General features: G+C 37.6%; 24 protein-coding genes, 10 long non-coding RNA genes and 4 other non-coding genes across 108 annotated transcripts; 13 read left to right on the plus strand and 25 right to left on the minus strand.

Moving 5' to 3' along the window:
- Positions 1-1478: 1478 nt before the first annotated feature.
- Positions 1479-16744, minus strand: LOC110839042 (E3 ubiquitin-protein ligase siah2). Of its 3 annotated transcripts, none has more exons than XM_087340744.1 (2): positions 16616-16744; positions 1479-3138 (listed from the first exon to the last, which is right to left on the minus strand). In XM_087340744.1, exon 2 carries the CDS (start codon positions 3125-3127, stop codon positions 2348-2350), a length of 780 nt encoding a protein of 259 aa, XP_087196870.1. In that variant the 5' UTR covers positions 3128-3138; positions 16616-16744; the 3' UTR covers positions 1479-2347. The 3 variants fall into 3 exon arrangements, with proteins under 3 accessions (XP_087196870.1, XP_087196871.1, XP_087196869.1); XM_087340745.1 differs by lacking the exon at positions 16616-16744 and adding an exon at positions 7336-7530; XM_087340743.1 differs by lacking the exon at positions 16616-16744 and adding an exon at positions 5203-5354.
- A 2421-nt stretch (positions 16745-19165) lies between these two features.
- On the minus strand, positions 19166-174360 carry S6kII (Ribosomal protein S6 kinase II). Of its 9 annotated transcripts, none has more exons than XR_015532667.1 (19): positions 174205-174237; positions 167122-167165; positions 95381-95422; positions 53054-53218; positions 51897-51978; positions 50665-50825; positions 49653-49759; positions 47855-48032; positions 46843-47008; positions 46141-46302; positions 44896-45026; positions 44143-44268; positions 43249-43338; positions 42609-42767; positions 41611-41849; positions 24741-24858; positions 23027-23164; positions 22099-22524; positions 19166-20028 (listed from the first exon to the last, which is right to left on the minus strand). XR_015532667.1 is itself a non-coding variant. In XM_022082506.2 (18 exons), the coding sequence occupies exons 1-18, from the start codon at positions 174233-174235 to the stop codon at positions 22393-22395; spliced, it is 2271 nt and encodes a 756-aa protein (XP_021938198.1). In that variant the 5' UTR covers positions 174236-174354; the 3' UTR covers positions 19166-22392. The 9 variants fall into 9 exon arrangements, 7 of the variants coding, with proteins under 7 accessions (XP_021938198.1, XP_021938219.1, XP_087196864.1 ...); XR_015532666.1 differs by having other exon boundaries at positions 19166-21969; XM_022082506.2 differs by having other exon boundaries at positions 19166-22524; positions 174205-174354.
- LOC147871198 (uncharacterized) lies at positions 73987-74894 on the plus strand. Its single transcript, XR_015532668.1, has 2 exons — positions 73987-74079; positions 74170-74894. It is a non-coding gene; the product is annotated as an uncharacterized LOC147871198 (long non-coding RNA).
- On the plus strand, positions 119848-121631 carry LOC110838929 (uncharacterized). The gene is made up of 2 exons (XR_002546284.2): positions 119848-119980; positions 121407-121631. It is a non-coding gene; the product is annotated as an uncharacterized LOC110838929 (long non-coding RNA).
- Positions 174361-174625: 265 nt separating the features above from the next.
- PSMG1 (Proteasome assembly chaperone 1) lies at positions 174626-179338 on the plus strand. Of its 2 annotated transcripts, XM_022082580.2 has the most exons (5): positions 174626-174808; positions 175129-175208; positions 176739-176932; positions 178300-178495; positions 179039-179338. In XM_022082580.2, exons 1-5 carry the CDS (start codon positions 174702-174704, stop codon positions 179236-179238), a joined length of 777 nt encoding a protein of 258 aa, XP_021938272.1. In that variant the 5' UTR covers positions 174626-174701; the 3' UTR covers positions 179239-179338. The 2 variants fall into 2 exon arrangements, with proteins under 2 accessions (XP_021938272.1, XP_021938278.1); XM_022082586.2 differs by lacking the exon at positions 175129-175208 and having other exon boundaries at positions 174649-174808.
- LOC110838907 (organic cation transporter protein) lies at positions 176981-200537 on the minus strand. Of its 4 annotated transcripts, XM_087340740.1 has the most exons (11): positions 200286-200537; positions 189422-189533; positions 186588-186783; positions 185972-186075; positions 184818-184975; positions 183952-184120; positions 183020-183253; positions 182312-182526; positions 182008-182198; positions 180835-181083; positions 176981-179278 (listed from the first exon to the last, which is right to left on the minus strand). In XM_087340740.1, exons 1-10 carry the CDS (start codon positions 200326-200328, stop codon positions 180865-180867), a joined length of 1641 nt encoding a protein of 546 aa, XP_087196866.1. In that variant the 5' UTR covers positions 200329-200537; the 3' UTR covers positions 176981-179278; positions 180835-180864. The 4 variants fall into 4 exon arrangements, with proteins under 4 accessions (XP_087196866.1, XP_021938258.1, XP_087196867.1 ...); XM_022082566.2 differs by lacking the exon at positions 176981-179278 and having other exon boundaries at positions 180106-181083; positions 200286-200536; XM_087340741.1 differs by lacking the exons at positions 176981-179278; positions 189422-189533; positions 200286-200537 and adding an exon at positions 187162-187461 and having other exon boundaries at positions 180106-181083.
- A 1120-nt stretch (positions 200538-201657) lies between these two features.
- Positions 201658-205280, plus strand: Non3 (Ribosome production factor 2-like protein Non3). Of its 2 annotated transcripts, none has more exons than XM_022082761.2 (6): positions 201658-201803; positions 202673-202805; positions 203012-203171; positions 203412-203691; positions 204650-204794; positions 204941-205280. In XM_022082761.2, exons 1-6 carry the CDS (start codon positions 201781-201783, stop codon positions 205124-205126), a joined length of 927 nt encoding a protein of 308 aa, XP_021938453.1. In that variant the 5' UTR covers positions 201658-201780; the 3' UTR covers positions 205127-205280. The 2 variants fall into 2 exon arrangements, with proteins under 2 accessions (XP_021938453.1, XP_021938444.1); XM_022082752.1 differs by lacking the exon at positions 201658-201803 and adding an exon at positions 202195-202286.
- An 884-nt stretch (positions 205281-206164) lies between these two features.
- LOC110838996 (8-oxo-dGDP phosphatase NUDT18) lies at positions 206165-219266 on the minus strand. 3 transcript variants are annotated; one of them, XM_087340307.1, is made up of 8 exons: positions 218978-219266; positions 218350-218432; positions 217071-217261; positions 213437-213557; positions 211705-211936; positions 210673-210778; positions 210287-210528; positions 206165-207077 (listed from the first exon to the last, which is right to left on the minus strand). In XM_087340307.1, the coding sequence occupies exons 3-8, from the start codon at positions 217149-217151 to the stop codon at positions 207056-207058; spliced, it is 804 nt and encodes a 267-aa protein (XP_087196433.1). In that variant the 5' UTR covers positions 217152-217261; positions 218350-218432; positions 218978-219266; the 3' UTR covers positions 206165-207055. The 3 variants fall into 3 exon arrangements, with proteins under 3 accessions (XP_087196433.1, XP_087196432.1, XP_021938432.1); XM_087340306.1 differs by lacking the exon at positions 218350-218432 and having other exon boundaries at positions 218978-219261; XM_022082740.2 differs by lacking the exon at positions 218350-218432 and having other exon boundaries at positions 206165-210528; positions 218978-219260.
- A 142-nt stretch (positions 219267-219408) lies between these two features.
- On the plus strand, positions 219409-224185 carry LOC110838973 (proteasomal ATPase-associated factor 1). 3 transcript variants are annotated; one of them, XM_022082705.2, is made up of 8 exons: positions 219409-219644; positions 219804-219962; positions 220492-220532; positions 220642-220832; positions 221135-221230; positions 222120-222325; positions 222925-223064; positions 223651-224185. In XM_022082705.2, exons 2-8 carry the CDS (start codon positions 219895-219897, stop codon positions 224151-224153), a joined length of 1245 nt encoding a protein of 414 aa, XP_021938397.1. In that variant the 5' UTR covers positions 219409-219644; positions 219804-219894; the 3' UTR covers positions 224154-224185. The 3 variants fall into 3 exon arrangements, with proteins under 3 accessions (XP_021938397.1, XP_021938389.1, XP_087196426.1); XM_022082697.2 differs by having other exon boundaries at positions 219819-219962; XM_087340300.1 differs by having other exon boundaries at positions 219409-219962.
- Positions 224186-224556: 371 nt separating this feature from the next.
- Positions 224557-233362, minus strand: LOC110838987 (trophoblast glycoprotein). Of its 2 annotated transcripts, none has more exons than XM_022082725.2 (3): positions 233235-233362; positions 227971-228206; positions 224557-227698 (listed from the first exon to the last, which is right to left on the minus strand). In XM_022082725.2, exons 2-3 carry the CDS (start codon positions 228199-228201, stop codon positions 226721-226723), a joined length of 1209 nt encoding a protein of 402 aa, XP_021938417.1. In that variant the 5' UTR covers positions 228202-228206; positions 233235-233362; the 3' UTR covers positions 224557-226720. The 2 variants fall into 2 exon arrangements, with proteins under 2 accessions (XP_021938417.1, XP_021938408.1); XM_022082716.2 differs by lacking the exon at positions 233235-233362 and adding an exon at positions 233077-233216.
- Positions 233363-233494: 132 nt separating this feature from the next.
- On the plus strand, positions 233495-259910 carry LOC110839014 (uncharacterized). Its single transcript, XR_015532550.1, has 3 exons — positions 233495-233618; positions 239454-239688; positions 255098-259910. It is a non-coding gene; the product is annotated as an uncharacterized LOC110839014 (long non-coding RNA).
- LOC110838962 (kinesin-like protein KIF20B) lies at positions 236129-266119 on the minus strand. Of its 4 annotated transcripts, XM_087340292.1 has the most exons (28): positions 265975-266117; positions 264217-264450; positions 262062-262132; positions 260330-260484; positions 260032-260225; positions 259723-259798; positions 258470-258694; positions 256911-257094; positions 256497-256625; positions 255884-256064; positions 254434-254539; positions 252841-252905; positions 251599-251738; positions 251188-251329; positions 250129-250296; positions 249534-249644; positions 248793-248903; positions 247147-247269; positions 246614-246802; positions 245425-245479; positions 244731-244875; positions 243443-243605; positions 242339-242506; positions 241612-241680; positions 239443-239621; positions 238249-238280; positions 237585-237685; positions 236129-236324 (listed from the first exon to the last, which is right to left on the minus strand). In XM_087340292.1, exons 2-28 carry the CDS (start codon positions 264430-264432, stop codon positions 236265-236267), a joined length of 3558 nt encoding a protein of 1185 aa, XP_087196418.1. In that variant the 5' UTR covers positions 264433-264450; positions 265975-266117; the 3' UTR covers positions 236129-236264. The 4 variants fall into 4 exon arrangements, with proteins under 4 accessions (XP_087196418.1, XP_087196420.1, XP_087196421.1 ...); XM_087340294.1 differs by lacking the exon at positions 242339-242506 and having other exon boundaries at positions 265975-266119; XM_087340295.1 differs by lacking the exons at positions 264217-264450; positions 265975-266117 and adding an exon at positions 263875-263941.
- A 1259-nt stretch (positions 266120-267378) lies between these two features.
- Positions 267379-283228, minus strand: LOC110838522 (lipid transferase CIDEA). 12 transcript variants are annotated; one of them, XR_015532548.1, is made up of 7 exons: positions 281051-281511; positions 279884-280021; positions 279613-279778; positions 279081-279257; positions 276878-277055; positions 275431-275490; positions 267379-270459 (listed from the first exon to the last, which is right to left on the minus strand). XR_015532548.1 is itself a non-coding variant. In XM_087340314.1 (5 exons), the coding sequence occupies exons 2-5, from the start codon at positions 280002-280004 to the stop codon at positions 276950-276952; spliced, it is 570 nt and encodes a 189-aa protein (XP_087196440.1). In that variant the 5' UTR covers positions 280005-280021; positions 283099-283228; the 3' UTR covers positions 267379-276949. The 12 variants fall into 12 exon arrangements, 7 of the variants coding, with proteins under 7 accessions (XP_087196440.1, XP_021937517.1, XP_021937527.1 ...); XR_015532549.1 differs by lacking the exon at positions 275431-275490; XR_015532546.1 differs by having other exon boundaries at positions 267379-275490.
- An 873-nt stretch (positions 283229-284101) lies between these two features.
- LOC110838203 (D-beta-hydroxybutyrate dehydrogenase, mitochondrial) lies at positions 284102-299452 on the minus strand. 2 transcript variants are annotated; one of them, XM_022081189.2, is made up of 7 exons: positions 299094-299451; positions 293474-293557; positions 291082-291256; positions 289350-289502; positions 287998-288165; positions 287387-287529; positions 284102-286617 (listed from the first exon to the last, which is right to left on the minus strand). In XM_022081189.2, the coding sequence occupies exons 1-7, from the start codon at positions 299286-299288 to the stop codon at positions 286462-286464; spliced, it is 1074 nt and encodes a 357-aa protein (XP_021936881.1). In that variant the 5' UTR covers positions 299289-299451; the 3' UTR covers positions 284102-286461. The 2 variants fall into 2 exon arrangements, with proteins under 2 accessions (XP_021936881.1, XP_087196431.1); XM_087340305.1 differs by lacking the exon at positions 293474-293557 and having other exon boundaries at positions 299094-299452.
- A 103-nt stretch (positions 299453-299555) lies between these two features.
- On the plus strand, positions 299556-302551 carry LOC147871199 (uncharacterized). The gene is made up of 2 exons (XR_015532552.1): positions 299556-301069; positions 301394-302551. It is a non-coding gene; the product is annotated as an uncharacterized LOC147871199 (long non-coding RNA).
- LOC110838177 (kelch-like protein 5) lies at positions 301647-319452 on the minus strand. 6 transcript variants are annotated; one of them, XM_022081127.2, is made up of 13 exons: positions 319308-319452; positions 318651-318721; positions 314319-314491; positions 313041-313202; positions 312364-312560; positions 311643-311759; positions 310678-310773; positions 309750-309939; positions 308492-308716; positions 307865-308027; positions 307385-307597; positions 306173-306344; positions 301647-304591 (listed from the first exon to the last, which is right to left on the minus strand). In XM_022081127.2, exons 2-13 carry the CDS (start codon positions 318707-318709, stop codon positions 304526-304528), a joined length of 1833 nt encoding a protein of 610 aa, XP_021936819.1. In that variant the 5' UTR covers positions 318710-318721; positions 319308-319452; the 3' UTR covers positions 301647-304525. The 6 variants fall into 6 exon arrangements, with proteins under 6 accessions (XP_021936819.1, XP_021936837.1, XP_021936829.1 ...); XM_022081145.2 differs by having other exon boundaries at positions 319345-319449; XM_022081137.2 differs by lacking the exon at positions 319308-319452 and adding an exon at positions 319021-319271.
- On the minus strand, positions 314931-315012 carry TRNAL-AAG (transfer RNA leucine (anticodon AAG)). Its single transcript has one exon. It is a non-coding gene; the product is annotated as a tRNA-Leu (tRNA).
- Positions 315977-316048, minus strand: TRNAK-CUU (transfer RNA lysine (anticodon CUU)). Its single transcript has one exon. It is a non-coding gene; the product is annotated as a tRNA-Lys (tRNA).
- Positions 316652-316723, plus strand: TRNAE-UUC (transfer RNA glutamic acid (anticodon UUC)). The gene has a single exon. It is a non-coding gene; the product is annotated as a tRNA-Glu (tRNA).
- A 1314-nt stretch (positions 319453-320766) lies between the features above and the next one.
- Positions 320767-329648, minus strand: LOC147871200 (cell division cycle protein 20 homolog). The gene is made up of 2 exons (XM_087340316.1): positions 328678-329648; positions 320767-326479 (listed from the first exon to the last, which is right to left on the minus strand). Exons 1-2 carry the CDS (start codon positions 328702-328704, stop codon positions 326186-326188), a joined length of 321 nt encoding a protein of 106 aa, XP_087196442.1. The 5' UTR covers positions 328705-329648; the 3' UTR covers positions 320767-326185.
- Positions 329649-330176: 528 nt separating this feature from the next.
- On the minus strand, positions 330177-360100 carry LOC110839034 (apoptotic protease-activating factor 1). 3 transcript variants are annotated; one of them, XM_087340290.1, is made up of 21 exons: positions 359964-360100; positions 358706-358888; positions 358260-358490; positions 356251-356388; positions 355181-355510; positions 354131-354242; positions 352358-352475; positions 351463-351604; positions 350874-351050; positions 349298-349537; positions 348111-348298; positions 346042-346159; positions 344179-344365; positions 343125-343309; positions 341901-342111; positions 340849-341185; positions 339462-339675; positions 337475-337735; positions 334374-334505; positions 332037-332315; positions 330177-331191 (listed from the first exon to the last, which is right to left on the minus strand). In XM_087340290.1, the coding sequence occupies exons 2-21, from the start codon at positions 358841-358843 to the stop codon at positions 330715-330717; spliced, it is 4215 nt and encodes a 1404-aa protein (XP_087196416.1). In that variant the 5' UTR covers positions 358844-358888; positions 359964-360100; the 3' UTR covers positions 330177-330714. The 3 variants fall into 3 exon arrangements, 2 of the variants coding, with proteins under 2 accessions (XP_087196416.1, XP_087196417.1); XR_015532541.1 differs by having other exon boundaries at positions 331051-331191; positions 332037-332167; XM_087340291.1 differs by lacking the exon at positions 330177-331191 and adding an exon at positions 333284-333342 and having other exon boundaries at positions 332166-332315.
- Positions 360101-361360: 1260 nt separating this feature from the next.
- LOC110838234 (putative methylthioribulose-1-phosphate dehydratase) lies at positions 361361-366076 on the minus strand. 2 transcript variants are annotated; one of them, XM_022081267.2, is made up of 6 exons: positions 365826-366076; positions 365176-365270; positions 363710-363870; positions 362624-362730; positions 362194-362396; positions 361361-361637 (listed from the first exon to the last, which is right to left on the minus strand). In XM_022081267.2, exons 1-6 carry the CDS (start codon positions 365847-365849, stop codon positions 361505-361507), a joined length of 723 nt encoding a protein of 240 aa, XP_021936959.1. In that variant the 5' UTR covers positions 365850-366076; the 3' UTR covers positions 361361-361504. The 2 variants fall into 2 exon arrangements, with proteins under 2 accessions (XP_021936959.1, XP_087196438.1); XM_087340312.1 differs by lacking the exons at positions 365176-365270; positions 365826-366076 and adding an exon at positions 363915-364086 and having other exon boundaries at positions 363710-363800.
- A 587-nt stretch (positions 366077-366663) lies between these two features.
- LOC110838246 (DNA damage-regulated autophagy modulator protein 2) lies at positions 366664-372821 on the plus strand. Of its 4 annotated transcripts, none has more exons than XM_022081305.2 (6): positions 366664-366776; positions 368882-368959; positions 370201-370322; positions 370665-370894; positions 371866-372001; positions 372497-372821. In XM_022081305.2, the coding sequence occupies exons 2-6, from the start codon at positions 368889-368891 to the stop codon at positions 372685-372687; spliced, it is 750 nt and encodes a 249-aa protein (XP_021936997.1). In that variant the 5' UTR covers positions 366664-366776; positions 368882-368888; the 3' UTR covers positions 372688-372821. The 4 variants fall into 4 exon arrangements, with proteins under 4 accessions (XP_021936997.1, XP_021936977.2, XP_021936987.1 ...); XM_022081285.2 differs by lacking the exon at positions 366664-366776 and adding an exon at positions 368085-368178; XM_022081295.2 differs by lacking the exon at positions 366664-366776 and adding an exon at positions 368598-368729.
- Positions 372822-374173: 1352 nt separating this feature from the next.
- Positions 374174-386205, plus strand: LOC147871201 (DNA damage-regulated autophagy modulator protein 2-like). Of its 3 annotated transcripts, none has more exons than XM_087340311.1 (7): positions 374174-374590; positions 375366-375444; positions 375840-375961; positions 376672-376898; positions 377891-378029; positions 378829-378980; positions 380112-386205. In XM_087340311.1, the coding sequence occupies exons 2-7, from the start codon at positions 375374-375376 to the stop codon at positions 380235-380237; spliced, it is 837 nt and encodes a 278-aa protein (XP_087196437.1). In that variant the 5' UTR covers positions 374174-374590; positions 375366-375373; the 3' UTR covers positions 380238-386205. The 3 variants fall into 3 exon arrangements, with proteins under 3 accessions (XP_087196437.1, XP_087196436.1, XP_087196435.1); XM_087340310.1 differs by having other exon boundaries at positions 374174-374376; XM_087340309.1 differs by lacking the exon at positions 374174-374590 and adding an exon at positions 374604-374858.
- Positions 380308-517205, minus strand: LOC110838274 (uncharacterized). Its single transcript, XR_015532551.1, has 2 exons — positions 516629-517205; positions 380308-380370 (listed from the first exon to the last, which is right to left on the minus strand). It is a non-coding gene; the product is annotated as an uncharacterized LOC110838274 (long non-coding RNA).
- On the minus strand, positions 387837-387908 carry TRNAD-GUC (transfer RNA aspartic acid (anticodon GUC)). Its single transcript has one exon. It is a non-coding gene; the product is annotated as a tRNA-Asp (tRNA).
- On the minus strand, positions 406507-427284 carry LOC147871202 (nuclear RNA export factor 1-like). Of its 5 annotated transcripts, none has more exons than XR_015532543.1 (3): positions 425770-427284; positions 419323-419485; positions 406507-407950 (listed from the first exon to the last, which is right to left on the minus strand). XR_015532543.1 is itself a non-coding variant. In XM_087340303.1 (3 exons), exon 1 carries the CDS (start codon positions 409614-409616, stop codon positions 408390-408392), a length of 1227 nt encoding a protein of 408 aa, XP_087196429.1. In that variant the 5' UTR covers positions 409617-411842; the 3' UTR covers positions 406507-406899; positions 407868-407950; positions 408129-408389. The 5 variants fall into 5 exon arrangements, 3 of the variants coding, with proteins under 3 accessions (XP_087196429.1, XP_087196428.1, XP_087196427.1); XR_015532542.1 differs by lacking the exons at positions 419323-419485; positions 425770-427284 and adding exons at positions 408129-408302; positions 414429-415619; XM_087340303.1 differs by lacking the exons at positions 419323-419485; positions 425770-427284 and adding an exon at positions 408129-411842 and having other exon boundaries at positions 406507-406899; positions 407868-407950.
- On the plus strand, positions 416623-419326 carry LOC147871203 (nuclear RNA export factor 1-like). The gene is made up of 2 exons (XM_087340304.1): positions 416623-418470; positions 418649-419326. The coding sequence occupies exon 1, from the start codon at positions 416983-416985 to the stop codon at positions 418207-418209; it is 1227 nt and encodes a 408-aa protein (XP_087196430.1). The 5' UTR covers positions 416623-416982; the 3' UTR covers positions 418210-418470; positions 418649-419326.
- Positions 517206-520846: 3641 nt separating the features above from the next.
- On the minus strand, positions 520847-553972 carry LOC147871204 (uncharacterized). Its single transcript, XR_015532592.1, has 3 exons — positions 552746-553972; positions 522428-522546; positions 520847-521961 (listed from the first exon to the last, which is right to left on the minus strand). It is a non-coding gene; the product is annotated as an uncharacterized LOC147871204 (long non-coding RNA).
- Positions 547621-552721, minus strand: Ktl (BTB/POZ domain-containing protein Ktl). Its single transcript, XM_022080556.2, has one exon. It carries the CDS (start codon positions 551105-551107, stop codon positions 550343-550345), a length of 765 nt encoding a protein of 254 aa, XP_021936248.1. The 5' UTR covers positions 551108-552721; the 3' UTR covers positions 547621-550342.
- A 1066-nt stretch (positions 553973-555038) lies between the features above and the next one.
- On the minus strand, positions 555039-561893 carry LOC110837892 (F-box only protein 6). Of its 3 annotated transcripts, none has more exons than XM_022080516.2 (5): positions 561746-561893; positions 560111-560458; positions 558624-558855; positions 557577-557709; positions 555039-555880 (listed from the first exon to the last, which is right to left on the minus strand). In XM_022080516.2, exons 2-5 carry the CDS (start codon positions 560448-560450, stop codon positions 555680-555682), a joined length of 906 nt encoding a protein of 301 aa, XP_021936208.1. In that variant the 5' UTR covers positions 560451-560458; positions 561746-561893; the 3' UTR covers positions 555039-555679. The 3 variants fall into 3 exon arrangements, with proteins under 3 accessions (XP_021936208.1, XP_021936227.1, XP_021936218.1); XM_022080535.2 differs by lacking the exon at positions 561746-561893 and adding an exon at positions 561117-561451; XM_022080526.2 differs by lacking the exon at positions 561746-561893 and adding an exon at positions 561084-561451.
- Positions 561894-563390: 1497 nt separating this feature from the next.
- Liprin-alpha (PTPRF interacting protein alpha) lies at positions 563391-797462 on the minus strand. Of its 16 annotated transcripts, none has more exons than XM_087340499.1 (25): positions 796872-797462; positions 625060-625161; positions 618015-618179; positions 613904-613978; positions 611997-612137; positions 610327-610404; positions 605626-605793; positions 604378-604497; positions 603832-603969; positions 602338-602494; positions 601567-601688; positions 601353-601465; positions 600752-600887; positions 599393-599589; positions 597473-597665; positions 592555-592644; positions 582155-582315; positions 580566-580613; positions 575427-575583; positions 574414-574577; positions 573102-573296; positions 572403-572666; positions 571158-571314; positions 569838-569954; positions 563391-569523 (listed from the first exon to the last, which is right to left on the minus strand). In XM_087340499.1, the coding sequence occupies exons 1-25, from the start codon at positions 797118-797120 to the stop codon at positions 569437-569439; spliced, it is 3594 nt and encodes a 1197-aa protein (XP_087196625.1). In that variant the 5' UTR covers positions 797121-797462; the 3' UTR covers positions 563391-569436. The 16 variants fall into 16 exon arrangements, with proteins under 16 accessions (XP_087196625.1, XP_021936447.1, XP_021936470.2 ...); XM_022080755.2 differs by having other exon boundaries at positions 575427-575631; positions 599393-599610; XM_022080778.2 differs by lacking the exon at positions 796872-797462 and adding an exon at positions 719360-719489 and having other exon boundaries at positions 575427-575631; positions 599393-599610.
- Positions 724322-737419, minus strand: LOC110838067 (uncharacterized). Its single transcript, XR_002545955.2, has 3 exons — positions 737259-737419; positions 737033-737111; positions 724322-724568 (listed from the first exon to the last, which is right to left on the minus strand). It is a non-coding gene; the product is annotated as an uncharacterized LOC110838067 (long non-coding RNA).
- Positions 797463-797654: 192 nt separating the features above from the next.
- fsd (transmembrane protein fates-shifted) lies at positions 797655-809196 on the plus strand. Of its 2 annotated transcripts, none has more exons than XM_022080797.2 (7): positions 797655-797867; positions 798315-798404; positions 798866-798970; positions 800927-801131; positions 801341-801539; positions 802914-803066; positions 803458-809196. In XM_022080797.2, exons 1-7 carry the CDS (start codon positions 797798-797800, stop codon positions 803731-803733), a joined length of 1098 nt encoding a protein of 365 aa, XP_021936489.1. In that variant the 5' UTR covers positions 797655-797797; the 3' UTR covers positions 803734-809196. The 2 variants fall into 2 exon arrangements, with proteins under 2 accessions (XP_021936489.1, XP_021936497.1); XM_022080805.2 differs by having other exon boundaries at positions 800930-801131.
- On the minus strand, positions 798028-803564 carry LOC147871205 (uncharacterized). The gene is made up of 2 exons (XR_015532591.1): positions 803423-803564; positions 798028-800425 (listed from the first exon to the last, which is right to left on the minus strand). It is a non-coding gene; the product is annotated as an uncharacterized LOC147871205 (long non-coding RNA).
- Positions 809197-853190: 43994 nt separating the features above from the next.
- Positions 853191-947811, plus strand: Dh31 (diuretic hormone class 2). The gene is made up of 4 exons (XM_022080832.2): positions 853191-853308; positions 931370-931488; positions 933851-933961; positions 947309-947811. Exons 2-4 carry the CDS (start codon positions 931391-931393, stop codon positions 947445-947447), a joined length of 348 nt encoding a protein of 115 aa, XP_021936524.1. The 5' UTR covers positions 853191-853308; positions 931370-931390; the 3' UTR covers positions 947448-947811.
- Positions 922117-926635, minus strand: LOC110838050 (uncharacterized). Its single transcript, XR_015532594.1, has 3 exons — positions 926560-926635; positions 924490-924639; positions 922117-922205 (listed from the first exon to the last, which is right to left on the minus strand). It is a non-coding gene; the product is annotated as an uncharacterized LOC110838050 (long non-coding RNA).
- LOC147871206 (uncharacterized) lies at positions 928461-933956 on the minus strand. The gene is made up of 3 exons (XR_015532593.1): positions 933824-933956; positions 933231-933388; positions 928461-931621 (listed from the first exon to the last, which is right to left on the minus strand). It is a non-coding gene; the product is annotated as an uncharacterized LOC147871206 (long non-coding RNA).
- Positions 947812-969958: the final 22147 nt, after the last annotated feature.

Below are 969958 nucleotides of genomic sequence, written 5' to 3' on the forward strand. Positions count from 1 at the left end.
TCTATAATCTGCAAAAATACCTAAATTAAACGCCCTGGATTTTTATTTATGTGGCTGTTTAAAAGAGTTGAATACGTTACTGCAGTTAATGACGGAGCAGAACTACAATTTGATTCGCAACACACTTGAAATGTCTGAGCACGCGTAACAACCCTTAATGAGAAGCAGGGCGCTTTTTAGATGCACAAAGACAACACATTGAGCATTTCTTGTAATCTTTTGTTGTCAGAACAGTATTTTGTAAAGTCTGGAATCAGCGACTTGGAAAACACTTTCCTGTTGACAGATTCAAACTTTCTCCTCGTTTCAAAATAAATGGGCCACTTCTGCCTTTGCTCAGAGAACACGGACATAAATCGGTGAAATGTATTTACGAAAAACTATAAATTAATGGGGCTGAAAGAGTCTAATACAACGTACAAAAATTATTCACGACTATTAATACAACAGAAGCAATTGCAATACAAATATAAATTAATCTAGATAGCTTCACCTCCTCCAAATCAGTGTACTTCAGACTTCTGGCAATGCGGAGAACACATATTCACAATTCGATACGTACAGCCAAGGCATTATAAAAATTAATTGAATTTCATACAGACTATACAGTATATGTAGGCTATATATAAAGAGAAAGTGACATATAGAATAATTTTATACTTATCAAACTCTAATTGTTCCTTATTTATATTTAATTCTTCCTTTTTTAGAGTGAGTGCAATTTATTTATTTCAGAGTTTTGCATCAACAATAAAATTTATACAACTTTCAAACCCCAACGAAATAATTTTATCTCACAGAAATTAATTAAACACTTAAGTAACCAAGTTACTTGCCATTATTGTAAATACACCTACCTGCATGCTTTTTGCAAGCTGTCCAATACGAAGCGACGTCTTTCTTAAGGCGAAGAACAACGGAGCTTCAATATACAAGTTCTTTGTGAAACTGTAAGCAGAATCATTATGGACAATCTACGTTCAAAAGACAGGAGGATCCGAAAGAGAGGCTCAAAAGTAGAGCTCTTTCGCTAAGTTCACGTACTCCCCTCTGACCCTCATCCAGAATGCTGAGAAAGTCTTGACGATGAACAGAGTGAATGGCCATATCTGTCATCATTTCTGGAAGTTTATCTTCTTCCGTTTCTTTAAGGCATTGTTGAAGACAAGTGAATAGGCCTTTCATCCACAGATAGCCTACTTTTGGATCTTGACAAGGTGGAAATAAATGGTTCAAAACACTGCTGTAACTTACATGTTCTTCCACAACTATTTTCTTTGATCAAAGCAAACACTTTATTTATTTAAGATCATAGAACATAAATTATCCAACTGTCGCTGCCAACCCACTGTATTAGTTCTTCTCGTATCCATTGGTCTTGTCAGTTGCACTGAAAACTGAGCTTGTTGAGTCATGGAAAACTTAAGGTTCTGACGGCAGTGAATATGAAGACTACCTTCTTCTTGGATGTTGCGCTGTGTAGTCTGATAGACGATTACAGAAATTTCAGTGGCGCTCGTCTTCATGAACAACACGACTGGAAGCGTATCAATGACAATTTGTTTCGCTGTTATGTACCATTGTGCAAGTAAATATTAAAAAAGAACTCCCAATCCACAGTTTTCGAAGCTCTCTATCCTAACATTCATTGTAATGTAGATGACAAAAGTGAAGGAACTCACACCCAAGGATTTAAGAATATTAAGAAATATCTAGCGGTTTCACTCTTCGGAGTACAAACGCGGGCTCTGAACATAAAGAAGACAAGCTTGAACTGTTCTAGATTAGAGAGAAAAAGATTCTATTCACTCTGAATTTTAATTGCTACAAGTTTACATCACTTTTGATCACACACATAAATATAAAATTACGCTCACACTCACAATTACCTCCCAAATTCAATAAAATTTAATTTCCGTATGCATGACACGCTGGAAAATGCTGTAGCTTTCTGCTGACATATCAAATTCAGAGTCATCAAGGCGGAATATAATACCAAGCAATTTACACATTCACGTCCTAAGAACGTTAAAATAACCATTACATTCATCTACAATCAGATATTTATGATAATATTTTTTGTATACTGGACTTACATTAGACTAAAAATACTTGACCTCATCCTTCAGCCATATGTCTTTTTAAATTACAAATAACCTTTTTCATTTTGCACATATTCATAAAATATTATTTTCAGCAAACTTAATAATACGATTCAACGTTAAAACAAAAGAAGATTTTTACATACACTTTCACACAATTAATATAATCTCCTTTGGAACAGCAAGCTTTAGTGTTAAATAAGTTGTTAAAGATTTGTTAGTTTAAGAATATACAAAATGTTGCCTCACACACATATTTTAACACTGAGCTGGTAGTTAAGTCTTGTTCCATTCATAAACCGTCTGACAATAGTACTGTAGTCTAAAGTAACACAACTGTCCATCTCGTGAAAAACTTCTGAAAACGAATCAGTCTCTTTTATAGCAATATTTTTAAATTTTACCGTTTGCCTGTTCCCATCTTTTGATAACTTAAAAACATACGTGAATTTAGAAGCGTTTTCCATTGGCCCAATGTATTTCAGAGCTCCTAAGAACTTACTGTTCTCAAAGGAATACTCACAGTGCCAAACAAAAATCTCGCCAACAGATGACACCAGCGTAGTTTCTAAGAAGCTCTCCGAGAAGTCGCTGGCTGTGGTACGACTGGAGTCCTCATGCCACACGCTCGTTCCGTGTGCGGTTTCTGCATGTCTTAGAATGTTACTGAGCATGCCCTTCCAGAGGCACAATCTGTTGATGGGACAGTCGAAGATGCGAAAATTGCAGTTCACCTCATGACGGACCATATCCATCAATAAGAGTGCCTCGGCGCAACCGGAGTTCTTGCATGGGTAAAGGATCTTCTGGCACATTTTCTCGGCTAGCAGATTGCGTACTTCTGTCTTCTTCAGTCGACAAACTGGGCAGGGATCAAAGCCCAGTTGCAGGTAGCATTTGTTACAGATGTTGTGGCCCGACATGCACTGCACAATGGGGGGTTTCATGATTTCGCGACAAACGCGACATTCCAGCATCTTGATCAGCTCTTCTGCCAAGTCGGATGTGCAGAACGCTCCTGCCATTGTCTTTTGACCTGCGAGAAAATGAAACAGAATTGGTAGTCTCAGTTAATTCAGCAAACGATAACCGCACAGAGTTTCGTTTAAAATAAAATTTACAGTTTTTAATAAATGCTTGAATTTCTCTACAAACAGATGCGTCTACAACTGTAACACAATGAACAAAGTCTTAATCAATACTGCACTGATATTAAATACAAATTTTGTTATGGAAATTAACATTTACAGCTCTGAAAATAGTAGCCTTCCTGAGAGTATTTATTATAATACATGTCATTACATTTATTTCGGCACCCCGCTCCTTCAGTTTTCTGCAGTGTGTCTGAAATAACAGTCACTGAGAAAACAAACATCGAGAAAATTCACACGTTAATAAATCACCACGTCCTTTAATCTACTCTTTGAGTGGATACGAGAACCATATGCACTACCCGATTTAGCATTCAATATGTCGACATTTCGCCCAAAAATTTATCTGTTCAGTGTTTCCGGATGTACAGCGAATATTTTCCTAATATTTAAAAATAGAATCTGTTAAATGCTACATATAACAATCATTAAATATCATGCGATGTTAAATGGGTTTTGTGCCATAGATTAAATAGTCTACGATCGAATACTTATCAGAAATGAAGGATGATGTTTAATTCTTTTGCATGCAAGTTCTTCGCAGGATTGTTTATCATATTACGGAGAACATTATTTCGTATTTCCAATAAACCACGACTTGACAGAATTCGGGATCCTTCAGTCTGATATTCAAAAAGCACTGGTTTTGTCCTCAAGGTAAATCAACCATGCGGTGCCAAGTTTAAGAATAAGTTTAACAGGTATTCATGACGTGGTCCTTAATTACGCACAAAGATACGGTGACCTCCTTTCCTCTAATAAGGTAAGTGGTGGAGGTCAGCGATTTTCCCGGCTCGAAATATCACTGGCAAGTCTGTATTTTGTTAGAGCATCATTCTGTTAGGTTATTTAGCTGAATTCTGACTGAATCTTTATTTACTAAAAATAACACTAACATAAACCTTGAATTTTTTATGCAGGCTACGGATATTATTTAAAGTAAATGTCAGTGTATTATAAGTTTTTGTATTTTAATGCAATAAAGTGTAAAACAACTTTTACCTTCCTACCATAATCTGAGGACGAATGTGTACTCTATGTGTTAGACGGGACATATTTTGGCCCACTAGTATCCATTTACCAAAATAAAAAAATAAAGCATGCCTCCAATCTATCAGAAGACATCTGTATAGTTGGCCTATAAGTGTGGTACACGTTTTTGTTCAATAAGAAAATAAATACGTTTATCCAGTGGCATCATACAGTTCAATCCCAGTACACTGCAGTCCTGTAGACGTCAAAATAATCCAATGGGGCAAGGTAAGTATACAAGCAAATATTTAACCCACCTATTACTGACGCATAAGGTAAAAGACCTACAAAAATTTGTTAATATTATATTTCAGCCAAAGTGTGCACACAAGGGCAGTGCCCTATCGCAATAACTTGATGTAAACTGTGACTCATTTATTTCATAAATCACTGAAAATGAAAACAACAAAAATCATTTGTTTTATAAGCCGCATTACCGTAAATATACTAGAATGGTAAGAATTTTATACAAAAATGAAGACTTGACTTGCTATGACACTGTAATACATTTCGTGTCTGACAGTTTTGACATAAACTTGGTTACTTTTACTCTAAGAAGAGCGCTATTATAGACAACAGAATAGTACGTTGCAGTGTATAATTCAAGTCTATAAGCAATTTAAAACAGTTTAAAACATAAGAAATCTTCCAGGACCTTTTACAACATGCTATAAAATACTGTACATTTTAACTTGTATGAACGTTAATCTTGATTCCAAATCAGAAATGCAAGTTTCTAAAAATCGTTTCGTTTGAGTTTATAATTTAAGTTTAAACACTGTTTTTAATTGATTTCATTTCAATATTCAGTATTCTAAATGCAAACAAAGTAAGTATTAAACTATTTATTATATAAATCTGTAACATTTTAAAGTAATACTGTACAAAATAACTCTGTACTTGCGCAAAGTACTTACCCTTTAAAAAAATCTGATAATATGTCACCGACTCACTCCTCGAACTGAGAGTTCTTACTGAACCGCCTGTCTCCTTTGGTAGATTAAAGTGGGAGGGGCATGGGCAGTTTACTTTCATCTTTCGCCAATACAGAAGAATATGACTTGTGACGTAAGAAATATTAGGTTTTTACTTTTCTCGTAAGCGTGTATATCCTGGATAAAATGTAACAATTGCATCCGATAAAATAATATACAAAATGTTGATTTAAAAACAAATTTGAACAGGATTTCATTCCATAAAATATTATGAAATGAGTCTAATGGACCGTGAATTTTAAGACTACGAAAAACATTGAGTGAAGGCAAATAGAATGCCAAAGCAGACACTGGGCCGAAGACAGCCCAAAAACAGCGAAATTACGTCCAAATTTGCAGAGCACGTGAAGATGAATAAAAAGTCCGAGAGCGAGATGAATTGCACTGTAAAAGCTATTCAACGTCAACTTCACTTACACTTCAGGCCCACTGACACTAAAATTGCTCAAGTAATATAAAGATACTATTGTTTTTTATTCATATTGAAAAGGCTATTCTCGGTCAAGAATTACTCAAGTACTGGAGAAATATAACCTTAAGGTTTCTGTGTTTATCGTCCTAAAATCGTTTAGACAAAGGCATTCGAAATAAGAAAACAGACCAGCATAAATCATGCCAAGAGCAATGCGTTACTGAAACTTTAATTACACACAGTAGGTGAGAACAGTTTACACTAGCGTATTAAAAATATTCCACAGGTTGATATAAAAAATAAACAAGGAAAAAGTTAGTAAAGGACGAGAGAAAGAAATAATGGTGGTTATTTCGGTTCAGAGTTTCAATTATTAAGACGTGCAAAACTTTAAATCACCAATTAAATAATAAATTATAAAGACGTGAGATACTTGTTTACTATTTATTTTTGATTGTGATTTCTTTTCCATTTTAACCTGTTAATATAAATGCCTCATCCAGCTTATATAATTATGTACTGGCACCCGTTCTATTCCAATACCGCCTAGATATGCTGTGTAACCTCAACGTTTTCAGCTCACCTCTTGGGTATCACACACATTTTATGTACCACACAGTCAGTGCAGTAAATACAAGGCATTATAAAATTGTGATTCTGTTATATGGTAATTTATAACCGAACAATTTTGGTATATTATTTTATGACTTATCATTAGAATTCTTTCATACATCATAATATATTTATTAGCTCATATATGGATACTACTTACATTCTACAAACCTTCCAAGATGTGAAAAATGTTTTTGTAATTTTATTATCTGTCATGAAAATATTAGATGGCATTATTCCATGGTGTAGGTTAGGGCAATTAATGGTGCTGCAAAGGCCTTGTGTCTAGATGGTGTTGACTAAAATTAAGCCTTGATAGCTAGAATGTCACACGTTTTATTGGGTTAGATTTGATGTTAATACTGTCCAAGCATCTGCCTGGTAAGACAATAAAATTCATTCAAGATGCTGGCCTCGGGAATTGAACCACAGAATGGTAATCACGCATAATAGTAAAAGGAGTATTTTATTTTTCTCTTCATATTTTAGACAGTTAATGTCATCAAATAAGAACAAATCAGGTAAAAACACGTACTGATGAAGTTATCTACAAAATTCAGCCTGTAAAATATAATCGGAGTATGGTCGGTACAATAGCCGCTCTAGTTGTAGCCTCCAGGGAACTTAAAACTACGTAACAAATATAGTTGCAAATAAATCTGTGATTTTTGAGTGGTGGGTGAGCCGAGTAAACAGTTTTCTAGCAACTCTCATTTTAAAAAAGCTCAAAATAACGTTACTTTTTAACCAGTCTTCAATGTGTGGTGCTACTAGCGGTGGCTGTAGTCTTCAATAAAAATGGCGAATTTGCACAACAAAGTTACTTTAGATAGGTTATTCAATTCACTTGTGCTCGACGCGGGATCCACCTTGACTTGCTTGTGATTTCTCCATGGTCATGTTCAATGCTACAATAAAAAATAACGTTGCCAGAATACATAACCTGCCCCGACCGCGCTAAACAAAACCAGACTGCGATCAATATAAACCGATACGAATTACTACACTCAACAAACAATTGTAAAACGTACCTTTCCAACCCAGCACACCGGTTGCAGAGGACAAACAAAGCCGTTCTGTTGTTTTTTATAAAGTGAAGCCTCTGTTTATTCTGGATTAGGTAAGGAAACGTAACGAGAGTTCAAGGCGGCTTCCTGCTGTGTAGCCATCATCACAAAATCAAATTACCGAACATTCATTTAGGATGAACCGTAAAAGCTGTATTCTTCCACACGTCAGCAACACATTTAGCACTGAGGATGCTATTTTAGTGTGCGACCTGACATACACGTGTGTAGTAGTACTGCAATTGTTTGATAGATGTCTCTATGTGTTTCGATACTGTGTGATAAAGATTTAGATTCTATGACAATATTTGATACCAGTCCATTTTTAATAAATTTTATTGGATCTCTCAGTTTCTACTAGTAGTACAGAGATTGACACTTCTATTGGACTGGGGATTGGGAAATTTGGATTTCACATATTCAAAACTGTACAATTCTTTCTTAAAAAATCTTTCAATCGGTTTCTGCCCCCGAAAATTTGTAGCGCATTCTAATTTACAAGATCTATAAAATTTATTTCAAAATTCATAAAAATATCAATTACTTTCTGCTCCCAAAAATTCCTATCACCGTCTAAATGAAAGATTAAGCGTTCTTTAAATGATATGGGAAACATATGAAATTCTATAAAAATTATATATCGAATTATCTATTACCTCTCTCAGTACCAGTTGCAGCAATTTATTTATTTATTTATTTATAAAAATTATTATAATTACGTGAAGGAAAAATTATGTTCTATCTGCTTAGAATTTAAAGCATTAGACAACTTCATAAACATAAAAGGGCAATTATTGTTGTAATAATTGTAAAAATAAGATAAACTGTGAAAAATTGGAATTTAAATGTCGAAAATATTATGCACGAGTGAACCGTAGCAGACATTTAAAAAGCCATTTACATTCGGAGAGAAATCTACAAAAGTATAGGCAAATTATTTCAAATAATTTTTAAACCATAAAACGAGGTCTCCCTTCTTTTAATAAACTTGTGATAATGATCGCGAAGTGAAATTAAGGCATTTGAAACTTAGAATTAAACATAATTTAAAGGGATTTGCATACACCTCCATATTTAAGATTTTAGACAAGATCTTGGTCACGGCGTCTGTATTACTTTTAGTATTTCTTCGAAGTGTATTTCCTTCAAAGAATTTGTTACGGTTATATAAAACGATATTTGCTTATGTGTAATCCATAACCAAATATACTATTCTAAATTTCAATGCCTAAAAGGATTCTGCGGCAGTTACATATGTTAAGAAACACTGGTCTAGACCACTACTCGAATCTATCCTGTATATCCATTTATTACCATTACCCCAGCCATTGTTTTAGTCTACTACGCTAAACATCTGAAGTTAGCATATTCATATGTTACTGTCTCTCTTTCACGCCTTTTGGAGCATTTCAGTTATCTTAGCAAATAATTCGGTGTTCTTATATCTTGATGGTACACTACTACAAAGCTCTCATGGTCAAACAGGGACAATTTTTAAGCCTATTTGATTTGACACATCTGCATTATTTGTGTTCATTTGTCCAAATATAAATGTCTGTTATCTCTGTACACCATTCTAGCACGATCTGCATGCCACTAATTCATGTTGTTAGATTGAGTATCTCAGTTATGCACTTGTGTTGTTGATACGGCCTTTTAGCATGATCTCCTCGATATGGTCAACTTTACTGAAATCAAATTCGTGTACACTTGAATTAACACTAAAAACTAATTTTATAAATGATTTCTGGTAAACACATTTTCATCGGTGCAGAGTGGCTAATAAGATTAGTTAAGTTAATAATTAATTGAGTTGGCGACTTATCTACAATGTTTCAGTGTAAAATTTTGTCTCTATCTCAAAATCGTTTGAGATATTTCAATTTTCGTGATGTGTTGCATACGCATACTGAAGTTTTGTCAGGATTACTGTTGTAAATAGACTACTAGAAAGACCAAGATGAAGATGGGAGGACAAAATTAAGATGGAACTTAGGATGACTGGTTCTGAGGGTAATAGGGAGACGGAGTTTCAGTATTACATCCAACAACGAAATTTAGCATTAGCTTTGTTGACTTTCGGATTATATTAGGAAAAAGTTAATTAATTGTAACACAGGAATGTCATTCGGTCCTAATTATAAAAGAGGCAATCGCAGTCAATTTTTCAACTAGTGAAGTTCCCTCGGGTTAAAATTAAATGTTGCTATGCAATCACTTTGTAGAACGTAACTATTTGTTTATATCTGCACCACTACAGTAGTAAACATGAAATAATATAAACTTCAAAATCCTCTGCCCGCAGTATTGGCGGGCAAGAGCCAGAACTTCGCTTACAGCTGGGGACCCGGAACGGAAAACCGCAAAGCTTCTCTGACACGTCTAAGAAACATGGCTACTACATTAATGTATAAATTCTTTTAGAGAGAAAAAATACACTTTAGTCATGTGGAAAGTTAGTGCCCGTTCTTATGTATGATCTCTGACGCTACTCGGCGAATTCCGATTAAGGGTATATTTATATAGGAAAGTAAAGATAACGACACGAGCCCTTGCCGATTTTTCAGAAAATATTATTCAACGTTTTTCAATGGAACTGTTTATATTGACTCCGAGCTCGTCCGTTCCACGAACGAGTCTCGCCCAACTTACGTCTCCAACGATATTTTTCCTAAACAGTTCCATTGAAAAACGTTGAATAATATTTTCTGAAAAATCGGCAAGGGCTCGTGTCGTTATCTTTACGTTCCTATATAAATAGACACTAATTTGGTACCAGATGTCTAAACTAAAGGTTTTCGGCAAATTGATTAATGGTGCAAACCGATAAAAGTAACCACTACTTTACGCGAAATTCAAAATAATCAGTTTTAAACACAAAATTAAATATTTAAAATTCATTTGATTTAAATTATATTCAATACATACGATTGGTTTGAACAACATACGCTTAGATTTGACAAATAAGTATGGTAACGATGAACTATCTTAATTACTACAGACAATCACAATTAGACAAGTATCTTGGGACTTGATAAAGCTAACAGACAGGTTTACATAAAGACATGATGAATTATTTACGTGTTCGTTTTTCGCATCGGCCACGTGCAAAAAGCGCTGCGTCCCATTGACGAGGAACGTGAAATTGTGACGAACTGCCCGGGATTCTGCAAAGGTTGGAAAACAACTCTCCCGTTTTCAAGCCCACACGCCTCACCTACGCTGAACGTGAGGTCCCAAGTGTTAACATTCCCACAACGAAGCGGGTTTCTCTTTCAGTAATAAACTGAATTCCGTTGCTACGACCTTTGAGGGCTGGAACATTTTCACGTTGACAACATCTGTGTAGAAAGTTAATGCAAATCCGAAATGCCGTTAATTTTATTTTCGGTGGAAGAAGGCCGATTTCCGTTGTGGGTAGAATTGTGTTTATTAGATTTCATCCGCCACGTTGAATAAGAGATTAAGGGGGGAAAAATCGAAAAAAGAACATGAAATCTCGTTTAAATTCTAGCGGAATACGAGACGTTTCAAATTTTGCCGCAATGTCAGACATGTTTGGTAGAAAGGATTCATACGAGAACCCGGAAAATCATTGCCAGTGAGACTAAAACAGAACATTCATCTAAAAATGAAGTACAGAAGAAAGAGGATTAATCCATTTGTAGATGCGCGTCGAAATTCTGTGGAGGAGGAGATGGCTGTCTTCTGGATTGTTGCGCTGTGTAGTCTGACGATGGAAGCAGCAAGAACCTCTGAAACGTCAGAAAACTTCTACCAGACTACACGGTGCAACCCAGAAGACAGCCACCTTTATACTCGCAGCCGCGATAACCTCAAATCTCACTGCCGTATAGGTGTCTATTTATGCAGACCTATGGCTTCGCAACCGTCTGTATCCTTTGAGAACTAAACTGAGAACTTTCTAGCAATTGCGAAGAATTAAACTTATTAATTTAATATATCGAAAGGAAGTACATAGATGGCTGCTGATAAACCAACAGATACAAAATCTGTCATCGTCAAACACGTGTTTTCACACGTTCAATAATTTACGCAAGCCTGATTATCTCCGTTGAATGGCTCGTAAGTGCAGTGCTAGGGTTTAAATAAAATGTTACGATAAGGATCCGCATGTCGACCTTTATGTAAAAGTGACCCGACACACTATTTTTGACTCAAAACAAAAGAATTTGTACAGTAGAGGTTAAACTTAGCAGTACTTCAGTGAAATAACGCAACAGCATGAAGATGAAGAAATGGCGTGTCTAGCGATTTTACAGACTAACATTTGAAGAATAATAACTTTAATTATAAGACCTGACACCTTTCCATGTAGTTAGTGAAAAACACCTGGCACGGAAGTTACGTTTCGACGACGGAAAATGTGTTAAAACTAACTGCATGGAACAGAATCGTTGTTCAGAAACTGATTGCTGGTCAAGATATTACCTACATTTTGTGAATCGCAAGAGATTATTGTCATGCTCATAAGAGCACTGCAATAGGCCCTGTCCTGAGGGAGCGAAACGCAACCCTCAACTTCTCAATCTATCTTGAAGATTAATTTTCATTTTATCATCCCTTGTACGACTAGTGTCTTCATACCAAATTTTAAATTTGTAGCCCTATCGGTTCATTAGTTGCCGCTGTCAATCTGAAAGGTAAATTAACAGTTTTGCATAACTGTCATGCTGTTTGTTGTTTTACAGTCTACAAATACAAATTCTGCAGCTAATAAATTCAGAACCCAATATCAAGTGGCGCTAGCATCGTTGCCATCTCAACTGTTCGTCCATCCAGAATATTGTTATTAGTAATTATGCACAATTAATAAGTATTAAAAATTTCGTAAAAATCGGCAAATTTGTTCAAAATTTGGGGAGAAAACACACATACTATACACAGACAGCATTATAAAATAATAACACCTTCTTTATCGCCTTAAGAATACAGCTTAAAAAGCGCTTAGCAGCATAAAGTCTCCGGATTTTTCCGAAGAGAGACGAAGTATGTATCAAACTGTATTATAATGTCGACTTAATATGAATTTTTTTATTTTCCTGATCTAATGAAGGGACCATACAAAACACGTCAAACTAAATGCTTTCAAAATAATTAGGCCTATAGACCTGTAAATCAATTTCAGCATCATGATTTAGGGCTTATTCGCTTCCAAACTCCGGCTAATATAAAATCTGCTGCCTTTTATACAACGGTTTAAACTGGTATAGAAGGGAATCACTATGAATTCATATGTCACCGGATATCACTGCAGAATGCAAAATGTTTTATAGAATCTAGAAGAGGAATTTTAATAAGATTCGTCGCAGGGCACACGATTGTTCAATCAACTACGGTTTTCTTGATTTATTGAAAATAAAAGCGAAGTAAAGACTTAAGGTTCCTTCTGTTTATGTGTTCAGTAAAATCCATTCAGTGGCAAATCTCGTTGAAAGCTTTAGTGACACCGAGAAAACTCCGTTTCATCCTAAATATAACGTTCCCGTAAAATTTGCCGATCGAACAAGATCGGAGTTCAGCATTTCTTATCTGGCTTACAGGGCTTGAATCAACCTTCCAATGTATAATTATTTAATTTACAAGGCATATTACTCAATGTTGAGGGCAATAACATATATAAACTAACATAAAATTTACAATTCCATAATGAGGGTCAAACTTACACTAAGTAATAACATTCGACACGGAATGCTAAATAAGTTCTAGAACATTGCATTCAGATATAAACATTCGTCACGTGTGTCTTGCCCCAGACTGTTCTAGCTGTCTTCATCACAAAGTACGTTAATCTTCGCAGAAGAAGAACTAAACACCATACAAGAGCATTACATGATAAGTAATTACACGAAAACACCGTGCAAACCTTTTATAAAACCGGGATATAAATCAGGCAAGTATTATAAGATGACTAAAAAGTCGGGAAAATCTACTAATATTTTATAAACTAACAAGTTAAGGGACATTTGAACATATGTTGTAGGCTGCATAATGCATTTATCGATCGGTTTGTAACACAGAGTCAAGGCCCCGTGAATGTATGTTGTTTTATATCTTAATTGCATCATGCTTGTGTTTCAATACAATACTTTTATTTTCCGTCGTTTACACAAGCTTATTGTTAAAATCATATAAAATTTCACATAAAATTGTTACATTTTAAAATTGACGACATGTTTCGATATACAATCTTATCATCGTCAGGTCTATCAAAATTAAAATTAAAATCTGGTGTATCTGTTGCTCTGCTTATATTGTTTTTTGTTTTTACTCGTTTTTATTACATCTCCAGGCTTCTTCGATTTTATTTTTGGAGACGCGCCTGGGTGCCTATATCGGGTTGTGTATGAGGTGCGTGTCCGTTGTTATTGAATGGCAGACAGTCCTTGTCTGCCATTCAATAACAACGGACACGCACCTCATACACAACCCGATATAGGCACCCAGGCGCGTCTCCAAAAATAAAATCGAAGAAGCCTGGAGATGTAATAAAAACGAGTAAAAACAAAAACAATATAAGCAGAGCAACAGATACACCAGATTTTAATTTTAAAGACTGTCTGCCATTCAATAACAACGGACACGCACCTCATACACAACCCGATATAGGCACCCAGGCGCGTCTCCAAAAATAAAATCGAAGAAGCCTGGAGATGTAATAAAAACGAGTAAAAACAAAAACAATATAAGCAGAGCAACAGATACACCAGATTTTAATTTTAAAGACTGTCTGCCATTCAATAACAACGGACACGCACCTCATACACAACCCGATATAGGCACCCAGGCGCGTCTCCAAAAATAAAATCGAAGAAGCCTGGAGATGTAATAAAAACGAGTAAAAACAAAAACAATATAAGCAGAGCAACAGATACACCAGATTTTAATTTTAAAGACTGTCTGCCATTCAATAACAACGGACACGCACCTCATACACAACCCGATATAGGCACCCAGGCGCGTCTCCAAAAATAAAATCGAAGAAGCCTGGAGATGTAATAAAAACGAGTAAAAACAAAAACAATATAAGCAGAGCAACAGATACACCAGATTTTAATTTTAAAGACTGTCTGCCATTCAATAACAACGGACACGCACCTCATACACAACCCGATATAGGCACCCAGGCGCGTCTCCAAAAATAAAATCGAAGAAGCCTGGAGATGTAATAAAAACGAGTAAAAACAAAAACAATATAAGCAGAGCAACAGATACACCAGATTTTAATTTTAAAGACTGTCTGCCATTCAATAACAACGGACACGCACCTCATACACAACCCGATATAGGCACCCAGGCGCGTCTCCAAAAATAAAATCGAAGAAGCCTGGAGATGTAATAAAAACGAGTAAAAACAAAAACAATATAAGCAGAGCAACAGATACACCAGATTTTAATTTTAATTTTGATAGACCTGACGATGATAAGATTGTATATCGAAACATGTCGTCAATTTTAAAATGTAACAATTTTATGTGAAATTTTATATGATTTTAACAATAAGCTTGTGTAAACGACGGAAAATAAAAGTATTGTATGTTGTTTTGTCAACAAGCAGTTTCCGATAAACTGGATCAGTAGAGAATGTTTAAAACGTATATTTATATACTTCAGTAAAGCCTGTGGAAAGTATACACAGAAGCATTATACTGCAATTCGCTCATTAGTTTTGTTCATAAAAAGATAAGTAGTCAATAAATACAAAGCGTTAAAGAAATAATTTTATGACAATTTTACATTGCCTGAAGTCTATTAGTGATTTAAGAAACTGATAAATCAATATAATATAAATAGATTTAACTTCGCGGTTTACTTACTGTACATATGTTTTACATAAATACTACGGCAAGAAAGTCGTTTATTAACCCTTTGAAGCCGAATCTCGTCTAAACAGTTCTTAAAAATTCAGTCCGAACAGCGAAGAAAATACCACAATTCACATTATGACGGGTAGATGTGAAAATGGATCTTAGAAATATCATATAACGGTGCGCTATGAATCAACCTCGCTAGGGACAGAGACCAATGTCGGCGTCTGGTAAACAAGGTAATGAACTTTTTGGTACTGTGAAAGGTAGGAAATTTCTTCATTAGCTGAGCAACTGCTTGCTTCTCAAGAACGATTCTCCTCCAGTGACTTAAGTAGATCCTTTTATGTAACAGGGGCTTTAAAGTATGAAATTAAATTGTACGAACACAGTGGAGCCTCTGTTGGCAATAACATGAACGTGTAACTCGATTCTATTATCGTTAAGGCTCATGAGTTGATGCATCAACGCCTTAATGTAAAACCTATAAATAAATAAGACAGAAAACTGACAACGCTGCGTTAAACTAAATCCCTCCTCTCCGCCACAAGATTCCATACAAGGAAAAACAACACCACTTGTACGGCGTGGTCGAGACTGTAATATACCGCACAAACATCGAATTAGAGCTTGCTACCCCAGTACCAAGTCTTGATAAATGGCTGTACAGTGTTCCAAGGAGTTTAATGGCAAAGGTTATCCTACTACAGCCTTCCTACGTACAGGCCTATATTAAATTACAGGCATGTCCAACAATACTTGGTTAATTAACGAGTATTTAACGAAGCGTTATTTTCTTACTGTTGGACAACCTAACTGGGCTCCTTTTTCAGTAAGAAATGAGAACACTTATGGACTACAAGTAAACGAGAGAGACGGATAAATTCACTTTGGCTTATTGAAAACATTGCGGAACGTTGTACGAAAATCTGGACTCCAATACCTTGATTTTGTCAGGGTTATGTCATGGATGACGCAAGGATAGTATCACAAGAAAAAAATTATCCTAGTTCGTGTTCTTCACTAAACAGCATCCAAGTGGCCGTCACAGTGACTACTGACTGCTCTTCAACTTTACATTTTATCTTATTTCAATCTATAGGAGTATGTATGTACGTATATATTTTTTTAATGCAAAACCGTTGTTCATAGCTGCTCGAAATGTCCACGCTATGTCCAAAACCGGGGAAAAGAACTTCAAATTATTAAGCGTTTGTACTTATCAGACAGAGAACATGTAAATATTGTCTTTTTACGTCATTATTTAAGTGGGCACGTTTATGATGAAGATCTAGCCCAGCTCAAGTGAAACAGAGGCTAAAATACCACAGAAGCGACAGTAAATACACACAATTACAACCATATTTACAACACAAGAAAATCTATAGGCCTCAGGTAGGCTACTTTATACTTACCAGAACAAAGAGAATTACGTTGTTTCCTACAATCCTTCGTGGTCGTATAGGTTATGTACCAACGCCTTACGGTCGGTGACACTTCAAGGACACTGGTTGATAACTATCCCCACCTTATTTCAATATGGCTATGTTTATTCTTCCAGCACAGCCTTGTAGATTGCTTCCTTGCCTGTTAGTACACCTTCCTTTCTGTCCATTACTTAAAGACGTAACAGTTCCGTCGTCGACTCCCCAGCCCTTCAATTTAGCTTGTGCCCAGAAACAACGTTGTCTTGTGGGCTACGTAATTTAAGAACGGGTAAAAAGCACAGTAAAAAGTCAACGGGGAAAACAAAGCTACTGCACTTCACTGGTTTTTTTGTGGTGCTGCCTGTGCCACTGTATAAACCGAGGTAGCCTTAGAAACCAAGCAACCATTTAACACTATGTTGGGCAGAATTCATAAAGCCTGCTTTTCTATTGCACATACTTCCAAGCATACAAAATTTATAATCTAACTCTTGCACAGATTGTGATGGAATCAAATTTTGGTTGAATTTAAATCTTTTACTGCTTGTACTTGTAAATATTATTGTTGTTCCTGGGCAGAACGTATTACATACACACTGAGCAACAGAAATCAAGTGCTTTAAATTTGCCAAGTAAAAAACCAAAAGTCATGTAAGCTTACGACTGGCGCCAGAATTGCGGTTATTTGTTATCACCACGTATTTGTCCACATGTGGCATTTCACTGCCCGTTTCACATTAACTACAATTATTTATACCACAAAAAAAGACAATATATCTCCCTAATTTGAAGTAGGATGTAAATTAATATTAATGTTTTTTACAAGCTACGTCAGTAGGATACTGGATACTGGGAACGACCCGTTCTTCAAGTGCCTGAGCACTGCGGGTCCCAACTTTTCGTTGGCTTGATCTATAGACATTCGGTAGTGCTCCTTGGACGAGGGATCGGCCCGTCGCAAGGCCTCTACCTGTACACAGGACAACACATAACAACATTCATGGCTTCAGTGGGATTCGAACCCACGGTCCCTGCGACCAAGCGGCACAAGGCCCACGCCTCAGACCCCGTGTTAGTAAGATTGACAGCAAAATGAAAGTGAACACGAAATTTTACTTGGCTGTCTGAATCTTGTGGTAGTATAACAGCCTGGCATTGATGTATTGACCCAAAAAAGTTCAAATAAACACATTTCTCCCTATAATGCACATCCTGTATTAACACAAATACTCATATAAAATGTACAACTGTATATTATGCAGCTATACGAGGTGCGATCGGAAAGTTTCAAGACTGCGCGTATAAAAACCCGTACACTTATCTCAGGTATTAAATTCATCCATCACTCTCGAAGTAGTTCCCCTGGGAGTGAACACAACGATCCCAGCGCCGCTGCCAAGCCTGGAAGCATCCCTGGAAATCTTTCTTTGTCAGCCTGTCAATCACCATCTGCGATTCTGCCTGAATCTCTTCTATCGTCTCAAATCTCCTTCCCTTTAGCTGAATTTTCATCTTTGGGAAGAGGAAGAAGTCACACGGAGCTAAATCCGGCGAATAAGGAGGGTGCGGGATGACGGTCATGGTGTTTGAGGCCAAAAACTGCCGAACTTTGAGGGCGGTGTGCGCTGGCGCGTTGTCATGATGCGTCGCATGTGGAGTTCTTCCTTTAGAATCAGCTGACAGGTCCCATAGCCTATCCCAACAATGTCGCACAAGTCGTTGATGGTACGACGTCGATCTTCGTAACATTTTCGGGCGTTGTGCTCGAAGATGGTCGTCCAGAACGCTCGTCATCATCGACAGAGGTTCGGCCATTTTTAAAACGTGAATGCCACACAAAAGTTTGTGCACGACCCATTGCGGACTCCCCAAATGCTTGCTTTAGCATTTCATAGGTTTCCGTAGCCGTTTTGGCGAGTCTTTGGCAAAATTTGATGCACACGCCATTCCGAAATCGCAGGAGGGTCGGTGTAATGCACTACCAAAACGCCCGTAACTAAGAAACAAATGCTAATTCGATGATGCCGGCTGGCACACTGATTCACTATGAATGTAGGCCGCACCCCCTAGCGGCAGAAGCTCGTACTACATCCGGTTCGCCCGCTATTGACACAGTCTTGAAACTTTCCGATCGCACCTCGTATGTATCAAAATGTCAGTGTGCATTGTCACTGGAATTCTGATTTAAATGTTTCATGTTAAAATCTGACTAGAAAGACATTTTATTTGCAAGTAAACATACTTTAGAAGCATTTTCTTTCTAAAACATATATTAGTTATTAAAACTATGAATCAGTATGTTAGCCCCTGAAAGGGCTGTTTTCAAGAAATGGCATCTTTACTACGATGTAAAAGAGGAACTGAGCTTCAACCATTGATTTTATTCATCTTGGTATAGTTTTTTCCCCTCTAGTATTCCCGTAATTCCTAGGTTTCTATCAACTCAGTATTGATTTGGTTGAAGCAACAAAATTTAATTGCGAGCCACTAATATGCATCATGGGTCACCCAACAGCGAAACAAATAAGCCAGCCAAAGTTGTCAAACAAAATGTTCCATAAAAATATTTATTTCCAGTATCTGCATTATTATACGATTTGTATACATATTCTCACAACTAAGTAAAGAAAATCATTACATGTCTATAGAGGAAAGATTGGCATTGTACAGTAATCTAAAAACTAGCAACATTCGTACAGAACTACAAGGATAATACAAGATGCTTACGCATGGCCACGTGCACAGAATGTCTGAAATCACTATAGAGCGCAACACAGAGTTACGTGGTTCACGTTTTTCGGGGAGAAGAAAAAGTATTTCAGAAATGCAATCTTCTGGGTATACAGAACTGACAAGTCATTTGGGAGTGTAAGGATTCTCAAATACATTTTTCTTGAACATTTATTTGCACAAGTTCGTTTCATCACTATATAAACACTTGCAGAAATTTTGTTAAATTGTACACAACAGCAAGAACCAAGACGTCATGGTTAAAACAGACTCAGTTCACATTCAGACACTAACAAACCATAATAGAAGCAATTTATGGAATTTAAAACTTACCAATATTAGTAAAATAACCAGGTTCCGTAAGTGACGGGAATTTCTTGACAGCTGAGGAAGGAGGACAGAATAGTCTGATATATGGTAGAGAGAAATTCTGTTGTCGCATCGCTGTTGTTTTTGTTTCTGTACTTTAGTGCTGTAGTGTTCTAGTGTCACATGACACTATTTTACATGCTGTTCTACCGCTGATAATGACATGTCACATATTAATTATTATTTCATCGATGAATCGCCCTGATGACGGAGGCAGTATGACCTTTGAAACGTTGGTAAACATCGACCAGACTACGCAGTTGTAACAACCCAGAAGACAGAAATCTTCAAACCTTCACTACCTTGAAAATAAAACGTCTGGTCAATACGAATTGTTCATTGTACACGTAGATGAAGAAAATGAGTATCACAAATGATTCTAAGATGTAATTTTCACAAGTACGATCCTGAGATGCTACAAATACCATCGGGCATAATACTTTTTCAAGTATAATTCCTGTTAACATAAAAGTCTTTGGTACAGAGAAGATAACGAATTCTGTGTTGAAATTCTGCAGTGACTCCGTATATGACATTCTGAAAAGCCCAAAATTACTAAAATTATACATCGAAGACACCCTCGGAAGATAATTTATATATTTTATTTTATTCTTGCTGTGTGTTTTAAATTTATAGTTCCCTCACTTTTCAAAAGATTCTGTAAATTCCTCATTTTGAAAGAGGGCTGCATGATTAATAGTTTCGAAATAATTAATACCAAAAACATCCTTCTGTTCTAAGAACAGTATGTCTGCTCATGTATCTATTTATTAATTTATTTTGTACAACTGCTTCTGGAAATGCTTGTATTTGTACATTCTCTCCATAGAAGTCCTAAAAACATAATGACTTACAAATACTAACTTCAAATAACTGAGAATTCTATATTCACAATACTTTGTACAACCGTCACATGACCTTTAACCAGTTCTCTTCTACTTTCATCACATTACACGTCCAAATGTAACAAGCGAAACACAAATTATCAGATGCCCAAATAAACAGTGTAAGTTAAAATCTGCATTTCACAGTGAGGTCAAAGAGCGGCAGATTGACCCCACGGATGTTCGTTACTTCGTCTAGAATTGCCTACGCTCCAGTTACAAGCGCGAACACGTTCCGCGCAAGCGACATTCTGACGCTCATCATTTGGACATCCGCTTATCTTATAACAAAACGCGTGCTTTTAATTATCAAGAAGCAGACTTTGACTTCAAATAAAATACACAAAATACAGGTGTACACAATTTTATGCTGCACGATCAATTATGCAAGTTGAACTAGTATATTTATTTATTTATTTTAATATTCTTTAAGTAATTCTTATTATTAATATGCATGTCATGCACTGTATTTTTTTAACTAGAAATTGTGACCTAAGGGTGTTTTAGCGGCATGGCTAGGTTCATCGAGGCCTTCGATCAATGTTTATTTATCGTATACGAGCCAACAGAAACAAAATTTTACAAACCTATTTCAGTTCTTCGACTGGAAAAACAATGCTCCTGAAGACATTAAATACGAAACATATAACCTCATCATTTCACTCTTCACTTTAAGAAAGAATATTAAAAATTCCTCTAATTTCTGTCACAGGTATGATAAAAGAGATGGAAGCACTTCTGTTTAGAACTCACAAATATACGCACTCAAAGGATGCAAATAATTAAATCACATAATTCTGCTTCACTTAACTGCGTGATGTAACCGCAGCCCCACTTAATGGTACCTGCACCTTGTCGTGGTGGTGGGGCCTGAGTACCTCAGTGACCCGAAGAGCTACTGGTAGGGCCTCCCTAGGGAGAGGTCAGACTAAAAGACAGGTACCCTGGTCCTCCAGGTTGGGGGTTGGTCGCAAGGCTAACAACCTCGCACCGTAACAAGGAAGATGTTTCGAAACCTCAATCAAAGCCTCGGACAGACGGACCTAACGGAGGACCGAATGGAAGAGGAGAATTGAGGAGTCCATGGACCGAATACGGACCAGAGAGCCATAGAAGAAGAAGAAGATGTAACAGCAGGAAATTTCTTCATGCATCCCATGATGTGAACATAAGAATCCTTCAGTATTAAAAAAATCCATTCCCAAAATGATCCGTATCCTCTACTGAGAAACTGCGCCCGTCTTTACGCCACTGTTGTACCACATCAAACACTGACATGAAGTAAGTCTGAAGAGTAGACGATCGACAACACGGGTGATTTCATTCCAACATTTTAATCCGACAAATCCTGCACAAATTCTGTACAAGGATTAGAGAAAAAACATTAATAAGTTGTTTAAAAATATTGACTCCTCAGCAAATGTTCGCTAAGCAAAGACGTAATAGTCAAGATAACTTGAGAGAGAAATGCACGTAATTCTTTCTTACCTGTTCAATTCTTCTTCTTCTCACTAGCTTCATACCTCTTCTTCCAGAATGGCTGTTAAAGACTGCATTTACTTGTACGTTCTTATTACAGCCAAAATGAAAAAAAAAAGACCACTGGAATAAATGACTTATAAATCAGTACATGATCACTTAAATTTGAAGTAATCGCAAGTTTTAAGTCTAGTTTGCTCGAGCACTCACGCACGCACATCATAAAGCCGCAACGGACTTCACTCCATCTCTTGACGCAGAGTCAATCACACGGTTACGCATCCAACTGACAGGAAGATCACTTCATACTTCCGTAGAAGATTTGGGTCGCGATTTCCTCCATCGTCGTCGTGCAAGTTCCGAGGTGAACACAGGCATCAGATGTGGTGGCCGCGGACTCTGGCTCATGGCACGGTACGTGGCCGCCATTGCACCCTGGATAGACGAAGCAGAGAACAGTCTGTAATAAGTTTTCGCACACTGACGTAATGTGAATAGTGGCCAAGTAATACTATAACCTCATTAAAATTAGCAAAATGAACTTAGAACCAATTAAAAGGCAATAATGATCTTTCTGTTCACAGACTAACAAGCTGTGACCTGCAAGATTTGAGGTTTTCACAGCGGTGATATGAAGACTTCTGTCTTCTGGGTTGTTGCGCCCTGATGACGGAGGCAGTATGACCTCTGAAACGTTGGTAAACATCGACCAGACTACACAGCGCAACAACCCAGAAGACAGAAATCTTCAATGTATTTGTTAGTCAGGATATGACAAAATTAATTTTTCAACTTGTGCACAAATGTGTACGTAGCTGCCATTATAACATTTTTATTGCAACCCCTAGCACCGCGTTTCTTCGTAAGCAAACTACACTCGCCCTACAACTGTATTTCTCTACGTAACAACAGTTTCCACATAAATAACCTAGCATACCTTGATAACGCTAGCTTCTTGCAGAGGCAGGCGATGTGTGGGCAGCATGTTTCTGTGCTGTATCCAACTGTGCTGGAGGACCTGACTAGCTGTGGGTCGTCGGTTTGGATCTAGGTGTAGCATCTTTTGTACCAGATCCTGTTAAAATTATTCACAGACCATGCACATTACCTCCAGTTCTCTGCATTTACTTTGCTATAAAGTGAAGTAAAAAAGAAGGCGCTTGGGGGGAGAGGTGGTATAGCTCCTATTCATTCTTAACCTCGGCACTAGATGGGGGTGAGTGGTCAGCCCTTTATCACCGGGAAAAGACCCCGGTACCCATTGGATAGGAGGCTGGGTGAGCCCCAGAGCCGGTCTGGACGCAGAGAATAGAGGAAAAATTCTCTGCCCCTGTTGGGGATACAATCCCAGTCGTTCGGTCTGTAGCCAGTCACTGTACTGCATTTACTTTGCTATGGTTATTGAAACTAAGACTGCAATGTACTACTGTCATCTCGTAATTGATAGAATATCAAACTCGAAGCACTACCGTTTATAATTTCCTTGGCCTGTATCCAATAAGAAACACAAAAGACATAGAATTCTGAGTCAGAAGACAAGGAGAACAAGATTTTCAAGGGAAATTAAGGAAATAAGTCGCCATGTTTGTTACGGTTCATGCTGGGTCAAATAGTGGGATTTTCTGTTCATGCAAATCCTTTAGGTTATGTTCTGACAGAAAGAATCCAACAGTTCAGATATTTTGTTTCGTAATGTCCTTATTTATATCGATAATATAAAATACGTTTATCTGCCCAGTTGAAGACTTCCTCCATTTCTCCATCTGTGATCTGGTTGCTGCCAGTCAACAGTAATGGAACAAATCTCGAGACATAAACCCGCATAGTGATAAATATTATTCCATAAAACCCAAAATTCCCTAACAACATTACCATAGCAATGGTTACAACAACAAACACATTCATAAATATTATCACATACTGGATACTGAGAACGACCCGTTCTTCAAGTGCCTGAGCACTGCGGGTCCCAACTTTTCATTTACTCGATCTATAAACTCCTTCGATGAGGGATCAGCCCGTCGCAAGGCCCAAAATCCCTTAACAGCAGATATCTATACTGTTTAATTTTTGATCACATCCTTTAATTTTAGGAAGTTAAATGATGAATAAAAAACATTCATGACCTTTTTTTTGCAATGCACGAAGTTTCACATGCAAGGAAAGAATTTCGTGAATAAATACCTATGGAAGACTGGTAACATAAGTTTCAGTCAACAGAAATATATGTTCAGAAACAATTTGATTATTTCTGTGAAGAAAAACCCTGGCGAAAAATGTTTTTTTAAATACTACTAGTATACTGCAGAAAAAATAAATACCATACTCGGCAGACATCTCACAAAACTTTGGAAACCCTGTCATTGTGAATACCAATAAAAGAAACTGTGACAAATGTTGAAGGAAGGTACGTGACATGCAAAGCTGTTTCAATGTTAATAAAGTCTTCTCGGGCTATCAGCCGTGTTAGATGGTGATCAATCGCCGACGTTTCGAGGACCATCTCTGTCCTCGAAACGTCGGCGATTGATCACCAACTAACACGGCTGATAGCCGAGAAGACTTTATAATGAAAGCCACAGTGAAAGCTTCACATCATATACCTGTTTCAATGTATATACAATTCACATATCAAGTCACAATGCACTTACCTTAGCTTCTGTAGACACTGAAACCCAATTTCCAGACTCAAGATCAATTCTGCCTTCACTAATCCTTTGAAGGATCTCACCAGGAGAGTCAGACGCCCCATTGGCAAACGGTGTTTGTCTGGAATGATAAAAGAACAACCCAACTGTCCAATTTTCACTTCAGATATCAAGATCTACCCCTGACTACAACACGCAGGCCTACAGTTCTCTTAGCGGAAAACAAATACAATTAAAAACACTCTTGCTTACTTTAATTGTTGTGTGTGATTTTCATACACACAAGGACGACAATCTATGACGATGAATGCAAAATGGTGGGGTAAATAAGTTTCTTATTGTTTCTCGCTTTATTCAACGAGGTCTTGCCAACAGCATAAATTGGACGTCATTCAATGGTGGATCATTCTGGATGATTTATGAGAAGTGGTCATTACTTTTAAGGCACAATCACGCAAGTTTTGAGGAAATAAGACAAATTTCAACATTCTCATTCAGAATAGACATATGAACATAAGTAGAAGGTGGGACCACCAAAATACAAAAGATGAGTGTTAAACACTCAACTGTTAAGTTCGCCAAAATGCTTATGGTTACAAATTGTGAGAGATGATGAAGGATGTGAACATTGCATATTTTAACACACAGTCCAGTAAGGAAAATAAAAAAGAACTCTCAATAATGGTAGCTGGTGACTCAACTGGGATTCGAATCAGTTTCCTTTTGAATACGATACAGAGGTACTATCAACTACAATGTGTCGTTCCACACCAAAGATGTCTCACAGATGGAATTACATCTGACGTGTAGCATTAAATAAATGCTAAATTTCGTGATTGAAATCCCAAATGGGTTTGGGTATTATGACGTGGGATTCAGTACGAAACACATTACATTAAAAGAAATAACCCCTACCCCAAATCATCTTAGGAAGTTTCGCAGTAGATAAAGAAACAAATGTGACCAAGTCTATCGCCCGCGGTGCTAAAACTTCCCATGCACTCTTTCTTCGTATTAGAAAAGATAGTGGTTCAAACCTTAGTCGGAAAACGACCAGCACAAAGCTTTGCTTTCGATTCTCCCTCGGTCCCTACACGTAGATTATGCAAAAGTGATTAAAACAGACCATGACAGCTTCCTCCGCCATCCAATCAGCCAGGACCAGTTGATAGTCTTTAAACAAATGCCGACATTTCATGGCCACTTTGCTACATTCAATGTGCTACAGGAAACAACAGTATTAACAACCAATCAGAACTTACACATCTCATTTAATTATGACACACGTGATTCAGTATCGGTCTCAACGCCATTAACGCCTGAAACTTTTTTATTTTCCAGTGTAACTAAAAAGCTACATATACAGAGTGTTTCACAATCGATGTGAAATACATCGGGGACTGATTCGGGACATAATTTCGAGCAAAAAAAGCTAATAGGACAATGATCGTATTTACAATCGTTGCTGGGTTATGGCGGTTTCAAGGCACACGCAGGGAAAATTAAACGACAGTAATATTCAGATGAAGTCAGTGCTACATTTTATGAGACACGTCTTGCAACTGTTCAAAACGTCCGCTACGGTTTCATTGCACAGTCTAGTTCGTTCAAAACAAGAGTTCACTGCCCACCGAATCATCTGGGGTGTTCTCGTATGAAATTAACAGCATCCACAATCGGAGACAGGAGTTTACTTCCTATACGTACTTTGGTCCTTTAGGTCATCGCCTTTATTGTATCTTCTTTCAGCTCGATCGGTGCCTGTACATTTAGACCAAGTTACGATTTCTTGAATCAACCACGAAAATCGTTTGATTGGTCGTCGACGTCCTACATCTTGGCAGCCGAAATCTCCGCTTGATTAATTTTTATGGTGTCTAATAAAATACACGACCTACAGAATCAAGAACGAGATGAAGACTCCACTCTCCTTGCGTTCTACAAATTATCCTAAACAAACCTTTACAAATCTTGCTTTCATTGTAGCGCTCTGTTGTTTATCGATGTTTAGATGTGCAAAAAAGCAATGGTGAAACAACGTAATTTAATATAAGCGATTTTCGGTGGCAATTTTAGAAGTACCAACATTACGGCAAATAAAAGTCCTTCTCACGTCTTACATATTATTAAAAAGTATTCAATTTTTCAATGACAACTTCAGTTCTGAAAATATTCGTGCAGGAACGAAGCCATTTTCTAACTTACAAATGTGTCTTACACTTACGCGTATTCAAAGAACGCAAGTGTATGTATGTATGCCTACTTTGAGATCGAGGATACTTTATTAACATACTGTGTATAGTCGAAGCAGGTGAAAAACACATTATCCTTTGACATTCACATGGTGACATGTTTAACACTGTCATTTTATAACAAGATAAGGGTACGTTTCGTGACTATATGGTCTCAAGGGATATATAAAACAAACAGGAAGTAATTCATAATGTGTGCCATCAGGGCGGGTGTCATCGCATGGTGCTCGAGTCAATGTTCTAGTAAAACAGGGAGCCTGAACCATTACATGACTCTGTCAGGGAAGGTTAAAAATTTTATATCTGTACTACCGATATGATCCCATAAATTTTCAATAACGTTAACCCATGATTAAACAAATTACATGAAATATTTACCTGTGTTGTCAGAGAAAACATTATTCTCACTTTTCCTTCCTTCCTTCGGCCGTGTCTATCCACAGTGGTCACCAATAGGTCACACAGGCCCACGATATAAAACACATAGCGTCCTACTTTGTATCTATAAAATATATCACTACGCAGCGCCACCGGTGGCAAATGATTACATAATAAGATGTGTTACGACACATTTCGTTTTAAAACCCGACGATAATAATGAAATAATAATTCAGTGGCTATTTTTTGCAGTTCTCTAACTTCCACAAGGCAGATAAGAGGTTAATATTCCCTCTTACTCTACATGGTGGTTCAAAAGTTCCTGTACACACACACACGCACTAGGTGAAACACGTGACTTCTGATTCACTCTGTTTTATCAAGCTCAATAAAGAAGCATTTTGGTGATGGATTTAACACAAACGCAATTACAAGTACTGAAGGAGTTAGTTAAATGTGTGCATTATAACGAATTCTTCTAGGGCTATCAGCCATTAATTAAATCATCTGACACGGCAGACAGCCTGAAAAGAATTCATTACACTTGGTCGCCGTGAAAGCTTCAGATCACACATGTGCAGTATAATAAATAACAAAGTTCATTATGTCAGCGAAGTTTATATTAACAAAAACACGGGCCAAACACGGTACTTATGCAAGTTTCCAGCAGAAACGATATATTATACATTTATTTTACGTTAATTACATCCATTTCATTTCATATCATGAAACTTTAATGAGTAACATTCTGCACGAAACACAGTCACAAAACGTAGTACAATTATTTTGACTTTACACGAATTTTCAACAAGAAGCGGGAAAAATCTTTTCGAGTTCATCTCAACTTCTTTTCAACAGGACAAGTTACCGATTGTGTATAAATGACTATAAAGAAATACCTCATTTCGCTTTCCTTTTCTGAAGTCAACACACGATGATACATGGACGGACGGACGGACGGACGGACGGACAGAATACATTCATAGACAGTCATACTTCATATGACATATCGAAGAGATGCGCCCGCTGTGACATGCTTAAGTTATATCACAGTGAATGCAGTGTGTGTGTGTGTGTGTGTGTACAATGCTGCAGTCCATTTATATCTGTCATGCGAAGGAGATTTTGCGGACAACGGCTTCTTTCAGTTTTTTGGAGAGAACACTTTATGAATGAAAACAGTAGGTGACCCAGACCGGTTTTTCTCAATGAACTCTCTGTCTCTCTCGCCCGGGTGAGGGGAAATAACGCCACAACGGCTGCACGCTATGCGGGGCGCTGTGAATGGATCGAGAGGAGCGAGAGGAAAGGGGGTGTGGGCAGGAATCGAGCCCCGGTCCTGGCCGTAGCTCCACCTCTCTCCTATGTACACCGCAGTACACTTCCACCCCTCAAACCCCACCTTCACACCCCTACCAAATCTATCCACTGTAAGAGCGCATGACTTCAGAGGCAAGTTTCTATGACCAGTCACTGACGTCAACATCGAGAGGGTAATCGAACATGACCTACTACTTCAAACCACTTCACAAAGGTCCATATTAACGAGCAATATAAAAAATATACATATTACGAAACTAAAATATCTTCTCGTATCAGATAACAACAAAGCGAGACACTGCTTTAGCCTCAAAGCATAAAAATAAACAGGAGCTGGTATCATCACGTCACATGCTTCTCAACTACAGAGTTGTGCGATACTCAAGAGATCGATTATTTAAATCCTTCCGTGCTATATTTAATTTAGCATTAATGCCTCTTGCGTACGCATAGTGGAAGTGACCTAACTAGTTTGTTTTAGGCGAAATGACAAAATCAGATAACTTTAAGTTCCAAAGGAAAGAAAGCGAAGTTGGGATAGAGACGTAGGCCTACATTTTCACCAACATCCGTTACAATAAACTGAAGTGGCAGGAGCTTCTAAGAGAAATATTTCGTTCACAGCACAAGAAGTATGCTATTAACTGTCGGAATTATTTAACTGCTGTAATAGATAGTAAATACACAGTGAAATGAAATGAAGACATTGAACTTCGAAGTCACAGTTACCATTCAGGGCAGAATCTTCGATACTGCAGTGCCCCATTGAACATGAAGACATCGTAAACACGCCCTTGAAAAGACATTACTGAGATGAGTTTTGTTCATGCGTGACACCTGCGAGCCACAAATGAACATGCAGTGTAACATAAATCGAGCGAGAATGAGTTCAAAACGTCTACATCCCACATGATGACAATTAAAAGACGCTAGGTGGCTGGACGTGAGTTCCAGCTTCGTATCCGAGAAGTCCCAGGTTCAATACGCTGCAAGGAGACTGGTTTCTCATTAGTCCCTCAGGGCAAATGTTTTACATCCTTACCTATTCAACATTTATAATCACCCCTTATTCGATATAAAGCATAATTGTCTGAGAAAGCTTAGTTGAAAAACGTAGCTTTCGTCCTGAGTGGTTCTTCGGTCGACATCCGGACCAGGTTCTCGTTGAATAAAAGTATTGCTACATCCACCATGAATTAGGTACTGACGAGCAGCTGAACAATTATTAACGGTAAACAGGGGAATATGGGAGTGGTTGTTGCTTATTTCATGTGGGCTTATTATCGCCATAATCGCCAGCAAACCATGTTTATCCGGAATCAAAGGCAAGTGTTCCGAAGCACACACCAGAACGGATGTATATAGTCGGACACATTCTAGATTTCAGCACAACCCGAAGGTGTGCCAGCATCGAAAACAGGCGCGCGGACCGCTTTACTGGGCGTGGTTGCGAACACAAAAATCATGCCCCAACTTCCAAACTTTCCCTGACTGAGCTATCCTGGATCATCAAACGACACGTGGTTTTCTGAAGCGGTCACCCATTAAGTTAGTGACCACGCCCAATGTTACTTTACCAACGTAATCGGACGAGATCCGACGTTTTAAGCATAATTACATCTGTGATCCACTGACAGCGAAATCTATTGCACTCTTCCCATGCACAGTGACTCAGATTCATCTACCCCGGCTGCAGGGCCGATCACTCATACATAAGCTTTTCACGGTGTTGACCTTTCCAACGCAACAGAGCGCTAAAACACAATATGCGTATTTCCTTCCATCATACCCTGCATTAATTTCAACTTGTGGGCGCGCATGTGTGTATGTGTACGTATGCACAAGCGTTATTCTTCACAGACAAATGTTACATTACATTTTGGCAATAAATGTAGCGCTGCAACGACTCGTCCTAGGTTAAAATTCCCAACATTTGAGTTTGGAAACACGTGATTTGCAGCAACTCTCCCCTCTTTACGTTTTACCGTATTTCCTGGAGGAATTATACAAAACATTGAAATAATTCTGAACAAGCTGCTTCCGGACCAAGAGTCAAGCTTCAAAATGGGAATTAGAAGTAAGCCCAGGTATTAGACACCACACCCCGACCGTCAGTTCAACATGAATGATCGACAGCAATATGTAAGGTTACATGATACGTTCTTTTTGCAGATGCTAGTGGGATATAATCACTCCTTCACTGTCGTGGTTGACAGCGCTTCATCAGCGCTGTTTTATTCAGTTTCAATTTACGAATATGTGGCGCGTAACTAACTCTATGAAAAAGATAAAAATATACGTGAATGTCAAAAGGTTAACAGCTTGCTTCCAATTCTTAGAACCAAATAGGAAAGAAGACACAGGCAGAAAGAAAGGGAAGGGAGAGACGTGGATACGTGACTACTTTTCAAAGAGCTGGCCGCTTGCTTCCAGTTCTTCGGAGCAACTGGATACTGCGCATGCCCTACGTTCTAATGTTTAAAATACGAGATAAATATCGTGATGCAGTAACTGCATTTTCAAACAAAAAGCTTTCGTTAAAATCTACACCCACGCAATAGAATTATAGTGTGAAATATAAATATCGATGGTTTCCGTCGATGCCACCTTATCAATCGAGTTTATTTGTCACACTTTCTCTCGCATCGACCTTACCGATCCGGGCGAACTAGGGCTGAGCTCAGCCAGGACGTGACTGAAGGTGCCCTGCATATATACACAGCTACCGCGGCCCGGGTTCGAGCTACGTGCCGGGCGATGACGTCACTGCCTTGCGGCACTGGGTTAATTCCTCCGAGACTCACCCTACCTTTTCTCGCTGACCCATTCCACCACTGACCACAGGAATGGGTCAATATTAGCAAATCCCCTGAGACGTAACTCAAAGAAACGCGGTACATGAAGACAACAGAGGTAACTTTGCAGATTATACCATCTGCTTTAACTTTCATATCGATGAATGTCGCTCATACAGAGTACATTTAAATAAAATTGTCCTGGATCATTCCTACTCAATACATTCGAATTGCCTTCCATCTAGAGAACACTCGGTTATGAGTTACCTCCCAAATTAATAGGTTGTAAGAAATTCATTGTAATATACACCTTTTCGTATGCACGCACACACACACCTTCTATTTGGAACTCCGTCATCCTCTCAACAATTAGTTTATGATAAACAAATAAATCAGTACAGCAGAGAGACAAAAATCAATGTTACAAGTTGCGTTAATGTAAATTTAGTTTTTAAAGCTATTCTGAACAAAAAGTGAAACAAAAGAATTCTACGAAGCGGAGACCAAGAATTAGGAGTTGGGCATTTTAAGATATAGTAATTATAGCAGAGTATAAAGAAATTACTAAAACGTAATCAAGTGAAGAGTGAATGAACAACACCCGGATTTTTGACGGTAGACACACTTATAAACGCAAGAATAATACGCAGGTCACTATAGAAACATTTTGAATACCTACATAAAGACAATGCTAGCGAGGTCCGATTACACGTTTTCCACTCTGTTTCACACTAAAAAACGTTCCTAGATACCATCTATTTACATTATTCATTTGGGGATTCGAACTGAGTATCTACCGAAAAATTCTGAGCTGATCGCTCGAGAAATCTGACAAAGATATAAGCAGGCAGGGCACTCGCTTTGCGAAACCCAACAAACTCACTCCAAAGATTAATCCTTGAAACTGCATTACCATGGATGGCTTTACTAAAATAGCTCCATCGCCAACGCCTTGTTCATACGCAGCACTTAAAATTAAGAATTCACAAGTACAAATGCTTTAGAACAGTTAATTTCATCATTCTACAGTTTGAATAAGAGCCCTCGAGTTTCAAATGCAAATCCACGCAGCCAGAGAGTTAGTTCCGACTCGCTTCGCGCCGCCGCCATATTTTCTTTATTCCAGTCAACGCCAAAATTACACTTGTCCCAGAAATTTTATACACAAGACTACACTCACTACATAATTATATAACTCTGTTAGTACATACGGCCACATAACGCAAAGAATATTATTCGTACGACGGGTATAAGCCAATGACGTATCGATTTTAGAACTATTTACAAACAAACGAAACAACAGATGATCATCCGCTATACAACGGGCTGTAGTAAGCACAATAATAAATCATTAGGTTCCATAAACGGTAAAGAATTTCATGACCATTCACGCGAATTTCAGTTTCTCAGAAAATGTTCTGTTACATGAAGACATTAAAAATGCTACAATGGTACAAATATGTATTTATTTATTATTTATTTATTTTATTTAGTGTTCTGTCTGACGACAGGTCCATATGAACAGGATCCTTCCATCCTTTTCTCGGACTGGGACCTGTTCATATACGTTCTTAGCAGATGATCCAGAAGTGGTTTGCCATTGCCTTCTTCTGTGTGTGAATGGAGTAATTGTTGGGATGCCACGGAGAAACCGGGGAAGCCCCCGGAGGAAATCTCCGTGTTGCCTAGACCACGGCCTTGCCCAACACAAGTTATAAATTCGGGCACCGCCGGGAATCGAACCCGAGACCCCAGGATTACAAGGCCAGCGTTCTAACCGCTAGACCACCGTGGCACAAATATGTATATAGGAAAATAAATTATCAACAATAAGATGGCTTTCTTCTGGGTGGTCCTTGCCACCTCCATCATCAGGGCGATCACTGCCTGATGATGGAGGCAGCACGGGCTTCTGAAACGTCGGTAAAACTTCTAAGACACTACACGACGCAACAGCCCAGAAGATCCATCATCAGAGCGATCAATGCCTGATGATGGAGGCAGCACGGACCTCTGAAACGTCGGTAAAACTTCCAAGAGACTACACGACGCAACAGCCCAGAAGACAGCCATCTTAAGACTCACCGCCGTGAAAACCTCAAATTCTGAATGTTGTGCAGTGAAGTCTGGTAAATACTACCGCTTACCGCTTACCGCCTCCGTCATCATGGTGACTTATTAATAACCTTGATAATAACGGCGGTCAACAACTCCGATACGTTGATTAATATCCACCAGAGTACACGGAGCACAATTTTAAAAAAAACAGCCACCTTCATTCTCTATGCCTTGAGAACATGAAATCTCACAAAATATTAACAAACCAAGTGATCAAAAATATACTAAATTTGGTTTGTGGTATTGCGGAGTTTTGACGCCGAGTATTCTTGTGGATGGTTATTAAAGTTTCGAAGGAACCTAATTCCTCTATTTTCAGCATAGACTACGTCATAACTCTGAAGATCACAATCCGAATGAGATCCCTCTGTCTACCGCCTACTGTCCACAGAGAGTTGGCGAGGCAATTGTAGTAAGGGAACAGATGGCTTTGAGCATCGTCACCATTTCTGTACAACGCCAGCTTTTGCTTGAGCTGTATAGCTCAGATGCTCGTTCCGCCGCACAAACGCTTACTCAATTGTTTTAGCATGTGTAAAAGTAGAACTGCCTCGCCATCTCTCAATCACCAGGTCACAACAAATATACAGAGAAGAACGCAAGATGTACACATCATAGCATCCTACGACTGGCAGGTACTGAACTTGAAAATTGGGGGATGGGCTAAGGGGGTAAAAGAGGAATTAAATAAATTAGGGTTGGGGTATATTTGGCAGAATCCGCAAGGAAGAAGTGTGGGCAGGACGTGGGAAATTTTAAAGGAAAGGTGCAACGCCATAGAACGACAGAACGTTTTTGATAAAATTAGAGAAAAGAGATCTCTGGCGTTGTACGGGGAGATGAAATCAGGGTGGGGTAGACAGGGCTACATTGGTTGCTGTACGAGGGTGGAGAGAGAGGGATGGGCATGGTTCAGAGCGGGTATTTGGAAGCTGAGAGGGATGAGGGGGGGCATGGATGGGAAAATATGCCCTTTATGTGGGGCGACAGAAAGCGAGATTCACATACTATTAAAGTGTACGGAAACCGGGAGGTGGAGGGAACAGCTCCTGAGGAACAAGTGGTTCACCGTTGGCGAAGAGTTGGCCTTCAAGAAAATTTTAAGCACTACGAATGACACGGAGGTCAGGGATGTAGGGAAATTTCTGTACAAAGTAAGATGTAAAAGACAGGTCAAAATTAGGAATTTAGAACTGCCACTGGGGTAAAAGGCACGAGAACAATACGGAAGAGTTATGTAAATAGTATTAGGGATTAAGGAATAGTCATGTAGAGTAGCATTAGTGAATAGTTGTAGTAAGCAGTAGTGCTAATAGTGCTACGTATGTAAGGACTGTGGCCGTGAAAACCTGGTGTTAGGCGGCCACAGATCTCTGTATATAGTCTAAACCAAATATATAATATTATATTATATTAAAAAAAAAAAACATCATAGCATCCTTTCTGATCAATTTTTTAACTACTGTCTTTTATTCAATGTACTTACGCACGGAACGCCTGAACATATTTGTTTAGACTACACGCAACACAGACGTGTCGGAGAAGTTGCCGCGGCAGTAGGTAAACACGTGCACCGTAACAAGACAACGAGACCTAAGTGCGTTAGAATGTAAACAGCAAGTCACAAAAACAAAACTTTTGGCAGTGTAACAGTTTTTTTCAAGCTACAATTTGCACGGGTGTATTTTTAAGTGTTTTTCCCACACTGTCTCCAGCTTTCATCAGTCCAAGGCACAATTTTTTCTCCCATTCCTTGTTGACGTAAATGGTTCAGAGGAAACAAAGATACACTATTATTCAAGGAAATGCTATATTACTTATCAAAAGGTCTATAAATACGTTTTTCACATTTCCCACAACCACTTTAGTTTTTAGTCCAGCATTTTATTCGTCTTGGCCATCTTTGCTGGTTGTCTCCCATGCTAGAATAGCAGTTCAAAAGTCTTGATCGTGATCAATCTGTTTCATGACATGTTCAAAGCCACCTTTTCCCCCCTTAACATTTACTGGGCGCATGACACGCTTATTCGTATGATAGGTTGGATGTTATGTCTGGGACAAAATGAAGCCTGAAGCCTGTGATGAAGCCATCAATATCTGATAACTTCTCCTGGTCTTTGAGACCTGTATTCAAATATGTTCTACTGTGAAATGCGGAAAAAATACTTTCTGGGCCCAAGGAGCAGCTTTACCGCAGGAATGTGCTAACACCCCGTTCTTTTTGTTGAATTTTGGCCATCACTATCGGAAAGTTTCAAGACTGTGTCAATAGAGGGCGAACCGGATGTAGTACGAGCTTCTGCCGCTAGGGGGTGCGGCCTACATTCATAGTGAATCAGTGTGCCAGCCGGCATCATCGAATTAGCATTTGTTTCTTAGTTACGGGCGTTTTGGTAGTGCATTACACCGACCCTCCTGCGATTTCGGAATGGCGTGTGCATCAAATTTTGCCAAAGACTCGCCAAAACGGCTACGGAAACCTATGAAATGCTAAAGCAAGCATTTGGGGAGTCCGCAATGGGTCGTGCACAAACTTTTGTGTGACATTCACGTTTTAAAAATGGCCGAACCTCTGTCGATGATGACGAGCGTTCTGGACGACCATCTTCGAGCACAACGCCCGAAAATGTTACGAAGATTCGGCAGGCCATTCACGAAGATCGACGTCGTACCATCAACGACTTGTGCTACATTGTTGGGATAGGCTATGGGACCTGTCAGCTGATTCTAAAGGAAGAACTCCACATGCGACGCATCATGACAACGCGCCAGCGCACACCGCCCTCAAAGTTCGGCAGGTTTTGGCCTCAAACACCATGGCCGTCATCCCGCACCCTCCTTATTCGCCGTGTGACTTCTTCCTCTTCCCAAAGATGAAAATTCAGCTAAAGAGAAGGAGATTTGAGACGATAGAAGAGATTCAGGCAGAATCGCAGATGGTGCTTGACAGGCTGACAAAGAAAGATTTCCAGGGATGCTTCCAGGCTTGGCAGCGGCGCTGGGATCGTTGTGTTCACTCCCAGGGGAACTACTTCGAGGGTGATGGATGAATTTAATACCTGAGATAAGTGTATGGGTTTTTATAGGCGCAGTCTTGAAACTTTCCGATCGCACCTCGTATACGTCCCACTTCGTTAGTGTAGAATTCATTTTTTAATAAATCCCAAGTTCTTGCCACAGGGTCCTCTGACAGGAAGGTATTGAAAGATTTTGTTGAATTTCCCATCAGGAGCTAATGTTGCATGGAATCTGATACCACTGAGGTTTCTGTTTTGGTCAGGACAGCTGTCGGAAGTAACATTAAGCTCCTTGGCAGTTTCACGTACGTGATTAGAAATGCAATTCAGTAATAAGGAACACATTTCGTTTGTTTCTGTCTTAGCTTCCTTTTATGATACAATTACAAAAATGTATATTCTCCAAACAAATAAGCCCAGGGCTGAAGAAGAAGAATAATAAAAAAGAAAAATATCTTGTGGGAGCGGTAGATTTTGCTGTTTCTAACAATACTAGATCAAGACTCTTTCAAAAAGTACACACCTTCAGTTATTAAAATGGCACAGGTCAGTTCAAATGCTGCCACGTAGAACATGTAGGCCTACTCAAGAAACGCCGGATTCGAGACTCGTTCACGATAGAATCTTTCCTGTTTTCTTTTGTTTCTCAGAATGAATGTGGGGAAAATCTTGATATAAGCCGCGATCGCTTCCTCTCCTATTCGTTCACTTCAGCGTAAACGAGAAGTTGTAAAAAGAATATATGTGAATTATCTAAATCCACAGAACAGAGTCCTTCTTGAGAAGCCAAAAATCAAGCAATTTCCCGTCCTCTATGGAAGCTAAAGGTTCATTACCGTGTCCACAAGAGCTCGCCACTGGCCCCTATCCTGAGCTAGATAAATGCAGTCCACAACCCCTAAGCCTGTCCTAATTTATAATCGTCTGCTGGTTCAATGACGTCCATGTTCCAATTGACTTCCTGTAATCTCAATAGATTTAACTTTATGTAATTAAGTCTCTTCATTACGCTTTCAATTAACCTGACATTCCAAGCTCCAAATCTCATGTCCGTTTTTTGTAACTCAGTTCGTCCCAGAGAATATGTCAAAGTCCGCCCAAATCCCAAGCTGGAAGACTATTACTTTTCCGATGCCCCCGACTGCTTGTTCGATATTTTCACACACCCTCCATATCTGGAAGCCTTTTCCACCCGCAACGCGAGGATGCGCCATGTGGTGGCAAACTCTCTTAGCTGACAAACTTCGAAAACACGCGCTTCCAAACACTGTCACATCCGAAATGAACCACACCTTTCCACTATAAATACAGGTCACCGCCGAGACCTTAGGGAGTTACTGCGCTGAGATTAGGAACAACTTTCTGAACTGTTTATTACTGGGAAGGAAACGTTAGGATGGTCACGTACTGTTCAGAGGCAGACGGAGAATTACAGAAACGGTATTCAAGTCGTGCAACATGAGAAATGTGAAGGAGGTTCCTAGAAACGAAAAACCACGTGCTTCAAGGAAGATCATTTGTATACTGCGTTGTAGCTTTGGCATTAGGAAAACGGGAATTCTATTACATTCTGGAAACGGACTAATATAACAGCGCTGATGTTCGCATCACTAAGACAGGAGTTCTTGTTCTTTATCTTCAGCCACGAACAACAAAGGCAAAATGAAAGAAAAACAATACAGAGTGAAGCAAACAAGGGCAAAAGGGAATAACGGCAGAAAGACAGAAATAAAGAATATTTCTAGAGAAATCTCCATTTAGGTCAAGACGACGCACACTACTATAAAACACACTTGAAAATTAAATACTAACCTAACTACACTGAACGTGAAAACAATATAAAATTTAAATTACAAGCTACGTCTTCTGTTTGCACCATAACATAATGCACAGTGTGAAAAATTCTGAACAACAGCGGAAGGTTATATAGTCCAAGCTATTCAAAAGCGTCGTTAAACAAACTACAAATATAACACGGGAGGCCATATGAAATGTGCGTCTCGAATGATGCCGAAAGATTCCGAAAACTGTCGACCTCAGAATACGACCAACCACCTGGCTTAGCCCCACAATATCAAGCAATTAACCTGACAGTTTGGCTTGTATTTTTGAGGTAGCCGGTTCGAACCTTCACCGGTCACAGAGTACAAAGTGGTCTCTCTCTTTCACATTTCCTGACTAAATTTTTAAGCATTTCTCATCTCCCCGTGCTACATGCTCAGCCTCTGTTGTAGTGATGCTACATCAACTGCCACAGCAAACACAATACTTTAAAGACAGCGTCATACATAAAAATCCAGCAGGTTTAAGTTACGTAATCTTACGGGCCATAGCTCGAAAACGAAGCGGCCACGGATATTTGAACAGGCATTTATTCTTGTTTTTGTGCACAAAACACACAACTATACTAGACCCGTACACTTCGTAAACGCACTGTATAGCGCTGAGATGAACTGTAAAAACACGTATTTCTCCTACGAAACTTTGGTAAAAACGTATCGTCTCCAAAGCGCGGCCCCTGTGGACATGGCAGAGCTGTAATATCAAGATTAAACTCTTAATTCTTCTACCCTTTCCATCACTCATGTTGTCTGAGATGGCAATTCTGCCTCCTTCACCAAACAATGACACTGGGTCAAGGCGGGATTAAAGAATACAAAAAATAAAATATAACGCACACAACTAAGTAACCTACTTCCACTGATATTAGTGCACTCAACTATAATTTAAAGTACAATATCTTATACTTGTATAAAATGAAATGTCCTTTCATCTTGAGGCACACAAAGCCCTGATGACAGGCCAAGTGCGAGTATTTCTCTGTTCGGAACGAAATGGCTGTCCGCTCAAAGAAACGTGCACGTCAACACACAGCTGCTACAGAGGACAGCGAACGCACTGTGTCCAGGACTCTAAAATGCCACGCGTGATACGTGCCCCGAACACATCGTAGTCCTTCATTTGACAGTCCTAACAATGTTTGTGAAGAGCACGAATTATGAAACTACTCGATATGCTGATTTATCTTTGATCATGATACTTTTATCCCAAAGCAGACTGATCCCCGCGTACAAATGTCCATGCATTTTGGTAGGCCTTGCAGCCAAACCCACGGTGCGATATCAAAACTGTTTCCAAGAAATTCTATTTCTGTTATTAAATACGTGGAAATAGGAATGCACTGGTATTCATAACAACATTTGTAAATTTAATTTATTTTAGTTCATTTTGGGGGAAACTTTATGTTACAGTCTAAATAAATATTGCGCATTTTTTTAAGTGCTTTTACGTGTTGATTTTGATGATATAAGAGTTTTACTACATGTGAGTTTCTTTCGTTTTATTTTATTTTAAGGTCCGTATTACTTAACCCTTTCACAGTTATGGACCAAAAACATTTAGCATAGGTTACCTATGGAAAATTTCTGCAACTAATAATGGTACCTGCACCTTGTCGTGGTGGTGGGGCTTGAGTACCTCAGTGTCCGTAGCATAGCTACTGGTAGGGCCACCCTAGCCTGATTGGTCGAGGGGGGAGAGGTCAGACTAAGACAGGTACCCTGGTCCTCCAGGTTGGGGGTTGGTCGCAAGGCTAACAACCTTGCACCATAAAAAAGAAGATGTTTCGAAACCTTGATCAAAGTCTCGGACAGACGGACCTAACAGAGGACCGAATGGAAGAGGAGAATTGAGGAGGCCATGGACTGAATATGGACCGGAGAGCCATAGAAGAAGAAGAAAAGAATACCGGATGATGTAATATTTATTTTGGTGGTGGTCAAATGGAATTTTGTAATTGAAAATTATTAATATTATATTAAACAACATTATCTCGTCTCTGGATGATGTGGCGAGTGTGACAGATCTCAAAACACAAGATAATGTCTCTGCACACTGCACACTTTCTGTAGGACACCCTCGCTATTTCACATTATACATCAGCTACTTCTGTAGTTTTTCTTTCTCTGTGGGAGGGATGTGAGTGGCAAAATATCTTTCTTTTAAAGACAGGGCAGGTGATGCTGAATTCTTACTACAAAATGTACAGAGCATTGCACACGGTACTCTTTGATCGAGTTCCGGGTATTCCCAGTCTGAATTCTAGATGTGACTTTCTACCCTGGATTCAGGGGTATCCAGATTATGAGGTTGAAGAGTTTTTGAGGCACCTTTTGGTCTTACACATCACTGGATATACTTGCATACCTGATCAACCAAAATAATACTTCTCACGTGCTGATTATATTCGTGAGTAACGTCTGGTTTGAAAATCTGCAGCTTAATCTTTGAACCGTTTCCCAGTGCGGATGAAGGAGAGGGAGGGGGGACTGTCTCTCCCTGACCTAGCGCCTCTGCCTCTCTGTCTCTCTAGTGCCTCAGATCACTTCCAAATCATCCCTTATCTCTGATTGGGCAACTCCCCCTTCCTCTCACCCTATAAAACACATCCAGCATTGCCACTTCAGCCCTGAAGATGGAGACAGTTATCTTTCTCAGGAACATTATCCACCTACGAGTCTAAACAGTGGTGACACAGAAGAGCAACATTACCCTTCCTTTTGCAGTAATTACTTAAAGTCTCGCTGATTTCAAGATTACCGTACAAATATTATAATAGTACGCACCAACAATCAGTCATCAAGTTGTGGAAAATGACGACAGAAATCACGGACAATTAAAAACGTCCCACTAAGCAATTGCGCCGCTCCCCGATTATACCGCGGGGTTTCAGGGGGGGCGGGTTTTGACCCGTGTTATGAGACAAACGCGCTATAACCGATACCCACAAAATTTTTCCAATTCATCAATTCTACTCCAAACAGACTGGAAGTAAGACTTACGTTATATCCGGGGAGCGGTGTACTTCAACCTCGAAACTGTTTTCAGCCATGCGTTTCTAATAAGCTGTAAAAACATTCCCATTTAACACTTACAACACTACTTCCTAAGAATACTTCATCTACCGCAAATAAAAACACGAAACTTTACTTACCCTGCCAACATGGTGTAGAGGAGAATACCCAGAGACCAGATGTCACAGGCCGCATCATAACCTTGTCGCTTCAACACTTCTGGTGCTACGAAATTGGCCGTGTAACATGGGGTCATAAGAAGACCATTCTCTGCCCTTAGCTGCTTGGCAAACCCAAAGTCACAAATGCGTAGCGCCTCCGGATTCCCCGCTTCTGTCGCATACAGGATATTTGATGGTTTCAGATCCCGATGGACAACCTAGGAAAAGGTTTAAGACGTGTTATATCCATGCAAAATTCAAACATTACTACTTAAATTTTAAAAACGCAGAAATTAAGAGTGAAGATTTCTGTCCGGCCTATACAACTGAAGTTTAATTCTACTGAGGTCTTTTATAAGCTCAGGTATGAGGACTTTGTTCGTGAGCTCTGTGAGGCTAAAACTATCCTTGTAACCAATTAAACAAAAAACACAAAAAACTGTAACTTCCTCCGCTATTGTCAGTGACGCTACCTCCACTAGCACAGACGTCTCATGAAAGACAGACCGGCAAGCGGGGACTGACAGAGGAGAACAGTTGCTGGTACAGTTTAGCTCATGAGACTTCCTCCGTTTCGGCCAAACTGTGTATCTGTCTCCACAGTATTAACCCTTGCCCCTTAAATTACGCCCGCTCTGAAGCACAGCTCTAACTTTCAGCAGAAACACGAAACTTCGTGTCTGTTCACGGCCACAAAGACTTCATAATAGAACTGATACATAGTTAACAACGAATATTTCTGTCTTCTGGGTTGTTGCGCTGTGTAGTCTGGTTGATGTTAACCAATGTTTCAGAGGTCATACTGCCTCCATCATCAGGGCGATGAAACGTTGGTTAACATCAACCAGACTACACAGCGCAACAACCCAGAAGACAGATATCTTCATACTCACAGCTGTGAAAACCTCAGATCATACGTAGCCTATAAATGCTTACTGCATGACACATCTTTTCAACGAAAGATAAAGAGAGCTCACCCCATGTTGGTGCAGGTACTGGACAGTAGAAACAACAACTTGCATGACCGCACTGGCTTCCCTTTCAGAGAAGAACTTGTGTCTAAGTATCCTGTCAAGCAATTCACCGCCCCTCATCAGCTCCATCACCAGATAAACTGATTTGTCATCCTCGTACACCTGTGAAACAAGTCATACATGCAGTGACCTACGCCGGTTGCAGCAGAAACAAATTCCAAGAAGCTGATAATTGCTCAGCTGGTCAAGAAATTTCCTGTTTCTTGTGCTGGATGTGTGTTTCAAGCAGCTTCAGTGTTGTTATTTTTAACTGCGTGTGAAATTTCTCAACATTTCCAGGAATATTTATAAGATTTGTATCACCACCGTGTTCTACTTTTAAACTCACTAAAAAAAATTATACCAGGTCTGTACGTATGTTCATAATCGTCTACTGAATATCACACGCTGTAAGCTATCAGCTAATACCAAACATAATTTTTTAAGTATACTGTGTGTTATTATTTTAAATTCTACACACAGCATTTCAAAATACTGCATTGAAAGTGTTACCACTCCTCCTCAAAAGCACGAACTTGAAGTCATTTTCTAATTTCTTTCTTAATTAATTTTGTCACCATATTCGAACCGTTGCCAAACTTACGTCTCGTAGTGTGACAATGTTGGGATGGTAACCCCATCGCAGTAGGATTTCTACTTCCTCTTGACAATCTCGTTTTGATTTGTCAATTATCTGAAATGGAGAGATAAATAATTTAAGAACCTTATAATAATAAGAAGCTGCCCTAATATAATTATAGCTTTCATTACTTTCTATTAAAAAGCACACAGTAAAACAAACATCTGTTTCAGGCAAGCACACATGCACACATGTATGTGAGGCAAACAATATAAATATATTCTCCGCATTTTCAAAATGTTTTCGAAAACTCGACAAAATCAATGGCTGTCTCTGAAGAATGTGAAGGATATTTGGGAACTACGCTCCAAAATTATCTTAAGAACAAAATGGTCCTGGGAAGAGCAACAAATTTCTGCCATACAGATTAAGAAATGTAGCAGGTAGCGGATTTTGAAACTGTTTACTTTACAACTCCAAATCGTATTCAACTAAAGCAATCCAAATATATTAAAGAAGCTTCTTTGCGTAATTTTAACTCTTTGTCATAACCAACACAGTAATATTATATTCCTGCTGCTACAATGTACTAAAATATAAAGATCAATTATTTAAAGCAATTCATCTCAAAATATCGGGATATTGTGAATTTAAATCAGGTAAGACACAATGTTGTTATATAAACTCGGAATATAAAAGTAACTAGGACAGAATTAAACACTGATGCAAATTATTAGTAGCAACAGCAACAATAATAATATTATTTTCTTTCGGCTTATGCCATTTTTGCTAGCTGTGCTAGCTCTCCCCTTAATTACTTCAGATAACTGAGTAAACACTGTATCTTAAACTGAAATTCTCTTATCAACTACTAACTTTAACACATACATAAATATGACAAATGCTATGTAAACCGACCTTAACTGCATACTCGGCACGCGTTGCTCTGTGAATGCACAATTTGCACACAGAATAACTCCCCTCACCAATCGTGTTCTTTATTTCATACTCATCTGTTACCAAATTAGGTTTCACATACATCATCTGTAACCACAAAACAAAATAGTAAGTATCTATCAGTTACAAACCATCAACTATTCATTAATAAACACTGAGCTATACAAGATGCAATTCCTTAAAGGATGCCACCGAGCTCATTTTAATATGAAGTGTATAAATAAACATTTTAATATTTCAGATTTTTGTAACTAAGAAACAAATATTGATGAAAGACTCTCAGGTAACAAGCCACCCTAGAGTCTTTCATCGACTTTGGTTGCCGCAAAAGCTTCGATTTATACATAAGAAATAAATACTTTAGCATGTAATGATCGATATACCGCAGAAATTTTCATTAGCCACAGAGATAACAATGTTATAAAAGCATACTTATGCAAATGCATAACAAAGTTTACTTAGAATATAAAATAAGTAAACAAACAACTATTAACACTACTGTCATGTGTGCATATGGCAATAGTGTCTTGTTATAGTGTTAATAGTTGTTTGTTTACTTATTTTATATTCTAATACACTACATGGTATACAAAGTTTTAAAAAAAGTTTACTTACATGATATTACGACTATAATCTTTAAGCATATGTAACCTAACAGACCCAACTTATGCAACAACATATGTGAAAGTACAAACAAACAGGGAAATAATTCACCTTAGCTAGAGGATCTGTTTGTCTCTCTGTAGGTTGGTTATTTGTCTGTTCTTCTAGAAGGCAAGGTGCAATAAAACTGAATCCTCTAAATAATTCATGAGCGTTGGCACTAGGTGGGACACCAGGAGAGTCTGTAAAAAGAAGAGGGCACATTCAGACAAAAAAGTCAAACCCTGAAATCCTTTAACCCATTTAATGGCATATTTATGTACACTAGAACAATTATTTTACACCTTACGTTTACATTTTCAACGATAGCTGATATGCACGATGAAATTACACTAGATTAAATCAGAAAAAAGCCTGTTACCTATCAGTTCTGAACCATATCTTCCCACGACTCATTTTACAAGACTAGAAAGATGTGATCCATACCAAAATAGACAGTTTCCGCATGCGTACTACGCACATTTGCATTATGAACACTCCTACCAGATACAGAAATAGATCACATACAAACAATACTATGCGAGCATTACCACACATGTAAATGTAGCAACAGATCACAGACAACATAAAAGCATAAGTGTACGTTTTCAAAAAAAGGTTTACTCATGCTTGCTCGTCTACATATCCCATTAAATGCAAATTATACTGGATAAAATTACATCCAATTTATGCACATTCCACCTCTACCATCATCACTAACCTGCATGAACATCCACGACTAACGTCGTTTTCTTTTTTCGCTACTAATTTATATGTTCGTCAAAAACTGACTGTTAAGTGAACAGCAGAGTTTCGAGTGGAGGGCCTTGTCTTTGTCTCCATACATTTTACAAACTACTCAATAAATGTAATGTATATGTAGCCTATGATGTACGCTGAAATGTCTCTAAAATTGTTTATTTTAAAGAGAAAGTATTCATACAAAAAAACATCACCTCACTGCAATAACTTTCATTTTGAACTTTACCAATTATGTGTTCCTGATAACACAATGTGAGTTAGCTCTGTGACAATAAATTGGACTCGTGTACAAGCGGTCATGGGGTCAAATCCTTATCAAGCAAAAATTCTTCTACTGTTTCATGCAGACACCATCTTGCATTACAAATTACAAATAATCAATGTACCAATTTTGTGTATTTCTCAAAGATCTATTACCATGTATGAGAGTACGGCCCTATATTGCTGTTTATTCACAGAACCAAATTAAATCCATAAAAACATTCTGCATACAAAATGCCAGTTACTGAATGTTAATACTGAGCTGTAAAGATTTGTCTACTGTATTCTACTCACCTTTCGGTGTTTTAGATGTGAACTCCTTGTCAAAATAAAAGGCATCATCAGCTCGACTCACAGCAGGCTTGAATGGTGGATAAATTTCCTTTCTCATAAGCTTATCCCAGTCTATAGTTGCAAAGAAGGAATGTGATTTAATCTCTTCAACACCATCTGGACCTGAAACAGGACCAGTATGTTATTGAGGTCTGGAAAGAAAAAGAAAAATTTCTACACTTCAGCGAACTAACAGAAGTATAAAGTATCAAATTATCACATAATTTAGAATGTGGTAAATTTGTGCCTTTCTTTAACTGTACCCAATCAATGCATTAGGCAGAATGTGAAGTTCAATGGTAAATGTGCCATTAAAATGTGGTTATTGTTTCAGCAATTCTGACAGAGGCAACACAAAGCCAGATTTAGACGTGCTAAGCTAAGTTAAGTTTCAGAGGCTGCATAACAAATTAAAACAATGTTAATACAAACATTACAAAAAAAACACCAATTGCTTAAACTTGCTATGAGCACTGACAAAGATGAAATTCAAAAACTAACAACTGAAGTAGCAATAACCGACAATGGTACTCTTTAAGTTGTGTAATTTCTTAAAGAGCAACTAAAGGCTTTAAAGAAATATCATTAAAATAAAAATGTAATGTGGCATCCTAAACTGTCACTTATTTAGTTTGTCAATCCAGCACTGAGCAACACATTTACCTGCACCCAGTCTGTTGGCTGGATTTCTCTTGAACAGTGCACGTAGTAAAGCTTGCGCCTCTGGAGATAAGAACTGAGGCATCCCAAGCTTTGCCTTCAGGATCTGTGTCATGGTCTCCTTCCGGTTTGGCCCTTGAAATGGCAGAGTTCCTGTCAGCATCTCATACTGAACATAAGACACAATAATAACAATATTAGGCCAAATAAGCAAAGCATTAATCACGTTAACACTTAAGTTTACTGAATAAAAAGATAGAAATATTTCTCCTATGTTATCTGAAATGTAGTGTTTGGAAATAGTATCAAACATGCTTACTTAAATACAACATGCAATTTTTCTCCACAATTTGTGGTTTTAAAATCAGTGGGTATATCATATTTGAAATTGTAGGTATGAGTTTGACATCACGTCATCACCAAAATCGTTATTTCAGAATTTTACATGGCAATAACAGAACATAAATTAGGAAAGGGTCATTTTTTAGCAAGAAGTACATAGATAGTTTTGTAACAGCAACGAAGGCCATCAACACCCACCATGTGTATTATGCTCTCATTTCAAACATGGTACTTCATTTACATGAAAGATCATTGCCTCACCCGAAGAAATGTGGCATGAATAAATCAAAAAGAAAAATGCTGATATCTGTTGTTAGAATCAACTTTTTTAAAAAAAAAACTTTAGCCCAAGCAAATAACAAAACAAAGGAAACCCAAGAAATCCTTGCTGATGTCAACATTTCACACATACAATATTTTCGACACACCAGTGTTTACAAACAGTAATTTCATGAAAAATCATTAGAGCAGAAACTGAAACTACGTAAAAATAATTGGCCTGAACAAAACACAAAACGCTTTTCTTGTTATGGATATCTCAAAACTGACATACATATTATTGTGTTGCTTTAAAATGTTTACAATGTAGTACGATATGGAAATTTAAAAAAAGAAAATAATTTTACAGACATGCAGAAACAATGCAAATGGAGAATTAATAAAACAAACACACCATGAGTACACCCAATGACCACCAGTCTGCAGCAAAGGAATGTCCCTTTCTGTTAACAACTTCAGGGGCCATGTACTCGACTGTACCACAAAAAGAGTACGCTTTCTGGTCATCCAGTGGCAGTTTGCTTAATCCAAAGTCCGTCAATGATATGTGGCCATCGGCATCCAGAAGAATGCTACAAGAAATGCAAACAGCCATTTCTTAATAACTGACATAAGGAACGTGTCATAGAAATTATCTCCATATTTAATTTGAACATTCATCAATTCAGGGATGTAATCAATAAATATACAAACATGGGGTGTATTTTTCATGCTTATTATGTTTCTATTCATATGTGCAGAATCTTTAAGAACAAGACACTCCATTTTAGTTCACCTACAGTCTTTAACCTGTGTTATGAGACATCAAAGTTGGGGATTTGACATCATGTTTGTTGCATCGACCTGGTCCTTCTGTGTACAAAAATATTACCTTGCTGAAAGTTTTGTTCACACTCAGTGAAATGCTTATAGACAATTTTACAGCAGGTGCACATCATACACATCTACAATTATGAAATTGGTCCCAAAAATTTGAATGTATGAGTGGCTGGAAGGAAAGTGTATAAGGAGTAAGTCTGCACGCAAGAAAATGCATTCATGTTCAAGAGATTCTTGCATTTCCTATATTTCCATCACAATTCTTGTCCTTGGATTTTCACGGCTGCAGTTTAATATATTAACTTCAGTTTTCAGGGATAAGACACATCAGTGATGTGAGTTTTATGTCATGTTGTACCCTAGTCCAATTAAGTCCATCAATTGTCTTCAAGTAGTTTTATGAATAGTGATAGCGAATCTAACTATCACACGTAACTGATTCCTCCAGTAGCAAACATGAAATAACTGACTAAAAATAATTCACAACAGTGCTTACTGACATTCATCCCACTGCAAAGGTAATGACCACACATCAGTTACTGTGCATTACTCACTCCGTTTGGAAGTTAAAAGCTACAATTTATTTCCTGACATCTCACATAATTTTATGTCATGTTATGTCATGTCATATGTCAAATATAGTGCTCAACATTGTGTAGATATTACTTCTTAACATTACCAAGTGTAAATGTTCTATTTTAAATGGCAACCATATTTAAAGGGATGAGAGGGAGACCACGGAAACGATGGATAGATAACGTGGAGGAGGATTTGAGGACGATGGGAGTGAGGGGATGGAGAAGAATTGTGAATGATAGGACAGAATGGAAAAAACTCGCCAAACAAGCCAAGACCAACACAGGGTTATAACGCTACAAGAAGAAGAGAACCATATTTAAAGAAGTAATACCACGTGGAAGTCAGAGTCAGACTTGTCGAATAGCTCTTTCGAATTTCATACTGCCCATGAGTTGTGTTAGTCATTAGTACACAATGAGCAAAGACAAAATAAAGTACAGCTGTCACATACAATATAGAATTAATCTCTAAATTAAACAATTATGTAATGCTGTTCATACAAGCGTGACTAAAATGTACTTTCATAATTAAATTATTACAATCCCTTTTTACATTACAATTTCTTTGTTTTGGAATTTTCCATCATCAGATGAATGGGCTGTAATTATCAAACCAATGTTTTGAAGGATAGACTTTCAGGTGTCAAACAGGGAGAGGGCACCACCTATTCTGGTGGATCCAATAGACTGAGTTACAGTCAATATGTGGACACTTGTCTAACACATCTAGAAAGGCCCTTTTTTAAAATCACAATACAACAGACAGAAAAAGCTAATCTGATAATATTAACTCACTTTTCTGGTTTAAGGTCTCGGTAGATAATTCCTAAACTGTGAATGTGATCTAGTGCCAGAACCAGCTCTGCCAGGTAGAATTTCACATCTTCTTCTGTGAACATTACCTGAGAGAACATTTAAAATAACATTTTATTAAACCCACTTAATTCACTAAGAACAACCATTAAGGTTGACAAAATCCATATTGCAGAATCTTTATTGAAAAGTTTATGGTTATGCACTGGTTAACAAATTTCCTGTTTTGTGGAATTAGAAAGGGCACTTCCATATTCACATAATTCAAAAATGAAGCTAACATCATCACATCCTATTTGCATAAGATACATTTTAATATTACCATCTTATTTGCATCCATGTCTCCAAAGCAACTTTTGGTGAGAATTTGCTACTAAAATTTTGAATGTCCTTATTATCTCCCTGCACATGCTAAATGCACCACATATCTCATCCTTCTGATATAACAACCAAAATAATATTAGGTGGTAAAGATTAATTATGAATCTCCTCAATTTAACTTTCACCGCTTCCCTGTTAGCCCTTTCTTATTAGGGTCAGATCAAAATGTCACCTGAAATGTTGTTTGTTTACACAGTCCAACAATAATGATTGTACACAAAACCAGGATGTTCGGTTTCAAAACGCAGTGGCCAAGCCACTAGTATTACATCAATACTAAATAGGGCAGAATTTTACCAGGTATAATAATTTCAAGGTCAAGCAAATTCTCTAATCAGGTTGACAGTACAAGATTGTTTTTGCTCTCCTCTATCTCAATTATAAGTTTTTCTGCACAGATAAAATAAGACACTTGTTAATGCTGTCATGAACATACTCACCTATCATATAAATTGTTTTATAGGGATTTATAAAGAATTCTGTGCTTTGGAATATCCCTAGGATTTTAACAACCAGTTTTGCCACACACAGATCCTAAACAAAGGTGGAGGAATATGAGATATATGAAAGTCTATATTTGGTCACGATATATAACATAACACTGTATGCACACCTCCTGCGATAGTCTGGAGAACAGATCACCCCCTCTGAGGAAGTCCAATATCAGGTAGAGTTTGCCCTCTGTTTGGAACGCATAATGTAACCTGACAATGAACGGGTGTTGAACATCTACCAGAATATTACGTTCCGTCTTCGTCCTCATGCGGTCTCGCACTGTAACAATACCAGAGACAGAGGCATAAGGACTACTAAACATATAATCCAAAGGAAATATTACTACTTACATCTTCAATATCAATTACTAGCAAATTAAAATAAATAATGTAAGATTTGAGGTTTTCACAGCGGTGAGTATGAAGATTTCTGTCTTCTGGGTTGTTGCGCTGTGTAGTCTGGTTGAAGTTCACCAACGTTTCAGACGCCATACTGCCTCTGTCTTCAGGGCGATAAGTTTTCACAGTGGTGAGTATGAAGATTTCTGTATTCTGGGTTGTTGCGCTGTGTAGTCTGGTCGATGTTTACCAACGTTTCAGAGGTCATACTGCCTCCGTCATCAGGGTGATGAGGTTTTCACAGCGGTGAGTTTGAAGATTTCTGTCTTCAGGGTTGTTGCGCTGTGTAGTCTGGTCGATGTTTACCAACGTTTCAGAGGTCATACTGCCCCCGTCATCAGGGCGAGTCATCGACCAGACTACACAGCGCAACAACCCAGAAGACAGAAATCTTAAAATAAACAAAATTGAGAAAAATCTCAATTCTTACTTTACTGTGTTTCTGAAACCTCATCTGTCAAATTCATCATACATTTGCTTTTGGAGGGGGCGGCGAATTATTTTATTTGTCAGGTTCGCATTTCATTCATTTACTTTGTTTGTCAGAATTAAATAAGTTTAAAATTAAAAAAGGTGCAACTATAAAGAGCAAATCACAGTGGTCACTTGGTCTGGGGCATTCTCCTTCATCACTTGGATACTGGGTTTGAATCCCACTCAAGGCATAGATGTTTGGCCTATCTCTGTGTTGTGCTGTCCTGTGTAGATAGAGGCCTTGCCACAAGCTGATAACCCAACCAGGAACTTAAAATTTTTCTAAACAGCTTTAAAAACCTCCCACATGTGAAGTGGCCAATGCCCTTCATGTACGAGAATTAATCTACAATGATAAAACTGGGCTGCAAGTCCACTCATAATTTGAGCTAAGCCGCTTCTCTGCTAATAAATAACAAGACACGTTTACACTCTCTGGCTTATACAAGTACACCATAAAAATTATAATCATGAATACCTTTGAGTGTTGCCTTCTTCAGAACTTTCATGGCGTAAAGAGTACCACTGTCCTTACCCACAACCTTTCTGACAAGGAACACCTGTGAAATGGAGGAAAACGTACATTTTTATATTATGATATTCCCTTTCCAATAAGGAAAATTATCAGTTTTTAGCTATAACCAATAAAATCACAGTTCCATGCAAAATTTACTTCTCATATTAATTTATGTATTATGACAATTCAGCATATTTGTATAAATGATCTGTCGCGACATCCACATATCTTAAGATTTAAATTTTACATCAGCTGAAAGCAATTAAGTCTTCTCAGGCGATCAAATAAGTGAGAATGGAGTTAATATCCGATGATTTTTGAAACTGTCTCAGCTACGATCATCAACCTTGACGATGGAGGTAGACAGGTAGTATAAAATTGTAGTACACTTCTTATCACTTGTATATAAGCAAAATATGAAATGCAATAAAGTCATCTTGAGCAATTAGCCATGCAAAAACACATATATTCCTTTAAAGTTCAGTGGTAACATTTAATTACAAGAGCAAATTATCCACAGAGCGACTATTTCATTCTTTCAGCCCAAAATGCTGATGCAGCTGAAGGATGGACAATTACTCTTGCTGGTGGAATGGATTGGTTCATTTCAAAGTGACCATAGACAGCAACAGGACAGATTGACAAATTCAACACCTCCATTATTATTATTTTTATCCGTGGTGTAACAGTCCTCTGAGAACCAAAGCCGGCTAGCTGGCTGCTGGCCTCACGTTCACATGCCTAAGCAGAGGTGAACGATCATCCAACCAGATATAGGGTGACGTGTGGTCAGCACGACGAACCCCCAGCCATTGCTAGCTTTCCTGACCGGATTACGCTACCCATTGTAGCTCCCCAATTTCCTCACGATGCTGGGTTGGCACCGGTCCCATACACCGGTCGAAAGCTCATGAGAAATTTCTTTCCCCGAGACTCGAACCAGAGCACATTCCGTATCGCCAGTCCAAAGCATGATGCCTCAGGCCATGCGGCTACAGCGCGGGACCCATTATTAATTTAATTTAAGTAATTTGTGAAAACACAGAATAACAAAATTTAAGAAGTCTATTACAGTTCTACAACATAACGAACTTACAACTGCTCTAACGTGAACTTGCCTTGCCGAAGGAGCCCTGACCGAGCACCTTAAGAAGTTCAAACTGCCCTGGATCAGCCTTTTCATGGCCTTCCTTGGTCACCTCCTTCAGTTCATACTCGTGGGTTTCATTGCAGTCACTTTGGTCCTTGTTATTCTGTTGATTTTGGTGTTGGTGGTGGTGATTCTGAAACAACAACAACATGCAATCAGAAATTGTACTGTGCTGCATGTCACAATGAATTAATCTATTAATCAGCTTTCTTCATTTATTACTGGTTATGTAATATTTTTCTAATTGTTATGAAATATGGTTTCACTGCCCTTTCAGTGAAATCGTTACCATATTTGTTATAAAATTTAGCGACAAAGAATTCTTCTGTAATGAAAGACCATGAGCAGAGTTAATTTTTGTTAACTGATTTTTAATTAATATCCACCAAAACAAAAAAAAATCCTAGATGCAATATTGTACATGCGTATATATTATTAATATTATTTCTGTGAAGTAAATAAATGATGCAAATACGAAATTCATACTTTTGCTGTACATTTCTGTAATGCAATCAAAAATTACAATGATAAAGCATAAACTTAGAAATCCTATATTTTACATGGGAGTAACAACTAAGCCTTATGTTTTTAAACACTATTTAGGAGACTTAATTCCAAGGGGTGCTATGAAGGCCAACAACATAAAAAGTTAATTTTCAATTTAATTAATTTAACAACGCTACTAACAGCCAACAAACTTATCAGTATATTTATTATATAAAGCATACGTTAAAAGTGACATAGAAAAGTTGCATTTTTTATTATTATTTTTATCATCACTGTTACAATCGTCACCAACATCATTACTGCTGCATGTAATAGTCACAGAATGTGAAAAATGCAAACACCCAACGCAGTTCACAGATGAAGCAGCTCAAATACCTGTGTATCTACAACATCTCTGCCACTTTAAAAATTGGCCATTAGAAAGAAATGCTTGCCTGTGAAGTGCACAGCCAATAAAGCACGGTGACTACCTACAACTGCCATCACGGGAAACTGCTAAGCGCACGTAAATTTCCGTATATCATCGTGAAACTCGTTATCATAATCTTCCCGGTTTCCGAGGATCTCCAAGCTCATACAACATTGTTTGCTGATGACTTCTGGGATAATATTCCCAACACTGAAAGCAGCCCTAGGGAATCTGGGTAAAATCATTGCAGAGAGAGAAAATATAAAAAAAAGACTTACGTCTCTACTGGCCATGAGATTGATGACATGACAAATATACGTCAGTTTAATGCAGACTGGAGCAAACTGTCTCTTAGCTTTTCATTCTATGTGCTCCCAATTTCACTAATCTCTAAGCAAAACTCAATGTTGTTAGACATAACAAATCTCAACAGAAATACAAAAGCATCCCAACTGAACTATGCTAAATTCTTGTCCTTGGGGTTTTCCAGCTGGCACCGAATGGAAAACATCGGCTTTCACGGACAACTGGTCTCAAATATTGAAGGTTATTCAGCGTTTCAACGAACATTGTAGAAGCCATCTGCAAGGTGAATAAGTTGGTTGGTATGTAACCCTCTGAAACTCAGTGGTACTACCTGCTTCAACATAATTAACCAGTTGTTCTTAGAAAATGGAGATGTGTTCTCTTTGAGTTATACAATCGACTTTACAAAGAGTATCCTACACTATAGAGTGAGTGAGTGGGATATCTATATACTTTCTAAGAAACTGCGCTCTGGCGGCAGCAGCTTCTCTAGTGGCAAAGATAGTCCCATATACTGTAATAAATGTTCAAGTTCGGAGTCCGTTTTCGTTATTCTGAACATGAAAACAACTTCCCTGATGACGTTCTGGAGAGTTTTCCACACCGTGAATATCATCTGCTGTAAATTTGGTTGAACTTGGCAACAAAATAGACTTGTAACAACGAGAGGTACATGCACGTTATGATTTCCTCTTTCACAGAAATGACTGCATTCTAGACAATTCCACTGGATGCACATGATCTTATCGTGGATGTATGGTCGTAATTGCAACCAAAGGACAGCCATGCAATGAGAACTATACGAAGTTCAGCTGTGACAACTGCTGACATCTGCACATAACCATGCAACTCGGTGAGGTCTTGGCATGTCGAGTTCACGTCTCACCCCTTCTTTTACGAAGGCACTTCGGTACGAAAAATGCCTCGAATCCACCATTACCAACGCATACTTGGTCAATGGAAACCCGGAAATATGGCTGCGGTAGTAACAGACGTAGAGAAAACAAAATGCCGCTATCAACAGCAACAAAAGAAGAATGTTGCTGGAAACACACTGAGATTAATCAGAGCCAGTGTAAGCAAGAGACACCTAGGGAAAGATACGGTGAATGTGGCCATAGATGATCAGTTCATCTACTTTTGAATTCTAATCGATGTACCTGCAATTAGAAGTCTGTTAAGGTGCTAGATACCCCTAAATGACGTATGTCTATGATTGTCACCATTTCCCATTATTGTTACGTTCTGATTTACCGTCGGGTCACCGCTGTCATTTTTTCGCCAGATTGAGAATTTAATCAAAGTTTCGTACTTCTAAAATAGGAAGCCCTGCTTTTACTTCAAACTTGACTTTACGGCAGTTTATAAAAGTCTTGTTACCAGAGTCTAACTTAGGAAAGAGTTTCTTAACCTTGTTAGGAAAGAACTTCGTGTAACTGTAAAGGCTATTTAGTGCCTGTTATGTAATATGGCAAATGACACATCGCATACACTACAGTTCTTATGTAGGGCCTGACTTATTAATTTTATAGATTATAACAAAATTTTCAATGCCAGCAAACTTTTTCTACATATGTTTGCGAAAAACATTGGGGAGTCTTCATTTTGCCAGGCTTTATACCTTCTCAGTCTAATTTTTATACTTACTGAAGTTATAATTTTTAAGTTTCGCTGGGACAACCATTCAAAACACGACTCCTTACAAATGTTAATGCAAGTGAAAAGGCGAAGGGGTAATACTGCGTTAATATGCATGTCTGCCACATTTCATTATTAGTCGTTCAGCTTTCATAAGAAGCCCAACTACACTCATAAGGGGAAATCTTATTCTAATCCAAATGTAAATAATGTCTGCAGCATTTATGTTCCCTAATGCACTCCATTCGTAGCCGCGCGGTCTGAGGCATCATGCTTCGGACCGGCGATACGGAATGCGCGCTGGTTCGAGTCTCGGGGGAGGAGAAATTTTCTGAGCTTTCGACCAGTGTATGGGACTGGTGCCAACCCAGCATCTTGAGGAAATTGGGGAGCTACAATGGGTAGCGTAATCCGGTCAGGAAAGCTAGCAATGGCTGGGGGTTCGTCGTGCTGACCACACGTCACCCTATATCTGGTTGGATGATCGTTCACCTCTGCTTAGGCATGTGAACGTGAGGCCAACAGTCAAGCTAGTCGGTTTTGGCTCTCTGGAGCTGTTACGCCACGGATTTAATTTATTTATTTTAATGAACTTGATTCACAGAAAATATCCTGAAGATGACTGGTTTTATTCAGTTCATCCAGGCAAATATCGGGAGGTCGTTATCTTCCACAACCAATCCACTGAGCTTCATTCGATACTACATAAACTCAGCAGCTTACAAAATACTTAAAACAATCAAACATCAATGTTCCGTCACATTTAATTCCTAGTACTTGGGAACTAATCTATATTTTCTTACAGACAGATGAAACTTGTTTCCTATTCTATTTGTCGTGTCACTGAATTGACAGTCACGTGATATCTGAGATGTCTCAAAGGAAGGGATCAGTGAGAAAAGTATATAGAGGAGGAGGAGATAACAAGGGCGAGGGAAAAGAGACAAAAATGCAAGTATTAACTGACTATTGAATGAATGTCAGGAAGAACGGAGCAGAGGAAGAATATACTCAGAACAGAATTATCTTATAAATCCCACACGGAAGAACACGATTGCGCAACCGAATATGCGATCGTGTCGTAAATCAAATGAAATTTTACTAAAGGTTATAAGTTACGAAGAACTGTCACGGCTTTCACACTAAAAAGAGTAGCAGAAAGATAAATGGAGCTGAATTCATATTCGTGTTACGTTACAGTGACCAGATCCACCTTACGTGTCTACAAGCGCATTTGGGGCTGACAGCTGGCTGTGAAAACCACTGATCTGATTCAACTAATCTGAATGTCTGCTACAGCGACAGTCTGCTGATGTTTCGTCCATTGTTTGTTGTACTTAAATGTCAACACGGATCTGAATATTGCTCCACTACATGGAATAATAAACGGATGTGCTAAAAACCGTATTCTTTTTAGCCTACTTTTCTCATATGATATGATATCATTGTATTACGTGTCCCTCCCCAATAACTTCTGTATAAGCAGACGGGTTTTTACAAAGCAGGATGTTAACATCATACCATTGGCGACTAGCGTACCGTTGAACTTACCACGCCAAGATTTTCAAATATGGCACGATAATACAAACCTTTCTAATGCTGCTATTAATCTAGTTTGATGGGGGAAACTTACGAAAAATTGAATCTGATCATGTGAAAGCTTGTATGAAGATGATCATAATAAACACGTCTATGAATTCTGTCAGAAAAATCGGTCCGCTGTTTAAACGTCAGTAATCATATGAACAAGACAAAGTAGCCACATACGAAGGTAATGTCTCGTCATTTGTCTGGAAAGAGTAAGTAGAACCACCGAAAACACAAGGACAATCGATCTTCGAGATTTAAACTCGAAATATCGAGAATATGGCAACCGTTTCTATAAAAATGTCAGGTGTCCAAATTCTGCGTACTTTTCTTTAAAGCCAACTTATACACACTCAGTATTTCCAATCTCATGACAGCACAATGTGCAATACAAACTTACTGGAAACGCGCCAACGCGTTAGAAGTTTTGTCGTGCTAAAACTTTTATTAAATCTCATATTCGATAACAGTTTAAAAAGTCTGCGATAGAAACACATTTATAATTTAAAACAATAAAAGTATTCGTCTTTACGGATGTTTCTATAATGTTATAACATTACCCAGAAACTAAAACTGACAACAGCGTCACCTGGGACCTGCTAACTTTCGTTGGTAGTTCGGAGTAGAACGAGGTGAATGGCTTCTCGATCTGTCGGTACGATTAACCGCAGGGTGTATCGATTCTGAAAGAACGTAATCAAAGCTTGTTGGCTCGCAGCGGGACAAAGTGGCACGTCCCACCGAGGAACGGAGTGGAGTGTTGCTTGTATTTCGCACAGTTCTCATTGCATTACTGGACAGAACTTACATTGTAAATCCTGGGGTATATAAAAGCAAATCAGATTACAGATCTTGCAGACAAGAACGGATGTGCCATTTCATTCAAACCCAACTGGATTTGCCGCGGCCTGCTGTTTAATCGTGATTACTGAAAATTACATATTGGTGAGAACAAACAGGGCCTTCTGCGAAAAACCCATACATGGACATGAAATTTCCTGCTTAATCAAATCTGAAGGTTCTTTATAGCGTGCACAAAAGCCCTTCATTAGACCCCGTTAAGAACCAATTTAAGCCACTCTACAGCATCATATCCTATTTCTCTAAGATCAATTTTAATACGATCCTCAAAACAGCGCCTACGTGCCCCATGCGACCTTTTCCTTAGAGGCTTCCAGATCGGTATTTTGTGTACAGATCTCAATTTGTACATTCGTGTCTTGCTTATTCCTTCCATCTTGTTTTAATGACTGAAAGCTGTTTTGTGAGACACGCCCAAAGTCCCCACGTATGACGAACGATGAACCAACTTCCTGCCCTCTGACAGTACACAATACAAACAGGTCCGTGATATCACAGTTCCAGGGAATCCCCTACTTCACAGCAAGCGAGAATCGTAATGCTAACCCTCTTACGGAAACTGTTACGACATACGTATTCAAGAATAGAGCGATAGCTTAAGCCTTGTTCGAAAATCCTTGAATACAATGCGCTGGCGAAACGAGGTCATTTCCAAAAAAAAAAACGAATGTTCATGGAAAAATCTGAATCTTATCCCTTCGAGGAATAACAATGCGTAGTCATTCAAACATCTGGGAATGACAGAAATTAATCAGAAATTACATTCATGCGGGAACTATAAACAGATTGAATTCGGTGAAAGCTTTTTACCATTAAATCCGTAATATCACGTCTTCTTGTCTTATCTAATAATCTGAAGATGGCGCATGTAATACTACAATTTTGCCTGCAGATTTGTATTGGCGGGAAACGTTTCTTACAATTGTGGAATAACACATCGAGGTGTTTAACTCTCCTGCTTCGTATTCGAGAAGTCCCGGATTCGAATCTCAATCCGGAGACAGGTTATTAAGACTGAGACGTTTCGTGGTATTCCTCAGTTCCTCCGGGTGCCAGGGTAACACCTTAAATTAGACCATGACAACTTCATTTCATGTCCTCTCGCTTTCATCAATCATTAACCGTCCAATCATCAGACGCTATACATCCTGGGCTACTAACACAGTCGTTAAACGAAAATAAATACGAGGTGCGATCGGAAAGTTTCCAGACTGTGTCAATAGAGTGCGAACCGGATGTAGTACGAGCTTCTGCCTTTAGGGGGTGCGGCCTACATTCATAGTGAATCAGTGTGCCAGCCGGCATCATCGAATTAGCATTTGTTTCTTAGTTACGGGCGTTTTAGTAGTGCATTACACCGACCCTCCTGCGATTTCGGAATGGCGGATTTTCATGAACAAATCAAATTTTGCCAAAGACTCGACAAAACGGCTACGGAAACCTATGAAATGCTAAAGCAAGCATTTGGGGAGTCCGCAATGGGTCGTGCACAAACTTTTGTGTGGCATTCACGTTTTAAAAATGGCCGAACCTCTGTCGATGATGACGAGCGTTCTGGACGACCATCTTCGAGCACAACGCCCGAAAATGTTACGAAGATTCGGCAGGCCATTCACGAAGATCGACGTCGTACCATCAACGACTTGTGCGACATTGTTGGGATAGGCTATGGGACCTGTCAGCTGATTCTAAAGGAAGAACTCCACATGCGACGCATCATGACAACGCGCCAGCGCACACCTCCCTCAAAGTTCGGCAGTTTTTGGCCTCGAACACCATGGCCGTCATCCCGCACCCTCCTTATTCGCCGGATTTAGCTCCGTGTGACTTCTTCCTCTTCCCAAAGATGAAAATTCAGCTAAAGGGAAGGAGATTTGAGACGATAGAAGAGATTCAGGCAGAATCGCAGATGGTGCTTGACAGGCTGACAAAGAAAGATTTCCAGGGATGCTTCCAGGCTTGGCAGCGGCGCTGGGATCGTTGTGTTCACTCCCAGGGGAACTACTTCGAGGGTGATGGATGAATTTAATACCTGAGATAAGCGTACGGGTTTTTTAGGCGCAGTCTAGAAACTTTCCGATCGCACCTCGTATAGACTGCAGGGTACTGAAGAAAATATCTGTCCCCAAGAGAGAGGAAGTATTAATAACAGTATGCTGGGAAGAAGAGCAGAACAAAGAGTTTCATTGTTAGTATTCTTCACTGAGTAATGTAATCAACAATGAGGCGACGGGGCTTGCAGCACGCATGATACGCAAACCGGAAGGAAAATTCCACTTGGGAGATGATTTATCTAACAGTTTAATTAATGACGCGTTCACTATCTAGACGATATTTGCATCGGATGAAAGGATGACAGCGAGTAATAAATTACAAAGGGTGTGAAAGGGTGAAAAGATGCGGTGGTTGCCTAATACGAGCTGCGACCGCGGCACTTGCCTGGAGGGGCTGAGGAAAACCACGAAAACCCAATCAGGATTGTCGGTATCATTGCCAAGATCTGAACCTGGGACCTCCCGAATACAAAAAAAAGAGATGTAACCACTCAAATACGACGTTCGGTTCTTGGGAGATACAAGCATAGGTAGTATGATAATATTAAAATGGATCTTGAAGAAATGCGGCGTGATATAGAGTCGATTCGTCTGCCCTCATTACAGGTCCACACAATGTCGAACCTTCAGCAAATGCTTTCCAGCTGAGAGACTATCAGCTTCTCAAAAAGGTAAAAATGTTCTCAGTTACACTACACATGCTCAGACACTTCGCCGTCTTGTTCCATCTTCCCGTACCCTCTTTCAGCGACGTAGTTTAAGCTCACAATTACATTGCTTTCACTGCATTCTACCCTCAACTGAAAAACGGATGCTTAGAAGAGCAAACGGTTGCAACACCGGATGGGGGATGCAAGCCGATGACGCATTCCGGACTCCGCTCCTTATTACATAAGCCTTGTGCAGAAGGGACGCTAATTGTCGCGGATCTGACAGAGGTCTTACGAACGTCGGCATGAGTGGGTGTGTAGGTGACGATCATAATTGCGTCACGTGATGCGTAAACGGTCATTTTAAAGCATATATAATTTGGAACATATCTTTAAGTGTATTACTGCACGAGGTTCTGAGTTAAAAACATATGTAACTTCTTGAATCATACATAGCTTCTCGTCCTAGTTGATTTTATCGTCACAGTAACATTTTGAAAAGATTAACACTCGTTCTAAAATTTGCTACAACCCGGGCCCAATATTCTCCATAGCAGCTTTTTCGCAAAAAAAAAAAAAAAAAGAGAGAGAGAGAGAGAGAGAGAGAGAGAGAGAGAGAAGAAGAAGAAGAAGAGGTACGGTCTTCCCTTAAGATGAGAAGCATTGTGTCACACCCACACACAAAACAAGTAAAATTATCAACTCGACTCTTACTTTGGCCATTATCCACCGTCTTGGTTCCTTGTTTAAAACAAAAAGCAACAACAAATAACTGAGACGGTGGAAAATTCCCACAGTAGGATTTGAGCTTTTCACGGTGGTAGCAAGGACCTCTGAAACGTCGGCAAACTTCTACCAGACCACACGGCGCAACAACCCAGAAGACAGCCATCTTCAATGCCCACAGTAATAGTGGAGTCGATTGCAAACACGTTTTATGTTTATTTTAACCTGTTCACAGACAGGTCCAAAAAGATAAAACATCTGCGCTGTAGGATAACAAGCAATCCCTAAAGAAAAAAAAAATCATCTCCAAATTTCATCCTAACAGTGAGATTACGAGAACGAAATTTAGCCGTCACATTTGAATTATCGACAAGTTCCTACTAGTTGTAGACGCAAAACACTCGGCTACCAGCAGCCAAAGAATGCCCCGGTCTAGTCCGGACTGGGTCACCAGACAGCTAAAACTGAAAGAATATAAAGACATGGAAATTTACAATACTTATTCAATTCTTTTATTAAAGTGTTTGCCAACAGTGGGGAGTCAATGACAGGCAAACACACACACACAATAATTTAGAACTGATGCACGAATGTTGAGTATTTAATACTGCATTTCCACATGACCTGACTTCTAGACCATGAATCACCATTACAGGGACACCACACGATCACAGAGACTTTGAGCTCATTGCTATATTTTTCCATTCTAAAATTAGCCCACATGAGCTGTTCTTTGTGCGAGTTTGACTAATTTTTCCTACTTGTCGTTATAGCAAATGCGACAGAATCATTGAAAAAAGCAATGTCCGGCTCAACTTTTATTCTGAAATGTTACAACCAGACAACTACCGTACATAAAATACTTGTTCATTTATGAGAGCTGAAGGAATGCATGTCTTTCCACACCTGTAATGGATTTAATCATAATGTAGGCCTACTTCAAGTTTAAAAATTATTCGTTTTTGAATTAACTCTCGTAGAGTGAATGTTTTTTGAAGGGAATCTCCCTTCTGCTCCAACTACCACCTGTTGATCAGTAATAATTTACAGCTCTCGTTTTAATGTCATTGTCTCGCTACTCAACGAGCGTAAAAGATTCACACATTTGTTCACGAATTACCCCCCCCCAAATTAAAGCAGATAAACCAATACAATGGGCTTTACAGGTAAGAAAGAAAATATTTACAGGACCATAAAACGCATTGGGAGTGCAGCTATTAATATGTGCTGCAAGTCGCCAGTGGGCTGAACGCCGAACGTGACAACAAAAAAATGCCTGCCAGCTGCGTGGGTGTATTCACGTACCACTTTCTTCTGTCGCTGAAATTCCTACTCGATTTCTTCTTTGCGATCGCTATAGCACTGCGGTAAACCGTCTTTGACTATCATCAAGAAGGTCTCTTATAATAGGAATCGTAGTTCCTCCGCCGATGTTACACTTTATCTTCTAGTGCTGAGCCAATTCCATACAGCTAGAGCCCTTAAGAAGCTCTTGGTTTCAACTGGTGAATATCTCCCCATCGAAACCGGAAAGTTCATTACCGTATTCACACAAGCCCACCATTGGTCACATCCTGAACCGAACGAAATCGGGTCATACTCTTCCACCAAACTCCTCTAAGATTAATTTTAGTACTATAACTCCGTCTATGTGTAGGTCTTCCAAGTTGTCATTGAAGTCTTCCGCCCAAAAGTTTTGTAAATTTCTCATTTCTTAACTGTGTACTGATGATTTCCTCTGGGACTTGGTGGTGGTAGCAGCTGAAGGATACACAGTTCCTTTAAACGAGGATTTAGACGCTGACAGCTTTGCGCAGTTGCTACAGAGTTCAGCCCTCTCTCTCTTTCTCTCTGGACAGCTCGTAAATGAACGACAAAGGTTTCATTTATGGTGTGCGGTTTATGGGTATTATTACAAAACTGTTTCGAAACCAGTTGAAATTCTGAAATTACTAACATCTGTTGTACATATTTCCCTACACGAAAAAAAAAATGCATTCGTATAGCTTATAAAAATAACTCCACAACATTTGCCTTGTAATTTACTCTGTTACTTCTCTTTTCCAAGAAGGGCTTCAGACAATAATAATTATTATTATTATTCTAATATCGGCAATAGGTCAATACTGATCATTCATAGTCGCAGTACATACTGGACTTTACAATGACGCAGATAATCCACTGCGTCCATACACGTGCTAGCTAAAACTGGATTCTAAGATATCATTCCGGATACCAAAACACGAAGACCAAACAAAGTAGTATTGTACATTACTGAATTATTTCGCAAAGCCAATGAATTACACTTCTGAATAAAGCTTTCTGTTCTCTAGTTTCAGTGACCTAGAATGATAACCACAAGAAAGAGATATGTAGCCAGACATATCACACCAAAGGTTCAGTATGTCAGAAACCTAAGGCCAAGATAAGGTAAGCTGTCCCTGTGACTAAGTATCACGTGAGGAAGGAGTATGTCGGGATGGAGATAAAGCTCCACGCATCCTTAACTTCTGGGTAAAAATAAAAATAGCAGCGTTTTCAACACGACACTACAATATTACCATGAGAAAGACCGAACTATATCTTCTGAACACTGAAAAATGTAAAGTTAAAATCGGCTAAGACCGTCTGGTAGGGAAATGAAAGATTCTACAAACCTCTGATGCCAATTTAGAAACAACAAGGTACACAGAATGCCACGCCGACCTCCATGGAAAGACGGCGGAGGTTACTGTCTTGAGGTTTCGTCCGTCACAAACCACACATTCACATCCGTCTTCTTGTGCAATGTTCCCTAAAGTGGGCGCCTAGCCCACTTTGGGGTACGACGAAGAACCTTTACGGGGAGGGGGGAAGCCCTAACGGTCTAATTATGATGCACACACACTGACAAGACAAAATGCCCACACGCAATTGTAAATAATTTAACAGAAAATGTACCTCTTAAAATACCAATTTTGTTTAATTTCGTTGGTAGGCCTAATTATATGTTTTGATAATCACATTTGAGTAATTTCAAAGGCTGGGACCTCAAATGGGTCAAGGGAACCTCAGACGAAGGGTGTGGAAACCACTGCTCTATTGCACTTGGCAGATCGGACTACATTACAGGGATCTCAGCAGTTTTAAAATACATTTTATAATATTCTGGAAGCCAACAACCACTGCAAAATGCATATACCTTGCAATGTAGGCTTGCATCTTCTGAACGTCTTAGAAACGTCGTATTTAAAACTAATATTTCTTTTCGTCCACGAGTTTTTATTTACAAAATTATTAAAACAGTTTAACGTTGGTATTAGAATCTGAACTAAGATCTGTCAAACGAGTTTACTAATGGACCGAATCGATCATATGGCACCCAAGTTGAACTTTATTTGTTTACGTAAAAACAATTCGCTTGCAAAAAGAGGGAAGGCCCACATCACTCAACATACAGACTGCGCCCATCTGATTAAGATGGAGGACTAGAACCTTTGGGGAATCTGTAATACACGCTGAATAACTATGTGCAAAAAACTGCACATTCTGAAGTTTAGTTGACGTTCTAACCTCGAATGCGACTGAATGACAGTGCATTAGTAGGTCCATAATGAAAAAAAAAGTAAAAATCTTGAAATGGCATTCCCATTTCGTGTCAATTCAATCTAAGACGTTTCATTTCAAACAAAAGGAATATTAAGTTTCACCGAACGTCGGCATGACACAGACCAGTGTTACCAGTGCTCACATATGCACAGACGCTACAAACCGAAAAGATGCCATTTTATGTTTGTTAGCATCTAGTCACAAAGAACGTAAGAATTAATTTAACCACTGCTTAAACAACCTCAAAGTACATAATCATTGGCCTACATAACATATATTATTACGATTATTAACAATAATCATTGTTTTTATTGTTTATTTACTTGCTGTGCTGAGTGCATCTTATTTTGTGGTTTTAATTTATAAGTTTTCTGCTTTTTTATTGTTTAATGTTTTATTTAGTATTATTAATTGAATTATATTACTTAGGTATCGTATTTTGCCCATTCACTTGTGAAATATTATTCAATAAATGAATTCAATTATCACTATTATTATTAATATGGTACATTTATATATTTAGTTTCATTTGTTTGTTTGTTCTTGTATTTGTAATGTTTTACTTTTATTATTATTGAAATGAATTTAATTATTTATTATATCTTATCCTGTACTCTGGTTTAGTGCTTGGCTGTTGTCGGGCACTTAAATAAATAAATTGAATTGAATTATTATTACCTATCACGATTTTAGAAGAGTCAAGAGCTCTTAATTTTATACCATTCTCAATTTATAATCATGCTACAAAACTAAAGTTGTTAAAGTCAAAAACGCTTCTTTCCCGAAAAATTATCCAATTCGGTTCATTTTTACATGAACAGTTATTCGAGCCTCATCAATTAAACCTTGACATCGAAACCAACATTCGTTACGTATGGTAGCTGCATTACACTTACGCAGGTCTGTACGTTTCAAAAGTACAGCACAGAACAAAACTGTACTATCAAGTGAAAAGCTGCTTTAACTTCATTCTATTAATACTAACAAAATTTGCACAACAGGATCTGCCAACTGCGGTTCTGGATGAGGTAATTATTGGTGAGCTTTTGGATCTGTCGCCAAGAACACAACAGCAACATGCAAATTTATACGAATGCGTCACTCTAAAATCGTCAGCAGTGACATCAGTAGCCGAGATGAGATTTCAAAAAGCGTTCGTAATATTATTTACGTGGCCTTCCAATCCAACGTCTTCACTTTCATTCCACCGTCAACAGGACAAGCGGGAGAAGCTATTTCTCCCTCCAGAAATAAATTTCTCTCACACCTCTCCCATGATTATCTATTTGTTCCTGCCCTTCCCCAATCCTCCTAAGTCTCTCTCTCTCCAGTCCTGTTCGAATTTTCTATACTCGACTGTATAAGGTACAGTAAATAGAACCACTGTTTTGTAATGATTACTACGAAAAAATTTCCCTTATAAGCAGTATCACACGCTTTCCAAAAAAAACGAATATCTGTCGAAACATGGGTTTCAACATACTTAATCTACTCTTTACAATAACAGCGTACGTACTATGCACACGAAATTTATACTGATAATAGACAGTATTGTTAATGCCTGAATATCGCCGCTAGACAGTCTCTTCTACTCTGCTTGTGTGAGTGTACGGGGAACAGCAGCACGAGGTGCTGCATTAAAAAGTATTAGACGCAGAGAGCAAATTAAAGAATGTATTTCCACTTTTCCTTCCAAGTTCTGGCATTTAATTCCACATTTATGCATATCTCATAGGAAACAATTTATGCTATGGTCGTGTCTATTATATTTAGTGGTTAGTACGAAGATTTTAAGTTGCGTTTCTGGAGCAAGGTTTCCATACAAAAAGACGTAATAAATAACTCACCGGTTTCTTGCGTTTGGTAGAAAGTTGAAGAGCTCTTACAATTTTATGGACCCATGAACAATTTTTCTCATCCTTCATGATTCGTACACAGAAACATAATTCGCAATGAAGCTAATTTTCACTCTTGCAGACCGGACTATGAGAGCGGCACTGTTCAACAGAGAATAATAGAAATTCTATCGTCGCACCAGCCAAACGCTTGCAACCCACACAGTTACACGACAGCAGTAGCTCCACTTAGAACTAACGTCTAACTCATACTGGGAGTCTTTCCTACGCGATAAGATTTCTCCTTGCTACACATAACTGTACGATTAATTGACGACCAAGTAAAACAGCACACAACATTCACACTACACACTTGACTGCCTTGTGCCGTACGTACTTGTTTATCTTTCTTTGTGTCTTCGGCATTTCCACGACGTCATAGATTTGACTCGGTGACGGCTTGAGGCCGCTCGTTAACATTCTCTTGCCAACAGCAGCAGTAGGTGGGAGACTACTGCTGGTCGCAGTATCAAAGGGGCAGAAAGCTATGCTATACCTCCTCTCAGAACAACGAACTACTCTCATTCCTTGGAGCTTATCTTGTCAATTGTGGTCGTAAAATCTAATTCAAGACCTGAAACTCGTTACAAAACAGCTTCTGTGGATTGTTCGCCAGCCATATGGGGAAAAACACATGGTTATTTACCCGTCAGATCAAGTACTTTATAATTTCACCCATTAATTTACTTATTTCGTAAAATAATCGTGGAATGAAACTATTTTTGCCAATTAAATAAACCGAAATACAAATATTCAGAAACGAAATTGAACAAAGTAAAATGTAATCGTCTATACAAATGGATCGTAGTTAACAATAACTGTTTAGGATACTATTTTAAACCGGTCTGTACGTCGGCAAGAGGTTAAAATCTTGGTAACCAAAGAAAATAAGCAATCCATGAATAGCACACAATATCAGAGGGGATAATTATTTTGTTTAAAAACAAGATGAGATGTGTGACCCCTGTTCAATGTTACCGCCCCTACTGAAGTAGCGCACACTGAACTCAATACATCATACCTACATTTTATTACGAACAGAATATATTATTTTAGAACTGAAGACCTACTTATGTACTGTATCAAAGTAGTTCAAAGTTGAGAAAATAATTTCTCAGATCGTACCGAAAACTGAGACTAACATCTGCGGTAAACATGCTTGCCAGAAATTAACAATAAAATAGAAAATAAAAACTGCCAACCACCAATGTAGAACAAATTATTAAATATACAGTAAATAAACTGTTCTCTGCGCGAGCACACACAAAGTTGTGGATCCAAATTGTATTTTATGCCACGCTGTCCTATACAGTTTTTCGATCGGCCGATTCTGATCGAATCAGTAAAGTAGATTTCAGCTTTGTGCAATGCACAGCTGAACGAGCCAAAATTAAATTTGATCGAAAACTTCCAGCGACCTCCCACCACAAGCCGAAAACAAATTTAATCTCAATCCGTGTATTAGTTACGGCTTTATAACAAGGGAGCGAACCGATATAACATTTTCTGTGGGTTGTGAACCTTTTGTAAATGGCGCGCACGAATATTTCAAATAAACAACAGACCTTCAGCAGAGAACTGTATTTTATAACATGTTCTGACTTACTTGCGTAATGAACAGTGTTTTTTTGATAAAATTTTAATGTTCCGTTTCTGCCTGATGTAACGTGCAAGTTGGATGACAAGATGCAAACTTAAAGTAGCTTAACAACTTTTAATGTAACCCCCCCCCCCCTTAAAACCAAATTTAAAACGAAATCCGTTTACTCGTTTCGAAGATACTCGTAAAATATGCAATCTACTTACTTCGTGCAAATAACGATAAAGTCTAATTAGCAGCCGGTAGAGAAAGTTGATACTAAATGCCTGGGTTTTGTTCTACGTATATTTTTCCACCATTCAACAGAACCGTTTTCACGTTCACGCTAAATTCCCTTACATTCAACGAACTTGAAAAGGCATGCAATATACAGATTGACAACACGACATTCATCATTGTCTATGAGCCTCGAAATATAAATCAAGCAAAGTCCTTGTGCTTAATTAAGCACGAAATTAATCCCATCGATTTATATCGAAGTTGAAAAAAGTAGCAGCGCAATTATCATACCTGCCTTTTGATAAGAATTCTCGGGGAAGAAAAGTATCAATTTCAGGGACCAAAAAATGTCAAAATCCAATCACTCGGAGCCAAAATATTTCCTGCTGACTGGACAGTATAATAAAATCTGAGGGGCAAACTAGTTTCCTGGAGTTCACTTGATATATTGATTACGTGAACGTATTTCAACGCTCGTTTGTTATGTAGGATTTGAGGTTTTCACGACGATGAGTCTGAAGATTTCTGTCTTCTGGGTTGTTGCACCGTGTAGTCTGGTAGATGTCCACCAACATTTCAGAGGTCATACTGCATCCGTAATCAGGGCGATGATAGAGGAGAGATAATATTAGAATGTATCTGGGTGTGACAACAGATACGGTATAGTGTCTGGTGACGTGACGTTGTGCACGGTTTCGCGTTCCAAGAAAAAGGGGATACTTAAATTGTCGTCGGAGTATCTATCAGCTTCTCAAAAACAAGCAGCTCCACCGAGATAACGCAAAATCGCTTCTAGAACATGGTTGGCATGATACGAACAAAACAAAGAACAAGATTGTTTTATGACGCCTCACGTACGAACATACGGAATACCGATAAGACTTCTGCTACGTCACGGATGGCAGATAATCTTAAATGTTACAGTAGTTATTAAAATTTAAAGTATATTAAAGTAGTAAGTAACTGGTGAGGCCTCCGACTATTTTGTGACATTAAACATGCAGAGTCCTTGTTCATTATGCACCATGACTTTGTGTTCCTCTTGTATATTAGGGTCCTTATGCAACAGGGCATGTGATTCACGCAAAGTTGGGCACAAAGAAAATGCAGCCATATTCCCACGAAACTGCTGTGATATTCTTTTGTTTGTGCCGACAGTTATCACCGTCAAGCGAGACGCAAAATACCTCAAGGTCTAAAATAGATAAGATTTTCTACAAATAAAATTACTATCTGCTCCGATGTGTAAACATCAAATGCAAGAAATAATAAATAAACAAACATTCATAAAAGTGCGAAACTGTCATATTTTTCGGTAAATCAGTTGACCGGTTTACTATTTGTTATGCCAAATACGTTATGGAACGTATTTTACTAAATATTTTTACGTGTGGTTTCATATGAGTGTAAATCTTCGCACGCCATTATAAGGAAATACAAGTATGCAAGAAATTGTATGTCAAGCACGAAATATTAGTTTTTTCCGGAAAATCCTGGATGTCATATCCCAATGCATAGACAAACTTCACATCGCAAAACCAACGACTCCAAAATTTGATGCACACAGCTGATTTGGTAACTTACTGTAGAACCCAGGTTCCACCATCTCCTCATTTGCCAGACCCTCATAAATTCACAATCTAAATGCCACTTCATAGAAAAATTTCGCAGACCGAACAATAGGGCTAAGCCCCAACGACTATTCAGTTTGCACAAAAGCACGAGTCGCCACTGCCAAGTGGCACAGTTTCAAGGAATTCCACACGAAACAAAATTTTCGATGTGCTGAGCTGATCTGAACAACATAAATATTTTGGCAGCACAACAAAAATGTTCACAAGATTAACTCTACAGAGCAGGGCGTAGATCAGCTGGTCAAGAGAGAACCTTTTATAGAATACGAAGGTCCATTATCGCGTTCACAAGTACCAGCCATTGCACCCTAAATTTAATCCACGAACGCCCTATTTCTTTAGGATCAAATTTAATATAATATTAGTACAATATCATGTATATATATATATATATATATATATATATATATATATATATACAGGTTGATTCAAAAGGTTGGGGCCAAACTGAAGGAGCGTATAGAGGGACTCAGAGAGATCAACTTTCGAATAGGAACCCATGTCCTCCGAAGTTATCCTGAGTCAGTCGAGGCCACTGAAGGTAGGGAAGTCTGATAACATACCGCTGAAATAATCGCACTTTTCTATTCTCCTACTAGCTTAATTTTGAATCACAAGTATCCCGGGCGTTGGATAGGGAAAGGAGGGCCGGTTGAACGGCCAGCCCGCTCCCCAGACTTGACACCTCTCGATTACTACTTTTTGGGGGCATGTCAAGATCCTCGTTTACGAGACACCGGTGGACGACCCAGAACAACTTTTGGCCTGAATACTTGCTGCATCAGACGTGGTCCGTGAGACTCCTGGGGTATTTGAAAGAGTGCGCCAGAGTTTCGTTTCGCCGATGCAATGCCTCCATTGAATGTGGAGGACGCCACTTTGAACACCTGTTGTAAATTTGGTTTGTAAGATTGCTAATGTAATCCTTGTACACTAATAAAAAAACAAAATTAAGCTGGTAGGAAAATAGAAAAGTACGATTATTTCAGCGTTATGTTATCAGACTTCCCTACCTTCAGTGGCCTCGACTGACTCAGGATAACTTCGGAGGACATGGATTCCTATTCGAAAGTTGTTCTCTCTGAGTCCCTCTATGCCCTCCTTCAGTTTGGCCCTAACCTTTTGAATCATCCTGTATATATCCATCTGTGCCTAGGTCTCCCAAGTTACTCTCTCCTTTACATTTTCCAATTAGAATCTTGTATGAAGTTAACATCTCTTCCATGATCCGCCTGCTTCCTCTTTCATTTGACCCATTCGATGCTCTGTGAAGAGTACAAATTATCGATATCTTTTAATATGCCTTGCGTTCCAGCCCTACATTACTTATATCTTACACCAGAGCGCATTTTGCCTTGGAACTTTCTCCCTTCCGGGTTTAAAGCTGAACGCCACTGACTGGTTGTAAAGCACCACTAACCTCCTCGGTGACAGATCGTTTGTTTGTTTGTTTATTTACTTAAAGTTTATTTAACACTTTTTCACAAGTCAGACTAGGTAGCGTCGAATGAGTGGATGAACTTTAAAGGGCATGGAAGGAAGAGATCGTGCCGTCATTTAAGGTACTATCCCGGCATTTGCCTGGAGGGATTAAGTAAAACCACGAAAACCCTCAGGCAGGACAGCGGTCTCCGAGTTGAGATATAAACTCAGGACCTCCCAAATAGGAAGGAGTGCTAATAACTCGACAATTCTTGATAGCAATTCGGCATGATCTGCTGAGGGGCAAACCTTTTGGGTTACTAAACTGGAATGTATATAGTATCGCCAAAGCTTAAAATTCTGTTTGGTGGGGATTTCTCAAAACTTAACAAACACACACAAAATATGGGAGTTCCCTTAAACATACGGGGCTCCCATTTCACCCCACGCTACCAAGGCAAGTGATAAAATTAAGAAGGGTAATGCTTAGCATACAAAGGAAGGGCAACAAATGGTCTCGTAACAAATTCTCAAAGAAACGAGGCTTAACTGAGTTGTAGGATACGAATTTGTGGTACTCTTTGCACCTCTCCTGTATTTTACAGTATTTAATTCTCGTTTTGCTGTCCCTTTAATGTTATCGCACGTTTACGACCAACATAAGGCGCCCAACTGTTTTAATTCATGTAAAATAAATAGTTTTAAGAATATAAGTAGCAATTCGACCAGGCGCAGAGCCGGATATACAAGCTTTGGCAAGAGTGCTAAAAAGCCAGTTTTAAGAATAAATAATTGTAATATTATCCAAAAGTAAACATGAGATTCTAGCTGTATTACAGGGATGTGAGGTCTTTATACACATATTTCATCCGTATTATCTAATGCATTTATTTCTTTAAATTCAGAATCAGATTCCCTTATTTCAGTTAGCAAGTCTCGCTCTGAATACAACCCACCTGTTGTGTTGACAGAGATGTCATTTGTTTAGTAAGGATTTCCTGCGACTGACACGAGGCTCATTCACAGAGACACAATGACTGTTGGAACACAGCATCTGGTTATCCAACGGCACTGCGTAAACGAGTTCCTGCTACATGAGCCCTTGTAAAGGGAAATTGCTTCTCGTGACACGTTTTCTCACACACAATCTGCCTCTCGCACCGATGACATACAAAATATAACTTCACCGTCTGTGCTTTCCTATCCACCGCTTTAACAAAATACGCCTAACTTAACAAAAATAACTTCAACACTGAAAATTATCCGTCCTCAGATTATTATCAACTGCGAATTCCTCATACAATACGTTATTACTGGCTTTATGTTGATGAAAGGCGTGCAGTGAAATGATAGATGCCTTAACAGGGGTACGTCAGAAACAGTTTCCGTTGCTGGAATGACCCGGTGCAATATATCTGCGCGTGCAACAGTCGGTCTGTCGTTAACTAAAGTTGTAAGTACCATCTGTCCCTCCCTCACCTACAATTCAAAATTTCAGCGTTCCATTGCGCAAATTCCGGTATACCAGGAAACATATTAATTACTGTATAAACATTTAAACAGCTGTGAATGTAAACTGTAGCACCTGCTCTGAACAGAACACTACAAAAAGCCTTTGAACAGAAAACACCTCAAATATGCGGAACTTGTGCAATAAATGATATATGTCTCTCAGCCACATCAATAAGAAAACATAAATTAAGTCATAAGTAAGTACTTTAAAATGTACAAGTTGCCTGCATAGAACCAAATTAAAAATGCATTTGCATAAAAGTCCATTTCGTTTTCTATGGGACGTATAAAAATATGCCGTCTCGCCGTATATACGTCGCTACCTTACTGAGAGAGACGCTGTTTGAAGAAGGCGGACATGACATATGCCGATAATGCAGCTAAAGGTAACGTAGCAGGCACATAGGTGTGGCTGGTCATTTTATTGTATCTCGGCTTTCTGAAACTAAACTTCAATTTCCGTTTTCTTGCGAAAGGGAACTGTGGAGGGCGACGTTTCCGGCGCTATCGATCAGTTCGCCAGTACAACAGGTTGCAGAATTCTGGTGCAGCCTTCGCCCACACTCACAGGCTACAGGCACAGTCCGCACCAACACGGATGGAGTTCTTTACCCTCTGGCCTGTGCGATGAACACTTTATCGGCCCGCCCACACCTGATTATCGAGGTTTTCCCACAAAACAATACAACCTGCAAGGACCAGAATCACTGTTGCAACAGTGACAGCCGAGATATTTTCCAGTCTTGTGCAAAAGCAGACTTTTTTATGTGAAAGCAAATAAGTTGAACGGAATCGTTTCTGGTGGCGGAACCTCGATGGAGTATTCCTCACCAAAGTTCTTAAAAGCAAAATTTGTTGTTCATCTATTCCGGATTCTGTCTTCGGGTACCTACAATTTTAACAAGTGACTACTATGTTTTGATGTACATCATCACTTTAAATTCTGTCCGTCCGCTAGATATATTTCTCTTGCTAATGAAGTCGGTAAACATATCGACATCTTCAACACATATGTATTTCTATCGCTAACATTTTTCACTCTTTTCAGGATGTGTTACTACTGTATATTTGGGCACTGTTATCGCCTCAACATTATATTTTGCTGCATTACCTGTGTTACTTGTAACTTTCTCAGTGTTTGCCCTTTGTTCTCAAGCTCGTTAATAAATTACGTGAATAAATTTTATTGTCGATACTGCAATTATTATTATTATTGTCATCACTATTATTACCATTGCCTTCATGAACAAATTTAAATATATTCAGTGCGAATGGAAAGTGGGCGTTAACAGACTTTCGCGCATTCATTTTTTCAGGCGCTTATAAGGAATTCGTTCAGTTAAGTATTCTGTAAATAACTGTGTTTAACAACGATGTTACAAATAACTTACGAAGCCCCAGAAAGACGTATTCATTTCATGAACAGATATAGAATTGTGAAAAAAATATTTTTCTCAGTATTAACTTCGTAGACACTTTTACTAATACGAATAAGACACTAAGTACCTTGTCAGAAAAAATGTAAATATGGTTTTTCCTAGAAGATATCTTTAGATCCACAATTACGCCAGGCAGGAAAAGACTCAACAGTTTTACATCTAAGAAACGATGGGTAGGGCACAATACAGAAAAAGCAGATATGGAAAGAAACACGTCTTAGACTTCTGGGATGCACAACTCAGTCAGTAGCAGCCAGAACGTGCACTGTAAAGCTGCCGGTAGCAGAACTGTTTCCAGGGATCGAATAGATATGAAGACCTTGAAGCACCCTCCAAAAGGCATGGGATAGAAATGAAGCAAACACACAGAGTTCTAGATACACTGGGAATAAAGCAGTCCTTGTTTTAGCCCATCGATAAAAGTTTGGAACGCTGCAAAAAATTATTTGCATAAAAACTGTAATTTGTTTGGCAATTTCTGAGAAATAATGTACACACTACAACAGAAAAGTTTCGGATGTGATTTTTGTAAGGCCGACTTCCGCTGAATTCAATCAACAGGCTGACTGCCACGACTGGAACATTCTACAACATACAGGCATCGTACACATTTCTGACAGCTGCACTACAGTGAGTAACGGCTTTCTCTGGAATTAAACGTAGCAGATATGACTCCTGTATAAATGTCTTCAATTTCGCAGAATTCAAAGGGCCGTCGTCTATAAGGTAGAGAGTCTGAAGTTTATTCCACTCCAAAGGCACTCAAATCCAATCATAATACTGACAGAAACAGGGCAGCAGACCTTATGTTTAATCGCGTGTGGTCAACGAACTCCGTACTAATAAACATTCATCCCGTTGTTGGCAACAATCAACAACGTAACTGAAGTGAATATCAATCATCATCTATTTAGCGCTGGCCGCTAGGTGGTAGGACAGGATACACCAACATTTCGACATAACTTTATTTGCTAAAGTACTAATCCTCATCAACTTGTGGCCAGTCCAGTGTCCAAAAGCACAGGCTGTACCAACAGTACGAAAACATACATTGAATGAATGAAACAAATACATATTAATAATTAAACCATTACATAAACAGCATTGGCACTTAGTGAATTATCGAATCTAGTGTAGGTGTTCAAAATGACCGCCGTTTAGCTTCGTGGAACAGTTAACAGTGGCCAGCAAGTGACAAGCAGACAAGTGTATCAGATGTAATCTAGGATTTGAGACTTTCGCGGCGAGTACAATCAATAAAATCTTCTCGGACCATCAGGCGAGAAGATTTTATTGAAGATGTAATCTATTGGGACATCCTGCATTTATTAACAAAAAGCTAAATATTTTGGTAAGGTAACAAATTATGGAAGAGTAACAACCGAAAAACGTAAATAAACTTACTACTCGTGGTTTAAAATGTACCAATAATTTCGAATAATAACTTTCTTCTTATTTAGTGAAGTAATCGGATATGGGTTGGACCAATAAGCGACAGGGTAGGAATTTTTCTTACTCGATAAAGACCACATCGGGGCAGGAGTTTCATTAACCTTTCTACAAAGAGTACCGGTCACTTTTTCGTATTTGTTTCGAATATTGGACACGTTTCGCTTATTTTTTATCCTGAATACAGTAAGTACTTCTTTAAAACGTCCGAACGATCGAGACGTTTTGAACAGCGACATCAGGAAGTCGTTTAAACCTGGGTGTTTCCACTCGATTCTTCTTGCCAGAGGAACGCAGGTGCATAACAAAGGCACGATAAACATAAATATAACAAAGGTATGAAAGAAGCAGCCTTTCCCGGGCGAAAAGTAAAGAACAAATAATATTCTCTTTGAAGCAAATTTGCCCATTATCATCAAAGTGTATCTCATAACATTCGTTAGGACTTCCCTTTAACCAATCACATTCAGGTAGGCACCACGCCATTCAAAATGTTCGCTAGAACGTTATATGCTACTCTTCGTATCACTGAATGGAAGCGGAACGTGTATATAAACGTATCCAGAGAGCACGTGCAAGCCATTTCCTATCGCCCCGAGGAAGCTGAAACTATAAATGGAAATACGCGAGAGAAGTTCCAACGTTCATGTTACGTACCACACCAGAAATGCGGCAGAACTTCGGACCGAAAAACACAACTAAACGCAGTGTTAATATACGTGGATGTGTAACACGGAATGTTTCAGAAAATCACGACGGATGAATATAACGGAACAGAGATGTTCTACAAATTCCCAAACTGTATTCTAGGAGGAATTCTCAGGGGTCCATCAAATGTGTTTCTACAATGGCGAATTTCGTTATAAACCTTAACCCAAAACGAAAGTTTCTGTTAACTAGCTCCACTGAACAAAGTCTATCCTGAGACGTAGACGGTCTTCAGCTTGAAAATGCCCTTTCACCAACGGAACTCGACGATTCACTGTCGTGTCCACGCCCTTTGTTTCAGATCGATTTTAATGACATCCTCCAACTTATTTCTTCCACATCAGTCCAATAAAGCTACAATCTGGATCATATGGTTCGGAATCGCCCTGATAACGGAGGCAGTATGACCTCTGAAACGTTGGTAAACATCGACCAGACTACACAGCGCAACAACCCAGAAGACAGAAATCTTCATACTCACCGCTGTGAAAACCTCATCGCCCTGATGACGGTGGCAGTATGACCTCTGAAACGTTGGTAAACATCGACCAGACTACACAGCGCAACAACCCAGAAGACAGAAATCTTCATACTCACCGCTGTGAAAACCTCATCGCCCTGATGACGGTGGCAGTATGACCTCTGAAACGTTGGTAAACATCGACCAGACTACACAGCGCAACAACACAGAAGACAGAAATCTTCATACTCACCGCTCTGAAAACCTCATCGCCCTGATGACGGTGGCAGTATGACCTCTGAAACGTTTGTAAACATCGACCAGACTACACAGCGCAACAACCCAGAAGACAGAAATCTTCATACTCACCGCTGTGAAAACCTCATCGCCCTGATGACGGAGGCAGTATGACCTCTGAAACGTTTGTAAACATCGACCAGACTACACAGCGCAACAACCCAGAAGACAGAAATCTTCATACTCACCGCTGTGAAAACCTCATCGCCCTGATGATGGAGGCAGTATGACCTCTGAAACGTTGGTAAACATCGACCAGACTACACAGCGCAACAACCCAGAAGACAGAAATCTTTAACATTAACAGAATCGACACCGTTTCCAAAAACATCTAAACTGTTGGATGAATGGTGTTGATTATGGGCTCTCGTTTTAAGACACGGCAGTTTGTTATTCTAACTGAGACGAGAGACCTTAAAACGTAGTCGATTCAATTGTTTAAAAAATGTGTCCCGTCACTATTCTGAGGTTAAAGGCCAGATACAATCTTCAGTCGCTTTGCCCCGGTACACATCATATAGAATGATACGTGGTCCTCGGAGTCGGTGTGAACGTGGTCATGAAAGGGAGAGTCCCAGCGCCTGTCGTAAATCGGACCATGGTCGTCCAACCCGTAGTCAGTATCTTTAATGTAATGGCAATACTACCTTCATCCTATCTTCATTCTTTTCCTTTAACCTTTTCGCGTATTAATTTTCTCCATTTTGCTACGTACAGTCATTACTAAAAGCTTTTAGACGTCTGTAAGCGCAAGGAAACAAATTACAAACATTAGACTGACTCTCATATAACACATATACCTGTACTAGACGTAATTTTTTCTGAAAGAGAAAAAATTAAGGTCCCTTATGATTCCATTAAAATACTTTTAACTTTATGATAATTCTTATCATGTTTATAGCAGGATTAGTTGTTCAGCCAAGCCTCCAGTCCATATTCTCACTGCACTTCGCGATGTCAATAGCTAAATGCTGCCTTTCTGTAAGAGCTAACTCTACCACATCCAGTACGCGGTGTTTTTCAAGATACGCAAAGAAGAAAAATGGGAGAAAACGAAATGTTTATACACGTAATCCAAGATCCTGCCTTAGTTATTGGTCTTGATGCGTGTGGCAATAAGAAATATCATTCTCTATGAATTTCCGTAACTGGGAGTGGTAAACTAGGTAAATTCAATTTGTCTCTCGCGCCGAGCGAATTAATGTAACGTGAAGATATAATGGATGCTGTTGAATCAAACTCCTTTATTAAAGACCCCTGCAGGCTTGATAGAGACTAGTTTTACTGACTGAAAATCGATACATTTACAGTGAAGGTAGCGTCTAAAATGTCTACGTTTCCGCTGAAATTAACACCACACTAATTAAATGTATGCATGTATTAGCTAAACCACTTTTGCTACTGGTTTAGTATAACTTGTTAGTTAAATCGGTTTTAAATCGCTTTTATCAGCACAGTACGAGACTTGCACTCCAATTATAATATTCTTCTCAGTGCGGAAAATACTACTTTGTTTTAAACCAACATAAATACGAGGTAAAGATAACAATAACAATACATCTTGTGACTTTCATAGTACGTAAAACTGAAGAGCCAGCTTGGATTACCTTCGTGACTTCAGATGAACGTTCTCGAACACAATTTTAAGGAATTTCTATGGACTTCTACAACGTGACTGTTTTAAAAACGAAAAATTTCCTTAATATTCATAAACTAACTCACATTCTATTATATATTTTAACTAAATTCCACAATATCCAATTATTGCCAGAATGCAGCTACACAATACAATAAAAACTAAAGACTGTTGGTTTGTGACCCGCTAAATTTTACAACTAAAAGGTGGAATACCACTTCATACAAGTGTACTAACGCTCGAAACTTCGTTGCTATGGTAATCCACAGAAGCCTTCGCCAGTCTCATAGCAAAAACTTCCCGACATCAGGACGACGTTAACTTTCAGATGAGTGAATGTAAAACCCCGCAAATGCTTCCGTTCACTAAAAAGTTCTATCGCCGAAAAACACAAAATTATATACACATACTCGAGCTTGACACGCAGAATAAACTCGTGTGTCGGAAAATCAATGACATAACAGAAAATCTCGAAAATACAGAACGTGCTTCAGTCTACACTATTTTTCTGTAATTTCAGCAACATATTCATATTACGTGTGGTACGAAAATTAAAATCAATACACCAGAGACCACTCTTTTCTCTATTTGTGTCCAGTTTGTTGAATATGGATTTGGTTTACTGATTTCTCGGGCATATCAAGGCATACATAAAACCCACGCGCGCACATCCATGCACATGCCCGACGTTCGAAAATGTCACATAAACTAATATGCTGTGATATATACACATATGTGTGTCAAAGAATGAAACAAAACTTAAGTCCACAAGAGAGTCAAAGTAAACTTCGGACCGACAACAGGGATTTAATATGGCGAGCGAAATGAAAGAACAACGTGGAGTTAGAACAGTCGGCTGATCGAATAGCCAGCAGACATGGCGGTTACGTCAGAAGGGCGACATGATGGTTATCGAGAACTTATACGGCTTCACATTCTATGACGGCAGACTATTTTAATTACATTCAATTACACCAGAGGTTCCCAACGGATTTAAAAGTCCAGATACGTGAGAATAAAATGTATTTTCGCGACGCAAGGTAAATAAATTTAAGATTTGAGGTTTTCACAGTGGTGAGTAAAAAGATTTCTGGCGATCGCCCTGATGACGGAGGCAGTATGACCTCCGAAACGTTGGCAAACATCTACCATATTACACGGCGCAACAACCCAGAAGACAGAAATCTTCAAATAAATTTAACTTCGTCAGTTTTCTCAGCACATTTTAAAACTTTATAGAAACACGCTACCAGAAAGGAAATAAATAAAACAGTCCTGTGACATTCCTGTGAATATCAGAACATGCTTTCCCCAATCTGAAACATAAGAAGCGAACGTTATATTATATTTCTGTCTGTCAATTAGCCATTGAAGCACGCAGCTCTTTTAAACAAGATTACTTCGGTTCCTAATTCACCAAAAACTTCGTGTTTTCACTAAAAAGACAAATCGGTTAATACCCTTGATGTTTATTCTGACAGAAATACAAATCCCACATATACACTCTGTCAGCAAAATATATAGTTGCTAAATATGAAAGAAGGTACCTCAAACAGTTAAATGAAAGGCAGGCCTACAAATTCTTTGATACCTCCTTAAGATATTCTGGGGAAAAGGCCTACAGGAAACACATTTCTCAGTAACCATCAATTTTTCTTTTCATGGCACTTCCCGCTTTCGTAACATCAAACTATGCCGCACATCAACAAAGTTCAGACCAGAGGTTCTCAAACTGTGGTACCGGTGCCCCTTGGGGTACCATACACAGCATTAACTAAGTGTGGGCTTTGAATAATCCTGTATCACAAATCGTTTTAAAATAAACTGAGACTGTAGGCTTTCAGAAAAGATAATATACTTCCAAAGATGTGAAGGCCCCTCTAATTTTCATTGTTTCTAAGTTTCATTTACATCCGGTACCAGACTTTTAACTTCATCGCGGTTATCAGGCACAGAAAGTCTGAGAACCCGTTTCAGACGACTGAACCTAACACACAATGAGAATATCACAAACTTAAGGTAAATGTTACAACTGCGAGAAGTAAAATGATAATGAATTTTACATCCAAGCATTAACATGGAGATCAGAGACCAGCATCACGCTCCGTCCAGTCTACTCTCCGAGACACAATACAAGATGCGATTAAATAAAAGTATCCAGAGCTTCAATCATAACCATAGACTTGTTATAAGTTGTGCGCGCGATGTTCTTGTCATCATACGGACAGACCATGACCTCTACCACCCACATCGTTTATATGTGCTTAAAAAGATTATCTACAAAACGGTTTCATTAAGAGCTTCAAAGTACATAAAATACAAACAGCGGACTATAAATCTTTCGTACATGATTTTATCATGGAGATAAACAGTGATGACAAAAGGTGGTGGCTTAACTTTAATGCCTACGTCATAAATGATATGATGTAAGTACAAAAATCCGATTAGATAAAAGAATTTAATATAATTAAGATTCCAGGTACGCTGTCGCTACTCACAATGAGAAAAAAACTAACAGCATGATTGCTTGGAATAAAGACGTTTCGCGACATACGTTATATTAATAATTTTCTTGACATTCAAAAAGATACCATATCTTATTGTGTTAAAAAGAAATATACAAATATAAGACATTACTAATCATGTACATATTAAGCCTTCGGAAATGTAAATGCGCCATCAACATTTTTTAAGCATTCTCCAGCATGTTTTTAATAAACACAAAATCCCTTAAAAAACAAAAATATCACATACACATAGCACACTTTTCACTTGAATGCATGTCACATGAAAGAGCCACTGCCATTACTACTACAACAAACCTAAAATGCATTTAAACATCAAGGTATACAAGTTAGCAGCAAACACACTGACTAGCCCATTAATACAGTCTAAACACACAAAATAACGCTTTTCAGACACTGGATGAAAATGCAGACGACAGCAAATTAACCTTCAATACCTCTGAAATGAGTCTATATAATTCAGGTCCATGCCTGTTAAATTCCAAGAACACTAATACTGACAAGCAAATTTAATCAATTAACAGCTTGATGGCAGCAGTAGCTGTATGGTCTAAAGAATACCAACCATAAGGGTGAAAGCAAAGTAATCCCTGTCTCAACGCATCCCACGAAGAAGGAATAATACAGATAATCCGTTTACTACTTACAATTATCATCTCATTTACGCCCAAGTTTTTCAAACTAATTCTTTCAGATTTCTCATCTCCCCGTGTGTGCCACATGCCTCGCCTATCTAATTCGCCTTAATTTTATCACCCCCAACAATATTTAAAGACTACAAATTATACCCAACTTCAGGATGTAACAATAAATGCTTAACTCATCAAGCCTCGTACACAAATGAAAATCCACAGGTTAACCGACAAATTCGTATGCCATTTAATAAAATGCTTTCCAATTCATATATACGAATTGATTAAACACAATGAACATACACGGATGTGGAAGGACAGGAGAGTGGCGAGAAATATGAAGAAAATCCTCAGAACAGGACAATCGGTGCAACGGACTAGATTTGAACTCAGTGCTTCTCGAATACATTCTTAGTGTTACAACTGCACTAACCTGTTAGGATAAATTTTAAATAAACAAGAATATTCCAAAAATTAGAACAGTAATAATTGAGGCATCTTAAAACGCGTTATCTTCCACTACCGGCTGTAGCAAAAATTGGGTAGTGAGAGACAAATTTACGCCCTATAGTTAAGGGAAGGATACAAATGAAATTGTGTTCAAATGCAAGTAAAACACATACACACACAGAGAAAACAAACAGCCTAACAGCGTTGACAACAAATAGCTACCGTAACATACGATTTGAAGCTTTCGCGGTGAAGTAATTCGATAAAGTCTTCTAGGGCGATGACCAGCGTCAAATGGTTAAAAGACGAAACCGACGTTTCAGGGACCATCTCTGTCCCCATCACCAGGGTTCTGATGTAACTGGATGTTAAAATTAAAATCATCTAATAATTTTTGGTGTAGAATCCTATACCAAATTTGATCAAAAACCTTTCAGTAGTTTCGGAAGCTGAGACACTTCTTGGTTACAAAGCATAAAATGAGGCTGTAAGTCAACAAACGGGTAGGCGTAACAACATAATTTGGAACAGGAAGGACAGTACTTTGACGTCATCATTTTGCAAAAGCCCTCTAAAAAGAACGCACGTCTGCAACGTTTATAAATATCTCCGTATTTGTGTGTCCATACATCATGGTGCCGGTTAATTTTAAGTACGGTCCAAGTCTCCTTTGGGGGGTTAAAGTTAATTATACAATTTGGTTTGCATTCGAGAAGTACTAACACTTGTCTGTCCCATACTCTAGTCTCATTCTCATCACGTGGGCTTGCCTCTAAAACTTTAAAATTCAAGAAGCGTCTTGTGGCCAATTTTTCTAAGCGTTGTCCAAAAATCAATTTATACTTCATCCATTACCGCGTTCAACAAGCAACAACTACGAAGGATAAATGTATTAGCCCTTTAACGCCAGCTTTCTTTCCATTAAAAGATCAACTGGTTAACGCTGTTTAAGGAAATAATCACTGTTTACAGTGAGAATCATACGAAACACATAATACAAAATACATAATTAATGACTGTTAAAGTAGGTGGTACACATGGTTACCTCTGGGAGTTGAAGGATTGATTAATCATAATCGCGCACCAATTTTGACTTCGGGGCATTTGCTGTATAAACGCAGCAAAATATTTTTTGTATGGTACAGACGATCACAGTTAATAAGGTAGTTCTGGATATAAAATTTAAGGTAATTTTACACTTGTCCACATACCAGTCTTTAAATGTTAAACGCTTCGAACAGAAAAGTCTCTGTCAAGAATGAGCGTGATATTTTGACAATTTTCTAAAAATGCTGCACAAGAGAAATTTTCAAAAGACGATCGTGGAATAACGAAAGAGGGGGAGATTCAAACCATTAAAGAAGAAATAATGAAAGCAAGAATCGAGCGAAGAAAACGCCACGGAACGAATGACGAAAGAACAGAAACAGAATGAAAAAATCCTGAGATACGAAAATATAAATAAACAAATAAATAAACAAAAATTGCAACGTATGTATGCGGGTATGTTGCACACACGACATAGTCGTACGTGTTGCCTACTTCCAGGAAAAGTCTGTAACTGGTGCGTAACCGACCGATCCAGAAGCTTTAAATTTAAACACTGATTAAAATTCCTAATTAAAAATTGAATATAAACTGAGAGACGTAAATTTTAATTAAATTAAACTCTTGCAATGCTGCTATTGTCAGACCTACCCAAGCACATAAAATAGGTTCTGTGCAGTGTCACCCTTAACCTGCAGCGTGGCTATAAATATACAAAATACATTAAAACAACATAACAGTTTAATGCTCCATCCCAGAGAAATTCGCAACCGCTCACAAGATCTCATCATGTATCATTCGATGTTATTTACACTTCGCAGAAGACATCGTCGAATAAAACCATGAAATAGAAACATCATTCAAGAACAACTTCTAACGTGTACAAGAGAAAATTACTGCAACTCTCCCGTGAAAATGTCTTTCGTCATAAGAATACCAAGGTCAGCATGCTCATTTACTAGGCTACTGATAAGGAGCAAACTAACTTTAAATGTCTGAATCAGAAATCATTTTATTCGTTTAGAGGAATCTGCCCCATTATCGATGATTTGTTTTGTTTGTCTTTTTGTGATACGGAGAACTTTTTTTGTATGATTTGAATTTATTTCAGGTCAAGGTGCATACTCACCACATAGAAAAATGTCACACAGAAGTTCCAAATCAAAGATATCTAAACTATAAGGTCTCTAGCCAAATCTATAAGGTTCGATATGATGATAATACATATATCAGGGACTACATATTTTGCCGATACGAACCAAAAGTAAAATTCCTCAACAGCACTTAATGTAGACCACCATCACCACCACTCCTACGTCCAACCAATATTCATGGAAGTGAAACTTTAGGACGGACACGTAATAAATCCACATTATGCGTTCATTTATTCACTTAGTATATATAAACACAAAATAAGAAACGTGAATTAAAACTGAAGATCAGAAATAGGCAGTGATCAGTAGCAGTTCATTGTACTTGCATAATTTTTACATGGGGCATGGATTCTCCTATTTCTTTCACCTACAAAAAATCCTCTGAATTCCGTCACACGCAGATTTTACTGTAGTTCCTTTCAGGACTTATTTCCTTTTGGTATCATAAAGAAAGTGAATTTCAAGAAGCTGGTACCAACAGCAAACCAATGGTTATGTATGCAATGTCGCCTATTTTCTGGGATAGACGTACGTAACGGTACAACAATACAGAGCATACAGTTGAAGTGAATATAATATCAATCGCTTCCATAAATATGCAAATCCGTTGTAGCAGATATGTGTAGCAATTTCAACTTTATCGTCAGCACATTCGGTATGCTGATTTGTAAAGCGACATCTCTCAAATGAAGATCTGTTCTGCGTCACAATTACAGCAGAATATGCCATGCTGGTTGAACAGAGCTCTCTCTGTGAGACACAGTTTGGCTGTCATTCATACTGAAATACAGCATGCAGAGTTTCACAAATAGTTAATGGTGTTTAGGAATTAAAGCCAGTTCACAAGAAGCTTCGGTAAGACTTCATTAAGGTTAATTTCTTTCATTGCTTTATCCGTACTGATGCGAGGACACGTTAACAATTAAGAGACTACATGTATTCACAATCTCAGATAATATTACTTTCCAACATCTGAAAGTAATCAAAGAGAAACTTCAAATCTCGCGTCGTTGGCCTATTGACACAAATAGGTTTACGCGTGTATTTTGTAACATAAATCATGTCTACCTACAATGTTTAACAAAATTATATTATTACAAGAAAAAAATTATCATGCTAGATTTCAGTTCATAAACAAAAACTGCCTCTGAAACCTTGTCGCCTGAATATAGCTAATTTCCCAGGAGAAACATGTCGCCTACTAGTTACCATAATGGCAGATATTACTAAAAGAAATATCGAAGAACTACGAACCCTGGTGAAAGTCTAATCTTTCAGTACAGAAACAGATGTTGCCTGACCGCTTCGTATATTGCTCGGTTATTACGTTAGACATATCAAATATCATATGCAATCCCCCCAAGACACGCGCGGGTCTCGAAAAACAAGCCAAAGCTGGAATGTGAACTCCAGCTTTGGATTTCACTAGGCTCAGGGTTTGACACGATGTAAGAACAATTAATTTGCTCCTCTGGTACGCTTATTCAGGTTATGATTCCATTATAATGGTAAGCAAATTGTTTCATGAAAAGGTGGAGATGTTAGGATGGACAGAGGTGGAACTGTCCCTGCATTTCAGCACAACGCTGAGAATGCGAATAGGTTAGTGGTGACCAATTAGTACTTTCCTTGGGCTGGGCTGGTCTACTTCCAAGTGGTCACGGATCACAGAGCCTACTATCAATTAATTGCACTGACTGAACATGCTTTATTGATATACCAAAAACCATAAAATAAATTATTAATAATTCATTCGTATACGATATCTTGAATTATAATTGTTCTCGAGGGGACATGACATGCATTGAACCGAATCTGGAGTGGGCGCCATTCGACTCCCTAATGCCTAGATGTAGATATAATAAATTAAAACAGTGAGTATGTGTACTCGCCGATCATGGTTCCCCACTCGTCACGTCCAAGCAGACGAGCAGGTTAATCCGGCCTTTCGGATATCAAATTAATTTCAAGAAACTGGCACTAAACACAATAACGAACTCAATGGCGCTGGGTCCTTCTTGAGAAATTAATAATGTACTCGGCTACTCGAGAAAATTCATGGCGTTTTAAGGAACCCGTCGGTTCCTGAGCCAGATGAATTCAATCCACACTCTCCAATCGTATTTATCAATAATCCATTTTAATATTATCCTCCCATCTACGCCTAGATCGTCTTCTGAATGGTCTCTTTCCACCACGTTTCCAAAAAAGAAATTGTACACATTTCCGATATTCCCCAATCGCGCTACGTTCCCCGCCCATCTCATCCTGTTCAAGATATTTGGTGAATAGCACAAATTATTACCAAACGTAAAATTCGAATAATTTGAAATAATTTCCCAGTAGGTACCATATGAAATGAACGAATGGGGCTTGATGTTTTACTTAATACCTCAACCACATTTTCCGAATTCGGAATATCCTGTCTGGATTAACGGTTAATAATGCACTTTTTCTGTAGTTCGGTTCAGACGTTTCAGCACACGACCGGGTCCCAAATAAAAAAATAGCTGCACACCCCTGGTCTTACGGAACTAGCTGCCCGTCCCTGTGGCATGATGCGTGCGTGATCAACTGCACTCGCGTCGCACGACACTGGACCTGCGATAATCGATACACGAATCGTGAGGGTACGTACCTCGCATCAGGAACTACTAGAAAGGAATAAAATGGCGTGGGACGATTGCTGTCCGCCCATACTACTCGAAATCAGGGACAAGATGAAATGGACAGGTATTTGTTATGCTTTTCACTCCGATGGCAAGAAGATATTTACATACAAAATGTTAGTGGGAGACAGTGGGATATTAAAAAGGCTCAGGGGTGAGGACGAGATTCATCAGGCTTGGGATAAGGTCCAGTGAAGGGCTGCTGTGAATACATCAACGAATTTTCAGGTTGCGTAAAGCGCGAGAATGTATTTGGCAACGAGCTCTCAGGAAGTATTCGGCTTAATGATGTTGCTACTGGTTTGATACTAATCAGAAACTCAAAAGAGTCCTAACTGCATATAGAATTTAAAAGAGCAAATCATGTGTGTAAGAAATGTATTACTTCTGTCTACACTTGTTACAAAACAGAGGGTCGAAGCATGAAATCCTCATAGATGTTCTTTCTTCTCGCATATCGATAATCGCAAGGCCTCAGAAGAAAACGAACGTCTGTAAGCTAATTCCACTGCTCGTATTAGTAACTGCCATTGGACAGCGTGGTGCTGTGGTAGCTCCTTTGAATTTACCTCGGGGAAACGCTCGTTTCGAATGTCGATACGAGCCACCATTACATAGAATCTGTAGTTCTTCCCGGGTCCTTGTATGTAAATGTCGGGATGGTGACTTGCGGTAAGACACGATCGCTTACAACTCCATCCATTCCATTTAGCGTACATAAACATCCTCTCAGCTAATTCGGTCTTAAAATAATCGCTGGTGTTTAAGCATGTAAATGATCCAATAATATATTCAGTCATTACTCTTATTTATACTCTTAATATGAAATTTACCCATAAGCATAACATGTCACCTTATGAATTCAACGTGTGTAGGTACAGTAGTTTGTAATCGTCATAAAAGCGATTAATAAGGTCTGTCTCGCAGTTGTCTTCAGCTGTGAGGATCCTCAGAAGTCTGATGTTACACCAAACGGACGTTGTTTAAGGTAGAGATTTGTAGGTATGTCGCACGAGCGAAATCCTGCGGCTTTTAAATAAAGACAGAATTCCGTGAATATGAAAAACCGAACACAAAGAAAGCCTGTATGGGGAGGGGGGGACTTGAGGTCATCGCCCTAATGATGGAAGCAGCAAGGACCTCTGAAACGCCGGTAAACTTCTACCAGACTTTGCGGTGCAACAACCCAGAAGACAGCCATCTTCGGACTCACCGCCATGAACCCCGATGGCCAGGTGGACCCTAGAGTGCAGAGTATGGATGTGGTGGTAACACCTTTCGAGACGGCTCATACATACTTGAAACCGCACTCGACGAAGAGTCCTTCATAAGTACTTCTGAAGAATCATTTACGCAGCAAATGCTAACACGAAATACGTCTCAGTGGTCGTAGTATTTTACAAAGGGGAAATGGGCGTCACTCAACACTTCTCAGCAGGAGTGTAATGAATTGCGCGTTGCAGAGTCCACGATGGGAACATTTAATTTAGACGCACAGCAAGACAAGGAAACAGCAGCACGCTACTCCGTTCGGCGTACTGACTGAAGACGAAGGCATAATTGCCACACATCGCATGACTAGACAAGAAGCTGGGTGCTGCATTTAAAGTGTAGAAGCAAACGAGGAAACTACGTAAACAAAAAACAAATACTGCTATAGAAAAGAACACTGAAACAAAGAGAATTAGGTTCGTCCTCCTCCATTCATCATGTCACCTCATCCGTCATGTGCAGACGTCAACAATTCTTCAATTTGGCCTACAGACTAAAATATTATTCCATCCCTAAATTACACATCACAGGAGAAATAATGTAGTCGACAACCTGGTTAAAAGAAACATGGTAAGCCTATAAACGTTACAAAACAATCAATGATTTTCAGGTTCAAAAGTGTTGAATATATAAAACTTCTCTGATTAAGTCGTTTTAGTTAAAATTCCAACGCGGTCACGAGGTCAGCAACATACATCATGGCGGACGATGGCACGGCGATGAAAGATACTGTCAGATACAAATATCTCTTAAAATTGAAACATTATATTACCTTCAAATATATGAACATTTTTCATCAATAATATCTGAAAATTCAACGCTTTGAGGAATATCAGATCTTCATTTACGTCGTGTTTTTCAAGAATGCATCTACAGAGCAAACTGAAAATACTTTACACCCCATAAATCATTCTACCCCGTAAAATTAAACTTACAGGTCATGACATATTAATTCTGATCAAGTCATGGATACAATGTGTGAACAGTGGGTATGAATAGAAAAATCTGATAAGCAAATTTTTCTCATCGAAAGCAGGCTTAGTTTACGGTTCAAGGGAACTCGAGCAGACACAGAGATCGCTGAGATACGAGTCGCTGGATACGCTTGTCAAACATCCTTCGAGTACTGCCACGTGTGGAATGATTAACAATGCTCTCAGTAGCTCAGACTACATGTGACTCGAGGGTTGCATTCCTGCGAATCTCAGATTATACAGAAAACATGTAAAACTAAACGGGAATAGTCAATATGAGACGACTCGGATGAAGTAAATGAGGGTAGAGGTGATCGAGGAGCCTCTTCAAGTATCAGAGGCTCTGCAGTCGAGGCGGAAGGCACGGATGAAACGGAAACTGAAGTAATCCTGATGATACTGAAATAAAACCGCGGATATGCGAAAACACAGACAGCGATATAACGAGAGTAGGATGGAAAGATTAATAAAGAATAAAATGGATTACGAATGGTAGGAAGAGGCCATGGCCAACTTTAACGTACTACACCAGCATTCTGCTTAATCTATTAATATTTTGTTACGGTAATTCTGTAGAATTAAAACAGCGTGGCTGTCAAGCAAAAACCATATTTGCCTTTTAGTTTTATGACAGTAACTTAAGAACTTAAGAATAATTAAATCAGCTCACGTTAAATTGTCTACGAATATTTGGTATTAAGTATTTTTACATGCGTTTCAGAGGTCCTTACTGCCTCCAACCAGTGCGATAAGTTGCCCTGATGATGGAGGAAGCAAGGACCTATGAAACGCTGGTAAACTTCTACCAGACTACACGGCGCAACAACCCAGAAGACAGCCATCTTCAGACTCACCGCCATGAAAATCTCAAATCCTACAAGTATTTTTACATGTTAATTACATGCCGACCGTGAAAAATCATGTTATCGGCTAATTTAAAGAACTTCGAATTTTCAGTAAAGGAAATTCTACACAATCTAGACAGCAGTGAATCACTAACTCGTACAATAAAATATTAATTATTTTTCCAAGCCTCGCAATAATCATTTAAAGGGACGTCTGGGCACCAAATCTACTTGTTACGCCTACATCGTTTTTACCATTCTCCGTTCCCACAATTTTTTTCCGAGAACCAGAATTTTTTACTAACGTAATTCCATGAGTCAATATTAACACCGATCGGTAAAACATCCGTTTAGGTTCATGACCAGTGGAACTCAGGCGTTTTTAATATCTTCTGCACACAGTGAAAACACGAGAATGGAGATGGACGAAGGCAAATTCAACGAGTGGGAGGACATATTTACACGTGGATCCAAATCCTCGTATGAAAAGTATGTCTCAACTTCAAACAAAAAGAGTAAAAAATAACCATAGCTCTCATATTCAGTTCATCAATGCAAACTATACAGAGTACTTGGTATGGTAATTTATACATTGGACATGCTTTATAATTTTATTCTTGTCTCTCCAAGCGTGAAAGCATCTTAAATCCGTTTCCTGACAAGTCACATCAACATTTTAAACAACAATGAATGTCTCTAACATTTCTCTCGCCCATGCAAAGGGTTCCACCAGACAAGCTAAAAGAGATTTTAAACGCATAATCGTTTGATCACATCATCGTAAACGTGGTCATTAAACAAGTAGACGGGTCGCCATTCACAACCAAACGTTCAATGCCTTGCCTACGTCACGGTATATTTGCCGATATATATGAATTCATTACGTCTTATTAATGGATTCATTTGAACAAAGCTGGATTCAAACATCAGAGCTCACGTGCAAGAAAGTGTGACGCGGCTAGTTAGCACTGAAAGACGATATACAATTATGTCGGAAACAAACTTTGTTAAATTGGCGTCTAGGTTTGTATAAGTTTCAAACTGCATTGCTAACAGAAAGTGACGAATAAGGTAGTTATAAAGGGACAATAAAACAACGAGGCAAGTATACTAATATTATTAATTTATTTTGCTTGATCAATATTAAAAGAATTTTAATTGCAAGCTACAATGCGTTTCTGGACTAAATAAACTCCCAAATATATGATAATTATACATCGAAATGAAGTGTTTAAGAGAGGAGCTACAGAATCAGATGAGGTAAACATTTTGTGCCCTGTACATGTTTTTGAGGGGTGTAACATTCTGAAAAATCCGGACATAGACAAATATTTGAATAGGAAATCACAAAGAAAAGGTACGCTGTTTGACTAAAAACAACTTCGGTCTCTGCATCAATGAAAAGCGTTTCAAAGCTGCGATGCATTCCAGTTCATAACTAACTTACTGTTTCTTAAATTAATAATTATTCATAATAATCACTCAATTCCCGATGTTACTGTCTCTCGATACACATTACTAATAAGCGAAACATCATATCCCTCGGGGGAGGGGAGGCCGCAGTGAACTGCCAGAAGAATCATCTAAACAAATCTTTAATCTGCAGGCCTACGACACATGAGAGCTCACAGCTGGTGTGTTCAAATAGAGAATTTCGGAGAATATATTTACTTCTTTATTTGCGGAATATAGCATTTTAATTAAAAAACCGTTTCATGAAGACAGAATTCAGCCTGTACAACAAACGAATCATTTCCCCACTTTGTTTAGAGACTACGAAAACCACAACGCAATGTTCCACGCCACTTCACTTTACCTGAACGACGTACGTTTTGAATGGCTACTAGCAATCACATTGCGTTTTGCTTCGGTAGTACATGAGAACTAAAAATTAATTTTCTAAAGTCCATAAAGGCTATTCCTGGCGATAAGTTATTAGACGCATCAATTTAGAGAAATCTATTTAATTCCCTGGGCACTCTTACTTTATTAAGCTCAAAGACCATACTTTACCAACAGAAAACGTCTATAATTCATCATACGACTCCCCATTTCAATCTCATTACATTTACTGCCACATGAAAGCACACCGTCTCTCTTCGGCGGTGAAAAGGACACACGCTTTGCGTGTATCGGATGCAGAAACATCCACGGCAAACTGTTCGTTCGATAATTATCGATAATTTAACATCTGACTTTAATACAGATAACGGTGATATTAATTAAAAATTTGTACACGAAATTATTAAACATAGTTTACAACAACTCGTGACCCTTCAACAGCAGATAAAACTCGAGCACTGAAATAAATTTAATTTAATTCGCGTTCGACATCAACGTCGGTAAACTTCTACCAGACTACGCGGCACAACAGCCCAGATGACAGCCATCTTCAGACAACCTCAAATCTTACATATGATAACAGATCTTCGAAAAATATTATCATTTGCAATTGTTTATCTGTATGGTGTAAAATATGGCCACTGATGAACCAACGGAGCTGGCCACGTGAAATGTGATATGGACACTGATCATGAACATTCCACAACTTCTGTAAGAAATACTTTTATATGGCAATGAAAAACATTGCGACTGCGCGGATGTTATGTCGGTACTTAAGTAACAAGTTCTTGCCAAAGAAATAAGGAATACTGACATTAATCATAATGACTGCAATATTTTTAAACATCAATCCTGACTCGGCTACAATACGAACACATGACAGTCTGCGCAAGAGTCCAGGATAACAGCATTGCCGAGTTAAACTGGAAGAGACAGGACTTAAGAACACGAGACTTCTGAACTTACGACTGATAAGTTTGACTACCAAAGCCAAATGAAATTGGCAGGATCATTTAGAATGACAAGGAGCAAAACTCTGTGTACTCCTGCTCGGGGAGTATTCTTCCATCTTGCTGTAGGCCTAGAAACTGTCAGGTTTTGAAAGCCTTTCACAATTATATGCAGCACACGTCAGTGGAGAATATGCCAAAACTGTCTGAATTAAATTACTGATGGAAATTTCTAAAGCTGCGGCGACAATAATACGACAGGTCTGAAACGTAATGCGTGAAAACAGATTTTCTAATTTCGTAATGTAGTTCTTTTATATAGAATGTAATGTCAAAACCTCCAATAAACACAACGCCCACATGCAGAAGACGAGAATGAAAGATAGAACGTCATATTCTGCTGGTCACTAACACAGCGATTAGAGTGTAAAATACTAAATGTGCCCCGTTTTGAAACAAACTCAAGATGCAAATGCAAATGCTTCACAATTTATGACAGGATTTTGATCCTGGCATGGTAATCATTATTATGTGTCCCCTTTTTAAAGTGAATAAAGCTGACAATCGCCATACTGGCCAAAATATTCAACGCCTTTTACGAAAGACGTCCAGAAGAGACTGCAACTGGACCCTACGCTAACCTAACCAGCCTATTACTCTAAGATTAATTATAATATAATCCTATCTACGCCTAGATTTTACAAGCTTTCCGACTAAAAATGTATATGCGGTTCTTAAATATCACGTGTATGCTACATGCTCGCCAATCTAATTATCTTTGAGCAGAGTATAAATTATCGAACTCATTATGCAATTTTATCAAACTTTCTGTTCCTTCCTCCCGCTTAAGCCCAAACATTCTCCTCAACACCCTGTTCTCAGACACCCTTAATCTGTGTTGTAACCATGGAGTGAAAAACAAAAATTTACCCCCGATTGGTCTAAACAACATTTTTGAACATTATACTCTTTGTATCCTTAGGCTGCCAAACATTCTGAACTAAATGGTAGCAAGCTGATTGAATCTCTTCTTAGTAACGTGGCGTAATTCTGAGTTCTTGCTTTCGTCCAATAATCTCCTTTACTTCATAAAAGCAAAATTATCGCCACAATGAGTAAACCACAAACAGCATTCATAATCATTAACAATCAAATATTTTGCCGTGCCTCCAACATGTTATGGCCTACATGATTTAAGTTTTAACATTATTTTATAATGAGGGTGTAATACGATCCCGAAGATGGGCGGATGCGCCAGCGAACAACCCATGAACCGCTCTCAAACTTTCCTCATTTCCCCCCAAAGTACAAGAATAATTAACACTTAAATTAACTCACCTCATTAGGGTCATCCACTACCATCTCTTCTGTGCTAACAGCCTGCAAATAAAGAAAGACGTTAGCTTAGTCGGAGGGTAAACTTTCGTCAGTGCAATTGGTAAAAGTTAATTAATTATACAGAGTGTTTCATAAGCTTTATCCACTCTTGTGGAGAAATTCTACACGGTTTTTTTTTAATTCCGCGTGCAGTGAGAATACAGTGAGGACTATGGTCACGTGACGCTGGAGAAAAATCAGAAGCTTGTTTGACTATGGTAGGAAGGTCGCAGCTTTTAGACAGAAACGTACAAGAACCATGTCTGCGCAACGCAAAGGAAATGTCGATATTTATATCTCCATGCATGTGACAGAAAACTTATGAAACATCCTGTATTTGTTGGAGTGGCAGGGTGGTAGTGCTCATTGAAACTGTTACACATTCAATGTTATTAAATGTCGAGATCAAAGGGCGAGTAGGGGGGTGTCTGGAAGACAAAGTACTGAGGTCGAAAAGAACAATAAGAACAAAAAAATTATAAACCAACCAATAACTTTTTGAGATTGGTTATATGCTTACAGGTTCAAACCGAATTTTGAATAGGTGGAAGAATTGCTTTTGCCAGCTACTGAATGCAGGCACACGTGAGGTTAACGATGCTACACTGATGTATACGACTGAGCCATTTGCAACTACACTAGCTATTTAGATGTTGAGGCTAAGATTCAAAAGTTGAAGATACAAACCGCCAGATATCCATCAAATTCAAACACAAAGGATTCAATCAGGATGAACATTATTGACTGAGATCCAACACAAACTTACTAATTCGATTTAGAATAAGAAGGAATCTATTATTATACTTATTTATAATAAGCAGATAAAACGGATGTAGTAATTATCGAGGAATATCAGTTATCAACTACATACAAAACTCTGCCATTCATTCTTCTGTCAAGGTTAACTCTGCACGTCGAATCATTACTGGGGACCATCAGGTGGTTTTCATTGTATTCGATCAACAACTCAAGATATGATGCATTCAGCAGATACTAGAGAAGAACGGTATTACAATGAAGTTGTATATCCGATAATTATAACTTCAACAAAGCCTATGATTCAGTTATGAGGGCGGTATTAAACAATATTCTTAATGCACTTAGTACACCTATTAAACTAGCTAAGCTAATTAAAATGTGTTGAAACATTACAAATGAAAACACGCGACACCCTATTAGACGTTAGAAAGTTTGTCTAGAAGTAAATTTAGACAGATGTAAGTACGCGTTCATGTCTTGTCACCAGAAGAGATCACGTGGGGCAGAAAATTTAAATAAAGATATTTTTCTTCAGATTAGTCACCGTTCCCGAGATACGACGTCCTGTCAGACTTAGTCATCACTGCCACTGTCCAAATCTGGTAACTGCGCTTCAACTATTTGTATTTACACGAACACTCAGCGCGGAGTCCCAACACACAATCATATCAAGCGCCACTGGAAACGGTGGCGAATCTGTAAAGAACGTATTTGCATTTTCTTATTCAAATTTTATCTCCAACAACTTCAGGATAGTTGAATCACTCTGTATAATAAAGCTTTTGCATATCCAATGAGGTGATAAATGCGTTCGATCAATAAACTACAAGACAATCCAACTGTAGCGTATAAACTCAGGTAATGAGATGACAAGTACGAATTTTTCGAAACGCATATTTTGAAATTCCTACACCACTATACAGTTCACACATCGAAGTGAGTGTCATTTGGTACGCAGGTTCACAGAAATAAATTTTCACAATATGATATTTTTGCTTATGTGACAACAAAAAAGTTCGAGACTTCTATTCAGGAAGTACGTGATTCGACACTCGACCGCGTCATCGAATATCCCGACAGCTTTGATGGTTGTCCTCAGCAAATTCAGGCGACTAATATCGTAAAACAAGCCATGCCCGCCTCTTCAAAAAATCTTCAACATTCTTCATAACCATACTTCGAAGTTATTCGACACTACACAATACCTTCATTACACAGATCAGTATCAATCACTCATATAGACTATGGCTGTCTTCTGACTGTTCATTTAAAGGCGCCTTTTCAATTGCCTAGGTAATGTGACGTCGAATGGCAAGGCTATTAGTAAACTACAAATCAAAGAGCATATTTAAGTGGTCATACTGTCCTGGCATTTAAATGGAATTTGATTTTCCCAGACCTCAAAACCTGTTTTCATAACATGTCACTCATTCGTATACAGAAATCTCTCGGAAAATACTGCATACACAGAACACAGAACAATACGGCCTCCTACTCGCGTAACGTGCAAATATGAGCATTCAACGTAACTACGCCTCCGGTAAACCAAATTTCCTTCCTTTCAATGCCTTTCGGGTGATTCCAATATCAGAATGAGCAGCTGTTAGATCCCACCTATACTGGAAACATTACCAATTTCAGACAAAGTTATCCGTATGTGCTGTTTGAAAATGCCAGCGACGTTTGAAAAACACAATCTACTACAGGAGGCGGGAAATTGTTTTTTCACTTGTGGGTCATATGGGACTATGTTTAAGTAACCACAGACAGGTCAGCCTCGCAAGAAAAATGCTATAACCTACATATTTTGCCGAGACACAAAAAGGCATACGAATTTCAGTATTAATAATTAATTCGGACAGAATATCCTAACTCCAAGAGTTCTGAAGGTATTAAAACTCGTGTCAAAATAAACCTCTAATGGGCCCCACTGGGCTTTCTTATACACGGTTGTAGGTGCAGTGTGTTAGATGAAACAGTAAATATGTACCGACATTGGGGACCCTAAAACTAAAAAAAAAATATACATGCATACCTCGTTTTATTGCGCTTCGCAGATATTGCGGTTTTTTTTTTTTTTTTTTTTTTTTTTTTTTTTTTTTTTTTTTACCAATTGAAGGTTTGTGGCAACCCTGCGTCGAGCAAGTCTATCGGCGCCATTTTTCCAACAGCATGTGCTCACTTCGTGTCTCTGTGTCACACTTTGGTAATTCTCGCAATGTTCTCGCATTGTTTTTTAGACATAATGCTGTTGCACACTTAATAGACTACAGTATAGTGAAACATAACTTTTATATGCACTGCGAAACTAAAACATTCGTGTCTCGCTTTATTGCTGAGGTCTGAAACCGAACCCGCAATATCTCCGAGGTATGCCTATTGGTTTTGTATTTTCTGCCATTGCAATGCCCCCTCCTCTCTTCTGACGGGAAATAAAAAGTGATCTAATAAATAGCGGCATTATTAATAACAGCTAAATATGGACTGTCCATGAGTAGCAGTTTGATCACCCCCAGCCTACGAACACGTTTAAGCCTCGCGAGCTGTTTTCGTAACTTCACTGACGTATACTGAATCGATTATATGTCCACCCACCCTGTGTCTCACCATGCTAATGCTGTATAAGCGGTCTCGTAAGACCAGAGGACAAAATTTATTTCTTGAATCCTGTTTATGCTGGGCAAACTGAATGCATTTATAGTATGAGATTTCATGTACTCGCCCTGATGATGAAGGCAGAAGGGCACATCTGAAACGTCGGAAAACATCTAACACTATACGGCGCAACATAGCAACGAATCTCCATTTAATAGTCCTTATTTTTATCTCTGCGTTCAAAGTCGTGTGTACATAGACTAACAGAGGCTGGCGAAATGGTATAGGAGTGAGGCAGCTGGTAAACGTATTTACTTGATAATTTAAATGTTATGGATTAGAGAAGCAATATTCTAACTGCAATGCAATAATAGACCGCATCGATTTACACATATATACAAATTCCTTTTAATTACGAATATTCAGTGGTCTCAAATTATACCGCTGAGTAACAGTATTAAATTTGTGCCAGATCCCATTCAATTTACACTGAGACCAGACCTATTATTTTTCCTCCCGAGGCAAAAACCATTTAAAGCTCAATGCTATCTACATGTACCACCTGTTCTAACAACGAGTAACTCTGCATTTTGCCAACACAGCGTACTGATGGGATTCGTTTGATTCTCAGTATGAAGAACTATTATTTCCTTAAACAGCATTAACCAACTGAACATTGTAATTGATAAGTGTTGTGGTTTCTTTTCAGTAGGAACAGAATCTTTAAACGATATTTAGATGAACTTCGGCTTCAATGGGTTAAGAATTTCTCAAAGAAATATCAGTTACTGAAAAAAATGAAATGGCGGGCTGCCATGAATTTTCCTAACGCAATAATCATTTCTTGATCATCCTCAATAACAGACCATTTCACTTACACTTCATTTTAGAATTCCATGTCCTCCCACACGCGCCACTGTTTCTCAAAACCCAATCTGACAGAAGAGTCCCCCCTCTAAAATATACGATACGTTTGCTAACATAGTTACATGCAACTGTCACTTCCAGGTTCCCAGCAGAACTGCATGACTCACCGCCAAGCGCTACAAGACTTTTTCGATACAAGCCAAGTATCGCTCCACAAAAACAATAAAATAAACTCGCCTTTATTTTGAGGGTGCTGAAAAAGATGTCCCGGTCCACACTCACACTCAATATAATGCTCGTATTTAAATAGGTTGAAATTCAATGCTGACGATGTCAAATGCCGGTCTCTTGTAAAGGGCGTCCCAATTATTTCTGCAGTCTGTGTTCCATCCCAGCCTCCATTTCGTTTACTTTTCTTCAGTAAACACAGCACTTTTCTTTCTGCAGGTATCCTGTCCAGAAGTGAGCGAGTCTCTCTCGGTTGCTACGAGGATATCGTGCCACCCCGAGTGTACTAAGACTGCACTTTTCGCAATTTTAAAACGAACTGTTGCCCTTGTGTTCGATCACCCTGCCAACTTTCAGCCAGAAACGCCGACGTAATCTCAATAAACACCAACACTAATATTTTCATGTTTAATCATAAATTACACATATTAAGAATCATGTTTCGTGTGCCTGTAGTTCCCCTGACCCCCATTTCCCAAGTGCTTAATTTGGCATCTCGGCGATGCCGTTTGCAAGGATTTTCAAGAACGTAACCCCCGCGAACGGTGATGATATGCTGTACTACAGTTCCAAGAACTTTATCCTGTTACCAAAAGCAGAATCGGAAAGGGATGAATGACGCTGGAAGCTACAAGTTCTGAACTCAGGAGCATCATAAACTGATACCAGTTCTGAGGAGAGGCAATTTAGAAACCACATCGTACGTCAGATCGGTAGTAGCCCACACTTCCTGCTTACAATAGACGAAGGATAGTCCGACATAAGTCTTTCCCAAAAGTCTATCATACAAACGGCCATGAATTCAGTCAGCACGACTGTGAAGAGCCGCGTGTTACTTACCATTAAATAATAATGTTCACAGCTCCAGCTTCGGTGGAATTCGCAATTATAAATTACATTTTAATTCCTCTACAATCAGTTCTAAAGCACCAGAGAAAAGATGTAATATATCCTTACAATTCCTCTTCTGGAATTTCTGTGACTAATTATTTTGGTGCGAGAACTTTAGAATCACCACGAAGACAAAACTGATGAACAATTAAATAAAAAGGGCCGCTCGTCACTGCCATTGGTATAATTACACTGACGATGATAGAGAACTCAATTAGAGCCCTCTGTCATGGCATGTCATTGCAATGGAAGACGGGAAGCATAGCAATTAATTGTAATGAAATTTGCCACTTTAATTTAAAGTTACAAATTGGCATCATCGACCTTCAGTTACGTGGGTATAACCACTATCGAATTAAAATGAAGATTCTGCATAAAATTGGGATAAACTGACAGAATTCAAAAGATACACCGAGCAGGCTTAGCTCCATACCGCGAGACAATACACCAGGTAAGCTTAGGTCCTTGGAGAATTGTGGCTGAAATGAAGATATGAAACACAGATCCTTGGGCCTATCGCAAGATATCTCTTACCACAGAGTCCTTATGCCTGTGCGTGCATGGGTGTCTAACTACACGGAGTAAAATCCCCTTCTCCAGAAGCTGTTAACAGTTCTGTTGGTTAAGAGGCTTGTAGGCTTTTATGGAAATCGAAAGCTCATTATCGTTTTCACAACAGTCGATCTCTCGCTTATTCCTGACCGATTTAAGCACCAGTATATGCCTGTAACAGATTTGATATTCAAGCCGGTGAAAGGTAGATGCAACCTTCTGGATTGGACACCGTGTAGCTGTTCCACTAACGTTTCGGACAAATCTGCTGATTCCATCTTCCGGGAGACGAAAATCAGACAATGTTTTCAATAAAAATGATAATATTTTTATTTGATCTATGTGTTTGTCTCCCAAATACCCACCCTCACTAAATGTTCAATGCTTAATCTGATGATCTTAATTATATTAGTATATTGTGGCCATTATATGCACTCCATGTGCATGGTAAGAGGCAGTTCGGAAAAAAAATATTTACCTGATCATCTAAGAAGCAAATGGAATAAAAAAGCAACATTATAATAGTGCTAAATATGCACTGAAAACACACACTCTAGCACCTAAAACGTGTTACAAAAATAAAATCACGAAATACGATCATTTATTTATACACATACAGGACATGTTCCCCCAAGATACTGAAATATCATATTGTGTATTTCTAAACAGAATAGAAAATCTAGAAACGCTAAACACAGTGTTGTGTCATAAAGTTAATTTCGAACAAGAATATACTTTTAAGTGTGAGACTGTTTCAATTTTAAACGATAAAATGTACTGAAACTTAATTTCTTCATAACGAAAGTTGGTCTGCTGCTTGAGTTATGTCCGACTGATACCAGTAGTGTTTTAGCACAGGAACAAGTTCTATATTAATTTTATTGGTACAAGGAGTGGGAACACTTTCCTTGAGGTGAAGCGATCAGAAAGTGAAACTGACAAGTCATTTGAATCTAGGGTCAATGTTAAGAAGACTAGTTTAATCTTCAAAACTCCATCACGCCTTCTTATTTTGCACACGAAGGCCGCGATTTTCACACGGATGTCATGACGGGTGGATAAAACGCCACACCATAGTAAAAACAGCAAAAGAGCAGCATAAGATTAAAATCTACGTTGCAAGTAGCTTTTATATCGTAAAAATTGTTCTACTCATTTCGCTAATAACCACAGTCGTGCGTGCGTTGTGATGTAATTATTACGTCTATAGTGCTCACGCATAGCTCCCTAGTGGGACCACAGCAAAATCATGAAATACATAATACATGAGCTGAAAGAAATATACGCTCATCATACGAACGCATCTCGTGAAACAGAAACATAAGTATCTGGTGCTAGGGTTTCACACTAACAAGTCTTCTCAAAGTATACATGTGGTTATATAAGAAGCACTTACAAGGCAATCATCTAGCTGCACGAATATATTAAATTGCTGGTTCAACATGACGCTTGACAGGCGTGAGAAATGTCGCTAAATTTTTGCACCTACTAAAACTGATAAAAATGTTCTTCAGCGAACAGCCGCGTCATAACCGCTGCTTCGAATTGACGTGGATGATAGCCCAAGAAGCTTTCGACGGGTTGAATATATACAGGCATACCTCAGATATATTGCGGGTTCGGTTCCAGACCACCGCAATAAAGCGAGTCACACGATTTTTTTGGTTTCGCAGTGCATATAAAAGTTATGTTTACACTATACTATAGTCTATTAAGTGTGCAATAGCATTATGTCTAAAAAAACAATGCGAGAATTACCAAAATGTGACGCAGAGACACGAAGTGAGCACATGCTGTTGGAAATATGGCGCCGATAGACTTGCTCGTCGCAGGGTTGCCACAAACCTTCAATTGGTAAAAAAACGCAATATCTGCGAAGCGCAATAAAACGAGGTATGCATGTATATATTTTTTTAGTTTTAGGGTCCCCAATGTCGGTACATATTTACTGTTTCATCTAACACACTGCACCTACAACCGTGTATAAGAAAGCCCAGTGGGGCCCATTAGAGGTTTATTTTGACACGAGTTTTAATACCTTCAGAACTCTTGGAGTTAGGATATTCTGTCCGAATTAATTATTAATACTGAAATTCGTATGCCTTTTTGTGTCTCGGCAAAATATGTAGGTTATAGCATTTTTCTTGCGAGGCTGACCTGTCTGTGGTTACTTAAACATAGTCCCATATGACCCACAAGTGAAAACACAATTTCCCGCCTCCTGTAGTAGATTGTGTTTTTCAAACGTCGCTGGCATTTTCAAACAGCACATACGGATAACTTTGTCTGAAATTGGTAATGTTTCCAGTATAGGTGGGATCTAACAGCTGCTCATTCTGATATTGGAATCACCCGAAAGGCATTGAAAGGAAGGAAATTTGGTATTTCTAAAGCCAACACATTGTACAGTGAGGCAAATGAGAGAATAATTCAAACTAATAAATTCTTGAGGCCAATAAAATGGCATATTACTAGAAATTTGCCTACTTAAAAACAAGCAACAAAATAAAAATAAGGCAAACATTTTATGCTAAGCCCACAATCCTATTACTTAAATAGTTTTAAGTCTTTCTGTTATTCTTTTCTTTTGTTTTCGTTCCCATGTTCTTGAGGATGAGAGATGTGGATAAAGAGCAATGGGATTTTTTTTCGTTTTTCGTGTGGAAGAAGCAAACACAAAAAGCCATTATTTAACATTCAACATGTAAATTCATATAAGGACACTAGCATACATGGCATTACACACATTCAATATATATATATATATATATATATATATATACACATACATACACTACACTCGCACAACCACATATTCCTCTGGTACATTGACCATACGCTTCTAATTCTTCTTCTGTTTTGTTACTCCTCGTTCTTGACAGTTTAAATGAACACGAATTCCATGACGTATTTTAATAAAGATTTCGTAGGAATGGTTCATATCCCGTGCATGCTACATGTACCGTCCATCTAACCTTAATTTGTTTGATCCCCAAAAATATTTTATGAAGAATTTTAAGCTCCCCAGTAGAAAAACAGAAAGCAAATTTAGAATGTTATAAACTAAAGCTCTCCGGCTGCTCGCCATTGAGGGAGATGAGGTATAGCTCCAACTCATTCCTGACCTCGGCACCAGATGGGGGAGGGGAGTGGTCAGCGTCACGCCCCGATCGCGCTGTACCCCGGGAAACGATTTCCGGTACCCACTGGGCAGGAGGTTTGGGGGAGGGGGGGGGGGGGGGGGCCGGACGCGGAGCAGGTCTGAACGCAGAGGGCAGAAGAAAAACAAACTTCCCTTGCCGGGATCGAACCCGGGCCGGAAACTGTCTGAGCTAACCCTCGACTTCACATGTTTGTAGTCAATACAAAATTCACTAAAGCAGATAATAGACACGTTTCGCTTTAGAAACAGCTAATACGGGTAGCAACTGGCAAGTCTCATGCTTGGGAATTAATAAACATTCATGAGATTAAAGTAATGCAGTCTGTACACATCAGAGTCCAACACAATTATGATTCGTATTCCAGATGTACCGAGTTTGATACTCGGCCCGCACAGGAAATACACGAAATGGTGTTTGTGGTGTTCTTGTTCAACACGACCAGGAAAATGGAAGGATAGCTTAAAATATGACAAAACAGTTTCTACGACCTTAGCCATCGTATCATTCGACATTAAAAACCTGATAAAGTATGATGGTTACATAAACCAGGAATCGATTTAGTCACGACACAAACACTTTATCATAATACAGCAACGGCAGGTTTACTACAAATCTTTCAATCTCAAAATTGTTTTAAAAACGCATCTGATGCAATCAATTGCAATTCTAAAGACACGGTGTTTTCGTTTTACCAGAAGATCATAAACGCCACTCGAATTAGACGGGATCCACTTTGGAAACAATACAAAATCGACACGAACACATGATAATCAAAACATAACACCGCATTTCCCCTCTCCGAGTGGAAAGAAAATACACGCGTAGTATAGAACACAGCCCAACAGCCGCTTATTATCTTCTGAACAAAGTATATAAAATAGCGACAAAGAAATTTTCTTTAAAAACTCTGTTAACTTATTACACGCCGTCTTGCACGGCGGAACTCTGGGCCAATCCTTACCCACAGCTATTTATGCTAATGTAGAAGACGTCCCCTTTATAAAATGCACTTAAAACTTGTCCAATCCTTAGTTTACTACCGTTTTAAATGGTAGCAGACAATAAAAATGTGGCTTCCTTGATACTACTTACTACACATACTCTTTTATTTCACCCCCGCTGCTTAGAATAAATCTTCCTTGTGTACTGTTTACACGTTGTAACTGCAGACTGTTACAGATGAGCTGCCTACAGACTCGTACCATCGTAATACGAATCCTCGTTATGGAAAATTCCACCTCAAATACAAATATAAACAGATTTACAAGATAGTTGCTTCCCGAATATAGAAACCTGCTAGTGTGAAGAAATCAAACAACCTGTGTCATTTCCTTTCTTAGAGATTTCTAGTCTTTATACTTATGTTTTAAGTTTACAATTCAGCAAAGAAACGCATTGTAGTTTGCGTTGGCGCTGTGGGCCCGAACGTAATCGAGTATCACGAAGATCAGTTTTCTTATTGTTTCTTGCAATTATAAATAAACACGTCACAGAATGAAGTTACTGCTGTTGTTACATATTATTCTCTGCATACTGATTAAGTTTACATTAAATTTGTAATTCTGTAACTGTGTTTGTAAACAGTTATTTCATGCTTGTTTTATGGCTATGCTCATGACCAAATTTCATACGCCTGGATCCAATACTTCATTTGTTGTGGCTGCCAAAACGAAGGTTACAAAATGCCTCGCACAACAACAAAATTATTTTTGATAATACAAAAACTTGCCTTGACCGAACTTGTGTATTTGTCTATGATCTACTGCCACACACAATTTCAGTTTACTGCAGCGCTAGTCACTCCAACCTCTCAAACAAGCAAGCACGTGAGCCCTTTTGTTATCAAAGTTTATTAAACTCCGTCAACTTGTTCAAAAGTTGAAAGAGGGAGACAAGCAAGTGATCACACAAATTCACATTCTTTCCTTCTTTCTTTCGTTCTTTAGGAAATGAAAGTAGGCTAAAAACTGTAAATTATTTTCTAAGCTGATTAAGTTTAATGTTCAAAAGTTTGAGATTGTGAACAATTTAGGACTTTTAAAAAATTAAGTGGCAATATGGTAACACGAACAGTGTTTTAAAACATATAAACATAACATTAAAGAATACATATAAAAATATATGTCTTACCATAACACTGATAGCGCTGTGGTAACTGAACGCGAGGACTAACACGATATTGAATCGCTTCCATACACCCCCGAATAAGACCACGTATTTATACCAATAATTTACAAAGGAAGAACTCTCATTACATTCTTCTTCCACAATACTGACCATATTTATATATACAAAGACTTAGGTCATATATTGTTATCAGTGTTCGCTTAAGCAGGCCTAAGTACGGTTCTCTGTCGCTGTTAAAAACATAAAATATTCGACTGTGATATATTTAAGGCACTGTGAAAAATTCTACTGCAGAGACTGGTAACAGTTCCACAAAAACTCAAAACAGCATCGCCTGTCTGGAATCTCGTTACCAAACGCAGAGCAAATACGCCAACCAACACCCGCATCCAAGAAACGTCTATCCCGATCCAAACAAGTTACGAAATGTATTCAAAACTTAACAGTTTGATCTTTGCCGATGGCGCCGGTAATGTCAGAGGTCAATGACATTCTCGTGGCCGTAGTCAGCCTATATGAATCGTTGATGCTTATGACACCACCGGAAATTCCGCCACGTGGTTGCGGGGATGGCTGACTATTTCAAGCGTGCAGATTCCCCAGCCAACTGATTTAAATTAAATTCAGAGCACAGGAAAAGCAAATGTGTTCATGTAAAGTACCTACTCTTTCTGCTAGATTCTAACTAGCACTGGAATGTTGAGGGAAATTTGAAATTTAAATGTTCATGAAAACGTGTTCTCGATCTGTTGTTACTTGCGTGGAGACGGACGGACAGAGATACATGCGAGGCCATTATGTGTAATTTGCTATTTATATTTGCGAATGCCACTAAGAATGCGTTTCATCCGTTCACCTGAGTTAAAGCGGTGTGAACATTACAATATTGTGTAACATGTAATTCTCTGTGTGTAGAGTTTTGCCTTTTCGAAACAACGTATAAGCACGCTTCTCTGCCAATTAGTTTGCTTAAAGTATAGAAGCTACTCTTTGTCAATTAATGTGGCCGCTACATTATTACGTAATCATCCTATAAGAACAGCATGCACTAAAAATCAACACTCAAGAAACTGAAAATGTTTGAAAAAATCCACAAGATAATAATGGTATTAAAAAAGAATTACGGAGTGCAGGAAATTTCATAATGGGAACTTGTTCAAGCTCTGGTCCTCTCAAGGCTACATTTGACGTCACAAAATCACGGAAGTCTTTATGGACTGTGCATGTAAAATTCATGAATCATTAGCGAAGTGAGTCAACAAAGCAAAGTCCTTAATGACAGTCGTTTGACGACTCAAATTCTCTGCCTTTGACAGAACTTGAAGGTTCATTACGTTTCCACAAGATTATCCTGAGCGAATGAATTAATAAACAAAAATTAGTTAGGAGGAAGCAAGTTCGAAAACTAATGACAGACAGCTCTTATCATAATTTTATAGAAACAGGCTGTGAAGATGTCGGCTGGATTGAGGCAGCTCAGTCGGGCTGTTTGCTATTCTGATGGCGACTGAACTTCGCCATGAAATTAACGTCACTATAACCCACAAGACAGCCAACTTTGCATAATTTAAGCTTTGTAATTTCTAGTCTTCACTAAAAATTATGAGGGTGTTTAGTTCTAGTAGTACGAAACGGTCGAGACAAATAGGAGGAGTAAACAAGAAATTATTATAACCTTTAGGTGGAAACTCTGAAAGGAGGCAGGTTAGGAGGGTGCGGACTGGATTAAAATGGCTTGGGATAGTAACGACAGGACGGCTTTTATGAAAATATAATGAACCAACTGGTTCCATAAAGGAGGCGAATTTCACAAACACAGAAGCTATATCTGTAGTAACTTTATCGAAAATGTGAGTTTAAATTTTTTAGCAAGTTCGGTTCAATTTAAAATAAGTGCCCATAAAAAGATAATACCAAGCCCTATTCTTTTAGAATCTGTCGACCTACATTTCTGTTGATATTATCGCGTTCTCTCACAGACCTTAATTCGCATTCCACTTGTGTTACTGGTTACTTCAATTATTCAACTCGACAGCAACATTAACAGGTCCCTGCCCCTTCTCGTCGACTCTTTTACTAGCAAGTAAAAATCATCTCAATCATGTAACACATAGGCGTATATTGTTACGCGAACCTTAACTGTTATTTCTATGACCAAGCACGTATTTTGTGCGCAGCTATGAACGTGAAAAAATATTAATATCAAATTAAATGTCTAAGAGTTTCAGGATATTAATTTTGAAACACACAAGGCAAAAGTTTGAGGAGTTCATAATCCCCTGTACTCCTACTGCACACGGTCTAGGATTAATGGAACACTTCACAACTACTTTCGCTGTGTAGAAAACAAACAAACTTTCAAATTAGACACAACTTGTAAGCGAAGATCGGAAACCTAGTGCTTAGCACTAACGCTCGTATTCTGGAGGTATCCGGTTCAAATCTCGGTCCTGATATCAAATAACCGGAGGTTCTGCGTGGCTTTACTAAACTCATCCAATTATACGCGGTAGAACTTTAAATTAGGCCACGACTGCTTCCATCACATTCTTTCCACTTCATCCTTAATTTAACATCTCATCGTGCGACTCCATTTTGGCTAACCTTAGCTACTGACCGCGCCATTAAATGAAGTATAAATAAATTGCCGTTGCGTCTATTTCAACTAATCCACTAATATTTGCCCTACATAGTCTACTGAAACCCTGTTCATTCAGAGAATTGTATATTTACTTATTTATTTATGGTCTGTTTAATGACGCTATCAGTAGCTCAGAACACAGGCCTATAGTTAAGGATGACATGATAATTAATGAATGGTGAACTGAAAAGGATGTAGAAGGAAGCTGTCGTTGCCTACTTTAAGAGCTATATCGCAGTTTTCCTGGAAGAAGGGGTGGAAAGACGAACTTGTCAGTCAGGATACAAGATCTCAGAGACTAAATCTGGACCTGAGACTTCCCGAATACGAAAGAATGCTAACCACTCGGGTGAGACGTTCGGTACCGAACTAATGGTTAAGTACATATCTGCATGTTACAATTAACCCTAATATACAGTAGGAAATTAGTTATCGCTATATAAAACTGTGGTGTAAGTTCAGTCCGGTTATCCGTTGTAGACTCGATGAATGTATACGACGGAAGGTGGCCACGCTTTATGTCACACCAAAGGCGAATTAAATCACCGTTGTAAGATTTGAGGTTTTCACAGCGGTGAGTATGAAGATTCCGATGAATCGCCCTGATGACGGAGGCAGTATGACCTCTGAAACGTTGGTTAACATCGACCAGTCTACACAGCGCAACAACCCAGAAGACAGAAATCTTCATACTCACCGTTATTTTCCCACCACGATTACCTATAATGCGATACGAAATCTAATTGCGGTACTTCGATAAATAAAGCTCGACTGCACGTAATAACGACTAAAATATCTTTAATTACATTCCCTAAGCTGTAAATGCGAAAATTATCGTAGGGAAAGAGAAACGAGTTTTTAACTTGTTCCCTACCGGAAACAAGCGAATTATTCAAGAGCATTAGACATAATATCGAACTCTGGAGAGGGAGGAAAGAAATTCAGTTTTCAATAGCTTTGAATTCCAAAACAAGGAGAAATGTCTCGAGTGTAGCGATTTATCTCAAGAACGAACACTGGGCGAAATCATGTTTTTTTCTCATTTACATTCTGCTATACAACACCGAGACATCGTGCCCAGTAGAACTCCGTACATTAATAAATCTATATTACATTCCAGAAGCCCCTCTTCGTTGTTTTAAAACAAACGACGTCGCTAGAGCACGACATAAAACACAATACCGAGGCCACGCGGCAACAATTTCATATACGACATAATAGGCCCATACCAGCGTTTCCCGGTGGTACGAAAGATGATCTCGCGGCAAAAGAAGTTATTAAAAATTGTTCCAGAGTCTTATCTGCTGTCAGATAATAAAACTGAACAACGTGATTAATAATTATAAAGCTCACAAGTTTCTGTACAATTTATAGCTTGTATGGTTTGAGGTTTTCACGGCGGTGAGTCTGAAGATGGCTGTCTTCTGGGTTGTTGCGCCGTGTAGTCTAGTAGAAGTTTGCCAACGTTTCAATGGTCCTTGCTGCCTCCATCATCAGGGTGATAAGTACGGGTTCCTCATCGCTCTGATGATGGAGGCAGCAAGGACCATTGAAACGTTGGCAAACTTCTACCAGACTACACGGCGCAACAACCCAGAAGACAGCCATCTTCAGACTCACCGCCGTGAAAACCTCAAATCCTACAATATCGTTTTAACCGAAACATAGCAGTTAATGCACTTCAAGAAACAAACGCTGGATTATTCTTAATAATTTTATTCTGGATACAAAAACTAAAAAGTGACTCACACGTCTTTTGAATTTACCGCCGTGGCGCTGCTAGATTTTAGAACTGTAAATACGAAACATCGTTCTATACGTTATACTGAATACGGTCGCCCACAATAGATCGCTTAATACATTACAGCCTACGGTACATAGCCTAATAAGAATCACGAGACAGGGTACGAAAAAATAGCCTATACAAGTGTCAAGCAAGATACACTAGTACTGATAACGGAGGCAGTATGACCCCTGAAACGTTGGTAAGCTTCTACCATATTACACGGCGCAACAACCCAGAAGACAAAAATCTTCAGTTCAGAAATCTCTGCGCAAGGACAGACAATAAACTGGATCCACCAACATTCATAATGTTCAGACTCTTTCCATGCTGTGACGAGTTGAAAAGATGAGCCTGTAGAAGCTCAAATCTAGGAACAGATATGTGACGTAGCGTGACGTCAGTCACTATCAAAGTAGCCTGGCTAATTAGCATCGTTGTGAATTCCTCAGTGAGTCCCTTTTGGGCATTCTGCCATGAATATGTACGGGAAGTGAAGGTAAATCTATAATATATGAATTCTTAACGTAAAGTGGAAGATAGCGGTCAGCTTAAAGCTTCGACCGCTTTACTCCCGGGAAAAGCCGAGTAAAGGTGACACGCCATGGAGGCGCCTGGGTGAAGAGAATTTACAGCTCATAACTCAATCTTCAACTTGGCACGAAATGGGGTAAGTAGTCACTGTCACGCTCCGGCCACGCTTTGTCCCCAAGAAAGGGTCCCCACATGGGACCCGATGGATCTGGTGCTGCGTGTGCCCCGAAGACGGTCTGAACGCAGAGGATAGATGGAAAACCATTTGTCATTGCCAAGGATGGAATCCCGACCGTCCGGCCCTTAGTGAGACACGCTGACTGACCAAGAACGGCTCTTGATTTGAACGTGGTGATGAGAAAAATCCCTGCTCGTGTCGCGAGAATGCAGTAATTCATCGTAATGCCCTGACTACAAGACAATATTTCTTATAAGGAGTAGAAAATTCAGTCGCATAATAATTAACTTTCATTGAAATGTTAGAACGCTCGATTTTTCGCTGTGGTATCCGAAAACGGGGATCGCCTTTTATTCGAGATATCCTACAATGCGGCACATACGTTAATAAGATAATCATTCAGTTTAATCAGTGCCTGCTGCATGAATCTTAAAATTTCGTTTGATGTAGTACAAGCTTTATAGGCAAATTCTATACATTTCAATAGCAGAATATGTCAGTGGTATTTTTGTCATCTGACAAAGCAGGAACTCAGTAGCAACTGAACACGTTTAGTATGACGGCTGTGGGGTGAGAAGCGAGGGACAGAAAAAAACATTTGCCACGGGGCGCTATAAACAGTGTTCGTTGTTATTTGCCACAACCCTAAGGCTAAACATTGCCGTGGTAAACCCGCTATTGTATTATTTACATTTATGAAAATGTGTTTTACCGCAATTCGCACAAGCATGGTTTAACTTAAAATTCTTACCATATATAAACTATTATAATTAATTTGACAAAGTAATTCGATCAAAATTACAGCACAACCTACAAAAATAGAAGACTTCAAAATTACCTCATAAATGCAGTGCGCCGATTATATAACACTAATTGAGTTCAATTCAATTATTTAATTTACCGTGCTGCATCAACAACCAAACGACGAATTACAGATACGTCACAATAAAATGCCAGTAAACAAAAAGTCAAAAACCATAATTATTTTAAAACATGATTAAGTTTAACCAAATGGTTACTAAATATCCATCTTTGTTGACGGAATTTGCGACTCATAAACATCTAGTACTGGGACAACTTTTACCTGAAAATCCAACAGAAACAAATAAAAATCTCTAAAATTTTGAGTAGGAATGCGAAAGCCAAGTGATTCAAGTAAGGACAACATTTAAAACCATTACAAACATTAACACGAAAAAGCACGCTTGCCGCCGCCGCCAACAATAACAATAACAACAACAATAATAATAATAACAACAACAGGTGCTAACACAAATAAATAAAACTGCTGAAAATAATGAGGAAGCTCGAAAAATGCTTAGAAACAAAATATACATAGAATATCAAACGGATACGCAGACAAGCACACGAAAAAAAAATTACCAACCTAAATATTTTCCACAACTGCGTTAGATGTACGCAGAAATTAAGCCCAGCCTACCACAGATCGCAATGGTCTGATACTGTTTGTATAGTATGGATGAGGCAATAGGCTTTAAGTACACGTAAATCATAATTAAAGGAAAGATGTCATTCGTGAGCAAACTAACCGTTATATCCAATTACTGGCAAGCCCGACCACAACATACACCTTGCCACGGACACAATACGACCAGCATCTTTCCACTTAACCTCCTCAAGAGGACCATTTGCTTGAACAAGTACGTGTGTACCCGACTCTGTCCAACTGCCTCTTCAAGACTACACGTCTTCATCAATAGCATTCCAATACATCGTCCACTTACAAATCTCACGATACCTTATATATACAGTAGCCGTAACTAAACTGTACGATCTACGTCCGTTACAAGTTACAAGTTACAAGCAAAGGGATCAGGGAGGGGTGAGGGGTTTCAGACAAGCAAACGCACGCTGTCCAAACTATGACATTATTTCCCAGCGGCAGTGCTTTGTAGCTCGCTGTCTCCTAGTAATGTTTTTGGTTCGCACAGTATATGTATTTAGGCGAAGCGCACGGGTTGGTCCCAACTACTGCACAGTAATCAGTGACGCTTCTCTGTCGTCTCACTCCGAAACTCATAGGTTATACAGCATCAATTCTTCGGCTGTTCGATACGTTTTTGATTGCAGAGATTACAGACTATGCAGCTTTGAATGGTGTGATCACTAGAAATGGTAAAATTATGAATGATATAGAGAAATACGGTATGAGCCGGGATAGCTCAGTCAGTATAGTGACTAGCTACGGGCTGGACGACCGGGGTTCGATCCCCGACGGGAGCAGAGGATTTTTCCTCTAGCCTCTGCGTCCAGACCGGCTCTGGGGCCCACCCAGCCTCCTCTACAATGGGTACCGGGGTCCTTTCCCGGGAGTAAAGCTGGCCGGGGCGTGATGTTGACCACTCACCCCCATCTAGTGCCGAGGTCAAGGAAGAGAGGAGCTATACCTCCACTCACCCCAAACGCGTACATGGCGTATAGTGGGACAAACTTTACTTTTTTAGAGAAATACGGTAGGCGTATTATAAGGTCCTATCCAAGTATATTCCCGGAGAAACACGGAAAAGACCATCGGCATATGTTTGAACAGGAGGCTGGTTAAATCCCATACACGATCTGTATGCCTTGGCAAAGATAAAAATCCTACCTCCTCCGGGAATCGAACACCGCTTGCCTAGCCCTTAGCCAGCCACATACATTATATAATTCTTTCTATAATCAGATACGTGATATTCCATGCTCACAAATTTTGTATTTGGAATGAGTAAGGTACAATATGCAAGAGTTCTTGACAGTGTTAGGGGAGTTAACGAAAAGATCAAATCTGATTTAGTTTCAGAACAAATGAATAAATGGTAGGCAAGCCATGAAGATAAAATTCCCTTAACGCGTTTGGCATTCAGTCCACTTCTCCTAATCACAACAGAAACAATTTCCCCATCACCCTTCTCACAGGCTTTATCGCATGAAACTTCGATTTTACAACTTTCAAAACATGATGAGATTTTAACACCTTTCACTGTCACATTTTAATATGATATTTAAAAACGGAGCAGGCTAATTAGCATAAGTGACTACAACAATTATGACAAATTTAAAAAGATGAAGGGCCACTATGCTGGCTGAAGACTACCAAACATCGCGGTGAAATTCTGACCAAATCGTTTAAAATCTGCTCACAACTTGGTAAGCAGAAACATCACTGGATTCATTGTTTAACACTGCAATATGTCAATCATGTACTATATGGTGCAGCCTTGTGCGTTTAATTACCTTTCAAACTCCAATGCCTGTATCAAACCAACCGACGGCGAAATTACTCTCCACTCTTTAACGAAAACATTGCGTCATTTACGAGTACAAAAAAACATTTTATCGTGTACGTGCATATACATACGTCAGAAATATCTGTTACAGCAAATCACAAATGAAATATGGATGTAATATTTTACGGAATAGTAGTAAAAAGGTTTCAGAAGGTGTAGGAATGTTGACTGCAACTTATATGTCACATGTATGTGTGTAAGTCCCCCGATATTCCTCAATGTCACATTGGACCGGGGATTCTTCCCCCAGCATTAGAAGGCCGTGCGTGAACCTAATCACTCAGCTCTGTCTAGAGTCTACTTTAATAATGTGTCGAGCTTCACCTCCACTCCCCTATACATCTTAATGCCATAATGCTTAAACCTTACACTCGGCAATTAGCACATCACACGTGGAAATAACACGTCCGGTAACTTAATTTTTTCTCCTCCCACACACAGGACGCTTAATCCCACACAAATCCCAGGATGTCCTAACCTTACCTTAAAAGTTAATTCATGTCCAAGAAGACCCAGCTACAGGTGGCACGTGAATCTGGGTCAGAGCGCCCACCTCCCCCGTCTGAACACCCTCCCACGCGCTAGCAAGCGAGGTCGATCGATCAGACGCCATGCAACGCGGTGGCTTTGCCTCAACGCGATCAAACACGATGTGTCAGACGAACGAACAAATCCGTCGTTCCCAGCATGTTGTAAGGAACATGGGGGGGAAATATTCAACGTTGATTTGTTTACACACTGGCAACGTTGTACGGTGATGAGCACACGTGAAAAGCGAAAAAATTAACTACACGAATAAAATTCCTTGAAAACCAATAATCTATCAGCTAGTAAAAAAAATAGCCATTTTATAGAATCCGAATATTCGTTACCTTGTTCAAAAGCATCCACCAATAAACCTTACCCTAATCCAGATAAATTCCGTCCACCTCAGATCATACTCATTTAGGACTCGTGTTTAATATTTTATACTCGACTACGCATACGTCCCCAACCGGTCCCTTGTGCTCACATTTTGTACACATTTTTTATCTCCCATGCGAGCTACGTGCCCCCGTCCATATTATCTGGCTGGATCGTCCTAATAACATTTGGCGAATATTTCACATTATCAGACTCCTCGTTATACAAATTTCTCCGTCCTCGCTTTACATCAACTCTCTTAGGTCTATATAATCTCAGCACCCTAAATCTACGTTTCATCTTCATGAAAGAGACCAAATTTCACTCCCATAGAAACAATGGGCAAAATTATAGGGTTTTTTTGAGAACACGAAATTTTGTTCAATTTTCAGATTCTAATAAGAGTGGATGCAAATATTTAGGCATACATTCCTACAACACAAGATTAGAAATGGATGTTACGTTTTACAGCCAAAATATCGGGCATAATAATGTTAATCCAAATAAAATTCATATTCGGACTTTCAAAAAGTAAATTAAACGTTATATTAGAAAACAGTGCAGCTTCAGACATACACTTCATCACATAAAGAGTGTGGCTCGCACTCAAAGACCCATGTTTAACACCCGAGACATAATTCTACTGCGCCAACGTATCGTAAACTACGACTCCACTTGTAACAAGAATTAATTTCTTGGATGGATAATTATACTATACCTTATTGCTATAACCCCAAACAATTGGCTCTGTATACACTAGAGAAACAAACTGACAAATCTATGATGTTTCTCCTTTGTTTCCTCTTCTAAAATAACGATAACATTTTAAATATTAATATGATACGTGTACTGAATAGTTTACCGGCGCCTTCTATAAAACAGGACGTGAAAATTAGAATTCAAACTGAGCAAAGCAATTCTACATCAATTACCCGTCTAGTACCTAACAGGCCCACAGCCTAATACAACTCTATAGAACTGAAACCCCCACACAGAAGTCGGAAGTCAATGGCTTTGAATGACATTCATGAGTACTGCTCCTTTCTCACGATTGGTGAATCTGTTTACAAATAATCCACTTTTCTGCTCAAAGAGATTCTGCTGTAGTCATGAGTAGCGCCCACCGAAAATCAAACCCATAATTAGTTAAAACAAGCCGTAAGAGACACGAAAGAAAACACGAAAACCTACTTTGCAGCTACTCATATCAAGTAACGACTTTAACTTCCACTGTCTTCTGTGACGCTGGCAAGAAGATAATATATCAATGTTTCCTGATTCCGGGAAACAGTTCAAGCTGCAATACATCCATCAGATACAATGCACTTCCTCGTACACGCCAATGGTGGACTCGTTAACTAGAAGATGACCACAGAATACGAACATCGACCGTACAGCTCGAGGCCATACTTTCCACCGAAACTTTGGTAACCACCCACTGGCGGCGTCACAACCCAGAAAACAAAATCCCCGAGTCTGGAACAATAATTTACTTATGACGAGAAACAAATACGTCGTTTTGAATTAACTCAAAGGAACAAACGGTTCTGACCAATAATTTTAACGTGTATTTTCTGCGGTTCAATGCCTCGCTCATGATAGATAATTTGATGGATAAAGTAAACACGTTGAAATTAATTCAGGGAGAAGAATAATCCAACCGATAATGAGACTCCCCATCATGGCAGGTGCTTGGTGCTTCCTACAGAACCATGGCCCGCACGCCACTTTCACTGTACGTACTTTCTCTGTCCAAACAAACAAGATCATGGATTGAAAAATAAATACAGTACATATTTATTGTATCTTAGCATAACCTTTCAAATAACTATTGTCTTAAACGCGTTCTGTCGTTGTTACTGTTGGTATTCCTACTGTGGTTAACGAATACCACCCGGGTCACATATTTTAACACTGCCTGCAACTATAAATGTAACAGAATGTAATGACCATTATGATCTGTTTTGTCTGCTATTATTACTGTTAGACCTATATATTACAGAATATCTTATTATTGTAAACAGATTCTGTTTACGTTACATTTGTAGGGCATAAAAATAAAGGTTCGCATCAACAGCATGTTTCTACCTGCCCTCTAAAGCAGTGGTGTTCAACCTTTTTTGTTCGCGTACCCCCAGATATAATTTATCTTCAACTTTGTACCCCCAAAGTTGTTGGTGTATAATTCAAGTTATACATAGTATATAATCTACATCTAAAACAAATTAAATAAATGACATTACTGATTATTCAGTGTTTATCATAAAATAATATATATATTTTTAAATTTCGCGTACCCCAGGTTGAATACCACTGCTCTAAACAATATTTCACGCCTAATTTGTAGGTATGTTCATGGTCCAACTCCATACAATATTTCGATGACTGGCAACAATGGTTCATTAGTTATAGTTGTTAAACTAAAAGTCAAAGATAATTTTCGAATGGCTGCCGTGCTGTTAAAAAGTTTACCATGACAAAAGATGCGAATTCTTTCAATGTGGGCCTACCGACTTTATTTCAGAGCCCTATATTATTAACTTGCGCTAGAATTCACAGCATTCTACATGTTATTGTCGATTATAGAAAATTAAAATAATGATCATAGTGGTCGCGATGTAGAAGACGCGAGTTCGAATCTCGCTCAAATCATGCGTGTTTGTCTTCGTCTTTCTGTACAGTGCTGTCCTGTATCCACAACCTATTTATCTAAATCAATTTTAATTACATCCTTTCGTCTACACAACGGTCTCCTGAAAAAAATTTCGAAGGTACTCCTACCAAAATCGTTCTTTTTTTTCGCCTGTCTTATCCTTAACATACTCAAAAAATATGTGAAGAGGGTAATGAAATATATCCAAATTTAAAACAGCTATAACCAGGGTTCTAGAAACACTAACTTAATCTGCAAGGAGATATGTAACAAAGTCCACCAGCACATATATTTTATACTGAGGGTAAAAATGTACTCACATTTTGTCTCCATTAAATCGTCTGTGGCGAGTGGGCAAGCCGTGGGTGAAACGGAAACCACAAGATTTTCATGCAACGGAAATTCGATAATAAAGCATGAATGTTCTAAAGGACAGGAAACGACACTGGAAAAATTAAAAGCCCTTCCGGATAATGACGAAAATCAGGAATTGATTAAACTTTTAATTATGAAATAAAAATGCAGATAAAAAATTATATATTCCTTCACAAGCTTTATTAATATAGCCTGCACCTTATTTCAGGGTCCCGCGTTGGCCGAAATCATACCACGGAGCACTTCGTGTGGCTTTTGTAATGGCAAGTTCCTATTTCCTCTGGAAATCAGTTCACTGAAGTTATATCTGCATCGAGATGTGCCGAAGCGCCTTGTCATATCCTCAGTCGTCTGACCTGGCACTTCGACGGAATCGGAGTGGAGAAATCAAGTTTAGTTTTATTTCATAGGATTCAAGAGTCACACGGCGATAAGTCCGAAGATGGCTGTCTTCTGGGTTGTTGCGCCGTGAAGTCTGGCAGAAAGCAGGGGCCTGGAACGTTGGTAAACTTCTACCAGACTACAAAGCTCTACTACCCAGAAGATACACATTTCTTCAATAAAAATTGTCAGTGGAACCACGGTTCCGGATAATTTGACGTAAATACGTCTTTATGGAAAGGAAGTTTATATATTGACATTATTCTAAATATTTCTTTTATACCCGCTTTACAACTGAGTAAAGTTTGACTAAGACTTTGCTTATTTAACTTGAATTAGTTACGCTTAAGATGGGTCTGTGGTGGATGAATGTAATGTAAAGTAATGTAATGTAACGTTTCCTAGGTAACAACAATGCTGAGTAAACAGATGACGTTTCCTAGGTAACAACAATGCCGAGTAAACACGACGTTTCATAGGTAACCATCTTACACTTTTTCGTTCCACTTTTTTGCCGAATGACACTTCCTTATAGACGCATTTACGTCAAAACATGTCTTCATAACGATAAAACATAAAAACCGGAGGAAATTTCCAAAATGAGTCGGAACCACACTGGCAACGGAACGAGTTCATCGGCTGGGTATGATCTTTTTTCTATTAATGTTCGACTACGTGTTTACTCAACTTTTTTAACGTAGTCGTAATGGATAGTTGGTATAAAACTGGTGGGTTACAACGTAGGCGTAAACGCAGTCTGATAAAGAAAGAGCAATAAACTTAAATACGCAGGGTGTATATACTTCGCTAATTAATCGAGCGAGAGGCAAACGACACAGAAATAACGGAGTAAAGTTCGCTGCTAGGAAAAGCAGACCCCCTCCACTAACCCGACGGATCCAGGAACAAGATCTTGTTCCCGATTTTGGCCAGGCCATCAGCTGTAAGCACACATTCCTTTCCTCAGTCAGAAGTAAACAGCTGAATAGAAAACAAGGATTCTTTCGTGACACTTTTGACAAATAACCCCGACTGTGTCCAAATTGGAAAAAATTCTTAGCATTCAGGTCAGGCAAATTACAGTATTTTCTCGATTTTAAGACGCAATCGAATGTAAGACGCAATCCGATTTCAGAAATTTTAAAATGCGAAAAAGAGCTTCTTCAAATCGAGGAAATACGGTAAAAAATACCCCTTTTTACGACATTAAGACCCATTTAAGAATCGGTGATTACCAGTGGTAAGATAAATACTGACAATTTCATATACTGGTTGAAAGAGAGTTTATACCAAACGTACGAAACACGCTCCACTTCAGTTTTCAGAAGATACAAAGAATGAAATTCATATACAGTAGTTTGAGATATTCGAGGCAGGCCTAAAAAATAATTTAAACTGCCACATTTCTAATAACCAGTTGAAGTTTCACTTTTGTGCATTAAACACGATATATTGCATACTAAAAGGATGAAATTAGTTCACGGTGTGTAGTAATGATGAAGGATGCTGACGGCTATGAACGAGGCCTGATGTTTTACCTTCGCGCTAAATACTCATCACTCACCAGCTCCTTCACTCTAAAACCAATTACAGCGAAGAACCCTAATTGGAACGATCCAATAAAGACAAGAGAGTGAGTGAGAATTAGGCCGCTGGAAACAACTCGATTCACGACCTTAACTAAACTGAAGATCGTAACTAGTGTTTAAGAATTTCGACACGTTTCTTTAAACCTACAAAAAATTAAGTAACTTACTTAGGTCTTAGGTATTTTATAACGCAGTTCCAAATACAATTACGTAACGTTGAATTGTGCGATGACAATCATTAACTGTGATAGGTAAGGTACAAAAAATATAACAGGGCATCAGGTAACCCGGCCGGGATTTTACAAAGTACGTCTCAATTATAAATCTACTGAGCTGCCAGTGTACTAGCCTATAATGGCGAAGTCAGAAGACACGAACATGATATTAATGATATGATAAAGTGCGTAGGAATTTGGCAAAATACACGGGTCCTTGCCCATCAAAACACGAATGTGAAACTAAGATTGCATGTATTTTCAGACACTGGTATTGACCGACGGAAGATAAAGTCCTCGATTGACCAGTCTTTAACCTGCCATTCATCAATCCGGGGGCTACACGAACTCTGACTAGCTTCCGATAAAATTCCATCACCCCACGTCAATCTCCCAATACGACCAATTCCCTCAACCAATTCGCTAGTTCAATGAAGTTCACAGCGCCAACATGATATAGTAATTACATGGTACATTCAGATGTTAAGAAGGGGAATATTTAAAGGGTAGCGTTTTCATACCGCCATACATTTCGAGTACCTTGTAATAAATTTGTAATATTATACCAGTAATCCAATATATACCGAAATAAATACTTAAATTACAGCGTTAATTACCTACACCCATCATGTACAACGACATATCTAGTATCTACTAATAAGATTCATTCGTGTGACAAGATAATACAAATATGACACGTCCAAAGAAAATTGAGTTGACATGGTAACACTTTTGGATAATCATTTTAATGTGGTGTCGAATGTCACATACACACAAACAAACACACACACATCTACTGCACTACTTTGCATATCGTAATATTCAGTTATAATTTAAGTTGCCTTTTTCTGCTTTTTAATTTCTTGTTATGCAGCCCCGCAGAACAACTGTTATATTTTACTTGAAAACATTAGTCTTTATTCCATATTACAACGGGTGTTCGAACTGATGACCTTCCCGGGTTATATGACGGAAATAAAAAAGAAAGTTCGAAACACGGTGACTACTGAATGCAATATAACGCTGAAATTGATATGCCGAATAATTACATGTTACAACTCCGATATTCTTATATTAGATGTTTCCTCGTGTTAATTAACCACATATTCTTTCAACTGGGAAAGTAGGTACGAATCTGGAAGCATGCGGTCGTGTAGTACATTAGGGTACCATCCAGCAACTGTAACTTACTCGGTGCTGAGTCGACGGCTGTATTATACGGCTCTAACACAATGATAAGTAAATTCTATTTAAGTACTAAACTTTCTCAACATATAATCAGATTTACAAACGGAATTTAATACCACTGTCGTCTTACGCTGAGGATGGATGGCAACGTAAAACGGAGTCACCACAGCTGAAACACGGCGTGCGACAAAGAGCAGCGAAGAGAAGGCTGTACATTGTCCCCAAAGACTTGCACTGTGCTCCATAAAATATATCTCCTAAACCTCAACACCAGTACTAGGATGGTGCAGCCCATAAATAATGCTTCAGTTTGCATCGAAACTGCCAATCCCGCTACGTTACTGCTCTCAATCTGCTTATAATTTATCTTCCAACCTTTATCATGACCAAATACGTGGAATTAGCTATCGTAACCAGCGACCATTAGAAATGAGTTGCAAATAAGCAGATAATGCTGATACGCACAAACACACAAAATTCGAATATCGTCGAGTTAAATTTAAATTATTTTAATAATGCCAGATGTAAGTCTGGTTGCAGTTATTAGGCCTAGTAATTGGCCGAATCGCTCGGAAGCCATATGCAGCTATCCTATATATGCGCATATACAAACACATATCGAAAAACACTCTCGACCTTGAATTAACCACGAGCCGAAAGGTGTACTGAAACTGAATACAAATATTTTTCAAATGCATTCTTTGCTATTTTGCACACTCACTGGCCTCGATGTGATTTATTGCACGTACAAATGTATTTCTCCTAAGTAACAGTACTGCATAAATATTGCATAGACGTAAATGTTACCTTTCCCTTTCAGATAAACATTCACAATATCTAAAAATGTTTCAGATTTTATTCAGGTATATATTTTATTTCGTGCACGAATCTTCTGTTACAAGAGTCTCTTATTTAAGAAAACAAAATTCTAATTCAGGTAGGGGCTGTAAAAATTCCTCACGTAAATATACATGTATATGTATCATGCTGACGTAAATAAAAATTAAATTCTCTTGCAAACTTATAGGGAAGTTCAGTGTTTTCGGAGAAGAAAACTTCGGCACGCGAAAATCACAGAAGTTCACGTCATGCAGTTGTGCAAACAACACATAAAAAGTAACATATATTTACAAGAATAGTTGTTTGCGGCTGTCAGTTACGACTGGTATTAAGGGTTTCGTGTTTTTACGACTCGTTCTCATTCCAACGTCAAATATTTGAAGTGAAAACATAAATACCATAACACAGAAGCCCTACTGGACGCTATGAATGAGTGGTACAGAAAGAAACGAAGAGAAAATTAAGATACGTTAGCCTGTCTCGTTACCGCAACGCAGAACAAAATCACAAAACAGAGGTGTCCGATAACACTTTCGGAAATATAACAAGTCAAAATGTTTATAAACAATTGGAACAGACCAGAGATATAAAATGTAATTTTACCACTTCTGTGAGGGTCTTAGATTTGGTCTCTCACAATAACAGGACATGGATTAAAGCGTGCTGAGAACAGATTGAAGTGGATAATAAGACGGATGAAGCAAAAGCGAAAGGTCGAGTTTGATCATTTTTACTTTTCACGAAATATTATTAGAGGGACCTAATCACGCAAGACAGAAAAGAGCGGGTCATGTGCCACACACAGAAGAGAGGAGCCAAATAAACAGAATTTCAGTTTGTATGCCTGTAGGGGGGAGAGAGAGAGAGAGCGAGAGAGCGCTACTTTAGAGACCTAGACTCAGATGGGAGGATATCATTCAAATGGATCTTAACAAAACGTGTCTTACAGAAACAGGATATGAGGGCGTGGACTGGATGCATCTGACTCAAAAAAGGAACCCAGTAAAGCGTAATTGTGAACAGGACAATGGATCTTCGGGGTTCCATAAAATGTGGGGAATTTCTTTAGCAGCTGTGCGGATATTAGCTTCACAAGGACTCTGTTCCATGGACTTCATATCTACACATGCACAGAACTAAAATATACCATTAACAGCTCATATTTCTGTTCAACAATGACGTAAACAAACAATATAAACAAAGAACAAGTAATTAAGAAACACAGTCCGTATATCTGTGATCACTACAGGTACAGAGTAGAGAAGGAATTTTTCAGTCATAACATCGAGATCGACTCTAATGCTCACTCGATCTCCTGTTTAATGAGAATCCGGGGCTCTGTCCACAAGAGCGTCATCCACCTGCATCTAGTACAGAGGTTAAGAATGCGTGAGCCTATACTGCAACTCCATAAGCCATCGTGGTGCGGTGCGCATAATAACACATCTTACTTCCTACCTACTCAAGAGACAACACAATATTTTCTTAAATTAGCCCCAAGTTTACGTGAAACTTGCATTTCGATCATGCAGACTAATGTCTACCAATGTGATTTTCCAACAACGCAGGTTTTAATCAAGGCTACGTGACGTAATGGTTCAAGAGCAATTATATATTAGAATATTTCGGGTTATATTACCTCGTGTTATATTTTAAACTTTTGATATGAGAATGCCAAATAAACAGTCAGTTACGGTTAGAATTTATGGGGTGAGATTAGTAAACATTATTATTTGATAATTATTCCATTGGGTGATCGAAAAGTCACTCAACCCATGTTAAAATATTTATTGGTGGTGGACTTTATTAATAAAAATAAAATATTTCTGTGATTATACAAGAGCCCACGCAGGATGTGTCATCAGGAATGGGTTGCGAGAATTTTCAATCATCTTGTAATTTCTGTTTCTTATGTATATTTTGTAATAAGGTCTACATAAGCTTTTCAGTGCAGATTTAGGAACATGAGCTGAGAGGGATAATGTAAGAGTAAGGATAATTTCAGGAACTATAAGAGAACAGACGCAAAATGAATTTTGCTATTACAAAGCCTGAACCCCGAAATATTCCATCGTGATGTTACGGGTAGCTGTAAACATCAAAAAGCGAGTTTCAGCCAAGATCATTAAGAAGAGTGCTACTGAAGAACTTAATTAAAGACTTTCCTTCTCAGTCTTCTTGAAGCAAAGCCCTCGGTTTACACTCTAAAATTTCGCGCGCAAAACTCTGACGTATCGTCCCTTTCAATCTCTAGAACTCCAGATTAATTAACTAAACAAACACCTAAAAATAGTCTCTTATACATTCTATTTCTGGAACGATCTATGTAAACAGAATAGAAGCACACACGGGCGTTTTGTTTCAAGTTGCACGTAATTCCAGTTTCTTTATTCTGCGGATTGCGTCCCATATCCACTTGTGGACGACCAGGCTTTTACAGTGAGTCGACTGGGTATCGATAATTCGGAGATTCAGCCGCGTACCGCAACTGACCATAACAGCAGAACTTGGACGTTAAATACCGTCTTAGTACAAAGGCAAGCCACTGATCATTGTTTCGAGATAATTGCATCCACACTAAAAAACTTATTTTTCTGCCATTCAAAATGCTAGTATATCTATTGATTTTCTGCGTCTGTAATGTACACCAATCACACACAGTAAACTCACGAAAATTAATTTGTGTTATGTAATATTTATATAATTAAAAATTGACAGTGGAACCACGGTTCCGGAGAATTTGACGTAAATACGTCTATACGGAAAGGAAGTTTATATATTGGCTTTATTCTAAATATTTCCTTTATACATGCTTTACAATTGAGTAAAGTTTGATTAAGACTTTGCTTATTTAACTTGAATTAGTTACGCTTAAGATGGGTCTGTGGTAGATGAATGTAATGTAAAGTAATGTAATGTAATGTAATGAAATGTATTTTATTTAGTGTTCTGTCTGACGACAGGTCCATATGAACAGGATCCTTCCATCCTTTTCTCGGACTGGGACCTGTTCATATACGTTCTTGGCGGATGACCCAGAAGTGGTTTGCCATTGCCTTCTTCTGTGTGAGTGTGAATGGAGTAATTGTTGGGATGCCACAGAGAAACCGGGGAAACCCCGGAGGAAAACTCCGTGTTGCCTAGACCACGGCCTTGCCCAACACAAGTTATAAATTCGGGCACCGCCGGGAATGAAATGTAATGTAACGTTTCCTAGGTAACAACATTGCCGAGTAAACAGACGACATTTCTTGCGATTTCTGTATTCCCTCCTACGTTCAGCACTAGTTTCTGGTATTTCTTTGTGAACTTTAGGTTCATTATTTAATATTATTTGCTTCTTGCGATTCCTACATTCCCTTGTATGTTCAGCATTAGTTTTTGGGGTTTTTTTTGGGGGGGAACTTTAGGTTCATTACTTAATACTTCTATTTTTTTACGTTTTCTGTACTGTCTCATATATTCTGCGTTATGGAGTCTTTTAGCTTCGATGTCATCCATCTTGTACATAGTATGACGCAACAAATTAACGCAACAATAGATTTCTTAATAATTCTTATATAAGATAAGTACCTGTGATATTGTAAAACGTTTTTAACAGCACAAAATTATCTACTCTACGACGCACTTCTTCTACAAGCGATTCACAGCTCAGATCTTTCCGCAATAACGAAAGCGGATTGTTGACGGCAGTTATGAAACACAACAATGCCGAGTAAACAGATGACGTTTCCTAGGTAACATAACAATGCATGCAAGCTGAACATTGTTGTCAGTTCATATTTACAAATTGTTGATATTTCCTAGGTAACCATCTTACACATTTTCCTTGCACTTTTTCCTTATACTTTTTCGTGGAATGACACTGACCCTTCCATATAGACGTATTTACGTCAAAAATTATTATACGTTGTACAAAATTAACAAAAGTCTGCGTAAACATTCCCGGCAGTAACTGTCGTTGCACCAACAACACTTCGACTTAAGCCAGGTAAATGTATGTCCTACCGTAACACTGTAAACGCTTTCATAAAAAGTTTGAAGCGAAATACATGTGTATACCGAGATATTCAATCAGGCCACATGTCTTATTGCATCGATTAACAAATTATTCTAACAAATAAAAAAATATATCTTACAAATTCCCGCAGAAGCCAAGTAACTTACACGTTTGTGATAAAGAATAATTAATATTTAACTTCACAATTACTCAAGAAAGAGAAACTTTCCCTCTCGAAAGTTTAGGCTATTGAAATAATTTCCGAAACCAACACTGTAAACGTTACGAGAAAGCTCAAATTTATCTAATTCCCACATCAACAATTTTCCATTGATTCTGGTTCAAAATAAGTTTCTTCTGCAAAGGTTTTTAAGGACGAAAACTTAACAAATGCCACTAAAAATTAACTTCCATAGCAAATATAAATTAACGATATAAATAATGATCTACAGATAAGAATATTCCTCTGCTCTTTGAAAGAACTAGGTTTGCACCATGTAAAGCCGACAGCAAAATAGCACAATAGGCGGAAGTTATATCAATTTAACTGCAAAAGCTATGGCTAAACTTAGAAGTGCCCTACTTTATACTTCGCACAGTCAAATTCACAATAAAAAGGCGAGCCAAAATTTAAACGTAAGGCTAGGATTAAACCACTTTGAACGAATCAATAAACACGGGCAAGAAATGAGACGGCGGCTCCATGGACGAATAATAACGACGCATATAGTACTTCATGTTGACAGAGACTTCTCAATTGCCTGATGGTTAGAGTCACGCACAGAGAAAACAATTCAATTGGGTCTGTGTGGGAGTTGTGAAATTCATAGCTGGGCGAATTCTTTCATTAAGATGGAAGTCCGTCTGCACTTCAAGTTTTACGACTATTGCCTCAATGTTTATTAAAATCAACTATATGTTTCGACCTCAATAGGTCATCTTCAGGTGGTTCTCTTTAAGTGTTCGAAACAAATAGATGGCTGACAATTTGTAAACATATCTCAAAAAGATAACATTCGCATGGTCCCGTGCGATTGTTTTAAAGTTTTCGTTATAAATACGTACTTGGACGCATAATAAGTTTGACCTAGAGTAGAAATAATGTTATTTTCAGGGTTAAAGGCATATGCTAACATATAAGGGAGAAGATAAATTATGGCTACTTCATACGATGTTAGTTAAAACATTAAAAATATCAGAATGCACAAGATGTCTGAGTTAAAAGCTCTTTAGGTGGAGGTAAAATGGAACTTTCTTGTTGCACCCTGAAAGATAACCCATTAAGGTCGAAATATGAAGTCGATTTTAATAAACACTGAGACGACAACCACAGAAATTGTATGTAGATGGACTGTTAACCTAAAGATCAGCACATAACAGGATGCATCCCTTAAAATTGAATTATTTTATATTCTCCTTTCATTGTTATACCATGAACGTCTTACAAAAAATAAACAAATCTCCGTGCCCCACAAAAATAAATCCGTTCCACTGATCCCGTACTTATAAATATATTTAGGGGAACCTCGACTTCAGTTTCTGTGCTAGTCAGGGCCTTTCATGAACAAGATGAAGCCTGGGAATCCACAGTATGAAAGTAAATCCTCCACCAATACAGTTTATTTTATTTCCACCAATTTATTGGACAAAATCGGATTTGTTGCAGTACAATGTGAAGAGAAGGAACTACTATTTTTCCGTAGGTCTACACACAAGAATAGAAAGACTACAATGGACTAGAAGACGTTTCTTAAACTCGGGTCAACATATACGCTGAAAAATATAAAATATTTATTTCGTCAGAATCTTCAAGTTTGTCCGAAACATCTTCCATGTTTATATTGTTTAAGCGAGACAAACGTGTTACAGATTATCTCATTCATGATTATTTATTTAATTAGTGTTTTGTCACCAAATATAAAAAATAAAGTGGGATATCATAGTTGCAATGCGCCTCATTAACGACATCTAGGAGATACTCAGTCCGAATCGAGATCTAAAATTGGCTCATCTGTTCCACGTTTCTTTCAGCGCTACGTGTATAAAATTCTAAGCCAGCAAGCTACATCAAGAAACGGACGACACTATCACTTTCTTTCATTCATAACTTTCCCAATCCACCGTAACGCGCCAACAGTTGATACAGTGCCGCAACATAGACAAATAACAAATGCGTGTTTAAATGGCTGGGTAATCACGGTTTCAAGTCAAAATCGCACCTCGGGCATTTATAAGAATATAAACACATGCAGTCTCAAAACCTATAACATGCAGTGCTCTGGCGTGTTAAATAGCCCGCCACCAGTCAAATCTTCCAGAATTTAAACTTTAAATTAGCTGTAGTGCCAACCAATGCAATGCATAATTACATGCAAAATTAATAACAGTTGCAAAGAAGTAAGCCATACACTTCAACGCCGTGAGGTATAGGCAACATCTCCAGCATAACAACAGTGCGGGACAGTGCATACAGACAGGCGATTTATACATGAAAAGATTAACTCAGCACAAAAGACGGATTTTACTTTTATAATTTATGGTCATGCAATGCGTTAGGTTGCCTGCGGTATAATATAAACGTACGCTATAAAGGTTTCAAATAAACTCATTTTGCATTATAAGAAAAATTAATTTCGGCGGCCAACTTCTATACAGATCCCATTATATCACCTCTACAAAGTCCAGAAAGAGCAGCTTCTGTGACAAGGATGGACTGGCCAACTCCCCTTTATGCGTTCATTTTGTGCGCAAAGAACACGTACCTCGTACATTAAGATTACGGGAAAATCAAAGCACAGGCACATAAACCTCTTAGGAGCTGTTCTGACGACGACAAAGACGTTCAAATGCCGTTTTATTTTACAGAATTTGATCAGATTACGCCTACTACAAACAACTAGCGTTTCTATTTGTATACCTAGAGTCCCAGATTTAATTGCGAGGCACCTGGAGAAGATACTCGATGTTCGAAGACGGAGGCCGTCATTTCTTACGCAGTCACGTCTTATGCGTATATGGACTACGGAAAATAACGTCGAATACCTTACGTTTGCATTTCAGACTGTACTTCGCTTGGCCACTTACCCAGTTTCATTTTTTGGTAAAAGTAATTTCGGGGGCCGTAAAATTCCACTTTTTCCAATTGATGTGTCAGATACAAATTCCTGGAGTGATGAATTTCGTTATGGTGTATCTAACGCCATGTAGCACAATCGTTCGTATGAATCAAATAGTCGCTGAGATAACCAAGACACTTGTCACAGTTTATGAAACCAGAATGTTTATTAGTGTTCGCAAGAGCTGTCATTAACCCGCATTCTAAAGTACATTAATCCCATTAACACATTCATAACCCATTTATCGTTTATCCACTTTGGTATTATCTTCCCATTTTCCGCCTTGTTTTCTAAAGTAGCCAGTATCGTTCTCATTTTTCAGGTACTTGGAACAATAAACCAAGAAACTTTGAAACATATAAACAAATTAGTTATTCAGAAAAATATTTTTTAATTTCCACCTCTCGTGGTCACCTGACAAAAATTGGAACTGTTCAGTCGAAACATCTCACAAAAACAGGCTAATGCTGAAAAGTTTATATTAGTAATTAAAACATTCCTTAAATAGGATGTAGAAATATGACAATTTCATAATACATTTTGACAAAAATCGCATACTACTTAAGACACTTATCTTACTACCTTACTTCTCTACAGAAACGGTTTGCTTTTCAGTACATCTTACTCAAACGAGCACACGTTTCCTCGAGTTCAATAGAATAAAATATCTTCATACAGATCTCGAATTATTCTTGCATCGCTACATTACGCTTATTCCAGATGCAATTCATCGACGATAAATTTTCAGTTTTACCGGTGCGCTGATCGATCTTTTCCTTAATTTAAACACATGTTCCAGTTGACTGCTGCCCTAGAAACGCGGCATCAGCACCCGTCTTACGCCTTTGAATATCTCCATCCACTTGTAATCTTTCAAGACTGGCTCAATAGCGACCGCCAAACAAAAGTTCCTTCCGTGCATTACACTAGCTTTCACACTCTTTGACGAGACACATGGTTACTTTCAGCTGATGTAACATATCAGCTTGTCACAATATAATTACCTAAAAATTACGAAAACCAAGTAGATGGAAATCAGAGAAGGTTCATGTGTTTACATCTGCCACCTACTTCAGAGCAGACAACATGATTTTTTGAGGTAAATTACAAATTTGTTCCTACTGTTTCCTAGCATAAGCTAATTAATTACCGAGTGTAAAATCTGACCTCAATTTAATAACTGTTTGATTAGAACGATTCCACTACGTAAGCATTGTAAATAAGGTAGGTCCGCAAATAAACACTGACTTAATTATCTTCATTTATGCTACAGTAGTATTACATATTAACTAACGCACATCCCAACAGAGAAGGTGTGACAGCCTGTTCTGAGTTCAATTCCCGACAGGCTACCTGAGATGGATACGAACTGGACTTCAGATTGTAAATCCAGTTGTATGCTATGCGAGCTGGCGATTGTGACGTGTTGTTGACAATGGTCAGAAACGAAAATAGCTTGTGGGAAGTAATTGTTTTCTTTTTGAGGTCCGGTTCTCTCGCGTCGGCAAGTATCAAGGGGACTTCGGCTTATGGCACGGTCTGGAGCAGACGTGTAGCTCGTGTGTTATAATATAATAAGGTTTAGACATTGTAAGATAGTTGCATCATTCCACACGCAAGTTCCTATCACACGTATGTTCCTTGAGTAATAGATCTCATGCGCCTACCACAACAACAACAACAACAACAACATGAAGCATCCTATAACAAACTGTGCCGAACCCACCTCAGCTAGTCGAGATAAAAGTGCAAAAACGGGTGGGCGGTTACAAAGGTAATACAAATGACGCAAAACAGAAGTTCTGACAATATAATTTCAGGTACTCTAGAAGCCATGTAGGTCAGTTGTCATGGAACGTCGGTCTGAGGAGGTAGGACTCCCCTCGTTGGCGAATGACGGCGCTTCGGGCTTGTTTGTTGTAACATGCAAAAACTGACAAACAAAAGCCGTAGACTGGTCCACCCAATAAGATAATTAAAAAAATTAGACAGTTCACGTTGTACTCAGAAGTAATTACTTAATATCTTCCAAATTCGTTCACTGCAATTTTATTTTCGCTTACAGTACCTAAATGCCCTTTATGTTCACTTATTTGAGACAGAAATATACTGTTATGAAACTAACCGCATGACAGATATCACGCTGAACACAGTCAGAAATTATTTATTTCGTTAAATACTCAGCTCCATGCGCATTTCTACAGAAAATAAATCGGTTAGCTAAGAGAGTCACCGCCTTTCATGGAACCCGAAGGCTCGACAAACGACACACCTCTGGGCCTAGCCTGAGGCAAATCCAATTCGTAGCCTAACAGCATATTTCTTTAAAATCAGTTTTAACATTATCCTTCATCTGTGAATAGACCATCAAAGAGCCATATTTCTTTCACGACGAAAATTGTATAAAATTATTTTAAAGATTTAAATCGCAGAGAGACCTAACATATTTATGTCATATACTTATATATATATACACGCACACACACATCTTTCATGCATACAATTTTAATCAATAGGTTATATTTAAATTTTATGTAAAATATGGTTTATACCGAATCGAAAAAATAAACAAATTCGTCGGAATAACAATATCGATTTATTCCAAACAAGTTCAAAAGTTCCAAGAATAAAAATTACAACCACGAGGATGGACGAACACGAACCCTTCCATACGCGTTCCATTCCAAAACTCTGTGCGAAGAACGCACAATAATGGAAACTCAAAAACGTAAGCGCGTCTGCTAATGTTTCTTCTGCAGTCGTCTCTAAATCAAGCAATATAACCTGTGCTCTAACCCACTGAACCTATAGCTCGTCTAAACAAAATTAAAAATGCAATTCTTAGCCTCAATTAAAACACAACACGCCGCCATTATAAAGAACAGTTGCTCAATGTTGTTTACTGTGCATAGGAAACACATACACTAAGAGTTCATGATTGTTTAAAAGGTGGTACATATAATTACCACTGGTTTTGAAGTGCTCACATGCGACCTGTACTAGTTTTTCAGTCTTCCCCTAACCACATCTCTGCCATTTAAATGTATCACCGCCCTAATATTACATCGCCATTTGTCAGTGAAAAATGTGCATGCTGCCAACAGCCATTGGAAACTGAATCGTCTTGTTCGATAAGAAGGTTAGACCTCTCTCACCCAGTATCAAAGGGATAATTACATACGACAAACAATCTGAGCAGTTACATTTCATATGTCAAAACAATTTACGCAACAGAGCGTCAGGACGCCTGTAAAGTACGTGTTTATACGGCCTACCTCACTTACGTGTCGAAGAAGTTGCCGCATGATCAAGGGGCTTGAAACTGTAATCAAGACACGAAGTGTTTCAAAATCAGTTGAACACGAATTAAAGGCTGGTTTGTTGTCTGACAACGCTACATGAACTAAGAGATTATACAGACCTGTGTGGGAAGAATGTACGATTATGTCCTGTGAAAATGATAGGAAGGAAGCGATTCTACTGTTCCAGTATCCCTCTGTCAACACTGACGAAAAATGGTTCGGCAGAGGAATTAATCAAGTAGCTCCCTAACATTACAGAAAGACGTCAGCGCCGAGACGTTCTCCGTGGTAAATGACTGGGCGTATTGCAGTATGGCGAAATTACTGACACAGAAAATTAAACAAAGTTTCTTATTGCCCGATCGCGTAACATTTTCGCATTTACTCATCTTTCAAGCCTACGCCATCATTTGGAAGATTGTGTGTGCTACAGGAAATTTTAACATTAGTTTATAATGATTCATTCAATATACCAACAAACCTGTATTCCACATCAATTACAAATTATTAATTGATGTGTAATGAAAGTATGTTGATTACTGAATGAATACTTGTGTTATAAACTGGACGGTGTCAAGAGGCACAATATTATAGAAAACTTTATTTAACGAGTGGTATTATTTTCAGCCAACTTCAGGTTCTCAGTCACAACTAACAACCATTCTATTATCAGGTAATTATACTATAATCACAAGTTACTTTCTTTAACAAAATAGAAGCGTTCAGAAATATATACAACCATCTCCAACCCCCGCCATACGTATCAGTCTATAAACACGAATATTAATACTGAAAATCTAAGACCTCTGACATACACATTATTTACAAATGATTTGTAACAAAAACAACTAAAATTGCTACAACTACAACAATCACTGCGGTAGAAATGTTAATTGTGTTATTAAAAATCACTGCTTGAATTACGGAATTGCCAACAGTCTAATACACTGTCATAAAAGCAGTTGAAGATGTCAGCCTTTTGGGATATTGCGCTGTGTAGCCTCGCAGAATTTGACCGACGTTTCAGAGGTGCCTACTTCCTCCACCATCTAGGCGATGGGTAAGTCGATAGCGAAAAAGTAGGATCAGGCCGGCCCAGATCGAAACCAGGCCGGAACAATTGATGAGGGCGGACAGAGCAACGGAGTCAACGGGGGAGGGAAGAGGGGCGGAAGACTGGCCAGGAGGGGAGGGTGAAAAGAGTGACAAACACAGAAACATGGGAGTGGACAGGAAATGAAATATGTGGAATGGGTTTCCACCTGGTCCGGTATGGTCCTAGTTTTTCACCCGCATTCTCGAGCTTTCGGCTTACTCATCGCCCTGATGATAGGAGCAGTAAGCACCTCTGAAACGTCGGTAAACTTCTACCAGACTACAAGGCGCAACAACCCAGAAGACAGCCATATTCATACTCACCGCCGTGAAAACCTCAAATCCTACAACAGACCGGATGGTAACTAAGAAAAATTAAAGCAGTCCTCGTGGCATAAGTCAAGCATTAAACGTTAGCTGATAACGAAGAGATGCTGACGACATGCTTATCGCCAAGGGAGGATTCAATAGCTATCTTAAATCGTGGCGTTCTTTCTTATCAACATGAACGTGCTGCGGCATTATTTTAATAGTCCACGACTACACCTTCCTCATTAATTTAAAGTAATCAATATTTATATTCAAACAATATATAAATGATTTTCTAAAGACAGGCGATTCACGAAGTCCACGTCAGGCATTTGCCTGTCCTACAACCGACCTTTCTACTTCGGTACCGTAGTCCCAAACGACATACCAAGTTTCATTACCTTAATTAAACAGCGCATAAGATTGCAGTTCTGTATATTTAAATCAGTGGTTTTTATACACAAGAGACGGGAAGATAGATTCTGAACTGTATAATAGCAACTATTTCGCGAATTTAAAAAGCAATTAATATCTTCGCGAAAGTAATTTTACAATCGTTAATTTCCGAGCTCTACAACTGAATGCCTAAGGAATAAGGTCGTACAATATAGGAAGCAGGGGAGGAGATTAAAAGTATACATTACAATGTTTCTACGTATTTTCAGATAGACGAACACTTGAAAAAATCAAAATAAATTAAACGGTACTCAGCAAACGGGACGAATTGCTGCACAAAATCGTCTATGGTGAAATCGACTGTGTCGAAGGTATTTCAGGACGCTATCTCCCAAACGCAGCGACAGAGCTTGAATTTCCTATAGTTTCACGTCTCGTTTACTATTCGAACAGAGAACAAACCACATCTGATGCAAGACCTCTCTGACTTACGGAGGCACCCGACTGCCGAGAACAGGGAGTGGTACCTCCAAGGACGAAACATACAGTTCACGTGGAGTCTAATGCGTGTTGACTTTCCTTGAGCTTGTTTGTATAAGAATCCATTTCAGAAGAGATTTACACCTTACAATGAAAGATACTACTGAAACCTAACCATTACCTTGTGCTGTTCAGCTTAAGCTTAGTTGGTGTACCTGGAATTGTGGATATGTAGACACGTCAAATTATTAGTAACACAGTAGTAACTACGTCATCTTCCTGCAATTCCGTACGCAGAGTATCAAACAGCAAATATATCGTTTTAAACGCGTCTATCTTCTTACAAATTCACAGTACATTGCAGAAAACGTCAAAAAAGCACGAAAATGTATGAGTAATTAAGTGAAAATGTTTTTGGAGTGGGAACCTTCAACCTCTACAACTTTCTACAAAGCGTTACTGCACCAGTATTTCTGGAAGGAAGGGTGACCGGTGCAACTGTTTAAAATCGATGTAATCCCAGACACTACGGCTTCAAGAGAAACCGATCAAGCACCCCCCACCTCCACCCCCCAAGCAAGACGGATCACCTCGCCAGTGTGAACTTCAGCACACGAACATCATACAACCACTTTCCACAAAAATTTCAATGCATGCTACCGTTGTGGGCGATTATAAACCTTGTCTATTCAAAGCCTGCAACTGCTGAAGAATTACTAGGACGACGAAAAAACATACGTTAAATTTCATGTTTCACCCATCGATTATACCAAACAAGTTAGAATTCTCAAAATGAAAACACCTTTATGTACAAAAAAATAGCCGTGTGTGCTTTTACATCTACATGGGGCGATCCCCAGTAATTTCGTTTGGATGAAGATAAACATTTTCCGGTCAAAGTGACCACGTGGTCCGGGGGAGGGAGGGGGGGACTGGTCTCTCGAACGCTGGTTTCGAATCCCGCTCAAGGCATGGATGTTTGTCCCCGTCTTTGTGTTGTGCTGTCCTGTGTAGGTACAGGCATTCCGACGGGCTGAACCTCCGTTCAAGGACTCCTACCAAAAAGCTTCCTTCAAAAGTCCTTCAAAGACTGTACCACTACAAAGTACATATAGATACAATTTTGTGTGCAGTTGATAATTACCACAGTCATTTATTCCTTACGCTGCTCTGGAAAGTCTTCCTTGTACCAAACTGAAATGGTACTTTTGAGTCCTGTGTTGTCTCTTAAGTCTACCTCCATGTACAAAGAGAATTTTGGACAATATACAAACTGAGTTCTTTATTTTCATTTAGAAACAATGTCTAACCAGATGTGTTACTGAAGATGAGTTAACGATGGAAAGTGTGGCCACTAAACGGCATGAAAACGTCATAGCCCAACGTCAAACACTAACAAAGCACGCGTGTTAAGAAAATAAGTGGAGTGAATTGATCTCAAATTGAACACTGGTCACTTATTGACAGATCCTCGCTACCTTACGTAAGCTGTAAGACATCAAATATTTCACATCCAGGTCTTTAATATATTTACAGTACATTATGCATGCTAATTGCAGATTCTCTGCAGTGAATTCAGCTATATGTTAATGACAATTTCAAGGCCCTTTACCCTCAAATGGATGTTAGCACGTGGTTTTACGAGTTCAACCGTGTGGTCACACTCCGAACGCAGTAGAACGATAATCACTGTGATCTTTAACAGGGTGTTTAGAACAAGGAATGGGAGATTAACAGTAATATAACACGCATGACACAATTAAATGCATACAAAACGTATACATAATAACATACTGAGATAATATATTCAAAATGTATTCTCATATCTCACTGGAACACCACGAACATTCCTCAAGCAATGGTTCAGAAACAACCTGACTCCGACATTGTTAGGAAGGACAAATGGGCACTACCAATCGGAATAGTGTTACAGTTAAGTCCTCTCGTTCGTTCAACTCGCTAAAACCAAAGCCCACCACTGGACATGATACTGAGTCAATAACAAACACTTTTCATCGTCACAGTCGTTTCCCCAAGATCAGTGTAAATGTTATCTATCCTCCCAACGTTTTTCGGTCAAGTTTCACTATCACAATTCTGTACGCAATCCTTGTTTTCCCCATCTCGACGTCATACCATATCCGTCTTAACATCCTAGACCACTACCCTAACAATACCAGATGATGCATGGAAATAAGTTCGTGGTTTTACCAACATCACTTCGTCACAATGTATGATGCAACTAAATTAAACAAATTTCTTGAAAATCTAACAGTTTCTCATCTAGTCAAGAAATGTACGTCTTGTATGGAACCAGTTTTCACAACAACCTGGTCAAACGTTTTCATTAAGATCAATTTTAATATTATCCTCTCATCTACGCATAGGTTTCCGAGCTGTTTCTTCTCTTCAGGCTTTGCAAACATTTGATACACTTTTATCATCTCCCCCAGGTATGCTACAGGCTCGAGCACTTCATCCTACTTGACGTGTTAAAACATCACTGAAGAGAACAAATAACGAAGCTCTTCAGTATGCTATATTCTACAACTTCCTGTCACTTGCTCTTACGTTCAAATATTCACTTCTGCATGAAGTTCTCTGGAGAAATGAACCGTTCGTATTTTCCATTTAGTCATCAGGTCTGTATGCGGAACGTTTGCAGCCACGATGCAATGAGCAAATACAACCAACGAAAATGCTTCTTCGGCCATTTCCTTGCAACGAAAGTGGCCTTGCTACTGGTTTGAACATTTCGAAATAATGTCGAGTGACTCAAAAGTCATGTACATGAATGATAAGTAAAGAATTAAGGAACTAGACAACAAAAATTACCATTCTCGAAACTGCTTTGGTGGAGGAGTTTAGTGAAACATATTTATGACCTTCGTGCCTTATTATTTGTCTCAAAAGTTCAAAAGACTTTCCTGAAGCTGCGATAATACCAGGACTGAAGTTTTTTGTCTTCTGGGTTGTTGCGCTGTGTAGACTGGTCGATGTTAACCAACGTTTCAGAGGTCATACTGCCTCCATCATCAGGGCGATGAGTATGAAGATTTCTGTCTTCTGGGTTGTTGCGCCGTGTAGTCTGGTCGATGTTTACCAACGTTTCAGAGGTCATACTGCCTCCGTCATCAGGGCGACGAGTATGAAGATTTCTGTCTTCTGTGTTGTTGCGCTGTGTAGTCTGGTCGATGTTCACCAACGTTTCAGAGGTCATACTGCCTCCGTCATCAGGGCGATGAGGTTTTCACAGCGGTGAGTTTGAAGATTTCTGTCTTCTGGGTTGTTGCGCTGTATAGTCTGGTCGATGTTAACCAACGTTTCAGAGGTCACACTGCCTCCGTCATCAGGGCGATGATTCATCAGATCCAAACGGCATAGGCCTACTGTAGTAGGGGAGAATCTGTGCACTCAGCATCCATTACAAGTAACAAGCAAGGTAATCAGAGGGGCGGGAGGGGTAGCAGATAAGAAATCACAAACTGCCCATAAGTAAAGTAAAGTAAAGTTTGTCCCACTATACGCCATGTAGGCGTTTGGGGTGAGAGGAGGTATAGCTCCTCTCTTCCTTGACCTCGGCACTAGATGGGGGTGAGTGGTCAGCATCACGCCCCGGCCGGCTTTACCCCCGGGAAAGGACCCCGGTACCCATTGTAGAGGAGGCTGGGTGGGCCCCAGAGCCGGTCTGGACGCAGAGGCTAGAGGAAAAATCCTGCCCCCATCGGGGATCGAACCCCGGTCGTCCAGCCCGTAGCTAGTCACTATACTGACTGAGCTATACTGCCCATACTAAATACTATTTCCCAGCGCACAGAAACGCCCAGACCACTGTACTTTCATGTTAGTGTTATTAATAAGAAACTTGGACATCATTTCAAATTCACTACCTGTTCGGTAAAGCTTTACAGACTTGCCACTAGACAGAATAATTCGTGACCATCTTCTCATTATTGGGAACTGCACGTAAGCGAGCAACACTTCGATTCCGTCACGTAGGCACTATGAACTTAATTCGGGTACACGGACTGAATATCAGTGCATGCTATCCCAAGGATTATCTTAATCTCACCGAGTTTCTTCAAATGTTGAAACTGCGCAACAACTGCTTCCTGTCTAATCCCATGCCCACACGCAATCAATGAAACTGATACGCCTGCAACATCGTTAATAAATATTAACAGCGACGCGCCAGCCTCTCTTCAAACGGAGGTCGAGTTTTGGTGGGACACATCTATAACAAAATTTCGTATATAAACACTTACCGAAGCTAAGTCATTCATCATATTTATTCTGAAGCAACTGATTGCAAAGCAACCAATTTAATGCATTAACGGTAACTATGCTAATTGTAAGACAGACAGTCAGTACAAGGGCATTCGGTAATACGGATGACAATGACAAAAAAGCAAATAAAACTTAAAAATAAAAGTTTCATCATGGTAATGGAGTTTTCGGGAAAAAAGACAAACAGCCCAATGGGAACAGCTGCTATTTTCTAATTGTCTTTGTTCTCCACATACGAAGAATATCAATCCGCATTCCTTCGGTTACAAAAAGTTCAGCTGACATGGCTTACCCACAAACAAGGACGCGGGCAGAAAATCCATCGCAACACATTTATCATTCTAATTCACTGTCGCGTTAAAGTGGCATGTTTACAAACAGAGCAATTTCCGTCGAGTCACATTTGTATATTATATGGTTTCCATGCTTCAGCGAAAACGTCACCAATGTAAAACAAATACAGGATGAAGGTCTACCATTTACAACGCAAACCAACAGTTCGTCGAGATTCGAACTGAGTGCAGCAAAGTCTAGTGTTACCGCTTCACTAATACGCTGGTTTAATAAAAGAAAAATTCGAAACTGTTAGACAAAAGAGAAGCTGTGGCCCACTTGAAATCTGGTGGCTCGCTCGTGTTGGCAGTCGATATATAACGTAAGCTGTTTCGTACAACAGCATGACAGATTCTTAGCTCGGGGCAACAAAACACTTTAACTGGCAACATCAACACACAACCAGCAAGAACAGGGGCCATTTTTCACTTCGCCCGTCAGACACTAGCACATTAAACTATTCGTACACATTAGTGGCAAGTGCAACTGATGTCCATTCAACAAATACTGTAAAATCAAGTACATACTCAGCTGCTAGTTCCTTCATTTCTTCGTCAGTGACTCACCTCACTCACAACAACGAAGGTTCACACGCGTATGAACCTTGGCCTCTCACACTATGGAAATAAAGAGTGCGTCTGAGAAATGGACTAACCCGAATATTTCACGAGGAAATTGTACCCTGATGAGTTACACGTTCGTACTCTTCAACAAATATTATTCGATTATACATCAACGACGATTTGATAAGCGGATCAAGTTAGCACAAACAGCAGAGATAAAAAATGCAGAGGGACCACAATACGCAATTAATCGCTTTTTCTACTTACCCGTAGACTATAGAAATGTGATCATATAAGAATCACGAGTCTTACAAATAACAGAAGCTGTAAAACGAACATAATAATGTTCACTCATTTATACAACGAGAAAAAAGTCAAGCGAAAAAATTCCTACGTGCTAAAGGAACGAGGAATTCATGTTTTCTTTGACATAGTACGTACATTTTAAAGGTCAGAAAGACAGCAGGGGGGCTACATTACTGAATACCGAGTCAGTCAAAACATAAACTTCAGTGGTCACAAGGAAAACACGCGAAGCATGTCGAAGGATAGCGAAAACTTAAAAAGCTTGCTGGAGTCTTCTAGAGGAGCACTTCCTTGTCGTAGTTAAGTTTCGTCGGTATTAATACTGAACACACCATTATTCGATCTGTCTATTCACTCATTCCGTGCGCTACGAGTGTAGAAATTTCCATTTATGCAAAATTAAGCGACTGAAGCAGTGGCCTATTTAATTTGTTGCGGTAACTACATGAGGCAACAAGCTCCAATGCTCATGCTCTTTCTTTAAAATACGTTAAGTCGCTCAGCTGATGAAGGAACAGAATGAATACAAAATGGCCCGCCAAACCCCAAAGCTTAAAACATACGAGGTGCGAATGTAAATAAGTTCTTGTAACTATTCGCTCGTTAGACGTTACGGTCACCAAATCTGTCTATCACCTCTCTTAGTCTCAAAATCCTTTGTAAGTTTTGTTGAATTAATGGAACTCTTTGGTAAAAATTAGTCAATTAGGACTTAACTTCGCCTGAATGCAAAACCTGTCCAAAAAGAAACCAGGGTCGAATGAACGTCTGCTTGTGAATAATTTCTTACGATCTGCGAATACAGAGCGAATACAATGTACAATTATTCCCAAGAAACGGAAACTGTTAAAAATATGAAAGGAAAAACTAGACTTCAACGGAAAACAGTCTATTTCGATACGATGACTTCCGGGTTATCAGCCGTGTCGACACGGCTGACAACGCTGTGAAAGCTTCAAATTTTGCAGTCCACTTAGATGTTTAAAATGTTTTGGCTTCAGTATTTCATGTTTTCTAATACTGTATTTCCTTTAATATGAAAATTAACATTATTCTAAAACAAAATGGAAACTAATTAAGTCCTACCACGGACAAAATACGTGCAGGAAACCTTAACGAATTACTATAAGCAACAAAGCGACGGAAGCAAGGGAAAGGACCGGAGAAATGGAAAAGAAACAAAACGATATTAAAACGTGTCTGCTAAGTAACCGTGTAGGACGCATATGTTTTACGAATTTCCAACTTATTTGGATCATAAACACGCGGGACTTGTAAAGTGCAGTCTGTGGACGTCAGACAGTACGCAACCTGAAGTATGAGTGAGCAATGTTAAATATAACTTCCTTTAGGCACATATTCAAAGACAAAGATATTTGAATTTATCAACAAACTTTGGACATTTATGTGGAATGACCAACTAAAAATTGTTTTGACATTTGTCATTACATATTTCATTGTAATTTTATGTTCTTCCTGCACATTCTTTAAAAAAACAGCTTCTCCTTGATCTCAACCCTAGTGTAGCGAAGTAAGGAATAAAATTTACAACTTATATCTTATATACTTCTACGAGATCCGCAAAATCAGTTACGACTGTCCTACTGCAGCATATTTCAGACTTCCACAACTTCTGCTTCAGAGCACTCCCTGTGTTCGGGTCAGACGTCACAACCTAGGCTGTGTAGGACATCGTCACACGTTGATACGCTAAACAGGCCTACTAACAGACGTTTCAGAGGCGCTTATCGCTTCAATCATCAGAGCAATTGAGGCAGTAAGCTCCTCTGTAACATCCATGTAACGTCCCAGAAGACGGCCACCTTCATGATCGTCGCCATGAGAACCTAAAATGGCAGACTGAAACACAACGCAGTTGACAAAGAGAAGAGAATGCAAATCTCCCGAACACAAAATTTCAGCTGTAATCACCAGAGCGTAATGGCAGTAAGGCTCCACGCATTAATATAGCCACTAAATTGAGATAAACGGCCATCTCGCTGTAATTTAAACGTACGGAATGAGATCCAGTTTCTGTCTGATTAGGGAACTCGTTTGGCTCCAAAGTCGTTTTGGGCATGGTATTAACAGAAAGTAACACACTCTGCCAGGAACCAGCACGTCTATTCGGTATCCTGTCACAGAAATTACATTATTATCAACGAGATTATGCAAGTCAACAGTACGAGGAAATGGAAGCTGAAGTACCGCAATAGGAAATAACTCTGTGGTCACGTACAAGAGCAAAATGTAAAAATGTTTAGCAAAAACTAAACTCACAAAGCACAATACTCAGAAAGCAAAAGTTATGAGCAACTGGCCAAGTGGTATGCTTTCAATATTTTTAATTTTTCCAATTTTTGTTTAAACAAATTGATCTAATTAAGCCCTTTCAGTTTAAAATAATCAGCAAGGGGGCGATGTTTTACTTAAACCGAAAATACAAAAACAACTTTAAAATACAACATTCAAGTTCTACAGATGTTGGTTCATTCTTACGACAGAAATAAGCAGATTCAAATTTTAACTCTCACAAGAGTCAGGTTCAAATATCATCGTATTACGTTCCGAAAAGAAATAAATAAGGTCCTGGCTTTACAAAACTGTGTACTCATAGCCCATATTCGTTTCCGAATTCGTCTTCTAACTACCAGCACTATTGCAGACCTGTAGATGTGACAGCAGACATTAAACACGTAACATTTCCATTATGTAGTTACTTACCCACTGACGCTAGAGGGATAAAGTGATTCGAACAACCCAGCGACATACACAGAATCGCAATGGTAGATGAAGATGGTAAAACTGCCTTATAAACTTGGGCAGTCTTACACTTACGCTCACTCTTACAACAAGCCCGGCCACACACACACGTACGCACCACAGTACATTAACAATATATGAGACAGATGGCTTGGACAGTCCATAAACAGCCACTGTTTCCGTCAATGCTCAACCAGTAATGTCTGGGGCAAGCACTTCGGACACTGACGTAGTGACGCTATCAGGTCGTTCGTAGGCTGTTACCGATGACCAAACATACAAAAGTTATCAAAACAGTCACATAACCTCACTGACGATAACAGCCGGATATGGAATCATGCACAAAGCCTTCAAGTGAAGAACAAGTAACGACGTATGATAAATTATACAATACAATGTCACAAAATTTTATCTTGAAGAGTGGTGTATAGATACAGCTGTATGGCAGCAGAGGCCTGTACATATCTTATTTAGGCTTCACACATGTTCCCATGTGACTATTTGTCACTTGTACTGACGTAGCTCCACTTGACCGACACAAGTCCACTGTATAGGCAGCACTAATAACAGTTACACTGATAGTGGCTATCAGCAACCGTCAACCTAATGATGGTGGCAGAAAACACCTCTGAAACGTCGGTAAACTTCTACCAGATTACAGCGCAACGTCTTTCAAGACGCGCAAACCTGAAATTCCCACCTGAAGATCAATTTGTCACCATCCCAGCGGCAAAACTTCGTAATATTCCTGTACAAATGGAAAATGGATCAGATCCTACCATAACGCACGACTAGTATACAGTTTCCAATGTGTTTAGCCGTGTTGAAAACTTCCAATATCATACGGCGCATTATACTATAAAATCCTATGTACAGCACTGTGTCGAAATTATCTGGCTGCTGAATAGCGTCTTCCCTTAGTGTGACAGACAAGTGCCTTATACACTCCACTCTTCTATCACGCAACGAAAATGTTAGTCGCTTTAACAAAGCAGAACATGACAAACAACATGGATAGGATTTCAAAGTTTACGGTATGTAAATTACAGTTTGTCCTGCGCTTAGTGGAAAGTTTAAACTTCATGTTTAAGTAACACTGTAGTATATAATACAAGCATCTTCAATATGACTGGAACGTTTAAATGCCGGCATGATATATTTTGCCCGCAGCTGTCAGCAACAGTCTGAAATGTCACCTAAGTAAGTCTTCGGTCAGGGATTTTTAACCCGCGGCCCCTGTAAATTTATAAGGGGGATTCCTGAGAAATTTTGTTCAAATATACCAATTTCAACAAAATTTAAATTCTGAATCACCTTGTTTGGTTCATGGAAAACATTTTGCAACTTATATCATCATGATAACGCCAGTATCGAGTCTTACATTCAATTTTACTAATAAAAATTTGGTTTGCATTTATCATCTACATTTTCCAGTTTGATCTCAATAACACAAGTTGCAGATCATAATTTACGAACCTCCTCATTATGCAATTTTCTCCATCGTCCTCCCAAGTCCGAGGCCCTGTGTAACATATCGTGGAAGAAATGTCAGCCCCCGTCCAAATGCTTGGCCACCCCTCACATAGTCTGCTCGCAACTGCTTGCTTATTCAGTATATTCTCAACTACACCCCTACCCGGAGGCCTTCCCAACCGTCCGAGGCCCCTGACGGCGCGCCACGCTGTGGTGACAAGGGCACAGTCCACAAGACCTCAACAGCCAAGCATGAGGAAACTGCTACAAGCATTCCACACACTATTTCCTTAAGATAATTTTAATATTATCCTCCCGCATGTGTCTTCCGAGTAATCCATTCCCTTTAGGCCTTCCAATCAAAATTCTGCAAACATTCGTCATTTTTCTCGTGCGTGCTACAAACCTCGCCCATCAAATTAACCTTTATTGAACTATACTAATTACAGGGCTCTTCATTGTGGAATCTTCTGCAGCCTCCTGCCATTACACCCTTCTTACGTCAAAATATTCTCCTCGGCACCCTGTTTTAAACTGCAAGGGGCGGGGATGGATGACCAGATTTTCATGTGTTTTCTTGTGAAGACAGAGGCCCAGTAAGCAGATTCTCCGTCCAGTCTAAACAGACTAAATCCATGAGAACCACACAATAATTCAGTTAAATTATTCATGGTGTGTGTGTGTTGTATCCACATAATATGACAATGACACAATTTTCGAGCTTGCCAACAACATTTAACACTCAAGTGCTTGGTGTCATGACGAACACATAAATCAAAGAAGCATGCAATACAAGAACGGAAAATGTACAGAGAAGAAAATTTAAAAAGTACACAGGCAAAGCATGTCAACAATAACAACATTGCTATAAGCACATTTTTCAAAACGTAAATTAGATTTGTCTTGGAGGAAGCCGTCGATATTACTGAAAACTTGACGTTATCAGCATCTACATATCACATAACTAACTAACTAGATGGCTTACCGAACCCGAAGGTTCATCACCGAATTAACCAAAGCCCTCCACCGGACCCTGTCCTGGGCCAACAAAATCCAGTTTCCTTCAACTCCTATCTCGGATAGATCCCGCCTGAGATTATCCTCCCATCTACGTCTAGGTCTCCCCAGCGGTCTCTTCCCTTCAGGTTTCCCAACCAGTACCCGGTGCACACCTCTTGTCCCATCCATGCGCGCTACATGTCCCGCCCATCTCACTCTTCTCGACTTAATCACCCTCACAATACTGGGGGAGCAGTACAGATTTTTAAGCTCGTCATTGTGCAGTTTTCTCCACGCCCCATCGTCTTCCCTCTTAGGCCCAAATATCCTCCTCAACACCCGATTCTCAAACACCTGCAATCTGTGTTCCTCCCTCTGAGTGAGAGACCATGTTTCGCACCCATACAAAACAACAGGCAAGATTATTGTTTTGTATACTTTAATTTTCAGGTTCTTAGAAATCAGACGGGAAGACAAAATATTTTGGACTGAGAAGTAGCAAGCATTTCCGGAATTTAGTCTCCTCCTAACTTCCTCACAAGTATCATTTTGATTTGTTATTGTTGTTCCCAAATATTTGAACTTTGTAACCCTTTCAAAGGATTTATTAGCTACCCTAAGATAATTTTGCCCGCCTGTCTTCTGATGACGAGATACTAACATGTACTTAGTTTTTTCTGAATTTACTTCCAGCCCCACTTGTCTACCAGCCTCTAGTAAAACTTCTGCGTTCCTCTTTATTGTATTTATATCGTCCCCCAATAAATTAACATCATCAGCATATGCCAATAGCTGATGTGTCCCGTTCAATTGCAAACCCTCCTGCCTACCTTGGACCTTCCTGATGGCGTATTCTAGCGCAAAGTTAAAGAGCAAGGGAGACAAAGCATCTCCTTGTTTTAGACCGTTCTTGATGAGGAATGTCTCAGATACATATTTACCTACTCGAATTTTGCTGCAGGTTTCATTTAAGCACATTTTTATTAGACCCACTAGCTTCTTTGGTATACCAAATTCAATAAGAATATTATATAGCACTTCTCTCTTCACAGAGTCATAGGCTTTTTTGAAATCTATAAATAACTGATGTACAGTCCCACCGAACTCCCATTTTTTCTCTAGTATCTGACGAATGCAAAAGATCTGATCAATCGTTGATCTGTTTCGTCTGAACCCACACTGATGATCCCCAATAGTTTCATTCGCATATGGGGTTAATCTTGCCAAAAGAATGTTGGATAGAATTTTGTATGAGGTTGATAGCAGCGATATTCCTCGGTAATTACCACACTCAGTCTTGTCCCCCTTCTTATAAATAGGAATAATTATGGATTCCTTCCATTGATGTGGCATCTCTTCCTTATCCCAAATTAACTGAATAAGCTTATGGATCCTCATATGCAACCCTTTGCCACCTGCTTTAATTAATTCGGCCGGAATCTGATCAATTCCTGGAGATTTATAACTTTTCAACTTCCCAATGGCTAGTTCCACTTCATCTAAGCTAGGTTCTGGCACCAACAGTTCAGCTGTATGCATTTTAATCTGTCTAATATCACCAGTATTATGAACATTTAAGAGCTCGCTAAAGAAATTTTTCCACCTATTCACAATTTTTATTGGATCTGCAAGCAAATTGCCACTATCATCCTTTACCAAATTAGTCTGGGGTTGATATCCTTTCTTAAAGTTATTAATGCCTCTGTACAGGTCTCTGATGTTTTTTTCCTTATTATTTGTCTCAAGTTCAGCAATTTTGCCCTTCAGGTATTCCCTTTTCTTAGTCCTAAAGGTTCTACTAGCCTCACGTCTCACGTTACATAGATTATCCGCATTTGTTTTGTTTGGGTTCTGCAACCATTGAAATTTTGTTTGCTTCCTTCGATCTATTAATTTTGAACATTCTTCATCAAACCACGGTTTATTTTGCTTTCTCCTGTAGTATCCTAGTTTCTCTTTTGCTGAAATTTTGATGCAGTTTCTGACATTTTCCCACTCCCTGTTGATGTCCACACTTTCATTATCCTCATTTGTCTCTAAAATTTGAAACCTATTCGAAATTTCAACTTGATATTGTTCCTTTGCCTCTCCCTCACTTAATTTTTTCAAATCAAATCTTTCTGTGTCAAAATTTTGTTTAGTTCGTCTACTTACTGAAAGCCGCTCCCTCACTTTTGCTACCACCAGATAATGATCAGTGTCGCAATCTGCTCCTCTGAATGATCTCACATCAATTACATTTGTCTGCCTTCTCTTATCTACTAAAACATGATCTATTTGATTGTGTGTTCTGCCATCTGGGGAAGTCCAAGTGTATTTATGAACATCACGGTGTGGAAATTTTGTACTTTTTACAATTAAATCTTTTGACGTAGCGAAGGTCACTGCTCTGACGCCATTATCATTACTAAGTGCATGGAGACTCTCGCTGCCTATTGTGGGTTTGAAGACATCCTCCCTCCCAATTTTTGCATTGAAATCTCCTAGCAGAATTTTCATGTGATACTTGCCAAATGTATCAAATACTGATTCCAATTCTTCATAAAAGCTATCCTTGATATCATCGCTTTTGTCTTCAGTTGGGGCATGAACATTAAGGACAATGATGTCGCACCAACGTCCTTCCAAAATTACGTAAGACAACCTGTCACTAACAAATTCTACTCTCTTAACTGCTGCCCTAATTCTGCTATGAACAAAAAAACCCGTCCCTAGCTGATGATTGTCATTCCCCTTTCCATAGAAAAATGTAAAATTGTCCACTGGGATCGTGCCCTCCCCCTCCCATCGCACTTCCTGCACTGCCACTAAGTCTAACTTATAATTCCCTAATTCCCTACACACTGATTTCAGTGCCCCAGCCCTATAGAGGCTCCTAATGTTCCAGGTACCAAATCTCATGTCCTTTTTCAATTGCCGTGGTCGTGCCAAAGAGTCCGTCCTGATCCGAGGCTTGGTTGATTTTTTCGTAACACATATTTTTTTTAAAGGTGAAAGGTTGTTAGCCCTACACCCAACCCCCAACCTGGAGGACCAGGGTATCACTCTTAGTCTAGCGCATCTCCTTAGACCTGTCCGGCTTGGGTGACCCTACCATGAGCCGAAGCTCAGGCCGGCATAGCCCTAAGGGTCATTTGAGCACGCAAGCCTCCTCACCCGGCAGATTGCCTTCGACAAGGTGGTGATACCTTCGAGAAGGATCTACATATCACATAATATCCTTAAATATCTTTCCACCTCACTCGATTCTGTGTAACTTCGCCAATCAAACCGGCATTGTTAAGTAACGTGCAGCTGGTAAGATTCCTTATGAAACATCAGACAGCGTTACGCTACCGACTGTTCAGAAAACATCAGCGTCCAACACATCTTATGATTACTATCAGTTTTTTTATTTGTAAAATAAACACGGAGGAGGTATTTGAGTGAAGATTTCTGTCTTCTGGGTTGTTGCGCTGTGTAGTCTGGTCCATACTACACAGCGCAATAACCCAGAAGACAGAAATCTTCATACTCATCGCCCTGATGACGGAGGCAGTATGACCTCTGAAACGTTGGTTAACATCGACCAGACTACACAGCGCAACAACCCAGAAGACAGAAATCTTCATACTCACCGCTGTGAAAACCTCAAATCTTACGAGGTATTTGAGTGTTAGCCGGTTCTCCAACGATTATCTACTGTACTGATTTTATGATGTTGAGCTGTTATAAACACGTCAGAGTAGCGAACGTGTAAAATTCCTCTTGTTTTAATATATTGTATGATGGAGACTCTGTCAATTACATATGTGGTAATTTTGTGCAACTCTGATCTTCGCGTAGAAAATGCGGATTACCATTATTTCTAAGGCTGTCAGAACTGCTACACTGCGCATTATGTTCTTGTTAAGCTGCCTTTTGTAAATGACTCAAAACCATTTCAGACAAATTTCCTTAATTATTAGAAAATAATACAACTGTATTTACATTTACACTCGGGTTTGGCGCCGTTATTCTATCGTGATTAGTTTCCTACTTACAGAAACCGTCCCCACCGGGACTTGAACCGAGGACACTTCACAAACAGTGTACTATCCAATCAGATTACTGGAACTGCCAGATGGGACATATTTAAATGCTTCCAACTATATGAAGTCAAATATTAACTTGCCATCTGGAGCCTAAATGATGTCTAGCATAGTTTGCCAGTTAGAACGAGAAAGGCAGTTTCCAATTTACATCAGTTGTGTGAAAGTTTGTATAAGCACAAATAAAGTTGTACTTCCACTGTGGTCTTACTTATTCCGGAAATTCGTCACGTATGAAATATCCTTGAAGTATTCACAATAACTGCAATGGGACTGTACAATTGCGACACAAATCCAACAAAAGATGTTTCATAGTTCTTTGTAAAAAAAAAACAGGTACCTTATTTCGAGTAGTTATTCTCGAACGAGAGAAATTATAACGTAAATATAAACATGGAAAAGGGAGAAATAAACCCAAGAATAGTCTCAGAGCAGCTGGCAGCCAGACGAACCGACCGAGGAGGAAATCCCGCGACGTTAAAGAGAAGTTCAGTGCAACAAACAAAAAATTTTCTCGCGTCACACGTCCATTTACAGACATCGTCTTCTTGCATTGCCGGATTTGGCCATTTACAAAAAAAAAAAATTAGAGCAGATTAAATTCGTGTAATTCTTGCTACCATTCTGTTCACAATCTTTAATCTTCTCAACTCCTCTACACCAAATCTTAAAGATTTAAATCATAATTTTAACTGACGTTTTGTATGAGACCGAAACTTGGTCTCTTACCCTGAGGAAAAGGCACAAAAATATTTGGACACAAATACAAGACCCGACGATCCAAATCAAAACCTAGGCACAGAATAATTGTAACAAAGGACATGAGTAGGTTAACTTAAAAAAATGAATATGTTAGTATAAACATGCAATTTAGAATATTATAAAAGGAGAGGGGAGTTTTGTGATACACAGGGCACGTACTACGAAGTATTGTTACAACAGTAAGGCCTAGTTGAGCTGGATACGCGACTACGACGGGGGACACGTGGAATGCACACAAAATTTTTGTGGAGGAACGTCTTGTGAACTGTCCACTTGGAAGATTGATTCAAGTTACTGGTTAACATTACATCCAGAGGTATTTCCTGTTTCACAAACATTTGTTCTTTACAGCAAAATTTAAATCATGTTACCGCCTATTTTAAGGTCCAAGAACTTAGAATCCTAACCAGTCAGTACATTTATGAATTACATCAATTTGTAATTAATTTACTTACGGCGGAAATTACATTTTTAATTTTTTGAATACTGTAAAAACACTTCGACGATGTGGCGATAACTGGCGATATCTACCACGATTTTTCTAAAAGTTTCACCAGTGTTATAGCATGTAATGACACCTCCTCGGCTGTAGGCATTCCATCTACCTAAACCAGGGAATGAAAAAACGCCCGACACCGTCACCTAATAAAAATGTGCTTAAGCCAGTACCGGATATAGGAGTTAAGTCTCTCTTCTTCTTTAAACTGACGCAGCATACAAGAGCTCACATTTAGTTCCTTCAATGCAATGTTCTACGAACCATTAGTGTCTACGGAGCTCGAGGGATGTCAAACATATGAATCTCTAAGAATCTGAAATAAAATCTTTTTGTGTCCCTGATAGCTCGTATTTGTAGACGAACGTTTCGCATTATCACTTCCACACTTTGAATTGCAGAGCGCTGCAAACATTTCTGAGGACATAATAAGTGGCCCAAGCTCTTATGAATTCCTTGTATAACTGAAAAATATTAAGATCGCGTCTGTCTAAGTGCTCCATTTCATAAATTAAATAACGTAATGTCGGATTTAATCGTGGTTCGTATCGCTAGAGGACTCTTGTGAAAACAATCATGAAATCTCTTTCACAACTTAGTGACTATAAGCTTTTCAAGAACTCTGCACCATAAAGTTTGTTATTGATCGAACATAACACCTAATATACACTGAAGCTAATTTTTTTGCAAAAGCTTCATCGTACAAAAACTGACTATGATGTAAAACAAATTGCATTAAAATACAATTCTTAACGTATAAAGCATTTTAATATGTCTGTGTTTAACGAAATACAAGAAAAATGGATGCTCTAAAAAACAGGATATATGTCACGGAAATTATACCATACGCTTAATTTTCATTACAAAGTGCGAAAAGTAATCTACAAACAATAAAGGAGATTTAAAATTTTCACGGCAGCGAGAATGAAGATGAATGTCTTCTGGGTTGTTACGCCATTTAGTCTCGTAGTCGACGGTGACTTATTCATCGCCCTGATGATAGAGGCAGCAAACGCCTTTGAAACGTCAGTAAACTTATGCCAGATTACACCTAGCAACAATCTAGAAAACTGTAATCATACATACAACTAGATTTCTGTGTAATCTAACCTTACTCAAACAGCAGAACTAACGCGAAGAATTACAAATATATACGCTTAAAGAGCTCACTGTGCGTAAAGCAAATTGTATATTTAATGTTATATGAAGAACCAGGTCACGTGTTCTTTTCTGCCCTATTTTTCACAGCCCTGCTTCCTCGCCTGCCTGTGAGCAGTCGGGAAATCTAATCACCGTGAACCGTTACTCAGCTATACATATATATAGTCAACGGCAAGAGAGACTCGTGGGGCCTGCCCATGGCTTAACACTAATTCATCACCACCTGTTACATTAATCCCAAGTCACATAAAACACGGCTCTTTGTGCAAAAACACCAGAAACTATAACAAATTAAATCTGCAAGAAAACGGGTTCTGCACCAACTCCGACTGCTCTCTTGTACATTCCAATGGTAACATTTTCACTAGTCACAGAACTGATGCGCAAAACTTTATGGCCCATCATGTATAATGCATTTCATCCTGTGAAACTCTCAACATGTGTTATACAAAATTTAGGTTAAGGTCATCTAGCACTGACACAATTTCCCTCCCTCGATTAAACAGGAAAGACAATTTAGATATCAAAATTGATAGTACAGCAAAAAATTATTTTCTGAAACAACTTTTTCTGCAACTTGCATGAAAAACGACGTGAAAACCGAGTTTATGTTTCAATACACAATTATACGTTCGATTACAGCCTTTAAATAACTCAAGAATCGATCTATGAACGACAATGTAAAAGTTTGCTATGTGCAGTCAATCAAAGTGCGCCTTATGAAATGTAATGCTGCAATTTTGTGAGCTAGAAATGAATGAGTGAACGAACTATCGTTGATGATTGGCTGAAGGAACCAAGGAAAACGACAGCTGACACAGTACGTCTACTTGAAATCCGACAGCCAAGTCCTTTCCGGTTAGCATCACTGTGCTAACTACAAACAGGCATGTGTTAACTGGTGTAGTGACTTACGCGGTCCTGCGTTTTGATTGTTACAGTCATTACAGTTATGAGAATTCCCGCATTTAGACTGCATGTAGGCAACTCACATATCAGAATGATACCAATCCACATCCACTACACGTTTTCCGATCACTTCACAAGACCCCCTTGACTGGAAAAACGTTAAAAGGTGTGTGAGCCCAGAACTTCATCCGGTCCGATCTATTTCTTTTGCCGTATTTATCTTTATTTTGTAACGTATCAACCCCCCTTATCTTCTGCGAATGATGTAGAGACAGGGAAATTAATCTTTTGACAAAGACGTATCGACATTTTATTAACCACTGCCAAAGGTTAAATGGCAAACGTTTTGTCTTCTTATGCAACAACAGAGTTTCTGAATGCCTGTCTCTTATGCCCTCAGAAAGGTTTTAAAGTTCTCAGTACTGATAACAGACGAAGAGTGCTGCAACCATTAAGTACGTTTTAGAAGTATGTCTAATATGGGTGGTGAAAACTATTAAATGAAAGGGGCGGGAAAGCAACAAGGGAAAAAGGAGGGCGGGACGCAGAGCTACGAGAGATTTGACGAAAGGGGGAAAGAGGACAAGAATACAAAATAAATCACTGATATTAATATTTTCCTTTTGTTATTTCAATACGAGAAGAGTTCATTTACAAATACGAATACCCATTGGATAGGAGGCTGGGTGGACCCCAGAGCCGGTCTGGACGCAGAGGCTAGAGGAAAAATCCTCTGTCCCCGTCGGGGATCGAACCCCGGTCGCCCAGTCCGTAGCCAGAACAAGGCTTCGGAGTATTATTGCACTATATTCATACCGAGTTTCAAAAACATGAGTCAAGGGAGGAATTAACATTCATTACCTACGTCATAAGACATATTTTAAGAGAAAATACGATTAGTGTCTCTTGAATACAAAATGTTTACGAATGTACAGACTTACCACTCGTGTAAAACTAAACTGGTCATTTCGAAATATCTCTGATTACGTCACTCTTCGTTGTTTAATTAAATACAAATATAACAATAACTGCAAAGGAACGCAATGAATCTCACGAACGTAATTTAAAATGTCCATAAAAAGACCTTTCCATCAAGGTCCGCTGCTAGGGACGGTAGTGTAATAAAACTGGTACTCCTTGTGGGATCTCGTTTTCATGGACATCAGAGTGATCTTCTGGGCTGTCGAGCAATAGTTGAGGTCGTTCAACTTTTTTTTATTATTATTATTTCTAAATCCCAGAATTCACGCTTATTCATGCGTTTGAATTGTGGTTTAAATCGACACAATCCCGCAACTGGAGACAAAATTAACTGGGAGGCCATGTTGGCATTTTAAAAATGTGACAGCGCAAATCATGAAACGTAGTTCCTTAAAGACACAAACGTGCTTTGAAATATGAACGATTCTGATGCATTGTCAGACTACGAATGGAAAAGTTAATGTCTGACAGTAATAGTTTGAGTGTCGTCATGTGAGCACGTGGTTTTTATTAGAATAGAGTTCGACTAAGAAATCTCGTTGTTTCATAGTTTAGATACATGATGTCACCAAACGAAGGTTTTATATGAAGAACAGAATTTCTAGTTTAGATACTGACATTCTGTCGTTACGCGCATGGCCGTCCAACTCTTCAACTCGAGAGAACATTCACGGGTGGCCGCAGAAGACATTAAATGGAAAAGTAGCCTTGTCGGGGTTGACAAAACGCAAATACACTACACGAAGCTTCAGGGTGATTTGTTATGGCACGGTTTTTCACCGACATTTAACTCCTGATTAATTTTCCACCCACGCCTTACTTCTGGATCAGTTGGTGAAAAAATGCAATCCGAACCTATGTCCTAGCCGCGCTTCATTCTGAGAAAACAGGTTACATTTTTGGGTTGTGAGATTTGAAATGGGTACATCCCGAATGGCACAGCCACGCTGAGATGCTATGCAGAACTGCGGTATGATTAATTCCTGACGACCTGAAACATTTCGCCATTATTCAGCTAACTGCATTCCCTTACACACTTCGCTGAGAACGTTGTTCGTTGTGTGGTACTTCATCAATATTCATCTTCTGACATGTAACGCCGTTTCTAGGCAGACACCAACGTTTAATAGGAGCATACTGACTCCATCGAAAGAAATGAAAAGTCTTACAGTGTATTCCAGAATTCGGCCTTCAATGAGGAAACACTACGTTTCTCCGAAATGTTATCTACGTACAAGTCCACACAACGTTACTTCTAAGAAGGCCAACGCCATCTTCACCGCCGTAAGAACATAATATTCCTTATTTAACATGTAACTTGCATATCAAATTAAATTATCTCAATTTAAGAAATGAATAAGCTGCCTCGGGCATCGTATTCTATTCATATTTAGAGTACATTGTAACATATAAGTACTGAATCTGGTCGAAATGGCATCCTACATTTGCGATATGCAAACGAGCTTCTTTAGAAAAGCACGTGTTGCTTTCCGTATGCTTTCGTGGTTGAATCGTACTACAGCAGCATTGTCCATTATGTCATCTCGAGTCTGCGATTTCTCCTTCTTCACGAAGCACTTTATGTATCCCCACAAGTATGGATGAGGGTCTGTCGAGACGCCGACAACGGTGACCAGACATGCGGACCTCCACGACCAACCAGATCAACGATTTCCAAAGCATCGATTCAAGCGCCGTGTGACTTGCAGACCGAAATCACATGGAACACCATCGTAATGCAGCCTCGTATTTCTTTTGAGTTTTCTCTCTTTACATCCATTAAAAAGAGGTGACAGCTGAGCTTTCGACCCACACTGATTTGAAATGTTTCATTTAAAATAAGCTGAAGAATAACCACCCGAAATTTGGTGGGCGTTTCGTGGGACAACCCGTACAGTGCATTCAGTGGCGTTACTCGGTGAGGAAAAGACGACAGGGGCTCGAATCCCGGAAGAGGCAGAAATTTGATCTTCGCCACTATGAACACATCGGCCCTGGACCCGATCACACGCCGATAGGATGGTAATCGGGAAGTCCTTCACATGAATTCAAGTGACCGAAGATGCGTGAAGATGACCACTCACCTACATCAAATCCCAATTTCTACAATTATAAGTTCTGATCGCCACGCCTCCAATAAGCCTTCACGGCATGGTGCTCAGATGCAGACGTAACTTTGACTTGATCTTTATTCCAAAGAATGACCGGGTAACAGAAACTATCAGACTCAGCTACATTTATAATTAATGCTCTTAAACGGTAAATCTTGAATGCGAGTTTTAAATGACACTCGATGCACTAATGTCAATAAAAACGTGAATAATGTTTTGTCAGACTGAACTGACATAAAAAAGCGATTACTTTCGAGATGTGAACAATGAACGAGCCATGCGTACAATTGCACACAGATGGATGTAGTGCCGAAACTAAAGAAATAAATAGAATTACATCATGTCCGGTACGGAAGTAAAAAACCACAAATTTCCGGGCGTTTAAACGCAATGCGGCCCTACGTAGTGACCAAGAATAGAGAACTATACGGGTTTAACACACTATGTAATACATACCATTGTGTCACACTGGTCGTGAAATGGAATTACTTACTTTCTGCAGAGAAAATAAACACAAAATCACTGTCAGGGTTAGTTGGACGTTTGCAAGACGTAGTAAAAACAAGTACATTCAGACCACAACGTTGATTGAACATGGCGGTACAGTAGTTAACAATTTAACTTCTTTTCGGAACTTTGCGATTTACACACTCGGTCGAAGTCCAGCTTACCGGTTTCCATTCTGTTACTTCCGGCAAGTCCTAGAACGAAGATGGCTGTCTTCTGGGTTGTTGCGATCGCCTTGATGATGGAGGCAGCAAGGACCTCTGAAACGTCGGTAAACGTATACCAGACTCGGCTACATTTATAATTAATGCTCTTAAATCCTACCAAGTTATAGAATACTGTATTAAAATAAGCCACGACCGAATTTTACAACTTCCTTACAATTCATAATTCGAAATCATTTTCCCGTTCAAGTCTGTAAAATCTCTGCTGTACCCAGACAGTAGTAAAATAAAGCAACAATAAATACCAGCAACTGCTAGATCGAAATCCTCAATAGCCTCTGTAAAAAAGTAAAGTAAAGTTTGTCCCACTATACGCCATGTAGGCGTTTGGGGTGAGTGGAGGTATAGCTCCTCTCTTCCTTGACCTCGGCACTAGATGGGGGTGAGTGGTCAGCATCACGCCCCGGCCGGCTTTACCCCCGGGAAAGGACCCCGGTACCCATTGTAAAGGCTGGATGGGCCCCAGAGCCGGTCTGGACGCAGAGGCTAGAGGAAAAATCCTCTGCCCCCGTCGGGGATCGAACCCCGGTCGTCCAACCCGTAGCTAGTCACTATACTGACTGAGCTATCCCGGCTCACCAATAGCCTCTGTGAAAAGTAAATTAACACTGATTCTGCCTTTAGGAACCGCAGAATAGATAAAAATGCATATTAAGGAGCTTCGTAAATTATAAGTTACAGATAATATTAGCGAGATGAAATGAATAAGAAACAGGGAGCGGGGATGAAGCATGCATGGGACAGATCACAAAAACATTCAGAATTTTGATAGGAAAAAACTGAAGAGAAGATAGTATTCGAAGACACTAATCGCACAGAGAAGGATAACAATAGAATGGGTGTGAAAAAATACGGTAAATAATGTTCAAAATACATTCATCTGGTTCAGGCGAGAAGCCAATGGCAGGCTAGTGTGAAAATCGTAATCCAATTTCTTATTCCATAAAAGTAGCGGATTTCTCGGCAAGCTCGGCGATTATTAAGTTTAAGGAGGATTCTGCTTAATGAAGTTTGCGGAAAATTTTCCAGAATGTCACACAAAAGAGAGAACAAAAGATGGAAATTAAAGAAAAACAACTTTTGAAAATTTTGAACAAATAAAAATTAGGCCTACTGAACTTGATTAAGTAAATCACGAATCTTCCGAGCCTTGTACTTTCAGGAAGCTAAGCCTATATCCGAGAAAACGACACCGGAGGAGGTCAAGGCTGTTGGCAGACGACCTAAAAAGTTAAATCATTTAGTCCCGAGTAAATTTTGAGTGTGTACAGATGATGTGGTTGGTATGTTAAATGCGGTAATGGCATAGGTCAGCTCAATACTGTTAAATGTAAAATGAGTCACGATCAGCATGCCTCTCTACCTCACTTGAAGTCAGTTAACTCCACACCAGTGCACATACGGTACATGTAAAACCTTTATGCTAAAATGCGCCTCGTAACGAATGCTTGTTCCATCTGTTTTATTCAACGAATATTTCAATAAAAATATGCGGCCTACTCTGTATCGATGTACACATGTATGTGTTTTCTTATAACCTCTAAATACGGACGCTCATCCAGCGTAGAGAACACTATATTTTACTTCAAAGGCGCCGTTTGTGAACTAACAATCGACTGTAATGCAGTTACGTTGCTTCTGTAAAATAGTAGTCGTTTCAACAAGCTGTTCTTTAGTAACAATCAAAATACGTACGCCTTGTTCCCTCTCAAAAAAGTTCCTCTCGAGAAACACTTAACAGATTTTCACTGAATTTGATCCTGGGTAATTTTATCGAAATTTGAAGATTTCTGTCTTCTGGGTTGTTGCGATCGTCCTGATGATGGAGGCAGTATGACCTCTGAAACGTTGGTAAACATCGACCAGACTACACAGCGCAACAACCCAGAAGACAGAAATCTTCATACTCACAGCTGTGAAAACCTCAAATCTTGCATTTATCGAAATTTGTCGGCATGTTATAATCTTATTTAGAATCATGCAACAGTAAGAAATTAAATCAATATCAGCACGTGTCTGCACACGGAAGTTACTGGGTGGGGAAATCCGGGCAGAGGCGCTCACACACAGTTGATAGGGTTCGGATACCTCGTCACTACCGTGAGCCGCATGGCTATTCATCTTTGTCGAGGGTCGAAGAATGTAACAGCTGTGTCGTAGGCAGTAAGCAAAGATGTATTGCTTTAACTCAAAAGAGCGTTGCTGGTATTCGTTTAAAAACAGCTAATGGTTGTGTTCTTCACACAAATAAGTTGTAGATAATATCTCAGCAACCCTCTCACGTACTAATTTTTAGACAAGGAAATAACTTAATGATTTGATGAAGTAAAGTTCAAAATATAATGTAAAATGTGTCTAAAAAACCATACGTCCCATTATTTCCCTTCATTTTATTGTTCTTCAACATTAAATCATGTTATTACCATCTTTGAAAATGTACACTGTTCAAATTGTTTTAAAAAAATCTATAGTTCTGTAAGAAGTACACCGGTGACATCAGATTGTATTAAATAAGGAATCCTACAAAAAGTGAGACACTTTTAATTTGAAAAATTTCCATAAAAATTACCGAAGTCCTCAGTAAGATTAATATTAGTCCAAATATAACAAATTGTAGTGGAGTCTGAATTTATAGGTACAAAACAATATGTAAGACAGACATGTTAGCGGCTTCAAAAAGTGCTACTAATTCGGAATAACCTACTAATGTTTAACAAATATTCAAACTACTTAGAAAAACCGCAAATGCAGCATCCCTCATCATACCAAGCACACTACCTAACGCCACAGCTTCCACAAGCACTGGATCCATTCTTCTCCCTTCCTATCCTCTGAAAACACCCCGCTGCTAAAATGCGTTCGGCGTTCTCATATGAAAGTGGGTGTGTGGCACTGAATTCCTCCATTCCTGAAGAACCATCAGAATCTTACATAGATTGTCATCATCATCAAAGGAAGCTCTTTCGGATAAAAATATTTGAACAACCAGGGATATTCACCACGCATGCAGGAGTTCGTTTATAGTGATCGTTACTGTTGCCAAATTTGGAACCCGTCGACAAAATTCAGCAGGAATTCCCAATATTAAATTTTATAAAAATCCGTGCAATCATCTTCTAGTTATAACACGTGGAAAGACGAAAAGACATACATGGCGAAGCAACTCAGCTAGGGAAACGGAAAAGCGTCTAAAATATTACTACAAAAATATAAAAATGCGATGAAACAGAGCGTCTACGTGTACTTTGGGAATTTCGGTTTGCAAGGAAGTGATAACGCCTACGAATAAGTATCATATAATAAGCTACTTCATTTTCTTCAAGTGAGAATAAATACATCTATCAGGCCGGTGATAAGATTAGACGCCTGTCGGCGCGCTGAAGTGCGTTATCCGCAATCATTATAGACCTGAGCGGCCAGCACGATCTCACTTCAACTTGCACACTTCTTCTTAAAGTGCCTATCCGTTCCGGATGTTGGCGATCGGCATAGCGATTTGAGCTTTACTGGCTGCTACTTGAAACAGCCCTCCAGTGGACACCGAGAACCAAGTTTTTAGGTTCTGAAGCCAGGAGATTCTTGGCCTGCCAGGTCCCCTCTTTCCGAATACTTTCCCCTGGATTATCAGCTGAAGCAGCCCGTATCTATCACTACTTCTCATGATATGACCGAACTGGAAAACGAACCTCAGACGCCCTTGGGGTCCACATGGAACGCAAACAAAGAAAAAATACAATTCTAATATAAATTATTTTAAACTGATCTTTCATACTGTGGCGCCGTACATGTTTTCAGGCCACCCTGAAGCCGGGAAGCACGTCTCGACCTCAGGTACCAAGAAAATCCTCAGAACGGCCGATTCCCCAGCGAAATTCAAAACGCTTACCTCCCGTAAAAAGTCGAGTCAGCACTGCGTTAACTTATAACCTTAATTAGTATCTTGGTGACAGTAAGAATGTGCGTATTTTTTCAGTATTAATACACAAACTAACCAACTCACTCACTCCACGCACCAGATTCCTCCTTAAGAGATTCCCCGTTCTGCATGGAACCCAAAGGTTTCTATCCCGAGCCAGATAAATCCAACCTCCAGCGCTATTTCACTGTGATCATTTTTAATATTATCCCCATTTACGCCTCGAGCTCCCGAGTGGTCTCTTTCTTTCTGGCATCCCAGCCAAGAATTTGTACGCATTTATTATCTCCCACATGCTAAATGTCTCGTCCATCTCATCCTCTTTGATCATTCTGCTTTTTCTTGTGAAAAGTACAAATTATAAAGCTTCTCATGAGGTTATGCAATGTTCTGCAGCTTCCTGTCCCTTCAATGTACTTAGGTCCGAATATTCTCCTACGGCACGAATGTACACACTGTACAGTTGACCTCACATTACAATATCTACAGGAAGCGACTTTTTTCTTCCCTTTCGTCTCTTTTACTTGGCGAACGTGAAAGAATAAGTGTAGACCTTAAAAATAAAGAGGTGCAGGATTGAATATACAATCCTCAAACCATTAAACAGATTTTATCATTTGTAAACACTAATTCTACTTAACATCAAATATTAACAAAGCCTGAAAAGTATACGATGTCACATTGGAGAAAAAGACAACAAAATATCGTAAACATTTCGCCAAATTAAATGTTACCAAGCAACAAAAGGCCTGTAACTACCGTAAAATCATCAACTTCTGGCACTCGAAGCTCCCCACACGTATCTAACTCCACAAGGTACTCAAGAACACTGCTCAAGGTCAACATGTCCACTTACTTTCGGGAAGACCATGGACAATATCCGCAAGGTCGACCATTTTAAATGAACTGTAATACGTAAATTTCAGCATACACCTACAGTGCAAAACACACTGGCCCATTAGATACAGAACATCATCAATTAATAGTTCAAAATCAATTTATCTAAAGTAATTATCAGGCTTACTATTTGTACTGCTTATTACGAGAGCAGAGAATAGTTGCGGAAGTAACTGAAATAAAAGCAGTACTTTCCTGCTTAATCAAGGTGAAGTTCGACACGGCCTCCACTACTACTGACCTTAAAAACACCATCCTACGAAGAAAAAAACACAGGGCCCCAAACGTGGACAGATTCTTTACTAGAACAGTGGCGTTCTCTTGTGATCACGATAATTAATATTCGGGTTAAATAAAAGACAGGAATTTCTCAACTAGCTGAGTAACTACTGGTTTCTTTAGAAAGATGCTGCTCCACCAGAGTTGTTTGCACAGAAACACTGTCCCTGTCAATAAAATCTTCTCGGCCAATCAGCCGCGTTAACTGGTTACCGTAGTAAACCGACGTTTCGGGAACTAACTCTGTCCCCATCTTCATGGTTCTGAAGTGACTGGATACGCGGCTGATTGCCCGATAAGATTTTATTCATTGTACTCGCCGCGAAAGTCTCAAATCCTACTGTCCGTGTTTTATCATCATGCCATCGCCATCAAGGGGATGTCAGATTAAATTCCACGTATTCTTGGTGCGCTAGATGGACGTGGTCAGCTTCACGGAACCACAGCTACCACATCGTGCCCAGTCACTTTCCTAAATAAGCTACCTTTACTCGCAGTATACTACTCAGACAGTACGACAATCCTAGAGAATTTTCCAAGTAAAGCTTCTCATACAGAAAGTCATGCTGAAATGTCTGCCACCGAAATTCGATGTTGGTCTGTTAGCATCCCTTCTTCGTACACGAAAATGCCAGGATTAATTACTGCCCCGTATATCTACTATGTTCGTCTGTTTTCATGAATTGTTACAGTCCCTCTAAGAAAACGCTGGGATGAACTTTAAAACAGGCCACGACTGCTTGCTTCTACGTCCTTTTCAATGGAACATTAGAATTAATGCATATTCCTTATGAATTAGAGAAGTGTTAATACATAAAATATGAAGAATTTTTCTTCATCTGTAATACGATAAATGTAGCCCAATTAAACTAAAATAAACTTCTTGTCAACCTTTCATACCTTTATTGAAATCCATGACGTGATTTTTACGTGCCTAGTAACGCTATGAACGTCCATCCGCCAAATTGTTTACAGACACTTTGATTTTAACTTCAGAGCCTTATTTAACTTCGAGTAGTCGGAGAAAACTTATGAACCAGAAATTTACATTATCTAAGCATTGCCATGTGCAACTTTTAATTCGTCCTAAGGCTCATATTGCTCAATGACTACACACATATATTAGGTTACCTCACCAAATATTTTAACCTGAGGGGGGAAAATCAATAAACATGAGAAAAATTCATAAAATACTTAACACAATACGTTAAACCGGAGTATCCTGTTCAGAAATACGTATATTCCGTGACGCACAATAAATTGTCCAGTAAACATTTAAAATTCTAATTTCGGCTGTGTTACACGTTTTCAGTGGTATGCATGTCATTAACATTAACAGGCACGTCATATCTCACCACGCATGCACGCACGCTTAATACAGCAGGTATGATTGTAATACTACTGTGTTACATACCACATTTATTTCAAGATTCTATTTACTGTTAAGAGCATGAAGATGGCCTAATCAGGGTGAACTATGCAGCTCATAAAAAGAGCTGATAATGTCAAAAAACAACCATATTTTGTGTGGTAGAAATATAATTATTTAAACACTTCCGAATATTTTACGTAACAAGTGGGGAAAAGTCACCAAATTACACGCTTCAAGGCCACAAAAGAACTTCACCGTCACATAATTTACTGCGCGAATCTTAGTCAACAGTACAGAGTTGCTAGCTTTGCTACGCTGCGAAGTGCGAGCTATCTTCACTCGCCTGGGCTCCATGTTCGTGTTGCAACGTTGTATGATTTTGCTGTGATATTTAAGTAGGCAATTTGGTGACGGCCAACGGCCCGGCACTAAAAGTACAGAAATCATCATCACGTCCGCTCAATATTCAGCAACTCAGATATATGACCTCTAAGGCCCTCTCGCTAGAATCAGTGCCAAGCCACTGACTGAGGCAAGCAAATTAAAATTGTTCCATTCACAAAAATGGAGAAGAGGCTCATATTACTGCCCATGATTGTAAGCAAAATCACAGTTACGTATTTCGTTATTTGTTTCCTTTGGCTCCTTTCTTTTGCTGTTTCGGCTGTGTAAAGCAAGGGTCGTATACAGTATACTTTTTACTTCCGGACGGACGGGTTTGTTCCAAACAGACAACTAAACGGAGAGCCATGAGGAAAAATTCTGCAGTTTAAAAACTGCTAAATAGCTATCAAATATTCGCACTGACTAAACATACCTTATAAATATACCAAAATATAGGATGATTCAGAAGTCTAGTATGATACCCAAGGATGTTGTTGTGGAGATCATTTGGAGCAGGAAATATAAATAAACCGATAAAAAATCTGACAAGTCTCACCCACATGGAAAGAAAAGTATTAAAAAGACTTATTCTGAAGTGAGGATTGGCAAATGATACAAACTGCAACAATTTCATTTTTTCTTTAAATTGCAAACAAAGAAACTGACTGGAATATTGAGTCACAACTAACCGATGCATTTTATAACAAATGACAATAATAAAATCGACATCAAGGATAAAAAGTAGTAACTCTCAAACGGTGATAAATCTGGAAGAAAAAAATGTTACTTACATTTTCTGCTCCAAACTATCTTCCCAGCAACCTCCTTAAGTATTGTATCAGAGCTCTGATTCACCCTGTACATAATCGGACTGTTCATAAACAATTTGGACACGATAGTCTCTACTCTTATCGGCATTTTTGAGGTGATAAGATACGCATTAAACCGAATCTGGAGTGTACCCACCAGACGTTCTCGTACCCGATTGCAAGTATAGTAAATTCAAATGCCAAAAACGCGTGTATGTTTATTAGGGAATCCGAAACTCGAATTTTCGCAAAAAAAAAAATACAGGCTATACTTTTATTTATTTTATTTCCTTTCAATTGCAGTGCTTTTTAAACTATTTATAAGACGATAAAAGGAACGTATTAGCATTATTACAATAATATTAAAATTAGTTACGTTTATACTAGCACAAATATTATAAAATTGGTAATTAATCACTTTCTTGTTAATAACATAAAAATAAATAACGCAGTATGAATAATAGTATCTGAGTATCACAGCTATTGGCCGGAATTTTTCGCGGGCCACCTCCGGCCAGAGGACCATAGTTTCCTACCTCCTGGTGCACACGTTCACACTTCATTTGAACTATTACGCGAACCATTCACACACTAGATTTTCCACGTACATGTCACGAAAATACAAAATGTAAAAATATGTAATCCTGTCAAAAGAAAAGTCACACTTTTTCACAGGCAGCAAAGTAAAACTACGTCTTAAATGGAAAACGACTTCAAGACTACAATTAATTACATTCACTTATTTTACTAAACAGATGAAAAAATACATAATTCTCGTGTGGTACGAACATCAAAAAGCAAGGAAAAATCACTTAATATCTAGATAATCCAATAATAGTACTTTATCAGAAATGCATTACCCAGTCAAGGTACAACACTCCAAGAGTACTTTATCAGAAGCAAATAATAAAGTCGAAATCGAACACTTCCAAATTACAAACCAGACAAGAAACACGAGCAATGCCACATTAATGAACAGACATGGTACATGCGGGTCAGTGCCAGTATACTTGCTGCATCCTACATGGAGAATTAATTACCTGCATTTGATATAAATTGGAAAAGCAGACTATTAACTACTCATGAAAAGAGAAGGAACACAAAATTTGCAATTTAAAGCAACCAACGCAAATACCACTGTGAAAAATTCCAAGTATTTAACATGCATGCTGACGTGTTAAAAATCACACGATTAGCAATAAGAATATGTTCACAGAAGTGTTTGCCCATAACTCCTCTGATATATCTACTGTAGTGAACAGCAAATGGAGGTTTGAAGTAGGGACCATTCTCCAAGAGTTCCTATAGTTGTGAAAAACTATGCCTAAGGATAGTTCAAAATGCTCTTATGTTAGTAGAATATCAATCAACCACAGTCACCTTAAAATGTGTCAAACACAACTACAAAACACAAGATAAAAGTGGAACTACAACACAAAGAATGGCAAAAAATGAGGGAAACTCCAACTTTAAAAATTGGGTAATCTCACAACCATTCATCGTCTCAGTTTTACACCAACAAATACTTCTTGCATGAAAAACTAATAAATTTAAAACAATGATGGCGTGCTTGCAAAAAAAATCAAAATTACAGAACTGTATCAGTTTTAAAGAGTTGCCCTCATAGTTCCATCCTATTTATTTTTACCTACAGAGTAAATCCTTAGTCCAGATATGGACCTGGACACTCCATTTGCTGCAAAAACAAGGAAGAAACAAGTACTTTAGATTACAAAATCAAATCCCCCAAATCTCTAAAATTATATGAAAACACGCATTGCTAAAACATAACACAAGAAAAACTGTCTGTGATCAGGATCAACATTACTGATGTGACAACCACGTATCTGACACAGCCTTCTGCAATCAACTACTATGGATGTAAGATCTCCCCTAACAAACATTCTGTATCAGCTGCAGATGAACTATACATAATATGATACAATTAAGATCAAAATGATACATTTCCCTTTAAAAATATGCCTTCGTAACCATTAACACTGCATAGCTTTGCTAAAATATAACACAGGAATGATGTATGTATCACAATTTCTCATAAGAATCATTATAACGGATCTTTCGTAAGAAAATTAATAAGATTTTTGTATGCTACTTCGTGTCAGTGTATCTTTGAACATAATTTGTAAAATTCCTCTCGACATACTTCATTAATGAGTGTATTCTACAGGTAATTTGAAACAGAAAATTAAAAACGTCCCATAAATAACGAACAGATTCATCGCCATTATCCAGTTCTGGCTCTACTGTAACGGGTTTATTCTAGAGCTGGACATGATCTGATAGTTTCCGGAGGCGGTGGTTTGGCGCGCGTTCAATGGGTGATCGCCAATTACTATCAATTGCATGCAATGGGCAGTTCAGTGCAAACACTAGTACTGCGCAATCATTATCGCCTGGTGTTGTAATGTTAATTTCGGCCAACAAACTGAAAGTGCGGGGATTCTAAACTCACAACTGGCTTTTTAATATTATCCCCATTACAGAAAATCTAACGTGCGAAAGAAAATAGTTTATTCAGCAAACGCGTTGTAGCCGAAAACAATATTTAATAAACTTCGTTAAAATCAGAAGTTGGCCATTCTTGAAGACAACTGTACACCTATTCTGATTTAAAAAAATACTCTCAGAACATTTTTTTCCTAATTATTAAGTAAGCCTATAGGTAAATTAAATTAGCTATTCACAAAGTAGAGCGGAATGAGTGAAAAGGAACATAATTATTTCCCTCAGAAATGTACGCTTCCTCAACAGTTGCGTCTTTTTCAGATGGTTCAGGAATTTCTTTCGCTCGGTGATTAATTGAAAAGATTATTTCATCTGGAATGGACTTCACCGTAAGCAGTGGCACACAGCAATCATAAAGATCGGCCTGCAGAGTCCTCTACGCTTTTTATGGTATATTTTAAGACGATCTAAAAGAGTTTATGTTCCTCTAGTACTTAGACATATGCCACCGCAGAGAGAGGATCCCATCCGATAAACTCTCCCAAGGTGAAAAAATATACAGAGTATATCTTTTCAAGTTTAGAAGAACGACTTATAGAAAATATCTTAATAAATTATTGCTAACGTCCGTCACGATTATGCTTCAATAGTTATAACCGTTGCCATAGTAATGCTGTTAAGAGATTCTCAGCCTTATGATTTGCATTAGTGACAATAAAACAGTACTTATTATGCCCAGCTAACAAATGTCATGGTTCCTTCCCCATTCTGGTGCGTGTAGTGCGGAAGTTTACTGGTTTCGTTTGACTTCGAGACAGGAAAATTGTCGTAAATGGGGAGCAAGTAAGGATATTCCAAGAGACTGCAGTTGCCTATTTCAATGTCCTATCCTTCAAGAGACGAAAATCTCACAAAGACCTTAGTCAGGATAGCTCCTGGGTTCGTGACCCAAAGACCCTAAACCTAAACATGACAGAAGAAAAACGCGAAAACGAAGGTCTTGTTCGGTGAGGTGGCTGCAGTAACAAATACCACGGCTCCGAAAAATCTGTCCTGGATTCGAGTCCCGCTGAAGGTGGTTTATGTAGCTCAGAAACTAAGCGTGATAGAAGAAAGGCGCTGATACCAATGTTGTTTATTTCGGCGAGGGAATTATGGAAACAAAGTGCAGAGCCCAAAAGTTGTTCTGGGTTCGAGTTCTAACAAAGATGTTTCTGTAACTCGGAAACTAAACATGACAGAAGAACGGCGCCAGGACCGAAGCTGTTTATTTCGGCGGTGAGATTACAAGAAATGAAAATGCGTCCTTGATTCGACCTCTGGCGAATATGGTTTCTGTAGCTTGGTACAAGCACTTGTCGAATGTCCTCGTAGTTACACTGTGGGCACTCTGCTAGTTAAAGTAATAATAAGTAATAGCCAACTTTGTTCTTCTGGATTGCGACGCCGTGCAGACTAGCGTGTAGGTATCTACGTTTCGGATAAACATACTATCTTCACCTTAATTAGCCCTGAAGATGGAGTCGGTATGTTTCTCATAAGTATTGGTACTCGCCCATAAGTCCACACGGCGTCATCACTTTGAAGAACAACATCGACATTTCAACATCGATCTTCCGTAAACGTGTGGTGTGGAATAGTGAGAAATCATATTTAATCGTTGGGCCTTTAACAACTGCGTCTCACAGACGTGTTCTGGAGAAGGAAATTCAACTTAATTTAGAAAATGTTCCTCTCCAAACAAGAACTGTAGAACGCCCCCACATATCGGCCGGTCAAGAAAGGTGTGGAAAGGACAAAGGCCAAAATGAACTTGTCTCACGGGTTTGTACGCAGTCACAGGTGCATCATCATTATTCTTATTTTATAACTGGTATGAGGCGAGACTGTCTCTCTGTGGAACAAGCCTCTGACGGGCCTGTTGTCCATCCCCTAAATAATAAGCCACACCGGCAAGCCGAAAGCAAGACAACAAGTGTCTGAGCGCATAAATTAAACCACTTTTGAAACAAGAAATTAAATATATACGTATAAAAACATTAATGCATGCAAATGCATGACAACGCCCAGCAGTATATAACCTATTTTGCTGTAAACATTCAAGTTTGCTATAATTCGCTTAATACAGTTGATAATAATTTCGTGTAAACACTGAAGTTTGTAATATAACAAACAAACGAAGACGGCAGTCTTCTGGGATGTTACGCCACGTAGTCTGGTGGACACTGATCAACGTTTCAGAGGTACTTACTGCCTGATGATGGAGGCAGTAAGCACCTCTTAATCGTCAATCAATATCTACCAGAGAGACTACACGCGCAACATCCCAGAAGACTGCCGTCTTCACACTCGTCCCTGCAAGAACCTGAAATCTTACCAATTCAAATCAAAATAGAATTACAAATACTTCACTGCACCAATGCTTACTTCAATAACGGTGATGAATCAAACTGTAGTTTACAAGACATCTTTTACTTCAGATCACCCATAGATACACTCCTACAGTCTGACCATAATGTGGTGGGGTATTCTGTACATTTAGAAGGGTCTACATATGTTTAAGCTAACACAATTACAATTTCCAAATGTTCATTTTACCGCTGTGTCGATCATTTCTAATTAAGTTTTACTTAAATCTTCAAATACACTTCTTACAATTTTAATTTATAAAAAATTGTATCAAATGGTGATTTAACTTAAAAATAACTGCAACATAGTCATGCCCTGAACATATTTATCTTATATCGGACTATAACTTTCTTAAGCGGCCCATCCACGTACGAGTCCGGCTCGGCTCGGGTTCCATTGAGTCAAACTCGTTTGTGGGTGGGGTGTCACGAGCCGAGTCTGCTATGCATGTGTGGTGAAATATATCCGAGTCCGGCTCACGAGTCAAGCTCGCCAAGCCAGACTCGTACGTGGATGGGCCGCTTTACACATCTTTAAATCAACAGAAAACTGATATGTAATGCAACACACCGAATTAAAACAAGTAAACTGAATGAATATACACTAAAAACTTACATATGTTCCAAGTTCCATAAACAATAATCTATGATGCTAAAAGTTAAGACTAAGAAAATTGTATGGTTGCATGCTATTACAGAATTTACTGCAAATAAAGTGAACTAATTTTGTAATTCATTAAGTATTACACAATTGGAGAGAGTGTTTGCTCCATTCACAATTTAAACAGATTTCTCAATAGTAGCTCATACACAAAAACATACAAATCATGAAACTTGTAAAATGTGTACATATGAAATGTTCTTAATGTAGTGTAATTTTAATGAAGGACAAAAAAATAGTTTATTTCTAACTAAAACATTTAACTAATGGGCCGATTTCAAGATCAATACACTTCCCTCATCAGAATTAATCAAAATCCACAGTAGCTGTCAAGTGGAAATATGGTCACGTGGATGGATGTAGCATCCCTAAATTCTGACTTCATCTCACACACTGCATACACACCAAAACACTAAATAATTCAAGCTCTTCATAAACTAACATGACATTATAAAGCATTTTCTGATGCACAAATACTGAACACAAATCCCTGAAATTTTTCTCAAAAACAAATCCAAAAACTCACATCTGACAACATTACTATCATATTACCTTCCTAACAAGGGGAAATAACAAAGTATATTTTCTCTTCTCATGATTTTTCACTGTGTCTCACTATGATTTGCTTTCACCATTAACTTCACAAGAAAAGGCAATGTCTGGCAGGAAGCAATGAAAGCTGACAACAGTATACATGGAGTCCTTAAATTCTGCAAATAGCTTCTAACAGAATCTGGAAGTTATTGTAAAGATACAAACAACAGTGACTGTTATTCAAAAATATGCAAGTTAATTTCAATAAATTAAAAAATCAGGTCACTCACAAACAAGTGCAGACATTCACATCCCCAGACTAATCAGATTTTGGGAGTAATGTCTTCTGAATAGAAAAAATCACTTAGTGAAATCATGTCATAAAATAAATCAAAGGAAGAGTAAAAAAAATTCAGAAAGATTTTCTAGTAATGGTTATCAACTGAGATTTGAGGTTCTCTTAGTAGTGAAGACATCAGTTGTGGTCTTTTGGTTTAAGAAGTCCTGAAATCTAGTAGGTGATATTCAATGTCCTCTGAAATGCTGATAACAACCTAGCATCACAATCACCACATAGTAATTAAGGGCCTTGAGAAAAAACTCTTAAAGAAGGGCAGGACTGTTCTGGTCTCTTGAAATTCAACTTTAGGTGGTTCTCCTTGTTAAGACCAATTTGTTAAAAATAAAATCAGTATCAGCAATTAAAATAACATATAACAGCATCCAAATAAAAATACATGCCATCCACACAACCACGCTGGCATGCAAAAAACTGTGCACATAAAGTCTCTCCATCCTTCATGTAAAAGCTCCATGAAAAATGTCTCAGATATGCACATTTTCAATCTTTGTTTCAAAAAGAGAAAAAAAGGTATCCTCTCATACCCAACATGGCATATAATATAACCTAATAAAGTATTATACATGAAATGAGCAGTCTACTACAATCTGTCTCGAAATTAATGGAACAAATCACTGGCATAAAGGCTCCAAAGCCATTCTTAATGTTACAGTAAAACAGATATTGTGAGCATTCAATCTGCAATTGGCCACCTTAATTAATTACCACTACCAATATCAATAGATAATGTATAAACATAAGTTTGATGTTTGAAATTATTTTTCCACTTCCAATGTAATGGGGAGAGCAGCCTACACTAGGATCAATATACAGAATAAAAAATGCATTTTCTATTATTCCTCTTGTCATAATTGTTTAAATATGGTACACAATCAATAAAAACTGTAACAATGTCACAATGCAACAAAGTTATTCCCTACATTCTAACTTTAATTTGAAGACTAAGTAACAAAAACAAAACTAAAATCCCAATGCACCTTTTAACTGTGACGCAATCTGAGGAATTAGTACTTAAAATAATGGTGTTTACTGTCAATATGCAGTCTAAGAAACATGACCAAGTTCATGTTAATGTAGTAATAGTAATACTTTCTTCTTGTAATCCACGTGACCATGTTACATTTCCTACATAATATGGACCCACTCCATATTTATTACGATCAAAAAATAAACTATGCAAAGCCTGTTATATGATCATCATTAATAAATATACAGTGTAAATACAAGAATGAGAAAATTTCCTTTCTCTTTAAAAAGTTGCATCTTTAGCATTCCTACACACATTTAAAATTTAGTTTTTTATGTTACAAAACTTCTTTACAAAACTGTGGTAAAATCAGACAAGACAGCCTCTTTGATCTGAACAAGCTTTAATTACAGGAAACAAATTATTTAAAATTAAGATTATATAAGGTTACCAGGACATAATTCACTAACTGTAACTATAAAAAAACAGTTCCTAATGTTCAAAATAACAAAATAATCTTACTTGATCACAGGTAATTACATAAATTCATCCGGATATGTACAAACTCATACTTTGTGGGGTTTGTAAGTAATGACATCTTCAGGTCAATTAACTTCTAAATACTTCAAAATAAAACTATAACACTATAAAATTTTACAATGTCATGTTTCAAAAATAGACAGAAAACTCCAAGTAAAATTAATAGACGTATTTGCCACATGCAAAACAGTTTTCTGATAGAATGCAGAACTGTCACATAAATTAATATGAAACTGTAATGGGAAACATGTTTATATTCATGGCATTTTAATACAGCCATTACAAACCAAGCAAATATCGTTAACAAATTATGGAAAAGTAACAAATGCGTACTAGAAAACTACGTGATGAATTTCAGGGACATGTACTGAGATATGATGTTGAAGTACTTTGTGATAAACGACACAGCAAAAAACAATATGCCGAAAAGAACATTCCAAATGGGTTATCTACAAAGACACAAGAAACCCTAACGCCTTCTTTTACAATGTTGTATAATACCAGGTTTTCTGTCAGTTAAGTATATGTATGGAATGTTGAGACACATAACCTAACCCGCAATACCTGTTATGACTTAAAAGCAACTCATACTATCCAATTCGTAATTCCATGTTCGATGAACGACAATTACAACCACTCCACGACTAACTATTGCCAACGAACAACTAGCATAAAAAACATTCACCACATCACAACTACCACTGTCACTTAATCAAAAAACTTTATCGTGTACACTGTATTAAAGATAACTTCAGGTTATTTTTATAATAAAAATAATTCGTCGACTTCTGGACTTACCTCTTCTTCTCTGACCTGAACACGTTGCCATGGATCTGCCAAAATAGCCAGAGGCATATCTATAATCAGCAATCACTTGATCAAAATACGCTTCTCAAACAACACACAGCACAAACACATCCGTTCAAACCGGATATTAGGTTCAATATGGCGTTAGACACGGAGTAGCGAATCAAAAAGCAGATAATGTAGTACCCGACATCTACCGGCGATTATATAAATTAACTCTATTGATGGAAACATACGAAAATAAAACTAAATAAACTTTACTTCAGTATGAACTATGAAGAAAAATCTTCCACAATTACAAAACTGAAATCGCATCGTTATAACATGTTACTACTTTGCTACTACAATCACAGACATAATTTCCTAAGGATTACTCAAAAGAACGTCGCTCAGTCATGCAATTTTGACGCAATTATTGGCAACCCTGGTTTATTTAGTGATGGCGATTGCATGAGTGCGTGTGAATTTGAACAGTAACGAAAATAATAATGGCAACGTTTTTTGGGGAAGTTGTAGAACGGTCTTCACGGGCTTTCTGGGGAGATGAGTCTGATAGCGAAGATGATGTACATTCAGAATCTCATAAAAATTACAGGTGAATGTGACACGTTATTATTACATATTCGACTAACTACAGTAGTTCTGAAACTCACGTCTGTAAATAAAAATAAAGTATCATTGTTTACTTGCGTTCTTTTAACTCTGAAGAACACCTCTAGCAGAATTTTACCAATCACAGTGCTCTGTGTTACTCGTGCCCGTTCAACTCTGCCACCGATAGTAGAAATTGTAAAATATATTGAAGTCTTTGGTTTTCTTAAGTACTGCCATTTCTGCACTTTCCTGCTGTGTTAAATATTTTGCAGCATTTGAAATTGGATAATATGAACTTAATTGGGTAATGTTCTTTTCTAGAAACCTTGAAGTGTCAAGTTCTGCCATTATACCATCTACAATAAAATTATTTTTGGTGGTTCATGGACCACTAACAGAAGGTAATATCGAGACTTAATACAACCTGAAACATAATCCTTGTATACAGTAATGTGTATTATCATTACCTGTAAACCTAGAGGCAGGTTTCAACATTAAAAAGTTTAAACTATTATGAAACTGTGTTATTTACCTTTTCATGCAGAGATTTAACTTTTGCATATTTGCAAATATAACTTAATGGAACACTAATATAGTCTGCACATTTCATAATCAAGTTATTGATATTACATCATGACCATGTGAATTTTTTTTGACGTAAATACGTCTATGTTTTAGGGTCAGTGTCATTCGGCAAAAATGTAACGAAAAAGGGAAACGAAAATTTGTAACTTCATTGTTATGATACCTAGGAAACGTCAAACTTCATTGTTATGTTACCTTGGAAACATCATGTGTTTATCAACAAATAAACAACAATGGTTACCTACATAGTTAACTTACATTACCTTACCTTACCTTACATTACATTACATTACATTACCTTACCTTACATTACCTTACCTTACCTTACCTTACATTACATTACATTACCTTACCTTACATTACATTTCCTTGGTGTATATACGTGCACAGATACGTCATAAGACTACATTACATTACCTTACATTACATTACCTTACATTACATTATATTACCTTACCTTACCTTACCTTACCTTACCTTACATTAGTTTACATTACATTCATCTATCACAGACCCATCTGAAGCCTTACTAATTCAAGTTAAATAAGCAATGTCTTAATCAAACTTCACTCAATTGTAAAGCAGGTATAAAGGAAATTTTTAGAATAAAGCCAATATATAAACTTCCTTTCTGTATAGACGTATTTACGTCAAATTCTCCGGAACCGTGGTTCCACTGACAACTTTTTGTTTGAGAGAATTTATTATACTTTCATTTACATTCATCTAACTGCCTGAGTTGTGACACAGCCAGATAGATGACAGTCCAACATCAAGGTGTACTTGACACATTTCATTCAACTAGGTCCGCTGACAAGTTTCACTTGACACACAATTTCAGTATAATTTGCTTGTATGTGAAAATTCCTGCCACCTGTCAGTGCTCTTATGAACTGTTTGAAGTTTTCTATTGAGGGAGTTATCAAGTGTAAATTATCTGCAAAATTAATTTTGAGCTGACTGCCTCAATTCACACTCAAAAAATATTACTCGGCTGGAAAGCGTGAAGTAATATATACAGAATTAAAATTCTATATAGCAGTGATACAAAGTGTGGGGTACAGCCCAACTATGATTAAACACCTATCTAAATTATTTGGCTTATTTTTATGAGTATTTCCTGGCCTGTACTTATATTATAGTTCAGAGTGGTAGTGTTTTTATAATATTCTTGACTGATATCAGTGGACAATACTACAATTGATACCAACTACTACAGTTGAATAGTTACGTGTATCTAAGAACTATAGCCCGAAGTCAATATCTGAATCATGATTGTCTTTAAGTTTTCTTAGTCCTTTTCCAAGCGTTCTGGTACATGTATTTATATGTAATAATTTTAACAGGTTTTATTGAAGCGTGCTTTGTTGATAAGGGAGTACCCATAGTTGAAATTAAAGAAACTGGAACAGAAGACAATGAACAACTCAGAAGAAGAAAAATTAAATCATCTGTTATATATCACTTGGCCAGCGATATTTTGCTGTGTATCTGCAGTCCGCATTTAGACATAGCTCAGTCATTTGATTTCACTGAAAAGGTGTGTATGTTATTGTTAAAGTTATAGTACCTGGATTAAAATGAAATCTGGTATTATGTTTATTTTATTTATAAACTAAACTCACAGTAGTATATTTTGCTATCATTGACAATATAATAATGTTTAAAATTCCAGTACATAAAACAAGTGAAGATAAAATTTCAGGTTCTTATTGTAGCAAGTAAGAAGATGGCTGTGTATGATTTGAGGTTTTCACAGCAGTGAGTATGAAGATGGCTGTTTTCTAGGTTGTTGCACTTTTACTCTGTTAGAAGTTTACTGATATTCCAGAGGTATTTGCTGCCTCCATCATTAGGGCAACTACTCAGAAGACAGACATCTTTAAAATTCAAGATGTTCCATTTTGATTTCTCTTTTTAGAATAAATAGGTAATTTTTATGCTTCATAGTAAATTACCAGCTTCAAAAATAAGTAAGTGAAACATTAAACTGTCAATCATGAACTTTGTAGTTCTGTACTGTCAGATGTTCATTTTAATTATTAAAGAAACACCCATTGTTGTGTCATTTTGTTTTACATTTTATAATAGAAACTTCTGTCACATTTTACGTGTATATAAATGTGTGTGAGTGATTTTGTTGAGTTTGGTCACCACGAAAGCTTCAAATCATATAATTCCAAACAGACTTAATAAAGTAAAGCTATCCAGCTGTGTCATTTAGGCGCTTCGAGGAGGTGTGGTATAGCTCTTACTCATTCCCAGCATCAGCACTAGATGGAGGGAGTGGTCAGTGTCACGCCCTGGCCACACTTTACCCCAGTACCCATTGGATAGGTGGCTGGGTGGATGCAGAGGAATTGAACCCATCATCCAGTCCATAGTCAACCACTAACTGACTGAGCTACCCCGGCTCCCCCAGAGACTTATACTAAGTGTATTCTAGAGGGTTCTAGCAGTGGTAGACATGTAACATAAATTTGCACTATGTGAACCAAATTTACATAATATAAGAGAACAAGACTACTGACTTATTCCAGCTACAGTAATTTAAATTGTGCAGTTATTGTATACTTTGGTATATTATCAACTTTGGGCACAGGAGGGAGGAGTACAGTTATGTCACTTAGAGGACAGTTTTAATGTATAGACATAATATCTGCCATCACTGACATATGCATTTATGTTCTACATTAGATTTTCACATGAGTCACATTTTAGAAGTGAAGCATAAGCACATAAGCATTTGAAGATTGCCATCTTCTGGGTTAGTGCGCTGTGTAGTCTTGTGGACATCGACCAGACTACACAGCACAACCCAGAAGACAGCAATCTTCAGACTCACTGCTGTGAAAACCTCAAATCTTACACATAATCATTTATTCATTTATTTATTAATGTTCCCAGATATCTCCTTGGATGAAGAATGCTGAGCAAGTGATTATATTGACGTGCAGTCATATTTCTGGGTACCACATTACAAGATACCAAAATGACCCTCCAGATATCTTCATGAAGGCACTAAGAACAAATAACTTCATTTATCCAGTACTGAGTGACCGTCTGGAACAACCTAACACTGTGAAGGGAATACCAGCTGCAGGTAACAGATCTACTATTACTTAATTCAGTTTGCAATTAATGGAATTTACAGATATTAATTTGACATATTCTTATGCCTTACATTATTATATGACCTCACTTCTGCCTTAAAAAATTCTTGCAGAAAAAAACATAGTATTCAGTGTTATGTATATTGCAAAAACAAACCTATTTTTAGCTCATTAACTGAATATTTAAGTGTATGTTAATTAATCGTTTTATGAAATACTGCAATCTTTGAAAAATGGAAAGATAGTGGGCAGGGTTGAAAACAAAACCATCACTTAATAAAAATTCATTGCATACCAAGGGAGAAATATAATACTTTTATGTGTTATCTGAAAATCTAACTTAATACTGTAAAACAAGGAGTTAGTGTAATGAATTGCATTATATTTGGTAAGTCTGTGGTTAATTTTGCCTTGGTGTTGGTTTTACTGACTGGCTTTTATGTGTTTAAAGACAGGCAGATGTGTGCATGTAGATCAGTTGATCAGTGTGTTATATATGTTATTTACCAACAGTCTTATTGCCTTCGTTTCAGTACTGACATGGTGTCAGACATTCAAGATTCCAGCAGTTCTGTATATTTGTTACGCAAGGAACTATGAAGTAGATTCAGATTCAGTGAAACTGTTCGTTCACCTTTTTTCCAAGTTGCCTTTCAAGCTACTGAAGGAAAAACCGAATTTCACGAACAAGTTATGTGGAGGTTCTGAAATTTCTTCAACCTTGTATCTGTGACTGTCATTAAATATGCCTTCTTTGCATGAAGTGTTGTTTCCTGAAATATGTTCAAATATATATTCATTACTTGCTTATTAAACATAATTTCTGTAAATGATATGATTTTAGAAACTGTTATTCATTTCCTTCCTTTCATTGTTATTGTTGTTGCTGTGATGGTGTAAGACTATGTCTGTGTGGAACCAGGCCTCTAAGGCAATGTCCTACGTGAGCGATAAGAAGCGAGCTATACGAGCTGCATAAGCAGCATGGGGTGTCATATGACATAAGGGAATCGCTTGTTGTGTCCTACGTGAGAGACTGCAATAGAAGCACACGGTCTTTCTGCGCATGCACCTTCCCTGTACTGCACAGTCAGAGCTTATCTGCGCATGCGCCTTACTGGCCAGCGCAGCGACCTGCGCGAAAATATCAAAATATTTGATCTCGGAATCCGACCGCTTTACTCTCTTGACTGATTAGCTGTAACCTAGGACAGCGCCATACAAACAGCCAGTTTGATATTTCAGCTTCACCCACGCAAATCGCACCGCTCGCATTTAATCGCTCACGTAGGACACCGGGTAACAGGCCCTTTGTCCATCCCCCACATGATATATGAGTGAATGTGAAGCAGTCTTAGAATGAATATTACAATTTTTTATAGAAACGTAGTGCTGCAAGCCAATAGTCGTTTTCAAATTAGGAACATTAATTTGCTGCTGATTGTGGATGTACTTCCTGTACTCCACATTATGGTAATATAAAAGAATACATTAAGGTTACTTCATCATAGCTATAATGCCTGAAATGTTAAAAGTGGAAGGAGACTCAGTCCTGTAAGATCATGTAAATCTTGTCTATTATAAATAAAATAATCTGATCTGAAACGTTTGCCTGTTTATTCAACATTTTCTTCAGCCTTCAATAAAAAAGTTCATTCACACTTTATCCTTTCTTAACTGCTCATTATGTATTTTAGTTTTGCAGATTTTCTCTGAATTTCATCTGTTAATAATAATGACGACTTTGCCATACACAAAAGTAGTTTTAACAGTTTTGTCAAAATAATCAAGTACAGTATATTCTGCCTCCACATACTTTTCCTTATTTTCTTATTAAACTTTATTATTTTGGAATAGGGAATTTACATACTCATGCTACAGGGCTGCAAGATGGATTGTAGCTTTTAGTGGTTTAACGGTAGTGGTATACTACTGACACATAACTAATGGGAACCATGCATAAGCCACAATGCATGGCCAATAATGGTTAACATATTCTAGAATTCAAAGTGGAGTGGAAATTCTTTCTATGTAAGATATATCCTTGTGAAGACAGGTGAAATGCAGCACTTAACAGAAACTCAGAATTCTCACATAGATAAGGATTAAATGGTCATTCAAATAATTATAATTGTTTTATTCTAGATTCAAGATCCAATCCTTTTAATCAGAATTAAATGATACTTTATGAAGAATTTAAGAGGACACTGCATGTCTGTACACATCTGGACAACTGCTACAAATATTCTAGTTCTCAATCTACATTTTTAACATCTTCCTATTTTATGTCTGCCAACTAGAACAAGCTTTCATACCATCACACACAAACCTTAACACATCTGGAAATTCGTGTATACACTTAGTCCAAATATGATAATGGTAGGTCATATTTCTGCCCTCTAGATCTCTTCTTACAGCAAGCATTTAAAGCCGTATCTCCCTGTCCAAATTTCTCTCCATCCTCCAGAGTTTGAGGCATAGGCTGGTTAAGAGTCTCAGGAAGTAGAAGGGCAAGCAATCCTGATATCACAGCAATGGCACCGAATATAATTGAAGGAAGTCTCTTGTCAAAGGAATCCTAGAACAGAGCAGCACTCTATACATAGCACATAAATGTAATCTTGTTTTAGATCGTGTTCAATAGGTACATCCTAAAGGACCATTAAGATGTCATAAAATCATAATTATATTTCTACCACATTTCACTGTAGCTGAAAGCTTTAACTTGTAAATGCTACTACACTCCATTGCACTGCACATCTTAATACATAAAATTCCTTTCTATACCATAATCAACTATTAATGATAATAAGCATTATAATATTTTAGTTTTCCTTAAGCACTTGCAGAAAATTTAATAACATTGCGTTATCTCATATTTCCATCATACATTTTTATCTACAATAAAAATAAGAATAATAGATAAAATAATATAAAAATCAGTTTTATTTTTATTTTCTTAGAAAGAAAGCTTAAGTGAACTGAGCAGATTCATTCAACATTTATTATGGTAAAGGAAATGCTGCCTTTGTACCTAAGCACCATTCCATGAAGACATGGGAGCTTTGGGGGCAAAGCAGACTGAGATGATGTAGACATATGCAAAAATATGGGGAACATTACATCCCAAACATGGCAACAATTTAAAATCAGAAAGGAAGACACAAGTTGTGAAGCTGTGAGATAGTTATAAACAATTATGGGGAAAATGTAGCTTAATATTGAAACACCTACAGATGTAATAATTTCAGTTTTTGCCTACACTTCGGCTATTATGACATAATTTATTAAAATTGTAATACTGCTTCTGCTGTTTACTGATTTAAGATTTTGACCTTCTGGGTTGTTGATCTGTGAAATTTTGTGATTTTTTGCAAGCATTTTGGAACACCACAATCTAAAGTCACACAGCTGTGAAAATCCCAGTCAAAACAAAGTAAATGAAACTTGTAAAACAAGACTAGTCCAAACGTGGCTTTATAGTAATTAATTGATAACTTACCAATAATGTGATCAAGGGAGTGAGAGCGCCACTCAGACGAGCACCCATACTTCCAATACCCAGAGCTGTATTTCGCACCACTGTAGGGAAGAGCTCGGCAGTGTAGTTGTAGACTATAGCAAAAGATCCAGCAACAAAAAATTTTCCAAGCATCACAACAGTAGTTGCTGAAATACTGCCAGCTTGTGTATCTGAAAAGAGAATCAAACATACTGATATTTTAAACAGCAGCAAATAACTATTCATTTACATAGTTTAACACATTAATAAAGATGTAATTAAAAGTAATCATATTTAGGTTTACCTTGAGGTATGTAGACTGCTATTATGCAGGATAAACCTCCCAGCAATAAGAGCACACTGAGAAGACTACGTCGTCCCAAACGATCCATTAGCAGAACAATCATTATGTAGCTGGGATACTCGACTAATCCAACAATAAAAAGAACGAGATAGGGGTTGCCAAACAACTTCCCAGTGTTGAGAGAAAGTCCATAATAAACCAAACTATTGGCAAACCTATTGAGAAATGATTATACTGATATGAGAGGAAACAAGTATAAATTTAAATATAAAATACATTTATATATGAAAATAAATTATTGAGCCATTATAATGTAGTGAAATTCAAAAAATTTTCAAACCCACTAGCTCCATTATCCAGTCCCTGTTACAGGCTGCCACAAATTCTGTAATGTACTTGGTGAAACTTTGTATTATATACTATAGTTTTATCCATGCTTTATAAAAATCCTCTAGAAGATGTCGTATGTTTCTAAATTCTATAACAACACTTTATGAAGTTTGCATAGCTTAAAACATGTTTGGTTTGCTCTCATGTGATCTGCAGAACAAATTTTGATATAAATTATCTGAGGCCTTTGCAGTTTCCCTCAGTTCCTGCAAGGTAATAATGCTTTATAATTCACATTCATAAAAACTCACCTTTTCCATAAGCTTTACAGTGAAAGTATAGAACAACTACAATTTATTTAATTACACAAAAACACACCAGTTAAGAACAATGTTGAAAGTTCTACTGCGTAGATTAGGTGTTTTAACCAAATCAGCAAGGCTTGCTCTATCATTTTCATGAACAGCAGTCTTTGCTTTTCCTTTAGAAACAAAGTATGCAACATCCAGTTCCTCTGTACAACCATTCTGCTTCATAGCTTTTTCCACTATGGCTACAGCCTTATGAAATTGTCCTTGTGCCCAAAGCCAGCGTGGCGATTCATCTACAGTCCTACAAAAGAAACACTCATTATGTTGAAGATTTCTGTCTTCTGGGTTGTTGCGCTGCGTAGTCTGGTCGATGTTTACCAACGTTTCAGAGGTCATACTGCCTCCATCATCAGGGCAATTCATCGCAGTATGACCTCTGAAACGTTGGTTAACATCGACCAGACTACGCAGCGCAACAACCCGGAAGACAGAAATCTTCATAATCACCGCTGAGGAAACCTCAAATCTTACACTCATTATGTTCATAAACAGATCAATGCACAAAAATAATGGACAATTAAAGAATCAATAAAAAATTTCCATGAGTTGGATATAAGTAACAATTTGTGTTTTTATAAAGAGAAATTTCTATAATTTCCTATATTAATATACATAATATTAATTAAATACTTGAATATTTTAGATATGTATACAACACAATCAGGTACATTATATATTCATAATTATAGCACTTATTAAGATTGCTGCACCATTTACTTTACTGCATACTGAGACTATGAGACAAGTTAACCTGAATGACTTTAACCACTATTAAGTGTGATAGAGACAATTAATTATATTCAATTCTACTGCATGAAGCATGGCAGAGATATAAATATATCATTATCATCTGATAATTATTTTACCCTATATGCATATCACATACAAAGACATCCACTGGTTAAAAAAAGTTATATAAACTATATTAAAAGGACTTACCACCAGTGTCCAATTAGTAGCAAACTGTGGAGTCCATATATAACCTGTAGCACAACCCGATCTTTGATAAAGAAGCCCCAAAAGGCGACAAGCATTAGACCTGTTGCAAAAAATGCTTGGAACAAGACTCCAATAACTGTTCTCTTTGAAGGACCTACAATCTCCATTGCTGAAAAATGAAAAAGGGAAAAGCTGATTTTCTTGGTTAATTAAGAAAAAAGGCTGATAATAGCAATTCCAGAATGTCAATAGGAAACTATTAACAAACTTATAGTATTGTAATGTGTATAATATATTGTCATTTATTCACAATAATATATAATAGCAGGAGTGATATATAACATATCGTAAATAATCAAAAAACAATTTTTAATTTGAAATTAATTTTGTTCTGCACTCTTTAAACTTTGACATTTTTGAAAAGATACCAGTTTATTCATTAAGGAAACAAAATTCTGTTATGAGCTAACAAAAATATTGGGACATATATGTAAATTAAAAAATATCCCTTGATTCCCAGGGTCACTTGCTCTTATTTGGAGATGTAGGTTCTCCAAGGCATCTTCCAGAACAAACCAGTATCATCTAAGTAGGATTTGATGTTTTCACAGTGGTGAGTCCAAATATGGCTTTCTCATTGTTCTGATGATGGAGACAGTAAAGACCACTGAAACGCTGGTAAACTTCTACCAGATACACAGCCATCTCCAGTATCATCTACATTGAACACCTACTTTGTTTTATCATTAATTCAGAATGTGTCCTACTTTTAAAATTGCATTAAAATAAATTCTGTTAGACGGGAACTACTTGTAATATCCATTTCTATGCCCAAATAATAAGATATTATAATGTGTAATACTTACAAAGCACAAACCCAGTAATGTAGGCCCCAGCAGAACCAAAAATTCCGTACAAGAATCTTATTACCAGGAAGCTGTAATACTCTGGAACAAAAGCAACTCCCACACCAAGAACCAGCTGCAAGACTGCCGAAATATACAGAATAATCTTTCGACCATATCTAGTAAGAAAGCAGAAATGCATTCAGTTCATTATGTGACTCATTAATATTCCAATTAGCAGATGTTGCACCGCCTTGTAGAACCATCCTGTAGTAACAGAGCACTGTGTCTTAACTAACACAATGTTCCTCTTTACTGAGTGTGAATATCTGACTTAAGTTCCTAGTTCACCAATGTTCTAGATTAGTACTTACTATATTTAACAGTGTTCTCTCAACTGCCTAGTTTATGTGGCACAGATGAGAAAAATGTAAATCTTGAAGACAGAAGAATATGGAAGTGGCCATGCCTGTTTTAAAGAAGCTATCCCAGCATTTGTCTGGAGCGACAGAAAAAAAACGATGGAACAGCTCTTCAGGCAGAATAGCTGGCCTTCAGAGCCTAGAATCAAACCTGGACTTCCAAAATATGAAGCATGAGTACTAATCATTACACTTACGTTCAGATCCAAATATCCTCATCAGAATTTCTGAGCTGTATCAAGATCTCTAATGAAGGTGGATGAAACAGAGAACAACCCAAAGAAATTTTACAGTCTCCTCAAACGTGTTACAGGAATGAAAATGCTGTATGTCAAATAATGTCATGCAATCAAACACTGTACCTACAAATATTGAAAAAAATCAATATTTAATTAAATCAAAATTTCCCATTAAAATCACTGTTCTTAGCATGTTAATGGACCAGCTCTATCATAATCCAACAAGTGTTTCATTTATAAGTCCTTGTTATGGCACACCAAATACTGGATAACAATTAAATAAAAACATTTCTATATTTAAACAGAATAAAATTATATCATCGCCCTGATGATGCAGGCAGCAAGGACCCCTGAAACGTCGGTAAACTTCTATCAGACTGCCAACAAAAAGCTACAAAACGTATTATAATATGAATGTGAAAACTGGGATTTTTCCTTACTTGTTTAAACCTAGGAACTAGAGATATGTAGTTACCATTTCCAACCCAGCAATTGTTATTGGTTGACGACATACTTGTCTGCCATGCTGCCTAACACAACAGCTCCTGTGAATACACCCAACATGTAGGCAGTCTGGGCCACAGCGCCCATCCATCGTCTGTCACACACCAGATCCCACTGCATGAGAAAAAATATATTTCTCCTGGAAAATCATTTCAACACATAGAAATTTGAGATTCACACAGTACAGAAGATATCCACAGTGGTCTTCTTGGTTGTGATGCTGTGCGGACTTGTGGATGGGTACTAACATTTTGGAGAAACATGTATACAATTGTTTTTAGTAGTCAGTGATAAAAAATGTGCTGTATGAACAAGAAATCTGTTTCAGACCACTGACTAAGTTGATTTGGGCTTCACACAAATTAAGCTTTATATTTGACCAATGGAAACCAAAATGAAATTCACACAATCACTTCTGGTGTAAACTGCCAACACCAAACTACACTGAAATTCAATCAGAAATTTTGGATATGAAATATGTGGATGGATGGATAGACAGACATTAACTTGTAAGTATCTTCATTTTATCCAAAAAAAAAAGACAATGGCTGTTCCAAGGAACACTGAATATGACATATAAATGGTTATCATTAATCCACAACTTTCAGGGATATCTTATCACGTACCTCAATAGCTCTTGAAGACTGATAGTACGTGTTGTCATAAATCCATTTATTACATTTGACAGATATATTCATGATGGGATCCATTAAGTGACATGAGTCCAATACACCATCCTTGGTATTTGGGATTGCAGCCAACACCTCTTTTGAGTTCCAGAATGACACTGTCCCATTCTCATCAAGACCTGGGACCGCACATCTGTCAGATGAGATTAATATTCATACAGCAGGCCTATACATAAAGCATGTTTCTTATTATCCTCCTATATACATCTAGGTCTTCCAAACGTTCTCATCTCTTCAGACTATCCAAACAAAATTTTGAATATATTTCTTGTCTCCCCTTTTAACTACATGCTCTACTCTTCTCATCATCCTTGATTTGGCAACCTTTATAATATTTTGATAAACAGCATGATTATACAACTCAGTGATCTCTTTATTTGCACAAGAATTCGGTAACTTTAAATTAGTCCAATATGCTACAAACCTAACCAGACAGATTCACAATGTCGCCATGTTTGTAACTGTTAAAGCATAAAAATACTTAGCATGGAATATGTAGCGTGTTTATTACCTTTCTTCGTGCAACATATTACGTGCCAAAATCAAATTATTTATTAGTTACCATCAAACGAAGATAAATATAGCATTTGCGCTGCCGCCATGTTATCTTACTTTCTAAAGCAGTGCTGAACGAAAGATTGATATTCTTCAAAGCTTATAACATTTTAGGATCCCACATTAAAGTAACGCTCAAGTCAAAATTACAAATTTTTTCCAGAGATTTAAAGATAGGCCTACTCATTTTAGTGGCTAGACAATCGACACGCTGGAACCTCATCACGTGTCAGCTTCTAACCTTTACAAAAGTGAGTAGAACAATTAATTGTAGCCGTCTCGAGTGAAAAATGGAAGCCTGATTTTAAAATGTGAGTAAACCAATCATAAAGAGCCACATTCCGGACATGCGTCCAGAGACTTGCTACAGCGAGGACCTGCAGACTTGCACAACATTGCCACACTAGCTAAATATAACACAGCAACACAGCCTGCCAGTAATAGTCATTAATAAAATAAACCATGTTTCATTGCTAATGTATTATCTAACCATGAACGTCTAATTAATTCTTAGTTTATTTAATGATTTTAAATTGCCTAAGTTATGTAACGTCGTAAGGTAGAATAATTTGTGAATAACACAGAATTCCTCATTATTTAATATCGTAAATCGCTAATTTTCTAGACTGGATAACACAGTACCCATACTGGACAATAACAAGGACATTCAGAAAAATAAAAATAGGCAAGTTGTCCCAAAGAATGATAAACGAAAAGGAATGTGGCAGGTTCCATACGATACACAAAATTATCATTAAGAGGAAATCCAAACTTTTGTTATCATCATTTCAGGCAATACTGGCTGTTCCTTGTTGGCTTAGGCCTACGTAAACTACTTCTTTCCTTTAGCTAATCAAATACTAGCTAAAATAATTTAAGTAAAATGATACAATTTAGTGATTCTAGGTATATTTCATTATTTATACCCCTCGTGTCTAACAGCCGAGACATTTCTATCATTAATGCGACTGTCTACGACTTTCACGATAGGGATCGATTCTTGCCAAACGTTAGAATGTTCTCTTCGTAACCTGGCGTTTACCTAGCCTCATGGTCACTGGGTATCAGGAGCTCATTCTTAGAGGTTAGAGTTGTCAGAGCATGAAGTTTAAAATACAATGTTATCCCTATTGTACGTTAAGAACCACGCCACGAAGGTGTACGTGGAAGTTGAGGTAAGGCTCCACTCCGGCACTAGGTGAACGTCACGCCTTGTCCGCTTCACCCCCAAACAAAACACGGTACAAAATGTATAGATGGGGGGAGGGGTCCCCAGAGCCGGCCTATACACGGTATCTAAGAGAACTTCCATATACAGAGTAGCATTTTCGCCAAGTTTTAACATCACTCACATCATAAACTTAAATACAATAACCAGAGCCCAGAATACTTCTGAAGTACATTTATATAACTCACAAACCTACAATCATGTCTCAAAACAAAAATCTGCTCAAGAATCACGGTATGATGGTAAAGATGGCTACTGATAAATCTTAAACAAAAATAATTATTATAAAAATTAGGTTAATTATGATGAGACCAGATAGATCAATTACTAGTTCTTACTCAGTTCAGAAACTGTTGCTGTCTTGTGCATTCTCTGAATCAAAAAAAAATCAGATAAAGAAATAAGAAATAGTTCTGTCTCGGAATATTTGAACTCAGCTTGCGTATATTTGTGTGTTTGAAAATAAAGTTCGCAGATCTCATCTGCATATCTGAATGGGTGTGTGTTGTTATTTGCTTCCGCTTGTATGTGCCTGGGTATCATTACAATAACAATTTATTTTAAACATTTTAATATTCTAATTTAGGGGTCCGCAGTGGCCGCGCGGTCGCAGGGACCGTGGGTTCGAATCCCACTCAAGCCATGGATGTTTTTCTGTGTTGTGCTGTCCTGTGTACATGTAGAGGCCTTGCGACAGGCCTATCCCTCGTCCAAGGGGTCCTACCGAATGTCCATAGATCAAGCCAACTGAAAAGTTGGGGACCCGGAAAATGTACAAACATTGTTAAACCGGAACAAGAAGAAGAATATTCTAATTTATTTTAAAGAGTTCGAAATTCGACTTTGATTTAATATAATGCACGGCGTGAATATGTGCAGGTTTCCAGAACGTACCCTAGCGTTCGGACAGTTGTTTATAATATCATGTAAAATGTGGGTGGGGGGGGGGGTTCCTTGTACGTGCATTTAACATCGCAGAGTTTATTACCTGTGATCTGGAACAGCCGCCACGGTAACGAGGGTGAGCATATGGAGCCCTGCGGTGAGGGCTGCAAGCATATGTAGTAGTGACTGTCGAAACTGGTATGTCCCGAAATCACCTGCAACAATTTCCGGCACATAACAATTTGTTAATGTGTTTAAACCCAAGTTTAAGCTTAACAGACATCCGATGCTAATTCATACGTTTGCTTCAGATGAAACATTTATTGCAATATGTGGGCAGTGTCCAACCAAATGTTCAACTATCTACTATAAAAATTTGTAATTCCCCGTTGTCGTCAACCAATTTGTCGTCAAAGAATGACGTCATCAACAATGTCAACTATAAACTAACTCGGCATTGTTGTGGAACACAACAATGCCGAGTTTAGTGTCTTACTTAAGATTTTAAAACGCAACCAACCCCCTCGAAGGAGGGGTTGGTCAAGTGTTTTAACCCTCCATTCGGGGGGTTTAATTTAGTTTCTTACACAAGATTTTAAAACGCAACCAATCCCCCCCCCCCCCGAAGGGGTTGGTTGCTTTTTAAAAACTTGATCAGCCCCTCCGAGGAGCTCCGAAAGGAGCGTTCTGCCCTAGTTCTTAATAAATTTCATCACAACTAATAGAAACTATTGTAATTGATCGTTTGAAAATGACGTCAACCAGCTCAATTACAAACTGCAATCATCCCCACCCCGACAATACATTTATTCTAACTGTAACAGATGATTAGAGAAAGTTGTTAAGTTTCTATACACGTTTGTTGTTCATTACCAAAAGCGAACTGATGTTGCTACTTAAAAGAACAGTACTTCGCCGCCAAATTATAAGCTCCTATGGCAGAATTATTACAGAGCCTACGGATTGGGGCATACATCAAAATTGTATGCAAAAACAGAGGTGTAATGGTTAATATACTGCCTCTTGTAAACACGATAATGAGCGGGGAATTTCCTGGCCAGCTGAATGTTTTTAGGGCTTCGTACAGCATCTCACCCAGGGCTCGTCTCCACGGAATTAGTTATATATGGGAAACCAAAATAACTAAAGTGGATTTTCATTGCAAGAGAAGTTGTAGTCAACGAGGACATACAGAAGGTCTTCATTAGATAAGCCCGCTTCTATAATCATACTTAGTAATATTTTAATGCGAAACTTCGAGTGTATTCTAATTACACCGATTAAACAAAAACATTAGAGATAAGTTTTGAATTACATCATTATTAATCTTAATTATTTCATGTAGAATTGCTAAGCTTGTGATCCCTAGCTTAGTCTCCGGGTTATCAGTCTGGCCTTATGAGAAAAATAAGCAGGCAACTATTAAGGGGCCTTGAACTGTGTGGGTTCGTGTGTGTGTCTGTTGTCGTTGTTATGGTCTTAAAACAGTTACAAATCTTAGTGTTTTGGTTGGTCCACTGATAATCCTAGGTGTCTCACTCGTTTCCAGTAATTTCTCTGCATGGAAATGTCTCCAGATTTGTATTTTGGTTCTGACTTGTATCAGTTTTCTGGGAAAGTCTAAAACGATCAACATCAAATAAATGTTTGGCTTCAATGTGAGATTTCAGGTTCTCACGGCGACGAATGTGAAGACTGCTGTTTTCTAGGATGTTGCGCCATATAGTTTGGTAGATACTGACCGACGCTTTAGAGGAACTTACTGCCTCCATCATCATTGTTATCACCCTGATGATGGGTGCAACATACTCCTTTGAAACGTCGGACACTATCAACCAGAGTACAGTATGCATGGCGCAACATCCCATAATAAATGTGTTCAATGATGGCTTATCATTTCCTTATACAGAGTGTGGAAAGCTATTCATGGAATTATATTTCCTAGAAATACATGATTTTTGTCCTCAAAGGCGGAGGTATCCGTCGGTCCAGTGTCATACTCGAAGCAGTTAACAACGTAGGACACAATGTGAAGAGAAAGTCATTTTGCGACCACAGGCCATGAACCATCGTGTTTTGGAATTCCCAAGGACGATGTGACCGCAATTTCTACGTCAGCATAATGCAAGGAAGTGGTCACCGAAGTTTACACAGTTTTTGCGTGGTCAGGATATAAGACACCTCACAAAGAGGGAGAAGTATGAGCAGCGAAATGAAGGATCAAAAAGTAAAACGTTGTAAAATTACGCAATGCAACATTTCTGAACAATTACAGTAATTACGAATCGTTTAATTTTCTGGTTCGTGATATTAGTACTGTTAGGTTAAAGGAAACAGGGATTTTAAATAAACTGAGAATTTTTGAAATCAAGTGGTATACTAGATACACTTTCACATTAATTGCTGCCTAAATACTTTACTAAGCACATACATCTGTAACTTTTACCTTGTCTTTTTTTATTTCACAAAAACTCAGAGTAAATACCCAAAGCTATTTCTTGTGGCCTAGATAAACTTCGTTCACTGCTGGAAAGTGGTTTCACGGTTGAATGGGTCTGAAATGATTAACCTAAATCTGTCGACCTGGAAAAACGGCGTGGCTTTGTTCACATTCATGCAATCGAAGTACAAGAATAAAAAGAATGTTTACGCTATTATTGAGGACTGTCAACGTATCTGGGACACTGTCCTTATCAAATTGCAAATCTACATACAAGTACTTAGGAAAGCAAGGGAATACCTTGGATTTGCGATCGTATATGGGTTTCGTTCCGATCACTTACACGCTTGAAAGAAGGGAAATTGGAATTTTTTTGACTAAGCAAATTAACTGCATGGTAACGAGCTTGAATTCGCAACTCTAAAGTATCTGAATTAAAATCTAGAGTCTTAAGTCATGATTTTACTTAAAATCGTCATACGGACGCCTACAAAGGATTTATAAAACGTGGAGCACAGAAAGCTATAAATTACACCGCTTTTGGCTACAACAACGGCAAATTTTTACAAAATACGACTATAAGTAAGTATTTTTATACAAGCAGGGTAAAACTTCAGAACGTTTAGATGTTATGCATGTGGTTGTAATGAAGGATCTGTGCACTATATAAAAATATACTTTTAAGCATGCCGTCATCCTCTTGCCGTTTGATTTTTATTAGCAGAATCCCGAGCACCCCAATACTATTATCACAGAATTCATACAGCATTCTTCACCAAGTCCCATGAAAATAAGGCCAAATTGGTTATCGGGTGATATTGGTTGGCGGCTGTGCCATCACGACCAATCCATTCACATGTATAATTATTTTGATTATTTAGTAACGCGGAAACAAAATGTGAAATACTTAAGAATATATTGTACGTGCTAGCACAGGTTTTACGCTCGTAGTTTTAAAGATATTACAGAAAGTTTATATTTACAATATCCCATTAACTGTAATTAACTCCATGAATCAGACAACTGGAACTTTTATAAAACAACATACGTATTAAAGCCACGGTCCACAGAGGATGAAAAAATGCAATTATCATCAATTTCTCTGCCCTCCCTTATCATTTTCAACAATAACATTCAATAAATCTCGCATAGAAAGTGTGAGGAATTTACTGGAAGTAAGAAACCAGCGGATCTCGTAAAACTAACAGCTTCATAATTTCTATCGTAAGATCTTAGTGTTCTGTTTGTACCTTCGTGTCTCGCTGTAAGGCAACAGGGAATGTTGTTGCAGTTGTCTTTTAAAAAGGTCAATGCTAATTACGAGCCATTTTCAGGGCTTCCAGCGTTTTGCAGCCTTGGACGATAGCCAGCAGAGGTTTTCCGTTACCTCATCAGAGCTAACAATTTGCCGTAACTACAGATACGAGGTGCGATCGGAAAGTTTCTAGACTGCGCCTATAAAAACCCGTACACTTATCTCAGGTATTAAATTCATCCATCACCCTCGAAGTAGTTCCCCTGGGAGTGAACACAACGATCCCAGCGCCGCTGCCAAGCCTGGAAGCATCCCTGGAAATCTTTCTTTATCAGCCTGTCAAGCACCATCTGCGATTCTGCCTGAATCTCTTCTATCGTCTCAAATCTCCTTCCCTTTAGCTGAATTTTCATCTTTGGGAAGAGGAAGAAGTCACACGGAGCTTAGAAAGGAAGATGGGGTCGGTTCTTGCAAGATCTTTGAGCTCCTGACAAACGAGAAGTCGATTCTGCTTCTGGTCCTCAGACAGGATGCGTCGCATGTGGAGTTCTTCCTTTAGAATCAGCTGACAGGTCCCATAGCCTATTCCAACAATGTCGCACAAGTCGTTGATGGTAGGACGTCGATCTTCGTGAATGGCCTGCCGAATCTTCGTAACATTTTCGGGCGTTGTGCTCGAAGATGGTCGTCCAGAACGCTCGTCATCATCGACAGAGGTTCGGCCATTTTTAAAACGTGAATGCCACACAAGAGTTTGTGCACGACCCATTGCGGACTCCCCAAATGCTTGCTTTAGCATTTCATAGGTTTCCGTAGCCGTTTTGGCGAGTCTTTGGCAAAATTTGATGCACACGCCATTCCGAAATCGCAGGAGGGTCGGTGTAATGCACTACCAAAACGCCCGTAACTAAGAAACAAATGCTAATTCGATGATGCCGACTGGCACACTGATTCACTATTAATGTTGGCCGCACCCCCTAAAGGCAGAAGCTCGTACTACATCCGGTTCGTCCGCTATTGACACAGTCTTGAAACTTTCCGATCGCACCTCGTACATTCCCTGCGCGAGTGGAGCGTCGAGTTAGACCAAAGTTGGGTCGAGACAATTATATTGAATAAACGGAAATTGAAAGTCTGATAATACGGCTCTAGAACTTTGAACAAGCACAACGTCAAAACGCAGAAATAAAGAAAACAGTAATTCGATAACAGAAAAGTCCTCTGCCGTCGATTCTGACATTTTAACAACATAATTTTAACGATTTTACGCGATTTAAAATATTCCACCAGGGGATTATTTTATCTGCTGTCCAACCATAACATTACAAACGTTAATGTCATATGTTGGTTATTATTATTTGCAATAAAAATGTGAATTGACATACGTGCGATCTAACAAACCTGATGATTAGTTTTAGTCCAAATATCTAGTCAATGTCAACAAACATTCGGAAATAGTATAAAGAATATGACAAATTGACGGTAATAAAGCACGATATTTGTAAGTCAAGGCATGATTGAGTCCACGGCACCATGAAAACCCAATAACTAGTTAACTTGTTAATCTGTTAATATTTAAGGCTAATATTTGCAGTTCACAAATCACATTCAGAACTCTTTGAGTAGACTTCGATAATTCTCATATTTCTCTGTTTTATTATAGACTCGAAAACCAGAGTGTGTTGGAAGCAAAGCGAGATATTCCTGATCATTAGAGCGCTGATGATGGAGGCAGCAAGGACCCCTGATACGTCCGTAAACTTATACTAGAATATACGGCGCTACAACCCAGAAGATAGTCATCGTTCATTAATTATTTAAATTGATAAACTGTCATGTTCGCTCCCAGAGAATGAGCATATTTAAATTGATTCATATTACTCAGAAGAGCGACTCTAACGAAACCAGAATTTGTGACAAGCAGCGTGCGTGTGTGTTTTTACCACAAAAACCACAAACTGAGGAACTCCATAATTCCTACTATCATTTAAGACTGTTGTGATTATTAAATTAAAAGGGATTAGTTAAACGGGGCATTAGCATGAATGGATAAGTGAGAAATGCACATAACATAATAGTTAATAAATTGGGAGACATTATCTCAAGTGATAAAATTTAATGTTAATGTTAGTAAAACTAATGTTATTTCATTTACTAGGAAAACAAACACGTTTTGTTTTGAGTACCAGCTTTGTGGATCCCACATTAATCGTACGGATACTATTAAAGATTTGGGAATCATCCTTGATTCTAAACTTCATTTTCACCACCATGTTGAATTTGTATCTTCTCAAGCCTTGGAGTTATTGGGTCTTATTCGTGCTATAACTTTTTCTTTTTCAACTTTGGACAGTCTTTATATGTTATATTTTAGTCTAGTAAAATCTAAGCTTGAATATGCCTCAGTTGCATGGAATTCTTTAACTTCTGCTGACACTTGTAAGCTTGAACGCCTACAGAGCAAGTTCTTATCCTTGTGTTACAATCGTTTCCTTCTTCATGCCCGTTATCACTACGCCAATGCCTTAGAAATCCTACATTTTCACACTCCTGGCACTAGGAGGAGTCATCTAGACGCCCTATTTCTTATTAACGTATACGCCGGATATAAGTTCTGTCCCTCCTTACTCGAGACTGTTGGTGTGCGTGTCCCATTTCGTAATTTTAGAGATTTCTCACTTTTTACTGTTGGCCCTGAATGCAAAAGTTGTCCATCTGCTAGAGGCGCATCAGCTGCGAATAATCTTTGCAATGATTTTGACATCTTTAGTAACCATTTGCCTACTCTTAGGCATATCCTAAAGTAGACGGTATTGCTTCATTTACAAATAATCATGTAATTTTTTTGCTTTGTTTTAATTATTAACCTGTCTGTTGCTAGGAACTTTATTATTATTATTATACGATTATTGTATTTACTTTGTTTTTTGTGCTGTATCTGTAATTGGCCGTCTGGCTATTGATGCAGCACTCTAATAAAAAGAATTGAATTGAATAACATCAACAAAGATAGACGGTCTATTTAGGAATACGTAGACAAGATTCAACTGCATCAAAAACAAAAAATAGGGTTCAATATTTGGCTCTTGTGAAACCAGTGATAAAGTTTCCAGTTCTATTACAGCACGGAAAGTCTTTACAAAAATATTAACTTTCACCTTTCAATGAAAAATGGACTTCCTATTTTAACTAGATTGAAATTTAATGACTTTGCCTTCGTGTTAGTACCTTATTTACACCGAATGTAGCAGAAACGAATCGTAGCGATCTTAATTCCGCAGAAGAGAAACGACAGTGGATACTTGGTTTTAACATAGAGCGCAAAACATAAAACAGAACTTTTGCTCTATCATTGTCTACACTCTGAATTCGAAACTTTTCAAGGCGATGTCCATGACATACATCTGTCGATTCTATTAAAATTTAACTTGCTTTCTAGTTATAGTCTTCGAATCACATTAAAAATAACTACTGTTAATTCTAATCGGACGGGTGTATCAAACGAGAAATGACATTGCCACTTACAATTGAGGATGTAACATTCTCAAGTTCTTACAAAGCGTTCCACACGATCTTCATACAACCTGCCTGTTGTTTCATGCCATGTAGAATAATAACAAGTAGGCGACAGAAGTATGCTACGCCCCGCAGACGTAAATGGCTCTAAACGTCACAGCTTGCATGAAAAGAATAGGTTATGTGTGACAGAGAACATGTATCTTATCAACAAAGCAATAACTTCCGAGTACTCCAGCATTCTGCATTGTAAATAAACTAAAGCTTTAGGATAATAACTGGTCCCAGTGTCCCACAACTCGTGTGCCGCCACAAGATTTTAGGCGTGCCTCGATTTTTTTTATAATAAATAGTATTTTGTTGACGTTCTTATTTAACATTAAAATTAAAAGGGCCTTATAATGACCAAGAATATTTTAAATGTTAAGTTAAAAGTGCTAAATCTCCTAAGAATATGCAAAATGCATTTAACAAGTGCAGTACGCATGAGGAAGTCAAGAATTTCAATTCAATCCAGTTCTCTATTATTAGTTTGCTGTATCGACAGCCTGATGGCCAATTACAGATACAGCACAGAGATGAGCAGACGAACACAATAATTTCGTAAGTAATTTTAATGGAAACATCCTCAAGGACAATGACCACTCAGAAGATTTAGACGTAAATGGACAGGATAATACTGAAATGACTGTAGAAGAAAACCATGTGAGGTTGTTGAGTGAAATCATGAGGCTCATGACAGATTCCAGTGGTGGGTTGCCGTGAACATGGTATTGACCTTCGAATTCCAGAAAAGGCGGGGAAGTTATTGGCCAGTTTAGTAACTATCGGCTTCTCAAGGATAACTTCTCTTCCTGGGGTTACTTAAACAGATGTATAAATGACACTCCATATTTACGTGTTATGAAACTGTGTCCGTGACGATAAGGGCAGCATTTTTCGCCCTTATCTCCGTCACGTGTAACGTAGTTGTAGGTCAGCGAGAGTAGATGATTACGTCGAGTGTCTTATCAGAAACATCGATTTTCCAGAGGATGCGATATGCGTTTATCCCTGATTAAGAGGAATTTTATTTGCTAGCTGATTTTGTCCTGGGCCTGAGCCTCTGGTAGGCACGTCACGTTCTCCTGAATGAAGTTGACAAGTTCTGCATTATGACGACTAGTGAATCTGGAGCAACATCCCGGATGCACTGCACTGCACGTAACAGCACTGCATTATTTAATGACATTGTTTTGTTGCAAAGTTAATGAAGTAAAATCATAAACCCATCGTTCTACGTGAAGAGGATGTACTTGTTCATTATAATCCAATTTTATCTCATTTTGTCGAATGCAACAGACGATAAATGAATGGCCTATTAGGACTGACTAGACATTCAATAATTTCAGTCACGAATTGTGTTAACTGTGCCAGAAGATTATTGGATGTAATTTCTTATGAGTAACAAAGACAGATCTTGTGAAACTACAGAAATTTGTTCTGTATTTTGTTTTATAAATATGGCCAATAATAAATCCCGTTCTTGCATTGTTGTGGATGCTGTTTCTTTATGTATTTATGAGCAGTGATCTGCCACGTGCTTGGAGCTGACTAGCTGGAATAAAATTCAAGCTTAGAGATTGCCTTAAAAAAATTAAATATGCTGAGTAGTGATTATATATGGTATTGTAGGTGTAAATTTCATTAAAGCGTCGTTCTGTAATCTGAGAACCTAAACCTCAATTTCGGAGTATTCGTCCTTTAGACAAGTCGCGTTTACCACGGCTACATAGTCTCTCTGTTCACTGAACAGTTTAAAATATTCATGACAAACAGTACCAAAACACCAGCAGGCCTAAACTGAATCACTTCGCTTTATTCTTGCCTATTTACTTTTAACGTGTTAGTACAAGTTTCCTTCACTCTGATACTGAATTGAGTCTTCATATTTTTGGACTCGTGCTTCAAACAAGGCGAATGAAATTCTTTTGTAGTTTATTGGATTGCTTCAGAACATGCACAAAGTCTGAGACAGGCATGGCCCAACAATCATGGAAAGTCGTGAATAACTAAAAATAACACATAGATTCTCCAAGCCGTGCGTAAACGCCAACGTGTGTATCTATTGCATCACGCCATTCAGATTATTCCTAAGAAAACTTCAACATCACAAAACACATTTAGAATAAAATTACTTTAACCAATGTTCGGGAAATCCCTCTATTGGGCCCCATCGTCATCAGAACATGTTCTGATGACGATGGAGTAAAGGCAGTTTTCAGTTTATTTTTATTCTTTCTTATGTATTATTTTATGCATTTTCCTGTAATATGCATTCCTCTAAACAGAAAATTTTAACAAAATATATATTTATGTCCGCATCTACCAGACTACACGGCGCTGTAACCCAGAAAACTTGCACCTTCGGACTCAGAGCCTCACCTCAAATCTTACTCAGTAAAATGAGTTCATTTTAATGCTAAGGAGGTATTTTACTTATACTGCTGAATCCTGCATCAATGCCAGAAGTTCTTAGATCAAAGGCAAAGGCGGCGAGAGAGAGAGAGAGAGAGAGAGAGAGAGAGAGAGAGAGAGAGAGAGAGAGAGCGCTCTGATAGCCGTAACTGACGAAACCTTACGTCAACAGACACATTATTTTAAGTAATGTCTGATATCTTTATGCAAAGCTACTTCAACTTCTTGCTGTGTACAAACGAATAAAAGACGTGACATTCATTAGCTGCTGGTCTACTGGTGCCCGTACGGCGTGCCTGGCCGAACAAGTGAATGGAGCTTAATTTTGTTTACTTTACAGGATTGACTCAGTTCTTACCGAATTGAATCGTACCACGAAAATATGAGTGTACTCCGAACATATCAGCTTTCTATACCCCCAAAATTTGCGCCGAGATTATCAATCTAATGCAGCGTAAAAATGATGTATAACCATGAAGGCCTAATATTATTGTTCCAACACTGAAAAACAGAACTGAAGTACTGTTCTGAACCAGTTCAGTCCATATCAGATATTTTCAATCTGTAGGCTATCCTCCCATCTCCTGCTCGGCCATCAAAGTGGGCAGTTTCCCAAGCGGTATCGCCATCAACATAGGCAACGTACTTTGAACCCCAGGCCTAGCCACCTGCTCAAACCCACTTCATCTCTGTCAGGAAGGATTCACATCGACGCAATTGGCAACAACCAGAAGGCGACACATGTTGCTTGTAGAAATATCATGAAATACAATGTGAAGCATTGAAACGAAACGACAGCCAAATCGTTTTTTAAAATCGTCGCTCAGTGACAGGCGACACGTATCGAAAGCAACTTCTCCATTTTTCGCCGCGGAGCGATACATATCGTCTATCGCTATAGAGAAATTGTTTGTGGTACCTCATTGCACCATCCAACGGACCATCTTGTGTGCAGCGCTTTATTATAGACAGTAATAATGCTACTGACGAACAAATAACTATAAATTTCGTTCAAAATATAGAATATGTACTATTTATTGATTGTTTAATTTATCGATATTTTCACAGAACTACAAATTTCATTGCCTTTGTGTCAATGTACAGGCGATATATCGCCTATCGCTTGTTACTATTTATTACTTCGGTGTAAATCCTGCCATAGATGTACAATACAATTACTACAATATCTCTACATTGCTTACTGTATGAACATTTTATACACAGGCGACAATATGGTACGACACTGTCTCTGAAAAATTTGCAGCATAAGACATTCTTGTTGTAATTAAGAATACTGACCAATATGACTCATAAGTTGCTCCAAATCTGAGTCGGCGTTCATGCTGGAGTTCAGGTTTCCTTGCCGAATCACACAAAATTTTATATCATGCGAATTACAATTACAGAAGTACACACAAATATCCAGAAACCATTTAAAGTCCTTTCGGTTTTAAGAGTCCGACTGACAGCGGGCTCTGTTCGTATGCTTCCTCTCCAACAGCATGCCAACCAGCGACGCGCACTAAATGCATTGACGTCTCTACAGAACTCTATATTAACGTCGTCGGTTTTATAAAGTTCACTGCGCAGGCGTCAGTGTGCCGCACTCTCCTGTACAACAGCATGAAAGAAAGAGTAAAAGTACGCGGCCCGAAAAACGAAATTGGTCTCGACTCACACTACAATGATCGCAGTTTAACCCGTAGAATTCGTGAAAGGCCCAAATTGTAGAATATTCTCCCTAAAATCCGATTATGAAACTAATGATTTTTTTATATTCTGCGAATCATTACCAATACATACTACTGGTTTGATTTCTAATAGGGACAGGCCGTACAGCATAAACCCTAAATAGTTCGTGATGATAAATCATTTCGAAAGTGAAAATTAAACTGGATGGTCAAAATGGTGTCAGTGGTTTAGTAGTACTCTAATGTGTATTTATGTGTATATGCATGTTTATGTATGTGTATATATATATATATATATATATATATATATATATATATATATATATATATATATATATGAAGAGAATGATTTGCAGCAAGAAAGATGCCACAGAAATTGAAGACTGCTCTGGATGAGACAGTTAAAATTGTCAAATTTATAAACACTCATCCTTTAAATTCTCACACTTTTAATGCCCTTTGTCGAAAGATGAGTAATGCACACGAATAACTGCTAATATGTTTCTTGTGTTCACTGGTTCTCAAGCAAAAAATATTTATTCCCTTGTTTATGTTGTGGGATGAAACACGAATACTTCTCAGTGATGTTACAATTCAAAGAAGCGTGTGTGTGTGAATGACCTAAATTTGATCACACAAGAAGAGTTGAAATTTAACTCTTTTTAAATTTGAATATAGAGCGGAACCTGCGCGACGCCAGGAGCGTTTGCTATTGTCACCCTGCTTTATAGACATACAGACGTGCTCGGCTGGAAACCATAAAAAGGCAAGAATTGACGTTTCAGGATTTCTCATTACGCTACTAACAGACGAACGCAGGATGTTGTGCAGGTCATTGATCATCATGTATGTCATCTGTGATTCATTCTTTGACGTGCACAAATCGCCAGCGTTCAGATACCTCACTACAGTTGTAACAGTCTCTTTTGTCACAGGAATTCACTGAAAATAAAAGGGAAATGTTTACACTACAATGTTTGCATCACTGCAATTACACGTGTGAATCTTCTGCTTCAGTTGTTTTGTTGTTTTCTTAGTGTGGAGTGTAGGGTGTATATAAATAAATAAATAAATAAATCTAGAGCTGTGTGGAGCTTGAAAACATGCCTGTTATGCAAAGGATTGTGTTAGTAACGTTAAAATAATGTCTGCCTTTGTTGTATTTTAGAGAATAATTACGTGAAGAGGACATCCTGAAATCAAAATCTCATTGCTCTTGGTTGGATGATTTAAGAAGGGCTGCGTCGGGTTCATGTTGATTCCTCCCACTACTGCCAGTGAATGACTGCGTGTCTTGCACGTTACGATTTATTTCTTACATAGCTCACATATGTTACAAACGCAGTTCTCTTCAGATGTGTGGTTATGTTTTGTTCTACATTCTTTGTGGTAGAAACCAATCGCGTGGTTATGTTCTTAATATGAGTCTAGATCCTGTTAATTATCGAATAAGAATAGTAGAATTCCTGTATCTTCATTGCTATTTCTCGGAATATGACTTTCAGGTTCCTTATTTCTAGCATGGCTGTGACATGGCACTGATATCTGCCTTTCCTATGCTTTCTGAATGTCTTTCCAGTAGTTTCCAGGATGGGGTCTTCCTCAAGACGTAATTGTCATTTTTCAATAGTTCTGATACAAGATATTTTGGATTACAGAAATTGGCCAAGAACCACTTGCACCGCTTTATATGATTATAAGCTAAAATGAAAGTATTACTATATAAATCAGTTACCACTGTTACAAACAGCCTTTTGCCTGTGATAGAGTATTGCTCTGTCTCATTCTCAGTGAACCTGAGTACAAACATAATATTTATTATTTTTTAAAAATTTCTTTATTTGGCAATGATGTGTAGACCATCTCTACCTTGATGTATATTGAGTAGCCACCACTGATCTTGAAATGTAACCAATACAACAATTTTTTAATGGCTCAGAATTGGTGTATAAAGATGGTTATGTACATATATTTATTTTTCTATTTCCTTTTCAGGAAACCAACAACTCATAGGTCAAAAAGAGCCCTCCTGGCCAGGGAACCAAAATTGGTGGAGAATACCAAAAATGCATTGTTTATTAAAGGTAGAAAGACCAGTGGGATGGTAGTAAACTGTATGAAAGACTTGGTAAGGATTCAGGATATTTGAATTTACTCCGCATTTAAAATGTGCTTCAGATCTTACTAACAATCAAATCTGTATTTGTATTGTTTTTGGTCTTTTACACAAATCATTCATTCTAGTGTTGCATCTCAAACCAAGAAAATATAAGATTTTTTCCTTTCTTATACTTATCTTTAGAAAATTATTAATGCATTACTGTCATTTTTCAGTATGATATAAAGAAGCCACATGGAAAGATACTTAATAGACAAAATGACATCTTGCCATTTGAAAATATTACACCTGTTGAAGAATTCTCAAGAAAACATGATGCTTCTATGTTTATGTTTGCATCCCACAACAAGAAGAGGCCACACAATCTCATATTGGGTGAGCCTTAATTGGGAGGAAATAACCTTTAAAATGTATACAGATCTTGACATAACAGACTGTTGTTGTTTTATACGTGCTGCTTTCTTAGCATTTTCAATAAGAATGTTTTAAGTATTTCTATAGTTTTTCCATCATTCTTGACAGGTAACTTACTAATTTAAAAATGACATAATTAAATGCTTGCCAAACTCAGTCTTTACTCCATGAAGAGTAGTAATATTTGAATTCTTGTTGCAGGCCGTATGTACGATAGCCACATCTTGGATATGGTTGAATTCGGTATTGAACGTTACAGAGGATTAAAGGAATTTAAAACTCAGAAGGTATCCTTGGGAATTAAGCCATGTCTGTTATTTGCTGGAGAATTATTTGAGCATAATCATGAGTACAGACGAATAAAGAACTTGTTGGTTGACATGTTCCAAAGGGAGAAAATTCAAGCAGTGAGACTCCAGGGCCTAGAACATGCTCTTCTATTCACTGCAGCAGAAGACCAGATATATTTACGCAGCTACAGGTATGACATTTCCCCTTTACATGGCCACCATCACCAGATGGGCCAACCTTCTGTATTACTAATATGTAGCATTCCGCGTTGTTTATCCCTGTAATATATAACTCCCAAGCATCTATCAAGGTGTTCACTTTGAGCTGATCCATGGAATTAAAGCCCCTTACTACACCGAGTAATTATTACTACGTATGAGGCAGTCAAAGTTCATTGGAAGGCCTTATGAGAAACTGACCATTGTACATTCATGCAACACCTACATATCATGGGCCTGTTGGAAAGAGCAAGTGCAGGAAATGTGGTTAGGATCAGTGCCTCTCCTTAACCTTGAGCCTACCAGCACATGGCATGGTGAGATTGAAATTATTGGTTTGAGAGACCGAGGAATAAACTACTTGATCCCTACCTAGCCTGCTGACATTCCCAGATGAGCTTTGACATTACCATTGATGTCTTAAGGGCCCACAAAACTGCCAGACTATATGAGCCTGCCTGTAGACCCCTTGCCTACCAAAACATTCCTTTGTGCAACTAGTGTACTGGCTTGGGTATGAAGATAATTCTTGACTATCCTCCAAGGTAATGGAACATATCAAAGAGCAATATAGGCTCTAAATATCTTAATTACCAAACTGATAATGGCCTCTAGGCCCTCTTCTAACAGAGCCAGGAAGACAACGCTGGGTGGACAGTTTTACATAGAAATTCAATATAAGATTTAAACAAAGTCTGTTTATTCATTCTTGAGTTTCATGCATAGGGATGGAGTAATTTTGTGTCTGAAGTTTATTAGGAATATGAACCACTATGTCAACTGATGGAAGATAAAGTAAAGAACTGACTAATGTTGTATATTGAATCTGGGAATAAGAGGAAATGAACTATTCGTGAGCAGATGCAAACACATATATGACAGTGTTTTAAACTAAGTAGTTGTGATTCTTAATTAAAGTATGCATTGCAGAATACAGCTGAAGAAATCTGGAAGCAGAATTCCTAGAACAGAACTTGAAGAAATTGGTCCATCAATTGACTTCAAAGTGAGAAGAACAAAGATTTCATCTGATGACTTGTTCAAACTTGCTTGTAAGAGACCCAAGGAACTGAAGGCAAGTATATTTAAAACAGGAAGGATTTATGTACTTATATTGTCACTATAACTATAATTTTGTTACACAAAGAGAACATAACAACAGGTAATGCAAATATAGATGAACAAAGACTATATTATGATGTGATTTTTTTTCTGTAACAGGTGAAGAAGGTCAAGAATATTTCAAAGGACACATTTGGAACTCAACATGGACGAATTCATATTCCAAAACAAAATATTAAGAGATTACAAACCCGAAAAATGAAAGGCTTGAAGAAAACAGTCCTTGAAAAGGAAGAGCAAAGGAAACAGAGGTCTGTTGATGCCAAAACTGACATCCAGACCTGAATATATAATGAATTATTCTCTTTCTTCTACATACACACAAAATATTTAGAGCAGTACAGAATTTCTAATCACACTGGTATTATTGGTGACAGGAATTACTAGTACAAAATTAATGTCTTTTCTAATAAAATATGGAAATACTAAAACATCAAAATGCTCAGTACTTTAACCTTATGAAATCATTAATTTAAGTGTACTTTCCACCAGTATCCCTAATAAAAGAAATCGGTGTTTCCCCCATAATAATATAATTGGATCATCACTTGCTTGTGATGTTTAGTACATGGTTTTAATGCTTTAAAATGGCTGCTAACATATAGATACACATAACGAACAAAAACATATATTGAACAACGTCCTGGAATGAAACTCGTTCGTAAACCGAGAGTTGCCTGTATTGTCGAGGGCATTAACTAATGTAAAGGTAAGTGAATTGCCGCGCCATCTATTGGGAAGTTATTAATTAATGGGCGCGCTAACATTTTCTGACCCGTTTACCTCCTTGAGTATCCTGTAACCCGGATAGAAGCACCGAAAACTCAAATCTAGGTGACCTGCTTCGCCCTCTATTGGCAAAGACACGGAACCAATGTAAAGATAAGTGAACTGCCACGCCATATACTATTAGTCCTTTGAAGTCAAACCTCATCTAGAAAACACTATATGGGGGGAAAAAATTGCTTGAAAATGTTGTTTAAGGAAATAATCTCTGGTTACACTGAGGATTATACAAACAGGATGTGTGCATGCAAGCTTAATCCAACTTGCTCAGAATATGATCAAGTAGCAGGCTGTTTGAACACAATATTGAACCTTTTGATACCATAAAAAGCAAGGAATTTCTTGACCAGGATCATGTACTGAAGAATTCTACTCCATTAAGACAAGCCCCCTTTAAATAACATAAAGCTTCAACTTTTAACCCACATGCACTTACTACAGATCCATTATCAAACACCCTTAAAACTACTTTGTAGCTAAGTATCGTGTTGTATGTTAACCAGGCAGGAATCTTTTCCACCACCCACAACTTGTGCAAATCTTTAACAATGCTTTTATTTTATACAGTTAATGCAAGTAATATAGTGACATTTCAACCACGTATGGTTATACTCAGGCTACAGCCAAACCTTAATTAGAAACTACTTCACCTGTTTGCTATGTAGCATATATATATGTTATAAAAATATACACATCAATTCAAGAAGATACAATACAAATAATAAATTCAGTAGTAATACTGTTGCAAGTGACATCACATTAAGTTGATACAATACACATGATTTTTAAAATTATTAAACTTTTGAGTATTAAACCTTAAAACAAAGTATTTCCAACCCATTTGAATGTAGCAATGACGTCATATAGGTACTAAGCTTAAAGTAATTCTGTTGCAAATTTCATGCCTCAAGTCATGGTTTATGTCTGTGGACATATTAAAAATAAAATCAATTCACTACCTTACATAAGAGTTACAAACAGAATGCATTTTAAACCTTATATAATCTAAACTATTCAACCATAAAAAAATTATATAAAAGACACATTTATACTGTAATTTTGATGGAGAATTTAAAGTCTTTTAAATAAACATCTTGATATCAGTAGTCCATGTATGTTACAAAAAGTATGTTAACATATGAAAGGGTAAGGTGAAGTGCAGACAGGCAGGTGCATAACCTGGAATTGAATAGTGGAGACAGAATGTGGTATTTACTGACACCTCTGTGTTCTTGACTTCTTTTGACTTTTCTTCTTTGTAAGTTTAGTAATAATACATTAACAACAGGGCAAGTAAATTCATATGCTATTAAAACTATTGTATCAAATTTCTCATGCATAAAACACATAGATAAAATCCTCTTAGACTATTAGCCACGTAAATTCAGAGCAGAAGTTCAACACTTCAGACATTCTCTGTCACTGTCATCAGGGATGAAGGAGACAGTTTCTGAAACAATATATTTTTGCTTTAAATTGACATGGCTGATCACTCTGGATGATTTTATCACCTTCAGTCACCATGAAAACTTCAAGTCTTAAATGGTCATGGAAAGTGAACAGTACATTACTGAAGCTTATGAAAAGGAAATAATTATATAAGAGTAGGGTATACCTTACAATTTAAACACACTGCAGTATCACAGAGATAAAAATGTATTACAAATAGTAATATAATCTCATAACCAGATCCTTATTTAGTACATGTATAAAATATTCTAGTGCTGAATTAAGGACTGTACAACCATGGTGTTACTTAGTTATCACCACATTAACATTTATAATACTTTTTATTGCACTACTTTTGGGGAGCATTATATTTTTTCATAAACAATTTTTTAATGATCATTTTACTAAATTTCTTAACAACAGTTCATACGTTTCTCATTAAATTCTCTACTTTTTTGATAAGTTAAACGAGTTAATTGAAGTCAGGCATTGAAGCAAAGCAATAGCTTTGACTAGTTTAAATGGTATGAAAATATAAGAAAGTTTCTACTTCTTCTCAATGCAAAATTTAATCAAAATTCTATCACAGGGACAGCCACTGAAACTAAATCAGAAATGGAAGGACAGAAGACATTTTAACACTGATTTCTATTCCACTTACAAAACAAATGAACCCTTATATATAAAGAAAATGCAATGAAAACCTGAACTGTGAACCAGTTTTATTATTTCAATGCCATTACCATTTCTACTCCAACCTGCATAATCATGTCTTTGACATTGAAGGAAATGAAAAACTGTAATTTTTCAAAATGTAAAAATCAATGCCATATTAGTAACTCCCAAATATTAACAAAACTGAGCACATAAATTAAAATTAAATGTAATTTCCCAAAATGACAATTCAAAGTTATATTCTATACACTTCATAAGATTCTGTTTCATCTACCTACTGATAACTCAAGGCAAGAATCAGCATCAAAATTGAACTACACTAATAAAACTCAATATCAAAAGAACTTAAAACTTTGGCAGGATACTGGTAGTATAAAATATTTCTATGCAACTTCATTGAAATCATGTGATTTTTACAGATGTTAATTATAAATACTGACCACACAAAAGTAATGTTTTGAATCCCCAATTCTCAAAAGACACCCACAATTATCTCCTAATATTATTTTAAGAAACACTGAAAATTAAATCAGTGCATATTAATATACTTACCATCAATATAATAATATTATTAGCCTGTACAAGTCCTTGCTTACACAAACATCACCTCAGTACATTATGGAACAGAGTCCTGATATTACGATCTATGTATGTCCTGTGCCTCGCAGAAATTATAATACTGCCCCTTCATTGTGAGTTACAAAACAGGCTTTAGGGAATGTCTATAGCAAAATAATCTAAAATACAGTAAGTTGAGACCAACTCACATAATGCACTTACACAGTTACAGTATTTTATAGCAGCTTCTAAAATATAAGTGGAGTTTGTGACAAAGTTCAAGAAATGTGGTAGTCATAACCAAGGCAAGCTTTTCAGTAGGTATGCATCAACAGGGATTCCAAATGATGTCATAAGCTGAATTGAAATTTATCATTAATGAGACACATGGAAACATTCAGAAATATTAAGCTTGTTGCAAACACAAACTATTAAAAAAAATTTCAGAGGCCACAGACTGCTCATCCCTGACCTACTCAGATAACCATTTGTAATTAAATATTATCTGTAGTAAATATAGAAAAACTGTAATGAATGATGCTACCATTATACAAATTATTAAAATTTGTTTCAACACAATAAGACTGGTTGTTGCTGCAAAGCTGCCAGTAATTCCTACAACACGTTTGCACTATATTTTTATAACCTGACATGTACTCGACTCTCAATACAAAAATAATGCCAAATTAGTATTTTGAGAAATCATTCCACTAAAATAACTTAAATTATACAAGTTTGATAGCTTTTGTTATATAGAACCAAGAAACCATCAGAAAGATAATCTACATATTGTCCCCTGCTCCTGCCACCCCCCCTTTTAGTATTAATAATGTGGAGTAGAAACAGGGGCATTACACAAGTAAATATGGTGACAAATGGATGTTAATTATAGATTGAGTCTACACATTATACAACTATGGCAGTTCATAATAATAGGCTTAATGTATCAACTGCAGGAATTGACATAATAGGGAAAACATTGCCAGCAGTATGACAAAATGAAGCAAGGAAGAAGATACTGTACTCACCCAGGGCAATGAGTAACACAGCACTACGTAGTATTATGTAAGGTCAAGAGTAAAATCTACATTGTCCCCCCAGTGTACACAGCATCAGCCAACTTTGCTGTCTCATTATAACTTGGAACCAAATAGTACACCTTAGTTGAACTACATGAAGTTCCTATTTTATTACAGGGACTGCATTGTCAATGATCTTACATGATGTAACTCTCTTCCAGAAATAAGGAGTTGGGGTAGCTCAGTCAGTACAGTGACTGACTAGTACTGGACAACTGGGGTTTGATCCCTGACGGGGCAGAGGATTTTTCAACTAGTCTCTGCATCCAGACCAGTTCTGGGGCCCACCCAGCCTCCTATCCAATGGGTACTGGGGTCCTTTCCCAGGGCATGATAATGACCACTCATTCGTATCCAGTGTCGAGGTTAAGAATGATTAGGAGCTATACTTCCTCTCCTGCCAAGAACTTACATGGTATATGGTGGGACAGCTTTGTTTATGTTACTTTTACTGTTCCAGAAATACAGAACCAGATAACCTGTGTACAAATAAAGTGGCAACAGTAACGAAAATTATTGCTGCAGAAATATGCCGATATTATACAGGCACACGTTTTGAGGTATGCCATAATACCCATGTAAATTTTTCAAGAGACTGACAACCTGCCATTTTAATATATTTTAATTGTAAATATGTTAATACCATTTATAGACACAAATGAATGTAAAAAACGTGTTATAGTCAAGAAAATGTTTCGTGTCATAGTTTTTTTTAAGTACTGTTTAAAATCTGGGTATAACATTTTGCTGTGCACAGCATGTTTGATGCATGGCATGTAGAACACATATGCTGGCAAAACAATTCATGCAGCCTGCAGATGATATGAAATGGATACTGTGCTAAACAATGAGAGCTCTTCCTAGTGTCTTGGTACCTTCCACAGCGTATTTTATTTACCGAATCACATGCAGAGGCACAGCCATATTTTTGGGTAGCCTTTTAAGTAAGTCATCTCCCAGTTGCTTGGACACCTCCAGCCAAGTGTATTTGTCAATGATACCAACTTCTTCCAGAGCTTTCCGAAATGAGACAAGGACAGTAAGGCACAAACCATCATTTAATGCCTCAGGCTTTCCACAATGTTCTACTGCCAAAATTCCATGAGGTTTATGAGCTGGTAGGTCTGCACCAAATATTTCCTTTAAAAAAAATGTGACATGAGATTCCATGCAATTGCGAAAAAGGTATAATATGCAATGTAATCATTAGAATTCCCATTCTTACTCATCAAGAAGACATTCAATACATAAATGCCTGCTATATGCTTAATTAACGAAACTTACTGTCATGAACTTATTTAGTGTTGAATGAACATTTCTAGTTGGATTGATCTCACATACTGGTAAGTGAACTTCCGTCTTTTCAGATAGAAGAATGTGAACACGATTACTAGAAAAGAGAACAGTTACATATGATTAAATTCATATTATTATTATTATAAGCACTTAACTAAAATATATAATGAAGAAAAACAGAACCACTTAAAACCTGCAGCTTTCTACAGTTAATAATAATTTTTGTGAGAAAAATGTTAATTATAAAACAGAAACAATATGAACATAATTATTTTATTGCTGGATACACAGTCATGTGGGTATTTAAAATTCACAGCCAGCACACTTAAATTTTACAACATATTCTGAATATGTAAGACTTGAGGTTCTCACAGCGGTGAGTATGAAGATTTCCGTCTTCTGGGTTGTTGCGCTGTGTAGTCTGGTCGATGTTAACCAACGTTTCAGAGGTCATACTGCCTCCGTCATCAGGGCCCTGATGACGGAGGCAGTATGACCTCTGAAACGTTGGTTAACATCGACCAGACTACACAGCGCAACAACCCAGAAGACGGAAATCTTCATATTCTGAATATTTTAAGGTGGCAGGCAAAATAAAGCCCTTGGGAACAGAGAGGTTCAATGTATAAAGTATTACTGAACTACATTTACAACAAGGAATTAACAAATGTATATTACAGCTACATACTGAACAATGATGGTTTATGAATTCCTGCCTTTTTGGATATGTTTCTTTTTTCTTTTCAAGATACAACAGTAATTTCCACTAGATTACAAATACTACACTTTTATAAAACTGGGCAACAAAGAACTCGCTACAGTTGCTCTCCTCTAATAGACACCATTTTAATTTTTAAAATTTAACAGAAAGTGCTTTCAATGAGCTTCCTGAAAACACAAAAGTGTTAACTCACTGAATTAATCTGTACATGGAACCTGACTTGTAACAAAAACTCCAATGTTTAATTGTGGGTAAAGATAAACATAAGTAATTTTAAGATAACAACATGTCATTCATACTTGCTTCTCTTCCTGATGCAGATAACAAGCCGGAGCAGTAGTTTGCGGTGTGGTGTTACTGCTGGCAACACACATCCATGCCAACACTCATCTTTTCTTGCATGATAGCTTCTGGCTTGTTCTATTATTGAAAGAATATCATTGGCACGGAGGTTCAGTTCACCAAGATCTTTTATCCATTTAGCCTGGAGAGATTCTGAGTCAGCATCCTTTGGTGTTTTCAAGCATCCACCTATAAAATAATTCAAACAAAAGTGATACACTTAATTAACTATTGCAAAGATACTTAACCATATTAGAAGTCTGCATAGTACAGTCAGTACAGTGACTGGTTACAGACTGGATGACCAAGGTTAAATCCCCACCCAGCCTCCTATCCAATGGGTACCGGGGTCCTTTCCCGGGGGTAAAGTGTGGCTGGGATGTGATGCTGATCACTCAACCCCATCTAGCGCTGAGGTCAAGAATGAATATGAGCTATACCTCCTCTCCCCCCAAGCGCCTACATGGCGTATAGTGGGACAGCTTTACTTTACTTTACTTTACTTTATAGTTCAAAATATGTCTCCGTTTTCGAGGACAAGCTAATTAGGTGTCCAAACAGCAGTATGAGTAATAACCATCATAAAAATCTATGGAGAATTTTGACCTCTACAGCCCTTTGTTGCTTGAATTACATGAAGACCAAAAACTGAGGAAAACAACATAAAAACTAGATCTGTTTAATCACATCAGCATGCCCAGAAACAATTAGATGTAGGTGAGGAGGATGGTCTAAAAGTGAACAAATCATAAAATAAACTGCCTATTCACTGCAATCTTTTACCTAGAATTTTTTTAATAAAAACAGTTTATAAAGGATGTATCAAATTTCTCCTATACCAAAGTTTTAAAATGATGAGCCTGAGAGCATAGTTCACATACCTTTTCCAATCTGATCCCATATTTTTGTTTATTCTTTAAAATATTGGAAAATAGATGAGTTAGAGTGGCATGTACTTTTTAACACAGTGTACCATAGCTTCAGAATGATGAAACCTTTTTTTGTGTAATATAATATGTTGGCTTCCTTCCTGGGAACAGCAATTAAAAGAAAGGCACAAGTGGTCAAGTCTCCACAGCTGGTTGAAATAAAGCAAGATCTTGTTAGACTTCTTTGTCAGAGCACCGATAAACACTGCTTGTTAATTAAGTAGTCAACTGTTAAAGTAGCCTAATACAGTACGTTCACTGACAAAGTTGAAGACAACAGTCATTTTCTGGCTCCCAGCTGTAACTGTACAGCTCACCACCAAGCATTAAAAGGTTTCCCTGATACAAAGTATTGTTCAATAAAAACAATATAATCAACTCACCTATTTTGTAGGAGTTTGATATTCAGTTTGAAGACGTTTATAGCAAGTTTGAAAATGTTCCTGTCTTGGGTTTTCTTGGTCAGAGTTATTCGCTCTGAAGGTGGCAATGCCAGGTATGCCAAAATGTTGAAACACCTTCAATGTGGCTTACACCAAAATGCTAAAGATGTATACTTCAAAATGTTTCCATACTATAAAAGTTTCTGTTACTTTTAGAATCTCTCACTTTAATTAGCAGTATGTCTAATACATGTTTACCAAATATTTAAATATCCTTCAACTTCAAATGCAATCAATATAAAACCAAATATTCAAGCAAAACATTGGTGATGTGACCCATGTTGACTTGTACGTTTACAATCTAAAGTAAAATGTACCTGTTACATTTCCTGTTATGACAAAACGATACCAAGCACCACCTGCACATTCCACCATAAGGAGAGTTGTGGGCTCCATCTCGATCCCCGTCTCCTCTAACACTTCTCTCTTCACTCCTTCCTAAGCAGCAGCAAAATAGATGCATGTAATACAGTGCAAATTTAGTTGCCAAAATACCTGAGACTAACGCTGTTGGTTCATACAAAGCATGAACATACAGCATTAAACAAACCTATAAGAAAAGAGGAACTCCATGGAGCAGAGCCCTTCTTGAGAAACTGATACTACGCCCAACTATACAATAAAATCTCTGTCTTTAATGTAACCTGAATGTTCATTACTCCATTCATAAAAGCCCACCACTGGTCCTTATCCTGGGCCAAATTAATCCAATAAACACACCCCATCCACTCCTAATATCCATTTAATATTTTCTTCCATCTATGACCAGGCTTGCCAACCAAAACTCTGTATTCACTCATCTCCATCCTGCATTCTCCATGCCCTGCCCAACTCATCCTTCTTCATGTGATCACCCTAATATTTGATAAAGCATACAAATTATTAAATGCCATATAATGCAACTTATGAAGTATGTTATCATTTCATCCCTTATAGTTTCAGATATTCTATCAGCATCCTGTTCTCAAACACCCTTAGTCTGTGTTCTTTTCTGAATGCGAAAGAACAAATTTCCCACACATACAAACACAGCAGGTAAAAACTGTAGTTCCATATATTTTAATCCTCACATTTTTTGATAAAGTTTCTTAACTGCATGTTAGCAAGCATTTTCTGAATTTAATCTGCTTACACATGAAGTCAATGGATGAATAAATTTATATTCATTTATTTGTAGTGGTTCATCCCTGTCCATATGACATACATTTTATTTAAATAAGATAATATACATTTTCATAATCACTTAAATTTGTTACATGTGACATAGTTATGAAATGCCAACATTTGTGTAGTTCAGTTGAATAGAACAAAATTTATCTACATTCCGTATATTCTTCGCAAGGCCCAAACCAAGGATGTAGAACATGTCATAGCACAAATACAATACTTGTTTATAATATAAATTACATAGATATGGTAATGTACAGTCACCTTCTTTTTTTATGTTTAACTTTTGAACATTTAAATTGTTCTGGAAAAACTTATATTGCCATCATTTGATTGCAAAGATTTCTTAAGGGAACACTAATGCAGTCTGAACAGATTTAAAGTAGTTGTTATTTCATCATAACCACGTAAATCTTTTGATTGAGAGAATTTATTATACTTTCATTCACTGTTGTGGGTATAAGATATATGTTTTGAAAGGTTTTAGGGTAGAAACTGCTAGCAGCTTTTGTAAAACACAGTAATAAACCTTCAGGTTTAATACACAGCTTCTCAAAATGGACCCTGTTCCAAGGAGCTGGTTACACTAACCCCATTACAGAACTACTCTTTGATCACCACCAATACTGATGATATTTGAATACTTTTATTTAGTAATGTATTAAAGTACCATATGGTGTGCAAAATATTGTAGTTCAAATCTTAAGGGTTAAAGAAAAGACAAAATTCTGGAGTATGTATCTGAACTTAACCCCTGTAAGAGTACCATTCTATATACCGGGTCTTCAATTTATGCGGCAGCGGTCGTGACTTGCATTGCGTAGTCGGCCGAAGCACTGTTGATGTCGGCGAGAGTCGTGCCCGTTCTTCCGGTGGGTGACCGGCGTATCAGTTTCAGTGCCGCTAGTAACAGCGAACTACAAATATTTCTCGTCACTGATACATGTTATTACATTAATTGTTCTTACCTTAAATCACAAAAGATGTTCAAAGTGACTTCCTTGTGCTTGCAGGCAACTTCACATATCTCGTTAACATGTTTCGAAATACTCGACGAAGCTCTTCTTGGGAAATTGCCGAAATAATTGTCGAATATTTTCTTTAATTGCTTCTGCATGCGACTTTTACCTGTGGGGCATACTGAAGAAAAAAGTGTATGTAAACAATCCGCACACTGCAGAAGTAATTAAAGAAAATATTCGACAATTGATTTCGGCAATTTCCCAAGAAGAGCTTCGTCGAGTATTTCGAAACATGTTAACGAGATGTGAAGTTGCCTGCAAGCACAAGGAAGTCACTTTGTACATCTTTTGTGGTTTAAGGTAAAAACAATTAATGTAATAACATGCATCAGTGACGAGAAATATTTGTAGTTCGCTGTTACTAGCGGCACTGAAACTGATTCGCCGGTCTCCCACCGGAAGAACGGGCACGACTCCCGCTGACATCAACAGTGCGTCGGCCGACTACGCAATGCAAGTCACGACCGCTGCCGCATAAATTGAAGACCCGGTAGTATTAATCTTTACTAGAATCTCAATTTTGGAGCAAATACATATGAATTCTTGCTTAAAAAATCTGTCACGCTCATTCACTTGTTCCAGTATAACTTTATCAGTTTTCTCATCAGCTGTTATTCCATTCTTCACACTCTTTTGCCATATCCAAATTACTAACACATCCTCAAGGGCTTCAAGTTTTATATCCTTCAAAAAGTGCACACTTTTACATGATTTGTTCTTCCATTTATTTTCTCATTAAAAGTATCTCTGACACAGCACTAACTGATGGATGTGTTTACCCAAAAAAATGGAAGAAATACTTGGAAATATTTTGTTGGTTTGCAGCAGAATATTCTTCTTTGTAAATACACACATCTTACCTTAACAACACTTAACACAGCCCTTCCGTGTCACACAAATACAATTGATTGTGATTATAGACACATGTATCTGACTGTACTTTAACTTGGTTCCTCTACTACCAATCTGCAATTATATTCGAAGTATGTTTCCATATCAAATGTTAGTTATTCGAATGAAATGAGCAGAAAACACCTTCATTATGGAAGAGCCCACTAGCCATGTTAAATAAAAAAGAAGAAACTGTTCAGAACTTCGTAGAACAGTTTCAAAATCATTCTCTGGAAAGATTTTTCTTTCAAAATAATGCTTTAAAACGTACTTTCAATGTCCTAATAATTTACACTAGTTACTGACAGAATATACAATTTGACCATGGAATTGATATTCCAAGAAGGGCTTGAGCAGATACTTCCAAAAAAAGAATCTCTCGTTTTCTTAACCTGATCTAAAAATAAAATGTATTTTACATCCAGCCACAATGGTGATCCAATGCAACAACTTGACACGAAAGTGATCCATAGTACCCACCTCCAAACACACAAATTTGAATTACATATAATATAGTTAAGTGATAAAATCATTCTTATGCATGTATGTAGCTTGAATGGGGATAACGATAAATATGAAAATCTCCTTGAAACTGACTACCCTAAATAATAATAAGGAATATTATACAAACAGGTGGTTAAACAGATTTAAACAATTTATGATGGTGTCGAATTGTGACTGCAGACCTTAAATAGAAGGAGTGCTGCTGAACCTTAATTTTTATTAACTATGAGTTACTGATTAAATAAACATTATCACAGCACAAAATATATAATTTCCATCAGTTCCATTCTTTTTTGCTAAAAAACGTAAGACTCTAAAAATATTGATATACATTTCAAGTACTAAGATTAATTACTTTGTAACATACCAGTAAGTTTTCACCAGGCTCAACATGACCAGCAGGTAGATACCACTTCCCAGCACATGAACTTTTGGCCTCCTGCATCATTAACACCTCTCCATCACTATTAATAAGAGCTCCTACAACAATGTAGCTCACAGTATGCCTTAATATGGGTCTGTAGTCTGGAGATGCTGAGGGTACAATGCCTTTTGCAGCTGTAACACACAGTTAGTGATGATGTGGACAGGATCCAGCTGGCTCAGGACAGTTAAAAGTGATGAGCTCTTGTAATACAAATTCCATAAAAAGTAGGGAATTTCTTGAATAGCTACGTGACTAAGAATCAAGCTCTGTGAAGTTAGTTAACAAAAATTAATATCATTTATAAATAGCTCTATAGTTCATCTGTTGGAGGTAGATACCATGTGTGTATCACAGGGGTAAGGGAACAAGATCAATTAAGGTTTATATGTATCCAGAATCAGAAACCTAGTTGCAACAAACAATCTGTGCTGAGAACTGAAGGTTCTCCACACACAAAACTGTGAATGAAGGTATTTTTACATACAGGTCAGAGTCTAGCTACAACAGACAAGGTACGCCTATACTAAGAACTGATATCTCTGTCACTTAGGGCTAGACATCCTATCCCAAGTCTGGCTACAACACAACCTGTACTAGTGTTAAAGTCACACATCAATAGCTAATTCTCACTTTAATAAACTTTCAGCAATCTTGGATATCTTTTTGTTGCCTACAGTACTATCTGCCATAAGGAAATGTACACTTTCATAAATTTTAATTTCAATAATTACAATTATTAAATGAATACACAGCTGTATGAAGACTGAGGAAAAGTGTACCAGAAAGGGCTGTTGGTCCTGAATGCAGGCATGTACCATCTGTCAACCTCTCACGGTAGCCTCCAGAGGCCACACACCATGGAGAAACCCCCAGCAATTGCTGCCCCCATGGGCCTCCTTTTCCATGCCTTGCCCACTAGGCTTCGACATTCCTGTGTTTCCACCATAATGGTTGGAACAATGTTAACGAGATCTCATTGTTGGATTGCACGTCCAACAATCACATAAGACTGCATTTTTTGCAACCACTACCTCAAATCAAGTTGTCATAATGTAATCCAAAAATGACTTTAGATACCACTATAGCCATTGATATCACTGTTGCATTTGGTCGCTCTGCTGATGTCATTGCCTGCAATGAGCTGTGAAGAACACCTTTGGAATTTCAGTATACTTCGAACTTTCTAATCATGTAATTTTCTACAATTGGTAATACTAACATGACAGATGCAAAAAGGCGTAAAGCGGAAGATACCATTCCCCATAATCGTCTGCACACCAAGGACTCTAATAATGTCATCATCTGCAATGAAGATCATTCCAATGACATCTGTCTATATGTATGTTATAAGTCAAGAAAGACTAGTTGGATTTTCATTACGTTTGTTATGCACATTAATCTAAAATCATAATTTTTAATTACTTAAAATTGGTAATACCAATAGCACATATGTGTATATTTGTGAGGTGGTACAATTACCCTAATATATAATATTCTACAGAGTTATCAGCGATTCTGAGGAATGTACCATCTGCATCTTCTCTACAGTATAAAGATGTAAGCGATACACTCTTCTGAACCGCTCGTAACTACCTGTATGACTTCAGGGTATTACAACCCATAACATCACAGTTATATCATCAGACGTTGAAGTACCTCCCCCTATTAATTTGTTGATCTCGACAGGAGCATCCGATATTAAGTGACTCATAATTTTCTATTATGATCGGACTTGTACGTCATAAAACCCACTAAAACTACATCATAATGTATTTTAGTTATGCTTGCATACGCTAATCTGTTCTATTCATATGATTGAACTGTGACTTCAGCACAACTTTAAATACCTGTTGCCTCATTTTGTTCTTCAAGGGTGAAGTCACACAGGTCTTGGCAGTCTTCTTGAGCTTGGCCATCCAACAGCCTTCTGATATTTTCTTCGACACCATCCATTTTATTAACAAGTCATGCAAAAATACCAAGAATATGCATCAGATGCTTTGAAGCCTAAACTCCACGTCAATGAAACGCCCATCACTCCTCCAAATGTTATGCGCATAACTGTACGATCACAGAATACAACATCATCAACAAAATATACCTGGAACTCTTCACACAGCTACTCGAATATGGCTGAGTATTTCACAGATAAATGAAACAATTGAAGATGGAAAAGGCGTGTAAGAGGATTGCTAATGCCCGCTAACTCCCGTTCCTCATTAGGTTTATTTCATAATACTGTTCTTGTTTCTTCAAACAATACAATAGAAATTACTCTATGCAGAGATAACGGTTTAGTGCGACATATTGGTGTTTATAACACAAATTTCGTTAAATGTCAGAGTTATAGATGAGGTATAAGTTCTTTCTGTAAAAACTAAGTGGGGTGGGTGAACATTTATTGTAACAGCACGTTCTTCAGCGAATTTCATCATAGATTATACTGTGTCTATAAGTACGCATATGCGTTTCAATGAGGGAAGGGTGTTGACAGCTAGTGATATCTATCAGGAGGTAATTGGCAGTTCGTATGTATAGGTGCAATTCAATGTGAAATGAACACAGATGAGCTGTTTCTAAACAAGTAGTTTATGTCTCTTCAAGGTCCATGTAGTGTTTAAGATACCAAAACCCTCAGCTGTCTTTTTTAATTATAATTAATATTTAAATTAGATTACGTATCTCCAGACAGTGCGCCAAGTAGTCAACCGTGGAATTAAATCTGATCAGAAAGCAGAACAGGAAGGATACTTACCTGTTCCTCATGCCTGGTGGTAATCGTATCCCCACACCGGTTATTTCGATTCAGTGTGATTGGGATGAAATACTTAGGTAAGTTGATTTTATTTTTTACAGCTACGGTGGTTGAAATAATATGAAGCTCTTGACAAAAGTAAATGAAATTGATCATGTTGACTCACTGCTTGAACAATGGTTGCAATTATAATTTTATGAATTCCAGTTTAGTCACTTACCAAAAGTAACATACTGTTCTGTTCTAACCTGTCACACAACTTACTTAAGATAATTGGCCACAGCATTTAAAAGGAACTTTGAATGTTTCATTTAGTATAGAAGTAAAAAATTTTAATTGTATATTTATATGGTGAATCTGGATTTCTATAGAACTTCACCTTAATAAAACCACAGAATATATTCGTTGTTCTTTTTCTGCTGGTTTACAGAAATGCAGTTTAACATTTATAATATTCATTGTTGAGTATAGTAACAATATAGGAAGGAGTTAACCAGTCATTTGCCTGACATCCTCTGAATTTAAAAAATCTGTTGAAGTGTCAGTTTTACAAAGATTGATACATATTGTGTGAAACCTAATTGCCTTTTGTGAATTTATTTACAGGCAGGTGAACACAGAAGTGTGGATTGCCTGTAAATTAAGAGGTAATTATTGTTGGAATTTTGCAGCATAATCTATTGGGTGTTTAGTACAGCAGGATGTGCTGCATGTTACTCTTAAGCATAGTTCTGTAACAAAGATTCTTTCTTTTAGGTCAGGCCAGTTTTCAAGGAAATATATACAGCCGTGGCCTTTCCAATGAGGGTATTCCTCAAGTCACGACAACAAATGGCTTTACAGTTTGTGGAATTTCACGAAATACAATCCAAGTGAAGCATGAATCTGGGAACATCTGTATTTTTGTTGCCCCTTGTAGTGTTTTCACTGGAATACATTTAAAAAGTGTAGGTAGTAGTGTTTGCTAAACAGATTTATTATAAAAAAATGTGATAACACCTTTCTTTAGTTCAAAATTTGGTCATTAAGTTAGTAGAATTATTCAGAGAACAGTCAGTGTGCCCTAAGCATGGTGCCAGGAAGGCAGATAAGGAACATTTAGGCAACACCTAACATGCATTATTAATCTCAACACTGGATGTTTGTTTATTGACTTGCATGTATTTGCTGTTAAATATTTAAACAATTGAGCATTATATCCCAGTTACAATTCTGTGAGGAAGAAATTTTAATTTATTTTCATTTACAGGTCATATCATTGGATGCTACATCTGGGGGTTTGTGTGTGTCGGTATGCACTGAAAATAAACTCCAAGTCTGGGACACTAGACAAGGTCTTTTGAGGGTAAATTTGAATTTCCATTCACATTAAGTATAGACTTACTGTAGCACAGAAAGGCAAAACATCGGTTTTGAATTTTACCCTTACTCATTGCCCTGATGATGGAAGTAGCAAGTACCTCTGAAATGTCGATAAACTTCTACCAGACAACATGGCTCTATAACCTAGAAGGCAGCCATCTTTCATCAGTTTTGAAATATGTAAAAAGAATATTATCTGTAAAGCTTTCACATACTGTCAAGTATGAATGTACAGCATATTATATGTCTTGCATAAAGAATATTTGCCAGCTGAGGTCAATATAATTACTTTTGTAAAATAAATGCTTTGCTTACTAACCTCCCATGTGCAGCAATCCAAAAGTTGAGGTATGAAAGGCAATATGTCTACACACCATGACAAGTAGGAAAGTGGAGGTAAAGCTCCACATATTCTTAACCTTGGCACTGCATGGAAGCAAGTGTTCAGCTTTGTGCTGTACCCACTAGGACCCATCAGATAGGTTGGGTGGTCCCACAGCTAGTCTAGATGTGGTGGCAAGAAAAAATTGTGCTTAGCAGGAAAAATTCCCATCATCAACCTATAGCTAGCAGCTTATTGAGCTATGAATACATACTATGTTTAGCCCTTTCTGTGTGGTTAGGTGTTATTTTATCAACAATTGTTAGACTTAGGACAAGAGGATAAAATTCCACCTGCAGAGACTTTTAATCAATTATCATGAGTGGATAATATTTTAGCCATGTGATATTATTAAACAAGACCCCTATTTTGACACAGATTGCTTTTTAATAATGTTTACATATAAACTGTACAACATTATTTCACCAGATGTGATCAGTGTACAAAACACTCTATGTACTATATTTTGGTGACGCACTATACCTTACAGCGTACCCTGGAGGGCCATGTGGGTGATGTATACAAGTGTCGCTTCTTCCCATCTGGAATAGTGGTGCTGTCTGGTGGTGCAGATATGCAACTGAAAATCTGGTCAGCTGAAACTGGACAGTGCCCAGTGACACTGCGTGGCCATACAGCAGCTGTAACAGACATGTGTATCATCGACAAAGGTCGTAACATTATTTCAGTCTCCAAGTAAGAAGCACTTTGGTAAATTAATTGCAAGTTTTGTAAAAATATACAATTAAACTTCTGTAAACCCTTGCTAGTTATGGTTATTGCTTTCAATGAAATTCCACATCAGGCCAAAGTATATTCAGCAAGATTAGTGTGAGAAAGATATTAACATGTTGACTCCCAAGTGATTTTGCCAGGCATGACTATGACCCACCGGTCATCCTTAACCTACACTGGTAAAAGAAAATCATAAACTGTATGAACCCTGGGTCAATCCAGTGGCTCTCACAAATTTCATGCATTTTTCCTGTTCTGGTTGTGATGTTACAAACAGCTTATTTCATTTCATGGAGACTGAGCATCGAACAAATGATAGTCTTGTGACCCAGTGGTGTGTCTCATAGTACTAAAGTCTGTTATCAGGTGACCTGCATGGGAGCCAATATGTTAATATATGTGCACAGCATATATATTAGCATAATTTTTTTATGTATTTTTTATCATTTCCTAATTTTGAGGTTTATCATACATTTTTACTGTAAAGTTAAACGTTAATGGAAGCTTTTCACAGGGTGGCAGATAAAGACTCAAATACCAACCTATAATTGTGCTTTCAGAGATGGTACGGCCAAACTGTGGAGCTGTGGTGAGGCTTGTTGCCTAGCAACCCTTGTACAGTTGGGTACAACAATCAACAGCTGCTGCTTGGGTGTGGCGAATAATAAAATGCAATTTGCAGTACCAGCAGAACCTCCAAGTATGTGACTTGGCATGCCTGACAGTACATTGGCATTTCTGACTACTCATACATTATTTGGAGTGTTGTATGCATGACAATAAAAGCCCTTTCTTGTTGTATCTAACAATGCCATATCAATAGCAGAGCTTAATTAGCATCAGATGAAAAATACCAGGGTTGCTCTGAAGTGTAAGTTGGAAAGTACCGTATATTTTGAATGATGCACTCAAATTTTAGAGGAAAAAACAATTGTATTATAAGATGCAGATTTTAGGCAGCATTTTCCAGGGAAAAAGGTGTCTTGTAATTTAGAAAATACAGTATATACGAGGAAGCGGTTATGACATTCTTTAAATTCTTATTCTAGATTTGACTGGAAGAAACATCATATACGATACCCAACTTAGATCCAATCATCATGGGACTGATAAAAAAACAGTATTCACCACTTTGTTGGTGAATTTATGAAACCTTACAAAGTAAATTTTCTTTTCCTGTAAAAAAAAATTCTATGTCTGAGTAGAATACTTCTAATCATGCTGACAAGGCACAAACAATGCAGAAGTTTTCTGGTCACTCAAGTTCATTTTTGTTTCCTTTGCAGGTGAGCATGAAGTGGGTACAGCAAATAAGATCTTGCTTCTAGGTTGTGAGGATGGCACAGTGCACTGTTTGGCAGTGCACAGCCGACAGACTCTGTTTTCCAAGTTGCATTCCTCTGCGGTGAACTGTGTTACAGTACTGTCAGTTGATCACTTTGTGGTTGGATGTCAGGATGGCCAGATCCTGCTTTATACTTTTGAGCAACCTGCAGAACCAGTTTACTGTTGGTATGAATCCAACAGTGCAGCACTTTGTCTTCTGTCATTTAAAGAAGATGGATTCTTTGTTGGGAAAGCTGATGGTAGTTGTGTTTATCACCAGCTTCCAGCCAGAAACAGCAGTGAAACTTGCTATCATGTTAGAGTACAGCTGACAGGACCTGACTGTGATCCGGTTTATGATATTTCCTTTGATGGCACTTATGTATATACATCTTGCAGGGATGCTGCTGTAAGGAAGTATGATGTGCTGAAGATTGTACCAAACCTAGACTCTTTTGTTTAAAACAGTTAATAAAGCACTGTATTTTGTTCCAATTTAGGATTTGTTATAATTTTGATGATTCTTGCATTTTATGTTACAACACCTATGAATAGTCTTGGGAAGTTCAATTTCTGAAAACAAGAAGTTATCTTCATTATAGTGGGGTTGGTATCTGATAAATTACTGCTGCTAAATACATATTGAAGGTTGTCTGCATAAGGTAAATTACAACTTAAAACTTTAATACAAACTAATTATCATAGCTCTTCTATCAATGTGGTATTATAGGAGACAATATGAATAATGTACAGGGCTCTTTATGAGCTATAAATAAGGCAAGAAGTGAAGATACTTGTTCTAACCTTTTCTGTGGTTTGAATCTCTAAACAGAATCTTGGGTCCATGTTAGAAGTAACAACCAACACAAAGTGATATTCCTATTTATTTAAGGCTTCTCTGATGAACAACATAACACTAAAGTTAGGACAAACCTTGCACGGGGAAAACTTTACAATGCCATTGGATTCAGATCATACAAACTAAACCTCTAAAACAGGGTAAGATCATATATCGAGCACTGCTAAATAGGAATTTCACAGCATCCATTTATATCTCTAAAGCATTTTGTCCCATGGACCTGGATTTAGCTATAATACTAAAAGTGTATTTGCTGTGTTTGTAGGAGGTATTAATACAATTTTTTAAACCTCTCAAATGTGTTTTAATTCTCACCACCACTTCACTGTGGAGGTACAAGGGAAAAATCCAAATTAACAGCAGTCCCCCCCCCCCCCCCCCCCCTTTCAGATTTATATTCCTCTTCTATGGTCCTAATTCTGTCTCAGTTTTATATTTTCTTCCCAGTTTGACTAGTCATTAGCAGACAGTGGGGTTCTCTGGGTCTCTTACGGATGCACTGTTGTAATTGATTAATAGTACTTTAATTATGTGGATGCTGTATACTAATCAAGTTATTCTTCATTCTGTGTATGCACTATCTCAGTACTGCCAGAATCTGAGTCAGATACAATCTTCAAAAACTTAATATATAATTAAATAATGACTTGGTCGAAAGTTACTCGTCTCAGAATTCAGTACAACTACGTTTTTAAGGGGAACTGATGGCTCACAAAGGGAAACAACTTATTCTAGTTATCAGAATTATAAGGAAACAGCCATAAAAATATGTTTATAAATCTTAGAAATTCCAGTTTAGAACCACCAGATTATATGGTACATGGATAATGATTATAACTCTTCATAACCAATGTCAGGGTCTGTAATAAATTATTCATTTGCTTATGTATGTATGTTAATAAAATATGAGACAACCTTATACTTAATAATTTTACTGGCTAGTTCATATGCACATTGTAAATTATCTGGAACTATTATGGAAAAGATAACTGTTGATAGGCATCTTAAAAATTACAAATTGATGAGACATGACCCATCTCAAGGTATTCAAAATTTAATCATCCATTTAATTAGAACTGCAGCAATGCAGGTCTCTGAGTCAACATCTCAAACAGGTCCTAATTATTCAAAAACTTGCCAGCCCAAGTAAAATCCATTATAGCGAATGAAGAATGCCTATAAATCTATGTTCAGACTCATGCTTAGCATTGGTAGGTAGTGAATATTAATTTTTAGCTATTAACATTATCAATTAATTTACCTTGTTTCTAGATTATAAAACAACCTCTCTTTATTTTCTTCTTCCATCAAGGTTTAAGCTCATCAGACCTGTTCCAAGATTATATAAACAGTTCAAACCATTTGAGTTGTGATCTTCTAAATCCCACTTTCCTTGAGAACTGTACTTGAAAACTTCTTGATAGTATACAGTCTTGCATCTGGTAAACATGAATTCCTTATATCCTTGCTTCACTCTCTGTCTCCTTTCAATCCATGTATACAACTCCATTTTTATTTAGATGTTATATTAAGAAAAACGTTTTTTCTTATACTTACAAACATTGTGCATACAGAATAATTTGTAAATTTTGTTACCCATGTATCAGAATCTCAGCATTATTAAGTTTATTATTAAACAATCGACTGTGTGTCACAGCAGCGGACCATGAATCACACTAACCTAAGCAGTTCAAACAAAACAATATATGAGTAGACTGAGAAATAATAAGCACCTCAGTCACCCACATACACACTAGTAGTTTCCTGTTTTGACTTTTACAGATGTTTTACTTATTGCTACTTCTGAAATGAGTACATGTTCTCCTACTAAACACATTCCACTACTATTGCCATTTGCAACTTCAGGTTCAGAAAATAACTCAAGAATACTTGATTGGATCCATGACCACTCTGATTTGCTGCATTACATTTTGACATTCTTTCAAGTCTCAACCACACAATCAACAGCACTGTACCACCTACCATACCTGTTTTAACTACTCATCAAGAGTCTCAACTGAAGGTCACGTTCAACTATAGTACCAATTATTCTTCTCATATCTTTCAATGTAAGATTTAAATGTTAATATCTTAAATATCACATGAACATGACCTCTCGAAAACATAATTGGTCTTTCATAAAATTAATTTCTTTTATCATCTTCATCTTCTTAAACATCCATCTCTGGGTCATCTTGTTTACCAATGGTAGTATACTGTACTTTACGAGAAACTGTGTCTAGTATTGGAGTGAGACGATATTTTATTTGCACTCTGTTCATGTATATAACTGCAGCTAGAAGGGCAAATAAGATGACTGTAAGAACTCCAAGAACAATAGCTGTTGCTTTATGTTGCATATCTGATCCAGCTGCAACTGTTTTCTTTGGAGCACACTGTATTTGACGCAGATCCATAATTGGCTCTCCACCGTTACTTTCAGGAAGACCGCGGTGGCAACGTAGCATTTCCTTGTTTCGTACCTGAACATGTGTTTTTTGTAACCATGCATACAAATCAGCAATATTACAGTCACAAATGAAATGATTGCCACTTAAGTCAATGACAAAGGTCCTATTTTGTGCAGGGAATGAGTCTAATATGTCTAAATCTTCAGTGCTAAAGCCAGACATCCTGTTTCTTTCCAAATCAAGAAACCGAAGATGCTTCAAACAAGTAATATTGAAATTCAAACTTCTCAAAAGATTATCTCCAAGATGTAGATCCATAAGCTTTGGGAGATCACAGAAGACTTGTGGGTCTCGGAAACGTGTAATTTCATTTTGCTCCAGATGAAGTTTAGTCAGCTGCGTAAGATTGCTATTTACAAAGATATCATGTAAGTCAGTTGCTAGATCATCTGGGGTATTATCAGCAAAAGCATCTGTAAGATGTAATTCCATGAGATTGATAAAACTAGAAAATACTCTTGGATGGTGGTGGTTGGAGCCATCAGCTGAAGAGATTGAAAGATCATTGTGGTTTAGAAGAAGACGCTGCACATTTCCAACTCTGTGATATGATTTCCCTCGAATTTCACGTATCTTGTTGTTTGACATGTCAACTACCCGAAGCTGACTGTAATTGTTAAAAGTCCCAAATACATTCCATGGAAGCTCAGGGATGTTGTTCCCACTGAATATCAGAACCTGAAACAAATGAATTTGTGAAGTTCTAGAAGTTCTGACATTCATTGTTGTGATGCAATTTAGAAAGGTTCCAGTCCTCTCACAGAATACAAACAAAATGTTTTCAGTGGGGGTTATATTTTATTTAAACGTTATGGTTGACCTATAAATCTTTGTAAAGTTTGGCTGTGTTTTTTTTAACTGATTTTTAAACTCTATCCACAAAGTGAAATCCTGTTGTGGATAAGAATAGTAATTTAAAAGCTACATGAGCTGAGCTGTTTACTACAGACCTGTGTTTGAGGAGGTATATGCTGGAGGACCGATGTATCGTTGAATCCAGTATCTGTACAATTGACAATGTATTGTTCATTCTTTCCATCATATTCTCCCTTTTGACATGAGCATTTTCCTCCAAACTCAGGACCACAATCCCCAAAGGCTAGGGAAAGTTCTAATGACAACAGTAATACACAGGAAAACAACAAGTTTTTTACATATTCCATCTTGACAAGAAGAACCATTTCTCCTGAAAAATAATTAAAAAGAAACTTTGCTATAATTTGTGGTTTTCAAGAGGATATCATCTGCTACAATGCACTCAATCTGTACATTCTGAGTACCTTTGATCATACTTGTTGGGAAGAATTCATTACCAGGAAACATAAAACAGTAACTACTTTTACAGTCCCAATATGAAATTGTTGAACTCACAGGAAACTGTCACAGAATAACAGGTTTCACAAAACAGTCTGGAACTCACCACAACAGAGGGATTAAGTTAGGCCAAATTCCTGAATGACTGGAGAATATAAAAGCAGTTTTAAAATATATGATTATTTCAACTTAAATTATGAAAACAGAAGTACTTCATTGTAACATAGGCCAGCATAGCATAAAAACATTTGTTCACTCAACAAAATTCATTTTGTGTTTTAATGCTTGATGCAATATATCAATCAGTATGATAGCAACCTTCCAAATGAAAGCAAGAATTCCTTCACAAGTTGTATTCTAAATAAAAGCAACTTCAGTTATATATTATACGCTTATAGTTATGCTATGAAATGTCATTATTTTCATAGTATTATCTGTGATAGATTATTCAAATATACTAACTCCACTCAGCAGAGTCCTTGAGAAGCTAACAGTATTTCTGCTACCCAAAAAATTCCTGGCTTTTGTGGAACCTGAAGGTTCATATTCACAAGAGCCTGTCACTGGTCCTTATCCTCAGACACATGATTTTGGTCCACATCCTCACACAATATTTCCTTAAGATCCATTTTAAAAATATTCTCCAATTTATGCCCATGTCTTCTGGTTGGTTGCCTCTGTTCAGGCTTCCCAATCAAAATTTTGAAAACATTTCTGATCTCTTCTATAATACTACATATCCCACCCACCTCATCCTGATTTGATCATCCCAATATTTGATGAAGAGTAAAAATTGTGCAGTTTTCTCCAGTCTCATGCCACTTCCTCCTTATAAGGTTCAATTATTCCCCTAGCTCCCTGCTCTTAGACACCCTAAATCTGTTTTTTCTGCTTACATGTGAGAGATTAGTTTTCACACCCACACCAAATAAAGGTAAGATTTCATTTTCACACCTTTTGAAAACAGAGGAAGATAAGATTCTGAACTGCAAACATTTCACACATTTAATCTGCATACAATTTCTTCTTGAATATAATTTTAATCTGTTATTGTCAATCCAAAATATTTTACCTTTCCACATTATCAAAGGATTTATTGGCTACCTTCATATAATTATTTAAATCTGCATTTTCTTTGTATTATCTGTCCCAGTTCACAGGATGCCATGGTCATATATCATTTTCCCTTCCTGTAGATTCTCGTCTACTGCTTCTTGGAACAGACTGACTGTTCGGTTATTTGGAGAAGATGCTTGAACTACAGGTAGCCCTCGATTTACGTCGGGAATGCGTTCCTGGACGAACCGGCGTAAATTGAAACTCTTTTATAATGTAAATCAATGGGAAGTCAATGACATGTGTTCCCAGCACCCAAACATTGACGAGTAATATAATGACATTACATTTAAAGCTCTGAAATAACGTAAATAAAATAAAGGGAATTTAAAAAATATATTTTATACACTTGCAATCGGCAATTCGTTGGTCCCCGCGATTGACGTAAGACGCCGACCTATAGAAAATTGCGTAGTAAAATTAACCCCGGTACCTCCGCAGAGATTAAATCAGTCCTTTGAAAGTTTAAAGCGCCAGGAATGAAACTGCATAAGAGCAAACTCGCATATCCAAAAGTTTGCATTTCACAAAAAGATTTTACCGATTCATCGATCTCATTGGAGCAAATTCGCGTTAACGAAAAAGGTAATTGCAGAGATTACTGTATTTATAATTTTTATTCAAAATCAGCGATGTAAGAATTACGATTTAGTATAAAAATCAGTACGAGATACATTGTAAAACGTTATAAATAATTGTATTTTTTTTTCACTTTTTGACTTGCTGATTTCAAAATCGGCGTTATTCTGAATCGGCGCAAATCGAGGGCTACCTCTACATTGATTAATGCTGAATATATATATACACATTTGGAAGGAGAATGTTATAGCTTATTTCAAGGCATTTCACCAACATGCTCATGGAAAGTGATGAAACGTATCAGCAATCAAAAATTCGTCCTTGTAATTCTGGTTTTCAAATAAATTCAAAGCCCTCCCATTTCTACACACAATGTGTAGGATGGAGTCTGTGGGCCATTTGCTTGGTGGGTGAGGTCTATGACAGCAGTAGGTCATCACTGGTGACTCACAGTATGTGACTCATTTTCTGTATGTGCTTCAAATCATGTATGCTCTCATCCCAATTTCCTTAAGTTTATATTTAGTACAATTCTAAAATTGTTAAGGGCTTCATCTCTGTCTGAAATGGCACTTGAACAGTCTGTGATTAAAGATATTTTATTTCCAGCATACCAACTGATACAAGGCTTTAGCTGCTGCTGTTGATACTGCTAGTATATATTTACTATTATTAGTGTTAATAATACTACAAAACTACAGTTACTACTATCCCACTAAAAAGAGCTGTTATCATTACTGCTATTACCAATCCTAGTAGCTGAGATAACTGTCAGTATAGAGACTAGGCTACAAGATGGATGACCTTGGTTCAATTCCTGGAGAGGTAGTATGTCTTCACACATAAAAACCAACTCTGGGACCTAATGGGTACCAGTTTTCCCCCCTTAGGGATAAAGTGGCCATAGTGTGAAATAACATTCACCACCTTCTAGTACAGACACACACGTCTGCTTAGCGCGGTGCTTAGTTAAGCAACAAACACATCGTTATTACCATTACTACTGTTATTGTTTCGTCAGAATGCTTGAAACAGCCTAGTTGTATCTCTGACACTTAAATGATTTCGCTAAGACGTGAGACCAGTAATAGGAAGAAATAACTGCCTTATTTTTGCTACAAACTATCCCTTATCACCACACTGTCGATGTGAATTGCAAGTGTGGAGTTCACAGAATTCCAAGCTCTAGACCTGAAATGAAGTGATTGGTCAGATCGCTTTCGTCCCCTGGAATAATCGTCAGTAACCACTTTTCATGAGACTTCGTAGACCCAAAAAGCCGACATTCTAAAATACAACTCAAAATACAGCGCAATATAAATTTTAAAGCGTCAAATGACCTTTATTATCCTCTGTTCAAGTAGCAAATATGACTTCATCGTTTCCCTGGCGTGGAAATAAGAAATACGTACAAAAATTTATTGAGCACAACTTTTGGAAGTTGGCTACTTAGAAAATAAAAAAGGAACTAGGATAATAATGGACTACGAAAATGGGTTTTGAAAAATAGGCTGTATCAAGCTGGCTAAAAACAACTCAAATGGTGATATTTTCGAACGAGTCAGACCTTGTCATTCCCTACCCATGAATTTGTATTATCACCAGAAATAGAATTTTTCAAAGTAACTCGCACATATTATAGTTGAAAGAGAATTATCGTTCTTGATGTATGACTAGCTGAGCGAATATTTATTAACTTCTCAATTTTTCAAAACAGTGGGGCCGATTATACAAAGACTGTATGCATCAAATAATATTTCTCCGGATAACCTGTAGCGAAGGAGGGATGATATGATGGATTTATCCATCATAGATTTGTGACGGTATTCCGATGTGACAAAAGGGGACGGACACACATTTTTAGTTTTTCAACTAAACGCATAAACTAGGAAGCAGGAACTGAAAAAAATTAGGAATTTGGATTGTTTATTCTTATTCCAACTGCCGTTATTCTCCAATATTATATACGTATTTAGTTTGTTCCTGTCTCTCATGAAAAGAAGGGTGCCATTAGCCGCATCTCACAGCAAGACGCAATCCGTGTGGAAAACACTAACAGAATTCGGGAATTACAGTTGTCACTAACTTATATTTGAACCGATTGTCAGGTATATGCGTTTTGCAGTATTAGATTTCACTATGTGGCCCATAGGTAAGTGCATCAGCTAATCTATGGATGAACGGGGTATGAAAATTTGGTGCCCATTACGTAATTCTATGTGTATACTCATTATTTAAACCAGAGGGTCACTTTTGAGACCCTATGTTCCGGACTGGATAATATCACAAAACCAATTGTGTAATTATTTTCATCAGGATACCCAGAGGTTGGAAAAATCTAGGCCTAACCATGGTCGAAAACCTTTCGACCATGGGTCTAACATTGGGAACCTGATTCGACGTGAAGTTTATTCAGGAGGGACCTAAGGACGACCTACTTCTGGTCGTGAAATGTCAATCACATCTCAAGGGCACACAAAATAATACAGAATGGCCAAATATCAAAGAAACAATGGATTTTTTCTAAAAACGTTTTACAATCAAGTATCTCTAAATATAACTTATGACTGACACTGCTGTTGCTGCAACTCTGTTCTTTAAAATATATGCCCATAACAAATAATCACAAGAACAAAAAGTTTAATTTCTTAGTAATAGTTCAACTGGATGAGTAACATTTAAATACAACTCCCCAAATCATGTTTTACAGGTAGTTAACCTATTATGATGCCTACACACGATTACGTAAACAGAGTGAGGAAACCTGTTTGCTTCTATTGTTCTGAAGAACTCAGAACGGAACAAAATAGAATAAAATTAGTATCTTACAATTTGTGTTCATCTGTATATTATTTTTTACGTGTGAGCAATTTGTACACTTAAATATGAAATATTTCCCTGCCTGAATAGCTACTGTCAGGTGATCGTGTAGTGTTCTGCAAACAGGGCATATAGTTCAGCGTTTCAATTCATTAGCACGTATAAAGCAGTTTCGTAACCTAAGTAGCCTACATAATACAAAATGTATAAGTATTCCATACACTCACCAATGAAGACAAACTTTTACTTTCGGCACAGTAACTCCAGTTTGGACGTGCCTGTCACTCCTTTAAACACCGAAGAGATTCTGAACGTCTTACAGTAGTTCTGATGTTACCTTGACAACCTTCTAGACTTACAATATTAAAGGATAAAAAATCACTACCGTTTTCTTACTGCTTTGTGCAGTTCCTTGAACCATATAGACGAGTTTGTTTTGGGTCCGATTCGAAAAGACGACCATAACACCTGCAATTCTCAACAGCAGCTGTCCTGCTTCACCAAATATTTTCTCGTAACCTGCGTGGAGAGTAGGACGAACGATTGGTACGAAATGTTGAGCAACAAATTCCTACACACCACTTGCACTTCTGTCACATCGCCTACAAAAGAGAAACAACAGTAAATCGTTTCGTAAAGTTAAATATTTAAGTGTTATTATAAGCGACCTAGACTCTTATGCTTGCCATTTGTTCATAAAGAAGAGAACTGTTGCTATATTAATAAAAGTCCTGTACTTTGTTACCTGATCGCTTGCTATTCACTACTCGTAAGTACAATGTTTGCTGAGGACGAGACTGGGACATGTGACGTTAGAAAGGCTGTTTGTCTGGCACAATTCAAAGCAATAAATATTCTCGTATTTTACAATATCGAACGCTGAGACCTGCCATGAAAATTTTAAAATTAAATTAGATTAATTTTTTTGGTACTGAATTTGATCATTAACGGCCGAATTTATGTACTCACTAACACAAAGTTGCAGTGTTATAGAATGGAGAGACGTGCTCCAAATTTCCAAACACTTCTTTTGCAATACCATATTGGGCTTGATATTCGTTAAATGCACAGGAAGACCTATTATTGTTATTGCTGCAAAGCTCATCACACTGTAATAGTATTACATAAGCAAGTTTGCCTTTCATCACCAAAACTACATAAGATTGATAAAATCTGACCATCTACACCTATAGGTGTTGACTGGAATCAGTCTGATATTACCCTCCTCTATTTTAAATGAAGCTCCAACCAAACTCAGAAATCTGTATAAAAAATTGTACACAATAAAATATACATCTCATTGTGATCTTATAATGGAAGCATTTTTTGATGATGAAATAAAATACTTCATTGTTTTTAGTGGTAAAAGTATGGAATACTTGCACCTTTTCCCCTCTGTCCCAAAAGAAAGATCTTTTAGTAAAAATTGGATAACATACAGGTAAATAATGGCAAAGAATTTGATTAACTCTAAGTTTATTTGTGCAAATAAATTAGGAAACACAACTCCTTTGACATAAAACTGCAATCCTATATTACAGTATCATATTTTAGATATTTTTCTAGAAAAGCTCAGCACAAAAAGAAAAAGACAAACAAAACTCAATATGTCATGGCTGGTAGCCGAAGAGAACTTTATTTTAATGCTGTTTGGAAATTTTTAATGGACCTCATGACTACTATGCAGTGCCACAATACAAAACCAGCAAACAGCAACATACTTCAGTCACATATTTGTTTCTTATTTTAAAGGAACCAGTCATTTCAACAATATAAAAGAAATGCATATCACATAAACGACAACCCTGATCCATAATACTGAGAGCACAGCAGTGTTTACCTTTACAAAAAAGTATCACCACAGAACATCAAGGCCAAAAAGTCAGAGGTCAAAAACTTTTGCATATTACTTCTTCATGAAACTATTTCTGGAACTGATTTGGCTATGCCTTCCCTTCAAATGCAATCAGAGATGATTTACAGGTGCTTCCCAAACCTGGGTAAATTACCCAAAAAGGGGCAAAAGTGGTTTTTCTTTGGGTAACGACACACCACGGAATACAAATTAAAATTTACCGTAAAGTGTAGAAGTACTCCGAAGAAAGCGACCAGTCATTGTGCACTGATACCCTAAAACAATCTAACAAGTATTTATTTGCTATTTAATAAATACGCCATATGCTTGTTATTAGATTCAATCATTTTTGCCGTGATCACCCACTTAACAAAACTATCTTTGCGTTTCAAGGAATACTTTCCTGAACTAGAAAGGTCTGAATATCAGTGGATTGTAAACCCATTTCTGTGTGACTTGACTGAAATCCCTGATAGTGTTAATGGTTTTGCAGAGCAAATGATGGAGCTTAGGTCAAGCAGTGCAAAATGTTATTTGAAGAAAAAAAGGGCCATTTGGAGTCGTTCTGGTTAACAATTCACGATGAATATCCTGTGGTTGCTCGGGCGGCTGTGATGCAATTATTGCAGTCTCCGAGGACCTACATATGTGAAGTAGGATTTTCCACTCTTGCCTGCATAAAGAGCACAAAACGAAACTGTTTGCTGAACCCCGAATATGATGTGTTCTGTCTTCAATTGCTCCCAATTTTGCGGAACTAGTAAATAAGATGGAACAGTGGCATTGTACTCATTAGCTGGGACCTGGGTGATGAATAATGGTGAATAATTATCAATTTTTTTGTGGCTGCTAAAATGTTTAAAATAAAGACATTGCATCAAACATATTGTGTGCTTCCTATTTTTTACCGATCTCTCTTCACTTGTCATATGTTTTCTGTGCAGTTAGTGTAAAAAGGACTTTCTGATAAGTGGTTTTGGGTAATGAGGGAAAAAGTTTGGGAAGCAGTGATTTACAGCATTTATAATTTCATTGCTGAGTATGTCTGCAAGATATGCACGCACATGTGACAAGTCTTTAGAAACTTTGTAAAATAAAGAGAAAAACACCTGTTAACTCACCCAGTATCTTGATGAGTCTCTGGATACTTCGGAAAGTCGTCCTACAACTGCAGCATCTTGAGAATGCAATTTTGGTGGTGCAACATGAGCCAAACAGAGCATCTGCCACTTCATTCTCTCACATCAAGCATTCACAAACAATGTTACGAACACAACACAACAGGAACCAACTACGAGGTTCAACATTGCCTGTATAATGAGTCCTTTACTGGCACTTGTACTGAGTAAACATTATAAATATACAAAGGAGTGTCATTAGCAACCTACTTTATTAATCTGAATCTTAGGACCGAATACCATAAGTAGTGAGACATTCAATTTTATTTTAAAAAACAATAAAATATTTTACAACTGTGAATACAATAAAATTGGAATATATAAAAAATACTGTCAAGGGATAAATAAAAATAATTCAACAGCAACTCTTCTCCCAGCTGGATCAAACGCGACGACTTCTCAGTAATCTTCTTGGTGACAAAGAACGTGGAATTTCTTCTGTCTGTTGAAAAAGCAAATCCAAGTATAACTTGCTACATTGGAGTACATTAAGAATTAAGAAAAATACTCAAGAGTTTGAGACAACTTTATATACATTGCGGTATTTTTAAGATGCAGAATTTCACAAAAGATTGCCTATGCAATTACCTTGTAAAAACAGATAGTGCCACAGGTAACAGGAATGGGTACATTAGAACAATGAAGAGCAATACAATATAGTCTTCCAGAATTAAACCACATGTCCTAAACTTTGGGCAACAGGGACAAAATAGCTGTGAAAGTTACGATGACTTCCATGTAACAAGTTACGGATCTTGTAAGGACTAACAAAATGAATCCTCCAAAAAAATATATCACAAATTAAAAAAGTACACGCCACTTTTCCATTAATACATTTCCCTGCTTCATTTTTAGGAGATCCTGGGAAAGATATTGGGCTTGGAGACCAAAAATTTTGACTGGGGTAATTTGTGGTTAGGGCAGTACCTTAAGTAAAATATGCTATAACTACTTTCTTAATAATTAGAAAGAAATTATAATTCATTATTCACAGTCTTATAGTCCAACAATAACATATGAAGTTAAAAATATTTTTAAAAACCTGAAAATCAATCAATCCACCCATGAAACTATTAAGTCTCTTATTCTAGCATAATTTGTTTTATATAGGTAAATAACCTAAATATAATGAACAAATGTATAAACAGAGAAAGAAATGTTTTTGATCCATATCCAATGTATTGAATTTCTGACAGACACACAAATAACAGGGGCCATCATTTAGGCCAGTGTTCTGCAACTGGTGTATTGCCACAAGGTTTCTAGTGTGCCAAAAACTTTTACAAGAAAATTCATTCATATGTTATAGTTAGAAAAAGGCAGTAACTTATCTTTCATAATTAGAATTCATGTTATACACACTGGTTCATCAACAGTTTTATGCCTGCATTCTTATAGGGTACATGTTTGTAAGGAGATACATGTTTATGGCTATGTACAGTTTTGTGAGGTGACAATTAGTGGTTTGGTGTCATGTGTCTGACAAATTAGGATGTGCTGCAGGTGAAAAATGGTTGTGGAACATTGGTTTAGACTGATTTACTGAATTATAAAATCAAGTGTCTACAAGCAGGCATGCACATACCTCTTTTTCACAAGAACACTTATTTGGATGTTATTTGAGACATATGAACTGGATTCTTCCCTGAACTACGACTTTTTGTTCAAAGCATTCCACAGCATCAATTCATTTTTTACTTACTTCAACTGGTGTAAACTCTGATGTTTCATCCAGATTACACGAGAACAGATTCTTGCGCCGACTCCTGGACTTAGAACTATTGCTGCAACCTTGTTTCTTGCCTAATGACAACACAGAAGTTAAATTACAAACTTAACAAATGACTATTTGTGGAGGTAGTAGCATATTTTCTACAAAATGCAAAGAAATAAAAGGAGAACAATTTTAAATTAGTATTTACGGATCAGAAAATACTGAAACTGAGTTTGGTTCGACAAGGATAATGAATTCAATGATGTTAAATTTCAGGAAACAATAAGGAACAAAATTAAACAAACATACAAGTAATACATATTTTGGCAAACTATTTTTGTCAAATTCTTTTTCTACATCAGTTTCTGCTTATTGAAGATACTTCTACATTAGTATTTACCCTACAATCCAGATAGCAAGGAATTTTCCAAGTACAGGTACCCATTTAAGTCATGTTCTGTTCAGACAAGTTTTATATCATAGTGCAAGAGTATACACAATTAGTGCCCCTCTTTGCTGATGTAAAATACTGCAAAAGCACAAGAAATGGCGAGAATGTCTCTTGTTCCTTACAACCAAATTTACTTCTGTGCAGCAATAAACAGAACATATATTAGTTACCAAGAAATAATTAGCAGGTATTTATACATACCTACACTATCAGACTGTATTCTTGAAGTAGGTCTGTAACAAAAATTACATTTTAGTATTTATTGCAATTTAATACAGAATAAGTTTTAATAATGTGCTTATTTATCCAAAAAGAGTCAAACATGAAAATTTCATCTTAACTGACACTGATGAAATTACATAAGAAGAGTATTTTCCACAGGCAACTTTTGTTTCAAATTAATGGCCATGTTAATCATCACAACTGTTTAACCTGTAGAGCAGAACAACTACATGAAGTATTGGAGTATAAAATTCTGCAAGCTTTCCATATATTAAAAAAAGGACTTGTAACATATTTAGATATTTTTATGTGGTATGTACTTTACTATCTAAATTATGTTTGCAGTAAAATGAATATCAACCTTATGCAGCCATTTTATATTACAAACAGCAAGCCCTTGTAAGCCAAATACAGGTTCCCAGTACATTATTAAGCTCTGGAGTGGCTCTTGTCCTTAAGTTTTCGCAGCCTGAATTCAATGACTCAATAGCACAACACCTAGCTTGCATTCAAGGGGTACCTGGTTTGTTTCTTGACTAGGGGACCATCTTTTGTTTTCATTGTTCTCCCCAGTCCCTTTAGACAAATACAGGAAAGTACTTACCTCTGTAACTGATACTGGATTGTCATGTACTATCATGAACAACAACAATTTTATGAGAAGCGTATCAGCAGCTGACTTTTATGTGTGTTGATGAAAACCAAACAAGTGATATTAACATCTTCAAAATATTACATGCAACATGTGAAACAGTTACTTAATAATAAATTATGTCAGTGAAAATATTTACACTGTGGCAATCCCTTAAAATTGTTTAATTCAGCAAATAGTGTGACTTGAAAATAAAGTGTAGTGTTCAAACACCAGAAATTCATCATGGACCAGTTCTTGGGAGGCATAATACAACCCCATCTTTCTTCCCCAAATTATGTGGTATCAGTTTCAACATATGCAGCATGTATGGTACTACAGAGTTTCGCACATCTTGATCTTGTGGTACTTAAGTGAGTGGGTGTGTTCGATAATAAGAATACAATGTATAGTGCATATAGTGATTGTACTGCCAAAATTACCTTTGATCTGATATGAAAATGTACATTACACATAAATTCAGGTTATTAAAAGACTACAAAAGCATGGATGCTGGAGCTGAAAGTAACGAGCGCTCTTACTTCTTTTCCAGGCTGGCAAGATTAGGATGAGAATTTTCATCAACAGCCTTCTTGCGGGTCTGATTAGATCGCTGTCTGCGGCTGACTTGTGAGTGACAAGGAACTGCAGCTTGCATCTCACTGTTTTGTGTCACATCTTGGTATTCACTCTTATTGGATATTTCTTCTAGTTTATGCAACTGCAACAATTACAAACCACTTCAGTCACATCCATAGCATATGTGGATTTTAAATGCTACATACAAGGTATGGATGCATTCATAATTTACTTATTTCATACTCGGAAGCAACATTCAGGACTTTTCATTGAACATATGACAATCACACTGCAATTAACAAGGAGTTTTAAATTTTCATATCATAAGTACACTGGATCCATGATAATTTACTTCTGGGGCATGAACTGTTATGGTTGTTTTATTCTTTGCTTGTTGTTTGCTGATTTAATTTTCCTGCAGTCCTTTTTTAGGGTGCCAGAATCAAGAAACGTACATTTTACTCAGAGATCCAGTTACATATTAAAATAGTGGAAATTCCACCATTATCTCACAATGCCAAATTAATGAAGATAAGAATTTAAGACAGCAGGCATAATTTTTAGCTTAAGTAATTGAAATATATTTCCAATCAATCAACCGCTATGTTCTTATTTGCTATTGTTAATTTAGAGATAGTTTTATCCTATAGCTAAATATAATTTCCATATTAACATGACTAATAATTTCTACTACATTTCTTTGTACACTCAAGTCTTTACTGTTAGATGGTAACTGAAGAGTAACATCAGCCAGAAAACCAACAAAAGTTTATAAAATGCTACCTCTAAAGAGACCCAGATGTTCTAACAATGTAAAATCAATTCATTAGATTTATAATATATATTATTACATAAATTTACAGCCGAATCAGATGAGGAGAATGTTCTGCATCATTGCAGTAGCACTTCAATCACAATCAACCTGCTAATACAACTCCGGACCTCCCAAATATGAAATGATATATAAGAGTACCATAACGTTTGGTTGCATTTGAAATAAACAAAGCTAAAATAATATACCATTCATACATGTTGCTCTGAAGCCTTACATGCTGACAATGAATAAGTCTTCAACCTATGTGGCCCATATACTAGTCATGTCATTATGTATTATTTAATAATCTGTGAAGGCCCCTAAAACATGAGTCAACCCTTAACTACTCATCATCATCTATCCATCCATCTACTCCAACACTGCATAATGTCTATATGCATGAATACGAGGTGCGATCGGAAAGTTTCAAGACTGCGCGTATAAAAACCCGTACACTTATCTCAGGTATTAAATTCATCCATCACCCTCGAAGTAGTTCCCCTGGGAGTGAACACAACGATCCCAGCGCCGCTGCCAAGCCTGGAAATCTTTGTCAGCCTGTCAAGCACCATCTGCGATTCTGCCTGAATCTCTTCTATCGTCTCAAATCTCCTTCCCTTTAGCTGAATTTTCATCTTTGGGAAGAGGAAGAAGTCACATGGAGCTAAGGAGGGTGCGGGATGACGGCCATGGTGTTTGAGGCCAAAAACTGCAGAACTTTGAGGGCGGTGTGCGCTGGCGCGTTGTCATGATGCAGCAGCCAGTTGTGGTTGCGCCACTTTGACAGCCGCTTCCGTCCTTTAGAATCAGCTGACAGGTCCCATAGCCTATCCCAACAATGTCGCACAAGTCGTTGATGGTATGACGTCGATCTTTGTGAATGGCCTGCCGAATCTTCGTAACATTTTCGGGCGTTGTGCTCGAAGATGGTCGTCCAGAATGCTCGTCATCATCGACAGAGGTTCGGCCATTTTTAAAATGTGAATGCCACACAAAAGTTTGTGCACGACCCATTGCGGACTCCCCAAATGCTTGCTTTAGCATTTCATAGGTTTCCGTAGCCGTTTTGGCGAGTCTTTGGCAAAATTTGATGCACACGCCATTCCGAAATCGCAGGAGGGTCGGTGTAATGCACTACCAAAACGCCCGTAACTAAGAAACAAATGCTAATTCGATGATGCCGGCTGGCACACTGATTCACTATGAATGTAGGCCGCACCCCCTAGCGGCAGAAGCTCGTACTACATCCGGTTCGCCCTCTATTGACACAGTCTTGAAACTTTCCGATCGCACCTCGTATGTAGTCTCATTTACTTACCTTAACATAACAAGTTTTCAACTCCAGATCCCTCTCAGTCAAATAATCTTTTAGCTTCCGTATTTTCTCCTAGGGATGGGAATAAAGTACAAGTAAAATTACATTGTAAGAAATACAGTAACATGTTTTCAAATATTAAAATACTTCAAACTCTACACAGTGCTTATCTTCATACACCCTAAATAAACTTCAATCAGCGCCAATAATATACGACTTGTTCAGGAAATGACAAACATGAACTGATGATGGCTAGACAGCAAAAGAACTACTTTATAACAAAGATATAAAAAGCAGAAAATTTGTACCATTATCAACACATGGGGATTTTTAAACCTGGAAGTTCCAGAACTGAAGTTTTATAATGGTTAAACCCATAGTGATATGGACAATATTTCTGTGGATTGTGTCATCAAACACTCAATGCACAAACCAAGAATATCAGAAGTAATTGACCAAGAAATATGATGCACCAAATAGGGAGGGAAGAATATTTCTTATGATAAAACATGCTACAAGAAATAATTTTAAGATGACTACATGATGGACTAGACATGTAACTCAGATGGGGAAGATCACAAATGCATACAGAACGTAACAGAAGAACTCTTTTCAGAAAAGTCCACTAGGAAGACAGGAGATGAGAGGTAGACGGAACTGGCTCAGGATTGTCAGGAGTGAGTTTCTATACCTGACCCTTCCAGTTCTATACCAAGTTAGTTACACCCACCTCATATTGACTTTTATTGGGAGTGGGTGTATTCTTAAGGAACATCTGCTGGTAGCATTGAACATCGTGCTTGCATCTCTCTGTTTCTTCCTTTTCCTTCTTTAACATGTTTTCATATGTCTTTAGTAAATGATCTCTGTTTTCCTTGAAATGGTCCAGTTCAGTTTCCTGAGAAACAAGGAATTTAAATGCAGAGGAAAAGCAACTCATGATTAATTTATGCAGATGTGTGCCTCATAAACACCATGCCACTTAAAAGTCTTATTCTCAAGTAAAAGTAAGTTCTTGCTGCACATTTATTAGTGCTATAAACATGCATAAAAAAACGAACTGAAAAACATTACAACCATTCCACCATCTGATTTACTATATTATTGCTCCATTGTGCATCAAATGAAGTTGCAACAATCCAGGCTAATGTAACTCAAAATAGGCTGCAAATGGAATTTAGCAATTAACTTAAATCTAACATAAATACAATGTAATTAATTTAGAAAAAAATGCACATCAGCCAGTAATTTTTTTCTCAGGGAGACTGTCAAGGAAAATAGCATTTAAAATGCTACTTTATTTTTAGGGACAGTGAACAGGTCTGACAATAAATAACCTGTATTCCTTACTAATTTCACTTTAGATCAATCTAATTTTCAGAGACATTTTATTATTTCAGTACCATCTCAGAAAATTTTGCAAGTTATATGTTCCATTTTCAAACAGAGAACAATGTCTGCAAGGAACATTAACCATTTCTCTATTGAACCAGGAAGACATTAGGCATATTACACTGCATAAGTCCTTTATACTTTACTTCAATTTGTTTCTCTTGAAATGTTTATATCAACTTCCACCAATAACAGGTCAACATAAATAAGAGGTGAAAATATGAGTAAAACAAGAGTATGAGAATGAAAATTTTGCAGCTGTAAACATCTGTATCTGCAAAACTTAGTTTTCATTTGTTTTTTTCATGGAAACATGTTCCTTATACATTACATTGTAAAATAATACTTATTATGGCAGACACATCATTATAGGCAACAATCACAATAGCACATTTTCATTGTCCTTCATTTTAAAAAACAATTGGCATATCTGTATCCATACCTTAATGTCAAGGGACCGCTTAAGAGATTCGTTTTCATTTTCAAGTTGTTTATATTTTAATGACTTGCTCTCCAATTCCTCCTTCAGTGATCTTACAAATTCTGCATTGTCCATGCATGTCTGCAGTTGTACTTTTAATTTTGTGATTTCCTTCTGCGATAATCTGTAATGATAAAATGTTAAAAAGTTTTCAAACTTCAAAACTAAATACTTATAACATAAAATCACTAGAATCTTGGTACACTCACCCAGCAATTACACTACACTCTACAAAATACTGGCTGTGAGAAATTCACATTTTACTAATGTCGTGACGTCAGCTGAAAAGCAGTAGTAGCTAAATAGCATAAAATACTATATTTATTTTACCTTCTATGTCAAGCTCTTGGGAAGCAAGTAACTAGAATGTAAGAGAAACAAATTTCTTCTAACAAGTTTCAACTATCTAGAGAAAGATGTAAGTTGGACTACAAGTATAAATGTTCAAGCTACAACATTTTGAAAGTTTCAGTTAGTATGGTCGATACAATTTATCTGTAATAAATTATATGAGCAATATACATAATTCCATTTCTTCAAGTAAGACTATACACACAACCTCAGGGTGATGAAAAGATTAGAGGCCTATTTAATGCTTTGAAGCTAAAGCTCACGTAAATAATATTTAATGATTCAGTCCATACCTCAAAGAAAACTTGCATTACAAAGATCAAATGGTTAATGCTATTTAAGGATATTGGCATGTTACACTCTATGCCATCCAATCTTTTCAGTTTGGCAGTAATATCACAAGCACCTCACAATGATCTAGTCAGCTCATGGCATCCAAAGGTTAAATGTTAGAGAAGTCACACCAGTCAATGCAGCAATGACAAGTGCAGAGATGTTACATCACTGGGGACGGTCACTGCAGATTGCCAATGTGTACAGGTAGCACCTTAGTTATATGGTAGAAAACTAGGTAGATATTTTCAGCAAGCCTTTCAGTTTTAGACTGTGGTGTTCTGGGTTACAATATATGAAGTCTTGTAGATGGTTACCAACAATTTCCAAACGAACCAATCACTTGCATCTTCCAGTACAATTTTACAAATGTCAAGATGGAGGCAACAGGTTCCTCCAAGTAACCACCTACATGACACGCACACACGTACATATTTTCAGAAACCGATCTCCCAATTTTTCATGCTGGTTCAGTTGCAACTGCATGGCTATAACCTGAAGTAACGTAAATAAAATATGTATATCGCATTCATATCAGATTACTATACATCTCTATGCAACTTACGAAGTACTTTCTTCTAATTTTTTACGATATTCCTCTGCAGAATTCTGAGCACTTATAGTTTCTTTTATTGAATTCTCTTCAGCCTTTTCAAGAGCATCGAGCTTGTTCTCCAAACTGTCTTTTATGAAATGTAGATCTTGAATTTCTGAAAGAGAACAGAAAAATCCATGTACCACAAGATGCTTTATTAGTCTTGTTCACAAACAGACTGGAATTTACAAACTGCACATTAAACAGATTAGTAACAAGTTCAGTTTAAACATCAGATAAGCCACAGGCACACTTGATAAATTAAAATTTAAATAAATTTGTTAGATTATATGCTATATTTTTTTAAAAATACAGACTGCCATGAGTACTGCTGCAAAGTGATCAGTTGTTAGAGGCAGGCATAAAGCTACATGGGTGTGCAATGTTAATGGGATGTAGGATACATATACACACATCTAATGAGATTCTGAAGGACAGATGAACAAAAAGGAAGGTTCATTTTAAGTCCAGTAGCAGCACATACATGGAAGAAATGATAAAAATATGAAAACCTAATTAAAAATAAACTTGGCTGGAATTAATATCAGGAACCTTATAAACACTAAACACATGTAATGCCATAACTTCACAGAAAATTCCAACCAAATAAATGTCCAGACAAGTACTACAAATCAGAGTGGCAACAATAGTATTTCATACTAACTTTTCTGGTGGATTTGTACCAGTTCCTGTGTCTGCAGAACTTTATCTTCAGATTCCTAAAAGATAAACAAACAATGTAATTGAAACCAGAAAGTCTGAGAAGTTTACAGAATTAACATTTTATTAAGAACAGTACAAAAGGTTTAATATAAGCATTCAATGCACTGTAAAATTCCAGCACAGCATATCACATCAATTCAGTTTTTCATAGCCATTCATTTCAAAATGCCAATAACTTGTTAGATATACTGGGAACGACCCATTCTTCAAGTGCCTGAGCACTGCGGGTCCCAACTTTTCGTTGGCTTGATCTATAGACATTCGGTAGGACTCCTTGGACAAGGGATCGGCCTGTCGCAAGGCCTCTACCTGTGCACAGGACAGCACAACACAGAAAAATGCAGACAAACATCCATGGCTTGAGTGGGATTCAAACCCACGGTCCCAGCAACCAAGCGGCACAAGGCCCACGCTTCAGATTGCGCGGCCACTGCGGACCCCATTTGTTAGATATTAAAAGAGAAAGCTAAAAGCTTTTGATTCTCATTCTTCTAAATTTGTGTCATACTTAACAGTACATGTCTTTAAATAATGTCCTCTAAGCTGCAACTGTGATTCTTTTCTGAATGTAATTTCTACTTGCAGATCCTGATTATATTAAATTTTCACAATATAACACAAGCATAAAATTTGTAACTGCTCACATGTAAATAATAATCTTTAATTCCCAATGTTCATGTCTTAACTTCATACAAAATTATGCATGTCTTGTTTCAATAAATCATTATCACAATAAAACCTAAAGCAATATATATATATATATAACTTTCTACAATAAAAAAATTTGCATATTTTTGGAATATTTAACCACTGAAAATTTCAGGACCCTATATTAAGAAGCAATTGTGTTGCATACACCTTACAAGTTCAGATGGCCACATGTCTGCTTTACTGATAATAGGAAATTACAGTTACAAACATAACAGGCTCTACTGGCATGATACTCTGCCAAGCTTCATAAAAAACAGATCTGGGATGATACCATGTATATGATACCATAAACTTACTCTTCCCTCGCAAAGTGGGGAAAATAGGCAAAAAATTAGACATTCTTAAAAAGTATACAATACTGAAGTTCCTCTGCAATAGTATTTCTTGTTCAATTCATTATAAGCTCTTTATATCAGTACCTTTAATTTATTTTCCAATTCTTGAAGATTATGTTCATTCTTATTGTTGTTTTCCTCTTGTTTTTTCAGTACATCTGCCATAAATAATTTTAATGATTTATTGTCCTTTAATAATGTTTTCAGTTCTTTGTCTTGTTCTTCATTTTTCAATGTCATGGTTTTCATGTCACCATCATACTTCTCTTGCAGCTGAAATAAACAGAACTGAATATGGTTTTCAACACCTTATCATATAAACAGTGCTATATGTCACTACTACCTTCAACAGTAATGACTGGCTGTGGAAAACTTTGTCTCTCAACTTGCTTTAAACATGTGGAATTTAGAAAGGTACCTGAAGTCTTTCTTTTTTTAAGTATATGATGCACTTTACACCACGAAAATAACTTAACTTCTTTACAGTTCCTGTTTAACTGATACATTCCTTCAATTATTAATCTTTGTTAGGAGCCTCAACCAGATTCTTGTGCATTCAGTTGATCCTTTCCAGGTCTAAACAACTCAGTTACAGTTGTCTGTACTTATAGACTAACCTCTTTTAGTTGCTTTTCCAGAATTTCAATGCACTCGTCCTTCTCGTCTAGGCTATGCAACTGCTTGTCCAATATGTGCTGTTTATCACTCAAAGCATCCAAACTGCGTCCAAGTTCACTTTCCTATATAAAATAAACGTGTCAAATATGATGTTGAGTATGGTCTTCTAGAGGAACATATCACCTGCATCTAATAACACATATAATGACTGACATCTACTTAAAAACAATCACATGCTTTATTCTATAAAACATTTATTCTAAACAAGATGCTTGCTGAACACATGAGACTTCTAATGCTTTAATTTGTATCACAAAGGAATAGTTTTAAACCCCCCACACTATGGGTCTGCTGGGATTAAAACTTCAGTGGTGTGCTAAAGTAGTGCATGGATACCTGGACATCATGAAAACCATAACCCACAGTCAATGAAGGTTAAGATAAGAATATGTACATTGAGGGTCCTATCAGATGAATTTGATGACCAGGGCTACTATACCCTTCCCCTTTGCCTGAAATTGGAGACAGGCATCCTCCACAATGCCAACATCTTTCTTAACCAACTAAGGCTGGGGGCCACACAACCATACAAAGTACGTCTGTTGTAACGCACATTGTGACGTCCGTCATAGAATTAGGAAGGGGCATATAGGGTACAACACATGAAGCAACGCGTGCTTCGTGTGTTGTACCCTATATGCCCCTTCCTAATTCTATGACGGACGTCACAATGTACGTTACAAGGGACGTACTTTGTACGGTCGTGTGGACCCAGCCTAAGAGGTAATGTCAGAAGAAAATTCTGCTGTAACTCAAAATGTGTTTACATTATCATACGCATATATGTTCTATCACTAGTGGGAAAACATCTTTCTTACAGACATTATAACAATGTAAAATAAAAATTGCACAACATTTATGAAAATAAATTATAATTCCATGTTTTCTATCATTTGTAGGAATAGAACCTGGCCTATAATGAATTATTCTCAGGCTACCAGCTGTGTAAGGTGGTTTAATGGAGAAAACATTGTTTTGAGAACCATCTTTGTTCTTGTCCCCAGGGTACTGTACTATTTGCTATCCAGTTATATCAGTCTTTGGCAAAGAAATAATGGTGGCATCTTACGGTACAGTATGGACTCAAATAGTAAGCTCTTAACACAATTTCAAATGATTTCATGTACATTTAATAAAATACAACAGAAAATAAGTTAATGGATATAAAGGAAATAAAAAGTAAAGTAAAGCTGTCCCACTATATGCCATGTAGGCGCTTGGGGGGAGTGGAGGTATAGCTCCTACTCATTCTTGACCTCAGCACTAGATGAGGGTGAGTGGTCAGCATCACGCCCCGGCCGGCTTTACCCCCGGGAAAGGACCCCGGTACCCATTTTATAGGAGGCTGGGTGGGCCCCAGAGCCGGTCTGGACGCAGAGGCTAGAGAAAAAATCCTCTGCCCCCGTCAGGGATTGAACCCCAGTCGCCCAGTCCGTAGCCAGTCACTATACTGACTGAGCTATCCCGGCTCATATAAAGGGAATAACAACATAATTTTTTAATCTGAAATTCAGAACTTTACAAAAGCTGAGATAATGACTGCTATATCAGATAAAAGAAGCAATGATCCTCACCCACGTCTTACCTTCTCTGCAAGCTTTAGATCAAGGGCATCTCTTTCCTTTTCTGTTGCTTCCAAGTCATCTTCAAGCTGCTTACAGTCTGCCTTTGCATCCTCCAGAATATCTTCCAATTCCTGAAAGCATAAATGAATAAATAAAACAAGAAATTTCTATGAATGGTTAAATTTATTGGCACACTTACATGCAACACAGAAATATTTTGTAAGCAGGTGTCAGCCAAGAATTCTGTCCACATTATTCATTAGGATGTGAATATTTTCTCTAGCCATATAGCATAGTCTGTACACACTGCCACTATGAAAGGTTGATGGAAATAGCTATATGAAAAAGATAAGACAGAAAAATGAATGAATAAAGGTAAAAGTAGTAGTAAAGTTGTTCCTGATACTTAACCAAGCACCACATTAAGCAGACACATGGGGAGTGTAAGTATAACTCCACAAATCTTTAACCCTGACACTAGATGGAAGTGAGTGCCAAGCTTCACAGATCAGTCACTTTACATCTGAGACAAAAACTTTGGTACCCACTGTATAGGAGGCTGGGTGGGCCACAGAGGTGGTCTGTAGAAGAGAGAAATCCAACAAGTCATCCAGCCTGTAGCCTAGTCACCATACCAACACAGCCATTCCAGCTCCAGAAAAAAATTGCATTTAAAAATGAAGTACAGGAAGGAGAATAAAGACAGGTTTATATTGATACACAGGATTCAGAGGGTCAACTAATTTTCAGCCACAATTTACCTTAATTCTGCCCTGTTTTTCGAAGAGCTCTTCCTTCATTTTTGACAACTGACTTTCAAACTCACTGATTAGAACACTTCCATCCCCATCCTTACAAGCAGCTTGGGCAGCCTGGAACATATAAATTAATGCTCCTGCCATGTCATACACAAAAAGGTATGTTGTAAATGGGGTTTCTGAGGTCTTGCTCAATCTCCTTTCGTAAATTCTGAGTAGTACTTTAAAACTGGCAAACATTGCTTCAGCCATACTTAAAAATAGCATGTACATCTCATAATTCTGGCAGAAAAAGTGAGAACCCCAATTGCACATACTAAAAATTTTTTACCTCATTGCTGTAGTTATCAATCCTAGTCATGCATGCTACATTACAGATAATCTTGGATTATCAACGAACAAATTATTAAATAGAATATTCCTCCAAGAATATAAAAATATAGTGAAAATGTAAGTATTTATAAGAACAAGGGCTCAGAAAAAGTGACAAGAATACCAATAACTATCTACATCATAAATATAAAGTTTAACACTTTCAATAAATTTTTAAGCACAACTGTTTGTAATGATTTATTATGTAATTAATTATAAAAGTTACCTCCTTAAGTCTCTCTGCATACTTCAGAGATGACTTGCAATGTGATAATTCAAACATCAACTTGGAGTTTTTTTCTGAGAGTTCATGGCATTCCTTGTGAGATGCCTTAAGCAATTCATTTGCTACATGATGTTTCTCTGTCAAGCATGTCACTTCTGTGTCAGCATCCTGTAAATAATAAATGAAACTGACCAATACAGCAGATTCATCAATCAACACAAGACAGATATAACCCCAGCATGCACTTTGTTCATGAACTGAATTCAAAATATATATATATATATATATATTTAGACATGCAAAATTTGGGGGGAAATGTGTGGTAGTAATGCAGTATTTTGACATTTTAACTTCTATCAGTTCTAAGCATAGATCCATATCATTCTATTAATTATGCATTTTAGTAAATAATACTTGACACTCAATATAGGGTATATACAGTACACCAGAAGATAGCAACATGCTGAAACATGTAGTGTTAATGACATATTTACATATGTGAAATATATAATTTGAGTTGACAGTACTCTAACATTTGTTATTCACTATCTACACAATCGGATGCAACCATTTATGACTACCAAGAAAAGCAGATTGGTTAAAAGACACTAGCAGTCTTGAGAGAATACAGAAAATACACTAATCTGATGTAATTAAATAATTCACACCAGCCCTAACATAAGGATTAAGCTAGGGTCTTCTATAAGCAGAAACAATACCTTAACCAATGACATTATGACAGGATTCTGTAATTCCTCCAACATTGTTAAGCTAAATATGTTCTTTCTTGATGTATTAATTTTTATAGGAAGTAATTAAAAGTAGGGTCCAGTGACAGGTTCTTGTGAGTACAGCATTGAAGCTTCAGATTCCATGAGTGGCAGAAATTTTTTCACCAACTAAATGACTATAAGCTCAAAAAGGATTCTGCTACATTAAGTTATTTACTAAATCAGACCAGATAGAAAAAGGTGTAGCTGCTAATGCAGATAATCATTTGATTCTTCTTACTTAATTTAGATGAAGATAATTGACAATGAAATAAGATCATTAACATACCTGCAATATACAGTCCACATCTTCGGAGGAATCAGCACAATGTCTTTTTCTTGTTTGCTGCTGTTCATAGTATTCCTCCAATTTGCGCAATCTCCAGTCACCCATTTGCTCATACCGTTGTTGTGTGTTTTCCAGTTGAGACCTGATAATTATATAGTTGCATATTGTAACATTCATAAAAAAATCTGGTGAGAAAAATTCTATTTTATGACAGCCATAAACTGAATCCAACTCATGAATGATGAAACATCATTTCAAAGAAGTCATCCCACCACCCAAGGAAAAGATGACATCTTACAGCAGTTTGCTGGGCAACAAGTCTATTGTCAGTCATTATTCTGAGTTATCCCATCTTGCATGATGTTCAAGTACCTGATGAAAGCAACATTAACTGCAATTTATGGTACTCACTCCCACTCTGCTTGTGCTTCAACCATCATATTGGAGAAGTAATCACACAGCTCTCGTCTCACTTCAGTTTCTAAGGCCAGTTTCTCAGAACGCTCCAATGCCAATTGTTTTTTGAGTTCACCAACTTTATTTATAAGGGTCTGCAATACAACATTTTAATATGGTTAGCAAGTAAAGCTGCATCTACACAAAACAAAAAGCATCAAATAAATTTCACAAACCAAAATCAGTTTGATGAGGGACTACATTCTATTTATGATTGTCTGCATTCCCTGCTCTGGAACCAGGATTTATATCTAACACAATTATTTTGTGACGAGTAACATGTTCCATATTTTGCCCATGAAGTCAAGTGACACTACTAGTTGCAAATTCATAAACCCACCTAGAAGAGTATAGCTTACCTCTGTCACAAGAAAAGAGATATTTGCACAAGAACAGAAATTAATGTTATGCACTTAATTTGATTTCTTACTTTGTATTCATCTTGTTGATAGTTTAAAATCTTTTTGCACAGATGATAAAACAGAGGGGAAGTACCATCCCACTTTTATTACACATTAGACTTGTTATACAGTATGAGCACAAAATAACTTTCAAAATGACACAGAAAACAAATGCAGCATACTTAAAACTCCATACCTACACCAGTCAATAGCAAAACTATCAAGTTTTGTACACACCTCACAAAGACTTTATATGTGCTCCATGAGTCACATGGCTGATGTCAAAATGATAACCCAACACATCCCAAACTTTGTTCACTGTCCCTAGTGATGGAAGCTATGGCAGTTGTAATTTGAATTTCTTGTACCAGGCATAAATGGATACTTAGATGGGTGGTTCCATGTCACAGATTTAAGGCATGTAAAAGAACCTTATGAGCATGATTCAAGATGTTTCATCAATAAAATTCCAGCGGCCATTTCTCATCCAAGTCTCCTGATTTACTGCTAGACGGCAGCCAAATCAGGTTTGAGTATAAACTGTGTAGTTACTATTCTCACTAACACCGGAACGTCCATCGGATGTTGCCGAACATGGAAATATAATATATTGTGAACTTGACTGCATGACTTAAACTGCTATTAAGAACTAAAAAGTGAAATAAATGTTTCCAGCTAGGCATGACCATGACTTCTGAGGTGATCTTTATGAGCCAGTCACATGTCAAGTAATTTGCCCATAGTTATACATTTTAAGTTACAGAAATTTGTTCTGTATTACATTACAATTTCTTACCTCAATTTGACTGTGCAATTGTTGATAATCTCTATTGCTTGTTAGCGATGAAGCAGTCGTATCTCCTATAAAGAAAACAATGACAACCAAAAAGAAAAGCTCATATACTGCACTGAACTGATTGTTATTGGGAATGAGGAACTACAGTAAATCTTCACCATAATTTCAAGATTTCTATAGTTAACAATTAACTATACTATTACAGAACAATGGGTATAATAGACCAAATGTTCATACCCAGCCTGGGTTAAAACCATACAGGAATTACAGTTTACAAGACTTGTAGCATGATCCACGTTAACTTACAGCAGAAAAACTTGAAGTGTATGAGATGAAAGCAGAATCACAACAGCAGAATTGAGAACAGCAAATACACTTGTTTGAACTATAATATGAATGTGGAAATAATAAAGGAATTAAATACACCAACCATGAAACGCACAGAAAGTCATGGGATCTAAGATATCGAAGACTGATGATGGTATAGCTTACCTGCAATGAGGATTGTAGTCAAGGACATTATAGCATGAATTTTACGCAGGCAAGTTTTACAACAAGTTGTTTTACAGTACAGATAAAACAGATTTAAGAGAACTAAATTTCTCACCGTGGTGAAGATGTCAATGTTGGTATTCTTGGTTGTAACACTGTGTGGACTTCTAGGTAGATGCCATTTCAGAAAAACATGCTGTCTCTATCTTTAGGTCTGAAGATTTGTATAAGTTCCCTGGTACTATACATCAGTGTTCATTACAAAACAGGCCTACTATGGACCTTAACCAATAAAACCCAGTTTACACTAATATATTTCCTTTATATTAATTTTATCTTCCTATACAATATAACCATTTTTATAACAAAAAATAAATACAAAAATTTCATAAGCCTATTAAAGATGGAAGACTGGTTCAGGAAAATGTAGCTGCAGTTGAATACAAAGAGTCTAACCACAGTGGCAGCTGGTATCCAGGGCAAGAACTGATCGCAGAACTTTGAGGATAAGAAGCGTGAGTGCTAACCACTCAACTGCAATATACAATATGTCACAACAATGCACATAAAACTGATTTTAATCGTAAGACAACTTAATCCTGAAGAAACAATAATGGATATAACAGCCATATTACATTCCTGCAAATAAAGTATTTGATATATGATTAAACAAGTTCCTAGATATGTTATACATTCACTAATTTTATTATACTATCTCATTTTAGATAATGAAAATTTGAGGTCAGTTTACTTCAGTGTATTGATACTTAACCACATCTCTTCTCAAAACTGTCAATTTCAATTATGGACAGTTTCATCTGTAATTCCTAACCTAACAAGTACCTGTTCCTTTGTAATGACAAATTAGAAGTTCTCATGCCAACAAATTGCACTTTTGGTTCTATTTTGAGAAATATTGAGTATAAATGTTTCTCCAATACGTTGCAAATATTTACATCTATTTAAATCAGTCCACGAAGCTATTATTTAAAGGCATCATAACACATAATCATTAATGGGAGGGAAGAAAACCACACAATTTAGCAGTAACTAAATTTCCTTTCCTACTGCAAGTCAGATTTTCTTATACTGAATGCATACCTTCACAGGTGAAGTTTGATGAAAGAGTTGAGTTCTTAGAGACATACTGTGAGAAACGTGATGATCTGGGAAGGCGTTTCTTATGTCTGACTGGCAGAATAGATATCTACAAAGAAATCAAGCAAAACTTCATTAATAAACCATCAATTCTTATAGGATCAGAATAGTTTTATAGCGATACAAAGTCCATGAAGAGACTAGTAACACAGTGAATTGAATTCCTATTGCTATGCAGTAAAATCAGGAGATACAGACTGAAACAAATTAATTTCTTAAAATATTTTTTAAATGTAAACTCTTATTACATAATTATACCTAGGTGGTTTAACATGAAGGATTGGAATAAAACTGTGGATCAAAACAGTGCTGATTACTGATTTTACCACAGATGGAAAATTAAAATCACCAGACTGTTATATACCTACAAAGCTCAGTACCTTACACACAACACTCATGTATCTCTCATCATACAGATGATGACACTGTATAGTGTATTTGGGCCTAGCCGAGAAAATTTTGTTATAATTTGAGGTGACAACTGTCAGTGATAGTTTCCACTATCTCCAGAGTTATCTGAAAATTATGAGCACATCATTAAAGACCTCCCACATAACAATAACATAAGAAGGAAAATAGATATACATTTTCCGGTACCCTTTTACAGGTCCCAACTTTCTGTTGGCTTGATCTATGGACATTCAGTAGGACTCCTTGGACGAGGGATCAGCCCGTCGCAAGGCCTCTACCTGTGCCCAGGACAGCACAATACAGAAAAATGCGAATGTGAACACGAACAAACATCCATGGCTTGAGTGGGATTCAAACCCACGGTCCCAGCGACCAAGCAGCATGAGGCTCACGCCTCAGACCTCGCGGCCACTGCAGACCCCGGAAAATGGCTATTAAACCTAAATTTCCCATTTTCATCAAACCAAACATCATAGACCAGACCTACTTCATATTTGAAAGGTTTAAGGTTCAAATCTTGGCTCCTGAGGTTTTCTTCTGCTCCTCCATGCAAATGCTGAGGCAGAATCTTAAATAAGGATACAGGCGTTTCCATCCATATCCCTTTCAATACATTATTAACTAATCATATCACCTGACACTACACAGCCTGAGCTATTGATAGCATTATTAAAACCTTAAATAACTAAAACCATTTGTATCAAAAATAAGTGCCAAACCACATATCTATGGCTCTTCTAAACTAAATCACATCATCTACAGCACCTTCATATCCTACCGCTTTACATTTAACTGTGCTATTTGTAAATAACTTTGAATTTGGGAATGTAGAGATTCAGCTTCCATTGAATTGTATTCACACACATAATTTTTTTCCAGCAGTTGGTAAAATTTTCTCACTTCTATAGAGAATCTTGAACACTAAATATTACTGAAGCACATATGATACACAATCACACAGAGGTATGACAAATATATTTACCTGTTTTGCTATAGCTGAAAACATTAAAACACTGAAAGTTTCGTCATGTAAAACTGGAGTAGGGTTCACATTCACAATCATTGCCAGAGACTCCTTCCCATTCAACGCCCTTTGAAAGAGTCTTGTGAGCTTCGAATCTCTAAATGGAATCAACTTCTTGACTTTGTACATCTGATTATCCCTGCAAACAAATAATTATTTCCCTACAGGATCACACACAAATGTTAATTATATGGAAAATGTTTAACAAAGAAAAAGCAAGCAGACATCAAACATGCTCTGAAATATTCACCAAATAACTGCCATCATATCTCAGTCATTTTGAATGTTCTTACTCTATTTCTACAGACACAAACACAGAAAGTAAAGCAGGAACTGTCCCAACAAAATTACACCTTATAATGTAGTGGCAAGTACTGGCAACTGAATTCTTTGACATCACATGACATTACACTCAAATTGTTCAACTTCAGAGCCATTGTTTGCAAGGCAGAAACAGCCTTGTCCACAATGTTTCTGCAATGCAATATATATATATATGTTGCAGCAGAAGAAGAGAACTAGTTTCTTGACAGATTTCTGGAACTTGCTCTATGTGAAGAAGCAACATTACCTAATTGTCATCAGACATCTTCCAAGAACAAGTAGAGAAGTGTTTATATTCTGAGATTCCCTCAATCGTTCACCAACATTCTGGGTGTGTTTGGCACGCTCAGAACCAGCAAGATCACAAAATGAAAACCTGAAACCAAAATTGGAAAACAGAAAATCCACGTGTGCAATTTGTAACACTGAAATCAGTTATTTGTAAACAAATACTTTGCTGTTAGCAAATTTTACACTTTACTTTCCAAAATAAAATTCAAAGAGAAAGCATCTAAGGGCCATGTTTATAGACTTTCTTTTATTGCTTCTGTGAATAGAACACACCCCTAAAGTGGTGTTATATATTTCAAAAACATCCAAGAAGCCATTGATGCTCAACATTTATATCACTATTTATTCTTATGTTGAAAGTTGTACTTACATGCTCACTCGAACAAATTTTGGGTGTTCACTTCTGACATGCTGTAGAAGTTTCAGAGTGAAAATGCAGTGAGACCTACTTGACACACTGTTCAAGCCTGTTGGAGCAAATTTCAAATTATGTTGTCCATACAACATAACCTGGTAAGCTTCATCACCAGAATTAACACAGATATGTCGCAACCCTGTAAACAGTTTTTTCTTTAACACGTATTACACAAAAATAAAGAATTAAATCAAACACTTACAGAAGACATTTTGTTTTGGTCATAAATCTAATACTGCTGTTTCCACCATCTGCCAGTAGGGCACAAAATAACACATGATACGGTACTCTGTATTCAAAATGATCATTTTTGTATGTTCATTTTTACAATGCTGTGCTGAAATTTATTTCCCTTACTCACTTTCACTTCTATCTTTATGAAACAACACCTACAAATAAGTTTATTTTATATTCAGAAACCTTCTGAGGTGCACATAAAAAATCTTGTGATTTAAGCGAGGTAGATTCATCTTCAGAGGTTGACTGATATGCTTTAAACAAATTAATGTAGATTTGATGTAAATTGAAAATTAATGTCTTCTGGGATACTGCACCATGCAGTCTGGTAAAAAGTGATCAATGTTTCAGAAGTGTTTACTGGCTCCATCATCAGAGTGATAATGATTGAGGCAGTAAGTACCCCTAAAATATTAGTCACTTGCTACAAGACTACACAGAACAACATCCAAGAAGACAGTCATCTTAAAACTTCCAACCATAATAACATGTAATCTCATTTGGTGTGAACTGTATCGTTTGATCTTCTGTCTGTATTTATATATTTATTTATTGAAGACATAGCATCTTCCCCTAACAAAAACACAAACAGCTAGAAGATCAAATAATATAATATACATTACTTACATTAATCAGTGTAAAAGAATAACACCACTCATAGCCACAGTAGAGGAACCTACACCACTTAAAAACCATCACGATATTTTATTCAATTTTCATGATTGCACTATCAAAGTGATCTCACAAATGGACATGAAGAAAACGGATTATGGCAGCTTAGATTAGATTCCTGAGATTTATAAAAGAAATAAACATAAGAGACAATCTTCCATGGAAATATTATAAAAATCAAGACAGAGTTTCTTTGCATATGTATATGGAGAACAGAAATACACAGAATAGGTCTAGACAACTGAAAATAAAGATATAGGTGACAGACATCAGCGGCACCAACTTCTATGCACATCAGAGGAGGAGACGGGAAAAATGTTCTCACAACCACACAAAGCATATCATGAAAGGTGGCACGCTCCTTTATGGCTCTGACATGTATTTTTAACAAAGAACCGGATGGCTTAACATGAGATCGTAGATAACTTCATAGAGGAACAACCCCAAAACAAAATGATCCATAAACAAACAGAATTGTTCAGCAACTTCCTATAAATATTTATACACATACAAACACAAAAAGAAAATAAATATTAACTACATACATATGTATTCTATATAATTACCACAACATAACTCCTTTAGTCATTTAAGGACATCTTTACCTTTAATATAAACTTGGCCTTTTTTATCTTCACCTAATACTAAGTTTTGTCTCTTTTGTTTCTTCAGTTCCATTGGTTCTAACAAGTCATATACATTTTCATTATACACTTCAGCAAAAGAAACCCAAATTGAGAAAACAACTTCTTCAGATTCTATAGCTACAAGTGAAGACTCGCTTAGTTGTGTTTGCATATCACGGAATATGTTTGAGACAAAGTCAGGACCTGGAAGAGAAAAAGCCATATAAACTGCACTGCCATTAAAATCAAATATGGTGCATACTGGCACAGATTTACAAGAACATATTGCAGATACATGAGTCCCAGGGTAATGAACAATCAAACAGTCGAAGTTTAACAAATAATGGGTTGAGGTATTTCACACTTTAATTTTGTTTGCTTTCTTATTATGCATGGATATACAAAACAATAGTTTTGCTGGTTATCTTGTATGGTTGTGAAACATGGTCTCTTACTTTGAAGGAAAAACGTAGATTACAAGGGTTTGAAAACAGGGTGCTCAGGAGGATATTTGGACCTAGGAGGGATGAAATAAGTAAGGAATTCAGAATACTTCATAACGAGGAGCTGCGTGAATTGTATGGGTCACCTAGCATAGTGAGGATAATGAAATCTAGGAGGCTCCGTGGGCTGGGCATGTAGCACACTTGGGGGGGTTTGCATACAGGATTATGGTATGGAATCCTTCTGGAAAATGACCACTGGGCAGACCAAGAAGGAGATGGGAGGATAACATCAAGATGGAGCTTACAGAGGGGGGCTGTGGGGATAAATGGACAGAGTTGGCTCAGGATCGTGGTCAGTGGCGGGCTTTGGTGTTCTCGGTGTTGAACCTGCAGGTTCTGCTACCAGGGAGTTAGTCAGTTCTTATTATGCATCTTTATGCATACATCAATAACTTTTCCAAACCAACAGAACTACACATTTGTTACAACTCTACACATTAGAACTATATCACATTATTTATACAGGTTCTACAAAATATGAAAATGAGTAAACATTTGGATGGCTGCATACTACTGTGTACTCAACAAAACTACACATTTGAAGCAAAGGCCAATCCACAGCAGAAATACAGGTTTACAAGTTAGACTGGATGTTGATCTAAAATTACCTCTTTAGGCAGGAGTTAAACCTTCTAAAGTAAAACTCATATAAAATAAATCTAAATGAAGTCTAATAAAAATAATACAATAGCCAGGATTTAATTGCCTAGAAAACTTGGTACATACATTGCCTGTCAATAGCGGTGGATGTGAAGTCTGATCGCCTGTCTACGCTTGTTTCAGAGATCTGGGAATTGAATACCTAAAGAGAGAAATATAACATATAGATCTCTACAAAATCTTTAGCATAACTACAAATATGAAATGTAACAAAAGTTGTTTAAGGAATAAAGAATCCTTTAATTTAAAACCAATTACCAGTATTTCTTTAATATTCTCCTTACAAAGAAGTAACTCCCTTTTAAGAAAGTTGAAATTTTACTTTAATTCCTTTAACTTATACAATGAACTTTTAACTATTCTCCTTCCACTTACATTGTACTTATCTTGTGACCAAGCCATTATCTGTTGTTTGTATGAAATTTCTTGGCTCACTGACTTGTCATCAAGTTCCACAACTCTGCTAACCATATCTGGTTTGAACCTACAGCTGTGACTTTCCTTTCCACGAATGCTGTTAAACAGGACATTAATTGCCCGTGGAATAATACCAGGTTCTTGAGAAGTTCCTACAAACAGAATTCAATAAGTATTCTTACATCATCTTAGAAAATCTAAATTTGAATACAGGCTTATATACAATTCATGGCAATGAAAAAATAACACAACTTACCCTGAACAGTGTAAGTTTTTCCAGCACTGCTTGTTCCATATGCAAAAAGGAGGCAATTTTGTCCATTGACAAAGTCCTTTACCAAATCATGAACACACTCAGTGTATACTTTTTCCTGACTTGTATTACCCATGAATATTTTGGTAAATTTGAATCTGAGAAAATAATAACAACAACAACAACACTGATAAAAAAACAGTAGTCAAAGCCCGAGCAACATCCCAGGTTCTGATAACAGCACAAAAACAGAGGACGAAAAGAATAAAAATAACTATTAATTTAATCATGAAAGGCAATGGTTTCAAACACAGTACTTTGAATACAGAACCATGAAAAATAAATGGTTATGTGCTTAATTGTAACATCTGGTCATTTACAGCATAAATGAAACTTCATTATTCAATTAAAATCAATGGTGTTCAGTATAACAGAAACATTAAACATCCTTGTTGTGTGTGCATGCACATGCATCATGTGATGTGTGGGTTTAGAGGCATGCCAGCTTCTAAGGCTATTTGCAGCTGTATAGAATTCAATTTCAAGTTCCTGAGTTCATAACATGTGGTAAAATTAAAATATACATGCCAAACTGTAGAGGGTTTAACAGTGACAAGAATTACATCAAAACAATTAATAAAGAAATGTATGCTAAAATGTGATAAATGTTATGCAAGGTTATAAAAGCGCCTGCCACCGAGATCCTGAAAATGAGGGGTAAAAAGGTACAAATGGCACTAGGGTTACTGTAGTCCAACAGCAGCAATGAGGAATGGCAACAATCTGTTCAGTATTGTGTTTCACTTCCCCAAAGTTCTGAGTTATTCAAATAAACTCTTTATTTGAAAAAATACCCACAGAAAGAAGTCCTGTAGGTCAAAGGCCACATCTAACAGTGTGCTCACCAAACAATTCTTGCATCAAAGCAGTTGTTGATTGCACTAATGTTTCTTCAACAGTGTGGAGTGTTAGCGTCTCAATATTGTCCGATACCAGATGTTCCGTCACAAACACTTCCTGCATACCAAAACCTTTTTACCAGTCACGTACTGCTGCCTTATTCAGCACATCCTTGTTAAGATATGCAATAATAAATACTTCACCAACAGCAGCAGACAATTGTGATAAAAAGTAAGTTTTGAGAATGAACACACATTCTAGTCATTAATACACCATGTTCGCACTTGCAAAGCTTTTTTTTGTGCAACTGACTTGAATGTCATAGGGAAGGTTGGGACAGACTATTAAAAGGGGATGAATTTGGTTATGATTGATGGTGTGTGCTGTAATCCAATTCATATAGTTTCCACTAAAACAATGTATTTTTAATCTTTACTGTTGGTCTTTCTGTTCTGTTTCATTTCCTTATCAGAATCTGATCAGTGAGAGAATTGCATAGTTTCAAACAGTAAATTCCAAATTTATGTAAAATATAATAATCCAACATGTAAAATATATTTTGAGATTTCTCTTCACATTCTAATTTTAGAAGAGAATTCTTAAGACAAGACATTGTTGTTAATTATACAAACAACTTTAAATTAAAACTACACAAACTGTGAATTGTTAACATTGTTTATTTAGGTAATACAAATAACAAAATGCAGTTTAGCTCATGGGCTAATGTGCTGGACTTCAGATCAGAGACTGGTCAAGCCAGAAATGCATTAGTTATCACTGCCATAAGAAAATAAAGGTAAATATAAATTGCTTACACCTTGAATACCATACTTACTCATGAACCATGGGATCTTTCAGAGATCTTACTAACAAAGTATGGGAACCCTTAACTTCAAATGATCGATCCTAAAAGAATGCAAGAAGTCATCATAAGATACATGAAAACAATGCAGTTATCATAAATTTAACTACAGACAAAAGTATCCATCACACAATTATATTAATACATTTAATATGTGTACACAAATATGGAAATTTCTAAGCAATGTTGTGATTAAAAGTTTATTAATATTGAAATTGTTACAGTAACTACAGTGCCATGAGAATGAAAGATGGATGGAACTGCTTAAAGATTCTGTGTAATGGCAAGAACAATCATTTGGCTTAGCACAATATCCAATGGCTGACTTTAACATCCAGACTTTAATTTTGGGACCCTATTATCAGAGATTAAAATGAGTCTTGATCTTATTCCTTTTACAATAAATACTTTATATACCGTAATTATCCAGTTAAATAAAGAGTATCAATATTCTACAGAGCTCCACTTTCATTCACACAGTACAATATGGAATAATGCAGTCATATAAAACCATGTTTGCATGAAGGAACTTTAACCCTACAAATGCCAGTAGAAGTATATGCATTTGTACAGTATCTGAAATTTTTCAACTCTCATTTACAATTTTCATTACATATCCTTTGTACACCACATTCATAAACCATGTTATTTATTTACTCCTCTTTTCATCCTTATGGCCTCATTACAAAACTGACTCAACAGTTTCTTCTAGTATGCTCAACTCTAGCAGCAGTCTGTAAGAGTGTACAGACATATTCATCCATCTATCCATCCAATGGCTCTGTTCTAGTTCAAACTTCATAAATCTGAAATATGTTTTGCTTTAATAAACAGAGCACAACCAACTACCTAACACCAACAGCAGAATCCCAAGGTGCAACACTACTAATATCAAAGCTTGCCATTGGACACAATTCTAAGCCAGTTTCAGGCCATTCAGTTCTCATGACCAATCCACATGCCACATGGACATTTTTGGAGGCTTCCTATGCACTTTCATTTCTATTCAATTACACTCAAGGTCTCAAATTTATCACAAGTCCAGGTCCTACATGGTAATATGGCATGCTATCTACATAACAGGGCAGGAGAAGCTGATTATTGGCTGCCCATTTTCTCCTTATAGTATAGTATAGTTCAAAGTAGTCTCAAAGTGCTGACAAGCTTCTGTGCAAGTCTCACATTTTGAAAAAATGTTTCTAGAAATAGTATAGTTGTCTTGAAATAAGAGAAATTCCATGCCATTACATTTTAGTGCCTCATATATGAAACTCACAAATACTTAAATCAGATGTGCAGACAGGACACAATTTTTGACTCATTTGTTCACCAAAAACTTCAACTAATGCTTATTACCTCTGTGGGGCACAGCAATGCCCTGCATGACATGCCCATGTTTTTTCATCTTCAGTCAATAGCTCAAAAAAGGTAGTCAGATTTAATCTTACAAAAATATTCTAAATTTATTGTTTTGAAGGAAAAGAAAAAAAGCCCTAATATTATTCAAGCTCTAACTGCACACCAATTTAAAACTTTCCAATTATGCAGAGGCATACTGTCCTCAAAACAGCTGTAAATTCATGTAATCTAGCAAAGGATTTATGGTTAATTCTCGAGGAAGAAGCAGATAGCCTGTAAGACACAGATAAACTGGAATCCCTATAATACATGTAAGTGTATTTATATTTATAATAAGTAATAAATGTATGACCTGTTCTAGGAAAGCACGTACTTTAAGACAAAACAAGCAGAAAGTAAAATTTAACAAGACAAACTCAAGACTCACTTTCTTATATACAAGTCACTTGTAAAGATTTTCACAGTGTTGTAAGTATCACACATGAAAGTTGCTGAGCAAACTGATTTGTAATAAGATTCTGTAAGGAAGAAGAGTATGCGAGCAAGTCAGTGCAGCAGATCATAAAATAATAATACAAGCAAACTGGTAAAACATGTCAACAGATTCACAGGAAGTTCACAATAAAACAAACTACCAACATAGATGATACACTTCATTACCTTATCTAATACAACACAAAATAGACTATACAGAAGCTGAAAATCAGCATATATAAAAATATTTATAAATACGAATATATTGTCACACAAAACAGAGGTCTCAACTTGCCTGAGGTGGAGCCAAAATCGGTGCAGTATCATTCTTTGTTGGCTTTATTCTGAGATACACTTTCACCTTTGCATTTTTTGAAACAGTATGTTCTTCTACTTCATCTCCAAAAAGAGACAGTAAATTTGTCCGTTTAACTTCAAATAATCTTTTTCCTAGATATATACTGGGGTCTCTTGGATTAAGGTATGAAACATTGCTTGAGGTATCTTCCATTGTACACTCTGAAATATACTAAAAAAATTGCACATACATAAAATCAACTATGTTACTGAACAAACAAATAAATACACAACAACTTGCATAAACTTTTTTAAACTGGTGCATGTCTCAAGAAAACTCCAAAATACTGAACATTCACTTTTTAATAGTCTTGACATAGGCCATCTCAATTAATCAAATGGCTTGATGTTTCTATCTCTAAATAAAACATCCTGAATTATTTCAAGACATTTTTAAAATAAGTAAAATATAAATACTTCAAATAAAAGTATAAGGAAGAATCATGAACAAGTAAAAACTGAGAAAATCAGAGAAGCAGATGGCTCACTGCACAACTCAAGTTTCCTTCTTGAATAAAAAAGTGTATATGTTACAAGAATTTTTCATCATATACAATTTCTGACCAAAACAACCTAAATGATACATACAGACAATTTGTTTCAAGGAGAACAAAATGGGCATTTCATTAAAAGTAGGAGGATTAATCAACTGAGATCATGGTATGATGGGAATGATGTATTTTATACTTCATATTGTCATATTAAACTCTTTTTAGACTGGTTTACAATAAATAAAATTCATCCATTACCTCCTATACACAGTGCCAACATGTATGAAATGGTCTGATGTAACAATTAAATACTCTTCCACGTACATTATCTAAATAGTAGCCTTCCATGTAAATGTTAATGTAATACAAATTCTAAATGAAAAATATGCATGTCTGCTGCAACTTAAAGCTAAAATATGTAATTTTAATTTCCCAAATCTGGAATGTAATTAAATTCTGTTCTATTCCAGCTGTTTCTGAAAGGCAAAACAAGTAATTTTAACACCTAACAAGTACAGCTAAAGCTGCCAAGCTCACGCAATTTTGCAATTCTCTTTCAACTTATGGGCCTCTTAATAAGCAGAACTGTCAGCAGTAGACTTAAGATGAAAGGTAATTTCTACAGTAAACTCAAAAGTGAATTACTGTTCTAGAGGGCAGTAGTCCCTCATCCAATGTTCACAATTGATCCAAATCTTTTATTAGCTGACTTCATACACCAACTCTAGGACTGTCAAAATATAACTAATTAAACTACTCATCAGGTTACCCTCCTACACAAAGATTCGTCCACGCGTCACAGTAAAGCTAATTTACAATTTTTACCGTTTCTCTATTCCGACAGGAAAGTCTCATATAATAATTAATAACATTTATGTATTGCTTCATACACCAGTAATAGATGTACACTTAAATTCAATTCTTTATTAGTGTGCTGTATCAATAATAATAATTTATATACATTCCATGGACCCATAAGACAGTCAGATGACAATAGGATGTGGAAAAAGTCATAATAATAATACAATACATACTATTATATAAATTTCACATAATACAAAACAAAGGGTTCACCTAAAGAAATGATTAGCTACAAATAGATGTACCCGTTACACACAGAAGAAAATTTATCACTTATTTGTAAACAACATAAATTCATTGACAGAGTAAAAGGAGTGTGTAATGAAATATCTTTTTAATACTACCTTAAATTGCTCCTTGTTATTTACAAAACACGTTACATTCCACAAATGCGTACCACGACAATATCAGACCGTTTCAACGGAAGCTTTGAATTCTGTAATCTAATTGGTTTCCTTACACGAGCCAATCATCATAGCATTTATCAACCAATAGCTGTATTCAACCAATGGCATACATTTCTCCAAATAGCATCATTGATTGTGTGCAGTTAAGAAGACTGAAACCATACTTATCTTTCGATTTTAACTCCATGGGTATTGTACTGTCACCTATGCATAGTAGCAAACACAAGTCACGTATTTCGTTAGCGGTAACCCAGTCGGTAAGAAGGTTATCTACGCTTCAACATCCAACTTTTTCCAGTTACTTCTTCAAATCCCATCAAAGAGTAATCGAATATAATGAATCAGGTTGAAATTAATTTTTAGGTAAATCATTTTCAAGTAAATCTGTTTGTTTCGATTTCCAGGTCTATGTCTTTACTTGGATCCTCCTCTTCGACAGGCCTCAGAGTCCAGACACATTTATTGTGATGCTCATAGACAAGTCTGTCTGTAAGAGGATAACCTGGCGAGTTTATTAATCATATTTAAATAACAGCAAAGTCAGTTTAAAGTCTGCCAATCAGGGCTTTCCTTGGATCCCTCCCTTAATGTTTCACAATATGATAATACCCTTTCAAAATTAAGCATCATACACCCTTACATATATGTACATTGTTTCTGTTTTTAAAGAGAATTCTAAATGTTAAATTAGGAACTACTACTGTCTGGAACAGTAACTCACTTATGAGTTTACTTTGAAAATTACCTTTTGTTTCATGTCTACTGCTGACAGTTCTGATCACTTAGAGGTCCATAAGTTGCAAGAGAAGAGCAAAATTATTTACTTTAAAACATCTGGTGAAAAGTAAAAATTATGAAGCTTCCAGAAGGCCAGTGGTTTGTTGACTAATAAAACACTTCTGGCTGATAAACTCTGGACTGCAATGTCAATTATCGTAACACTGCTAAGTTCAAAACTCACTAATAGGTGCAGAGGCACTGAAGATTTGAACTCAAAATCAAAGAAGCCACACAATACTTTGTAGAAAATATGCTTACATAAATTCATAAGTTAAAAAATGAATGCTTTTCGTTATTGAATTGGACACATGTTTAACCTGTAATGCACAGGGGATATGGGCTAAGAAGTATCTGGGCTTGATTACCATGTTCAGCTTGATCATTATACTAGTATTTACTAACTTATATTAATAATAATTACCTCACTAAATGTCCTCAAGCACAACACTTGAAATATTTAACAGATTATAAAAATATATGAATATACATCACCAAAACATTCTGACTGAACTAACTTTTAAAAGTACCTCCACTTCAGATGTTTGAAATAAAGCTACAAGGTAAGGCCCTGAAATACTTTATTACAGCCTGGTTTTGACATATTCTTGCAAGTTATAATTTCAGTCCAAATTAAAAATATTTTATTCATCTTAAAAGACTTCATCAGGACGTGAATTAAACACTTAACAGCACAAAGATAATTTCTATAATACATTTAAAATGGCATTTGTATGTGATATAATAATATAGGAATACTCAGAACACATAAGATTATAATCATAATGCAAATCTTGTTGGAATGCAGAATAGTACCAACTTACTAGAATAACTGCATTAAAGTTATGTCAACAAAGACTTTTTAAGTAATCTTTCTGAATTCTCTGCCCATAGTAAGTGGAACTTGTTCTTATACTAAAATAGTATGAATATAAATACACTGGCACTGACAGTCTAGCCAACATATATTAAAACGTATGACTCACTCATGCCCAGAAAATGTGCTGCAATTTAATTTGTACAACCATACTCCTTGCTACAACAATAAAATGTGAATGTCCACAGAATGTGTTTTCTTATTTTAACATCATCACACATTTGAAATGTAAAAACTTTCATCAAAAGACTGCATGTATGCTTAGAATATCATTCCCAGCTTTCCAGCATTTCAAACATATCATTTAAAATTGAAAAGGATAATGTGAATATATCTTGACAATGTCAGCAGTAAATTTTGTACAGGCCCAAATTTACTGTAAACCTTATCTAAGAAAACAAAGGTTCTCTATTATGAACATTAGTTGTTTAAAATTAAACAATCTTTGTAATCTGCACTGTGTTAATAAAATAAATTACAGTAATATACAATGTTGAAAATGAATAACTTACCAAACAAAAACATTTTATTTATAGTTCAGTATAAAATGCATTTAGAAAACTGCAGAACATGAGCACTTTCAATTTGATACTTTCCAAAGAATACATCTATCCCTCGATTTACAATTTTTTATGTCAAATTACGTAAATAAAAACATAATTTTTGCTTAAAAAAAGAACCAATCTTCATCCGAGGACTAAGCACCTGCTTAGTAAGTAACAAATTCAGAGGAATATTAAGTCCTGATGTTTAATGGGGGCAGGGGAATTATCCTCCAGTTTCTGCATCCAGCCTGGCTCTGGGATCCACCTAGCCTTCTATCCAATGGGTACTGGGGTCCTCTCCCAGGGGAAAAGCGTGGCCGGGGTGTGACACTGACCACTCATCCCTATCTAGTACCCTGTAAAATCATGTCTAATAACAAAATAAGGAACTGATGGAGGAACATCCAATTTCTTCTAACATACACCAAACTGTATTGGAGAGTAAAATTTTGTAACTTTAAAACCTTTGACTCTGGTCAGATATGAAGTATAAAAAACAATCCCCCCTTTTTCCTTCTTGTATAAATATATCACTTCCCTACAGTTCACATAACAAGTGAGTTCTACATCAGGGTGCATTAAGAGTATCAAGAGAATTTCACAGAGTGATACTGAACCAACACATTTATCTAAAATTAGTAGTATGAAGAAGTTTTTAATATTGTCCTTTAGCTTAAAAACGTGTGGAACATGAAATGTAACTCTGATACTACCTATCAACATCAACCATAAAAATTCCATTAATAACATGTGTCTTACAAATTTGCAGCAAATATCAGTTTAACGTGATTGAAAGAACTTCACTGAGGAGTTTTAAGTGTGTAAACACACAGAATTATAATACTAATGTGTACCTAACTAGTTAATTCAGAATGTGTGAAATTTCTTCAGAAAAATATTATGCAGCTCAATGGTTCCCAACCTCTTCTGATTCAAGGATTTGTATATTAGAAGTGGGTTTTATGATTGGTTCAGTCTATCTCACAAAGCAACATTTACAAACATAATTATTGCCAGCAAGCCTAAACATAATTATTTACAACATAATAACTAAAATACCTATACGGTATTAAAGTCAAATAGATGCCATAAGTGCCCATAGTAAAAATTCACAATTCAGAAGTATGAACAAGGACAGAAACTATAAAAAAATTAAAAGGTTTTAAATGAGTTAATTTTCCAACACATAACAATGCTAACTACAATTTGCAAACTGGAATAAAATAAACCATCAACAATGGTTGCTAGTTTGTGGATTACCACTTGAAACAATGATGTTAGTGAATTTTCGTGTCCATAACTTCAGTTAACCGTAGACTCCTTAAAACCATGGAATATGTTTTAAGACACAAAGGTATCAGACAATGATCCATACAATACTTTCAAACAAATCAAAACAATGGTTAAGTTAGCTTATACTCATGTAAACATCTGTGGATGAAAATGTCACCTCCCAACATTTTTGTATTAAAATTGTTTGCTGCATATGAGAGAGATTAACACTGTAATTATCATAAAACCTTGCTCTAAACTCCTATTCAGAACCTCACTCCTCACCCAGTCCTGTCCTTGCTACAAAGAAAATCTTTGACGCTGACCCTGCTTTTCAGTGCTGGCACCATATGGAAGTGGGCTGTGCTGCCAATGCTTCAGATGAACATACTGCTCCACCATCAGGGCTAAAGTGAGGAGTATTCAACAACCAAAAGCTAACTAAGGGTAGAGTCTTGTAGGAAGCACAAAATGACCCGTCCTCTTAAACCATTCTTGCATATGAAACACATAACTGGAACTGCATAACAGTACATCAAACTATATAACTGGGGATGTGAGTATGCTGATGGGTTTTGGCGTCTTGACTGAAGGCCTTGCTTGATGTGTTCATACTAAGGGATGTTGCTACTGGTGGGAGATATGAGGAGTGTTGTGCAAAGGGGGATGGCTTAGGGAAAGGAGATGGACTGGCCAATCAGAGGCACTGAGATTATGATGAGGGAGATAAAGCCATGTCTGAGCCATGGCGCCAGAAGGTAGAGTGGCAGAAGAAAATAAAAGAGAAAAAGTGTCCCTTTTAGGGGACAAAAAAAGAGGATACAGACAAGTGATGTGGAATGCGGCAGCTTCCCACTTCCATCCTTACTGCTTCCCAACCACACTGGTGTCTCACTCCCACTCATCCATACCCTCCTTTCTGGTTCCCAAAAGGGCTGCTTCTCCTCTCACCTGTGTAAATTCAAATATGTGTATTACATGGGAATTATGTAATCTTGGGTGAATAATACTGCTTTCATGTTATTATGTTTTGGTATAAGGGAATAAATGAGACAGTCTTTGTATGGATCACAGAAAATTTTAAGTCAGCTGACCTTTCAATCTGCTCACAGGACACAGTTAAAGCATAAGATATACAGACCAGATCAGATTCAATTTCTCTTAAATGTGGTCCTAGTTCTTCAGAACAGAAGAGGTACAATACATATCTATGGGAATACACTAATATGTGTTAAAATTTCAGTACAGTACCATATAACAAACAATCACACATAATTATACCAGTAGCAATCAATTATACATGGAGAACTGGCATATACACAGCACAGCAGTCCAGTGAACTTAACAGAATATAATAATACAATGCAGTATGATAAAATACTGAGCTTTTTGTATTAAACCTGCAAATGGTAAGTACTAGCAACCTATGCGAATATGTTTACATACATCCATACGATGGTTGTCAGTATACATAAAATTAGATTTTTTTAAACTTAATTATTCCCTCCACTGATATGGCACTACAATTATCTCTCATTTCTGTTTATTAATTTTTTGTTACACATAAGAAAACCATACATACATCAAACACACTTATAAACACTACATATAGTTTTTTTTTTCAGGACACATCTCTTACTTTGTTTCACAATTTCTTATAAGCTTCAAAAAGGTTAAAAAGTGTTTCCTTGTCAATGCAAAAGTATTTAGAGATGACATGAGTTTTGGTGAAATTTGAGCAATTAATTGTGTTATAATTCCCACAGCCGATCAGTCTTGCAATAATCATTGTCCAGGGCTTTTGTAGATTGAATCCACATTAACACTGGCCATTTATGGATTGTAGCATATAATGTCATTGGCTTCAGAAAATGTAAGCCTATGCCATTTTACAATTAAATTTTACATTAGCCACTTAGTATTAACAATAAAAATGCACTCTCAGACTTGACTTCAAGCAAAAAATAAAATTACCTGACAGTTTTGCAAAATAAACAAAAAAAAAAGCCTGCAAATCCCACATATTTAAAATTACATACATCCTGTCCAGGCACCAACTTTTCCAAATCTGGATAAATGAGTGAGGAGGGGAGTGCAAGGTGGGAAAATGAATTCCATATCTGGGTTGAGGCTTATTATGAACATAAAGAACAAAGGTGTAACCACTGTGTTGCTGCAATAAATGCAAAACATTTGACAAATGTTCACTTTTATTAGTTTTCCTCAATGAGTTAATTTAATGGTGGTCTGTTCATATTAAACATTTCATAAATGTTTACAGTTTTTTATTAATCTAACTAAACTGCATCAAACAAGTACACCTCTTAAATATGCATTTATATACTATACAGTATTTTCTTATCTTCCGAACTACTGGATTCAGATTTAATTATTGATGGGAAAGTGTGCTTTATTGATTGTGTTCTTCAGTTTCTTACGCAGTTTAGAGTTGTTACAGAAGTTGCAAACTTCAAAGGTAGATTATCAACTATTATTATTATTAAGTGTTCTGTCTTACGACAGGTCCATTGCTCTGCCCAAAAAGAGCTCTCCAGTTGTCCCTATTCTCGGCTTCTCGCTTTAATTCCTGGAACGTCATCTTCTTTCCTTGTTTAAGGACATTTTAAAAAATGCAGTTTAACTGTCTTGACTTGAGTTCAGTGGTTTCAATTTATTTCTTCATAACAATGTCACTGACAAGACAAATTTTCATTTTAATAACTGAACAGGGTTAGAACTGTAATCAAAAAATGAAAGTACTGAGAAAAATAAAACTAGTTTAATTTTATAGTTACAAACTTAAAATAAAAATAATTTAAGCCCATAAATGTTATGATAAAGAAAAAAGACAAATATCTGAAGATAAAAATAAGTAAATGGGACCATTTTAATTGTAGTAGTGGCAGCCTACAGAACTTTTCCACAGTTTGTTACACACTGACAATAGAGTATCTTCCATATTAAAGTATATAATGCAATTTTATAGACCATATACCTCACTAACATTACTAGTCAATGGTAATTTCAATAAATAACATAGATTTCTTTGACGTATCTATAGAAGTGTTGTCTTTCCCATTAAAAATATGTTGTTGTTTTTTGGTTAATAGTCCCAAGATATGACTTAAAAAATAATTTAACAAATCACTTCAGTTAAACCAAACACTTATGGAAAATGGTATTATATACATGGAAATATGGATGGATGGGGATTATAGAAATAAAGAGTTAACTGTATGATAATAAAACCATACAGAGTACTGGTGAAGCTTCATGCTCGATAAAATTATAATCTAGTTCAATCCAGTCCACATCCTCAGAACCAATTTCCCTAAGATACATTTTAATACTACTATCTCCTGAACAGATCTTACAACAGCACTTAATTAATCCAAATTATGTCTCTTAACTTGAAAAATGTAATGTATTTATGTAACAATGTCAACCCCCTGAGCAAGAATAGATCAATTCATTTACTTTACCAAGTATTTTTCCAAATTCATAACAAAAATGAAAACTGTTTTCACTTCCTATCGAGACACTCTGAGGAATTACATTCTCCTACTTGTGTCATAATATGCTTCTAGCTTCACATATTTAATATGTATGTCAATATTACAGCTATTGCATATTGCATGAAATCAAGCCTAAGTGCATAGTTTGTTTTTATTAAATTTGTTTGATGATATTCACTGCTCTAATGAAACCATGCTGTATAGGCAGGTTGTCATTTGATTCAGAATATAACAATGTCACTTGCTATTGCAGCTTTCAGTACACCACTATCAAATTGGTCTTGTTTCATATAAAGATTTATTCAAGCATCTGCATTTATAAAACATTTGGTATTAGGCAAACCTGTTCTTAAAATACTTTCCTTTCCAAAATTTCAACTGCACAATCAGACTTGCTCTTCGCAGTCTGAGAAATCATTAATGCTTTACATTTTATAAAACTGTAAGACTAATGGTTGCACATATTTATATTCACTCCCATGGTAGATCAATGCATTTTTTACATCATAACCACAACAAAATCTGTCTAACGTTTATAAGCTACTCCTTGGAAACACCGAGTATACTTTGAAGTACACTACTGTTTAAACTAAACCTTCCAGTGACAGAAAATCTCTCCTTGCAAAATACTCTACCATTTAACAAACAGTAATTTCTGCCAATACCATACATGTCCAGGCTACAACAAAATGTAGTAGTATAAGAAACTGTAATCAGATAACTACATAGCTACAGTATGAGGTCCCATCTATCTATAAATCTTTATCATGACTTTCTTTCAATCAGAAACAATTTTCAATGTACTCATTCTTTAAAGTCGCACTATTTACAGCAATGCAAACTAAACTTGGTTAACAATATTAATACAAATACATTTACTATAATGTTCTGCATGTATTCATTATTGGTGAATGTGTTGTATTAAAAAGTTCATAGTGACAGCTATGTGACCACTGAAGTATATGCTTGCTCTTATCTTAAACTTCTGAATGCCCTACATATACACAAAACTGAAAACCTTCTTCTCAAAATATTTTTCATGCAAATAACACAGCTTGCATTCTTTTCTCTAATACTGGTACATCAAAAAACTACTGCATACTGTTTAAACTAATTTTCAGACTATGGTCTTCTGGGCTGTGGCACTGTGAACTCTTGTATGCAGTACTTTTACCCTGAAGATGGAGGCATTATGTTCCCCCCCAAAAATTAATAACCACTAACAAGGCTGCAAAGTGTCAGCCCAGAAGGTCACATCGTCTTGGATCTGAAATAACTTAAACTAACTTCTATCTAAATAATGACTTATCCATTACAAAGATCAACTGGTTAACACTATTTCAGGGAATAGTTGCTGTTTACTCTAATAATCATATGAAACATGGTGGGAAAGATGCAAAGTTAGTGACTGTTAAAGCATATGGTGCAAATAGTTACCACTGAGCTTTAAAGTGTTTAGTGATAGGATTATTAGTCAATAAAAAATAGGCAAGGATGTACAAAAAAGTAACCATGTCTTAATTTAAGGTATTATCTCAGCACCTGCCTGGAGGGACTACGGAAAGCCATAGAAATCTCAGTGAGAATAGCTGGTCTCTGGGACCTCATGAATGCAAAGCAGATGTGCTAATCACATGACTGAAATGTTCAGACTTTACACTCTAACATGCAAGATTAAACATTACTTCAATAAACATTGTACTTGAATAAATAGGCTCCAAGCACAGTTCAGAATGAGACAATGGACTGGAATACAAGCACTTTATTAAATAATTATTTGTTAAACATTAGTATATCTATGGTAGGTCAAAGAGACCCACTCAAATTTGCTTCATTTTCTATACTTTTGGTTCATGTTCCCTGTTGTCTGTTTCATATTCTTCATATTTTTATATTCTTCAAATGAAACATTTAACATTTATTCTGTTATATAATGCAGCAAGAAATTAAACATGCCATTTCACCAAGGGTGGCAAATAAATTTTAAAGTATCATGAAGATTTTTCAAGTGGCTTAACCAACACCTATACACTGAAATAAACTCTGGAGAAAATTTAATCTACAAAGGATAATTTACTTTTCTTTGGTTCTTTAGCTGGAATCTGGACCCAGAGGAACACCATATTCACTACAGCATACATAAAACTGGTGAAATTAGGCCCAGTGATATTCAGAAAAATGTTATTCTTGGAGGAAATATTTTCTACATTCCATATAAAAGATTCACTAACAATCTAAGAATACAGTTTCACTAATAGTAAAAAAATAAACGTCTTCTAATAGGGATTAAATTTCTAACTGCAATTACAGTACCACAAGCATTTAAAAGGGCACAGAAAACAGCGGGTCTCATAGCTGTCATAAGTACTATTACACAAAAATAAGAAACTTCATTACCCTGCTTTACCTTAGTACAGTAGTTCCCAACCTTTTTAGGCCACTTTTCTCCAAGCATGGTATGTGTAATCTGTAAATATTAAGCGTGCTCTACAATTATCAGAAAACTAATCCCATTATTTGTTTTCTGTAACATTTAATGTATGTGGAGTACATTTACTACAGGTTTAGAACCCCTGTCTTTGTCCACCCAGGGCTGCTCAGGTATCGTATCACTATTGGAGGTTAGGTATACCACAAAAATGCAAGTCACTTGACAAACAGATGCATCATGCCTAAAAATACTGTTGCAACTAATTACAGTTCCTTATTCAGAATATTTATGTTTTGTTTTACTTAACATTAAAGGTGGCAGTGAGAAGTTGGTTGCACGGAAATGTATTGGTAAAAGCAGATTAACAGTATAGTGATACAAAATAATGTACACAGCAGAAATAAATGAAGAAAATACAGAGGGTCTGCACTCTAACACTACTTCAAACACTAGCAAAAATGTTTAATATTAAATAATTACAAACCAACTCTAAATTCCAACTATGTTCTTTTTATTTTAGTATGTACTCTGAACTATAGTTTATCATAGTAGCAAACAATAAGATAAACCAGTATTTCAGATTGCATTAATTTAATGTTTTGAGACTGATATGTGACAATGTTGGACAAAATACAATACAGATTTTTGGATTCTCCCATTAATACTTGTACTATATATGATGAACAGCTTTCTAATTGGTTAGCCACCATCTGAAATAATTAACCTACTATTAGTGGCTTCTGAGTCATAGAAATACATGCTAACACATAAATCACATCACTGTGTCATGATTATTCTAGAACAAAGTAGCATGAAAGCAACAGAGGTATGGAAAATCTGAACAGTATCTGATGATTAAAAAGAAAGTTGCCATTTTCCTGACTGGAAACTATAAGTGCTATGAGTAAATTTAAAAATGTATGTATACATTTATTGAAAATTGTTTTGCGGGTATGTACATTCCTCTTGCAGAAGCAATATTGGTGTTACATTTCTTAATAACATTAAAAATACTAATTTAAAACCAATGCACAAAGATTTTATATGTAAAAACTTGAAGAATCCACTGGATATAATCTACACAATGCAAAACCATACATTAATCATAACACTTCATTATATTATACTGGAAACTCTGTACATGCACTGTATGAAATCCAACACAGCCTCCTTTTTACAGTAATGCAATGACTTTAATGGAATTAAAAGAGTACTTTTATGAGCAATTTATAATATCTGGTGAAATAATTTTGGAGCAAACTCTTGTTAATGCACATGTATTGATTGTTTTACATTCATATGTTAATTCTTTGAAAAACCTGATGATATCACTAGTTTTTACCTGCTTCCACAGGAAAAGGGTAGTTTCAAGTTTCTACCATTTGATACAGATTAATTCAAACATGTATAAAAAGTAACTCACCCAACTGTGGGCTAGGAAAGTCCCCATTCATACCTCAGAATACCTGTCCACTTTTACTTTCATATGCTCCTTCTATTTGGAGGCATGGTATATTTTGAGCAACTCCATGGCTTCCTGAGCCTGTCGCTTTTCTGTCAAGAATCTTCCACTAGCTTCCTTCAGCTGCTCTAGGAAGGTTCTGCTGGAACAGGCAACAGTCGAGTCTTAGCCTGTACCACACTTACAGATGAGCTGCTTGCAATTGCAGACAATGAGTTCTACTGACTGGAACTATAGCATCATCCATGTATCTAAAGCCCTGAAAATGAGAATGAAGATGCACCTCATTTCTACCCATGTAGAAGTGCAAACTTAAGTTTTCATTACAACAAAAACATATTTCATTTGTCATGTAATGATAATGGTGAAAAGATTTCACATTATCTGAAAATAGTTTGAGTCAAGGTTTATATACCTCAACTTACAACTTTCTCCAATGATATGCTCATAATAGGTTACAGATGTGTGTGCATGCATACACGTTCAACATTTATCAAGTCTTTCACGGCCTTATCAGTATCTGGCTCCATTCAAATAGGCTGGAGAATACAGCATCACTGCTAAGTAAACTGCCATGGCATGTGTACAAGGCGGCATGGATTTAGACTGCACATATCAAAATGGGCAATTTTTTACCATCTTACACCACATATCAATGGCTGAAATTTTGTGTATAATAATTAATAGATGGGCCCTGGAAATAAGCAAAATTTAAGATGAGATTTTGACCTGATAAACCTGACCATTTCCTTCTGAGTAATGTTGAGAATGTACTAAATGTCTTCAAATTATTTTTTCTGATAAAGTCACTTTTCACATAAATGGTACATTAATTCATCATATGTGAAAGATTTGGAGATCATGCAATTCCATGTTGTACTGGAAAAAAATGCTACAGTTGAAAAGGTAATGTCTGGCAGGGATTAATGAATAGTTGCATTATTGGACCTTATCGGTCTGCCAGAAAATAATTACCATTCAGGTTTCAAAAGATGCACTGGAATTCTGTCATTCCACAAACTGAGGGCACAAAAAGTTAAAATGGAATGTCAATTTATTTTCACCATGGCAATCTGCCACATTTAAGAACACACTTTCATGAAGTCTTATATGCAGAATAGTTAGACCACAGGAACTAAAAGAGTTTCTGATATGAAACAGACTTCTTTCCTGGCAGTACATTATTAATGCTATCTATTTAGTAAAGATTTGTGATTTAGAGTACTTACAGGAAAAATATGTGCAAGCATTGCAACTGTTACTCTGAACATGTTCAGCCAAGTACATATGAAAAATGTCTATCACCTTGATTTTTGCGAAAACTTAATCAAACTCGTGTGTAAGGTATGTTATTTGTTATACCTACAGCTGTGAAATAATTTTGTAAAATTTATGTACAGGTTTACAGACTTTGTTTTGATGTATCTCATAATCACTGGTTTGCCTGCTAGCACCATGGCAAAGTACATTATACCAGTACACACAAGTCTGAAGGGGGTCAGTTTAAAATGATTATGATTCTAGAGAACTGTTTACCTTGGATGACTAATATTGGATCAATACATGATTTATTAGAAGACAGTGATGGTAGTGTTACATCAAATCAATACAAGAAGTGAAGCCGGGGCTAAAGTGATTAATTTCACTGTTTGTAGTCCTAGTTTAAATTATGTTGTCTCACATCAGTGCAGATTCTAAATAATGTTACTGCTTTTGACCAACATTACTGAATGTGCTGGTTTAGTGGTTAGCACTTCTGCTTCATACTTGCAGGGTCTGGGATCGAAAAGTTGGCCGAGACTGGCTATCTTGACTGAGGTTTTTTGTGGTTTTCTTAGTTATTCCAGGCAAAAGCTTAGGTAGTATCTTAAAATACACCACAACCGCTTGCATAACAATGTTTCCCAGTTTTAATCACCTAACATTTTGCTGCAAGATTAATGAAAATGATTGAAGAGAATATCAAAGGCATTTGGAGTAAAATTATGCAATACAAACAACAACTGCTCATACACTCTGAGTACAGACTTCATCAAATCATATGCTAAGCATGAGCCTTGACTGAGCTCTAAACTTGCGATTATGATTATGGTCACTTGTATTTAACTGATTATGAGTATTGACACAGAAGAGAACAGCAAATGTAAGCCTTCTTTATACTTACTTATCTGGCATGATGTCTGCTAAACTTTCAGGGTCCATGTCACTCAGTAATTCCAGGTCTTTTCCTCCAAGCATTGATATATGAGTAAGATCACCTTGTAACCGTTCTACCAAACCACCTAAATCCCTTTTGGTATGTGTCCCACTAGAATCCGGTTCATCTACTATTATCTGATACCTAAAAGCATATAAGTAAAGTAAAGTAAAGCTGTCCCACTATATGCCATGTAGGCGCTTGGGGGGAGTGGAGGTATAGCTCCTACTCTTTCTTGACCTTGGCACTAGATGAGGGTAAGTGGTCCAAAAATATTACATTTATTCTTTGATTTTAAGGAATGAATGTTCTAATTCTTCAACTGAAAAATTCTTAAAGTACAAATGTAACAGAATGTTTAAATAATCAGCACAGTATCTATTTAGAAATATCCATACTAGATGGAAGTGAATGAACAATACTCTGGTCATTTTACATATGAAGAAAGGCTCTCAAGTACTCACTGGATCATTTACTTTCAAGAATAGTTTATTCTAACCTGGGCAATTTTCCTGGAGGTAACCATTTCTGATCATTAATTAGAATCATAAGAGTGGTGTTTCTTTCCATGGTACTAAAATACTCATCATCATCAACTTCTGTGCCATCTTGTTCTAAGACAATCTTCACAGGAATATCCCTTGGAAGGTCCATTTTATTACGAGCTAGAAAAAGCACAGAAACTTTGACATTTACCATAAATTCACATTTTTGAACAAGACTGTCATGATTAACAAAGCTGTATATTATTAATACTGCAAACAACTTACCACGAATAATAAGATCCTGTAATGTAGCTGCCACAACACCTTTCCTCTTTTCTCGTGTTAAGTCAACAACTTTGAAAGGTACTCCATTTCCAGTTGGAGAACTGTCAGTATTTAGTTCCATCTATGTTTAGCTCAATCCTGTGTCAACCCAAAATAATTAGTTAATAAGAAACTGGTTACAGCCACATTTTATTGTTGTATCAAATTGTGTAAAAAAAATATTCATTCTTAATCCTTCTGGTACCAGTTAACAGCATATTTTGCTGGATGAATACAACCTTTATCTTTTGGAATAACTGTTGCATGGTACTCCTTATGGATAGACTGAGAAAATGCACAAAAATCATATTTATTTAACGTCTTCACTGGAAAATTACACTGGTCATTATTTACATTTAAAAGAAAAGGTAAGGCAAACTGAAGACACATGGAGGAACAAACATAAATCTATTTGCATTCTTAACCTTGGAATTAGATCACCTTCATACTCCACCCACTTCACCACAGAGGAAAGAGCTCCACGGCAAGTATGGACAGTAACAAAAGGAACAATCAACATGCAAGGAATTCAACCGGCATTAACAAGTGAAAGGAAAGGATACTGCCACCTCACTACTGGCTAGAGATAAGGTGTTCATGTGGAAAATGACCAGTTTGGATTCAACCTTAGCTAATACGGGAGCTTTACTGTGAATGGATAACCTTACAGTAGTGACTGATTAGCGAATTAATATAATTCATATATTAAAATTAGTATAAAAGTAACCCTGTGACTCAGTATCACTACTTCAAGGCATTTCTGGTATGTGAAAGAAAACCTCCAAAACGTTAAATTACAAATACAACCAATTGTAGTAGAATATATGCCCAGAAAGCAAATACATAAGTTCTTCACCAGCATGGGTTATGATTTTTGTTCACTTGAAACAAATATCAAATCACAAATTCGAGTTAAAAAAAGTACATGACCATTAGGAAATGTGTAAGGTTATGTTGCTTCGGCAAAATAAGATCTGAGCAAAATAGTTCCTTTCCACTAGGAGTGTCCCTTCCAACACATGCTAACATGTACTAGGCTTTGTGATTCAGGCATAATGTTACAGTAACAGGCTAAAAGCTGCATAACACAGAACTGACTTTACCTTGAGCACTTGAAACTGATTTTACCTTGACACACCTGCAACGCCCAAGTGCCCAGTACTTAACAAGATTCACAGACAATATGCACCGAGACGGGTCGTCACTATCCAAAGCAGACAATCGGTCTGAATTCTAGGGTACCTGCTACAGACTAAACATCTTTGAGGCAGGTCACAGACGGCCTGGGTCATTACCCTCATACGCCTCGTATAATCAATACTTGCTTCGGTGGCGACGACCTTACAACCCACACAATTTGCCAACTCCACCCTATATTCCTGTCAGTTATCCATTCCTATGTCGGTATTCAGTAAATATACTTTCATATACTTTGCAAAAGTATACAGAATTGGTTACACCAACGCACGTAGATTTGTGTTTATACAAAAGTGACATAAAATTCTTTCACGTTATACTCATGTGATATTTATGGTCAATATCGACACAACAGATCGCCCAAGCATATGGTAGGTTTGTTTTGGAAACAAAGCAATAGAACCTACTTACAAGTTATATAAAATGCACCTTTATCCAATTTACATTCCAAAAATTAACACAGAGTTGCAAACTTAATGAAGGCACAGAAATTTACCTACAGGGAACTTTAAAGGTGTTACAAATCTCCAGCTCAATTGCAGATACATAAAACACGAATTTAAACAGTTTTCATAATTTAATGCTCAAACTGTGGTATGGAACAACATAGCTGCTGACGGAGAACATATTATGTTCTCAATATAGCAGCGCTCAGTACCGTGGGCACTACGAGTACTTATAGACATAAAATTCCTTCATCTGGTGACCCATTCATTTAATTCGTTCACTTCCTTTCTTTAACTAGAGCAGAGCGCTCCTTTCGGAGCTCCTCGGGGGAAGGGGTTGGGGTTGGGGGGGGGGGGTTGGTCAAGTATGTAAAACGCAACCAACTAAACTAAACTACCCCCCCCCCCGAATGGAGGGTTGGTTGTGTCTTAAAAATTTACGTAACACACTAAATTAACCCCGCTGTCTCTATCTGATATTTTACTTCTTTACGTCGCTGTTCAGAGGCCAACTATTCTTGGTCAGTCAACTTTCTACGACCAATCCCCCCCTTGCACATCTTCGTCTGTTTTTCTACGTGTCGTTAATATGGTCTCGTGTAACAATGTAAGTCTTCTTTCGCTTATCCTTAATTGTTAAATAGATCTGATGTTTTAGTTCTTTACGTCGCTATTCAGAGGCCAACTGTTCTTGGTCAGTCAACTTTCTACGTCTAATCCCACCCTTGCAAAACTTCGTCTGTTTTTCTGCGTGTGGTGTTCATATGGTCTCGTCTATCATTGTAAGTCTTCTTTCGCTCTTCCCACCCTTGCAAATCTTCGTCTTAAAATCGCTCATAATAGTTTTCGTAATTTACTTTCGGAGAGTATCGGGGGGGGGGGGGGGGGGTGAAGTTTATAAAACGCAACCAACCTTGTATAAGAAACTAAACTAACCCCCCCCCCGAATGGAGGGTTAAAACAATTGACCAACCCCCCCTTCGGAAGGGTTAGTTTAGTGTCTCATTGAAGTGTTTTAACACTTGAGTAAGAAACTAAACTACCCCCCCCCCGCCCCCCGAATGGTGATTAAAATACTTGACAATCGGGATGGAGGTTGGTCAATTTTTTAAAACGCAACCAAGGGGGTTGGTCAATTGTTCATAAAGCAACCCCCCCCCCTCGAAGGTGGAGGTTGCTTGCCTTTGCTGCTATTAGCAGTCTTTCTTGGTTCTTCATTACTAATTTACTTTTATATTTTATACTTTCTTTTTCAGCGTCTTGTTTTTTTTCTCCTCTGTTCTTACCGAATAAGTTTTTCTACGTGTGTCGTTAATATGGTATTGTAAGTCTTTTTTCGCCCTTCTTTATTTCTTAAATAGGTCTGATGTAGAAGTTCTTTACGTCGCTGTTCAGAGGCCAACTGTTCTTGGTCAGTAAACGTTCTACATCCAGCCCCACCCGTGCAAATCTTCGTCTTAAAATCGATCATAATAGTTTTCGTAATCGTAATATATCGAGTATATACGAGTAGTATTATTAGTATCACTTTACCTTGTTGCAGTTGTTGGATATGGTACTTCAAATAGTTGATAACTTCTTTTTTCACTTTTCTGATGTTTTAGGCCAAATGTCAGTCAATTTTTAATAATGCGACGTGCTGCTTCTGGAGCAGTGATAATGCGACTGGCTTGGTAGTAAAGCGTTATTTGTTTACTCGGCATTGTTGATGACGTCATTTCTTGAAGACAATGACTAATCACAAATTTTTATAGTTGATACAATCAATGTGTATGTTCACATTTCATGTTGTCATGGCAACGGCTATGAAGATGACTGCTTTCTGAGTTGTTGCAAGTTGTTGCACCATGTAGTCTAGTAGATGCTTACCGATATTACAAATCCATTGATTAGTGTTATTCTTATTATTTTGGTACCTCATGCAGATGCCTCTATAACAGCCTATAATACATTCATGTATAAGGGCATCCATACCTGCACATTGTAATGATGAGAAGTAGATCCCTCCATAACAGCCCAATATAATGGTCTCCACACTAGACCATTATAATGTCTACACTATAAAGGCTTCCATAATAGTCCCTTGCAATTGTAAAAAAGAGGCCTTCATAACTGCCCATTATAATGGCTACATAGAAGCCTCCATAACAGCCCATTATGACTGCTATGTATATAGAAGCCTCCATACAAGCCAATTCCATGCTAGCCTAGTGTTACAGAAACAAGAACTCCGTAACAGTGTAACATGGTGTGTATTGTGGTATGGTGTAGTGCATCTTGTGTGGTTTGGCAAGTTATGTGGCATGGTTTGGTGTGTTTATGTCATGCAATGTGTTGCCACGTGTATGATGTCTTTTACAGTGTGTGGCATAGCATGTGGTATGACACTGTTTGGTGTGTGTACGTGATGTGGTATCTGATGATTGTGAATTATGTATTGTGGTGTGTGGTGTGGCATGTGGGATGAAGTGCCATGGCACAGTGTGGTGTGGTCACTTCACTCACTGGTAGCAGAGGGAAATGGAAAAGACATGAAGAAGCAATTAAAATATTTTAATTCATTGTGTCTTACTCCTGATGCTGATTTGTGCATAATTCCAATTGGCTGGTTTTTTACAGGTATTCTTAGCTTTGGCCTTTTAAATCATGCAGTTTGCCATTCAATGGAGAACAGAAGAGTTTAATAGCCTGTGTGTCATTATGCAGTGTTAATTTCTCCAGTACAATTTAAGAAACAGAACAGTAGGGACAAAATAATCTATTATAATGTATAACATTTTGTGTTCTATTATTACCCTGACAAACAATATTTAATTGATGGCATAAACATCTGAAAGTTTATATCCACTGCCTGAACTGAATCCATCACCACCAGAAAATCAACATTCTTTGACTATTTACAGTGCATTTAAACCTGTGTTTCAAAGTTAAGAAACATGGTATTAGGCCCAGAGTATATTTTTTGATTTTCTTTTTATCAGAAAAAGCAGTGACTGTTTTCTTATTTTATCAGTGACCAACAGATATTTTTAAAAGGTTAAGTGTGTTCCTTGAGGGTAAATGCCAAAAGTCTGAGCTACATGTAGATTATTTTTTTAATCTTCAAGTGTTAAGAAGTTATTTAAATTGTGTGGGCTGGCTGTAATACAGACTTAACTGAAATGGCTGAATATGAAATTTTGGGCAAGATTGCTGCATCATAATGTATGACTCAAGCCCTATATGCCTCTGAAACATACATGAAGTAATATGAATTTCCTTCTGATATACAAATTGAATATGGGAAGCATTATTTATTTAAATTAATCAGCTTCTTGTGCATGCTCCTTCATGTAAAGGCATGTATTATACATAAACCATTACATTTTTCCTTACTGTGATTCAATGTGGCATTTGGAATTTACAATCTAGTTAATTTATTTGTAATATGTGGGTTATTCCATCTTCCTCTGAATGGACAGACTTATCAGTTTTAATTATAAATTTTTTGTTTCCTGTAACTGTTAAAAACGTCAGCCAGTTATAAGCTAATCAGTGTAAATCTACGAGTTTATTTAGATGTAATTGCTTAACATCTCACTGACTGTCCATTTTATTGTAACAGTTGAATCTGTATTTGTTATACACCCCAGTCTTTATATTCAAATTTATAAAGATGCCTTGTATATTAATATTTAATTATTCCATTACTATTCTTGTCTATATAGTAATCAATTCATAGCCTTTTTTAGTGGCTTCAGCTACACAAGATTTGTGTCAAAGCATAAAATTTTAAAATCCCCTGTAAATTTAAAATCTATCCAGTATGCCTAGTAGGCATACTTGTAAGTGATACTTCATTCACATATTGAGTTAAGTTCTCTATACAAAAGACTATCCATCTAACTGTAGGTTACTTGTGTATTATGGAGCGCACTTAACCTCTTGCTTAACAGTCCAATATATAATGAATTCAGACAATGGATTCCATAGTCATACTCAACAAACTATATTTTGCTTTGACTATTTTAATTATCAGTGTTAATTTTATACCAAAATGCTGCATAAACTATTATTATTATTACTACTACTACTACTATTACTATTATTTGACCACTAGAAGACTATCAACACCAAGAAAATATAATTTTCATGAACACAATTGGCATATCCTCTCAGAAGCATCAGTGACCCTCTTATCTTTTGCCAGTCACAATTTCATTCAAGAGCATAGCTAGAACTTGAAGTTCAGAAGCTTTTTCAGACACAATCCAAATTTTATAGAATATCATCAGTGCCCGACATTTTAAAAGTGAATTATCTACAAGGGACTTGGAAGGATCCCTTGTATGTATTATCCAAGGCACACATGAAATTTAATAAATACTAGTTCTCTCTTGATATATCTGGAGAACTGTTCAGAATGACGATTCCTCTTATGCACGTATGTCTGAAGCATTTTCATGTAAGTGGAAAAGAACTGTGGCATACAAGAGAAAATTCTGACTTAGAGAGGCAAAATAAAATAAAGCCATTGTCTTTCTTCCTCCCATCCTATTTATGATATCCCTACTCTTCATTTTTCCTCCTGCATTTACATATACATTTTCAGTATTTAAAGAAGCAATCTCCTCCTTTTCCGGGCATATTTCTGCAGTATACAGCAGTCTGTCTAACACTTTACATTATATTTTAATTTCTACATAAGGTGGTATTTAAGTATGTCATGACCATTGATAAACTAAAACTGCATAACTGAATACATAATATAGGTAATGAAAATAGCTGTGCTAATTTTTAAATAAATAAAGGACCATGTGCACTTCTACTTTTCTCCGTAACAAATCAAATTGCGTTGCTGAAATGGAGATACCATTGTTTTGGATATAGAAGCACTAACATTTTTCTGAAAGTGTTTCATGTATATATAATATCATATACAGAGCGAGGAAAGTGATCAGCCACAAATGCCTGCAGTTTCTCAGAACGGGTGACTGATGTGTACCGAGACAGTGGAAATGTGCGGCACACAGCGTCAGTCAAAGAGCGAAGTACAGGTGTCAAATCAGTTTCCTAGAAAAAACAAGCATTGGTTTGCATAAACAGTACACACAAAACATTTTTATATTATACACCTACATAACATAAATGTTACAAAATGTGTTTTAAAAAGAATGCTATAGCAAGTAATGGAAATATTAATTTATAATTTTCCTATACCAAAAGTAAAATGTCACTGAAAAATGTGGTTACTTGACCACTTAGTTAGTATTCCTGCATCTTATTCCGGATACCTTTGGTGTACACCTCAGCACAGAGAATAGCTATCCTGACAAAAGTTTTCCATGTTTTACCTCTGCTCCTTCAGGAAAATGCCAGGATTTTATCTTAAATTAAATCATGACTGCTCCTTCCACATCCTCTCCAGCCATTTTTCACTAGTCATCTTATCATTTGACACTGATCTGACCCACTGAAATTTTCCTTAGATAAACCAATAATAAATAAAATAGTAAGGTGTAAACCTCAAATAGCTTCTGAGATATCATCAACAGTATTTTTGTTGCAGAGTCTACATCATGCTTTCAACCACTATCTGAGAAGTGTCACTTACAGACAGACATTTCAAACAGCCAAAATAAAAATAAATGGCACCTTAGAGCCAACTGTCAACTTTTGTTGTTTAATAGTATCTTTTTCTTTTCTGATTATTCTCTCAGATTTCTCACGGTTACTCAATCCTAATTACCAAACTGCAGTTTGATTTAAATGCCCCGTTTGTCAAGGAAGGTGTTTATAAAAAGCTTATTGCAGTTTTCTGATGGCAGGTATATCAACATACTTCTCCTTTTGTGTATGTTTGTAAACTTCGAACTGACTGTTCAAAATAATCCTCTCCATACTCAGCTCGTGCTTCATAGCTCATTGATTTCCACATATCCCTAGCTTGTGCCAGCAATACTTCATCTGTAAACCATGTATTTCCTAAAAAGAAAAAAACTGTGCTTTTAAATATGTAAATAACATTAAAGGTAATAAGAAGTTATTACCAGAAAAATACTGTATGGAGTATTTTAATTGAAACCGGCAAAAAATAAAAGAACTGTTACCACTACAGTGACCACTAAAATTCAAAGGAAAACACATGTATGTTAGTAATGTGCACCGGCACCATGACGGAAAGAATACAGGTAAAGAGGAGACAAGGCCTCCAAACATATTAACGTCAGCATTAGCTGGAGGTAAGTATGCAGTGTCAAGCTATGACCACTTTACCTCTGGGGAAACATCCCCAGAATCTATTGTACAAGAGGCTGGGTGAGTCCCAGAGGCAATATGGATATGGTGGCAAAAAAAACAACTCCTGCTTCTGCCAATCATTTTAATGACTGTGCCACTTTGGCTCTTTCATGTTGTATTCATATACATAAATTATATAAATGTTTTTCTCACCGGTGGTATAGTCACCAGGTTCAACTACAATGACATCCACTCCCCAACGTCGCATTTCCAGTCGGAGGCAATCACTGAAAGCTTCCACTCCAAACTTCACTGTACAGTATGGAGAACGGAGAGGTGATGCAATACGGCCAAGAATACTTACAATATTTATTATGCGACCTATAAAAGGAATTAACAACAATAATAAAATTGGCAATAAGCTGGGTCATGATAATACTCTGTAGCATTGATGAAACATAAGCTTGAAATGTACCTTCAATTCATGTATTTTAATCACTGGATAAATATACATAGTATCAGGGATTCCAAAATTAGATAAATGTCAATTTAACATATCACGTGGGTATTGAAGCTGTCCCCTAAAACCCCACTGCATTTTAATTTAAAAATGTAAGTGTTTGATGTATATAGCAACCAAAAATTTAGAGAAGACTGTGGAAGGAAATTAACTGGTTCCAGTGGTGGTCTTTGCACTACATTAATGAACCTTTGGGTTCCTTAGCAAGCAGGGTTTTTTTTGTGAGGTATGATGTTTCACAGCAGTGAAGGTTGTAATCTTGCTGGGTTATGACACTATGTACTCTCATAGGCTGTCATCACCATTTTGGGTTGCTCCCATATTCAGCATACCATACGTCATTAAGTTAGTTTAGATTCCTCGGATATACTGAAATATCAGCCATTATGATTAAGAGTCTGATACACCTCACATTACACAATCTGTTACCTTTGTCGAGAGGAATGAGAGGGAAACTATCTGTGATGACAAAGCCAGTCTCATACCTGAGACTCTTTACCTAAACCACCAGTTTGCAGTTTATTTGTATTTTTCAGGGTCTCTAAACTACTGGAGACACTGCCATACCAGCATAGATTATGCACAATACTTTGTGGAAACTGAAAATTGTATGAATTTTTATGGTTTTCATAGTAACAAAATTTCCCTATTTACTGCGCACAATTCAATGGTGATATCTGTCAGTACCTCCTTGCCTTCATTATTGGAACTATAATTACAGAAAAATATGTAAGACAAAACATTTTAATGGAAATTGCATAACTGTTTCTATATACTGGGAACAACCCATTCTTCAAGTGCCTCAGCAACTTTTTCGTTGGCTTGATCTATAGACATTTGGTAGGAATCCTTGGACGAGGGATCAGCCCGTTGCAAGGCCTCTACCTATACACAGGACAGCACAACACAGAAAAACGCGGACAAACATCCATGGCTTGAGTGGGATTCGAACCCACGGTCCCAGCGACCAAGCTGCACAAGGCCCACGCCTCAGACTGCGCGGCCACTGTGGACCCCCTGTTTTTATATATTTAACATTACTAACCTTTGGTTCTGCGAACAAGTGGTAAGAAAACTTGAGTGATCCTGATTACACTGAGGAGGTTCACGTCTGTAGACTGTTTGTATACATCAAATGGTACCCATTCAACCTCACCAAAGGAGGCCCATGTTGCACTGTTCACTACAGCCCAAAGACCTGTGGAATATGAAGAAACATTAATATTAATATATATTCATATATTTAGTAATGTTCTTGAAATGATATATTCTGTAAAAGTTATTAATTTGTTTCCCAATATACTTACCACCCCAATAGAAACACCTAATAACAGACATTACATAAGAAAATAGATAATAATACACACAATCATGTCCACTGAAATTTCTCTCAAAATTGCACATTACTTTTATTAAAAGATAAAATGAAGAATAGATGTATCATATTTGCATGTTTTTTCTAGGATTACAATTGCAGTAATGCAATACATTTATTAATACTTTGTAATATTTCATTGCATCCTTACATTATGAAACAGAAAATGCAGTGCTTGAAGTGTGGTGGAAGTGCCTTGCCATCCAGTAACTATACATCATTTTTTACATAAAATCATATCATAAGTTAGTATAAAAGCATTAATTTTTTTAAAATTTCTCGAGACATTTCTTTTCTACCCTTCTTTATTTGATTCTTTTTCCCTTTTTTTTCTAACATTATTTCCATTTTATACAGGCTGATGGTCTACCATTCTCTGTTTCCATCAAAAGTCCTTTGATTATTAAACAAAGTGCTCTGGGTCAAGTGGATGTATCTATGATTTGTATAGCATGTGATTCAGGTATGTAAATTTCTCCCTGTCTTATAAGGGTGGAAACTTGTGCTGGATGAGAACACACTCCTTGCATGTGGAATCCACTTTGCACAGATATTCTACTTTACCAGGTGTTTCTTAACCTTTTGAAGCTGAAGCTTGTCTAAATTGTATTTAAGAATTCAATTTGTTCCACAAAGAAAATACAACACTTCACCATTACAAAAATCAATGCTGTTCAAGGAAATAATCTCTATTTACACTGAGAATCATGCAAAATAAATACAAAATGGAGAATTATTGATTGCTGAAATTGGTTAGACATATAGTTACCACTGAGCTATAGATACAAACACATTTGATGGTAAGACTTCTATTTCAGCTGCAATCACTATACATGAAATACATGCTCCAAGTGTGTCATATCAGAGTCAGTTTTTATAGCCTCACTGAAGGGACAGAAGAGGCTTATGCTGTATCTTTCTGCCTGGTATTAATGGCCTTTGTCCTCCAAACATTTTCAATAATTCATGAATCCGTAGCCCTTTATTCAACAGGCAATGATATTAATGTGTCATTTTTCACAACAACTTGATCACTGTCATCAAATCTGAAAATGAAACTCATGTTTTCTGTCTACCACTCAATACCAGCAACTGTCTACCTACTACATATAGCCGATGCTAACAAAACACCTGCAGAAAGTTCACTCGCACAAACCATTACACTGTGCCACTGGCATCCATGAAACTTTCGAAATTACCCCATATTCTGCTAACAGTAGACACCTTTCCTGTAATGACCAGGGGTTACAAACAACTATTTTCATATGTACTATACAAATGAAGAAACTCAACATTTAAAACACTATGTATTCCTACAACCTTACACTCTTCTAATTTTCCTCCACTTCAAACATTGCAGTAATTTGGTTCTCTGTTTCATTGTCATTCCTTTCCAATTTACCAGATGTTCCATGAGGCAAGTTCTCCTTCACATAAGCTGCAGCTGCTAATATCTGTTTCTCTGATGTCACATCTAACTGCAAAATATGCAGACGTCCTGAAGAGTCCTTCTTCAGCTTTTTTGCACTTTCACTTCCTCTATCCTTGTCTTGGAAGCCAGCAAACACTGTGAATCCCTAGAACAAAGGGTAAACCTGCAAACTATAGCCATTAATCTACTGCAAACTAATTTTACAGAAGCAATAGATTGCAGTTTGAACCAACAGAATTTGTATTTCATGTTTTCATACAAATTTAAGGTGAAAATAAGTGTAGAAGACAGAATAAATCAGAGCTGGAAGTGGGTATCTTAGCTCATTTGCAGAACAGAAATGTTGAGTCCCTGATATAAAATGTAATATGAGTGACATGTTAATCAGTGGAAGGTTCTCAATAAAATATGTTTGGAAATTACAACCTAATTTAATGTTTTACATTTTCTTCCCATTCAAGAACTGGATGGACAGTTTCCTAAAACAGCAGAGAATAAAAAAAATTCAAATAATCACTGAGACTTATCTATTATATAACCCAAATTCAGTAAAAATATATGAATTGGAATAGCTCAGTTAGTAAAGTAACTGCTTACAAGTTGGACAACTGCAGTTCAATTCCTGGCAGACAATGTACAGAGTGTCTCTGGACCTCTTCCAGTCTTCTATCCAATGGGTTGTTTTCCAGGAGTAAGATCCTTTCCATAATTTTAATAACCTTTAACATACAGCAATTACACTGGATGCAAGGGAAATCAGAGTTCTGCATGACAGTGATAGGTGGGATTATTTATTCTATGCAAGATCTCATCTTTTTTTTCAGAGGTCTGAAACTTTACAAATTTGCTATTACTTTTTTTTGGGAAGATAACTAAATTTTCTGTGTAATATCACGCATTTGACAGCATTTACAAAGACATTAGCCCTTCTGTCCTTTAAATGGCACAATTTACGCTCCACCAAACTTATTTAAATGGCTAAAACTACTTGGAAAAGGCCAATGTGTCTAAGCTGTAATATTCCCATTTAGTCACTGATTTATTGTACTTTAAATCATGCTTTTGTATCTGAACAATGCAGGTTAGATTAACTGTTAAGATAATAGTGTCATTAGTAGACATGAGAAGAACTGCTTAAGAGGGCTGTATAAACAATTTGCACTCTGCTTAACAAACTAGTCAACCATTTCATCATTATCAACATTAATTAAAAGGATTGTTTTCATATGCCTTTTTTACTTCCAAAGGTTTGTTTCACTACTATTAGTAATTCTTTTAATACATATTTATTTTTCTGCATTAATAGCATGCAAAGGATTGGGGGGGGGGGGGGGGGGGGGGAAAGTTAAATCAAAACTGAATAAATTCAGGAATAAAACTTAAATATGAAATTGTTGAACCACTCTGTTCATCTAAACTAAGATTGTGACAGCATAATATGGCAATTCAAAACTATATATTCCAGTTCCTAGCATTATAAATCACGCCATCTTTCATCCTAAAAAGTCCATCTTCCTGAGATTTACTTATTAGTATCCTCCCATCTCCTTTTTGGTCTTTTAAGGAGACACTTCTCAAGAGGTCTGTTTCTCAAACCTGATACCTGACACCCTTGAAATGTCCATGGATTGGGTTATACACAATACAAACAATATTCCACATCAACAGTAATGTGTTTCCTGGGGTAACAAAGTTATGACCCCTAGAGCAGTGGTATTCAACCTGAGGTACGCATACCCCAGGGGTACGCGAAGACATCTTAGGGGGTACGTGAAATTTAAAAAAAATTATATTATTTTATGATAAACACTGAATAATCAGTAATGTAATTTATTTAATTTATTTCAGATGTAGATTATATACTATGTATAACTTGAATTATACACCAACAACTTTGGGGGTACAAAGTTGAAGAGAAATTATATCTGGGGGTACGTGAACAAAAAAGCTTGAATACCATGCCCTAGAGAAAATGGGTACTGTTATTGACAAAACTGCTACAAATTTTAGTGAAGTATTCATGAAATAAATTTAACATGTATTATAAGGCAAAATCAAGGCATACTTGCAATTTTGAGATGTACAATGAAGTAAATTTCTCATATGCAGAAAATATTGATTTAAAGTTGTTAGATGTAGATAAACTACCAAAAGTGTATTAATGGGAGACTGATGATTCTACTACTCACAGTTATTTGGAAATGAAATCAGGGTGAAGAAAATGTTGGAAAATCAGAAACTCATCCACAAACTAGCAAAGTTAAGAAATATAACACAACCTAATCTTATCTTATCTTACCTAAGACCGAAACCAACATAATATACTCAATTTATTGGTTACACGACCATATGACAAACTTACCAAATCATCCAACTGGCGAGCAGTCGTATACCCTATTCTTGAGGTACAATCAGTTATTAGGATAGTTTTACCAGCTGCAGTTACCTGTATGTTCAAGAAAAAATATTCTTACCTTCAATATAACAAAACAGCCAGGAATTTAAAGCACTGAATTTGATGTGGTTTTCAGAGCTTCATACATAAAGATAATAAGACATATTTTTATTGAAAAATTAATAACTTACTTTAGGTTGTATGGTTTTTCATAATTAATAAGATTGTTAGGTTAAATTCCTTTCAATACATGGGATATACAATGTTTTAGGCTTATTTTCAGTAAACAGGAAGCTACAAAGTTTAACGGAAAAAGGCATGGGATACAAGATTCTTACAGAATGGTACAGTAATAAAAAAGGTACATTTCATGTGGAAAGCTTTTGCACTACTGAAGTGGAAATATTAACAGAAAAATATTTTAACTAGATTATAACCTCAAAATTATGTTAAGCAGCTTCAAATGCAAACAACAAAGAAAACGAAAACATCAGTTTCGAAAGCATTTCTTTTAATAAATTATATAATTAAACTGTGATTATATTATGAAACTATGTAATGGTAACAAGCAGTAAGTTGACACTGACAATATTCTTTTAAAAATACAAGAATTTTAAAAAACGTGTTACAAAGTTAGGAAAACGACAGGTACTAAGTTTCAGCAACAGTTTTTATACCTAGAACTGTTTTGGGTATATTTCAGAGAGATAGTACTGATTTGTAATTTAAGTATAATAAACTTCTAGAGCATTAGCCGTCATTTAAATTTTAATTAAAACACCGTTTTGAACACTGGACTTTGTATACATCCTGAGGTAAAACCTAATCTATTGGACTCATTTGACAGAGTTAGAATTAAAATTATGATTATGGATATGTTTAGAGTTCCATCAAATATTTTAATTATATATCAGAAGTTGGAACATGTGGCGCTAGTGGCAGTATTACTGATTCACTACTGCATATAGTGAAAATACTCCGAATTCAGTTGTCAGACAAATCAACTGTTACCAGGGACTATGCCTCCTCAATCTGTCTATATCTGTGGAAATGACATTCATAGGTGGCAGAAGAAACCCTGAAGATTCAAAGGTCACCACATTCTGCAAAAGTTAGATTCCCCGAGAAGTTGTATTTCCAACATCCTATCACGGAGTTATCTAGGAAAATATATGGTTTACATGGCGCATAGTGGGGCAGCTTTAACTTTTCCAATGGAAATGCATTCAAATCATCACAGATGCAAGACTCCCGTGTAGGTAGGCCTATGTGCAGAATGTACCTAATGAATGCGTCTGAATAAACTATCGGACGGCCGGGAAAGCACAATGAATCTGAAAAACGAAACAACGTTATTTTAGGTAACTGTAACACATCTTCCTAAGCTTTTATGTCGTTAAAATAGGTTGTATACATCATGCTACAGATTGATATTTGAGGAGTGCCTCTAATTCTGGATGCTTATTTTAAAGAAACAAGAAACATCAGTCCAGAGGCATGACCCATCCACTTCGCATACGTAACAGCTACAGATTCTAGTATACAATAGTCCAACAGCAACTGATCTCAAATAATATCATTCTATTCATTAATTACAATGATATTTGGATAATAATCATCGTCAATTATTTAAATTAGGATACGAGCATCTTCTTTATGCTGCCAGGTACAGCGTTACAATATCCAAGCAAGTTTTGCTATTTTGTTCTGAGTTCCGAAATAAAATAAAGCAGACGATGTGAAATTATGGTTAAAATATTACTTATAATTTATCTCCACTGCTGGATGCATGAGATGTAAACTGTTACTTGAAGATGATACTATGGGCACACGATTATATTGTTATTAAAAACTGAATTTCTGTTCTTTACCTGTGCCTAGCGAAATCGACAATTTCTCTTACACGTCATCGAAGCAGATCGGTTTGTACGAAGAAAAAAACCTATTTTTCCGAGTCCAAGGAAGTACTAGATAAGGGGTGAAACACAAAGTGCCGATAATATATTGGCTGGTAGGGCCTGTGGTATGACGCATTGGTGAACTGATTTACTGGGAAGAGAGAAGTCTTATAGAAAAACCCATTCCAGTTTTAATTTGTCCACTGAAAATCCCACATGGGTTGTTCTAGAACTGAACCGGGGTTTCCGAGGTAAGAAGCTAACGTCTAACCGTCAGAACTAAAACACGACCAAACAACATATTCCGATAAATGTCATAAATTTGTTTGACAGTAGCTCGAAGAAAACATCGAAAATGGGACGGAATAAATTCATCATCTGATTAGATGCTATAAGTTGCCATAACGGATTCACTATTAAAAAGGTGTAAGTGAAGCTGTCACACTGTACGCTATAAAGGCGCTTGGGCGCAGAGGTGATGAACCTCGTGCTCATTCTTAACCTCCGCACTAGATAACGGGTGAGTTGTAAGCGTCACGCTCCGGCCGCACTCTATCCCTAAGAAGGGACCCCGGTACCCATTGGACAGGAGGCTGGGTAGGCCCCAGAGTCGGTCTGGACGCAGAGGCTAGAGGAAAAATGTTCTATCCCGGCCGGGGATCGAACCCCGGTCGTCCAGTTCGTAGTACTGACTGAGATACTCCTAACGGATCCACTGTTACATGCCCACAGTTCACCAATAACACACGAAACTAATAAACTTAAATGTAATATAAGATATAGAAGTGCATACACATTTTGATGAATACGCAATAAAAATTATATTTGAAGTCTAAAGGTGACGCGATTCGCAATGAATTTTATATTTTGTGATAAAACACGGCTGTTTATTTCTCATTAACCTAACCTAACCTAACCTAACCGGTGTACGCAACAGGCACTTCCTAATACAAAAGGCTGTCATCTGTTCAAATATCGTCAGGTCACCGATCTCTATGAAAACGTCACGGTTGAATAGTTTGTACTGTGAAAAGATTCATATCTGTAAACAATGGCAATTGACTTGAATGTATTCACCTGTGTTTATTTAGAATCAAACATGGGCCCTATATGTTTGTCAGTCTATACGACTTCATGCTATTAATAGGGAAATATGCCAGTAGTCGCGATAATTTGGCAACTCAAACGGACTCGGCTTGCGAAAACTAAAATTAGTGTCCCCTAACTTTATTCCGTGTGTTCAGAGTTAACTTTTTGTAGTGTTTGAAGTGTGGTCCTTAAATTAGAACGCGAATGTGGTGCTTTTTTGTTTATGGGAGGGATAGCTCAGTCGGTGGAGTAAATGGGTACGTGTTAAGACGAACAGGATTCTATTTCCCAGAAGGGACGGGAGTCTTTCTCTTAGCCACCATGTTTCACAAAGTCATTTTCTCAGTTTCCCTGTTACATCTATTACGCCCAATCTTTCCTCTCAAAACTTTACCGTCCGCCACGCCTATCTGTTTTTCCTCAATGTCAGAGACAACGTTTCATATTAAAGAAAAACAAGAGGCAACAAAACAGTTTTAAAAGCAAAAATACTGTACCTAGCTTTCAGGAACAAGGCTAAAATGGTTTTAATTAAGTTTAATATTAGGGTCGTTTACGAAAACTATCCAGCCACTTATTTCCTATAATTTTTCCAAAGAAATATTAAACATTAATAAAGTCTGCTCGGGCTATCAGCCGTGTTAGATGGTTATTAATCGCCATCAATCAAATATTAAACAGTTCACAGCCGCGGATTAATAGCTGCAACTCTTGTTTTTGTACTAGAGACCCTCCCAATTAAATCGCGATCTGTTAAATTGAATGACGCTTTCCGTAACTTGTGTCAAACAGTCAAGTGCTACGATAATATAGCTTATTAAAACAGTCCACGATCATTTCTTTACATGTCTTTCCCACCATCTTCTTCCTTAAGTTGTTTAAGCCAGCATCAAAATTATACTCCATTCTAGAATTTACCTCAACTAAAACTTCTCAGTTAATATTAATACATTTAAAGAATAGTGGTTATGCTTTCTTGTGTAAATATTCTTGCGGTAATAATGTACTTGACTATAAATTAGTCATAATCACGTCATTTATATTTTTATTAGAAACAAGTATCGTATTTGTACTATGACATTTTCTACGTCCTTGACTTGGATCTATGAAGGATCTACGGAATGTAAATAAATTCTGTTCTATTAAATAAAAACAGCGGTTTCCTTTTATGTCCATTATGAGAGTTCAGGCAGGCTAGCGTACCGATCTTGTATTCGGGTCATATCCGTATTGGGCTACAGGCTACTCTTGTTTTTTGTGAAAATCTGGATAGTTTGTAAGTTCTTACAATTCATAATCAACTCCCCATTCGTGACCATTTACCTGTCCACCACATTCGAGACCATGCCTGTGGTGTTACGGAAAAAGATGTCATGTAAATAATTTGTCAAAATGAGATTCGTCAGCCTACACCGCGAAATTACCATGAAATAGATAAAATGAAAACCAAGTCACGAAAGCCCAATACTTTCCATTCAATCATATAAGGAAATACCGAGTTAAATGCAATACTACATTAACAACCAAGATCGTCTGCTCTTCTCACAAAAATTATGTTTAGGGGTTTAGCCCTTTTGTCTTTTAACATATATATAAAACCACCGTAACTGAAACATGGTTATTAAGTACAAAGCGCCAGACTACACGGTACTACAACCCAGAAGACAGTCATCACAATTTATAATCTCATATCTTACACGGTTAAGTAACCTCAATCATCCATGGGATTGTCGTCTGTATCCCGGACACCTGACTCGGGGTTCCTCGTCTTTTCCTACAGATTGATGAGAGTACAGTTGCTTAAAATAGGTCAGACCTACTGTCATATTACCTTACATCTACTCTGTTCATGAATCATGATCACAATATAGCCGCCTTAATAAGGAAAGTACAAAAGTATGAAAATAAATCTATGAGAGCAAAGCAGATTATTTAAAGTCCACAAGACACTGTGCCTAAGGACAACAATATTTTAAGTTTGACCTACAACACGCAAAAAGAAGAGCGTTCTATACCCTGGAAATTCTTTCACTGGTTGGAAATTCCAAAGACAAACAGCAGAGTATATTAATTACGGTTCATTAATATTAATCGCATACCGCCCGTTTTAACATGTTTTTATTGCTGCAAAAAATATGTGGAAATGAAGAGATTGGCGCAAGATAGGCGAAAATGGAGGACCACATCAAACCAGTCGAAAGACTGATGACAAAAAAAACAAATAACAAAAAACAATTTTAGTGAAATATATTTTATAAACAAGTACAGCGCATATTCAGAATCATAGTGACTGTCTTCGGGCTGGACGACAGAGGGTCGATTCCTGGTAGACAATTTTTGTCAGATTCTCCAGAACAGCTTTGGGGTCCGCCCAGCCTTCTGGGGAGGCATAGGGGCCTCAGCGTGAGGCTAACCATTCACAGCTATTTATTGTCGAGATCTAAAATACGTGGAGCCTTATCTCTACGCACCCTATAAGGCTTCATGACGTTCTGTTAACTAAACTTTGATCTACCACTACCACTGTCATCACCGCCATCACCACAATCACTACTGTCACTCACAACTACGAAAATATCCACATATTTGAAGATGTTTACCTTGAGGTTATGATAGAAGAAGACTGCACCGAGACTGGATATGACGAACCAGAGGAAAAGTGTAAACGTTGAGATTTGGGAGATGTAAAGAGTGTTGAGGATTGTTGAAAGAATAACTGCGGCAGCATGGGAAAATATGACGGGAAGAAGACATCGATCAAACAGATCCCAAGGCAATTCTTCGTTCTTCCCCATCACTTCGTTAAAATTTCGGTGTTATTTTCTTCCTTCTCCAACACTACAGCCAGTCGTAACCGCGACCCTAAAGCTACTCAACACACCCAAACCAGGCAACTCGCCAAATTCTCAAACGTAGCTCCCAGAGCCAAAAGCACCCACCCAGCTGCCGCTACACTATTTCCACCTCCACTGTTTCGGAAGTGTAGTCACGGATTACCAACATCTTAGAGGGGGAGGGGCTGATCTTGCAGCCAGAGACACCTAGTTACGTGGTACCTAAAACATCGGTTTGTTTTTCGTTTTTTAAAAATATATTTGCAATACGCTATTTGGTTTGTTTCGCCCTTATGTCCGTCTGCTCTAGTGCCGGAATTACGCATATGTGACAGCTCTTCCATCCCTACATAAATTGCACTTGTCTATTAGCGATTGTACATTAATTATGGCCAACACTAAATATGGATTGGGCTTGCAGAGGTCATCATGCTATTATTTCTATTCCGCAAAAAAATTACCTCAACAGAAGCTTCATATTTATCAAACATCAATTTCAGTGTCCCACATTAGATTATGCTGCTATTGTATCCACTTGGAAAGTGCTAGGTAGCCTTCATGTTTGTTTATTGATAAACTAAAATTAAAAGTTGAAGGTGTGGCATGGTATTCTTGCAATTTTCATGAAAATTGGTTATTTGGTAGGACACACACACACACACACACACAAACATAACATCATCAGTCTCTTTTTGCTTTTAAAGGAAAGTAGAAGGCTATATATTGGTATCATGTGAAGAAATTATCATCTGCAAACAACTATACCAAGTCTTCAAACAATTTTACATGATAAGATAAATAAAGGCAAATATGAAACAAATAAAAAAAACAGGGACTATTAGGACACGAAGTATCATCAAAGGGTTCAAATACTGGCAGAGCCATGTAACTTATGTTTCATCAAAACCAGAAGTAATGAACACATAAGATACATATGTCAGGGCCAACCAGAGATGTCCACCACAGCAGAGCATAGACTTGAAAGACAACACAACATTGATTTCAGTAGCACATCTATCTTGGATAAGACCATGTGACAAGAAAGGTTACTAAGACAGAGGCTTCATTCTCAGTCAGTCCTCAAGTGTTCAAGCAACGCAGAGAAACACCAATCCAGAAGCAAGGTCAAGCCAAGATAGCACCTGATTCTGCCCACCAGTCCGCTACTGACCCACTGACTCCCACTCAGCTTTGAACATGGGCACTGGGCAGGCATATGTGTGGGATGGTCTGGAAACAGAGTTACATCATAACCCTGATGACGGAAACAGAGATGGTCCCTAAAATGTCAGTAAGTCATAACCATAAGACAAGGCTGATAACCCAAGAAGACTATTAATGTTAATCAATATGAAAGCTTCTGATTAGTATTTTTTCCTTCTTCCCCACCATAACATCCAGACTCAGTCTTGGACCAACCCACTATTGAATCCAGTGAGTACCAAGCACCTTGTCGTGGTGGTGGGGCTTGAGTACCTCAGTGACCCCAAGAGCTACTGGTAGGGCCTCCCTAGGGAGAGGTCAGACTAAAACAGGTACCCTGGTCCTCCAGGTTGGGGGTTGGTCGCAAGGCTAACAACCTTGCACCGTAAAAAGGAAGATGTTTTGAAACCTCGATCAAAGCTTCTGACAGACGGACCTAACAGAGGACCGAATGGAAGAGGAGAATTGAGGAGGCCATGGACCGCATACAGACCAGAGAGTCATAGAAGAAGAAGAGTACCAAGCTTCCTTCCTCAGAGGTAAAGAACCAGGGCATGAATCTCACCATTCAAATCCTTCTAATGCTAAGGTCAGGAACAGGTGGTGCTATACCTTCATTCCTTCATACATTTTCCTGGCTTGGTATTTAGTTAACCATCAGGGGCAACCTTCCATTTCACCTTAAAAAACTTATTAAGACCACAAGTGCACATAAAAGTAGCAGAATAACTTCATCAACAAGATAAAATAAATCAAACTATAACCCATAATTTGTCCTGAACTGTGAGATTTGAGGTCAACATGGCAGCAAATATGAAGACTGTTTTGCCATGTAGTCTGATAGAGATTTACTGATATTTCAGAGGTTCCTGCTGCCTCCAGCATCATCTATACAGTGCAACAACCCAGAAAACAACCATCTTCTTGTTCAGAATGCTTTGAAACAATTTAATGAGATAGCTAATCTGCTACTACATGGGAATGGCTTCATATCCTCAAGAGTTACAGATAACCACTGAGGCTTTTATAAATTGTACACAAATAACTATGCAGAGTGTATCACAGGTCAATTAATTTAAACATCTCTCATACTTTTAAGTATGTAATTCTGATTGCTCAAGTTAAATTTTTCTTTATTTCTTAAGGCGGATATAAAATATTACAGTTTGCACACATTAAAACAAATATAACATCATAAATGAGATGTTTTTACTGAATCAAAATGCATTCAGCAGTCTACTAAGATAAGTAGTTCAATATATCAAGTGCTTTCAAGAATGGTACATTCCTACTGTTACTGTCTAAAGACAATATGAAGTTCATAACAAGCCTGATTCATAGGCAAAATGAAAAGTCAGAAAGCTACTATACGAGTCTGACTTAGTGAGCTTTTCCAGATAGTATTATCCTTTTTGGCATTTAAATAAGATTGTATAGTCATGTAGTGTGCCTTTATAAGTGAGACACTACAGTTAATCACATGCTAACCACAATATAGTGTATATTGTATGTTACATGATAAAGCAAAGTATAAACAATAGTAGTTTCACATGTGAATGTCTGATGTCGGAATGTCTACATATATATAAGTGTTATCTATTCTATTATTCTATAAGCAGACATATACTGTATATTAGAAGGCTAAAATTTCTGGAAGTAAACATAATTCAGAATATATACTGAATTGTGTCTTTAAATTTGAACATTAATTGGGGTGCGTATACATATTATTAGATAAATTTAAAATTACAGAATACTTTGTATTTGAGCACATAATGGCAGTTTCTCTAATCTTGATATAGGTATCAGCTCCACACCAATACAAGGGACACTCTTTTCGATTATTAATGTTTTCTTTGAAACCAACATTTATACTTTTGCTGAAACAAATAACATATAAAAATATAAAAGTTTGTATCATTTCCACCATTTTGAATCTATGCCTATCTTTATTTTATTGTTTTTTTAACTTTCTCATTTCCAGATGGAAAAATATTTAATGTTTAGTGAACTTTTAACACCTACAGGATATATTATAAAAATGTTTACAAAAACATTATTGATCGAGTACAGCACTATAATATACAAAATGCAATATAAATAGTCATGTTAACACTGTATTTCAACAACATAGATCTAAAATTAGCTGGAGAATGAAAATGAAAAAAAAACACATTTATAATGTTATTGCATCATTAATTACCATACTTACACATGGATATCCATACACATTCATCAACCATTATGCAAAATACAGAAAAATGAAAGTTATTTGAAACCCACCATATTTAAACCATCAACAGTGCAAGTACATTAATTAATTTTAAGCTTTCATAGCAATTCATTATTAATGCTTACCTGCTTTTTGGTGGGATGAGGAAGGGAGATAAAGCCACATCCAGGCCAACAGGAAAAAGTGGCCATACACTACTGGCTTCGACATGGCTACATCTCTCCATCTCATCCCATGGCTCTGAGTTGCCAATTCCCATAAGTTTATCCATCTCCTGTCTCCATATACATCAACTAATTCCTGATAATCCTCACTGCAGCCCTGACACTAGAGGCACTATGTCCTCTGAAACATTATCAATATTCTTTGGGCATGCATATTGCTTTATTTCCTTAATATCTTGTGCAGACAATGCTATTTTATGATCAATGTGCTTACCAAGAGTATACATATATCAATTCAATTCTAAAGGGTTCTGATGACGGTAGTTTACACTTAAAATTATTCATTGTCAGGACTTTACCATTGTTTTTTTTTAAAAACCAATGATAGAGACTAGCTCCATCTAAAGGACCCAAAAGAGTAGGTACCTCTTGCCTGAAGATGGAGACAGAACGAGCCTCCGAAACGTCATGGGCATTTAAAGAAAAGATAATGGAAAAAGTCCTGACAATTAAAGTATATATCAAATTTAAAAACTGTTCTTAAACATTTGATTAAAGATTTGAACAGTATCATCATACCTTTGAAGTACAATTTCTCTGAAAATTAAATTAAGAATTACTTATTTACATAAAACGTTTAACTGTAACCATTTTCACATATCTCTTTTAGTTTAGTAGCAAGATGATAATTAATAGTACCATTGGAAAGAGCTCTCCAAGCCACCAAAAGTCAGTATACAGCACGATGATAATTACAGGCTTCACTATGTGTACATATAAGCAAAAGTATTTTAACAAAGATCATAATTTGACATCAGTTCATGTTTGCTTGTTCAGGCAACTGTTGTCCTACTTAATGGAATGTTTCAAAATATGGTACTGAAAGTAATACTGTGCTTGGTATCTTAAATTACAGAGAAGAGTAGCTGCCTGAATAATGGTGCATGAATTTATGCAAAATCTGCTTATTCACGGCTGTTTGTCTAAAAATGAAAGAATAAATGTGTAATCATATGCAACAGTTTAGTACTAAATGTAGATGGTTTCACTATTAAATAATATTCAAAAGAACCGCAGTCCTTCACTTATTTTCACAAAGAGTTTGGAAACCACTAGAATGGTTACAAATTTTGACTGTACTAAACATTTACATGTAATTTGGTAATGAACCAACCAATTTAAAAAATCCAAAAGATGGTTGACATGACACAATCAGTGCACATCAGATTTACATAACCTTCAATAAGCAGAATTAAATACTGTAGATGCTGACCACTCCCCCTTATCTAGTGCCAGGGTTAAGAATGAATAGAAGCTATACCTCCTCTCTGCCCCAAGTGCCTATATGGCGTGTTGCAAGATAGCATTTTTTAAAGAAGACGATAGAGTTAATATACACACTATCTGTGTGTATGCTATCAGTATTTAATAATATTTCAAATAAAACAAGCAATAAAGATCCTGCTAATCAAACTTATGTTCCCAATGGAAGAAGGGTATAAAACACAGTAACTTTTTAGTTATCTTGATATAGTATGAGCATACAGTAATGTGAGTTTAAAACCTACTATGTCTGCATCACTCATCTTGAACTGAGATCAAGGCAGTGGATTCTTGATGACAACAATACATGCTCCAGCTCTTCCAGTATTAAGTGGAGCAACCTGAAGAAATAAGCACATAATAAAAAGTCACCCTCTTCTCAGTGATATTCTACTTTCAAAGAAAAGCTTAAAGCTGCAAGCACATAGTCTAAATCTGGGTATTCCTTACTCTACATTATATGGCATATGATCGTGCCTACATGTATGCAGTATCCTGTATAATATCACATTACACAGTACAAATTCTACTTTTTAACATTTTCCCATCCGTTAAATATTTATTGACAAGAACATGTTCTAAATCTTAGGTTAGGGGTGTGCAATCTGGTAACATTTTAGGTTAAACCTAGTTTTGAAGAAAACTACACTCAGTCTGAAATAAAATATGGGTAATATGCAAGATTTATACCCTTTTTTGCACACAGCAATGATATTTAGTTTCGTAATATTTGAGGTTATCACAGCGGAGAGTATGAAGATTTCTGTCTTCTGGGTTGTTGCGCTGTGTAGTCTGGTAGACGTTTCAGAGGTCATACTGCCTCCGTCATCTGGGCGATGACGGAGGCAGTATGACCTGAAACGTTGGTAAACATCTACCAGACTATACACCGCAACAACCCAGAAGACAGAAATCTTCATATTTAGTTTCCATATAACACAACTGTCATTTGCATAAGAACAGTGACGCTGGTATAGTTTGGGTGTTTTAACATGTAGTGTATAACCTATTAAGAAAAAAATTCTTTTTACCACTAAGTTTTGTTCAATCTTACTCTTTATGTTTGTTACCTGTCTTCTTTATTTCTTACACTGTTTTAAGTATTATATAGGGAAGAAGGAATGTATACATTCTGTTTATCCTTATACATTATGTGTGTAATCAGTGCCTTTTGTTCAGAAGTGCACACAGACTACGTGCTGATGGTAGCAACATTAAGGGTGATTTACTGACTTTCTGCATCATTGCAACTATCCTGACCACACAAGTTGCTGTGTGGCTTGTATTGGATGTAGTTACCACTATTCAAAGACAAGACAATGGAGAAATAAAAAGAATAAGAATATATACCTCCTTCATGAAAAATCTGAATATCAAGTATGACTGCCAAGAAACTTTATGATTTCTTCACACAATGAGGTTAAACTGTACCAGTATTATCCTACAATTTCACGAGGTTACCATATCACATTTTTGCCATGTTTTGTGTTTCTTCTACATGACCGTTCAGTTCTCCGAGTCCAAACAGTCTACGCAATAAGTTTTAAATTAATTTCAGTTTCTGTTCTTTCTTCACATACAAAACAAAGCTCTCAGCTATACAAAACAAGGGGTAATATTATAATTTTTATACATTTTAAATTTTAGATTTTTGGTAGGAAAAGAGATGAATGAAGAGGATAATAAAATTTGTGTCCTGAATTTATTCTGATGCTAATTTTCCCATATAAATTACTTTTACTTGGAACTACTGTTCTCAGATATTTTCATTTTGGCACAGGTAGTTTAAAACGATTATTTTCTTTGTTAGGGAAGCCTGTCACTGCTCTAAAAGTGTTGTAAATTATACTCATTACTGACAAGAAAAGCACAGAGCCAAGATTCACATTAAAAAGTATTTACTAAAGACAACTGTAACTCACTTGTTGCCATTCATTGTTTTGAGTGTCATATGCTTCAACCAATTTTAGATAGTGTTGACCATCATAACCTCCGACAGCAATCAAGCGATCCCCAAGCAGGCATACACCAATGGCATCCCTTCCTATACTCATAGAGGCAACTTGTGTCCATGTGTCTGTCTTTGGATCATATCTGTGAAAACCAAACATCATTTTACAGAATATGTTTACAGCAAGAACATTTGATCATAATAATTAATGGCACTTATTAAAGATTGTTTTCAGACATAAAAGAAATTAAATCATACATACACCAGCTGTAAACTTACTGACAGTTGAACAGAAAGAATATAGTGCACAAATACAAAATGTACTCAAGACTGCCATCATTTATGGATGTTTCCACCAAAGTGAGTCATCTTATTACAAAGCCTCATCCACACTCTTTTGCATAACTTTTCTCCCTCCAACTAGTCCTATTTCTCTTGTATCCACTCCTTCCACATTCTCTCATATTCTTGAGAGGAGTAGACCTAGGTGGAGGAGGAAGTAGGATATGAGGTTTTCACGGTGGTGAAATCTTCTTACATATCTCTGGATCCAAGTCCAAATTTCTGGTCCATATGGCAAATCAAGAAATACCATAATAGACTTTACATTCTATAAAAAGTCAATTGAATAAAAATTTACTTGGATATTATCCATCGTCTAGTAAATATAAAACGTAAAACGACGTTTCGGAGATGGGACTCTATCTCCGTCTTCAGGTTCCTACACAGTTGGGCCCACTAGATAGAGCTAATCCCTATATCCGGAGATAGGGATTAGCTCTATCTAGTGGGCCCAACTGTGTAGGAACCTGAAGACGGAGATAGAGTCCCATCTCTGAAACGTCGTTTTACGTTTTATATTTACTAGACGATGGATAATATCCAAGTAAATTTTTATTCAATTGACTCTTCACCATCGTCAAGAAGTTTTAGAGTCTATAAAAAGTGGGGAATAAATTGACTGGATGAGTGATTATTAACTTCTCAAGAAGATCTCTAGTTCATTAGTGTTTTATTATTTACAGGAAGCCACCATGGGGTAGGGCAGGAGGAGGAACAAGTCAGTATGGTCAGTATTATGTGAGACCAACTCATGGCCAGTACAACAGTAAAATAGACATTCATATTGTATAAACTGAGATTCCATTTTTAACTCAGACACAATGGCTAGTTATTGACTAACCTTTCAACAGTGTCAAAACGTGGTGCTGAAGGATTTGAAGCTGATGCATCATGGCCTCCTAATGCATACAAATAACCATTGACCACTCCAACACCTACACCACCTCTCCGACTAGCCATCGGTGCACACGATAGCCATTTGTTTGTGTGAGGATCATAACACTCCACAGTTCTAAGACATGAACTACCATCACGTCCACCTACTGCATACAACCTATAAAACAAGTGAAACACATGCAAAGTTTCCTGCAGAAGAATATTTTCTATAATATATTCAATTTTCAAAGTGGGGTCAAATCTTGCAATTGTTAGTGCTGTGCATCTTAATCATTGGACAGACATTACAGATGGGTCTTTAAAGTGTTATATGCTTAGCAAACCTCATCAGGTCAGACCTCACAAATATAACAGCAATGTGTGTGGTGCCCTACAATGAACAAAGCAGTAATTTTAAATACTTTGAAGACACAACTTGACTTACTTGGTATTGAGTACAGCTACACCTACAGTTGATCGCTGAGTAGACATGGGTGCTACGTAGCTCCACTGTCGAGCCTGGGGATCCCAACGTTCAACAGTGTTTAAATAACTCCAACCATCATGGCCACCTACAGCATACAGAGGGCCTTCTAATATACCAACACCTGCAAAATAAAAAATTAAACTCTAACACACAACATTTCAACTCGCTGCAGACAGGGTTCTTGTCGTGCAGTACATCATCCAAATGGGTAAGAAGAAATATACTTAAAGAATGGAAAGGAGTGAGTGAAAAAGAGCAGTACATCATCTGTAAGGTGAAGAAGGAATTAAAATAAAGAACAGAAATGAGCAAGTGTGAAAAGCTGGCTCTCATCTCTAAAAGTATGAAGAAGTTCATTTAACATGATTTACTTCCTTGATGTTGGGCAAGGACAATTGGTAATGTGATCCCACATGAGAGAGACTTTATCAGCTGCGAAGGTAAGTAAATGTGTGAGATAAAAAATTTCTGCAACAGTCTGAAAAAAATTAGTAAGTGCACTTGTTGTGTAAGGTAGAACCTGAATCAATGCTGTATTGTCACTACTGTTCTATACAACAACTTGAAGATGTAAGCAGTAATTACCTAGACCATGTCTGTGTGTAGACATTGGTGGAAGAGTGGTCCATGTCTTGCTTTTGATATCATAGCATTCCACAGTATTGAGAGTTTTAAGACCATCCCGTCCTCCTACAACATAGAGGCGTCCATCAACCACGGCTACGCCAAACTGTAAACGACGTCCACTCATGCTGGCCACATGATTCCATGTATTAGCTCTTAGGTCATACTTCTCAATACTCGTTGCACCTGAAAGAATAACAGAATTCTTTATTCCTCTTACTACTACTATTTTCTGCAAGCAAAATGTGATTCTGAATAACATTTATTATTAAATGTACAAATTAAGACCATGCACCTTGTTTACTAGACACGCTCAAAAATACACTTGTTTAAAAAAAGGTGATAAATAATTCTTCAAAAGTTGAGCCATGATATGCAAGATATGTGAAGAGCATTTATATTTAGGTTATTTTTCAGCAAATGATGCTAAAAGTTCATTGAAAATTGAAAAATGTGATTAGGCTTGAACTTCAGACCTAAGTTCTTGAAGAACTCAATCTAAATGATACATCCAATTAAAACAAACAAATAAAGCTCACATTATTTGTTTACATTTAGAATTACTTAAATATATAAAACATCAATTATTTTGACAGCCTTCAACCATAAAGATATGAGAGGAAGGGCAGTTAGTTCATCATTCAGCAAACTGAAAAAACATATTATGTTATGACAGCGAAACCACAAGACAAAGTTACAAAGAAAAATTTAAAAATGTGCCAACACCAAATACTCCATATATTCACTGTACAAAACCAATTTAATTCTTTCAACCTAAATAATTACTAGTTGTAAAGTAGCAATAAAAAACCTGACTATAAAGTGAGAATATGAACATAATAACAAATATATAAGTGAGTGTCATGACTAGAGATGAGAACTCCTGTTCCTTATTTGGAAATTCTTAGGTTTAATTTTTGCATACAGGCCAGCTGTTCTCATTGATGATTAAAAATGTATTGTCCATTCAGCACAGCATATACACAGTAAATCATTACATCATTAAACCCTAGAGTTAAAGTCTGACCCATAGTCCTGGGAAGAGGGCGTGGGGAGAGGGGAGGGAGAGAGAGAACACACATACACAAACAGCATTTCTGCAGAGACATATATTATACCTGATCTAGGAGACAATATATGCTTAGCAATGCATATGAATTAATGCACAAATTAAAGCACTCCATGCTTGAAAAACCTGAGACTTATTATGTTAACCTACCTTTGTTTGCATCCATTCCCCCAACAGCATATAAGTCCCCCACTGTGGACTTCCTTGGACGAGTGCGAGGTGACTGGAGCATTGGACGGCGTTCAGGGAGCAAATGATACTTCAAGGCTTCCATAATAAGGTCTTGACAAACACGGTCCTCTCGAAATAGAGGGTTTGTTTCTATGTAATCAGCAATAAACTGGGCCAAGAAAAACAGATTAATCAAACGACTTATTAATATGTATACAAAAATAGAGCATGAAAATTTCAGGAGTATCTAGGAAAATCTAATTACTTTCAAACACCAAACTTCAAAAACTTACTTCTTGTTAACAAATTAAATATCAAGCATCATAATTCTCAAAATAAACATACTTTGTATTCCATGCTGACAAATATAAGATTCAAAACCAGATATAAGGCATCAACAACCATTAACTGAATAAAAATGTCACAACCCATATCATAAGAATAGTGGTTCCCAAACTAGATGGCACATACCAAAGTGGTGAGAGATATGTCATCTTTCTACAAAAACCCAGGAATCCCTAATGGAACTTCACTGTGTTACATCACATACATTAATCTTGAAGTTTTGCACCTTCTTTATTTTTGAATTTGTATCCAAAACAAATAGGTGAAACTCTCAAAACCAACCACTGATGTTTTATTTATTCCTTTCTGGCAAAATATACCCGTGTGAGAAACTTTTCCAGCAATGACAGAAATTACATCAAAGTACTGTAATTGCTGTCAGCTTGAAAGTGGCTTATGAGTTACTGTATCAATTACCCAACCTAGGAAGTCACCTAGTTTCAAATATTCAGGCCCACCTTTCCCACTGGGCGAGTACTGATGTCTTAATTATTTTTTAACATTGAATGTGTAAAATATTTTTGTATTTTAATTGTGGATTTGGGAACCAATGTTATCTTACCGACGGCATAAGAAGAGGAAGCTTGACTAGACTGAGCAGTCGGCTAACATCCTTTTTTCTAGAAGCAACATCACTTTTCACCCACACCATTAAAGCCTGAGAAAAACACATTATGTTACATTGCAATCAGGCAGTAAAAAACAGTCACATCTGAAATACGATTTTGTTACATAGTCTCCAAGAAAAACTGGTAATTCCTTTAAATGTTATACTTAAGTAGAAAGGAAAGAAATGATATTTCAACATATATCTATTTACACAACAAAAATGTAGTCATGTTGCATAAGAATGTGGTAAAAATGGCTCTACCAACAACATAATAACAACATAACTGATTATAAAAGCAATGAGTGCACATTAATTACAAATGTGATAGAAGAAAGATGATAAAAACAGTGCAAGAGTTAGTGATGTGACTGTGAACAAAATCATGAGGCTTTGTTAGAATTACAATGTGCAGCAAATATGAATGAAATTCATAATATGTAAAAGGTTGTTTACAATACAAGAATATGTATCAAGATCAGAAAGAACACTGGTGAACTACTCAGTGATGCAGAAAATTTGGAGAAACTGTGTTCAATGAAAATTAGATTTTATAATAGGTGTACCATATCAAGTACGTAAACACTGTGGTGCATTGGCATTTCCAGCTGAAAATAATGGTATGGAGAGTATGTGTCTGTCTAGTATCATTTTCAGCACGTCTTATATCACAAAGGTAAGTCAAACTTATTGCGTTTATGGAGTGATACATGAAAAATTGAGAAAATCTTGAAACACCTGGTACAGTCATGCAATTCTTGTTGAGAGCAGGAAACTGACAGTTGTCAACAACTTTGTCAGCAGACACACTGTACTTCAGTAAGTATTGTAATTATCTCATCACTTCTTCACTAATGTCAGAGAGTCTTTTTTCTTACCAAAACTTTACTTGCATAACATCAAACTCTCTTTTGACTTACATGAAATATTTCCTCTTCTGAAGGCACATTGAGATCATCAGATGCCAAAAGCTTGGCAACTTCATCTGCTGGTAACATGAGGAACTCTTGGTTTGGAATAACCTCCATAAAATGTTCCTGAGAGATGAAATTAAAATAAATAACATATTTAAAAAGATTCAATAGCGGGCAGATAAATATATAAAATTGCATTTTTTGTGTTTTATCTTTCCTGCTACAAGTAACACGAGGGTACCATATAAAATAATGTACATGCAGTACATGACTGGAAAGAGTCATATTTCAACTGCAGTAAAATGCATGAAGTTAAAACATAAACTCATTGCAGGATTTAAGGTTCTCATGACAGTGACTCTGAAGATTGTTGTCTTCTGGGTTGTTGCACCATGTAGCCTGGGAGATGTTTGCCGATGTTTCAGACGTCCTTGCTGCTTCCATCATCAGGGCAGCATGGACCTCTAAAATGTCAGTAAACTTCTACCAGACTACATGGCGCAACCCAGAAAACAGCCATTTACAGACTCACTGCTGTGAAAACCTCAAATCCTATACAGAAAAATAATATTTAAGGGCTTTTACTTTATTTAATTGCTGTTATTACTTGTGTTTGCCAAAAAAGAATGATGTAACCCAAAATCAGCACCTTTTCAATCCAGTATTATTGTAACCCAAATATCTTACACTCAAAACTTGAAAGAGAATATTTAGCAACAGTCCTTACAGTTGTAAAATTATGTGCAACTTTGAGCAGATCCATACAGCCTTGAGTGTCAGCAAAAAGCCGTATACCAATACAATTTGAAGGATGGAGTTGCTTCATAAGGAATGAACAACACGCATCCACAACTGCAGTGAGCTGAAGAAGGCAGGCAGTACTCAAGAGAGTTTCCACTGTATCCTCTCGCAGCTCAATGCGACCTGTATGAAGATACAGCACACAAGTCATCATTACTTTCTATATGTATCATTTTTGCAAATGTATTTATGTTTGTTAAATAATGAAATTATCAACCCGTACAAAACATAAACAATGATATAAGAAATAGGAAACATTGAGCCCTTTCAGAATAGCCATTTCAAATGTTAATTTTTTTGTGTCTACCACCGTTAAAATTACAATATGAAGTGGCTGTGTGGGCTCTTGTATAGTCACAGCAGTAATGTATATTTAATAATCTAATCAAAACTATTGAATTGCAACTATCAATAAATATTTGAACATGGGCTTCATGATTTTTTGATCACACCATATTAGCATTTTCACTTACTGTCAAGAGCTAAACTTTAATCCCACCTACGCAGACTGAAGTCTGTTGAATAGGGTAATAGGTTTTATGCATTCTACCATGAAATCCTTATAATATCATATTTGATGACAGTAAGCACACAAATTTATACCAGTATAACAATAATGGACAAGCATCCAAAGTGCATCCCCATCCACATCTTGGAGAACCACCTCACTTTGTGTTGCTTCACGAAGATCGCTTGTGAACATAGCAGCAAAATATTCTGAACCAGCACTTAGGACAAGACGATGTGCAGGAATATGACGAGAACCTGTAAATATGGTATCCAAAGATTAGTAATAGGTAGGATAAGGGATTTTTATGAGTCAGCTTTTATACTAACAGTTATAAATAATCAGAAATAAATTCTCAAGGTGTTAAACATCTAACACAGATATTTGAAGAAACTAAAGACATTTTCTTCACCAACACACTTGGTAATTAATTTTGATTAAACAAATTAAAGACATTTTAATGAGCAATAAGTAGCTAAAGAGATGATAAAGATCATTGAAGATAACCGAGTATTTACTGCTGAAATGAGCCCTAGTAGAACTAAAGAAAAATATAATGACTGCAGGCATGTTATTAACCTTTACATCATGCATCGTTGATCATGCAAAGCCCACCTGGCTGTATGTCACAGCAGCTTATAGCTAAACTGTTAATCCTGGAGTCAAGTCTGCCAGCAGCCCTATAGTACATGGATTTATATCCTCTATTTCCATAAGACAAAGGTTAGTACATATATTGATACAGAATGACAGTAAAAGGCAATATAAGATAATGAGAAAATTATGAAAAACATAATATACATACTAACATTTTCATATGCGCTGTTGATTGATTCTTAAGCTATTCACTGTTGTTGTAACTGCAGGGATTATACAGCACCAAATAACAGTGAAAGATGGTAAACATTTAGGAGATAATTGTGGCATATTTTAAGATACTATCCCAGTTAACACTGAGCCTATGCCTTACTACTTAGGACTAGCTTCTCTGTAAATAAATAAAAGTTACCAAAACCATGAAAGCCACTTCTGAAAACATACTATTTTTGTATGTAAACCCACACATACATTAAAACTCTGAAAGTTAAATTGTTTATTACCATAAAACGTTCTTTACATAAAGAGAAAGTAAAATATAAATAGCATAGAGATGGCTGTCCTCTGGGTTGTAGCATCATGTAGTCTAATCATCACCATGACTTATGAACTGGACAGTCACAGACTCATGTTATTGCAAAATACTACACTACCTTGACACTGTTTACATTTATATGTAATTCTGTTTCAAGTTGGTAATTCTTGCCTTACTTTCTTCACTTCTAAAAGTCAAGGGTTATTAGATGTTACCTGCATAATGAACAATAAGGATATACCTGCAATTAAAGTAACGTCTGTAAGTTGATTATTGACCAAATATGCTTCCATTCTGTTAAGACTGGTCTCAGCATGATGTAGTGAACAGAAACATTCATCATGGCCTGCAAGACTTGTTAAACTGTATTCACTTCCTCCATTCCTGGAAGTGGCCATTCCATGATCAGAGTGACTGCAATTTCATACCATCAGAAAGTCATTTAATATACAGAGTTTAAAAAAAACACAACACAGAATCAGAGGATGAGAATTGTTCTTAAACACATGTACTTCAAGCAATATAAATTAAACTGTAGTCAAAAATTGTTCTAATGCTATTACATATTCAACCACATGCACAGCACAATACTGAGAAACAAAAATTCTACAATAACACATCAAAATAAAATTATAAATTCAATTTCAATATCCTACCGAATGTTCTTAATAAAGTAGTTAAACTAATTTCATTGTAAAATCATGTGTGCTTCCATAAAAAATCTAAAGTATTTTCCACAAAACTAATAAAAAAAACATGCAGTTTCTACCTTGCAACCAAACTATTATTACTTTATTTTCCACTGCTGTAATTTCACTGACACAAATATAATAATAATAATAAAAAAAAAAGCTGGCAGCGGTGGGATTCGAACCCACGCCTCCGAAGAGACTGGTGCCTTAAACCAGCGCCTTAGACCGCTCGGCCACGCTACCACATCACACTGGCGTTCACGAGTACTACATTAACTTAGCCTCGGGTACTATGGTATTACAACGCATTGATATTCGTGGTAGTAAATCTACTTCCTCCATGATTCTCACATGCCGAAGAAATGAGTTTATTATCACTAACACTATGAAATCGCCATTTGTGTGGCGATGAATTTGACAATTTCCGCAAGATACTGCCTTGAATTTTTCTAAATAAGGTGTTAAATTACAAATTCTGGCGACTTTTCTCTTCCTTAAATAACACTATAATCTGGTTCGTCAAGTTATACAACTGCTCATGTCCTCTCGTCTTCACCGCATCAGTGAATATTCTTCAGAACAGAGGGAAATGCTTTCGTTTCTGTCACAAGTAATACTCATTCATACACTTTCATACAATAAAATCACGAAGATATACCTCCTAACTGCAATCGTACTGCCACAGATAACTTGAGAGCACCATAACCTCACGCTACTCAATCTGGCAACTGCCTTTATCTTTTAGAGTAGAGGACTGAAAAGGGGCATTCTGCTGTGGATGATAACAAGACATCCCAATGCTGCCGGAGCCTGCCTGTTTCTGATTAAGCCTCGCTGCTGATTATACGAAGGAAAGGCTAACACAGCACTATTATAGCATGCTATCTAAGCAAAACAAACTGAAATTGAAAGGGGATAAATGCTACGTACATTATAACAGACTCCGCACCAAAACAAAACAGGTAGCCAAACAACCATCACGAATTAATGGAACCTTCCGCACTACCAGAATCCGTGATTTAGCCAAAGTAATCAGATTCGGGCATAGTTTCTTAAAACTGAAGTGAACGATAAAATATTGCATTATACAAATTTGCCACGATACAAAAATGAAAATAAAGTTTTGATGGCACCAAATTAAACACGGGCCGAAACACCAAAGCAAATTTCACATAAACAAGCAACAATACACACCGGAAAATAAACTTTCCGGTACCGGGAATCAAACCCGAGCCTCCTGGGTAAGAGCCAGGTATCCTAAACACTAGACCATACCGGATTGTGAGTACCCTTTTCACATGATATGTACTCTTTCGATTCCAGTACCTTAGAGATATACAATAAGACTGAAGACAGAACTTCAGCTTAACGCGGGATTCGAATCAAAGTTGAACATGTATCAAACATTCACAAAGTTTTTACTTTGTAAGAGGGGCGAAAGTCGCAATAATCTGTACTGTATCTGTCCATTTCATTCTATTCCGAAGCCCCCTTCTTCATTATCCAAAAATCACCAACTTCTAAAACACAAGTCAGACTCCACGTGGATTCCAACAATTTGCAAAAGTAATTTTGCATACGGGAGCGCGAACAAAAATAAACACACGCACGCACACTCCTTTGTTTGCGGGACGAAAAGATTATTTGCAATCTTCTATCAATAAGACATGCGTTGTTAGTACCTTGGTTTGTTGCTTAGTGATCATTTCCTATTAACGGTTTTTGGGCCTTCTGAGATAATATACACGATTATGCATGTAGTACTTTGCACTGTCTCATAATTCTTTACTAATTATTTAATACTTCATGTTGTGCAAACAAAATATTATCAGGGTTTCTCAAAAAATGGTAAACCATGAATTAAATTCCCTCCTTTATCTCATCCCATGTGGTCTAGTGGCTAGGATACCTGGCTTTCACCCAGGAGGCCCGGGTTCGATTCCCGGCATGGGAATTTTTTTTCTTTGGTTGAAGAAAACAAATCAATACAGAGCTTCTATTCAATATCCGAAACGTCCTAATTCTCAGAATCTTGTGCACAAATACTGAAACATCACAATGCAGAATCTTAACTTCAAATGTTACTTCAGACCACATTTTATAATTATGGAACACAAAAATATTTATTTGCCATTTTTAACTAAGAACAAAATAAGGATTTAGAAAGTAATGTTTTTGTAAAATTGTTACACCTTTAATATTCGACATTTAACAATAAAGCCAAATCTATTTCTACTTCCCTCCTAACTTCAGTGTAGTGGCAGCATTTAACTTGAAGATGGTAGGGATCATTTCTACTGATCCTTGCTATATGTAATAGGTAAATGGTGTCCCTTAATTGTTTACTAAAACAGTATTCTTTTGCAATTGGTCTAAAATATTTAAAATGTTTGCATTGAATCAGCAATTTCCACTGACCATTCAGCAACTCAGCTGGCGTCTTCTTACTTCCCTTTTGCAACAAGCTGAGGGTGGCAAGTGTATGACTTATTTGACAGAATAGTTTACTATCTGATTACCTAAATCAGTGATTATTACTTAAGTTTTGCATAAATTCAAAGAGATGGTAAGTGGTCAGCTGGCCACGCTTTAGCCCCAGGAAAAAGAGACCCCAGTACCCACTGGATAGGAGGCTGGGTGGGTCACAGAGCCAGTCTAGGCACAAAGGCTACAGGAAAAATCTTCTACCCCTGTCAGGGATAAAACCTTGGCCATCTAGTTTGTAGTCAGTCACTATATTGACTGAGCTTAAAGAAAAGAATTTATTTACATCCCAAAGAACCATCATAGGACCATGCCAAGGATGCAGAACATGTCATAGCAAGAATACCTGGTTCTTGATACAAATATAAATTACAAAGACATGACAGTCATTTACAGTCAACTACACTATTACCACAAAGAAAAAAATTATATGAGAAAGCATACCCACTATTGTTTAAATGTATTTATAACAGCTGAGAATTCTTGGTTGAGGTAAATTCTTCTGGAGCAGAAGGAGTGATATAGGAGATATTCTTTCAGTGCTGGCTTCAACTTCTTGTATTGTGAGTCAGACTTTTGTAGTGGGAGGGAGATTATTAAATAGCTTAATTCCAGTATAGTACACTCCTTTTTTTAATTTTACTGAGGTAAGCATTTGGCATATGAAGGTTATATCTGTATCTTGAATTTATATTGTGGATATCTGAGTTTGCTTGACATTTTTTCTATGTTGTCTACTATAAATAATAATGATAGCAAGAACTTGCTGGCTAGTGGAAGAATATTACATTTCTCAAACAGTACCCTACATAAGGCTCTTCTTTTAGTAGTTGCCATTATTTTAATGATTTTATTTTGAATGTAAGATACTTTTTTGCTGTATGCTGAGTTTCCTCAGAAAACAATTCCATGTGAATTTGACACATTCAAATGGAAGTCAGCAAACTGGACTAATTTCAAAGTTTCTGTTATCATGAATGATGTGACAGTCCTCATAACAAAACGTGCTGAGCTTACTTTACGGATAATATATTGAATATATGTTTTCTAGTGCAAGTTATTGTCCATTTGTAGGCCAACAAATTTAGTTGTTTCTACTTCTTCAATTGCTTTATCTACATACCCCATACTTAGATTATCGATTTTTGTTGGCGATACAAAATTTCAAGACATTTGTTTTGTCAAAATGTAATGTAAATTTATTGTTCAAACTTGCAGACATCATTCGTGTAAATATGGAAACAGTCAATTTATAGATGTGAAATAATAGTATTAGTATCATCTACAAAAATTATGGGTTTATACTGAGAGTTAATGGTACCGTAAGCTGTGTCATGCGATTAAGTGCTCTAGTGTAAGTGTACCTCAAGAAATGAAAAGAAGAAAAATCGCTTTACCTATCAGGCTGTTCCTCAGGACTATGATTATCTCTTCTCTCTCGGCTAGGACTGGCCATTGTTCAAAAGACCTGCAAGACACCAAGTTTAATCTTATTTGGTTGATTTCCTCTCTATTAAGTAGTTCAAATACTTCATTTACAGTAATTTTACAAATACCTTACAATCATTAAATAGAACATAATATAATTTATTAACATTCCATAGATCCTTCACAGGCCTCAGCCAAAGATGTAGAACAGGTCATTAACATATGTTAAACAAGAAACAGAAGTGGAACTGCCATTTTGTTAATAAGACATAAAATTGACAGATTAGCTACAATTATTCCAACAGTTCAAGGCAACTTTCACAAGACCCTACCATTTACCTTTCTTTCAAGTGACAGAGGTTAACAATATGTTCTTCCAATATTATTCTAACCTCTGTAAATTTGACAAGGTTTTCAAATTTTACAGCCATAGAATTATAAAAGTTCTTCAGCGAGCACGAAACTTTTACATGATAACAAATTTAATACTTATTATCATTTTTATTTAATGGCATATTCTGAGCAACGCACTTCACAAAAATCTGTCAATGTCATTGAACTCGTATTATAAAACAATTAGTGCAATCGCTTCAGTAATAAATAATACATTCTTTCACAAAACGTACCCCCAATCGCTGCAGGTACCTATATTCTGAAAATTACATTTGTATTGTTGAGAACGAATTTTCCAGGTTGTTGATAAAAATTTCCAAAAATTCAAATTTATATTTGCGCCACGGCTTTCTTGATACATCGAAATTGCTTGCCGTCAAAGACCAGCTATAGAATAGTCACGGCTAAATGGAAGCTGTGTTATGTAGACAGATTTATGTTCGAACTAAACAATATATATTGTGTACAAACAACTACTTCAAACTCGTAAAACGTCTGCTTTAATTAAGTTTTAAACAATGTCAATCCCAATATATTTTATTCTCATGGTTCGACATGCCACCTTGTAGCAACGGTTAGCAATACCTAAATTATATGCCTACTAATCCTACATAGATAGCACTACATGTCTGTCACTAATTGCTCATGCGCAATCATACGAGGGCATTTGATTCGGAGCACATTTATATTTGCAAATGTGTTTGTAAATCTATAACAGAACTATACTTTTTGTATAACTTTTTACCTATATAAACATTCGGCTGTCATAGATCGGTTTGTAAGTTGTTGTCGTCTCACAATAGAAGCCTGGGTTTCCATCCAGAGCAGTCCATGTGGATGCATGATGGATAAATTGGCACTGTGATAGATTGAAGACAGAAAAACAAATGTGGATCATGCAAAACCTGCCTACTCTCTACCTACTCTGATAAAGACTCATTTATCATTATGATTGAGATAAAGACTAGTTGCCGGCAAAACAATCACTTTGTTCTCAGCATTGTTTTCTCAACAAAACACTGAGTTGCTCACTCTAAGCATACTAATCAAACTCATATAATTAAATAATTTATTTCAGGGTTTCTCAGTCTGTGCTCTGCCAATGTGTGTTGTGCCTTTCACATACATTTTTGTAAAACTATCATTCTGCATTATGAAAAAAATAGTTTGCCTGTCACATATGTTAAATGTTTACATAATTTTAATTGAATAGTTAATAAACATACCACCATATTTGCTGAAAAAACTGGTTTGGAAGGGTGCTCTCTTTGGAGCACACTAAAATTCCAAAAGTTTTCTTTATGCCACCTCACAAGTGATGTCAAAGGTGCAACCATGCAACAATGTGATCCAAGGTAATTGTTGTAACAGTGTGATTAAGTACGCAACAGACATGGCTGGTAGCAAGAACCTCTGAAATACTGATGAACTTCTACCAGCCATCTTCCTACAAGCAATGCCTCACGAAGTCTGGAGAGAGCCTGTTTCAAACTCACTCTACAAAATACATTGAAAAGCAGTTCTACACAAAATAAATAATAATAATACTGACAATATCAGTGAAATTCTTAACACACCTGACAGAGAAGATAAATCTTAACTTCCATACTTCAAACATTAACAGAAAAAAGAACATTTGTCAGTGGAATTGAGTTATGTAGTTTCCGAACCACTGAAAATTAACAGAAGGCATACATGGACAAACTTTAATTACACCAAGCTTACAATATTTGGTTCTTGGAAATGTGAATTCAAGCAGTCTTAAAAACAAAATCATTACCATTGTAATGTGTGTGTGTATACCCTATAGTTAACTGAATTACCCAAATTGTGCCAATTCTGTTGATATTTTAACACAGCATAAATGGTAAATAAGGAAATGTTCATGACTTCATCTACATTAAAGTATAATACCTTTCCACCAAAAAATGATCTTTGGACCAATTTCTATTATTAATGATCTATGAAACAGTGATGTTCATTATTACATTTGAATGCAAGATAATGTTAGTCTTATAGCATTCTATTTATTTTTATACTACAAGAACTGCCATATTACAGTTCCGACTTTGATAAGTTCAGAATTAGTCAACTTATACTTCTGCGAGCATAGATCTTATTCAGTCATGCTTAAAATCTACATCAAAGAGAGAATACAACAACACTCAACATAAAAAGAGGTGGGAAGTAAATTGTTACAATACATACAAAGTTAAGCAGAGTGTGTTAAGTCATATTTGTACAATGCCTACAGTACAATAAATAAAACAGGGATGAGGTAGGGCATAGAGTGAAAACTCATTGGTAGTAATACTCAGTTCTGATCAGAAGACTCCAAGAGACTTAGTAATAATATTAAAAATTATCTTAATGATATAGGATGTGAGAGTGTGGACTGAATTTAACTGGCTCTGAACGGTCCAGTGGCGGGATTGTGTGAACACATAATGAACTTTCATATTTCATAAAAGGTAGGTAATTTTCACACTGGCTGAATGACTATCAGCTTTTCATGGACCATGTTCCATATAGTTAATACAAACTACATAAATTCTTCCTACTTCAAAAATTATCATTCAGATGTTCCTCTAATAAATAACTCACCTTTTGTTAAAATTCTTCCAGGTTTCTTTAAGAAGCGACTACTTATAATTTGTTCTGTACAACTAAAATGTATATTTTTCAGCTGCTGGCTTATACACAGACATTAAGAAAATTGTTTTTTCAGTAGGTACTTCATCACTCCTACCACATTTTCAAAGAAAAGAAATTCTCAACCTTTCCACATTATAACAATTTTTGATCACAAGGAAAGCTGAGCTACAGCCTAAATTGATTCCCATAGTTTTTCTATATCATTTTGCTAGAATTGCAGAACAGCTTTGAAGAAAAATGTACAAGTCAGTGTACATAAAAATTAATAAGGAAAGTTTAATGAATTCTTCTCAGACTACCAGCCTTGTAAGTTGGTTTAATGGAGAAAAAACCTTACACTGTTGGAAGCCCAAGAAGAATTCATTATTCTTAGTTGCCGTGAAAGCTTCAGTCATACACGGAAGGTATCGTCTCAAAATGTGGGCAACTGCTAACCAAGAGTAATTAACCAGTAAGGCACAGGCTGATCCATAACAATGGTTCATTCATTATACCAATATTATGTCAGACATTATCCATTGTCTGATATGTATGTGGTATACAGTAGGGCCCCACTTTTCGGCGATCAGCTAATACAGCACTTTTCAATTGCTCCATTTTAGAGTACACATATTGTCAAAATACATTCCTTGCAACTTTCAATTTCACTGGCCTTGATGGTCATCATTATTGCAGATACAAAACTATTACAATAGAGCAAACAGTTATATAGATAGCAAAACAAAATTGTCACCAACATTTTCTTTGTATTTTGTTAAGTATTCAACATATAAAATATTTCAAGCAACAGCTGCTTATCTTTTTTTAAAACATCCATGTTTCAAGTCATGTACATTTTAAGCTGTTCTTAGAAGGCCAACGAAGTTTGGGTTCAGTTTCCTGCAAATCAGGGGTTTGGACCACATAAGCGAATATTAAATTGTGTCCATACAACTAGTAGATGATTTGCTTAAAGTTATGCTTTTATTTTACACACTAGAGGTAAATCCTCAGTGAACTGTGTGAAAGTTAGAAGAGACAGTAACAACAAAACCCCCATTTAAGGTTTACCTAGGGAACAACCATTTTGTACCTTAAATCAAAAAAGCTTAAATGGGAGTTGTATCAAAATGAAACAATGACGACTCCTTTGATTACAAATTGGGGTAATACTTTAATCGAGAAACACTAAACCGGGGAAAACAATGTATTACATAGCTGGGTTTGAGGTTTCCAGTGGTGAGTCTGAAGGCAGCTGTCTTCTGGGTTGTAGCACTGTGTAGTCTGGAAGAAGTTCACCAACAGTTCAGAGTTCCCTGCTGCCTCCATCATCATAGTGAACTCATCACCCTGATGATGAAACATTGGTGAACTTCTGCCAGACTACACAGTACTACAACCCAGAAGACAGCCATCAATGTATTTCACATTAAATGGAGCTGTGCCTGGGATCATAAGAAATGAATGCTAAATGCGGGAAAATATTAGAATCAAGAAACCTGAAATCAGGAAGTTACTTTAACTACTAAACATTAATATTGCGTTGATTTTATACATTCTTGCAATAATACTTACTCCACTATTGTGAAGGATATAAAAACTTGAAATTCAGGAGTACCTTTATTGAAGAAAAAATACCATTAAAAAGAGATCATTAACTACTGTCTCGACCCTGTCAAGTTTTGTGAAAGCACAAAACAGCATCACATCCAATTTTACAAAAATTTAATGTATGGAGAGACTCATATACACAATTAATGTAAATGATTTTAATTGGCAGAAAGGCAATTCTTATGAGGATACTGAAGCTATTAAATTGAGAAAACTCTTGAATCTCTGCTGCCTCCTATGAACACAGTAAACAGCATACCAGTCTCTACCAAGCAAATGTGAGCATGAATCTTGTAAATGAATTTAATTGTATCACCAAAATGGGTTTAAATTTTAAAAACATTACAGTACCAGCAAACACGTTTTTATTAAACAAGCCCTGATTATCTGTGATTTTAATGAGTCTCAGTACCAAGTTTGAACAAATATAATGCAGACTGTAACACACATACTCAACTTAGTTGTAAACAAGTGCATATACAATTAATTTGAATTATCAAAATGAATAACAAACTTCTCTGATTATTGTCCTCCAGGAAAGTGGTATCTGCCTTTCCCTAACAGAGATGTAGTGATTTCATAGTTTCTGAATGTCACCATATAAAGTATGAATATTACTAATACAATTTTCCATGAATATGAATGTATTAATACATCATAAAAGTGACCACTGTGAACAGGTGGGTGAAAACTGAATGCCATAAATAAAAAAATACTGTTGCAATAATTATCAAACTAAGGAAGTGGAATTGCTATATGTAAATCTTAAATGGACAGTCATTACCAATGTATTTAAACCATGTAGTAAATTAATAAAATTGAAGCCAAATACAGGGTCATTAAAACAAATGTACACTTCACCAAAACCACAAGCAATCCTGTATAACACTCCACATAAGTATGCTTCTTGAACATTTATGTAAGTTACTAGACAGTTCACAACGGTGACAAATTCCATCATCGAATTCCCTTAAACATGCTCTGAGAAGCCTTAAGGCCTATACGCAATAGGGCACAAAGTTGCTTGATGTGCCTCGACAAGTCGCAGTGTGTTCCGCAACAAATATCATGTGCCGATACATGTGCCCGGTTATCGGTTGAGAGGCGGCAACACGAAGGAACATCAAAGGACGTCTCGAGTGTTGCAATAGCTTGCGTGCAGTGTGGACGTGTCGCAGGACCAGCAATGAATGTACAGTGGTCGAACGATCGTGTTTTAAAATTGATTGAATTATACCATGGAAATCAATGTCTATGGAACTGGCAACATGCTGATTATAAAAATCGGAATAAAAAAACAGCTTCGCGAAAGAAATGGGAACACCACGAAACATCATCGAAGCGAAAATGCACAACATTCGCTCACAGTTTATGCGCGAAAGAAAGAAGATTCAAAATTCTATGAAGAGTGGTGCATCAGCTGATGAAGTGTATGTTCCAGCTTGGTTTGCCTACCTGCATTTTTTTTTTTTTAATAATGTGGACCCTGGCGATTCATCAGACACTTTAAGCCAACACAGCCAATGTTCAGGTGGAATAAATATAAATAAATAAATGTATACATCAGATGAAACCTGCAGCAAAATTCGAGTAGGTAAATATGTATCTGAGACATTCCTCATCAAGAACGGTCTAAAACAAGGAGATGCTTTGTCTCCCTTGCTCTTTAACTTTGCGCTAGAATATGCTATCAGGAAGGTCCAAGATAGGCAGGAGGGTTTGCAATTGAATGGGACACATCAGCTATTGGCATATGCTGATGATGTTAATTTATTGGGGGACGATATGAATACAATAAAGAGGAACGCAGAAGTTTTACTAGAGGCTGGTAGACAGGTGGGGCTGGAAGTAAATTCAGAAAAAACTAAGTACATGTTAGTATCTCGTCATCAGAAGACAGTTGGGCAAAATTATCTTAGGGTGGCTAATAATTCCTTTGAAAGGGTTACAAAGTTCAAATATTTGGGAACAACAATAACAAATCAAAATGATACTCGTGAGGAAGTTAGGAGAAGACTAAATTCCGGAAATGCTTGCTACTTCTCAGTTCAAAATATTTTGTCTTCCCGTCTGATTTCTAAGAACCTGAAAATTAAAGTATACAAAACAATAATCTTGCCTGTTGTTTTGTATGGGTGCGAAACATGGTCTCTCACTCAGAGGGAGGAACACAGATTGCAGGTGTTTGAGAACAGGGTGTTGAGGAGGATATTTGGGCCTAAGAGGGAAGACGATGGGGTGTGGAGAAAACTGCACAATGATGAGCTTAAAAATCTGTACTGCTACACCAGTATTGTCAGGGTGATTAAGTCGAGAAGAAAGAGATGGGCTGGGCATGTAGCGTGCATGGATGGGACAAGAGGTGTGCACCGGGTACTGTTTGGGAAACCTGAAGGGAAGAGACCGCTGGGGAGACCTAGACGTAGATGGGAGGATAATCTCAGGTGGGATCTATGGGAGATAGGAGTTGAAGGAAACTGGATTTTGTTGGCCCAGGACAGGGTCCGGTGGAGGGCTTTGGTAAATTCGGTGATGAACCTTCGGGTTCGGTAAGCCATCTAGTTAGTTAGTTAGTTATACATCAGAGATGTATAGGTATCCCCAGAAGCCAAAATCTAAAGATTATGGCTAATCTTGTCTCTGGTTCCACTGAATCTCGAAATTTTGTGATAGTCTTCGCAATTGAACTCCCAACCATTTGCAACAGTACCTCGAAATCAGTTGTCGTTATTCTGGTGAAGTTGCAAAATGATTCGTCTGACATCTGTAGGTTTGAAAGTACACAACGTGTATCCCTTTCTTCTAAAAAGGTTCTTACCCACACTCTTTTTTTGCGCTTCGATTTCTTTTCAGCTAAATGCACAGGTCAACAGCACCTCATCTTCCGACATCTTAACATACAATGTGGACAGATGTATCGGTGTTTCCTGTCGCTGCGACATGTCCCCTGATACAAGTCGCTCAACTTGTATCGCAACATGTGCCCTAGTGCGTACAGGCCTTTAGAGTCTCTTATCTCTTTCTTCTTCTTGGCAGGATCAGGAGCAAAACATTTCCACAATCTTAAAGTTTCATCTACACCAGCAGACAACACTGTGCTTCCATCTGGAGACATAGCCAGTTGCAAGACCCGTGCTGTGTGTCCAGTTAATTCAGCAACCTGAAATTAATTTAAGACTTGATTTAATTAACTTAATCAATGCTCTAATTTTATTGATAAAATTATGCAATGACTGGTTCTCCAGCTTCGGGGTTTGGCATGGGGCCAATAAACTCTTGCAGTAGCCGCACGTCTGAGGCATCATGCTTTGGACCGGCGATACAGAATGCCAAAGACTCGCCAAAACGGCTACGGAAACCTATGAAATGCTAAAGCAAGCATTTGGGGAGTCCGCAATGGGTCGTGCACAAACTTTTGTGTGGCATTCACGTTTTAAAAATGGCCGAACCTCTGTCGATGATGACGAGCGTTCTGGACGACCATCTTCGAGCACAACGCCCGAAAATGTTATGAAGATTCGGCAGGCCATTCACGAAGATGGACGTCGTACCATCAACGACTTGTGCGACATTGTTGGGATAGGCTATGGGACCTGTCAGCTGATTCTAAAGGAAGAACTCCACATGCGACGCATCGCAGCCAAGTTTGTGCCAAGGCTCCTGTCTGAGCACCAGAAGCAGAATCGACTTCTCGTTTGTCAGGAGCTCAAAGATCTTGCAAGAACCGACCCCAACTTCCTTTCTAAGGTTATCACAGGTGATGAAAACTGGGTTTACGGGTACGATCCGGAAACGAAGCAGCAATCTTCACAATGGAAGAGCCCATCGTCACCACGACCGAAGAAGGCAAGACAGGTCAAGAGCAATGTGAAGTCAATGCTGATCTGTTTTTTCGACCAGGAGGGGATCGTCCATAGGGAGTTTCTTCCTGCAGGTCAGACGGTCAATGCTGAATTTTACTGTGGGGTCCTGAGGCGGTTGCGTGTAGATGTGAGACGGAAGCGGCCGGCAAAGTGGCGCAACCACAACTGGCTGCTGCATCATGAAAACGCGCCAGCGCACACCGCCCTCAAAGTTCGGCAGTTTTTGGCCTCAAACACCATGGCCGTCATCCCGCACCCTCCTTATTCGCCGGATTTAGCTCCGTGTGACTTCTTCCTCTTCCCAAAGATGAAAATTCAGCTAAAGGGAAGGAGATTTGAGACGATAGAAGAGATTCAGGCAGAATCGCAGATGGTGCTTGACAGGCTGACAAAGAAAGATTTCCGGGGATGCTTCCAGGCTTGGCAGCGGCGCTGGGATCATTGTGTTCACTCCCAGGGAAACTACTTCGAGGGTGATGGATGAATTTAATACCTGAGATAAGTGTACGGGTTTTTATAGGCGCAGTCTTTAAACTTTCCGATCGCACCTCGTACTCTGACTGCAAAAACATGCAAGGTGAACCAGATTCAACACATTGCTTGAGTGGTGCCCATTATACTTTAAGTCATTTACACAGGGTTTGTGCATACAATATAATGAAAACTGCATTGCACAAATGTTCACTATGTGGATAAAATCACCAGATTATTGCCTAGGGTTTCTTGAAATAAACTGTACTGAAATGCTGATTTATTATAGTAATATTATAAATAAATATATCCACTAAAAAGCACCATAAGTGGCAGCTCTTCACCATGGGTTTCCTTCAAATAAGTTGCATGAAATAATGAAACTCCTTCAATCTTGTGTAAATGCCCTTAATTGACACATAGAGATTAATCAATATAAACCCTGACTTTCAAAATATTCTCTTCAACCAGAAATATAAGGCCTTGAATTATAACCTAATATCAATGGATTAAAATAAGCAACATAACTGCAGTGTATAATGTCACCTTTCAGAAAAAGACTGCCAAAAGGCTGGAACACCTTCAACATTTGATACGATTTATTCCCAAAAACCAAAATCATGCTATTACTCAGAATAAAATAATGTTCATTCATAGATAAGGCTTTGGTCTTGCTTCCATCATATTTATGAACCAATTACAAGCATTAGCTGTCTGCTTTATTACTACATAGGTAATTGAGATGAGGGAAGAAAAATTTACCAGCTTCTCCCTGCTCTAAGTCAATTGTTTTCAAACTTCTCTTTGAGGCAACCATGAAGTGTTATAGTCAAAACAAATCACTTGTGCTTGGCACATGAAAGAGGCCTGTGTTCCACTCTAAACCTAAAGTTTGAGTCTTGATTGTTGGGCTTTCAGACCTTGTCCATTGACCCATTTAGGGGCTTAATCATTACAAACATCTGCTGATAAAACATCTGAATTTGATTTCTTACAAGATACATAAATACCAACACCAACTTACAATAGTCATCCACAATCTCAGGAGCATCAAGAATTCGGTCTGGAGTTTTTGGTATATATCGAGTTGAACCTTTTACTGAAGGTCATGCCGTGGAATACACAACTTCCAAAGGATTCAAAAATCCCTGCATTGAACATACATAAAAGAGTTTATAGTACAATGGCATGAAAAAATTGCCAAGCAGAATTCAATATTAGAACTATTTATAAGCTTAACAAATTGATTACAAACAATACATAAAAAAAATATTCAAACAGTTGTGTGTGCTCCAAAATGTAAAATGGGCACAGCATAAATCATTTTTATTTTGGTCACACATATTGACAGAATATCAAGACAAATTGATTTCTTGGAAAAAATACATCTAATAAAATATTTAGAAACAGTTTTAAAATCAGATTATAAATTGTAGTTATAGCAGAACTTCTCAAGTGATTTACAAGATGCCTATTAATTTTCAGAACACACTGTTCAAATAACAGCTACTTTTAAAACACAGGAGTTGAACATTTATATTACAGGGTGAACAAAACTTTTTAAATAGAAGCTACATTATACTTTTGGTTACTCTCCACATGCAGCTCTAAAATATTTCAATGTGAAGACATTATTAGATTAAGTTGTTTAATTTTAACTTGTAGGTGCTAAATTCCTGTTAATGAATGCAGAAGTTCTCTGGCTAACAAAAAACTGATTTAAAAATAAATACTGATAAAACTAAATACATGAGCAATCTAGCCCTATAAAACAAGCAACAAATCACCTGAAAATGTTTCAGAATTGAAGTATCTGTAACCAACACACAGATATGAGATTCCTAACATAAATAAGAAAAGAATGCATTGTGAAAATGTTATGTGTTATTTGCAGTGTAAAACATGTTACTTTGGGTTTTACTGTATGTGCTGATCTTCCACACTGTAACACTAATTCTCTTAGTTGGCAAGTAGTAACATTAACAATCGTTGTGTTGAGGCAATCAACTAAGAAATACCTGTTGTACCACAATGAAACAGAAATATATTACAATATATTTTATTCCAGAAGGAATATATATATATATATACATACATCCACATATATACACATATATAGAGTCCCGCACCATAGCCAAGCGGTCTGAGGCATCATGCTTCGGACCGGCGATACGGAATGCACGATGGTTCGAGTCTCGGGGGAAGAGAAATTTTCTCATGAGCTTTCGACCAGTGTATGGGACCGGTGCCAACCCAGCATCGTGAGGAAATTGGGGAGCTACAATGGGTAGCGTAATCCGGTCAGGAAAGCTAGCAATGACCACACGTCACCCTATATCTGGTTGGATGATCGTTCACCTCTGCTTAGGCATGTGAACGTGAGGCCGGCAGTCAGTCAAGCTAGTCGGCTTTGGCTCTCTGGAGCTGTTATGCAACAGGATTTAATTTTTAATTTTATATATATAGTATTTTCCCCTAATTTTTAATGGGTGTTACTCTAGTAGCAGAAATAAAATGCTGCTGTCCATCAACAAATGCAATTATATTTTTTGTATTTAATGAATCATCCTACACACATAGTTTTGTAACATATACTACTATGTATTCTTTAAACTATACATTATACAGTAATCAAATAATAAAATATATATGAATATCATTGGAATGCCTCAATGGAAATAAGAAAGACTATAAATTATTGTTTTTTAAAAATTATTTACTGACAATACATTCATTAGGAGCTTAAAAGATACTAAATTAAGTCCCAGAGAGAGAGAGAGAGAGAGAGAGAGAGAGAGAGAGAGAGAGAGAGAGAGAGAGAGAGAAATACACGTGTACAGTCTACATAATAAAATTCTGTTGAGAAATGTTTCTCTATATGACACACTTTAAATCAGATTTCTATTAAAACAGCACATAGAATATAAAAAAATATGGGGACAGAATAACACAATAATAACACTCTTAAACTCTGACATACATTCACACACATGAACACATGTGCACAGATATATAATGTATGAGTAAGCTGTTTCAAAATCCAACATATTTAATAGCAGCATCATTGCAATATCTTCATGAGATAGACAATTCCACTTGCATCCACTGTAGTAAATGCAGCAAAGTTGCTGGAAGCTGAAACTTTCTTAACTTCTGGTCCTAAAAGCTTCACACAACCTAGCAATAATGTCTCTTCTTGTCCTCTTTTTCCTAACCAATCACCTGCCAAGTATCCAGTTCTTGCACATCCATTAAAACTATCATCAACAGGCCTGAGTGGTAACTTTGGAGAATCACCACTCTGTTTCCTCCTTCGCTGACCACTACTTATCTTTCGTCGCTGTCCACAGGATATCATAGTCAACCGGCCAACATCCCACCATCCAATTTGATCACCTACGCTCAGTAATATTATAGGTGGAGGTGATACAAGACTAGACCCTGCAGCTGAGGCAGGAGGTGAAAACAGCAAATTTTGAACCCCAGTCTTGTGAAGTTTCAAAGTATCCAGAATTACTTTAGTTTGGACATCCCATATCTAGAACCATAAAACATACAACTAAATCAACACAGTCACATGTGAATACAATTGAAAACCAACTAGTAAGAAATCAGTTGCCAATATTCTTGATAGGAATATGGCAATATAACAATAAGCAGAATTTTTTTCTCACTGTTGCTACCGTTGGTTAACAGATACAAAAGCTAATAAATTTTAATATTAAATGGTTAAAGATAGTATGCTTCTTGCATTTGATTTCTTCTACACCTATTTTTTCTTAATCCATTCTTGTGTCTGCTAAAAAACAGTATTTGCTAATGATGATCTTTGTTAAAATATACTTTTATCTTTCCTTGCTGAACGGTTCTGTTAGTCAATGTTAATAAGATTTGGGACACAAACACTGTGCATGGAAAATTTATCTTAGATTATATTTTCATTAGAACTGTAGAATGAATTACATTTAATATTAAGAAAGTTTAATCAGATTTCAAGCTGAATATGACTTCATAACTACGTGCTTCATCACATAGTACACTATGGCCCTTCTCCCCTAAAACATAGATTCTGTAATTGCCCTAACACTACATAGTCCAATAGTAAGATACCAGCTAGAACTCCTGAATTAACATCACTAACCACCACTGTATGATTTTCTTTCTGTTCTGTCTCGCACAGGTCTTAAACAAAAATGGTATACCCTGTTTAAATAATAACAAACAGAGGCTACTATTTCATGTTATTAAAGTATGAATAAAAACTAGATGAATATGCAAATAATACTTCCAGAAGTTTGTAACTTTTACCTATTTGTTGCCTTCTTAACTACGAACAAAAAATACTTTCTTCAGCCAGTATTAAGTACATGTAAGTATACTTACAACAATGTTGCCAGTATCTTGACCCAAGGCTAGTAAACATGCATCATGTGACAATTTACAGCTACGAAGAGAGTCTCGAAGTTGGTAATTATAATTGCCTTGGACTTTCACATATGGTTCATCTGGCAACACTGTAAAACGTATCAAAAGAAAACTTCCACTGGCACCACAGAGAACGAGCAAATCCTCATTTGATGACAAATCTGCCATGGTGACATGAACATCAGTATAGCGCCCCACAAGGACATCGATTAGACGTCCTGTCAGAATGTCCCATATCTAAAATTGAACACAGGGACATTACGGCTATGTTATATTTCCCATAAGTAATTTCATGTGTTCAGTGAATAGTACCTGTATATATTCTACAAAATTTAAATGTGAACCAAAATACAGGTGAATCCTGGTATAGAAAGTGAGATCATGAAGAATTCATGACATGATATGGCAACAGTATTAGAACTGCATTCTCTCATTTTTCTTGTTGAGCAGCATGGATTAAGCAAATTTTGGGGACAAGCCTGTATGTATATATCATGCAACACATACAGTTTATAACAAGCAAGGAATGTTTGCATTGTTGCCTTCTTTTCCTCAGGTATTAAATTATGGGACTGTTTTGCATAGTAACTGATGAATGTTGGACCATGCAACTATATGATATAGCAGCTTAGTGTCAGTCACTGAAATTCAATTTGTTTTGTGACTGCTGTAACTGGAGCAGTGTTTTGTTTGGTGAAAATATAGGTTAGAAAAGAGAATAAATATTTATAATAAAACTGTGGGGAAAAAATGTAAACTAGGCATTTTCTACCATTTTATCAGTCATTTACAATTACATTTCATTTTGATCACCATCTAATACGTTATACAAGATAAAATTACCTAGCGTGTTTCAGATAAGTTCTGCCATCCTCAGGGTCATGTGTATGTGTTAGCTATTAAAAATTTTACATTTGGTATGCAAAATAGGTTACAATAAAACATGAATAAAGTGTGATTAAAATTATTACTGCTACTTCCCTGTATGGGATTCATAAGTCTCACAGACAAAGATGACATTCAAAATCTTGTATTATAGTCATCTTATTTTATGGAAGTGTGTATTCTGTTGATTTCTTATATTTGTAATCTGGTCTGTAAACATAACACAGTGAAGTTATCTGTAATTGCAACATATTGTTTTCCTATTATATTTAACATTACTGATATGCTATTTAGATTCTGTCTCTCTGTAGGTTACATACATGAATTTCGCTGAGGAATTTATCCAAAAGGACAAGGTTTGGTGAGCCTCAAAACTAGCCTGAAAAGAGAGAAAACCCCTGCCTGTGTCATAAATAAGAATCATCTCCCCCACAACCAGTCACTTTATGGACTTAGTTATCCTGGCACCACATACTAACTGAGTAACTAAACTAACCCCATAAAGCAGTCCTTGAGGACTGTGCTTCTTTGATGTAGACTAAAGCTGTGTTTCACAATAATGTAATGGAGACAATTGACTAAAGTTGATTGTCACAGCATATTGGTTAAATTTGCTACCAAGCTGTATGTAAAACGATTCTTCTGAAGAAGTCTGATACTCATCATAACAAAATAACTGGCTTCTGCCAAGACATCTACTACCTCGGATGAACCAGGTTCCCCAATTGGTTATCTATAACTGTAACTCGACAGGATATGTGAACATACCACATTCAAAGTGTTCCTTTTTGCCATGTGAGGACATCATACCAGAATTTTACTATTGTGTAACTAACAGAATTGGAAAACTATTATGACAGAATGGTAAATCCAATGCGTAAATCTAATAAGAAATGTTTACATGACAGCTAGTTTGCTGATCTGAAACAAATGTGCCGAATGTTGTAATGAACATATTGATTTTTCTCACTGCATAGTTACAATATTGAGAACAATGTATTTTCAAACAAGAGGGCCAATCATCAAGAGTAATTTATCCCCTGTTTTGGATTCTGACATTGCTGTGTTCATATTCTGATGACACACAGAACTTATTTTATGTAACAATTCAAACACAAGTATCATTTAATTAACTGAGCTAAACAGACCAACTTATAAACATTTATGGAAAACTTCTTAAGGGGTAAAAGTAACTTTATGGACCAGATAATCATACTCACAGAATTTCAAATTAAACATTTTTAATTGGATGGGCCTACATTAATGTTTACTGGCACAGTTTAACAAAATACATGCATGTCCAGCTGGATGTGTATTGCAGTAGCATACCACTGAACCATTAAACTCTGCCCAGCAACCATGTAGTATAGGGATTTAAATCCCTGCAGCCAAATGTGATCTATCACATACCTTAACGCTCCCATCCTGTGCACAGGACAGCAACTTTTGACCCATGCTCATGATAAAGCACTGGACCACTACATCAGTCTGTCCAGCACATGTTATTACTAAGCCCATTGTATTAGGTTTTCCTCTCCATATCTGAAAGCAATAGGAATTCATTTAATGAAACAATAACTTACCTTTGCAGTCTCCCATCTTAGTTCTTGATTAAATAAGGATACACTTGACATATGTCTAGAATACTCAAAGATCACAGTGAATAAGGTTATGGAATAAAATATTATGTTGGAATTTCCATAATAATGTCCATTCTACCTGCTGTGGTTATTTCTTCTACCAATTCCTCTAAATAATTTTTATGGAACAATGTTTCTTCTGGACACGTACATGCAGTAGGCATGATATGATCACACTACAAAGAATACCTTACCAAATACCACTTTCCTGTCCTCATAAACTCACAATATGGTGTGTTGTGGACACTTCTGCCAACTGCTTCCATATACAGTACTTTTATTTTCCGTCGTTACACAAGCTTATTGTTAAAATCATATAAAATTTCACATAAAATTGTTACATTTTAAAATTGACGACATGTTTCGATATACAATTCTATCATCGTCAGGTCTATCAAAATTAAAATTAAAATCTGGTGTATCTGTTGCTCTGCTTATATTGCTTATGTTTTATCCGTTTTTATTACATCTCCAGGCTTCTTTCATTTAATTTTGGAGACGCGTCTGGGTGCCTATATCGGGTTTTGATAGACCTGACGATGATAGAATTGTATATCGAAACATGTCGTCAATTTTAAAATGTAACAATTTTATGTGAAATTTTATATGATTTTAACAATAAGCTTGTGTAACGACGGAAAATAAAAGTACTGTATTGAGGAACACAAGCATGATGCAATTAAGATATAAGCTGCTTCCATATGTTTTATGTAGTCCAATACTGCATTTGGTGCTCATATTTAGAAAGAAATACTGTCACATTGTCCATGCCGACTTTATATTTTGTAGTTTTTTTCAGGAAAACATGATCTTTCCTGTATTCTGGAATGACAGTAACCTTCCACTAATTTGTTAATCTTAAAATCAAGAAGCATACTTTTCCTGAACAACACAATTAATTCTTCTTGTAGTAATCACATTTGGTCCTATTAACTTACTTTCCAATTGCAGAGATGAATAATATTAATCTGTATAATATATATGATGTCCCAAGGGTGGTATTGCAGAACCCTTCCTAAGCAGATAACATAAACCTTTCATAACTTCCATTTTCTTTCAAGAGATCTGTAGCACTTTAGGTCTCTGGCTTCCTATTATGTGCTTGGAGACTGTACATATACTTACTGAGGCTGAGGTAAAACAAATATTTTATCACACTATACCAGTATCTGGCCTTATCAAATGATCTTTGTTCTTTGCATAAGCCTGACCACTGCTGTAGGTGAAATGTAGATTTCAAAAGAGCAGGAGAAAATCAAGCTCAAAAACATAGATAAATAACATTCTGCATACACAAGTTTACAAGTAACAGTCTGTAATATCAGGAAAATATGAAGTCCAATGTTTATTACAAATCCAAAAATTGGGCTATCTTCAAAATATCATGACTCAAGTCTTTGCCAACCTAAACAAATTGGTACTAAATTTTTCATAAAACAAACCACATAAAATTTGCTACTAAAACAAGACATATCCTAGTTTAAATACAGGTTTTGACAATAAATTAATTCAGGAAGTAGAAGTGAACAAATTCCTTGGCTTACAAATTGACAATATCTTATATTGGAAGAAATACATCAAATATATTATTCCTGAACTAAGCTCTTCATGCTTCACCATGAGGGCAGCTGTGTCACTCATGAAAACAGGTACTTTCAAATTAGTTTACTTCACTTAATCTTCTGGGGAAATTCAACAGACAGTAATAACGTATATTATATCCAAAAGAAAATAATTATAATAATGACAGGTTATAAAAGCAGAGTGTCTTGTAGAAAATTACTTCAGAAATGTACTATACTTCCACTTACTATCATTTGTGGTAGAAAACTTGGTCAGATTTAAAAGAAACAAAGATGTACACAATTTAAACACAGGACATAAATATGACCTTCATATGGCAAAAATTAACCTCACCAGATATCAAAAAGGAGTATAATATACAGGTATCAAGTTATTTAATAATCTTCGACCCTGAATTAAAAGTTTAAATCACGTTATAAAAGTATTCAAACCTGCATTAAAAGATTACCTCTTAACTCTGTTGACAATTCTTACGCTTTAGGTATGCCTATATCTGAAATAAGTTCTGTACTTGTATTATGACATGTTCTATATCCTTTGGTTTAATCCAAAGGAGGATCTGTGGAATGTAAGTAAACTCTAACTCCAACTCCATTATTACACATAGAAAGGCATTGATATCCATAACAGAATGTTCTCTCCACTGCAATATTCTTGGTTCCTCTATGGACAGACTACTTCTGTGTGCATATTTTATTCACTTGCAAAATAAAATTAAATGTAGTAAATTACTAACATAAGAAAGGTGAAAGTATTTTATAAGCCTACTTTCACAATCAACATTTATTAGCAGGACAAGCAGGAATGGTTCACAGTCCAGTATGTCAATATTGTACCCAGAACTTTTCCAAGAAGTAATTTTGGACACATTTTCTTTGCCACAATTTCTTAATCATCCAATCTTACTTCCACAACCATGCAGTCCAAATGGAAGTACATACTTTTTAAATCTAACTTCCGATAGGAATACATCATACCAAATACTGCTATATATCTTTTACGCCTTACGGCTGTGTAAGCTATCATTTAACGTACATACAATATGGACAAAGTAGTTTCCTGTATGTTAGCAACATCTAGTGTAGTCCGCAGCTTGTATCTATAATTTGTTGATGTTCAGGACTGATGAAGGAGAGAATATGTTTCTCAAAAAAGTTCAGATCATCATCAATCATCACTGCCATGAAAATCTTGAATATCACATCTGCAAATTGTTAGTTTGCATGTTCACTGTAACATTATTTTACTTTGTTTTGACAACATTAAAACAGTTGTAACAATAGATACCTTTAAACTGCTGTCTTCACCTCCAGCTATGACAGTGAGACTATTGGTACTACTACAACTATTACTGCTGACTTGAAGGTAATGCACAGCACCACTTAATTTAATTATGACAGATGTGGATTTGCTCTTGATTTCAAACATCTTTACTGATCCATCACAGCAGCCATACAGCAGAAACTGACCACAATCAGAAAGCTTACATGATTTGACCTTCCCTTTTTCAGGGTCAGTTTCAGTCACAATACTTCTTCCTTGTAGCAACTGAAAAAGTAAAGAATATATCAGCAGTATGGTAAGAAACTGCAAGATATCTGAGAGATGGACCTGAAGAATACGGCAAAACAATAAATACAATAAATTTTAATATTAAAGGCAAATGTTCTTCATGTTTCAGAGACATATCTGAAATATCCATAAATTGAAATCAGAATAAATATGTAGTAAACTAAGTCACAGCACACATAGATAAAACTCTTTCTATCAAACATTTGCACATTTTGCTACTTCAATTCTGTAAATGACTTATGTTTTTGGTTTCATAAATTTCATGTAAGATCACATCACAATCAAAATGCCTCTTTTTTATTTCCAATTGCATCATTGTCAATATCTTTTGCATTAGACCTCTTAATTTCTACATTATTTTCCACAGTCATAACATCATCACATATATTAAATTAAAGGAGCAACATTAAAATATGCTACAGAAAATGTCATGTTTACAATATTTTAAGAGTGAGAACAGTTTAAACTAGGTATGTGGCATTACATTTCTTTGGTCAGAACATCTGGTATAAAAAGTACGACCCATATGGAGGTACGAGGTGTGATCGGAAAGTTTCAAGACTGTGTCAATAGAGGGCAAACCGGATGTAGTATGAGCTTCTGCCGCTAGGGGGTGCGGCCTACATTCATAGTGAATCAGTGTGCCAGCCGGCATCATCGAATTAGCATTTGTTTCTTAGTTACGGGCGTTTTGGTAGTGCATTACACCGACCCTCCTGCGATTTCGGAATGGCGTGTGCATCAAATTTTGCCAAAGACTCGCCAAAACGGCTACGGAAACCTATGAAATGCTAAAGCAAGCATTTGGGGAGTCTGCAATGGGTCGTGCACAAACTTTTGTGTGGCATTCACGTTTTAAAAATGGCCGAACCTCTGTCAATGATGACGAGCATTCTGGACGACCATCTTCGAGCACAACGCCCGAAAATGTTATGAAGATTCGGCAGGCCATTCAAGTAGATCGACGTCGTACCATCAACGACTTGTGCGACATTGTTGGGATAGGCTATGGGACCTGATAGCTGATTCTAAAGGAAGAACTCCACATGCGACGCATCGCAGCCAAGTTTGTGCCAAGGCTCCTGTCTGAGCACCAGAAGCAGAATTGACTTCTCGTTTGTCAGGAGCTCAAAGATCTTGCCGGATCGCCGGATTTAGCTCCGTGTGACTTCTTCCTCTTCCCAAAGATGAAAATTCAGCTAAAGGGAAGGAGATTTGAGACGATAGAAGATATTCAGGCAGAATCGCAGATGGTGCTTGACAGGCTGACAAAGAAAGATTTCCAGAGATGCTTCCAGGCTTGGCAGCGGCGCTGGGATCGTTGTGTTCACTCCCTGGGGAACTACTTCGAGGGTGATGGATGAATTTAATACCTGAGATAAGTGTACAGGTTTTTATAGGCACAGTCTAGAAACTTTCCGATCGCACCTCGTAAGTATGGTACCTAAGATTTGAGGTTTTTGTGGCAGTGAGTCTGAAGATGGCTGTCTTCTGGGTTGCTGCTTTGCCCTGAGCATGGAGGCAGCAAGGACCTCTGAAACGTCAGTAAACTTCTACCAGACTACATTGTGCAACAACCCCGAAGACAACCATCTTCATCTTAAGTACCGTATCTTCTGCCAAAGTCTTCATTATCACCGACTCCTATCCGAAGTGTTCTTCACTTTTTACCTATTCCATGTAATAATATTCAGAACTATACCTGCACTTTATTGTTATTATCTGGAGCTGCTAGGAGATGTATACATGGATCTGAGGAATTTCTGTCCCAGAGTACATCAAAGTTTTGCTGCAGTTTAGATTTTTGTTCTGTTTCTGTTAGTTCAATAAGCCATATTTTTATTGTATTGTCATCTAAACCAGAGAGAAACAGCTGGCAGTTGCCTACACAGAATGTGTCCAAACACCTAACCTGCCTGCAGAGAGAGACAAAGAAAGACAATACTGTATAAAGAATGTTTTGATGTTGGTACCAGGGACTTCCATAAGAATAATTCTTCCAAAACAAAACCAAAAAAACTCAGAAACTGGACATCTACTCACACAAAAAACTAGACAAGTTTTAAAAATGTGTTCCAAGTTAATGTAAACAAGGTCATACTCACATCAATTTGTGGTCATGGTTAGGTCAAGGTTAAGACAATATGAACCCAAGCGTTTGATGAATAGAGGCCTTCGAAATTTTCAGGGTCATTTTAAGGTCACTTTATGCTTATTTCTGCCGAACTGTAGATCTCTGAATGGACACACTCATGTGAAGTTGAGGTCATGAGAATATCGCTCAAGGGTTTGCCGAGTGGGGGTCTTTAAAATTTTTAAGGTCATTTTTTGTCATGCATATTTCTGCTGAACTGTAGGTCACTAAATGGCCGTGTTTTACCTTATGCCAATTAGCATTCTGAAAAACCATTATTCAATAACAAATCTAATATGAACTCAATTCTCTAATGTAGCATCCTGTTGGTGTTTAATATAATTCTGTTCTATGTTCAGTTACTTTTCACACAATTTCTAGCAACTACTGCACTATATTACTGAAGTAGCTACTGGTGTCACCTTTGAACATGTTTTGATTGTCAATTAATGTCATGTTCAGACCTACACTAACTTGCACATGCAACCACTTTCCAAAGGACAGATATTACCTGTTGACTTTATATGGCAATACCAAAAATTGTAAAAGAATAAAAAGATAAAATAATACAACACTGACACACTGAAAACCGTCTAAAATATTCATGAAACTACTGTACAGCTAGCTGGGAGGAGTGGTACTGCTTTGATGTCCTGTGATTGTGATGTGCTGCTGATGCTGTCCTTGAGCCAGGTCTGAGGTTAGCTAAACCTGGGGGCCCAAGAGATAGACTTTCTGTCCTGTCTCCCCCTTTTATCTAATGAAAGCAGAATCCAGCTACTAAAATGTAATTTTATTAATTTATAATTCAGAAGATAACAAATTCAAAAACAATTATATAGATTATGTGAATAAAATTAATCATGGCCATGCTCAGTGATGGGCTTTAGTATCAATGACGTTGAATCATACAGTTATGCTACCACAATATTTAAAGTATGGGAAGATAACTCACCCATTATGATTCTGATAGTCCTTTACCAGTGTGCCTTCTTCAACACTCCAGATACTGATGCTGCAATCAGAAGCTCCCACAATGATGAACTGAAGGTCCTGAGACATAGCGGCACATGTATAACTTGTACATGTAGAATGTCCAAATTCCTGATATTTGATATTGTCCATTGTTACAGATTGTTCTAATGTAGAGAGAGCTTTTCTATTCCTTTGAGTCAGATCAGGTGAGCTGTTCTTACATAAAACTTGAGCATTAATAATTGAGTCCGGCTCAGTTCCACTTTCCCACTTCAAAAGGCCAACAGAATTATTTGTTACCACAGCTATTTCATTATCTGTAATAAAACACACACATAATATTTTTACAGAATATGGGGATGGAAATTACCTTCATTTCCACTAGTACAAAAATAAAATAAAAAATTAAATGCATTCATACTCCCTTGACCTTGTTTTTGTATTCTCTAGATGATTATTCACTGTAGATTGGAGTGAGACTTAGTGTGTTTGAACTGCAACACCAACCTGACCTAAGTACCAGCTACTTATGACAGTGAATCTGAAAGGATGTGGAAGGAAATGATGAAAAGGAATGAGGCAGCTGTCAAAATGTTGGTTTTACATGGCCATCTGACATGGCTGATTGCCTGTGAAGACTTCACTGAATTCAGTAATTCAAAAGCTATAGGTTACAACTTCTTTACCATGTCCACAACAGCTTGCCACTGATCTCTATCCTGAATCAGATGAATCCAATCCACATACTCCCACCCTATTTCTAGAAAATCAATTTAATATTATCTACCTATCTATGCCTAGGTTTTCCAAGGGGGCTTTTCCCTTTACCATTTCTAACTAAAACCCTGCAAGCTACATGTCCTATTCACCCTCCTTCATTTGATTACCATAATAATATTTGATGAAGGGTACAAATTATGAGACTAATACAAAGAAGTGCCTGAACTTTCAGTACTCAAAGCAACACATAACCAAGATATAATGCTAACCATTCAAACATGATAGCTTTTAATATCCAGACTGCATATTTACCTGCAATACTCAAAAGAGCAATGATACAACCACAAGTTTTGAAACTTGTTACAGGAAGACCAGTATTATTGTCATAAGCATAAACGAACTCATCGTCACCACCAAATAATATCAATGAGCAATCATCAGAAAATATGCAGCTATTTGCAAATCTTCCTGGAGAAGGAACTTGAAATGTCAGTCTTACAATTCCAGTCTCACAGTACCAAACCTGAAAAAAGAATTAACACACATAACAAAAATTTAATAAACATAATCACACCTAACCAGAACCAACCAACCAACCAATGAACCACAAAATTCAGAAGAACAGATTATCTGAATTAATAAGCTCTGTTGGTTTTATTATACAATTCGAACAAGCTACAGCTTAACCAAATATCATACAAAATGCAATCTGAAGAAGTTAAAGATTAGCCAAGCAACATAAAAATAATTTAAAATCACTTTCAAAGTAGTGAGATTTAGGGAAATAACTGCTGTTTACTCTGATAATTATATAAAATACATTACACTCCATGGGCAAAATACAGAGTTACAGACTGGTATGGCAGGAAGTAACCAACTCAGGGCTGATGTCTGTCTGCATGTTTCTACTCGAGAACTGCTGGATAGATCCTGAAGAAATTTGATACATGCCATTAGATGCTACCCCAAACTCATATCTTTAAATTCCTCACCATGTACCATGTTACAGACTGTACATACCCATTCCTGTTAAGGCATGACTTCGCCCTGGATTTGGGACACAAGATATGAGAATGCGCAGTTTCTTGCACAATTCATTACTTGACTTTTAAAAGTTTAACTGAAATATATTTCTGTCAGCCAAACCAATTTACTGGAACTTACAAATGGAATCAGAACACTGGTTAATACTTTTCTCCTTACTGGATCATTCGCTATTGTGCTACTGTACTGTCACAATCTTTCTAACATCTGGTGATTTTATTGATATCAGTAGTTTTCATTTAGCTCAAAAACAAATCACTGTTTAAAAACTGGTATAAGACAAACTTGTAAATCACAGGACACATTAAAACCATAAAATTATTTGAAACACTTTTCATGTTGTATATTTAACAATAAACAAGGAAATGTATGCAGGTAGATAAACTTTGCAATACTAAATTTGCACCTGTTGTAGAAAGAACATCAAGATCAATGAGTATGCAAAATAACAAAGAACATACTATAATTTAGACATGCTATGAAGAAGAATACCTTAACACAGCCATCACTAGAACATGACACCACCTCATCACCAGCACTGGAGAATGTGGCATACAGTACGGCACTCTGATGACCACTGAATGTTAAGTAACTTCTGTCACCACCAGTATCACTGCAAAACATATTACTCCAACTGTCCTGCCTTATACGAGGAGATGGAGTCTTCAGAGCACAACCTGTAATGAAAATGACAATTGTTATTATTATTACAGCATTTTAAAACAGAGCAGCTGTAGCTACAAAAAGATATACAAACATTTACTCACTATAGTACTAAAATTTATTTTCCGCAGTTCCTCAAAGCAAATAACAGAATATACTTACCTATTTATAATAAGACAACTTTTTATTTTTAGTTTCATTATAAAAACATTTGGTTCCTTTGCACTTGTAAATGAAGAAAGAGACAAACTAGATGAGCAGTGAAGACAATTTCTCAACTGATATATTCACAGTGAATGACTAACATGCTTTATGTTGAGACAATGTCAAACTGTTTTATTCATTTTACTTTTTATAACTTCTGTTTTCAAAACATAATGAAGAAAATTTCTGTAAAAACACACACCCTCATCCAACATTGGGATACAGTCCTCATTCATCCTCATAATTTTAAACAGTTTCACGGCTTCAAGATATATCGTAAGATCAATGTTTTGGTCTGAGCTCAGAATTCACAAGCTTTGCAAGGTTAGCATTCAAGTTTGGCTGAAGCTTTATATACTGACCTGACACACTTATAGCCTGGTATAAAATATTTTAAATTGTACAAAATACTGATCAAACCAATTGTAAAATACAGTTATGAGGCAAGGGCATAGAGTACAGAGATAAAAGAACAGAAATTCAAACTTATGAAGACTAAATGTTTGATATACTTTAGACAAAAATTAAATATTTAGTGAATTCTTCTCAGGCTACCAGCCATGTAAGGCGGCAGAATTGAGAAAACACCAACGTTTCAAGAACCAGCTTCATCCTCGTCCTCAGGTTACTTCAGTACTCTGAGAACATTCAGTATGTTAATTTTGATGTCAGAACATACCATGCTCATCAAATTCTTCTTGATCTTTGTTCTTACATATTGCACCATCCAGTTTCCACAATTTTACAGTAGCATCTTCAGAGCAAGACAAAAATAGTGTTCCATCTGGAGACAGCTCCAGGCGCAGGATTCTTTGTCTATGGCCTGGGAAAGTGTAGAGGATATGAGCAAATTCCCTATCCCACAGCTATAAAACAGGAAGAAGCAAGCAACATAAGAGGGGAAACTAATCATTTTTGGGTTACATCAAATGGACATTTCAATTATTGTACATGGAGAAACAAACACAATATTTTCTGTCACAAATTATGTAGAAAACTTTTGTTAGAACTAATCAATTACTGCCTACATAACTGTACTTAATATATGGGTCAGTTATGTACACAAACAGACAAACAAGACATGCAGCAGCTTCAGAAACTCAGGTACAGGAGCGATGTATCAAATCTGATGGTATTTAGAATCCCTTACAAACAGTTGCCTTCAAAATGCTGTCCTTCAGAAGTTCAACACTTCAGCCAGTGTCAATACAGATGTGTGAAACATTTCTGAGATACCATGTGTGACTTTCTGAAATGTGATCTTCAATGCTACCTGAACCCCTGCTGCATCCTTGAAGGCAAAGCCCTATCATTTACAAGAGATAATTACAAATTGTAAGAGAAACATAGATGAAGAGGTATAATGCATGGCAAACTCTCACTGCTTAAGCAATGATCCATATGCCAGTGCATTGTTATGCTGAAGCATTCACTTTCTGATCACCCACATTTAAAGTCTTCAAATTAATTGCCTCCTGTGGATGGATGAAGCACCACCATGCCCTTTTAAGGGTTAAGGACAGAGGAGGAAGAGGTGAATGGTTCAGCACCTACTTGTTGACCACAGCACCTCATAAATAAACTCATAGTGCATAATACCCCACCAGTTGAAAATAACTTTTAACACACTTTCCCCTTCAAATAATCCTACTCAAACATGTGGTTTTTGATTAATTATATGTAAATAATTATTTTTACCTTTACGATCATGAGGGAAACATCGGGTTTAATTTCCTTTTGGAGAAAGTCCAAGTCATTATCTGCTGCACTGATGGGCTCATCACTGATTCCATGCGATCATTACATAGTTCCTATTTTAGTATTCTTGGTAAATGTGTTGACAGATGCAATGCATCTTCAGATCCTAACTCAGTATAAGTGGCAACTACTAAGATTCTAATTTACTCTGCAATTGTCCCTACTGTCTGAGAAGAGACTGCACAACATCCTACACCTGTCTGACATGGACACTATGCAATACTGCATGCCACCTGCTGTACAGGTCATCTGTGAATGATTCAAAACTATCATATGTGACATAAGTCAAGCACCTTGGCCTTGGACAATGTTCACAGTAAACCACCTAAACAATCAATGACATGCCAATTATTTCCAGCTTCTGTCAAAATCTCATGTTCAACCCACTGTTCAAGTTGACCTATTTCCCCACTTTTAAACCTTCCACGCACTAAACTCATCTTTGGGGCTTATCATGCCCACTAGTCTGAACATCCATAGTGTGTATGGGTTGTGCCTGTCTACAATACTGATGCATTTGCTTCAGTCCTTGAACTTTTTGAAATTATCATGTAAATAATAAGAGTGTAGAAGATACATTTCATGAAAACAGCCTACTTGGGTACCAGGCATAAAAGGGAAGACATTACAATAAATGAGAAAAATACTGTGTAATGCTGGGAAATAGACTTTTTTCAGGGCAGGGTTCAATGGTGTACTTTATACTTTTATGTAACCATTGTAATACATCTGAAGAAGAAAAAAGCAACTGTAAAGAATATACAGTATTCTCAGTGTAGCTTACATTTATTGTACCATTGCCATTAGAAGCCAAGATTTTGTTCTTTGCTGTGAAACAAGCTGCAAACACTTCTTCCTTCAATGACAGAGTGTATGGTTGTGATATATTATCTTGATCATGCCTGTAACCAGAAAGACAGTAGCATTTATTTATCACTTTCTCTAAATAACTGTACTACTTATAAATGAGAGGATGACTGGAAATGGTGGATTGGAAAGAAGTGATAATAGTTTGTTTTAAGGTAACACCCCAGCATCTGCCTGGAGAGACTGATGGACCACTGGGGGACTGAAGTTAGAAAAGCTGTACCCTCCAAAATTGTGCCAATGAAATATATCCATCACATGATGTCCTTTGGCATGACAAGGAAACCCATTTTCATTTTCTTCCACCCATCTACATTGATCCTTTGAGATGATATGCATATTGCATGTTGATGGATCGCCAGAGACGGTCTAATGCCTTGGCCTCCACGTTCACCAGACATAACACCATTGGATTTTTTCCTGTAGGGTTATGTCAAGAGCAACGTGCTCCGAACACCAGTTAACGGACTTCATGACCTGAAGACCTGTATCAGGAATGTGATCTCGGTTATTCCAGCAGATATGCTCCACAGAACATGGCAAGAGCTCAAATATCATCTGGACGTTCTCTGTGCTACCAAGGGAGCCCACATCGAGGTCTACTGAGGTCAATAAAAACCTTCCAGAGTTTCACTGTAATCTGCTGCAAACTGCATGTGGCAAGCTCAACTTGTTTGCGCGCCACAATTTTTCAAAACCCCGAAGGGACTTTGTGGACACACTGTACATCTCTGTGTTGCCCTTGGTGGACTAGAGGTTAGCATGCTCGCCACTGGACCCAAGGTTTGCTGGTTCAAAACCAGCAAAGGTCGATGGACTTTTAAGGATGATAAAAATCCGTAGCACAACTTCCTTCAGAGGGGAAGTAAAGCTGGCGGTCCTATGTCATAGATTTACGGCATGTAAAAGAACCTTACGAGCATGAACGAGATGTTTCGTAAGCAAAATTCAGCGGAAATTTCTCACCCAAGTCTCTCCTGATTCACTACTAGATGGCTCTAGCAGAAAAATCAGGATTGAGTAGAAATGTGCAGAGGCAGTGGGCTTGTCACTCACTACTCATAAATACACACTTCAAAAACACAGAAATCTCCCACATGGAAGAAGGTCAAGGCTCAACTTCGGGCTGTTGCACCATAGAAGAAAGAATACATCTCTGTGAAGTTCCTAACTTGACAAAGAATGAAACAGGAAGAGGGCATGGGTTGACTTTCTCAACATTATTTATCATTCTGAAAAACAAAGACAAAAATAACAATAACAATTTGTTATATGTGTGTTCCAATCATTGTGTTTAGAACCAGCCTGTTAACAGAGCATATGTATATAAAAGTTGGTTTGACTGTATTTCTTTATACACAATTTCTATTTTGTAAGTTCAGTACAATTCAGTGCATTTATTCTCACACATGTATGCAGGCTTAGCAAATTATGGATGGAATGTGAGTAGCACTTGTAGGCATGCATAAATAGTGGCAGAACATTTGCTTATAATGGACAGTTCAAAGAAGTGGTCAGCTCAAGCACAACCTAAATGGCCAAGTTGACAGAACCATGCAGCAGAAGAAGAATTAAATTACTATTCCACGCAAGACAGATTCTTGCTGTTACTTTTAAGTTTCCACCTTGAATACTGAAAAGCATGGTTATCCATGAAAGAAAGCTACAAGACAACAAGATAAAATGTATTTTCTTTTGAATATTGCTCATTACTTAATCTGATCTAAGAAGCCATCTCACAAATAAAATCAGTGCCATTTTTGTCACTATCAAAACAAGCATCTAAAAACCCAGACTTCAAGAACTGTCTAAAAATGTACAGCAACAGATATGTTATGAAGTTGACCAAAGTTGTAATGGAACAATACAGATGGCTGGCAAGAGTTTTCATTGGTAACATTTGATATATATCTGGCAGAAGGCAGCAAAAAGGTCCACCACTCTTATTCTACATACAGAATCAAATAACAATCACACATAACTTACAAGAATTCCAGATAAAGTTTATTAGGCCTTTCCTTAGCTATCTTCAATGCTTTCTTGTAAACGTGACTATTTCTATGTTCCTGCAATCCACACTGAAAAATATCTGTATTTTGATACTTGTGTAAATCTAAGCCACGTGACTGTACAAACTGTTCAAAGTCTTGTAGCACCGATGTGAGATGTTCATCCTGGAAAGATAGCATCTTTATCTATTAAATTTGTTACCAGTTTTTCCCAGCTACCAAATATGACACTGTCTCATCCAGTTCTTTGATTTGTAACTTAAAATACAAATGAAAAGGGAAACTGACATGCTTTAATTATCCAAGTTCCTCCAATAGTAAAACAAGAGCCGAGAGGGTTTATAATGATCCAAGCTGTGCAATAAACAATCATACTGTCGACTATATAGGGATTTTAATGCTGTTATTATAATCATCACTTTCCAATTTACATTTGCATAACTTTATTAAAACATCAAATTAAATACAATCGCACTGTCAACTGTAAATGATGACAGTCTGAGACATCAGGATGAGATGTGTTGTTTTCCTATTTCCATTAAAGGGTGTGACAACTTAATATATTTCACTAAAATAATGAACACTTAAAATAAGCATGATATGCCTCCATGATAAGAGAAATAATTCAATAAAAATAGCCAAGTGGCTGAGGTAGAGAAATGGTGCTGCACAGTGGCAGAGATAAGCATGACAGAATAGCTTTAGGTGGCAATAAGAGAACTATACAGACTTTTAGACTTAAATCATTGAAGATTTTGTATCTACAAATGATCTAGTGATCAGGTAAGGAACAACAAATAACAATAACTTTGTTAAATCTGACAAGAGATCTAAAATACTTCAAGTATAAAAAGTAATCAAGTACACAACTGAAATAATAATATTAATTGCTTACATGGATATGAAATACATTTAAGTGCAAAACAAAGTATGTCCCTTCAATTTATATTTCACAGAATTTATTACAAACTTTTCTCAACTTACTGCCAGCAGGCAACAATTTTTTATAGTGGCCAGGATCATCACTGTGTAATATCAGTTGGACTACATTTTTCAGTCCCAAACTTTAGGGACAAACACAAGCAACCCTAGATGAAAATATCTGTATTGTGATAAATACTTCCCCAATATACCTCACAAAGATCAAACTATTTCTCTACTTACATCTCCAACAATGAATGCACTGTACTTCTTGAAATCCACTAAAATATCTCCTGGACCTGTAACTTTCAATTTAGCACCAATAAACTCAAGATCCAGGTACAGCTTTGGAAATTCAGACCACATCTGAGCTTCATGCAAATGGTAGCCAATGTAAGAGTAGATGTAGTTGTCATTTGGAAGATTTGAAAAGTTTACACCAGAAATAGATCTGTAAGACTCCAGAAGTTTCTTATGCAGGTCCTAAAATAAGCAAAAACATCATATAATTGCAACATACAATCACATACCCACAAACGCACAGGTAGAATAGAAGAAATTTAATGAACAAATTAAAATTATTGTTCTCTGGCCATAATACATCTGTAATTAATTAGTTTTATGGAAATATTATCTACCTTCTTAATAACAAACTGATTTTAAATTATACTGCTTCGACTGATTTAATTACTGATTGTTGAATGATAGCTATGAAAATAATTATCAATAGTAAAAAGGAAATTGGAGAAAAAGCATGAAAGTCCATGTTTAAATAAGCATTTATATTTATTTGCAAATGTTGATATGGAGCTTGTTCACAAACACAGCTACAACTTTTATATGCAACTTCTATTTTTGTATTATTATCATTCTTATGTCCCACTACACACCATGTAGGCACTTGTTAATCTCGACACTAGATAGGGGCAGGTAGTCAGTATCATGCTCTGGTAGCCCTCAGGAAAGGACCCCGGTACACATTGGACAGGAGGCTGGGTGAGTCCCAGAGCCAGTCTGAATGCAGAGGTAAGAGGAAAAACCCTTTGTCCATGTTGGGGATCAAACCCTGGCTGTCCAGTCTATAATCAGTCACTATACTGACTCAGCTACCCCAGATCCCCTTTCTATCAATGAAGATTATTAATTATAAACACGTCTGTAGTGTATCATCCCAGTGAATTATGTTGATTCTGTGTGTGAAAGTGATGGGTAGGAATAAACAAGGTCACAGTTCTAACACCACAATTATTGTTCAGGTAAAGGAACTAAAAATATGTAGGTACCATAATTTCTTCCTAGTAAGTCTCATTTCATATATGATGGAAGAACAGACACTGAGGGGAGGGGTAACAGTTACTCAAGAATAGTTCTCTGGTAATTTTCACTCTATACATGTGGCAACATTTTCATGCACGTGTACACTTCATGCTATCATGAAGAGTAACAAGTTTCCTACGCTCATAACTTGTACACCTGCAAGTTTCACACAATTAACCAAAGGGGAGTGATGATACCACTTTATTTGTGTAGGCATTGCAAAATGTTTCTGTAGTCTTAAGTAAATGCCTGGAATTATAGGGTAGCATGCAGAATTTAAATCCAGTAAGCAATATGTAAATAAATAAAAAAAGTAAAACCACATTATATATACAGTAAAGTTATATTTTTTTCCTTAAAATCCTTCTGCTTATTAAGGTGTGGAGCTGAATCCTACCTTCAATGTGTCTATTCCTCATATTCACGGCTATTCAGTTCAAACAGCAATTCAAATTCAGAGATTTAAGAATACACATGTAAAAGTGCCAGTGTAATTACAAACCTTCTTTTCTTCATCTGACAGCTCACGCTTTAGGTAGTATAAAAGTAAGTCATGGATCCCATATACATAACTATTCAACAACTCATTCCATTTGGACACTGCAAGCGATTTCTTAATAAACTCACTCATTATATCTTCTACTTCATATTTATTTCGTGACCAAAGAGTTCCCAGCACCTGCAATAAGTAAATTTATAAAATGAACAAACATAAATAAATCCATATTTATGGATCACTAATTTGTGTTTTAAGAGTTGGGAAAAAATGTATACTGTATTCAAAACAACCAAAATTCAAATTGATTTAATTATTATAATGCAATTTAAATTGTAGTTAATAAATAAGCTACAATACTGTAACAAGAGGCAGCAGCAATTATTCATACATATTTTAACTCTTAATGACAAGAAATGCAGTAGAACATAGTAAGAAAATCTGTATGGTCTCTGTCACACCTGATATACTTAAATATAAAATGGTTTTGAATCACTGGAAAAAAGTTCAAAATTCAGTCCTACAAGCAAAGCCTGAAAATTACATGTTAATGACAATAAACAAATGTATATACATTAAAGAATAATGACTTAACCTCTGGTTTGATATTCACATCCTCAACAAAGAGAGCAAAGTCCTGATAGTAGCATTTCATTTCTTCTGGCAAGTTTTCTATACAAAGTCCAATTGCACCTGCTATGCCATTCTCTTGAGAAACACTACTTTTATTTAAATTTCTGGAACAGAAAATTACACAAACATGAAGATTTGAAATTGCTATAAAATTAAACTTTTATTTTCAACACAACTTCAAAGGATTCTAATGGTGGTATGTTACATCTATCAGGAATTCAACATTTTTTTGCATTAAAAATCCATAGCACAACTTCCATCGGAGGGGAAGTAAAGCCAGCGATCCCAAACCGTAGATTTACGGCATGTAAAAGAACCTTATGAGCATCAATAAGATGTTTTGTAAGGAAAATTCAGCGGCCATTTCTCACCCAAGTCTCTCCTGATTCACTGCTAGATGGCTCTGGCAGTCAAATCAGGATTGAATAGAAACTGTGCAGAGGTAGTAAGCTGGCCACTCACTACTCACAAATGCACACTTCAAAGATCAATAGACCTCTGAAAGGAGGTAGCGAAGACCCACAACTGGGTTGTAGAGCCAAGGAATAAGAAGAAGAATAAATTATGTGATATGATTTTGGGAACCCACTTTAGTCAAAATAATATAAATGTTGACAGCTTGATCTCTCTTAATACACACTTGGGAATTTAACTGCATTTTACTGTCACCTAACAAAGAAACTGAAAATTAAATAACAAATGTGTACAAACATTATACAACATACAGTAATACTAAGAAGCACAACTGTACACACACATCCTTCAACATGACATAATAAATACGCTGAAAAGTAATTCACATGCATTTTGGAGTTATTAACTAGAATTAGATTAATGAATATAAAGGTTTAACATACCCATAATCACGCCTCACTAGCTTATCAAGGTAATAATCCCATCGTCCAGAATTGCGCAGAACATCATCTCTATTTTCTGCTAATTGTGCTCCAATTAATGCAATCACCATGGGAACCCCTAAAATATTAACATATTTTTATAGAAGATAAGCAATTAAACTGGTTAATGACTATACGGAATTGCAGAAGTATTATACTTCTTACCATAACTGAAATCTCTTGTCATCAGTGTGAGTTTTCATTTAGTATAGTTAATAAGAATATTACAACACATACAGACAAGAAAATGGAGCACAAAAGACAATAAAAGTACAGAGAATGGACTTACCATACTGTTAACACTGTACTACTGTTTATATACATCAATATAGCACCTTTCAATATTAAACTACCGGGTCTTCAATTTATGCGGTAACGGCCATGCTTGCATTGCATTGCGTGCTCGGCCGGGTGCACTGTTGGTGTGGGAGAGAGATAGCGCGTTTTTCCCGTGAGTCACAGGCAAATCAGTTTCAGTGCCACTAGTAACAGCAAACTACGAATATTTCTCGTCACTAATACATGTTATTACATTAATTTTTCTTACCTTAAATCACAAAAGATGTTCAAAGTGACTTCCTTGTGCTTGCAGGCAAGCTTCACATCTCGTTAACATATTTCTAAATACTTGACGAAGCTCTTCTTGGGATATTGCCGAAATGAATTGTCGTTTCCTGTTCTTCTTTTTATCCAAAATTGATCCCGTACTACGAAATTTTTTTACTAAGCTCTCTATCATGGGCTTGCTAGGAACACTTTCACCAGGAAAATGTCTGTAATATTTACGGCGGCATCTTCCGCAGGATGAATATTTGGGATATGTTTCAACTAAGAACACACGTTGCTTAATACTATACACCATATTATCAACGTCAATCCGCGACGAGAGACGCAATGAAACTGATTTGCCTGTGACTCACGGGAAGAACACGCTCTCTCTCTCCCACACCAACAGTGCACCCGGCCGAGCACGCAATGCAAGCATGGCCGTTACTGCATAAATTGAAGACCCGGTACATACTAAGTTTTCACCTGGCAAGAGAAGAAGTGTAATATTAATCAATGTCCTGTCTTTGAATTTTTTAAACTGCAACAATTTCACTTCTGCTATTCAATAATTTCATATCAAACAATTCTTAATTGCATACTGTTAATATTATACAGAGCAGGCTGCTATATTACAGAACTGTCAGCAGCATTTCAATACTTATGTCATATACTAAAGAAGGCATATTATTCAAGAACTGTCTGTAATGATTTACAATGTTACAGTAACATTTTTATATAATTTTAATAACATTCTCATATAAATTTTAAGAGCCTGTTCTCCGTAGGCAGAGCGTCTAGTATCATACTTTCAAAAGAATTTCTGTGCCTTGCTCACTTTCTCACATAAGTTATCTTACCATGATTTATTTGAGCATTGTCTTATGAAATATTAAAAGATTTTTAAGACTCTTTACTTACTCATTTCCTTCTTAAGTATGATAAATGTTATCGACAATATGTCTGTCACCAATGCTTTCCCCTAATCCTTTTTAACATGTCATATTACACAGATGGCTGTCTTCTTTTAGGTTAATGCACCATGTAGTCTGGCAGAACTTCACTGATGCTTCAGAGGCAGCAAGCACCTCTAAAAAGTTTAACTTCTACCTGACTACAATGTGCAACAACCCAGAAGACAACAATCTTCATACTCACCATTGTCAGACCCTGAAATCATAATATTACCTTTACATAACCGATGAATGTTCTTGGCTTGGGAAGGCAGCTGAGACACTTCAACTCCAACACATTTTGCTATTAAACACAATGACTCGTGCTCCATAAAGCCCTCACTAATCTGTGAAGGAAGTAAAGTTTCCCTTACTACCTATTTATAAGAGTCTCAGCCCACAGAAAATGCTTTCCTTCATCCTTTAAAGCATGGGCATTTAAACATCAGGCTGTAGGATACGGTGTATATAAATTTTCCTCAAGCAAGGGTACAAATTACATGAATTTTGAACTGACACAATGTCCATGCTTTTTATTAAATTTACATAAAATAAAAATATGAGTTCCCTCTAAACTCTGCTATAAATACACATTCTATGTTACTTCACAAATTATTCATTGTATGGTAAGCCTTGAAACACCATCCATGCACCGGGCAACATCAAATTCTTAACACTATATAGTCTCTCTCCTTTGTCATGCTTGCCACAGAAAACTCAACCTTCTCCGCTTGAATTCCTTTCTGTAGGTGTTCTTGTAGGAGAATGCCAGTCTGTAGACCCTTAGGCTGCTGTCATTAACATGACAACTTGGCATGGAATACTCAAAACAAACCTTCAATTATATCTATCCCAAATTTTAAATGGTCAATGTTGTGCCCTATATTTTTACTATATGACATGGGAATATCGAACTGTGACATTGACCAGGTTCATATACCACTTATTCACATTTTTCTACTCCACTAGGTACATACGCAGCAGCTATTTTTGTGTGTTACTAATCCTGACACACAAATGTGGTTCAAAATCTTATTTCCTTGACACCTTAAATTTTATCAAAATAAAATAGCCGGTGACAACAAATTTTAACCTTCACATACAGACTACTGGCTACTGAAGTGATTCCAAATTCAATTTGCTTGATAAAATTTATTACTGGTTAAGAAAAATAAATTACATCAGAACCAACCAAATAATTTAGAAGTCAAATGAGGTAATAGCATTTCATGTGTGACATACAGCAGTTGTTTCTTTATCAAAATGCATAAAGACATCTCAATACCTTAACCAGATCATGTCTTCCTTCAACATTATTCATGACCTTCCTATCTTTTGTTGTCACTAAGATCTTGCATCCTATATCAAATGCTGCAATGACTTCAGGAGAAGAAACATCATCAAGTACAAGAAGTCCTTCACGTAGAGAATGACTTGTAAAATATCGCCGTAAACTTTCCCTTGCTCCATTAATACTTGTACTTGACTGAACCTGGCTCTCTAAATCAACCTCAGGATGGTGACTTAATTTCTCCATCAGATCTGTCATATGGCACACAAGGTCAGCTGAACTGTTTGAACTGATATCACCGACACCAATCCAGTAGACAGCACCCTGAAACATATTCACCATACACACCTGCATCAAGAACACACAAAAAGAACCAAATATCAGAACAGGGATAGCAACACCAAATACAGTTCAGTTAAAAAACAAAATTTGGAACAAAAGAGTTGTAACAAGAAGCATACAATGCATTAAACAATTGCCAAGCAACAAAACAGTGGTGGACAGATCACCTTTTGGACTATAAAGACAGGTTACAGTCACTCAGCAACAAGATGCAAATACAGGGAAGGAGAATAATGGGAGAAAAAAATTTCTATACATAACATGAATAGGGAGAAATTAAGTCATCAGTACTGTGGCATAAAATATGCCTACTGTACCACATCCTGTGATGACAGATGCATATGGAATACTGGTGAGGTAAAACTAATGCATTGGAAAACCTGACACAGTGCCACTCGGAGATTTCAGGTTCTCACAGTGGTGGGTACAAAAATTGCTGTTTCTAGGTTGTTGTGCCATGTAGTCTAGAAGAAGTGTACCAACATTTCAAATGTGCCTGCAGCTTCCACCACTGGGTGGATGATGATGGAAGCAGCAAGCCCTCTGAAAAGTCAGTAAGTCAGCACAACCACCCATAAGAAAGCCATCTTCAGTGCCATTATGTACAACACAAATCTGACATGGACTACCCTGGGCCTAAGTGATAAACAGCATCCAACCACACACCCTATGTAAAAATAATTAATATAGATATTATGACTTGAGTGATTTGTACTTCTTACTTTAAATTTCTCAATAATAAGCTGTTTGTTATCAAGTGCTGCAGCAGCAAGACATGATTTTCCTGAACCTGTCATCCCATGAAGTACAACATAACGCCCCCTCTTGAGAGACTGCAAATGCTGCCGCACTTCTTTTATCTGTCAATAAAAATATACACATTTACATATTTTACATTACAGGATTCAAAGGATTTTTATTTTCAAAAGCAGGAAGCTGAAGCTTGTAAAAATTACTTCTGAGAAAGAATGAACCCTAGTCATGTAGGTTGCCAACATCCTATAAAAAATGCAACACACTGACAGACATGAACCAGACCATAAGGTGTTCTTCACTCATGCTAGGATGTGAAGAACACACAATAATCTTGAGACAACAAACTGAACAGGAACACACAAACACTGAAGACCACCATGGAAGAACTCTAACTATAATACATAAAAAGAAAGAATTCAGTATGCAAAGATTTTCAGTAAACTTCACAAAATAAGAGTCTCAAACAGAATGTCTATTAGAACATTTCTTTGGCTCTGGCATTTTGGAGATTGGAATCTATTTCTGTCTTCAGGTAAAACCCACTCTGTTGGGCCCAATCGATAGAGCTAGTCCCTATCTTCGAAACGTCGTGTTTTATTAAATCTGGGACAATGGATAATGTCCAGAAAGTAGTTTGCTTCATATTACAAAATGTTAGACTGGCCATCAGACTCGGACAGATTCTTTGGATGATTTGTTAATACAGTTATATATGAGACACAAAAAAGTGACATTTTCCTACAAAATTACTGACTTACTAAACAGAGTGTCAGAAAGATGTGCAGTATTGAGGTCCAATCATTTCCCCCACACAAGGGCACACTACTCATGAAATACCACTGTCTGTGAATATAACACCAAAGTATTAGTTCATAATTACTATTAGAAAAGACTGTACTGTGTATCCCGAAACTTGTTTAGTATTATTCTACATATACACTGCAAACGTAAACGCAATGTTCTCACAAAGAATATCAATAAAATAAAATACCATGCAATATAGATTAATTCACATCATACTTACTACTTGCAACCTAATCCTGTGGTGGAAGCAAAACACAGAAACAAAATTGTTTCAGACACTTTAAAAGCTTGACACAGTTCACATAAACAACAGACTCTTGGCAGAGGTCTGTATCATCATTTGAGTCTCTAACAAAATATGTACCTGCTATGCCAAGTTTCTACAGCAACACTAGAAGTAAAGTATGCTGTAGAACTTTTCCAACCAAGTTCTGACTTTACTTATCTTATTCTGTTTTACTTCTGCATTTAATTAAAATCAACAACCCTGTTTGGCTATGTAGGAGAGTATCTCATCCACTGATGTTCTCTCTGAGATTCTTAAATTTGTAATTTTTACTGCCTTATTTACTACAGAATGCAAACCATGAGAAGGCTGCTAGAAAGTAGGAATAGGAGGAGAGAGAGAGAAGGGGGATAAACAGTAGCACATGTATATTCCAACTGTAACCACACATTTATAAGTAAAAAATTATATAACAAACTTCATGGAGCAGAGTACTTCTCAGTCAAGAAATTCCCTGCCTTTTATGTAACCAGAAGGTTCATTAACAGATTCACTGGAGCCTATCATGAGCTAAATAAATTCAATTCATAATCTCACACCGTATTTCTTAAAGTGTCATCTTAATATCTACACTTAGGTCTTCCATTTGGTTTCTACCCTTCATATTTTATAAACCAAAATGTTGTATTCATTTATATCTTTCCCATACATGTTAAACACAACACCTACCCAATTCCCTTTGTAAAACTGAAACTTCATTTTTTTCTTCATTCGCATTGTCCTGCATTTGCAGGGTCTGCATTTTTACCTCTCTTGGAGGTTTATGATTGATCTCAAAATTGAAACTTCATTGTACTACATTAATATCACATGCACAAGCCATAACATCTGCTACTGTATATAACAATCCTATTAACTTACCAGTTTATGTACAATATACTTCACCTTTTCAATTCTCTCAACATTATGTGGAGGTGACTGGGGCAAACCTCCTAACAGCAAAGTGTCAAAGAAACTTTTCTCTTCAATTTGGTATGACTGTGGACTGTCTGCCTCTAACTGTTGACTGAGCCATGGGTAGGAAACCTTAAGAGCTTCAACAAAGTGTTCAAATGCTTCGATATTCTTCTTAGGTAAAAGGTCCAATAAGTGGCGTGCTTTATCTTTACGAGTTTTCTGAAAGTGAAGTGCCCATTTTCAAAACATGGTAAAATCATTAAAATCTTTATATCTGAAATATTTCCTCTATCTTAATCTCATTCTTGGCTATTCAAATGCTGTCACTTAAAAAAAAGCCAATATTTACATAAATGTAAGCATGCATGTATGTACTTTTCCACAGAAGTGTAAAATACCAAGCATGTTTAAACACATGGTATTTTTAGATTTACCTCTCCTTTTACACGTTCCATTTCATCCTCAGAAAGGACGCCTTTAGAAATAAGATAATCAAAAATGTAGTCCACATCTACATCTTGCACAATCTTCTCTCGCAAGGTCTGTAGTTTCATTCTCCTTACAGTGTCCATCTTTGTGTCTGTTGCTCAAAAGATAATGAATTTGCTATGTAAAATCTGAAACACATACAATTCAGTATCAGCTTTGCTCTGTCAAAATGTGGAAACAGTAGAAAATGGAACAGATATTCAGCACAGAATGATAACTCTTTCATAAAAAAATTAAACTTCTTCAACTGTTATAGCCTGTTCTGAATCAGGATTAATTCTCTACCTTTACAGGAAAACAAAGACATAATAAAAATGGCAAAACAAAAGTGCCAGTTCAATCAAGTCTAGACTTGCATCAAAGTCTGGAAGGAGCAAATGACATTACAGTATGACACATAAAATATATAACTCCTGGTCACATGGCAGTACCCGTTTGAAAACTGTAACATTGCTAGGATATCAAATGGCACAAAAATTATATAAAAATTAAAGGTCCGTACTTTTTGAAATTCAAGGTCTTATGTCAACGTTTGTGACCCTTACACCAATCTACATCACACCTCAGTATATAACATTTCACTGGAACCAGCATTTCATTGATTTTTAAATGAGCTCAAAATGAACTCTCTAGCTCAAACAGGGCCAGAATTGGGGGAAATTTTTTACAAGCTGCATTATGACAAAAATTAATTTTTAAAAAATTAATAAAATTTTTAAAATTTTTGAAATGCCTACTAAAGAAAACTACACGTAGAAATCTAATTCTGGCATTTTTACTCAACAGAAACAGAGTGTACAAGTTTATTAAATTTAACTGATATCCGAACTGTACTGGTTTGTTAATTTGACACGGAATGACCCAAGTTTCAAAATTAAACACTGTACTCTGAAAATGGAGGTGAAACATTCCCCGAAAAATTAATAACCTCTAACATTATACGGTGTCAAAACCCAGAAGACAATTGACATTCTTCACCGTAAGAATCTTAAATCTCAGATGAAATTACATATTTAGTATATCCATAAAATACACACAACAATATAAGCACGGGTCATTTCTACTCCGAAATCGAATCTGTCGATGAACTTCCAATCTAAAAGAAAACATATGAGTCATGCTGGAACCTGAGTATAACCTCTCAATGCCAAACACACAGTCAAACATCTTCAGTGTCGTAACGTTAGCGGCTACTGTACTTACTTTTTTGTAAAGCTGTTTAAAATTGTAATGCAGCGCCTACATTATGAAATGTAAACATACGTATCTCGCACGTTCTGCAGCAAGTGATTACTATCGCGCTTCACTAACCCACTCCATAGCCTAAGACACAGAACACTACTTACCGGAAATCCCCCACCTCCTTAGTATCCACATTAGGAAGTTTTCCATTAAATAAAACACCATGCTCGACAGCTCCGATAATTTACTCTCCTTAGTGAATCTGTGGAAGAAGATGACAAATAAGTCAAGGTTGATGCGTTATTTCATAACGATGCTTCTTCCTTTCCAGGGTTTGTGTACTGATTCCCCGTTCCGAAGCAAATACTTCGATCCATTGAGCCTTTTATGTATTTTTCTTTCATGTCTTTTCTTTTTCAGTAATTTAATTCTCACCTGGCGGCCTAAAGAGGGCTGCGTACGTATATTTTGGTGGCAGGCTTCCACCTTGCAGCGTCCAAACCTGCACGATTTTATATTAGCGGGCATTGATTTCTCTACATCTAGGAGCGCCATCTGCCCGGTGTTTTCTGTCAGGGTTTCCTCCCTTACAACAGTTGCCCTCTCTATGGCTAAGGAGCCAGTTCTGCACTTTGGAGTGCTTTCAGCTTCCCCCTCTTATCCTACAGGCCCCGATGGGCTTAAGTGGCACTATGATCTCAATGGGCCCAAAGGGACTAAATGGCCTGAAATGTTGATTAGGTTGGGTTAAGTTGAGTTCGGTTACGTTAGGTTAGTGGGTTGAAAAAGGTTGGGTTAGATTTTTTGTTCCCAAGGCCCGGATGGGCCTAAATAGCCAAAATGGCAAAGGCGGCCTCATAGCCCACAGGGCCTAAATGGACCGAAATGGCTATAATCTCTATTCAGTTACAAAATTCATGGGACCAGAACATGATGGTTCCATAACAAGTGACTTTAACATGATATATTCACATTGTGAACAAGATGTAAAAACTAGTCATATACACAAACTTACACAACTGCAAGGAAGCAATTAGCTTTCTCATTTTTTAACCCACATCAAGAGTACAATGTCATGCACCAAAAATAACTCTATACCCTTAACTTTGAAAAAAACTACTGAAATATTGAAGGAAAGGCCATGAGTTCAAGCATTACACCATGAAGATGTATGGGGCATGGAAGTAAAAATACACACATTTTTAACCTTCTTCACTAGTTCAAAAGGGAAATGAAAATCTAAAAATTACTACAAGAAATTATAAGTACAAGGACACCAAGAAAGTTTTCATAAAAAAATTGCAGAATAAAAACCATTAATTGCTTTAAATTAAAACTGTTACACACAAAGGAATGACAGGATTTCATTCATAGGAAAAAGCATTACTTCACACAAGGGTCAAGGATTACACTGAATGTAAAATGAAATGTATCTTTATTTAATCAAATTGTGATTAGAAGAGTTTAGAATGGTCTACTTTCCATAAAATATACTTTATATATTCATTGTTAATTCTGCATATTCATCCACACTTTTAATGTTAATGCAGCCAGAATACATCTTATCTTCCATTATTCAGCAAGGCATCTTCTTTCTGAATTTTCAGTTCATATTGTTCTGGTGTCTCTTGTGGATTCAAGCCATAAAGCTTCAATTTTACTGCTACATCAAACAAGTAATCATAACACTCAGTCCTGTAAGGAAACAAATACACCAGAAATACTTTGGGCATAAACACATGTTCTTCAATTCTTGTGTGTCTATACCCACAATTTTGCAGTTCTAAACAAGAATTAAACACGAATTCAAATTGCTAATTTTTTTATATATTCTTTCAAATCCTTGTTTATGTTTTCAATGTCAAATCATTCTTGATTACAAGTACAAGCTGAAGACTATTTAATTTGAAGCTTACTCGTTCTTCAGTTATTGGTGATGGCTGGACCATCATTATATGGGACCATAACCAGAAAAATGTAAAAGATACTTATTATTTCTTTTCTTATTACATACTCTAACAACACTGTAGCAGAATATGTAGAAGTAAGAAAAAATTATTTTCACCTTCAGAATGGACTTTGGGGTAAGACTTTGATAAACTTGCATAAATAAAATCTGAAGCTGTATGTACTGACATTAAAATGCATAGTAAATATGTAATACATGTAATAATGATAACTAGCTGTCTCAAATGAAACATGGATTGTAGGTTTATGTTAAATATACTGCAGGACTATGATGTAACCTTACATGGTCTTGGCCTGTTGCCAAGTGTCACCCCAGACATATACACCGTGCCGTCGGACAAGAACAGCTGTTGTCTGTGGGTATTCTTCTAATACTTCAGACATCCTATCTTTCAGATCTGCTTCCAATGGGGTATTTTCAATTATAGGAACCACAAGTTCTTCATCATAATTGTAGTTTCGGCCAAGTTTCTGATTGCGTATTCCCTTCAAAACATAGCAAGTCAAAGTTACTGACAGTGTACAATCACAGAAATACGGACTTCGCATAGTTGCCATGGAATTATTTTACAATCTGCTGAAAAAGAAATGGCCCTTATAAAAGTTTCATAGCAGTATTTTTCAAAATCCATCATTACACATGGTCTGCCAAGACATCCTAGCTATCCATTTTCATTGGCAAGACATCTAAAACACTTAATCTCCCAACATACCTTTATCATCTCCAAATGGGTAACTTTGAATTCCTTCCCAGGATACAGCAATGTTGCCATGACAGCTGCTTTGGAATGAGTGTGAATTACTGCACCAGCTTTACGGGCTGTAAGAAAAGTGAGACCTAGCATGTGAACAGAATTTATGAGATAATCTACAACTGCTGTTACTGTTTTGAATTTAGGTACAGGATTCGATATTCAAAATTTTTAACTTAGAATAGCAAAAACAGATATAGCAAACTACAAGTTAGTCTAGTGGGAGTACTGGAAGTCAGAAAGAACATATGTGGCACAGAACCAGCATATAATTAATCATATATTCTCTTGTGAAAATGAAAATGATATAATGATAATTTAGGGGCAAGCTTATTCACACATAAAAAAATCATATCAGAAGTTAATAGGCACGATATCATCTAAGGGTGGTGAAAATCTGACCTCGAATTTTGTTTCTTATAAAATGATGGAGATTTATGATTTTTTCTTTCTTTCTGAATAGTCATTTCATATTTCCTACCTCCACAGTACACAGAGTACCTTGAGAAGGCTACCTGATAGGAAACAGGTAAGATGATTTATTGTCATGCTGTGATTAGAATTCTGGGTAAAATTTTATCATATATAACATTAAAAGGTTGGTGATGAGATATTACTATTCTGAATAAGCATGCTCAACTGAGGGTAAAAGTGTTGATACAAAGGTCAGAATCTAGTTTGAAAATATTGTGATTTTATAATTTTAGGTGATCAACAAAGTCTAAAGAAACAATTCTACACATTATAACATTATAACATGCCATTGCTATAAATGTTTGAACTGCATACAACTAGTGTTCAACAATAATTGCTTCATTTTCATCTGAAGAACCATCTAAGAAATACTAAACAAAACTTTAAACGAGCTGCTCTTCTCAGTGCTGACATCCGTATAGTTTCAGTGATGGGCACACAATATTAATTTGTTCCAAATCAGTGGTTTAGATTGTGGACGCCTGTTAAAATAGAGCCTGTTACAGGTTTTCTTACTTATTTTCATAGAAAAACTATGATGACATACATAAATGGATTACTATTATTTCCTACCTTTGTAAGCACACATAAACAGTGGTGTGCACTGACTCTTCTTCAACTGCTTCTCTGGTGGAGGCAGTTCCAAATCCTGTCCCTCAATGTCCTGTACAAACAGATCTTCTGGTAATATGCGCTCCTTCTGAACACCAGATGGAGCAATATAAATTTTGTCTCTGCCAAAGGATATATATTATCAAACAGAATGCATTAAAATTACCAAACATAGTTTTGATGAAGATGATATCAGTCCTTGAAGTTCTATCATAGGCCACCTGTACTTCCATTTCATCATGTCATATGGAATAATTTTCTGGGGAAATTCAACGGACAGTAAAAACCTATTTTACATTCAAAAGAGGATCATTAGAATAATGGCAAGCACTAAAAGAAGAGCCTCTTGTAGGGAATTATTTAAGAAGTTTAATATTCTTCCACTACCTAGTGAATTCTTGCTCTCACTATTATCATTTGTAGTGCATAACATGGAAAATTTTCAAACAAATTCAGATATCTACAATATAAGAACAACATACAGATACAATCTTCATGTGCCAAATTCTAACCTCAGTAAATATAAAAAAGGAGTTTACTATAATGGAATTAAGTTATTCAATAATCTTCCACCTACTATCAAAAGTTTAAATCATGATATAAAAATATTTAACCCAGCATTAAAAGAGTATCTTCTATCTCACTCCTTCTACTCAGTAGAAGAATTTACATCACCCAAAAAGTCTCAACTATTATAAATACATGTAAGTAATAATGGAGATGGTTTCTCATCATAATTATTTTGCTGTAATATTGTAGTTCCAAAAATATGTAAATAGCTGAAGATTTCTGTCTTCTGGGTTGTTGTGATGTGTAGTCTGGTCGATGTTAACCAACGTTTCAGAGGTCATACTGCCTCCGTCATCAGTATGACCTCTGAAACGTTGGTTAACATCGACCAGACTACACATCGCAACAACCCAGAAGACAAAAATCTTCATACTCACCTCTGTGAAAACCTCAAATCTTACATGTAAATAGCTGTTATAACTAGGTATTTATATTTCTACTAGAAATAAGTATTGTATTTATGCTATGTATCTTTGGCTTATGCCTATAAAGGATCTATCAAATGTAAATAAATTCAGTTCCTTTCTTTCTGAGCACCAAACTATGAAGATGTATGTGGACTGGAGGTATAGCTCCATGCATTACCATCACTAGATGGAACAGAGTGGCTAGTTTCACATCCTGATCACCTTACACCTGGGATAACCCCCAATATCCACTAGTTATAAGCTTGTGTTGGCCCCCAAGCCAGTCTGAAAAGAAAAGTCTCTGCCTCAGTTAGGAATTAACCCCTGATCATCTACCCTTCAGCTCAGCCACCTGAACTACTCCAGCTTCCCATCGCTAACTCTTAACTTTACAAACGTAATAAATCAGCCAATGCTTAAAAGTTGGAAAAAAATATTTGCACAACTTACTCAGATTTTATGCTTATTCCTCCACCTGTTCCTGTTACCCATCCAAGATTATAGAAAAGACGACATAACTCAGGAATCAAATTCCTTGGATGTTCCTGAAAATACATAAATTACTTAACATGTCGATAAACATTTCATGATCAGCCATTTCTATATTATAGGACAGCAAATACCCTTGATCAATCTCCAAGCTACAGGGCCATGCCTAATGTGAAACTTGGCTTCTCTACCTGTGAAAGTAAGACTGCAGATGTCAGAAATTCTGAAAATGTTTGCAACCACAAGAAAGAAATGACAAAACTGAGAACAATATGGGAAATTTCAAAATATTGTTACAGCAAATAAATCATAAATAATGAGATGAGTGAGACATGCGGCACGTATGAAGTAAGGAATGCAAATATGACTTAAGACAGAAAGTCTGAAAGGAAGAAACCACCCGGAGGATCCGAACATTCAAACGGGGAAGGTACTAAAGTGAAAAATATACATGGTTATGACGGTGTGCCCTCGATTCTTAAAAAAGAAATTATTCTACTACGCTATTGTACCAAGTACTGTAGAATTATTTGCACCTGGTGAAAATATATACCATACAAATACCTCTGTGCAATTTAGGTTACTTTCAACCAACTATTTATTTCTTTTACCTCTGATTTTAATGACGCAGCCATAATATCTTGCAAGCGCAGTGTTAAAAATACAAGATAGTTTAATCACGTTTCTACTTATCAAAAAAAATAATTACATGCAATAGGTGCTACATCTACAATATTTTCGTGGTCATCTGTGTTTCCGTGTGTCCATCACGTGCAGATAAGCAAAATGGTGACAACTAATCGCTCGTTCTTCGGTGAGATCAGTGCACAGAAAATGGCCGTCCATTGTACTGGATATGTGGAACGGAGCATAAAAGTGAGGCCACAGAAGATGTAGCGGAGATGCACAATACTATTTGTAATTCATATTAATGCATCTATTGTCATCATTTGCGCAAAGGGTCAAATTGCTGAAGATAAATGAACTTAATTTATGCATTTTATCAGCACTTATTTCACAGCCACTTATTTCTGTGAACTGAAATTATCAATTTACAAAATGTTGATTAGTATTAAAAATATATTAAAATTGGCCGTCAATCACAATATAAGATAATTAAAAAATTAAAATATCATTTTTCGTTCCGTATCGAGTACTCGATTTACATGTGGAACATTTACGACATGTAAATCAGTAATTCAGTTAAAAAGTTTATAACATAACACCTGATGACGGCTCTATGATAGCCGAAACATGTCGTAAATATTCCACATGTAAATCGAGTACTCGATACGGAACGAAAAATGATATTTTAATTTTTTAATTATCTTATATTGTGATTGACGGCCAATTTTAATATATTTTTAATACTATTTAAATCAATCACAATATGACGCACCTACAATATCTTAAAAATGTTGATTATCTGTACACTGTCATCCTGAAGACGATATTATTTGTGATAATACTCCTTAAAACCAGTGAACTGGAATACAAGATTGAAAGGTGCAATCCATATCAGACAGAGTATACAGAGAGTATACGTCTTGGTTCTATAGAACGTAAGCTAAATACACTATATTCTGTTCTTATTCACACACACACACACAAACTGAAGAGCTTTGCAATCTAATTCATGTAGTTCCTAATAGCCTACCACATATCGCCAACTATCATTATCACTAAGAACATCAACGTAAATTCTAAATGTTAATTTTTCTTCTGCTCTAACGTTTTATTTGTTTATCAGAAACTGAATATCGAAGCAATAATATAGTTTCAAATAGAGGGCCTTGATTTGTGTTTATGAATTGCAAACTGTTCAATGCATTGAGCATATACAATGTATGTCGAGATTTCTCTTAATCCTTTATTCTTAAGAAAAGTACTCATAAAACAAAAAGTTGTTTATTGAAACAAATAAATTTCAACTGAAATTTTGCAAATCGTGCACTGTAGATAACAGGCCTACAAATAACGACATGGCAAATTACGGCGGCGTAACGGGCTACAAAATCGCAGCACCTGACGATTGTGATAACAACAAACAATGACATCCAATTTAGCTCGTGGACTACGGAACTTGTGCGAAAATGATCATAGGATGAATTCCTGGTCCACACAATTTTTTTATTACTTTATGTTTGTCATTATTAAATTCAGTATTACTTATTTTCCTTTTGGGAAGAACTCATTGCTTATGTGTAAAGGAAACATTGATTTATATTGTCACTAAATTTCAGCCATCTTGAGTAAATATATTCTGAGAAAAAAAATGTGGGGCATTATTTAATGAGCGACCCTCGTATTTAATGTTTACAAGTAAGTCATAATTTATCTATTGTATATAATGGGTGGATTTATTTTTAACTTATCTCTACTTTATGCGAACCCTTTGTTTGTGTTTTGTGACATTTATTTAATAGTATGACTTGTATTTGTATAACATGTATTGTATTATTATGACTTATTCTAAATCTTATTGTCATCTGATTAACTTATGGATCCATGGAATGTAATAAAGATGTATGTATGTAAATACACATTCTGTCTACGTTACATTTGTTAGACACGACCTCAAAGATTCGCACCATCGTTTTCTCTCTATGGATTTCTCAACAATATTTCATTCAGAATTTGTAGTTATGTTTAAGACCTGTCACCATACAACATTTAAACTCCAAGTTACTGCCATAAAACGGAAAGCTAACTAGGCCTATAGATTTCATACAGCTTCACGTTATTACTTACATTTTAAAAAAATCTTAAATGATCATGTAGCGCCATTGCCAATCTTATCTCACAAGTTTGTGCATGCACCATGTTGTTGCCAACTGTAGGAAATTCAAATATACGAGGTTGTAGTGGCCTTCAAATGCATGCCGTTCATATATTTAATGAAAATCCGTCCAACGTTCTCGAGTTGAAACAAATTCGATCTTCGCACGCAAGCACACCGAACAGGTAGGTGTTGTGGCAAAGCTCTGCAACTGTATTAATGAGCTAGACATACCCGGTTCGAATTACGACCTGGTTACCAGCTACCTTTTTTTATAAGTTTAATTTGTTTTTCCAGGCAAATTCTGGGATCATGCCTTAAACCAAGTCACGGTCATCTCCTTTTAAGTCCTTACCCACCCACCATTCAGCGATTTGCCGTGAAACCTCAATTGTTGAAACAGAATCGTAAAGTAAGCATATACCATGCATACCTGTGTGCAAAACGTAACTTAAACTTTGACTATTACGTCGTCACCGCTCAGAATTTCATACGATGTTTCTTTGTTAACAGAGCAAAGAAATATAATCGTCTTCTGCGAGTACAATCGTAGGTTCCTTATTGGAGCTTACTGCTTCTTAGTGCTTTAGCGTTATCTGAGTTATTACAATTCGCACAAAACCTAGATAAGCAGCGTAGAATTAGTTTTATTTGTCTGTTGTGGATGGCAAGAACCCATACTGTTCTTGAACGCAACTCGTGTATTTGTAATACCATTCAAGAATGTTAAACTACGGTCAGATTTATTAAAGCTGTGATCTGAATTTCTGGAAATGATTGTTTTGCCAGCTCTTAGTTTCACAGATAAGGTGCTTTGGTTTGTGGAGCGTTTATTTTGTGTAAGCAAGGGCCAATCGACAATAAATATTTTATTTAATTTGTTCACAGAAAGGACATGGCGTTTACATGGATATACTTGCTTCCCGTAATGGTGTTTATAATAGTGCCTGTTTCATTTCTAACCACGTAAGTAATAAACTTTCTTATTAACACACGAAAATCGTGGTGATTTTTAACACGAATATAAAAGCCTTAAATATCGTAGCTTACAGCAGGCGTTATCCTGAGGTTTTTCGTAGTTTTACTTACTTTAACCAGATAAATGTGATGATGGCACCCTTACATGACGAGGCTCAATTCCTGCTCTGTCACGTAGGCCTGATTGTTGTGATAAACTGACTGCATACTCATTACGTTTTACCGATAACAACCGATAATCCTCACAGCTGGTCGTAACAAGGCTGACTGAACGTCATGACATTAATTTGACCACGGTGTCACTGCAAGAATTGGAAGAATTCTTAGCGTTAAGAAAGGAAGAAAAATGCTTACGCGAAGGCGTAGTTTTCAGATGTGTTTTGCAATATTATGTTCATAATTAATGGAGAGCAATGGATAGCTAATAATACAGTTGTGGGTGACGCATGCCAAATATCTTACGATTTTGTGTATACTTTCTGTCTTATGTGGCAGTTTCTACTCGTCACCTAAAATTAATAGGCTGGCCAAATCAAGAATGCTCGGACGGGGCATGTAGCATGATGGAGATGACAAATTCATACAAAAACTTTGATCGGAAAAGCATAACGGAAGATACCACGTGGGAGTCATATGTTAGATAAGGGACGATTCTAAACTGACGTATGTTGTGAATGTTTACGGTTATTTGTGATTATTCTTGGAACGGCTAAATTTATTCAATGTTGGTCAGCCACATCAGACGTACTCAGTTGGCTCTTCGCCTACGTTTCTTAATTTACACATAAAGACAGTACAACACAGTCCCTATAAACCTAGTCCTTTCCGCTCGCATAGCTCATTTATCGCCCTGATGACGGAGGCAGCACGACCTCCGAAACGTTGGTGCAATCTTCAGACTCACAGACGTGAAAACCTCAACTCCTATAAAGTCTGTAGCGCTTGAGACAATGCAGTTATCAGTAAATCAATCAATGCGTGATATTAACACATGCTTGATACTTATCTTTTTCAATGTTTCTTAGAAACAGAAAACTGCGTAATTGTTGACTAATATTAATGTTAATGTCACTTATATTTCCTGTCGATTCGATCCTACTCATAATATTGTTGTGAATCTCCTCATTACGTAAATGAAGACGCTACTGGAGCAATTCCGTTCCGACTGCAATCTGTTAGCCGTAGCGAATCGCAATAGCACAACGAATTATTTTTTTTACTGTCAACAGGTACACAATAGCAGTTCTAAACGAACACGTGGATCCTGCATTTCCGTACATAAGCGACACGGGAAGTTACTCACCTGAGAGCTGCATATTTGGGCAACTTGTTAACATTGCAGCTTTCATAAGTGAGTATAAAAGCTACGACGTGGTTTATACGAAAATTCAAGAGTCTACATATGATGACTTCTGAAAGAAACAAGCGCTTAGACATGCGTACAGACGTGGTTTTACCAAGAATGAGAAGGTTTTCGTAACAATTTTTGTGCTAGTCTTACTTTAGTTCGTTCGATATCATCATAATCAAACTCTACAAACTTTACACATAGGACTGTAAAGGCGTATTATTTGGAATAATATTGTCGGACCGTGTACCTTTCATAAAACTGAGAACATAGGATAATATTTTTCCCCACTTCGAAAGTGTGCGCTGTTTTTAAACAACTATGTTTTATATTTTCCTCTTTTAGTTGCGATTTGTGTCTATATAAAATACCTGGAAGTAAAGAATTTCCAACAAACGATTACATCCAAGGGCGGGATAAGTCACAGATTTAACAAGGTGACTTCAGCCTTCGGTCTTCTTTCTTGTATCGGCATGGACATTGTTGCCAACTTCCAGGAATCAAATGTTATTGTAGTCCACTTGCTGGGAGCCATTTTATGCTTTGGAGCTGGAACCATTTACTTCAGCTTACAGGTACATTCATTAGACATCTTTAGTTTAAATTACTTATCTGTGTTAGGTCGTTACTGGTATCTTCTGAACAGAGAAGCAATCTCAAAAAATAAAGGTGACAGGGCGGTATTGCACACAGTTCCAGGTTGAAAGAAACAAACATGACGTCGTTCTATTGTTACTTAATGACAGCTTTGCGTTTTTGAATGCACAATTAAACTACAAAATCCCACAAAAATAACAAATTATACAAATTAGGGAATTGTATTATTGTATTATTGTATGCTAATTTTTATACCACATAATTTTCCTACATTTATATAGGGGCATGCTCTGTAAAACTAGATTATAAGCAAAGAGTTCACAACCACCCTCACCCTTAGACTACACCTCCTATATCTGACATCTTTATCTTTAAAAGAAATGTCAGGGCGACTCCCAGCGTTCAGAAAATATCGGAGTACCGCCCTGGATCGATTACAGTCCTTATGAATATAAAACACGAGACGCATTTCGCAACAACACCCAAGTTTCCCCTTGTCCATTTCACCCTCAGTTGTATGCATAACCGTAACTCGTAACTAAATGTATGCTTTTAATGAAATTACTTATGCGTATAATACGAAATTGTAGCTCGTCAGAATGAATGGCTGTGGTCTGATATCGACAGTGTAAACTTGATCAATGTCTTCGACAGTACAGTAATATGATAATTGTAATGTCTGGTCGTGATCGTTCAGTGATTTTCTAGCATTTGGGTCGAAAATTGATGTCGGTCTTCTGGGTTGTGACGTCGTGTCGACTAGTAGGTCGGCACCAAAGTTTCGATGGAATATGTCTCCATCTTCAAGGACCTAAACGTTGGTAGCTCCGACATGTTAAAACGGCGTCACAACCCAGAAGACCACCATCGATTCTTCATTGTCATGAGGAAATCAAATCTCGTTTGGGTTACACATGTTTAATCACATCTAATAATACGTTCTTGTTAGTTATGGATTTCTTACAAAGTTCCCGGCCTAACCTCGAAACGCCTGTTGCTGACACGTGCGATTCTGGTTGGGATTTGTATTTTGACGACGATTTCAACAGTAGTAACAGCAACTCTGGCCTTATCGGAATATCGCGGTAAGTAGATGTTTGCTGCATTATCTCTCCTACCTATAAGCATAATAGAAACAGCAATGGCGGCACATTTGAATGAGGGTTGAATATCGTCGTGTTACAATTTCTAATTTTATATTTCTTAAAAGTGCAGTGCACCTTTACTATTCGCGGTGAAAGCCCTTGCGAACGACATAACTGCGATGCGCGAATTTAAGACCATATGGGAAAAATGGCGTCTCTCTACAGACAAATGTATTTACTCCTAGGTTCTACATGTGTATAGATATCGGCAAACTACATGGCCTGTGAGCGACCGTTACGAGCGGCTCTTGAAGGTCGCGGCAGAAGTCTTGGTTATTATATGCTGAAAATATTTATTCTTAGTTATGTCAGATGCGTTTCGAATGACTAATATAATCGCTATAAATTTCTTAGAATGTGACGTCACTCAGACGCCGAACTATTTGCCCAACTCTATATAGGACTGACTGTGGAAAAAATATATTGTTTTCACAGGTTCAACCAATAACCCACAAAAGTGGAATCCTGAAGATGGAGGTTGGGAATTGCATCTTGTGAGCACAATTTCCGAGTGGATCCTCGTCATCACGTATTGCATCCTCATCCTTTCTTTCGTGCCCGAGTTCTACGACCTGGAGTTTGAGGCTCCTGTTATCACATTTAAAAATAAACGAACATTCACATGAACAAACACAATACAGTGGAACTTCGAACACAATCCGTTCCAGGAGACGGTTCGACTTTCAAGTTGTTCGACTTTCGAGTTAAATTTCCCCATAAGATAATGTAAATTGAATTAATCCGTTCCAGACCCCAAAATTTACCCAAAATAAAACATTTTAAGTGCCTATTTCAAAAGATCATATTGGTAAATAATGATAAAACAAGTATATTTAATTTCAATAATTGAATGTTTTTATTTATAATAGTATGTACATAAAAATATTGTATAATAATCAATCAATAATAATAGTAGGAGGGATATTACTGTTCACTGGAAGGTGAATTACTCTTCTTTCGTCTGGAATCCACTAGTTGAGAGTTGTGGTTCATTAACATTACCACCACTTGATTTTTCTTCGGAGAGAAATCTGTCTAATGTCATTTGTTTTTGTCTATTTTTTAAAAAAATTCTGAAATGTTGCATTACATTGTCATTAAACAGGTTGAAACTCCTGTTCACAACTGCGATATTGGGGTGCCACTTCTCTTCAGACACACTATCACCAGCCAACTGTTTTTCATTGATCCAAACCATTAAAAGTTTTTCCACTTCTTCCACTGGTAAGGGTTTTTACCCCTTTCGCCACATTAGCCGCTTTAATGACTTCCTTGTTCTTCAGTATGGTCGATATGGTCGACTTAGCTATGCCATATTGAGCAGCCAGGTCCGATAAACGTGTACCACTTTCTCACTTAGTGATAAGTTCCTTTTTCATCTCTATCGTAGAAATTACGATTTTCCTCTTAGGCTTTTCATCTCTAGTAACTTTCTTTGGTGCCATTATGAATGGGTATTATTAAAGATAATCACTTTTTCTTAGTCTAAAATAACTGCTGAAATAAAAACTATTTCTCCCAATAATAGTTCTAAACAACTCTTAATTAACATTTATAGTAAATCATCGTTTCTCCTTTTAGTCTCTTTTTATTGGGTGATTTAAACTGGCCCGTGCATTTGTGTTTATATAGGCGACTACACGTTACACCATGGCACCCCACAAGTACATGTTTCATATAAAACTTAATCCTAACTACGATACATGAACTCCTTCAAACACAAAAGGACGGAACCAACGGCAATATTTAATTATTGCTGCTGTATCCCATTATTGCAGTTGATTCGCTACTTGAAATCGGCACGGCCGTAATTTCAGCTGTTATGTAGCTGGATTTGTCACAAATACTTCCTGTGTCCCGAAATGTTGTTACCAGTCGGAGTACTGTTGTTTCATTCGGCATTTCCTTGTCAGGATATGCATTGCTACATGAACATTTCCACATTATATGTATATATTGGTGATGATAATAATAATATATTAGATACATTTCACAACACAACTATCCTGTATGATCTTATTTAGTGAGAATTTAATTTTAGTTTGTGCAAGTCCTGTATAACCCATATTCCACATACTTTGCGAAATTCCTCACGGTAAAAACTCTTGGTACAACAAAAGAGCAAACTAATCAACTTGCGCTATTTGGAAGTAGGCATGTTTCGTCTTTTGCTTCAATGTGTTGTTCGTTTTCTGGTAGCTTTTCTGTTTTCAGTGACAAGTGATCACAGGTAAATGTCGGAGTACTGTCCAATGGAAAGCGTTTCAACTGTCAGCAGGCAGTATTATGTTCCCGGGATGATGTTATAAATATATGTAAGTTGTCATATATGTAACTTTTTTGTGTCCATTTCACATTAATAAAATGAAAGAAACGGCAGAATATGTAACTGAGCTAAGTGATGTAATCTGTTGAGGTACAACACCATATATGTACAATGTTGATCAACATAACCTTGTTTTTCAATTAATCACAGTGTTCGTAAGTTACTCCATGAATATGGAAACAATTCTGTTGATTCAAAAGATGGTAACTTGTTACTTTTATTACAGCTGTCGTTATAATGCCATTGAGTAACCAATCAAGTTTAGAGATATTGAAACTATTTGCCTGTGTGTTATGCAGTCCTACACAACCTCCTATGCTGTCTCCAGTGGGTTAAAGCACTTGGTATGGACATGTACTGCAGCTGAGATGCATGCTGTGCATTGATTAACTGTGAGCCATTTGCTGGTGTGATTGTATACAGCCTTTGTAAAGTCATTGTAATGGAGTACAGTCATGTTCAAAAATGAAGGTATGGAATAAGGCATAAGTTGAAGGAGCAAATAAATAAATAAAGGAACACCTGCTGACATGTTCTACATCCTTTGGTTGAGTCCTAAGAAGTATCTATGGAATGTAAATAAACTCTACTCTACTCTACTCTACTCCTGCTGTAGTACAAAATAAAGACTAATGTTTTCAAGTAATTGCATAGATTGGTTGTTTTGCAGGACTGTGTAACATGAACAATTAAAAGGCAATGACGTTCACTCTGTGCAAATGTTTAACATATTCTTTCATTTCCCTGTACGTCTCTCTTCCAGCTAATACATCAGTTTGAAAACTTGGACTAGTGAGCTTGTTCACATCTGAAACACATCTGTCCTCAATAATATGACCTAGCAGGGTATATTATGATCTTTCAGTCCAGCTTTGATTTTATCTCACTTAGGCCTATATAAATTTCCAGCATTTAATGTTTACATAATTTGCAGGGCAACTGTATTTGTTTTTATTGTACACATTCTTGTACTTTCAGAAAACATCATGGTTTATGAAAGAGTGTATTTACTGCCTGTTGCCATATTTGTGATCTTTCCATGCACATTTTTAGGGACGTAAGTAGGATTTCATAAAATATTAATGTATTGAACTCATAAGAAATTCTTGATTTAAATCAATAAAATGCATACTCGCTGAAACCATGCAAATTTTCTAGTATCAGTTATAGAAACTGTTTAATAAGTTCACTTTTCTTGTCAAAAGATCTCTTTGAGGCCTCCTGTCAGGAACAAAGATTTTAATTTTCATTTCATTCTGTAATAAATGTTATATTAAAAACATTTTTAAATAACTTCTTTGGTGGCATTTGTTAAAAATTTGCAAGGTCTGTGAAAAATTCCTTTTATATATATGTTGATTTTTGTGACCTGTGCTTGGTGTTATAAATTGTTCACTCTTTTCTTCTGGAAGTATTTACTTTGTAATTACATTTATAATGTTATATTTGCAGATACATAGCTGCAGTATTGTTGGGTCATGTTGAACCTGATTTTCCTTATATAAGCGATGCAGCCACTCATTCACCAGAAAGTTGTGTCTTTGGTCAACTGATGAATGGTGGGACAATCTTATGTGAGTTCTTAGTGTTAATAATTCCATGTACCTGAAATGTAATTGATTGAATTGTTGGCTTCCAGTATATGGAGATTAATAGAAAACATGATTGTATTGGTATTTTCTCCATTATACATCTTTGTTTCTTTCATTCCTTTTCCTCTCTTCCACATCTTGTACCTCATCCTCCATCTTGCATTAACACTGATGAAATTTAAACTGATGCTGTATTACTGTGGAATGTCCATTACATATTAAATGCATGGTAATGTTGGGACAAACTCAGAGTAAAAATGTATAATGTTTCAAGCAAATTGTTATTTAAAGTTTATATTTTCCAGTGTAATGTGCTTTAGAAGTGTAAGAAGAAAATTAAGCAGGATTTCTTTCTCTGTCCTTACAATGAAATTACCCTAGTATAGGGGTGACCGATTTTCAGGACATTGGTTATATTAGAAAAATTTTATATCTGAAAGCTAGATTTTATTGTACCAATCCTATGAAGATCTGTGCAGTTTCTTATTTATGAATGCTTAACTTGCTCATCATATTATTTCAAATTTATCATGAGGAATGCAGCCAGTTTGCAGGTTTTAGAAGCTTGTCCCTATCGGAGGAGGAGAAAGAAAAATTATATTATTTTCTTATGTTATTTGGATATAATTAATTTTCTCATTTTCTTTTAATTTTTAAGGCTGAGTTTGAATTTTGAATGTTTTTTTTTTCAGTGGTCATGGTGATCTACATACGTTACAGACAAATAGATGAATATTATAGGAGCTATGCATTGCCATCAGCTGTTGTTAAACATAATAAAATTGCATTATGGATTGGATATTTGTCCTGTTTTGGACTCAGTCTCGTTGCAAACTTCCAAGAAACAAATGTTATTATTGTTCACCTCACTGGTGCCTTTCTTTGTTTTGGACTTGGGACTGTATATATCTGGTTCCAAGTAAGTATGCCCATTGTATTTATTTGTGTTCTTTGTGTACGGTGCTTAAAACTCATGACTGTTTAGGAGGCTGTCTTTGTCCATATTTCAAATACTAAATTATAGACAGATTTAATTTTGATTTTGTATCAGTCAAAAATACAAAAAGCTTAATTTAAACTTTACCAGTTTTCTCAGAAACTGGGCATTGCACAAAAGATCTGTATAAGACAAAGTGTAGCTTTCAGTGAGGTCTACAGATTTTGCTTAAAACATTTTTTAATATGGTGAATGTTTAACAAAATAGAGAGAAAAATAATTTATGACTCTGGGTTCCTGTCAGAAATCAAATTCCAGTAACCCAACCCATAACCATATACTATACTGACTGAACTATCCCAGCTCACATTTAATGTCATATACTAGTTTTTTGTGCAGCGCCTAAACCATTTCAAATAAAAGTTATTAAACTAAATATCTTAAAAATTACTAATTCTGTTTACTTTCTTTGAGAACTTTATGGAATAATAAGAATATACCATTATGATCCATACCACTTAATTTTACTACAGCTTTAATCAAAACTTGGTTAATATGCAATAAAAGATAAAGTCCACAAGTAATTCTTATGTACAGATAATTAAGACAAATTTAGGTATTATTTAATATTGTAGGTACATCATGAAATGGCAACATTTGTGTTTTTAAACACTTACTGTTGTAGATAAATTTCACAAACATGTTCACATGATTCCACTGTGACTCAACTTTTCTCTGCAATTGATTTTAGGTTAAATAAGTAGTATACTGTTTACAACCACATTTCTGACTGATTTTTGATTATTCAGTTTGATACCTTATCTGTTTGAGGCCATAAATGATGGTAATGTTTATAGGCAGCACAATTATATATATATAAAAATATATATAAAACTGTCTTGGCAGTAGCCTTATATATTATTAGTATGCCTTTACATCTTCATGTGTTTCTCATGGGTACTTCTCTTTTTTAGGCAGTATGTTCATATTACTTACATCCATTAGCAAATAGCATAGCTATGGCTCATGCACGAGTTGTACTGGCAATGGTTTGCACTATTTTCTTCATTCTTCTCAGCATAACAGGCGTTATTTCACACCTTCAGTTCCATGGTATGTAATAGAATAGTTGTTGAAGGATTCTTTGTAATGGATGCATGATCTAATATCAATGAAAACTTATCTGTTTTCAGCTGGATTTATTGGAAACTGAAATGTCAGCTTTCGGTGCTTGTTTTGTCAGTGATTTTCTTGGCAAATGTTTCAGTCTTGCACCAGTATCCTCAGGCTTTCCTTCAGTCAATGTGTGGCATCTTTTTATTTACTGTCAGATACTGACACCATAGTTTTGAATTTATTAAACAAATAATGGATGAAAAACCTTGTAGGGATATCAACATCAGTGGATTTTTGTTGATATTGTCTGTGACACACGAGTTGAATTGCTTTTTTACGTACCTGTTGTAGATGAGAATGCATTGTTTTACCATATATTTACAAACCATCTTGAGCACTAACCTGCATTCAGCTTAGACATGTGAGTCACTGATAACAGAGTAACCAGAAAGTCCACATTTTAAAAGGTCTGTGCTGGACAGCAGCATTGTATCTTCAGCAACCCTGTAATAATGAACCTTCAAGGTGTTTCAGGAATCCTTTGATCAGATGAGCAACTGTCAGCTGTTCAAGGAAGACACTACTGTGGAATTCAAAAGTTTTTACAAGTCCAACTAAAAAATACTGTTAACTTGTTAATTGTGCATTCATTTGAAGGCCCCTCAGATTTACCCTTCCAAATCAGGCACTGAATCAGGCTTATTTCCACACTGTATGTTTATTAGTATGTGCATCATGTCATTGTTTTATTAAATATATCATCCATGAAAAATAATGTAATAATTTTCTTTGACAGGAAAAGACCCACGGAAATGGTATCCAGAGGATGGTGGATGGGAAATGCATGTAGCTAGTACTGTTTCAGAATGGATTGTTGCCACATCATTCTGTATATACATTTTGTCGTTTGTTCGAGAGTTTCAGATAATTAACATTGAAGAGCCTGAGGTTTGTATCATCATAATGATGTTGCGTAGTCCAAATTAACAGTTGCACATATTTAAATTATTTTCTGTTATACTTAGTTTAGAAGACTTTTATAATTGGCACAGTGCTTGCTAAATATCCAGCTTTAGTAATTCATTATTTATCCATAATATGACATTGTAATGCAGAATTTTCTGTATGATGACTGATATACTATTTAATGATAATTAATTAGTCACATATTCTTTAGGCAATAGGTGACTATGATGCTACCACCCAGAAGACAGCCTTCTTTGTACTCACTGCCATGAGAACTTCAAATCTTATATCTTCTTCAATTGTTCTTCATTAGACATTTCACGTATATGGGTTGTCTAGCAACTAGGCCTGTCCAACCCTCTCTGTCTTTTCATAGCTCCTCTTCACTCTGTCTCCTAACTTGCTGTACCCATCTTAATCTCAGTCTTTGTGGGTACTTTCCTGAACATTTTATGTTCCACATCTTTTATCTTGTATCTTTACTCATTCTTAAAATATGTCCATATCATCTTTTTCTGGTATTTATTAATTTATGTTCTAAAAGAAAATCTTACTAGCTTGTTTCATTCTTTATTCTCTGTCTTCTGGTGTTTGTCTTCATACTTCTTAAAAGTTCCATTTCTGATGCCACTTGTCTACTAATACACTGCTACTACTTATTTATACTGTTCTGGAGATTGAAAAATGGTGTAAATTGTGGGAAAGTGTAATTGCAGAAAATTTAAAAAAAATCGTTTTGCCTTAACCCTGGAATACTGGAACATTGTAAATTGAAGTATGATTACAGCATCAGTTAATATATGTAACAAGAATACCAGAAATAGAAATCCAATATATTTTAGTAGCAGGCACAATAGTTCTACCTACCTGCTTTCCTACTTTGTGTTCATTTTCATGACTCAAATGTTCATTGATATAATCTTTTGTACATTGTAAATGTTATTATGTAAACCTATTGGTTAAATAGTTTTCTGTGAGTCTATGTTATCACATTGTATGTCATCACATCATGGCACCTTTTGGCATATCCCATCTACACAAAAGCAATTTACCTATCAAATGTTGAACTACATCATACTCATTTATTTTATAATCCTGTATGTATTTTTTCAGATATTTTTAACTATTGAAAGAAGTGTCAATGACAACAGTGAAACCTCTCCCATTACAACCCTTTCTTCTGCCGCAGATGAAGTTAATGTTATTGTTAGACAAGAGGGGGATAGTATTATTACCTGATTGAAGATCAGAACCAATCGCAGTACAGTAAATTCACACAGCAGCCACTGGAGTGAGGATTCAGCAAACCATTCTGTTGTAATTATTGCTTCAAGGCAGACACGCCGTGGCCGTGGTTCTCTTTCGGAAATATCTATAAGCGAACAAGACATATTATTGAGATCTGAGGGTGAATCTCAGACTGGTGTCAGTCATCAAGATGATGTGAACAGAGGCAGTGAGGAGTTGTCTCGTTCATATGTGATAATTGCATCATCATCGTCATCTCCAACCAGTGTAAGAAGTGACTTGCACAGTACTACATCACCTCATGCTTCCGTTAGTCAACAGAACAGTGAAGTAGTTCCTAGTAAACTCTTGTCACTTTCTTTGTCGCTGCTGGTAGCAGCTTTCTTCCAAGCCATTCGATGCCTCACAGAATTTATAGAAGATACATTCAGAACTCTCCATTGTGAACTGGATATGGAGTGAATTTAAGTGTGCTTTTGTACGTAGTATTTCCATTAAGTCAGTTTTCCAACATAAAAATCTTTTTGGCTTTTAGAAGTTTAGACATAGGGTATGGGGGGACATATGACACTGAGAAGCATCAATATTTTAATTGTAGTAAGTCTGAATTTGAATCAGCAGAAATCTGTGATATAACGGCTTATGTTTAAATCGTCATGGCATGCATATTAACAGTATTTTTATAAGTATAACATTTGTATTTACAGAAACACATATGAAAGGTTATCTGAAAATGTTGTAATGTGCTTTTCTTAACTGCATGTCAGCCTATCATATTTTGTGATTACATTTCACAAAAAGTGAAAATATATTTTACTAACAATAAACCTATCTGCATTTCTTTGTTGAATCATAATACTCAAAATGTCTAGGCCATTAACAACAAAGGTTATATATCATTTTAAAAAAATGATATTATTGTGCCACCAATGAAATGCCTGTGACATTGTTTGTAGAAGAACATTAAAGTCTAGATCTAACTTAATCCTTTCATCATTATGGACAATTACAAGAAAAGTACACTGTGTTACTGATGGTACTCTCAGCCAAATACAAAGATGTTATGAGGTGCGATCGGAAAGTTTCCAGACTACGCCTATAAAAACCTGTACACTTATCTCGGGTATTAAATTCATCCATCACCCTTGAAGTAGTTCCCCTGGGAGTGAACACAACGATCCCAGCGCCGCTGCCAAGCCTGGAAGCATGCCTGGAAATCTTTCTTTGTCAGCCTGTCAAGCACCATCTGCGATTCTGCCTGAATCTCTTCTATCGTCTCAAATCTCCTTCCCTTTAGCTGAATTTTCATCTTTGGGAAGAGGAAGAAGTCACACGGAGCTAAATCCGGCTATCCGGCAAGATCTTTGAGCTCCTGACAAACGAGAAGTCAATTCTGCTTCTGGTCCTCAGACAGGAGCCTTGGCACAAACTTGGCTGCGATGCGTCGCATGTGGAGTTCTTCCTTTAGAATCAGCTGACAGGTCCCATAGCCTATCCCAACAATGTCGCACAAGTCGTTGATGGTACGACGTCGATCTTCGTGAATGGCCTGCCGAATCTTTGTAACATTTTCGGGCGTTGTGCTTGAAGATGGTCGTCCAGAACGCTCGTCATCATCGACAGAGGTTCGGCCATTTTTAAAACGTGAATGCCACACAAAAGTTTGTGCACGACCCATTGCGGACTCCCCAAATGCTTGCTTTAGCATTTCATAGGTTTCCGTAGCCGTTTTGGTGAGTCTTTGGCAAAATTTGATGCACACGCCATTCCAAAATCGCAGGAGGGTCGGTGTAATGCACTACCAAAACGCCCGTAACTAAGAAACAAATGCTAATTCGATGATGCCGGCTGGCACACTGATTCACTATGAATGTAGGCCGCACCCCCTAGCGGCAGAAGCTCGTACTACATCCGGTCCGCCCTCTATTGACACAGTCTGAAAACTTTCCGATCGCACCTCGTATAACACAGATATTCTGTTTCAGGAAATGATGAAGCAGTCTTGTTATTAGAGCTTAGTATCTTATGTTTGCACTTTACCAGATTTGAATTCTTGATTCGAACTACTGTCTGTTCGTCAGTTCACGTACTCTTTTCCTTCCATTAACATCCTTCACTGTATCAGTGAACATTTTTCTTTGTGGTGCCAACTTATGTGAACTTAACTTGGAAAATTGTGACTATGTGTGCAGATATATGAAAACTAAAAGTCATTATTTCACAATCACCAACATTTTAAAATTCTGAAAAAAAAAGTGCATTATATCCTACTTTTCTAGATGGTCTTTCATGTATTGTACCTCAGCTTGAGTTGAGCTTAATTATGTTTATGTATGTTACAAGCATGTGCCTTCTTTTGTTGTAATCAGCACTGCTATCTGTACATGCTATTTGTTACAGAAAGTTATTCAGTTCAGGGTTGCATGAACTTTGACTTTTTGCCACATACAATCAATCACAGTGTACTTAATTAAATTTTAGTGATTTCTTTCAATACAGTTTAAACACAGATCGGATTACAGATACCTAAGTGATTAGAAACACATGAACTCAGTGGTATTCAACCTGGGGTACGCGAAGACATCTTAGGGAGTACGTGAAATTTAAAAAAATATGTATTATTTTATGATAAACACTGAATAATCAGTAATTTAATTTATTTTAGATGTAGATTATATACTATGTATAACTTGAATATACACCAACAACTTTGGGGGTACAAAGTTGAAGAGAAATTATATCTGGGGGGTACACAAACAAAAAAGGTTGAATACCACTGCATCAACTGAAAGGGTGACTTTTTGTCATCAATATTAAGTGATTGACTGATGTGTTTCAGACCATGTGTAATGACACAAAATAAACAGCATAAGTTATATTTAGTACAAGTGAAAGTATTACTATTTCACATATTTCTGTCTGCTGATTGTGCATGATGTAATTCATTAAATGTTACCCCTGTCCTTGTTCTAGAGGTGTTAAGCAACCTTTATTTAAGGATGTAACATAGACAGTTTGAGTGGTCTGATAAAGAGTCAAAGTCTGTGTAAATGAAGGAAAATTAGTGGAAATTTCATTCTGTTTACAACAAAAGTTTTTTCTTAAAGAAACTGAGACACAGCTGTGACTTCCCCCCAGCTGAGATGAAATCAGAAGTTACTGTCAACAACTATCTCTTATTGTCCTTATAGTGTGTTATTGAGATACAATAAAATGAAATCCCAGAACTTTATGATCAGCCCTGGTAAAGTAACAAGTTCTAAGTGCTGATTCAATTTGACTTTGAGGTATTCTCACTTATGACTGTTCAGCAGCTTGCTGACTGTAAGTTTGAGTCTGCATTATGTAAAATCCAATATGATATTTGAAATGAACAGCTGGCAAACATAAAAAGTTGACCTTATATATAATGTGTTTTAAGGCACTGTTTTGTGCCATTTCTTCTGTATGTAAAAATAATGAGAATTTCCCAGATAATGTCAGAATATAACTCAAGAATAAAATTATGAATTGTGGTATTATACAGAATTGGTGATGCCTGTCAGAAGTATGTAATTTCTGATAACATCTAGCAGCTTCAAACCTATCATTATTCTTATGCAGTATTTATTTTGCCTGTAAAGATTTACTCCAAAGTATTTCAATCCATACTGGTCTTACTAACTCTTTGAGACCTACACATTTGAAAGTGTCGCCCTGTCATATTAACCTGTGCAGTTTAAGTGATTATTACTGGTCAAGTTGACTCAGCAGTAATATCCCCAACTTGTATGAAGTTCAGATTTTATCCAGAGCACTTGCTAGTTGTAAGCTTTTCCCCAAGACAATGCAGAAAACTTCTAGAATATTATCTTAAAATAGACCATGACTGCTTGCTCCCATATCTTTTCTAGTCAGTGTATATTATCATCCTGTAATTGAATCCCACACTACATAACCTCTGTGGTTGAATAGTGAAAATAAAGGTAACCTACAAATGGATATACCAAGTGGGTTTTCTAGAGCATTGCTTTATACTCTCTTCTTTTCTTTAAGGTTCAAATACTGGGCTATTTTGGCATTAGATGAAAATCAAGAATGGAGCCAGTGTTGTGACGTAAATAAAATGGATAGCTTCTGGTTGAGAAATTAAATTAGATCTTCAATCTGCACACAAATATGTGTTTCTGATCTTGTAGATTTGAATTTTTGCTGATCTCTGATTTTATATTTTAAGAAAGTGCTGTGGATGGTACTGATATATAATCCATTATCCATAGCAACATAAGTGCTGTGCTGTGCTGTGTTAGAAAATATTGATCCTGTGTAAATCAGTTGAAGTAATCACATTGACAAGTGTTTTGCTGATGCAATTTTATCTCACAGCTACAAGTTAGTTATTGAATGGCTATTTTCAGTACAGTACTCGACTTGCTTAGTAGAATAAGATATTGTCTGATAGTAGTATCTTTTCATAAAATAAATGCAATAAAGCAGAATCTCTTGAGTGTACCAATAACAATTATATTATTCATTTTTGAAAGTATTAGACAAACATTCTAACTTTACTATTATTAAGCTTTGTAATCACATTCCCTTAATAGTTAGGCTCTTTGCTGAAGAGGACCATGTGGAGTTTATAATTTAAAAAGGACTGCAGACACAAAATAGAATGGATGTGTGAAATAATATACAAACAAAGCCCTTTTTTTGTATTGAAATTTTTAGTATGTTTTTTGTGGCAGAATATGTATATATTGTTCAAATTTATGTTAAAGTAATATTTATTTCTATTGAAATTTTTATCATGTTTTTTACTGTGGCAGAGTATGTTTACATTGTTAACATTTATGTTAAAATAATATTTATTTCTATTTTATTTTTGCATAAGTAATAGTCTCATATCAACCTTTATCCAATATCAGAAATGTAATTTGTTCAAAGTATGTAACATTATCTAGCTTTATAAATATTGAATTGCCATTAAAGTACTTGAATCATGGACCAGTGTGCTGCACTGTCGTAGTTAATGATTTATTGGAGTATTAATGGGGTTTAAAAGTTGCAAATAAATGTGTGGTTGGCCATTTCAGTTCTTCCTTTCCCTTTGAATAATAAAGCCAGTAAGTTACAAAAGAGATGTTCTAGTTTGTCTTCAGAATAGACTGATTTGGAAAATATTCCCCTGCAAATTAATACAAAACCTTTTCAGGAGCTTCCCCCTTCCTTCACTTGTCTGCATTAACTCACTGTGTAGCCAGAAGGTAAGAAGGCTACCTGGCATTTAACACAATTTGGGCTAATGACTGTTGTAGGCGCAGATTTTGTTAACATATTAACCAATGAAACAATCATTCTGTACTAGTTTGACAATATAAGTGAGATATAGTCATTCCTCACTTTATGAAAATTCACATTATGACATTTTTCTTACACAAAGTTTTATAATGAAGTGCATACCTTCCACTTGGCTTATAATCTGAACACAAACTTGCTCATCTAAAATATTCCAAACAAAATCAAACATGTGCTAAATGAAATGCAAACAAAGGTTATAATGTCACCCTGTCATTTAATGAAACTGCTGGAAGTACATGAGTCAGTTTGCTTTATGATCTACTTTGGTGTGCATCTTGTGAAATATTCTGCAGTTCTGTCATAGCATATGTTTCTAACATTAGAATTATTATAGATATTATATTGGGTAATAAAATTGTTTACTTTTAATTTGTTTAGTCATTTGGGAATGTAACCCCAGTTATAACATTGCATTTATGGGAAATAAGTACTCACTTCACAAACTCTCTCCAGGAATGTAACTATTATGTACAAACCAGAACTGCATATATATTTTATTGTACTGTACCACAAATCTTACATAACTGTGTACCTATTTTGCTTCATTTCCTATACAAAGAATAACATTTGAGCACTGAGTTTTGTATATGAACACAAAAAATAAAACTGTAAAACAGGTTGATCTTCAGTCTTTGCTTTTATGGTATTAGAATTACACAAAGTATATTTGGATTTGAGGTTTTCATGACAGTAAGTCTAAAGATGGCTGTCTTCTGGGTTCTTATGCCTTCTAGTCTGGTTGAAGTTTACCAGCATTTCAGAGGTCCTTGCTGCCTCCATCATCACTCATCGCCCCGATGGTGGAGGCAACAAGGACCTCTGAAACGTCAGTAAACTTCTTCCAGACTACATGGTGCAACAACCCAGAAATCAGCCATCTTAAAAGTATATTTGATTTTCATATTTTATGTTATTTTACTTCCAGTAGCTGTAATACTTTGTTTTTCTTTCTTTGTTATTGTAAGTATTGTATTATAATTTCTATCTGCATTTTGTGAAATGTAACAATAGTATCTTGATTCAGCATTGTGTTTCCTTGTGCATCCTGCTGGCTGTGTCGAAAAACTGTTTAAAAATTTTAGGTGTATTTCCAACACTAAGCATTAAGATCACTTTACTAATTTGGTCATTAATAAGAATGGAACAATTCCAAAATTGATAAACTGACTTGATTAGATTTGACAAATGAGAGGTATATAAAAACTTGTCCAGCCAATTCAGTTTTCATCTAGACAGTACAGTTCTAACCATCACTTTACATAAAAGCATAAATACTTCTTAGAATTTGTCTCAATAAAAAAATAAAAAGTTGCATAAATTAATGTTTTTACTTACTTTCTCTCATGACCTGTATTTTCTCTTAAAGTAATATGAAGAATATGAATGTCAATCAACTAGTCCTGCCGAACGCGGTTGTGCGCTGCTTACTTTCACAATATTCTTACAATCGAAAGTGGCGCGTAATGAAATCCGCATGTTATGTACGTGAACTAGTTCAGCTCATTTCTGTATAGATGGAAGTACTTACACAATATATTTTAACAAAGTGTAGCACATCCATGGAGGCATCTACCTCTAGTGTACACAACAGGAACCAACGAAATCCATTGCATTGCGATGTAAATTTCATGCCTTCATTATAATCTTCATAACGGCCTGCCATCGGTTCCTGTCCTGTGATATACGAACCCGAACTTTCTTTCCTAAGATACACTAATATCACCGTACCTGGTATTTCAAGTTCCAATCTCCGCCTAGGAACCGGCTTCCTGAGATTTTTCTCAGTCCCTTCTGGCAAATTCAAATAACTTAAATCAGGCGACGACCGCTTCCTTCCACACCCTTTACAGTTAATTATTTACTAACATTTTCTCATTCGATGTTATATGGTCAGAGCTACTGAAAAGCGTCGTTCAATAAAGCATGAGAAAATATTGAAGTTTTAATATCATGTCCATTTTCCGAACCAAAGAATCCACGTATAACACATTTCATAACGATTTTTTTTCCAAACCTGGAGGGCCACCCCTTTTCGGTTGACCGCGACTACTTATTTAAAGTATTCGCAGTTGTCCTTCTCCATCTGTAAATTGAGAATGTTCCATACCATGGCAACTGATTCACAAAATTTGTAACAAACTGCGTTTAATCATTTTTGCCACTTGCAGTTCAAAAAATGAAACAAAATATCAGAAACGTTTCATAACAAACGTTACTATATAATATTAAATATATTTAATAAAAAAAAAATTCCTCCCCGGCGGGGAATCGAACCCCGGTCTCCCGCGTGACAGGCGGGGATACTGACCACTATACTACCGAGGACATATGTAAGTGAGCGGAGAGTAAATATACTTATTAATACAAAAATTACATATGACAATTTAATTCATTTATAGTTTCAGCATATTAGAAATGGAGAGTGAGCAATGATTTCAAATGTCACCATTTGTTTAAAATGGCAATACCAACATAACGACAGAGCGAAATAATTCCAATTAGAATATATCTAATGAACGATCAGGCCTGTTTTACCCAATCACGTTAGCTTTCAGTGTCCGATGCAGTAGACTGGAAACAATTGGACCATTCGAATATATGAAGATAATTAATTACATGTATTCACAAAGCAAGTGAATACGTCTATTGGCTTTATTCAATCCAAATGCACGAAAATCACATCGGACCCTTCGGCTATAATTCGGACGCTCTCGGTTCCAAGCCATCTAGTGGGGGGTAAGTAAACAGGAATTCGTGGAAGTGACGTCATGAAGCGTCGTTTCAGCTATTTCGAGTTAAAAAGAGCCTATTGGTTTCGTTGGTTAGGACGCACATTTCTTACATTGAGTATTCTCATGTGTTATCTAATTACGCCTTTGCTTCTGTTGAAGTTTATTCGTTTGATTCAATTTAATCCAGGCTAATAATAACAACATAACATTAATAATATTTATCGGAGTGAAATAAGTGACTGTGTCTATAGTCAAACCAGAACATTTACAAACAAGTGCATTTATGCAGATGTCTACAGTGAATCCAGACCAATGGAAGGGATAGGCAGCGCTAGAAGAGCTTTAGGCTTGAAAGTCAAACCACTTTGCGTTGCTCTGATGTTGACTTGAGGCGCGTGGTAAATGCAAAATGAAGTTAGTGTGTCTCTTCAGATTTAAGAAAGATACAAGACAGGAACCATAAAAATTATAGTTTAACGCTGGACTACATAAGCGATTTTATTGGCCATTAAGGCATAGGTGAGGTCCATTTGTACCCCCAACGAAAAAAAAAAATATGAGAAGAAATACAATCAAGACACAAAACAGATGGTTATTAAAAGAGCAAAATAAACAATGAGGCCGTGACAACATTTTCACCGAACCAAGATACAGCGGCGAACATTTGTGAACACTGTCATGAACCTCCGGGTTAAATAAAAGGCTTGTAAATTTTGACCACCTGAACGACTATTAGCTGCTCTGGAAGTATCTTGCTCCACTAGTTAGTCAGTTAGTAGGTAGAATAACTTCAGCTTCCACAGATCGGACTTAAGTGTAGAGTATGTAAATGACATCGACGGCTTCAAGTTTTATATTTTTGTATGAAGACAATAGAAAAGGAGCGATATTCTAGCTTTCTGCCATCTCTAACTTCCAAGCTTGTTGAAAGACGGAGCCATAATAGCTGAGACAGGATTAATGACGTCATTTGGTTGTCATGACGATGGGTACACGACTGTTCCAATATATACGGCCAACTTCTTCTATTCGTAACTTAAATGAATGATACCTAAGAATGTGAACATCCCTAAGCAACGTTGTATGAGAAGCATCACCACTCTGGAATCATAATTTAATAATTGATCAAAGAACAGTTTAATGTGATTCGGTTGTTTTGTAACTGTCTCAAAATTAATTTAATGAAAATCTAGAAAGAGTTTTCTTGTTTTGAGAAAAGTTTTATATTTGTTTATGTAAGTGAAGAAGTAAGCATTTAAATAAACACTTGTAGACCGCGTCAGAAATTAAACTATTTCGTTAAGTGCTTATTTCTTCAGCAATTTTAAATATGCAACTAACCAGTACTAGTTTACAAAGTATATTATGATGTTTGCTGTAATGGGTACATAAGGGAGCTTCGAAATAATTTCTCTAAATAAGAAGAAAATTGTCGATATTCATCTTCTGGGAAGGAATGTCGTAGACCTGTGAGTACTAACATTTCAGAGGAACATTCTGCATTTGCAAGCAGTATTTTTCTCCGAAAGGTATTACAGCTTAAAAAAAACGTCGACATCTTTGCTACCGAAAGGAAAAACTTCACAACTGTATTGCAAAGTAAATCTAGCCATCGGCAAGACATGGTATAAATCGAGCACAATTTAAGTTATTCGATGAGAGGCGTTTAGACGATGAAAAACCGGAAGTTCTTTTGTCGTAGAGTAAAATGAAGTTATTACAACTGCTTATGAATCACACGTCCTCAGATTTCTGTAAAACCTTGTTTACTGCAATAAGCTATACAAGGTAACACTGGCTAAACCTACATTCACCAAAACTGATTAGAAGTTTTATTATGGAGAATAGAAAATAAAATATTTAGTGATTAGCTTTTCAGTAAGCTAGACGTCATAATGTGAAAAGTTTTCTTATAGTATTACTGAATATTTTGCTGGGTCTACTCCTAGCGTTTTAACATAGCAATAAAGAGAAACCTCTTCACATTCTTCGTAAAGTTCGAACCTTCTGGTGGGGCTGTCTCTAACAAAAAGTTCATAGCAATTTTCATGATAATTCAGTTGATTTTAAATTACTAGTCGGGGCAGATACAATAACGACCGAACAGCTCTCTCTCTCTCTCTCTCTCTCTCTCTCTCTCTCTCTCTCTCTCTCTCTCTCTCTCTCTCTCACACACACACACACACACACACACACACACACACACACACGCACGTGGACATGATCAAACTACGAAGTTTAATATTTCTTTATGAAATTAGTGAAATTCATTAATCTTAAGAAACGAAACAGCGAAATCTCTCTTAACGCCTGCGACTTCAAGGCAGTCTAGTAAGTGTTCCTCTCAACCTTCCTGGTACCCCGGACTCCCTTCTCAAAATTCTCTCATACACTTATATTAAATACAGTATAAGCTAACGAAAATGTGTATAGAAGGTATAGTGTTTTACTCCGACGTGGAAGTAAAAACATTAAACGAAACAAGCTCAAAACTTATATAAATACATCAAAAAATAAAGGAGTAGAATCTACTCAAATCGCGAAAACTGTAGGTACAATTTGCGGTCCCCCTGGTTGAGAAGTGCTGCAGTGTACCCTACAACTTCCCATGTACGATATAGAACTCTTAAACTTACCCGTGGGGTCGGAAAAGAATAAAATATTTGTTCTGGAGTTCATGAACAGAACAGAAACATGTTGCAGGTATGTGAGGCATAAGTTTTTGAATAACAGCTATGGTTGCTTTTTCTTCCCCATTTCATATTAAAATCCTTCAGACGGCTGCATTCTTTCCAAAGTCATGTCGTGCCTCAATTTCTGAAAATCTGGGAGAAAGTTATTCAAGTTAGGACCAACAGGCCATGCGCATAAAAATAAGCAGCGTATAATTTATTTTACAGTAAAATGTTTTATGCTTACAGCTGAACTTTGGCTGCGCAAAAACATTAATTCGGTCCATTTCGAAACCTTACCTCTGGTTTGTGGATGGAGACTTTTCTGGGGTGATATTATCAAACATAATATTTGTTCTGCACTAATTAGACTACAAAGTAAACTTGTGCAAAGCCGAACATGAAGCAACGGCAGACTAAATATTCTGTGTCCTAAGAAAAGAAAAACTCCATGAAGTATAGCCATTCTTAAGAGACAGTTATTCTCTTAGCTGGGTAAGAATGTGCCTTTTCTGAGCCAGATGGATACAGTCCACAACCTCACACAACATTTCAATTCAATTAAATTTAATTATTTATTATTAGTGTGCTATATCAACAGCCAGAAGGGCAAATACAGCACAAGAGATGAGCATACGAACACAAGGAATGCGGAGACCGACAGCTCCCAGAAGGAGAGGAATCAATTTTTAATACTACCGTCCCTTTTATGGCTAAATATTTAAAGAGACTTCTTTTTCAGCTCCCCATCAAATCCCATCATCATTGATTTGATCACCCTAATAACATTTGGTGAAAAATTCCTCATTATGGAACAATCAACTTCCTGTGTTTGTGAACATCCTGTCTACTGCCGCTCTCCTAGATTAAAATATTTTCATCATTATTTTGTTTTCAAATACACTAAGTCAATGTTCTTCCCTTTAGGCGGGAGACAAAAATGTCTTCATGTCGAAAATTAATGTACCTGGCACTGCTTTTGATTGTAAAATGCCTTGTAGGTGGTTACCGACGTTTAGGAGGGACACTGCTAACCGCCTACAAGACTACAAGGCATCACAACACAGAAGACATCATTCAACATCTTCAACTCCGTGAGAACTTCAGATCTCAGAAAGGTGCTTTATGGATAACGACTTTTCCTTCCGTGTTCATTGGAATTGATAATTCATAATCATCCTGCTATCAGACGCTGCATAATCTATTTGCTGAGAAGACACTAACAAATCAACCAGTCATTAAACCCAATAAATAACTAAGTCCGTCTTGCTCTCAGTTACGACTCGAGAAAAACTAATGCGATGCTGAAAACATCACAGTAGCCCAGTCGTAAGTGAAGTTTCAATTTTATTTGTTTTTTGCACAGATGCATAAAATGAATGCATGATGGGGATGTAGTAGCCAACTGTCTACGAACCTACTGAAGGGCTTTTGGAATTGAAGGTCTGCAGTAAAAACGTAAATTAAATTTTAGTTTGAATCGGTCCGATAACAACAGTGAGAATAAACCTTCGATGGAAATTCCGTGCTTGGAGGTAACAGATGTAAATGCCAGGAGTAAGCGGGTCATAGGTTGAGGTACACTGACGTAACGGATTACTGTGATGATATCGCGAATCGATCCTAGAACACCAGTGTTGATTGATGAACAGAGAAGCATGGCACGATGCCATGATTGATGGTAGTAGAGGAAGCAGTGTAGGTGAGCTTCACGTGACGTGAAGGCCAAACCTCGAGCTCTTGATTTTTACCTGGCGACCTGAAGCTAAAACCTGCTGAACTAAGATCGATTACAGACGATTTTATCTCCACGTTTAAAATATTCTAATAATCTACAAACTAAGTGTCAAGGGGCATAAGTCTGAAAGATTGTATATATTATACACAGATCTAAAACAGAGTCTATAATCAAATTTAATATCTGATAAGACATGTTGCTGAAATTTATGGGCTATAACGTTGAAAGGAAAATGAGTAGTAAACAATTAATAAGAAAGGAAGTAGCCGAGGACTACTTTAAGTCACTATTTCAACATCTGCTTGAAGGCATTTTTCGTGATTGTTCTATAAATATGAGATTTTACTACTTGTCAACATAAAATATCTGAGATTCAACTTCTTGTGGGGTAATATGTCCTCATCATGAAAAAAAACTACGAGTTAAACCTATAAATATTCTGCTCAACATCACTTTCTCATGAAAGATGCTGCTGAGGTAGAAGTCTTGCTGACTTTCGGAAAGTGACAATTTCGTTTAAATACGAGAAGGTCATTATGAACTGACTGAAGGAAATGACAGTTTAGCAAAGGCTTCGCGTTTGCAGGCGTTGGTTTCCTTAATTATATTCAGACTCGGTCCTACCGCTTGCAAGTATTTCTTACCCCAGGCGCATTTATACAACCGCGCCGGATTCAGAATCGATTTCCCGCCACCTGCATCTCATTCTGACAAAAACAGAATCCCAGCGGCGGGTTGAATGAGACTTCCATCCCACTTAGGGTCTGTGTTACCTGTCGGAGATAACTGTTGTGACAGAGTAGCGTGGCAGACAAAATATGATTTACGTTGGACTCCATCTCTTCATAGTATTTAATGTGGTGTGTGGGCCACTCACTCAGAAAGGCACATCTGATCGGAGGTGTTCGAAAGACGCACCTCTACTGCTGTGCCAACTATTTGTTATGTTTTAAGGAATACATTCTCTTCCGTGTTGAATGTTAGGTTGATAGTCCTTCTGCACAACTTCGGAGCATGTAACTGAAGGTAGCCGGTTACGAGATTCGACTTAGGAACCTTTTAAACGACAAACTCAACAAATAATACGTATGTGACTTACAAGGACAAATTCGGTCGGAAAGGCTGAGTGGAGAAAATATACTGGAGACACATTTAAATTAAAGGTAAACATCCATTTTTCAACGAGGGGTTTCTAACATTATTGTTAGTTTCATAACTAAATGTCGAATAATTCTAAATTTATAAACTAAATTATTGACAATCGTATCTGTTTGACCCCTTGGTTGAGCTAGCCTCAGCTCTGGACTCTTAGCGAGATTTAGAAAGAATAACTGACACATGCGAAAGACTTAAGGTAAATAATAAATATGACTTCAGAGATGAGGAGGCCCCTTGGGCGAATATGTGAAAAAGAGATTTGTGACCGCTGTTAGTAATGAATTACGTGCCTTTGAGACAAAAATAAAAGACAGTCCAAGACGAAATAAAATTTAAGCCAATACTGGAATTTTTCTGCCCAATTTGTAATGGAAAAAGGAGGAGGATGAGAGACACGACGAGAATGGACTACTTTCTGACGTAAGAGCTTTAATACGCACTGTCTAATCGATAAACCATTCTTCCATGGTAGAAATAAGCTAACCCAAGGCCTATCGTCTTTAAACTTAATAGGCCTACTCGGATTGATTATATTTCATTCGCGCTAGTGTTTCAAGGAATTTGCTTCCTTCTTGCAGTAAATTTACAAAATTAATGTCAGGCTTTAGAACAGGCCTGCCGAATACTTTAAAAATATAAATTAGTGTTACTGTTGCAAGACACAGACTTATCCAGACTGATTTGTGATGGGCCGTCTCAAAGTTTTGACCCATCTGCACTGAACTGGGGCAACACACTTCTGGACTACTGACCGAAGGTCGTAGCTGAGTGGTTGACACTTCTGTTCCGTATTCGGGAGACCCGGGTTCAAATTATGTCTCGAATATCGGACATCCTGCCTGACGCTTTTGATGGCTTCCTTCGGTCTCTTGAGGCAAATACTGGCATAAACCGTGAATGCTTTTTTCCCTATACTTTAAAATTCATTATACCTTTATCACTCTGCTATTTGAAGCTATAGGCCTATAGTCTGAGCTATTGGCGCCTCGTTAAACAAATCATAAATAAATAAGTAAATTTAGGATTACTTACTAAAAGGACAAGCAACACAGGATTCTGAGACTTAAACGGAAAATATACCCACAAACATAAAATGTTCAACTTTTTCTAAAGTTATTATTCTACATTTCACAAGTCGTTGAGGCTTATCGTATAATACGAAACGCAGAGCAACAGATTACAAACTTTTCTAAAATAGCAAATACGTTGACAATTTCGAAGTGCTTTCAAAGCTTAACGTCACTAAAAGGGCCTTTCATTGGCAAGATCGAAGCATCTTGTACTTGTTGCGAAATCAAGGATGGTATATGATCAGAAATGCAGCTGAGGTAATTTCTTGAATGGACACCTATTTCCAAGTGTGGATACATCATCAACATTATGTTATTTTCCTGTACGTAAAAAAATCCCACACGATATTAAAATAAAATATAGCATATATCTAATTATGGACGTAAACCTCATCCTTTGTCCTGAGGACAATGTTACTACACCACAGAAATAATTAATCAGCTACAATACACCTACTGGCATTAAAATGTCTAAACGGAATGACTTTCCAGAAAAACATTATCTGTAGTTCCTGTGCTTCTGCAATAACGCAGTTCCCTTGTCACGGAAAGTGTCTTCTGTTACCTTATTTCCTTCTGCATCCGTCTCCCCCGCCATTAATATTTCCGTCAAAGCAGGAAGACTGTTGGACTGTAACGAGAAAAAGGCCTTGGCTTGGCTCTGGAAGTTACTGTTTCAAATAACAACAATGGCCGATCGATACGTGTCTTATATCAGACAGAAATGTCCTCAGTCGACTGAGGGTTGTCATTCAAACAGAACAAATGCGGCAGAATGGAGTTACCCATCAACCCGTATGGCATTTATTGATAAAAATAAACAACGTTTACATTTGAACGATTCTTTATGAAAAGAAAATTAAACCAGCTATTACATTAAAACTTCGCTATATTCAAGATTTTCTACTCTGGTGTGTATAATTATTCCGAGCTGACGTTTATATATTACAGTACACATTGCTTACTAAAAATGTTTTGCTACAAGAACTAAGAACATTGAAGTCTTGAAATAATAGTTTAAAAAGCGTAGCGATGGTGTGAGTTTAATTAATATCTGTGTTTCTGATTGGTATTTGGGTAGTTTAACGACACTGTTTGAAATGTACAAGTTAAGTTACACAGCAACGAAATATGAGATAAATTAAAAGGGCTGTGGAGAAAAGCAGCAATTGTCTATTTGAATGTACCGACTCAGTACTTGCATGACAAGAACCACGAAGGACTTAAGTCAGAACAGTAAATATACAGGCCGAGATTTGAAGCCGGAATCTCAAATACGAAGCAGGGGTGTCAAACATTAAGCAACAACGTTCGGTTCCTGTGTCATTGATAAAATAAATTAGGATACGAAGCTCAGGTACCCGACAAAAATATTAATGACAGAGAATGAAGCGGGCATGCTGAAACGAGAAATTTATACAAGATTTTGGTGAGGAAAGGTATCACATGAGAGACCAAGGCATAGGTGAGAAGGTTAGGTAAAATACAGAATGAGGAAGTGGACTGGATTAAACAATTTCATTACTGAGTCCAACAACGAGGTCTTGTGATTACCATGATGATCTTTTAAATCTGGTAAAAATTGTATCTGATTTTATTTACTTATTTGCTTATAGTTTATTTAACAAAGCTTTTTCAGTGGCTAAGACAACATGGTGTCGAATGAGAAAACGACCAGAAATTTCAGTCAGGATAGCCGATCTCGGGGCCCAGATTTAAATCTGGGATCTCTGAAATACGAAGCAAAAGTGCTAACCACTCGACAACGACGTTCGGTTGAGGAGCTGGGTAACTATTGGATTCTGAAGATAGATTCTGCTTCATGGAGTTGTACGAATCAAGAAAAAGGGATAATTCTTGTTCGGAATCGATAATAACTGTGAGAAGTATCTACAGCACTTACATGACTGCAAGTGTAATGTTGAGTGATGTCTCAACAATGTTGTTACAGTATATTGCATTTCTGAGACATAAATGCACACCCAATTGTTTCAACATATAAATTTACAACGGATAAAATGCATTAGTTTATGTATACTTATGTAAACAAATAAACATGAAAATTTAAATTAATTTCATTAACAAGCCGCTCTCCGTCCTGTCTTCCAGTTTATGTTAACCCAATCGCAATACCACATTCATCCAATTCCTCTCAGGCTTGAAATTTTCGCTCTTCCCTACATTAAAAATCCTCTCGACATTTACGTCAAGAGCTTGCAACTAGAACCGCGATGTGTTTAAAAATCATGTAGAGAAAGGCGAGATAGAATATGACGGCTTTCCGTACGCAGCTTTAAATCTTCGCGTCCCACTCTTTATAATGATGAATGGTGTGGGCTATACAATTTTAACAGAAACTCAGATATAACAATGAAAAATTTGTAATAATCTCAACAACAGACCACATAGAGCGCTAAAGCCCTATTTGTGTCAGGATCCTCAACCTACAACCGACCACATATTATCGTCTGAAAAAAACTGAGAAAAAATCAGACACAGTCTTCTGACATAAAATGGAGCCGAATTCTTCTGAAATACGAAACTGAAGTGAACTGCATTTTATGTGATCAACTAATCTACAGTAATTACACTACATAATAATTCGATTCTAGTTTTTCACTCATTAAACATGTATTTTTTGCGTGTTATACATAGCGATCAAAAAATCTTAATTTGCAGTCAGTTTTGGAGAACGCGTGGAAATCAGAAAGATATTCAGCATGGCAGATCGGTTGTGTTGCATCTGACTTTTATCGGAGATATCCTACAGTTAGAATATCTGTCTTGTATGATAATGTTCTTTTATTTACCTCGTATCAGGCTGAACAGCGTACCATATACTGTACATATGTGTATATGTACTGCATACACGAATGAAAAATTCTGTTTAAGTTACATGATGAAGACAGCAGTAACAATCAATATTTCATTTTGTTTCCGTACGAACGGCAGAGCTTTAGAATTTTACTTGATTTATGCAGTACCTACAGCATATAACAGTGGATGTATATAATTCCTGCTTTCCAGTGTCTAACGCTGGGGTGCGGAAACCGCTGTCCGCGAACCGCATGTGACCCTCGCAACCTTTTCGTGCCACCAGTCACGAGATTTGGGGACAAGCCAATGCGAGAAGGTAAAATATTTTCTGCTACTGAGAACTACATTGATATAAATACATACGCATTATCTAAGCATAAGGGCAAACAATCAGAAAAATATTTAATAAAAACTCTTTTTAGATATATAGGCTTATTAAAATCGCGTTATTGCAAAAAGGTACATTATTCTGTTGTTCAAACCATATAAAATGAAAAAAACAATGAAAATTACTGTGGTGTCATTACATGATGAAATATTAAAAATAATAACAATGACTTGAAATCAAAACTGTCTCAAGGCTAACGAAAATATTTTTGCACTTGTACGGAGAAACACGGATATTATCTATTTTCACTGCAAAACCAGCTACAAGTTTAAGAAATACAATTTCGCTTACCGTCCACGGCATTATTAATTTTTCGGATGCTCTGATTTGAAGATCCAGTGCGGCCCGCGGTACTGAAAAATTACCGACCCCTACTCTAACACATCACAAGCTGCCTTCTAAAATTTTGTTTGTGGTGTTAATGGTTCTTTGTTTACAGTGTCAGCTAACGACAGTTAACCACATTCAGTTGTCTGTTCAGCGTCAAGCTGTGATGTTAGGTCTAATCATGGTTGGGTTCTGCTGTCAATGATTACTGTGTGTAGGCCCATACATACCGGGTTTCCATTTTATGAGGCTGCGGTCATGCTTGCATTGCGTGGTCGGCTACCGCATAAAATAGAAACCCGGTAGAAGCACCTTAAAAGACGGCAGAAAAGTGAGTATATAGAGTAGGCTGTATATGAAATGTGAGGTTAACAAAATGGCCGCTGACATTAATAGCAGATGTGGTCATGTTCGCTCGAAGGCCAAACTATGGGTTACCAAGAAGAGTTGTCAACAACCAGACCTAGAGGAAAGCGAGAATTAGTAAGAATACGAATGACGTGATTTTCTGTTTGTGCAACACGGGTAAAGACATAATGGACCTAAACGTTGTAAGGCAGAAGAAAAATAATCTGTTACCATTCACTTCAGTTAACTATTAGTTTACAAACAAACACCCTGTTCCATAGATAGTGTTGTTTATTAGTTAACTGGGTTTAGCAACATGGATGTGAATAGGTGTATACACTGAATACATGAATTTTAATTCGTAGGGTGTATTAAGAGAAAATACAATTGTGTAGTTAACATTTTTAATTGAAATTACGAAGACCTACTATGATAGTTTAATTATATTGTACAAAACGAGTCCTTAACCATTCGGTGCCCCTTGTTAAAGTAATACACAAGGACCAAGCGAAACATTGTCATTTCTTTAAGCAGATCTTACCCGCTCCTAACACAGCACAAGTGCTTGCTTCTGTTGTGTTTGGACGCCGCCGATAGAGGCAACTGACTGCTAGTGATGGAGCGCTGTTTGCTTCGTGAATCCAACCCGCCGTCTCTCCTCATCTATATATTTACACTGCACTGACCTGTCATTGTTATCAGACCATCATCTAAGCTGATGCCTGGCATATCCAATTACAGTTAGAGCTAGTTAGCCCGCTGATTACCTTGGGGACCCTGCGCTATCACTTCCAGCCTCGTCTCTGGGAAAGGTTTCGGACAGCTTTCTGTGACGTCATTAAAATCGCGTGGTCACAACACATGCAGTTTCAGCTTTCCCCTGCTAGGAGGTTTCGTTTGCACATCGTGGATCCACTCTTTGTTAAATGCGGAGAGAATGGGGGAGATGACAAGTTGACAAAACTTGAAGGAAACAAAACACTTGGGAGGGTAATATCCGAAATATTTGATAAAAATTTAAAGCACAATGGTAAATTAGCTTCTTTAATCACTAACAGATCATTTCATATTTGTGGGTTTCGTATGAGAAGTTGATGGTGTAAGGGTGTGGATTAGATCCACGTACGTCACGATACGGTCTACAACCTATTTCTTTGAGATCCATAATATAACACTACTGGTTCTCATACAAGTGCACACGGCCGACAACCCAGAAGACCAACACCAACAGGTTTCGTATGTAGGATAGAAGAAATAAAAATTGTCAGTGGAACCACAGTTCCGGAGAATTTGACGTAAATACGTCTATACGGAAAGGAAGTTTATATATTGGCTTTATTCTAAATATTTCCTTTATACCCGCTTTACAATTGAGATAAGTTTGATTAAGACATTGCTTAATCAACTTGAATTAGTTACGCTTAAGATGGGTCTGTGGTAACTTAATGTAATGTAAAGTAATGTAATGTAACGTTTTATAGGTAACAATGCTAAGTAAACAGATGACGTTTCCTAGGTAACCATCTTACACATTTTCATGACTCTTTTTTGCGGAATGACCCTTCCATATAGACGTATTTACGTCAAAAAATCTCGCTGTTATGGGACCGAAGGTTTGTCACCAAGAAATCTCACCATTGAAGCATAACCTGATTGTCAGACCATTATACGTAATCACAGCGCAGATTAATTACGCATCTGAATCTATAACTTCTGGGTGAATTGGTCTCCTTTACATTAACCAGTGAGGCAATTACTGAATTCAAGGCAAATTAACTGTAAATGGAAAGAAATGTCAATGGCAGAATTTAACACACTGATCATTAACAGAAGTTCATATGTGTATGTAATTGAGTATTTATTACAAAGAAGTAACAAACTTTGTTGTAAAAAAGATAGGCTTAAGATAGGGATGTAGTTTGAGACTCTCATTTGTTTTATACATCGTATATCTGCATGCAATAAGAGATGTTTAGACGGCGCCAAAGTCATATCTATCGACTTGGACTTGTTTTATTCTCTACCAAACGACAGAAAGCAGAAAGGCACATTTACTGCGCATCTCACTATCGACAGTGGTACAGTCCGTGAAAAATATTCCACACTGTCAGTATTCAAACAAGAGGAACTGTGATCCTTTCAGAACATATTTTCACCATATTTAGAAAAGTTTATTCAGTTTTATGCAAGTTATAAAAGAAAATCAAACCAGTTATTAACAGTAGTTGAATTTATATAGCTTAGTGTTTTTTTTAAATAGACCAGTAGATCGCCTAGTGGTATTTAAAAGGGACCGCAAAGGGTTAAAATGTAATTTAAACAAATATAAAATATTTTTATTTGGAGAAGTAAGTAGGGATTATGTGATAAATTTTATATAAAATCCTTTCTCATATTAGTAAATCTTTAAAATTTTAAGTAGTGCGTGTTTTTTAATGAACTTACGTGTTTGTTACATTTGTGGATTATACAAGATTTCGATTATCTAGGAAAATATATTTCGCAACCAATTCGGATTATCTGCAGCCTACTTTAGTGGTTAAGAGTTGAGGAATTAAAAATTAAGAATTGGGCGAAGAAATTGGAGGAGGAATTTTACAGTTTTGGATTAGCAGAAATTTGGCGAAGCCAAAATTGAAAAGAGATGAAACTGTGTGTGAGACAGTTACGACGATTAAAGGCGGATTCGGTGACACAGGAAGACATCTTTTCCTTAAGGTTTCATTGGCGATTTTTTATGAAATGACACCGAAGCGGTGTAAGGAGAATCATGCGTTGTGAAAATAGGCATTTGGGCAATGTCTAGAGATTTCCAGAAGGAAAGGATTGGAATTGAGGGAGGAAGATGTTGACACAAATTTTTAGATTGTAATAGGAAATATTTTAGGAGAATTATTTAGATAACAATTGGCGTAGATGAATATGCAAAAAAGCAATTATTACATTTACTGAAATAAATATTGTTAAATGTAAGTGGGAGAGTCAAGTTAGCAAGATATTATTGAAAATAGTGGGCAAGATAACTGCAGATGCAAACATTATTTACACAGCATAGCCAAGGCGCTGATGGGTATGGATGTAGAAAATAAACTTACCTTAATGGTACAATTTGGCTGCACGCGACAGAGACAAGCAACCGAGGCAGGCGACAGAGACGGGAGACGGACACATCGCAGCTTGTCGCCACACACTTTTGAGGTGACGACCGAGACATGCGGCAAAGTGTTTGTTTTCTTTGTTTTGTTGAGACATACGTGCACATATTCTGTGAAAAATGAGTACAAAAATGCTTCTAAAAAGGTTACTCGAAGAAGATGATGTGTTGCTGTGTTATTTGTTGCGAAAGAAACAAAGAAAACCTATGAGTTCAATATTCAAAACCAGACGTGAAGAAGGATCTTTCTGTCGGTGGTCAGAGGTCGGTTTTCTGCTACTAATTCTACCAATTGCTCATCTTGGTCACCAGTAAATTTAATTTCTGCCATTATTTTACTCAACAACACTCGTGCTGCCTGAGCCCGTCGCGAGACACTACTGGTCCGAGAGCGGTTTCCTGTGCTTTGTCTCTGTCGCCTGTCTTTGTCTCGCGCTCGTAATTGTACTTCATACGATTGTACAGAGAGCAGACAGGAAGCGACCAGTCTCGGTCTCGCAATTCTGTCGCCTGCCTCGGTCGCTTGTCTCTGTCGCGTGCAGCCAAATTGTACCTTAAGAGACCACACACACAGCCTTACATACAAATTAACACAACAAATGTACTCGTTTACTTACGTACCTGATGTAGGCCTCCTCTTAAATATTTACTTCTCGAAGATGGCTGTCTTCTGGGTTGTAGCGGCGTGTAGCCTGGTGGAAGTTTACCAACATTTCATACGTCCTTGTCGTCTCTGAAACGCAGACTACACATCACTGTAACCCAGAAGAAAGCCATCCTCAAATCCTACTTAGTTCTGAATGTCTTGCTTTCCCCGCATTTAACTTCCACCCAAAAGAACTCTGGCTTTGCCCGTTTTAAAGCAACATGTTTACAAACCAAATGAAAATTGCCGACCCCGTTAAATCCAGGTTAGTTACACGAATGTGTGCTGGACAATTTTTCACGAGAACCCGGGGCAAGGCGGTCTCCATGGATACTATTTGCCCCCCCCCCCCCCCCCCCCCACTCCCCGTGTCTTCACGCGTCGCGTTTGCACAAAGATATTCTGATTTCAAGGGTTCGATGTGTTATAACAATGATTATTCTTGTTATCATATTTAAATATATTTGACGCGGTGAAGTCAAATGAAGATGAGCTGTTGTGTTAACTCTGGCTCTGTCACTGTCTGCTGGTTCTGAGCTTTGAGCAATTAATGGTCAATTTTTGTTGAAGCTTTTGACATTTGTTACGAATAAAACGAAATATCCAACCCCATTACTCAGACTGTTAAGAAAAATAATAATCCTATGGAGGATGAGGTTATCTCTCCCATTATTACAAAAGAAAATTAAAAACAAAATTCCATTTTAATTTTTTTGGTCAGTTCTTGCGTCAGTGAAGTTAAAAATTTACTTCGCCCACTTGCACTATCAGGCTACACGAATTTTAAATATTGCACTTGGGTTTATGTTTTGGTTAACTTTTAATTACAGATATAAAAATGAGGCTTACTGTTACATTTTTTCGGGGGGGGGGGGCCGTTTAACGCTGATTGGATTGATTTGCCGGCAGATCCAGTCCCTGGTGCCTCCGTGAAGACAAACTTTTGTTTGTTCTGAAGGCGACGCTAAGGCCCAGGAATTTCTCCTCCTGAAGAGAGTTCAAACGCGGGCGTTGCCTGCCAGCTGTTACGTACTTTACTGGAATGTTCGTGGTCGCAACGGAAAACTTTTTTTTCCCTCAGTTTTGTTAATGTTCGTTCTTTAAATTTAGCGATTGTGTGGTTAAATGATCCCTGTTTTAATAGCAGTTTTTTTTCTAGAACTGTGCCGTGGTAATACTAACTAAATCAAGGGCGAGTCTTACAATCGACAGCGTCTTAAAAACGAGGCAATAGAATAAATTACCATTTTCCCCGTAAACTAGTTAAACAGTCGTTACGTTTGACGGGTAACACTGTTCCAAATCTATGGAATACGTGTAATTTCGTCCAAAAATATTTTTGTAAACTTGCCCAATGTTGATTTGCTGCTAGCCGAAGTTGATTTGACCTTTGAAACAAAACGTTCTCGTAAAATATCTGGGCTTTCTATAGACGCGTGTAAACTGTTCATAGTCCCCCCCCCCCCCCCCCGCCATTCAATGTGTCGATGGTTTATCTTCAGTTTCAGTTTTAATTCCAAAACTGAAATTCTGTTTAACGACATTTCTTGACGAGAATTTAAATTGTGTGCCTGTCCGGTCCAACTTCGACCCTAAACTTTGCCCGGAGCGCTCTCTCGAACTTTATTGGGAGTGATCGAATGTGTTGTTTGTTGCTAAATATCCGCTGCTCGGTACTGTACAAGATGGAACGAAAATAAACGATACAAACATGTCCTGAGTAAAGTTTCTTAAGACCATAATAACTCGTTGCAGAGAAAACTGAGTTTAAACTTTGGTCTAAACTTTTTGGACCATTCTGTATTTCGCATGAAGCCATGTCACATTTTACCGACTCTACAATTTCTCTGCGTCGGGAAAAAACTAGTGAAATATTGTTCATGCAAAGTAAGGGCCAAATATCTCAATAATGATTGATTATGTTAAAGAAAATTGAATGACATGTAATCTGTTTGTAATAATATGTCTCATTTATTAATATTCTTAATACAATATCATATCTCTTCAATACATTGTTGTTTACAACGTCGAGGCTTGAGATTTTAAAACATTTATCATTTCTCTGGCGGATGAAACAGATAATGCAATACGAAAATTCTGTAGATATGAAAAAAGTAGTACGTATATTTTGATTTTTTACGACTGCTAGATCGTTTGCTGTCCGCTATCATTCTGCAAAGTGCTGAGGTGTCATTTATGGGCCGGATGGCGATCCATGACGTAATTGCCCCAGTTCTGGTACGATGTAGATTTATGCCAAGAATTACGAAATAATTGCCGGGATTACTTTTGTACTTTCTACCCGGAAAGAAGAAACTTGTTAGTTTCCTGGGAGTTAACAGCAGCGGGAACAATAAATTACACCCTCTCCTATTGTAGCTACGAGACATTGAATAATTACGTAAACAAAGTCTCGCTGTTTTACGGACGCATTTGCATTCGCTCTAAGCGCCCCTCATGCTGTTGGAAAGCTGATTGTGTGTGATGACGCACGCCTCAGGGCGCCCGCTTTGAAACCTGACCGACCACGGCTCAGACGATGTTCAACGCTGGGTGGAACACGTCCTCTGAAGCCGCGAGACCTCGGGACATTGTCTACTTTCCCTTAAACGTTCACACGAACAAGCAAAAGTTAATTAACAATATTCAAATTATCTATTTCGTATTATTTCCATTAACGTAACATTCTCACAGCTTCGTAGTTTTCGGACGCCGTATCAAATACATTAGATTGACATCGTATTTGGATATTTTAACATACGAAGAAAATTCTTAAATTATAAAATGTGTTCTTAATTCCTAACCTCATTTTTGTGATTAACTCCACTCTCTTTATAATTAATAAAAATAAAGGTAAGCATAGAACACGCGCGGCCGCCATGTTGTTAAAGAGCGTATAAGAAGTTAACGTAACAATTTTTGTACTGTAGGATTTAAGCTTTTCACAGTGGCGAGTCTAAAGTTGGACGTCTTCTGGGTTGCGCCGTGTAGTCTGGTAGAAGTTTACCGATGTTTCGGAGGTCCTTGCTGCCTCCATCATCAAGGCATCAGTGTTACTACCTTCTCAAAAATCCCCAAAACCCAGTCCGTATAAATGTTAAGGACGGGGAATATTGGCAACCTGGCACCAAGGGTCTCAAACTTTTTATACGTGATTTTGATAACCAATATGGTCTGCTGAAATGAAGAGGTTTTCGGAGAAAATAATTAAAATGATTCTTTCTGTTAAGCTATTTATTTATTGGATCATGATGATGATGATGATGATAATAATTCAATTCAATTCATTCATATTAAAAGTAATTAATTTATTTCAATAATAATAAAAGTAAAACAAAAAATGAAACTAAATATATAAATGTAACATATTCAATTCGATTCATTTATTAATAATAATAATAATTCAATTCATTTATATAATAAGTAATTAATTTATTTCAATAATAATAAAAGTAAAACAAAAAATGAAACTAAATATATAAATGTAACATATTCAATTCAATTCATTTATTAATAATAATAATAATTCAATTCATTCAGATAATAAGTAATTAATTTATTTCAATAATAATAAAAGTAAAACAAAAAATGAAACTAAATATATAAATGTAACATATTCAATTCAATTCAATTTATTTATTATTAATAATAATAATTCAATTCATTCATATAAAAGTAATTAATTTATTTCAATAATAATAAAAGTAAAACAAAACATGAAACTAAATATATAAATGTAACATATTCAATTCAATTCATTTATTAATAATAATAATAATTCAATTCATTCATATAATAAGTAATTAATTTATTTCAACAACAATAAAAGTAAAACAAAAAATAAACTAAATATATAAATGTAACATATAATAATAACAATTCGATTAATTTATTCAATCATATTTCACAAATAAATGGGCTATATACAATACCTAAGTAATATAATTCAATTTAATAATTCTAAATAAAATAAATAATACCAAGTAACAATAATAATAGTTCAATTTAACAATAACAACGACAATAATCTCAAATATTAAACAGCCATCGCAAGGTTAATTTTGTAGCAAAATTCCCACTTCCTTCGTGGATGATTCCGTAGACTCCACTTCTTAGGTCATTAGGTTGTCAGTGTCCTCCAGCGTAACCATCGAGGCAGTCAACTAACATCGCCAAACGCTGATGTGCCGGTGGTCTCCTGGGCCAGGGATTAGTTCAGATGCGCACAGAAGGCAGACGAATCTCACGTGTCCCAGTGGTTGTAAACTGTAAAGTAAAGAAGCAGGAAAACCCGAGAGTAAAAGTAGCATTGAAAAGCATTTATGAGAAAAATACTTTTAACAAAACTATACAGTATCTCAAAAAGATGTAAACACACATCAGCTGATTTAGTCTACGTGTTCAAAATGTTGAGGGGAGAGCAGCTGACTGATAAGGTTAATTAACACTCGTTCCATCTTTTAGGAACAGCTGTCAAGATAGCTCGAAGCTTTGATTTAGTGGGCGTAAGCCATGTCTATTTAACCAGCACTGAGCAGACACATGGTTGAACACGATGCGTTTAAAACTGACAACAATGGGAAATGTAAACACAAGCCACTTTTTTTATAATACCGAGCTGTTTCTTCTTTGTGAGATACTCAATGTCAACACAGCATATTTCACTTTCCAGCAAGATTTGATTTGAGAATTCTAATTAATTTTACTTTAAAAACTGAATTTCTCGGAACAGTTAACATCTACACGAACACAAAACTAAGCCGATTGTTCTTTCCTAGCAAAGACACGTGAAACAAAGCCTGCAGTTCATCTGTGCATGAATTGTCAAGAATCCATCGTTGCCATAATTGATTTCGAATCGGTTTCTTACCTGCGCTCCAAAACTTACGTTTGTTGTATTTCTGCGCTGTTTATGAAGTTGGTTAAATCGGTAAGGATGTCGAGTGGGAAACAAAGCTGTCGTAATTTTTTAAAAAATTGCTATTTAACATTTTCTTTTAATGAGTCATTTTAAACAGAATTCTACGAAATTTAAGCCAAGCAAATTAAGTAATTTGTAATGGACGATGACCAGTTTATATTTCGGGGAATGCAAAGAGCTTCGTTCTAATTTAACCCTCGTTTTAAGGGTCTTCCAATATTATCTGTAAATAACAAGTCTCACTCGATTGCCTGAAGGGAATTTTAGTTTCGTGGTTTTCCTCAGTCCGCCTTGGCAAATGCTGAGATGGTACCTTAAATTAAGCCACGACCGCTTCCTTCCACACCCTTTCCAATTTAATATTCACTATGATCCACCGAAACGTCGTTTAATAAACTGAAAATAAAAAAGTCAGTAAATAACACAGGTAACAATGGGCGAAAACTACAGAAATTTGTCGTGTCTTTTCAGACCTTCTGACATTTATACGGGGACAACAATGAGAAGTTTCCTTTTAAAACTTCACAGATAATTTTCTAACGAAAGACGTAAGTTCGCTTAATAAATATCTGACCTGTTATTGTTCCTTCCATACTCAGTTCACTGACTGACGTATGTCGCCGGAACATTACAGCCGGTGTTCTCTTTCCCCGGAACATTCCTTCCGTCGTCTGTTGCTTCTCCTGTCACAGAGACCTCCTTCATTACGCGGTGACCCCAGAAGTTGGCTTTCACTAGGTCCCGGTTCCTGAAACAATCCACTCAGCGACATGATTAGTTTTGAGGGCGAAATTGCCTTGGTAGGCGGGCAATAATATTCGTCTTGTCCTCTCGTTCAGGCAGAAGTGTCCGTGCAACTCTGACCCAGTGCAAGTGTTGATGCGGTTGGATTCTCGAGGTAAGGATGGGCGAGTTGTTCTCTGCCGTAACTGCCACTTCGTAGGTACTCCATTTCCAGGACGAATTCGATAAAATCTGCGCCTTCTGCTGCAGACGAGTAGTTCTCCGTGATTTTTGTCATCTGTAAATAGTCAATGTCGTCAAAGATCGGTGGAAATAGGACGGTTTCATCCAGCTCCTTCAATCTCGGGAACCTCTTCCTCGCATCACTGACGTATTCGTATTTACTTGTCAGGGGATTTCCCGCCAGCACCAGTTCTTCTAGAGGAAGGCCCTTCAACCAATCCAGTTTCCTCATCTCAGGTATCTTGTTCATTCCGAGGTCAAGGGCTTTGAGGTTAGGAAGTTTGCTAGGAAGGGCGCTGAGGTTCTCGAGCAGGTAAAGTTTGTTTTCAGATAAGTCAAGTGCTTCCAGATCGGGAAAGTTCTCCACGACGACGTCCAGCACTGCCAGCATCATGCTGGGTACGAACAATGCCACAGGAAAGTTGTCAACGAGGTCTGCATCCTTGTGTAACCGAGACAAGTCCAGGGATTTTGAGGTGGCGTCGTGTCGCCTGGCTATGACCGTCTTTATTCTCTCCATCGCAGTGGAATCGGTCACGACCTGCGGCAGTCCGGGCCTCACTTCCACCAACAGCGTTTGTCCTCTTATGGCGATCTCGTCCTTCAAGCTGGCCAACTTTTCTGCAGCATTGCAGTCGTCTACGAAGAACGAAGAATTTCTTCCCGTGACTCTGTAGCAGATCGGAATGAATTCCGTCGGCCCAACATTGGCCATAACATTCCTCAAGACGTAGTTCTTTCTGTAGTTCCCTCCGTGATGTATCGTAACTTGGAACCACATGGCTGCTTTACATATACTTTTTTCAAGGCCGAGCGCCAATGGTACAGAGCGTCTGAGACGCTTTAATATCCTCCGGTCACCTGAATCCATGCTTGGAGTTTTGACGACTGTACCACCAGAACTTCCTGTCTCATCACGGTGTTTCGGATTGTAAAGTTTGAATCGCCTATTACACTTTCCACTCGAGCCTGGCTTGCTTACCTTACCACCACGTCCAACACGGGCATCCACACTCAGATGTTTTTTTCCAGATTGTCCGTTGAGGTTACTTACTCGGACGCCCTCGGTGTTGTCTGTTTTTTCCGAATACCTCATTCTGGTGTTGTTGTTAAACAAAATTCTTATTGCTCTGATCAATTGAAAAGGTTTTTAAATGCCTTTCTTAAAAATTCTGATTAACTTCGTGAAATGGTGCGACACACGTCTAGTTCAGATCACTCACTCAATCAGAATGGCGTCCCTGTGGCGCAATCCTGCAGATGTGACGTCACAAACCGTCACAAAAAGTCGCAAACCGTAAAACAAGAAAATGTAGACATTATTAAATTAAAATTATAAACAGGATTTTTTTTGAATTGTTTTCATGGAAAGAATCGGATTAATAAAACTCTTTTCTGCTTTTTTAGAATTGTAACTGAAAGTCGGCCTCATCTGGATTTCCTGTTCTTGATTGTCAATTGTTTAGATTTGCAACTCTTCAGAAATCCTGCCACAAGGGTTAGAATCAGAGCCATCTTTTGCCTGCCCCGCGAAGCTTCTGTGTCGTTACGTTTTGTTAATAATAACTTGAATATTGTTTATTATTAATTAAATGCTATATTAAATTACATTTTCCCAAGTCTTTTTGAATATGAAGCATCAGTGATACGCCGTACATACACCTAACCCTTTAAAATCGAGTGGTAACAATAAGTACCGTTTGCTTTAACAGCCAATAACACTGCAATATACATTTATGTGTTTTGCAAGATTCTAGTTGTAAACAGAGGTTATTTCCTTAACATGAACTTGTTCATTGTTGTAATGGTGATGTGTTGTTTTACGTACTGAAGTCTTGCATATTATATAAGACTTTGACTGTACATGATTCATTGTTCTGAAGAAACGAACTTATTCAAAGAATGGATAATTCAGTCCGTACTTCAAAGACAAGCACCATTACAGAGATCAAATTTGTAACGCCGTTTAAGGAAACAATCTTACGACGCCCATTAATGCAAAATTCAGTTACTGATTGTAGAACCAAGTGGTAAATATATTTATCGGTGTTCTTTACAGGGTTATTGTCATGCCGGAACACAGCCTGACGTGATTTTACTCGTTGTATTTTCATTAGTAATAACAGTGCAGCAAACCCTTGATTATCCGAGATGTTTGGGATAATTGAAACCCCGGATAATCGAAACCCCGTATAATTGAAACCCTGGATAATCGAAACCCCTGATAAATGAAACCACGGATAATCAAAACCCCAGATTATGGAAACCCCGGATAATCGGAACCCCGGATAAATGAAACCCAGGATAATCGAAACCCCAGATTATGGAAACCCCGGATAATCATAAAAAAAAGAATGACGTACAGATACAACAAATGCGCAAGTTTACTGCCTAAAATTTTAAAGATTTGCTAAGAGCAAAAAGGATTTATGTAATGACAACTATTAAAAAAAATATTTTAGTGTATTCTGCTGTCCTAATTTTCAGGTTTTAGCAATATTTTGTGGTTGTTGTATTTATTCGTATCTTTTTAAAGTTACATTCTCTACAACAGATTTCCTAACCTAACTTTTAACTTTCGTTTAAAGCAGACAGACCGCGGATAATCAGGAGTCTGCTGTGGTATTGAATCTCCTTGACAGAGGAAAATACTTGACAGGTTTTGTGTGTGTGTGAGCAGAATTTGTCAGCTTTCGCCGGATTCTCTCTTCTGCGTCATATTTTTCCTTCGTCGTGGTTCGTAATTTCAAGCAAGTCAAGAATTGTTTTTGCGTTGTTTCCAGAATTCTTGCTGCTGATTTACGGGCGCCTTATTTTTATTGTTTGCTCGTTGATATTTCACTTAAATGAAGAAATTGTGAAATTTGATTCTTCACTTATTTCCCGGGGTATCGCCAAATTTGAGGAAGAACAAAATGGACTGTCCGTCACGAAATAAGAAATGTCTCGGAGATTAATAATTCCTAAAAAGGGAGGGAGACGAGGAGAAAGATTTCTTTTTGTTCCATTAGTTGGAATTACGTAACTCCATTTCTTGATGTATTTCGATTTTCTACCAGTTTAATGATGAGGTGAAATTTCAGGCCGGTAAGGACGGTAATGGTAAAGAAGGCTGTTTCCTGGGGAGCGCAGCACCCCAGAAGAGTTATCGTCAAAAATCACAACACCACATGGAATCTTATATTAATGCATGTAACATTTTTGTGTAAGACTTGAGGTTCTCACAGCGGTGAATATGAAGATTTCTGTCTTCTGGGTTGTTGCGCTGTGTAGTCTGGTCGATGTTAACCAACGTTTCAGAGGTCATACTGCCTCCGTCATCAGGGCGATGAATATGCCAATGCCATATGCATTGGCATATTCATCGCCCTGATGACGGAGGCAGTATGACCTCTGAAACGTTGGTTAACATCGACCAGACTACACAGCGCAACAACCCAGAAGACAGAAATCTAACATTTTTGTGTTTGTTTTTAAAAAAGTTTTACGAAGAACGTCATTTCTTCAAATGCTTCAGTTTTTAAGATTAAAAATTACAAGACAATAATTTTGCCTGTTGTTTTGTATGGGTGCGAAACATGGTCTCTCACTCTGAGGGAGGAACACAGATTGCAGGTGTTTGAGAACAGGGTGTTGAGGAGGATATTTGGGCCTAGGAGAGAAGACGATGGGGTAAGGAGGAAACTGCATAAATATGATCTTAAAAATCTGTACTCCTCCCCCATTATTGTCAGGATGATTAAGTAGAGAAGAATGAGATGGGCGGGGCATGTAGCACGCATGGATGGGACAAGAGGTGTGCACCGGGTATTGGTTGGGAAGCCTGAGGGGAAGAGACCGCTGGGGAGACCTAGACATAGATGGGAGGATAATCTCAGGCGGGATCTATGGGAGATAGGAGTTGAAGGAGACTGGATTTTGTTGGCCCAGGACAGGGTCCGGTGGAGGGCTTTGGTTGTTCGGTGATGAACCTTCGGGTTCCCTAAGCCATCTAGTTGGTTGGGTCCACTATTTGGGAAGCCTGAGGGGAAGAGACTGCTGGGGAGACCTAGACGTAGATGGGAGGATAATGTCAGACGGGATCTATGGGAGATAGAAGTTGAAGGAGACTGGATTTTATTGGCCCAGGACAGGGTCCGGTGGAGGGCTTTGGTTAATTCGGTGATGAACCTTCGGATTCGGTAAGCCATCTAGTTAGTTAGTTAGTTAGTTAGTTAGCTTCAGTGTTTAATGTGCGTTTCAAGGGTATTCCAGACTTGTGGCCTGCGTTACTCTGCCTCATCATCATGCCGATGCTTTCGATAGTTTGGTAATTTATTTAGATATCTTCTTATACGTACGGACTGTGCGGATAGCAAGACAGATTCACAGTGAAGCAAGTAGTTTAGGAGTATTTTACGGATCAGTGTGAAACAGTTAATTTGTCATCGAGCAGGTTAGCTAAACAGTAGCGGCTTGACTGTCATTCTGGAGGTACCGGACTCTATTTTGGAATTAACTGGCTTTTCTTACGGAAGTTTTTCATGGGTATTTCTGTTTCGCGACCGGATTTAATTCATGAGAGGCACACACAGTTTTATTCAACATGTGTTACGACGTTTCTGTAAAATAGACTATTACATACGCGCATTGACACTTAAAGAATTAGATATTGCAGTGCCACCTGTTAAGTGTAAACTACACTAGGTTACTCTCGTAAACACAACACACGGAGACCGATAACGCGAATATTTTACATTATCTGTTTGGAACACCTGTTCTTTCGAGTGCAGAAATCTGTTGCCTTACTTTGAAGTATATCTTATTCGTTAATGCACTGTTTGAAAGCTTCTGTGTTTAAATGCCTTACCCGTGGCATAAACAAATTTTTTCTTGTATTGTTTTCGGAACGTTTCGCTGTCGCGGACATTAAATGCAATTGCTCAACCGTGCCGTTGCGCTCTGGATGGCTGATACTGGTCCGTTACGATGAGCCTTTCTCATCGGTGTCATGGGGATGATAAGAAATGGAACAGATGAAAGTCTGGGGGAGCGAAAATTCACCTACTTTGCAATAGAAATGACGTTTCAGTTGAAAAATTTGGCTTCTGTATCTAAGGCTTTACAGGGAAATAGGGAGAATTACGCAATCACGAACTTCTCAATGCGCGGCAGGACTGGAAAAGTCACGAGAAGAGAATTCGCGAGGTGTAAATGTGGATGATATTAAAACAGATCTTAAGAAATATGGTGTTTGGGTGTATCTGGCAAAGTTTATGGTCCTGTGGTTGACTGTAACGTTGAGCCTTCGGGAATTTCTCGACTGGCTTAGTGCTCAAAATGGATTACTCCACTGAGTTTTGCCATCATCTAAAATCCAATTAAATTTAACAGAAACGTTGTGAATATAGTATGTTTAGATGGTTATGACTATCCGATTTCTTCTGTTCAGAAAAAAAGTTTAAAAATCGACATAACTTTTTACTTAGTACAGAATATCTGCGCAATGTTGCGGATATTTTTAGAGTTTAATGGTGACATTTAATAAAGCCGTAATTAAACTGAAGATGTACCAGTCTTCAGAATGTGTGTGTGTGTGTGTGTGTTTGTGTGTTGGGGGGGAGTGACTGGACAACAACAATGATTTAGACTGATCGATAGAGCAAAGGCTGCCAAAATCAAATCCGAAATACACGACCATCTCAGACTGCGTTCTCGCTATACACTTCATGGAAAGAAAGCATTATAATATTATTAAATAATTCAGTCCGTACCGCAAATAAAACACTTCACCATTAGAAAGATGAACTCATTAACGCTGTTTACGTAAATGATCGCTGTTTACAATGAGAATCATACTGAGTGTTACAGCAGCTGGTATACGTAATTACAATTTGGTTTTAAAGGGTTAATAACCTACGTAACTTACCATCGCCGTGGGCCGTAATTTCACGTCTGGTACAAAAACGCACCACATACGAACGTCGAGGCGGGAGGATATGTCTGGAACTCGTGAACCGCTGTCGACTACTGGTCGCCTCGGTCGCCATTGCAGACAGAGCGCAGTTTTGCCATTGCCCCCAGCTCTTGACCCTTCCGTATAGACGTATTTACGTCAAGAAAGATTGGAACTGATTACTGGTAAGATTCTTAATATCACTTCTAAATGGTTTTGACGTCGATAGTTTACACTTAAAAGTATGACAAGTAGACAATAAATAATTTTAAGTCTTAATATCACATTGAATGCAATTTAGATTTTCTCTGTCTTTCACAAATTCGACTAGTGCTTAGCCCTCGTAAATCTTTTTCAGGAAATCCCGGATGTAAGTCTAGATCTGGAGGTCGGCTATGCTGACTGAAGTTTTTCGTGGTATGCTTCAGTGCCTCCAAGCACATTAAAATATGACTTACTTTCTCCACATCACTTCCAAATCAGTTTTCACATATCATTCGTCGTTATACATAATATAAATTACTGACAGCGCCATAAAACACAAATACGAAAATATACAGGCCTGTATTTCGTAAAAAGAACTTTTAATAGACATACAGTTTTGTAATCACTCGGAGAGATAAGGACTCTCATAAGAACAGAATAAATCCCATTGTGTACAGAACGCGAGGAAGACATTAGGTGTAGAGTTGCCATGCTGGGTTTGATGTAATGGAGCTCATAATATAGTCACGTAGGTTAAATTAATTATACAATAACCTCACATCCATTACTGCTACAAATTTTGTTAGCTACCAGAAGTGAGGATCGATTCAGTCAGGCAGCGCTCCTTTGGTGTTTGAGACTTAGTTCAGCATGAAGTTCAAATCTCAGGGTTAATCGAATTATGGACTAAACATTCTCCTTAGATGGTTAAAAGTTGAGGCCTCTGTATGCCAATAAGTGTCGATTGTCAATTCTGCTCTTCGCAGTGGCAGATAACGTGTTTGTCATAAATAATGATAATGATGAATTATAGATGAAACTACTAGATTTTTATAAGTGTGAAATTTATATTAGTTTTAGATGTACATCTACAGAGTGGGTGGGAAGTAAGTAGACATTAAATAATCTTTATACATTGGAAATATAGAGGTTATAACCATTTCTCAATGCTTACTTACTTCCCACCCACCCTGTACTACTGACAAGTGTTCGTGACATTTTAAACCGGACAAAAACCGTGTAATTAACAGTTTTTGTTCCAGCGTGTCTTTTAAATTTGTTCCTAAGCAAGTGTAAAATATTTTACTTACTTTTCAATACAGCCGCTTAGTAAACATCTCTTAGGAGTTACAGACGTGGTAGCACGCCGTCTCTGATCCTCATCTTTTAATTTGAACACCAGAAAGCGTTACGAATTTTTATGAAAATTAGTTCCCGTCTTATGTCGTTAAAAACTGACGCCTGAAAGCAGATTCACAAAACTTAATGTGATTCTTTTCACACGATAAGCATGTTTGTAGGACGGTGAGTAGCTTTTGAGAGATTTCATAAATTTTAACTGAGCGCGAAGAGAGTATCTTCTTATGCACTGAGATGACACAAAAGACGCAAAATTTATCACACACCTTCCCGTTTCCTCGTCTCTCAACCTTATTTCTGTTTCGTGGTTCTAGTTAAAATATGGGATAATGCATATGATCTATGTTCACGGCTGTACTGTTGTTATACAACCATACATCGTGACTTCTATTCACTGAAGCCGACAATGAATCATGTACAGTCAAAGTCTTAAATAATATGTAAGACTTCAGTACGTAACACAACACATCACAATTACAACAATAAACAAGTTCATGTTAAGGAAATAACCTCTGTTTACAACTAGAATCTTGCAAAACACATAAATGTATATTGCAGTGTTATTGGCTGTTAAAGCAAACGGTACTTATTGTTACCACTCGATTTTAAAGGGTTAGGTGTATGTACGGCGTATCACTGATGCTTCATATTCAAAAAGACTTGGGAAAATGTAATTTAATATAGCATTTAATTAATAATAAACAATATTCAAGTTATTATTAACAAAACGTAACGACACAGAAGCTTCGCGAAGCAGGCAAAAGATGGCTCTGATTCTAACCCTTGTGGCAGGATTTCTGAAGAGTTGCAAATCTAAACAATTGACAATCAAGAACAGGAAATCCAGATGAGGCCGACTTTCAGTTACAATTCTAAAAAAGCAGAAAAGAGTTTTATTAATCCGATTCTTTCCATGAAAACAATTCAAAAAAAATCCTGTTTATAATTTTAATTTAATAATGTCTACATTTTCTTGTTTTACGGTTTGCGACTTTTTGTGACGGTTTGTGACGTCACATCTGCAGGATTGCGCCACAGGGACGCCATTCTGATTGAGTGAGTGATCTGAACTAGACGTGTGTCGCACCATTTCACGAAGTTAATCAGAATTTTTAAGAAAGGCGTTTCAAAACCTTTTCAATTGATCAGAGCAATAAGAATTTTGTTTAACAACAACACCAGAATGAGGTATTCAGAAAAAACAGACAACACCGAGGGCGTCCGAGTAAGTAACCTCAACGGACAATCTGGAAAAAAACATCTGAGTGTGGATGCCCGTGTTGGACGTGGTGGTAAGGTTAGCAAGCCAGGCTCGAGTGGAAAGTGTAATAGGCGATTCAAACTTTACAATCCGAAACACCGTGATGAGACAGGAAGTTCTGGTGGTACAGTCGTCAAAACTCCAAGCATGGATTCAGGTGACCGGAGGACATTAAAGCGTCTTAGGCGCTCTGTACCATTGGTGCTCGGCCTTGAAAAAAGTATACGTAAAGCAGCCATGTGGTTCCAAGTTACGATACATCACGGAGGGAACTACAGAAAGAACTACGTCTTGAGGAATGTTATGGCCAATGTTGGGCCGACGGAATTCATTCCGATCTGCTACAGAGTCACGGGAAGAAATTCTTCGTTCTTCGTAGACGACTGCAATGCTGCAGAAAAGTTAGCCAGCTTGAAGGACGAGATCGCCATAAGAGGACAAACGCTGTTGGTGGAAGTGAGGCCTGGACTGCCGCAGGTCGTGACCGATTCCACTGCGATGGAGAGAATAAAGACGGTCATAGCCAGGCGACACGACGCCACCTCAAAATCCCTGGACTTGTCTCGGTTACACACGGATGCAGACCTCGTTGACAACTTTCCTGTGGCATTGTTCGTACCCAGCATGATGCTGGCAGTGCTGGACGTCGTCGTGGAGAACTTTCCCGATCTGGAAGCACTTGACTTATCTGAAAACAAACTTTACCTGCTCGAGAACCTCAGCGCCCTTCCTAGCAAACTTCCTAACCTCAAAGCCCTTGACCTCGGAATAAACAAGATACCTGAGATGAGGAAACTGGATTGGTTGAAGGGCCTTCCTCTAGAAGAACTGGTGCTGGCGGGAAATCCCCTGACAAGTAAATACGAATACGTCAGTGATGCGAGGAAGAGGTTCCCGAGATTGAAGGAGCTGGATGAAACCGTCCTATTTCCACCGATCTTTGACGACATTGACTATTTACAGATGACAAAAATCACGGAGAACTACTCGTCTGCAGCAGAAGGCGCAGATTTTATCGAATTCGTCCTGGAAATGGAGTACCTACGAAGTGGCAGTTACGGCAGAGAACAACTCGCCCATCCTTACCTCGAGAATCCAACCGCATCAACACTTGCACTGGGTCAGAGTTGCACGGACACTTCTGCCTGAACGAGAGGACAAGACGAATATTATTGCCCGCCTATCAAGGCAATTTCGCCCTCAAAACTAATCATGTCTCTGAGTGGATTGTTTCAGGAACCGGGACCTAGTGAAAGACAACTTCTGGGGTCACCGCGTAATGAAGGAGGTCTCTGTGACAGAAGAAGCAACAGACGACGGAAGAAATGTTCCGGGGAAAGAGAACACCGGCTGTAATGTTCCGGCGACATACGTCAGTCAGTGAACTGAGTATGGAAGGGACAATAACAGGTTAGATATTTATTAAGTGAACTTATGTCTTTCGTTAGAAAATTATCTGTGAAGTTTTAAAAGGAAACTTCTCATTGTTGTCTCCGTATAAATGTCAGAAGGTCTGAAAAGACACGACAAATTTCTGTAGTTTTCGCCCATTGTTACCTGTGTTATTTACTGACTTTTTTATTTTCAGTTTATTAAACGACGTTTCGGTGGATCATAGTGAATATTAAATTGGAAAGGGTGTGGAAGGAAGCGGTCGTGGCTTAATTTAAGGTACCATCTCAGAATTTGCCAAGGCGGACTGAGGAAAACCACGAAACTAAAATTCCCTTCAGGCAATCGAATGAGACTTGTTATTTACAGATAATATTGGAAGACCCTTAAAACGAGGGTTAAATTAGAACGAAGCTCTTTGCATTCCCCGAAATATAAACTGGTCATCGTCCATTACAAATTACTTAATTTGCTTGGCTTAAATTTCGTAAAATTCTGTTTAAAATGACTCGTTAAAAGAAAATGTTAAATAGTAATTTTTTAAAAAATTACGACAGCTTTGTTTCCCACTCCACATCCTTACCGATTTAACCAACTTCATAAACAGCACAGAAATACAACAATCACTAGTCACGCAAACGTAAGTTTTGGAGTGCAGGTGAGTAACAGATTCGAAATCAATTCATGCACAAATCAACTGTTTCACGTGGATGTCTTTGCTGGGAAAGAACAAACAGCTTAGTTTTGTGTTAACTGTTCCGAGATGTTCAGTTTTTAAAGTAAAATTATGTAGAATGCTTACAAGACACAACTATCAAATCAAATCTTGATGGAAAGTGAAATATGCTATGTTAACATTGAGTATCTTACCGTACAAAGAAGAAAAAAACTGGCTTGTGTTTACATTTCCCATTGTTCTCGGTTCTAGACGCGTCGTGTTCAACAATGTGTCTGCTCAGTGCTGGTTAAATAGACATGGCTGGTACGCTTACGTCCACTAAATCAAAGCTTCGAGCTATCTTGAGAGCTGTTCCTAAAAGATGGAACACGGAATATGTTAATTAACCTTATCAGTCAGCTGCTATCCGCTCAACATTTTGAACACGTAGACTAAATCAGCTGATGTGTGTTTACATCTTTTTGAGATACTCTATAGTATTTTTCTCATAAATGCTTTTTAATGCTACTTTTACTTTCGCGTTTTCCTGTTTCTTAAGTTTACAGTTTACAACCACTGGGACACGTGAGGCCGCACATCGTGAGATTCGTTTGCCTTCTGCACGCATCTGAACTAATCCCTGGCCCAGGAGACCACCGGCACATCAGTGTTTGACGATGTTAGTTGACTGACTCGATGGTTACGCTGGAGGACACGTGTCTACAACAATCACTGACAACCTAATGACCTAAGAAGTGGAGTCTACGGTATCATCCACGAAGGAAGTGGGAATTTTGCTACAAAATTAACCTTGCGATGGCTGTTTAATATTTGATATTATTGTCGTTGTTATTGTTATTATTATTAAATTTAAACTATTGTTATTGTCACTTGGTGTTATTTATTTTATTTAGAATTATTAAATTGAATTATATTACTTAGGTATTGTATTTAGCCCATTTATTTGTGAAATATGATTGAATAAATTAATCGAATTATTATTATTAATATGTTACATTTATATACTTAGTTTCATTTCTTGTTTTACTTTTATTATTATTGAATGTGGAAAGTGCCTTCGTAGTGAGCGGACGTGTCTTGCTAGTGCTCCGTGCTGTGTATTTACAACGTGGTGCAGTTGTACAGGAATCTACTACCTGCTGCCTTCCGCCGCAATGACGGCTAGCAAGGATACTTGCGAGGTGTGCAAGAAGGCTTTCTACGGAAAGCAAAAGCATATTAGATGTTGTGGGCCGTGTGCTTCCCGTTTTCATGTTAATTGCTTGAAAATGAGCGAGGTGGAATACTCATTCCTCTTTTCTGATGGTGTTTCCACCTACAAGTGCAGAAAGTGCGTAAAGGCACTTCGAGGCGTTAGTGGTGTAAACACACCGCCTAGGATCTTGCGTTCTGCCTCTGCCTCGGAGATTGCAAAGAAGGTAGTGTCTCCTGTAAAGGAACCGATCCTGCCGGACGTTGGGGGCTACGAATCTCTCGCTGAAAAGTTGGAGATGGTGAGGCTCAATGGAGCTTGCACGCACAATCTTGTGGAAAACTTGGTCCAGTTGGTCCTCAAGCTTTCTGAGGATGTGCAGCAGCTGCGCAAGGACAACGAATATTTGAAGGAGCAGTTGAGTAGCAGTACTCCCTGTGCTCCTTTACATGTTGCGGAAAGGAAATCATCAAGCCAGAGATCTTCAACCGCTCCGTCTCGCAAAGTTCCTGAGTCATCCGACAACTCTACTTCGGCCTGTGCTGCTGACGTGGGCGTTAAGTCCTACAAGGATGTCGCACTCACGGGTTTACATACTACGGAGACCCCAACGCAGGTAGACACCGAGGGCTTTATTACGGTGCACCGTAAAAGGAAGCCCAACCCAGGTACCCCGGTGGTCCACGCAACAAAACAGCGTAGACAGCCCTTAATTGGGGTTCGAAACTCTGCCTCTCTGCCCGTAATCTCTAAGAAAGAGAGGTCTAAGGCCCTGTTCGTTTCAAGGTTCAGTCCTGAGGTCACGACTTCAGATATTGAGGCATCATTAAAGGAGCAATTACGCCTTAAGAACTTGGTGTGCACCAGGCTAAAAACAAAATTTAGCAGTTATTCTTCGTTTCATGTTTCTGTGAACGAGGACGAGTTTCCATTAATTAATAATACTGGTGTGTGGCCAAACGGGTGCCTTATTGCTCCTTTTTACGGCAGACTTACTTCTGAGCAGGTTTACTCCTCGAGCGCGCCTGTCAGGTCAACGGAGTCAGATGCTCTGCCTACGGCCAGTGTGGCTACTGTGCCTGGGGGCGGCTCGGATTCCCACTGAGTATGGTTCTTGACAACTGTGATTTTGATGTATTTTATCAAAATGTCAGGGGTCTAAGAACCAAATGCAGTAAATTCATTGACAATGTTTTCGCTGGCACGTCCGGAATTTACTGTATTACGGAAACCTGGCTTAATGACTCTATATTAAGTTATAATATTTTTCCTGAATCCTATTACGTGTTTCGTGCCGATAGGGATTACGTAAGCTCCAATAAAAAACGGGGAGGCGGAGTGCTGACTGCAGTTTCAAAGTCTTTCCGTGGCGTTAAACGAAGGTATGATCTAGAAACGATTGAAGAGTGTGTGTGGATTGAAATTCCTGTTAGAGACAACCACAGTCTACTTATAGGGAATCATTACTTTGCGCCGGATTGTGATATAAAAGCAATTAAAAATTATCTAAACACTTTAGAAGTAAACCTAAACTCGCATCTCTATCGGGTGGTCATGTTAGGAGATTTTAATGTCCCCAATTTTGACTGGCTAAACGGCACCCCTTCCTCTAATTGTTATTACTATAGCAAAATTAAAGGAAATTCTCTTTACGCCACCTCGTGCTTTCTTGGTCTAAATCAGCGCAACGACTGCGTTCCTAACAATGCCCTGCTCGACCTTGTCTTTACGAACTTCAGCGATCTCAGCATTTCCCTTTCTCCTCACTCGCTGGTCCCTCCTGACCACTATCATCCGCCTCTTGTCCTTAATCTTAAACTAAGTCTTGACTATCAACATACCTCGCTTACTCCTCGACGCAATTACGGGAAAGGAGACTACTTATTACTTTACCATACCCTAGAAAACTCTGACTGGTCTTGCGTTCTTAATGAAAGCTCGGTTGATGCTGCAGTTAATAATCTCACGGCTACTGTGTCGAAGGCCATCAACCTAGCTATTCCCCTTGTAAAACCCAGAAATTCTGCATTTCCTCATTGGTTTTCCAAAACTCTTGTCTATTACATTAGAAAGAAGAATGCATCTCTTAAGAAATTCAAAAAATCTAAATCTGATTAACATTATAGCGTTTTTTCCCACTATCGTAAACTAGTTAAATTGACTATTAAATCAGATAGATTGGTTTGGTTAAAAACTATTGAAGAAAATTTGAAAACCCAACCAAAGCACTTTTGGAAATATATTTCTAATTTCAAAAAGAAAGACCAGTCGATTACACAAATTAAAGTTGGAGACAGTTTTATCACGGAACCCCAGGCAATCGCTGAGGCTTTTGCTGACCGCTTTCGTTCTGTTTTTAACTCCCCTTCTTGCGTTAATGTTACGACTAGTTCTGACTTCGCCTATTCTGATGTTTTGAATATTCCTCGTATCTCTGTTGATGATGTTACGCGGGCAATTAGTCGTCTCCGTTCGACGAAATGCGTCGGACCCGATGAAATCCCGACTTTCGTCATAAAAGGTTGTTCTGAGATTTTAACTCCTCTTTTACGCTATATTTTCAACCTTAGTTTATCTAGTGGGAACTTTCCTTTGTTATGGAAGCGAGCGGCTGTCGTGCCGATTTTTAAGAAAGGCAACAGCGCCTTAGTATCTAACTATAGGCCTATTTCGATCCTTAATAACCTCTCCAAAATTTTTGAAAGCATTGTTCATGATCACCTTTCCTTTTATTTCAAATTCAAATTACACCCCAGTCAGCATGGTTTTTGTAAATCAAAATCTACGGTAACTAATTTAGTTACCTACCTTAATGATGTTCAGCCGTCTGTTTGTTCACAGGGACAGATCGACTCTGTGTATTTTGATCTTAGGCAGGCCTTTGATTCAGTACCGCATTCTATTCTTTTGAAAAAGCTAAATAAATTTGGACTATCTTCTCCTTATGTCAAGTGGTTCCAAAGTTATTTATCATCCAGATCTGCCTTTGTTCGCATTTTAGGACAGTCTTCTTCTTTCTACGCGGTGTTATCTGGAGTTCCACAAGGCTCTACCTTGGGACCTCTCTTATTTAATATTTTTATTAACGACCTTTGCGACAAAAATAAGTATTCTAAATTTCTCTTATTTGCCGATGACTTGAAACTATATCACGATATTAAATCTGTGCATGACTGCAGAGCTCTTCAAGCAGATATCAATTCCGTACATGAGTGGTGTAATGATAACAATATGGAACTTAACATAGAGAAAACCAAAATTATATCGTTCACACGTAAAACCAACAGTATCCATTTTAATTACATTGTTAGTGACTTTTTAATCTTGCGTACAAATTGTATAAAAGATCTTGGTGTTTTGTTAGACAGTAAACTGTATTTTCACTGTCATGTAAATTGTGTTCATTCCCAGGCACTAAGGACCTTAGGGCTTATTCGTTTTATTACTTATAATTTTTCCTCTTTAGACAGCCTTGTTGTTTTATATAATGCTTTAATTAGGTCAAAGCTTGAGTATGCCTCGGTCGTTTGGAATAATCTTACACAGACAGATTCTAATAAATTAGAAAATATTCAAAGAAAATTTGCCAGTTTATGCAATTACCGATTTTTCCAGTTTAATATCCCCCGAAAATATGAACTGATCCTATCTACTTTAAATTTTAGAACACTTTATTCCAGACGACGACATCTCGATGCGTTATTTCTTATTAATGTATTTAAGGGCAAAATAAATTGCCATTCCATTATGGACGCTGTTGGTTTACGTGTGCCGGCGAGGCAAATAAGAGAATTTTCTACTTTTAGTGTGAGCAGTGCACTAAGGCATAGTCCTTCAGCCAGGTGCGTCATCGCTGCAAATGAAGTATGTAAATCTTTGGACGTATTTAGCACAAACATTGTCTCCCTTGAGCGAACGTTCTCAACAAGGGAAATGATCTAGCTTGGTTACCTGTCTTTTTATATTTTTTTAAAGTTTTACAATTATATTAGTGTTCCCTACGTGAATTATTTTGTTTTTATTTATATTCCTTCATTTTTTGCTCTGTGTTAATATTGTTTCTATTTTGGGTTTGCCTGTACTTGGCAGTTATATTTAATACTGTATATTTATAAGTTTAGTTAATCCGTTTGTGTAAGATTTTTAATTTTTATTTCACTATTATTGTATATATTATCAGTGTTTGCCTGTTATTGGCTTCTTGCTGTTGGCAAACACGTAAATAAATTAATTGAATTGAATTGAATTGAATTGAAATAAATTAATTACTTATTGTATGAATGAATTGTATTGAATTATTATTATTATTAATATGTTACATTAATATATTTAGTTTCATTTTTTGTTTTACTTTTATTATTATTGAAATAAATTAATTACTTATTGTATGAATGAATTGTATTGAATTATTATTATTATTAATGTTCCATTTATATATTTAGTTTCATTTTTTGTTTTACTTTTATTATTATTGAAATAAATTAATTACTTATTGTATGAATGAATTGTATTGAATTATTATTATTAATATGTTACATTTATATATTTAGTTTCATTTTTGTTTTACTTTTATTATTATTGAAATAAATTAATTACTTCTTATATGAATGAATTGAATTATTATTAATATGTTACATTTATATATTTGGTTTCATTTTTTGTTTTACTTTTATTATTATTGAAATAAATTACTTACTTATTATATGAATGAATTGAATTATTATTATCATCATGATCCATTAAATAAATAGCTTAACAGAAGAAAATCATTTTAATTATTTTCTCCGAAAACCTCTTCATTTCAGCAGACCATATTGGTTATTAATATCTTTGCCGAAGGCAGCAGAAAACACTAACAGTGTTGTGGACAGTAAGTGAAAATGTGTTTCTATAACTTGAATAATATAGCCGATAATCACTTAAAAAACAAATAACAGTTGTATTGCTGAATACAACATTGTTTATTGCATAGGCGTTTGTTAGCATTCAGACACTTCTGATTTAATACCATTGTTAAACTTTATAAAATTTCAATTACTAGAGCAGAGCGCTCCTTTCGGAGCTCCTCGGGCGGGTTGGTCAAGTTTGTAAAACGCAACCAACCTTGTGTAAGAAACTAAACTAACCCCCCGAATGGGGGTTAAAACACTTTTTCAGCGTCTTGTTTTTTTTTGTTCCTCTGTTCTTAGGGAATAAGTTTTTCTACATGTGTCGTTAATATGGTCTCGTCTATCATTGTAAGTATTCTTTCGCTCTTCTTTATTTCTTAAATAGGTCTGATGTAGTAGTTCTTTACGTCGCTGTTCAGAGGCCAACTGTTCTTGGTCAGTAAACTTTCTACGTCCAGCCCCACCCTTGCAAATCTTCGTCTTAAAATCGATCATAATAGTTTTCGTAATCGTAATATATCGAGTATATATGAGTAGTATTATTAGTATCACTTTACCTTGTTGCAGTTGTTGGATATGGTACTTCAAATAGTTGATAACTTCTTTTTTCACTTTTCTGATGTTTTAGGCCAACTGTCAGTCAATTTTTAATAATGCAACGTGAAGCTTCTGGAGCAGTGATAATGCGACTGGCTTGGTAGTGAAGCGTTATTTGTTTACTCTGCATTGTTGTGTTGTAATCGGCATTGTTGTGGTCCACAACAATGCCGAGTAAACAAATATCTGTTGACATTGTTGATGACGTCATTTCTTGAAGACAACGAGGAATCACAAATTTTTATAGTAGAATAATCGAAACCCCGGGAAATCCACAAAAATGAAATAAAAATACGAAAATGCAAGAAATACGTGAGTTTATTTACAGAAATATATTACTTGAATTTTTAAAGGTTTACGAATAACGACAAATATCTTATATAAAGTTTAATACAGTACATACTTCAAAAGAAAGAGGATTCGGACGGTTAGAATAGCGTTCTACTGTCGTAAACTTAAGGTTTCTGCAACAATGTATCATTGTTGTATCCCTTCATTTTAAACGTTATCTTTTACAACATATTTAATAAATTATTTTTTTACTTTCGTTTAAATCCGCCCCTGGATAGTCGGGAGTCTACTGTATTTACAAAACTCGTAATCATACGGTACCACGACAGTAGAAACAGCAATGTTTGATGTCACCTCCTTTGTGCTTAGGTCATAAGAAAGAATAATCTAGCATGTGTGTGTATATCAGTGCACTAAATTAAATGTGTCAGTTAAGAGGTCTGCGTGTCTTGATATTGCATACAGTATATTGTTTATGAACGGATTAAGTATGCATGTACATGATTAATATAATACAGTTCTAAACGCAATTACACGCATTAAGTAGCACACGCAGTTTAATTTTTACTGTAGAGCTTATTTTAAAAAGAACCCAAACAAAGAACGGGTACATTAGCTAATGATACTATAAGTCTTAACTTAGTACAGCAATTCCTGAGAAGCTAACCGTCGTTGTGCTGGTGAATAAACTCACTCTTTTATGGGATGGTAAGGTTCATTACCGTGCTCACAAAAACTCATATTTATTCCCTATTTTGAGTTTCGTAAATCAAATCAACAATCCCACACTATACTTAAGATTCACTTTAATAGTATTCTTCCATATATGCCTATCATAAATGTTACATTTCCCTATAAAATAAGAAACGTAAAATAAACATAATTACGTAGCTGTCTCGTTAATTACAGTTAAGCCTCTAGTTAGATGTAAATGTTTAGCATGAAATCTGATAAGACGTCAAGCTCTCTGCATGTTACTCTGACAATTTTATCAAAGAGAAATAAATGTATTGTTTTATATTGTTGTCTGTTGTATTGATACTGGCCTATACGCTTAATTCACAATAGATCGACTGACGCAAAAACCATGAAAGCAAAACAGACTACAGTAAGGGTATGCTTAAAACAATATAGCTATAATTTGTCATCTCGCTTCAGGAAGCTTCGTTTATAGCTGAATTTATGATTCAGCAGTCTTAGGTGATTAATTCAAATTAGTAAATGCTCCCAGCGCCTTCTCTAAATGAATTGCTTAATGAGTTTCACTTAATGTGTATCACATAAGAGGGCTGCACATACGAAAATGTTATTTAGCTGATAAGCTGCGTTAGGGAACACAATTATTAGTTGTCTCAAATTGTTAATATTACGGCACAACAGAATTCATAGTGCAAAAGCGTTGTACGTTTAACAAATTCTTCTCGGGCTACCAGATATATATGATATTAATTTAATCATAAATAGCCCATATCTTTGTATTTCCGTTTCCAGTTGTGCCACATATTTATAAGAAAATATGTCTTAGTGATAATCCCCGATACTAAAAGGAAGTGAGAAATAAACAAACGCGCTCTTTGCAGATCTTTACTTTTAACAAATAAAACTAACAATGTGACAGCAGAAGTTGAAGACGAGTGTTAAACGCCCCTAAAGCCCTGATGACGGAGGCAGTATGACCTCTGAAACGTTGGTTAACATCGACCAGACTACACGGCGCAATAACCCAGAAGACAGAAATCTTCATACTCATCGCCCTGATGACGGAGGCAGTATGACCTCTGAAACGTTGGTAAACATCGACCAGACTACACGGCGCAATAACCCAGAAGACAGAAATCTTCATACTCATCGCCCTGATGACGGAGGCAGTATGACCTCTGAAACGTTGGTAAACATCGACCAGACTATACAGCGCAACAACCCAGAAGACAGAAATCTTCATACTCACCGCAGTGAAAACCTCAAATCCTACACAATTTATTCTGAATTTGCTAGTAATGATTCAGACGAAACAAAGTTCTGAAATATCATTGCAGAAAATTGTGACACAACAGAACAGAGAAAATTCTCGGGCAGTAATCTAAAAAGAAATGAGGATGACATATTTTCAAAGTTTACTCTGTTCACATGACGTTATGTATGGATGACAATGGTGTCCACGCTTCCATACCTGCGTGTTTGTGTGTCAATGAGCGCCTTGGTCACTTCGCGGCTGTAACTTTTGTGCCCTGTAATCAGTGTTCCGTGCATGTAAGTAATGGATATCGCAGTTAAGATATAAAGAAAACCAAGTATAATCAAACTCAACACAAATGGACTTCAAAGACTTCATTCTTTATGCAAATGCACGCTTTGACACAATGGCGTTTTTCTTCTCTACGAGATTTCAAAGTAAAAGTTAGAAGTATTTTGAATCATAAATTGTAAGCAAAACATTCATTACACATCAAAACATTTTGTTTAAGAAAATATTTTTAGAGTGAATTAATTTATTCATAAAAATTAACACGAGGTTAGAAATCGAAGTGAAATTATAACTTTGTCACACTGAAGTATAAATATTCTCGCGCTGCCACCACGTTCTTGTTTTTATACAATAACAACTGACCACTGTATTAAGTGGCGCTAGTGTTCACGAATTTCAGGAATTTGAACGTCTGCCATATTCCTATTATTGATTGTAGATAATTAAATGCACGGCGTTATAACTTCTACGCAAATAATATCCATACGAAATTTAATCAACATTCGTCCAGCGGTTTTAGAGTTTAAAAATGAGGACACACGGACGAAATGACGGTCGGACAAACGCTGTCACCCATGCATGCGTTTATTTTATTCCCATCATGCAAAGACCTCATAAAAGGTCACAGATGGAAAAGTTTTGTATTTGATGTAGCCTTAGTTCTAAGTGGAATTGTGGAATTCAGTACGAACACAGAACCATTAACAATGCTGAGTCTTAACATCAGAAGTTGAAAAGACTAGGATGTCTGAATCTCATTTTTTCCGTTCCCACCTTCCTTCAACACAATAATACCAATACTAAAGCAATTTATGAGAATTGCACCTTGTCCTTAATGAAATATTCGTGAAACTATATCGTACTTTGTGCTGGTAAACTTAAAGCTAATACTTGTACAACTTAACCTGGATATTTGTTCTTACCCTTCCTGAAGGGCCCGGAAACTAATTTTGTGACAGATTCTTAAGTTTAAGCCACTTTGGTACTGCCACACCTAAATCTAGAACCAACAAAAATACCATATAATTCGCTTTCATAAGCTAATGGTGGTCACTTTTAAAACCTGAACTAGATTAACTAATTCACTAATTCTGACGTATGTAATAGTTCAGTTTATTATAAAGGTATTTATTTCATTCATTGAATGTGTGTACATCTTTTTAGACACACTGTATTATATCCGTCAACTAAATTTTTCCTTCGTGAATAACATTCAAATTCAATTTGTATTATACATCACACTACACGTTTCGGCCTATGACCATCTTCAGATATTTTCTGAAAAAATACAAGAACTTACAAGCATATTTTGAGGCTAAAGGTATCGATCGCAAGTTAACAGTGAGATAATTAAAAATATTTGTACTTAGCTCAAATGGGATAAAAAATAAATCATAGGATTCAACCTATTCAGGTTACTAACGTCGCGTGTCAGATAATTTGCTGTGGGTCGTGTGTGTGTGAAAAACAATGCAGATCCTAGATTTAACAGTTTACCCCCTGCAGAGAGTCATGTAGGCAGACACGCACGACTCTGGTTTACTTTCTCCGGTTCAAAACTTTGTCCAGACATCCTGTGGTTTCCACTGTCCTTCCTTGCTATTTGTTTGTTATAAAACGGGAATAAAACGTAAAAAACATTTCCTAAAATGTGTCTGGGTGGTTAGAGCTCCTGCTTCATATTCAGCAGGCCCCAGCTTCAAAACTCGGCCAACACAAAATACTTTAGTAATTTTTTCCAACCATTTCAGATAAATGCCAAGATAGTACATTGCAATAGGCCACAATCGCTTCATTCCACATCACTTACAATTCATTATACATTAATCATTCGATGTATGCAAACTGATCTATTTATTGTGTCGTTAAGTAAATCCTAAATCAAATAAAGTTATTTACTATTCAGACACCATTAACATTTTCAAAATATACGGAAACCTCAGGTCGTTTGTGATTTTCAATGCAACAAACAAAAGTGTATTACTGAATTATACAGTTATGTGTTTTAATGTAAGACGTAAAACATTTAAACCGAACCTTTATTTTTAAGATATTTCTTCATAAATATTCTTTTCTGTTGGATGTCTTAAATTCGAATATTACTGAAATAAATTAAATGAAGTACGAGGCTCGTCCACAAAGTAAGTTTCCCTGGGGCCGTTTACAGAAACAAAACACAATTTCATGGAAATATTTATTGCAACAGATACAGCAAGTGTCCAGCTATTTTTCAACATATTCACCACCGGAATTGAGACATTTGTCATACCGTGGGACCAACTTTTGAATACCTGTGTCGTAGAAGTCTGCCGCCTGGGATTGGAACCACTGTGTGACAACCATCTCCGCCTCTCTGTCATTCTCAAAACGCTGACGCTGACCGGACAGGAATTTCTTGAGGTGTAGGAAAAGATGGAAATCACTGGGAGCGAGGTCCGGGCTGTAGGATGAATGATTAAACACCTCCCAGCTAAACTCCTGCAGGAGACTTGCTGTCCGTCGAGCCGTGTGCGGCCTAGCGTTATCACTGACCGCACTTCACAGTCGGCGGGAGCTGGAATAAGAACCTCCATCTTCAACAGCTGCAACGATGCTACTGTGAGAACGCGGGAAGTGCCGTTAGTGCATGCGCCATGCTACATCATTGCTCTATCACGTACGCACAGTCGCTTCGCGCAATATAAGGTTTGCTAGCTGTGGGACGAGTGGGAAACTTACTTTGTGGACGCGCCTCGTAATAAGAGATGTTTAACCTGACTTTTTCCTTAGATCTTTTTTTTTTACCTTTCGTTATTCTGCATATAATAAATAATCCGCTACAGTTCATATCGTTTTTAATGGCCGATATATTAGTTATAAAACTAAGCGTACATAAAAGTGTGCTATCTTGGTGACTCGATTCGGCTTAATTTCAAAATCCGGAAAAGCGTAATGTACACAGCGTAAAAGGAATTCCTGCAGTTGAGCATGTTCAGAGACCTGTGATCTTACAGAGGTATTATATAAACATTAAATGGTCTAAAAGTTACTAAATTTAAACCGTGAAGTAGAATAACTTGTGAAAATGTGATACAACTGCCGAGATACATGTCGTTTCTGGCGATACGGTCTAGCTGGTATCAGACGTAGCCTGCTACAAAATCAGTAAGTTAAATTAAAAGATGGAACTGGAATGGATTACTGGGGTTGAAAATGTGATTTCGATTATGTTAGACAAAAATACATCTTCTCATTGCGTTGTTCCAGAAAACAAGACATTTACTAAATCGGTTAACATAACAGGAATGTTAAAATCATTGTTATGGAGCGCATACAACTAACGAGACATTAAAGGATTACTGTAACAATTGAAATGACGTCAAATCACTAAAATCGGTAGTGTTCAGGAGGGATTATCTTGATATTACACATTCAGATACACTGATGTTCATTTCTGCATATTATTGCTACATGAACATAACGTACGAATAAATTTACGTTTCAGCATATACAGAGTACCAATATATATACACAATATTTACCAGCAGGGTGGTATGTAACATAGAATTCATACCACTAGCGGATAACCATCAATGGTACTTCGTCTATCATTAATTACTTTAAATTAAACGCTGGGATCTGTCTAAACGTATTATGGCACCTAGGCAATTACTTTCTGCAAGGCTCATACATATGTATGTTGTGTTGAAGTTGTGTACAGATGGCAGGTTAGTCCCACCCATGTTAACGCCCACTTCAAATTTCAGCTCAAGCTGCCACTAGATTAGAGACAGCCATGTCACGAAAATCATTTATTAGCTATTAACTGTTCTACGCCTTTGAAATCGCTGAATCATTTGTGGTGCACTATTAGCATTGTTTTACTAATAACATGCCAATCTACATCACGCTTATGCAAAATCCATATTAATTTTTGTTGTTTTATGAAACACTGAAAACAAAATCTTGATTTTCAACAGCGTTGGGTGGGAGAAATTATACACAATGTACTAAAACAATTAACATACGAAAACAAAAATATTGTGTTATTTTATGCCTGTTTTAACGACTAGCGAATTACCTCTTTTAAGTCATAAAGTCTTAACTTCGCGGGTGTCTTTAGTAAATCACATTACCGCATCAGCTTGGAAGATGCTTTTGTTACCATTTCGCCTTTTATACCCCATGAAGAAGACAATAATGATGGTAATGGCGTTGGTGGTTATTATGAAAATGCTGACGACGGCTTCCTCGTCTCCGGGTATTGACTGACGGTCCCCCGCTCGATGTTCCTACTGCTACTGCATGATTTTACTTATTTTCTGGCACCGCTGGTACCGATGCCAAGTTCTTGGCACTATTATTTTGTAACCGTTTTATTCCCCCGTTTAATATTCTTCTTTTAGTACATGATTTTAATCTGCTTTATTGATAATTCACTTGTAATTCTCTTTTAAGCCCAAATACGTTATTAATTAGGCGAATTAGAAACAAATCAGGCCATTCTATATTGTTGCATGAAAATAAATCTTGCTTCACATAATTTGTTTTTAATCATACACCTTACAGATTCCTACCGGAAACACAACTCTGTCTTCTGATTGGTTGAAGATATTTCTGTCTTCCCTACTGTTTATTCTCAGTAGTTACTGTTGGGGCAAAGCAAATTGGTATGGAATTTGAGGTTCTCACAGCAGTGAACTTGTCGATGTTGGTCTTACGTGTTGTTACGCCGTTTGTAATTGTACATAGACCCAGTTACCAACATTACGGAGGGAAACAATTCAGACCTGAAGAAGGATAAAGTATGTTCCTCTGAAACATTGGTATCTACCTACAAGTCTACACGGCATTACAACCCAGAAGGTAAACATCGACACATAAACTTGTTTTTGGCTGTAGTTTGTTCTTTTACACTGTTGTAATTTAGGTGGTGCGTTTTAAACGTTCGAACTTGTTATTTGTATTTCTACAAAAACAACTGTTTTTTGTCAAACATTTCTGTAAAATAAAAGGAAACAATCTGTTTAGTACTTAAAACATTTATTTTTGGCACACCTAGGGACAAACAGTTTAATGTGAACTACATGTGAAAACTCACTCTTTCGTTTGATGTCAAAATTTGATTAAATGCCAATATGACGTATTAAAATCCTGAATGGGCTACTAAATTGAGTATCAGCGATTTTGAAAAAAAATTCAACTTCCAGAATCTGCAGATTACTCGGACCGTTCGGAATTATTGACGTTTTACAATGCGATATTGTTCATTTTACCCTTTCATAATTATTTGAATTATCTCATAAAACTGAATACGTCCTTCTGAATGTTCATGCGTGTAATTAAAACTGTCTTGCTGCGACTGTTTCATTTGTGACACAAATTACAGAACTATCATCATATTATGGCAATCAGATTCTTGTTTATGACAAACATTCGTTAGGACTTGAAACACAATAAAACAGATTCAATATTTTTTGCCTGCTGAAAAAGGAGCCCATAATTATAAATCATTGCGGGCCACTTCACAGTGTACTTCTAATCAGTCTTTTGTAATATGTCACAGTAAGCGAAATTGTATTCTTCATTAGAAAGTTGCATTAATTTCACAAAACATGCGACCCCACAAGTTCTACACTAATTTGATTTCACTGTCTTCATGTTAATTTATTCTATATAAATTATTTATGTAATAGGATTAGAGGTTTTTACGGCGGTGAGTACGAAGATGGCCGTATTTTGGGTTCTGGCGCTGTGCAGTCTGGTAGAATTTTACCAACATGTCAGATTCCCTCTCATCGCCCTGATGATGGAGGCGGCAAGGACTTCTAAAACGTTGGTAAACTTCTACCTTACTACACGGCGCTACAACACGGAAGACAGCCATCCTAGTTATTTATTAATTAATTTCTTTCATCTTGTACTGAAATCTTGTGACAGAAATGAGCTATAAAAATTTGTAATGAAGAACGAGATGCAAGTTAGTTTGTTGATAATACTAAGTTGTAATTACCAAACATATCCAAATTTTTATTTCATTTTGATAAATATTCGCTCTGCCAAAAATGTTTCAAAACTAAGTTATTTATTGTAATGGCATCTTAATCACATATTACCACTTTTTTGTGCGGTTAAAATCTTTCGAGGAAAATGATAAACCTCGATTTTAGCTGAGCCTCATCTATGACCCGAAATTTTACTGGTCACGGAGTATTAACTATTATACTGGATCGACATAGACAAAAATTAAATTTTCCCCACTATTTTGATGCGTACACCAACCTTTATCTAAATACGTTAGGCAGAAACCAAAGAGCGAAAAGATACCCTATCCAAGGAATTTCACCTTAAATCCACGCAAGAAAATGCCCGTCAATAATGACGGTAAGATCTGACCTCAAAACAACAACCAACCAATACATATACCGCAACAGATATTTTAAGGTACACACTGTAGTTATTAATCAGTTTGTATTTCGAAGTTAAAGCCCTCTAAATCAATGCTATTCTGTTAATAATCAGTTTCCGATAAACAACTGAATTAGCAGAAATGAAAGAAAATAATGTATTTCGGTGAAGATTGGGAAAACATATGCATTAGATTGGAATTCGCGCGTTTGTTTTGTTAAGATTAAGATAAGTAGATTAGAGTCAATAAACAAATCTTATGCTGAAGAGATACGCTTATGATTTTTCATTGTGTGCAGTCCAATGGTGATTTAAAAAAATGCTTACTAACTAACAACACTTGTCTGTTATGCGGATATTAGTAAATGTCCCGTCCAGAATAACGGAAAAATCTAAATTAGTAAACACACATTCATGAATATTATCCCATAAGCCCCATAATCTCTTAATAACATTACTAAGTCTATGGTTATAAACACAAATTGATAAATATTATCCCATAAGGCTCAAAATCTCTTTACAGCAAAGCAACACCAACCAAGCTACTAAGCTACTATATAAACAAAAGACGTCTTCTGACATCCTTTAATTTTGTGTGTCCCTTGTCTCTTGTGTTGTATGCAATATTTTAAATTCCGAAGATGCATTATTATGGTAACCCACCCAAAAATACTAAGCAAGCATTTGATTTGGGCAGGAAATGAAATATTGTTACAGGTTCTTATTCTAAACATTATACACATAAACATATTTCCAAACTTGGCATGTTTTCTTGAAAATAAGAAAACATTTTTAAAACTTTTCCCTCATTTGTTTGAGATACGACAGGCTTATTGTGTCTTGTCCGTGTGTCCACCCGTTTCTACCTCTCGTGAATTTTGTTAAACAACTGATGATTTTTCGTGAGCCTTCCTATGGACGTCATGCAATTAGAGACTACTAAAGCATTTATTACAAATGCTATGTAGCACACAGTACTCTATTTTCTTCATGTGCTAAGTATAAGAAAACATTTAGAATATATATTACATTTTATGACACTGAGAAACTGTTTCGCTTCAGAAAGAATGTTATAAGGTTATGGAGAGCCTTAGGTTTAATTAAAAAGCTATGTTGTGCCGTTCTTTTACTCGACACTTCAAGAATGCTGTGTGTATGCCATTGGAAAATAACTACATCAGAGATAGAAAAAAGTTTCAAATTGACGCCGTTAGAACGTTCTGCGAAAAAAGAAAGTTGAAACAGAAAGAGATGGTAGTTGGGTTAAATTATTGGAAAATGTGTAGAAATGGGTGGAATTTCCCCGGCGCCTTCTCGAGGCACGGTATGTCCTAGGCAGTCGTAGACAGAAGTCCTTGTACCAACACAGAAGCTGTATTGGCGATATCTGTGGTTAGCTGCTTCTCACACTCAGTGTGGTGTGCTGTGAAAGTAGAGTGATTAAGACTCGAACGAGCTGATTCCAGGAGCGGTATAATCGATAGTCTCACAAGCACGGGCGCTCTCTAAAACAAACCACTACTGATTTTACAACCATTCAGGCATTACAAGCTGTGATGGTAACAAGATGTATGTTCGGCTTTTCAGTCTGCTCCGTACCAAAGCTGTTTACTTTCTCTTAAGCAATAAAAGCAGAACTATAACTTGACTTCTCTGTACGGGTGTGATGACCTGCCACCATAAGGAAGGAACCCAGACTGAGGTTGTTTGGTCTCTTAAATTAGAATAAAAATGCGATGAACGGGACATATATCACTTCTGGTGTACGAGAAATACACTGAATACTATAAAATGGTGGTATGAAAGCCTAAAGGGAGTAAACCATAGGCGTAGATGGGAAAATAATATTAAACTGGATTTTAAATGAAGGGAGTGTGAGGGTGTGGAATGAATTAAACTGACTAAATGAAGTGAATACGGTAATAAGTATTCCATACAAGTGGGAAATTTCTTGAACACATGAACGACTGTCAGCTTTTCATAGATGAATATTTCTTTGAGTTGCGTTGATATACAATAGTGCACCGTATGGAGTAAAATTACACGTAAACTCTTCTAACAAATTTTATTTTACTTACCCTTAGTTTTGCGTCTTTTTTTTAATATTATACGTTGTAATATTTGTATTTAAATTAAATTTGTATATTTTATGTGAAATATGTATTTACCTTTTAACCAAATAATATATTTGATTTTAATTTTAGAAAATATATTTCCTGAAGTTTGGACTGACAGAAGAACTGAAATATTTGCTGATAGCAAAATTTTATTTTAGCAGACTGAAAAGAAACGTTACTCACAAATAATTACTTGAACAGACCACGGATGAATTAGACATAGCTTCAGTTACTGTAAGTGTTGAACACAGAAAGAATGTGGAAGACAATAAGAAACAACCTCCGAACTAACACTGTAATAGCAGAATCCTGATCTTCAACACGGCTAATACGAAAGTCCGTCACTGGACACGGTCATTAGGGCATAATCAAATCACACATTTCACATAGGTGACTATCGATTTTAAGCATTTGTACTGAATGCGTTATCTAGCAAGTCGAGAGAATGAGCCCAAACCTGGTATTTAAGCAGCTTACGTTAGATTTAAATGGGAAGTACAAATACAGGTCTACGTAATGGTACCATATAAATTACCCATAGAAATAAATACAGTTAACTGGCGAGAAATGACGATACATGTTTAGTTCATCTTTTTAACGCCATGTAAACTGCGACAGGTTTATTCGAGAAACACATATCTCGTTCGTGGCATGGGCAGCACAATCAAATTATATTTTGAACAAAATTGTAGAAGAACAGAAGAGATTATCTGTCATGTCTTGCTTATACTTAATGTGGAATGCTGTGTCAACAGCTCAGTAGAAATACTGACTGCTCGATATTCAACACGGATGTTAAAAACTTTTCCTTGAGCGCTCTCTCCAGCTTTGTTCTGGGCCCAATCTGGAATTCTAACCAGTGGATACCGGAGGGATTTATAGAAAAGAGATTGTGAACGTTTCAAAAGTTTTGGTGAAGACACGAAGTCATTCCAACTCAATCAGCAAAACGGGGCTGTACATAGTGAATACTCGAGATTTGACAACTAGCAGGGACGTCAAGTTCTTATCTTCTACAGTTCTCTCCAGAAAACAATAGTCAGTTCTGGTCCAATCGAAGAGAATAGAAAGTCTAATAGAACAAAGCAAAGACCAAGCCAACCTTTTGTAACTAACATTTATAACCGCAAACCGAAACAAGTGAAGATGAAATAAGATCTCAGAAACGAATTATAATAACCGAGAGATTCATTATACGTTTTCCCCTTCTTTCCACTTTTATCCTACGTTCAATATCGCTGTTTTCCTGGACTCGCCCACAGTTTAATTTTCAAAGACCACTTTTCTGGAGTTGGTTCTGTTCTCCCTTCTTAATCTGAAGGCGTAATGATCTTTAGAAACATTAAAATATGGATTAAGTGCAGAAAAGAAGCAATAATGAATGCAACGAGCCATCGTTTAAACTAATATTACTTTTATTATACTCTAATGTTTAACTATTATAATTATGGTGACAAGAAGGACAAATTGTTATGAAATCGTCTGATTAGTTTTTTGTCAATATCAGTAACTACATTTTAATATACCTTGTCATAAATCAAATAAGTTCAAAACTTTAGTTCTTTTTAGTATAATTGTAATTTGTCGTCGATATTTTCTCTGACGCAGACATCTCTTTGTTCCGTCTGGCTGCATGCCAGAAGGCTCCAAATATATCAGTAATAACTCTTATTCATCAACAGGGAAGTGGCCAATCAAGAATTGCAAGTGTTTCTTCAGATGCTGAAGATATAAAACAAATGAAACCCTATGACTGTCAGAGGACAGAATACGATAGACTGAGAACAGTGTATCTTACACAGCAGCAATTGATATAACAGAACAAGCGTTAACCCCGCGTCGCTTAATAACACATGTCGTTGTTATGGCCAGTAACATAGACCAGTAAAGCAGTTACAGCTTGAAGTATCGTTAATTTGCGGCAAATGTGACATTACACATGCGTGCAGTACAGAAATTTAGAAACGAATTGGTGGTTACCCACACAATTTGCTCGGCAAGTAATCAATAGTTCACATTTGGCTTTCATCCCTCTCTATGGTTTCAAAATTAAAACCGAATGGATTTCCAGAATGACGAACATGCTCCGGTTTTGTGTAATTTCGTCTTTTGTGGATAGGCCACGTCGAATGTTGAATGTACCCTACATTCATCCTGAAGATGGCAACATAAATGCTTGCCGAAATAATTGATAACTATCAATATTCTATGTGGCCTAAGATCGACAGCCGAAGTTACACATCAAACACAAACAGCGAAAACTCCAAATCTGTTAATCGTAGTGGGCATTCTTCAGTAAATATTTTACAGCGGTCAAATCAAGATAGAACTTGCATAAGGTTTAGATTAGATGAGAACGCCTACAATATTCAACATTTGGCCAGAAAACCTGAAAGGACGAGCACACTTATGAGACCTAGGCTATATATGAGAGGTCAATATTAAAATGGATCTTACTGAAATAGGGTGTGAGGGCGTGGGATAGATTCATATGTCACAGAATACGGTTCAGTGGTGAAACACTGTGATATAAGTGTTTGTTGCTATATAATAAATATAAATCCACATAATATATATTTCCTGAAATTAATACACATAATGGGCTTCCCAGACTGTACGGGTTCCCCAATATCTTCAAGGAAGGGGCTCCCCTTCGGCTTATCCTGAATACTAACGGGGTCCCCACCTACCGCTTTACCCAAAATCTGGCCAGACTCTTCGGAGGACATTTGGAAAATTCTCCACATCACTCCCTTGAGTTCGTCCGCACCATCAGTTCTCTTCGTACTGGTCTTCAGGACATCCTTGTCAGCTATGACGTCTCTCTCTTCACCAAGTTGCCCAGCAGGCAGGCTTTGCATCTCCGAGCCGACATTTTAATTAAGATATCCTGAGAATTCTCTGCTATAATTCAACTTCTTACTTCTCAGTTTCAGTGGCCAGTTCTACAAGCAAAGTGACAGCGTGGCAATGTATTCGTCACAGCCATTGGCAACTTCTTCATGGAGTACTTAAGAGAGAAGGTTCTTGACGGGAGACGCACAGGCCGCTCTAAAATGATAGAACGTTGGTCACGCGGCCGCAAGGATCAAGGGGGCTAAACATTTTCTCTGAACATCGGAACAATGTCCATGAGAACATCGAGTTAACTACAGAGAGAGAAAGAGACGACCGAATATCTTTTCTTGATAATGACATCTTTCGTAAACCTGAAAGCTCAGTGGACCACAAAGGCTATCCAAACATACTGACACTAACCTATACCTCAATTCCAACTCCCATCAGCCACCACACTTCTAATAAATAGGCTGTAGTTTCCACGCCGGTGCTCAGGACCAGAAACTTTTGTGACCGAGGAAGCCTGTGTGATCATCTGGGATTTCTGACGGCCACTTTCAGTAAGATAAGCTAAGCAACCGGAAGCTCCGATGGGCTCTCAAGCAATCGAATAGGGTCACTGCGACGCCCCAGAAACCCGTCTCCCTTGCCCTTCTTCCTTTTGTCAGAACGATCTGCAATCGCATCATCACAGTTCTATCCAGGCACTACGTCGAACGTGTCTTGTGAGAACTTGAAATTTTACGACGTGCAAAATGTTTGAAAATAAATTTTAGCTCCGGACATCCTTCGGCCTGTGAACGACGACTTGAGAATCCAGGCGAATATAGCGTAAACTGCAAATGTGGCCAAGTCCACAATGGGCAGACCGGATGTTCCATTGAGACCAGTGTCAAGGAGTACCACCGGAGAATCCGTCTGGAGCATTCAGATAAATCATCCGTGGTTGAGCATAAGTATTAACTTGGACCATCGAATCCTCTCCATCAAGTCCAGATACTTTGACCGTAACACCAGGGAGGCCACTGAAATCGAGCTACATCCGCCTAAACCTGTCCAGCTTATACAGGACGATAGTATTAGGACGAGACTTCGGTAGATACACTATCGGAATATAAAGTGGAATTAACTAGCTCAGGAAGTTATTTAATTGAAACATTTTGTGATAATGTTAATGAATTACCAGGGACCAAGGAAATACCTGTACTAAATACCTAATGACTTCTAGTGCTACAGACATGTGCCAGGTAAATTAACAATTTTTAGACCCTTAATTTACAAGACATAGCTATAATATTACATTAAATAATAAAACGATTTAATTTATACTACTTTGTGCTCCATTATTTCTGTAGCTTGGCTGTACCTTTGAGGTAATTACGGTACACCGTTAGTAAAATTACCAGCGGAAGGGAAATTTATTGTTATCACGGTTAACCCGAGGAAAATAGCCTCCCATTTTTATGCTATGTTCCGTAGGGACAACAATTTACAAGTTGTTCAACATAAATTCTTATTTATCAGCAGTGACTTGCAGTCAAGTAACATAATAACTGGCTGCAATTTTAAGCGTCACCTCTGCGCTGGGTCAAATAAATCATGTGCAATTCCTGCACGCCACTCCCACAATGCAACACGACACAATATTGATCCTCAAGTTTAGCGGTAGAAAGAGGTGTCACTGTCACTCGCTGATTTTGAAATTATTTCGTACAAGTTTTAAAAATAATATATTCAATATGTTTTACGAATAATACTTAATACATTCCTACCAGATTTATGGTAGACCGAGACTCGAAAACCACAATTCCATCTCACGATGGCGAATAAGAAGATGATTTATTATGGGATGTTGCAACTTGCAGTCTGGTCGACGTTTACGGACGTGCTTGCTGCTTCCATCATCAGGAGGATGAATAAACCTTAACAGGCCTAATTCCGCCGCCGAGCACGATTCAAATGACAACTGTTAAACGATCCTAAAGACATATGAGCAGCTGACTGTCACTAAACCTAACTTGCATTCTTAAATTATACCGATTTTTCAGTCATTTTCCGTTGAAATATATCACACAAGCTTGGTCTGCTCTCTTTGTAGATCACTTTAGGCTTAAATATATATATATATCACAAACTCATTGTACCCTTAATGACCCCTGTATTTGGTACAGAGTCATTAAATAATAATTAGCAAACAGAATAATAAAATATGAGAACACGCTTCTCACGAAATATCAGATGCCTACAAGAATCTAAATTTGTGAGTATAAAAAATTTAATATGAAATTATCATGGTACTACTTTTACACTTCTTCGAGTGTAACGTTTAATACCTCGTTGTGTTCGAACAAATGAGATTAATTCCAACTAACTCTGTCTGTTCAAGGTGCAGGGCTTTGGAAAGACGAAGATGTATATGTGCCAGATGAGGGAATGGATCGTAATTAGAACGTTCAGAGCTCGCTGTTACTGATGCCACCAGCTCACTTCTGCATCAACAATACCAATACGGTAGCCACAAATGTTTCCGAGGGAGAGGAGAGACATTTAACCTAAAGCGCTTAGAATTTGTTTGGTGATATATCTTTAAAAAGAAACTTTTCTAAAGGAATGTTTTTGCAGAATGTATGTCCGAACATGAAACTCAACCAGGTATCATAATAATCATCATTATTTAAATATGGTAGCCACTTACGTCTTCTCGACAGCAATTCACATGTTTCAGACACGACTCATCAACATTTCGTTTTTGGTCCAGGTTCAGTGGTTTTGCATTCCATCTACGGGCACATTCTCAAATCAGCGTGCCTGTGAATCACTGTTTCCACAATTCTATTTTGCATTCCAAGCTCGTCAGCAAGTTTACATGTAATCTCACACGTCAGGCAGTATACAGCTCTCGACACCGCGAATGTTTTCATCAGTGACTGCAATTCTGGCATTATCAGGATTGGATTTTCGATTTTCCTCGAAACGTGCTCAACATTCAAACAACAACCTGGACATTTAACGTTCCGTCTTTGAGTATTGTAGACAACCGTAGATTCATTTTAACACTGAAAACGTTTTACACGCTTCTGGGAAATTACAAATGTAAGCAAAATTTTGGTTTTAACGCTTTATGTGAAGATACTATCCATAAGATATAATCACAGGAAAGAGGATAGATCTAAACACAATAGGACTGGATTCATATGGCCCAGGTTAAGGCTGTTCATTAAAGGCAGGGAATTCTTTGACGAGCTGAACGTACTCTTAGCTTCTTATAATGGACTCTGGTCCATGGATTTGTTACTCGGAGCTCTTTCAGTAGCAACAAACATCATGACACTGCGTCATACCTGCTGCTTATTGAACAGTTCCACTGTCGCCGAACAAAAAATAAAAACAACTGAATACTGACGTCATAACTCTGCTGCGAGCTGTAGAATCCATACAACATGAAATGTGTCATGTCTCGTAATTTCATTTCAAACGTAACAGAACAAGAATAATGCCGTGTCGTAGCTCAGGCGGTTAGTTGCGGCTTAAAATATTAAACGCCCAGGGTTGCTTCAATGGTCAATTGCCTAAAGATCATAGTGAAAATAGGGCGAGTGGTTCAAAAGATGAAAGGACAAACACACAATTGAGTTCTCATAGGCTTACGCTTTTATTTCCACAAGGAAAATAGCCAAAACTTCGTCTTCAAGATGAATTTAATTTCGTTCTTATGACACAGCATCAAACTGCGTCACGCTGTCTCATAAAGCCGGAATCGGGAGGTGACACCAATAAAGAGCTTTGTCGTAATCGGAGAGATTTATCGCCCAAGAAAGCTGACGTGACGGAACCTTGGTTCAGAGGGTTTGCCATACACAAAAAACACCCATTTATTTCTTCTGGTCCTCTAGTTTTTATGGCACGGTCAGGAAACATTGCTGAGAACACATGTATTACGACATAAATATTTGCGACGCTCGTGCGTATCTACTGTGAAAATTGCATTTTTATGGCGTTTACTATGATATCTCGCTACGTAAATAATTAACACTGTAGACACGTTTATTTCATAAATGGGTTTACAACAACTACTACGATAAGCCATCTTTATTATCAGATGAACAAGGGAGACAGTTCATATAAGAGCTAGACCACAGAAGTTTCATAGCAGAAATTTAATCTACATTGATTTTCAATGTCTTGTCTTTCTCTGTGCTTTTGCTGGTATGAAACAGTGGCTTAAATTTAATTCAGACTTCGAGGACCTTTTGAATTTTTTCGATTGATAATAGCGTTCCAAAACCCAAATGTCTTGGAAATATTTTCAAGTTAAAAAAACTTGCTTTTATATAACTACCATTCCTACTGAACATATTATATGTGCCTTTAAAGAGCTATGTGTCCAGCCGTGGGATGTAATACATTATTAATGTAGATATCTCTAATGAGATTTTAATATTTTGTGAGTTCCATTAGTTTATCATTACCGCAGGCAAGCATCTGCTATGGGGGCTGCTTCTAATTAGTTCCAGCAGACTTTCGGCTACCTGGTAATTGCGTCAATCGGAGTGCGCGTGCATAGCACGAAATGTTTCCAGAAGATCTGGCCAGTGTCGAAGGAAATGGAAGGTTTGTAACTGTCTAGGCCAAACGTGACTCTTATTAAACAGCTCGCGAGTTGGCTGCCTTTCTTTTTGTCATGGCGGAAGACCGAATGAGGAAGATTTGTTATTGTAACAAAAACTGCAAGCAAGAAATCCTTGTATCAAACGAGGAACGCAGTAAATTAATTACTGATCATTGATACATTATTTTATTTTCAAATGGGTTTAATCAATGGAGCTCATTTGCTAGAGCTCTGGATAATTTTCCTACAATTCAGACCTTTCCGGGATTAATAAAAAGTATTATTAAACTGTATTATCATTCATGTTCCCACAACAAAGGAGAGAATTTCCTACTTCACCGTGAAAAGTGTTATACGGCATTGTTCTCCAGCAAAGTGCGGTATTCCTGAAAAAGACACATGAAAGCTGTTGGACGCATCTAACAAAAGCAATGTCTAAAGATGGTTGCGACCTGGGACGGACGTTGCCATGTAGTCTCCAGAAATTGGCCGACTTTTCAGAGGTGCTTACTACCTCCATCATCAGGGCGATGACTTATCGTGTATCACACAGAAGAGATAGATCTTTATACTCGCCGCCATAAGAATCTGAACTCTAAAATAAACAATGAGTCAATTGAAGATAATTCCTCTGTATGGGAAAATGTCCAAAGCGACTCTTTCTTTAGTTTCATTTTGTTTTGACTTTTTCCCTTTTGAAGTATCTTCCCTTGTGATAGGTTCTTTCTTATTGGTAAGTATTCGAAAAAAGGAACTGATAAAATTCAGCGTAAGTGAAATATTATTTGGCTGTGATTCGGCTTTGTTTGGCTCTTGTCTGCACTTACGCAAATGAACTGAACCATTATTATCATGAGCCAAAATCAAACATTGTATCTGAGGCTCATTACACAGAAGCATCTGGAAAATATATTTTAAATTAATTAAGTGCTACGTTAATATCCCGCTCAAGGAATGTTCTGTTAACAAAATTACAGTTATTTGAAGTTCCACGCTGGAGTATTTACCAGGAATTATTATTTCAAGGCTCAGGGTTGACAAATAAATTTTAATTTAGAGAGGAGACTTGGCATATCTGTGACAACAGCTTTCTCAAGCCCGTGAAAATTTAATTCAACTTAAGATGAAATAATAAATACTTCATTTCTATTGCTGAAGACTTACACGTGTTTCTTACTCGTCCCTTGCCATAACAGGCAAACTAGAGAGACCTTAGGAAGAAAGCCTCCAGACCAGCGGTCCATTTTAATTTTTATTGACGCAGAAAGCGTAAATGAGAGGCATCGATCTTTAGCTGCAATTATTGCAACAGAAACGATCTCCTTCGATAGAGAAAACTATTCACCTAATATCATTTTTCTTTCCTATTGAGACCTTTATGGAGCCGAGTTCTTCTTGAGAAGCTGATAATCGTCCAGATGACCAAAAAGTTGCCTGCATTTTATAGAAACGAAATACGTTATCCTGTTCATAGCATCCCCAACCACAGGACCCTCTACTTAAGCATTTACATCGAGACCACACCCTTATACCTTATTTAAGATCCATTTTAATATTACCTTCCCATCTGTACATAGGCCTCCCAGGTTAGTCGTCTAAAATGCTGTGATATTTTCTAATTTCCATCTCATTTTATAATCAGCTAGCACTTCACGTTGAGGGTTGTTCGCCCTGCAACGCTAGCGTCTTTAAATTAACTTTACAGAATATATAAATATGTTAAGTAGATTTAAAAAGATAGCGTACGTCTTTAGGCCACTTTTGCGCTGGACTGTAGACGGAGCAGATTTACGGTTGACGCTGAGTTCCCGCAATCACGTGACACAAAGTCCGTGGTAGGGTCAATATCGAAGGCTGCTAAAAGAATAAATAAATAAAACAAGATTTTGAACTCTGTCCTGAATCAACTGAATCCAATCTATAGAGTGGATATACTGAACTAAGCCCGATATTAATTCATTTCAAGAAGCTACTTCAACCATTACTGACTTTCAGAAATACAACTTTTTTATATAACAGTGTAGACACATTTTCTGATTAATGATATACCCTGTCACATAAAACCGATCCACAATTCTATTAATTATCGACGTGGCTACAACTTTTGTCATTAGAGTTTCCTCATAAATGTATTTTTGCAGTGTTTAAATAAACCAGTTTTTAAAACAAGTCTAATATTAGAAATAAATGCATTTCGGTCAAAAGAGTACACTCTGTTTACCAACCCCAAGTGTTTTCTACTTACTTCGAAATGTCAGCGTCACTGTATTTACAGGTTACATTCAGCAAATGCTATGGTAAAAACTCTTAGCAATGTTACCACAAATACGACTTCTGTCTTGTTCGTCACCCTTTCGAAAAACATCTGTTCGGTCTATCTGACTTTCCGGCATGTCTACAATAGACATGAGGTTAGACCAAATTTATGTCGGACAATTTGTTGAAGATGGCTGTCTTCTGGGTTATTGCTCCGTGTAGTCTGGTAGATGTTTACCGACGTTTCAGAGGTCCATGCTGCCTCCACCATCAGGGCGATTAGGCAGCATGGACCTCTGAAACGTCGGTAAACATCTACCAGACTACACGGCGCAACAACTCAGAAGACAGCCATCTTAAGATTCACCGCCGTGAAAACCTCAAATCCTGCACGACAATTTGTTGCTTTCCCATCGAATGCAACGGAAGAGAACTGAGCAGATTATAATCGCAAGCAATTAAGATTCAGTTCTTGACACACATACGTCCCTTAGAATTTACCATCGACTCTACTGTTTTCAAGCACGTGATTTAATTGGGTTTTCGAGAGGATTTCTGAATATTATTCGCTCTATTGATTCTCATTTACACATTTCAACGTTTGAGCATACGTGAATAAATGAATAAATGAATGTCTGTCTGACTGACTGCACGAATGAATACCATCTCCCGGCGTTTATCTTCTTTGTCGTTTGTAGTCTATATGATAATTTTCTTGCCAGTGTTATGAAATTACTCAATTTAATTGCGAGTCAGAATAATGTAAGACTGAAACTTAAGACATGCACGGTCGAAATTCTGTTTAAATGTAGGATTCATTAGGAAGATAATACTCGAAATTAAAGGGTTTAAAATCTCTCAATTGTACGAATCCTTTATTCAAAATTACTAACAACGTTTTCAGGCGAATTCGCAATCCTGAGGAGTGAGTATTAAAATCACTCTGTTCATCTGTACGTACGCATGAAATAACCCGATTATATATACTATACCGATTTTGATTAAACTTGATATTAGAGAATTTCACGAAAACATTGTCGGTCAATTTTTGTATTTATTTAGATGGGATAAATTTAACGCAATACAACAGGTCTTTCTACACAAAAATAAGCGCTTCAAATGTTTAAACACAAGCTCGAAACAAATAAAATAAGTCTTAAGTGAGTTCAAACTACGTTGGAGGTATATTTGTTTCATACTGTTAATTTAATGTCTATTACAACACAATTTTAAAGCGTGTAAAATAAGTCATGCACATATAAATGTTTTCTGTAATTCATCACACAGTTTTGGCTTCTGTAGTAATTTCGTTGCCACATGAAAAGATGGGATGTTAGCATGACATTTCTGATGAAATCCGCCTGTTGAATACACAGTGTGTATCTGTACAATCATGTTTAATTCAAAAGGTAGGATTTTGCAGAATAGTTTCAAAATGAACCAATTCATGTTAAAATCACTATCACAACTGTATACAATGAATTCGTTACCGACTATTAAGAGTGACATTATTTATCACACTAGTATAGTAATTGACTTTTCTTACTTATTCATACATTGAAAAATAAATGTCTCAAAACACCACAAAACCTATTAGTAGGTAATTTACATCTCTTTTTGAAAAGAAAAGTATTCTTACTTTCATTCAGTGGAATTTAGAAAGTCCTTCCACGTATGACATGAAAAATTAAATAGTTTAAACATTCGAATAACTGCATTACATTTGAAAACAAAAAATTATATGAGTTTCGTATATGGAATCTGACAAACTAAACACAGATGGCGAAAGTGACTAAATTCGTAGTGTAATTTCAGATACATAACATTAATATCGAAATGTTCACTTTCGTAGGTGCATTTAATATTTAGTAAAAGTAGATGTACATTCATTTCAGCTGATTTTCAAGACGGCAACAAAAGTCTTTCTGTTTTCCTTCGTGTTATTGAAAATGTCAGGGATTTTAATTTCAAAGATGGAACTCTTAAGCTTACATGCCCATTTAGGTACAAATTAAAAACGGTACCTCAAAAACAAATACAAAATCACCTTTCGAGGTCTGTAGGGGGCCTGAACAAAGTTTTGTCTAGTGTTAACGAACTAACTAGCCGTTACTAACCAAGAACGGACAGATCGATATTTCAACAGCAGCAGAAATAATTGTCAGAGAAGGTAGAGGTTATGTGATCAAAGTAGCGCGCTCTCTTGAGCTTAATTAAAGAGCATTTTCCGCCGGTAAAGGGGAGGTATGTGAACAAGTCTTTGCCTCCAGTATACCTAAATATTTCACGAATTCAGCTCGGTCTTACACTATGCACATTTAATCTAGAGTGAAGTTCGTCAAACCAACCTCTCGTCATATTACACCAGAGGACTTATTGCAGTGCACACGAATTTCCACAGCTGCAGCGAACTGTTTCTTTGCTTCTGTTGATTTACAACACGACCACCTAGAACCAAACACGTTTGAATAGTTAAATATCGATTCTGAACGGTTCTGACGATGGTGTAATACGAACTGGCCTTGTCCATGGCTTTGTTTTTTAGGGCTGTATTGTTGGGCCACAGCTGGTGTTGGCAGTAGACGGATATGGTAGAGGAGGTAATATTTCGTGTTTCTCCTGCATGGGGGTTCTTGGATTTGGTGGTTTTGGGATTTGGATTGATGTATTTTAATCTCCACGTCCACACTTGCCTTAATCTTGACATTCATGTCTTATTATAATTTTTATACATAATCCGATCTCAGGTGCTTATACATATATAGTTGTTCTGACCGAAGTTGTCCAGTGATCGGGATTTTATCATGCTAATCAACCTAAAAGAGTAATGCCCCCTTCACTACACCTGAAGACGAGGACAGATCCACTTCTCGAAACGTCGTGTATTTTATAACATCAGATGATGGACAAGGTACAAAAATCCGACAATTCAGATGCAATATTCTGACATATTTGGGACACAACGTATCATATTTTGGTATGTGGAATTGCGTATTGTGGCTGAAATATTTCTCGGTTCCTTCAATCATTTTAGGTGAGTACCAAGACATGTAGCATCTTTAACAATCACTATATCCTTCTCTCCAATTCACCACATATTGTGCTCTTATTCTATTCGACGCTACACGATACAGCGTCTTTAAACAACCTATCAATGACACCTATTTAATCAGGGATTGTAATTATAAAGAAAAATGTTCGACGCAGAAGCGAAGAAACATAAGTGTTAACGTGACTCATTATTTATTTTTTGCGTAAATTATTTTTAAATAAATTGGAGATCGTGCGACAGAAGACGGCTACCTGTGAACTAATAAATATGGCATTGAATGAAGATGGGATAAAACTAGATATAACAATTTCAAACGTAAAAGTGTCATACTCTAAAACTATGTTTACTTATAGCAGTGACACTGACCTTATTGCACCATAAAATATCTGACATCATAAAAACGTAAAAAATATTACAGACGACGAATGATTAATATCTCGTGGACTCTGTTTCTGTGTTTATACAACAAGGGCACATTTTGTGTTCGCATACGGAATACATTTCAATATAGCCTATCAGACATGTTGAACATTTTAAAAAAATTCGATTTTAGGGGATAAGTCGCGTCCAATGATAAAGTTTATTCAAGGTTTCGGCAAAAACTGCAGTTTCCATCTTCAGGGTTAATGTGTATTGGCTGGATACTTTTTGAATCCTTATAAAGCGCAGGTGGCAGGTGGCGAGTTTGATGTGACAATACAAAGGGTGGAGTGGAGAAGCGGGCTGCTTGCTGTCCAATCGGCAACGAGCAACTGCTCATTAGCAGATGAGGAGAATATTTATTACAATCTTTATACCCCCTGGAATTTTCCAATTTTCCATCCACTTGCTTACACAACATTTCAACTGATCCATCGATTCATCCGCCTGTCCATCAATCTGCCCAACCTGCCACACATCCTCCGCGTCTATCGACCTAAAAGTTTCTCAACTTTGTGCAAATGCACGTAATTGACGTTGCCACAAAAATAAATCCTAACTTATGCAGTATTAGGCCTGACAACACATACTATTGAAATACGTAAAAAATAGAGCCAATATCGACGAGCATAGTTCGATCAGATACATTGCAATTTTTTAAAGAATAAAGCGATTTGTTTATTCGTTGAGTTTTGAGTTACTTAATGAAGCAGTTTGAACAACAGAATTTATCATAATATTCTGGGACATAGCGCAACAACCCAGAAGATAATAATATTTAGACTGTGTAATATTTGTAGTTACTATTTTAGTAATAGAAGGGAGCGGGGCTAAGAGAAACAGCAAAAACCTAAATAAAAAACAGTCGATTACCTGTGAAGATTCGAACTCAATACAAACACAAGTCAGACGCTATCCGATCTTTGTTACATTCAACAGCGATGGCGCAAACCCGCGTAGCCCACAGGCACAGGATTGTCTGTAGGACTTCCAAATGTAAGAAACGAAAAGCTAAAATTATCACTTTTATAAATGACCAGTACTTAGAAATTGGTCGCAAGAAAATTAAGCATAGCTCCTTAATGACTTCCTTTCAACAATAAATTAAAAACGAAAGTCTTTATCATAATATTTAAACCCTTCTTTTTAAGTTTCGTTAATGAAACACAGCATAAAACACGTCAAGTGAAATATGATTTTTATTGCCATCATTTGCGTTGTTACACAAGAGTCATTTAAACTTTCCTTCGTGGTTAGAAGTTTGTTAACCACTGTTTAAAAACACATCAGAGAGTTTGTATCACGATCAGCACAACGGCAGGAGTTATAACTAACGATGCTAAGAAGCTGAAATGTGAACTAAATGCGACAGAACACTACTGATAGTACGCGTGAAGACAATGAAATCGACACACAACCTTAATAACACTTGTTCTTTCAGAAAGGAAATGATTATTAGTTCGATAACTAGGCACGAGAGAGGTGTGTGACCAATAGTATTGAAATCGAGTGCCTGGAATAAACAATAGCCTATGTCCACGTAAAATTAACCTGTTTCACAAAAGGACTTACATATTGTAGCCTATTGCCCGTGTATTATTTGTGTGCCTGGGTGGTGGGTGCGAGCTCTTGTGAATACATAATGAACTAAAAGGGGACAGGAGAAGTTGCTTATACGGTGTGCCTGTGTATGAATGTTTCATGAATTAATTTACACTGCATATAGTTAAAGCTATTGTTCCCACTACTGTGACGATCTTATAACGAAAGGTCACAGAAGGTCCGGTAAAGCATGTGTGTGTTAACATCATGCTTCTTCGCTGTTATTTTCAAGTTTCTTTATGAACTAATTGAAACCATCGTCTTTCATCAGAGATGTTAACATTTTTTGTTCTTTTGATATCGGCTTCATTAACAAGATTTTTATTTTATCTTAGTAGTATTTATTACTTATTTTCTTTAACTCTGAAATTTTCCTCTTTATCTATGTAGATGTTCACATAAGCTAATATAAGTTTCAGAAATCCTGGAAGCTAATCAGGGTGGTTGAACGAAAGTCGCTGGTTGGGATGAACGACGCGCGTAAATATAAGAAACTGCAAAGAATTATGGGAAGAAAATGTTGTAAAGGGGATCGAAACCGAGATTGGAATAAATAAATAAACGTATTTCTGAGAAGTACGGGAGTAAAGCCGGCCGGGGCGTGATGCTGACCACTCACCCCCATCTAGTGCCGAGGTCAAGGAAGAGAGGAGCTATACCTCCACTCACCCCAAACGCCTACATGGCGTATAGTGGGACAAACTTTACTTTACTTTACTTTAATTACGTTGACAGAATGTGAACTAGATTAATTTCACTCACAACAAATTTTAATAACGGCCTCTTGTTATGGCGGTTATGAACTTATGGTTCTACAATAACTTGAAATTTCTTGATCGTATTAATTAATTCTGAACACGTTGTTAGTAGCCTGTTCTAAACTGTAATATTATCAGCATGCAAAGTTATAGTCCTGCTCTTAACATTTTACAGATTCACAGCCACTCTGCGTCAAAAGCCATTGATTATGGAGTACAGTAAAGAGAGGCTACTTGAAAATGACGACACGAAAAGAGTGGGAGAAAAAGACGTAATGTATTTCAAGTCACTACTCCCGGCATTCATTTGGAAGCACACGCCACGAGAAACTAGGGCACGTAACATGTTGCTAAGGTTGAAATTACAACCGCGTTACAGTCGACTTAAAGTCATTGTTTTTCTCAATGAAGCGTCATAATCTGTACCCACCACAAAATGTTATTAGGAAGAAAATCGAGGGGCTGATATGGACAAGATACGTTACACGAATGGGGAAGGCGGAAAGTGCATAAAATATTTTAATCCAAGAAAAATAACTGAAGAGATAGGACCATTTAGGGAAACTAAGTGGAGACTAGAGGATGATATTAAAGTGAAATTAAACTTCACTGGGATATGGAACTGATTAATATGAAACAGGATAGAACCCAGTGTCTGTCTCTTATGAACACGGTAAATAACTTTCATTTTCCATAAATGACGGATTTTTTGAGTAAATAAGACGGATTCCGTGCAGTTAGTTGTTCGAAATGAACGCTGCAGTTCCACTACGAAACTTTACTGCGAGTTTACAAAAAGAGAGATCATCACTGTATCAGTGTGTGGCCAGTCTGCTCTTTGAGATATTGTTTACATAAAGGTTAAAAATAAAATCAGCCTACGAGAAACACTCGCCTATGGCTATGCGGATTTTAGGACTGAGAATAATTAGAACTTGCAGTATTTATTACTGTTAGTACGTTTAGGTAAATATAGGGGGAATTGCTTATTAGTATTCAGTGTTGCCTAACAAACTTTGTAATAATAAATTTGCATCAGCAATAAATCAGCACAAAATTCTATCGCACAAACCTGGTTTGAATAAATTCATATAATTTAAATTGGAGTACGTATTTAAACTCTTGATAATACAATTAACATTGCCAAAATTCTCTTGCTACCGAACATAAAAAATCTGCGCGTTTAGAAATTGTTGACATTTTCAGTTCTTCAAAGAACAGCGAACTTTGATGTAGGCTGTTTATTTACATTCAACACATTCCTTTGAAGATGCAGCATTGGATCCCGTTAATAAATACTTGCGAAGTTTTCGATATCGGTCTTCTGGGTAAACGCGACTTGTCGACTTTCAAGCAGACACCAAAGTTTCGGAGAAACAGAACGCCTCCGTCTTCAAGGACCAAACTGTCCAGACGACTGGAGATGAAGACAGCATGTTCCTTCGAAATGTTGATATATACCAACAAATCCACATAATATTACCATCTAGAAGATAAACATCAACATTTTTATCGCCGTGAGAACTTCAGATCCAATAAATAGCCTATCAGTAAAAATTCGTTCATGTAGGATTTGAAGTTTTCACGGCGGTGAGTCTGAAGACAGCCATCTTCAAAATTCATTCACCTCGAAACGTCTCAAACGACAGTGTCCAGTCGACAACGATGCAACAAGTAGCTGAATAAATTACTTAAGATGCTTGCTGCGGTTGGGTAACAGTAGAAATTATTTACACGATACTGTCTGGAAATGAAGCTAACACGACTTCTACAATCTTACGGAGAAAAATCCCTCAATTTTAACCTAATTCAAATAAAATTGCTTCTAACGAATGCTGGCGTCTAATGAAATGCGAAGAATAATGCGTACGATGAAGAAAGGTACAGAAGAACAAGAGTCGTGACCTATTTCAAGGTACCATCCCACCTGTTAAAAGTGGGAAAAATACGAAAAACCTGTCACGATGATGACGTGGAAAATGCGTTCTTTCTCATGAAAGAAACTATGGAAAATAGCGAGATCGTATCTGCACTTTCAGGCGACAAGTTACATACGGGGGTTGAGTTCTTGCTATTCGTTGGGTAAAACTTAAAACTCGTAAAACGGGAAACGTATAACGCTCACAATTTTTATGTAAAGCTGGCGCCAGAATTCTTTGATGCTAAAATTTTCATACGTATCACATTCCTTGAAAAGCCTGGAGAAATTTCTACGCAGTTAATAGGCTTTAAAGTTTGAATGCAGATAGGATACTAATGCTTCTCATGATACTGAAATAAAACAGCTGATAGTTTAAGCTCTTATAAGGATAATCACCTGAAAGTATTATTTCTAGTACAGATCGTGCGTTAGTAGAAGACATGCGATCTGAAATTCAGTGCTGTTGAAGTAAATGAATAGCCATACGGATTAAGAGTGGGGTGACGCAAGCGTAGACGACAGGAACATGTTAAATTGGATATCAAAAGAAAGAATAGGACGAAGGAGATGGAATGGTTAAAATTTGGTCAGAATAAGGCCAGTGGTGGGTTCTTCCGAGCACGGCAATCGACTCTCGGCTTTCACAAAATGAATGTCTTGACCAGCTGAAAGACTATCAGCTTCCCAAGAAATTGTCTGGTCCATGGAGTTACTTTGCCAAGTCGTAAAGAATTAAAAACATAAAACATAGATATGCATGGGATATAAGCCTACATAAAATGTCTGATTTTAATTTTCGTCAGTGTACGACTGAAGACATCGCATCGATTATTATCTTTGGGAATCACATCGCCATTATCATTCGACGTCATCATTTAGAACTTAATCCTCATCCCGTTGAGACTAGAAGGGCGATATTGATCTTCGTGTATTGCTATAGGGCGCCTGGAAGTTTGCAAGCCTCTGGACACGGTGGTACAACTTGAAGTCGCTTCCGTGAATTCTCGTGTTTTACGAATGAACTAAGTTCAAGTATGTAAATATCAAAGTGTTGTGTATCTGTCTGCAACCACTGAAGGTTTGTCGGGTTAATTAGGCAACAAGTTAATCTGTATCAGCTGCAAAATTTAGTTTCAAATGATATGCTGATTACGTAAGACGTAAGGATGGCTTATTTTGAGGTATTATACCAGAATTTTCCTGAGGGACTGAGAAACGTCGCAAAATCCCTCAGGATCGCTGTTCCCGACTCAAATTCCAGCCAGGTAACTTCAAAATAGGTCAGACGCACTACAGTTCTGCAGAGGTGGGAATCTGTATCTCAGTTTCAACGTCAAAGTAATAGATTATCAGGTACCCATTTGTGAATAAATTCATTAAGCTCTTAAGAAGTAAGAAAAAATTGCCAAGGCCATGCGTAAAGTAGTCAGTAAAATTCTCCACACATTTTACTACAATAAAAACAAATTTGTTTCAAATTTCGGTTGTCAATTCATAACGAACCACTGCACACTGCTGGTTATATTAAAACACTAGTGTTTCACTGATCCCGCTATATCATAATTCTCAAAGTTTCGATCAACCATATTAATTAATCACCATTCTCGAGTTCTCTCACATTTATAGCAAATCTTGAAGACATAATAAACCTTCTCCGGCGCATTAATTTCCTATCACTCGCCTATCGTTCAGATTTTCTTATTTTTTTCTTAAAATTAATTATTCGCAATTTATAACTGACTCCATGTAGCAGAGTCCTTGAGAAGCGAAGATCTGTTCACATCCTCAAGAACTTCACCGCCGTCTTTATAGGACCGGGTTCAAAGGAACCCGCGACTGGAGGACGCTGTCCCGAGCTACATGAATGCACTCAAAATGTTTCACACTACTTCCTCAAGCTTTTGAAGCCGAAGGTCTCCTAAATGACATTTATGAATTCATTCCGAGTTTCAACAAAACATAATTCTCTGCTACAAAGATTAACTGGTTAATGCTGTTCAATGAAATAATCCCTGTTTACACTGAAAATCATGAGAAATCCATGAATACAAAATGAAGAGTTACTGACTGTTAGAGCAGGTGGTACATATACTTACCACAGGGCTTAAAAGGGTTAATATCAATCTTGGTAATGCAATCGAATCTAGACCTAGTTCTTTCAAATATCGTATTTTTTGTTATGACTCGTACAATATTTGAATAAATTGCTGACGTAACAAAAACACATTCAAACCCAACGCCGTTCAAAGCGTTGTTTGTCAGCCTCCTACTGTCGCTGAGTTACGTGAAGTCTTCTCTATTTGAAACACAGTGCAATATACACAAACGCCATATATAATAGAAACTCCAACGCAAAATTACATTTTCTGTTCTACACTTTTATCCGACAACTGCCAACCCCCTTTATCACTCTATTTTCATCATCATCATCATCATCAATTTTATTGGCCCATTCCGTCACTCCATCGACTTCTTGATGTTCCTTATTCCTTTTCGAAAGTCTTTTATTGCCACTTTATTTTCGTGGCAATCCTAATTCATCAACCATCCTGGCAGCCACCGTTTTCACAGTGCTCGACCCCACAGAACTGGTCACAACTCGTGTTTCGTATTCGGGAGGTCCCGAGACTGGCTCTCCTGACTGAAACAATCCTGGTTTTCCTCACTCGCTCCATAAAATGCCGTAAAATTACAGCAAACTATGCCACGACCGCTTCCTTCTATATAACTTCCAACTCTTAATCACCCTACAGCTTCGAAAAATAAAATAAAATAAAACTTTTTGACCCAGAACTGTACATCTCACTGAACGGCCAATCAATCTCTTTGTAAAACAACAAATAATAAATGTTTAAAATTTTTGCATTAACATTTCAGTACCGTACTTTCTCGTAAAGCATTTTAGAAACATTAGTTTAGCTTATGGTTTTGAGCATCAGTCAAGGAGAAGATTAAAATGAAAATACATTTAAAATATGTAGGTCGTATTTCTCACTGTCGTATCTCACACAAGGTAGTCAGAGGTTTGTGGCAGATGATAAATGCTTTTTGACGCTCGTAAATATTAAGTTGGGGAAGCGTAGATTAGAAGTGGTAGTAGCAGAGCATGAATTACTGTGTCCGAAAACTTTAACAGCAAGTTTGAAGCAACGAAATTCAAGCCGCTGCCTCAAAGCTCCGTAATCGAGAAGCAACTTCGTCGCATAGTTTCATCTTGTTTCCAACAGCAGAGCTTGGGCCAAACTTAAAATAAAGTAAGACCTCCCGCTTTCTAAATTATCCCCAGCCTTGTTTTAGAAGTGTCTTTCTAGCTCGTTCATTACTCACAATCATTATTTAATTGACTCCATTCTTATTAATTAGTTAATATTCTATATATTCTAAGTAAGTTTACACTTACTACTACAGGTTAAAAATGTTAACACTATCAACTCTCTTTTTATGTGACATCAAAGAACTTCATTTCTGAAGTAAACTACAGATGTCTCAGAATAATGAAGTCTATTGGGATTTGCGTTGGATATGAGCGCCAGAAGTAGGCGATATTGAAGTTCTTTCAAAGTGCGTTGTACCATCACTGCATTAATTGCAGCTTTTACCTTGGTAGATGAAGTCTTTGGTCAAGAAGCTGTTATAATGGCGCCTGATGCCTCTAAAGGTAGGTTTTCCCTGAACTTTGATTGGAACCGGCGTTGAAATACAGTCACAGATTCCGATTCGTGAAACAAAGAACACGTTCAGCCGTTTGCTGTAGTGACGTCAGCCATTTTACACTTTTCGCTTAGCAATATTACAACGGCCAGGAAGTGAACTGTCGTGGGTGGTGGAAAACTTAAAGTGGTTTAGTACGTGACTCGTGTTATTTCATTGTCGTAATTGCCTTGGGTGTCCCGCGCGGTCTGAGGCACCATGCTTCGGACCGGCGATACGGAATGCGCGCTGGTTCGAGTCTCGGGGGAGGAGAAATTTTCTCATGAGCTTTCGACCAATGTATGGGACCGGTGCCAACCCAGCATCGTGAGGAAATTGGGGAGCTAAAATGAGTAGCGTAATCCGGTCAGGAAAGCTAGCAATGGCTGGGGGTTCGTCGTGCTGACCACACGTCACCCTATATCTGGTTGGATGATCGTTCACCTCTGCTTAGGCATGTGAACGTGAGGCCAGCAGCCATCTAGTCGGCTGCTACGCCACGGATTATTTAATTGCTTTGGTCCATTAATTACAGCAAATCCTAATAGCTTTATCCGTTCCGAGAAATTCCGTATTTAAATATAGAACATTTGTAACACATGTAACATTTTGATACAAATGATTTATTTTGAATAAAACTCGTATTGAGAGAAATAAGAGAGTAGTTATTTTTTGGTTAAGTAAATGCCGAGGTAAAATACCTATATAAAGGTTGGTCTGTGAAATATTGATTAAAGCAGACCCCAAACGAACTGTAAAACAATGAGACAGCAGTGACTGTCACAGAGCGGAATCTGAACAATTAAACTGGGCAAAGCTTTTGGATGATCAAAGGAGGTGACATGAGAATAAGGGAGTCAGAATGTTGCAATAATTCATCCTTCAATAAATGTTAATATGAACACGAAAAAATGTAATTAACTATTAAAAGTGGAATGAATGGCCTACAAAGTAAACTTAACGTAACTATAAATATTACACATAAATGTAATGCAGCGAGCTGCTATTAGCTATGTAACTGCTGGTCTACAAAATATTATATTAAATAAACAGACCGCAAATTAATCGCGCAATAAAGCGACAAAACAGTAAATGGCATGGGTCAATCTCCACAATTATATGGTCCATCGACTTATGGCAGAGAGAAAGCGACGCGTATGAATAGTTCAAAACAAGGGCAGGAGATCGTTCATCGCAACACATACAAACATTTTTAATTTTTGTCGCGCTTAATGAAGTAGGAATGTTTACAGTAACAAACATGGGATGTGTAAACGAGCCACTGCGCTAACTGAAAACTGCACCATTACAGCAATGGACTGCGATTTTGATGTTACTGCCCATGGCGTATAAAACGCAGAGGCGTGTATAATTCAAACACTGACATGAAACTGTTGTTGGAAACAACAGATAGCAGAATGAAATAATCGAGAGGAGAAACAAAAAGGTTCAAACTGAAGCGTAATGTGATGTGTCTGCCACATGGCGCTACACTTCAGTCTTGTTGAAAAATGGCTTGTACTCCATTCGTTCTTTTGTGTTGGTTTTCGTGCTGTGACGGAAGCCAATTTGCACAGGAAGTTCTGAATCATAAATACGAAGTAGCTGTGGTGCATAGCAGAAGAATTACAGTCTAAGGTACACACAAATCAGACGTGGGTAAAGCATTTTAAGTAAAGTTGTACTTTATGTAAAATTTCCTTTTTTATGATAAAACTAATTTAAACTGATAACTATATTTCATTGTTACGGGATGCTTTGCTAAACCAGTTATTTTCCAACTGTACCCCCTTTATGAGAATTAGATGTAATTCGTCCAACTTAACCGTTTACATCCAACTTCAAGTAACTGTGAACTGATACGGATTCGTCTCCTCTAGGAGCGATTTCCGCTTACTTGATATATATATATATATATTTTCCATGCGAAGACCCGTTTTCTGGTTCGTCCATTTTTTTCTCTTGTCTTATTTTTCTTTGCACAACTACGTTCCTGAAGATACGAATTCCAATATTCACCTTAGGCTAACCCACGCGAAGAAAGTCGCTCTAATATTCATGCTTTGAGGCAGAAGAACGACTTCTTCAAAATGCAATCGATATTTTCTCAAGTTTAGGAAGGCTGTCGCTTCCAGAATAGAACACGAGAAACTATTCCGGTTTATCGGCTTTATACAGAACACTGCAGAAATAGGTTACAGGAACCAATATCTGGAACTAATTCCAAGTTTAGATTTATCTCACGTTTGCATTCACTAGTAGCAACACTGCCGATACAGATTCTTTTAAATGTATCTTTTTTTGAATTTTTACGTTTAGTTAGAAGCAATAGCTTGTCCAACATCGTCGACTAGGTTACACTGACGTGAACGAAGAAGTTGCATTTACAGATTCTAAAAACAACTGACTAAACTATTATATGTATGATTTGAGGTTTTCACAGCGGTGAGTATGAAGATTTCTGTCTTCTGGGTTGTTGCGCGGTGTGATGTAGATTTCCACCGACGTTTCGGACTTCCTTTCAACAATAAATTGAAAATGAAAGCCTTTATTGAAGACAGAAATCTTTAAACTATTATAATTAATGCAACCGTATAAGATAAAGTACTAGCTTACTCTTCGCGACAGAAATCAACAATGCTCGTATGTATATAAGGTCTTAAGCCTATGACTGAATTTTCCATAATTAACATAAAAACCTGTACTTAGACCAATTGACTGGTTAATTAACGACATTGTTTATATGCTGGTTATATCTATAGCCATGGCATCGAATGAGATTGTAATGAATATTAAGTAGGTTAGAATCTGCAAGGAGCCTATCAGGGCCTATTTCAATGGACCATCCCAGCATTTATCGGGATATATAGTACATTCCCGATTAACAGGGGGCGGATTATCCGGGACCTACCTGGTTTAAAAGAAAATTAAAAATGAATTTAGAAGATTTGTTTTAAACGTTACAAAGTTTAAAAATAAAGGGATGCGTACAAAAATGGCATTATTTAGCGTATTAACAAAAATTCATTTTTGCTAAAACCTGAAGTTTACAACAATATTACGTTACTACTACCCCTATGTTAAGATGTACTATATTAAATGTTATATAAAAATCCTTTGTTATCAATAAATCTTTAAAAACTTAAGTTAAGTATATCTGTAAACAAACTCAAGTATCTGCTACATGTTTTTTTTATTTTTGGATTATCCAGGAAAATATATTTCCCAACAAACCGGATAACCGGATAATCGTTCGTGTGCTGTACTGAGAAAGACTACGAATCACAGAACAGACGATAACACTGCTGAAGTTTAAATCCTATCAACAAGTATTGACACCTCCTATATATATTATAGTGTGGTATATATAGGGGCAGGAAGCAGGTACGTAGGTTCTGAACGGTATTGCTAATCTGTGGGAAACGAGTAAGGTAGGACAGTAGTGAAATGGAACATATTTATTATTTATCTACAACACAGCCATAGGCTCGTTGTGAACGAAGTAACCAGGAAGAAATGTAACACTAAACAAATGACAATGCGCATGTAATGTACAATTTCACCAGACAATAATACGAAATAATATAAAAATAGAATAGGAGCATGTATTAACATAGCTGAATATTGTACAGTTCAGAAAAGTAACAGTATTAGAACAGAATGGGGATGTGTATAATAATCATGAAAGCACCGAATATCGAAACAAGCCCTATTTTTGTATGGAGAAAAATTATTCGGAAATCGAGCTGATTTAATGCGTCCTGTGGAACTTAAAATCTTGAAATCGTGGAGGCAAACTCGTACACGATGCATGATTACAAATACACACACAGAGTATACATACAGCTTTTAATAAAGAATCTTCTTCAAAATCCACATTTTAAAAAGAAAGGAACAAGAAAGAAGGTTTATAAATATTCAAATGTAAGGTTCTATACTGTTTACTACTCAGCGAGTGCACACTATCCTGTTGAGAACCACGGATGAAAGCGGTCGTTTCAGTTTGATAAGCAAAACACTGTCAGATTGATTGATGTAGATAAACATATGTATGTATTTTTGTTTGTCGACGTGCGCCGTTCAATGCTGCTCTGCAGGCTTACTGAGTGACAAACTGATCGACTGAAAAGTTGATTCTATAACATTATTACTCCCCAACGCGATGACTGCTGTTAACACCGAATGATGTTACGATAAAAATGGATTTGCTATTGGCTAAAGAAGAAATGAATATGGTAATTGTATTTAAAGCTAGTTATTTGCAACACTATCAAGCACACTTCGTATTTCTGAGGCTACTGTGAGGCAGCTCAGCGGCACATGTCAATTCTTTCCACGTGGTTGTTTAACAGCGTCCTTTCTATTTTCCCACTCGCAGTATTAAACACGCCGGTGTGTTTGCCAGTCGTGATGCTCAATAAAAACTGACACAGTATCATTTCTGGACCGAGGGGGGGATGTAGGAAATGAGCATGCCAATCCATTAATACAATCCTCTTGGGCCATCATGAAGATATGAAGATAGGAAAGAAACTGGTCCATGAAATGTCGATTTTTTACCAAATGACATGGCTGATAGCCCGAGAAGATTTTATTATTGTCAGTCGCCGTGACAGCTTCAGATCACACACGCCTGTCCATACTTCTTTCAATTTTAAATATTACCGGAGAAAATCTTCCGTAAAATGTGTGCGAATTAATGTATATTCTGAACTAACATACTGACTTTACGTATCAAAGTAATTCTTGTGATGCTGATAGTCGTTTAGCCGGTCATGCATTCCCCGCTTTTTAAAGAAGCTGAAAGTTCACGACCAGTAAGTCTAACAACCTACGTCTGTGTATATCAGTCTTTCCGCGTGGCTTATTCCTCGCCCTGATGATGGAGGCAGTAAAAACCTCTCTAACTTCGAATAATAGCTACCAGACTGACTACAAGATTTTATGCTCCAGAGACGCTTATCTTTGTATGATTTGAGGTTTTCACAGCGGTGACTATGAAGATTTCTGTCTTCTGGGTTGTTGCGCTGTGTAGTCTGGTCGATGTTTACCAACGTTTCAGAGGTAATACTGCCTCCGTCATCAGGGCGATGATCATCGCCCTGATGACCCAGAAGACAGAAATCTTCACGCTTTTCTTTGTTTCTATCATGATCACAACAACCCGCAATGATTAATTTCCTCAGTCAGAAGAATTCAGTCTACACACGCACAACCTATCAATTTTAATATTATCCTTACATCTATCCCCAGATCTTCCAAGTACAGTCCACGACTGTAATCTTGTGACGTTCGGGGTGAGGAAGTGGGATGAAGGAGGAAGGAGGAGAGATAGAGTCTGCCTTTAACGATACGGACTTCCTGCATTCCTTGCAAGTCTCAAGTTACAGTCGTGGACTATAGTCTCTTCTGTTCATGGATTTGAATTAAAACTTTGTACTCATTTCTGACCTCTCACATGCATGTCATATTCCCCTCACCACCAGTATTTGTAAAGGGAGTAAAATACAACATAGTTAAAGTAGCACTTACGTTCAATTGTAATGGATAATTGTTATTTATGCAATGCCAGGCTGCAGCAGAACAAAAGTCACGTCAATAAATCGATAGCAAGTAAAGCGACTAATTTTTGTTTTTCAATGCTGTGACAGCCACAATCATCTCGCGTGTCGTTACACACATCCACTGCCATAGAACATTTCAGCATTTATGATGTTACATTTAAAATGTTTAATGTCAGCACAATATGGTTTGAAGGCTCTTTTCTTCACATTTTAAAGGTTCAGACTTACAATATATTATTACAGACGTTTAGGGACGATTATCTCTAAATATTTATTTACTATATTGGTAGGCGTACAGATTTCTGATAGTCACACGAGTTGATATGAGTCTCCCATGAATTCACGCGAAGAGTGTTCACCGACTACGGTATCGATCCAAGGATAATCGAGACTGTCTTACGCATCGGTGAATCATGAGATTCAGGTCGAGATGGTTTTCGACACTACACTTCAGAGAATCGTCACTGTAACAAGCTCTTATTTGATAAGGTAGATTCCTGGGAACTGCATGAGCCCAATTTCATATTTACTTCGTTAAAATACAGCAAACCATAAAATAATTTATTGCAAGAGCTTTTGTAAGTTTGTAGTTATCCTTGTTCTATTTTCTGAATATTTGAAGTAAAAGAAAGATGTCAGTGTCAAAGACTGGCTTCTACTTGATACATGCGACAAGTTTTTGTGAAATATTTAATGTAACTATCTAATATCACAATTAAGGTTCTCGCGGCGGTGAGTATGAAGATGGCTGTCTTCTGGTTTGTTGCGCCTTGTTGTCTGGTAGAAGTTAACCGACATTTCAGTGGTGCTTACTACATCCATTATCACGGAAATAACTCACTGCCCTGATGATAGAGACAGCAAGAATTTCTGAAACGTCGGTAAACGTCTACCATACTACAAGGCGCGTCAACTCATCCAATCGCCTTTTTAAAACATAACTTATTATGATCAATTTATAAAGAGAAATATTTTATATATAATTCATTTAAACAAAGATTATGAAACCAACTAGGCAGTTTATAATAATTATGACCAATTCTCTTGGTACACAAAGCATGGAAAGGGGACAACTGCAAGTCGAATTAAAACACAATATTCAGGGGTACTGCACTTGCCTTGAGCCATTGGACAGAAAAAAACATTTCCTGCTATGCAGTGTGATAAATGCCGCTCAGTGCTTGAACTATAAAATCTCGGAAACAACGTGATTTTTTATCCACGCATCGAATCTCTCGACTGCAATAAAGCGCGTGCTAAATCCATACGTAAATTCTCCTTCCATCTATTCACTGTGCTATGTGTACACAGTGATACAAAGAGTGATTATCTGTTTTTCTTTACAAATTCCACGACAGTACCAACAATTTCCATCTAATTTCAGAGACTGAAACATTTGGGAAAGCATTTTCTTTCTCACGAAATATTATAAAGAGTTTTCAACAGAAAAACTGACATACATTTTATAAAACGGAAAAATATTTTTCGGTGTGTATATTAATTTTGTGCTTGAATGGATTATAATACAACATTATCTTTTTAGAGGTATAACCGTATGGTCACCAAAGCCACGGTGGTCTAGCGGTTAGAACGCTGGCCTTGTAATCCTGGGGTCTCGGGTTCGATTCCCGGCGGTGCCCGGATTTATAACTTGTGTTGGGCAAGGCCGTGGTCTAGGCAACACGGAGTTTTCCTCCGGGGGCTTCCCCGGTTTCTCCGTGGCATCCCAACAATTACTCCATTCACACACAGAAGAAGGCAATGGCAAACCACTTCTGGATCATCTGCCAAGAACGTATATGAACAGGTCCCAGTCCGAGAAAAGGATGGAAGGATCCTGTTCATATGGACCTGTCGTCAGACAGTACACTAAATAAAATAAACCGTATGGTCAAACTGTTTGAACAATATATCCTTAATCAGCAAACAATATGTATTGCTCAATAGTTTTATCACTGAAACAGCTTAAATAAAATAATATTGCGTTTCTCAATGTAACCGCTATAATCCCTGTAATGGGTCAACCATGTAAAATCGAGGCATGTAACTTACTAACTTGAAATCCTATGGGAACAATTCGTAATATGAACAGGCGGAAAATTTACATTCAAATCAATTTATTTACTCAAAAATATAACTGGGAAAGAGACAATTGTCGGATGATTAGAGAAGATTCTTGATTACCATTTAAATATACTGCTATATAAATTCCCTTTGTTATGAAAACTGCTCTAGAACGTATCCATTTCAGTTTGAAAGGACCATCACAGGATCCAGTACTTAATAGCTCATTAGCCCATTCTTTATCTTCCAAGTACACTTTATTTTTAAGTACCTTAAAACGGCGAGGTATATAGACAAATAATATTTCTTGCAATTTTCTTCTGTATAACCAACCCTTGAATTATATAATTTAAATATAATGCGTAAAAACAATAATTAAAAAACTCATTATTATGTATTTTTATCATCTCTCGCTCAACCAATATGTGTAGTTGCTTAGTCGATCTGGAGAAGCCTTTAACGTAGAGGAAAAAAGCAGATTCTCCGATAAACGGAGGAAGCCATAGTAGCATCCATAAAACGAATTCTAAAGCTATAAAGAAACATTACTTTCAATGGTCGGCAGGTTGTTTTGACCGTGGTACGATGGTTTCTTGAAGAGTAACTTACTACCAGTGTGTATTCAAAATAATGCCAGTTCTTAACAACTAAGCCGGTCATTTTGGTCAAAATCTAAGGAAAATTAGAAGACTTAAGAAATTTTAAAATAAGAAAAAAAAGTGCGTATTTAATTGAGGAAATAAGGTAATATCACCACCTCTTCTACAAATACAGCCCAGTGCCACTACATCATTACTCTTTACCTAACCAGTAAATCTGGCTTCGTACGGAAGCAATGGCTCTCAACGTGTGAAGTACTTTCTTAACTATGGATGTTCATTAGGTTGATGAGAGGATAAAGCATTGATTAAATAAATGGGTTGCTCCAGTCTACAAATACCTGGATTTATTCCTTTTGTTCTCGGTCATATCGTGATACAATGTTTATCATAACATGCATCTCTTATTTCCGATTTCCTTCTCATTATATATGATACACTCTTCCACTGAATGTGGAACAGTTTGGTAACCAATATCCGGTTACGAAGACAAAGACTTGTACCCTCGAAACCGCAAACAAACCAGCAGACTGAATCGCAAACAATGTGGAACAGGTCGCATTTGAATATCGATATCCTGTTGACTTGCACCAAGTCCGATTCCGCCAAGAGAAACAAGAAACCTTCGTTTCAACTGTAAGCCGCAACATTAACATACCAGAGTTTGCGTAAATTTCATGCTTACTGACGCTTCATTTACTGTAAGATGTGATAATTTATAAATCTGGGAAACTACAAACAAATAAGTCTGTAGCAACTGAAGATTATAATAAAATAATAATAAGTCTTTATAAACCGAATTAGATATTCTCAAGACTGGCCATCAGTTATAAAACAGCAAGTCACCAGATTTTAGGATGAATTAAGTTTCGGCCGAATTAATGTTCCTTCTCTGATTACATTAAGCACCTACTTTTTACACGTCCAATGACTGAAGATTCTCATCCTCATCAAAACGCTATTTCAACCTGAGTGAGTTCAGAGCGACGCTTCATTTCAGAAAGTAGGTGTGTCACTGACTGACTGAAGCCTGTTCAGATGTTCTGTTTAACTAAACTGTACTACATTTTTAACTTAAATATGCTGAACATTAAGTACCATTCTGATAAATTGCCACAGAATAGACCATGTAGATATCCCAGTAGGTGTACGAGTATATAATATAACTCGTTGAGCATATTCTTATATAAAAAACGTCATGTTTCTTAATTTATAAACATGGCATACTGTATAGCCAAGTCTAGGCTACCAAGATGCAAACGACTAGGGAACTCTTACTTCTAATCCAGTAGTACTTAGTTGTACTAAAATTTCAAAAGTCAGCAGACAATTTAAAATTATAAGCATTGCAGGTTTTTAGATATTCTGGACAGTAAAATGGTTGTAGGCCAAACGCCTTTCCTCTTTAGAAGCCGCTAATCTTGTAGTTCCTTGCAGCTTCATATGCGCCGTTAAAAGTTTGATATTATAGTACATACTCACAGCACAAAATAGAAAATTCAACTACATACGATAAATCGTCCGTCACTTATCCTCGTAAGATCAAGTGTGCAGTGTAGAGTAGGAAAATCCTCATGATTTAAGCAGTAGAAAATTACGACTGTAACATTTTACAAGTCGCTCGCTGATTGAAATATGTGTTCAGTGGACGCAAAATAACTCTGAGCTCATTCACCGTTACAAATACCCACGTGAGAGGGAGGGAAAAGCAGCGAAGCGATAGGACATATGTAGAAGCAGCGTGTGCGGGTTAAAGCATTACTGCTGTTTTATTGTTTATTTGGTTCACATGCGTTAGATGCCTTCTCATCTGAGAACAAATTATCCACTTCTGGATTATTTATTTATATATTTTTTCAGAATCCCAGGAGACGGATTGGTCCAACAACTCAGCAATCCAGACGTGATCCAGATGATAATACACAATCGTCAGAGCCCTTTAGAATCGATTTGTTACAGATCTACCTCATGTTTTCGCGGTAAACCGATTGTCTTATATTTTTCTTTCTGCTATTCAATTGTTTCCAACGCCGAAGAAAATACCCTCAATCGGATTTTCTCTCTGTATCTAAAAAGAAATATCTCAGCGATGAAGAAATAAAAATTCGTTCTATAGACTTCAAAATTAACAACACTTTTCAGGATATTCTAGACAGTTTTGGACGTAAACTGAACCAAATTTCTTCGCGTGCGGCATTTTAGTACTCTTCCAATTGCACAAGTCAAATATAAAAAACAGTGCCCATTCAGAAAACATATTGGCTACGTGCTGTATCAAGAACTAACAGAATTAACAGGAAGAAATTGCTTTCAGTGTTATGGTTGGAATATCTTACAGTTGTCTCATAATGAACTAAACGCAGTGCAAACTATGAAATTCAGGAAACCGGTACAATAATGAAGCAAGAGAGAGGAATGATTCACTTTTTGTCATTTACATAACAATCAACTGTTAGGCGCACACACACAAATACAGATATACAGAGAGTTTCACAACCGGTTATTCTGACTGTTTGCACAATTATCTCAGCCTTTCCAAGCGAACCTCTGGGCAAAATCTTAAAATCGAGCACCATTTCCTGGCCTTTCCATTACAGCACACAAAATTTTCTCGCTCGGAATCTCTTACCACCAGTAGGTGTCACAGTGTGTCTGAAACGTTCGCCATTAGCCAACTTCGTGAAGCAGAGACCTTCTTGATTAACTTTTCCGGTTCAGATAAACAAGATCTTTTTACAAATTTTGGAACTCGAAGGTTTATTACCACGTTCACAACAGCCTTCCACTAAACCACATTTTGAAAAACGTGAACGTAGTCCATTACCTTAAACCACAGTTCTTTAAAATTTCTTAAGAAGATAGAATGTACAACGTATTCCTGGGACGTTACTTTTCAGATTTTAAAATTTCTTCTACTTCGTAAATAGATAAAAGTGAAATTTCTTTCAGGCCTTCCAGAAAAGTACCAGTTACAGCTCTTACATTGAGACCGATTTATAAATTGTGAATAACATGCAGCAAGTCCCTGACAAAAAAAAATGAAATCCTTTAGACGTTTGAGGAATTCGAACGCCATATACAGACAGACTCGATCTATCAAGCAGTATACCTTTACATTTAATAAACATATATCTTGAACCGATAAGATGGGCTATGTATTTCCAACAATTCCTGCTTCGTTTCAAGGGACAATATACTCATGCTTATAGAACAGCCGACTTCTTCTAAATCCTGTAGGAATATTATCATTAGCACTGTTTTTTCTGTTTGTTTGTCATCAGTCTTCCGATTGGTTTGATGCGGTCCTCCATTTTCGCCTATCTTGCGCCAATCTCTTCATTTCCACATATTTTTTGCAGCCCACATCCTCAAAAATCTGCGTCACATATTCCAATATTTGTCTTCCCTTCAACTGTTCCTTCCATTACCAAATAAACCTATCCTGGGTGCCTCAGAATGTGTCCCACCATCCTATCTCTTCTTCTGGTAAGATTTATCCTCCGCCTATCCTGTCTAAGACCAGATCATTTCGTACTTTATCAGTGCACTTAATTTTCAACATCCTTCTATAGCACCACATTTCAAATGCTTCTATCCATCTTCTTTCTGGCTTTCCCATTGTTCATGTTTCGCTTCCGTGCTCCAAACATATAACTTCAAAAAAATCTTTCTTAATTCCAGGTCAATGTTTGACACTAGTAGACTTCACTAAAAAGCATAACAAATGTCATTTCTAGGACGTCAGTTTCCTTCAAGAATTTTGAAATTAATGTAATCAGGAAACTATTCACTCAGCTAGTATTCAATTTAACCATCGGTTTCACAGAAGATATTAACACTTTACCAACTATATCTGACCCCTTTGTCTCTAGCCACGTCAGACAAGTATCAGGGCGACACTTGCGGCTAATCGGCGAAACTGAAGTGTGTTAGAAGGTAGCACAATATTCTCATACATTAAACATGTGCCTGCTTACAGACGGCGCTTCATGGAACTACGTGCGCCAGTTCTAGTAATTAGAATTTTAATTGGATATGAGACCTGCTGAACACTCAGACCTCTTCATCCCTTCCTGATCTGCGCGTTGTTAATGGAGACACCGGATTCCCTGTCCTCCCGCCATGACGTCAGATACAAGTTATATCATAGCCAAAAACATGTTCCAGAACTGTCTCATGTTCTGAGGGTGGCATCGACCAAGGCGAGAATTGAGCGCTAATGCATTTCCACTTTATAAAGAAACCCAGAACTGAATAGATCTTTGATAAGTCGCTTTCCATGTCTTGTCGACGCAATTAATCACTAGTAAAGCTAAAATCCGTGCCGGGATGCAGTGTTTCCACACGTATTCTTTTCAATTTGGCACTCTTAATTATCTTAGTATGCCTAATCAAAATAGCTCAGGCTTCGGATAAAAGCAGATTCTATCATCAACTATTACGGATTAGGCCTTATGACCTGTTCTAATTCACAATTATTTCTGAAATTATGAATCAGTTTAAGTGAAAAGCCAGTAGAAATGCTTCTGACTACACAGGACAGCACACCACAGAAAGACGAGTACAAACATATGACTTGAGAAAGATTCAAACCCGCGATTCCAGTATCCAAACGGCAAAGACCAACGGCCTAGACCGCAAAAGGTCGGTTCTATAAATTAAGAAATTTAATAAGCCTTTGCTTCGTATTTAATAGAATAATATGTATTCATTTATGTGGTTTCTACAGAAGTCAGTACATTCAGGACACAATTTAGATGCAAAACTTCATCTGTATTTGATTACAACTGTTAATTACGTACTTGCAGGGATTTCTGTCAGGCCGGCTAACAGCAGAGCTTGAAGAACCTTATTTTTCGCTTGTACCTGCTAGTGACCTGTTAAAAACAAGTATTTAATTAAAGTATTATATTAAATATGGATAGGTCTATTTAAGACAATGCATGACATTTAGGAGATTCCAACTCACTGGTTCTGCTTACTTACGTTTCTGAAATATTTACCAGTATAAGCGATTTTGAACCGAAATCTAACGAAGAGCTTTCAGGGTTCCACAACATGTATAAAGATGGCCATACGAATTATTTTTATGTTCCGTTTGTCTCGTTAAGTTAAAGATGGTATGTCATCTATTTAGGTTACATAACGCCGATGGTTACGTCAATAACCTAGCATAAAATCTCTTCTTAGTGGCTCTCTCTGGTCAGATTCGGACTGCGGACTTACGAAACAAGAAAGTTGACAGTGCACGCCCACATATTCTGTCTACGAATCCAATGTGACATTTGGGAATTCGTCTCCATAATCCCTCAATCCTTCTTCCTTCTGACATTAATTCATGTTTCCGTCACAAAAGGAAAATTGTGATAGATAGAACCCTTTGTATTTATAATACGACGTTGCAGTATTAGCTAGTGGCTAGGATTAACATGACGATGATAGATGTTTGTTCTGAAATTACTGAGCGACGTGTTTTCGGTTACAGATGTTTGTAGATGCGAAAGGAGATGTGTGTTCCATTATTAACAGAAAATGGGGAACGAGGTGGGAAATGGGGGTGCAGATCATGGTCTGTATAAAATAATTATCACAATACCCGTTTGATTTATCTTCTAAATAACTGATATTTCGATCAAAGAAATGTGTAGAATAACTGTGGTATTACTAATGTTTCAAACCTAACAAACAAACAAACAAAGACTTTACAAAAAGTCACTTATGTGGAGAAATAGAGCTACTACTATATTATTCAAGTTGCATAAAGTTGAAACCTTTAAGAGAAGCGTACAATGGTAGCGGCGTCGGCTCAATGTTGCAGTAATTGTATATCATAAATTTCAAGCACGCCAGTGCTCTAACCGTCAAAAGGACTGCAACTCGTCTTCATTAATCTTAATAATTCCAGTAACCATTTCAAGCGCACAGAATACGACCAAATTCCACGCAGATGCACTGCACGATGAATCGCTAGAAAACGACCCGAAATTTTGTCGGTCGATATTTAGTTAACAACGTATCGATAAGCTTTCTTTTAAACGGTCACCCACATATCAGAGTCTGTGACTCATGTTATGAAGTCAGTCTGTTCATATGATCCTTCTTGGAACGTAATATTGTCAATATCTTTGAAATTTTGTGCAGTCGATTCAAGTTGCTATTTGTACATTTAAATAAGTAGAAACAATGATAATATATCCCGCAAGTCAAGGACCATAGGAGAACTCGGTTATTTGGAAAATTACAGAAAAATGGAAATGTTTTTAGTCTTAAATGTTAGAATTTCTTATTATAATTTGATGTTTACACGGTGGTGAGGCTGAAGATGGCTGTCTTCTGGTTTGTGGCGCCAGACTACACGGCGCTACAACCCAGAAGACAACCATCTTCAGACTTTCTTACCTAGGACGAGCCGTTAGGGCACTGCAATCTCTGCATTATCATTAATAAAATGTGACGGCGATACTGTCAAGTTGACATCACAACGAACGGGGAAGCGGTACTACAGAAAACTGTGAAAACACGTTCCCCTTTTGCTCTCAGGTCGTGACGACATCACTGCAAATTTTATTGTTCATACACTGCAGACAGTGGCCGCCGAACTGTCTCCAGGAGCGAAACTGTTCGTAGAAATCTGGGACTGTCTGTTTTGGAAAATTCCCGTATTCAGAACCGAACCTGAATTAATAATAACAATAATATAATAATAATAATAATACAGCAGCGCACTAACTTTCACGTATCAAGAGTTTAAAGTGACAAATTGTTTTTAACTTTATTAAGGGTGCAGTTAAGACGTTATCGAATATACACCTTCACAGAGTCACAGGTAGTTGTCTTTGCTACTTATTAAGTCATGAAGACGCAAGGGGGTGTGATGGTATCTCGGCACTAGATGGAGGTGAGGTCAGCTTCACGCTCCTGCCGCTTTATTCCCGGGAAAGGGTTCACGATATTAGCTGAATGCATAGAATATATTAATATTTAAATATTTAATATGGGCTTGGCGTGTTATTTAAAAACAACGGCGACGTAAGGGCACGTAAGTTATTTATATTTAAATGTTTTATGTGAATTTCAGTTTAGGTTAGATGGAAAGTCACACGCAAAATTATTTAATTCCTATTCAAGAATATTAACTTTTAAATAAGGAAAGTCAGATAAAATTTCAATTGACAGCAAATAAAGAATGGCGTACTGGGTGAGTCCGCACAGGGCGCTCAAAATTTTCAACAATTCAGTTTGTCGCTCACAATTCGAGCTAAAGTCTGGAACGTAAAATAAAAGTAACTGTAGTAACCGCCACGAAGTCGAATGTTCCGTAGCCACAGCAAAGTCGTAAAGAGTTTCAAAACGCAAATCGATGAGAGTGAAGACAGCTCAGATCTAGCAGCACAGCAAATCTAGCAATGGCATACTGTTGACTCTCAGGCTCGCGGTGAGGGTGAAGTCCTTCTGTGGCCTCGTAACATGAAACTTGGTGACGGCAACTTTTCCTGTGTTGTACAAGAATCCGAAGCTAATGTGACCCTGAGCCATTACCATCCATATAAAATCATGAGAACCGTTTTGAAGGAAATGTGCCTGGATAAAAGTCACTATTATTCATCCGTGCGTTGTTTCCACTAACAGACCACGGCTATGCTCACAGCAAAGTGTCCGAGCTTAACAGGTGGTGGGAGCAAGGATGATATTTGTTATTTTTTACAGGGACGAATGAAAAATGGCTCCTGAGATAATCGTGACGGCACGGCGCTGTGTTTAAAGAAGAAGTGCTGTTCCACTTCAGCACGTCTAAACGCCACGGAAGTTTTTTTCAACACCGAAAATGATCAACACGTCGATCATAAATGCACAAGTATTACTTTACATCACCAACCTTCTACTTTTCACAAATTAAACTCATCAGTAAATCACGAGACAGACAACGTAGCTAATTTCAGGAAGAATACAACCCTTCACTCAGATGTTTTGAATATTATTACCAAACTACAGCCTTCAGAAGCTGATAGTTGCTTAGCTAATCAAAAACATTTCCACATTTTATGAAACCAGAAATCTCTTTGCCGTTTTCGTAAAACCCCGCCACTGGACTTGTACTGATCCAGTTGAATCCAGTTCAAACCTCACACCTAATTTATCTGAGAGCCATTTTAATACAATCCTCTCTCTCCTGTCTCTTTTAATTCAGGCATTCAAACTAAATTTTTGTCCAATGCATCTCTCATCTCTCTCATCCATGCTGCATGCACTGCCCATTTTATCCTCTTTCATAATCACCGTAATATCTGGTGAAGAGTACGTGCAGATTATGAATCATCTCATCTTGAAGTTTTCTCGTTTCTACTTGAACTTCCTCCGTATTAGGTCCAATCATTACATGCTTCATGACTTCGGACAGCGTTTCATAAGCTGAGGTCGACATGTTACCACTTATATGTGTTTAATCATGCACGAAATTTGGAATTTAAAATGCAAATTGAGCATATCAAATTGTTGATTTCTTTAACAACGCTCTTCAGGTATATACGTTACTGTCTACAGCATAAATTGGCAAGATCAGATTTCAGGTTCTCACGATGACGAATATGAAGAGGCGCCTTCATAGAAGTTGACTAACGTTTCAGAGGCGCTTACTGCCTCCACCAATAACTTATTAGTGCTGTTGCTGAAGCCTCTCGTCCTCAATGCCAGTTAAACCACAAACACTCCACACTACGTCATTACTTATTACGAGGTCGGTGTGGATTTCCAATCTACATACGTTCCCAATTTAACTTGCCCAGGCATCGGTACGTCTCCTACGGCTTAAAAGACGTAACGCGTCTGACACTGATTACATTAAGTTTTCTGCGGACGCAGTGACTCAGAGTTGATTTGTAAGGATCATTCGAATCGTCGGAATTGTCATATTTCACCTTGTGGACGAAAAAACAGCTGAATTAAATTCCCAAAGCAAATGTTTTTCTTCTGCGCTTTGTTATTTTGCACGGTAAGTAATTTAGTAAGATAATTATGCAGACCTTTTGTGAAGACAAAATACCTCGACTATTATGAGGTATCAATTCTGATCTTCGACAGCGACCTGATACAGCGACCGGGGTCTTTTGCAGCTAATATCCATTAGTTTCTTAAGATGAATGTCGGGCCAGTCTTTTCATATTGGCTACGACTGTCCCCCATTCATAATTATCTTCACATCAGATTCGACGGTATATAACTTCTAAAGTTCAAAGAGCGTAGTTAAATAACTTCAGAATTAAAAGATCAAAACCTCTATAATTTTTTTTAGGTAAATGTGAAAAACACTCGTCGTCAAGGTTAGGTTAGATTCCTGAGTCCGAATCTGAAGTTCTCAATTTGCGAAAAGACGGAATGTATGGGCAAACGTGTTTGTTGTTAAGGAACATAACTTATAAATTTAAAACTTTTCTTCTGTAAAAAAAACGAAAATAAAATTCTGACGCGGAATGTAAGACACTGTTTGTATTCAAATTGTCCAAATGAATTGGATGATAGAAAGACCGTCGATAAGATAAAAGTCTGGAACCAAGTTTGCAAATAAACCAAAGAATGCGAACAAAGAAAAGCAGACAAAAAAGACAGAAGTTCAAACAAGTTAAAAGAAGCCGAAGTCTGATATTCATTCTTTCCAACTCTTTGTCTGAAATTTCTTTGGCATAAGCAAACATTAGGAAAACTTCATTAAGGTGTTCTCAACTTGCGGACCGCCGGTCTTTTTATGCAGCCCGCGCACAATTCTTGTGCCACTTTGAATTCCGAAAGATACTTACCCAACATAAGAAAACACGCCCTGTTAACCCGTCAAGTCCCAGTGATAACCACATTTAGCACCTGCTTTAACGATAAATGATTCAGAATTTTCACTACAGAACGTAATTGTGATTTTATAGGATCCTCGCAATAAGCAATAATTATTTCTTTAAACAGCATTTACGCTTGATCTATGTAATGGGGTTGCTTTTTTTATTATTTTAATTTTTTTGGCACGGTAGGGGCCGAATGTTTAAACAATACTTATATGAACTTCGACTTCAAGGTGTTCATATTTTTGGTATTTGGTCGAACCTATTACCGTAAACAATTACTGCTTAATGAAGAACGTCACGTAATTTGTTAGTTACTTCGTAGGATGCATGGGAATCGAAACAACAGTTTGTGATACTGAAAGATTACGCACGCCAAAGCACTAATGACTGAAGATTTCTGTCTTCTGGGTTGTTGCGCTGTGTAGTCTGGTCGATGTTTGCCAACGTTTCAGAGGTCATACTGCCTCCATCATCAGGGCGATGAGGTTTTCACAGCGGTGAGTATGAAGATTTCTGTCTTCTGGATTGTTGCGCTGTGTAGTCTGGTCGATGTTTACCAATGTTTCAGAGGTCATACTGCCTCCATGAATCGCCCTGATGATGGAGGCAGTATGACCTCTGAAACGTTGGTAAACATCGACCAGACTACACAGCGCAACAACCCAGAACACAGAAATCTTCATGCTCACCACTGTGAAAAACCTCATCGCCCTGATGATGGAGGCAGTATGACCTCTGAAACGTTGGTAAACATCGACCAGACTACACAGCGCAACAACCCAGAACACAGAAATCTTCATGCTCACCACTGTGAAAAACCTCATCGCCCTGATGATGGAGGCAGTATGACCTCTGAAACGTTGGTAAACATCGACCAGACTACACAGCGCAACAACCCAGAACACAGAAATCTTCATGCTCACCACTGTGAAAAACCTCATCGCCCTGATGACGGAGGCAGTATGACCTCTGAAACGTTGTTAAACATCGACCAGACTACACAGCGCAACAACCCAGAAGACAGAAATCTTCATGCTCACCACTGTGAAAAACCTCATCGCCCTGATGATGGAGGCAGTATGACCTCTGAAACGTTGGTAAACATCGACCAGACTACACAGCGCAACAACCCAGAACACAGAAATCTTCATGCTCACCGCTGTGAAAACCTCAAATGTTACACTAATGACTGCTCTCTTAAAGAAAATATTGCGTAATATGCAAACGTGTTAACTGCCATTGCGTTTTGCAGATTGGCCCCATTTAAAAATCTGTAGCCACGGATCGTAACAGAGGGTGAATGTGACCCTAGGTCTGGAAATAATCAAGAACCCTTGCTTTAGGGCTCGATGGCAGCTTAATTACCTGCAGCGACACCTGCTTCAACGATCGCTAACTCTGCATTTTGCCTAGATTGTGTACTTATGGATTAGGTGTGATTAATTATCAGAGTAAACAGCGGTTGTTTTCCTAATAACTTTAACCAACTGAGCTTTGTAAAGGATATGCAGTGTTTTCTTTGCGGTATGAACTGAATGTTCAAGTGATATTTGCACAAGCTTCGGCTTCAAAGGGCTAATAAGATTCGTTACTATAATAGTTACAGCAGGTTCTGATTCGTTAAGCACGTATACGCCTGGTTGCAACTGAGAATTTTTTTTTATTTAATCAGTGACGCTGTTAGGAGCTCAGACTATGAGGCGTCTAGTAGTAGGAAGATTAATGAATTTGAATGGAACTGTGGTGGTTAAATTTAAGGCTCTTTCCACGTATTTGTCTAGAACGACAGAAGAGAACCGTAAAGAAATGTGTCAGCATAGTCTGCGGTCCCTGACAACCCGAATACGTAACCAGAGTACTAATCAAATAAGTCCAGTTTACACCCCGCAAAATCCTATTTCCCTAAATTCTATTTTAATAAATACATCTTGCTACCTGCGCCTAGGTCTTTGGATTTTTTATCTTCTTCAGTTTTCCAACAAAAACTTCGCGTGCGTTTCTCGTATCCCTCTAGCGAACTAAAAGCTCCGTTCACATTTTCCTTGATTTTTCCAACCTTTAGTTGGTGAAGAGACACTGTGGAGCTTCTTTCAGCCTAAACAATTTTTGTAACTTCTGTTTTCTTGTCGCCAAAATGTTTCTAAACAACAAGACATGGCACGTTCTAAATTAATGGACTTATGGAAGAAATATAAACAATTTTATAAAAATTAATTTCATTTTAAAAAATCGACAAATTTGTAAAATTGTAGCAACTCCATCACTTTAATATGACTGTGATCGCTGGATAGTAAGCACCTCTGAAACGTCGTTAAACTACCAGATCACACAGATAATCAAATCAAAAGACAGCCATATTCACTTTCTGTACTTAGCTTTAACTACTAAATGCTGTTAAAAATTCAGCTGCATGTATTTTGACCAGGCAGTGTAGACTATTCGTAGTTGATAATGTGTATATGTTTATCAAAAGTTTCTATGAGCTGTTAACTAAAGGCACAACCAGTCCAGTCAGACTACAGGAGAAATATTTACTTAAATTTTCCCGCGAGATGAAGTGTGTGTTTCTGTCCTGCATTAACGTACGCATATTCTGTCAGTATTGTTCTCTTGGTGTGATGGAGCACGGAATGTTTACCTAAAGCCACACGTATTTTAGATCCTGGAAATGGAATGTTTGCACGTGCCTGTAATATGAAGGCCTCTCCATTAAACTGACCGAGGACTCTTCATTGAGTTTATGTAACTTAATGATGTTATTGTTATTAACAGTGTGAGGTACCATTAAGAAGACGATATTTCTGTCCAACTAAGCGTATTGTATTTTCATAATTCGCCAGCACATACGAGATGGCCAATGAAGTTCCAGTCCTTCAAACACATATACAGAGCAAAATTTTAGAAACTGAAGTTCATTGTTTGTATATTTCGTGAAAGTTTTGTATTGTTTCTTGATTTATATAGCCAACGAGGAGCCACAAATATGCTACAAATAATTACATTTAAGTTGAAAAGCACATCATACAAAGTTACTTTTTAAAGCAAAATTACACCATGTGTATTTCAGTATTCGACTGAAAAAAATTCCGAGAATTGTTTGACATTTGAAAGAATAAGTACACACATCAGAATATCAGAAGAAAGTTTTATATCAATTATATGAGCACATAGTTAAAACTCACATAAAGTAAAATGTAGGTTAGATTACCTTTTGCTAAATTAATTTAAGATGTGTAGCGTAATTGAATAATACTTTAAATTTAAAGAAAGATTTATCGGGAATTTTTATAACAACGGCGACGTTATTTTAAAACCGCTCAATCATCCGCCTGAACTAATAGCTCAAAACGACTTTATAAGGGAACGAAGCCAAATTAATTTTCTGTGGTGGAAAGCCATAGGTTAGATGCTCGTTTGCCAGTTTTTTGAATACGGGTTGAAATAAACTTTTGGTGGTGTTCACTGTCAAGCAAAACGTGACATACAAACGAAAACATTATAAAGCCATACACACAGTCAGTGAAAATTATAAATTTATAGCTGCAATACATTATGTTTACACTAGCTGCGTAACTTTTAAAACGGTTTCCTGTAGAACGGTATTTTTGCACAAACCACCTACGGTTTTCCACCACAGATTTATTCCCCTGTTTATTATTGTCGTTCAAGCAAAGCAACGCAAGCCGAAACAACGTATATTGGAGACTTCAGGTACTTGAAGTTTTTGGAAACTATATAATTTAAATACGATAATCGTATTTCAGTTGTGACGTAAAATTATTGTGAATCTAGATAACGTAAACATAACGAGTGTGCAATTCTTGTGCAATATCCGTACACAACGATTATATCCTAACGGAAATATGCCCTATGCTGTAAAAATTACCACAACAACCAGTTTCCGACATATTCTGGTGTACGTTGATCTGAGCCGAACACTCCAGCTACCCAGCAATATACGGTTCTGTCCCCGGTCACCTGAATGCGATAGTAGGACCATTTTTCAAAATGTCGCGGTTTTAACTTAAACGCTTAGACAATGAATTAAGTGCTGCAAAAGAATAAAACAGTGCGACATCATCGTTAGACACTTCTAAATTCCATTATCAGAGCGATCGCCCTGATAATGGAGGCACTGAGCACCTCTGAAACTTTGGTATACTTCTACCAGACAACACGGAGCCATAACTCTGCAGACAGCCATCTTCGTACTCACCGCCGTAAAAACCAAAAATCCTACTTTATAAATTCCGTGTTTGTTTCTTGAGGTGATCTACTTACATGACTCTCACTAAATATTTATTTAGAAGAATATATTTATGCTCAAATATTAAACAAGAGTTTGCATTAAAAGCGTGTATTATAATAAAAAAATATGAATCAAGTTCTTTAGATTTTAAGAGAAAAACCTGATAAAGGACTGGGTTTCTTTGCTTAATGGACATAAAGAACAGAATTTAAAAAGTCTCTATTAATCAATCTGAAAATAGCAATGAGATCGCTAACTCTCATACATTGTCACGGTATGAACAATAATTTAGACATTAAGAGAATTAATTACAGCGAGGAAATGGAAGCATGAGACAAATTTCTAACTACATAAAGTGATCTGACAGGACTAACCTGTTAGAGAAGAAAATACAACTTTTATTCCAAATGGAAATGTCAGGAAATTCAGAGACAATTTACTTAGAACAACTGACAAATTAAAATAATCTTCTACAGTTATAAAGACTGAGAGATCAAGGACGTTGCAGAATCAGAACGAACATCAATGGACAAGTTTGAATAATCATAATGAGTTCCCTTAATTGCTCCAGAAGATAAAGTTCATTTATTCTCAAGTAGCGTCGAAGTCTTCTGTTCATATTACAACTAGGTGACTCTTGTAAAAAACGTGCAAACGAAAATATCCTAAGAAAATTAATCTCTTCCGCATTGTTATATGGTGTAGTCTGGTAGAAGTTTGCCGACGTTTCAGAGATGCTTGCTGCCTCCATCATCAGGGTGTTGCTGAGAACAAACTAATTCCATGCACGAGAGTTTATCTTGAAAAGCTAATAATCACTTAGACAGTTAAAAATACTCAACATTTTACAGGACCCAAAGGTTCAATATCAAGATCACATCAACACTCCCCATCCTGAAACAGATAAATCTTGTCTACATCCCGCCATTATATTTTCTTAACATAAAATTTAATGTTCATGTTCTTCTTCATCATCATCCGTTTCCTGTTGAGAGCGAATTTCACGTTTAACTGCCTAAATATAAGTAATGGGTGACACGTACAAACTGAAAAGCGAGGTAAATAAATAAGCAAGCCTCCTCAATAAAAGGAAAACTTAGTCATCACATGTTCAGTAAACCGTTCGTAAATCATACATCGGTGTAATGTTCGTAATAACGTTGTCGTAAGAGCTCAAGAAATCACTCGGAAAATGTTTAACACATCTTTAGTAATTATTGCATAAGTCGTTTGCAAAACATGCATCATCTTTGCGTTTATAACCGCTCAGAAAGTATGCATCCATACTTCTAAGTATTCTCAGCGCACGAAAATTGTATCAGGTCTATTCAGAAAGGCTGTTTCTTGCCTGTTATTAAGTCGTTCTTTAGTTATGGTCTCTGAATCACAGAGATGGAGGCTAAAGATTACAATTTGGTCCGTAATAGTAGTGTAGAGCTAATGGGCTATTTGTAGTGGAATGTGGACCATTTTCCTGCATTAAGCCTAATTGTGGAAAAGTATAAAGAGCTTTAGGTCAGTCAGTTTAGAAGACAGCGTAAAAATACGAAGCACCGTAGGTTTTAGGAGACATGCTACGTATATCTCGGCACCTGCAACAGATGTTTGACTGAACAGTTCCTTTTAGTGTAGAACACTGTTGACAAGGTCTGGGTAGTTGAGTAGAATGATATGGTAGGCTCTAAACTGTTAAGAATCTATTACTGGTGCTACGCTGTCGCATCGGGTGTGCCCTTAGTGACGGCTACAGCGGGAAGGACAAAAAGATCAAGTATTTATTTTTCATTTTTATCCTTGCCTTGCACGAAAACAACTTGAGCTAATGCGTCTTCTTGGTTGTAGCGCCGTGTAGTCTGGTACGAGTTTACAGACGTTTCAGAGGTTCTTGCTGCCTCCATCATCAGGGTAAGCCCTGAAGCGTTGGTAAACTTGTAACAGACTACACGGAGCAACAACCCATAAGGCAGTCATCTTTAAAAATGAACTGAGAATTCTGCACAACATATATTCCTGGGCAACTTTCGAACTTATGGCAAAACCAAAATAGACATCCCACAATCTAAAAAAAATTTGTTTAAATTTGAAAGTTTTATTTGTGTGAATGTCTGTCCGTCAGTCAGAATGTTTCATCTTAGAAACTAGTGATCTAATTTAATTTGAATTTGGTATTGGCGAGCTATACTAAATATTGTTAAGCGAATTTAATTCGGCCCCTGTTTATGAAATACGAATCCCCATCCACAAGATGATTAATTTGAATTTCGTCGATTTTCTGAAAATAAAAAGGCTAAGCTTATAAAAATCAAAATAAGAGCGTATATTAAAAGAACCATGAAGCAAAATTGGCATGCAAACTCGATCGCCAAATTAGCCAATCCGAAATGTCTAGTCTGGCTTACAAAAATTCGTATGTAACATATTTCTTAAAATACATTTCTTACATTCAAACACAGACTTTCTTCTCCACAATCTTGACGAAGTATACGTCGAACATGGACAGCGATTCCACCAAGACGTCTTCAAGACCATACAACGTTTTTATAAAGTTTGAATACAATTATGCTTGCAAATTATTGCTGAACACATATCAGGGAAGCCAAGAACATCACTTATAAGCGCGATCCAGTCTCCAAATTATAAGTCTGCGCTTCGTTAGGGGAACGTGAAAGAGGGGTGGAAAGGGTGATCTATTTTCGACGTTGTTTAAATTTATGAATTTGTTCGTAATTATTATAATTCATTTCAGAGAAATACCACAACGCAAATGTAACATTCAGAAGCCAAAACGTTGCTTGGCTTCACATTTCCTTCACAGACACTAACTAGATTCAGGCTGCAGTTCATAATAAATGGTCAACCGAGGTTTTTACATATATCAATATACTGAGCAGGGAATTGTTTAATCACCTTCATGAAATCTAAGAGCCAATAAATCACAGATAGGCTTAACTGTATCTATGGTCATTCGCCTTTAAACAGGCAATTTATAACCGGAGCTTTACTGTCGGTTAATATCAATCGCACTGCCGCAAGCCATATATCGCACATTATAGATTATTCCCCATTCCTCTTAGAAGTGCCTGTGCTCCAAGTTTATCCCCGAACGTGTGCCGCCTGCACATGAAATGATCCAGAGTTCTCAGCTTTCTTACATCACTGTGAACCCAAAGATCGTAAACTACCAGACCTCAAATCCGAACCAAGTTCGCCTATACGAACTGCTGGCAAAACAGTTTGTTTGTACATCGTATAGGAATAGCAGTCTTTCCTACTCCTTTATTTCGCTATTTATTGAATATATGTTATTTTATACCATCGTTAACATCTACGCTTAAACATCCCGTCCACAGACGACGACGACATTAAATGTGGTCTTTATTAATTCCGGGAGAGTTTGTCAAACCAGACATAAACTATACAAACACTTCAGCCTATCTTGCATTAAAATAAAATCTGCCTAAAGAAAATAACAGCAAACTTTATCTAAATTTTAGTTTTCATGAACATATTTGTTTTATAAGGACAACATTTAAACTTGAAACGCACATGAAGATAATTTACCTCCATGTAGTGAAGAAGAATAATATCGCGACCAAACGTCGTTGATGAGTGGTTAGCTATCCTGTTTCGTATTCGGGAACACCAGAGCCAAATCTCGGCCAAAAGCGGGCTACCATGACATGAATCATGTCACACTTAAATTACGCCAAGCAAACTACAAATACAATTAAATAACTATAACTGCGATTGTTATATTCACACCCGTAGCAAGCCTTCACAGTGTTGTGATCAGTTACAAGTGCAACTTTTACGTCTTACTCTTTACATTTCCACTCACCACACAAACAGACTAGTCAAATACAGTTAAACATTTTCATTTATAAATATTACTGTAATAACAACGATGTGCCCGGCAACTACGCTCAGCGGCCGCGAGCGTAAACATTACTGACGTTATATAGCGGCGTCATATCATGCAGTGACTTTTCTGTTATTTCTATGGAATAATCGATCTGAGAACCAAGAACATTGGATTTACACGTGGTACCTTTATACGGGCTGTTACTACATATAAATAGGATCTTTATTTTATAATACACACGTATATTTTCTTCTATAAATGGTTTGTGAGAACACATTTAAGATGTCCATACAAGAGCTTCAATGTAAAGTAGGGTTTGTATTTGGCCGATACGATCTAAAATTAAACCCGCTAAGTAATTATTAGTGTGGATCTGCTCGGAAGTTCATCGAAATCCGATAAGTTTTGGAGATGAAACATGCAGAGTGATAGATAGACCGACACGACCTCCATCGACAGTTGAAACAAAGCATGTGCACGTGTACGTGCTCTGGCGAGCACAAAAGACCGAGACGGCTAGTCTATTCAGGACCAACATCGGCTACTCAGGCATTGAGCCTGTCCTCGTTAATTAGATAACGGCAGTTACGTAACTGCTGTGGACAGGATAGCGAGGAATAATGGCGCTCAAAACGTAATTAAGTTCTCTAAACTAAAGGGTGCTGTGTGGTAATTTTGAATATGGTTGATGGCAGGTGTTGTCAACTCTCCGAACATGGACAAGTTACGTATCCGCAGTGTTTAAACATGCCAGCCCAGTTAACAATGCAAGACTGAGTCTTTTAATAAGACACTGTATCCTATTTTATCTGGTATTCGCTGCGAGGGTAATTGGAATCAATAAAGGAGAACACGAGAGCTCAAATTAAGCAACACTGTAACAGTTTCTCAGGTAGGTTCACACCGCCATTATTAAAAAAACCAATGGGCATGATTCTGATCTTGATTCACCTTCCAACCATACAACCAAGAATTATAAGTTTATCTTAATTGTAACCTAGCGTCTCCTTCTTGGTATTCCAAGCAGACGTCTTCCGAGACGCCTCCCCAACAAATTTCTGTCCCATTAACCCTTTTTGAGGGCAGAGATAACTATGTACAGCGTATCATATCTATCGGATATTTTAGGATAGCCACTAGAGTATTTAGTTTGATCCTAGGAATAGACATTTTCCTAGATTTCGTTAGCTGACTCAACTTTTGTAATAGCAAGTCGTGTGTTTCATTCCAGTAAAGGTAAGAGCCGATTTTTTCAAATATTATTTAAATAAATTTCGCACATTTCGTGTAGTAATTTCACAAGTCCGGAACGCGCAAGGAGCAACGATTTTCAAGCATTTAATGCGCAATCTTTGGTCAGGAAAGCACTGCAACACCGAAACAATTGCGAAGAACGGTAAATTGTAATTTGCTTAACGACGCATTGTCTAGGCGTATAGAATACGCTGAAAATCGTAATTTCGTGGTCACGGTATTCATAATTCAGCAAAGACGAGGAATTTATTGACCAGTTTGCGACCATCTGCTTCTAGTTACGAACCTCCCTCCATAATAGTCGGTAAAAGATTATTAAACAACCAGTCACATGATAAAGACAACGCACGACATTACAGTAGCCTGTGTTTACGAAAATTCTGTTACATAAATCTCCACCCTTTGTTCTTATGATACACTGCCTTTCGGCTATTCTACCAGCTGTTAATTACTTTTAACGGTCGTCGTTATTCAAACTCCTTTTTGTACGCATTCTTCTCGCTAAATTTAATTCCGTGGGACCGTGCAGCAAACCTATGATTATTAACACAGCGACAACAAGAGAAGCCTTACAACTTCGTTACATTGTACGGGATGAAACAATGTAATTTCCTGCTTCATTACTCATCTTATTAAATAAAATAATACCACACGGACTGTGACAAGGGGCCCCACACACAGTCCGGGATTTGTGTTATACGCCACCTAGTCCTGTTCGCGTATAAGATGAAATAACCGTACTGCATCTCATTGCGCATTCTGCCATGATATTGGCTACGGCAGTGCCAGTAGAGACATCCAATACACTTTACATAAATGGACTTCAATATTCCAGTTTTTACAAGTAAACTACGTCTGAATCTAGCTTTCTTATACGTTTCAATCTAAATATCGTGACAGCCTTGTAACCTATGGGGGTATCCTTAGATTTGAAAATAAAATGGTATATGCGCCACGACACTTAATATATGGATTTTCTTCTTCAATTTTATAGACCACCTCCGTCTTCCGAAAAATATGTAGTAACTGTTTATAAATACAGTTTCTGTATATGTGATAGCAAACTCCAAAGATCAGACAAACCTAAAACACAAATGGTTATTGGAACTTGCCTAGGGATATACTACCCAATTCAAAACACCTTAATGTATTTTTATATTACCTTACCCTACACATTTCGTCTTGGGGTTTCGACGTAGATTCTAAAAAAAATTCGTGCGTCAAAATTCCATAAATATAATTGTTTCTACAGGGCTTCAACATGAACAAGTACGACCCATCATAATATCTTTGATTTTACTATCAGTGTTAAGAAATAATTTTAGATACCATACGTTTGCATTTCTCTTCGTTTAGTCATCAAAGTCCAAACCAAGCACTTTTTAGCAGCTTATTGTCAAAAACGATACATTTATTTTCGCATGTCACAGTAAAATCAAAGCAATGGACGAACAAAGAAATTCTCTAAAAAATTAGCAACGTTTACTTTCTACCATATGTTGATGCTGCTAAGAACTATCAATTAATAACAAAAAAACTTTATGATGCACATAGTTCTCGCTAGTAAGGACATCGGAACTGTGCGACAGAATCTCAGTGGCTATCACGTACTAGTGTTTGGTGTTACTCAAGTAAAAATGTTTCATGCACAGATTTAAGCATGCTTATCACACACTATACCTCCACACAAAATTGTGCGCGTCGATCTCGCTCATTCGTTCTTTAGTTGTCGCCGCCAGACGGAAATACGTTACAGATTTCGCGCAGCGCAGAGCAGCCATGTTGTTATTTTGAAACGCCGTAATAAAGCTGCACTGTTTCTGAAGCTTATTGCAACACAAAATCTGATAATTTTACGCTAATATATTTATAATGGAGCATTTTGACTCCTACCTCACAATTTTTTATGTTGATATTGTCGACAGTAGAAAATAAAATAAGAATACAAACGAAGTATAAGTTTCTTAACGACTTTTCACTTGGTCATCATCAAAAATGTAATTTAATGATATTTCTACACTTCTTACAGAACTATTGACTATTTTTTTACCCTGAGCTACGTAATTCTTGTTACTAGTAATAATATAATTTAATTCCTTAAAAACAATAACACATAGGAAAATAATTATAAGGAATTTTTCAATATGATTTACATAATATTTTCGCATTCTTTTCAAAAAGACAACTATATCCTTTTCTGCTCTAAAAAATGATACGTTAGAACCTTAGTGAGGAGGAAATACAGCTTTTTTTCGCTTCCAAGTGAAAACCAGCTTTAGTCTTTAAATTAAAGAAATACAGTTCCGCTTCCTGTCCAATACAATACAGTTCTTTATGCGGCCCGTGGTATGAACAGATTGCCTTTGGTGTAGAGCGTTAAAGCAGCTGCATGTGACCTGTTCAGATCATGTGAAGCAGCGGTAAGAGACGCCCCAGTTCTCCCATAAGAAAGAAGCGGAAGGCCACTCCTCGAAATGAAAGACCTAATGCGATCCTCTTTAATGGAGAGTTACTCAGTTGAATTAATGCACAGGGATTAGACTGAGCCGTTCATACTGGAATTAGAAAGCCTTACTGCATGTAGCAACTACCACAATTACAAAAAAATGGTCTAACAGAAGTGGTACAGGATACGAAGGGATGCGAGGCAAGAAAATATACTTAATTAAATTCCCCATACAGCAGTCACTTACATTTAATTTTAGTTACTTTAATGTTAGTCGTATAACGACACCTTTATCAGGTCAATGCGATATGTAATACAAAATAAACATTAATAAGATTTTTTACTTAAACAGAATAAACCAGTTGACCTTTGTTATGGAGTGTTGTGTTGTCTTTGCGGTACGGACTGAATTCTTAAATATCAGTCTTTTTAGACAAGCTACAACAGCCAAATTCAAGAACTAGGTCAGTACGATCTCAGCAGTGATAAATACCTCCGCTCGAGATCCCTTCTAACAGCACACCTTCACATTCCCTCACCTCCTACAAAAAGGCAGCTAAACCTCAGCTTTTCTTTTGTAGTCCCCACTAGAGAGCACCACCACCTCGTTTTAGGTACCCCGGAGGGTCCAGTCCATAGGCGGCCACATCGACCAATCCCCTACGCTGGACCGACCGTGAACCAACGGACACAGGACGACCACGGCAAGAAAACGGACAAGCGATTTCTGGAATATGACTGTAAACGTTTTTGTAATTGGATAAGCAACGAACCAAGTTGGTCGTTTCTTATCCAAAACATATCTATGTAAAAAAAAGTATAAACTTTTAATAAAGGAAGCGCTTGGACAGAGGTTACCGTTAGGGATCAAGATTTTAAATGCCGGATTACTGGCTAGAAGTCAATACGCATCCAGAAGGTCCTGCGACGGGCCAACTCGACCAAGGTTTTCCGTGGTTTTCCTCGATACTAGAGCAAATGTTGAGTTGGAACCCAAATTCCACGTTGCACTGCATGCCTCTCATGCAGCCATCCCAGTGTTAACATCAAAATTCCACTCTATAGTAGCCCCCCCCCCCCCACATTAACGTAAATCTTTTTTCCAAACGCCGCTCTTCCAAGGCCAATATAAAAATTCAAAAATAACGCAAAGACCCTGATCAACTCCCCCCTACTCCATTTCTTACCCGATCCTGTCTCCTTCTAAATCCCATGCCCTTACTAAACCTATCCATACCAGGACGAGCGGGCACTGCCTGGGAACCTTCGTAGCCTCAAACCAACTTTATGCCCCCCCCCCCCCCCCACTTTCTCTTCTCTCTCTTCTTCAGCTAAGGAGATTCGGCTCTAAAAGGTTGAAGGTAATATGGAATTATTATTATACTAACCAGGTACGGTAAAATAAATAAATAAAACAAGCAAACCACTGTACTGAAGTTGTTTACAGGAAAAGGGTAGTCTGTAAAATCTGGCTGTTATGCTGAGTGTAGTCTGTGAGATATAACACTCAAAACAATATACAAAATAATGATAAATAATTAAAACATTTTATAGATTCTAGCAGGCTATGACCTGGGAAAGACGCATTAGATTACCAGTTTGCATTTAGATGATTGACAGCCGCCCATTGTGATATAATCCCTGGATATCCAGGGACTGGCTCAAGATAAGGTGAAGCTTATGCAAACCAGTTTAAAGCTTCACACTCTCCTTCCCATCACGTATCTAAATGGTTTCTTCCCCAATCTTCAGCAGGACATAGTATTTTAGAAATTGATTGAGATGTGAACTGTTGATATCGATTAGTCCGAAGACCATGTGTTGTGCAATTACCCTACAGTGTAACTTAGGTTATACCAATATTTAAAACAAGTAATTCTTATAGGAATACACAAGTTTCCATTTGGTTTCTTTGGGGTTTGCAATTCCGAATGTTCCTAGTTGTTCAGAATTATTTCGATGAAGACATTAACATCTAATTCAGAAAATAGAAACTGGGTTACACTGTAATAACTTTTTAAAGTATTTTTCACTATTACCGCCACTAAAATACAGGAATATAAACTTCAAACGTTAATAATTGTTATTCGGCTCTACTGTTTCTTTTGTTTAACAGAAATCGACTGTTAAAATGCTGGCATAAATTTTAAACAGAGAAGCCCTGACTTTAAGTTTCCATGTTAACTATTCAGTGCATGCAATATGTACAACTTATGAAGAAGATTTGTCTTAAACTATTAATTTTTGGGATAAATATTGAATTATTGACTTCACTCATTATGAGTACGTATATGCAAATGACGTTTGTAAATTTTTGAACGTATTTGGCATAAACATTGTTTCTTTTGAGGGCATTTTCTCAATAAGAGAAATGATCTAGAGAGTGGTCTAGATTGGTGATCTAGCTTGGTTATTTGTTTTAATTTGATTTTTGCTATTATTTTGTTTCCTTGTATTGTTTTACATTTATATTAGTGTTTTACATTATATTAGTGTTTACATTGGTAGTTTATTTGTTTTTGTATTTAATTTGTATCTTATTGTTGTACTTTTGTAATAGTGTTTGCCTGTCATAGGCTCTTTGCTGTTGGCAAACACTCTAATAAAGGAATTGAATTAAATTGTTGGTTATCATTTAGTAAATGGTACGGTACGAGACGGGGGATGGTCTTTGGAAGAACGTAACGAAGCATATTTGTCCACAGTCAACTGACACGAGAATCGAACGTATGTACGAATAGCTTCTGTAATGCTATCTATGTAGATGTGCTTCGGTGTGACGTGCACTGTGAAGACATCGATAATTGCAGCGCGCCGGATATTACAGCTGAGGATCCAATATACAAGCAATAATCGAGAAAGCCATTACTGCAGGGGCGCAGCGCCTCATATAATTTCAAATAAAAAAAACATCGCCATGTAAGAGCTGTGCTGAAGATAAAGATTGGACGATTTTCATAATACCACTCAGTAGAAAGTTGTATCCATTCCATAATGTAACGTTGGAAGATGCAAGAACTGTAAATTATTTTTAACAATATATAGTTTATATGGGCCTATTAGTGATGTGCCCGCTGAGATTCAGCGAGGAATTCGAGAACCGTGAAATGCCAGCAACTGTGTTTTAACACTCTCTGTACCATACATTTTTTAAAAACATGGCACGTTTCTTGTGAGTGTGTATTTGTGGGTAATACCCCATATATTTTCAAGATAGACGGCCATACACCTAAAGAAAATTTATCCGGATGTCCGTCGTGCTCAAGCAAAGGTGTAGGGGGGTAAGTCCTAAAAGTTCAGGAAACAAAAAAATCTTGAAATTCTTAAAAATGAGGATAATTTATCTCCGAAAATTTTTAGCAGTAGAACTGTACAGTTTGCACACAAACTTAAACCTGAAGTGCTAGTTTGTCTAAATGATAGGTAATAGAGAATCTATGAAGTAAGTCAGCAATCATATTTCGGTTTTAATTTTTGGATTGCTATCCAATTGTCGAAACCTATGCGAATTAATAAACCAAAAATTGAGTGAAGAAGATCAAAATGCAAATGAATTTAACCTACTGTGACCTCTAGTTAGATCCATTTCATAGCCTCGGGTGAGGTTTCTTGGGCAAAATCATCTCTACTAATAGTGAAGCAAGAAGGCAATTAGTTTGTGTCTGCCCACTAGACGACTGCCATGTTTTCGCGGTCACTGTATGTTTGTACAGCTTATGACGCCTCATTTCCTCACACTGTTAAAGACGTCGGTTTCTAGGAATTATGTCGCGTGATTTCTGCAAACGGTTGGCCGACCACCTAGTTGCCAGACGCCATACATTTACATTATTCAGTATACATTATGTCATATTAGAAATAGTTTGTCTCTTAGACAATCCCGATGTATACAGTCCTGCAATAAGAGCTACCTTAATACGACATTGCTCTACTGCTGGTCGCCCTGCACAAAACTGCAAAAACAAAAACGCACAGTTTCCTGTGAGAACGAACAAAATGCTGCATAACAAACCTAAAACGGAATCCATGATTGCAGTATTCTGGGTTGTAGAAGCGCCGTGTAGTCAGGAGATCAATGCCCTGATGATGGAGGCAGCAAAGACCTCTGAAAATTCTAACAGTCTACACGGTGCTACAATCCAGAAGACAGCCATCTTGGTACTCGCCGCTGTGAGAACCTCAAATCCTACATAAATTGGAACCGTCAGTGTTAGTAGTAATTAACACTGGGTAATTTAATCCTTTGAAGTCGGAACTAATCTAAATAATACTTTTAAAAAATGTCTCAATAATCACTGATTTTATCAACCCTTTGAAGCTGAAATTTGTCTAAATAATATTTTAGAACTCAGTCCGTACCACAAAGAAAACACGACTCTTCAACATTTCAAAGAACAGCTGGTCAATGCTGATTAAGGGAATACTCGTTGTTTAATTTGAGAATCAAACGAAAAACATAAATACAAAATAAAGAGTTGCTGACTACCATTGGATTTTAAATGGTTAAAGAAAATTATGGAGTAATATGCAAGAGTAGGCCAAATGTGGTAGGTACATTTGTAACCTTGCGGCCCGCGAATCGATAACAAGGGGTGAATGTGACCCCAGTACTAGAAAAGACTGCGAACCCTGGTCTAGACATTCTGGACCACAGGTAGAGACACACGTAGGAGGTCAGCTCGATGCTCGGCGAGGGAGGAGCTCCCTTTACTACTGGGTGGGACCCACAGACGGTAAGAACGCAGTGGAATAGATAAAGTTTCTGACAACCAGAACTATCTCAATGGAGCAGACCCTGCTGGCATATTTATATTCACGTTCATAGTACTAACGTTTTTACGCCACACTAACAAACAAAGTCAAAAGAAATCGTGAAAATATTATTGTAGGCAGGTCAGCATATATTCGAAGTAAATAATGGGAGTTTTAATTTGTGAGATCTAAAGTTCTCACGGTGGTGAAGATTACGTTTTTGAGGGTTATAACGGCGTACATACTGTATCCGTATTAAGGGCTGTAAACAGTATGCTCCTTCAACAGTGGTGTGTACCTACGAATCTACACAGCCTCAATAGCCCAGAAAAACATAGTTTATTTTGTTTGTTATGATAACTGATAATTAAATTTTCAAATGTCATGCGTTCAGTTTTTAAGCTTTATTTCTGGAATTTAATATCCAGTTGGTGCATTATTTAAGTCACATTTAAATGAGGGCCCTCCAGAAGCAATCTTTTATTTTTATTTAGTTTTGTAACAGACAAGTCTACCATCACACGTTTTATAAACTTTTTACTTGTACATTCCGTGGATTGTGTATGGGTATTATAAACATAACAATCAGTAACTAACAGAGGTAGACAATCATGTAAAAATAAATGCCTCGTGTCGTGTTTAATTAAGAAACGGGGGGAACTTTACTCTTACTGATCGTCAGTATATGTGTAAAATAAATTTAAACAAGACAATGGATTAATATAGAAACAATGTCTCGGAGTCAGTAAGATAAAGTTTTCCGAGATACATATGTTCACACTTACGTGCTGTTAAGTTAGACAAATTCTAATAAAAGCACTCATCTTCCACATGATTAAATTATAAACAAAAAAATGTGAAATACTGGTTGTTAACGTCACATCTTTCCTGACAAGTGTTCTAGACTTTGCTAAATGAACGAAAGTACTCTTATCTAGAAGTAAATGTTAATGGTCTAATTTTTTTAGCGAAACTACGTGAACCACTTACGTTTCTTTCTGTGAAGTGGAAGGCCTATATCATTACACATGGCACTATGTGCAGAATACATAGTAAATATACGTAACCAAATTATGTTACTTCCCTCATCTGCGGTTTCTGCTGGAGGATGTTGAGACTACTCTCGTGCTTCGTCTCGTAAATCTCCGAAAATGTGGACGGTTTCACGAGCCACAGCTCAAGCAGCGCGATCAACCGGAGTCAAGTCTGTATACCTCGAGCCTATTATTATTAAGTGTTCTGTCTTACGACAGGTCCATTGCTCTGCCCAAACAGAGCTCTCCAGTTGTCCCTATTCTCGGCTTCTCGCTTGAATTCCTGGAACGTCGAGCCTCTACAGCAACTTAATACGCCAAAATAATAATACAATATTCTACTTACACATGCAAAACAAAACAAAAGCACGTAGCGACATTTAAATTCATTAATATCCCAAGATGGCGACGTGAAATCGCTCCTGAACAAACCCGATTTGGACAGCCTTCCAGAAACAGAGACTATGTCTTTTAAACCTATAACACCTAGCAGAAATTAATCCACGGTAAGCGTAAACCATGCCCTCTATCTTGTTGATATCTGTCAGTTCCAAAGCCGTATGATGGAATTATCTGCTGCAGAGAACGCGTTGTGTTGTGGAACGGATATCGCGCACCTCCTCTTAGAATCCCCAACCGTCTTTTATGTGCTCGTGTCTGTGTTGCTCGACCTCTTCTGAAATCGATCGACGCTACTGTATTTTTATTTCCCTCATTCTTCAAGCCCCTACCCTACATTATCTGTCTTCTTTCAATTTTTTGTCCTTATCAAATGAACCTAAAGCCATTACATTGGACAGCTTTCAGAATATTGGTTCTCACTTCGTGATGTCAACATATAAACAGCCTGGTGAATGTTATACAACTGACATTCAGTGACATCTAACAGTTAGGAGAATTGCCCGGCGTCGATTTGCACAATCCAGATTCCTCACAGTCGCAATATATATAGCCCTATATGTTTTTGATATGACCTCCTCAAAACATTATATAATTCAATATGAGTCTTATTCATATTTTTCAACATGTTTCGCGGTGAGGAGTTGTTAACCTCGGCCTAACCCCCCAAGCTGAAGGGCCACCACCTGTCGGCTGTCCAAGATTGCTTATTCAACTTGTTCCCAGCTACCCTCATCATCTGGAGTCCTCCTCCATTCGGAACTTGATACCGCGCCATGCCGTGGATAATGAACTGTGCAACACGGATGAAAGACGCCTATAACATTTCTGGTACAGAGCCTGAAATATAGAGTTCATTTGGAAGACTTAGCCTTAAACTGGGGAATAATATTAAACTGAAATTGAAGAAACTGGACTGGGGTAATGGCTGAGGATGGGAAATGGTGACGGGTTTTTGTGTACACGATAACAAAGCTTACATATCCCTCAAAGGTAGGGAGTTTACTGACTAGCTGAGCAACTATCAGTTTCTAAAAATAAGACTTTTTTCCTTGGAGTCATTTAATCACCGAGTCTCAATTACATTAAATTTCTGCAACGGAATACTGGCGCTGTACTCGAAGTTTCACCAAAAGAAAGATTTACGCAGAGTCAGACGCTTGGCTTCCTCTCCCTGAAGTGGGGTCAGTTCACCAGAATTATCGTTCAGTTGAGAAACAGAGGCGCATGGGTGGCATAAGTATACAAACGATATCGATTTCAAAAGGAGATATAAATAGTTCAGTATCGTTGACACCATCCAATTTACTTTGAACCACTGACTAGCTAACTCGCTGATGTGCAAAGTTCACTGTTTGAGGTGGACGTGTTCTAGAAATTCCCCACACATGCGAAAATGCAAACCCTCGCTCACAGCTCCTCTCAAACGACCGACTGGATAAAAGGGCGCTGGTCCTTCCAGGTTCAGATTTAAATTTAGACAAACACTGACCTGGAATATCAAATTCAACTTTTACATTTTTCGTTTGATACATTTTTGGATTCTGTCCATCGGTTTGGTCAAATAATTCACTCAATACTACGTATACGCTGCAAAAACCTTCTTACAATTCAGAAAGTTTTTTTATGAAGTCCACTAGAATAACTTCTTGGATACACGCCTAGGCGTAAGAGTACTTAATTTTTTAAGTTCAATATATTTGTACTAAACTTCTTGTACGTACAATAGACATAAGACAACTATTGCTGTGTTGCTGAGCAGCAGAGAAACAAAGTTTTTCTAGGTTCCCAAAGCGACGTGATCATCTGGGACAGATTCTCAGCGGTCACTTTACCCCAGATGCACGTCGATTTACGAGCTCAGTTTTATGTCTTTCATAAACGTCTCGGTCTCCCCTCGTTCCTTCTGCGCGATTCCTCATGTTTTACAACCCTGTGGCTAAAAAAATCTTCTAGAAATCCAGCGGATTATTGTGTAAGTCGCAAGGAAGCAAATCGGGATAATGCAAAATTCTGAATGCGTATAACTGCGACCTAGTGGTTAGCAATGCTGCTTCGTATCGGGAGACCCCGAGTTCAAATCTCGACAATTTGTAAGTTTCTCCTCAGACCCTCCAGGAAGATGTCGGGATAGTGCGTTAAATTAGAGCATGGCTGCTTCCTGTGATATCCTTTCCATTTTACTGATCATCTTATCACTCGACGCTACGTAGTCTGAAGTGACAGCGTCCGTAATTAAACTATAAATACACAGGCCTGCATAAATTCGATATATATTTATAAAGCACGACGACATAGGTATAAGCACGTAAATAACATAAAATATGCAGAAAATTATAGGAACTGTTACGATAATTTTAAGAGCCACAAAAACTTCATACAGGATTTCTGCAAGCCTACAAATAAATGTAAGCAATTACAAAGAATATATAAATCTCCGTATAACCCACGTCAATAAACACGTAAAGTGTTTTTCCAACATTCTGTGTATGAAGAGCTGATACAATGCGTTATGGACCTTAGTGAAATAACACGTGATGGTTTGGACTGGATTCCACTGGCTTAGGGTACAGTCCAGGGTCAATGGCATTTAGATTCCATTACAGGCAACGAATTTCTTGGCAATCTGAGTGACAGTCAGCTTCTCGAGGAGGACTTTGCTCCATGGAGTTAGTGCTGACACCGTGATATTACTTTCTTAAAGATATCTTATATGTAAGCGTCGCACTGATAAAGCGTGAATATTAGATCTGGTCTAGACATGGTGGAAAAGAGAAATATCTTTCTCCTACAAGAAAACCAATCCCGAGAAAATCCTAAACGATACCAACCGTTGCAACGGTTACAGAAAATCGACTAACCTAACAGCCACGTCACAACATCCATTTCCTCGTACATTCTGAGGATAATCCACACACGTATTTTTATATTTGCCACCCGTTTCTATTAATTCTCCCATTCTTCCTCATCTTAGTTAAACAGCCCTCTCGAAATGGGCTCTGCGTACTTAAAAGCCAAGTGCTTTGTGTCACAATTTTGGATACTCGCATCCTTCTTTGAGACACAAGATTTAATTTACATGCTGGTGATGTAACTATTTATGGACGTTAGCCGCATGGGGACCTCGAAATCAGCGGCTGCATGAATAATTAAAGAACATTTATAGCTAAATATGGTTACTTAAATTCAACTACAAGGTTGTGACATGTTGTTCGAACATAATTTTAATTGGATTTGAGATTGTCACGGCGGATAGTAAAAAAGATGGCTGTCTTCTGGGTTGTAGTACCGTATAGTCTGAAAGACGTTTATCGACGTTTCAGAGGCACTTTCTGCCTTCCTAATCAGGACAGCAGCAGTATCTTTGAAACGTCAGTAAACTTCTACAAGACTATACGGCGCTATAACTCATAAGACAGCTGACGTCATAGTTTAATTGAAGTTAAAACATGAGAGTGATAACATTTCCAAAATGTACAGTGATAACAAATTAGTAACGGCATGAATATTTATATAACAGTTTCATAGACAAATACGTAAAGACTTTGGTGGTTTTCTTCAGCGCTTTTAGGTAAATACCAGACAAGTATTTTATATTAGGACACTATCGGCTTCTTTCACATCCTTAAATTCATTATCAATTAATCATTTTAAAATTTAATTCTACGGGGGTAAGGAACTTTCGACATCCATAGAAGCCGGGAGATTTCTTGACTAACAGCAAAATATTAGATTCTTAAGATGGACTTTGTTCCATGGAGTTATTTAAGGGGTAAGAAATTAATTAATTCTTAATGGTCAAATATCAGTCTACATTGTTTGATGATCTGATGTAAGAAGACCTACCATATAGGCATGACTAAAGGATTACCTTTCCCACAATGTTCTGAACTGTAGCAAGTCAACCGGATTATTAACGAAGATAAAAAAGATCACCCACAGAAACCTGGGTTTTGAATTCAACCGAGCTCTATTCAATATCTCAGCCGCGTATATTCTATCTTATTCACTGACATGCACATACATAATTGTGTTATACATATTTGACAAGAAACGGGTGTAGCTGGAAATTTTCAATGACAGACACGTTTCTGTCATATTGCCCAAGCGGCGCTGTTCCGGAATGCGGAGTGCACAATTATCCAGAAACGAATTCCGGTGAACTCTGGCAGAATACAAAATATTACACGTTTCGATGTCGAGTTGTTCTGAACAAATTTATAAATTGTACTGCCAAGTTTGGGAGACATGAATATCCATGGTTTTGCAGTACGAAGTGATCACTTGGGACATATCTCACTCACTGCAAATCACTTCTGTTCCTGCAAAATGTAACTTGTTCGCAGTCAATATGGTGTTAAAGCAACCAGCATAGCAAATTCACGTAATGGCTTTACTCACTGCAAATAGGCTAACAAACTAACATGACATCTTACGCATTGTAATACGCGTTTAAGTATCTTAATAAATATGTGAGAATCATTTGTGATATGTTATAAAAAGTGTAATTCCACAAAACTATGGTTTGCCAGTATTAGGTAAAAAATACAGATTGGGGGTTTCTGAGAAAAGGGCGCTTAGGAGAATATTTTAACCAAAGAGGGATAAAATGACATGACGCTAGAGAAAATTGCACAGTGAAAAGTTCCATAATTTGTACATTTCAGCAAATATTACATAGGACGAATAAATGAAGAAAGATATTCAAATCAAGGAGGATAGAATGGGTAGGACATGTAGCACATGTGGGTATTTGAAATGAGTACAAACTTTTGGTTGGAAAACCTGAAGGGAAAGACTACCCGGAAGATGGAAGGATAGTATTAAAAATGATCTTGAATAAATATGGAGGATATGCGTGGACAGAACTAATGTGCCCCAGGTTAGGGACTAGAGTCAGGCGTTTTTGAAGACGGTGATGAATTTTCAGGGTCTACAAAATACGGTGAATTTATTAACTACATGAGCCACTACCAGTTTCTGAAAAATCCCTCTTTCCATGGAGTTCACCCTACAGTGCGGATGAATGTGTTCAGTTTGTATTCCGAACTTCTGAAGAGAAGTAAACTTTACAAGATAAAATGTTTATATGGACTACATATCAGTTATTCAACCTGCAATGCTTTGAAGAAGAGCAGGTTTTCCATCCCAGTATCCGAATATCAAACACGGTGTAGGACGTAACGTGTTCTATTGGAATATAATCCGGCAGCGTAAACGATTCTCTAATTGAAGGATAAAGCTATGCTACCATCACGCCATGGCTGTTTCACGTTGCAGACGCTTTAGGATTAAGGACGGAGGTGTTAAAATCGTTCTATAACTGAAGATAAAAAGAAAGTAATTATAATATCACCGGTGAATTAGTTAAATCCGATATTAGAACACTAGAAAACTCCACGGCTTTCATTTCACGAGTATTGCTGCATTGAATAATTATCAGAAATACTGAGAAACGAAATAGCACGAGGCTGAAGTAACTGCCTAATCAGAAGCTTCTAAAGATGTTATAATTTACTATTCACCCGATACAAAATCAAGGAATATGAGCAGAAATGAGAAATGCATACAAAGTTGATGGCAAACCTAACGGAAACAGACCAATTAAGAGACCTAGGAGTAGAATGAATAATGATACTAAAATATATATTAAAAGAGTAGGATGTGAGGCTGTGTAATGGATTCATCTGGCACAGGATAGGAACCAGCGGTTGACTACCGAGAACACGAAAATAAACCCTCAGATTCCATTACAGCGAGGCATTTCTTGTTCAGCTGAGCGGCTAAAACAATCTGAAGAAATATTCTACTTCTTGGAATTAGCTGTTGATTTCTAGAACAACTATTCCATCATTATCAACATGCAATTCATTTATTTAGGCCTGTTAACTGGACTGTTCAATGAACGCACCCATTTCCTAGCCTCTCAGTGTTTCGCCTCGTCCAATGGCTTGTTACGGTGGGTAACAAGTTTCTAATTAAAATATCCTAACCATTTTTACCTTTGAAAAAGAGGCTACAGTACTGCAATGGAGACACATTGAACACGATCATTCCGCTTGATGACAAAGAGACAGTGGAAAAATTGGGATAATAACAACAATGCCGAAAATATGTCCAGACCCTTAACTCAGTTTCGCAGTAACAGGACGGAGTACCTTCATGTTCTTTTGCACGAAACTCTGAAATTTCTTTAATGTAATTACTCAGTTTCGCTCCAGCAGAATTCAATTTCCCAGTATCACGCCGTGTACAAAATTGAGACAGAAACGCAGCTCTGGGTACGTACACCTGTTTGTTTATTTGTTCATATTTACTTTACTTCACAACGCTGTCAGTAAATCAGACTATACAGTATGGGACGGAAGGATGATTATGAAAAGGTCACAGAATAAAGCGATTATAGCCTAACTTTACGCGTTACCCTGAAATTTTCCTGGAGGGACTGAGGAAAACTACTAAAACCTCGGACAGGATAGCCGGTCTTCGGACCGAGGTTTAAACCTGGGAACTACAGAATAGGAAATAGGAGTGCTAACCACTTGACTGCGACGTTCGATATGTCAGAATTACTCTCATGTTATGTGGACAGGCGATGAATTAGGTGTAGATGTTACTTCCTTTGATGCTGGAGGTAGCGAGTACTTTAGCACGGTGAAAGTACCAATAAACTGAACTACTCGTAAATTTAGCATAATCTTCTTCCAAGCCTGCAAAATAACAGCACGTATAGCACCAGGAGACAACAGAAAATTGCATACTGATGAGATTCAAACTCTTTACTCTTCACTAAATAAGTATTAGGATAATCAAATCAAGGAGGATAGTAGGGGCATGTAGCACGACTATGTGAGAAACGAGGAATCTATACAAATGTTGGTCGGAGAACGTGATGTCAAAATTCTATGTTAAACACCGTAGGCTAAGAAAAAGACTGTATCTTAAATACACAGCATGGGAAAGTGTGTGCTGAATGAAGTTGGCTCAGGATATGGCCCAGTGGCTATTTAATGTTGCTGCCTGAAACGGGACGGTATAGTAGAAGACATGAAGGTTACATATGGACCGAAGTACTGTAATCACACGTTTATATGAAGGCATCGCAATATAAACTTCTAACTACACATAATGGAGTGTACGATGCATTAAAGTTATGTAATGACACTAGAAAGACGGCGTCTTATCTGCTGAGCCCATGAACTACATCATAAAGAAAGAGAACGGGTATATCGAGATAATACTTCACGCACTTTTAAACTCGAGAAAACATGAGCTAAGTGGTCAAGAACACACACTCTGTCTGCAGTGCTCAACGGATGGGAGCTTAGACTTCAGAGAAGAAGACCTGTCCCCTCCAGTTATTTTAATGACTGGAATATCCTGGTTTATGCCATTGCCTCTGACGTTATTCATAATACAATATAACAAGCTCATTAACTTCTTTCAAGTGGCCTATGATAAATCAGTAAGCTTCCAAAATTTATGTGTGTGCTTACATTTCATAACGATGTACAGTTCTCGAAAGTCACATTAAAATTTGTCTCCCTAGCACAGACGTCGAATCGAAGGCTGCATCCGAGCTTAAAGTATTTTGTTACATACAAAGAAAACACAATACGATGTGTTTGGAACTATATTTTATGGAAAATAGGTAGGCAAAACAAATTTTTATTTAAGGAAACATCACTTTAAATGTTGGGCTTTTGGATTTCAACAAAGTTGAGAATTAACTACATACAAAAGTTACGATAAGCAACAATCTGACTCGAGACATACAACGACTCAGCAGTAGGTCTGTATCTGTGATATTAGTTTCGTCACGATGGGTTTATATGTGCAATAAACGTAACTACATCAAAGCCAATATGGTACGCAAAATCGCATATAATATATCTGGAAACGTGTGCTCTTCGAATTTGCATGGGCAACCTGTCACCATTCCAGTCTTGTTCCACTACTGACTTCAGTCATAATAACCACCTGTTCAGTCGTGACCATTAGTTCTACTCTCTCCACACAGAACTAATCCTTGGGATGAAACTGGCTGACGAAAGTACTCAAAAGGATATTAAGAGATCATGAACTTTCTCCTTTATATAGAATGCACAAACTTACACCCGTAAATTAGCAACCTTCAACAAGGCATATGCTCTAATCCGGAGATAAAAGTCTTCAAACCTTCGTGATACAAAGAGATTTTAATCTCCTCCACCCTCAGCAGATAGCAGTCTCTTCAAGCACCAGACACAAATTAGCACGGAAGAAAAAGGCGCTATAAATAACTTATGGATAGGCCATTGCGTTTTTAAAGCAAGCAACAGAAGTGTATTCTCTCAAGAGCGTGGTATAGGATATAACCGAGGATGGCCATCTTCTGGGTTGTGGCGTCGTGTAGTCTGCTAGCAATTTTCAAAATTTCTAGCCGACTACACGGCGCTACAACCCGGAAAACAGCCAACCTCGGACTCACCGCAGTGGCAACCTTCTACTTAGAATATAACCTTCTGACCGTTTCAGGCCAATGAATTTCTGTACTGGTCGTTCGTCAAAAATATAAAAGCTGCGTTTTTTAACGACGGCGACGGTCTCCTAATCTGAGGATGGTAACCACAGATTTCTTAAACATGTCGGCAACTTATTACCAGAGTAGAAGTCATCACAAATCAAACTCAATCTTCTACCATATCGGGCCCAGTACACTTCCTAGTTTCTGTTCCGCGAAAACAGTCTCGCCTTTAAGTAGGCGTGGGTAGCAAAGAGTGAATTTCCGAGGCCCTGGGGTTGACACCAGGCGAAACCATGGCACCATACAAGACCAGACTATCACAACCATCTACATACGTTCTGCTGAGCACGAATATTCGGCTTGAACAAAGCCCATTGTAGTTAATTAAACGATAATGATTCGTCTTGCAGGAAATAACAGTGAAATTAAAATATTTTAATATAGAAAAAATATTTATAACACAGATTAATTATTGTAGTTCACATTGAACTTATTTTTATACGATACACAATCAAAAGCAACATTAGTGCTGTCATCTCAGGACTACTTCTAACAACAAAAACAACAAAAACGGCAACAAAACAATAACGACAAAACAAAAAACAAAAACAACATAAACGACGACGATAAAACGACAAAACAAAAACAACGACAACGACGACAAAAACAAAAACAGCAACGACAAAAACAAGAATAACAACAGACAAAAGTTCATTTCCAATTTTTTACAAAATCAATTCACATTAAAACCACAGTCCAAATTTGGAGAGTGCATCACATGGCAAGAATATGGCTACATAAACAGAATGTGAGTAATATAAACGTATTGTTATGAACTTATATTAACTAATACTGAAGTCAAGGCGACGTCACATCCAGTGAAGTGTAATCCCCCTTCACGAATTTTATTAATACTAAAGGGGACTGTCAACCGAACGACTCTGTGCGCTCCGAGATAATATTTAATGATATTCAAGGCACAATTCTTTCCCTTGATTAACTGACTTGGTGCCTAAGTCATAAGCACACTCGTGAATCCAGGCTTCACCCTCACTTTAAGATATTGTTAAATCGAATGAAGTCAAACGGGAATTGGTAGTTCATATCGCCAAAGAACACAGTATCATAAAGCTATGCTAGAATTCAAAATTATAATTTGAACAGTCAAAAGACCACACTGCATTCATTCTGACAGGCGACTGATTCCTAGTTATTAAACAACGCTCTTTAAACTGCATAGGACAGACAGTGTCAAATGCGAATGTAAAAGTAGGAACTGGAAATAATGTGGCAGGAACCGACCGTTACCATTTTCAGGTACTCAGGGGCAAACTGCAAGAGAAATTAGAAAAATCACACAAATCCTAAAGAAGTTTGCCAGTCAAGAGATTCGAACTAGGATCTTCCCGAAGTGACAACCACTACGCATCGACTTTGGGTTCACTCTGTTTTGTAACAACAATAGTAAATTTGAGTTAGTGGTCCTGTTATAAGACATAAACTTGCTTAGCACCCATTACCTTGGATGACGTCAGAAATACAGGGGGAAAGAGGGATGATCCCACCTCCGTCCCCCAAGATTTTGCCTGCGTAAGTATAATCCGAGTTCTCCCTCTTAGATTTAAAACAATGGGACGTCTCTGGATGAAGCGAGTCCGCTGGAGAGGATCGGTAGCAATATTGCAGACAGAACGTCTGTGCTGAGGGAGAAATGAGCCTGATAGAACTGCGAAACGCCAGACATAAAACCAGCTCCGTTTATAACTCAGCCACGTGACTGTATCATTGTTTAATACAAGAGGGTGGCATAAAGCAGGAGCAGTGATCAGGGCGAATGGAAATATATACAAAATGTCGGTGACGCAAAACAAGATTAAGAAAGAAAATCATTGTTCTCATTATCTTCAATAATAATACTTAAAGTTTTGGTGGCTACAGACGTATTTGTAATTATCAAGCAGAAGAAAATTTAATAACACATGCAGTTTTCGCTTGTTATGAGGAAGTAATAGAATCTGTTGGTCTTTTGGTTGACAAAAAGATATTCCTGCGCTGTTATAGTAGATGACATACAAGAACAAATGTGGCTGATGAAAAATTCTCAGATACTTTACATGTTAATTTTGGAGTGACAGAGGAAACACCTGGAAACAGATGGTACAGAAATTAAAATTTGCTATCAGAGATTACGAAAATTTTAATCTCGCATCGAAATTATTGAACGTCTCAGTATTCTAAATGTAAACTGAATTGTCACACAGAATTTTGAATACATCTGTACAAATATAACGTTCAATTAATTACGTAGCCCAGCGGATTTCTATTCACCATTATTTCGGGACCGACTGTGTGGCCCATACAAGTGATCTAAGCGCCAGACTACTCAACCCCATTTAGTCCAAAGGTGTCTGTGAATTCTTACCTCAATTACCCCCATTCATGGTACATCGAAGTTAGTAACCTACCAGCAACAAAAAATTGAAATCCTCAATTTACTTATTAGTCCCACGGGATAAAGGCGGGATTTGATTCTTTCCAGAAACTGCTTCCTTCATACAGACCTAGAGTTTTCACTGAAGACATGAAAGCGAGGATGCAAATGGGCGTATTACGAGCAACATATCTACTGGAACGTACAATGGATTTCTGTCCAATTCGAAAATCTGAGAAGTGAACCACTGTAGTCAACATTTACCGATCATCCATGGCGTTGTTGGTGCGACGCTACTGTCATGAATACGCACTACGGCTTCTCATGTGTCTTCTTTCTAAAGCTTCTGAAGTAATACCTCACTTCTGAAGCTAATATTATATCTGCTCACCTTTCAAAGAATCAGATGTTTGTTATTAAAAATAAATACACACATACAAAAAAACGTCGTTATATGAGTAAAAATCAAAGGTCTTACAGAATAGACATACCAGAGTTAGAATTCAGCTGTGAACTTCGCCAAATATTATCGTGTTCCTTGCCAGATAATTGAGGATGCGCTTACGGCGAGCGTCTCGCTGGCTGGAGCTACTTTATCGGGTCGCGTTTGCTGTGTTCAGTGTTAGGAGTACCACTGAACCACGAAATAAAGAGAGAAGACTTTTATTTTTCATTTTTCGAAGTGTTCGTCGGGCTAACACGCTTAACATGAACAATCTGCCCCTTTTCAACAACCACTTCTTGATAATAGGGACGTTCAAGTAACAAATTACCTACGTGCAAGAAAGGAGGCAAACACTCCTTATACAGGGCCAGTTAGTGGCAATGCATGTGAATAAAAGTCTCATTAATAAATAACCGTGCAAGAAGCTGATGAAGTATCACCGTTATTCCATTATCCCTGGGGCGCCTCTAGATTGTGTCCTCTCTTCCAGGATGCCTCATCTCCTTCGGCCACCCTCAGAGTCTAACGCGCACAGAAACAGAGAGTGAAGTGGTTTAGTAATCAATAAGTAAGAAAAAGGAATAAAGCAAGTGGCGAGGAGGAACGTAGATAGATGGACCTGCGGTAATGTTACACATGAAAGCTACTTACAAGAACTGTAAGAAGGACTTTACAGCGTCCATGCCGTTCCAAACAAGAAATACGCTGTAGGAAGTACCACAGAGACAAACATGTTAGTTACGCTACTCACAATGCAGAGTACCCCAGGGAAATACGTGTTTGAGTCATCATGCAGGATTATGATAGACGTGACAGCTCTAAAGTACACCAACCTCCGCCCTATTCCCCGGCCAACCCCTCGACGTCCTCAAATGTTACGCACTGTGATAATACACGTAACAATTTGTATAAACAGATTCTTGCCTTCGTACGTTACATGAATAACAAAGAACAGTTACCGGCCATATAAACTGCAGAGAGAATTTGGCTTGATTTTATCAAACTATAGGGGAATACTGACTCCCAAATAATAACTTTCTTCTTCTTATTCTTCTATGGCTCTCCGGTCCGTATTCGGTCCATGGCCACCTGAATTCTCCTCTTCCATTCGGTCCTCTGTTAGGTCCGTCTGTCCGAAGCTTTGATCGAGGTTTCAAAACATCTTCCTTTTTACGGTTCAAGGTTGTTAGCCTTGCGACCAACCCCCAACCTGGAGGACCAGGGTACCTGTCTTAGTCTGACCTCTCCCCCTCGACCAATCTGGCTAGGGAGGCCCTACCAGTACCTCCGATCCCCCCAAGTGCCTGCATAGGCATGTAGCTGGAGGCTTTACTTACTTACTAAATAATAACTTTGATATCATAAAAATGACCGAAACAGAGAATAACAATAGGTTTTTGGATGAATATATAATGCCGTAAGATAAATGAACATTGTACAATTTAGTTAATAATTTCTGTGTGTAATTTAACTACAGCTGAAGGGAATATTCGGGCTGGAAAAAACTGATGCTGATCAACTCAAGGAGATTCAGATACATGGAGCATTTTCGCACAAGGAGATGAGAAATACGTACATAATCTTGGTCGGATAAACGGAAGGAAAGAAACTATTTGTAAGACCTAGACATAGATGAGACAATAATACTAAGTGGATATTAAGGAAAATGGGTAGAAGGGTGCAGACTGGATTAATCTGACACAAAACAGAGACCAGCGGCGTTCTCTTGTGAACAAAACGGGCTCGATAAAAAAAGGTGAATTTCCGGTAGCGCAAAAGCTCTTCAGGTGCAAACATGGCGTATTCATGAGCCGAACACGTGTGCTCATTAATCGAAATTCTCTGCTGCTGTTCGTGTAGTATCTATCAATGCGTATTCTGACAAGGGAGTCCCAAATAAGACAACAATAATGAAATAATTGGTAAAAATAACTGTTGTAATTTGGTTGCGTTTTAAATTAAACGATGTATTACACACAAAATTACAAGATCCTCCAATAAGTTGTTGAGCTCTCGGCTGGATCTGATCTTCGCACGGCCGCCATAATGGTATTATTGGTGAACAAGATTGAAAGGTACAAAGATAATGTATCATAAAGAGTTTCATAAAAATCTGTCAACCCGTCAAAAACTTATTAAGGGCAGAGTCACACAGAAACGGGTACACACAAAGGCATTCTACATCAAAGACTCGCATTTTCTTGAAAAACTTTCGAGTACTATTAAATGCTATGAGCAGATTGTTGTAGGGCCTATAGCCGTCATAATCACCATCAACTCTTAAAGAATAGGCCTTGTGCCATGTTCCTCAGTAAATCGCTTTAATTGCTGATATACCCCGACACATACACAGTTTCTTCCAGCGTGTCCCAAGCGTTGACCTGCTTCGCTACTGAGATGGAAAGCCATTTTCATCTATAGATTTCTCTTCCTCACCGACCAGGAAAGATGACTTTTTCCCTCTCATTCCTCTCGCGCTGTTAGAAGCAAGGAACCTATTAAAACTTTGTACGAAACTCAAGCATGTGAAATGTTATCTTGTTGAAGATTAATCTGCAAAGTCTTCACATCACATCTCCACTTACACCTTAAAGTTCAGAAAGTTCCAGCGATCCACAGTAAGTTTCTGGATGTACTTGAGAAGAGATGAAGAGAATTAAACTACACGGACATAAGTAGTCACACAGAGTCAAAATTAATAACAGATTTTCCTTAATTTCAGAGCTCACACGACAGGCGTTGTTATTATTCAACACATAAAAACGCTTCAAATAAAATATTAATTCTCCTCCTTTATTCGATAAAATTTGAAACAAATCAATTCAATTATGAGCACTCATTTTATTTAGTATGTTAACCGTTAAATATTTCATTATACATGAAAAACTATAGCCATGATGTTCCTACTACCAATTTAATACTGCTATAGTGCACATAATTAAATAGTCTGAGATCATATGAAGTCTGAATCATGTAAGATCAGTATAGAACACGTAATAAAATAAGTTACTATGTGGATGAATTTATTCATTTTAGAATTTGTTGTGTGAAGACAGACAATCAATGATATTTTAAAATTTACACAAAATTGTGCTCCAATATAGCTTACGATTCACATGTACATACTAACGACGCGTTGTCACATGGTGTGGGAATAATGCTTTGTAACATTGGCTCCGGTACCTTTAGAATACAAACTGTCTACAAATCAACCGATTTCTGCAATAACCATTAGACGTATATTTAAATATAGGTTATAAGTCTAAGCAGTAACCTGATGATTCACGTGGTGGTGATGAAATCTCTTATGGTGTCATTTACTATTTTAGTAGGTTTGCCCTTATTAATACATATTGAGATTTTATGAAGGAGTCGGGGTCGGAGTCTGAGATTTTAGTATCGACTCCACAGCCCTGCTTGCTGCTCTTATCATAGGAGCATAGAGACAGGTTGAATCATACTAAATAAACTACGTGTTTAGTAATAGTTCTATTCGGAATTTATTACTTGGAGAAAATATGCCACATGTGAAGGATAGGAAGACGAATAAAACCAAGATGGAATAACCTCCAAATGGCATGACGTTCATTTCGAGTTTCGTGGAAGCCTGCTGAAAAAAAACAACCTATAGGTACCCCCTTGAATAAAGACCTGAAGGGAGGCAAAAGGAAACGTAAAACTAGTGAATAAACAAGGCATCGAAGGGAACGAAATGCAGAATATATGGACAGGCTGTTATTAATTAGGTTTCTATAATATGCCTAGAACACTCCGGACTAGAGACTACTCTAAGACAAAGACATATATATATGAATGTGACGCCGTGCATTTGACCACCGCAACTTACGAGATTCGATACCTATCTGAAATGAAGACATCGATATTCCGTGATATATTAAAATTGTTTTGCCACATCACAACATAAGAAAATATTATTTATTTATAAAATATGGCCAGGTTTAAATATTCTAAACGAAATTCCACAAACACATAAATTAAATAGAGCACACTTACTAAAGCTTTGTCATTTACTGGAACAAAACAGTTTCTTTACACAGAAACGAGTGTATTTCAGAGTACGTGGTACGAATGAAAACATAATGGAATGATTTGTACAAGATTAGTGCAAGAATAACCGTAATCATTTTCTGTGTTTAATTCGTTAATAAGTTCTTCTTTATGATAATTCTGTTGTGTTACTATAGCTCCAAAATATGTATTAGCTATCTTTACGCTAACATTCTTTCCCCGCACACGGGTCGTATGATATAAGCCCACAGACTCTGTTTATTTCTCTCTGCCCTTATTTATAGACCGAATTCTTTATTAGCGCCTAGTAGTCTTTTCTGTTTCATTTTTTATTTATGAATATTTCAGCCGAATAGATTAGCAACATCAGCATAAACCAGGAATAGACTTTTTTTTATTCAAATCCGATTCCTCTGTCCTCAAGCCGTTTGCATGGAATATTCTAAAGCAACTAACTGCACACAAAACCCACTTCACTCAGATTTATCACAGCTCATTTAAATATACTGCTAAAACTAAAATTTATTGCAATCGCTTAGTGGAGGTTAAGTTGCCCTGAAGAAAACTGGAAACGTAGAAGCGGAGCCCAACGTGTTGCGATTCAGGAAAAGAAGATTCAGATTACGAGGTAGCCCAGCCTTAGTGCAATGGTCTCAGATTTTCGTATTATTGTAAGATGATGTATCATGTGCATAAGTTATATGGTATCGACAAACATATGAAGATAATCTTCCCTGAAGAGGAAATTCTTGAACTTAAATACCCGGTTTTTGTCTATTTTTACAATGATTCTTCAGAAACGAGGCCTATTTGTAGTAGAGAATAGTGGAATATGATAAATAAATAATATCTGATGAAATTTCTCTTGTAGCAGAGTTTCCATGTTAATTTACTCGTACTCGTGGATGAACCTAAATATTACCTTAAAAATATTAATAAGTTCTGTCTATGTTCCCATAACACTATACCAGACCACAACAATAAACCGGAAATTATTTTGAGTAACATTCACTGTCTGAGGTACGTGCTCATGTAGTGGTTCAGTATTCAAAGGGCTTCGGGCTATATCCCAACACTGCTACCAACATAAAAACGCATGAATTCGTTTCAGAATAATGAAAACCTCTCACCTGAAGACGGTATTAGGGCCAACCCCCAACACGTCGTACAAACTATATAAATGTACGTCACATAACAGACAATACAGCGAAATGAATCGACCTATGTTATACTGTTTAAAGAATCACAGTCAATACATACAGACCTCGGGATTTCTCACATGGCCACTAAAAGTCTCTCTCACAAAACCTATTAAAACCATCTTCCTCTCGAATTTCCAAGTGTCTCGGTTTAATATAAAATGGCAATTATGAGAACAGTTCACGATTCAACCTATTTAACGCTGCTGTTTCTGCAGTTGTCGTCACCAAATTCAAAGATTTATAATCACTTCAGATCTGTACACCGTTACAACACGATCAGCAGAGCACAGGCGAGTGAAGACAGCTCAGAACTCGCAGGGCACCAAAGCTTGCAACGCTGTACTGGCGACTTTGGGCTGTGCTGTAAAGGGAGAGGAAGAAATCTTCCGTGGCCTTGCAGCATGCACTTTGGTGATGGCTACTATGCATTATGGGGTAAAATACAACAATTTGAACACACTGTATGCGTTCGTTTCCAATGGGTTCACGTCGGTATGTGTTAACAATTCACGCTGTTAGCTATGAAACAGAGTAACTACAATAACACGCTAGTCTGCCAGTAGCTCCAATTTTGCCATATCAGCCATGTACATTCTGTCTGAAATATATTTTCATATGAAATCATAACTAGGTCATTTTATAACAAATATTTTAAATTTGCATTCCAATAATATCAATTCTTTTTTCCTTTGGGTAGTGGCACCGTTTTCAATTAACTAACATCCATAAAATGAATTGTAGCCCAGTGGAAGTCCTAATTAGAATCTTTTTGTTTGATCTGTATTTGATCCACGATTGCGCAATTAAATATAGGCAGGATATTATGTCTGCAAGAACAAGTCACGTTCAGGCGAGACATTTTCTGTATTTAAATCGCATGATGTAGTCTATCTCAAAGTTTGTTCCATAACTACACACAAAGAAATGGCCTACAACACTTCAGATTTCCCTCAACATATGATCTCGTTAAATATATTCCACAACCCAATACTCTCCTCACCCACTTATGTTCGAATCCCACCTAAAGACTGACTATTATGGACAGCAAGTCCATGGTTTTCATTATACTGTAATCATGCATAAATTAATTTATTAATATATTCAGCACAAACTACGTTATCTATTCCGGGTCAGATACCAGCTTTCATTCTTTATTCCACAACATAACCAGTACATATATTGACGTTTTCATAAGCTAATGTACTGTAATGCAAGTTTGCATGTATTGTTAATAGATAGGAATCTTTAATTAAAGAATGGAACTATAGTTCATGGATACACAGACTGTCAGTTTGTAGGGGAATCTTATTGCAATATTCAAACATAAATAAGAAAACATCCTAATTTATCTGCATTTATTCAATTTGAAAACGATTTACTTCATTCTAAACAGCTCAATTAAATCGTATATTTTAAAATATATGCTCTCAGTTCTGCCACCCATGAATTTCTGAGGCCCGTTGTTAGTAACGCATTACTTACAGAAGAAAACATTCACGCACAAACATTAGTTCTGTTTTATCAATCATTAATCGTTCAAGTGGCTTTAAATCTGTGGCTACTTTATGTATCATCCAGTCAAATTCGAACTCTTGATGTATACACAAGACATCAGAGCGAGTCCAGTCACTACAGAATGCATCAAAAGTAACGCCGACAGCTTAACGCAGAGTCACTGAAGTCCCTGCTTCGTATTCCGGAGGTCCCGGGTTAAACTCTCAGTATATAAACCGGCTCTTCTGTCCAAGATTTCTCGTTGTTTTCACCAGTCTCTCCAGCCAATTTCAAGTATAGTACACCAAATTAGCCCACGATCGATTCAATTAATTTATCGTTATTCATGCTATCATTTGACTTCACAGTCTGAGCTACTGATAACGTCGTTTAATAAACCACAAAGAGCACTAAAATAATTAAAAAAATTGATGCGTACGTTCTACGTTTACACTCACACATGTATCTATTTAAATCTTCGGCAATTTGTTGACAGTTATATAACTATTTGCGATTTTACATCACATACAAATGCATAACCAAAATATGGCATTTTTTTATAAATTAAAGTCATCACTGACAACAGCGACATCGAGCATCGGAAGTGTCTAGTCAATATTGGAGCGGCAACTTTTCATTTTGAAGGCATGATAACACGAAATTTGTCAACACGCGGCCAGTATTCCAGAGAGAAAACCGTACTTTAGTAACATCAACTAATACGTTCGGGCATTTGCTGATCCATTCTGGCGTTAACTGTCTAAGAGTCAAATTACTTCGTTTTTATCCATTCTTTCAACATTGAAAATAAATATCTTTCATTGGCCTACAATTTGAAAAATGGTGATCAGCTATTTAGTTTATTCAAAATGGCTTGGTTTCCTCTACAGTGTTTCCACGTACAATCTAAGGAATGTTTAATGAGTTTCATCTCTGTAGCATTGATTCTGGTGTTGTATTTGGGACATTTTGTCCATGCTTCATTATCACAGAGAAAAACTGGGAACTAAAGTGTTATCGATTCTTAATCTGGTATTTTACGAACTGCATTGTTAATTAGGCCTAAACATTTCAGAATATTTTAGAAAAATGTTATATGAAAATAAATATTTATCTCATCACGTCCTTGTAATAAGTTATAGTTTTAAAACAAATCTCAATGCAGTTGAAAATTGGAGAGAGATCAAGGGGATGTTTATGACATCATGTTTACGTGTTCTGCTAATCTGTTTATAAATTATTCGACTGTGTCAAAATATCTGATTGTACATGGTCGAATGATAGAACGATTACTGCATAATTAATTGAAAAAAGATGTGGAAGGAAGCAGTCGTGGCCTAATTCAAGGTAGAGATCGACACTGGTTGGGATTTTAGTATTTCTCCAGGACCTCCTGTCCGAGCCCAAAGTTTGTCTTCAAATATGTTAACTGCACCTAACCTAAGTCCGATATATTTACAATCTGCCCCAACAAACGTACCATAAATACATATTTCTTTCAATGTTTATATGCTGAAGTTATTTTGTCGTTTCAGGAATGGTACATAGACTCCAGATAGCAAGTTTGTTAGTTGTTGCCTCGAGCTATTTCTGGGAGGGACAGCTACGAAAATCCCGGATAAAATAAAGGAAATGGGATTTGCTTCCGGAGCCCCGACTGTGTCCCGAGCATAAGATGAGCTCAACTACGAATAACTTTGCCTTTGCGAAAAAATAATGGTCCAAAAAAGCGTTTGACTGGTATCATTTGAACCAGGCCCGAGGAGACCTCTAATTCGACGTAGTATCTCATAATTTATGCACTGTAGTCAGACAGTAACTGTTCAAATCCCGCCGAGGAATCGAGTTGACACATCACCAGTGACAAACAACAGACAGAAAGTGGCCGAAGAAACGAGATACTTCCTCACGGACCGCTCGGTATTCGAACTCAGTGTTCCTCGTCAGCAACAGGATCGGCTGAGCAGTGCGAACCCTGAATTTTCTGCAACAGATGGATACAACTTGCCCCCATGTTACGTCACACCCCACTCCTGTTGCGCCCTTCTCTTCCCCTTTTTTCGATAAGGCCCCGTCGTCATAGTAACAAATTGATTGGATTACAGAGTAGAACTGAAACAAACTCTGCTTCCCATTGGACCAGTTCTAAGCAATATCAATGTATTGTAAAGCGAATTTTCAATCAATAACTTATTTTCTTTTTGGATCAAATGTGTGATATCTCAAAAAGCTGATGTTTTTTTAGAACTTTTGCGAATGACAATGAATTTGTGGCTTCTCTTGAAAATATTACCTGACTGGTAGTTTGTACGTATAATAAAACATTAGTAGGGAGTGTGCATAGTTTAGTAGTGACAGTAAATGAGAACCTTTGCAGGATTATTTAATAGCCCATTTAGAAATGTATCTTACAAAGTAAACAGGCCTAACAATACTATAAAGCGCAGTTTAGATAAAAAAAATCAAAAGTAAAATGTGACACAAATTAGAATCTTAAGTCACGTTCGTTCGGTTACGATGTCGTCATTCCATGAATACCACACACAAAACTGGTGGTCACTTGCTCAATATGCGTATACCCTACACACTTTATTATACCTGCATACCCGCAGTTTACATGTCGTTAAACACAACAGGCAAACAAACCAAAATAATGAAATGGAAAGCTACCGTTCCGCTGTACGTTCCGCTTCCAGAGCGGAGTTAATACGAGTGACCGAAAAATAGGGCAACCCATTCCTGATATACGTCCTATTTGTCAAAAAATAAAATACAATTAAATCAGATAACAAGAAAAGCAATGTCGTATTAAGTGTTCTAAATGTCCATCGCATGCATTCACCGTTTTCCTTATGTCTGGTGCACATCTATGCTGCAATCTGAGGGAACACCATTGCTTGGGATTTTTAAGGAACCGTGAGTATGCACTACGTTTTATTACGAAAATAAATAGAAATGCGTGTAATTCTTAATTTCAGCATAAGAACAGGGAATCAATTTCTGCTGAAAACTTAGTACATTATAATCACAACCACAGTAAAACCGCCATATTAAATAAAATGATAGAAATATACAGTATATACAAAACAAAACCGCGAAATTAAACAGTAATCGTTGGTCTAATTTATGTTTCAGTTACCATGCGGGAACCTTCAATCGCTTGAGCAACGCTTGAACGATAATTTCTGTTTAGATACTCTCGCGTACCGATGGAAATGGCATATCTGATCGTTGCGCAGGTCCTGAATGTCTGTTACAGGATTATCACCCCTGATTCGAAAAGCGGGGGGCATATGTTATCGTTTAGCACAAGTTCATCACTATCGCTGCACTACTCCACCATAGATAACGCCACCTCCCCACAGTCATCCCCCCATATGACCTATCCTGATATCAGATAACTGGACTGATATTTAATAAGCACGCTTTTCGCATACCAATCTTTTCAGCAGAATGTCTGCTATTTCATTGCTTTATGCCGTATTAGATCTGGGCATATGAAATAAAACGTAATTCAAACCAAATATCTCGAAAAGACAAGTAAATAAAGTACTCTTTTACAATCGGCTTTCGGGGATGAGCCGCGTCGAATGTCGACTTTTTTTTCTTTTCGGTAGACACAGCAGTTGCCATCTTCAGGGCACGGAAAACTTCTAACATTCGACGCAGCTCATCCCCGAAAGCCGAAGTTGTACACCGAACTCCAGCGGCGAAAACCTGAAGAATTACAGCTTTATAATTTGGGTGAGCTGTAAACGGAATCCTTTAATATTCCTCCTTATAATTGTACACACATCAGAATTTCTGTAACGAAAGCTCTAGAATATTTATTTTAGCTAATGTGAATTTGTAATCCTAAGAGTCATCACAATGAGCAATTTTATTATTTCTATACTTCATTTCAATAAACGCCCGTGCGAAGAACAAATTCTGTCAGCAATTCTCTTTGCCTGTCAATAGGAAAACATATTCATAATATTGCCATACCAAGTAAGCAATTTCATCATTTCACTGGACGAAGAAATAGGAACGTTCGCCAGTGTATTTTAAAGGTATTCCTTCATTTGATACCAAACTGATCCAGCCATAAAGCAAGACACGAAGAATTTTAAACTAAAGCTTATGCCCTGAATCTAAACCAAACCTAAAATCTGAACCTAAACCTCGTTTGCTGCAACAAAAAGGTAACAGCCTACCAAAACAATGTATTTCGCCTCGCAGGCGAGTACATTAATTATTTCGCTCCAATAAGCCTATCATAATATGCATTATATCTACTTATTGTACTTTAATAAACGCTTTTTGTAAGGAGAATATCTAAACACCTCGTACAGTTTCATCAGGCCAAATACTGTATTCTACTGCAGATATGTATACAAATTGAAACTACAGTCCTATCTAAATAACTGCAGTCTTCTCTTCGGCTTTTAATCAAATGCCAGAAATGTTGATAATCCTCCAACATCTTTCACTTACCTCAAGCCAGCCAGTCCACTTGCCACCACTGGATTTGAGTCCGAACGGCGTAATGGCAGCTGCACGTCTATGACAGTGACAGGATGGATCAAGTTTCTCTCACGCACACATCATGTGATCGAAATTATAACGTTATTACAAATCAAACTATTTTAACACACGTAAAGGAATGTCATTTTACACTTTATCACTTAACTTTCACCCGACAAATCACAAAAACAAGAGATATAAAACCTCGCGTCAGTATCACGTTTACATGAACGAGAAACGACTTCGATACTGCTTCCGCTTTGATGTACTCGTCAGAAATCGGCAGTCATTTCGAGAACACACTCGAACACAAGGCAGTTTATGCTTCTTGCAGGGCCAACAACATTTATACTACCGTCGTATGAGACAAGACGTATCCCTGCACTACCCCTTCCTGACCGAAGCTGCGACACAGAGGTGTACCAATAACAATACTATTACTGATAATGATACTATTAATAATACTACTATCAATTTTAATAATAATATTAACAAATTCTCACCAATGTCTCTCCTGATTCTCCACTAGATGGCTCCGGTAGACAAATCGGCCTGAATCCTATTCGTGTTATATATGAGGTATCTCGTTCATAGATATCGCATCTTTTAGATCGATCCTAGCGCCTGACAAGATCAGTGCAATTAAACTCTTCTGATATTCTTTGACAATAAAAATTGTGCATTACAGTGAGAATATATGCTGTTAACAAACAAAAAGTCTCTTCTGCTACAAACTCAGCATGGGAAGTTTTAATAAAATTTGGCTGACTACAAAAGAATTCTCCTAGTAAAGCTTTCTGGTAATTTCTAATCAATACCAAGTGCACAAGCTTGTTTCTATAATAATATGATGCCAGTGTGAGAAAACATACTCCAGAATTTGGCATTAAAATTACACGGATTTTTTTTTTACTTTACGAATAACTGCTTTGTATGGCATTGCACGAGAATGGAATGGTATGCGTGCAGCAGTGACTTATTGTTGGAAAACAGAAATTATTTTAGAATAATTCGACTCGCCTCTCTTGACCAGTTAGGGCTGCTTACTCGGAAGAGGCTCAAACCTCAGATCGTACTAAGGCTTTAAAGAGTACTCATTTTGGAAAGTTGAGTAGAAACGAAATTTTTAATATGCTGATTTACGAAGTATAAATGTTTGAAAACAACCTGCAAAGTGAAAGGAAATTAGCATTCTTATTTGACCTTGAACTTCTTGCGGTAACGCTGAAGTAAACAAGGGAGATATAAAGTTGATACGCTGTAAAATTTCACGGCGACTGAAAAACATATTTAATTAATTTTGGTCTTCATGCAACTTTTATGATGTTGGAGCCTCTTTATTCAAACCAGTTGGCGCCACGTTCACCACGTTTCAGTGTTTTGACTGAATGTCTTTCACTTCAATGATTTCAAATGATAAAAGCGGGATGAAATCCACAGCCCACTTAATTCTCTTTGAAAGAATGCATCACTAAATGCATGAATGGGTCGTTGTTACACAGCACAGTCACCTGACGACTTGGTGGACTAAACACAACGCACCTCGTAACATTTCTTTCTTGCCCCGTATTGTCACACATTGGTGCAAGACGTCCATCCATTGGTCGTTTGCTTATTGGCGTTGTATTAATTAAGACGATGCAAGTATTGGAAAAAATATTAATTATTGTTTTATTATATCACGACTCTTTCTATTAATTTGCGTAACTTCAGCTCTGAATGTAATAAAAATGGCAAGTTATTTACGTGTGTCAGTACACAAAAAATTATTTCGATGGAATAAAGTTATTAAGTTATATTAATGAAGCAAGGAAACCACACGTTGATAACCTGGTAATAAAATAATAATATAAGAAACATATGGTCTTAAACTTAACTTGGAAGTTATGGGAGACAAATATAAGGCATTGAAAACCTAGTAAGAATCTAAATTAGTATAAAACTGATTATCCTTTCCACACAGATATAAATTAATTAGTGTCAGAAATGATAAAGGAGATCACATTATGTGAATTACGTATAGTGCCTTCGTATGCCACAATTCAGCTGGAACTTGCCTCTTTATGGAGACACACACCGAGTGACTAGATCTGGTATGTTCGCAGCAATCTCTCTCGTAGAATCGTCACGCCAATAATTCCAGAAAGATCGTTGGTGTATTTCTTCTTCAGTGTTTCCCGAGTTTATATAACCGCGATTTTCAGCTGCATATGTTAGGAGCGAAATGCATTTTACGATAATACGCTTAGGATCTCACAGAGGTTTTGTGAGGCTGACATTCTCAAAATTCTGTACCGAGGGAAGATTAACATTTTATTTAATCTAGGCCTTACCTACTCCCACTACGACATTCTTCGATTCTTACAGGCATTATATGTTTTACCAGTTAATTACAGTACATGACTATCAGTATGTGTAATGTATCACGCACATACTCGAGCTTCGAAGGTCTCTAGTTCAAAGCATTGGTTTGCTATTCGCCTGATTCAGGGAGCGGATAGGCCTTATCACGACCAACCTGAAACACACACAAATTGATAATCGCGTGTTAATAAAAACTTTGTTCTGGGACCTGAACATTACGATATAAAACAAAGTTTTCGTTTCTGAAACATTCATAACTTTTTCATGTTTCACATTATCGTAAACATTGAAACTTTTACATTGACTATAATTACCTCTACGTTTTCAGTTCCGGAATGCTAACTTTTAATGATCTGAATACAATAATAAAAAAGCTGGTCGGTCTAACTAGGATCGCAAATATAATAAATTTAACTAACATCAGTCCAACCGTTTCTCGAGTTATTAAATTGTTTTATTTAACTGTCCCGAAAGCCGTATTACTTGCGGAAAATGTTTACTGAACACAAAAGTTTTTAAATTAGAGGTTTCTGACGGCGATGTAACGAGAAGTGTGCGCCTATAATTACCACGTTTGATTTATTTCGTCGTCTGAAAGGTTTTATTCAAATGTCTAAACGTTTTGTCCTAGGCTGAGACTAGCTCAACCAACCAGGGGCCAAAAATGTAGAGTTTTGTCCATTCACAGATAAACAAAAGAGAAACTATAACTAATTTTCAAAACGTTTTGTTCCCAGCATTTTTTGCAGTCAGTTAACAAGTGTGGAGTGAAGAGAAACACATCTAGGTTTTCATGCAAAATGTCCGTTATTGTCGTTCGATTTCACCCAAAACTGTAATGTCACCAAATTTTAGTTAAAATCCCTAGTATCGCATTCTGTGAATATCAGTTCAACGATTCTCGTGTGGTTACAATGGACACAGACAAACGGGTACACAAATGGCGAAGCTAAAATAAGAGCATTTTTGTTTTGTGGACGTGCACTTACCTGGTCAGTGGCGTAACATGCTACACTTGGCTGATAAATATGCTTTGGTTAAACATCGGCTCAGACCACGTGCACAAAGTGAATTCCATGAAATCCTGTGTGGAGATACTGCTGCCAAGTTCCGTGGATAGTGCGTGGGCTATTATACAACGCTACACCAACGACAGATATTACTTAGAGTGGAATGTTAGCAGTTGATTACGTGTAGTGAACGGGAGAGAGCTGATGTGAACATGATCGTTGTCGATTTAAAAGTATTTGCCTAAATTATAAGGAATATGGAATGGATGCGCTGGACCGGAATAAGGAGTGGATGCAGCCCTTGCGAACACAGGAGTGAATCTTTGGATCCACAGAAGGCGGGGGATTTCTTGACTAGTTTCTTAAGAGCTGTGTTACATAGATTTAGTTACATTAAAATTAATTAGAATTAGCGTTCTGTAGGTCGAGATTCAAACTTGGTAGCACAAAAATATAAATCAGACATGTTTCAGCCTGAGGTAAACTGTTCTTCACTACTTTCAATAGATATGGAAGGATTGATATATATTCGAAAGTTGTTCTCTCTGAGTCCCTCTATACGCTCCTTCAGTTTGGCCCTAACCTTTTGAATCACTCTGTATAAAGATATATAGCAATCAGTAAACAGACCGGCTGCAGGCCGGACGATGCGGGGTAAAGTCATTAGAAAAGGCAGGGAATTTTTCTCTTCGGCATTGCTTCCTCACTAAATCCAGGGCCCTTACAGGTATTTTTACGAAAAATACAGCAGACGTTGCAGCTTGAAGCCTGCACAAAAGCTGCATCTAGAACCATGATTAAAAATGCATGGTACTTACACACTAGTACTACTTTATGATAAAAATAACTGTTTACATCGTGTTTTTATACTTCATAAAAGTTATAGAGTCCTCATTCCATTCACTGTTCTCTTGTCTTGTGTCACTAACAGCGTCAAATTAACAATCTATCAAGGGCTAAGTCAACCAATGATACGGCGAAAAGTATTTCATAAAAATTATGATTACGAATAAATAATCTTGGTTAGTTACAAGTAATCTACAATCATCTCACCAGGAGTGTCATGCCAACATGTAATAAATAATAATAATGATAATTACGATCACCCTGATGATGGAGGCAGCAAGGACCTCTGAAACGTCGGTAAACTTCTACCAGACTACATGGCGCAACAACCCAGAAGACTGCCATCTTCAAATTCAAATCGAACAGATCCACAACATGACAGTAAAATAGAATATTCCGCCTGGAAGCACAAGGAACAGTAGTTATATTGACTCTTGAGATTTTTTCTTTGGCTTCTTAAACAGCACATCACGTACTTCAAACTACGTTCTAAACACCCTGCTGTATTTGCAGCAGATGGACACTCTTTGCACCGCAAAGGCAATGAAATGCTTTAGCACTCTGTTGCCCGTAGACTGTCTTTATTTTATGTTTGCCTTACACACAACTCATTGGTTGCAGCGAAGAGACAGGTCTTTCCTAAAGCCTCTGAAGATTCACTTTTATGAAGACGTAGCAGGGATTGTGAGAAGACACGTCAGTTCGTTCACAAAGCTATCATTATGCCCAATTGTTTGCTAGGCCTGGATGAAGGTAGCCACTGCTGGAAACGCAGTCATTGGCTTTCGAGCATCCGGTATCTGGCTTTTGAATATGGCTGAAATCCCAGATAATGCTCACATTGGGGACGGACTTGCTGAATGTGAAACATCATCCAGCAGCAATCCACATAATACAATGCCATCCGTCAGCACTGCACAAATCGATCGGCCTCGCATTTGAGTTCTTCCCGGTGTTGAATGCAGCATTGAACATGGCTCAAAATCATCAACATTAGCGTCACAATGTTCTGGACGTTTAGATGAGAAAGGATATTCTGCTTCATCTCGTTCCCTTCTTTAGAAATTTTGTCCTGTTCCGAGTCTGCAGAAGTGGAAGAAACGAGAATGACAAGAAAATTAACAAGCAAAGAAGAAAGTTCTCGAACTAGAATCAACAAGAAGAAAATAGGCTACTTAAAGCAAATGCAGTAACTTTCTTCTGTGTCAGAACATTGTAGTTTTTTAAAGAAGAAAATTCTTTAATGTGGCAACATTTTAGGAGTTTCCCTGTGAGTAGCATTTTCACTAGTGGTAAAAGGTGAAATTTATGTATTTCCTGTCACTTCACTGGAAGGAAGTTAATCTTCCTTCCAGGTTCACAGAAAAATCATTGAACCATCAGTTTCAGCCACAATGTGGGAATTCAGAACTGTTCCAGACGGAATCGCTCCAAGTACGTCGTTACCCAATGGCAGATACTCCGTTGGAATAAGGCAAAGTTAGTCCTGTAAGGAATAAGACGAAAGAGATTCAAAGAAAACACACTGCAAAAGTAACCTCATTCTTACTTTTTCCGAGTCTCTCCTGCTGAATACCTGGATAGGGTCTGGAACTAGGGCACCTTTAAAATCCTTTCTTTCACAACAGTTATGATCGCTCTTGCATCTTATTCAACGCTACGTGATATCTGCAAAAGAAAACAGACCAATTACTATAATGAACTACCTCAACACTAGCATGGAGAGACCTCACACTATATTGTTGAAACCGATTCCAAGAAAAATTGCCTCGCGTGTGAGCGTGCGACTTTGGATGGGTGTGTCATAGACAGTCCTGTCACTTGAGTGGTTAGAATTGACAAACAGTGGAAAATGCAGGGAAAACCAGAGGCTCTTTTAGGTGTTCTTCAAATCTCCATGAACAAAACCAGGTCAGGCCACCGCTGTCTTCGCTTGCGGTCTCCATGTTGGCACTGTTTTAATGCACCGAATGTCGTGGGCGAGTAGTTAGCACTCTTTGTATTCGAAAGGTCCAAACTTCAAATCTCGGCCCCGAAAGAGCCTCTCCTGACAAGAGGTTTTACGTGCTTTTCCTCAGTCCCTTCAGAAAATTCCGGGATAGTAACCTAAATTAGGCCACGACCACTTCTTTAAACATTCTTTCAAGTTCACCATTCATCAATTATTCGACGCTACATAGCCAGAACTACTGACAGCGTCGTTAAATCAACTACAAAACAAATTTAATAACATTATTAATTATGAGATCATTATTGACCTGTGACTGCGAAATTCCTTACCAGAAACACCATCCATTTGAGTTTCGATTAATCGACAGAATTATTTTCTTCTTTATTATAATTTACATTACAATAAAATATATTTATCTTGATTTATTTCCATATTCTCGTCAGACGACAGACTAAAGTGTATTTACTGTAACATAGCTTACATTATCTTATATCTGTATTTTATATAAAAAAACATACAAATACAAGATAATATGGTAACATGATAAAGTACAATTGTACAATAAAAAAGTTGATAAAATAACTCCATTTTAAACATTTTAATGTGCTTTATACAACTAAAAATGGCACACTTGATAGGTTTTTATATTAAATGTCCTGAAGATGACATAGCAGATGACGTAACATGCTGATACTAAATCATATATTATATAAATAATTATATGGATGGATTAATAATAGCTAAATTATTAATTCAAACTTCCTCAACATGGGACGAAAGCATTCTGCGTAGAATGTTGAGCGTAATGATGGTATAACTTCAAACGAATCTCGCTGTCCCCACCCTCGTGGCTTAGACCTAATCATACTGACGCTAATTAAAATGAGGGCGCGCACATTATACTCCTTATACAAACATTGGGTTGTGTAACCGTCGCCTGTCCTTTACAATTTATTCTCTAGTAGAAGATTCTCGCCGCTACCTTTTCTGATAAAACTGCAACTAAAGGAAGTGGATATTTACTTGCGTCTACAGTCAATCGAGGTTCTTTTTGATCTTCGTTTCTCCTTAAAATACTGACACACTACCGGCTGAACGCAAACAGAAGATTACAACCGATGTAAGTTAAAAAGATAGTTCTTACTTTAATTTTCTGCGAGGAATTTATACTGTACTCATCTCTCAATTGAATAAAAGTGTTCTTGGATATTATCCATCGTCTCGTAAATATAAAACGTAAAAACGACGTTTAGGAGATGGGACTCTATCTCCGTCTTCAGGTTCCTACACAGTTGGGCCCACTAGATAGAGCTAATCCCTATCTATCTAGTGAGCCCAACTGTGTAGGAACCTGAAGACGGAGATAGAGTCCCATCTCCGAAACGTCGTTTTTACGTTTTATATTTACGAGACGATGGATAATATCCAAGAACACTTTTATTCAATTGACTCTTCACCATCGTCAAGAAGTTTTAGATTTGATGTACTCATCTCTCATTTACATTTTTTATTCTTTCACGCAATTCTTCCTGTACGTACGCTAATTCACACCAAGCAGCAGCGTGCTTCTTGAGAATCTGATGGTCGCTCGGCTGGTCAAGAAATTCCCCGACTTTTACAGAATAAAAAGGTTCATTACCGTGTACACAGGAGGCTGCCACAGGACTCTATCCCGAGCCAATTGAATTCCGTCCATAACACACTCTATTTATTTAAAATCCGTTTTAATATCATCCCATGATCTCCTTAGTATATAAAGCCTCAGTTTCTTGAGATTCATGACTACAATTCTGTAGCATATATTATCTCTCCAACGCGTGTTACATGTTCCGCCCATCTCAGTAATTCTATAAATACTATTATAAATTTCTTGCTGAATATGAACTCCTGAGATCTAAAGTGATATAATTCAAATTCTTTTAATGTTGCACAAAATGGCATTTCTCGTTAATACGTACAAAAAATGTATGATACACCTAAAACACTCTTCTGTGTCTTCGTTAAAGTTCTAGAGCGTCTATAACTCGACGTTCAGTATATTTAGTTGCTTGAGTCGTACAAGTAGAAACGACAAACCCCGAAATAACTCTCCATTCAAGTGTTGGCCCTTTATTCGTTCACACTTTAAAGATTTGTCTCGAATTTCTAATTCTGGATAGCTGAACCAGTGCAGATGTTAAAACTGTTTCCTCGTTTACTCATTAATGTTACTACTGTCATATAACAATATAATCTCACCATGCAATTTTGGTTGTGATTTTAGACGAAGGATTAACGTCGGAGACGAGCTACACCTCGTATTCTATCGAATGCCACTAACGCAAATAACACATTATTCTTTCTGTACACTAATACGCGTGACAAAATGTGTCGAATAAAGTTCCTGAGTATAGACTGGATGATCAGGATTCGATTCCAGCAGGGAGAGAGGATTTTATTTTCGCCATCTCGTCTAGACAGGCTCAGACGTCAGCAAGCCTTCACTCCGCGTCCATATACGTACTCAACGTGCGGTGCTGAAGTACAGCACGTTATCTGTCACGAATTGACAATGTTGCCGTCATGCCCTTATGATTTTCGAACAGTGTTTACATCTATTCGTTTCTTACTCAATCAGCATTTTTAAAGTCTACAAACTGTAAAGCTCATCATTATGCAATATTTTTTTCACTCTCCTCTTACTCTCTATTAGGTCCAAAATCTCTCCTCGGCAGTTTGCTCTCAGAGATTTCTAATATATGTTCTTCGTTTACGGAGAGGAAGCAAGTTTCACGCCCAAAACACCAGGTAAAATTACAATTTTAAACATTTCGATCTTTAAACTTTAAAAAATAAATCAACTTTATAAACGACTTTGTACTGAACAGCAGTAAGTCTAGAAATTTATCGTTGTCCAATAATAAATTATCTTCAACTTTACAGGCAACATCTTGTAATACTGTTAGTTGTTAAACATGCTTTGCTTTAAGCCCATACTTCGTTTAAAGTTTCTGACATGAGCAGGTCAGTTCACTCCCTGCTAAGTTCTTCAGTATTTAAACTACGAATTCCAAGCCGCTTCTGTTGCTTCCGGCCACGGCTGAAAGTCTGAAGCTATTAGCCCGGAATCCCAGAGTCGGGACTCACAGCCAGAACACGTGGAACTGAGGCACTCAGAGGCAGGCGGGTTTCACAGAATTGCAATATAAATGGAAATGTGTGGCTCTGTCAGGTGCAGACTTGTAGCTAATGGCTGCATGCATTATGGGTGCTTCAGGCTGCACATTTGTAACCAGTTGTTGATGTCCGCGACTTGCAAAGTGGGCACGATCTTCGGCAGACTGGATCTTAGGGCTGCAGACTGAGCGCTAGTTGATTTTCAGAGATTTCTCTGTCCTGTAGGGTACATGGCAGACGGAAAGCTCATTTTCTCTTCAGTTAAAAACTTCATATTTATAATTGTGATAACAACCAGAAGCTTTAGTTAAAACGATTTCACAGATTAAGTTAGCAATATTCAATTAACACTTTGTGTAACAGCATCAAGCGACAACTTCAGCTGATATTCAACTGTTCTTTACACAGCGACGTAATGTTTAACGTGTTACCCTTACCTATAACCTCTCCATTCGTGTAATCTATTATTATTGTTTAATTTATTTTACCAGTGCATCAAAATACGTATATGCATTCTTTACTGCAATCTTGTCAATTATAATTTCTAATTACTGACACGGAAGTCTCGAGGGAGGTTCAAAACGTGAGATGAACCACAGCAACCTCCCCCTTCTACCCCTCACATGTCTGATCTCAATCATTGTGAATTCCAGAATAATCTGACAGGCTGTAACCGATTGGAGTAATGCAGAATGAACACAAATAATCTGAGCGGTTTCAAATATGTGTTTAGAAAAACTAAACCTGCAAACAGAAATGAAATTACACCACTGAAAGGGGAACTTCAGCGCTCGGGGAAGTGAAGAATCTCCATCGATGACTACCAGGAACGCAACTGTTGATACAGAAGTAAAATGGCGACCAGAGAAAGCGAAATTAATTCGCACAAAAGTGATCTTTATGGAATTTCACCCGAAAACCCTGATGTGGGATGGAATTCGAGCATGGAAAACACTTTGTGGAACTGAGTCGCCATTTTGCTGCCACGTCAAGAGTTACGCTCCTAGTGTCCAACAGTGGAGTTCCACCACTTACCCTTCTAGCGCAAACGATTTTTTTCTAGGTTCTCCTTTCACTGGTGAAATTTCATTTTTGTATACCGTTTAGTTTCGTTAAATAAAATTTTTAAACCGTCACTCTGTATAACTTGACAAAACGTGGATTAACAAATAAACGAATCAGAATATCGCTTTGTTGACTACATTACAAAGCTCTGTAGAAACATATCGCATCTTTACATCCGATTAGCTCCCTATATCAGTTAGAAAGTATACGACCGCTATAAGCAATGTATATCGTAATGGAAAAGCTGGTAACAAGGAAATATAACAAAAATATGGCAATGGATTGGCTGCTTTACTAACATCAAAGCCACATTACTGGCGGTAGGAGCTGATGACCTGAAAGAAAACTTTGAAAACAGCAACAAACAAAAAATACTATCGCATGTGTTCATGCTCTGTTCTGGCTGATATTGTAGGGTCTGTTGTAATGGGGTACCGGTTCCCTGGCAACTGCCTGACGTCAGAGTTCTCTCAGAACCACGTTCGGTCCCCAAGTGAACACAGCTGGTGACAAATTATGTGCAGCGGGAACTCAGCACGTGGTCAGTCATCGTTCCGCTTGTACGTCCTCAAACATGCTGCGTTATTCAATACTTGCCACATTTCAGTCGTATTCGCCGTCGAGCCTTAGAACAGTGGTAATTGTACACAGTATTTCATTATATTCAGAAATGTAACTAGAAATCTGTTATTATTTCAAAAATAAAATTATGGCGTGAATCAAATAAAATCATTTTATAAGAATACGTGTTATATTTTCTGCGTTGGAATTTACTAACATTTTTCGTTTTCACTACTCAGTTAAATTAAATTATTTATTTTCACTCTGAGTAAAGGCAAGTATCGGATCATAAAGATACGAAGCCACAACTGATAAATTTCTGCCAGGTTGGCATTATAACACACCTAAGGGTTTTGGTCAGAAAAGTAGGGAACTACGGTGGACTGATGAATGGCAGGATGATAGCAAAGTTGTCGGTGAGAGACCTGTTCCAGAGCCACTCTGTCCGCATGGAATGCTCTGGGATCGAACCTGGATAAATGCAGTGAAAAGCCGATGACTAACCACCAGGCTATAACATGGAGTCATTACTCAGTACTTGGTACTACATACTTTAAAGTTACTTATATATTTTACATCAAATTAGGCAACTTAAAATTTCTCTCTGATTAAAAGCTGCTAATCGCATGGTTTCCCAGTTTTTTCAAACTTGAAGTCATATCTTGCTGACTCGCGGGCGGCAAGTTTATAAATGACGGTACTTTTCTGAAACACGGTGGCAATTCATAAGCAATGTTAATAAATTACGTTTACTATTGTAAACATGTTCGCAACCTAGATCACGATTTTCTTCAAAATCGGCCCTCAATGAGATATTTAATATAATTATTACTTCATCAATATTTCCTCCTTTGGACAAAAAATTGTAATCCCGTTGGACCCAAGAGCCAATAAACCCCTCCTGGCAATGGTTTTGAAAAGTAACAGCCGATTTTCGCTGTCTTCAACAATACGTATTCAGAAATGACAAATTAATAACATTTGCTCTAATATAAATGTTGTTTAAATGTAAACAAATTGCTATAGAGTCACATATTAACTATATCTATAAATTCCTCTTGCAACATCTTGTATCGAACATGGGTTTTAACCGGAAAACTTACATTTTAAGGTGAGGATTTAAAGTCAGCAGCAGTACGTAAAGCAGCAGACAAGATAAGAATCACATTTTTTAAATCCTTCGGAGTTCAGAAAATAAATGAGCAGGTTGTAACGAGTAATATAATAAAAATAATAATTTCGCGGGCCTGGTTAAAAATGGTCTCGGGCCGGATATGGCCAGCGGTCCTCCAATTCGATCACGCTGATGTAGAATAATGTATATGTATGACATTCTATATTTGGACTCTGTATTAAAATGAACCATAACAGACAGGGTATTATGAGACCGCAGACTGGATTCAATCGATTCAGGACGAGTCTAGTGGCGGGCTCTTGTGAGTATAGTACTAATGAACCTTTGGTTTTTCATAAAAAAGGGGCCATTTCTTGACAAGCTGAGCGAATATTAGCGTCTCAAGTAGAACTCCGCTTCGTGTAGTTACGTTATTCAGAAAATGTGTAACTAAATTATATACTGTGTGATACGAGGCATTTAGGCGAACAATTAGGAGTTCAAATCAGGTACATAATTATCAGATTATACGACGTTTTATCAGTAGGTTAAACTGCTGAGGAAGGGGTTTCCAGACACAAGAATATGATTACAACATAAATATTCATTCTTAGAGTACTGAATGTCTGTAACAGTTTTTACACAAATAATACAATACTAAGCAAATGTACATGAAATAATTACTTTGAAATGAAAGTGCAACAAACTGATTATTTTCAAATAACATAGGGTCTATAGCCTAACCATCTCATGGGCCTATTAGCTTCGGTGTGTTGGTGACTGAAGTCTTTGTTCCTTCCTTCATTGCATAGTCATTACAGGTCAAGAGCAAACAGAGTAACGCCTTGCTTTCATGAAAGGGACAACCTTTGCCTGCTTTATATTGAGAGGAGCATCAAGTATTTATCTAAGCTGGCGTTTGTAAGTTCATAGAGGTGTGCAGTATAATCTCCACTCTTCTCAGGTCAAAGGTTTTGTGTATTATAACTTAACCAGAAAGACAGCGATTAATATGAGCTTACAGGATCATGAAACAATGAAACGACGTTCCAGTTGGTCGCCATATACACAGAATTTTAAATATTAAAAAGAACTAAGATTTTTAAAGAGACATGAAGCAATCTGAAGATAAACTTTAAGAACATCGCTAAAATGTCAGTTAGGTTATGAGATGTCCTAATTACAATAAACTACTTTCTGGAAAGTTTGGCACCAAAGATGTACCAGCAATCTCAAACGTATTCGCGGGTCGTAAATCTAAGTTTAATCAGTTTAATTAATTTCGTTGTCCCGTCATTTTAACACTGTCAGAGCTAGGCACGAGATATCTCCTGCCAGTGGTCGTAATTGAAGCGGATCTGACAAAATCTGGCTCCCTCCGACTAGTAAGACAAAGCCAAACCTTTCTCTCTCAGTGAGTGTAGTCACACTGCAGCCGTCTTCGACTGAATCTGACCGAATTCCTACGGACCACTTCGAAATGAAACTACTGTGATAGATTTTAGTTTCTCACGGCGGCGAATATGAAGACGGCTGTCCTCAAACTACTTCCTTTTACATATGACAAGGAGCATTCACGTGTTCTCAGGCATTAAGGAAGTCTAACTGGGTCATGGCCGCGTAGCTAAAATCGGCATACAGCGCAGTATTTAAAAGGTCACGGACCCCAATCTAGTCGTTGCCCAAATTAATTTAGAATCTATCAGTAGGGCAATTACCTGAAGATGGAAGCAGAAACAACTCAATAAACGTGGTGTATATCAAATATACTTCGGACAATGACCAATGTACAACAAATTACTCTTATAATGAATCAATAGTTGTCAGAAACATTTGAATCATTGTTTTATTCATTAACTGCTGGCTGTTGGGATGGATTTTTTTGGTATTTGATTATAATTATAAAAAATGATCCACAATCTCTCAACAGTTACAGGCAATCAGAATATATCTTTGGAACATTCCTTAAACTACTTATTTTTGTCTACTTAAACTAATCTAACCTTAAGCAACTTATTGCTATCACATACCTTCTAAGCCGTTCTATTCAAAATAAAGTAAAAGTAGCATTAAACGTCACCTGCATTTAAAATTAAGCATGTAGGTAATATTTTTGAGGTCACATTTTATAATACAAATTATTTTACCTAAGCAGAGCTACTGGTTATTACCAGTTTCGCCTGATGAATTAAATAATATAAAATTAATCACGACCGATTCCTTCTGTATCCCCACCAGTTCATTTATCTAACTCTGCTTCAGACGATACACCAGTGGTTTCGGAGATGACTTAAGAGAAAGCCTTCTTATGTTATTACGACAGAAAGCGAAAGCTCTCTGCCCTCGGAAATTGACTGGTAAGCAAACAGCCAAGACTCGGATTACGCTGCTAGCTTTCCGGACCAGTTTCTGACGGCAGAGATCATTAACGTCTTCGTCGTTAATGGAACTCCGTTTGTTTCACTTAGGCCTACTACTGCTTTGTTTGTTGATTCTTACGTTACTGACAACGGGAAGAAATGGGGCAGCAAGGACATCTGAGAAGTTTGTTAACTTCTGCCAGACTACATGGCGCTACAAACTAGAAGACAGCAATCTTTGTAGTAATTCATTTTCAGAACAAGCCTTGTTAAAATAAAAACGTTATGAACGTAGAAATATCTATGGTTTACAAAAGTACAACATTCGTCAAAATGGCCGTAACAATTAATTAAAACGATAATTTCGAACAGTTTCCTGTAAAATAATGTAAATCAATAAGCCGCACGTACTGAAGCGTGATTCATGTTCGTCGTATAAATTAATTTACATACTGAGCACAAATATGTCTGTTGAATGCACTGGATATTGTACAAGCTCTATTTGGTTTCATAGTTTGCTCGTTTAATTAGCTTATTTAGCGTGACAGCTACTACACGCGGAGTCAGTGAATAAACAACAGCAGCACAGCCTAAGAAAAAATGAATATTTGATGATTACTGTGCTAGCAACACGAGGTACAGGTGCGTAAGTACTTCCAACATATATATATATATATATATATATATGTGTGTGTGTGTGTGTGTGTGTGTGTGTGTGTGTGTGAATAAAGCCAACGAAGAACAAGTTCACAATTTCACATCTAAAAGTGTCAAGCTTATTCTTAATAGGTTTCATAGCAAGTTTCATCTGAATTAATTAATATTTATTCAGAAATACCCGTAGATGACTAGCAAAAACGTCGATTGAGGTTCTGAGTAAACGAACTTGGTACAACATTGATTTAACGACTGTCTGAAACTATTCCGATTGTATACTTACCATAAGACTGGCAAAATACGTGGAAGGCACATAAAAGAATTCTACAAGAAAGCTATTCTGTAGTTAAGTATTCGCTAACTACAACTTATTATGCGACGCACAGTAATATCAACTGCAGTCCTCCCAAAGAGATACTACAGACATCAAATAGGGCAACATGATAGGTAATGTTGTTATACATCAGATACGATATGCCAGTGTTGAAAATATTTGAACCTAACAGAAAGGATGTAACAGCACAGGTTAGGAAAATTATAGTCGGAACACCTGCTTAGAAGAAGCCTTGTGTGAGACAGAATTATTTAACGCAGGATAATAAATAAACATGTAGGCCTATCTAAAATAAATAGGATTAAACTGGCTCAGTGCACAGACCAGTGGTGGGCCCTTGACATGGCAATGGACATATGTTTTTTTATGTAAGTCTGGAACGCTGTTTGGAGTTTGGACATTTTATTTTATATGACAATAACTGACACGGATTATTTCAAGTTCAGGCGCTGGAGCTGTTTTGCGAATAACAGACGTACAAATACTACATCTCCTACTGACAGTAGCTTAGTTGCTGCAGTTCAACTCCCCGTGTCCTGCTACGACTTTGTCCTCACACCATGCAATTACCAACACCGGCGAAAGAGTGTCAAACCGAACACCGACGTGACTGATTTGACGCTATAGTTTCAAAGCGACTCAAAAATTAGATTCTCTGCTTTCTACACTTTTTGTTAAAGCATGCCAACCAAAATAAAACTGACGGTAGGTTTCAAGAAACTAGAACAAAGAATAGCAAACGTTAAAACTTAATTGTGAGCTATGTCTTCAGTTTAATAAGCTTATGTACAGCAAAGCAGTTAGCTTCCTAGCCACCCAAGACATTAATCGAATTTGAAATTTTATAATAGTTCAATTATAAAAACAAGCTTCTAGACTTCAGATAATCAAACTCCATTCGACGCTGGATCTGATGTTTTCACGGTGAAGAAGGGAATACGCTGAGCTTCTGGGTTGCTACGCCGTGCAATCTCCTGACTGTATACCAACCTTTCGAAGGAACATACAACCCCCATCTTCAGGGTGTCAGGGGCTCGTCCGAAACGTTGGTATACAGATGATTAATACAGAATCTAAACTCCATACGATTTCGTATTGACTGCATGTTGTAATATTATGGATAAACTAAACAAGTTTGATTTATGTTCTATAACTGCCTTGTTTAAATCTCAGGAGGAGAGAATCATTATGACGGAGAGGTTTTATCAACTTTCCAGACAGCTCTGCTAGTCGGTCTACCAAAGTCGGCTAACAGGCGGCAGGTAGTTCAATGCAGAAGCCCATGACCACACCCCGGTCTTCATCGATTTAATTCAACTTTAATGTATTTTTTATGATTTTATTTCCTTCTTCACAGTTACATCTATTACTCGACACTTCATACACCGTACAAATATCATGTTGGACACTGCCCAGTGCCCACTTTTGAGTATACTTTACAAGGATAATGCCCAAGATTTTACTGATATAAATGAAACAGCCATTATCACGAAAATTTCATGTTTACGAGTTATACAGCGAAGATGACTGTCTTCTGGGGTACTGTGCGGTGTAGCTTGAAGTTTAACGGCGCTTCAGAGGTCATTGCTGCCTCCATCATCGCCCTGATGATGGCGGTAGCAGGCACCTCTGAGACGTCGGTGAACTTCTATCAGGCTACACGGCGCAAAAACCCAGAAGACAGCCATCTTCAGACTCACCGTCATGAAAACCTCAGATCTTACAACCTTAATGAAATCAGAAACATGACTAAGAACGATAAGTTACATTTAACAGCAGTGTAAACTCTTATGGAGCAGCGGTAACTATGATGATCATGAGCCTCAGATATCATATAACTTGGTATTTAACACATAAAGCGTATTTATAAGTTTCGTCTGGATATTAGATTTAAAACATAAAGTCATACTTAAAAACGTCATTGTAGGAAACGATTGTAAGTATGCGCTTTAAACAACCATGCCTATGCTTAAAATATAACCACAGTACAGCGGTGATCGAAATGTTTTAATAACAGACCATCAACAAGTTCCTGATTAAATTGAATAAACATTCATAGTTTGTTTGTAAATAAACGTACAATTTTCCACATCACGCGGTCTACTCACTTTTTTACGACAATACATATTATTTTATTTTATTTGTAAACATTCAGAATTAATTAATACCATGTCAAATCCCGAGCTCCATCACCGCACTTTTGTCTCCACCGCTACAAAAACTCCAACTGGGAACATTTATTTTAATCTTAATTATAAGTTACACGGAAAACGGATCATTACGTTGTTAAACGTTTCACGTCTTTCAGTTCTCACATAACTTAGAAGGGTCAGAATTTACAAAAAGAACGCGGTAATTAAAGCGACACTCAGACGAGGCTGAGCTCGTCTTAATAATTTGATGATGACAATCAAGTGGAGACGGTAATTGCAAATAGCGGTAAAGAGTTAGCAGACCGCAATTATAGCCTGTGGCAAACTCATTATCCGAACCTTCGCATGATCGCAAGAAGAAAGTGCGTAGTGAAAATGCAGCTAGTAAAATTGATTTTGGTACCTCCCAGTCGCACGATCTGTTACGGTCGATGACAGAGTGTTAGCATATTTCGATAAAACTGATAACGACTAAATTTAAATTATTCAAACAACCTACAGTCGTGCGAATCCGCAGTCAGTGGCTAATCTGTAACACGGCAATCATGACATTAATACAGTGATCAATCATTCTAGCATGAAAGAAAGGTAAAATACTGGAATAACTATTCAGCATTATACACTTATTTGAACTGAAAACTGCCAGTAGAGACGAAACAAAAGTACTGATGTCCATGTTAATTATACGCATAGATGGGGCAAAGTACTTGGTGCATGAGCGACCGATACGAGCGGCCTCGCGTTTCTTACAGTAAGCATCCGAGAGTCACTTAGCGACGTATTTATCATTATCTTCAAGGCTTAGGTCCACTGGCATCCTCCGAATCAGTTTTTATGTTAACTAATGTTTCCATCTATCTTAAGGTCGTCCCCAATGCCCTCTTCCTTGCTGTTTGTAGTCTAATATCCTCTGCTGAATTTGTTCTCTTGTCAATACTGCCATGTGTCCCGAATATTTTTGTTGATATTATTTTTATTTTCTATGTTAAGTTCAATATATTTTCTTCATGTGCTCTGTCCTGGTTTCTGTTCGTACATATTTTACATTTTCTCCCAACCTTTCTTGTACCGCGGATCCCCTCCCCAAAATTACACTCTGAATAAATAGAATAGACTAACTAAAATATAGTGAGAAGGTATAGTTCTTTCGTCACGTTTTTACTCCAATGTGAAAGTAGAAAGGTGATGAAAATAGCTTAAAACCTGCAGCAATACAACGCAAGAAAAACAAAATATTAGAATTTACTCAACTCGCGGACCCAGGTTGAGAAGCATTATTCTACACTTTCTGCTGCTGAGAACAAGAAGCCCACCTCTGATGATTGAGTTTTAACAAGTTTCTGTACGGTTAAGGTCCAAATTTCACTGTCTTGTAGAAAAGTGGTAGGCTACTGCAAGTACTTGTAAAATTTAGTCATGTTTGTTTTTTAATTCTGTTACGTAATTAATATTAGCCTGATTCTTGTACAAAAAGTACTACACCTAAACGCCTAAAAATTTGTTTTTTTTAAACCTATGCTTTTGACAATGCCTATTTGGGAACCCAGGCATCATACGTCATGTGGCGTTAAATGTGATGTTCGTTGTACAATACACACTGGGAGGAATGTGTTTGTCACAATCCAGATAAAACGAGAAAGTGGAATTTTATATTATAGCAAAGTTCAGACTTCTGTGTCTTACGTTGAAATCCAGACAACTCTCCAAAAGACATGCTAATTAGAATTTTTCGAATTTTCTTTTCTCCACTCCCATTACTTGGCATAAAAAGAACATCATATTGAATTACAAATTCTATAAAAACTGAAACGAGACCAGAGAAACAGCATGAAAATCTCAACAGAATTCTACATCAAGCTGCATTTAAATTACATTTATCCTATGCAGTAGACAGTTGTAAGAAATACGATTACTGTACTAGAACATTATAATTCCTCATCAGGCAGACTGAACAACAGGTTCAGAAAATCACTGATAGCACTTTAATGACAGTTTCATTACACTTCCTAATGTGGCAAATATGTTACACAATAAATTATTTTGAAGGACAACAGACCAAGAGCTAGTCCCTGTCTCCGAAGACAGGGACTAGCTCTATCGATTGGGCCAAACAGAGTAGGTCTTACCTGAAGACGGAGATAGACTCCAATCTCCGAAACGTCGTGTTTTATTTAGTCTTGGACGATGAATAATGTCCAGAAAATAGTTTGCTTCAACAACGGACCATCGTCACAATACCTTCAGAATTAACTTCCCAGACAAGTCGAAACCAACCCCTTAATTAAAAATGACATTAAATTAATTGTCACTGGTTCGTTCGTATTTGCACATTAAACTTGTGTAAATTCACTTCCATTTTCATCTAAAGACTATTTTTTTAATTTCTTCTTATCTTTCATAAGATGTACCGAACGTCAAACTTCTTTCGCCATCTCTCTTACAAGGCAGTTAAGTAGTAACTAGTTGTTTTGTACTCAACTTTGGAAAATATTTCAAAGTTTTTAGTGGTACAAACTTGTAAAAAGTAAAAAGATAATTAAGTGCAACAATTTCCTCCAATTAATTTACTAACACAGTAATTACATAACTCTCCATTAAATAAACCTGTCATTTCAGGCATCGACAAATTGTTTCAAATTCAGATTTACGCGGAAATTATCATCAGCCGGAAATAGCTAAAACGATGCCACTGTAATAATATTTGGTGAATAGTACAAATTATTATGCTTCTCTTTATGCAGTTTTCTCTTACTCCCTCCTTCTCCTCTCAAATTCTTCTTCTAAGGTCTCTGTTCTCAAACACCTTCTACCTTATAATTCCCTCAGGATGACAGACCAAGTTTTATATCAACAAAAAAACAGCAAGTAAAATGTCAGTTACGTATATTTTATTTGTCACGTCTTTATATAAGTAACATGAAGACGAAAAGATTCTGAACTTAACCGTAACAAACGCTCCTCGGATTGAATCTGCTCTTCTGCTCTTAACTCCCTTGCGCATGTACGTAATTTTGATTTTTTTTACTGTAGTCTCCAAATACATATTTTAATTCTCACAGAGCTGAGTTTTATTACAAAATATCAATTTAATGTCAACATCTCTTATAGGTTATGTTTTGCAAATTAGCATATAACTAGATTATATACCTAGTGAGGTTTCAAGTAAGATTACCTTGTTACCGGCATGTTAAATACACAAGTGATATGGAAGCCAGCATGACAGGAAAAAAGATCACTGGTATTCTACAATGAACTGAAGAGTAGTTGGGAAAATGAATTATACATGGACGTACCCAAGAGGATAGAAGAGGTACAGAATGGTGGAAAACGGACATCTGGAAATTGAAGGGTGTAGTGGAAATACAGAACAGGAGATGTGTAATAAAGATGATAGCAAATTGCAAACAGTTAAGTAATATTTAATAAAGTATAAAGAGAAATTGAAAAGACCAGTGATAAAATGTAAGAGAAATAAATCATAAACTTGGGGCAGCAACGAAGAGAAACAATATAGCTTAAAAATACAGTAGCGAATGTAAAAATAGTAAAACAAATGCAAGATATTTATAAGCGCACATAATACGAGGGAGTCATGTCCAATATTATAAACTTTAATGAACAGACTTAATAAATATCAATGTCAATAAACGAATATCTTAAAATTATAATGTTTCCCTTTAATGATGCAGACACTAGCAATAATATTTACTCGTCTCATGCTTTAAGCTGTCCTCATTAAACATAATGAAGGTCTAAGGCAAAAATCGGGTTGCACAAACGATATAACACACGAATTTCAGGTAATCTCATTCTAATACCATAACCCTTGTCAGAGGACGGAAATCATTAATTTAATTACCGTCATGTCACTCACTAGAGCAGGGATGTCAAAATTACGTATTAGCGATATGGTACGTATTAGGTATCACCATTTCTGCAAGCGAGGTCTGGTTCATTACAAACGTATACCAACATTACATCCACTTGACAGGACAGAATGATAAATTTGTTTTCACATTTTGAGTTTTTCGTGGCGATATGTGTGCAGCATTATGGAACAATGTTTCACTGGACAAAGACTGATTGATCTACTGTTATTGTATAAAGCAGAAAAAGTTTTTATATTTTCACTGGGAATTTGTAATGGTAGTTCTGTATTAGATAAACTAAGAAGTAGAAGTCCTTTTATAAAAAAACTAAGTCATTCATTAGCCGAAAAATGTTTTAAAGATACTGATTACTCAAAATATTTTAAAATTTGACTACGCAATTCCATCGAGCAGAGAACTCGAAACTCGCTAACTGGTCAACAATTTTTTGGACTTTATTTAACCCGAAGGTTTACTTCAGAGTTCAGACATATCATCCACTGTACTACTCCCTGAGTGAGACGGCGACGGACAATTTTATGATAATTTTTACTTTAGATTCCAGTCTCTATTTTATATTTATTTCAGGTTTTCCTATCAAAATTCTGTATTTATTTCTTATTTACTCAATTCGTGCTATAGGTCCCGTCCTTATCACCCATTTTGATTTGACCGTCCTAATAATATTTAGCGAACTGCATACATTATGAACACTTCATTACGTAATTCGCTCCATCTTCTTGATAAGGGCATCGTATAATTCCTTTACTAGCAGAATACTGAAGCAAAGCAACGACAGTGATAGAAGTTCACCATCCCATTACCGGTAGTCCCAAACAACAGCGTGACATGAACAAAATTTGTGCCATAAAAGCTACAGAGTGATTCAAAAGTCCCTATAAACCTGCAAGAAAAACTGTCAGACATCTGAATCACTTTCCACTTCCATTTGTTGTTTTCACAGGTGTACATAGAGTTTTGAGTTACCCTGTATAAGCCCAATGTTATTTACTCGTTCCGTGGAATTTTGCTATATTAAAGAGAACATTCAGTGCCCCCACTAGAGGGTGGAAATTGAAATTATCGATTATTCACGTACTCCTTATATTTAATTTCCGCTCGGCAAACAGACAGAATATTGTATATTAAACGAGGGAGGTCCATTTACAATGAAGATAAGCGCCATTTACCAATGCCAAAGCTTCAAATAATTCCTTAATTCAAATCGCCACAGAACTGTATGAACAGGCATGAAAACATCAGTGAATCTTTGAATCAACCTTTCCGATGAACACAAAACCGGTAAGTATTTGTTAAAAGTAAAGCCCAGAGACCAGTGGTGAGCTCTCCTTGAATAGGTAAGCGACTGTTAGCTTTTCAAGAAGGACTCTGCTCCATGGACGTTGTTATGGAAGCCAAGTTTGTTATAACAAAGTTCAATTGTGAAAATCCACATTGAGATTCAGTAGATGGTTGGATTAAACTGGCATGAGGTCGATATTCCTTTGTAGACGCTTCAAAGCTGGTCGAAGATTTCTGTTGGTAATAAAATCTGTAAACGCCTTCGTGACTTCCTTTCATCTGCTCGAAGTCCGCTACGTAATTGCCTCTTTCCACATATAAATTCAGGTTGAACATCCTAAGGCTAGTTTTCACAGCACTTGACTTTGATGCAGCCTAGGTCAGTACAGCTCATCAGGCTTTTTGATTTCACTTTTGTAAGCTTCTGTATAATTTCCCAGGGTTGATAGGACGATCTGATACTTTGTTGCTTTTATGGTGCTCTATGTTTTAAAATACAGCTTTCGTGCACCATGAGAAATTAAGAGTAACTATAAAGTTCTGATTCTTTCGTCTTCCTGTATACAATCTAAATTCGCAAATATTACAGTTTAAATATAATTTTACCTGAAGTGGTTATTGGATATGTATTTCTGTACCCTTTTCTGTACAGCCGCTTCCAATATTCTTCTTCCCAATATTGTTACCCCATATCGAATATATATTTTAGGGCAAGTATCCTTAAATATATAATTCAAACATTATTCTTGAATTAAAGAAGTAACTGGCAAGAATGTTAACGTATTTTCGGAATTTTTTGGACGAAAATTTGTGATTTTCTCCAAAAACAACTCCGTTTTAATCGGTAAAAAATACCTGCTCAGTTCACAGATGGTCTAGAACGGTGGTATTCAACCTGGGGTACGCGTACCCCCGGGGGTACGCGAAGTCATCTTAGGGAGTACGTGAAATTAAAACGAAAATATTGTTTTATGATAAACACTGAATAATCAGTAATGTAATTTATTTAATTTATTTTAGATGTAGATTATATACTATATGTATAACTTGAATTATACACCAACAACTTTGGGGGTACAAAGTTGAAGAGAAATTATATCTGGGGGTACACGAACAAAAAAGGTTGAATACCACTGGTCTAGAAAAGTCATGATTTAAGTGAAAGCTCAATAAAATTGTTTAAGAATCCCTTCATTGGCCGCTATCCTGAGACAGAATATGACGATCTTCAGAACTTGTAGACAAACGACATAACTCAGAAAACGGCACATACACTTTCTCCCCCTCCGCTTCGTAAAGAAAACAACATGATGGGATAAACAGAACAGAAAATATACAGAATAAGCACACAAAAAGTGTACACTTTCAAAATGACACAGAAAACAAAGGAGGAGTGCTTAGAACTTCATATCCACACCAGTCGACAGATAAACTCTGAAAGTTTTGTTTCAAATTACCAGGGTGATTGGTGTTACGCGCCTCCGTCAGATGCCACTAGTTCTGAAAACGGCTGCCACCACAACAGAGGAGTTGGTGTGTTCTGCACTTAAAGAAGAGTCCCTAACAGCTGTGCAATGTGCATTTAGCACACAATTTCACATGGAACCACCCACTCGAGCATCCATTTACAGACGGTACAGGAAATTCGAAACGCAACTGCAACAGCTTCCATCGCTAGGGACACTCTATAAAAAGTTTGGGACGAGTTCTTCGATTATCGACTCGACATCTGCCATGTGGCTCCCGAAAAATATATCGAGTCTCTGTGAGGTGTGCACAAAACTTATAGAGTTTTTCCATCGACTAGTGTAGGTGTGAAGTTCTAAGTACGCCACATTTGTTTTCTGTGTCATTTTTAAACTGCAAAGTTCTTTTGTGCCCACTCTGTATTTTATGGAATACCAAAATAAAAGCAGGAGCGTTCTTAATTGTGGTTCCATGCAGATAAGAGTAGCTGTTAGAAAATTCGTGTTGAAAGACCCAAAATGAATAGGTGAGGATTTGGAATGAGTCTGCCGTGAACTATCTGAACTTTACTACGAGGTCACATTCGATGGTCATGAAGTCTAAACAAAACAACACGTAACGAAAGAGAGCGCAATGTAACTCGTATGCCATAAATATACCTGGAGCATATTCCCATGTAGTCGTTATTTTATTCATAATCTTTTATGGAACCCGAAGGTTCAGTATCGCGTTCACAAGAGCCCGCCTCTAGACACCATCTTGAGCCAGATGAATCCAGTCCACACTATATTCTTGAGCCCCATCTACATATTGTCAACTCATCTACGTCTAAGAGGTTTCTTCTTCGTTCAGGTTTCCAGACAAAAACTGTGCACGAAATTCTTACCTTCCTCGTGTATGTTACATGTCCTTCCAATCAAATTCTCATTCCTTTTACCACTCTAATGATATCTGGCATAGAGAGAAAAAAAGATAAAACTCTTCTGTATGAACTGTTTTTTCAAGCGACAAGTTAGTATTCAGAATAGTAGTTGCTGGACTAACAGAAACGTGGTTGGTGCGTAATGGAATGTGAACCAATAAAACAAATACCATAAAACAAAACTATCAGGCTGCAGCTATACCATTTCGAAAATTAAATGTAGTTGTTAGTTACTACTACATATGATTCTGCATTATTTAAGCACAAATTCGAAACCTATACACATATGTAACCTTGTTTTAGCTGCGAGTTTATTTATCAACACGTACTAAAAAGAGAATATTACAACGGAATGCAATGAAGCAAAAGCAAAATTAACCTGTGCTTGTTTCAGAAATGATTTGTAATATTGTTTCCAAAGAGCCAATATTTCAAATTTTCACAAATGACATATTCCAATTTAAAGTCACATAACAAATAATGGTTGTATATAAACAGTGCCCTGTGTTACCATTAAAATGAGAGAGAAATCCCTTTGTTAAAAGTGTAAAAATTAAAGAGTCTACTGCAGTCAGTCACCATGAAAATTCACAACTCATGGAAGAATCAAGAAATGCAACATACATGTCAACTAATCCTGTACATTTATGTGGCTGCTTTGTAAGTTCGTTTCTTTGCGCCTTTTTCTTCAGTTTCAAGGGATTAGTTCCTCTGGCCTGTTTCAATTAAGAATTAATTCCGAAACAGTGAATAATCTGGACATGCGGTACGATCCCACGCACAGAAAACAAGTCCAACGCAAGGCCCGTACCTACATAAAGACACAGCGCAAAGAACCGCAGACAAACATCCACACCTCAAGCTGAATTCCAACCCACAATCCAAGATGGTAAGTGCTTCACAGAAAGCAACTACTGCGTTCAACAGAGGTTTGTTCTGAACTGATAACTTGTCCCCTCAATGCACCTTTAGTTGCTGTTAATATGAGTGAAATTTATATCCTTTGTAAAGATTTGTTGTAATTTATTTGCTAACAACTAACTAACTAAATGGCTTAGGGAACCCGAAGGTTCATCACCGAATTAACCAAAGCCCTCCACAGGACCCTGTCCTGGGCCAACAAAACCCAGTCTCCTTCAACTCCTATCTCCCATAGATCCAGCCTGAGATTATCCTCCCATCTACGTCTAGGTCTCCCCAGCGGTCTCTTCCCCTCAGGCTTCCCAACCAATACCTGGTGCACACCTCTTGCCCCATCCATGCCCCGCCCATCTCATTCTTCTCGACTTAATCACCCTGACAATACTGGGGGAGGTGTAAAAATTGTTAAGCTCATCATTATGCAGTTTTCTCCATGCCCCACCCTCTTCTTTCCTAGGCCCAAATATTTGCTAATAATTAGTTAACATCCCTCGCGGAAATGACCCACCATTACTGCATTCTTTCATTTCTCCCCCTATTTCGCTGTCATTTTATACACGCTAATTTCAAAGTTCACGGAACAGTCTCAAAAAGAAAGGTGTTAGAAGCTGCAAAACCCACACTGGTCAATATCCCCGCACTAATATACAGTCACACCTCTAATTCTAAAATATATAAATTGTGCAATAAGCTATAGTCCTAATTTTCATTTTAAGGCAAACTAAGAATAAATAAAAGGCCAAAAACATTGAAACTGTAAGTTGCTGAGTATTAATCACTACGTGAAGTTGTTAACTTGAAAATACTCCTGCAATGTTCAGGGAAAGCACCAATATCAACAGAAATTCGCAAAGTTCTGTTGTTTTAAAAGGTTGAAATAAGAAAATTTTATGCCCACAATGGTCATATCGTGAATGCAGTTTTCAGTATTATTATTGTTGAGATTGGGTGCGACTGTAGCGTGTCTGTGGAGGCCAGGCTCGTAATGGACCCTTTGTCCATCCCCCACATGATTCAACAGTGAATAAGGAAACGCAGTGGAATGATACTGATTAAAGAAAACAGAAAAAACGTGTCCCAGCGCTACTTTGCCCACCACAAATCCTACACGACTGACCTGGGCCCCTCTCGCAGAAAACGGCGACTAACCGCCCTCGCCCCCACCCCAGTAGTTTACGTTTTGTCCTCGTTTCACCTGATGACGGAAGTAGAACCAACTTCCGAAACGTTGCGGTTTTGATAACACCTAGACGACGGACAAAATCCAAAAGCAGCCTACGTTTTCTTTGTACTTCAGACAAATTTTCCCGCCATTAATGTAAAGCATTAAATTTTCAAAAGGACACTGTTTCCTTAATGATGACCTTGTCTCGTACATCCATCAAGAAACGGTTAATATTTAAAATGTAATAACAATTTGTCAAACCTGAACTTCAAACATATGGATATTCAATGCTTGTATAATACCTGGCAGCATCTTCAAATAAGTAATAAGCCAACCTTAAAATAGTCCACTACCGCCGTCTTTCAGGTACTTAAAAATTAATTTTCCCTTCGTTCGACGATACATAATTTATGAGTTGATAAAACGTCATTGAATTAACCAACAAAGAAAAGCACATTCACAGGTGAAAGCACGTCTTTGCAGAAAGAAGTATAAAAAGCTGATACATAGAATGAAAAAAACCACGAAATATATAAATAAATAAATAAAGTTCCCTTACAAAATAAATGGAATACACTCTCATGGATAAGATGAATGGATATGATCAAACATCCTGTTTACACAGCGAAATGCATTGACGAAAATATAGTATTATGTACCTTTATTTAGCCTCTTTTGGTCTTTGATCTAGTACGTCCATTTCCACCATATTTCTTTTTCTTGGCACCAAAGCCAGGTGCCAGCCTTTAGATCTCTCGTACACATAGTACGTTTCCCATTTTCTATTTTGACTGGCGCTAAGACTTCCTTCTAACTTCAGAGGACAACACAGACATAAACAAGCATCATACCCAAATCTGACACGATCCCACAACCCCTATGTTTCGCACGTAACACGGCAGGAGTATTGGCATCACCTAGCTTAATCCAGTTCACAAATTCAAAAACACTTTCCGCAGGATCGCTGTTCAAATATATTACAAAATGTCACATAAATAACACCGTGCAGCACAGTCCTTATTGAGAAAATAATAATAGCTTAAGTGACAGGAAATTTCCTCGCCTTTCAGGGAATTTGAAGACTTATTTACAGTGTTCACGGCAACCCACCACTAATCCTTATCCTTAGAATGTCGAATCCAGTTCACAACCTCATTATATTTCCCGACTAAAATTAGTAGCATATCTCATCTCCTCTGCGTGTTTTATGTCCCACTCCATTAATTCTCTTTCTCTTGCTCACATTAAATGGCGAAGCGTACAAATTATGAGCTCATAAGAACTCGTAGGCTATATGTTTGTTATAAACCCAAGAATTTGTAAATAATTCCAATGCTCTTATTAATGAAATGCCTCAATTTTATTGGACCGTGAATGTCTGGGAAGCTGACGTAAAAAAGCGCCTTTTCCACGTCACAACGAATGTGTATCAATTCCACTCTTATTTCTGCAATTAAAAGGGTGTTTAATGTGCAACACCCTTCTCGATTCACAAAGGCTTGTCAGAAACAAACTTCATGGTACAGAGCCATTCTTGTAAAACTGACAGACAGTCACTCAAGTGGGAGAAGTAGTTAATTCCCGGCTTTTAACGAACCCGAATATCGATTACCACATAATAAAATTCCACCACTGAAATACGAAATCCTGGACCAATACAATCCAGTGTCCATATTCACATCCATTCTTTTCAAGATCCATTTTGAGAAACTCTTAACTAAGCCTAATTTTCCCTGGTGCATCTTCCCTTCATATTTTCCTACTACAATTTTACATAAATTCCTCACATCGTCTATGTATGCTGAAAGTCCACACATCTCTTGGATACAAAAATTGTTTCCTGCATTTAAAAGCAACGGATGCAGGCCTATAACAACGTATACAAATTCCTCTGATCTGCACCAGTTACCAGATATTTTAAGATGTCACGCAAATTTCGGTCCTCGTAAAATATGCACTCTACGACGTTTACGGATAAGTTGCAAATCTCAGTACGTATTTACGTGTGTGTTTCCTACCAGTGCAAACATTTTCTACAAAATCGGATTGATGCATCACATTCGTACGTGTATCTTGATTTAAACCCACAAAAACACGTGTTATGGACCGTCTTATAAACCATGACAGCTTTAATTTGGGTAATTGTCTGTTAAGCTCGTCGTTATTTCTTCAACGTAATATTTATTCTTTTACTTATGACATAACTAAGGAGGTACTCGGTTCATATATTGGCCCAGAATCAACTAACCTGGATTGTTCGTGGTTTTCCTCAGTCCCTTCGGGAAAGCGCCAAGATATTACTTAAACCAGGCCACAAACGATGTTTTCTACGTTTTACCAATTCATTATTCATTAATAATCCTACCATTCGACGCTATATAGTCTAAGCTAAAGACAGCGTCCCCAAATAAACCACAAACTAATGAACAAATTATCTACCGACGTAAATTTATAAAGATTATTATTGATACTACCCTTACTTCATATACTTTTTGCTATATCTTCAAATAAGCCGCGAATGTAAAACATTTCTATATATGGGATGACACGAAATTAAAAGTCAACGCTCCGGAAGCTCTTCTATATTTTGTGTGAAAAATGTTACTGGCTGTTTTAATCAGTTTCTTGCTTGCATGCCTCGACGGACGCCGGTCTTAACGCAAACAGACGAAAGAAAATAAATGTACAGCCATACTGTAAATGTTGTGCAAACCGAAACTACTTCAGCTATTTTGATTATTTTTATAATATACCATGATTATTTCACACGCATGTCACTATTCTGAAGCCGAAAGTTCGGATACTTTGATTTTTCGATAAATGTTCCCTTGTTTTATTATCTTCACTTATGTCATTTTCAGCAGGATTTAGAGAGAGATTTTAGGTTCTCATGGCGGCGAGTATGAAGATGTCTTCTGGAATGTTGCGATGCGTAGACTGATTGAAGTTTACCGACGTTTCGGAGTACTTAAAGCCTCCATCATCAGGGTATAGGCCCTGAAAATGGTGGCAAAATGCACCTCTAAACGTCTGTAAACTTCTGCCATATTATATGGTACAACATCCCAGAAGACAGCCATCTTCTTGTTTTAGAGTAACTTCGATGCATTATAAGAATCTGACATTAAATAGGCACAGTGAAAAATAACAAGCCACAAATGTTACAAGAATGAAATAATTAAGCTCATATATGGTCCCCTGCTCTCGTAGCAGCAAATTAAAGAGTTATGAATATTCAACTGAAATGTATGGAAGCCCACACTGGTGACAGAAAATCGCGTGTGTGTGGTTAAACTTTTCATGTACGAAAGATCCAGCGACAAAACTACACTGATCACTGTTTCCGTTACTTGAATTCAAATTTCTGTTAAGATATTTCTGAAATTCTCCAGTACAGAATGTTTCCCTTCAAATCATATCATAACGTTGACTAACGAGCCTTGAAAAATACAAACGTATTTCCTTGCCAATGGTTTTGAATTGTATGCACTAAAAATGGGTCTCAAACTAAGAACATAAAGAGGTTCAAATCTTGCAGCAGCCCTATTTAATACACACTGGATGTGCGTCGTACATTTAAACTAAAAAAAAACATATATTCTTTTGAGTGCACAGTACTGGCAATATGTAAACATTATAAAAAAGCTGTAAAACGTGGTCAACTCGCAGTTAGATTCCTTGTCCATCGAACTCCCTTGTACAGTCACGTAGTTTCCTGAGGATAATCGGTGAAATAACAAACAGATTACAGTTTCATAATCATTTTAATTCAGCACATTTGGTCCACATATCTCAAATTTGGTTTTACAATTTCAGAATTAAACTTCATTGAGTGTTATCCGAACTATACAAATTGAATATCTATGATTAAACCATAAATGAAAATTAATGTTTATGAAGAAAAACATGTTTCCCTATGGTCATTTTTTTGGCGTACAATATGTAACATTTTCTCTTGAGCATATACTACTCTTCTTAATAATTTTCTTTGGTGAAAATGTTCTCCCCTCATACATCGTATTTAAACGGAGTTACATTGTTTTGGGTCATTTATTAGAGAATAAATTACTGTGGTAGCGCCAAAGCTTATGACACAATTTCGTCTATTTTTCTGTAACTTATTTTTCTAATACAGCAAACATTTTCCTACTTATTCTCAATAGAAGATTCATTATCTTGTAAATAGCAAATTAAAATGTGCATGCTTTTGAGACTTCTTTTGTTTTGTACTCATGAGTTTCTTAATGTTGCAACTGAAAATAGTTGCAAATATTTATTACTGAAGGACAGGCAAAGTAGTATTACTGTATAAGGAACTGGTAATTTAAAACTGTATCCTGCTTCAAATTACTATTATTATCATACGCATTACATGACACTAAACAACACTTCGTCCACTGGTCGAATTGTGCAAATTAATAATATTTACCGAAGTGTTAGAACCTTTTTTATTTGCTCGTTCACACTTATATACAAATATTATTTCTCAGTACACGTTCCTTACTGTACTGAAATTACAAAGAAAGACTATCACATTAATAAATTGCCAAAATATGTTAAATTTTATTGGGGTGTTCTGTATTTACTTTACGGTACTTAGCAGCTCAATTTTCCCCTGTATCTTATTTAAATTACTAGTATACATATTCCGCCACCATCAAAACAATTGTGTATATATAATCACAGTGTAAAATTATCATGATGGAATATTGTGGACTTTACATAGGACGTAACCAGCTTTATCTCCGGATCGAGCGTGAGTGAGTCTTGTGAACCTCAAAAAGTTGCAACCTGAACTTTGCCGAATAACGACGAGTGTACGGCGTTTCTCTGGAATTTCGCTTCTGATTTCGTCATATAGACTGTATACTAGATCCACAGCTTTAGAGTACGTTATTCTAGAAAGCTTAATAAAACTATGTGCTGGCAATGAATGACAAGATGAAGATAAAAAACAGACAATTTAATAAAATAAATATACATCAGGTCGAAGAGTTTTTGATACACCAACTGCATCATTTTGTACAGTATAAATCTGATTCCTTCAATAAAAACTGAGTTTACGTAAACCGATCACGAAGAACTGGATTCAAAAATTACAAGAAAAATGTTTGGGTTGAGTTGGCGGTAGTTTTAAATTTAAATAAGAAAGCAAGAGTATGACTTCGAATAAATCGGAAACATATGTCATAAAAGTACAAATACTGGTACTTGAATGCAAAACTTTGGAATGAAAATCTCTCTCATCTGTCTTTTTTAAAATATGACTCCAGTTTGGGAGAACAACTCTGAAGATTAGGCAAGACGTATCTGTAACAATGATCCATGACACCAGACTGATAGTATAATTGCAACCTGATGAGGTTCACGTGTTCATCTATTTCCATAATAGATTTTCTGTTACAAATCTACGAAGAGTCACAAGGGAAACCAATCCAGTCACTACGAGCACACGGGATGTACTTGACAATCAGCAGTCACCACACGTGTTACAAGGGATACAAACTATAACATTAATATTACATCCTGATGAAAGCTTCGTGTTCGAAAATAATGACCAATGACTTTTGTCAGAATGCTCCGTGTACCCTGTTTCCGAGAAACAAACGGCCACTAAGACATAAATAAAGAAAAGGTTCAATTTCCTAGGTCTACCATTTATCGATTATTTAGCGAATTTGTACGCGATGCGATTGTGACTTACACCTGTCTCACATTTAAAGATACTTAACTTACATTTTTAATCACCTTTGGTGACGTACTTAAAGCGTTAATATTCATGTATCTTATTTGAGACAAACACCACGAAATAAGACGATATATACAACATCGATTAAATTTATAATGGCGTTATCTAAATTAAACCGTCGTTATTGGTCATTATTTGTGAGGAACATCTGACTTGGGATATGCAATAAATATATTCATGTTTACGTAGACTAGAACATGTGGAAGTTCGGGATGGCAATATGAAAAGCGACTTTCCAGAGTTGACACGTATAGGGGAGCCAATAACTTCTTAAGAAGTGAAGCCCGTTAGCCAACAAGCGTGATACATTAAAGAGGATGAAATTTCCACAGTCACTCACCACTCCACTGTACACTTGCTGATTTCCGGTCCACGCCATTCACTCAGCAGAAGATGAAGAGTACTAAAGCTGCGTTCTTTTACTAGAAGGCTTCATTACCTCTATGCCAAGCGTAACGAGTGTAGTCTTACTTATAATATGTAACCGACTTTAGTTTATAAAGTATGTAGCATAATTGTTGAAAGGTTGCATTTTCAGTCATAGTCCATCTGTACATTACGGGAGACGGGGGTGGCTGTCTCTACTGAATACTACTGTACTACTACACCGGGTATAGGTTCCATGAAGTCATTAAGAAGATACGAAGGAATGTTCTCTGTAGCTATCGTTTACCTTGGTGTGATTGACCTCAATTCCTGTTGATGCTTCGTCCTGAAATTAATCTCGAACGAATACAAACTCGTTGTAGTGGTTCCAGCGGTTCTCTTCCGTGTCGACTCCGGGCTTGAGCTGCTCAGTTGCGGATCCTCCGGCAGTCCCGGAGCCGCAGCTGCCTGCCAGCTTGAAGCCCTGTTCCTGGAGCATATCGAACGCCTGCTCGATGAAGGAATGTTTGAGGAAGAAACGCGATGTGTAACGGTCAGTGAGGCCGTGGTCAGGATCACGGCTCTCGTTCAGGGTTTCCCCGAAGACGTCGCGGCAAAGGGTCACGCGGCCGCAGACCAGGATGCGGGACAGCTTCCGGAACTTGACATCGGCCAACCCATCTCTGCCAAAAGCAAAACTGCCGCGGTAGCCGACGGTGATGTAGCCTGTAGCAGAGCTCTTGGTGCCTCCACCTGATGCAGGCACCACCGAGCTGTCAGTGTAAGACTCCACGGCCTCAGCCATCGCCGGCAGGCGGAAGTACAGGGCTTCCTGCCTCAGACGCTGCTTCTCCCGGAAACTCTCGGGAAGCACGAGGGCTTGATTTCGCAGAAAGTCGAGGATGTAGCGGAAAAGTACGCCATCGCGATCGAGGAAGTATTTGCCCTTGGCGTCTCGCGGTGGAGGAGAAGTCTTCCCGGAGAATATGTGCGCCAGCATGGAATCTGGCTCCCGGGTCAGTGTGCTGAGGGCCGTGGTATAGAAGACGCCTCCCACGTTGAGTTCCACCACGGGCGAAAAGTCCGCCATGTCAGCAGTGGAGGAGTCCTCTTGCATGTCTATACCTCAACGGAGCGCGCCTTCACTCTGAGCCATCACAAACACTTGTGCGTCCTACTGCCTTCTCGCCTCCGTCCGAACAACCGACTAGTGACTATGCCGCGACGCCTAGCGCCTCTCTCTCTCTCGCTCTCCGTACACGACCTCTACCTCGCGGAAGCTGTAGAGCTGTCTCATTTTCCTTCCACTGTATTTCTATAGTTCTGGATTTCTACATCCAATGAGTTCGCTCTCAGTTTCATTATTATTTTCTGTCCATAGAAATGCCAAGTTTTGTATCTGTCTCACTCTCTCTCTCTCTTTTAACCACGTTTAGTGATCAATACAACCTGCCGGCCTCGATGAACGAGCAATTCGGCGCACCTCGGCCGCGCACCCAGCGCCGGACCGCTCCAGTCATGACACAAAATTCAGTTCGAGATTTATATCGAATATTTCGATGTAAGCTGAAATTCGTCGAACTCTTAAATCATCACAATTTCATGTATTCTCCACTGCCAGAACAATCTCCCATTCTCTAATACAATCAACGGAAACAATTAATTCTATTCAAGCAATGAAATTCATCCACCCTCAAGAATAACCCTGTATCGCACGTTTATTGGCTAACGGCAATGGTTTAGTGTTAAGTTAATCTGCACAAATTCATTCACTCATTCGAATGCATATCTTAATAGCAATGCATCCATTAGGTATTAGTGTTTCACAAATAAATGAATTTATTCTTGAAAACCCTCCTTTTTGAGTCCATGCAGCTAAAACACGGTGCTTTAAATTGAAGATAAATAAGAGTAAACAAGAGATGGAAGTCCAACATAATTCTCACACAAGCTCTGATGCATAATAATCACAAAATGGTGCATTCGTTCTCAGGTTAAGGATAATAACGAACATCAATGACAAGATTTGAGGTTATCACAGCGGTGAGTATGAAGATTCCTGTCTTCTGGGTTGTTGCGCTGTGTAGTCTGGTTGAAGTTCACCAACGTTTCAGAGGTCATACTGCCTCTGTCATCAGGGCGATGAAGATTTCTGTCTTCTGGGTTGTTGCGCTGTGTAGTCTGGTCGATGTTAAACAACGTTTCAGAGGTCATACTGCCTCCATTATCAGGGTGGTGAGTATGAAGATTACTGTCTTCTGGGTTGTTGCGCTGTGTAATCTGGTCGATGAATCGTCTACTGACTACACAGCGCAACAACCCAGAAGACAGAAATCTCGATCAATGACAACGTTTATGAGGGCCAGAAAGACAAATCGTTTGAGAAAGAATGGGTAGTTTCAGATATCACTCAGGAATTTACCTGGAATTACTATAAATGACTATGAAATCAGAATCATGTTAAAATAGTATTTATAAAGTCTATTTCTCACACAATCCCCTGAAGAATTTGAGGTTACCAGTTAACCCTCAGACTAAGCAAGCTTACTCTCAGATGCACAGTATGTCCATAGTCTTGGATTATGTAATAAATGACTGAGATTCTGAGCAACAGGGGAATGTGTACCAAACTTCAAGGCTTACCATCTGCATGCCAAAACTTAAAACAAGAACCTTTAAGAACCCACATTAAATAGAAACATCCAAACATGCATTAGCAAGTTTAATATGTTTCCAGTAAATCAAGGCAACTCACCAATTAACATTGACCAGCACCGTAAGTTATGCCTTCCATCTGCTTCAGAAGACCCTTTTTTGTGTATTGTGGCCACTCTGTCCATGTTCAGAATTTTTCTGCTTCCAAACAATGCTTCACACTTTGTTTTATTTTCGCTTTGGTCCCCACGTACACTGAGATACTTTCACACGCTTCCTTATAGTGTTCTGTCTAGTTATTTCTTGTAGGAACCCCCAAAGAACAGTGAGACAGCTTCAACTATTGCCGGATATGCACTTTATTTGAAACATGCCTTGGTAAAACAGTGGTCTTTAGTAAATGGAAATAACTATGCCTAAACAACAGTCATTAAAATGAATATGAACCATTGCATTCTGTGATTTTGGTGTTTTTCACAGGAAAGCCTAGTTTTTCATGACTGCTTCCAAAGCCACTCTCCAGCCTCCACTGCAACAGATATACCAGTATATTCTTCTTCACACTCTGATATGTCAGTCATATTATGCAGGGAAGGGGCGATTGGACTTTCTTTGTATACCCTCCTCTTTGGCAGGGAATGTGCATGGCAATATTTTAAAATCATTTCAAAATCAAAAACTATGAGTGTGTCAATGACACCACTGTCTATATAATTATAACATAACTACTAGTGTGCCCTCTTTTGTGGCATGTTCCATTATAGCTTACAGCAATATTATTTATATTATAATCTCCAATGTCTACGTTTTATTTAAAATGTTCCTTTTCCACTGTTCATCTTTCATTACTTAATATTTTGTTTTCAAATGTGCTTGCATCATTAGTAGTGCAAGAGATATGGTCACAGTATGTAAGAATTGCACATAACATTTCTGTTCATATCGAAATTAAAATGTTATGCAAAATTCTGGACTTGAATATGTGTCAGATAAAACAAACACAGTCACTGGTTCTTCATAATTATAATAATTTTGTAGAATGTTGACTTTGACTATTCTTGAATTTAAATCAGCTGACTTCCCCATTGTTCAGCACAATAATACTAATGTCGATAAGTGCAGGACACTTATACGCAATGCAAAATACTGTTCAAATTAACTAACTAATCCTCTCTAACCTAACCAAAAAAATTTACACTTTCTATACTGCCTACATACACACACTATCCGACAGCAACACTAAGTGAAATACGGGAAAAACACAAAGAATTGTATAAGTAATATACGATTATTATTTCTTGTATATTTTCATATACATAAAAACATTACTCACGTGGACACCATGGACACAAACACCACCCTTTCGTTTGTTTAAAATAGTTATCTTCACCTCCAGATGTCATTATTGCACAAGGCACAGAGTGGCATTCATACCAACATTTGAAAATAAATCACTAAAAATAAAAGGCACTAGTAATCTTTGAGCCAAATTGCAGAAAATTGTGTATGTTAATTTTGCCGCGCCCTCACTAGCATTAAAAATCCTTTTTAAAACCACATTTTCAATATGATTTAGTACAAATCCTTTTGGAAGATGCCAAAGGCGCCAATCTTTACAAAAATAATAAAAAATTTAATTTCACCCCAGTACCCCATTAAATTCATCTTTATAGCAAATTGCCATTCAAGAATGACGGAAAAATCTGAAGTACTAAACAGTTTTAAAACTATCACATAGAAAACAAAATTGCAAAAGAGAAAATAATAACCAACCAACCAAGCTATCAATAAATCTGACCTATAGAGGCTCCAAATCTCATGTCCACTTTCTGTTACGTAGGTCATTTCAAAGGCCTTATACCATGTATTATTTTATAACCTGCTGGTTACATATTTATCACTAGGGATTATTAGCCTCCTGCAAAACCCCCCAAGCCTGTGGACCACTCAATATCAGCTCACTACTTATTCAATACAATCACAGCTATTTTCTATAACTGAAGGCCATCCCTCTACATGCAACATGGCATGTTTACAAAGGACCATATTAAAACATTCTGCATTGGTATTGAGCAGACAACTTTTATCATAGTAACACCAACAAGCCAGCAAATCTAATTAGAGAACAAAGACTTCCTTGCATCTTTGAATTTACATTTCATGGCTTTGTAATTAAACTGTACTGTATTTTTCAAGATGAGTAATTTTCTACGTGCAACACAAATTATCTACCTACCATACCTGTTACTTTCATTACCCATGACTTCAATATATTTCAGAGAGCTATTTTATACAATACTTACAGAATATGAGTAAGACTATGTTTATTGATAAGAACAAATAACTTTTAATTATTCATTATAATATTTGCATAAATAAATAAGCAAGGCAAATGAGGTGTGTAAAAATCACAAGGAATGTGTTTATTATAACAGAGAGAGTTGTTACAAATCGTTACCAAATCTAAAGCAATGACTAACTTCCTTGAGTAAAGAAAGAACAGAAGTGGGTGTGTATATCTTTAGAGGCTGCTTGGATGACCAACATGAACAAAACTGCTTATTGCATTCAGTATAGTTCTGACTTCTCACCAATGTGAATAAATATCAGGAAACAATGAATAATTGCATGTGATTCAAGGAGAATATGTTTCCCCCCCCCACTTATACTTGTTGTAGTATATATGTAAATATAAAAGCCCAAAAAAATATAGTCATACATGTATAACCTGCATATTGTGTTTATTTTATTGACAGTTGCATTTTGCAGAAAGAATTATCAATCTCATGCATAACCAGAACTTTCCTAACTTGTTCACTCTACGATGATTCTCAGAAGTAGAGCTTTTTGCTAAACTGAATAATGACTATGACGAACTCTTCCCTTATAATAAAGAAAATGTCACCTGGCATAAATATTATGAAATGTTCATTTTAAGAACATACAATATAACAACTTCGCAGAGTCCAGTTTCAACTGAAATATAACATCATAGGGTCATCAGCTTCAAACTGAGAAATACTCATACAGCAGGTTATAATAAAGAATCTTCTGAAACACTTTCATCTTCTGTACTGACGGAGCTTTTCGAGTATGGTGCAGGAATCATGAGTTTTATACATGCTCCACTCATTTTACTGCCATAATGTCCAGCCCAAAATTGTGTGTCCTTGCCATGATGAAAAAATTTAATGAACCTAACACCTCGTCCATATTCCTGGAACTTATGACTTACCTGACAAAGGAGAAAAAATTAATGAATGTCATTATAAAAAAATATAAAGTTTCATTACTTACAAACAAACATTTTTAATTATGTAACAACCAAGAAAATTCACCGTGTTAAATGCAACATGAAAGAATGATGATATCTCTAACACAATCTCCAAATTTTAGCTCAGGAAGATATTTTAACTGTCAAAGTCTGAAAGAGTAGTTTTTGGAGTATAACTGTCTGTGCAGTTATCTGGTTGCACAGCCAGCCAATCAGTTCACTGGACCATCTTTGTAAATAGCACAGCTGCTCCATGGTTTTAACAAAACTCCATAATAAAGACTACTTGAGAAGCTGACAGTCTCTAAACTGGACATGAAATTACAAACCCAAAGGGTCATTACCATACTCATAAGAGCCATGTCCCAAGCCAGCTGAATCTAGTCCACATATTACCCCTTAAACCTTTTTATATGATAATAAGAAATTTATCCCTTAAAGCCCAGTGGTAACTATATGTCCCACCTGCTTCAACAATAAATAAGTTTTCATTTTGTATTTATGTCTCATATGATAATCACTGTAAAATGTGATTATTTCTTTAAACAGCATAAACAAACTGATCTTTATAATGGCAAAGTATTGTGAATGGTGTTGTTTTCTTTGAGGTACACACTTAATTCATAATTTTTTATGAGCTTCAGCTTCAAAAGGTTAAATCCCTGATATGCAAGGGTTGGGAAATGCGTATAAATAGCATAAGTATTGAAAAAATATATCTTTGGAACCATTCTAGTAATAAGAATTTGAAATAAAGTACATTAAAATAATTGCTTCCAAGAAGTTGATAAGGATCCTCAAAAACAACAAAATATGTAATACAAACACAAATGTACAGCACTTCTAGACAGGTCTTGATTTGAAAATAAAACATTACTGAGAATAAGCTGTCTATAAAAACATGCCAGAATCCAAGAATTCTGGTAGAACAGTTACAGATCCAGACAGAGCTAGAGGACTCTTACGTATTGAAAGTGTGTATTTTCCTTAAGTAACATACAATAAGCAAGCACAATTCAGTTCAGATTGAATACAATTGAGTGGACACAAAGCAAGAAAGTTAAGCACACACAGGTACAGGTGTATATATCACAGTCAGTTGCAGCTGTGTGAAATGGGGAAAGGGAAGTGTAACGTGTTGGTCGGGAAGAATGTGTACCTACAAAGAACAATGTCCTGATGTAAGCCAGGGGTAAATCCAATGATCAGTTGGTGCTGTGTTTGAGTTATTCTCAGTGAAGAAAATAAATGAGAGAATGAAACATGTGGAAGTGTGCACTGCTTGAAGTATGAAAAACTTAATGACCTTGTAAGTGTTGTCTGTTACTTGGATAGGACTAGTGAATGGAAAGAATGTAACAGCAACTCATGAAGTTAATATACAACAAGTGAAAGTACTTGGTCAGCAGATGATTGTGACATATTTTATACACAAGAATTGGTACACATTTTTCTATGAAATGAGATTATAATAAGGATAAATATGTATGTTGCATTAAAATATGACAGTTGATTCAGAAGTTAAGTAAGACTGTATATGTTGCTCTACATGGCTGTTTCTCTTTTGTAACGCAGCTCAGAGTGCAGGGTAAGTTTTACCAACATAACATATTTGGGAAAGAAGTAAAGCTGCCGAAACATTTGAAACAGTACTCACCTGATGCCACATTCCTCCCTCCCATTGTGGGACCATCTCACGAAACATAAAGTCAGTTACCAGTTCTCTCTTCTTATTAAGCAATTTACACTCCATTTCGTATATGGAGCCACAATCAAACCTACCAGCAAACCTACAATAAAATATGTACATTTATACACTTCTGAAGCACGTCTCAAATTCCTGCTGTAAGGACTGGGTGGTGACAACTGTAAGCTGTAATGAAGCAGTATTTATATAATAGGAACAAGGAAAACAAACTAAGAGCTATACAATTAAGCAGTAAAATATAAAGCTGTCCTGCTATATGCCTTGGAAGCACTTTGAGGGAGAGGAGGTATAACTCCTACTCATTTTTGACCTCAGCACTAGATGGGGATAATTGATCAGTGTCATGCACCAGCTGCAGTTAACCCCTAGGGAAACAACCCCTTGTATCCATTGTATAAAAGGCTTAGTATGTCCGAAAGCCAGACTGGACATAGAGGATACACATGCAAACAGACCAGCACACTGTCCACAGAATGCTTAATAACTGTAGAAAGTAGGCCTCTTTTAACAGTATTACCATGGCAACAGTTATACTATTATCCCATTAAGGTCAAAATCCCTTAATAGCAAATGATAACAATGGTACATTTTAAAATATTATCACACAAGGCCTTAACAGCACCAAATGATTACCAACCATAATTATTTATCATATAGATTTATGGTACTGGAAGGATACACACAAAATGTTGTATTACACAGTGAATATGCATTACACTGTATTAAATTATAGTGATTAATTGCTGTAACATTTATTATATCATACAGTTAGTCAAAATTAAAAACCCATTACTTGGCTGACTGAATTAAATGTGAACACAATTTCTAACCACTTACAACACTCACAGCCATACAAACATCCAAGATATTTCACTACAAACACAAACTGACACTTTGAATACCAGCTACCTGATATTGTTGAGAAACACCAAAATAAAGACAGTAATCTAAACAGGCATTTTCAGACACATTTTTCCCTGTAACAATAACACTTACCATTCACTCACTTCAATAATGGGTCGAAATTCATCCATCATTTTGCTATTCATACCCTCTGATAACAGATCAATTGTTTGCTCTTTACTGCATGATTCAAAGGATGTGGCAAAGCAACTAGATAAGTTGTCAAATTCTTCACTGTGTGGCACATTATCTGTACCTTCAGGAGGATCTTCTACAATCCATTTGTGACCACCATCGCTCAACATATTCCATGAGATGAGCTGATCTAAGTGTAAACCATATTACTCTACATTAAATATGAGTCTTCACATATGTAGAGAATTATACAAAATATACATACCTTTAATTTTATAACTTTTGATTTTGGTGGAAGTGTTAAAAACATTCCAAAAAGATTACATTTCTTATGTAAAATATTATAATTAGATTCAGAAGGTAGGATAATATTAAAACAGATCATAGGGAAATTGGGTTTGATGGTGAGAACTAAATTCATCTGGTTCAGGACAGGGCTCCATAAAATAAGGTGGATTTCTTGAGAAGCATCAGCTCAGTATATAGTGGCCGACTATGGACTGGACAACCAGGTTTCAATCACTGATAGGGAAAGACGATCTTTCTTCTGGCCTCTGTATCTAGACCAGCTCTGTGGCCTACCCAAACATCTATCCAATGGGTACCAGAGGTCCTTTGACTGGGGGTAAAGTGCCTCAATGGTGTGTACCAGGGACAGTGTTACCTTTTTAAGCAATAATGTTGTCACTAGCTTACACTATATTGCATCCATGACTGAATGATTAATAAATTGGAAATAAATTAGCCACATCTTATTAAAGGTATTATTCCAGCATTTGCCTTAAGATACTGAAGAAAACCATTAAAACTCTCAGGATAATCAGTTTCTGAGAAGAGACATGCACCACCAAAATATGAAGCAGGAGTGCCAACCACTCAATTGCAATGTTTGGTAACACATATTAATATAGCCTTGATAACTTGAATAAGAATACACTTCCACACAATTTCTGAATGTATCACTTATCTCAGCCTTCAGTGCCATTTGTTTGTATTATGAACTGCACAGAAATGCAAATATAATGCATAATGTGACTTTCTCTTTCTCCATTTTAAAAATGTTTAATACACCACAGTTTATAGTCTTTAAAAAAATCATTAATTATTTGTACTCCCCTTTCAAATTTTTCATGCTATTCACATTGCAATAAGTTTCTGAGAGATTATAAATTGGAAGCATTTGGGCATAGGAGTCTTTAAAATAACATTCTGGTATTTCCATGAAAAGTCTGAATAAATCATCAAATATATTAAGAAGAAAAGCTTGCCATAATTAGTAGCAAGACATGTAAATGAACTAGTGAGGAGGAGAAGAATCAGAAAAGAAAAGATAAGAACAAGGAAGCAACTAGGGGAGAGATAAATGATAGCATGGCATTTTACTAAGCACACAACTGACCTTACAGATAATTACATGATTATTGCTCTTTTTCCTTAATACTAACCTTGTCCACAATGATTTTTCACAAAATTCTTCCCAAAAGGATCTTTAACACATATCCAATAATAAACAAACCACGGTAACTTCCATTTAGGATCCACAGAATTTAAACTCTTGTAATTCTCCCTGGAAACTTTCAATCTCCATACCTCATTATCAATCAAATGTTTCCACCAGTGACAGACAAATCTTAACTTTACTAATGTCCCAGCATCTACATAACTCAAAATGTGAACAAGGATTTCTTCTGGCAAATAATGTTCCATTAGCTTCAGTTCCTCATTATTATCAGTGGCTTTGTTAGCTGAAGTACCACAAATATTTTGTGATTCTCTCTGCCCCATTGTATCACCTGAAGTGAGAGAAAAAATGTAGTATGTAACTAACCAACTTGAAAAATCAGTGTATTTTTGAGCACATTGTATAAGATTCTGTAAGTTATAAAACAGGCTTTAAGAAACAAACCTTTCATTTTTTAATTTGTAACTTCACATGTAATTCAATTATGTAATTTTGATATTCCATCTGTCATAAAAAGTCTTACCATAAGCCTACATATTACAGAAGTCTGCATAATAAATACAAATTAGTGTTTTTGATGATAGCTGCCTTCTGAGTTGTTGCACTGCATAGTCTTACAAAAGTCTACTGATGTTTCAGAGGTGTTTGCTGCCTCAATCATCATGGTAGTAGTGATGGTGATGGAGGCAGCAAGCACCTCTGAAACATCAGTAAACTTTTATCAGATCATTGGTGCAACAACGCAGACGGAGGACAGCCATCTGTCTGCCTGCCACCATGAGATCTTCAAATCTAAAATTACTATTTAATACTGATAATTAGTTAGCTGAGGTTTGAGGTTCTCAAAATAGTGCAGATGATATAGTCGGAAGTTATATGTTCCTCCAAAACATTGTTAACCACTTACAAGACTTCATATCATCAAAACCCAAAGATTGCAGTTGCCAACTACTTACCTTAAAAATAACCTTGAAATTGTAGATGCATACCTACATACGTTCACTTGGGCCAGTTTGCACCAAATCTGGCAAGCTTATTCCTTGAGACCATGAAGAGATTTCAGGAAAGTCTTAAAAAACCGGAATTCAAGTAGTACCAGTGAGGGAGATTCCTTCAGCTCGGGAACTAGGCACGATTGAAGGACAGTACCAAGGCCAAATTATTTGTTTCAAAGATGAGATTACAGAAACAAAGGCTGCAACCCCGAAAAATTGTCCTGGTGAAGACGATTTCTGTCGCTCAGGAACTATGCACGATAGAACGGCGACAATCGAAAAGAAGCTTCGGGAGGAGGTTAAGTAACAGAGGCCACAACCCGAAAAAAGTCCTGGATTTGAATTTTGATGACAGTTTCTGTCGCTTGAACTAATGACGAAGGCAGTAAGCACTTCCGAAACGTCAGAAAACTTCACCATACTACACCACACAACATCCCAGGAGACAAATATATTATCTAGCCTCCATTTGTTTGTCACTTAATTAATTACATGTCAGTGTGAATCTGACATCATACAATGACACAACATACTGTAGGATCATGCAACTTCAGCTTATTATTTTATACAAATATGTACTTCACACAGTAATAAGCCAATATCGATACTTCCTGCCTGTTTACCTGCAGCAGATCTGCCCTTCCTGCTGTCAATATCTTTCTCTTTTACACGGAGTCATAACGTCTCGCAAAATAAAGTCAGCAGAGACTTCTACGAGACACGTGAATCACAGATAATACCAACATATGGTATCAATCGAGGAATCAATTGATTGCTGTTAACCCAAGTATAGATTGCTTGCAACGACTGTGACGTTGTTTTTCAATTCACAAAGAAAATACCGTAACAAAAGTGTATATTTTTCGAATATCAGTTACAATATATCGTTTAGGGACTCCTTACTACTGTTGTTCCACCTCCAGGTTAGACCGACAACACAGATTGAAGATTGAAAAATGAGGTTAGGGTGGCACTAAATGACATACTATAGTTTGTCCCAATATCATTAAAATTACTTAACTGGTTGGCAAGGGAGACATTAATCACCAGCTTTCTTGTCACCTAAGTCTACTCTCTATCTTTAAGAATTGGCTAAAATGAATTCTCAAATGTCCCTCCGTTAATAGGAATTTTGGTAACTTAAAATCGAGAGATTTATATTCTGACTAGCTGGCCTGCATAAGGACATATTTCTTAATGTTTTGGCAAAAGGGCTGGAGAGCAAACACGATTTTTAGGTAACATTTAAAGTTCTTATTGTGACATAAGAAAACAGCTGCCTTCTGGGATGTTGCACCATGTGGTCTGGTAGAAACTGACTTTTCAGAGGTGCTCACTGCCTCCATCATCAATTCAGCACCCCCAAAAAATGTTGGTAATTTTCTGCAAGACTACACAGTGCAACATCCATCAAGACAGTCATCTTCAGATATTGTAGTGTACAGACTTCTGCGATGTAGTCTTGTGGTTGTTACCAGTGTTCGGAATATTAATCTTCAGAAGGCACATTTTAATCCCAAACCCAAGAACATTTTTCTTTGTAGTATCACATACAGTAAGGATATGGATCACTTGATCAGCCGATATTCACATATTTTACACCAGAATTTGCACGTTAAATCTTTATTGGCTATGATTTTCTGGGTTTTGAAGCTGAAGACTGAGGTGATGTTTGTCTAAAATGTTGGTAACCACCTACAAGACCACAATCAACATCTTTACCACCATGAGAATCGAAAATCTCAGAAGAGACATCTTCATTTCATGCAACACTGAAATCAGACAATGTTAACATGGCTTTACACACCAAAACTTAAAATACTAACACTAGTGAATCAGGATATCAGATTTCTGAGTATGCTAATCCATGATTATAAATCAAGTTAAACCTGTCTGAAAATTGTAATGTATGTCACAAGAATAGCATCCATGCAATGTACAATAAATGTAAACATGAGGCAATGAAGTACTTACCACAATAAGAAAAAGAAGCGATGCAGTTTTTTGTCAATAAACTGCTTCAGAGTCCATCATTGAGTGCTATTTTGGCTGAATAATTTTAAACTTCTCATTACCACATTAAATTACTATAGCAGTTTTTATTTCATTATTTGGGTAGTGGTAACATTGTACGAAATTATTTCAGGAATAGCTTTAGAACTTCATGACTGAACACCGATGATGCCTTCTTTCGCAGTTCCCTTCAAAGTACCAAAAGTTCTTCACGTAGAACCACTGTCTGAGTATTCCCATGAATGAGAAGTATCATTCCTGAAGTATGTACAGTTTATTGCTATATCTATACAGTCTGTACACATTTCCTCACAATGGGAGCAAAACAATATTATTCAAGATACAATTCGGGTCCAGGCTGTTCCGTGTCGTTTCACTGGAATGCTGTGCCAAAATACTGACATTACTCTCAACAAGATTCTGAGCGCAGACTTCTTGCATCACTGTATACTAGCAATTTATTTAACATTGTTTGATTTAAACACTGGCAATTTAATATAACAGTTATTTTCTTGTAAAAATAAATAACAAACAAGGAAAACCAAGAGGTCGTAACTTCATTATCGGTTTATGCATCAGACCCCCAATACAGTCAACAGGTATTACTTCCCTGAATCGAAAGCTCAATGTCTTACTGAGGATACACATTTCATTGCAACAAATTCAATAATATGTTAGAAAAGACTAGCTTGCAGTATTTTTTATATGATCTGCCCATTAAAAGCTCTGCTGTTCAAAATGCAATTGAATTTGGGTACATAGATATACTAAATGTTCCATACAAAACAGGTGGACATTATGACAAAGTGCACAGTTATAAAAACAATGCTTGAACCAGACAAATTAATGGACAGATATTTGAAAGGAGTATAAAAGTATTTCCTTCTTGTTTGGTTGTGTCCCCCTTTGTTCTTTATGTCATGGACTCGTTTCTACCACGTAATTACTGCTAAGCATTTTTTTGTGGAAACAATGTCCCATGTTACATATCTAGAATCAATAAGGTACAAGTACATTAAAACAGTATTTCTTTTTTGTCTTTAACTTTAATTCTTAATGCTGTGTACTGAGCTCCATCAATTCAGCATCAAGTCGCTTTCACACTACCAGAAAATTGTCATTTTATTATTAAATTATTCAGCTACATATACATCTAACATGGTTATATATTTCTAGCAACTTATTGGCAAGTGCAAAAGCGACTTTTTGGGAACACAATGGTGATGGGGCAGAGAGAACAATTATCTCTCAACAAAACAATAATTTTCTTACAATATATTTTTCCCTGTAGTAACAACAATGCACAGATTGGGAGAGTAACCTCACTACAAGCATCTTGACAAAACACTCAACTTTCTCCACCCACTGCTGCATGACAACAGATACACACACATGCAACGAAAACTTAGAACCTTGGCTGGGAAGAAAGGCTTCACACAAATGAGAATAGCTGAATACCTACAGTAAATAGGATAGCTCATTCAATGGGTTTAAGAACTGTATTAAAAAAATTAATTTTATAATACTAATGTCTGAAGTTAACCTGCTAATGAGATGCTCATTCTTGGTCCAAATCACTTCACCTTTTCACACTCAAAGTAGAGGTTATCATTACAAGACATCAGCAAAAGTGGTTACCTCAACGTGACTTGACAGAACATTAAATGGGGCTTTAATACAACTAATAATACTCAATGTATAAAACCGATGGAAATAAGATGCTTTGCACACAATTTAATCCAATGTATGTCTAACAATCAGCTGTACTTCTATTATATTTATATATATAAATTTGAAGTAAATAAATGTGTATCAAGTTTCTGCCTCAGAGTCACACAGTTGGCTGTATGTTCAAGGTTCAACAAAAGTGTTTGTCTAATATGAAACAAGTTTTATTTTTCTTGTTACATTGTCAAATAAATTAAGTTGAGCTACAATTTTTGTCTGGCACTAAATGTTATGAGGTTGTGATAATATTTTGTTGAAACATAAGCTTTTACTGCTGCATCTTGTGTTTTATAATATGAGCAAGATATCTTACTAAACATAGCATTAAAACATTTTCATAACCTCAGAAAGATCCAATGAACACAGTTCCAGAAACGCTGCTGTAAATTTACAGAGGGTGAAAATACTTTAACACATTATGCTGCAAAGCTGGTTCAGTCAGTATGACTGCAGCTGCCATACTGTATGTATTATACTAAAAATACAAAAACTAAATATTTTTGGAGATTTATTACCATACACCATTTCATAAAACTATCTTAAGTGCTCCCACATCATGGGTTTGTGTGACTGCCATGTTATTACAGACTTATGACAGTTTAAAGCATCATTTTATACAAAATTTTGTAAATAACTGATTAATTAGTTCAAAACTTGAAACCAGGGAAGACAGCATGGAGATCCCAGAAGCCTCTACTTTTCCATAAAGAAAGGAAGTTAGGCTAAAATCCTATTTATATGAAAGGATTAAAGCAACAATGGATTTCATATGTAAGATTTGAAGCTTTCATAGTAAATAAATACACTAAAATCCTATCACGTGACAACCTGCATCAAAGTTGAGTTAAAAACCATCATTTTGGATACCTGCTCTGTCTCCATCATATGGGTTGATGTGGGAACAAGACCATAATCCACTGATAAATATATGTCTGTCCTTGGGTTGCCTCTTCCTTATTCATGCACACAGCAACCAGAGGCATGAGTAATCACTAGGGTTCGGATGTTCATGACGTCATATTTTTATTGGGGCTTCTATTTTGATTCTAAACTGAAATTAAACACTAACTGGATTATTCTAATCACAAGCATGTTGTTTTTATTTTACATATAAATGCATATTTAGGTCTTATGTTTTTGGTCACATTTGTAGTTAAATGCATATTTTGAGGATAAAATTCATATTTTGGGTATAAAATTCTTACTTGTAAATACATTTCTCAAGCATTTACAGTGAATCCTTCAGTTAGTTAAGATGCCAACAGTGAAGTGTTCTGAAAGTGCGAAGTAAAGAGGTTTCGTTAAAGATTTCGGCGAGGAATATTTTAGTTATGATGGAACAATTATGTTCTGCAAACTTTGTTAAGTTAAAGTTACAGCTGGTAAGGGATTTAATGTGCAGCAACATTGTGATACGGCAAAACATAAAAATAAATTGAGCCAACAAACCACTCATTAAAGCGAGCAACGACTTCTGTTCAATAACACTGCAACAACTTCACCATCAAACAGGACATCAGAATTTTCAAAGGACCTGTGTGAAATGATGGCGTCTGCCAACTGAAGAAAGTGAACAATAAGCAGTTCAAATTTTTCTTGGAGAAATACATGATTCAGTTAATTCCAGACGAATCAACACTACGAAAAAATGTGCCTGCCTGTTATGTCGTTATTGGCACACTCTTTGCTGACCACCCTGGTGACTTATTCCTTCTTGATACAGTAAACCGCTCATCTATCGCTGTAATTTTCGATAACGCCACAAAACGTTTGTGATGTCTCAAGTTACAAGACCATATTGTGCGACAATCTAATAAGATTTTCATTTGAGACCTTGAAAATGCACATCGTTATATACTGTAATGCTGCCAAGAAAGGAGAATGAAGAAATTTACGTATTATTTTTAATTTGTTTGTAAATTTATTTGTAATTAATGCATTTGAAATGCATGAAAGGCTCTTTCTTAAAATTTATCTTATTTTTATAGGAGCACGTATTCTCAATATCTGATGCTGATCCAAAATGAGGCATTTACAACTTAAAGCGACCGAGGTTTTTGATTAAAATTGCTAGGAAATCAAGTAATGTAATATAGTTGTACATGCATATATAAATAAATAACATGATTGAAATACAATTTTTTTTTTTAAATGTTGGCAAATATTTTTTCATAACAAAGTAGGTCATATTTCGCTATTTTTGGGGCATATTTGCATGCATATTGCTCGGTTTTTTAGGTCATGAACATCTGAACCCTAGTAATCACCTTGCACTGGTTCGTTGTTGCTTAATACAGAAAATGGCCCTCTCTCAGATAGACTGTGTTGGAGTTTTAAAAATCTTGATCATCAGGTTCCATGTTTGGCTCAGTATGAAGCCTTCTTCCCAACATAAACAGGCGTCAATGTTTGGTGCAATTCATATGGGTAGAACATGCTACATACCATTTCAGGAAAAATTCAACATTTGTTTAAAAGAATCAGTTGCAAGTACATCATTTATATGAATCCAACTGACCACAGTTGTGAACTAATTTTGTGTCTGTTGACATAAGAAAGTGTGCAGAAGGGACAGAAACTCACAATCAAAATGGTTCTCAAGTATACACATTTGAATACCTACAAAAATATGAATGTCTGCCTTTGTCAAGAAACAAGGAGAGAACTTGGAAGGAAGGTCATCCTCAAGTTTTTTCCCCAATTGATCCCTTACCTGCTGAATCTTGTTACAAACACACAATTATGTATTTACTGAGATGAAAACTATATCTTAAGCAATAAAATTAAACTTTCTCAGGTGGGATTTGAGGTTATCACAGTGACAAGTATGAAGATGGTTGTCTTCTGGGCTACTGCACCATGGAGTCTAGCAGAAATTACTGCCTCCATCATCACAGTGATAAGCACTCAACATCTATTACACTACATGGTGCAACATCCTGGAAGACATCATATTATAAGTTTTTGCAGTTCCATTTGACTGTGTCCAGTTGGATTCTGAACTGCTTAGTGACAAATAATTTCATGCATTCGGGGAAAGTTCAAAACAAGTAAAAACAGTCACTTTTTAATTCATATAGACAGAACTATGTGTATTATTTTCCATCAGAATGAACTGTCACATGAATGGAATAAATTTTGTACAGAGTAATCTCCAGGCTCATTATTTATCAGAATAAATCTGCTGAAATAAGATCCAAATAACACATACTCAAAGCAGTCATCTATGCAATTATGAATCAATCACTTTCCTAATATTACTGAGGTTACTATAACAAATAGTATACTTCTGTATGTCCTGACGTGTCACACAGTATGTACTGATTATGATCCCTGCAGCTGCTTCTGTCTACTATATTAGCTTACCATTATTATTGGCTTGGTCCTTTTATCAGTAACAGCATTGCAAAGATAACTAATGAAGATGCAGCATGAAATACTTGTTAGAGCCAAGGTGTTATTAGAAAAAGGTAAGTTTATTATGATCTCCTACTCAGGATTCTTCTGTGAAGGGCTAAGTTTTCGGAACATGATCAGAGTATAAAATAATACTGGATACATTCAGCAACTGCATCATGTACTTGAAATGGATCTTTCCTAATCTTTCATTCATTACACTTTTGTACAATCATTTCAACAAACTGGCCAACTGCCAATTTACTTTGGTAACCATTTCATTAAACTATAATCAATAATAAGACATACAGTTCATATCATCTACTTCATTATCCATCTTTCTTAAATTGTAGGCCCGTAAATGTCCTGCAATTTCAACACTCCCTACCAACTTATATTTTTTAAACAAGTCTTCACTTTCTGTAATAATCATACATTTTAACAACAAAGCACCAATTTTGTCAAGTACAGGGAGGGAGGAAGGATCTACTGGAAACAGGGCTGGATTTAATTCAGAGGAAGGATTAAAGGTAAACTGTTTACACAACACATAATATGGTAAGCGGATTACTGACTTGATGTTCCGCGAGTCCTCTTAATGATGGCACTGACTGAGACAATTATGCAATTACATTACTTAATAATATTCTTAAAGCTCTTTTTTTTATTGACAAAACAGTAACGTAAGTCCTTTCGTAAATATTAAAATAAGAAAAAGGAAAGTAAGAAAAACATCACCATATCTGAATAAGGATGGAGGTAGTGTCAGGTTACTTACCAGGTGTTTGTTTCATTTGACAGTTACACTAAAATTTACAACAGTTCATTCAGACATCAGTCCAACTGCCTTGATACGACACAGACTAGGGATGGGAGTTTCAGCACTGGCTGAAATCAAACCATTTAAAAAACAAATAAAAAAGAAAACAATGGAATAGACACTGCTGGCTAATCAGACGAGTTGCTTTCACTTTGTGTGGTAATGCAGCTAAGTGCCTGTGACTGAAAAAAATGCAAGTACTGACTGATTGATGCTGGTGTTTCATCTGACCAGTCTGAACTGAGAAAGGACTGCCAGGCAATGGCTACTACGGATCCAAGTCCTCTCAGTCCAAACACTTGTCCACAACAACTTTCTGAAAGAGTCTTAGGTGTGTGGATGTCTTGTGGTATAATATCAAGACTTGGGCAAATCGGATTCCACCCGACGTTCTGTTGCAACAGTTAGCATGTTGTTAAATTCCATTTCTAACATTTGTCGCACCTATAAAGAGTGAAGGATAAATTGCATTATGTTAAAAAATAAGTCTATCAAGTATGGGTGATATTGGGCATGTGTGCATGCAAGTTAATATCATTAAAATTTAAAGTGTTTATTCAGTAATTTCATGACAATGAATCAACTGCTGAAATTACAAAGTAATGAGTGACATGTGGGAAGATGAATGACAGATGGGCACTAAAGGAAGTGGCAACAATCTACGTTAAGTGAAGGAGAGACCATTTGGGAAACCTAAGCATATAAGGCAATATTAAACCAAGTTTATATATGTTACAAGCATGAGTGGAGTGTTTTACCTGTGTATTCTGTGTAGGTATTTGCAGTGCCAACGCCATGCTGTTGTAATCAAAACTTTCATCTAGAGCTATGAGAGCCCCATGGACACCAGACTCCAGAAGATTGTTTGCATATTCCTACAAATCCAAATAAAAGTGAGCAAATGTGTAACTAACGCATTCACATTAGTTATAACCTATGGGTAATTAACACACACAATACCCTGATTCATGTCAAAAATACACTTCATCCAGTTTTTGTTTCATCCCTTAAGATGTCTGTCAAGTCTTTTAGGTCCTGTTATTTTAATTCCCACAGTTTTTATAAAGGTCTTCTATCTGAACAATGGTTTGTAACAGTATCTTTTCAATTCATTTTATGACCACTGAGACTCACTGGTTGCCACAAACAAGTTTAATAAAAATCTGTTAGTGATTCAAAAGTAATTTGGAAAAGATACTCACACATGATAGCAAGTCTGTTTTACCAATGAAATAAGAAAGGCAGACTAATAAAATACTATATGGAATATGTATGTAATTTCTTTTACAGTGCAAGTGCTATCATTTGCAATAAAAACCATATCAGAAAATTATACAAATATGAAATGCCATGAGTTATGATTTTACCATGCAGCCATGAGAGTAGGTAGTTCAGGGACAGTGTATGTGGAAGAGTGATGGAAATATAAAAGAATGTTGCACTCTAACAGCATAATTTCTAATAAACATTTAAAGAGGCAACATAAAGTAGGATGTACCTACAGCTATGTTATAAGAATCAACTTAAAAAGTTTCCCTTTTCAATATATATGTTTATATTTCTCATTTTCGGGGAGAATTTTTAAGAAATATGTAAGAATCACACAATGCCACTGTCAGCATTAGCGGTTGTAATGCCCATACCCTGCAAACATCATTAAGCTGCCATGTAAACTACAGATGGCAGTAAATGAGCCATGAAAAATATTCTTTTTTCTTCTTCTTTTGAAATTTAGAAAAACTAATCCTTTGAACAAAATTTAGCTACAGCTAGGAAATAATTTCTATTGCAGACCCCTCAGATGCAACTCCAGAAAATTATTCATACCATGCCAGAGTTTGGATTATGCCATAAACTCATGAAAAATCACTAAATTAATGAAACTATTATGTGTCTACCTCATATCTCTTATGCACCATCAAACACCTTCCCTTGAATGCCTTTTTCTTCTTTCTTACTTTTTTTTTTTTGGGGGGGGGGGGGGGGGGGCAAAGAAAGGAAAGTGTTGAGAAGAAGTTTTCAGTCATGTTCATGACCCTGCAAAATGTTGCAACTTCATGTTTATTACCAAAATCTACCTTTAATCCTATATGTGTAATCCATCGTATGACACGTTCATTGGACCATACCAATACATCTATCAGGTCATTCTCTGAAGCTTTCCGCCTTTCTTCTAGTTGCTTACGATCATAGTTGAGCCTTTTTAGACATGAAATGCCATATTGTAGGCTTGTCCTGCAAAAATATATACAGTATTGTCAAATAAATTTGTTTCTTGCATAATTCTAGCACCTACAATCTCCTAAACAAGACTGATCCAAAGTGTTGGGGAATGTAACAATATGTCCCTGCAAAATTAGCACGATGATGACATCTGCAGCCTGACTGCTGATATTCCCGCACATCTTTTAACAGTCTCTTTTCTGTATTTTGAACCTATTATCATGCTCACTTTCTTGCCTTTGTTGCTTTACTTTACATCTACCCTGTGCTGATCTGTCTGGTTTGCGTATCAATACCAGTACAGCCCTCGGTTTCTTCAGATTTATCAAGTGTGGAGGTGGTAGCCTGTCTTTTTTCTTGCTAAGTGATTTTTCATGATCAATCATATTTTCATGTAATCTTAAACAGTGATTATTGCACCTGCAATCTATTTACTAATTTGTGGTTTAATGACATATAGCATTATGGAAACATACTGCACCTCCAAAAGGCTACTGTAGTCGCCTTTATATGCTCATTAATTAAACTGCCTAACTGTTAAGTAGATATATGTGGTAACTACCTTATATTCACATTCCATCCTTCTATTTTTTTGAATGTATGTTTATATGAATTGAAAGTCTTGAATCATTCTTAATACTTCTTATGAGTTGTTTATATCTTGTGTGTTTTGTCTAGTAAATTTCATACAGTATTATTGATTTTAAAGGTGATTTTTCTATTTGTGGTGTTTAACAGTTTTGTTTTGCTTCTAACATAATTTCCATAGCATGTAAAAGTTATCTATTTTTGTTTTTCTGCATTTACTCTACCATTAAAATGTAATAGTTTTAAGACATAACAAGCAAGTAAAACTTTTAACAACATTTTCCAAAGTGAAAGTACAGCCACCAGCCATTGTATGGGGACTTCAATTCCTTATTTCCATACGAAAAATGTTAAAATTGACTATTTGGACAAAGGTTCTACTTTACTTCAAGTCTTCTGAGACCAAATAATTCTGGTCCTTATAACACGAAGTTCTCTATGGTAAATGTCACATGAAATTACTAATACCAGTTCATATCTTACCATGATATCTCATTTTAAGTTCATATTACCTATGGAAACTATCAACCATTTTGAGCTGTCCTCGCAAATCCTTCTTGTTGAGATGATCCAACATTCTAGCATCTACCAAACATTCCATAAAGGTGGTTCTGTATTGAGGTAAGCCAAGTGATGGTAGCCACGCATTGCCAATCCATTCATGGTTCATATCCCCAAATGCTAATGTGGTGCGTGAGGTTTTAGGTGCTGAAGGACTTGTCAGGGAGACCATCTCCTGGATTGCTAATCGTAGCTTCAAACGATGCAGTGGATTGCTGCAATCATAAAGAGTACACTTAATTTTCATCCATAATTAAGTTCACATATTTATATAACAAAGGGCAAAAGATGACTGAAGACAGCAGAGATGAAATTCATTAGGATATAGTTTGGTTTACCACAAGAAAAATAAAGATATTTTAGATGAACATGGTCCCACAATATAAACAAAACTGGTTACACCATGTTTGAAGGATGAAAAACATAAGACACCCATGACAAATTCCTGACTACCAACATATTGGAAAACAAAGACCTGGACAACCATTCAAGACACTGCTAGACAATTATAATCTAGAGATCAAAACATATCATTCACTGTTCTAACTTTGAGACCACACTAAAAGATGACGAAGAAGAGGATGATGTTCATACACTAATTAATGATCAATTTTATCTATAAGTTAGGAACAAGACAAATCATTTCTTACCTAATACCAATTTCCCTCTGGATTTCTGTATCACTGAGGGCACTCATGATGGCCCCCGACTTGACATTGGCGCGACACGCTGCTACATACCAGGCAGGCATCCCCACCCACAGCTCTAGCCAAGCCACTATGGTAGGTCCATTCCACAAAGCAAATGGAGTCCCTGCTTTCATTGCTTCTGCTAGAAGTTCATGTCTGAAATCAAAGAACACAAAATCTAATTTCAGAAATTATCCCATTTACTCAAAACTCCTATACACTTTTGATGTAAACATATATATCCTGCAGGCATCAGCTATTTATTTTAAAAGGAAGTTACGTGAAAATAAATAACAGTAATCAGGATTTAATGTTTTCACATAGGTGAGAATGAAGATGGCTGTCTTCTGGGTTGTAGTGCTGTGTAGTCTAGTATAAGTTTACCAGACTACAGTCAAAGGTCCTTGCTGCCTCCATCATCAGGGTGATGAGTGACTCATCATCCTGACGATGCTGTGGGGATGCCACATTTTCATACAGCTCCATCACTAATACAAAAACAAACGTTCTTGATAAATATGAAAACTCCTATGGCATTCTGAAAGGTGTTTGAAAAGTTTCAAGAGGTGTGCACCGGGTACTGGTTGGGAAGAGACTGCTGGGGAGACCTAGACGTAGATGGGAGGATAATCTCAGGTGGGATCTATGGGAGACAGGAGCTGAAGGAGACTGGATTTTGTTGGCCCACGACAGGGTCTAGTGGAGAGCTTTGGTTAATTCGGTGATGAACCTTCGGGTTTGGTAAGCTATCTAGTTGGTTAGATAGTTGGAAAAGTTTCTGTCCACTCTAATTTCAGGAAATAAGGGGTTCAAGAGGTCATTAAATTTTCCCAGCATGTCGTATTATCATTACTGAAGCATGGAAAATGTAATAACTGTAACATTGAAATGCCTGCACGGGTTTAACAATAATGTATTAAGGATTTGAAAACTGTGGTGCACAAGGAATATTTTTTTGGTACAAAAAGCTATGATAAAAATGCTGTCTGTTGTTGTAATACTATTTTCATCTGTCAAATGAAGAATTTTAATGAAGAGAAAGTTTAATTTGAACGGGAATTTAAGAATATGGCTACTGGCTGCATTTGAGATAAGTTGATTTTGTCCATTGGTGAGCAGAAATTCACAGCATTCATATATACGGATGGACTTTGTTTCAGTTCTTGCCATATTCTTAAAATAAATGTTAATATGTTGACAGAGAATCTCCAGCTTCTTTCATATCAACCATACGGACTGTAGCAAATTGCATACAAGAATGTTTACTGCTTACTTTTTCTTCTTTCTCCTGTCAAAGTCTCCCTTCTGACCAAGCCCTCCACTGAGACTGAGTGTATCAGCACCGCTCATATCAGCATCACCATATGATGAGGTAAAGGTCATAACAGCTGAGTCTCCAGATGTTACACCCATCATTGATGGCTCTTTCGATTTGCCCTATACAATAAACGAGTAAAACAACAATAAGCACCATTAGAAAGTAAATAATATAGAAGACAGGGCAGGAGTGAAAGATTCTCATTTTGTAAGACTATAATTACATGAGTACACTAAATTAGTTTAGCAATATTATGATATCCCAAAGATGAAATATTTAATGTTAAACATGTCACCAAAAATTTCAGAAACTAATATTTGAACTCATATGAAAGACTGGTACAAGTATGTAATTTCAGAAATAAAAGATCTAATTGAACAAGTACAGTGTTTATAAAACCTTAAGTGGAACATGGTACATCTTGAGAAGTTGGTATTCACTCAGCTGGCCAAGAAATTCCTGATCTACTGTCATGTTCACAAGAACCTGACACTGTACCCTATCTTGAGCCACATGAATTCAGTCCACACCCTAACAACCTAGTTCTCCAAGCTATTTTTAATATCATCTTCCCACACCTCATAAATGATCCCTTTTATTCAGGTTTTCTGACAAATCACAACAGAAATTGTCTACAGGCTTACAATGTGAGCAACATATCTACAAAGGACAACCAGAAATTATACAACACAGTACTGACAACTTAAAATGGTGTGTAACTGAACCAAAGTTCTATAGCCAACCACTAGAAGCCTGAGAGGAGTAGATAAAAATGGACAAAGCAACAGATATACATGACAGGAGAAATTACATAATATTCCTAATTCCTATTCATAAACACCTGCTCAATCTCATATTCATTACCAGTTTCTACTCTGCACAAAGGTGGCAGGTCAAAACGTTCATCCAATACAAGATATTGTTGCAACTCACAAGACTACATATGACAATAAATATTGATAACCTACCTTCTCCTTCTTGCTAAAGAATCTACCCAGCTGTGACTTGATGCCCTTTTTCTTCTGTGCAGCAGCAGCAGCAGCGGCGGCAGCAGCTGCAGCTGAAGTACCAGCTGTTGTGGGGGCAGTAGTACTGGCAGCATTCTTGTGCAATGAATCTTGACTGCTGTGGCGAGAAGACAGAGGAGAGGGAGGTGTGGAGTAATCTCCAGGCCTGTACCAACATACACACACAACACTAACTAATTTCTAATCTACGCCACACCATATGCACCCCGAGCAGTAACAAACATGGGCACAACAATGCGAGGAGAAGCGCACGATGGGACACGTTTGTTATGTCACCATCAGAAGGCATTTTATGAGAAGCTGGTTAAATGCAATTAACTGGATATGTTTTCTTGGTTGAGAGCTGATTGATTCTTTAGTCTTGCATCATTTTTATATGAAACAAGGAAATTAACGAAAATGTTATGATGGCTACAAGTTATATTGTATGAACTTGAAATCAAGACTGGAGAATTTCTTTGATCTAAGCCAAACATTTGGAGTACCTTCACTGTTAATCCAAGTTCCGTTCCATTAATACTTCTTTAGAACCGCATGTAAAATATGTAAATAAACACTTCTTGGTTGAGGAAATTCTTGATGATAATGACATAAAAGGCAAAAAATAAAACAAAGCAAGATAAATTAATTAATTTCACCCATTATAGTTTTGTCCTCCAAAACTCCCACATGGATTGGCTGGGTCTTGAACTAGGATTTACATGGTAAAAGTTTGTTTGTATGCTAGACACAAGATCAACTATAGTCTTTATAAATGAATAAATTGTACTGCTAATAATTGACTAATAATTTTACATAAAACAAATTATGAACAAGAATTTTATGTGTAATATATCACTGATGTGAAGCGACTGTTAGAATAGTCAGCCATAAGATCTGGTAGGTGAACTCCCACACCCAAGTGTCACTGTTAGCAATACTTCAAAAGTTATGAAACAAAGTAACAAAAGTAACAAACATCTCATTGTTCCTGATGCTGACATAACAAACTATGTCATAGGTTTATAGTGCAAAAACAGAAAACAGCTGCCAATGTGACATCTTCAAGAGACTCCTAGCAGCAAACAAAAACTGTTACATCCCGTGGAGTAGAACAATGATTATTCAACATAACAATTTTAAATTATATGTTCTGTACCACAAAATAAACAGAACACTTCACCATGACAAAGATCAACAGGTTCATGCTGCTTACAGCCAGAATCGTACAAAATATGTAAATACAAAATGAAGATTTACTGATTGTTGAAGAAGGTGGAACATATAGTTACCACTTTGCTTTAAAAAGTATGATAATGGGATGGCCTCCAATAGCACAACAACCAAGCAAAATTCCATCAAAATCCATTCAGCAGTTCTCAAGTTCACACATGTGGACAGTGTTCACCTTGTATAAAACATGCAAAGCGTGCAGAATATGGAGACTACAGCTTAATTAATGTTCATCATAATTCTGAGGCACTTTCCCAACAAAGAAAAAATTAGTTTTGCCACATCTGGATGTCTGTCTGTACGTAATAACAATGCATATAAGAATTGCTGAATGGATTTTCATAAAATTCAATACTGGGACTTTTAATAAAATCTGCTAAATTCATTAAATTTTATAGTAGGTAGTTTTGCCAAAATTTGTCAACATATTACAATTATAGTTGAAATCAGACAATAATAACAGACATATTAACATGAAGATCTACAAACGCTTTTGTGCATATATTGAGCATAAGTTACTAAATATTTACTGGAGGTCACCCTCTTTCAGAATTTGCAGCAAAATGACCTGTCATCTTCCTTGCAATTCTAAAAACAGCATTTTTTAACTGAATACAGGCCTAAATTTGCATTTTAACACTTCTGCACGATATTGTATTATATTATAGTGAGTCTGCACAATATCTAATATTTCTATTCAATCACATTTCTATAGATTTTTTCTCTTGCCTAGCTCAAAGCCATCAGTGAAAGGAGCAGAATATGGTTATGCCCCTCTATTGCCACATACAATTAACTAAACAATCATCTCAATGATTACTGTGTTATCTTCACACTTTCATGAAAAATTTGACTGATGGGTGCAAAATTTTACATAAACCTCTGTATGCCAGCATTTTAAATATTATAAAAACATAAGTTAGGAACAAGCCACATGGCCTAAACCCTAAAGAGTTCATGATGATGATGAAAGATATAAGTACATATTTGCTTGTGTACAGATACTCTTTCTGTATGTTAAGAACTAATTCAGTGAATAATCAGTGTTCCACTACATAAGATGAGTATACAAAATAATACAGATATAAAGTAATGCGTTAGAAAGAAGTCTATGAAGTGGGAATGAAAACTGCAATAAAAAGTTCCTTCTAATTCAGCAGCAGTGGTCGCTAGGGAGTGAATTCTACTCCAGACTCTAAAGTTGGTAATGTCAATTAATTAATCAATGTTATACAGTCACATTTATATTGAGTTCTAGAAAAAAAAACTCTTGGTAGGCTTAAGTAGAAGAACTATATATTCAATGAAACTTGGGTGGCAAACTGCAGAACTTCTGTCACCAAACACATTTCTTGTAACTTCTGAAGCATAGTGGATTTCTTGTTTCTTTAAAAACCTTACTTTTTTGTTTAGTATGACATACTTAATTCTGAAATAAGTTATTATACAATAATTCTCTCCTGAGCCAACTTAGGTAGTGTACAGCATATACAAGTAACCAGTATGAAAACATTAACCTAGCAGGGATGCAGACTGCAATCATCACGTTCACTAGCGTAACTTGGAACCGCAACATATGAAAAAGTGGGACTTTATACTTCACTACATAACAGAAGATATCAAAGTAAGGTCCATTCCTTTTGAAAGGTTAACCTAACAGATATAAATTAATGAGATGCTCTAAATTCAAAGTTCATTTGAATTGAAGATATCCGTCTTCTGGGTTATTGCGCTGTGTAGTCTGGTCGATGTTAACCAACGTTTCAGAGGTCATACTGCCTCCGTCATCGCCCTGATGACGGAGGCAGTATGACCTCTGAAACGTTGGTTAACATCGACCAGACTACACAGCGCAATAACCCAGAAGACGGATATCTTCATACTCACCGCTGTGAGAACCTCAAGTCTTCATTTGAATTATTACGTTGTTTTACAAAAGTGAATATGTCTTACACAGTCACTGTGTTGTGAGTAAGGAGTGACCAAGGAAAGATAGGTACAGACATAAAAAAGAAATTTTGAAAGTCCATAGAAAGCAGATCAACCAGAAAGTCAGAAATCTGATAAGCACAAGAATGATGACATAGAAACAAACCTATTATAGTAGTAGTAATGATATAGATGGAACCTTACAAAATGAACAAAAAACATTTACAAACACACATACATGCATACCTGCACACTCACACACACATTATTAGAATCATAAAACTGATCTCCTTATGGAAGCAAATGAAATTTTTTAAATTATCAGGTGTGGCTTACAGATCACAACTCCGACTTTGCAAGACATTTCAATTCAAACGTGTAGTGGCTAACTGTAAAGTAGTGGGACCCCAGAACCAAAAACAGAGTAGAATGTACACCAATGAGCTCTTTCAACTAAAATAAAGTGCTTGTATTGCAAAAGGAATTCAGATATGGGTTATTTAATACAGAATTTCTTGGTGAGTGATCAAACACATATTAGGCACATTGCACCTTTTAAATGACAGAGTTTCTGAATACAATGAATTGGTCTCTAACTTTCAGCAGTTATCTACTTTAATTCTTACAGAACTTATAACAACATAAAAACAGATGAATAAAATTTTCCATCAAGTTTATGAATGTTTTCAAGGCTGTCATGCAAATATGGTCATTCCACTGTAACTCGCTCAGCATGTCAATATCCCATGTATGAAAAGTTAATTAATTATGGATTAATTTCATGGTGAAAAGGGCAGAGGTTTTGGGTCAGATACATGGCCTATGTAATAAGTTTTCACTGAAATGAACAACCACATGTTCATAAAAAATCTGCCAGCAGAGCAAAGTATTTCAGTTTCTTTAGAATGTTCAGTCTGCTACGGCCATCTCATAACTCTGCTTCCACCACATTCTTCAAAAGCAGTAAATCTTTTTTAGTGTTAAAAAGAAGCATGAGCTTAAACTAAATTACATCTACACCAGATCTAGGAGAAATTTCCTGTGTACCCATGTATATAATACTTTGCTGTGAAATGACCACAGGCATTAAAGAAAGAAAGAAGCATAAATAATCAGCATGTTCTTTCATAAAATGCCATGAAAGTGTTACTACTAAAGCTACACCACTGCTTCTGTGAGAAGTCTTGCAAACAAAAGTTTTGTATCTGTGGCAACAGACTAAGCTTATAGCTGTCATGAAATATGAATAATTTTCATACGGAAGCTACAATAAACCAATCACATATACACTTTAAATTAACCTTAAAGCATAAGGACAAAAATTACTTCATACTGTAACAGCAAATATGCACTACAAAATGGAAGCCACAAATTTTCTATCTGTGGACTAAATTGCCTAGAGCACTAAAAAGAGGTGGGAAGAAAGATAATGACAATGATAATGCAATCACTCATATGCTAGAGGGAGAAAAGAAACTTCTTGTGTGGTGATACATGCAGATCAGAGGTCAGCTTAATGATGTTATATCAGCCCTTCACTAAACATCATGTTATACAGAATGTATATTATGATACAAAGAACTGTGTTAGAACAGCACAAAATATCCTTCTGATGTGCTGTTTGAATGTTACTTAAGCTGTGGATTCATCTTGCTATAAATTGCTTCAATCAAAGGCTTTCTATAACAGGAACAAACTTTCCTGTAACACTTAGCAGTAAGAAAACATTTATTTAAGCAATTCTATAATCCCCAAAATTTAAAAATGGCAATAAAACCATCAAGGCTGAAAAACATTATTGTGTATTATCATCATCTGTACCATACTCCTTCTATTTAGAGGACAGCCCAGACTTGGCTGTGAATTAAACACCATTAAGCACATCACCCCCACATAAATAAGTTGTGAAATAGAATTTATAGGTGTAAGAAATTTAACCTGAGCGTGAGGCCGGTGGGAGGCAGCGTGGCCGGAGAGCCCGCTCGCCTGCACAGTGGAAAAACAAACATATATACATGGTAGATCAGTAACAGATTTTCTGCATACAGGTACTACCCGTTGCTAGGATAGATTGGTTTCGATTACAGATTGTACGTTTCAAATACAGTTAAGCTTTTCCATTATAATAGATACTGAACTGAAACAGACAATGTGAAACACATATTCTATATCATAATTTTATATGATTTAAGTTTACATTTGGTCAAACTATGGATTATATCTTCAGAGTTGTAATGCCATATAGCCATATTGATTACTAACCAATCTTCAGGGTAAGATGGTAATACATTCCTCTGAAACAATGGCAACTACCTACCATCTGCTTTTCTTCTCTTGGTACTTTGCTAAGATCAACACTGTAACACTGTGGCGTTTCCTATGTTCTCAAGTTCAAATAAAGATATTAAAACCGTTTTAGTGTAAAGATTTGTTCCTGCAATCATAAGTACATAAATCTTCTACACACAATACTAAAAATGGCAAGTAAAACTGTTAACTAGTATATCTTTCCAGTACAGGGCACATAATCTAATCTGTGTAAAGATCATACTGAAACCTGTACGACAAGTATCTTGTAAATCAACAGTGCACATAAGTAATGGAATACTTCTGACGATAATTTTTCACAGTTCAATCTAGGGCATGTTTCAAAGCATGCCATACTGTATTTCCAATAAACAGTTAATGAATGTAAAAAAGTCACAATGAAAGTAATGGAGTTGTTCATTAAAAGGTGCAAGAAACAGCAGAGAGCTGAACCCAAATAAGTATGCCTAAAGATGCTGGACATTTTCCAATTAGCAGGTGACAGGAACTCCTTTCATAGTATCCAAATTGTAAACAAATTTCTGAAAAACTATAATATACACATGGGATGCCACTGTTTTCATAGTTCTGTTATGAGCTATGTTCCATAGAAGGCTGAGAATTGCTAGTTCAGATAGAATAATCAGTCCTGCTACCAAAAATTGTCAAACAAGAAAGACATTATCTGTATCTCTGTATGTCAAGGACCCAGACAGGATATATATTAATTTGCTGCACCCTTCACCTTCCACATTAAAAAGCAGTAAATTGAAAGTTCATAATGTATATAAACTATGCTAGCCACTCAGTCTACTTTCTATGTGAGAAATTACACCACAGTAACTAATTTGAAACTGTGTAACATATTAATTTGGAGTCTACCTTATTTATTGCCAACTAATTCAACTTCATTTAGCATTAATTTATGGCATATACAATTCAAACATAGAAATATATTATCCAGCATTGCAGTTAATGGCAGAAAAAAAGTTGTTTGAAGATATACTTAAAGTTAAGGCTGATCTTGCAGTGTGAAGGATCTCATTTGTATATAAACACAAAGTTATCTCCTACATGAAATATATTTGAGCTGTTCAGCTTCTGTAACAGAACAACAATCAAATGTTTTCTGCTAAGTTAGTTTCTTACTGATTTCTCTTCGCAAGGGACATCATGAACTGCTTGTTATACGGTACTGATTAAGGAATAATGTAGATTACCTGCGAAGTTCCTCCTGGCTTTGGGCTAATGCCTGAGCAACTCTTTCTAGCCTGAGTGATCTTGCTGTTAAAGGACTAGCTGCACCACTGCTGTCACCACCAGTTGTAACAGAATGCAGTTCTTCTTTTGAAAGCTCTGCTGACAGTGGTGCCAACTGAAGCTGCATATAAAAATCACACATTTAAAACCTTACAACAATTTTAACAATTTCGCTTCGCAACTGTCACAAAGAACGTATCATACTAAAATATGTCTACAATATACATATGCCTACAAGCCATTCTGGTTATTCAGATAACTTGTATAGTGATATCTGTCACCAGACATTCTGCAACAGTTGAAATGTTGAATTAAATAAATCTGGCATGTTTTAAATATTAAAAGTAGAAGTAGCTAGCAACAAAGCCCTTACTATACTCCATTTTATGAGTACATAATACTGTATTCGAGAAAATGCTGTTGATGCCTTTTATTAAGTGATTTCAACATTTCCCTTATCCATTTACTGAGATACAGTCTTAAATCCTCACTGATCCATAAGTCATCATCATGTTAACTACGACTTCATAAACTGCAAAAAAAGTAAGAAACAAATTAATTATATACCACCAAATTTGGACAAAAGACAGTGTATGTCACAGACAGAAGAACCAGATACATTGCACTCATAATCACCTTACAAATGAGATAAATATGAGGTCAAAGTGGTATGTGTAGCAGCACCGATATGCCAACATGTTTTGTCCACTATATATCTCTACAGCTAGAACACACCCTCATACACTATTACTTTAAGATAAATGGTAATATTATCCTCCCACTTAGGCCTACATTTTATGACTAAAATCCCTTATGTATTTTAAATATTTATTAGTTCTGTCTTTACACAATACAAAATATCCTTTCCTTGTCTTATATATACATAACAGTGCATGTTTCAGGTTCATTAGTCCATCTTCAGACAAAGCTAATAAACATTTAAACTATAATTCACAACATTACATTCCTGTACAGTCTTATGCCCTTATGCATTTCTTATCTCCTCCATGCAAGCTACATACTCTACCCAAATCAATTAGAAGTTCAGAAACATGAATCTTCCAAATGTTTATTTTAAATATGCTCTATATTGCCTTATAAGATCTTCCAAGAGCAAAAGGACACATTTCTTATGTGATAAATTCACTTCAATCTGTTATTATTTAGTACTGTATATTCACATCCATTAAATCCATTGCCTGTTCACTTATTATAGCATGTAATAAGTTACTTATTCATATTCATGGAATATTTTTGTTCATCCAAATCAAATGGACTGCATACCGTTGGCCTGACCATATTTAATTTAAACTTTTTTCAAACTGTAAACATTTATATAAAACTAATGACTATTTTAAATATAGCAATAGCCAAAAATTCTGGTACTTACTATGTAGAATCTCTCATGAACAGGCAATAAAAATCTAACAGATATATACTCATAAATTTATGATAGGTTTCACTGTATTATAAACATTTATCTTAGAAATTACCACAAAATAATTGGAAAACAGGTATGTTAAAAAAAATAGTCATAAATGTAACACAGTGCTTAAACTGAACTTAAAAAACTATTTACCAGTCTAATCTGTAGTACTACAAAGCTCAAATATTATAATTTATGTTATGTACGTTGCAGTAGTATGGGATGACAATGTTAAGAGAGATTAATAAAACTACAATGTGAGAGAGAAAGCGTAGAACGCAGAGAAACAAGCATGTAAGAAGCCAGAATAGCAGTAGTCAAGATCTGAAAGCTATTGCACTGAGAAAGAAGAGTAGAGGAAGAAGACAAGTAGTACAAAGAAATAGAAAGAACAGGAGACAAAGGGACAAATCCAATTAGGCAAATTTAAATCCTACAATTGTTGTCTTCACTATAAATCACTCTATTAAATAATGACATTTTATATACCCAAAGAAAAGAGGCACATTTTATAAAATAGCTCAGTCAGTATAGTGACTAGCTACAGGCTGGATGACGGGTTAGATCCCTGACAGGGGCAAGGATTTTTCCTCTAGCTTCTGCGTCCAGACCAGCTCTGGGGCCCACCCAGCCTCCTATCCAATGGGTACCAGGGTCCTTTCCCGGGGGTAGAGCGCGGCTGAGGCATGATGCTGACCACTCATCCCCATCTAGTGCCAAGGTCAAGAAAGAGTAGGAGCTATACCTCCACTCCCCCCAAATGACCTACATGGTGTGTAGCAGGACAGCTTTACTTTTTTTTACCCTTTTATAATAATGACTGCACTACACTGCAGTGTTACTTCTGTATTTCTATACTCATGTTATGAACTTGAAAGACAAGTGAATGTTTTATACACAAATACACATGCATGCGCACACATCCTGAGTGTATGCCACAGTTATTAATGTTTTTAGATTTAAAATATTACTGTCATCACCATCATCTTATTCTTTCCTGGTACTTCTCTTAAACTAATGGTGAATTCTACCACTCAGGCTTCAGATTTCAGATTGTAGCACTTTCCTTATTATGAGCCATGCTCCTAATACAGCTCTTTTTAAAGAGAATCTAATGAAAGCTTTCCTTGTATTGTTTCCAGATATATTTTTAACACTTTAGTTATAATTCTTGTAGACTCAATAATTACCAGAATGACAAAGCAGTTCTTATTCCACATTTGCTGAATTTCTGTACTTCAGTTTTTTATTTTATTTATTACTACATACTTTCACAGGATTTAAAAATGTTGGGTTTCATTTGGTATATTACATCTTCCTTCTCCACTCTTGAGTCTTTTGGTTTTGTAGAGCACCCTAGTTCAGTCCAAACTTGAGTATGCATCTGTAATCTGGAACTCAATTATAATTACTTACTCCTCTAAATTAAAGAATTCAAAGTAAATTTGTAGCATTATGTTACAAAAGATTTTTAATGTCATATGTGGCTATAAATAAAAAAGATATTTTAATTACATTAAATTTCCTAACACAGGATTTAAGGAGAAGGCATCTTGATGTCCTTTTTCTTATAAATGATTTCAAAGGCGAAATTAGTCGTACATGTCTTGGATACTGTTGGTCTGTGCATACTCAATAGTCTATCAGAGACTATCCAACTTTTACTATAAGTTGTAATTTCAAGGCCAGTCCCTCACTCAGATGTGTTTGTGCTACCAATGCAGTCAGTAGAAGCACTGATATCTTTAATAAAGATTTATTTTGCTTATTGATATTAGTCAGCTTTTTGAATCCAAATAATTTTTCTCTTTTCTTGTATCTCCTGTTTGTTTTTAATTGTATTTATAAAACAAAAAGCAATTAATGCCAAACCATATTATGTTACCATTTGAAGACAAAAATTACAGTTGTATTTGCCTGAATAAAATTCATACTTTTTTTCCCTTGAAATATTCACCAAAACTGACCACGAATTTATTTCTACACATTTGGTTTTGTTAGATATGTCGATATTATTCAACTGCATTTGGTAAAATAAAATCAGATAACACTTGATTGTTTGCTAAACCAGAAATTTTCCAGTGACATTGAGAGAAATGATTGTTCTCCCTCCCTCCCAACTCAATTCCTAAAGTTCTTTCTTGTTGTACCAAATTATTAAGTGAAGCAAAGTATTTCAAACTGCATACATACTTACTATATAATTCCTCAATGTTTGGGAGGTAAGGTAAACAAAACAATGATAAGGAGAGTCAGTCAGTGGAGTGGGATATTACCAGAACAGAGCCCATACACAGTTCTTCTATTATTTTAAATATATTATAATATATATTATATATATAATATAATATATTATAATAAGGGGTATGTGAAGACATCTTAGGGGGTACGTGAAATTTAAAAAAATATATATATTATTTTACGATAAACACTGAATAATCAGTAATGTAATTTATTTAATTTATTTTTGATGTAGATTATATACTATGTTTAACTTGAATTATACACCAAAAACTTTGAGGGAACAAAGTTGAAAAGATATTATATCTGGGGGTACGCGAACAAAAAAGTTTGAATACCACTGTAATAAGGAATACGTCGCTGAACAGGTCCTTTTGGTGAGGCACATAACTAATAAAGCTATTAACTGCAAATGTTAGTTGTACGTAATACTCTTCTTGGGGTATAACCATCTTTCTATATTTTGAAGTATAAGGGGGAACGGCTTCATCTTGGAATGGCAAAAGCTCCTGCTGATTAAAGCAGGTGTTAATGTTCCATGTACATTGAATTAAATCATTCCAACATGTGTGTGCTGTGGTGTTAACACATTGTTCTACTGTTCTGTTTAGTGTAAGGAGCTGAGTTCACTGAGTACTGGTAAATGTAAGTAGTATAAGTGTATATAACAGTAAAATAAGTTCCACTGGCAGGCAGTACCAATTCACCATCACATGGACCACAGGAGGAAGGGTGGAAGTACTGTTTACCTTGCCTCTCAAACATGTAGAAATCAGGTATAGTTAACCGTACCGAGTACTTATCATGCTGTCCTGTTATGTGGATAATTCAATCAACTGCTTATTTCTGTTGCTGTTCTTGGTATATTACTAACAAAATTACATTGGGAAAACTAATCCAATTTGTATACTAGATTATTTTTGCACAAAAACTTTAGTTGAGGTACAGAATATTAAAAACAATGTTGGGAGAGATGAATGAAAATGATTACTGTGGTAGTAAGTAACTGAACAATAAATATTACATTTTAACATTGGAGAATATCTGCTTTAAATTTAAGGTATTTGGTAACATGTAATAATAAGTATGCCTCCTTTTTTATTTGTACTTCTAATTATTATGCCTTTCACGGGTTTTTTTGTTCATAGCAGAATTAGGGCAGCAGTTAAGAGAGTAGAATTTGTTAGTGACAGGTTGTCTTACGTAATTTTGGAAGGACGTTGGTGCGACATCATTGTCCTTAATGTTCATGCCCCAACTGAAGACAAAAGCGATGATATCAAGGATAGCTTTTATGAAGAATTGGAATCAGTATTTGATACATTTGGCAAGTATCACATGAAAATTCTGCTAGGAGATTTCAATGCAAAAATTGGGAGGGAGGATGTCTTCAAACCCACAATAGGCAGCGAGAGTCTCCATGCACTTAGTAATGATAATGGCGTCAGAGCAGTGACCTTCGCTACGTCAAAAGATTTAATTGTAAAAAGTACAAAATTTCCACACCGTGATGTTCATAAATACACTTGGACTTCCCCAGATGGCAGAACACACAATCAAATAGATCATGTTTTAGTAGATAAGAGAAGGCAGACAAATGTAATTGATGTGAGATCATTCAGAGGAGCAGATTGCGACACTGATCATTATCTGGTGGTAGCAAAAGTGAGGGAGCGGCTTTCAGTAAGTAGACGAACTAAACAAAATTTTGACACAGAAAGATTTGATTTGAAAAAATTAAGTGAGGGAGAGGCAAAGGAACAATATCAAGTTGAAATTTCGAATAGGTTTCAAATTTTAGAGACAAATGAGGATAATGAAAGTGTGGACATCAACAGGGAGTGGGAAAATGTCAGAAACTGCATCAAAATTTCAGCAAAAGAGAAACTAGGATACTACAGGAGAAAGCAAAATAAACCGTGGTTTGATGAAGAATGTTCAAAATTAATAGATCGAAGGAAGCAAACAAAATTTCAATGGTTGCAGAACCCAAACAAAACAAATGCGGATAATCTATGTAACGTGAGACGTGAGGCTAGTAGAACCTTTAGGACTAAGAAAAGGGAATACCTGAAGGGCAAAATTGCTGAACTTGAGACAAATAAGAAGGAAAAAAACATCAGAGACCTGTACAGAGGCATTAATAACTTTAAGAAAGGATATCAACCCCAGACTAATTTGGTAAAGGATGATAGTGGCAATTTGCTTGCAGATCCAATAAAAATTGTGAATAGGTGGAAAAATTTCTTTAGCGAGCTCTTAAATGTTCATAATACTGGTGATATTAGACAGATTAAAATGCATACAGCTGAACTGTTGGTGCCAGAACCTAGCTTAGATGAAGTGGAACTAGCCATTGGGAAGTTGAAAAGTTATAAATCTCCAGGAATTGATCAGATTCCGGCCGAATTAATTAAAGCAGGTGGCAAAGGGTTGCATATGAGGATCCATAAGCTTATTCAGTTAATTTGGGATAAGGAAGAGATGCCACATCAATGGAAGGAATCCATAATTATTCCTATTTATAAGAAGGGGGACAAGACTGAGTGTGGTAATTACCGAGGAATATCGCTGCTATCAACCTCATACAAAATTCTATCCAACATTCTTTTGGCAAGATTAACCCCATATGCGAATGAAACTATTGGGGATCATCAGTGTGGGTTCAGACGAAACAGATCAACGATTGATCAGATCTTTTGCATTCGTCAGATACTAGAGAAAAAATGGGAGTTCGGTGGGACTGTACATCAGTTATTTATAGATTTCAAAAAAGCCTATGACTCTGTGAAGAGAGAAGTGCTATATAATATTCTTATTGAATTTGGTATACCAAAGAAGCTAGTGGGTCTAATAAAAATGTGCTTAAATGAAACCTGCAGCAAAATTCGAGTAGGTAAATATGTATCTGAGACATTCCTCATCAAGAACGGTCTAAAACAAGGAGATGCTTTGTCTCCCTTGCTCTTTAACTTTGCGCTAGAATACGCCATCAGGAAGGTCCAAGGTAGGCAGGAGGGTTTGCAATTGAACGGGACACATCAGCTATTGGCATATGCTGATGATGTTAATTTATTGGGGGACGATATAAATACAATAAAGAGGAACGCAGAAGTTTTACTAGAGGCTGGTAGACAAGTGGGGCTGGAAGTAAATTCAGAAAAAACTAAGTACATGTTAGTATCTCGTCATCAGAAGACAGGCGGGCAAAATTATCTTAGGGTAGCTAATAAATCCTTTGAAAGGGTTACAAAGTTCAAATATTTGGGAACAACAATAACAAATCAAAATGATACTTGTGAGGAAGTTAGGAGGAGACTAAATTCCGGAAATGCTTGCTACTTCTCAGTCCAAAATATTTTGTCTTCCCGTCTGATTTCTAAGAACCTGAAAATTAAAGTATACAAAACAATAATATTGCCTGTTGTTTTGTATGGGTGCGAAACATGGTCTCTCACTCAGAGGGAGGAACACAGATTGCAGGTGTTTGAGAATCGGGTGTTGAGGAGGATATTTGGGCCTAAGAGGGAAGACGATGGGGCGTGGAGAAAACTGCACAATGACGAGCTTAAAAATCTGTACTGCTCCCCCAGTATTGTGAGGGTGATTAAGTCGAGAAGAGTGAGATGGGCGGGACATGTAGCGCGCATGGATGGGACAAGAGGTGTGCACCGGGTACTGGTTGGGAAACCTGAAGGGAAGAGACCGCTGGGGAGACCTAGACGTAGATGGGAGGATAATCTCAGGCGGGATCTATGGGAGATAGGAGTTGAAGGAAACTGGATTTTGTTGGCCCAGGACAGGGTCCGGTGGAGGGCTTTGGTTAATTCGGTGATGAACCTTCGGGTTCGGTAAGCCATCTAGTTAGTTAGTTAGTTCATACCAGATACAGTAGTTGTGGTTCTACTCAGGTCCTCACACACAAACATACATATATCAGAGTTTCAATATTTCTGGTTCTGCCAAATTCTGTCTAAAATCTGTAAGCACAGACTTTAATCAAAGACAAAAATTTGGTGCAGTTTTAGTTAAAGTGGTAATGTGCAACTCTATCGTATTTACACAAGTCAATCTGTAAAGCTGTTTTAATTCAGGATTTTCTCTCTTTACTTGAAAATAATCTTGTTTCTTTCAGAAAACATATTTCAAGGTATAATCCCAGTCTCCAGTGAGTAGATTTTTAACACCTGAAGATGGGGGTACAGCCAACCCTTGAAATGTTGTGGATTTAGTTCAGAAGAAAAAGAACAATGAATGTGACATGTAATTGTTAGAACCTTTTAGAGTTACAAAATTGCAATTTTCATCATTCCTATGTTTTGTCGCATGTCTATATCATGAATATATTTTCATTCTGGCAGACCAATTCCTGAGCTGAAAATGTAGAATTTCTAAAGTAAGAAAGCTACAAACAAAATTTGTAACTACAGGAAAAGTGACTATTAACACCACCTGGGAATAGAGTATATTTGTATGCAACTCAAAGCTTTGGACTGTCTGTTACAAACCAGTTCAACATTCCTTTCAAAGGCCACTAAATACAGCTAAACTAAAAGCCAAATTTAAGTTGTGCTTCTCATGAGAAATCACACAGCATGCCAATATCCAGGATGCAAAGGGTCAAAACAAAAATGTGGAAAGACAACCCAAGATAAAACAGTGATACAGAACAAGCTGCAGGCAAGATCAAAGGAAGTCACTTGTTCACTCCTTCAAGCAGGGAACAGCAGGCAGGAAACATTCTGTCTAGATATACAGGGAAAAATGCAATTCTCCACTACACAAAGTGCTTTCATTGCCACTGCTTAAGACGTCATAAACATTTCTTCAGGAGTCTGAGGATTATATCAACTGAAATAGCAAATGATTATTCACAGAGAAAGAAACAAAGCATTAATAATTTAATACAAATAAACACTTTCTGAACTACTTCCCTGCTTATGTGTTTGTTTTCTTAAATTCTTAAAGCTACAAGTCCTCATATATTGGAGGAGGAGGTGACCACACACAAGCGAACACTTTAGCATTTATGCTACAGCATAAATTGTCAGCTAAGCATTTTGTGTTGTGGACTTGTGACAAGCTCCATCAGAAACTGCATACTTCATTGCAGTTTTTACACAAACCATGAGAACACATAAAGAGTGAAAGAACACTAATCAGCATAAAAGCATATTAAAATCCACTTGCACAGTTCATTACCTCTGAATTTTCTTCTCATGGTACCTGAAGTGAGGGTAAATGACTATATTTTTGTTCCTTGAAACCTAGATGTCATCTTTCTGTCCTTTCATGCTGATCAGGGAATGAGTCATTCCATGTCAACACACAAAAGGATCAAAATGATCTTTACCATCTCTGATTCTAATGAAATTTTGTAAGCTTGTTGGGTCTTCTTAGGAAATAACATACACAAAATTTTACTTTCCTGTAACCATTAATTGCAGAGATACATTATGAATTTTTAAGTTTTCTTAAACTTTACCCCAAACACTGACAACTCTGGTTCCATTTAAGAGAGACAAAAACCTCATTTTTGCACCTATTAAAAATTCTTAAGTTTGGCTTTTATTTGGCATGTCACCTATATCGTCGGCCACATAAACATTTGACCTTGAACTTATATTAATTTAAGAAAAATGTGATGCCACATTCATGCAAGTTTTCAGCCATAACACTTAGTGATTATTTCATTACATCTTTGAAAACTGTCATGTTGGAACATAAGATCAATGAGAAGACTCTGTAGGCTTACAAAATTTAATTGGAATTCAAGGTGGTCATGTCAAATGATGTGTTGACTCGACATGGAATGGCCCAACTGTACCATGTGCTATTTTATCACAACTTACCTTACAATTTTTATTTCTTCAATCAATACTCAAAATGTACTAATATACTGACTAACAACATCAAATAAGACTACAGTTGCCCTAGGGGGAAGAAAAAAACCGACTTCAAGTATGTCAATCTTGTAACTGTTTCCTTGCTTTTGCTGTGTATAAGGCAAATTATAGCACATAATGTCTAAATCATCATAAACTTCTGCTAGCTATTGGCAACAAATATGATACTGGCAATATACTTTGTCATATTGCCTTTTCACTAAACTGTCAATATTATTTTTTCTTCGGTATTCACATGCACATAAAATATTCTATTTTGGTTTTTGTTTACATTATAAGTATAATGCTGTGATACGGTTGGTGCTGTTTGATGATGTATATCTAGCAATTGTGAAAAACCAAAACAGAATACTGAATTAAACAAGTAAAAGTGATCATGTCAATAAACATTACTGTAAAAGACTGACACATTTTCTTAAACTCTTCACCCAACTGAAAATCAAGTCAAGTCATTTATCTTCTTTTTTCTCTTTTAAAAAACTTATTTGAAGTTGATATGAGAGTTTCTAATTACGCCATTAATTCTGTAAGTGAGAACTGATCATCCCTCGACACCTTTCTACCCTAACTCTACCTCTTACCACTTACTTACGTTCTACTTAAAATATGTGCAAGTGAAGAAGAAATGTGTACAAATACCTGATGATTTTGGTTTGCAATATGCTACTTATCTCCAAAAAGACTATGGAAAGAGGTGCCAGAGAAGGGAATGGGGCCAATAAACTGAAGTAGGGGATAACGCCACGGCTGGCCACTGGTCAGCGGTGCCCTGGTACCCTATACGAACCTGGCTAGCAGGCAGTGACTCAGAGAGTTGGCCTGGGCTCAAGGTGGAGGCATACTGATGCAGGTGGGCCGGAGACATAGAGGCAGGGGCCTAGAAAAACATACCTGCGGTCACCATAACACCCAGAGCCGGAGTTAAAGCTGCTTTCACAAATAAACACCCCTCAGCATAACAATGGACTTGTGAATAATTAGCAGCAAAGCTAAATTAAATGCATTAAACAACAAAATTCTTGTTGAAGATGGCTGTTTTATGGGATGTTGTGCGGTATAGTCTAGTAGATATTGACCAACATCTTGAAGATACTTGCTGCCTCCATCATCAGGGTGACCTTGATGATGGTGGCACCAACTCCTCTGAAATGTCAGTCAATATTGACAAGATAAAATATCAGAATATCCCAGAAGACACCCATCTTCATACCTGTTGCCATGAGAACCTGAAATCTCACCATATGCTGTTGTTCAATGTATTTCTTTATCTTAGACAGAGGTTCCCAACCTTCCCAGTGTAATCCGTGACTATAAGAAATTATGAGAAAGTTGGACATGTCAACAAATTATTTATAACCAAATTTTGAAATTATAATGCGACCAAATTATTTAAAAAAATAAATTGATGTTGTAGCATAAATGTTTTAATATAAGAAAATTGTAAGGTAGGGAAATGCATTTATATCGTAAGCATATTTAATATCACTTCTCATTGCATGGAAATTCTCTACAGCCATGGGGAAAACTAATTATTATGAACAAATATTTTGTTACTAAAATAACTTACAAATATATAAAATTTATAAATGCATATACTATGAATATCTCAGCTGTTTATGCACCTGTTATGCTATTAACTAGTATCACAGCACAAAGATTAATCTTGATTATTGGGTTTTTGGACCTCTTTTGACCAAGATTAATGGTTGGGTATCCCTGTCATAGATGTACATTTATTTATGGCGTACCCCATGCTGAGAGAAGTCTCAATTTCATAAGCACTCTCTTACTTAATAATGGTAAATCTAGTCACTTTCTGACAGCATAAAATGGTACTATATACTGATTGCCTCCTCCAAATTAATTAATTACACTTTGCATAAAACCTGCTGGTAGCCAGGCAAGCCATTATAACTGCTATTGGCCCCAGTAAGCCTTGCACAGGGCTCCACCTGACCTAATTTTGCCCCTAACAGCACTAGGTACCAATAAATAGATTCAAAAGAGTATGGAGCACATAACTAAGAACCATTTTTAACACTGAAAGGAAACTCCAAAGAAATATGATATTAACTAGAGGAGAAGAGGGTAAAACAGTAAAAAGATTAAAAATGTAATTAATCGAAACAGTTATTAAATTTAACCACAAATATGCTACAAAATGCACATATAACATAACAATTCTGATGTATCTGCCAGAATTTGGCTTTTGCAAGGGGGAGAATGCCTGATGCCTGGCTACAGATCCCCTGAGCAGGCACTCCCCAGATAGCTTGATAACTTTAGAAACTCTGGTAATGAAGATAACCACCCAGTCTCTTCCATATGGGCAGAAAAAAAGGATGTAGGCTTTGGTAAGTGACCATTATTGCTGTATGATTTTATCCAAAACTGATATATGTCAGCAGATTTTAGTAAAACTCGCCAATACCAAATTTCATAAAAATCCATTCAATGTTTCATGAGTTGTTACATGCAGATAGACAGATTACTAGACAGACATGATAAAGCTAATAGGCAAACTTTTGCAATTTTAAGTCACACACACATTTAAAGTTTACTGAAGTTGTATATAGTGGTCTAGCATTGCGTTAATGTGGTATGAACCATGCAGCACAGGTGTATTCACAGTAACGTATGTTCTGCAATATCACTCCAGACACATACAAATTATATGAGAAGAAAGGTCTATTAGGGTAAAAATAATTAAAGAAGCTGAGCATACATAATAACTGAAGAATACAATAATAATATAAAAATATTTTGTTATACACAGAAAATAAAATGTATGGAAACACTGTTTTATATCTATATACTTCAAATGAATGAATAAACAAGTATATCATGGATGTCTTCTGGGTCATAGCGCTGTGTAGTCTGGTAGAAGTTTACCAACACTTCAGAGGTCCTTGTTGCCTCCAAAATCACAGTGATGAAGTATTAGTAAATTTCTACCAGACCCAGAAGACAGCCACTCTCACTGCCATGAGAACTTCAGATCCTATTGAAAATCATATTCATTTACTGTCTTCTTAAGTATGTTAAGTGATAAGCTGTAATTAATACAATTCAATTCTAAAGGGTTCTGACGCTAGTGGATTATATTTAAAATGATTCACTATCTGGTCCAGTGATGGAGACTAGCTCTATCTGACAGACCCAACTGAGTAGGTGCCTCTCACCTGAAGACGGAAACAGAGCAAGTTTCTGAAACGTTGTGGTTTCTTTCTTTTAAACAGGGACAATGGAAAAAGTCCAGATATTGATAATTTTAAGTGTAATTAATATAACCATTCTAGTATGTGAACAGCATTTATATCAAGAAGATATCAGGTTTCCATACTGGTGAGTATAAAGATGGCTGTTTTCATAGTTGTTGTGGTGTGTAGTCTGGTAGAAGTTTAATGATGTTTCAGAGGCAACAAACACTGCTAAGATGTTGGAAAACTTCTGCAAGATTACACACGCAACTGCCCAGAAGACAAACATATTCAACACTTACATCAATATAGAAACAGTAACCAACCCTTATCTCCTCATCTTCATGTCAAGGCAGCTTCATCAACATGAATATATTATCCAGATCCTTTTTTCTAATTTACTCCGTACCATGAACTATGTGATTTCCTGACAAATTCTGATGCCAATTATGACAGTCTGTTTATTCTGACTTTGTACTTATATTTGACATCTTCTGAGTTCTGACACTTCAGTCTTATAAGTGGTTACCAATGTTTCAGTGAAACATACAGACTCCCTCTTCATGGATGAACTGACAATTTTAACATTTTTGAAAGAATGAACTAATGCAGTTTAAAGCAAACAATTATTTGACACATTCAAATCCAAAGTACAAGTGTTTACTCAAAATGGAATTAAATTTGAAAATTTAACAGTGTTACTGCAGTTTACAAACAAAGAATAATCCAAAGCCACATGACTTAACAGTTACTTCATGTCATGTGCACATGGAGATGTGCATGCATACACAAGAATGAAAATGCTCATACACATTAATGCAACTGCTAGGTCTAAAGAATTAACTTTGGATCTACCCCTTTCAACTTTCAAATTTAAAACCAGTTCATTAAAAATGTGTATGCATGTATAGGTAAAATTTGTATATACAAGTATATATCCCACAAGAAAGAAAGTATACAATAAATATGTAGATCCAATGGCTGGTCATTTAATGGAAAACATGTTATTTATATATGCTACATGTGTTATTATTTTACATACATTTATAGACGTATTTTGTAAAAGTTGTCTATTTCAGTAACCATGATCTGCCACTGTTTCCCACAGAATTTATTTATAAAAAATTTATTCCAAACACAGAGATAAATATACAGACATAAGGTAAAGCTTGAAGTGGATATGTTTAAGCAATAAGCTATGAAGGCCTATGAAGACATCACAGTAAATAAATAAAAAAATTAAGACACCAGAATGTGTTAAACAAGAAATTAAAATAATGGGATAATAAAAAACACAACACTAACTTTAAAAGATGGCTGTCTCCTGGGGTGTAGTGCCATTTAGTCAAGCAGTTTACTTTTAGAAGTATACTTGCCGCCTATGAAATGCCAGTACATTTCTACCAGATTACATGACACTACAACCCAGAAGACAGCCATCCTAATACTCACCACTGTGAAAAACTCAAATCCTACTTAACACAAACACTGTTTGAAAACTTATTCTACACAGCTCTTAAAATATAAAATAAAACAGAGAGAGAGGAGGTGAATAGTGTAACAAATGTGTTATTACCTAAAGTGAAAATTTTAGAATTTTACCTCGTATGGCCTGAGCAGCATTTGGCCTAAGCCTGAATTAATCTTCAAATATGTTACCCACACCCCATCTAACACCAACTTCCTTTTATTGTGAACTATTTACAATCTGCTCCGTTTCTCTTAATGCATGTATGCCAGTAATCCGTGACTGAATTATTTAATACCACTTCAAGAACATCTCAGGTTATTCTGGTGTTTGAGGAACACTGCAAAGATACTGGATACCAAGTTTATAAGATGTCTCAAACTATTCCTGGGAGGGAAAAAGCTATGAAAATTCCTTAGAAAATCAAGTGAGTGGGATTTGTTTCCAGGACCCTAATGTGTCATGAGCATAAGGTGAGCACAACTACGAACAGTTTTTATCTGTGAAGAAAGAGTATTCCAAAAAAGCTCAAAATGTTCTATTTAACATCTGACTGCTATCATTTTAAGCTGGCCTAGACCCAAAAATTATCAGTGTTACCAGATCCAGGCACAGCCTAGGCCCATGCAGACCCCTACGAGAAAATAACATAAATAATAAACAGTGCCAAGAAATATTATACTTCAAATAAGAAGTTTTATATTTTAAATAATAAACTAAATGCAACCTATTTCTTTCCAGAAAGCGAAAATTTTTCTGTTCTGTCAATAAAGCTGTGATGCATGGTTGAACTCTAGATTCTTATGTTAGTAAATATACTTATGTAATGCTTGCTCTATGATATATTTTAAATATAGTAAGGCACACTGGTGAATTTTTAATAAGAACACATTCAATCAACCAATTCACACCAGCATTACCAACACTGAGAAGAGTGAAAGTGCAGTAAGTGCATATTGGAAGGTGAAACAATATATCAACTTGGGTAAGATCAAAGCAGGAGCTGAAAGGGAAAGAACTAGCAGAAAGCTACTTACAGTGTGATATTTATGAAGGTAATCTCTCTGGGGAGAAAGATGTGACTTTGGAGTGGAGCGGCCACTGAGGGGTGGTGATGACCGTTCAAAGCTTCTACCCCGTACCAGCAGGTTCATGTGCTCCAAACTGCCAACTCGAGACTCCAGCTCCTCAGCCCTTGCTTCTGTGCTTTGCTTTTCCTCCTGAATTAACCTGACAAATGTGTAAAATGAAGTAAGATCCTGCACATTTAGTTGAAAAAGGACCCACATACATGGCTGAGATAAAGATGTGCATGTAAATGTACACAAATCACAGTGTCAATCAAAGAATTTTAATGAATCTAATCTTGCCTTGCCTACAAGTACAATTATAAAAGTAGGTGAAGAAATCAGACATCAAACCCACAACATACATTCACTTTTGGTGTTGCATGTCTTGCGTGGCTTTTGTAAAAACTAAGTTTTCATTTATATATGGCTTAGATGGAATGTTGCTCCAGTGTTAAAAAATGTCAATGAATAAAATAAACCACAACAAAAAATCTTGTTCCATCAACATTAAAATACAGTGTTTTTGTTGACACTACCATTTTTACTATACACATTCTTACAAGAAATATTCTGACATATCTTAAATCAGTCCAGCTACCCATTTGAAGGATTAAAATTCCCTTCTTTCAGCCTCAAAGCTACTTCAGTATACAATTCTATTAATTGGAACAGTTTCTGTTATCATTTGCTGGAACCACTAAATTAACAAATTTCAAGTTCTTTATACTTTCCTGTTTTTCACATATGCCCCACACCCATTTTATTCTTTATGTATAGAGGCTTTTTGTAACAAAATGTTATTTAATAATGGCAGAAGCAGCTCAAGACACTTTACCATATCAATTTGCAACACAATTGGATTCCTTTCCCTGTTCTGAATGACTTCAGTTTTCTCACATATAGTGAGCATCTTTTTCTTCAATGCTACAGTCATTTATTATTATAAAGCCACTGTTACAAAAATAAACTTTATAAGAATGCAACACCACAAGGAGAAGTTTAGCAAGTAAGTACTTTGAAACAACACAAAACACGCCCAAAGACTGAGCAAAGTTAAGGGTTATAATGTGGCAAATGGCATACAATTGTGGCAATCTGCGAGCCTCGCCTTCACTACATGCCATTGCATTGTCAAATGTGGTAAATAACATCACATCTGAAAATATAAGTCCAGGCACATTATCATTTACTTCCACAAGCAAAAAAGCGCTTTAATTAATTTATGTTTTCAAGCCTCATGGTAAGCAATTATCTCTCCTTGCTCCTTTCCCCTCACCAAACTCACAGATTAGTACCAGCTACTTGCATCATGTGATTATAGTATTTTTCAGTGGAACTGGCGGCTGAGTCGAGTTCTGCTCTTTGTGAGTGACCAATCAGTGCAATGAAGGTCTGTTGGTAAGCAGGGAGACCTCAGTCTGTTCAGAAAACCGTGTTGTGGAATCCAATGTTCCGTGATGCTACATCTGGCACCACTCCATGTTGTTTCCTCGCTATCTTGCCCCTCCACCTACCTCCACTACTTCCTACCAAGGCACAGTACACGTAATTGGTGCACGTTTCAGCCACCAATTCGGCTGAAAACGGTTATAATGACCCTGAATACAAAGCTTGCTACACACAAGCTGGAATGAGAAAAAGCTCTCCCTTCAACTTCAAACCGAAGTCTGAAAATTGTACAAGAATAGAAGTTTCAAATGTAAAATGTGGGTAAATCCTTAAGAGATAACACAACAAACATATAACAACCTGAAAGTCTCCTGATGGTTCTAATGGATACAAAGTAAACAAGAAGCAGTACCATTTTTTGACTATCTGAGTATGCAATGTCTTTAAACAATCAGGACTCTTAAAACAAGACAGTCTAAAACAAAACATTCTGTTCACCTGATTTCATTGTTGATGGCATCCAGCTGTTCCTGCAGCATCATGGCCAAGGTCTGAGCATCAGTGTGACCAGACGGTGAGAGAATTTCTGCCACGCTAAAAATACTGTCATTGTCCTCAACTTCAGCATCACTTGATACATCAAATGCTTGCTGAACATTTGCCAAAACATGTGCCTGTTGTATCTTCTCCCACTCCTGTTCCCCCAGCGTATGTATCTGCAACACATGGTAGTGCTCTGAACACAACCAGCTTGAAGGTAATTTTAGTTACTTAGCTACTTAGATTCTTTAAAAGAAATACTCAAATCACATGCCATTACAATTTGTTACCTGGGAAACTAGCTCCTAACAGAACATTTTACAAACATCTCACATTTTCTATTTATTTATTTTTATTATATTTAACAATGTTGTCGGAAGCTTAGACTATACAGCAACAGATGATAGGATGATCCAGTGGTTCTCAAGTTGAATCACACTGACAGACAGATATTACCAGCCACATATGTGTTCATTTCACACACATCTCCCAAAGAACACAGAAAAACAACTAGCAGCAAATGATGAAAAATTCACATTTAACGTTTAATTCATTACACACACACACACACACATACTTATAAGCCAAAGTAACAGTTACATAGTAAAGTTATAACTGCCGACAACTGCTCATTTTGTAATCCCTTCACAATATGGGTAGGCTCAAAGCATTATGGGTCCCAAACCACAATGTGGGAGGGTGGATTCTTTACAGTGTAACTTATGACTAAGGTGAAGAATCTGATAGGACCACAGAAAAATCTGTAGCCAGATCTGACCTGGTGCTGAAGCTATGACTGAATAAGAGTCCTGTCTTATCCTGATACCAACAAGTCTCCTTATTGTTGGTAGATCCACGACATTCCTCCTGCATTTGTTCCTGTCAATTAATATTTCTTCACAGGTTGTCAACTTTGTCTAGTAGACCAGATTCATCCTGTAGACCATACTTTGCCTACCCATGCAATAGTGTTTGGTAACAAAACTAGTTGAAAGATGTCTTTGCACATTAACCAACATTATACACTCAAAGTTTATATGTATACAGCAGAGGTAAAATTGCTGTCATGGCAAAGAACATGTGATGAAGGACTATAGAAATAGTAAAAATAAAGATCAATACCTAGCATTATGTACAATACTGGAAAACTTATTCTCTAACAAGCTATATAGCTAGTGACTCCATAATGAGGCATTTATGGTAACTGTACAAGATTGCTGTCTTCTGGGTTGTTGCGCCATGTAATCCAGTAGATGTCCGCAACCCAGAAGACGGCAATCTTCAGACTCACTGAATCTTACATACGTAACACTGTACCTTAGTGGGATCATCCTCCAAGGCTGACACCCTGCCTTTTTGTGGCCTACGTGGCAAAGAGTGAGTGTCAAAACTCGTGTGGCTTGAACTCCGCACAAAACTGCTAGGATCAGCCACGGCACTTGGAGATAGGCTCCTGGAAAATTAAGATAGCTTTCAGCCTTATAAGTGCATAGCATCAAGACATTCTGACATGAGATGGAACATCTATGTTAACCAGAAGATATTAAAGCAGCTGCAGTTCAAGGACTACAGTATGCATCAATAAATTGAAAATGTTCTACTCATTAACATTCAAATAACTTTCCACTTAAAATATAGCCGTATTGATCAAACTTTCTGTTCTGTTATATTTAATACAGGACACATGCAAAGATGTGTTGAGAAAAATTACTAACAACAATAACAAAGTAACTAATAATAATAGCAGCAACACTGGTAGTCATATGATGATGATGATAATAACAAAAATAATAATAATGACCATAAGAACAGTAGTAATGACAACAGTAATTGTTGTAATATTTTTCTAAATTTAAACTCAGGCAACTGCCCTCTTTTTAAATCCTATACATCTGTGCCATCTATTGCAATGACCAACCTTGTTAATGCATCAGTCTGTTGAATATTAAAGGCAATTTCTTGCTGCAACATTTGTCTTTTAACATTGTCAATTTCTAGTCTTGCTTTGCCTAACTCCTTGACAATGTCACCCTGAAAAGATACAAAACATGTAAAATTAGTAATTTCTTAAACGAATTTATATATACAACTGCCATATTATATTATAAAGAAAAATTTAAATACTTTTTTACCTTTTCCCCTTGTAAATCCTCTGCAACTTTCCGTGTTTTCTCAAGTTCTTGTGTGAGCACATTCTTTTCTTCTAATGCATGCATTCGTTCTTTCAGATGGACCTGTAACCTCTCATTGGATTCTAAAAAGAGGAAATACACCAACTTATTTCAGGTATAGGAAGAAAAGGCTAACTGGCACTGTTTTCCAAGACATTTTGTGGGTCAAAGGCATCCACTAAGAACTTATCATCTTTAACTTCCCACTTGGTGACAAACTAACAACCCCATATTTTCACTCACATCAACATGTATGCAGATGGCATGGCACTTGATAAGTCCCACAAACCACTGCTGCTCATCACAAAATATATCAGCATGACTGCTCAGATAGTTATCTTGTTCAATTTCTATTCTGATAAAACAGCAAATTCAAAGTGAGACTGTTGATCAGCTTCGGTAATATCTTGTACCATCTGCAGACTATAACAGACCTACACCCCCCCCCCCCCCTCTCATACAGTTATCAGCAAGTCACAACTTGTTTTATGTTCTATTGTATTACATTCAATAAGCATTTGAAGTCAAAATACTCCCATTATTTTATAGAAACCCTGTTTATGGACATATTATCTTAGGTCACTGAAGCTCTAGTTAATATCACCAAACTTATGCAAAATTAATATCAAATTTTGTTCAAGTCACAACTTTCAAGGAAAACTTCTATTTCATAAAATGAGTAGTTTATGTATTTACAATGAAGGGGAAGATTTGTGGTGAAGAGTGCCTAACCTGATAGCAGTTTGTCAACAGTGGAGGACAGCCTTGTGTTGTGTTCCTCATTCATCTTGAGCCTCTGATTCAGTCGCATCAATTCTGCATTCTTCTCTTCCAACTGAGCTTCTAGCCTTAAGATGCGGTCCTCAGCTGAGCCATGTCGCTCTTGCGCCTGTCACATCACAGGTCCACCCAAACTCTTAGCAACTTACAAAAGACTTGGAAGTACAGAATTCACAGGAGCCAAACAAAGTATGATTGTTCTTTACAGAACATAGGATAAGTTACATAAACTACAGAACTTCCTCTACACAAAGGAAATGTTCAGTAATCAATACTACTGCATGCAATTCATATAATCTTCTTTACTTAATGTCAGCTGCAGATAGCAGTTTAAGTATAATTTCAAGCCTACTTCAGTTATGTGCTTATGCATATCATTCTCATTTTCAAATTAATATAAATGAAAAAGAACAAGTCTAAATTTCAACAAGATTTTCAAGTAGGACAACACCTCTCTTTTGCATCCAGGCTGAGAAATTATTAGTTTAATTCACTCTGTATTGAAATACCGCCTGGTACTTGTACACAACATATTTAGATCTCCACTCAGCAATGGAAAAACTTAAACACACAGGGGAATGAACCATAACAAACAAAAAACAAGGCATCCAGCTTTTGCACACTATTTATCAGACAGCATCAAAAGTAAACATTCATAAACTTAGAATCTAGAGGAAATAACAGAGCAAACACACCAAAATCCAATAAGCATATTTCCTTATGTTTACTTGCTTAACCAGCATACACTGTTAAGATGTAACTGATAAAACAAATTATTTACAAAATCTACTAATGTTCAGAACATCAACATGAATTTTAATGCCATGCACAAAAATGTCACATTAACTTTAATAACTCAACAAATTTAACTCATGCAAGAAATATTAACAGAATGTTATTTTTGTAAAGTTATAAAACTATCTACTTAGAATAACAGTTTCCATTATATAACAAACAATATGAGGAATAAAAATTCTGAACGAATAATGGAGCATATCGATAGCATAAGTGAAATTAACCATTGCATAAGTTACTGTGAGTACAAAACCTAAGCACGCGTGTCACAACTCTGGTAACAAACAATTCCTGTTTCAGAAAAACAGTAATAACAAAGAAATATTTTAATGACTTGTGAAATAGCAATACTTTTATAATTTTTACGACACAGTAAAAATGTTTTGCTTTGGAATACATTCCAAATTTGCTTGTACAAAATTGAACCTGAAGGCATTAAGATAGAATATTTTAAGAGTTCTGTCTTCTGGGTTGTTGCGCTGTGTAGTCTGGTCGATGTTTACCAACGTTTCAGAGGTCAAACATCACTCTGATGACGGAGGCAAATCTTATACAGAATATTTTAAAATTCTGAAGTCTGTTAGATCATGCTCTACAGGGAGAGAAATACAAAGACAGACGACACCGATTTGTGACATCACTGTAGCGTACCTGCACCCTCACCTGCGTAAGGGCCTCCATCCTCTGCTTCAGCTCTTCCTCCATTTCTGGAAGTTTAGCAAATTGAGCCAACTTCTGTTCAGAGAGTTCTAGCTTCTCCTGGATTGCTCGGATCTTCTCCTCCTGCAGCTGTTAACAGGTCAATCAACTACAGGTTCTCCAAGCATAAGTACTCCTCCCCTTCTAATCTGGCATCCTCTCCATAGATATGATGGGAACTACCCGAATTCAACACTTAAAAATCCATCTAACTCCATGGAGTACAGTCCTTCTTATGGAGCTGACTGCTGCGCAGCTGGTCAAGAAATTCTCCACCTTTTACAGAACCCCAAGAATCATGTCAGTTTAGCACTGCAGTCCGCATCGTTTGAAACTTGTGTTTCCGAAGCTTAAAGTTTGTTTGTACCTCTCCTTGGGAAGATATGTTCCCATAAATTCACTCTTACTTGCAAGACAACAATATCATTGTATTTGTTACAGCCAGCAGAATTTCAGTCTAGTGTTTTGTGAAAGAATGTTGAACATCCATGTGTCTACCTTGAGTTGTGCCTCTTTGTGTTGGAGTTCCTGCTCCAATTTCTCATTTAGATCATGAAGAGACGTTGACTCACGCTGGGCATTCAGGTACCTCTTCTCAAGTGTAGCAATACGTTCCTCCTACAGAAACAAACAAATATCTACACATACTCAATAAATAATGAAGATTGTCATTATAAAAGTAGGAAAGAAGGTCATATAAAAACATTTTATTCTTGTAATGTAAACATAACATAACCTGTACACTCATACAAAATTCACGAACACTTCAACATGACAGTTGCACTTCAAATTTATAAGGTTCAAATATTACTAGAATTACAAAGCCCTTGTTTGATATTTCTCAATTTGAATTTATTAATACCGAGACATTCTGGCAATTAATAAACCAACTTCTGAACCTTCTTATAGCTGTCTCCAAATCACTTTCTAAGGTTCTCTGGAGGATTATTTAGTATGAACAATGTAAGCTTAATTTAACTGAAAACTAATTAATTTACAGGTGAAAATATTTTATGCAAACTTTTATGTTAAATAAATTTTGGGGCTCCTTGCGGAGTATTGTTAATTAATATGTTTGCTTATGGTTTGCTTAATGATGCTTTTAACACAGTACCAAATGATATGGTATCTACCTACAAGTCCACAAGGCATTACAATCCGGAAGGCCAACAACAAAGGTTAAATACTTTTCAAACCTCAAACAATTTCAATAACAGAATGGATATTTAATTATTAATGAAAATCACAAAAACGTTTTATAAGAGATAACACTAATAAAAGCTTTATCTTAGGATAAATGAGTAATTTAAAAAAGTGGGAGAGGGGAAGACACAAAACAACCACTTTATGAAGAATAAAAATATGTAAAGTAACACGTAACTATTCCTGCATAACAATATTAGTAAAACTTACGTTGACATTAGAACAGTAACACAGACTGAAAATCAATATCTCTACAAGGTGCTACCCAAAGTCTCTGGATTCTGGTATTGCAAAAGAAATGAGGATATGGAGTTTTGCCAACAGATGGTAAGCAGTTTGGAGCCATTCCTGACCATCTAACTTGGATCACTGTGATTTTATGTTTTCAAAAAGGATGAGTGTTGTTTACAAAATCTGATTTTTACTAGGATGATGAACTTGAAATAATAGGTGTGCATCAGAGTTACACATTTTATACTCCACACCTATTCAAAGTATATAAAAAAAATATGTAACATAGAAACAATAAGTTGAATAGCCCACCTGGTCCTCCTTCTGCGCCACGTTCTCACGCAGATCCCGCTGCAGTTTTGCGTTGGCTTCCTGTGCCTTGAGCAGCTCTTTCTGAGTCTTGGCAAGAGCTTCCTCTAACTCTGAGATTCTACCCGATAGCTCTGATACTCGCCTCTGCCATGTACTCAGCTCTGTAGCCTGCACAGATGTATAGCATTTCTTCAGAAAGTTTGTCCATTTAATTTGAACAATATTAACTGTAACAGGAGATGAATTCACAATTCAAGGTAGATATAATATGCTCTCATAAGGGAACAAGTCTTAATAATGAGACATATTAACTGATATAAAAATATAATTTATAGTTATATATAAAATATTGCAAAATCAAAGCGGTCAGTTTGGATTGGGCCAAACTGCAGTACTGCATGGCTAGGCCTCTATTTCTGAACAGTGAAAACTTAAATTGGGAGATTTTTTGTGTTAGGCGATCTGTATTATTACTGGTACTTTTAATGTTTTCTAACTACAGATATTTTGTGTAACATATTTCCTTAAGACAAATTCATTTCCTGAACTTAATATTTCAATAACACCTTTCAACAGACAAAAAAATTACACAGTGCTGATTAAAACTTATAAAACTAAGTAAGACAGAGACATGTAACATAACACACAAATAATTTTTACTTAAAAACTTCACAAAGAAAATCATCAGTTCAAATAAAGTGTCATGTCTGATCAGACAGTAAGAAGGTCCACCATCAATTTGATTATCCACCACATTAAAAACATTGGTCCAGCAACATTGATGGCAGTTTTGTATAAATGAAGAGAAAAAATAAATTTACTATAAACGATATAACAATGAAGATGCAGACTCTGGTCTTCTGGGTTGTGACATCGCGTAGCTTCGTAGGTGTTTACTAACATTTTGGAACACTGATAACCACCAACAAGAATACAGTGTGTCACAGCTCAACAGACCATAATCAACATTGTTACATACGGATCCTGTTAGGCACATAAAAGTTTTCATCTTAATAGCTGAAAATTAAAAACAAAATGCAAGGCATATTTTGTATAAAACATGTAAAATATGACTAAAATGTCTAATTATTATAAAACCACTGAATATAATAAACAAAATTCTTCATACTCATTAGGAAGTATTGTGAAGGTACAGGGCCTAGTTTTTTGTAAATCTGGAACTGGGAACCAGTGAAATATACTAAGTTAACAGCAAGCACTCAAATTGGCTGGAAAGTTTCTACATTACCCTCCTATATTCGAGACAGACTTGACTCCCAAATATATCAACCTCTTTGAGCTACTATAGAAGTTGATGGTGCATCAGAAGTTCAAATATAATGAGGAAGTCCAGCATCATGTCCTAATAACTGCAGAAGTCTTGAGAAACTTCTGTGAAGCTGGGTTTATGAAGCCTGTACAGCAATGGGAAAAATGCATGAACTGGAGAGTAATTACATAGAGAAACAGTGGTGTAAAGCTCTTGTAGTATGTGTACAAGATACAAAATACAACTAGGTCTTGGAATTTATGTATGCCCCTTAAATGAAATACTTTGAAATACCTCCTTCCTTGGGATGTAAATTGGCTGAAAGATAATTATCCATGCAGGATGGAAGCTGGTGCCAAGGTAAACTTTCAAATATTTGACTTCAGTTCCAATTTACATATTTCTTTTCTAAGCACCTGAACAGTTCCGCACAACTGCCGAGACTTTTCAGGCACCTGGATAAGAATGTGTAAACAGACATACAGAAAATATTCATATAAACAGGATAATAAGATAACTATTAATTATATAAAAGACCTGCAATACTCCATCATCTTACAAACAAAGGCAAAATTCAATAAACGTTAGCATGCATAATAATGACTGCCAGTACACAGAATGGACGCAATGATTCACACCAAAATTAAAATTTAATAAGCACAAGACTACAGTACTTAGAATGTTATTTATATTAACATTCCTATTCTTAAGTTCAGAGTGTTTTTAATATGTCTCATCTCATCTTCCTTGTGACACAAACCATATGAGACCATATTCAATCAACCTGCACCTCAGAATCCTACTTTTACCATAACCAGTGGATGCAAGTACCCGAAGTAATCTAAAAGAACACTTTCAGGATTAGGTACTTTGTATCAATTAATGCTAGAAAAATGAGTATAAATCCTAAATTTAATTATCTACTGTTTTGAAGTTGCATTACACTTTTGCAGGCTATTTTTGTTTCAGTGTACTGCACTGTTACCATTGAAATTAATATAACATAGGAATGAAAATTACAAAAAATCTGTGTCAACCTTCATTAAAAAAAACACACACTAAACATTATTCAGAAAATAGAAAATTTCCACAGGCTCTGATTTTGTTTATATTTAATTTTCTCTTATATTAACCTAACCTCAAACTGGTAGCTACGGAAAACTCATGTCTTAATCTATTGATAAGAAAACATTTATACTATCCTACTCAAACAACAGCAAATTCTTAGACACTTTAATTTTATTTTAATTTGATTTAATGTTTCACATAAGTCTTTATGTCCACTTTGAAAAAAAAAGTACATGCATTCTTTGTGATCTTATTTCATGGTACATAACTAACAAAACAGTCACTGCTATTTTGTCTAAAACAGAATCAATCAAATGAGAGCTACATAAAAATTAAAAGACAAAAAAATGCAAATAACATGTACATTTTGTTTACTTCTACTGGAGATCATTCTTATGAAATCAATATCTAAAATAATATAAATTAATACTCTCATTATACTGCAACATGCTACATTTAGCACATATCACATTAATTGTTATCATTTCAAAATATAATTTGATGTTCCAAGACGAACACACGTGTGAGCAAATACAAGTTAGAAATACTTACTTCAAAACACCATTATGCCACGGGGCAGTAGATTTATCGTGTCCCTGAGCACCATGCTGTCACGGAAGTATTATAGTTTCAGAACTTGAGGACACGATAAACCTCCTGCTCGGTATAATCTTTAAAATGCAACTACTATAATTACAATATATTTGGACACTTTAGATCAAAGGATCGCAAGCAAATATTATTGGCTCATTTATCATATGTATGTGGTATATGTTTATAAGTAAAGCTCAAATAAAAAAAATATCAATAAAGCAATTTACTACTGCACCCTGAAACTGACATTATTAGGAGGAAATACAATATTAATGAAATCAACATTTTTCCTGAAGAGCAAGCAAAAGGTAAACTTCGCCAATTACAACACTTACAGGGATGCAGTACTTTTGGTTATGTGTCATAGCTCCTCTCTGCCCCTGTTATCCTTTACCTTGATCAGTACATCAATCTACAATCTATGATGCAAAACTGAGCAAAGTAACAATGAAAACAATTTCTGCTACATATTGCATGATATTTTGGCTCCCTTAATGATAATCTGAGTCACTGTTGTCATTATTTTGTTCATGATAATTGTAACGCTTCCATTACTATACAATAAATGCACTGTCAGTTATTACATGACACTTATTGACAAATCACCATACTGAGAACATTCTAAAATAAAAATAAAAAATCTAACCTGTTTCATTGCTTGCACACTTATACAGTTTATGAATAAATTCTACATGTGCATATTATCCACAGATGCCTTTAAGTTCTGAGTTTTAAACTGAGTCAGTATGGAAGATAAAGATAGGTTAAATACTGGTTAAAAGAATGACCAATTAATTGTTAAGGCTGTTCAGTTTATGGATTAAAATTATTCATATTTAAGTGGGCATAATTTTGTCTGTAGAATGACTAAACTATATCAAAAATTAAAAAATTTAAAATCCACAGAGGATAAACATCTGAATAACACAATAGAAAAACAATGCTTCTAATTTCTATATAATTGTTATGAACAATTTTAACAATAAATACTAAAAATGCGTTACGTAGTACAGAATGATTCAAAACTATAATGACTAAATAAATTCCACACTGTTTAACACAATATAAAATGTTCCAAGTTGCTTGCAATAATGTTTCCAGTTTTGCTTGCAGAATTAGAATGGAACTGTTAATGGCAATACAAGTTTTAATCCTAAAAGTTATAAAAAATCCTACAAGAAAGGTAGATTACAGGTCCTGTATGCCAACTATCAACTACCTGGAATACAGAAACTGATTTCTGCACTGCATCTATTTCAAAACTTGTAGTTGACAATAAAACAACCAGGAATAAACACAAGAGAAGATTTAAATAAGACACAAAAATTGCCTATTATGTCTATATGAGCAGATTTCTTTTCACACAATTTAGTGCACAGAGACGTGTCTCACAATAATTCACTCTCTCAAATAATTGCAGACATATTACAAGACTAATAACATAAATATGAATAAAATGTGTCAGATGGATTACAGGTTATGTTTCTCAAAAAGTACAAAGTGGTCAGCCATTTTGGTATGGAGGCACTATGCACAATAATAAAATAATAATAAAATAAACTCTGTAATATATGTTAGATGGTCTCTAAGAATAAAATTAGAAACTAAAATACTACATCAAACTAAATTATTTTATTTGCAAATACAGCATGGAACCAAGAAGAAGTGACAAAGTTGCTTGAAGTTGACCCCATATTGTATATGATGCAATATAAATGGAATAAAGTAGTTAGTCTCTACCAGTGTATATTGTGTTGTGTGGGGCTCACCTGCTTATCTACTGTGTTCTGGAGCTCAAGAACTCGTGCCACATCAGAGTCAGGTTCGATGGCACCATTAGACAGACGCTGCGTGCATGAAACAAGGTGCAATGTCACACTCATCACAACACTCCCAGGCACGCACAAGAACAAAAACAAAGTTAAAAAGAAGTGAACAAACAAACACTACTGTGTAATTAAAAATGTCAGCCAATTCAATAATACTGCTATAATAATAAATAATGTATGACCCTAAATGCCACTTCACTTACTTGCCTGCATTTGAAAATAGTAATAATAACAAGAACAATCTTAAAATCTCCATTTCAAGAAACAAATTTGAACACAACAGAAAAGACAATGTTGAAGAAAGTGTTTACTGTTTCAGGATTACTATACTATTATATTGTTCTCCATTCTGCCAGAAAAGTTCTGTATTTACATAAACTACACCATTCTATTACAAGATATACATTTTCTTTCTGGGTTCACTTCATCACTCACCATTTATGAGAGTTACATATTAAATAACTGATCCATAATGAATTTCCTGTATATCATTCCCTTATATTAACCTAAAGGTATTTGCGTCACAGAGTACTTCACTACTGTTTACTGCTCAAATAATGTATATAAAGCTGATAACAGATATTTATAAAGTCTAACAGACTTCTGATACAAAAACTATCTATTACTTTGCATTCTATTTCAGATTTTTAGAGAAGTCTTAGTTTACTGTACCAGTACACATTTATTAGGTGATCAACTCGATATATCTTAGTGTGGAGAGTGAGCTGCATGACCCACTGTTATGTGTGGCAGAATTCTCAACTGTGTTTACACCTATTAAATTAAGCTATTTTATTAGGCAACAAATGTCAACAGGAATATTTTAACCTGGTAATATGAATTAAAGTGGATTAACATGTGCAGAAAACATTTTTCATAATATTTATTCTGAAATACAATTTTATTCCATCACCATCACTCATTTCATGTCTATTCACTCTCAGACACTTCCACTTTTCCTTTAGGAAATGGAATAATGTATTTCAAAATAAATATTTTTATTTTAGAATGTACAGAAGCTACTTGCTTCCTGTATTTTTTAGAACATTATATATAAAAGAATTAAATTTAAAAGTAGAGATAGTTAAAATGAAACATATTTTCCAATTTAATTTATTTAAATACAAACTTATTACCAGAGTTTTAAGAATTGGAATACAAATCTAATACAAAGAATGTCATGAGGCAACAATTATTTTAGTATGGTTATATTATGGTTGTTGTTACTATTACTTAATATTATTAGAATTAAATTATAATCCACTTTAATATGTAACTTGCTTTCAATATAGATTCTCATTAAAACAGATCCTAAAGGATGGGCAATGTTTGAAGTGCACAAATATATTCAGATTCACATTGGAAATAAAATCAAAACTGTAACTTACATTTATTAAATATAATTCTAGAGCATATAAGGACATTTTAATGTCGTGATCAGCTTAAGTAGTTTCTTTACTACAAAAACAAAGAGTAAAGTATAAGCTTTCACAAAGAAGTCACCAAACGTGCCAATGTGCTATAGTTACCTCTTGCTATTCCAGCACCTGTTAAATACAATATAGAGGATATGATAAGAAGTCATGGCTAATCACCTGCAATTATGTTACCTTAGGTAATGGGGTGTGTGTTGTGCCTTGGTCCCCACTCTTCATATCCTCTGACGGATCCTGCTGACCATTTTCTTTTGGTTTGCTGCTCACCATGTCATCCCCTGTTGGAATGATGCGACCTACTTTGTACTGTTGTAACTGTAAGAGTCCAATCAAATCCATATTACCATCATTGTAAAATTAATGCTGTAAAAATTAAATTACTGAGTGCAATGAAAGTGTGGACATGAACAGGCCAGGTGTTCAACAAGTAAGTAAAGAAATATATTTAATGAAAAATAAACATATTTCATTTCAAGAAAGTTTGGATACATGAAGAATATACTGAATTAATCACTCTAATAGCTTAAATACATCTAGTTTGTCTAATGAAAATAACACGCAAAAGAGAAACATTAGAAGATCTTACAAGATACAATTAAGCTAGAAGAATGAGCAATGAGTTTGTTGCAAAAGTAAACTAAATCAGCAGAGAACTCATTTGAGAACCTCTTACTAGGTGTTCCCATGCTATAACAATGCTAATCATCATGACTACTAACTGCTGAGCAACAGAAAGTGGAATCAATGATGTGTGAGACAGCTGGAGACATGATGATAGATCCAAAAATAATGGTGTCAAAAACAGTGAATCACAGATTCAGAAGATAACATATTCAGGGCCCGATGTAATTACTTGTACACAAACTCTATTCAGATATCATCTTCACACCATTGCCACATTTTAAAGTATTAAGTTACAACCCACATTTCATGCATATTGCGTACGTGAGTTCATGATCTATCTTAATGAAATACATGGAGACATAGTTACCAACTCTGTGAAGAAATATTTGCAATTAGGTTTGCAACAGGCGTATTCCCAACAAACAAAGAAACAAAGAAACAAACATCAATACCAATGAGATAAACAAAATTGCAAGCCATGTTGTATTTGGAAAATATCTGTATTCTATTACACTACACCTTTGCACAATGTTATTCTGTGGAATAATTTCAGTATCTCTTCAGTTAACAAAAAATGAAAGTGACAGTAGTAATACTCAATTTGCAGATGACGGGTATGAATGGTGGGTCAGAAGGAACAGTAAGGGAAGTTTTCAAGGTCATTGCACAATACTGTACTGTTGTGGCAGGATCAAGTAAAACCATAAAAAACTTGAATGAAAAAAGAATCCTTGTAAAAGTGAGGCACCATAAAGTACTTTTTAAAATCTTATGATTAAAATTAAGTAAATTTCTCTGAGTCAGAATTGTAGGATATCTAGAATGAGACGTAGCAAAGACAATTAATGCAGGTCCTCTGACACTCAATTTCAAATGGCACACCTTTTTGTACTTCTATAATTACACATATTTGCAATTTAACACGTTTTTAAGTCATATTAATAAATTCATAAATGCTAATAAGATTTACAAAAGATATGGAAATAACATATCTATACAATAATAAGAAAACACCAAAATGTCTGAAAACTGAATGAATTCCAAAGCTACTCTTAACAATATAAACCCAGGAGTATAAAATGCCTGGATCATGCAACAAAACATTGGAAGGAGCAGCTTTTAATACTTCTGACTGGAATAGAAGTATTGCCTCGATCTGTATTAACAGGCAAGTCCACTTTAGTAACATGGCAGTTCCAAAAAAATATTTTCAGGTACATTTCCAGAAGTGGCAGTATCACTAATATTGGGATACTCAGTACCTGGAGATTTCTTTCAAGGAAATAAATTCCATTAATGTGTAAGAACTTGCAATTTGTGCATTATGGGACCAGTCTCAGGACTTCTGATAGGCTCTTGTAGATTTTAGTTGTTTTTCTTCTTCACCATTTAACTTCCGATAATGAAGTGTCTAACGTCTAACCAGAAGGCAACAAATTCCAATAGTATCAACTCACTTCATCTTTGGTTGTTGTAAGGTCCTCTTCTAAGGTTGCTACTCTTTCCAGTGCCACCCGTAATCGCTCTCTCACCTGCAGAAGAGCAAGTGTAGAATACAATAAACTTGATACACTTAAAACATGGAAATAAATCCAACACTCCTTACCTATACCACATACAGCATAATGTTCTATATTTGTATTTAAAGGTAACCAATTTGAAACTCAGATTACCAGCATATTTTGACAGATGTCTTTCATGAACGCTATCTGGAAAGACTAAGGAATATGAAATATAGTCAAAGTCAGGTATCACAAAGGAACTGCACTGCACACTATGCTACTGACTATGACAACACAAAATGGAGAGGAATATTGCAGGGAAATAGAATACTTTTAAAATGTATCTCAACTTAGAAGATAAACATTTTCTAACTGAAATATATGTAGATGTTCCACGTAAATAAAAATCAAGAACACAAACGAACACATTCATCCAACACATACGAAATGTTTATTAATGTACTGGAAAGGGGTTATGAAACTAAGACTCGCCCTATTTGAAACAATAACAAATGATTTGTTGCATGTAACACAAACAGATTTGTAACAATAAGTGTGCAAAAAATGAACACGGCCTACACAACATAGCCTAGAAAAACGCAAAAAAATCTGAAAATATGTTTATCGAAGTTGGGGTACACTTACATATTTACGCTTCCCGTTCTAAACACGAAACTTTAATTACACACTGATTCACAGTTCATTTGACACAACAAAAACAAGTCATATCGGCAGGCAGTAATCATCTAAACATCCACCCACAGTCGTCTCCACGACTCTTTACAAAATCCGAAACTTACAACTGTAAAAGAAAATCCCACACTGCAGATTGAATTATTGCCAGTGGAAAGGCCAACTTCTTCGGAAGTGATGAAAAGAACACAAGTACGGGACAGCTAATTCAATTATTGGTGAGATGCGAGAGAAAAGCGCCTCTCTAAGAGAATTGTGTTCCACGGGAAAACGTTCAAGCGTATGAGGAAATCAGAACCATGATAGATGGTACAAATTTCATAGTTGAGAAGGTTCCGCTGTGAGGATTTCAAATGATCAAAGCAAGATGCTATCTACCAGAACAGCCAACTGTTTGTAAAATCCATTCTGTAAGGCAAACTTAGAATATATGGAATCACCCTATACATTTTTGTTTTCAGGTACCCGCAGCTGGAGTTTAATGTATCTGCAACTTCGGCTTTCGGGGACAAACAGCGTCAACTGTTGAAGGCCTGCCAACAATTCAGCACACGTTACAATTTCCATTTTCAGCGCTGGGAATGTGTGGCGAAATGAAATCGAGGCGTCTTATTCCCGAAAGTCGCCTTACACATCAATCAATAAGCGTATACAACACACGTGTATTCTCGGGTATTTTAAGAATATTATAATTCCACAATTAATGATCTGTCATCACTTTGAATCAAGAAAAAGTTTATAGTTTTATATCCTTATAAATGTCAACAGAACAAGGAACAGGGTAAATCAAAATATTAAATCTTTAAAAGGCTCACTTAACAATAATGATACCACGTCACAGTTACGACATTTGTCGAAACTTTGTTGTGTGTTCGTGAATATAGGCACGCGCTCTTTCGACTATGTTTGCAGACACTTCGGCAGCGTTGCAACTGTTTGGAACTGCAGCTTCTATATATCAGTCTTAAATTCGTCAAGTGTGTGTACCTGTCCTGTAGACCATTCCCTTATGGTAGCCCCAGGGAAAGAAATCGGGGAGGGGGGACACTGGAGATCTTGGGGGCCTGAGTCTTTGGAGATTAGACGATCGCGGAAGAACTCCCGCAAGAATGTATTGGTTAAATTAGACGTGGAGCGTGGCTCCGTCTTGCTAAAGATAACAATCGCATTCATCCACGTGAAGGGGTGCAATGAACTGTGTGATGATAATGATATACCTGTGGAGGCTCGCGTTACCATCAACTGTTTCCTCAGAGAAAATGAGACACCACACGCCGACGAGACAGAACCATATTCCAAATATATCTCCCCTGAAACATTTCTTGTACATCTGCATACTTCGGAGTGTGAAATAATACTCAATTTGGAAGATCCACTATGCCCAGGAAAACAACCGCCAATGCCGCTGCAGACAAAGCGTCACTGGCGCTGGATAAAATACAGCACTACTGTTGGCGACTCAGTCATAGCAGCACACAGGTGGTACAAATTACCGGAAGAAAGGAAATTGAACACGTCTCTTTCATGACTTCTAAACCAACCTGTGATTTAAACCCTCAAAGCTGGGCAGAGTAAAAATATATCATTTTACTGGTAGTGCTTGCATTATCTCGGCTAGATCCAGGTAATGGAACGTATACATTCTCTGAGGAGCTCCTACAACGTCCTCCTTCAAGTAGTGTCCTATCGCCGGAGGCCATGACTTATCTGCTCCAACGACAGCGAGGAAACACTCAAGTTAAGTGTAGATTACACTCCAGATACAAAATAAAGCTTTGAAAATGAAGGGATCAAAAAGTCGATTTTGGCGGTCTTTATAGCAGAGGGAATAACGAAGGCAAATTTCTTTAACATTTCATTCGCCACAAAAGGAAACATACACACACAAAAAACAGTAACACACGTCTCTTAAGGACATTTCATAATGATTATTTCTCGATATGATATATGAAACATAAATGTAAAGATTGGTTAGTTTTAAGGGATCCATCCTGTTGTGTGTTGATCGTTTGGTTGACAGTCCGCCTGCACAACGTTGTCAATCGATTATTTGATTATTATAAGCTACTAGGCCTATTACAAATATACAATCGGAAGATAACCACAACTAGTGAACTGAAATAATTTCGAAGGAAGTGGTAGTGGCTTACTCGACAGTGCTAACCCACATTTGTTCGGAGGAACAATCAGATTAATGTCGGCGACTCTCAAATATCATCTACATGACTGCCGCTACACCAGCCTGTCACGTAAATAAATTACCAAAGAAACTGAAATAAATGTCTTTTGAAAAGATATCCGATGTGATCCAGTCGTGCTGAAAGATTTAGTCAAAACATGATAACAAAGGTAATAACGGCCCCTAGCATTACGGTAAGATAATTTACAGGTTTGTACCACCTTCTTAGCCAACACAATACTGAATATTCATTATAGAATGGCAACACATTGCCTCAACAGATTTTAAATGTACTAATGAGCCAGAAATCCCAATCTTTATTGTGAATAACCAGCAATAGGCGTGTCTTTGTCAAACCGTTTGTAACACGAGGCCGGCCAGCAACATTCACGAGTCCTCTACGAGAAGTTTATACTGTATACAAGGGCTACATAAACGTCTCGCACTTTGGGCATAATTTGTCTAAGTACTTAAATCATTCGATAGAACAACCACATCAAGATAACATAAACATCCATTTATTACTTAAAGACCTTACCTTAGTTAGGGCAACCAATAAGAACAGACCACCAAACCCTGGCAAATATAATCTGACGCGTCACTGCTTTTATAGGGATATAATGATGATTTACATGTTAGCTAGTGCGCCTGAAGTCACCACAAAATCGCTCCCAATAAAATGTATCTCGAGTAGCCAATGAAGGAGGTTGCAAGATACATAATGATTTCATCACGTAAATTTAGTAATATGATCCACCACAAAATACATTTAGTATATTGTGGAACGGTCATTTGCCTCGTAATTTATGTATTAACTGTCCACCTGATGGCAGTTCACCTGAACCAAAACATGACTGATTTTCAAACAGCCCGTTATTTAAGAGACAGAAGGTTAGAAATACGATCATTACACAAGAAACAGAAATTGTATAAAGAAGTGACGAAGAAACGGAGAAAAGGCACGTGCGACAAATGCGGGGTGATAGCTGGCAGATAAAGAAAGCTGAGGTGGGAAAAACGCGTACAGGCCCAAGGATGGGCATCGGAGAAGAAACTGGGTAGATGATACGGGCCAAAACATGGCGTCCTGAGGACTACTAGAGGAGAATGAGACAAGCCACATGGCAAATGGGAATAGGAAGGCGGCGACATCGCTGCAAATCCGATACTACAGAACCTATTAATAAGACTTACCTTCTCGTCGAGCGCCTTGTGGTGTTCGAAGAGGCTCTTGAGAGCCTTGAGCACCTCGACTTCACTGGAGACACCGGACTGAGCTGCCGCCTGTCGCTTCACAACCGTCATCCTCAGCGACCGCTCGTGGCGAGACACGAGACACTCCAAGTGTTCCAGCAGAAGCTGCAAGAGGTAGCGACTGTTACAGTTCACCAGAAAGTTTCTTGGCGCAATGCCTCAGAAATGTAAAACTAATAACAGAAATAACTTAAACACAGACAGAATATGATATAGTTATGTTTTTTTTGTAGCAAGCGGCGAAACACGCAAGTTACAGAAAACTGTGTCGCGTGATTGTATAAATCAGTAGTTTTGTATAAAACAGTAACGGGGATTCAGTTTGTTTACTGGTTGCAGTAGGCCTCGGCCTACTGAAGCAGTGGTTCGTTTCTGAGAAAAGACATCCGTGCAGACAGTTTAGCAAGACTACTGAAAAAAGTTGAGCTTCTGGAAAGAAACTAGTCACTGGTAATGTGATTTGGCTCTTCCAGTACCACAACGGAACAAACGGCCAACCTCTGCAACGAAAATACCCAAAGCCCCCGTCGTAAAAACCAGCTGGTTGCTTTTCTGATACCAAAGGATAACGTTCCGCCTTCCCACACCGCATTTCTAACAGCGCTACTCCTAGCCAAAACAAATACCAGTGCTGGAACATAACGTTCCTTGCCTGGTTTGTTTCCACGTGATAGTCACGCTCCCCCAACAAAAATCTCATTTTGAATTATTTGAAAACATTCAGAGCAATGTGAGAACATTAAAATAATTTTCGGAAAATGATTTCCAGTAATTCTTTTCAGGCATAGCACAAATTTTCAAATACGTGTTTTAAGTCACAAAACACGTATGCAGTTTGACAATATATTATTATTTCATGGAATCTGGTAGAAGTTTACAAGGTTTCAAATGTCCTTGTTGCCTCCATCATCAAGGCGACGAGACTCATAAACGGGGATAGATGGAAGAAAGGAGTGGCCGGGGTTAATCTGGTTCGGGATAGGCGGGCTCTTGTGAAGACGGTAACGTACCTTCGGGTTTGAAAAAAAGCCCGGGAATTTGCCTACTAGCCGAGTGACTGTTTATCTTCACAAGGATTCTCCTCCATGGAGTTTATTAGTAAAGATAATTTTGATATTCGGTATCTTTCGACGTTTCAGTAGAGCTCCGATCTGGCAATTGTCGCTAAGTCATTCATAAGATTCGGAGGAGAAATCTGTGTATGAGGGTCACCATAGCAACCACTGGGCAAAAGAGCCAAGTAACATCGAGATTCGTGGATAAAATGGGCTGAAAAGCTAATCGACAAATTTGTAACTTAATTTCATAGCTGCAACAGAAAGCATAAACATCTTCAGTTCACCGAAGCCGGATATCACATCGTACTCTTGAGAACTGCTGACCCATTCATTACACTACATTTTCTCACTTGTTTCTTCAGCAAATATGAACTCCGAACTACTTTTACAGCAACGCCACACCTGACAAAATTAACGCGTAATCACACGAGTTTCCCCTTCATTGCCAAATCCATTACTTCAACAATTCAAGCGAGATAATTACCGATTAGTACTGATATCATAAGCACGGTGACATGTACCATGGCGCTAACGCGATATATGAGACAGATGAGCTCTATAATTACTGTCACATGACGACATGGTTTTTTTTTATAATTTAATATAATGATGCGCGGCGTATTTATAGGAAATTTACAATAAGAGACAGGCAACACAGTTAGATAAATGGTAAATACGAAACTCTGGAACATCGCAGACATCAACTTTCATTTTAACGCTTCAAATCTCGTAGTCTAGCAGATACAGGATCTCTGAATTCATTACGCCCTCAAAAATTATGACCTCTAGCTATTTACGTAACCTCAAAATACCGAGCAGCAACAGAGTTGGTAAATCTGAAGATACAAAAGTATTGCATAATTGGTAAGTACGCTGTTATCCATCACAAGACACAATTGAAGCCTGTTAGCTGTAATGGTTTTTTAGATAGTTCATTCAACCACACATACGAGGTGAGATCGGAAAGTTTCGAGACTGCGCCTATAAAAACCCGTACACTTATCTCACGTATTAAATTCATCCATCACCCTCGAAGTAGTTCCCCTGGGAGTGAACACAACTATCCCAGCGCCGCTGCCAAATCTGGAAGCATCCCTGGAAATCTTTCTTTGTCAGCCTGTCAAGCACCATCTGCGATTCTGCCTGAATCTCTTCTATCGTCTCAAATCTCCTTCCCTTTAGCTGAATTTTCATCTTTGGGAAGAGGAAGAAGTCACACGGAGCTAAATCCGGCGACTAAGGAGGGTGCGGGATGACGGCCATGGTGTTTGAGGCCAAAAACTGCCGAACTTTGAGGGCGGTGTGCGCTGGCGCGTTGTCATGATGCAGCAGCCAGTTGTGGTTGTGCCACTTTGCCGGCCGCTTCCGTCTCACATCTTCACGCAACCGCCTCAGGACCCCACAGTAAAATTCAGCATTGACCGTCTGACCTGCAGGAAGAAACTCCCTATGGACGATCCCCTCCTGGTCGAAAAAACAGATTAGCATTGACTTCACATTGCTCTTGACCTGTCTTGCCTTCTTCGGTCGTGGTGACGATGGGCTCTTCCATTGTGAAGATTGCTGCTTCGTTTCCGGATCGTACCCGTAAACCCAGTTTTCATCACCTGTGATAACCTTAGAAAGGAAGTTGGGGTCGGTTCTTGCAAGATCTTTGAGCTCCTGACAAACGAGAAGTCGATTCTGCTTCTGGTCCTCAAGACAGGATGCGTCGCATGATGAGTTCTTCCTTTAGAATCAGCTGACAGGTCCCATAGCCTATCCCAACAATGTCGCACAAGTCGTTGATGGTACGACGTCGATCTTCGTGAATGGCCTGCCGAATCTTCGTAACATTTTCGGGCGTTGTGCTCGAAGATGGTCGTCCAGAACGCTCGTCATCATCGACAGAGGTTCGGCCATTTTTAAAACGTGAATGCCACACAAACGTTTGCGGACTCCCCAAATGCTTGCTTTAGCATTTCATAGGTTTCCGTAGCCGTTTTGGCGAGTCTTTGGCAAAATTTGATGCACACGCCATTCCGAAATCGCAGGAGGGTCGGTGTAATGCACTACCAAAACGCCCGTAACTAAGAAACAAATGCTAATTCGATGATGCCGGCTGGCACACTGATTCACTATGAATGTAGGCCGCACCCCCTAGCGGTAGAAGCTCGTACTACATCTGGTTCGCCCTCTATTGACACAGTCTTGAAACTTTCCGATCGCACCTCGTACGTGCATGATATACTATATGCAAGGTTTGGCTTCTATACGTAAAGGAATGGCAGCATCATCTGAATATTTTTTACGCCCTTCTATAGTACAACACTTCAGAATCCCACATTATGGGCTCTGGTATCGCTCCCATCTGAGACGTTTCTATGGGTAGGATGTTGGTATTATCGATGACAGAGAATTAAATACGCATTTCCTCGATTTTAAAATTTCTGAAATCGGAGTGCGTCTTACATCTGGTGGCGTCTAATAATCGATGCAGGAAAATTATACTGTGTGACTAACACGCAAGGAAAATCTTCATAACATTAGTCATGGGAAACTAAACACAAAGACAGCAACAAAGAAGATTTCGAAAATATTAGTACAACAAAGTTTTGTGTTTAAATATTGACAGTCTCTATTGTAATATTCGTATTTTCCTTAAACACTATTACTAAATTAAAGGTGCGTCTTATAATCGATGACGTCTTAAAACCGAGAAAATATGATAGCAGGAAGATGATCTGAACAATTAGATCAAAATTTATTAGCGGGAGGCCAAAGACGTACGTACCATAAACCGGTGTCCTTTTAGACAACAGAATAGGACAAAAATATGTTGTTCACGAATTCAAATTTTGAGACAAACGGAGGACCCCAGACATTACCAACAAAGTAACCAAAGTAACTAATTAATCAACTACAGACAGGAAAATTCCTAAGCGTGCATATTAAGCTGCTCAATAAATTTCCAACTGTTACATAATAAGTTAATAGTCATCACCACAGCCAATCCATGAGCTCCATTCTGAATTAAATTCAATGCAATTAAATGTTTCATAATCCCAATTCGTACTAATAATACACCAATTTGAACTTTCTCGATTTATTTACAACAGCATAAATATAATTCCGAAATATAAACCAAGTAAAATATCATGTTTTCTGCTTGAACGTTAAAGTTCATCATCAAATTATACGTTCCACTAACGCATTCGATCTCTTTCAGATTTCAAGATGCGCCTAATACTGACTGTTCAGGGACCCACATTTCATTCATATGCATATATAGACCATCAAACGAGACGCTAAAAAATACATTTTAGGAAAAGTGAGTTTTCATGTCAGTGCGAATTTAGTCCGGTCCCTTCGGACGCTGGAATCATAATACTTGCGAATGCTTGACGTAACAGCTGAAGGCTACAAAATATAATATTGGAACACACATTAACCTGGAAGAAAGCTTCAACAGGAGCGCATTGGAGCAGCACGCCGTGAAAGAAATTACATATATCATAAATGGCCGTCTTTACACAACAATGTTCTTACATTGACTCATGTAGTAAAACCTAATTTATCATGTATCGAAACAACGCGTCCCACACGAGTTTAGAGCCGTATTAACTACCAGGTTAAGGGATGACACAAAGCACTCACTCAAATGGAAAGTTCCCAAAGTGGGAGATTTTAAAATCACCGAATTGGAACACAATTACAGCTAATAACAAGGTTACAAAGAAAATCAAACGCCCTGCAGCTGAATATCTGCAAATACGGCGCAAAAGTGAAGTTGTCTTTGTGTTTAAGCGCCACGTCACGAAAAAGTGTTGAGAAGTGAACGTACAGCTCCATATATTCCTAAAATCGGAGCTAGATATTAAGTGGTTAGCTTCAAGGGCCGGCCGCCTTAAACCCGTGGAAAAAGTCGCCAGTACCAACGGGGCTGGGTAAACCTGACTGCCGACATGAAAGCGGCGGCGAACACAAAATTTCTTACCTCTGTCGGAAATCCAACCCTGATCGTCTAGCCAATCACTTTATTACTCTAATCCCCGCCCCTCTTAACAACACTAATCACAAGAAACTTGAAGACGGTGTGAGTATTACAATGTCTCAAGAGTCTGAGATTTGAAATTCTCATTGAGGCGATGTCGATTGTGGTTTTATGGGTTGTGGCGGCCATGAAGTCCTGAAGGCGGTGACCAACGAACATGTTTCCTGTTTCAATAAAGCCAGATCAAGACCAACTAGTGTCCAAATTGTAAGCTTGGAAACCAATGCACGCACGCACACACTAACCTACAAATAACCTGAACAAACATGGTAGCTGCTGACCGTAATTAGACGTCTGCAGGGGTTCAGTCTGAAATCCAATCGAACAGATCTCTGCCAATTAGCGGCTTGCCTCCTGCAGTGCCTCGCCTTGTGACGTCACGGCGAAACTGACGTGATCAGGAAAACTCCGCAGACAACCAAAACCCGTCTCTTGGACAGAAATGTAAAGTCAAGGGGCTGTAGATCTAGTTCCGACGTATGCAACAAAACGTGACAGCATCGTGCTATTGCTTGGAACAGACCTATTGTTAATAAAGTCTTCCCGGGCCATCAGCCGTGTTAGATGGTGTGGCTCGAGCCACACAGCAAACAACCTTGAAAATGAAGAGAGATGGTCCTCGAAACGTCGGCGATTAATCAATATCTAACACGGCTGATAGTACGAGAAGACTTTATTAATGAATGCCGCCGTGAAAGCTTCACATCATAGACCTATTGTTCTTTACTGTTGGAAAAGGCACGCAAAAATGCAAAAGGGAATAACTACCGCCATACCGCAATATCTTATACTTTCACTTAATTTATTTCGTGTTATCTCCTTCTAACAGCTGCATAATGATAGCAGCACTTGTAGAATAGAGTATTTCCATTCAGTACGTCCATCTTCAAAATCGAATGCATTTCCGTTAAATTTTATATGGGAAACACTTTTATCTGGAACGACACACTAAAACATTTCCAGTCCTAACCTTAAACCTTTAACAAATTTCTCAAGATTGTCTAATGCAGGGAATTGAAGTCTTATAAATCTTGTACTGCTGATAAGTTAGGTACTGGGAGTCTACAAAAGTCGAACAGAATAGAATTTCGCTAGAGGTTAGACCGTTGGGCTGTGTTCAGATGATTACAGAATTGACTCCTATTCCAGTTAGTACTTTTTGTTGCTTGTAAGAGCTCCTATTATTATTATTTATGCACGAATAACTTATTGTTTACATACACAAAGTTTGTTAGTACCAGCCTAAAAAAATCAAATCCTGCCAACGTTTGTAACTGTTACTACTAAACAATAGTTCATACACAATTTATGCATATGTTTACAATACTTCTTACATCAAATTTCATAATCCTAGGCCCAAAGTTTCATTACTTATTACTATCACACAGAAAAATATAACACATTTTAAAATCGCTGCCATATTGTTTCACATTTAAAAATGAATAAATGTCATCGTATGACCTCTGAAACGTTGGTAAACATCTACTATACTACACGGCGCAACAACCCAGAAGACAGAAATCTTCATACTCACCGCTGTGAAAACCTCATCGCCCTGATGACGGAGGCAGTATGACCTCTGAAACGTTGATAAACATCTACCAGACTACACAGCGCAACAACCCAGAAGACAGAAATCTTCAATTTCTTGAATACTTAAGCTACTATAAGCTTCTGAAGAAAGGGTTCGATCCATCAACTGATCTACGGACATGGATCTTAAGGAAGAAAAGTGAGGATACAGACTTCATTCGGCTGGCTTTGTACACGGTTCAGCTGCGGATTCTTGCGAATACATCAACGAAACTTCAGGTTACTTTAGTGGGAAATTTATTGACCAACTGAAAGGCTTTCTCTCTTCTCAGAGACGGGTAGGACGTTGCTTTCCACTTACCCGAGTATTGTTGCGTTCTGCCTTGAGCTCTGCGATTTCCTCCTCCCGCTCCAGCAGGTGTTCCCGCGCCTGGTTCAGTTCCTTGGTCAGCGTCGCGAACTCCTGCAGAACAGAACACTTGCATTTACACAAGGAACGTTTCGAATTGTAAATCGGCATACTTCGCAGATGACATTAAATGACAGTGTACAGGGCTTTGCTGTTCTCCTTTACAACAAAGAACATAGTCAGAATTTGCCAACGCGCCCTCGTACGGTTTTGCGTGTTTTCCGCGTAATCATGTTTGCCAAAACGAAGAAGAATTATATTATTTATACAAGTGGAAGTATGAAAGCAGTGAATAAAGAAAAAATAAAATAAAAAACTTATAAATACAAAAAAATCACAATAAACCTACAAGCTGTTACAATTGCATACATAGATTAATCAGATATACACTAATTTCAACTTTACCAATCATTTAGAAGAAAAAATTATATTTCGAGAACACGAAGAAATGTCCTACATCGATAAACATAGACTTTCTGTGGCGATGTCTACATTTCTGCGCAACGAACAAGCTTGAAATTGGTGAAATCAATACAATCGTTAGGCGATGTCCGGATACACATCCAATTCACGCATCGTCTCCCCCGAACCAACATAAATTCACACTCCTCCCCGCAGTTCAGGCAACGCAAAGGCACGCAGTAATAACCAAGGGCAATGGCGTGGAGGCGAAGAGGACTGTTTAAGTCGATAAGAGCGAGGTTGATATTTCTTGTCTCGAAACTCTTTCGGAAAGTACGTGGCGTTGGCACATAACAACCAGATTTCTTCTAATGGCAGCAAAATACTCTCAGACCCATAAGCATCTTATTAATACGTTTTCTAGCTCTGGCATGCAGGGCCCTTAACATTCTATGAAGTAAAGAAGCAATTCGTATACTGGTCGCGGGGCAAGGGGTTAGGAAATGCCTTTGCATCGGGAATGCCGCACAAAGAGCGATTAAGCTGCAATCCATTATGCATAAAATTCCGGCAATGCCCGGAGAGGAAAATGTCTCACATCTTTGATGCACTACATAGATATACCTCTATGTTCGAGGGACGGAAAATCAGTAACCGCCCTACTTCGATGTCTTATTATGAAAATGTTAACATAATTCTTGTAATGCCGAAGTGTTTATGCATTATAAAATGAATCGTATACTTCCTACCTTAATACTGATATCATTTCTAGCCGTGTTTAAAAATCAAAAGACACGGATGCTTCTGCATTACCGCCTGTCAGCAGATCTCTGAACAATGAACTTACAATTTTCAGTTTATTACTGAATTGATTTTTGTGACATTAATTACTCAATTTCGTTATGGTCCATTTAACGATACTAAATAGTATTAAATAGTATCGAACGACACGATTAATGAAAAATTAATTGAAAACTAAATGAAAGGAGGCGATTATGACTTAATCAGAGGTATTATCTTGGCATTTGCCTGGACAGACTGAAGACAACTACGAAAATTTTTTAGCCAAGATAGTTATTGGCCCGAGGTTTGAATCCAAAACCACCAAAATAGGAAACAGAAGCGACTAAAAAGCTAAAGACATTTAATATAAAAACAATTAATTAAAACTACAACCAAAGAATAATACTATAAATAAAATTTTACACGATAATCGGGGGCTTTCGGGATATGACGGAACGCTAATTACTCAAAAGCCAAGTTCGGCAAATCATGACTAGAAGGCAGCCAACGACTGCCGATTTTAAAGAGACTTCTGTGAAGGAAGGTGGGCACTGAACAAGTGAAACGTAAGTTACGCGTATAAGAAAGTTACGCAGAATATTTAAACTCTACGACGCTCGTTAGCGTTCTGCATTCTTAATAAAAGGCGACGCTTACCTTATACACACTGTTTAGTTAATTTTGCAAATGTATAGTTAACTACGCCAGTACAGATCAGCCTAAGTTGCGTAACAAAATACAAATGACACTCGAAGGTCTGTACCACAACACCTTGCTTATCTAGCAGATGCTTTAAGTGGTATATATCTAAAGATGCATGAGAAAGCAAACTTAAACTGATTTATAGAAACTGGCATTATAAAGCATTTGTACTCTACAGCTCCCTTTACAACACCCACTCGTTTCAATGCCATTCGTACTTCAACAAACATATAAGGCACTCAATCTCATAACACTGAGGTCCTGCACTTTAAAACGACGATGTTTCATCATAAATTTAATGTATTTTATTACAAGTTCAAGAATCAAAAAGTAAACTCTGGCTCTTGAAGGCAGCCTAAATGCTATAAATGAAAGCTACCACAGATAACAAAATAATTAGAATATGTTCCTAAAATGGATCTACAAAGTACGGATAAAACACGGATGGCAGAAAAATAATCCGGCCAACGACCATGTTTAGACATTACTAGCACGAGCTTATAATTTTTTTACTTTCTCACAAAAAATGTAGCAGGGAAATTAAATCTTAATCCTCAGCATGTACTTTAAAAAGACAGAACCTTGGAAGTGATCCAAACATCCCAGACGAGGAAGCTCTACAAAAACGACAGAACAATTTGTTGACAGCAATACGAAATCTCTTTCAACATGATTAAAGAATGCAAGTCTATGATCAAACGGCGGTGCAATTACTTAGAGGACAAAAAGCTATTTCAACCCAAGGATTGCTCAACGGGTTGCGACACCTCAAAACGGTAGGCGCCATGCTGTCGGGAAAGCTCCTAACAAGTCCATTAGCCGAGAAGGAATCAGATTTCATATCGGATATTTGCACGCTGGACTGCGATGTGGGCACTCGTATCGAATGACCAGGCACGTGTTAACTCAGAACTCCTGATTAATTGACATCCTTAACTGCACAATCACCGAGTCACAAACAAATTCTTTTGACGTACTTCTGAGTATCTATCAGCGGATGAAACAGAGTGGAGGAAGGGCAGCGATTGTCATGATCTCAAAAAGAACTAGTCGGAAAATGGGCGTACTCAAGTAACTGAATCAATATTTTAGCCATAAGACTTGTCGGTGCATTTATGGAAGAGTTTTCATAGTCACACAGATTCTCGCGGAAGCAATTAAAGTCGTTTGTGCTAAAGTAATTCAAGCGTCTGGCACTGCAAAAACAGTTGCTGCAGTCCCTAACACACACCGTCATTCAAAACACAGGTATTATTAACCCACTTACCAGTACATACATAAAATTTAGTCACCTGTATTACAATATTACTAGTACCGATGTAATAAATCCAGAAGAGTGCAAATAGAAGGACTATTATTATAATCGGAGGATGATAGTAACTACTTCAGAGGTTCATGATAAAATCAATTTAAATAATTCACACAGACTTCATATTTTACAGACATACCATAAGTGATACGTATAACGTTATTAATAAATTATCAGCATACGATATAATAAATCATGACTTCCGTCCTCAAGACATTAAGAAAAGCTTTTCCTCGATATTTAGATTTATATATAAATATTTCGTGTACTTACACGTTCATATATTTGAATCTATCGCACTACATGTGCAAAGGTGAAGTAGAAACTCACAGACGGCTCTTATTAGTATCTGAGCATCGCTGCAGGCCGCATGGATTAGGCACACGTAAAAGAACAGAAGTAACGGAAAGATAACGTGAAGTGAGAGGTTGGTACGCTAAGCCAGCCAACAAATTCCCTTCCATTTTAAGGAACCAGAATGCTGATTACCCTGTTCACAAGAGACCGCAACTAGTTCCTAACATTAGCCGAATGAATTCAGTTCATACTCTCCGATCATATTTCTATAAGGTACAGTTTAATATTATACTATCTACGCCTAGGCCTTCCGAGTGGATCCTCTATTCAGAATCTAATACAACTCTGAGGCTTTATTTACGATATATATCCGCCAAATAAATTATCAACATGTACCTAACAGCTTGTCCCATGTAATTAGAAACCCTGTTTTCTAGGATCTTCATGACAGCGTATTCTAAAGCAAAGCAGAAATGGAATGGCGATAAAATAAATCCTTGTAGAGGCCTTTCTGAGAAAATATATCAGTCAAATGCTTACGTGTACGAAAGTTAACATAGGTTTCGTTTAAACACATTCTGATTACATGAAACAAAAAATCGCCATTACAACATGTAGAGATTATCATCTGAAAACTCCACTACACGTTTCGATTCATATAGCCATCAACAGCAGCATAAAAAAGCCACTGTTCAATTAATATGGCGACCTTATTGAGCTGGAACCATTTCAATATATTTTTAGCTTGTGTAGTAGTTTTCCCCTGAAACGTTAGTAACCACCTTCAATACTACATGGCGTCAAATCCGAAAACCCACAATCGACATATCGTATATAGCTGTATTTATTTATAGGAAATATTAATAAACTCTTCCTATTTCTATATAAAGCCTGTATTAATTATTATGATGTACCACATGCTTCAAGACCGGGCTTCTGACTACGTGTAATAAAGTTTGACACTTACTTTTACACATTTTAATATACATAAAATACTGCCGGACTCTAGCATATATCACGGCGTTAGAATTTATAAGACCACAAATGACATTCTCACCGACGTGAGAACCTGTTTCAGATAACAACAAGACAATTTCACTGTGAGAAAGGAACACTCAATTATAATCACGTATCATTAAATGCACGTTATGGAAACGAAACGATGTTATGTCACATCTCTCTCCCGTTTATCATCTTGGAGTAGCATGGTGATTGAGAAATGGAAACAGAACCAACAAACAGACTGCTTTATGCATCAATACCACACAGAATCTCTTGGAACCACCAGGAAGCGACGACAGGAGTCACGGGTTTAATATTATAGACACCGCGTTCCTAAAACACAAATAAAAGTTTGGCTTCACATAGTGTGGCTGAACAGTTAATAAACGCCTGCAGTTCTCCTCATACTTGCCCGTAATATAACGGTGCAGGAGAAGTTGCCGCGGAGTCACGGCGACATCCAGCACAACAGAAACTACATAACGTGCAAGCGGTAAGAGAAATGCAACCTCGGACCTGGCTTACAGTACATGTACAGGATAATTGTGACGAAACATTCCAAGCGAGATTTAAAAACTGTTCTTCCATAACAAACAGCTTAATACAATTCAAGCCAAAGATGTTTATGCTACCGCGTTTCGTTACTAAGTTAAGTTTTTGATTTTACCTGTTTTATATGCATTTGGTCTCTCGAACTGAATACGAGACTGAGGATGTCTGAAAACAAATAGCTGTGGGTATCTAGATCTAAAAGAAAGGAAGTCAGAGGAGAACAATGCATAATTACGAACTTAAGTGATGTGATGAAATTGAGGATATGGGCAAAACATGTAGCACGAATAAAAGAGGAAATTCAATAAAATTATAGCGGAGAAATTTCGGTAAAAATAACCACATGTAAGCCACACACATAAATGGAAGCAAAATAATACAAAACATTTCGATTCAAGCTAGAGGCAACAGCGGGCGTTGTTAAATATAAGTATAACAAAAAACAGTTCAAAATATTATATTCAAAGGACACTATAATAAAACTGGAATGAGTTAGAAGATTCCTGTCTTCTGGGTTGTTGCGCTGTGTGGTCTGGTTGATGTTAGCCAACGTATCAGAGGTCATACTGCCTCCGTATGTATGCCCTCTGAAACTTTGGCTAACATCAACCAGATCACACAGCGCAACAACCCAGAAGACAGAAATCTTCATACTCACCGCTGTGAAAACCTCAAATCTTACATGGAATGAGTTACTTTTACCGCTGTTAAGTTTCCTATTACGAACGTTAATGACACGAACCGGACTAAATGTAATCACGAACACATGGATCTGAAAACGAGAAAATACCACGATCGACCCATCCTTTACAGCAAGTTTCGTTTACCGTAACCAGAAGAATAAAATGAACGAGATTAATGCACGTCGGTTTATGTCTCTCTACAGGAAATGTTAAAGGTGTAATTAAAGTAAAAAATCTTAATAAAATTATATTCCAGTCTGGAATACAAAACCTACAGATTAAAAATATGCACCGGGTATAATAGTCTTACCAGTTGCTTTATGTGAGGAGAAACTTCAGCTCAGAGAATGAATGTGACTGAGTTAGATTTCAGGTTATCACGGCGGCGAACATAAGACGTTACGCCCTTTAATCTGGTAAAGTTTACCGACGTTTCAGGGGTACTTGCAGCTTCCATTATTACTCATTGTTCTAATTATGGAGGCGGCAATGGCCTCTGAAACGTCGGTAAACTTCTACCAGACTACATGGCGCAACAAATCAGAAGAGAGACACCTTCAGACTCACCGCCACGAAAACCTTAAATCCTTCATAAGATAGTTCACTGACCATGTAATGCGTTTACACTCGAGATGGTTACGAAATCTCAGTATTGAAAATACATTTATTTATCCAACAAAGTGGAACACACTCTTCTCTGACATAATAAGCAAACGTATAAATACACGCCCTTTCAATGCTTGGTGAAAGAGTAAACAGACCTTGCCCATATAAATATAATTCTGGAAAATAAATCTTTCTTCAAGTTCAATTTCCTAGTACGGCAAACTGTATATACAAGATTACAGGTCATAAATTACAGGATTGCGGTGATAACATCGTTAATATGAAACGCAAGTTTATATTTTGTAAACATTTCCGTGTGACAATTCAATTATACCTGCATTAAATAAGCGTTAACAGAATGAAGTGAGGAAACTCTCGAAAAACAGGCATTCCCAGTGCAGGAGAGAACAATTCCATTCTTTTATAAGTTTGCGTTCTTAAACTTCAAGTCAAAAGACATTTTCCTTATACGTATACAATTCGTACGCATACAAATTTAACTTACAGTTCCTAGTCTCTGAAACATCGGTTGTGTTGTGAATTCAACAACTATCATTACTGTTAAACGCTACTATAGTCGCCGATCTGCTGTCGAAAGTTGTTTGCAGACTGTAATAGGCCCTCTGTCTTCAGTTTTACAGTCTCCTATAGTCTGGTGTTTACAGAGCCGAGTTTCAAGAACATTTCTGGTGAATGTATCGAAGTTCGAGTCTATTCAGGTGCAACCAAATCAAACTAATGCGAGAAGCATTACGAAATCCCATGTCGTCCAATTAACGTGGCTTAACGAATCATAGACTGAGCAAAGTTACAAACTTCGGAGTTTTGAAATCTAAAGCCTCAACAAACTTTCTTAAAAGTTTTGTAATGCGCAGACGGCCTAACATAGAAGTTTGGTGAATATGACGTGGCTCGGGTTGGCAAAGTAATGAATGATCCACCAAGGTGCAGAAATCGTTATGGTACCTTACAAAAGTACATGGAAAAGAAGGCGTAAAGAAGAAAGTCTAGAGTGAATTACAAAAGCAAAGTGTTAGATTATGAAGAATGGAATATGCACACTTATAGGAATGTAGCCTTGGAGAAGTTAGGGAAAAGGGTGTCCAATAAACAGTGTACATCTTGAACGATTGTACACTGCACGTCACCTCATTGTGTCCATGACTTATGTTTGCGAAAGAAATAAAAATGTTCCTGAGCCCATGTCAGTTGAATCCAGTCCACGCCCTCACACACTGATGGTTTAAGATCCAACTTAATGTTATCTTTCCATGTAAGCCCATCTCACAAACTGACACACCTCTTCGGCTTTCCGAATCAAATATATTACGCATTACACATCTGCATGCACGCGTGCCACAACAAAACCTTAACTTACAGCATTAAATTTCAAAAGACGGCCGTATAAAATAGGTCTATATGAAAACTGATAATTTTAACTTAGCTCAATATAAAACTGTTAATATGTATTATAGCAGGTGGACCACAATAAAAACAAAAACAAAACGTCCATGAATCCATTTCCAATTTATACAACATATCAACACCGCAGATACACTAATCTGCAAAATTTACAGTGTTTAAATGCACTTCCTCAAAATTAAAATGAAACCCACACGTAAGATTTCAGACAATTAACTTAACGAATCAGAAGAAAATACGACATAAAATAAAGAAGTATATTCCACAAAACTACCCTCGTAAATGTTAAAACTGCTGCCTTCGGCCTTGTTTCAGACGACAAAATATATTGCGTCCTGTCGAGGCGTCGTGTCATGCAGAGAATTACATGAAACGTGACGTTCTCACGGGGGTTGAATGTCGATTATGGTCCTTTGGGTTGTGACAATGTAATTTTGCGGGTAGTAACCAACGTTCATCCGAAACGACAATCGACAGAATATAACGTTTGATTATATCAATCATTTATTTCATGTAAACAATGCACTGTCGAATATTAATTAGTTCGTGGCATTCCTGGCAACATGGTTCAGTATTAAATATGTAATCTTCGGGTAGTGGTTAAATTATGGATTACGTCTTTTAATACACACAAAGTGTTTCAAATGAGCTGTTTATTTTTCTGTATAACTTCATGATATAGCCACGGTGGTCTAGCGGTTAGAACGCTGGCCTTGTAATCCTGGGGTCTCGGGTTCGATTCCCGGCGGTGCCCGAATTTATAACTTGTGTTGGGCAAGGCCGTGGTCTAGGCAATACGGAGTTTTCCTCCGGGGGCTTCCCCGGTTTCTCCGTGGCACCCCAACAATTTACTCCATTCACACACAGAAGAAGGCAATGGCAAACCACTTCTGGATCATCTGCCAAGAACGTATATGAACAGGTCCCAGTCCGAGAAAAGGAAGGAAGGATCCTGTTCATATGGACCTGTCGTCAGACAGAACACTAAATAAATATAATAATAATAACTTCACGGATAATATTATTATTATTAAGGTTACATCTTATTCTTATACTTTATTTTCTACAAAAATACGTTATTCATAATTATTAAAAATCTTACATAAACAGGCACATCCGTTACAAAAAGCTAATGTTTTATTGTGTAGATGTTAATTATTAAAATTATTATTAATAATAATCCGTGGCGTAACAGCCCTCTGAGAGCCAATAATTTTAATAAACGTTATAATTATCCATACAACTTCACACAAGTCAACACATAAATACTCCCATTTAAAATGTTTTACATGCACTGGAAGTTACATACAAGAAAAATAAAACTGAGGAAAACAGCCGGAATACCAAAATGTGAGGTTACACAGTTTATGTTAGCAAAATTTGAGCGATAGCCGTGGACAATCCATCAGCTGCCCAAGACATTCAAAACGCAGCGCGTTACCAAAATGTAGACCAAGCCCAACATTCGATACTTAAAGCATCTGTTACGCGCTGCTCTGCTCAGTTGTTCTTGTGTACTTGAAATGAGTTTCTGGTATAAATGTATCAACACACAGACTGCCTGGGAACACGCAATGCAACAATCATGTTAAGGAAGAAACACAACCCCCTCAATAAAAGGATCACATACAGTTTAATCAAAGACGATAACACCAATCTTGACCCAAATATGCTTTAACTCTTTAAATCCCTACGACAACTTACTTACATCCTGCTTTAACGATCAATTATTCTGAATTTTGCCAGAAGAGTGTATTTATGTAGGATCTGAGGTTTTCACGGCGATGATTCCGAAGACGTCTTGACTTCTGAGTTTTAGCGCCGTGCAGTCTGGTAGAAGTTTAAGTAGCAGTAAACGTTAAAGTTTAGGAGCAAACTTCTACCAGACTACACGGAGCAACGACCCAGAAGACAGTCATCTTCTGTGTTTATGTATTTCACCTAATTCTCGTAATATAAACAGCGATTAATTTCCGAAATAGCATTAACCAAATTATATTTGTATTGGAGAAATATTTTCTTTAACGTAGGAACTGAACATTTAAGTATTATTTTCACGAGCTTCGGCCTCGAAGGTTTAAACCAGTTATACTTCCATAAAGTAGTTAGCAGACCTATAGGTGGCATAACAGTGAATGTATAAATTATAACGATATTTCGTTAATCACGTCAAATTAAAAATAAACCCAAACATACGCAAAGCGAAAAAAACTATTCATATCTTTTCCATATAACAAGCTAATATTGGTTTGTGATAACTTTTTAAAATCACTCTCCTTCCAGACTCGAGACTGAAACAAACTGTAAACAATTAAAGCGCCAGTACTCAGAACTAATTACACTATCGAACATAATTTCATTTTTATCAGAAAATGGCTGATGACAGAAACAGCTCAGATTCACGGGGCCTCGACTTTGTTTCTCCAAAAATAAACAAAACCACGCCACTAGCGACGACCCCAAGCTAATTCCATTATAACCTTTTCCACCACGACTGAGATTACAATTAAGAAATTATCCCCTTTATATAAATTTCAGTCTTTCAGGTAGACATTTTACAACAGGTTTCCCCACAAAATGCCGTGTTTCATTTCTTGTCTCCCCAATCTTAGGAACATGCCAATTCCAAAGCGACATGATCTTCATAAGACACGGAGTTGTTCTTAATTTTCAACCACTAGCAACTGAAACCTTCCTTCATATTAAAATACGTTTCACACTCAACACAAAACTAAAAACATATTTTAAATATTATGACCTTCAAAGTTTATGAAGAAAACGTTATACAGGTAACAATGAATCACTAACGAATATTTAACACAATTCTTCTCGTAATCCTTCTAAGCCACAATCGATCAGTGTTATCCGTCATCATTACGAAGAAAATACAACAAACTATATATGTGGGAGTAATAATAATTTTCATACATACAAAATGTCAGACGAAAGATGACACACGAATATAAACTCAGTTTATAAAAGATCGTAGAAAATGAAGTGCTCCATGCAGTATTTCAATCATTTACGAATCGCCCCTTACAATTCAGTTTCATGCACACCGTAATACAGGACGCCAACACAGCAGGAAATCCATTCGACCAGCAGGGTCCTGACCTCAACCAATAGGCCCACGTCACTTCCTTCCAATTAGTTCGACTTGCACCTTCCTCACGCTGCGTTAACAGTAAATTACCCTGCACACAGACGCAGGGGTGTCAACTCAAAATCGGTATCTCATTAGGAGTTTATTTATCAAGTTTAGGATCATGTTCTGGGTTTTGGCGCCGTGTATACTGGTTGGCAGATGCCAACATTTCAGAGAAACTACTGTCTCAATTTTCAGGGCTGAAGAAAGCATCCACAAAACAGTCTACAAGGAGCCAAAACACAGAACAGCATCATCCTCACTGCCGCCAAGACCTCAAATCTCGCATATTTATCAAGTTGTTTGACATGTCATATTTCCTTTGAATTTCAAGCTATAGCTTTAAACCGTATTTCAGGACCAGTAAACTAATATGATCTGTCCTATTCGGTGTGTACTACATTTTTCTCTCGCCTTGTGTGTGCGTGCGCGCGCAGCCTGCATGAGAGTACAGATGGATGGGATAAACGTATATAATAAATGAATAAATAAATAAGATGGCTGTCTTCAGACTCACCGCCGTGAAAACCTCCAATCCTAAATAAATAAATAAATAAACAAACAAACAAATATACAAACGGCCAGAAGATCACTCTAACCGTGGAAAGTTTTCGGTCACTCTCTTCCGTGTGTATCGTATAAACATGCGCATAAGCAACCACTCTGCTCTAGTCATACCTGCAAGAGAACCAGATGGACGATGCAAGTGCAGGCCCTGACTCCGTTCTTGAGGGGGCTTCCCACACCAGTCACGTGGTAGGCTGACGAGGTACTTGCGGCTGAGGCAGAGGTTGCAGCAAGTTGAAGAAGCTGCTTCACAGCAGTTTCCATAACATTCAGGGAGTCATATGGTTGTGCTGATTGGCCGTGGTTATCGACCAGACTAAGAACAGCGCCTGGGTTTGTGCAAACGGTCTGCAGAAGTCCTAACACACTCACACCTGACGATGGCGACGACGCCGGGGTATTAGTGCGCGCCCGACCGGAGCCAGAATCTAATGCACCCTGCATCAGTTCAAGAGCTGACTCGTCACCGGCGAGTGGACCCAAATACAAGTCATGATCAGCGCACTTCAGCAGAAACACCAGTCACTCTTGTTGAAAACATAACCTCGTGAAGAGAGTTCATGCACTTATGCCACTGAAATGTTTACTATTACTCTCTGTAGGCCCACCGATTGAGATTTTTGTAGCACTGTTCATGACACCACTCTTTCATAACCTGATTCTTGTAACACAGTTCTTCGGATGAGATCGAAACACACATTTTGTTTCAATATTCAAAAGAAAAGTGTAAATTAAGCAATTTGCTACACTATTGTACGTCAATGTTGCTCTGGACAACGGCGCAATATGGACTTGCATGCCGATACCAACGTTTCGGACGAACACACTATCTCCGTCTTCAGGAATCGTTTCTCTGAACCAATGATAACTACCTACGAGTCAACATGGTGTTACGAGCACACTTCTAACCTCATACAGTGAACCTATATGGGCAGGCACACAACGCACGACCCTGCAGTTGGAAAAGACACCGTGTTTCTCCAAAGCGCTGGTATCTACCTGTGAGTCCATAACTCACAGGCCAGAAAAAGACAACATCGATATCTTCACCGCCGTAAGAATCTCAGATCTCGGCATCAGAAAATCATAAATATAAATTTAATGTCTACATGTGGTTAATATGGGAGTGAACAGAACAATATGATGTGGGTACTGGAGAATAATGGGCGAGAAACCAGGCAGTTAGTGATTTATACAGGTTACATGACACAGTACAGTGTCTGACTAGGGACTGGACGACAGCGGTTCGATCCCTTGCAGAGGCAAAGAATTTATCCCGGAGCCTCCGAGTCCAGACCGGCTCTGGGGCCCACCCTGTTTCCTATCAAATGGTTACCGAGGATCCTCCCCAGAGGGCAAAGCGCGGCTGGGGACTGACGCTGACCACTCACTCCCACCTACAGCGGAGGTCAAGAACGAAGCGCCACCATGGCGTGTATCGGGCCAGCTTTACTTCATATCAAATGTTATTACAGTAATGAAATCACGGATGACAAGCTGGACATGTAGTTCGGATGAGAGACACGTGCATATTGGCAGGGGAATGCCACGGTAAGCAGTCACATGAAAGCCCAGGAAAAGTGGTCACTGGCATACAAAAAAAGTATCCTAAGAAAATGCATTGTGAGAATGGGGGTGGATGGACTAGCATCAAGGATAATTTCCAATCGCGTGTTTTCGTACAAGAGATATTGAAATTCATAGTCTATTATAAGAGTTAGTTGTGACCGTAACGCAGTGCGATCATTTGTAATTCAGATTAAACCTTTTCTTTTTGCGGAAACGTGGAGTACACCAGACACCTCTTGGGAGAAGAAGCTAATGCATTTAGAGGCGCCTGAAATATTTCGATATGTGCATTCAGGTTCGTGGTTGTGTCCTAGTGTTCCTTACGGGAACGCGTTTGAGTTAGTACTGAACGGCCAACTTCATACTGCTAATGCAGTCCAAAAGAATATAAATGGCGTAGCTTAATTCCAGGTAGAGGAACGAATACGGATTTCTTTACTATTTAAATTGTAAAGCTCTCGGAAATTACTGAAATGAAAAATATTTAAACATTGGATGGATAATAGATAAGCTGAAGTGGATAATTTGTGGATGGAAGAGGGTGACGAAAAAATTACCGGAATTTAAAAAGAAGTCCTCACAGTTAATCGTATTACGTATATGCTGGCTTATCACTGACAATAAATAAAACCAAGTTTAGCACTGTAAGTAAATTCATATGCATGTTTTATTTAAAGTAAAGAGCCGTTTGAACCCAACGTTATTCAGCGTCCAATAAGGGATACACATTTTATTATAACGATTATATGGAGGAAAGTAGGGACGAGATTCGTGTTCATTTTAAAGAGGGATTCAGGCTTTCGCCAAGAAGCAAGGAGCTAAACTACGAAAAACTTCATGAAACGGCATCTGTCGTAGTTTCACTGGACTTTCTTATAATCACCTCCTACGGATCAGACTTTCGACAATTGACAAGGACACCTTGAACGGGCCCGTCGGAAAGCCTCTGCCTACACAGGACAGCACAACACACACAGACGACGACAAACATCCGTGCCTTCGGCGTGGTTCGAACCCGCGATCCATGAATCCCACTGGCCCCGACCCACAGTCACCGAGACATTTCCTACACCCAAATGAAAACATAAAAAATTAAAATAGTAAATAGTAAAACAGAGACCAAAAAACGTTAATTTAGATCAATGCATGGCTAGTATTTTCCGCGAGTACAATACTTCCTCTACAGTAAAAAGGACTATGTTATTAATAACTCTTAGTATCGACAGCGAACCGCGATGTACCTAGCCTCTGAACTGTGAAATGTTAAGTGAACACGGTACTCGCGTACAAAAATTCAGTATCGAATACCGGAAACAGAAAAGATTAACAAAGAAACTGATTTCAATTATTGAAATAAGAGCAGTTACATCAGCGGGTCACATCTTCGAATTTAATCTATAGCATTAGAATAACAACTACGTCACGGATTTTTGTTTGGCAAAGTCTTACAAAGGAAACAAGGAATATCTGTTATTACATTGAGTAGATATTCACTCTTTATTGTACGTTTTGTTTGCGCTGTGCACCTATCTGGCCCCGAAGATGTTTTCTTGAAACTGCAGACAATAGCGTCTAGGATTCATTAGGTATAATGTGAGCACAGAATGAAACGGGGTACAAAGAAATCTACAAAGAAAGCAGCTGAACAATAATACCTGCAGCTCTGAACGAACTAGTCTCTTCAATGAACGTACTGTATCAATCTCTAGAATTATATACAAGTAGAACATTTACCGGCCAGGAAGACCTATAACGAATTTTTGTTTTATTTGTGATATGGCAATATAATTACCTAAAACTACATCGCGTCGAATGATTAATTATGACGTGGAAAAGATAGGATGGCCTAATTTTAGACACTATTCCGGCAAGAGAAATTCTCGGTCATCGCAGACGGTCTCCAAGCCGAGATCCGAACCCGGGAACTCACGAATACGGAACAGAAGACGTCCCTTTGGAGAAATACAGAAAATGTTTTTTTTTATATTAAAGCATTATCCTCCTTTCAATCATAATTTATGCTGAACTGGCATCTTAGTGCGGTTCATTCTCTCGAAAATACCCCAGCACTTCAAAATTAAAGCATGAATACATCACGAGGACTTGGTGAGATAAACAGAAACAGAAATCGGAAAATTATGAATTCAGGTAGAACTTATTACTAGCTCACGTACCATTCATTAGCGAAAGAATGTAAATATCTCTTGCTGGGGACTTCGCTGGAAGAAGCGAGCTGCTTGTAAACTAAATACAAGAATCATTTCGACTAGCTCATCAAGAAGTGACGGCGTCACCATTATTTATGACCTTGCACTTTAGCTAATTAACTGCAGTGAACGAAACTTCCACACTGTAACAGTAGTCCCGTACCAAACAAAACAAGGACGGAAATATATGTATGTTATTTTAGGCCCTTCTACTATAATGAACGAAACGTACATATATAAAGTCTCGTATAACATAAATACAGTATTTTTAACACTTTGTAAAGTCTGTCAATTAAAAGTTCACTACAGCTCTTAAGTACTAACAAAACTTAACAAATGTGAAGCGACCCGACAAACTCGAACAGGCATGTAAGTCTACTGTACCGATTTTCAACCAAACTGATCCCGTATTTTGGCCAATAACATTTGCGGACAGAGGTGGGAATGTTACACCCTAGTGAGAGAAAGTTTTTACCACTCACTCAAAACTTGAGTTTACAGTGTAGAGGCATATCATAAAATAAGTAATTTACATTGAAGTACAATGTCAAAATTACAATTTTAACTTTCTTTGCTTTAACAGACACAAATTTATCACTTAGAACACTGAAATTAATGGTTTATGAAATATCGACTCACCGATAAGGCAATTCTCCGGGGAAAACATTAGGGCATCATTTTTAAGCATGCAACTAAATGAAACAGAGTGTCAGGAATTTATTACCGCCCTGATGACGGAGGCAGTATGACCTCCGAAACGTTGGTAAACATCGACCAGACTACACAGCACAACAACCCAGAAGACAGAAATCTTCATACCCACCGCTGTGAAAATCTCAAATCTTACATCGCTGTTGTTTGTCTTTTAGTTGACCGCGTATCTTTGGCTCAGCAAATAATGACGGAGTATCTATACAGTAATGGCGATGGCGATGGCGATGACAAAGAAGATAAAGGACAAAATCCTGTAACACGAAAATGTCATTAGTGAAGGGGTTTAAAATACGATTCCTTATCAAACAGCATTAAGCTTTAATCTTGCACAAAAAGTTCTCATCTTTAATATACTAAAATATAATTATGGAAAGTATAAAATGAGTATAATATCAGATTTCCCAGGTGATAACGTTACTTCCTGTGAAAATCTAATAGACCGAGACATCCACGTCGTGGGTGAGTATAATCCCACGAACTTGGCAAGTCTGCGTCCTCATCCGCATATCAAATTCAAAAGGCATTAGGTAAAAGTCTTGTCTTTAAAGAGAATCAAGGCGACAGCAAATTGAATACTGAGCCGATATTGAAACCCCCACAGACGTCTAGAAACGATAAATCAATTCACCAACAGCTGTGAGGTCTGTTTACCATAATTCACACGACTCGTTTTGTTACCGTAGAACGTCGGAATATACCTCCAGGCCTTTGAAGCATTCGTTTAACTACATTACAACTTTGTATGGTTATTTATAAAGTGTTCCCAATTTACGTAATACACCAAGTTAATTTTATCCATACCACACACTCAAAAGAGCCTTAAGCATGAATATGGTTTTATATCATAGAATAACATCGGATTTGCTTTCTAAGCTCCTCTGAAACGTCGGTCAATATCCTCGTGATTACTCTATATACACCCCAGACGACAGCCGTATTTATGTTGGGACTGCAGATCTACCGAAAACTATGCATAATAATTATCTTGTTAAAGTATCCAGCTGTTTCTGATTAGTAAATGTATGATCCCGATTAAGAGCTTAACACAAATTGAAACACCGCGGTATTAAGTGCATCATACCATAAAAAGGAAACAGACCGTTCCTCTCTGTCTTCTTGGTGGAAAATAACAAAGTCTAGTCACACAAAGCCTTCGTTAACAACTTTCCTTACTTTACGAAACTGTCATTAATTTAGCATGAATACGAATTAGCCACGATAACGGGCGAAACGCTGTTTGTACAAAAACGACTTTTCTGTCACCCTGTGTGATTTGACCCCGTACCGAACTATAAGATCAAGTAAGACCTCCAGCTTCGTATGCAGGACACTTCAGTTTCTCGGCCCAATTGTTATAAATGTAACGTCCGATGACAAGCAGTCTTATATGAAGTCATAACGGAATTTAATTTGAAACAGCAAGAACTCTAGTTACTTTCATTAGGCCTATGTTGTATGATACAAACCTACATTAACATATGTCTGCTGCACTTTCAGCCCTAGTGGCTAGTAGAACAGTCATTACGAAAAGTTCATAGTAACTAAACCAGCAAAGAAAATTCCCCGATTTTTATAGAAACCCAGGGTTCAGTGCCATGATAACAGCCAGCACTAGACCCTGTCATGTTGAGTCCTGGCAAATCCTCATACGTTACTTTCAACAAAGACTGTAATATCATCTTCCCAGGTCCCCCAAATGGTCCCATTCATTCAGGATTTAAACGCGGGCATAGTCTCCACTAGTCTTAGCGGAGACTATACCACGCCAAATACTGATGTGGATTTATTATACGAAAACTAACACTGGCTTCTCACAGTGGAGGCACGGGTTCACTCCCAGATTAGTCCACATGGAATTTGTGATAGACAAAATTACATCGGGACATGTTTTTCTCTGGGTCGTCCGGCTTTTTCCTGTCAATCCCTGGACTTAATAAGAACCACATTATCAATAATATCATAACATCACCGGTGAGGCAGATTTTAGAAGGCCATCCCTGCATTAGTCATGCAGGGCAAATTCTGCAGTGCTATCGCTCGAAATTTAAAGTTTTTAAGTTAAGTATGCTCTGTAAATGTTCAATTGCAAAATTTTCGTGTTAGATTGTCGTACGACGACCTACAGTACAAGAACCCTTGAGTTCAATACTATAAAAATTCAAAAACCCACACTGCACAATATCCTGAGACTGTTCCATCAGCCTCCCATCATCACAAACTATATTTTCCTAACATTCGCTTCAGCTCTTTCTGTCTTCAAAATGGCCGTTTCTGAAAAGACTTCCTTCACCCCCGTCTGGGCCAAATGTCGGACAAATAGTAATTTCCTTGATGTAAATTCGCAAGTTCCTCGTTATGTAATGCCATTTCGATCACCCTGTACACAGTTCAGGATAAAAGGCCGTAGTTCGTCCTTCGTTATAGTGTCATTCGATATATATATAAAAGCTGCGCAGTCCTTTGCCAAGTGAAGTTGGTAACCATTAAAACTCAGCTAAACTTACGGCAGGGTTTAAGCTCGTTTTGTCGTAGAAGGATCAATCACTGTCTGCAGTGAATGATGAAATATGGGAGCACAGGAGTACGAGATCAAAGATATTCTGCAACATTCATCGCTCACTTTAAAAAGAAGGTTGATCTTCTGCTGATACTGTCACTCGCGGAAATGATGTCCGCAGAATCCTCTGGTGCAGACACCAGTGTGCGAAGTGACCTCTTTGTCTTATCGTGCCAATCAGTGTCACCGGAACGAAAAGAATCGGCTGATACCAGATGGCTACCTATTTCCTCAGCAGCCACAATATCAAATTGACTATTTCGATGTTAGGCATACAGTATGATAACTGCATCCATACTGACACACACGAACAAACTTTATGAGTGGTACATGCCACGCTGATCCCATCTTCCTTGTATTTGTGTTCCTTGACGGTTGAAAAATTCACACCAAACAGAAATCGTTTGGGGAAGATCACTCACAATCATTAGCCTTTAGCAGACAGACACCACAACTGAAAACTTCACTGTATGTCAAATTTGAGCAAGCAGAGCGAATAATTGTGATATCCCACAGTTAAAACTGACAAACCTCCATATCAGAAGCACAAGAAATTAAAGGATCTACTGTAATTTGAATTTATTCATCACTATCCTCATCTGGAATAAAACACAGTATGAAAATGTGTCACAAATCTCAGATGTTTGTTTAAAAGAGAGTCTAAGAATTAATGATATGACAGACACGAGACTGAAAGGTTCAGACAGGGGGCAGTTGTGGCCTCTCGGCACTCGAGTGGGAGGGCAAAGGAAAACTACGAAAGATATCAGAACCCTGATGACGGGGACAGAGTTCGTTCCCGAAACGTCGGTTTAATACGGTAACCAGTTAACGCGGCTGATTGCCCGAGAAGATTTTATTGATTGTAATCGCCGCGAAAGTCTCAAATCCTATTTGGGCATTAGTGTTAACGGTGTTAAACGTACAAGAGTAAAATTTAATACCAACACTCGGTCTCCATGCAGCCAAGCTGCCCTACGCACCAAACAAAAACGGTTATATCAGCAACGAAGACGTCAGTTTTATCTTCATCTCGTATTCAGGAAGAATATTCAGTCAACCAGCGTTGTAGCTAGACATCTCAGGGGTTATTTCTATTAAGATAAAATGGTGGGCTACGTGGCGCTGATAACTTATCTTAATTTAGAATCAATGCATGTAATTTCAGCTCCAAGTTCCCTACGCATCAATAGCATCATACTTAAATACATTTAATTTGCGTACATAGTTAAATGAAACTCACATGAAAATCGGTGAAATCTGTAACTAAACACGTAACTAGCTAACGTGAAAGTTCTACGGTAGTTGATGCAGGCTACACGAAGAAGAAAGAGAAGACTAGAAATTATTATTCTGCGACACGCTTATTTCTACTTAAGGATATCCTTCCTGCTTTAGAGGCACAGCTGTGACCACGGCCTTTATGCCCCCTTGGGGTTAGTCGGTCAGCACGACTCGACAGCCGAAGGAGTTACCGTACTCAGGATAAAATGCTGGGAAATACATGAAACCTCCGAGGAATAGAACCGCAACTTCTAAAACAAAAAATCCTGAGGTGTTCTGCAGCAGCTCAGCCACGCACGTACGTGTCCCATCCTGATGTATCATTCAGAGGCAGAAGAACATACCCCGAGAGGATAAATAGCTGCAAGAAACTATGTATTCTAAGAAAGACGCAATTCTATTACTACGAAGCTCGCTTGTTGTCAGTAATTCCGTATTATCAGTAGGTGCCAATAATACGAGACGAACCATTAAAATTCAACTCAACAACAGTCACCTACTACGATACAAAAAATAATCAAAATCAGGTCAATGTCGTTTAATAAATTCTCCCGACCTCCACGACACCCAAGAATCGTGATTCCAACTTGCTCGTATCGACACCAATCCCTCTGGCCTGTGTGTGTGTGTGTGTGTATGTGGTGGGGGGGGGGGGGGGGGCAACCGAAGTACGATTTTTACTTCTGTTTTCCTTTCAGAGGAGGGAGAACTCGGGAAAAGTCATTAACAATGATTCATGCTTTTCTTCAAATTAGACAGACATAACTGTTGTCTCTGCTCAACAGGCGTATAGCATAAATCATCGTAGTTAATGAAAGGTACAGAAACGCCACACACGGACAAATATAAAAAGATTACCCATGACTGGAATTATGACGCCAGCTGTACGCTTACATCACTTCTCGTTTGGAACTTCGAAAATTTCAAGTGTTTAGTGTTTGTTGCACAGAGTGTACTACTTCCTCTGCTGTCATCAAAATCATATGTCGCTGTTCCTGAAACACTTAACAGTGTATCAAGACAAGAAAATACCAAATAAAACAATATAATAAATTGAAACATTTCGGGTGGATCCTTCGAGAAGTTGGACATTTTCAGCATCTGATGTAAAGCTGTTCTGTAAGTCTTCCTAACAAATGAAATCTTAAGACAATAATTGGTCTGTCCGCCTGAAGATGAACACGAAGCGCTGTTTTATCCAGGCACATCAATGAAGTACATCGACGCGATCGCAGCCCGCCGTTACGACACCCCAAGGTAGACTGACTGTGACGGCCAGGGCACACCATCATCATGATCCTGGAGGGTGAGGTTACATTTCCTGTCCTTAATTCGCCTCACCATATCTTCTGCGGTCCAAGAAACACCAAACACCTTACAGCCTTCGCTTGCAATTGAGTCACGCAGCTAATTAAAGTAAGAGTGAAGCAAGCACAATTTAGGAGCACAGTTTCCTTGCTGACGACGTCTGCATAATTTCTGAAGACGGCAGCAGATAAACAAGAAGAACGGAGTAAAGCCACAGCCTGTTTTGTGAAGGATGACTTCTACGTAAGTGTAGTTACCTCACGAAGATTTCTGCCCCCGTCATCAGGGCGATTTATCGCCCTGATCACGGGGGCACTATGACCTCTGAAACGTTGTTAAACATCGACCAGACTACACAGCGCAACAACCCAGAAGACAGAAATCCTCATACTCACCGCTGTGAAAACCTCAAACCTTACATAGTTACCTCATGCTGTTCACATTAATGCAATAGCCCATTATTTAGAACAGCAATATCCCCCTATTCTCCCCTCCACAAGCCACGAAGACAATATTCAACGGCTTCAAACTGCTGTCCTACCGATCGACCAATAAGAGAATTAGATCATGTAAGAAAATAAAATCTGATATACTAAGCAAATAACCTAGTGTAAAGATTGCTGTCTTCTGTCACCATATTTTCTATACATACGAAACGACGGGGGACAGTTCTGAGTACTCCGAATTCATATTCAGAAGGTCTCGAGTTCAAAAATCGCCCTGGAGACAGGATATTCTGACCAAGTTTATCTTAGTTTTCCTCAGTCTTTCCAGCCTGCTGCCGGGGCAGAACCTTCATGACCATGACCGCTTCTTTCCATGTCCTTTCCAAATCACCAATCATTCTATCATTGTACACTACACTGTATAATCCGAGCTACCGACAGCGTCGTTAAATTAACCAAAACAAACGCTGTTTTTCGTTTTGTGCATCCGCGGTTTCAAGTTGCGTACACACGGGAGAAATCTGTTAATTCCACACAATGACATACAAACTCGCTACGGGCAAGCTCGTTATGGCATCACAAACCAGTTTTCTGCTACAGGTAACGGGCTAAAGCAGTATGTCCATCTGTGGCAAACAAGGTTTTGGAGTTGGCAAGTGCAGTCTTACTAACCTCGTTCTTTTTTCCAATTGACAAGGGACTCCTGTACTACGAGCAAACAGGCAGTGAAAAGAGCTTACTTTTGAAACAAACTTAAATATGAAGATTTCTGTCTTCTGGGTTGTTGCGCCGTGTAGACTATACGGCGCAACAACCCAGAAGACAGAAATCTTCATACTCACCGCTGTGAAAACCTCAAATCTTACAAGCTTAAATATCTTGGCATTACTGTCAAAGTAAAAACTCGGTTGCATGCACATTATACACTTATGTGCCACGCCTCTTTATAGCGTCCTGATTCTACAGAAATAATGGCAATTCTTTCGTTGTTCTTTCACTTAATATCAATGAATATCACTAAAATCAACATCATTACAACTAGTAAAAATGACCGCTTAAAACGTATCGGTGTAACGGGCGTATTTAATAAACGCTTAGTTTTTGTTGTTACTCAGAGTGAAAACAATAAATGCTAGCAATGGTGCAGCTGTCTACCTGGACTTTAGTCAGCAACCAGGCACAGTTTCTAGCAGCTCGTGACATAAAACACACGTATGGCACGATGATAAAATACTGGGAACTAAAAGAACAAAACTTTTGAATAAAACAATATATCCCTACTTCCCGTCGAACAGCCCATTCTTGAAACCAAAGTCATTCGGCCACTCAAGAAATTTTCCGGCTTTTATGGAACCTGAAAGTTCATTTCCGTATTCACAGCAGCCCACCACAAAACGAAGAACATAAAGTTGAATGCAGTCCTTTCACCAATTTCAAGAACAATTTTAATATTATTATTCTTCCACTAGAAAATTATCCGTCAATGACGGGAAGAAAGTAAAGTAGCGATTCAAAAGCTTCTAACAACAGTAGCCATCTAATAATCATATACGGCCAGTTCATGGACCCCATAGCATGGTTGTATTCGAATCCTACAACAGACATGTCTGAGGCTATATAACGGAGGTACGTTCCCTCTCCCCTGAGGACGGAAGCAGAGCTAGTTTCCGAAAGTCGTGGTTTTTCTTTTACACAAAGACGATGGAAAAAGAGGTAATTTTTTGATTATCACAGCAAATATTAGCTAATGAAGAATAACTTTGCCCCTCGAATTTTATTAGTCCCTCTCTCGGGTGCTAGGTTAACTGTGCATGAATGCAGTTTTACGAGTCTCCGTTAATAAAGTAATTTAAAACAAGATTTTCTCTCAAATCTATGCGTTTTAACTGGCACATGATGTAGAAACATGCTAAAATAAATGTTGTAGATTTCAGTAAGCCCTACATATCTACTCAGCATTATATTTCACATCATCTACAGGTTAATGTACTCAGAATTAAGCCATTCTGTAACCACAACAATTATACTTGCACATAGCGACAGCCGCTAGAACGGAAGCGTAGCTAAGAGGTCCAATATGCAGCACAATGAATAATTCAATGACATTAAGTTAGCTATGAGCCAGCTCTAGTCGAATTAGATTAGATATTCCACAAGGGTTTGCTGTACTCAAGGGTTCAATGTTTTATTTAAAGGAATATCAGCCCACTCATGTATTCAGTAGCGGAGCAACACCACAAATTGGTACTAATTTCCGTACCTCCGAGATGGCTTTGTGCACGAGCGATATCTATAGTTGTCTTCAACTATACCACTGCAATGGACAAAGAGCCCTCAAGAAAGTTTGTCCTTTGTTCTCAACTTTCATCTGTGAAGAGAAAACTATTAAATGCCAAATGAAAAATTACAAAACACTGTACAATCAAGAACAGAGTCACCAACAACAGACGCTCCATATGTCGACACAATTAATTTATCAAGTTCTATCAAAACAAAGACAGAATGTTAGAGCACAAATTTTAAAGTTACAAAAGAAGGTTTCTTAATGGGATTATACTGTAGAGTTAAATACATTCGACGAAAAATCGATATCGAAGGTATTCGATCTTCTTCTGTATCACGACTGAAGATTTTGTTACACAAAATCACACTCTGGTACAAGAAGATAAAAGAAAAGCAATGATTATAATACAAAAGTCTCTCTGTCTGTTTTTCACAATCTTGGCATATGCCGTCTCTAATTTGTATTGGTTTCATTTGCGTTTCGGGGTCCGCGTCTCTACGAAAGACGTCAAGTTTCCTACCCTTACTGAATCATAGTCTGATACAGATTAATCCTCCCCGTGAATACCAGCCTCACCAATCTTGTCCTTAAACAACTTACTATACAATAACAATTCCGATTCAGCTAATAACAGCTGTCATAATGTATCACCGTTTGAGCTCCTTAATGTATGTGCTTGTATAATTCACGATTACCCAAATGTATCTAAATTCTATCCTTTATTTATTGTGCATACGACACACAAGTGTTTGTGTTCTGCGACAGGTTGCATGCTTATGAAAGTTTCAGTAGTGCTGTGCTACATGCAACGCAGGAAACATTGTAACGTGTTTTTATCACACAATAAGAAGAGGTAGGAGCGTAATACGGAGCAAACGCAGTTCCCGTTTACGCACCAAATCACACGATAGCAGGCACAACCTCAAAACCAGCTCACGAAAACACATAATGAGGGGCACTAATTAAAAACAAACTTTGGCTTGAAATAATATCCTCTGCAACCAATATTTACCACAAAATTCGTGACCAATTTTAAATGCCGCTTCAAAGATCTATTGCTAGTTCTGGAGACCTGTAATAATTACCATAAATAAGTAGGTACTGAAGTTTAATACGTCCTCAGGGAAATACGTGACCGAATGTTACTGTGTCTCCAGAAATTAAACCTGAAATCAGCGGACCCCAAGCCGGCGTGTAGAGAGACAGTATTATGCATGTCTAGCACCTTATAAGGCGTATAATCATTATGAGACGGAGGGTTTTCAACTGCAATCATAATCTTAGTGGTTTACAAAAGAAGTTACTGAATCAGAGTGAGAGACTGCCTTAAAAGAAGGGAGGACATCGGCCATGTGCTGTTACAAGTGGTTCCTATGTAACATGGCACAGCGCATATACTGAATGAGCATTAGCGGACAGCGGACAAGGGATGAACTTTAGAAGGTGAGGTTAAGAAGCGTATCCGGGACAACGTAAGAATCAGCACTGATTATTTCGCATCAAAAATGAGTATAACTCATGGAGAGAAGTGCAAGAATGGACTAAGACATAACCGGTAACACTTTCTTCTGGCGGAATCAGGAAACTTGAATATCCCTAGCCCACGTGCATTAAAGAACATGGCGATTGCATATGTAAGTAAGATAGTTTAGACTGGTGTGATTATTTTGTCAAAAGTTTTAAGAAATTGTGTTTAAGTTTTGGCTTACCTTCGCATTTCTGACTAAACCTGTGGTTACTAATGAGGCAAGTAGTTCTACATGTTCTCGATTCAACGATCGTCAAATACAGAACATGGTTTTACGCACATAGATATTCAGAACTAAGCTCTCTGTAGCACCAGTACACACTACATAGAATTATAACCATAGTTACGTGCATCAACTGTTTTACGTGCACGCCGATCTTCGGCATCACAGCCCGTGAAGCTGGGTCTGAGATTTCTGTTATAAAATCGCGAGTAAGTAGGATTTGAGGTTTTCAGGGCGGTGAGTCTGAAGATGGCCGTCTTCTGGGTTGTTGCGCCGTGTGGTCTGGTAGCAAGGACCTATGAAACGTCGGCAAACTTCTGCCAAACTACATGGCGCAACAACCCAGAAGACAGCCATCTTCATAATGTAGTACGAGTTACGATCGGAAAGTTTCAAGACTGTGTCAATAGAGGGCGAACCGGATGTAGTACGAGCTTCTGCCACTAGGGCGTGCGGCCTACATTCATATGTGAATCAGTGTGCCAGCCGGCATCATCGAATTAGCATTTGTTTCTTAGTTACGGGCGTTTTGGTAGTGCATTACACCGACCCTCCTGCGATTTCGGAATGGCGTGTGCATCAAATTTTGCCAAAGACTCGCCAAAACGGCTACGGAAACCTATGAAATGCTAAAGCAAGCATTTGGGGAGTCCGCAAACGTTTGTGTGGCATTCACGTTTTAAAAATGGCCGAACCTCTGTCGATGATGACGAGCGTTCTGGACGACCATCTTCGAGCACAACGCCCGAAAATGTTACGAACATTCGGCAGGCCATTCACGAAGATCGACGTAGTACCATCAACGACTTGTGCGACATTGTTGGGATAGGCTATGGGACCTGTCAGCTGATTCTAAAGGAAGAACTCCACATGCGACGCATCCTGTCTTGAGGACCAGAAGCAGAATCGACTTCTCGTTTGTCAGGAGCTCAAAGATCTTGCAAGAACCGACCCCAACTTCCTTTCTAAGCTCCGTGTGACTTCTTCCTCTTCCCAAAGATGAAAATTCAGCTAAAGGGAAGGAGATTTGAGACGATAGAAGAGATTCAGGCAGAATCGCAGATGGTGCTTGACAGGCTGACAAAGAAAGATTTCCAGGGATGCTTCCAGGCTTGGCAGCGGCGCTGGGATCGTTGTGTTCACTCCCAGGGGAACTACTTCGAGGGTGATGGATGAATTTAATACCTGAAATAAGTGTACGGGTTTTTATACGCGCAGTCTTGAAACTTTCCGATCGCACCTCGTAATTTAAGCGCTTTTAATACATCACTACGAAAGCGTTTATTTTTTCCTTTTGCATGCAGAGTCGATCCATCACGCTTCGACAGATTCTGTTTTAGCAATATATTAATTACAATAAGCAAATTAAGGCTTCCGTCCTGAATCGCTCTACATCTGATATGGATACCTACAGCTTCCAAAACAATTTGTCACGCTGATCGCGCACGGAAAGGCTTCAGCAAGCTCTGCATGTGAGATTACATTTTGCTTGCATGTTACCTTTGTGCTATCGAATGCAACATGCGACGTCTACTGGGGATTATTACAAAGACAACAATTCACAAATTACCTTATACTTCGCCTGCTTCTATCTTCTGGTATAAGGACCAAGAATAGAGTATCAACAACTGCAAATAAATACATAGAATAGACCCACGACATGTTTAAAGAACATGGACGAATATTTAAAACTTTAAAAATCTGTTTACGAAGGAGAAACACTTGCAGACACTCATTTAAAAATATTTTATTCCCCCGTTTAAGATCTAAAAACCCAAACATGAAAAGACACAACGAATTTTTCGTCTACAAGTACTGATTGTTTGAACAGGTATCAAACTTCGTCTCTCATCCTAAGGCAAGAACTTACAGTGAGGACAAATTACTGAAAGTCGCCGATACTTCAGCTGGGGCGAGAATGATTACTTTGTTTGGGCTACCTACTACACGCTGTAAACAACAATAGGAGACCTTAGCTTCTTAAATGAACTTCTTCGAAGATTAATGCAACGCAAGAAAAAATAACTTCAATCACGGTTAAATAGAAGTCTTTTGCTGTATTTAACGCCGTGGCGCGGCACGACGGCAAGACCTGCCAACGCCCACTGAGAGGGTTTTGCGGATTAAGCAGTACGTAAGTCTCGTACAGTCCTCGAGAGGCAAATGAAGAAATGAAACAGGGAGACCGAAAGACTTTACACAATAAAATGAATGTCTGTATCGTGCAGAGCTGCTGTTAACGTAACTAAAGTAAGCTATGTTTTGAAATGAGTTGTTTTAGTACAGCACAGTGATTCTAATCTTTCCCACACAATTGCATGTCTATACAATTTAAACCTTGCCGTGTCGGTTCCCGCTCTCAGCATTCCAACCAAGCATTTCTCACGGGCCCGCACAAGAACACACAGGAAACAAGTTGCATAAAATCGGTTTCTTCAAATAAGTTTCATGTACGCAGTTTCCTGTTGATGAACACACAGCAAAAACTGCCTCGGTTCAGTCTCCATCATGTCATGAGACAAAAATAATGTTTTGTTCCTCTAGCACTGCTGACGTCGGCGAAAAAGTTAAAGACTAATTGGATACACCACGGTAATTGCGAAGAATTAAATGCAGACGAGGAAACATTTTCATCTTCCTACAGGATGAGTCAGTTCTCTTTCAGGGATTCTTCGTGCGTCGACGTTTGTTAAAGATGACGAAAAGGAACACCATCTGGTTGAGAAGAGAGGTTGCACGCTGTGTGGAGAACCTCTTGCACTACGACAGCACTCCAACGAAACAGAAGTTGCTAGGCTTAGTTTCGTGTTACAGCAGCTGCGAAACTATCGTTTCATGAGACTCTGTGTGTCCTCCAATTTCAAACAAGGTAAATTTTCGATGAAATAGAAGACTCAAGTTTTATAAAACCTTCCTCATGGAATGATCTCTTTTGTGTATGATTCACCTGTCCATTAGAGAGCTGCATTCTGTCCGTCAGCCTGCCTTGCGTCCTTGATCCATGATTCACCGACAGATACGAAAAGTAAACAATTACAAAACCAGTTCAACACGCCATATGCTTTTAGACTCCATTATCGGAAAGGGCCAATACGAATCGCAGCAAATAAATCCAATTCCATAAAGCATCAAAGAAGGAGCAATGTAAATTATATCAAAACATAAAATATGTTTTTCCTGGCATTTAAAAATGGCGTATTCACAATTCACTTACAGGTTTGAATTATAATACAATTTTGGATGTATAGGAAACACTGATGAGCAGTACTTCACCCCTTCACATTGGCTGGGGTTGCCAACCACTACAGCCTAATACAATTTCGTTACTCCGAATGAGCAAAATGTAACTGGTGCCTGTGTAGAAGATACGAACTAGGGAATGGTATTACCAAATATTCAAACAGTCATTTATCTCATTCGCTCAATTTGTAATTAAGTTACGATCAGGAGCGTACACCGCATGCAGCTTGCTATGGAAAGGGCGAGACTAGGGCGCGTTTAGGTTATCCATAATAGGGTGGTGGGGTCGTCGCTTTTATATTTCATAACATTCCGCTGGAAATAAATCGACTCCCTACTTATTCACACTAATTTCTAGCACAGGATTTCCGAGAAATCTCAGAATTTTCAGTTTCGGACAGACTTTCGTTTAAACCAGGTGCTTGCCTGCAGATTAAAAAAAAAATGTTCGCATCGTATAATCAAACAACGGGAAGTCACCCACTTAAAAAAACAGCTCAACTAAAAACGCGGATTTTCGTTTAACTTACTGCACAAGATAATATGATTACTAATTATTATTACTTCGGAGAAGCTATCTAGTTCATACAACGCTATTCCTCAACAATAACCCTCATAAATTTGAGTCTAAAGCAAATGACACGGAAGAGAATGCAGGGCAGTGCTTTATTTAACTATAACTGACAGCCCACAGTTCTTGCTAAAAACATGCATTTATAATCGCCGTAAACCGAATGACATATTGAAATAAGTACTTCAGTGCGTTACCCGTAAATACAAAATCAACAGCACTTCAGATATAAAGATTAAGTATATTTATACAGAGTACGCAAGCACTATGAGCCGGGATAGCTCAATCGGTATAGTGACTAGCTACGGGACGGACGACCGGGGTTCGATCCCCGACGGGGGCGGAGGATTTTTCCTCTAGCCTCTGCGTCCAGACCGGCTCTAGGGTCCATCCAGCCTCCTCTACAATGGGTACTGGGGTCCTTTCCCGGGGGTAAATCCGGCCGTGGCGTGATGCTGACCATTCACCCCCATCTAGTGCCGAGGTCAAGGAAGAGATGAGCTATACCTCCACTCACCCCAAGCGCCTACATGGCGTATAGCGGGACAAACTTTAACTCGTACGCAAGCATTAGAGATTCCGTAGAAAGCTCACTTTACCAGAAGAATGTATGTTAATAGATTTTGTGAAGTTCAGTTGCAAAAACAAAAACAGTTCGCTGTCTAATATATTTTAAAATAAGTTTCCTTTAACAAAACTGAAATTAAGTGTTAAAGGACGGTCGTTTAATCCTACACTATAAACATATAATACAACAATTAAGTGACAGCAAAATTAAATTAATTCAATACAGAACTCTAAAATGTACGAGCGAGAGTCACTCATAAAACTAAACTTCACTACATACAGCAGAGTATTTCTTGAAAAGCTAAGAGCCGCTCAATTGGCCAAAAAATTCCTTCATTTTACCGGGCCTGGAGATTCATTACTGCATTCACAAACCCGTGCCAGCAGTCAGCTGAATCCAGTCCAGACACACATATTTCCTGACACCCATTTAATATTATCCTTCCATCTACGCCTACCACTCTCAGGTTACCCCTCCCTTAAAGTTTTTCAACTTCTGTTTGCATTTCTCACCTCCTCCAACACACTTTGTAAGCCCCTTTCATATAATCCTTGATTTAATCGCCCTAATAACATCTGGTGCAAAGCTCACATTAGCATCTTCTCGTTACGTACTATTGTCACCAAAGTTTTATCGACTCACATAAAATAACAGAGCCACGAACACAAAGCACATTTGCTCTATAAAATTATTACGACGAGCTGATAAGACAATGAATTTCAAATCTGGTATCCTTCATACTCAACGAGACATTACAAATGCCGCAACAAACACTTTTAACGTTCTCAAAGTACCGTAGAGACGAAACAACACGCGAGATTTGAGTTCACGAGCTCATTAAATTAGGACTGTAGCAATTTCGGTCCCCAATTAAATAAAAACGGCATAAGCAACCTCACTTACCAAATTGGTTACAAAAAGACCTTCCTTGCATTCTACTTGTGAACATGGGCTAGATACGTATTTCGTGAGTTAAACACGAGTTTTAAAAATATACTGTAGATGCTAACGTGATTAAACCATTCGAATGACATTTAAGCAAACACTTTTTAAAAATTACGAATGACTCCTGGACATGCAAGAACGATCACACATCACACCGACTCACTACAATACCCGTCTGACGGAGCTTAGCAAGTACAGACATGTTCAATATTAATATCACTTGTACATACCTGTCTGTATTTTCCTACCCTAAATCCTATTGGTCTCTATTTCAGATCCAATGGATGAAAGAAAAAATACGACACACACTACTCGTACGAACTCTAATAACACTACAAATAACAACTTCCACATGAAGTTGATGCACATTTCAATGCTAAGACCTGAAATATATTTTACGAACTTCACACAGTCCGGCCTAATTCAAACGTTTTTACATCTAACTGACAAGAAAACTACTTATATCATTTACAGATAAATGATGTCTGTAAACTGTGAATTTTAAACCGTAACAAGGTGAAATTTCAGGTGCTAGCGGCAGAGAAAACGATGTCAGGCAGGAAATCTCCTCATCGCCACGACGTCGAGACTCATTCCGGGGTCACCCAAACTCCTATCAAGTCGATGCAAGAGGGTTATTTTCTTGGATTCAAAACGGTTGGAGCACGAAGCTCACCTCCAAGTACTTCTTGTATTAAAAAAGATCGTATCTTTCCCTCACCTTCCTGAGATGACTTCGTGGCGTTGCTTAGAGCACAGGGTACTTTACCTTTATGTGTCCGAATCAGATGTCGACTACTATCTTAGCACTCGCCAGATCAATATGTTAATGTATGGGTGACGGTAAGCAAACAAGTGCATGTCAGAATGCTATCACACACATATGCAGATAAGTGGGTGGGTGGATACGCTGGGGGCAACAAGCTCAGCATCTAAGTACATTAACCGCCAAACTAGAATCGGGTGCACTTGGCCTGAACACGTTATGGTTCACTAGTCGGCCATCAGAACTACCACGCCGCGTTATATGATTGCTTACTAATTCTGAAATAATTTTAATGTAAGACACCGGGGGTAAAAAGATGTCAATAATATGATCATTACTGCTTATACGAAGTACGTATTTATGATGATTTCTGTCTTCTGGGTTGTTGCGCTGTGTAGTCTGGTCGATGTTAACCAACGTTTCGGAGGTCATACTTCCTCAGTCATCAGAACGATGAGTATGAAGATTTCTGTCTTCTGGGTTGTTGCGCTGTGTAGTCTGGTAGATGTTTACCAGCGTTTCAGAGGTCATACTGCCTCAGTCATCAGGGCGATTGATCGATTCTGAAACGTTGGTAAACATCTACAATACTACACGGCGCAACAATTCAAAAGACAGAAATCTTCATACTCACCGCTGTGAAAACCTCAAATTCAACCTAATCGGTAGTGATACTAATGAGAGTACATAGTGAAGAAAGTTCTGTAAAAAGTGGGCAGACAAACGATCAGTATATACGGTGTATTGCTGCATACACTGTAATTGGTGAGATCAAAAGACGACGCATGAGTTAACGGGTCTAACAGAGAATTTGATATACCAGTGGGAAAAGCTAGATTTTCCTCGAGTTTATTTTTTTTTTCAATGTAAGATGCAGGTCCAATTCAATTTGTACCATAAAACGGAGGCATACGTGATAATAGTGATAATATAGGAGTTCAACATAATAGACACAAAACTCATAATTTTTGCGATAATGTTATAAATCTCCTGGTTTATATGTTTTCTTTAATATCTGTAATCTCAGAACAAAAGGCCGAAACGTACGATGTATAGAACAACACAAGCTCCTTTCTCGTTATGCAAGGAACCACGCCTTTTCGTGTCGTTCGGAACGAAATACTCATTACCGACAACAACGCACAAAGCCGATGTGAAATACAATTCATACAGATGGGTCACCACTGTCACGTGGTCACTGCCCAAACACTGTCTCACGCACCAGCAAACGCATGGAGCACCGACGCCAAGCAAACAAGCGCACTTGTGAAAACTTCGGTAAGATGTGACGTCGAGCGCCCCTCCTGCCCAGGCGGCAACCCGTAATACACTGCCCGGCTAGACATCTCAATGTCTCAGGACTCTTACACCAGAGGCGCTGTCCGCGGTAGAATAAAAAGCTGATTTTGTTGTGCATTAGGGTGGGGAGGTTTTTACAGGTTAGGTGATAATTTGGTTTGGCAACGCAAGAAAAACACATTTTAATTCGGGCTGAAAACGCAAAATTGTTTATTAAGAAACCACAGCAGCAGAGTGACCATGAAACACTGTCACTGTCCAATACATGCAAATGTAGCATTTGAAGGCATTTTTCAGGATGATGGGGATTTCTCAAGAATTAATTTGGCCTTTCTTTCCGTCTTCTTATGAGAAATCTTCAGACAATCCGTATTAAGCGTTCTCACTTCAAAGCTTGACAGATTAAATCGACGTACGGATTTAAGGCTTTCTACTCATTGTATATATAAAGTTCAACTATCGAAACTCCAACACCAGTTGAAAACTATCTCATTATGCCCAAAAACGTTTAGCAAGATAACACCAAGACGAGCAAATGTACTTAAAATAAATATGTACAGCGGCATGTTTTAGAAGCAATATGAGATATAAATAGGCAATGCCCAATACAATTCTGGCATAAAGTATCAGCCACAGTCAAAACCTTCACAGGATAACAGTTAAATATGTTCATCTACGACAGCCAAGTTTCATGGCGCGTGAACATTACATGAAAGTAAGCCGAAAGATGCCAAAAACAGTCGTTTAAATATCTCATTTACGCCGCTAAATGTTCTCGACTCTGCAGTAAGAATATTACAGCGAATCTTAAGAGTTCGCGTACAACAGCAAGTTCTACAAATTTTAAAAATAACGAAGGAAAGGTGGAGATGAATAATATGACAAAAAGCTGTCTTTACGGAATCAGATGTAACAAAGTATTCCCATGACCAGGAGATTTAGTCGTCGAAAAAAACAACAACAGAAAATTACACTAACCGACCTGAGCCAGATAATAACAGTATCCAGTTGTCCTTCCTCCAATAATGCCTCGGCTTCGGGGTTAATTTTTCTTTAAGATTTCCTTCCAAACATTTTGTTAAGTATTTGCTCTCACCACGGATGCTACACACACTTCCCGTAAGGACCCTAATAATATCACATACACGGTACACATACATTGCTCTTCATTACATACAATTAATATACTTTTTCATCTGTAAAAACATAATTTATTCTGTAATTTACTATTTTGTCCCACACATAAAACACCCAACCGGTGAGTATCTGAGTTCAACGAAACACAGCGTACTAACTTCGTCCATCCGGTGTGTAATCCATCACAGCTTCTACTGAATACTATACTCGGAAGTGAAGTGTTCCTTCAAATTATATAGAAATGCGTGGTATAACATCCTGAACAGCGCACCGGAAAACAGCCACACAAACAGAAGATTCGACAATCTGGCCTGGACCAAAGTAAATTCACACAGCACAGCCCTCTTTGAGACGATTATATACGTTCGGCTGGTACAGAAATCTACCGTATTTTATGGAACCAAAAGGGTTCAATTAGCGTGCTCAGAAGAGCGTACCACTGGAACATAATCTGAGTTATATGAACGCAGTCCGCACTTTAACACCATATTTCTTCAACATCCTCACGTGGTCTCTTTCTTCCCTTAAGAATTTCAAATTAAGAGTCAGGCACACTAGAGAATCTAAAAATTACCTACGACACCATATTTTCGATTCCTTTTGATATTCTGAACATTTAGTAAACAGCCACATGCTAATGGTTGGTATTATAGGCTGACTGCCCTAGGTCCTTGCGCGTGACGAAAGAACTATGCATATTTCCAGTTTCAGCCATCACTGCCTTTGCCTTATTTTTCTGGGTGTTACAGAAATTCCCGTTAATTTTACGTGGCCCCCCATCAGTATTCAGCCAGTGGTAATTTGGACTACAATGTAAATAAATTCAAATGTCTTTAGATACGGGAAGAAGCGGACACCATCAGAAAAATTGTTCAACTGTATGTTTACTAAGTAGTCCGCGTTTACATCTGGATAATAATTACCAAATAAAATTAGTCAAATACAATTCGTGATAAAAGAACTACTCGTCTTAGGTATCGCGTGTATTTACGCCGGTCGTAATGAGACACTGATAAAAAGGTTAATGCTCCATCGCTGCTGTGTATAGCGTAAACCACCCTCGTCCAACTCAGGGACGGGAAATCTGAGCTACAGCCCGAAAATCAATTTTAACATTCAAAATAAATTAATAATTCAACCGAGGAGTTTGGGTAATGCCTTAGTAACAACATCTGACACGCCCTCTACATCAACACTGGTTAAGATGAGCGAAGCTATTTGCCGTCACTGAAAAGGACACAAAACAGACAAGCCTACCCCTGTATTTTCCGTTACCATCTTGGGTAAACAACATGAATATGGAAGATTTCTGTCTTCTGGCTAAACACCTACCAAACTAAACAGCGCAACAACCCAGAAGACAGAAATCTTCATACTCACCGCTGTGAAAACCTCAAATCTTACATGAATATGGAACTCTCCAGTTCATGTTTAGATAAAGCTGAATTTATTTCAGAAGACAAAACAGATCTTTCCTAAGACGGCCAATAAAGTGACTGGTTCTGGGTTAGACGACCAGTGCTCGATTCCCAGCACAGACAAGGATTTATCCAATCACCACCACGACGAGATCTGCTCTAGGGCGCACAAAGCCTTCTATCCAACGAGAACAGGAAATTCTTACCCCAGAGACAAAACAACTAGGGCGTAGAGCTCACTACTCACCAGTACCCTGTGCCAAGAATAAGAATATGTAACTTACACTTCTACTCCCCCTACTCTTCATAGAGGGGCGTTCAAGCACCGCGAAAACTTACCTTTTTGTAAAACTAAGCTACAGTATCCGTTTTGACGTAAATACGTCTATAAGGAAGGGTCATTCGACAAAAAAGTGTAACGAGAAAGGGAACGAAAAAGGTAAACGAAAAAGTGTAACAAGTGTACCTAGGAAACGTCATCTGTTTACTCGGCATTATTGTTACCTAGGAAACGTCATCTGTTTACTCGGCATTGTTACCTATAAAACGTTACATTACATTACATTCAGCTACCGAGTGTGTGGTGAGTGGAGTGAGAGTACAGTGGTTGGAGTGGCCGGTAGTTGGGAGTGGAGCCCCCCCCCGGCACAGCCTGGAGAGAGGTAGGGACGATGCTTGCGCTTGCGCAGGCCTCCGCCCTCAGTTAGCTTTTTGGTTGTGTCCAGTGGGACTCGTGCCGAACGAGGGCTGCCAGAGGTCGCCCAAGGGCAACCGAGAACGACCGATGTTCAGCAGGCCAGCCGAGGCCGTCCCCAAAAGACGGCCAAATCGGCACAACGAGTGGTTAGACTACTCGGCTACCCTGACTGAGGTTTTCCGTGCTTTTCCTCAGTTGTAAGGCGAATGCCAGGGTATAACTTAATAGGGGCACGGCCCGCCACCCCCACCCCGATCACGGAGGCCATCAGCTGAATTGATCTTCCCCCCATGCCGCAGAGGCCTTCAGCCGAAACGGCCCCTCCCTCTCTGGGTTCAAACCCCAGAGATCCAACCAACCAAATTCCTTTGGACAACTTGCCTGACGGGATGACCTCCCATCAGCAGCAACGGATCCCAGTTGTAATGGTCGAGGCTCCCGCCACGACGAAACCCCATTAGCGTTAGCGAAATTTCCGTTTTTTTTTAAATTAAGACCGTTTACCATTTCCAGCAATGCGCCTTGTGCGCAGGAATGGTTTCACCTAGGTAGGGACGATGCTTGCGCTTGCGCAGGCCTCCGCCCTCAGTTAGCTTTTTGGTTGGTTTTGGTTGGTTCATTCAGCTACCACAGACCCATCTTAAGCGTAACTAATTCAAGTTAAGCATTCAAGCATTTTTGTTACCTAGGAAACGTCATCTGTTTACTCGGCATTGTTGTTACCTATAAAACATTACATTACATTACCTTACATTACATTACCTTACCTTACATTACATTACTTTACATTACATTACATTACATTCAGCTACCACAGACCCATCTTAAGCGTAACTAATTCAAGTTGAATAAGCAAAGTCTTAATGAAACTTATCTCAATTGTAAAGCATGTATAAAGGAAATATTTAGAATAAAGCCAATATATAAACTTCCTTTCCGTATAGACGTATTTACGTCAAATTCTCCGGAACCGTGGTTCTACTGACAACTTTTTTTCACCCAGCTTATATTCTTAAAACAAACAGCTTTAATACCCGAAATAAACAAATTTTCAGAACCAATTAATAAAAATTCACAAACATCGCTACGCTTCTCACCGCGGAGGTCCTAATTCGCTCCCAGGGCCGTCCACGTGGGATTTGTGGCAAAAAATGGCACTGGGATAGTTCTTTTTCGAGGTCTTCAGTTTTCCCCTGCCACTGCCGTTCTACTGCTGCTCCGTATTCGCTCATGTTATCATCTAGGAGATGGACAATGGGTCCATTAGCGACCGCAGTCACACAGGCATGGTCTCCCCTTCGCAGCAAAAATAATACCAATATCGACAGGAGAATATTTATGCCTATGTATCTGTGACGCACATATTATTCTAATCTTTGACACAGCAACGCTTTTAACGGATTTTCGAATTTGTAGAACAATGTTCATTACACTTTGTGTGTGTGTGTGTGACCGAGGGGGTATGATTATATATATATATATATATATATGTATATATATATATATATACACATATATATAAATAGTAACCATACTACGTAATTCTCATTTAACTACAAAAATGTCCACCAAGAAAGACAGGAAAATGTAAAGTGGTAATTAAACACATTTTTATGGAAAGTGTAACAAGGCACCACAAAATATAAAAGTCATCACGCACCTTTGCTTAGCTATAAAACCTGCAAGGCGTTAACACGTAAACATTTGTTTTGATGCGTTGTATAGAAGTACATACACATAGGCTACAAAAGCGTAAACAGTCTTTTGTTTTAGCGCAGTGTTTCCACAAAACAGCATAAAAAATTAAAATTATCAAGTACTGTTGGAAACAATATTAATTTATTACTTAATTCTGATTACTTAAAAATATAATACGCTTTAATGTAATGCAAGCTCAAATATAAACTTATATCGAGGTTATAAAAACTGTGCTGAGTTGTAAAGAAGCACAAGTACACAACAAGCCATGGAAGAATGGTCGACCAACACTGCCTCCTACGTATGGCTAACAGCAAAATTAATTTTCCTTAGTGTGTGGAAAGCTGTCCCACTATACGCCACGCAGGCGCTTGGGGGAGGAGAAGTGGTATAGCTGTTACTCATTATTGACCTCGGCACTAGATGGGGGTGAGTGGTCAGCATCACGCCCCGGCCGCGCTTTACCCCGGGAAAAGGAAGCGGTACCCACTGGATAACAGGCTCGGTGGGCCCCAGAGCTGGTCTGGAAACAGAGGCTCGAGGAAAAATCCTCTAACCCTGTCCGGGATAGAACCTCGATCGTCCAGCCTGTAGCCAGTCACAAAAATAATGTAAATAATTACAAATGGAATTCTGTGCACTTCAATAAACAATGAATTAAAATCACTAAATTCCACTACCAAAAAATACTAAATATGCGACAATGCGAACAGCAACAACTACATTTGCATTAAAGGAGCTACAAATCTGAAGCCCGTAATGTTAAATGGAACTCAGAAGCACGCTGTCAATTCCAGTACATGCAAATAATGGCATATTTAGAGAATGAAGGGAGAAAGGGCGCATTCCAGCGGAAAATGAACCAATATAAATGCCGGTGGCACAGCATTCAAAATTCTCCCTCAACATTTCAGCACCTAAGTTTACTTCCTAAAGGTTCAGTACGGTCCAATCCCAGACTATAATACAGAATGCGACATTCAAAACGCAACTCAACAATCACGTACTACCGTGCAAATACAAAAAAGCAGATTCGCCCCATGTAACAGACTCTCCCAATCTCTCCCGTAAAATATCGGGCCAAGGTCATCTAGTTGCTAGGCCGCTGCTCACGCCAATCGCGCAATAACTGCTCAGGTGCAAACGTGGTGCACTCTCGAGTAGAGTGTGTGTTCATTCTCGAACATTGTTTTCTTCGATATCGTTCGTGAAGTGATTAGCAAGGCGTACTCTAACAAGAAAATACCGAATAAAATGTCAATACGCCGAATGGGAACAAAATTTCAGGCGAGTTCTTGTCCTTTAAAAGGCGGTGGACATTTTCAGCATCTACTGTAAAGCTGTTCTGTACGTTCCTCGTCGATGAACTAAAAGGAAACTCGTTTGTCTTGTCATAGTGGTCACACAGCACGAACCTAGATCTCAGTTTGACTGCCAGGAAGTGCAGGTACAATAATTATCCAAGTAGGTACAGCAGATGAGCCGACGTCAAATATTTACTTGTTTGACAAGTCAGTTAAGGCCAATTATAACTAAACAATAAAACATTACAGGATTAAAATATATAAAAATCTACAAATAACATAAACATTAAGAAATAAACAAAACAAAACCCAAACGTAAAACAATAAACTTAAGAGTATATTTAAATTAATTTCGAACCAATCCACTCATTTACGTTCTTGACAACAGCCAAAGAGCCAATTAAGGCAAGCAATATAATGAAAAACGATAAACATAATAAAATAAAATGCAATTAAAACGAAAAAACTATGCAAGAAAAGAGAACAACTGTTTGGATATAAATAACAACAAAAACTTACTGTTTAATTTACGGAAACAAAACGAAGGAACTAACAGTGCCTATATATATATTTTGTTTCTATTCGTGTTCCACTCAAGTCGATTCAAATATCAAAGAAGAAATACTTTACCTCTTAGCAGGCTGGACAGAGTTCGTCAATCGCAAATGGCACTAAGATGGGGGGGGGGGGGGGGGGGGAGAGAAATCCTGGAGGCTTACCGTTTCACTAGTCTGTGGCTCTATCATTAGGTAAAACTACACAATATGTAAACTGTTTAAGGGGTAAGTAGCTGAATTAAAAGTCAGCATTCGATATAATTATCTTACAACAGGAAGTCGCCGTTCATGGCTTTAGATTTCAGGGTTTGCTGTATTAGATGAAAAAATTGTCGTAATTTATAGCGGTTACCAGACTATTTTACTGCATTATGTAATCACCCGAATAGAGTACGTGCTATTTTTACGGGGTTTTCGATAGATATATTGTGCTAAAATAACAGAACTGCTTGTTTCATATACCAAATATTTTAACAAATTATTATGTTTCCAACAAAGTGTATAATAGAGTAATCTTCTACATACATCCTTAATACATTTTATACAATCCTTACATACGGGCTTACTGAACTGTATCCTTACTAAATTTAGGTTCCAAAAACTAACAGATGTGACACATTCATTATTTACTGCGGTCCTCGGACGAAGGCTGATTCTTCGTAGTAGTGAAAATAATATTAGTACGTTGAAACATATGTATGAATTTATACGGTGTGATGTAGCAAAAATTCGTAAATAGGAACTTCGTGAATCGAGAGAGGCATATTTTTTTTTAAACCCTTCTTTTCTCCTGGGAGCTATGCGACTAATCCGTGGCACTGAACTGCAGGAAACCAACGATGAAGCGAGTTACACGGCAGGAATAAGCGCATCTGGAAATGGGAAAACCTGGTAGCAGGGCTTCTGTCCATCAGCACAAAAGCCACACGAACAGAGGGACCGAGTCGATCAGCTGCTTGGCCTCATGACATTTTCATCACGGTGGACGGTAAACAGTCAAGCCACATTAATAAATGGGCCAATCAATGGATTTTAGTTTGTGTTAGTAATACAGCTTCAGAATGGCAACCCATACTGTTTCAATTTCCAGTTTCCAAATGTCTCTAGAGATAGTCCGAGCAGCACATAAGCGCTGTCATGTGTAGGTTTCAAAGTCATTGGAGCAGAGACTTTCTTGAGGTGCTAATAGCTTAGTTGTTCATCTGTTGAAGACAGTCCCCTAGTTGGCAACCTCAGTCACAGTGGTATTCACCCACTAATAATTCTGAGGCATAACTGAATTTTACACGTACAACTATAGGCTATTGTAATCCTTTGGCAAATTTTAACAAAAATTAACGCATAGGATTTATGTACTATGTTCGGCTTGGATCAATTTGCTGCGATTTAATCAAGCAAATTCAGGACATCTGAACTCACAAAGAATGGCGCACGAAAATAAAAAAAATTGACGCCGAATAACAAAAAAACAGTTAATTCTGTACATACCACATAGATCATAGGCCAAAATGAGACAGATTTTCACGGTGACGAAACTAAAGAGTTTAGTGTTTTTGAGTGCTACATCACGGCACAGTTTCTTGAGGGCAGTTAGCAACGACTCAGGGAAACATATTACATATCCTGCGCACAAGATGGGGCTAACGTTCTTCCGAAACGTCGGTAACTACAAAATTACACGTCGTCAAAACCCACAGTATCACACAACTGGAACACAGCTCCACGCGGTTGTCTAGCGACAAAACAGGGGCGCACAAACATCCCATTTTCACATTAAATCGCATACGGCTTCATAGGAACAAGCAGTTACTACAGGTCGGAAGGAAACGCGGGGCGATGCTTTGTAATGCAGAGATGAGGAGGCGTAATGAAGCAGGTGAGGTGTACATTACTTCGATCGATTTCGATCGTCTGCTATGCACAAATAGACTAAGCAACGGCTTGCGGGCACAAGACAGAAGTGTGACTGAAGTACAAATTTAACAGCAGACTGTATCAGAAAGCCAAGGGGGTAAGGAACGACAAAGCTAATGTCTGGGGGTCAGATACGGTCCTCAAAACTATTTACTAACTGCATCTACACTACACTGTAAGGACATACAGACTACTATTTGTTGTTAATAGTTTGTACGCATACTTCAGACTTCGTCTGACATGTACAGGTAGGACAAATGTTTATAAATGATTAAATCACTAAGATGAACTGGCTGTGGCCTATTTTAATTCTCTGTACCAGGAAAACAACGCAAAGCGGTATATTTGGTTTCCGAACCAGATTATGACCCGTGCACCCCTAATACGTGCAAGTAATAACTACTACACTATTCAGCATGCAAATCGACTTAAATCCCTATTCAAGCCTAATTAATAATTCCATACGAAGAACTTTTATAATGAAGCACATAACCCTCCGCTTGGGTCATCAACAGGACGCGAAATCGATCATCCGAAATCTTCCGAATAAAATCGAACACGTGGTAACGAAAATGCAGACAAGATGGAAGCAATGTCGCACAGTCAGTAAGCAAACCAGGGGACGTAAGAGTCAGTTACGCTCTGCTTTGGTGTGCATCTTTTAAAAGATTCTGCTGGTGTTTTTAAGAATGTTGTGCTTTATACCATATTAATCATTAATCAATGTTAAAAAATATTTTGCCATTTTTCGATCGTTCGGAAATGGAAACCCCCCCCCCCCCCCCCCATAACATTGTTATGAGAAATAGTTACTCGTATTGCAAGATTTACCTTTATGAGCTCTGTCAAGGAACGGAAAGTGCCTCCAATTAATTTTCTTTTTAGGGGCACTGTTGTTTCGAATATTTTCGATGTCACTAATACAGATGTTTATGAAGAACCTGATTTTAACACTAAACCACTACAAGTAAAACTGTGATTCTTACTTATTCCAGGTTCAATAAAATACAAAGTACCAGTTCAATACATAAACAACGACCACAGTTAAAAATATCTTCCAGTACACAAACTCGTGGCTCACTACGTATCGTGACAAACACATGACACTGGCAGCTTAATGGACTTCTGCTGTCCAAACAGTTGTTCAATATTTGATAACAATGTGGAGGCAAGGTGAGTGAAGAGGCAGAACGAAATGAAATTAAGTCTAGATCAATTATAAGTATCACAATAATCTGCAACTCGAGCGCAGCAGTCAACCAGACGACCAGTAATTTTTTAAGTTGGGGAAAAGCTCACAGTAAACTCCATAAAAGCGATACATCACTTTAATGCATTATTTCAGCGGTATTGGTTGTCGGAGGGAATTGGAGTCAGAAGTACTGTAACTTGCATAAAGAAAAAGTTCGAAATAAGCTAAAAGCAGACCTACTGTGATACGTTGATATAATTATGAAGGCAAAATGGATCGCATAGTATGTTACACTTATTTTATTTATTTAGTGTTCTGTCTGACGACAGGTCCATATGAACAGGATCCTTCCATCCTTTTCTCGGACTGGGACCTGATCATATACGTTCTTGGCAGATGATCCAGAAGTGGTTTGCCATTGCCTTCTTCTATGTGTGAATGGAGTAATTGTCAGGATGCCACGGAGAAACCGGGGAAGCCCCCGGAGGAAAACTCCGTGTTGCCTAGACCACGGCCTTGTCCAACACAAGTTATAAATTCGGGCACCGCCGGGAATCGAACCCGAGACCCCAGGATTACAAGGCCAGCGTTCTAACCGCTAGACCACCGTGGCTACGTGCTGTAAATTTCATATCCGTACTTCGCAAGTTGTAACATTCAGGGTTCGGCCATGAGAAAGTATAGACGTTTCAGAGGGAATATATTCAAGCAGAAACTATTATATTACTGCAAGACAATTTCGACATGTTTACTTGCTGAATAAGGATAATTTTCACAGCCTATAGGGTTACCGAAAAAAAATGTCCATGTCACCAACAAAAGCGTGACCACTACAATCTGTCGCATGTTTTGGCTTCCTCTAACTCAGCATTTCTTAACTTTCTCGTACTACAAACTCCCTACACAAAATTTTCATATATTTCGATTAAACAATATAAACTAACAGGTTAGGAGCCGTTATAACGATAAAATCAATAAATCCGTTACACCATCTTCAAAGAAAAGTGTAATAAATATTACAAAACTAGAAAACTAGAGTCGAAAATGCAAAACCATACGAAATGAACTGTCGTTCGTAATAATTATAAAATTTACTGTCGGTAACCAAACAAACAAAACTTGTGTTTTCAAATAATTAAGCTCACTCCACGAAAAAGCCTCAGGCACTCAAATTCCGTCGAATTCAATATTAATTGGATTTCATGGATGCTTCAAAAACTGGAACAGTAAGTAGCATTGGGAACCAATGCCATCTAGCGACTTGTTCGATCAATGATTAAAAGGGCGTCGGCTGAAGATGTGGCGGTTCCAAGCGGTAAGATACAGAAACCGACCCAGGCCTCGGAGGTCTATGGCACTTCTTTCATTTGTTACCTTCTCACAGCGTACCGCAAATGAGCGGACGTGAATGAGCAAGACGTATCCTAAATTACTGAAACTAGTCATAAAATACACCAGCTTACCAGAACTTATCATATGGACTGAATCAACAAGCTTCCTTATCTTCCCAAAAGACGGCGGCTCGTGAAAGAGGGGACCTTACCTGAAACAAAACACAGTACATTTAATACAAACAAATACAATATTAACTCCTTGAAGCAGAGATCGCCTTGCGAAGCTGATATTCGTTCTACTGTCAAGAATAAATCGTCATTCACAGAATCTAAATGTTCACATCAGCCCACCATGTACACTATCATTTAAACACAGACCAGTTTGTAAGATGCTATTTATTTAAAACCCGGCTTAATATTATAACGCCATCGCCTACGCCTAACCTCCCAAGCTTTCTGACTAATAGTATGCATACATTTCATATCTTGCCCGCACACCCCAGTCCTTAATTTTATTTCCCTAGTAGTATTTGAAGATTCGTACAAACTCAGCCATCTTGCTACACAGCTATCTCTCCTAAGCCGAAATACTGTCCTTAGCACTTGGTTATCAAACTCCTTCAACACTGTTCTTCCCTTGGGACGAAATGTCAAGTTCTACATGCCTATAAAAATAAGGGAGATATATTTAAATAACTGCGTGTACTTGTTTGATACTTACAATTAGTATTATTATTCACTCGTTATGACATCGTCTGGAAATATTGCGCTAGATTACAGTCAGCAACAAATATTTCAGAAACCTGATACATACCAACTATATTAAATATTCGAAAAAAGCGAGACCAAGAAATATTACTGAAACCCCAACTGTTATGAATTTAAACATCAGCCACAACAAAAATTAATTTTTAAAAAAAAACACGTAGTGTGACAGGCCTGAAGGATGGGCAGAAGAGAAAATTCTGTTAAGATAAGATGAATTAACAAAATGCTTATAAAGACTGAGCTATAAAAATAATTTTTATAATAGACAATGAAATTATACAAATATAAACCTTACGTGTACTCAACAGGTAAAAGAGCGCCTAACTCCATAGCACATAAAATTGAGAACAAACCATAAAATCAAATGATACGAGTTACAAGGTAATGTGTCATACAAATTTGTCCTAAACGAACAATGCAACAAAAAGATTCCCAGATGCCATGGACGTTTCATACTATGCCATTGGAAAATACTGAATACACTCCGGATTTAAAAAAGTACCAGCCAGAGTCCACAATCACAAATGTTAATAACATTAACTATATTCAAATATTACAAAACGACATTAATTTTCACTCTAATATACATTGAGTGTGTATGAATACATAACAATTGATCTCACACTTCATTGTGCAAGAGAACAGAGCCTGTTTTTGAACTTACGCCATTACACTTCTATAATCACGCTCTAAAACAGATTGTGATGCTGGAAAAGTCATTTTAGTTCAAGCAACAAGGTACTGAAATGATGGCAGGAAGGAAACACGAAAAGAAAATCTCGTTACACGCAAGTTATGAAGAGCTCGCCCTACCGTAAAATCTCCGTATTCCGCTTAATCTAGATTTCCTCAAGAGGGGAGTCAAACAAAAAGCCAGTAACCCGGTGATATTAATATTTACATCTGAACTGTAAGACAGGACGAAGAGGAAAACAAACATAAGATGGAATTCGTCTAACGCCACAAGAGTAACGAATGCAGTTCTTCTTCGTTAGACGCATTTCCACTACGACAGAACTGGAACCGAGTCAACCATTTCAGTTGAAACGTACGTAACGAAACATTTCGTTCATTAACCAACATGTAAAATACGAAAGTCGATAAAAATTACATGCAATATTGTCACAAATCTTCTATACATAATCATTCAGTGGCTATCCGTTACACATTTCACTTTATTTTCTCAAGTAACACCTGCATTTGGTCCAACGGTCCGCCGATTTCACACGTTTCAAGCTTGGAAATCCATTCTTGCATGGCCTTTTCTCACTTTAATGTTGATGTCAGACGTAAATTATTCACTGTCGCGTCGTTTGTCCAGGATATACGGATCGCTGTTCAACCTCAACGTATGTTAAAGCCGATGGCAAGTCAGAACGCACATTATCAATATTAGGTCCGCTCTCCTCTTAGTCTTTCCACACATTCGCAATCATTCCTCTGCACATCACAGCGATTTCCATATTAAACTGTTATTTTTCCGTGCACATCACTAATTTTCACAAATCGTATGACTGATCTACGCTGTTATTTGGTGCATCTAATCAAAAATTCAGCCATGTTGAAAGTGCGTTACGATTTCTGAGAAGTTGTAGGATTTGAGGTTTTCATGGCGGTAAGTCTGAAGATTGCTGTCTTCTGGGTTGTTGCGCCTGTAGTCTGCTAGAAGTTTACCGACGTTTCAGAGGTCCTTGTTGCCTATCAGGGCGATAAGAAACTTAAATGTCCTCGAGCCTTTTCATCCATTAATTTGTACCCAGCCAACAAGGTTCCCAAGAAAATCACATTCTCTGAATGTGAGAAAGTATTTACCTGGTGAGAAAAATGTTTTCCTGAGCATTTGTTCACGAAGATGCATACGTACCTGAACACAACCGGGTTTTTATTCCTTACCAGCAAACGCTGCATAGAAGAATATAACTCGGTCATTAAACCATGTTGAAATACTGGAAATATAAACAGTAAGTGTTGCTTAGTTTATCACTGTGCGCAGTTTTTACACACATATTTTTTGTCCAAGGTTTTAAGTTCTCGCGACTGAAAGGCTGTTGACTGTGACCTTACATTTTGAAGGCTACAAGGCGTTAAGAACACAAGACTACGATCAAGGTCATTTCGATGTTTAACATAAGATGGTAGTCAAGGAGCTAGATCATCCGTTGAACAGTTTCCGCCTCAAACGTCCGAAAAGTCTCTTAAATTGTTACTACTAATAACTTTATACCGCCTAAAATTATTTTTATAGCAAAACGTGCTTGCTGTAAAGAGTATACCTACTGCAATCACGTACCGTCTTTCTGAGTAATATCGCTATGCTCTGGACAATATTGTTCCCTCCTGGTAGCCTACTCAAGTGCATACGTTTTCTTTATAACCTTGCAAACGGCCTATTAAAGTGTATCTTTCAAAACCCGGCTATAAGCCCAGAAAACTTCCACAAAAGACGTGAGAATGGGGCGGAGAAGAAGTAAAATGGAAAGCAGCCATGACAGCAAAAAGCTCATCTTCGTCATCTTCTAAAGCCATCTTTATTCCTAGCAGAAATTCTAAAGTGAACGCGGTTCAGAACAGGTGGCGTCATTTTCTAAAGGCGTCGTCTTGCTCCTCTCCTCATCTCAGCGCCGCCTTGCAGCAAATAACGAGCTTCCCAGAATGGCAAGTGTGGCAAGGCCGTGCAGAACACAGAAATATTAAGTACACCACGGAGGTTGTAGAAGCTAGTAGCACAGACATTGATATGCCACAAAAGAGAGCGGCTCTGTTACAAAACAACGGCTATATTATTTATTGCACTTCTGAAATCTTGCATATATATTGAATGTGGCGTATTCCATAGGCATCGGGTTTGAATCGCAGCCCATGACCGGATATCATGATTGCGATCGTGGTTTCCCTTCCTTCTTCGAGGTAAATTGTGTAGTAGCATATTAAAATACGCAATTACCTCTTCTGTATGTTATTTTAAATTAACCATAACCAAAAATATCACGAATTAAGCTCTTGGTCTGTTCCAGTGACAATAATCATGCTTTTTTCTTACTAATTTTGTTGGAGACATCGACATTTTATACCCTTTGGTTCATATCGATACAAAAGGTTTGGGAATCGGTTTTCAATTAAAATTCTGAGCCAAGAGCAGTGCCAGGACAGAAGGAACCTTAAATTGTCTACACAAGGAGAATCAGTGTTATTCAGAAAAAAATATATCCCAAATTCCCTCACGAACTGTGTCATCTTACTGATGGATAACAAGCTATTCTTACAGATCAGTCACTGTTAAAACATTGCCTTCAGCTTCGCTTCGACACAGCTGCGCCGTGCGACAAAGAGACAGCGCATTTTTCAATTTCTGCGAACTCAAAGTCACGAGTTTTCTTAAAGCGACATAGCTCCACCTTCCACACAACACCGATTTTTATGGAAGTTTCAAAGGGACCATACCACACACAGCGCGCACCAGCATCAGTGGTACTTTCACGCGATCCGTCCTCTCGGTTTGCTAAACAAGAGAAAAACGATGTTTAAGTCGTGTCAATTCTTAATCAACACGTCATTAAGTATGGGAGAAGGAGGTATTATTAATCACGCCCCGAAAGCGTTACCCCTAGGAAAACAAGCCCCCCGTAGGAGGCTAGACGGCCAGAATCGACAAGCATGTGGTCGTGATGACAAATTCATTTCTCCACCGGGAATCTAACCCAGGTCTTCCGGCCGCAGCCACTCACTAGTAATGGCTAACATTTTGGCTCATTTAAAAATACTGTTGAAGATTAAACTGCAACTGAATTTGCAAATTACAGGCAAATTCAAACAGGTTATTGAATTTATAACAAAAGCACTTAAACTTGATCCACGAATGATCTCAGCCAGCGCAGTGATTATCTGAAGCAGTAAAATGCAGGTTTGACACCTTTTGTTGATTATGCCAATGGTTTCAGAAATACTGCTACATGTAACAATAAGGCAGCGTGTATGAACTCGTGAAATAGAGCGTGTAACAATATGGAAACTTGTGGTGAGGTAATGTTTTTGTAACAGGTAAAATTTAAAAAAAAGCAAAAAAAACTGAAACATAAATATAATATTGACAGCACAGTATTTGTTGAACCAAAGGTCTGACAGCAGAAAAGCGTTATGCATTCCGCCTGGAAATTCTCTCTACACTGCTATACGTAACTATGTTTCCACGTCAATGAAAATATCGTATAATAAAGGACAAACTTCTTGGCACATTAGGGCCACGGTTTGTTAAAAATATTTATCTCAGGCTTCGGATATGGAAACCAGTTCAAATCGTAGTTGAGTCCAGTCAAATGCGTTTTCAATTACCAGATAATCCCAATAAACATCCCAGAATTGTGGCGTCACTCACACACCAAGCTTCCTGCCGATACGAAAAGCAATATTTATTCCATTCAGGGCTTATTAAAGCGCCACTATGTGAAACTTTACTGGTTGCCATATAAATTACCAACTCACATGTTTAAGCCTCATGTAGACTGGCATCATATTAAAATTTATTAAAATAAAAATCCAAATCCATTTCCATATGAATATATTTCTTTCATTTTAAAGCAATACATGTCACTCATTTCATACTTCCACTGTATGAGTGTTTAATAATCACTTCACAGTTGGTAAAAGAATACAAAAGGCATCATGGACGAGAGGGGAAAAAATAGTCAGTCCCACGGGGCAGGAAACGTTATTAAAACTTCATACATGGTATATTCTTCCATATTCCTTAGAAGCGCGAATGTAAAGAGGAAACGCTAATTATAACACGGAACATTTTCATTTTCCACGCCATTACTTAATTTTATTTATTTGTAGTGTTCTGTCTAACGACAGGTCCGTATATTATGAACAGGATCCTTCCATCCTCTTCAGGTTGTCAGGGACCTGCTCATACATATATACATTCTTGACAGATGATCAGAAGTGGTTTGCCATTGCCTTCTTCTGTGTGTGTGTGTGTGTGTGTGCGTGGAGTAATTGTTGGGATGCCACGGAGAAACCGGGGAAGCCCCAGGAGGAAACCTCCGTGTTGCCTAGACCACGGCCTTGCCCAACACACACACTTAATATGAAGTTAAAATACCAACAGCAATTTTGGTCAATACACAGACGAAACACCTTCATTCTGTCTCAACAACTGCCTCCAATTGTCTGGCAGGAAAAGATAACAAAACTATAAAAACATTCAGAGTATGAACAATGTTCGATAATCAAAGACGATCACCGCCCAATGTTAAAGTTTCCTCAGAAGCCTTTATAATAACCTACGTTTATTGTAGCAGAACGTAAATCAAGCTGAAATACGCTACAGAGACGAAAGAAAGAAAAGCAGTGGGCAAAGGTTCGCTTAAAATTCTGTGTTATTACAGCTTGCCAGCTTTACACCCATTTCTACTTTCTTCGCTCTAAGATGAATCATTCTCAATTCCACACGCGGAATCTGCGTTCTACCACATCTGCTAACAGGCCCTACCAAAGTGGTTTAAGGGCCTTCCCAGTCAGCACACTCTGAGATTGGAGGTTCTCACGGCGGTGAAGATGTTCTTCCGGTGTTTACAAACGTTTCGGATGAACGTGCCGCCTCCCTATTCAGGGTAAAGCTCACAACTGTCACAGTAGCCTACTCCAGGGAAGGATCGTTAATGTTAACCGTGTTGGCCTGGCAAAGGCTTTGAAAAACAACAAATATTTTTTTTTGTTTTACTTTCGTGTTTCTGTGGTGCTCCGTACACTGGAATGCAGAAAAAACCAACAGATAAAATGCATCGTTAACCAGCTACAGCTTGTTTGTTTTGTCATATGACATGAAACAAGCAATTTGCTTTATCATGTGTCATATATAAAAGCAAAGAAGGAACGTATGTAAATGAAACGCAGGCTGTGACGCAGAACTGACTAGAAGCTTGTTTATAATAGAACGTAGTCATATTTTGCGTGGATAATGTGTCTGAGATACTTGCGAAAAGTAATGTGAAACTAGTGTTGTGCAGCATCATTTAATAATTATTCTCTCACGATTTCAGGACTATAACCTAAGGAAGCCCTGCCGCATTTTGAAACGGAGCTAATTTTACGCATATTGAAAGTACAGCATAATGGATTTGTAGTCGCTTTTATACAGGTGTGAAATATGGTCTCTCATTTTACACGAAAAACGTAGATTGGGAGTGACTGAGATGAAAGGCCTGACATAAACTAACACCAGGAGAATACAAATGATAGGACGCTGTCAAAATTATATAATGAGCAGTTTCATTATTTATAATTTACCAAATACAATTAGGGTTATCAAATAAAGAAGGTCAGACGTACGGGTCATGTAGAATGCATAGTGAGGTGATAAATGTGTACAGAATTTTAGTTGAAAATACCAAAGGGAAGATAATTGCGCAAAATGAATCTAACCCCAAAACAATGGCTCTTAATTTCTTGTTCATGTTCTCTACTCTACATCTGTTTCTTTCCTGGTGCCAAATTACCTGACTTTTAGCTCCTTACTTTACCTTCGTTCGCATTTTGCTACCTTCGTGTCTAGTACGTTCTGTTTTTCGAAAGATGAGGTATTTTATCGCTGTTCTGAGTGTTTTTATATTGCGTTCTCCCTAAAGCAACAAAGCAATACAGACGAGAGAATAACCACTGGCGAAATAAAAGGATCAGTAGAAATGAACTCAGCACGCGGTGAATTAATGTACTCTTCTATATGTGAAACAAGGGGCCCACAAAAAGTTTTGTATTTCCGTATCACGTGTCGGGCCATTTACAAATATCAGATATAAAATGTTTTTATGTCCAGTGAATCAATTGACAGTTTCCTACAGAAAGGTTCAGACGAAAATTGATACATAAAATAAAACTGAATATGGTTTTCGTTGTTCAAGTGCTCTTTGCATACAATGAAGGAAGTGATGAAGTCATTTTCGTCTATCGAAACATTTTACCTCAAAAAATACTAAAAGGATTTTCATTAAAACTGGTTTGGACCGTCTGTTGGGTGAAGTACGGCTGATTGTGAGACAACATTACATGAAACTCAAATCGAACATGTGCAGTTACCCACACAAACAGCCAGCAGTCCACAAAATGTATAGGTCGAATCAGAATCAAAACGTCTATATAATGACCGAATGAAGCAGTTACGTGATTAACAATCGTGCTTCGCATTCGGGAAGTCGCGTGTTTAAATCCCGTAATGTGCCAACGATAATATTATGATAAAATATAGGCTACAATTAGCAAAAATGTCGATCTATAATCAAATAACTTTTCTCCCTTGTGTTCGCTTGCTCGTCTGAAATACCCTTTTTTATCCAGCAGCGTTTCTTGACATGACAGAAAGTTCATGCGCTTCTGATTACCACAATCGTGGCCCTACATCGTCAACACCAACACCATGTTTCTTAAAGCAAATACCTCCTTGTACGTTTTCGATTGAAATTTCTTACATTCTTAATAATTTGACAACAGAATCACGGCTTGCTTCAGAATTATGTAATTTTTAAATTAGTAATTCTTAAGCTACCGCCACGGTGGTCTAGCGGTTAGAACGCTAGCACTGTAATCCTGGGGTCCCGGGTTCGATTCCCGGTGGTGCCCAAATTTATAACTTGTGTTGGGCAAGGCCGTGGTCCAGGTATCACGGAGTTTTCCTCCGGGGCTTCCCCGGTTTCTCCGTGGCATCCCAACAATTACTTCACATTCATCATCATTTACATACAGAAGAAGGCAATGGCAAACCACTTCTGAATCATCTGCCGAGTAAACGGACCTGTCGTCAGACAGAACACTAATAATAATAAAAAAAGTTCTTAAGCTACATTTTTTTGTCTGTCTCTGTAACCCTTATAGCCTACTTCACATTCCAACATTCCGCAACATGGTATAAATCTACGAAACCAACAATGAGTTGTTCCGAAAACGAGCCATGTTTTGCGTACAAAGAGCGGCGTTATTAAATAAATAACGAAAAACACAGCAAGCTGCAACGCAATGCAATACCTAGAAATCGCCAGATTGTACCTCAAGCCTATTTTAACCACATCCTAATGAATAAACGATGACCGCAATGGGTATTAAATAGACTTACAGACTTGGCATTGTGCCCAATTCACAAACATGAAAGTCGTGTTTCAATTAAGGAATCTCGAACACTACGTAAAAATTAAAAATTAATACCGCCACGCGCTTTCGGAAAATGTGAATGAAAATTTGACTCGAATTATAGGGTGACACGATATCAAATCCAGCCTTGTTTATTAGTGTAACTAACAAATTAACATCAAACATTAAAACCTTGCATACCGTGTAGTGTATTGGAATATAAATAAGAGTCCGAAACGCGTTTTGTATTAGTGTCCTTCATAATGTACACAGTTTTGTTTGTACGCATTTTTTTACATAACATGAAAATGAAGACCAATCAGACGTTTTAGGTCAGCTGTGATACGTGACACAGTGTCCAAGAGGTCATAAACCACGGCAGTGACAAAATTCGATACAGTCATCCACTCTCGTTACGGTCGATCTAGACAGCCAAAGAACGAGGTCCCTTTTGGAAGTAGCAGTAAAGTTCCACGGTTCGATAGTAGTAGATCGATCTAGATGACTCTGGCGACTCACTCTCCTCCCGGAATAAAGTTTTTAAAAGACAACTCTGTACCATATCCAGTCTTGTTTAACTAACAAGATAAAATACAGACCCTGTTTTGTGTTACATATATAGGCCAACTGAGTTCAGAGTTTAGGATATACAGCGTTAAAGAATTTAACGTTCAGAATGTCTTCGATGGAAATGAAAAACAAGAACAAATGAAATAAATGGAGGCTACTTTCAACACGTAGTTTAAGGTTAAACAACGTGCAGACAGCTCAAATGTAGTTCGAAGGCAGTGTGCTGAACGAAGATGATTTGGAAAGTAAACACAAATGCTTCGAAAACTGACTTAATGCCATCGTCGTCGAGTCAGCAGACAGCTAAAAATTCTGTAGCCGTGACCTTAAAATTGCATTACACTTCAAGCAGTGCAACTTTTCTCACTGACTAAATCGCGGCCGCTTGAATAATTCTTGTGCTGATGTATTCCACAAAACGTATAAAAGTAAAACGCAGTTAAAACACAACTCCTTGGATCTTTGCCCTGCTTCAGAAGCTGGTAATCACTCACTGGCCGAAAAACTACCCATCTCTTTTTAAAACTCAAGGCTCATTACCGGGTTCACAAGAACCTATCTTGAACAAGATGAATCCAGTCCACATCCTCACATCTTATTCTCTAACCCTTTGAAGCCGAAGCTCGGCTGAATAATATTTAAGCTTTCAATCCGTACCGCAAAGAAAACAACCCACGATCATTACAAAGATGAAGAGATTAACGAAGTTTAAGAAATTAAACACTGGTTACTCTGATATCATTCGAAACCGATAAATACTTTGTGTGTAAAACGCAGAATTATTAACTGTTAAAGCCAATGGTACACAGTTACCACTCGACTTTAAAGAGTCAAGATCGATTTAAATATTATCCTCCATCCTACATCTATGTCTCTCAAGTTGACCTCTTATGTTTTTCACATAGGTGGCAATCACGTGTCCACATTGCGGGCGACTCAGTCAGCGACCAGAGCTCAGAGGGGTGACTTATCCATTGCTTCTTGTTTTCTCCCGTCTTGTTCATGTCACTCAAGTGATCAGTATATCATGCGTTTTGATACTGAAAGATTTATTTCGGCCGTTGTGTCACGAAGAGCCATTTTGGACCTTGCAAGTCCCGATTATACAAACAGGGCGTTGAAGAAAGTCAGTGGGAAGAGATTGTGGAATTGTTTGACGAATTTTTATCATTATAGTGATCTCCTCGACGTCCATACTGCTAGACTGCTTCCAAAGTTTCTTTTTTTACTGAGGCTGAGGCCTCTGTCTGCGCGGGTTGCCCTGCTGGTCTCCTCGTTTGGTCGCTGATGGTATTGGTCGTTCAGCGACTGGGTCGCCGGCGACCGGTCGACAGTGTGAAACGGCCCTTAAATGTTTACCTGCATTCCTCCTTAAGTCTTTACGACGTGACGTTTAATTACGAACACAGATAGCTTTGCTCTTAAAGTGCGAAGCAGCCACACACTAAACTATTAAATTTGGATAACTCCTGTACAAAACATCCTGTAACTGATATTTATTACTGCAGATTCTGAGCGTCTCTGGTATCCTAACGTTCTGTGAATGCTAACAATTAAATTGGGATTTGCTCTAGCCTTTGTTACTAGCCTGCGTTTTGTGAGCAAAGTAAGCTTTAAGGAGAGGTGGGACTACCCAACTTAGAAGAGAAGTCCCTTTTGACCTGAACCAAACCGAGAACTCTCTGCTGTAAGGGCAGGCGAATCGGGTTTGAGATGTTGATTTCGGGAGGATGGGAGGGGGGGGGGGGGGGGTAAAGTAGCATAAATTACACAGTATGGAACTAGAACAAGGTTTACACTGGAACTAATGAATGAGAACTTCTCTTTCGAAATATAACATCCTACTCCTACAATGTAGATTTCGCCTCTAAAAATGCCTTAACATTTTCACACATTTGTCTAATCTCTACTCCAGTTACGTTAAACAAATATTATTCAATCTGAAATTCAAAGATCGGTGAGATTGTTGAAGAAATTTGTACTGGGTTCGTAAATAATAAAATAAGTTTAAAAGGTTTCACCTCTTTTTATTTTCAACAAACACACTCTTCCATCGCAAGAGGTTAGGTTGAATAGGCGACAGATATAAGCGGAGAAATCTATAAAACTATCTGCAGAATTCCACCTTCGATGGAACAAAGCAATAAACTCTAAAAGAAATTTTGTCCGACGGGATGAAAAAGAACGAACAGTCAGAGAAGAGGAAGGAAAAAGTGTTCAAACAGAAGTTTAAAAAGACAAGAAATGTGACGTAAAAAGAAGACATCGCCTCTGAAGTTGGGTGGAATCGGCCATAAGAGCAAGGGACACGTTTCATGCAAACGCCAGATCCTCAACTTCGTTAAATCACTTTAGTGTCCCCTACAGCAGACGATCGATTGCTTCACTCCTCTGCTATTCACGACCGAAACAGCTACGTACTAACAACCACAATAAACAGACAGGAATACAATGAGGTGAAGCCTAATTTCAACTGACCTTACGTAACTTTCTTGCTGCCTGAGAACACAGTTCAATTGGATCACTCCTGCCAATGATAAAACTAAATAACCTCCTGGCTAAAGCACAAAGGTGTGTCGGGTATAGACCTATACATAATCTTCTAACGATAAAATATCAAACATTAAACACAGGGGTGCCACGAAGTAATACTAAATCTGCTTACACTTTACACGATTTTTACTATCCCCTGTTTATGCAAGTGTTCGTGACGTATTAACTGATGTAAATTCATTTGACTGGGCCTAATGCGAAAACCGGGAAACATCTAACGCTAGTGTATTTTCTGGGTGATACGCCATGAGAGGCTTTAATTTGTAGTGCCCAGAGTCAAAATGGTGGGTGAGTCAGTAAAACTGCGGGCGCAACTCCATGGGCCGGTGCGGAAACTTCTACAGTGGCCGCGGATACGATATCGATTCTCGTTATGCCGAAACAAAACAGCGGATAGCTAAAGCGCTTTTTACGATAGTCATCTATACTATTCCCAGATACACTGTTAAACATCAGATTTCCCAAATTGTTAATTAATGGCTTCTATGTTATGAGTTTTGTGTTCTAAAAGATCCGACATTTTGGTAAACATTAGAATTTATAAGCTTAAGAATTAGACATATTACAAAAAAATATCAGCCTTCTAATATGTTACACTGTTTTCGTGAAATGTTATTTCTTCCGCATATAGCGCAGTTATTCCAAAAAATGCGCCTACAAAACATTTGCCGAAGACCATCGTAAAACGCAGGCCTGAGGCTTTGATTACAAGAACGCCCACTTGCCATTGAACAGACTGTTGAGAAGCCAACCAATTGGAACCACCGAATTTGCATAACTGGAACGCGGGACGACAACTAAGTCTGCTGGAAAACGCTTAATATGGGTAACTTTTCACGGTTAACCGAGAGGGGTATTTTCATAGACTGAATATATTTCTGTTGAAGTTACAATGAAGAATCAGACTTCTGCGGTCCTTATTACGGTCTACGATATGCACGTGTAGTCAACATAATGTTCAGTTTCCATAAGGCAGCCGTATTCGTAATATCGAAACTTATATCTGTTCGAAAATTTAGAATCAGAACACAGGAATGGATGTATAAATGGCGACACAGCGCGAGATCTTCGTTTACTGGGCCGATCTCTACGTCTAAATAGTTGATTAATTCCTTCTTGCTGTCTCTACTTCCAATCTCAGTGTTTAGAACCGGCGACTTCGAGCGGATGAATCATCCGTGGCACACGATTTACAAACCTGTATGCCTGTTCGTGGTGTATAATTTATGTTTTTGAGAGGATGAATAATAAGCGTCTCTCAGAAATAACTTCAAAACTAATTAATTAATATAAGCGCTATGTTTTGACAACAGTCACTTGGTGTCAACTCCAGTCTCCCGCAGATTCGATCTCTTAGACACGGCATATCTGGGTGCAAACGAGCACCCAGGCAAGGGTTCAAGCTAGCAGTGAAGTTTATCACGGGGACAGTGAGTCCCACAAGAACTGGGATCAGACTAGGTTCGGTGGGTCACGTAACTCGGGGTAACTACGGGTTGCATGGGGTAAGTCGTGGGCTATTCCATGTAATTTGGGGTAAGTAAGCATGGGAAAACTGGAAGAGGCGTCAAGCTAATTAGTCGCCTCCACCTAATCTCGTGATTAAGAGTAAATAGAATGTTTAATACCTTTGCTCATGGCGTATTACTTAATTAAGCACCAGGGATAACTATCTACAGTTACCCCACCATTTTAATATTACCCGTATATATATCAACGCGACACAAGTAGTCTCTTCCCTACATGTTCCCTACTAAAATTTACATGCATTTCTTGTCACCTACATTCGTGATAGTGTCCACGCACTGAATCTTCCTTCATTTTTTCGGTCTAATAACACACCTAAATGATGAACAGTACAAATTATGAAAATCATCATTATGTACCTATTTCCTCTATCTTCCCATTTCTTGGGCCAAATATGGACTGGGTGCTTAGCCCTCAATGTTCTTGCCAAAGGACGAGAGAGCAAAGGGGACAGTTTAAAACAAATGGGGAAAACTGTCTTCGTTGTCCTGAGGTTCGTATCGACAAGTACAATGGTACTGGCCTACTGGTAAAAGCTAAACATGGCAGCTTGATTAATGCATCTATTCTTAACTTTCACAGCGTATACGTAAGTTAAATCTAGCTCGGTTACAAGCACAAGACTCAAGTAATGGAGGGAGAACCGCCATTTCATCCCTGGTTTATGACACATGAAGTCGCAGCGCCTCTGGGCAGTAATTCACCACGTAGGGTCTATTCGTTTCCATAAATCATTCAGATACACTGCATACATCACCGGGGCAAAAGCTTAAAAAAAACAGGCTGCCGTACTGCATAGACGACATATTCCCTCAGCCTCGAATTATAAATACTGTAAAGATACTATGTATAGTACAGGGTGATCCAAAAGTCGCGGAACCCGAACCAAAAGTCGCGAAGAAGAGCATGGAAAAGTAAGTATTGGCAACACTGTACTGTTGGCCGGGTGTTGTGCAGGCAGTATGACCTTGAGACATCTGCTAGGTCTCACCAGTTGAGTAAAGGCATTCGAAAGTGTAAGATGAGTTTTTCACAAGCGGGGCGAGTATTTATTGTGAAACATTATTTTACGACGAATTCGTACACGGAATGCCAACAATCGTTTGTGCGTAGTTTTCCAGAATCGCGCGTGCCGAATAAATCAGCAATATGCCGAATTGTTCACCGTTTTCGTGAAACAGGCAGCGTAAGTGACAAGAAGCGATCTGGACGGTCATCAAGTCTGAGTGATGAAAATTTGAATGAAGTTAGGCAGTGCTTAGAACGGTCACCAAGGAAGTCCTTAAGAAGATTAGCACAGCAGATTGGATTGAGTTATGGAACATCGCAGAGGTGTACGAGGCGGCTGAAACTTGTGCCTTACAGAATTCACACAATGCATGAACTCAAGGAACCGGACAAAGGGAAAAGATTACGATAATGTAAATGGTTCCAAGAACTTGTAAGGGATGGTGTCGGCATCTTGGACAACGTTTTCTTCACAGATGAGGCTTGGTTTCATTCAAATTTTCATCACTCAGACTTGATGGCCGTCCAGATCGCTTGTTGTCACTTACGCTGCCTGTTTCACGAAAACGGTCAACAATTCGGCATATTACTGATTTATTCGGCACGCGCGATTCTAAAAAACTACGCACAAGCGACTGTTGGCATTCCGTGTACGAATTCGTCGTAAAATAATGTTCCACAATAAATACTCGCCCCGCTTGTGAAAAACTCATCTTACACTTTCAAATGCCTTTACTCAACTGGTGAGACCTAGCAGATGTCTTAAGGTCATACTGCCTGCACAACACCCGGCCAACAGTACAGTGTTGCCAATACTTACTTTTCCATGCTCTTCTGCGCGACTTTTGGATCATCCTGTACTTTAGATTTTGGCATTCTGGGTTGTTGCGCCATATCGTCTTCTGAACGCACACTGACGTTTCGGAGGAATACGCGTCCTCCAACTAAAAGGGTTTAGGTAACCAATTAACATTCTCACACCAAGCCTAAAGATGAAGACAGCACGCTCCTCCGAAACACTGGTATACAATAACAACAAGACCAGCGCAGCGACCCAAAAGACCACACAATCTTGGCTCACATAATCGTAAAAGTCTCAAAACCTGCGTTAGAAAGGCTGCTACATTTCGCACAGAGCCCACTGGGGAACTAGCGTTAGAATAGGATGGATATCGAAGTTCTTCTACATGGATTCACAAAAACTATGAAATCCAGGGGGATTTTATTATCACACTACGTTGGTCTGTGTGTTTCCAGTCTGTTCACCGTTAACAAAGTTTGAACAACCAGGTCGATTTTCAGGAAAATTAGTATAAATGTCATGTAACCATTTCAGTCGACCTTCGTACTTCTTAACTCCTTGATACAAATAACACTAACATGGAGACCGTAAGTAGGTTCTTATGAGTTTGTGTGGCCGTTAGCTTCAAGAGACAATTATTGCATTTTCATGGATCGATCGAAGAGCACCATAAAACATTTTTCGCCAACCATAGTAGCAGTAATAGCACACCAAAATCCAATACCTAGCCACAAAAACCGATAACCAATTCAAACTGAATTGGCCGGAGACCTTCCTCCCAGCGAGTGAAGCAATTTCTCTTCGTCGGAAACAATCAAACAACCCACCCCTGTTTATACTACACATTCACGCACGTCATATTCATATTCCCTTCTAATGCTTCTATACAGTTTCGTTCAACAAATTAACTAGTTCCCAGGAGAGTAAAAAGTCGTAAGATTCGCGTCTCCTCTTTACATGGCCCATGCACCTTATCAATCATTTTCACAGACGCTATGCCATATTAATATTGCAATCAGAACAGCAATAAAGAAAGGCCATCTGTTTTGTCACAGAGAGAGAATTTTACGATTTCGAAGTTACACTCCATGGAAAAGCTCTAAAGCGTGTAATGACACAGAATACAGCCCCCCCCCCCCCCCGCACCATCAAAAATATTCGTATCGGCACAGATGGACAAGTGAAGACAATGCAAACAAGAGTTCGTGAATCTGACAACATACGCACATTTAATATTTACGATGAGAAGAAAGCAAGTTTCTAGTATAAGTGCCAATACCGCAAATATCTTAGTAACAGTAACAAGCCATCAGTAAATTAATTAATAGAAGCTTCCTTCCTACTTTGGCTATCATTTGTTTCTTGGAGCTCGGAGCTTGGGACCTTCTAAAATCCCATCACGGAAATCATACTGAAAAACGTCTCGCCAGAATACCGGAAAATTTTGTAATACTTATTTAAAATGTATCTCAAAGCAGCAAATTTTATATTTTTATATTAATATACTCATATATTCACTCCACATCCCTTATAAGACACGCGGAATTTATGAAAGCATCTACCTCAATAGGGCCAATAACAGCGTAACAGGATTTAACCAAATTTTGTACGATAATCCTGTAACACAAGAGAATACTGCAACTGCGTAAGAGCAAGGAAATCTTTACAAGTGCTCTAACGAAAAATTAAGTGTCACTCATTCCTTCGTATTATCGTTGTTTACTTTAAATGACAGTATACTTCAAACACTGAAGTTATAAGTCAGTTTTAAAGGGTACTGACGAAGGTGTGTTTCAGTCGGGATTGAGGTTAGCTCTTTCTATTGGACCAAAATGAGTAGGTATTCCTCTTCCTCCTTTGTAACCTGTGGACCGAAGCACATCCAGCTTCCGAAATGCAGTATTCTTTTTAAAACCTACTGAAGTTTTAAGCAAATACATCGACAAGCCATTGAAAAAAAATCTTTTACGTACGACTAATCCTTACCTTCACTAACAAGGAGGGAGACAGGCAAACGTGAAGAAAATGGAGCACTGAAAGAAGGGAAGACAATAGAAGAAAGGCGCTAAAACGAAAAATGGCAAAAGAAAGGAATACAGGGAGAAGGGTAAAAAATGAAGTAAATGTTGAAACACGAAAGGAAAACAGCGAATTAAATAAGATAAAAGAAAGAATGGTAGAATTGGAAGGAAACTGCAGAAGAAAGAAACATACACATGAGAGGCAACATGACGGAGAGGAAATAACTAAAGGTATCGGAATACTGGCGTTCCACGAAGATCCGCTATGGCATCGCTTGCAACATTCAGAGGATTTGCAGAAACATTCCCGACAATAACACCAGGTGCGCAACTACAGTTCCACTTACATTTCTCCTTTTATGTGTCCTACTGAAGTGCTCTTTTCTGGGTCCACAACACTCAAACTGCGGCGGATCCGACGATGGGGCGGGAAGTCGAGGCAGCTATAAAAACACTAACAAACCCACAGCATGGGATGCAGACCGCACAGAACGCATAAACTGAAAGCGACGGGGGGAAAACCCAAAGTCGCAAATATGGCACAGAACGTGCGATAATATAGTAAAAGAAACACGATATTAAGTGAGATGTCAGGTTCTCACGGTAGCGAGAATGAAGATGAGTGGCTTAATGGAATATTCCGTGTAGTCTGGTGGAACTACACTGACGTTTCAGAGGTTCTTGCTGCCTCCTTCATCAGCAAATGAGACAAGACAGAGGCTGCAAGCACCTCCGGAACGTCAGTAGTCTTATACCAGACTTCACAGACCAAGTGACCAGAAGATTATCATCTTCAAAAATGAAATTAAATCTTAAACTCGGTCCTGTACTGTAATAAACGAAACTGAGTAACAATACAGCCACTTTGTTTTTTGTGTGCCGTTTGTTATGGCCACGACACACTCATACCGCGATTCCTTGTCGTTCACGGCAACTAAACTCCATGAGCCAAATTCCTTGAAAAGCAGGTGGTTGTTCAGGTGCTCAAGAAATTGCCCGCCTTTCATAGAACCGCCAGATATGATACTTTACTTACATGTCTCCCTTGGGCTAAGAAACTAAGTTTACATACCCACATATTACGTAACAGGCCAAATTAACTTTGTATACAGGTTATAAACAAGATAACGAAAGGCAGACTTCGTTATATTTTTGAAATTACGTGAAACAAAAAAGTTATTACCAAACACCAACTATCATAAAAATCAAGCCTCAAAATATGTCTCTGTAAATGTAATTTATAAAATATATAACATACAAGTTTCTGAAATTCTTATCTTCCCTACTCGATGGCTAGTAAGCAAAGACGTATGTTCAAAACAGCAGAAATGGGAGACATGCCTCCGTCAAATTATATGCCCTTGAGTACACACGCCACGCCGGTGACATGACTGAATCCACACATTCTGCCGTTACGACGCGACGCCAATGTTCGTTGGTAGGGGGAAGGCTGTGTCCTAACAGCGAGCACTTAAAACGTTATGACGTTAAAGTTTGGATGAAGTTGAGTCGCTGTGACTTAATAGCAGTGGTTAAGAACAGGCCAAGTAACTCGAAGGGACTCATTTGCCTTCAGGAGATTCCCAAAATTCGACATTCAATTTCCTATCGGAGTGGTTAAGAACAGGCCAAGTAACTCGAAGGGACTCATTTGCCTTCAGGAGATTCCCACAATTCGACATTCAATCTCATATGCCAACATTCCGCCCAGCCGTAATGCTTGGGGTGGGGTGTTCATCACATTTACCATTTGAGTGCAGCGTTGGACCCTGAGCGCACGAGCGGTTTGGGTCGCAGCGGTTTTTCTGCTGCATTGATGGAACGCACTGTTTCAGTAGGAAACGACCGCACGGGCGGTAGGTTTACCGCTGCGGTTTTTCACCATTGTCGATGCGGTGTGGTGGCCGCACAGCGGCTGGCAGTGGCAATAGAACACGAAGACTCCTACCTGTGTGCGCGCACGAGCAGTGAAGCAGCCGCACGGTGACCATTCTTTGCCTGACCTTGGTGTAACGGAATAGGAGAAGATGCAGTTCGGCCATATCGGAGTACAGTGACAAAACTAAAGAGAAACTGTGGATAGAAATCTGTGAAGCTCTGCTACCGAACTCGAGCCAACTTGACAAAAAAAAAAAGTATCTGAATAATTTCTTTGGATACATACGCAGGTGAAATTCAATACGGAAACATTACATCACGGTACAGAAATGAGATCCGCCATCCACGTACAAACAAACCTTACATCACCAGTCTTGAGTAACTCCGAAATCTCTTATGAAATACAAGACTTGCCACACACATTATCAGGATGCACCCAACTCATTCTCAACACCAGAACAAAACGAAACTGCAACAAGTATCATCGCAGCCTCCAGCCTGCTTCATACATATTTACCTATTACAAAGAATCTGGTCACACTTCAAAATACAGACCAGTTATTCAACGTAGTACAACTTCTAACCTAATTTTAACGTTTTAACATTGTTTAATTTTAACCATAACTGATGTTTAAAAATGTAATTCAGTATATCAGGCAATTAATAAGCCACAACCTCAAAGAAACTCCGATTTGACACACGCACACACAACATGTACATCATGCACAGCAAAACGTGATTTCCTATTTGATATATGCACCAGATGATGATCGAACAAGGCCGAAACATGTAGTATAGTATGCCACTATAAATGTTTGTGTGGACAATCTTATTCATTACACGCCAGAATGAAAATCATAAAATTAGAATCCAAAGAACTCCGAGATGTGGAAACGTTTTATTGGAGATTAAACAGCTTTATCAACGCCATTACCGTTGAGATAAGAAAGAGGTAAAGGCAAATTGAGAATTCTGGGCGGTGTGAGGACTTAAGCAGCCTTCAAGCTAAGTGGAGGGAAAGTAATTAGATGTAAGGAAGAGCGAAAATAAAGTTAAAGAATACGACATCGTCGAGATGAAAACGTGTAATTGCCCGACTGCGTGGAATAAAGCAATGGAGGATAATAAATGTAAAACGGGAGGAACAAAAACTGAGAGGAAATAAGAAACGACGTCATTGGACGTAAGATTAATTATTCTGTCCGAGGTGACATTTCCACAATGACTAACTACAAAGAGAACTTACGGACCGACAATCACTGCGCAGGGAAGATACAGGCTACACACAGCACTGTACTGTACTGAAAACACTGATCTCAAATCGATTCCACGCGAGATGCTTACTCATCGCCCTGACGATGGTGGCAGCAAGGACCCCTAAATCATCGGTAAACTACCAGACTACACGGTGCTACAACACAGAAGACCGCTATCTTCGTATCCACAGTCGTGAGAACCTCAAATCCTACGAGATAAAATTTGTTTCCGCAGCACAAAATAAGCAGGTTTCATATTACTGCTAAAAGGACTGTCGAAAAAGTCGTCCATTTGAAGATGTCAGTCACTAATGATAATTTCCTGCGACGTAGTAACGGCAAATAATTCCAATATCAGTACCAATATTAAAAACATACAGCAAACAGCTAAATCCCTCGTGATTTGGTGAATTTCGAAACGACAGCTTCAAATCCAAATTAAGAATTTAAGTGAAGATCAAAAGCGGAGAATGCCTGTTGCCAACCAGTTCATAACCGTGTCAATTCCCACAGTTAAAAAAAGTAAACGTTACATTTGCTGTTGCTAAAGTTTTTGCAAAACTTAGTCATTCACCCAAAAGGAAAACATCAGATTGATGGGGAGCTGAGAAGAATATTTGAAACAGAATCACAGAAGCTAAATTCCGGAAAGGCCTGCTACTTCTCAGTTCAAAATATTTTGTCTTTCCTTCTGATTTCTAAGAACCTGAAAATTAAAGTATACAAAACAATAAATTTGCCTCTTGTTTTGTATGGGTATGAAACATGGTCTCTCACTCTAAGAGAGGAACACAGATTGCAGGTGTTTGAGATTAGGGTGTTGATGAGGATATTTGGGCCTAGGAGAGAAGAGGATGGGGCATAGGGAAAACAGCATAATGACGAACTTAAAAATTTATACACCTCCCCCAATATTGTCAGGGTGATTAAGTCGAGAAGAATGAGATGGGCGGGGCATGTAGCGCGCATGGATGGGACAAGAGGTGTGAGACCACTGGGGAGACCTAGACGTAGATGGGAGGCGAATGCCAGGCGGGATCTATGGGAGATAGGAGTTGAAGGAGACTGGGTTTTGTTGACCAAGGACAGGGTCCGGTGGAGGGCTTTGGTTAATTCGGTGATGAACCTTCGGGTTCGGTAAGCCATCTAGTTAGTTAGTGAAACTTCGAACTCTGTAAAAGAAAGCTCAGCAAACTACCAGCACACGGAGTACTTAGTTCCATGGAGTTTGCGTATTTATGAGTTTCATTTCATTCTCATAAAAAAACCCACTACTTTTTAACACAGGCCTAATTACCAGAATGATATATGCTGCGGAGATACCGTGTTTTTGGGAAATAGGAAATGAATTTTTAAATGCTATCTATGCACGTAGACGAGCTTCGCACGTAGAATAGTGGACGTTCTCTTTGTAAATCTTTCAACAGAATCGTACATTGATGTTAGACAGTAAAAATAAACATTATTCATTCATAAAGATGCTTCGACTTGACTTTTCGGTTCCTTCGACAAGACAGTAGCGGAGCTACGCTTCCATGGGGGCTTACATATACGAGTGACATTCACATAAAACGCGGCTTTCTGGCTACGCTACAAAATATAAATAAAAATATAATTACTCATCGCCCTGATGACGGAAGCAGTAATCACCTCTGAAATGTCGATTAATTTCTACCAGATTACACGACGCAACAACCCAGAAGACAGACAGGCCATCTTCTGACTTGCACACATCCGATTTGAAATGTAACTTACGTTTATCAACACCGCTGATGTTCAAAGCAAATTCTTGTTAACACATTTAAACAAACGAAAAATAAGATATATCTGCACATTCCTTGTAACGTTAGGCGACCAGAAAAGCTTAAAAGAAGTTCGCAACGTTATTGCCATTCCTCATGCACTACAGAGTTCAGTTCTAGAAGCGCATCTTTCTTACGGCAAATAATATAAATTACTGAAGCAGAGCTATTCTATAACAGGATTTTATTTTTATTCTAATGTGCTTGAACGATAACGCCTGTGTAGAACACATCATCGTCCCACTAAAATACCATAGAGTACATATAAAGCAATGTAACCGTAGCTTTAAGTTCGTTAATTACGTTTTGGGCTCGGCTTTAGTCCACAAAATGTAAATGAGTGTCTGTAACTCATACACAAAGTTTCACAACTTACAGAGGATACGTACAATCAATTACTAGAATAAGATGGCAAGGAGCGTTAGGAAATCTAATGAAACCGGTCATTAGATCACTGTTATTCCATCAAGTACATCCACAACACAAGAAAATAACTTAATTATATCATTATTTACGTTGCAACATGCTTTCTCAGGAAGAAGTGAAATGACACAGTGAAGTCAATCTATTAATTAGAGCCGAGACATGAGGTAGACTACTTGATCCGCCCGCCTTCTCTGAATGTCTTTGGCGACGATGCTATATTATTACTCTTTTCATTCGGGCTACATCCATCGCCTGGCTTTAAAATCTTAAAACCTACGTTCGGAAGGACGGGTCTTCCCTTCGTCTTCAGATAAAACAAAAAGTGGGGAGACCGACCCGACAAACCGAGCTACTGCCGATCTGACCACAGCCCGGGAATAGCTCGTTCTCCCCTGTCCCGGTTCTACCCAAATATGATGGGAAATCCATCCCTACACATGTACTGGAACAAATTATTCCCTACAGCCCGTACCTTTCGCCATTTCCTCCCTTACATTTGCACAACTCAATGCACCGCAAAACGCAGTCAGCAAACGGGAATCGGGTCAGACGACAGAGTTTCGGTTCCCGGCAGGGGATTTCTTTGCTTTCGTCACCACGTCCAGATTTGCTCTGGGATCCATCCAGCCACTGGATTTATCCAATTAAAACTAAGACTTCCGGAGTGTGGAGCTAATTACTCAATTCCACCTAGTTTGAGGCAACCATATGAGACTTCGATAATGACTTTAGCTTTGTAAGATCTGAGGTTTTCACAGCGGTGAGTATGAAGATTTCTGTCTTCTGGGTTGTTGCGCTGTGTAGTATGGTCGATGTTAACCAACGTTTCAGAGGTCATACTGCCTCCGTCATCAGGGCGATGGGTATGAAGATTTCTGTCTTCTGGGTTGTTTCGCTGTGTAGTCTGGTCGATGTTTACCAGTGTTTCAGAGGTCATACTGCCTCCGTCATAAGGGCGATGAGGATTTCTGTCTTCTGGGTTGTTGCGCTGTGTAGTCTGGTCGATGTTAACCAACGTTTCAGAGGTAATACTGCCTCCGTCATCAGGGCGATGAATATGCCAATAGCCAACCAACCAACCAAAAAGCTAACTGAGGGCGGAGTCCTGCGCAAGCGCAAGCATCGTCCCTACCTAGGTGACACCATACCTGCGCACAAGGCGTATTGCTGGAAATTGTACACGGTCTTAACTAGAAAAAACGGAAATTATGCTAACGCTAACGGGGTTTCGTCGTGGCGAGAGCCTCGACCATTACAACTGGGATCCGTTGCTGCTGATGGGAGGTTATCCCGTCAGGCAAGTTGTCCAAAGGAATTTGGTTGGTTGGATCTCTGGGGTTTGAACCCAGAGAGGGAGGGGCCGTTTCGGCTGAAGGCCTCTGCGGCATGGGGGGAAGATCACTTCAGCTGATGGCCTCCATGATCGGGGGGGGGGGGGGTGGCGGGCCGTGCCCCTATTAAGTTATACCCTGGCATTCGCCTTACAACTGAAGAAAAGCACGGAAAACCTCAGTCAGGGTAGCCGAGTAGTCTAACCACTCGTTGTGCCGACTTGGCCGTCTTTTGGGGACGGCCTCGGCTGGCCTGCTGAACATCGGTCGCCCTCGGTTGCCCTTGGGCGACCTCTGGCAGCCCTCGTTCGGCACGAGTGCCTCCCGAGTTGCCGAACTAAGGGGTTCCCCACACCAGCTAACCTCGAGTCAAATCTCTCAGTCAGTGCTCTGATGTAGTCGGATGAATATGCCAATAGGGTGTGTGGGGCTAGGTTTATAGGAGCCGGACTGTGAATGGAGTAGCCTGCCCCGAGCCAATGGGAATGGACCAATACGAGCGCGTGGGCGAGTGTGAGAGCTTTAGAGAAAGGAAAGAAAGAGATGGGGGGGGGGCCTTGGGAAGTGCGTCCGGTGGGACATCGGAGTTGGGTTGGGACTTCAGCTTTACCTATATGCGTCAGTCAGTGGCATGATCTGCAGAACACAGATTACATCGGGTAATCCGAGTTTTAAGTGCCAACGCTAACACATAGGTTATGTATGATCTTAAGAAGATTTCCGTCTTCTGGGTTGTTGCGCTGTGTAGTCTGGTTGTGATAACCAACGTTTCAGAGGTCATACTGCCTCCGTCATCAGGGTATCAGGCAGTATGACCTCTGAAACGTTGGTTAACATCAACCAGACTACACAGCGCAACAACCCAGAAGACGGAAATCTTCATACTCACCGCTGTGAGAACCTCAAGTCTTACATATGATCTGAAGCTTTAAACATAGGTTACAATCGGTCCCGCTGTAATTGTATGGCTTAAATTTCCAGAATAAGAATTGTAAATGCCTTATAAAATAAGGAAATATTTTAATTGGTCTTCTTAACCATTCACCAAATCGAAATAAGAGGCACGTATCGAAGAGCACAGTAAAATATAAGCAAATAGTACCTGTATTGTTCGTGGAAAATATACTTTTGAAACTCATATAACTTTTAATGAGTTTTTATGGTCGCTAACACATTTATGAATCACGTAATGCATGCATTTCCAAGTTACATAACGGGTCTCCACCGTCATCTATTGACGGTATTACACCACTTGTTTCAACTCCGACAGACTTTTCTAAACCAAGAAAGAGAAATGGAATGAAAGACTTGAGGTTCTCACAGCGGTGAATATGAAGATTTCTGTCTTCTGGGTTATTGCGCTGTGTAGTCTGGTCGATGTTAACCAACGTTTCAGAGGTCATACTGCCTCCGTCATCAGGGCGATTCATCGCCCTGATGACGGAGGCAGTATGACCTCTGAAACGTTGGTTAACATCGACCAGACTACACAGCGCAATAACCCAGAAGACAGAAATCTTCAAATGGAATGAAATTTATTTCTGCGCATTAATTGCCAGGCCTCATGTGATTCAAGTTTCATTGCCGTGTTCACGACGACCCAATGCTGGATCAAATCCTGAGCGAACTTAATACAGTCTACATACTATTTCAAGGCTCATTTTAATATTATGCCCACATACGATTAGGTCTCCAAGTGGCCTCTTCTCTTAGGAATGTGTGACAAATTTCGTCTGGAATTCTCATAAACTCATCAACCCAATTCCTGCCAATCTCACCCCTTTCATATGATCAGGGAAATAATATTTTTGGGTGATACACAATTTTACCGAACGTCGTGGCCGAGTGATGAGTATCCCTATTTCGTATTCTAGAGGTCCCGGGCTCAAATCTCAGCCCGGAGACCGGCTATCCTCAAAGTTCCTTGTCGGCTTCCTCGGTCCCTCGAGGTGCATGCCAGGATATTGCCTTAAACTAGGTAACGACCACGATGATGAATCCTTTACAATTCATTATTCACAATCATCACTCGTCGCTATATAGTCTTTAATTAAACTCTCAATAAATAAAATAACAGGACACAACAATGGGACTTTTCATTACGTACCTACAACTCAAACTCACAGGCCAAAGGTTACTGTGACTGGATTAGAACCGCAAGATTGAAAATCAACTCCATGTTCATAAACACGGCCAGACAACTACGTAGAATTCGGTATTGAACCACGTCTGAAAAACAATACTGAGTTTAGCAACTTCATAACTGAACCCCTTGGGGAATACTCTACTTCAGTCTAAACCGTCTTTTACTGCAAACGCTAAGAGTATTTTATTTGTCGACATTAACAAACGGTTGTCCCATACACAAATTTTCAACAAAGTGTTGGAGTAATCTCCGGAGAATAGAGCCGGCGCAAGCAATACGGAATTCACGTTTGCGCCTTTTTTCTCGCACGATGAAGCAACTTACCAGTCGTAAGTAAGACGTCTGCTGTCTGTTCGGTTAGCACGACTTGCGACTCCATTAAGTTCCTTCGTGCTCGCTTGCATTAAGTTCTCTCTCTTGAGGAAGAATATTCTACTAAATGACAAAATGCGGTTTCAGAGTTGCAATGCACTGTTTCTAACTTACCCTTAGCAGCACTAAAGTAACACTGGGCTGTCATGAAATAATTTCGCACAATGACTTATTTTAAAGAGCACGAAGTCCATGTTTGATGAGAGGGCACTGAGCAGGAGAAAATGGGGCAGACGAGAACTTCATGGAAAGTTTTACTCAGAAAACACGAATGAAAAAGATCACATGGGAGACGTACGGCTCAACAGATTGATAGTATTAAAAATCATAAATAAGATGATGGCATCTTATGGGTTGTTGTACCGTGTAGTCTGGTAGAAGCTTACCGACGTTTCAGAAGTGCTTGCTGCCTTCATAATAAGGGTCATAAACACGTCTAAGTGGGCTGAATTTCTACTAGACTACAGGGCGTAACCCAGAAAACAGCCACCTACATATTCTCCGTCGTAAGAACCTGATATCTAACAAAATAAATTAAGTCGTCTATGTCCAATAGTACAAGGAATCCTTCCAATGATTACGGTAAGCAGAGTGACCGGATACGGGCTTCATTATCGGCAGAAGAGACAGCCCAAACCGTTGCTGGGACTTAGGCACTGAATAAGAACAGGAGAAAATTGATGGAGCAGCGTGAAGGTAAGCACACTTATCTAATGCTGAGTTTAAAATTGCATGGACTTCTGGTACTACACCCTATTCATCTTCCTGAGGTAGGTGTTAAACACAGGCACAACATTACCTCGTTTATCGCCACAGCGTTGTTGTTCTTTTTCATTTAACTTTCTTTACTTCTGAGATGATAAAGTTGCGTCATATTGTGGTAAATACATATTTGTTTAAATCTTGTCAGTCTAATCACAATAAAATTCCTATTAAATATTAAAATATTACTATAATTAACATTTAAATATTTAAAATATATTAAATGATGTTCTCATCGAAATGTTCGATTTACATTAGATCATCACTTTTTACACGACATGTTTCAGTTCTAAAAGAACCATCTTCAGGTGTATAAAATTATATAAACTTAAATATAATTTCTTAAATGCAACTTTTAGTCAGATGTTTATCAGATTTCAAATGATGTTTTCTTCCAGATTTTATTGTATTTTTAATATCGTATTCGAAGTTGTTCTGTATATGTAGGTCGTGCTTAACATGATTTTGTGTGGGTGAACGTTTTGTTGTTGTTTTTGTATCATCCAGAAATGAAGTTGTTAAGCACGACCTACATATACAGAACAACTTCGAATACGATATTAAAAATACAATAAAATCTGGAAGAAAACATCATTTGAAATCTGATAAACATCTGACTAAAAGTTGCATTTAAGAAATTATATTTAAGTTTATATAATTTTATACACCTGAAGATGGTTCTTTTAGAACTGAAACATGTCGTGTAAAAAGTGATGATCTAATGTAAATCGAACATTTCGATGAGAACATCATTTAATATATTTTAAATATTTAAATGTTAATTATAGTAATATTTTAATATTTAATAGGAATTTTATTGTGATTAGACTGACAAGATTTAAACAAACAAATATATTTCTTTACTTCCTTTATCACATTTAATATGGGACATCGTTTAATCATGTAGAAACAGCTGTGTTCGATTTATTATAGCCTCTAGACTAAGGAGACTAAATACAACTGCCGCAATATCGAACTAATAACTAGGACCCATTTACATAACCAATTTCTTTTCCATTTATACACTCGATTACGTGTTTCAGTCTACAACATGGTCATCTTCAAGTGGTGTAATCTTTTCACGGAGAAAACTGAATTGTGTATCGTAAATATGTACACGGATAAAACACTTCGAAACTATTACTAAAAATCAGTTAATAAACTCTAAAATGTAGTGGAATAAATAATTTATAAAAATAAACAAGAATAGTTGTGCAAATGGATTTAGTTTTATTTTAATCACTTTGCCTGAAATTAAGACTGTTGCAAAATCAGTTTGGTGACTAGATAAAAAAAAGAGTTCTGAATGCTAGTCGAACGTAATTCTGCGATACAGATTCGTTCTGAATAAGATATAACTTAGACTGATAATAAAGTTACTATTGGGTGAATGTGGTCCCAAGAGATTCAGCAGAATATTGCTCTGTCCCCGATTCTCTGTGAAACTTGGTTTTTCACGATGCCTTTGACTTCACATGTCTCTCCTTTATGACCGAGTGCAGCAATCCGCACAAAAGACGGATGAAACAAGTCTAGAGAAATGATGAGACTCTCGAGGAACGACAATATTGCTCACTTATTTGTACACACTAAAATTAATTTATAAGCTTCTTGCGCTTAAAATAAACAGCTAATGTACATTCAAATTCGCGAGGATCATGAATCTGTTCCATCCTGCAAATGTACAAGATTGTTTTAGTGACTGAAGCTAGTAATAAGCATCGAAAAGGAAATAAATTTTTCCGTCGCATATTTTATGTTCTTATACGTGTTTCGATTACCCACCAGCAAAGAAATGGAGGACGGGATTTAGGAAATGAGTTTTAAAATTTTGAAGTTGAAATATCGGCACCTAACATTCTATAGACTGCTGTTGGTAAGCGAGGCATGAAAAGGAAACAAGTATGACAACAAATAAAAGAAGAGAGATAGAGAGAAAATGATCACAAAGTGCTAGAACAAACAAGAAAGAGCTGAAGGAATGTATATTCATTAATGAAACACAACTGTATAGCTGTTATTTATATTTAGCTACACATAACAAAAGCCATAATAAATACAGCTTTCCCGGGGACTACATTCAGTGAAGTCTTCTCGAGCAATTAGCCAAGTCAGATGGTCTCAAAAAACGTTTCCTCATCTGCCACGACCTGAGCTGACGCGGCTAATCGTCCGAAAAGACTTCACTGAAATGTCATAAGTTTTTTCAACAGATACTATTCGATTCTTGCTGATTCAACGATACACTGAAAGACACTGGACTCACCACGAAGCGCCGACAATTTAATAACCGTTTTATCTGATTTTAAAACAAAACATTTTACCTAGTTTTAATCTATGTTAAGGATTTTACACTGGTTACCTGTTTACTTCGTTAAGTGTACCTATCAAACTTCACGTAAACATGTTGATTGGTATGCAGTCTTTAATTGTTCATTTATATATGTTGTCGGCACACAGGTAATTATTAAAATATTTGATATTCTTTTATTTTGCACTTCATGCAGAAACTTCAACGATCGCATTCTTCATCATCGAATTTTTCAATAAATATCTATTTTGTATGATTTGGGGTTTTCACAGCGATGAGAATGAAGATTTCTGTCTTCTGGATTGTTGCGCTGTGGAGTCTGGTCGATGTTCACCAACGTTTCAGAGGTCATACTGCCTCCGTCATCATCTACCAGACTACACAGCGCAACAACACAGAAGACAGAAATCTTCAAATATGTATTCATTAACTTTACAAACGCTTAGCTGCCGTAGATCAAGTGAGTCTGGATGTGATTTAAGCGTTACTTTTACAAACATACGTCTTCTCTCGGCACACACTGCATGTCGACAGTTATTACACCGGCGTCTGATGACACGACTTGAGGAATCATACACACACATTAACATCAAACTCTTCTTCCAAAGGTCTACTAGACTACATTTTGCGTATGTCACTCAACAGACATCCTACACTCACTCTCACTTTCCGATGCCCCCACAGTAGACTCCGAAGTAATGCAGGACATTAATGGTGTTAATGTTTCTTAATAACTGCCTTTCCTGAGCACAAGCGTCTATTACTACGGTCCTTCCAAAATCCTATAGTTCCAAGCGAATTGCACTAGCAATCATTCACTCGCGAACAGAACATTGCTTCACGAAAAAATCAATACTGAAAGACCTTGACTTGCAACCCTCGACATTGACTGCACGTATTTCAGACCAACATATAGAGATCGTTGCAATCGAACATCGGAAGCTTTGATTCAGTGCTCGTTCCGATAGAGTGTCTTGATGTGCAAGCTCTGCATGTCTTTGCGTGGCTATGTAGATGATTTTTCGATACATGTATTTGTAGCTGCGATATGCTGAGAACATACGCTAAGGCAGAAGATTCCCTAAGGGGACCCAAGGCGCGAATATATTGTGGGGGCTAGAAGTGTCTGGGGCCTGCTTTATTCTGCCTGCCAGCAGGAACCAAGGGGAAAAGCTGAAGAAACAGCAAATGGACTCGGGAAATTGGATACAATCAAACTCACATCCCAACCCCACAATGCGGGGAGAACAGTATATGACGAGAGGTAGTTTCCTGCTCTCTTACAAAGTACACAAGTGTAATTCGGTACCACGTTGGCTAATTCGTTTCTCAACAGAGTGGCAATGACTGATTTTTCTGTCCGACAATAATAGAATGTAGCTTTTTCCAATTCTAAGACATCAAATGGGACAATCAGCGAAGCGTCTGACGACATACTTTTGGTATTCGTGGAGGCAATTTCTTGGCCAGGAAACCGAATAACTACTTCAACGCAGAAGTCGAGGATGTCAGGCCAAAGTACACTAATTACATGTAATTACCTGGAGCAAAATCCCTCCTAAGAATCTGATATTCGCTGAAATGAGCAATAAATTATCCGCCTTTCATGCTACCGAAGGTTCATTATCTTGTAACTTGGTACTATACTGTCACTAGTTCCTAATATGAGCTAATTGATTCTAATCCTCGCATGGGAATATTTTCAATATTGTCCTCAAATCCATGACTGGCCTCTCAAAATGTCTCCTACCCTTACGTTTACTTACAAAAACTATCTGAGCATTTCTCCCGTCGGAAATGCATGCTACATGAACGCTTATGTCGCCACTGAGAGAAGTGATAAACAAAGTACATCAACCCATGCCATACAAATTAAAGAAGCCTTCGATTGAACTTCGTTAAGCACTAATCATAGCATAATGGTGGTAAATGCCCACTTGGAAGACCGAGAAGAAGACCGAAAGTTGCTATTAATATGGATTTTTGAGAAATGATAAAGTTCGGTGGAACTTACTCTTTGGTGGTAATCTTGTTCAGACTAAAACGTCTGCTGTCACAGTAATGACTAATTATTTTCTTTTCTTCAACAAACGGAAAACAGTCAACTTAAATACGCTATTTGGTAACAATGCGTCCAAAGAGTTCACAATACTCACGCCTTTTAATAAAGGTATGATACAGGGAAGCGATAAAATTAGTTACCTTGAGAAACATTTGGCGTCATCATGCGCGTTCTTGCACTATTCGAGACTTACACTGTAGCTCATTAACGTCCTGAAGGCGCAACGGCTTACCTGAAAGAAAATCAACAAAGACGTAAGTAAAAATCTCAAGGGAAAGTAAGAAATTAAAGAGAGTTATAGTTCGCCTTAAAATAATATTGGCAGCACTGAAAAATATGGCGAAAAAACATTGTAAACTTTCATTCACATACAAACATATATTTGCTTTCGTGTCTTCTAATAATACGTAATACTGAGACGAATTTAACATATCTGCTACATTCATGTTGGTGAGGAAAGCTTAAGAACATACCTAAAGTATTTTATCCGGAAAGTGATAGGAAACTTGTGGACCGAAATGCACGGAAAAGCAGGGCGAATAAGTTATAAAGGAGTGTCTATCTGCTGTGTGATTATTTTTCGGAAACTTGTAATTAAACTGGCTTTAATTTATTACGTATCATGTACGCGGTTTTAGGTTTTCTGTGATGTTCCCGGATCAACACGCTTTTAAGTACGGAATTCTCGCCCATATATTACTCGGAATACGGCCGTGATAAAGCCTTGCATTTCTATTGGTTCACACGCCAATAAATCAGGATATAGGTTCCCTCGATACCCCGTATCCTGGGATATCAAACATCCCCGCGAGGTATTGCACCATCATCAGTTTAGACAAACTAAAATTTGTAATGCATAGAAATACATGTTCATACATCGGCGCGGTTACGCCAAACACAGCCACCAACATCCAACTACAACGGACGTTTACACTTAAATATGAATCTCCACTGCTATAATAATGGTTGCATACGGCATAATACAAGAACATTTTCACACACTTCTGTGATAGAATAACGCAAATTCATGGACGCGATGAGAATGCCAGAGCTGCATTTCAGATGATGTAAGATACCGAAAATGTAAGAAGTGTTATTATTGTTAAAGCCATGTTCCATAACACTGGATTCAGCAACGTCAGAGTATGATGGCTGTATTTCTACAGTAACTCGAGTCCTCAAACATTCAAACCTACTGTGAACATTATAGCCGATCTGTTCGTTTTCCACATCGATTTTATTAAACGATTGTACAAATAAATAATCATGCATTCGTTTGGGTGATCTTGGAACAGCAAATTCCAGGTGTTGGCAAACCGCAGTTCGTGGACTGAGTAGAATGAAATGCTAGAAAACCAGCAACCCTGTTAAAATAAGAAATTGGATCTGACCTGTCAGGTTTGGGGAAGTGAAAAGGAAGTTTTTATTTGGGGCGGAATGCAAGCTTGCCCACTTCGATGCACTACATGCACAATGCGCACGAAATGAAAGCATAAGTGATGATGACCACGTCTGCCTGCCTGCCTCCTGTCCGCCCGCCAACCCGATCGTGTGATTCAACTCGCAGACCACTAGATGTATTTAGTATTGACGTCAAGCTGCAGAAGAATGCCTAAAGTAGATATTTAGAAAAAATAAAAAACAATTTTCCCAACACTTTGTACAATGTACAGCAACAGACCGAATGCATAGCGAAAAAATATTATTGACTTGGAAAAAATAAAATAAATAGCCACGTTATATTACCACACATATATATTGCACTGCATTACGTTGCTGGTTTACATGGCATACAGACGACAATACAACAAATTAATTGTACAGTTACAAATTAAGTAACTGACATCCTTCACTTACAATTATCTTAAAAATTAAAACATTAAGCGGCACTTCAACAGATTACGTACACTATAAATTGCATTCGGATCAGATTCTAATACAAATATTTGATCTTCAGAATCTAAACTCTACCTGTCCTTGGGTAGCAAAGCAGATTAATTTTCGATATACCAGCGCGTCATCTCTAGATTTTCAATACAAAAACCCTTTAAGAGTTTCTGTTCTTTGGTATGTAGTGTTCTAAGTGCAGTAGCGAGAAAGTCTATTCCAACATTAGTTACTGTGGGGTGTCTATATAATTGAATAAAACTGGGCTAAATTAAACAAAACACCTTCTACATTGTTTTTTTATGAAATGGCGTGAATAAAGTGAACTCCAAATAGTACAAAAGTCCAAACCTGTTCGTTTAATTTAATCGTCATTAATATGATTATCCTAAAAAATAAGCACTATTAAGGTTCACATTCCGGAACATTTTCCATCATCGTCCTGAAACTCTCTCGTAGCAGACATCGTCGCCGTTCTCAAAACACAATCTATACTATCAGATTATGGCGAAGAGTCAATATTCACGCCCACATAAAACAACGTGTAAAATTATTTTACGAGTTTGCAAAGCAGACCAGACGACAAAATATTCCATTCTCAACGCTGTCTAACATGCTCCTGAATATAATTTTGATGTGTTACTCTTGTTACTACATAGGTTCGACCCTTACCACAGTTTATAGAGACTAATAGGCTAAATTTTTTAACAATATTAATTTGTCGTGCTTTCATTAAATGAATCACGAACTTGTGGCTATAAAATATGGCCTGTTAGGATTAACCCGAGCGACAACTGTTTCCTGAATAGATACAAACTCTGGGTAATTATACTTACTCGCACTACAATAATATGTGTAACTTCGGCTTTCAGGGTACGCCACGTTGAATACTGACAGCAATCCAACGTTTCGCCAAACACTGCTGACGCCATGTGTAGAGGCTGGGATTCCAGCAAGCCTGCGTGTCCTATATAAGACATCGAACAACGGCCATCCTCTAAACATTCACTCTAAAGATGGCAACTACAACGTCTGCCGAAACACTGAATAATTATCAGCATCTGAAGTGGCCAATCCCCGCAAGCCGAAGTTACACAGTCACACCACAGACCGCGAAAACTTTAAGACAAAAAAGAAATATCTGCTGACTACATCTGACACGAATCCTTGCCAAAGCTAATCGGTAAAGGTATGTCAGCGAGCTCTAGAACATGTCGAGGCGTACATGGCAACGCATCTCACAAACAGCATTAAGGTTTCGAGTCGCCAAGGGAAATCTCCGATGATATAGCGCCAATGTTTGAGGCTGAAATAAAGGGAGGGATGATGGGTACAAGAAAGGCGGCGAAGTCAAGGCAACAGATCAGTAAACGTGATTTAAATACTACGAGACTGGTGCTGCACCAAAGGCTAGCCAGCAGTCACGATACTGATTACATGAGAATAGGCGACGGGCGAATACTCTTGAGTGAACTTTTGTTCCCTTCCATTAGGCAAACAAGTGATAAAACTGCTCTCCAGTGATGTCTGGTCGCTTCAGAGGTCGATACCTAAAGTTGCAGACTCAGAAGAACACCATCATGACATTACCACGAATTACAAAACTATGGTAAAGCTTAATATGTAGTGACGAAATGGTGTTCCGTGTTTGCGTTCCAATAAAGCCAATTCGTACAGTACACGGCGAAGCCTCGTAAATGAACACACACTCAATTCCAACGCAGCAATGAAAGCTATTTCTTTATTTAACGTCAAAGGTCAAAGTCTCTATAACGTATGAAATATAGTCCAAATTGCCTTCTATATAAGTTACAAAAACATTCCTCTGTTAAACACTGGGTGTTACTTTTTCGAAGAACGGGGCGACAAATGCGAAGTGCAATGTAAATTGTTGCTGTAAGTCACTTCAGCATTACAGGAGAAAGAAAAAGGGAAAACATTCAAACCTTCACAAAATATGGTAAGCAAACCACCGGAGAACACATTTAAGCACTTCCCTCATTTGCTTACAAAACAAAGCCTTTCAAGAATAACTTAGTGACCACTCAGTTCGATTACGATGCTACTACACAAACAATCGACTGACAATTTGCCTTCTCAAAGTCGTGATGCTTTGGAGAAGGTGTAGGAGGAAACTTTGGTAAAATATCACATGAATTAAGCAATCTTTCGACGCTGTAATGTCCTTTGAAGGCCTTTCAAAGATACACGGGCTGTTTTTGAAACACAGCATCACTATAGGGTCAGGTTCTTTGCACGAATGCAAAGCGAAAAATGTCTAATGTAGACATGGGTCCTCTGACACAATTTCCGAACTATACAACCGCAAGATCACCTGCCTTAAAGCCGCTGGATTTTTATTTTTCGGGTAATCTTAAAAGTATAATGTATTCTACTGCAGTCAATAATGCAGCGAAACCATAACAAAGGGTTGAATACCGATCCGAGATACTTCGTGAACACGCTTGGAATTTTTGAGCGGGTGCAACAATTATTAATGCGGGGCGCAGCGCGACGACACTTTACGCATTCTTGTAACCTTTTATCAGAACAGTAAGCTGCAGCACAAGGAGGGAGCTATTTGAAGGTAAACACTTTCCTGTGGAAGGTTTCACACTTTACCCTTAACCGCCTCCTTCCAAAATAAAAAGGCCCATTAACTCAAACACGAACCGTCCAAGGACAGAAGTTTGCTTACACTTTCTTTTTGTGCATAAGATATGTCCCTAAAGCAGTGCCGTGTACTTCATGAATAGCCTGTACTTAGAAGTTCGTTCATGTGTCAGTTAAACGTCTATAAGATTAAAAGAAACAACTACCTTACTGACGGTAAATAAAAATTCATATAATCCGGCATTCTGTCTTCAATTTTATATATCAACTTGCCTTTGCGAGTTTTTGTTCTTTGTTGCAGTAAATACATTTAAGTCTTTGTTATTATCATCACTGACCACTGAACGTCACTGCAGTACTACCATAAAAGTTTCCTTTCGCATTCTTTCCAATTCACATTACGAAATCATTGTACATTCGGCATCGTAAAGAAAACCCACGAGGGAATCAGACACTCTTCATAATAAGAAAAATAATACAGCCCTTGCGTTCACCGCTCGACTATAATTTGATGAAAAATAACCCAAGCATGAACGAACAGTTTGTAAAATTTCTAAACAAATACATCCTCACATCTTATCATTCAGACGAAAAGCGCTGTTAAAAAAGAAATCAATAAATCAACCATTCTTAATAATATCAGAACAAGTACATTATCTGACACTTAATTAAAATCTTATTTTGGCAGACTGTATATTGCTTTAATCTCTTTGTTCAAACCTAAATATCACGTTCGTAAAACACAGAAAGACATGAAGATGGCTGTCATCTGGGTTCTTGCGCCGTGTAATCTGGTAGAAGTTTACCGACGTTTCAGAGGTCCTGATGCCACCATCATCATAGCCCTGAAGGAGCAGCAAATCAAGAGGACAGCCACCTTCAGACTCAACGCCGCGAAAACCTCAAATCCTACACAGAAAAGAATGTTAAGTTATACCATAAGAGGTGGTAAACCAACACGAAACACTTGCTGGCAAGATTCAATTTACAGGCTATACGCACAACGGCATATAAAAACTACAGTACATGTCATATGTTTACCGTAATTTTCAAGGATGCTTAAATTGCACACCTGAAGCGCTGAAAATAATAGACAGCAAGTTCCTCGGAAAAGCTGGTATCTACCTACAAGTCTACAAGTCGGTAACTTCGCCGCTGTGATAACTTGAACCTGGACGATTTTAATATTTTACTACTAACAGCACTGTGACAAGCAGACGTATAACACGACTACTCCATTTATACGATGCAGTAGAGAAGCACACTGTCGAAATAACATACGAAATGAGTATCAACCCTGGATAGAAGCGACACAAGCCTGAACCGAAAAAGTCGATACAACCAAATAAATTGTGCACTGCATATGCACCGAAGACATGGGACGATCTCATACATAAATAAAATTTCCTGCTACTTCGTGGTCACCTCTTTAAAACAAAGGTCTAATGTTCTGCTTGCCTTCGTGAAAGCTTCAGTTACGATGTTACGGAAAATCAGAATAAATAAAAGAAACCGTGTGCACAGAACACTAAATATATTAAAACGTGTACCGGCGCATCACTTATCATTATGGACTATTCACTCGTAAAAATGTTCGAATCAATTTCCCCACAAAGAGTTAAATTATGCACAGCAGAAGCATATTTATTTTTCAACGTAATTTGTAAAATTAAAAATAATTAAACATGTCCATAGGTCAGAGGGAAAGGAAGCAAAATCAATGCTTTCAGTACAGGGGCACTCTCAACAAAGTACTTCCTGAACTGAACAGCACACGGTAATTCAATATTTTGTTTAGAGTAACGTAAACATTTTAAACCTGTCAAAAAGAACATGATACAGGACGTTCACACAACTACGCGTTTTACCAGGCAGTAATCCGCCAGTGGTCACAAGCACAATTCTAGCTGAAACTGTTAATAAGTATAAGATTCACATAAAACACTTTGTGAAAATGATACACACATTTATAATAGTGTTATAAGCGGCTGAAACAATTGATGACACGACATTTTAAACAGAAAACAAACATGTGAGACTAGTACAAGATAATTATCAGAGCACGCATCATTTACAAGCTGTTAGCAGAATCAGAAAGTCAGCTGATTCGTACCGGGCCACCAGTAACAGGACAAATCTTTTACCACCTTCACTATAAGATGTAAAACACGATGATACTGCCGTTAGCGCCATAAAAGACAACGGTGGCAAGGCGTGACGTCTCCTACACGTAACAAAATCACTTGTCGCTTTCGAGCAAAACACATTACTCTCATTCTGCTTATTCCAGAATTGTAGCAAAGGCAAACAAGTGGTAGCCACACCGTAGTCCAATTCAGTAGCAGACTATACAATTAAAACCGGAAAGTAAAGAACCCTCTCCGAAATACGACCACATTAGGAATTTCAAGAAAAATGCAAGTCTATGAACAGCAAAGGTAATATTGTGCCTGGGATCAAACATGAAGACGGATACGGAGATGAAGATTACAACAAGACGCATTATTTAGAACAGCATTAGATGGAGGTAAGCTGTGAGCTTCAAGCTCCGGTTACTTTACCCACGACAAAAGGGTCAACGGTACACACTAGATAGCAGGGTGGCAGAGTACTAGGGCTGGTGTGTACGTGGAGGCAAAGAGAAAAATGCCTACTAATGGCACAGTGAGAATGTGTCATTAAAATAAGAAATGCAGTTCAACATTTAATATTCTAAACATTTTTTAAAGAATATAAAATAAGTAAACAAACAACTATTAACACTATAACAAGACACTATTGTCATACGCGTTTCAACCTCAAGATGTCATCATCAGTGGCATCTGGGAAATTAATTCATTTAATCAAAAGGTTTAAACTGGATTTAGAAATAAATAAGGTGTTTCACAAAAGTTATTTCAAACGATACTGCACTAGAACCATCGGATCAATAGCCAAGTGCATAGTTCTACTCTGTGAATAACAACATCTAGTGCAGTATCGTTTGAAATAACTTTTATGAAACACCTTATTTATTTCTAAATCCAGTTTAAACCTTTTGATTAAATGAATTAATTTCCCAAATGCCACTGATAATGACCTCTTGAGGTTGAAACGCGTATGGCAATAGTGTCTTTTTATAGTGTTAATAGTTGTTTGTTTACTTATTTTATATTCTAATACACTACAAGGTATGCAAAGTTTTAAGATTTTTTAAAGAGTGTGAACGTTCAATATTCCTGATAATGTTTTCCACCAACATCGATGTCGTAGTTCTGTGCAACAATTACGAGTTTACGTAGATTCACGATATAACAAACGCAAACGAAACTAATTTATCCTGCAACGTACCAATAATGACAAAATAATGTCAGAAAAATCTTGAAAATGTTGGTATTCCGGGCTTTAATGCAGTATAAGCTAGTAGGTTTCGGAGAAATATATCGCCTCCGCTTTCGGGACTGAACTCGACAACTCGACCGCCGTGAGAATCTCAACTCTCATCAGAAAATCTTGATTAAGGAATAACCAGTATTAGCGCGCCCACAAAACTACGGAATAATACGCCTCACAGTAGATTCACACATTTCTACAGTGGCAGTGTCACGAAGGTCTGTCTGTCTGTCTGAGCCGAGAATTCACTTAACCTACAAACAGAAAGAAGTACCCTTCAGCGTAGGCGCACAGCCGCTCTAATGTGAAGAAACATCCGCTGACTCTCGATTCTACATCAGTTAGCCAGCTTTCAAGTTTTTTCGTCTTATTTTTAAATTTTTAGTAATTTTAAAAATAATTTGGTGTATCAGGCGGGCCACTGGTAATACACCCATAGCATCAAATATACAGATTGCTCCAACAGCGGGGTCATTTTTGAAGGCCCGTAAAGCAATAAAAGCCTTGAATTTAATTTGTACGGCAGAATTAACATATAACATCAAAAAACGATGTATAGGCCTAAATCAAACATCGACCGAGGATATTAATGCGTGTCGAAACAAGTTAAAACTGAAGGAGACGGATAAAATACTGGTTACTGAAAAGGATTTTCTGAGCAGATCGGCTGGTATATCCCGGATAGACCACAGTTACAGACAAGATAAATAAGTAAAGAATAAGCCAGATATTGCAGATGTCACGTCCATATGAAATGTTGCCAAAAATAATAACTATATGTGTACCTATGGAAGAAATAAACAAAAAGACCAATAAGAAGTTGGCATGTAAGAGTATACAGCAATGTGGAGTAGACATCTGAACAGGAATGAGTGGCGATTGGGTACCGAAGGGCTGCATCAGTCGTGAAACGGTCCCCGAGGGTGGGGGCACTTCGCACGAGGCTACCGACCACGCTGCCTAAATGCAATGCGATGTTTCTAGGGTGTAGTTCCGTCTGTCACACTACGGGCGACGGATGCATTACCACCGAGACCCTCAGTCTGCGCTTATTGATCGCGCGTTTTCCTGCATGACCAACTTAGGCGTCGATATGTTGATCTCCATGCCACGAACCTGATTTGATACTTGTTTGATTGATTACTGGGTAATTCAACGAACTCCTTTCAACTGGTACTACACAGCGTCGAATAGCAGGATAGCTATACTAACTGGAGGGGACGTGAACCATTTTAAGATAACATCCCGACACACCGGAGGGACTAGCCTAGCCGGTCTTCAGGCTGTCTGAATAGAACTTGGAGTGATTAACATTCAACTCGGACTCTGGGGGTCATAGCTGCTGGTAAGGAGTTACAGAGGTGTTCTGTTGGCAAAAATTTGAAAAACAACCACACAAACCGAACACTTTAAGGAGAGTAATATCAAAAATAGCTCGAACACTTGGAGCACAGGTTCGAAACCCGTACCAGGAAGAAGAGTATGTCCGAATTTTCTACTTTTGCTGTGTTGTTGTGCGTAGGTAAACAGCCTACGTTTGAGCATAGGCTGTCTGGATGATTATACTTCAGAGTTTCAGTTAATTCTGTGGCAATGCCATCCCTTAACTTCCTCATTTTACAGTCACCATTCTTCTATCACATCTCTCACATGTGCGGAATTTGACTGTCCAACGCGCAAAGTCTCTGCAGTTCTAGTCCAGAACACTTTGATTTGCGATTAGTATGCCCATAAGCGGGCAATTTCATTAACAACACAACACCTGTGAGACAATATAATATGCGAACATTTCCCGATTCGCATCGATCCAACCGTATCACATTACATAGAGCTCAAATCGAAAGTCACCATTATTCTCAAGAATAGTTCAAGAACCAATAAAAATATGTCAATGACGTATATACATTTCTTAAAAAAAACATTTCGTTATTGTGAACATTTAACGAAAAAATTCTGGTCATGTAGTCTTTTTAACGTTACTGGCTTCCAAACAAAAGACTTGTAAATTAACACAAACATCATATTTTTAAAAAAAAAATATATATAAGCATTTTACAGAGTAAACAATTTCACTAGTGCTCTTTCATAAGCTGCCGGTTCGCGCTACAAACACGATGTGAAATAATATCAAATACGCACTGTTTGTGAACATACACTTAACACGTAACAAAAATATAACAAAACATTTGTGTAAAATAACATATGAATATTGTAATCTTTGCAAAGACCACCCTTCATACACGGCAGATCAAATAGAGCAGCTTAGTTCGCTGTCAGCGTAACGCCAGTTCTGCAACCATGTATGAACCTGTACGACAATATCTATTTCAGGTCACCAAAAACGTATTCAGCTTTCGCACAGAGATGGATTTCTTTCCATGGTTTCAGACCAATCTGATACACTATCTACTTTTATTATATAAATAAAGCAAGACACGAAATGATTTATGAGTGAATTCATTAGGTTAGCTCGTCAAAATCTGAGTTCTATTGCAATAATGTATAGCATATAAGCCGTATGCTGAGCCCAATTCCGTTGTGACAGTCCTGACAGACTTAATAAACAGAGATCTTGCTGTATGCTGGTCAATGCTTCCAGTAACACGCATATTTTACAACTGTATGTGTCCCTGACAAATGTTCTGCGTCAAGTCTACCATTTCAACGGATGTGACATTTTGACCTTCTCTCCTACAGTGTGGAAAATATTCGAAATGTTCCCAACCCCATAAAATACAACAATAAATATATCCCCTGCCGCATTTAAATAAAGTGTTACAGATTCGTGTAATCTTAACCCTTCAAACCACGAAGTTCACCCAAATATCAGTTAAAAATGTAATTCCTACCTCCAAAAAAACCACAATGATCATTAGAAAAAAGAGTTGTTTAAGTGTTTATAAAAATAATCATTGTTTATTCTAATAATCAAACGAAACCCAATAATAAGATGTAGGTAAAATTCATAAGTAATGAATGTTAAAAATACGTGATACATATAGCAAACACTGCACATACATAATTTAGTGGAAACGGAAATGAGCTTTCTCTACTGCTAATAGTGGTTTTTGTTCTTTCCATGTTCACCCTTAATCAAACAAACTTTATTCTCGACTTAATTTATTTAATAGCGTTTTCTGAATTATCTTACATTTTAACTGCCAACTACAGGACATTTTAAAATTGTGAGAGGAAACAGCAATGACTTATTTTAAGGCAGTTCCCAAGTTTTGACTGAACGAGGAAAATCCAGAGAATTCTCGGCTGCGATAGTCGAACTGAGACCTCCCGAGTAAGAAACATGATCGGTAACCATGCAGCACAGACAGTTTCTAACAAATTTTCTTACTAAATTTGTATTCATTTCTCACTGCGTGCTACAAGTCTCGCAGGGATCATCTTTTGTGTAAATATTTCCTGACGAATGACAAATTATAAAGTTCCTAATAGTGCAATTTTCTCCATCCTCCTGCACTTTCATTCACTCAATACCAAACACAAAAATAAATAAGACACGTAGGACATGCTGTTAAAGTACACAGAAAAATGTGCAATATTTAGGTAAGCAGAAACTAAACTCCAACGCACAAGAAGGCCTATTCGTCCATTTGGTTTTATTATGCATGTGTTTGCAGGTGTCGGAACTGATGAACGTCCTATCTGATGGTTCGGCTAACCAAACGATCAACACACAATAGGGTGCATCCCTTAAAACTCGTCCTATTTAATGTTGCCCATTAATGGAATTACACTCACACGAGGGCGAAGTAATTTATTCAAAACAAATTACTATTTCACAGCGTTCAAGCCCGTGAGGCCAAATTACGGTTCCAATTTTCATCAAAAACAGCGTGTACTTTCCTAAAGCCAATACAGTACCACAAAACGAGTACGAAATCCGAGTCACTGCTTCTCCTTCTCCATTTACGTCATTTACCGAGTGAGATTGCAGGTTCTCAAGGCAGTATGTATGAAGATGACTCTTTCGGGATGCTGCACTTCGGTTAACATTCCAAGTTCAAATCGTCGCAAACTGTGACGCAAGCCGAAAATACTGACAGATGCAAAGTTGAACATAGGAAAAAAAAGACAATGCAATAATCACGTTTCCATGCATAAATAAAATCATGCTACAGAAATGCACGCACTGTTTCTATGTATTTACTGACTGGTTGGTATGCGTAATCGTAATAAAACAAATTAAAACACATTAATCAGCGTCGGTTTGCTTGTGTGTGTGTGTGTGTGTGGCCGGGGGGGGGGGAGGTGAATATACTGTGTATAAAACAGTACAAATGTCTCCATCAAGTCACTTCATGAAACAACATTCACAAACTGCATTTCCAGTATGGTCTACTATAAAAAAACAAACAAATGAGCCGTTTGTTACAGTAAATGTGAACTGCGGGACCAAACATTGCACTCCATTATTGTCATTTATCGCTTCGCTTACTAATGTAAATGAACGTTTTGTTCTGCATGGACACAACAGCCACAACATTAGCATGGGAACCTTCGTAGGTTCTCCAAATCTGGCAGCCGTCAATACATTTTAACACGATCAATCAAACGTCTGTGACAAATGTTGGTTCATTACACGAAAATTCTGTTGGACACCGCCCACCGCAAGAGGTATTATATTTGAAATATAAATTATTCTTGGATTTGGCTCTGCTCCCGTCTTCGGATGATTTAGTTCGTATTGTATCCAGAGATATATTTATTACCTATTTATTTTTAATATAAAGGCGACGGTTGGGATACAACTAGTCTAAGATTCAAAGGGCATGGGTTCAATTCCAACCAACCGCGATGGTAGTTTCCCACAGTCGCTTTTGCTAAATGTTAATTAATACAATTCATTAAAATATGCTGTAACCAATGCCTATCATTCGTGATTCGCTCTGCTGCTGCGTTTTCAGCATGAATAACCAAGAAAACATAACATTATGATAAAATACATCTGAAAACGTTGTTCTCTTCAGTCACCAACAACAGTTCGAGATACATTCAGAACAAACCTTGGCCTAAAATGGCTATCCGAACCCGCAGCTCTTGTGAAAATACCTAATTTCCTCAAACGAATACCTTTCAATGAGCAACGATCAATAAATATTCATTATTTTCATATAACCAGGAATAAAAACGTAGGGATATATTGTCTCGGGGCACATACAGAACGGCAATGCCTGAACCATAATTATAATAATTAAAACACACGACACAACCATTTCAACACAACATTCGCGAATAAAATCGGAATTGTTTGACATCACAACTGATGGCAGAGGCGTGGGTTAAAAAAAATAAGTACCACGGGCGGCAGGCAAACGCGGGAGAGGTTGAGAGAAAGTACGGATAATTAAACGAAATACAGAAAAGCGGAAAGCGTGGAAGGAAACTTCAGATAAAAGGCAGCGAAGAATGACGGGTAGAAAGAAGGCGCGGAAGTAACAGGGAGAGAACAAGTGGTTCTCCAACCTGGGGACCTTCTAGGTCAGAAGCAATTTAAATAAATAGAACCGTGGCGTTCTGGAAGTCTGTCAGAACTGCTGTACCGACCAGCAGTGAAAAATGTTTAATTACAGAGGTCTGCCCACAGATCAGCCTTAGCCAGAGATCGACTTCATGACACAATGACAAGCAATTTAAGCCACACCCGCCCACACCACATCAAAGTCCTACAGAGTCCACGGCCTTCCAAAGGAGATAAAAAATAAAAAAAACAAGCAGCACCATCTTCCGTTATCCGAGATTCAACAAAAACTGCTGAAGAACACTCATCTGGGACGTTGCGCGGTGCACTATGGCATAAGTGTACCGACGTTACAGAGGCGGTTCCTCTGTCCATCATCACGGCAATCGTCGATGCTATCATGAAAGCAGCAAGCACCTCTAAAACGTCGGTAAACTTCTACCAGACTACACGCCGCAACATGCCAGATAACAGTCACAACCATACTAGTCGCCGCGAAAACCTTAAATCTCATGAAAACAGCTGATTACATCATACTTGCTCAAAAGAATTAATTAAATCAGTTAGTCAGAGGTGTAGATGGCCTAATAAACTAACCTATCCTAAAACTGACGACGAAAGCTTGAAAATTAATAATAATGAAATTTTAAAAACTTTTGTTACATTATTTTAACTATGTTATACGCCTATGTGTCGCCCACTAATCCTAGATGTGATTACCACAATGCGTTTATAAATAACACAGATTATGAAACTCCTATTAAGCGACTTAGTACTTTTCTGTTATCTCTTCTGTTAGGCCCAAACAGTCTGTTCAGGAAGCCGTTCTCAAAACATCCTGAATCTCTGACATTCCCTGAAGGTGGAAGACCCAGTTCACGCCCATATGATACAAAGGTAAAATTAAAGTTTTGGGTATTTTATACTTTATCCTTCCGACACAGAAGACGATACGAAAGAAAAAACACACTGCACATGCAATTTTGATTCCTGCTGTTCTACACAGTTACGACACTGGACCCCATCGAGACTGGCAGACCGCTGATAATTTACATCTTTGTTTCCAATAGCAAAGAATGTTAATAATAAAAACCAACCAAATGTTCCATTGTACACACTGATTTTCCCTAAAATCAAAATGTCTCGACACCATCCTCTGAAAAGCCGACAATGGGCAGGCACTGTTGCATGTACGGATGAAAGCGGAAAGAAAAGCGAAGAGGTATAAGGATAATTGGACAGCTACGTGTGCCGGCCCAGCCAATGAAGGTAATGAAAACGGATGACTGGCTAGAAGCGCAGCGCGTCCTTTGCCCCAGTCATCAGCATTCGCGCCCCATTACCGAACCTCGAGCGAACGACGAATCCACATGAGGGAAAAACCGTTCTCTCCGTATTTCCTCTTACCCGAAGGCAGGAAGCACATCAACCGACATCCCATTAAATTCAGTACGTTTAAGTAGTGCCTTAAACGTAAACTTTCCACCAGAAACAACTATTCATGAAGTGTCAGGGTGTTTATTAGAGTACAGCTTCATGTTTCAACGACCTCGCGTTGTAAGACAGGATTGTTAGTTTTGTAGCGATACATTTGCATGTACAAGAGCGTCTACAAGCAGCACAATGAACGTAATCAGCCGAGGTATACATTAAACACAAAGAACCAATTGCTTAGACTCATTAAGAGCCGAATTAGTGGATGTGAATCTACCACAATAAGCAGAAAAATACAGACGTTTAGACAATTTGTGCAATATTAGTAATTTATTTTTTTGTGAAAATACAGAGCTCAAAATGTGATGTGACATCAAAATATGTTGCCCGGTTGTAGCTATGAAGTTAAACACTGCAACTTATTACAGGTTTGGAAAAAATAATAGCACAGCAGTTACGCATATCTTATTATTTCATGTAATCGCCCTGCTTTGCAATGCATTTCGGTAAAAGCCATTCTTGCGACATTTCTGTCCATGGTTGTTTAATAATTTCAAATGCAGTTTTATCAATGCTGATTCTTCGGTTGTCGACTGTCGCCCATAACCGACATCCACTTTCCTATTAATCCTTCCGTCTATATACGGTACAGAGTGCCGACTGCATTCGTCTGAATCAGAACACGGACATGTTCAATGGCGTATTTACAACACGACACTGAAGCCCCGTGTATTCCAAAAGAGGTGGGGAAAGGTTGTGAGCGACTTTTAGTTCCCCCAGAAAAAGTCTGTTCCACGGAGTCGGCTGTTTCTGTTATTCGTAATAAATCAGCCAAAGTGACCGCCTCGACACAGGAGTCTGAGGAATACAACGCCTCAATGACAATTTCATAGGCTGTAATGTTCGTCTCTACTCTTTGCAAACTTAAACGATACACTGCACTTTGAACATGCCTATGACAACACGTCAATACGATAACAATGTTATCATATTTGCACATCTCTTCAATATGTTCTGTTACAGAATAAAGCCTCCATTACATTAACTAATAAAAAGCACGGCAGATGGCACAGCTCACGGGTGAATGTACCGTCGTTGCCAGCCATACTGCAAAATGTTCTTAAAATAATACGACCGGCGTAACAGACCTAAGTTTACATCTTTTCTTAGACTGTGCTTATTTCTTCACTTCACATCGCTCAACTGGCGGACTTCGTAAGGCTGTCTATAAATGAAACAATTACATGTATCACGAAGGAACAAAGTAAATTAAGTGGAAATGTTACGGGAGAGTTCAAGATGCTAAGGAAATTAAGTAAATGTACATAAAATGCTGATGAGAATATCTGCTACTAACAGAGAGAAATTATTAGGTGGAAGCACAAATTTACATAATTAGAAGGTTCGTAAGTTTTGCTCTTCATCAAATGTTATTAAGGCATCATATAAAGCACGGCGATACGGAACAGGCGAAGCATCCAACAAGAATAGAGAGACGAGGAATGTATATTAAATTTTAGACGGAAACACTAAAGGAAATAGACGGCTTGGGATACATGAGTGGACAACTCTAAGCTGGATCGTAAGTCATGAGATATGTCGAGGGTGTGATCGAGCGTAAAGTGGATCAGGGCACAGGCAAATGGTGGGCTCTTACATACACATTAACGAATTGTGAGTTTCCGTAAAAGGTGAAGACTTTCTTGACAATCTCAGTTATTACCAGCTTTTCTCAATCACCGGGTAAGTTGGATTGTTTGGGATTAAAATTAACCTCAATACTCCAACACCCAATTCCACAGAGAACGGCTATTCTGATAATGCAGAAATAAAGTAACAGAGCGCATTTTCGTATGGTTAACGTTTGTAGATGGAACAAGGGCATTACGAATGATAAAAATGCAAAATAAAGAAACAGAGCCTCCGAACAGGCGGCAAACTAGCACAGATTTGAAGTGTACACTTTGTAAATACGTGCAGTTGGTAAAAGCCTAATAACCCAGGTAGGAGCCAAAAAAATAATCTAATAAAAGATTACCACGTTAGATCTTAAAGATCAAATACTATTCATCAAATGGCAACACAAAGGCTTGGCCAAATGAACGTGGGACGTTTAAGTGTACTAAACTCCTAAACCTGAATTTTATTTATTTGTTTAATGAGCTTACAGCAGGCCTGCTGTCTCTAAATTATGTGTGAGACGTTGAAATTATTAAAGGTCCGTATTACTAACTTTATCTGAATATTTCTCCGGCCGGATTGAACGTTTCATGGGCCGAAGTTTGCACGGGCCTGGTATGTATTATATTAATTTTTACCATGCAATTACAAATTTAGGCCTAGTATAAAAACAGAGTAGAGACGGCTTGATTTGTTTCATGCGTGTTCTAAAATGTTCAATTCACTGGTAAAGAGAGTAAAATACCATGTCCGAATAATTTTTAAATCGAAACTTCCTGTGTATTTTGGGTAACTAACTGTATATTTAAAAATGCTATCTCAAGAAGTAGCTTCACATCCCTATATTATTAAACGCACTACTTTTGTGGTCGTGACACATATGAAGATACTCATCTTCATATGTGTCACGTCCACTTATAAATTCGAGTCTCTTCGATCCCATATAATCTCTGCACTTGAAACAGCATGACATCTAATCAAGTAGTCGTAGCTATAAAGCCCTCTGGCAAGAAACTGTATCACAATTCAACAAGCCAGTGGGTTTGCTGTTCACTGAATCTGCAAGTGACATGCTACTCACTGCGTTGGTGGATGCTACGGTGATTAATAATTAACCAAAAAGGACTAACGGAACAGCAGTACGCTCCAGATTGTGCTCGGGGGAATCGAATATAACCATGAGAGCAGCAGCCACAATGGTTGACGCAGTTTTTTCTGTGCCACATCTCCACCAAAAATTTATAAACTGTATATAATACGAAGCAGTTACTCTGGAATGGTTTGGCTTTCCACACGTTTCTGCAGCACCAAATTTCTATGATGTCATGGTGAGATGAAATAAAAGATGATGAAATATATGTATGTTTCATGCACACACTTGCGCTGACTGAATATGCAAAGAAAAGAAAATTGACTCTTCAGGGATGTTGCGCCTCCATCAACAGGGCGATCGTACTGAATATGGAGGCACTAAACTCCTCTGAAACATAGATAAAAGTCCACCAGACCACACGACGCAATAACCCAGAAGACAACCATCTTCACATTCGCTGACGTGAGATTCTGAAATCTCACCTGCAAACAAAGTGTGTTCCAAACGTTTATGGACAACACCTGAGGCCTACAGGAAAGGATAATGTAAGCAGATATTAAATAAACACAGTAGAGGATATTAAATAGATTCGACTAGCTCATGGTAGGGTGCAGTAGGGCGGAATCCTGTAAACACGATAATGGCTCATGACAGCAACAAATTTCCTAGCCAGCTGAATAACTATCAACTACTAAAGAACTACGTACCATGGTGTTAGAGGTACTGATGGGTTAAGAAACGAAACATATTTTACCTGGACAAACTGACGGATGCACTCGTTTCCATGGTCTCTGAGAAAGGTCTGCAGAGTCTCCATGCCCTGCGCTGACAGAAGCTTGTAACCGTTGTTACTGGCCATAGCGGCCACCGAGAAGAACATGGTTAGTTCGATAATAACGATCACCACCTTCCTACATCTCTATTTAGCGAGTGAGTGAAATATTCAAATACAAATTAACAAGAGCACAATAACCAATATCCTCACTAGTAACTGTAGGATCAGCACTGCCGGTTACATTCAATAAACTGTAGACCATTATTTAACTCAATATGATGTAATCAGACCATCAGCAGTAAAATCAACGCCATGTCGCTGTAGTTGTAATGATGCCTCTGACGTTTTGACGAGCACATAAAAAGCCGAAACACCAATAAACATACACTATATGAGTTCAGTTCACATTTCGATTCAAAATTTCAGTTTAAGATAAACTGTTTTCTGTAGCCTACACCATTAATTTTCACCAGGAGTGACAGTTTACGTATGTCTGCTGCGCTGATCCAATTTAAACTCACTCAGCTACCACATGAGTCGCTTTTGCTTCAAAGTAAATTAGACAAAATGTATACGAGAAGTCGTTTGCTATAATTCTGATATTAGGTGTACATGCAAGGCAGAAAACACAGCACTTTTATGTTAATCGAAATAATGAAATGTTCCTTTTCTAGGATATAGAAACGCAAAGCAGAGAGCTAACTCGGTGCACCAACGCCAATCCGTTACATTTACCGACGGCCACGTGAACGTGTGCCTGGCAGCTGTGGTGTGGTAGGTACACTCCACTGGTCCACCTATGACGCGCTGCCCCACAGAGCAAGGCAGGAGGGTACGGCCTGAGTCTGGGCATGCTCCATACAGCCCTCGCCAGAGAAAGCCTTCCACCACTCAACGACAGCCAGACAGTAACGGCGCTGCTGATGTGCTACTTCAGGTGCACCAAGGATCATACACTGGCATTCTTGGAAAGCTTATTGCAATTAAAACTCTGGGGTACGTAGGACTACGTTAACAAAACAAATTAACTATCGAGAAACTAACAGACGCTGGGCTGCGCAAGAAATGCCAAACATTTCTTCGATCCCGAGAATCCATTATACTATCTACAACAGCACGACTATGGACCTCATAATTAACTAGCTTAATCCAGTTAACATCGTCACGCCTCTATGGTCAATTTTAATATTATCCTCCCACGCCGTCTTTCGGTTTATCCCTTCGGGTTTTCCACCTAGAATTTTCGATTTGGTAAAGGAGGGCCTTTTAGACCACAAGACTATTTGTGTTCTTGCGAGTTTCTTTCAACAAGGTGAATCCCCGCCACATTTTTTAACAAACCGAGGTCGTAACTGGGTGTAATCCTTCACAGTCAATTTGATTGAACGAGGAGGTCGCCAAATATCAACAAACGGACATTTTCTTACAGGGTACTGTGAAGTACAAGAGTTATAACACCCCCACCCCACTCGCCACACTTTCTGACGACAATTCAAGAGCTCAACACGCGCATTAGGGTCTGAGTTGCAAAAGATGATCATAATACTCGATCAAAGTGTGGCAGGAAACTGAACATTGATTTCACATTATCCGCGTTCTCACCCGCCGTAAGAACCTGAAATCTCACATTTCATAGCAAGACCTGCTATCTCGCTACCATAATTATGAATTTTGGTGGTGCTTTATAAATAGCTGCATGGTCGACTATTTACCAGCAAAGGCCTGCCAAGATTCAGATATGACAATGGTGTAAAAGGTTACATAACATTTGTAAAACTGCTACTTTACTAGTTTCAAGCCAGAAGAGATCGGTAACAGGTATCGACTGTTTTGGTTCCTGAATCCAGGAATCAAATCGTTCCGCTCAGTTAGTATAGTCTGTGCGCCGGCAGGGGAAGAGGAAAGTTCTAGCCTCTCCATCCAGACCGACGTTTGAGTCCACCCAGCCTCCTAACCGACGGTCCTCTTCCCGGAGGCAAAGCGCGGCCAGGGCGTGAAGCTGTCCACTCACTCCCATCATGAGCTACATCACATACCCCGAAGCCCTCTAAGGTGTGGAGCAGGACAGCTTTACTAACAACACTGGGGAAGGAGTACAAATTTTTAAGCTCGTCACTATTCAGTTTTCTCCATACCCCATCCTCTTCCCTTTTAGGCCCAAATATCCCCCTCAACACCCTATTATATGAGAAATACATATAAAATGTCATTAAAAACTAATGGGATAAGATCTAGTCTTGCTGGGAGACTGAGTCGCAGATGTACTGGGCGAGAGATGAGACTAATGACCACGGCATTGAACCAACTTATTCCAAGTTGACTTACAAAATATTAGACAGACATAACTGAGAAACCACGCCCTCAATTTCCCGTGGTTCAACACAAGCGCATTCGACAATTCCAAACTGTTAAAAGATATTGATTGCTCCATAGAGTGATTTGTAAAAATATTTGTTTCAAACGGAATTGGGTGTGAACCACATACGAGCGAGAGGGGCGGGGGTGCTTCGGAAGTTAACATACGATACTGGTGCAGCTTTGTGACAGGAACAGATTTATCACACCATGTTTCTGCGTATAGACACACTTATTAACAGACTCCCATCACAACAGAAGTAAAATTTTACGTCTGGCTTAAATAAAACTTTATATCAGACTGTCGATCTCAAAGAAAGAGGAATTACGAACATTTTGATTAAACGTCACTTCTAAAATAAACGCTTACAAGGTTGGAATTAATAAAGAGGTTTAGTCTGTATCAGCTGTCAGAGAAGGAAATCAACGTTTCGGGAAGATGTCAGTAGCAACAGCCTGAATGCTTCGCAAGAGACCGTTATTCAGAATCAGGCGAGGGACTGCAAATGAAGTTTGTTTCCTGAAAAATAAAGTTACACAACCATCGCCCTGAAGACGGAGGCAGTATGACCTCTGAAATGTTGGTAAACATCTACCAAACTACACAGCGCAACAACCCAGAAGACAGAAATCTTCATACTCAACGCCCTGATGACGGAGGCAGTATGACCTCTGAAACGTTGGTAAACATCGACCAGACTACACGGCGCAACAAACCAGAAGACAGAAATATTCATACTCACCACTGTGAAAACCTCAAATCTTACACAACCATGTCTCCGTATCCTAGGCCGAGGTGCTATATAATCTGTAGCCTATTCAACACTACTATTCTTAGGAACATAATATCAAGAAGGACGCGATGGGATGGACTGTACCACACATCGAGATTAGGAATACAAAACAGACCTAAAACAAGATGTGAAAGTGTAGAGTGGATTTGACTGGCTCAGGGCATGATCCAATGGCTGATTCTTGTGAGGACCTTGGGCTCCGTAAAACAAAGACAATTTCATCGCATAATGGAATTAGCCAAGTGCGGTTAAGAAAGTTTCAGTCTTCATGTAGTTTCAGAAAGAATTCCGACAGATCTGCACAAGTCAGAAAGTCCTAAGCAACAATTTGGCAACAACGAACGTCTTCCGCTACAGTAGCAGCTAAGTTTAAATGAATCGCGCAATTGGGTCGCCTACAACGAAGCTCGACTGTAACCAAACGCATCCGAAGCAGAAGAGCAACAGGGGAAAACAAATGAATGCTGCTACTGCTTGCAAATACGAAGTATGAAGATTTCTCAGATATGAAGGAAAAATACAACGAAACACGTGACAGACAGTAACATTCTAAAAGGCGTCAATAAAGTGAGCGTAGTATTCAAGCGAAGATAAAAGAAAGCTGATAAAAATACAGCATAATAAAATGTAAAGTGAAAGAAAGGCGAACCCCACCAGGGACATTTAGTTACTCCAGCAGAAGCACTGAGAGCGAGAATAAGAGCAGATACGATGGAGAAGTTTAAGCGCTTGTCGAAAATGGCTTCAGCACAGCAAAAAGCTAGCTCCAAGAAGACAGACACAGACATGTCATCTGCACCTACTGGAACATTCTAGTCATCACTCAGCGATAACCTTATGCGATGTCAATTTAATACAGCAAATGGCATGCGCCCTAAACTTGTCGGTCTGTTTCTGAACGTTATCTAGCAATTCCTGTATCATTACTCTTATTATCATCATTAACAACATCGTAACCCCATGAAATTCTTGTTCAGAAGCTAACAGGCGCCGGGTTCAGTGAAGAAATTCACTGCCGTTTATGGTAACCCAACACTCGTTAACAACAGTTAACCAATGGTCCCTACCCTCAGCCAGATGAATCCAGTCAACAACCTCACATCCTAGTTATTTAAGATGCATTGTAATAGAATAATATAATAATGCTTCCATCTATGTCTAGGTCTTCCCATTGGTTCCTTCACTTAGGGTTTTGTAACTAAAATGTTTGTACCTCTCCCATTTGTGCTGCTGTTACCGAAGCCATATCATTATTATTATCCCATCTATCCACCACTTTATGGGGTATGTACTCCCATGTACCCGAGACAGACCTTGTCCCTAAGGTACATAGGGCAGCAGCTATTTCCGGGATACATATTGTTTTTAGCAAGTGCCACGTGTATTATACAATTTTATTTTATGAAAGCGTCTTTCGGATTATGTTTGAAGATCCCAAAATGACGGCCATCTGCAGTTCCCTGATGTCGTGTTCGCCCGGGATGTTGGCCAAATATTTCCTGAGTGACCTGGAGACAGTTCCTGTTGCTCCTATAATTATTGAGATTATACTTTTGCTTGCACTTTCCACACTCTCTGTATTTCTATGAGAAGGTCCTTGTATTTCAAGATGATCTCTGCTTCCTTCTTAATTACATTTCTGTCGGTTGGTACTGCTATATCGATTAATAGACAAGTTTGTCATTATTGTTATTATTATTATTACTTCATTTTTTGTTATATTTGTGCAGTTGGCATACACCTTAACAAAGGAATTGAATATAGGAATTGGACTGAATAATATGCCAATAAATATATTTCTTCATGTTTATTTATGTCTTTGTTCTTGTTTTTGCATTAATTTTATTCACTTGTGCTGACTCTGTTACTGGCTCCTATAGCTGCCAAGTTGACACGTTAAAATAAAGATCTGAATTGTTATTACTATTGTTGTTGTTGTTTTGTTGCTGCTGCCGCCATTATTAATACTACAATGATGTGCACCAGTTAGTTCTGGTCGACAGATCCAAGTGATTCCCATGACCAATACATATCCGTCACTAAAATGTAAAACATAAATTATGGTAATATAATACATAATACGAGCCAGGGGTTGGGGTTAGGGGGTTGGGAAACGTTCGGCAGTAAGACTGGTATGACGATGGGGCACAGACTAACATTTACAACGCTCTTAGAGACATGGATTGTGATGATCGAAAGTGGATACAACTGGCTCAGAACTGTGTCGAATGGTTAACTTTTTCATTGGCTGTGCTGAAAAGACGGTTCCGCCATCAGAGTAATATAAGTAAACTTATTTATTTTCGAAAGAATGTTGCAATTGTTGGCGAGGCCGCCACTGCAGTACGTAGCCAACCGAGAAAATAAAGGAAGTCTAAACTTCTTACTGTATACACTGCTTCGAATTCTAGTTCCTCAGAGTCCACTAAATCCTTCGCAGTTAGTTTACATGGTCCGAACTCTTCTGCACAAAAGGTCATCCACAGGCCTACCACATTTCTCTAAGAACCCTGTATTACAAACGACACAGCTTTAATGCTATTTCTGCGCATTCCCCCCAAAAAAATCTTTTAACATCTTCACTGAAACACTAATATTTCCTCTCCCACACCGGCGTCCAGCATGTGTTATCCACCTGCTGCTTATGGTCACTGCTGATACTGATACACCGATATTCTCGAAGAGGAATGGCTGGAGACACAGACGGTGAACATTAACCAGATATTAAAAAACTAATATACATATGATTTATAAACAATAACATACTGAAACAAATACAATATTGGATAGATACACCATCTACATAGGGCATTACACAAATGAATACCATATGGCCGTTCTAACACGTAGCAGAAAAATAAAAAAGAAGTAGAGATATAACTAGATGCGTAGGCGAATGGATAAATGGATGGACGGACAGATAATGAGTAAAGTACTGAAACATATTTAGGGTATTACCACAAGCTGCATTCATTTTGGTCCGACTAATGTGCATCCGTGAATCAACACAGCATTTTATTTTCGCCCAAATATATCCTAACACAACAATACATAAAACAATATTTTTGGATAATAAATCTGTGGCTTCCAGAAGGTGGTTATAACCTATCCAACAGACAGAAATCAAGAGTTGTAACTTATAGCTGGAGTTAGGAAGAACGTAGGACGCAAAACAACATACTAAACACGGAAGAAACAGAGATGGTAATAAATGGAGAATTAAGAGATACAAAATAGAACATGAGAGAGAAAACGTTTATAGAAGATAACAGCGCTAAGTGATGTAGAACCACAGAAGTAGTAAAAAGCCGCTAAAACCCCAACTGATACAGGATCCTTATCTCCATTCTGTACACACTCGCCATTACTATAGCCACAGCACAGAGAACTGTTCAACTTTAAGGGAAGGGCGTACTGAATGAAACTAAGAAAACTTCCCTAAACTTAATAGTGTCCCAGACAAATGGGCGACGTTTCACTTCTCCCACTCATAACACAATAATATTACTAACACATAAAACGGGTGCATTATTAAGACGAGACGGGCGGTACATGCAGCACGAATGGAAGACACCAGAGAACCTTAAAAAGAATGCAACCTGGGCTTTGATGTAAATTTAATATTAATGTTGGTATTAATAAAACAGGATTAATGTGGCTCAAAACAGGGCCCGGTGGCGAGCTCTTTTGAACGTAAGTTAGTAGAAAATAAAGTTAAAGCACAAGGAAAGAGTGACAGAGAAACCAGCAATATGAACTTTACCGTAAATTCGCTGCTTAAAAAGTGCGGAAGTAATGTTCTCGCTTCACGTGCCACAGTAAGGTAATCGAGTGAAACTCTTTGCTTTCTGTGTGACTCCACCATTAAATGTTTCAAATTAGCCTTGTTTCTAAGTAACTGGAACGTTTTCACTTCCCAGAATTGTTAATTTTTCGCCCGAGTGATTTAAAAATGAACTGTCAAGCCCTTCTGTAAAACTTCTCTCTGCAACTTGTACGACCTGTCAGCGTTTCTAACTACAATTACGCACCTCATTAAGTATGAAATTTAGCAACTTCTGTAAGAACGATCCTAATATCATAATACTTAAACTATCCATAATTTGGGGGAATATAAATATTTAGGGTGGAAATAAAATTAATTTAAAAACCTGAAATAGATTACGCCCAAATAAAGCTTGACCTTATATTTCTGAGTTCTTAAACACAAAAACGTAACGACAGGACAAAAGCTCTTCTCACATCAACTATAAACACAACGCCATTTTTAAGTCTCCTGCGTCAGGAATCAATTTTATTATTATAACCGACAAACCGACGATCTGAAACAAGGAAAGAAGATGAAGTTCCAGGAATTAAAACGAGAAGCTGAGAATAGGGAAAGTTGGAGAACTCTTTTTGGGCAGAGCAATGGACCTGTCGTCAGACAGAACACTGAATAAAATAAATAGAGCAATGGACCTGTCGTCAGACAGAACACTGAATAAAATAAATAAATTCACTGGCTCCTAAGAAACAAATAATTTAAATACAATCTCATTACAGTATAACTCGATCTCAACATATGCCTAAAATAAGAATACACCAAATATCACAGATAGGTTGACGACGTTATTCTTCTGGATCCATCTTCAGCCCTGAAGATGGAGACAGTATGTTTCTCCGAAGCCTTAGTATCTATCTATGAATCTACACGGCGAAATAACCAAGAAGAACATCGTTATCGTCACCGATGCGTGAATCTCTTATATACAAACGACAGGTCGAGTTACGAGGAAATAAATATGTTTTGTAAGATTTGAGGTTTTCACAGTGGTGAGTATGAAGATTTCTGTCTTCTGGGTTGTTGAGCTGTGTAGTATGGTCGATGTTTAACAACGTTTCAGAGGTCATGCTGCCTCCGTCATCAGGGCGGTGAGTATGAAGATTTCTGTCTTCTGGGTTGTTGAGCTGTGTAGTATGGTCGATGTTTAACAACGTTTCAGAGGTCATGCTGCCTCCGTCATCAGGGCGGTGAGTATGAAGATTTCTGTCTTCTGGGTTGTTGAGCTGTGTAGTATTGTCGATGTTTAACAACGTTTCAGAGGTCATACTGCCTCCGTCATCAGGGCGGTGAGTATGAAGATTTCTGTCTTCTGGGTTGTTGAGCTGTGTAGTATGGTCGATGTTTAACAACGTTTCATAGGTCATGCTGCCTCCGTCATCAGGACGGTGAGTATGAAGATTTCTGTCTTCTGGGTTGTTGCGCTGTGTAGTCTGGTCGATGTTTAACAACGTTTCAGAGGTCATGCTGCCTCCGTCATCAGGGCGGTGAGTATGAAGATTTCTGTCTTCTGGGTTGTTGAGCTGTGTAGTATGGTCGATGTTTAACAACGTTTCAGAGGTCATGCTGTCTCCGTCATCAGGGCGGTGAGTATGAAGATTTCTGTCTTCTGGGTTGTTGAGCTGTGTAGTATGGTCGATGTTTAACAACGTTTCAGAGGTCATACTGCCTCCGTCATCAGGGCGGTGAGTATGAAGATTTCTGTCTTCTGGGTTGTTGCGCTGTGTAGTCTGGTCGATGTTTAACAACGTTTCAGAGGTCATTCTGCCTCCGTCATCAGGGCGATGAGGTCTTCACAGCGGTGGGTATTGAGATTTCTGTCTTCTGGGTTGTTGCGCTGTATAGTGTGGTAGATGTTTACCAACGTTTCAGAGGTCATACTGCCTCCCTGATGACGGAGGCAGTATGATCTCTGAAACGTTGGTAAACTTCTACCAGACTACACAGCGCAACAACCCAGAAGACAGAAATCTTCATACTCATCGCCCTGATGACGGAGGCAGTATGATCTCTGAAACGTTGGTAAACTTCTACCATACTACACAGCGCAACAACCCAGAAGTCAGAAATCTTCATACTCACCGCCCTGATGACGGAGGCAGTATGACCTCTGAAACGTTGTTAAACATCGACCATACTACACAGCTCAACAACCCAGAAGACAGAAATCTTCATACTCACCGTCCTGATGACGGAGGCAGTATGACCTCTGAAACGTTGGTTAACATCGACCAGACTACACGGCGCAATAACCCAGAAGACAGAAATCTTCATACTCATCGCCCTGATGACGGAGGCATTATGACCTCTGAAACGGTGGTAAACTTCTACCAGACTACACAGCGCAACAACCCAGAAGACAGAAATCTTCATACTCATCGCCCTGATGACGGAGGCAGTATGATCTCTGAAACGTTGGTAAACTTCTACCATACTACACAGCGCAACAACCCAGAAGTCAGAAATCTTAATGTATTTTGTCACAAGAAGGCAGATAAATAAACCAGGCAGACTTCTTCGGGTCTGAAGTGGGACAGTGTGCATAATACTTCAGACTCAGGTTAGGGTGGGGCAATGATCTCACATTTCGGCCCTTTGCCAGCTACAGTGAGTGGCTTGATTCACTCTTGGGATTCTTCAGGACCACTGAAATGAGAATTATAACCACTCTACACCAGACATGCTTCCGTGCCTTTTGCATTCGCGTTGAATTACGATCAGTGCAGGAAAAAAAATACAACTGTAACTATAAACCATTGGTAAACTCAACGAATTTCCTTATTAGCTTATAGTTTAAGCAACCTTAACAGCACGTTAGTAACTCTGAAATAAGACAAACGATACTACTGTCCTTACATCAACAGAGTTCCAAGAAAACAGAAAAAGTCGACATCAGACGTAGAACAGTAATTCTGTTGGCCCAATCATCGTCCAGTGGATCTGAAGGTAAAGAAAAGAGAGACGAGGACTAACGAATCATCCAAAGGCCGGAGAAATCATCTCAAGTCTAAACACGTACCACTTTGAGAGACGAAGCCAAAAAAGCAAGACAGCAATTGAGTTCCGACGTCATGATTTTTGGAAGGGATTTCGCTCACTGCATGAGTGATAGCACATATCACGCAGCTCATTGCCTTCAGGCCTTCTCAAATTTTCTTTAAAGTAAGAAGAGTGAAATACTTCTTATACACGGTTCCTCAAACTTTGATAAGTTTCAGGTATGAACTAATAAAAAAGAAGGCCGAGGTAAGCTAGAAGAAAAGTACAGAAAGTTAAGGAGCACTGCCAATATTAACGAATTTGTCCAATTTTCCTTATATTAGATTTCATCGGACAGCAGACAGAACTCTGAAACAATGTTTCATCTTATTTTTGTCGCGTACCCCTTGAAATCGTTTGGACTACCGTACGTCGAGAAACACTGCCATAAATTATTTCATATCAAGTGACCTTAGTGTCACCCCCACATCAAATCTGTACCTCCGCTACGTCCAAGTCACTGACGGTCAGTAAGCCAGTCTGCCCTGGTGCCAAGCCCCTATTTCGACTCACGGCGTCCGCCATGCAATTATTACAGATTGTATGACTCTGAAATATGTGGTTGGGGTGGCCTCCATTAGAAAAACTTTCAAGCCTCGTGAACACCGACCAACTGTTTCGGACTTTTAAAGGAGTGGCACACAAACACAATCAGAATAATCATCAAAGAAGAATGAACAAAAAAAAGTATAGTAAAATATTCACGATACGAAACATAATTCAATTTCATGCAATACCAGCTTTACTTTTTTACCACTGATTTTGCTTTAATTAAATACCAAATAAAGACAAAAAGGGACACAGAAAATGCACGTTACACTTTCTCTCATACGGACAGCAGCCCTCCACTCAGCAACAGCGATTCTCTTGTTACCATCCGAGCCATATTCCAACGAGCCTGGCACAGGCATATAAAGCAAACAAGATTTCAGCTCGTAAAAGCTGAAGTAGTAAAATGCAAGCAGAGTTATACTACAGGCGTCGATCTTCTTCTGTCCTCAAACAAGGGTGCCAACATTACAATGTGACTGTGCACCTCTACTACCAACTCCGACTCTAAACAAAAAAGGTAACTGAGTAATTACAACAGTATGCTGTTTATTCATTATAGACTGACGACGTTTGTAAACAAAGTGCTGAGAATATTTTTTACCAAAGACAGGAGACGTAACGGGAAATCGCAGCTTCATACTTTGTGCTCTTCGCGCCAAATATTACTTGGGCCGCCAAATCAAGTTGGGTGGAAAATGTGGTACAGGCGGTAACATGAGAAATATGTACAAAAAAAACAGTAGGAATATGACGGACAGGGAGATTATGAAGAAGACCTACGGACAGAAGGGAGTATACTACTCAAACACGCCTTAAAATAATGAATTCTTCTCGGGTTACCAGCCGTGTCAGGTGGTTGAAAGGTGAAGACACCAACGTTAGAAGTACCATATTCGTCCTCAGGGTACTGAAGTAAAGTTCTCGAGGACGAAGATGGTTATCTAAACGGTGGCGACATCGTCACCTTTCAACCACCTGATTCGGTTGTAGTCCAAGAAGAATTCATTATGCTTACTCGCCGTGAAACGTTCAGGTCAGATACGCCTTAAGTAGTTTGTTCGTGTGCGTACGGACTTGATGGGCTCTTCTAAACACGTAAATGAACCTTCAAATACCACACAAGTATTGGAATCTATTCACCACATGAGCGACAACATTCTTAAGAAGGGCTATGTTCCACGTGTTTAGTGACCCAGTTTACCCCCAAGCCACATCGCATACCTTATATATAGGGTATGGTATTAATGGTGTACATGGCTGTAAACTGTTAATCTCAGGGGTTGCATACTCAGGATCCTATGCTCTGGGGACCAGGTATTTCAGTACCGTAATTAGAATTCTTTCAGCGCCAACTGCATACATGTCGGAGATGCGCAGTTTTTTAAACCAAATGAAAATCGGTGCTACCACCATAAGGCAGCTAGTCAGGCAGTTCTGGCCCCTAAAGCCAGAAGAACCCGATTCAACATGTGGCCACTAAATTTCTTTGTCCCGTTTTCTCCCTTAAACAACGCGAAAATTAACACGAGTAGAAGTGTCTGTTCCGATATGGAGTATATCATTTCAAAATGAAATATTCTGCGATGTTCTACCCCCCTTTGCGTTCATCTCAGTTTCTCAATAGCACCGTCAAAATTTACGTCTACTTCTTTATACATCACATAACGAACGTATTTCTAATAATAGTTACAAAGCTTAATGAGACTAACAATTGTGCCATTTTCTCTGCAAACACAAAGTTAAGCGTTGTCTGTTTTCACCACGCCAAACAAGCGTTTTCTCTTTGAACTCCCTCACTCCTATGGCTTGTCAGCACAAAAAGGCATGTCTCTTGTTTCAACCAAGAGAAAAAAAGCACACACAACACGTACCAAATGGCAAAAAAAGAGCTCATTACGTGGATTAGAGCATACAAGAACGATGGTCTATCGTACACACAGTGTAGTTGCAGACAATGCGTCGTAGCCTCTATTTCATTACCGAGTCCTGAGTCCTGCTCCATCGTTATTCCGTATCCACCACGACGGGGGCGGATAGCACACAGACATACCGGTTCATCCCTGCAAACTTTCCGAGGCGAGAGAAAAGAAATATTGTAAATTCATTCACACAGATTGACAAAGTAAAATGGCTTTCGGCAAACTTATTTAAAATTAAGATGGTAAGTTGACAATAAGGGATTCTGCTCTCCGCATAGTAAAAATCTTAACGAAGTGTGAGAAACCTTTTGGTCAATTATCACACAACTTCCATCAGATTTTTCGTGAGTTTCCTCAACACAGAACATCGGATGTGAGTTCAAAATGTACAATTATTAATTTATAGTTCGTACTGAGTATCTATCTGAATGCAGAAGAGTCGTCCTGCGAATATGATGTTCCCTCAGCAGTAGCCGCCCCCGGCTTGTTACAGGAACCGAAGGCCCAAAACCTTCACTAGGCTGTCATGAGACAGCTAATTCCAGTTTACATTTACACATTCTATATCTTGAAGACACACTTTAATATCGGTCTCTCATCTAAGCCTAGGTCTCTGAAGTGGTCTCTTAAAATCCGGTTTATCGACTGAAAAGTACGTATTCTCAACTGCACGTGCATGCTACATGTGCTGCATGTCCATCTTGCCTCGACATAGGGTAACAGGGGTGTGAATCTTGTCCAAGAAGTGAAAAGGGTCAAATTACAGTGGCCGATAGATGTCATGATAATCGATGAAGCTACCTACAATAACAAGGGAAGGCCCCAAAGACATCTTAGAATTAGAAAAGTTAGTTTAATTATTTATTTATAATTTACTTAATTACGCGTGGAATATGAGAATGAAAGCGAATTGGAATTATAAAGGACGTGGAAGGATAGGTCGTGCGCTTTTCCTGCATGTGAAGTTTAAGTACTCGTAAAAATGCGTAGTATCTCATTTTTGTTGCCGGTAATAGTGGATTTATTAGTGTCCATTCACTTGAAAACTAAGTCCGTCTTATCAGTGTAAACATCACGTTTTCAACATCAAAACAATTAAATACAGGTGACTCTCGTTACAAGCGCTTTCCCTATCAGCATTTTCGCATAACCGCAGTTTGCAGTACGATGAAGAGCAACCAAACTTAAAGCCTACTACCTGAGTCACACCTTCTCCAGGTTTAGAAGACAATGCGATTCAGATGATAGGCTTAAGGCAAATATTTCTGGCAAATCATGGTATTTGCAACATCACACATAAAAACAGCTCCTATATTTTAGTAGTATTGCGATGCCGTCAACAAATTACGTCCTGTTCAGAACACAGTCTGATCACGTTTCTACACCCATTTACAGGGGTATACAATCTCAATATAAGTACACTGAAACTGTACATAGGCAGCAAAAATACACGCTGAACGTCTTATCCGCTCCATAATTCTTGTCTGCCTTTGCGAGCTCGTATGGACTTTTACACAGCATCGTCATCATCATCTCTCTCCACTCCCTCTATAAAATGAGGCATTTGAAGGAATGCTGGCGTCCTAAGCCCCCCCCCTTCTTGCCGTACATTACTTAAGGCAGCAGCTTGTTTCACGCAGGGAGTAACAGGCAAGATGTACGATTATTAACGTTAGTCAACACTCCTCGCTTCAAATAGTCATCTGCCAACTTGGGCTCTGAGAATGGGGCGCAGGCGTAACATGAAGAGATAATGCTGGTCGCGAACAGAAAATGGAGCTGCCTCCGATGATGGCAGAAAAATTGTGGGGGAGATCGCCCTAATTTGTTTTGTTCTGCCTTGTCGTATTCTCGACGTAATTTCCTACAAATTTCCTGTTCAACGACGCACAGAGAATATAAGCGAGAAATGAAGAGCGAGGGGGAAACAAAGCACAATTGTTTGAAAGCAGACAATTTCGTGGCATCGGTGAACAGAAACTGATCTCGTCTGTCATCTGATAAGAGAGACAACAGAACACAAGGAATGGAGCAGATGTGCTAAACACACTTGTATCGACCTGTAATCAAGCCAGAAACAACAAACAGCTTGAAACACGACAAAAACAGCCCTAGTTAAATATGTCTAGAAACTTAAGAAGCGATCAAGACCGACAGAGAAAATCTGTATCTAGTAATTTTCTTCCAGGTCAACTTTTTCCTAACAAAGAAACCGAATTAATTTTTCAGATCAGCGGCATTCAACGTCTTTGACTACGCGCTTTATTCCTATGTACAAACATTTATGTTTGCCCTAAACACAAGTGACATTTCATAAAAAAACACACTTAATTCGTTACTTTACGGCCCAATTGGTACATCACGACCTGCAAGTTGGAAAACGCTGGGTTACATGTCACAGCACGCACAATGCTTCATGAACTTTACTAGCTACACTGGGAAGAGACACGCGATTACTTTTAGAAATATCTAACTGGTGAAAATCGCTAACACTCAAATTGTTCAATCCCAACAAACATAAAACAATTTTAGGCATCTACCATGCCTTGTACACTTAACTTTCCTTCCTCAGCTGCGGACAAATGAAGATGAAGACTCAATGGTCGATAATTTACTCATTGTGATGGTGCCCCAGAGACAAAAGAAACTTCCCGTTTCCCAAAGTGAGCATTTGGTATATATTCGTGTGACATAGCCTGTTATTTTGTAGTATTACACTCTACCCTAATGAACACTCCTCCAAACAGGCGGTCTGACGTGGGAATATGAAGCTGTTGTTAAGCCGAACTCCTTGCACTGGTCTGGCTCGAAGCCCAATACCAGCTCCACCATCTAGTGATGAGACCACGACCAAGTTTGTTACTGTAAGACCTGAGCTTAAAGTTTCGTGTCTGCTCACATAATTCTAATTCGCCGGAAACTTACTCAGTAAAAAACAACTGAAAAAGGAATTAAAATTTTCGTCACAATAAACGTGCAGAATGCAGAAATAACTAATTAAGCAAGATGATTCACAACAAAAGACGATTACTGATTAACAAAGTTCCTCTTACAGTGATAAGTGGATTGCTTAGAAGTTACAAATTTCTGTTTCCGTTATTTAAAATAAGTTGAAACACATGAAATTCAATACCTGTTCCGGGCATATTATTAAAAGCATCTGTATGGCCAAACAGGACTTCCCGGTTAAACAAATTTTGATATCCCTCGCCCACAATTCGTGTTTAGAGCTTGTTTATGGGTAATGACACCGTGTAGATCTAGGCTATATTGTCGACGTTTCGGAGATAATTATCATCTGAACGGAAACAAAGTGTCGAAAGTTTTGTAATTCCTAACGCAATATAAAGATTGATAATAAATCCTTCGAAAATGTGGCAAAGCTCAAATATATGGGTACGACCGCAATAAATCGAAATTAGAATCACGTAGAAATTAAGTGCAGGTTGAATTCGGGTAAATGTTTGCTCCCATGTAGTCCACGAAGTTTTGTCTTATCGCCTGTTCCCCCCCCCCAAAAAAAGAATGGATTAAAATATACACAACCACACTTTTACAAATTGTTTTATATGACTGTACAACCGTCACATCAACAGAAAAAAGATCGAGGATGTTTCAATGAAGTGCTGGGCAGAATGTTTGGAAGATGAAGAAAACCAAACACGTCTAATAAAAATACATTCCAAAGGCGCGTAAGGTAAGAATAAATAAATAAATAAATCTGTCACTCGCTGGCGAAAATCGAATCATATTCAGTTGCACGGTTAAAAAGACAAACTAAAATAAAGACTAGCGGACTAATTTCTTGAAAACGTCTGTTACACCTTTATTTTACATCGTGCTTCAGCAAAACGTATTTTTAGAAACTGGTGTAGAACACGTTCCATAAATCTCTTCAATACCAAACCCAACTCTTAAAATTGTCAATTTCGCTAATCCTACACATAATTCTACCGCCTTCACTTCACATCTCACAGACTGAGACACTACTAGCTTCACTGCAGAATTACTAACAAGGAGCCTGTGTGCTATGCAAATTGCAAACTACGCAAGAAAGAGCATCAAGAAACTCCACAATCCACAGAATTAGTCCAGAAGCTTTGAAATCTCGTGACGTGTTGAAGCACAATTCACTCTCTTTCATGACTCCCAAAAAACAAATGATTTTATGACGGGAGAGATTCAGTTTAGGCAAATTTACAACATTCTTCACCAAGTATCATAAGGATCAAATCAAGTAGGCCGAGACGATAGGACATGTAACACAAATGGAAGAGAGAGAAAATGCATACAAATTCTAGTCTGAAGATCTGAAGGGAATATACCACTAGACAGACCTAGATGTAGATGGGAGGATATTAAAACTTGCCTTAAATAAGATGAAGAGGTGCATAATGGATTCATATGGATCAGGGTACAGTGTGGTCTCTTGTGAACGCAGTAAGACATCTGGGCTGTATAACAGGCGAGGAAATTTCTTAACTAGCTGAGAGACTATTAGCTTTTCAAAGACTCTGTTCCATAGAGTTAATTACATTACACTCTGTACTGTACAGTTTGAAAACAACTTTCCAGAAAATGTGTTATGTTCGATAGGATATAAGCAGTCTCTTAAACTCCAGTCACCAACAAGGAAAGTTAGACAATTAATCGGACTATACAACTAAACAGCAAACGCACGTAGTTAGACAATTATATCACAATTTTTGACAAAATAATTACGCGACAACCAAACAACTCTTGTACGTTCACATGATCGTACTGCCTTTAAATATATTTGATCAAGTCCTACAAGTCAAAATCCCTAACTCGCAGCAACCAAACTAGAAATCTATACCCGCGTATTCTGTGATATAAGCGTTACTTTCCACTGCTCTGCATGCATCATGAAGAAAAAAGGCGAAGAAAAACGATCCTAGCATACAAAATTAGACCCTTCCCTTCTGTGTGACAACAAAAATGCCACGGAAAAATGAGCATATAACATGTCGGGGTCTCGGAAATATTTTAGAGCAGCCGATCGTAAAAAGTTTGGCTGTAAAATTAATGACAAACACTACCACGCTCCTAGTCTTGAACAGGACATGGGACAATGGAATCCCTATGGAATTTATTGAAACAAGAACAGCGTATGGTTAATAACGAAACACTTTGCTTTTTCTGTACTTACAGTTAGAGAAACGGGAGGGGGTTCCAGCGTGTCAAAATTCGACCAAGTTGTGACACCAATTGTAGCTTCTTGCACTTACCTGAAAATGAAAAGTGTATAAATTATGTATGTGTACACAATCTCGATAAATAGATGTCATTTACAACAGTAAATATGTATGCCTATAAATTATTCAACTCGTATTTTGAAACAGAGCTTTTGCAAACGAAACAGGCACCTAAATTACCGGAGCTTCGTTCAGTATGAGAAACTATTTTATATGAATAAAAATTTCCTTGGATATTATCCATCGTCTAGTAAAATATAAAATGTAAAACGTAAAACGACGTTTCGGAGATGGGACTCCGTCTTCAGGTTCCTACACAGCTGGGCCCACTAGACAGAGCTAATCCCTATCTCCGGACAAAGTAAGAAAGTGAAAGTCCCGGAATAAAAAGACATCAGCACACCATCCATCCGAGAGACGTAAAAAAATAAATAGTAGAAATAAAATTCGTTAAACCCGATAAAGCCAAATAAAACAAAAACTCACAAAATGTGGGAATAAATACATATTATGAGCATTAATTTGAAACTCAATGCACAACTTGGACTTCTTCAGAGATGACCGGAATCCAAATAAGAGATAAATCCAAACTAGGCTGGCTGATAGGATTGGCAAGTAGTGCCATGTGTGCCGCCTCCTTGTGTTTCCTGTAGACGGTATTAGGTTCTGTTAATAACACCCTGGCTCCATCCCAACAGACATGATGATCTTCTTCATACGCATGTTGGGCCAATCTGGATTTCTCCAGCAGGCCCTGTCTGAAGTTATATTTGTGTTCCTTTATGCGTACCTCCAGAGGTCTGCTAGTTTCGCCGATATACCATCTACCGCAATCACACGGGATCCCATACACACACTGCCTAGTCTGTCTCTCGACTGTTCTGGGTCTCATGGACATCAGTAAACCACGGAGAGTGTGACCGGTTTTAAAAATTGTCCTGATACTATAACGGTTCCCAATTCTTCTAATTTTTTGTTTGTGTCTCAGAAAAATTTAGAAGAATTAGAGGTCATCTCTGAAGAAGTCCAAGTTGTGCATCGAGTTTCAAATTAATGCTCATATGTATTTATTCCCACATTTTGTGAGTTTTTGTTTTATTTGGCTTTATCGGGTTTAACGAATTTTATTTCTACTATTTATTCTTTTACGTCCCACGGATGGATGTTCCGGGACTTTCACTTTTTTACTTTGTCCGGAGATAGGGATTAGCTCTATCTAGTGGGCCCAACTGTGTAAAAACCTGAAGACGGAGTCCCATCTCCGAAACGTCGTTTTACGTTTTACATTTTATATTTTACTAGACGATGGATAATATCCAAGGAAATTTTTATTCAAATGACTCTTCACCATCGTCAAGAAATTTTAGATTTGATAAACTATTTTATAGACGTACTTACAAAATACAGCTGAGAAAGCCCTTTTGAGTCGTGTTGAAACAGGCATAACAAGCCCTGCGATCAATCCAGTAAGCAAATGTATTTTTATTGCAGTCTATGCATTTCCTCGGCGAGATTTCAAGTTCTCGTAGCAGAGAATATGAAGATGGCTGTCTTCTGGGCTGTTGCGCCGTAGTCTGGTAGACGTTTGCCGACAATTTATACTGCCTCCATCATCAGGGAGAAGGATATACCGCGAGAGGGATTCCTCCTTATCCTTCCGCAACACTGATGTTGGATGCAGCAAGTGCCTCTGAAACGTCGGCAAACTTCTACCACACTACACGCCTCAACAACCGAATATACAGCCATTATAAGCACTTATGTATCTGCATACGCTGATGCCATTTTTCTGAAGACTGAGGAGTAAGTGATAACCCATCCTTTTCCCGATAAACTTCTTTTCCACGCCATGACCAAAAATCACCACTAGAAGGATAGATTGAACATCCCCGATGTTAAAATATTCACTAGAAAAGAATGAAACGCCTCTGGCCCTGGCGTAAATTTCCTGGCCCAAATTCCTACGCAGGCTCATTCTCCGATAAACTCTTCCTTTTACTTCAGTGGTTCTTGTGGAATGGATCAGCAACAGAAAACACGAACCTTACACATTTCGGGTGAACGAAGTATTCACACTAACTCTGTGGCAGCTACTAAGAAGCAAACATCAAAGCCCAACACGTAGTACGATGCCGAGTCAGTTCCTGTAACTTACCACAGTTAAATACTTTCCGCACCGTAAATGTGAAACTGTTTCAAGACTTCTGACCTGCCTTGTAAACGAATGTAATTAAAAGCATTTTTCTTGGAAAGGCCTTTGCTCAGCGACTGAGTGTTTCAAGGCGTCTTCATTCTTGGAAGGGAAATACATCATAAATCAGGGAAAGGAAAATATATAAGTATTTCAGAGAATCTCCAGTTTAAATGTTAATATATAAACTATGAGGCTGTATGTATGCGATTCCGTAAAAAGACGTTAGTATAACACTACGAGGCGAACAATCATTTCACTGCCATACCATGCGGGCCAGATACAAGCGTGTGCTAACACCAAGTACAGCACTGTACACAAACAAAAAAGCCACATTCTAATCTTAATTCTATTAAGACAGCAGAATGCATACACTCGAAAGTTAAGACGCCGTACCAACTACAACAGTTACGAAGCAATAGTACTATATAAAACTGTGTTCGTCTACAAACACTCCTACATAGCCACCTGAGACAAATAGCGTAGCGACATGTGTTACATAAGACACTCGCTGATACTGGACAGTACAAAATCACCTACAGAGAACAGTAGATGTCGACACGTGCAGTGATTACTTAACGCTGCTATTGGCCTACTGCCTGTTCGCTAGACAAAGTACGAGGGTCGCTCATTAAGTAATGCCCCACATTTTTTTCCTCAGAACATATTTATTCAAGATGGCTCAAATTTAGTGACAATATAAATCAATGTTTCCTTTACACATACTATTTTTCCACATAGTCCCCATCAACTTGTACGGTTTTACGCCAGCGTGGAACAAGTGCATGCATGCCTTGCCGGTACCAGCTCTTGTCCTGTGCACGTAGCCATGTCCTCACTGCTTGAATCACGCTCTCGTCATCTTCAAATCTTGTTCCGCGGATAGCATCTTTAAGTGGCCCAAAGAGATGGAAGTCGGAGGGTGCCAGATCTGGACTGTAGGGTGGATGGGGTAGCACCGTCCAACCCAATTTGGTGATTTCTTCCCGGGTTCTCAGACTTGTGTGAGGGCGTGCATTGTCGTGCAGGAGCAAAATTTCTGCTGGATGCTTGTGAGGCCGAACTCGTCGAAAACGCTTCTTGAGGGTTTTCAGGGTCCTGATGTACGCGTCTGAATTGATGGTCGCACCTCTTGGCATCACATCCACAAGAATTACCCCATCACTGTCCCAAAAGACAGTCATCATGACTTTTCCGGCGGAGGGAGTTGTCTTGAATTTCTTCTTTCTCGGTGATTGAGGATGATGCCACTCCATTGACTGCCTTTTTGTCTCTGGCTCAAAGTGGTGTATCCAGGTTTCGTCACCTGTAATGATCCGGGACAGAAAGACCTCTCCCTCAGCATCAAAACGCTCCAACAATTCAGAAGAAATCGTTTTCCTTTGAATCCTGTGGTCTGCTGTGAGACTTCGTGGAACCCATCTTGCGCACACCTTCGAATATGCGAGAGCCTGGATAATTGCAATCACACTTCCATTGCTGACTGAAAGCTGTTGGGCCAATTGTCGAGTTGTGATGCGCCGATCCTCAGGAATAATGGCATCCGCGCGGTTCAACATGTCTGGAGTGGTGGCTGTGGCAGGACGCCCAGAGCGCGGCAGATCACGGAGCTCGGTTTCTTCACTTCCTGAAGCTTTAACTCTCTTAGCCCAGCGACCAACGGTGCTCCTATCGACTGCACAGCTTCCATACACAGCACACAAACGTTTATGAATGTTCACCACCGTTTCTTTTTCAGCAACAAGGAATTCAATTACAGCTCGTTGCTTGTAACGAGAGTCGTTCACAGACGCCATTTTAACAGTTCACTACAGCTCCGCTATCGGTTGGAATCATTTGAAACTCCGTACACGAACGCGGGAAACATCAAATCTCAAGCATGTAAAAGTACACTTTTCTATCTTCATTATTGGCTGAGAAAAAAAATGTGGGGCATTACTTAATGAGCGACCCTCGTAATTGTTTCAACTAAAGTTTTAATATTTTTCAATACTTTCGATTACGCATTGGCCAACTGCTTCCCTCTAGAGCGTCGACAACTTAATTACTCTTGAAATATATATTTTGGATACTAAGCTGAATTATGTCTGTAAGGAATGAGGAAAGCACAAACATTTCGTGGCATAATTTGTCCCACTCCGATTCCGAACCGGGAATAGTCCACATGAAATACGTGTTGTAATCACAAAAATCCGTATATGACACGTTCAAATGAGCTTGAATGTGAAACGTTTTCAAACGAGAACAAAAAGCAGGCTAGTATCTACTTCTAAGAACCTTAGGGATACACTAACAACAACTGCAAAGCCACAACCTTCATCTGTGCGTATAATAGTAAAAGCACGTGTAGGATCGCCGTAGTACAGCGGCAACTTCTTCGACATTGCCGTTTGGCATTCAACATACACCACAGTCCACAGGCGCAACGTGGAATACCTATACTGGATGCAAAAGCTAGGAAGACCCATTCTTGGATGAGAGTAGATAAAACAGGTTTCTTAAGCCTGAAATCCAACTAGTTCAAGGGGAAAAAATATACAAAATCTTCTTAAATTGTTCATGATAAATGTGCAATTAGTCACATACGTGCGAGAAACGCGCAGAACTGATTCCGTTGAATAAATGTAACGAATACAAACACAAATAAAATGAGAAATAAAATAGGTACATAAAACAGAAAGAAGCAAATAAAATATGATCCCCCTCCCCAAAATTGGGTGTTTATGGAAAATCAACAGACGTTTTAACCACAGTCAGTATTATGTTCGCTAAATCAGAGGTGGGTAAATTTTCTAATTGTGGTCCACTAGAACCACAGCATATGGAAGAACAATTTAAAACGTCTGGTCAGTTACTAGGTACGTAAATATGAGTACCAAAATATTGCGTTACGTACAAATTTTTAACCATTCGGTGTCATCCCAACTTCCGTCAAGAAGGTTCTGTAAATATTTACTGACACGTATTTTCCAACATAATCATCAATCTCTTCAGATATCCCAGTTTTCTATCATCAGGTCCTACAGTCTGTTCCAATTCGGAACAAAGCCACTGCAGCTAGTAAGCCTAATCATAGGTTCCTGGATACTAATTACTGCAACGGCATGTTTCCGTACCCCCAGAAACCGAAGAGAAAGAACTCAACAAATGCAACCACAACACTTAATTTTTCCATTAAATCAAGTTACAACATTAACTTACAATAAATGTAATTCTTGGTGTTGCTCTGGGTTTTGGCAACATGAAGACCGGTCAGTAGATGCCGACGTTTCGGAATAACACAGTGTTTCGCTTTTAAGGGGTTCAGCATCTACCAACCAACCTATACTTCGCCAGAACCCAGAACATCACCACCCTCATCGCCGTGGAAACCTGAATTATCACAATTTAATTCTTCACCAGACGTAAATCAGAACACAGTGTACAACCCCATTGTAATAGGACCCTCGTACCCCGCCATGTATCATGAAGGAGCAGTGTAACGAGAAGAGCTGATGAAGAGAAAATGTCGAACTTGCACACCGCAACATAAATCTGTGCCGACGGAAATATGAGCACAGTTGAGCCTGCTTCCAGTGAGTTATGCTCCGGAATGGTCACAGCCACAAGACATGAGGTATGATTTTAGTAGTCCCTAGACAGCGAGAGCGTTTTAGTTTTGACGTAAGACGTCTCTGTCTTTTGCTACTCTGGCAGTGGAATAATTTGAAACTTCCCGTGCATGCTGCAGCTGACAGGCCGCCTTTCCTGCCTCAACCACATTTTGAAGCCCAGAAGCCACAGATGAAACGCTGAATACAATTCCTACTTGAGTGCTAGGTCAGTCACTGGAAATATTGGCCCGTAGAGAGGGGGGCGCAAAAGCTGCTCACACGAAATCTGATTTATTTAGCCAAAAGACAACTTAATAATGAAACGAAAGGTAGAAAAATTCAAAGACACAATTGCATGAATCATCACTCGGACTGGTCAAAAACAAGTACAAGGCATGATCTTCGTGCGCCTGGCTGCTACGACCGTGGGTTCGAGTCCCACTCAAGGCATGAATGTTTGTAAAAAAAGGGGGGGGTAAAGTCAGTCGTCTACTCGTGGTGTCCCCTATTCGCTAAAAACGACTGACACTTGTCGCCTTGTAAATAGACTAATGGCTGACCGGCTTAAGTCTGGCGTAGGAAAAAAAAACTTTTCACTGACACTGGTAACCTTAACAGCACAATACTTAGTAATGAGAAAACAGGGTAAATATTTGGATTCATCAATTGAGGTCATAGTTGATGGCCGACATTGTGTTTCAGAAATGTTATTTTAAAACTTCGGAAGCAGTTAATCAAAGAGGGCTTTGAAATTAAATTACTTCTCATTAAATCTTGGAACAACAACGAAGCTCCGACCGTCAAAGATAAGGAGAAGTTTACAAACACAAAAAATAAATCAACGAGAAGAACAAATGCAATTTAAATTACAAGCCAATGCAATAAAAATAATCGACAGTGATAATGTCGAAAGCTTCCTTAATTATCATCGTCGTAGTTAGGATAGATGCTTGATATTCACTGCTTATGCAGTTAAAGAGATATAATCAGAATACAGCACGGATACAAGGGACAGAGTTCACGAATGAAGGTAGGAGGGGAACTACTGTCAATCTCGAAATAACATTTACGAAAAAGAAGTCTGTAAACTCTAAAACTTCGCCTGTTGCTAAGATGGTGAATACAAGGGAAGCATATAGAACTTTGGCGAGAAAACCACTTGAGAAACGGTCAATTAACAGTTCCACGAAGGACATGGCAGGATAATACAATCGTGGCTCTAAGGAAAGTAGGTGGCGAGAGGGGAAGATACAAGGAGATGGTTCAGGACTCTGTCCAAACCGAAAACGTGACATTTTTTATAAACTTAAGCCAAGAGCCAGATATGGATTTCCTCACTCCAGCACTTTTTATGTTTAAAATACGTTCAAATCGCTTTTTGAGAACACTATGACCATAAATCACTAAAACTCCTTCGCCCTCCAACTCGCGACATTAATTTAACCCTCAAATGTCCCGAGTTTATAAACTAACGCTCTCTGGCTTTCTAAATTAAACCTGAACCCTTATACCTCACCCCTTTTCAAAATAAAGTACGGAAAACGTTCTGACCTTATAATCGACGACTATCAGTTTTAAGTTAGATCTTTTTGGCCAAGTGAGGGTCCACGGATCTTCAGTGTCCGGAAAGAATTCAGCAAGCATGAGATAGTATCCAACACTTATAAACAACATAGGTAGTACTGGTAGTGTAGGCTACTATTCCTATCAACATCCAGGCATGAAGATAAGCGAGAATCTGAAATATCAATATCCTGGTTGTTTTAGAAGATAACTTATCTACGATAAATTCTTGGTTTTTATGTTCGTCACTTTTCATACACACACTGCTCCCTGTCTGTTCACCTGAACATGTTTCGAACCGTGGCCATCATCAGGTTCAATTCCCACCTTCCACGTCATTGCAATAAGGATCTCCTCCCCGATATCAAAAAACTAGAGCTATAATTTAGAACAGCGTTGTCCAACGTTTATCCTCGCTCGGGCCAGAATGGCTTTCCTCTTGGACCCAAGGGCCAAGAAACCCCTTTAATAATACTTATTCAGAAATGACAAATTACCATTGCACACACACAATTTTTTTTTCCAAATCCTCAAGAGTAGAGAAAAACTTTGCAACAAACGAACTAATTTAAGAAGCGGAGACAAAAAGGTATTTACATGGCTCTGTTTAAATTTGGTCAACCTATAAAACATCCATTCCGCCTTTATGCACAAGTCGCTACTGATAAACGTGTATTATATGCAAATATCAGACCTACTGCTCGCTACATACAATTGTTAAAACAATAGAACATGAAACCGCAAATATTATATGACCTTTGTTAACCTTTTAGCAATAGTGCAATTCAAGCCTCATAGCTGACTACCATGTGAGCTTACGACCAACTCGAAAGGCAACCACAGACGACGATGGACCGGTCAATACACATGGCCAGCAAATGCACGCATAATCCATCCGCCAGCCATCTCGTGGATAGAAGGTGAAGCGCAATTCCATAATAAGTTGTCTCAGTCGGTATAGGCGAACGTTACCTGACCTACCGTCAGTATTATTTTACGAAGCATTAGAGATTACCAGACATTTAAGACGTTTACCTTATTCCAACGGTATCTACATTTTTCTCATCAAACTACTCTGTACCAAACCAAGAGACTGTTCACTAAATGAAAGAAGCTTTTAAACAATTCTTAAATATAAATTGTTCCCAAAAGGTTGTTTAGTAAAACTGACATTCTGTCTAAGCATCATGCCACGAACACATGGATATGAAGGTAATGTTCCACATATTTTTAACATCGGGATACCGAAGACTCTCAGTGTCCCGTGCATAAAAACACGTTCATATAAAACTACACTGCAGCACTGTGTCTCCCAACTAGGCAACAACTCCAGTTACGTCATATGAAAGGGAACGTCACCACGGCTAAGCCTTAACGCAAAATCTTACAAAAATGTAAATAATATAGCACATCTGAAGAACGAACATGGACATGTATCAACTGTCTGCAGCTAATACTAAGTGCATGGTGAACCGTGTGTTGACAGATTGGAAAAGCGTGTAATGCAATATTCATGCCAATGCTAGTCGTTCCTTGGACAAGTAACACTGTAAAAATCAAGGACGACAAAACAACGCCCATGTCTGCCCGCTGTTCATCTCTTGGCGGATAAGTATAAAATGTTATACTAGGGGTCTGTACTAAAAGTTGATTTTAGAGTTTAATTTTGTTACACACTCCTTGAATATGTCCCTCACTTTACATCACACACAAATAGAACTTAATCAATTCAATAAAAATTAAACAGTGCTCAAAATAATAATACTACATCACAAACTATAAACCTAAACTTTTATTTACATTTCCGCTATGTCGACCGCATAATTAAATACAAGGAAAAACAATTTCCCGCTTGCAGTATGATATCTGGAGTAGTATTACATTTATAATAAATTTCTATATGCAATAAACGATCATGGTTAATGACATGAAGAACTGCAAAGAATGCATGTGTGTGTAATTTGTAGACCTATGCCTAGTTCAAACTGCAGTGCGCCTGTCCATTTTCATTTGATAAGCGTGAATTCATAAAAGTTTTAAAAACTGTGGACGAATTTATACTGAAAGTCTTATTGATCTAATATTTAGTAATTCTTTCTAACCTCAATAAAACGCAACGATTATCAGCCTTCGTCATGTTTAGAAAAGCAATTTCCATCGCGCCTTAAAGAGTTAAATGAACACATTTTCTTTTGTAACGAGAACACAATTTTGGCAACGGCTTAAAAATACAATCAGCAAACTATCTCAGATTCTAGTGAACGCTTAGCAGTCTCTAACGCTGCTAATCGTTCAACTTAATGGTGTAATTTTGCACAGTAGATACCGAATACCGTAATAAGCATTCTCAGCGTATTCCGCAGACCCCTGCAATGCACAACTGACGTGAATTAATCACGAAAATTACTGATACTCATTCCTAATTCTACACGAGATCTGACTTAGAAAAGCGTGCACGTTTCCGAGAACTTCCGGTAGATGTCTCGCAGAAAGCTGAATCGAACTACACCACGCCCACCAGAGTCCGACACGTGGCATCCGGTTACTACGTTTCCTCTACTTGTATTCACATCAACTACATCCATCGGTTCTACAAATCGATATTAATAATTTGTTACAACACTCACTCAGGGACTCAAGAACTTTCATTCTGTCAAATAAAGACGATGGTAGTGACAATATATTTCGTAAACGTGGCCAAGTTGCAACAGTAAAATCCGGATTAACGGACCAAAACAACCGAAGAATGGTAGAATATTCGAAAATGTGAGACAAGACAAATGGAGCGTTCCGGCACGTCGGATAAAACGGAATTCTGAATAACTGAAGGTCGGATAATCGGGCTCTGCTGTATTTTAGAAACGGCAGTAACATAACTACATCTACGTAGAAATTATAAACGGGTTAAAAAATCGGGTAATTCAGTACAGAGAATTTTACCTTTCCGTCAACTATTTGAAAGTTAAAAGATTAATAAAGTCCTATACAAAGCCACAACTGTACCTGTCCTTACGCATGGATACAAAGCTTTACATTTCAACGAGCGAGAACTTTCTAAGGGTGTTTCAAAAGGAGGTGCTAAGGAAAATGTTTGGACCTAAGAGAGTGGATATATTAATCAAATTAAGTAGGGTAAGATAGGCAGGGCATAAAGCACGCATGAGAAGACACGGTACAAATCTTAGTTGTAACCCTTGAAGATAAGAGGTTACATGAGAAAACTAGTCAGGACATTATAAAGTGGATTTAGAGAAATAGGGTGTGAACAGGATGCAGCTGGCTTATGAGAGGATCTAGGAGGCTTATATAAACACAGTAATTAACCTTTATGGACTGGGGGATAGATTTATTTCCCACTTAGTATATACGCCTTAACTTCAAATATTATCTTAAGCAAACTGTTTTCGAGAGCATGATTACGTATATCATCCAGACAAATAAGTGGCAAAATTATCGTTTTGTGTGCGTGTATACACACACTTCAAACATATTTATCATGCACGGGCGCGCTTAGACACACACGCGTTCTCGCACTTGCTAGAAACAAGCAAAATGCATGTGGATCATAAAACAGAACACAACACACTCGTTTCAGAAATACGCCGAATTAGCACTAACGTCATTCTAGATTAAATACGGGGGGGGGGGGGAGAGAGACACCGATTTTAATGTCCCCGTTCCTTCATTTTGCTTGTGTGCCGTTGCTCTAGCGTTCCCGTGTCATTTTAATAAGGACATATTTAACATCCTACTTTACACATTTGAATCATAAGATCTGAATGGCCAGTCGAATCCGATTCCCAACCCAACGTTAAAACACCGTTCTTTACAAACACCATTAGTTTTGGCAAAGATATGTAAACAATTGAAGTTTGAAAGCTACGTCACCCTCCCTAAACTACTGCAGACGCCTCTTCTGTATTAAAATGCAGAGCCTGTATAGCAGTATTTATATACATTCAAGTCTAAATATTCATTCTGGTCTTTCACATTTGTTTTATCTTGTACTGTCAAGAAACGCAGAGGACTCAACAGTTTTACGTACGCTTAATTTACAAGACAAAATATCGAGGTGGCACAACAATGCTTTTCCGTTGCAAACTGACGCTCAACGAGGCACAGCCTCATTTTGTTCAATGCTGCAGCTAATAACGTCTCGAAATATACCATGACTAATTGCTCTCCAGTCTCAATTAATTCGCATTCAACAACAATTATCGTAATTAACGTCTAGTACAACCACCACGAGTTACGAATCCAAAACGTGGGATTTCAAACTACAGAAACGGCATGATCTATTCAGCACAACGTGATAATGTTCACGGTCTATTTACTAGATTTATTTAATCTCGGGTAAAGCGCGCCGATTAAACAAAGAGTTGTTAGAAGAACTTGCGTTCATGTCCTTATATCCATGCGGTAAAGCCATCCGTTTATAATACCCACTGTATCAGTAGATACTGACTGAATTAAATTTGTCAATATCAGAATTTTAATTCCCACGAAAAAGTCTTTAACTTGTTAACATATGAGCACAATAATGTTTCGTGCATAATCTGTAGCTCCGTAACAAATTTCTCATTTCTACATAACACGTACAAAGTTTCATTGCAAATTATCATCAGAAAAAACAACACAGATTTCGAGAAGCTGCCATTTTTGTATATATTCTACAATATGACCTAAACAAAAGATGACTGTTTTTTGAAGATTTAAAATTTCACGATCCTACGTTAGTGGCAGCATTAGTATATCTCCCAACTCACTAATTCGCAAAGATGCGGTGTGTTCTCCTGATGTTCAAACTGAGTTACATAAAAACTGTCTACGGGTTCAAAAGTCAAAAACTAAAAACCTGTATTTCCTTACGACGTTAGGAAAGTAGGCGTAAATCTAAAATTGTTACATCTGGAACGAACGAACAAACCAATTTTAGATAAAAACGTCACAAGTAAACGAACTGGAACCGGCTACTATACACAAGAGACCCTAAAAAGTTATAAATCCTGTTATTACCTTCAAATTACAACAAATGTACCTTATAATTAGTTGTTTCTTACATCCATTCCTGCCTTTTTCATCGGCGTACAGTGACTGCGGTAAAAATAAACTGACAATTGCTGAAACAAAGAGCAGTTCGTGCAATAAGGGTTCGAAACCTGTAAGTTGAGATGTGGAGAAAATTTAGTATGGACCTAGCCTTCTCAATTCGCTATTGCCGGAGTAAAGGTGGACACGTCCAAAATTCACAACCTACATTTCAATTACCTGTAAGTCTGTGTGCAAAGTTTTTTCACATTTGCTTGTATCTGTAAAAAAATCAATACACATGGTTTGTGAAAACTTTACGAAAACTACCTTTCGTCCCATAAACTTTTAGGGCACATACCGCTTTATTCTGACACCGGCGAACTGTTCGTTCAGGGCCTGCATGTGATAAATTACAAAAAAATACTCTATTGAAGAGCTAAAAGCAGACAAAACAAAAACATTTTTCAAGCAAAACTTCTACGTTTGTGATCATATTTAAATTTAAAAATTCTAATAAATTAATTTTATATTTTCGAAAGTAAATGTCCTTTAATAAATATTTATGACAAACATAAAACACGCCACATTATACACAAAACCAGAAAAACAAATAAATTATATAGCAACACTGGCAGAGGTCGTAAACGAAACTTCAGCCCATCTTAAAAATTTGTTTCCACAAATTAATCTTATAAGTATTTCTTTGCGCTGTACTGTAAGCAAGAAACACCTTATGGGCTCGTCCATGTCTGTCTGTTACGTTCTGCGTCGCACTATCACAACAATTACTTTGAATTCATTGTTGCTTTGCCATTACCTTGATTGCCCTGCTAACGTGATCGCTCATGACATCATAGAAAGAATAACTCTGAGTTTTACTGTACTCCTAAGAGTACACCTTTCCACTCTTCTATAGGCCTAGAACTGTGGCAATCGGCTAAAATGGTCGATATCGATTTGGAAAGTCATTTTATTACATTCTCAGGATTCGCCATGGCAAACGTACGCACAGAGAGGAGGACAATTACGACAATGTACTAGAAGCCAACATTCCAGGGCCCACCGCCTTGTCAACGAGGGCAGATTAAAGAGAATAAGACTGAAGAAATGGAGCAAGGCGGTACCCAAACGATCCAAAACAGCTGCACGCAACACCTCAATCATTATAATAAACTTCTTGATATAAGCTGGGATACTGGGAACGACCCGTTCTTCAAGTGCCTGAGCACTGCGGGTCCCAACTTTTTCGTTGGCTTGATCTATAGACATTCGGTAGGACTCCTTGGACGAGGGGTCGGCCCGTCGCAAGGCCTCTACCTTTAAACAGGACAGCACAACACAGAAAAACGCGGAATAACATCCATGGCTTGATTGGGATTCGAACCCAAGGTCCCAGCGACCAAGAGGCACAAGGCCCACGCCTCAGACCGCGCGGCCACTGCGGACCCCTTGATATAAGCAGAAAAGATAGAAAAAAATAAGCGTGCCAGCTATCACGCAAATCGCTTATCTCCATCTGAATACAACAAACCAGATCTTCTCATCTTTATTACAAGCTAACCGTACAAAACATTTGTTCGAGGTAGCCCTATAACACGATTAACTACTGATCAGTCCTGTCTTGCCTATCGAAAAAAAAACTGCATTCAAGGTAAAACATTTCCGCAACCACTTAAGTCCAAAAACTCGTTTGCGAGCTTCACGATGAGAACCGGAGTTCCAAACAAATCACGTGACAGGACAATAGCCATTCTCTCCCTTACCATATGCATAGGCAATTCACATCAATAACCCCATTTCCCATCAAGAGGGAAATTCGGTATTCAGTTTCTACCAGCTCAATCACATATGAGATGACGGAATCAATGACCCTAACCACATTTTGGTTGGACGACGGGATCAAAGCCCAACACTAAAAGAAAGGCGACTCAGTCAACTCCAAAATAGGGTTTACAGAGCTGACTATCGATCGAATTACGTTTCCTTTGCCACTTCCAATTACTATACTTTCAGAAACACATACGACACCTGCAAACCGAAATCTTAGTGCTTTGGCTAATCAGACATTGTCATTCCTCTCAATAAGAGACGCACATCGATATCTTCAGAAGCTAAAAGTAGCGTTCAGCAAATTACTTTCCGCCTTTTATAGAATCCGAAGTTTTACTGCCTGAGCCAGATTAATCCAAACCACATTCTCTCCCACTATTTAAGAAATTTTTTTAATTTTTTTTCTCAACATACGCCAAAACCTCTGAGGTCGTCTCTTCAAGTTTTAAGACGAAAATACGGATGAAACAGCCTCGCTCTGGTGCACCTAATTGTGCAGACGTTTTCATTCTCCTGTACTGACATGGAAACAGTCTTGAACGCACGTCAGAATTATCAATCTTAGCTTAGTCTTGCCCGCAAGTTCAAAGACTCCATAGTCTGAGCAGACAACGGTACGCACGATTTCCATACTAGAATGTATAGAGACAAGCACACAGAAAGACTATAAAGTAGCGAATATCAGCAAAGCGTTAGTCTAAGATCTTAAATAAAATCGGTGTGGCCTCTACAAGACTGACAGACTAAACCAAGGAAACGTATGAACGATCAGGCTTCCAGTCAAGGAAGGGGGTGTGGCTCTTGTAACCATGGCGACAACGCAAAACCATATTTCCTTCTCGTGTCTTCGCACTGGAAGAGTTCATATAGGTGCCTACTTACAGTTGGGAGACAAGAGAAGAGCATCAAATTTTTGACCCAAATCTCTATTCCTATGTAAGAATTCTCCTGGAATTCTACATCAGGCGAGAGCCTTTAAATTAAAGAATTATCATACAATTTTAAAAAGTCTATCTTCAAGGTAGAAGTGTCGAGAGTTCCAACGAAATGTTGATATCCACCTATAAGGCTACACGCCGTCATAACATAAAAAAATTACGGCAGAAAATTTTACCGCCGTGACAAAGAAATTCCCATTCAGAAAATTTTGTAAACAATGACTGAATGTTATTCTAAACTACATAAAAATTCCAAAATAAATGTCTCATTAGCGAACGTCGTGCAAAAGTAATTAGCATTCCTGCTTCGTACTGGGGAGGTCTCCGATTCAAATCTCGGCCCGAAGACCGCTATCCTGACAAGCTTTTAGTAGTTTTCCTCAGCACCTTGCGGAAAATATTGGGATAGTAAATTGTACCACGACCATATCTTGTCGCCAAAAAACTACTTTCAAGTTCAATATCAGAGACGTTTTCTTCGACTGTTCAACATACTTTTCTTTCCATGAAGACCAAACCGAACTTCACAAAATTCCCCAACTCTGTGGGTCCGCATTTATTGCCAATGTCTGCGTGAATGCGCTAGACGCCAGTTAACGAACGGGTGTAAAAATTCTGATGTCAGACTAGTCTTTTTGAAGATAGCGGCCACATACTAACATGTGCTGGGTACGCGGCCATCAATCTGCATACCCAGGACAACCACGAATCAGCAGTGATGAAACTGCGCCTTGAATGAGCATCAGGCATGGAAATTTGAGGTGCAAGAATGGCCCAAGGCCCAATTCAAGACACTTTGTAAGAAATCTGAAAAACTGTCGGCCATAAAACCAAATACAATAAAAAGTCGGTCGACTGTGTGAATAAAAAAGATACATCGGACATGCGACTATTTTCAACACGCGTAATAAAACTGTCTTAACCTTTTACAGATTACTGGGCAATAAAGCTACTCCCAGTTTCAAAAGTTAAAACTTCTTCATGTCGCCCACACAGTCTGTAAATGAATAAAATGTTTCCTGAAGATCATTGATATGCTCTATTTTAACAGCGATGTAGAACGTTTTCGTGAAGTTAAGAATCGCGTTTAAATACTGTTAAGGTAAGTTTTGTCCCTTAAATCGCTAATGTTTTACTTACCTTCATGCATTAAGAAAGGTCTAATTCTTCGAAAAATGCACTTCGAATTGCGGGTGATCCTAATACTTTCTATTTAGTTACTTAACCACGCCTTTAAATCAGGGGTTATCAACCTATTAAAGACCTGCGATCACATTCACCGTTTCTCATCGACACACGGGCTACAGTTTTATATAAATTAGAATTTACTGAAACTTCGTGGCAATGCATTCAAATGCTACTTAACTTACTATCGAAGGCAGGTCCACACATTAGCCCTGCTCAGTAAGTTTATTTAACAAACCTCATTTTTCGTTTTTATTGGCCATCATCACCATAAACCCATGCGGATTAGGTGCTGTGGCGTGTTCCATTTCAGAATTAATTCTGAAATAATTAACCAGTTTAAACATTTGTCAGAACGCCTTGGACGGGTGATCAACCTGTCGCAAGGCCTCTGCCTACACAGAACAGCACAACACAGAAAAATACAAAGACAAATAACCACACCACTAGCAGGATTCGAACCCTCGATCCCAGGAGCCAAGCGGCCGAGACCCACACCCTAGACGTCACGACCATTTTTTTATTAATTACTGATTCAAGTACTTTATTTAAATGGTAACGATGTTATGTGACCCCACGGCGGTTGGCAACATCGGAGTGAAGTAGATTTGCTACAATAATAACAATTTCCATTTTATTTTTAGACTGCCAATTCCCTGTATACTATGTGTAATTGCCTGTTCTTGTTGCACTAGCGTCTCAAAATCTGCAAGCAAACAGTTTGAGTTTTTGTCATTTCGGCGATATAAAATGCGTGTTGCTACAAATGGCTAATCGGCTAGAGCTCCTCATTGTGCACAATTTACAAATGAATGGAAGAAGTGTTTAGAATAAAAAATACTTTCAATATTAAGGATAACAAGACTGGAATGCTGTACTCTCTACAGTACACCGAAATTCCAAAAGAAATTCTTCACGACACATTATGGGTAGTGACGTCAGCAGATTACTTTGTTGGCAGCCACGGATCAAAGAAACTCTGAACTTAGACCACTCTTTCTCGAAGGGCATAACAAATGCAACAATGGTATCCAAGGTTAGCGTTGCGATGCAAGCCACCAACAACTTAGGTTCCCACTGCTGAGATAATGTTATCCTTGGCCCCATTGCTGCAATGTCGTGCAACAACAATCGGTTCACAGTGTTCGGCAACTTACTAACACTGGCCCCAATTTCCGTTGTTGCAACAATATGTTCCAACAGCGACCTAGGTCATGGTGGTTGCCTCGTTCCTGGAGGGGGTGGGGATGGTATGCGATCGACAGACAGGCATGGACGATCCCATAAGATGTTCTTCGCTTACTCTAGTGCGGGAAGAACACGAAGAATTCGGAGTTACTATGCGACAGAAGGCCTAATGGCCAGCCATTATCAATAGACTTCACCGGGAAAGCTGGGCATACACCTTTCGTCACTGCACTGGTTGACGAGATAAGAGAGGCCTGTTTCAAAACGTGATTGCGTATTATCCACTTGCAGCCTGTACTTACAAGTGCTGTCTGCTTCATCCCGTAACATACCACCAATGATCAATAACCGTAATATTGTTATGGTAGAAGGAATTCAACGGTTCTCAGAGAGCAGTGGGGTTTAAGACACGTGCAGCAATGAAGTATGGATATTTATTACACAAAGACACATGGCACACGTGTTTCTGAGGTTCTGTAGGAAGATATATAAAGAGTGGAAGAAACCAAAGGAGTTCCTGCAACTCAACAAACTAGCACGAAAAACATAAAAACTTAACACCACACAAAGGAGAAACTATCAATGGTACCATGACTCAAAACTGTCGAATTATTTCAAGAAGCAGGCCTCGGTCATAAATTTTTAGGAAATCAGACTTGCCCCTGGTTTCCAATCTCCAAGAACAATTTCCACACGCATAAGAAAGTTCTACATAAATTATACCCATTATACGTACTACAATAGCAACGAAAGGTCGAAAATGGCAGTACACGGGAATGTTGCACTTACAATCTCGTTACGTGAGTAGGGTGTCGAAACTGCCTCATGGGGGATGCTGAGGGCCTGCAAGACCCGTTGATTACCAAGAGTAAACATCTATGAAGAGGAATGTCTTCTGGTAGATGTTTACCAACGTTTCAAAGGTCCTTGCTGCCTCCATCAGCAGGGCGATGATGGAGGCAACAAGTACATATGAAACGTCGGTTAACTACCATACGATACGGCGCTGCAAGGCAGGAGACAGCCATCTTCATACTCAAAAGGCAAAGTTTCATATGGCAAAGTTTATGACTCTACCCAAACTAATACCAAGATTGAACATTGCTGTCTTGTGGGTTATTGCGCTGTGTAGTCTGGTAGATTTCCACAAACGTTCCAGAGGTCCTTGCTGCCTCCGTCATCAGGGCTATCTTCAGACTCACAACTGTGAAAACCTCCAATCCTAATACCAAGATTGTTTCCTACAAGAAATACAATTACACAAAACACAGAGTTCTTGACGTAAAGGGAAAATGTCTTCCTGAACTATCACTTATGTCACTTAAGTTATTACGAAACAACAGTTCTTGAAGACACACGGGCATGTCGAGTGGCATCCATTCTAGAACGCCGCCGCGTGCAGTTGGCATCTTGGACAAGAGTAGCAGCTTGCGTATCAGAAGCGGGATGCCTCGCGAATCTGAGACGTCTAACTAGAATTCTGTTCAGCATCTCCAGTAGGAGATTCTCTACATTTGTACTTGAAAGTTATACGCAAATAACCGTAACAAAACCAGAAGATTCAAGGCACACAGTACCAAAGCCGGTCATTGCACACGTTCCTGAACTAGTCATAATCACCTGTTTCCTACGACCATACCCCAAAATATACTAAAATGTAATTATGTCATTTCCTCTTCGTCTTCCAAATGGACTGCTTCCAAAAGGTGTCCCCTCATACAAAATATTGTACTTCTTCCTTGCTCTTCCCCCCAACAGTACAGCACACCTGTCTGATATAGCCTCAAAAATAACCTAGATGTCTTGTACAAAATCTCACCAAGTTCCTCGTTATGAAATACAGTAAAACCCCTCAAATTGGACACCCCTATATCCTGGACATCACTTTATATTGGACACTTTTAATTGGAACCTGCGAATATCCTATAATTTTACATGTCCACAATACCCTATATCTTGGACACCCCTTTATCCTGGAACTTGGTCACCCCTTTTTGTTGTAAGTTGGACAGGTTCATGCACTTAACTTCGATGCTTTTCAGGGAAAGTTTTTCAGTTACATATTTTGTTATTTTGAATTTCTGACTGAAGAATGCCTCCTCTCTGGACATTGAACTCATCATTGGAATGCATTGCAAGTGTCTAATTATTCTTTTGCTGAACCCTTAGCTGGACTACAGTATTGCAGAAGACACAATTTTAACTTCAACAGTACTGTGCTTGCAAATGAGTTCAGACTGTGTTAACAGAAATAACATTTTTCTTTTTGCGATGGGGAAGCGAAAATTGGTGGAATTAACTTTAGAAAATGTTATTGAGGCTGGGGTTAATGTGCAATGCATTGGAGTGGGCTTCAAAAGATTATTATTAATACTATTGCCGTTAATTCTTAATTCAAGTAAGCCTAGAGTGGTTAGTGTATGTAAGTAAATAGATTATATTGTCATTAGACCACAATCTGATCTTTCTCTTTCCCTCTATTTTGGACACTTCTGTAAGTTGGACACATTTTCGTGGAACCCCAAGTGCCAAGTTAGAGAGGTTTTACTGTACCTTAAATTGTTTATTTCACGAGCACTTTAAAACAAAATTTGTATTCTTCAAAGTAAGACACCACGAGTAACGCAACCATAACAAACAAACAGACGAATTCTTATTCTGTACAAGCCCTTATCCTCAAAGTTTTAAAAAAAATATCGGATAATAACAATGTTCAAACTGAACAGTAATAAGCACTTGCAGGGCGTATCCATGTCCCAACTTCGTGATGTACCTTATTCGATCAACCAGCGTTCGTTCCCACATATCGTACTTAAATTTTGAAACATTCTGAAATGATATAATTTATTATTGATATTATGGCTTCGATGCTGACTTTAATTTCCTCTCGTGTTCATGTTTATCACCATACCAATTAAATAAAAATAAAAATTAATGTATCATTTTATCATCTGAAACGCAGACGAGCTATGCACAAAGCAGAGGAGGATGAACTTACGTAAGTAATTTATACACATAAGAACCTGAAAATTAAAGTATACAAAACAATAATTTTGCCTCTTGTTTTGTATGGGTGCGAAACATGGTCTCTCACTCAGAGGGAGAAACACAGATTGCAGGTGTTTGAGATTAGGGTGTTGATGAGGATATTTGGGTCTAGGAGAGAAGACGATAGGGCGTGGAGAAAACTGCATAATGACGAACTTAAAATTTATACTCCTCCCCCCAGAATTGTCAGGGTGATTAAGTCGAGAAGAATGAGATGGGCGGGGCATGTAGCGCGCATGGATGGGACAAGAGGTGTGAGACCGCTGGGAAGACCTAGACGTAGATGGGAGGATAATATCAGGCGGGATCTATGGGAGATAGGAGTTGAAGGCGATTGGATTTTGTTGGCCCAGGACAGGGTCCGGTGGAGGGCTTTGGTTAATTCGGTGACGAACCTTCGGGTTCGGTAAGCCATCTAGTTAGGTAATTAACACACACATAACACAACGTGCGCCACCTCGGGGGGGGGGGGGGGGGGGGGTCTGTGCACGCTCGCAGAGGTACTTCTGAATCACTTCCTACTTTCAACACTTGAGTTTACAAGTGCACAGGACCTTTTGAGTCACTCTGTACAAACGATAGAACATGACAGAATTAGTCAAAGGTACAGACGATACACACGTCCTATAAAACACGACCATCATCTCTTAAGGGTGTAATAAATTCGCCTAAGACTTATGCAACATATTACTGGGTGTTTTATTTAAACATATGAAATTAACTTCACTGAAGAATCAGGAGAGATTCCCACCGACTCCTTTGACATCTATCCATAAAACCTAGAAAATGTTAAGATAGCTGTCTTCTGGAATGTTGCATCTTGTAGTCTGATATAAACTCTCCGGCGTTTCAGGGCTCTGATGATGGTCGCAGTAAGCACCTCTGAAACGCCGGTCAAATTCTGCCAGATTAAGCTTCTAAACTTCTACTGGACTGCAAAGCGCAACATTCGAGAAGACAGTTATCTTCATACGCATCTCCGTGAGATCTGAAAACTCACGTATTAAAATGCGTTGTTTAACTGGCCATTCAGTCGCATGACTCTTGGTGGTTACTATACAACGTAATATGCGTTTTTGTTATTACTAGCAACAAAATTCAATGTATTTTACTGTTTCAGCATACATGCGGGCATTCCAAAATAACTGAAGGCTGGTTTATACCCTCTGAAAAAGACAAACACTTAGAAAATAAGAAAGCCAACGTTACACAAGGCAGTTCGTGAAGTAAACTCATTCAGGCATAATTAATATGCTGAATAAGGTACAACAAAGCTCGTGGCAGCAAGACGCCTTTATTCAACTGGTTTAGAGAGCGGTGTCCCCAAAATTGGGTTTGTAATTTATTGAAAGTCATAAATCACATTTGAAAAGTCCATCACGAGATTCATGGTTTATATTATACGTGAAAATGAACACGGCTGAATGTCGACAAACTTCTACAATCGCTTAATCCACTCAATCACGAACAAAGGAATCTGATTGTGTACCGTCCTAACGTTACAGGAAAGGCTATGATGCGATATGTTGTCTCGTAAGTAATAAGCTTGCGATGTATTTGCTGGAGACAAGTTCGATCAGATGTATTAGTCTTCCAGGAATGCACAATACATTTCGCTTTTATTTATGGGGACGAGAAAAGCAGGGAACATGGTGGACCTTGTTTGAGAACAGGGTGCCCAAGAAAGCAACGGACATAAGAGGTATAAAATAGCAGGCCGGAAACAATTACGTACTGAGTATGTACGATTTGAGGTTTTCACAGCGGTGAGTATGAAGATTTCTGTCTTCTGGGTTGTTGCGCTGTGTAGTCTGGTCGATGTTTACCAACGTTTCAGAGGTCATACTGCCTCCGTCTTCAGGGCGATGATGTTTTCACAGCGGTGAGTATGAAGATTTCTGTCTTCTGGGTTGTTGCGCTGTGTAGTCTGGTCGATGTTTAACAACGTTTCAGAGGTCATACTTCCTCCGACTTCAGGGCGATGACGTTTTCACAGCGGTGAGTATGAAGATTTCTGTCTTCTGGGTTGTTGCGCTGTGTAGTCTGGTCGATGTTTAACAACGTTTCAGAGGTCATACTGCCTCCGTCTTCAGGGCGATGAGGTTTTCACAGCGGTGAGTATGAAGATTTCTGTCTTCTGGGTTGTTGCGCTGTGTAGTCTGGTAGATGTTTACCAACGTTTTAGAGGTCATACTGCCTCCGTCATCAGGTCGATGATGTTTTCACAGCGGTGAGTATGAAGATTTCTGTCTTCTGGGTTGTTGCGCTGTGTAGTCTGGTCGATGTTTAACAACGTTTCAGAGGTCATACTGCCTCCGTCATCAGGGCGATGAGGTTTTCACAGCGGTGAGTATGAAGATTTCTGTCTTCTGGGTTGTTGCGCTGTGTAGTCTGGTAGATGTTTACCAACGTTTCAGAGGTCATACTGCCTCCGTCATTAGGGCGATGATGTTTTCACAGCGGTGAGTATGAAGATTTCTGTCTTCTGGGTTGTTGCGCTGTGTAGTCTGGTCGATGTTTAACAACGTTTCAGAGGTCATACTGCCTCCGTCATCAGGGCGATGAGGTTTTCACAGCGGTGTGTATGAAGATTTCTGTCTTCTGGGTTGTTGCGATGTGTAGTCTGGTCGATGTTTACAAACGTTTCAGAGGTCATACTGCCTCCGTCATCAGGGCGATTCATCCTCTGAAACGTTGGTTAACATCGACCAGACTACACATCACAACAGAAGACAGAAATCTACGCATAAACGGAAGAATGTTAACATGGACCTCATACAAATATCATGCCAGGGTGCGGACTGGATTCCAACTCTGAATACGGTCCTGGAAGAAGTGTTAATTTGCATCAGTGTTTCCTGAAGTGAGGGCCGTGAATATTTTTGTGGGTGAGGGAGGAAAACTGTCAGGTAATAATACAGGAAGAAAACTGACACATTAAAATACACACACGCGCGCACACACTTTCATTAAAAAACCACGTATTTTATGTTCATCATTAATAATTTGCTGACACTGCTAAATCACACTTTAAATCATGCCTACAGCTTGCTAACATCAGGCCTTTTAACCAACATAAACTAAGCCTCAGAGTTTGGGAACTACTAATTTATATAACAGTTTCCTCCTGGACATGCCTTATTTAATGACACGCAAATGACGAAACTCGTGCGACAAAATATTCTGAATAACTATGCAACTTAGGGAAAAATACTTGAAAGTAGACATACGATATTTAGCCAATAAACCAATTTCCAACATTACTGAAAACGCACGAGAAGAAACTGTTTCTTGCGGCAACCATAATACAGTCCAATTATCCGGGGGGAGAGATGCCGCTTTGCTACGTCTTGCACTAAAAGAAGAAATTTCCTGCGTAGCCGACTATGTGAAAAACGGGTAGCGGGAGACACGTTGGGCTACAAATAATGCCTGAGGGCGAACCCCTGCCATCACACAGAATTAAGTAAGGCTTCATAACCATTCAAAATAGCATTTCTCACACAATCCCGTCCCCTCAGGGAATCTGCAACAAGTTATCGCAAAATATAACAAGGTCTGAAACGGAATGCTTCGTTATTCTTTAACCACCACGTCTAATTATACTTCCTTCCATTCGTTTGCAAAACAAAGGACAGGATTATAAGCAAAGGCACCTTATCAAATGTACACTCAGTGATTGATGAAAAAGATAAACTTGTCGGAGGTGAGCTGGAATTAAAAAGGAAAAATTCTTACTTTAACTATACAAGAATGGCGCACAGAACCGACTACAGCCACGCAAATTAAAGTGGCTGAGCGCAGACATTACATTAAAATTGTATGCCTTAGTTTTCACTAATTATTAATTTAACTGCCATTACCTCTCAGCGTTAAATGTCATCTCCATAAGCAATTATTCACAAGCTTTACGGCCCCATGAAGTGCATGTCGTCAGCGAAGCTGACTCAACTCAACAGCGTTGAGTAAAAGTAGCAAAGTATTTGAATGAAAGATTCTAAAATTTGTTAACCAGTAACGGCATAACAGGTCAGTTCACACGTGACTTCCCTAAATGTATTCGGAAATTCTGCATTACTACTTCCGTTCTAGACTTTGTCCATCGCCTGTTTATTACACTCTTAAAAAATCTTAGAACATTAAATATCATAATGTTTCGAAAGACTGGTCTTACATCATCAGAGCGATCACTCATCGCCCTGATGATGGAAGTAGCAAGACTAGACTCGGGGAAGAAGCAACGAGAATAACCTTCGGGTTTGGCTAGGTAATCCAGGTTAACAAGCAATCATAACATGCTGTAAAACACGCAGTGTTTATTTTCGATAGCCTTAGACACCCAGAAGGCTCTCTAATGTTAAAAAACGAAATCGCCACTCAATTAACATTACTATTCGCATCACACAAGGTTAAACGTGGACGAGGTGTGTGAAAGTAGGCCAACTTACACTCTCAGTAACTTCTCTAAGGGCGAAAACCTCAGAAACTTTTCTTGAATTCGTACTCTGCCTCAAGAACCAACACGGGCTGCCTACCTACATACGAACACATTTTCAGCGTCGGCGTAAGGTCATTTTTCTTGCAGCGATACGGCTTTACAACAGTTTCGGGATAATCACACAATCTACATTTTCAGGGCTACTGCCTGCGAATCTGCACGGCGTCAGAACCCAAAAGAACATCGTCGCATTATAATTAGCATGAAAAATACATGTGAAGAGATTTCCTAAAGACGAATAAGAATGCGGTGAAGTTCTGTGCGGTGAGAAGAAAAGGAGGAAGACAGATTAAACATCTTAGAGCACAGACAGAGACAAATAAAAAGAAACGAGATGGAGGGTGGGAGATGCCGGCTTGGGAGTTCCGGGTCGATACACGTCGTGGAGTGAAGGAAAGACAGCAAGGAAATCCCGGAGAGAGGGAGAGAGAAAGAGTTCGCTGCGAAGAGAACGTGCCTGACCTCAATAAGACAGCTTTATGATCGGGGCAGTCCGCCTCAGGAGCAGCTACACATTTGAATAAGGAACTGGCGATTCCCCCCCCCCCCCACACACACACACACACACACACACACATTCTTCAGCCGGCAGGCCAGGTCGACGTCATCCGCCTTCGTGATAACATTACTACAAAAGGGCAAGACTGCTCTTTTTTAAAAAAAAAACCTGGCCCGGTAGGTCAACAGCACATATCTGAAATTTTTAAACAAATACAGTGTTTTCGGTTAGCGATAAACATGATCTGCTAATCAGCGTTTAATATTCTTTGTACTTAACGCATCACGTCACTAGGACGCACTTGGGACTACAAGTGTGACTCCACGTATTCTTAACCACGGCACTGATTAAGAAAGGTAAGTGGTCAGCTTCAGGTTTCAGCCGAATTACCTCCGGAGAAAGAGTACTTCGTACACAGTAAACTGGAGTCTGAATGGGGACCCAGTAGCCTGGAAACAAACCATGTTCCTGTCCGTCCATCTACATACTTATTTCCCTAACTCTCGACCCGCTGCGATCAAACTTATTTTGCTGGACGAATTTAATATTGGTCCGTGGAGTCTCATTTAATGCACAAGCTACATTGCGGTCAAAAGACCAAAGTCTTAAAATATTTTAATGTATGTGTTCCAGCCCACAGTTCGCATACTTTCCAAATGTAATTTTGTGTTCCTCATTGTCCCTGTTGCCGTTTTGTATATTGTTAAATATTCACAACATTTAAACAGAAATTTAATTAAAAATTGTAGACCTGACTGATGCATGTTCCCACTCCTACAAGGTCAGTTGAGAGCGTCTGTACAACAGGGCACGGATAAACACAAGATTCGGTTAAGTAAAAAACAGGTTAAACTGTGCAGTATTACAGCTACTTAATTAATGTAAACGGACATACTCTCCAATGCCACCAACATGCGTATCTCCTACTTACCGATGCACTGTTCATACTAGCATCTTGGTATAACAATCGGGACAAAACCGTGTGTTCCACGTCCGTGAGAAGTGTTGCCCAAGGGACTCAAGAGTGGGAGATGTACCAGGTAAGGAAGCATATACACTGTCCAAACAATAAACATGATTTCCCGGCGGAAATTCCTCGTAGCTCGCTGCCTCAGGTAATGTTTTTGGTTTACTTATTATACGCGTTTGTTTTCCTCCTATACGAAACCTGGTAACAATGACGAAACGCACTCAACCAACAATCACAACAATACTTTACACATAAACCAAGTTAGCCTATTAATTCCGCATACCTGTTTCAAAATGAGAAGGGGGGGGGGCATTAAAGAATACATCTCGGAAATCCCACATGTCCATATGCGTACGTGGCGATGGAGATAAAAATACTGACAAGTTGGAAGTTATTTCAGGTACAAGACCGCAGTAAAATTACGATAGGAATGAATGAATTAATAAACAGAGAACAGCCATTTTAATTACTACGCACAAATACATTCACGACGTAACAATTTAACGTTTTAATTATGCCTATTATTACATTCTAAAATTGTAAATTCCCTTGCATTTTTCGTGTTCTATCAAGCCAAAGTCTATTACTGAAGCTATACTGTATCTAAACAATATGTACAACAGTCTATTCGCTTTTCTTCATAATATTTTTATGTACAGTAGTATTAGTTAAATCACTTCATGAAAACGGGCGCTTCGTAACGTCTAGTTCTGGCTACATTAAGCTGCTGCTATTAAAATATCAAGAAAATAAACACAACACATTATTTTTGTCGGAATGGATTCCTAAGCTTTGCGTATCGTAAAAGCGTTCTCACTTTTTGAAGTTTTAAATGAATTAGAAATGACTAACTAAACTTAACCTAATATTATTACAGGGGGTCGCACGAACTCTTTCGTTACTTGCTTTCTACGGTATGTGCGATTTACAGAACAAAAATAAGCAGAGAAAAACGAAGGCTTTATATTACATTTTTCATGCGCTCCACAAAGACTTAAGTAGCAACGGAATTACGAAACTTCGTGGAGAAGTATAGTACCAACTACTTGAAACGGCTTCGTGAAAGAATCCCGCCGTATAAACCGTTTGTAATTTAATGTTTCACACTTCAGCTGTCTTTAGAAAGACGGCCCAGTAACTAAATCCAAGATTGTAACTGATAACCACGACCTTTTCAGTAAATACAAGCTATATTGGCCTATAACTACAAACATTAGCTGTTAGGGCACTAAGCAGACCTGTTACTTCTTTCTTGTCGGTTGTTTCTGTGTACCTATGTCTATTGTTAATTCAAGGGCTCGTGTTCGTTTCCTTTGCCTTCAACCGTAATGTCCAGTTTACAATCACATGCACACACTCCTTATCAAATATGTAAGTAGAACAAACAGAATGGTCAAAACAGCAAATACCAAAGGCCGTCCTCTGACAAGAACCATCTGCCTCCCGTATGAGATTTCAAATTCTCGCAGCGGCGACAGATCCCTTTTATGCTATATAAATTTAATTAATTTGCGCTACTAACATGTTTAGAACACTAATTTAAGGTGAAAATAATATTTATTATATTAAATTTTCAATTCAATTCATTTATTTAAGTGCTTGGCAACAGCCAAATAAGGCCAATAACAGCCAAGCACTAAACCAGAGTACAGGATAAGATATAATAAATAATTAAATTAAATTCAATAATAATGAAAGTAAAACATTGCAAATACATGAACAAACAAACAAATGAAACTAAATATATAAATGTACCATATTAATAATAATAATGATAATTCAATTCATTTATTGAATAATGTTTCACAAGTGAATGGGCAAAATACGATACCTAAGTAATATAATTCAATTAATAATACTAAACAAAACATTAAACAATAAAAAACAGAAAAACTTATAAACTTAAAACCACAAAATAAGATGCAGTCAGCACAGCAAGTAAATAAACAATAAAAACAATGATTATTGTTTAAAAATCTGACTGATTTCAGTAAGCAAAACACGATCTTTGTTAGAGATGTCGATGCTCCTACAGACTTCATTTGCAGCAGAAACACATCTGGCAGAGGGACTAGCCTTGAAATTACGTTGTAAAGTAAAGGTAGAGTAGTCTCTGATAGAAGAACTTTAATCAAATTTCATGATCAAAATTCGCATTTACGAAATAATTACTGCCAATTCCAAGGAAAATACAATTTAATACAGACTACGATGTACAACTCCTATCGTAACCCACTAGAGAATTGTAAAGTTCCAGGGGGAAAATTTCGATTAGACAAAGAAATGGACAGGAAGCAGCCATGACCAATTTGAAATTACTCATCACTAGTCTGAAGTTATTATAAACATAAAACTTCCCCACGATTTGGAACACAGTCTCTTTGCTAGTCATAAGCCAATGAGTTCGAGTAGGCTATCCCACCTCAGAAAACCACTACACGCAGCCATACTGCAGACGTAAAATGCCAAATTTATTACACTCGTCAACGAAGAGAAATGCCGAAAGAAATAAAAAATCTAAGAGCTCAAAAAATTTAAATAGTTTACAGTCTCTGTCGTTAGGCTCATCACACGCGCAGAGTCAGTCGGACCGTGAAAACGACGAACATTGGAACGTTCCTTTCACAACCTTATTGTTGTATATTAAAATAAATCGTCGTGTTAGAAACTCACCTACGAACCACACGTAACAATAGCGGCAGAGGTGACCAAAGCTCCATCTTACCTGTAAAAGAACACAGAGAACATCAGTTTGTAAAATAACACTGTCCGGAGGCAGCTGAATCCAGTCCACACCTTACACCCTCGAACACAAATTGTAATGTTGTCCTTTCGTCTGCACCTACACCATCCAAATGGCCCTATGCAGTTAGGTTTCCCCGCTGATTTCTGTATGCACTGCTTACACTTCTCAAGCTTTGCCCATAATAATACCTGGTAAAGAATACAAGTTGGCGGTCACAGTGACCGCACGGTCCAGGGCGTGGGCCTTGATCACCTGGATACTGGGATCGTGGGTTTGATTCCCACTTACGGCATACATATTTGTCCGCGTCTTTCTGCGTTGTGCTGGCCTGTGTAGGCAGAGGCCTTGCGACGGGCTGATCACTCGTCCAAGGAGTCCTACCAATGTCCAAACCTTCCGTACGTGACTCGGCCGAGGTCTTTCAAGGACTGTACAGCCAAAAATGAAGTAAAGAGTAAAAGGTACGAAATATAGCGTGTTCCTTGTTGCCTCTATATGTTCAATTCCTGAACATTAATTTTTATTCTCTCACAAATAGGTTAAAGAAGGTGGAGAGGACGATAAAAAAATCTGGTGAAAATATTTTCTGTTTTAAACACCTCGAAAACAGACGACTTACAAAAATAGCGTAATATTACAGAAATCAAGTGAAGAATAAAATTGAAAGAAAATACAGCACTAGTAGAGGAAAAGTGTACTGCAAAAAAATTTTGGTCAGGGAACCCGAAAGAAAGGCACTGCCTGAGAAGCCAATACGCAGATAGAAAGATGTTTCGGAATCTAACGTTCCCACACGATGACAACACAAAAGTGTGAAACTAGACCCATGATAAAAAGAATCTGTGCTACATTTAATGTTTTGTTTGAGGTTTCATCACCACAAAGCTCGAAATAAACTGAAATTCGGCCTTTCGTTACAACTAAATGGACCAGCATCTGTCCCCTTGCCTCGCGTCTCCACCTAAGATGATTACTGTGCATACCCCGTCATCAGCATGTCTAGTATTTACAACGCTCGTCATAAAACCTTCATTTCATTTCAGTTCAATTTTCATCCAACACTGCTTGGAAGTGACAGCGTACTGAAACAGAATAAGTGAATAACGTAATTAAATTTGCTTCCCTTTTAAAAAAGCGTAATTGTTTCCATCTCATTTAAGAGACACCATATACTAATTAACGAACTGTGCAACATCGGCTAATCTATTTATTAAGAGTTAATGAACACGGCGGTATCTAGTTTCGCCTTAAGATGCACAAGGAAAACGCACACGGGGAATTTCTATAGCACAAAGTTCGCGTCCTTTCCAGATATGTTCATCATTCGACAGGTAGGACGCAGGCTGTTACGACACATACCTCCAAATCTGGAGCTCAAAGTACAAAACACTGATATGAAATGCGTCTGCAAAAGGCGGTTCAACCTACTTTTATAATCAGATTAACCTACACATGTTAACAAAATATCTAGACTATTACACTGGAAATAACAACGCCAACTTCGGAGTCAATCTCTGAAAAGGATGCTCTTGCCACTTCACGACTGACCTACGTAACTGTGCACTGTTGGGAACCAGCAGAGCAGGCATTTTCGTCAAATTTCATATTAAATGCGATACTGAACTCAAAACATCAGTCTTTCCTTCCCCGTTAACACGAATCCGGAATTCCTACGGCATTGCAACTCCTTATGCAATTCGCAAAGACACCCCCCCCCCAAATAAACTAAATAAATAAATAAAATAACATAAGCATATACCACCAAAATCTGTACAAACCCAGTTAAAAATTAACGTGTCCACGACGTGCACGTTTTACCACGAAACATACGATAGATAAGGCAACCTGCCGCATGGCCCAGTGTGATTCTTGTGGGAAACAATGCATTTGCTCCTGGTGACTGCTATGATAGCAACAGCTTAATTCTCCCCCCCCCCCAAAAAAAAGCGGACTCGTGTTGTTTTAAAATGAATACTCGATTACGAATAAATCAACTGAACACAGCGTATTCAGGCTACCAGAAACTGATGAGACTATTCAGTTATTTGGATAATCCCATTTCAGCAATTCGTGCTGACTAAGTTTCTTTATCCGCTGGTAGATTATGTAACAATGATATCCCATAATTTGTAGAGCCCTCTTCCTTTCCCTTCCTTCTTTTCCACACCATTAATTCCGACACCAGTCCTCTTGGTACCAAGACCTTCCTGTTCGCCCCACTCCGTTTTCTGCACGCTGGATGTGCCCTTGATTGTCTCTTCCGGCCAATCCCAGCTTATCTCTTGGTCTCCCTCCAATTTTTATTTCCACTTTAATAATGGCTGAGCTTCCACACAAATTTTTGGAATGAATCCTTATCTTATAGCAAGGATATTAAGAGGTACCGCTCCGGATTAATATCTCATATCTGAATTCACATTACGCACTAAACACACCCGACTAACACCAAATAAAGATAGGAGTTCAGGGCAGGGATATTTACATTCGCTTAATGAAAGCAGGGCTGTTTGTGTGCTTGACAGGCGCTTTTAGCAACATGAATTTCAAAATGTAAAGTACGTGTTCATTCGTAAACAATTCAAGACCAACATTCAGATGTCATTAAACAGTATACAATGTACAGCTACATCAAGGTTTCAGAGAAATGAAAATGTTGCAGATTAGCTTTGGAGAGATGTTAGTAACAAATGCGTTAATTTCTTATAACCAGTTCTTAAAAAATCTTAAATCCTAACACAAATTATTCTTTAGTAACTCACGTCTTAGTGCAATACTTAACAATGTTGACTGTGAAGGTTGTGTTAAATCTGTTGAAGAGTCAAGGGCAAGACAGAAATACTCAGTCTCACAGTTCTGCAATCGACGCTGAAAATAAATCTTCTGGTATAAGCTCCACTCTTCTGGGACAACATGAATGAGGTTCCCGTGGTTGTCTCAATTCTTCAACGATCCGTTTGTATTGTTCTGGTATTTTGAAACCAGTGCCACCTCCGCTAACACACAATTTTAATAATCTCAGTGTCACTGAATGTTTCACATTCCGAGCTAGAATCTCGACCACTTCATGTTTCGATACCCAGTTAGCTTCTGTTCACTGCATTAAACAATTATTTCTGTTCAGCATCTATGTTATATTTAAAACTTGAATTTCTCATGCTTAGTTTTCGACTTCATTGGAAAACGGAGTCACAAATCTTAACTAGCACAACTGTGATGACGATTCCAGTTGTATATATTGTTCGCATTTACTAGACCACGGCAAAACATTGCAGAACCTCCATTTTTCGCATGCACAACATCTGGGTAACAACAAACTCAAGATTCCAAAAGTTACATGATATCGAAACGAGCCATGTTAAATTTGCTATTACTTTCCTTATGAATTACAATTCGGTGTAAACGGAAAATATATTTTCTGTGGAAATTACGTTTTAAGAGTAAGATTATGTATTATGTTTCAATCTTTAACACCACCCAAGCTTTTCATGTAAGCATAGAATGTTAATTCCACACATAAGGTATGAGATAAACTTATTAGGTGAGGGTGTTTGAGAACACGGTCCTGAGAATATTCTGACATGTAAGAGACAATGTACCGGAAACAAATGGATGCACAGCAATAGATAATGAACACCTTCATACATTGTATTCTCTACGAAATATTGCTATGGTTTGAGGCGAAGAAGACGGAGACCACTGGAAACATCGATGACAATATTAAAGTGTATGTCAAGAAAAAATGTTAAGAAGGTGTGGACTAAAATAATTTGGCTTAGGACAGGGACCGGTGGAAGGCCCTCGAAAACACAGTACCTGATCAACTTTCGGCTTCCAATAAAGGCAGAACGTTCCTTCGTTAACTGAGCGACTACCAGCTTCTCAAGACGGGGTCTGCTTTATGAAGATTGTGCGAAATGTACAACGCCATTTAATAAGCGTAATCAAAACATTCAGTTGTAATCACAACCTCTGAAAGAGCTATATGCGACTACAGGCACCTCGTTGCCTCGATGTTGAAATGTTTAACTGCTTCAAAAGAAGGTCAATAAAATCTGCAAAACCTTTCCTTTGCTGCCTTTGTGCTCGAAAGAAGAGACTGCACACACAGACCAGAATTAGCCAACAGCGGGAGAATTCTTTCATACGGAACGAAGAGCTCTTTTCAATCTAGGAGGATGCCGACGAAGCTATTACTGCATCTCATAATGCTGTGCTTTGGAGCACACACAATTCTCATTCCGCCGTTTCCGTATGATCATTGTACTGCAAGCGTCATGGCCTTTGCATCGCAATGACGCAGTCGTCATAACCGACAGGCCTAAGTAATTATTACGTTCTCGGGTTAATTATTTGTCTACTTCAGCGGTTCTCAATCTTTTGGTACTCGAGGCACACATGCGATACTTTTTTCTTGGCACATTATAATTAGAATAGGGAATTAAAATGTATAAGAGTTCACATATTTTTAAGCAATGTCATTTGCTGCATAAAACAGAAAACAGATAAAATGCAATTACTAAAACACGTTAAATTCCGTACAGTTGTGAACCTAATATGACGAGATTCAGTTAATCGAGGACATCTAGAATATTTATGACCATCCGTGCATATGGTTTTCTTGCTAAATGGTTTGGGCCTCTAACGAGAGGATTACACTGCAATATTCGTGAACAATAACTCTTTCTTTCTTTATTTCTTTCTTTCTCTCGTCCTCTTTTACGCGTAGGTGTCGAGGTTTTATTTTATTCATTCAATTGATCTATTTGGACAATGGTAGGACTCCTTGGATCAGTGATCAGCCCGACGCAAAGCCTCTACCTACACAAACACAGAAAGACGCGGACAAGAATCCATACCTTGAGTGGGACTCGAACCCACGGTCGCAGCAGTCAAGCGCAAGAGGATCATGCCTCAGACCGCGTGGCTACTGCGGCCGGCGAACACCAACTCCACTGAACAAAATCCTTCCTGAGAAGCTAACAAGTCGATAAGTTTTAGGCTTTCGCTATTATTCAAGTGGGTCCTGCTTCTGGGTGCTAGCACCTTGTATGGATTGGCTTCTTGAAGACGTTTCGGCCGATAGTCACTCAATTGACCGTACAGTAATTCAACTATGGCGCAACACAAGATATAACGCGGTGTTCCTAAGACTGACTGCTTCGTACTCAAACGAGGGACCAGATTACTAGATCGTGACTTTTGAATGATGCTCACTTCTTGTAGATCTCCTGAAAACACAGAATAACTAGCACGTGCGTGCTGGTGCTTTTAACAGACGTCCGCAAAACAGAAACATAAGAATAACGCAGAGCATTCGTTCAATGATCGGAACGGGCTGACTTGTTTCTGGAAGGCCCGTTGAGATACCACGACGCGACAAGCGATTATTCTTTTCTGAGCCTGCGGAAGTTCAAAGCCAATATTCTACGGAACATTATTCAAAAAATGCGTGACATGACACATGTATGCTCGCTGACCCTCAGTAGGCGTTATCAGCAACCAAATATGTCGAGGTTCAAATCTGGGATCAATTATACCAGAAACTTCTAGCACAGGACAGTGAGCAAACGCTACGTCACAAGCTTTCCATCCGTTCAAGTGCATCGCCGTCACCGCTTTCAGTAGCTCTCACGTCAGTGAAGGACGAAGATCTTCTAAGTTATTTCATTATTGGCACTAAGAAATGAAACGCAAATTAACTCATTACTTCCATGCCGTACCTCACAGTTATTTAATTACGACAAGCAGTTCAATCACAAATAAATCATAAGATGTTAAGATTAAAATTCAATTCAAGGCGAGATATACTTGAGAAATACACCAGAAAATAAATTCAAGCACGTAGGATTTGAGGTTTTCACGGCGGTGAGTCTGAAGATGGTTGTCTTCTGGGTTGTTGTGCTGTGTAGTCTGGCAGATGAATCTTCCTGATGATGGAGGCAGTATGACCTCTGAAACGTTGGTAAACATCTACAATACTACACGGCGCAACAACCCAGAAGACAGCAATCTTCAAATTCAAGCACCTTTACCACGATACAATGTTGCGTTATACTGCACTAATTGATCCTTACACATGCACAGAGTCAGTATGTAGATTCTTTGGATTTTAAACATCGCTATTTCAACTATTATTAAGGGGAGATATCTGAACACGTAGATTTTGACGGAAGGGGCAGTGGCTTATTTCAAAGCACTCTAAGCCACTCTCGTGGAGAGAATGAGAATGCACATCCCTTGATTCTCTACAGCCTATAGACCCCACTGGAACAGCCTATGGTGCCATGAACTTACAAAATCTGATTAGCAAGTTCCTCTCAGTACAACTAACTACACAGAGCAAAAGTTCCTTCTTTTGTATGTTACAGTGGTTCAACTAGTCATCAAAGTCTCTGCCTTGTATGGAACTCGAAGGTTCGTTACCTTGTTCACAACGACCCGACACTGGACCCTACCCTCAGCCAGTCGAATTCAGTTCACACCCTCACACTGTTTCTCTAAGATTCTTTTAATTACTGCCCTCCACCTGGTATCTGCCGTCGGGTTTTCCCTCTAAATTCAGTTATAACAGTCACAAACTGGAAATGGTATGAAGAGAGAAATGACAGCTTGTTCCGGTATCTGTAATTTTAGAAGTAAAACTAAATCGGCATAAATGCACAATTCACACACAACGACCGTGACCTTTACTTTCGTTCAGGAAATGAATACAATTTCCGACCAACGTTCCGCTGCCCTCAGATCTACTCTCAGATTCCAACACTGCAGCTACACGCTTTGAACGCCATACACAGCAAGCATAAAGTGACTGGCAGTGCATATGTTAAGTCTCGTGATTGCCGTTATGGTAACAGTCCACACCTAGTGTAAATAATGCGGTGTCTGTGGGCAGCTGTCCCACACATTACGACGTCAAGTCGACCTATAATCGATTGAAAAGGTTCTGTTCAAGTGCAGAGAACGTGCAGCACAACTGTCACTCTTCAGTGTTTAGAAATGCAGTCAATACACGAACTTAAGAAAAATTCTAAGACAGCTTAAAATCTGTGACGGCTTAAGTAACAGCACTATTGATTTGGTCTTCAAAACACCCGATCCCATAAACCAACGTGACTGGAACGGTCAAACTGCAACAAACTTCGTGCACCAGGGACCTTGTTCAGAAACTGGTTGTTGCTTACATTACCAAGAAATTCGTTGCATTCTATTGCGGCCAAATCTTCATTACCATGTTCACAAGAGCCCGCCAATGGCCTCCATCCTTCGACAGATAAATACAATCCACACCCTCCCACCCTACCTCAAGATCCACTTTACTCATCTATGTCTAGGTCTTTCGAGTGGACTCCTCCCTTGGAAAAGGCTGAGAAATGATGGCAAATTTCTGAATAGGGCCATATGAACATCTGCTTCCCATCTCCAAAAGCAACTGGCCCGTCTTGAGCTGCGATGCTATGCGTGCCTTAATGTCACTCCAAAGAACAGCACATTACGAACAATATAATAATACAATACAACCAACCACGGCAAACGAGCAATACATTTTGTAATAAACATCTGCAGAAACTGCTTTGGGTCCAGTTAAAGCAAGGGACTCTTAAGAAGGAAGGTATCAGATGTTAGTGAAAGTACGAGCCATGATGATGCATGTGGTGACAACATGGAACATATGCAGGACTATAGGAATACATATACGAAAAACAAATGAGGCCCACACGTGGCTTCACAGACGGAAATATCAACTATACAACTCAAACTTCGTGTATGCATACTGAAAATGATTATACGTCACGAGCGGAACGGCGGTATGGTATCTTTCAGCACACGAAGTGTGTAACAACAATTACAGTTTCCTACCAGCTCGATCACAGATGTGCCTATGATTAATTCCCAATGTATCTCACTAGTTGAGTCTGTAATTACAGATTAACCTGCAATAAACCTATACTTATAATGCATTACCAAATATAATTTGAACTCATGCGCAATATTAGTTACATATTCAGAACATACCACATCTACTACGTCATGTAGATCTCAAATTCCAAGACTTAATTTCGACTACATAAATCAAAAGCAAAATTCACGTACTACAACGGCAAAATCGGATGTGAATAACAATTATGGCACAACGGCCAACTAACACGCTCAAAACGGTAAAAAATAAAATAAAAGAATGTCATGACATACACCTTTTAAATGAACTACAAAACCATATTACCATTATATTACACCAAAGAATTTTGTGTATTCAATTACATGTAACCTGTGTTAGATCTCTTGGCAGAGATAAAAGGAAATATACCAAATGCATGCTACAAGGCCAACCTCGTCAAAAAAACACGACTTACTGTCAAAGATTATTTTGATAAGCTCAAAGACCTGTTAATGCGATAAGATATCCGAACACGCCAGAAAGGATTTACAATGTAGACGACAAAGGATGCAGGTTACGTCTCCATAAGAGCCCAAAATAATAGGCCAAAAGGGGGCCAAAAGTGCTCATTCTCACGAGCATGGAGAAGAATATTTCAGAAGTTTAACGTGGAAATGCAATGTGGGCTGCAGTACCATGCTTCATATGTCTTGATCCTTTGTTTTTACATGTTCTTAGAAGAAATACTTCTGATGGTCATGTCAGTACAATGCAGGTAACATGGTCAAAAACATACCCTTCGAAAATATTTTTCTGGCGCCCATAACAAATGCAAAAGTTAATATTATTTTACTGCAGCAACAAGACTGTATAGTGGGTGCATATATCATGTTTGTTTCAAGACGAAAAAACAAGCTTAGCATGGCCATATTCCGTTCAAGTACCTTATATGAAGCTCAAATTGAATTTTGGGGGGATAATTAAAATGCGAGAACGGACATAAAATTCGTCAATACGTCCGTTTACCACTCACTTTACTCGATTAGCAAGTCAAGGGAGTAAAAGTCCCTTTCACGAAATTTGGTGACGCTAATGCAGCAGTTTCTTCAATACCGCGTAATTTTAAATTCTTGCCTGGCCAACAGTAGGATAAATTTTCAGAGTCTACGTGCGTAAGGAGGAACCTGTTTTTAACCCACGGAAACATTACTTTCACAGTTACCAGTTTTAGTACGTGCGGTGTGTGTTCGCCGGTCCAAACTAAAAATATGCCGCGGACATTCGCACAGCCTGGCGTAAAGCCCTTCTCCCATAAATGACATTCACGCCACACTGTTACATTAACAGACAGTATGGCTGTTACAAATACGTTAGCACTGATTCATTCACAGATCACGTTAATAAAGAGAAGCCACAAGTATTTGCCTTGGCTCCTACACTAAAACAAACCAAGAAACCTTGACAAAGCGCCAAATTATTGAGATATGCGAGGCCTCTCGTTCTTGCTGGCCAGCAAGAAATGACAACGGGTATGGTATCCTACTAGACGGTTTTATAACAAATTACACTGGTAGGTTGTGGTTTTAAATGGCATCTAAAATATCGAGAGAATAGGCTCATAAAACAGGTATTAAATATAATTCGTGAGGTCCAGAAAGAAATGGTAAGTAATCATGTAAATTAATTAAAGGCGCAATTACATTGAACAATTGAATTGGTTCTCAAATATAAAAAATGTAAAATTATATTGTAAAACAAAACCGGGGTAAGGCAAGGAAGAACAGACAGGCTGTTCAACAAAAAAATAAATAAGTTAACAGGGTTTAAAACTGGTATTTGGAAACAGGCGGATGGGGATAGAATTTGAGAAAGTAGGATGCTCTGTGTAAGCTGGAGGTAGAAGTTATAAACATATAGAAATGTTCACAAACGAAGACGTGGAGGAAACAATATGAGTAGTAAATAGCTTAAAATTAACGAATATTTAGCTTATAAGAGAACTTCACTAATGTTGCAGAATTAAGAAACCAGGAAAATATATGTATAAAATTAGACGTAAATGGCAGAATAAATTAACACGTTACCGGGCCTCGGGAAAGGGGGAGTACAATTATAGTCCGAGAAGAATTCATGTATTTCGTGCAAGAGGTGCACAGAAATCAATTTCTCCACTTGCAACAGACACCGAAGTTTCTTGAGCAGGGCCCACCACTTTCTGCACTATCAGAAATAATACTTCGTTACACCGTATTCGTCAGCACTCGGCTCGTAGGCCGACCAAATCCACAGGTGTTTCATGTTTTTCCTCAGTTCGTCCAAAAATACTGAAATAGTACCTGAAGGAAGGCCACTACGCTTCATTTCACATCATTTTAAATTCGTCCTTCAAAACAATCCTACCATTCGACACATACATGTAAAACCACCAACCTAACACAATACTGGATCTTAGCTATCATTTCGTGGATTCCTTTGGCCAGATAAACGATCGGTAAATATCTCAAACTATAACAAAGAACAAAAGACCGATTTATATGCAGAGTACGAAAAGGGCTTGTCTTCAGGGTTGTAGGGCAGTGTAGTCCGGCAAAAGTTTACCTACGTTTCAGAGATCCTTGATGCCTCCATCACCAGAGATCGCCCTAGTGACAAAAGAAAGCCATCTTCGTACGCATCGCCGTGAGAACCTCAAATCCTACTAAATACGCTAAGTGTTCGAAATCAACGTAATATACAATTATACTTCCCCCGTTAAAAATGCAGTCGCAGTTCGTGGAGAGAAGAATGAATATTCACTACAGAACGTAAAGCAACACGAACGACATGTTTCGGCTAAGCCAATAACGCCAGTTCTTACGAAATACGGAAGTCGCAACTATGGATAAAAAAACAGCCTTGAAATTATGGTTACCGTTTGCATCTGTCAAAATAAACACTTTTTTATTTTAATAGGGCCTTATTTACACTACAATATAGCAGTAGTTTCTGCATTAATGTAACAGTGATTCTTAAGCAAATATAGCTTCGTCATGCACACACACTCTTAATACATATTCTTCTTCCTCTCTTACATGGACTGGGAGCTATCAAGCACGTTTCGAGCTCAGAATGTTAAAATTGCCCCTTCCATTGATTTCATGGTCCTCACCAAATTCTCAAAAAACGTATACCATATATTTATCCGTTAATATCCTTGTTACCTTACCTGTATTCATGTGTTCATAGACAGAGCAAGAAAACTGATTCAGAAACGTTTGTAAACAAACAAAAAAACTGGACACTTCCGTATGTAAACTCTCATTATTCTCTGTAAATACGCTGTATGTTTTATCCAATTTAACACTGTAAATAACGAAAGACGGGCTTTATATGTATTGCTAATTAGCATAGCTTCTATAACTGGGCTAACCAAAGTGCGTTGAGTTTATTAAGACTTGGTGTAGGATTTGAGGTTTCCACAGTGGTTAGTAAGAAGATGGCTATCTTTGAGGTCCTTGCTGCCTCTATCATCAGGGCGATGGGGGCAACAAGGACATCTGAAACGTTGGTAAACTTCTACCAGACTATATAACGCAGAAGACAACCATCTTCTAGTAACTGGTGTCGTGAATATGGCAGAATTAAGTTTATTGTGGAGGGTATTTCCAATATTGATCGTTGATCTATCTACGCTGCAACTGAGAGCAGCTGGTGCCTTCTTCAGATTAAAGACGGGACACGGGGCTCAGAGAATGGCGTAGAGCAGCAGTCAAGGTGCGAGAAAAGCCAAGCTGCAGCTGGTATTTTAACTCGACCACAACAATGGCTTGTTGTGGAATACAATAACCACTGTATGGCCTCGATTCACACAAAGTGATAATCACTACTCGTAAAGTTAACATCTGCCACACAAAATAAGCTTATATGTCAGCCGTACGGAAAGCTACCTTGAATACAGTGTCAGAGTTAACGAACAGACTTTACCCTCCTTCAGCTGTACCCCGGCAACATATTTCGACCCATTATTAATGAACAGATATGGATTCTCAGTGGCCGAGCGATATAATAAGAGTATGATCTTGAACTGCTCAAGTGCTGGAACCGTGAGTTCGAATCCGCTGGGTGCATGGATGCACGTCCGCGTGTTATAATTATTTTAGGTATCCCATTTGTGTATATTCCCAGGACACGTGCTCTAAGTCTGATTTCCTGAAGAATTATTTCTCTCAGGTTAAATCTTCTATAGTAGCAGCCACCAAATCGCATGCTTCAAGGTGACAGCAAAATCATACAAAGTTGCAAGACGAACAGCAGAGCATAAGCGAGTGAGGACAGCTCAAAACGCGCGCAGTAGCAAAGTTAGGAACGTTGCACAATCGACAGAAAGGGGCGGGGATTCATCCGTGGCGTTGAAGTATCCATTTCGTGACGGCCAAATTTTTCGCACGGTCATAAAAGCAATGTAGAGATACAGGTCTTAGAATTTAATTTGTGCTCTTTCATTATCAGCCTTATCTAAAGCCCAGTTTTCACTTAGATCTTAATATATGGGTTGCCATATTGGAGTTGATAAAGTTGCGTATAAGTTAACATTCATTGAATTTATCAACCACTTACTTAACACAGTCGTAGTCGAAATAGTCGCATGGATAATAGAGAAGAGTTGTCATGCAAAATAAAACTGGGATGACAGAACCTTAGAGTCTCTACGTAACGGAATACACCGACAATGGAGCACTGGCCCTTCAGGACAGAACATGGTTACAGGGATGATGTGCCACCCTTGTAAAATGTCATCACTCATGATGTTCAGAAGATTTTTTATGGAAATAATATTTTAATAAAAATCTTTAAAACACTTCAAGAGATTTACGCGGAGAACCTGACATCAAGACAGGCAGACGTTGGCCTACTTAATGAAAATTTTAGAGTAACAAAACTGAATTTAGCTTCAAGAAAATGCAACGCTGTAACGAGAAACAAGCGTGAAGAGAAAGCACATCATATCCTGTACTTGTCACTCGCTACTTCTAAGCGTTGTTGTTGACAACGAAACAGCCAATTCAATTCCATGTTCGAAAGATGAGCCAATAGCGCAAACAAGAAGTTGGGTGTGGAAACTCAAGCGAACGAGAGATTTACGAAGTTACAGGCAAAGTTTTACTAATTTAAAACACCTTCCGTATTTTGTCAGGCTGTGTGTTTCAAATTGACATCACTGGATATTGATTTACTGAACATAATTTCCTGTGTTACAAAATCCACAAATAAATCACGTAAACAATAAAAGCAACTCGTCAGTTACTCAAGTCTAACTTGCTTTTACTCAGATCATTTTAACGACGCTACAATAACTACATACGTTACGTAACATACAGTGATTACTGACAGAATTATCAATAATGATAACTTGGAAGACGTGGTATACTTCCGAGATAGGTCTGCCTGTCATTAACCAGTTGAACTGAGTCTATGCCCGCATATCTACTCTTCAGAAAATATCTTCTTTTATTCTCGTGTTCTATGCCTTGGCCTTTCAACTAGAAGTTTGTCCGGACCCAATAATATTTACATCCTCATTCCAATTCGAGTGCTTTTCATGATAGCATCTCATCCTTGCTTAATGATCTTGACGACAGGCTACAGGTAAAGATAAAAAGGAAAGTTGGCACCTACACTAATAGAGAAGCAGGTTCACGCCCGGGAGGAGCCCCAGGTACCTACCGTATAGGAATCTGGGGGAGTCCCACAACCAGTCTTGACAGAGTGGTAAAAAGAAACATGTTTTCCCCTGACGAGAATATAACCCCGGTCATCCATCTCGTAACATGGTCAGTACATTTACTGAGCTTCAAAAGTGATGCTGGTAGCACTGAAAATGGTTATATAAATCGTAGCTCATTTGCACTTAGTTGGACATCATTGGTTTTTTCCAAAGCAATAATACTCTCACATGCATTGACAGAATTCTCCAGGTATAACAACGTTCTGTGGTCGGTGAATGTGAAAGTTAATTATATTTATGGAACTGTGACAGTTCAGAATGGTGATAAATGTAACTTGGTAAGGTTTCACAAGAAAATGCTCGCACATGGAGTTGAAGGCGTGATCAGCAGACAGCGGTACGCTAATACTTGTTTAGAAAGCATCTTGTGAGTAAATATTGCTGATCATATTGTCAGGTCCCGCGTCGTAGCCGCGCGGTCTGAGGCATCATGCTTCGGACCGGCGATACGGAATCCGCGCTGGTTCGAGTCTCGGGGGAGAAGAAATTTTCTCATGAGCTTTCGACCGGTGTATGGGACCGGTGCCAACCCAGTATCATGAGGAAATTGGGTAGCGTAATCCGGTCAGGAAAGCTAGCAATGGCTGGGGGTTCGTCGTGCTGACCACACGTCATCCTATATCTGGTTGGATGATCGTTCACCTCTGCTTAGGCATGTAAACGTGAGGCCAGCAGTCAAGCTAGTCGGCTTTGGCTCTCTGGAGCTGTTACGCAACGGATTTAATTTTTAATTTAATTTTGATCATATTGTCAGAACGTAAACTACTATTAGTAACGGCAATGAGGTCTGTGTTCTTGAAGGAAATAACATAATTTAAACGTCTGTTTGCATGAATTTGGTTCCTTAAAGAAGTATGAAGTCAGCTGCAAACTGCGCCTCCCACATACTGATCTCGTTCGTAATTCTGGATATAACTCAGAAGAAATGACTGTGAAATCAGTGTGCTTCAAAAGCTCATAAATAATTTACACTGAATCTGTGAAAAGCAGTCTGCCTGGAGCAAGATTGGGTATCGCTGACATATTTACTTACGAGAAGGGAAAACATGTGGACCATTTATACACAAACTCCATCTAAAAACAAATGCCGAGAGATACTCTAACATATATCTCCAAGATCTGTGGTTTTATTTTATTTGAATTTACTTTGTGTGTTATTATCTCGCATAATCCAACAAATATTTCAGTTCACTGCAAGACAGAAAGAGATGTGTCCACACAAACATGCAACATACACATGGTATATAGTCGCAGCTAAGACCTTCCTTGGACGGTAAATCTAATCAGAATACACAAATTTGTTTGAGAAAACAAAACAGAAGGCCGGAGAGATGCACGCGAGTTCAATGGATCCCAATTTCGCTTTTAAGGTAAATGGGGTAGTCAATTTATACAGCAGTCCAAACAGAATCAGAAATTTAGACACTATCTATTTACATAATATGTGTGGTTTACTGAAAGACTGTCTTAGTTCGCATCGAACAATAGCACGACTGATTAATTAATTAAGTAAAAATGAGTGGAAAGAAGCTGTGAGTGTACACTAAATAATGTACTATCCCGACATTTCCCTAAAATGACTGGGCAAAACCATGAAAAACGTGAATCAGAATAGCCTGTGCAGAGACAAAGGCTTAAAATCGGAAACTCCTGAATACAAAGCAAAGTCAGATACCTTCCACTTTGGCGTTTCGAAACTGATTTGACTCCATTGCAGAATGAAATACTCAAGGCATAAGTAACCAAAAACGATAATTCATGGGAGTCTGTGAAAACGACATGGTTTCTTAAAATAACGTCGAAATGATTGCTGAAATGAGACTAAAAATATCTCAGTCTCTTTCTTACACTCCTGCGCAAAGAGGGCACCGTCATTTCTTTATGCAATCTACTATTGCAATCACCCGCTAGACGACTGATCCGCTAGATCTTCCACTTTATTCAATTCAGGAGAATGATGTTTACGTCCAACGTCGGAACCGGTCTGTATCTTTGTTTCCGAATATGGAATGCATTAACCATTGTAACTGGTGTGCAAGAGAAGCGTAAGACGTTACGAATCATACTTGCCAAGCAGGGTCAAACTCTACGTCGAGAGGACCGTACATCCACGTTATGCTTCGGGACGTAACATCAAACCGACCACAACAAAGCTCCAGCGACGCAGCGGACTACTTTACAAAACATCTGTCAGTTGTAACCAGAGACTTCTAAGAAAAAAGGCTTTTACTCTCTGGAATGGATCAACGAGACCACGTGGTTGTTAACCCTTCAACACATGGCTATGAACTAACGAGTTTTGGGTCTTTCAGAAACCGGCCGGTAAAAGCGAACCGCTCTCCACTTTCTCCCGTCTTCGTTTTGAATCATCCGAAGAGCTAGCCAGTTTAAGCACAAAGACAGATACGACATACCACGTTAGGCGTTATGTTATCACGACTTGCGTATTCATATCAGTCCTAGATAACGCCACTCAAACAGCAAGTATTCGCCGAGCTACGTAATGTTTCAGCCGTAGTCTCCTATTTACCAAACATGAGGCAGGCCAGTGACTGACAATTAATTTTAATTAGCAGACACGGACCTATCCGAAAGCCTCACTTGGTAGGCCATAAGTGAACAATTCGTTATACGAATGTTCTGGTGTTCGCCACATAGCTCGACATGTTATATGACCAGACAAAATGAGTAATTGGTGTACTTAAACTGATAAAATGCTAAGGTTGTTAGGTTGTAGCCAAATAAGTGGTCATAGATGTACAGACCTAAAACGCGAAACTAGCAAATCATTTTAGGAATGACGAAGGAAAACCAATATATGTGATACGGAAACAAAAATAAATACAAATATCGTAAATTTGTCGGTGTAAAGGTACAGAACACGTGCGAAGAACACTAACATATGATACACTCCATAAATGACATGAATGAGCATAATGATCTGCTGAGAAATCCCAGAGCACTGCTGGTATACGGGAAAGTTACTTCAGTAATATACCAAGCATTCGTACACACGAATGTTAAAAATGGTGAAAAATTCATACTGTGCAACCGTTAGTCACAGAGCCCGACTTTAATTCAATTAAAACTGCCGTCGATTCAATTTCAGATAGATGGCCCTAACTACAATCTGAGGTTCATAAATTTATTGTCTCTGTTTTAAGTAAGGAAAAACTACAGCAGTAACAAAAATAATGTTAAGTGCCAATATTTTTAAACCGGAGACAAAGCTAACCAGTCATTTCCGAGAAATCTTACTTTCAAACTTCACAAACTGTTATTTAATATTCTTTGGGGATAGTTCGGATCAATCATGAATGCAATTATTCATGACAATGGACACGAGTTCAGTAGTAGGTCAACTAGTGATCAAATCTGTTGTATTCCAAATACATAAAAAATTAGAGCGCGAGGGATCATTAAAACAGTTACTCACATTTTTAAAAACATTGGGTGATGACTGTATAAAGCTTTAAATGGCTAATACCGAAAAAACTTGTCAGATTAACCAAACTGTATACACATGACATGTTCAACTGAATTCGGATATGCAGATTTCTTGCATGATGCATTTCAATTACCAATAGGCTAACACGGTGTGATCTAAATGAATAATTTACTTAGTACCAGAGCGGGGCATTAGATAAATAAAAAAAATCAGGTTCCATCAAATTTATGAAATTACTGAGCCCTTAAAGACAAATGAAGAATTCGCAATATTAGTCAGAGGATACCTAAAATTGAACACGAAAGACGTCTTCTAAGCCACGTACGACAGAGAATAGAATCTAAAGAGCAAAAATGTTCATGTCCGTACAATGTAACCACACATCCAGAAAGGAATCTGTGTTCTCAAAACACGACATGGCTAAAAACTATAATTATGCCTACAGATTTATGCGCAACCAGCGTTACACACACAAACAGAATTTTTTTTCATTTTCGCCAATGTGCACAACATACAGACTAACTTGGGGCTACTAAATAGCGCAAGCTTGAGAAACTCCAATGAACAAAGCAGTGAACTGCTATTTGCTTAGAGCAAACTTGTCACTAGTTTCTGTGGTCCTTGCTTTTCAGAGTATTCCAAAACAACAAAAAAGAGGCACACGAAGAGCGGAGATGAGAGGGCGGAGAATGCCGACAAATTGTACAGGAAGCCAAAAGCTGCCTGCCTCTGAAGAGGTGAGGAATGTTCACGATGAGATTACAGATGAGGTATAGTCTGCTATAAACGAGAACGAGGTAAGTATGCACAAAGGTATTCCAATATGACGCACATGCTAAGATTAAAATCTGTCGTCCTAAAAGAATTTCCCCTAATGAAACTTATGACAAGGCATTCGATTAATGGTTTAATTTTTGTCCCATGCAAATGGAGATGATTTCTGCTCATTTAAAAATCCATTTTATTATTGCGAATATGCATGAGGTTTGTGCCATCAACAGCGACGGAGCAATAGTTAGATTTAGAAACTAAAGAACTGATATACATCGGACATAAGATACGCAGTTTACTATTAACGGTATGCCCTGTGGAGATTTTATGGGTACATCTAGAATGCTACAAGGTGTGCAGTATAATTTACGTGAACAGAGTTACAATTCGTTATAAATTCGATTTGAGCTGTCTGTTAACACATAAAAATTAACTGGGGACAAGGTGTTAGGCAGATCCGTTTTTCGATCACAAACATAACACCCCTTCCGAATATGAAGTATGTGGAGTACAGATGCCTGCTGATTACCGTATTCTGAATTGTAGGGTCATGCAGTCTGGTAGAGGTTTACCAACGTTTCAGAGGTCCTTTCTGCCTCCATCATCATTGCTGATCGACCGGATGATGGCCTACAAGGCGCTACAACCCAGATCATACTAATTTCAATCTTAATCAATATAGAAGTGAAAGGGCAGATCGAGCCAATTATAAGTTTTGATGAAACTGAAGTTCCATTAAAAAGATAAGAAATATTGAAATGCCTACATACGACTCGCATTTCGAAGGTCCCACATGTAGAAAACTAATACCGTTCACCTGAGGCTTTCACATTTTTTGTCTTAAAAAAATTCGTTCCCATTGCTGGGACTGTCTTGAAATAAATCTTATCCTACCATAAGCGTGTCTTTGAATTCGTTATTCCCACTGCCTGAAAACGACTTGAAACGAACCCTTTCCTTTTCAAGACATGATTTTAAACGGATTCTCCCGTTGCCAGAACGGATAGTTCCCATTCTCGGGAACTGTCTTGAAATGGAACCTTTCCACTGCCATAACTAATACATGGAGAAAATACCTTCTTGGAAAACTAACAGTTGGCTCAGAGTCTCATAAAAATTCTAGCCTTTTATAAAACGCGAAGGTTCACAACAGCCTCGCTGTGTAAAATTCCATAACAAGCTCGTATTTTATCATAAGGAGACGTTAGCTCCCCAAGCTGCACACAATCTTGAGGAATAGCCCTTGTCGGCTATCTGTGACTAGTCGGTCATTCAACACATTCACCGCTGCCCCCTAATCTGGAAACCTTCTCCACCCACTATCCTAGGAAGCATCATGCAGTGCGTGACGACCAAGAACCCATTTAACATCGCATCCCGTTGAGGGAACCGGCTTAAATGGATTTTACCATTGCCGAAATTGAGCGGTGTCTGGAAACGAATCCTTCCCACTGACGTAAATGTGCCGTTCCCATCACCCCCCTCGAGACTTTCTTACGCATCGTTACGAAAACGAAAGATATGAAATTAAGGAAACAAGAAATACATTTTGAAAGGCGCTTTACTTTTTATCCTGTAGGAGGTTGATACATCAAGCACTTCAGTCAAGATGTAATCCAGGGTGATAAATTTGGACTTGTTTCGGGAATATGCGAGTTAAAGTAATTTTGTATTACAACCCTATGTTTATTTGCGAATAAGAAACTACTCCCTCTCCTTGCAGAAGCCATCCAGTAACTCCGCCCATTCCTGAACACAGACAATATTACCCACTAAAAGGCAGTAACGTTCTGAAGGTAGTACCTAAAAATACATTTAACAAAAAGCCAATTTTCAGTACAACAGTCACATTAGTTAACACGCACGCAATAATGTATATGAAAAATGTCAATTTTAACAATTTGAAAGCAATAATATCCGAAAGTAAGAAGTACGTGGCTAGTTTAGGCAATGATGTTATTCAAGTTACTTGTACAATCACGGTCAATGGTTTCCAGTCTTCTGATTCAAGAACCGATAAAATATCAAGTTACTTAGAATCCGAAGGATCTAATCTGTCTCACATAATACAAACACAAATTAGTAACAGTCTACAAATCTAATTATTCAAAACATGTCTAAACACGTGTACTTAAAACAAATTTAAAACCTAGTGCGGTATTAGCTGAATCGTAATTTGCTCACATTGTTGGCAATTAATTTTGAAAACACATTAGACACACCTTAAACCGCCCAAGAGAAACATTGATTTCGGAACATTCCATTCTCACTGGCTGCTTTAATTCTTTGTGGTCGCTGCTTGCAGACAACCGACCCGCGGTACGAAGACAAGTGACGTTGAGTTCTGGTGGCTTGGATCATTCACTGGGTCTTCGCCGTCAAAGCCACTTATCGCTTAAATGCCTCGATCGGGATTCAAAACCACGACACCAATGTCAAGAAGAGGTTATTTAAGTAACAAAATTATTCTACTAGCAACATTATTACAGTGAAAACAATATTTAAGTAAACATTCAGAATCACATGGGGCTAGTTTATAAAAACCCCTTCGCAACGCCGGTTTTGGCCCACACTGTATAACGAAAAGGTAATCGTAATTGGCTTATATAGGGAGGCTTCATTCAAAAAGGTAGTACTAATGTTCAATACAAACTACTTAAGACGATAAAAGGACTGCAAAAATTGTTTGTTATGAAAGATTATTTCTTTCCTCGTGGTAAAATGTTAATGACACTAAACAGAAAAGCAGAACGGTTGAGAAATCCTGACAGCAGCAATCATGAGAATCCACACAAACTGAAGACACTTTCCTTCCCCCATTCGTCCAATCGGTTATTCAGCCCCAAATGGGATGGATTCGAATGAATCCTCTAAGAAGAAAATCGTGTAACCAAATCTGTAGGCCACGAAGATGATATTAAATATAGTAACTCAGTTGCAACAGTCTCAGGAAAAAGTACAGAATGTATCAACACTTTCTAATAACTGACAGTGCAATCTGTAGCATTACAAGGGACAGAATCTTCAATCGAACGATTACAACCCACCATTACCGAAATAAACACTTTTTCCTTCGCATCCTCTCACATTTATGAAAGCGTCAGATGGGCATCAAGTTTGCAAATGTGATGCGACTTGCCGGTGATTCCAGGACTCCAATGCAATTATACTACGGACTGGAACGAAAATTGTCTCTCTCCTCACCAGCAGCCATCAGCCAGGCACTTCGAATCAAAGCATAGTGCTCTTTTATTCACATCGCGGGCAGAAATTATGCAAAAATAAAACTAACTCCGCGGAGTAGAATTCTTCTCTGGAACCTGACAGTAGCTCACCCGATAAAAAACAACAAATTCGCAGTCATTAAGTCAAATGAATCCAGCTTACACCCTCATATCCTATTTGTTTAATATCCATCCTCCAATCTGTAGCCATGAAAACGTCTGGCAAATAAGCGCACTCAGTATTGGAACATGTCTAATTTTTATTATGTGTTGTTTCAAGTATAAAATGTGTATCCGGATGAACTTCAATGTTTACAGACGAAAGCCAAAAAGGAGGAAATGTTAATATTTGTACAGGTTGCCTACAACTACACGAAAGAGATTTTAAGTGATATGTTCGAAATAGCAGTTACCAAAGCGAAGTCTGTGATATCTAGGAGGGAAGTGACTCAGATCAGAAGAATAAGAACTGCACAAAGCATTCAGGTGGGAAAACCTCTTAGAAAACCCACCTGGTGACTTGACACCAGGACAGGAACATAAAAGAATAGCATTAAGGACATGAGATGGCTGTCTTCAGGGTTGTGGCGCCATGTAGTCTGGAACAAGTTTACCAACGTTTCGACGCCCAAATGATGGAGGCAGCAAAGACCTCTGAAGCGTTGGAAAATTTCTACCAGACAGCAAGGCGCCACAACCCAGACGACAGTCATCTTCAGATTCACAGCCGTGAAAACCTCAAATCCTTATTAAGGAAATAGGTTATGGGTGGAAGACAGATGGAGCTGGCTCAATGTCACGTTCAATTTCGATTACACTTGTTACTGGTGGTCAACGTCAAAAGTTGTCAAAGTGGGTTTTTTTCTTCCAGTGATCAAACGCCAGGTTGTATTTTTTTATACTTGTTAAACTGTGAAGTTACTTATCACGTCGGTAAGGTAAAATACAATATCGAGCGTAATGTGTAAAATAAAAGCGGTAACAAGGTATAACAGGTAGCTACAAAATGGACTACGGCTAGTGATCACTGCCAGTTGCGGTTGTTTTATGGCGTGCAGTAAAGCCTCGTGTCATTGTATTGTCTAAACGGTGGAAACTGCACAGGGATTCCCTGGTGTTCAGGAGGTTGTGACTCAGGCATCGCGACTGAAAGGAGACGGACGCCCACCAGCCATAACAACGACTTCGCGGAGCAACAAGGGCCCAAGTTATATCCACTCTCTAACTTAGTCTCACATCCACGCTAAAAAGACGCTTAATCTTAACGCCGGCACTTGATGAAGGCGACGCACCATATTATGCGTCCTGTGCACAAGTGTACAACGGAAACGTGCACGCTTAATGGGGAGGTAAGATACGGCTATCCGTATATTCGCACGTTTCATCTCTGAAACTACTGAAAGGATTTCGACTAAAACATACGCTGGTAGTATGCGTCAAAAGTAAATTTAATTTTGTTCGGCGGTCTGCACGTTTCGGTATGGCGTAAAAATATGACGCTTTCGTATTTTTTAGTTACGAAACACGAAATTCCAGTTTCTTTCTCTTCCGATGATGTTGCAATATAGGCCTGTACGAGACAATTTATTATGCAAACTGAGAAAAAGGAAACTAGAAAAGTTAAATCGGTAGCGTACGACAAACAACTTACAAATCCACAAAGTCATAATCAGGTAAAAATAACAATTTTCAACAAATTAATAGCGGAATGCACGCGACTGCCACACAGATGTGTAGCTGATAATTAAATCAATGGTTGTTGATTTGTGCAGTGAGGTACAAAACCAATTTGAAATTTATTGCCGTTCCTCTCAAACAGTACAAAATTGTCATCGTTAATTTTAACGATATTTCATAGTTTACTTTAAAATTCAGTTATATTGCAGGCATTTTAAAAGCTTTATGGATCATTATAAATCAAAAACTTTTTCCACTAGCAAAAACCTGGTGGACTGCGTGAAATAAAAAAAATAGTAGTAATATTGGAAGTCATTGCAGCATAATTAAATTGAAGACAAGAGGAAACCGAAATAAACTTCGCCATACCGAACAGCCTAAAACTTAATAGCCTCCATTTGATCCACTTACGAGTAACTAACCATAAGAAGGTTGCAGTCTGTTTTAAGGTAATTTCTCAGCGTTTACAGCAAGAGGAAGAATACTCTGTCAAAATAACGAGTCAGAATGCATAGCAAGAGTGTTAACCACTACACTACGAGGCTTGCTGACTCCAACCAGATTCCTATTAGTAAATTCGGTGCCATAACTTTAACTACTAACAGTCGGCTCGAGATTTTTCCGATTGTAATGGCTGGTCAGAGACGATGCAACTACGCCAACTGAAGAGAGTGATCATTGCACATCCCATTCAAACCTAGTAATTATAAAAAGAAACCCGCAATTTAGAGCGAAGCGAACTTGTAAAAACCATCACCCTGTTGCGGTGGAGGTCCACGTGGTCGGTTACACTACCATACTGTTAGGGAAGTCCTAGAGGCCAACAGTCCTGAAACATTTCGCTGTGTAACATACCAAAGTTTCCGTTTTGTGGACCAAGTTACAATGCTTCGCTGCTCAAGTGATCTGAGACTCCAAGATTTCATTACACACCGACTGTGTCTTCGGCCGCCTCATAAAAACGATAAAAAAGACGCTTCCTTGCAGTCAGAAAAAATGCTGTCTTCACAACTGTGTAAGGAGAACGAACAGAAAATTATAAAATACCTCAACAGTTGTAGACTGATACCTTACACGCATTTCTTTTACGTTCACATAAAAATCATGCTCAAAAGGGCTTATTTCCTTTACACAATGTCGTAGATTGTTCTGGACACTTTCACAGATGCTGTACCGACAACCAAAAGGAAAGCGAACTGACACGCAGATCAACACAATAATTATCAGAAGCCACCCAGAGAATAATGTATAACTTTGTTTAACATAGATAATTTCTCAGAACAACAACTTAACTTCCAATGCTTCTGTGTTACAGTTACTACTCATCACCCTGATGAAGGAGGCAGCAAGGACCTCTGAACCGTCGGTAAACTTCTACGGCGAAACAACCCAGATGACAGAGATCTTCAGACACACCATCGTGAAAACCTCAAATTCCAGTTACTAGTTAACATTATCAGAGATATTCCTGCACGAGGGGAAGAAGTCAGTGGGTAAGACAAGCCTGAGGATAGAAGTCTCTTGGGATGACAAAGACGATTATCCATAAAGTAGAATCCGACGACGTTTAAAGCAGTTCACTCAGCAAACAAAATCACATACGATCTTTAACACATTAAAGGACTAACTTCAACAAGAGCCATGCCAAGGATAGACAAAATTCGCACAACTACGCCATAGCGTTACACAAGTGATCTATCATTTAAGAGTTTGATCAGGAACACGCGTGGAGGAGGATGTTCTTCAACATGACAAAAAACACACGACCTTGAACTCCAGAAAAGCGCACAAAACTCAAAGTGCATAGTGCTGCATCATCCGTAATTTCCACGGGGAAAGCCCCTTTAACACACAGACTGCTTTCCGAAATTGTAGCTACATTAAGTATGATTTGAGGTTAACAACACGGCGCTACGATCCGGAAGACAGCCATCTCATTACGATAATCTTCCTTAGGCATTATCCACTATTGTTTAAAAATTAAAATTCTAAAACTAGTCCACTGATAAGGATTAGCTTTATGTGACAGAAACCACAGAGTATGTAGGTAGGTACCCTCTTACCTGAATACAGACAGAGCCAGTCTCCGAAACGTAGCGTAACCTGAACTTCAGTTTGCTCGTATCGATCCCACACAATCCCTAATGTACATTGGCCCAAATCGAACTTATACATGAGTCAAATACCGTTCATTATATATTTATTCTTTCTTTCTTTCTCTCATCCTCTTTTACCCGTAGGTGTCGAGGTTTTCTTTATTTATTCAATTGATCTATTTGGACAATGGTAGGATTCCTTGGATGAGTGATCAGCCCGACGCAAGACCTGTACCTATACAAACACAGAAAGACGCGGACAAACATCCATGCCTTGAGTGGGACTCGAACCCACGGTCCCAGCGGACAGGCACACGAGGTCCATGCCTCAGACCGCGTGGCCACTGTGGCCGGCTTATATATATATATACAGAGAGAGAGAGAGAGAGAGAGAGAGAAAATACCTCATTACAACCTCCAACGTTTCGTTCAAACATTTTTCAATGTGGCGAATATGTAACGAAATATAAGGAATAAATCTTCCGATTCTCTGCAGTGTGTGCAGTTAGGAACAACAGATTTGTGCACCTACGTAATAAATCAAAATCCATGATCAGTGAAGTATACCAAGTCGCAAAAGAATATATTTTAAAAAAAATCACGTAATTTGCAAATTGTATTGCGGCTTTTCACCACTATACTAGGACGTATTACACTCTTACTTATTTCAACGTAAACAATGGACCCTGATGATACGCCAATTTGTAACTAAAAACATCACATGTAAGCACGCAACGCAGAACGGTTAATCAATGTATTTGAATGAACTCCCAACTAGAATCTCTATACGTTGCATTCATAGCACTACAGGGCATTACTCATTCTTTACTATCTTTCGGTGTTAAGTGCTATAATTCAGGTGGGCGGAGATAAAAAATTACAAAGGGAAACACGAGTTTCAACATTATTTAAATATGCATTGCATATTTGTTAAATAATTCGTGAAAATTCACTCGTGGTCCCATTTACAAGCAGCAGAAGTCGATATCTTGGCCGTGCTGGCCCCTGTAACAGCCAGTCACGCCATCACGCCTAGAATAGTGGCGCGAAGTGCATGCCGGGTCGAGCAACACCCCACACTTCGCATGAATGAAACAATGTGGGCAGTACCGACCATTCAACCCATTTTTCCACAAAATCTCCAAAGTAAACTAATGCTTTTCATGTTCCGCCAATTCATGAGTAGGACTGACACTAGACTATTCTGGGCTATGACTGAGGTAGGAAACACCTCACAAACGTCGGTAAACGTCAGACTACACGGAGCAACAACCCAGAAGACATCCATCAACAAGGCTAAAGGCTTTGCACCATGCGATATTATAGTTCAGTGGTTGGAGTACGTGCTTCAGACTTCAAAGTCCGGGTTTCAACCACAACCTAAAGTTCGATTTCTTTTACAATTACATTTTGAGGTAAAATATTTACACTTTTCTTTTTCGCTTTTAAGTTGACTTATACGAAGAAAACTGGCCGTGAGGACAAGATATACTTTGTGGCCGCTTTCATGAAACCTACACTCACAAATATAGTCCCGATTTATTCAAAATTAAAACTATATTCCTTAAGACATTTTCATTCAACGGAGGAACTGACAAGTCAAACTTAACACACGTTTCCTAATTTGTTTCCGCTCCAGCAGCAAGACAAAGTAGGCCTACAGTCGATCTGCTCACAGATGCAAACACTGACATAACCTAGATATGGAAGTTTGGCTCAAAATTGGATTTGAGTACGTGCACAGATAAACCTGCCAACAGAACTATACTGAACTTCGGTGATGCACATGTCAGCAACCCTCCTACACAAGGGTGAGACAGCAAATGACTACGTATTGTGTGTTGGAAGTGCAGTGAAGTGAACAAAAGTACAGTACAATACAATCAAAGGGGCAGTGTGTTACGATTAGCTAGTGTCTCTACTGGTAAGGTTACTTAACTGCTCTATCGGGATGTGTAAATAATTGTGGTACGTCGGAAGGTGCACAGGAAGTGACTTATATATTTATAGTATTATAAAGACAATAATTTAAAGGCACTAATGAAAGCCACTAAAGGGACATTTTGACTACAGCGTAAATCGCTTTCCGCATATGATAATGGCACCAAGTATTAAACACTTTTACATTTCCATATATTCGAATAATCACTATACTCATTAATATGCATACACCAGCAGCTTATACAGAATGCCTTAGCTTACCTAGAATGAGTGTACCATGAAAATGAATGTAAAAGAACTGACTTACTCAGTACATTCGACCATAAACTATAATGATTACGTACATTACGGTCCTTTCATTAAACAATATTTTTCTTACAACTAGATTTATCAGAAAAATATCCCATCATTTCGTCACATACATTTGAGTAGCTGCAAGTCCGCTTCCGAATAGGGCAAACATACATTTTAAAATATGATTTGCGAAGACATAAACAAAGTTCTTACAAATTCGATATTACAATTACTGCCCTCCTTTTCATACTAAAACATCATTTTGGTACAGAAGCTCACAAGCAATAAACAAAGTAATAATAACCTGCCACCTCTTTTTTTGTCTTCTACAAAGACAGAAAAAACCAAATATTCATACTAACCACACACTCAATACAAACAAAACTTAAACCCATTATAAATCGTCATCTTTACGCGTACGCTTTCGACAATATTCCAGAAGTCTACGTTGACGTTAACCTTCTGGGATGTAACGTTTTGGAGGTACATACTACCACCACCTTCTGGGCTAAAGATGGAGATAGCACGTTCCTCCGCAATGTTTATATTCACCTACAAGTCCACAGGCATTACAACCCAGAACACTAGCATCAATATCTTTACTGCTATGATAACTTAAAATCTACCACAAATCTACTGCAAAACAAGCACTGCACATTGCTTTATAATCAAAGCTTTACTTCAAATTCAGCAAACTACATGATGGAAATGAAGATGGCAGTCTTCTATGTTGTAACACTGTGTAATATGGAAAAAGTTTACTGACACTGAGGTAGAAGTTCAATGCCCTGATGATGGAGGCAGCAAGCACTTCTCAAATGTCAATAACTTCTACCAGACTACACAGTGCAACAAGCCAGAAAACAGCCATCATTCTCGTCACCATAAAAATTAGAAATCCTTGATATAAAGTTATTTAAAGAAAACGGGATTCAAGGTTTTCGCAACGGAGAGTCTGAATACGACCTTGCTGCTGCCATCATCACGGCAATGAAAAGCTGGTAGAGTCCTACCAGATTACACAATGCTACAACCCAGAAGAAAGTCATCTTCTTATTTAGACTACATTCACAATACATGAAAACTCCTACTTCATTAACAAAATACTACCCAGGAGGGCCTCTGGCCTTTGCTATATGGTGTGGTCCATCCACATCATTAAAACAACATCACTTCTTACGCAATATATATAAAAATTCATACTTATCATTATGTCCATATCCTATTTGAACACATGTTTTGGGTGCAGACCTATTTACAGTTCCATTTTAAATTGGTAATTAAATAAATTTAACATATAAAATACATTCCAGAATCAGAGGAATGCAAAATGTATAACTACATTCTTTGCTGCCTGTGCTCATTTATAACGTACACCATCTGTAATTCCACATGCTAAATGTACTAAGTTTTTTAAGTTCCTGAAGATTATCAGTTTGGTTGAAACACGTGTATAAACTGCAGTCTCATCAACAATGATTCAGTAAAAAAGTCATGTTCTAGTATAGTTTATGTTGGAAGTTCGTGTTCCTGACAGAATACTATCACTAATGGTTAAAGTTGTTTGAAGAAATAATCACTACTTATTCTAAATACATTCTAAGGGTAAAATGCAGAATTACTTCATGTTTAAGTAGGTTGCAGGCCAACCATTTGGCTTTCAATGAGAAAAATGCCTCAACACCACCACCCATATCAATCATAATGAAGGTGGAAGCTGAATAACAGCTTGTTCTGTAGTGGTTATCATGAATCAGAATTCACAACTTTCTGCAGGGCCTCCAAAAACCTACTACAAATATCACGAACATTACACAATTCCAATAAATTAGCACTTCACACTATTCAAATCCTCAGCATCCTATTTCACTAACCTTAGAGATCAAAGTAGAAATTTCTTACGAATTCTTGAGATGAGATAATACACACAAGGATTTGTGTATTTTTATTACTGTTTCAAGTTCCTCTGCTTTCTGTAATTAGCATCAGTAAACAAGTGAACAAGAACTTCAACGTAAGTCTGTTCTGGTAGAATAAAATGTCTTAACAGGTTATATAATTTAACATTATATATGTTTCATTTACTTTTAGTTAAGGTGATGAGATAAGATGGTCTACTACACTGTCTACCTAGTGCATAATTAAGCTTAACAAACAACCAAAGTTTCACTGTTCGGCTTTGGTATTGTCATTAAGAACACAGGCACAAATGGATACACTAGTTTTCCCCATATATATTTTACATGAGAGAGACTGCCTAAACTTATTAGTCGAAATATCAGAAACACTGTACCACTGGGTAAGGCGTCATGTATCTTTGAAAAATTAAAGTGTACTGCAGATGAAAAATAGTTTGTGAAACACTATTGTAACATTTGTAAAAAAAGTATAAACTGCAAAGTTAAAATATTATCAAGCAATATGTTCTCAAACACCTACAACTTACATTCTTCCCTTAAAGTGACATATGAGGTTTCAAACCTACATAAAAAAATTTGAAAAATCAGAATTCATATACTAGTATTTTAATAAAATAGTTTGACATTTTAACTTACTGGTTGCAAGCATTTCCCAAATTTAATCTGCATTCAACTTCTTCATGAACACAATTCTTATCTCTTACTGTCATTCCCAAATATTTCAATTTTGTTCAAGTTCACACCAGATTGGTAGCCCCTTTTAAATTCATTTATGCTTCTATACACATCTCATACTTTTGTTGTTTCAAGCTACTTAATTTTCCCCTTAAAATATTCCCTGACAGTCTCTCTCTCACTTTTTAAATCATTGCAGTGTGGGTCTTTCCATCAGGAGAAATACAAATGTATTTGTGTATCATAATGTGGCACGCGCGCGCACACACACACACAACTCGGCTTATTGAACGAAACTATCAAAAATGTTGTTTATTGCAGGGCAGGTACAACAGTGTTAAATGACATAGATCAAGCAAAAATAAAAAATTAACTATCAAGTACAAACATGTGATAAACACTGTCAATCTTATATTTTAATTTAACATGAACATTCCTGATGAAAAACATTAAAGCTGACAGAACAGAATATATAAATATAGAACACAGACAAAACATTCTTATTTAAAATTAAATTTTGAACCACTACCAAGTTTTGTAAGAAAGAGGACAACTTAGTACATTGTAAAAATAAACTATCCATAGGTACCAAGTGCCTAATATCATAAATGATGTGGATGCATAACGGGGTTGCCAATGATTGTCTTACGTTGAAAAATCGAGTATTTGGTTTGTCAGAAAAGTAGCAAAATAACGAATGTTCCAACATAGAATAATTGAAAAATGGCGGTCAGGGTCTTGCCGAGGGGGAATCAATAAAGCTCCAAATCGGGTGCATGGGCAGCTCATGAGATGTGAACGGCTGATAGTAATTATCCTAAGACTCACCTGGGGGAGGTTGGCCGAGATCTGCCGCTGAAGGGAGTCTCGCTCCTTCTCTACCTCCACAAGTTTGGCTTCTGTTTCACTGAGTCGGTCCTGTGTCTCCCGCAAACTGTCCATGAGCTTGTCGCGCTCATCCAACATAGACACCATGAGCTGCTCAAAGTTCGCATCTTCCCCGGAGAATTGCGAGTTCATTTGGCTTATACTATCTTCTGATATGGTAGGCATCACATCACACATCATATTCCACATCTTCACTTGTTATAATGAAGCACCGACACGAAACAACTAAATATGAATTCCGATTACATACGACAAGCGATGTCTACAGTTTAATCAGAGTGGAATGATTCACTTTATTATACGGCACATACGACTATTATTATTACCTAAATCTCACACACAGAATTAACGCTCTTTCCCAACTACGTACGGACACAGTAATACTAATACAACAGCATTTTATCGGCATTATTGTCGGAACACTAGTCTGACACACCTACAAATTCCTACCAACCCAGTCCTAATACTACACTCCTGTAACCCAGCGGCCATCTTTGACAATGACGTCAGATTCGCATCGACAACGATATCAAAATTCCGAAGTACATGAAGCGTATAATATTTCATATATAATAACTGCACAACCTGTTAATGTAACCCATCACATATAAAGTGAACAAATTCTCTGTATGTTTTGAGTGTAAAATGTTTTGTTTTACCTACCAGAATCATATAGTACCTCGTCTCAGTTCGAGACATGTTACTATTACAACCTCTTTGTGAATGTCAGGTGACTGCACAGTTCAATATGGCTGACGATGGTGGGGGTTGTTTGTTTCGTGAATTTCACTTATTTTGTATTTTTAAGACTGTGCCAACATGCCTGAAAATAATTGTGTAACTGGACATAACTTTAGTGGGAGAAGATGTCGGGGTCGAGTAAAAATGCAGGAAGAAGGATGAGTTCGCAGAAGAATTTAAACAAAAGTCTTGGAGGTTAGGCAGTGATTACGGTTCAGAAGTTTTCTTTCAGTGCAAGGGCATATCAATCTTTTAAAACATAGCAGCTTAATGAGATAAATATTTCAGCAGACGTATGTTATTTCTTGTCATGAAGGATGTCTCGAGAAACTGAATTACATTAAAATAGTCTGAATAAATAATTCCATCTAGATATTTATTTACGTCTATGAGTTCACAATACTTGGGCATCTCATAATACATTTGATATAATGTAACAAATCCTTTAATTTAGTATGCTGTGAAAGCAGACAACTGAAGGACATCATTATTAAAATAATTGTAAAGGGATAACGTTGCTGGTCTCATATACCTGAAGTTTAACATGATGATGCAGTATTGGAGAAGCTTCAGCTACATTATCTTCATTAATTAGATACATCATAGATTTTGCATAAAACTAATATACTGGATTTGTTTCAGATGTAACTTTGAACGATTATGCAAATTCACCCATCTCCAATGGAAAAGGACGACTGAGAAAGGCTGCATCTAACAGTGTAGTTCGTGAAGGTATAATAGACACATCATCGTATAATCTTGATATTTCAGTATAGAACTGCTTGAATGGTTAACAAAATGACTAGTTCAGAAACTTTAAACAAAAGTAAAGCATCAGTAAATTTGTAACTGCATACACATAAAATGCTGTACAATAATTTTTATTCCATATTATATTTAATGATGACTTTGAATCTATGATCATAAACATTTTTATATTTTTTATACTGCAGTGGATTGTTTAAATAAATAAACAGCATCTATGTTTTGAGCAAAGGAACAACAGTACTCTAATTTGTCTACATCTTTGTAACTGTCATGATGTCTGTGCACTGTCATTGTTAATGTTTATTGTTTGTCTTGTTTGATATCTTGTAAGTGGTCATACCTTCACCTTCGTAGTACATGCCATATTGACTTCATCTCAACACATGAGTAAAACCTTTTTCCAATATCTGATGTTTATTTTCTAGTAAAACAGCTAACCACAGAAACAGATAATAGGGCTTGGTATGAGAAATTAGAAGACTATGAAGGAGATTTTGAATTTGTTGAAGATGATGAGGATGGCGAGAAAGGTAAGAAGAAGTATTCAAGATCTGTACACAGAGAAAGAGACAAGAGTTGCTATATTCTTTACGATAATATGGCGCTTTATCTCCCATAGTGTTGTGGAATAACAAGATACTGGGTTTTCATTTCTATTTCCTTCTTATTTCTCTTTAGTTTATCTTTCCTAATTTCTTCTCTCCTGTCTTTATATGTACTGTTTATTTCCATGTATGTCACTCTGTCTCTTCCATGTGGCCTTGTTGAGGTCCTCCTTTCTCCCATTGGATCTCTTGTTCCTGCTTACCTTCACTCCAGTTCTCTCCTCTCCCATTAGTCCAGCCAGGACTCTGCCTGGCCAACCTACTCCAACATTTTCACATGCAGATTACTCATCACACTGATGATGAATAATCTCTGAATTGGTGGTCATTATCTACCAGACTTCACAGTTCAACATCCCAGAAGACAGCTGTTTTAAAATGTAAAGGTCTTTCCAGGCATATTTATTGACAGGTATCAATAAGTATGTCAAATGACTGTTTAGTTTTCTCAGGATGTCAAATTAAAAAAGAGATGGGAATGTGGACTAGAGATAATGATGATTTTCATTGGTATAGCGACAGCATATGATAGAATACAACAGAATAGAATTTGTTTAAATTCCATAGATCTGTCATAGGCCAAAGCCAAGGATGTCATAGCACAAGTACAATACTTGTTTCTATTACAAGTATAAATTACATAGTAATGACAGTAATTTAGTCAGCTACAGTAGTACTGCAGAAATAATTATGCAAAATGCATATCCACTATTGCTTACATATATTTATATTAGCTAAGAAATTTTGGTTGAGGTAGTTTTTTCTGTAGAGTAGGAGTGAGATAGGAGATGATTTAGTGCTAACTTAAACTTCTCTGTATCATGATTCATACTTTTCATAGTGGGGGGAAGATTACTGAATAGCTTAATTCCAATATAGTAAACCCCTTTTGGATTTTTACTGAGTTTAGTGTTTGGCATATGAAGATTATATGTTGTCTTGTACTTATATTGTGGACGTCTGAGTTTGAAATTTTTCTGTGTTATCCCCTACAAATGATAATGAGAGCAATAATTTGCTGACTAGTGTAAGAATATTAAATATCTTCAACAATTTCCTACATGAAGCTCTCCCTTTAGTGAAGATGAATAATTTAGAGAGATAATGTACCAGTTAATGGGCATGTTACATATGAATAAAGTGGGTAGGATATCTGTGAAATAATTTGAAGGATAATGAATCATATTAACTTGAAACACTTCAGGGACTGATACAGGGAAATATACGTTAACCATTGTTGTTTTAACATTGTCCTCTTCATCAGTTGATTAGGTTGAAACCATTTACAACTTTATAGCCATCTTATGAATGGCCATGAAGTCTTGGAGTCTTGTGAACGTGTGTTCTGCTCAAGTTAATCAACCGCTTTTTTGGAAAAGACTGAAAAATACCACAAAAGTGATAGATGATATAAAAGTCAGGAAAGAAGTAAAAATAAATAAATATATATATATATATATATATGCTTTTCTTATTTTTGTGATAAAATTGTATCAAGTGGAAGAATACTACTTGAAATTACAAGGAAAATCTGTAGAATTAGAAAGGTTTAACAAACTATTAGTTAGAATTGGAAATTATCAGAATATGTTAAGGTATGTTATATAAACTATATTACTTTCCAGTTTTGACATATGGAGTGAAAACTTGGATATGTACTAAAAGAGACATAAGCATGCTACAAGCAGTAGAAGTTAAGTAAGAAATGAATAAAAGTGGATAAAATTAAAAACCAACTTACTTTGTGTATATGGGATCTGAAAGTGGGGACACTACAAGGAATGTCACTCAAATTAAGGATACAGCACTGAATGTGCAATGTGTATAAACAGCATGACCTTGCAATAAATATGAGTCTATCATTACTTCTTAATGTTGTAGCAGTGATTGTGAAGAGGCATTCACGTCGCCGTAGGAAGACTGCAAGTGAGGGTGGTGATGATGATGGAGTGGAATATCCTCTAGACATTTGGTACCTTATATCTGAATACATTCGTCCTGAGGATGTGTCAACATTTGCTCGCATATGCAAGAGTGCTCTGCATGTTGTTAGTACGGCAAAATTTTGGTTTCGTCTGTATAGAAGGTACAAATACAATTTCACACAATACTGGTTTATTAAGGTGCTAAACATTTCTCTAATACAGCATGATGGTGCCTCATATAGAGTAAGGACCATCAGCTTACCAATAAGGATACCCAAAGGGAGCCATTCCTTTTTCTGTGCAATGAAAGCCACCCAGCTCAGCTTATAGTGAAGTTGGGTTGTAATTATGGCTCTTGCTTTGCTATTAGGCATTACAAGACAACACCAAATTTGCCAGAACGCCTGCAGCCTGAATGTATGGTGCGTTTATATGGGCTACGTGCATGTGTGATCCGAGCACTGCATTACACATACCCTCCATTTGTGAATAAACTGAAGGCTGTCACAACATTTGAAGGAGAACCACACGACTTGATCAAGCGGCAGTGTACCCTCATGTGGCACCAGGTAATATCAAAACTCAAACCAATTACAGTGACAGGTTTAAGAATGAATAACTTACTCACTGCATGCAGCAATGTCATAATTTTAAAAGCTAATATGCACTTAACTAGTCACAAAATCCCCCTGCCATAATGAAACCTAAAGGCTTATTACCATTTCATTAGACCCTTTCCTGAGATAGTTTAATCCAATCCATGCTCTGTTTCTCTTAAGATCCATTATATTGTTATTCTCTGCCTAGATCTGTAAGTAATCTCTTTTGTTTCAGTTTTTCTGACACAGTTTGTATGCATTTCTTATCTCTCATGATATATCTGCCACCGACCTTATCTTACTCATCTTCCGGAATTCAATTAAAACCTCACTGATTTGCAGTTCTGTAATTTGGATGGACTTTTGTTTTATGTGTTTTATTCAAACAGAAAGGAGATTTTTCCTAACAAGAATTTAATTATACAGTTTCCCACTTCCTGTTGGCTTAGAAAAGTTTGCGTAATCTAATAATGTTACCATAAAAAAACTATAAAATAAGCAAACAAACAAACTATTAACACTATAAAAAAGACACTAGTGCCATATGCGTTTCAACCTCAAGACGTCATCATCAGTGGCAACAGGGAAATTAATTCATTTAATCAAAATGGTTTAAAATGGTCTAAATATGGTTTAGAAAACAAATCATGAAGTGGAGTATTTTACAAAAGCATATCAAGCAACACTACACTAGATGTTAGTTTCACAGGAGTTGAACTCTGCACTTAGCTACTGATCCAATGGTCCGGTGGCCGTAGCTGGTCTGTGGCGAGCTGTTGTTGCGTCGTCCATACCTGTGAACTCCAACGAAGCATGGGAGTTGGACTTCACAGGCAGGTACGGACGACACAGCAACAGCTCGCCGTAGACCAGCTATGGCCACCAGACCATTGGATCAATAGCTAAATGCAGAGTTCAACTCCTGTGAAGCCAACATCTAGTGTAGTGTTGCTTGATATGCTTTTGTAAAAAACTCCACTCCATGATTTGTTTTCTAAACCATATTTAGACCAATTTTAAACCATTTTGATTAAATGAATTAATTTCTCAGTTGCCACTGATGATGACCTCTTGAGGTTGAAACGCGTATGGCACTAGTGTCTTTTTTATAGTGTTAATAGTTTGTTTGTTTACTAATTTTATATTCTAATACACTACATGATATGCAAAGTTTTAACATAACAAAACTGTTTATAAAACCGTTATGCTTTTTGTGTTCTAAAATTTGCATACTCATATACTTGGCACTAATTTGAGTTCTAATAGAAATAGGTTTTGATAGTTCAAGCATAAGTGAATTAAATCATGAATTACCAGTAAAGTTCTTATTTTCGCTAATTCCAGAAATGCCTATTCCATTGGCAGTTTTTCTTCAAGTTTAAACAGAGCAGTCTAGTGTTGGGACGAGGAACGGGAAGAAGGGCTCAAAAGCCTGATCTACTTGAGATGTTGGAAGATGTTTCAGCTAATCAGGATGAAGGCTGCAAAGTTTTACAGGTACATTCACATCTTATGTGATATCTTAAAAGAATACAGGATTGAGTATTTCTCAAAGGCCTGTGACCTCCCCCCCCCTTTTTTTTTACCATCGGGTCGGAGCTCACCCCTTGTGACATTATTAACAAGTTCCCTCTGATAGGGACCTGTTCATATGTTTCCTCAGCAAATGATCCAGAAGTGGTTTGCCATTGCCTTATTCTGTGTGAATGGAGTAATTGTTGGGATGCCACAGAGAAACCGGGGACGCCCCGGATGAAAACTCCGTGTTGCCTAGACCACAGCCTTGCCCAACACAAGTTATAAATTCGGGCACCGCCGATGCACTCTACATAAGAAATAATTTATAAAAATACCTTCAATGTTCACTGTGAGAGTTTTCAATTTGCAGGTGACATGCTTGAACTATGTTGCAATACCAATGGTGATGGGTCTGTCTCTCTGTTCTGTGTCACTCACTATGTCGCAAGGAATGCGACACTACAGGCTACAGATGTCCTTTGGATCAGGCCACATGTGCTATACGGTTGGTAAACCAAACATTTCATCTCTGGACTGCAGCACTGTCGTACTTGACCCTGTAGTTAATATACGCGTCCTTGATTGGTGGCATCCCATGTATCCCCATGCTTCTGTCACCACCTTCAGTCCAAAGGACGGGGATTAGATATGGAAGGATTAGTTCAAAAACAATTATCCATGTTTAATCTCTCATGGTAATTCCTGTGAGACAGTGAATTGATCTGTAATTAGTGATATTAATACTAAACTTTGATGCCACAGAAGAAAGATATGTCCTGTGCTGTGGTAGTTCACTGTTTTTTTTTTTTGTGGTTATGGTATTTTGTCAAACATAAATTTAAATATGTGACAATATTAATTCATGATTAATTCAAAATTTGCTTATTTTTTCTCATCAGAACTTCAAAAAACAAACATGTCAATGCTTTCAGAGTGATTATGTATGCCTGTATTGTTTTTGTGTATGATGAAGAAGCTGATAAACCTCTTTAAGAGATCTAGTGTTCATCTTGTGCCTGAAACCACTGTAGTTACACTGAATCAGAATTTGATTATAAATATAATTTTTTCACTTATTATTTAATGGAGGCATTTGATAATTCCTTCATTTCCATGTAAAATTCTTTGTTTGAGTGTACCTGGAATAGAAAATTAAGTTCAGTCTTTTTCATATGTACAGCATCTGAATTTCAAGTTTCATAGAATAATATGTAACTTGAAGAGAGGCTGCTGTACTAAATGTTGGCTGGTTATACGTTTCAGATGTAACTGAACTACATAGCCAAACATCAGCTTAAGTAGCCTCTATGAACATCCATTTATATTAGTTTTTCTATGCATTAATGTATCTGTAATTACTATGGCAGCCATGAGAAAAATAATGATATAACAGTACAGTTAAGCAGTACTCTGGATGTTGAGTTTAATTTAAAAATACTAACTTAAATTCAGTACACTTTTAATAAACCTATCAGCTGGAACAAAGCAGATTAATTATCACATTTTTCAAAAAGAATGAAGTCTGATAAACCTTTCAGTAGGCCAGTTTGAATAGTACCATATGTGTAAAAGAGTGTTTTAAAACTAATTCTGAATTTGATTAAGATGGGTGGCCTAATCCATGACAAGAAGAAGAAGAAAAGATATTCTCAAAAACATGCATACCTGAGTGAGCAAATAAATGTTATTTTGGTTTTATCCAAATTAGTGGTGAATTTTCCAAGTTCTAATCTTGAAAGCTTTTTATAATTTAGAAATATACAAAGATATTTAAACAGTTTATAAATCATAGACAATATTATATCATTATATACAAGTATAAGTAATGTTTATGTGCACTGTACTACTAACTACATACTTGATAGTTCATTGTACATTGTTAATTTCTTACTACATTTGACTGTTGTTTCTAGTACTTTAGAAAGCAACTGATTAGGTGGGTTCCTAAACATACTAAACTATATTTGGGATTTTTGCAGGAAACACCAAAAACTGCTTACAAAGAAGTCTGTTCTGTAGTTTATTTTTAAAATAACAGAAGGCATTTATGTTCCAAACTACATTAAGCCGTGACTTGGTGCTGTTTTTAAAACAATATGAATTCTTACATAACATGGCTCAGATTTTGTACAGTAAATTTCTTGAGTTATATATATATACATACATATACATATATATATATAGGTCATATGGCCTGTTGTTTTTGTAGTGTAAGTCACTTTTCTTTTTGTGTCCTACCAGAGCTCTCTCTTCATATGAATTGTCTCTTGCAACTTGGACAGCCCCTTCAGGTGAATTTCTTTGTGGCAAATTATGTAATAATCTTTTTAGTACACAAAACATTGCAGTTGTAACTGGCATATATCTCAGTTATTTTTTAAAATACCAATAATATTACACAAAATTATTATTAGTGTAGTAATACAACCTAACAAGCAGCATGTTCATTCTGCTCAGATGAAGTGTGGAGCTGAATATCAAATGCTTGAGTTTGATAGCTTTTAACAAACTCATAACCATGAAACTGGAAGCACAGCAGAGCTCATGAACACAGAAAGTAACTTCTGGCTTTTGACACAGTTGTAAGTTTGCTACAAAAGTGTATCCAGATCATTTGCAGATTTTTATTTCTTTCCTAGTATACATAGTCTTACTCATTATATGCTGTTATCAGCAGTCTCCACCAGAGGAGAAAATTTAAAATATTGTAATCATGTACTTTTATTAGCCTTCAACTTACCGAGATTCTTTTCTAACTGCCTTTTGTTTAATGCAATTTAAATGCCCAGCAGAAACTCTGCATATGGGTCTCTTGAAAGTTAAACGATGCAAATGGTTTATTTTCAAAAGTAGGCATCAGATGTAAACATGTATTTCCTTCCCTTTTAGTTGTAACATAACAGGAATATCTTGCAGTGGTACAAGAAGTAGTAGATTATATACACTGACACATGATTGAACAGGCTGTCCCCTTTAAAGCGAGAGATTTAATGAGACTGTCAGATGGACTCTGAAATACTAGTGTACCTGCAGTTTGTAGCTTTGAGAATGACTGTTAATTTTTGGAGTTAATATGAATAAGATACTAATTAGTTTAATAATAAGGTGCTGTGTGTAAAGTACAAAATTTCATACAGTGTATTGTTTCTAATTATGTTATAACTAACTAAAGTCTCCATTCCTTGCTCTTTTATTGTGTATATATATATATATATAAAAATTATTTATTATGATAAGCTTAAATATAAAAATATTTATTCATGTTGATAACCTCTGCGCCCCCCCCCCCCCCCCAACCAACCAAGTTACTGCCATACTTGTCATTGAATTCTACTTCTGAAATGAAAGGAACTCATTTTAAATTTTGTGTGTTATTACTGTGCTACTGCATAGTGATTAAGTCTTATAAATACTAACTAGATTACTTTATGCATTAAACCATATATCATATGATTGCCTAACAGTGAAACAGCAGTGGACACAGGTTGCTGTTTGCATTATACTTTATATGGTCTAGCAACCACCAGACACAGAACATCAAGGCAGAAGAATTTTATATTGTACAGATGAATTTAAAACTAAGTTGATTCTGTATACAAAAGTGACAGTGTTTCAAAACATGAAAATCAAAACAAAATGTTTAAATTGTAGTGATAATGTAACAGTCAGTATTGCATTATGGTGGCAGTACTTCAACAGTTTTCCTGTGGTGAACTTGAACCCCAGGAAACTTTCTCCTAAATTTCCTCAGACACTTCATATCAAACTTCCACTTTACATAGGATTCATTAAGAACACTACATTCTTTAATGTAAATGTATCTGAGTCTGGCACAAAGGGGGTCTTTCTCAAGGAAACATAACAACACAGCAGCCAACACAGTGGTAGTGCATACCAGGAAGGCTGTGTGTCAGCCACCACATACTCATTCTGTATTTTTGTATAAACTGTGAGACATAAATTATCCTTGAAAAGTTAATTGTAAATGCTGATGGTGCTTATGTGAGCTGCTGATGTCTGTAACTTCCCTTGATACTGGCAACTAAGGATGTTAGATGTTGCACTGCAATTTTGTATTTCAGATTTAATTACATGCTGGTACAATTTTCATCATAGTTACTACAGAATTCAAGCAGATGGTAACTGTAAGAAGGTGATGGTCCCTGTGCAGTTTAGGAAAGATTATTTGCATATAATTTGTGTCATGTAAGTCACTAACTGCATTTTAAATGGTTTTTAGAAAAATTAGTTTTAAGTTCTTATAGCTGTATCTAAATGACGCCTAATGAATTATTAAACTGTTTATATGGTAATATGTTAAGATATCAGTTAGTAACATCTTTTACACGTGCTTCTGAACAATATCACTTTGATGTGCTACTTGAGTAATTTTAATTAAAATGTTAGATGATTTTTCCACATCACCAACAGTATATAATAATAAAGCAGTGTGCATTCCGAATCACTGATACTCCTCTTCGTGAAGTAAATCATATTTAGCATTCATGTTGGTCTCCACAAAGTTTAGTTTTCTGTAATATTTCGTTAGACTTGCTCATTTAGAACTTGTTTGAATAGTATGTTTATTAAAGTTTTAATTCTGTGATTCATCATGTATTATTTTATTTTCTAATTACATATTAATTTGTCAGACATACTGTAGTCCTGAATATTTTTTATGAGCATAACTGCTCTGATTTGTGTGATATGATATGTGATTACAATTGTGAATGTTTATCTCTACAACAGTATATATTATGCACCCTGTTGTATTTAATATGATACAACATGGTTCATTTTAATGGGGCAACTTGTTTAGAGTTATGTAAAATTGAAACACCAGTTTTTCTTTTGTGATCTGTATTACTATAAAAGTTGCTGTTAATAGACTATTAATTTTGTTCTCATGTTAAGCATACATTTTTTTAACTGAGATAGTAAAATTTACAAAGGATAAATGGTAAACTCTCACTTATCCAGGCTAATAAAGGGGAGAAGACGTGAATAAATTAAAGCAGGGATAATCCATGCATCACTCTTGTCACCTATAATTCAATGTCATCTTTGTAGACATCTTCTGAACTTCTCATAGTACATACCATTGCAAGAATTCAGACTCCCTGATTTCTTCATTAGGAAAACATTGTAAATCATCTTCTACATCTGGAACGAGTTTCTTACAGTGTTACTGGATTTATAGAAGACCATGTCTGAGATACACTGTATCTCATTGTCATATCTCTCCATAATGTAGTTGTTTTCTTTATCGACAACAATTGAGAAGGTCAGACCTGTAACAAAATTTCATAGCTGCAATTACTCAACCCCTGCTTCATAATCTTTGATCAATTCAGCTGCTGATTTTCCATTCTCAGATTTTTCCAGTAATTAGCTTTTGTTTTACTCTCAGTATAATTTTCTTATTATTTTCAGACATCTTATTTTAGATCCATAAGTGTTAACTATCATTTTCACTTGATGCAGACTAAAACAACAGAAATAAGTGTACTCATATTTGAAAAAAAAACAAAGTCCACCTGCAACATCATCCCCTTTCTGGCATCGTGGTCATTGAAATAAACTTCCCAACCCAACCACCAATACTGAACATAAAGCGCTAGAAAACTACCAAGAGCTAATCTCAAGCACATATAGAAAGATTTTAAAAAAAACCTAGTTCGTAGGTATCTGCATTTAACAACCATGTATCGATAATTAATTTGAGCGTTATGAAGAAAACCCATGTTTGGTTCTGTGTTAACAAACTGCAATAATTTGTATGATTTCTGTTAAGAAAATAATTTAAGTTACAATTCCTGCAGGCATTGACAGTTTGTGTTTAGCAAAAAATGTCGTTCTGTGTTGAACTATGTTCATGAGACAGTTGAAAGTGAACATTCCATGAGAATTGCTGAAACAAGTCAACCTGTTTTGTTCCTACGAATTTCAAGGGCATTAAAGTGTTTTTTCCTGTCTCAAAAGGAGCATTCAGCACAGCTATGGTAAGAGTTTCCTCTCATAGAAAGCTTGAAAAATGTTTGTACAGTAATGTAAAATTGTTGGTATGTGATATTTTCGGATTTGTAATTATATTTCAAATGTGATGGTGCATACTTATTTTTATACTAACTCCTTGACCATATTCACTATTATTTGCAGTTTCATGTATTAAAACAAACTGAAAGAAAGCTACTGTTACTAGCTCAGATAATATTGTTTGCAAGTTATAAACCTAACCTATCTGCTTCTCTGAATGTCTGCAGTGGCCTTGTGTAACTGCTTTCTTTGTTCTGGATAAAGTCCAGAACAATGAAAGTGCATCTTTTCATTTTACATACCTCATTCTAAGGAGCAAAATTCCATTTTCCAACCGAATATCTTGACTGAGTGATTAGTGCACTTCAGATCCCAGATACCAGCTATAGTGACAGAAGTTTAATCTGGTTTTGCTCAGTCCTACCAGGCAACTGATGGGACTGCTCTTCTGCTTCTTTACCAATTCATAATTCACATACAATTTGATGCTACATAACCTATATTGATGAGAAAGCACAGTCATTTCTATGCTCTGAAGTGAAGACAGTAAGAAGTTATGTCATATTCAGTCGGATTCAAGACAGTCGTTCATTTTTCCCCGCTACTACACATTATATACATATATTTGACAGTTATAAGCACAGTGCAGAACCCACTGATGTTAATTCTAAGACGCCAAATAAAATTACTCATAACTCGAAGTGCAATTCATTACGACACACTTAAATTTTATTATAATGAATACAAATGCATGCTGCGAAATTTCTAATCATACAGCGAGTATACAGCACCGAAAATCACAAGCAGAAAATAAACATCTGAAAGTTGATAGCTTACGCTCTCCTGAAACCACACGTGTTTGGCGTCTCTTACAGTAGCCTCTCCGTCACCTTTGATCATGTGAGTTCCAAGGTCTACGAGAGCGAAAGTTGTTTCTACGTGGTTTCATTAATTTTTACTGCATGTAGTACGTCATGTTAATTTATATTTAAATAAGGGTACATACAGTTGCGCCAGTACCGAAGCATCACGCAATGAAGACGTGGTAATGGTCACAGTAAAGCCCCAAGCATTATTAGTCTTGGAACTTGATAGAGGCTGGTGATCAATTTAACACTACGGCAGTTTATAATCGGTAAAAAAAGTCTCGGGTACTCCACTGAATAGGAGTACTCACAAATAGCCTAGATGTGGCAGAGAAGGAAGAAATCCCGACCGCTTCAGGTAATGGAAGAACCCTGGTTGTCGAGACCTTTGCCAATCATTTTACTAAGAGGTATTTCGGTTCATGTGTTTTTATTTTAAACACAACTTGTTAAATAAACTTTTGCGGTTAAAATATCGACATTAAGTATGCTGCCTTGACACAAAGTCACATCGAAGACAAAAAGAGAAACAGTAAATGAAAAGATACATGAAGATTTCTGTCTTCTGGGTTGTTGCGCTGTGTAGTCTGGTCGATGTTTACCAACGTTTCAGAGGTCATACTGCCTCCGTCATCAGGGCGCAACAACCCAGAAGACAGAAATCTTCATACTCACCGCTGTGAAAACCTCAAATCTTACACAGAAAAGATACATCTTCACTGTGCTAAATTAAATGCAACGCAATAAAGAATTACGGAAGAATAAAACTGCAGCTTTGCTACACAAAATTAACTTCAACACTAGTGGCAACACTAAAAACAATTATTAATATTTTTCCGTATTGTTTACTTGGTATTAAGACCTGGTTATAGTTCTTATATCAAAGCGGAACATAGAGAACGTCTAAAACACAAACCTGTTTTAAGTCAATGTGTCTGTCTATTGTCCATAAGTTCAGAGAAAAGAGACGTACGTACAAATTAGATTTCGGCTTTGAGCCTCATTTGTTTAAGTCCATCCAACATTTAAGCAAACTTTCCAGTTGCCAGCTTCAGTTTAAAGTGAATGTTACAGTTAGGAGCTAAAGCAAGAGTAAGCGCATATTAAATTCTAATAACTGCCGCATTTTTTATGCAAAGATGTGACTACAGCCTAGACAGAGAATATTCGTCTTATTATACAGGCAAATGATAGTAGGTGTTCTCCTAAAGTACCTAAATTAATTAAACATAAATTAAATGGAGTTTAAATTAAATTAAAAATAAATTGGGTTTGAGCTTCTTACGGCGGTAAGTACAAAGATGGCTGTCTTCTGGGTTGTTGCATCTCAGAAGACCAGCATCAACTTATGAATAGATTGTACGTAGAACGTCAACCGCCGAGCTGAGAACCCAGGTTTGTGGAACAAGTTGTAGTTGTGACCTACTCAAGAACCGTCTCGTGGCAGTTGCACAAGGCGGACATCTGTTGGCTGGCTCAAGAAACTCCCACAGAAACTTTGCTTTTCTTCTGCTACGAGTCTATTATTTATAGTCTTTCCACAAAACTTGAAAATGTTTACAAGCCCGCTCTCTATTTGTTTTCGTAGATTGCGTTTCTCCTTCGCCTGTTTTCCCACTTTCTCTCCAACGACTTCACCCTAGCCTTCATCTGCGTTCATCTGCGGATGCTCCCAGTCTTATTTCTACTTCACCCCTACCTCCCCCTCCCTTGCCGGTGTCAAATTTTAAGGCCAAATGATTGAGATGAAAGCAAACAAGAAACAAGAAATTCCTAACAAAAGGGCAAACTGAAATTTCATTTTTCCATGTCGACATGTATTAAAATGGCTGTCTTCTGGATTGTTGTGCCGTTTAGTCTGACAGACATTTCCCGCTATTACAGTGGTGCCTGCTGCCTCCAGCTGCTCGCGGTTTGAGATATATGTAACGCCAAGTTGTACGCCAGAGTTACCGTGAAAAAAATTAATAGTTGAGCTGCCTAGTCTCATTATTACACACTGTACTAGCAAAATTACCCATTATTCGTCCATTTTTTACTTAAACTACACTGTACCGAAAAATTTAAATTCCTTATTTGTTATAACAATATTATGAGTAGTGTCTATACATTCCCTCTGATCAATATTCTGCCTATTTACCGCCCTGACGCCGCCTGGTGGTCGCTTTGCACATTAAAAGGGTTGCCAAGCAACAAAAACAGTGATGGACATAGATCACTCATGAATATTCACAAAACTTTTGCCACGTAACAAAACAGCATCAGACAATCGCTTTTCTGATGTTAAAACTGATCACGGGTACCTAAGAACTGGAACAGAGAAGGAGCAATGGAGAAAAGGGACGAAGGGATTCTACACAGGTCTAAGGACGAAACAAAAGACGGGGTTAAATTTGCATCTTTTATGGCTGAAGCGTCAGAAACAGAACAACTTATAGCGCTAACATTTTGGTAAGAAACATCTTCACCCTGCCTTCCTCAGGTCATCATTACGTTTACGTAAACCGCCATGATCTATAGTGGAAGACCGTATCTATTGTTTTAACATATATGTCAGAGGTTGTGATCTGGTAGACTTAAATTTGATTCACAATCTTCTCAAAACAGTTTACAATTAATAACCTTCCCTTCGGTATATTATTTATTTCATATCACTGACATAACAAAGGAAAGTTATTTACAGTGTAATCCTGTTTATCCTAATTAAACGGGATAAAGGGCAGTTGGGTAATAGGAAATATCGGATAATACTGAAGACTAATGAAAAAGACGAGGTTAAATATCAACTCGTTTTAGAACTCAATTTATAACATTAAATTATGAAGTAAATATAATAAAACATGAAATGGAAACTTTCACAAACAATTATAATCTTATTTGAGGTTCTCACGGCGTTGAGTTCGAAGTTGGACGTCTTCTGGATTGCAGCGCCGAGGAGAATGGTAGAATTTTGCCATCTTTTCAAAGATCGCTGCTGTCTCCATCATCAGAACGATGACTCCACGGTGCTATGGCCCATAAGAGAGCTATCTTCTAAATATAGTATTTAACATAATGTAAATTTGTAAATAATAGTTTTTTTAAAAAAATATTAGTAATGGATTGTTTGCATCTGAGATCTGCGGAAAGGTCACGTAAGCGCCTGACCAGCCGCAAGTGTGTGGAAACTGAGTAGGAATGTAGAAGGTTCGTGGTGAAGGAGTAACTGATTCATTCCGCTGATTTTACTGCGGATACAATTGACCTTTCCGACACGGCACATCGTGCGACCAAAGCCGGACTCAACTGTACAACAAATTGTTGTGCGAAGAGTATTTTAAACCTAACAGATACACAACATGACGCTAAAATACAATCTGATGTTATGATCTGTGTATATGTTTTGCATCATTTATGACGTGTGGTCTAAACAACTGTCTGTATGGAACCGACATTCACGAGGCTAGCGATTAGTGAAGCCAGCCGTCCGCGAGATTCATAGAGCTATAAAACGTTAACTGATTTCTTGGATAAACCAACTTTTATATCTTGGACAGATTAAGTTCCTTATAGTTGACCTATGAAATTGTCTCCTGTCGTTAATATTGGCGCTGACGTGACTTAATTTGACGCAGTTTAACGACACAGGCCTACTCTTATCTTGATAAAGACAACAGGGTGATTACGAAGTCTTAATTTGTAAGCTAGTTCTGCGATTTTATTGGATTCATTAACATGTAGTTATTTTTTACCATCTTTGAATCAAACTCTCATCTTTCGAATTATATTTATATTTTCGATAGGAGACTCCTGACAGACGCTGTTGACTGAATTGTCACGGACAAAATTTGACACGAGATGAATTAAGGTTTGTACCTCTCGTACACAAAATGTCCCAATATCGCACTTGCCTATTTAACTACGGGTGCTTGTTTTGTAACTGACTTATATTAAATTTATAAAGTTAACCGTTTATAATATAATATTGAAATATATGTAGTATACGATATACATCACGCATGTAGGCCTGATATGTACAATTAGGGTAAAGTCCATCATACAAGCCTATGACCCAAGATGGAATACAAATAGGTGAATATTACACAGATTTAAATAAATTTAGTGGGCAGCTTACATTGTACGGGTAACACCTATACGATTGTTAGTTTATTTAACGACGCTTTCTAAAATACACTTATCATTTCGCTTCTTATCAAGGGATAATTTTGAATGACCAATAATGAAGGATGCGAATAACAACTTACTGTAAAATATTAACCCACATTTGATTGTAGGGACTGAGAAAAATTACAAACATTCTCAGGCCTAGAACAGAACATGGAACTTCAGGAATACCACACTATCGACTATATAACGCGGTTTTCGAATGGCTCTATGAAGAAACCATTAAAAACTAATATTCTTTTAGTAAGCCGACAAATACAAATTGAAATCTCTGGTAATGTAAAGTTATCATTTGTTTGCATTCAAAATAATTTTGTTTACTAAATTTGTCATATAATTTCGTCGCCATCGCATTTCCTCACACCATCTCGGGTACATGGCAATTATCTATAGTCGTAAGATCTTAATAGTTGTGGCTTAGGATGGCTTAAGGCCTTGGGACAGACTGACTACGACATAAATATTATTATGGATGGGGGTGGCTGCAAGATGTTCCCTTTCTGACACGACGAGGGGATGAAAGTAAATTACAGAGCAACTTTACCTTTACCTTATGAAACTTCAAGAGTCTTTTGATTTCTACTTCAGAGCACACGAATAAAATACATATGCCTACAAGAGATTTGCATAATAACTTATTACAAATTTTTGAAATTTTGAACTTTTTTAAAATTATAAAACAGGTTAGAATACATATATTCCTATTCTTTATTAGCATCGCAACTTTCCAAGTATTTAAACACAAAGACAAAGTGAATATGCAAAATTACGAAGAACACAATTGTAAAAGAAACGTTTAGGCCTATTTCAAATTAGAAAACACTTTTCCATTATTTTTAGTGTCAATTAATTTGAAAGCCTCCCCTACAATCCGAGGTCTGTGAGTGTGTGTCTGTCTCTGTGCGCGCGCGCGTGTCCTGGATGTAATTGGTTTCGGAAAACTAAAATTGTCTGAGCACATCACAGTTCTGCTTTGAATGAAATCCTCCGTATTAAACGTAAACCACAAGTTGGATTCTGAGAACAGGCTTTGTGACTTGAGAGATTATTTCAAGGCCCTGAGCAACGCACACCGCTGAGTTCTTGCCGACAGCTCCCCCCCCTCTCAGAAACTAGACATTCCCGTCCTCTGGTAACGGCAAAAGATACTCAATTTTATGCTACAAAACTATAAATATAATTTACTTTAACTAAGTTTCGTTACCTTAGCCGGAAGACCTGGACAGAAAAGAGACCAATTCGTCGGAAGAGAATAAATAGGGTTTGAGGGTGTGGACTGGATTTAACTGGCTCAGATCAGGGTCCAGTGGTGTGTTTTTATAAACTCTGTAGAAAGCCTTCGGGATTCACGAAGGGAGAGAAATGACGATCAGTTTCTCAAGGGTTCTGCTCCAAGGAGTTAGTTAACTGGATTATGCCACCAAATACCATTCTTCATTTCTACTTCGCGCAACTTTCTGCCACAGACAACACGAACGTCACGGCCTTCGGAAGTCCTGAAGGACAGCCGCAAGACAAAACACAAAATTCTGAAATATTGCGTGGTAATAAAACTCACAAAAACATGCAAATAATTAAAATAATTTTTTGTGTGATATGGAAGATCAGTATGTTTTATTTAGTTTTTGGTTTGTTGCCGGTAAGAGATTAACCGCTGTAACTGAGAATGTAATAATGTGTTTGCAGTTGGGTTATAAACATACGTACGAAGTTCCTGTTCACTGACGTAAGCCTAATTAATGATTCACTGCGGAATTGAACGTTAAACCACCGATGTAATTGCATGGAACAGTGTCCTTCTGGAGAAGCCAAACTAATCCTCCACCCGATTTCTCCAACACACATTTTTATACTATCCTCCTATCTGTACCAAGGCCAATCAGTCTCTTTCTTCCAAGTTTACCAACAAAAACTTCCGTACACATTTTTCAACGCTGCCATGCGTGCTACATGCCACTCCCTTTTCATCCTGGTGACGAATAGTCAACTCCAGTTCCCTTTCACTTCAACTATCTTTTATCAGACTCAGATATTCTCCGTGTTCCTTGTTAACAAACATCTTCAATGTTTGTTCTTCCTTTAACGCAATAAACCAAGTTTCACACCTATACAAAGAAACCAATATGAGAGCCTAATAAAAAAAATGGTAAACTTCCAGTTTAGAAGAACAGTGAACGGTAATTTTTGTAACAGTGCACATCTAGAGAAAGATATTAACGTAGCACATTTTAATGTCAGTGTTTTTCCAGATGCTTCAGTGTAATAAGCCTCAGGCACAAGTTTCGACGATGGATCATGGACGTATCCTGCAAACACGATGATAAAAACAACAGCAAAAAAAAAATACAAACGCACTGTTATTTTATACAAAATATCACAGCGGTTTATGATGTAAATAATAGTTGTATCTTATTCATAATAAAATACCGAATATATGTAGGCCGCCTATATTAAAATACAACGTAGAAAATTTATAGGTGTATTATCAACAACTTTTTTAGATGGATTTGTTTTCGTTACACGTTATGAATAAATAAAACACTTAAAAATAGTACGATTGTAAAAAATGCATATCAGTTATGTTAAAAAAACAAATAAGATTCTTCTATGTGCATTCATAAACGGTATACATAAGTAATTTCACTTTGATTACACTGGAGTTTAAATAATTATTTAGTACGTTTAAAAATAATTTTGTCATTTAAAAAATGGTTATAATTTACTCATTTCATAATTTAGTCTACCAATTCAAACATAATTTATTGGGATGAATTGTCATATTTCTAACACCAACAATTTTTCTTGCTACTTCTCCACACAGTGAACTGTAAGTGCAAAGGTTATGGTTTTATACCTGTGTTACTGCAAACACTTGTCTGGAACATTATACAAATATTCTTTGTGATCATTTCAAAGACCAAAAGCAACCTTGTTTTGTGGTTGTTATATTTCCTCACCTCCCCTCATTCTTCTCACCCCCAACACTTCAAACTCCCGGCAGTCGACACCAAATGTGGAATGTTTTCTTCGCTGTATTATCCTCCAGTTTGGTCTCTTCCCCCGCGTTTTATATCAAGTATATAGGGTACAGGTTACATTTGCGTTTTGAAGACGTACAATGTAGAAAATACCGAGAAATCACTTCTAATTTTATAAAGTGCAATTATTTTAAGTACAAACACCATCAAAACGAGGACAGTATCAAATCCTACTGCTTATTCATCACTTCGTCCTCAACAAAAATTAATAAACAAAACACTGATAAAAGGAAGAAGTGCAGGTTATACATCGTAGTATAGCGTTTGACATTTCTGATCCACGGCCCGGTCACTGCAGAAAGGTTCTGTGACGAAAACCTTGAAATAAGCTAAACCTTAAAATATGTTATAGTAGTTCGAAGATAAAACGCTGCTTCCTGTCTTGAGTTTCCGGAAAATGTTGCAGAAACGTCCGAACATTTGTATCCAATGCTCTACATCTTTCAAATATATAAGATTTGAGGTTTTCACAGCGGTGAGTCTAAATATTTCTGTCTTCTGAGTTGCTGCGCCGTCTAGTCTGGTAGATGTCCACCAACGTTTCAGATGCCATGCTACCTCCGTCATCAGGGCGATTCTTTCAAATACATGAGCTCATTTTTCCGAACTGTGACGTCAAGAATGTGCTTATGCATCCCTCAACTTGGCCATTTAATACATAAAACTGCTTTTTCACCTACGTCTCGAAAAAATCCATTCCTTCTGCGTTTTCTTTCTTGTTGTTTCGTACTGTCGATGCTTGAACTGCATACATTACTGTAATCTCCAACATTCTGATCCTGCCGAACTCCGGAAAATCTCCTCTGAAAACAAAGCCGCTCCTTCGAACGCGGATATGACAAGCTGAATAGATAAACGCTTCTGACATCTTACATTCATTGTTCTTGGCGTTGATTTACACGCTCCTTACAGTCTTCAAATTTGACGTCGTAGATACAAGCACGTGATACATAAAGCCTAATGCAAAACTATTTCGGGTTCAACGATAAACCGGTACCAACCAACTCTGTGGTAGCGGAACCCGAAAATTCAACACCGCTAATATCAAAGCGCGCCACCAGACAAGATCCTAAACTGGTCCCATCCACCTCACATCCTCAAAATAAGATTACATCGCCTTTAGACCGAACTTCGAGGTCACGTGGGTAAAACTGCTTCGTATTCGGGAAGCCCCAGATCAAATTCTCGACCTGGGGACCAGCTATCTTGATAGAGGTTTTCCGTTGTTTTCCTCAGTCTCTCCAAGCAAATTCCGGGATACGCTTCCTTCCAAATCCTTTCCAATTCATTAACCATTCTACCATCCGATGCTTCACAGTCTGACAAGCTACTGACAGCTTTCTCAAATACGCCACAAATAAATAAAGAAATAAATAAATCGTCATAGTCACCCTTCAATCCATTCAGTACACCAAGAGGACGTTTCTCAACAAAGGAATAAACCATGTTTCGTGAAAATAAATAACTGGCAAGCAAACAAAAATTGTTTTTTCTTAAAACAACTACAAAAGGATATCGTTCTTCCCCTCAACAACAGACCACAACCACTTATTTTCCTCTTTAGGCGATATTCACACCTTAGCCTAAGAGAAGATTACATTATGAGCACGTTCTGTCCGTTCGTCTGTTCATCTTTCAGCCGAAGAGTTCATGCTGTCATCTGTCATTATATTTGAAATCATGTTATTTTACGATAGTTTTATGGTGATGATGATTAATGATAAAATTGATCATTTGAGAATAATAATTGTCAGTACTAAATTATGAAAATTTGATGACAATGTTTATTCTAGGATGCTGATAATGATAATTATGTTAATGACGATGATTATTGAAGATTATGCTAACCGAAGATGCGTTTATTATTTGATGACCTAAATGTATAGAGTTCTGTACCTTTAGACTAAGCAAAGAACGCCTTGTAGGAATGTTATTTCCAACTTTCTTATGTCTGTCGTGTCTTTCAGTTATCCTTTTCGACGCCTAGTCTTAAGGGCTATGTCAACCCCGTGGATTTCCCCCAGAGACTAGGCTACTTCCGCCCTTGGCTTGCAGGGTTCTTATCCTCTCTCACCAGAATTTCCACACCCACATCTTGTTTCTCGTAGAAACAAAAATATTTTGATTTGTATATAATTTAAATTTATACTTTAAGAGTGTTTAATAGCGTAGTCTTTTCCATGTTCTGTACTTCAGTCTGTTACACAGATTTATCAAAATTTATATTAAGACACCTGGTTCCAGGAGAGTAACACAGGGAATCGAAAATGGGATAACCGTAGTCCACAGGAATTGACAGATTCGTTTATTTTCTAACTTTATTCCACATGATCTCACTTCTGAAATTACTTTCCAAAGATTAATTGCTTAAATGACCAACAATTTATACGTTAAGTGATTAACTATAAATCTTTGTTTGTTCGCTTAACTGAATCTGAAATTCAGCTCCGCAAAACAATAATATGTTGGTCTTTTGACAAATAGGTTTTAAGACATATCTAAGACGTTCTGTATGAAACATCGTGTAAAATAACGTTCGGCTGAGAAATACTTAAGCCAACAAGTAATACACAAATGTCAGTAGGCTACCGCAGAGGCGATATTCTGGAAAGATCCAGTGAAGCACAGGTAATTCCTTATACAAGAAGTTTAAAGAATGGCGAAGCTGGAGTAAACGGCTTATTATTTTACAACGCATAAAACGAAGACAAATGCAAAGTAACCAATACAATTCTTAATTACCAGTATAGGCAATCAGAATAATTTGTATAATCTGAAGGTAAAAATATAATTGACTTTACTATGCACAACGTTATGAATATGTGTGCAGGAATCGGTGTATAGCTCAACACATTCATAACTTCTGCAATATATGGAGAGGAGTTGTTAGCTTCAGGCTCCGGGCGCTATACTCCCGAGGTACGAACCAAGGTACCAGCTCGACAGGGGGCTGACTGGGCTCCAGAGCAGGCGAAAAGTGTTGCCACGAATCGAAATCCGATCCTTCATCGTGTAGCCTAGTCATTATATTACTGACCTATCCCGTCTCGGTTCCCCCTTCATAACCTGACCTTGCCTAAAATGGCCGAATTATCAAATTATCCGCATTCCTTTGCACAACTAACAAAACCAGAACAACAAAATGATAGCGTTAATGCCAGAATGGCGCAATATTGATGCTGCTCTGCACAGAGATGTAAACAATTCCACGTATATTTATTAACACTAATAATGTTCATTTGTCGAAACAGATTGGGGAAGAACTTGGTCTCCTGTACATCAGCCATTTTGTATATACACCTGTCTTGCATGACCCCCTCGATATCCTATCTATAGAAAAAATCAGCGGTGGACATGAATCGCTTTATGCATTGTATGGTCTCCTGGTAAAAAAACAGGCAGAAATGACGAAAAGAAAGGGAGAGAGAAAAGAAAATTAAACATGACGCACATACAAGCCAGTGACTTTCTGATGTTGACAGCGGACATCGTTCGTACGTGCTTCACAGGTTTAGCGTTTCTGACCCATACTACGTTTTACCACGGTCTCGTGCAGTATGCAGCACGTAGTAGCTTTTACAGTACTAAGAGTAGCTCCTTCTCAACCTGGGAGTCAAAAGATCAAAGTAATCTGGGCCCCGAGGTCGATATTGAGGTTGCGAGCCTCGCTTTGCTACAGGTCCGCTTCACGCATCGCCGGATCCTGACCCGATGTGTCGACCGCTGTCAAAGTCAGCTCAAGTTAAAGTGTTCTTGCAGTAAACATTTTGCGGTGTAACGCCATTGCGTTACTTCACTGCAAGGCTCAGGACAGCCACAGCATCACAAATAAGACAACAGAGTCGGGAATCACACGCGCTTCATCAATAACACAGGCCGTCGTGGATTTATTAAGCCATGTTCATCTTCCAGTCGTCCATTCAATAATAACTCTAAAACACGTGAAACTATAAATTTTCCAGTCGTTTTATATGCGTGTTACTCAAAAGATCCATAGTTTGTACACTTAAATAATTTTATTAGGGAGATCAAACCACGAAGGAGGAGTTGAACGTGAGACCATGGGAGAGATGAGAAATGTACACGGAACTTATGTCGGACAGAAACTATTTGGAGCACATAAATGTAGAATGATAATAAGTCACAGAATCTGTAGGAAGCATAACAAATTCATCCGTTCTCTATTACTGCCTCATTTTTTTTTAATTCTTGAATGCTAACTTTTTATAGGTAAATTATAAAGAGTGGACGAGCAAAGACTTCAAATGTAAAATTTTATTAAAATTAGTCCAATGGTTCTCGAGTTGTAATTCAAATCCCTTTTGATTGTTTATATTCCTCGAAAAAAGTGTATGGGCATAAAATGTGTTTAATATCTCCCTACAAAGTTTGTTCCAAATATTTTTCGTTTCGATAAATATTTAGCCAGTTACGCGCGAGTTATACTCGAGATGCCCGCAGAAATGCAAGCAGGTCTTTATGCACATTCTTCGTTATTACTGTTCGATTTTAAAAAACATTAGATTATGTCGATATAGTTTAGTAAACTCTTCAGTTTAAAATTTAATAAAAATGTACTCTGGAGTTATTAACTAGGCACAATCACGCAGGCAAATATTACCTCCAAACTCAATTCAAAGTATAGTAACGACGTAATTTACATGGAGTTTAAAGTAAATATTTCTAAGGCAGCTCAGTTTCTCTGAGGATTTCACCTTAACTTTGTAATTTGCAAAAAGCAGAAAATGTACGTGTCTTCAGTGAGCAGATGATTTGCCATAAAGTTTTAAGACTGGTTATACACATGTAATCAGGTAACTGCTAATCATTACATTTTCAGATATACACGTATAACTGTTTTTATCGACATAAATGGCAGTGGTCGTGTAGCAAATGAGGAAGCTGAAGAAATTGTCCTGAAAAGAGAGATCATTCAAGCAGACCTAGGAGGAGGACAGGGCCTGCTGTAAATATACGAGGGTGAGTCAAATGAAAACCGTAAAACTGAGATAAAAATTCTAAATATCGCGCCATTGTCCTATAAGTTGGCAGACATGTTACTAATGCTATAAAGAGTATCCTATAGGTGGTAATATAATGCAGACAAACATATCGCCATCACAGTGCCAATTTGAAAATGGCTGCTCCACTAGTTACGTGCACGAAAGAAGAACAACGTTCTGTAATTCGTTTTTTGATCAGTGAAGAATCTTAAAGAATCATCTTCGACCTGCAGTCAGATCAAAGCGACGTGGACGTTTGACTAGAGGTGTCCTTGACATGACAATGCTCGGCCCCACTCTGCCGGTGCAACAGTTGCAACAATCCAAGACTTGCACTTTGAGTGTCTTCCACATCCGCCATACTCACTAGACCTAGCCCCAAGTGATTACCACATGTTTGGGCCACTCAAAGAGGCGATGGGAGGAAAGAAGTTCTGTTCTGATGAAGAGGTACAGCAGGCGGTGCATGAGTGGTTGCGCAGACAACCACAAGAATTTTTTTCTAGAGGAATCCATACACTTCGTAAACGCTGGAGGGCCTGTATTGAACGAAATGGAGACTATGTAGAAAAATGATATAGTTGTGTACCGCTTTCACTCAATAAATTAAATTTTAAAAAAATTTACGGTTTTCATTTGACTCACCCTCGTAGATCTCACGCAAACGCTGTCTGTGGGTGTTGTTAACTGGGATCATCTGACTCACGATAGGAACCAATGACGAGTTCATGTGAACACGGAAATTAAACTTTGGGTTCCATAAGTTGCAAGAAACTTCTTGACTAACTGAGAGTGCTATTAAGATTCTCGAGTAGGATTCAGTTCTATACATTTCGTTAGTTTGATTGTCTACGCCGGTGGTAACTTATTCGGCAAAGACAAATGCGACACATAAAAATAAATATTCTCTATCCGAGACTAGCAAGTACTTGGACAGAAAATTAAATGCACAGACAACTAAATATATGTGTAAGTTTTGTAATTTGACTGAAGAACATATTTACAATAAAGATAAGCTTTACTGTTAAATCATTCGAAAACATTGCATAGACAAAATATTTGAACACGACAGTACAAATCAAAAATATAAATTAAATATTTGGAAAGTTTTCCTCCTAATCACTTCGGAATATTTTGAATTTCCTGTCTTCTATCTAGAAACCTACCTATGACTGAAATGAAAGATGACAAGCATTTAGCTGAACAAGAAAATCCTCTGCTATTATGGAGCCTGAGAGTTAATTACTGTGTTCACAAAAGCCCGCCAATGGAGTCTATCCTTAAACCGTTGAATCCGTTCCACAATTCCACACCCTATTTGTTTTCATTATATCCTACGTCTAGGTCTTGCAATTGGCCTCATCTCTTCAAGTTTTCTCACTAAAATACTGTATGCATTTTATATCTCCCCCAAACATGATACGAGTCCTGCTTGTCTAATTCTTGTTCGCTTAAGCAAGATTTGGCGAAGCGTCCGAATTATTAAGTTATTCTATCCTCACGATATTTCCTTCCGCTTGTGTCCAAACAATTTCGCCTTCGAGAATGTTGCAAAGTTTATGTTGCAGTAATAATTCATAGCCATCATGAAACAAGGCTGTGGCCTAATTTTAGGAATTTTGGCGCAAAGAACTGGGAATGAAGACTCAAATAACAAAGCGTGAAGGCGTGTCGTGCGTATAGCCTGCAGAAAACTCCTTTTAAACACACTCACACATTGTACTACAACTTTCCGTTAACACGTTGTTTTACTTAATCTTATTAACGTGTAACTTTCATGTAAACTGGTGGCATTAACTGTGAAAGATAAGCGACAGGGCATCATGTCGTAGCATGGCTATATAAATGTAACCATCTGCCAACATCTCATTAGCGAAACACTCAAGTCCAAGCGGGCAAACACAAAGCGAAACAAACACGTGTCACATGCTCTCCGCAGCTTCTGTCTGAAGCCAGGGGTGTGCTCAGGAAATCTGGTCAACTCTGCGGCTGACCAGTCAGAGATGTGCAAAATAGTCTGTACTTGTGACAAGTATTAAAGATTCAAACACTATTAGCGAGACGCATTTCAGTGACATACTAGGCATATTGATAAAATAAATTATACTGAAAAATTGTCCGTCATCTCGTCAAAAACTGCCTTTTATGGAACCCAAAGATCCATTACTTTGTTCAAAAGAACCATCCATTACCCATTACACCATGCACTGAAACTATACTCCACACACTTAAAATGTATTTTAGCAAGATCAACTTTAATATTATAGTTCAAACTACGCCTGTGTCTTTCAAGTGATCTCTGTCTTTTAGGTTCTGACGAAAATTTTGTGTGCAATTTTCATTTCTCGCATGCGTGCTACATGTCTAGTTTATTTCATACGCAATTTTTTCCCTATTAATCTTAACAATCTATGAAGAGTAAACTTTATGAAACATCCGCGATTTTCTCAATATTTCTGTTACACCTTCACACTTCGGCCTAAATAGGCCTACCTTTGTCAGCACTCTGATCTCTGATAACCTCAACCCACGTCTCTCCCTCAGCATGAAAGACAAAATTTCACACCCAGAAGAAACATCTGGTAAAACGTTTGCTTTGTGGACGGAAAATATACATAGAGAATCTATACTCAATGGTAGTAAGCATTCCTCAAATGTAATCTGATCTTACTTTCCTCATGAGGTTTTATTTTCTGTCGTTCCCCGTCATTTGGAATTACATTCTAAAGTAAAATCAAATGGTTTAATATATCGCACGAATTTTATATGAAGCCAATGTATACTTCATGAAAACGTTCACAGACAAAATGCACTATTTTGGGCCACACAGAATCTTCATGCAAAAAGTTTCCAATCCACAACTGCGGCCCAAAACTTGCTGTCTGATGTATACTATACAGTGTCGAAATACCTGGCCACGATTTCGTCAATAAAACTAAAAACTCTGAAGTTAGGTCAACGAATATTTTCCACTCTTGGTTTCTACAAGACGATGGCAAACCCCTCACAAATAACAAAGTATTTCCGCTACATTTTATGGAAGAAAAAAAATGATTTTGATTCAAATGGTGGGACAGTTACGGCCACCAACCGCCCGGTTAGAAATCCCTGCTATTTTTCTTCGAGTATTCTCTGAAAAACGTGGTATTGAAAGGAAAACTCAGGCACAACAAAGCTTCAATTGAAACACAGATTAAACAGATTTGAGCATAGCTCTCCTAATGGCTCTGCTAACCTTCATTTCTCGCTTGACAAACATTCTTCATATCTACGTTTGGTGACATCCAGCTTGATGTTTGTTTGCTTTGATAATATTTGGGTGGAATGGCAGAGACAAAAAACTTGTCAGTAAAGACGCTAGGCGTAAAAATATACTTTGAATGTGCTGCTATCATTAGGTAGCTTTTCGAAGTACCATTAATATAGGTGACAAAAACGCTTAAAGAAGACAGTACCTAAGTAACGTGGCTGCTACTTGTTCATAGTTGATAAGGATGAAAAAGGAATATGGGGGAAATTAGAGAAGGAGATATTCAGGAAACAAAAAATTGCATGGTACGAAAGAAATTTGCCGTTGAAGTTCAACTGCCTTTTTCACTAACTGGAAAACAAACATCACGTATATGAGATATATGTGTACATCGGAAAATTATAAATATTATTCTTGAAGGTAAAGCAGTGTCAATGCACTAGGAGACCATTTAACATTCAGGTCCTTACACTGACAAATAAATTACAACACTTGCAATGCAGCAGCTGTTGTAAAGCCAACCTGAACCTCAAGAACGGCAGTAATTGTCACATCGCAAATAATTCTTGATTTACTTTATGCGTAACAAAATCAAGAAATCTTACCCAAGATGGAAGTTCTCATTTATCGATACTAACGAAAATATTTCTTTCCACAATCTGCTGTGTTGACTGATTAAAGCACATGAAATCAGTCGGTAAATAAACCATGCTGACGGACAGATAAACATTTCATTTTACGGATTTTCATACAGAAATCTTACTTGAAACACGATGGAAATGTGTACTCTTTCGAGTACAGAAGTGTTTTCGCCACATCACGAACAAGACGGCGACATGTTTCTTCCTTATTAGGCATAAGACTCAAAGCAGTTGTGGACTTATATTACTCTCGCTTTTTTAAAAATTTGTGCCAAAACCATCAGAAATGAATAACAAATACGTAACAATGGTATTCAAATTAAATGTTACGATATGATCCGGGGTCACTGTTGTGAGCCAACAGCAAATTCGGTTACTACTGCTGCAACAATGTGTTCGACAATGGTTTGGGTTCCCACTGTTCCAACAATGTCCTCAAGTCATGCTGATTGCCTAATTCCCAGGAAAACGTGATTGACATAGATGGGCCCACAAAGTGTTCTTCGCACACGCTAAAGCGTGAAGAATACTTGAAAATGGCAGTAGGAAAAATGAGGAAGCCAACACAACGATTCCACAGAGGCTAACAGAATTACTAAAGGAATTGTCCGGGATTCAAAAGTAGGTTCGCCAGAAAGGAGCCTAAAACGACATGCGTGTTTAGGGGATTTCATTACGTCCCTCAGAGCAAAGTGCCTTATCTGCAATTTGTAGTTGTAAATTTGTTCATGGGAATATTGGAGATGCAATCCAGTGTCGGTCACGGTGTGTTCATCTGACTGATAGTTCCGCTATGGCACAGCAGTATGAGGAAATACGTCCCTCAGTTTCTACGTCAACCGGGACACTAAAGTAGCGTCGTGGTTAAATGATCCTGGCCTCGCCTCCGTGTGACGTAGCAAGCACCAACTCGGCTGGAAAAACGTGGCGCTCCTGCCAGCTATTCATTTGAGCTGCTAACATCGAAACGTGGAGACGCGAATTTGTAGTGGTAAGGGTACTTTCCAAGGGAATGGCGACGGAAAGAGTAGTTGGGTAATTCACAGCAAAATCAGAGCAACTGGCAGCGCTGCCAGCGATTACATAACTGCCAGAAATATAATCAGATCGCGACTTTACTATAATTTGTGCCAATAATATGCTGAAGAGTTACTTTCTGTTAACTAAGCTGTCTGTCCTTCTTGGCAACTGTCCAATATTAGGGCTCATGTCAAGATTTTCAATCTAGAAAATATTTTCGCAAAACGTTCTTTCGCTCAGGAAAAGACTGATATAGAATGTGTGTTGTCGCATTGTTTGCTATGAGTGGATGAAATTAGACGACTGTCATTCGCGTGTTTAATTATTCTTTCATCCTATTGTAAGGACACGATTTGAGGTTGTGGAAAAGAGCAGAAGACAAGTAGACTTAAAAAGGAAAAGAACAGGATAATGAAAGAAATGTCAAAGAAGGAAGAATGGAATGAACTGACATGTAGCACGAGTGGATAAAAAGGGCATTTGGGAACCTAGAATTATATGGAATGACAAGACCAAAATGAATGTCAGAAAAATAGTCTGCAGACAATTTAATTAGAATTACTTAGTTTTTATAAATAAATGGAAATAATGGAACTTTGTATTCTGTGGAATTTCTTGGCGAGCAAATCATTACAAGGGGGATATACATTCGACTATTAGATGTTCTTGCAGACCAGAGCAGATGATCTGAAGATGTCATGTATTTTTACCAGCAACGAACAGCGCAACATCTGAACATGGGCTATAAATAATCAGCTTCTGAGGAGGGAGGGAATAGGAGACTGCTAATTACCCCATTAATAATATCCTTCCTATTTACGTAATGAGTTAATTGCTATATCTCAGTCCATAAAATGTCTGGCAACAAACTGGGGCCGGTTTCGATTCCCTACAGGGGCAGGACGTTTGTCCTCGCATACCGATATGACAACTGAACGCTATACAGAATGTCCAGAATGGATGAATAGACCTTATAATGCGGAATACTAACTTTGTGTGTCTTTTGGGGCATCTATATAATTCCAAAGTGTAACATATGTCGAGTTTTACATCCAAGCAACCTACAAGCCTTTATAGCCGTGTTTAAGACTGCGAATACTTAATATTTTTCTTTGTTCAGTACGGAGTTGGATGCAGTTATCTGTAACAGTGACTTTAGTCTAACGCCGTGGTAAACTTTGTGATGGTTTTTCTTAAATAAATGCAATTAATATAACTGGTTCTCGTATCATAAACCTATTTATTTACTATAACTGCGGTACGTGTATTTTAGATTAGTTTTCTACAAATGCCATCAATAAATTCGTAAGCAGTGTAAATAATAACAGGGCGTTTTTATCCTCTTGAGCAACACATTGGAAGTAGGTGCGTTATAAAAAAATGAAAACTTAAAACAGGAATTCAGGTTTTAAAAACGAAACACGTGATATTACACGCCGTTTCTGTTAAGTACGACCATGGCGCAAGATGATGGTAAGTTCTGTAAGCCCCAAATATACAGTATATATTATGGTCTTCTAGGTACCAGACCAGACAGACAAGACGGAAGGAAACTTGGGAGACAGCTGGATTTATTACAGTAGCGGAGCTTTCACGTTTACTGAGTTAGACCGAATAACACTTTGAGAAAAAATAATAAAAAGATTTACTTCCCTGGTTCAGTAGCAGCCTATTCCATACACTATAAAATAGCGGACCCATCAGATAAAATACATCATTAGACATCCCACCTCTGGATTTGGTCAACATTTTGAAAAAACGTCACTCGTCGTCACTGATCTGTTACAAATACCACTTTAGAAGCTTTCATAAGCGCACTGCCCCTTTAAAAGATCGACATGTTCCGAATCGCAGTCAGTTCGACCTACTGACGCAAAATAAATGCAGTGACGCAAACTTGTGGCATGTGGGACAGACACATTGGTATTGACAAACAAGTAAAGTTTGAACTGAAGAAGCAATAACATACGACGAAAGAGGCACATGTAGATGAATGACTTCAGGACGCAACCGAATTACTTAGAGCACGATCAGATGATGACTGAATCTGACGATTCATTTATGACGATGAATCAGTTGCGTGCTCAGAAAAAATGAAGGGAAAAGTTTATAATATTATTTAACGAGAAACTTGATTTAAATAAGTCATCAAATATTGTTAGGGTACTGAAATCTAACTACGATTGGCTTGCCATGTGGACAGGATGGAGGAGGCATAAAATGGGTACATGGTGGTAAGGAAAATCCTATGTTTTATGTATGTTTATTAACAACAGACCTATTGTTGAGAAAAACCCACCTGGAAGAACTAAATATCATTGAGAGGAAAGAAAACAGACGGTGAGGGATCGGAGATATCAGTGGCCCTGAACTGTGTTCAGTGGCTGACTGATATTTCGATTTGTGCCACTAGAGAGTCTATCAATTGCTAGGTTTGATTCTTACATTCCGTAAGGACACATCTTGGGCTGCAGAGACTGGAATATTAGTTGATTCTGACTGTGACACTTCGAGGCTTTAGCCATGTAGCATCGGATGCTATGATGAATGCATTGATAATAATTAACTGACAAGAAGTATTCGCAGCTCAGTTAAGTTAATATCCCAGTATTTTCTAAATTTACCAATTTCTGAGTAAATTTGGTTTCCTTTGCCATGCCAACAGATGATCTTAAAAAAATATTATTAACCTATTGCAATCACATTCTAATTATTGCTTTCATAATCAACAATCACTTCCAAACAATCCACCTAAAACCGGAATTAAATGTTTTATACTTACGCTTATTTAATATCTGAACTCGCCAATAAATTTTCTTTCTGTCAAGGTTTTATTAAACATGCTGCGCTTAAATAATAATATTGTTGCATGAAGTAATACGATATTTCCCGTACTTAGTACTTCGAACTACGTGCATTTTAAATTAATCTTCTTAACCCATTACAGCCCAATGTTAACTAGTTCACTGCTTTAAGAATAAATAATTCTGTATTTCGCATTTATGGGTTTCATAGATTTTCAGTGTAAATAACGATAATTTCACTAAAAAATTATTAACCAGTTCATCTTCGTAATAGAGAAGTATAATGTTTTCTTTGAGGTATGGACTGAGTCCTTAAATATTATTTAGACTAACTTCAGCTTCAAAGATTTGTTCTTCATAAACAGTAGCAGGGCAATACATCCTCTTAAGAAACACATGAAAGCTAACGCGCTGCACTACTGAATTACTATTTCGTTAAAATCAGGTTCTAAAACAAAAGGATGTGACATCGTACATCTGTTCTATTATTCACCGCCTGGCGCCGCGTGGTGATAAAGTCTATCAATACCATGGAGACTGCTTTGTGCATAAAATCGTATATGATCTCATAGAAGCCACGAGACAGGGGTGTAGTAAAAATAGTAGAAAGTAAAATAAATACGTATTATAAATGTTTGTTAGTAGATTATTATATGTTTATACTACACTATTCTACAGGCCTGTTTTGTGATTTAAATCAAGGTCACTAAGATGGAAGGCCAGTGAACAGAAAGGTAAATTTATTTACTTCTTCAACTGCATCAATGTCATGATCAGTTCGCATCGTGCTGGCGTAGTGACTATAAATGTCGGTCAATTTAATAGAGCTGTATATAACTGCAGTACCCAATCCGCCCCAAGAGCAGCCTTGCTACAGGTGACAATGAAGCCAATCTGCGAGCCTCGTGTCAGCATGATTATTACTGTTTGCTCAGCAGTTCACTCGTAACCATCCTCCCACCAGCGTGGCAGATAATTCTCCACTTGGGATCCCACTGCTCCACACAGAAAGTTTATTCAAAGCAGATAGACTACAGCGGAACGGTATACAGTGTCGGTTATGTAGCCCTGCTGGTAGATTTAGTTACATTATACATTATACACAACTAATCAGACGAATATAAATAACTGCGTGGAGCAGAAGATGACAGTTGCACAGCTGATAAGACACGCCACTCATGTTATGGAAACCGGAGTTTTATCACTGATTTTCACGAACGTAAGCAACTGGATTAATCTTTAGCAGATGGACCGGGTTCAGAAAATTGAAAGTATGACAATGAGGCGTTATTTAAAGGCATTGTATTATAACCAAATTTTATTAAAATTAGCCCACTGTATTGAATGCTGTTAATGGTTGATCGCGACAAAGAGACATAATGGAAAAGAAAAAAACCTATGAAATTTAATGTGGAATTATGTATTTCTTATCTTCGTCTCTCACTCCCCTTTTTCATTTCGTTCATCACTTCAGTACCATTATCTCATTTTCTGTTTCTTCTAGGTATTATGTGATGTCCCCAAAGGCCAGCATCCATTTATCTCCTCTGTGAGCGGAAGCAAACAACCAAACAAACATCAAGCTGATTTTGTGTAATATTGACAAGGTTCTGCCCATTGTTTCCATTAAAAAGTGCACTCCTGCAAAACCAACACTTTATTTCTTTAATGTTCAATTAAATTTTGTAAACTACATTCGATAACCAAGACAAATAAACCATATTCATCCCGCAAACAACTGTAAGCTACATGAGCCGGGTTATCCCGTTGAGATAAGTGACTGGCTACGGGATGAGCGACTCCAGAATTATTTACTGCAAAAGTGTCGACAGCTCTAAGCGCCAACACGTTCAACCGACTCTCGGGCCCACTGAACTTTCTATAAAATGAGTGCCGTGGGCCGCAGCTTGAAGCTAACAACCGACTCTTTCAACTGCAGAGTTCTAGAATACATGGGACTGAACTAGCGGCCCGTGGTTAGTATTCCTGCTCTGTATTTGGCATAAACCGACTTCAAATTTCGATCCGATGACCGGCTAATCTCGGTCTCTTCATGCAAATGCCACGACGGTACCTTAAATTAGAGTGCGCCCTCTTCAGTCGATAATATCCTTTCCCATTCTTATGGATTTTGCGAATTAGAACATATGGCCCGTTACTCTTCCTCTCCTAATCATTATTCACCGACAATACAGTTTCATGCGATGTTTTATACTCTGGGCTACTGGTATTATCATTTGACGAACCATAAATGAACACAACTTAAATCTGCATGGCATCATGTTTACGTAAGAGACAGTTTTATTTACTTATAAACTTCTATATTTTCTAAATTTTGTAATACGTATTTGTAATACAGTGTACATGAAAGTTTAATTTCCAAGGAAAGCAGCATTTGGAACGCTGTTAACAATTTAATACATCGTTAACAGTTAGTACGCGGCATGATGAACAGAACATTACTGAAACAATTAGTGTGGAAATGGGCGACGTTGAGATTTTATGAATTTGGGACAAATCCGAAGCAACAGAAATTAATGTCTGAGAAGTGTGAAAAGATGTACAAGATTATACAAAATTTGAAATGAAAATGTACTTCCCCTGATTTCTCTTCATTGGGCGACGTTGCGTCCCTTATATGCGTTTTCATTATCAAGTGTTCGATATTTCGGATGAGGGAGTCGGGGTTCGAATGACGAGCCGAGCAGAGGATATGAGCTTCTGTATAAAAGTTCGCAAAAGTGAAATTTCGTAAAAGAGTGTTGATTGTACAATCAAATGTACTATCGCACGAGAACATCAATACGGACAAAATAAACAAACCATCACTTCAAAGGAAACGTATAATTGAAGAGAGATAAATAACCCAATTGACAGTGTGAATTAACGGTGAAATGTGACCGGATGGGACCGTAATTTTGTACATTTATGCACAATCATTTTCACAGGGAACAGTGAAATTACTGCCAGTGTCCGAGGTTATAATCGACTGCCGCAGGGAATTTCCTGCACAGAAGCGTTGTTTTGCGGAGTGGGCCCACAGTATGATTTACGGCTATTCCTTTTTGCAATAAACACATGTACTAGCATATGTGACCATGAAATAAATCACGTCGAAATTGGTAAAGGAGAAAAGGGCAATTTGTGTGATACAAATTATGATCACACTTCATCAGTATTTGTTAAGACAGCTCCTAGGTCAGGTTTGCCTATATAAGATGGACCTTAAAGTAATTTGGATCGAATTGCTTTAGTTACCAATGTTTCCGAGGAACGTTTAGCTCTCCATTTTCAGGGTGGTGTGACTTCACCCTGAACATGATAAGTTTTTCTGAAACGGTGTTGTGGTAACCGCGTACAAAACTACACGGCGTCACAACCAAGAAGAAGTAATTTTCATACTCGTTGCCGTGAGAAACTCAAATCTCATTTCTTTGTTACGTTCACCCAAGTCGACCCACAGACTACACGTTAGTGCAGATGGAGCTATGGCTTGTCTATCACCTATGACGTTTCAACGTTCAGCAATTTCACTGGCACATGAACTCACTCGCTCCAATATTCTAGGCCACGTGTCTGTCGCCCTGTCCGATTTTTCCCGAGGGATTAAATACCCATTTCGTAGCCAGTAGCTCTAAAACCTGCGGTCGGCTTCATTGGAAATTTCAGCTCCTCCGCGTCTACATTTGTTAAAGGTGACCAAAACCCCGGAAACCGGTTATGTCAGAACTCAGTGAACGAGACCGCAAGTTCTGCGGAATCCCGACCGTCGCATCCGATAAACCAAGCTAATTCTGGTCAGTGAATATAACACAGACAAGACATGATTATGCACAGACTGCTTAGAATAACTAATGTACCCATTTATCGCTCCCTTTTTAAAGAAGTAACTTGTATATTGCGTAATCATTTTATAGACAGGATAGGCGAAGGAAGAAGTCTATGGGAAAATCTTACGAGAAGAAGAGATAGGATGGTGGGACACATTCTGAGGCACCCAGGATTGGTTAATTTGGTAATGGAAGGAACAGTTGAAGGGAAGAATTGTAAGGGGAGACAAAGATTGGAATATGTGACGCAGATTTTTGAGGATGTGGGCTGTAAAAAATATGTGGAAATGAAGAGATTGGCGCAAGATAGGCGAAAATGGAGGACTACATCAAACCAGTCGAAAGACTGGTGACAAAAAAAAACCTGAAGTCTGTCCCCACACTATTCCTGCGTCAAAACTGATGGACCCCTAGTTGGTGCGGCAACTTCTCGGACAAGATTGTAAAGCGTGTAGTCCATACCACCGCGTAGTAACCAGAGACGGAAAGGTAAGAACTGATAAAACTAAGTGAAATATTTTAAATTATATTCTTGGCCCTTGGGTCCAATCAGAAAGCTATTCTAGGCCTGAGGGGTAACGGATGGATTATCCTAGTTTACACCATGCATGTATCAAAATTCTCGAGGACTACTAGATACCATTATTTCTCTGAGTGCCTTTGGCAAAAGTTGGGAGAAAACGGAAACTGTCTCTCACAGTTATTGGAACAGTTAGTTTAACAAACTACGACTGCATCGGATTTGACCAGGAGCTATTTTGTCCTTCAAATACAATTAGGCCTACGTTTCACAGAAGTCGGCATAAGGGCGTAATGCAGATTGCGTATAATTTGTAACAGCTGACAGCTGTCTCTACTTTTGCTCCATTTCGTGAAGAGCTCTCTTCAAATTATCTGTATGCCCGTAACGTCTGATGAAATCAATTTAACTTTTCTCTTCCAATTATACAACACAATTTACATGGCTGCTTGCAGAAAAGCGGAAAGTTGCCCTTGCTGGTATGGAAGAAGCAGAGCCACAAACAAGTTCGCATTGATTCCAGCATCTTCACGTTATTTAATTTTAAAATTATTTTCCATCCTTTTCGGATATTCTGTTCCACTGAATAACAGCAAGCATGCGGAAACACTATGCATAGAGGAACAGAACAAAACAGTTTACAGCACTCCACAGCAAGAGTTCCGAGCAACAACGTACTAAGTAACGGACTGTGTTACAGAACCGTTCCGAATACAAGATTTGGGGACTTAACAGCTGGATATATTGAGAAAATCAACTGATGTTTTTATTCATATTAAGACATCAAACAGTTAACATAAGAACATCAACTACGTTTGAATAATTCAACCTACTTTTCGCTTTTGGGAAGTCACAGCGTCGCAGGACTCTGTAAGATGTGGGAAGGATATGGAAGGATGTGGTCAAAGCCCACTTTAATAGAAAGGGAATAAGATGAGGCTGGAGATAATATCTTAAGGAAAAACTTTATAATTTATGCTCTTCTTCAAATATTGTTAGACTGGTAATATCAAAGAAGATGATGTAGGCGGGACACGTAGCCCGAATGGGAGACATTAGAAATGCATATAAAGTTTTGGTAGGTAAATCTAGAAAGAAGAGACCATTTGGCAGAATAAGAACACATAAAGGTATAAAGCAAACATGGTCTTAAAAATAGGTTGTGAAGACAAGATTGGATTTACCTGCCTCAGGTTATGACTAGTGGTATGATTTTGTGAATACGGGAATGTACGTTCGGGCTCCATAGAGGCAGAGAAATTCCTCAACAGCCGAGCATCAGCTTCTAAAATAACACTGCCCATGGAGTTATACAGTTCGTCAGTCAGTCATTTAGCTTGCTGGTTAGTTAATCTTCGTCAAACGGGGTTTTTTTCAGAGTGCAAATTGTTAAAGGAATAGAGTGCTACAGTGGCAAATGTGAGGAGGCCCACTTCTCTAGGATGAATTACATCCCAATAAATTAAATTAACTTTAGTCAAAAGAGTGTAAAATGTTTACTACATGAATCAGATTAACTAAGGATTTAAATAAAGATAGTAAAAAGAAAAAAATACCAGAATTCCGAATGTAAAAATAAAGTATTAAAATTGAATGCGTACTTCTTCGAAAAATAAACATTTTAAAACTGATTACACTATTCCTAAATAGGTCTAATGCAAAAATAAAGAACTCCACAAATTATTCTTATAATGAAATGAAATTAAATATTTATTGACATCTCTACACAGAGGCCATCTTAAGATATCCTCCCACCTCTCTCTCCTCTGCCTTCAAAGTTGAAGATCAGGTTTGCTAATCAAAGTTCTTAATGCATCAATCTTTCTTCTACCCTTGTTACTTTCCCAGTCAGTCACAGCATCTTTATTTCGCTATCCCCCGAAGAACAAATTATCATAAATTATCAACGTCCAGGTTGTAAGCACAATCATGAATGATGCTAATATGCTAACAACAAATACGTCTATTAAAGAACTACAAACTCGAATCTTCGCTGACATCCACATTCCTGTGTGTAACGTCTGCTTTCGGGGATGAGCTGCGTCGAATGTTGAGAATTATGCAACGTTTCGACAAACAGTACAGTTGGCGTCTTCAGGGCGAATATGTAGTGATTGGAGCCAACCACTTCATACTGGGAGTTAACATCTAACTACGAGTCTACACGGTGCCAAAACCCACAATAACATCAACATTTTCACCACCGTGAAAACCTCAAATCTATGTCTTATCTGCTCGTTCAGTCGTGTATTTATTAATACAATTTATTATTTTGTACTTGCTTACTTATGAATTTATTGATATTATAATACTTTCCTACTGTATACGTAATAAAGTGAGAAGTGACTGTAGAAAATCGTGTTATGTGTAACATCTGAAGATCGCCACGGGACAGTTCTATTACTTCGCGAGTTTGCCTACTCCTGGCCTATCTGGTAGCTGTAAATACAGGTTTGTACACTGCTCGCGTTCCATCCAATGACGTAGCTCATCCAGTAGTAAAAGGATGAAAGGAGTTATTTGCATGCACATAATCGTGCAATTGAAAATAGATAATCAATGTTATAGAAGTGGTGGAACTGGTGCCTTTGGAGAGTGGTTCACATATGTTCGCTGTCCGATACCTAAGCCCTCCCTGGTGCCATTGTACCGTACAAGAGAGACCGCAGAGCTCTGCTTTTGATGGCGGGTGACAGTATCAACATCCAGGTAGAATAAGTGCTTGGTATTTCTTCAATAAACCATTATGCATATGTATAGTCTTTCCCAATTGCAGGTTTCGGCGAATTATTCTTTCCTATATGCTACATACAAGCTGTTTCCAAATGATATGCCACGAATGATGTGCTTCTGTAAAACGTTACAGAAGATGAGAGTCCAAGGTATAATGTTCCAACATCTCTGAAATGCGAAATGATTGACTGAGGAGTATTTACTTCTTACACATAGAGCAAATGCTCGAGAGTCCCACCATGGGCATGAAAACACGCGTCAGCAAATAGTCAGTTGCTGCATGTTATATGAACGGCCAAAGTTGTTCTCTTGTACCAACAATGTTGGCGTAAGCAGGATTTTTCGTGGAACCTCACAAATAAGTCTATCGGATTAAGGTCCGGTGACGGTGGTGGCCACGACACAGGAGCCGCCGGACTACGACCGATCCAATGTTTAGGATAATGCCTGTCTAACCACTCCCGAACAGACAGATTGAAACGCGCTGGAGTTCCACCGAGTAAGAACCACATCCATCGTGTGCGCAAAGAAATATCCTCCAACAACTGAGGTAAATATCTACGGAGATATCGCAGGTACTGGAAAATAAGTTGTTAGAATAAGGCGACAGGAAGAATACTCATATCTACAAACTTTATAAAAATCATGATTAAAAACAACAATACATGAACGCGTGGTTTAATTAATTTTTGGACTTCTCCATCATGTAGTATTCTAAAAAAACACACACAACTTTTCGAGAACCAATAATCGATGTTATCCCCTTCTAACGGACCCATCAGAATAGGTGCCACCCTTCGCTACACATAAGAACGAAGACAGATTCAGTTTTCGAGATAAGGGCAAAGTCCAAAACCTAAGTAATCCAAACTGCAATACATTATTGTCAGAATCTTTTATAATCGATTAGTATAGAAATGGTATAATAAAAAGAGAAAGAATCTGTGGAAGAAGTGGTGTAAGGTTATAAGCACTGTGAACAGCAAAACGTCACAAAAATCAGGTTTGAAAATTAAAGTTCCAATGACTATTTAGAAATCTACAGTAAGGTATATGTCAAGAATATCACATTTCTCATTATGTTATCGAAACTAACGACTTCTCCCAGTTTAAGTGATACATAAATTAATAAAAATCATTTGAGGGAAAATTCAGGGCGCATGTCTCAAGTTACATGTAGAGAATTTGAAACATGGAGTAACATATTAGAGAACGAACTCAGCCCGTAACTCTGAGGTCAGAAATGCTTGTTAGTCAACCAACATACCAGGTGTTGTTAACCAGCTAGTTGAGGCTTACGTTCGCGGGTAGCGGCGACAGGAGTAAGCCTCAACTAGCTGGCTAACAACGGTGCAGTTTACCTAATCGATACTAGTATGATGCACCACGGGAGTAAGCCAGAAGGATTTTGTTTTTAGTTTTTCAAAGTGTTAGAAAGGCTAACACGGCTAACTTAAACTTATAAAATTGATAAAGAGCGTCGACACAGCGGTAAATAATAGAATGTGACGGAACGTGTTATTGATTTCAGAGCCTGAATTTAATTAAAGTGAAAATAGCTCAGAGCTTCCTCCATTACACTAACCCTCATGTAATTTAATATTCCAAGTGTTATACATTGTTTATTAAATTTAATAAATTTGATATCAGAACAGGTGACGTAGGAGCACAAATATTTAGGATCTACAAAAGATTTGTGATGCAAAATATAATCAGTCTCATTATGTGAGAATGGGTTCTTTTAACAAAAAGAAAGCAGGGGAAAATCACGAGCATCAATTTGTCTGTATTAAGAAGAATGTAAAGTTTGGAAAGGCCTTTAAGGCTACACTTTACAGAGCAGAAAACGTTCTCACTGTCAGTGTCAGAGTTAGTGACCTTCAATAAAATCTTCTCGGGCAATCAGCCGCGTTAACTGGTTACCGTAGTAAACCGACGTTTCGGGAACAAACTCTGTCCGCTTCTTCAGTCGCGACTTCCGAGCATCCAGTCACATCAGAACCCTGAAGATTTTATTGATTGTACTCGCCGCAAAAGTCTCAAATCCTATATTAGTGAACTTTACTGCAATGACACGAATTCATGAATAACAACACTTAGTTATTACAGCAATAACAAAGGGAACTTGATATGCAACTATTTATCTAATTTAGTCGATGTTTCATCATGTCATGTAGAGTACGCTTACTGAATAGCTGCTCGTTAAATCTGTGAAATTAGACAAACTGTCTTCCTGGAAAACACAGACGCACGTTAACTACAGAACATACGTTACTGACAAGCAGAGATGAAATTAATCACGTACTTGATTTGTGTATGAAACACACTGATATGTCACTCTTTAAACCATTTTCGTTAAATCTGTCATACCTCTTGATATCTCAGTAACTGCAACGCAATTGTACATGGTTTTAGGTTAATTATATTCACCACATATTTATTTTATTTCAAAACAGGAGTTACATAAACATTTATACAGAATCTCGCAAACGTACTCGTAGCTATACGTAATTTAACAGAGGCAAGAGCACATTTTTAAGACTTATAAATAGAGATATTTTTAATGTGTTATCTAAAACACGGTGAAAATAAAATGTTAACGTGTCGCTAACAATGATAACACCGCAAGACATTCTAGACAGAAATTATGACCTTCACAATATATTACGAGGTGTGAGGGCACATTTGTCGCTGCTCGCTTTAACACGGAATGACAACAGTCTATCTCTTTATCAGCGTGGCGTATGAATATTGTCATACTTATGCATGCATGGAGAATGTACAGATTAGGTGGAAAAGGTTTTAAATTAAACACAAGCCTAATGACATACACATAATATAACTAAAGTTGCCAAGATTCGATTATTTATTTAGTTCAGAATTATCGTAGTTTTCGGTGATAGTTTAACAGACACATTTCGGGATATTTTATTATAGGTCATCATTTAATTACAACATATCTTCCAAACGTCCAGTTTTATCATAACTATACATTCTGCTAATGCGGCATTCTATTTTCTCAATATCTGCATTTGTGTTTGTTTGTTTGTTTTACTTTCTTTCCTTGTTTCTTTTTTCCGTCACCCTTCTTCCTTCTTTCTCTCTTTCTTTCTTTCTATTTTTGAGTGATTTGCCAACATGATCTAGGAAAAAGTGTATGTTTTCACATAACCCGCCGACCAGCCCTAATTCTTAATAGAATCTATGTCTTTTGCCATGTAGAAATTTATAATTTTGTGAAAATTGGTGAAGATCGATTTATCCATACATGAAGTAGAGACTATACTGAATAGACACGGACCAAAATTAAAATAAGTACTAATTTAATGCATGTACTTCTTGTAGAAAATTTCACGCCACGCCTTTGAGTAGTTTCGAAGAGAAAACTTGCCGACGGAAAGACATTATGCGTCCATTCTATGCACTTTCTGAAAATAATGTGAACGTATTCCATTTAAAACGCAGCACTAAAATCCACACTCAAACCCCTTCACGAAACGACTACACCAATGACAATAATAAATGCTTGCAGTCATATTCCGTTGTTGCAGCTGATGCTCTGCTTAAAATCGGCATGGCAGTAATTTAAACTGCTTTATCACTCGATGGGCACTTGACACAGACAAAATTTTATTACCAGTCGTCTTACTCGGCACTCCTTTGTCAGGACAGGCATTGATAAACGCTTCACGAACAATATCAAACAATTTCGATGCGAATAAGAATTCACAGACAAAAACCATGTTCACACTTGCGCAGGTTTTGTGTAACTGGCGTGAGCAGGGGCCTAGCAACCAGGCTGACCTTGATTCGAGTATCAAGGGGGATGTTGGGTGTTTATTACGGGTTCAATGGTTCTGATTTAATTTTTGTGTCATAGTACGTGATTGCTGAGTTGCGTTTTAAATGCTGCATTCTATGTAATAATGAGTTTTATCACTCTTCAGCACGCGCTGTTTGAGCGAATAATTCATTGTACGGTCCGGTCTCTCGTTTATTTCCACTACAAACGAAGAGCAGCTATTGAATAAGCCTCTGCTGTCTGCACTGCCAGTAAATCAAAGCACAAACACCGCCTTCAGCCGGCTCTTCCTAAAGCGAGGACCCTTTCAGTGTTTATATTGGATTTCCAAGCTTCTTTAAATATCTGAAGTAAGATAACCTCACTCAAACACAAAGAACCCAGCTATTAGTTAAAGTGTGATACACATTTGTTTCGATTTGTGAACAATGTTAGCAGACAGAGACCTAATCCTTAATATATATATCAAAATTAAACCTTCTGTGTTCTTGTGCAACAATTTATATGCACGGTGTTCTGCAACCCATTTAGCAAGTTTCTAGAAACACATAAATCAGTATAAAAAGAAAAAGCTATTCAGCCACGTAAGCACTCAGTGGGGAGAGGAGGTATATACGTATAGTTCCTACCCATTCTCAACCTCGGCACTCAATGGGGGTGAGTGGTCAGCGTCACTCCCCGGCTAAACTTTACCCCCCCCCCCCCCGGGAATGGACCCCGGTACTCATTGGATAGGAGACTGGGTGGACCGCAGAACAGGTCGTCTACACACTATACTGACTGAGCTATCCGGCTCATCACATAACTCAGCATCTGAAGAAAATACGTAAAACTCGTATTAGATAACATTCTCATTTTGTAATAGAACAAGAAAGTAAAGTTTCATGCTAAATCTATGACTGGAGAAGAAAGGCTTCACTTTTTAAAAACCTAGCAGACGTTCAACAACCCGCCAGCTCCGAACCCGACGTTTCACTACTATGTTTGCAACAGCCCACAAATTAATTCTATCCTAGTCCAGAGTGAGTGGACATAAGACCAAGGAATTATGTCCAACACTATAAACTAACCAACAGACTTTACATATATTAATGTCAATATCCTAGTCCAGCCCACACTTCAAACCCCTTTCACCCACATTCTTCTCAATTTTACTCTCCCACGCATGCCAAGGTGACTGACGCGTTCTCTTAGCTTCAGTTTTTTCTACTAAAGTATTAAATTAATTTATCATCTTCTCCTGCTCCTGAGGATGACCTGCGATGGCCAAAACATGTAACTAACAACGTTTAAAATGTGCATAGTAAAGTCGTATCTGACACATTACCATTGAACTGATAATAACAATTCCTTTCGAGTACTTTATCTTCATGTGAGTACTTTCGTGTAGGTCCAAGGCAATTACAAATTAAATGCGATTAAACAGAGAAATCACTAGAATCACAATGTAAATTTTGGGTTGTTCCAAAAGAGGAATATTGGAAGGGTAAACAGAATCAGCTTCAACGTCACTGACTAAGCATTTGGACTTTACGGTCCCAAGACTGGATCTATTCCTTCCATTACCTTGTCGGCATTTATTTGATTTTAACTGGAAAAAACTTCCTTATTCAGTTGTGTGCATTATTTTAAAATTCAGACGTTTATTTCGATACTTTGTTACTTGTGTATTGATCCATTCCCCCGCCGGTCTACCTGGTGGCGAGCTGCTGAAACACGTATTGCGAACATCTCAATCTTATAATTGAAACATACTCTTATATAGATGTTTCGATTATATTCATAAAAATTTATTACTAATATACACAACAGGATAATACCTTTTAAGATACTTTATTCACAGTTCTTTTTTAACATTTTAATCACGTTTCCGGTCCACGAATATGAGAAATGTGCACTATGCTGTGCAGAATAAACTCACTCTTAATTTTTTCACCTATATGAATCCGTAATAATGACACATTTCCATTAAAGTAATTGTTCGTTTAAGTCACGGGCACACAAAGTTATGGGCAGCGGACCGGGTAAAATATTGAAAAAATTACAACGGGTACAAGAATGTCAAAACCTTAACCAACCGCAAACAAAATATAAAACTCCTGTTACAATTAAAAACTCCGATAATATGGTGAGAAGTACAAGCCTCACTGATACATTTTATACTGTGTTCACTAAAAAAATGTTCATCCATGTGCAGACATTACATGCCTCATTCAGAAATAGCAGGTAACTGGCGGTGAAACAAATTTCCTCACAATGGATCAAAAAAAACTTCTTTAACCTGAATACACAAGACTCTTAAATAAAATTCTTAATATCTTAGGAATAAAACATTATTTTCTATTGAATATTCCATTGTTCTAATGCTAATGGATTCGCTTTATCTAAATTCTACACAATTCTTGGAGTTAGGGGCCGTGAAACATCGTGCAAACATTATTTACGTTAAAACTTTGACTCAAAACAGAATAGTTAATCAGAGAATGAGGGTTTCTGAAGACCAAGTGCTGCTAAGAAGACTATTTGAACCTAACAAAGGAAGTGGCAGTATAAAGGCGAAAATTAATACACCGAGAAGCTTGAGTTCTGTTCTTCGCCAAATATTATTAGGGTCATTAAATCAAGAATAATGACTCAAGCTTGATTAAAACAGACTCAGAATAAGGTCCAGTGGCTACTTCGAGAGAACACAATAATGGACCTTCGCGTTCCGTAAGAGAAGAGAAATTTCTTGAACAGCTAAAAGAACTATTAACTTCACAAAGCGATCTCTGCTCTGATAAGACAAAGAGATAGAGACAGAGATCAGACGTAAAGGCAGATTGGATAGGGCAGACGAGATCATATTACATACGTATTAGATTTGACACATAGAATAAAACATTAGACATGATGGATTAGATAGAGATTTTACATAGGCAAACAGATTGGACTTACATACAGATAGATACATAACCTAGACTAGTTGTCGACACAGAGTGAGGATATTCGGAGACTGTACAGGCGACACGAAATTTCTTTAAACTATGCGGCGTTCCCTAGTCCAAGCGCCACACTCGCTGTGCATGGTTAAGGAAGGGCTGTGTTACAGTTCAATAAGGCTGACATACAGAGCAAAAAGGCAGCCAGTTAAACGAACTTCAGACGGTATGGACTTGTTTAATTTTCCAATTCTGTAAATCCAGCTACCATTTATTTCTTACAGAGAGTCGATACACTATTTGTTGGCTGTAACATATTAAATTTCTTCTAAAGCCACGAGGAGTAGATTTTCTGCTTCAACGGTCAAGCTATATATCTTGACATGAAACAATCCAACAAGATTCAACTTCAAAATATCGGACCCAGTGAGACATTTGTCTAAAATGTGGTGCTTCCAATGTTGGAAAACTTTTCGGCCTGTTCGTGTCCGTGAATGCCATACTGACTTCGACAGATGACATGAAAGGGTTTTAAGCAGTGCCTTAGTAAAGTCAGGATTGCAAGTGGAGACATGTTGAATAAACAGTTCCTGAGAGCCGACAGAGGGTGGTCCTATAATTTCTGAACTGGTCACGGAGTTTTCAACTACCTGGTTACAAATCCTTACAAACTGTGCACAATGGAACAAACAGCTCCTCTTTCGAAAAATGTGTAACATAAATATTAGTTATTAATATCTAAAAATTTGTTGTGCCACTGGACCGATCTTGAGCCAGTTGAATTCAGTCCATATCCTTAGATCATATTCCTTTAAAAGTCCACTTTAATATTACTCAATCAGATTAAGTCTCATAGGCCTACGTCAGGAATGCGATGTGCACAGAAATGAAGGTAATCGTAAATCACTGGTTCTGGGCTACAGTTTCTGGCTCTAAATAAAATTCTAAAGCGTAGGAAAGAAATTAAACGCAAATGTTACTTGATAGGTAACGGAATGAAGTAATGTAAATAGGAGACTAGCTGCGCCAAAACCCAGAACAACGTCACAAATTTTTAAAATGTATCAACCGGGACTCTCAATAAATATTTCCAATATCAACATTTCCCTTCCCCCCCTTAAATCTTTTCGAAATTTGCCATGTTTCTTTACTTCCTTCTTCTCTTGTACGTTGTCTATCTAAAGCGTATTCGAGAAACTTACAACCAGGCGGTAACTTCTCGGAAGCAGGAGCCCGCACTGATGTCACACGGTGAATCACCGATGGTTCGAAACAAATGGTATTGCGTCTACTTCCCAAGGGAATCATAATGGTAAGAAGTATAACCCGACAGGGATGTAACAAGAATTTGTAGTTGTGTCCTGCAGGGTTAATGCACTGAATATCAATTCTCACCACACGGTTTGGAAACTTCTCTTGGAAAGACAACCTCAGGAAAATTATCGACTTTATTGTACACTTTTTTTAAAATTAGGCGCATGGATGTCCAACATTCTCTGAACGGTGTTTCGTGGAAAAGAGTGACATATACAAAAATGCTCCTCTTGGAGAAACAAAAGCGAAAAAGTATTTATTTCTTTTCCATTTTCAAAACTAAGCACAAAGTACAATTTTGACTATGAAGATTTTAATTTCCTACAACTGATATTACTTAATAGTGCATCATAAATACATAAATGTTCATTATCGGTTGAACTTCAACGGGCATTGCTAGTAAATTCTTAATATTATTCTAATTACATAACTCATTTATAAATCTGGACTCTATCTAGACATATATTTTTCTTGGGTTACGTAAATTTTACTTATTGTTACAAAATATAGATTTTTATAGGATTTGAGGTCTTCACTGCCGTGAGTCTGAAGTTTGCTGTCTTCTGGGTTATTGCGCCGTGATGATTGAGACAGTATGTCCTTTAAAACGTTGGTGGAAATTTACCAGACTACACGGCGCAATAACCCAGAAGACAGCACTCAATAGATTTTTTGTTATAGCATTGTTTATCTGTCATTCACTTAGCTATCTCTTAACTTACGTCTTACTTACTAAATATTTATCACACCAGAAATTATCTATCCTATATCTACTGCCTTTACTATTTTTGTTCTATGCCCCATAATATCTATCGACATATACAATAATAATACCACTTCGGCTATTTTCTGTATTATTAAAATTAATACGTCCATATTTATTAATATGCATTATACGAAAAACGCGTTTTTTTACGTTCCGTGAGGCAGAGAAATCGAACAGTAGCGAACGGAGACCGAAATTAATTACGTCCTGTGAAATTACATCTCTAACAGAAATTAATTTCATTGTTCGTCGTCTTCTTCTCTGAACACCGTCTCGTGCCTGTCCATATTTTTAAAAAGACAGAACTATAATCCATTCTGCTATGAGAACCGTGAAATTAACCCAAACCCTGCTGATATTAAAGCCGTAATATTAAGCATCAAGCAGTTGGCTGTTCTAATTGATTTTGTCACAACACAAACTAAACTAAACAACCTCACGGACAACAAGCAGTGGATCTGCATTAAATTGAAGAACTGAGATCTCGATAGATCCTGATAATCACAATTCCTGGTAGTGCACTGCTAGATAATCTGCTTTAAGATAATCATTCCACTGTTGACCAACCAGGTGTAACGTTAGTAAATAAACATTAAACGTTTCAATGTTGGTCTTCTTGGAAGTAACTCCTTGTGGATTTGTATGTAGATACCAACTCATCAGATGAACATGTTGCTATCTTCACCGCTGAAGCTTTCAGCATTTAAGGTATAATAATACGTCCTCTTAAATCCTGTTATCTACCTACATATCGCATTTATTTAGACTCTGCAATTCGCGTAGTTGGCGGTTATCACTGTTTTCTGCAGGCAGTCCCGGTTTTTTTCTCACGACGATTTAGGTTCTGTAATACCAGCAACTTGCATTACAGTTCAAGATGGCTGTCTTATGAGTTCTAGCGCAGTGTAATCTCGTATTTGCTGCCTTCATCATCAGGGCGATGTATGTTCACCCTGAAGATAGAGGCAGACAATACTTCTACTCGGATTACATCTAACATATTACAGAATGCTTTCATTTTGTGATCGTAGTGAATTAGGTGCTATAGTACTAGGAACGTATAATATAATTAAAAGCATTACTGCAACATTATTAATTTCCAGAAAAAATTGACCACAAGGCAGAATTATGAATATAAACCCAACGACGAATAATTCTCAGTGCGTTTGTTGTAAATTAACAAAACTACAATTCTTATTTATGAGCCGGGATAGTTCAGTCAGTATAGTGACTAGCTACGGGCTGGACGGCTGGGGTTCGATCCCCGACGGGGGCAGAGGATTTTTCCACTAGCCTCTGCGTCCAGACCGGCTCTGGGGCCCACCCAGCCTCCTCTACAATGGGTACCGGGGTCCTTTCCCGGGGGTAAAGCCGGCCGGGGCGTGATGCTGACCACTCACCCCCATCTAGTGCCGTGGTCAAGGAAGAGAGGAGCTATACCTCCTCTCCCCCCCAAACGCCTACATGGCGTATAGTGGGACAAACTTTACTTTACTTTTTACAATTCTTATTTCTGCTTTAAACATTCAATCGCCGTCTGTTAATAACGTGAATACCTATCAGAAAGGCATTCGTCACAAAGTTCCGTGTGTATTAACTCTGTCACAACTGAAGCATCATTCATGTTCAGGGCTAACTTTACAGACTAATGATTTGAACACATTACTCCTGAATATGTCGACAAGACAACTGAATTCTGCAATGTAAGGCAGCAGATTAACTGCTGAAGAGAGCGAGGTAAAGTTGGTCTGTTAAATGGAAATTATGTGGTAGGAGAACATCTGCATGGACACACGTTCCGGCGACAACTCAAGCGGACACTCGTACTGTGGATCCTGTGAAGTCCATGGCTTTGTGCAATAATGGTGCAAGATCCAGGAAACGATCTGATGTTATTAATCGAAGCAAAATTGGGGACCTGAAATTATTACTGCAGTTGTTTGACGTCAGAGCTTGTTCTGACGAATCTCCAATTATTATATTGATTGTTATTCTCAATAAGATTCTTTTAATTTCTCTACAGAGAAGAAAAAACAGTTTGGAATTTTACTTTCCGAAAACCTGACGTCCATGATATACAGAACAAGTTTGTCCGTGGTTTTGTACGAGTATGTACCGTGGTATCCTATGAGAGAATAATATACATTATAGGAGTCTGAAAACAAAATGGTCCTTAAATATCTGGCCTAATAAAGAAAAAAATGAACAATTTTCGATATCAGTCTATACAGTGGCAGGCATGGGTAATCTAGTATTGTTAAGATAGTAGCATCAAGGGCGGTATAATACGTTTGGTGTATGAATAAGACAGAGTAAAAACGGAATGTAATGGAATTTTAGTTGGTAGACATCTCTGAAAACGCCCACTAGGAAAACCGATGAAGAGGTAGTAAGATATCATTAAGGTGCATATTAGGCAATAGACTATGAGAATAGGATGTGGGCGAAACTGATTGATATCGTGTACAATTGTGGACTTTTATGTTCTGCTCCCACATCTGTATAACAACCAAATTTGGTTGGTACTTGGTTCGTTGGTAATTATTTACTGTTGTTAAAAAATTTTGGGATTATGTGCTAATGCCTATAAATGTGTGTGTCATTACCGTTGCCATGGAATGATCATCATTTTCTGTTAAATGATTTTGGACTATATAGGATAATATTACAACCGTCGCCAAGAAATGCTGTTAAGGGAGGCCTATTATACTTATGTTATACTATGCGGCACAGGCAAAATTTTGACATAGGGTTATATTTAAGATTGGAGTTCATAAAATCATATATTATTTGATTAATTAAAGGTAAGTAAAATATTAATTTCTTGTTACGTAACATTAATTAATTTTAATTCTGAAATGCTGTTTTTTGAAAAAAGATGTACTAAAACATAAGACTATCCATGGACTTTTATACAGTGCAGCAGAACAGATGTCCACAGGTTAATACTTCATAAGTTGCGTAATTAAGAGAAGATAAGTAATGATTTTAATTTTTGTATGCTGCTTTCAATAAAGATATGGTTTTAAGAACTACTTCTGATCTTTCCGTTTATCTTGAAGGGAAAATCCCTGACAAAGCCCAGTGAGGGTGCTAAAGTCTGTAGTTAATAAACAGAACTGTGAGATCGCAGAGCATCGTGTTCTGTTCAATGAATGATTCATTTTCCGGTCACATAACAATTTGCCTTGACTGGGATATTCTACGGGCCTACTTATTTAGATACACATTATCTCACACTCTGGGATAAACATAGACCACACGAGGTGTTTGAAAATAAATGCTGAGGGCAATATTTGTACGTAAGGCATGATGTAACACAGTAACTGAGAAAATGTACTTGAGTCTCATATCTTGTTCCGTTCACTTGGTCGTTGTAGAAGGGTTAAATAATGAAGTTTAAAATTGGCAGTAAATAGAACGAGGATGTGGAAAAGTAAGTGGTGCAAATCAGGTACTGGCTTCAAAACCCCATGCACACAGTTTAGACAAAAACAAAGAATACAGCTAGCATTAAATTACTCTATGTGTATGTAATTTTGATTAAACAAGTTAAGAGTAGGGTCTGGTACAAGTAGGCATTCAGATTCATTAACACCAGAAAATGCCTTGAAAGCAAGACTAGCAACAAAATACTCAGAAAACTTCTGAAAAACAAGATGTTGGGGAATACTTGAAAATAAGAAAAAGGTAGGAACAAGAATTTTAAAATGTATATACAGATGTTCCAAATCGAAGTATATACATTTTTAGTGAATGAAATAAACACATTTTAATATACTAAACGGTTACATACTTCATCACTGGCACTTGGTGAATAAGCTAATGTAGTGTAGGTCCTCAAAATCACTTTCACCTGAGCATGAGGGACCTGTCTGCATATTTGTACTGTCATGTGTACATATTATTCGTAGCGTTCGGATACTTTACATAGTTCTAATTTAATTTACGCAAGAACAAAGCCCTTGTTCATTCAGCCTTATATGTCATCCAAGTACAAAAATACTATATAAAGTAAAAGAGTCGTACAAAAACAATTGTAATTACATTATTGTTTTGCTTCAGTGCAGCTACTGAAACACGCCTCAGGCAAAAGAGAATTTAGTTTCATCATCGTAATGAATAACAATTTTCATGAAAAGGTAGTCTCGGCTCCATGAACAAATAGAATCTGATACAAACCAAGCGTACGGTTCAGTGGGTTGAATATCAATACATATTTTACATTTTACTTACTCTCCGCGTTGCCAATATCAATATGTGCCTTAGCATAACAAACATGGTCCGTGCGCCACAGTTATGGTCTACTCGTATAAAGGGATCTGACTTCGAATCCTACAAAAGCATGCTCCCGTCTTCTGACGTACAGGCCGTGTAGTAGTCTGACCCATCCAAGGCGTTCAACTGGATATCTAACCGACTGAGCGTAATATGAACTTAAAGCCAGAGCGTGTATATTAGGCGTGTCAGCCCGGCTAACTCCCTGAAAGACGACAAATTAAAAGTCTTGTGATGGGTTTCTTTTGTGGTTCATTGGTGTTCCATGCACTGGAATACAGCAGAGCCAATCAGATAAAGAACGTCAATAGTCAGTTGCCTTGCCGTGGGCGTAAGCCTCAACCAGCTGGCTGAATCTGGCTAACGATTTATTTTATCTGACTGATTCTGCTATGCTCCAGTGCATGGGGCACCAATGAACCACAAAAGAGAGACAGCAGAATACGTTTTATTTTAATTTGTTATTATTAGCCGGTCTAAGCGGGCTAACACGGTTAACATAAACACTCCACCCCTGATGAACTTCAAATTTCTTTACTAAAATGGTATAACAGGATCACGTAAGAATGAAGAAACTGCTAAAGTCCTCTGTGGTCATTAATATGAACTTGGTAGGCCCAATGTTAAAATTTTCTTTTTTTACGGGAGCAAGATTTAATACCGCCAATACCGATTTGGATCACTGGACCCATGATATCGATGGGGTTGATTTCCAAGAAATGCCGTTATCAGATCCTTAATACGTGATCAGCCATTCTAATCCTCTTTATTTACACAACCCAGTGTTCCGTAACCAGTTTGCCGCCACATGGTTTAAAGTGTGCCGAAAATTGTTATAGAAACTGCTAATTCGAGTGCTCACGAGCACACAGGCTTATCATTGATAGATTTATTGTCAATGTGTTATATTTTGTTTTCAAACCTACATTCCAATAGGGCAATAATTCATATGTAGGTAAACATTTTCGGCCACGTATAATTTTATATCCCCCTCTTGAAACGAAATTTTGTGGTGTGCCACCATGTTTCTCTGACAAACAATGTGTGCCGCGGATGAGAAAAGTTTGCGGTACACGGATCGAACCTACGAAACAAATTTATCATCAGACAGGATTTGAGGTTCTCACGGTGGTGAGAACGAAGATGTCTCTTATGGGTCGTAGCGATGTGCAGTCCGGTAGAAGTGTACCAACGTTTCACAGGTCTTGCTACCTCCATGTTCAGGACAATCACTCATCGTCCTAATGATGGAAACGTTGGTAAACTTCTACCAGACTACATGGCGCTACAACCCAGAAGACAGATATCTAAGACCATCATCCACAAACAATTTTCTTAATGTCCTATTCACTTCATCTATCTGTCTCAAGTCCATAATTCTTTCTCGCCATTCTCTTTCCATTCACATACATTCTTGACAAACTAACTAGATGGCTTACCGAACCCGAAGGTTCATCACCGAATTAACCATAGCCCTCCACCGGACCCTGTCCTTGGTCAACAAAACCCAGTCTCCTTCAACTCCTATCTCCCATAGATCCCGCCTGGCATTCGCCTCCCATCTACGTCTAGGTCTCCCCAGCGGTCTCTTTCCCTCAGGCTTCCCAACAAATACCTGGTGCACACCTCTTGTTCCATCCATTGTATTTGTCATTCTTGACAAATACAATATAAAATAACAGTGAACACGGATAATATTAACTGTAAAGGACATGTCATGATATTTGATTCATATTCGTATTTTGTACGCCTGATCAATGGGATTTATAAAAGATGGCATTTGGTGAAAATCTTCAAATATTTGGGAGGCAACAAAGATTAATATTACACCTAACAATAGGTTTAAGAGCCAATTAAATGCGGACATTTCTCGCTGTATTCACTTCGAATATTTCATCTTATTGTCTCACCATTCGCTTCAGAATATTTTATTTTCTTGTATCATATTCTAAAACATGTAACATAATAAAGAATTCTAAATTGTTGTTGCCTATTTTATTGCAGGGGGTCCGCAGTGGCCGCGCGGTCTGAGGCGTGGGCCTTGTGCCGCTTGGTCACTGGGACCGTGGGTTCGAATCCTTATCAAACCATGGATATTTTTCTGTGTTGTACTGTCCTGTGTACAGGTAGAGGCCTTGAGACGAGCCGATCCCTCACCCAAGGAGTCTATAGATCAAGCCAACGAAAAGTTGGGACCCGCAGTGCTCAAGCACTTGAACGGGTTGTTCCCAGTATCCCAGTATTTAGTATTTTATTGTACCGGTTTTTAATTTGGTCCCTCGCACAAACGAAGAACAATGTGACTTGTAGACTATTCCAGAATAAATAACAAAAGAACAGAGATGATTACACAATGAGGTTTGAATGAGAGGGACATACAGCACGCATGGAAGAGAGGACAGTATGAAAATAAATCATCATGGAATTGGGTGAAATGGCATGGACTTTTGAATGAATTTAAGTGACTCAGAATAAGGGCCATGGGTGGGGTCTTGTGAACACGGTAATGAACTTTTGATCCCGTAATAGGAGAAGAATATCTTGAGCAATTGAGTGACTATCACATTCTAATGACTTCTCTCCAAGTAATTACTTCCTTATAATAATTGTTATTAATAATTTATTATTGTAGAAATAATGCCACATGTGAAGAGAACCGTAATTTCAGAAGACGGCTGCATTCAGTGAGCAGTGCCCAGGTTTCGGTTTACGTTTCTTCATGTTTGATACCTGCAAGGACTTCCCCGAACGTGACAGAACTTGCTACTGTATCTTTTAAACATTTATGGAGCTCCAAATTGTTATCAGAACAAAGCTGACTGCCATATTCCTCCGTTTTCTTCTATTAAAAAATGATTCTGACAGCCCCCTCCCTTGTATGGGCCACGCTACATACGTTTTGCAATTAATTTTGTACTTCCAGAGTATTGCATATCAAGTAATTACACGAATATTCCTGACAGAGAAATACGTAATTTCCAACAAATAAAATTACTATACCAATCTAAAGCATCACATGTTATACGCATAAGTAACCGAGAGACCTGTGGTGCCCTGGGATTGGCTGGGCGTGTCTTGGGGGCGTGGTTATAGCGATGGAGCCAGCCGTCGCGACGCTAGTGTGGGTGTTGGGGTGTATATATACTGTGGCGAGTGTTGCAGGGAAACTTCTGCGGGAGGCTCCAATCTGCTTGACCTAACATCTCGCCGTCAACTTCCTACGTCGCCAGGACACGTGAGTACTCTCTCTTGACACGTGTATCTGCCATGTAACTGTGTTTCACACAACTATGATTCCTTGCTCTTGAAGAAGTGTCAAAAAATATTTTCTTCTTGAAAATATGTTTATGTTATAAAATAATATGGGGGTTTTAATGTAAAACCCACTTTGACATAGATAAAAAGAAAATTTATGTACCTTCGGAGAAAAAAAACCATTATAAATTATTCAGTGCAGTGGTGAGATATTTTAATTCGTCAGGGGTTATAATTGAATGCTACCAGAGACATAAATTAACGAATAAACAAAATCAAATAATTGTGCTTAAGCATCACATAATGAAGACGTGGAAAGGTAAACTTTCTTAACATCATTAACGTCGAACTAGATGGGTATGAGTTGTCAGTCTCACGTTCCGGCCGTTTTATTGCCAGAGATAAAAATCACACGTTACCCATAAAACAGGAGGCTTGGTGGACTCGGCAGGTAATATGGATGTAGTATCAAGCAGAAAAATCCATACCCCTGCCAGGGTTCGAATCCAGGTCGTCCAGTCCGTTGCCAGTTAATTTACTGAACAATCCCAGTTATATATTCAAGTTTAATTTTGTTGCTAGAAATACTTTATTCCCCCAAGTGATAAAATATATTTTATTCCTTGTCAATTTATAAAAATACAAATCCGAAAAATAACGAATATAACCTTTCAAAAATTGGCTACTGTGCAGTTCAGAAACAAAATAACTTATTGTCCCTTTTTAGTTACCTAAACACAGCGATAGCACTGCAGTTTATTGTATTATTCCTTCAAATTTTACGCAAATATTAAATGGAAAAAATTACACCTCTGTGTATGATAAATCGAGCTTAAAACATGGCTAAAAATCTTTCAGAACCAGAGCGTGTTTTAATATATATAAAAATAATGTACACAAAATATCAAACATGTGCTGTGTTGGCTACTGGTTCGTATAGGACTATACGATCATATTATTTAAAACCAGAGAAAATGCACACTATATTTTCATTTCTGATCATTTTAAGAGATAGCGTTTGTGGTCGGTGCAGACTATAATTTGTCAACAGAGAGAAGTTCCGCTCCACCGACTCTTTGGGTCGTAATTTAAAATTAATAACAAAGTTTCTGGCACAGCGGGTACGTGTTATGAACAAACAATATTCACACCTGGTTTATGGGATACACATACATGGATAACATGCAAATTAATTGCATGATAATCATTTGAATGAATGTTGTACTGTAATAAATTAATGTCCCTGATTAATAAAAATAAAATTATTGTTACTAGTAGTATAATGTATGCATAATTCAATTCCGAATTTATCTTTATTTATTTGTGATCTATATAACGACGGTCTCAATAGGTCAGACTATACCGCGTCGAATGATTCATTAATAAATAATGAATTGTAAAGGATTTTGAAGAAAGAGGCTGTGGTACAATTTAAGGTACTATCCCGGAACTGACTGGAGGGACTGAGAAATATCACTATAATGATCAGTAGGGATACCCGATCTCCGCGCCAATATTTTAACCTGTATCCTTCCGTATACGAAGTAGGAGTGCTAACCACTCGACGCAACGTTCTAACGCCGCGAGCGAAGATATTGAAAAGTTAGCAAAGTCAGAAACTGATGAAAGATGAATTTAACGGAGACCGAGAACATTCTATTCTTTATAATAATGGTTGCTTAATTCTTTGAACCAAACAGGAGCATAACACAATCAACTCTCTGTCGTAATTTTCTCAGTTATGTTAGCAGGAACAAACATGACACCTGACAGTTCGTTGCATCTCATGCAACAACAACTGATGTAAATTCCACTTACAGTTACTCTGTGATGTTGTTATCAGTGCCAAATCCAATTCACAGCCACCGCTATACAGAAGTTCTTATAGCCAGTGACAGTTATGAAATACCTCGTACGCTTAGTATAACAACACCCGTCAAATCAATGTTAATGCATCCAGTTCCCAGTCAATTACATCTCACGATTCATACGACTGAACGGGATTCTTGACTGTTGTTAATGATTGCACTCCAATCTAACAAATACTATTTGATGTGCATCACTCAATTACCACTAAGTATAAATAATAACTGTTAACAGACGCCACAAGACGTCACATAAAACAGCGGTCACTAGTCTCAAGAAACAGTGTCCTAAGAAAAAAGATAGCCCGAGGCTTTTCGCTGAAACGCGTAATGCCACATAATATAGGGAAACTAAACTATCCTGAGCCAGATTAATGCAATCTGCATCCTTGCACCCGTTTCTTTAAGATCATATTCAATACTATCCTGCCATTTACGCTTAGGTATCCTAAGGCTGACTAAAATTCTGTACGCATTTTTATTCTCGCCCGCGTGTGCTACATAGCCTTTATCAGCACTTTATCCTGTTTCAGTCCAATAACAATCTTTTTGTGGAAGTTTACAATTTATGAAGTTCCCCTCTGCGCATTTTTCTACGTCCTCCTCTTACTCCCTGTCTCTAAGGTAAAGCAAAATATTTTCTGAAGTATTCCCAATCTATGTTTTTTCCCCTTAGAGTGGCTGCCCTCATATCAGCCGATAAAATTCTAGTTTAATACGTACTAATCTTTAGGTATGGCCGATAAGAGATTAAAAAGTATCGATTTCAGTTTTCTGGGCTGTAACGCATCTCAGGCTTACAGGTTCTTGCCAGGAGCATATTGTCTTTGAAATGATGCAAGACTGTGTTGCGTTAACCCTTAAGACCACAGATGTCAAATCTTATAAACATGAAAATATTCTAACCTTTATGACCGAAACAGGCCAAGAGATTAATGCGTAATCATGCTGAACATAGGGGCATGAGACACAGAGCTTATGTTAAAACCATCCATGGATATAAAATTTATAATTTGATGACATAATGAGGAGCTGATCATAATAGTTGCCATATTTTTAATAAAAAGTTCTTTACGACTTATCAATCCAGTAAACGGACCCAATTACTAATACGCATAATGATATAAATAATATCTAAACGTGTATGCCTTCTGTTTACTAGAACTTACATAACAAATTTTCTTATTATTTTCATAAATGTTGGCTCTAACTATACAATACAATACTGTCGGTCCGAATTATTTTATGAACGAAACAAGAAACGAAAATTAACAATTTTGTTTATTATTGGGGAACTTACACACAATTTTCATTAACTCTTGGCTTCTTTAACGACGCTGATGTAACTACTTAGCTTGTGTAGTGTCGAATGGTAGGATAATTAGTGGGCGATTATTTTGAAATAATGTACAAGTCTTGGCCTATTTTTAAGTAACAACTCTCCATCTGTTTAGAAGGACTGAGAAAAAGTATAAAAACCTTTTTTCATGGTATCCGGTCTCCGGATCGAGATTCAAACCCGGTACTTCGAGAATATGTAGCAGGAGTATTAACCACTGACTACTACGTTGGAAAGGAACAAAACGGAAAACTCGCGGGAGGCTACTGATATCGTGCGCGCCACGTAAGATTTTGTATCTTATTGTATCCATGGTGTGTCTAGTATCATAAGATAATTACGGGAAATGTTTCACGGGCTCTGTATATATGGAAACTAAGCCTCATTTTGCAGGCATAGAAAAGTAAGTGCCGCGAAAAAACTAAATAAATCAAGAACGCGCTACAATAGAATATGTGCAAGAGATATGCAATCAGATCCATTACTTATGTTCACAGGCTTATAAATTTGATAAAATTACAATAGGAAATGAAGGACCATTTACTGATAAGAAAACTAATTTCATACTATCAAGAACTTTCTGAAAACTGCTTTTCGCTTTTTGCGCAAAGAAACTTTGTAGGTCTTTCATAGTAATTCCGAAATATCGATAACGTTCGGCTGCATCATTCAACTTACTTTTTAAGAATTACTTCTGACTGATTTCTACCACCATTAATAATCCGACTAAAACGTAAACTAGTTCGAAATGCGTGTTAAACATATCTGTGACTGAATTTCTGCGATTTATGCCCAACAGATATGCGTTCGTCTTACGTAAAATAGTTTTACTGAGTACTACATCTTTGTTATCACATTTAATTAAAATTCGTTGCAAGAGAGTATTACTCATATTATTCTCAGGATGGGGGATACACTAAACGAAGCTGCGTATCGAACAAAAACACTTTCATGAATAAAGTTCGCATATAAAGCCACATTCTATGCTAAGTATGTATGTTTTAATAACTATGATCAGCTCGAAACTGTGTTGTGTTCGTTCAAGCAATAGGAAGATGCGGTGAAAATGAAAATTGGCTCAACCGCGTACAAATATGAATAGTAAAATCTATGGACGCTGCAGATATCACATTATAGCTTGTTCGTTTCAGCCACAAACTACTGCTTCTTCTCATGTGGTAAAATTATCGTATTACTGTTGTGCGCATTGCAATTAAATATCTCAGCAATGTTCAAAGACGTCGGATATTTGTAATATCGCGTTGCATACAAAAACCTATCCGGCGGTGCAGGACTACATAAAAATGTGACAGATTCTATTACTTTCTCTACAGTGAGAATTAAAAACTTTTAAAGTTAAGACAGGTTTGCCCGTAAGAATGAGTTTGGAGAGCAACATCCAAGTTACCTGTTTAAATCAATTTACGAAGAATTATCATTAAAAATGCAGACTTAAAATTCAACAGACAATCCACTTACTGTTAAAACTCTTTTCACAAACAAGAATGCAACAAACATTTTATGCCTCCTCCTTCCTTGTCTCATCTCCCCCACACACTGTTTTTGCAACTCATTCCCCCTCCTCTTTGGTTATAATCATCTCACACATTTCGTGTTAATAGCTTTATACTGAAGTGTTAATTTATTCCGAGACCAGCCACGTCAGGGATCAGAGGAAGCCTCTAACTTATGATCGAAGGTATCATAATACGACGCTTAGCCAGGGCACGTGGGCGGTGATAGATGAGTGTGGAGCATCTGTGGAATGACGATTAGGGAGTAAAATCGAAAGCCTCGTAGAGAAATCTCAGACAGTGCCACTTCGTCCACCTAACATAACCTTACTTGACGTAACCAGGCACTGAACCCAGTCTTTGCGGTGAAGAATTTCGTTGTGTTTTCCAACTTCACAGCGATGTTAAATTACACTGTTTAACAGCCAAAATTTATTGGAGATGAAACTAACCAATTTTTACTAATTTTAAGCTGCTAAACACGAAAATAACATTCATTTTGCATGATTGGTTCGCATTTCGAAGATATTCATACCAAGCTGTTTCGCTCTATTTTCGTAATTTTCAGAATTGTAATGGACTACTTACTTCAGACACAACCTGTAAAAGGGTGGAGAAGATTTTATTGCTTCCTGCAGGTCTAGTCAACATCCCTAAGGGATGATTAATAAATTGGTTCAGTTCTGTTTGGCAAACAAGTGTTTTGTGGAGTGCGGATTTTGTGTTTCACTTCGTCTTAGAATACTTATGTAGTAAACAGCAAAAACGTCGTTGTGAGTACTTAAATGAGAAATTTGTAACACTAAAATATACAAAATTTCGCGTAGATGTGTCAATAATCCTAACAACGTTTGTTATATCCGTGGAGAAGCGACTTTTAAATCACAAAAACGAAACTTGGGCCCCCGTCGTTAAGAAAGCGAACCACCTTTATTTTGGTTGCAAAGTGGGTGATATGGACAGGGCATGGGCACCCTTTATTTGCTGTCTGAAGTGTTCTACAAATCTACGCGAGTGGCTAAAAGGAAAAATGCAGTCTATGCCCTTCGCTGTGCCCATGGTGTGGTGGGAACCGCATAATCATGTAAACGACTGCCACTTCTGTATGATTCCTCCTGTCATCGGCATAAACAATAAGAAAAAACATGCTTTGATCTATCCGAACATCCCCTCAGCCATTCGTCCTATACCCCACAATCATGAAAACCTGTACCTGTCCCTCCTATCTCCTACACACCTGAAGAATTCTCACCATCACCACCATTAGATCTCGCCATTCCAAGATCATCGGCATCTCAAGATAAAGAGTTTGTGCCAGAAACTTTACCTTCTACATCTCACAGAGTAACTCAAAGTAAACTGAATGATCTAGTGAGAGATTTAGATTTGCCTAAGTATAAGGCAGAGTTGCTAGGATCGCAACTTAGGCAATGGAATGTACTTGAAGAAAATGTTAAAATATCCTGTTATCGCGTTCGTCAGATTCCTTTACAAAAAAATGTTTCCATGCAAGATGATCTCGTATTTTGTGATGACGTAGATGGTCTTATGGATGCCCTGCAACGTCTGTTAAAATGCATTTCCTCCACTCTAACTTGAACTTTTCCCTGATAATCTTGGTTCGGTTAGTGATGAACATGGCGAACGATTTCACCAAGATATTTCTACTCTTGAAAGGCGTTATCAGGGGAAATGGAGCGAATCAATGATAGCTGATTACTGCTGGTCGGTGGTAAGAGATGCCCCTGAGGTAAAATACAAAAGAAAGGCCAAAAGACAACGTCTATAAGGTAGGTGAAAATTTGTAAACATTTGCATATCATATGGACGAATTTATTGGTGATATTTTACATAGTACAAAATATCTTCAAAACGCGAACTAACTAAGCTTTCTTATTGTCATTTTCGAATTTAGCGGACGAAAATACATAAGAATATTCACGCGAATACCAAATTGTAAAATGCTTCATAAAATGTTAATTAAATTCAATACAGAACGGTATTTGCGTTAGATACGATACATAACCTGGTGACGCCACACTAATCTTTAAAATTCTGTGTCCTCCCAGACGTTTTAGCATCTGCATAGTTATTAATTGTTATGTAGATAGGAAATAAATACAGTTAAACTATGGGGAAAACAAAAACAACTTGACGTTGGAAAGTAGGTAAAATATTGCTTCTAATATAACACACCACTCGTCTCTGATTATGCAAATATGTTGATATAATCTTCTGGATTCATATTCTTGATACTGTATAGTTCAAGTCTGAAATGTTAACATATTTTTCTTCCATAGGACTGTCATGTAACACGTCACAACCTGCCCATCATACCCCCAAAATATGTCTTCTACCCTACCACTAGGCCGGTAACGTCAGTGATCGACATTAAAGAAAAGAAGAATAAAGTAGCGGACCATAATGCAAAACACTAATAATATGGTCATTAGAACAAAACCATTAAACTCGCTTGCTGTAAAATAACTACTATTCCATTTATGAAATAAATTAAATACAATCCCTGCTATTACTTGCGTACCGGTAGTGGTCCTCGGACTACCAGATGAGAACCTTGCTTTAGAATACTGTACAAGACCGCAAGTTACCGAGTGGGTCTTATCTGTTACTTTTAGAGCAGGCAGCTGAACTTCGCGGACAATGGCATCCTTGTCAGTTATTGTGTTAAATGTCCAGCTTGCTGCAACGTGTGAACTGAAATAAGCAGACGTGTCCAACCTTCCGGACGGCTGCCATGCAAACGAAGCGGGAAAGTAAAATGGTTTCGATATGTTCCAACGAACACGACAAGAGAACAATCTGCTATAGACACCAACAGAATAGTCTAGCTGCAGAGACCTCAGCTACAGAGTAGTAAGAAATTCTGGTCGGACGAAGATGGCTACCAGAAAAGGCGCAAACCCCAAATGATCGAGTCGCACACCTGAAAATCAAGATACAATGAGACAGAATTCAGAGCGAAAACTGCGTTCAACTAGCTCACGGTAATATTAAATGGTTCGCTGTTGTCAATACGGCAATGAATCTTTGGGTTCCATAAAATAACATTTTCTTTGTCAGTTGAGCTACTATCAATTCCTCAAATGGACCATGCTCATATTCACCAGACTCTGGGATTTCTCATACTTCTCAATTCAGAATTCAAAGCTAATAAACCATTTAAACTTTTTAAGACTCCTTGAATAAGACAGGGGCAAGGTGTGTGTTTAACTTATGCAGGACATAAGAGCACACAGACATCCGTGCCTTGGGCGAGACTCGAATTCGAGCGGCACAATATCGTACGATTATACACCGACTTGAATTTGACAGGGGCAAAGCGTCTACCCACACAACACATCAGAATACACACATCCATCAATTCTTTAGCGAGAATCGAACTCCTGATACCAGAGTTCGAGTGATCCAACAGTGGGGAGCTCTGACTTGTCGGAGTAGATTCATAGTAAACAATAACCTAGTTTTGTCTGTGTTTAGATGCGAACGTTTTTATTTGAATTTAACCAAACAAAATTTTCGGTGTAATTCCTAAAGAAAAGCAGTTTTGCAACTACTTCTTAAAAGCAAACGAATCTAACGTCTAAAATATCGAAATAATACTTTCATGTCTTGAAACATTTAAATATTTAAAATAATACTGTTTTATCAGTCAACTACAAAAGGCATGTAGAATTAATAAATTAAAACCAAGATCATGTAACTAAATTTAAATCCTGATATCATGAATGTACCTGCTCTGTCACTCATCTGTGACTACACATTTCATTATGTGAGGGTGGGGTAGAAATTAAAGTAGCAGAGACTTTATACATATCATAAATTTACTCTCTCAAGGAAAGACAATTTTGAGATACATGAACTCTATTAAAATACAATATTAACAGTAAACTCGAAGTATCCAATTCCTCAAGACAGTCCTTGATAATCTAATAATGTTGTCAGGAAAATCCGTCTTTTACAGAAACCGAATTTTCATTATCGTGTTCACAAGAACCCTCCACCGGCCCCTATCCTGAGTCAGATAAATCCAATCCTCACCTTTCAACTCTATTTCCCCGATATCCATTTAATATTATCCTCCCACGTACACCTAGTTCTTCCGGGGGTGTCTTCCCTTCAAGATTTCCAACTAAAATGTTACAATGAAGATAAGTCCAACAGCTCATATTCATTACGACTATCACTAGCACTAATATAACTTACAAAAAGTCACGTCATTCAATACGGGTAACCAGACGTCGACATTTAGAAACAAGAGTAGCTACTGTTTAAGGGAACGCCAATGTTGAGTTATGCATGAAGTGTTCCATGTCCTGGGTAACAGTTGTATGCACAGACATGAATATGCATTCGAGAGATGTAACTCAGTTAGCACATTTTCACAGTTCTGTGTTTTCATATTTTAAACTTTGAAACTGCAGCAGTATTCACTGTTTATCCGATTGCGTCAGACCGTAAACATCATGATCGCATTTTACCATATTTCATTGTTTTATTGCATGAGCATGCGAGTATCTTTATTTATTTATTTTTTTACCTGACCCATTACCATAATTATACACCAACACTTAGTACCATTTTGGTAAGTGGTGGCTTTTCAACTGCGCTGAACTACATAAGTACAAGCAAACAGTTAGTACATAGATTTTTAAAAGAGAAAATATCTTATTTACTTCACATTACTTCCTGATAACCTACTTTTAGATAATTCTGGATAGAGTCAAACGCCAGTGTTTACAAAACCGTTTAATAAAGATTTATTTTACATATATTATATATTCTCCTTTATAATCCGGTATTTTCACATTGAATCAACCTCATTTAACTGCTTAAGACAGCTTAAAGTGTGTATGTGTGTATATAAATTAAATATTTGACAAGCTAAGAAAGAAACGATAATAATGACTGTAACAAACATTCTACAAACAGGCGTCACAAATCGGGAAGACGGTCTTTTTCGGTCGTTAACTTACGTGTTAGACCGTAAGGGAGCCGAGTGAATAAATGTGGTCAACACATTTTTTACAGTACCTTAAATTTCTAATGCATGAATTCGTAGTAACAAACGTTATTATGCACAACTCAGACGGACTCACATGAGAGACTGTTTGTAGCACTATGTTTCCATCACGATATCAAACAATATTTTGATTACCGTACTGATGTAAACCAATAACCCATAAATGGGAGCATCCAGGTTCTCTCCTGCTACGTGCATAAACCTCAATAAGCGAACACATTTATTCCCATTATCCATAAACATTTCTACTTTTTTGTATGACTGTGAAACGTGTTCTCTTGCTTTAAGAGAACATAAATTAAATGTTCAAGGGCGAAGCAAGCAAGCCGTTTAGGTGATTATATAACGAAGAACTTAATAACGCAATTATGTTAAGTAGCATTTGAAGCATTCAGACCTTGGGATCTAAACATCGTCTAAATAATATTTAACAATTTAGGTCTTACCACAAAGAAAACAACACTTCACCATTACAAATGTCAACTGTTTCGTGCTGTTTCTGCATAATAAATTCTGAAATAAATAAATCGAGAAAGCAAATTAACATGCTGACTGACAAAAGCAAATACTTTGTGCTATTAGGTCTGTGAACAAAGTTCTGACACAAACTTCGTGTGTCATTTAATCCGAAGTTGGTTCCACTTGTTTTCCAAACCATAATCTAGAACAACAATTAGAGTTTATTATGACTTACCTAAATAGTCTTCAATAGACTGAACACAAATATTATGCTGCCAATGCCGATAAACCGTGACTGCAAAACATACTTTTGCACACACAGCTTAAAGACCGCGCTGTCTCAGCACGCCATCTTTCACTGGACTTGAGTACCAACGTGTCCAATCTAATGGCGCGAAATTTAAAAACCATTCGATCAATAGATTTGTCAGCAAGACAGGTGTGTCATTTTACCCAGCTACGTCACTTCAAGCTAGTCTCCCCTACAGAAGTAATTTTTTCGTCGGAAATTTGTTTAAACGGAGCTGATATACTAGCAAGAATTAATTTTAATGGTTATAAAATTAAATTACAATATAAGCTTAAGTTAAAAGCCCAAAAATCTTCGAGATTGATTTTACACAATAATACTGCATGTTCAATGCGGCATATGCTAATAAATTATGATCTAGGCAAAAATAACATATTCATACTCATTTTATACACATGTAGCCGTCACACTAATTACAAATATCCTACAACGTTAACGTCTCCAAGCCAATTATTTTCCCAGTTATACCTCCAATACTAAAAAAGGTAGAAATTAATTAAAAGGTAATGGGGTCACAAATTCGTAACCACGTCACAGAGATTTAAAATCTTAAAAATAAAATGATTTGAACCCAGAAATTAAAAACGACTATTCTTAAAAAAAGGGAGTTTTGTTTTCAATGTCTATGCCTGGGAAGACGACTTAAGAAAATTATATATAATCGGAACACGTCTTTGGGCCTACACTAACGATGATGATCTTGTATGCCTAGGAAGGTCAAAATTACAGGAATCAGAAATAAAAAAATCATTTCTGTTACTTACTAAAACATTTTTCATGCGAATTACGTCCATGAATCCCGAACGAATGACGAGCTGAGCAATATCTTGCAGATTACATACGTAAAGTGACAGTTTACGGGTTCGTTCGTGTGATATAGACCAACTGCAATAGAATCTAATATTTTACTCTGCAGAAAAAATGTCTGTGCCCTAAAATATAAGAGAGAATATATAACAGTATTCAGTTCTCAGCGAAGAGTCGGAAGAAATGAGCATGACAGCCATTGTTTTTAAAATATGTAATAGGTTTTGTTAAGAATGGAACATACTACAACATTCTGCATTCTTCGCCTCCCCTCCGCTTTCCAGCAGTTTGAACACTAAGAAATAGGTGTTTAGAAATGCCCTACCTTTTACTTAACCCTAAGGTCAACTACCATGTGCAAATAAGCCGTTACCTGACCCTAACTGAGGACGCACACTCACTCTATTTAGGATTCATATTAATGTTATCCACCCATCTTATGCTTCTTTTGATGCATAGCATAAATTATTAAGTTTCTCACTGAGCAATTTTTATCAACATTCTGTTTATTCCTCTCTTTCTGTGATCCAAGTAATCCCCTCAGCACCTTTTCCTAAAACATCCTTAATCTTTGTTCTTACATTAGAATTGGACACCAAGTTTCAGATTAAAAAATATAATCGTAATTTTATTTAATATTCATCGTTTTAAATAGGTAACTGGAAGACAAACCATTCTTCACTGAATTGTAACAAGTAATTCTCAAATATTTTCTGCCCTTAATATTCTAAATATAATATTAAAAATTTGTTAACTACAGATTCTTTTCGTGCGGTTCCCAAAACAGCTGCAGCTTCGAAATTTCCCCACCCGGTCCTCGAATAAAATTAAACTTTTCACCTCTGACCTAAGTGAATAAGAGAAAGAATTGAAATTAAACTGACAGCGGCTTTGTAGGCGCTTGTGTTGAAGTCAAGACAAGCAACGCTCCACTAGACCTCTCTTCCCTGTGTAAAAATGTAAGAAATCTGACACTTCGCACGTAAATCATAAGTGATTCGGGTTCTGTGAACTGTGATCTGTCACACACAATTTGATTACAACAATCTGCTCTCATGACACACCACCTGCATCACCTCGGGCCAAATCTGCCTGTCGTGACACTATGTCAATATGTTGATGCGTGTTTTGTCACAGCAGACCCACAACCAAGGGAACTAATGTTTTAGACAGCAAAACAAAGGTTAATCTACATAAGGGCTGGCGACATTTCATAATGTTAAGAACTGAATTTGTTTATTCATCCATTCGTTCGTTTATTTACGCGTATGTACTTATTCATCTCAGTCACTAAATTGACTGGCTACTTGCTTCACGATCGTCATTTGATTCCCTGGAGGGGCATGATTTTCCCCTTCTTCGAAACGTCCAGTCCGGTCTCCCCACTCTTAGTTGCAGTGGGGGGCGGACACTGTTCCCTTAGTAAAAACAGGCCGGAACGTGAAACTAACAAATGCTGATGTTTAGAACATGTGGAGTTGTACCTACACTCTCCCTGGTGTATTTCACAGGGAACTGGACATTTGCTTCTACATTCAGAAATCCACATTTAAATCAAAACCCTCTGAGCACTGGAGAAGAAAAATTAAAATCTTATTTTGTAAAGATGTGGGAAGGGCGGAATATAAATTACAAGAATTCGAAAACAAAGTTCTCAGAAAAAATATTTAGACCTAAAGAGATCCAATTAAGCGGTTACTTCCTAGCGCGTTACATAACAAAAAAAAAACTTCTTAGCTTTCACAGGTCACTCAGTATTTTTAGGATAGCGAAATTCGGGCGACTACGGTGTTCGGGACACGCCACTGGAATGGATGGGACAATGAATTTATACGGAATTCTTGTTGGGAAACTTCCCAGTAGACGTCCACTCGTATGTCGAAAATTGGAAGGGGAAGATAACCTTAAGTTCGATAGAAGTGAGACAGTCTGTCAGGATGAGAGGTGGACGGAAATGGCTAAGAATTATTGCCAGGGTGGGCTATAGCACAGGGGTGTTGAGACTTAAATTCTGCTGCCACGATATTTTCTCGCGATTATTATAATAACCTTATCATATGACAGTACTCGAAGCTGTCATAATCAAAATCGCGGTTTGTATGCAATGAACTGATTCACCCTCTCATTCGCTCAATGCAGTCGGGTCTTCCTTGAGAACCTGAATTACTCAACTGGTCAAAAAAAATTCACTTCCTTTACAGAATCCTAACTTTCGTCACATATTCAAAGAGCCCGCCATTATAACCTATACTGATGTACATAAATCCACATTATATCCTTTATTTAATAGATTTTTCTCAGCATCATTCTGCCGTCTACAGATCGATCTCCGGATAGTTTCTTCCCTTCAAATATTCTGACTAAGATTTTGGATCTATTCTCATCTCCCCCGTAAGTGCTACATGTCGCATTCAACTCATATTCCCTAATTTTATCTCTCTAATAATAATTTATAACTCACGATGAAGAGAAGAGTAATGAAGCTACTCATTATGTATTCTTTCCATCCTCGTGTTATTTCCCCTCTCGCCAGCACTTCGTTTCCATCCAAACAACCTTTTTGATGTTCTTCCTTCAGGATTACGCTGGATAAAACCAAAGGAGGCATCAATTCTGATTTAATACCGTAGTTCCGAAAGTTCGGGATTGGTTTCTGCAAAGTTATATCCAAAGACAATATTACAGCAATGTCGTTTCCAGATTTATGTTAAGAGAGCTGGAATTTTGTCTGGATTTAAAGGGTAGGCGAACTAACCAGTACTTGATATTGCTTTTACGGTGGGCTGTTTGCGCCATCCCCAATTTCCTTTCTTTCCACACTATCGTCTTCCTCTAACCCCCAACCTCAATCCCTCCCTACCACATACATTTCACATATCTATAGGTCTACACCCCATTCGCTTCTTTGGAGATTATTGGGTAATTTAACGATCTTTTAACTGGAAGGTTATCCAGTGGCAAATGGCATGAGTTATTGTAAATGATAAGGTAAGTGCGTAAACATTGTCGTGATCTGCAACACATGGCGTCACAATACGGAAGACCAACATCTTCACCGCGGAAACAAACGTACGTGTAGCCTGACCTTGAAATTACGAAGGACCCGCACAGCTAGTTATTAATACTTTCGTATTTCAGAAGAAAGTGAAAGTTGCCCTCAGAAGTATAAATAACAATCCACTGATCCACGTGTTTGTAATGTGCCCGCAAGTTATGGCCACAGCTCCACGCTGCAAGAATATTCACTGTTAAAGACACAGGACTATAGATTCTAGTTATACAGAATCTAAAATTTAAGCCTATTTTTACCTGTGTCTGTGCATCGCTTCTGTTTGGCAGGCATTTACTAGTTTCACACAAATGAGTTTGAGAAAAGGCACTGAATCTCTTACCTTCTTTACCCTCAGGACTGAAGATTTATGCATCGCTTTCTGAGAAGTACGTTACCTATGATTTCTGTCTTCTGGGTTGTCGCCCTGATGACGGAGGCAGTATGACCTCTGAAACGTTGGTGAACATCGACCAGAATACACGGCGCAACAACCCAGAAGACAGAAATCTTCATACTCACCACTGTGAAAACCTTACGTTATTTATACTTGCACATACGCCTAATTATTTAAATAACTGAATTAGATCTTTAATTATTATGTGGTCCATAACGCTCGAAGACTAGCATCAAGGGGGCACTTGGTCCGAATTTCGACAGAGCAAAGAGCTAACATAAACTATATTTCGATTTTCTCGTACTTTCCACGAGAATGTCAGGCAGCACCTTGATAGAAACCGACACTGCCTCTTTCGAAATTCTTAATTGTTCATCATTCAAGATTATTTTTTCATGACATCTGACACTATACGACCTATTCAGTTCAAACAGCATAGTAAAATACCATAACTGCATGTAGCAGAGTCCTTGAGAACCACTTTCCTAAGCTGATAATGCGTTTAGGCAGTCACAAAAGGACCTACACTTCATTAGAACCTGAAGGTTCATTACCGCGTTGACAAAAGCCAAATGAATGCAATCTACATCCTAACACTCGATTTCTTCAACATTTACTTCAGAACTATCATCCGCATCAACTCGTGTATCCCCAAGCGGTATTTTTATCATCTTCAGGTTTTTCGACAAATATGTATTTACCTGCCACGTGTGCTCCACGTCTCGCCCATCTTATCCTCATTTTCGACGCCGTATATTTGCTGATGAGTACACACATGGAGCTGTTCGTTATGTAATTGTCTCCATCATTTATTTACACTCCACGTAAAAACATACAACCATCTCATAAACGCCATTTTTAATTATGTATTTACATGTATTATCATCGCTCCGTTCGTAGGAGTTCAACATTAAGTTTTTATTAATCTTAAAGTATGAAAAGGACGAGTGTATCTATTCTGTTATTTCTGCTGTTATTAGCTTAAGAGTGTAACCTATTCATACAACCCAGGAAGTAGTTGTAACAGGCCTTATGCCTGAGGCAGTAGAAGCCAGTTCCGTTCTTATCAAATTAACCTTTTAGAATACACACTCCTTAATGAGTTTCAGTTCATGACTAACATCCGGTGCAAGAGATGCAGCTAACTATTGTTATAGGAAGTCACAGAATAAGTAGGCCATTGAAGCAAGCTGCAACGCCACTGTGTAGTGACGACCATTGCCCCTACCTATTCTTTGGTACCAATACAATGACAGCTCAAAATGTTCCTATGGATAATGGTGTGTCTTTATATTTCTGCAACACACGTAATCCTACAAAGAACATTTACTTTAAATCATTGACAGAAAGAAGGCAGCTACACACAAATTGAAACCATTACGGATAGAGGAGAAGATCAAAGAAAATGAGTGACAAACCATAGGGCAGAAGACAGCATGCAAAAGTGTGTTATATGGCCTTTGGCAATATTTCTGGACATTTTCAAAATCATCTATCTCTGACACAGCAGTGAGTCCTCCCAGGACTCTACTTTATTTGTACCACACTGCATAATACATGTAATATTATTAGCGTCTCGAAATCAGTTTGTTTAATTCCTTCATGTTGCAGTGAAACTTTAGAAATTTGACGATCTTCTACACTAAATATCGGCAAATGAAAGCGATGCTCTAAACCAGTGTATTCAACCTTTTTTGTTCGCGTACCCCTAGATATAATTTCACTTTAACTTTGTACCCCCGAAGTTGTTGCTGTATAATTCAAGTAATACATAGTATATAATCTCCCAAATCGAATGTCCTTACGTCCGGTTCTCCTGTGGCTAACCCTAAATCTGGCTCTGATTATTCAGTGTTTATCATAAAATAATATATTCAAATTTCACGTACCCCCTAAGATGTCTTCGAGTACCCCCGGGGGTACTCGTACCCCAGGTTGAATACCACTGCTCTAAACAATGAAACTAACTTCGTGGAGTAGGGTGGAGTCGTCCTTGAGAAATGTAGTCAAAAAATTACCGAACTTCTACAAAAGCAAAGAATATTACCAGTCCCTTCTTGAGTCAGATGAATCCAATCCACTACCCCAAACCACGCTTCTTCAAGATTGAAGATGACTGTCTGCTGCATTGTAGCACCGTGTAGTCTGGTACGTTTCAGAGGTCCTTGTTGCCTCTATCATCAGGGCAATAAATCATCGCTACACGGCGCTACAATCCAGAAGACAGCCATCTTCGAACTCACCACCATGAAAACCTCAGACCTTCTCTAAGATTCATTTTAATATTACCCCACATACGCCTAGGTCTTCCTGTGGTCTCTTGCACTTTAGGCTTTCTAGCCAAAAAATCAATGTGCAAGGGTGTGTGATATCATTGTAAGTCCTCTTTAAAAATAAGGAACTTGTGAGAAGAAGGAAGGAAGCTACTGAAAACGAAACTTGTGTCCCATTTTTCATCACAGCCTCTCACACAAACACTACCAAATAGCGACAGAAAACAAATAAATAGACTAAAATTCAATAAAAATATTTATACGCTAAGAGGAATGGGAAACAAAAAACTAGAATTTTGTAAAACATTAAATTTTCGAACTATGATTTGCTGTCTGCCAAATATTAATTCTCTGGCCAGCAACGGTACGTTAACCAAAGCATGAGAAACAGCACAGCTGAGCAAAGGACAAAAGATATAACAGACAACAGCCGGAAACAGCACACAGACGTAGAAGTGATACGAGTGCACGTATCGACCATGCGCCATTGTTTCTTATGAAGGGAGTCATTTTGTTATGCACAGGCAGGCCTTCAGGAGAACAAATGGAAACATGAACAGACATTGTATTCACCGACTTTCTATAGACATTAAAAACTAATATCAATTTCATTAATTAGTTCTAATTAGTAATAGTCTTTGGTATTCTACGGTAGACTCGAGCAAAAATTCTTTAATGCAGTTAACAAATACAATGGGTGCCTTCGCGAAAGACAAGTTCCACAGTGAACACCCGCAATCAGACTGCTGATGCACTTCATCACACATTTGCACTGCTCTGGGGTCGCTTCTATAATAAACGCACATAATCTGAGCTACTAACCACTGTCTCAAAAAGATGATAAAACGAGTTTCAGGTTTAGATCATACATTAATTAATAAGTCATTCGATAATATGCCAACGTTAAAAAATTTTATAACAGCAGCAAGAAAATAATCTACGAGAAGAATGGATTCCGGGAATGCTTACTACTACTGATTTCAAAAGTGTTTATTTTCCTTTTTCTAGTTAAAAATCGAGAAGATAAAATGTACAACAATTTTATTTTACGTGTGTAAAACCTGGTATTTTATTAACATACAATGCGGGTGATTGAGAACAGGAAGTTCAGGAGAATATCTGAATGTAAAATAAAGAAAGTAACAGGAAGATGGGAAGAAATACACGACGATGGCCCGTGAGATGGACGTGACATGTAGCACGTATAGAGGCAACGAGATATACATAAGCTAAAATCTGTTTACACCCGGTAAAGCTCTAAAGTTTCTAATTAACTCAAACATAATTGTGCTCAAATATAATTTATTAAAGTCATTTCAAGAAAACAGCCTGACTGACTCCATGTTTTAGAGTTCTTATTGAGAATGTCACAAGTGGCCAAGAATTTCCTCGTCTTTTATGGAACAGATAGTTTCATTATCACTGCAACTGGATCTGATTCTGGGCGAGTTCAGTTCAAACCAAGCTCTGCTCAGAAGTCATTTTAAATCTTAGTCTTTAAGATAAAATCCTATGACATCATCATCATCTTCATGTAATATCGTGATTTAGAATGTGTGAAGCCCTCTGCATTCCTACACGCCAAAGCAAAATAGAACAAAACCAAAGTGAAACGTTAACATTGCCTCACACTTCGCAAAAATGTCAGCACAAAAGTAGCATGTTGTACTGAACGCAATTAAACTAAACACTGAACTATAAAGGTCACAAAACAAAAAAATTCAGACCAATTCACTCTCTCCTCTTTCAACCTCAGTTGTATTCGCTGTACGTCGACGTTGTTATCGATTACAAAGTCTCATTCGACCCCCCCCCCTTTTCAAGACTGTCCTGAAGTTAGCTCTGCGGTGTTCTTGGCAAGACTCACGACACGGTTTAATTGAAAATGTTAAAACCTGCCTGAAACTAAAGTATTTATTTCAGGTCAGTCTGTCAAACACAATGCATATATATTCTATAATTAGAAACATTTGAAGGTAATTATAAAGCAACGTCATGCCAGTTCATATTACGTCCACTTTACCGTTAATGCCAACTTGTTTTTAATATATTTCAAAATAGCTTTTTATTTCCCTTTCTGTCTTTCTATCCGTATCTATTAACTTTGCTTTCGCTGTATATTTTTTTAGGTCTTTTCATTATTTTTATATCCTTATTTATTCAATTTTGTATGATTTGAGGTCTTCACAGCGGTGAGTATGAAGATTTCTGTCTTATTCATTTTTGTTTTCTCTTCCGTTCTTTTATTTAATATTATTTCTTACTATTTTGTCGTTTTCTCTTCTGCATCCCTTAACCTTTGGAACGGTCAGCTGCCTATCACAACCTCCAGTTTCATGGATCAGTCTTATTACACTGTTTCCACATCAGCTGGCCTTTCCAACTTTCAATCTGCCTTCCTGTTCCTTCAGGTGCATACTAGCAACATCTAGCAAATACGTTCTTTCATTCTTCCGAGCTGAAAGAACAAACCTCGCTTGGTAGACAGTCAATGATGCTAGATATGTTTGATTCTTTTCTGATTCTTTGGATTATAAAATGATAAGTGGCCGGTGACAATTCTTACGAACCTCATTTCAGCTGCTTCAGTGTGTTTTTCTTTAATTAAATACGTCAGAATTCTGATCCGTGTAATAATGTGGATGCAAGCATTCTACAAGTCGCTATTCAATAGATGTATACGTAATTCCAAAGTTTTACTTCGAACACTCCAAAATGTTTTAAAGCTCTTTGTGTCAATTTAGGTTAGGCGTGTATAGCTTCAAAGATAAACGTTAGAAGAACAATGTATGGCAAGTCAAGAACGATACCAAGGGGAAAATGTGACCTTCCTAAATACATTATCCTAGCATACCTGTAACTTTATCATTTCACAACCTGCTTCTAGAAAAATTAAAACAGGCGCATAAGACACAAACTTCACGCAGTAGAAACCTTTTCTGATAGCTTATAGTCCCTGAACTGTCAAAAAAATGTCTACCTTTATATAACTCAAAGGTTCACTGCAGCATTCACAAGAGTGTGTCACAATACCTTATCCCAAAGTAATTAAATTCAGTTATCACCCCCCTTTTATACATTTTTATTCTATTTCCTCATTTACATCCCAAGTAGTCTAAATATTTATTAGATAAAACGAAATAAAAAATATTATGTACACATCTCAAGAATGATCACAAAAAAATATATTCTGAAACAAAGAGGATAGTCACAGTTTACTTTTTTTTTTTTTTCGAATTTCAATTACACTACGTAAATACAAAAAAATAATTATACAGTTTTTTAAGGAATTCCCTTAAATTTTTGTCTACTCTTAAGGGTTTCATAAACATCATTACTAGAACCACTGACACACAGGAATTCATTAAACGTAAGAAAAGATTGAAATGCGAACTAGATTCGAAGAGGTACTTCTCGGATGTGAAACAGACACCATGCAGCCCAACTAACACCCCCGTATATTTTCATCCTTTAAGACAAATCATGAATACGGAGTAGGCCTGATGAAGAAATATCTCAAGAACATAATACGTTATGCCTTTGAGTTACTGGGCTAAACGTAATGAACAGCAGACAGGCGAGGATGATTTAAAAACGACGTTGTATAATGCATTTTCATTACGTGGTACAAGAACAGCGTACTGTGAAACAAAACTAAAATGAACGGTAGCAGAAAGATTCCCACTAAATAAATGATAAACCTGACCAGCATTAAAAAACATTTTTCGCGTGTTTGAACAGTGCAACGATCAGCGTTAAATTCGCAGGCAACCGCTGTGTTTGCTTAGGACACACAACATAATGCACTACTCGTGACATGTGTTGAGAGCTTGGCCACATATCACGCAGTGCATGCCTCATAGGATCGCCATATTAGTAATATTAGACAATCACAAAAGGGTCTCTAACAGACGCCAGGTGTCGTTTGGTTGTGATATAAATTCAAATTCAATATGCTTGTGAATAACAAATGAGAGTAGTGTCAGCAACACGTCACTGCAGCTCGCTGCTAGCAAGTGGCTCCAAATTGCTTTTGTGTACATTAACACTGATTAAGAGCAAATGCTTTCAAGTATCTGTCAGTATCTTGCTCGTAACACGCAAACTATTTCTACAACTACTATGTATTTTTAACATCTGTAACTATTACCTTTATCACACATTAACATGAGATTTAATGACGTACGCCTGATATAAGACAGGGTTTTTACTATAATCAATAACTGTTATTTTCAGCTTAACCATATCATGATATTTATTAAAATACGCTTAGTTCTCGACAGGATTTTTAGTATTATCACTTTCTATCACATTGGTCACAGTTATCATGAAATTTATTAACGTAAGCATAACACACGCTTTTTAGTAAGGCGCTGCAAAGGCGAACACTACAATATATTTTTTTATTTTGGTTCTCTGGTTTGCTGTGCTGTGTAGTCTCGTGATGATTCATAATCTTGAAATGATTCGATCCTGAAGATGGAGGCAGCATGTTACGAAACGTCGATGTACAATCAAGTCTACACGGCGCAACAACCCAGAATACTACAATCTGACCTAACAGCGCCCTCCTACACGGTCGCTACTTCTTTGCTTGTGTGCCCGGAGTTCTATATCGTTTACTTAATATGGGTTCAAGGTGGAAGAGCTCTTTGCTCGTTATTATAATCTTGCAAGCGTCTCCATCCTCGATCTCTCTCTCAAACTGGCCCATACGCCCTCTAAGAAGAAAGAAATCGACCAAGTTTCTTGCGCAGCCTAAAATCAGAGGCCTCCGTAAAATCACAGGACTGTAAATGCAACTTGTAGGTTTATATGACGAACAAACGGAAGTTCATCATTGTTATTCTCAACATGGCAAGTATCCAGTCCGTAAGACGCTGTGAAAAAACGAATAACATACTCGCCACACCACGCACGCCTATCAGTATAGCATAAATCACATGAATTGTCTTTGTTTTTTAAGACAAAGTGGTCTTGAATTTATCTTCACCGGAAACATTTATAATCTTTGAATAAGGAGAGCAGGCCATTGCACGAAGAACAATCGGCAAATAGTGGGATGTAAAGAGGAAAATGGAATAGAATAATAAATCTCTAACTGAACGTTTCTTCGAAAAAAAGAACTTGAAAAGTTCATAGTCACACAGATAAAAAAGTAATTTCCTTCCATTTGTGGAATTTTTAGATTCAACTACTATGTTCCACAACAACCAGACACTAAAATCCGATCCGCAACCTTATACAATTTCTTTCAGACCTTTCTCTTTTAAATTCTCATTCCATCTAGACGTAAATATCTTAAGAGATCCCTTCATTTCCATTACTCAAGCCCTTGTAGGCAATAAACAAGCGATTCTACATTACGTTTGAACGCGTAAATATCTCAAGACACTTCGGTTTATTTGAATCAGATCACGCGTCTCTTGTATTCTGCGCAGTAGAGAAAAAATTCCGAGAAATTAAGACGCAAGTGGCGTTATATTTATCCATCATTACCAGCATCGTCGTCAAGGAAAACTGAAAGACCTATTCCGACCTTGTGGGAGTCTTCTTAAGTCGTCGCCTTGTCTTCACCTCGGGAGCCCAATTTCCCTGCGTCCCACAGGTTTATAATTCACAGTCCGTCGAACTGCTCGACATGCATTTATTCGTACAACGCGTTCCTAATAATTCAGCTTTCAGTCTTCAATCTTTTTCCTTGTACTGATATTTGTAGCGAGATTATTTACTTTATCTCATAAAGTAAGACCAGCAACTTCTTACAAATTTAATTTCAAGTCTTTCACTTGTCTTTTGCTCTATTGAATGTACAGGTCTCACATTCACTTAACAAAATAGGAGTGGCAATACTTCATAAAATTTTAGTTGTGTATCTTTCAAGATTTCGTTTGTAAGAGTTCGCTTTAGAGACCTAGGCAGAGGAGGATCTTTAGCCGTAGATAAGTTCACATCAAGGAACACGAAAAAAAGGAAGGAAGTATAAATAAATATTTAGCATAGAATTATAAAGTCACCTATCATTATAATAGTCTTTAGATAGATATATAGTTAGATAGATAGATAGATAGATAGATAGATAGATAGATAGATAGATAGATAGATAGATAGATAGATAGATAGATAGATAGATAGATAGATAGATAGATAGATAGATAGATAGATAGATAGACAGACAGACAGACAGACAGACAGATAGATAGATAGTTGCATCGTGTTATGTGGCTATTAAATTACAAAATATGCCGTCAATATAACAAATGTATTTTATCATACAGAACAAACGTTTTGTTAATATTTACATCACATGTGATAATAAATACGCACTATACGTTTTGATATTTCACCATCAGATATACGTCAGAATTTAGAATTGAATTACGCTGTGTTGCCTCTATGGTGCGATTCCATACTTACAAATGTGAGTAAATAGCTAAAGAACGCAGTGTTAAGACTTTATAAAACTTTAAGCAGCAATAAATACTATTAATAAAACCAATGGAGAAGGCACAAACAATAATAAATTATTTGCCTTAGTATATCATGATAACAAAATGTGGAATACATGTTAATGTGCAGGATCCAATATCGATTTTCATTTGCAAGATGCACCTGTTGTTATACATTTGTATGAAGCCTTCGGGGATTTTTTGCTCGCGTGGAAAATAATGCAATGTAAAAGTATTATCACTGGGATACATATATCATCTATTATTACTGAAACTTAAATGATATGTGGGACTATGTTAAAATCGGGATATGTTAATATGAAAATTGCGGAATGGGGAGATTTTTAACAATTATTTGTTTGCATGTTGATTGTATGCATATATTTTTGTACTGCTTATTGATTCCTAAATTAATCAACAACTCAGTGTTAGCTGCAGTGGTTATATGGTGTTAAATGAGATGGTAAGATGGTATGAATGGTAAAAAGGCAAGGATTCTGAAGGATGCGATCATGCCTTCTTCAAATCACTGTCCCGATTATTTTTAGGGACTGAAGAAAATAGCGAAAAGCCTCAATCATGCCAAAATAATAGTCTGGTAATCTGTAAAATCATTCTATCGGATTTGTATGACGTCTAAATTGTATAATAATAAAATAATGTTAAATAAGTTAGATTCCGCATTCTAATCAAGCTCCCAAAACGTTTTGATTTTATTACTTTATAATTTGGACGATTTACAAAGTTGGGAAGAACAATTTTACAAATTTCAACGCTCTATCGTCAGAAATCTTCATACTTCGTCTTTAAAAGCAGGACCTCTCTATTACAGGTCTACAGCGTTATTGTTATAGTAACCTGGTCATTAATGACTATTTAAGACGATCAACTTCCAGAAAGAGACATTCGTAATTTTTCCACAGACTCATCTAACATGACGTAACATTTTTAAAAAATGTGTACGTTTCAGTAAATTAAATGCAGAGATGTGGGCAGTGAAGTACTTAATGCTGCCCGACGGATTATTCAATAGATTCAATCAGAGAAAAATTAATTTAAGCTCTTAGATTTATTTTCTATAGAAAGTAAGTGTCAAACAAACTTAAAACCTTTTAAGACTTAAAAGAGTAATTATATTCATTTCGGAGAAAGAAAGTTCAAAACTTTAACAGTAACGGAGTATTTCGAAAGAATTTCAATTATAACCCGTTTTCATTCTTTCACACAAAACTGAAATTCCTTCTGTATGAGTCTTGCAAACCAATTAGTTGATTACGTCATTATGTGATTTAATTACTACCAGACATGACTGTTCTAATTCACTGAGACCAAAACAAAATATCAGGACTATTAAAGCTTGTGATTTTGGCTATTTGCGTCTACAACCACTAACTGTAACACCAAACAGAAATGTTACAGTTGCTCAGAGGACCCACTGACATTGTTCATGAGATTTGTTGCTGGAACAACGCTCTACACCACCGTATCAGCATTCCCAACTAAGTAACTGGACCAAAACTTGGAAATCAATAATACAACACGTCTCGTTATTGCATGTCACACGTTACCTTGAATGTAAAATATTATGTTTACATACAAGTTGCTGTGCAGCAATGAAATTAGTATTATTTGCATAGTCCTTCCAAACATTTATTTATGTAATTGGATAGTAATATTGTACGCAGCAACGTATAATATTCACAGCTACTTGCATTAGCATATAGGACATCAGCGTATGTAGTTTCGTTGATTGGTTTATTTGCATTTGCTGAAACACACTGTTTCTTGGTGAGATTTCAGGTTCTCACTACGATTATAAATATATCTTCTGGGACATTGCGCCTTGTAGTCAGGTATAAATTGACCTACAATTCATAAGTGGTTGGTCTACATCAACAGGTCGCCCTGATAAAGAAAGCAGCAAGCACCTCTAAAACATCGGCGAATTTATACCAGATTACACGGCACAATAAACCACAAGACAGCCATCTTGTTTTAAATCGTTTCAATCCATTTAAACTCTCGAAAATTATTTAAACATACCAATAAAATGTAATATGTTACACTTGTTTCGGGAAATATATTTCATTATTTACTGCAGTAAACTACACACAGAACTTATAATACTTAAACCAGTTTAAAACAGATAAGCGGCTTTGAAAGTTAAAAGGCTGCTTAATCAGTACGTCCTACCCTCTTCCTCTTGTACGAAATAGATTCTTAACTTTAAATTCAACCTACAAAAGGATTACGAAACAAGCTGTACATATTTACATTTCTATTAATATAATATTCTCGCCAAACAACACACAATAGTCGCTTTGTAAGTAAATCATTTGTTTCACAGACTAAGTAAGCTCTTAGTTGTTCACGCAACAAGGACTAATATAGTCTTGTCAAACGTCCCTAACATCTTCTGTCATGCTGATGCAGTCGCTTCGGGATTTGTTTCCAACCATAATTCTGGAACGTATTTATTTCTCACGTGTCTTCTTCAGTCAACCTTCATAATTTCGTGATTCGGAATAAAAAATACTGAACGATTAAAAAAAAACTAGCGTGCTAATCCCTTTACACAGCTGCAGCTCTAAAGAAAAACAAACATTTTTAAGTTCTTGCCCGAGTTTCAGACAGCTGACATAAAATAATTTAAAACCCATCAAAATCTACATAACGATACAAACAGAAGATGCTACCTCTGCTCTTTACACTGTTATTGTTGATATAAAATATTTACTTATGAAAAAATAAGGTTGAGGTGTTATCAAATTTTTAATGAGGCGAAGAAACCATCTTATGAACAAGATCCAACCCAACCAAGGAAGGATTGTGGTTATTCGTGTAGCCATGTTGGTATTATATTTATGTGCTTGTATTTTGAATTTTCGAGATCAAGTCTGGTTAGCTGACATTCCATCATCCAGGGCTTAAATTCCCTCAGTACAAAGCCCCGACATGACGTCGTTTTAATTGCGCATCTATCACTCAAGGTAAACTATACCTGACAGCGAAACTGACATGAGAGAAAACGGGAGATTTCGCCAAGACAGCAGAACAAATAGAACAGTACTGAGACGGGGATCAGCGCCTTTTCGAATTTAAACAGTCAATCTGGGTAGAAAAATCTGTCTTCAAGAGTGCAGGGTATCTCTATCAGTTGATTGGTAGAGCACGGAAACAAACTTAGTGATTCAATGCCAATAATGCATCACACCAGTTAGTCTGAGGATGGCTGTCTTCTGGGTTGTTGCGCCCTGATGATGGAGGCAGCAAGGACCTCTGAAACGTTTGTAAACTTCTACCAGACTACACGGCGCAATAACTCAGAAGACAGGCATCTTCAATCCATTCCATTGTCAAGATTGTCTTCTCAAGTGATAAATCGTATAAAAAAACAATTTCGTAGTTTACACTCTTAAAATACCGAATATTAGTGACTACTTATTCCAATTGAAAAATATCATGGCTCCGGGTATTTTCCTTCAGCTAAACCGAATTATAAACGCTTTAAACTGATGTAACCAAATGACATTTTGCAGCTGGTAAGTGATGGAAATCTCATTCACTTTACTTTGACCTGGTTTGTAACGATATTCACAAAGTGACTGCAACAAATCTCGATCTGTGTACGCCCTTCCCTTTGTCATTATTACTTATAATAAGTCGCTGGGCTGTTCCTTGACAAACAAGCGCGTCCACCTTGGAGGATTATTTCCAATGGGACCATCTTTTTGAAGTATAATTTACCATGTTTCTTTCCTCTCATTTTGCTGTAATGTATATAAGATTTTTCTATAAAACGGGAGTTAAAGCAACTTACATCTTTTAAGTTCTTAATAACAGACATGCCAGCAATTTTATCGTGTTAATCATTAACATTAAATACGCTACACAAGCTAAATTAGATTAAAATGTACAGAGTTTTAATTTTATTTCCAAACTGCTTTGGGTCTCAACATCTCATGAGATACATTGCACCCATCTGTTCTTAGTAACAGTAATTAACGATGGACTTGTATGTTTCTCGACGGTACGAAAATTTAATGCTAAGCGAGCTGTGCACTAGATGGCTAAAACGAAACTACGAAGACATTTACTTGTGTCTGCAATAAATGTACCTAAAGACTGGGTAATGCAAACCCGCAAAAAATATAAGCACTCTACTTGCGTACAACTAACTACGTTTGTCTTAATTTTCACGGGTCACAAGGCACGTACTTTGGTGTCCCTCAAACAAGGCATCATGATGAGCCAATACACACTTCCAAGTGGCTCACTCCAGCACGTGGTGGTACTTAACTACGTATAATTATATGTCGATTAGCTAAGCAGTCTATTAGTTGGATTAAACGTAGGCCTACATTCTAGGACACTCGGGTCGGTCTGAACAGCCTCTAGATAGCTCGTCTTCAGCATGACGGGTGATCCCAGCGATAAACATTAAATTACCAGTCAGTTCAAATACGTGATGTCCAATAAAGTAAATCCTCACAAAGCAATAGCGTCCCATGATCCGACTGCTATACAGAGTGTTTCAAAGCGAACTTACCGGTACCTCAGGTGTAAAATTGTACCCAGAATAATAAAGATGTGTCTGCACTATCATAGTGAAAATGATAAACCATATATTTTGAAAGAAGTTAACAACTTAACAAACACGTCCTCTCTCACAGCGAAGTCGGACCAAGGCCATCACATTTAAACTTTATACATACAAAGACTAATTCTGAATTCTGTATTGTTGTTTCTCTGGACTCGATCCAACTTTCAACATTATAAAACAGAAAATCTACGTGTTGAGAGCTGGCTCTCCTACCGTCTCCATGTGAAAATACCTATTCTGTTTGTTTCTCCAAATTTCTGACATGCTGTGGTCGGACAGTTAGTAATCAGAGTGACGTCTGCCGAGCTCCTCCTAAATAAAATAAAGACACGGTTCCTATGAGAATAAAAGACGGATGAAGAGACACTAATGTTTAACCAATGTATAAAATAGTTAAATGAGACTATGAACTTTGCTTTCACAAATGTAGTATTTGTTTTATGTATCAACTGTTTCGATTTTTCATGGTATTTATTAAATTAAAAAATACACGCTCTCCAATTAAAATAAAAACTCACTTGCATCGTCAAAAATGAGGCCTATTGTTACAAATGTATAGAGTCCAAATTTTCCGTCATTCACAATAATTTCTTTTGATTTATTAATAATGAGAGTATTTAAGAGCTGGATTTTTCGATTACACAGTACCATCCTCAGGCTCTTGACGTTTTATCAAAAAGAAAATCTAACTTAAAACACAGCGTGTTTAAATTACCTTTTTTATAACACCCTTCTTTCTACGACTCCTGCACCCACGTAACTATTGCTGAGTGAACTACGACGATCGTAGAAATACAAGCGATATAGAGCGTAAGGACTAAGATGTTGCATGACGACATATCCTTGAAAATCACTCAACATTTACGAGATCTAACAATTATTCATATTCGCCACCATGAGAACCTGACATCTAACATACATCTGACAATTATTTTAGGGAAACTGATAAGAAAAGATGGCTGTCAACGTGAAGTATAAAATGACGAATCACTTTAGCCTGAATTATAGATTTTGTGTCTAAAACTGGAAATGTGGTAAGAGATACGACACAGAAATGCTTTCCTGCATCGCGTCTCTTACCACCCGGCCTGCACGTGGATTTACAACCTGCATTGACCAATCGCTCAGAATGCTAAAACGCACTCTGCCACCGGCTAGTGTTGTCAATACATGTATGCAAAGTTCGTGATGACGTTATTCATTCTGTAGTGAATGGATATGAATCATTCGCAAGCAGATTTGTTGCGGTCTGTCCGCGCTCATGCGTATAAACTAGGTCAACTTGAACTGGATGAGATTTCCGATTCCCGTTGTTTATCAGCTACAACAGACGCACTTCATTAGATTAATTTATCGCGTCAGTAATTCGGTTTAGTTGAATGAGAATGGCGACAGACAGTCTAACATAACAATTGAATACAGTGATTACCAATTTTCGGCCTTATTAAACCAGAACAAAGAAATCGTCTGTTAACTAATGTCAAGACTAAGAGACCCTCTAGAAAACCTATAGTAGTTCAGCTGTTCAAGATATTTTCAGTCTTTTATGGAGTCTCGAAGTTTAGTCCGCCACTAAACATAGTCCTCAGTGACATTAATTCAGTGCACATCCACAAGCCCTATTCAATGAACTGACTTCTCGAAGCAGAAGACGTCTTGAAGAGCATTGTCGTTCCTCATAACACCCTCTGTCTTACTGTCTTACCAACCCTTCCCGACTGATAAGTTGGAAGAATCCATGTTTCGTCAAAGTACACAAGTTTTTTGTTTGAACCCAGTTCATAGCTTTTCTTCATTCTTCTGAGATACGGTTGCCCTCATCACCACAATATAATTTATCTCCATTGTGAAGAACCTCTTGATATAAAAAATGTGTATAATATCAGACCTTCACTACGAATAGTAGGTCCAACTTTTTAAGGCATATTTAGGATAGGATAAAGGTACGTAACATAAAGCACTCGAACAAAAGTTAACAAAAGGTATTACACAAAAACACAAGAAGGTGCACGAAGAACCCATCACGCATAACGTGTTTATATTCCTTCCCCATCATAATACTTTAAATTAGTTAGCATTTACTCCACACATGAGCGAACTCAAGTTATATCCACGTTATTTCCTCGATAATCAGAGTTCCTCGCACTTTCACACTGCTATTAATCTGTCATCTTGAGCTATAACGAAGCGCCACTAACACGAAGATTCTGCTCATTTCTGTAGCTGCAGGCCATCAAACACGAACAAGAACGCTCCATTACTTTAGACGAATTTCGTAGGTCTGCTATGCAAGGCCAGGATATGAAACTGTGGTAATAAAACGACAGAAACCACATATAAAAGTATCACTTGGTTGGAGAGGATTAAAGCATGTCCGAAGTCGTACCGTACTAAGAATGGTGGTCACTTTAACCCTTTCAAATCAACTCTCAAAAGACTATTGTGTAGTTTCTTAGGCTTGGAAGTACCACAGCTCAGGCTGGCCTAGTTTTAAGCGCGATCGCGCCTGGCGCCTATTATAATCGCTTTATCCGTCAGTCTGTCGGTACGCAAGAAATAATTCAAGAACGGATGAACGTATATTCATGAAAATTGATACTCGGAAAATTTACTAAGCTTTGTCCAGCCATTTTAATTTCGGTTGAAATTAGCCACATTAATAGGCACTTCATGTGCGTTTCCGCTCATTGGTCATTTTAAGGCCACAACTACACGTAAACAGCCGTGTGAGACTGTTTAAAAATGTAAGTACCATATATAACGAACAGAAACGAGTTTTCTGATGCAATTAGGAGACGAAAAAATTATGTAAATGATTTTTATTATACAATTATCATCCCACCCTATCTTCTAGAAAATGTTTATTTATTAGAAGCATTTGAGGTTCTCACAGTGGAGAGTAAAAATGGCTGTCATCTGGGTGTAGTCATGCAGACGTTTACCAACGGTTTAGACGTCCTTGCTGTCTCCATAATCATGGTAATCGCCCTGATAATGAAGACTGCAGGGCGCTACAACCCAGAAGATAGCCATCCTTTTTATTGGTATATTTAACTACGTTGTCAGTAGCTCAGAATACATAACGTCAGTTAGTAATATATTGTATACAAAATAGAAGGAAGTAACAGTGGCCAAATTCAAATACTATTCTGGCATTTACCTATAAGAGCTGAGGTAAACGACTAAAACCTCCAATTAGTTTAGGCGATCTCCGGACCGAAATTTGAACACGAAACTTCAATAATACTCGGCAACATTTCACCTAGACTATCATATAATCTGGGCATTGCTACGAGAGGGAGATCTGATATTTACACAGAATTGTAATTGGAAAATCTCCTGGGAGTCTTGGACTTAGAGATCCAGAACGATTTCAAGCACAGACTTAAGATGAACTTTAGGTGGGTGGGTAGTGAGGGTTGGAGGTGGATACAATTAGCTCAGAACAATACACAAAAGGAGGCTTTGGTATCGATGTTTAACCTCTGGATTCTGCTTAACCATAGTGTTATTTCGTTTAGGCTTTCGCCACATAGCAACCGCACAAAAGTTCTAACACGACTTCAGCAAAAAGTTCAGTGCTAAGGCGAGACCGAAAACTTAATTGACTCCAGCTTGCGGCTGCCTCATTTTGTGGCAAGGATAAACATACTGGTCTGCTAAATAATATTTTAAACTTTTCTTAGCATCTTCGGAAATTATTCTCTAATAATTTAATTCTCAACGCTCATGTGGATTTCTGTTAGTTTAATTTCATATAAAATGGCATTTTACTGTTATTTCTACCATTTTCATTGACCTCTGTCAGTTGTTCATAATAACGGTTCGACACACCGCACTATATAGACATATCTAGATTTTATACAACAGACAATTGATTTTTATGTTTGTGAGTCAACCACCTGGACACGAACGCAAGCATCGCTTCGTAAAATTTTCGAATCGACTAGATTCTCACGTGTCCAGTCCCTGTCCATTCTCAACCATGTGACAGCTAGAAGGTTATGTATATGTCAGAGGTCACCAATTAATAATTTGTGAGGGATTTACAGGATGCAAAGTAACACAGCCGTGTTAATTGAAACATGCGTTTAGAAGACGCTCTCTAAATAACTTATAACATATATGTCCCTTTAATAAAAGCTTCCATCTACGGAAAAGTTTTAATAATTGTAGAGTGTGTTTTGTTTCCCTGCTCACAGCCGGCGCAATGATATTTGGCGCCCTAGGCAAATCATCAGCCCCCCCCCCCCCCAAACTGTAGACACAGATTAAACATTTGCGCAAGATACAAAATATTGGTGGCAAATTTCAAAACCGCGAAGGCCAACACATTTCTTCTTTCCTTCTGTTTTTATCTTTCTACTTTTAGAAGCTTACTATATTATGCGTTACGATGTTTCTATTTTATTCCTTCAGCCACCCCCAAAACTTGCCGTCTTAGGCGACTGTCTATTATTTATTCACTCGAAACCCTAACATCACCCGGGAGAATAATTTTAAAATGAATATTAAAGAAACTGGGTGTGAGGTTGTGAACTGGATTAAATTGGCTCAAGATAGAGTCCAGTAGAGGGCTGTTGTAAGCACGTTAACAAACCTTCGAATTTCATAAAACGCCGGAAATGTCTTGACCAGCTGAGCAACTACTAGGTCCTCAAGGAATCTACTCCATGCACAAGTTGCAATTTTGGAACAGTTAGCATCAAGATTATGCACTCTCAGCAGGTTAGTCAATATACAAGTAGGGCCTATATAAACCTCGAAAGTAGGTTTCATCCACGTGTAACATCAGATCCACGCACGTTCCCGCCCTGTGAACATAAAAGTTCAGTGGCCTCACGTGACAAACGAGTTACAATGTCACGGAAACAGGATTCATATTCAGTGCATGTTCCCTGTAGTTCTATTTGAGCAGACAGACCACACACCTCACAGACTGGAAACATAACGTTCGGTTAGTTGACGAGTAGTTAGCTATTGGCAGTCTTCTCACAGAAGCACAAATTTTACGTAATAATTTACATATAGGCTAATATACGAATGTCATGAAGCATGCCAAGATTCGAGAATGTAAAACTTCATGTTTTCACGGCGGTGATGATGATGATGATTATTTGGCTTTTGGCGCCTTGTAAACTCGTAGGTTTGATGCGAACGTTTCGGAGCAGTATACTGTCTCCATCTTCAGATGTGAAGGCCTCCAGCCAAGACGGTTAATTTTCAAATTCAGAAAACCTCGCCAATGTGTCATATCCTGACTTAGTTTTCAATACACACACACGCTGCATTTGTCTAAGAATCCGTTTAATATTATTCTTACATCGAATTCTAGGTCTCGCCAATGGGCTCTTCCCTTCGGATTTTCCTAACACAATTTTTATGCACTTCTCACGGTCCCCTTGCATGCTACATGTCCACCTCTACTTGTTCTCCTCCATTTGATCAGTATAATAATATCCGGTGGAGACGATAAATATTAATATTGTCAATAACAATAATAATAATTGTGTAGTTGCAGCCGTAGGAGGAGTACCTATAATAGCAACAGTCAAAATGACAGCGACAGTTGTCTAGCATAGCAATTAAATTCATCGGAGCCTACCACTACACAATTCTTGAGCCACCTCAATCCAAATCACAGATTCTTAATCTACTTTAAAATATTATTTTGTCCTACATACTATATCTTTAAAAAAGCTAAACTCTGTGAGTTTCCACGTCGACATTTTGTAGACAATTCTTAATGACATCCATGCTACGCGCTCAGCCCCTCACCCGCTTCATTTCCTTTATTCACTTCTCTCAATTTCACACAAAAAAAACTTTGTAGACACAAATATTCACGCCACTTTTCCTATATTAAAAAACTGATTTGTTAATCTGTCAGGATAAACTAATCTAGTAGATGAGAGTCTTGAGACTATTAGTCTACTATCTAAATTAAAACACCAGTAATGAATTCTGATTACAATCTACCTACAGCATGAATTTAGTTTCAAAACACAAGCTTTCCAATTTTGTTCCGAGCAGATTCTATATTTATAAAATATGTATTCCGCGTATCCAGAAAAAAAACACTTGTGGCCTAAGGAACAAAGATTAAGCACATCATTTTAGATTGGCCAGATACGATTTGCAACTAAAGAAAATACAAGTGGGTTTGACATCTCATTCCGTCTAGAAATAAAATAAAAGACAGATTTATGGAGTCAAGTCAAACACAATGACCGCGTAGTTAAAGTAAAGCAGAGTTTGGCCAAGATAATGCTGGTGTCTGGGGTTATAATCCCGCCCAAGGCACGGATTGATTCTTGGGTTACTCAAAGACGCTGTTAAACTGCATAGATTACGTAGTTTCAAATGGCAGGATTATTGTGTGATTCCTCAGAATGGTTGAAGGACATAGAATCACAGATCATAAAAGTAATTAGGATATCAGAGAAGAGTTACATATTGATGATGATAATTATAATAAAAACAGTTTACAAAGGAAATAGCTGGAACATTTTTAATTTCGAAGGTATGTCCAAGAAAGTATAGAAAATTAATAATCCTTATGACCGGAATAAGCCAGGATCTTATTACGTCATGTTCATGACGACAAATTTCAAAGTATGTCAAATAAAATGGTTGTGGCTTATTGTAAAGCACATTTTCAGAAAATTTCTAGTAAAACTACAAAAATATCAGTCAGTATAGCCGATTTCAAGGACGCCATTTTTGTTCGGGATCTCCAGAACATGTAGTAGGAGTTTCAGCCGTGAGTTAGCATGGGCATGGTGAGGGCATTAGTAAGGACGTTAGTGAGGACAAGGCCATGGATTTATCATTTTCTGTAGCTCTAACCACCTTTAAAAACCCCAATTTATGGACTTTTCCCCGCACTCACTAACACAAGGCCTATGGCTTAATAATCCTGGAAAGCGATACATGGATTGAACTGAATGCTTCGAAAATAAACTTTTTTAAAAACAGAAAGTAATTCTGTAAACAATTTTTTTTTTAAAAATTATACGTACCATAAACGTGAACCAAAGAGTCATTAAGTTTTGGAAAGTCATATATCTGGCTGGTGACGGTCTTGTACGTCTTTGTCAGCGTGCGTAACGTCGGCTTTCGGGTGAGAGCCGAGACTGACATGTCGCACTGAAGTCAAAACATATTACTACTGGCTTGCCTCTCAGCTCGAGGCATTTAAACGCTCAACTGTGTAGTCCCCTTGCCCGCAGATCTGCCCATCACTGTTTACACTGTTAGGATATAATACGCACAGCTTTATGTCGGTTTAAACAGACGAGCAGTGTGATGCGCTCTGCACAGCTGTGCATTGGCCTAAAGCGAATCTTCGGTTCCATAAGGGCGGCTTGCCAAACAATGGTCTCTTTAAATTAATTAGTGTAGCTGTTCGGGAGTTGGATTAAGGGTATTTCTGATTCGCCACTAGTTGTGTTCCATGGAATAGTAAATGGCTTGCAACATCCGAAACAGGAATATCATGCATCTAGCTACACCCAAGTCCGTAGTAAAGGAGAATGAGAATAGCATAAAGCAAATATTTTAATGTATAGACAAGAAATGTATGTAAATGTTTAGCAAACCCCTCGGAAATATATTTCCAGACAACTCTCCTCGTTAGCGTCAAGCCGAATTACTGTGAACGTATATATTATATTTTCGGCTAATAAATTAAAATATTAAACACTTGTATTAGGAACCACAAAACTTATATTTCTGTCTCTTTGGTTTACTTTTCTGTTATAACATTACTTTCTCTATACTATTCATGAGAGATTAAATCATGTAAAAAGGCCACCGCGAGCCGAAGTTAGTTTTGTAAAGCTCAGTTTCCTTACACATAGCTCTACTGACAAAGTATTCACATATAAAGAAAGGGTTTCGTTAGCACAGAAACAAGAAGATATTCATTAAGAACAAGAATATTGTAAGCGTCTTTCCTACAATTTCTAGAATAAGACTGCAACTAAAGTTGTTCATGGAAGACAGGTTCAATTTATGTGAGGATCATTACTGGGGGTTACAGTACAAGCCTGAGATGAAATGGGGCTATGTAAGAAGAATATCAAATACAGAACCAGAAGTGAAGAGTTGTGAATGCCACAATGTCATAAACAGCATCCATTTAACTGAGCAGCTGACAAGTTTAGAAATAAGAAGGATTTGAGGTTTTCACGGCGAGGAGTACGAAGATGGCTGTCTTCTTCTGACTTGTACCGCCGTGATGATGGAGGCAACAAAAACCTCTGAAACGATGGCAAACTCCTAACAGACTACACGGCGCTACAACTTAGAAAACATCCATCTTAGAAACAGCAAGTCCATGCACAGAATTATCAACTTCTCTCTTCTTTCTACTTATTCAGTAAAAAGGGCTAGACAGAATCTTAGAACTTTGCACAATCACAAAACTGGTAAATTCCATAGATTAGCATTCTTCATGGAACAGAATCCTCCTTCAGAAGCTCATAGCTGCTAAGTTAATCATGAAATTCCCCACCATTAACAAATTACTATGTTTAAAAGAGCCCGCCGTTCGGTCTACCCTGATCTATTTGAATCTATTTCACACTCAAATTCCTAATCCTTTTGTAGGATTTGAGGTTTTCACGGCGGTGAGTCTGAAGAGTTCTGTCTTCCGGGCTGTTGCACCGTACAGTCTGGTAGATGTATACCCACGTTTCAGAGGTCCTTGCTGCCTCCATCATCGCCTTATGCTATTGTTGCGCCGCTAACTCCAGACTCAATTTTATCAGTGTTAATTATTTGGTTCTCCCGGACACGCTGATTGATTTGATCATTGTTGTAACAAATGCCATGGCAGGCGGCGCCTCCAACGGGCATTATCAAAACTCGTTAACCCTTCCTTCAATTCTGACACACAGTCATGTCCATAATGAACTGTCATCCTTCCATAAATATCACTAGATTTCACGCCCTCGGACCACAAAATTCGATCATATATATATATATATATATATATATATATATATATATATATATATATGTTCTTCTATCAACCGAGCAGCTACATTAAAATTGTCCCAGTATTACTATTACAATTCAAGAACAACAAAACCCAACTAGCTGCAACAAGCTCAAATTATTTTTGTCCGCCATCTTGTTCACTGTTTACAGCTTACTTCTGAGGCAAATATATTATTTACTCTGTTAGGATGATTGCATGAATGAAATGTATAACGTTTCAGATTTTTCAAATAATATTTTCTTCCTTTGCACATTAACAATGATCGTCTAAACCTACACATCTTGGTCTGTACCAGCCTATGTAGAAAACAAAGGTAGTTTAACTGTGCACATTGTGGCAGCATATATTTCAACACTACGGAAATCCGGTTGAAATTACCAACTGAAGTGAAATTGCCGTGGCATTCAACTGCGGAATACTTAATTACAGCGATTTAATTCCGTGTTTGAGGCATGCGGACTGCAATACATTCCGTAGCAAGAAGTCTCTAGTCATAAATGTGACACGGATGGCTAATCGTAAATTCAGTTGAACGCTATTGTTCATTATCTCCCAATAATTCAGAAACTAAGACCTCAGACAGAAACTGGGTATGGTAACAGTTTATAATTTAAGTATATATGTGTTAAAATAATATCATAACACCTCTACAAATCCTTTACGAAAACATTTCTCATTTTATGCAAGCACCTGAAATGTACATACCTAACACCATAACGTAAACTAGACAGACAGACAGACAAGCAGAGACACGAGGCATGTTAATGGCATTTCAAACAGTTCATAGGTACAGCAACCATCACTCTGTCAGTTACGTTATTACTGCATATGAACTTCACATAACCGTTGCAAACACGTGAAAACATACACTGCAGAAACTACTGGGGCCTGGAGCAACAAACATGCAAAATAAACTCGCGTTTCAGAAACAAGAATGAGCAGTCGCTCTATAAAACTAAAATATGAGAAACCCAACGCCAGTCAGACTTCCCATAGTTGCCCATGGAATTATTTCACAAACGAAAAATTGTAAAAATCTATATTTAAAAAATCCCTGAAATCGAGAATTTGGTGGGTAAAAAAACAACAGCATCGGTTTTATATTTGCCATGCAATAGAATCAGACAAGTAATAGTAATCATCATATTATACATATGTTTGTATTTCAATTAATATATATAAGTATACTACATAAAGATAAACAGTACTACATTATGGTAAAGAGATTTTATTTTATATCAAAAATGTACTTTTAATTTTTCGTAAAATAGCCGCTTTAATTTAACCGAGATTTTCGCCCGTAAAGCACGCACAAAATCGACACGTCTTTTAAACAAAATTATCAAAACGCAAAGAGTTCTCTAGGTTTCATCTCCAAAACACTATAGGAAATATCTGTCTTGGTAAGTAGATTAGTGAATCTTAATTACATTCGTGATGTACAGGTCTACACACTTTTCTCCTAGGATGCTCCATATTTAAATCAAGTTTATAATAAATTATACATATAGCACGAAAGGGTGTACGAAGAAACACAAACAGGATTATGTGTAAGACTACAGGCAAATATGAAGAAAGCTGTTCTCTGAATAGTTGCGCTGTATAATTCTTTAGAATTATACCGACGTTTCAGAGATGGTTGCTGCCTCGACCATAACGTGATCACCCTCAAACCTCGGTAAACGTCTATCAGACCTGAAAGACAACCAACTGCCGCTATAAGAACCTGAATCTCACCAAAAACTAAAGTTTTATGTTTGCTAGTACCGTCAACCGTCAATATTTGCCAGTAAACTGACCTCCTCCTGTAGTTTTGTCTCTTTCAACGAACGCAGTGTTAAGGTCTCTTGTACTGAATAGTTTATACAGATAGTAACACGTTCAAAGTGCACTCAATATGAAAACCAAGCCAATTTCCGCTAGAATTATGTAGAAGCGGTAATGTACTTTACACGTACGGAAAATCGTAAAGTCCAGAACAATGAGACAATACACCACAGTCTAGAGCATAAAATCACAATGTTTTCTGCATAAAATGTGAGTTCCAAGAACAGCTGAACATTGAAATTACGGGATCGGTCAGCGTAATATTTCATAGAATCAGGTATTGTCCCCCTATCTTCATTATTTCTTCCCTTACATTTCTATTTTCTTCACAGACACAAGAGAAATGGATTTAGTTAGAACAACTATTAACCCCCTGAAGCCCAATGGTAACTGCATGCCCTACCTTCCTCAACAATTCATAAATCTTCATTTATTATTCATGGTTTCGTATAATTCTCACTGCAAATAGGGATTACTTTCATAAACAACATTAACAAGCTGGTATTTGTAAAGGTGAACAGTTACGTTGACAAACTGAATTCTTAAATATTATTTATACGAGCTTCGGCTTCAAAGAGTTAAATGCAATTTAGATAAAGTACGATAGAAGCACACGCCTATAATAAAAGCCATTCTTATAACGATTTTCTGAAGGGTACGCGTACATAGGAATACAATCTCTTCCACTCTCCTTTGATGAATAAACTGCGTTTATCTGTGTTGTGGAGATGTATCAGATTCTAATCACTGCTCGAATCGAAGTCTTCCTGATCGAGGATTCTGTGCGAATCCTAAGTCTCTCCAGATGATACCTTCAATAAGGCAGCAACTTTCACCTTTCAAATCCTTACCTAATCATTCGATCTCTTGAATAACACGAACTGGAACTGCCATGTGCAACCATACATGGTAAATAACACGCATGAGTAGGAGTTTTGATTTTTACAGCGGTGATTACGAAGATGGCTGGCTGTCTTCTGGGTTGTAGCACCGTGTAGTCTGGTAGAAGTTTACCAACTTTTTAAAAGTCCTTGCTGTCTCCATCGTCAGGGCGATCACCAAACTACATGGTTCTCATGAGGGTAGGAAAACGTGCGAGAGCTGTGTCATTGTAAACAGGTCATGGATCAGCGCCTCCAAACCTTCCTACCTCTCTTAAGAGGCATGATATTAAGCGCATTTTTCATTATATATATATATATATATATATATATATACATATATACACATATATATAAATATGTATAATATTTTGTTGTAACAGCAGAATATTAAAATCATGAGTAACTAATTAACGGAATCCCATTCTATTGCATGGAAATTATGAAGTTGAAATAGCATCATAAAATAACTCGAGAATAGGTTGTGTCTTGCTACAAGTAGCAAATTGGTTTATTTTTGAGAGTAATTTGCATGCTGCAATAACGTAAAACGTTGGGGCATTAGGTCAACAATTCAGGCAACTCAACTCAATAGTATTATTTCAGCGGAGGAATTATATGGGGAATTGAATAAATATTTAATATATTAATATATAATAAATATTTTAAAATTTAGTTTCTTTCTCCAAAGAAATACAACGTATGTCTGTCACAAAACTTAGTTATTTAAAATATATTTCAAAACATAATAGCTGTTTATTCTGAAACCCAAAAGAGACAAAGAAATAGGCTACGCTATGTGGATATAATCCAGAGTTAATTAAACATTGCTGCCTTGAAGACGGAGGCAGTATGTTCCTCTGAGAAGTGGTATCTACCTTTAAGTTCACAACATAAAACCCAGAAGAAACCAACGTCGTCATCACCGACAAATATGTTTGTTCACAAGGGAAGTGTTAATGCCTTCCAATAGCCTCATTCTGAACAATTAAAATTACTTGTTACTTTCAGAATACTATGCATATAGGCCTAGACATTATTCACCCTCGTGAGACACTCTAAATCTATGAAGCAAATATTATTTATAAGACAACTGTCACTTAGCTGGTAAGGAAATTCCCAGCGTTTTATTTGACGGGAAAGGTCATTACCTTGTTTACAGCAGCACGTAAATAATCGCACCTTTAATGACACGAAACCAGTCAACATGATCACAGAATATATGTTAAAGGAGTACCCGTGTCCTCTGCAAGCCCCGTACTTCTCACCCCCCCCCCCCCCATGTTATAATCCTGAGAGCATCTTGAAATGAGTACAAATTACGACGCTCGTCCTTATGCAATTTTCTCTGTCCTTCTGTTACATCCGTTCCCTTGGGCCAAAAATAATATTCTTCCCAGCGCTCTGTTCTCAGACGCAACCTAATTATTTATCAGATAAAAATTATGACAAGAGTCTTAACTCTTGAAATTACCATCTTAAAATTCTGTCTTGTGATCATACTCAAAAATATTTTTATCTCTGTACATTTTAACCCAGTTATAAAGTACAATGCAAAGTAGCTGGCACTAATTATAAGCCATTAATACTGAACTGCTGCAACGCGTGGGTACAGCTACACAGTACAGTGCTACACTTCCCAGTCAACAAAACTACAATTTACCATCCACTTCCTGCCATTTTTATTGCCTTACGATCTGCTGCTGTGTATAACATCTGCAACGTCCGTAGGCTGCATTTATGCAGCAGTTCGAACTTCTTGTAAAAAATACTAGAGTTCCATTATTGCTGTTCTTCTATGTTTCATCTGTCGTTTAAAATATTAAAACAAGACCACTGTGTTTCGGGAGCTGGCTCAGCTCCCGTCTTCAGGTGGACACACCTATACTGGTGGGTCGGATAGAAGGGAATGTTTGGAAACCATAGGTAAAGCTTCTTGGGAGTAATCCGCGTGTAGCAATTACGGGCGTTGTGTTTGTTGATTTATTACTAGTGTGCGGTACAAGAAGAACAGCTCACTGTATTTACTGAAAAGAATACGAACAAGGTATTGTATTAGGTAAACAAATCGGCGTATGAGTGATGGGAAAATTCTAGGAAATTTATAAGGGTCCTATTGTACTAGTAACTGAAAACACATTTGACTGTGTACTCGACCGCACTGCTCGAATTGCTATCCAGAACTGAAACCTAGGATAAATGTTTTCAGCATGGCGTGACCAACACTTGCACATCGACTGTTACGAGCCGCTCATAACGATCGCTGATGAGCCAAGTATTTTGTCCACAGCTATACTTCAAGACAGTCGTATTCTGGGTTCTTGGGTGGTGTATTCCTTTGATTACACATCGATGACTTAGAGGAACATTCTGACTCCATCTTCGGGCTAAACCCACATCGCCATGATGAAATCAAAATTCTACAAGAGGACTTTAGCTGGTTTTTAATCAAATTTCAATATTATTTTCAAAAGTACCATTACTTTTGCAGGTCTTATAGGATTTTAAGATGTTTTAAATTGAAATCCATGCCCAATAAAACTTTCTGTACACTTTATAAGCTTATAGATTTAAAGGCATTTCAACTAGAAAACTTGACATTTTACCCCAGATGAAGAACGGTGCACTGAGACCTCGCATTCTTCACTATGCTACGCCAATCCTTTCTCCTCGGGTTTCCTCTGCACAAAATTTAATATTGACAGGCCTTTCAGCTTTAACTTGGAAGTGTCAATATTTTTAACACAATATATATGTTAATGACACACATTCGTTCAAGAATAAGCACATGACAAGTCAACTGTTGCACATCACTGTCAGGCACTTGATGTGGTCGGCCTTATAGCACCAAACCTACGGCATGCTGTGTGTTAAATAGCACCAATACCTAACATTCACGAAATGGCTAATTAAACTTACAGCGTGGTAGCAGAACGAGGGTTCAGCATTGTCAATACCATTAACGAAACCAACGATATTCAGTCACTTTGAAACTACGATTAAGTAGATTCCGGAAACGCTCTGAATTTGTATTCGGGAGGTAATCGATTCGATACTAGGCTGTGTTGTCAGTTATATTTAATCGGGTTTTTATACTTCTCCTCAGTCTCTTAGCATAAAGATCTGAATGTAATAAACTTTTATTTCAATTCAGCATGATAAATAAGACCATAGCCTAGCGTCATTACTAATAAAGATCCAGGAAATGTAATATTCATTGCGCAAGGCCTCTGTGTCAGGTGTCTCTGCCTTTTGAGATTAATGCCTTATTTTCCTTTGCAGACAAGCCAGTTATAAATTATAAATGATATTGGTAAAGCGAGGATTTAATAAAGCCTTTTGTTGGGTTAGATGTATGACAGGAAAAGATAAGCTAACACTTTGGTTTTATCGGTAATGATTTTCATGTTACACACACACACACAACTCATTGCCACTTCCAGAAACACAAGTGCATTACAGCCAACAAACGACTCACCATCTCCCAATGCCTGAATGCAAACAATTTACCTTGTACCAAATTCAGTTACGACAGAGCCTGGTATACGAGATAGCAATGTAATGTGATAACCGTTCAATTCACACTTAAAAGCTGTAACACTTAATAGGCAGTTCCCGTTATAACTATTTTAAAGAAGAGTCAATGATGTTTGTGTTTTGCATACACAAGAATGTGAAACTTAATTGTACTGATTTCACGTGAAGTTTTAATGTAGTTTTAGGTTTTAAACAGAGTCGGAAAGAGTCGATTTATTTGAATAAGCTTTCTCTCTCTAGTTAAAGGGCAGTTTAAAGTAGAGTCTGTGAGGTGGTCCCAATCTAAATATGTGTACTGCCTGTGCAAAAGTAAAGTTGTCCCACTACACGCCATGTAGGCGCTGGGGGAGGGGGAAGAAAGATGATTTGGCTCCTATTCGTTCTTGACTTCGGGACTAGATGAGGGTAAGTGGTCAGCGTCACTAAAACAATAGCGCAATCTGTGTATTCGTAAGTGTGGCGTCGCTGTGCGCAGTCCCGACCACTACAAAATACATGCAGTATATACACAAATTGATTTGTGCTGAATTGAAAACTAAACAATAGCCCAGGACTGATTCATTCCAGAATTCTCAAGCAAGCTTAATCAGTAACTGCCCATATTGAACCATTCGTTCTCTCTCTCTTTTGATTGTGAAACAATTCATTTTCATATTTATTTCAGATTGCGTTAACTGGTTTCCTTTCATTTTCTGATCAAATGACCACACCATGAATACGGAAATGCCAGAACAGCCTCGGGATAAAACAGTTATTTTAGGAAGTGGGTGGGTGGGTGGGTGGGATTATAAGTTGCTTTAAGTTTATAGATTGGTTAATTTATCGACTGTATATAGTCTGAGCTACTAAAAGCGTCGTTAAATAAGCTATAAGTTTGCTGAATTTTTAAGTATCGGATGAGCTGGGATTTTAATAAGAACAGCATATGCTGATGAAAGCCATCGTTACGCAGCCTTAAAACATATTTAAATCGATAGCAGTTTCTATCTATCGATTTGTCAAATGTTCCATAGTTCGTAACAGTTATCTTGGCAGCAGAGCAACTTGGCTGTGCCTTAGCGACAAGTTCCGATCGATCGATTGATACACACGCAAGAAACGTGCTGAACAGCAGCCCTCGCTACCTCTGTAGCTCACGGAATGCCTCGCCAAACTCAGTACTAGGGTTCGGATGTTCATGACATGTCATATTTTTATTGAGGCTTCTATTTTCAGTCTAAACTGGAATTAAACACAAATTGGGTTATTCTTATCAAAATTAGACTGTATTTATTTTGCATATAAATGCATATTTAGGTCATTTTTATGTTTTCGGTCATATCTGTAGTTAAATGCATATTTTGGTTATATTTTGAGGATAAAATTCTTACTTGAAACTACATTTCTCAGGCATTTACAGCGAATCATTCAGTTAGTTAAGATGCCGAAAGTGAAGTGTTCTGAAAGTGCGATGTTAAGAGGTTTAGTCTATCGATGTAATTTTCGGTAACGCCACGAAACGTTTGTGATGTCTCAAGTTACAATACCATATTGTGCGACAATCTAAGAAGATTTTCATTTGAGACCTTGAAAATGCAAATCGTTATATATTGCAATGCTGCCAAGAAAGGAGAATGAAGAAAGGTACTTAATATTTTGAATTTTGTTCATTTATTTATTTATTTGTAATTAATGAATTTGAAATGCATGAAAGGCACTTTCTTAAAATTTATCTTATTTTTATAGGAGCACGTATTCTCAACATCTGATGCTGATCCAAAACGAGACATTTACAACTTAAAGCGACTGAGGTTTTTGATTAAAATTGCTAGGAAATCAAGTAATGTAATTGTTGTACACTCATATGTAAATAAATAACATGATTGAAATGCAAAACGCTTTTTTTAAATTTTAGCGAATATTTTTTCATAACTAATTAGGTCATATTTTGCCTTTTCTGGGTCATATTTAGCTATTTTGGGGGGCATATTTGCATACATATTTCTCGGGTTTTTAGGTCATGAACATCCGAACCCTACTCATTACGAAGAAAACTTGGATATTTAACTCCTGAAAATTTTGCTTTTATCGATATAATATTAACTATATTCACTTCCGGTTGAGGGCCTTTGTGTTATGTATTGTGTTGACGATGTTATTAGGGGTAGAAGAATATTATGTGATGTAAATAGGTGTTATACTGGGCTTATATTTAAAAAATTACATCGCTTTATAACTTTCTGTGTACATTTTCTGTACCAAATTTAATACAAATCCGTAATGTTTCGAAATCTAAAATGCTGATGTACGGATAATCTGTGGGTCTCTCCATTATGCTTCATTTTATGTATTCAATACAAAGGAGGTACAATCAATAAGAATAAGTTTATGTGAGTACCAATAATTAATTTTCTTGTGATCCATAAGAGTTAATATAGCACATAACAACTATTAAGCACAGATGAAGCCACTAAATATTCCACAATTAGAACTCGCCTTCAAGATTTGGCACAAAAAACATCCAAAACAGCCAAGAGTCAACGCACATAGATATTCTGGTTATACTTGAAAATAAAGCATTTTGGAAAACTAGCTCAGCATGAACAAATTAGCCTTTTCAGTCTCTACTTCAACGCTGCTCACTTGAAGTTTGTATTTTATTAAAAATCGAAGGCACACGACGTGCGAGGTACATTGATTTACAAATTAAACTGCCAACGGATGAGGCGTATGCAATAGAACTATAAGAATCACACAAAACGAAATTTGTGACCCAGAGGCACTTAAACACAACGACGTAAAAGCATATAGAGGGCGTATAACAAAAATTCTCATATTCTACACCTTGGCACCAGATGGAAGTCAGTGAGTGGCTTTACGGTACACCCAAGGAAAAGCCAAATATTAAAACTGTCACTTTAAAAATACTCAGCTATATAAATTCTACTTCCGTTGTATGCTTAAAATTTATAACATGTTGTGATAACAAGAGTGTTCAAAATTACAATCGAAATCCATACGAAAATTTTGGTTAAGTAATGTTTAGGTCCACCATAATGAGTGCATTACTTTTAAACATAACATCAAGATGGCCAGACGGACGAAAGAAGCAGATTTACCAACTTGTGAAATGTATTGAGTTACAGGTTATAACATCCAAGGATTTTCAGAGATCTGACTGAATACTTTGTGTAAAAATGTGTCCCTATCATGTTTGTTTGTTAGTTTCTTTCTTTCTTTCTTTCTTTCTTTCTTTATTTCTTTCTTTCGTTCTTTCTGTCTTTCTGTCTTTCGTTAAGACCTGTCTATTAACGCTTAGTTTCCCAGACAGAGCACGGTCATGCGCTGCCAACACCTACAAATTCACGATTCATTACAAAACTGTAACGCGTGACTGCGTCTATAAACTTAATCGCAAGTACCAGCACGTTGAAGTATAAAAACCAACGACAAATTCACTTAATACACATCCCAGTTTGCTACTTAATTTTTGTAAACTTTAAAAAAGTCTCTTCTCAGTTATAAAGAAGAATGGATGAGACACTTAAGAGGTACTTGGATGTTACAATGAAAATCAAAGTCTAAATTGAACAAACAGAGCTAAGGGTTTTATTACAGTAATTCACAACTTCATAAACTCTCAACAGAGTCTGGACGAGGTCCTTGACGGTAATGTTCTCTATCAGCTATATTTGCTATTGTGAGATGTTCAAAACGACTTCTTACTTTATATACTTAGATTGTACAAACACAATATTCTTGCCAAAAGCAAAAGGTCACAGTAGTAACGTAATACACACATGTACACGGTGCTGCACTGCTTTAGTATGTCATCTCGGGTTCGAAACCCTCTCGAGTTACGTAAACGATTCCCCGTCCAAGTAGTTCGTCTGAATGCCCACTACTTTATAACTAAGTTAGCTTAAATTCCATATTATTCTGATCCTGGATATCCATGATTAAATCAGATCAGATACAACCTAGCTTACCATTCCTTCTCCCCACCTTTCTTACGACGGGTTGGTAAAATCGAATGGATTTCGAAAGCCTTCAATCCGAACATATTTGAGCCTAAAACGGAGAAAGCAATAAGCCATAAACAGTACCAACAGGCGAAAGACTTTCTGGCTTCCGATAACGCTGCTAGAAATAAAAGTAGAAACACAGTCGAAATCGCAGCTCTTGTTAAAATCGAAGTAAAAAGTGATGTCCATCTCCACGGCGTTCCCGCCAGGCTACGTTCAAAATACAACTTTGCTTCATTCGTTAGAAGTCGCTAATCAAGATCCAGTGTTTGCTGATCTGATAAAAGCCAGATTCATAATCCTTCCTGTAAACAAAACGGGGCAATCTTCGTGAGCTTCAAATTTAAAAAGTTCAGGTAATGTGAGCCTTTCGTTAAGGAGATTCGAGCTTGTGCCGACGACGCATAGAGTCGAATCAAATTTCTCGTCCGTCCGTACTGAAACTTCTCTTTAATTAAAAACGTGTATTATAGTCCTGCACACCTTACGCTGCATAATATTAACAAAAATGAGGTTTGTATCTTTGGATACAAACCTATGATTAGTTAGATTTAATTAACATAGCCCGAAGGACGTTCTTTAGAACAAAAAGTAACCATGTTAGTGTTTAAAACCGCTGAGATGTAATGAAGTTTGTGGTATAAAAAACTGATATTTATCAACTGAGTTGTAGGCCGGTCAATGTTCTGAGCTTCTTAAACCGGCTCTCGTAAAAAGCATACGGGTCGTTTACCACTCGTTACCAACTATGTTCCCATTTTGCGTAAACAGTGCGATTTATTTCACTGTATCCTTATTTTTATTCACTTCCCTACTTTTATTAAAAAGCTAATTAATATAGTATGTAATGTGAAGGCATTATGTACAACAAACATACATACGTAACAAAGCAGAAGGGGGTGTTATTTATAAAGATCTTTAAAATGATTAATTATAAAAGGCAAAGTCGCAATGGTCTAAAGAAGTAATCCATAACGCTAAAGAAGGCAATGATCGGACAGTGGTGTCTCACGGAGTTTCTGAATGCGCTTAAGAAACAGTGAATTTTGCCGCGCACTGGTCTGCTTCAAGACACTGCCCCGACATTCGCTTGCAGCGACTGAGGATAACCAGGATAACACATATTCTGACCGAGGTTTGGATCATATATACCAAGAACTCAAGTTAGACTCGTTCCATCTTGAGCGTTTCAGTTCTGTGTCAGGCCGTCGATAAAACAGAGACCAGTGGTTCCTGCTTACTGCTTTTTCGATTGGTCCTAGTTCTGCCAGGGTCAATACCAAGTTCAAGGTTACGCTGGTAATACCTGTTGCGCCCTCTCTGCCACTGTTTCAATGGCAACTGGGCCACTGCAGATCAATGAAGAAGCAAGCGGGGTGTCAAATGGATAGCTGGTGAAGACTGGACTGCCGCCATAGTCTGTGTTAGTTACAGGAAGAGATAAATTTGGTCTTCATCGAAATTTAACGTCATAGATATTTTCTGAAGCGTTGAAAACCTCTCCAAATTACTGGTTAACAGATCAATTACGTACATTCATAGCCGAATAAGAATGTTAATTATGCATATAAATAGATGGGATTTTAATATTTTCATAGGACACAACATAGACGTATATGGAGGATAATATTAAAATGGGTTTTATGAAAACGGGGTTTGGAGGTGTGGATTGTATTCATCTGGCTTGGGAAAGGGACCTATGGCAATTTCTTGTAAACACGGTAATGAACCTTCGATTTCCATTAAAGACCGGTGGGGGGGGGGGGGATTTCTTGGCTAGCTGAACGTGGTATCAGCTTCTCAAAGAGGACTCTGTTCCACGTAGTTGCATGGAGTTAGTTATATTAGTTACTTAGCTAGTTATGCAGTTTGCTAGCTAGCTAATTACAGTCTGTAGTAACCTTTAAGTAGATCTACGTTAGGGATACCGACGTCGTCAGAACACTTTGTAGAAATAATCAGCATCCTCGGAATCTTCAGATGTTCATTACACTGAACACCGAGACACACCAGTTACGAGTTTGTGAAACTTGACATGTGTGTTACCTGCATGCTGCAGGCACTTTGTACTTTATATCGATATTGTAATATTAATTCATGCTCGGAGAATTTTCTAAATGAATTTAACGAAGTGGTACTGGCAACAGCGTTAGTTTTAATTAGTTTCATAGTTCCATGCTGTGTCGTAACCTTGTCACTGACATTCACTTATATTTAACTGCATGAATTGTTTCAAAGTACCAAAGCAAATAAATCACAAATCCAAAACACCTGGGTTCGAAAGGCGATTCAGTTCAGACATATTCCATGGTGTTTCCTTTAAATAAAATGGAGCCTTATAACAGAAATGTTCATTTACATTTACTGGGAATGAACTGAGTAAATTTCAAAGTTACCGCGGACCGAAAAGTCTCGCAAAGAAAATTCTATACTTGAAAATGCATTAAAAATTATGTTATTAGGAGTGGCTAAAGATAATTTATAGAGGTGCCAAAACCCACAAGGAGCCCATTATTAATAACTGATTAGGGCAGAATAACGTGAACTCTGAATTGTGTTCTCAAGGTGTTACAGACATCACGCCAAATTCTGAACACTGAATTTCTCACACTCTTGCATGTAAGCATTCAAGTATGTTACTTTAGTACTATGTATGTTAAGTGTTTCGAGGGTCTTAATTACTACATAATACTTCTCACATTTGGTTATAGGTATAATAAATACAAATAGTGCATACATGTAGGCTTACTAGGGATCCCGAAACAATTACTGTCAAAATGTAAAACTACGCGCGCGCGCACACACACATAAATATATATTTATACAGTAATATGTTTTATTGCAGTAATTTCCTTTTATTATATACGGAATATTAAAATTAATAAATCTGCGTATTATTAATTTAATACATGACTGATTATAACTGCGAACTGAAATGAAATGTTCTTGGGTCCTAGATTTCCAATCGGTGTCTTACAGGATTATGTGGTATATACCGTGCGCATGTCTCGTTTATAGTAATTAACTTGAATCCCTGACATGAAACTCACGTCTATTAGGTGCAAGACAAATGTGACATAACCACCAACATTTCAGGCAAAGCGGAACACATTAATATTCAATGTAAGGTTGCAAAATGTGTTTACTGCTAGATCTAATAGAACCGACATCTGTTCAGGGAGCAAACCATATCATTGCTTACTAAGTATATTATTATTTATTCACTTATTTATTTATTTATTTACTTGTTTACTGATTTATTTTTACACCGTATTACAGGTTATTTGTCCACGAACCAGTGTCAGACCTTTGTCCATAAGATTATTATTAGGGTCGTTTTTATTTTCTAGCGTGAGATAAGAACACCTCAAGGACACGCCCATGTGTGTCTGTCTGTCGCGCTTTCGCAGGGATACTCAACCTGTGCTACCGGAGTGTCATTGTTCCTAAGAGGTACTCAATCTGCATGGACGGGTCATTGTTCCTACGGGGTATTCAACTTGTATGACTAGGATAACTGTTCGTAATTTGCATTCAACCTGCGTGGCCGAAATTCATTGTTTCTACGGAGTTTCTCAACCTACGTTACCTGGCATTACATATGTGCAAGAATTACGGTAAATGCAGTAGTTACCTCGGATCACATCGGTGCAACAACGACTTACATGATATGGCGTGAAGGACACATTCGATATTAAGACCAACTGCGCACTTGTTAAACCCTCTAGGCTATTGCACGAAATGCAAGTCATTGTAAGGTTATCTATTCGAATTACCTAACTATGACAATAACCAAGCGATTTGTAGAACTAGAAGTCTCTGAAATATAAAAATATTATTGCAATGGAAGCCAAATTTCTCTTCCTTTTGAGAATAACACGTCAAAGTCTTTATCAAAACCATTTTTAACATCAAGAGGCATTCAGAATGCCAAAAAGCAAAGAACGCGAATGGAAAATCCCAGCATTCCAGTACAGATTGCACCATAGCAATCTTGCTGAATCTTCAACAGGCGGACTTATACATGCAACTGTCTCATGTCAACATGATTTCTACACAATTATACTGCTGATCGATAGTAAATAAACTTCAAGAATTCCTGAGGATTGTCTGGCGCTCCACGATTTATTAAAAAGAATTACTGTATTATTTTCGAATTTTGCCCTGTCCTGTACAGTGATCACGGTACAGAAGAGAAGTACTTCGTACGGTTATCAAAATCTTAAATACTTGTAAAGCGATCATTTAAAAACAAACGTGAAACTACTACAGAACTTCATATTCCATGTAAATGGAGAGAAACATACCGGTATAAAGTCTCCCAAAATATATTATCTAAAGCTCCTAAGCATTAACATTATAGAATAAAATCTGTTAGTCTGAATGGCTGTTTACCGAGAATAAACCCTCTTCACACTGACCTACATAAATACGCATATGTTAAGAACATATTCTAAATATTCTGAATGCTTACTACCATTTACTTTCGAATCTTTTATCTTCCCGTCTATTACATAAAAATCTGATAATTTAAAACATATCATATAATAATTTTACTACCTGCGGTCCTAAAATTGTGTATCTCATTCTAGCAGAACAACGAAAATTAAGGATGTCTCAAAACAATATCAGGAAAACATAAAAAATCAATGAAAAGTGGACGTTCATTATTTAAACAGACGCCCTTCTGTAAATGCATTGAAATCTGAGTCAGGTCTGAAACAACGTGTAAAGACGCCCTACTTCATTGCCGTGATGCAAATAAACGCAAAGACTCGTTCTTAATCAATATCCAGCACGTTCTGCTGCGGGTAATTCTCAAGTTAAACACAACTCGGAACTTTGTGTTACAAGTCTAATCTTATACGGGTTCTGGTTCCTACATCAAACTCAGTTGCTAACCGTAAACAGATACAGTGCAATGCACACAGGCCAGCAGAGCCTACATTCACTTTACGCTCAATTACAAAGAGATCTAAGCAGATATGAGAGGATAATGTAAAACTGTATTTTAAAGAAACAAGATGCGAGGATATGGCTCAAGATATGGACCACTGGTGAGCTCTAGCGAACAAGGCAATGGATATTCGAATTCCATAAGAGAAGGAAAACGTTTCAACCATCTAAGACTCTGCAGTTTTCTTATGGACTCCTTTCCTGGCCCAGCTAAATCCATTCTACACTATAATACTCTGTAAATTCTTTTGCAAATGACAATAAACCAGGAAGTCTTAAACAACGAGTTTAAGAATAATTCTCTTTATGCAGAAACTGAAATTGCATCGACAGCATTCTGTTGGTTTTGTTACTCACCGATTGAGAAGTATCCGTTGGATTCGGCTTAAATTCGCTCCCACGGCAGCTGTCCCGAGAGTTCATCTCTGACTTCCTTCATTATTCCAATAAATAACTTTATATTTCTCGAGAATGTACCACAACTGCTTCTTCCCAATTTTTTTAAAGTCGCGAACATATTTTCCAGATTTCTTGAACGCTGAAAACAAAGAAAACAATTAACTACGCGCACAAATGGGAGCAATCATATTAACACAGCATTAGGAGATTTGAAAACTTTCATTATATGCACGCTCAAACCTTCCACAGGAGCGGGCAGCCGCGAATAACAAACACTGCTAGAAGGTAGAATGATGAAATTGTCCCTGTGCCCGGCAATTTCCCAACCTCAACTGATCTCAGTCATTATTAATATTAACCAATTTGAAGGTTCAGTAAGGCTGCACTGGATGTTTATTTACTTCGTGGTTTATTTAAAGACACTGCTTATAAAGCTTACAGCGTCGGATGATGGGATAATTAATGAACTGCAAAAGATATTAAAGATACTGGACCAGCATTTGCCTATAGTGGCTGAGGAAAACAATAAAAACGTAGTTAAGACGGCCGATCTCCGGGCAGAGATTTCAACCAAAGATTTCAAGAATACGAAACAGGAGTGCTAACTACTCGGCTATGACGTTCGGTTGCTGCACTGAAAAACGTAGTAGATAGCCTATAAAACAATATAGACCTTCCCTCGTTTGTACTTGTTTGGAGTCACGGACTCCGGTAGACCTTCTGATAATACTGTAGTAAGTTCAACATAGCTGCTCCATTGACAGAATGCACAAAACAAGAATAGTTATCTGTGAACCGATTTTTGTGGTCAGAGAATGTGACAACTAATTTTATGGGAAAACGACAGTTCAGTGCAGAAATAACTGTGCGAGCGAGAGGAGAGTTTAAGGTCAGGTAAAGCATTTAAGGAAGGGAGGATAAGTGTTGTTGACTGTACGCAGTTTGGGTTGCCATCGACTGTAACATGTCCTGAAAAAGCAGATCCATCATCGTATCTGGGATAACCGAAGAATGATTGCTGATAAAATTGCAGTACATCTAAAATGAGCATCAGACATGGAATGAATCACTACAAGAATGGCTTAACAAGCAGAAGAAAATATTTTATTTTAACGGTATCAGGAAATTTGTAGATGTGTATATATATATATATATATATATATATATATATATATATATATACGTACTGTGTAAATATTTGTCAAAATTTTAAATAAAATTAAATATAAGTGCCTTCTGGGTTGTTGCAATGCATAGTCTGACAAAATTCACCGACGTTTCGGAGTTGCTTACTGCCTCCATCATTAGGGCGCCCTGATGATGGAGACGGCAAGCACCTCTGAAACGTCACTAAACTTCTGGCAGACTAGACACAGCGCAACAGCTCAGAAGACATCTGCCTTCATACTCGCCGCTGGGAGAAACTCAAAATCTCACTTTTGATAAAATTACTTTAATTTTTTGTTTCGCTTCGTAAACTGTCTACTTTTCGACACTGACTGTAGGGAAAGATTCTTGCAGTCTTTAACGATTGCGCTTTCGAAGCACTCCCGCAGAGTTCATTATTGTTTCAACGGTTCAGGGTAGCCAACTGCGTCCCAGGGGTCCTGACTAGAAACGTCTGAGCCCACTTACTTATTCAACATGAAGAATGCGTCGTCTTGTCGCAATGCATTCTTCACCTGAAGGAATCAAGCCTTTTGTTCTATGTATGACAGAACTCGTCTCAACTCCATGGAGCAGAAGCAGAGTGCTTCTTGAGAAACGAAAAGGGATTCGAAGATAACGGTCTTCTGGGATGTTGCCCCGTTTAGTCCGGTGGAAACTGGCCGACATTTCAGAAGGGGCATGATGGTGGAGGCAGTAAGTACCTCTAAAGTGTCGGTCACTTTACAACAGACTACACGACGCAACATCTCAGAAGACAGTCTACCAACATACCTGTCACCGTGAATACCTGAGATATCACCAAACGGTGGATGATTTAATTGAGACATTCAACCGCATTTATAAAACTTGTCACTTGCCCTCACCCTAAGACAGCAAATTCAGTCCAAATTCTCACATTCCATCTGTTGAAGATCCATTTTAATATTAGCATTTCACCTATGCCTACGACTCCAAAATGTTATCTTCCCCTCATCTCCTTAATGCGTTTGCATATCCGCCCATCTCATCTTTCTTGATCTGACCACCCTAAAAACAATTACGCAACATCTCCTAGTTAGTGAAACCAGGCGACGTACATGAGCCATTTCTCCTTTACGCTCTGCTTTTGTGTTATTTTATGAAAGATTTTGCTGTGTTTTAAATACATTTGTAGTTTATACCCTGTTAATTATTAATTGCATATTTCGCCTCAGTCAATATAATTGTCGATTTCTAATTTTCCTTCGGTAATTTTCTTCCCGTTCCAGAACCTAGCCCCAATTATAACATTGCGATTATGGGGAATAGAGACTTGCTTTGAGAACTCTTTCAAGGAACTTAACTCTTCGTAAGAGCTTGGGTTGCCTATTCTGTTTATGGCATCTACGAGATGCGGCAGCAAAGCCCGTGTGATGCCAGCCCGATTTACATCTGTTTTATGGCAATAAAACAAGAAAGACTGAAATTTCCGTGTTTCAGTGCCTACGTCTGACCCCAACCTTCGAAGTAATCTCATGGATCGCAGACACATGCATTATTTACCGACTGCGACCCTACGATTTGAGATCCAAAATTATTATAAATTTATCAGTTCTGTTTCGGGGCTTGAATGTAAAGGCTGGTTGTCCGCACATTCAAGTTATATTCTTAGTTTCCCTTACCACATCGCAGCATTTTTTAACAGCCTAAAACAAACTTACTCATGAGTATTTATCTGATTATGCTAAAAAATCTTGATATGCCAAAACCTTTGACATTTACACTCAGGTTAATTCTATACCGAGATTCTAACCGAAGATATTCCACTTATCTTCATCACTTCCATAAGTGTGAAAATCTTATACAAAGTTGTAAAATCAAGCTGTTAGCCCAAGTGGTAATGTATCTGTATTCTATTTGGGATTAGGGCTTCTTGTGGTCCTCTCATCTCTGCGAAATACACAGGACCGTTTCCACCTAAATCCTTCCAAGTTCAACGTACATAAATCTCATCCCATCCCATTCGATGCAAAATAACTGCTTGAGTCAATTTACAGTGTTCACATAAATTGTACGACACTAAATTCATAAAACATGTTGCTGACAGTATCGTAATTGCTGGCTTTCCTTCCAGCCGCCGTTATCTGAATGATTAAGAGCTAAAATATTTTCATCATAGAAGTAACACAGGCTGTGAATGCATACATTTATTTTATAAACTTTCTTAAGAAATACAAAAGTAGCATTTTGAGCAGAAAAGAGTAATATTAAAACTCTATGCTGGGTGTGAATTAGGGTTCTCACGGCAAGCATGAAGAATTTTGTCTTGTGGGGTGCTGCACCTCTGAAACGCCGGCCAGTTTCTGCGAGACTACACTGCGCAACATCCCAGAAGACAATTATCTTCCTTCTTGCCGCAGTAAGAATTTGACACATTAAAATTTCATTCGCGTTCTTCACCACAAATGACTTCAATAATCACATAAAGGTGGACAAAATAGATAAGGCGTAGATGAAAATTATTCGAAAATATTAAAATGTATCTTCAGTACACTGCGTGAGGATGTGAAATGGATTCATGGCGCTCATGGCCTCAGTCAGTGGCGGACTCTTGTGAGCACAATAATTAATTTTTCGATTCCATAATTGATTAGGAATTTTTTAAACAGCTGAGGGACCAGTTTCAAAAGATGACATTACTCTACGGAATTATTCAGGGAAACAATTATTATCTGAGACAGAGACTGCAGAAAACAGATGGACGGACGGAGGTATAAAAGTACTTCTGACTGCTCTCTTTTCTGCAGACTGCATGCGATGTGCATAAAGAAAACGCCGACGCAAATTCCCCGGCTTATCGCCGTTTTCACGTCTAGATGAAATTCGAAGATACGTTATATTAAGCAGATAATTATATCATTAGTTATGTCCCAGACAAACATCAAGATAAAGAAATTGTTATTCTCTGCTATTTATATCACAATCTATTACTCAACAAGCTCAGTGCTTTTGGACTCTCTGATGGTTATGTACACTGGTTTCGTAGTTACTTAACCAACAGACAATCCCAGGTTCGCGTTTCTGGAACTCTTTCGTCTCCTTTTGTAGTCCTCTCTGGAGTTCCACAGGGATCTGTTTTGGGTCCTCTACTTTTCAACTTGTTTATTGATGACATATGCCAAGTAATTAATCATTCTAAATGCCTTCTTTTCGCTGATGATATCAAAATTTTTCGTGCCATTAAATCTCCCAACGACTGCAATCAACTTCAAACTGACATTGACTCGGTACAAGGTTGGTGCACTGCAAACTTCATGAAACTCAATATTAGTAAAACTACAGTAATTTCCTTCTCCAGGAAAACCACTACTTTGATCTTTGATTACAAACTTTTTCATTCCTCCATAACACGTACCGATACCATTAAAGACCTGGGAATATTTATCGACTCCAAGCTCCGATTTCACAACCATGTTGACCACATATTTTCACATTGTATTAAGTTGCTGGGTCTTGTTCGCACATTAACCTTTTCGTTCTCTTCTCTCGATTACCTGTATATGTTATATGTAACCTTAGTTAGATCCAAGCTCGAGTACGCCTCGGTCGTTTGGAATTCTATTACGACTACTGATGCCAACAAACTGGAGCGTATCCAGCAGAAGTTTGCAGCCCTTTGCTACTATCGTTTCCTCCCCCAAGTGCATTACAGCTATGCTGATGCGTTAGAGCATTTAAAACTCCATACCCTGCGTAAGAGAAGGTATTGCAGTGATGCACTGTTCCTTGCACAGGTTTACCGTGGTTTTAAATGCTGTCCTTCCCTTCTGGAAGCTGTCGGTCTCCGCATTCCTGCTCGGAATCTGAGAGATTTTTCTATGTTCAGTTTTAGCCCCTTGTTCAAAAACAGTCCTTCTGCTAGATGCGCATCAGCTGCTAATGTTGTCTGCAGGGATTTGGACATATTCGAGACGAAAATTGTCACACTTAATCATATTCTATAATAGCATAATTTACTTAATTGATTCATGTTATTTTTACAAATATCATAATGTAGTTAGTAGTAATTTTTTGTGTATTTTCCGTTTCAATGTATTTTATATATTGCTTGTTTTACCTTTTATGTTTTACTGTGTTTGTGAGTTTATCTCTGTGCTGTATCTGTAATTGGCCATCAGGCTGTTGATACAGCACACAAATAATAAAGAATTGAATTGAATTGAATTGAATTGAATTGAATATCATTAATAAAGTGCCGACTGAGGGTCGATAGGGCATTTAAAATTTCAGGTCAAAGTTTATATTAAGTTCATGATTTTCTCGATTGGTGGTGCTGTTACAAATATAAGTAAGCGTGACTCATGACTCTATGCGCGCTACATGCCTTACCTATCTCATACTTCTTGATCTTATTATAATATTACAGAAATATTTCTATAATTTTATTAGTGAGAACACGTTTATGACATGTTAAGGTGTTAAATAATAAATAACGTTACACAACAAGTCAAATATGACAAAATTTGAAGGAACTTGAAGAAGCCTAATATACCCTGCACCTAGGAATCTCCTAGAGCGTTTTACTTGGCAAACATTCTGTATACACTCTTGCTGCTCAACTATATTCTGTGTAAATACATTGAAGTTCCACAAAACAGCATTTTGCCGCAACGAGAGAGCGAATAAACTAATTAAGTGAGAAACGAGAAGATGTGAAATTCTTTAACTAAGCTTATTGAAACTTTCAACAAGTTTCATCGTGGTACTATAAATGATACGGGCCAACACCTCCACCCTCTAAGAAACATCGTTCCATTTTAATCTCCTCAAAGCAGTGAGCAGTCTGATACCGTGAACTCAGGTCACGTGCTCGTAAAATACAATTAAAGATTTTGAGGATGAATTTCTCATAACTGTAAAGTTTCAAAGTTACAGAAATTTAAGTTACTAGAGTAGGGCTGTAGTTTTGTGAGAAATGTTACCACTGACAGTTAAAAAAACTGTCTTATATTTGGTGGAATTTTAGACACAAGGAAATCAATCAATTTCAGGGAAATGAAAATTTTGTATTTCAGCTCTGACAATCTATGTGGATTGCTTTCTTTTAACAGGAGCTTCTTAAATAGACAAGTCGCTAAATTAATGAATAAGATTAATATTTCACTCAGAAATAAGAATTTTTGAATAATAATTTCAGGATCAAAATCTTTAGTATGCACTACGTAAGGAATATATTGACATATTTTTTATCGGTATGCAGAATCACAATCAAAAATCAAATATCTTCATTTATTACGCTTGTTTTACCACGTTAGTATCTTTGTTGCACGGTTTCAAGAATAGTTCACGGTAAAATTTGTTCATTACGTAATTCATCTAACACTAGCCTATAAAAACAAAATTAGCAAGTGTAAAGGTTGAACTTTTTATTCTAAGATCTCTGTCTTTGCATGTCACATGCAAGTAATATAATTAGACTATGAACGTCTAACTACGGTTTCCTAAGAGCCTGTTAAATTCCACCTGTATCACACACATCAATCTTCCTTGCAACAAAACATAAAAAGCAATCAATCAAGATTTCATGTCACTTCTGCAAAATTATTCCATACTCAATAACCAATGAAGGCAAACTTCTAATTAGGTGCTCCTTTCGCAGAACACTTGCTTGTCTAAAAGCCATGACGACTTTCGAATCGATTTCATCATGTTATGAGAATCAAATAAATAAAACTAAACCTATATATTTTATCCAATCCCTCTGTATATAAATAGTCATATTAAAAAGCCATTGCAGAAATTCTCTTTCAACCTGGTTCTTAAATTGAGTTTCGTAAGAAGTTTTGATGTACGGTTATACTTGTGCTCAACATTTGAAACAATTTCTATTTATTGAACAAAGGTAAAAGTGACTGATGTTTGTATGCTTATGTGACTGACGTGTCAGAGATTGTCGAGATTTATTTATTATAAATAAGGTCTTACCACGGCCCTTCTGATAAAATATCATTAATAGATAGAGAAGTCTCCGGTTTAAAAGCGAAACACCAAACCAGACGACAGATTGTAACCATGTTTGTTCTTCGTCATAAAGGGAGGTTGTTAAATTAAAAAATTGGAATATTTAATTGAAATTACGTTACAAAATGCAAATTTTGTTCATGTACAATACGTTTTATAATTTACCATTTGTAATACTCATTCATTCATGATCATCAGAGGCAAATTCTGCCAATAGCGGAGCAGGAAACGTTAATCCCAAATGTGTTATTAATTTACAGAAATGTACTGAAGGGTGGGACTGACACAACCAGTGATTTTAAATCTACCACAGCCAGTCAGCATATTTGTTATGGAAGATCCCTATAGCGTGGGTTATTGTGAACATGCTACTGCACGAGTATTTTAATCGTGTAGCATAACAAATATAAAAACGTTTTATTTTTCGTTGTATATTCTGTTTGTTTTGTACCATGAATGTGAGATGTGAGAAATATGTTAAAAGTTGATCGGGGAACTTAATTATAAGAGATAAAGTGGAAGACCTAGAAGCGGTTGATCTGAAAGGAGTAGGGTATTACAATATGGGCTAGATCCGATCAGATCATGATAGAGACCTGTTGCGAAAATGGAAGACACATAAACCTTCAGATTCAGTAGAAGATGGGGAATTTCTTTACTGACTGATGAGCTACTGGCTTCTCAATAACGACTCTGTTCCATGTAGTTACTATACGTCTCGGTAAAAGACTAGCATTAAACCTTTCCTTCAAGAAAATGAAATCATGTAGAATAAATTCGTCTCTACCTGATAAAATTAGTATCATTGCAAATTACTATAATACATACATGTTCTACTAATGTTACAAAGTACTGACATTCTAGTTAAAATCTTAGAGTCAATAGAAGATAATGAAGGCAAAAATAGTTGGTGAATCTCAAGGAAAATTTTTCATGATGCGCTTACGTAGTGTTACACATTAGTCTGCGATATGGCTATTATGCAAAAGCTTCCATCTTTTCTCTCCATTTTACTTCATCATTTCTTCCACTGTGTCATCAATGCCAGTCAGTGAACACCGCCATTAAACCATTGACACTGCGTGCTATCGTTTGTGCGCGGATAATAGAGTTACAGTATTCTTAATGTTATGACAGAGAGGCAAAATGCACTTGAGAATAATGGTGAGACCAAAGTATCCGACAATATCGTGAGTCGTTGGGAACTGCTTTAACGCTGGTTTTAGCGAATAAAACACCTTGTTTACTGTTTTCAGTCATTGTAACCGGACAACAATCTACAGGTGTGGAGAAATGAGAAGGAAATGTTGAAACTATCCAATAAATATGCCTCTCTGTGGCCATCGCTTCGAACTTTGGGCAAGGTCATAACTATCCTTACTGTACTTCCTGATTTCATTCAGTCCTTCACGGATAATGTTTTGTAACAGATCGTAAAATTCATGATTTAATAAAGAAATTCTTGGATCTTCAACCAAAATAATTCATGGAATATCCTTAAACTTAACATTCCCTTCATGTAGCAAAACAAGTAGCCCGTAGGACACAAACACGAACTTCCTGCCCTTATAAAGGAAAAGAAATAAAATACCAGCGTCAAGAAGGGTGTGTGAAGTCTGGAGTCAAACCACGAACATCCGAAATACGAGCTATACTTATTAGGTCAGATTTGACTAAAACCGGATGAATGTTATGTAAACTCATTCCAAAATTCTTGTTCTGTTTCCACCTTTCTGACATAACACTCATCTCTTCGTCAAGAAGGTGACACCTACATTCCAGTGAAACAAATGTTCAATTGCCCACAAACTTAAAATGCATTCGACTTTAGTGACACGGTATGAACGTCAGCGCACTAATTTACTATTACAATATTCATATTCCTGACTGGGATCGACTCACCTAAGGTGAGACAAGCCGCTCTATGAGCGCTTCAATTGTCGCTTGTTATTTGTCGCCCCGTCATCCAATGTAAACCGCAGATCGTTGTTAAACCAGATACATTCTCCTTTAGAAATGAGATATTAATTCAGTTTAGTAGATAATCGAGTCTTGCTTCTAGTATATAACGCACACACGCTACCAACTTAATCATAACTGGTTGTAGTGCATCAAGTAGGTGTGATCAGCGACTAAAACTTCATTGTCCCACATGCAGGATAATTTATATTCTGTGGTACTGCTGTCGCTCACTCACGAGTAATGAAACTTATAGTGAAGTACCAGTTAATATAACGTCTCCTATCGTGTGGATCTCGAAATGACGTAACATATTATTATACGCATAATAATTTATTAAGTCGCCTTCAGCAATAAAGAGGAAATGGGGAAATTTGTGAACATAATAATTTTATGGTGCTTAGTTCATCAGTATTTCTCTGCATTACTGCTATCGCGAGAGTAGTTCTCAAAAGATATCTGATTACACTGAGGGACCTACAGTGAGCTTCCGACATAAAAATAATTAGAAATAGTCCCCAATTCATATTGCATAACTTGCGTGTTCACATAAAGAAATGTTAATAGAATGAACTAATAAATTAAGCAAGATAACCAGTTATCCTAAGTGACAGGAGAGTCATATTTCAGATTATGTATTTTACACTAATCAATAATTGACTAATAATTAACTAATCATATAGTTCTAGGGGTTTTGTAATAATAGATTTGTACTGTAATTCAAACATTTTCCTTCAAATTATTTGCAACGTTTTCGATGTACCTTTGATCCATCTTCAGATATGAGTAAGAGAAAGGAGTATCAGCTTAATCGGGCTGCTTATTACAGGCCTAGCAACACAGAACTACGTGTACAGTTCCCTGCACGAGTCTACGTTCCCTTTATCTAAACACGAAGACAGATCCAGAGTCAAAGAAATGACATAGAACTTTAATCCAAAAAATCTCGCCCTACGAGAATAACATGGATTAATGTTGTTTAAGAATACGGTGTTGAGGATAATATTATAAACTAAGGCAAAGAAAGTAAGAGGTTTATGGAAACAATTACGTAGTCCCTAATAAGGAGCTTCAAAGTTCATACTTCATCAAATATCCGTAGGGTATGAAAATCGGAATCATTGAGATTGGTGGGATATGTAGCAAGTATGAGAGATGAAAAATGCATATGAAATTTTGGTTCAAAAAGTACTAAAAAGATAATTGAGGGACCTAAGCGTACCTGGAATAATAACATAAAAATGGATCTCATATAAATTGGCGTAAAAGTGTGAACTGGAGCCAGCTGACTGAAGACGAATCCACTAACAGTATTCTGTGAACACGGTAATGAATATTCAGGTTCAATAAAAGTCGGAAAATTTCTTGACAACCTGAGCGACTATCAGCTACTGAAAAGGGTGATGGGGGCTCTGTTCCATGGAAGTAGGTAGGCAATCAGGTCATGTCATAATAAATTATGCTACTCTCGTCACAATATAAAACACAATTTGCTTTTATCGGAATCCCACGGGACTGAATATTAAACATTTTATTTCCGTTTAACACTGGCACATAAATATAAATAGAATGAAAATCTACAGTACACGTGCACTGCATTCGTGAAACAAATTACACTGCTATTCAGTAGCGAATAACTGTTTCTCCCTCGTGGTCTCCATTAAAGTGTTACGCACAACGTCGCCTGATATTCCCGTTGAGTTCTTTCCCATTTGCGACAGCAACAGCCTCTATCTCCTGATGTTAACTTCAGGAATCACAAACAAAATTACTTGAATAAAGGCTACAGCCTTTGAAACAATAAAATCAATAAATTCAATTATTTTTAAATTACATCCTTGTATTTTTTACGTCTGCTCCCGCAAGACACATCTGCTTAATAGATGCTATCTTACATTATTTTTCCCAGAAGCGGGGACATTTTTAAAAACAGATTTCCGTCTACTTCTGGCTCCGTCGAAACAAGTCTCTTCGTGTATAACTAGGCCGATCTAGAGTAACACAATGTTGAGAAACTCTTGTAGTTCTTTTGGTAAATAAATCTTCTCATTTTATAAAACCTAAAGTTCATTACCCTGTTCACACGAGCCCATAAACCACCCCAACCTGAGCCAAATAAATCCAATCCATACCTTCCTCTATTTCCTCAACACCCATTTTAATATCATTATCCATCTACGTCTTCTGAGTGGCCTCTTTACTTCAGAATTTCCAATCATAACTTTATTGGCATTCTCATATCCCTTGCGTGCTACATTCCCCATCTAAATATTACAATACAATTAGTAAAATTCTTAAAAATGAACATAGCTGTCTTCTGGTGTGTAGCGCTGTGTGTGGTAAAATTTCTCCGACTTTTCGAAGGTATTACTGCCTCAATCTTCAGGCGATGAGTAAGCCGAGCGTAATGAATTGGTTTGAGATATAGGAACCAGTCAGTCAATTAGTCATAACTTAACATATACTAAATATATTTACATAATTAATCTTAATACCTGCAGATACACATGTGTACATTATGGGTGGACTGATGAAGTAATGCCATATTATGGCTGGAATTACAATATTTACTGGATTTGTAAAACGTAATATAGTTAAACCTCTTGCCACCGCAAAGTAATCATTGTCATGAATGTTTACAGGTAAAATGTAATTATTTTTCAACTCAGAACCGAATACAGCAAATTCCTGGACATACGATAATCAAACCACCAAAATTGCGAACGACCGAAGGCAGGGGGTTATACATAAAATTACTTCAACTTCAAGCTTGTATTTTAATTATATGGAACAAAATCCTTATTTTCACAAACTTGGCGTAGTATATTTCAAACTTCGTCCTGATTGCAGCACTGTTAACTCTTGGTTGAACAGCAGACTATCTGATAACAATGTGAGCGTGGCGATGTGTCGCCATGACGCGAAACAGAAGACAATCAACATATGTACATTTAACTATCTCCAGGCATACCAGAGTTGAAGTCTGTGTCTCGAACTGTCTCTAGAGCTGTTAAAACTTTATTATCGGGAGTAAAAAGAACGGCCACTAAATGTCAAGTAACATCTCTTGCACCCATCACATTAATTTGTGCTCCGTTTAGTTAAATCCTCCTCCTATCCTATCCAGTAATCTTCCGTTCTTTAGTTAACAGCGTAGATCAGTGGTTCAGCCTATAATCTCCAGTCTGTCACCGTAAAAATTTTACAAAAAAAAACCAATAAGAAAACCCCAGTCCCTTACGAGACACAAGATCTCGTTATGAACCACTGGGCCCAATCTTGAGCCAGTTGTACTCTTTATCATAACCTTAGTCTAGTTTCCGAAGACCTATCTTCGTATCATCTACACCCATATCTAAAATATTCATATCCCAAGAAATCTCTTCGCTTCTAGTTACTAAACCGAAAGCTTTATAAGTCTACATTTCTTGTCCCTCCGACGCATGCTACGTATTCAGCCCAATACCCTTTAAAAAATAACATTGTATTTACAACAGTATGCAAATCTCAGTCAATATAATGACTACCTATTAAATTTGAAAGTTTAATTTAATTTACAAGTGTCTTGAATAAAGTCCTTTCTTTTAAAAGCAAACATACGCTCAGCTAATCAAGAAATTCACAGCCATTTATGGAGCCAGAAGATTCATCATCGGTTTCACACGATATCGCCAGCAACCCCAATTCTGATTCAGCTAAACCCAATCTAAACCCTTCAATGACGTTTTCGTTATGGCCACTTGAGTATCACACTCCCATCTACTACCAGGTTTTTCTACTTTAGGCTTTCCAAACAAAATTTTGTACACATTTCTCAGCTCCCCACGCTAGTTACGTCCCGCTCAAGTCATTCTCCTTCATTTTATTGTTCTAATAACTTCTGGTGAGGAGTATAAACTATGAAATTCCTCCTTAAACAGTTTTATCCAGTCTCATGTGACTTCATTTCTCTTAGGTGCAAATATTGTCCTCAGCATCCTGTTATCAGGTACTCTTAATCTATGACAATCCCTTATTGTGAAAGACCAAACTTCACCCCCATACAAAACAACAGGTAACGTTAGCTATTTCTAAACATTTACGTTTTTAGGCAGCAGACGTTATGGCAAAAAAATGTTCTAACGACACGACACCAAGCATTTCCTGAATACAGTCTAAATTCTTTTGATTTCTTTGTCAATGTTCTCGTTACCATATTTTCGTCATGTTCCAAAAAATTGAAGTATTCCATGCAATTTCAGTCATTAACTTGTTGAACAGCCTTTAGTACCTCCCCCTAAGTGTAATATTTCTTTGTAGAAGTCTCTAAATTTCTGTAATTTTTACTTCTAAAGATTAAGTTAATTTGATTTAACTTGGCAGTCTTCTATCATTACTGGTACTTCAATCCTAGATTTCCAAAATTTGCAACCACCACTGGCCCATGGTACGACCTTTTACATTTACTAACATATTCAAAAACTTGAATTTTAGACAATTTGAATTGTAGGTTTTTCCATACAAAACCTGCAGAATTTCTTTTGATGTTGTAATTTAATTAAGCTTCGTCCTACACGTTTAGATTACAATGTTTCTGAAGAATACTGTAGTATTATTACGGAGATGAGATTACTTCTTCCGGTAAACCTTTTCGGCCTTATTGAGAATGTATGAACATGTAACTGTGTCCCCTCACAGGCAGCAATAAACAATGTTCATTAACATCTTACTTTGTTACAGGGAATAGGCCTATGCTGATAAGGTCAGCATCACGTGGTATTTATTTTTATTGCTGCATGAAGCTCCGAATGCTTGCAATGGCGCATTATATTTCCCGGAATGTGACATTCTAGGTCTGCGTCCTTTAACCAAGACGATAAAGCAAAGGCAATCTCAGCTTCTCCTACCAAACATAATAAAATACCATCTCCTATCTTCTGTTTACCATCGGAGTTGTGCTTCATAATATTTAATTCGAAAAGCCGTATTAATCTGGAATAAATTATTTCACAAACAGATAGTTTTGGTAAAGGTTGATTCTGCTGACAATCCAAACGTATTTCATCTGTACCTCTGGGCTTTGCAAACTTTCCTATATACATCCCGGCGTTCACTTGCGAGCAAAGTGACACTGCATAATGACATTCGTTGTTTTCTTACTTAAGAGAGAAACTCAGATCGAGAGCATTTGAGGGAGAAGTATCAGAAGCCCAGAGAAAATTGGACAATAATAAACTTCTTCAGAATCATGAAGAATGTAGTTGGCGGGCATGCACGGGGCACACGAAGAAATATACAAAATTTTAGTCTAAAAATCCGGAAGAAATACACCTAGACGTAAATGGAACGTATTTTAAAGTACTTGAATATGGAGGTGTTAAATTAATTACGCTGGCTCAGAACTGGATGCAGAGGCGCGGTCTTGTACACACGGTAACGAAATTTCGGGTTTCATAAAAGAATGAAAAATTATTGATTATATGAGCTACAGTTAGCTTCTCGAGGACTATGTTTCATGGCGTTAGATCCTACCCACTTCGTTTCAAGCTTATGGATGTACAGTTCGTAACATTTTTAATAGACTACAAATCAAGAAAGCAGGAGAGGAATGTGGAGCATACATTATTCAGGCTATTTAATAAATTACCCGTCATATTTCAGTTCCGTGCAACATCGTATCTACCGAACTCTGCTGTTCACAGTGTAATTTAAGTCGCTTTAATTAACCTGTACACTTATTTACAAATCTACCTATATTTACCTCATAAAGTATGAGTGGGTAATTATATTTTCCTGGTGGTTGGTAGTGTATATTTAGAAGGAACCTGGGGAGGAAAAACTCAACAGAAAAATCTCTAGCTTAACTTTTGTCAAATACTTGTTTATTTGCATTGGGTACGTAAATATAGCATAATCATTCTATAATAGTCGTAACAAAATATTTTATACTCTAATTGGTATTATTCAGGTACGCTCCGTATTAATATGTAGTTGGCCCCTCTGCTGTATCTTACTCAGCTGCAGAGCGTAAACTAGGGGCTCAAAAACGTGATTATTCATCAAAATTTGGATGTTTATCGATTTTGGTGAGATTTCATGGTCTCAAGGCGGTGAGTATGAAGTTAACTGTCTTCTGGGATTTTGCGACGTGTAGTCTGGTAAAAGTTTGCCGACGTTTCAGAGGTGCTTGCTGCCTCTGTTATCAGTGCGATAAGTCATATCAAGAAGCTCTGAATCATCGATAAGCTTCTGCAATACTGCACGGCGCTACAACCCAGGAGTCAAGACAACTTCGTCTTTCAGCTACACTGGCTTTTGTTTGCCTTATGAAGGATTATTCTAAAGATAGATTATGACAGAATAATCGATAATACAACTTAAAGGTGATCGATAATATCGATATAGAATCTATATCGATAATTATCTATATTATAGATTATAATCTACCGCTGCTCCCCTATCACTGATAATTTTAGCACAGCTGAAAAATACAGCAAGAAACAAATTTCTCAGTTAGTTTTAAAGAATAGCAGTTATGTCGAACGTTAGTCTGATAGTTTCTTCTCTCTCGTTTGCTGCCTGACTACCCAGAAGATCATCATCGAAACCTAATCTGATCTTACGAAAAAATATTTTAATAAAAACTTGTAGACCATAATGAGACGTATATTTTAGGACACATATATTTAATCAGTTTTGTACGCTGAGTCGCTTTAGAGAAAGAAAATAAACATCGGTTTCTGCTTCATGACGAATCAGCTGCATTGTAACAGCAAGGATCCAAAATTCAGTAAAATTTTTAGTATAGGTCCCAATCCTGTATGAAAATTGATGCAATAATTTTTTACATAAAACATATGGAAGACGTTACTTTTATTAGTTTATCTAAACAAGTATAAAAATATCGTAGTAACATCTAATTCAAAACTGCTTTTACGAATATCTTCTCTTCCAGCAGATGAACTAGTAGTTCTCAACGTTACCTTCAAATACAACGCATCAGGCAGTGGCCCCAATTAAGGTTGTATCTCCTACTGTCAAAGGCGTTTCCCAACCGGTTCGGTTCCAATGATCTATGACATAGCGAATTGTCAGTCATAAATAATTAATCTCACAACAGGGAAAGTCTCCGTCTGACATCATTGAAGGCGGGCATAAAACTAGCCCACATTTTAAACTTCAACACAATTCGGCCTGCGCGTTCTTAATCTGAAGGTGCGTAATGTCTGTAGGTCTGTCTTCTACATTTTACAGAGTTTTCCCAACTGCGTAGATTATGTGACATCTGAGAGAGAGGGAAAATTATTAACAATGCGTTGGGAATAATGTAGGAATCGGTGGTGTCCTCCTGAAGTAGGCTGGTCAGCGAAACCACGAAAGAATCCAGTCAATATCATCGACAGGGCAGTAATCGAACTCGACACCTCTCTAATACAAACCGCGACGAATACAAAAAGACAACCACAAGCAAAATATTGCAAATCATAGGTTTAATAATTACACAAGTAGGGTAGTGCTTTGTACTTTTATTTTGGATTTAGAACCTAGCTTCTGTCACAGCCAGGCTACAGTCTCGCCCTCCTCCCCCCCCCCCCCCCATGCCTCCTTTAAAACCATTATCACTCTTCATTAATGATAATCTACCTACCTCATTCCACACTACATAAACCCCTGCAATTGAGACAGTGTCGTCAAACAATCTAAGAACCTGACAAGTCATAATTCCTTTTACTATTATCTGGGATCGTTATCGTCTTGTCGGTTGGCTCATCGTTACTTATCAATCGTATTATTTTATTTATGTAAATCAATCATCCAAAGAGCATGATATTACATAAACTATTTTAAGCTTGTTAGTAATACCAATATTTAACCTGCATTTTAATAAAGATTTTCTGATACTGACATGGAAATTCCTCTTTTAAATTCTTATTAACATAAACGTCTTACAGTCTGGATTACTGAGTTTTTAGACCTTGTCCTTCTTACGTGTTGATTTGGTGCAACCCGTTTGGCAATACGAAATATTAAGTAACTTCATGGTGTAGAGTCCTTACCAAGAAGTTCAAATGGTCGCTCAGAAAGACAAGAAATATCCGGTCACGTAATAATAAAAATTATAAATTCTGTGACTAAACAAGGAGTATAAAGGTATACCTTAGTAAATGCTTGAAATCTTTCCATACTAAATACTCTTCATAGACTAAGACATCATTTATTATGTAGATGTCTTCCATTAAATGTTGACTATACCGAAAACGTTTAAAATTAACGTTGAGGTCTATGTTACGTACAAATTTATTGTAACAATTTCTTTTCAGAAAAGCAAAAATGAAACGAACTTCATGTTAGGGGAAACAGATTAGACAGTCGTAACAGATACTGAATTAACTCGACAAATTTTTGTGAATATCCACAACACAAATTTCGTGAAAATCAGTTAAAATTTCTGGAGACTGAACATTGGGACTTGTCCTACCCATTAATAAATGTTTCACTTTGATTCTTTGCATCAAAATAAAACAATCTTCAGCATAAATCAATTGCAACAAACCGAGACAAATCAGCATATTCGTGTCTCATTATTTCCCAGAATGTGAGAAGTTAAGAGTAATTAAACCGGTTCAGTACCAATATTATATAACTATAATTCTCTCAGTATTATTCCCTGCTCCACTTCCGTTTGCAACCCTGCGTGATGTTCATATTCTGCTAGGCAATACAACCCAAAACCGAAGGATGTATTTCAAGACATCACGCACTGGAACGTTACCCACTCCCGATTTTGGCTCCAGGCTCCACGAAGTAAGGACATACCGTCCTCTAAGGTGCCACCAAATAAAACGCCTAGAAGAGGGGGGAGGGGGGGAGAAAGAGGAAATTGAAATCCGAAGTCCGAAGAGTCTGGCGCTATAGAAATGAAGTGAAGTGCTCTGGGCGTGGCTTCCTCCATTTCACGGCACTGCATTCGTGTCACATCTACTCACAGAGTCTTATGTTTTAAAATCCCTTGTGAAAGCCGCCTTTCATCATGAAACGTGTCCCGACATTTCTTCAAGACACCTTTCAATTTGACGTCGCGACGTTTCTTACGTAAGATATATGCTGGAGCGTTTTCGGCTTCGTATCATTCTTGACTCAGAGATCTTCAGATCAAATGCTTTACTCTGCTCTTTTTCCTGTTCGCAATTGGAACTTTGATTTGAGAAGGTGGTGGTATGTCTTACTGATGCTGTGGGTTCAAACTCCAGAATGCTGTCTCACAATCGCATCTCCGTTACCTCTCCACGACAACAGAAAGTAAAAGGAAAAAATAAAAATAAAATAAATTAAAGAAGGGGCTGTAGGTAAACTTACTTTGAGACGTTTAATTCAGTTTATCTCCCACTGTTGATTCAACCAACAACTTCCATCTGCGCTCGCCGTAAATGTTACTGCCATAGCACTGGTTAAGAACGGCCCAAATCTTATTGTTCTCTCTTTCCCAACCCCTCGATCGCTCTGTCTCTACCAACAAATAGAAATTCGAAATATATTTTTATCTACGAACACTTTAATTTGTACAACCAAACAGTCTTTGTTGATACCAAGAACATTACAAATGGCTACTTTGTACTGACTGCCATATTTACTTAAAGGCAAATAATAGAACATGTCCAAGAAAAACTTCTCTTTTACAATGTTCATAGAGCCGATCGCGCTGACCACGCAATATAAAAAGCCGGACCACTCGAACACTAGAATTAAGACTCATAATGAGTGCTCTTCCGTTCTTATTAAAGCGATAAAATCAAGGCGAATGACACTGACAGGTCATGCCTCACTCACGCGGAAAATGAGAAATGAAAGCAAAACTTCGTTAGAAGACAAAGAGGAATGGGCACTTCGGAGACCTAGGAGTAAATGGGAGGAAAAAGTTGAAATGGATCTTAATAAAAAAAAACATGATTTGGATTGGATTCAGCTGTCTCAGGCTGAGTTCCAGCGGGCGCTGTAAACGTACTCTTTTTAGTCTGGCTTCCAAATTCTCTGTTTTTGTACTGCAAAGTGTTGGAGTATCATGAGAACGTGTTTAGGATCACCCTCCCAGTTGGCAGACAACAGGAAGCCATGACTCAAAGCTGCCTTCCCTTCACGAACAAAGTTACCCCACATTGTGCATATACGAAGCTACTGCAAGAAATGGCCACCGTCTTTAATTTAGTATAGAAATATCACAATGCCCAATAGTGTTCCCTCTCCAGTACAACCAAAGTTGAGAAGTATTCTTTTATCGCTCGTGGACTGTATATTGTGTAGAGCGCAATGTCCAACAGGTGGACGGTGTAATGAGGCAGTAAACACGCCAACCGCCCACACAGAACAGTCTAATGCCGCAGTTGCTGGACTGTATATCTACCACAGGTGCAATTCGAAGTACCTATACCACAACTCTTTTGTTGTTATATGAATCCTCAACGAAATTGAGCAGAACAGCATAATGACACACATTCAAACCCCCCCCCCCCCCCCCCCAGAGCAAAGGAGCTGTCTCTAAAATAACTGATTACAAACTGGAGGACAAGGGTTTAATTCTTTGCGTGTGTAGGGATCTTCCTCTTCGCCACTATGTCCAACTAGACTCTGGTTCCCACCTAGTCATCTAGCTAATATCGGGGGCCTTTCTTAGGGAGTAAAGAGGCCGAAGCGTGAAGCTCGTCACACCTCCATTTAGTGCCAAAGTTACAAATATGTGGAATTCCACTATACTCCTCCAAATGACTTCACATGATGCTGCCTAATTAAGGAACAACATTACTCCTTTTCCCTACATGTTTTATCGTTGCCAACATAAAGCAAAAATAAAAACCATTAAAAAGAGTCCATCGTATGAGAAATGGGTGTGTAACAAAATATATCTTGACCTTTTTCTATGTGGTATATATATATATATATATATATTTAAGAAGATAAATATAGAAGATCCTTTACATATGCAAGTGACCCAATAACATGGTCCCAATTTGTCAGTTAACATCCAGTTCATATTTTATCATAAGGTTGTATCGACTTCCATACAAAACTCTCATAATCTGATCACGTTAACCTGCAGTGATGCCTACATGTGTAACTAACTTCACTAATACTGCAGTTCATGGTCTTTCTTCAGCACTTATATGTTGCTTTGATGTGAAGCCTGACGGTTCAAATCCACCAGATCGATAGCTCAGATCTTTAATCCCGGTTTAAACTGAGATCATTGCGCCACATATCTAGTTCTATTCTATTTACACAACGCTTAGCATACTACTTCAGGATACAAGAAGATTACTGGAATATACAATAAACAAACTACCATTACTTCTTCTACTACTACTACTACTACTACTACTACTACTACCATTAAAGTGTTACTATTACTGTTACAAAATGTTAAATAATTCTTACACTGCAGAACTTGCAAACCCACGCCGATGTTGCGCTTCACGTTCGTCTACTGTCTATGTGTTTCCAAGGGTTGGCGCTCGAGAGCATTGTACCAAGGTCAAGCGACAATCCCAGGTGGAGCTAGTCGCAGAAAAAATATGCGTGTTGTTTCATCAAATATGTAGGCCAGTTGGTTAATAGAAATATACTTTATCTCTCCCCGGTATGCGACGTGTACAATTAATTTAATGGCGCTTTATTAGGTGCGTACGTCATATAGCATTGCATGACAGGGCAATTATGAACAACAAATTGGGAAAGATATGGAATGGGAAGAAACCGGAAATAGACATAGCTAATACGAAATCTCGCCATTGTACTGAGTCCTGAATCAGTAAATTCCAATGCTACGCCGGTGTTTGAAATTCACCGGAGAATTATTATGATTTTACATGAATTGTAATTCCCATTTTTGTATTTTTTTAGATTACACAGCTGTGGAGAATTTTAGTGCATTAATAACTCAGACGAAAGTTGCTAATTAAGTGCGCTTTTATTCACGTTTAATGTATGCTATATAGATTTTATTTGCTGCTAACAGAATAGCAATTTCATACCAGTTCAGTCACAAGCAACGCATTTTTCTCTCTGTATTTTAAAGAGATAGGTAGGTAGGGATAAATGAACGTTCAGAACATGCTGCCTTCATCTCCAGGGCTGAAAACAGACACAGTATGTTTTCCCAGAACATACATATCTACAGCTTAGAAGACCAACATTTACATTAGATAAGAGTTAATTAAATATGTACAATAATAAATATTATTATTATTATTAATACTATAAACAAGAATTTTAATTATTTCAGTATGCTTACAGTTTATTGTAATATAAAGTGGGAGAAGAACAGTTACTTAACTTATGTTCTGTGTAAATTACGAGCGAAGAAACGTACTGTGGCTGCAAAGCAACTGAACTCATTTACATGTCGTTAGTGCTCTGGGTTGAGGTAGGTTGGACCTGCCATTTCCACTTTAGTGGACCCGCACGTGTTAGAGCGTTTCTCGTCCGCCTACCATTAATTAGTACAAGATATTGAAACCACCGAACCAATCAAGTTTTACGTCCGAGTGTACAGTCCCCTTCAAAATGTAGTTTAATATTCTACAATGCATTGCAACAGAGCTCGCCGAAATTTGACTGTTGTACACCATTAAATTTTAGTCTTAAACAGAAGTAATCGCCACTGAAATATTCCGTAGCCTAGAACAAGTTAATATTAGAGCACTGCCCTTATAACTAGAGTAGCAATGTTTCCTACGTATGAATAATTTATACTGTGAAAATACAGTACAGAAACATGCTAAGCGCACAGGAAATACGAAAATTCGTTTTAAAATTGCCCTCTCTAGTATTACAGTCAGCCTGTTTACGTTTTGCGTAAAGAAATGGGAATACACAACTTATTTACAAAATTTATGCTTCATTGCTTCTACACAAACTGAAGCTCTCGAAACACCTACAAATTCAAGAGTTTCATATGAATTACAATGTATCTCTTTGTGAGAATTTTCACTTTTAATGCAATTAAATATAGTCAAATAGATTGTTATTTTTTGCTGCTAACAACATGTCCATTTTTGCAATTAATAGCACACCAGAACATTTCATATTAGCAAAGTAATGTAACACAGAAAATTTTAAATTTTTAACGACCTATGAATGGAACAACGAAGACTGTTTCGTTTATCCAATGATAACGAAAATGTATATTTATGTAATCATGCAAGTTACCAGTACAATCTTATGGAACAAACTTCACTGGCGTGCATTTCAATCCAGGATGCAAAAAAAAATATTTTCATAAGAAGCTTTACTTTCTGTACCATAAAATTGAGAATACAATGTGGACGGGAAAAAACTCAGAGAAAACAGACGTTTTTATTTTTATTTTGTTTTGTACACTTTGCATTATTAGTTTTGTAAAATATATAAACTTCTAATTTCGTACGTATCTTCAGTAGCCTCCGCTGGAGTGCGTTATAAGACGTGATTTTCATATAACTCATTGTTATGCATCCTCCAACTTAAACTTTCTTTAAATTTCCTCCATGCACATAAAACCAACTAGGCGGCTGTCTTCTGCGTTGTTGGGACGTGTAGTCTGGTAGAAGCTTACCCACGTTTCAGAGATGCCTGATGACTCTATTACCAGTGCAGTAAGTCATCACAAGCATGTAAATCAGAATACGGGACCTATCTTTAGTTTAATTTTCTTCCTTCTTATGTAAATTCTGTAGTAGTACTTGCATTTTAAACTCGGAACTTGTTAAGCGCGGCATCTCAACGCCTTACTTACAAATATAATACCTTATTATGGTTTTATCATAAAATTTGGCCATAAATTTTCAGAAACTCATTTACAGTATCCTCGTTGTGATGACTGCGCGTAATATTCTATTTAGACGGAAAAGATTTCACATTTACCTTCTTTTACAGATTGTTCACGCATCTTATTTGTCGATGTTTAAAACCTCTCAATGTATCAAATTTATATACCAAAGTACAGAGGTGCATATATTAAGTAACTCTAAATCTTCCGCCTGGGGAAAATACTATTAATAATATGGTCAATAATTAGCTTCTAATTGCCTTAATTCAGTGTATAATAAATTTAGTCTAATATCCAAAAATAAAGAGTACAGAAAGTCTGCTTTTAACGGAATTTCAAATTTTGCATTCCCTACTAAGACTTTTCATTGCACCTACAACTGAATATGAGGACGTGAAGTTGGACCCGTTCCAGACTCAGGTTAATGTACGTTAATGTTAACGTCTTCACAATACCAATCAGAGCTTAGAATATAATGTCTGAATAAATTATTAATAATACAGATATATAGACCTATGTGCATCTACATATATTTTCAGTCAAAACAAATAATTTTAGCTGCTTAAAAAGATTCGTAACTACAAAACCTTTCCAGTGGGGATCTTCGGCCCGAGGTCACTTTGGGAAAACCATCCAGCATCCGATAAAACATAACCATTGTGTATCTTCTTAACTATTTGTTATAGGGTCTTCACTGAGCAGTTGGCAGTTATTAAACTTCCAATGTTCCCTGTTTGTGTAGAACCCTAAAGTTCATATGCCTGTTCCCATCCTGATTTAATTTAATCCATTTCAAATATTCACAATCAATTTCTTCTAGATCCATTTTAAAATTATCATAACATCTACGCATATGTCTCTTAGGTGGCGTATAGGAGACCTAGATGATTTGTGCTTATTTAATTGTTCTCGTAATAAAATACCTACATCCATCGTTATCAAACTGGAAAATAAATGTAACTCTGTAATTTTACTGCGCCGACCGCCATCATGTTACGTGTACGACTGTCTTCACAAAAACTGCATACTTTTCATGATAAAACCTGTCAGGAACTTTCTGGCATGTGACGAAAATATAATTCCTAACGCTGTTGCAGTCAATCAAAATTTCGCTGCCCTTTCTGTCATTTTATTGGGTTTCAAGTTTTCACCACTCCAACTGTCCGTAGTGCGGTGAATCGATACGGCATTTAAGGCCCTACTTCCACCATAGGTAGCACAAACATACAGACTCCGAACACACAGCTCCACTGGTTCTCTTTGTCCATGATTCTTTCGCATTTGTAGGCCTATTCATAACAATACCTCACAGTGTGGAAATGAATCGATTTGTTCAACTGATTTGTAAGTGTAGTATTTATTCGGGTACCTACCTATCTTAAAACTGAAACATCTCGTCATACGCTTAAATATTTTTATTTTTTATTCCATTTATAATGGCACAGTAAATGATATGGTCTCGGGACGTAACTGTGAATTGGAAATGGAAAATCCCTGTATCCACTCCAAAGTGTAAATCCTGTGCTAAAATTAGAAAGTTTCTTCACACATTACGTCACACGTTGACACGCTACTGGCTTAATGAATAAAGTTGCATGTGAATGATACATACATTTTAGATTTGGGAAGCTGGCGATATATGGCAATGTAGCACGATATGCTTGGCGCAGTAATGTGACGATCTTTATATTCCTAGACGGGTAACCAACTAACTATCCGCATGGAGTTATGTCCTTCTTGGGAATCCAACAGTCGCCCAGGTACTCAAGCAATTCCACCTTTTATGGAACCCGAAGTTTCGATACTGTGTTCACGACAAACCACAACAAAACCAGTCCTGAACCAGATGAATCCAGCCTACACCGTAACATCCAATTTCTCTTATATCCATTTTAATATTATCTTCCTATTTAAGCTTACGTTTCCAAGTAGTGTTCGCCCGGGATGTTAGCCAAATATTTTCTGAGTGACCTGGAGACAGTTCCTGTTGCTCCTATAATTATTAACATTACTTTTGCTTGCACTTTCCACATTCTCTGTATTTCAATGAGGAAGTCCTTGTATTTCAAGATCTTCTCTGCTCCCTTCTTAATCACATTCCTGTCAGTCGGTATTCCTATGTCAATTAAGAGGCAAGTTCCGTTTTTGTTTCTGATTATAATATCTGGTTTATTATTTGTGATGGTTCTATCTGTTCTGACTTGTTGGTTCCACAAAATAGTTATTTGGCTATCTTGACTTGTCTCCATTGTCTTCGGGATGTGTTCATACCAGTGATTCTTTTCTAGCTGTACCCCAGCTTTCCTGCTTATGTTAAAATGTAACTGAGTGCACACACGATCATATTATTATTATTATTGTTGTTGATGTTGTTGTTGTTGTTGTTGTACACGTCGCCGTGAGAACAGAAGTTGCATGCTGCGCTGTCTTGTGTTGCAGGCGCCTATCGACCTCACAGCCATGAACTCCTGCGTAGTCCTGTTGACAAGTGCGCTGCTGGTTGGGGCTGTCCTCATGATCAGCGTCGTTAATGCCGTAGAAAGCGCTCCACTGTCAAGGTAAGATAACAACAACAAATGCTGCAGCACCACAATAACAGATGCTCCAGTGCTCGTCTGTGCAGACTGACACGACAGCCCTCTGTCAGAGGAGTAAACCGAGTTTCATGTAAAATAATTCCGGAATTCAGATCTGTAAGTTTCAAAACAAATTGCTGTATACAGAAGAAACTTGGATTCTAAATGTAAACAGATTTAAAAAATATATAATCTGAGTTTTGAAGTGGTAAAATGCGGTTCCATTCAGAGGATAATGTAGGGCATCTTAACGGTAAGATCTCGTTAACTGTCTATTAAATGAGCATCATCAAGCCGAGCAAATATAAGTGTTTTGATTTTAACTACGCAAAGTCACACAGCCAGAAGTAGTTGAATGTGTTAGACTCAAGCAAAATATCCAGTTAAACCATTTTCATGCACATAAAGCTGAAAGCAGGGAAAAGTTATTTAGAAGTTTTTCAAAATCATCTATAGTAAAAAAAAGTCTCATTTACAACGAAGTGTTATTGTGAGTTTAATAATTAAATGAAACACAAATTTCTACAGTACGATTTCAATCGCTTTATTAAGTTTGTTAAAAAAATCGTGCCTTAAACTTCATTCCGAAACTGTTCCGTATTATTAAAATTTGTATGAAACTGTATTAACAAACATTTATACTTCGAAATCACTGAGTTCTAAACTTTAAATAACATTAGTTTCCCTAACCAGGTGCTGAGATTCTGTGTATTAGAAGGAAAACTTTAAACTTTATTCATTGTACGTTAATTGGCTACCACTGGAGTGCACTGCTATTGCCTCTAATATTCATTAAAGTTCATATAGTACCCTGCAATCTAGCAATATTTCTGTTCTTTGATCTTTATAACGCTCTTTCTCTCAATGGAACATTCATCCTTAAAAGTATAATTATTTGTTCATAAAATCTGTAAATGAAATTCCTTTTGAAATAAGAGCGTTTTATTACTGAATTTAAAGATTCAGGGATAAAATGTGAAATTGCTCACATTATCCACATATTTTTATATTAAAATTTCGTTCTATTACATATAATTTATTCTACTTTCTCAAGATTAAGTCTACATTCGCCGAGGAAAAGCCTCAAATTGTAGTCTAGTTGGCATCGTAAGATAATGTGAGATTGTCATCTGAAAGATTCCAGTAAGATGAAACGTCGCTGAGGTACTTTCTAGAAGGTCATGGCGAAGAATCTCCTCAGCCTTGATAAAACCTGAAGGTTCATTGCAATGATCACAAAACTACGCCAGTGGACTATGTCCTGATCCAGATTAATCCAGACTGTTACCATTCCTCATCTCTCCTATAAATGCTACATGTATCGTCCATCTTATGCTCTTTACTTTCATTTAGGGATGTCAATCGATGTTATATTTCATACAAATATCTGACGATGCCATATCAACATCAAATATTTTATCGGTTTTGAATATTTTCCGTTCTTTGTATTTCAAATTGTTGTAAAAATAAATTAATGAATATATATCCTGTATTATTATTATTATTATTATTATTATTATCTGTATAGTTTTAGTAGCTGTAGCGACAGTAGTAAATAATTTATTCATTATCCTGTACCAAATTCATTCTTATTAACGCCTTATCTCACCATTTATATCAAAAGCATCAAGCGATATATCGATACGGTAAATTTATATCCATAACGAATATTTCTATACGATATCGTATGCAATAATATCAAATCAAGTCCCTAATTTCATTACCTTTATTATAATTATCTTCGTCCGCGTCCGCCTGTGGCTTCATCTCTCCCTCTCTCTCATGTACAAATATTCTCCTTAGCATCCTCAATCTGTAGATTTTACTTGGATGAGGGCTGAAGTTCGACACCCAGACAAGTGAAACATTTATCCGAACACAACTGAAACAACACCGCACACTAAACAATTGAACACCGACTCTGTCTTATGGAACCAAAAATAAAGTTCAGGAACTTAGAACACAGAAATACGCGTTTATTATACACAAATCTAAATCTCATTTGCACTTCGAAAGACTCTCAGGAGAGCAAAACCAAGAGGTTGTTGGAACACCTGTTCCTTCCGTCACAAGAGAAACCCCTCAGGTAAGACAGAATTATTTGATTAAATAAGCGGGAGAGAATATGATCAGTCAACAAGATCGGGTTTCTTATGAATCTGAGCCGACGCAACGAAACACCACAGACACGTGTCAGTCATGCAAATAGACGTGTAATATAAAGAAATTAGATCTCTCCGACTGGAAAAGTAGGATACGGTAAGCACTAGCGATGGAAATGTTTACGTCACGTCTAAATTTCATTGAAATAACTTACAGGTTCTTCTGTTGTTTCTTGTTGTAGCCACAGGAACAACTTCATATCGGACCAGGACTCAGAGCCGGACTCAGAGTATGTTCTGGAAATGCTCGCCAGACTAGGACAGTCGATCATACGTGCCAATGACCTGGAGAAGTAAGTATCTCCTTAACTTACTTCTTAGTCTTACTAAATTCTACGAGTAAACGCAGAAGAAAACTCACATATGTAGTCACGTCCAGTCACCACCCGGTAAAAATAACAATCCTTCCCTGTTCCAAAGTCAGCGTTAACAAAGTTACAAATATCGACCTTAACACCATCTCAATAAGACCCACACGATTCTATGGTTCGGCAAAGTCAAATTTGTCCCTGACGCTTCATTAAGCAACACTCCATGTATGCATATGGTAAAGTGGAGGTTTCACTCCACAGATTCTTAAACTCAGTATTAGATGTATGAGAATAATCAGCTTCACGTTTCGGCAGCTTTATTTCGATAGATCGGAACCCTATGTCCATTGGATAGGAGACTGGTTGAGCCCCAGAGCGGGTCTGTACGTCTTAAAAAACAGAAAAATCCTACCCTCCGAGAAATCGAACCTCGGACGTCCATCCCAGGGCGTAGTCACTATACTGACTGGTCTGCCCCGGCTCTTAATTTGTGGGAAAATTCCACGGCACTTCCAGAACTGTACCTGGAATTACTCGATGGCATAAAAATGATTGTCGCGAATTTTCTTTTCTAATAATTAATAAAATTGCGTACTATTTAATTCTGTTCTATCAACTGAAGAGGTTATGTAGCTTCGAGAGGGATTTGAAGGTTCACGGTAGTGAGCTAGAAGAAAGCTGTCTGACATGCACCAGAATGAATTATAGAAACACCAAAAAGTCCCTGTCAGCCTAGTAGGATTTACATTCTGGATTTAAAGCTGAAACCTTTCCAGCATACGTCACATGCCTTACCGCTGACAAAACCTGGGTTTTGAATAACTCCACACAAAGTGTTTTCCTTGTCACAGAGGCACGGCGCGTTCTTAGGCTGCGAACGGAGGAAACTACGTCTCGACGTGGAGGATTGAATAAGCAATCGCGAGCAGCCATCATGTGGTGTTCGTTGCTCGATCTGTAGAATAGGTAGGAGGCAAAAGTCCTCGCCCAAAAAGTTAGCAGGTTATGAAACGTTCGCAAGGCTCACTGAGCAGGTCTTAGCTCCTCAAGAAAAAACACTTCTCCATGGACTTAATTAACACGCTGGTAAGAGAAATACCAACACTGCTGTATCACAGCCTGCCATTATACGTAATCCCGGCATCTACCATCACAATTTTCCTCTTAAGATCTATCCCAGTGACATCATCCCTCTTTCTTTGCCGTCTACGAAGTTACCAGTTTCAAAGGAGATGTTCCATCAAGATTTCGATGCATTTCTTTGCTCCAACCGGAAGTGCGTGTCCTCACTTACTGCATCTCTTTTACGTATAAATACGTTTCTGAACACTCTGTATTGAAGCATTTGCAATAAAAGTCCTTCCCTATAACAAAATTTTTTGTCTTTTTGGTTGTAACGCCATGTAGACTAGTAGAAGTTCATCAGAGTTTCAGAGACCTTTGCTGCTTCCATCAGCAGGGCGAAAAGTCCCGTGCAACGTTGGTAAACTTCCAACAGACTACGTGGTGCTACAACCCAAAAGACAGACATCTTCATTTTCACCGACATGAGAAACGCAAATGCTATTTATTCCTCACGTAATACGAAAGTGAACATAGAACAGCGGTGATGTAGGGAAAACCGAAGGACTCGGAAAAGAAACCTGTCGCGGTGTCACTTTGTCCACCACAAATCCCACGTCAACTGACCTTCCGGCCTGACGTATTGCACGGCCGTGTCCTTAATATTAGTGACCGCTTTTCCGCCCACAAACCTTTGTCTTAAGTCCTTGTGTTTTCAGTGGGTTGAAATGGAGGAGTGTTTACTAAGACAGAACAAAACTCCGAGTTATAAGTAGTCATATTATAATAAGAAATCGCTGGAACACACCGCCGTTGGTTGCAAGCCAGATCTGCAACTGCCAGTGTCGCTGTCCGTGCCAAGTGACCCACGCACAATCGGCGTAGACCGGTCATATCTTGAGCAATAATGGCACTCTTGTAGGCGCGTGGCTTCCAATCCCAGTCTAGGAAATGGTTCTGTCTACTTTGTCTTGTGGACCCATCATGTCTGCAGCTCAATAACTTTTGAAACAACTGACTGAGATTCGTGCAAATAGACATAAATGTTAGTCCACTCGATAATTTCCCACCGTTAATTCGAATTCCAAAATTAATGTTATCAATATGGTATCACTGCGAAAATCTGCAGTACAAAGGGCTCTAACGTCACTCAGCCATTTAAATCACAGTGGTACTTTTAAGTGCCACGTTTAAATATTCACTGACTATGAAGATTTCTGTCTTCTGGGTTGTTGCGCTGTGTAGTCTGGTCGATGTTAACCAACGTTTCAGAGATCATACTGCCTCCGTCATCAGGGAAGCAGTATGACCTCTGAAACGTTGGTTAACATCGACCATACTACACAGCGCAACAACCCAGAAGACAGAAATCTTCATACTCACCGCTGTGAAAACCTCAAATCTTACATTCACTGAGTATTCAGTGTGCATATAGTGTATTTATGGGCCTGTACAATTCTGACATTATTTTCGTAAACAGCATTAATAATTTAATCTTTATAATGGAGAAGTGTTTTCTTTAAGATAGGAAATATATTCTCAAATGGGCTTCAAAGCATTATTTAAGAACTGTATGTATTGCAATCTATACGATAGGGCCTAATAAATGTTCTAAAATATGCAACTTCTATTAAAATTTCTGTAATGCTTTTTGCAGAATGTAAGCAATGTGAAATTTGCCACAATAACCTCTTTTAAATCCCTACCTGCTCATCATGCATAATAATCTCATTCCATACCATTCGGGAAGTCTCAGGTTCAAACCTAGGACTGGATATCGGCTACTCTAACTGCGGTTTTAGTGGTTATCCTCAGTCCCTCTAGTCAAATATAAACATAGCACCTTAAATTAGGCCATGACTGCTTCATTTCAGAGCTCCCATTAGCACCGAAACACCTCGAAAGCCTGAAATAATTTTAAAAAAGGTAACCGTTACCCTGATCATGGAGGCAGCAAGGACATCTGAAACGTTGCTCAAATTCTACAAGACTTCACGGTATATCAACCCAGAAGATCGCCTTCTTTGTACTCACTATCGTGAAAATCTCAAACTCCAGACGTACAGTGTGCACACACACGCCCTCGGTGGTGTAACAGTATGTTAAACTGGACGAAAAATATTTGCTATCCTGAGCTACGTCACAGTCAGAGGGAAATGTTAGACAGGAGTGACAAGGGGAGAGCAAGATGGCTTATGAACTATCGCCCCCCTCCGGACGACGGCTGGCTGGCCCACAACGTGTGTATTTGTAACGATGAACCAAGCTCGAAAATTTCTTGCGACAGGTCTAGCCCCTATATATATGTGTGCAAGGTCTATTGTATCACCTTTTACCATGAAGGCTTACAAAGGGTGGAGAGCAATATGCTCTATTAACTTCGATACTATTTTATTATATATTATTTATTTAGTGTTCTGTCTGAGGACAGGTCCATATAAACAGGATCCTTCCATCCTTTTCTCGGACTGGGACCTGTTCATATACGTTCTTGGCAGATGATCCAGAAGTGGTTTGCCATTGCCTTCTTCTGTGTGTGAATGGAGTAATTGTTGGGATGCCACGGAGAAACCGGGGAAGCCCCCGGAGGAAAACTCCGTGTTGCCTAGACCACGGCCTTGCCCAACACAAGTTATAAATTCGGGCACCGCCGGGAATCGAACCCGAGACCCCAGGATTACAAGGCCAGCGATCTAACCGCTAGACCACCGTGGCTACTAGGTTGAGATAAGTTGTAACCCAGCAAAGAGCCCGTGTTATCCATAGGTATTTATGTAGTGAAGAAGAAATTGTTGAATCCGCCAGAAAACGAAGTTCAGTAGTCCAGTATTAATATCGTCGACATTAACAAACTTTCACTAACATCCGCTTGTAATTAACTTACTTCACGAAGCACAGTCGTTCTTAATAAGGGGACTGTCAAGAAATTCTCCGTCTTTTATGGAACAACAAGGTTTATTACCGTGTTCATATGAGTTTACCACTGGTCTCTAACCTGAATCCTGTCCAGACATTATCGCCCTGTTTCCTTAAGTCAGCTACGCCTAGTGACTTAACAGAATTGCAACATTCATTAACAAAAAGCTGTTCAGCTGCTTATGAAAGAATTCAAGGCTTGGTCTCGCTGGACCACGTCACAAATTAAACATGAATTCTCCTTCGGTTTGATCCCAATATGCACAAGAACATTCTCATAAAACGCAGCACTTTATTACGACAGTAAAGTAGGTACGGAACGGGCTTAGAGTGGGATTTTGTGACACCTGAAAGTCTTATCCAAATACGGGGACTAGCGGCAACTTCTAAGAGTAGGCCTACCTAAGAAATTTATTGGCAGCAGATTTAACGCTGCGCTATTTTCTCACCCAGGTCACAAGCTTAATATTCTAAAAAATATATAAAAAAGTCTCATAAAGCAGGTTCAAGACACATCACTGAGATGTTAGAAGTAGAAGCTGCACCAAGTAGATGGTAATTTAGTCAGCAGAGAGAGAAGAAAGAGGTTCTGCTCTCTCTCTCTTCCCAGCATTACCACCGTCCTACAAAACGATACAAAAAGTCCCTGGTTATTAACCTGTAGAGCGAGACTTCAACGGGTTGTACGAGAATTTCAGAAGGAAGCGAATCATCTTGTACCCGCACTGTTCCCCTCTTAAAGTAGTGGATTTTTATGCAACAACAACAAATTCCCCAAAGACAAGCTACAGTCCTAATTTAATTCAAAATTACTGTCTTGGGTTGACGCGCTGTGTAATCTGGTAGTTCACCGACATTTCAGAGGTTCCCTTTGCCTCAATGGTCAGTTTGAAGATATTTTTAGAATAATCCAGTTTACTAATTTAGAGATACAGATTTCAGTGCATGAGTCCTCATATTTACCGATTTTCATAAAACCTGTTATCAACATCGTGCAACTATAGACTATCTGCTTTATATTCCTGTCATAATTAATAACAACATAGCAGACGTACTACAGGAAAAATAGTGGAATGTACTTTTAAACAAGTGTACACATAAGCAATGATTTAGTTAATGGTAACTGTAACCGAAGTATTTATTACTACAATTTTGGCATATAAGGGATTTAAAATCAGTTGCTTAATAAAATTCGCTTATATTGTGTGTCATTATGGTCGACAGGTGTGAACAAGATGCTGTTTTGACATCAATCACTTGTCAGTCTTATACTCTGAGGTACTTGTTACGTTTATGAAAATCAAAACTATAAATTATAAATCAAATGGAATATTTGTACAACCCGATTTTACCATACAAGATTGGACATATATCAGTGATTATTGGCGCATTACAAGTGTATTCTTTGATCGTTAAAACCATGTTTTACATACAAATCACTGTACATTTCGTTCAGGTTTACTCCAGAAAGAAATAAATTAATTTGGAAAGAAAGAGAATAATATTATTAAAAGGAAATAACTACAGAAAAGAAAGAAATAATTGAATGGAAAAGAAAACGCAGTGAGAGAAAGAGGACAAAGAAATGTGGGATAAAAGACAGATGGAAAGTAAGAAATGGGAAGAAGATGGACAGAAGCTAGGACCCTTCAAAGGCAGTGCCTGGAAGCATAAGCACGTTCTAGTATATGGCAGTTATGGTTGCTTAGCACGCCACGTAAAGTATCTATCTCAATACGTATTTGCAGACACTACCCCTTTCATTCAATGCAGTCACAGGAAGATGATGATATCAACATATGAAAATACGAAAACTCACAGTTTGTTCTAAATCTTGATACCAATTGTAACGATTATCTGTCGCAGAATTAAGCGAGAGGATAATCTGTTTTTAAATGTTATTGTACACACACATTAATTGGATACATATTTCTGGGACACGCTGTATTTATACATACTGATATATATATATATATATATATATATATATATATATATATATATTTAGATATGGAACTAAGAATATGTACGTATGAGTTATACGGAGTTGAATATCAGTTACTGATTTAATTAGATTTCATACTGACAAGTGAAAGGCGTTTTAAAATTATTCTCTCCATTACAGATACTGTCAAAGTAAGACCGCCATTACAGAAAGCTAGTTTTGTACATAGACTCATAATTAAAATCACGGATCGTATACGCTAATTGGACGGCAGGAGAAGAAGTTGAGGGTTCTGCGTGAAGTTCAGCACTGCTCTCGATCTCGGTTAGAATGCTTGTTCTGCCCTGAGTGAAGGGTGCGCAGTGATGCGACATTGTTAACCGCTTTGTAGTGTGCACGCTGTCAGGTTATGATATCCGCTGGAGCGCGTTAGGGGTGACCAACATAACAGCCACTGCATCATGCATTTCTGATGAACAGGGACGTAAATGAATACGGGAATAACAGCATTCGGAATCGCCCTGATGACAGAGGCAATATGACCTCTGAAACGTTGGTAAACATCAACCAGACTACACAGCGCAACAACACAGAAGACAGAAATCTTCATACTCATCGCCCTGATGACGGAGGCAGTATGACCTCTGAAACGTTGTTAAACATCGACCAGACTACACGGCGCAACAAACCAGAAGATTGAAATCTTCATACTCATCGCCCTTATGACAGAGGCAATATGATCTCTGAAACGTTGTTAAACATCGACCACACTACACGGCGCAACAACCCAGAAGACAGAAATCTAAATACCCACCGCTGTAAAAACCTCATTGCCATGATGACGGAGGCGGTATGACCTCTGAAACGTTGGTAAACATCGATCAGACTACACAGCGCAACAACCCAGAAGACAGAAATATTCATACTCATCGCCCTGATGACGGAGGCAGTATGACCTCTGAAACGTTGGTAAACATCGACCAGACTACACGGCGCAACAAACCAGAAGACAGAAATCTTCATACTCACCGCTGTGAAAACCTTATCTCCCTGATGACGGAGGCAGTATGACCTCTGAAACGTTGGTTAACATCAACCAGACTACACAGCGCAACAACCCAGAAGACAGAAATCTTCATACTCATCGCCCTGATGATGGAGGCAGTATGACCTCTGAAACGTTGGTAAACATCGACCAGACTACACGGCGCAACAAACCAGAAGACAGAAATCTTCATACTCATCGCTGTGAAAACCTCAAATCTTACAAAATAGATATTACGAAAACAAGATGTGAAGATGTGTTAATTGGACTGATGGCGGAATCTGGTATTGGTCTATTATAAACCAATAAATGTAAGATCTTCGACTGTTCGACTCACTTCAATTAGATATTTCGTAGATTAAATCGTTCCTACAGCCGGTGGGAGAATAAATAATGGAATCTTTTGTCACGATCCTCACTACATTCTGTCTCTTGGCTTAAAAGTAAAATTATGAATTAAACATCTTTTTAAAGTGTATTCTTTGCAACTTTTTATACCAAATTGGCCTTGATGTTCATCTGTATCAGGTACAAAATCTTTTGTTGCAAAGATTCACACTGCAGATAATACTACGTAATATGAAATGAGGTTCTCACGGCAGTGAAAACACGGATAGTCATTTGGCTGTCGAGGTCTGAAGATGGTAGTAGTATGTTCCTCGCAACAGTGGTACCCACACGGCGTTATATCCTGAAGGACTATTATAATTTTCCTTGTATTTCGGTTTACAGAAAACAGAAAATTTACAAATAAAAAATGCAGATCGTAACGCACTCCTTGAATCGTTTTATGAATCTTGAGCAAATATAAAAACATCTAATCTGAAGGAAGTAGGTGGTCCGATGTAGGCGTTATTGACAGAGACAATGTATGTTCATCCTCTAATAATTCAACACATAATCGTACTTAATTACTGATAATTTCTCAGTTGGTGGTATACAAAATGTGATGAAACATTATTATCGTCTAGGTTACTTAATATACCACGGAATATTGTCATTCTAAATAAGCAGACCTATCTATAGGAATGTTGGTCACCCCCTGTTTATGTCTGCTTGCCCCTTGATGAGTCTGAGCATAGATCGGTCACGTGTTCTACATTTGGGTCTCCCCCCCCCCCCCCCAACTCTTCCATTTGTAATGTCTACTTGTGGCTCAGTACCGTGAGAAAGCACATGTTCACACTCCATGGATCACAACATGATCTTCCTCTTCGTATCTGCACGCCGTTTAACGACCAAATTTATGATTCTGGAATATGAATTAAATAGAATTGGGTGGTGTGGACTGGATTCATCTGGCTCAGGGTAGGGACCAGTGGTGGGCTCTTGTGAACACAGTAATGAACCTTTGGGTTTCGTAAAATGTTGGAAATTTCTTGGGTGGCTGAGGGTCTGTTGGTTTCTGAGGAAGGACTTTGGCTCCATGGAATAAGTAAGAGTATAAATTTCGTGTACATGAATCGTAAGTAACTGAAAGGCTGACATCTGTAGTGACAGATACGTGACAAATCAAGGCTTAATTAGGATATTTTATTTCGATTAACTTGCTGGCCTCCACGGAACCACGACCCCCTGATGAGAAACACTGCTTTAGATAACTCATTTATAGCACAAACATAGTATTGTGCTGACCAAGAGTTGGGTTGAATCGAACCCACAGACACGTGAACATGATCGTTCTGTAACGTTCGCTATTTCTACACACGACGTCCTTTGTCGTATTTCATCTCAATTATTACTGATGTTAATTCTTCCAATTTGCTTTTATTATTTTTATCACGGGGCGCTCTTAAAGGGAACCTGTAAGCGCGTATCTTCAGAATAACTCAGATATTTCTGCCTAACTTGAGCCAATGAAAACGACGAAAATATTGCAAAACCTTGTCTCAGGCAAAAAGGTGTTGGCCGGAAATAAACAGTCGCATATAGAAGGCGTGTTAGTAGCAAAATCGGAAATAAGACAAATTTATTTACATCCCACTGCGGGACTACTCCGCGATTAGAAATGTAAGAAAAAGCTCACAATAAATAAAAAAACTCAATTTCTGCAAAATAGAGGGTGTGTTGATGTTCACGTTTAAAACTTATTAACGACATGGAAACTTTCCGTTTGGCGACAGTCACTATGAGTGTAAGACATAATGACACAGCAACAACCACGCACATCCTCATTGAAAGTTTGTAAGGAAGGTCGGCTGCTAGATTCAGCAGCGACTTCATGCTCCTGTAACTATTTGTCGCCTTCCTAATATCTTGTTCGTGTAGAGCAAATCAAATGAAGTGAAATTCGAAATTCGCTATTTGTTGCAGTTTAATTATTCACTTTCATAATCGATCTACTCCACGATTTAAGTCTTCCTATAAATGTTTGTGGTTATACAGTTGGTTGAAAATTCCCTACTTCATCATCGTGTTAACAAAAGCCCAGCATGGTAGCAGATCCTTAGCCAGTTCAATCTGTCCACTCCTAAAAACCTTATTTATCCGGATCACGAATATGTTTAAGATGACTGTATTCTGGGTTTTTGCGCCGTATAGACTGGTAGAAGTTTAACTGCGTTCCAGAGGTCTCATCGCCCTGATGATGGAGGCAGCTAGGACCTCTGAAACGTCGGTAAACTTCTACCAGACAACAAGGCTCAACAACCCAGAAGACAACCATCTTCAGACTCACCGCCGTGAGAACCTCAAATCCTACACAAACATTGTCCTTTCAAACAAACTAGATCTCCAAGGTAGGCTCTTCTTTTGATATTCTAGGGTAGAAATGCTGTATATACATTGCTAGTCACCCCTGTACAATGTATAGGGGACTTAGATCTTGTTACAGTGTAATTTAAATACATTTAATCCTAAATATTTCGAAATATTTTTGGTTCAAATTCTGTTATGTTTGTTGTACTAAGCTTGTGTCAACATACAGATGCAGGTGGTACAAACTATGTCCGCCAACTGAAAATAATGAACTGTCACTAGTAACTGTTACGTCGGGCTGTTAACCACACTGCAAACCAGACAACTTTCCAGGCTATGACATCGCGGCTTTATCTTGTGGCCGCAGTTAATTTCAGCAATTATTAAATTACTCAGATAAAGTCACAGTTTACAAACATAAACAATAACAAATGTAGTGTTTAGTTTTAACTACGACTAAAGCTAAGAGCGGATTAATGTCGGACAGTGTTTGCTGGTATCAGTCGAGAACCTTTCATCTACCCTCCTCAATCCAAAATCTAAGATTAAAATGAACACAAATCTCAATTTGTCTACCGCGCCAAGGGAAGAACACAACGAGCATCTGGGAACAAAACGTTGAGGAGAATATTTGGGCTTAAAGATGATCAAAGGGTACAGCAGGATGGATAAAATAACACAATGATAATTGATATTCTCCAAATAGTATTAAAGTGATAAAACCGAGAATGATCACACTGCTAAGACACAGGATATACTAGAAATTTTGTCCATCTGAGCTAGTATGTCGATGCTGAACTTTTGAGATCCTAACAAAGACTTTAGTACAATCAACACAAATGGCCAAGGAAAATCAAGTACAATGGATTTAATCACGGGTACCAACATTACAATTTCACTGTAAACCACTGTAGTCTTATTCAGGGACTCCGACGGGCACCATTGATTAGTCCTAAAATAAAATGGTAAAAGATATAATAATAATTCATATTAACTTATGGGACAATTATTGTAAAACTGCGTATATTATTAGGAAATGCAACTGCGTTTCATACGTACTCCAGTTAATACATTTAAACTCTCACCGGTAGATTATACAAAATGGCAATTAATAAACGAATTTAAGCTAACAGAATTGCAAATCAGTAAACACATCCCTGTCCAAAAGCGCCCGGGTTCCTACAGTGAGAACCTTAAATCTCATCTGATAACTTGTCTCTGAGTTGAGCCATTACGCTTACATAAGAGAATATTCTCAAAATTTCATTCGAACCCTAAGGGTAATATTCAGTGATATTTTAAAATAAGAACTTGGTATTATTTTCAAACTTTTCTATCACTCCACATTAACAATGACATTGTATTTCTACTTAACCATCGTGAGTTTATTTGTGGGGTCCGCAGTGGCCGTGCAGTCTGAGGCGTGGGCCTTGTGCCGCTTGGTCGCTGGGACCGTGGGTTCGAATCCCACTCAAGCCATGGACGTTTTTTTTCTTTCTGTGTTGTGCTGTCCTGTGTACAGGTAGAGGCCTTGCGGCGGGCCGATCCCTAATCTAAGGAGTCCTACCGAATGTCTATAGATCGAGCCAACGAAAAGTTGGGACCCGCAGTGCTCAGGCACTTGAAGAACGGGTCGTTCCCAGTATCCCAGAGTTTATTTGTAGACTAGAAATCATTAATTTAAAACTGCGTGTAGGTTAGAAAGTATATATACTTAAGCAATACATTCATTTTCATATTTATGCAATTTGCGAATGAAACAGGGGCCAACACAGACTGTGAGGTAACTTCCCACCTCTTCGAGTAATTGTAAATAACACAGCCGAAGAGACTCATTGCAACAAAATAATGTCTGCAGCTCCAGTCCTTCTTTCATGAAGGTTTGTAGAATGTCTGTTTGTCTGTCCGTCTGACCGCCAAACTGTCTGTCCCACATTAATTACCGCTGCTTGACAGGGGAGGCAGAAGCTACATGTCTAGCCCATCATAAACTTCTAGATTTCAACTAACCAAACAATACAGAACGTCCCTTAATACATATGATACATCTTTCTGCATCATGGCAGCAGGACTGGAATTACGAGCGTCAGTTTTATTCTAAAGTGCCACCTGCCAACAGCAACAGAAGCGTGTAGGCAAATTTATTATACTATTTAGTTTGTAACTTATATTTACTTCAAGATAAATACACTTCCTAGGGTGTAAACGAATTTCTAATAAATTTTTGTTACAGTGTTGACTTCATCGAGAAATTATGCAGGCTACACTGTTTTCTTCATACGACTTGACTCGTAATAATGACTCAAATACAAAACAGCGTACGACATTCATGTTCATCGTAACTTGTGTTTGCTGGCAAATGAAACTCCACAATAGCCCTGTCTGCTATTAGAAAGTTTACATCTGTAGTGATATAAGACATGGTGTATTGTTTGTGTCTGTTATCCTGAGTATTCTCAAGGACAAGGCTGAAAACTACGACAACGAGGTTCTTCCCTGGCTCGGACAAGGCTGTTCCCACATTGTGAGAGGCAGAATACGTCACTGAGTTGACCAAGAATGCAAAGAAAACACAGATAATTACTATCTGTTTATACTGTTACATAACGTTCACATTAATTCAATGACGCCTAGTTTTCACATCAGACGCAAGTTGAAGTTTTTATACGTTAATTGATTCTTCGTTTATTCAACACAATTCTCTAAACTGCGTGTCTTGCATAATGTCGAATGAAAAGAAAAATGTGAATGAATAATTGGGAAGGCAGCGGTGGGTAGTCTGTGGTATGGCGGTCGATGATATCCCTGTATGCTCCTGAAGGATAGACGAGAATGACGGAAAACCTTAATCACTAAAATCAGTTTCGAAAATTTGACTGAATACGAATCAGAAATGATAACACCTCCACCACAACGTTTGGTGATTCGTACACTGTTCAGTGAATAATATCTTACGTTCTTAAGTTTAAGTATTTTTTACGTCCCGCTACACGCCTATGCAGGCGCTTGGGGGGAAGTTTTGCAGCTTCTCCCAATAACTTTTTAGAGCCAAGATTCACAGAGTATAGAATTCGTAACAATTTAATGTTTTAATACATGTAAATATCCATCCATAACCTAAAAATTTAATTATCAATTTTGCAAGAAATGGACCATATACTCCCTCAAACTAAAACTTTTCCAAAACCTCATACGAAACACAATGTAGGCTGACATCTGGCTGGACTTTTGGTAGATATCTGCTATAATGAATTCCTGCAGTCCCTGTAACAGTACATTAAGCGAAGACAGTCCTCAGGTCAGTATTTAAAATAAACACGATAATGAACAATCGGATTGTAGAAAAAAGTTAAATTTCTTAACAGACTGATCAATTGTCAGCTTCTCAAGAACGATTCTGTTCCATGAAGTCAATCATCAACCCAACAGGCGGACTGCTTATAAGTGCTATTTTGTGAGATTTCAGGTTCTCACTCGGGGGAGCATGAAGATGAATGTCTTCTGGGATGTACCGTGTAGTCTCATCGCCCTGATGACGGAGGCACCAAGCTGTTTTGAAACGTCGGTAAACGTTTGCCAGACTCCACGGTGTAACAGTCCAGAAGACAGCCATCTTCATAAAAGAAGAAATGCGTTACCTGTTTATCTCTGTCTTCTGTTGCAGTTCAAAACGTGGACTTGACCTGGGCCTGAGCCGCGGCTTCTCCGGCTCTCAGGCAGCAAAGCACCTCATGGGACTCGCAGCTGCAAACTACGCCGGAGGACCTGGCAGAAGGCGACGCAGCGTTGATGAATCCTCATAAGATGCTAGCAACGCCATTTTCTTCACATCCCCCATCAACATGGCACTATTTATTGACTAATTTACTGTTACGTCTATTAAATAACCGTCAGATCTCATTTGCTATGTAATAAAGTAAAATGTTTATCCTGGATTCCGTTAGAATTAATTAACTCTAGTCATAGGAACAAATACATGGCCTATTTGTTCATCGTGGGTCTAGCGATGTTAATTTTATTGAGACGATAGTCAGTGACAGCTCCGTGTAAGTGTATTTGTCATTATCATTGTTCTCTCTACATGATATCATTCCTAATGTAAAAATGTGTCCATAATTACATAATAAATTGAGCAACAACTTGTAAAATAGATACACTTCATCAAAAGCTGACGTGTGTTTTGAATTTCCTATCCACTTACAGTGTTGTATCCCGAAAGGGATTGTGAAATGTGTTGGCTAACTAGGGCCTGCTTAGCTGGCGTCATATATCTGGATTTTTGAGGATCTGTACATGCAAGGTCCTGAAGGCAGAAACGAAATGAATACGGAAATTTACGGGTAAATGTATTTTAAAAGGAGGAGGATACCATTAAGCCTTATAATCATCATTCAGCGCTCAGAACCTGTAGCTCCACAAAACTGCCTCATTCTTTCTTGTGACGAATGAATTCGTTAATAGGGTCCTTATGTCCAGTCAAATTTCACCCATTGAAGATTAAATATCCGATAAATCAGTCTGCTAGCAGTTTGAGACAGACATTTTACCTCACCCAGAATGACCTTCCACACCTTCACACTTCAATAATATTGTGTGATAAGCAATCCTACGTTCAATTGGAGAACACGGCGAAACGTTAGGAACAGCTGCAACCATAACAACTAGTACACATCCCCCCACCAAAAGCCCATATGTTTTTAATTTGGATTCAATCCAAATACCATTGCCAAATACGATGGGTCAATCTACACTCGCTTCGTACAGAATGTCTGAATGCTGAACAATGTTCCCATTTGTAAGCTACAACGTCTTAAAAACTGCAAAACATCAGAGAATTTTATTTAAACTTGTGTTCAGAAGCTTTGATATGAAATAGGAAGAACAGAAAACGTAGATGCATCGGATCAATACATTAGATTAAAAGTTATTTGCCTAAAAGGAGCCCAATCTTCCAAAGCACTCAAAAGTGGTCCCAGAGCACCAGAGTTTGAAAAAAAATACTCTAGTATCGTGAGATGAATAAACTTCGTGTCCCTGAAGAAGCCTTCAAGCATGCATTCACCAGAGCACGAATCTGAAACCCTGCTCTATCTGACCTCACATTCAGCGTACTGGCTGCGCAATAGAACACTTTTGCCCTTCGCCTACATGTTTCGCTTGTATTCTTACACATCTTTAGAGGCTCACATTACAAAATTGTATAACCTAATGTTACTCATTGTTTGAAATACTTTGCAAAGATGTGTTATACATTAATTTATATCAATGCCAAAGCCTGTTGAAATTCATCGGGTTATTATTTTTGTATCCCTCCTTTCTTACCTTTACCTGCTTAAGCATTTATCACAAACTCCTTTCCTATCCCTTCCACATCTCAGTCCATTCAGATCACCCCGTCCTCCCTTGCTAATTTAATCCTCTTTTAACTTCACACGTCACATCACATACCTTTATATGCGACATTCCTTTCTTAAACAGCATCGCAAACTCGTGTTAGTCTTTTGAAGGCCGTGGTTGGTTGCGTGCATCGTATAGTTGTCAGGTGGCACTTGGAGTACATGAGGCATGCCTTATACTCATTCTTGACTTTGGCACTAGATTGGAGGGTAAGAGGTCAGTGTTTCGCCTGCGGGGAAATGATCCCGGTACCCATTGGATAGGAGACTGGGTAAGCCTCAGAATCGGTCTGGTCGCAAAGGCTGTAAGAAAAATCCTTTCCTTTGCCGGAATTTCAAACCCGATCGTCCAGTCCGGAATCACACACTGTACACATTGAGCTGCCCACAGTCTATTAAAGTAGTCCCTGTGTGAATATTCTGTGTTTAAAATTTAACTGCTTAATCCTCTTGATCTCTTCGTCTTGTTGTTCTCCGCTGTCAGCTATTATGTCTTCTTTTTGTGCGAAATGTTATGCCATTTATTTAAAAAAAACAGGATTTTGGAACATAAAATCGGAAGCTAAGTTATATCCGACAGTAACTGTAGATACTAAACGCACGGGTAATTTATGCGTGTTTGCAAAATTTTAACCTAACATGTATAAACAGTTTCCGTTACTGGTCATCTTGACTAACTCTGAATGCGTCGGTATTGACGGAAAGAATGCTCCTTTTCAGCTCCAATGTAATCGTTTCCTTTTCTTCTCTGTTCCTTGATTCTCTCGCTCCCGTTTATCAAGGTTTGTTTTCCCTACAATTATCTTTAACTTTGAATCAATAATCGAAATAAGACGTCTATAATTACGCACAATTGGAATGCAAACGAACGTTTTTAGAGAAACAAAAGACAGAGGATGGAGTGAGCCAAATGAATTAAGGTACCTTTAAAGTTATGCAGATTGAGAAATTGTCCCTAGGCAACTTACATTTAAAGACTTTTAAAAGAGTTTTAAAGAAGAGTGTTGTAATTAATGGGGCTTAGTACAACGTTTCTTAATACACTCGGTTTTATTTTCAACCGTTTTAAGCCTGTTTGTTTTAAAAATAGCTAACAGAAACACAACACGTGCCTAAACCTAGCCACAGGCCTACCTACGCGACTCTGGATTCAGAATATAAAAACTGAGCTACGTTACATCGTTTTATTTCTAGGATCTGAATTTAATAAATAATAATTCAGAGTAAATAATAAAAACGATTAGTGATACCACATCTTTTCGTCTGTAGATATTTAATTTAACAAATACAAATAATTTAGCGTAATGGAAAAAAATGTTACGTCATATCTCCTAGCGTCTGGACCCTGAGTAATTTGTATGTAAGAATAATTAAGTGTTTGTTTCTTGAAGTACACTAACACTGATGTGTCAATTACGGAAGTCAAGGTTCCGTGTTATTCTTTGTGCACGAAGATTCTTATTATGAAACCCCTTTCTGCCCCACTGTTTGTCGTAAATACAAATATAAATTTATAAGATTGCCACAACAAACAAAGAACTTTATTTCATCGGTACACTTTATTTTAGTGAAACCCATTCCAAGAAGGATAGGCACTTTCATAGTAGTATAAAGAGTATTTAAAAATCACGTGCAGAATAATGGAACGTGTCAGTATTCCATATGTGTATATTTTACTACAGGCCAGAAAGAAGGAAACACCTGGGACGTCATTTTAAAAGATGGACTCAGTATTACTTAGCAAGGATAAGAATTATACATAATCCTGAATAATTTCTCCTACCCGAATAAGAAAGTGTCTGCAAGGCCGGAGAAGCAAAGTTCGTTTTTCTTAGAAGAGTAAAATTACTTCGAAACTGTCAAAAGAATCTTACAACTTGCAAGACAGAGACGAATTCGGATTCTTGAAATATTGCGTGTGTTCGATCTGTATAGTTTTCATTACTACCGACAGAGAGCCTGAACAACTTATGATTCAACTTCGTTCACTAAATCCAGATACACGATACAGTGTTCCTCCACACTTTTACTACAAGTTAAAATGCGTTTATATTTTAACAAATTTTTCTTCGGTTTGAGTGGACCCGTCAAAAGTACATTAACAAGACCTTAATATGTTTTAAGTGCTTCGTATTAGCCTCCAATGAAATGTACGAAGTTACGTAAAGTTTAATGATACGATAAGTAAACGACTTGCTGATTTCTAATGTAGTGAATCATATTTATGTGATTCAATCTACACGTATTAACTGCTACAAGCACTTCAAGTTGTACACTTATCTGCTTGTTGATCCACATATCACCATACGTTACACAAATATCATGTTGGGCATTGCCCAGTATCTGAGAACACAAAATTTTTAGAGCAAGTTCTACTCTTGTCACAATGCTGACAGACTAGTTATTGTTTTTATTTTGTAAGAGTTGCAACGAATGATATCGAACGCGGTATTGTTTGAATACTTTATATTGATTGTCATCAAACTGCATGATTCAAGTTCACAGCAAAACATAAACATAAACAGCGGAGCCCAGGCGACTGTAGACAGCTCAGAACTCGCAGCGCAGCAAAGCTGACAAAGCTGTACTGCTGACTTAGAGCCGAGAGATAAGGGAGATTAAATCCTTTCGTCGCCTTGAAGATGCAATTTGGTGACGGCCAATATAATATGCTACATGCCAATGCAATACAACCAGTCTCCTAAAGATAGAAGCACAATCAATTGCCGAAACGTTGTGCATCTGAAATATGTCTCAGACAATGGGCATTGTCCAAAATAATTAATCAACCAGTCACAAATCCTTAGAGAATCAATACCATACGTGATGTAATGGTGTAATTAATTACTGCCTTCACCTGAAGACAATAAGCCATTGGAACTCCTAACACTGTGTAACTGTGTGTTGAAGTATTATACGTTGTATGTACGTGTATATATACACATATACATATGCACATATACTGCTGATATATCGAAGGCACAGTATCAGATCCAAAATTGCATAAAAATCACAGGAATTGTATAAAATGACAAAATCCGTCAGCATAATTTTGTCTTTAAAATTACCTTGGCATTCTAAACTATGTTAGAAATGATGCCGACCACGTGTTAAATTCAAGCCTAACAAGTTGAAACAAGTCTTTGCTTTAAAATCTTCTCGTGCGACTATCCGCATCAAGATGGATACGTAGACATGTGTTATTCCCTGATGATGGAAGCAGAGGAGGTCTCTGAAACGTTGGAATACGGATCCATACTGACGCGGATAGCCCGCCGAGAAATTTTTATCGCATTTAGTAGCCGCGAAAAGTTCAAGTCATTTGAGTCTGTGCTTGGTCTTATTAGCACTATTTGTTCAATATTCCCAGCTGATTTTAAGTTACGTTACCTTACATTACTTTAGATTATGTTACTTTAGATTAAATTGGGTTAGATTAAGTTCGTCTTAATAAGAGTATACCTAAAAATCTTTTGACAATCCATAGACTTGCATGCAATGCCTAGGAATACCATAAATCATACAATCAAAATCTGTTCATACGATATTTGCCAAAAATTGTCAGAAACTGCATAACTTTCCTAGAAATTTGGTGCCCTGTTCTTTGGACTATCCTTCCGTTGCTTTTTCCAAACACTCATCAGCGTTTGCTTTCCAAATAATTCTTCAGCTCTGGAAGTAGTTAATGCAACATATTGGTGGCTACATATTCGAAACCGAACGTCACAGTCGGGTAGTTACCATTCTTCATTCGTACTCTGGAGGAATCGCATTAAAATCTCGGCCGGGCCCTTCCACACTTTTCCAGTTGATCACCCACAGTCATCAAACCTACTCAATCTACGAAGTTGAAAATCCGTCATTAAATAGCCCAATTATTATTCAATATCAATCAAGGTGTGCCATTAGACCTGAACGCAAGGCAGTTAATTTCCTGGGGTTCATATTAACATAATCCTCCCAATTTTTATAAGGTTTCTCTTGTTAGGATACTAGAGTCGCGTATCGATACGACCACATTCAATCATCGCATACCGATGACCATTTAGGACCAATATATCGAATTTTAAATCGACTTGATGGTATTGGCTGTACACGCTCATTTAAGGCGAATCATTCTGACAATGTCCTCTACCCTCCTCTGCAGTTCCCCTCGAAATTTTGAATAGTTCCAGTGAATGATCGAGCCTTCATCGTATTCCATGAGACGTTCGATAAATGGCGTGCAGATGAGAGTTTAGTTTCACACGTGGTGAAGATGTCTGTGTTGGTCTTTTGGGTAGCAAGGCCACGTGGGATTACAGATAGATAGCAACGTTAATTACACTTCGGGTTGTCACAGGTCCCCTTATTGGACCTCAGTTATCGGAGATATTACGTCAGAGTTAGACGCGAATCTAAAGTAAACAAACACCTGAGGAGTAAGAATACGGAATGATGAGCTTGGTTTACAGCAGTCTACTTCTGTGCAAGGTACCTGCAGTACACAAATAGCAGCAAACACAGTGGACGACTGAGGCCTGCACAGGTGTTGGCACATATTTCTCCAAGGTCTCGCTTGCGATGTACAGTTACATATCCGGCTGAGGCAGGCAAACGTAGCTTCTGATTCTAATATGACGATTCTTAGCCCGAAAACCATAAGACACCTACCCAATAATGCATCCAGTTCATTTCGAGAAAGGAGGATATTTCTTTAACAAAGAATTCTGAACTAATTCGAACCAGCTCCAAGAGAAGGTGGAGTTGCGCGGAACAGGTAGCACGCATGGGGAGATGAGAAATGCATACTGAGTTCTTCCCCAGAAGAAAGGATTTTCTCCGCCAAATCCGCAAGAGATAACCTAGGCATAAATGGAGGATAATACCGAAATGGATCTTATAGATTCAAGGTGTGTAGTGATGAAGTGGATCCATTTGGCTCAGAATCGGATCTGTGGCAGGGTCTTGAAAAGGCCTACATATTTCCACTGCATTAAAATCGCAACACAACCTCGGATCTTCGTATTGTCGACTTATCTGCAATTGTTAACAAATAAATAATTGATTCGTATTAAATTTGTAAGTAGGCCTATGTTTATTATCTGTCCCTATAAAACTTCGCATAAATAATTATAATTGCTCATTAGTTACGACTATCGGACTGAAAGCTGTAAACAGAATTTCCGCGATACCCATTTTGTTGTCAATTTATGCGAGACTACGTGGTGCAACAACATCCCGCAAGACAGTCGCCTCCAGAATAACAGTGGTTGAGAACAGACCGCTAAAGAGAAAATTTGGACCTAAGAGATAGAAAATCAATATTAAGACAGACCTTAAGCAAATAAGGCGGGAGGATGATGGTGAGTGGAATGATCTGGCTCAGAATACGGACCGGGGGCGAGATCTTGTGAACAAGGTAATAAACCTTACGGTTCCATAAAAGCTTACAAATACAAGTTAGCGGTGCCATAGCTCAGGCGGGTATCAGACGGGGTCGCCCAGGTGGGATATTTGGTATTAACTTGTAAGTTGGGTGGAGAAATGTAGTCGCAAGTCACAAGGCGCTCTGTGACCATTGTCTTCTGGTGGAGCCTTCTCACGCAGTCGTTCAATATGCATCGACTCTTGCCAAAGTATGGAAATTGCCGACATTTGGTGACACAAAAAGTATTAGCGCCTCTCTTCGGGAGACAAACACATGCAGACTGTCAACTGGCGGCCCGCGAGCTGGGTCTTCGTCTATCTAACATTTTTATTGATACTGTACGAGTTACAATTGTTTTTAGTTAAATCCGTAATGCAATTTTACCATAAAATAAAATAATAGCATGGCAACCACGCAAATTATAGGCTATATGTGAGATTAATGTTCTGAATAATTATCAATTTATTATTCCTTAGAGCCACTCGATTTATAAGTAAACCTTCAAGGACACGTATACGTTTTTATTTTGCTTTCGTGTATATCTTTACGCAATTTGAAAATCACTATATGGCCATTATGACATCTAGGTAATAAGTTCGGACGTTTAGATTCAGTACATTAAAAGAAAGACGCCTGATAACGGTAGATGTTTAATATGTAGCAGACCTATACATTAAACTTCATCAGCTTAACAAAGTTTGAGACAAGAGCTATAAATTAACAAGCGTAACAGAGAAGTGACATATTAAAATTGAAAGTATGATATGTCAGAAATATAAATAGATTGTGGTCAGCACAGAAATAATTTTAATTTCTGAAGCACAAATTTGTTCCAATTAATATTTAAAAACACATTTCATACTTGAAAGAAAGCACTACGCTTATCCATTACGAGGCTCAGTTGGTTAATGCTGTTTAAGGAAACAGTCACTGTTTATTATCAGAAACATATACACACAAATACGTTCTGTGGTCAAAATTCAGGGTTTTTTGATGTTAATGTAAAGGTAAAAAATATTGTGAATTAAAACGGCTACCAAATAAACAACAGACGAGATTCGAATGGAGCTGAGTGTCCATGTTGGTCTTCTGGATATTAACGCTGTGTGAACTTGTAGACTGAAATTGAAGGCAGTGTGTTCTTTCGAAATATTGGTATATACCTACAAGTCCACGGCGTCAGAACCTACACGACCAACATTGACATCTTCACAGCCATGACAACCTCAATATATCACGTAATTTCGCAGTAATATTGCAACGTTTTCTGAACTATTGTTGTACGTATAGTAACGCAATTTATTTCAAAATGTCACTGCATACTTGAGACACACATCGTCGCACACCAGTTGAAAAACACTGATGTAGAGACCCGCGGTTGATGCTGACCGCAGTTAAACACTGGACTGTCACTAACGGCTATACTCTGTCGCATAGAAGCGGCGCTTCCAAACTTACTTGCCAGTTAAACACGTACAACTAGTGACAAGGGACCAACTGCCTGCGGTTCGGCTAAAATAACATTAACTTTGCAAACAGTTTATTTCAAACTTGTAGTTATTTCTGAGGTACAATTTGAAGTATAAGAGGAAGCATGTGCATCGTATTGTAAATCTAACCTTCGGGTTGAGAACCTCGTCTTCTTGCTAACGAGGCTCTAGCGGCAGATTAAAGGCGATGTGTAATCATCATACAATACGTGATGTAAACAATGTATTAAATTTGAATTTCGGCGGAAACCAAATACGTCGAACACTAATCAACAGTGGATGTCCGTACATAGGGGCTGCAGAGCTGCAGCACCCCCTATAATTTTTCAAAAATAGGAAAAATTATTTTTTATGTTTAAATAATTTGTAACACTTTTTTCCCCTAAAACATCGTCGGTCACGTGTGGGTTTTCTCGTGATGTAAATTTAATTTTCATTTATTTATATTGTTATGTGTTGAAATACTATTCTGATTTTTTCCCCCTTTCGCAGCATTACCACTGCTCAGACTCACGAGCCGCCACTGAGTCAACAGTTATTCTTTCTTGGATTGCTACTTTTCACCCAAATGTGTTTGGTTTTCAAGGTATTTTCACGCTTTGGAGTGGCATTAGTTCTCTCCAGCGGGCCCACATTTCACCTGAAGACGGGCGTAGGTTCAGATGCCGAAACGTAGTTTTCTATGTTTGGAATATAAAAAGATGTGCCAATACTAACTATTGTGTAATCGGATGGAACTCACAGTTCGCATGAAATTCCATGCACGCACGAGAAAAGATAAGATAACATGAATAATGCACTCGTGAAATGATTGTAACCCACTTCACATGACGTTAATAAACCAGGCAGTGTCCGTACCATCGCCAGCTGTGCAAGTCTCTTCTTTGGAAGCTTCAGAATATGAAACTTAAACATGCGACAAAATTAGGAATATTTTAGCGGGAATCATAACATAAAGATGCTCCTAACCCGCGAACTACAATGGATAAGAGAGCATTGCTGAGCTGGTCAAGAATTCCCATCTTTGTTATGGAAACCAACGTTTTATTACGGCTTTCACGATAACCGCCGTGGGGTACCTTCCTGAACGAGATGAATCCATTCCACAAATTCAAGACTCTATTATTATCATACGGTCCATTTTAACATGATTCTCTCAAGAACGCTTAGCTCCTTATTTCTGTGAGTGAAGCCTGGATTTTCTCCTCAGAACTTTGTTTCCAAATGCCCGCAATATACCCACGTAGGATTTCAGGTTCTTGAGGCGGGAAGTACGAAGATGAATGCCTTCTACGGTGTTGCGCCGTCCGGAAAGCAAACACTTTTAATTACAACGCTCATTATGTAAGTTCATAAAGAAACAAGTTACACAATCATTGTTTACCGACTAATTATCGCAAACAGGTCTTAAATAATAGTAGCAAACTAAAATTATCACAATCTACGCGTTACGAGTTGTCAATGTTGTTGTAAGGCTCTACACTTCAATACAATAAGTACCCGGCTCGAACCCTGATCTAATTCACGGCTCTGACCAAGTTTTCCAGTGTTTTTTTCTGAATAAACTGGGGTACCACTTTACCCACTCATCTACAATATCATTTGACGCTATATTACTTCTGGAGTTAAAATAGTGTCGTTCAACAATCATAGAATGAGGCCTAACCGACAATCCCGAGGGGAACCGAATTGACCACAAGTCGATTTCAGTTTGAATAACGTAGACGGTTACATCATGCGAACTACGAAGAAAGCTGAACGGACCCATCAGTACAACTATGGAGGAACTTCGATTCAAAGCTACCCTTTACACACAAAGACCCCTTGAAAAAGAATGTAAATTAAGTGAGATTCGACAGGTCGCTGACCCCTCCATCGTCTCTCATTGGTCTACTCCTTCAGCCTTCCCTTCCACTAACCGTATGTAATTCTTCCACTTCCCAGCATCGCCACTTCTTCCCTGAAAATGGAAAGATTATGTTTCTCCGAAACGCTAGCATTTACGGACGAGTCAACGCGGCCTCAAAATCTTAGCTCGTCTCAGAGTAAGGAAGCTAAGTTTTAGGCATTATAAGTCCATCCTAGAAATTCTTGTAATAAATAACTTCATTCAGCATAAAAGCGTAAATCTATGACGTCAAGGAAGTCTATTGAATCTTAAAAACTGAATTTCATCCGAGCTTTGGAAATAGAATAATCGCCGGTACAAATACCAAAATAAGAAGTTTCATTTTCCAGTGGTTTTACCGCCACCAATCACCAAAGACCGAAGTCCCACATCTGAAAGCATTGTTCCGTGACCCAGTCCCAAACACAGATTACGCAGTCAAGGTCCTTTAGTACTGCGTTTATTAAAATTTTTCTTTCAGCTTTTCGCTTATCCCACACGTTATTCTAGCAATCGATTTTAACTTTATCTTCACTCCGCCATTCCTATGCCCTAATCGAGTTGCACTCACCTTCTAATGACTGCAGTGTTTTCGTATATTTGACGTAACGTCGCGTTGTATTCGGTAGACGTCTGTACCCATTTGACCATATAAAATCCCTACGGTGTACCACAGGAGATGATAAAATAACAGCAACTTTAGTTTACCTCAAAAATGATATTCACTGAAGATGGCGGGCATAAACAATATAAACCTTCCCTTCAGTTGCATCTCGTTTGGTTTTATCGATTTTTGAACAGTGATAATAGTCCTGCTTTAACACGTTTAACACCGATAATAGAATGCATCCAAGAAGAACAACGATCTGTGATCCGACTTTCGAAGCCATTCACTGTGTGTGAAAATTGGTTAAATTTACGCAAGAATAACAGTTCAGTGTGGCGTTAACTATGTCAGTCAGAGAAAATTTTCAACATAGATTGGGAAGATTCAAAGAATGGCGAGCTAGTGCTGTTGATGCGTGTCCTGTTTGTCCAACGGCTGTAAAATCTGTTGAGGTCAATAAGCAAATCGATCAGCGTATCCACGACAACCCAAGAATCAACACTGATAACACTGTATCTAAAATGACGATAATGAAGTGAAAGAAATGGTGCAGCGCTAGCCTACGATCCAATCAAAAACGTTCTATTCTGACGGAATTACGAAATATGTAAAATGTTGGACTAAATTTATTGAGAAGTTGGGCGATTATATGTAAAAACTGTGTAGTGTCTTTAATGTCAATTAAGTCCATACTGGGATACTGAGATACTGGGAACGACCCGTTCTTCAAGTACCTCAGCACTGCGGGTCCCAACTTTTTTAGTTGGCTTGATCTATAGACATTCGGTAGGACTCTTTGGACGAGGGATCGGCCCGTCGCAAGGCCTCTAACCTTTAAACAGGACAGCACAACACAGAAAAACATCCATGGCTTGAGTGGGATTCGAACCCACGGTCCCAGCGACCAAGCGGTACAAGGCCCACGCCTCAGACCGCGCGGCCACTGTGGACCCCTACGTCCATACAGTAGATCTTAAAACTTTGCATACCGTGTAGTGTATTGAAATATAAAAACTTCAACAAAGCTTCGTTGAAGTTCACAGGCACAGACGACGCGACCACGGCTCGCCGCAGACCAACAACGGCCACCAGACCAGTGGACTAATAGCCAAGTGCATAATACAATACGCCAACTCCTGTGAAACCAACATCCAGTCAAGTGTTACCTAACATAATTTTGTAAAGAACTCACCTTTATGATCTTTTTAAAAACCATATTCTTATGATCATATTATATGAATTAATTCCCCCTTTTTGCCACTGATGAAGACCTCTTGAGGTCGAAACGCGTTTGGCACTAGTGTCATTTTTAGTGTTAACAGTTTGTTTGTATACTTATTTTTATATTCAATACAGAAGAGTCCTTGACATATAGCAGAATGTTCAACTAGTCAAGAAATTTCCCGTATTATGTAACACGAAGGTTCATTATCGTTTCACAAAGACCTATCATTAGGCCCCATACTGAGGAAGATGATCCACTTCACACCCTCTGACACTATTCCCCAGGATCCATTTAATATTATCCTCTCATCTACGCCTAGGTCTTCCGGGTGGCCTCTCCTCTTCAAGCGTTCCAATTAAATTTTTAAACGCACTTCTTTAATATTTTACTTGCTTTCGTACTATAAAAATCAATTATTAAACCTATAACATGTTAATTTCTCGTACCCACATCTATGGTAGTGGAACCTGAACCAATGATGAATAAGTAGGTGGTGCGACAAAGTAAAACCTAAAGGCATCTGAGTCATTTATTATCAACAGTTCATGTGGCTGACAACATTGAATGATTAAGTGTCATATGGTAACATTTTTATCGACGTTTAAATTTTAACTGTCGCTATCTATTGGCCACTGCTTCACTGTAATTATAATATTCAGAGAAGCAATAAAATCATAAATCTCTTATTTGTTCTTTTGTTCACTTTATGGCACATTTTGACAAGCAGCGAGAACAAAGTTTCGTGATGTATTAATACAGCATTTTACAGCAAACTGCAAGTTTCATGGGATTAAAAGTTGCAACACTTCATTTCCCCTTGTTTCCGACGTACAGCACAGCAAAGCTTACGATTACTTTTCAGTGATTATGTATCCATTGTGCGAGCATACATGCTGATAAAAGTATCACATTAATTTATTATTTTAGGCGAGGATTTTCCAAAAATATTTGAAAATAAAGGGGAGTATAATCGCGAACTTAGCAAGAACACTTCACTAGGACGAATGTTTACGTCTGCAGTAGTACAAAGCAGTCAATTTGTATGGAGTTGCTATTCATAGAGTGAGCAGGTGAACTGCATATGTTATTTCAGAAATACATTAAATAGTAAGTAGGACAAAAATAAGACTGGCTCAACATTAAAACGTGGTGGGGGGAGGGGAGAAGCTGACTTTACATTATTTTTATTTGGAAATAATGGTTTGTCTTATATTTGGATAAGCGCGACCAGGCTTCGATTACCGGCAAGATAGTTTTTTTCTTCGCCGAAAAATGCACACAGCCTCTAGAGCAGTGGTATGCAACCTTTTTTGTTCGCGTACCCCCAGATATAATTTATATTCGACTCTGTACCCCCAAAGTTGTTGGTGTATGATTCAAGTTATACATAGTATATAATCTACATCTAAAATAAATAAATAAATTACATTACTGAATATTCAGTGTTTATCGTAAAAAAATTAAATTTCACGTACCCCCTAAGATGTCTTCGCGTACCCCAGGTTGAATACCACTGCTCTAGAGAACACCCAATTCGCATACAATGAATATTAAAGTTCTTTCCTCGGGGGAAATAGGGCAGAGGAGTAAAGTTAACCATTCACCTCCATCTAGTGTGGAGTTTAGGAATGCGTGGGACATCTTCACCTTATGGTAAAAAATCTTATGCCTTGTAAAATAATGGTAGATTTAGCACCATAACAATTATATTTGCAATAACACTTAGGAATCAAGCTGGTTCAGACTTTCCGTTTCGGATCTAGACCGAGATACCAGTCATATTTAGGTTTTTGTGATTCTCACTCAGTTTCTCCATGAAAATATACGTCCGCCTCTTTCAAGATAGATACCATACTATACTATACTACTAGGACTTAACGTATAACTGCATGGAAAATCTGCATTTAGACGGAAAGATGGCTCTTAAAAAATACAGCGTGATGTGTGGTCTAGATATAGCTGCCTCAGAACACAAAGCAACAGCGAGCTCTTGTGAACGCGGTAATGATACTATGGGTTCTATGGAGAGCGGAGAATTTATTGATAAGCTGAGGGATGTTCAGATATTCAAAGAAAATGTTGCTACATGGAGACATGTTCGCACAGATCACAGTAATTTCACAGACCACCATTATTACAATATTTTTTAATAATCTGTACTAATTAGTTTTATTCCCGTCACACTACACGTTTGAATTTTTAAACCCTTTGAATCCAAAGCTCGATTAAATACTATTTAAAAATTCAGTCCGTACTGCAAAGAAAACACATTTCACCATTATGAAAACCAATTATTTTATGCTGTCTAGTAAATAATCGTTGTTTACTCTGAGAATCATAAGAAACCCATAAATACTGTGAACAAAATGCAGAGTTATTAATTATTAAAGCTGGTGGTATTTATAGTTACCACTGGACTTCATAGTTTTAATACGTCCCAAGCCAGCCCAAAACAACTGCGTGACTGCTCATTTTAGTAACCGAGCGAAACTTGCTACGTTACATAACACACGAATCTGTCTTGTAGTTGATCACATTTCATACCCAACATCCTTGGATTACGTAACAAAGTACCTATGTAAAGAGCGTAACAGAACAGGGCTGAGTTCTGCTTGGTACTCTACAGCAGACATTCTCAGTGGCAGTCGGTTACATATTTTCCAGTTAGGTAACTAAATTAGTTGTCACAAAATACCGGATTTGCCATTTCTTCGTCCATCGCTAGGCCTGGTATCCAAAGCGCAGCAATTCTAACTGGAGCTTGCTTACTCTAGCTAGAGCTCTCTAGGTGAGCGTGCACACTGAAGCAAAATTTTCACTCTAGGAAGAACTAAGTTAGCTCTTCATAGAGCACTATAAACTGACTCTAGTTGGATAAGATTTCGGGTACTCAAGGCGGTAAGTATCAAGATGGCTGTCTTCTACGCCGTGCAGTTTGGTAGAAGTTTATCGACGTTTCAGAGTTGCTTGCTGTCTTCAACATCAGGGCGATGAGTCCGCATAGCCCGGATGATGAAGGCGGTGTCGGTAACCTTGTCCTAGACTACTAACAACACAGAAGACAACCATAGTCTGACTCTATCTAGATTTTTCTAGAAGGTGTGTACACCTGCATGATACATCATGTAGAAGGCCAAGATCACCATAGATCATGACTTTCGGCTGTATTTGCTGCTGTTGTACTATTAAAAATAAAGTAAAATATCTTAAAGCGAATGTGTGCGCTAGAAAGTGGATTGCAAGAAGAGAAGGAGAAGAAGAAGGAACTAGTGGAAAATTATTAAGAGAATTGAAGAGTGAAGAAGAAATGTTGTACAACAAATGTCTTTATCCCATTTCTCATGTGTTCTACACCCCTTTAATATTTTGTTCTTGAAGGTATTGAACAATTTAAATGTATTTTACAAATAAACAAATCACAATTACCACAACTAAATTAATGTTCAAGCGGACATTTGAATTTTGATAAGGTAAGCAACTCTGTTTGATCAAATAGGGCTACAGACGGACGCTGAAGTACTCAACGCGTAGTTTACGCTGTCAACTAATGCAGAACAGAACAGGCCTAGTTAGGTTTCAGATGACCTCCAGTCAGAGTACTCTCAGGCAGTGTACATTCCTAGTTGAATTCTGTGAGATTTAAAACTGCTCTAGCTATGATTTCAACCAAGGCTGATAGGTGTCGATAAATTCAGTAAAACGACGCAAAGTAATCGGTAAGGAAAACAAACTGCCTTGCAGCTGGGACCTCAGCAGATCTAGCCCAGTTACGGTGCTATTATGCAAACATAACAGCACCTTGCGGCTTAGGCAGTCCTAAATGTTTATACATCATTTTACCTTCAAGTTGCATTGCCATCGAAGCCTGCATAGTATACGAGCAAATCACGACGAGGAACATCAAATATTGCAATGGCGAACACCGCCGTTGCAAGGGTCTAAGCCATCTTCATCTGAAATCTCACTTGTAAATTACCTCCCATAAAGAGACCAAGTCTCGCGATAATACAAAAAAAATCTGGCAAAATTAATTTCTAAGTAGCTTAATCTTCGACGTTTTGGACGGAAGATGGAATCATAACTGTTACTTAACTGTACGCTTATAATAACAAGCATTTACAGGATACAGTTTGTTCTTAAATCAATCATGAACCCATTTTCATTTATGATTGTAGTCGTATTTAAAATGATTTACTTCCTGTATTATATTAGGATTTTGTTCCAGAGTTTAATTTCGTGGCATTCATATAGCATGATTATGAGCATGTGCATTTACATCTAAACTAAATGTTCTGCTCATCTTTAAAACAACTTTCCGTTTTTCTTTACAGAAGTTATGTTCCTCACAGCCTATAATTTCTGGCTGTTGTTTTTGTGTACAAGAAAGAGGGATTTTTTTAAATAGTCTATGTCTTCCGAGGTCCCTATCCCATATCCAGCCCCTTTACAAGATTTGTAAATATTTGTCCTCTTCCGTAGACCAACGCACACTATCGCTGTGTGTTAATAACGCCAAGAGAACTAATGAAACAATTACTAAGGCAGTGCTGGCAGACTAAGCGATCGTCAGTTGAGTTGAGAAATTCAATCCGAAATCTTCATTAACTTCGTTCCTTGATGGGAATTTAAAATTAACTTGAAGATTTCACGACGAATGGACTAGAAGCCGTAAATTCTTCCTCGACCATCAGCGATGTGTAAAGGCAGAAATTCTATAAACACCTGACATATTTGACCTGTTGAAGTATAATAATGGGAATTCCTATCATTTTGGTTTATTCACATATTGACAAATGCCAGTTTTGTGGCAATAGGTTACTGTACATATTCCTTTATTAAATATAAGATTTATAGAAACAGGTTATGTAGCGTTAAATGAGACGGAGTGTTTTGCATGATGAGGTGGGAAGAGAATGAAAGGAAATGGTAGTGGCCGATTACAATTCACAGTCTCAGCTTTTACAGGCTACCAAGACATATGAACCACATTACATCTTTCTGAAGGTTTGTGACGATAGTTTATTGTTAAGACGAGCTTTCTGAACATTATTCATCGTCTCGATTTTTGTAAAAAAAAAACACGACGTTTCGGAGACTGGAGTCCGTCTCCGTCCTCAAGTAAAAACCAGATTCCTCTCTCCCAAAAACTTAGTTTTTTTAATCAAGACGATAGATAATGTCCAGAAAGCTCGTTGTTTTAACTACAACTTTCGCTTAGACGCTCTTTAGCAGCTGACAGGCTTTTCTGACAGAGCTTCAGCCATCCATTCAAAAGATTTGTGGAAGAGAAACCGGAGTAAGTGAACTTTCTTTATCGGCATAATCAGGCCCGCAGACCACCTGATGACCATCCTTGACCTAATTCATTGCTGCAGTGAAATAACGATGCAGACCTATTAGCATAATATGAATATGAAATACCGAAAGTCGCGGTTGAACGGCATCCAATTCTGCTCCATAGTACGGAGTTGCCTTTATCAAACCTTATCCCGCAGGCTAGCTATCCCAGAGAAAGTTTTTCTTGGTTTATCTCAGTCCCTCCAACTGTCATAATAGTTTTTTATGTACGTAAGTCCCATATTGGGTCCGCAGTGGCCGCGCGGTCTTAGGCGTGGGCCTTGTGCCGCTTGGTCGCTGGGACCGTGGGTTCGAATCCCACTCAAGCCATTGCTGTCTGTCCGCGTTTTTCTGTGTTGTGCTGTCCTGTGTACAGGCCGACCCCTCGTCCAAGGAGTCCTACCGAATGTCTGTAGATCAAGCCAACGAAAAGTTGGGACCCGCAGTGCTCAGGCACTTGAAGAACGGGTCGTTCCCAGTATCCCAGTAAGTCCCATATTCATCCCAATTCATCATTTGGAAGCCTTGTACTTAACCCCACAGAGTAGATTCCTTGGAAGCTGACAGTCGTTCAGCCGTTCAAGAAATTGTCCTCCTTTTCTAGAACCCGGACGTTCATTACCCTTGACACAACATCCCCACACGGGACGCTGTCCTGAGACATTTGAATTCATTCTACACATAAACATCCTATTTCTTTAAAATACATTTTAATATTATCCTCTCTATGCCTCGGTATCCAAAGTGGTCTCTTCCCTTCAGCTTGTCTAGGATTTGTATGCATTTCTCGTCTTCCCCATGCCCATTATCCTAATAATATTATATCTAGGAGTTTTCAACCTACGCACTGAAAAAGTGTCATTAAATAAAACAAGAATCAATTTAAATTAATTTTCATTACTCTGCGTGATTAAAATAATATAACTCAGATTTCGTGTCGATACAGCATCGTGTGCAGGTGTCCGCGACAAATACAGCGCATCCACCTATGAAACAATGAGTGTTGCTTTGAAGCCGCTGAGCCGGATACCATACTATGCTACGGGATGTATCACGCCAGCTTGCTAATCAGAATAAAATTAGGGGTCACCGAACATAAACAAGTTTGAACAGTCCTATAAGGTGATATATACATATACACATATGCAAAAATATGATAACGTATTTAAATTTAGCCCTGCGCCAGAAACTAACGTGACGGGATTATATAGGCCTACCGCAATGCACGCGTCAGTTCAATAATTCTATCTGGAACAAAAACATTCCCGATTTTTCGAAGCATTACATAACAAAACATGAAATGAGCGGATTTTTTCAATAGTTCAGTGCAATATCGGCTTATCAAGAACGACTCAGTTCCATGGAGTTATTTTACAGTATACCCCGAAGATATTTAAAATTACAATGATAAAGGATTCCGACTCGACCAGGATTCGATACTATGGCCATCTATTTAAGAGTCTAAGATTTTCCCATGAGGTAAACAGAATTTCACTAACACATTATCTAAATACGATATATTAACAACGCACAACTTTTTAAGTTATAATTGTAAACTTTTTGTCTCTCTCTTCTTATCGTAGTAAAGATTCCCCGAATGTAATCTGCATTTAACTTCTTCGTGAGGGTAATTTTTATGTGTTACTGTCGTTCCCAAATATTAATAATTTCACTCGTTCAATGTACGGTCTAAAGTTGAGTGCGTGTTGTTGAAATTTTTCCATTTCCCCTTAATTGTTCTCACAGTCATGAAACTTAGTAACTTTACATATAACTCTCAGTCTACAGAGACCTCAAAATAACTTCCATAAAACTGATGAACTAGACATGCATGCGTACCAACCAACTACAACTGGTATTTAAAACTAAATGTCTGCTAACGGCCGCTTGAAAAAATGCGACTGTTCCAGAGCCATCATATCGGTGGGAAAATCAAAATCGCCTACATTTACTAATTCCAAGCTCAAACTTAAGATATATTTTTATTCTTTTATTTTACTGCAAGCACACACACTTTACACGACTAAAATATAAAACAGTGATACATCAGCAGCCATTATACAGGCATCTGAAACTTAACTTTTTTAATTAGGAAATTTGAGATCGCACATCTGCGACTTTGATATGCCTGAACTACGGCTCCAGTAACTCGTTTCTTTCACGTCAGACACCAAACAACAGCAGATTAGAAGAACCTGAATTTAAACGGAATATAACGTACGTAACATGGGAGGAATTGAACTCAGTAAAGGGTTTCAATAACTATTAACACATGCATGCAAGTGGTCACTTATACGTCGAGAGTTTTTACAACGAATGTTAGATACTCCTTTTTACAAAGAATAGAGCCAATATCACTGAAAGGCAAAAGATCTTTTCACTTTAACAAAACATTTTAAAAATAGAAAAGAAAACAGATGCAATCGATGTGCTGTCAGTTGTGAGCTCGATATAGAGCTTATCGATCACGCTCAAAGGTTCTGCTGGCACCGGAGCGTCATGAGAGCTTTGAAGGCAGTCGCTGTAGCAGTCTGAGGGATCGAAGTGAATTGAGGCCGTTGAAATTTCCAATACTTCCACGCTCGTAGTTAATTCTAGCGCGTGCGAACTAGGAAAAAACTCAGCTTCCTCACACAAGTGCACTTTGTACGTTTCAATTTCAGGAACGACCGTTTGTTTACATGAGTTCTAAAGTGAAGTACAAGCAACAGAGTGATCAATTCATTTGTACAGAATCAACAACAACAAAGATAAACAAATGGCAGATACAAAAATTTCACGATCCAACGCACTTGTATAGGGACATAAGAAATGCAGAATTCATTTGTTTTATGACAATTTTGGCATAAATCAAACGTTTATTTGTTAAGATTGTAGACTATTAATGTATTGGGGATAATATAATTACCATAAAATAATAAAGAATTTCTCATGTTTATCTGTAAATAAACTGTTTCAGAAATAAGCATGGGCCTAGAGATTAGATGTGGTTTTACCTCCACGCCTTCTTTACGCCTTCAAAGTATAGTGAATACTCTTAGCAACGCTACAGGTCTACCAATCGTCGGCAAAATAAAAAATGTAAGAATATTGGTAATAAAGCTGTGCGAACATCTGACATGCATTCATTTTATATACAGACAACTTCTGCAAATGCGTCATTCCACTAACTACGCACATAAAGTAATGGGACGTTAAACACATCGAAACTCCATCATGCGAGAAAGGACATTTCATGGCAACTATCCATTCCTGCCTACCAGTGGAAAGCGATGGGAAAATCTACCACATCTCAAATCACACTACCTAGATGCTAAGTCACATCCGCCACATGTTCGAATCTCCGTTTGTGAATTTAACACGTTCGAGATTCAGATGTTCGGTGGCGACATTAATCGGAAGGCAAAATACCTCTCTTTCCAACCGCATGGGGTAAGTGACATCCTACAGAACCTGATATTTTCTTAGGCCATCCATAAATTCCGGCTTCTTACGGAACTCGGAGGTTCAATGCCTCTTCTACATTCCACATTCCAACACCCTATGTAATATTAACCCAATAATTATTATTCCACCCATCTACTCGTAGACCTCCAACCAGATCAATCCTAAACGACATAAAGTTGAAGTAAACGCCTCTGATTTAAAATAATAGCAAATGCTTCCATATGTATTACTGTAGACATGTGATTCCCAAAGTGTGTACTCAGCAGTTCTGATAAATAATTCCCCTAATGACACTTCTCAGTGTAACTCCTGACTCAGCAGTGTGCGAAGTAATTTAGAATTATTTTAGATTATTCCTTATTCGTATTAGGGGGGAAAAATGCGAAGTGTTGAATATTAAAATTTCTATTACTGGAATCAGCAACAGAAATTATTCACTTACATAGCCTTGTTGTATTAAGAACATTATATGCTCACCGAACTGAAGACAAAAAATTAAACAGCTTTTTAGTTTTTCAGCACAGTAATCCCTCGCCCATCGCGTGGGCCACGTTCCTAAGAAACACAGCGACTGTCAAGACCGTGGTTGAACAAGACCTGGGTATTACAAGAAACTAGGGGTAAGGTGAAGTGGAGACCGTTGTTAACGCTCATAAAATTGTAACACAGTTGCCTGGTCCTTACAAGAATCAAGCTTAAAATAATAATAATTCACAGAAATCTTCATACTCACCGCTCTGAAAACCTCAAATCTTACAATAATAATTCAGTTCCTATTCCTTTATCAGTGTTTTCGCAAACAGCAAAGAGGCTATGAGAGACAAACACTAGTGTCGTGCAGTCCTTGCTGCCTTTATCATCAGAGTGATGGAGGCAGCAAGGACCTCTGACACAACCGTAGACTTTAACCAGAACCTCAAATCCCACTCAATAAAGCAAATATTGTTACTTGTCACAACATACAGATACTTAGATATCAAGTTTGCAACGTCTTTACATTTCGTGTATACTGAACTAAAACAGACATTCATGAGTCTATAGACCTACAGTGTGACGTATTTGCAGTGTGAATAGCTTTGCAACAACACATACGTGTTTGCAATAGGTGAACATCAAGGCCGAGGAATGCGAAATCCTACATAACATTTGGGACAAGTGTGCACACCATTAGAAGATTAGATTCTTATATATTGTAATAGAAACATTTTTCGATTTGGTGCATAATCTTATTCCTGCTTATCAATGCCAAAAAAATCGCTTCATTTATTATTACTCTATGCCAACAGAATTTATTGCAACCAGGCAGTATAGTACATCTACTGTTGACAGACAAACAGTAGATCGAAGATTTCTGTCTTCTGATGATGGAGGCAGTATGACCTCTGAAACGTTGGTAAACATCGACCAGACTACACAGCGCAACAACCCAGAAGACAGAAATCTTCATACTCACCGCTGTGAAAACCTCATATCATACAAACAGTAGATCGGTAAACAAACGCAACTTTCATACA

Source organism: Zootermopsis nevadensis, unplaced genomic scaffold (assembly GCF_977971745.1).
Source record: "Zootermopsis nevadensis isolate Lab colony 2312 unplaced genomic scaffold, Znev_1.0 Znev_ptg000061l, whole genome shotgun sequence".
Taxonomy (NCBI): Eukaryota; Metazoa; Arthropoda; class Insecta; order Blattodea; family Termopsidae; genus Zootermopsis; species Zootermopsis nevadensis.

Excerpts from the sequence above, each read along its gene's own strand:
- LOC110839042 (XM_087340743.1), bottom strand. The coding sequence starts at position 5,320 with ATGAAAGTAAACTGCCCATGCCCCTCCCACTTTAATCTACCAAAGGAG. Across the intron at positions 3,139-5,202 it reads TTATCAGATTTTTTTAAAGG|GTCAAAAGACAATGGCAGGA; the intron begins GTAAGTACTTTG and ends ATTTTCTCGCAG.
- S6kII (XM_022082506.2), bottom strand. The coding sequence starts at position 174,235 with ATGGCAACGTGTTCAGGTCAGAGAAGAAGAG. Across the intron at positions 47,009-47,854 it reads GGTCATTGGGTGTACTCATG|TATGAGATGCTGACAGGAAC; the intron begins GTGTGTTTGTTT and ends TCTTATGTTCAG. Across the intron at positions 44,269-44,895 it reads AAACAGATCCTCTAGCTAAG|ATGATGTATGTGAAACCTAA; the intron begins GTGAATTATTTC and ends TTGTGGTTACAG.
- PSMG1 (XM_022082580.2), top strand. The coding sequence starts at position 174,702 with ATGGCAACGTTTTTTGGGGAAGTTGTAGAACGGTCTTCACGGGCTTTC. Across the intron at positions 174,809-175,128 it reads GAATCTCATAAAAATTACAG|AAACCTTGAAGTGTCAAGTT; the intron begins GTGAATGTGACA and ends GTTCTTTTCTAG. Across the intron at positions 178,496-179,038 it reads GAAGGGAATACCAGCTGCAG|TACTGACATGGTGTCAGACA; the intron begins GTAACAGATCTA and ends CCTTCGTTTCAG.
- LOC110838907 (XM_087340740.1), bottom strand. The coding sequence starts at position 200,328 with ATGAACGCCGACTCAGATTTGGAGCAACTTATGAGTCATATTG. Across the intron at positions 184,976-185,971 it reads TTAGGCAGCATGGCAGACAA|ATATGGTCGAAAGATTATTC; the intron begins GTATGTCGTCAA and ends CTTTCTTACTAG. Across the intron at positions 181,084-182,007 it reads CTCCCTTGATCACATTATTG|GATTCCTTTGACAAGAGACT; the intron begins GTAAGTTATCAA and ends GCTCTGTTCTAG.
- Non3 (XM_022082752.1), top strand. The coding sequence starts at position 202,210 with ATGGCACTGATATCTGCCTTTCCTATGCTTTCTGAATGTCTTTCCAGT. Across the intron at positions 203,172-203,411 it reads GCCACACAATCTCATATTGG|GCCGTATGTACGATAGCCAC; the intron begins GTGAGCCTTAAT and ends TTCTTGTTGCAG. Across the intron at positions 204,795-204,940 it reads AGAGACCCAAGGAACTGAAG|GTGAAGAAGGTCAAGAATAT; the intron begins GCAAGTATATTT and ends TTTCTGTAACAG.
- LOC110838996 (XM_087340306.1), bottom strand. The coding sequence starts at position 219,083 with ATGGATGGTGTCGAAGAAAATATCAGAAGGCTGTTGGATGGCCAAGCT. Across the intron at positions 217,262-218,977 it reads AGAACAAAATGAGGCAACAG|CTGCAAAAGGCATTGTACCC; the intron begins GTATTTAAAGTT and ends TGTGTGTTACAG. Across the intron at positions 210,529-210,672 it reads CACTAAATAAGTTCATGACA|GAAATATTTGGTGCAGACCT; the intron begins GTAAGTTTCGTT and ends TTTTTTTTAAAG.
- LOC110838973 (XM_087340300.1), top strand. The coding sequence starts at position 219,895 with ATGCCTGGTGGTAATCGTATCCCCACACCGGTTATTTCGATTCAGTGT. Across the intron at positions 222,326-222,924 it reads AACATTATTTCAGTCTCCAA|AGATGGTACGGCCAAACTGT; the intron begins GTAAGAAGCACT and ends TTGTGCTTTCAG. Across the intron at positions 223,065-223,650 it reads AGTACCAGCAGAACCTCCAA|GTGAGCATGAAGTGGGTACA; the intron begins GTATGTGACTTG and ends TTTCCTTTGCAG.
- LOC110838987 (XM_022082725.2), bottom strand. The coding sequence starts at position 228,201 with ATGGTTCTTCTTGTCAAGATGGAATATGTAAAAAACTTGTTGTTTTCC. Across the intron at positions 227,699-227,970 it reads ATATACCTCCTCAAACACAG|GTTCTGATATTCAGTGGGAA; the intron begins GTCTGTAGTAAA and ends CATTTGTTTCAG.
- LOC110838962 (XM_087340292.1), bottom strand. The coding sequence starts at position 264,432 with ATGGAAGATACCTCAAGCAATGTTTCATACCTTAATCCAAGAGACCCC. Across the intron at positions 256,065-256,496 it reads AGATGTCTGATGACAATTAG|GGATAATCAGATGTACAAAG; the intron begins GTAATGTTGCTT and ends ATTTGTTTGCAG. Across the intron at positions 245,480-246,613 it reads AATTGGAAAATAAATTAAAG|GAATCTGAAGATAAAGTTCT; the intron begins GTACTGATATAA and ends TTTATCTTTTAG.
- LOC110838522 (XM_087340314.1), bottom strand. The coding sequence starts at position 280,004 with ATGGAACTAAATACTGACAGTTCTCCAACTGGAAATGGAGTACCTTTC. Across the intron at positions 279,258-279,612 it reads CCTCCAGGAAAATTGCCCAG|GTATCAGATAATAGTAGATG; the intron begins GTTAGAATAAAC and ends ATATGCTTTTAG. Across the intron at positions 277,056-279,080 it reads GCAGACATCATGCCAGATAA|AACCTTCCTAGAGCAGCTGA; the intron begins GTAAGTATAAAG and ends CTGTTCCAGCAG.
- LOC110838203 (XM_022081189.2), bottom strand. The coding sequence starts at position 299,288 with ATGGGGAAGAACGAAGAATTGCCTTGGGATCTGTTTGATCGATGTCTT. Across the intron at positions 288,166-289,349 it reads ACTTGTTCGCAGAACCAAAG|GTCGCATAATAAATATTGTA; the intron begins GTTAGTAATGTT and ends TTCCTTTTATAG. Across the intron at positions 287,530-287,997 it reads ACCTGGTGACTATACCACCG|GAAATACATGGTTTACAGAT; the intron begins GTGAGAAAAACA and ends TTTTCTTTTTAG.
- LOC110838177 (XM_022081127.2), bottom strand. The coding sequence starts at position 318,709 with ATGGCCAGTCCTAGCCGAGAGAGAAGAGATAATCATAGTCCTGAGGAA. Across the intron at positions 313,203-314,318 it reads AGACGTTACTTTAATTGCAG|GTTCTCGTCATATTCCTGCA; the intron begins GTATATCCTTAT and ends CCATATTTACAG. Across the intron at positions 312,561-313,040 it reads TGTCCATTATTGTTATACTG|GTCGCATTGAGCTGCGAGAG; the intron begins GTATAAATTTGT and ends ATCTTCATACAG.
- LOC147871200 (XM_087340316.1), bottom strand. The coding sequence starts at position 328,704 with ATGCTCCTGAGATTGTGGATGACTATT. Across the intron at positions 326,480-328,677 it reads TGAGATTGTGGATGACTATT|GTTGCTGAATTAACTGGACA; the intron begins GTAAGTTGGTGT and ends AATTAATTTCAG.
- LOC110839034 (XM_087340290.1), bottom strand. The coding sequence starts at position 358,843 with ATGGACACTGTAAGGAGAATGAAACTACAGACCTTGCGAGAGAAGATT. Across the intron at positions 351,051-351,462 it reads ATGTGAATATCAAACCAGAG|GTGCTGGGAACTCTTTGGTC; the intron begins GTTAAGTCATTA and ends TACTTATTGCAG. Across the intron at positions 332,316-334,373 it reads CACAGGATGGGAGCGTTAAG|ATATGGGACATTCTGACAGG; the intron begins GTATGTGATAGA and ends GTTCAATTTTAG.
- LOC110838234 (XM_022081267.2), bottom strand. The coding sequence starts at position 365,849 with ATGGCTGCGTCATTAAAATCAGAG. Across the intron at positions 362,731-363,709 it reads GTTTATGTGTGCTTACAAAG|CCCGTAAAGCTGGTGCAGTA; the intron begins GTAGGAAATAAT and ends CTTTTCTTACAG. Across the intron at positions 362,397-362,623 it reads CCCATTTGGAGATGATAAAG|GGAATACGCAATCAGAAACT; the intron begins GTATGTTGGGAG and ends TATGTTTTGAAG.
- LOC110838246 (XM_022081285.2), top strand. The coding sequence starts at position 368,090 with ATGCATGCCGTTCATATATTTAATGAAAATCCGTCCAACGTTCTCGAG. Across the intron at positions 368,960-370,200 it reads CCTGTTTCATTTCTAACCAC|GTACACAATAGCAGTTCTAA; the intron begins GTAAGTAATAAA and ends TACTGTCAACAG. Across the intron at positions 370,895-371,865 it reads CCATTTACTTCAGCTTACAG|TTATGGATTTCTTACAAAGT; the intron begins GTACATTCATTA and ends CGTTCTTGTTAG.
- LOC147871201 (XM_087340309.1), top strand. Across the intron at positions 375,962-376,671 it reads GAATGGTGGGACAATCTTAT|TGGTCATGGTGATCTACATA; the intron begins GTGAGTTCTTAG and ends TTTTTTTTTCAG. Across the intron at positions 378,030-378,828 it reads TTCACACCTTCAGTTCCATG|GAAAAGACCCACGGAAATGG; the intron begins GTATGTAATAGA and ends TTTCTTTGACAG.
- LOC147871202 (XM_087340303.1), bottom strand. The coding sequence starts at position 409,616 with ATGAGGTATTCGGAAAAAACAGACAACACCGAGGGCGTCCGAGTAAGT.
- LOC147871203 (XM_087340304.1), top strand. The coding sequence starts at position 416,983 with ATGAGGTATTCAGAAAAAACAGACAACACCGAGGGCGTCCGAGTAAGT.
- Ktl (XM_022080556.2), bottom strand. The coding sequence starts at position 551,107 with ATGCAAGAGGACTCCTCCACTGCTGACATGGCGGACTTTTCGCCCGTG.
- LOC110837892 (XM_022080516.2), bottom strand. The coding sequence starts at position 560,450 with ATGGGGCAGAGAGAATCACAAAATATTTGTGGTACTTCAGCTAACAAA. Across the intron at positions 557,710-558,623 it reads ATTATTGAAGTGAGTGAATG|GTTTGCTGGTAGGTTTGATT; the intron begins GTAAGTGTTATT and ends ATTTTATTGTAG. Across the intron at positions 555,881-557,576 it reads AGGGAGGAATGTGGCATCAG|GTAAGTCATAAGTTCCAGGA; the intron begins GTGAGTACTGTT and ends CTCCTTTGTCAG.
- Liprin-alpha (XM_022080714.2), bottom strand. The coding sequence starts at position 637,021 with ATGCAGGGTGCATTAGATTCTGGCTCCGGTCGGGCGCGCACTAATACC. Across the intron at positions 610,405-611,996 it reads CACACACCCCATTACCTAAG|CGTCTGTCTAATGGTGCCAT; the intron begins GTAACATAATTG and ends TCATGCACGCAG. Across the intron at positions 605,794-610,326 it reads AGAACACAGTAGATAAGCAG|GCTACAGAGCTGAGTACATG; the intron begins GTGAGCCCCACA and ends ACATCTGTGCAG.
- fsd (XM_022080797.2), top strand. The coding sequence starts at position 797,798 with ATGTCGGGGTCGAGTAAAAATGCAGGAAGAAGGATGAGTTCGCAGAAG. Across the intron at positions 797,868-798,314 it reads TTTAAACAAAAGTCTTGGAG|ATGTAACTTTGAACGATTAT; the intron begins GTTAGGCAGTGA and ends GATTTGTTTCAG. Across the intron at positions 803,067-803,457 it reads AAGGCTGCAAAGTTTTACAG|GTGACATGCTTGAACTATGT; the intron begins GTACATTCACAT and ends TTCAATTTGCAG.
- Dh31 (XM_022080832.2), top strand. The coding sequence starts at position 931,391 with ATGAACTCCTGCGTAGTCCTGTTGACAAGTGCGCTGCTGGTTGGGGCT. Across the intron at positions 931,489-933,850 it reads GAAAGCGCTCCACTGTCAAG|CCACAGGAACAACTTCATAT; the intron begins GTAAGATAACAA and ends TTCTTGTTGTAG. Across the intron at positions 933,962-947,308 it reads CGTGCCAATGACCTGGAGAA|TTCAAAACGTGGACTTGACC; the intron begins GTAAGTATCTCC and ends CTTCTGTTGCAG.